This window comes from Schistocerca nitens, chromosome 5, assembly GCF_023898315.1.
Source record: "Schistocerca nitens isolate TAMUIC-IGC-003100 chromosome 5, iqSchNite1.1, whole genome shotgun sequence".
NCBI lineage: Eukaryota > Metazoa > Arthropoda > Insecta > Orthoptera > Acrididae > Schistocerca > Schistocerca nitens.
Genome location: NC_064618.1, coordinates 814,385,801 through 815,407,902, shown reverse-complemented (window position 1 = coordinate 815,407,902; position 1,022,102 = coordinate 814,385,801). Strand labels below are relative to the sequence as shown.

Genomic DNA, 1,022,102 nt, shown 5'->3' with positions numbered 1-1,022,102 from the left:
ACAGTAAAATTCGGAGGCGGTGGTGTTACGGTGTGGTCGTGTTTTTCATGGAGGGAGCTTGCAAACCTTGTTGTTTTGCGTGGCACTATCACAGCACAGGTCTACACTGATGTTTTAAGCACCTTCTTGCTTCCCACTGTTAAAGAGCAATTCGGGGATGGCGACTGCATCTTTCAGCACGATCGAGAACCTGTTCATAACGCACGGCCTGTGACGGAGTGGTTACACGAGAATAAGATCCCTGTGATGGACTAGCCTGCACAGAGTCCTGACGTGAATGCTATAGAACTCATCTGAGATGTATTGGAGCGCCGACTTCGTTCCAGGCCTCACCGACCGACGTCGATACCTCTCCTCACTGCATCACTCCGTGGAATGTCATTCCCCAAGAAACCTTCCAGCACCTGATTGAACGTATGCCTGCGAGATTGGAAGGCTAAGGGTGGGCTAACACCATGTTGAATTCCATAATTACCGATGAGGACGCCACGTACTTGTAAGTTATTTTCAGCCAGGTGTCCGGATACTTTTGATCACAAAGTGTAAGTGGACATACGAATAGCTAAATTACAAGAAAAAAGTCCCGGGGTACCATTACGATGAATTTATCAGCAAAAGCCATAAAACCGTAACAGTTTAATAGTTTGAAATGATTCATCTCAAAAAATTAATAAAATTCGAGAGCTTGGTAAAGCTATCACTTAGGAACAATCTACGAGTACAACCTATTGCCGTCTGGCGAGACTGGTGCATAGCCGAAATGTCTTCTTTGCACCGTAAAACTTGGTTGCTTTTCGTATGTCTTTGGTAATTTAACAGTATTCATTAGCCTGCTGAATTAACAGCTTTAATGCGTAGGATATAATGATATAAAAGCCCTAATGAAACGTAGGCTCCGCCTGGTGCGTGCTAACTTAAAAATGGATATTAATAACTAAAATTTAATAGAAAAATTCTGAATTCGGCACCAGACTCGGACGAATAGCTTGGAAAGACAGAATGATACCATATTCGAAGTTCCTTCTTTATGGAAGACAATAGTGGGTAGTGGATTCCTTGTCTCTTAGCCCATTATCCTGTGCCTTCACCAGTTTTGTGGGTACAGAATTCCCCGGCACCCCAAGCCGATTGGCGCCTGGGAAGCTCTTAGACGTGGTTATGAAACAATTATTCTGTAATTAATAATAAAAGAATTTATTGCCACTTGTCACCTTTCTCCCACCAACCAGCAACTGTTTAAAATTAATATTTTCCCTGTTTTATTTTTGAAATTAAAAATTTTGGTGGGGAATGAAACACCGTTTGCAGTAGTACTGTCACAGAGCATGTGTATGAAGTGGTGTCATTCATGTGTTGTATGTAAGTCATAGTGGCTGTACACATAATATGATGGCATGTTTGTGTGACACGTTGATGAGAGAAGGGACAAAGTGGAACGAGGTGAAGTACGTAGCCTGCTTCTCTCGAATAACAAGAAGTGACCATCGAGCGTAACGCTCCCACAAGATGGACACATCACCATCATCCTATGACGTATTGCAGTGAGGTTTGGAGTTCCATCCTGGGCATTTTTGCAGAATCTATTAATCAGGAACGTTCAGTCATCGCCTCTCCTTCCCTCACCTGCCAAATTCTGACGGTGAACGTTTCTTTCACCTCCATGATTCGAATCACCTACCTCCGAGCCGAGCATCACGGAAGAGACCTGCGTTAGAGAGCTCGACTACTATCAGACAATTCTCTCGGAACTATGCCTTTGTTCTGTCCGCGTTCTGATAAATTAAATATCCTAAACAAAGTGAAGTGGTATGTGCTGCCGCCTGTTATCTTCCTGTCAATTCAAGTGTTACTTAGATAAAGAATATTAGTTCTGTACGTATACACGTAACAGTTGTGCCTAACAGGAAATGGAACACTCACAACAAACTGTAATGCTCCTTTAAATTCGCAGATGTGTGGATTTTGTAAATGTTTAAAGGTGAAAATAAGATGTTTGTGATATAAGGCCACATCAAATTGACGATAGTGAGAGTAAAGTATAATCATGAAAAATATCGTGGGCTTTGAAACTACTTGATGGAATTAAGCCTTTCTTGCTTTATCTAATAAGATGAAGATTACTTAACACCTGTGCAATTATGTGAATTAAATCGAACACAAATGTCGTTGTTGGCGGGTGGAGAAGCCTGGTGACGTACGACAATGGTTATGTTAAGTTTCAGTGCAACAAATGATTTGCATGATAGTAACAGTTATAAATAATCGGACTTCGTAAACAACATTAGACTACAGGCTCGACTTGAGAGAATGAAAATGCAATCCCATTGGATTCTGTATTTAACATTTGATGATGCCACTATGGCTGCAGTACATTAAGACTTTGTTTTTATGAAACAGATCTGATGATGGCCATAACAGACCGAAACCGGTAATCTGTTAACAAAAAGATTGAGACAATAGACGTAAAGTAAAGGGAACTTATAACATAGTTGAGCTTAATTATTCATATTATTCAAATAAAATTTCTGATAATAAAAGACACATGACCTTACAGCTTGGTGGAACGAATACAAAAGGTAAGATGAATGAAAATCAAAAACAGATCTTATTTGATTTCAAAGACAAAAGATCTGATTTAAACATAATGATTCGGTGATTGACATCGACAGACATAAGGATTTGTTACAAGATTAGCTTACATTGAACGTTATTTTCTTTCAAAATTTTTCTTCATCTCAACCAGTATTCAGATGAAGCTATTTAAAAAAATAATGTGCATTCCAGAATCTGGGTCTCAATTTGTCATTTTGTATAAGTATTTCAAGTTAGAGGGTGAGTAATTCAAAGTAAACTATTATTTCCTTTGAGGTGCACCATGTGCGTCTTCGAATCACATTTTATCTCTACCCAAAGTGCTGAGGCTAACAGTTAGGAATTTTTTAAACATTTTGCTGTCGTTGCTTGCTAACTTTTTCTGTATTATCCAGTACTGATTAAACTCGTAATCTACCCAGTCTTCTCTCGCTGTCTTATTATTTTACCACTGTTGTTTTTCGTTCCGTGGAATAATCCTCAATCTGATATCCTTGTCTCATCCACCAAAACAGATTTTCCTACAGTTCTTTCGAAAAATGTTAATTTCTTCCTACGACAGAGGAAAACTCAATGCATAAATTATCGTTGATTCAAGGAAATTTATTCACGGATTAAGAACTATCTATTGTGCAAGATGTTAACTGTTAGTGCAAATGGAAGAAACGTCAAGTACTGCATTAACACACATACACAACATTCACAGTACATAATTATTGTAATCACGGTAAACACGTGAAAGCTCAGCCACGATTTGCAATATGTGGTGACCAACAGTTTTATCTCACAAAATTACAGTAATGTGTTTAGTGAAATGCAGTGTGAAACTATATTTACACAACTATCTATGCAAGAACATTGCTAGTAAGTACTCAGAACTTTTGAGTTTTTAATTCTATATGTTATTAACTGCAATAATTTTTACTTAATCACTCTACTGGGAGAAACGTATTGAACAGACACGATGTCATAAATTTGAACACACATTTATAACTGAATTTCACTGTGCTATTAAGTAACATTGAAACTAATCAAGTCCTTCAGGTTCAGAAACAAAATGATAGGAACAACTGTCAAAATAAAGCAGAGTTATCAAGTATTTAATAATTTCATCGTGCTGCAAAGAATATTTCAGTACTGGAAGCAACGAATGGAGTTGTGGAAAATAATGTATTTTCATTCCTCCTGTAATGAGATTAAAATGCAAACGGTATATGTATGGTATTATATAAGAGAGGCGACTGTGGTTATAAAGACTACTATGAACCACGTACAGCAATAACAAAGCTGTCACAGCTCATCATATGTGCTGGTTATATTAATTATGTATCATTAATTATGAAAACGTCTATTGACTATGCATTTGAGCTGGTACTTATAATACTTTGCATCATATTCATAATTACTACTTGTATCTTAAGGGGAAAGAAACGAAAACAAAAACAAAACAGCTCTTCTATTATACGAAAGCTTTGTAAAAAGTAGCTTTGAACATTTTTGTAGCACAAAACTTACACCAAGACCTATATTTATTTGAGGTTGGGATAGTTTTCCAGAACAGTTTACATTTGTACGTGACTTAATACATGCTTTGGTTCGTGGAAACATAGCATAATTTCCATATTTCTATTCTAGTTCCGTAAGTGAAGTTAAGGCATGACTTTCAGTATATGACATAATGACAGGGAACGCACATGCCAATCAAAACACGTAAATATCCGTAAGTAATCCCTTAGGAATGTAAGAACAAAGACGTGACTATTTTATAATCTGCAAATCTCGCAAATCAAAATGAAGCTGTATCATTCTACATTCTGCTGAAGATGCCTTGAAGGTGAAACACTTCCGGAAGAAATAAAATGCATTGCAGCAGGAAATGGCAGTTCTTTATTTACAAAGCGAATAAGTATATTATCATTATATCGATTAGTATTAGTTATTGGTATCGATCCTACTATTGGAAGACACCTAGATTAGTGCCTACTTGTCAGCTTGTTGACAGGCTTCAGCTTGAATGTACACGAAAAAGAATCCTACACACCATCTTAGTTGCGTCATTGATAACAACTGTATACTCTGTTACCACCAATGCTGACAGCTTGAGACGTGGCATTGATGTGCTGTCTCCATGACCACACTCATTTCCAGTTACTTGAGTTACATAATCAAGAGAGTATATTAAAATAAGAAAGAATGGTGGAACATTACATGCATGTGTGCTTCAGTTTATTTGAGAGTGATTGGTAAAAACCGCATCCTGACACGACATTTGGATGGGGGGATATTTAAATTTTAAATGGGTGATAGCATCAGAATTCGATGGGGCGCGATCAACGGTGGGCAGCTGAAAGCCCGGTAGCATGCTAATTCCCCAGGAGGGGGAAGGGATGGGGGCGCTCGCAGCAAGGCGTCGGGAAGTTTGTTGACCAGAAAGAACTAAAAGTTAGACGCAGCTTGCGTGGGCAGACATGCCTTAGCAACAAGCAGCTGGACTCACCTCGAGTTTTAAGTAGTTAAAGAGATCTTCTGGCCTTTTTAAGCAGTGGCATGAAACAGTGACACGGGAAGAACAACTGTAGGACAAGGTACTACCAAAAGTGTAAATAGTAGCAAAGTGACTGGTCTAGTGTCACAGTCGACAGAAATGTTATAAATAGGAGACACAGACCACTGCGTAGGTAGAATGCATCGGATAGTTGCTGAGACAGGACCTTTGTCTGACAGCAGTTCCACTTTAGGGACGCAATAAGCTTTGCAAGTGTTGAGTTTACGTTTACAAAGTATGAATATGGACAGTGGTACAGGTAATGACTTTAATAGGTGGTGTGAATTTATAACTTTGATTGTGACAGCATCTATATACTCAGATGCTGACAGAATAAATGAAGAAAATTTAAGTCAAGTCGTTACGTTATCTCTCACCCTCCTCACGGTACGCTGGAGTATGCTTATTATCTGGCTGTGAGCTTTCTCAGAGATGTATTAAATTGTCGCTGATAACCTTCAAGTCACGGCTTTGAGCTTAAGTTTTTTATCGTCTTGGAGAATACCTTTCGACTTTTTGCCGAGCATATTGCGAGTTATCGTGGCATTTCGCTTCCAAGTTCAACGTGGCAGCGTTATTGTGACTAGACAAGAGGGTCCATGTGTAATTAAATGTTGTAGTGGTTAATGTGAATCACCATTACGTTATATAGTACAGGCTCTGTGAATTCTGGTATGTGGTAACTCTAGCTTTGCGTTTTTACAGTGACTCATATACACCCAAACAAATCAGAGGACAGGGCATCAGGAACACGTTACGATTTTGCCAGAGTCGCGTGTTATTTATTTGATGATGTACCAAACTCTCCCTGAATTGTGTCGTATTTCCGCAAAGTTTAATCAGATCCCACCTGTTGAAGCACAGCGTAAGGGAAACTGCATAACAAGTAAGGTCAAATAAGGTTAACAGGCTGAGAACACAGAGTACAATGTTAGGTTTCTGGTATCACTCGGTCACACACCACTCTTATTCCTCCAGGCTGTCCGTTCTTTCACATGTCGCACGAGTGGTTTCGTGCATAATTCTTATTTCTGTGTAAACCGGTGTACTAACTTTCATGGCTAAATAGTTCCCAAAAATTCTGAGGGTGTCAGTCTTGTTCTGTGCACTAATTATATTTACTCAGTAAAAAGGGAAAGTATGATACAAGCCCAAAAATTCTTTGTTATTTTTAACCTGTTTCTTTGCAGTAAAATAACATCAATTATTGTGAGACCTGAGTTTCTCCTGGCGTATACAACTTTCAAATAACTTCCGGGAATTCAGCCAGGTAACACTTTCAGCGACCGCCGATATTTCGGCGGGGTGTTCTCCCGCCGAAATATCGGCGGTCGCTGAAAGTGTTACCTGGCTGAATTCCCGGAAGTTATTTGAAAATCAATTATTGTGCTTGACAAAAGAACTAAACTGCAATAGCATAATAAAAACAGTTACTGCTAAAATTGGAAAATGAGGTCGTTTGCAAATATTTGGCCAACAATCTGTTTCACATTTTTGTACTGAACAGTTCTGAATGTTTAAATATGCAAACAAAATTGTTTGTATCCGAGATTACGTATTGTTCCAATCTATAAAAAAAGTAAGCAGAATCAAACTAGCAAGCGGCGCTACAAGAAAATGAAGTGATCCCAGCCGTTGGTCGATAGAAACGCACTAATTCTGGGGCTACATAGTTAACTATCACTATGCATGACACCTATTGTCATGCATCATTCAGTACACACGATAGCGGCCGTTCTTTACTTGGTGTCCTATCTCATAGGGATGTAGCCAATTTAACAACACTACTTGTTCTACAAGTTGAGTTTTTCCACAAACAGTAGGGACTGATCGATGAGACGATACGGAACAAGAAAGGTCTAACGAACGTATGTCCAGAAATGCATGGCTTCCATGCTAGAGAGCACTTATTCAATCACACATTGTTATAGAGACTGCGGTCTAATACGCGCTGTACCATGTAGCCACAGTTAGAGTATGTGGTGAAAATGGTTTCCATGTGCCTCAACGCATGCATGTACGTGCCGTAGCAAGTTCTGTCTCACACTTGCACATCGGCCAGGCTGCATCCGAACAGTGTCAAAGGCAGCATGAATACTATGCTCCAGCGTCTCCACATCTGGAACGGGCTCTGCATACACGATACTTTTGAGACTGCCCCGTAAGCAGAAATCGTACGGGTTGAGATCCAGTGAACAAACATGCCATGCAAATGGACCCCATCGTCCGATCCATCGGCCAGACAAGAATGAGATGCGTCCGGACGTTAACGGCGAAGTGGGGTATAGCACCATCATGTAGCAGCCACATAGCCCTTCGAATCATCGATGGCACTTCTTCCAGCAGGGGAGGCAAAGTCACCCGCAAGAAACGCCGATAGTTCTGGACTGTTGGGCAACATGGAAGGATGACTGGTCCCAAAATACGGTCGCCAATTATTCCGGCCCACACATTCCGGCTACATGGATGCTGATAATTCGCTGTCACCACATCAGGGGGTTCTATCCCACAGATGACTGTTACGAAAGTCGAAGATAACGCTCGACGTCGGGGTGTCCTCTTCTGTAAATGGAATAGATGACACAAGTCCCAGAATCGCGTTGCTTGGTGAAGAAGCCACTGACAAAACTCCTCCCCATGTGGAAAGTCTGTCGCTAGTATGCCCTGTACTCCAGAATGAGATTTTCACTCTGCAGCGGAGTGAGCGCTGATATGAAACTTCCTGGCAGATTAAAATTGTGTGCCCGACCGAGACTCGAACTCGGGACCTTTGCCTTTCGCGGGAAAGTGCTCTGCCAACTGAGCTACCGAAGCACGACTCACGCCCGGTACTCACAGCTTTACTTCTGCCAGTACCTCGTCTCCTACCTTCCAAACTTTACAGAAGCTCTCCTGCGAACCTTGCAGGAGTTCGAGTCTCGGTCGGGCACACAGTTTTAATCTGCCAGGAAGCTTCATGCCCTGTACTCGTTGTAAGTGTTGAGGGTAGTAACAATTGACATGGTACATATTCCACACGACTGCCAGGCTTACCCTGTACTGGCGGGCCAGCTGACTGCTACTGACACGCCGGTCGCCTTCCACAGTGTTAGTCACATTTTCCTCTAAGTTTGGTGTCCGAACATTTCGTGTACGTCCTTCACGATTTCCTGCTTCGTGAAACGACCCTGTCTCAGACGAGCGGTGAAACAATGTTGCAAACATTGCTGTGGTTGTTGTGGGCGGGTATAGGTATCTTGATATAACCTTGCTACCAGCCACCCGTTGCCATTTAACTTTCCGTAAGTAAATATCACGTCGGCAAGTTCTCGATTCGAATACCGAACCATTGTACACAACGCTGTTTCACATCCACTACAAGGTGGGCCAGCGAGAGAAGTGAATCAGACACATTACCAATTACCATGGCAGCAGAGGGCGGTAGGGCTGACGTATGAGGAACACTACCACTCTCTAGGAGGAAATCGTGCACAGTGTAACTGTGGCTGCCTGGTACAGCACGTATTAGACCGCAGTCTCTGTAACAAAGTATGATTGAATAAATGGTCTCTAGCGTGGAAACCATGCAATTTCGGACATGATTAGACCTTTTTTGTTCCGTATCCTCTCATCGATAAATCCCAAGATTTTGTACTCTGTAAAAAATATCACCTGTGTATAGATGAGGTTAGGAAAATCTGTAGAATTGTAACTATGCATCGAAACTAAAAGTCTACCTCGAGACTAATTACAATCTGGGGTGTCACTTGGATGTCTGCGGGACCGCTCTGGAGAAGCTCGCGTACTCTTTCGATCGTACTTTCAGTACTGGCTTTATGAATTCTCCTTTCCAAAAGGTGACACTCAGTCACAACTGCGCGGCGTGCTTTTCGTCAGCCCTGCACCTTCTACGGCACGAGGAACTGTACAATAGCACCAAAATTTTCAAAACACTGGAAGTTTCCGTAAATAGAAAACCACACATCACTCCCGTGAGCTCGTTCAAGGTGTACAGTGCATTCAGCAGAACTGTGTACATATTCCACAGGACACTACTGTAAATTGGGATAAACAGTTTTCAGCTTAAAATAAAGTTGATAATTTTAAAATAAATATGAAAATCAAAGTCATGTGGCATTGTAAGTGTTGGATCCAGCTAAAGCTGTTATAATGTAAAAATATAAAACCTTGAAGTTGCAATTTACCGCTCTGATAGGGGTGAACAGAAAGAACACCGCAGATCTTGTTATTACACTACTGGCCATTAAAATTGCTACTCCAAGAATAAATGCAGATGATAAACGGGTATTTTATACTAGAACTAACACGTGATTTCATTTTCACGCATTTTGGGTGCATAATGCTGAGAAGTCAGTGCCCAGAACAACCACCTCTGACCGTAACAGCGGCCTTGATACGCCTGGGTATTGAGTCAAACAGAGCTAGGATGGCGTGTACAGGTACAGCTGCCCATGCAGCTTCAACACGATACCACAGTTCATCAAGGGTAGTGACTCGGCCGCCATTGACCAGACGAATCCAATTGGTGAGAGATCTGGAGCATGTGCTGGCCAGGGCAGCAGTCGAACATTTTTGTATCCAGAAAGGCCCGTACAGGACCTGCAACATGCGGTCGTGCATTAACCTGCTGAAATGTAGGGATTCGCAGAGATCGAATGAAGGGTAGAGCCACGGGTCGTAACACATCTGAAATGTAACGTCCATTGTTCAAAGTGCCGTCAGTGCGAACCAGAGGTGACCGAGACGTGTAACCAATGGCACCCCATACCATCACGCCGGGTGATACGCCAGTATGGCGATGACGAATAAACGCTTCCAATGTGTGTTCACCGCGATGTCGCCAAACACGGATGCGACCATCATGATGCTGTGAACAGAACCTGGATTCATCCGAAAAAATGACGTTTTGCCAATCGTGCACCCAGGTTCGTCGTTGAGTACACCATCGCAGGCGCTGCTGTCTGTGATGCAGCGTCAAGGGTAACCGCAGCCACGGTCTCCAAGCTGATAGTCCATGCTGCTGCAAATATCGTCGAACTGTTCGTGCAGATGGTTGTTGTCTTGCAAACGTTCCCATCTGTTGACTCAGGCATCGAGATGTGGCTGCACGATCCGTTACAGCGATGCGGATAAGATGCCTGTCGTCTCGACTGCTAGTGATCCAGTACGGTGTTCTGTATTACCCTCCTGAACCCACCGATTCCATATTCTGCTAACAGTCATTGGATCTCGACCAACGCGAGCAGCAGTGTCGCGATACGATAAACCGCAATCGTGATAGGCTACAATCCGACCTTTATCAAAGTGGGAAACGTGATGGTACGCATTTTCCTCCTTACACGAGGCATCACAACAACGTTTCACCAGTCAATGCCGGTCAACTGCTTTTTGTGTATGAGAAATCGCTTGGGAAAATTCCTCTGTCAGCACGTTGTAGGTGTCGCCACCGGTGCCAACCTTGTGTGAATGCTCTGAATAGCTAATCATTTTCATATCACAGCATCTTCTTCCTGTCGGTTAAACTTCGCGTCTGTAGCATGTCGTCTTCGTGGTGTAGCAATTGTAATGGCCGGTACTGTATTTTCAGTTATTGGTCTTTGAGGTGAACAGGAAGATTCAAAATTCACTTTCCGGTTAAGGAGAATGAGGAACAAAATCTGTCTTGTATAAAACAGTTTTACTCGAAACAAAAACTGAAAGTATTGCATGAATTAAGGCGTTTTTTTCCGTTTTGCAAGTAAAAATTGTTATACCTCCAGTTATTTAATTGTAACATAACTTGTGAACTTGGCTTGTTTGTCAATAAAGTAAGTCACTGACATCATGTTTAAAAATCTTATCTTTGAATCTACAAGTCGCAACCCCAGAAGGAAGGACGAAGTTTTGGACAACATCTCCAGGACATGACTACTCTCGTCTAGAAATTTACATGTTTAATCGGCCTTGTTTTTCAAAACAAAACAAGGTAAGATTTGTCTTCTAACCAACAGAGTTTAGAGTCATACAATCTAAATGACTGCTTACTTTTTCCACGCACATTACTCATAGCATAGTCTTCTGGGCTGTGAACAGTGCCCGGTGGTTCCTCATTTCGGTCAAATTCTTTCTCCTTTTCTGAAGAAACATTCACGATTATTGTTTCTATTCAAATCCGAAAACATAAACCATCATTTCCAGTTAGCCGAAAAACAAGTCATGCTACAGTGTACTTTAAAATTGAACTTTTCCTTAACAAAATGGAATTGCAAATTTGCTTACCATGTACTTAAATTAAAGTAACACAATTTAGGGTCAAATTTACTGATAAAGTTGTGAGTAAACAAATTGAGCACTACATCCGACATTTTCCAAAGAATCAACTAAAAATCAACTGAAAGTGCACCCATTGTTGAAATTCATAATTCCCCCGTTAGATTAGTTCACTACCAATCTAGACAAAAAGCTTTGAATGATATTGTGTTTTGTCTTCTAACATGATAGCGTAGAACTTTTTAGGAAATTGCTCTTCTATTCAACCCATCGTTCGTCTTGATCCTAATTTACGGTACTCGCCGTGCCAACGAAGACTCTGCCGTTCCTCATTTTTATGTTTTGCGGCGACGTTCGTGTTCCAAACTATACAGGATTCAACTCCCATAGGCCCAACATCATTGTGTTGGACAATAACATGTAGTGGAGTTTTGTGAATTTATTCCGGGGATGGATATCAGAGACGACAATTTTTCAGTTTTGCCGTTCGTGATGAGGCTATGTTCCATTCAAGTGGAAAAGTGACCCGTCACAGCGGACAAACATGTGTTAACCACACAGTAGCCAAACACCACAGCCAGGGGAAGACTCTCCGAAGCTTCATTTGCTTGACGCCCTTCCCCGAGAAAACATTTTCGGCTCTTTATTTTTCGCGAGAAAAACAACTAGAGCATTTATGCACCTGGATATTTTGGACACCTGGGTTTATCTACAAATGCGACAATATGCCAAAAATTTCGTTTTTCAACAGGACGCGCCATCAGCGCACTGTCGCTTGCATGTGAGAGAATTTATTAACAACGAGCTGGCTCTTAGTGGGACAAGGAACAAGCTAGGAGCGTGCCATCGACATCCAAAGTCCAAAGTCGTCTCATCTGACAGCATGTCAATCGTTTTCTTTGCGAAACACTCCGTCTGCGTGCCTTCCCTTGCAAGAAGTTTGACTGAAACGGTACGCCGCACGCATACAGAAGTGAACGCTGTCATTTGAGCCATGCTCGCAAAAATATGAGATTGGTTTCAATGCCATCTGGATGTTTATAGTACATCCTGTGCAGGGTACATTGAGCGTCTGTGAAACGTAAATAAAAACTGTTGTTCTAGGCGCAATTTTAAATTCATTCCAGCCGGCCGAAGTGGCCGTGCGGTTAAAGGCGCTGCAGTCTGGAACCGCAAGACCGCTACGGTCGCAGGTTCGAATCCTGCCTCGGGCATGGATGTTTGTGATGTCCTTAGGTTAGTTAGGTTTAACTAGTTCTAAGTTCTAGGGGACTAATGACCTCAGCAGTTGAGTCCCATAGTGCTCAGAGCCATTAAATTCATTCCAACGTTGCATAATCTGATACCCCTGTAAAATAGGCTGATCCTTTTAAAAATAAAAACTTCAGAATTCTGTTCGTAAGTTAAAATGAATCCCAGACTTATATCTACGTTCATGTACAACATACACGGTGAACATTAACGAAACCGAAAAACTGCAGTGATGGATTCCTGACTGGAAATGTAGAAGAAAGGATGCTATAGACATGTGCCCGAAAAGGGACAGTGTGCGTGCAACGACAACAATTCGTCCCGGAGCAAAGTAGCGAGGTACTTCATCTCCATGTCACAACAGATGTTCTAAGTGGCCTCCACGGGATGCAGTTCACGGGTTCACACGCAGCATCATGGACTGCCGCACTCCCTCTCACGTTCCGGCCTCTCTCCGAACAGCGTCACAGGCGTCTTGAACACACTGTTGAAGGGTTTGCACATCAGGAAATGGTTCAGCATACACAACGCTTTCAGATGACCCCAGAGAGAAAAATCCTGGGGTTGTAAGTCCGGTGTTACAGGACCTCCGCGTCCTACCCAGCGTTCTGGGAAGTTGTTGTTGTGGTGCCGTGGAACTCTAATGCGGAATGCTGACATGCAGCAATAAATAACGTATTGTATTGACAAAGGCACATTCTCAAGCAGCCCAGACAGAGTGCTCCGAGGGAAATCCATGTACATCCCTCCTCCGAGACATTGTGACATAATAACCGGTCCAATATGTGGTCGTCAAGAATTTCTGCCCAAACAATGATGCTAACTCGAAACTAATGAGATGCCTCAACCATTTGCCTATGATTGTAGCCCACACACGACGATTATGAAGATGGATAATTCCATTACTGGCACAGGTTGCTTCGGCCATAAAGAGGACTAGTGACAGAAATCAAACAATTGTGATAGCGTGGAGCCAAAAATATCGACAAAATTCTTCAAATGTTGTGTGAAATCTTTTGGGACTAAACTGCTAAGGTCATCAGTCCAGAAGCTTACACACTACTTAACCTAAATTATCCTAAGCACAAACACACACACACACACATGCCCGAACACTGGACTCGCATTCGGGAGGACGACGGTTCAATCCCGCGTCCGGCCATCCTGATTTAGGTTTTCCGTGATTTACCTAAATCGCTCCAGGCAAATGCCGGGATGGTTCCTTTGAAAGGGCACGGCCGACTTCCTTCCAAATCCTTCCCTAATCCGATGAGACCGATGACCTCGCTGTTTGGTCACTTCCCCCAAACAACCCAACCCATGCCCGAGGGAGGACTCGAACCTCCGCCGGGACCAGCCGCACAGTCCATGACTGCAGCGCCTGAGACTGCTCGGCTAATCCCGCGCGCCGACAAAATCTTTCACGTAGAGGAAAATCCGCTACTAATCATCCTTGCACTCGCTGCAGATTATAGGGATAGCAGCGGCTGTCATGCAGGATACAAATAATCGTACTTTGGCTTACAACTTGTTGGTGGCTCACTTGCCTGGAGCTTGTACTTGGGTTCGTCTCAGTATCCTGTAGAACCTCCAAATCTGGTGTATGCACATTCCGCCGTCTAACTACACGTTCGTGTGAATCGTGCTTGGGCAACTCAGTCGACAGAGCACTTTCCCGTAAAAGGCAAATTTCTCGATTTCGAGTCTCGGTCTGGCAGACAGTCATGCTCTGACAAGACGTTTCAATTTGGAAAAGCATTGAAAATATTCTTTTTCACAGAAGTCGTTAAGTTTCCTCATCATCAAACACTAGATGAATCCAGTCTTGGTATTGTGCGTTTCATTTCAAGAAAAATGTAGTTTTTATTGTATTTTAATGTGCATAGCTTAATATCTCCTGAGCCATGAGTCGCACAATAAAGTTCTGTGCCAGATGGTTGTGGCTCCTTAAGGGTACCTGCTGTGTTTACGTGGAATGTGTTGGAAATATTCAAATGTGTGTGAAATCTTATGGGACTTAACTGCTAAGGTCGTCAGTCCCTAAGCTTACACACTACTTAACCTAAATTATCCTAAGGACAAACACACACACCCATGGCCGAGGGAGGACTCCAACCTCCGCCGGGACCAGCCGCACAGTCCATGACTGCAGCGCCTTGGACCGCTCGGCAAATCCCTCGGGGCTGGAATGTGTTGTGTCCTGGTTATATTCGGCTACTTGGAGACCATTTTCAGCCATTAATGGACTTGATTTTCGGAAATAGTAATGGAATTTTTAAGGATGACTGCCATGTCAACCGGCCACAACTGATGGCGATAGATCTGAAGGACAATCTGGACAATTCGAGCGAATGATTTGGTCACGCAGATCACCAGACATGAATCCCACAGAACATATATGGGACATAGTCGAGAGGTCATTACGTCCAGAAAATCCTGAACTGGGAACATCTTCGCAGCCGTGGACGGCCGTAGGGGCACCATGGCTCAATGTTTCTGCAGGCAACTTCCACTGACTTTGTGAGTCCATGCAACTTCGAGACGCTGCAATAGGCCGGTCATGACTTTTGTATTATACAGCACTTAAATATGTCTCACAGCAACAGGAACAATAGAAAGTGCCGGTAACTCCTTGAGGTTGTCGCTAATATGCGTCCCTTCACGTGATTCCGGAAAACGGTCGCTAGATTGAAACACAGCCCAGAAAACCTCTCGTGTTTCTAGCTACACTATCCCCCAGATACAACACTCTCCCCTACTTAGAAGTGCTCGTCCTTCAGTCGTCATACACATGAGTCAGTTATTAGTGTTACTGACAAGGGAACCTCCCCATCGCACCCCCCTCAGATTTAGTTATAAGTTGGCACAGTGGTTAGGCCTTGAGAAACTGAACACAGATCAATTGAGAAAACAGGAAGAAGTTGTGTGGAAGTATGAAAAAAAAAAAGCAAAATATACAAACTGAGTAGTCCATGCGCTAAGATAGGCAACATCAAGGATAGTGTGAGCTCAGGAGCGCCGTGGTCCCGTAGTTAGCGTGAGCAGCTGCGGAACGAGAGTTCCTTCGTTGAAGTCTTCCCTCGAGTAAAAAGTTTAATTTTTTATTTTCAGACAATTATTATCTGTCCGTCCGTCCGTCCGATGCGATCAATTTCTCGGGAGTGATTACCACATTCACAAGAAAACCTAAATCGGGCAAGGTAGAAGAATCTTTTTACTGATTCGCCAAGTGTACAAGTTAGGTGGGTCGACAACACATTCCTGTCATGTGACGCACATGCCGTCACCAGTGTCGTATAGAATATATCAGACGTGTTTTCCTGTGGAGGAATCGGTTGACCTATGACCTTGCGATCAAATGTTTTCGGTTCCCATTGCAGAGACACGTTCTTTCGCCTACTAATCGTACGATTTTGCGGTGCGGTCGCAAAACACTTATTACAGTGAACAGAGACGTCAATGAACGAACGGACAGATCATAACTTTGCGAAAATAAAGAAAGTAAACCCTTCACTCGAGGGAAGACTGAAACCAAGGGCCTCTCATTCCGCAGCTGCTCACGCTAACCACGGGACCGCGGCGCTCCTGAGATCACATTCTCCTTGATGTTGCCAATCTTGCGCATGGACTACTCAGTTTTTATATTTTGCTTATTTTTTTCATAGTTCTACACGACTTCTCCCTGTTTTCTCGATTGATCTGTGTTCAGTTTTTCAAGGCCTATCCACTGTGCCAACTTTTAACTAAATCTGAGAGGGGTGCGATGGGGAGGTTCAAAAATAATGGTTCAAATGGCTCTGAGCACTATGGGACTTAACAGCTATGGTCATCAGTCCCCTAGAACTTAGAACTACTTAAACCTAACTAACCTAAGGACATCACACAAAACCCAGCCATCACGAGGCAGAGAAAATCCCTGACCCCGCCGGGAATCGAACCCGGGAACCCGGGCGTGGGAAGCGAGAACGCTACCGCACGACCACGAGATGCGGGCGATGCGAAGGTCCCTTGTGAGCAAGATAGCTCAACACTTCAGTCACTGTAGTCATCTCGATGGGGAGGTTCCCTTGTGAGCAAGATAGCTCAACACTTCAGTCACTGTAGTCATCTCCGGGGCTCAAATCTCCATCCTGTCTGCCTCCTTTGGAGCCCACGTTCCATATCAAAATCGTACCTGGAGACAAAATCGTGGAGCCAGTGCTCCATATCCAACAACCACGGCGTTTATCGTGTCAGTTAACGAGCATTTCGGTCTCATTTAAGTATGTGGCCGAAAGAGTCAGCCCTGTGAAACAAACCCTGTCGTCCAGGACCGGATATCACATTGGGCGCAGATTCACCACGAGATGGGGACACTCATAGGCGTCTATTGTCTATTGAGGCCTAAGCGCTGTAGTGTGCGAGTGAGACAGACGAGAACCCACGTCATAGGGAAACCCATAGAAGGCTTTTGTGGCCAAGGAGACGTAGCAGTGTTAAATATGGCGGACCTAAGGTCGGACATAAAGGGAAACATTTATGAAAACTATTTAATTCTGTAGTAGTGCATGGAATCAAGCCACAGTAATTTTAATCTACCACCCTTCATAAATTTTCGCGGTGATCCCAGTAAAACTTTGTTATTGATAATATCTATAACAGTTCAGGATTTACTGTTAAAGTGAATTTAACGAGTTTTATAACAAAAACCTGAATGCTAAAATCTGATCCTTTTTGTCGAACTTAACGATCGACATTTCATATAGAAGCACACCATTAAAATGACAAATGTTGTAAATATCAACTCTGTAACTTTATTTGTTTAAAAGATATGGTAAATTTAAACTATCAGTATTTTCAGTAAAGCATCAGATAATCATTTCTTCCACACAAAACTCATTGAGCGATGACAGAATGACACCTTATTGAATCAATAGGTAGAAGAATATTTATTGTAAGGTTTAGTGCATAATAGTTACTTTTGTTCTTTATTTATTTATCAGAAAGAACAATGGTGCAAGGCTACTGGGCGTGACATTCAAAGTTAAGAAGGAAATTGTATTGGTTTCATGTAAAAGAATTTAACGTTTATTATGTAATGGATATTACTGTTCTTTATTTAGAAAGTGAAAGTGGTCAAGCTTTGATTATTTAAATATGTTAAAATGTATAATAATGTAGAATAAGCTGTAGCTAATCAGATGGACGGCTTCAGGAAATGGAACTGCCCTAGTCAGTTGGGCGACGATGCTCGGCGCGTGGGAAAAGCGGCCGGAGATGAGCAGAGACACCTGGTCGAGACACCAAAGGGGTTGAGACGCGAAAGCGGACAGTCGGTCTTTAGGCAGCCAGGAAGTGAAACAACGACTTGGTGAATGTCGCGTTGGGTGGTATTACGCGACTTTGTCTCTGAGCATAGTTAACGAGGTGGAGTATCGAACTTGTATTTCACGATGAGATTGTGAATGATCGAACTGTGTCAAATGGATATGCGTTCGAGTGTAACAGTAACTCTAAATACGACTACTTCCGCTATTAGGTTTCTTTCTGAATAAACATTATCCTAACGAAATCGCAACTGTGTGGTCTACATCATTTATGGGTCGTTAATTTAGTTACCGATATTATTATTACTGGTATTACATGTTATGTTAACTTTGTATTTTGCAAACTTGGCATCAGCCAGACAATTTAACCAAAGGGTCACAAATGTCTAATTGACGGCGTGTAATGCGACACGTGCGCTTCAACACCTAGACGAGTTTGAGCCAAGACATTTCGACGAAGAGGAACCGCATGTGAGCGCGAATATCTTTGGCATGTTAGCTCACAATCATTAACTTCTCTTCCTGCCTTTGACACAAAACACAACTGCTCCGCTTCGTCTGACAACCAACAAAACGTTCGTCAATGTAACACAGAATATACAGTTCGAGAGCATAAGGCAACTCCTAACATCTTTACGTCGGAATTAGAAATACCGACTCAGTATTCTTTCGCTGGAGATTACCGTGGAGCAACTCCTACGGGAGCTATGCGCTGCTGCCAGGCGGCTCGCCTTTCGGATAGTCTCCTTATGAAACAATTCCTCTATTAATGTAGCGTAAATTGGAAATAATGTTTCATAAAAGTGTACTTAGGTCGGCGGCTGATACTAGTTCATATGTAACTTGTGTGAAGCCATCAGACGACTGTTGTTCAAGCAATATTGAGGATATTCAGACTATTTGTCGATCGCGTGATCATTGCCACAACACGCTTCGTGACAACATTATTACATTTTCAAGTGCTAGAAGCAAGGAAACTAGATATACCGACAGACATATAAGGGTTACAGACGTCCTGAGTTATAGCCTACCTTCAAAATCTTGTTCTGCCATTAGGACGCATCACAGCTTAGAAACAAGATGCACACTTGCATTATCAATTCAAACCATAAAACATAAGACTCAACAAGCCGGCGCCTACACCGTTCCGATGTACAGTTGTAAACTGAAAGCCACTGCCATCACCTACCAACAGTGACATTTACGTATAGCCCAATGCTCAGAACCAGTGATATTACTGTCTGTCATAAAATCTTCGAGAAATCCCTGTCTTTTCCTACTCAATTCTAGCTTAAAACTACCCCTATGCTGCAATTGGAACGGAAATAGCATGCGGAAATCCTATGTCACTAGGTAAAATACACTACTGGCCATTAAAATTGCTACACCAAGAAGAAATGCAGATGGTAAACGGGTATTCATCCGATAAATATATTATACTAGAACTGACATGTCATTACATTTTCACGCAATTTGGGTGCATAGATCCTGAGAAATCAGTACCCAGAACAACCACCTCTGGCCGTAATAACGGATTTGATACGCCTGGGCATTGAGTCAGGTACAGCTGCCCATGAAACTTCAACACGATACCGCAGTTCATCAAGAGTAGTGACTGGCGTATTGTGACGAGCCAGTTTCTCGGCCACTATTGACCAGACGTTTTCAGTTGGTGAGAGATCTGGAGAATGTGCTGGCCAGGGCAGAAGTCGAATATTCTCTGTATCCAGAAAGGCCGGTACAGGACCTGCAACATGCAGTCGTGCATTATCCTGCTGAAATGTAGGGATTGACAGGAATCGAATGAAGGGCAGAGCCACGGGTCGTAACACATCTGTTCAAAGTGCTGTCAATGCGAACAAGAGGTGACCGAGACGTGTCACCCATAGGCGCCCCATACCATCACGCTGGGCGATACGCCAGTATGGCGATGACGAATACAGGTTTCGAATGTGCGTTCACCGCGATGTCGCCAAACACGAATGCGACCATCATGATGCTGTAAACAGAACCTGGATTCATCTGAAAAAATGTCGTTTCGCCATTCGTGCACCCAGGTTTCTCGTTGAGTACACTATCGCAGGCGCTCCTGTCTGTGATGCTGCGTCAAGGGTAACCGCAGCCATGGTCTCCGAGCTGATAGTCCATGCTGCTGCAAACGTCGTCAAACTGTTCGTGCAGATGGTTATTGTCTTGCAAACGTCCCCATCTGTTGACTCAGGGATCGAGACGTGGCCGCAAGATCCGTTACAGTCATGCGGATAAGATGCCTGTCATCTCGACTGCTAGTGATACGAGGCCGTTGGGATCAAGCACGGCGTTCCGTATTACCCCCCTGAACCCAACGATTCCATATTCTGCTAACAGTCATTGGATCTCGACCAACGCGAGTAGCAATGTCGCGATACGATAAACCGCAATCGCGATAGTCTACAATCCGACCTTTATCAAAGTCTGAAACGTGATGGTACGCGTTTCTCCTCCTCACACGAGGCATCAAAACAACGTTTCACCAGGCAACGCCGGTCAACTGCTGTTTGTGTATGAGGAATCGGTTGGAAACTTTCCTCATGTCAGCACGTTGTAGGTGTCGCCACCGGCGCCAACCTTGTGTGAATGCTCTGAAAAGCTAATCATTTGCATATCACAGCATTTCGCGTCTGTAGCACGTCATCTTCGTGGTGTAGCAATTTTAATGGCCAGTAGTGTATGTTGGTGGCTGCTTCTAAAGAAGGATATCGCGACAGTCAGCCCAGAAATACTCTTTAGATACTTCCGTCTTCTTATTTAAAACGCCAGGCACAATACATCTCTACCTGCTCTAAATTTGATGGCAACCGCCGTTTCTCTTCAACTTGCAATACCCTAATGTTTTGTGTTATATCCCTCAACGGATGCTGCTCTTTCTTGAGGTACTTTATTATACCTGACGAGCCGTTGTCTCCATTTTTGTACTCTTTAAATCTAACTTTAAAATGTCGTCCCGTATGCATCGCACATTTGGCTTCACAATACTGACATTTTACTTCATACACTCACGATTCCCTCATCCAGTTCCCATCTGTGTCGATCTTATGCTTCAGCCAATGTCCTAATTCGTTGTCCGTCTTGAAAACCATTCTAACCCTTTTCTGGTTAAACAGCCTCGCTAATTTATCTGGGGTCGTCCCTGAATACGGCATGACTCTATATTTTTCTGGATTTTTATTGTTTTGCAGGTTACCATGCCTAGCTGTTACATACAACCGATGTATCAAGCTCGCTGTAAAACCGTTTTCTACCGCTATTTGTCAAAGAGTTTTCATTTCCTTATTCTTGTTTTCCGGACTTAGAGGTATGGAATTAGTCCCGTGCACCACATTTTTGAAAAATGCTAATTTGTGTTTACTGGGCGTTCCATCTGATTTCCTTGTTTGTAGTACTTGTAAGTGGGATAATATTGTCCAGAAAAGCGTTGTGCCAATAATCACACGGTTGACAACTGGGCTGAATATCCTCTATATTGCAATATTGGTTCATTAACTGTAACTTTATTTAATCCAAACCTTTTTCTACGTAGTACTCTCGTGCTCATCAAAGGCTTCCTCTGCGCTGATGATACCGCGGTCATTAGCATGTGCCCATGGGACGTCAAACTTTAATCTTCCTTCCTTCATCCGTATGCTCGCGCACTGAGTTCCCGGGAATGGCCCTCTAAAACAATTGCGGGGTCTTTCGCCTGCAGCGGGATGGAACGCACTGTGCCGAAGACCGAGCTTATAACTGAACTGCTCTGGTTGTTCTCTTGCTAAGACCGCCCCATAACCAAGTGGGTTTCCGCTAACAAATAGTTTCACCGGATGAACATACACTGCGCAAAAGAATTAAAGTGTCACTATTCCGAAATCCCGTAACTGCCCCCCATCGCGACATATAGGTGTGAAGTGTGGTTCACAGCTTCATACGACCTCCCTCTGTAATATCGCAAAGGCATGGTACCCTGTGACGTCAGCCTTGGGCTCTACGACGCTTCAAACAGCAACGTGTCGACACCATGCGAGAAAAAGGTTCATGTGAAGTGTACGATGGGTTAATGACGTCAGGCTGTCACCAAATTTTTCCACAATTCTGTCCATTGCCAGCGTGAACGTAGGAAGATCGTCCAACCGCCTCTCTCCCACATTTCACCCCCTTCTTTTGACGCCTCTGGGATGAAAGTCAGAACTGCGACGCCCAGGGTTCAAATCACGCGGTCCTCTTGTGAGTGGTCGGGGAAAACGTGCCACACACACTGCCGCTCAGGATAACAGGAAAAGGTTACGGGACGTGGTATATAGGGTGTAAATGACACCGACGCTTTCCCTGGGGTGTTGATTACTACACATTTCGCGGTCGAGAATGACAGTTCGTAGTCCGATGAGGAACAAGAAGACGCGCTTCACAATTGACGCGGCTGACACACTCCGACGTTTCAAACCTTCTCTAAGAACACTGAGTGGCTTCATTCCCATCGGACGTGGTTGCACCCGTCTGAAATGCAACCCGACTGCACGTTTTACTGTCGTGTACAGTATGGAACCACTAGGGACCGTTCAAAACCATCCGACGTAATTCGAACGTGATCCGGACCAGCAAAGGGTGTTTTATGCTTTTCAGCACTCCTGCTTCAATTCGTCCTGTAGCGTCGTCAGGGGGAAGGGAGGCGGAAGTGGCGTTGCAGCAATGACACATGTCTGAATAAAACAGTGAAGAGTTCGTCTAAGCGACCCAGTTCGTCAGAACTCCTCTTGTTGGCACGTGCCCACCTTTATTGAGAATTGCGTAAATATTGCCGTACTGACAGAACCCATGACGAAGTCCCAGGTGCTTGCAAACTGGCAACCCTTTCGACCCACTTTGATTGCAGTTGGCCTACTATCAGGGGCAAGAGCAGCAGTCAGGCAGCAAAAGAGCAGCAGCGAAGCCTGCCTGCAGGCGCCTCTACAGGTACATTTTTGAAATTCTCAATAAAGGTGTACGGGTGCGACCGAGAGTTTTGTCGAATTGGCAGGTGTTAATGGGACTATTTTCCGTGTTATTTACTCGTGTGTCAATGTCGCATGGGCAGTTGCACTTGTGTGATTAAGGATGATTAAGTTTGCGTTCAGACCTCATCTCACGTACCAATGCATATTCAGTCCAGAATATTTGTGTATTTTGGCATTTACATATCTATACAGTCAGTTCCACAAGAAAGTGTACGCCGTTATCCGTATCAAATAAGAGACCCTATATGTTTACATGTAAATACACGTTATTACTAATTATACAATTACCTAACAGTTAATACAGTCGCCGCTATTATCGATTACAGCTTAACAACTTTTTGTCATGTTTTTCACCAGATTCTCTGGATATTCTTTCCGTAACGAGTCCCACACCGTCCTGCTTTTATATGGACAGCTGCTTCGAAGTATATATTGGCATTCTTTCAAGCTTCATCTTAATACGCAACCAAACACATGCGACTGGATTTGCATCAGGAGACAGTGCAGGCCAAGCCACAGTGGACATTCCAATTGTCTTGCTTTCACGCTGTACAGAGACGGCTGCGATGTTTCGGATGATTTTCCTCTTGAAGCATCCAGTTTGCTTCGTTCTAACCCAGTAAGATTCGGTTTCTGCTTAAAAAGGGCACGGTCTCATTGTCCTGAGGTGTTTCCCTCCCCCCCTTTTTTTTCGCGCACTTCAGCCCTCTCTCCGGTAAATCATTCACGTTTCCAACTCGAACTCCAACTCGTTTGACCCATTTCGCAACGAATGTCTTTGACTTTCTAAGGATTTTAGCAGCAGTTCTATATGAAAGCTTTGGTCCCTTTGAATGATTTACACTGCCTTGTATTGCTTCAGATGCTCTGTACTCATTTCAAACGGCTGCCGGCAAAACAAAACTTTCAACTCGCACAGTGTTTATCTATACGTTCTGCAAATACGCACTGAGTGGAGATTCGAGACCAGAGATGTCGCTGCGGACCTTTAATTTAAAAATATGGCGTACACTTTCTTGTGGAATTGACTGTACTGTAATAGATATTCATTTCGTTACAAAAACGTCTTGCTTTAATCTTCTCAGAAAACTGTAAAATCATTTTCCAGCAAGTGACATAGGTAACCAATCTAGTGTCCTATTTGTAGCTTGTAACGCCGGAAATGCATATCCTCCTATTTCCATCTATTGCACTGAAAATTTTTTTCCTTATTTTGTTACCTGAAGATATAACTTTTCTGTGTCTTTGTATATTGTAATTTTTTTACAATATATATATATATATATATATATATATATATATATATATATATATATATATATGCATTTATGTTGGTTTGTTTTGTGAATATTATTTGTATTTTTACGCTGGGTCTGACCTAGGGAAAACTATGCTATCGAACGAATACATCGATAGGTCGTGTGGAGAACCAAAGTGTTTAGGATCTTTGGTAGGGTTAACTCTGTCGCGTGGAGCGCGAGCAGAGGGAGTCTGGCTGCGGTGGTGCAGTGGAGCAGGTATGTTGTGTGAAGCTCCCGCGAGTTGCCGCGCTTTCGGGGTTTGGCAGCATGTAATTGCGCTCGACTTGCGATGATAGTTTCTGACATGGTGTCGCGGACGGGAAACATTAGCTGGCGCACATCAAGAGCCCGTTTCGTCTGGTGACCGTGTCGAGAAGAAGGCGCGCCAACATCCAGCTTCTGCAACAGCGACGGCCGACAATGAGTGACTGTCGCCACCTCCTCGATCGACGGCTTCAAACCTCCAATCAACCAACAAGGAAGACTGGAAGCACGTAAAGTTTTAGAACTGTATGGCAGACCTCAGCTTTTCAAACTTTTAAAAATTGTTGCATCACAAAATTACAGCAACTTAGCATGAACGTTTGTTGCTCATTGTCCCAATTGCATTACCCTTTTCAAAAGTAATTTCCACCAGTTTCATTAGCATTTTTCCTTTCATTTAGATGTAACCCTTTCCTCCCTCTTTACCAACAAATTAACTTCGGTGACGATTGCTTTTCCCAAATTTCCATTAGGTACACGCGGTTTAATTTTTCACTGTCATTAAGGTTGATAAGTGAGGGGGAAAGTTACACGTGGCGATCTGGTGACAGGACAATCTTCGGATTTGAGGTTGTTCTGGACACTAATTTTGCATTGTGCAAATCTCGTAACAAAGTATTGGTTACGAAATGGTCGATACGTCAGCGAGAATATTAGTGTGAGTAGATTTGAGATTTGGCATTTATATTGAAAATTATTAAAATGAGTGAAGGCAACAATTGCCAAAATTTTGGTAGACTTGGATACGGAACAATCGGTCGAACAGTGGGAAACGCGCACCGCGGTACCCATTGTTCAGGGGCAGGCGGCTAGCATGAAAGACGCGACCGCCGAAACGCAACAAAGAGCAGAAATGGAATTCCAAACTTTAGAAAATGTTTCGGAATCGGAAGTGAAATTCAAATCTGAATCCCTTGATGACCAATACGGGGGGACAATTAAAGAGGAAACCGCTACGGAAGTAAAACCGGTAGTATCCGGGAATTTAACTGATTTATTGAATGTTTTGATTAACGAAATCAAGAGTCAATCGGCAGAAATCATAGCTCTGTCTGCCAAGCAAGAAGATCAGGCTGCCAAGCAAGAAGCTCAGGCTGCCAAGCAAGAAGCTCAGGCTGCCAAGCAAGAAGCTCAGGCTGCCAAGCAAGAAGCTCAGGCTGCCAAGTAAGAAGCTCAGGCTGCCAAGCAAGAAGCTCAGGCTGCCAAGCAAGAAGCTAAGGCTGCCAAGTAAGAAGCTCAGGCTGCCAAGCAAGAAGCTCAGGCTGCCAAGCAAGTAGCTCAGTCTGAAAAAATTGAACGAAAGCTAGACAATCAGAAAAAAGCTATTAATTTTGTTAACAACAATGTTGCAGTTGTTAACACAAAAGTTGATAAAATCAAAGAAGATATTGTTGTGATTAATATCGAAATCGGTAATCTTAAACAGGAAATGATAGGCGTTCAGGCGGAAATTGCGAGCATAAATACTCGTTTTTATTCCGAAATTAGCAGAATCTAGAAAAGTGTAGGAGAAGCAGTTGCTCCGATCATCGAGAATAAGGTGACGGAACAAATTCAATTAGTGAGAAAAGAGGATCAAAAGAAGATGGAAACTTTAGAGGCTTTAGTATCCGAAGTAGATACCAAAGTGACGAAGCAGGCTAATACCTGCGAAGAAAAAAAAAAGGGAAGTACAAACGCTTGCGACAACCACTTGCCAAGTAATTACGAGAGTGTCGGAATTAGAAAAGAAACTTGACGAAAAACAGAGCTATGTCCCAATCTGTGCACATAGTTCGGAATTGTTGACGAAAGAGGAGCGGTTCGACCCCTTGAAAAACAGGCAGTATACACGCGACGGATTTCATTAAAAATTGTGAAAGAGTTTTACCCAGATCATGGACTAATGAGAGAAAAATTAATGCAGTTAATGATGTGCTGGATGGTTATGCCAAGCGTTGGGGCTTAAACCTCAACATTACGAAACTGACTTTTGACGAGTTTAAAAATTTGTTTCTGGCTGAATACTGATCAGAGAAGAAACAGCAAAGTGTCTGGCGCGAATTTGTCGTATCGAGGCCTTTCGATGCGAATTCGCGCGGCTCGATGAAGGAGTTTTGTGAGCGCTGGATCCGCAAGTTGGAATATTTGCGTGATCGCCGCACGGAATCCGAAATAGTCTGGGAACTCTACAAGAAGCTTCCAGATGATACAAAACGCTACGTAGGAAGCAATTACAAGACAATCAATGATTTCCTGGAAAGAGTTGAGGACGAGGACAATTGGCGCAATAATCGCGACAGTGGAAGAGGCCGTGGTAACAACAACTGGAACCACAACAACGATAACCATGGGAATAACGCATACCGCAACCATGGCAGCAATAAAAATAGTGGTCCGGGCCGTAATGACAATCGGTACAATGCAAATAATAACAGGAATGACGGAAACCAGTATCATACTAGAGTGATACGGGCTTCGCAGAATAGTAATAACGCCAGAGGGTGTGATCAGCCGCCTCAGCAGCATCCGGGGAGCGTATCTGCTGGGACGAGACAGGGAAACCATTAGCCGCGCCGGTGAGGGCCGACCGGGCGTGGAGAAATTTTGGAGGCCCAATAACAAGAGAAAACCCAGGTGTCGTCGTTATGAAAATTCCGTATGGAATAATCAACGGCGGGAGAGTGTGCCAGTGTTAAGAGAAAGGAGTGCGCCCACAAGTAGTAGATCAGCTGTATACACGGCAGTAGGAAGTACATTCACTGTCAGTGAGAACAATTTAAGTAGTGTTCCGGAAATCGATTATAAAGTGGCAGCTGTAATGCCCACAGCGGAACTGGAGATTGAGTTTAAGAATGATTCGCAAGTGTTGAGAGAAGATCAGATGTCGGATAAAATGTCCGTCATCGAGCGAGGGGATGCAGAGAGGGATGAGGTCTGGTTAAGGCAGTTCGGTCGCTTATACGACGAACTAAGAGATTATAGGGGTCTGTATGGGAGAAGTGTTTATGGGGAGCGCGTGCAGGATTTTCCGCGTCTCGTCCCGCAGGAAGATAGTGTTTGTGAAATGATAGAAAGTTCTGGCCCTAACCGGCAGACTTTACCAGAAACCGTTGATGTTAATGGGGAGCACGAGCAAGATTCGTCGTGTTTCGTCCCGCAGGAGTTATGTTGAAGTAGTAACAGAAAGTTCTGGCCCTAACCAGCAGACCTTACCTAAAGCTATAGTGGTAGAAGTGGCCGACCCATTCGACGCAAAACTCCAGTTTAAACATTGCGAAAGTATTGAGGAGAATGATTACGAGAATTTTAGTGATAGCCGGACACGATTGGTAGAAAAGCACGCAGATTACAGCGTGTATGAGGTTAGAGCTGACGTTATACTATCGGACGATAGCAGTGTGGGTTGCGCAGATCCAGAGGAAGTAATTGCAGATACTACTGGGCACATTCCTCCAGATAGATTGCCGGATGAGACCAATCTGGCCAAAGAGGAATCAACGAAGTTGACAATTAGTGAATTGATAGCAAAGCAACACTCACTAGTTGACGAGTTACAGGAAAAGGTTTCGGTATTGGAGGCGAAGCTACAGACTAAGCCTCAGGACAAACGTGTTGAAATTAAAACTGTATGTGAACAGAGGCTGAAAAAGCCGCCAGATAAGCCTGATTTAGGGTCAAAGCCAGGTGGTTTTTTCTGGAATGACCTGGATATAGACGAGGATTTACTGTGGGAAAATAAAGAAACAGTCGAGGACAAGTGTAGACAGATAGTAGTGTCTCTTAATATGCACGACCTACAACTAAACGTGTTGATTGACACTGGTGCAGAATTGAGTGCTGTATCTGGGAAAATATTTGAGTTACTGAAAGACAGACCCGGCATCGTAGTTATGCCAGTAACAGAAGTGAAAATTATCGGTGCTACCGCGAAGGCCAGTAAACCGGTCACAAAACAGCCTATACACATTGTTAACTGGCCGGATGGTATTGATGTAGGTATGAATTTGAAATACTGTAATGTGAGGAATCTCTGCATTGACAATAGTGTAGAAAGTGAATTGGAAAGTATTGTAGACGGTGTGTCAAACGTAACACACGAACAAAGACGAGGCCTGTATGAAGTGATATTGAGGAATAAGAGTGTGTTTTCAGACGAACCGGGATTTGTGGAAGGATATAAATGCAAGTTGCATGTAATTCCGCACGAACCATTCTTCGTGAGACCGTATGCTATACCACTGTCCAAAAAGGAAGCAGTGCAACGGGAGCTAGATAAGATGATCGAATGGGGAGTGATTGAAAGAAGTACGAGTCCATACAATAACGGTTTGGTCACTGTAGCAAAACGGGATGGTAGTGTGCGGGTTGTGATTGACGCACGCACGTTGAATAGGGTCGTTCAACGCGAAACAGACAGACCAGAGAGTATGGAGATTTTTTGCAACGTTTTCATGACGTTAAGTTCACGACTAGCCTCGATCTGACGGATAGTTACTGGCAAGTAAAACTCGAAGAAGAATCTAGGCCATACACTGCCTTCTTGTTCGCGGGCAGGTGTTATCAGTACAGAGTACTGCTGTTTCGACTTAATATATCTGTGTCCGTATTCATCAGGGCCCTAGATAAAGTGCTAGGACCGGCTTTGAGTTCAAGATTAACTGTATATGTTGACGACCTGTTGTTGGCCAATACCACTTGGCATGAACATTGTGACCTGTTAGATGAAGTTTTTAGAGCATTGCGCCATGGCGGAATGACTCTAAAGCTAAAGAAATGCGAATTTGTGAAGCAGGAACTGAAATTTTTAGGGCATGTAATTACCACTGCTGGTATTACGAAAGACCCAGTGAAACTAGAGGCAATAAGGAATTGTCCTCCACCCAAGTCTAGGAAACAGTTAAAAAGTTTTCTAGGGCTCACAGGATTTTACCGTAACTTTGTAAAAGGACAAGTGTTTAATGATGAAAATTTGAATAACCTCTTACGCAAAAATGTTCCGTTTGTGTGGACTGACGGGTGTCAGGCCGCTTTCGAGAGATTAAAAGACGAGTTGTTAAGATCTAACATACTATTTCATCCTGATTTATCGCTACCCTTCCATCTGGGAACGGATTCGTCGAATTACGGGGTGGGAGTAGAACTGTTCCAAGAAGTTGGTAAAGGAGAGGATAAGGAACTCCGGACGATAGCGTTCGCGAGTCGAACTTTATCAAAAATTGAGCGAAACTACACAATTTCTGAGAAAGAGTGTCTTGCTATCGTGTGGGGATTCTAACAGTTCAAGGGTTACCTATGGGACTGTAAGGTGATTATTCATACGGACCATAAGGTGCTCACTTATCTGAAGGATTGTAAACTACTTCACGAAATACTGACTAGGTGGTCGCTGTATTTACAGCAATTAAACTATGACACCTGTTACGTAAAAGGAACCGACAATAGCGTAGCGGATGCACTGTCGCGGTTGCCCGAGTCTAATCAAGATATATTGAAAGATGAGTCAGATGGAGTGTTCAAATTATACTATTTTAAAGAAGTTGAGGGACGCATATTAATAGTGAACATCTGTAAGAATCTACGTCGTCATCAGAAAGAGGATGGTTGTCTAAATATGGTGAAAACCCGATATGACGAAAGGAGTCCAGAAGGAGAGAAATTGAGGAAGTATTACAAGATATACGATCATATCTTGTACATACGTAAGGATGTAGATAGTAATATTTGGCGGGTTTGCTGGCCCACCAAATACGTCACGGAAATAATAGACTACTACCATTTGGCATATGGTCACTGTGGACCAAAGAAATGTACGGAAAAACTGAGTGAAGTAGTGCATTTTAACAACATGTTAAAACGCGTTACTGGTAGAGTGAAAACTTGCGATTTATGTCAGAAGGTGAAGGTTACCAACTGTACGAGTCGTGGTCCTATGCAAAGTATAAGGCCTAACGACGCCTTTGAATTACTGTGCGTGGACTTGTACAGACCTTTGCCCAAGTCATCAGGAAACTTTGCCTACATTTTAGTAGTGCTAGAAACTTTTTCCAAGTTCATCAAACTATACCCTGTTAGGAAAGCTACAGCCAAAGCGGTCTATAGCAAGCTTGTGACCGATTATTTTGTTCATATTGGTAAGCCCAAGGCGATTCTATCAGACAATGGGGCACAATTTACTTCTAAGTTGTGGAATGAAGGCATGGAAAATAATGGGGTCGAGGTGATCCATATTTCAGCTTATTGTCCGGCTGGGAATCCCGCTGAGAGGTATATGCGCGAACTAGGCCGACTTTGCCGTACCTATTGCCATCACAACCATAGGGCATGGGGCAAATATGTAGCCGTATTTGAGAGAATTATGAACACCTTGAGACATGAATCGACGGGATTTTCTCCAGAGGAAATCCTGTTGGATGACAGAAGTAAAAGTTTAGTGGAAGAGATAATCAAATTCCCTCCACGGATTGACATTAGTATTGGTGTGAAAAAAGATCGTTTGCGAGAAGTAATGAAGCTAAAAGCCGATGCTCGCATACGTCGTCATGACGCTAAAGCGCGTTTTGCTAAGTTTGCAATCGGAGGCTTAGTACTTGTAAAAGCTCATGAGAAATCTAGCGAGATAGACAATGAAATCTCTAAATTTAAGTTCGTTTATATAATGGACCATATAAAGTCATTGGTGTACCTCACACAAATGCTTATTGCTTAGTGTATCCAAGCTCTGGAAAACTATTAGGTACACGAAACACTGTAGACTTGAAATTGTACCAACCTAGGATTGATTAATACCACAGAATGGGTAATTTGTACAGTGCGTAAATATAGAGTGTAAGATTTAAACGATTTGCTAGATTGCCTTGCTTTTGCCTGACCAAGAGGACATTAAAGAAGTTGTAATTAATAAGTAATTAATTTTTACTATATGATTTAAGAGAGAGTGATTATTTATCAGTTGAAAAATCCAAGCTGCTAGTTTAAGTTTTCAGCTGAGTCACAGTAGATTAAGCAATGTAAATATGATTTTGTAACTAGCTGTAAGATTTCATGAATATGTGTTTTACTAGTCATTGCCGATGTACTTAGACGCTGTTTCAAGTTTCAGGCTAGTACATGCGTGTGATGATGGACAGTGTTGAGTTATCCACTGTGATAGTGTTAATGGACTCCTTGAGATTACTCGGGAGTGGGTTTTTCCGAAAGAATTCAGTGAAACGGACGTTCTGGAAATGCCGTTACAAGGGCGAGTGAGATCAAGCGTGCCGCACAGGCGGGCGCAACAATACTGGCGAGGCGGAACGGCTGTCGGCTCTTGTGCCGCTGTCGGCATTCTTTGTACTTGCGGGTACGGAAGGCGGAGTTGTTTCTCTTCCCGGACAGCTGATGTGAAAGAATTCAGCTGTCAATATTTATGTTTTTGTCGATCTGCTCTATATTATTATGTTGTTTACCGTTAAGTGGACTCTCATGACGAGAATATTAATTATGAAAAGGTTATATAAAATGTGTATTCTACGTAATTAATTGTTAATTTGCGTATTTTAATATACCTGTTTTTTATGACCATGTACTCTGGTTAATTTTGTAAATAGAATTCCATTTCTTGATACTGTTAGGAATTTTGATGATTTTAGAATAGCTAAACCATTTTCTATGTTTTCTATGAATTTTAATATGTTGTCAACCTGTTTTATTTTGTGCAAGATGACAGAGTGGAATAAGATTAGGAGTGTCTCCACTCAATTATTATGGTCTAAAAATTGATTTATGGTTAATTAGACGAATACTAAACTTTGTTGATGTTTTGAGCATATGCATTTCCGCTGTTTCTTTTTTGGGACATTTTCTGAGTCTGTTTAGGTTACACGAACATCCTCAGACAATGTGGGGCACGTGTAACGCCGAAAATGCATATCCTCCTATTTCCATCTATTGCACTGCAAATTTTTTGTCTCATTTTGTTACCTGAAGATATTACTTTTCTGTGTCTTTGTTTATTGTAATTGTTTTACTATATATATATATATATATATATATATATATATATATATATATATATATATATTGTTTTACTATATATATATATATATATATATATATATATATATATATATATATATATATGCATTTATGTTGGTTTGTTTTGTGAATGTTATTTGTATTTATAAGCTGGGTCTGGCCTAGGGAAAACTATGCTATCGAACGAATACATCGATAGGTCGTGTGGAGAACCAAAGTGTTTAGGATCTTTGGTAGTGTTAACTCTGTCGCGTGGAGCGCGAGCAGAGGGAGTCTGGCTGCGGTGGTGCAGTGGAGCAGATGTGTTGTGTGAAGCTCCCGCGAGTTGCCGCGCTTTCGGGGTTTGGCAGCATGTAATTGCGCTCGACTTGCGATGATAGTTTCTGACATGGTGTCGCGGACGGGAAGCATTAGCTGGCGCACATCAAGAACCTGTTTCGTCTGGTGACCGTGTCGAGAAGAAGGCGCGCCAACATCCAGCTTCTGCAACAGCGACGGCCGACAATGAGTGACTGTCGCCACCTCCTAGATCGACGGCTTCAAACCTCCAATCAACCAACAAGGAAGACTGGAAGCACGTAAAGTTTTAGAACTGTATGGCAGACCTCAGCTTTTCAAACTTTTAAAATTGTTGCATCACAAAATTACAGCAACTTAGCATGAACCTTTGTTGCTCATTGTCCCAATTGCATTGCCAAGCAGGGTCCCTTCCTATTCCGGAATGAGCCCGAGTGTCGTTGAAATTCAAACGCCAGCATCATTCGATTTGACTGCTTTAATTTCAATGTTCAGTTAAGGTATACATAGCTGGCTACAATATTTAGATTACACGAGCACAAATTAAGAGTGCGAGTTTTGTTAGCATATTTTAGCTTACCTGTGACTGCAGCTCAGCTTGGTACGTGCTAAATTTTACTATTGTTAATTGTTCAGAATCATTTAATTCAAGTTCGAAGTTAAATCTCTTATTTCTAAATTGCGAAGATTCAAGTAGCTTTTGAAATGATTGTTGAGGTAGTCCAAGACTAACCGTATTTTACTGAATTTCGATGTGCTTCAGAAAGAAAGCTCACTATTAACTTCAGTCACTAAATTAACTTTTGATTTTCCGGTTTTATTAATTCTTTTGCTAAATTAAGTTAGAGTGTAGCGAAATTTATTACTTCTGACAAACTTTCAGTTCTTTTTCAGTTACTATAGTAATCGTCCTTAGGACTGGCGACCGTAATTTCCCTCAAATCTCAAATATCTAATTACCGCTAGTTAATTGTTAACGTAACGGCCGCACATTTACTTTCTTCATTAACTTTACCCCTTTTCAAAATTAATTTCCACCAGTTTCATTAGCATTTTTCCTTTCATTTAGATGTAACCCTTTCCTCCCTTTTTACCGACAAATTAACTTCGGTGGCGATTGCTTTTCCCAAATTTCCATTAGGTACACGCGGTTTAATTTTTCACTGTCATTAAGGTCGATAAGTGAGGGGGAGGTTACAAGCTTCGCATTTGATAAGAAGTGGTGAAACCTTGTCATTCTCGTTTTGGATACATCAATGAAATGCTAACTAATGGTGCACAAGGTGTCTTGCAGTTAATTACATATGTAAAACGCACTACACTTTTTTATGATATGCGTATGACATCAGCTGTTTCGTACAGTTTCGTCTGCCGATTGTGTTAAAACGTATTCTGGATTTTGTCGGCTTTTTCATTTTTGGCTGCGGTTTGTGGACGTCTTTCGTGTTGATTACCTCGAAGAGAGAAACACAGACACGAAAGAATGAAGCCTCCCGCTTTTTAAGTGTTGAACATAAGCCTTCATCCTGTATGTTCACGAATTCGATATGCTAATCTGGATTTGGAATTTGTAACGATATAGGATGAACGGAAGTCTTTCCTATAGCCAACCCTTCCTGTCCGGTGATGTGAAGGTGTGAGAACGTTTTTAGAAATGATTGCAAATTGTGTTATTGAAGCGGGACGTGATATTCACCTAATCGGACGTAGAATCGCGTGAAATCCACATCCTGCGTGGCTGGCAAACCGGTCCTCCTCTTCGTTAATTCGCCAGCCGTATTCGATCGGGGTCTGGTGGGCTTAACCGAAAGCCGGAAGGAGCGTGCTAACGCAGAAGGCCATTCGATCGGATAAGCTTTGAAACTCTCTGACAGATTACACGGCGTCCGGGGCTGCGACTTGGCCTAAAAACGTTCGTGGCCAACGCTCTTACCAACTGAGCTTTCTGCGCACGATTCATGAGCTGCACTTATTCGCAGCCTCGCTTCGCACAGTACCTCTCCACAAACGTACAAATTTCAGAAGGGGAAGAAAGAAGTTACACTGTTCGGAATAGCTGAGTGACAGCTAGGGGCCTCTGTCCAGAATGATGCTTTCGATGTGTAGTGAAGTGCGTGTTGCATGGAAACTTTAGGGCATACTGAAATACGGTGTCAGATCGAGAAGCCAGAGCAGTAAGGCACGCAGGAGAGGGCGGAGGAAACGAAGTGAAACTTCAAGCTTTGAGAGCGTATGTGCGGTTATCTCAGTGGTCACGAAATCCACTCAAGTGTACAAAGAACTGGGCAGTATGAGCTCAGTCATCAGCGTGACTCCGTATCTTCTCTCACCTGGATTCAAGAACCGATTCGATTGGGAACGGTGTCACTAAGCCGTGTCTGAGGCAAGCTGGCCCACGACTTTCTCAACTGGTCCTTGACATCCTGAACACTGGCTCTGGAATGGAGATGACGCTCGAACTGGTACCTCAACATCGAGCTGATAATTCATAGTGACATGTGCCACATATTGTTGAAAAATGGCAGTTGTCGCATGCGAAGTAACACGTGAGGGAGAAGGAAGACCGTGATGTGCTATTGTATCGTCAGAGTTCCCTTAATCACTACCAGCCGCGACCTGAACTCATACCAGATGGCTTCCCACAGCACGACGTCAATAGTAACGTTGCTGTGCCTCCATAGCATTGGAAGAATGCGACCTTTCCCCACATGGCAGCAATACTCGTCCACTATGGTCATCCGTGGTGGTGCAGGACTGCGATTCACTGTTGAACACAATGGGACGCCATTCATCAGTAGTCCACGCTTCCCAGTTAAGCCGCATTACGAACACAGCAGTTTGTGTTGTGGTGTTAGCGGCAGACTAAGCCTGGGACGGTAACTCCCTAGTCTGGTTTGGGTAAGATAAGTGATACCAGATAACAGTGAATGTTGTATGGTATCCATTGCTTATTCTGAGATGACATGCACCAGAGTGACGTGGTGAAGAAGTGCTTCGACCACAACACGGTGGTCCTACCTAGTGGTGGTCAGATATTGTCCATCAGAACGTTCGAGATGAGTATGTCAACTCTCACTCCAACTGTCGGGTCACTGTCACATCCAAATGTCCCACATATCACAAATCTGGATATTGCACGATAGACTAACAGGAGACCCACAGTGAGACCGATACGAAAGTTTGTCAGGGGCTGATGACGACATCTCACACGAGTATGCGGCATCTCCGTGTCTTTCAAAGTGATCGGACATCTGACGCTGTTCATGCCTCATATACACTATACCTTATTACGCCTGGTAAGCCGGCCGCGGTGGCCGAGTGGTTCTAGGCGCTTCAGTCCGGAACCACTCGACTGATGCGGTCACAGGTTCGAATCCTGCCTCGGGCAGCACACTGGACTCGCATTCCTGAGGGCGACGGTTGAATCCCGCGAACGGCCATCCTGCTTTAGGATTTCCGCGATTTCCCTAAATCGCTCCAGGCAAATGCAGGGATGGTTCCTTTGAAACGACACGGCTGACTTCCTTCCTCGTCCTTCCATAATCCGACGAGACCGACGACCTCGCTGTCAGGTTTCCTCCCCCAAACAACCCAACCCCAAGTCAGTAGTAACATTATAGTGCTGCCAAGAGCATAATACTGCCTGGCAGATCGAGTGAAGCACCCAGAAAGGGACGAGGAAACGAGATGAAACTTAATGGTTGAGAGGTTACGTGATGTTATTTCAGTGATTCCGAAATCGAATCAAATTTACAAAGAAATTGACTCTAAGAGCCCACTTCTCAGTACGACGCTGCACCTCTTCTGTCCTGGATGCGTGCGCTGATTCGGTTGGGACTGTTTTTTCATAAAGCCGTTGCATTCTCTCCTGATGGAAACTGGCCCACGACTATTATAAATCGTCCTTGATATGCTGGATCCTGGCAATGGGACGGAGTGGACGTCCAAGCTGGTCGCACACGTGTTCTATTGGGGCCAGATCTGTAGATATTGCTAGTCAGAGGAGAACCGCAACATCACGCAGACGGTTGATAGGCACAGGTGTCATGTATTGTGTTATATCCTAGCCAGTAATGCCAACCGAGCCCGCTGCCAGAAAGGTTGGCTGCATCAAAGTCCGGACGCCGTCCGCATAAGCAGCGCCAGCGATACAGGAAATCGCAGCAAGTCTGCGCGCGCCACCGCTGGCTTCTGGCTTCTTAAGCGCTGGAGTCGCGAGCGCTAGGACAGTTCTGGATTCGCCGCTCAGTTGTATACTCGCCACCGAATTGTGTACCTGCTAGTCAGTTGTGTGTTCATCGCAGCAGAGTTGTTGTTTGTCGTCAGCCGACGCTGACCTAGCCGCACCGACTCGAACTAGACAGATTTCTGTAGACCATGTTCACCACTTTGTTCTGTATCGTCGTTAATAAAGATAAGTACCGACTTTCATTTAATCCGAGTGTTTGGGTTTTCATCTTTCTGTTCACTGTTCCAGCGGACCGGTCGGCCCGCTATTAAAAGTGTGGCGGTGACTTCGTAGGCCGTTTCTACAGCGAAGTGTGGTCGCTACGAAGGCCGTCACAAAATATTGGACGAGCATTGCCCCGCGGGAAAATATCACGACGATACTGTTGCATGAGAGGCAACCCATAGAATACAAGGCGCCCGAGACAGACCGTTGTGCCGTCAGAGTTCCATCAGTTACTACCTACCGTGACCTGAAGTCATACCAGATGACTTACCTCACCATGATGCCAGGAGTGATAATGCTATGTCTCTCCAAAACATGGAGAGATTGGGCCTCCCACCATAGTCGCTGACAGTGGTTATGTGGGGTAGTGCAGAAATGCAGTTCATCACTGAACACAGTTCGAGACTGTCCATCAGCAGTCCATTCTTCCCGGCTGTGGCACCACTCCAGATACAACTGTTTCAGTTCCCGTCTTAACGGCAGGCAACGCAAGTGACGGTAATTCCCATGTCTGGCTGCTGTTAGTCACTGGCGTACGATACGAGATGACACAGAATATTGCAGGGAGTCAATTATTTCTTCTAGAATGTCTGGTGCCAAAGTGAATGGTTTACTATTTTACTTGGCGAACAATATGGTGATCCTTATCAAACGTAGTCGGCTGTGTGAGGTAACGGGCGAGTTGTGGCGCCTTGGAGATATTCTAAGTTCAGAGTTGGCATGACAGCGATGGGGCCTCTTGGCGGACCACGTCTCGTCAGTGGCCATGTGGTGCCAAAAGTTAGCCGGGGTCCAGGGAGTGTATGGCTGGGAATTACATGTTGACGCTGTGAGGAGGACTGTGCTTTGTCTCGATGAAGGATATTTGTATGCTGGTAGTGCCAAAGTTGGCGGACTTTGTGAGACCATAATGGCAGACATTTCGCAGTTCATATAGAAATTAATAATAGCCAGATGAATCATGATTACTCAAAAAGAAACATGTACATTACCATTATTTGAACGACGATTCTGATTGTGTAATCAGATTTTCAATATCTTTATTAGTTTAAAGTTTAGTATCTTACTGTAAATTATACAAGCAACGAATTTCCAAAAGCTAAACGGTTCATCCGATTTTCTCGATCGACGTGTCTTTAGAAAGCTATTACTGTAAACCTACACTCCTGGAAATGGAAAAAAGAACACATTGACACCGGTGTGTCAGACCCACCATACTTACTTCGGACACTGCGAGAGGGCTGTACAAGCAATGATCACACGCACGGCACAGCGGACACACCAGGAACCGCGGTGTTGGCCGTCGAATGGCGCTAGCTGCGCAGCATTTGTGCACCGCCGCCGTCAGTGTCAGCCAGTTTGCCGTGGCATACGGAGCTCCATCGCAGTCTTTAACACTGGTAGCATGCCGCGACAGCGTGGACGTGAACCGTATGTGCAGTTGACGGACTTTGAGCGAGGGCGTATAGTGGGTATGCGGGAGGCCGGGTGGACGTACCGCCGAATTGCTCAACACGTGGGGCGTGATGTCTCCACAGTACATCGATGTTGTCGCCAGTGGTCGGCGGAAGGTGCACGTGCCCGTCGACCTGGGACCGGACCACAGCGACGCACGGATGCACGCCAAGACTGTAGGATCCTACGCAGTGCCGTAGGGGACCGCACCGCCACTTCCCAGCAAATTAGGGACACTGTTGCTCCTGGGGTATCGGTGAGGACCATTCGCAACCGTCTCCATGAAGCTGGGCTACGGTCCCGCACACCGTTAGGCCGTCTTCCGCTCACGCCCCAACATCGTGCAGCCCACCTCCAGTGGTGTCGCGACAGGCGTGAATGGAGGGACGAATGGAGACGTGTCGTCTTCAGCGATGAGAGTCGCTTCTGCCTTGGTGCCAATGATGGTCGTATGCGTGTTTGGCGCCGTGCAGGTGAGCGCCACAATCAGGACTGCATACGACCGAGGCACACAGGGCCAACACCCGGCATCATGGTGTGGGGAGCAATCTCCTACACTGGCCGTACACCACTGGTGATCGTCGAGGGGACACTGAATAGTGCACGGTACATCCAAACCGTCATCGAACCCATCGTTCTACCATTCCTAGACCGGCAAGGGAACTTGCTGTTCCAACAGGACAATGCACGTCGGCATGTATCCCGTGCCACCCAACGTGCTCTAGAAGGTGTAAGTCAACTACCCTGGCCAGCAAGATCTCCGGAACTGTCCCCCATTGAGCATGTTTGGGACTGGATGAAGCGTCGTCTCACGCGGTCTGCACGTCCAGCACGAACGCTGGTCCAACTGAGGCGCCAGGTGGAAATGGCATGGCAAGCCGTTCCACAGGACTACATCCAGCATCTCTACGATCGTCTCCATGGGAGAATAGCAGCCTGCATTGCTGCGAAAGGTGGATATACACTGTACTAGTGCCGACATTGTGCATGCTCTGTTGCCTGTGTCTATGTGCCTGTGGTTCTGTCAGTGTGATCATGTGATGTATCTGACCCCAGGAATGTGTCAATAAAGTTTCCCCTTCCTGGGACAATGAATTCACGGTGTTCTTATTTCAATTTCCAGGAGTGTGAATTGGTATAAATTACAGGAATGTAACTTGAATAGTCCATGAGTGATTGGAGTTCAAAGTGGCTGAATACTATCGATCGCATCAGGCCATAAGTACTCCACAGTTATATTAATGCTTATAAGCAGCATGCTTATAAATATATTTATTCGTCTATGTCTTTGTTTACATCAGATATATGCTATTCAAGAAGAATTTGGTCAATTATTTACTGTGTTTTAGAAAGCACAGAGACGTTAGGCTACTGGCCTACTTTTGCTTACTATTCCTTCGATATATGTCTATTTAATTTGGTTATGTATTTAATAATGTGTGTTACAGCGTGTTTATGGCCCAGCATTAGGAATATTTATTTAATTTCAAGTTATTGAAATGCAAATGTCCCGGCGGAGGTTCGAGTCCTCCCTCGGGCATGGGTGCGTGTGTGTTTGTCCTTAGGATAATTTAGGTTAAGTAGTGTGTAAGCTTAGGGACTGATGACCTTAGCAGTTAAGTCCCGGACGATTTCACACATTTGAACTTTTTTTAAAAATACAAATACAATGTTTGGAAAGTGTCTTATGTTTGTGAGTGTGTGTTGGCTTGAAGACATGGCGGGAGCGCTCTAACCATTCACATCGCTCGTGAATGTGGAGACTCGATGGAAGTGGGAGAAGAGTACGGGAGAGTGCTGGACGCGATGTCGCGACGGACGCACAGTCGCAGGAGAGACTTGGAGAGTGTAGAGCGGTTTGCGCGTGGTCACGGCAGATAGAAATACTTTCGAGAGCCGACTTGTGCGCTTTTGAGACTTCTGTGGCTTCTACAGCGAAGACGTAGTGTGCGTTTAGAAGTGAATATCTAGCAAGCTATGTTGTTGTTCATAACTACGTGCAGTAGGAATCTATTGTTTCCCTGTTATTTTACTTATATTTTATTTAATTTGCTGCACAATGACACCAAAAAGTGTTTCGCAGAAATACATCGCATTCTCAAAAGTATGCATCATTTAATGTCATTAATAAAGTACCTGCAAATTTTATTTAATTGCAATCTTTCATTTATGAACTACTGTGTTGCATTAAAAAATTCGCAATTACCGAGTGATAGGAAACTTTGACTATTCGTTTCATGTGTATATTTATATTGTGTACTGTAGACGCAGCAATATTGAGCTTGTAATGCGGTAAGTACGTATCCCAGCCCCTAGACAACGAAACCAGCCAAAACATTTAACATTTCAACTCTGAGTCTGTGGGTACTTAGTTGTGTCTGGTAACACTAGTTAACAAATTGAAACTGTTTTTCTGCATCTGGTTTGTAAATGGATGGATTTACCTAATTTTGGGGTGCTGAATACACTGGTAAAAACAATTTCTCTCTATGACGTCACATTTCCTCGATAGACAGCAGAATAAAAAATGGTAATAGCGAAAACTGACACAAGTAAGTCAAACAAAAATACACATTGAGAACGTTTGAAATCACTACTATTTTGTATGTATATACGGGCATGGTGACAATATGGTCCAAATTAGTTCAGAAGATATTTTCACCTTTAATCGTCTTTGGCTTTTGAAAAATGCGACGACGGAGCTCTTCATTTCTTTGCCGTTTCATAGCTCTCCCTAACAAGACCCCAGCAGTAGTCACCCATCATCGAAGGGTTCCAATGGCCTTGGTAACGGTGTTCCATGGTAAGAACGCCTTGGAGAAAGCGTTCACCATGCACATCAATTACAGCTCCCAAATTTTCCGGGACGAAATCTAGGTGAGAATGTAAAAAGTGAATTTTAAGTGACATTCTACACCCCATGTTCTTATAGTTGTCCAAAAGATCATCCACAATGGTATCATCGTTTTTGTCTTTTCTGTTACCCAGAAAGCCCTTCACAATTGCTTTAAAAGAAGACCAAGCAACTGGATATCTACAGGTTTGGTATCAAAGGTTGGATCTTTCTGTCATTTTCTTATTTATGGTCCAACAAATATTCCGTCTTTCAGTTTTGCCTCACTTAATTTGGGAAACTTTTGTTTTGGGTGATTGAGAGCCTCGTCTTCTTTATCCAGAGCTTTTACAAAGTTCTTAATAAGGCCCAACTTGATATGAAGGGGAGGCAGAATGATTTTGTCTGGCTCAACCAATGGGGTATTGTTCACATTTACGTTTCCAGGAAGAAGTGACTTCCTTATAGGCTATTCCTTGACTGTATAGTGGTTCTTGGTGTCACGATTGTCCCAAAGGCACAAAAAGCAGCAGTATTTCTTGAATCCAGCCTGTAAACCTATAAGGAGTGCAACAAATATTAAATCACAGCAAAGCTGCCATTCATGATCGTTATATTTGATTGCCTCTTGCAGGAAAGCCATGGTTTCATAAGATTCTTTCATGTCTCCTGCGTAAGCCAGAGGTACCAATGGAAAAGCATTGCCATTATGCATTACTACTGCTTTCATGCTGGTGTTACTAGAGTCAATAAATAGTCGCTAATCTTGTGGATTGTATTGTACACCTAGCTGCATCATCAGTCCATTGACATCTCTACATACACACATTGGATTCTGCATACCGAAACACTGAGTGAAGGAAGCACCTCTTGATCTGAAATAGGAAATTTTTGTCTCTGGAGCTACAAGGTTCCTTTGTTGCAGTATCGACCCCAAGAGTTCAGCCTGCTGTTTCGAAATTTTCAGATCGTGAACCAAATCGTTCAGTTCCTTTTGATTAAAGAGTTGAGGCGAGGTGTCTTGATAATGAGGGCAGTACTCTTCTATATGTTCAATACTTTCTTATTCACTTGAAATGGTGTCTGGTTGCGTGGCTTTCAAGTTACAGACAGGAACAGGCAACCCTCATTATGGGGCACAGACAAATGCACTGCAGATACATTTGGATACTTTATTTTTTGTCTAGTTTTGCTTGAATGTCCAGAAATATTTGTAAAACAGAAGTAACAGTCTGAATAATAGTCTTTAGGCTCACACCATACCATCGGAACAGCGAATGGCATGGCTCGGCGTTTTCCTTTCAACCACTCGGTTAAGGTTATGCAGGCAACATGAGGTGCCAAATTTTTATCTTGATCACCAACAGGGCAATAAAAATACAATTTATATGCCTTCTTAACAAAATCATTGATTGGTTTTATTTGGGATTTTGGAGTGAATTTCCCATACGCATAACAAAAGTCGTCGAGGTGGTTTAGACAGCAACGACATTTACTAGTTGACATTTTTCTTAGTGTAGGTTTTAAACACAAAACGTTTGCACTATCTTTCATAGGAAACACTCACTGAGTATCTCTTTCACACCACTGGATTACCACACCAACCATTTACTGATGATTTGTAGACTTCTAGCACTCCTCTGCAAATCAAACACAGCCAATTAAGCATCAAAACAGAAGTACAGCAAAAAGCGAAATACTGAGTACGAAAAAAGAAAACCTTTAAAAACTAAAAAAAATGGTACGTGCTAGAACATGTTGAAATGTATTTCGGATTCTACACATACTAGTTGATGTATCACATCCCTGATGCAAATAGCTCGTAGCTATTGTAATCAGCGACACGTATACCTTCCCTCACGTTCCCATGGAGTCTAACATAAAGCCACTGTTGTATCGATTTATATATTGCAAGATTCTACCAGCTGTTTAAATGGATACCCACAATGAAGTCCCTTCCAACTTCCATGCTGATAATAAGTGCTAATCACAGGAGATATAAGTCAATGGTAACATGTGTGAGGAAATCTGTATTGTTACTCGAAAAATGTTAAGATATTTCCACATTATACAAGCGTATGAATTTGTGATATTGTCGTGCAGGGCGCAGTCATTTAACAATGAGCTTAAGAGCCTCTCAAGCTTTCCTTTATTAGCTGAAACTTTTTGTGGGATCACTTTTCTTCAAAGGAAAGAAACCATCTTCCTGATTCTAGGAGATTATTGGCGCTTAACCCTTCTCAATGATTCTAGACTTCAGTTCAACCCCAATGGAAACTTATCTGAAAAAAGGTCTTGGTGAGCAGCCACACACTCATACAAATACCATTTATTGCATAAAAAGTATTTTACCTACATTTTTGGGATTAATTTTACTGTCTGAATACATATCTACTGTGTGTGAATTTTTGGAAGAGTCGAAACTGTGTTAAATTTACCTACGAGACGTGGGAACCATTCAGTGAGATTACATATTTGCAATAAATGCTTATTTTTGTTGATAGTGGGCCATCTAAGACCATCTTCAGTTTTCTTGTGTTATATTGCATTGTAAACTCGTTCATATTCTCACAGATGAGTATCCTGTTTGCGTCAGCATGGTGATAAAATGATACGCCTGCCGCACCAATAATTATTTTGTATTTTCACCACCATCCTATTCTCACTCATTCCATATCCAAGAAGGATCTCTGAATATATGAAAGTGTGGGCGCATGTATTCATAACTGCCAGTGAGGGAAACAAGGAGTACCTTCTGCCCTCTGCTAGTGTAGTGCCAACCTTGTTAAACTTCCCCACAGAGGCCCATCAAAGTCTATAATTTCGAATCAAAGCATTCCTCCTGTTATGTCTCTGAAATATTGGGCAAGAGATCCTCCACACTCTTTAAAAAAAAAAAAAAAAAAAAAAAAAAAAACCCTGGTCTTGGCGGTAAATGCTGTTGGCTGGCTTTTTTGAGTGACTGGTGATTTGGTTTCTTCGTGAATCAGAGCTTTTAACACTCTTCTTTCTCCCTGAACCGTTGGCCATCTAACCCCACCTTTTAGAGGAATATGGGACCTTGAGGTAACTGCCACTAGCTGGCTCTTTTGGAACCTCATTTTTCGTTCGATCACTGATGTGGTAAAGATGATAGTTCAGCGAACATACTTTTGTAAATTTTCTCTTTCGGTTGGTGATGTGAGACACTTGTCTTTCGTTAGGAACTCCTCTCCGTCCCAACAGGCCTCAGAAAGCCCAGCTGTACCTAGAAACAGCCGTGTCATCCTCAGCTGACAGGCGTCGCTGGATGCAGACATGGAGGGTCATGTGGTCAGCATACCGTTCTCCCAGCCGTTGGCAGTTTTCGTGACCGGTACCGCTACTTCTCAGTCAAGTAGTTTCTCAATTGGCCTCACAAGGTCTGAATGCAGCTCACTTGTCAACAGCACTCAGCAGACCCAGACGCTCACCTATCACAGTGCTAGCCAAGCCCAACAGCGATGAACCTCAGTGATCAGATTGGAACCGGTTTTATCACTGAGGCAAGGCTGTTAACTTTCGTTAGGAAAACGTTTCATTAATATCATTCAACCATTGGTAGTGTTTCTGATTTCTAATAGTGGAGTTTTTTCATTATTCCCGTGACTGTCATTTGGATCTTAGTTCTTTTCTTGTCACTATCAAAACCAAGCACATGCCATGTGCAGTGGTGTTCCTTTAGTTGAGAACTACTGTGATTTCGTTTGAAACCAGTGCTTTCCTCAGTTACCGCACATAGCGATGCCAATATTAATTAATTTACTTAAGTTAGTAACTTCTAGTCATGAGGCTTCAATGATTAGCTCGTAGACTTGAAGTTATTTTCGTGATTTGATTGTGATATCCAAAGATGTTTCTCTCTTTCTGGCTTGAGAATTTTTGAGTGGCCCAAACACCACATGTGTGTGAGGAATGTTTCCTGAAAGTTTGGCCGTACCTTTTTGTAACACCCTGTATACAGGCTGGTCCATTGATAGTGACCGGGCCAAATATCTCACGAAATAAGCATAAAACGACAAAACCATAAAGAACGAAACTCGTCTAGGTTGAAGGGGGAAACCAGATGTCGCTGCCATGGTTCAAACGGATATCAACTGCGTTTTTTTAAGGGGCTCCGGAAAGGCTCAAAATCATGAAAAGTTCAATTTTTACTTTTTTACGTTTTCTGAATCTGCAGACTATTACCTTTTAATAGATATATAATTTATTCAATTCCGAAGACTACAACTATTTTTAAATTTTTTTTGAAATGTGTTCTACATGGGCGTGACCCACTGTGGCGCTGTTAAACTGTTGTCAAATGGTGTTATTATTAACGTCCGTGTTCATCAGGTACAAATGGTTCAAATGGCTCTGAGCACTATGGGACTCAACTGCTGTGGTCATTAGTCCCCTAGAACTTAGAACTACTTAAACCTAACTAACCTAAGGACATCACACACATCCATGCCCGAGGCAGGACTCGAACCTGCGACCGTAGCAGTCGCACGGTTCCGGACTGCGCGCCTAGAACCGTGAGACCACCGCGGCCGGCTCATCAGGTACATTTTAGTGATGTGAGATAAAGTATGTGTTGTGGCTAACCTGTGATGGTTCAATATATATCGCTGGTGTGATTGTCGATTGTTTCATGTTTATTTACTCTGTCGTTTTCTCGAAAATATTCGTAATTAATTCTGTTTCTTGAGTCTCTGTTTTGTTGAAGTATAATAATGAGTAAAAGTAAAGTTATTAGAAATCCTCTGAAGGCTTTTAAGAAAAGGAGAAATGTTGGGAAGCCAAAGGTATGTGTTATTACTGTAAACAATAAAGACGATAACCAAGTGAGTGAACCTAACCTCTCAAGTACACCTGCCCATAGCAGTCAAAGTGGGAAAGAAAATACTTCACAGAAGAAGCTTGGTTCAATGAGTGAAAACTATGAATGTTTTATGGATGAATCGGATATGAATGAAATATTTGATATGTCGGTTCTCAAAGGAATTTTTTCAAACTGTGTAAGATGTATTCATTGTAGTGAAGTTGGTCTGGAACTCTCCATAATAAAGCACGTAGGACTTGCTAGTGAAATACAACTGAAATGTGATAAGTGTTCATACATGACCACCTTTTGGAACAGTGTTGCAGTAACTGCAACTGAAGAAAATGGTAGCAAAATCTACGAACACAACATTAGATTTGTTTATTCCTTGCGTTCAGTTGGTAAGGGTGCTACTGCAGGTGCAATTTTCTGTGCATCATGAATCTTCCAAATCCCCCAACCAAGTTTACAACCTATAATAAATTAATAGGGTCTAAAGTAGAACACGTCTGTATAGAATCTATGAAGAACGCTGTGGAAGAGGCAGTAATGGAAAATAATGGTAACAGAGATTTGACTGCAGCGTTCGATGGTACCTGGCATAAACGGGGACACACATCTCTTCATGGTGTAGTATCTGCCACCAGTATGCATACAGGGAAAGTTTTAGATGTAGCAGTAATATCAAAGTATTGTAGATGTCCACAAAAATATAAAGGTACACATGAAAATAATTGCAAAGCTAACTATAGTGGCAGTAGTGGAGGAATGGAAGTGGCTGGTGTTGCCAGTATATTCCAGCGTTCTGAGGCGTGTGATAAAGTGCGATATGTTAATTACCTTGGTGACGGTGATTCTAAAAGTTTCAAACATGTTCAAGGACTGAAGCCCTATGGTGATGATGTTGTAGTGCAGAAATTTGAGTGTATTGGACACGTACAGAAGCGAATGGGAACAAGACTTCGGCGACTGAAAGTTTCGTACAAAAAACAAAAACTCAGTGATGGTAAAGGGTTGGATGGGAAGGGAAGGTTAACTGACAGTGTGATTGACAAAATACAGAACTATTATGGAATGGCTATTAGGCAAAATACACAAAGTGTCGACGAAATGAAGAAGGCTGTTTGGGCTCTTTTTTTTCATACTTCTTCAACCGATGAAAATCCCCAACGTAGCTTGTGTCCCAAAGAAGAAGACAGTTGGTGTAAATATAACAAAGGATTGCTAACTGGTGAAGTGTACACTCATAAGCATAGTCTGCCTCATGCAATAATGGAGGTGATAAAACCTATTTTCAGAGACTTAGCAGCACCTGAACTGTTGAAAAAGTGTATTCACGGAAAAACTCAAAACTCCAATGAAAGTGTAAATAGTGTTATATGATCGGGAATCCCCAAGACTGTATTTGTTGGAATAGAAACACTTCACTTTGGTGTGTATGATGCTGTTGCGACTTTCAATGATGGCAACATTGTAAGGTGCAAGGTATTTAGAAATATGGGAATGAAGATAGGTTCTAACATGGTACGAGCGATGCTTGCTTTAGACAAGGAACGCCTTCGGGCTGCAGACAGGGATGTAAAGAGTCTAGAAATACAAGCAAGAGTAAACAGGAGGAGGAACAAGAGGAAGCTGGAGGAGGAGTTTGCAGAGGATGAAGATAATCCATCCTATGGACCTGGAATGCACTAAAAAGTTAATCCAATCTTTGTCGCTCGATTCCTAAAACTTTTATTTTCTCATATTAATTACATGTTTTCTAAGGATCTTCCAAACATATTTGTTTCAAACTTTCATTAAATGTTACACAGTACCCTCTGCATAATTTAACACAGCCTTTTTCCAAAAAACTGTATATTTTTGAATATATAAATAAAAAATTGCAAAAAAATGTTGTGAATTTTCATTACAATTGAAAAAAAATCGTCTTTAATAACTGAACTAAAATTTTGTAAAATCCCTATGTTAAGTTGTAGCCCATATTCCAATAAATAATCTGTAAAAAGTTCAACTTCCTACCTCAAATACTTTGTGAGGAAAGATGTAATTTATAAGCGTTATTTTAACATTGCAAGTATAGGGCGTTCCGGAGCCCCTTAAAAAGGAACCTCCATTTTTACTACATATTCGTGTAGTACGTAAAGAAATATGAATGTTTTAGTTGGACCACTTTTTTCGTTTTGTGATAGAAGGCGCTGTAACAGTCACAAACATACGGCGCACAGACGAACAGATGGTAACAGGTAGGTTTTTTAAATTAAAATACAGAACGTAGGTACGTTCAAACATTTTATTTCGGTTGTTAAAAATCTGATACATGTACCTTTGTGAACTTATCATTTCTGAGAACGCATGCTGTTACAGCGTGATTACCTGTAAATACCACATTAATGCGATAAATGCTCAAAACGATGTCCGTCAACGTCAAAGCATTTGGCAATACGTGTAACGAAATTCCTCTCAACAGCGAGTAGTTCGTCTTCCGTAATGTTCGCACATGCATTGACAGTGCGCTGACGCATGTGTAAGTAGCCTGTTCAGGTTTTTATGTTGGTAACGCCACGTAGCACTCTGTATGAAAATCACTGACTGTGCTGTGAGAAGTCTGTGACTGGTTTGCATTGTTGGAATATTTGTTATTGTAGTGTTGGGCAGTTGGAGGTGAGCCGCCAGCAGTGGTGGATGTGGGGAGAGAGATGGCAGAGTTTGGTGAGCGGACAATGTGGACGTGTGTCCGTCAGAAAAAGGAAATTTCTAAGACTGGATGTCATGAACTGATATATTTATTACGACTTTTGAACACTATTAAGTTAAATAAATTGTTAGTTCTCTATCAAAATCTTTCATTTGCTAACTATGCCTATCAGTAGTTAGTGCCTTCAGTAGTTAGAATCTTTCATTTAGTTGGCACCATTGACGCTCGCTGTATTGCAGTAGTTCGAGTAACGATCATGAAACGTATAGGTTATTGTTAGTCAGGGCCATTCTTTTGTAGGGATTATTGAAAGTCAGATTGCGTTGCGCTAAAAAAAATATTGTGTGTCAATTTACTGTTGATCAGAATAAGTAGAGAGAGAAATGTCTGAGTACATTCAGTAATGGTCAGCTGTTTGTAAATCAAATAACGTAGAGGTTTTTAAGCACTGTCATTTACAAATTTTTCTAAAGGGATGTTACACATGTTGTCAGGCGTTGTCGGTGGGTCACGATTGCAAATATCCTTTAACTTTCCCCTCAGAAAGAAATCCGGAGACGTCAGATCCGGTGAACGTGCGGGCCATGGTATGGTGCTTCGACGACCAATCCACCTGTCATGAAATATGCTATTCAATACCGCTTCAAGGGCATGCGAGCTATGTGCCGGACATCCATCACGTTGGAAGTACATCGCCATTCTGTCATGCAGTGAAACATCTTGTAGTAACATCGGTAGAACATTACGTAGGAAATCAGCATACGCTGCACCATTTAGATTGCCATCGATAAAACGGGGGCCAATTATCCTTCCTCCCATAATGCCGCACCATACATTAACCCGCCAAGGTCGCTGATGTTCCATTTCTCGCAGCCATCGTGGATTTTCCGTTGCCCAATAGTGCATATTATGCCGGTTTACGATACCGCTGTTGGGGAATAACGCTTCGTCGCTAAATAGAACGCGTGCAAAAAATCTGTCATCGTCCCATAATTTATCTTGTGCCGAGTGGCAGAACTGTACACGACGTTCAAAGTCGTCGCCATGCAATTCCTGGTGCATAGAAATATGGTACGGATGCAGTCGATGTTGATGTAGCATTCTCAACACCGACGTTTTTGAGATTCCCGATTCTCGAGCAGTTTGTCTGCTACTGATGTGCGGATTAGCCACGACTGCAGCTAAAACACCTACTTGGGCATCATAATTTGTTGCAGGTCGTGGCTGACGTTTCACATGTGTCTGAACACTTTCTGTTTCCTTAAATAACGTAACTATCCGGCGAACGGTCCGGACACTTGGATGATGTCGTCCAGGATACCGAGCAGCTACATAGCACACGCCCGTTGGGAATTTTGATCACAATAGTCATACATCAACACGATATCGACCTTTTCCGCAATTGATAAACGGTCCATTTTAAAACGGGTAATGTATCACGAAGCAAATACCGTCCGCACTAGCGGAATGTTATGTGCTACCACGTACTTATACGTTTGTGACTGTTACAGCGCTATCTGTCACAAAGCGAAAAAAGTGGTCCAACTAAAACATACACGTATATGTAATAAAAATGGGGGTTCCTATTTTAAAAAACGCAGTTGATAGCCGTTTGTCCCATGGGGTTAGAGCCATTTGAACAATTTTTGATATCAGTTTGACCTATGGCAGCGCCATCTAGCGGGCCAACCATAGCGCCATCTGCTTTCCTCCTTCAAGCTAGACGAGTTTCGTTCTTTGTAGGTTTTTCGTTAGATCCTTATTTCGTGAGATATTTGGCCCGGTCATTATCAATGGACAACCTAGTATATACTCGTATACACAGGGTGAATCACAGAAGACGTACTACCCCTTTCATTTCGTGAACGGCTACATACTGAAACGCGGTTTCCGGCAAATGTTAGAGCGCCGAAGGGCATGTATATTTTTGTTTAATTAATGTTCTTAGAGCTGGTTTCCACTGACATAATGAAGTAAGTACGAGGGTGGAATGAAAAGTAATGTCTCCACCTTCGTTAATTGGTTTTGGATAAGAGTATTTTAGTAAATCAAACGCAGAAATAATACTTAGAATATGATATTTTATTACCAATATTCACTTTTCCACATAATCACCAGCCAATTGGATACATTTCTGGCAACGATGAACAAGTTTTCTGAAGCCGTCATGACAGAAGTAGACACACTGTTTCCGCAACCACAGTCTCACAGTTCTCTCAACGTCTTCGTCGTCAACGTCGTTATCAGGAGAAAGAAAACTGGCGTTTTACGGGTCGGACCGTGGAATGTCACATTCCTTAGTCGGTTAGGTAAGTTAGAAAATTTAAAAAGGGATATGGATAAGTTAAAGTTAGATATAGTAGGAATTAATGAAGTTCGGTGGCAGGAGGAAAAAGACTTCCGGCCAGGTGAATACAGGGTTATAAATACAAAACCAGATAGGAGTAATGCAGAAATAGGTTTAATAATGAATAAGAAAACAGGAGTGCAGGTATGCTACAAGAAACGGTATAGTGAACGCATTATTGTGGCCAAGATAGACACGAAGCCCAAGCCTACCACAGTAGTAAAAGTTTATATGCCAATTAGCTCTCCTTCTCTGTCCATTCTCTCTGCCCATTTCCTTCTCCCCTCTCTCTGCTCATCTCTTTCTGCCCCTCTCTCTGCCAATCTGATACTTCCCCTCTCTCTGTCTATCTATTCGTCACCACTCGCTCTGTCGGACTGCTCGACCTCCCTCTGTCTATCTACTTATTGCCCCTCTCTCCATCTCCCTCCATCTCTTCTATCTCCTCTTCACTCCCTCTATCTATGAAATGTATGGTGAGATAAAAGAACTTATTCAAACAGTGAGGGGAGACGAAAATTTAATAGTCATGGGTGCCTGGGATTTGATAGTAGGAAAAGCAAGAGAAGGAAACGTAGTAGGTGAATATGGAATGAGGGTATGGAATGAAAGAGGAAGACGCCTGGTAGAACTTTGCACAGAGCACAACTTAATCATACCTAACACTTGGTTAAAGAATAAGGAAAGAAGCTTGTATACATGGAAGAGACCTGGAGACATTGGAAGGTTTCAGATAGATTATATAATGGTAAGACAGAGATTTAGGAACCAGGTTTTAAATTGTAAGACATTTCCATTGGCAGATGTGGACTTGACCACAATCTGTTGGTTATGAATGTAGATTAAAACTGAAGAAACTGCACAAAGGTAGGAATTTAAGGAGATGGGACCTGGATAAACTGACTGAACCAGAGGTTGTGGAGAGTTTCAGGGAGGGCATTATTCAACGATTGACAAGAATGGGAGAAAGAAATACAGTACATGAAGAATGGGTGGCTTTGAGAGATGAAATCGTTATGGCAGCAGAGAATCGAGTAGATAAAAAGACGAGGACTAGTAGAAATCCTTGGGTAACTGAAGAAATATTAAATTTAATTGATGAAAGAAGAAAATATAAAAATGCAGTAAATGAAGCAGGCAAAAAGGAATACAAACGTTTCAAAAATGAGATCGACAGAAATTGCAAAATGACAAAGCAGGGATGGTTCAAATGGCTCTGAGCACTATGGGACTTAAATTCTGACGTCATCAGTCCCCTAGAACTTACAACTACTTAAACCTAACTAAACTAAGGACATCACACACATCCATGCCCTTGGCAGGATTCGAACCTGCGACCGCAGCGGTAGCGCGGTTCCAGATTGTAGCGCCTAGAACCGCTCGACCACAAGCAGGGATGACTAGAAGACAAATGTAAGGATGAAGAGGCATATATCACAAGGGGTAAGATAGATGCTGCCTACAGGAATATTAAATAGACCTTTGGAGAAAAGAGAACCACTTGTATGAATATCAAGAGCTCAGATGGGAACCCAGTTCTAAGCAAAAGAAGTGAACGTAGAAGGGTGGAAGGAGTATATAGAGGATCTATACAAGGCCGTTGTACTTGAGGACAATATTATGGAAATGGAAGAGAATGTAGATGAAATGGGAGGAATGATACTGAGTGAAGAGTTTGACTGAACACTGAAAGATCTAAGACGATTTAAGGTAGAACTACTGATAGCCTTGGTAGAGCCAGCCATGATAAAACTCTACCATCAAGCAAGATTTATAAGACCAGGCGAAATACCCACAGACTTCAAGAAGAATATAATAATTCCAATCCCAAAGAAAGCAGGTGTTGACAGATGTGAAAATTACGGAACGATCAGTTTAATAAGTCACGGCGGCAAAATACTAATAGTAATTCTTTACAGACGAATGGAAAAAATCTGGTAGAAGCCAACCTCAGGGAAAATCAATTTGGATTCCGTAGAAATGTTGGAACACTTGAGGCAATATGGACACTACGACTTATCTTAGAAGACAGATTAAGGAAAGGCAAACCTACGTTTCTAGCTGTTGACAATATTTCAAATTCTGAAGGTGGCACGGATAAAATGCAGGGAGCGAAAGGCTATTTACAATTTGTACAGAAGGCATCGATAAGTTTCGAGGGCGTGAAAGGGAAGAAGTGGTTGAGAAGGGAGTGAGACAGGATTATAGCCTATGTCCCACGTTGTTCAATCTGTATATTGAGCAAGTAGTAAAGGAAACAAAAGAAAACTTCGGTGTAGGAATTAAAATCCATGGATAAGAAATAAAAACTTTGAGGTTCGCCGATTACATTGTAAGTCTTTCAGAGACAGCAAAGATCCTGGAAGAGTAGTTGAACGGAATGAACTGTGTCTTGAGAGGAGGATATAAGACGAACATCAACAAAAGCAAAACGAGGATAATGGAATGTAGTCGAATTAAATCAGTTTATGCTGAGGGAATTAGACTAGAAAATGAGACACTTAAAGCAGAAAATGAATTTTGCTATTTAGGGAGCAAAATAACTAATAATTGTCGAAGTAGAGAGGATATAAAATGTAGACTGGCAATGGCAAGGAAAGCATTCCTGAAGAACATAAATCTGTTAACAATAAGAATAGATTTAAATGTCAGGAAGTCGTTCTGAAAGTATTTGTGAGGAATGTATCCATGTATGGAAATGAAACGTGGACGATAAATATTTTATACAAGAAGAAAATAGAAGTTTTCGAAATGTGGTTCTACAGAAGAATGTTGAAGAATAGATGGGTAGACCACATAACTAATGAGGAGGTATTGAATAGAATTGGGGAGAAGAGAAATTTGTGGCGCAACTTGACTAGAAGAAGGGATCGGTTGGCAGGACATGTTTTGAGGCATCAAGGAATGACCAATTTAGTAGTGGAGGGCATCGTGGAAGGTAAAAATCGTAGAGATGAATACACTAAGCAGATTCAGAAGGATGTAGGCTGCGGTAGGTACTGGGAGATGAAGAAGCTTGCACAGGATAGAGTAGCATGGAGAGCTGCATCAAACCAGTCTCTAGAAAACAACATGCTGCACTTTCTGCAAAACACAGGTAATTCGTTTGCAAAACTACACTCGGAGCACAAAAGCTCGGTTTACTTCATCAGATAGGTGAGTTGTTGATGTGTCAGAAGCTGTTAGCATGGAGCAGTAGTAGCAGTAGTTACTGTCGTTATTCTGTTTTTACTTTCATCACTTGTACACTGATGTTTTACATGTCAGAGCTATACAGTTCAAGAATTAAAGTGATATAATGCATATTAATAGGCACTTAATTGCAAGGCTAGTTATACTAATGTGGAACGAACTGACAGACCGAATCAAGCAGCAAATTTAGGAAACTTACGACTCTCGGTATTTGCGTATCACTGAACTTACCTGTTCCCTTGCCGGCCACTGTGGCCGAGAGGTTCTAGACCATTCAGTCCGGAACCACGCGGCTGCTACGGTCGCAGGTTCTAATCCTGCCTCGGGAACGGATGTGTGTGATGTCCTTAGATTAGTTTGGTTTAAGTAGTTCTAAGAGTAGGGGACTGATGACCTCAGATGTTAAGTCCCATAGTGCTTAGAGCCATTTGAACCTGCTCCCTTAAGAATAAGTCTAGGGTATAATTTGATTCTCTTTGAAATTTCAATAGATGTGGATCAGTTTTTAAAAAAATTTAACTATATGACTCACGGGATCATCCGTTTCAATAAAAGTTTACTGTGCCAAATTAAAGTTCAGCCTAATTATGCGTTCCTTTGTGACATGAATGTTTAAGCGATATCAGAGCAGGCGCACAGCAAAACAGGTGCGAATCATTCTATTCTAGACCGAAAATATTTTATTAGTACAAGGCGAATCGCTAGTGTATATGTGGTTTCTGTTCTTTCAGACATGTCAGAATGGACAGACACAATTTCGATCCCACATCTATTATGAATCAGTCAAGATACAATGGAATTAATGACATTAGCAACCAGTAGGCATGGTTTGAAATCAACGTGGACAGTTGGAAATGTTAGCCGGGTCGTGATTCGAACCCAGGTCTTCAGCTTATTACACAGATGCGCTGAGCACCACACCACCCAGACACAGTGGTCAGCACAGATACACAGAGTACCCTAGCATGCCTCCCGTCAGACCAAAATTCTCAGTTTATCCATGCAGTGCCCCTTAAGCATTATCCTCATTACTCATGGCATTTCGCCGAACCTGTAAGAGTTCGAGGATAGTGTGAGTCCACACTGAAGTGACTTCCAGAAGAACAGACTTGACACGTATAAATAAGGTGAGGACGATCAGTAGATCACTTCAATACGAATGCACACCACGTTCGAACTCTTACAGGAATCGGCGAAATGCCGCAAATATTGAGTATAGTGGTCAAGAGGCACTAGGATTAATAGTGTGTGGATACGTTGAGAATTTATGTGTGACAGGAGGCGTGCTAGGATACTCCGTGTATCTGTACTGAGCACTGTGTCTTGACGGTGCAGTGGTCTGCGCCTCTGCCTAGTAAACGGGAGACCTAAGTTCGAACCCCAGTCAGGAGTAACTGGTTCAACTTACCCCATTTATTTCAGCCAATGCCTATTGACAGTTAGGTTATTAATTCCTTTGCGTCTTGAGTGAATCGCTAATAATTTCCATCTAGTTCCATTGTTGAAATTCACTGATCAAACCAGATGCAAATCTCGCAGTATCAATGAAATTTAACAGCTGTGCAACTTCTACGCGATCTATTAACGCTGCCGATCCGCCACTCACGTTATTGTTCATTCGCCCTGGTTACGGTATTAAACTGCACTGCTACTTTCGCAAACCCGAACCACCCACCGTTCTTAGCATATCACTGCTCATTGTTGAGCTATTACACTAACTGCCAACGTGGTCAGTACTAACTGAGAAACTGGCTTCCTGCTTTCTATAATCTACTCTCCCTGGCCTCCGAGGACACACATCGACACCAGAAATTCCCTCACAAGTAGAATGTAAATTATTTAAATGACTGATTATTGATTAATATAGACAAAGGTGTCGCATGCACCTAGTGCAACAAGAGAATTCTGTGGTATTCTCAAGTATTCCGTGGACCGCGTAGTTACTCTGCAAGATCGCAATACTGCGAAGGAAATTGGAAATTTGTGGTAAGTTCTATGGGACCAAACTGCTGAGGTCATCGGTCCCTAGGTTTACACACTATTTAATCTAACTTAAAGTAACTTACGCTAAGGACAACACACACACCCATGCCCGTGGGAGGACTCAACCCTCCGAAGCGGGGAGCTACGAAGGATTATATGACATTTTTCACTGATTTGATCCATCCCATGGCACAATATTTGTTCTCCAATGATGATGCTCTGTTCCAAGACGAAACGGCCCCTGTTCACAGAGCTCGCATCACCCAGGACTGATTTTGTGTGCACCAGGAGTCGTTGCATCACCCGTTTCCAACACATCCACCAGATCTCCATATTACAGAGCCTTTGAAGCGTACTTCAGAGAGTATAGTTCGTGATCGCTATCCACCTACATCATCGTTATACGAAACTACCTAAAGATAATGGTAATTGTACGATGTCGTTCTGAAAGTAAGTTATCTCCTCTTTCTCAGTAGTCATTCGGAGTAGTGCTGTTCCTTACCATTTTTTATAGTTGTCATATTTAGTTGTATCGTAATTAATCACCAGCGTCTCAACAGAAATGAGAGTCACCTACATATTCTAATCGGGAGTTATAGTGTTATTGTGATCGCAGTATGTCAAGAAACTGTGTGTCAATATCAATCTTATCTTGAAATGTCTGCCGGCCGGTGTGGCCGTGCGGTTCTAAGCGCTTCAGTTTGGAACCGCACGACCGCTACGGTCGCAGGTTCGAATCCTGCCTCGGGCATGGATGTGTGTGATGTCCTTAGGTTAGTTAGGTTTAAGTAGTTCTAAGTTCTAAGGGACTGATGACCTCAGCTGTTAAGTTACAAAGTGCTCAGAGCCATTTGAACCATTTTGAACCGCCCCCCCCTCCCCCGCTCAGCGTTCAGCGTTCCCCCTCGGGACGTAATTAGTAATTTATGTATCCCAGCTTTCTGCGTACAATGCTCTCCTATGTGACAGTGCCTGTACGTTGTCGAAATACACACATCAAAAAAAGTTTTGCATCACCTCGGTTCCGAGAGTTCCGGAACCTGTGCAAAAAGTTGGAACAGTGATCAACATAAACATCATTTCCACCCTTTTTATTGCTCATGCAAAACCACACACTGCATGTTGTATCGCCATACAGCGAGACCTTGAGAGGTGGTGATCCAGATTGCTTTAACACCGGTACCTCTCTAATACCCAGTAGTACGACCTCATGCATTGATGCATGCCTGTAATCGTCGTGGCATACTATCCACAAGTTCATCAAGGAACTGTTGGTCAAGATTGTCCCACTCCTCAATGGCGATTCGGCGTAGATCCCTCAGAGTGGTTGGTGGGTCACGTCGTCTATAAACAGCCCTTTTCAATCAATCCCAGGCATGTTCTATAGGGTTCATGTCTGGAAAACATGCTGGCCACTCTAGTCGAGCGATGTTGTTATCCTGAAGGAAGTCAGTCACAAGATCTGCACGATGGGGGCGCGAATTGTCATCCATGAAGACGAATGCCTCGCCAAGGATGCCATTCACGTATCGTACAGCCGTTACGGCGCCTTCTATGACCACCAGCGGTGTACATCGGCCCCAAATAATGCCATCACAAAACCAGCTGGGAACCTCCACCCTGCTGCACTTGCATGCGTTGACTTGGTCGCCCCCAACCACTGTCTCCGACGATTGTCTGGTTGAAGACATATGCGACACTCATCGGTGAAGAGAACGTGATGCCTATCCTAAGCGGTCCATTCGGCATGTTGTTGGGCCCAACTGTACCGCGCTGCATGGTGTCGTGGTTGCAAAGATGGACCTCGCCATGGACGTCGGTAGTGAAGTTGCGCATCATGCAGCCTATTGCGCACAGTTTGGGTCGTAACACTATGCCCTGTGGCTGCACGAAAAGCATTATTCAACATGGTGGCGTTGCTGTCAGGGTTCCTCCGAGCCATAATCCGTAGGTAGCGGTCATGCACTGCAGTAGTAGCGTAGTAGCTCTTGGGAGGTCTGGGCGAGGCAGGTCATCGACAGTTCCTGTCTCTCTGTGTCTCCGCCAAGACCGAGCAACATCACTTTAGTTCACTCCGAGACCCCTGGACACTTACTTTTTTTAGAGCTCTTCGTGGCGCAAAGTAACAATGCGGACGCAATCGAACCGCAGTATTGACCGTCTAGGCATGGCTGACAACACGAGCCGTGTACCTCCTTCCTGGTGGAATGACAGGAACTGATCGGCTGTCGGACCCCTTCCCTCTAATAGGCGCTGCTCATACTTGGTTGTTTACATCTTTGGTCAGGTTTAGTCACATTTCTGAATAGCCAAAGTGACTGTGTCTGTGATACAATGTCCACAGTCAACGTCTATCTTCAGGAATTCTGGGAGCCGAGGTGATGCAAAACTTTGTTTTGATGCGTGTACTTGCGAGTAGAGGTGGGACCTAGGAACCATCACGGTATTCACCTAATCGGATTTGGAAAAGCACATCAAGACTGGCCGGCACACCGGCCCTCGTCTCTAATTCATCGGGCGGCTTTTATCTGCATCTTGTGCTCCTCCCCTGCTGCAGGGAGCGGCTTGTTAACACGTGCGGCTATCCGGACGAGTAAGCAGATTAATATTGATGAAGATATATTTTGTAAGTACCAATGTACCATATATATCACTGCACCATATACTGTGTAACTTCGTTCGTGAGTAAAAGTATTCTCGTTGATAATTCCGTTCTTTCACTCTGTTCTCGTTGTTATACACTCCTGGAAATTGAAATAAGAACACCGTGAATTCATTGTCCCAGGAAGGGGAAACTTTATTGACACATTCCTGGGGTCAGATACATCACATGATCACACTGACAGAACCACAGGCACATAGACACAGGCAACAGAGCATGCACAATGTCGGCACTAGTACAGTGTATATCCACCTTTCGCAGCAATGCAGGCTGCTATTCTCCCATGGAGACGATCGTAGAGATGCTGGATGTAGTCCTGTGGAACGGCTTGCCATGCCATTTCCACCTGGCGCCTCAGTTGGACCAACGTTCGTGCTGGACGTGCAGACAGCGTGAGACGACGCTTCATCCAGTCCCAAACATGCTCGATGGGGGACAGATCCGGAGATCTTGCTGGCCAGGGTAGTTGACTTACACCTTCTAGAGCACGTTGGGTGGCACGGGATACATGCGGACGTGCATTGTCCTGTTGGAACAGCAAGTTCCCTTGCCGGTCTAGGAATGGTAGAACGATGGGTTCGATGACGGTTTGGATGTACCGTGCACTATTCAGTGTCCCCTCGACGATCACCAGTGGTGTACGGCCAGTGTAGGAGATCGCTCCCCACACCATGATGCCGGGTGTTGGCCCTGTGTGCCTCGGTCGTATGCAGTCCTGATTGTGGCGCTCACCTGCACGGCGCCAAACACGCATACGACCATCATTGGCACCAAGGCAGAAGCGACTCTCATCGCTGAAGACGACACGTCTCCATTCGTCCCTCCATTCACGCCTGTCGCGACACCACTGGAGGCGGGCTGCTCGATGTTGGGGCGTGAGCGGAAGACGGCCTAACGGTGTGCGGGACCGTAGCCCAGCTTCATGGAGACGGTTGCGAATGGTCCTCGCCGATACCCCAGGGGCAACAGTGTCCCTAATTTGCTGGGAAGTGGCGGTGCGGTCCCCTACGGCACTGCGTAGGATCCTACGGTCTTGGCGTGCATCCGTGCGTCGCTGCGGTCCGGTCCCAGGTCGACGGGCACGTGCACCTTCCGCCGACCACTGGCGACAACATCGATGTACTGTGGAGACCTCACGCCCCACGTGTTGAGCAATTCGGCGGTACGTCCACCCGGCCTCCCGCATGCCCACTATACGCCCTTGCTCAAAGTCCGTCAACTGCACATACGGTTCACGTCCACGCTGTCGCGGCATGCTACCAGTGTTAAAGACTGCGATGGAGCTCCGTATGCCACGGCAAACTGGCTGACACTGACGGCGGCGGTGCACAAATGTTGCGCAGCTAGCGCCATTCGACGGCCAACACCGCGGTTCCTGGTGTGTCCGCTGTGCCGTGCGTGTGATCATTGCTTGTACAGCCCTCTCGCAGTGTCCGGAGCAAGTATGGTGGGTCTGACACACCGGTGTCAATGTGTTCTTTTTTCCATTTCCAGGAGTGTATTTGCTTACTATTTACTTTATCTGCCAGCTGTACTTATGCAGCCCTTCAGTATGAATGCTACCCATTGTTCGTCATGCTCTCTCTAGTTCAGGACGGAAGTCATTTCCCGCCTGCAGAATACTGGCCTCCAGAATTTTTCCTGACGTCAGCCCCGTTGTCTGCAACTCTTACCTGCCTTCCGCCTGCAGCCACACGCTGTTCGAGTGGGTCCTGGCGCTAGTTTCCAGCTTACTAAAATTCACCACCTCACCATCCCGGTATTTACCTAAGTATATTAAGGAAGCAGCCCTAAACCTTAATGATGATGGTCAGGTAGGTATTACCTGAACACATTGCCATTCTGGTTGAAACAGTGTAGCGTCCTTTGGTCTGTCCCTAGTGTACAATACTGTTTCGTTGAAATATTACTGTAATGCAGTTACTCGTAATAAAAAGACGCTACAGCTACAGCGTTCATTCATTTCGCACCACCAATCACTGCATGCTTTATACACACTACACACACATTATTTGAAAATGTAGAAAGTTAATCACAGCACACATTTTACTGTGTGTCCCGTGATGAATCATCGTTATTCAGAAATAAAGAGCAATCATCCGAATCAAAATGTCTAGTACACATGCACTCTAAAATTTATACCCCTAGCTATGAGCACTTCATGTTCGACACTGTGTAACAGATCTCTTCTACTCCAAGTTCTTTGATTTCCTCATTTGGACAGGTGGTAGTATGGACCAAAACAAGAAAAAAATGTTCAGAACAAATGCCCTCTAAAGCGTATACCTTAAGAGTTATGAGCACTTGCTCATCTTCGCTACTGTGAACCACACCGTTTCTATTGAGCAAGTCCTCAGAGTGCTTAAGGTATGCATTTTAGATCCCATGTTTAGTAACAATTATACTTTTTTTTGGTCCATACTAACGTCTCATGGAAAGCAAAAATCCTGCAGTAGAAAAATTTTGTTTCAAAGTATCGAAGATGAAGGGCTCATAGCTCTTAAATATGTGTTTTAGAGCCCCAGTTTGCTACATACACTTGTCCTTCGAATGGTCAGTCAGGTCATGTCCCTGAATATTGACCATTATTCCTGGGATACACTGTATAAGCTACACAAACGCTGTCTGCTGATATTAGGATCATTATGACGATGTTTGAAGCCTATACTTTGTGTTACTTAAGTATTCCTTCACTGTATAGAGTTTATTGATTAAAGGTACATTTGAATTACATTTTTAAGTTTGATTCCACAATCTCTATAATCCTCGAATGCAATTTATGTGTATGATTGAAAGAAACACTTGCAGTGGCTTCCGTTTACTCGTTTCAGCACTCGCAGAATCGGTGACTTACATGCGTCCAGTAGCAAGAACGGTGTTAAAAGCATTGGTTCACATGAAGATTCTGGAAAGCTACGTCAGTGAAATTCAGTGACACGCTCCAGGCTTCGACTGTTCCGTTTCCAGGAACAACTGGCAGTTAGAAATTTCCTCTTCTCTCGTGTTTCTCCGCAAGCCTCACAAGAAGCCCTCTGACGCAGTAGCCGCAACTCCGTTCAACTCCCAAAGTAACAGTGTTCGAAAATTCACACGACGACTCGACCTGATTCTGTCTTTGCAAAATATAACGTCAAAACGTTTGTGGTAGCCCAAAAGGCGGGGAGACATTCTAGAAGATTTTCGAAGTTCGCTGGTGTGTAGTACAATGTTCAGACGGACGGAAAATTGGACTGTAATTGTATAAGAAATAACAACGTTTCCTTTTACACACTCAGTCGATGCAATTAATCCATTTTTGTTGCTACACCAAAAATATACTCACAACACAGTGCGATTTTGCTGCTCGTTAAGCAAAAGTAGACTTTGCACCAGTTTTCAGTTGGTAAACCGCTCGAGAAAGTAACTGTTAACTGTACGTGTTTACGGAGCCGAGATAATTCCTCTTGTGTACGGGTCATGAGAGTGCAGTTTGGTGCATAATGTTGAACGGTATTACTCTGATTGGGGACTGCAGTTATTATGACGTCTAAATATTGGTACATACTTTTTACTCGCGAATGAACTGAAACTGCAGATGCCTAATCGAGGGTTCAACATCTAACCATCCCCGCAAGACGATTACAAGAGTAATAAATAACTCACGAAATGTACACAGTCCGCAAGATGGAGTAAGCTGTAAAAAAGTTATCAATAAGTCGACACACATTGCGACCTAACTAGATCACATTTTTCTCACCGTTATTTGCGATAACAGTATGGCGACAATGCAGCCATTAGCACTTTTCAGACGACCAACAGGGTCCAGAATCCACAACCTTCGAATCAACATAGTAGGTATGTCGAAGTACAAATGTGAATATCTACTCACCGATAACATAGATCTACAGAAATCTCTGTGAAACATGAGTTTCTCCAGGTGCATAAAATGTTGAGACAGCTTATGGGAATGCAACCGGGTGACGTCTTCGACAACTGTCGATATTTCGACAGGTGCGCATCCTGTCATTTTCAAGGGACAACTGCAAAAAAATTTAAACCCTCGTCATAGGGGGCTACGAGGCTCAAGAACCATAATATAGCAGATACAAAAAGACAACACACAGTCCGTAAACAAAAAGCGCCACCACATAACTAAAGATAACCAACGTCAGATGTTATCGGACAGTGGATATTAATTACCAATGCGTGAACAAGTACATTTCCCAGTTGTTTGACCAGAGAGCATGTAGGATTCCAAGCAGAATTTAAGCAAAAACTGCTGTCACTATTTAGAAGGTCACTGGCTAATTTAATTTCAACTACTTTCTTAATAACATCATCCCTATAGCTGGAAGTGTATGCCTAAAACTCTGTGCTGTTATACTGCATAGGATGACCGTACCAAGGAAATGTTCTGCTAAAGCAAATTTGCTCGTCCGTTGTAAACGTGTTGGCGTTAATGTTTTACACACTGATTGTCCACCAACCTGATGTGATCAATGTACGAAAAACTGCATGGGGGACGGCAGAGACGAGCCTTACGCAAATAAAGATCATTCTTTACAGATTCTAAAAAGGTCCTCACTTCACCCCACTGAATACCACTAATCCTGTCTATGACATGCCCGAAAGAACAGACACTGTTTTGATCCTACAACCACTAAGAATCAAGACGCAAAGGAATTGTGGGCATGGATTTAAATCAATTACAAAAGTTGAAAATTTTTACCACACCAGGATCCAAACCCGAGTCTCCTGCTCACTTGATAAATGCACTCACCATTGCGCCATCCGAACGCAGTGGTCATAGCAACTTCACTGCCTACCCTATCAGGTCTCCCGCCACACCCAAATTCTGTAGTGTGTGGTTGACAATTTGGATCTGATGGAAGGGGTGATAGGGTAGGCATTGGAGTTGTTATGACCACTGCGTTCGGATGGCGCAATGGTGAGTGCATTTAACAAGCAAGCAGGAGACTCGGGTTTGGATCCTGGTGTGGTACAAATTTTCAACTTTTGCAGTTGATTTAAATCAATGCCCACTGGCAGCTAATGTCCATTCCTTTGTGTCTTGACGACCAGTCCTGTTGGAAATGCCACCTGCATTGGGCGAAAAGGTCGTAGGCATACGTACTACCCCATCTACATCTACTACTACATCTACATCCATACTCCGCAAGCCACCTGACGGTGTGTGGTGGAGGGTACCTTGAGTACCTCTATCGGTTCTCCCTTCTATTCCAGTCTCGAATTGTTCGTGTAAAGAAAGATTGTCGGTATGTGTGTGGGCTCTAATCTCTCTGATTTTGTCCTCATGGTCTCTTCGCGAGATATACGTAGGAGGGAGCAATATGCTGCTTGACTCCTCGGTGAAGGTATGTTCTCGAAACTTCAACAAAAGCCCGTACCGAGCTACTGAGTGTCTCTCTTGCAGAGTCTTCCACTGGATTTTATCTATCATCTCCGTAACACTTTCGCAATTACTAAATGATCCTGTAACGAAGAGTGCTGCTCTCCGTTGGACCTTCTCTATCTTTTCTATCAAACTTATCTGGTACGGATCCCACACAGGGCCGGCCGAAGTGGCCGTGCGGTTAAAGGCGCTGCAGTCTGGAACCGCAAGACCGCTACGGTCGCAGGTTCGAATCCTGCCTCGGGCATGGATGTTTGTGATGTCCTTAGGTTAGTTAGGTTTAACTAGTTCTAAGTTCTAGGGGACTAATAACCTCAGCAGTTGAGTCCCATAGTGCTCAGAGCCATTTTGATCCCACACAGGTGAGCAGTATTCAAGCAGTGGGCGAACAAGTGTACTGTAACCTACTTCCTTTGTTTTCGGACTGCATTTCCTTAGGATTCTTCCAATGAATCTCAGCCTGGCATCTGCTTTACCACCGATCAACTTTATATGATCATTCCATTTTAAATCACTCCTCATGCGTACTCCCAGATAATTTATGGAATTAACTGCTTCCAGTTGCTGACCTGCTATATTGTAGCTATATGATAAAGGATCTTTCTTTCTATGTATTCGCAGCACATTACACTTGTCTACATTGAGATGCAATTGCCATTCCCTGCACCATGCGTCAATTCGTTACAGATCCTCCTGCATTTCAGTACAATTTTCCCTTGTTGCAACCTTTCGATATACTATAGCATCATCCACAAAAAGCCTCAGTGAACTTCCGATGTTATGCACTAGGTCATTTATATATATATTGTGAATAGCAACGGTCCTACGACACTCCCCTGCGGCACACTTGAAATCACTGTTACTTCGGAGGACTTCTCTCCATTGAGAATGACATGCTGCGTTCTGTTATCTAGGAACTCTTCAGTCCAATCACACAATTGGTCTGATAGTCCATATGCTCTTACTTTGTTAATTTAAACGACTGTGGGGAACTGTATCGAACACCTTCCGAAAGTCAAGAAACACGGCATCTATCTGGGAACCCGTGCCTATGGCCCTCTTAGTCTCGTGGAGAAATATCGCGAGCTGGGTTCCACACGATCGTCTTTTTCGAAACCCATGCTGATTCTTACAGAGTAGATTTCTAGTCTCGAGAAAAGTCATTATACTCGAACATAATACGTGTTCCAAAATTCTACAACTAATCGACGTTAGAGAGATAGGTCTATAATTCTACAAATTTGTTCAACGTCCCTTCTTGAAAACGGGGATGACCTGTGCTCTTTTCCAATCTTTTGGGACGCTATGCTCTTCTAGAGACCTACGGTACATCGCTGCAAGACGGGGCGGCAATTTCATTCGCGTACTCTGTGTAAAATCGAACTGGTATCCCATCAGGTCCAGCGGCCTTTCCTCTTTTGAGCGATTTTAATTCTTTTTCCATACCTCTGTCATCTATTTCGATATCAAGTTACTTTCCATTAAAAGATATGTAGAATGCACTCAACTACTGTGATACGATTTTCAAAATGATGGAGCACATCAAGCAGTCGTTCTTTTCTTTCGGGCTTTGTTAAAACAAATCTTGATTTCGGCTAGTGCCTAGCCATTACCACCGCGATGTTTCATAGTTTCAATACATGTCCTAGTACGTCACTCCCCTGTTGTTCGGGCTTCTGTCACAGTTCATTCAGGAATACTGTATCTTGCGTTCCGCCGAGTTCCTAATGGGATGTACACACCGAGCTATTGGCCTCAAGATAGTAGCAACGAGTTTAGCTACAGGATATGTTGCAGCAGCCAGATAAACACCTTTCCTCTGGACCTAAGGTAAACCATATAATCTGGGGATCTCGTGTCGGGGGGAGCGGGAGGCGCAAAATAGGACATAAGAAAGACTCTTAATAGCCTCTTGGGACAAAGAACATTGCTTAAGGAGGCCTTTAGTCTTTCCCTGAAGCCTCTTTTTCATCCATAATAAGGTGGTATGCGGGTTGTAGATACGCATTTAGTAGCAAACAGGTGGATGAGGTACATGAAGGTGAGATGTTAAGTCAGTGTCGCTTGTCGCACATAAAAGTCATCCTATGGTATCTTCTTGTTTTCTTCTTTTCCGTTGTATTCCTAACGCAATGTGTAACAATTAGTACGATAAAATACGCCTGCAGAAGACCATATGCCAACTTCATTGTTTCTCCCTACTTTGCTTTCTCATTTCTTTAGACTGTGTGTGATTGCCGTAACTGCACATTGGGTGCGTGTGTCGGAAGGGCAGGGGGGTTCTGCGACTGACCGGTTGGTGCGAACACGCAGGATAACAGACGGGAAATGGAGGCAACAGAGAGACAACGCAGGCTATATTTGAATGGCGGCGTGTTTTTGTTCTTGTGCGAGGACGAGCGGCGTCGGTGACTGCGGTTGAGAGGTGCGACAGCTGTGGTTGAGAGGGAACTGTGGACCGCTGACAATGAAATCACAAACAGCCGGTAACGGAAATGACGGCCATACGAGTGGATGGCGTTAACGTAACTCTACGTGATACGGGCGTGATAAACAGCACGGTACAACAGCATTATATAATACGATGTTGTTTCCAATTGTTTCCAATGGAATGTATTCAGAGTATCACTTTACTACATTTCAGCAGTCTGCGTCCTCCTTTTGTGGGCAGTTCGATCCACAACGGAATCTAGTTTCTACATTTTTCCGTGTATCTCTTAGCAATATCAGTTAGAATGTTATACCCCTGCGGCGTATTAGTGTCGGGCATCTGATTAAGAGAATTCATTTTATATTTCACTTCCTCCGCTTCTTTCTTTCTGTTTCAGCTAAATATATTTTACAATCTTACCATTTACGAAAATTATATTTTGATGACATTATTTCAGTTAATGAGAGTCGTTTATACAGGCTTTCCCAAAAATTTTAGGGTCAAGTTCCTTATACAAAAGTAAATAAAACATTGCTAGTAAAGATTGGCTCTAAAAGACATACTTTAATAGCTATGAGCACTTGTTCATCTTCAATACTACGAAACAGGTCTCTTCTACTGCCAGGAATTTGCTTTTAGCATTTTGGAAGGAGAGGGTATTGACCAAAAGAAGAGAAAAATATCTACTAACCGCTTGCTCTAAAACGCGTACTTTAAGAGTTAAGAGTATTTGTTCATTTTCGGTAGTGTGAAACGCATCTCTTCTACCGAACAAGTACTCATATCTCATAATCAATGCATTTTAGAGCCCACATGCACTAGAATTTTTTTTTTTTTGTTTTTGTCCATATTATCTCCTCCCAAAATATAAAAAGCAGAGAACCTGCAGAGAACATGCGTTTCATACCATCGAAGATGAACAAGTCTTCATAGCTCTTCAGGTATGCACATTAGAGACCTTGATTACTTGACATTTGTTCCTATTTTGGTGTAAAGTACCTATCCCTAAAGTTGGTTAATGCTTTTTTGGGACATCCTGTCTACTTAACATCAACAACTGTTGATAAAATCCGTCTTTAAGAGGTGCTAGTTTCAGCTGAAACTGCGTTTATTATGATAAAATTTTTGTTGTACTCTACAGTGCTCATAACTCCTATTGTTTCGTAAATAGCAAATGTAAAATTGTGAAAATTTTATGTTTGTTATTGGCTGCACAGCAGCAGTGGTACCGTGTCGGCTACAACAATGTCATGTTGCGTGATGATGATCGTTTTGACCAAATCTGGTAGGAAATAAAGGTTTATTTCATCAGTAACTCTTGGAATCAGATAAAAAAAATTAAATTTCTTTAAATATTTACGAGCCATGGAAGACCACATACACAAAATATATTGTTATTTCAACTGTTTTTGTAGTACTGGAACTATAAAACTTCCCCACAAACGACAGGTTCGCAGCTATTGTAAACAGTAACTACCATCTATTATTCCCCAATACTCTCGTGTACACCAATTTTGCAGCTTTTGGTAGGTCACAAGTTGTAGACAAGGAATTTACAATACAGTTATTCATGTAAATGTTAAATCATTTGATTTAACAGTTTCTTGTAGTATCTGATAGTTAAAAAATTAAGATGAAAGTTGCTCATTGGTTTTTACTGTTTGGTAATGTATAGTTATATTTACTGGTATTTTGTCCGAGTGGTAACGTAAAGTTGAACTCGTGATTAGAGAAACAGTTAAACTCTGAGAAACCTCCTGGCAGATTAAAACTGTGTGCCGGACCAAGACTCGAACTCGGGACCTTTGCCTTTTCATTTCAACTACTAGTTTCGACAGACTCATTCTGCCATCTTCAGATTATCCAACCACACATACATAGACACAAGCAGACATTTTGGCCTTTACAAATGTCTGCTTGTGTCTGTGTATGTGTGGTTGGATATGGGTGTGTGTGCGAGTGTATACCTGTCCTTTTTCCCTCTAAGGTAAGTCTTTCCGCTCCCGGGATTGGAATGACTCCTTATCATCTCCCTTAAAACCCACATCCTTTCGTCTTTCCCTCTCCTTCCCTCTTTCCTGATGAAGCAACCGTTGGTTGCAAAGCTAGAATTTTGTGTGTATGATTGTGTTTGTGTGTCTATCGACCTGCCAGCGCTTTCGTATGGTAAGTCACATCATATATATATATATATATATATATATATATATATATATATCTGTGTGTGTGTGTGTGTGTGTCTATAAAACAGAGATCGTCCCAACAGCGTGTGTAAGTTAAATTGCTAGTTGGTCGTTTTCCAGAACATACTAGCCGTTTATGGTGGTTCCTCTTCCTTTTGAGACTGCTCGTGTAATACTCAAGTACGTTACAGGGCATGTTATTGCGCTAGATAACATGAAACTGACGCGAAACCTGTTATTTATTTATTTATTTACTCTTTTGGTATTTATAAAGGCAATCTACAATACTGTCATAGCTCTGTACTGAATTATATTATTCATTACACGTTTTCTTATAGTTCTGCACTATATAACAAATATTCTTCATGCACTCAACGAATGAGGCAGGCAGTATGTTAAGTCCTTCAGTTCACCGTTGTAGACATGCATCTGACACGCCATACACACAGGTAAACGGCCCATTGATTCGATTTTATCGCACTCACATGCAGGACTGTCTGACTGGACCCATTTGTTCGTCAGTTGCTTACATCTGCCAGAAATATAAACAAATAAACTGAAATTTCATCACTATTACAAAAATTAACTAATTAAATGTAACATATAAGCAAAAAACCAAAAGTAATTACAAAATCAAATTTAAAAATAATGAAGTAAAGTATAAACTTTAAGTTAACTTGATCAAAGCACACTATTATATTCAAAATTACCCAAATTTCGTGACACGGCCCAAAGTCTTGCACAATATGCACTGGAGGCTGAATCCTTCGATCTTCTTGTTGTGGATGTCCACCAAATTTAGGTTCAAAAATGGTTCAAATGGCTCTGTTCACTATGGGACTTAACTACTGAGGTCATCAGTCCCCTAGAACTTAGAACTACTTAAACCTAACTAACCTAAGGACATCACACACATCCATGCCCGGGGCAGGATTCGAACCTGCGACCGTAGCGGTCTCGCGGTTCCAGACTGTAGCGCCTAGAACCACACGGCCACTCCGGCCGGCCGAATTTAGGTTCTTATGTCTACTTTCAGCCCATGCTTGTTTCCAAGCTGTCTTTGAGACGACGCCTTGAAGCTTTTCGCAGATTTTCCATAAGGTGACTTTAAGTCTGTTTCTAAGTGGTGGTTCGTGGTTCGTAGGGAGTTCATGACTGTCGAAGGTTTTACTGTATTCTCTTATGGCTAACTGTGATTACCTATTTTCAGGGGGATCTATATTTGCTAGGACGGGGAGCCAGGCTTATGGGGAGGCCCTGAGAGGTTATCCGCATTGCCTTCCTTCAGTTCTCCGTCCACTTTAGACACGTGTGCGCTTCTCATCCAAACAGGCGAACAGTATTCAGTCACACTGTAGAGACGGCCCAGTGCTGAAGTCCTCAATGTGTTTCCACTACAAGCCCATGTCGTCCCACCCAGTTTCGACAGAATAGCATTAGGTGTCTTCAGTATCTCTGTTGTGTCTTCTAGGTTTGAGCTACTCGTTAGCGTGCGATCTAAGTCACTCAGACGTAATAGTGCTTATCATAATGACTGATGCTTTGCTCACTCATAGAGAGCTATAGCGTTCTATTTGTGTCTCTACTGTCAAGATGCATTCCACATACAGGTCCGTTGCAAGCGTGCAACAACAGTACTTCCACAGAATAGTGGGTGTACCACTTGCCCGACGCTCTCCGTAGGGTTCATGGAATCGCACAGTTCTGAGAACGGATTATCCAACACAACGGTCAGTATAGCAGCAGAGTCCTTATGCGGCGTCCCCGAGGCCTTCTGGGAACGGCGGGTCGCCCAGCGGCGTCTGTCTGACCGTTAATAAAGGGCTGCGTTATTAATGGGAGCGGCTGGAGCAACAGCTGCGACCTAAGCAGCGGGGCGCGGTTCGCCGGCACCAGCTTTAATGAAATATCTGCCTCGCTTCTGACGCTGCATCAGTGATCCTTATAAGCGAACCCGTAGACTTCCAACTCTGCAGGGGACCGAAGCGAAAACGAAGTCATCTACAGCAGATGAAACTCTATAAATGTGTAACGCAGTCTCTACCCTTCTTAACGGGCTTAATTCGGAGAGGGAGAGCGTTCATGAATTTCTTCAGTTTTCCTATGTCCGGCTGAAGTCGCTCAATAGTGATTAGAACGCGACGAGCCACCGAATATCAGGCGTATTAAATGGTACGTTTCACGTGCATTTCCAGATAGTCCCAAGGGTTTCCAGAATGAGATTTTCACTCTGCAGCGGAGTGTGCGCTGATACGAAACTACTTGGCAGATTAAAAAAAATAAACTGTGTGCCGCACCAAGACTCGAACTCGGGACGTTTGCCTTTCGCGGGCAAGTGCTCTACCAATTGAGCTACCGAAGCACGACTCACGCCCCGTCCTCACAGCTTTACTTCTGCCAGTACCTCGTCTCCTACCTTCCGAAGCTCTCCTGCGAACCTTGCAGAACTAGCACTCCTGAAAGAAAGGATATTGCGGAGACATGGCTTAGCCACAGCCTTGGGGATGTTTCCAGAATGAGATTTTCGCTCTGCAGCGGAGTGTGGGCTGATATGAAACTTCCTGGCAGATTAAAACTGTGTGCCGGATCGAGACTCGAACTCGGGACGTTTGCCTTTCTCGGGCAAGTGCTCTACCAATTGAGCTACCAAAGCACGACTCACGCCCCGTCCTCACAGCTTCACTTCTGCCAGTACCTCGTCTCCTACCTTCCAAACTTTACGGAAACTCTCCTGCGAAACTTGCAGAACTAGCACTCCTGAAAGAAAGGATATTGCGGAGACATGGCTTAGCCACAGCATGGGGGATGTTTCCAGAATGAGATTTTCACTCTGCAGCGGAGTGTGCGCTGATATGAAACTTCGTGGCAGATTAAAACTGTGTGTTGGACCGAGACTCGAGCACTTGCCCGCGAAAGGCAAAGGTGCCGAGTTCGAGTCTCGGTCCGGCACACAGTTTTAATCTGCAAGGAAGTTTCAGTCCCAAGGGTATCCTATTGGATTTAGAAGGAGTCATTTAGCAGCTGCTCGAGGTCCGAAAGGATGACTGCGTGATCTACAAACCAAGTGTCGGTACGTGCTTGAAAACGGGATTTTTCCAGTACTCATACCTCACTTTCCATTGGTGATAAAAAAAAAGGGTTGAGTATTCAGGATAGCCCTTTGGGTAGCGACCACCTGTGTACCCAGCAGAAAGATCCTCTTACTGTAACTATCCTACAGTACAGTGTCAAAGTTTGAATATGACACGCTTCCTCCAGCTTAGAGAATTAGAACAAGGGGTTGGTTGTTTTTGTATGAGATGTGGTCTACAGTGGATGTTAAAGAGCTTATGGAGACACCATTTAATTGGTGGATGGTTCCTGAGAAGACCTGAAAAAGTTTTTTTTCACCATTTTTCTCCGACTGCAGCGGATTTGTAAATAAGTAACCACAGAAAATTGCTCAAATTTTAACGGTATTTTCTCTGGGCATTTATCTAGGAATGCTATTACTCAGTTTTCAAAAATCTTTTTCCGTTGTCGCAAGACACCACATTAACATGCATTTTGAGTACCAAAACCGAGCCGCGGTTTCCAGGACGGCTATGCACAGTACATCGCTGTACGTTTTACATCATATTTCTAACATCCCGATCTCGAATAATCTTGAAAATTTTCTTGATATCTTTATCGTTTCAGGTTCAAAGCTGCCGTACTTGTACACGTGAAATACACACGTTAAGTCCAGTATGAGGCGAAAATGTAGTTTATATACCGGCGTTGCACAGAGAAATGTGCTGTAAATGGTCTCCATAATAATCAGAAGGGGTGTGGCAACACCATTTTGTAGTACTGAATTACAAGCAAACTTTCTGTACACGTAAAATCCAGATTTAGGTGTAAAATTAGTTTCGCGTTCGTTCAACATGACATGAGTAAACAATGAAAAATTTTCTGACCCATGAAGTTCTTTTCATATGAATGACATGTCCTGCTGTAGTAAGAAGAAGAAGGGAACCAGCGGGAAAACACATCTATTGGAGCACAAAAATGCGAGTATGCTCTTGTTTATAAGACTGACTGAAAAGTGGTGTACCACCTGCCACATTCCAAAAAACGTTGGCCTGAGAAAATATTCGATCTTTTTTATCCTGAAAGACATAGAGATTATGGCCACGGGAAAGAGACGAATATTTGATAAATACTGGAAGATGGTCGTGGTATAGAAAGAACGAAGGACGCAACGTAAGTGTGAGAGAAAGAGAGGGACACAGTGGTAGTGAGACATGGCTGACAGTGACAGAAAAGCAATAGGACCAGAATGTAGGAGACAGTGCCAGTGGAAGAAGAATAAAGAGAAGGAAAATGTTGAAGTAGGGAAGTAGGTGAGAGACAGTGATGATGACAGAGTCCTTGACAATGACAACTAGGAAGAGAGTGTGACAGTGAGAAGAGAAAGAAACAACAGGAAAGAAGGAATGAGACAAGAACAGTAAGAAAGAGCAAGAAGGAGGCATTGACGGCGGGAGGAGACGGTAGTAGTGGTGCAGAACGAAGGACACTGTGGCTGTGAGACAGGAGGCAATGACCGAGAGAGACACATTGAGATGTGAGAATGGCCACGTCGGAGTGTACGGGTATGGGCGAGCTACAGCGATGGAGTACTAGGTGTTAAAGAGTTACAGTTAGGGGACTTTATGGGAGTGAGAAGTGAGGTGCGTGTTAAAAAGAGCGCGAATGTGTTCGCGTGCCAAAACTTTTGGAAAAATTTCTGTAGGTGCTGAGGAAGGAAGAAAGAGACAAGTGGTACCCCAATTATCAGTCAGCGTCTCTAAACAAGAGCATATCCGTATTTCTTTTTTGCTCTCTTACAGGAGTATTTTTCAGTTGGTCTACGCTCGCAGTCCTGTGACCACTGCTTTTCTCGTCTTGGGATTGCCTAAACTACACTCCTGGAAATGGAAAAAAGAACACATTGACACCGGTGTGTCAGACCCACCATACTTTCTCCGGAAACTGCGAGAGGGCTGTACAAGCAATGATCACACGCACGGCACAGCGGACACACCAGGAACCGCGGTGTTGGCCGTCGAATGGCGCTAGCTGCGCAGCATTTGTGCACCGCCGCCGTCAGTGTCAGCCAGTTTGCCGTGGCATACGGAGCTCCATCGCAGTCTTTAACACTGGTAGCATGCCGCGACAGCGTGGACGTGAACCGTATGTGCAGTTGACGGACTTTGAGCGAGGGCGTATAGTGGGCATGCGGGAGGCCGGGTGGACGTACCGCCGAATTGCTCAAAACGTGGGGCGTGAGGTCTCCACAGTACATCGATGTTGTCGCCAGTGGTCGGCGGAAGGTGCACGTGCCCGTCGACCTGGGACCGGACCGCAGCGACGCACGGATGCACGCCAAGACCGTAGGATCCTACGCAGTGCCGTAGGGGACCGCACCGCCACTTCCCAGCAAATTAGGGACACTGTTGCTCCTGGGGTATCGGCGAGGACCATTCGCAACCGTCTCCATGAAGCTGGGCTACGGTCCCGCACACCGTTAGGCCGTCTTCCGCTCACGCCCCAACATCGTGCAGCCCGCCTCCAGTGGTGTCGCGACAGGCGTGAATGGAGGGACGAATGGAGACGTGTCGTCTTCAGCGATGAGAGTCGCTTCTGCCTTGGTGCCAATGATGGTCGTATGCGTGTTTGGCGCCGTGCAGGTGAGCGCCACAATCAGGACTGCATACGACCGAGGCACACAGGGCCAACACCCGGCATCATGGTGTGGGGAGCGATCTCCTACACTGGCCGTACACCACTGGTGATCGTCGAGGGGACACTGAATAGTGCACAGTACATCCAAACCGTTATCGAACCCATCGTTCTACCATTCCTAGACCGGCAAGGGAACTTGCTGTTCCAACAGGACAATGCACGTCCGCATGTATCCCGTGCCACCCAACGTGCTCTAGAAGGTGTAAGTCAACTACCCTGGCCAGCAAGATCTCCGGATCTGTCCCCCATTGAGCATGTTTGGGACTGGATGAAGCGTCGTCTCACGCGGTCTGCACGTCCAGCACGAACGCTGATCCAACTGAGGCGCCAGGTGGAAATGGCATGGCAAGCCGTTCCACAGGACTACATCCAGCATCTCTACGATCGTCTCCATGGGAGAATAGCAGCCTGCATTGCTGCGAAAGGTGGATATACACTGTACTAGTGCCGACATTGTGCATGCTCTGTTTTCTGTGTCTATGTGCCTGTGGTTCTGTCAGTGTGATCATGTGATATATCTGACCCCAGGAATGTGTCAATAAAGTTTCCCCTTCCTGGGACAATGAAATCACGGTGTTCTTATTTCAATTTCCAGGAGTGTATAATCATCATCAAGCTGGAGAACAGAGAGCAACACTGACTAACGAGAATGTTGAAATAAACATCACGGTTTACATGCAAGTTAACCCGAATGAGCAAGACCAAATTATGCTATGAAAAACGCTCCTGAAACATCACTTATCTTCCTTCGTCATGAGGTATAGCTCGCTAACGCTGTTGGTTTTAGAGTTAAACGGATGTAGCGTCAGTGCACTCGATACCTTGTAACATTTGAAGAGAGGCAAAATTACGACTCGCTGGAACACAAGACACGCCTCCAGACTTCTGTTCAGTTTCTGTATTGCTTGGCCCATTGAAAAGATTCAGACTAATGCGACACTGTAAGCAATTGCCCAGCTGCAAATGTTGCTTCGTTACGTTAGCTTAGAACCCCGCTGAAATAGACACTCATTCACTGACAGCAGCAACTCTCGTCGTGTCAAAATAATTGATATTGACAAGGCCTGACACACGTCTCCGTTCTCTGTGAGTTAGAAATTTCTTTCCCTCACCGTTGTTACGCCGTGTTGCCATTCCTTGTAGACACATTGAACAATCAGCATGAACCTTTTCAACAGTTCGGGGAACTTCATTAAGACTGTTGCTCCGAGCACGTCCATAAACCATACCTTGTTTCTGTCAATCTCTTACCTCTCCTATCGATCCATCTTACTGCGTTATTCGTTACACTGGCTTGACTGAAGTCAGCGAGTCACCTTTGGACAGTCATACGACCAGATGAACCCAATTTGACAAAAACTGTATGATGGGTGCTAAAAGCTATATTTACACTCATGAGAAATTGAGTCCTTACGGAATATAAAATATCAGGTAGTTCTGTTTTCAGCAGTTTATTGGCTTGTATAGCTTATGGGGGACGTACAGGGAATACAGGTGCAAATATAACCTGTCAACAGCCACAATTTTTTAGTTACATAACTGAAATTATGTAAAGTGGTTGATGGGAGTTCAGGGAATCTAAGGAAAGTTTTTTGTAATTTTAATTTAAACTTTGAAATTGTTTGGAAATTTTTAAATGTTTCAACTCACGATTCACATAGGTGGTAACATTTACTAAGAAAGTTTCTAAGAAATTGTCATGTAAATTTTACAGTATAATCTCTACATTCATATAAAGAAACCCACAGAAGCATTTCAATTTATTGATATTTAACGAAGTTTTATGTTTAATTATTTGTAATTGAAAAAATACACATCAAAGTTCTACCTTCTTAATTATATATCTTGACATTCATGCATGATATTAAATGTTCACTCTGTATACATGTTTCTTATACATAATACAAAAGACATGCCAAAAATCACAGTCACATCTTTTCTAGTATTGGAGAAAAATATACCTGAATAACGTAAATAGTAGTTCTGAGAAAATGCCTTTTAAAATTTAACATGCGCTTTCATTGCCGTTCCCTCCTTCAAAAGCCACCAGATCTATACTCATTGTCCTCATCTCCTTCCACAGTTCACAGTTCTCTTCTGGGTTTTTCTTTTTTCTCTTGACAGTTTTGCAAGGTCTTCAATGGATTTATCGGTTTCAAGTACTCGTTGAGTGTCTATCTCCTTCCAGATGTCGCGAGTGAAAACTCCGGGCTTGAAGCCCATTCTCTGCAAGACCTTTATCATCTTGTGTTCCCACCATCAAAAACAATAACTGTGTCATAAACTGCAATTTTATCTATCTTGGCTGAGCAAAATATAGTTTTGGGCAACGATTCCATATGAGGACATTCATAGACTCATTAGGATTCTGCCTTTTGCCATGAACACATTTCTTGAGAAGATCGGGGTTCGACCCTGAATGTTGGCTTAATGACGTTAGAGAATAGATTTAGGAATTCCATCCCTCTGAGCCTGTTTGTAGTGACACCAACTAATTGGGCAAAGATTGTGTATGGGCTGTTCATCTGTGGATAGCGTATGAAAATACGTTGCCCAAACAGACCGGTGCATGTCTTCAACATTTGAAAGGTTGTCTCTAATACCATTTCCATAATACACTTAAAGGATATCAATCATCTTCTTCGTTAACCTGGTCTTTCCACTAAGACCCTTTCCGTCTTCCAACTTCTTGCCCTTCATGTCATCCACAACTTTTCGCAATCTTGAGCCCATGCGCTTCTGGACGTGATCTACACATTCAAGGTTTTCAATAATACATTCTTCACCATATGGTTTGCTGTCACTTAGTACATTGAATGTGCTGGAGTCACCAAGATACTTTACGTATCTGATTCCACGTTTAGAAACAGATCTGTTAAAAGTAATCTTCATTCCAGCATCTTCCATCGAGCCACTTGATCCACAATGGTTCATTCTGCGGCTGTGATTCTTCATCAAATATTCTGTTTTCATATTTCTGGTAATAGGACAATTTTGACATTACTTGCTCATTACTTGCACATCAAGTACTTTACCTACATCAACACTTATCACACTTGAAATGCCGTATAGGAATGTATGGCATCTCTTCATAAATGTGCCATCACATGAAACAACCAGATCAGTCTTCACGTGATTACCATCCTCATCATCCAAAGGATCATTCTCTCTTACTGCCTCTGCTGTTGCTGCAGATAAATTCTCTTCACAAACTTCATAAAATGTCTTCTCCAATTCAGTATTTGTCGTTGAAAATCTAGCACAAGGTACTGGCATATTCACCATTCCACAAAGTATATTTCCTCCTTCTCTTCCTACACCAATGCCTCTTAGACCATATAAAAATCTTATATTCGCTTCATAATGCCAGTTATTTGATTTTGATGTTTTAAATGAGATGTCAGCATCACAGTCCTTGCATAAAGTATGTACAGTACACACCACGCCCACTCTGTTACCATCATCGAATAATTCCAGATTGTCTGAACCACATGTCTTACATACACATGATAATTTAACTGAACTAGACAACAACTCAATGTCGGGCATCCGATATCCAGTCTTATTTTGACAGTCATCACCATTGTCAGTAATACTGACATTTGAAATCTTCTGTCTTGAGCTGCTGGGAGAAGATTTCACATGTTTATAACACATAGTCACGTCAGACAACTCGGTACCATTACCGAAATTATTAGCGTGTCTGCAATTTAATGAAGCACGTACACGATTCTTGCACATCTCTTCGAAAACTTTCCTTTGTCATGGCATTATTAAAAAGCACAACAAAATATAACGACTAAGTTAGCAAAACAACGCAAATAATTACAAGTATTCGCGTCTTTGCAAACAAAGATCACCGTTGTCTTTTGTTTCCAGCGACAATATCCAACAGACTCAGATGATATACAACACTAAGAGAAATACTACATACATTTCACAGCCGTTTTGATGTACCCGTAAGTAATACGAAAACTAAAACTGAAGAGTCTCTTCAACCAAGTGCGCGTGTCAGGACGAACACCTCAGGCATTTAATTTTTTTGAGGTACTTAGGTTGCGATTTGGATTATGAAATTTCAGGAGATTATTGATAATGAGTTGAGCTAACGGAAGAAAATAAATTTTAAAAATGACATTTTTTCGCATTTTCATGTACGTCACCCCTAACTATGACATGCTTTGGCATCAGTAACTTGTACCGGAACTGGAGATTGGGCACTATTCTCAATACATAAATCTATCGATAATTACTCCTATTGTAGGACAATGACACGCACATCTGTTTACAAATCTCATAAACAAATCGACCTGTGCTTGTAAGTAGTTTATGATTTGATTGGTATTGAACTTAACATTCGCTGTTTAACTGGTTCAGAGCAAAACAGGGATTTTCTCGCTAAAATAATACACACAAAAACACATAATATTAATTGAGTAAATGTTATAAAACACTTTGTTCCTATCTTGTATTACAAATAAGTACCTGTATCAGCAATGTCGGTATTCATTTCTGTTTTACAAAATGCTTTCAAACAAAGCAAACATCATTCACCAATTCAAACACAATATACCAACAAGAGGAGAAAACACGTTCATGTTACTCACTCATGCCACCATTAACACATATCATTCGCGTATCTGAACTCAGAATATATTTGAAACAAATAATACTGTCTGCTTAACTGCAATGTAGCGGTTAGTTCTGAATTTCCGTTTAGCAGTTGCTCAGAGTAAAACAGCACAATTTTAATATTTACTGATAATCCAATAACTGTCCGAAAAGCTTGTTAATTGTCTCATTAATTAGTTTGCCTTTAGAACAGTAATAGCTACCGCTTGTAATGCAGGTCAGAGGAACAATTATTGGTTCATGATGGAAGAATCTACGACCTTAAAAAAACCATGTCTGAAATTCATTTTAAAGAAATATATAATTTAATCAACTATACCTTCTAAACACCGTGGACAGCACCTAAAATGTCTGAGAGGCAAATTGGTGTTTCGGTGTATTGAAACGTTACTGTTTGATTCGCTTTACGTTATTTAACTTTTATTTCATGCTGTTCGAACTCAGTCATTTGTGATTTAGTTTCTACTTCTTGTTTCATCACCATTCGGTGGTATAGAGCTACGTTAAAGTATCGAGATTTCCAGTAACCCAGTCCTACGTATATTATCTACATTTCGTACTTCAAAATTTCCCTTCTCTCCTTATCCTCTGCATGACTCAGTGAGTGAGTGGGTATGCTGAATTTGCCTTTCATATGGCAGCAGTACAGCATCTGGCTGTCTGTATGATAGTGTGTGGCTGTTCTAACTGATTTACACGTTTGATTTGATAGTTAAGGTTCACGTTCGCTAGTCGTATTCTTATTCTTCAGAATTTAGTCACAAGTGTACCTTCCGTATTTCGAAAGTTTTTCCCGTCCTTGATTGGTTTACCGGAACACGTTGTGTAGAAACTTCGTTACTGCAGCATATGTGTAAAATTGAATTGTCTGACTTCACTTTTAATTGGAATGTATGTGTGAACTTTTCTCCTGGGTTTGTGTTTTATTTTGTCTGATTCTCATTTCGTTTCAATTTTAAGACTGATTAGCTTCGTTCGTACCAAGTGGTGGTAATTTCACTGCGTGTGACTTCAGTAACACCTTGTATAAGTTTTATTCTTAATTCCGCTTGATATTTCACCACTCTTTGTTTACATATTTTGCGTTCTTGAAATTTTGACGAGTCTTAGTAATTTTTCTTTGTTGTTGAATATTGACGTCATTTGCGGGTGTTTCACGTCAGCGGAGCTTACTTTCATGTGAAAGGTGATAAAGAGAAATTTCTTTGTTGGAAAGTGTTGCACACTATTCAGTCATAGCGATAGGGCCAATCTCTGAGCTTTTAACTTACTGTGATGGGCCAAAGTCTACTCTTGTATGTGTGAATTGTGTGTGTTTGTGTGAACTTTTCCATGTGCATCTAAGATTTTCATTTTTATTTATCGCTGCAGTATATCTCTGCCCTCAGTATAATTATAGTATAAGTGATTTAAATAATTAAATAACAGGCAACGACAAATCATAGTTGAAAATTTGTTTGTCAATTTTTAAAACAATGTTTTAGTTCAATAAACGTGTTAAACTGTGATGACTGTTTCTCAAACAACCCCCGCCCCCCATTTTGTAGGATTATTTTAACATATCGAACCTCGCGTTTTTGAAGCGAAAAATGCAGACCTTTTATTTATTTTATTTTATTATATTTTATTTTTGTCTGATAATCTTATTTTCTTTTTATTGTGGGTTAAGCTCCTGTTTGCTCTGAATTATCTGATGAATTGTGTGTACTTGAATAGTTTTCATATACTCTTTCTATCTGTTCACTTGGATGTTAACATTAACAAATTAGTAAAGCTTAGCAGTTCAGTGGTTGGTTAAGTTCCTGTTTCGTATGCTAAACTTTCCCAATTTCAAGTAAACTGGGTGGGGAACTTTGAATATAGTGCAGAGTTCCAGAGCAGCTAACTTTCGCCAGTTTCTATTTGCAAATCACTTTCCAATTAACCATTCATCCATTAATAACCATTGATCTGGCTACCCTGCATGCGAATACAACTGGAGCTTAAGAGAAGCATTCGGTAGGGAGGATGTGTTAGTTGCAATTTTTTTCCCCTTTATTGTTCGAACAACTTCCACGGTGTCACGAGACGATTTCTTCTCATTTTTTTACAGCTTTGTTCTAGACTCGGAGTTGCATTGTTCCATATCATGTGTGTATGTATTTTGTAATTTTGGTGCTTCTTTTAATGTTTTATTGTGTGTGGGTATATACTGCGTGCTTCGATACCATGTATCAGGTTGCGTGTGATACTTTTATTTAGACTGCGTGTGAAAGGCTGAGTCTGTTGGAGCGCAGATATTTCGTTATTTTTGGAACTTCTCTGGCTGTAGATTTTTGATAGCAATATTTTTCCGAAGTAGACTTCATTTATGATGACTCATACACGGTCCAAAAGCAATAATAGGCACGAAAACGTACACACGATGGAACAGAACAATGGTTCAGCTGCGGAGGCCGAGTAAACGGAAAATATAGTAGATGGAATACCGAGCTTGTTCGATGTAGTGCAAGTTAATGCACAATTTACAACTGGAAACGTTAGCAAGAATACTGCGCATGTAAGTTTTGAAACAAAGAGACGCCGTCCGCTTTCATGTCTGAAAGTTCAAAGAGAACCTTAGTAGCGAAGTACAGCCTGATCCCTAATCAACCCTGCAGTAAACTATCAATTATATATGAGCTAGTAAGAATTTATCTGACGTGAAACGTAAGACGATAGAATAAAGTAATAACAGATTATGTGATAGGTTCAAAGGGCTCTAAGCACTAGGGGACTTAACATCTGAGGTCATCAGTCCCCTAACTAACCTAAGGACATCACACACATTCATGAACGAAGCAGGATTCGAACCTGCGACGCTAGCAGCAGAGCGGTTCCGGACTGAAGTGCCTAGAACCGCTTGGCCATAGCGGCCGGCAGATTATCTTAGAAAATGTCTCTGGACAAGGATCAGAAGCTGGCAGGTTTCGCAGTGAAGATGAAAAATGTCATAGTTGCTCAGTTTAAGGAGCAGATTCAAATTCGCGACCAGCGTGTTTGCACTTTGGAAGAGGAGCAGCTGCATGCTAGCTAACAACTTAAGCGGCACGAAGAGCTTCTTAGGGGGATTTGCGTTGGCTAGTTGAGTTGTGTAAGCACGAACACGTGGGGCTGTGGGCGCTCTTGGAAAACCGGGCAGCACAGGTACCGTAGCGTATTAACGGCAGGGTGGACGCCATTAGGAAAGCGATCGCGGTATTGGACGCCGAGGTCGTAAGCATGGACAGAAAGTTCGACGACTCGTCCATTAGCGAAAATCGCGACAAGAATGCACCGATCAGCGTAGCTCAGACGGCAGCGAGGAGATCACCACTTAAAACTCGACGAGGTTGGTGGGAAGCGAATTTACAGCATAGGGACAAAAAAATGGTTCAAATGGCTCTGAGCACTATGGGACTCAACTGCTGTGGTCATTAGTCCCCTAGAACTTAGAACTACTTAAACCTAACTAACCTAAGGACATCACAAACACCCATGCCCGAGGCAGGATTCGAACCTGCGACCGTAGCAGTCGCACGGTTCCGGACTGCGCGCCTAGAACCGCGAGACCACCGCGGCCGGCCCATAGGGACATTACGACCGAATTTTGTGAGGGAGTAGTGCACTTAGAGCGCCTTAGGTACAATGTAGACTCTAATGGACGTGTCTGTAAACTCAGACGGGAGAGTGCAATCGAGACTCTAGACATGGTGGTGATTCGAACGAGGATTGGAAAGAGTGCACTGTAGGGGGCAGGAAAAAGCGAATTGGGAGCGCTTGCTACCTATCTCCACGTGGGGAAATGCATGGGTTTGGTTTTAAACATTTCCTCTCGTGAGAAAGTTTGAAGAGTTTCGGAACGTGTCAAATCGTATTTATCCCAGGGCTCGGTTACAACTCTTCCAATTTTCCATTCCTCGTGCCTGGCACAGGATTAAATGTATGTGTGGGTAACTCGAGAGTGCGACAGCTTTTCGCATGAGGCCGGCAGCAAAAAAAATGGTTCAAATGGCTCTGAGCACTATGGGACTTAACATCCATGGTCACCAGTCCCCTAGAACTTAGAACGACTTAAACCTAACTAACCTAAGGACAGCACACAACACCCAGCCATCACGAGGCAGAGAAAATCGCTGACCCCGCCGGGAATCGAACCCGGGAACCCAGGCGTGGGAGGCGAGAACGCTACCGCACGACCACGAGATGCGGGCTAGGCCGGCAGCACGCTACTGCAACTTTGTCAGGGCGTTCCGATAGCTTTTTCTGTATGGCTACTGATCTGAGGTGGTCCAGGACTACGTTAAAAACGGTATTCATGTGATGCTGAACTTGGATCAGTAGTGGTATTCAAGCCCAGTTCAGTTATTCGAAGATATGCTACTCAAAACTCCGTCCTTGTATGATCCTTAGGGACCGGAGGAACTAATTCGCATTTTCATTATGAAGTTACCCTGGAACTGGCGTCACATAACCATAGCCGGAAGATGTAAAGGTGACGTAGTGCGATTTCGAACCATGCTACAGGAACTGCAGTACGATCCAGGTGACGGCGCACAGTACAGCAGATCATATTCGCATGGACAGAGGCGTCGCGACCGTAGCTGCGGCAGTAGCGACAACGGGAGACGGCACCGCACTCGTAGACGAGACCAATACGAAAACGAAACGCAAAAATACAAGAACCGGCGTAACAATAACAGGGAACACATTCATCGCTACGATAATCAACAAAATTACTATATAACCGACAGCGTTTCGGGAATAGAGGAATCTTCAGCAAGTGTGAGATCACGGAAACTGGAATGAACTTGCGAGTAGTAGCCATAAATCCGCGACCGACCTTGTATCGGAAAAGGCGCCAACTATGGTGTACCAGGTCCTCCTCCTGGAGTCGAGAGCAGGCACGCAGATTCCAGACACAATCAAGCGAGCACTAATATACGGACTGAGCAATAATTACCAGATACGGAGGACGATACACTAGAGGAGTTTTTGGCAATGGCGAACGGACCTGTAGTCTTTATAGGGACGGAATGATTATTAATTTCAGTTGTGATGGTTGAAGTGTCCCGTTGTGGGATGGTGCACGCCGAAAAGCAGTAGTTGCCCAGGTAACACTGACAATATTTCGTATTTCCCTAAGGTAATAACAAGAAAACGCTAACAACATAAACTGAATTTCTATTAAAGAACACAAGAGATAGTCCTGGTCAGGTGATAATTATCACTCAGTAATACAGTTCTATGATGATCTGAGAGAAAGGACACAGTCTATCACCATCAGCTACTCACCAAGGTCGGAATCGGTTGTAGTCAAGATCGGTGGTGCACCGACGTTGTTTTGTTTGATAGTCCTTTATCGGCGACTCGTTGTTTACTCGGAACTACCCATGGCGGTAGATTCGGTCGCACACTGCGAAGAGCTGCAGGCGGCGGTCCAATTAAGGCCGACCGACGTAGGGATACCAGGTAGCAGCAGGTGTCACATGGGTTCGCGGATGCGAAGTAGTGCCTGGTGATCGGGGCGCCTTTCTTATACTAGCGGACGGCGCAGTAGAGTCTAACAGCGTCAGCTGCAGGCGTCTGGCACGTATGCAACCCACACAGCATTACTGTGTTCCGGGTGTGCAGCCCATCAGGCAACAATCGTACACGGCACTCCTTTCCTTCGAAGGGAGATGGCGCAGCCATCTTGATGGGTGGACGGTGGCCCTGGCAGAAACGAATATTCAAGAACGTGGCATCCCTCATCCCTAGAGCTTGAAACGCGTACGTTTCATGGGCAGCGATGGAGAGCCACAGAATCTCTGACCAGAGAGCACGTAGTTAGTGCAGTTGCGCTCGACTCGCAGTAGCGAACAGCAGTCTGTCGGCTGTAGTGGTCTAGTTTAGTTGTGTGTGAGCAGTCGGCGGGCGTCGACATTGCACTCTGGTCATGATTCAGGACGAGGTATATTATTAAGCAGCATTGCGCTCAGCTAACGATGTAAATTAACTGTAACTAATTTGTGCCAAGTGTAACCTCCCCACAGAATTTTTATGATAATATTTTTAAATGCAAATGGACCTAGCGGTAAATGTAAGCTCCCCAGAGAAATTTTGAAACACAAAGACAATTAAATAAAAATTAGCTATCTGACCCAAGTATAAACTCCCCACAATTAAATTTAATGACAACGATAAAAATCTGAAATAGCAATCTGACCCAAATGTAACTTGCACACAAAAAAATGAAAATCAATTCAGTGATAATGAAATCTCAGTGACAATGAAAATGCAAATAGACCGAAATGTCGATCTTAGGTCCTGTTCACTAATTAAACTGAAATTCTTACCTTAGTAAAACTGCATTTGCTCTTATTTGTGACCATAGCTTGGAGGAAATGCATCGCAATAATATTTTTTTTTTTTGAATTTAACTGAAAATTTTCTTTAAGGAAATGAAAGGGAATCAAATGATTTTTTTGTTAAAAATTGCTTTGAAATAAAATTATTATTGGGGCGATTATTGCACAAATTAGTTACAGTTAATTTACATCGTTAGCTGAGCGCAATGCTGCTTAATAATATACCTCGTCCTGAATCATGACCAGAGTGCTATGTCGACGCCCGCCGACTGCTCACACACAACTAAACTAGACCACTACAGCCGACAGACTGCTGTTCGCTACTGCGAGTCGAGCGCAACTGCACTAACTACATGCTCTCTGGTCAGAGATTCTGTGGCTCGCCATCGCTGCCCATGAAACGTACGCGTTTCATGCTTCACTGGAATGGTAGGGGGTAACGGCAGTGATGTCCAATTTGATGTGATGATAGTCGATAAGGATGACGGCAGCAGCGGTGACGGCGTCGTAAGAGGAGAAGAGGCAACTGCTGTGGCGGCGGCTGCGACGATGGGAAGACAACTGAACCCGAAGGCGACGGCAACGGCGACAGGAAAACAATGATTCTCAAGGAGATGGTGTACACTCACAGAAGACAGCCTCAGCGACACAAGCAAGACATGCAGGTAAACAGACAAAGACGCAAAGTTTAGGGGAGGGGCACTACCACTCTTTGCACAACAAGAGTAGCAACAAACGAAAATTAGAGGCAGAGACCCAGTCTGTTGGTGCTGATGTGAGCCTACCACTTATGTCAGTCACAGGAGAAACTAATCTAGCGTGAACGGGACGCATTTCGGTGATTAGGAGCGTAGATATGCAGATCGGTAAGGAGGGAGACAGCTGCCTGTCGAACGATGAACGCACCTGCAGGGGCTGTCAATCATATTGTGCGCTCAAAGAGGCGAGCAAGGAAGACATGGACAGGGATTGCGGATAGGTAGTGCTATATGGAGAAGGTGGGTCAACCAGGAGGAGTTGCGACATATTCCGAGCAATTGCACTGAATGCTGTGTCTGGATGTCGCAGTGGTTAACGATAATGCCTAGTCAGCAGAAGGTTCCAGGTTCGAATCCTGGTCTGGCACATATTTTCACACATCGCTGTTGATACCGCATGAATTTCCGATTCAGCTGACATCAATAGTTCCTTCCCTTTCCTTTCCTTCCTTCACCTTCCACCTTCAGTTTACACAAAATGTATCACAGCTGCGGATTCCAGACTTTTTTAACCTACTGAAGAGAATTTTTAATTGCTCTAAAGTTTTCTGCGATTCTCTTAGATATCTCAGCTACATATCATCTCTGTCAGTAGCATTTACTTCAGTATTTTTAGTAGGTGGTTCGTCATCACTATGTACAGGTATAGTATCTGCCGATATACACTCCTGGAAATGGAAAAAAGAACACATTGACACCGGTGTGTCAGACCCACCATTCTTGCTCCGGACACTGCGAGAGGGCTGTACAAGCAATGATCACACGCACGGCACAGCGGACACACCAGGAACCGCGGTGTTGGCCGTCGAATGGCGCTAGCTGCGCAGCGTTTGTGCACCGCCGCCGTCAGTGTCAGCCAGTTTGCCGTGGCATACGGAGCTCCATCGCAGTCTTTAACACTGGTAGCATGCCGCGACAGCGTGGACGTGAACCGTATGTGCAGTTGACGGACTTTGAGCGAGGGCGTATAGTGGGCATGCGGGAGGCCGGGTGGACGTACCGCCGAATTGCTCAACACGTGGGGCGTGAGGTCTCCCCAGTACATCGATGTTGTCGCCAGTGGTCGGCGGAAGGTGCACGTGCCCGTCGACCTGGGACCGGACCGCAGGGACGCACTGATGCACGCCAAGACCGTAGGATCCTACGCAGTGCCGTAGGGAACCGCACCGCCACTTCCCAGCAAATTAGGGACACTGTTGCTCCTGGGGTATCGGCGAGGACCATTCGCAACCGTCTCCATGAAGCTGGGCTACGGTCCCGCACACCGTTAGGCCGTCTTCCGCTCACGCCCCAACATCGTGCAGCCCGCCTCCAGTGGTGTCGCGACAGGCGTGAATGGAGGGACGAATGGAGACGTGTCGTCTTCAGCGATGAGAGTCGCTTCTGCCTTGGTGCCAATGATGGTCGTATGCGTGTTTGGCGCCGTGCAGGTGAGCGCCACAATCAGGACTGCATACGACCGAGGCACACAGGGCCAACACCCGGCATCATGGTGTGGGGAGCGATCTCCTACACTGGCCGTACACCACTGGTGATCGTCGAGGGGACACTGAATAGTGCACAGTACATCCAAACCGTCATCGAACCCATCGTTCTACCATTCCTAGACCGGCAAGGGAACTTGCTGTTCCAACAGGACAATGCACGTCCGCTTGTATCCCGTGCCACCCAACGTGCTCTAGAAGGTGTAAGTCAACTACCCTGGCCAGCAAGATCTCCGGATCTGTCCCCCATTGAGCATGTTTGGGACTGGATGAAGCGTCGTCTCACGCGGTATGCACGTCCAGCACGAACGCTGGTCCAACTGAGGCGCCAGGTGGAAATGGCATGGCAAGCCGTTCCACAGGACTACATCCAGCATCTCTACGATCGTCTCCATGGGAGAATAGCAGCCTGCATTGCTGCGAAAGGTGGATATACACTGTACTAGTGCCGACATTGTGCATGCTCTGTTGCCTGTGTCTATGTGCCTGTGGTTCTGTCAGTGTGATCATGTGATGTATCTGACCCCAGGAATGTGTCAATAAAGTTTCCCCTTCCTGGGACAATGAATTCACGGTGTTCTTATTTCAATTTCCAGGAGTGTAGTTTGATGAGTTGCATTTGGTTCACTCACATCAGATTCTGGTTTTCAAAGTGTACTTGCAGCAATGTGCACATGATGAGTAACTTCTGTTACCTCTGACCTGTTACGTGATTGTAAAACATTTTTTTGCTGAGGGACTATCGCCACGTAATTCTAATACATTTGTGCCTCACACATCTGAAACATTATTACTGATAAACTATCGTACGTAATTGTGCTCCTTTCAATACTGACATTTCTACATATGGATCTGGGGAAATTTAGTACTCATCCTTTATTCCACCTGCAAATATCTCCCTATTCATAGAGACCACAAACTTTTTGTGGTCACCAGTGCTTTAAAGGTTACTGGTTGCGTGTAGTAACACATAAAATTAAGTCTAAAGACTGTTTGCTGTGCGTAACAGTTATGTAGCAGTGCATTCTGCTCTGCTGTGCGCCGTTACTATGGGCCTGCGCCACTGAGCCGATCGGTTAAGACCGCGCGTGCTGGCTGCGAGGTGAATTTTCGTTTTCCAGCGGCCGCTTCCTGCTGTCAAAAGGGTCATCCGCCTTCGAGTTGTGATGTCTGTTTGGCCCGTCACGTCGCTGTTGCCTGGAACTAGTACCTCGGTCGTGTTGTCATGCTGCCAGTGGATGCTTACTTCCTTGCTGCGTCAGCCCTTTGTTTTATGATTCAGGGCCATCTGCGAAAGTCATGGGCTCCACCGTGTACAGGTAGACGCTTTTAGTGGCTGCCTCCCACAGTGCAAATGGTCGCCTCACTTCCTTTACTGTTGGGCTCTGAGCACCATGCGACTTAAATTCTTAGGTCATCAGTCACCTAGAACTTAGAACTAATTAAACCTAACTAACCTAAGGACATCACACACATCCATGAACGAGGCAGGATTCGAACCTCCGACCGTAGCGATCGCTCGGCTCCAGACTGTAGCGCCTAGAAACGCACAGCCACTCCGGCCGGTCTTTATTGTTAGTGGTGTTGCTACATACTAGAGAAATCAAGGACACAGTAAAACATCTGCTCACACACACCTCTATTTACACACGTCCATTTTACAGTTACAGTTAAAATATATCCGCTGCAGAGGGCAGCAGAATGTACAGCCTTACAGACCGCCAACAGCTGGCGTAGGAGTCTTCATTCCCTGACAAGTGGAGTCCCGCACCCCTTTCGCTGTCAGCCATGGCTATGATGTCCAAGTGTCGGTATCAAATTACGGTTCACTGAGCACTTAATGATATTGCAGATGATAACTGTCATCCATCCAGTGCTGCCACTGTGAGTAGATTACACTTTAAGTACTTCCAACGCATAAATGCGGCTGCACTAAAAATCGATCCATACGTTTGAAGTAATAGGTGTGCTATCCTCTCGATTGGATGATTGACTGATTTGGCCTTGTAACACTAACTAAAACGGCCTTGCCGGGCTGGTACTGCGAAAGGATGAAAGCAAGGGGAAAATACAGCCGTGATATTTCCCGAGGACATGCAGCTTTACTGTGTGGTTAAATTATGATGGCGTAATCCTATGTTACATATTCCGGAGGTAAAATACTCCCCCATTCGGATCTACGAGCGGGGACTACTCAGGAGGACGTCGTTATCAGGAGGAAGAAAACTGGCGTTCTACGGATCGGAGTGTGGAATGTCAGATCCCTTAATCCGACAGATAGGTAAGAAAATTTAAAAAGGGAAATGGATAGGTTAAAGTTAGATATGGTGGAAATTAGTGAAGTTCGGTGGAAGGAGGAACAAGACTTGTCACGTGACTATAGGGTTATAAACACAAAATCAAATAGGGGTAATGCAGGAGTAGTTTTAATAATGAATAAAAAAAATAGGCGTGCGGGTAAGCTACTACAAACAGCATAGTGAGCGCATTATTGTGGCCAAGATAGACACGAAGCCCACGCCTACTACAATAGTACAAGTTTATATGCAACTAACTCTGCAGATGATGAAGAAATTGATGAAATGAATGATGAGATAAAAGAAATTATTCAGGTAGTGAAGGGAGACGAAAATTTAATAGTCACGGGTGACTCGAATTCGAGAATAGGAAAGGGAGAGAAGGAAACATAGCAGGTTAATATGAATTGGGGGTAAGAAATGAAAGAGGAAGCCGTCTGGTAGAATTTTGCACAGAGAATAACTTAATCATAGGTAACAGTTGGTACAAGAATCATAAAAGAAGGTTGTATACATGGAAGCATCCTGGAGATACTAGAAGGTATCAGATAGATTATATAATGGTAAGACAGAAATTCAGGAACCAGGTTTTAAATTGTAAGACATTTCCAGGGGTAGATGTGGACTCTGACCACAATATATTGGTTATGAACTGTAGATTAAAACTGAAGAAACTGCAAAAAGGTGGGAATTTAAGGAGATAGGACCTGGATAAATTAACTAAATCAGAGGTTGTACAGAGTTTCAGGGAGAGCATTAGGGAACGATTGACAAGAATGGGGAAAAGAAATACAGTAGAAGAAGAATGGGTAGCTTTGAGGGATGAAATAGTGAAGGCAGCAAAGGCTCAAATAGGTAAAAAGAGGAGGGCTAGTAGAAATCCTTGGGTAACAGAAGAAATATTAAATTTAATTGATGAAAGGAGAAAATATAAAAATGCAGCAAATGAAGCAGGCAAAAAGAATACAAACGTCTCAAAAATGTGATCGACAGGAAGTGCAATATGGGTAAGCAGGGATGGCTAGAGGACAAATGTAATGATGTAGAGGCTTATCTCACCAGGGGTAAGATAGATACTGCCTACAACAAAATTAAAGAGACCTTTGGAGAGAAGAGAACCACTTTTATGAATATGAAGAGCTCAGATGGAAACCCAGTTATAAGCAAAGAAGGGAAAGCAGACAGGTGGAAGGAGTATATAGAGGGTCTATACAAGGGCGATGTACTTGAGGAGAATGTTATGGAAATGGAAGAGGATGTAGATGATGATGAAACGGGAGATACGATAGTGCGTGAAGAGTTTGACAGAGGACTGAAGGACCTGAGTCGAAACAAGGCCCCGAGAGTCGACAACATTCTATTAGAACTACTGACGGCCTTGGGAGAGCCAGTCCTGCCAAAACTCGACCATCTAGTGAGCAAGATGTATGAGACAGGCGAAATACCCTCAGAATTCAAGAAGAATATAATAATTCCAATCCCAAAGAAAGCAGATGTTGACAGATGTGAAAATCACCGAACTATCAGTTTACTAAGTCACAGCTGCAAAATACTAACACGTATTCTTTACAGACGAATGGAAAAACTAGTAGAAGCCAACCTCGGGGAAGATTAGTTTGGATTCCGTAGAAATATTGGAACACGTGAGGCAATATTGACCTTACGACTTATCTTAGAAAATAGATTAAGGAAAGGCAAACCTACGTTTCTAGCATTTGTAGACTTAGAGAAACCTTTTGACAATGTTGACTGGAATACTCTATTTCAAATTCTGAAGGTGGCAGGGGTAAAATATAGGGAGCGAAAGGCTATTTAGAATTTTTATAGAAACCAAATGGCAGTTATAAGAGTCGAGGGGCATGAAAGGGAAGCAGAGGTTGGTAAGGGAGTGAGACAGGGTTGTAGCCTGTCCGCAATGTTATTCAATCTGTATATTGAACAAGCAATAAAGGAAACAAGAAAAATTCTGAGTTGGAATTAAAATCCTTGGAGAAGAAATACAAACTTTAAGGTTCGCTGATGACATTGTAATTCTGTCAGAGATAGCAAAGGGCTTGGAAGAGCAGTTGAACGGAATGGATAGTGTCTTGAAAGGAGGATATAAGATGAACATCAACAAAAGCAAAACGAAGATAATGGGATGCGCCGGCCGGAGTGACCGAGCGGTTCTAGGCGCTTCAGTCTGGAACCGCGCGGCCGCTACGGTCGCAGGTTCGAATCCTGCCTTGGGGGATGGATGTGTGTGATGTCCTTAGGTTAGTTAGGTTTAAGTAGTTCTATGTTCTGGGGGACTGATGACCTCAGATGTTAAGTCCCATAGTGCTCAGAGCCATTTGATAATGGGATGTAGTCGAATTAAGTCGGGTGATGCTGAGGGAAATTAGATTAGGAAATGAGACACTTAAAGTAGTAAAGGAGTTTTGCTATTTGGGGAGCAAAATAATTGATGATGGTCGAAGTAGAGAAGATATAAAATGTAGACTGGCAATGGCAAGGAAAGCGTTTCTGAAGAAGAGAAATTTGTAACATCGAGCTTGTGGCACAACTTGGCAAGAAGAAGGGACCGGTTGGTAGGACATGTTCTGAGGCATCAAGGGATCACAAATGTAGCATTAGAGGGCAGCGTGGAGTGTAAAAATCGTAGAGGGAGACCAAGAGATGAATACACTAAGCAGATTCAGAAGGATGTAGGATGCAGTAAGTACTGGGAGAGGAAGAAACTTGAACAGGATTGGGTAGCATGGAGAGCTGCATCAAACCAGTCTCAGGACTGAAGACCACAACAACAACAACCTCTGGAACTTCTTGTCTGCTAAAACATCTGAGGCACAGTGTCGTTATTTCAGCCAACTTCAGACACAGAAATATTGTGTTCTTTTGCTCAAGGAACCTTGCTGAGCCTATACAACGCTTCTGATGTGCCTGACGGTGCGATGCCAGGCCACGTCAGGAAGCTGCCGCACTGTAACTTCCGCTTCACTCCGACGCCATATTGTCCTGAGGATGACAAATTTTTTGTCCTGTGTCTTCATTCTTGAATCTGAAATGGAGCTCCCCACACATCTGCTATCAATTCTCACTGGTTTATGAGATAGGATCCCACTGTGTGATAAAATGGGGAAACTTTATCCCCTAAAAGACCCCAAGAAGCCACAGGCGTCAGGGCATTTTTCTATCGTGTTTCGCAGATATTGGCAATTCCGTTTTTGCAATGTGCAGCGGTTGTCAGCCCAATCAAATACAGCTCATCATGTCGTTTATATGACGGCCAGTGTCGACGGAAAGCGACGGTTTGTTTCCCCTTCCAAAAAATTATTTTTAGAGCGGAATTATACGTAATCATTGGATAGAACGGTTCCTGTTTAGTCTAGTGCCATATTTGTTTCGTCGATATGAATTAACAGGGACATCAAAACCTGTCTACCGAACGAGCACGTAAAATTCCGCTTCAAATATCATTTTGTCTGTTAAGGGAAAGACACACTCACTTTGCTACGACACTGAGCGTTACATGAAAGACGTGGTGAGTAGTATTTGTCTGAATGACTCCAGCTGTAGATTGCAATTCTAAATTGCAAATATCTAACGAAACACCAGGGAAACTGCGTCTGACGGGTCGTAGGAGAGACTTATATGACAGTTGGATACAAAATTGTACAATGTTGAATCTACGTATGATCTTGTAAATCTACATCAACATCTAGATGACTTACCTGCAGTTTACAATTATGCACTTGACAGAGGGTTCATCGAACCACCTTCAAACTATTTTTCTATCGTACCACTCTCGAACAGCGCGTGCAGAAAGCGACCACTTGAATCTTTACATGCGAGGTCTCGTTTCTCGTATTACGATAATTGTTTCTCCCTTTGTGGGTGGGAAACATCATACTATTTTCACATTCGGAGGATAATACTGGAGACGTATTTATAATCGTTACCACCCCAGCTCGAGTATCACAGAGCTATGTTAATCCTATCTGGTAATGATCCCATAGAACACAGCAGTAGCCCAGTAGAAGACAGACAAGCGTAGTGTAGGAAGTCTCTTTAGTATACCTGTTGTATCTCCTGGGTGTTCTGCCAACAAAACGCTCTCTTTGCTTCACTTTCCCCACAATATTAGCTATGGCATCGGCCCAATTCAAGTTATTCGTAATTGCAGTCTCTAAGTATTTCAATGAACGGACAACCTTTAGACTAGTGTGATTGATCGTGTAACTGACATTTAACGGTTTTCTTTTACTACTCTTGTGAATGAAATCAAACTTCTCGTTATTTACATACAGTTGTGATGTTTATCACCATCGAGATATCTTGGCTGAGTCATATTGAAATTCATTTTGGTGTTCTGATGACTTTGCTAGGGGATAAATGACAGAATTTTCTTCTAACAATCTAAGATGGCTACTCAGATTGTCTTCTAAACCGTTTATATAGATTAGGAGCTGCAGGTGACCTATGAAAACTCCTTGGGTAACGACGAATATCACTTGTTGCTTAGTAGATGACTTTCCGTCATTTACGATGCTCTGTGGCCTTTCTGACAGCAAGTCCCGAATTCAGTCGCACAAGTGAAACGATATTCCGTAGTCACGCAATTTGGTTAGAAGTCTCCTGTGAGAAACGGTATCAGAGGCCTTTAGGAAATCTAGAAATATTGAATCAATTTCAAAGTCCCTGACTACAGCATTCAGTACAAAAAAATGGTTCAAATGGTTCTGAGCACTATGGGACTTAACATCTGTGGTCATCAGTCCCCTAGAACTTAGAACTACTTAAACCTAACTAACCTAAGGACATCACACACATCCATGCCCGAGGCAGGATTCGAACCTGCGACCGCAGCAGTCGCAGCATTCAGTACTTCGTGCAAATAAAGAGTTAGTTATGTTTCACAAGAACGGTATTTTTTGAAGCCGTGTTGACTGTGTGTCAATAGACCGTTATTTTCGAGGTAATTCAATACATTCGAAAGCAATATGTGATCCAAAAATCTAATTCAAATCGATATCGGTGATATGGTTCGTATTTCATTGGATTATTCCCATTTTCTTTCTTGAGCGGTAGTGTGACTTTTGCAATTTTCCAGTCTTTAGGTATGCATCTTTCGTCAAACGAGCGGTTGTATAGTATTGTTAAGTATGGAGCTGTTGTATCAACATACTCTGAAATGAACCTAACCGACACACTATCTGGACAGGAAGACTTGCCTTTATTAAGTGATTCACCTATTTTACTCCACCGAAAATATCAGCCGGCCGGGGTGGCACGAGCGGTTCCAGGCGCTACAGTCTGGAACCGCGCGACCGCTACGGGCGCAGGTTTGAATCCTGCCTCTGGCATGGATGGTTGTGATGTCCTTACGTTAGTTTGGTTCAAGTAGTTCTAAGTTCTAGGGGACTGATGACCTCAGAAGTTAAGTCCCATAGTGCTCAGAGCCATTTGAAACATCTATGTTTCTCATGTTGGCAGCTGCTCTTTTTTGATTCGATTTCCAGAATATTTACATCGTCTTTTCTGGTGAAGGAGTTTCTAAAAATTGTGTTTAGTGAATCCGCTTTAGACGTGCCGTCATCGGTAATATTAGCATTGGTATCGCATGTGTATGATCAAAATCTCTTCGGCTTTTGTGCCAGATTTCGAGGTAGAGCATATTTGTGGAAGCTATCAAAATCATGACGCACTGAAGTCGAAGCTAATTTTCGAGTCTTAATAAAACGTCGGCAATCTTGAAGTTGTTAAGTTGCTTTTTTAGTTGCTTTTGCAACAGTGTTCTAACCTGTTTGGTGTACATGGGGGATCAGAATAATCTTTTGTTTATTGATTCGGTATAAATCTCTCAACTGCCACCGATACTATGTGTCTGAATTGAAGCCCATCTTGTTTACACCTACATAATTCTCGCAAAAAAGGCAGGAGCCAGAGGATACTTCCGTAACCAAAAGTGCAGCTCACTCTTTGTACAGGACAATATTTAGATTTTATTTGATAATTATCGACTTAAAAAATGAATTTAAAGTAAAAATTTTAGATTTAAGTTAGTACTCGGCATGTTACGATTACTTTCTTTGTACAAGTGCATGTCTCTAGATACCTAAGATTAATTCTTGTTTGTACGTCTGTAAACCGATGAGTTTTTTCGATGTTGTGATGTGCTCCCGTGCGAAGAATTCATTTCCTGATCCACAAAACGTGATCAGCTGGCCAATAACCGTTAGCGAGCTGCGCGTGTTGGTTTATTTGTGAACGACGAGCTCTCAACGTTTTGCAGCGAGAAACAAATAAACTGCGACCGTTCCGGGAACGATCAAAAGAACTGTGTTAACGAGTTGGCAGCAGCTGTCACTTTTATTGCTACGGTAATCTGGAAACCACCTGCTGTTTTATGTGGCACTCACTGCGTCCCATAACACATCTGCCGTAAAAACACAGACGACAAAACTATAGGAAACTGTAACAATTCTTGCCTGTTAACAGAATGTGAAACAGATGTCGGAAGTAAAGGAAAGGTTTACTTTCTTATTCTCTTTACACACAAGAACTATAACGTAAGTGATTGCTGCAATCCTCAGTATACCCTGGGATTTTCATCTTTAGGAAAATTTTGAGTTCCATATCTGAAGAAATCGGATTGCACACGAATTATGTTCGGAAATTTGTTTACCTCTCCGAGATATTTCGTGAAATTTATTATCCCATAAGACAAAGATCTATTAAGTTTCCAAAAATGGGGTTAAGGGCCAATTAATTAAATCGTACTAACTCAGAGCACCTACGTATTGTAACTGGACGCCTCCTCTACGTCATTTTACTTAAGTGGAGTTTAAACATTCTTCAGTGCCAGCAGTAAATCTCACTAAGTTCTTATTGCCAGGAATGAGAATCTATAACCATTTTATTTTCTTCATTGACACTCACGTAACGGGAATGCAGATAACAGACCGATGGAAAAAAATCGCAAAACCAAGAAGCAGTCGTGCGACATATCCGAAAGTTCGTATGCGTGTTTCTACACCTGAAAGATGATGTCTGTTCAAATATAGCACCAGTTGAGCAAGAGTAGCGCTACTACGACGAAGCCGGCCTCGGTGGCCGAGTGGTTCTAGGCGCTTCAGTCTGGAACCGCGTGACTGCCTCGGGCATGGATGTGTGTGATGACCTTAGGTTGTTAGGTTTAAGTAGCTCTAACAAGGGAACCTCCCCATCGCACCCCCCTCAGATTTAGTTACAAGTTGCCACAGTGGATAGACCTTGAAAAACTGAACACAGATCAATTGAGAAAACAGGAAGAAGTTGTGTGGAACTGTGAAAAAATAAGCAAAATATACAAACTGAGTATTCCATTGGCCACATAGGCAATATCAAGGAGAACGTGAGCTCAGGAGCACCGTGGTCCCGTGGTAGCGTGAGCAGCTGCAGAACGAGAGGTCCTTGGTTCAAGTCTTCCCTCGAGTCAAAATTTTACTTTCTTTATTTTGCATAGTTATTATCTGTCCGTTCGTTCATTGACGTCTCTGTTCACTGTAATAAGTTTAGTGTCTGTGTTTTGCGACCGCATCGCAAAACCGTGCGATTAGTAAGACGAAAGGACGTGCCTCTCCAATGGGAACCGAAAACATTTGATCGCAAGGTCATACGTCAACCGATTCCTCCACAGGAAAACAGATCTGATATATTCTATACGACACTGGTGACGGCATGTGCGTCACATGACAGGAATATGTTGTCGACGCACCTAACTTGTACACTTGGCGAATGGGTAAAAAGATTCTTCTACCTTGCCCGATTTAGGTTTTCTTGTGGATGTGATAATCACTCCCAAAAAAGTGATGAAAACATAAGAGTTTGTCACATAAATTGAAAATAAAAAATTAAACTTTTCACTCGATGGAAGATTCGAACCAAGGACCTTTCGTTCCGCAACTGCTCACGTTACCACGAGGCCACAGCACTCCTGCGTTTCCAGTGTCCTTGATGTTGCCTATCTTCCCACGAACTACTCAGTTTGTATATTTTGCTTATTTTTTCACAGTTCCACACCACTTCTTCCTGTTTTCTCAATTGATCTGTGTTCAGTTTTTCAAGGCCTATTCACTGTGCCAACTTATAACTAAATCTGATGGGGGTGCGATGGGGAGGTTCCCTTTTAAGCTCTAGGGGACTGGTGACCTCAGATGTTAAGTCCCATAGTGCTCAGAGCCAAATTTACTACGATGATGCAAATCAGGATTGTTTTAAGTACATGCTGTAACGGTCGTGAGATTGGACATGGTGAGCTGATGTCAGTTAAGAACGCCTTCAAGGAAACGGAGGCACTATTATGAACATCTCAGTGAGTTTGAACGGGTTAGTGTAATAGGACTAACACAAGCTGGAGGTTCCTTCTGCAATACTACAGAAAGAGTTGGCAGGAATGTAGCCACTGTACATGACTGCTGAGAGCGGTGGTCGTCAGAATGTACGGTCGCGAGAAGATCTGGCTCCCGACGCCGACGTGTCACTAGCGAAAGGGAAGACCATCGTGTTCGGAATATGGCTCTGTCGCATCGTACTGAATCTGCAGCAGCAATTTGAGCAGCAGGTGGCACCAAAGTGACACTACGCAATATTATAAATCGGCTACTTAAAGGCAAGTTCCGAGACATATGTGCTGAGGCGTGCATTTCACTGGCCAAACACCACCATCATTTGCGACTTCAGTGGCTGCAAGCGAGAGCTCATAGGTGGGTACGGCGGAAACTATTGTGTTCCTGATGATAGTTGGTACTGCCTCAGTGCCACTGACAGTTGTGTATTGGTTATAAGTAAGTCAGTTGAGGGCCTCAAACAAACCTGTTTGCGTGATGGACGAACTGGACATACACCTGCAGTTACGGTCTGGATTGCGATTTTTAATGACAGCGCGAGCATTCTCGTGGATATCTCAGGCACCATGATTGCAGTTTGTACGTCAATTTGGTGGTTGTGCTGTCATTCATGAACAGCACTGGAGGGATGTTTCCAACAGGATAATGCTCGCCCAAGTGCCACTGTTGTAACCCAACGTGCGTAACAGAGTGTCAAAATTTTGCTTTTGTCTGCTCCATTACCAGATCTGTCTCGAATGGGATACATGTGGGACATCATTGGACGGCAGCTGCGGCGTCATCAGCAAGTAGCGTTAACTGTCCCTATATTGATCGACTAAATGGAACAGACATTGAACTGTATTCCACAAACTAACATCCGCCGCTTCTCCAACACAATGTATTCATCATTGCATGTTTGCATTAAATATTGTGGTGATTCCACTTGTTAAGTGTACCAGCATCTGACATTTTGAATAGATTATCTCACGTTTACATTAACCTGTGATCTTGCAACGTTAATCACTTGAATACGTTACCTGGACATATGTATTCCTGTGAAGATCGACCTCACTTTAGTAGTAATGTTAATCAGTACGCACAGTCGGATGAGAACCATCTGTTAGTGTGAGTTGTGGCAAGATTGGTGGAGTCCATAAAAACTTTGTTATTTAATAAGATAGAACAGACGCAGGTGCGCGTCCTCGTCCGATGGGTGAAGTCTTCTCTATCTATGGCGATCTATGTCGTCGATCTATGGCGTCTTCGTAGCGGTACAGTGTGGGCAGATTGTGCTTGAAGACCATACCTGATGCTGGAAGACAGTCGCTGACAGGTCGCTGAGAAGCTTCAGCGGACAGTTGGAATTAGCACACCATTCTTACACCCCGAAGCGACTGCACTTAACACAGCGGCAGTGGATTCCACGAGCAGACCAATAGCGTCGGATATGGAGGAGCGTGGCAGGTGGCGTCGAGAGCTGGTTGTGTGGTCTGAACACAGCTTCTTGCAGTCCGTCGCCGAACTCTACGATTCCCCCTTCGTTTCTGGTAGCTGTTTGGCTATTTGTGGAACACAGGCACTGAAATGTTTCGCTGTCTGGGGGTGGCAGCGCGCACAGCTGGTCACGCACGGCCGGACTTGCGTGACGCCCCGGAACCGCTGGCCAGTTACGCGAGTATCTCTGACGGATCCGGCTACCTGATGTGACGCCCGTCGTTCCCCATTAACTTGCACGCCCCGCCTGTCGGATCTAGTCTCTCTCTCACCTGCTCATACGCCGTGTGCGTCGCGTGTAGCGGCAAACTGGACTGCGGTGCATGCGCGACAGGCCATTACCAGCGTCTCGCCACAAATTGACATAACGTGTGGGGCGGTTCCTAGATCGGCTGTGTCAACCGTTTGTCATTGGTATGGTAAGTGGATCACTGTAGCCTGAAATTCATTGGCATCGCAGATTTCCATCCGCACTGCAACAAGTGGGGTACAAACTGCCTTTTGTGATTTGAGCTCTGCACCTAGTGCGTTGACAGCTCACTAGGGCGACCAGGTCCACACGTTGTACGAGGTGCATTCAAGTTCTAAGGCCTCCGATTTTTTTTCTCCGGACTGGAAAGAGATAGAAACATGTGCATTGTTTTAAAATGAGGCCGCGTTCATTGTCAATACGTCCCTGAGATGGCAGCACCGTACGGCAGATGGAATTTTACCGCCAGCGGCGAGAATGAGAACTGTTTTAAATACCTAAAATGGCGACGTTTTCCTTACTTGAACAGCGTGCAATCAGTCGTTTTCTGAATGTGCGTGGTGTGAAACCAATTGAAATTCATCGACAGTTTAAGGAGATATGTGGTGATGGAGTTATGGATGTGTCGAAAGTGCGTTCGTGGGTGCAACAGTTTAATGAAGGCAGAACATCGTGTGACAACAAACCGAAACAACCTCGGGCTCGCACAAGCTGGTCTGACGACATGATCGAGAAAGTGGAGAGAATTGTTTTGGGGGATCGCCGAATGACTGTTGAACAGATCGCCTCCAGAGTTGGCATTTCTGTGGGTTCTGTGCACACAATCCTGCATGACGACCTGAAAATGCGAAAAGTGTCATCCAGGTGGATGCCACGAATGCTGACGGACGATCACATGGCTGCCCGTGTGGCATGTTGCCAAGCAATGTTGACGCGCAACGACAGCATGAATGGGACTTTCTTTTCGTCGGTTGTGACAATGGATGAGACGTGGATGCCATTTTTCAATCCAGAAACAAAGCGCCAGTCAGCTCAATGGAAGCACACAGATTCACCGCCACCAAAAAAATTTCGGGTAACCGCCAGTGCTGAAAAAATGATGGTGTCCATGTTCTGTGACAGCGAGGGCGTAATCCTTACCCATTGCGTTCCAAAGGGCACTACGGTAACAGGTGCATCCTACGAAAATGTTTTGAAGAACAAATTCCTTCCTACACTGCAACAAAAACGTCCGGGAAGGGCTGCGCATGTGCTGTTTCACCAAGACAACACACCCGCACATCGAGCTAACGTTACGCAACAGTTTCTTCGTGATAACAACTTTGAAGTGATTCCTCATGCTCCCTTCTCACCTGACCTGGCTCCTAGTGACTTTTGGATTTTTCCAACAATGAAAGGCACTCTCCGTGGCCGCACATTCACCAGCTATGCTGCTATTGCCTCAGAGATTTTCCAGTGGTCAAAACAGACTCCTAAAGAAGCCTTCGCCGCTGCGATGGAATCATGGCGTCAGCGTTGTGAAAAATGTGTAGTTCTGCAGGGCGATTACGTCGAGAAGTAACGCCAGTTTCATCGACTTCGGGTGAGTAGTTAATTAGGAAAAAAATCGGAGGCCTTAGAACTTGAATGCACCTCGTAAACACCAAAATATCGCTTATTACTATACAGGTATCTGTGAACAATATAGTGCACGTAATAGGCCTGATTATTCTTTTTTCTGCAATTCTTGACTGTGATGGTGTTTTGAGGTTGAAGTAAAGTACTGATAGCTCTCCCAGACTAGAAAATGAAATCATCTGTCATAATGAAAACTGTCTACCGCATTTTATTCGCCTTCTTAACTTTAAATTTTCAGGCTGTTTACTGCCTTTTACGATAACTGCCGCTTTTCTTCTTCCAGCATCTCGTTTCTCTCGTGCTTTGTATTGTTTTGCTTTGTAGTGATAATTTTTTGGAGTACATTCTTTGTAGATATGCAGTACACCTTTTGCTTTCTTCCAACATTCCTTTTACGCTTCATATGTTTAGTGCATTTCCTGTTCCTGGCTGCTCTTTTACAATCCTTTGTCACTTCCTAGAAACGTCGTCTCCGTACTCTGGATATCGATTTCATGCTTCTTCTTTACCATTAATAATGTAAGGTGTCAGGCAAATCCAACACCTTCCATGAAAACCCTGACATGATAAGCAAATCCGGCAGTATGTCACATAGCTCCGAATAAATCCTCACATTAAATTAACCAAAGTAATACGATCAATGAGTGAGCAAGTGGAATACCTCAGACTAACACAAGAATGCCTAAATGGATGTCATATCTTCCCACCGTGAAACAGACGCAGTTCCGAGGGAATAAACGAGAACAGAAGCCGAGAGTAGAACCGTGTTAAGCTAGAAGGCCCTACGATAAGAGACGGACACCCACGTCACCAGCCAACCACCATGACCACCCCCCAGCCCATGTTAAAAGATAGAGCCCTCCAGAAGAACAGTATAGATCTTACGATAGCACTAAAAGGGTCACACCAGCTGCAAGTCTTAGCGTGAGACGTTTTCGCGGCTCTGTTACGTTTCACACGTTAAAAACATTGCCCCACCACGAAAAGTATAACGTTTCTCATTGGATAGACAGAATTTTTGTAGGCAGAGCTTAAGGTTAACAATGAGACCCAGATTGGTCAGATGAAAACACAGCCACATATTTTTTTGAAACCAACTACGGTAAACTGTAGTGAGGAGAAGTTAGGAGGAGAGTTGCTTCCAAGACGGCGAGGTGCGTGGAGCTGTGCCGTCCGCCGCCCCCTGACGAACACCGACAAGGTAATAAACGCACGCGATGCTGCATTTTTGAGCGCATAAGGCGTCACTCAGAACTCCAGAAGTCTCATCTGTTACATCCCCTTTTTACGTAATACTAGTGTCGATCGTCAATTGAAGCTCATGGTATTCACATTTGCTGCGTAAGTTAAAATCTGAAACGTGATGATTTTTCTGTTATATAATTATTGAGAAGCCACATCAGCCACTGTAATTTATGACAAGTTAGATAAGTAATTAAAGATAATTGAGGGTCACTGTAGACCATTTTGATAGTTTTCTCTTTTGTGAAACTTAATTTAAACCTATATTATAGATGTGGTATGGCATAGGTCATACTTCGATACATTGTAGAACTTGGAAACCCACTCAGGGAATACTCGTTGACATTTTTGTTGAACGCAGTTGGTTTTTATCATCCTGTATTAAAATATTTCCTTTTACCAATAGTGCAGTACCTAAACAATGTTTTGTGAGTAGAATAAAATTTCCAATGGTAAACTTAACCCGCTTTTTCGACGTTATTTTACCAGCTAACTAAAAATAGGAAAGCCTTGAACTCCTTCCACTAAACTTTGTTAGTATTAAGATTCTTTTACAGGGAGTGGGGTGCAGCTGACACTGAAATCATTAAGTATTTGGTTATATCATCGCTAGTCTCACTGAACTCTTCTGAACTCTACTTGTCATGTGTGGTCTGGCGTCTCCTTACCAGCAACAGGTCCCAGGTTCAAACTAGTCAATTCCCTAAAAAACACGCTCAGAGCGTCGTTGCGCGAAAGTGATAGGGAGATACGACTTAGAACAAACAGACACCACGCAGAATGTTAGAATAATTCATTTCCATGTAATAGTATTGCTACAGCAACAGTCTTACAAAGGACTTTTTTCTGATACATTTTGATGTTAAGCACGCATTACTAAACTTACCTCTTTATTGTTTACGTCATTAGAATAATCGTAAGTCAATACTCAAAGTGTTTCATTTGTGACACTGCAGACACATGTCGCCAAGCAATACTTGCGTTTCTATTTGCTCATTTTCATTACGTTTGAGGGAAGCACAAGGCTGGTTAGCTACAGAGAAAGGTTTCAGTTTGCCTTGGTGGTAAGCGAGCGGGCTGTGTGGCCTCGTTGCGGTGTGACCACAGGAGGTCTGTCACAGAGACTCTGCTGGAAGGAGCCCGGGCTCATGGCTGCTGCTATCCACAGAAGCGTCTGTAGAAAACCCTTGGCCCCCCTTTCGGCTACAAATGTGGATTTTTCCTTTGAAAGGAGTTGCCGATCAACCTCCAGACCACTGCCATGTGTGACGAATTCACCTGCCGGTACACACAATGCAGAAGCGAACGATATGGCGCAACTAGTCTACCGTGAGAAAACTGTTGCTTTCCCTCCAAAATCTGGTTATCCAACCACGTGAATCTTGTCCGATTTCATGCTTTGGCGTGAAGGACTCCACTAATGAGTGGAACCTGGGTAGGATTCAACACCAACCTGAGCCAGCCGATGTGGCCGAGTGGTTCTAGGCGCTTCAGTATGGAACCATGCGGCTGCTACGGTCGCAGGTTCGAATCCTGCCTCGGGCTTGGACGTGTGTGGTGTCCTTAGGTTAGTTAGGTTTAAGTAGTTCTAAGTCTCGCTGACTGATGACCTCAGAGTTAAGTCCCGTAGTGATTAGAGCCATTTGAAACATCAATACCGAAAACTTTGTCCACACCATGCACACCTGCATACCATACCGTTGTTCAGCCTCCTCTGGCACAGTTATTTCATAACCGGCAATGATCGACGTGGCCCTATGGGATTCGCGCACAGGATTGCCTCTCTGCGATGGATATGGCTGGTCTTCATGTTTTCTGTCGCCTTTGGAGCAGATATCCACCTTGGCTCCTCCTGAGGCCCAGACCTATTTTAGATTTGACTAATTTTAAGAAAGATAGTACACCAGATTTTACATTCTAATCTGTGTTTTTTAACATTTTAGATGTGCATCACGGTTTTACTGTCGTTTACACTGATGGTTCCAAACAGGAGAATTTCCTTAGCTGGTCTGTAGTGTTCTCTGATCATGTTACCCGGATTCGCCTCCCTGATGAATATACCGTTTCCGCAGCGGAGCTCCACGCGATCCTGAAGGCACTGGAGCAGATGAATCGTGTTCGGGGCAATCGATTTCTCCTCTGCTCCAATTCTCTTAGTGCCTTACATATCATTGCAGAACCTGTACCCAACTGAGGAGATGGTCCAGCTGATATATGACCAACTGTACTTGCTCCAACGGCGGGGTAAGGAGGTGTCCTTCTGCTGGGTGCCTGGTCATGTAGGAATATGGGGCAATGAACAGGCCGATCGGGCTGCCAACGAGGCCTGAAGAGAGCAGGATGTGGTCCAGTGTCCTGTTCCCTTGCAGACTGTCATTTCTGCACTCCACAAGAAGTGCATCGAGTTGTGGGAGGAAGAATGGCTGGCGGTGACGGTCAATAAACTGCGGTTGGTGAAGTCAACAACTCGGCCATGGCGTTCCTCCTGCCGGTTTCTCAGGCAGGAAGAAGTGAGCCTCACGCGTCTTCGGATTGGGCACTGTCATCTCACGCAAAGCTTTCTATTACGGCGGGAAGGTCCCACGTTTTGTGATGGTTGTGGTGTGCACATCTATGTCCGCCACATTTAATACCGTGATGCAAAGGCAGAAGCACAAGTTGCTGGGGATCTGCCCTGTGTTTTAGCAAATGATGAGACGTGTGTGTCTAGGGTTTTAAAGTTTCCTGCTGTGTCTGGACTCTGGCCTAAACCTTTATGCTGGAGGTTTTAGTGTATTGCAGAGTGGCTGGCTCCTCCCTTTTTTCCTTGCGGTCAGCCAGCCACTTTCATCTGCTATATTGTTTTAGCTCCCTCTACCACTTTCTTCCTGTGGTCCATGTTTTACTGCTGGCGGCATGCTTCGTCTCACGCTTCGGTGTGGGTAGGCACATATTTTTCCAAGCTTGTTACCTGTGTTTTACGTTCTGTTTTATCTTACTGTTCTGAGTATTTTCATGAAACCCGTCTCAATCTGTTACTGAGCGGGCGCTGAAGACCTTGCCGTCGTGTGCCCATACAACCCTCTCCATCATCAAATCAATACCGACCTTCCGCATACTAAAATGCATTCAGTGAAGCAAGAACAGTTAATTTGTGCAGCGCTCCCCTGTATTCGGGAGAAGAAAGCGTAATTACAGCTCGTCACTGTGGCAATGCCTGGAGATCCTCCCTCCAGATGGAATATTTCAATAGGTAGACAGACAATTGAACTTCAGTTCAGTTTTTTACTAAGAATTATGGACCTGTTATGTGGACACTCTAAAGAGGTCATAGATACTCAACAGTCATTGTGACAATGCTTCGTATCATGTGTGTAGCAGTAAATCATGCAAACGGGAGCCTTTGGTAATATTAATGTAGAAATATCTAAAAAATAAGAATCAGTTAAAAACGCAACGTAAAATAATAGGAATTAACACAAGTTACAAGCAACTTCAATCTTACAATACTGGGTATGTTACTGGCAGCGTCGGAAGAACTCGAGGTTTGCCGACAAACTACAAGTATACCTACTTCTGAACCTACTGTTGCTACACTATTCTACATTACCCACACTGGTGTGTGTTTGTTCCTTGAGTCTACGCGTGCCCTTGTGGATGGCCATACATTTTTTCTTTTCTTTTTATTTTCTTGTTATATACGAGTATATGTGCCTTGAGATCCTCCGCTCCAGATTGAATTTTTCGAGAGATAGACAGACCAGTTTCAGTTCAGTTTACTGCTGCGAATTTTAGACCTTCCTTTTAATTATATTTATATGTGCCTATTATTATCTATTAATTGAGGAAACGCTTCTTCTGAAGTGTTGATAATACACTCCTGGAAATGGAAAAAAGAACACATTGACACCGGTGTGTCAGACCCACCATACTTGCTCCGGACACTGCGAGAGGGCTGTACAAGCAATGATCACACGCACGGCACAGCGGACACACCAGGAACCGCGGTGTTGGCCGTCGAATGGCGCTGGCTGCGCAGCATTTGTGCACCGCCGCCGTCAGTGTCAGCCAGTTTGCCGTGGCATACGGAGCTCCATCGCAATCTTTAACACTCGTAGCATGCCGCGACAGCGTGGACGTGAACCGTATGTGCAGTCGACGGACTTTGAGCGAGGGCGTATAGTGGGCATGCGGGAGGCCGGGTGGACGTACCGCCGAACTGCTCAACACGTGGGGCGTGAGGTCTCCACAGTACATCGATGTTGTCGCCTGTGGTCGGCGGAAGGTGCACGTGCCCGTCGACCTGGGACCGGACCGCAGCGACGCACGGATGCACGCCAAGACCGTAGGATCCTACGCAGTGCCGTAGCGGACCGCACCGCCACTTCCCAGCAAATTAGGGACACTGTTGCTCCTGGGGTATCGGCGAGGACCATTCGCAACCGTCTCCATGAAGCTGGGCTACGGTCCCGCACACCGTTAGGCCGTCTTCCGCTCACGCCCCAACATCGTGCAGCCCGCCTCCAGTGGTGTCGCGACAGGCGTGAATGGAGGGACGAATGGAGACGTGTCGTCTTCAGCGATGAGAGTCGCTTCTGCCTTGGTGGCAATGATGGTCGTATGCGTGTTTGGCGCCGTGCAGGTGAGCGCCACAATCAGGACTGCATACGACCGAGGCACACAGGGCCAACACCCGGCATCATGGTGTGGGGAGCGATCTCCTACACTGGCCGTACACCACTGGTGATCGTCGAGGGGACACTGAATAGTGCACGGTACATCCAAACCGTCATCGAACCCATCGTTCTACCATTCCTAGACCGGCAAGGGAACTTGCTGTTCCAACAGGACAATGCACGTCCGCATGTATCCCGTGCCACCCAACGTGCTCTAGAAGGTGTAAGTCAACTACCCTGGCCAGCAAGATCTCCGGATCTGTCCCCCATTGAGCATGTTTGGGACTGGATGAAGCGTCGTCTCACGCGGTCTGCACGTCCGGCACGAACGCTGGTCCAACTGAGGCGCCAGGTGGAAATGGCATGGCAAGCCGTTCCACAGGACTACATCCAGCATCTCTACGATCGTCTCCATGGGAGAATAGCAGCCTGCATTGCTGCGAAAGGTGGATATACACTGTACTAGTGCCGACATTGTGCATGCTCTGTTGCCTGTGTCTATGTGCCTGTGGTTCTGTCAGTGTGATCATGTGATGTATCTGACCCCAGGAATGTGTCAATAAAGTTTCCCCTTCCTGGGACAATGAATTCACGGTGTTCTTACTTCAATTTCCAGGAGTGTATTTTGAAATTTAAAGCGTCGACTTGATCTTATAGATTGAAAGTGAAGCAGTTGTCTTTTATATATTTGAGGTGCTTTCATGGCGACTGTAGTCCACAAGTTTTGGTCACTTGAAGATCTCAGTCGAATTGTCTGCAATCTCTCTATGTCTGAAAAAGGGGGCATCTGAGAACGATATGATCAGTGGAATCTTCCTCTCCACATTCGCTGATTGGCGTATTACTACAGCCCACTTGATGCATATGCTTAGGATATGGATTGTGACCTGTTAATAGTTGCTCGAGTAGGGGCAATGTCGCTCAGTTCGAGCCTGTTTCTGATGCTTGGGAATATGCTGTAAACATTCGTTGCAGTGCCCCTATTGTCCCAGTCAGACTGCCAATTCATCTAACTACAGGGCTCGTAAATATCTTTCATCATAAATATTAGTTCCTGCAAACTCGTACACACGTTAAAGTTGTTCATGCCCCAACCAATAGAACGCTGCTCTGTAACGTAACACGATATCCATCGGACATTCCCGACAATCACCAGTAAACACTCCACAGGTGTCTTACGGAAGCCACTGGTGAGCCTCAAAAATACGCCCTGCTGAATTCGTCGCAGAATTCTGTGGTAGCTGACTAATCTAAGGCGATGCAACCAGACAATGGCAGGGAAGCCCACAATGGCATTGAAGATAGCTTCGCGTTATGACTGCACCACATGCAACGGTAACTATAGTCAGTAGTGGTTCAATGGGTTCAAATGGCTCTGAGCACTATGCGACAAAACTTCTGAGGTCATCAGTAGCCTAGAACTTAGAACTAATTAAACCTAACTAACCTAAGGACATCACACACATCCATGCCCGAGGCAGGATTCGAACCTGCGACCGTAGCGGTCGCTCGGTTCCAGACTGTAGCACCTCGAACCGCACGGCCACTCCAGCCGGCGTCAGTAGTGGTAGCATGGACAATTTGATGTATAATTTTGGCCGCTTTCTTAGTAACAGATTTTACATGTTCTAGAAAGTTTCTTTTCTCGTGTACAAGAATATATAAATATATAAAAACAGTGCTGCGTTTTACAGGTATTCCGTCAAGGCTCAGGGAAGAATTCCTGACAAGAGAAAGTCTTCTCCTCAGAAATATGTATCTAGCTCTATGAACAGCTATAGTCACTTTTTTGTTCTTGCACTAACGCTGTATCTGAGCAAGCGCATCATTCGCCTTCAACTCAAGTCCCGTCCTGGAGTCTGAGTATGCAACAACTCTTTCAATAGCGTCTGCCCCATATAACAGATGTAATAGGGGTCCAATACTAAGATCCCAGAAAAATGGTGCTCTATGCGTGGCCCATGGGACGTTTATGATTATGTTGACAGAAGGAAACAACGATTCTGTTTCGAGGCCTCCTGTGGACCTGTCCTGACGTAGCTGGCAGCTATTCAAGGCCGCCGTCTCGGCCATTTCTCATGCGGTGCTGACTAGTGCATTGGGGGGCACATGTTCGCTGACTTCTAAGTAAGTTTCGCATTTCGCTGTTAGCGCTGTCCGTTATCTGAGCAGCTCACAATTCGCAGGCTTTGCCGTGCAATCTGAGTTGCCTCATTAACAGTGTTACAGTGCGCGTCTTGCACTAAATTACCCTGCGTTTGCGAGCTGTGTAGATTACGAAAGTTTCCTGTGCCTCCCATGAAGTCTTCTAGCTAGATTTGACTTATCTGCAGTGTGTTAGGGATGCATTAAAACACAAATAATATTCTAGTGAGCCACTATTTGCTGTTTATGTTCAGAGGACTGATTGTTCTCGTGGTAGTAACTGCTAAAGACTCATTTTCTTTGATTCATGCAGAACTCTTGTGGCGTCGCAACTAGTGTGCGATCGCACATTTGTCTATTAAAAGCTTTACTTCAGAATATATGTGGGCTGCAATGTAAGCTGGTAGAGTATTATATGGTCAGTAACGGACGAGTTGTGTCCTGCAGACTGACGTCACGACCATCTGTTGCAGCTGCGCGTGTGAAAGCAGTGGAGTAGCGCTGGCAGGCCACTTACATTATACGAAACTAAAAATATTAATAACTAATAAAGGAATTACGTGAGGAACGTCATATTTGATGTACAACCTTCTGTTGTGAAAACAAACAATAAGTCAAGGTCTGAGATAAAAAATACACTCCTGGAAATTGAAATAAGAACACCGTGAATTCATTGTCCCAGGAAGGGGAAACTTTATTGACACATTCCTGGGGTCAGATACATCACATGATCACACTGACAGAACCACAGGCACATAGACACAGGCAACAGAGCATGCACAATGTCGGCACTAGTACAGTGTATATCCACCTTTCGCAGCAATGCAGGCTGCTATTCTCCCATGGAGACGATCGTAGAGATGCTGGATGTAGTCCTGTGGAACGGCTTGCCATGCCATTTCCACCTGGCGCCTCAGTTGGACCAGCGTTCGTGCTGGACGTGCAGACCGCGTGAGACGACGCTTCATCCAGTCCCAAACATGCTCAATGGGGGACAGATCCGGAGATCTTGCTGGCCAGGGTAGTTGACTTACACCTTCTAGAGCACGTTGGGTGGCACGGGATACATGCGGACGTGCATTGTCCTGTTGGAACAGCAAGTTCCCTTGCCGGTCTAGGAATGGTAGAACGATGGGTTCGATGACGGTTTGGATGTACCGTGCACTATTCAGTGTCCCCTCGACGAGTGTCCCCTCGACGATCACCAGTGGTGTACGGCCAGTGTAGGAGATCGCTCCCCACACCATGATGCCGGGTGTTGGCCCTGTGTGCCTCGGTCGTATGCAGTCCTGATTGTGGCGCTCACCTGCACGGCGCCAAACACGCATACGACCATCTTTGGCACCAAGGCAGAAGCGACTCTCATCGCTGAAGACGACACGTCTCCATTCGTCCCTCCATTCACGCCTGTCGCGACACCACTGGAGGCGGGCTGCACGATGTTGGGGCGTGAGCGGTAGACGGCGTAACGGTGTGCGGGACCGTAGCCCAGCTTCATGGAGACGGTTGCGAATGGTCCTCGCCGATACCCCAGGAGCAACAGTGTCCCTAATTTGCTGGGAAGTGGCGGTGCGGTCCCCTATGGCACTGCGTAGGATCCTACGGTCTTGGCGTGCATCCGTGCGTCGCTGCGGTCCGGTCCCAGGTCGACGGGCACGTGCACCTTCCGCCGACCACTGGCGACAACATCGATGTACTGTGGAGACCTCACGCCCCACGTGTTGAGCAGTTCGGCGGTACGTCCACCCGGCCTCCCGCATGCCCACTATACGCCCTCGCTCAAAGTCCGTCAACTGTACATACGGTTCACGTCCACGCTGTCGCGGCATGCTACCAGTGTTAAAGACTGCGATGGAGCTCCGTATGCCACGGCAAACTGGCTGACACTGACGGCGGCGGTGCACAAATGCTGCGCAGCTAGCGCCATTCGACGGCCAACACCGCGGTTCCTGGTGTGTCCGCTGTGCCGTGCGTGTGATCATTGCTTGTACAGCCCTCTCGCAGTGTCCGGAGCAAGTATGGTGGGTCTGACACACCGGTGTCAATGTGTTCTTTTTTCCATTTCCAGGAGTGTAGTTGTATTTTGGAAGTTAGTAAAATTCCAAAAAAACGTAATTTTCCGACAGTAAAGAATTTAAATAAATACAGTGATGTAATAGTTCACCTTCAGTGACTATGTACTATGATCTGATAAAACTTTCAGTGTTCATATATAAATTTGGAAAGTTTTTAGTTTCAGACAACCTCTGTGACTTTTCTATAATAATAATTTCAAGAATTCTAAGTAAATATGTGCATTGTGTGTTAGGGTGCGTGTGAATGAGAATGCGTGCATGAGAGTATGTGGGATGTTCGGCATTATTAAAAAATCATTCATGTAATTCTCTACAGGAACCGGTAAGTGTTCCAACTCTGTAACGTGGGAACGAATCCACTAGTGGTTCCCCTACTAGTGAATGTCAGATGTCCAAGTATGTATGCTTACGTATAAGACACCCAGAACATTTCGCGACTACATAACAAATTTCCAGAGGTAAAGCTTATAGAGAGTTTTGTGTTACTTAATTTGATGACGCCAATGAGCCTAGAGATGTGGTTGGTGCTTGCTAGATTTTGGCGCGAGCCGCGCCCTAGACGTGAGTTCTCATTGGTCGTAAGTGCTGACGGCCAATGAGAAGCGAGACGGTTGGCCACATAGCGAGGAGACATATAGTTTTGAGTGTGGGACAGTGAAGGGGAGTTGCGAGCTAGCTTTGATTGGAGGCGGTTATGCTGGATGTGACTTTTCGCATTGTGTGTAAGATGAAGTCTTGGGATGACTTCCGCGTTATGGTCCAGTGTTACTGGTACCTGGTAGCGACCATAAACTGTTTATGAGAATTTTAGAGTGTTGTGATAATTCGTTCCGACGAAAATCGCAAGTGGACTTTGAATTATATAGCGTGACGGTACTGAGTATATTCTTACTGATTATTTTATGGCGAGCATAAACTTTTACTAAAGACAACCACTGAATATCGTGTGCAGAAGTAATTGGCCGATCATTGACTGTGTTACACATAATTGGTTTCGGAATTTGGGAAGGTAAAAGTTCTGGCTGTTTCAGGTATGGTGATAACTGTGAGCAGAAACTTTAGTAATTTTCGTAACTGTGGGCTGATGATCTTGCTTAACGGCAATAAAGATCAATTGAAGGTTTAAATTTGAACTTCATGTTTAAAGTACGAGTGACATCCCTTTCCGAATCATTTCTTTAAAGTACATAGAAAACTTTCAGTAAATTTTACTTATAACGATCTCCGGCGTGTAGCTATGAGGTTACAGTTTCCTCAACACTGCTTTTCTGTGTTCTCGTATGTAGCTGCAGTCAGGAGTTTACGTGCGAAGATCTACCGCTGTAAAGAGGTAGGTGAACAAAAATTATAAAAGAAATTGCATTGCAGCAGCAACGTATAATCCGTCGCAATTGGTGCATCGCACGCACGCACGCAAGTAAAATCCGTTGCACTCTGTTCACAACAAACCGATACTTTTCGGTGCAGTGTTGCTTTGCAATTATAAACCCAATTATCCTGTAACTATTCCTAACTAGGCGACCCATAAATAATAAATAAAGTTAGTTATTTGCTTGTCTAATTTGTTGTGTTTCTGTAGCGGTATCTCCTTTGTAGTACATGTACCTACGCTTTGGAGAGTTTCATTAATTTGTTTAAATTAATGTATAGGAAGCATTGCACTCACTCGTCTAGCGTTCAGATGTTGTAATCATGAAGTTGGCACCTACAAATGTAGTCACAGCACGAATTCCGCATAACGTGTCATTGGGACGATACCGGCTTAACGCCATAAAAGGGTTAAATTTCACATTGTTAACAACAGTTATCGTGCGATTCGATATTTTGCTACAAGAGCAGTAGTTTTAGTTTGCTTCTCTGCTACAGAAAGATCTGAACTGTTTCGCAGTTTTCCAAAAAGCAAACTTTTATCTCCAACGACAGTAATACTTCCACACAGATCGCACCAATATTTAGTTGTCATGTCTGCATGCTAGCGCACAGCAAACATCTTGATCTCTGTTACTCTTCTTTAGTGAGTGTGTTTTGAGACCTACTAATCCCTAACTAGGGCAGGAAGGATAGAGTTTCACCTCTCGTAGACGACGGGGTCATTTCAGATGAACTACAAACTCGTTATGGAAGAAAAATATGAGGAAATCTGGCGTGTCCTTATCAAATGAGTCATTCTGGAGCTCGCTTTCATCCATAAGGAAAAGTTTCTGATAACTTAAAGCCGGATGAATTCCTCCCGAATGCGACCCTAAGAATACAAGTAATCGTGTCATATCTCGTATGATCCGAGCAAGTACTGCAGCAATAGTGACCCATAACTTCTGTATGAACAATAGTAGAGAAATCGATAAGAAAACAATCCGCTATCAGCATTAAAATACTGATATAATTACTTAAGGTAGTTGATGAAGAACAGAAGTCGAAAACGAAAAACTGTAAAGAAGTTGAAAATACAAACACTGTCAACGATAATTAAAAATAGATGCCAAATCACGGTAGTGTTTGAGCGGCATGAGAGAAAACGTGTGAGAATTGCTAAACACGAAAAATTGGAGACTGCACTGCTTGTTTGGTTGGAACAAGCTATGCCTCAGAATGTTCGCACATCAGGACTTCCACTGCTGTATAGAGCTGATGCACTTTCAAAACAAATAGTCAAATAACTTTCTCCAAATTCAGACTAGTTACCACTTTTCAACAAACGAAACGACGTAGTGTTAAGAAAAATTGGTTGCATAGTACGTAGCCTTCAATACTTGAACTGTATGACGATATGACGCGTACATTGTTACAAACACTGAAACTGTCTTATTTTACCGTTAGTTACCAATAAAATTTTATCGTTTAAGGGAATACCGTAATATCATACTCTTTCGGTGGAGAGAGAGAGAGAGAGAGAGAGAGAGAGAGAGAGAGAGACGGTAAGATCTCTGAGAAAAACTGGGCAAAAGTTCATAAACACGATGTTTTGAAAGAAGAAAGTTAGCAGTCGGATATACGATGAACAAAAAAGCTTGGAGTGTAACCACTATATTCATTGACAGAATTCCGTACTTCAAAAGACTTACTTCCCAAAAAAACTATAATATACTGTATAGCCTTTCAAAGTACAATATGTAACTATGAGAGAAAGTTTTAGCCCGTAATTCAAGTACTGTAATGTATATTTGACGAGATCTGAAATAAAGAAATTTTCTCGAATGTCTCTATTGTTTAACACGATATGTTTAAAAAAAGAAGAAATATTTCGGTCTCCTCAGTTCCGTGTTAAAAGGTTTTCAGTGCGTCTATTTTGGAGTGTTCTTCGCGCGCCATCCGAGCTCGTTAAGGAAGCAATTACGAAGTCTTTGAAGGTTAAAACCTTAGTTACACCTAGATTGTAAACTTCCTGCCAAAGTTTAAAATGTATTGCCACATCTTATTAACAAGTTCGTGGCAGCTGTGGAGCCTAACATAATACAACTAAAAGTAATTATCAGTTAGCAAAGAGGACTAATGTATCAGATGTGATACAGAAAAGATTGTGAAGTCTCGCGAAGTGTCCAGATCGAACTCGCGCGGATGTGCGACAGCGGGTACTTAGCTTCGCAACGAGGCTGAAAAAACAGCCAGCGGCCAACGGATTTTATCAATCTCTTCACATTCCTCATTAGCTATGAGTTGTGTTCAGATACTAAAATGCTCATTCTTGTTATTGTCTAACCTGCCATCCAAACATGTCGGCCAAAAAGTCACAAGTACTAAAGTTGCCGGAAGTTACAGTCTACAGCAGGCTTACAGCTTGTCTGCCGAGACAACATCCTGCGGTTGAACAGATTTATGAACATCGAACCAGTCATAATATTAAGCGCACAAGTGATACTCTCCATCGCAGCGCCCCACAGATTTAGTGGTAAAATGGTGCGGTGGATAACCCGTCAAAAACTGAACACAAATCAAACATGGAAACAGGAAGGAAGCGTACTGAACTCTGGAAAAAAAAGCAAAATAGAAACAGTGATCGGCTCAAGCTTAACAAATGCAACGTCCACCGACGTGGGAGAGCCGCGGCGTAGTGATTAAGTAGTCACGATACTGGACTGCAAATCGGACGAGCCGTATTTAAAATTGTTAAAACTGTTCCGTGCTTTTTTTTCACAGCTTTATGAACTGTCCTTCCGGTCATTGAAATGTTTGTTCTCTTTCTGTCGTCTTGGCTGTTGTCATGCTATACACCGGTTATAGAATATGAGTCATGTGGTAAGAATACATTACCGTCGCACGTAAACGTCATGAATAGTGTGAGCAGGCGAGACACGACACGGACGTCTCACGGAAATGAAACAACAAATAAATGGGTTTGAACTAAGTTGTAACAAAGGAATTCAAGAGTCAAACTTCAAAAATATTAAAAACATATGTTTTGACAGAGTACACAGAAACTGTGTGATTGTGAGCCCGTTGCGTTCATTTGTTGCAGCTTATGTGAAAAAATCAGGCAAAGAGGCATATCCCGCTAACACACCAGGCGTACAAGTTGGGTGGGTCGATAAGAGATTCCCATCAAATGACACATATACTGTCACTAATGCTGTGTTTTGCTATTTGGGGAGCAAAATAACTGATGATAGTCGAAGTAGAGAGGATATAAAATGTAGACTGGCAATGGCAAGGAAAGCGTTTCTGAAGAAGAGAAATTTGTTAATATCGAGTATAGATTTAAGTGTCAGGAAGTCCTTTCTGAAAGTATTTGTATGGAGTGTAGCCATGTATGGAAGTGAAACATGGACGATAACCAGTTTGGACAAGAAGAGAATAGAAGCTTTCGAAATGTGGTGCTACAGAAGAATGCTGAAGATAAGGTGAGTAGATCACGTAACTAATGAGGAGGTATTGAATAGGATTGGGGAGAAGAGAAGTTTGTGGCACAACTTGACTAGAAGAAGGGATCGGTTGGTAGGACATGTTTTGAGGCATCAAGGGATCACAAATTTAGCATTGGAGGGCAGCGTGGAGGGTAAAAATCGTAGAGGGAGACCAAGAGATCGATACACTAAGCAGATTCAGAAGGATGTAGGTTGCAGTAGGTACTGGGAGATGAAGAAGCTTGCACAGGATAGAGTAGCATGGAGAGCTGCATCAAACCAGTCTCAGGACTGAGGACCACAACAACAACAACAACAACAAACAATGCTGTGTATGACACACCAGACGTGTTTTCCGGTGAAGGATTCGGTTGACTTGTCACCTAGTTAGCCAAGGCTTGCAATTCCCATTCGAAAGCCACTACCTTTTGTCTGCTAATACACTAGTCGTGCAGAATCAGGTTTCATTATAGGTCCCTTCCTTACACCCCGCTGCTGCAAACGGACGTTACACCACAATACAGACACAAATCTGAGCCCGCATCTCGTGGTCGTGCGGTAGCGTTCTCGCTTCCCATGCCCGGGTTCCCGGGTTCGATTCCCGGCGGGGTCAGGGATTTTCTCTGCCTCGTGATGGCTGGGTGTTGTGTGCTGTCCTTAGGTTAGTTAGGTTTAAGTAGTTCTAAGTTCTAGGGGACTTATGACCACAGCAGTTGAGTCCCATAGTGCTGAGAGCCATTTGAACCATTTTGAACACAAATCTGAATGCGGCAGAAAGGGGACCTTTGACAATGGCACGCCCGCTATGCTTCGGCTCTTCCACACTGATGAATGTTGCACTTCTTGCTCTTGGACCGTCCACTGTTTCTGTTTTGCTTTTCGTTCGCTGTTCGGTACACCTTCTTTCTGTTTTCATGCATGATCTGTGTTCAGTTTTTGACGAGCTGTACACTGGGCCGTCTCAACACGAAATCTGAGAGGAATATGATGGGGAGTTTCCCTTGATATTATGCTAAAAAACAATATTTCGTGTGACTAGGGCCCCCCGTCGGGTAGACCGTTCGCTATCGAGGGGAATGAAATGTTGATGAATAGGACAACACAACACCCAGTCCCCGGGCGGAGAAAATCTCCGACGCAGCCGGGAATCGAACCCGGGTCCTTAGGATAGACATTCTGTCGCGCTGACCACTCAGCTACCGGGGGCGGACGATAGTATGATGAAATGCGGCCTTTGACCTACAAAATAGCGTGACTCATCCTCGAGAGCTATGCGTGTATTTCCTGGGTTACAGAAAATATGATTTTAGACATTCACTCGTTCAAAATAAGAAAACTTTTCCAGTTTCTTGAAAGATGGAAGAAATGGCAATATCCTTTTCTTGACTGTACAATATATGGCACAATCTCCCTAAAATATGCAAATCCAGCTATGGTGGCAGGAGTTCACGAGTTGTTACATCATCCTCTTCCTCTTCACTGAAATGTTGAACTTTTACAAGCGAGTGAATTGTTGTTTTATCACTTAAGATCATGCAAATCCCTATGTGGAATCGTGCGTCCGGTGGGATGCTACGAACATTGTCACCTGGAATGATGTCTCATGCCCTAACATTTTCGTTGTCTTTCCCTAAGACGGTACAACCAAATTTAAAACAATGATGTAATGAAACCGACCTCCACGATACTTCGCAGTCGAAACACACTTGGCTCACCTGGTGCTCTCCAAACGTAATCAGAAATAAATATAGTCGTTCCATCATGTTGGCCGGAAGTCTCAGTTCTATTTTCCTTGCTCGCAGTAGTTGCTTCTTTCCCATTCACATGAGTAGTTTCTTCCCGGCACTTCCCGTCGAAGCGTTTTCGTTAAAGGTTTTCTAGACACATACTTTTTCTGATCAAAAGTATCCAGACACTGCTAGGTAATACAGAATTGGCCACAAGATGTCAAGAGTAACAGACTCAGCATTATGCTGTAAATGAGGCAGGGGGTATTGTGATGTCAGTTTAGAAGAAGTAACAGCGCGATGGATCAGTTAGAAGAGCTTACCAACCTCGAATGTGGAGTAGTCACTGGATGTCACTCGAGTAACAAATTCTTCAGGGTCTACATCTACATTTACATCTACATGGTTATTCTACAACTCACACTTAAGTGCCTGGCAGAGGGTTCATCGAACAGTTTTCATACTACTTCTCAACCATTACACTGTCAAATGAGCGTGGGAAAAAGGAACACCTAAATCTTTCCTTTCGAGATCTGATTTCTCTTATTTTATCATGATGATCATTTCTCCCTACGTAGGTGGGTGTCAACATAATATTTTCGCATTCGGAAGAGAAAATTGGTGATTGAAATTTCGTATATAGATCTTTCCGCAAAGAAAACCGCCTTTGTTGCAGTGACTGCCATCCCAACTCGCGTATCATACCAGTGACACTCTCAAACCTATTGCGCTATAACACGAAACGGGCTGCTCTTCTTCGCACTTTTTCGATGTCCTCCGTCAATCCTACCTGGCAAGGATCGCACTCCGCACAGTAATATTCCAGCAGAGGACTGACAAGTGTAATGTAGGCTGTGTCTTTAGTGGGTTTGCCGCATCTTCTAAGTGTTCTGCCAACAAAGCGCAGTCTTTGTTTCGCCTTCCCCACAATATTCTCTATGTGGTCTTTCCAATTTAAGCTGTTGGTAATTGTAATTCCTAGGTATTTAGTCGAATTGAAAGCCTTTAGATTTTGGCGATTTATCGTATACGTAAAATTTATCAGATTTCTTTTAGTACTCATGTGCATGACCTCGCACTTTTCTTTGTGTAGTGCCAATTGCCACTTTTCGCACCATACAGAAATTCTCTCTAGATAATTTTGTAAATGGAATTGATCGTCTGATGATTTTACTAAACCGTAAATTACAGCGTTGTCTGCAGACAATCTAAGGGGGTTGCTCAGATTATCACCGAGATCATTTATGTAAATCAGGAACAGCAGAGGGCCTATGACACTACCTTGTGGAATGCCAGATATCACTTTTGTTCTACTCGATGATTTACCGGCTATCAATACGAACTGTGACCTCTCTGACACGAAATCACGAATCCAGTCACACTACTGAGACGATACTGCGTATGCACGCAATTTGAATAATAGTCGCTTGTGAGGAACGGTATCAAAAGCCTTCTGGAAATCTAGGAATATAGAATCGATCTGTGATCCCTTGTCCACAGCACTCATTACGTCATGGTAATAAAGAGCTAGCTGTGTTGCACAAGAATGATATTTTCTGAATCCGTGTTGGTTATGTATCAATAAGTCAGTTTCTTCAAGGTGATTCATAATGTTCGAGTACAGTATATGCTCCGAAATCCTACTGCAAATTGAGGTCAGTGATATAGGTCTGTAATTCAATGAGTTACTCCTATTTCCTTTCTTGAATATTGGTGTGACCTGTGTTACTTTCCAGTCTTTAGGAACAGACCATTCTTCAAGTGAGCGGTTTTATATGATTGCTAAGAAAGGCGCTATTGTGTCTGCATACTCTGAAAGGATCCTGATTGGTATTCCATCTGGACCGGAAGATAGTGTCATGCTTCTATCAGCCGGAAAAACATATCGTACGTACAGCAACATGCGCCGTAATCACCATTCGCAATAAAACGGTAGTCAGGCTCACTGTAAAGATCTGTTCAAAACAGTGGGGATTTTAACGACACCGTGTGAGTGTATTTACCTACCAGTTGTACACATCAAAAGAAGACTGGTAATTACTGCACAAATAGCTATGTCCAGGCAATGGAAGTAGATCTAGACTGAACTTAAATTTACCAAGAAAGACCAAAGGTAATATTCGAAACAAATTATTCTACCAAGTAATAAAGACGAAAAATCAATTGTCAAAGAAGTTTAAGGAAATTGCTAAAACTACATTATTTAAAACCGCACTTAAAAAGTACCTGTTAAACAATGCATTCTATTCATTGAAGGATTACCTAAATACACACAATTATGGTTTGGTAAAGTGTCTAAAACACCTAGCATTCCACATAACACATTCACACCATATTTTTCTTTTTTTTTCATGGAAAAACTTATTCCCAAAGCTATACAATGTATAATGGTAACATTGTATGCTTATTCTGACCTCAGCATCTCTCTCGATATGGAGGGACACTGACTCAGTGTTTCAGGTCAGTAAATGGGAAGTTGCGGGGCACAAAATAGTACTGACGTTAGCTGATGCTGCGTGTGGTGTTATGAAGCAATGTGTGTATGGCGTGTATAATGAGTGGAAGTGAGAAATGAATGAGTAACGTTGCACAAACGTTTTACATTATCAAATAAATTATTTCTACAACTGTGTTGTATACTAGGTGTAAACCGAATGAGGTAGCACACTTCAAAGCAGAGCGGCTTTGTAATCATGGGAGGGTGACGCACTGATCTTCATCCAGCCATCCTGGTTCAGGCTCTTCGTCGTTTTTCTGCATTACTTCAGGCAAATGATAGGATAGTGTACAGGTGACTACTTGTCCACTCCTTGTCACAGTAGACCTGTAAATACGTAAATGTCTATATAATGTGTGTCTCAAAATTAACGATGAGTTTACAGTGATATGACAGAAATAATTGTTGGAAGCAAAAAACAAGGGCTCTGAAATGTATGTCTTAAGATCAATGAGCCTTCTTCACCCACAGCACTTCGAAATAAATTCTTTCTATTGCAAACTCTTTGTTTTGCATGATTTAGGAATAATATCTATGGACGAAAGAAAAGGAAAAATATTCTTGAAACATGAACTCTAAAATGCATTCCTTAATAGCTATGCGCACTTGTTCTACAGAAGAATTTTCTTTTTTTCTTTGCAATAGCGCTGGTGAAGAAATGCTCACAGCTCTTAAGATAAGCACTTTAAGCCCAAGTTTGCTGGACGTTTCTTTCTGGTTTTGGTCCATCCTACCATCACTCAAAATACTGAGATCAAAGAGCTTGCAGTAGAAGAGATTTGTTTGACAATATCAAAGATGAAGAAGTGCCTACAGTACTTTAGGTTATGCCATTAATGGGGTTACCCTCTTTACATTCCGTTCATCCTCTTCGAACATAAAATCCATGTTATGTAACTTTTATTTTATTTGTCAAAGTGTTACTACACAGTTACATTTTAAGCAACAATTTTGAAGATGTTTATTTTAAGAATAAAACTTTTACACTGAAACTTGTGGTCTGTGGCTGTAAAATATCAATACTCATACTAAATAAAATCGTACAGAAAATATCAGAATTTGTGCATCACTTTGAAATCATCGTCTTAAGTTCATGCCTTATGAAGCTACACGCATCCATCAAATTTACATAGACATACAAATTCACTGAATGAATCGAATAGCACAGAGCAGATTATTTATATTATTATAATTAAATTTTCCTTGAAACATATAACTCTCAGTGTTATCTGCAACAATGATAAAAGCTGAAGAAATGAGTTAAAATCTGAGCCACAGCTGGGGCTTGTTCCCAGGTCTTGTCCCTACTAGGCAGATGTGTTAGCTATTGCACCACCATAGCAATGTATGTAATAAAACTGCTTAGACTAATCTAGTCGAATTTCCTCCTTAACACAAACTTCGATTCACACCTTCAGCCTATTTTCCCCTTCTTATATTGTCCGTATTGATGAGGCTGTCAGGTATTGGAATAGCAGCAGTATTAGTATTTAAGAAGGGGAAAATAGGGTGTAGGAGTGATATGAAGTTTGTACTAGAGAGGGCATTCGACTAGAGTATTCTGTGCAGGTTTGTTATGTTTACTGCTGCAGTGGTTAAAAAGCTAACACATCTGTGAAGTAAACACGAGATGCGGGTTAAAGTCCCGTCCCGTGTACAAATTTTAATTCGTTACTTCAGTTTCTATAATCATGTTTTTGATTAAAACATCTGAACCATAAAGACACCTCTGCCATGTTATGAATTCAAACGAAAGTTAGTACGATAGTTTTTCTTAACTGAACCTCCAATTGGTGACTGAAATTAAACGATTGCTTATAGCTTCATAGCGATTGCGTGGTAGGAAAAGGAGACTTTGAAGGCCACGGTGTACGGATCACATCTTTGTTGCGTTGGTCAGTGTGTGAGAAGCAAGCGACTGCAGTGGCCGCTGATACTGAGTCTCCTGCTCGTTGTGAAGTACATCATTCGCTTCTTGCAAGCAGGAGAAGGGCGTTACGTCGAGATTCGTCTTCGATTGTGTAGTGTGCATGGGGACGGGGCAGCAAGCGGTGGCATTGTCAGGGAGTGGAGCAGAAAACTGAATGCTGGTCTCACAGATGTGTGGAACGGAAGTAGTCGACGAAGACATTCAGATGTGACTGATGAACTTAGGCAACGTTTTGGCCTAATTGTGTGTGCGAGACACCGTGTAACAACAACAACGTTGTACTATTGTACATATAATAATTTTTGCTTCTGTTTTTCGATAAATTAGTATAATCGATGTTCTGATTTCATTTCTTTTTTGTTTCACGCCATTATGTTAAAGGAACTGTAAACAATTTTCGAGGTGAATATTAATGTTTATGTCAAATTGCAAGCAATATTATAACAAAATGGAAATGTAAGAAATGTTGAAACTGTTGTAAGATGTTAAAGTTGTAAATGTGCGCCTGGTCCATACGTAGGCAATGTATTAGGATATGTGGAGTGCAAAACCTTTGGTGAATACCCTGTCTGTAGGGGAGTGGTAAAATGTGGATGGCAGGCGAGCGCGGGAAAATGCACACGGGCGCGGTACGGCAGAACGGGCTCAGCAGCAGTAGCAGTCGGAGTTGGGCGTCGGTCTGAGTAACACGTTCTGGATCGAGGAGGCTCTCCTGGAAGACGTAGTTTCATTGAGCCTCGGATGTGCCGTTTCCGACGACTATACAGCATGGCAAAATTACATAGGCACTAAATAGAAAAATATTGCGACGCTATGAAGAAGTAAAGTGCCGATACATCAAGAGCCATAGCTGTGATTGTATGTGTGCTCTGCGCCTCGCCATCTCGCCGCCCGCCAACCGCCGCATCGATACGAACAGGTTGAAACTTTTAGTACTGTATTCGTGTGGACCAGTGTTACTTTTGTTCCTTACTGTTCAATAACAACTCAACTTTTACCAGAACTGTCCTATCATTTAATTATCATCATCACTAACCTAGACAGGGTCCTTTCCACATGTTGTGCAATCCGAGTCTCCCGAAATGAAGATTCAAAGTTTATGTTAATAATAATTACCTGCTGACCTATCTATGTTAGAATGATCTTCGAAGAACTTTGTTGTTAATGAATATATAGGTACATAACAAAGGTCTGACAAAGTTGGAGGATAATGTTGAAATTGGTTTAGTAATAAAGTTTAATTAATTTGAGACAAAATTAATGGTAGTTAAATGAGCAAGAAATAAGACAAAAAGAGTTGTAACTCATATATTGGAAATCTTGAGTGCTTAACGATTTCGATAATCAAAAATTTCAGTACAGTGATCATAACAGTTTCAGGGTCCCCCCCCCCTTTTTCTTTTCTATTCATTTAAATTCTGAAGTGTACTGAACTGATTTGACCAGCAAAGTTAAAGTCAATATAAAACCAAAATTTATTAGTGTTTTACCTTGTTCAAAATTGACATTGTATGTATGTTTCGAAAGTACTATTTCTAGGGTAACCTATGCCCGATTTTAATCACATCAGTAGACAGTGCGGAGTTTGTAGTAAACATTATAGTGTATTGTTGTGTATTTATGGCTTGTTCATATTAGTACAGAAAATGAAATAATTAGTTCAGTAGATTTTCGGGTTCTAAAATTTACCATATTATGCAGTGCTATTGTTGTTTTGTATGAACGCACATCAACTTGTACTGGGAAGAAACTCAGTTAATGCCTAATTAGGCTGGCGACCGTTTTATTAATAAATTGGTAGCATCTGCTGCGTTGTTTCTTGTCCGTCCTGACGCGTAGTTTCATTTCGTACTTGCTTGACGTATCATTGTTATTACTGAGTGGGTGTAAGTCTGATTTGCCTCCATTCACGTACATGCGGTCAACATCTATACAAAAATCCTTTCTTATAAGGTGAAGCCCGTCAACTTACCATAGTACAGGCTTTAATATCGTCCGCAGTAGCGTAGGGTTACAACCGGTCCACAATTTTTGAACTTCCTCAAGATGTGCCTCAGATTTCAAGGCTAATCACCTTTCATATTGTCAGTGAGAGATTAAGTTACCATAAGTTTTGCTCATCACGAGTACCTAAATTCCCAAGCGATGTTCACAAGCCCGCATCTCGTGGTCGTGCGGTAGCGTTCTCGCTTCCCACGCCCGGGTTCCCGGATTCGATTCCCGGCGGGGTCAGGGATTTTCTCTGCCTCGTGATGGCTGGGTGTTGTGTGCTGTCCTTAGGTTAGTTAGGTTTAAGTAGCTCTAAGTTCTAGGGGACTGATGACCATAGATGTTAAGTCCCATAGTGCTCAGAGCCATTTTTGATGTTCACAAAATTAAAAGGGTGGGTTCTTCCTTGGCTTTCCTTCCGCACTACAATGGACATAGGCAGTAATTTTTGAACATTATAGTGACAGAGAAAGAGACATGGGTGCAAGCCGTGAAATCTACCACAAAAGAACAGTCCAAACTGTAGATAGGAAGTCACGCTCCCAGTATTCCCAAAAAATTTGAGATGATGGTGTCAAACCGCAAAATGATGTTTATAGTTTTTTGGTTTCGCAAGGTCATTTTGACAATAGATAAAATGAGAGCAACTCGTGAACATAAGTTATTGTGAGGTTTTTACGAAACTCCAAAGGTCAATTCAAAACAAAGGGAGAGGGAAGATTACCGGATGAATGATTCTCCTTGAGGACAATGCGCGTCCACTTACGGCGAATCGAACGACGTATAACCACATATTTTTAGGCTGGAAAATTTTTCAACATGCTCCCTATAGTCCTGAACTGGAAACAAGAGCCATCCAACTCTTCTACAAGATAAAAGCACTTCACGACTGGCGATGAAGTTATGGATGCTGTCAAGAACTGGCTGAAACACCAGGCACACCAACGTTTGATGAACGGATAAAGTAACAAGTGTCACGGTACGAAAAATGTTTTAATTTTGATGACGACTAGGTGGAGAAGTAATGTCAAGATGTAAGTGCAAATTGCATATAATTTTTTATTTATTGATTTCTCATTTAAATAGCCAATCGCTGGTTGATTTATAAATAGCCGTCGTAGATTAACACGACATGATGATGTAACACATATATATTAGAAGTAGATTTAAATTATTGTGGGGCGGCGGGTGGAATTTATATGTTGTTATTCAAATAAATGTTTTGTTTGTAGATGCATTTCCAGGACGATGCACCAATTGTGGGGCGGCTGGTGGAATTTATGTTGTTATATAATGGTTCCTATTATTTATTTATTTAATGCTGTTGTTTGCCGTTCTCAACACTGGCTCTGTAACTACAATGTTGGCAACCAGAAAGTGATTAGCAAAACGTGAAGCCTGTAATTAGAATTCCTAGTGCCCACTTCATCTGAGAAATACACTTATAGCTACAGCTTATAGCTCTGAGGAAAATGGAGATTGTCTGGGATTCATAATCAAAAACGATTCTCTCTAAAATGTTCACTATATTCTAAAAGTCACAGACCAAAAAAGAATCCACACAATCCACTACCAGAGCAGTTCAGAGTCTAATGCGCTGATGCAACTATAACTGGTCAAATTAACTGTTTAAGTGAATGCTCGCCATAATTTGATGATAATGTTCATCAAACGCCACGCTAAATAATGGTAGAATGTCTGTCCCGCGGCGGCACGTGAAAATACGACATACGCAAACTGAAGATAGATCATTAAAGTTATCCCAGAATTAACACTTCACTCGAAAACGATTTCATGGCTACGCGTATCCCGAGTAACTTATTACGGCATCCGGGGCTGTTTATAGCAATGATACCGACGCGACGCGACTCCCGGCACAGGTGGTGCGCTAATCAGCGTCTGGAGAGAACTGGGGCTTCTTCTCTCGTGCAGCGTTCTTATATATAAAGCCGCGGTGCGGACACTAAGGGAACGCCTGATCAAATCGGCTCTCACGACTAGCCGCTGGGCTAGTAATGCACCACTTTAAGTTATCGAATAAATCGTTGCTTCCTTTGCTGATGGCCGATGAAGCTCTCAATTTAAATGTGCAATCAGCACACAGGTAAGTAATCATAATAAAAGTCTGACGTGGGGAAGTCAAATATTTGAGAGAATTAATTTAATTACACTACACGCAGTAGACGAGCTCTGAACATGCCCTTTGGAGATACGCTATCGCTATAGTTTTATAGTTATCCAATTGAAACTTCTCACATCTTTATGATTATAGCGGATCTCCCTTCTACTTAAATTTAAAGATCCTAGCCTTGTTTATACGCCTACTTAATATATCTTCATTCCTTCATTTCTAAGACGAAAACCAGAAAATCATGAATTTCAACAAACATTTTAATTTGTGAGATCCAAAATACTGTTTCTACTAAATTATTATGAAAAAGGAATCTAAATACAAATTTTTAAGTTTCTAGCTCTTTTCTGTTGCGCCAATGATTTTTACAGAAAAACGTCCAAATTTCGAAAATGGTTAAAGTTATTGAACTGACATTGATTTAGCATTACTCCTGCCATGCTAGAAACGTTTCAGGTTATTTACTTGATTTTTAAAGTACTGCGCAACAATTATGACGTCAGAGCTAGTTACCGCGGACTAGGCTGGCACACAATGGAAAGACTGATGTGAACTTTATAAGGCGTGAGTATGCTGCTTCCCTACATTATGTAACTGTGTATCTGCACTTTATGGAGTGTATATCCTGTGTTGTTTAAATACCTTGATCTACGGCAAGGAAATTACAGTATTATAACGTATATATGAAAAAAGCAAAAGAATATGTTAAAATGATAAATTATTATAGTATGAGGATGTTCATAAAAAGAAAGTGTTTGCTAAAAGCTGGCTCATGCTAGGGCAATTGTATTTGTAACATGTAAATCTTTAGGGAACTCCCTCCGCAACGGAAGTGGCATGGCGATGTAAAAGGTGGGTCTGGCGGTCAAACTAAGCTGCTCCTTTGTGTGAAAGACACGCACTGTGTGGCTAGCTTTAGCACGGTACACTTCTGCAGTGCAGAGAGAGGCAACTGGAAGCTGCATCATAAAGGATTTGCCTTGGATGTGGATCTGGCTATTACGTGGTATTAATGACATAATGGAATGGCTCCAATATGTTGAAAATTCGATGCTAAGAAGAGATTTAATAGAGAATTCGTACGTCAAGAGCCGAGAGTGCAGTTAGCCCGCTATGTCACCTGCCACCAATCTTCGGCACAGTTTCAAAAACTTCATATGTTCATCTAAGTAATATATATGGGTATGGACCAGTTAATTTGTCTGTTGTTTCAATAATAACCATATAATACCTGAATTCGTGTCCGGATATATATTTTCAATCCTGATCACGAACCTACGCAGGGTCCTTACCTAAGCGCTACTAAAGCCGAGTATCCTGATTTCAATGAACAATTCTTGCAGTCATGTGTTTAAAAGTGATTTTTTTTGTCTAAAGTAAAAGTAGTAGTAAAAGTTAAAGCTAAAAGCACAAAAGTGAAGTTGGGCAGGCTTTTGCTAAAGTATCCTTAATTTTATTAAAAAACATAGTTTTGTAGGATTAGTATGCAAGATTGTGTAAATATTATTGTCTAGACTACCTGCTTCACAAGTGATTAAAAGCCACATAAAGTACGCTCATTTTCAAAAATAGTGTGGTTTTGGTTTTTAATTGAGTGGTTCCTTTTTTGAAGTTAATTAAGCCCAGTGATGATTTTTATTGTCTTGCAAAGTAATTTATAAATTACTGCAAGTGAAGCGAATGATTATCGTTTTTAATTAATCTTTACTACTGTAATAATCAAAGAGCGTTGACTAGCGAAACTATCCTAGTTTATGGGTCATCATTATATTCTCCATCTACAACAAAAAAATTGAACTATTACTGTTGCTAAAGAAAACTGATATTTGTAGAGTAGCTTAAACAGTGTATTGATGACGTTATTCATTTTTACTTGTGTTTTCCATGGCAGTCAAGACAGAAGCCCCCCATGTCAAAATTTAGTTCTGCACTTCATACATTGACATTTCAGTATTTGATTACGGAATACTCTTGAGTGTGGCTGTCATTAATATGAGCTTGGTGCAAAGTTGCTCCCAAAAATTGACTGGTGTGTGTGTGTTATCGGCAACTGCTGATACAGTATAGAGTGCACTGTGTCAGTCTGTATCCTGTTTGCTGTTCAGAGGGGAATCTCAACGAAGGTAATTTCAATAACTAATATTCAGTGTTTTCAAACATGTTGTTGTTGTTGTTGCTGTTGTTGTGGTCTTCAGTCCTGAGACAGGTTTGATGCAGCTCTCCATGTTACTCTATCCTGCAGAAGCTTCTTCATCTCCCAGTACCTACTGCAACCTACATCCTTCTGAATCTGCTTAGTGTATTCATCTCTTGGGTCTCCCTCTACGATTTTTACCCTCCACGCTGCCCTCCAGTACTAAATGGGCGATCCATTGATGCCTGAGAACATGTCCTACAAACCGATCCCTTCTTCTAGTCATGTTGTACCACAAACTCCTCTTCTCCTCAATTCCGTTCAATACCTCCTCATTAGTTATGTGATCTACCCATCTAAGATTCAGCATTCTTCTGTAGCACCACATTTCGAAAGCTTCTATTCTCTTCTTCTGCAAACTATTCATCGTCCATATTTCACTTCAGTACATGGCTACACTCCATACAAATACTTTCAGAAACGACTTCCTTACACTTAAATCTATACTCTATGTTAACAAATTTCTCTTCTTCACAAACGCTTTCCTTACCATTGCCAGTCTACATTTTATATCCTCTTTACTTCGACCATTATCAGTTTTTTTGCTCCCCAAATAGCAAAACTCCTTTACTACTTGAAGTGTCTCAATTCCTACTCTAATTCCCTCAGCATCACCCGACTTAATTCGACTACATTACATTATCCTCCTTTTGCTTTTGTTGCTCTTCATCTTCTACGTTTTCAGACATATATTTCCAAATTAATGTGCCTAATTTGGCTGGCGATCGTTCATTTTTTTCACTCATTTATGATTTTATCACTTCCATTAACTCCCACGGTTAAAGTCCGTTTGATTTTTCTGTTACTTTCACCAAATTCGAAATTATAGTCCGATTCCTTTGTCATTTAGACGTACGCGCTTTCTAACTTTTAAATCCTCTCAAGGGCTAACATTAGCGTGTTTCACGTTACGTTAGAGAGTTATATGTGCGTTTCCCATGAGATGACTAAAGGTTCAGTTATTAGGGAATAGCGTTAGTGTTATAACTAGGATCAGCGACGACCTGGTATTTAGAATGATGCGTCAGCTACTGTGGTAGGCAACACCTACACGAACAAGGAAGAAGAGAAGTTGTGATTGGCGGTGTACCGTCTGTTTAATAGAACTGGCAGTTTAATAGAACACTTTATTTCTAAAAGGGGAAGAAACACAGCAATTTCTCGTTAGGAGGTGGCTTGATGTGCTTCCTGTGCCTGCTACATGCAACTACTTTTACTCACCATTACTACTCGCAGAACGCACGCTAAGTATCGTCTTTCTGTTACACAATACTGCTGCTCTCGAAGTCTGCGACCGAGCTGGGCCGACCAGCGATGGGCGGTTGGTTAAGTCAGTGTTGACAGGGGGCGCTGAACTCTATATTCCTGGAGGTGTGGCGCTACCCACTCTTTCCATTGGCGCGAGAGTCAGAGATCTATTGATGCCGTTTCGCGTCGGTACTCTGGTAGTTGTGCAGTCCATGCCTTAGGACTGCATACGTAACACTTACAGAAGCGTTATGGTAGAAAGGGAAGTAAAAGAGTGTACCAGTGCATTACTGGCAAGTTGGATAACGAAGTTTAAGTCACGGCAGAAGATATTCAGCACTGAAGCGCGAAAAAACTGGTGTAGGCATACATATTTAAAAACAGAGATATGGCGCTGCAATCGGGAAAGCCTATATAGGATAACTGTTGGCGCAGTTTCTAGATCGCTTGCTGCTGCTACAACGGCTGGTTATCAAGATAAAAGTGAGTCTGAACGTGGTGTTATAGCTAGCACACAAGCGGTGGGACACAGAATCTCCGAGGTAGCGATGAAGTGGAGATTTTCCCGTACGACAATTTCACGAATCTACCGTGAATATCTGGAATCCGGTAAAACATCACATTTCTGGCATCGCTGCGGCCGGAAGAAGATCATAGAAGAAAGGGACCAACGAAGACTGCAGAGAATTGTTCAAAGTGACGGAAGTGCAGCCCTTCTGCAAATTGATGCAGATTTCAGTGCTGGGCTGTCAACAAGTGTGAGCGTGCGAACCATCCTACTAAACATTATCGATAGGGGCTTTCGAACCCGAAGGCGCACTCGTCTACCCCTGATGACTGCACGACACAAAGCACTACGCCTCGCCTGGGCCCGCCAACACCAATATGGCTGGAAACAAATTGTCTAGTTGGATGAGTCTCGATTCAAATTGTATCGAGCGGATGGACGTGTACGGGTACGGAGGCAACCTCACGAATACGTGGACCATGCATATCAACAGGGACTGTTCAAGTTGGTGGAGGCTATGTAATGATGTGGGGCGTATGCAGTGGAGTGATATGGGACCCCTCATACGCCTAGATACCATTCTGACATGTGGCACGTACGTAAGTATCCTGTCAGATCACCTGCATCCGTTCATTCTGGAGGACATTGAAATTCCAGCAGGACAATGCGTCATCCCACAGCTCCAGAATGGCTACAGACTGGCTCCAGGAACACTCTCTTGAGTTTAAACACTTCCGATGTCAACCAAGCTCCCCGACATGAATATTATTCAGCATACCTGGGATGCCTTGCAACGTGCTGCTCAGGAAAGATCTCCACCCCCTCGTACTCTTACGGATTTGTGGGCAGACCTGCAGGATTCATGGTGTCAGTACCCTCCATCACTACTTCAGAGCCGGCCGGTGTGGCCGAGCGGTTCTAGGCGCTTCACTCTGGAACCACGCGACCGCTACGACCGCTGGTTCGAATCCTGCCTCGGGCATGGATGTGTGTGAAGTTCTTAGGTTGGTTAGGTTTAAGTAGTTCTAATTTCTAGGGGACTGATGACTTCAGATGTTAAGTCCCATAGTGCTAAGAGCCATTTGAACCATTTTCAACTACTTAAGGGGCTCCGGAAAGGCTCAAAATCATGAAAAGTTCAATTTTTACTTTTTTGCGTTTTCTGAATCTGCAGACTATTACCTTTTAATAGATATATAATTTATTCAATTCCGCAGACTACAACTATTTTTAATTTTTTTTTTTTTTGAAATGTGTTCTACATGGGTGTGACCCACTGTGGCGCTGTTAAACTGCTGTCAAATGGTGTTATTATTAACGTCCGTGTTCATCAGGTACATTTTAGTTATGTGAGATAAAGTATAAAACCTATTTTCAGAGACTTAGCAGCACCTGAACTGTTGAAAAAGTGTATTCACGGAAAAACTCAAAACCCCAATGAAAGTGTAAATAGTGTTATATGGTCGAGAATCCCCAAGACTGTATTTGTTGGAATAGAAACACTTCACTTTGGTGTGTATGATGCTGTTGCGACTTTCAATGATGGCAACATTGTAAGGTGCAAGGTGTTTAGAAATATGGGAATGAAGATAGGTTCTAACATGGTACGAGCGATGCTTGCTTTAGACAAGGAACGCCTTCGGGCTGCAGACAGGGCTGTAAAGAGTCTAGAAATACAAGCAAGAGTAAACAGGAGGAGGAACAAGAGGAAGCTGGAGGAGGAGTTTGCAGAGGATGAAGATAATCCATCCTATGGACCTGGAATGCACTAAAAAGTTAATCCAATCTTTGTCGCTCGATTCCCAAAACTTTTATTTTCTCATACTAATTACATGTTTTCTAAGGATCTTCCAAACATATTTGTTTCAAACTTTCAGTAAATGTTACACAGTACCTTCTGCATAATTTAACACAGCCTTTTTCCAAAAAACTGTATATTTTTGAATATATAAATGAAAAGTTGCAAAAAAATGTTGTGAATTTTCATTACAATTGAAAAAAAATCATCTTTAATAACTGAACCAAAATTTTGTAAAATCCCTGTGTTAAGTTGTAGCCCATATTCCAATAAATAATCTGTAAAAAGTTCAACTTCCTACCTCAAATACTTTGTGAGGAAAGATGTAATTTATAAGCGTTATTTTAACATTGCAAGTATAGGGCGTTCCGGAGCCCCTGAAGACATTAGTCGAGTCCATGCCACGTCGTGTTGCACCACTTCAGCGTGCTCGGGGATCCCTATGCGATATTATTCTGGTGTACCAGTTTCTTTGCCTCTTCAGGGAATAAACCCTGTATAACATACTCATAGAACAGTATTTACGTTTCAAGTTGAATCTGACAAGTGCAAAGGAAGACAGACTGCTATCTGCAATTGATCTTTCATGATTTCCACTACACCCTTCCCTTTTTTAAGTAAGAATTCCAGGCGAGTCGCACGACATATAGCAATACAGCGCTCTCTGTTCACACAGTGCACTTTAAGGCAATGCAGCGTTCGCAAGGTAGGGAAGAAATGCGGACACAGTGCAGCGTGTGGGATGGGGCTGCGAGCGGACGCAGAATCTGCAGAGGCGAGACTCCCGCCTTGGTGTGTGGGCAGGCGACCCGGCCACGTGTATTGCATTCCCAGATGGCGCTCTGCATCCAGGACAGAAAATCCGCTCTGCAGCATTCCGCGCACGCCGCTTGCTTTGGGGTGCAAAGCAGAGCTGACTTCTCCGATATGGCTGGCTGCTGGCTCGGCATCGCTACAGCTGTTCCACAGGAAAAACATATACACTGATTTCATTGTAGTCAGACGAGACGTAACAGTACAACCCTGCTAGCTGCGACACGTGCCTTATAGATATAGGCATTCACGGGACAAGTTCAACATTTTTGTGAACGCTTCTTTTTACTGTATTCGTTTGGTGAGTGCTTTTGTTCAAAATCTGTTTTTGTAAGCACAGTATTGTTAAGTGTCAAAATAGCTACGGAAAAACTTCATGCATTGCCCAGTCCAGCATTACATGTGTCTTAAATTGGATTTTACTGTGATTTGTTTTGATATTTTGCAGTTTTTAATATATTACACTACCGTTTGCAATAAGTGATACACCAATACTGACACGTCTGATCACAGTGAAATTTATTCCACCTGTTCGGGACAAGACACTTGAAATCCCCTGGTATACCCGCAGGACAGGACAGATAGTTTAATTTGTGGAAAGGGGCCAAAATGAGTGGCTGTCAGTTGCACTCGAACATACTACATTACGACAGCAAGGAAAACATTACAAACAGAGCAAGCCAAACGATAATTTTAGAACTTAATTCCCGGCTAAAAGCGCCATTCAGTCTCACGACTCAAGGGCAAAAATAGTTTGAAAGGCCAATCACTTAAGACCCATAAACAAGAATTTGAATTTTTAAAAGGCAGAATGCCTGATCTTAATACATTTTCATAAATTAATCTGAAGGCCCAAACAGTCCCACGCCTTAAGGGGAAAACGACTTTAATTCAAAATCGGCTAGAAGTCATACATAAACAAACAACAAGGACAAAAAAGGAAAGGCAGCACATCCAACGGTGCTCAGAAGTTTCCAAGGGTCGACCTGGAATTCAAACACTACCGCTCGCTTAGATGAGACAGGCAGTCGGCCCAACAAATTCTCAATCCGACGGCAACCTCGCCGACAGCCAGTCAACGGACCAAGCGACAAGATAACCTCCACTTCACCCGACCAGCACACAACAGGGAGTTCAACAGAACAACGTAGAAGGTATTGGCGCCCACAATGAATTACACATTCAGCTGTCAGACCACACGCCCTGCTGAGCAGCCACGACATAACGAGGAAAATACACTGCCTGAATATGTACGTCAATGGCCAGGGCAGGTAACCGGAACGTCAACGGTCACAACGGCACAACGGCAGAAGATTCCGCTGGTGCACTTCAATTCCAAACTCCACAGGAAGGCGGCTACAATTTCGCCAACTCGAAAACACACGTTGTTGCTCGCGGGAAGTTCCAAACAGCCCACAACGAAATTCAAGCGACAGAATGTGAACAGTTGGGGCTGGTTGGTAGATTAAGTAAAGACTCAACTTTCGCGTCTGGGATCCGTGAGCCACGGACCTCGTAGAAATGGGAACAGCCCCTCACACTCTGACCACGCATGAACGCCGCCAGCGGGCCCGACCAGACACTCACCACTGAGACTTCCTCGCCGCTCCACGCCAACCAACCAACTGCCCGCAGTCCTCACAGCTGGAAACCATAAGTGCGAGGCCAGAGATAGCACAAGGGTGCGAATATCGATACACGCTGCTGCTGCTGTGACTCGCGGAGAGAGAGGATGACAGCATAACCGCGATAACCGCGGTAGACTAATCACAGAATAGCTGGTTCAAATGGTTCAAATGGCTCTGAGCACTATGCGACTTAACTGCTGTGGTCATCAGTCCCCTAGAATTTACAACTACTTAAACCTAACTAACCTAAGGACATCACACACATCCATGCCCGAGGTAGGATTCGAACCTGCGACCGTAGCGGTCGTGCGGTTCCAGACTGTAGCGCTTAGAACCGCTCGGCCACTTCGGCCGGCCACAGAATTGCAACCAAGGTTTAACGCAAAGCATAACACGAGCCAGCCACGGCTCAACACTATACAATTCATTAGATTTGCAAACCTGTACATGCACTGTGACTGAATATGCAGGACAGAGTAGAACCACCACTTGCATAAATCAGAGCCGCTAGACGGCGTAACATGGAATTAAATAGTGCGTGAATGTGCTGCTAGGCAATACTCTGCCATATGGTTTCTAGGAGCGTCCACCAAAGAATCAGGGCCTGAACGAATAAGTTGTCGACCGGCCGTATCCCATATATGTTCGATGGGCGACATATCAGACGAACTGGCAGGCCAGGGAAACAATAGTACTCGTTGTTCTTCGAAGAAAGCTTGCAAATTCGTCGCCCCCATACGACTGGGCGTTGTCCTGCTGGAAATTGGCATGTGTAACGGCCTGCAGGAGCGGCAGTGCCTCGGGCTGTGAAAGCTCCGTGACTTTCGGTAGCTGCTCAGATTTCCTCAAGACATAGGATGCGAGAGGGTGCTGCAGGCAATGGCGATCCAAACCAACACACTTGACTTTTATCCGCTATGCCGATTAACAACGTCTGTCCGACTGCCTTCACGACGGTGGTTCACATGCCCATTGCAGTCTTGGGCCTTGGTGGGTTCTGGTCAGTGGAAGCCGACGCAATGGCACCACCAATCCAGCAGTCTTCCTCTGTGTAACAGCTTTGGAAAAAGACATTTAGTATTTCGGCCTTTAGTCTGTCATCCTCTGTTTCAGTACCATTTTGGAGACAGTGTCTGGACATTTTGTTTTGATGCACCTACCGCTTTGACATAAGACCAGGATTTCTTAGGATTTTCTGCCAAGTCAGTACATAGACCTTTACTTTCGAATTCGTTGAACGCCTCTCGCATAGCCCTCCTCACACTACATTTCGCTTCGCGTAATTTTTGTTTGTCTGCAAGGCTTTGGCTATGTTTATGTTTGCTATGAAGTTCCCTTTGCTTTCGCAGCAGTTTTCTAACTCGGTTGTTTAACCACGGTGGCTCTTTTCCATCCCTTACGATCTTGCTTGGCACATACTCATCTAACGCATATTGTATGATGGTTTTGAACTTTGTCCACTGATCCTCAACTCTATCTGTACTTGAGATAAAACTTTTCTGTTGAGCCGCCAAGTACTCCGAAATCTGATTTTTGTCAATAAACAGAAAAATCTTCCTACCTCTTTTAATATTTCTATTTACGACTGAACTCATCGATGCAGTAACCGCTTTGTGATCGCTGATTCCCTGTTATGCGTTAACTGTTTCAAATAGTCCGGGTCTGTTTGTCACCAGAAGGTCTAATATGTTATCGCCACGAGTTGGTTCTCTGTTTAACTGCTCAAGGTAGTTTTCAGATAATGCACTTAAAAAATTTTCACTGGATTCTTTGTCCCTTTGGCGTGTTGAAGAACATTGCTTCTGACTTCCACTTTTTACATAGACTAGCGTATTTTGTGTATTTAGTATTAGCTATTAATGTGTTGTTTTATAACATGCTGTTCGGTAACCTTCAGTCGACATGTCCTCAGTTCAGCTCTCGAAACTGACTATGGTGGCCTTGAAGCTTTTCCAGATAATAACATATTAGCGTGGAAAACATGGAGTATAGCTGAGACAACAGGACTCTTAGCTAAAGTTCCATATGGTACACTGGTTCCCAGTATGCCATTTGTTTTGAGTACCCGAAGTAAGAAGAAATTGAATGCAGATGAGTATCTGTTTATATGGGCCAAAGTTGATAATGGAAATTGTAAAATAAAGATAAATGGTGACTGTATGTTATATTACAGACAATAAAGTTTGTCCTACCCGAGAACCATCCTTATCTATCCCGTGAGATTTTTTTTTTTTAATTAAAAAGAATATTCACTTATAAGTTGGTGGCCGTGCGAGTCTTGGTTGCTCGCTAGGCGGGTGACCTTGAAGCGGACTTAGCCGCTGCGCTCGCTGCCGCGCGGCTTGTGATTGGCTGGGTAGCCTGTGGCGCGCGATTCAAACGGCCTGGGCAACACGCTCCCTATTTTTACTAGGAGCGTGTTGGAGAAGAATTCACTTCCTGCTGGTTGCGCAAGACGCTGATAAGGCCCGCGAAAGGCAAAGGTCCCGAGTTCGAGTCTCGGTCGGGCACACAGTTTTAATCTGCCAGGAAGTTTGATATAAGATGTTCGAACTTTCTGTGAATAATACAGAGAAGTCGGGAACCACGAAAAAAAAATGGCAGTTAATAATAAACAGTCATTCACAATACTATCTTTGATAGCAATTCTTGAAAAGGGGCTAATGGACTGAGATCCATATTGTGTACACCAAGCTATACTCAAGTAACAAATAAACTGGTATAGGCATGCGCATTCGAATACAGAGACATGTAAACAGCCGGAATACGGCGCTGTGGTCGGCAACGCCTATGTAGGACAACAAGAGTCTGGCGCAGCTGTTGGATCGGTTACTGCTGCTAGAATGGCAGGTTATTAAGATTTAAGTGAGTTTGAACGTGGTGTCACAGTCGGCGCACGAGCGATGGGACACATTATGTCCGAGGTAGTGATGAAGTGAGGACCCCTAGCAGGCAGTTCTGTTAACATTAGGAAATGGTGGTTATGGCCTCTAGATGGAAGCCGATACCATAATGGACACTGACTCTATGACCCGTCAATTCAATGACCTGCATGGCCAAACTGGGTTTGCGATAGCGTTGCTGCAGCAATGCAAATGTCACATAGATCAAGAGCTGAAGTGTCACTTAATTCGGTAATTTGTGCACACTGACTGGTAGGCAGCTAGTGGTGGCCAATGATGGCCCCTGTTGGCTAGGCTCATGCTGTTATGGTCTCCCCCTCTTCAAAGAACTCGACCCTCTGATTTCTCTTTGTTGCAGAAATGGAACTAGTTAACTCTTCATAGTTCATTGTTGGCACTCTCAGCTAGTAGTTGCTTCACATCTACAGGAGTCTTTCTGTGACAATTCAACAGCTAAGCACCTTCCTCGTGAGTGCCACTTCTATTAGTGTAAACGTACAGGTAGAAGGTTGGTAGGACACTATCTGTGTTAGTCTATAGTAATGGACAATGCCTACCACCAGGGAAATTACAAGTGTGTCTGACGTCGAGATTCCCCATGCAATGAGTCCGTGTTTGTGTGTTAATTACGATGCTGTCTCATGTGCCCAAACAGTTGATACATCGAAATCTGACCGTTATGGGCCGCTAGCATTTGTCCTATAGAGGCGACAAGCACTGGGTACACGGTATTGTTCGCGTTTTCGCTATGTGCAATTCGAACACGGAGTTGGGTACATAGATTAACTTCTGACAGTACTTGTGGACAGTGTGGGTGTGTTGTGGTGTAGGATGGTGGAATGGAAATTCCAGTGTTAAATGTGGAGGAGAGAGGAGGAGGGGGGGAGGAGAGAGGAGGAGGGGGGAGGAGAGAGGAGGAGGGTGGAAAGAGTACACTGAAGGCCTCTATTTGTCTGTCGATATAGAAGAAGAAACAGGGTTTGATATAAAGGAGAAAGGCGATGCAGTATTAAAATCAGAATTAAATGAGCTTTGGAAGACTTAGGATCGAATAGGGCAGAAGGAATGGATAACATTCCACCGGCATTTCTGAAATCATTTGGGAGTGGTACCAAAACGACTATTCACGTTGGTGTATAGAACTGATGAGTATGGCGATGTACCTTCATACTTTCCGAAAAACATCATCCACACAGTTCTGAAGACTGCAGTAGTTGACAAGTGCGAGAATCGTCGCACAATCGCCTTAACAACTGATGCATCCAAGTTGCTGACAAGAATAATATACAGAAGAACGGAGAAGCAAGATGACGATTTGTTAGATGACGATCAGTCTGGCTATGCGTAAGGTAAAGGCACCGGAAAGGCAATTCTGATGTTGCGGTTGATAATGGAAACCAGACTAAATAACACTTAAGACACGTTCATACGATCTGTCGACCTGGAAAAAGCATTCTACGATGTCGAATGGTGCAAGATGTTCGAAATTCTGAAGAAAATTGGGATAATCTATAGAAAAAGACTGGTAATATGCAATATGTGCAAGAGTCAAGAACGAACAACAGCGAAGCGTTCTGATTAAAAAGGGCGTAAGACAGACACATGTTCCTTCAACTATTCATGGAGGGAACAACGACGGAAATGAAAGAAAGTTTGAAGAGTGGAATTAAAGTTCAAGGAGATGACAACGGTAAGATTCATTGATGACGTTATTATCCTCAGTGAAAGTGAAGAAGAATTATAAGATCACCTGAATAGAATGAACAGCCTAATGAGTACAGAGTATGGATTGATAGTGAATCGAAAAAGGCGAAAGTAATGAGAAGTAGCAGAAATGAGAAGAGCGAGAAACTTAACATCAGGATTGTTGATCACGAAGTAGACGAAGTTAAGTAATTTTGCTAAATAGGAAACAAAATAACACACGAAGAACAGAACAAGGAAAACATGAATAGCAGACCAGCACTGGCGGGAAAGAAATTCTTGGGCAAGAGAAGTCTGCTAGTAACAAAAATATGTCTTAACTTGAGGAAAAAATCTCTGAGAATGTACGTTTTGAGCACAGAATTGTATGTTAGTGAGACATGGACTGGGGGAAATCCGGAACAGAAGAGAATCGAAGCATTTGGGATGTGTGCTACAGAAGAATGTTGAAAATTATTTGGACTTATAAGGTAAGGAATGTGCAGGTTATCTCGAGAATAGACGAAGAAAACATTGACAAGAAGAAGGGACAAGATGGTAGGACATCTATTAAGAAATCACGGAATAAGTTCCATGGTACTAGAGGGAGCTGTAGAGGGTAAGAACGGTGATGATGATGATGATGATGTTTGGTTTGTGGGGCACTCAAATGCGCGGTTATCAGCGCCCATACAAGTTCTCAACCTTTGCTCAGCCCAATATCGCCACTTTCTCGAATGATAATGAAATGATGAGCACAACACAAACACCCAGTCATTTCGAGGCAGGTGAAAATCCCTGACCCCGCCGGGAATCAAACCCGGTACCGCGCGCTCGGGAAGCAAGAACGCGACCGCGAGACCACGAGCTGCGGGCGAGGGTAAGAACGGTAGAGGAAGAGAGAGACTGGAGTACATCCAGTAAGATATTGAGGACGTAGGTTGCAAGTGCTACTCTGAGATGAAGGGGCTGGCTATCACGTCTCTGACCCAGTAGGAGAGGGGTGTGTCGACTACTGTCGAGTGGCCGCTCTCTATGCAACGCGGCGGCCCTGCTACAAACAGGTCACGTTGGAATGCCTGATTGGGCCAGCAAACGGGACGTTAGTTCCGCTGCTAGCATACAAAAGAGTGTTTCTATGTTGTTCGCTTTACCGCAGTTACAGCTCAAACCGTAATAGATTCAGTGAATGACGGTTCGTCAAATTAAAGAAGGATGCAACACAGTTCTGCCAGTACGCACATATAAATTTTTGTTAATATATGTGAAAAGATACAGCACCGAGAAGACTTTTGTAATTGAAATTCATCAAATCCTCAAGCGTCTACATTATTTACTGTTGGAAAGGAGATCGAGCGCTCATTATGGCTGCCAGAGATGCTCGTCCATTGCAATACTCACGTTAAGCTTTTAAGCCCATTTTAATTAAACTTCGATTAAAAATTAATATAATATCCAATACGAGATACATACAGAATCAGAAAGCCAGAATACATTTTAGGACATACTTCCAGACCACACCCAAAATTCAGTTATGAATAACAATGGAACGAGGAGAGCAAATCCAAGAAGACGGTGGTTCCATATCAGTTTTTATTGTAATAACAGACGCCACAGAGAGTACCAACTGATTTTAAGCTCGCAACAAAACTTCACACTTGGTTAACTATAAATTTTCGAAGAATTACTGCACACAAAATTTTAACAATGCACCAATTTTGATTAGCATTTTATCACGCAGCTAATTGTGAATTAGCTAATTAGCTTGGTGAAAGTATATAGTCGTTAGATGACTTAGATGCAAGGTTGTCTCTGGAATGGAGTTTTTAAACAGGACACTCTTGATTGAGGCAACATCTATGCCCGTCTGAGCAGTGATCCAGCAGCACACGTTCTGCATTCTCGGTCATGACACTTATAAATGTTTAGTGTGCGTTCACTGAGGACTTTGAATGGTTGTGCACTAGTCAAGACTCTGATGAATTTCTCCTAGCAGCTCGGGAGAACCTGTAGTTTTGCGTGTGTAGTAATTTGGGACTCTCAGTTTATGCTGTGAGTCTGGACTTTAACTCAGTTTGGAGGTGAGGGATTGCGAAATTTTTTTGATACTAATAGACACTAAGGTTCTAGTGTTATGTGTCGGTTACATTCTGAGTACATGTGAGCTAGTATAATATTTAGCTATAGTTAACTTCTAGCTGTGAACATTGTGTTTCCCAGCTGTTTCTTTAATTTAGTTATTTTTGTATAGTGAGTTCCCCAACCACTATATTTGTGGCTCATGCTACTTTAAAATCACTGAATGACGTACTTGCATTCACCAGCCTGGGAATTAATGAGTGAACTTTCAAGAAGAATAAAATTTACTAATTACAATGTAAGCATTGTAGTTGTGGCTTGTTATTTAAATTAAACTAAACCTGTTTACAGACTAAGTAATTGTCTGTCTTATTTATTACGTCAGGGGCGAATTTATTCACTTGTTTTATTATAAAAGCGCACTAGGAGGAGATGAAGGTGAAATATCATCCTCAGTTAAGACAACGAAAGCTGACGCCCTTTTGTTAACCCCACTGTGCTGCAACTGTGAAGGCAAGGTCTGACACGTCTGATTTCTTCAGTGTACTAAAAGTTGTTGGACAGGGGAGTATTTTATCACCTCAGCTGTGCAACAAGTATGCAGAACTCTCATTAGGACTGCTATTGACAGGAAGCATCTCAGTTGTTGGTGGAACTATGCTCAGCCTCCGGTTGCTGATGACACTGCGCTTTTAGCCAGCAGCGAAGGTGAACTGGCTGAGCTATTAACAAAAGGAAAGGACATTAGTCTATCACGTGGACTAGACCTCAATCCCATAAAGTGCAATCTAATGGTAACTGAAGCTAACACATGGATTGAACGAACAGGAAGTCGTGAATTCTTCCATCTATCTTGGCTCAACTATCTGCGACACGGGAATCGCAATAAGGAGAGGGATTACGCTAGAGTGAGTGGCTATGAAGTGGCTCAAAAAAATGGTTCAAATGGCTCTGAGCACTATGGGACTCAACTGCTGTGGTCATAAGTCCCCTAGAACTTAGAACTACTTAAACCTAACTAACCTAAGGACAGCACACAACACCCAGCCATCACGGGGCAGAGAAAATCCCTGACCCCGCCGGGAATCGAACCCGGGAACCCGGGCGTGGGAAGCGAGAACGCTACCGCACGACCACGAGATGCGGGCGAAGTGGCTCACCAAGAGTTGGCAGTACATAGCAATAACGAATACAACAAAGGTCGAGATTCTTGAAAAACTCTTGTTTCCGTCTTCCTTTATGGTTTGCGAAACATGAACACTTATGGCCAAACACAAACAGCGTATTGGTGCATTTGAGCTTCGGTGTTGGGTCAAGATACTGCGCATCCAGTTGACTGAAAGAAGGACAAATGTGTCCATTATTGAGCGACACAGTATCTCCAGGAGACTTTCTTCTCGTGTCAGTCAAACAGCTATCCAGCTTATCGGCCATATTGTGAGAAGAGAGGGAGAAACCTAGAGAAAAAAGTCATGGAAGTAGGATAAGAGGTTGAGGGCAAGAGCAAGCGAGTGAGTGAACGGATCAAATCAAGAAGATGTCCGGTCTACCTCTTCATCAGGCTCCAAAAGAAGCTGGTAATCGTTCAGGATGGAGACGCTTGGCTCATGGGGTCACGACGCGCTCAACAATGTGTACGACGACTTGTAACGATGATGATGATGTAACCCAGAGGTGGGTGGCGGGGCCCAGTGGATGCTGTGGCGTTTTGCTGCACCTGTGTATTGCGACAAGTGCAACTGTCAGCTGCTTGATATAGGCAAACAGGAGTATATTTTAATCGAAGTGATGACAGTACGTGATTTTAACACAGGCTGGACATTCAGCGATGATGGTTTTTATCAATTGTAAGGAGCTGAAAACTTTGCTTAGCTACTCCAATTATTACTCTGCGGCATTCTGTAACTCTCTATACCATGTTGTTGTTGTTGTGGTCTTCAGTCCAGAGACTGGTCTGATGCAGCTCTACATGCTACTCTATAATGTGCAAGCTTCTTCATCTCCCAGTACTTACTGCAACCTACATCCTTCTGAATCTGTTTAGTGTATTCATCTCTTGGTCTCCTTCTACGATTTTTACCCTCCACGCTGCCCTCCAATACTAAATTGGTGATCCATTGCTGGCTCAGAATATGCCCTACCAAACGATCCCTTCTTCTAGTCAAGATGCGCCACAAATTTCTCTTCTCTCCAATTCTATTCAGTACCTTCTCATTAGTTATGTGATCTACCCATCTAATCTTCAGCATTCTTCTGTAGCACCACATTTCGAAAGCTTCTATTCTCTTCTTGTCTAAACTATTTATCGTCCTCGTTTCACTTCCATATAAGACTACACTCCATACAAATACTTTCAGAAACGACTTCCTGACACTTAAATCTATACTCGATGTTAACAAATTTCTCTTCTTCAGAAACGCTTTCCTTGCCATTGCCAGTCTGCATTTTATATCCTCTCTACTTCTACCATCATCAGTTACTTTGCTCCCCAAATAGCAAAAATCATTTACTACTTTGTCTCATTTCCTAATCTAATTCCCGCAGCATCAGCCGATTTAATTCGACTGCAGTCCAGTATCCTCGTTTTGCTTTTGTTGATGTTCATCGTATACCCTCCTTTTAAGACACTGTGAATTCCGTTCAGCTGCTCTTCCAGGCCTTTTGCTGTCTCTGACAGAATTACAATGTCATCGGCGAACCTCAAAGTTTTTATTTCCTACTCCGAATTTTTCTTTTGTTCCCTTTACTGCTTGCTCAATATACAGATTGAATAACATCGGAGATAGGCTACAACCCTGACTCACTCCCTTCCCAACCACAGCTTCCCTTTCATGTCCCTCGACTCTTATAATTACCATCTGGTTTCTGTACAAATTGTAAATAGCCTTTCGCTCCCTGTATTTTACCCCTGCCACCTTCATAATTTGAAAGAGAGTATTCCAGTCAACATTGTCGAAAGCTTTCTCTAAGTCTACAAATGCGAGAAACGTAGGTTTGCCTTTCCTTAACCTACTTTCTTAGGTAAGTCGTAGGGTTGGTATTGCCTCACGTGTTCCAACATTTCTACGGAATCCAAACTGATCTTCCTCGAGGTCAGCTTCTACCATATGACCTAGCATTTGTTTGCACCAGAAGATGCAACTTAGAATTAGTCAGACCGATTGCGTAGATATCTAATCGACTTAAACAAATACAGCTACAGTCGACAATTGGACGGCCACAATTCATTTTTGTATTTTAATAGTTCTAAAATCTGTATTGTAACACGTCTTTTACTGTATGACCTCCAATCATGTCAATCAATTATGTGTATTAATACCGGAGTCATAACTGTTATGCACTCTTAGCATAAACTACAATGAAGCACCAAAGAAACTAGCGGAGGCATGCGTATTCAAATACAGAGATGTGTAAACAGGCAGAATACGGTGCTGCAGTTGGTTACGCCTATCATAAGACAACAATTGTCTGGGGCAGTTGCTAGATCGGTTACTGCTGCTTGGTACGTGGGTAGCCTATTCGTACCATATTTACCCACCATATCTTAGATACCATAAAAGAGGAAACGGGATGGAGTCATGGCTGGTACTCAATTTATAATTAAGACAGTTTAGTGACAAGACGCCTTTTAAGAAATTTGACAATTACAAATTGTGGACGAGCCACTAGATAAGGCTTTTCAAATACAGCTAGAGACCCAACGTACTCAGTACTCAAATAAACAGTCCCTCAAGAGAGAGTTATAAAAAACTTAATGTGCCAGGCATTTATAGAAACCTTAAGCATAGCAGTTATCAATTACTTCATATAGCCACTTCATCAAACTCCTTAAAACCGGTTATTACTTTAAGATGTCCACACTTGAAACATTATTCACTAAAATACCCTTATAACTTACTATTTCAATTATTAAGAAAACAGAATTACCGAAAAACTTCAGAAATTCAAACTCGTATATAATGAAAACAGTTACCAATAAAGGGTGACTTAATTACACTTCAACACTAGTGCCCAGCTAAGATCCAATTACATAAAATGAGAGAACCACTTACTTAAAAAAAACAACAGCAGAAACACTGATCTTTAAAAATCAATGTTCACGTGCTCAGACGTGTTAATAAAAGACTACTAGAAAGAGCTGCGCAAGGAACTCAGCAGATGCTATGAAATTTAAAGTTTAGCCAGTTGCCAGTCACTAATATTTAAGGAAATAGGTTCGTATAAGAACAGTTTACATTCAATATACATTTATATATCTACCAGCTTAACCCGTCTTGGCTGAAGGAAGATAAGTACTAAACTTTGGAAGGAGGTATGTGAACAACTCGCAGTAGTGGCCAGGTTCTTAAACACTGCCAGGCCTGGACCTCGGATGACATTTCACTCCCCGCCAAGGCGCTGGCACAATCAAAAGTTTCTTCCCGAATCACAAAGACGTTCCAATAACTCTGAAACATAGAAACACTCGGCAGAACCTTTGACTCGATATATGGTTTAACGTGTAAAGGAAGACATTACACTACTGACAAATTCGCAACTTTGAGCTTAAGCTTTTTACATATGGACAACTGTATTAACAGAGTGTAGGCTTTGAAAACGCCAACATGACATGATTTGATTACAAGAAACACAAAGCACTAGTAAAAGTTGTAAGAAAACTTTCAAATAACGGCCACCATTTAACTAAGCCAACTGAACTCTTCCACACCTCTTAAGCTTTAACTATGGAAGTCTCACCATATTACTAAAATTTAAATGCCTCTGAGTGCGTCGGTCAACAAAACAATTACGACCACTCACACGTAAGAAACGCCAAAAGCAAAGATAGATTAACTCAACCACAATCGATCTCAACGATACATGAACAAAATGACACTGGCGTCCGCTCGCCACACCTCACTGCTATAATGGCAGGTTATCAATATTTAAGTGAGTTTGAACTTGGTGTTATAGTCGAGGAGATTTTCAGATAGTTTTACTATTGGTGTTTGTAATAGATATGACCAACTGTCAGAGTCTAGTGGAGAGGGATCTCTAGTAGCTGTAGATGTAGGAAGTATGCAGCAGACCTCAGTAGTTACGGTGGCTAGGACAGTTGCAAAGTCTAAGAGAAAGAAGAAGGTTCTGCTGTTAGGTAGTTCTCATGGCAGAGGTGTAGGCCAGCAGTTGCAGGAAGTTTTGGGGAGTGAGTACCAGGTCACCAGCATTGTGAAGCCTAATGCAGGATTGGCTCAGGTGACTTTTAACATAGGGGGGTTATGTAGGGATTTTACTAAAGAGGATCAGGTAGTGATTGTGGGTGGGGCTGGTAATAGTATTGATAGGGATGGGGAGTACAACATAGTTGGTGACCTGGAAAAGATAGCCACTCAGACTGGCAACACGAATGTGCATTTCGTGGAACTGTTTCAGCGTCACGATCGGCCTCATCTTAATACAGCCGTCAGGCGTAATAACATGAGACTTGGGGGTGCGCTGATGACAGAAGGCATGAGTCACATTTCAGTGGTGTCGGTGGAGTCTACCGGCAGGACGGGTTTCACTAGACATGGCCTACACCTCAACAGGTATGGGAAGGGGAGGTTGGCAAAACTTATAGGTGACAGCATAGGTGGGGGTGGTGGGATCACTCATGGGAAAATTCCGGTAGTTGTGGGTGTTAGAGCTGTACCTTTTTTAGATTGTAGTCAGCTAATAGGTATTCCTGCTTAAGGGAAGTCTCTCTAACAAAGAAACCACTTTCTACAAAGCTTGGGTATCCGATTAATGAGGGAATTAGTATATTTCATCAAAATATACAAGGTATTAGAGATAAAGTTAGTGAACTGCTTATAGATGTTGACTCTGAAATTATTGGTATATCTGAACACTTCTTAAATAAGGAGATAATTCAGAGGCTTCCTTTACCAGGATACAGGTTGGCTGGCAGCTTTTCTAGGAGCTCTTTGCGGCGTGGGGGAGTAGCCATGTATGTGAAAAACGGTATCCCATTTGAGTCAATTGATGTTTCAAAGTACTGCACTGAAAAGGTGTTTGAATGTTGTGCAGGTGTGGTTAAATTTAGTGGAGCTAAACTTCTTTCTGTTGTTATTTATAGATCCCCAGACTCCGATTTCACAACATTTTTGCTAAAGCTAGAGGAGGTTCTTGGTTCACTTTATAGGAAATACAAAAAGTTAGTTATATGTGGTGACTTCAATATTAATTGTATAAGTGATTGTGCAAGGAAAAGGATGCTGGTAGACCTCCTTATTTCATATAATCTTATGCAAACCGTATTCTTTCCAACGAGAGTGCAAGGGAACAGTAGAACAACCATAGACAATATTTTTGTTCATTCGTCATTATTAGAAGGGCATTCTGTTAGCAAAAAGGTGAATGGCCTTTCAGATCATGATGCACAAATTTTAAGTCTAAAAGATTTTTGTGTTGCAACACATGTTAAATATAGTTACCAACTTTTTAGGAAAGCTGATCCAGTTGCTGTGCAGACTTTTGTAAACCTTATCAAGGAACAAGAGTGGCAAGATGTTTATAGTGCTGATACAGCAGACGATAAATATAATGCTTTCCTCAAGACTTTTCTCGTGCTCTTTGAAAGTTGCTTTCCGTTAGAACGTTCAAGACAGGGTACTAGCACAAACAGGCAGCCTGGGTGGCTGACTAAAGGGATAAGAATATCTTGTAGAACAAAGTGGTAATTATATCAAAACGTTAGAAACAGTCACAATCTAAATGCAGCAGCCCATTACAAACAGTATTGTAAGGTGCTTAAAAAAGTTATTAGGAAGGCAAAAAGTATGTGGTATGCAGATAGAATAGCTAAGTCACAGGATAAAATTAAAACCATATGGTCAGTCGTAAAGGAAGTGGCTGGTCTGCAGAGACAGGTCGAGAATATAGAATCAGTGCGTAGTGGGGATGCCCGTGTTACTGATAAGTCGCATATATGTACAGTACTTAATAATCACTTTCTGAATATAGCAGGTGAACTAAATAGAAACCTAGTCCCAACAGGGAATCATATAGCGCTCTTAGAAAAAAAGTGTTCCGAGACTGTTACCTGAAATGCTCCTCCATGATACCGACAAGAGTGAGATTGAGTTAATAATTAAATCACTAAAGACCAAGAACTCTCATGGATATGACGGGGTATCTAGCAGAATACTGAAGTATTGTTCCACGTATGTTAGCTCAGTACTTAGCCATATCTGTAACTTTTCCTTTAGGAGTGGTCGGTTTCCTGACCGATTAAAGTACTCGGTAGTGAAGCCACTTTATAAAAAGGGAGACAGGGATAATGTTGACAATTATAGACCTATTTCTACGCCATCGGTGTTTGCTAAAGTTATCGAGAAGGTTGTATATACAAGGTTACTGCAGCATTTAAATTCACATAATTTGCTGTCAAATGTACAGTTTGGTTTTAGAAATGGCTTAACAACTGAAAATGCTATAGTCTCTTTTCTCTGTGAGGTTTTGGACGGATTAAATAAAAGGTTGCGAACGTTAGGTGTTTTCTTTGATTTAACGAAGGCTTTTGACTGTGTTGACCACAAAATATTACTGCAGAAGTTGGAACATTATGGAGTAAGGGGAGTAGCTTACAATTGGTTCGCCTCCTACTTTAAGAACAGAAAGCAGAAGGTAATCCTCCGCAATATTGAGAGTGGTAATGATGTTCAGTCCCAATGGGGCACTGTTAAATGGGGCGTTCCCCAAGGGTCGGTGCTGGGGCCACTGCTGTTTCTTATTTATATAAATGATATGCCTTCTAGTATTACAGGTGATTCAAAAATATTTCTGTTTGCTGATGACACCACCTTGGTAGTGAAGGATCTTGTGTGTAATATTGAAACATTATCAAATAATGTAGTTCATGATATAAGTTCGTGGCTTGTGGAAAATAATTTGATGCTAAATCACAGTAAGACTCAGTTTTTACAGTTTCTAACTCACAATTCAACAAGAACTGACATTTTAATCAGACAGAATGGGCATGTTATAAGCGAGACGGAACAGTTCAAGTTCCTAGGCGTGTGGATAGATAGTAAGTTGTTGTGGAAAGCCCATGTTCAGGATCTTGTTTAGAAACTAAATGCCGCTTTATTTACCATTAGAACAGTATCTGAAATAAGTGACATTTCAACACGAAAAGTAGTATACTTCGCATATTTTCATACGCTTATGTCATATGGTATTATTTTTTGGGGTAATTCTTCTGATTCAAAAAGGGTATTTTTGGCTCAAAAACGGGCTGTTCGAGCTATGTATGGTGTAAGTTCGAAAACCTCTTGTCGACCCCTATTCAATAGTCTGGGAATTTTGACATTGCCCTCACAGTATGTATTTTCTTTAATGTCGTTTGTTGTTAGCAATATTAGCTTATTCCCAAGAGTTAGCAGCTTTCACTCAGTTAATACTAGGCAGAAATCAAATCTGCATGTGGAATGCACTTCCTTGACTCTTGTCCAGAAAGGAGTGCAGTATTCTGCTGCATCCATTTTCAATAAGCTACCACAAGAACTCAAAAACCTTAGCAGTAGCCCAAACACTTTTAAGTCTAAACTGAAGAGTTTCCTCATGGCTCACTCCTTCTATTCTGTCGAGGAGCTCCTGGAAGAGCTAAAAAATTAAGCAAATTCCAGTGTTACATTCTTGATTTCCTTTATTTAAACTAACGACTTGTCGCCTGAATGTTTCTTATATTTCATTTCATTCTGTTTCTACAATCGTGTTATAATTTCATGTATTGACTCGTTTCATGACCATGGAGACTTCTCCTAAATGTGGTCCCACGGAACAATAAATAAATAAATAAATAAATAAAAAATAAATGTACGAGCGACGGTACACAGCATCTCCAAGGTAGCGATGAAACATCACACCTTCGTCATCGCTGCGGCCGGATGAAGATCCTGCAAGAACGGAACCAACAATGACTGAAGAGAATTGTTCAACGCGACAGAAGTGCAACCCTTCCGCAAATTGCTGCAGATTTCAGTGCTGAGCCATCAACAAGAGTCAGCGTGCGAACCATTCAACGGAACATCATCGATATGGGCTTCTGGAGCTGAACGCCCACTCGTGTACTGCTGATGACTGCACGACACAAAGCTTTACGCCTCGCCTGGGCCCGTCAACACCGACATTGGGCAGTTGATGACTAGAAACATGTTGCCTGGTCGGACGAGTCTCGTTTCAAATTGTACCAAGCGGATGGACGTGTACGATTATGGAGCCAAACAAATGAATGCATGGACCCGGCATGTTTTCAGGGGACTGTTCAAGCTGGTGGAGGCTCTATAATGGTTTGGGAGTGTGCAGATGGAGTGATATTGGACCGCTAAAGTGTCTAGATACGACTCTGACAGATGACACGTGCGTAATCATCCTATCTGATCACCTTTATTGATTCATGTCCATTGTGCATGACGACGGACTTGGGCATTTCCAGCAGGACAATGCAACACCCCATGTTGATACTTTCTATTGTTGTTCCAATAGGAACTCAAAATATTGTCTTTAAAACATAACATCGTGTGACAAGTTTATTTATTTATTTCGAGTAAATAAATAAATAAATCAGTTTCGATTTTGCTTCTTTGCGCTTAATTTTCGTTGCTCCCATAGTTTCTTTTTTTTCTTTATTTCCTTATTCTGGCTTTGGATTACAAGCAACATACAACCAACAACGGCTATAAAGTACCAAAGAAATATAATTGCCAAAAAGCAGAATAGTTAATACATAAGCACCCTCCTAAAGTAAAGTATAGGCGCAACTAGACGAACATCAGTCGACGGAAGTGATGACAATGACATTGGAGCCGAATTGCAAACAGTACTATACAGCAACATTTCTTCATCCATCGAAAGTGTCGTTCCTTTTCTTCATGGGTCCAGTTACTTCCTTTTCCAGACCTCTATCTTGAAATCCTGCCTTTTCTGTTACTTCTCTGAAAAAGTATTCTGTTATCTACACTCCTGGAAATGGAAAAAAGAACACATTGACACCGGTGTGTCAGACCCACCATACTTGCTCCGGACACTGCCAGAGGGCTGTACAAGCAATGATCACACGCACGACACAGCGGACACACCAGGAACCGCGGTGTTGGCCGTCGAATGGCGCTAGCTGCGCAGCATTTGTGCACCGCCGCCGTCAGTGTCAGACAGTTTGCCGTGGCATACGGAGCTCCATCGCAGTCTTTAACACTGGTAGCATGCCGCGACAGCGTGGACGTGAACCGTATGTGCAGTTGACGGACTTTGAGCGAGGGCGTATAGTGGGCATGCGGGAGGCCGGGTGGACGTACCGCCGAATTGCTCAACACGTGGGGCGTGAGGTCTCCACAGTACATCGATGTTGTCGCCAGTGGTCGGCGGAAGGTGCACGTGCCCGTCGACCTGGGACCGGACCGCAGCGACGCACGGATGCACGCCAAGACCGTAGGATCCTACGCAGTACCGTAGGGGACCGAACCGCCACTTCCCAGCAAATTAGGGACACTGTTGCTCCTGGGGTATCGGCGAGGACCATTCGCAACCGTCTCCATGAAGCTGGGCTACGGTCCCGCACACCGTTAGGCCGTCTTCCGCTCACGCCCCAACATCGTGCAGCCCGCCTCCAGTGGTGTCGCGACAGGTGTGAATGGAGGGACGAATGGAGACGTGTCGTCTTCAGCGATGAGAGTCGCTTCTGCCTTGGTGCCAATGATGGTCGTATGCGTGTTTGGCGCCGTGCAGGTGAGCGCCACAATCAGGACTGCATACGACCGAGGCACACAGGGCCAACACCCGGCATCATGGTGTGGGGAGCGATCTCCTACACTGGCCGTACACCACTGGTGATCGTCGAGGGGACACTGAATAGTGCACGGTACATCCAAACCGTCATCGAACCCATCGTTCTACCATTCCTAGACCGGCAAGGGAACTTGCTGTTCCAACAGGACAATGCACGTCCGCATGTATCCCGTGCCACCCAACGTGCTCTAGAAGGTGTAAGTCAACTACCCTTTCAGCAAGATCTCCGGATCTGTCCCCCATTGAGCATGTTTGGGACTGGATGAAGCGTCGTCTCACGCGGTCTGCACGTCCAGCACGAACGCTGGTCCAACTGAGGCGCCAGGTGGAAATGGCATGGCAAGCCGTTCCACAGGACTACATCCAGCATCTCTACGATCGTCTCCATGGGAGAATAGCAGCCTGCATTGCTGCGAAAGGTGGATATACACTGTACTAGTGCCGACACTGTGCATGCTCTGTTGCCTGTGTCTATGTGCCTGTGGTTCTCTCAGTGTGATCATGTGATGTATCTGACCCCAGGAATGTGTCAATAAAGTTTCCCCTTCCTGGGACAATGAATTCACGGTGTTCTTATTTCAATTTCCAGGAGTGTATATACATGGCGTAATTCATCGTATTTTACTAGAATATTTTTTTCCAAACCGTGCTGCAGAGGAATCATTGCTACTAGGGTACCTGCCTGTGATTATTCAGGATACTGTAAAGGAACTTTTCCTTAACTTTAGATCGGATGTTTACAATGTAAGTAGTTTTGTATAGGTACAGCGCGCTCATGTCTAAAATTTGATATCTGAAGAAAACAGAAGTAAAAACGGTTTTACATTTAAGTACACCACTGCTAGTGGATGGTCGCTTCTGAACTAAAAAACACCTATTTAAGGAACTCAGCTGCAAGAAACGATCACAAAATGCCGATGTTGGCTCTAAAATTTAAATATCGATATTGGCAGTCCTAAGCAATGAAGACATCACTACACACACTATGTATTACATTGGTTGCGTGGAAATTTTAAAATTTCATAAACAAATAACAGTATGGAAATTAGCCTTTTACAAACAACAACAAAAATTTAAAAAAAAATCTATAACAGGTCCAGATTGGGATGCAAGGTTTTTCTTGCTATAAGCCAGGGCAGTATGTGGAAAGTAGTAGTAGTAGTTGTTGTTGTTGCTATGGTCTTCAGTCCAAAGATTGAAGCTCTCCACCCTACTCTATCCCGTGCAAGCTTCTTCATCTCTGAATAGCTACTGCAACTAACATCCATTTAAACTTGCTTACTGTACTCGTCTCTTGCATTCCCTCAGCAAATTTTCAGCACACACACTTACCTGCAGTACTAATTTGATGATGCTCTGAAGTCTCAGAACGTGTTCTATCAACCAGTCCCACCTCTTACTCAAGTTATGCCACAAATTTGTTGTCTCCTGAATTCTGTTGAGCACTTCCGTATTAGTTACACTATCTAGCCAGTTAATCATCAGCTTTATTCTGTTGCACAACATTTCTAAAGCTTCCAGTCTCTTCTTATCAGAACTGTTTATCGTCCAAGTTTCACTTCCGTACAAGACTACACTTCAGGTAAATTCCTTCAGAAAAACTTTCCGACTCTTAAATTTTTATTTGATGTTAACAAATTTCTCTTCCTCAGAAACTCTTTTCTTACAGTGACAGCCTATATTTTTGTCCTTTCTATTTTGGCCATTATATGTTACTTTACTGCACAAATAACAACATTCATCTACTACTTTAACTGTCTCATTTTCTGGTGTAATTCTCTCAGCATCATCTGGTTTAATTCGACCAGATTACACTTCTTTGCTTTTGTTGATGTTCATCTTATATGCTCCTTTGAAGACACAGCCCATTCCATTCAACTGAACTTCCAAGACCTGTGCAGTCTTTGACATAATTACAGCCTCATCAGAAAACTGCAAGGTTTTCGTTCCTTTACCCTGAACTTTAATTTCTACTTTCTAGTTTTCTTTGGGTTCCTTGATTGCTTACCAATGTGTACACACAGGGGGTAAGCTACAACTCTGTCTCACTCCCCTCTCAGCAATTGCTTCCTTTCCTTGTCCTTCCACTCTTTATAACTGCTCTCTGCTTTCTGTAAAAGTTGTAAATAAACTTTTCTTTCCTGTATTTCACTTTTACTACATTCAGAAATCTAAAGAGTGCATTCTAGTCAACACTGCCAGATGTTTTCTCGAAATCTATAATGATAGAAACGCAGGTCAGTCTCTTTTTGACCTGTATTCGAAGATAAGTAGCATGGTCAGTATAACCTGAAGGCCTCCTAATTTTCTTTGGAAACAAAACTGGTCTTCCCCGAGATCGGTTTCTACAAATTTTTCGATTCTTCTGTAAACAATTCGCTTCAGTAATTTGCATCCATGTCTTATTTAACTGCTAATTCGGTAGTATTCACACCTGCGAGCATCTGCTTTCTTTGGAATTGGAATTCTCCAAATGTCTCTTTAATTTTCCTGTAGACATTATTGACATATCCTACAGTTATATATGATTCTAAATCTTACATTTGTCCAGTAGCTACTACTGCTTAGCCATTCGCATTTAGCAAACTCATTTTTCCTAAAAATAGTATTCCATTTCGCCTGCTTCTTTTGCTGCATGTTTATATTTTCTCCTTTCATCAGTCAGTTTCAATATCCAAGGTGATATCTAAGTGTTTCTGCTAGAATTTGCCTTTTTACCTATTTAATCCTATTCCGCCATCACTATTTCATCTCTCAAAGCTACCCGTTTGTCTTCTATTGTATTCCATTCCCCTGTATCAGTTAACCGTTTCGTAATGCTTTCTTTGACACTATCAGAAACCTTCCGTTCTTTCTGTTTATCCATTTCCCATCTCCTTAATTTTATAACTTTTTGTAAATAGTTCAGTTTTAATCTACAGTTTACAACCAAAAAATTATGATCAGTGTCCACATCTGCCCCTGGAAATGTCTTACTGTTTAAAAACTAATTCTGAAATCTCTGCCTTATCATTACATAATCATCATTCAACCTTGCAGGGTCTCCAGGTTTCTGCCAATAATATAAAATTCTTTCATGATTCTTAAACGAAACGTTCGTGAGGGTTAAATAGTACTCCATGCAAAATTCTGCAGAGGTTGCTGGCACATAAAACTGTACTACTGTGGGCAGTGTTGACTTTGTGCCTACCTGGGTAACGATAATGCGTTCACTGAGCTGCTCTTAGTACCATAAATGCATTTCTACTTTCTTATTCGTTATTAGGCTTTCGACACCGTTTCTCACAAGCGTCTTCTAACCAAACTGCGCGCCTACGGAGTATCGCCTCAGTTGTGCGACTGACATCGTGATTTCCAGTCATAAAGGTCACAGTTCTCAGTAATAGGCGTAAAGTCATCTTGTAAAACAGAAGTAATATCCGGCGTTCCCCCAAGGAAGTGTTATAGGCCATCTGTTGCTCCTGATCTGTATTAACGACATAGGAGACAATCTGAGTAGCCCTCTTAGACTGTTTTCAGATGAAGCTATCGTTTATCGTATTGTAAAGTCATCAGATGTCCAAAACAAATTGCAAAATGATTTACGTAAGAGATCTCTATGGTGCGAAAAGTGGCAGTTGACCCTGAATAACGGAAAGTGTGAAGTTATTCGCATGAGTACTAAAAGAAATCCGCCAGATTTCGATTACCCAATAAGTCACACAAATCTGAAGGCTGTAAATTCAACTAAATGCTTAGGGATTAAAATCACAAATAACCTAAACTGGAACGATCACACAGATAATGTTTGGGTAGAGCGAACCAAAGGCTGCGATTCACTGGGAGAACACTTGGAAGGTGCAACAAGCCTACTAAAGAGACCGCTTACACAACGCTTGTGCGCCCTTTCCTGGAGTACCACTGTGCAGTATGGGATCCGCATCAGGTGGGAGGGTCCGCAACTCGTAGTCTAGTGGCTAGCGTAGCTGCCTCTGGACCCCGGGGTCGCGGGTTCGATTCCCGGCCGGGTTGGGAGTTTTCTCTCCCCGGGGACCGGGTGTTTGTGTTGTCCTCATCATCTTAATCCTCATCATCATCACTTGTGACAGTGGCTAAATTGAGCTGTGAATAAAATTGGACTGTGTAACAGTTGGGACTTTGTACCGGCGCTGATGACCGCGCAGTTGAGTAAGGTGGGAGTGACGGATGACTTCGGGAAAGTTGAAAGAAGGGCAACTCGTTTCGTATTATCGCGAAATAGTGGAGATAGTGCCACATACATGATACGTTAATTGGAGTGGCAATCATTAAAACAAAGGCTTTCTTCGTTGCGACGTGATCTTCTCATGAAATTTCCATCACCAGTTTTCTCCCCCGATTGCGAAAACATTCTACATTGGGAGAATGTTAGTCACGATAAGAGAAATCAGGGCTGGCACAGAAAAATTAAAGTGCTTGTCTTTCCCGTGCGCCGTTCGGAATATCGGACCAGGTTTGTGATTGGATTCAGGATTTCCTAGAAGAAAGAACACAACATGTCATTCTTAACGGTTCAAAATCTGCAGATGTAGAGGTAATTTCGGGAGTACCGCAAGGAAGCGTGATAGGACCTTTATTGCTTACAATATACATAAATGACTTAGTTGACAACATCGGTAGCTCCGTGAGGCTATTTGCAGATGACACGGTTGTCTACAAGAAAGTAGCAACATCAGAAGACTCGTACGTACTCCAGGAAGACCTGCAGAGGATTAATGAATGGTGCGACAGCTGGCAGCTTTCCCTAAACGTAGATAAATGTAATATAATGCGCATACATAGGGGCAGAAATCCATTCCAGTACGATTATGCCATAGGTGGTAAATCATTGGAAGCGGTAACGACCGTAAAATACTTAGGAGTTACTATCCGGAGCGATCTGAAGTGGAATGATCACATAAAACAAATAGTGGGAAAAGCAGGCGCCAGGTTGAGATTCATAGGAAGAATTCTAAGAAAATGTGACTCATCGACGAAAGAAGTAGCTTACAAAACGCTTGTTCGTCCGATTCTTGAGTATTGCTCATCAGTATGGGACCCTTACCAGGTTGGATTAATAGAAGAGATAGACATGATCCAGCGAAAAGCAGCGCGATTCGTCATGGGGACATTTAGTCAACGCGAGAGCGTTACGGAGATGCTGAACAAGCTCCAGTGGCGGACACTTCAAGAAAGGCGTTACGCAATACGGAGAGGTTTATTATCGAAATTACGAGAGAGCACATTCCGGGAAGAGATGGGCAACATATTACTACCGCCCACATATATCTCGCGTAATGATCACAACGAAAAGATCCGAGAAATTAGAGCAAATACGGAGACTTACAAGCAGTCGTTCTTCCCACGCACAATTCGTGAATGGAACAGGGAAGGGGGGATCAGATAGTGGTAGAATAAGTACCCTCCGCCACACACCGTAAGGTGGCTCGCGGAGTATAGACGTAGATGTAGATGTAGATGCTAGAAACGTAGGTTTGCCTTTTCTTAATCTAGTTTCAAAGATAAGTCGTAGGGTCAGTTTTGCCTCACGTGTTACAATATTTCTACGGAATCCAAACTGATCTTCCCCGAGGTCGGCTTCTGCCAGTTTTCCATTCGTCTGTAAAGAATTCGTGTTAGTATTTTGCAGCTGTAACGTAATAAACTGATAGTTCGGTAATTTTCACATCTGTCAACACCTGCTTTCCTTGGGATTGGAATTATTATATTCTTCTTGAAGTCTGAGGGAATTTCGCCTGTCTTATACATCTTGCTCACCAGATGGTAGAGTTTTGTCAGGACTGGCTCTCCCAAGGCTGTCAGTAGTTCCAATGGAATGTTGTCTACTCCCAGGACTTTGTTTCGACTTGGTCTTTCAGTGCTCTGTCAAACTCTTCACGCAGTATCATATCTCCCATTTCATCTTCATCTACATCCTCTTCCATTTCCATAATATTGCCCACAAGTACACCGCCCTTGTTAAGGTATGGGGAAGTTTTTCGTGGTTAGGTTGCAGATCATCATTACAGTTAAGAAATCGCAAAGTACGGAAGCTATGAACACATTTTTCAGCACCTACAGTATGGCTGTCTGTATCATTGACACGCATAAGTCACACGCCCGGGCAATATCTGGGGTTCATTCAAAAATAAGGGAGGGTTAACTCCTTTCAAATATTGTAGAGATACCAACAATGAAGTTACACTCTGCAGTTCAACAGGTAATCATAAAAGAAACCAAAGTTTTACGCAAGTCACTCTCTCATCTCAACTTACTGATAAAGCCAAAGAACCCTGAAACATCACTGCATATTACTGTGATACAAGACTGTCAAATACTTGATAATAGTGAAAATCGGTATAGGAAACAATACAGTACAACTGGTTAATAGTTTTAAATACCTTGATAAGCTATAATTTTAGACAATTATAGCAATATTGACCTCAAAATTAAATCACTCTGCGGATTAGGTGGCGCAGTGAAGCGAAAGCAGTGATAAAATATTGCGGTATCTAGCTAGTTACTATAACCGTATATGGGAAACTGTGTTTCTAATGATAGAAAAACAAGAAATGAAGACCTCTTGCAACCAAGTTTGATTCTGGGATTTGGACGAGTTGGTCGCACGTGAAACGAAGAAACAAGACTCCAATTAGGTGTAAACAGTCTACTAGAAAGAAACTGGGCCGGCCGGTGTGGCCGTGCGGTTCTAGGCGCTTCAGTTTGGAACCGCGTGACCGCTACGGTCGCAGGTTCGAATCCTGCCTCGGGCATGGATGTGTGTGATGTCCTTAGGTTAGTTAGGTTTAAGTAGTTCTAAGTTCTAGTGGACTGATAACCACAGATGTTAAGTCCCATAGTGCTCAGAGCCATTTGAACCATTTGAAAGAAACTGGAGCACATCAGGAAAATGGTTTAATTATGTTTCAGGCTTGGGTGATAATAGATATACAAAATTAATGTACAGTTACAAAGCACAAAGAAATGTAGCAGGAGAAACGATTGGATTAATAATTTAGAAAATATTGAAAATGAAGCAATGTCATTGAACTAATACTTGTTGTTCTTGTTAGTGTTGCTGGTGGTGATGTTGACCGCAGTACTAAATGGAGTATGAGTAGTATATCTATTGTGTAATCCGTCCCACAGTTCTAAGTTCCGGCAATAGTGGGCGTTGCAGTCGTCGAAAAATCTAAGATGGCTGTGTTGGTAATTTCAAAAATGCAAAATAGCGAAAGGTAAATTTTTAAAACTGCCAGATGACGGTGGTTGCGAGAAATTTATAAATCCAAGATGATGAAACTAGCACACTTGTGATTTGTTTCAACTCCACTCCCTCTCCTCTCTCGATATCAGTCCTTCCCCCTCAAGTCAATCTCACTGTAGAATTAAAATGAGGCAGTCAGTCGGTACTACTTTGTGAAAATGATGTTAAGTTCGAAGATAATTAGTGTTTGAACTGAAGATATGCGAGGAAAAACGGGCTAACCCTCAAATATAAAAACTTTGAGATACGTGCTGCCATCTGTTGCTTGGTACAGGAACTATCAAAATTGACATTGGTCTCACCTCTTAATATCGCAAATATCACATTAGGATGTAATACAACGCAGAGAATTTCTTGCTTTTCGTCAGATGTTATTTCTGTAATGTCAAAAACGGGCTACTCTTCCACTACATTCCGGCTCCCTTCCATCGAAAAGAAGCAGAATAAATGAGCAGCAGTATAGCTGATACTGTGCCATACGATAAACAGACAAGAGTAATTTCAAAAGGTTTTGGGGCTGAGATAGATTATATTGGATTTAATACAACTGTAAACACGAAATACAATCCTTGTGTAACATGTAATATTAATCACTTCACGAACCTAGTTTAGAGTGTTAGTGGTATTCAGTGGCATATTCAGTACAGAATGCAAATAGTGAGCGTGGCGGATGTAGAAATGGGAAACGTTGACGAAAGTGCGCAAAATCAATGGAAATTATCGAAAGAGGAAAATTAATCCACAGAATTGGTCCAAAGAAGGTGAGAAGAAGAAGCGAAACAGTGATAAAGGTGCAGGAACTGTAAGGGTATAATGAAAAAGGCAATATCCGAAGGTTCAGATTGAGTCTAAGCGATGAAATGCTTCGATATTGTACCTACAGGTACACGTGATAAGTTATTTCTTGATTTTCGAAATCTAAGAAACAATGAACTTCAAAATTATAGTATATTTGGATGTGTGAGTCTGCATCCTGTCAATCTGAGGTATACTATGGTCCAGAGAGGAGTAAGCGGCAGACAGCCAACATTTATTAGGTTACTGTAGGTGAAGCAGACCTTCAGATATGAAAGAAAGTTTGTCTAGCAATTTTCGGAATAAGCAGTGGGCCCCTACCCCGTGTGAATCAACAAAAGGCAACATCTGGAACTTCTGAAATTAGTTTCATTACGCTAAAAAGAACGAGACTTAGATTTATGCGTAACATGGCATTAAATGTTAAATATTTTATTTATGGTGGATAAGCGGGGGAGACGTAACAGTCGCCCAAACAGTCAGCGAGGAGGACCAGGAATTTGCATGGGCTCATGGTCGAATAAATTTTTTTATGAAGTCAAGTCACTACTCGACGAAAAAGAATCCAAACACGACGTAACTGTGTGCAAATTTAAACATTAGCAAAATGTACAGGCTTTATCAAGATAAGAGCAAAGACAGCAACAAGGTACCTCTCAGCCTTGGTATGTATTGTAAAATATTTTATCAGTTTTGCAATGTTGTCTTTGCAAAACCACGTAGCGGCACCTGTCAGTTTTTTTAATCACCTTAAGAAACAAATTTCATGGGAGAAAAACGATCAGGAAAGCAAAGAACAACCTAACATCCGCATTAAATAAGCTAGTAATGTGTACGAAAATCCGAAAACGGTCTCTGAACGTTCAAAAACTAATAATTCTGTTACGGTTGGTTTTTTCGTTAATGGATGCATTGCTTTGCGACACAAGACTATGATAATGTCCATTGACTAGATCCACTTGAGGCATATGTGATGTATTATCACCAGTTTTCGCTTTTACAGTACTTTTTATTATAACGGTAATTTGTAGTTGTGGATGTTTGATAACGTACAAAACAAATCTACACGTATTGTTCTTCCACTCTAATCATGTCCAGTCCCAATATGAAGGATATGGCAGGTGAGAAACAATAATTGGCCCATAGTGTATGGATTTCAGCTAGAAAAGTAAGAATAAAACAGTCTGATACATATTTTCCAGCCTCATTTACACAACTCCATTTTTCTCCATTTCTGAATACTGTGGATTAGTCCGTTTTTCCGCTCATCTCTTCAATTGGCCTCATACTCAAAGATAACAATACGAACACTCAAACTTGAAGGCTTCATCTTTGGACTGGAGTAACTCACCTACAGAAATGTACTGCAGTGTCCTCTGCTGCAGTACAATAGCGCGTTATCAGCAGATGCACCAGCAACCAGTACCACCAGCTAGAGCAGGAGACAAAGCCGCACCCTCTGACCTCCAGATATCCAAAGAGAAGTCTCGCAGTAGGACTCGCAGTTGGACCTTGGAATGGGGGGGGGGGGGGGGGGGGCGTGGGCAGCTGGCAGGGATGTAATATCCGCAGCTTGTTTGCGCTGTGTGCCCGTTGCCACCCTGAGGTTGCGCTTCACTTTAGCGCCGGGCGCCGCCTGATAAGAAAAGCCCACGCTGTCTCTGTCTCCGCCACAGGCGTCCAACATCATAAACGTGTTCCACTGCTACAGGTCGTGTGAAAAGGTTGACGCAAGAAACATACAGGTGGCAAAGGATAGTAAACTGAAATAGTCGGGAATACATGTTTAGCATCTATATGACGTAAACAACTTACATGCTACAACTTACGCACACTCCAATTGTTCAGAGTGACGACTGCCAACGTCATACGTAGGTTACGATATGTAACCGAAAACGCCGATTCCATGTGTGACCAATTAGGTTTTGTATTTTTAATGTCCGAAACGTGTGTAACCGCACCAATTTTCGAAATTACGTAGCAGGGAAAGGAATTCTTTTTAAGTACGATCGTGACATTAATTAGCAGTATTACCCGCTAATACTGCTTAAAATAGAATTACTAGTTTGCAGAATAAATTTTGTATCTCCCCAGAAGCGAAAATACGGGGTTGGCTGCACTACGGAAAGAGAATAATTTTGGCGGTCGGGTTAAAAAAAAATACAGCTTTTAGTTCGCCTAGTACAGCAGTACATCATTTTCATCATAACTGCACAACATTACACTGTTTTCCTAACATTAACAACAATGTCTAACACAAATTCTGACACGTGTTACCTAACAGAATACTATTATTAGCAAGGGCGCCTATTTATGATTTAAACTTCACTCCAAAGCGAGGTGTGCATAACTGAGTTCTATTTTCAGGCTTGTACACCTCACAGGTCATTACGCACACAACACTTCATGTTGCCTACCTGGATTTGCTGTTATCCGAGCCCCTGTAGCCAATAGCTTCCAGCTTTGTAGCCTTACCTTACGACACATCCACTGATAGAAAATTATACCTAAGAACACTGTTTAGGTCACCACCTCTGAAGGAGCAGTTTCAATACTTTCCTTCAGTTTATTTCTTTAAATGCGCCAGAAGTAAATTTACATTAATGACTTCTGTAGCAATAGTTTTACTTGAATACAAGATGGAAGCAGACTGAGAGATTCTTTCGCAGCTTAATGGCTGCCATCTTTACTTTGAAAACTTATGTACAGTTAACGTTCTGCTAAAGCAAATTTAAAGGTAAGAAATCTTATAAAATTGAACTTTACAGTGACATACCCTAGCGCCCACACTTTTTTCTCTTCAAAATGCAAGCAAACAATTATTCTTTGAAGTTTCTTTTGTACGACACTGTAAGATTGTCGTAATACCAAAATTAATTAACTGCAATCCTTTGATCACATGGAATGACACAAAATTTACATTTAACGATACGGACAGAGAGATTTGGGTCGGTATATGACTTTGGGACAATAATTCTAAAAAGTACCTTCAACAAAAACATATAAAAACTTTAGTAAACCAAGGGGGTTGACTGTAACATCCTGATAAGTACGGTTTATACAAAAATGTTTTGCCGTATTGGTTGCAGTCGTATCAGTGTTGAAGTTTTTGATTGCTGTTTGATAATTTGGATAGGCTCATCATGTCTCCTGTGATGGAATTAATTTAGAACTACCACACACGTGGTAGCCATGTTAACTTGCTGTATCATAGGCTCCACATTCCGTCACATAAAACCAGTCGAATATTCTTGCTTTCCAACACAAAATAAACTGGAGACGACTTAGGAGCAGTAAGCCACTGCCACATTGAACTTTTACTGTTTAAGCCTCATATCACCAGACAAGGCACTCCACGATACGTAATCTGCCAAGACTCGACTGCAACTTTCTCTGGTTTCCCGTTCTTTTCCTCCCTTGTTGTCCTCGTGCCAAGGTCATCCAGAACGCTGGTGGTCGAAAAGCCGTAGTGGATTCCCTACCTTTATGTTTTAAATTTGTTTAACTGAATTAAATATTCTAATAGTGTTGGAATATTACATTCAGTACATTTGTAACTTACATTCATTTCCAAATTTTATTTTCCATAAAATTATTAATGTTTTCACAAAATACCCTCTTCCCCAACGAACATTTATCAACGAAATAACACTTGTACATCTTGACATAGTTGTGGAGGGTTTCTTAACACTAACCTTTAGTTTAAAAGCGATAATTATACCCAGTCCTCTTGCTTTCGATACCATTTAAATAAACAGAAATTTTTAGACATTTCCATTTTTAATCTATCTGTATTATAACAAAGGGAGAGCGAAGATTCCCATCAGTTACGTCCGTTGTCTCCAATTCAATCGTAAACAATGCTATGGGCATACAAACCAGTTCTACTGCCTTAGAATTAGTTTTGAAATATGAGATGACGCATTTTAGTATACTTTTCGATACAAAATATATAGTAATAGGCTATCGTTTAAGTACAATTGTGTCTGTTCAATTCAGATCATTTATTATCTATTAGAATAATTCGATGTTGTCTGTGTATCAATGCTGATCACACTATTTTACTAGCCAAATTACGAACTTCAATAAATTGAAATATCGTATGTTCACATCTCCATTACAAACATCAATAAACTGAAATATCGTATGTTCACATCTCCGTTCTGTTAAACAGTAATTAAGACTTTTAGAGAAGCAGTACTTCACTGACTTTGTTGAGGTTTTGTATGTAATATAGTACACTGTCATGTAGAAAGTACCAGAAAGGCTTTATCAAAATTGTGTCTGATTATTGAAATTGCAAACAAAGCTAAAATTATTAATTTTACTCTAAAGGTCTGCATTAAATAGTGTAACGTTAGAAGTGAAGCGTGCATTAAATTAGTACTCAAAATAATCACAAAATTTTGTAGAAACTTCCATAATTCAAAATTACTTGTTAATCGTGAATACTTTTCGAAATTTTGCACAAAAAGTAAATTGTATTAGGAAAGAAAGAAGGTGAAATAATTACTTCTTTATTGTAAAACCTATCGCAGCATTTAAGTTTTTGTGAACAATAAAAAAAGCACTGTTACTTATTTATTAATGATCAGTGCAAGGCAAAGTTACTTAGTTGTGTACAAGTTAGCAACAGGGAATGTCAAGTTAGTGAGAATCCTTGTCATGCCAGGATGTTGTTATTGGTTGTTGTTAAGCAAATATGTATTTGATTACAGATCTTGAAAAACTGTTGTATGAATTGATGGGAAGATGACCTTGAAAATTTGGTATAATGCATATCTGTTTGCGTTAAAAGTCAATGTAGATTTCATAGTTTTGAAAACATGACCTGCACCTCCAGAAAAACCCCCAGACAATGATCATTTTTTGTCAGATAAGAAAATGTTTTCTGTCATAATTGCATTTATTTCTTTTGTTGCAATATTAAGCAGTTAATATCTTCACTTTAGTTAAACTTCTTTACAATTGCAGCCATGTTTGTAACTGTGGACAGGAAAGCGTATATCACACTCTTTAGATTTTCTTGGCGTTCTGTACTAAAGGCAGGCGGCTGGTGGAGGGAATGGTTGAAATTAGAGGTTCACTAAACAGAACAGACCAAGGAACGGACGTTCACTGTTCACCTCAGTCTCACTGCCGCTTTGGTGTCGTTTATTCAGTGTGGTTCTCTTTCGTGTCATCAATCTTTCCTCGTTCCACTTGTGCTATTACTAGTTCAATAGAGAGTTGCACATAATTTCATTAAGTGTAGTCGCCCATTCTCGTTAAATTTTATACAGTTCTGGAAATCTCAACTTTCGGTTGTTTTGCATACGCCGTTCAAAGTCAGTGACTGGTAATTGACAATTTCGTTATAACTGTCTAACTTATTTAAAATCAATTTATTTGTAATATATACATTTTTTCGACAATGAAATGAAAATTCAGCATATATATATTATTCGTACTGAAATGCTTGATTTAACTAATAGCTTTTAATGTAATTTTCAATCACTTTCTTAAATTTTTGTATTGAAGAACTATAAGAAGGATGTGGTTTCAGTATTTCTTCTAAAAATAAAACATACTTTCAATTTTAACGATTCAACTGCCCAGTGCCATTTACCGTTCTACAAATCCAACTAGCATGATTATTTATAATTGTATCTATAAGAGTACACATTAAGTACCTTAATATCCCTGAAAACATTTTCTCTGTAAGTCATAAAGAACAATAATAAAATTATGATGAGGACTTTCTCCATTAATTTTCAAGCAGAAGTATACTGGCGTGCCTGAAACTAATAACAAATACGAAAAATACATAATTAATGCAAAAACAATGCATCTTTGCATTTGCATTTCCAAAACAATACGACTTTGATGTTATGACAGATGCCTATAGAATAACAAAGAGGTGGATCGAGAGGAATGTAGCTCTTGCAAAACGATCATCAGTATTGGTGGGCGGTGTGTGGGTAATTCAGAGAGGCATCTGATAACGAAACATCGCAAAACAACTGTGCGCGGAGCTCGTTGTATGTCTGCGTCTAAATTACCAAAACCTACAGGACCAACAGAATTTTCTGGGTGATCCACCCGGACCTCTACCGCCTCAGACTATGCTTCAACTGCAGGAAGCGAAAAGAGGGGACCCGTGACTGGAGTTGATGCACTACCACTGAACAATTTGATGGATAGGGCAACTGCATAGGCCAGGTTCGAACCCGCTTTGGTAGGAGTACCATGATTATCTTCATCAAGTATTGTCAACGTTATTAAGCTCCTTCCTATAATTTACAGAAAAAAATTATTTAACATGATCTGTAAAGAATACCAGCCGCGTTCCGTTGTGGAAGATAAGGAAGTCTATGCCCCTGCTCTACTCCACTCACCAACTTCCAAGTAGGAAAACACTTTCGACCAAGTTGCTCCGAACTCCATGTCATCACTTGTACGTTAATTTTCAAAGTAAACTGAACTCGACGATAGCAGTTGCCTTAACGATCGGTTGACTTCCTCAACTAACCAGAGTTTGGTCGCTACTACAGCGCACTAACTTGATGGAAACACGAAGGTTCGTTTAAATGTATTGGATTGCTTGGAATTTTCACCACTGTGTACTGCCGCAAATATAGCTCATTTTCTAAAAAGGAAGTGGTCAACTGACATAAAAACGATAAAATATTGGCAGTTGAAAACGAAAATCCAAAGCAGTCAAATGGGCCCATATCTCTTCCGATGCCTTCACCGTCAATTTAATTGTAAAGTCAGGCGTAAGCCCAATTGAGAGTACACTCGAGGAACTTAAAAATGACCAAAGAAAAATTAGCAACCAAACTCTTTGAAACTAATGAAACATATAATAAACGAAGAGCAACACCTAGAAACCACAAAAATATTATCACACAAACTAGGCAATATACCCACTCTAGATCACTGAACACTATACCATAGAAAGGAATAATTTACACCCACAAAAGTTAGCACATATTAAGCTCTCCTTACACACAAAAGTAGACAAAGAAACACACACACAACAGAGCAGTAGCAGACGCTTCTCCAACAACACAAAACAGACGAATCCGTCCCGAAATATCAAAGCGGAGTACACGAAACGGCGAGATGGCAGTGGGCCTCCGCAAGTGCAAACGTATCTAGTGTTGGTGAAAGTTCTGTGTGCTAAAATCTACCATATATGTGCAGAAGAACGTGAAGAACGATGTAAGAATAAAAACCACGAGAAACAAAAATAATTTAATACTCTTTATAGAAAAAAGTGAAAGCATGAGAAGTATTCGTGACCCTGTTGTTGTTGCCTTCAGTCCTGAGAATGGTTTGGTACAGCTCTCCACGCTACTCCATCCTGTGCAAGCTCCTTCATCTCCCAGAACTTACTGCAACCTACATCCTTCTGAATCTGCTTCTTGTACTCGTCTCTTGGTCTCCCTCTACGATTTTTACCCTCCACGCTGCCCTCCAACACTAAATTGGTGATCCCTTGATGCCTCAGAACATGTCCTACCAACCGGTCCCTTCTTCTTGTCAAGTTGTGCCACAAACTCCTCTTCTCCCCAATTCTATTCAATACTTCCTCATTAGTTATGTGATCTACCCATCTAATCTTCAGCATTCTTCAGTAGCACCACATTTCAAAAGCTTCTATTCTCTTCTTGTCCACACTATTTATCGTCAATTTTTCACTTCCATACATGGCTACACTCCATACAAATACTTTCAGAAACGACTTCCAGACACTTAAATCAGTACTCTATGTTAGCAAACTTCTCTTCTTCAGAAACGATTTCCTTGCCATTGCCAGTCTCCATTTTATATCCTCTCTCCTTCGACCATCTTCAGTTATTTTGCTCCCCAATTAGCAAAACTCCTTTACTACTTTAAGTGTTTCATTTCCTAATCTGATTCCCTAAGCATCACCCGACTTAATTCGACTACATTCCATTATCCTCGTTTTGCTTTTGTTGACGTTCATCTTATATCCTCCTTTCAAGACACTGTCCATTCCGTTCAACAGCTCTTCCAAGTCCTTTGCTGTCTCTGACAGAATTACAATGTCATCGGCGAACCTCAAAGTTTTTATTTCTTCTCCATGGACTTTAATACCTACTCCGAATTTTTCTTTTGTTTCCTTTACTGCTTGCTCAATACACGGATTGAATAACATCGTGGAGAGGCTACAACCCTATCTTACTCCCTTCCCAACCACTGCTTCCCTTTCATGTCCCTCGACTCTTATAACTGCCTCTGGTTTCTGTACAAATTGTAAATAGCCTTTCGCTCCCTGTATTTTACCCCTGCCTCCTTTAGAATTTGAAAGAGAGTATTCCAGTCAACATTGTCAAAAGCTTTCTCAAGGTCTACAAATGCTAGAAATGTAGGTTTGCCTTTCCTTAATTTATTTTCTAAGATAAGTCGTATGGTCAGTACTGCCTCACATGTTCCAACATTTCTGCGGAATCCAAACTGATCTTCGCCGAGGTCGACTTCTACCAGTTTTTCCATTCGTTTGTAATGAATTCGCGTTAGTATTTTGCAGCTGTGACTTATTAAACTAATAGTTCGCTAATTTTCACATCTGTCAACACCTGCTTTCTTTGGGATTGGAATTATTATACTCTTCTTGAAGTCTGAGGGTATTTCGCCTGTCTCATACATCTTGCTCACCAGATGGTAGAGTTTTGTCAGGACTGGCTCTCCCAAGGCCGTCAGTAGTTCTAATGGAATGTTGTCTACTCCCAGGGCCTTATTTCGACTCAGGTCTTTCAGTGCTCTGTCAAACTCTTCACGCAATATCATATCTCCCATTTCATCTTCATCTACATCCTCTTCCATTTCCATAATATTGTCCTCCAGTACATCGCCCTTGTATAGGGCCTCTATATACTCCTTCCACCTTTCTGCTTTCCCTTCTTTGCTTAGGACTGGGTTTCCATCTGAGCTCTTGATATTCATACAAGTGGCTCTCTTTTCTCCAAAGGTCTCTTTAATTTTGCTGTAGGCAGTGTCTATCTTACCTCTAGTGAGATAAGCCTCTACATCCTTACATTTGTCCTCTAGCCATCCCTGCTTAGTCATTTTGCACTTCCTGTCGATCTCATTTTTGAGACGTTTGTATTCCTTTTTGCCTACTTCATTTACTGCATTTTTATATTTTCTCCTTTCATCAATTAAATTCAATATTTCTTCTGTTACCCAAGATTTCTACTAGCCCTCGTCTTTTTACCTACTTGATCCTCTGCTGCCTTCACTACTTCTTCCCTCAAAGTTACCCATTCTTCTTCTAGTGTATTTGTTTCCCCCTTTCCTGTCAATTGTTCCCTTATGCTATCCCTGAACCTCTGTACAACCTCTGGTTTAGTCAGTTTATCTAGGTCCCGTCTCCTTAAAGTCCCACCTTTTTGCAGTTTCATCAATTTTAATCTACAGTTCATAACCAATAGATTTTGGTCAGGGTCCACATCTGCGCCCTGGAAATGTCTTACAATTTAAAACCTTGTTCCTAAATATCTGTCTTACCATTATATAATCTATCTGATACCTTCTAGTATCTCCAGGATTTTTCCATGTATACAACCTTCTTTTATGATTCATGAACCAAGTGTTAGCTATGGTTAAGTTATGCTCTGTGCAAAATTCTACCAGACGGCTTCCTCTTTCATTTCTCTCCCCCAATCCATATACCCCCACTATGTTTCCTTCTCTCCCTTTTCCTACTCTCGAATTACAGTCACCCATGACTATTAAATTTTCGTCTCCCTTCACTACCTGAATAATTTCTTTTATCTCACCATACATTTCATCAATTTCTTCATCATCTGCAGAGCTAGTTGGCATATAAACTTGTACTACTGTAGTAGGCATGGGCTTGTGTCTATGTTGGCCAGAATAATGCGTTCACTATGCTGTTGGTAGTAGCTAACCCGCACTCCTATTATTTTATTTATTATTAAACCTACTCCTGCATTACACCTATTTGATTTTGTATTTATAAGCCTGTATTCACGTGACCAAAAGTCTTGTTCCTCCAGCCACCGAACTTCACTAATTCCCACTATATCTAACTTTAACCTATCCATTTCCCTTTTCAAATTTTCTAACCTACCTGCCCGATTAAGGGATCTGACATTCCACGCTCTGATCCGTAGAACGCCAGTTTTCTTTCTCCTGATAACGACGTCCTCTTGTGTAGTCCCCGCCCGGAGATCCGAATGGGGGACTATTTTACCTCCGGAATATTTTACCCAAGAGGACGCCATCATCATTTAACCATACAGAAAACCTGCATGCCCTCGGGAAAAATTACGGCTGTAGTTTCCCCTTACTTTCAATGTTTCGCAGTACCAGCACAGCAAGACCGTTTTGTTTTGTGTTGCAAGACCAGATCAATCAATCATCCAGACTGTTGCCCCTGCAACTACTGAAAAGGCTACTGCCACTCTTCAGGAACCACACGTTTGTCTGGCCTCTCAACAGATACCCCTCTGTTGTGGTTGCACCTACGGTACGGCCATCTGTATCGCTGACGCACGCAAGCCTCCCCACCAACGGCAAGGTCCATGGTTCATGGGGATAGTTCGTGACCCTATGGCCACTCAGAAAATATGGTTTTTCTTAAAATTTCGTGACCCTATGGAACAAAATTTTAAGAAAAACCATATTGTCTGAGTGGCCACTGAAAATGTTTCAAAGAAAGCGAAACACGTTTGGTCTTAAGAAATCTTTTATTACAGTCACAAAAGACTGTATGAACGTTTATGACTTGAGCATAAAACCGTCGTTCGATGACTGACAAAGAAACATTTACATGGAATAAACTGAAATCAGCGCTGACGGAAATGAATTTGTCAATATGGAAATTTGAACGTCTCGACTTTCTGACATTCCCTTTTTTGGAACATAGCGCCCATGACTTTCACTGTAACTGTTCTCGGAAATGAAGAATATCACTTGACTTCAGAGAAATGGAACTCATTAAAAGTTTGGCAAAATAAGTTTGCATCGTTGATGAAATAACTGAATAAGTGTGCAGTGAGAAAACTGAATAGTTGCCGAAAATGGAAGCGTTAACTCGAACACTTCTAAAAGTTACTTCTACATTTAACAGCCGTAAAGACTTGCTCCATCCAATAATTGCAATGTACAATGTCGAAGAAGATGATAAAATTATATGAATGCGTGGTGTCTGTTATTTCGGGCCTGTCATAAAGAACAGATTAAGTTGAGGACGGCCTTAGTTCACTTCGGTGCGGATGCATACCAACCTCGAACTCTTACGGGAATCGATGAAATGTCTCGAATACTGACGATAACGGGCTATGGGCAGGACACTGGTAGTGTGAGGGTAGGTTGAGAATTTGGGTCTGGCGGGAGGCGTGCTAGGGTAGTTCGTACAGTTGCCATGACCACTGTGTCCGGATGGTGCAGTAGTCGGCGCATCTGCCTGGTAATGAAGAAACCAATGTTCGAATCCTAGTTCGAGTCAAATTTTCAACCTTCCTCACCGACTTAAATCAATGGACACTCGCAGCTAATGTCTGTAATCCCTCTGTGTCTTAATACATTTTTACTGGATTAGAGTGTGTATGACGAGAGAAGAAGTTTTCATTATTCGTGTGGTGTCGCCCAAAGAGCAAGGCGCCAATGCAAGATTGTTACTTCGCAAAGCAACCACAAGAGAAGATAGTCGCAGGAAGCCGCATCAACAATGAAAAACACCGCCATAGCCACGCCCACAAACGTTTTCCTGCCCCACTGCAATCTCTTTTCTGTTAGCGGCCTATCACACGACCGATGAGGCCAGCTGCGTGGTCAATGTATTAGGCAGAACTCTACGTGAAAGTTATTGTTAAACGTAGTCAGAGTGAGAGATCTATACTTCATTTATACCAAATGGTACGTTAATGTTCAGATGCAGTTGTAAATACGCATCATATTTCTGTGGAAATGCACTGTACAAAGTTAAGTAATCATGCTTATCTATATAGTGAATTCATATTTTATATTTTGTGGTACCCTTTCAGTCTCCTCCCATTGCAATGTAAATAACCCTCTGCTACAGGTAATACTGTATGAATTTTCATTTTAATCAAACTTTACTTAATTTTTTTCTTTAGTGTTGTAAGAGGTTTTTGTTACAACCAACAATACTTATAATTTTCCATTTCTAATTTTTTGTAAGCCATACAGCATTGCAGGATTAGACACATAAATGGGAGCGTGAAAGAGTACGGATGGGAATGTCCGGTTGTAAGCAGCCTATCAACAGGTGCGTGGTTAATGTGCTCACTATGCTGGTGGCTGGAGCCTGTAATGTTCGCGTAACTAATGTACCACGACACATTTAGCGACGTATTCCTGTGATTGATTGGTATCTCCAGAGTTAGGGATAGGCCACACTTTTAAATGACCCACACTACCCCTGTTAAACCGGTCCGTCATCTGGGACCTAAGCAGTTTACGTAAATGTGGGCTGCACTATTCACAGTCGTTACCTACCCGCACTTTAAATTTAGTTGCTGATAGATAAAGTTTGGCATATAGTAATAATTTTTTGCCCTGATGTTCAAAGATTACAATAATTGCGTAACACAGTTCCAATCCACGATTACGCGCGTAGCTGTCACCACGCGGACGAATGTGATTTTCCACGACATGGTAACGCAGCGAATTTTCTGCCATTTGCGAAGTATCGTCATTTAATGCATACGTTGTCTTACACTGAAATTACGCGCGAAGGTATCAGTTAAGACACTGCGAGGTGACATTAATAAAACCGTCCCGTCACGGGCGATTGCTAATCTCCACGATACGACAGAACACGACACAACACCCGTAATCTAAAGGTAAAAATATTTATCCCAGACGGAGCACACTCATTCAGTATTTAGATATGAGATTTCTTAGCAACACTGAGGCTCTGTGGAAGCGATTTTGTCGTATATGTCGCACTAGCACTTAACAATTCCAGTAGCTATTAGTTCCAAATACACACTACCTTACAACCGTAACTCCTACCTTCAACAATCACATTCGACCTACCAGAGGAAGCATGGTGTTAAAATGGGTAGCAAACAGCGATATGACAGTACACCCTGTTTTACTAATTTTTTTTACTTCTACCATACATACTTTTTAGTCATCATAAATGAAAAGGATTAACAAATACGAAAAATAACATTTGCCGCCTATACGTACACATTTCAGGACACGCATTCGTAAATTGCCCTTCACATTGAAATTGTTATACATTTTCAGTTATACTACTGGATAATACCTGAGAGCTGAGCTTGTTTGTATTAAAACTTTTAAGTCAGTTCTTTAGTTAACTTCAGTAAGTGTCGTTACTTTTACATTTTGATGCCTTTTTGTGCTACAAACCTGGTTAAACACTCCTGGATGAATCTCACAAAACTGGAATAGCGCAGAATGGCACACAATGACCAGCCCTAGAGAGCTGTATGCTTACATCGACATCAGTGGAGATCCCAAAGGTAAACGGATTTTCCCACTCTCTTTCACATAACAACCCAGTCTGGAACCGCAAGACCGCTACGGTCGCAGGTTCGAATCCTGCCTCGGGCATGGATGTTTGTGATGTCCTTAGGTTAGTTAGGTTTAACTAGTTCTAAGTTCTAGGGGACTAATGACCTCAGCAGTTGAGTCCCATAGTGCTCAGAGCCATTTGAACCAACATAACAACCACTTAATGTGATCGCACAGAAAAACACGATAGCTGTGAAATGTAGCACCAATCGCGCTGCCTATGTCACAGGTTCTTCCATTCCTAGGAAGGGTATATTTGTTGTTTAGGGCATTACAATCGAAGTGAGATGATACACTATCGGGTTTATACCATATCCTCTCGCTAGCAACAAAAAGTAGTCTATGTAACAACATCTCGAATAAATATCATGGAAAATGAAAAATTCAGACGGTCTGACAATAAATAAGGTGGTGTTCGTCTATTTGAGATTATCTGCAGCTTATACAGAAATCGGCCTGAATTTCTAACAGCCGAAGACATGAAAGGGAGATACTAGTAGAGAAAGGACTGAGGTGTGGGTGCCAACCAATCTCCAGTTCTGTCCAATGTGCACATGGATCAAGCAGAAAAGGGAACTAAAGAGAATTTTAGAAGCTCAGGAGAGGGTACGTTATAATTGTGATTGAGATGACATTAGGTTTGAGAGATCAGTTTGCCCAAACGGATAGTGTCTTGAACAGAGATTACAATAGAAACGGAAATAAACATAAAACAACGGTAATTGAATTCATTCGCATTACGTCTGAATATTTTGACGTACCGCGTGGTTATAGGTGCCGTGCAGCTACTCACAGAGTTCTAGTGTGGGTAGTTATCGTATGCCAGCGACACTTGATAGATGCCCTAATATGTTAATCAGAAAGATACTTATGGTGTAGAATCATGGAACATATTTTGTGTGCAGACACAATGACCTTTCTAGACTCTGAGAAGCTCATATGCAGAAACCAGCACGGTTTTAGGAAACAACGGTCATGCGAGACACAGCTGGCCCTCTTTGTGCATGATACACAACAGGCTCTAGATACCGGTTCCCAGGTTGATGCCATATTCCTCGACTTTTGAAACGCGTTCGACTCAGTTCCGCACTGTCGCTTGCTCCCAAAACTGAGCGCTTACGGGCTGTCCGATGACACACGCGGTTCTATTTAAAGTTTTCTAACAGACCAGGAGCAGTATGTCGTCCTGAACGGGGTGACTTCAACAGAAACAAGAATAACTTGAGGTGTGCCCCAGGGCAGCGTAATAGGTCCGCCGCTTTTTTACGATTTGCATAAACGATCTGGTTGATGGTATTGACAGCGGCATTAGACTGTTTGCCGATGATGTTGTAGTCTACAGGAAAGTATTATCACACGAAAGTTAGGAACAACTCAATGAGGATTTGCAGAAAATAAGTGAGTGGTGTAATGACTGGCAGTTATCTCTCACTATTAGTAAGTGTAACCTACTGCGTATAACTAGGCGAAAATCCCCGTTAATGTACGAGTACAGAATAAATGCCCAGTCTTTGGGAGCGATAACATCCGTCAAGTATCTGGGTGTGACTATTTGAAATGATCTCAAATGGAATGATCAGAGTACACAAGTAACGGATAAGGCGAACTCTAGATTGCAGTTCATTGGTAGGATCCTGAAGCGATGCAGTCCTTCAACAAAGGAAATAGCTTACAATATGTTAGTTCGTCCAGTCTTAGAGTATTGTTCGTCTGTATGGGACCCGTACCAGTTGGGTCTGATTCAAGAGATTGAGAAGGTCCAAAGAAGAGCAGCAAGATTCGTGACTGATACATCGTCATGTCATAGAAAGTTTGAAGTGGGACATACTTGCAGATAGGCGACGCGCTAAATGGAAGGGGCTGCTCACTGAATTCTGAAATCCTATTTCACCAAGGATGTAGAGCATATATTATTACCACCAACTTTCAAATCGCGGCCGGCCGGGGTGGCCGAGCGGTTCTAGACGCTACAGTCTGGAACCGCGCGACCGCTACGGTCGCAGGTTCGAATCCTGCCTCGGGCATGGATGTGTGTGATGTCCTTAGGTTAGTTAGATTTAAGTAGTTCTAAGTTCTAGGGGACTGATGACCTCAGAAGTTAAATCGCATAGTGCTCAGAGCCATCTGAACCATTTTTTTTTTCAAATCGCGCAATGATCACCACTCAAAGGTGAGGGAAATTAGAGCTCATACTGAGGCGTTCAAACAGTCCTTTACCCCTGGCGCAATCCGCGAGTGGAACAGAGGGGGGAAATATGACTTTGGCACGAATTGTGCTCTCCGCCACACACCGCTTGGTGGCTAGCGGAGTATATATGTAGATGTAGAAAAATTAGTTCCAATTTTGGCCACCAGGTGCAGATTTGACGATGAGAATGCAAGAATGTCTTGTAGAAATGTTTTTTTACATATAATGGATTAGGGATTGGATGTGGAAAGAAAAGGTCAACAATTGCCGCCATCATACCATCATACAAACAGTGTATAGCGCCAGATATATACCTGGCGGACAAAAATTGAACTAACTTTTTCGCATCATAAATCGGTTCCACGTTAACGTATTTTCATATCTACACTCCTGGAAATTGAAATAAGAACACCGTGAATTCATTGTCCCAGGAAGGGGAAACTTTATTGACACATTCCTGGGGTCAGATACATCACATGATCACACTGACAGAACCACAGGCACATAGACACAGGCAACAGAGCATGCACAATGTCGGCACTAGTACAGTGTATATCCACCTTTCGCAGCAATGCAGGCTGCTATTCTCCCATGGAGACGATCGTAGAGATGCTGGATGTAGTCCTGTGGAACGGCTTGCCGTGCCATTTCCACCTGGCGCCTCAGTTGGACCAGCGTTCGTGCTGGACGTGCAGACCGCGTGAGACGACGCTTCATCCAGTCCCAAACATGCTCAATGGGGGACAGATCCGGAGATCTTGCTGGCCAGGGTGGTTGACTTACACCTTCTAGAGCACGTTGGGTGGCACGGGATACATGCGGACGTGCATAGTCCTGTTGGAACAGCAAGTTCCCTTGCCGGTCTAGGAATGGTAGAACGATGGGTTCGATGACAGTTTGGATGTACTGTGCACTATTCAGTGTCCCCTCGACGATCACCAGTGGTGTACGGCCAGTGTAGGAGATCGCTCCCCACACCATGATGCCGGGTGTTGGCCCTGTGTGCCTCGGTCGTATGCAGTCCTGATTGTGGCGCTCACCTGCACGGCGCCAAGCACGCATACGACCATTATTGGCACCAAGGCAGAAGCGACTCTCATCGCTGAAGACGACACGTCTCCATTCGTCCCTCCATTCACGCCTGTCGCGACACCACTGGAGGCGGGCTGCACGATGATGGGGCGTGAGCGGAAGACGGCCTAACGGTGTGCGGGACCGTAGCCCAGCTTCATGGAGACGGTTGCGAATGGTCCTCGCCGATACCCCAGGAGCAACAGTGTCCCTAATTTGCTGGGAAGTGGCGGTGCGGTCCCCTACGGCACTGCGTAGGATCCTACGGTCTTGGCGTGCATCCGTGCGTCGCTGCGGTCCGGTCCCAGGTCGACAGGCACGTGCACCTTCCGCCGACCACTGGCGACAACATCGATGTACTGTGGAGACCTCACGCCCCACGTGTTGAGCAATTCGGCGGTAAGTCCACCCGGCCTCCCGCATGCCCACTATACGCCCTCGCTCAAAGTCCGTCAACTGCACATACGGTTCACGTCCACGCTGTCGCGGCATGCTACCAAAGACTGCGATGGAGCTGCGTATGCCACGGCAAACTGGCTGACACTGACGGCGGCGGTGCACAAATGCTGCGCAGCTAGCGCCATTCGACGGCCAACACCGCGGTTCCTGGTGTGTCCGGTGTGCCGTGCGTGTGATCATTGCTTGTACAGCCCTCTCGCAGTGTCCGGAGCAAGTATGGTGGGTCTGACACACCGGTGTCAATGTGTTCTTTTTTCCATTTCCAGGAGTGTATCACTTTCCGCTGCCATACGATAACGATAAAGCACATTGGAACTCCATGAGTAGGCTAATTGGCACCTGGTATTTCGTTTAGGAAATGAGAAGCTGAAGATGAGAGAGACGTTCTACTATTTTGACAGTGCAGTATCATGTATCGATAGCACTGTACTTTCGTCTTTAAGTTGGCAGTTGCAAGTTTCCATCAGACGCAGTTAGCGGTCGTGCGGGATCCGGTGGACCCAATGGTGCGTGCCCGCTGAGCAACTCCTCCAGTGGCTGTGGACTACCAGCGCCCTCTGCCGCCACGATACACAACGGAGGCAGCAGCCACTCAACCCACCCGCACTTGGAGCCTCTTCGCTACGTGAAGCTAGGCAGATGTCGTCTAGTTGCGGTTCTGCCACCATCGTTCATGCTTTAGGTCACAGAGCCTAAGCCTTGTTGACATTGAAAGCTGGACTTTATTTCTTGCTGCAGTACTTATAAAGAGTCTTCGTATGCTTGGAGAAATACAAATTAAGTATATCTTCTGTTTACAGTTTGAACTTCTTCGTTAATCGTTTCTGCTCCAGTTCAGCTTACTTACAGCAACAGTTCCCTCAGCATTCTGTAGCCCACCTCTCCTTAAAGTTGTGCACGAAGTCGTAAACAACAGAAAACAAAACAGCTGACGGAGATAAAAGTAAAAAGGATATGAAATGTAGACTGGCAATAGCAAGAATGAATTTTGCTTGAATAGAGATATAACATTCAATGTAAATTTGTGATAGAAATAGTTCTCAGTGTGTAGTTTAGAGTGCGGTCTTATATGGAAGTGGTACTTGGACCATAAACTGGATAGACAAACAGAAAATATTTTCAAAAGAAAGTCCGCTGGTAATGGCGAAGACAACTACCAAAAAATTACACTTGCTTATTCAGGACCTGGACTTTTGATCTGAAGATCCGGACACCAGATAATGAACGTAGTTGATTACACAGTTACCTGCTAAGATCTTTAATGAGACTGATAGGCCGGTACTATGGAAGAAACGTTAACATCGTGAAGCATTTTCTAGATGAACCCGTCTGAGAGCGACGAGTGTGTAGTTGCCTCTGTCAAGGTATGCAGATTCATTGACTATGGCTTCGTGTACATTAAGACAATAACAGGTTCTCTGCGCAGCTGGTATCCGTTATTAAGGAGATTTCAGGTTATAAAAACTGAAGTCTCTTTTTCTGGTTTAATATCCTGCCCCTATGCGAATTTGTAGTGATGTTAGACACCCTGATTTTGGATGATTGCTTCTGAATGTAAGAGCCGTACGGTATTAATTGCATTTCCTAAAGACAAACTGCATCCTGGGATTGTAGCCTTGATAATTTGTAGTAAGTGCGCAGTATTACATAGCGTTGTCTCACAATGCAGCCCGAGAAAAATATGTGTACACTTGTTTTCAACAATGCCAAACCTTCTCTAGTTCCGTATAGAACACAGTTTGTTACCTAACTAAGGATTGTGGACATGCATGGCAAGAGAAAGCAATTTTCTTGCACAAAATTTACCAAAACACTTTTTGGCTTTCTCATTATGGCGTCGAAAGACAGTTGCTGAGAACAACTACGGTGTTTAGCGAATTGTATAAGAAGCAATTCCGAAATTTTTCAGAACAGACGCAAGAAACCTCATAGTTTTAAGAAAACTCAATATAACTTTCAGATGTTGTCACCGTATCTATTTATAAACTTAGAACCTGATGTATGAAGACGACGGAGGACTGCCAGTGAAAATTAAACATATACTGTACTTTGTGTTCTGTTTGACGGAAATAAAATACAACTATGTTTTTCCTGCAGTTGCGGCAATGAAATAACAATAGGGCATAAAAGATTGACTGCTTTTGCGATAAATTCTAAACGTTGGAGAGGAAATGAAATAAATGAAAGAAAACTTTACAAGATTAAAAGATCCACGGTAAACAATATCTACAACGTTAAGAGTTTCCATACGCAGCGGCTGCTGAAGACTTACTTACGTCAGAGCTGAATGCCGCTCACCGCGCTCTGCACCCATCGCAGAAGGCGACAGCATCACAGCCAACTGCGCGAGAGTTGTACAAGCGCTACTCGAAATGTTAGATCCGATAGGCCGCGAGCACTGGCGCCTCATGAGTATTCATTCAGGGTGTTCCTCTGCACCCATCGCAAAAGGCGACAGCATCACAGCCAACTGCGCGAGAGTTGTACAAGCGCTACTCGAAATGTAAGATCCGATAGGCCGCGAGCACTGGCGCCTCATGAGTATTCATTCAGGGTGTTCCTCTGCACCCATCGCAAAAGGCGACAGCATCACAGCCAACTGCGCGAGAGTTGTACAAGCGCTACTCGAAATGTTAGATCCGATAGGCCGCGAGCACTGGCGCCTCATGAGTATTCATTCAGGGTGTTCCTCTGCACCCATCGCAAAAGGCGACAGCATCACAGCCAACTGCGCGAGAGTTGTACAAGCGCTACTCGAAATGTAAGATCCGATAGGCCGCGAGCACTGGCGCCTCATGAGTATTCATTCAGGGTGTTCCTCTGCACCCATCGCAAAAGGCGACAGCATCACAGCCAACTGCGCGAGAGTTGTACAAGCGCTACTCGAAATGTTAGATCCGATAGGCCGCGAGCACTGGCGCCTCATGAGTATTCATTCAGGGTGTTCCTCTGCACCCATCGCAAAAGGCGACAGCATCACAGCCAACTGCGCGAGAGTTGTACAAGCGCTACTCGAAATGTTAGATCCGATAGGCCGCGAGCACTGGCGCCTCATGAGTATTCATTCAGGGTGTTCCTCTGCACCCATCGCAAAAGGCGACAGCATCACAGCCAACTGCGCGAGAGTTGTACAAGCGCTACTCGAAATGTTAGATCCGATAGGCCGCGAGCACTGGCGCCTCATGAGTATTCATTCAGGGTGTTCCTCTGCACCCATCGCAAAAGGCGACAGCATCACAGCCAACTGCGCGAGAGTTGTACAAGCGCTACTCGAAATGTAAGATCCGATAGGCCGCGAGCACTGGCGCCTCATGAGTATTCATTCAGGGTGTTCCTCTGCACCCATCGCAAAAGGCGACAGCATCACAGCCAACTGCGCGAGAGTTGTACAAGCGCTACTCGAAATGTTAGATCCGATAGGCCGCGAGCACTGGCGCCTCATGAGTATTCATTCAGGGTGTTCCTCTGCACCCATCGCAAAAGGCGACAGCATCACAGCCAACTGCGCGAGAGTTGTACAAGCGCTACTCGAAATGTAAGATCCGATAGGCCGCGAGCACTGGCGCCTCATTCAGGGTGTTCCTCTGCACCCATCGCAAAAGGCGACAGCATCACAGCCAACTGCGCGAGAGTTGTACAAGCGCTACTCGAAATGTAAGATCCGATAGGCCGCGAGCACTGGCGCCTCATGAGTATTCATTCAGGGTGTTCCTCTGCACCCATCGCAAAAGGCGACAGCATCACAGCCAACTGCGCGAGAGTTGTACAAGCGCTACTCGAAATGTTAGATCCGATAGGCCGCGAGCACTGGCGCCTCATGAGTATTCATTCAGGGTGTTCCTCTGCACCCATCGCAAAAGGCGACAGCATCACAGCCAACTGCGCGAGAGTTGTACAAGCGCTACTCGAAATGTTAGATCCGATAGGCCGCGAGCACTGGCGCCTCATGAGTATTCATTCAGGGTGTTCCTCTGCACCCATCGCAAAAGGCGACAGCATCACAGCCAACTGCGCGAGAGTTGTACAAGCGCTACTCGAAATGTTAGATCCGATAGGCCGCGAGCACTGGCGCCTCATGAGTATTCATTCAGGGTGTTCCTCTGCACCCATCGCAAAAGGCGACAGCATCACAGCCAACTGCGCGAGAGTTGTACAAGCGCTACTCGAAATGTAAGATCCGATAGGCCGCGAGCACTGGCGCCTCATGAGTATTCATTCAGGGTGTTCCCAAAGTTTTTGATTCAGATAAATTTGGAAGTCTGAAACTAATAGCATTTGATGTGAAAAAGTTATGCTTATCGAAAAATTTACTAAATCTTTCGTCGGTTCTTGGTAAAACATTATAATAAATGAAAAGCGCTAGTTTCCTTTTGTTCTACAGTAACACTTTTGTTGTGTGAACAGGTTTTTGGCTTATAAGACCATCTTCAAACATTTACTGAGCATGGTAACCAAAAACGTTACAATATTTGTAAACAACATTGGAAGAGAAGCTACACAGAAACGTACAGTAAATAACATCTTTGACAGTGTGATGGTAATGCAATGCAAAAAGTAAAAGGTTGAACAGTAACTAAATAAAAACGGAGTAATAGGAACACAGTAACAGGAGCAGAAATCCTATATAACGCATTATATTAACAAACAAAACCAATAAAACAAAATAAAATTAGTACTTGATAAGGCTACTTCAGGTGCTATAAAACACGGAGCGTTGATATACAAATAATGAAAAGACAAAAAAATTGTGTAGCTATAGAATATATAAGCTACTTAAGCAATATCAGTAAGATAAACGGAATTGAATAAATGCAGGAAAATGGAGGAATGAGAGGGAACATACAGTAAATGCAATCTTTGAGAGCCAGGCGTTGTGGTCGAGGGGTTCTAGGCGCTTCAGTCTGCAACCGGGATGGTGCTACGGTCGCAGGTTCGAATCCTGCCTTGGGCATGGATGTGTGTGATGTCCTTAGGTTAGTTAGGTTTCAGTAGTTCTAAGTCTAGGGGACTGACGGCCTCAGATGTTAAGTCCCATTGTGCTTAGAGCCATTTCAACCATATTTTGAATCTTTGAAACTGTGGTGGTACTGTATTGTAAAAGGTAGAAAAAAGCTGAAAAAAACACAAATACGAAAGGAGCAAACAGTAAAAACATTAGCACTAGAATCAAAACTGTGCCTATGTAACACTTTGTACTAAATAAATAAACCAAGTAAAATACGAGTAAAAACAGTGCTTGATGAGACAACGTGAGATATTAAACATGGAAAGCAATACAAATACCAGTTAAAAGAAAGCTTTAACAATTGAAACTACAGCTATACGGATTACATAGACAATTGCAATAAAATAAAAGAACTCACTAAATACAGGAAAATGGAGGAATGTGTAGGAGCACACAGTGTGGGAAGTAATAAAAAACAGGGAGGATTATGTAAAGTTTAGAGAAGGGAAGTGTTAAGCTGCGTCTGGTCGTGTAGGATTAGCTGTAACATCCTGAATTAGCCTTGTCAAGTACTTATTTTATTTTATTTTATTGGTTTTGTTCATTAAAATTAGCTTTTATGTGGGCTTACTGTTACTGCTTTATGTCAAACTTTTTTCCTGTTTACTCCGTTTTTGTTTATTTTCTGTTCAACTTCTTACTTTTGCATAGCATTACCACCGCGCCATAAAATATGTTATTTACTATACGTTTCCGTTTCAGTCTAGATTTGTAACTTTCTTCCAACGTTGTTTACAAACATTGTAACTTCTGTGGTGACAATACTCAGTAAATGTCTGAAAATGACCTTGTAATGCGAAAACCAGTTAACACAATAAAAGTGATACGACGGAACAAAAGCAAACTAGCGCTTTTCATTTATTACTTATCAACAGGTTTATACAACTACAGTGACTGCCAATAATAATAACAACAGTATAATAACAATACTAATAGTAATAAGATGCATAACTTATCTGACAAAATGAAGAATTGTTTTTGTGAAATTTTGCTATTTTGTGCTTAATTAAGTACATTTTAGGGCAGCAACGAAATAATGTGTAAGCTTTCGCTCCTCTCCATTTCGCGTTTTTGTGAAAGTGCGAGTTTTCGTGCTTTTACATTTCTTCAGACAAATGCACATGATTCTTAATAAATGTATTACTTCACGAATTTCCTTCTTGGCTAAAAATCAAATGTTCTTACACTGCACCCACACAACATTGTGCTAACTGTACACTTCTCTTGTTTAATGTTCGCTTGTGGTCACGGAGGCCCTAATTCCTTTCCAGCCAACTTTCCATGATAATTTATTGTTATGTTCCCAGAATGAGATTTTCACTCTGCAGCAGTGTGTGTACCGAGATGAAACTTCCCGACAGAGTAAAGCAGTGTGCTGGACCAAAACTTAAACTCAGAACCTTTGCCTTTCGCGGGCAAGTGCTACCGACTGAGTTATTCAAGCACGACACACGACGTGTCCTCATGGCTTTACTTTTCCGTTAACGCTTAAATTAGATTCTACATAGTTCATATTTACACTGCACACGTAAGCCGATTCCCGTGTAGTAAACACCCGATTCCAAACACAAACTGCCATTTGCGGGAATGATTAAACTCAGGACTACCTGAGTCTACCAACATGATCACATGACTAGAACACAAACGAGGCGCTTAGGTCCATAAGGGCCTAAAGCACATTTAAGTGAATATCAGAGAAACCAGTGATATTGCTTTTCGTAAGTTTTCGTATATACAGAGTGGGCCTAGAGCATAGGTAAACTTGATTCACAGTAAGGTCAACAGATTTCAGAAGCATGAATAAATGCTACAGCCTCACAATCAATGGTGATGTGCTTTAGGCCTTTATGATTCTCACCACCTCAGAAGGATTGCTGATGATAAAAGTCATAACTTAAAATTCTACAACTCGTTCAGAAACCCGCAAAATAGGTTTAGTGCCAGTACAACTTTTACATACGAGTATACTGACATCCGATCTACACTCCTGGAAATTGAAATAAGAACACCGTGAATTCATTGTCCCAGGAAGGGGAAACTTTATTGACACATTCCTGGGGTCAGATACATCACATGATCACACTGACAGAACCACAGGCACATAGACACAGGCAACAGAGCATGCACAATGTCGGCACTAGTACAGTGTATATCCACCTTTCGCAGCAATGCAGGCTGCTATTCTCCCATGGAGACGATCGTAGAGATGCTGGATGTAGTCCTGTGGAACGGCTTGCCATGCAATTTCCACCTGGCGCCTCAGTTGGACCAGCGTTCGTGCTGTACGTGCAGACCGCGTGAGACGACGCTTCATCCAGTCCCAAACATGCTCAATGGGGGACAGATCCGGAGATCTTGCTGGCCAGGGTAGTTGACTTACACCTTCTAGAGCACGTTGGGTGGCACGGGATACATGCGGACGTGCATTGTCCTGTTGGAACAGCAAGTTCCCTTGCCGGTCTAGGAATGGTAGAACGATGGGTTCGATGACGGTTTGGATGTACCGTGCACTATTCAGTGTCCCCTCGACGATCACCAGTGGTGTACGGCCAGTGTAGGAGATCGCTCCCCACACCATGATGCCGGGTGTTGGCCCTGTGTGCCTCGGTCGTATGCAGTCCTAATTGTGGCGCTCACCTGTACAGCGCCAAACACGCATACGACCATCATTGGCACCAAGGCAGAAGCGACTCTCATCGCTGAAGACGACACGTCTCCATTCGTCCCTCCATTCACGCCTGTCGCGACACCACTGGAGGCGGGCTGCACGATGTTGGGGCGTGAGCGGAAGACGGCCTAACGGTGTGCGGGACCGTAGCCCAGCTTCATGGAGACGGTTGCGAATGGTCCTCGCCGATACCCCAGGAGCAACAGTGTCCCTAATTTGCTGGGAAGTGGCGGTGCGGTCCCCTACGGCACTGCGTAGGATCCTACGGTCTTGGCGTGCATCCGTGCGTCGCTGCGGTCCGGTCCCAGGTCGACGGGCACGTGCACCTTCCGCCGACCACTGGCGACAACATCGATGTACTGTGGAGACCTCACGCCCCACGTGTTGAGCAATTCGGCGGTACGTCCACCCGGCCTCCCGCATGTCCACTATACGCCCTCGCTCAAAGTCCGTCAACTGCACATACGGTTCACGTCCACGCTGTCGCGGCATGCTACCAGTGTTAAAGACTGCGATGGAGCTCCGTATGCCACGGCAAACTGGCTGACACTGACGGCGGCGGTGCACAAATGCTGCGCAGCTAGCGCAATTCGACGGCCAACACCGCGGTTCCTGGTGTGTCCGCTGTGCCGTGCGTGTGATCATTGCTTGTACAGCCCTCTCGCAGTGTCCGGAGCAAGTATGGTGGGTCTGACACACCGGTGTCAATGTGTTCTGTTTTCCATTTCCAGGAGTGTATTTTTTACTATATAGTGAGTGGATTAGCGTGTTAAGGAGTGTCCTATCATCTAGCAGGATTTATGCCGAACGAAGGGGGATGAAGTACTGCCACAGGGTGCTACCACCTGGTGGCACTGACGTAAACGATTAGCTGAATGGCAAAGGCTAGCTATGCACATCGTGAACCCTGCTCGTTGTTTATCAACTCCGCAAGTGTTTGACCTGAGAGGCGGTTACATAACGCGAGTTGCGCACACGAAAAATCTCCTTTAAATCTGAACGAATCGAACACACATCAAAAAAGTTTCGCATCACCCCAGTTCCCAGAACTGAAGATAGACATTGACTGTGCGTATTGTATCACAGACACAGTCCATTTGACTGCACAGAGATGTCACTAAACCCGCCCAAAGATGCAAACAACCATGTACGAGCAGCGCCTATTACACAGAGGGGTCAAATACCCGATCAGTACATCAATCCACCACGAAGGAGGTACACGGCTCGTGTTGTCTGTAGTTCAACCATACCTAGACGGTCAATACCGCGGTTCCATCGCGTCCGCATTTGTGCCAGGAAGGGCTCTCGACAAGGGAAGTGTCCAGGCGTTTCAGAGTGAACGAAAGCGATGTTGGTCAGACCTGGAAGAAATACGGAGAGGCAGGAACTGTTAATGACATCCGTCGCTCAGGTTTCCCAAGGGCTAATACTGCAGTGGATGACCGCTACCTACGGATTATGGCTCGGAGGAATCCTGAAAGCTGGTCCCGGTGGAGGTTCGAGTCCTCCCTCGGGCACGGGTGTGTGTGTTTGTCCTTAGGATAATTTAGGATAAGTAGTGTGTAAACTTAGGGACTGATGACCTTAGCAGTTAAGTCCCATAAGATTTCACACACATTTGAACATTTTTGAACCCTGAAAGGAACGGCATCATGTTGAATAACGCTTTTCGTGCAGCCACAGGACGTCGTGTTACGACTTAAACTGTGCTCAATAGCTGCATGACGCGCCACTTCACTCATGACGTCCATGGCGAGGTCCATCTTTGCTGCCACGACAGCATACAGCGCAGTACAGATGGGCCCAACAACATGCCGAATGGACCGCTCAGGATTGGCATCACGTTCTCTTCACCGATGAGTGTCACATATGCCTTCAATCAATCAATCGTCGAAGACGTGTTTGGAGGCAACCCAGTCAGGCTGAACGCCTTACATACACTGTCCAGCGAGTGCAGCAAGGTGGATGTTCCCTGTTGTTTTGGGGTGACATTATGTGGGGCCGACGTACGCCGATGGTGGTTATGGAAGGCGCCGTAACGGCTGTACGATACGTGAATGCCATCCTCCGACCGATAGTGCAACCATATCGGCAGCATATTGGCGTGGCATTCGTCTTCATGGACGACAATTCACGCCTCATCGTGCACATCTCGTGAATAACTTCCTTCAGGACAACGACACTGCTCGACTAGAGTGGCCAGCATATTCTGGAGACATGAACCCTATCGAACATCCCTGGGATAGATTGAAAAGGGTTGTTTATGGACGACGTGACCCACCAACCACTCTGAGGGATCTATGCGGAGTCACCGTTGAGGAGTGGGACAATCTGGGTGTTAGAGGTACCAGTATGTACAGAAGTCTGCACCATCACCTCTGAAGATCTCGCTGTATGGTGGTACAACATGCAATGTGTGGTTTTCATGAGCAATAAAGAGGGTTGAAGCTATGTTTATGTTGACCTCTATTCCAATTTTCTGAACAGGTTCTGGAACTCACGGAACCGAGGTGATTCAAAACTTTTTTTGGATGTGTGCATATTGTATTGATTGTAGTAACCTCTCGGCCACCTCCAGAAGTACGTCCTGGAACCAAACACAATGCCGACTAATGATTATTCATCCGGAACACAACTGAAGAGATGTTCGCAACACCGATGCTAAGTTTCACGTAGTCTATAGAAGCAGTATCGCGGTAGATATAAGTATCTGTCTTTCAGAATGTAGCATCTGTTTACATTTAACAGCATTCGAAGAAAAATAACTAATAAATCAGCAAGGTGTCGAAAGTTAGTGTGTTCACGTCCTCTTACACAGCAGCACGACTATTTGCGAAATGGAAACGACACTGAAAGTTCGATAAAGCTTCCCACAGATATGTTGGGCAGTGTGTAGTATGCCTGTTGACAGCGTCACGTCGTTCGTTTCTGTTCCGAGCACGCAGTGAACACATAAATATACCTGGAACAGTAGTGTCCCCCGGCAAGAATGGGTGCCCACTGCGAGGTTTCGCCTGACTTCATGCAGCCTCACATAACGTACGTGTCATGCATTTCCTTCTTGATGACAATTCTCAGCCGCACACTGCAGGGACAATGAGGATGGCCCTGCAGCGTTTTCAATAGGAATTGTTTCATCGCCCTCCTTACAGCCAGAACTGGGCTCCTTCGGATGCTCACCTATGCTCACATGGGCCTATGGCTATGAAGACGACCTTTTGGCACAGACAACGAACTGCAGTCGAGCGTAGAGAAGTCGTGGCAAGCATAGGAGGCTGCCTTCTGTGACAATGTTATTGGAAAGTTGGTACAAAGCTATCACAAATGTCTAAATCAGTGCAGCGACTATGTAGACAACTAGCTGCATGGTGTAGCAAACTGTTACAAATATAACATTTTTCGTTTTCACAGTGGTTTCCATCTCGTGATCGATCAGATATTACTCTCCGAGTAGCCCTCGTAATAGACATAACTATGTAGCAAAATTTATAGTCAATTGCACAGTGAGAGAAGAGACTATTATTATGCACTGTATCAAGTGATACGCTAGTGTTCACAGACAGTAACAAAGTATATACAGACAAAGCTGCTGTCATGGATTGTTTCAGAGTTAAGTATTTCACCTTGTTCAAGTTACAATACAAATATAATATTTTGTATTGTTGGTACTAACCTTCCGGCTTCATCCAGAAGTACATCCTGGAACCCAACACAATACCGACGAAAGATTATTCTTTCAGAATAACAAACTGTCTACAGTTTCTGACATTCCTGTCCCATACTGCAAATACATCACGGCACGTATTACGAATCGAGTTTTGAAGACATGTTATAACCCATGATACGTGTTATTTCTCTGTATGTCTAGTAGTTTTCACGCAGTCGCGGTGTGAAACCTTGGAGGTACTTAGCAATAAATTGGTGTATGGAGTCTCACTGATGGTACTGACAATGTAACGAAATATAAGTTACATCTATGGAAAGCATTAAATTACATGCAAAAGTGTCTTATAAAGGAATTCGGAAAGTAACAAAATAAACGTCCTCCTTACACGGAAACAGCGATGTCATCTACGGTAAAAACACAATAAAATAAATTTAAAATCTTTGTTGTCTAGGAGCAATTTTTGTTAGATGGTGGTGAAGAGAGGACGGCAACTGACACTGTTGAAGAAAGTTTTCTGCAGTTACAGAAATCCATGCGTTTTCAGACTCTTTGGGAATTCATTACAGCCACATTTGAAAGTGTGTGATGATTAACAAGAAAATCGGAAAATAAGAAACTGGACTATGTGTATCTTAGTGTCACAGAAACATACTGAGCATTTGGTATGCATAATTTTTACAAAATTAGAGGAGGTCGTACGAAATAAGTGAGGAAAGCTGTCTCCACAAAACTCTTGCGATAAGGTGAACTTATACCAAGGTATATAGAAACGAAGACAGCAGAAACATAAAACGATAGTGATATATGAGTAAGTAGGATTTCTGGTCGGACTAGTACGGGCTAATATCAACAGCAGTAAAAAATAGTATAAAGGGAATAGGATTCGTTATGAAGAGGAAAGTAGGGCAGAGAGTGAGCTACTGTGAACAGTTCAGTGATAGAGCTGTTCTCTTCAAAATCGACAGCAAAAGTTCAGGCATACATCTCGATGTTGCAAGCAGAAGATGAAGAGACAGAGAAGGTACATGAGGATTCGGAACGGGTAATTCAGTTCGTAAAGCTAGACGAAGATCTAATACTCATGGTGGACCGGCATGCAGTTGTAGAGGAAGGAGTAGAAGAAAAGTTACTGGAAAATATGGGCTGGGACAAGGCATGAGAGAGGAGAAAGACTGTTTGAGTTCTGCAATGATTTGAGCAAGTAATAGCCAACAATCCGTTCAAGTATCAGAAGAGGAGGAGGTATCGTTGGAAGAGGCCAGACGTTACCGGAAGATTTCAGTTACAGTAGACTACATTCTGGTCAGGCAGAGATTCCGAAATCAGATACTGGACTTTAGGCGTATCCAGGAGCAGGTATACATTCAGAACAAAATTTAGTAATGATGAAGAGTAGGCTGAAGCTTAAGAGACTAGTTAGGCAGAATCAATGCGAAAAGAAGTGAGATACGGAAGTACTAAGGAATGAACAGATGAACTTGGAGTTCTCTGAGGTTATGGGTATTGTGGTAATGAATAGCTCAGTGGGCAGCACGGCTGAAGAAGGATGTACATCTCTAAAAATTGTAATCACAGAAGTTGGAAAGAGAAACATAGATACAAGGAAGAGGCAGCCAAGGGTAACAGGAGAAATACTTCAGTTAATCGACGAAAAAAGGAAGTACAAATTGTTTAGGGAAATTCAGGAATGCAGAAATAAAAGTCTCTTAAGAATGGGATAAATAAAAATAGGTAATGAGAAGTAGTAGAAATGAGAACAGCGAGATTGTTAACATCATGATTGATGGTCACGATGTAGATGAAATTATGGAGCTCTGCTACCTAGGCAGTAAAACAACCAATGATGAACAGAGCAAGGAGGACATAAAAAGTATAGTATCACCGCAAAAAGGGCATTCCTGGCCAAGAGAAGTTTTCTAGTATCATAGGCCTTAATTTGAGGAAGAAATTTCTGAAAATGTACTTTTGGAGCACAGCATTGTGTATCAGGGAAATATGAACTGTAGAAAAACATGAACAGAAGAGAATCGAAGCACTGGAGATGTGGTGCCACAGACGAATGTTAAATATTAAATGGAGTAGTAAGTAAGTAATGAGGTGGTTGGCCCCAGAATCGTCGAGAAAAAGGACTAAGTGGTAAAAACTGACATGAATAAGGGACAGAGTGATAGGACATCTGTTAAGATATCAGGGAGTGGCTTTCGTGGTACAAGATGGAGCTGTAGAGGGTAAAAACCGTAAAGGAAGAAAGAGTTAGGAAAACGTCCGGCAAATAATTGACGACTTCGATAGTAATGACTTCCCTGAGAAGAAATGATTGGCACAGAAGAGCAGTTCGTGGAGGGGCACATCAAATCACTTACCATACTACTGATGGCTAGGTCACACTAGATGCAGAGTGTAGGAGTTACATACACGTGAAAGGATTGGCAAAATACTGCAAGGGACGGAGGTCACTGATAAGTACGTGCCCGTGTTTATCTCAAAACAAATATTGAAAGGTGACTGTAGATAGCGATTTTAATAAAAATAGCGTGTGATGTATGATTTCAACTGCAGAAGAAAGTGCTGCTCGTAGGTAGTACGAAAGGGTGAGGTGTAGGCCCTCGGCTACAGCAAAGCTAATGGGTCAACGTGCCAAGCTACCAGCATATTCCAACAGATTACAGGGCTAAGTCAAGCGTTGGATGACTTAACGTCTTTGTGCTTTTTATCAAAAGTTGTGATAGTGGGTGGAGAGGGAAACAGTATGGGCAGAGTGGAGCATATGACATAAATGATTACCTGGAAATGATAGTCTCCCTGACTCGTGCCACCATTATACAGTTTGTTGAGCAGTTCCGGCGTCATGATCAGGTATGACTTAATGCAGTTGTGAGGAGAATTAAGGTGGGGTAAATGGCACTAATCGTAGACAAATTTACGCATTTTAATCTAGTGCCATTCCATATTATCCACAGATGTGATTTCAGGAGGCACAGCCTACAAATAAATACGACTTGGAAGGGAAGACTGGGGGAGCTAATTCATGAATCTATGAGGGGTGGACCTCGGACCGCACATGGCCTAATACCTGTTTAATGGGTAAGAGAAGTACGTGTTTTTAGAATAAATGCCGACAACAGGTTCCTGAGCTTAAAGAGTATCTCCTTCACTTGTAATAAAACGGCAATATGTACTCACAAGATAGATTCTAACACCAGAAATGGCACACTTACTACATGTGATAAAGAGAAAGAAACATTTGCAAAGGAACTTAGAACATTTAGAAGACTTGACACTTGTTCATCAAAACATGTAATCAATAAAAAATTAAATATGGTTCTCTGAAGTTGAGGTCCATTCCTTGAACTATGCGACACTTTGTGTCACTGAGCACTGGTGTAGAGGCACAGAAGTCAGACATGTAATCTTATAGATGGATGAAAGGACATACTCTTAAAGTAGGGGTACCGATGACCTAGCTGTTTGGTCTCCTCCCCCAAATAATCAACTAATCTTACAGCAGGATTACTACAAAGTTTGGAGGATCATGGATTTGTATCAGAAAAGGAATCAATTTTAAATGAAGACGTGTTCTTGATATAGTAAGTGAAGAGAAGCACTTCAAAATAGTGCCTGTTGAACAAATAGGACTTGATATCAACAACAAATTAATCATTTTATTTGTTTGTAGATCTAGTGGTAGTGACGTCACTCTTTCAATAAATTAGCGGAAGTTGTAGAGAAGATCTCAGCTGAAAAAGTAACATAATTTTTTGCGGAGATGTTAACATAGAACAATACCGCAAATAAAATTAGTTCCACAATCATAACAGGTTTTCACAGTATTGTCATTTCCCTATTGGTAAATAGTGCAACAGACGTTATTAGAATGATTGCAGTGGTAACTGACCATGTGGCCACAAATTTCGGCCAGCAAATTTGCAGCGTGGCCGTAAAAGATCTTTGACTTTCAGACAATTTCTGCCAAATAACTACAGTAAAATTCACTAAACTGTAACAGACATTAAGATAAAAGATATTTGAAGTATACCAGGAAACCAAAGTTGGAATGAAGTGTATAGAGAAATGTACGTAATGTTGAATTCTCTAAGTTCTCAGCATTATTCATATTAAAATTTGAACAGACGTTTCTAAATGTACCCATATCAGTATCAATATCTCACAAAACAAATTGATAACGTGGTATTAGGAAGCCCCCATACATCTGTACCTCAATTATTTGAAAAAGAGATGTAATGTACCAGAGTTGTTAAGTTTGTATTAGAGGTACGAAAATACTTGTAGGAGTCTTCTGACTGCAGCAAAAACGTCGTTTACTGATAAAATATTATAAATTTTAGAGTATAAAAGCAAAACAGTTTGGCATGCCACTGGACAGAAAACTGGGAGAGTGAAAACAATGCATAAGGATAGACTGGTGAGGGAAGAGTTTAAATTAGCCGAACCATCTAGCAAAGTAAGTGGATGAGAATTTTTCGAGTAATAAAAATAAATTATGAAAAATTCGAAAAACATATGTAACATTTGTTAATAATTATGTACTTAGTACACGATTATTCTACCAATCACAGAACATGAAGTCAAAAAAACTGTACAAAACTTAAAAAATAAAAATTCTCTAGGCATAAATGAAATGGCAATATGAGTCCTTAAATAATACATGCAGAGTATATAAGTTCCATTAACAAACATAATTAATAAGTCAGTAACATCTGAGAAATTACAGGGATAAAACAGATATAAATTATACCTCTGCTAAAGAAACATAATGCAGAAGACATAAAAAGTCACCGTTCTGTTTCCTTCCTTCTTAATAATAATAGAATAAATTACCAGAAACTTAATACAGTATTTCATACGTAAAAATAACTTCCTGGTGACTCTCGCTCAGGGCTACAATGTGTTTGAAGAACAGAATTAGCCAGTGTAGAATTAAAAAAAGTGATATTTGGTTCTCTTGACATGGATGAGAGTTTCAAAAGAATGTTCTTTGATTTTTCTAAGGTTTTTGATACTGTTGACTATAAGAATCTACTAAATAATCCAGAGTCGCTAACAATAAGAGGCATTGCTAATGACTGTTTCTAATTATAGGGCGTGATCTACTGTCTGCTTGTGTGACGTTTTCCCATAATAATGTCGAGCCACCTGTTTGTGCACAATGATAAGATCTTATCACAGGTGCTTTTGATGGGGGCAACTGGATCATCCACCTCACAGTCCAGACACAGCACCCAGCAATTTTCACTTGTTTCGGTACTGGAAGGAGTTCCTTGGGGGTTAACGATTCAACGACAGAGAAGTAGTGCACTCTGGAGTCAAGGGTTGCGTTCATTCCAAGCAAGCAGGCTTCTTACACGTCGGAATTCAAACACCTGTCGAACTGTATGACATATTTTTGAACAACAACGAAACGTAGACAGAAGTGATTTGAAAACAGATGGAAATATATTTTAGTGATATTCACAGTATTTTTATTGGTATTAAAAAACCCTTCTTAAAACACCTCATCTGGTTAGTAGACAGGATGCAAAGAGTAGAGACAACACAACTCTCAAATAAGTTTGAACTTTCAGTGAAACATGTATTAGAACCAAAACACATTAATATAGGTGTTGCTCAGCGTAGCATATTACGTCTAACACTGTTCCTGATATACGTCAATGGGCTTCGTAATAATGTTAATCATAGGGAAAATTCTCTTTGCTTATGACATAAATGGTATAGCCACCGAGAAAACAAGATAACATCTTCCTGATAAAGCAAGCAAAAGCCTCTAGAAAGTTTACAATTTGTCATTATGGAATAAGGTGAGAATGAACAAAAAGAAAACGTATGCTACAACTTTCAGTTTCAAAACGACACTGTTAAATAAAATATATACTTTGCCTCTTAAGACTGTCTAAGAAACACAGCTAGGAATGGGCATTGATACTCAGTTGAAAGTATGTGAACAGTCAATGATATTTGAAAACAGAACGTTATTATCATGTGTTACCCTTAGAGACCAGTCATCAGTGCTTAACAGCTACTGCCTTTTATTTACATATTTTTCGTATATACACTTAGTTCTTAGCTATGGTACTCTTTTGTACGGAAGAAATACACAAAATATCGACGCAATTCTCAAAGTACACAGAAGCGTCACGAGAATAATAACCAAAAATAATAGTGGAGTACATGGGAGAGATCTATTCAAAACTTTGGGGATATTAACTGCACCACGCAAGTACGTTAACCAGTCAGTTACGCACATAAAAATAAGGTCGATAATTAATTATTGCACAAAAAACTGTGACTATGACAATGGGACAAGATCTGAATTGAACATACATTTACAAACATAAGATTCAAAAGAGTATTTGCTACCAGAGAATGCAGCGGCAACAAATGCCTGAGGAAATTAATGAGATTACGATAACGAATGTATTTAAAAACGCAGTTAAAATGTACCTGCTAAACAACACATTCTAAGCAACGAAGAATTACTTAGACAATACAGAGTAGAGGTTTGATAAGGAATGTAATACAAATAAATGACAATAATAATAATGATTAAACAGCTGTCTTGTTACGTAACACTCTTACATTATTTTTTCTTGTTTTATCTTTCATCTTGATATTTCTCTTTTTCTTTTATGGGAAACCTTACTCAAAAACCTAAGCAGTGTGTAACAATAACATCTCATTCTCCCTCTGAGGTCAACATCTCACTCACTATACAGGAGTGCTGACTCAATTTTTCAAGCTAGAAAACGAAAATTTATAGTACACAAAATGGAAACAAAACCTCGCTCTGCGTACAGTGTACCTACGGCTACACTCTGAAACAATGTGTATATAGTGTGCGCATTGACTGGTAATGGGAACAGAATGAACAGTGTAGAACTAGCACCTTACTTTATGAAATAGCTGCCTTATAAAACAATATTGAGCCTTAGGAATATCCTGATTTAGGTCTTCCAGGGTTTCTTTACACTACTTGGGGCAATGGTGGGATGATCCAATTCCAAGGCCACGGTCGACTATCTGTCCCATGCCTGTCAGACTATATCTGTAAGTATGTAAATGTGCTTTGATATGAATTGCGTTGTTTTCTTGTTCTTAAATTGTAATACAGTGGTATGTCCAATATCCTTGCAAAAGTGATAAAAGTATGAATAAAACTACTACTACTACTACTACTACTACTGCTGCTGAAGCTACTACTACAACTACTACTACTAGTACCCCAGTGTTTCACAAATAGCAATTGTTAGCGCGTACTGTAAAAGTTCATTGCTATTTTCTATTAACACCCATTTGTACTTTCTTATAAAAATTTTTTCGCCGGTATTTCGGCCTTGGCACATTCTAAAAAAAAAAAAAAAAAAACTATTGCTGCGGGTTGCGAAGAACGACTCACTTTATTTTATTTTCTCTTCTTTGTAACTATGAGAGAGCTGCAATGCTGTAGGGTTTATAATCTTATATATGTGTATGGTGCTTACGAAATTATTTTCCATTTTTGCTGACGTTGTAACTCACACATTTGTTAACATTTGGTTTAAATCACTTCTGCGAACACAGTAAGGTCAAACTGAAATTAAACTTAGGAGTCTGAATATTGTAATATGTCTAAGTTTGCGCGAGAGAAGTTGTGCTTTAGAAACGTATCGAGTGGTCGCTAGGTCAAATCGGCAACGAACGTGTCTGGAGATCAGCCATTTTCGTGTCGTGAGCAAGCTTCTGAATAGCGTATGTTCGTGGCCGAAGTTCCTGGGACTGCAACTTTGGTATAACGCCTGCTGTTTCAGTGTTTGCAACGGATAATGAAGCTAAAAACTGAACATAATACTGCTTCACATCGCGGACTAACGCCACGCAAAATAAACTAGAAAATATGGTATGTATTTAGCACAGTCAAGTGGTCGCGGAGTGGTACATTTAGCTGTATACAGTATGAACTGTTTCGGTGCGTTTCGTGGACTGCCAATTTAAAATAAAAACATGTTGTAGTACTCTCGTATCGGGGCATGTTTTTCAAACTGTGATCTTGAAAAGTATGATGCCTATTCAGTGCAGCTGGGTTTTGCTAAGTCCATGGTTTCAACTGTGCAGAATGAATTATAAAATTAGTGAGCGTATGCAATAGATCAGACTGGTTACATTACTACTTATTTTGTCATAAGCAAATAAGGTGAAAGCTATCAATCGGGCCAGCAAAGATTTTAATTTTCTTCGTCAAACAGTGTAGGCTATGAGAATATGGCAAAAGAATTAACTTCTTGCCACGGATAAAATATTCATAATGTAATAATCTAGCACTACATTGTTAGGCTGTGGAGCAACGTGTTTAATTAGTGAACGGTTACTATGACGAGAAATTATTAACAAGCGCTGCGAAATCGATAAAATGTACGTGTTTGCTTAATGGAGCACATGCAGTCTACATCGATGGTTGCAGACACTTTAGCCAATGAGGAGACTGTAACTACAGGTTTCTGCATCTACATTCCAGTGGACATTTTCAAGAGGACTATTACAGCAGAAATTATTACTCAGATTACACTTATGGTTTATGGTCCGCTAGAGTGGGATGACGACACGCCGATTTCCACAGCTCTTCTCTCATAGACAAATGTAGGAAAAAATTCTGTAATAAACTACTATTTTATGATGAAATTCTATATACAACTTCTCATTTTTCACGTAACTGAAAACACAAAACTTTTGAGTAGCATTATCAATAATTTTCAAAAGCTTTCAACCAAAATTAGTTGATTTTACTGAATAATTTCCCACAACCAATACTGCATTTTTCCGAGTACTTTTTCTTTTGACACAGAATTTGTTCTTGTAGCATTTAGATGAACTACATACTTGTATTTATGTGCAGTGATAGAATTTTTCCAGTGTTTCTTCTTCACCTTTTGCTACATATAAATCTCTAATTGCAGTATTTGTGAACGCTGCCCCTGTCTTTTTCGTGTTTATCCAAATTATATGTCGCGATTTATGTTATTTATTACAACACGGTAGAGAGATATGTGCATTGCTTAGCGTCCGCCATTAAGCAAGCTGGCTACAACCAACCTGGAAAGAGTATCTCTGTCTCCACTGGTGAAGTTTTTAGATCGCGTGAAAATTTTCGATCTCATAGGTACGTCATGCATGACATTTGTTTACTTGTCATCCTATGGTATCCCAAAGCAATTGTGGGGTCTTGCTTACTTTCTTGATAAAAATTAGTGATTATTCCATTCTGGGTGGCTGTGACTTTGAACATTTACATAGTTAATTCTGTGCGTGTTTTATCATTTTAGTTACCCCAACACTTGCTTACACATGTCATTACAAACGAATTAATTATCCTCCTCTTTTAATATGTGATAAATTATTTTATTACTCTATTTTTTATATAACCACTGTCTTTCTGGTGGAAGCAATCGTAGGGTGCTTCTAGTTTAGTTACAAAGCGAATATTATATTCGAAGTAGAGTACCTGTTAAGCCTCGGGGAAGACGAATACAGCAAATAAAATTACAGAGAGCGGTAAATAACTACGAGCAGAGGAAAATGAGATTGAACTTCTCACATACCAGTAACAGAAATTGAAATAAATTCTTTATTCAACATGAACTGACGGTTACACTGTTTAATCACTGGACTGGAAAGTAAATGGACATAGTGTTTAGTGAACTGACTGCACAATGGTTTCATAGTACGTCATCAAATATCAGAACTGATACCTACTTTAAACAAAGAATACAAAAACGACATTTAAAGACAATCGTAATTTTCAAAAGATTGAAAAAAAATTCTTTGTAGCTCTTTAAAATGAAATATCTTAAGTTCACTAAGTTTGAGGGCTGCAGATTTATCCAAAAATCTTCTTAAAAATCGTTAATATGATTTGTCTTTCTTTTGTCTGCTAACCTAAATTTCTTCCTTCCAGATAATTGCAAAAGTATATATACGCCTGTAATCTATTAGTTATCAGCTCACTTTCGAGTACACGTGACATAAACGTGTATTTAAGTTGTCATAGTTGCCTGTCTATAGCTATTGCAATGGATTTCAATTCAGAAAAATAATTTTAACCTGGCTTTTTCTGAAACAGGTTCACACAAAAAAGATTTCCCTGTAACCTAGCGTGGCTGAACTTCTTGGACCAGTTCCAGAAAGGTGTAGACACTTCTCGAAAACGTCGACTGAATCAGTGCACATATAAAACAAAGGAGTGCATTGATGGTATTGAACAGAAAGGAAATTGGCAGATTATATTTAGAAACATCCATTTATTTCAAGGAACAAAGTACACCAAATACACAACTCTACAACATAATATTGTCGGAAGTTTCGAGGTGGAAATTCCTTCCATGATTAAAATTTGTACTGATAAAATTGCAGTACTTTATGCGGCAAGTTTTCTTGTAGCACAACTGGAAATTTTTTTTGATTTCTCATATTCTTCGTAGCTTATTCTAGAATCATATTTTATACAATTATTTTGAGGAACATTTAAATCACAACGAGAGAATGTTACCAGGTTGATGAATGCAAGACTTTTTCAAATCTCGTCGGGTGTAAGGACAGAATAAACAGACGCACACCACATTCTGGTCGCAAGAACTCCACGCAAATCATTTTTGTCTCTGGTCACTACCTAAGAGTTATTAAGTTGTACAAACTGAGATGGCGTACTTATTAAGTGTCGTTATGTACGTGATTTTTATGTGCTAGTATGTTGCAACTGTAGACACTGATAATTTGATACTGCAAGAGAAACACAGACAATTCGTTATCTTAAGTATTGTCGAGAACGTACTGCTCAAAATAAATGACAGAGGTACCTTAGAATATATAGGTGTCACTAAGTCTAAACATACCAGTGAAGTAAATCAAGTGATAACTGTGGTCGATTATCATTTATAAAACAATAAGTCAGATGAGAACAGACACTGACTGTAATTAATACACACTCGTGTAAAGAGTGGTAACGACTTAATAATTAAAGAAGCGTTTGGGGATTTACAGTCTTATCCTTAGTAGAAAAAACTTATATTTTGATACACATATCAAGATTCTATTCAACAAGTTAGACGCGTATCAAATTGTTAAACTAATATCACTTGTATTTTCACACGAAAGGGTGAGTTTAACGGACGCAAGCCCGTTTAAACGAGAAAAAAATTAACGTACAACAATAACTGTCTGAGTAGAAACGTCGCCAAACAGCCCTGTCCCGGAAGGAGCACATTTCAATATTTTCCGCTGTAAATTATTTTGTTTAACCTGATTTTATTCTTATTTGTTTTTGTTAGTCTCAAAAATGTGGCTCATATATTTTTATGGAAATGGTTCAGGTGGCTGGTCGAAACCACATAACATATCCTGAAACTTAAGAGTCACAAATAAAAGACAAAATTAGAAGTTAACAGGCACGACTATCTCAGCACTTTAAGACAGGTCAGTTGAATTCCGCTTTTCAGTAGCATGTCCTTAAAATGTGGAAAGGTCTCGAAGATAGCGCTATTTTTTACACTTCACTTGCATTTCAGATATTTTGCACCAGAAAAACACAGTTGTGGGAACGTATCGTGCAGCTAACAAAACGGCGAAGAAATACATACTGCATTCTTTTTGCAGTGTAACACAAACAGAATTGTGGTGAACTCCAAAACCACGAGCAAATTGTATACATTGATTGTCTGGAATGAAATGAAGTACATATCCCGTACGGAGGCCTCTGATGCTAAGTCTGAGCAGCAGACGGCAGAACAAGTTTCGCTTACGAAAACTGAGCAGATGCCATTCTGATATTAGGTATATGATTGTCGAAAATCGTCGAACAGAATACACTGATTTCCCACAGTACCTTCGAAATACGAATTAGGCGAGTCAGGCTGTACTCAACACACTGTGAATTTTTGATCCACAATTTAATGGCAAGCATAACGGTAGGTCACTTTATCAAATTCTACGGGCAACAAAATCCTGGAGACTTCGTTTATCTATTCCGAACATTCTCGGCAGGCAGTCGTGTTTCGCACACGGTCACGCCACAAGTCTTCAGCTCGTCACACGTGTGAACAGAGTGTGTGATGTTCTGACAATGTGACTTACACATCGCTGCGTGTCTAGCGACGTGGAATCGTTCGTTTACTGTCATTTCCCTCTGTTTTCCGGAACCGAACTTTCGTATCCCAATTTGATAGTACACAATTTTTTCTAAGACAGTATTCTGCGCATACAGGAAAATGGGGGTATGATTCCGCCAATGTGTTCCTCGACTCTGCTTGGCGTTGGACGGAAGTGCGGAGAGAGATGAGCCAGGCCGCCTGTGTGAGTGTGTGTGGAGCTTCCAGGCAGTGGCGCTCTCCATCGACGATGGACCACCGGCCCTTCAGAGCCGCTCACCCCTCGTCTTGAAGCTGCCAGACTGTATGCGCATAATGGGCCCGTTCGCTGCCGCCGGCACTTCGTCAAGCAGCCAGAAGGTCCTCATTACGCCCTTGCCCTGCAAAAATAATGGTACGCTTAATTACCGGATCAACATGTGTCGGAACCTATTTGCACTGTTCTGCAGCAATATAGAGCAGATAGAAGTGGATTATAACATCGTATCTTACAAGAGACTCTTTCTAAGATTTTGCAAACGACGACTAGAATAGACTGAAGAGATGTGACGCTACCATTTTTTCTAAAACTGTTAAGAAACTGGTCGAGTAGTTAATTTCCAGCGGCTTTTGAAAAATATAGTACGGTGGAAAAGTTGCAATTATGCGAAGATATTCGTTTAACTACTTTTTCATGATTGCCGTAAAGGGCCAAATCAACTACAATGTATTAGGAAATTTTATATGCAAATTGTGCCGGCCGCGGTGGTCTAGCGGTTCTGGCGCTGCAGTCCGGAACCGCGGGACTGCTACGGTCGCAGGTTCGAATCCTGCCTCGGGCATGGGTGTGTGTGATGTCCTTAGGTTAGTTAGGTTTAAGTAGTTCTAAGTTCTAGGGGACTTATGACCTAAGATGTTGAGTCCCATAGTGCTCAGAGCCATCAGTATATGCAAATTGTGAATCTAAATTGACTTCAGCTGTACTGTTCACTGGTGACATATAGAAATTTCTGCTAGGTGTTGTGGGGGAACCTCCTCTAGCTTTACTTTTCCTCAAAAGTAGTTGTCGATAACAGTATTAGTTTTCGAAGTTCGGACGGGTCAGTATTATCTCAATTGCTCCTCTGAAAACTTTCATATAAATTTGGACACACTATGTTATATTTAAAACTTAAATTTATGAAAAGGAAGTACTTTATAAAACATTTTAGTTTCTTTGTTGTATTCTGAAGGTGATAGGGGTAAAATACAGGGAGCGAAAGACTATTTACAATTTCTACAGAAACCAGAATGCAGTTATAAGAGTCGAGGGACATGAAAGGGAAGCAGTGGTTGGGAAGGGACTGAGACAGGGTTGTAGCCTCTCCCCGATGTTATTCAGTCTGTATATTGAGCAAGCAGTAAAGGAAACAAAAGAAAAATTCGGAGTAGGTATTAAAATCCATGGAGAAGAAATAAAAACTTTGAGGGTCGCCAATGACATTGTAATTCTGTCAGAGACAGCAAAGGATCTGGAAGAGCAGTTGAACGGAATGGACAGTGTCTTGAAAGGAGGATATAAGTTGAATATAAACAAAAGCAAAACGAGGATAATGGAATGAAGTCGAATTAACTCGGGCGATGCTCAGGGAATTAGATTAGAAATGAGACACTTAATGTAGTAAAAGAGATTTGATATTTGGGGAGCAAAATAACTGATGATGGTCGAAGTAGAGAGGATGTAAAATGTAGACTGGCAACGGCAAGGAAAGCGTTTCTGAAGAAGAAAAATTTGTTAATATCGAATATAGATGTCGTTTCTGAAAGTATTTGTATGGAGTGTAGCCCTGTTTGGAAGTGAAACATGGACGATAAACAGTTTGGACAAGAAGAGAATAGAAGCTTTCGAAATGTGGTGCTACAGAAAAACGCTGAAGATTAGATGGGTAGATCACATAACTAATGAGGAGGTATTGAACAGAATTGGGGAGAAGAGAAATTTGTGGCACAACTTAACTAGAAGAAGAGATTGGTTCTTAGGACGTGTTCTGAGGCATCAAAGGATCACCAAATCAGTATTGGAAGGCAGCGTGGAGGGTAAAAATCGTAGAGGGAGACCAAGAGATGAATACACTAAGCAGATTCAGAAGGATGTAGGTTGTAGTAGGTACTGGGAGATAAAGAATCTTGCACAGGATAGAGTAGCATGGAGAGCTGCATCAAACCAGTCTGTGGACTGAAGGCCACAGAAAAAACATGTTATAATCAATAAGCACAAGTTCTGAAAGCACGGTTAATATTATTTTTTTATAAACATTTGAAATTACGAATTATTTGCGCATTTAAGATTTCTATTATTAATTAATCAATGCTGTAATGTTTACCACGTTTATTTTCTGGATTAATTTATGAAATAATAATCGAAATTAATAATGTAACGAAAACTAGTAGGAATTCATTTGTTAAGAAAAATTGTAAACGCTTTGGAAGATTGTTATTTCCGCAGAGCGTGGGTGTCAGATGCTTGTCTCTGATGTGATGGGATGTATTTTCGTACAATTGGTGCGAACAATGTAATTTCCACTTTCTTAATGTAAACAATCAAAATAGTGTATGGTTTACCAACATGTGAGAAAGTCAGTGGAAAATATATTTAAATAAAAAATTCTGCAACAAGAATCTTCCAATTTACTTAGTTCAAACCAACCGTGAGGAGCTGAATTTAGATTTTCAGCTTCAAGAATCATACTCCTGGACGAGAAGGACTGGTACCATCTCGAATGACAAGCTAAGTAAACTTGAAAGTTTATTGTAATCTTAGCTTCTCTCGAATCTCCATAAAAGATTTCGCTTATTAATTACTTGGACTAGGCATTGTTTAATGTGGACAATACATGGAAGAAAGAAGGAGGTGGAAGATTACGCAGCCCTGGACTCGAACCGAAATTTTCAACTTTGCGAGCTGTCGCTTTAAGCATTTCGGCTACCAATGCACGCCTCCAGGACCCACCCAAATCTCCATATCTCACTCTCTTCCGTACAACCTAACGATCGCACACACATTATATATTCCCGCAGCGGGGAGGAACATTCGTTGTTATCGTAGTTTAACCCGGCGAGGCATAAAATACTTATTACTTTATTGTACAACGTCTGTGTTTACAATTCACATTATACACTGTTCGTTCAGACGTGTATTCATCAGTGGTGCGCGCAATACAGTTGAGAAGGATCAACATGTCAGATTATGAGGGCATTAGGCTAATGTAAGACGGCAGTACATTCGGTTTTGCATGAACTGATCTGTTCCCTAGAGATTTTGCACAGTGTGTGCTGACATCGTTCCTCACTTGTGTCCATTACTGTAAGGAAGTGCTCAAAATATTCGACTGGTCGAATTATTATTAACACATTTTGTCACAATCACAAATTTCAGACAAATTCTTTCTTCCGCGTATCCTGGATCGCAAGCATACATTAACGATGTTTTCTACCAAGTGATCAGTTACTGAAGGTATCGCAGTCTTTGATTAGCTGACAAGGGACCTCTTCTGTGAGTTGTAAAGGCAACCAATGGGGGGGGGGGGGGGGGTGAATGCATCGGCGTGTTTCTCTGTGAGCACGCTGTTTGAACCACGGAAAGCTTTCCACTCTTGCCTGGGACTCCTGTCGGCAGTTCCGGGAGCTGCAGCACTGCTGTGGACGAGCAATGAACTAACTTGCATCGATGTTGTTTTCTGTTCGTCATTCTGAAGCCACGATTTACAAATGTATGGTAAGATTCGAGCTTAAATTGTGCAGCCAGGCTTAAAATTGTTTGCAAGATTTTCAGATATGTAATGTGCATTTACTTAGATTCAAACTAAACGATCCTCGTCCAGAGAGGTGCGCAGTTTCAAGGCATATGGTACAGAATTGAGCTTCCATTGTTCCAGCCAAATAGTGGGTTTGTTCTAATCATCACACTCTAGTTCAGTTAAATATTTCCATCATTTCCCAAAGCATATAGAATTATTTGTTGTTCAGTTCTTTCGCTCGTGGTGGTCCAGTACGATACGTGTTTCATGCTCGGGTAATTGTATGCGTTCTTGTATCGATGATTCTGTTCGAAATGAAATAATTATCAATTGAATTTCGGCTTCTGAGATTTATTCACATTCCTGTTACTTACGTTTAATAGGTTATATAGTGTAATCTGCATTTAACTGCGCCATGAACCATTAAACGCGTTCTGCAATCAGCAGGAGCACTAGTCAAAGTGATGTAGTGTTGCAGTCAGTATACGCACTTCAAGAACTGCAATCAGCAGAACGCTTTTGCCATTCCTTGCGTGTCTTAAGGGTCAGGAGGTAAGTAATAACATCAGGAGGTGGCAGTTTATCACATTATGCTCGACGTAACAGCTATGCATTTTAAATTTAGCTTTCTCGCCAGAAAGCGTCTAGTTCGTCAGTCTGAGCCACGTATGGTCATTGCAGGTGATTCGACTCTAAAGTGGGTTATTCACACGTTCATAAAATAAGATAATGGGCTCGTTGGGAGTGAGAGTGATCATAAAACTCACTTTCATATTCGTTTAAGTCCACTGTCTTTCCATTTAGCAAACTAAGTACTTACCACCATTAAATACACTACTGGCCATTAAAATTGCTACACCACGAAGATGACGTGCTACAAACGTGAAATTTAACCGACAGGAAGAAAATGCTGCGATATGCAAATGATTAGCTTTTCAGAGCATTCACACAAGCTTGGCGCCGATGGCGACACCTACAAGGTGCTGACATCAGGAAAATTTCCCACCGATTTCTCATACACAAACAGCAGTTGACCGGCGTTGCCTGGTGAAACGTTTTTGTGATGCTTCGTGTAAGGAGGAGAAATGCGTACCATCACGTTTCAGACTTTGATAAAGACCTGATTGTACCCTATCGCGATTGCGGTTTATTGTATCGCGACATTGCTGCTCGCGTTGGTCGAGATCCAGTGACTGTTAGCAGAATATGGAATGGAATCTTATCCGCATGGCTGCAACGGATCGTGCTGCCACGTCTCGATCCCTGAGTCAACAGATGGGGACGTTTTCAAGACAATAACCATCTGCACGAACAGTTCGACGACGTTTGCAACAGCATGCACTATCAGTTCGGAGACCATGGCTGCGGTTACCCTTGACGCTGCATCACAGACAGGAGCGCCTGCGATGGTGTACTCAACGACAAGCATGGGTGCACGAATGACAAAACGTCATTTTTTCGGATGAATCCAGGTTCTGTTTACAGCATCACGATGGTCGCATCCGTGTTTGGCGACATCTCGGTGAGCGCACATTGGATGCGTGTCTTCGTCATCGCCGTACTGGCGTATCACCCGCCGTGTTGGTATGGGGTGCCATTTGTTACACGTCTCGGTCACCTCTTGTTCGCATTGACGGCACTTTCAACAATCGACGTTGCATTTCAGATGTGTTACGACCCGTGGCTTTACCCTTCATTCGATCCCTGCAAAACTCTAAATTTCAGCAGGATAATGCACGACCGCATGTTGCAGGTTCTGTACGGGCCTTTCTGGATACAGAAAATGTTCGACGGCTGCCCTGGCCAGCACATTCTCCATATCTGTCACCAAGTGAGAACGTCTGGTCAATGGTGGCCGAGCAACTGGCTCGTCACAATACGCCAGTCACTACTCTTGATGAACTGTGGTATCGTGTTGAAGCTGCATGGGCAGCTGTACCTGTACACTCCATCCAGGCTCTGTGTGACTCAATGCACAGGCGTATCAAGGCTCTTCTGGGTACTGATTTTTCAGGATCTATGCAACCTAATTGCGCGAAAATGTTATCACATGTCAGTTTTAGTATAATATATTTGTCTAATGAATACCCGTTTATCATCTGCATTTCTCCTTGGTGTAGCAATTTCAATGGCCAGTAGTGTATATCTAAACTAAACTCCGTCCAAACCGGTCTCGGAAGACAAAACGGTACGAAGTGACCGGCGTATCATCCTCAACCTATATCCGTCACTGCAGGCAGATATGGAGGGATGTGTAGATGATTACAGTGCTCTCCTTGCCGTTTCCAGTTTCCGGCGGAGCAGCTACTCCTCAATCAATGAGCTCCTCAATTTGCCTCACAAGGGCTGACTGCGCCCCGCTTGCCAAATCGCTCGACAGACTGGGTGGTCATTCATCTAGGTGCTAGCCCAGCCGGCGGAGCTTAACTACGGTTATCTGACGGGAACTGGTCCCAAATTTATTCAGAAAAGGAATTTCATTCATGGCATTTTTATGAAGACATATAGTCTCGGACAAGAGGAACAATAGCGATGCACCAGGAAGGAGTTATTCCAATTGGTCACAAATTGATATTTATACCGGTATCGGCAAGGAATAAAAAACTGTAAACTTTGAAACTTGGGCGGGCTATGTCTGAACGTGTGACCAGCCCAGATTCACCGGGCAGCTGGTAAAGATAGTAAACAGAGGAAACGTCGATACCAGGGAATAAATCGCCAGATATTTCAACAGGAGCACTGCCAGTATTCGACGATGTTGGCGGGTATGTGTGAACCATGCCCGAACACAGCGTCAGGAAGGAAGGGTCCGACCTAAAGAGACGACGGAACGTGAGGATCGAGCAATCGTCAGAGAGGCAAATAATGGTTCAAATGGCTCTGAGCACTATGGGACTCAACACCTGAGGTCATCAGTCCCCTGGAACTTAGAACTACTTCAACCTAACTAACCTATGTACATCACACACACCCATGCCCGAGGCAGGATTCGAACCCGCGACCGTAGCGGCCGCGCGGTTCCAGACTGTAGCGCCTAGAACCGCTCGGCCACCCCGGCCGGCGTCAGAGAGTCACTCCGAGTCCCGGATTCGTGATTATCACTGATCCTACGTGCAGCTGGTGCTTCAGCGAACGCACGCACCATTTATAGGAGGCTCATAGGAAGAGAGCTTAGCTCACGGCGCCCTTCGTGCCGCGTTCCGTTGACACCAACAAGCCCGTTTGCAGTGATTTTGGCACATTCGGCCTGGAATCTCACTGACTGGAGTGGAGTTGTCCCTAGTAATGAGTCCAACTTCGTACTGAGCTCCGACGACTAGCGAAGACGTGTCTGGAGAAACCCAGGACAGCCGGCCGGTGTGGTCGAGCGGTTCTAGGCACTTCAGTCTGGAACCGCGCGACCGCTACGGTCGCAGGTTCGAATCCTGCCTCGGGCATGGATGTGTGTGATGTCCTTAGGTTAGTTAGGTTTAAGTAGTTCTACGTTATAGGGGTCTGATGACCTCAGGTGTTGAGTCCCATAGTCCTCACAGTCTTTTGGTCAATTTGAAACCCAGGACAACGGTTGGACACTGTTGCCCGCCATACGGTCCGATAGCCGGCAGTGACTGTCTGTGGTGTCATTTTTGTTCATAACAGGACGCCTGTGGTTTCATCCGCGGCGCCCTTACAGCACAGCGATATGTCGAATGTATTCTCGACCCAGTTTTGTTGTCTTTAATGACAAGCCATCCTGGGCTTACATTTCAGCAAGATAATGCCCGCCCGCACGCGGCGTGAGTTGTTACTGCTGTCTTCTTGCTTGACAAGCCCTACATTGGCCAGCGAGGTCATCGGATTTCTTCTTAGTTGAGAACGTTTGGAGCAGTGCAGCCAGGACCCAATTATCAGGTCGGGATTTTGTAGATTTAACGCGCCAACTGGACAAAGTGCGGCACCATATCCCTCAGGAGAAAATGGAAATGAGCGTTTGGCGTCATTGGCCGGGAAGTCCCTGACGCGGTAGGTCCGGCCGCCTTGGTGCAGGTCTTATTACATTCGACGCCACTTTGGGCGACCTGCGCGCCGGATGGGGATGAAATGATGATGAAGGCAGCACAACACCCAGTCCCTGAGCTGAGAAAATCCCCGACGCAGCCGGGAATCGAACCCGGGCCCGTAGGACGGCAATCCGTCACGCTGACTACTCAGCTGTAAGGGCGGGAATCCCTCAGGAGGACATCCAACAATTCTAGCTATAAGCCGGATAAATGTTTGCATAAGGCCAAAGGTGGACCCACACGTTATTGACTTGGTCAATTTGTAAAACTCTTTCTCATGAATAAATCCTTCAGTTTTTCAGAAACTGAAATAATTTGTTTCTCTGTACGTGTACATTACATCTACCGATTTCCGTCCCATTCGGATCTTTCCTTCGTTGTGGTCTTTTTTATTTTTAATATTTTTTTGCCTTTGCATGTATTCAGATAAGAAACGAAGGTTAGTTCCCAGAAATTATGCACAATGTTCCCGAAGCTCATACCGCACTGGTGTCCATTGTTTTAAAGAAATATTCCACATATAAGTCTGATGAAACACCAAATCCGCATACAACATCGTAATATTAGAGACTTAAACACATTCCTAACTGTCGGATACTGAGTAACAATCCACTGTTTGAGTGTTCTTAGACGAACCAAAATATACAAAATCTTTTCATTAGGTAAAATTTTTCACGAAATTAATAACTTATTTCCTTGGTAACACCGGACTTGTCGTAGCCATTGATTTAAAAGATCGAAGAACAATCAATACCGAATGACGCCTAAGAATTAGTTTGCCTCAGGTCATCGCTCAATTCAGGAAGAACAAACGTAAATTTTGCATCATTCTTCGTCACATCTCATTGATTGTTTGACGAGAGAAACTGCGAATTAATGTCTTACAGCCCTATTTATAGTTGCCCACTTTTTAGTGTCTCATTAGCTTTAATAAAACTTTGGTTGACAGGTGTTCAAGAATATTTAGGATCCTTTCAGAACTACATTTTCCAGGCCCCAACATCAGAACTGAGACAATGTTCACAGAACTAGTTTGAGGACATGAAAACGCGTATTAATTTTAAAAGAAAACCTATTTAGAAGCAATAAAACGATTTGTGCTAAAAATTATCTTCCATTTTTAATTAAAAACTTTAAAGACAGCCTTCATATTGCTACGTTATGTTCTGCCGTGATATGCCGTTGCCTCTTCCCAGCCTTATAACTAGCTCCGCTGCTGAGTTAGGGGTGGGATATAGCTTAAAACTGAGTACAAACTTATCACTTCCTGCTTTCAGAGATTAGTGCAAGAAAAGGATCTGTCATTAGTGGTAAACGTACGGAAATTATTCGTTAGCAATTTTATGTTCACAAACAGAGCATTGTGATGAGATAACGTTTACATGGCTGGCGATAGCTAGCTTGAAGAGGGAAAAAATGTCATAAAAAGTCTCACTGAGTTTATCCTATTCAACGGGAAACAAAGGTTTTTGCACTGTGCACAAGTCTCTAGATCTACAATGCATAAGCACTGCAAACTGCATAGCAGACTCTATGATGCAACAGAGGACAACAGTTACACTTGTTTCCTTATTTCTTACGTAGGATAAAACTTTTCCTCACATCTTGAGTCAAAATACCATAAACTGTAGACTGTCTGTATCAGTTATTCCAGTTTATTGAACTGTAACTGAAATTATGTCATCTTACGTATGACGTGAGAATGAATGAAAAAATTCTCGGTAAAGAGTTTGTGAAATACCGTCTTATTCAGTGGTTAGTTTGACCGTTGTGTTAACAGACGATGTCTCAAATGTTTTGTGGCATGGTTTATTAATTTTATTACTTATCACTGCATAGAAGAGCACTGAGAATTTTCCTGCATTGCTGTCAACATTAAGAAAACTGTTTTTGCATTCAAGAAATTAGAATAAATTTGACAGGATCAGCTTTGCATATCATTCATACTTTAGCGCGGAACAGTAACAGTGCGTCCAGAGCAATGCGGCTTTAGCGATGTCACTAGCAGAGAATAAACATGCTACTTTGCAATGCATGAGGATGTCCATACTAATTATTGTGAATCCAATTACACCGGTGTATTGTGCAGAGAGTAACACACGGACTATCGACTCTTCCGAGCTGTTCACTCAAGCTGAAAATTCGTATGCATTCAATTCTGTGTGTGGATTCCACGAAAGCTTAAATTCCTACAACTCTCACTGAGCATTTTCAGCTGCAACCAGTTGCTAAATAATTTCCTTATCAGAACGAGATTTCCACTCTGCAGCGGAGTGTGCGCTGATATGAAACTTCCTGGCAGATTATAACTGTGTGCCCGACCGAGACTCGAACTCGGGACCTTTGCCTTTCGCGGGCAAGTGCTCTACCATCTGAGCTACCGAAGCACGACTCACGCCCGGTACTCACAGCTTTACTTCTGCCAGTATCTCGTCTCCTACCTTGCAAACTTTACAGAAGCTCTTCTGCGAACCTTGCAGAACTAGCACTCCTGAAAGGATACTGCGGAGACATGGCTTAGCCACAGTCTGGGGGATGTTTCCAGAATGAGATTTCCACTCTGCAGCGGAGTATGCGCTTGCCCGCCAAAGGCAAAGGTCCCAAGTTCGAGTCTCGGTCGGGCACACAGTTTTAATATGCCAGGAAGTTTCAATTTCCTTATCCTTTACAACTTGCACTGAGTCTTTTCAGCTGCTGTCGATTGCTATGTAATTTTATGATCTAATCATACATACATACATACATTTATGCGTACGAATTTTTTTGCAGCACTTCGATTTGCTAAGTATTCTGCAGCCTGATTTGTCTAGTAGTCTTCTCGTCAGCTTGTCTAACACGAGTACCAAAGTCAAACGACCTGTTAGGTCCGTTACATTTCCGGACGCGTAAGAGAGGGAAGAAGTCACTGATCGTACTGACCATCGATTAACTATGGCGGTAGGGGATATCTCTTAACTCCAAATATTTTAGGATTGGTTAAGTAGAGGAAGTTCATAATATTTAATACAGTACTGGCCATTAAAATTGCTGCACCACGAAGATGACGTGCTACAGACGCGAAATTTAACCGACAGGAAGACGGTGCGGTGATATGCAAATTGCGTGCAAATGTAATCACATGTCAGTTCTAGTATAATATATTTGTCCAATGAATACCCGTTTATCATCTGCATATCTTCTTGGTGAAGCAATTTTAATGGCCAGTAGTGCAATCTTTGGTCCACCATATTGGATTAGCTATTTGTAGTTTTGAAAATCTAACTTCAGATTTGTGTTCAGCGACATCAGAAATATATAATAACATATAGGTTTTAAGCAAATTGAAGTAATAGTACATATAAAAGTTTTCCGTAAAGTTCAAACAGGTTTCTCTCGAGAAACGATTTTTCAGAACTGCGTGGAGCATGAAATTGAAACGTTTCAACTTATGAATTTCTATCTTTGACCATCGAAAAGTGAACACTTATACCTATAATATATGAAATTTGTTAATATTAGTTGTTTTTCGTAAAGCGATAGAAAGTAAAACAAACCACCAAAAATCGAACTCAATGTTCGACTTAACACCATATCGTTAAATTTAAGGTTGTGTCATTGTAGTGAGGTATAAGCTCCCATGAATTTAATGTAGTATCGAGTGACGTTATCCATTTCTTGAGTTCAGGTAAGTCCTGAAGGGCTACACTGCACCCAGTCAGGGCGCTTGAAACTCGCTGGCCCTTCGTCAAACCTTGTTTTTGGGCGCCATTTTCTGTTCCGTTTTGTACTGAAAATTTAAAACAAAGTTAAAAGTATGATCAGTCATGATCCTCCAAAAAAATTTCCTCACTTTGCCTATTTTTTGCCGTTTTGAATGAGAACCTGGCCTTAAGCACCGAAAGCAGCTTCAAAAGTTTGAAAAGCTCACCTTCTGTTCCCATTAACTACATGCACTGCTATCAAGATACCAATGCATCTTAGAAAGAGAATTTATCTTCGAAGCGCAACAACAAAAAGTATGTTAATGTGCAAAAAGCGTACACTCGAAGGAATGAGATTTATTCGTTGTCAGGATTTAATATCTCCAGCACTGGAATAATAAATGATTGTTTTGTTCAAATGGGACGTAAATAGAAATGTACATTATGCGGCTAATTTTACAGTAAGTATAAAATAATTCAATTTTCAAATAAAACTCAAATATTAATAACAGTACGACAAAAGTACTGAGTTGTAAAGACGCATGCCAAGTGAAGACGCTGAAATCAACAGCCTGTGTCTTAGTGGTTGTGTATAAAAATAGCATAGTGCCCCCAAAGCCGGTAATAACAGTTGTGAAATGATCTGGATGATTTTATCAGTAAAATAAAAAATTGGCAATAACACACTCTCAGGTCCAATGTAATAATGCTGCCTTGTGACTGTAATGATGTTTCCCATAGCGCTAGTGCTTGCTATTTGTGTTTCAGTACTAAATTCAGACTATTGTGTGCATTATAAAAATGTCATCAAGTTTGTGACGTATCTGAAGCAAAATATACACCAGCAAAATTCACATTTATTATGATTACATCTTTGGGCCGGCGAAAGGAAGTGTGCGACAGAGTAAGAAAAATATCGTACATGTTAGAGGTATAGCAAGATTTACAAAATAATGGATGAAGATTGATACCCGATAATTAAGCAGGTACCATATTTTAATGTAATTATGAAAGTTACGTAAACAACTGCTGTCCATACATTTTGTTAGTTCGCGGAAGCTGTAACAAATATGTATGAACCGGAGTTGGCCCCCAGGCGAATTGTGCGAATCGGTTAGATTCTTTTGTAAAAGATTTTAATTGGGCTGAAATTAATGCTCAGCGAATAACACCATTTGTATGTGCACTTTTCGAATTTCACTGCAAAAACAGTTACCATTCTACAACTCTGGACTGGAGCGAGTTTGATAGTTCATATTTGGATCACCGGTGTATCAGATCTTCCTGTAAGATAAGTTTTAAGCGTTTAAGGAAATCTTGCTTCATTTGCTTTTCACAGGCAAAAACACATTTTTCTTTGAGATTCTTGAAGCGCGTCACTTCTGCATTTTAAACTTGTAGTTACGATTTCAAACTTAGCACGAAGTTAGATAAATGGACAAAGTCAAAACTAATATCTTTTCTCATATAATCTTTCGAGATACGATGGTTTAAAGTCGAGCTAAACGTCGCATGTAAAATTCGTTCTTACGTGAACTCAATGCGCGGAAACGGTTTAAAGTGAATTACAGAAGTAAAAAATGCATTCTTACGTCAAAATTGAAATTGCCTTCAAAAATCTAGCTTCATTCGGATTTTATGTCCAAAAAGCACGTGTCTTGTTAGTTTTTTTACGCACACCGCTTCTGTGTTTCAGAGTTGTGCGAATTGGTTCAAATTCACAGAAATGCCTTGCATTTTAATCGCTGCATTTGGACGTAATTAAAATGGTTATCACAGTTGATTAATGTTTCATTTTTCATAGGTTAAAGATTTTAAACGTAAGTGGATTAAAATTATCGAAAAATCTTTGGACGTGGATAACCGATGATGTACCAAAGCAGAATTAAGACCAGTCCTATACAAAATGATGTTACACTGTTTGATCGAACATTTTAAGTTTTATCGATGAACACGCAGAAAATTACTCTAACCTGAAATTTGCTATAAATATATCTCTCTGAAAAAAGGTCACCTTGTCTTTAGCCAACAGAAAATGTTCCACCAATTTTTCTTGTAGAAAATTTATTTGCGGAAAAATTAAGTTTGAGTTCATCAATTTTCGTTCAGCACTGAAATGTTGATACTATTTTGTCGCGTATAAATTGTTTCTCAGATCTCTTGTTGATCATACGGGTACTATATTCGGACTGGTTGATTCCAGTTTTAGTGCCAAAATTATTCACGTGAGTTCAATGACAAGTATTTTAAGGTAAGATATAAAAACAACATGTAAGCTGTTCAATAGTTTACTGTTTGTTGCGCGAATCGTCCAGCTGGTGATAAATAAGCTACTCAGTATACCGCAAACCCACGCACAAGGACCGTTATTTGCACCGGGATTCGAACCACCACCCACAACAGACGCGGGGTGTTATCAAGACGTTAGCGGACAGAGCTAGAAATATTTGTGAACCTGAGTTGCTCAACGCTGAGATGGAATATCTCCACAATGCACTAATGAAGAACGGATATTCGTCCACCGAAATAAAACGTGCGTTGAAACAGCCACGCAGAAATCATAGTGACGTACAGGTTACTGCAAAATCTAAGTTTTTCCTGCCGTTTGTTAAAAATGTAACGGAAAGAAAAGGGAGGATCTTGACGAAGCGTAATATTACCGTAATTTACAAGCCCACCAGGAAGATACAGGAATACCTTAAGCATGCCAAGGACGCTCGCAAACCATTGGAAAAAGCTAGAGTGTATAGGATCCCATGCAGCTGTGGAGATGTTTATGTGGGTACCACTAAAAGAACTGTTTCGAGACTTTTGGAAGAGCACAAGGGCAATTATAGAAGAGGAGAAGCGGAACGATCAGCTGCTGCGGAGCATGCTTTCCAGCCAGGGAACCACCACATTCGTTTCGAGGAGACGCAAGTACTAGCGCTAGCGGCCACAAGCGGATATTACGAAAGGCTCTACAGGGAGGCAATCAAAATCGCCAAACACCCTAATAATTGCAGTCGAAAGGAGGACGGCGTGAAATTAAACGCTATATGTATGCCGGTGTTGAAGATGTCTACCATCCGTCCACCACAGAGAGATGGCAACGGCGATCGACGGCAACGGCGAATTGCACTGACGTTTTCAAAACAGGTGACGTCACGCCTCGGCGCGTTTGCGCGCGGACACGGATTTTAGCGGCAGTCAGTAGCGAGTCAGTGGGTGTGTTGGATCATCCATCGAGCTACAGACCCCCTGGAAGATGTACTCCGCAGACGGGGACGAAACGTTGGGAATTGCCACAGAATTCATCAACCGACCACGGCATAACAGCTCGGATAATTACAATGGACACAGTAAGCTTTTATGTAAGTTTATCTATGTAATATAGTTGTATCGGGTTTATCTACGCAATATAAACTACTTATAAACCTAATTCTTCGTACATTATTTAATAATTCATTCGGTTTCGTACGTAGTGTCATGAGCGTTGAATAAAGCAAAAAAACAAAAAAAATTATACAACATTTAAAAAAAATTGGAAATGTAAAACAAAATAACAAAATAACGAAAAATAAAAAGCGTGATATTAAAAGAAAACAGAAAAATAAATCAAAGAAACCTCCTGTGGACATATGACCTTGACGTGGTTGTGATGTTGTGTGCTGTGAGGAGACAGTAGGCTGTACTGGGCAGTGTCAACTACATCAGGCAGGTAAATGTAGAGGAGCGAAACTAACGGTTCCCTGCTGAAGCAACATGGCTCGAAAGACAAGAAAAAACCTATACCGGATCAGTCGTCGCCAGAGTCAACGAAAATGAACATTGGTTGTCAAGATTTGGCGGTCTAATGTCAAAATTACGGAAGAGTAAAACTCGGTAACAAGAACGACAAATGCTCCCGTCGTAGCACAAAAACGGCGAATATGGCCTGGGCAGCTCCAAAGACATTTAAATGAAAATATTTTGACTTATTCTTACTTTCTAGCGACTTAAACTTACTTCCACTGCGGAGTGAGCTCTCTTAGCTGCAAAGTGCTGGTACACCCGTATTTTGCTATTAATAGGCCAAATTCCCCAATCTGGCGCCTAAAATCTACAAAATTCCATAGCCAAGTTAAACACTACACTGGCTGAAGAGCAGATACTATACAGCCAAAAAAGTGTTTATATGGAGTTAAAATTTACGGATGTGGATTTGTTCCTGGAGGAACGCTAAATCAAATTTTTTATTTCTGGATTGGGGCGGCTGAATTTTCCCTTAGGGCACCACTCTCCCCCAAACCGACCTTCTGTTACATGTATGATGATGGGTGTATGAACAAGTGGATACAAATTTATGTGCCTATCTATCAAAGGGGTGGGGGTGGGGATGTAAGAGTAGTATCGCCCTCGATGTGTGAATACTCATACTTTTTTACTGTTTGAGAATAAGAGCACTTCTGTGTTGCAACAACTACGTAGTTCGTTCCAAACCTTTCCTCGTTGACAACCCCCACAAAATTATGAAAGGAAGAATAAAATTATGGCTTACTACATTCTCGCTGTTCGTGGGGTAAAACTGCTGTGTGAAGCATGACGTTTTAATTTATTATTTATTTTCTACCAACTGTGTGGGTAAGACATTTTGCCACAGTATTCACATACGCCAGTGAACATAACGTCAAAGTTGTATCTCTGTACGTCACATAGTTCATGATATACCACTTCATACACATTGAGCTGTGAGAATATGAAATTGCAGGGTGAAATTCGCTAGAGATACAGCTGAAAAATGTGTACAAATATGTTAAATATATGTGAAATATGTCTGACATGTGCCATAAGTGGGTAAAACGATGGGTAAACAGCTCATCCTAAACACCTGGCTAGATTTAAATCAAGTTTAGGACACATTTTCGTTACGATCTGAAAAGAAATACTGTGGGGGTAAAACAACCAGCCTCCTACTGGCGTGGGGGTCACAACATGGAGAGAGTAGGGAAGAGGAAAAGCAGATCAACAGACAGAGAGAGAGCAGGCCGAGATAGACAGGAGAGGGGAAGGACAGAGGAAAGAAAGAGGACGAGATGAACAATGGTGAAGAAGAGATAGGTAGGTAGAAGGGGGAGGAGGAGAGAGGAAGAGGAAGGGGGAGGAGGAACTGGATGGAAATAGGAAAGGGGAAGAGATGGAATGAAAAATGGGGGAAGGAAGAGATGGAATAAGAAGGGGAAGGAGACAGAGGAGATAGATAGGGAAAGAGCAGGTGGAGGGGAGGGGGAGGATAGAGAGACAGAGAGAGAGGTAGAAGCAGATGGACTGAGGGAGCGAGTGATGTACAGAGAAAGGGGCAGGTGGAGGGCGGAAGGGGGAGACGGATTGCAAAAGGAAAGTTGAGGATATGGACATAGTGGAGGGAGAGGAGTGGGACAGAGGCAGAAGGAGGAGATGGGCCAAAGGAAGGCTAGGAGGAGATGGAAAGACAGACGGGCAAGAGGGGACAAAGAGAGATTCGGGGTGGTGGAGACGGACTAACATAAGACTGCAAAAATACATACTCAGACAATAGTGGGTACTCAACTGCGTCTATTATAAATACACTCCTGGAAATTGAAATAAGAACACCGTGAATTCATTGTCCCAGGAAGGGGAAACTTTATTGACACATTCCTGGGGTCAGATACATCACATGATCACACTGACAGAACCACAGGCACATAGACACAGGCAACAGAGCATGCACAATGTCGGCACTAGTACAGTGTATATGCACCTTTCGCAGCAATGCAGGCTGCTATTGTCCCATGGAGACGATCGTAGAGATGCTGGATGTAGTCCTGTGGAACGGCTTGCCATGCCATTTCCACCTGGCGTCTCAGTTGGACCAGCGTTCGTGCTGGACGTGCAGACCGCGTGAGACGACGCTTCATCCAGTCCCAAACATGCTCAATGGGGGACAGATCCGGAGATCTTGCTGGCCAGGGTAGTTGACTTACACCTTCTAGAGCACGTTGGGTGGCACGGGATACATGCGGACGTGCATTGTCCTGTTGGAACAGCAAGTTCCCTTGCCGGTCTAGGAATGGTAGAACGATGGGTTCGATGACGGTTTGGATGTACCGTGCACTATTCAGTGTCCCCTCGACGATCACCAGTGGTGTACGGCCAGTGTAGGAGATCGCTCCCCACACCATGATGCCGGGTGTTGGCCCTGTGTGCCTCGGTCGTATGCAGTCCTGATTGTGGCGCTCACCTGCACGGCGCCAAACACGCATACGACCATCATTGGCACCAAGGCAGAAGCGACTCTCATCGCTGAAGACGACACGTCTCCATTCGTCCCTCCATTCACGCCTGTCGCGACACCACTGGAGGCGGGCTGCACGATGTTGGGGCGTGAGCGGAAGACGGCCTAACGGTGTGCGGGACCGTAGCCCAGCTTCATGGAGACGGTTGCGAATGGTCCTCGCCGATACCCCAGGAGCAACAGTGTCCCTAATTTGCTGGGAAGTGGCGGTGCGGTCCCCTACGGCACTGCGTAGGATCCTACGGTCTTGGCATGCATCCGTGCGTCGCTGCGGTCCGGTCCCAGGTCGACGGGCACGTGCACCTTCCGCCGACCACTGGCGACAACATCGATGTACTGTGGAGACCTCACGCCCCACGTGTTGAGCAATTCGGCGGAACGTCCACCCGGCCTCCCGCATGCCCACTATACGCCCTCGCTCAAAGTCCGTCAACTGCACATACGGTTCACGTCCACGCTGTCGCGGCATGCTACCAGTGTTAAAGATTGTGATGGAGCTCCGTATGCCACGGCAAACTGGCTGACACTGACGGCGGCGGTGCACAAATGCTGCGCAGCTAGCGCCATTCGACGGCCAACACCGCGGTTCTGGTGTGTCCGCTGTGCCGTGCGTGTGATCATTGCTTGTACAGCCCTCTCGCAGTGTCCGGAGCAAGTATGGTGGGTCTGACACACCGGTGTCAATGTGTTCTTTTTTCCATATCCAGGAGTGTATTTAAGGTAAAATGCAAAAAGGAATAAATGCTGTAGATGATAATAAAAGCTGTTTTGTAAATTTATTTATTTTTTTTTAGGGAATTTGGAGAACATTGTTTGAATATGGTAGTTTCACTAACACAAATATGTAACATCCTTCGCAAACCGCAAACTGAAGACCTCTCTTGTTTTCAGAAATCCGATCTAGTACGTAGCCTTCCAAATATATCTCTCATATTCTTCCTCTGTTGACAGATATTTAATTTATGTCAGTGAAATTGATTTAGTGAAGAGTCGAATCTGCGAATAATGTAATCTCCAATACTGAGGAAGACAAGTCATTCTCCGTGAGACAAATTCGAGAAGAAATGCAGCCATAATTTTCGTTTACTGTTTTTATTGTGAACTGGATGACGCATTATCTGGATGTGGAGGTTTATGCCTTTCTCAGCTTTTTCTTAATAAAGTTGTGAATTACACTTCGTTGTGTATGAATAAAGGATAGTGGTATTAATTTCCACATGGATTAAGTTTATTTTGGTATTATAAAATCATAAGGAACATTACTGTCGTACGGTTAGAAGGTGGAACATTCCATCCCCCTTTACGGTTCTCCCGCCTGACACTAGAATTTGCTACGTTTCAGTATTTCGCGATGAAGATGAAACTCGTAGCAGGCGTTCATAGAACGGTGCCATCATTTCGAACAATAATCTTCACCTTGGCAATAAATTTATACTGGGAGAGATTTTAAATGCTAAGTAATCGGAAGTGGAAATAGGTATTAACACACTTCGTAACAGAAAATTTTGTTAGCTGTCCACGGAAGGAGGAGAAGCGAAAATCCAAGGTAGGTTGGAACCAGCTGTTTGTAAGTATAAGAACAGCATTAGCAGGTTCAAGAGACGAAGGTAACATTCGCAGTGAGCTTTGATCACTAGAAACACTGACTCATAATAATTAAAATATGCAATGTGCTACCAAAACACTACGTCATCCAATACCCATTGTAAATGCCTCCCTGCGACTCATCTTAGAAGATAGGTTGAAGAGAGAGAATTCAACGTTTAAAGCATTTGTAGGCTAGAGAGAGCTTTTGACAGCGTTGACTGGAAATAAACTCTTTGAAGCTCTGAACGCAAAAGGGGCCAAATATAGCGAGCGACGGTTCATTTACAACTTTTACAGGAGCCAGGCTGTAGTTATAGCAGTCAAAGGACACGAAAAGGAAGCCATGGTTGAGAAGGGAGTTGTAGTCTGTACCCGATGCTAGTTAGTTTGTACGCTGAGCAAGCTTTAAATCAAAGAAGAATTTAGAGAGGGAATTAAAGCACAGGCAGCAGAAATAAAAACTTTGAATTTCGGCGACGGCATTGTAATTCTGTCAGACAGCTAAGGCCTTGGGACAGTACCTGAACGGTATAACAAGCTCCACTACCTCTAATGGGATAACATAGTGAGCTGTACTCCTTACACATGGCTAGTTTCTGAAACTTTCAGAGCCGAATAGGTCTTTCTTCCTTCTGGAGGGCGCATTGTCTTGGTATTAACCTCAACAATGCCCAAGCGGTACTGGTCACATGCATGTGCGTTAGTGAGGGAGTCGTAGCGCGAGTTTCTTAAGGAGCATTTGCGTTGTGCATAGATTGAAAAGTTTGCTAAAACGATAAAATTATGAGTTTGAAAGCACTGAACTCTCGCCAATCCGGCCCTCGGTAGTCCGGCGTCTCAGTAATCCGGCTCACAAATGTAAATGGTGCACAAAAGTGAATTATCGTGCGCCAAAATGTTGTTAGTGAATTACAGTGTTAATCAATGTTATACATATCTGAAACTGCGGTATTATTTACAGTAAACTCTCATGCCTGCTAAAGGAAAACGCTATACGCTACACCTCAAGCAGAAATTCGAAATTTTAGGTAAGCTGACCGAGCTTCTTCGCAGAAAGCCATTGCTTCTAAGTGCAATGTTGGACGAGTAACTGTTTATGACATCAAAAAGTTGTTATTCGATAGTAAACAACCCACAAGAATATTAAAAGAAATTCCATTCCGTAGCTGAATAATAAAGGGAAAAGTGTTCAGAGCTTAGAATATGTTACGATGGGGTACGACTTCTTGTTTTATGTACGTGACATAAACGAATATGATGAGCATGATATGTAATCCATTACGTAGCAAGTGCGCTTGATAATGGCTCACGGTCGAAATTAGCTAACAGCATGATTTTAATAAAGCACACTATAGCCTTCATGAGACAATGTATTCTTGTATTAAAGGCCAAAGCAGTTGCACTTAAGAAACAATTTGGTGGCAGTAACTCGTTTACAGGAAGCGAGGGTTGGCTATCAAACTGTAGAAAACGGCGAGGCGCTCGGCAACTGACAGTCACCGGGGAGAAGCTACTCAGCTAACGAAAAAGACGCAGACGAATTTGTAAACAAGATACAGAAGACAACAGACGAACAAGATTTTGCTCGTGCCTTGTACAATGCTGATGAAACCGGACTCTTTTACAAAATGCTTCTTTCAAAAACGTTAGCTGCCACGAACGAGAAGGAAGCTAGTGGGTACAACAGCGCATAACATTGATGGCGTCTTATTCCGCAGATGGGAATCATAAACTGCCACTCATGGTGATTGGGAAATCCCAACATCCACGTTGTTTCCGGCACAGTGACATAAATACATTACCTCTGGAATACTAGCCTCAGCAGAAAACGTGAATGGACAGTTAAATATTCTCTCGTTGGTTCCACACAACATTTGTAAATGCAGTGAGAAAAGAGCTGAAGAAGAAGCTTACATTGGGATTTACCCTTATTATTGATAATGCCCCCAGTCACCCTTGCCGGCCGCGGTGGTCTAGCGGTTCTAGGCGCTCAGTCCGGAACCGCGTGACAGCTACAGTCGCAGGTTCGAATCCTGTCTCGGGCATGGATGTGTGTGATGTCCATAGGTTAGTTAGGTTTAAGTAGTTCTATGTTCTAGGGGACTGATGACCACAGATGTTAAGTTCCACAGTGCTCAGAGCCATTTGAACCAGTCATCCTTCCAATGTCACTCTTAAGTCGGATTGTCTACAAACACTCTTTCCTCCACCCGCTGTGGCAGCCATGATTCAGTCCATAGACCGTGAAATTTTGGAATGAGTTAAATGTCGTTATCGACATGCGGTTCTTCTCTTCTCGCAGAACGAATGTGAAGACTATGCTGAAAGTGTGGAACTCAATCAACTCACGCGATGTTGTTTCCCAAGCAGCCGAAACTTCGAATAATGTAGAGAACGCTACAGTAGTGAAGGAGTGGGAAACGGTGTGGCCATCCATTGATGCAGAGATGGTTCCACTACAGAGCGACAGAGATCAGGCAGTGAATTGGGAATCGTCAGTTGCTGATACTTTGTACACTGGCGAGTTCCACAAGCTTCTAGGAGGAGGAGAAATTGGTGAAGAAGATGTTGCTAAGTGGTTGAGTGAGGAATAATGTGGGAAAGACCAAATTTGAACAGATGAAGGAATAATAAAAGCCTTGCAGGGAAGTGTTGAAGAAAGTGGTGATGAAGAGGACATAGGAGGAGAGAGCACGAAGATTTCTCACACTGCTGGTGCTGACGATGGACACGTCTCCCTAGTGCACAGTATGGAACAACTATAACCACTGCGACAGTTAAAAATTCTGTACTACTGTATAATTATGTACACATTCAAGGACAAAGTTTTCTTTGAAAATGAATGCATCTTAGGATTCAATAAAGTAGAGCCCTATGTTTTTAAAACATATCTTTGGATTTAACGAGGTACATTGAAAACCTAAAGAAAGTGGTACACCTGCTTACTATGGTGTAGAGCTCGCGGAAGTTCCGCAGCATGACGTGGCATGGACTCGACTAATGTCTCAAGTATTGCTGGAGGGAAATGACACCCTGAATCCTGCAGGGCTGTCAATAAATCCGTAAGAGTATTAAAGGATGGAGATCTCTTCTGAACAGCACGTTGCAAGGTATCCCAGATATGCTCCAGAGTGTTTACGTCTAGGGATTTTAGTGGCGAGCGGAAGTATCTAAACTCAGAAGAGGGTTCCTGGAGCCACTCTGTAGCAATTCTGGACGTGTGGGGTCTCGCACTGTCCTGCTGGAATTGCCCAAGTCCGTCGCAATGCACAGTGGACATGAATGGATGGAGGTGATCAAACAGGGCGCTTACGTACTTGTCACCTTTCAGAGACATATCAGGGGTCCCATATCAATTCAACTGCAACGCCCCACACCATTACAGAACTTCCACGAGCTTTAACAGTCCTCTGCTGACATGTAGGCTCCGTGGATTCATGATGTTGTCTCCATAATCCTACACGTCCATCAGCTCGATACAATTTGAAACGAGACTCGTCTGACCAGGTTATATCTCTCCAATCATCAACAGTCCAATGTCGGTGTTGACGGGCCCTGGCGAGGAATAAAGCTTTGTGTCGTGCAGTCTTCAAGAGCACACGAGTGGGCCTTCGGCTCCGAAAGAGTATATCGATGATGTTTCGTTGAATGGTTCGCACGGTGACACTTTTTGATGGCCCAACATTGAAATTTGAAATAATTTGCGAAAAGGTTGCCCTTCTGTCACGATGAACGATTCTCTTCAGTCGTCATTGATCCCGTTCTTGCAGGATCTTTTTCCGGCCGCAGCAATGTCGGAGATTTGGTGTTTTACTACATTCCTGGTATTCACAGTACACTCGTGAAATGGTCGTGCGGGAAAAATCCTCACTTCATCGCTACCTCGGAGATGCTACGTCTCATCACACGTGCGCCGACTATAACACCACGTTCAAACGCGCTTAAATCTTGATAATCTGCCATTGTAGCAGCTGTAACCGATCTAACAACTGAGCCAGACATTCGTTGTCTTGTATAGGCGTTGCTGAATTCGGCGCCGAATTCTGCCTATTTACGTATCTCTATATTTTAATATGCTTGCCTATACCAGTTTGTTTGGCACGTCAGTGTATATAACCCTTACGTTTAAAATAAATTTCAGACACACCCAATAATCCGGTATTTCCGCTAATCCGGCCCCCATATGTGCAAAGAATGGCCGGATTATTGGGAGCCTAGTGTATTACCGAACTATCAGTTTAATAAGTCACAGCTGCAAAATACTAACGCGAATTCTTTACAGACGAATGGAAAAACTGGTAGAAGTGGACCTCGGGGAAGATCACTTTGGATTCCGTAGAAATGTTGGAACACGTGAGGCAATACTAACCTTACGACTCATCTTAGAAGAAAGATTAAGAAAAGGCAAACCTACGTTTCTAGCATTTGTAGACTTAGAGAAAGCTTTTGACAATGTTAACTGGAATACTCTCTTTCAAATTCTGAAGGTGGCAGGGGTAAAATACAGGGAGCGAAAGGCTATTTACAATTTGTACAGAAACCAGATGGCAGTTATAAGAGTCGAGGGGCATGAAAGGGAAGCAGTGGTTGGGAAATGAGTGAGACAGGGTTGTAGCCTCTCCCCGATGTTATTCAATCTGTATATTGAGCAAGCAGTAAAGGAAACAAAAGAAAAATTCGGAGTAGGTATTAAAATTCATGGAGAAGAAGTAAAAACTTTGAGGTTCGCCGATGACATTGTAATTCTGACAGAGACAGCAAAGGACTTGGAAGAGCAGTTGAATGGAATAGACAGTGTCTTGATAGGAGGATATAAGATGAACATCAACAAAAGCAAAACGAGGATAATGGAATGTAGTCAAATTAAATCGGGTGATGCTGAGGGGATTAGATTAGGAAATGAGACACTTAAAGTAGTAAAGGAGTTTTGCTATTTAGGGAGCAAAATAACTGATGATGGTCGAAGTGGAGAGGATATAAAATGTAGACTGACAATGGCAAGGAAATCGTTTCTGAAGAAGAGAAATTTGTTAACATCGAGTATAGATTTAAGTGTCAGGAAGTCGTTTCTGAAAGTATTTGTATGGAGTGTAGCCATGTATGGAAGTGAAACATGGACGATAACCAGTTTGGACAAGAAGAGAATAGAAGCTTTCGAAATGTGGTGCTACAGAAAAATGCTGAAGATGAGGTGGGTAGATCACATAACTAATGAGGAAGTATTGAATAGAATTGGGGAGAAGAGGAGTTTGTGGCACAACTTGACAAGAACAAGGGACCGGTTGGTAGGACATGTTCTGAGGCATCAAGGGATCACCAATTTAGTGTTGCAGGGCAGCGTGGAGGGTAAAAATCGTAGAGGGAGACCAAGAGATGAATACACTAAGCAGATTCAGAAGGATGTAGGTTGCAGTAGGTACTGGGAGATGAAGAAGCTTGCACAGGATAGAGTAGCATGGAGAGCTGCATCAAACCAGTCTCAGGACTGAAGACCACAACAACAACAACAGTGTATTACCTCGCTTAGTAGGAGAAAAGGATTTAATGATTCAGTTTATTCGTGGAAAGGCGTTCTCAATTAATGTATCAAGTCTGTGGACGAAAAAGGTTCGTCGTTGTTGGTCTGAAACTTCCGTTGGCGGAATTTATTATCACTCGAACGATTACAAATATGCTTCAGTGAACAACGATGACGTTATAAATTAATATGGAAATGCAGTGCAGCAATGGCAACTTCAGCACGAAAGTGAAATGAGCTTAGCTGTAGTAAGTGTTCTGTAGCGGAGACATTGTTCGGCAGCGTATTTCATGCCAAAAGGTTCATGAAACGAAGTACTTTTGTTTCAAAGTGACAATTTTACTTTTAAATAGAGACAATTTAATATTGGTGAAGTAAAAGAGAAACGTGTTTGCATTGAGACTCATTTAGCAACGAAGCGTGTTCTCTCTGTGAAGCATCACATACAAGTGTCTGACACCTGCAAGCATTACTCGTAGTACAGAGGGAAGTGCGGGAGTTTTCCAACTGAATGGATAGAAAATTACAGTGAAATCCAGACCATCAGCTGCTTACAGCTGTTGATAAACATCAACGGGGACACCTGAAAATATGTGCCCCCACTGGGACTCGAACCCGGGATCATTTTTTTATTACAGAGGTCAGCTACCACTCTGACCGAACATGCTGAGCTACCGTGCCAGCTGTCATCGAGGACACAGAGCATAGTGCGACTGCAGGGACTTATCTCTGGCACGCTCCCCTGAGACCCACATTTCCACTCACTACATTTGTAGTGCCCATGCCTATTATACTCATTACTCGAGCTGGTTAATTACCGATTCCCGCAAGAGTGAGGAATGTGATTGCATCCGCATTGCAGAAGATCATTGGCCGGTAAGCTTTATCTATATGAAGACGGTATCTGTTCTTTCAGACATGTCCAAAAGAACAGATATCATCTTCATATATGAATGGAGGGGGGTCTTGAAAGAAGGTTATAATATAAATCAGTCAAAGTAAGAAACGGTACTGAGATGTAGTAGGGAATTATATTACGAAATAATGCATTAAAAGTAGATGCGTTTTGCTATTTGGGCAGCAACGTAACTGATAATGGATGAAGAAGAGAGAATTTAAATCCAAAATGGCTGCAGCACAAAAGTATTTTCAGGAGGAGATATTTGTTAGTACCCAATATAAAATAACATGCTCGGAAGTCCTTTGGGAAGGTATTTGTGTCGAGGGCAGACGTTTACGGAAGTGAATCGGAGGCGATAAGCAAATCCGACCAGATCAGAAAGGAAGTAGAATGAGATTTTCAGTCTGCAACTCGGAAACTTCCTGGTAGATCAAAACTGTGTGCCAGACCGAGACTCGAACTCGGGAACTTAGCCTTTCGCGGGCAAGTGTTCTGCCATCTGAGCTATCCAAGCACGACTCAAAATCCGTCCTCACAGCTTCATTCCTGCCAGTACCTGGTCTCCTACCTTCCAAACTTCACAGAAATTCTTCTGCGAGCTTTGCAGGACTAGCAGGACCTGTCTCCGCAATATCCTTTCTTCCAGGTGTGCTAGTTCATCAAGATTTACAGATGAGCTTCTGTGAAGTTTGGAAGGTAGGAGACGCAGAAATGAAGCTGTGAGGGTGGGTCGTGAGTCGTGCATGGGTATGGTAGAGCACTTTCCCGCGAAAGGCAAGGGTCCCGAGCTCGAGTCTCGGTCCGGTACACAGTTTTAATCTTGAGAATGGAAGCCTTAGAAATATGGTTCTACAGGTACTGTTGGAGATTAGATGGTTAGATCGAATAATTAATAAGGGGATATAAAATCATATTAGGGAAAAAGAAAACTTATGGTGCAACAACATAAAACAAGGGATTTGCTGATAGGCCTCACCCTGAAGCATGAATACTCGTCGTTGAGAGCTGCATCAAACCAGTCATCGAACTGAAGAACGGCCTTTCTGATGACAGAATGCCAGAGTGTAGATTTACTGGATAATATATCCGTTTAATATATGAGTCTTTTGTACGGTGACTTGGTTTTAAGCTGCAAGATAAGCCCAGCAGGTGTCGCAGCAATACTAATGTGCCCTCTAAAGTAATAAATTGGGAATCTTACGACTACTAAATAAACCCGAATCACAATTAGTTTGATTTATTCCGACAACATTACTGACAAAAGGTACGAAAAACTTCGGCAACATTAACGTAATAAAGGCTTGGCGTATCTGAGGTAGGGATAGGGGAGAAAGATGGAAATAACTGAGCAACTGAACGAACTGCAATCGCGAAGTGTCCTGTGATTGTTGTGATGTTAATGGAAAACAGGTAGTACTACAGAAGCAAATACGTAACACACGTTGTCGTAGTAGTAGTGGCTTTAAAATACAAGTCTTCTGGGTGAAGTTTGAAGTAATCGGTTAGTATAAAATGTTCTGGCCGACCCTACACATCGTCTCGCGGCTGCGCCTCGACACCGTCAAAGTACTGGAGGTGGAGGCTGAAGTGTTTGGAGAATCAGCCGTTGGTGGAACCAACGACCCTCGCCAGGAGCTAAGTGCAGATCAAATCGAAATGTCTCTAAGTCCCAAGTTTATGAACTCAGGCAGTTCTACCATCTGGGACAACTAACGGCGGCTCTCAGCGTAAACGTTCGGCAGTGGAGGCTCAGAAGGATCGAGTTCGAGTTGGAGTTGGAGACGAAGTTATTTCTGATCGAACGTTTACTTACCTTGAACTGACGAGTTTTACGTCTCTTACTAAATTCAGTTTACCAGGGCTCCCTATCTTCCGAGCGCTAACTATAAAAATGATCCTCAGAAAAACGTAGTCCTCGTTCCTCTAGCTCGTTAACCAATGACATCCGTCTTGCCATCTTCCGCTGAAAAATCTCGCTTCACTCTATACGAGGTGTGGCTAGAAAAAAACCGGACTAGTACTGGTGAAACATTAAAACGAATGCTATAAGGCTGAAAGTCGCGTGGCATGTCACGTGACTCTCGCTCCGCCTACTGCTCGAGTTTCATCTGCCTCCTGCACTCAGTCTGCCCGTGGCGTCTGTTTTAAGTAGTTGACGTTTCGTCTGTGCGTCGGAAAATGTTGAGTGTACAGAAAGAACAGCGTGTTAACATCAAATTTTGTTTCAAACTAGGAAAATCTGCAAGTGAAACGTTTGTAATGTTACAACAAGTGTACGGCGATGATTGTTTATCGCGAACACAAGTGTTTGAGTGGTTTAAACCATTTAAAGATGGCCGCGAAGACACCAGTGATGACACTCGCACTGGCAGACCATTGTCAGCAAAAACTGACGCAAACATTGAAAAAATCGGTAAACTTGTGTACGGCGATGATTGTTTATCGCGAACCCAAGTGTTTGAGTGGTTTAAACGATTTAAAGATGGCCGCAAAGACACCAGTGATGACACTCGCACTGGCAGACCATTGTCAGCAAAAACTGATGCAAACATTGAAAAAATCTGTAAACTTGTTCGACGAGATCGCCGGGGTGGGATCACTTTCAATGTTTTCCAGGATGTCAGAACAAATCATTCTTCGGCGTTCCTTCTGTTCAATTGTGAGACACTTTGGAACCATTTTTGAACACACTTTGTTCATGTTGAAACTTTCATGAAGAATCTGCCTAACACTTTCCTTGTCAGCTCCTGTTAACTCAGACACTGCTCTGATTGTTAAACGGCGATCTTGTCGAACAAGTTTACCGATTTTTTCAATGTTTGCATCAGTTTTTGCTGACAATGGTCTGCCAGTGTGAGTGTCATCACTGGTGTCTTCGCGGCCATCTTTAAATCGTTTAAACCACTCAAACACTTGTGTTCGCGATAAACAATCATCGCCGTACACTTGTTGTAACATTACAAACGTTTCACTTGCAGATTTTCCTCGTTTGAAACAAAATGTGATGTTAACACGCTGTTCTTTCTGTACACTCAACATTTTCCGACGCACAGACAAAACGTCAACTACTTAAAACAGACACCACGGGCAGCCTGAGTGCAGGAGGCAGATGAAACTCGAGCAGTAGGCGGAGCGAGAGTCACGTGACAGGCCACGCGACTTTCAGCCTTATTGCATTCGTTTTATTGTTTCACCAGTACTAGTCCGGTTTTTTTCTAGCCACACCTCGTATGTCTCTCTGCAGTCATTTCTTGTCTGTAACCTGTAGTTTATTTACGCTGGCACTTCTTCCATTGTGTCAAAATTTATTTTTTGCAGAGTCAGTACGCTCAGCGGTGTCTAACGTTTTCAGAGGCCTTAGGCTATGGCATACAATTCTTCTTCCATATGTTTATCTTTGGCGCTCATCCCTTTCTGGCGGAACTGTCAACTTTCTACACTTAAGTACAGTACACTGAGGTGGCAGAAGGGAGAAGGGTTGGGATACCTCCTAATATCGTGCCGGACCTCCTTTTTTCCGGCTTATTGCAGCATCGACTCAACATGTCGCTGTAAGAAATTGAGCCATGCTACCACTATAGGTGTCCATAATTGTGAAAGTGTTGCGGGTGCGGGATTGAGTTCACAAACCGACCTCTCGATTAAGTCCGACATAGACTACTGGCCATTAAAACTGCTACACCAATAAGAAATGCAGATGATAAACGGGTATTCCTTGGAGAGATATATTATACTAGAACTGACATGTGATTACATTTTCACGCAATTTGGGGGCATAGATCCCAGAACAACTACCTCTGGCCGTAAAAACGGCCTTGATACTGGGGCATTGAGTCAAACAGACCTAGGGAAGCGGGTACAGGTAGAGCTGCCCATGCAGCTTCAAGACGATACCACAGTTAATCAAAAGTAGTTACTGGCGTGTTGTGGCGAGCCCGTTGCTCGTCCGCCATTGACAAGGCGTTTTCAATTGGTGAGAGATTTGGAGAGTGTGCTGGCCAGGACAGCAGTCGAACATTTTCTGTATCCATAAAGGCCCGTACAGGACTTGGAACATGCGGTCGTGCATTATCCTCCTGAAATGTAGGATTTCTCTGGGATCGAATGAAGGGTAGAGCCAAGGGTCGTAACGCATTAAACTGTAACGTCCACTGTTCAAAGTGCTGTCAATGCGAACAAGAGGTGACCGATACGTGTAATCGATGGCACCCCATACCATCAGCCGGGCGATACGCCAGTGTGACGATGACGACTACACGCTTCCAATGTGTGTTCACCGCGTTGTCGCCAAACACGGATGCTGTTAACAGGACCTGGATTAATCCGAAAAAATGACGTTCTGACATTCGTGCACCCACGTTCGTCGTTGAGTAAACCATCGCAGGCGCTCCAGTCTGTGATGCAGCGTCAAGGGTAACCGCAGCCATGGTCTCCGCGCTGATAGTCCATGCTACTGAAAACGTCGTCGAACTGTTCGTGCAGACGGTTGTTATCTTGCAAACGTCCCCATCTGTTGACTCAGGGATCGAGACGTGGCTGCACGATCCGTTACAGCCATGCGGATAAGATGCCTGTAATCTCGACTGCTAGTGATACGAGGCCGTTGGGATCCAGCACGGCGTTCTGTATTACCCTCCCGAACCCACCGATTCCATATGCTGCTAACAGTCGTCGGATCTCCACCAACGCGAGCAGCAACGTCGCGATACGATAAACCGCAATCGCAAAAGTCGGAAACGTGATGGTACGCATTTCTCCTCCTTACACGAGGCTTAACAACAACGTTTCACCAGGCAACGCCGGTCAACTGCCGTTTGTGTATGAGAAATCGGTTGGAAACATTCCTCATGTCAGCACGTTGTAGGTGTCGCCACCGGCGCCAACCTTGTGTGAATGCTCTGAAAAGCTTATCATTTGCATATCACAGCATCTTCTACCTGTCGGTTAAATTTCTGATCCGTAGCACGTCATTTTCGCGGTGTAGCAATTTTAATGGCCAGTAGTGTACGTTCGGTCGCATTCATGCTGGATGATCTGTGTGGCCAAATCATTTGTTCGAATAGTCCGAAAAGTTCTCCAAACCAATCACGAACAATTTTGGCCCAGTGACATCGCTGTTTGGGAACATTAAGTCCATGAATGACGACAAATGGTCTCCAAGTGACCTAGCGACCGAACATAACCATTTCCAGTGACCTATCGGTTCGGTTGCAGCATGGGACCAATTCCATTCCATGAAGGCTTACCGCAAACCATTATGGAGCCACCACCAGCTTGCACAGTGCCTTGTTGACAACTGGAGTCCATGGCTCCGTGGGGTCAGCACTACACTCGAACCCTACCGTCAACTGTTAGCAACTGAAACGGGGATTAATCAGACTGTGATTTTCCAGTCGTCTAGGTTGCAAACGATATAGTCAGGAGTCCAGAAGAGGCGCTACAGCCGATGTGCTGTTGCCAAAGGCACTCGCAGCGATCATCTTGCTGCCGTAACCCGCTGACGCCAAATTTCGCCGCGCCACCCTAATGGATACGTTCGTTGTGTGTGTCCCACATGTATTTCTGCTATTATTTCACGCAGTGGTGCTTGTCTGTTAGCAATGACAACTTTAAGCAAACGCTGCTGCGCTCGGTCGTTAAGTGAAGGCCGTCGGCCACTGCGTTGTCCGTGGTGAGAGGTAATGCCTGAAATATGGTATTCTCGGCACACTCTTGACACTGCGTATGTCGGAATATTGAATGTTGAATTACCTTCTGAAATGGAATGTCCCATGCGTCTGATTCCAGCTACCATTGTGCATTCAGAGTAGTATGTTAATTCCCGTCGAGCAGCCATTATCATGTCGGAAATCTTTCCACATGAATCACCTCAGTACCAATGAGAGCTCCGCCAATGCACTGCCCTTTTATACCTTGCGTACGCTATACTACCGCCATCTGCATGCGTACATACACCTATCCTTTCACTTTTGCCAAATCATTCTGGTGCCTTCTTCAGAAAGTAAACTTTCTCACACCACTCCCATGTTGTAAAACGTTTCGCGAGGAGTTTGTGCCACAGGAGATTCTACCAGTTTTCGCTTAGAAATCACGATTTAAGAAAAGGGAAAAATTGCGTTATTCAATTACTGACAATCGCAGCACTGCTATTTATCATATTCCCCAGTGTCAGTTAAATACGAGGTGTGGCTAGAAAAAAACCGGACTAGTACTGGTGAAACAATAAAACGAATGCAATAAGGCTGAAAGTCGCGTGGCCTGTGACTCTCGCTCCTCCTACTGCTCGAGTTTCATCTGCCTCCTGCACTCAGTCTGCCCGTGGCGTCTGTTTTAAGTAGTTGACGTTTTGTCTGTGCGTCGGAAAATGTTGAGTGTACAGAAAGAACAGCGTGTTAACATCAAATTTTGTTTCAAACTAGGAAAATCTGCAAGTGAAACGTTTGTAATGTTACAACAAATGTACGGCGATGATTGTTTATCGCGAACACAAGTGTTTGAGTGGTTTAAACGATTTAAAGATGGCCGCGAAGACACCAGTGATGACACTCGCACTGGCAGACCATTGTCAGCAAAAAATGATGCAAACATTGAAAAAATCGGTAAACTTGTTCGACAAGATCGCCGTTTAACAATCAGAGCAGTGTCTGAGTTAACAGGAGCTGACAAGGAAAGTGTTAGGCAGATTCTTCATGAAAGTTTCAACATGAACAAAGTGTCTTCAAAAATGGTTCCAAAGTGTCTCACAATTGAACAGAAGGAACGCCGAAGAATGATTTGTTCTGACATCCTGGAAAACATTGAAAGTGATCCCACCTTCTTACAAAATGTTATTACTTGCGATGAATCGTGTTTTTTTTACTTACGATCCCGAAACCAAACGCCAATCGATGCATTGGAAAACTCCTGGTTCTCCACGACAAAAAAAAAGCACGAATGTCAAAATCGAAATTCAAGGCAATGATGATTTTTTTTTTTGACATCAAAGGGATTGTGCACATTGATTGGGTACCAGAGGGACAAACAGTGAATCAGCATTACTACATTAGCGTCCTGGCTACCCTACGTGAGCGAGTACGGAGAAAACGGAACGATTTGTGGAGAAAAAAGTCATGGATCCTTCACCAAGACAATGCCCCAGCTCACAGTGCGTCGTCAGTGAAGACGTTTTTGGCAAAACACAACATTCCCATCTTAGATCATCCACCCTACTCACCTGATTTGGCCCCCTGTGACTTTTTTCTTTTCCCTAAAGTCAAGTCAGCTTTGAAAGGAACTAGATTTGAGACTGTTGAAGCAGTAAAAGAAAAAGCGACGGAAGTAATGTATGGACTTACCGAAAATGATCTGCAGCATTGCTATGAACAGTGGAAAATTCGTATGGAGCGGTGTAGAGACCGAGGAGGAGAGTACATTGAAGGAGATAACATGAAATTGTAAATAATTGTAAATAAATGTTTTTTCCAGCATCAGTCCGGTTTTTTTCTAGCCGCACCTCGTATTTCGATCAAATGGGTCTTTCGTTTTGAATTTGCATCCGTTACGTGACTGTTTCCTCACAAACAGTCACGTAACACTGTGTTCCGAAACAGAAGTTGTTGAGATCAGAATATATATAACAGCTTTGACGAGGACAGTGTCTACTCTCTAGGTGATGCACGAATGGGTGCTTGTAAGACAACAGACAAGTTGGCTGAGTCATCTAGCGTCTAATGAAATCACCACCGCTACCGGTGTTCTCCAGTCTGTGCCTAGCGATGGCGATGACAGGAGTCGTAAAAAGCTCCAGTCTGAATGCAAACCGCATGTGACAGGAACTCCATGATGGATTGATTCAAGAAGGTTTCCGCCAAAAAATTCACTGCCGTACAAAATTTTCATGTCATTAGTAATTTTTTAATTCTCTATAAATAATGATTCACATGTATTTTTAGTACGGTTTGGCACTATTTGTGTTTACTAATGATTTTTTGCTGAATGTGGACAGTTTCTAAACTTGTGATGTATACCAAAAAATTACAGGTCCGTATACAGGGTGAGTCACCTAACGTTACCGCTGGATATATTTCGTAAACCACATCAAATACTGACGAATCGATTCCACAGACGGAACGTCAGGAGGGGAGCTAGTGTAATTGGTTAATACAAACCATAAAAAAAATGCACGGAAGTATGTTTTTTAAAACAAACCTACGTTTTTTTAAATGGAACCCCGTTAGTTTTGTTAGCACATCTGAACATATTAACAAATACGTAATTAGTGCCGTTTGTTGCGTTGTAAAATGTTAATTACATCCGGAGATATTGTAACCTAAATTTGACGCTTGAGTACCACTCCTCCGCAGTTCGACCGTGTGTATCGGAGAGCAACGAATTACGTAGGGATCCAAAGGGAACGGTGATGGACCCTAGGTACAGAAGAGACTGGAACAGCACATTACGTCCACATGATAACACCTTTTTATTGGTCTTTTTCACTGACGCACATGTACATTACCATGAGGGGTGAGGTATACGTACACACGTGGTTTCCGTTTTCAATTACGGAGTGGAATAGAGTGTGTCCCGACATGTCAGGCCAATAGATGTTCAATGTGGTGGCCATCATTTGCTGCACACAATTGCAATCTCTGGCGTAATGAATGTCGTACACGTCGCAGTACATCTGGTGTAATGTCGCAGCAGGCTGCCACAATACGTTGTTTCATATCCTCTGGGGTTGTAGGCACATCACGGTACTCATTCTTCTTTAACGTACCCCACATAAAGAAGTCCAGAGGTGTAAGATCAGGAGAACGGGCTGGCTAATTTATGCGTCCTCCACGTCCTATGGAACGCCCGTCGAACGTGTACGTCACCCCCCATGGTAATGTACGAGGCCTGTTCAGAAAGTAAGCTCCGATTGATTGCCAAATTGAAACCACAGTGAACATCAGAAATGTTTTACTTGTAACAATTAGCTACATCTTTCAGCTACTTCTCTACGTAGTCGCCGTTCTGACTTAGACTTTTGTCATAGCGTTGTACCAACTTTTCAATAGCCTCATCATAGAAGGCAGCCGCCAGTGCTTTCCGCCAATTCTCCACGCTGGCCTACACCTCGTTGTCTGTGTCAAAATGTTGTCTTCAAAGACAGCGGTTCATGTGACCAGAGATGAAACTCAGGGGGAGACAATTGCGGACTGTATTGTGGGTAATCTCACATTTCCATTTGAAAACGATGCAGGAGCATCTTCATTGCCCCTGCAGAATGCGGCTGAGAATTGTCTTGAAGAAGAAACAGCACGACAGTTATGTAATGTTAGCTGCATAGCTTCAGGCGAAATTTCTCACCAGGCCCTCGTACTTGGCGGCAGACACTATTTTATAGACATCTTTACGCACTCACTGCGAGCTCAGAAATGAGAAGAGCGACGTGATGCTAACTGGGGTTATACTAGAGACACTACCCAACACATCTGTGCAAATCTTTATCGGATTTTCATAGTCGTTTCCATTTCGCGAACGATCGGAGCTTACTTTCTGAACTCCCCTCGTACATGTGTGTCAGTGAAAAAGACCAATAAAAAGGTGTTAGCATGTGGACGTAATGTGCTGTTCCAGTCTCTTCTGTACCTGTGGTCCATCACCGTTCACCTTGGATCCCTTCGTAATTCGGTGCTCTCCGATACACACGATCGAACAGCGGAGGAGTGGTACTCAAGCGCCAACTTCAGGTTACAGTATCTCCGGATGTAATTAACATTTTACAATGCACCAAACGGTACTGATTACGTATTTGTTTATATGTTCAGATGTCCTAACAAAACTAACGGGGTTCCATTTAAAAAAAACGTTGGTTTGTGTTAAAATACATACTTCTGTGTATTTTTTTATGGTTTGTATTAACCAAATACACTAGCCCCTCTCCTCACGTTCGGTCTGTGGAATCGATTCGTCAGTATTTGATGTGGTTTACGAAATATATCCAGCGGTAATGTTAGGTGACTCACCCTGTATAAGGTCGTTATTCATAATTGTAACGATTTTATACCAAAGGTTGTCTGCAAGAGGACTATTATGGATGACCCTGTACCACAACACTTGGACTCTATTAAAGTTAAGTAGCAGCTATCTGTTCATGTAAATACAGAACTGTGTCAATCCACGTGTGCATTTGTGTTCTTGAAATAGGATACTAGCCACTCGTAACAATATCCTTTTCCTTGCTTCGCAACGGTACAAGACCCATTAGTGGCGACGAGGATGGCATACGTTGTCGACGAGGACACTACAGATATATTAGTGTATCTACCAAGTTCCATGCCATACTATAATAACAGCACACACTGCACTACTGTGAGTAGCTCCACTTAAATTATAATTACCCGTCAGCCATCACAATGTGCACCGCTCGGCGAGTAAATACGGAGTTCCTCAAGTCTCAGGGGATCTCATATGAATGTTGGCTATGAATGTAGAAATGTGGAGTTATTATCTAGTGTTCCATGGATTTTGATAATTAGAAGAAGAGCCATGTTTGACATTCGTGAAGTCTGTGGCTATGTTCGTGCAATAATTGTTGACCCTGAAATGAAATGATCGTTTGGTAATATTGGTCGATGCTGAGTCAGCCCCTCGTATTGCGGCTTCCAAGCAAAGTACTGTAAAAACGCATGGGCTGGTATTTATTGTCTGTTCCTTTATTAATGCGAGATATAAATTTAACTACATGATAGTACCTATGATAAGATAGTGATCAGTTTTCTAAAATATACCTTATGTGATTATATAATGAAGAACATTCTAGTTTATCCCAACAAAGACAGTGAGGGAGTAATAAATACTTGAGAAATAATTAATGATTGAGGAACGCTGAAAAGATTTTAATCAAACTATTGCACTGTATTGAAATAATATTTGAAGTAAATAATAAGTTTATTATTACGAGTAGTTTGAAAGTAACTTAATTCTAGTAGTACTAATCAGCAAACATCCAAGAAAAATCCTTAAATCTTGTTCATCATTACATTATTTTGCGTGAAAAATGTATGCCTATGCACGTGTACTTGTTTTTAGAGAAAATAAATGTAAAGAAAGCTTATATTACATTATAATTTTGAACGTTTTTTGGTTAATATCCAATGTGATTATATTTGTTACCGTTGACGTGAGTTATTTTCTTGTTAATTAGTATCCCACAGCAAAGGACAAAATCAATACCACATTGAAAGGATGATACCATGAAACAGTTTTCTCACATAACAGCTACTGGAGAAATTCACTTTCTTACTGAAATTTTGAGTTTAAAAATGGTTCAAATGGTTCTGAGCACTATGGGACTTAACATCTATGGTCATCAGTCCCCTAGAACTTAGAACTACTTAAACCTAACTAAGGACATCACATAACACCCAGTCATCACGAGGCAGAGAAAATCCCTGACCCCGCCGGGAATCGAACCCGGGAACCCGGGCGTGGGAAGCGAGAACGCTACCGCACGACCACGAGCTGCGGACTTTGAGTTTAAAGATGATGTGTACCTTGTTCGCTAAAATGAATGTCAGATTTCGACTGGCGGCCGTAGTAGTAAATTGTTATAAATCGAAACATAGCTTTATGCAATTTAAAAGAAATATTTCGCTGACCACAAATTTTTTTACAGTGGTTATGTAATATTTCGATTGCCTAAAGAAATCATTACTATCACTGGCACGTTCAAAAGTTAGTAAAATAATAGTACAGAACTTTTACAATTGTGAGGTGGCGTGGTAAATATTTTTAAGGATTTGATTGTCCTGATCATCATAGATTTACTCTTTAAGAGTCCTTTCTTGGCACATTTGATAGTAAATAATGTCCGGAATCTAGTAGCAGTCTAACAAGTGTTGTGTCTCATAGAGCAAATCTTTTTAACTATTTCAGTTTTCATGTACCGAGTATCACGTTTACGCTGATTTGCTGATCACTCCGCACTATTACTACTACTGCTACCAACCTTGAGCTACAAGGTGTGTCAGAGAAGGTCGCCGTGTGGCTCAGAAAATAAAGAGAACAAGAGTTACGAACTAAATACCTTTGCAACGTACTCCTGTCATCGTTTGCAAAGCTCCTGGGAACTGTCAGGAAACACTTGTTGTGGAATCGCTCGAAGCATTGAGCCATTTGTTGTTGGATGTCAGCATCATTACGGGAGGTGAGACCTGGCGCTACCGGTACGATCCGGAGCCCAATCGACGGTCAATGACACGATCTTCATCGCCTTTCCCTCCCTCCCCCTCCCCCCAAGATCACCTTTTTCGACAGAAAGGACTTGATTAATTACGAATTTCCACTCGAGAGAGATGAGGAAGACGATGACCACCATGGCGCATTGGTCTCGATATCGTATTGGTAGCACCAGGTCCCATCTCCTGTAAAGGTGCTGACATTCACAAAACGCGCGACTTCGTTGCTTCGAGCGATTCAACGAGAAGCGTTTGCTGAATGTTTTCAAGAGCTTTACAACCGATGAGAGAAGTCTGTTAACGAGGGTTACCCAGAAATTAACGCACTTCATTTTCTCCTTCAGCAATTCTTTACTGAAAATAATGATAATTACACACACCAAAGAATGGTGTTTTATCTCCACACCACATTTTTCCATGGAATCTCCATCCCGTTCTACGGCCTTCCTCCAGTGCGAAACAAGGGCTTGTATGCCCTGTCGGTACCAACCCTTGTTCTAGTGGCGGAGCCAATCGTCCTCAAAATGTCTTTCACGAGTGGCATCCTGTAATGGCCCAAACAAGTGGAAGTTCGAGGGGGCTAGGTAAGGGCTGTCAGGTGTGACCACCGTGGATGCTCTTCCCGACCGCTGCAAATCGTGGAGCTCCGCTGAACCGCCTTCTGATGATCTCACCTTTCGTGCCCAGCGACTGACTGTACTTCTGTCAGCAGAAGATACTCCATAGACGTTGCACAAGCTTTGTGAATATTCCCCAGAGTTTCTTCCTCTGCAGTGAGAAATTCAATAACGGCACGTTGCTAATAACATACATCATCTACAGACGCCATTTTGAAACTGTCCTGCAGCTACGCTATTTGTCGGAAGCGACGGAAACTTTGGGCGCTCAGTCGGGGGACTTCAAATAATACATACGTAACATATTAAAAAACTAAACACTCGCATCGATTGCGAAAAAAGCACCTAGTGTTAATTGTTAACCCAGGTTTCGGCGTAGATAACTACACCTGCTCCAGAACAACAATAAAACCCACAAGTGCCTAAGAAGACCTTTGTCAATGATTAAAAGAACACCATAGCTATACATTTATAAACGAAAAAGAAACGGAAAACTCAAACAGTACATATGTACAAAGTCAAAACCACTACTTAACGGTGTACGCTCCACCTCACACCGCCCTATGTTCGATGGGCCATGACCCGCCATAAACTGCAGCTACAAACGGTCGCTCACTTACAAGCCAGACCCGGTATCTATGCACTTGCGCAAGACGAGGGAAGTTACTTGAATGCGCATGCGCATACGAATACGAGAAAGTTTATACATGGGTCGGGGCTAAATAGCCCATATATTCCCAACCGTGGATCAACTTATATCAAAAAATGAAATGGATAGAACAAGAGACGAGCCAAATAGGATATGAAACCTAAAAATAACCGCACACGGTTGCTTACGCTAGTAAAGAAACTTATACAGGGTGAGTCACCTAACATTACCGCTGGCTATATTTCGTAAACCACATCAAATACTGACGAATCGATTCCACAGACAGAACGTGAGGAGAGGTTAGGTTAGGTTAGGTTAGTGTTATTTAACGTCCCGTCGACAACGAGGTCATTAGAGACGGAGCGCAGGCTCGGGTTAGTGAAGGATGGGGAAGGAAATCGGCCGCGCCCTTTCAAAGGAACCATCCCGGCAGTTGCCTGAAACGATTTCGGGAAATCACGGAAAACCCAAATCAGGATGGCTGGAGACGGGATTGAACCGTCGTCCTCCCGAATGCGAGTCCAGTGTGCCAACCACTGCGCGACCTCGCTCGGTGTGAGGAGAGGGGCTAGTGTAATTGGTTAATACAAACCATAAAAAAATGCACGGATGTATGTTTTTTAACACAAACCTACGTTTTTATAAATGGAACCCCGTTAGTTTTTTTAGCATATGAAGCTACCTATGACAACAGGAGGAAGTCTTAAAAACTATACCTAAAGCCAGTAGTTAGCCTGGGGGCTGAGGGGACGTTATCTAAAGACGTCGTGGTGATAAAGATATAGAGATGAAACGTGAGGTGTTCAACTGGCTACAATCACCTTCATCGTAAAAGGAAAATGAGGATGAAACGAAAGAAGATGAACAGCTTGACCAACCGCGCTCGCCAATCAGCGCGCGCATGTGATAATCCCCAGATCATCAGACCATCAATCGAGGCGGGTGTTTAGCTTTTTAATATATTAACCAACGATTGCTAACGCCCTGCGATGTTGAAGGTTCTCACATACGTAACATTTCGTATTCGTAGTACTGTTTCCGACTGCGGTGCATTACTTTCTGGGCAACCCTCGTAGTTAATGTCGGTTACTTTGTAGGCCAGTAAAAGTCTTTTGTTTCTAACTGTTGTTTCCTTTATTTTCTGACACGATTCATCAAACGTTTCAGATGCACCTTGTATATTATATGGCTTCCAGTCATGTCAACTGGAAAAAAAATTTTAAAAATCAGACCATATATGAGACCTCGACTTTCAGGTTTGTTTATCTGACAATGGAAAGGCGATACTTGATTGAGGCAGCTGAATGACTCCGGCGACTATCAGTAATACTTTATCTCGAAATTTCACAAGTGTCTTTTTCAGTGAACGGTTTCCTAATGCCAATGAGCTATTTTGTTTCTCTATGAAGGTATCTGATTACGTTCTGGAGCTACGTACCAGTCCGTCAACTCGTTTAAGCATTTCTTTTACCTTCTTCTCGCATCGTTAAAACGATATCTCCTATTCAAGATAGTCACTTTCATTGAAATACGAGAAAAATAGATGGTCCGATCGGTCACGAAATACACTCCTGGAAATTGAAATAAGAACACCGTGAATTCATTGTCCCAGGAAGGGGAAACTTTATTGACACATTCCTGGGGTCAGATACATCACATGATCACACTGACAGAACCACAGGCACATAGACACAGGCAACAGAGCATGCACCATGTCGGCACTAGTACAGTGTATATCCACCTTTCGCAGCAATGCAGGCTGCTATTCTCCCATGGAGACGATCGTAGAGATGCTGGATGTAGTCCTGTGGAACGGCTTGCCATGCCATTTCCACCTGGCGCCTCAGTTGGACCAGCGTTCGAGCTGGACGTGCAGACCGCGTGAGACGACGCTTCATCCAGTCCCAAACATGCTCAATGGGGGACAGATCCGGAGATCTTGCTGGCCAGGATAGTTGACTTACACCTTCTAGAGCACGTTGAGTGGCACGGGATACATGCGGACGTGCATTGTCCTGTTGGAACAGCAAGTTCCCTTGCCGGTCTAGGAATGGTAGAACGATGGGTTCGATGACGGTTCGGATGTACCGTGCACTATTCAGTGTCCCCTCGACGATCACCAGTGGTGTACGGCCAGTGTAGGAGATCGCTCCCCACACCATGATGTCGGGTGTTGGCCCTGTGTGCCTCGGTCGTATGCAGTCCTGATTGTGGCGCTCACCTGCACGGCGCCAAACACGCATACGACCATCATTGGCACCAAGGCAGAAGCGACTCTCATCGCTGAAGACGACACGTCTCCATTCGTCCCTCCATTCACGCCTGTCGCGACACCACTGGAGGCGGGCTGCACGATGTTGGGGCGTGAGCGGAAGACGGCCTAACGGTGTGCGGGACCGTAGCCCAGCTTCATGGAGACGGTTGCGAATGGTCCTCGCCGATACCCCAGGAGCAACAGTGTCCCTAATTTGCTGGGAAGTGGCGGTGCGGTCCCCTACGGCACTGCGTAGGATCCTACGGTCTTGGCGTGCATCCGTGCGTCGTTGCGGTCCGGTCCCAGGTCGACGGGCACGTGCACCTTCCGCCGACCACTGGCGACAACATCGATGTACTGTGGAGACCTCACGCCCCACGTGTTGAGCAATTCGGCGGTACGTCCACCCGGCCTCCCGCATGCCCACTATACGCCCTCGCTCAAAGTCCGTCAACTGCACGTACGGTTCACGTCCACGCTGTCGCGGCATGCTACCAGTGTTAAAGACTGCGATGGAGCTCCGTATGCCACGGCAAACTGGCTGACACTGACGGCGGCGGTGCACAAATGCTGCGCAGCTAGCGCCATTCGACGGCCAACACCGCGGTTCCTGGTGTGTCCGCTGTGCCGTGCGTGTGATCATTGCTGCCCTCTCGCAGTGTCCGGAGCAAGTATGGTGGGTCTGACACACCGGTGTCAATGTGTTCTTTTTCCCATTTCCAGGAGTGTAAAACACTTCAGATTTTCACTGTTGTTTCCATTTCGCGACCAATCGGACCTTACTTTCGGTATACTTCTTGTGGTTAAATGATTTTTCTTTGCTGATGATGCTGCTTTCAGCTGTCTATCTATCTATGATTACCTCCACCGTCGGTCTCCTGCAAATGGTTTATGACGTGCATTGGGTCTCCAATCTCTAATTAACACTTGCAATTATTACATTATAGTTAACATACGAACCTTAAGCTCTATTTCTCCTCGTTCTTCCAAATGGAAGAATCCAAATGTGTCCAGTAGCTTCCTCGTGTCAGAGCTGACGTGTATTTTCAGTGCTGAAAAAGACCCAAAAATAATTGAAAGCATAAAAATGGTGCACATTATTTTTGATGTGTGGCTTCGTAGAGCATCAGAGTTATTACAATATCAGCAAAGTTAATGACTAATCAAAATGACATTATCAATTAAATTTATAACTACACATCGTTAAATTTGATATAAGATGTGAAAAATAGAACAATATACAAGAGATCAGTTAAAGTTAAGAATTACACAACCATCGGTAAATGCTTGTACTTCTTCCACCATTACTCTTCAAAATCAAATAATTTTCGGTTCTTTAGAACAAAAACTGTGGTCAAAATGTTGTTTACATTAAGTAAAAGCTAAGTAGGCTCTTATTGCAAATGTATTTGATTCTTAAACAGTTCTGCAATTTGATTTTACTTTTTGGTGTTCATCAGTCACTCAGTCTCGTGATACGTAGCCATTCACTGAGAATATCTAAAACTGGTAGCTTCTGTAAGTTTTCGGGCGTATTTCTTCTTCCAATAACTTTCGGGTGTGCATCCGGATCCCGTCAACATTCTACCACGATATTTCGGCCCAGAGACGTCCGGCCATCTTCAGGTGAGTAGACAACTACTGAAGAGCCCAGCTGCATTCACGGCTATTGTGCCCAATCTCGCACATGCGATATGTGCTGCCCAGCGGCCGACACATCTTCCTGCAGCCGCCATCGCGATACAGGGGGCGCTGCCATGAACGATTAATCCGCTACCAATGAGGGGCGGGTGTACTTAGGTTCGAACATTCATGCACTGAGTTCATTTTTGTGTGTTTTCCAGCTGAGTAACATTTACAGACTTTCATAGTAGCCAGGGCCAGTGATGTACTGAATAGTTATTCTACTGAAGACTGACTGATATATAAATCTGCGATATCTGTATACGTTCCAACATTCAAAGCTACTGTTACAGACTGATGCTGTCGCAACAACAAGGAAGGAATGTATTATTTTTATTGTTTGATATTAGATGTAGAATAAATTAATATCTGAGTTACTTGTTCATGAACAACATCTGTTCCTCGCTCCTGTATCCACAAAAGAAACACACAGCGTGCAACGAAGTTATAACGTGAACAATGTGTGTGTGTGTGTGTGAGTAAATGTTTTCAAACGTACCGGTACAGGCCAGAGAAGTTTCCTTCCCTCTGGGGATAGCATTACCAACATCCCTGGAACAGTTCCAGAGATGTCCAGTAACACAACATGCCGTAAACTCAGAGCTTATTTCCTCTTTTTGGTCCGCTCTGTTGGCTAGCAAGCATACCGGATTCCTCCCAGTCCATTTAAAAATGATGTCCTGTCTCGAACCGCCGTCTTGGGGCTACTATTTACAGACACTGTTGGTGGTGCCAGCGAATTGTGAGTAGGCCTATTGTTCGGGCCATGAACAGGTGTAAGTCCAGATTATTTAGCGTATGTTAAAAATGGTTCAAATGGCTCTGAGCACTATGGTACTTAACATCTATGGTCATCAGTCCCCTAGAAGTACTTAAACCTAAGTAACCTAAGGACATCACACAACACCCAGTCATCACGAGGCAGAGAATATCCCTGACCCCGCCGGGAATCGAACCCGGGAACCCGAGCGCGGGAAGCGAGATCGCTACCGCACGACCACGAGTTGCGGACAGCGTATGTTACATGTCCTACGGAGACATAGCTATCAACATGTTTACATTCTGTTCAAAACGCGATACTGCTCTTGGTGAAAATTCTGTTTTGTTTACGATTAAATTCCTATATACGAAACAGTTACATGAAACAGTTAATGTGCTTTGTAAGAGCCAGACCGCATGTTATAACCACAGTAGCCTTGATATACCTCATTGTCCCTCATCCACCACATACCAATGCATAATGAGCTAATGCATGCAATTTCGTTGGGTGTTACGTCATTGCAGCGTTTAGCGTTAGTGAGTGAATTCGATTAGGACCAACAGATCTTGTAGTTCACGAGCGATAAACCTACGTGCTCTTTTCTGATAGACTAAGTTCCAGTAATCATTCGATCATTCGGTCGCCGTCAGCGATCTTCCAACATCGCTCAGTCTAGTTTCCCACCGGTTTTCCATGTTTTTAATTCTTCATGCCCTTTGTGTTATACTAACCACCAAGAAAGAGCTCATTCTACTGAATAAAACGAGCCGCTATACCTCTGGTAACAGTTTCATGTATTGAATTTTACAGGGTTGGTCTGAACCTGTTGTTTGTCCGTACTCATTTTCTGTAATACCAATGACGCTAAGGTTACTGTGTGGGATAAACCCCTACATGTTTGGTAGTATTTCTACGTGTCGAGTTTTTATCAGATTGATTGGGTTTTTGTCGCGAGACTTGCTTTTAGTCATATGCTATAGGGTGTGGCCTTACAACGGTATATCAAGCTCTAGTTTCATAGATTCACGCGTGTTCCGGTAGACTGATCGGTGTTGTTCAAAATTAATCACGATTCAAAGATTTCCACGCTTAATATTCCGATTCCTCCCCAAGAGGACTATGCTACTAATCAAATTAATGGAGTACATAAATTATTTCCATAGTTTTATAAGGGACCCTGTAAAATGAACTCCTGTTCGCGATGTCTTCACCGTGTATTGTGTGGTAGTAGAATTTGACTGTAATAAAGGTCTATCTTTACCAGGTATGATCTTCAGTCAGTCTATACTTTCTCACAGTCTGTGTCTGACCAGTAATTGGCAAAGTGTATTTCTCGAAAGGTTTTCCGTTTGGAATTTTGTGAGGATATTGAGTTCAATTATGGAGTATAAATTCTCAAAGAAACGATCGCCGTTGTGCATTCGTACAGAGACAGTTGCGTTCATCCGTTACGGGCGATGGCTTTTAGTAAATAACTTCACTAGGGTTTAATCTACAATTGCAGCGAAATTTCGTTCGACATTTCACACGCATTGAGCAGCGATTCAATTGAGGAATCTGAACGATTAAACAAAAATCCGTATGATATGGTGAAAAACGTGTTGCCAACTTACGTCACGCAATTATAGAAAGCTTACGGCCATCTTAACGACACACATTTTATTTACAGTTATTTCTAGTGAAATTAAGGAGTGCGTTTAGTTGGCGGTACATACGAATATCGTTTTTGTTAAAACCACACACTTTCTGTACACTGTTACTGTTGTGGCGTAACAAGCTAGCTACGCCACACTGAAGTAGCCGAAAGGGCACGCGTCACACACACGCCGACTGGCGTTAAGTTTGAAACAGGATACGTGATGAAAGCTATAAAGAAAAGAACGGAGCTTCTCGTATACTTAACTTTAATTTCTTGTTGTACATTGCTCTTGATAATACAAGTGAGACTCTCTCAAGATACGGTTAATAGCGCCTTGCTAGGTCGTAGCCATGGACTTAGCTGAAGGCTATTCTAACTGTCTCTCGGCAATTGAGAGAAAGGCTTCGTACGTGTAGTCGCTAGCAATGTCGTCCGTACAACTGGGGCGAGTGCTCGTACGTCTCTCGAGACCTGCCTTGTGGTGGCGCTCGGTCTGCGATCCTGACAGTGGCGACACGCGGGTCCGACATGTACTAATGGACCGCGGCCGATTTAAAGCTACCACCTAGCAAGTGTGGTGTCTGGCGGTGACACCACAGTTACATTTATTAAAAAGGCATTTAATTCTTGTCAGATATTTCACTTTGTTGACTGAGAGCACTAAAATGGTCGTATAGAATGTCAGTCGCTTCCAGTTGTCATTGATCTTTTCGGTAACAGTTCGGCCTCGTTCTGTGTTATATATACCAAAGAAATTCCGATACTGCCATGATAATATAAAAACGTACCCCAAAAACTGGGTGCAAACCCCTTATTTTAATAACAGTAGATGTCACTACATCCTTACTGGAATACCGTAGTAGCTCATTTAATGACTGCTTTTGTGCCCATACTGATAGTAGATGTCACATCAAAAACAAATGAAATGTGATTTAAATATATGATCGCCAAAAACAACTTGTCGTATGCCTAATTATATTCTTTGAAATGCAAGAGTCATGGACCGTGCAGCTCGTCCCGGCGGAGGTTCGAGTCCTCCCTCGGGCATGGGTGTGTGTGTTTGTACTTAGGATAATTTAGGTTAAGTAGTGTGTAAGCTTAGGGAATGATGACCTTATCAGTTAAGTCCCATAAGATTTATTATATTAATTGTCACTCTCATAATTTTAGTTATAAATTAACAATGTCTTTTACAGTTCACTTAATCATCGGTAAAACAAAAATGAGCTATTGAACATTGACGAATCAATGTTTCAAAGCACTATTAGATGTATTGCGAATAACGAGACGTCCTGTCCCATTCTAATTTCCTTCTAAATACATATAATGACACACCCATATCAAAACAACGCTAAATAAAGATGGTGTTCAATCGAGAAAATGACAAGTTGATTGGAATTCCTCTTCTGAGCTCAGGATTAAAAAGACAGGAAAAAAATTTTCTCGTCAGTTTTGCAAACCAATGAATCGGTATTCGTAGAGTATCCGCCAGTGGCAATACTCAACCTAGACTGACGAAGATAACAATGAAGAAATGAACCGGACTGTTTGATTGTCAAACTCCTAAATTTGCAATCGGTTCCCCCTGTATAGATACGAATCGCGGGGCTATCGTTTCCGTTAGCCACTTCCGTGGCGGCAGGGCCGAACTAATAACGGGGCGTCGCGATCAGTAACTCCCGGTCTTTTGTCAATATGCTAATTCACGGCCTCCGTGGATGGTGCTGTACTAGGAGCGCATCACCAGCAGGATTCAATTACACCGAACAAAAGCGGATAGAAGTGCTTATTAACGAATGCATGCATAAAATATCAGGGGCCGTCACACATATTAAAAATACACGGCCAAATGCAGGTCTAGAGAAACTAATGATATTTGGGAAATTTATTAGCCCCTTCTGATCAAGGAAACGAGGAATCGCCACGGAAATAAACTCTGCGTCTATTTTAATTTACAGGGCCTCATCACAAAGCCACCTCAAGCTGCAGTACTTTATCAGCAGTAAATAAGACTGACAATAACGTATCATTTTCTATGATTGTGATTAAACAATGCTAAAGACTGAGTAACTGATTGTTTCGTCGACTTTGATGTTGTTGATATCTGAGATGCTCAAAATGGCTCTGAGCACTATGGGACTTAACTTCTGAGGTCATCAGTCCCCTAGACCTTAGAACTACTGAAACCTAAATAACGTAAGGACAGCACACACATCCAAGCCCGAGGCAGGATTCTAACCTCCGACCGTAGCGGTCGCGCGATTCCAGACTGTAGCGCCTAGAACCGCTCGGCCACATCGGCCGGCTCTGAGATGCTGATTCAGCAAATATGTAGATACAGTTAATTTGACTTGAAAATAGCGTATTCTTTTATTTTTTTGTAAACATTGTCCGATAGTGACTGCTAATAGATGAAGGATTGTAGGCGTTTTACTTCTTGAGAATTATGTTTGGGTAGAGAGGCAATTTTACGACAGACATCAGATCAAAGCGGACCGGTGGCCTCGATTATCTTAACCAAGGATGTAAAGCTAACGCCGGCTGTAGGTATCACAGCGTACGGCGAAGACACTGGACAGGGTGAGCGGACAGAATGCTAACAGCAGGTAACGCCGTCGTTGGAGCTCTGCACGATATGACGGCCGCTCCCACGTTCCTATGGCGTTTTCCTTCGGTGAGGGCATTGTTAAGTACAGTAAAGGTAGGATGATGATGAGGACAGCACAACACCCAGTCCCTGGGCGGAGAAAATTCCCCGACCCAGTCGCGAATCTAAACTGGGCCCAGAGGATTGACAAACCGTCACGCTGACCATTCAGCTACCGGGGGGAGGACAGTCTGTCGATAGGAGAGCAACATACCAATGGACACTACGCAGGCTCTGTGAAAGCAACTGGTACTTATGGCTCTATGTCAGGGCTTCACAACATACGTGCTCGCGGAGCAAGCTGTGAGCAGCCAGGCGCGAGCACGGAGCAGCGCGAGCACGCTACCCCCACTACCGGACCAGAGCGGAGAGTGGGGAGAGTCACGTGGGGCACACACCAGCTGCCGCCAGTCAATGTAAATCCGCGGCCACCTGCAGGGATATCACTCGCGAATTATTACTGCGACAAATGAAACAAATAACGGAGAATGTACACGTGCCACATAATTTTATTAGCTTAGTGTATGCCTCTACATTCGTATTAATTTGTGAACTGTTACACAATAAAAGGTGTCACTGAAGTGTGGGGTTCTCGGTTATCTTGTACTTTCTGCCCTTTACAATTGAGTCCATGTTCGGAGTAATTGTTCTTGTGCACTGTAGGCGCAGCGTGCACTTTAAATTTCGATCAGACAATGCGTTTCTCAGGCGCGTCCTGTTACATTTCATTCCAGAGAACAGTTGTTCACAAAAATACGTGGAACCGAACATTGATATTATTGTAGCCGCCAGTTTGTGCAAACGAGGAAATCTATCCTGAGGGTAGTGTCTGCCGAATTCCAAAATGTTTTTCTTGTTCTGAAATTTGTCTCTGTATTCTCTGTCACACTGCAGGTCAATAAGTTCTAGTTGCAGCTCAGGACGAATCTCTTCAATATTCGCTGAATATGGAGAGGAGAACAGATCAAAATCACTGTCTAGTGCTGTCAGATCTTGAAAGCGTTGATCAAATTCTTCCTTAAGGGCAAGTAAACTATGTGAATAACGTTCACAGTCTTTGTGAACATCTTGCATGGATGATAATTTAGGAAAATGAGCTAGATTTCCTGTTTCCAGCTGACCCACCCAAAGTGTCAATTTCATTTTAAAAGCTCGTATTCGATCTATGAAATGAGTAATTAGCAGATCTTTACCTTGCAGTGAAATGTTCAAAGCATTCAGATGGCTAGTAAAATCTGCTAAGAACGCGAGATCACATTTCCATGAAGGTTCTTTCAATTCAGGAACACACACGTTATTTATTCCCATGAACATATTTATCTCATGTAATAGGGAAAAAATCGATTTAATAATTCGCCATGACTAAGCCAGCGGACCTCGCTGTAATAAGGCAGGCTACCATATTGGCTTTCTACATCCTCAAGAAAGCTTTTAAATTGCCTGTGTTGTAGCCCATGCTTCCTTATATAATTGGTTGTACGAACAACAACACTCATCACATTTTTTAGAGTGATACTCTTTGCACATAAGTTTTCCTGGTGGATCACACAGTGAAAGCCCCTTACTTCATTCGGTACGGTTAGTTTTTTCATTTTCTCCTTCAACAGCGCAATGAAACCTGATTTGTTCCCTGTCATCGCTGGTGCACCGTCTGTAGACACTGAAACTATATACAATCCTATATTTTCAACACTTTCTTCAACACTACTTAAAATATCACCTCCGGTTGTAGTGTTCTTCATGGCTACTACATCGAGGAGCTCCTCCCTCACCTGAAGATCTCTATTAACACCTCTAATAAATATGGCAAGCTGCGCTGTTCCAGTGATATCAACACTTTCGTCCAGAGCTAGAGACTACGCCATAAAATCTTTACAGATATTTGCAAGCTGGCTCTGGACGTCGTCTGCCATGTCCTGTATGCGACGCATAATGGTCATGTTAGATAATGGCACAATCCGAAACTGTTCAACTTGAGATGGACGCAAATGTTCCGCTGCAACTACCAAACATTCTTTTATTAAATCGCCATCAGTGAAGGGGCGCAGGGATTTTGCTAAAAGCAAAGCAATTTTGTAACTCACTCTGAGAGCTGTCTCAGTTGATTTTTCTTCGTCGTCCAGATCTTCTTCGGATAGCTTCCTTTTAAGTTTAATAACTTCATGTGCACGATCTGGTCCATCACATTTTCCACTTCCGTAGTCTTTCACGTGGTACGACATATAATATCGCTGATAATTAAATTTCCTAAAAGAATTCAGCGTTTTGTGACGTACTAAACATTTTGCAACACCATCTTTTACTGTAAAGAGATACAATTCCTCCCAATGGGGGTTGAACTGCGAAAGCATGGTTGGGGTTACACAACGGCGACTTGACATGATTCGTAACCTGCGAAGTGACTGTTATAGCTGAACGTAGTACTTTAAACGTTACACAGTCGGCGCGAATTCAATAGGCACGCTGCGGCCCTGTTCAAACGTGCGCGCGCATTTCCACTCCCTCCCCTCCCTCCCTACTCGGCGGCCTTACACTTGCTCGCGAGCACGTGCCTGAGCAGGCGCGAGTACTCGCGCTCAAAACCGGCCCGTTGTTAAGCCCTGCTCTATGCCCTCGGCAGAATACGGCACACTAGGTGTGAGGATTCCGTAAGTGCGAGACTGAAACTTTCCCTTCCCACGAAAACCTTTAGCTGAGCCGTCATATGCACATAAAGTAGATAGGAATCTTTGGAGAATCATAACAAGTTAACGCGTCCCTTTGAGGCACCGACAGGACAGAGCCAAAAGGTATTCCTATCTTTAGTTATAAGCTTCTGGGCACAAAATGTGGGAATTGCATTGATCAGTCCTGTGTTACGTAGTAGTTGTGGAAAATTATTGAGAAGTGGGAGGACACTCCATGAGAATTGTCTTGTAATTGGATTACTGCTCCTGAGAGTCTAGGGCTGACTCTTTTAAAGAAGTGGCGAGTGTTACGAATGAAGACAGGAGGAGCTGGCCGATGTGGACGAGCGGTTCTAGGCGCTTTGAACTGGAGCCGCGTGACCACTACGGTCGCAGGTTCGAATCCTGCCTCGGGCATGGATGTGTGTGATGTCCTTAGGTTAGTTAGGTTTAAGCAGTCCTAAGTTCTAGGGGACTGATGATCTCAGATGTAAAGTCCCATAGTGCTCAGAGCCATTTGAACCAACCTTCTCTTGCATCTCAGTCAACCTTAGTTACTTGTAACTGTTTCATGTTCTTGTGATAACCTGTCAATGGAGGGGATTTTTGAACAGGTTCGTGTTTCACTTCATTGCAACTAATGCACTCGTTTTGTGTGATGATTTATAATAATCAATTAAACTTATGATACCTTTGACATTAATTACATATGGATCTCAACTGGCCACAGAATTACTGTCGCTATTCCAGCACCCTTTTAAAGTCTTTACGGCCATAATTTAGCCTTAGTAAAAAAATTCGTGCGTAACAAATGATAGTTTACAGTCTTCATTGGGCATCTACAGGGTGTTTCAAAAATGACCGGTATATTTGAAACGGCAATAAAAACTAAACGAGCAGCGATAGAAATACACCGTTTGTTGCAATATGCTTGGGACAACAGTACATTTTCAGGCAGACAAACTTTCGAAATTACAGTAGTTACAATTTTCAACAACAGATGGCGCTGCGGTCTGGGAAACTCTATAGTACGATATTTTCCACATATCCACCATGCGTAGCAATAATATGGCGTAGTCTCTGAATGAAATTACCCGAAACCTTTGACAACGTGTCTGGCGGAATGGCTTCACATGCAGATGAGATGTACTGCTTCAGCTGTTCAATTGTTTCTGGATTCTGGCGGTACACCTGGTCTTTCAAGTGTCCCCACAGAAAGAAGTCACAGGGGTTCATGTCTGGCGAATAGGGAGGCCAATCCACGCTGCCTCCTGTATGTTTCGGATAGCCCAAAGCAATCACACGATCATCGAAATATTCGTTCAGGAAATTAAAGACGTCGGCCGTGTGATGTGGCCGGGCACCATCTTGCATAAACCACGAGGTGTTCGCAGTGTCGTCTAAGGCAGTTTGTACCGCCACAAATTCACGAAGAATGTCCAGATAGCGTGATGCAGTAATCGTTTCAGATCTGAAAAATGGGCCAATGATTCCTTTGGAAGAAATGGCGGCCCAGACCAGTACTTTTTGAGGATGCAGGGACGATGGGACTGCAACATGGGGCTTTTCGGTTCCCCATATGCGCCAGTTCTGTTTATTGACGAAGCCGTCCAGGTAAAAATAAGCTTCGTCAGTAAACCAAATGCTGCCCACATGCATATCGCCGTCATCAATCCTGTGCACTATATCGTTAGCGAATGTCTCTCGTGTAGCAATGGTAGCGGCGCTGAGGGGTTGCCGCGTTTGAATTTTGTATGGATAGAGGTGTAAACTCTGGCGCATGAGACGATACGTGGACGTTGGCGTCATTTGGACCGCAGCTGCAACATGGCGAACGGAAACCCGAGGCCGCTGTTGGATCACCTGCTGCACTAGCTGCGCGTTGGCCTCTGTGGTTGCCGTACGCGGTCGCCCTACCTTTCCAGCACGTTCATCCGTCACGTTCCCAGTCCGTTGAAATTTTTCAAACAGTTCCTTTATTGTATCGCTTTTCGGTCCTTTGGTTACATTAAACCTCCGTTGAAAACTTCGTCTTGTTGCAACAACACTGTGTTCTAGGCGGTGGAATTCCAACACCAGAAAAATCCTGTGTTCTAAGGAATAAACCATGTTGTCTACAGCACACTTGCACGTTGTGAACAGCACACGCTTACAGCAGAAAGACGACGTACAGAATGGCGCACCCACAGACTGCGTTGTCTTCTATATCTTTCACATCACTTGCAGCGCCATCTGTTGTTGAAAATTGTAACTACTGTAATTTCGAAAGTTTGTCCGCCTGAAAATGTACTGTTGTCCCAAGCGTATTGCAACAAACGGTGTATTTCTATCGCTGCTCGTTTAGTTTTTATTGCCGTTTCAAATATACCGGTCATTTTTGAAACACCCTGTACATACAGATACAGATTAATTACCTAGCGGCTTAGGCGGTGGGGTAGTGCAAATGGATTGTCAAAAGATGTTACTTTCAAGAGCAGGTCGTTAACGACTTTATTTAGAAACGCATTTATTAACGCCAGTAACTGGGGTACTGAAACGAACGGGGATATTGTTGCATTATCGTAAAACAGACAGTCGATGAATTGTTTCGTTGGGATGGAGATGAATGGAAGAAATTTAATTATCCCCACACCGTAACCAACTACGAGCTCCTCGTACAGGCCGTGTTACCGCAAGGGATGTTTACTGGCCGGCGTGTCATCCTGTGCCATGCGGCGTCGTGCGTGTGCGATATGGAGGGGCATGTGGTCAGCACACCCCTCTCCCGGCCCTCCTGTAGATTTCCAGACCGTGGAGCCACTACTGTTGGGTCAAGTAGCTCCTCAGTTAGCATCACGATGCTGAGAGCACCCTGTACCATTCCTCCCACAAATGTAAAATCCTTGGCAGTACCGAGAATCGAACCAGCGTCTTCCACATGGCAGCCATCTACGCTGACCAGTGAGCTAGGGAGGCGGACATATCCTAAAACTTTCGGGACAAGGCGAAACACATGATACCAAATATTAAACTAATTAGATAACATACTGAACTAATTAGATAAGATACTGTATGGTGCAATATAACTATTCCGATTCTGTTGGACATAAACAACTTACACTTCACAGTAACAAGATAAGCTCACAGGTTATTCCAGGCCACTTGTTCAAAGAGATTGATTGAGGGTGAGTTGAGATCAACATGTCATTTGGATTTCAGTTCTCCACACATTGGTGTCGTGGCAGTTGACAACACTACAAGAGCGTTCATTGCCTACACTTCTATTTTATAATAGTGTATGATACGTGCTCCACTACTATTTTCCGCACGGTATTCGTGTAAGTGTCTGAGTGTCTGGAAGTTGATGGACGCTTAATGACGAATCTTTTCCTGTGCAATCCAGCATTATCCCCTCATATTCTACAATGCCCCCCCCCCCCCCATGAACCATGGACCTTGCCGTTGGTGGGGAGGCTTGCGTGCCTCAGCGATACAGGTGGCCGTACCGTAGGTGCAACCACAACGGAGGGGTATCTGTTGAGAGGCCAGACAAACATGTGGTTCCTGAAGAGGGGCAGCAGCCTTTTCAGTAGTTGCAGGGGCAACAGTCTGGATGATTGACTGATCTGGCCTTGTAGCATTAACCAAAACGGCCTTGCTGTGCTGGTACTGCGAACGGCTGAAAGCAAGGGGAAACTACAGCCGTAATTTTTCCCGAGGACATGCAGCTCTACTGTATGATTAAAAGATGATGGCGTCCTCTTGGGTAAAATATTCCGGAGGTAAAATAGTCCCCCATTCGGATCTCCGGGCGGGGACTACTCAAGAGGACGTCGTTATCAGGAGAAAGAAAACTGGCGTTCTACGGATCGGAGCGTGGAATGTCAGATCACTTAATCGGGCAGGTAGGTTAGAAAATTTGAAAAGGGAAATGGATAGGTTAAAGTTAGATATAGTGGGAATTAGTGAAGTTCGGTGGCAGGAGGAACAAGACTTTTGGTCTGGTGATTACAGGGTTATAAATACAAAATCAAATAGGGGTAAAGCAGGAGTAGGTTTAATAATGAATAAAAAAATAGGAGTGCGGGTTAGCTACTACAAACAGCATAGTGAACGCATTATTGTGGCCAAGATAGACACAAAGCCCATGCCTACTACAGTAGTACAAGTTTATATGCCAACTAGCTCTGCAGATGATGAAGAAATAGATGAAATGTATGACGAGATAAAATAAATTATTCAGGTAGTGAAGGGAGATGAAAATTTAATAGTCATGGGTGACTGGAATTCATCAGTAGGAAAAGGGAGAGAAGGAAACACAGTAGGTGAATATGGATTGGGGGGAAGGAATGAAAGAGGAAGCCGCCGTGTAGAATTTTGCACAGAGCATAGCTTAATCATAGCTAACACTTGGTTCAAGAATCATGAAAGGAGGCTGTATACATGGAAGAAGCCTGGAGATACTGACAGGTTTCAGATAGATTATATAATGGTAAGACAGAGATTTAGGAACCAGGTTTTAAATTGTAAGACATTTCCTGGGGCAGATGTGTATTCTGACCACAATCTATTGGTTATGAACAGCAGATTGAAACTGAAGAAACTGCAAAAAGGTGGGAATTTAAAGAGATGGGACCTGGATAAACTGAAAGAACCAGAGGTTGTACAGAGTTTCAGGGAGAGCATAAGGGAACAATTGACAGGAATGGGGGAAAGAAATACAGTAGAAGAAGAATGGGTAGCTCTGAGGGATGAAGTAGTGAAGGCAGCAGATGATCAAGCAGGTAAAAAGACGAGGGCTAATAGAAATCCTTGGGTAACAGAAGAAATATTGAATTTAATTGATGAAAGGAGAAAATATAAAAATGCAGTAAATGAAGCAGGCAAAAAGGAATACAAACGTCTCAAAAATGAAATCGACAGGAAGTGCAAAATGGCTAAGCAGGGATGGCTAGAGGACAAATGTAAGGATGTAGAGGCTTGTCTCACTAGGGGTAAGATAGATACTGCCTACAGGAAAATTAAAGAGACCTTTGGAGAGAAGAGAACCACTTGTATGAATATCAAGAGCTCAGATGGCAACCCAGTTCTAAGCAAAGAAGGGAAGGCAGAAAGGTGGAAGAAGTATATAGAGGGTTTATACAAGGGCGATGTACTTGAGGACAATATTATGGAAATGGAAGAGGATGTAGATGAAGATGAAATGGGAGATATGATACTGCGTGAAGAGCTTGACAGAGCACTGAAAGACCTGAGTCGAAACAAGGCCCCGGGAGTAGACAACATTCCATTAGAACTACTGATAGCCTCGGGAGAGCCAGTCATGACAAAACTCTACCATCTGGTGAGCACGATGTATGAGACAGGCGAAATACCCTCAGACTTCAAGAAGAATATAATAATTCCAATCCCAAAGAAAGCAGGTGTTGACAGATGTGAAAATTACCGAACTATCAGTTTAATAAGTCACAGCTGCAAAATACTAACGCGAATTCTTTACAGACGAATGGAAAAACTGGTAGAAGCGGACCTCGGGGAAGAATGTTTGGATTCCGTAGAAATGTTGGAACACGTGAGGCAATACTGACCTTACGACTTATCTTGGAAGAAAGATTAAGAAAAGGCAAACCTATGTTTCTAGCATTTGTAGACTTAGAGAAAGCTTTTGACAATGTTGACTGGAATACTCTCTTTCAAATTCTGAAGGTGGCAGGGGTAAAATACAGGGAGCGAAAGGCTATTTACAATTTGTACAGAAACCAGATGGCAGTTATAAGAGTCGAGGGGAATGAAAGGGAAGCAGTGGTTGGGAAAGGAGTAAGACAGGGTTGTAGCCTCTCCCCGATGTTATTCAATCTGTATATTGAGCAAGCAGTAAAGGAAACAAAAGAAAAATTCGGAGTAGGTATTAAAATTCATGGAGAAGAAGTAAAAACTTTGAGGTTCGCCGATGACATTGTAATTCTGTCAGAGACAGCAAAGGACTTGGAAGAGCAGTTGAACGGAATGGACAGTGTCTTGAAAGGAGGATATAAGATGAACATCAACAAAAGCAAAACAAGGATAATGGAATGTGGTCGAATTAAGTCGGGTGATGCTGAGGGAATTAGATTAGGAAATGAGACACTTAAAGTAGTAAAGGAGTTTTGCTATTTAGGGAGTAAAATAACCGATGATGGTCGAAGTAGAGAGGATATAAAATGTATACTGGCAATGGCAAGGAAAGCGTTTCTCAAGAAGAGAAATTTGTTAACATCGAGTATAGATTTAGGTGTCAGGAAGTCGTTTCTGAAAGTATTTGTATGGAGTGTAGCCATGTATGGAAGTGAGACATGGACGATAACTAGTTTGGACAAGAAGAGGATAGAAGCTTTCGAAATGTGGTGCTACAGAAGAATGCTGAAGATAAGATGGGTAGATCACGTAACTAATGAGGAGGTATTGAATAGGATTGGGGAGAAGAGAAGTTTGTGGCACAACTTGACTAGAAGAAGGGATCGGTTGGTAGGACATGTTTTGAGGCATCAAGGGATCACAAATTTAGCATTGGAGGGCAGCGTGGAGGGTAAAAATCGTAGAGGGAGACCAAGAGATGAATACACTAAGCAGATTCAGAAGGATGTAGGTTGCAGTAGGTACTGGGAGATGAAGAAGCTTGCACAGGATAGAGTAGCATGGAGAGCTGCATCAAACCAGTCTCAGGACTGAAGACCACAACAACAACAACATTCTACAATGATAACAATTGTTTGACAAGATCCTTGGGTAGATGCTGTCAGATGTTTCCACACCCAAGTCACTCGTAACTTTCTCTCCACAGTGATAAATATCTTCCTGTTAGAATCACTCCGATTACCGATCTTTTCTTGGTCCATTTGCTAGAACGACATCTTGCAGCACCATAAATCAAGTGAAAATCTACAAGATCCTGTAACCAGTAATTCCCTAACGCCGACAACCAGTGACGCACTATAAACAATGTTAAACCTCGCTTTAGACATGTCGTAGGCGGTTGTGTATTCTTTCGAAGTAGCCTTATCTACGTCCGTGCGGCAGCCAGTAGTTCGTTGTGAAACACTGGCAATCTTCAACACGTGGATCGCAAGCATTACTTACCCAATCCTCAGTGAACGTTAAGTATGCAACTCAGACTAATGTTTACTTATCACACGATTCTTATTCTAGGTTCATCTATCATAATTTTGGACTTAAAAATTTTAGGCAAGTGTACAGGATATCCATAAAGTCCCGCTAACATATTTCAAAAAATCGTAACTTCAAAACAATCAGAAGAAACAGTAGAGTGTTGTAAAACGTTTAGTAGTTTGCAATGTTCTTTTATGTTTTGCTAGAATTTCAATGAGTGGCCCTCTCGTCGCTCATAGAACATCAAGCAGTGTTCTAGTTATGCCCATGTACGGGTCAGAATTACAACAACAGTTCTGATTGATTACTTGACTGATACACGAAGGGTGAAAATGTCACTGACTTGTGTTGCGTACACAAGATCCTTAAGTCCACAGAAAGAAGTCAAATGAAGTGACATCGAGAGATGGTACCATCACCGCCTGTCCAACTACCCACTTCACAGGAAATGTGTCATTCAGCCAGCACATCCCGCACTTTCAAATTGCAAAGAGAGGATGCTCTACCATGCTGGAAGACGATGAGCGGCTGCAGCCCTTAGTCTTTGATAGCAGGAACTGTTCTAACATGTCCAGCTAAACATTTCCAGTTACGGTTTTCTCTGCGTAGAAAAATGGACCTGCAACCCTATCGTGCATTAGGCCACACGAAACACGGCGCTCCGAGCAGTGACGGATGTTTCCACTCATGGGTTATAGATGCTTCAAATCCTTCTTTTGTGGAAATTAATGTATTCAGAAGTGTGAAACGTTGCTTCATCCGAAAAGAGGCACTTTTCTGGTAGTCTTTGTCGACATCTATGGAGGCCAGTCTAGAATCCGTGAACGTATACCGCATTGGACGATTCTTTGGCTAACAATGCTTGTACCGTTTGCACTTGGTACTCAGAAATGTGTAATCGCATATACAACATTTTATGGACAATTGATTGTGCTTACGGAAATTCGCTTGATGCACTAGGAATTGACTACTGGGGACTGCTTTGAAATGCATTAACACATACTTGAGATACAATGTGACGTCCACTTCGAGGAAAGTCTATGACGTTGTTCATCTCTTTAAAGTTCTTGAAACAAATCTTTACGCTGGTTTTTGCCGGTACTGCCCTCCAATTCCGACGTCGGTAATCCTCAACACCGTTGCCACAAATTTGGATTCTGCATATCAGATGATACAGTGTACCTCGTCATAGTCTGTCGCCATTTTGATGCACACCAAACTAAATTTGGACCAGAGTGCAAAGGAAAACAATGTTGAAAGGTGATAAACGTTTTACAACAAACCACGGTTCTCTGTCTCTAGTATCTTCGAAGTTACGATTTATTGAAAGGCTATCTAGACTTTATGGAAAAACTGTATTATCCCATTAGATATGGGAGTAGCATGCGAACAGAGTAGACCTGCTAAGTTATGTCGGTCGGAGTACTCACGCAGGCCGTTGGACTCCATACGGGAGGCGGTGTTGACGGTGTCCCCGAAGAGGCAGTAGCGGGGCATCTTGTGGCCCACCACGCCAGCCACGCAGGGACCTGAAACAAGCCGCAGGACACTATGACGGTCTAAAAAAAACATTCTGTTACAAACACTGCATTGTCCTACGCTCATAATGGCATTTAATGCACTGGCATTGCATCACATGTGATTAAAACCTGTTTGTGACAAACTGTTTTAATCTCATGACCTGTGGAAGTCCGTCGACGCCTCCCACACGTTGCGGAAGTGAAAGCTTGCAGCAAATCGTGAGCTCACAGTGGAGTGACACCGGTCGTGAGCTAGACAAATGCTACGGTCGCAGGTTCGAATCCTGCCTCGGGCATGGACGTGTGTGATGTCCGTAGGTTAGTTAGGTTTAAGTAGTTCTACGTTCTAGGGGACTGATGACCACAGATGTTAAGTCCCATAGTGCTCAGAGCCAGCTAGACAAAAATGGCTCTGAGCACTATGGGACTCAACTTCTGAGGTCATTAGTCCCATAGAACTAGTTAAACCTAACTAACATAAGGACATCACACACATCCGTGCCCGAGGTAGGATTCGAACCTGCGACCGTAGCGGTCTCGCGGTTCCAGACTGCAGCGCCTAGAACCGCACGGCCACTTCGGACGGCGTGAGCTAGACAATACGCTTCGCCGCGGGCTGCGAAATTGGTTGGTTGATTTGCTCAAGCGATGTAAGGAAATCACCAAGAACCTAAATCAGGATGGCCGATCACGGATTTCACCGGCTGCGAGAGTTAGTACTGGTTGGTTAGTTGTTTGGGGAAGGAGACCAGACAGCGAGGTCATCGGTCTCATCGGATTAAGGAAGGACGGGGAAGAAAGTCGGCCGTGCCCTTTCACTGGAACCATCCCGGCATTTACCTGGAGCGATTTAGGGAAATGACGGAAAACCTAAATCAGGATGGCCGGACGCGGGATTGAACCGTTGTCCTCCCGAATGCGAGAGTTAGTACTATTGCGCAATATGAACTATGTCTCCGCATTAATGACGGACCTTGCCGTGCACCGTGGCTTACTTGCCTCAGCGATATGGATAGGGCACCATAGGTGCAACCACAACGGAGGGGCATCTGTGGAGAGGCCAGACAAACGTGATTCGTGAAGATGGGCAGCAGTGGTCTGGATGACTGTATGATCTGACCTTGTAACGTCAGACAGAATGGTCTTGCTATGCTGGAACGGTGTAAGGGTGAAAACAAGGCGAAACCAGAGCCGCCACTGCTCCCGAGGAGATGCAGCTTTGCTGTATGGTTAAATGACCCTTTTGGGTAAAATAATCCGCAGGTGAAATAGTCATAGTCCCCCCCCCCCCCCCCCAATTCGGATTCAGGGACAGGGACTAGTCAGGAGGATGTCATCAGAAAAAGTAAAACTCGCATTATACGCGTCGGCGCGTATAGTATTATTTTTCTTAATCGCACAGGTAGATTATAAAATTTTAAAAACTTAAATTGATAGGCTGAAGTTAGAGATAGTGGGAATTAGTGAAATTCGGTAGCAGAAGAACCAGCACTTCTAGTCAAGTGAGTACAGGGTCATAAATACAAAATTAAATAGGGGTGAAACAGGAGTGAATTTAAATAGGAAAGAGGGTAAGCTACTACGAACAGCACAGCGGACGTATTATCGTAGCCACGATAAACACATGCCAACACCCATCAGAGAAGTCAAGTTTCTATGTCAATTAGCTTCGCACATATCGAAGAAATGTATGATGAGAGAAAACAAATTATTTACACTGTTAAGGGAGAGACAATTTAATTGTGATGAGTGACTAGAATTCGATAACATGAAGAAGAAAAGGAAAAACATTAGGATTATATGGACTGGGCGAAAGGAATGAAAGCCTGGTAGAATTTTGCATAGAACATAATTTAATCTTCGCTAACACTTGGTTTAAGATTCATGTAAGAATGATCTAAGCGTGGAAAAAACCTGTAGACAATTGTAATATTAATTTTGATTATGTAATGGTATGACTGAGATTTCTGAAGCAGATTTTAAACTGTAATATATTCCATTAGGCAGACGTGGATTCCGACAACAATATATTATTTATAAACTATAGATTAAAACTGAAGAAACTGCAATTGATGGGAGGTGGAACCTGGGTAGATTGAAAGAATCGGAGATTGCTGAGAGTTTCAAAGATGGACTGAAGCATGGAGAAGGAATAAAACAAAAAACGAATGGGAAGCTTTGAGAAGTGAAATATTGAAGGCAGCTTGGATATCACATATGTGATTGATGAAAGGGAAAATGTACAAATACAGCAAATGAAGAAGGCGAAATGGAATGCGAACAGCTAGAAATGAAACCGAGAGAAAGTGCATAATGTGCGAATCTAAGCTGGAATGTGTAGAGGAAAAATGTAAATCTATAGAACGATGTGCAACTGGGGGAGAGATACATGCCGGCCGGTGTGGCTGAGCGGTTCTAGACGCTACAGTCTGGAACCGCGCGATCGCTACAGTCGCCGGTTCGAATCCTGCCTTGGGCATGGATGTGTGTGATGTCCTTAGGTTAGTTACTTTTAAGTAGTTCTAAGTTCTAGGGGACTGATGACCTCAGCAGTTAAGTCCCATAGTGCTCAGAGCCATTTTTTGAGAGATACATATACGACATACACGGAAACAAGAGAACCAGATAGCACACCTATAACAATCAAGAGCTCAGATTCAAAACCAGTACTAAGCAAGGAAGAGAAACCTGAAAAATGGAAGGAAACTATATAGGACTATACAAAGGAAATTAACTAGTACACAGTACCATAGAAAGAGAAGAGAAGTAGACGAAGTTGAGATGGGTGATATGATGCTGCGAGAAGAATTCAAACAGCGCCGAAAGACTTAAGTTGAAAGAAAATCGCTGCACAGACGAAACTCACTCGCAATTATTGAGATCCTTATGAAAGCCAGCCATTACAATATTATTTTTCTTGGTATGTAGCATGTATCAGACTTTAAGAAGACTGTATTATTTCAAATTCAAAAGAAAGAAAGTTTTGAAAGGTGTCAGTATTACTGAACTAACAATTTCATAAATGATTATTGCAGAATACTGACACGAATGATTTACAGAGAAATGGAAAAATTAGTAGAACTCGGCTTCGGGGAAGACCAGGTAGGGGTCCGGAGAAATATAGAAATATAGGAACAAGGAAGGCAAAACTGAGCCTACGACTTATCTTAGAAGATACGTTAACGAAAAGGAAACCTTCGTTTATACTACATATAAACTTACAGAAAAGTTCGACAATGTTGACTGGATTATACTCTTTGAAATTCTGAAGGTAGCAAGGACAAAATACAGTTAGTGAAAGGTAATGTGCAACATGTACAGAAACCAGACAGGAGATACAAGAGTCGGACATGAAAGGTAGGCAGAGGTTGAGTAGGGAGTGAGACAAGGTTGTAGCCTGTTTCTGACGTTATTCAGTCTGTACATTGTGTAAGCATGAGAGGTGGCATGAGCCCCCTCTCATATTTCTATCTTACTCTGAGTAATTCGATTTTCCTCTCTAATAGCATGCGGTGAAAAGTTGCTATTCCTTCACACGCGGACTTCCCACGCAGCATCTCTCGTCACCCGGGTGGTCCGGTGACAGGCGAGTTCTGCTGAGCTTGAAAGGGTTAAGCCGATGGGTGTGAGGGAGTCGAGTGGATGCATTCCAGACACCGACATTGTCATAAGAGCGGGAGCGACACGCCCAGAGGGGACAGAGGGGCGGCTGGGCTAGAGATTCCGTTACTTCGCAGAAACTTAGTGAAAACACTTTCTGGCCGGCTACCAGCGAGGTGTGGGAATGACTTGTGTTCCCAGGCAGTCTTGGCGGGCAAATTCCCTAGTTTTCTGCAAAATCGTAACTGTGATTGGCTTGCTCAGGGCATAGCTCCGTGACATAGCAAAATCGGCGCAGAAATTGGCGTCAAGATTATCCATTGGTGGAATGGTAGTGCTTCGACAATAGAGTGGAATTTTCCGTCGTTTTTTGAATTGCTGATTGGAACGTTTAACCACGGCCACTGTCGTGGGGACGGGAATGTTCTGTGTTCGGTTTGTACGGGTGCTCTTGAGAGTGTTGGCTCTCGCCTTTCGGTCGGAATAGGTTACAAGACTGACGGCTCTCACCTTTCGGTCGGAGCAGGTTACAAGACTGACCTCTCGCTGCTCTGGACAGTCTGCCTTCCATTGGCTGTCTAATATATTTTGATTTAATTGTAACTGTTTGACGAGGTTGCTGAAGTTTCAAGTTCAACGTAACTTTCCGAGTACAGTTGGCAACTGAGCGTTCTGGGTACAAGCAGCCTGTATCGGAGTTACTGTGTGACTTCGCTTGTTAAAATCAATCACTGTACCATCAGTGATTGTGTGGCGAGCCTTCTTCGTCTCCCTCATAGGCGCATTTGTATTGATAGGAAGTCTTTAGTCTGGAACAACCAGACCAGGACAATTTGTTTCGGGCTATACTCGCGACATTATCATCACCACGATGGGACGTCGAAGCAACCAGCCATCGCTTCCGGTACGCCAGATCGTGTCCTTGCAGTTAAGAAGACAGCTTGGTAATGTATGGCCGCAGCACCGGCAGATTAGGGTATTTGCTCTGTGATAATCAGAGCTCAGCAGAACGCGCCTGTTCCCATCTTTTCTTATGTGGTTCTGTCTTGGATGTTCATTGCCTAAGTTCTCACTACTGTAGCAGCAATTAATGTTGGGTTGGCTGGATGTTTCTCTTAAGATTTGAGTTGCAAGGAATTGGCTCCACGTACCACTTGGTCATAAATGTCACAATCTAGTTTATGGACAACCTCACCTTCACAGCATTTATTTGAGTATCCAATTTTGATGTATTGTAAACGTTTTATGTGTTTTGTTTACTACTTTGAGTTTAGTCATAATAAATGTAATTGTTATTTTGGACAGAACTTTCATTCTGTTAATCGGTAGAGCAACCCTTTCATTTCTCACTATGTTAATGAAACTTTCCTTTATCTAATTAATTTATATCAAATTAAATTATTGCAGGTGCCAAACTTTTTTCTACTCCACTTGCAGGGTCGATTACAGTCAGTTCGCGTTTCTTCTTAATTCATGTGCAACAGCAAAAGTCGGAGTTAGAAGAGGGGGGGGGGGGGCTTAGAGCATCATTTCTATATGAAGATTCTAGGAGAATTTAGTGTTAAATACACTGCTAGCCCTGGTACCTCGCAAGCAGTTAAAGAAACCAAAGAAAAATTTGGTGAAGGGGTTAATATTCACGCTGAATAGCTAAAGACTTCGATCCCTTCTATACCTGGCAGAGGATGGTTTCCGGTTAGCAATTGAATGGGATGGATAGTGTCTTGGTATGACTTAAGACGAACATCAAAGAAAGTGAAACAACATAATCGAATTCAATCAAGCGTTGACGAGGGAATTGTATTAGGAAATGGGACACTAGCAGTAGTAGATCAGTTTTGCTACTTGGGCAGTAATATGAGTGATGTTAACCGAAGTAGAGAGGGTATAAAATGCCAAGAATGACGTTTCTGAAGAAGAGAAACTGGCTAACATAGAATATAAATTTAAATGTGAGGAAGTCTTTTCTGAAGGTATTTGTCTAAAATGTGGCCTTGGGCTTGAATGAAACGTGGGCTACAAGCAGTTCTGTCAAGAAGAGAATGGAAACTTTTGAAATATGGTGGTACAGAAGAAAGCCGAAGATTAGGTGGGTAGATCGCGTAACTAATGGGGAAGTGCTCTATAGAACTTGGGGAAAAAAGAAATTTGTGGCTTTCCTTGACTCAAAGAAGGGATCTGTTGATAAGGCCGTAGGGGGAAGCGTGGAAGAGCGATGGGCGGGATGAGGGAGTTGGGCTGCGAAGTCATAGAGGAAGAACAAGAGATGTATACAGTAACCAGGTTCAAATTGATGTTATTTGGTGATGAAAAGATCTGCACAGGAAAGAGAAGTATGGAGAGCTGCATCAGTGCAGTCTTCGGACCGAAGACCACAACAAGAACAACTTGAATAATATAAAGAGACCATGACAGCGCTGTAAGTTTTGCACGAAATTTGTTTTGGTTAATCGATGGGCAGGACACATGATAAACAGTTGAGAGTTTGTTTGGGGCCTTCAGATGTAACTGGGACAATTTACATTCTTCAAACCAGAGCAGAGACACTTATAACTACTCGCGCAGTTTCAGTAAAATATCGAACTGTTCTGAAGTTTCTATAGTCATTTTGCTACGGATGATGTGATGGTGGTCATCAGGAAATGAACTATGATGAATAGTTAATACTGAAGTGGTAATCTACGAGTACATGGTGGAGAGCTCTTGAAATGACGGTATAATGAGGAATGGTTTTACACAAGTATCACCTTAAAACATGAATAGCACTTTCTTCGTTTCATGAGCTTGCTTGTGGAACCATCTAAGAAGTGCATGAAATAGGGTGGGAAGCTGTTCACAGAGGAAGCTAACGTCTATTGAAATGACATATTATTTTTAAATTTGCCAAAAAGGCTATGGTGGCGAATAGTGACTAGGCTTTCACTATTGTTTCAGACCACCTCTAGTGGATAGGTGATGAGCTGTTATAAATGGATACTCAAGTCCAGCGAAAAATTAAATAACAATTTATTTCGTCTCGTTTGTAGTCTTGGATTTTCGTTCCGTTGTTCTACCTTTTCTTAATTCACCCTGTTCAGGTAATAGAAAAGGTGATGTGATCGTAGTCTAAGATAAAAAGCTGAAGCTCGATGGAGAAAGTAAGAGAAAGAAATGTCAAAGAACTGTTCCTCTCCCCAAGAAACTAATAATCTATTTATATCCTTCGTGAAAGGGAACGAGTGCAGTGATAACGAGATCTTCTATTTGAAGAACAGTTATATAGTAGAAAAAAGAGGAATAATTAAAAATCGCGAATGCAAACAGTTTTCAGAAATTTTATTTCCAAGGGGATATTTCCAAAAACTCTTGATAGTCATCAAGAGGTAATGGCATTCACAGAGATAATTATTAGAGACATGATTTAACGCGAGGCGTCCTGCGGCAATGTAATAATTAGATAATATTTGACGGTGTTTTCACCGCTGATATGGCATGTTCAAACGTGCTAGGGCCATTCACGTAGCTGTGCAAAATCACTGTGCCAGGTGTCGTAGTGTTTTGCGCATTTACGCAGCCACCAGAAGACTCGGGTTCGAATCTTGGTCGTGTTACAAATCTCGAATCGTCACTTCAGCCTTCATATATATATATATATATATATATATATATATATATATATATATATATATATATATTACATAAATTTTCTTAGTGTATTACGACAGAAATATCTCCTGGAAGTACATAGATTTGACTACTCAATTACGTATATGTACTGAAAATGGTTATTTGATCCACAAGTTCATCTTTGTATCTAATCGCTTTGTTAGGCATACTTAATCTGTAGCGTTTTCAATCGAACACAATTTCTATCCATAATTTTTCATTTACTACGTCAGGTAGTAACGTCAGTTTATGCATGCTGCGGATACAAATATTAATCTTTGGGAATACAACACAAAGTTTTAGAGAATGATATTACAGTGTCGGGGTTAAAACTGATAAACGACCTGGCTATCAGTTATAAATCTCGTGGGGCTGTTAGTGGGTAAACCGCCCCATTCCCGATTCTTTAAAGAATCTAATCACTCTATTAGTTTACTCGTTTTCAGTGGTAAGGGGCAATCTGGAATGATTTCTTGAGTGGAAGTGGACATCTTAAGCAAGATCGCTTGAAAAGCAATTTTATTGTCGATTAAAGGTTTCGGTATGCATGGTTACCACCTTAAGATGTCGATAAGAGGTTATTAGGCGTCTCCTGTACTAGCTGTACCTGGCAATGTTTTAGAACGGTGACTTGTACTTGGTGTACAACAATGATGAACAATGAATAGCTAAGTTGCAATTAAAACCACAATCATAGAGTAATTCGCCACATGCTTGTGTCCCTTACGAGACACTACTGTGCACTTCAGTGCACTCAGAGCACCGCAGGCTGACGCAATGAAGTACACAGTAGTGTCTCGTATGGGACACGAGCATATGGCGAATTACTCTGCGTACTGTGTTTTTTGCCAATTCATTATTCATCTCGTTCCTCCCATAACTGGCAATGTTTTAGAATTGGCGCATGTACAGCTAGTATGGGAGACACCTAATAACCTTTTATCGAGATTTGAAGGTGGTAACCATGCTTACCGAAACCGGTAAACGACAATAAAAGTTCTTCACAAGCGATCTTAGCTGAGACGTTCACGTGCTCTCAACGAATATCTCCCTTTTAAGAAAGGTTAATAATCAGATATCTCTATGCTTATGATGTGATATCTCCCGAGCAATGTGTAGTACAATGGTATAGATTTGCAAGTACATTCGGTAGTACAAACAGGTACTGTCTGCAAGATGTGTTGCGAATGGAGACGATAGTAAATAAGTAACAAATTGAAACGTTATGTCAGATGCCGAATGTCTATTGTATGTATAGCGAAAAAACAGTAAGTAACAAACTTTTTTTCTTTTCATCATTTTGTGTGCGACGTGGGCGAGAAAATTTTTCGAAAACCTTCAAAACCATGTGCAAAGTCTGCTGGAGGTCACTAAGCACTCTCATTCTCAAATACTAGATAATTATAGAATAGGGGGGGGGTTGACATGTAATTTTAGATGGGTCCAGATAGTTTTGAAAATTTTTATCGAGGTCCAGAAGAAAACCTTCATATTCCACACAATTTTTTTTAAATTTTCACTCACAAAATAATATGAAATACAACAGTCAGTCATACATGTTTTCCAAAATCCACAACAAAGCTCACATTCCTTACTAATTTTTTATTTTAATTTTCATGCTCAAACTAATATGAAATGAAAAGACAAGCATGTATGTATTTACAAAATTCAGAAATATCTTATATTCCTCACTTTTTATTTTTATTTTCAGTCAATAATTTTGAAATACAACAGATAGCCACATCTTCATTAAAAACTCTATGGGAGAAATTTCATTTGCGGTCTTGAGCTAGTTTCTTAAATTTATTCATGTGGGGAACAGCTTATGCCATTAGAGTCTAAATGGTGGACAGCCATTAATCTTGAGCGATACTTGTTCTTCAGTTTCACATGTATATGTGGAGCAAAACATAATAGCCACGTATGTGATGAATTTTTTGCAATTTTCATATTTTTCTGAGACATGTCCATTCAAAATTTCTTCAGCGGGAGCAGTTTTATACGTTTGCAAGGAAATGTTTTCCTGCAAGTCTGGTATCTCCATTCGAAATAAAGGCTTTGAAAGGTAGGACTATTTCGCAACCACATCCGTCCATTCTGCCGCTGGAGAAGCTTCAAAAGGCGATGTTAAGAATCTCGACAGCTTCTCCATCTCTGGAAAGTCTTGGAATCTTGCTGCAAATTCCATCTTAAGATCTGACATAGAATTTTACAATGTTGAAATATCTATTCCAGAATTATTTTTTTACTCATAAATTGCTTGAAAGTGAAAACATTCTTGACTTGCAATGTCTTTTTCAACGATAGCCAGCTTGCGACGAGAAGAAGACACGCTTTGTACCAGATCATATAGTAATTTCCCACTTCCCTGTAGCTCGGTAGTGAGTGCATTTAAATGTTTCAGAATGTCTTTCAGAAAGCTACAGCTAGCGTACTGCGTTCGTCTGCCAGGGACTCCAATGGTGCCTTGCTTCTTGTGTATCCAAGTTTTCTAAGAAGGACGTTACTTTCTTTATTTGCCAAAAACGTTCAATCACTTGACCTTTACTTAGCCAACGAGCACTGTTGTACTGCACTAAGTCAGAATGCACTGAATCGCACTCAGAAAGAATCTCTTTGATCTGTCCGTGCTGAAGAGCAGAGCCAGACCTCATAAAATTAGTCAACTTGATCTACCTGTCAATTACTTCTTTCAGAATCACACTAAGTTTTACATGAATTGCTGCGTGGTGAATTATGAACTGATAAGATAGTAGCTCGGCATTCTTATCTCTGATTCTCTTTATTAGTCCTTTTTCTTTGCCGATCGTCGCTGGGGCCCAGTCAGTTGAAAGAGACACCATTTTATCGTAACTAATGATTGATTTAGTCATCAGAAGCCTTAAATAAATCTTCTCTGGGGGTCTTGCCTTTCAACGGCAATATTGTTAGCAATTCTTCTCTAAATTCGTTACTTCCAGTATCCAAGAATCGCACGTAAATGGACAATTGCTCTTCATCAACAACATCGCATGATTCATCTAGAGATATGGCATAGCAAGTCGCCTTCTGTGGAAGTTCGAACAAATTACTTTTATTGAAAGCGGCCAAAATTTAGGTTCGTCTTTTATTACTTCTTGCCTACAATGGAATACCTTGAATTGCGTCAACAACATGTTTTTCTCATCAAAAAGTGCCTCGGCCATTTCCATCATACATTTGTTTTACTACTGAGAGTCTGAAAATGGCTTCTGGTATTTAGTAAATGTCCAACACACACGCACCGCTGCTTCTACAGATTTTTCTTGCTCGGTCATAGAGAAAATTACGATAGCATGTTTTTTTTTTCTTTTTAAAGCTAGATGTGCCTGGAGTCTTTCTTGACGACCTTCACTACACACAAGAAAATTTTTATGGAATTGCTGATGAGTTGTTTCGTAGTGTCGTTTTAAACTGGCACTTTTAGCAAGAGCGACAGTTCTGTTGCACATGAGACAAACTGGAACAGCTCCATACCAGTCAGGCAGCGTAAAACAATATTGTTCGGTCCACTCAGTCAAAAACGTCTTCTTCTCAGTATGAACCTTGCCCCTCTTAGGATTCATGTAGATGCAAAAGAAACGTTATAAGCCTCGATAATTCCGAAACGCTTCGTGCGAGTACGTAATAACTACTGACAAAGTAACAATAAAATATGTGTACTTTATTTAGATTCGGTCTTTACGAAAATACCTTCGCCCGACACACAGCACGTGACGATGCAACGCAAAGGAGCTACTTTGGTGTCAGTGTATCCCGCCGCACACCAATGAAACCGCGTGCGAAGGAGCCGCACAGCAAAGGAGGCGCTTCGATGTCAAAGATTCCCGCCGCCAAGTGAACTCGTCCAAAGATTCATGAAGTAGCTTTAGGCTGTTGTTCGAGTTACTAACAGGAGAATGGTGGTCAAATGTATATGCCATCTCCGATTTAATGGAGGTTTCAGACGCTGCCATAGTCTGAGATTGATTTATAAACTGAAGAGACAAAGAGACAGGTACACATCCGTAATATCATGCAGCGCCCCTGCTAGCTGGCAGAACTGCGCAACACGACGTGGCATGGACTCGACTAATGTCTGAAGTAGAGCTGGAGGGAACTGACCATGAATGATACAGGGCTGTCCCTAAATCCGTAAGAGTATGAGGGGGTGCAGATATCTTCCGAACAGCACGTCGCAAGGCATCACAGATACACTCAATAATGTTCATGTCTGCGGGGTCTGGTGGCCAGCGGAAGTGTTTAAACTTAGAAGAGTGATCCTGGAGCCACTCTGTAGCAATTCTGGACGTGCGAAGTGTCGTATTGTCCTGCTGAAATTGCCCAGGTCCGTCGAAGCGCACAATGGACGTGAATGGATGCGAGTGATCAGACAGTAGTATACTTACATAAGCGTCACCTGTCAGAGTCGTATCTAGACGTCTCAGGGGTCCCACACGCCCCACACCATTACACAGCCTCCATCAAGTCAGCTGATGACACGCAGGGGCAATGGATTCATAACGTTGTCTCCACACCCGTACACGTCTATCCGCTCGATACAATCTGAAACGAGACTCGTCCGACCAGGCAATATCTTTCCAGTCATTAACAGTCCAATGTCGGTGTTGCGAGGCGTAAAGCTTTATAACGCGCAGTCAGTCATCAAGGGTACACGAGTGGGCATTCGGCTTCGAACGCCCACTTCGAAGATGTTTCGTAGGATGGTTCGCATACTGACACTTGCTGATGGCCCAGCATTGAAATCCGTAGCAATTTGCGTAAGGGCTGCACTTCTGTAACGTTGAACGATTCTCTTCAGTCGTCGTTGGTCTTGTTCTGGCAGGATCCTTTTCTGGCCGTAGCGATGTCGGAGATTTGATGTTGTGGCTGATTCCTGGTATTCACGGTACACTCGTGAAATGGTCTTACGGGAAAGTCCCCACTTCGTTGCTACCTCGGAGATGCTGTGTTCCATCGCTCATGCGCCGAATATAACACCTCTTTGAAATCCTCTTAAAACTGGATAACCTGCCCTTGTAGCAGCAATAACCATATCTCTGTATTTGAATACGCATGACTATACTAATCTCTTTGGCCCTTCAGTGTAATTATTCAGTAGTTAATTTTACACTGTTGGAAAAAATTACAAGGGTGACGCTGAAACGAATCGTTATCTACAGAAAAATATTTTTTAACTAATATGAGAACGTAATTTGTGCTTAAAACGTATTTTTCGCTGACCAGTTCTTGACGTAACGCGGTCAAGGGCTGCACCGCGGTCCGCCAATTGCCGACTGCCGGTGTAGGTTACACGCGCGCAGTGAGCACTCTGGCCCACGACACTTTGGTATTTGATATAATTTATTAAGGCTTAAATATACAATTTTACCTCTTAATAAGCAGATTTTTATTCAGTCATATGGCTAGGGCTCCCCGTCGAGCAGACCGTTCGCCAGGTGCCGGCCTTTCAGTTTGACGCCACTTTGGGGACCTGCAGTACATGAGGATGATAGAATGATGATGAGTGCAGCACAGCACCCAGTCCCTGGACGGAGAAAATTCCCCGACCCAGCCGGGAATCGAACCCCGGCCCAGAGGATTGGCAATCCGTCACGCTGACCATTCAGCTACTGGGGGCGGACAATGAGCAGATTGCAACAACGTTTTAAATATGTAAATTCTGTTAGTAAATTTATGAAATTCTGGATATTTAGTTTTTTCGCCGTTGGGAGTCGTTATGTAGGCAACCTGCAGCTAAGGCTGCGATCGGTTTACCCATTGAGTAATATGGACAGTCTGCAAGTGACTCACATAGCTTACAACAAAAGCATCTGCTGTCTCTCCTTACGACTAACAGTACAAACATAGGGAATTTTAAAGAACAGCTACATCAGCAATGAACGCCCCGGACTTCGCAGTAATTGCTGTGTGCTGCTGGGTTGCCTACCTGTGTGGATGCCGATGCGCAGCTTGAGCTGGTCGTGCGGCCGGTGGCGGATGGTGAATCCCCGCACGGCCTGCAGCAGCGCCAGCGCCATGCGAGCCACCTCGCGGGCGTGCAGCATACCGTTCCGCACCGGCAGCCCCGACACCACCATGTACGCGTCGCCGATGGTCTCGACCTGCCGGGAAAGATAGGCGTGAGTGCACATTCATCAAAGCCTTACTTCCCCTGACAGTGCTTACAAGTCAAAACCAAGAATCGAACATGTTCATGCTTCTCTTTCATGCTATCTTTGGGGGACAAATTGAAACTTTCGGTACCATTTTCCACCTCAGACCCTAATTGTCTCCATCTAACCTAACGGAGGCCTCGGGATACCCTACGAATCAGTATCACACAAAAACGATTTCGTATTCTCATTCATTGTTTTCGACAAATAGCAACCTTCCCAGGATCATGGGCTTCTCTACAGAGCCATCTGTCACCACAACTTTCATAATATGGGAGCATAATAAATATTGTCAGTATTTTCTTCTCTTCCTATTTGTGTATGGCGCAATGTCACACGCCACAACATCATATGACACGGTTTAAAGCCGATATCCAGTAAAGGTATGATCGGTTGACCCGTTTTTGGTCTTTTGACAAGGTCAGAATTCCTTCAGAATTTAGGTTTTGGGATTACTTTTACAATGCGCACAGGCATTAAAATTTAATGAATTGAAAACAGTCATAACCATCGACATTCAAGAAATTGGTATCAACATACTAATCATCGTATGTAAGCACTAGCTTATTGGTTGTTGAAAACAAAAGGATTATGCACTACTGGCTTGCTGGACATTTCATAGCTTCACCAGAGCTGCGCTGGCTGTCATTTCCCAGTGTTCTTGTAGGACCTTCACAACTACCGTAGGGGGCTCGTGGTACACACAGTCCCCACTTCCTTCTCCTTGTGGGCAATCCGCTACTTCCTGCTGTTGATAGTCACCTACCATGTGGACCAAATGTTGGACTTGAGGGAGAGCAACAAGGAGTCGACGTGGAAGATCAACTACAGATGCCATATTTACAGCCAGGCAAGTAATAGAAAGGAAACAGCAATTGGGAAAGCTATCATAGTTGCGTTTATAGATATAAAAAAGACTTTGATGCATTTAGAAGGGAAGAGATATGGTAAGGTCTGAATAGACTGCTATTGTCAAAAGGAATGCAGCTCAGAAGAAGAAATTTGTACAACAAATAACAGTATTGCACTATAATAGATAGTAAGAAATCATATATGTTCGCTAAGGATGTGTGTTCTCTCGAGTGCTCTTTACTATAGTCATGGACAACAAAAATAAGGAAACTTCGCCAAGAATCAATATAAGATGCCATTAAAATCATAGCACATGCATATAATGAGATGATTTAGGAATAAAACGAGCAGAAATTAAAAAGAACAACTAAATACCAGGCAGAGACAATTGAAGAATAACACATGGAAATAAGCTTAGCAAACAATGAGGCAGTGAATATCAGTAGGAAAAATAAATAGTGAAAGTGGAATTTGTAACTGACAACTAATTAACGAAGTAGATGTTTTCCAATATCTGAGAAGTAAGTTAAACAAGAAAGGAAATATCACGGACGAAATTTCGGAGAGGAGAGACAATTGATGAAAATTTTATTATTATATATCTCATAAAATTAGAAATTGGAAAGTACTTGCCAAAGCCAAGTTGTAGTGTACAAGGCATATTATCTGCCAATTATTACCTATGGATCAGAATGCTGGAGTTGGTTAAAGAAAGATCTGAGCAGGCTACAAGCGACAGGGATGTGTTTTCTACCAGGGATCCTGGGTAAGACGACAGGAGATGTGATAATGATTGAAACAAAACTGTACACCGTCAGATGAATCCCCTAAAAGAACTATGGAAAAAATTGGCTGAAATGGCCTGCCCACATTAAAAGAATGGGACCAGAAAGACTTGCAAGAAAAGGTCTAGAATGTACAGAATCTGTGAAGGAGAGCAATTGTAAGACGACGACAAGATGGGGAAGCCAGGTGACGGTTGATGTGGACTGAAGAGGAGTGCAGTGTGAGGAACTGCTGAACGATAGACTCTGGGAGAAAAGAGAAGATCGGAAGAGGCTTTGTGAGTGACCTGCATCAACAGAAACGTTTAGGGATGAAGAAGGAGAAGAAAAAACATTGTCTATTTATGACATTTCAACGTTTTGTTGTTGGATATTCTTCTCATTTTAGTGCTACCGTTGATAACTAACTGTGAACTTCATACAATAGACTGACTACAAGGTTACAATTTAGACAGAATTCTGCTTATAATTATATCGTAAACGCCTGTCTCCGTAATATTGGATGTTGAATGATACATCCCATGTACAATTTCCTTACAGTGAATGTCAACAATAAAAAGAGAAATATAATTGAAAGTTACTTCTAAAATAAAACCTCTTCGTGTCATAACTGAATAAGTAACTAGCTACCATACACTTTGTGAAGAATAGTTTAGGTCGATTGGCATTACTAGCTTCAGAATATCCCTACTTCCTGAGGCTATTCTTCAACAGGGAAGTATTTTTATTTATTTTTTGTTTTTGGTCATCAATCTTCTGAATGGGTCAATGTTCTCTCTTATGGCTCCGTCACAGTTATTTGTTGGATATATTGCAATTTCTGTTTTTGCCCATAGCCTTTACTCCCTACAGCTCCCTCAGGTAAAATGGAATTTAATCGATGATGCCTTAACACATGTCCTATCTTCCTGCCTCTTCTTCTTTTAAATGTGTATCACATATTCCTCTCTTCCTCTATTCTGCGGAGAATCTCTTCATTTCTTATCTTCACAGTCACCCTGATTATCAACAGCTCCCCACAGCACTACATCTGAAACGCTTCGATTCTGTTCCCTTCCGTTTTCACTCCATAATTCATTTCTATGCAACGCTGTAATTTTGGACCTAGGTTATGAAAATTTCTAGCTCAAATTAAGACCAATGTTTGATATCAATAAGCTTATTTTACACAAGAATACCACCTTTGTCTCTTTCAGTCTGCTTTTTGTGTACTCCTTGCCTCGTGCATCATGCATTGCTGTCCTTATAAGACAGCAGAATATTTTCACTTAATCTACTTTGAGATCTTCAATTTGATGATGCTAAACTCATTGCTAATCTCGTTTCTGATACTCATGATCTTCGTACTTCTTCATTTTTCTGTCAAACCATGTTATGTGCTAACTGAACTGCAACATGTTCTGGAATTATTTTTCACTTACACTGACATTAAAGTGTCATCAATGAACCTTATCATTGACGTTTCTTTTCATCCTGTATTTTACTACACTTCTGAACGTTTCTTGAAATAATGCCCATTAAGAAAACCCCCTTCCCCCATGAACCATGGACCTTGCCATTGGTGGGGAGGCTTGCGTGCCTCAGCCATACAGATGGCCATACCGTAGGTGCAACCACAACGGAGGGGTATCTGTTGAGAGGCCAGACAAACATGTGGTTCCTGAAGAGGGGCAGCAGCCTTTTCAGTAGTTACAGGGGCAACAGTCTGGATGATTGACTGATCTGGCCTTGTAACATTAACCAAAACGGCCATGCTGTGCTGGTACTGCGAACGGCTGAAAGCAAGGGGAAACTACAGCCGTAATTTTTCCCGAGGACATGCAGCTTTACTGTATGATTAAATGATGATGGCGTCCTCTTGGGTAAAATATTCCGGAGGTAAAATAGTCCCCCATTCTGATCTCTGGGCGGGGACTACTCAAGAGGACGTCGTTATCAGGAGAAAGAAAACAGGCATTCCACGGATCGGAGCGTGGAATGTCAGATCCCTTAATCGGGCAGGTAGGTTAGAAAATTTAAAAAGGGAAATGGATAGGTTAAAGTTAGATATAGTGGGAATTAGTGAAGTTCGGTGGCAGGAGGAACAAGACTTTTGGTCAGGTGATTACAGGGTTATAAATACAAAATCAAATAGGGGTAATGCAGGAGTAGGTTTAATAATGAATAAAAAAATAGGAGTGCGGGTTACCTACTACAAACAGCATAGTGAACGCATTATTGTGGCCAAGATAGACACAAAGCCCATGCCTACTACAGTAGTACAAGTTTATATGCCAACTAGCTCTGCAGATGATGAAGAAATAGATGAAATGTATGACGAGATAAAAGAAATTATTCAGGTAGTGAAGGGAGACGAAAATTTAATAGTCATGGGTGACTGGAATTCGTCAGTAGGAAAAGGGAGAGAAGGAAACATAGTAGGTGAATATGGAGTGGGGGGAAGAAATAGAAGAGGAAGCCGCCTTGTAGAATTTTGCACAGAGCATAACTTAATCATAGCTAACACTTGGTTCAAGAATCATAAAAGAAGGTTGTATACCTGGAAGAATCCTGGAGATACTAATAGGTATCAGATAGATTATATAATGGTAAGACAGAGATTTAGGAACCAGGTTTTAAATTGTAAGACATTTCCAGGGGCAGATGTGGATTCTGACCACAATCTATTGGTTATGAACTGCAGATTGAAACTGAAGAAACTGCAAAAAGGTGGGAATTTAAGGAGATGGGACCTGGATAAACTGAAAGAACCAGAGGTTGTAGAGAGTTTCAGGGAGAGCATAAGGGAACAATTGACAGGAATGGGGGAAAGAAATACAGTAGAAGAAGAATGGGTAGCTCTGAGGGATGAAGTAGTGAAGGCAGCAGAGGATCAAGTAGGTAAAAAGACGAGGGCTAATAGAAATCCTTGGGTAACAGAAGAAATATTGAATTTAATTGATGAAAGGAGAAAATATAAAAATGCAGTAAATGAAGCAGGCAGAAGGGAATACAAACGTCTCAAAAATGAGATCGACAGGAAGTGCAAAATGGCTAAGCAGGGATGGCTAGAGGACAAATGTAAGGATGTAGAGGCTTGTCTCACTAGGGGTAAGATAGATACTGCCTACAGGAAAATTAAAGAGACCTTTGGAGAGAAGAGAACCATTTGTATGAATATCAAGAGCTCAGATGGCAACCCAGTTCTAAGCAAAGAAGGGAAGGCAGAAAGGTGGAAGGAGTATATAGAGGGTTTATACAAGGGCGATGTACTTGAGGACAGTATTATGGAAATGGAAGAGGATGTAGATGAAGATGAAATGGGAGATAAGATACTGCGTGAAGAGTTTGACAGAGCACTGAAAGACCTGAGTCGAAACAAGGCCCCGGGAGTAGACAACATTCCATTATAACTACTGATGGCCTTGGGAGAGCCAGTCATGACAAAACTCTACCATCTGGTGAGCAAGATGTATGAGACAGGCGAAATACCCACAGACTTCAAGAAGAATATAGTAATTTCAATACCAAAGAAAGCAGGTGTTGACAGATGTGAAAATTACCGAACTATCAGTTTAATAAGTCACAGCTGCAAAATACTAACGCGAATTCTTTACAGACGAATGGAAAAACTGGTAGAAGCGGACCTCGGGGAAGATCAGTTTGGATTCCGTAGAAATGTTGGAACACGTGAGGCAATACTAACCTTACGACTTATCTTAGAAGAAAGATTAAGAAAAGGCAAACCTACGTTTCTAGCATTTGTAGACTTAGAGAAAGCTTTTGACAATGTTAACTGGAATACTCTCTTTCAAATTCTGAAGGTGGCAGGGGTAAAATACAGGGAGCGAAAGGCTATTTACAATTTGTACAGAAACCAGATGGCAGTTATAAGAGACGAGGGGCATGAAAGGGAAGCAGTGGTTGGGAAAGGAGTGAGACAGGGTTGTAGCCTCTCCCCGATGTTATTCAATCTGTATATTGAGCAAGCAGTAAAGGAAACAAAAGAAAAATTCGGAGTAGGTATTAAAATTCATGGAAAAGAAGTAAAAACTTTGAGGTTCGCCGATGACATTGTAATTCTGTCAGAGACAGCAAAGGACTTGGAAGAGCAGTTCAACGGAATGGACAGTGTCTTGAAAGGAGGATATAAGATGAACATCAACAAAAGCAAAACGAGGATAATGGAATGTAGTCAGATTAAATCGGGTGATGCTGAGGGGATTAGATTAGGAAATGAGACACTTAAAGTAGTAAAGGAGTTTTGCTATTTAGGGAGTAAAATAACTGGTGATGGTCGAAGTAGAGAGGATATAAAATGTAGACTGGCAATGGCAAGGAAATCGTTTCTGAAGAGGAGAAATTTGTTAACATCGTGTATAGATTTAAGTGTCAGGAAGTCGTTTCTTAAATTATTTGTATGGAGTGTAGCCATGTATGGAAGTGAAAAATGGACGATAACTAGTTTGGACAAGAAGAGAATAGAAGCTTTCGAAATGTGGTGCTACAGAAGAATGCTGAAGATAAGGTGGGTAGATCACGTAACTAATGAGGAGGTATTGAATAGGATTGGGGAGAAGAGAAGTTTGTGGCACAACTTGACTAGAAGAAGGGATCGGTTGGTAGGACATGTTTTGAGGCATCAAGGGATCACAAATTTAGCATTGGAGGGCAGCGTGGAGGGTAAAAATCGTAGAGGGAGACAAAGAGATCAATACACTAAGCAGATTCAGAAGGATGTAGGTTGCAGTAGGTACTGGGAGATGAAGAAGCTTGCACAGGATAGAGTAGCATGGAGAGCTGCATCAAACCAGTCTCAGGACTGAAGACCACAACAACAAGAAACCCCCCCCCTCCCCAAGAATCCTGAACTGGTCCTTAATGACCAAACATTGTTCCATTACAGGCCCTTGTTACAGCAGGAGCCACTTATTATATCTCTGACCATTAAGTAAAAAGCTTGTTATAACTGTTCCACAGCCACATTCCATAGGCTTCTTTATTCCCCTGCCTTAATTCGGTGTGTTCGATACATTCACCAGTTTATCCATATGACATAGCAGTCTGTACCATACTCACGTGTAGAACAGTTCTGTTTTATACAATCATATAGTTTTAATATTTTAATATACTGTAATATAAGATTTATTTGTTCAGAATCTCTTTAGGTGTCACATCATACTTGTGTTTTGTATCGATGCCGTCATAAAATGTCACATATCTTGGTACCACATTCTTTGTACAAATATGAATTCTTGCAGAAGTTTTGTGTACTATCTGTTTAGCATTAAATTATCTGACGATGACCTATGAGGTCGAAAGCCAAAAAAAAAAATTGGTACAAATGGCTCTGAGCACTATGGGACTTAACATCTGACCGAGCGAGTTGGCGCAGTGGTTAGCACACTGGACTCGTATTCTGGAGGACGACGGTTCAATCCCGTCTCCAGCCATCCTGATTTAGGTTTTCTGTGATTTCCCTAAATCTTTTCAGGCAAATGCCGGGATGGTTCCTTTAAAAGGGCACGGCCGATTTCCTTCCCCATCCTTCCCTAACCCGAGCTTGCGCTCCGTCTCTAATGACCTCGTTGTTGACGGGACGTTAAACAACACTAACCTAACCTAATCTTAACATCTGAGGCCATCAGTCCCCTAGAACTTAGAACTACTTAAACCTAACTAACCTAAGGACATCACACACATCCATGTCCGAGGCAGGATTCGAACCTGTGACAGTAGCGGTCTCGCGTTTCGAGACTGAAGCGCCTAGAACCGCTCGGTCACACCGGCCGGCTGGAAAAAAGCCAGTTCATTACGAAGTAGTAAATATCACTGTGGAACATTGATGCTAGGTATTCTAGTTATTAATAGTTTCTTTCCTTCATTGCTTCTTCGGTGCATAGACTGAACAGTAGGGACGAAATACTGTGAACTTGTCGTATATCTTTTCTAATTCAGTCACTTCATTCTCTTTTCTCCATTCTTCACTTTTCCGTTAGTTACAGCACATATTGCATACTAGTCGTCTTTCACGATAAGTTACACCTATCTTCCTGAGAATTTTTGCTCAATTTTTCTCTGTCAAACGCTTTTTCAGAGGAGACAAATCGTATGAACATGTCTTGATTTTACTTAAGTCTTGTTTCAAATGTCAAGCGGAACGTTGGAACTGCTTCTGTAGTGCCTATATCAATTCACAGCTATGAGTGTTATTAACCGACCGCATGTTGGCAGGATCTTTTTGAAGACTAACCTGCAGGTAGGTTACGAAGAGAACAAACTTAAAATTAATAAGAAGGAGATGCCGTATATAGCTCGGCGTTCATGTAGATGGCCTCCAGGTGACCGATCCCAGTAACCACATCTCTGAGGCAGTGTAAATACAATCCGGCGTTCATCGCTGGAACTTTAATAATTTACTCGGGAAAAACTGCTGCCCTCAGAGGCAACTACTGTAGTATACATGATGTTTTGATGACAGAGGTCGCCGTTAAATATCGCAGATATCGAAAGCAAGCAGAAGGTCTCAGTGCAGCATATAACCTATTAATTCAGCGTTGGAAATTAAACTGATGAGCAATATAAACTATCATCGTCTGGGTGACAAAAGCTGTAGTACATCTGATGCCAGCTAGGCATTAACCTGTGTGTAACGGCTGACAAGCAACGAGCTGAAAATGTGATAGTAACATTAGATCTCGTATGAATGACTGGGTTTCCAGGAGAACAAGCATTCCAAAAATATCTGACAACAGAAAATCCTTTAGAAAAGCACTAGCAATTCTAATACTCCAGGTATTAACAAATGACTCATAGTTGTTCTGTACGGAATGGCCGTGCGGTTCTAGGCGCTACAGTATGGAGCCGAGCGACGGCTACGGTCGCAGGTTCGAATCCTGCTTCGGGCATGGATGCATGTGATGTCCTTAGGTTAGTTAGGTTTCATTAGTTCTAGGTTCTAGGCGACTGATGACCTCAGAAGTTAAGTCGCATAGTGCTCAGAGCCATGTGAGCCATAGTTTTTCTGTCCACAAAAATCTTACAGCTGTAACAGAAACATCAATGACCGAGCGAGGTGGCGCAGTGGTTAGCACACTGGACTCGCATTCTGGAGGACGACGGTTCAATCCCGCGTCTGGCCATCCTGGTTAAAGTTTTCCGTGGTTTCCCTAAATCGCTCCAGGCAAATGCCGGAATGGTGCCTTTGCAAGGGCATTGCCGAATTCCTACCCCATCCTTTCCCAATCCGATGACACCGATGACCTCACTGTCTGGTCTCCTCCCCCAAACAACACAATCCCCGCCCCCCCCCTCCCATCCCAAACATCAATGTCTTGCGGTTAGCAAGCAAAAACGAGTTTCTACAGCGTTACCACGACGGCATACCACTACCGTCCACCAAGCTTACTCGAGAAGCCAGGATGATCTTCACTAAGTCTCCACGAGTGGAAAACCTTGGCAGATGGCACCTTCTGCCAGGCCAGCACTTTGTAACAAGAAGCACCAGCCAATCACGGGGGGCTATCCCTTCACTCTGTCTACTTTAGCTGTTATTTTTTAAAATTTTCTTATATTCAATTCTAGTTTTCTTGTCTGAGCCGGATTTTAGTGTAAGATACCATTTCTCTCTTATAAAAGTTGGTTTAATTTTTTGGGGTGATATTCAAATTTATCTCTGTTCTGTGACTTTTTCAGACAGTATTTGGCATGTAGCCCTGCTAGCCACCTCCCTGGGAGGATTGTTAGGGTGTGTACACAAAGAAAGCGGAGTATCTGCGTAGCGCAGTCCAGCGTAAGGCGACTACAAGCAGCACAAAGAATATCGCCATGTTATCTAATGGGACAGCTCACAGTGGCCGCCAGATGTCAGCACCTCCTACCCATCCGGAACGAACGAAACGTTCCTTGCTTCTTTCAGTGCTGCAGGTCGTCTGTGCACTGCAAAACGGGAATGGCTGTGTGCACACGCCTGCTGCTCTGGGACCTTTCTTAAACAATTTTAAAGATACTGTTCAGTAAAGACATGTCATTCTTTCGCATCTTCTAACCTCATTTATAAGCCATATGATGAACTAACTAGTGTTTAATTGTCGCAGAGATTGTTATGTTTTGATATTAAGTAACACACTGAACTAGATTAGAATAGATCTAAATGAAAGATAGGAGCCACTGTGAGTTTACGTTTGCTTTATGTCAGGTCACACATTGTTGTGTATAAAATGTAGCTAACATACTAAATTTTTCTTTAAGCTGGGTAAAAGTTGTATTACTACCCGCAGTCTTGAGAAAATGATTTGATGATTTGTATGTAGCACTTTCATTCAGCATGAATGCGCAAACGATTAGGTATTACTGATATATTCATAACATCCCTTATATCTCAAAAAAAGTTTCAAGATACGAAACGAGATTTTGACAAATGGGGCATGCAAGGAACAGACCGCTTCGCCATATCGCTTACAAAAAAAACTATTTTCTCTATCGTGGCATATGAATAACTACAAACTTTTTCTATGGAATCATCTAATTTGTAAGGTTCATCAACAGCTAATGAAATGAGAATTAGTGTGGCTTGGCAACAATGTAAGAGGAGAAATCACACGATCATTTTTATACCAAGAACGTGCTTTTTCATAACCAACAGACCTGTCTAATCCTCACTTACCAGTTTAATAAACCACTGTTTCGGAATTCTGTGGCAACTACAAGTATATTAGCATGTTAGTGAGGTGACTTTGTGAAATCTCCACTGTGATGTAGGTGTTTCTTAAAATTTGCGACTAATCCCATTACGCTGCAAGTATGAAAGGATTAAGAAATTAGTCGCAAATCGCTCCTTCAGTTACATTTCGACTAAGTCCTATATCCCAGTGTGGTGTGATCCTGAGATCACTGTGGGACAAGTCGAATGTGAGCAAAATTTAAGTACCAACACCAAAATTTGCAAAGCCCTCCGAATTAACTAAAACTCTGGTCCCACAGTCCTCAACCATGTCTCTGTGAAGACTCTAGTACTATACATTACCTCCTTCAAAATGGAGCCTACATGTATCACCGAAAACACAAAAAGAACCTTACTGATCCCAAACCCAAGTTTGATTTCAAAAGACGAAGCAACATAAAATCAGCTCTCACAATCATTTATGCTTTTTCAGTGTGCAGTGTAGATACTTAATACACAACACACAAACTCACTTGCTTTATAAAGTTCACGCTTGATTGTTTTAACATATTGTAAGTATTCAGTTCAGGACGAGGGAAAGCTGCGGTGTTCTATCCCATTAAAAGTTTCATGTGACGTAATTATTACACCAGCGTGTGTTTAGTGATCCTGTGTTGTGTTAGAGCTGATCAAAGTTCATCACACAGTAAGTGATCATTGTGGTAAACTCGCATATTATCCATTGCTCATTGACTATAAGTGTATATGCTGTTTTGATAGTACTTTCTGAAGACTGTTATTTCTCTTACGGATACTAGTGCATTAACAATCTTTGTAATGTGAGTGTTCTAGGGGTACCATTCATGCTAGACATTAGGCGTAATATGTTATGCTAATGACTATCCCTAAATCAAATTCATTACTCACTACCTCTGTGTGTGGCTGAATATGATGTCTTAACATAGTTTATAGTTATTATTTGCGTTATTGTAAAAGTTGTAAGAGAAAAATTAATTAAGAGTATTTCGTATTGGAAAAAACTCTTGTGTCCTTTATGGAGAGCATAAAGACTTGGTGGTATAACAGGGGGGGAGGCGGTGGGAGTGGGTCTGTGACAATACGTACCCTCCGCCACACACCACACGGAGGCTTGCCAAGTACAGATGTAGATCTACTCAAAAGTAGTTTCCAAAACAATTTCAACAAAATTTTCAACTACTTTGTTATAATATTGGGAATATATACCTTGTATACGTCGAAATTTTCAATGATTGAATCGAAACAGCTGTAGAGATCGTTCAGCAAATCCACCACCTGAAACAACGTAAGACAGTTTATGAGTGATACATTTACTGGAAATAACGCCTCATGACCAGAGATCACACAAACACTTCTAGCGTACAGCACTGTTATGCATCGCGGCCGCGCAGTAGTAAGTTTAAAATTGTTGGACAATTTAAATTTAAAATTTCGCAAACGCACAACTTCGTTTGATACACCGTCACCTTACAGAGCTGTACACAAACTGAAATTCAAGTGTTAAAAAGTGATGGTAGCGCATCGACTGACTCGAATGTATGTGGGCAGATGAAGCTGACATACGCGTGTGAGGAGCTAAATGCCGCAACTACACTGCCTGAGAAGAAGTGAACCACCCAGAAGACAAGGTCGGATGGCAGTGTAACACACAAATACTCCGTCAGTGGGTATTTAAATGATTAGAACTGCAATTTTCTTTCACAGGAGGAACGAGCACCAGAGTACATTAGCGTTGCTGGAGTTTAGTGTTGTTGGCAGGCCTGATAGAGTATACAGGGTGTTACAAAAAGGTACGGCCAAACTTTCAGGAAACATTCCACACACACAAATAAAGAAAAGATGTTATGTAGACATGCGTCCGGAAACGCTTAATTTCCATGTTAGAGCTCATTTTAGTTTCGTCAGTATGTACTGTACTTCCTCGATTCACGACCAGTTGGTCCAATTGAAGGAAGGTAATGTTGACTTCGGTGCTTGTGTTGAGATGCGACTCATTGCTCTACAGTACTAGCATCAAGCACATCAGTACGTAGCATCAACAGGTTAGTGTTCATCACGAATGTGGTTTTGCAGTCAGTGCAATGTTTACAAACGCGGAGTTGGCAGATGCCCATTTGATGTATGGATTAGCACGGGGCAATAGCCGTGGCGCGGTACGTTTGTATCGGGACAGATTTCCAGACAGATTTCCCGACAGTAAGACGTTCGAAGCAATTGATCGGCGTCTTAGCGAGCACGGAACATTCCAGCCTACGACTCGCGACTGGGGAAGACCTAGAACGACGAGGACACCTGCAATGGACGAGGCAATTCTTCGTGCAGTTGACGATAACCCTAATGTCAGCGTCAGACAAGTTGCTGCTGTACAAGGTAACGTTGACCACGTCACTGTATGGAGAGTGCTACGGGAGAACCATTTGTTTCCGTACCATGTACAGCGTGTGCAGGCACTATCAGCAGCTGATTGGCCTCCACGGGTACACTTCTGCGAATGGTTCATCCAACAATGTGCCAATCCTCATTTCAGTGCAAAAGTTCTCTTTACGGATGAGGCTTCATTCCAACGTGATCAAATTTTAAATTTTCACAATCAACATGTGTGGGCTGACGAGAATCCGCACGCAATAGTGCAATCACGTCATCGACACAGATTTTCTGTGAACGTTTGGGCAGGCATTGTTGGCGATGTCTTGATTGGGCCCCATGTTCTTCCACCTACGCTCAATGGAGCACGTTATCATGATTTCATACGGGATACTCTACCTGTGGTGCTAGAACATGTGCCTTTACAAGTACGACACAACATGTGGATAATGCACGATGGAGCTCCTGCACATTTCAGTCGAAGTGTTCGTACGCTTCTCAACAACAGGTTCGGTGACCGATGGATTGGTAGAGGCTGATCAATTTCATGGCCTCCACGCTCTCCTGACCTCAACCCCCTTGACTTTCATTTATGGCGGCATTTGAAACCTCTTGTCTACGCAACCCCGGTACCAAATGCAGAGACTCTTCTTGCTCGTATTGTGGGTGGCTGTGATACAATACGCCAATCTCCAGGGCTGCATCAGCGCATCAGTGATTCCATGCGACGGAGGATGGATGCATGTATCCTCGCTAACGGAGGACATTTTGAACATTTCGTGTAACAAAGTGTTTGAAGTCACGCTGGTACGTTCTGTTGCTGTGTGTTTCCATTCTATGATTAATGTGATTTGAAGAGAAGTGATAAAGTGATCTCTAACATGGAAAGTAAGCGTTTCCGGACACATGTACACATAACATATTTTCTTTCTTTGTGTGTGAGGAATGTTTCCTGAAAGTTTGGCCGTACCTTTTTGTAACACCCTGTATAAGGGACATGAACAATGTCAGGTGTTGCGTGATGGCTGTGAAGTAGACGTAGATGTTGCGTACTCGTATGAGACGGTGTTATTGGCAACAGGCTGAGAGGAGATGCGACCACATTGTAGGTTTTCATATGGACTTCTAATAGAATGGTGCAGTATCCGGGTTTATGGGACATTCGGAACAGCCTATTGCCTGACGTTGGACTGCCTGAGGACGTAAGCGTTGCCGTGCTGGTCTTCAAGGTTCCGGTCGGTCGTGCGTGACCACCACAGGGAGGATTTCTCTATTGTCCACAAGGCATGTAGTAACCGCTTCACACCTGCGCTTGCCATCCGAGGACAAGTACCGAGCTCCCTCCAACTTTCTGTCATCCTGCACCTTTACTCGGAGACCAGCATCAGACTGATTAGGGAATTACCGTATCAGGCTAAGTTGTTGTTAACATCACAACACGGACTGCTTCGTTCGGAGTGGTGAAGTTACCGGGAGGCATGAATTGCTGATGAACTGCCTTGTCGTCAGTGATCAATTATCGTTTCGCACTACCCACGTTGACTACCGTCAGTGACTATTGTGATGGCCATGGGGCTGGTCCCATTGCTCCATTACTTTGTCGAGTCACAGCGATATTTCTCTTTCCATCACGGAGTGAGGAAGCACTGAGTATGACTGCAAGTCACGGGTGGTAGTGATTGAGGGAACTCTGAAGGGTTAACGGTACGTTTCCGACATCCTGTGTCCTCACGCGTTACCTCTCATGCTTATGTGTCGTGACGCCATTTTCCAACAGGATAATGCTCGCTAACGCATGCCTCGTGTCTCTATGAACTACCAGCGCCACATTGTGGTTCTCTCTTGCCAGTAGGATCCTCAGATCTGTCTGAAATAGAGGTGTCTGGGACTAGCTAGGACGGCAAATGGTTCAAATGGCTCTTAAGGACTATGGGACTTAACATCTCAGGTTATCAGTCCCCTAGACCTAGAACTACGTAAACCTAACTGCCCGAGGCAGTATTCGAATCTGTGACTGTAGCAGCCTCGTGATTCTGCGCTTAAGCGCCTAGAACCGCTCGGTCATGACGGCCGGCTAGAATGGCAACTCCGTCTCAGTATATACAGATTTTAAGACGGCTATTTCCAATTTGTACAGAAACAAGACGGCAGTTATAAGAGACTATGGGCATGAAAGGGAAGCAGTGGTTGGGAAGTGAGTGAGACAGGGTTGTAGCCTCTCCCAGATGTTGAGCAAGCAGTAAAGAAAACAAAAGAAAAATTCGGAGTAGGTATTACAATCCATGGAGAAGAAATAAAAACCTTGAGGTTCGCCTATGACATTGTAATTATGTCAGAGACATCAAAGGACCTGGAAGAGCAGCTGACCGGAATGGACAGTGTCTTGAAAGGAGGATACAAGATGTACATCAACAAAAGCAAAACGAGGATAATGGAATGTAGTCGAATTAAATCGGGTGATGCTGCGGGAATTAGATTAGGAAATGAGACGCTTAAAGTAGTAAATGAGTTTTGCTATTTGGGGAGCAAAATAATTCACGATGGTCGAAGTACAGAGGATATAAAATGTAGACTGACAATGGCAAGGAAAGCGTTTCTAAAGAAGAGAAATTTGTAAACACCGAGTATAGATTTAAGTGTCAGGAAGTCGTTTCTGAAAGTATTTGTATGGAGCGTAGCCATGTACGGAAGTGAAACGTGGACGATAAATAGTTTATACAAGAAGAGAATAGAAGCTTCCGAAATGTGATGGTGCAGAAGAATGCTGAACATTAGGTGGGTAGATCACATAACTAACGAGGAGGTATTGAAGAGAACTGGGGAGAAGAGAAATTAGTGGCACAACATGACTAGAAGAGGGCATCGGTTGGTAGGACATATTCGGAGGCATCAAAGAATCACCAATTTAGTATTGGAGGGCAGCGTGGAGGGTAAAAATCGTAGAGAGAGACCAAGAGATGAATGCACTAAACAGATTCAGAAGGATGTAAGTTGCAGTAGGTACTGGGAGATGAAGAAGCTTGCACAGGATAGAGTAGCATGGACAGCTGCATCAAACCACATCTCTGGACTGAATACCACAACAACAACAACAACAAAAACAAGAACCCATTGCAACGGTTGTGAGACAGATGGTATCAGGAGAGGACACAACGGCTTCACGATGCTCTTCCCAAATGAATAAGTGCATGTATTCAGCCAGAGGGAGTACAACGTTATACTGATAAGCGGGCTCATACTGAGAAGTTTTTTATATATTTTACTCAGTTTTATAACCACTGAAATAACATGATCTCGTCCTTTTAGTTTGATTACATTTCCTCTTCCCTTTTGTGATGCGTTACTTTTGTTGACAGGCAGCTTTTTCGGACGATAAAGCAGTCTGCATTTATATTTCTTGCTTACTTAGCTAACCATCGAGAACAGCAAAATCAGCGCTAGAAAGCTACAACTATCTTACATCAGACTAAAGTGTTTGGTATGTAGGATCTTAATAATCGTTTAATGTACATGAAATAGAGCTTTCGGACAAGAGTAGTACTTACAAAGACTAGGATATACTTCTTCATTTAGGGAAATGAAACATGTTCCATTTTCTCCATTTTCTTCCGACAAACCTTAGAGTAAATAGTATCACAATGACAAGGGATGAAAATCAAAGATATGACCACATCTTGAACAGCACCACACGGAAATGCAAAGAATGACCTCTATAATCCCACTTATATAAAAGGGAATAAGAATTCGATCCTTTCCTCAAGGACTCACATTTAGAACTAAAGATATCTGCAGATTACATCTGTAAAACACCATACACTAAATCTGTACCGTAGCGGGACTCAGATACCTGTACAGGTGTTCAGTTTAAGGTTTGCCGCTCAATTAGTGCTGTACGGGTGGCTGACGTATGGTTAATCTGGGTAGAACACATACGGATTGCTCAATATGCATGTCCAACGGAGGTAGCGGTCTGCCTCTAAAAACGTAGACAAACACAAGGTGTTAAACGGAATCTACAGGATATATACGTATCTAATACTTTTCTAGCAATTTATAAGTGTCACTTAAGTCCTTTAACGCAGTACCGGCAGCAGTAAAGTTCAGCTTTTTCCGTGCGTCACACTGACCTGCATTGGCGTGCTCTCGGCTGAGAGGGCGGTGAAGCCAACGATGTCGCTGAAGTAGATGGTGACGCTGTCGTACGTCTCCGCTATCACCGCCTGACCCATTATCAGCTGGCTCGCCACCGACCTGACCAACAGAAAAGATTGTCAAATGTAAGGAAGACCTTCAGTCTCGGAACATTTTGGACACACGGAATAACTGCTTGCATTCAACCACACGACTGTATCGCTTGATAGCATTGATTTAGAAGCTTCAATTATTTACACTGAATACATTTCAGCTTGATACCTTTATCCGTATCTGGATCTTAACAGATGGACAGGCTCTGAGCACTATGGTTCTTAACATCTGTGGTCATCAGTCCCCTAGAACTTAGAGCCACTTAAACCTAACTAACCTAAGGACATCACACACATCCATGCCCGAGGCAGGATTCGAACCTGCGACCGTAGCAGTCCCGCGGTATCGGAGTGAGCGCCTAGAACCGCTAGACCACCGCGGCCGGCAGGTGGACAGGGAGACAGATGGACAACAAATGCAAAAGAAGTGATATAATCAGAAATTATCAACATTCGAATTTCTTTCATTGACCTGTGATGTAAAACTATTCATGTTGCTAATTTTATGATTGTAGGTCAACGGGAAGTACCCTATAGATTTTTTATCAGTGATCTTGCGAATACCGAAATATGTGACATAAATAGCTCTACCTCTGGATTGCATTGACGTAGGAGATTAAATTCTCCACACACCCCAAGGGACAAAACACTTCAGTATTTGACATACATTTCAACTTGATCTCCATAACCTTCCGGGAGAAAAGGGGATCTCTACGGTCAGACAGACACACGGACGTTCAGGCAGGAGGACACTAAGGTGATTCTGTGTGAATGAAAAAACACACGACATTGGTGTATAATGTTTGTTATTTAGTTTGTTTCACAAACCGGTGTTTGGCTATGACGCCACTTCGTGATGGTGTAACTGCCGAAAACCGGTTTGTGAAATAGACTAAATAACAAATATTATACGCTTTATACCTATGTCGTGTGTAAATATTTTACCAACAGCGCTTGCGTCAGCGCTTGTGTCAGCGCTTGCGTACACAGTAGGGTGGCTTGCAGAGTATGTACGTAGAAGTACAGATACATATTCACAAAAGAATTGCACTTTTTCTTCTTCAAGTAGTAATTAATACTCTTGTAACAATGACAGATGTTTAGAAACATCAATAACAGGATTTTCTTTTTAACCGCTCCAGTTTGCTGATAGTTGATGTTACACCTGGCATTATTACGATAAAACAGATGGAAGTCCCTAGTGTAAGGCACCGATGTCCATTTCGTCATCGTCACCGTCGTTCTTCTTCATCTGCTTCCCAATCGCATCGGGGAACTGCTTCTCAAAATTCCACATTTGGACCATCAGTAATTAATGGAAGTGCATATCATTTCCCGTGTGGGATCTTTGCGGAGTGTAATGTGGATGAAAGTATCGATATTCAAACATTTTTCCTATCTGTTAAACTCTGTAACATAAGCGTTTGTATATGGTAAAAATGTAGCTGTGTAGCACTAGACTGGAACATCTTACGGGGTGGGTTCATCCTCGTGTCGAAAAGGGTGTTCTTCCTTCGCGCCCATTGCTCCTCCCCCTTGTGGATCTGTGAGAGCTGTGTCGTATGTGTAATTGAACAATGTAGGTGACTGTACTGAATACGTGCGTAGTGTAGTGTTATGTATGTGTTGCGGAATGATAACAGGAGAAGGAGAACGGTAAACGCTGGTGCATACACAGAGACTACAACTATCGAATGGCACCAAAGTGGCCACCCAGTTTAAATTCCCCATCCGACGAACGAATCACCATCAACAGCCTCACATGCCTTCACTTCATGAGACCCTGCGGAGAGGCTTGGAATATAATTTACGACATTGGTGGGAAGTGGGCTGGTCGAGGACGAAGCGATGTGGCACCGTAGTTATACCACTGGACTCGCATTTGAGAAGACGACGGTTAAAATCCCTGTCGAGCCACCCAAATTTGGGTTTCCTGTGATTTCCCCAAATCGCTCGAAGCAAATGCCGGGATGGCCACTTTGAAAATGGCACGGGCGATTTCCGTCCCTACCCTTTCATAATCCGACCTTGTGATCGGTCTCTAATGACTCTGCTTTCGATGGAACGTTAAGTCCAATCTTTCTTTTGGTGATCAGGTACTTAAAGCCTCCACCTCTCCTCTCTTTGCCGTTCAAATACTGGCAATGAATATTTCATCCAGCAGCAGTACTGAAGCCGGCTTATCTGTGTGTCGAGAGCCAATGCAAAGGCGTGCATTACGGAACTCGTGTACAGACGCGGTTATAGTTGATTACTGTCCTGCAGTTAGATGCAACTGAGTTTTTCAGTCGATTCTTCGTACAACGCCACTGATCAAGCGCTTGTCCACTCTCAGGTACAAATTGTGGCAACTGGCAGCAGTGAGAATTACGCAAAAGTGCTTCTTGAGCCACTGAATGCGTTGCCAGCAAACGATCACTGAACCAATAGTGGTAGAGTCGAATTTGTCATAACTTTGAAGATGTGTTAGCTACGGCCACTGATGTGGTTAGCTACGGCTCGAAAACTGTACAGGGTGTTTCAAAACGGACTTTACAATTTTAAAAATTCATATAAATTCATTGGAGAAAGATAAACGGCTGGGTTTAGTGTTATTTTGTAGTGAAACACATCAAGTTTTTCTTACCTTAAACTAAGGATGTTGTATGTGGCTTCTGTTGTTTATCCTGCACACATCTCATCGGAAGTCAATTTCTTCCCGAACTCGCTGTAGCACTGCAGGTGTAACTTGCTCAGTGGCGGCGTAAATACTTGCTCTAAATTCATGTAGAGAAGCCGTCATACGAGGTACAAGCACGATATCCTTGATGAATCCCCATTAAAAAAAATCGAGTGGTGTCAGATCTGAGGAACGTAGGGGCCATGCAATTGGCACATCACGGCCAATCCATTGACCTCGAAAGCGGTCAATGAGAAAATCCTATATTGCAAGAAGTAAACATTTCGCTCAGCGGTCTGTGGTATCAAAAAGTATTATAACATATCCAGGTTCACTATCCAGTTGATGGTTGTCTCACGGAAAAAAAGGGGACTGTACAGTTTTTTCTCGCTCAGTGCACAAAAAACGTTCAGTTTATGGATATCACTAACATGTCGCAATGTTTGATGTTGGTTTTCAATGCCCCAAATTTTATAATTATGTGTGTTAAGCTTCCCACTTAAGTGAAAGGTCGACTCGTCAGAAAAGATGATTTTGTCCAAGAAATGTTCATCCTCATGTCATAGATTTAATTTATCAGTGTCTTTTATTGCCTGTACGATCGTCAATCTGTACGGTTTCAAATGCGAACGGTCTCGCAAGACACGCCAAACAGTCGTATGTGAGATCTGCAGTTCGCGAGACGCACGCCGGGTCGATTGAGTAGAGCTGTCGACAAAACGTTGTCTCACTGACTCAATGTCGTCGTCAGATGTGCTTCGGCGGCCTGATGATTTCCCGTGTCTCATCGAGCACCCTGTTTCTACAAAACATTTATGCCACTCGTAAATTGTAGGCCTGCTAGGAGGATCTTTAGCGTACTTGGTACGGAAATTACGCTGAATTCTTGTCGCTGACTCTGATTCTTCAAACCGAAACACGCAGCTAGCACACTCGGGTCCGGTGAAGGCAGCCATCTTTAACACAGCTGCCGCTACCGCTACTTACGGTGCGATTCGGCACTAGCGAACTATGCGAGACAAAACCTGGTGTATTTCCCTACAGATTGACATAACAATCAACTCTTTCGGTACTATGAATTAATTTACATATATTTACAAAGTTGTATAGTCCTTCTTGAAATACCCTATAGTTCACCGCTTTGCATCCATACAAGTAATGGTGAGGGCTTACAAGAGTGCTAAGTGCTACCGACAGATATGGAACCAGGTGCTTCCATGGAAACGAAGGAACAACAGTCAGTGACGAGGCATTCGACGTAGTTCTTAACGTACAAGTAGAACACGGAGGAACGAGACATATCTCAACAATTTTATACGATAGCTACAGGGAGGCCATTGTATGCGTCAGCAACCAAGCATCAGTTTTGGAAATGAGGGTAATGTAAGTACCCAATGGAATGGAATTGCGGTGTAGGCTGCAGCTGCTCACACAATCGCACCTCGGATATAGCAGTTTGCGACGACACCCGGTGATCAGCAAAAGCGTTAACTGGGCACTTGTAGTGCAGCCAGCTCGTGAGCGGATGGTTCGGTGCGCAGTTGTGGTGCTAATGACAGAAATGAACGAGCTTAAAGTAAATCGGGCACCCATAATCCAATGCGCTTTTGTTATATTTTATTTCACGCAGGCGTCAGATGCATTGTTACAGTTTCGGTGTTTTAATCATATGTAGTTTTAATGTTCACAACCTGAAAATGACAGCAATATGTCTTGTAATGTGTTTTCTTAGGGTCCCTTACCTCAGTCGGCAGTAAAAGAAACATAATGCAATCGCTTTGCACTGTTCCGTCGGTTGTTGGTAAAATATTTACACACGACATAGGTATAATATGTATAATATTTGTTATTTAGTCTGTTTCACAAACCGGTTTTCGGCAGTTACACCATCATCAAGTGGCGTCATAGCCAAACACCGGTTTGTGAAACAGACTAAATAACAAACATTATACGTAATACACCAATGTCGTGTGTTTTTTCATTCACACAGAATCACCTTAGTGTCCTCATGGCTGAACGTCCGTGTGTCTGTCTGACCGTTAAGATCCCCTTTTCTCCCGGAAGGTTATGGGGATCAAGTTGAAATGTATGTCAAATACTGAAGTGTTTTGTCCCTTGGGGTGTGTGGAGAATTTAATCTCCTACGTCAATGCAATCCTGAGGTAGAGCCATTTATATCACATATTTCGGTATTCGCAAGATCACTGATAAAAAATCTATAGGGTACTTCCCGTTGACCTACAATCATAAAATTTGCAACACGGATAGTTTTACATCACAGGTCAATGAAAGAAATTCGAATGTTGATAATTTCTGATTATATCACTTCTTTTGCATTTGTTGTCCATCTGTCTCCCTGTCCACCTGTTAAGATCCAGAAACGGGTAAAGGTATCAAGCTGAAATGTATTCAGTGTAAATAATTGAAGCTTCTAAATCAACGCTATCAAGCGATACAGTCGTGTGGTTGAATGTAAGCAGTTATTCCGTGTGTACAAAATGTTCCGAGACTGATTTTATTCCTGGGATAGAAGCGACGACAGCGCAGTAGCTACGGTGACAGCTGGAACTAGCAATTTTAAACAACAGATGAGCGTTCGACGAGTCAGTTACGAGCTGGCAGCGTTAAGTAGTGGACGTGTGGCTGTTGTTTGCCAGCGTTTAGTGTCATAAATCGCAATGGAGCAAATCCCTACATCAAATCTTACAAGACATTCCCTATTAGGTTGTGAGGAAGAGAAAAGTGTGTGCAAAGTTTGTCACATACACATCGAACCTGAACAAACAGAACGACGCATGGACGCTTGCCGCGACTTCATTGAAATCAAAAACGCAGACAATTATTTTCTGGCTAAAATCATTACAGTTGGTGGGACTTAGTGTTACCCGTACGAGCTAACCACAGTAAAACAAAGTAAATAAATTCATACGAGGTTCAGCTCTTCGACGACATAACCGAAATTCAGTACTTTTATAGCAGTTCTAAGTGGTTGTACGAACGTTGTGTGCGTTGTGCTCAATCGACATCTATACTTTTCTCTACTTTTGATTAATTCGGTTGTCAAAGATTTTGGACTGATAAAATACAGCAACCGCTTCCTTGCATCCATGAAGTGGATAACTTAACTTACACTGGGTCATTCTTCTGGAGTGTTGACAGCTGTTTTCCTGTTAGATGCTTGACAAAAAGCCCCGCCCCTAAGTCTTTAAAGAATCAAACTCCCCTGTACAAAACAGCTTTCACAAGAACAGATAATTTTTTCACGCATCTCAGTGTTTATGCCGTCGTATTTTCTGAACTACAGGTCGTGCAATAATATAATTTTGCAGGTACATTTTGTGATATGTGTGAATACCACCTACATAATGTATACAGGTAGCAATAAACAATTAATAAATTAAAAGTTACCGCTGATCATGAAGCTCCATTTACATCTCCCCCCCCCCCCCCCCCCACCTCAAATCCTGTATCATGTCAGTGACACTCTCTCCCTTTTTCGGGATAATACAAAACGTGCTGCTCTTCTTGGACCTTTCTCGATGTACTACGTTAATGCTATCTGGTAAGGATCCCAGACCACGCTGCAGTACTTCGAAAGAGGACGGACAAGTGTAGTGTATGCAGTCTCTTTAGTAGATCTGTTACATTTTTTTAGTATTCAGCCAATAAAACGCAGTCTTAGGTTTGCCTTCCCCACAACATTTTCTGTGCGTTCTTTACAATTTAAGTTGTTCGTAATTGGAATTCGTAGGTAATTAGTGGAATTTACGGCCTTTAGAGTTGACTGATTTATCGTGTAAACGAAGTTTAACGCATTCCTTTTCGCACTGATGTGCATGCTCTCACACTTTTCATTATTTGGGATCAACTGTCAAATTTCGGACCACACAGATATCTTTTCTAAATCGGTTTGCAATTCGTTTTGATCTTCTGATGACTTTACTAGGCGATAAACGACAGCATTATCTGCAAACAACCTAAGCCAGCTGCTCAGATTGTCTCCGAAATATTTTATATACATCAGGAACAGCAGAGTGCCTATAACACTACCTTGGGGAACGCCAGAAATCACTACTTTTTTACTCGAACTGTAACCTCTCTGACAGGGAATCACGAATCCAGTCACATAACTGAGACGATATTCCAAAAGTAGGCAATTGTGTGATACAGTGTCAAAATCCTTCTGAGAATCTAGAAATACGGAGCCAATTTGAAATTTCTTTTCAATAGCATTCAACACTTCGTGTGAGTAAAGCGCTAGTTGTATTTCACACGAACGGTATTTTCTTAACCCGTGTTGACTGTGGGTCAATAGACCATTCTCTTCAAGGTAATTCATAACGTTCGAACACAATACGTGTTCGAAAATCCTGCTTCATGTCGACGTTAACGATATGGGCCTTTAATTTAGTGGATTACTCCTACTACCTTTCTTGAATATTGTTATGACCTATCCTATTTACCAGTCTTTGGGTACGGATCTTTCGTCAAGCGGAATGTTGTATACGATTTTTATGTATTGAGCTATTGCATTAGCATACTCTGAAAGTAACCGAATAGGTACACATTCCGGACCGGAAGACTTGCTTTTATTAAGTAATTGAAATCGCTTCACTACTCCGACGATATCTACTAAGCTCCCATAATGAAGCCGGCCGAAGTGGCCGCGCGGTTCTGGCGCTGCAGTCTGGAACCGCGAGACCGCTACGGTCGCAGGTTCGAATCCTGCCTCGGGCATGGATGTGTGTGATGTCCTTAGGTTAGTTAGGTTTAACTAGTTCTAAGTTCTAGGGGACTAATGACCTCAGCAGTTGAGTCCCATAGTGCTCAGAGCCCATAATGAGATTTTCACTCAGCAGCGGAGTTGACACTCATATGAAACTTCCCGGCAGATTAAAACTGTGTGCCGGACCGAGACTCGAGCTCGAGACCTTTGCCTTTCGCGGCAAGTGCTCTACCATCTGACCTACCCAAGCACGACTCACGACCCGTCGCAGAAGAGCTTCTGTGATGTTTGGAATGTAGGAGACGAGGTATTGGCAGAATTGAAGCTGTGAGGACGGGTCGGGAATCTTACTTGTGTAGCTCAGATGGTAGAGCATTTGAGCGCGAAAAGCAAAGTTCCCGAGTCCCAATCTCGGTCCGGCACACAGTTTCAGTTTGCCAGGAAGCTTCATCTACTAAGTTAAACAAGTTTCCAGCCGTTCTTGATTCGAATTCTGGAATAGTTACTTTGTCTCCCTTGGTGATGGAATTTCGGAAGGCTGTGTTTCTGCTTCTTGCAGCACTGTCGTCGATAGTATTTCCATTGCTATGGCGCAAAGAATGGTTCAAATGACTCTGAGCACTTTGGGACTTAACATCTGAGGTCATCAGTAGCCTAGAACTTAGAACTACTTAAACCTAAGCAACCTAAGGACATCACACACATCCATGCCCGAGGCAGTATTCGATCCTGCGACCGGCCGGCTACGCTATCGCGCAGAGAAGGGATTTATTGTGCCTTGAGGGGTTGACTGCTAGACTGCATTAACAGCAAAACTGTAGGAAACGTTTTCTTTCGTTATTTTTAGGGGTGTCAGCTATAAAAAGTTTCGAAAAAATTTTAAGTAATGTATAAAGTTTTCTGGAAGTCTCTAAGTGGTCTCGTTCTCAAATACTGGAAGAATACAGGCAGGGAAATATGCGAAGCGTGAGTTACACTGCTTGAAGACATACACACCGTTTCTTTTTGTAATGGTAAACGTATAACGTAAGATTATACCCCCTAATGGGTAATTTATGGCAGAATTTGTAATGTTTAAATTCAGTCAATATTTAAATGAATCAGATGAATGGCAGCTCCTATGGGTCACTTAGCCAAAACTGATATAAAGCTGTTGTTGTTGTTTTTAAATGTGGTATAAGGTTAAAAGCCCTTTATTTGAGCATTTGTTTTGGTGCACATTGTGGAGAAAGGTTTCTAACGACGCTCACTTCCAGTACTCTCGTGGAAAGCGCCGCCTAGCAGCATACGACGACGTTGCGCGGCCATGAGTCGCTAAGCAACTCTCAATCCTTATGATGTGCCCCACCACCCCCACAAGTTCGTCGCAACATTTCTGTAACACCCCGCATGTAGATGTTGTCTCTGAAGACACGTGATTATTCACAGTGTCTCCCTAGACCAGTTACCAGACGTGGAGCACAGTCCCAGACAGTGTGAGCGTGGAGAATTAAATCAGCCGTCCTGTTTGAATGGGACCCTCCTCACTCTCGCCTGAAGGGATTTAGAGAAATCACAGAAATCCTAGATCTGGTTAGTCAGCCAGAAAAGTAATCTGCAGCCCTGGCGAATACGAGTCGAGTGCCCTGGCGATGTGCCACCCTCTGGGTTATACAGGGTGTCCGAAAAGTCTCCCTGATTACATAAATTGATAACTCAGGCTAGAAGTAAGATAACAATATGAAACTTGTGTCGAATTGTTTACAACTATCAAAGTTTTTTTTCTGTTTTAGGTTCGCAGTACGTAAGTAGTGGATGAGGTGCAGTGCCCAAGAAGCCATGTTAACCACCAATCAGGAGAAGGCACAGTGTGTCCTGTGGTACCATGAGACACGACCACCAACCACAGTGCAGAGACACTTCCAGACAAAATTTGTAAGGAATCCACCTCATGTCAAGAGCGTTAAAGCCTAGTATGAGAAGTTCAAGAACACAGGATCGGTTGCTGACCTTCCGAGGTCTGGTCGACCGAGAACCTCAGTAGACAGGGTGGAAGCTGTAAGGCAGTCTTTTCTGCGAGGTCCGAAGAAATCGGTGCGCAGGGCCTCGCCTGAATTATAGATGCCAAAAAGCTCTCTCCATGACATTTTACACAAACGTTTATTGTTTCGTGCATACAAAGTGCAAATCGTTTAGGCCTTGTTGCCCAATGACAGTACACGTCGATATGACTTTGCGGTCGAAATGCTATCACGTATTGAGAACGATGATGGTTATCTCAGACGAATTGCCTTTTCCGACGACTTTTTTTGTCAATGGAGTAGTGAATCGCCATAATTTGGGCATTTGGGGTTCACAACCCCCTGGTGAGGTCATGGAGTGCACCAGAGGCACTCCAAAAGTGAATGTTTGGTGCGCGCTACTGCACGATCGAATTATCGGGCCATTCTTCTTCGCTAAGACTACCATCACATCTGCAGTGCATCTGGACATGTTGCAACTGTATGCCGTTCCTCAGCTGCTTCAGTATCATCCCGATGTCTTGTTTCAGCAAGACGGTGCACCGCCTCATTGGTGTTTGGACGTCAGTGCCTATCTCGATATGACCTTTCCTGGGCGATGGATTGGTCGTGATGGGCCAACGGTTTGGCCTCCACGCTCTCCTGACATAACCCCATTAGACTTCTTTTTATGGGGTTATGTCCAGGACGAGGTCTACCGAACACGTGTACCAGATCGTGAAACCCTGCGGCAACGGATAACCACAGTCGTTGAACCGATCCCTCCAGTGATGTTGGCTAATGTGTGGACGTAAACTGAATATCGCCTAGATGTGCTACGTGCTACCAAGGGTGCTCATGTGGAAGTTTACTGATGTGTGTAAAAAAACTTTGATAGTGTGTAAACAATTAGACATTAGTTTCATATTTGCATCTTACTTCTAGCCTGAGTAGGATTTCATAGGGACAGTGGCGTAGCTGACGCTCTGCTGGAACTCCAGCGGAGCTGCAGCGCTGGGCGCTTACTTGGGCAACAGCTGGTACAGCAGTTCCTCGCACTTTCGCTTCTCCTCCAGGTAGTCGGACGTCCGCTCCTCCACCAGAGCCTCCAGGTTGTTGGCGTACTGCTCCATGCGCGACAGCAGGTTGTCCAGGATGTTGCCGCGCTCGTTCTCCCTGTAACACAGCCGCAAGGAGAATGTAACGTCATTCGCCATGGTTCTCAGGCACTAATCCTGTTACGTGTGTCGGCGTGCTTTCGGAGCCAAACTCGTCTTACAAGGAAACATCACCAACTTGACCTCGTATTTTAGGGAGAAAAAAGAGAACCTTGCAGTGTATCTGCCCCTGTAATCGATCCCGCTCGAAAATTTGGGCCGTAATTAAGACAGTATGCAATTATGACCTTCTGAAGGAACAGCTTTCAAACCTGGGCATGCACCGGTTGTTGGTCACTCGCTCCGTCCCACTACATCTGAAACGTCCCCTTAGAAAAATTATGCAAGACTGTGCTTAAACTGACACACAATATTTTTAGCGCAACGCAATCTGACTTTCAAGAATCCCTACAAAAGAATGGCCCTGACTAACATTAACCTATACGTTTCACAAATCACTTACCTCACAAAAAATCTTCGCTACTCAAGCTACTGCAATACAGCGAGCGCCACTACTGCCTGCTAAATAAAAGATTAAAACTACTGAAGGCACTAACTACAGATAGGCATAGTTAGCAAATGAAAGATTTTAAAAGAGAACAAACAATGTATTTACCTTAATAGTCATCAAAAGTCATCATATATATATAGTAGTTCATAACATCCAGTCTTACAAATTTCAAAACTCCGCCATCTCTCTCCCCAAATCCACCACTGCTGGCGGCTCACCTCCAACTGAGCAACGCTACGCGCTGTTAACATCCAGCTGCCGCTGCCCAACACTACAATGGCAGACAACAATGCAAACTAGCCACAGACTGCACACAGCACAGCCAGTGATTTTCATACAGAGCGCTACGTAACGTTGCCAATAAGAAAACATAAACAGCCTACTTATATAGCCCCCATGCTCCCCACAAAAAAATTTACAAATTGTTTTGGGCACTGGCCTTGCAGTAGCTTGAGTAGCGAAGATTTTTTTGTGAGGTAAGTGATTTGTGAAACGTATAGGTTAATGTTAGTCAGGGCCATTCTTTTGTAGGGATTCTTGAAAGTCAGATTGCGTTGCGCTAAAAATATTGTGTGTCAGTTTAAGCACAGTCTTGTATAATTTTTCTAAAGGGACGTTTCATACAGAGCGCTACGTAACGTTGCCAACAAGAAAACATAAACAGCCTACTTACACAGCCACCTAATGATGAGCTCCAGGTACTGTACAGTAGAGAAAGTAAGAGGTTTGCGAAATAATGCTGCGACATTGGTAATACCATTTTTTTCATTGTGTCGAGGTGCACGGTTACTAAACGGAAGCTGAGGCCAGAGATCTCTTTGCTTTGAATATTTTCGCACTGTGATTCTCAAATGCAGTGTCAATGAATGAAACGAATTCATGTACTGTTAGGCAAGTAGCGTAGTGCTATTTGATTGTCAACATCCGTGTTATGATGTTCTTTTCTTTGGACTGTGAGGCTGACACTGCTATGGTGAAGTACATTTGCAGGAGAGGCGCAATTCATCAACGATATTGCCAAGATTAATTTATGAATCGAAGACCACTTCAAAATCGATTTTCGGTCACTTAGTGATCGCTCTATGCTTGTGGTTACCACTTGATAGCAGTGCCTACCAATTTTAATTGTATATCACAGTACTGAGGATGGTCACTAAGTGACCGAAAATCGATTTTGCTGACGATAAAGAAAACAAAATACGGCCAATGCTGATTTTCCTTCCAATTCTATCCACTATTTGGTCGTGGTGCACCAACACGCCTTGGAGTCGCCAATCAAGAAGACCACTTCATTTCATAATACACCGAACAGCCAAAGGAACTGGTAAACCTGTCTAGTATCGGGTAGGACCATCGCGAGCACGCAGAAGTGCCACAACACGACGTGGCATATACTCGACTAATGTCTGAAGTAGTGTTGGAGACAATTGATACCATCCATCCTGCAGGGCTGTCCATAAATCCGTAGAAGAACGAGGGGGTGGAGGTCTCTTCTGAACAGCACGTTGCAAAGCATCCTAGATATGGTCAATAATGTTCCTGTCTGGGGAGTCTGGTGGCTAGCGGGAGTGTTCCTGGAGCCACCCTGTAGTAATTCTCGACGTATGTGGTGTCGAATTGTCCTCCTGGAATTGCCCAAGTCCGTCGAAATGCACAATGGACACGAATAGCCAAACAGAGAGGATGAATACGTATGAGTCATCTCTCACAGTCGTATTTGACGTATCAGGGGTCCCATATCACTCCAACCAGCTTGGACAGTGCCCTGTTGACATGCAGGGTCCATGGATTCACGAGGCTGTCTCCATACCTGTACACGTCCATCCACTCGTTATAATTTGAAACGAGACTCGTCCGACCAGGCAACGTCTTTCCAATCATCAACATTCCAGATTCGGTGTTGACGGGCCGAGGCTTTGTGTTGTGCACTCATCAAGGGTACACGAGTGCGCCTTCCGCTCCGAAAGCCCATATCGATGATGTTTCGTTGAATGGTTCGCACGCTGATACTTGTTGATGGGCCAGCACTGAAATCTGCAGCAGTTTGCTGAAGGGCTGCACTTCTGTCACACTGAACGATTCTCTTCAGTCGTCGTTGGTCTCGTTCTTGCAGGATCCTTTTCCAGCCGCATCGATGCAGGAGATTTGATGTTTTACCGGACTCCTGATATTCATTGTATACTGGTGAAATGGTCGTTCCGAAAAATCCCCACTTCATCGCTAACTCAGAGTTTTCGTGTACTGTCGCTCATGTGCCGACTATAACACCACGTTAAAACTCACTTAATTCTTGATAACCTGTTACTGAAGCAGCAGCAACCGATCTAATAATTACACCAGACACTTGTTGTCTTATATAGGCGTTGGCGACTACAGCCCCGTATTCCGCCTGTTTACATGTCTCTGTGTCTGAATACGCCTGCCGATACCAGTTTTTTTCGCACTTTAGCGTAAATCTTCAGTTGGTCATGTTTATTCATTTTGAATTTGAGGCCCCTATACGACTACACAATATCAACATGAGATTTTTCTTAAAAATAATATTTATCATATATGTCCGTGAGGTTGAAATGCTATTTACTCACAAGATTTCAATACACGATGGGCAGATGTATCCAACTTCGGTCTTCCATCGTCTTCGATATTCCATGAACACGAGCGCTCTGCTCCTGACTTCCCTGTACACTACTTCCTACGAGCTGCATTCAAGTTCTAAGCCTTCCGATTTTTTTTCTAATTAACTACTCACCCGAAACCGATGAAACTGGCGTTACTTCTCGACGTAATCGCCCTGCAGACGTACACATTTTTCACAACGCTGACGCCATGATTCCATGGCAGCGGCGAAGGCTTCTTTAGGAGTCTGTTTTGACCACTGGAAAATCGCTGAGGCAAAAGCAGCACGGCTGGTGAATGTGCGGCCACGGAGAGTGTCTTTCATTGTTGGAAAAAGCCAAAAGTCACTATGAGCCAGGTCAGGTGAGTAGGGAGCATGAGGAATCACTTCAAAGTTGTTATCACGAAGAAACTGTTGCGTAACGTTAGCTCGAAGTGCGGGTGCGTTGTCTTGGTGAAACAGCACATGCGCAGCCCTTCCCGCACGTTTTTGTTGCAGTGCAGGAAGGAATTTGTTCTTCAAAATATTTTCGTAGGATGCACCTGTTACCGTAGTGCCCTTTGGAACTCAATGAGTAAGGATTACGCCCTCGCTGTCCCAGAACATGGACACCATCATTTTTTCAGCACTGGCGGTTACCCGAAATTTTTTTGGTGGCGGTGAATCTGTGTGCTTGCATTGAGCTGACTGGCGCTTTGTTTCTGGATTGAAAAATGGCATCCACGTCTCATCCATTGTCACAACCGACGAAAAGAAAGTCCCATTCTTGCTGTCGCTGCGCGTCAACATTGCTTGGCAACATGCCACACGGGCAGCCATGTGGTCGTCCGTCAGCATTCGTGGCACCCACCTGGATGACACTTTTCGCATTTTCAGGTCGTCATGCAGGATTGTGTGCACAGACCCCACAGAAATGCCAAATCTGGAGGCGATCTGCTTATCAGTCATTCGGCGATCCCCCAAAACAATTCTCTCCACTTTCTCGATCATGTCGTCAGACCGGCTTGTGCGAGCCCGAAGTTGTTTCGGTTTGTTTTCACACGATGTTCTGCCTTCATTAAACTGTCGCACCCACGAACGCACTTTCGACACATCCATAACTCCATCACCACATGTCTCCTTCAACTGTAGATGAATTTCAATTGGTTTCACACCACGCAAATTCAGAAAACGAATGATTGCACGCTGTTCAAGTAAGGAAAACGTCGCCATTTTAAGTATTTAAAACAGTTCTCATTCTCGCCGCTAGCGGTAAAATTCTATCTGCCGTACGGTGCTTCCATCTCTGGGACGTATTGACAATGAACGCGGCCTCATTTTAAAACAATGCGCATGTTTCTATCCCTTTCCAGTCCGGAGAAAAAAAATCGTAGGCCTTAGAACTTGAATGTACCTCGTACTTTGTACTTGGGCAGAGCAAGTGAGAAACAACTGTGGCTCGCGTAAGTTAAACACCTATACTTTCAGGAGGTTATAACTGCGTCCTGTGCTAATTATGGCTTAAACTTTCGAGTGGAATCGATTTCGGAACTGATATCTTGAAAATGAGCATTTTTTCTATAAACTATGTGGTCAAGTTGGGGATCTTTCCTTATTAGATAGCGATCAGATGCTAATATTGCGAAACGGGCTATGAAGTTTTCGTGCAAAGATCAGTAGAAGCTCTTCATATTCATGGAAGCGATATTTATTTCCTTAGGAGGAGTTTGTGGAGGAAGTGCGAGAGGGGTTGGGGCTGATGAGGGAGGACAGGTTTCTGTCAAGTTACACCCGCTTTTACTGGCCACAGTGTTTGCGCAGCAATAGCGGTCGCGCTAACAATTCGCCTGCCTTGATCTTCGCCGTTGAATAACGACTTACAGCCGTTTTTCAGGATCAAATGAAAGACAAGTTTTTTGTGTCCATCCTTGCGACTGCAGGTCTGGGTGTCTAAGGCCGTTTACTATTATAAGAACCTGAAACAAAACAAAAAATGATTCAAATGGCTCTAAGCACTATGGGACTTAACATCTGAGGTCATAGACATAGAACTAAGTAAACCTAACTAACCTAAGGACATCACACACATCCATGCCCAGGCAGGATTCGAACCTACGACCGTAGTAGCCGCGTGGTTCCGGACTGAACCACCTAGAACCGCTCGGCCACCTCGGCCGGTGAACCTGAAACACTTACAGCCGTTCTTATGATGTAGTTTATTGTGTAGCTGGAAGTTTCGGCGCTTGAGTGCACCATTTTCAGGCCTTCGTTGATCTCGAGAGAGTTAACACCGCCGGCCGATGTGGCCGAGCGGTTCTAGGCGCTTCAGTCTGGAACAGCGCGACCACTACGGTCGCAGGTTCGAATCCTGCCTCGGGCATGGATGTGTGTGATGTCCTTAGGTTAGTTAGGCATAAGTAGTTCTAAGTTCTAGGAGACTGATGACCTCAGATGTTAAGTCCCATAGTGCTCAGAGCCATTTGAACCATTTGAACCAAGAGTTAACCCCATCCGTATAGACGATGCATCAGTGTACAACGTAGCTGGTTTACACAGACTACCTGCAATGGTGATGTCTCTCCACACACAACTGTCAACTGAGATGACAGTTTATGGTAGGAAAACATCACCATTGCAGGTAGTCTGTGTAAACCAGATACGTTGGCCACTGATGCATCGTATATACAGATGATGTTAACCCCTTCTGGGTCAACTAAGGCCTGAAGATGGTGCACTGAAGCGCCGAAACTGGCAGCTACACAATAAACTACATCATAAGAACGGCTGTAAGTGTTTCATTTTCTTACAAATGAAAGACAAGTGGGTGGGATTTTCTTCATACGTTTCGTTCATTATCTCGAAGGGTAAAGTGGGGCGTTGCGCAAACGTAAAGCACAGTCCTCTTTAGTCAAATACCAAACGAGCCGATAGTTGAGTGGTGCAGCTCTCAAGTGCAAATTTTTGGGAGGGGGTTTCCAGTTCAGACATTTGGCTGACATCAACTGATAATCCTCGTGAAGAACTATGTCGAAAACAGCTGATTGGAGCAGTTCTAAGTTATTTCTGACACAATAAGCCCCAAATGTTGGAACACGTGCGGCAATACTAACCTTACGACTTATCTTAGGAGAAAGATTAAGAAATGGCAAACCTACGTTTCTAGCATTTGTAGACTTAGAGAAAGCTTTTGACAACGTTAACTGGAATACTCTCTTTGAAATTCTGAAGGTGGCAGGGGTAAAATACAAGGAGCGAAAGGCTATTTACAATTTGTACACAAACCAGATGGCAGTTATAAGAGTCGAGGGGCATGAAAGGGAAGCAGTGGTTGGGAAAGGAGTGAGACAGGGTTGTAGCCTCTCCCCGATGTTATTCAATCTGTATATTGAGCAAGCAGTAAAGGAAACAAAAGAAAAATTCGGAGTAGGTATTAAAATTCATGGAGAAGAAATAAAAACTTTGAGGTTCGCCTATGACATTGTAATTCTGTCAATGACAGCAAAGGACTTGGAAGAGCAGTTGAACGGAATGGACAGTGTCTTGAAAGGAGGATATAAGATGAACATCAACAAAAGCAAAACGAGGGTAATGGAATGTAGTCTAATTAAATCGGGTGATGCTGAGGGGATTAGATTAGGAAATGAGACACTTAAAGTAGTAAAGGAGTTTTCCTATTTAGGGAGTAAAATAACTGATGATGGTCGAAGTAGAGAGGATATAAAATGTAGACTGGCAATGGCAAGGAAATCGTTTCTGAAGAAGAGAAATTTGTTAACATCTAGTATAGATTTAAGTGTCAGGAAGTCGTTTCTGAAAGTATTTGTATGGAGTGTAGCCATGTATGGAAGTGAAACATGGACGATAACCAGTTTGGAAAAGAAGAGAATAGAAGCTTTCGAAATGTGGTGCTACAGAAGAATGCTGAAGATTAGATGGGTAGATCACATAACTAATGAGGAGGTACTGAATAGGATTGGGGAGAAGAGGATTTTGTGGCACAACTTGACTAGAAGAAGGGATCGGTTGGTAGGACATGTTTTGAGGCATCAAGGGATCACAAATTTAGCATTGGAGGGCAACGTGGAGGGTAAAAATCGTAGAGGGAGACCAAGAGGTCAATACACTTAGCAGATTCAGAGGGATGTAGGTTGCAGTAGGTACTGGGAGATGAAGAAGCTTGCACAGGATAGAGTAGCATGGAAAGCTGCATCAAACCAGTCTCAGGACTGAAGACCACAACAACAACAACAACAAGCCCCAAATAAAAATATGAAGGCTTAGTATGTGTCTTCACTGCTGTCCATAAAATTGAAACACTAGGAATAATAAAAAAATACACGGAAGCGCCAAAGATACGTTTACAGACATGCGTATTCAAATACAGAGATACGTAAACAGGCAGAATACGGTGCTGCGGTCGGCAACGCCTGTACGAGACAACAAGTGTCTGGCGCAGTTGTTAGATCGCTTACTGCTGCTACAGTGGCAGGTTATCAAGATTTAAGTCAGTTTGAACGTGGTGTTATGGTCGGCGCACGAGTGATGGGACACAGCATCTCCGATGTAGTGATGAAACGGGGATTTTGCCGTACGACGATTTCACGAGTGTGCCGTGAATATCAGGAGTCCGGTAAAACATCAAACCTCCGACATCGCTGCGGCTGGAAAAAAAAATCCTGCAGGAACGGGACCAACGACCATTGAAGAGAATAGTTCAACGTGACAGAAGTGCAACCCTTCCGCAAATTGCTGCACAGTTCAATGATGGGCCATCAGCAAGTGTCAGCATGCGAACCATTCAACAGAATATCATCGATGTGGGCTTTCGAAGCCGAAGGCCCGATCGTGTAGACTTGATGACTGCGCACCACAAAGCTTTACGTCTCGCCTGGACCCGTCAACACCTACATTGGACTGCTGATGACTGGACACATGTTTCCTGGTCAGACCAGTCTCGTTCCAAACTGTATCGAGCGGGCGGACGTGTTAGGCTATGGAGACAACCTCTTGAAACCATCGAACCTGTATATCAGCAGAGGACTGTTAAAGCTGGTGGAGGCTCTGCAGTGGTGTGTGGCGTCTGCAGTTGGAGTGATATGGGACCCCTGATACGTCTAGCTACTACTCTGACAGGTGACAGGTTCGGATGCATCTTTTCTGATCACCTGCATCCATTCATCTCCATTGCGCATTTTGACGGACTTGGGCAATTCCAGCAGGACAATGTGACACTCCACAAGTTCAGAATTGCTACAGAGTGGCTCCAGGAACACTTCCGAGCTTAAAAATTCGCGCTGCCCACCAAATTCCCCCCGATATCAACATTATTGAGCATATCAGGGATGCCTTGGAAACTGCTGTACTGAAGAAATCTTCACCACCCTTGCTCTTACGGATTTATGGATAGTCCTGCAGGATTCATGGTGTTAGTTCCCTCCAGCACTACGTCAGCCATTAGTAGAGGCCATGCCACGTCGTGTTGCGGCACATCTGCGTGCCTGCTGGTGCCCTACACGATATTAGGCAAGTGTAACACTTTCTTTGGTTCGTCAGTTTACGTTGCAGTAAGAACAATACATGGTTAAATTTGTATGTGACTTGTAGGTATTTGTGGTGATAAATGTAGTAGACAGTGTTGCCACACCCGACAGCTGCAATGACTGTAAACCGGCCACCTGGACAGAGTCGAATACAGTTTGAATAACAGATACAGGCACGTCACTCCATACTGCTTCAGCTCTGTGACAGGTCTTCAGTAGTAGTGAATGGCTCGCGACCGGCTGCCAGTCTCTCCACCACGAAGCCACGTGTTTTCAGAGGGTGATACATCTGGCTGAAGTACTCGCCAGGTCAACACTACAACATTCTCTGTACTGAGGTATGTCATGAAAGCTAGGACAAAATGTGGTCTTGCATTATCTAGTTGAACGGAAACGTCACGGAGGCCTCCAACATGTGACACAGAAGTTGGCCTTAGCACCTCAGAAATGTAACGTTTTCTGTCCGAATTCCCGACTGTGCGAACCCGAGTTTATCTCGTGTATCCAGTCACACCCAAAACCATCACGGCATCTGCTGGGCAGGCAGTGTAGTCCGCTCACCTCGTATCTCCTCCGAATCTCCACACACTGACACGTCAATCGTACTGTTTACACAGAACCGGTGCCTTGTTTGAAAGGACAGGGTGTTAGAAAAAAGTGTTCCATATTTTCATAACAAAAACGAGAACAGGTGCCCACCAAACATGCGCTCTAAAATGCAGAGCTTACCCCTTCGAGTCCCAACAGAATAAAAAAATCAGTTCTAAACTTTTTCACAAAATCGACCTCTACCACCACTGCAAGCAACGCATACAAGACGAAACTGACAAACACTGAACAATCAATGGTTTAAGGTGGTGGTTTCACCTCGAAATATAATTTTAATTTTTTTACAAAATTAATCTTTACCATCGTAATAAACAACGAACACAGGCAGAAATTTCCAAAAAGTACACAAGCAATTATATTAGGAACGTGATTTTACTTTCTGGGACATACAGATACCAAACACTCATCGTTTCATGAGATATACCCCAAAGCAATTTCGCAATTTTCTTGGACAGAATTTCATATCTCGCAACTTACATAAAGTCATAATGCCTAAAAGAAATTATAGTCCTAAATACCAAGCAAAAAACGCCTGAAATATAATAAATTTATATGAGAACTTCATACTACTCCCGCAGCTTCATTTAGAAACCACTCATTAAAGAGCCCAAACTCAAATTAACGTTACTAAAATAATTTCCACTGTCAAAGATCTCCTCACTATGATCGCTACAACATAAACAATCAGAATATGACATCGGTTTATCCATGCGAAAGGCAGTGCACTGGAACTAAAAATAAAATTAAAAAATTCGCTAAAATCGTGGTTTCCACTGGTACTCAAAGAGTTAAGAACTGCGAGCACTTGTACATTTTCGCTACTGTGAAATGCATCCCTTACACTGCAGCTCTTTGCTATTACGAGTGATGTACACAATGCAGTAAACAAATTAGGACATAGTCGTCTGTCATTTTCCACGGACACACAGCGCGATAAATATCTGTCGATACTGTATACTGCCACACGTATGGGTAACTGCAGTCGATACATTAATTCTAATGGAACCATTTCACAAATTTACAAAACAGAAACTGTTCTGTTTTGTAAATTTGTGAAGTGCTTTTACACCGTAGTTTTATTTTTTCAAATACCAACATAATGGAAGCCACCTTTTCAGCACGGATTCCATTAGAGCTAATGAATGCGCTGAACCCTGAACGCGGTTTACATTAACAGATGACCGTAGTTTCATTTTTTTCTTCTATGATTCTTTCATTCTGTCGTCCATCACGGGTGTGGGCGGGCTGGCAGCGTTATAGGAAAACTACTCTTTAAGCCTAACCCTATCACCAATCATTTTGGTGATGTTGTAAGGAGGGGATGTCAAGCTAACTGAAGAGGTGATATTTGGTAATGGGTGTAGTGTGGGATAGGGATTTGAGATAAGTGTAACTACAGTGGAGGCGACACTACAGTAATATGGAGGAACGAATAGGGAACGATGGTAAGAGATGAGGGGGTTTTCATATCTGGTTGGTAAGGGGTGGGTTAAGTTTAATAGGAAGAGCGAAAATGTTGATGGATTTCATTTTCTGACAGAAAGAATCTGTTGAAATTGCGTAGAATGAGTAGCGTAGAATGTAGGGTTGATGAGAGGCATTGTTACAATCGGAGCAGATACCAGGATTACAGATTAGAGGGGAAAGAATGTTGTTCGAACTACTTAATCTATAAGATATACGGAGGCATTAGAAATAGAAAAGTAATAAGCAGATAAAGGTTGCATGTAAAGAAGGATAAATGGGTATGGAAAGCCAAGCAGAGCGTGTACCGTTCGAGGATCTGGAGAGAGTGATAGAAATTTGTTGGAGAGTGTATATAGGCTACAATAGCATTGTAGAGAGTGGGGAAGATGCGTTCCTCTTAGAGGGGAGGGGGAGGGGGCAATGCAATGCAACCCAACTCATTGGCCGACTTGTAGTTTCACAATAACGTGGGCTTTGTATTGTATCGGTAATAAGTAGGGTTTCAATGTTACTGGGAAGTCGAGGTACTTCAGCGCGTTTTTTAATTGGATAGGGTGGTCGCGACTGGTCAGAAAAAAATGATGATGATGTTTGGTTTGTGGGGCGCTCAATTGCGCGGTTATCAGCGACCCTACAAATTCCCAACGTTTGCTCAGACCAGTCTCACCACTTTCATGAAAGATGATGAAATGATGAGGACAACACAAACACCCAGTCATCTCGTGGCAGGTGAAGATCCCTAACCCCGCCGGGAATCGAACCCGGGATCCCGTGCTCGGGAAGCGAGAACGCGACCGGGAGACCACGAGTTGCGGACTGGTAAGAAAAAAGTCATTAGAGAAAAAGGGAGATAGGTCTTAACCGTTTATCATAGCTACTACGCTGACGTGTGTGTGTGGGAGCGTATAAAACTTGACTGCTGCTGCTGGAAAAACCGAAGTCAGTTGCGCCACTATAACGGCGTTGTATTAAGTCAAACGTGAAACGCCGAGTACCTCAGTTATAATTTATTTCGATCTTTAGTTTGGCATAATGTGTCTCCACAGCACATTGTCATTATCGCGAACGGGTAGTATTACATTGTTTTCTGAACCCCCTTCTTCCATTGCACATTAGCTATCGGTTTCTGCAAGTTGTGTGATGTTACAATTTCAGCGTCTCTACCAAAGTTAACTCCCAGCAGGGGAACATTTAAGTTGGTTGCCAAAGGTGGCTCCGAGGCCAATGACACAGCGACCTGCAGGACCCGACTGCCTACCTTCTGCAGCGAGAGTTCGTACGACGCTGCGCTCCTTCTTGTAAGACACCCGATCACCTTTAAGACCAGTGAAGAGGTTGATTAACCTGTAGATAGGATCGCAACTACTTTGGTAAAAACAACCTACGTTGCTGAAGCTCTGTATCCTTCACTTAAATTATTATACACAAGGTTCGTATTTTAATCAGAGTAATTTGTACTCCACACCAAAATCCCCCAAAATCCAAGGAGCCTTCACTAGGTCACAAATTAAGAGTAATACACTTCCGAACGCACCGTTTAAGAAGAATTAAACACATGGCTAACAGTTCAGTGCTCACTTTCGTTAAAACATTCCTCTCACGCGGGAGTTTCTTCACGAAAGGCCAGGGTATTTAAACTCTCCTATGTCACGGTTTATCTTTTTTAATGAGTGGTCATTCTTCTGACTGGTTTGATGCTGCCCACCATGAATACCTCTCCTGTACTAACCTCTTGCTCTCCAAGTAGCAATTGCAGCTAAGGCCCTCAAGTACACTCTTGAGCAAAACTTATGGACGAAAGTAACTTTCGCATGACGTGTTACTGCCATACTGTGAAGTTACATAGTTCTTCGAAACCTGCACCACACATAGAACGAACCTCTTCTAGTACACTGTCGGCCGGGATGGCCAAGCGGTTAAAGGCGCTACAGTCTGGAACCGCGCCACCGCTACGGTCGCAGGTTCGAATCCTGCCTCGGGCATGGATGTGTGTGATGTCCTTAGGTTAGTTAGGTTTAAGTAGTTCTAAGTTCTAGGGGACTGATGACCTTAGAAGTTAAGTCCCATAGTGCTCAGAGCCATTTGAACCATTTATAGTACAGTACAGTACACTGCAGAGGGTAATCGAAAAAAATACGCAACGAGACGCACAAACATGACTCTTTTAATCAATTACAGTAATTACATTGAGGTCGTCACGATATATGGTTGTACCTGGACATTACAAAAGGAGCGTATGGTTATTGATCGAGTGTGGGATCACCAAGGGTGGCAATGCAAGCTCTGCACGTTCTCCCATGCTGGCCACAAAGTTGGTGAGGAGTTTTTGTGGTAAAGCGTTCTACTCTTCCACCAGCGAGGCTGACCACTGGTGGCTGGTCGTTGGTGCACGTGGACGGGCTGAGATACGTCTCACCAACGCATAACACGCGTGCTCGATAGGCTTTAAGTCAGGGCAACGGGCAGGCCATCAAGTTCGTCGTATATTCTATCGGCCCAAGAGCTCTTCCAACTGGGCAGTTCGATAAGGCCGCGGACTCTCATCCATAAAAATGAAGTAACGGCCGAAAGCACCCCTGCAAAGTCGAACTTGGGAGGGAGTACAGTGTCACAATACCGTTAACCGGTTCAAATATTGGGAGGTAAGTACTCCCATGCAGCATTATGCCTCCCCGGAGAGTAACACCTAGACCACAACACTACCATGTTCCATAATTTTTCCGAGTTCATTACGCGTTCCCATCTCGTGACATACGAGGATACCAGAACCACTGCGACCGAGACAGCTAGCGCAGTGGTTAGCACACTGGACTCGCATTCGGGATTTAAAGTTCTTATTTTTATTCTCTCTATTATTTAATGAGCGTTTTATTAATGTGACTGCGTATTATTATTAATTGATTGTTATTTATGGTTTGGTTTAGCGATTTCTTTTTACTGTTTGCTCCTTTTATTTAAGTTGAGACCTTTTAATTATGTTTGCTGTAGTTATGAAGTCTATATTGCTTACTGTTCTCCATAAGTTAAAGAATACAGTAATACCATATGCGTTTAGCAGCAGCAGATCTCTTTGAGTCTCCATGCTGGAACTTCTCCACCTGAAATCGCTAAAGATAATTTATCGCTCTACGGAAATCGATCGGTATAGCCAAGCGCTATGCTGTGTCATTTGTATGGAGTGTGGCGTCCAACTTCCGTTCGTGAAATTATTTAGGTCTTCGGAGAAATATTTTCGACGAATCCCAAAATCATGTAAGACTGCAGGTTCGCACCACAACACTTCCGAACGACTTGCGTCTTTATAATCACTGAATATTTCTTTTGAAATGATTAAGGGTTATGAACTCTACACACCTGATACTCCTTTTGTGCCTTTATATGTATTTTTTTCTTCAATACCATAAAACATGATTACTGCCTTACTGGCGGCTTCCAACAATCTCCTCTCAATCCGACATCGAACATCTCTCTTCAAATGTCCAACATGGAATAATTATCTCTTTGCCATAGATTAATATGGTCTATATGTCTTTCTTATCGAGTTCGCACGAAAATGCTTAAATTCCAGGTGGTATTTAACTCTCGCGCAGGTATCTTACATCTACAGTCCTATTAGTAGTCGGTCGCACCAATCTTCTGTATTTTTGCATGAAATAACACTACAGGGTGAACGACGATTTTGCAAAAGGTTGTGTTCTGTACTGATCTCTTACGTGGTTGGTATTTATTGGGAATATTTCACCTAACACAAAGTTCCACTCGACTGACTCCAGTGTTTAAGAAATTATGAAAGAACGGTCCCGGAAAATTACAGACTAATATTCCTAACTTCTGTATGCTGCAGAATCCTTGAACACATACAGGTAGAATATAATAAACTGTTTTGAGGCTAGCCAACTTAGGCCCATGAATCAGCATTATTATAGAAAGTATCACTCGTGGGAAACTCAAAAAAATGGTTCAAATGGGTCTGAGCACTATGGGACTTAACATCTATGGTCATCAGTCCCCTAGAACTTAGAACTACTTAAACCTAACTAACCTAAGGACAGCACGCAACACCCAGCCACCACGAGGCAGAGAAAATCCCTGACCCGCCGGGAATCGAACCCGGGCGTGGGAAGCGAGAACGCTACCGCACGACCACGAGATGCGGGCCGTGGGAAACTCAGCGAGCCCTTCTCTCACATGATATACTATGGATGAAGGGCAACAGGCACATTCCATGTTTCTAGATTTCCGCCAAGCATTTGACACAGTACTCCACTGCAGGCTGTTAAGGAAGGTACGAGCATATGGAATAAGTTCACAGATACACTATGTGTCAAAAGTATTCGGACACCCACAAAACCATACGTTTTTCATATCAGGGGCATTGTGCTGCCACATACTGCCAGGTACTCCATATCGGCGACCTTAGTAGTCCTTACACATAGTAAGAGAGCAAAATGGGGCGCTCCACGGAACTCACAGACTTCGAACGTGATCAGGTGACTGGGTGTCACTTGTGTCATACGTCTGAACACGAGATTTTCACAGTCCTAAATATCCCTAGGTTCACAGTTCCCGATGTGATAGTGAAGTAGAAAGGACACGTACAGCACAAAAGCGTAGAGGCCGACCTCGTCTGTTGACTGACAGAGACCACCGACAATTGAAGAGGGTCGTAATGTGTAATGGGCAGACATCTATGCAGAGCATCACACAGGAATTCCAAACTGAATTGGGATGCACTGCAAGTACTGTGACAATTAGGCGGGAGGTGAGAAAACTTTGATTTCATGGTCGAGCAGCTACTCATAAGCCACACATCACGCCCGTAAATGCAGAACGACGCCTCGCTTGGTGTAAGGAGCACAAACTGGAGGACCGAAAGATGTAAAAACGTTGTGTGGGGTGACGAATCACGGTACACAATGTGGCGATCCGATGGCAGGGTGTGGGTATGGCGAATGCCGGTGAACGTCATCTGCCAGCGTTTGTAGTGCCAACAGTAAGATTCGGAGGCGATGGTGTTACGGTGTGGTCGTTTTTTTTGCGTGGAGGGGGCTTGCGCCTCTTGTTGTTTTGCGTGGCACTATCACAGCACTGGCCTACATTGATGTTTTAGGCACCTTCTTGCTTCCCACTGTTGAAGAGCCGTTCGGAGATGGCGATTGCATCTTTCAACACGATCGAGCATCTGTTCATAATGCGCGGCCTGTGGCGGAGTGATTATACGACAATAGCCGGCCCTTGTGGCCGTGCGGTTCTAGGCGCTACAGTCTGGAACCGCGTGACCGCTACGGTCGCAGGTTCGAATCCTGCCTCGGGCATGGATGTGTGTCATGTCCTTACGCTAGTTAGGTTTAAGTAGTTCTAAGTTCTAGGGGACTGATGACCACAGATGTTAAGTCCCATAGTGCTCAGAGCCATTTGAACCATTATACGACAATAACAGCCCTGTAATGGACTGTCCTCCACAGAGTCCTGACCTGAATCCTTTGGGATGAATTGGAACGCCGACTTCGTGTCAGGCCTCACCGACCGACATCTACTCGTATATCTCTCCCCCGTGTTGCACTCCGAAAAGAATGGGCTGCCCTTCCCCAAGAAACATTCCAGCACCTGATTGAACGTATGCCTGCGAGAGTGGTAGCTGTCATCAAGGCTAAGGCTGGCCAACACCATATTGAATTCCAGTATTACGGATTGAGGGTGCCATGAACTTGTAAGTCATTTTCAGCCACGAGTCTGGATATTTTTGATCACATCGTGTATGTGACAGGCTCAAAGACTTCTTAAATAATAGAACCCAGTATATTGTCGTCGACGGCGAGTATTCCAAGGATATTGGCATGACTACCACAGAATAGTATAATAGAACCGCTATTGTTCTCTATACATAATGATACGGCGGACAGGGTGGGCAGCAATCTGTGGTTGTTTACTGATGATGCCGTGGTGTACGGTAAGGTGTAGTAGAGTGACTTTAGGAAGGTACAACAACGTTGTCCGGGATACTGCCCGCATTGAGGCTGATCCCTCACCTGTGGTAGAGTGGGAGGTCGTCTCAAGGTGTGGCAGGGGGCGAAAGACATTCCGGAGGGCTGAACGGAAGGCCTCTCCAGTTTGTCTGACGAACCGGTTTCAGGCTCTGTCTCAGGCCGATACTGATCTTCGGCCTGACATGGCTGCTTGTCCTGTTCCAGAGGTTGCCCCTCAGTCTGCAAGATCCGGGCGGTCGCAGAGGGTGGGCTTACTGGTAGTTGGGAGCTCCAACGTCAGGCGCGTATGGGGCCCCTTAGGGAAATGGCAGCAAGAGAGGGGAAGAAAACCAATGTGCACTCCGTGTGCATACCGGGGGGAGTCATTCCAGATGTGGAAAGGGTCCTTCCGGATGCCATGAAGGGTACAGGGTGCACCCATCTGCGGGTGGTCGCTCATGTCGGCACCAATGATGTGTGTCGCTATGGATCGGAGGAAATCCTCTCTGGCTTCCGGCGGCTATCTGATTTGGTGAAGACTGCCAGTCTCGCTAGCGGGATGAAAGCAGAGCTCACCATCTGCAGCATCGTCGACAGGACTGACTGCGGACCTTTGGTACAGTGGAGGGTCTGAATCAGAGGCTGAGACGGTTCTGCGACCATGTGGGCTGCAGATTCCTCGACTTGCGCCATAGGGTGGTGGGGTTTCGGGTTCCGCTGGATAGGTCAGGAGTCCACTACACGCAACAAGCGGCTACACGGGTAGCAGGGGTTGTGTGGCGTGGGCTGGGCGGTTTTTTAGGTTAGATGGCCTTGGGCAAGTACAGAAAGGGCAACGGCCTCAACGGGTGCGGGGCAAAGTCAGGACATGCGGGGACCAAGCAGCAAGCAGCAATCGGTATTGTAATTGTCAACTGTCGAAGCTGCGTTGGTAAAGTACCGGAACTTCAAGCGCTGATAGAAAGCACCGAAGCTGAAATCGTTGTAGGTACAGAAAGCTGGCTGAAGCCAGAGATAAATTCTGCCGAAATTTTTACAAAGGTACAGACGGTGTTTAGAAAGGATAGATTGCATGCAACCGGTGGTGGAGTGTTCGTCGCTGTTAGTAGTAGTTTATCCTGTAGTGAAGTAGAAGTGGATAGTTCCTGTGAATTATTATGGGTGGAGGTTACACTCAACAACCGAGCTAGGTTAATAATTGGCTCCTTTTACCGACCTCCCGACTCAGCAGCATTAGTGGCAGAACAACTGAGAGAAAATTTGGAATACATTTCACATAAATTTTCTCAGCATGTTATAGTCTTAGGTGGAGATTTCAATTTACCAGATATAGACTGGGACACTCAGATGTTTAGGACGGGTGGTAGGGACAGAGCATCGAGTGACATTATACTGAGTGCACTATCCGAAAATTACCTCGAGCAATTAAACAGAGAACCGACTCGTGGAGATAACAACTTGGACCTACTGATAACAAACAGACCCGAACTTTTCGACTCTGTATGTGCAGAACAGGGAATCAGTGATCATAAGGCCGTTGCAGCATCCCTGAATATGGAAGTTAATAGGAATATAAAAAAAGGGAGGAAGGCTTATCTGTTTAGCAAGAGTAATAGAAGGCAGATTTCAGACTACCTAACAGATCAAAACGAAAATTTCTGTTCCGACACTAATAATGTTGAGTGTTTATGGAAAAAGTTCAAGGCAATCGTAAAATGCGTTTTAGACAGGTACGTGCCGCGTAAAACTGTGAGGGACGGGAAAAACCCACCGTGGCACAACAACAAAGTTAGGAAACTACTGCGAAAGCAAAGAGAGCTTCACTCCAAGTTTAAACGCAGCCAAAACCTCTCAGACAAACAGAAGCTAAACGATGTCAAAGTTAGCGTAAGGAGGGCTATGCGTGAAGCGTTCAGTGAATTCGATAGTAAAATTCTATGTACCGACTTGACAGAAAATCCTAGGAAGTTCTGGTCTTACGTTAAATCAGTATGTGGCTCGAAACAGCATATCCAGACACTCCGGGATGATGATGGCATTGAAACAGAGGATGATACGCATAAAGCTGAAATACTAAACACCTTTTTCCAAAGCTGTTTCACAGAGGAAGACCGCACTGCATTTCCTTCTCTAAATCCTCGCACAAACGAAAAAATGGCTGACATCGAAATAAGTGTCCAAGGAATAGAAAAGCAACTGGAATCACTCAACAGAGGAAAGTCCACTGGACCTGACGGGATACCAATTCGATTCTACACAGAGTACGCGAAAGAACTTGCCCCCCTTCTAACAGCCGTGTACCGCAAGTCTCTAGAGGAACGGAGGGTTCCAAATGATTGGAAAAGAGCACAGGTAGTCCCAGTCTTCAAGAAGGGTCGTCGAGCAGATGCGCAAAACTATAGACCTATATCTCTGACGTCGATCTGTTGTAGAATTTTAGAACATGTTTTTTGCTCGAGTATCATGTCGTTTTTGGAAACCCAGAATCTACTATGTAGGAATCAACATGGATTCCGGAAACAACGATCGTGTGAGACCCAACTCGCTTTATTTGTTCATGAGACCCAGAAAATATTAGATACAGGCTCCCAGGTAGATGCTATTTTTCTTGACTTCCGGAAGGCGTTCGATACAGTTCCGCACTGTCGCCTGATAAACAAAGTAAGAGCCTACGGAATATCAGACCAGCTGTGTGGCTGGATTGAAGAGTTTTTAGCAAACAGAACACAGCATGTTGTTATCAATGGAGAGACGTCTACAGACGTTAAAGTAACCTCTGGCGTGCCACAGGGGAGTGTTATGGGACCATTGCTTTTCACAATATACACTCCTGGAAATGGAAAAAAGAACACATTGACACCGGTGTGTCAGACCCACGATACTTGCTCCGGACACTGCGAGAGGGCTGTACAAGCAATGATCACACGCACGGCACAGCGGACACACCAGGAACCGCGGTGTTGGCCGTCGAATGGCGCTAGCTGCGCAGCATTTGTGCACCGCCGCCGTCAGTGTCAGCCAGTTTGCCGTGGGATACGGAGCTCCATCGCAGTCTTTAACACTGGTAGCATGCCGCGACAGCGTGGACGTGAAACGTATGTGCAGTTGACGGACTTTGAGCGAGGGCGTATAGTGGGCATGCGGGAGGCCGGGTGGACGTACCGCCGAATTGCTCAACACGTGGGGCGTGAGGTCTCCACAGTACATCGATGTTGTCGCCAGTGGTCGGCGGAAGGTGCACGTGCCCGTCGACCTGGGACCGGACCGCAGCGACGCACGGATGCACGCCAAGACCGTAGGATCCTACGCAGTGCCGTAGGGGACCGCACCGCCACTTCCCAGCAAATTAGGGACACTGTTGCTCCTGGGGTATCGGCGAGGACCATTCGCAACCGTCTCCATGAAGCTGGGCTACGGTCCCGCACACCGTTAGGCCGTCTTCCGCTCACGCCCCAACATCGTGCAGCCCGCCTCCAGTGTTGTCGCGACAGGCGTGAATGGAGGGACGAATGGAGACGTGTCGTCTTCAGCGATGAGAGTCGCTTCTGCCTTGGTGCCAATGATGGTCGTATGCGTGTTTGGCGCCGTGCAGGTGAGCGCCACAATCAGGACTGCATACGACCGAGGCACACAGGGCCAACACCCGGCATCATGGTGTGGGGAGCGATCTCCTACACTGGCCGTACACCACTGGTGATCGTCGAGGGGACACTGAATAGTGCACGGTACATCCAAACCGTCATCGAACCCATCGTTCTACCATTCCTAGACCGGCAAGGGAACTTGCTGTTCCAACAGGACAATGCACGTCCGCATGTATCCCGTGCCACCCAACGTGCTCTAGAAGGTGTAAGTCAACTACCCTGGCCAGCAAGATCTCCGGATCTGTCCCCCATTGAGCATGTTTGGGACTGGATGAAGCGTCGTCTCACGCGGTCTGCACGTCCAGCACGAACGCTGGTCCAACTGAGGCGCCAGGTGGAAATGGCATGGCAAGCCGTTCCACAGGACTACATCCAGCATCTCTACGATCGTCTCCATGGGAGAATAGCAGCCTGCATTGCTGCGAAAGGTGGATATACACTGTACTAGTGCCGACATTGTGCATGCTCTGTTGCCTGTGTCTATGTGCCTGTGGTTCTGTCAGTGTGATCATGTGATGTATCTGACCCCAGGAATGTGTCAATAAAGTTTCCCCTTCCTGGGACAATGAATTCACGGTGTTCTTATTTCAATTTCCAGGAGTGTATATAAATGACCTAGTAGATAGTGTCGGAAGTTCCATGCGGCTTTTCGCGGATGATGCTGTAGTATACAGAGAAGTTGCAGCATTAGAAAATTGTAGCGAAATGCAGGAAGATCTGCAGCGGATAGGCACTTGGTGCAGGGAGTGGCAACTGTCCTTTAACATAGACAAATGTAATGTATTGCGAATACATAGAAAGAAGGATCCTTTATTTTATGATTATATGATAGCGGAACAAACACTGGTAGCAGTTACTTCTGTAAAATATCTGGGAGTACGCGTGCGGAACGATTTGAAGTGGAATGATCATATAAAATTAATTGTTGGTAAGGCGGGTACCAGGTTGAGATTCATTGGGAGAGTGCTTAGAAAATGTAGTCCATCAACAAAGGAGGTGGCTTACAAAACACTAGTTCGACCTATACTTGAGTATTGCTCATCAGTGTGGGATCCGTACCAGATCGGCTTGACGGAGGAGATAGAGAAGATCCAGAGAAGAGCGGAGCGTTTCGTCACAGGGTTATTTGGTAACCGTGATAGCGTTACGGAGATGTTTAATAAACTCAAGTGGCAGACTCTGCAAGAGAGGCGCTCTGCATCGCGGTGTAGCTTGCTCGCCAGGTTTCGAGAGGGTGCGTTTCTGGATGAGGTATCGAATATATTGCTTCCCCCTACTTAAACCTCACGAGGAGATCACGAATGTAAAATTAGAGAGATTAGAGCGCGCACGGAGGCTTTCACACAGTCGTTCTTCCCGCGAACCATACGTGACTGGAACAGGAAATGGAGGTAATGACAGTGGCACGTAAAGTGCCCTCCGCCACACACCGTTGGGTGGCTTGCGGAGTATAAATGTAGATGTAGAACGTACACAAAATTTCCAGGCGGTGTGATAAATGGCAGCTAGACCTAAATGTGGAAAAACGTAGGTTGATGCGGATGAATAAGAAGACCAAACCTATAATGTTCGGATACTGTATTTCCCGGGTCTAGCTTGACACATTCAAGTCGTTGAAATATCTGGGCGTAACGTTGCAAAACGATATGAGGTGGAACGAGCATGTGGAAACTAAGGTAGGGAACAAAAATGATCAACTACGGTATATTGGGAGAATTTTACGAACAAGTGGTTCACCTGTAAAGGACACCGCATAGAGGACGCTGGTGCGACCTATTCTTGAGTACTGCTCGAGTGTTTGGAATCCGTAGGAGGTGGTATTGAAGGAAGAACCTCGAAGAAGCTCAGACGAGGGCTGCTAGATTTGTTATCGGTAGGTTCGAACAACACTTAAGTTACGGAGATGCTTCGGGAATTCAAAATGGGATTCGCTGGAGGGGAGGCGGCTTTCATTTCGGGAAACACTATTGAAAAGTTTCAGAGAACCGGCATTTCAAGCTGACTGCCGAACGATTCTACTGCCGCCAGCATACATCACGCGTTAAGGACCACGAAGACAAGATACGAGAAATTAGGGCTCATACTGTTTGGGTACGAACTGGTAGCCCCGATTCGGAAGATTCAAATACAGAAGTCGACAGCTATTTATGAAAACATATTGTTCACCGCAGTGTAAATGCAAGGTACCTACTCAAAAACCACCAATTAGCAACATTCAAGCTATCCAATAATTAACGGATGAAAGGTACTTAATCAATAATACATATTGTTCACCGCAGTGCAATGCAAGGTACCTACTCAAAAACCACCAATTAGCAACATTCAAGCTATCCAATAATTAACGGATGAAAGGTACTTAATCAATAATACATATTGTTCACCGCAGTGCAATGCAAGAAACCTACTCAAAAACCACCAATTAGCAACATTCAAGCTATCGAATAATTAACGGATGAAAGGTACTTAATCAATAAAACATATTGTTCACCGCAGTGCAATGCAAGGTACCTACTCAAAAACCACCAATTAGCAACATTCAAGCTATCCAATAATTAACGGATGAAAGGTACTTAATCAATAAAACATATTGTTCACCACAGTGCAATGCAAGGTACCTACTCAAAAACTACCAATTAGCAACATTCAAGCTATCCAATAATTAACGGATGAAAGGTACTTAATCAATAAAACATATTGTTCACCACAGTGCAATGCAAGGTACCTACTCAAAAACCACCAATTAGCAACATTCAAGCTATCGAATAATTAACGGATGAAAGGTACTTATCAATAAAACATATTGTTCACCGCAGTGCAATGCAAGGTACCTACTCAAAAACCACCAATTAGCAACATTCAAGCTATCCAATAATTAACGGATGAAAGGTACTTAATCAATAAAACATATTGTTCACCGCAGTGCAATGCAAGGTACCTACTCAAAAACCACCAATTAGCAACATTCAAGCTATTCAATAATTAACGGATGCGCCGAACGATTCTACTGCCGCCAGCATACATCACCCGTAAGGACCACGAAGACAAGATACGAGAAATTAGGGCTCATAGAAAGTCGTACAGACAGTCGTTTGTCCCTTTCTCTATTTGCGGGTGGAACACGAGGAATTGACAAGTAGTGGTACAGGGTACCCTTCGCTACGCAGCTGACGGTGGCTTGCCGAGTATCTATGTAGATTTAGATGTAGATGTAGAACGACGTTTCTAAAGCGCGTCCGGCCGTCCAGATTTAGATACTACATGATTTATTTAAATCCTTCCAGGCAAATACAGTGACGGCTCCCTTAAAAGGGCACGGGCGATTTCCTTCCCCATCCTTGACTAGATTCGAATTGGTGCTCCGTCTCTAATGACCACGATGTTGACGGGACGTTAAACCCAACCTTCCTTCCTTTCCTTCAGAATCAGTGCGCACACTGAATCTCCGCTCATCGGAGAAGAGCAAGTGAGCCGCACTCCTCGCTAGACCAGACCCTGTGCTCTAAACACGATCGCAAACAGTGCCGCGGAACACACTGGTAGTCGGGCGGGCAAAGAGACCACCCCATGCAGACACCGTGCCACTGTGGTGCTTGAGATTCCATGGCTCACATTTCTGTTAACTGTGGTTGCAATTGCAAAAAAATGGTTCAAATGGCTCTGAGCACTATGGGACTTAACAGCTATGGTCATCAGTCCCCTAGAACTTAGAACTACTTAAACCTAACTAACCTAAGGACATCACACAACACCCAGCCATCACGAGGCAGAGAAAATCCCTGACCCCGCCGGGAATCGAACCCGGGAACCCGGGCGTGGGAAGCGAGAACGCTACCGCACGACCACGAGATGCGGGCGGTTGCAATTGCACCTACTGTTTGACATGGGTGCTTCTTGTCTGTTGCAAATGTAGCAGCCCCCACCTGCTGCGGTTGGCTGAGGTCTAAAACCTTCGTTCCTTTAATAGCGTCGCCTGTGGTTCAGATCGCTCCCCAAAATATAGAAATAACGCTGTGAGCAATAAGGTACTCCTGGGCTACACTGGTTCCCCTTCGTCCTTCTTTTGGTTTATCGATGAATCTTCCCCATGTTAACGAGCCTTGATGTAATGGTCTCACCACCATTCTCCACCGTAGCTGCTCGCTGATTGTCGTATACACTGATGCGCCAAAGAAACTGGTATAGGCGTGCGCGTTCAAAAACAGAGATATGCAAGCAGGAAGGATACGGCGCTGCGGTCGGCAACGCCTATATAAGGCATCAAGTGTCTGGCGCAGTTGTTAGATCGGCTTCTGCTGCTGAAAGGGCAGGTTATCAAGATTTAATGGAGTCTGAAGGTGGTGTTATACACTCCTGGAAATGGAAAAAAGAACACATTGACACCGGTGTGTCAGACCCACGATACTTGCTCCGGACACTGCGAGAGGGCTGTACAAGCAATGATCACACGCACGGCACAGCGGACACACCAGGAACCGCGGTGTTGGCCGTCGAATGGCGCTAGCTGCGCAGCATTTGTGCACCGCCGCCGTCAGTGTCAGCCAGTTTGCCGTGGCATACGGAGCTCCATCGCAGTCTTTAACACTGGTAGCATGCCGCGACAGCGTGGACGTGAACCGTATGTGCAGTTGACGGACTTTGAGCGAGGGCGTATAGTGGGAATGCGGGAGGCCGGGTGGACGTACCGCCGAATTGCTCAACACGTGGGGCGTGAGGTCTCCACAGTACATCGATGTTGTCGCCAGTGGTCGGCGGAAGGTGCACGTGCCCGTCGACCTGGGACCGGACCGCAGCGACGCACGGATGCACGCCAAGACCGTAGGATCCTACGCAGTGCCGTAGGGGACCGCACCGCCACTTCCCAGCAAATTAGGGACACTGTTGCTCCTGGGGTATCGGCGAGGACCATTCGCAACCGTCTCCATGAAGCTGGGCTACGGTCCCGCACACCGTTAGGCCGTCTTCCGCTCACGCCCCAACATCGTGCAGCCCGCCTCCAGTGGTGTCGCGACAGGCGTGAATGGAGGGACGAATGGAGACGTGTCGTCTTCAGCGATGAGAGTCGCTTCTGCCTTGGTGCCAATGATGGTCGTATGCGTGTTTGGCGCCGTGCAGGTGAGCGCCACAATCAGGACTGCATACGACCGAGGCACACAGGGCCAACACCCGGCATCATGGTGTGGGGAGCGATCTCCTACACTGGCCGTACACCACTGGTGATCGTCGAGGGGACACTGAATAGTGCACGGTACATCCAAACCGTCATCGAACCCATCGTTCTACCATTCCTAGACCGGCAAGGGAACTTGCTGTTCCAACAGGACAATGCACGTCCGCATGTATCCCGTGCCACCCAACGTGCTCTAGAAGGTGTAAGTCAACTACCCTGGCCAGCAAGATCTCCGGATCTGTCCCCCATTGAGCATGTTTGGGACTGGATGAAGCGTCGTCTCACGCGGTCTGCACGTCCAGCACGAACGCTGGTCCAACTGAGGCGCCAGGTGGAAACGGCATGGCAAGCCGTTCCACAGGACTACATCCGGCATCTCTACGATCGTCTCCATGGGAGAATAGCAGCCTGCATTGCTGCGAAAGGTGGATATACACTGTACTAGTGCCGACATTGTGCATGCTCTGTTGCCTGTGTCTATGTGCCTGTGGTTCTGTCAGTGTGATCATGTGATGTATCTGACCCCAGGACTGTGTCAATAAAGTTTCCCCTTCCTGGGACAATGGATTCACGGTGTTCTTATTTCAATTTCCAGGAGTGTAGTCGGCGCACATGCGAGGGGACACAACATTTCCAAGGTAGCGATCAACTGGGTATTTTCCCGTACCATTTCAGAAGTGTACAGTGAATATCAGGAATCTGGTGATGCATCAAATCTCCTACATCACTGCGCCCGGAAGAAGATCCTTCAAGAATGGGACCAACGATGACTGAAGAGAATCGTTCAACGTAAAAGAAATGCTACCCTTCCGCAAACTGCTGCAGATTCAGTGCTGTGCCATCAACAAATGTCAGCGTACGAAACATTCACCGAAACATCATCGATATGGGTTTTCTGAGCCGAAGACCCACTACTGTACCCTTGATGACTGCACTACACTAAGCTTTAAGCCTCGGCTGGGCCCGTCAACACTGAAATTGGACTGATGGTGACTCGAAACATGTTGCCTGATCGGACGAGGCCCTTTTTAAAAATTGTATCGAGCGTATGGACGTGTACGGGTATGGAGACAACCTCATGAATCCATGGACCCTGCATGTCAACAGAGGATTGTTCAAGCTGGTGGAGGCTCTTTAATGGTGTGGGGAGTGTGTAGTTGGAATGATATGGGAACCCTGATACATCTAGATAGACTATGAGAGGTGACACACACGTAGGCATCCCGTCTGATCACCTGCATCGATTCGTGACCACTGCGCATTCCGACGGACGTGCGCAATTCCAGCAGGTCAATGAGACACCACACACGTGCAGAATTGCTACAGTATGGCACCAGGAACACTCTTTCGAGTTTAAACACTTTCGCTGGCCACCATACTCCCAAGTCATGAACATTATTGAGCATATCTGGGATGCCTTGCAAAGTGCTGTTCGGAAGAGACCTCCACCCCCTCGTACTCTCACGGATTTATGGACAGCCCTGCAGGATTCATGGCGTCTAATTCGCTCCAGCACAACTTCAAATATTAGTCGAGTCCATGCCACACGTCTTGTTGCGGTGCTTCTGCGAGCTCGTGGGGGCCCTACACGATGTTAGGAAGGCGTACCAAATTTTATATTTATACAGGGTGATCCATTGATAGTGACCGGGCCAAATATCTCACGAAATAAGCGTCAAACGAAAAAACTACAAAGGACGAAACTTGTCTAGCTTGAAGGAGGAAACCAGATGGCGCTATGGTTAGCCCGCTAGATGGCGCTGGCATAAGTCAAACGGATATCAACTGCGCTTTTTAAAAATAGGAACCCCCCTTTTTTATCACATATTTGTGTAGTACGTAAAGAAATATGAATGTTTTAGTTGGACCACTTTTTTCGCTTTGTGATAGATGGCGCTGTAATAGTCACAAACATATGGCTCTTAATTTTAGACGAACACTTGGTAACAAGTATGTTCCTTAAATTAAAATACAGAACGTAGGTACATTAGAACATTTTATTTCGGTTGTTCCAATGTGATATGAAATGCCCAATAGGGCATTTGTGAACTTAGCATTTCTGTGAACGCATGCTGTTACAGCGTGATTACCTGTAAATACCACAGTAATGCAATAAATGCTCAAAATGATGTCCGTCAACCTCAATGGATTTGGCAATACGTGTAACGACATTCCTCTCAACAGCGAGTAGTTCGCCCTCCGTAATGTTCGCACATGCATTGACAATTCGCTGACCCATGTTGTAAGGCGTTGTCGGTGGATCACGATAGCAAGAAAGAAATCCGGGGCCGTCAGATCCTGTGAATGTGCGGGCCATGGTATGGTGCTTCGACGATCAATCCACCTGTCATGAAATATGCTATTCAATACCGCTTCAAACCGCACGCAAGCTATGTACAGGACATAAATCAGCGTACATTGCACCATTTTGATTGCCATCGATAAAATGGGGGCCAATTATCCTTCCTCCCATAATGCCGCACCATACATTAACCCGCCTAGGTCGCTGATGTTCCACTTGTCGCAGCCATCGTGGATTTTCCGTTGCCCAATAGTGCATATTATGCCCGTTTACGTTACCGCTGTTGGTGAATGACGCTTCGTCGCTAATAGAACGCGTGCAAAAAATGTGTCATCGTCCCGTAATTTCTCTTGTGCCCAGTGGCAGAACTGTACACGACGTTCAAAGTCGTCGCCATGCAAGTCCTGGTGCGTAGAAATATGGTACAGGTGCAATCGATGTTGATGTAGCATTCTCAACACCCACGTTTTTTTAGATTCCCGATTCTCGCGCAGTTTGTTTGCTACTGACGTGCGGATTAGGCGCAACAGCGTCTAAAACACCTACTTGGGCATCATTATTTGTTGCAGGTCGTGGTTGACATTTCACACGTGGCTGAACACTTCTTGTTTCCTTAAATAACGTAACCATCCGGCGAACGGTCCTGACACTTGGATGATGTCGTTCAGGATACCGAGCAGCATACATAGCACACTCCCGTTGGGCATTTTGATCACAATAGCCATACATCAACACGATATAGACCCTTTCCGCAATTGGTAAACGGTCCATTTTAACACGGGTAATGTATCAGGAAGCAAATACCATCCGCACTGGCGGGATGTTACGTGATACCACGTACTTATACGTTTGTGACTATTACAGTGCCATCTATCACAAAGTAGTTAATTTGTTATGGCACTTTATCGATCTCGTCCTTAAGTATTGCCGAGCAGTGTGTCTGTTGATTATACACTCCTGGAAATTGAAATAAGAACACCGTGAATTCATTGTCCCAGGAAGGGGAAACTTTATTGACACATTCCTGGGATCAGATACATCACATGATCACACTGACAGAACCACAGGCACATAGACACAGGCAACAGAGCATGCACAATGTCGGCACTAGTACAGTGTATATCCACCTTTCGCAGCAATGCAGGCTGCTATTCTCCCATGGAGACGATCGTAGAGATGCTGGATGTAGTCCTGTGGAACGGCTTGCCATGCCATTTCCACCTGGCGCCTCAGTTGGACCAGCGTTCGTGCTGGACGTGCAGACCGAGTGAGACGACGCTTCATCCAGTCCCAAACATGCTCAATGGGGGACAGATCCGGAGATCTTGCTGGCCAGGGTAGTTGACTTACACCTTCTAGAGCACGTTGGGTGGCACGGGATACATGCGGACGTGCATTGTCCTGTTGGAACAGCAAGTTCCCTTGCCGGTCTAGGAATGGTAGAACGATGGGTTCGATGACGGTTTGGATGTACCGTGCACTATTCAGTGTCCCCTCGACGATCACCAGTGGTGTACGGCCAGTGTAGGAGATCGCTCCCCACACCATGATGCCGGGTGTTGGCCCTGTGTGCCTCGGTCGTATGCAGTCCTGATTGTGGCGCTCACCTGCACGGCGCCAAACACGCATACGACCATCATTGGCACCAAGGCAGAAGCGACTCTCATCGCTGAAGACGACACGTCTCCATTCGTCCCTCCATTCACGCCTGTCGCGACACCACTGGAGGCGGGCTGCACGATGTTGGGGCGTGAGCGGAAGACGGCCTAACGGTGTGCGGGACCGTAGCCCAGCTTCATGGAGACGGTTGCGAATGGTCCTCGCCGATACCACAGGAGCAACAGTGTCCCTAATTTGCTGGGAAGTGGCGGTGCAGTCCCCTACGGCACTGCGTAGGATCCTACGGTCTTGGTGTGCATCCGTGCGTCGCTGCGGTCCGGTCCCAGGTCGACGGGCACGTGCACCTTCCGCCGACCACTGGCGACAACATCGATGTACTGTGGAGACCTCACGCCCCACGTGTTGAGCAATTCGGCGGTACGTCCACCCGGCCTCCCGCATGCCCACTATACGCCCTCGCTCAAAGTCCGTCAACTGTACATACGGTTCACGTCGACGCTGTCGCGGCATGCTACCAGTGTTAAAGACTGCGATGGAGCTCCGTGTGCCACGGCAAACTGGCTGACACTGACGGCGGCGGTGCACAAATGCTGCGCAGCTAGCGCCATTCGACGGCCAACACCGCGGTTCCTGGTGTGTCCGCTGTGCCGTGCGTGTGATCATTGCTTGTACAGCCCTCTCGCAGTGTCCGGAGCAAGTATGGTGGGTCTGACACACCGGTGTCAATGTGTTCTTTTTTCCATTTCCAGGAGTGTATTACTCTGCAGTTTCCACTCTCTAGAGCTCCCTCGACTACCACGGAAGTTATTCCTTGTATCCATATCAAATGTCCTACTGTGAAGTCCCTACTTCTTGTCACTGGTTTCCACGCGCTCCTCTCCCATATTTTAACCGGAGACGTGTGCATGCGCGAAGATTCCTAAGCGTTCCCGGTGTCACGTTAGCATCTCCACGCGGAACTCTTTCGCCCACGTCGGAAACTTGCGTTGCGCCTCTGTCTCTTCAGCCAATTGTTCCTTGCGAAAGTTCCAAACACTGGGAAACATGGGTACCGTGTACATCTCTGAATTCTGTTGATCCGATGTCTACACAGTACAATAGGACCAAAACCATTGGCTGATTTGGATGCAGATTGCAGCAGTAAACTTAGAATTTTAAGCCGCATGTTATCAAACGCAAGAATCCATAATTCCATTTTAAATAATCTCGAGTTATTACGAAACGTTACGCTACATATTTCTGACATGGTCATTGTGGTACGATCTGCAACGTATTATGGTAACTGAAGGAAATGTCACAAGCCGCGATCGCTAAGAAAGCATTTTATTGAATGGCCGTTTTTCACAGAATTTATGCTGTCGTCATCGGATCTTGAGCTCAGAAATGTTTACGACATATCATCCAACAGTGTTATAAAGCGCTTCACACTGGATATGCACTTCCCACTACCACAAAAATGACCACACATGGGATCCGATGATGGCACCATAGCTCTGTCGAAACCGGTCATTCAGTAAAATGCTTTCTGAGCAGTGCTACATGTGAAATTTTATTCAGCTACCAAAATTTTCTTGATGAGCATGGAAATGGATACAGCCCTTAACTGGGAGCAGTCCAGGTCAAGAGGACCTCACGCTCAGATTATAATTAATTTATTCGTTACCCTTATTGCTATCGCGATGTTTTTATGTTTTTATCAGTGGATTCATCATTTTAGTTGACCGTTATCACTAGTATGTTGTTCATTGTTGAAAACTATTGCATCACTGTCAGTTTATGGAAAGCTACTTGAGGATCCGGCTGCTACAATTAGGTTTCCTGTTTTCATTTTTTACTAATAACATAATTGTCTATTCTTATGAATTATTTAAGATTACTGAATTTTTAAAGAACGTAACTGTATATTCTAGTGCCCTATATTAAATTACTTTAGGTTACAATGACGAGACTGGGAAACATTGAGTAGCTGTCTCTGAATGACACTCGTCTCCTTGAGTTTGTTAACTACAACTTTAAACGAAATGACAAGTGATCCTGATGATTGTGAAATGGCTCTGAGCACTATGGGACTTAACTTCTGAGGTCATCAGTCCCATAGGACTTAGAACTACTTAAACCTAACTAACCTAAGGACATCACACACATCCATGCCCGAGGCAGGATTCGAACCTGCGACCGGAGCGGTCGCGCAGTTCCAGACTGTAGCGCCTAGAACCGCTCGGCCGGCGATGATTGTGAAATTAAGTATGTAACTGAAAGTGAATACGTAACAGACAGTGATCAGGATATAGTCAATAGTTATGTGCGGACGATATCTGATAAGCGAACTGAATTGGTGAGTCGGATAGTGACAAACGTTACTATGACAAAAATCGAAAAAATGACAGAAAGAAATATGTGAAAAAGTTTTAGTATGCACTATATCTACTTTGACTACTTTTTTATTTGATATCTATTCCAAAAAAATGTAACCAACTTTTAAATAAAATTCTTTCAGTATATTCGACGCGACTGGTCTACAGAAAAATATTACAAAGGTGGGTCAGTGGGATCCATCTTCTCCAGTTCTGTACGAGCTTTGGACGACAACTATCAAAGGATAACATGACAGTGCGACTTCTCAAAACTTTCTGCTGAACAAGCCACTTAGGTTATCAAACGTAGCATAAATTAGTTTATGTCTTCCTCTGCTTTCCGTCATTTACACCTGTGAGAGAAAACAAACAGCTAATGTTGTCTCAAACGAATCAGAGGAACATTTATTTTTGATTGAAAGTGAGTATTTCTAATCTAGATGGTTCATTAAACAAAACTTTCTTCTGCATGGAGTGTTTACCGCACAAAATGATGTAATACCAACACGTACTGTCGAACTGATACTATAAATTAAAGAAAATACCGTATCGGAGATGTGTCTGATGCTACAAATTAAAGAAAATACCGGATCGGAGATGTGTCAAGTTTAGCAAATTTCCTAAGACAGTCCCAGAGCCAGTGCCGTTGCAACAGGGATAAATCTAAGTTGTAACGAGCAGTTGGGGACAAGACGCCGATAGCGAAGCGGGGTGGACTCGCGCCAAGTTTGAATGCGAGGCCATTAGCAGAAGTTAGCGGAGCGGAGTCCCAGAGCTCGGAGGAGGATTCTGGCGGGGTCACTGCCCCTGTCAACGCCCACCTGGACTCAGCGCCGCCAACGTCACCGAAACAAAAATCCCTATTCCACTGGCGGTCTAGGACTGGGTTAACTATTTTCATTAATATTTTTAAACGTAGCTTACATGGAGGGAGAACACCCGACTCGTATGACACCCGGTAGTTCGGGAAATGGTGAGGCCTGCGTTGGAACAACAAGAATCGACTGAAAATTCAGATACGATACTGCGGACTATCGACATAAGTATATGATTTTCTCTTGGAAGCTTTAACTGATCCAACCCAGTAAGTGTTCAACAGACATTACTGATATAAAAGCACTCCGTCTTCAGGCCACGAGTGGCCTACCGGGAGAATCCGACCGCCGTGTCATCCTTAGGATGCGGATAGGAGGGGCGTGGGGTCAGCACCCCGCTCTCCCGGTCGTTATGATGGTATTCTTGACCGAAGACGCTACTGTTCGGTCGAGTAGCTCCTCAATTGGCATCACGAGGCTGAGTGAACCCCGAAAAATGGCAACAGCGCAAGGCGGCCTGGGTGGTCACCCATCCATGTGCCGACCACGCCCGACAGCGCTTAACTTCGGTGATCTCACGGGAACCGGTGAACAGTATTGATATACTACTCTTTAAACGAAAGTTCCAGGACTCTCATTTAAAGAATGTTATGTGACAGTGGCTTCAAACTATGTAAGGTTTATTAATATCAACTGTACTCAAAGGAAGAGTAGACACTACAGGTAAACGATTTATCAGGTAATTCCAGAAGCGGTCTCAGACTGTTCATCCAGCGATTATTGGCCCTGGAGGAGTCCAACGATATGAAGAGCGACTTAGTTCGTAGGCACATTTTGTGTACTGAATGGCAGATATCACTGAATGTTGATAAACGTAGGATGATACACGGAGAAAAGACAAAAGAACAGGATACACCACTAGTAAGTTTCTAGAGCCTGTTCTATCGTTTAAATATCCATGTGTAATACAGTTAAGTTATGTGAAGTAAGATGAACACGTCGAGTCAGTAGAAAGGAAGGCTAAAGGAATACTTTGACTTTCTAAAGCGAATTCTTGAAACTGTGATGGTTTGTAAATGAAATCGCATGCCGGAGATGGCGTCACAGAACGCACTTACGAATTCAGAGTCACGTTGCTAAAAAGCAGTCACAGATTGTTTCTACCAGCAGTTACTGGCCCTGGATGAGTGCATTATAATATAGAGTGACTTACTCGTAGTTCATACGCACATTTGGTGTACAGAATTGCAGATATCATTAAATTGTGAAAAATCTAGGGTAAAACTCAGGCTACTGTTTTCAATATGAAAGTGTAGCCGGTCTGCTTATGGAATTTAGAAGGAATCTTTGGGAGAAAGGTGACACTGTTTTCACGGAAACCTGTGAGGTAAATTTAGAGAAATTATTTTTGAAAAAAATTTTGTAATAATTTTTATGTCTCCATCGTCTATCTTCCAGCGAGCGAAGAAACTAAGGTGAGTGAAATCGCAGGAATGAAAGGAATAGATTTGGAAAGGGATTTAAGTTAAGGGAGAATGAATAAAAACCTTGATGTCTGCGGTTGACATTGTAATTCTGCCAGAATCGGCAAAGGACTAAGAAGAAGAATCGAATGCAGAATGTCGTGGAAAAAGGTTATATAACCAACATCGACAAAAGAAAAACAAGGACAGTGGAATGTTGTCGAATGATAAAAGTAATCATGATGATGATGATGATGGTGATGATGATGATGATTATGAATTAGATTAAGAAACGAGACACCAAAAGCAGTGCACGATATTCGGTATTGGTTCAAATGGCTCTGAGCACTATGGGACTTAACATCTATGGTCATCAGTCCCCTAGAACTTAGAACTACTTAAACCTAATTAACCTAAGGACAGCACACAACACCCAGCCATCACGAGGCAGAGAAAATCCCTGACCCCGCCGGGAATCGAACCCGGGAACCCGGGCGTGGGAAGCGAGAACGCTACCGCACGACCACGAGATGCGGGCTATATTCGGTATTCTGGCAACAAAATAACTGACGTTGAGCGAAGTAGAAAAGATACAAAAGGCTGAATACCAAGAACAAGAGAAGCGTTTTTGATAGAGACATGTGTTAACACGAATACAGCTTTAAGAGTGATAAAGTCTTTTTTGGATGTTTTTTTATTTGGAGTTCAGGCCTGTACGGAGACGTGGACGTTACGTTGTTCAGGAAAGCAGAAAATCTAAACTTTTGAAGTATTGTGCTACAGAAAAATGCTGTGCGTCGAATAACTAAAGAAATAGTTCGGAATCGAATTGGGTGAAGAAAGATACTTATGACACAACTTGGCTGAAAAAAGGAATGTATTGATGGGACACGTCCTGATGCATCATCAGCTTGGTAGTGGAGGGAAGTTTCGGGAGGAAGGGTAGGATGGACGTGAGATGGGAGCAAAGGCTAGCCTGGATTAAGCAGGTTCAAATGCATACAGTTTTTAGCTGCTTCTTCGGGTTATCAAACTTAGCCTCACTCTTTGTACTTTCCTTTTACTCGATGGAGAAACGTCTTGTCTTTACATTATAGTACAGATACACTTGGATTACGGTAATGTTGTGACAAGCATTTCCACTTAATCTATTATTCATTAAGACGAATGAAACATAGAATGGGAGACACTAAAAATCGAGGTTCTACTAAATAATGCCTCACCAGTTGCAGAGTGAAACTTCCACTGATGGTGTCGGCTTGATGCCCAAGACTGTTTTATTCGGCTAACAGGCACAGTGTCAACCTCATTCATAAAAAAGAGCCACTGTGGACGAGCGGTTCTAGGCCCTTCAGTCCCAAACCGCGCTGCTGCTACGGTCGCAGGTTCGAATCCTGCCTCGGACATCGATGTGTGTGATGTCCTTAGGTTAGTTAGGTTTAAGTAGTGCTTAGAGCCATTTGAACCATTGAACAGAAAGCAAATATACGTTAGTTTACTTTGACTGACGTCCCCCGCCCCCCCTCCCTATTGACTTCGATGTCGACGGGTCCTTAGACTCTGATTTTCCTTCCTTTCACTGGACTTGCTTTCTTTGTTTGGTCTCCGTTAAGCAGCCTCAGGACTAGTAGTATCACCCCTGCCCGTCGCTGCCGCCCACAGCTTTCTTGCCGCCATTCACAGGCACGTGATTCCTGATGTAAGGTTTGCCAACCGGCACTGCCGTCGACTTCAGTGGCATCTTTCATACACTAGTTGCCGAACGCCATGATAGGTCACGCACACGTTATTGGCACCCACTTTGCAACCACAGTAAACGGCTCAAAAACACATAAATATGTGCCTTCTGAATGAGCATCAGGTCTGACGTCAGCAGGTGTTAGATCCACAGTCACTGTGCGGACCAGTGATACCTTTCCAGAGCATTTATCACGCTGTGAGAGAATACGCTACAGAGCGATAACATCGTGGCAGTAACTGTCAAAATAAACACAGACATAAGGCGATGTGTGATTAGGTGACTGATGAATGATTTAATACACGGTCACGATTTTAAAAAAATGTCCGCAATGACAAGGTTACATCGTGCTATAACGAGGGGAGCCCGCAGTTTGTCGAACAGCCGTTGGTGCAATTGTATCTTTGGGCCGTGACTCGAGAGTTCCATGTTTCGATAGAGAAAAATCTTAAACAGCTTCCAGTCTTCCATCCTTGACAGAAACAATCGGCGTGGCAGGTTTCTAGAATCATGACGAAGCGATGGTCGAGATGGAACGTTTCTTCAACAGAAATAAAAAGACTTCTGCAACCGAGATCGGCCCGAGTTACTTATCACTGGGCAAATGCGTTGCATTGAAGAATGAATGTGTGGAGAAGGATTAGTACCGGGACTGAAAGTCGCAGGTTCAGTTTTTTGAGTTGATACCTAAAGCCATAGCATCATAACATTGTTACAGTGAATCTCACTATGGAATCGGTCTTTTCAGCAAGTAGTGTTGATTGATAGTTCCATTTTATAGCTCTAGACGCACTTTAACTAGATATTATTTGTGTGCTTCTGTCTCCGTTGCCTTGTCGCCAGTTATATGATGAACTACTTTCCAGTCTACTTTACGTTGCAGTTGTTCATGGTGAGGGTCAACTGCCAGCAGGTGCTGCAAGCAATTAACGTCCTCAGGTGTTCCTCTGTCTTGCTGCAACTTTCCAGCCGTGTTAACTCCCTGCATCCAACAGCAGAAAGCTTCCGACGCTACCCACCGGATCATTTGAACAGGGTGCCATTTAGAAAACAAATTGTAGAGACATTGAGTGACGCTCGAACACAATATTTTGAGGTATGGAACCAATGGTCGGCTGAAGATCGCGAAGGAGCAATACTTTTTGCGTAAACTGGTTATGTTCCGTGACAATAATATATCTGCTTAATCCACATTGGTAGCAGTAGCTTGAAAAACAACACACAGTTGCCTATGGAATGGCCACCGCGGAGTTTTCCATTGTTCGGACTGGTTGTGGAATGTGCAGCATAACCCGTAACTGCTAGGAGCCTAGTGTGGGGCGGCGAGTAAGTTACTTCACTGGTTTAAAGTTTTGATGCCGTCTTTAATCACGTGAGCCTGGCAACTAATTTGGTGGTCAGTCAGAAAGCGAAGGGAAACATACAGACCTTAGTTTCCAGTGTGCACGGCCACATTCCGGTCCAGCCCACTGAAGGAAAAGTGTCTATTTCCCATTTCTTTGCGGAATCAGGACTGTGACTTCAGTAAAAGTTTAAAGTTCCAATCAAGAATTAATTTCATTAAAGTTTCTCACAAACAACACTTCAAATTGCGTTATGTTCAATTGAAAACAAGTCTTTCTAATCTAACAGCACCTTTAGCAGTTCAGAGGCGACCTCTACGGTAACTTCCTACCATATTGTTTTTCGCCCTGACTAACATCATTCAATTGAAAGTTCGCAATAAATATTCAAAAATTAATGCTCGCCATAAAAGTGGAAATGAATTCACCACTTGCCACGCGGAATTTAGTTTCACACGGACGGCACACTAACAGTTATTTTAACGAATCCTAAACGATCCAGGACTGTGTACAGCCCTCGCGAGTTCACTGTCCGTTTTCACTACCAAATACGCGCTTGTCACAGCTCGGCTCTGACGTCATCCGAGGCAGAGCGCGACCAGACGTGTAACTGGCGTGGACCTCACAGTGTCTGGGAGCGAAGTCAACCTTCCTATTGCTTCAGGGGCTGTATTTATAAGGTGCCGGTGCGGACTGCCGAGAAAACTTCTGTTGTCTCTGTCTATTTGCATACGGCGGCAGTCTACAAACGACTGCTATCTCGGGCACATAATCTTTAATAATATACACTCCTGGAAATGGAAAAAAGAACACATTGACACCGGTGTGTCAGACCCACCATACTTGCTCCGGACACTGCGAGAGGGCTGTACAAGCTATGATCACACGCACGGCACAGCGGACACACCAGGAACCGCGGTGTTGGCCGTCGAATGGCGCTAGCTGCGCAGCATCTGTGCACCCCCGCCGTCAGTGTCAGCCAGTTTGCCGTGGCATACGGAGCTCCACCGCAGTCTTTAACACTGGTAGCATGCCGCGACAGCGTGGACGTGAACCGTATGTGCAGTTGACGGACTTTGAGCGAGGGCGTATAGTGGGCATGCGGGAGGCCGGGTGGACGTACCGCCGAATTGCTCAACACGTGGGGCGTGAGGTCTCCACAGTACATCGATGTTGTCGCCAGTGGTCGGCGGAAGGTGCACGTGCCCGTCGACCTGGGACCGGACCGCAGCGACGCACGGATGCACGCCAAGACCGTAGGATCCTACGCAGTGCCGTAGGGGACCGCACCGCCACTTCCCAGCAAATTAGGGACACTGTGGCTCCTGGGGTATCGGCGAGGACCATTCGCAACCGTCTCCATGAAGCTGGGCTACGGTCCCGCACACCGTTAGGCCGTCTTCCGCTCACGCCCCAACATCGTGCAGCCCGCCTCCAGTGGTGTCGCGACAGGCGTGAATGGAGGGACGAATGGAGACGTGTCGTCTTCAGCGATGAGAGTCGCTTCTGCCTTGGTGCCAATGCTGGTCGTATGCGTGTTTGGCGCCGTGCAGGTGAGCGCCACAATCAGGACTGCATACGACCGAGGCACACAGGGCCAACACCCGACATCATGGTGTGGGGAGCGATCTCCTACACTGGCCGTACACCACTGGTGATCGTCGAGGGGACACTGAATAGTGCACGGTACATCCAAACCGTCATCGAACCCATCGTTCTACCATTCCTAGACCGGCAAGGGAACTTGCTGTTCCAACAGGACAATGCACGTCCGCATGTATCCCGTGCCACCCAACGTGCTCTAGAAGGTGTAAGTCAACTACCCTGGCCAGCAAGATCTCCGGATCTGTCCCCCATTGAGCATGTTTGGGACTGGATGAAGCGTCGTCTCACGCGGTCTGCACGTCCAGCACGAACGCTGGTCCAACTGAGGCGCCAGGTGGAAATGGCATGGCAAGCCGTTCCACAGGACTACATCCAGCATCTCTACGATCGTCTCCATGGGAGAATAGCAGCCTGCATTGCTGCGAAAGGTGGATATACACTGTACTAGTGCCGACATTGTGCATGCTCTGTTGCCTGTGTCTATGTGCCTGTGGTTCTGTCAGTGTGATCATGTGATGTATCTGACCACAGGAATGTGTCAATAAAATTTCCCCTTCCTGGGACAATGAATTCACGGTGTTCTTATTTCAATTTCCAGGAGTGTAGTTACCCATTACTTCAGAAACTTCTTAATTTTTGCTGGTATGCAGATAAGCAGTTTGAAAGCACATAGAAAGTTTTAGATCGCTAGAATGAAAACTTCGCTTATTAGAATTTATTTAGTGGAACTAACGGTAATTGTTACCTCTGAACCACACCTTTGCAAAGACTTACTTAGTTGCTATTTATGTTACAAGTCTTAAACTTGGTATAGCTCTATTATTTGATGTATTTGATCATCTCGTTTAACCAAAATGCTCTATTATTAAAATTTCAAGTACTTAATCTACAACACTTAGGTACATTTTAGTTACAAAATTAGTTTTTATTTAATTACTCAAAAACTATAAGAGGTAGATTAACGTGGACTCTCTGCTATTATTTTTGGGGTGTACTGAAGCATAAAACAAATTTTCAAGCTTGTAAGTCCATTATCTACCGCCTCTGATTTTTCCGAAAAACGTGGATTCTGGCGTTAATTTTTGTTTCATGGTTTTGGAAACCAGCATTACTTATTTGTAACTTCTGACTGCTACTTCTGACCAAATTCTGGCTTCCTAGCGTCATTATTTAGCGCCTCTGATTTTTCTCTTAAAACGGCACTTTTCCATAAACTACACTCCTGGAAATTGAAATAAGAACACCGTGAATTCATTGTCCCAGGAAGGGGAAACTTTATTGACACATTCCTGGGGTCAGATACATCACATGATCACACTGACAGAACCACAGGCACATAGACACAGGCAACAGAGCATGCACAATGTCGGCACTAGTACAGTGTATATCCACCTTTCGCAGCAATGCAGGCTGCTGTTCTCCCATGGAGACGATCGTAGAGATGCTGTATGTAGTCTTGTGGAACGGCTTGCCATGCCATTTCCACCTGGCGCCTCAGTTGGACCAGCGTTCGTGCTGGACGTGCAGACCGCGTGAGACGACGCTTCATCCAGTCCCAAACATGCTCAATGGGGGACAGATCCGGAGATCTTGCTGGCCAGGGTAGTTGACTTACACCTTCTAGAGCACGTTGTGTGGCAGGGGATACATGCGGACGTGCATTGTCCTGTTGGAACAGCAAGTTCCCTTGCCGGTCTAGGAATGGTAGAACGATGGGTTCGATGACGGTTTGGATGTACCGTGCACTATTCAGTGTCCCCTCGACGATCACCAGTGGTGTACGGCCAGTGTAGGAGATCGCTCCCCACACACTGATGCCGGGTGTTGGCCCTGTGTGCCTCGGTCGTATGCAGTCCTGATTGTGGCGCTCACCTGCACGGCGCCAAACACGCATACGACCATCATTGGCACCAAGGCAGAAGCGACTCTCATCGCTGAAGACGACACGTCTCCATTCGTCCCTCCATTCACGCCTGTCGCGACACCACTGGAGGCGGGCTGCACGATGTTGGGGCGTGAGCGGAAGACGGCCTAACGGTGTGCGGGACCGTAGCCCAGGTTCATGGAGACGGTTGCGAATGGTCCTCGCCGATACCCCAGGAGCAACAGTGTCCCTAATTTGCTGGGAAGTGGCGGTGCGGTCCCCTACGGCACTGCGTAGGATCCTACGGTCTTGGCGTGCATCCGTGCGTCGCTGCGGTCCGGTCCCAGGTCGACGGGCACGTGCACCTTCCGCCGACCACTGGCGACAACATCGATGTACTGTGGAGACCTCACGCCCCACGTGTTGAGCAATTCGGCGGTACGTCCACCCGGCCTCCCGCATGCCCACTATACGCCCTCGCTCAAAGTCCGTCAACTGCACATACGGTTCACGTCCACGCTGTCGCGGCATGCTACCAGTGTTAAAGACTGCGATGGAGCTCCGTATGCCACGGCAAACTGGCTGACACTGACGGCGGCGGTGCACAAATGCTGCGCAGCTAGCGCCATTCGACGGCCAACACCGCGGGTCCTGGTGTGTCCGCTGTGCCGTGCGTGTGATCATTGCTTGTACAGCCCTCTCGCAGTGTCCGGAGCAAGTATGGTGGGTCTGACACACCGGTGTCAATGTGTTCTTTTTTCCATTTCCAGGAGTGTATTAAATTTAGAACATCAAGACTTGGTATTTGGAACATTATTCCACTAAACTATGATTTAACAAAGTTTTAAACATAAATTTTGATTTTTAATTTCATACTAAATTGTGGTGCGATACTTGTAAGCTACAAGCAGACGCGTTAAGGTGACGTGGCGCTACTAGCAGTGAACTGGGGTAAGTCCCGGCGCACTCGCTCGCCTCTGTATCTCACACACGATACAGCGCTTGGTTTGCTTCACTAGGTGGAATAAAATGTATTGAGCAGCAGCATACAGTTTTCGTAAAGCCGAATAGACTTACTGTGTAAGGTTTCGCTAAAGGCCTAGACCTAATTGAGCATATTGATAGAAATTTGAGTGAAACTGGCTCGTTTAATCTACAGAGAACTGGTCAAGTTTTTTTACGAAGAGCTGTTCGCACTGGAGGAAGAGTTAGTGTTTGATCAGGAACCAGAATGTTTCCAGAATGAGATTTTCACTCTGCAGCGGAGTCTGCGCTGATATGAAACTTCCTGGCAGATTAAAACTGGAAGGTAGGAGACGAGATACTGGCAGAAGTAAAGCTGTGAGGACAGGGCGTGAGTCGTGCTTCGATAGCTCAGTTGGTAGAGCACTTGCCCGCGAAAGGCAAAGGTCCCGAGTTCGAGTCTCGGTCGGGCACACAGTTTTAATCTGCCAGGAAGTTTCAGGAACCAGAATATTCGTTAGTAAGTAGATGTCAGTATACACTGTCTGATCAAAAGTATTCGGACACACTACGTAGCGCGGAATGACCACCAGATGTCAGGAGAGGCGTACGCAGCGTTATAGAAGGTCGGGGAACATGTCGTGTATCGAGTAGAGAGGCAGTAACACCAGCATAGCTCGGTCAGGAGAACTCAGTAACTTTGAACGTGGATTGGTCACTGGATGTCACGCAGTAACAAAGCCATCAGTGACACTTCAAACTTCCTAATTCTGTCCAAGTCCACCGTTGGTGATGTGACTGTGACGTGGAAACACGAAGGAATAATAACAGTTAAACCATGATCAGGTAGGCATAATCTACTACCGGGCAGTGACCCTCGAATGCTGCGGAGGGTGGTTGTATAAGTCAGTGGAACGAATCACTTGTGAGTTTCAGAGTTATGTCAGGAATCAACCTATCACAATCACTGTGCGCAGAGAGTTAAAATGAATCGTGTACTATGAACGAGCTGATCATCATAAGCTACACATTTCTGTCGTCGATGATGAGCGACGCTTGAGACGATGTGTTGAGTGGCAGGGGATGACAGAAAATGAGTTATTTGGAGTGATGAATCAAACTGTACCCTACGGCAATGTGGTGGAAAGGCTTGACTCTGCCGAATGGCTGGAAAACGGTACCGGCCAGCATGTGTAGTGTCAACAGTGAAGTACGAAGGAGGTGCTTTTAAGGTTGTTGTTGTTGTTGTCTTCAGTGCTGACACTGGTTTGATGCAGCTCTCCATGCTACTCTATCCTGTGCAAGCTGCTTCATCTCCCAGTATGTACTGTAGCCTACATCCTTCTGAATCTGCTTGGTGTATTCATCTCTTCGTCTCCCTCTACGATTTTTACCCTCCACGCTTCCCTCCAATACTAAATTGGTGATCCCTTGATGCCTCTGAACATGTCCTACCAACCGATCCCTTCTTCTTGTCAAGTTGTGCCACAAAATCCTCTTCTCCCCAATTCTATTCAACTACTCCTCATTAGTTACGTGATCTACCCATCTAATCTTCAGCATTCTTCTGTAGCACCACATTTCGAACGCTTCTATTCCCTTCTGGTCCAAACTAGTTATCGTCCATGTTTCACTTCCATACATGGCCACACTCCATACAAATACTTTCAGACACGACTTCCTGATGCTTAAATCAATACCCGATGTTAACTAATTTCTCTTTTTCAGAAACGCATTCCTTGCCATTACCAGTCTAAATTTTATATCCTCTCTACTTCGACAATCATAAGTTATTTTGCTCCCCAAATAGAAAAACTCCTTTACTACTTTAAGTGTCTCATTTCCTAATCTAATTCCGTCAGGATCACCCGATTTAATTCTACTACATTCGATTATCCTCGTTTTGCTTTTGTTGATGTTCATCTTATATCCTCCTGTCAAGACACTGTCCATTGCGATCAACTGCTCTTCCAAGTCCTTTGCTGTCTCTTAAAGAATTACAATGTCATCGGCGAACCTCAAAATTTTTATTTCTTCTCCATGGATTTTAATACCTACTCCGAAATTTTCATTTGTTCCTTTACTGCTTGCTCAATATACAGATTGAAGAACATCGGGGATAGGCTACAACCCTGTCTAACTCCCTTCCCAACCACTGCTTCCCTTTCATGTCCCTCGACTCTTATAACTGCCATCTGGTTTCTGTACAAATTGTAAATAGCCTTTCGCTCCCTGTATTTTACCCCTGCCACCTTCAGAATTTGAAAGAGAGTATTCTAAACAACATTGTCAAAAGCTTTCTCCATGTCTACAAATGCTAGAAACGTAGGTTTGCCTTTTCTTAATCTAGTTTCTAAGATAAGTCGTAGGGTCAGTTTTGCCTCACGTGTTACAATATTTCTACGGAATCCAAACTGATCTTCCCCGAGGTCGGCTTCTACCAATTTTCCATTCGTCTGTAAAGAATTCGTGTTAGTATTTTGCAGCTGTGACGTAGTAAACTGATAGTTCGGTAATTTTCACATCTGTCAACAACTGCTTTCCTTGGAATTGGAATTATTATATTCTTGTTGAAGTCTGAGGGAATTTCGCCTGTCTTATACATCTTACTCACCAGATGGTAGAGTTTTGTCAGGACTGGCTCTCCCAAGGCTGTCAGTAGTTCCAATGGAATGTTGTCTACTCCCAGGACTTTGTTTCGACTTGGTCTTTCAGTGTTCTGTCAAACTCTTCACGCAGTATCATATCTCCCATTTCATCTTCATCTATATCCTCTTCCATTTCCATAATATTGCCCACAAGTACACCGCCCTTGTTAAGGTATGGGGAAGTTTTTCGTGGTTAGGTTGCAGATCATCATTACAGTTAAGAAATCGCAAAGTACGGAAGCTATGAACACATTTTGCAGCACTGTGCACTGCGTACAATAGAAAAACAGTTTGGAGGTGATGATTGTTTGTATCAGCCTGACAATGCACTCTATCACAAGGCAACATGTGTGAAGCAATGATCTGTGGACAATAATATTCCTCAAACAGGCTGGCCTTTCCAGAGCCGCGATTTCAACGCAGTGTAACACCATTGGAATGAATAAGACGACGACTTCGCTCCATAACCCAATGTCCAGCATCATAGCCTTCTCTGGTTTCGGCTGCCATTTCTCCACAGATATCCTGACACTTCATTGAAAGTGTCGCCAGAGAGTTCACGCCGTCATAAAGGAAAAGGGGAGACACACCTCACAATAATGTCCACTAATAGGTTTCCGGATACTTTCAATCACATACTGTGCTTGCGATACGCATACTTAGAAGAAAGTGGAGAATACTGGTGTATCAGGACTTATATCCTTATCATTAAATAAGCATAAAAGCAATGGGTACAAATAAGTTCCAACCCAGATTCCAGTTTCATCTCCTGATTAATTTATGAAGCAGCTATCAAGCAATGGTCGTTACCTTGAACAATTAATATCAACTTAAGTTGTTAGTATAAAGTATAAGTTGTATAGTTAGCAATAAGCAGAACATCCATTGTTCGTAGTTTATCTTGGAATACCGCTACCCAGTTTGGGATCGTGTTTCATCGATGTAATTTTCACCCCAGAGGTTGGGGACAAGTTTGGACGTGTCGTGAACTGTACGACTCCTTTTAATTAAATAATATGTACTGCAACAGTCACTTCTTACTAATATTTTATTATCATGAAGTGTTTCGGTGGCATGCTTCCATCATCAGATGCTTTTACAGCTACTTTCATGCAGTAATTAATATGGAGTAAGGTTTGTTTCCTTTGTTGTGTGTGCCAGTGAGTTTGTGCCGAAAAAGACACTTGCTCATGAAGATAAGAAATGCAAGCAGTGAGTTCCTTCGTGGAAGCTGATTTACATTATTGTTCGTAATTGATAATTTTGTTGTGTTGTGCTTGTTACTGTGCTCTGTGTGCCATGCAACGAAATTACCAACAAAAATGTAAACCAGCTACCATACCGAAAATAAGAAAGTTACTTACTGCTTGCATTCCTTACATTCCTGAATAGGCACATTTTCCAACACTTAATCTGACTGGCACACACAGCAAAGAAAACTAACCCCACTTCAGATTAATTACAATCTAAAGGTAACTATAAATGCACTAGATGATGGCAGCATGGTGCCGGAACATATCGTGCTGATAAAGTGTTAATAACAGTTGACTGCTGCAGCATATATTATTTCATATAAATCCTACAGTACACTCACAGCACCGAAATAACTTCAATATAACACAGATAATTTGAAGCATGATTTCTCCTCGTTGTGAATGTCGGGCTGATTTTCAGACAGACACGTCATGAAGACATCACATTCTAAATAAAATACTTTCGATTAAAAATTGGTGTAAAACAACGACAACCAGTTATTGAAATAACTGTTAATATCCATTACTAGTTTTGAGCCACTTCTGGTTTATTTTCAAGGGAGGCTTACAGAAGTAATGAATTCATGTGTCATTCTTATAGCACCGTAATTGATACTGGAGACTGCGTAAAGGCTTTACTCGTAATGTGATGTTACTGATTACAACGCCACTAAAGCGAACCAGAATTCGAATAGCAGCGTTCATGAACAACTTACAAGAGAGATCTTCGGTGTAGTGATGCAAATTAAAGCACTCGGTAAAGCAAATCTTCCGGTCCAGACTGTACACCAGTCCGGTTGCTTTTTGAGTATGCTGATCTAACATATACAACAGCTCACTCGATGAAAGGTTCATACCTAGAGTTTGTAAAGTTGTACAGGTCTCACCAGTACACAAGAAGGAAACAGAATTCTAATTCTATAAATTACGGATTCACATCAGTTTTCAGTAAGATTTTGGAACCTACAATGTGACCTATTGACACACAGCGAGCACGGCTTCAGGAAATATCGTTTTTGTGTAATTCAACTAGCTCTTTATTTTTTACAAGTAGTAATGAGTCCTTTCTACATGGGAACCTGACGATGAGTCCACTTCTCTAGATTTTCAGGAAGCTTTCGGCACCGTTCCTCACAAGCTGTTTCTAATCAAACTGCGTGCCTATGCAATATACACTCAAGCGCCAAAGAAACTACTACAGGCATGCATATTCAATTACAGAGATAGGTAAACAGGCAGAATACGGCGCTGCGGTCTGCGACGCCTATATAAGACAACAAGTGTCTGAGCCAGTTGTATGATCGGTTACTGCTGCTACAATGGCAGGTTATCAAGATTTAAGTTAGTTTGAACGTGGTATCATAGTAGGTGCAAGACCGATGGGACACAGCATCTCCGAGGTAGCGATGAAGTGAAGATTTTCCCATAAGAACAATTCACGAGTGTACCGTGAATATCAGGAATGCGGTAAAACATCAAATCTCCGACAGCGCTGCGACCGAGAAAGGTCCTGCAAGAACCGGACCAACGACGACTGAAGAGAATCGTTGAACGTGACAAAAGTGCAACCCTTCCGAAAATTTGTGCAGATTTCAATGCTGGGCCATCAACAACTGTCAGTGTGCGAATCATTCAACGAAACATCATCGATATGGGCTTTCGGAGACGAAGGCCCAGTCAGTGTAGCCTTCATGACTACCCGACACAAAGCTTTCAGCCTCGTCTGGCCCCATCAACACAGACATTGGACTGATGTTGACTGTAAACATGTTGCCTGGTCGGAGGAGTCTCGTTTAAAATTGTATCGAGCGGATGGACGTGTACGGGTATGGAGACAACCTCATGAATCCACTGACCCGCATGTCAGCAGGGGGGTGTTCAACCTGGTGGAGGCTCTGTAATGGTCTGGGGTGTGTGCAGTAGGAGTGATATTATTTTAGTTAATTTACTCTTTGTTTTTTTTTCACGTGCTTCTGCAAAGAAGTGAACTATACGTGTGTATTTTACTCTGTAGACTAGTGTTTAGAAAATTAATCGCAATTTTTGCCTTCGGCGGCCGGAGTGGCCAAGCGGTTAAAGGCGCCACAGTCTGGAACCGCGAGACCGCTACGGTCGCAGGTTCTAATCCTGCCTCGGGCATGGATGTGTGTGATGTCCTTAGGTTAGTTAGGTTTAAGTAGTTCTAAGTTCTATGGGACTGATGAGCTTAGAAGTTAAGTCCCATAGTGCTCAGAGCCATTTTTGCCTTCTGAATATCCTTATGTAGGGCGGCTTCCTAGTGTAAATTTTCCCGTCGCCAGAAACTCCGCCACGCTACTAAGTTTTAATTTTGTGCTAGTAGACAGCATGCACTTTGGATCAGTGCATTCTAGTTTGAATATTTTTCTCGTGCAATAACTTTTCGGTTAACAGGATTTCTAATAACAGGTATCTATAAATACATGAACTTCACTAGAGAAATTTGTTTCTGTTTAATAGTTTGCGGTCCCAGAGTACAGTGAGAAATTTGCACAGCAACTATAGCGTGCTTTATTATCCTTTGGTATATTTTGTATACATTTCAAATACAGTGGCGCCATTTGAGCCCTTATATCTACAGGGTGTCCCAGCTGTCTTGTCCACCCAAAATATCTCTGGAACAATAACAGCTATTGGAAAACGACTTTCAGCGGTATCAATCTAGGGCTGGTGCCCATGAATGTACATATTTGGAAACATTCTAAAAATAAAGCATATGTGTCTTTTAACACAAACTTATGTTTTTTTAAATGGACCTCCTATATTTTTTCTTCAGCAATCCATAGCACGACAAAGCACATACACAATGGCGTTGATTGCATCGCAATATTCCCATTACATCCCGAGATATTGAGACGCGAAGTTGACACTTGAAACACCAGACATGCGCTGCTAGCGCACGTCCTGAGGCTCAGGCGTGAACCCCATGCTGCCCGTAATCGCGATGTGATTGACATGCGTAATCACACTTCCATACTTATCAAGAGGTCCGAAACGAATAATACGGTCTGTTGCCATCCTGCATTAACGTCGTACATTCCAGCAGGTATTTATCCCATAGGCTAAGGGCGATGCGGTTTTGTAATATATCTGTGTACCGCAACGTTAGTCACAAAGTTAACTTCGCTTATCGTTAATCCGTTACTAAAAAGGTAATGCCGTTCAACGTTAAAACTTTACTTTACTGTAGATCTAGCGCAAGTGACAGTCAATCATTCACACGTAATAGTAAAATTCATGTTGATGGTTTTAGTGAAACGAGCAAGTGGACTAAAAATTTTACCGTTGTTTCGGACCTCTTGATAGGTATGGAGGTGTAATTACGCATGTCAATCACATCGCGATTACGGGCAGCATGGGGTTCACGCCTGAGCCTCAGGACGTGCGCTAGCAGCGCATGTCGGGTGTTACAAGCGTCAACTTCGCGTCTCAATATCTCGGGATGTAATGGAAATATTGCGATGCAATCAACGCCATTGTGTATGTGCTTTGTCATGCTATGGATTGCAGAAGAAAAAATATAGGAGGTCCATTTAAAAAAATATAAGTTTGTGTTAAAAAACACACATGCTTTCGTTTTAGAATGTTTCCAAATATGTACATTCATAGGCCCCAGCCCTAGATTGATACCGGTGAAAGTAGTTTTCCAATAGCTGTTATTGTTCCAGAGATATTTTGGGTGGACAAGATAGCTGGGACACCCTGTATACACTCCTGGAAATGGAAAAAAGAACACATTGACACCGGTGTGTCAGACCCACCATACTTGCTCCGGACACTGCGAGAGGGCTGTACAAGCAATGATCACACGCACGGCACAGCGGACACACCAGGAACCGCGGTGTTGGCCGTCGAATGGCGCTACCTGCGCAGCATTTGTGCACCGCCGCCGTCAGTGTCAGCCAGTTTGCCGTGGCATACGGAGCTCCATCGCAGTCTTTAACACTGGTAGCATGCCGCGACAGCGTGGACGTGAACCGTATGTGCAGTTGACGGACTTTGAGCGAGGGCGTATAGTGGGCATGCGGGAGGCCGGGTGGACATACCGCCGAATTGCTCAACACGTGGGGCGTGAGGTCTCCACAGTACATCGATGTTGTCGCCAGTGGTCGGCGGAAGGTGCACGTGCCCGTCGACCTGGGACCGGACCGCAGCGACGCACGGATGCACGCCAAGACCGTAGGATCCTACGCAGTGCCGTAGGGGACCGCACCGCCACTTCCCAGCAAATTAGGGACACTGTTGCTCCTGGGGTATCGGCGAGGACCATTCGCAACCGTCACGCCCCAACATCGTGCAGCCCGCCTCCAGTGTTGTCGCGACAGGCGTGAATGGAGGGACGAATGGAGACGTGTCGTCTTCAGCGATGAGAGTCGCTTCTGCCTTGGTGCCAATGATGGTCGTATGCGTGTTTGGCGCCGTGCAGGTGAGCGCCACAATCAGGACTGCATACGACCGAGGCACACAGGGCCAACACCCGGCATCATGGTGTGGGGAGCGATCTCCTACACTGGCCGTACACCACTGGTGATCGTCGAGGGGACACTGAATAGTGCACGGTACATCCAAACCGTCATCGAACCCATCGTTCTACCATTCCTAGACCGGCAAGGGAACTTGCTGTTCCAACAGGACAATGCACGTCCGCATGTATCCCGTGCCACCCAACGTGCTCTAGAAGGTGTAAGTCAACTACCCTGGCCAGCAAGATCTCCGGATCTGTCCCCCATTGAGCATGTTTGGGACTGGATGAAGCGTCGTCTCACGCGGTCTGCACGTCCAGCACGAACGCTGGTCCAACTGAGGCGCCAGGTGGAAATGGCATGTCAAGCCGTTCCACAGGACTACATCCAGCATCTCTACGATCGTCTCCATGGGAGAATAGCAGCCTGCATTGCTGCGAAAGGTGGATATACACTGTACTAGTGCCGACATTGTGCATGCTCTGTTGCCTGTGTCTATGTGCCTGTGGTTCTGTCAGTGTGATCATGTGATGTATCTGACCCCAGGGATGTGTCAATAAAGTTTCCCCTTCCTGGGACAATGAATTCACGGTGTTCTTATTTCAATTTCCAGGAGTGTATTATACACCGTACGATATGGCTAGGGACTCTGCGTATTGTGAGCGGACACAAGGAGAATTGTCTGCTGTCCGTAAACAGCTGGAAGCTGCGTACGCTACGGTCGACGAGCTTCTAGCTAATGCTCAATGTTGCGATGACGTCGGCGCGCCAGTGACGAGACCTGCGACATCAATGGTGCCACTGGAAACCACTGGTGATCCGGAAGTCGCTGCGGCTTCTGATACACAACATGTGACCGGTCCGTGCACTCTCCAGAGTGGGTGGTAGACAGTGGTGCGTTCACGTGTCACTGGGCGGAAGGCGAAAGAGGGAGCAGGTGATGCGGCTGGCACCTTACGTCTTAGCAACAGTTACGAGGTGCTACACAGTGTTGATAACTCTGTGCCTGCAGTCCGGACAAGTACAGAGGGTAGGTATGCTCGTCATTGGGGGCTCCAGTGTTAGGCGGGTGATGCATCCCCTCAGGGAGATAGCAGGCAAAGCGGGAAAGAATTCCAGTGTGCATTTGGTATGTTTGCCGGGAGGCGACATTCGTGATGTGGAAGAGCCCCTGTCGGCGGCTAGCGAGCGCACTGGGTGCAGCTGGATGCATGTAGTGCCACATGTCGTCACGAATGACGCCTGTCGCTTGACTTCTGAGGCCATCATGGGCTCCTTTTTGCGGCTGGCTGATTTGGTGAAGGCTACTAGCAAAGTACGAGGGGTGCATGCTAAGCTGTCTATTTGTAGCGTCGTATCCAGAAGAAAGGTGGAAGGAGTATAAAGAGGGTCTATACAAGGGCGATGTACTTCAGGACAATATTATGGAAATGGAAGAGGATGTAGATGAAGATGAAATGGGAGATACGATACGGCGTGAAGAGTTTGACAGAGCACTGAAAGACCTGAGTCGAAACAAGGCCCCGGGAGTAGACAGCATTCCATTAGAACTACTGACGGCCTTGGGAGAGCCAGTCATGACAAAACTCTACCATCTGGTGAGCAAGATGTACGAGACAGGCGAAATACCCTCAGACTTCAAGAAGAATCTAATAATTCCAATCCCAAAGAAAGCAGGTGTTGACAGATGTGAAAATTACCGAACAATCAGTTTAATAAGCCACAGCTGCAAAATACTAACACGAATTCTTTATAGACGAATGGAAAAACTAGTAGAAGCCGACCTCGGGGAAGATCAGTTTGGATTCCGTAGAAATACTGGAACACGTGAGGCAATACTGACCTTACGACTTATCTTAGAAGAAAGATTAAGGAAAGGAAAACCTACGTTTCTTTTTGTAGACTTAGGAAAAGCTTTTGACAATGTTGACTGGAATACTCTCTTTCAAATTCTAAAGGTGGCAGGGGTAAAATACAGGGAGCGAAAGGCTATTTACAATTTGTACAGAAACCAGATGGCAGTTATAAGAGTCGAGGGGCATGAAAGGGAAGCAGTGGTTGGGAAGGGAGTAAGACAGGGTTGTAGCCTATCCCCGATGTTATTCAATCTGTATATTGAGCAAGCAGTAAAGGAAACAAAAGAAAAATTCGGAGTAGGCATTAAAATTCATGGAGAAGAAATAAAAACTTTGAGGTTCGCCGATGACATTGTAATTCTGTCAGAGACAGCAAAGGACTTGGAAGAACAGTTGAATGGAATGGATAGCGTCTTGAAAGGAGGATACAAGATGAACATCAACAAAAGCAAAACGAGGATAATGGAATGTAGTCGAATTAAGGTGGGTGATGCTGACGGAATTAGATTAGGAAATGAGACACTTAAAGTAGCAAAGGAGTTTTGCTATTTGGGGAGCAAAATAACTGATGATGGTCGTAGTAGAGAGGATATAAAATGTAGACTGGCAATGGCAAGGAAAGCGTTTCTGAACAAGAGAAATTTGTTAACATCGAGTATAGGTTTAAGTGTCAGGAAGTCATTTCTGAAAGTATTTGAATGGAGTGTAGCCATCTATGGAAGTGAAACATGGACAATAAATAGTTTGGACAAGAAGAAAATGGAAGCTTTCGAAATGTGGTGCTACAGAAGAATGCTGAAGATTAGATGGGTAGATCACGAAACTAATGAGGAGGTATTGAATAGGATTGGGGAGAGGAGAAGTTTGTGGCACAACTTGACCAGAAGAAGGGATCGGTTGGCAGGACATGTTCTGAGGCATCAAGGGATCACCAATTTAGTATTGGAGGGAAGCGTGGAGGGTAAAAATCGTAGTGGGAGACCAAGAGATGAATACACTAAGCAGATTCAGAAGGATGTAGGTTGCAGTAGGTACTGGGAGATGAAGAAGCTTGCACAGGATAGAGTAGCATGGAGAGCTGCATCAAATCAGTCTCAGGACTGAAGACCACAACAACAACAATCCAGGTTTGATCGCGGTCCACTGGTTTGGAGCAGAGTGGAACATCTAAACCAGAGGCTCAGACGACTCTGCGACGGTATCGGATGCGACTTTCTCGACCTCCGCTATAGGGTGCAAAATTGTAGGGTTCCCCCTAATAGGTCAGGTGTGCACTACACGCAGGAAGCGGCTACTAGGATAGAGGAGTACGTGTGGCGTGCACTTGGTTCTTGGTTTTTATTTAGGTTAGAGAACCCCTCCCTTGAGATCAAAGTGGATTTGCTGTTAAATCAGCAACAGTGACCTCAAAGAATCTTGGTCCACGCAGGTCAGAGATAGAAAAGATTAATATGATTTTGGTTAACTGCTGGAGCACCCAAAGAAGTGTCCCAGACCTATTTTCGCTTACTGAAGGCTAAAACGCAAAGACAGTATTGGGAACAGAAAGCTGGTTGAAATCAGATGTCAATGACAACGAAATCCTAAGTTCAGATTGGATTGTTTATCGTAAGGATACGTTAGTCGCCATTGGGGGCGGCGTGTTTATTGGAGTAAAAAATTCGAAACAATCTAGCGAGAGTATCACGGATTCCGAATATGAATTAATCTGGCTGAAACTGAGTATCAAAGAACGGTCAAAAATGGTGATCGAATGCTTTTACAGACCACCTGGGTCAGGATTTGTAGTTGTAGAGCGATTCAGACAGAACTTGCAGAATATCATTAGTAATTTGCTGATCATGCCGTTGTAATAGGGGGTGACTTTGACTTACAGGCATAGATTGAGAGTGTTATGCCATCAAAACTGGTGCCAGAGACAGGCATGGATTGAGAGTGTTGTGCCATCAAAACTGGTGCCAGAGGCAGGCATTCGTGTGGCATTGTTCTGGATGTCTTGTCCGAAAATTACCTTGAGCAGATATCTAGAGAACCAATCGCGAGGGAAACGTCTTAGACCTTATTGAATCAGTTAACGTAGAGGAAGGTATCAGTGATCATAAGACAGTGACAGCGTCTATGACGACGTGCCCTACAAGGAGTATTAAGAAAGGTAGGAAGATGTATTTGTTCAGCAAGGGTGATAGGATACAAATATTACAATATCTCAGCAGTCAGCAGCATCAAATATCCGACGATGAGGACGAACATGTGGAGAACAAATGTCAAAAATTCAAAGGAATCGTTCAATATGGCCTAGACAATTATGTTCCGAGAAAGGTTGTAAAGGACGGAAAAGATCCAGAATGGTTTAACAGCCGAGTTAGAAAAGCGCTACGTAAACAAAGAGCTTCATCTCAGATTCAAGAGAAGTAATGACCTAGCTGCCAAATAAAAGCTGAACGAAGCGAAAATGAGCGTAAGGAGAGCAATTAGAGAAGCGTTCAATGATTTTGAAAGTAATACGTTGTAAACCGACCTGAGCAAAAACCGTAAAAGATTTTGGTCGTATGTAAAATCAGCAAGTGGGTCAAAATCATCTACTTATTCTCTCAGCGACCACATTGTCACAGAAACTGGAGATAACACAAATAAGGACGAAATACTGAATTCGGTCTTCCGAAGCTGTCCCAACTTTCAAATGTCGTGCGAAGGTCGAAACGGCAGATATTGAGATAACCGATCGCGGAATTGAAAAACAGCTACAGTCGCTTCGTAGTGGACAGGCCTCAGGACCAAACGAGGTGCCTATAAGATTCTATAAAGATTATGCGAAAGAAGATGCTCTCCTTTCAGCAGTAATTTATCGTAGATCACTTGAGCAACGAAAGGTACCTAACGACTGGAAAATAGTGTGGGTCATTTCCGTTTTGAAGAAAGAATCCATACAATTATAGACTTACATTGTTGTCGTCAATCTGTTGTAGAATTACGGAACATGTTTTACGCTTAACAATTATGACGTTTTTGGAAAATGAACATCTCCTCTTCCCCCAGCGAAGCGTCCTGGGACCTCTGCTGTTCCTGATCTATATAAATGACCTGGGTGACAATCTGAGCAGTTCTCTTAGGTTGTTCGCAGATGATCCTGCAATTTACCGTCTAGTACGGTCATCCGAAGACCAGTATCAGTTGCAAAGCGATTTAGAAAAGATTGCTGTATGGTGTGGCAGGTGGCAGTTGACGCTAAATAACGAAAAGTGTGAGGTGATCCACATGAGTTCCAAAAGAAATCCGTTGGAATTCGAATACTCGATAAATAGTGCAATTCTCAAGGCTGTCAATTCAACTAAGTACCTGGGTGTTAAAATTACGAACAACTTCAGTTGGAAAGACCACGTAGATAATATTGTCGGGAAGGCGAGCCAAAGGTTGCGTTTCATTGGCAGGACACTTAGAAGATGCAACAAGTCGACTAAAGAGACAGCTTACACTACACTCGTTCGTCCTCTGTTAGAATATTGCTGCGCGGTGTGGGATCCTTACCAGGTGGGATCGACGGAGGACATCGAAAGGGTGCAAAAAAGGGCAGCTCGTTTTGTATTATCACGTAGTAGCGGAGAGAGTGTGGCAGATATGATACGCGAGTTGGGATGGAAGTCATTAAAGCAAAGACGTTTTTCGTCGCTGCGAGTTCTATTTACGAAATTTCAGTCACCAACTTTCTCTTCCGAATGCGAAAATATTTTGTTGAGCCCAAACTACATAGGTAGGAATGATCATCAAAATAAAATAAGAGAAATCAGAGCTCGAACAGAAAGGTTTAGGTGTTCGTTTTTCCCGCGCGCTGTTCGGGAGTGGAATGGTAGAGAGATAGTATGATTGTGGTTCGATGAACCCTCTGCCAAGCACTTAAATGTGAATTGCAGAGTAGTCATGTAGATGTAGATGTAGATGTAGAAAATTTCAAAATTTTAACCATGGCTGAAGCAGCAACTGTTGAAAATCTTCTCGGTAAATGATAACAGCCAAACAGTTTCAGGATAAAGATTTATTGAAATTCTTGACCACGGTTTTGGTATATCTAAATATACCTTCATCAGTAGCAAAAATACATTAATATAACATCCTGCAGTGGAGTTGCATAAAACAAAGTGCCAAAGGCGTCGTGAGAAGTTAAAATTAAAATATCACCTCTATCTGTACAGCATAATTATGAAGAGATGGTCGATGCGAACACGGCATATTATCAGTAGTTAGCCTGTGAACTAATTATTGAGGACGCCCTTGGCACGATTGTTGTATGCATCTCCACTGCAGGATGTGATTTTAGTGCATTTTTGCTTCTGATGAAGGTATATTTAGATGTACCGAAACCGTGGTCGAGGCTGTCAGTAATACCTTATTCTGTAACTGCTTGGCTGTTATCCTCCACAAATATCAACATGGATTCCGTAAACAGAGAAATTGCGAAAGACAGCTCGCCCTTTTCCTCCATGAGATCCACAGAGCAGTGCACAACGACGCTGAGGCAGATGGCATTTTTCTTGACTGTCAGTAAGGCATTCGACACTGTCCCCAGTTTCCATTTATTGAAAAATATACGAGCTTCCGGAGTATCACAGCAGACTTGCGATTCGATTCAAGACTTTCTGGCAAATGGAACTCAACACGTCGCTCTTAACGGAATAAAATCGGTAGATGTAAAGATAATATACGGAGTACCACAGGGAAGTGTCATAGGACCGTTTCTGTTTACAATATACAGGGTTATTACAAATGATTGAAGCGATTTCACAGCTCTACAATAACTTTATTATTTGAGATATTTTCACAATGCTTTGCACACACATACAAAAACTCAAAAAGTTTTTTTAGGCATTCACAAATGTTCGATATGTGCCCGTTTAGTGATTCGGCAGACATCAAGCCGATAATCAAGTTCCTCTCACACTCGGCGCAACATGTCGCCATCAATGAGTTCGAAAGCATCGTTCATGCGAGCTCGCAGTTCTGGCACGTTTCTTGGTAGAGGAGGTTTAAACACTGAATCTTTCACATAACCCCACAGAAAGAAATCGCATGGGGTTAAGTCGGGAGAGCGTGGAGGCCATGACATGAATTGCTGATCATGATCTCCACCACGACCGATCCATCGGTTTTCCAATCTTCTGTTTAAGAAATGCCGAACATCATGATGGAAGTGCGGTGGAGCACCATCCTGTTGAAAGATGAAGTCGGCGCTGTCGGTCTCCAGTTGTGGCATGAGCCAATTTTCCAGCATGTCCAGATACACGTGTCCTGTAACGTTTTTTTCGCAGAAGAAAAAGGGGCCGTAAACTTTAAACCGTGAGATTGCACAAAACATGTCAACTTTTGGTGAATTGCGAATTTGCTGCACGAATGCGTGAGGATTCTCTACCGCCCAGATTCGCACATTGTGTCTGTTCACTTCACCATTAAGAAAAAATGTTGCGTCATCACTGAAAACAAGTTTCGCACTGAACGCATCCTCTTCCATGCGCTGTTGCAACCGCGCCGAAAATTCAAAGCGTTTGACTTTGTCATCGGGTGTCAGGGCTTGTAGCAATTGTAAACGGTAAGGCTTCTGCTTTAGCCTTTTCCGTAAGATTTTGCAAACCGTCGGCTGTGGTACGTTTAGCTCCCTGCTTGCTTTATTCGTCGACTTCCGCGGGCTACGCGTGAAACTTGCCCGCACGCGTTCCACCGTTTCTTCGCTCACTGCAGGCCGACCCGTTGATTTCTCCTTACAGAGGCATCCAGAAGTTTCAAACTGCGCATACCATCGCCGAATGGAGTTAGCAGTTGGTGGATCTTTGTTGAACTTCGTCCTGAAGTGTCGTTGCACTGTTATGACTGACTGATGTGAGTGCATTTCAAGCACGACATACGCTTTCTCGGCTCCTGTCGCCGTTTTGTCTCGCTGCGCTCTCGAGAGCTCTGTCGGCAGAAACCTGAAGTGCGGCTTCCGCCGAACAAAACTTTATGAGTTTTTCTACGTATCTGTAGTGTGTCGTGACCATATGTCAATGAATGGAGCTACAGTGAATTTATGAAATCGCTTCAATCATTTGTAATAGCCCTGTATATACTCGTAAATGACCAAGTAGAAAGCTTCGGATGCTCTTTAAGGCTATTCACAGGTGATGCAGTTGTCTATACCACAGCAGCAACGCCAAAAGATAGTAAGAATTTGCAGAACGACCTGCAGAGAATTGATGATTGGTGCAGGCTCTGGCAGTTGACCCTGAACGTAAATAAATGGGACATATTGCGCGTACGTAGGAAACGAAATCCACTACAGTACAGCCACACTATTGATGACAAACATCTGGAGACAGCGTCTGCCGTAAAATACCTAGGCGTAACTATTCAGAGCGACCTTAAGTGGAATGACCACATAAAACAGATAGTGGGAAAAGTAGACACCAGACTCAGATTCATCGCAAGAATCTGAAGAAAATCTAACTCATGCACGAAAGAAGTGGCTTATAAGGCCCTTGTTCGCCCGATTCTTGAGTACTGTGCATCACGGAGAGATTTACTATTGAAATTTCGGATGAGCACTTTTTAGGGGGAGTCGGACAACATATTACTTCCACCCACATATATCTCGCGTATTGACCACGAGGAGAAAATTCGAGAAATTAGAGCCAATACAGAGGCTTACCAACAACCACTCTTCCCACTCACTAATCGCGAGTGGAACAGGGTTGGAGGGATCACATAGTTGTACCGAAATACCCTCCGCCACGCACCATTCGGTGGCTTGCGAAGTATGATGTAGATGCAGATGTAGATATGAGAACCATGATACGTCTATATACGACTCTGACAGGTGACACGAACGTAAGCATCCTGTCTGATCACCTGCATCCATTAATGTCCATTGTGCATTTCGATGGATTTGGGCAATTCCAGCAGGACAATGCGACACTCCACACGTTCATAATTGCTACAGAGTGGGTCCCGGAACACGTCTCTGAGTTTAAACAGTCGGCTAGCCAGCAGACTCCCCTGCCATGAACATTATAGAGCATATCTGGGATGCCTTGCAATGTGCTGTTCAGAAGAGATCTCCACCCCATCGTACTCTTACGGATTTATGGACAGCCCTGCAGGATTAATGGTGTCAGTTCCCTCCAGCACTACTTCACACATTAGTCGAGTCCATGCCATGTCTTCATGCGTCACTTCTGCTAGCTCGCAGCAGCCCAACACGATACTAGGCAGGTGTACAAGATTCTTTGGCTCTTCGGTGTCGTTCCAGTTACGTGACTGGATTCTTGATTTACTATCAGAAAGATCACATTTCGTAGTAGCTGATGAGAAATCATCGAGTGAAATATATGTGATATCTGGTGTTCTCAAAAGATGTGTCATTGAAATTCGGATGTTCGTATTTTATAAAACGATTAAGGAGGCATTTCAGACTATTCTCCTTTATTGTTCAGTCTCTGTTGTACATTTTTTAATTAGATTACATGTTTCAGTCACCCAGGATCGTCTTCAGTTGCACGTAGCTGCGTACATCAACCGCTCTTGTCTCGTCAGAACATAGCACACTACTCTCATACATGGTCCTGATAAGAAAAGACTGATTTTTGACTCAACTACTTATATCCTGAGTGATTGAAACGAGTAGATTAAAAATGTGTAACTGTGGCTGAACAAAGAATGAGAATTATCTTAAATATCAATACAGCTGCTGATTTTCAAGAGAAGTACAGAGTTATTACAAATAATTGAAGCGATTTCACAGCTCTACAATAACTTTATTATTTGAGATATTTTCACAATGCTTTGCACACACATACAAAAACTCAAAAAGTTTTTTTAAGCATTCACAAATGTTCGATATGTGCCCCTTTAGTGATTCGGCAGACATCAAGCCGATAATCAAGTTCCTCCCACACTCGGTGCAGCATGTCCCCATCAATGAGTTCGAAAGCATCGTTGATGCGAGCTCGCAGTTCTGGCACGTTTCTTGGTAGAGGAGGTTTAAACACTGAATCTTTCACATAACCCCACAGAAAGAAATCGCATGGGGTTAAGTCGGGAGAGCGTGGAGGCCATGACATGAATTGCTGATCATGATCTCCACCACGACCGATCCATCGGTTTTCCAATCTCCTGTTTAAGAAATGCCGAACATCATGATGGAAGTGCGGTGGAGCACCATCCTGTTGAAAGATGAAGTCGGCGCTGTCGGTCTCCAGTTGTGGAATGAGACAATTTTCCAGCATGTCCAGATACACGCGTCCTGTGACGTTTTTTTCGCACAGGAAAAAGGGGCCGTAAACTTTAAACAGTGAGATTGCACAAAACACGTTAACTTTTGGTGAATTGCGAAATTTCTGCACGAATGCGTGAGGATTCTCTACCGCCCAGATTCGCACATTGTGTCTGTTCACTTCACCATTAAGAAAAAATGTTGCTTCATCACTGAAAACTAGTCTCGCACTGAACGCATCCTCTTCCATGAGCTGTTGCAACCGCGCCGAAAATTCAAAGCGTTTGACTTTGTCATCGGGTGTCAGGGCTTGTAGCAACTGTAAACGGTAAGGCTTCTGCTTTAGCCTTTTCCGTACGATTTTCTAAACCGTCGGCTGTGGTACGTTTAGCTCCCTGCTCGCTTTATTCGTCGAATTCCGAGGGCTACGCGTGAAACTTGCCCGCACGCGTTCACCCGTGTCTTCGCTCACTGCAGGCCAACCCGTTGATTTCCCCTTACAGAGGCATCCAGAAGCTTTAAACTGCGCATACCATCGCCGAATGGAGTTAGCAGTTGGTGGATCTTTGTTGAACTTCGTCCTGAAGTGTCGTTGCACTGTTATGACTGACTGATGTGAGTGCATTTCAAACACGACATACGCTTTCTCGGCTCCTGTCGCCATTTTGTCTCACTGCGCTCTCGAGCGCTCTGGCGGCAGAAACCTGAAGTGCGGCTTCAGCCAAACAAAACTTTATGAGTTTTTCTACGTGTCTGTAGTGTGTCGTGACCATATGTCAATGAATGGAGCTACAGTGAATTTATGAAATCGCTTCAATCATTTGTAATAGCCCTGTATATGTCGACTATAGTGATTTAGGAGACAATCTGAGCAGTCCTAATAGGTTTTTTGAAGATGATTCTGTCATTTGTCGACCAGTAAAATCAATATAATTGGAGACTAATTTAGACAAGATACCTGTGTGGTATGGAAAGTGGCAATTTAGCCAAAACAACAAAAATTGTTAGTTCCTACTCATGAGAAGGAAAAATCGTTAAATTTCGTTTGCACGATAAACCGCTCAAATTTAAAGGTTGTCGATTCAATTAAATATCTATGGATCGCTATTAAAAACAGTTTAAGCTGGAGCCATCCCACAGAAAATGCGGAGAAGTCGAAACAAAGACTGCTTTTTATTGTCGGCCGGAGTGGCCAAGTGGTTCTAGGCGCTACAGTCTGGAGCCGCGTGACCGCTACGGTCGCAGGTTCGAATCCTGCCTCGGGCATGGATGTGTGTGATGTCCTTAGGTTAGCTAGGTTTAAGTAGTTCTAAGTTCCAGGGGACTGATGACCTCAGAAGTTAAGTCCCATGTGCTCAGAGACAAAATGCGCTATATTGGCAGGACACAAAAGATACAACAAACCTACTATAGACACAAAGCAGTAGCACTACGCTCGTTCATCTTCCTCTTGAGTATTTTTGCGTGATATGGGACCGTTACGAAATAAGATTAAGGAAGAACATCGAGAAAGTTTAAAATACTGGGTCACTCTTCTTGTATTACCGCGAAAGAAGGGAGGAAGTATTAGGCATCTGATACTCAATGTGGGGTGGCAATTATTAAAACAAAGGCGTTTTTCGCTCTCATGAGATTCTTTCATGAAATTTCAATGATCATCTTTCTTATGCGTAAGCAAAAATATTTTGTTGGATTCCGCCTACAAACAGAGAGATTACCCGAAGTAAAATAAAACGAGAATATTTGGGAATATTTGGGTATTCATTATTCCCACGAGCTACTAGAGAGTAGAAAGGTCGACAAATAGTCTGAAAATGGTTCTGTGGACGCTCTGACAAGTATTTACGTGTGAACGTCAGAGTAACCATGTAAGTGTAAGTCTCCTACAAGCAGAATCTGAAGACGAGCCCGAAGTAAAATGAAAAATTAATTATGTTTCGGCAAGTGTCTTGGAGTAGTTATTTGTAATTCAAAAAATGGTTCAAATGGCTCTGAGCACTATGGGACTTAACTCCTGTGGTCATCAGTCCCCTAGAACCCTCGTAAGTTCAACTCGATTTCTAAACTGAAGGAAACACTTCACGGCATTCGCTTCAGAACTGCTACAAATTCGTCGGGCAATAGACCGCGCCGCTCGAACTCTCAACACAACTGGCACTGCTTAGAGCATCGTACGACTTCCACATCGCTGGCAACGGGTTATACACAATTCTGGTGACTACTATGAAGGTCAGTAAAACTTTGAAACACTTTTCTATTTTGTACGAGCTGTAAATAAATAGTTTCCACTATTAAAGTTCCAACCCTCGTATTTAACATACTGAACGGACTGTTAATCATGTAACAACGGTAATCAAAAGGTTAATTTTTCGAGGGAACGTACAGAAACCAAATTGTACAGCCACGCAACACTTGATGTATAGAAAGGACTGGGTAATAAACTATGTAAAAATGAATAAATGTACGAAAATGTTGATTAGCGATTCCAGTGAATTAAAAGGAAATTGAATGGCAAATGTCTGGTGCTTTTACGGAGAAAAGAGGTACCACGTAGTTCTGAAGAATTTTTATGTGTGCCTAATACAACTTTTTATTCATTTTCAGTCACTAGAATATTATATAAACGATATTTTCAGATTGTTGATGCATACATGTCAGTTTTCATAACAGCTGACAACCTGGAAACTGTATCAATAAGTAGATGTGTTCGACAGTTATATAAAATGAACCTAAGTGACGTATGATAGCAACCTCAATTGAAATATGTCGTTGTATCAGGGACCTACTAATGAGAATTTTCAGAAGACTAAATACAAATCTTTCTTAAAAATTAACTCTTTCATATAGAAAACTGAAACTAAGTTTCAGGACAAGGTGAAGATACCCAAATAAAGGATGTTGGTACTAACAGAGTTCTATGTGGACCTGGAATTCCTTGCATCAACATCTAGCCACCTTAGCAAAATGGAAGAACTGAGAGAGAAATGCACGTATTTCTCAAGTCGGCACTATCAGCAATACATGTGTGAAAGATGGATGAGAATCTGTATACGAAGCGATAAATTATACAGTTTTTACGCTAAATAAAACTGAAAGGAATTCCAAAAAGAAAAATTTCCCATTTATTTGTGGACTGGACTAATTTCAGAAGTTTAAAAAAAAATTTAAAGAAATTACTCTTTGTTGCATACCTGATGAAAGAAACATTGTTGTTTCTGGTAATGCAATTTTTGATGAAAGAATCGAAAACGAAGATGAACCTATTGAAGTTAAGATTAACATAAGAGAAAACAAAAACAAATTGAGTACTCACGCGACAACCAGTTGAATAATGATTCACTCTGTAACGCTTGTGTAGACTGAAGCGTAATAACTGATTATATAACTCAAAATAGAGTCTCACTACTGAAACAACGTGAACTACAAGACCTTAGTATGTCATCTGATTCTCAGATTATGAGTAGTTTCTTGTGTAACGCACTAACAATGCAAAAATTGGCATAGTATGAGAAGTCGATGAAATTTCAACAGTACATTAAAAAGAGGTTAAGTTCCAATTTCATGAATTTGAGTTATTGGCTTCTTCATCAGACATACTTTCAATTGGGTCAACTTATTTGAATGTAAAGGGTTTAGTCTCAGAGTTATAGCCACATAAATATATGACATACACTGAGAAAACAGGTACAGTCTATTCAAAACGCTAACAGAAAGACTGAAGTCCTGCAAGGGTCAGTTTCTGAGCCGTACTGATTTTTTATGTCCTGTTTTATGAAAGTTCCCCTGTTTTTATTGTTAAATGCAATGTCATTGTTGATTTTTCTTTTTTACTCTCGAAGTTTGAGATTTATGTTAACACAATACAGACTTAAGATTAGATTCTTTAGTTTGTGGTCTCTTCCCCCATGAACCATGGACCTTGCCGTTGGTGGGGAGGCTTGCGTGCCTCAGCGATACAGATGGCCGTACCGTAGGTGCAACCACAACAGAGGGGTATCTGTTGAGAGGCCAGACAAACATGTGGTTCCTGAAGAGGGGCAGCAGCCTTTTCAGTAGTTGCAGGGGCAACAGTCTGGATGATTGACTGATCTGGCCTTGTAACATTAACCAAAACGGCCTTGCTGTGCTGGTACTGCGAACGGCTGAAAGCAAGGGGAAACTACAGCCGTAATTTTTCCCGAGGACATGCAGCTTTACTGTATGATTAAATGATGATGGCGTCCTCTTGGGTAAAATATTCCGGAGGTAAAATAGTCCCCCATTCGGATCTCCGGGCGGGGACTACTCAAGAGGACGTCGTTATCAGGAGAAAGAAAACTGGCATTCTACGGATCGGAGCGTGGAATGTCAGATCCCTTAATCGGGCAGGTAGGTTAGAAAATTTAAAAAGGGAAATGGATAGGTTAAAGTTAGATATAGTGGGAATTAGTGAAGTTCGGTGGCAGGAGGAACAAGACTTTTGGTCAGGTGATTACAGGGTTATAAATACAAAATCAAATAGGGGTAATGCAGGAGTAGGTTTAATAATGAATAAAAAACTAGGAGTGCGGGTTAGCTACTACAAACAGCATAGTGAACGCATTATTGTGGCCAAGATAGACACGAAGCCCATGCCTACTACAGTAGTACAAGTTTATATGCCAACTAGCTCTGCAGATGATGAAGAAATTGATGAAATGTGTGACGAGATAAAAGAAATTATTCAGGTAGTGAAGGGAGACGAAAATTTAATAGTCATGGGTGACTGGAATTCGTCAGTAGGAAAAGGGAGAGAAGGAAACATAGTAGGTGAATATGGATTGGGGGGAAGAAATGAGAAAGGAAGCCGCCTTGTAGAATTTTGCACAGAGCATAACTTAATCATAGCTAACACTTGGTTCAAGAATCATAAAAGATGGTTGTATACCTGGATGAATCCTGGAGATACTAATAGATATCAGATAGATTATATAATGGTAAGACAGAGATTTAGGAACCAGGTTTTAAATTGTAAGACATTTCCAGGGGCAGATGTGGATTCTGACCACAATCTATTGGTTATGAACTGCAGATTGAAACTGAAGAAACTCCAAAAAGGTGGGAATTTAAGGAGATGGGACCTGGATAAACTGAAAGAACCAGAGGTTGTAGAGAGTTTCAGGGAGAGCATAAGGGAACAATTGACAGGAATGGGGGAAAGAAATACAGTAGAAGAAGAATGGGTAGCTCTGAGGGATGCAGTAGTGAAGGCAGCAGAGGATCAAGTAGGTAAGAAGACGAGGGCTAATAGAAATCCTTGGGTAACAGAAGAAATATTGAATTTAATTGATGAAAGGAGAAAGTATAAAAATGCAGTAAATGAAGCAGGCAAAAGGGAATACAAACGTCTCAAAAATGAGATCTACAGAAAGTGCAAAATGGCTAAGCAGGGATGGCTAGAGGACAAATGTAAGGATGTAGAGGCTTGTCTCACTAGGGGTAAGATAGATACTGCCAACAGGAAAATTAAAGAGACCTTTGGAGAGAAGAAAACCACTTGTATGAATATCAAGAGCTCAGATGGCAACCCAGTTCTAAGCAAAGAAGGGAAGGCAGAAAGGTGGAAGGAGTATATAGAGGGTTTATACAAGGGCGATGTACTTGAGGACAATATTATGGAAATGGAAGAGGATGTAGATGAAGATGAAATGGGGGATAAGATACTGCGTGAAGAGTTTGACAGAGCACTGAAACACCTGAGTCGAAACAAGGCCCCGGAGTAGACAACATTCCATTAGAACTACTGATGGCCTTGGGAGAGCCAGTCATGACAAAACTCTACCATCTGGTGAGCAAGATGTATGAGACAGGCGAAATACCCACAGACTTCAAGAAGAATATAATAATTCCAATCCCAAAGAAAGCAGGTGTTGACAGATGTGAAAATTACCGAACTATCAGTTTAATAAGTCACAGCTGCAAAATACTAACGCGAATTCTTTACAGACGAATGGAAAAACTGGTAGAAGCGGACCTCGGGGAAGATCAGTTTGGATTCCGTAGAAATGTTGGAACACGTGAGGCAATACTAACCTTACGACTTATCTTAGAAGAAAGATTAAGAAAAGGCAAACCTACGTTTCTAGCATTTGTAGACTTAGAGAAAGCTTTTGACAACGTTAACTGGAATACTCTCTTTCAAATTCTGAAGGTGGCAGGGGTAAAATACAGGGAGCGAAAGGCTATTTACAATTTGTACAGAAACCAGATGGCAGTTATAAGAGTCCAGGGGCATGAAAGGGAAGCAGTGGTTGGGAAAGGAGTGAGACAGGGTTGTAGCCTCTCCCCGATGTTATTCAATCTGTATATTGAGCAAGCAGTAAAGGAAACAAAAGAAAAATTCGGAGTAGGTATAAAAATTCATGGAGAAGAAGTAAAAACTTTGAGGTTCGCCGATGACATTGTAATTCTGTCAGAGACAGGAAAGGACTTGGAAGACCAGTTGAACGGAATGGACAGTGTCTTGAAAGGAGGATATAAGATGAACATCAACAAAAGCAAAACGAGGATAATGGAATGTAGTCGAATTAAATCGGGTGATGCTGAGGGGATTAGATTAGGAAATGAGACACTTAAAGTAGTAAAGGAGTTTTGCTATTTAGGGAGTAAAATAACTGATGATAGTCGAAGTAGAGAGAAGGTATAAAATGTAGACTGGCAATGGCAAGGAAATCGTTTCTGAAGAAGAGAAATTTGTTAACATCGAGTATAGATTTAAGTGTCATGAAGTCGTTTCTGAAAGTATTTGTATGGAGTGTAGCCATGTATGGAAGTGAAACATGGACGATAACCAGTTTGGGCAAGAAGAGAATAGAAGCTTTCGAAATGTGGTGCTACAGAAGAATGCTGAAGATAAGGTGGGTAGATCACGTATCTAATGAGGAGGTATTGAATAGGATTGGGGAGAAGAGAAGTTTGTGTCACAACTTGACTAGAAGAAGGGATCGGTTGGTAGGACATGTTTTGAGGCATCAAGGGATCACAAATTTAGCATTGGAGGGCAGCGTGGAGGGTAAAAATCGTAGAGGGAGACCAAGAGATGAATACACTAAGCAGATTCAGAAGGATGTAGGTTGCAGTAGGTACTGGGAGATGAAGAAGCTTGCACAGGATAGAGTAGCATGGAGAGCTGCATCAAACCAGTCTCAGGACTGAAGACCACAACAACAGTTTGTGGTGTGGTTGAAATGCATTTCGACTAATCTTCAACTGTGATTTGTGTTTAATTAATAATCGAATATCCAGAATCAAGTAACATTGGTAGATCTAGAAACAGACAGAGTTATGATAGACAATAAGAAGTATCTAAAAAACTGAGAGCCATGTCACACAAAATAGGAGAGCGTTTCAGCTGTAAGAAGGAGTCTACTGATATGCTAACTGATACAGAAATGTCTAAACTCATGTCTAATATTCCACTGAAGTACTGGAATGAGAAAAGTGGTCACCTGACGGGACTGATTTTTGCTGATAATATACAACACTGAAGGCTTCGCAAAGAGGGGACAGTACCTACCTCGCGCGACTGTTTGTCGAACGGCGTTTTTATCACTGCATGGTGTTTAAAAAATGAAAGCATTTCTTCAGTTGAGAAACGAGGGAAACATAGAAAAACCAAGTTCATAATCGTTTATAGGAAACAGAGAAGAACACCCGCTCTCATAGCATTCCATTTGAAAGCATGTCCAGTCATTACAGCATACATAAATTCTAAAGGTGGCAGGGGTAAAATACATGGAGCGAAAGGCTATTTACAATTTGTACAGAAACAGGATAGGCAGCAATCTGCGGTTATTTGCTGATGATGCCGTGATGCACCATAAGGATGCACTGTAAGGCGTCGAAGTTGAGCGACTGTAGGAAGATACAAGATGACTTAGACAAAATTCCTTGTTCGTGCGATGAATGGAGCTAGCCATAAATGTGAAAAAATGCAAGTTAATGCGGATGAGTAGGAAGAACGAACCTCTAATGTTTGGATACCGTATTAGTACTGTCCTGCTTCACACGTTTAGGTCGTTTAAATATGCGGGCACAACACTGAAAATCGAGATGAGATAGAACCAGCATGTGAGAGCTGTGGTAGTGAAGGCGAGTGCTCGACTTCGGTTAATTGGGAGAATTTTAGGAAAGAGTGGTTCACCTGTAAAGGAGACCGCGTATAGGACGCTTGTGCGACCTATCCTTGAGTACTGCTCCAGTGCGTACGATCCGTACCAGATGACACTCAAGGAAGACGTCGAAGCAATTCAGAAGCGGGATGCTAGATTTGTTACCGGTAGGTTCGAACAACACGCAAATGATACGGAGATGCTTCGGGCACTCAAATGGGAATCGCTAGAGGAAAGGCGATGTTCTTTTTGAGAAACACTGTTTAGAAAATTTAGAGAACCGACATTTGAAGCTGACTGCCGGAGGAATCTACTGCCGCCAACAGACATTGCGCGTAACGACCACGAAGATAAGATAGAAGAAATTGGGGCTCATATGGAGGAATATATATATACAGGGTGATTCAAAAAGAATACCACAACTTTAAAAATGTGTATTTAATGAAAGAAACATAATATAACCTTCTGTTATACATCATTACAAAGAGTATTTAAAAAGGTTTTTTTTTTCACTCAAAAACAAGTTCAGAGATGTTCAATATGGCCCCCTCCAGACACACGAGCAATATCAACCCGATACTCCAACTCGTTCCACACTCTCTGTAGCATATCAGGCGTAACAGTTAGGATAGCTGCTGTTATTTCTCGTTTCAAATCATCAATGGTGGCTGGGAGAGGTGGCCGAAACACCATATCCTTAACATACCCCCATAAGAAAAAATCGCAGGGGGTAAGATCAGGGCTTCTTGGAGGCCAGTGATGAAGTGCTCTGTCAGGGGCTGCCTGGCGGCCGATCCATCGCATTCAGACGATAAGGTTTCATAACTAACCTTTTTCGTAGGACTCACCATACAGTTGACTGTGGAATTTTCAGCTCTCTGCTAGCTCTGCGAGTCGATTTTGCTGGGCTGAGAACAAATGCTTGCTCGATGCGTGCTACATTTTCATCACTCGTTCTCGGCCGTCCAGAACTTTTCCCTTTGCACAAACACCCATTCTCTGTAAACTGTTTATACCAACGTTTAATACACCACCTATCAGGAGGTTTAACACCATATTTCGTTCGAAATGCACGCTGAACAACTGTCGTCGATTCACTTCTGCCGCACTCAATAACACAAAAAGCTTTCTGTTGAGCGGTCGCCATCTTAGCATCAACTGACGCTGACGCCTAGTCAACAGCGCCTCAAGCGAACAAATGTACAACTAAATGAAACTTTATAGCTCCCTTAATTCGTCGACAGATAGTGCTTAGCTCTGCCTTTTGTCGTTGCAGATTTTTAAATTCCTAAAGTTGTGGTATTCTTTTTGAATCACCCTCTATATTCGTTTTTCCCTCGCCCTATTTGCGAGGGAACAGGAAAGGAAATGACTTGTAGTACAGGGTACCCTTCGCCAGTACAAAAAATGGTTCAAATGGCTCCAAGCACTATGGGACTTAACATCTGAGGTCATCAGTACCCTAGAGTAGAACTACTTAGACCTAACTAACCTAAGGAAGTCACACACTCCATTATCGAGGCAGGAGTCGAACCTGAGACCGTAGCAACAGTGTGGTTCCGGACTGAAGCGCCTAGAACCACTCGGCCAAAGCGGCCGGCTCGTACAGCACGATGGTTTGCAGGGTATCTATGTAAATGTAGATGTAGATGGCGGGGGAAGGTGGGAAGAGGCAGTACGACCTGGGCAGTTGTGTGGAATGATGCTATTTTGACAGTTACAGTATTAGTATTGCTTTGATGGCACTGTATCGCTTTAACCTAGCAGAAATTGTTTGCCATTTGAATCAGTAAAAGTTCGCCTCAAACATAAAAACAGATCTGTGAATCTGAAAACCTGGACAACCAATAAAACAAGATAAGTACTCGTACTTCGTTGGCGCATAAGTTCGGAGCGTTTTTGTTTTGCACGTTAGATCCCGGTTGCTATGGGTATATTTACCGATTGACATTTTTTATTTGTAGTTCACTGTTGCTATCTGACTGTTTATTACACTACTGGCCATTAAAACTGCTACACCACAAAGATGACGTGCTACAGACGCGAAATTTGACCAACAGGAACAAGATGCTGTGATATGCAAATGATTAGCTTTTCAGAGCATTCACACAAGCTTGGCGCCGGTGGCGACACCTACAACATACTGACATGAGGAAAGTTTCCAATCGATTTCTTATACACAAGCAGCAGTTGACCGGCGTTGCCTGGTGAAACGTTGTTGTGATGCCTCGTGTAAGGAGGAGAAATGCGTACCATCACGTTTCCGACTTTGATAAAGGTCGGGTTGTAGCCTATCGCGATTGCGGTTTATCGTGTCGCGACATTGAGCTCGCGTTGGTCGACATCCAATGGAATTGGTGGGTTCAGGAGGGTAATACGGAACGCCCTGCTGGATCCCAACGGCCTCGTATCACTAGCAGTCGAGATTACATTCATCTTATCCGCATGGCTGTAACGGATCATGCAGCCACGTCGCGATCCCGGAGTCAACAGATGGGGACGTTTGCAAGATAACAACCATTTCCACGAACAGTTCGACGACGTTTGCAGCGGCATGGAGTATCAGCTCGGAGACCATGGCTGCGGTTCCCTTGACGCTACATCACAGACAGGAGCGCCTGCGATGGTGTACTCAACGACGAATCTGGGTGCACGAATGGCAAAACGTCATTTTTCCGGATGAATCCAGGTTCTGTTTGCAGCTTCATGATGGTCACAGCCGTGTTTGGCGACATCACGTTGAACGCACATTGGAAGCGTGTACTCGTCATCGCCATACTGGCGTATCACCCGGCATGATGGTAAGGGGTGCCATTGGTTACACCTGTCGGTCACATCTTGTTCGCATTGACGGCACTTTGAACAGTGGACGTTACATTTCAGATGTGTTACGACCCGTGGCTCTACCCGTCATTCGATCCCTGCGAAACCCTACATTTCAACAGGGTAATGTACGACCGCATGTTGCAGGACCCGTACGGGCCTTTCCTGGTACATAAAATGTTCGACTGCTGCCCTGGCCAGCACATTCTCCAGATCTCTCACCAACTGGAAACGTCTGGCCAATGGTGACCGAGCAACTTGCTCGTCACAATACGCCAGCCACTACTCTTGATGAAATGTGATATCGTGTTGAAGCTGCATGGGTAGCTGTACCTGTACACGCCATTCAAGCCCTGTTTGACTCAATGCCCAGGCGTATCAAGGCCGTTATTACGGCCAGAGGTGGTTGTTCTGGGTACTGATTTCTCAGGATTGCGTGAAAATGTAATCACATGTCAGTTTATATTTGTCCAATGAATAGCCATTTATCATCTGCATTGCTTCTTGGTACAGCATTTTTAATGGCCGGTAGTGTATCAATTTGTCTTTTACAGATAGTAAATGCGGCAGTGGACGCCAAGTGCAGAAATCAGAACATTGTCGATATACAGAAACATTTGTGCCATGTATTGAGATAATGCCATTCGACAGAGCACGGCAAGAAAACGATTTTCTCGTTTCAAGGGGGATCTTTTTGACATCAGTGACCCCCAGGTTCAGGAAGACCTTCGGGATTTGCTGAAGATCGTTTAAACGCCTAAATCCACCATGAACCACGTCTTTGTACTCGAGAACTGTCAAATGTGATGAACTGTGATCATCCACCATCGTGCGATATTTTGATACAATGAGGAAGGTTAAAAAATGAGATGTATTGAAACCGCATGCTCTAAGGCAAAATCGCAAATATCAGTGTGTGTCCCTGTGTGCATCTATCCTTGGTCGTAATCAAGTGGATGAACAAAACCAAACATTCCTATCCTGTATCATTTCTCGTGACGAGAAATGCTGTCTTTACGCTAACAAAAGTAAAAGAATGGGATTCTTGGGTCCAAACCAAGAAGCATCTTGCCCTACATAGACCTGCGCTCATCCTCAAGTGATAATTTTATGCATCTGGTGCAACAGTGGTGGTTTGGGGTACTACGAAATGCTTCCCCGAAGCGTTACCATAACTGCTGGCATTTATTGTCAAAAACTGAGACATCTTGCAGTCGAAATCCAAGAACGACGACCAGGAATACTGTGCGACGTGACGCTACTCCACGATAACGCCCACAAGACTTGTGCTAGACACAAATAACGCTATACAAAAGTAGGGGTTGGGAAGTCATTGACCCACCTTATCCATCTGATCTTGCCTTTTCCGGTCTGTATTGAACAACGATGGAGGAACTTTGTTTCCAGATGAAAATAGCTCGAGGGTTTCTTCACCTCAAAAACCAGGTAATTTCTAGGGTCTTGCTATCGGAAAATTACTACATCTTTGGCAGTCTCTTGAAAATAGTGAAGGCGAATATATTTTTGATTGCTTAAGTATTTGTAATGTGTGTCTGTTGTGTTATGGAAAAATGCCACGAACTTATGCACCTACTCAATATATCCACAGGAGTTGCGCATCTGGGAATCTATGTTACAAGTTTTGGACTCTAATTAATGCCATTAAACAAACTGTAAGTACAGCCCAATGCAACAGTGAGAGCTAGCTAGGTAGGAGTGCGTGAGGTGTGGGTCGCCTGCTCTCGGACGCACTTGTTGAGCCTGCGGATGGCACCCTTGAGCGAGCTGAAGTCGGGCCGCTCCTGCGGCTCCTCGGCCCAACACTGGCGGAGCAGCCGCTGCAGCTGCAGTTGCGCCTGCCCGCCGCCGTCCGCGCCACCAGCGCCGCCGCCAGCGCCGCCTTCCAGCGACGGACGGAAGCTCGGACGGTCTCCCGCGCGTACGCGCTGCACGATCTCTGTGAAGCACCACATAAAAAAGACTCAGGCCATAATTATCCTTCGGAAAACCTCAGTAGATGCTAACAATGTAATCTGGACCCCTGCCAGACATCTTCAAGTGTCTCGTCTAACGTCAGTTTTTCTTTTTTTTTTTTTTAATTTATTGTTCATTTAATCTGCCCTCTCTACTCCATCCCTCTCCCACCTGGGGGAGATGGATTAGCTATGCTGCTTTCATCAACCAGAGGTTATAATACATACCGGATTACGTTTTCTTTGTAGTTAAAAGTTTAAAATGAAGGTCGTAAAATGCAACAAAGATGATTCCTCCTGAAAGCTCAAGAAGGTGTAAGTAGGCTGTTAAGCTTTTTATGTTGGTGACGCCACGTAGTGCTCTGTATGAAAATCGCTGACTGCGCTGTGTGCAGTATGTGGCTGGTTGGACTCATTGTTGGAATATTTGCTTGTGTAGCGTTGGGCAGTTGGATGTGAAGAGTGCGTAGCGTTGTGCAGTTGGAGGTGAGCCGCCAGCAGTGGTGGATGTGGAGAGAGAAATACCAGAGTTTTGAGAAGTTACAATAAGCGAACGATCTGGATGTGTGTCCGCGAGAAAAAGAAAATTTCTAAAGACGGATGTCATATAAATTTTGAAAGTTATTAAGGTAAATACATTGTTTGTTCTCTATCAAATTCTTTCAAAAATGGTTCAAATGGCTCTGAGCACTATGGGACTTAACATCTGAGGTCATCAGTCCCCCAGAACTTAGAATTACTTAAACCTGACTAACATAAGGACATCACACACATCCATGCCCGAGGCAGGATTCCAACCTACGACCGTAGCATTCGCGCGGTTGCGGGCTGTAGCGCCTAGAACCGCTCGGCCACTAGGGGCGGCTCAAATTCTTTCATTTGTTAACTATGCCTATTAGTAGTTAGTGCCTTCAGTAGTTAGAATCTTTTATTTAGCTGGCAGTATTGGCGCTCCCTGTATTTTAGTAGTTCGAGTAACGAAGATTTTTGTGAGGTAAGTGATTCATTAAAGGTATGTAACATGCCCTTAGAAAAATTAGTGAATTACTGTGCTGATAAACCTCTTGCGTTATTTGATTTTCAAACAGCTGAACAGAACTGAACGTACTCAGACATTTCTCTCTTTACTTATTCTGATCAACACTAAACTGACACACAATATTTTTAGCGCAACGCAATGTGACTTTCAATAATCCCTACAACAGAATGGCCGTGACTAACAGTAACCTATACCTTTCATGAATCACTTACCTCACAAAGCCGGCTGCGGTGGCCGAGCGGCTCTAGGCGCTTCAGTCCGGAACCGCGCGACTGCTACGGTCGCAGGTTCGAATCCTGCCTCGGGCATGGACGTGTGTGATCTAGTTCGGTTAGTTACAGGGTGTTTCAAAAATGACCGGTATATTTGAAACGGCAATAAAAACTAAACGAGCAGCGATAGAAATACACCGTTTGTTGCAATATGCTTGGGACAACAGTACATTTTCAGGCGGACAAACTTTCGAAATTACAGTAGTTACAATTTTCAACAACAGATGACGCTGCAAGTGATGTGAAAGATATAGAAGACATCGCAGTCTGTGGGTGCGCCATTCTGTACGTCGTCTTTCTGCTGTAAGCGTGTGCTGTTCACAACGTGCAAGTGTGCTGTAGACAACATGGTTTATTCCTTAGAACAGAGGATTTTTCTGGTGTTGGAATTCCACCGCCTAGAACACAGTGTTGTTGCAACAAGACGAAGTTTTCAACGGAGGTTTAATGTAACCAAAGGACCGAAAAGCGATACAATAAAGGATCTGTTTGAAAAATTTCAACGGACTGGGAACGTGACGGATGAACGTGCTGCAAAGGTAGGGCGACCGCGTACGGCAACCACAGAGGGCAACGCGCAGCTAGTGCAGCAGGTGATCCAACAGCGGCCTCGGGTTTCCGTTCGCCGTGTTGCAGCTGCGGTCCAAATGACGCCAACGTCCACGTATCGTCTCATGCGCCAGAGTTTACACCTCTATCCATACAAAATTCAAGCGCGGCAACCCCTCAGCGCCGCTACCATTGCTGCACGAGAGACATTCGCTAACGATATAGTGCACAGGATTGATGACGGCGATATGCATGTGGGCAGCATTTGGTTTACTGACGAAGCTTATTTTTACCGGGACGGCTTCGTCAATAAACAGAACTGGCGCATATGGGGAACCGAAAAGCCCCATGTTGCAGTCCCATCGTCCCTGCATCCTCAAAAAGTACTGGTCTGGGCCGCCATGTCTTCCAAAGGAATCATTGGCCCATTTTTCAGATCAGAAACGATTACTGCATCACGCTATCTGGACATTCTTCGTGAATTTGTGGCGGTACAAACTGCCTTAGACGACACTGCGAACACCTCGTGGTTTATGCAAGATGGTGCCCGGCCACATCGCACGGCCGACGTCTTTAATTTCCTGAATGAATATTTCGATGATCGTGTGATTGCTTTGGGCTATCCGAAACATACAGGAGGCGGCGTGGATTGGCCTCCCTATTCGCCAGACATGAACCCCTGTGACTTCTTTCTGTGGGGACACTTGAAAGATCAGGTGTACCGCCAGAATCCAGAAACAATTGAACAGCTGAAGCAGTACATCTCATCTGCATGTGAAGCCATTCCGCCAGACACGTTGTCAAAGGTTTCGGGGAATTTCATTCAGAGACTACGCCATATTATTGCTACGCATGGTGGATATGTGGAAAATATCGTACTATAGAGTTTCCCAGACCGCAGCGCCATATGTTGTTGAAAATTGTAACTACCGTAATTTCGAAAGTTTGTCTGTCTGAAAATGTACTGTTGTCCCAAGCATATTGCAACAAACGGTGTATTTCTATCGCTGCTCGTTTAGTTTGTATTGCCGTTTCAAATATACCGGTCATTTTTGAAACACCCTGTAGGTTTAAGTAGTTCTAAGTTCTAGGGGACTGATGACGTCAGATGTTAAGTCCCATAGTGCTCAGAGCCATTTGAACCATTTTTTACCTCACAAAAATCTTCGTTACTCGAGCTACTGCAATAGAGCGAGCGCCAATACTGCCAGCTAAATAAAAGATTCTAACTGCTGAAGGCACTAACTACTGATAGGCATAGTTAGCAAATGAAAGATTTTGATGGAGAACAAACAATGTATTTAGCTTAATAATATTGAAAAGTTGTCATATATATATCAGTTCATGATATACATTATTACAAATTTACTCTGTCTGATGGAAACACGTCCAGATCGTCCGCTCTCAAAACTCCGCCATCTCACTCCCCACATCCACCACTGCTGGCGGCTCACCTCTTAACTGCGCAACGCTACGCGCTGTTCACATCCAACTACCCAACACTACAATAGTGAATATTCCAGCAATGCCAACCAGCCACAGACTGCATGCAGCACAGCCAGTGATTTTCATACAGAGCGCTACATAACGTTACCAACATAAAAACCTAAACAGCTGCTTACAGGAATAGGTTATTGTTAGTCACGGCCATTCTTTGCAGGGATTTTTGAAAGTTAATTGCGTTGCGCTAAAAATATAGTCTGTCATTTTAGTGATGATCAGAATAAGTAAAGAGAAAACTGTTTGAGTACGTTGAGTTTTGCTCAGCTGTTTCAAAATCAAATAACGTAGGAGTTTACCAGCACAGTCATTCACAAATTTTCAAAGGGGACGTTTCAAGGGTGACATCGGCAGTAACAGTGACGCTGCCTGTGAGGCATTTAAATTCCCTCGATGTCAGCTCCCAGGAGATGCTGGGCATATAGTTTTGTACAGGTGATAAATGTGGACAAAAACAGTTCAGACAAGAAAAGAATATAAGCATTGGAAATGTTATGCTATTAAATAATCTTGAAGATTAGTTAGGTAGCTCGAGCAACTAATGGGGATGCACTGGATTAAAATTGGGGGAAACATAAATTTATGTCACGACCTGAGTAAAAGAAGGGATCAGTTGACAGGAGACATTCTGAAGCGCGACAGGATCGCCAATTTAATAATGGAAGGGAGTACAGGTGGCAAAAATTGTAGACAGAGACAAAGACTCAACTATAGCAAGCAGGTTTAAATGAACATAGGTTGCTATAGTTGTGCAGAGATGAAGAGGTTTGTATAGAATAGGGTAGCATGGAGAAGTGCAGTAAAACAGCATTTGGAATGAAGACAATAATAATAACAGAAACAACAGCAAGGAAGAATGAGAGGATAGAGAGGATGTATGACAATACAGATAAATAGATGGCTGCACTTGTGAGTGGGGGACAATGTTGGGCTGCTAGGTGTGATACATACATACATCAGCAGAAGTTTTGCATTACCTAGATATGTCGTTGGAGTGTGTTGGTATTGTCACTGTTCCTTGACTGATCTGATGGTCACCCCTGACGTTGTTCGTAAAGATACACATTAGCAGTATCTACACACTCAAATGGGTTTCAGTTGAGAGTAAGGTACCGGGAGCTACACATTAGAGTTGTCTGTGGAACAGCAGATTGAACTCCCATCACCCCATGAAGAGAGGTTTGTCTATTAGGGAAGTTCGTCAATGTGCTCATCAGAGTGAAACGTATGTGGTGTCAAAATACAATCGGCTCCAGCTGACATTTATCGTTAAGGATTTACACTGCGTAAGCGATCCACGCTTCAAATATGCACAGGATGATAGATATCTACGACTTTCGAGTCAGTGAAACTGCTTGACTGCCCCGAAGTGAATTTGGCTTTCAAAGAGGGTACAGAACGTCACGCATCTGATCAGATTTTAAGGAGACGATTGTGAATCCAATTCCCGACGCCCGACGTCTTATACCACAACACCAAGCACTCCGTTACAGACGAGCAAAAAATCATTCTTGATAGACACCACAGGAACGGCGTCAGGTATTGTTTACGGACGAAACATGTATCTGTTTGTACCCCTCTAATTGCAGGTGGCGTGTTTTGAGACACCTCGAAATTATCGAATGTCTAGAGATCTGTGCCCCACACGTGCAACAAGGTGGTGATGGAGTGATGTTCTGGGGCAGCATTGCTTGGGGTCACTGTACACCTCTCGTGGTCGTTAAGAGCAATCTCACTGCTCCATGGGACAGGGACGAGATTCCACAACCAACAATGCGACTGTATTGGCAACGTTTTGGTGATATTTTCATCTTAATGGATCATAACCCACAAGACCATTGTGCTGTTCTCATGAACACGTTACTTCAGCATGCTTGGATTGCCAGAATGGGGTGTCTGCCTTTCCTCAGACATCAACCCAGTCCAACATGTGTGGGAACAACTGAAACGAGATGTTTCTGGACGATGACAGCTATCACCTTCTTACGCAGAATCGCCATTAAAGAGCGAGGCATTTCGAACAGAGCTTGTCTGATGATCTCATCGATAGTATGTCATGACTAATTTAAGCCTCCATCTAAGAAAGGGGACGTTCCACCACGTGTTGACGTTGCTCATGAGTGCTGTAAAACAGCCTCCCCCCTTCCTCCATGGGAAACAGACGATTTCGTCGTTACGGGAATGTTTGTTTCCTGATTTCGACATCTCGACACATTGTAAATGAATATATCAATAAATGTGATCCCTCAGTGATAATTTTTGTCTTCTTGTCATTTATTTCGAAATGAAGGTGTGATGTAACACTTTTGTTGATGTATGTAGTTAGAAAACACACTGAGAGATGGCTGTACAACCTTCAGAACGAAAGCCAAAAGAAAAGAAAAATTAAGGCCAGAGCAGGAAGGAGAGAGGCTGACAGAACAGCGTTGATCTCAGGAGGGGACGTAGGGACTAAGGTTACTGCTAATAAGATGGGTAGATTTCAGGGTTTCTGGATCAAGAAGGAGCAGCCTGTTGAAATTGTGTTTGGATAAGGTATGCAGGATGAGGAGGTGGAGGGAAGATGGGATGTGTTGGGGAAGACTGGTAGACAACTGGCTTATGTTCGTCGAGTTTGCGAGATGTTAGTGTTTGTGGAGATGCGTGAGAAATTTAAGGCGAGGGGAAATTTTATCAACTGGTAGACGATGTGTCAAGGTTAAATGGAAGGCGCGTGACGTTATAGGAGTTGTAAGATATTAGAAATATGGAGATCCAGGCTATATGGGTATAGGTGATGATGGGACAGGTAAGACGTTTGTAGGTTCAGAGGTTTTGGAAGGATGTAATACCACTTTAAGGCCTGTTTATAGTTTTAATTATTTCAGTTTATTATTGAAATTTCGCTGGACCGTGAGCACTTCTTAAAATTTATTAGCGCTCTATTTTGCGTATTTGCCATGATCGTAAATGTGAGACAGGCCGTACCACCAGCAGACAGTACCCTCGATGGCAGATATGCAAAACTCAGCTGTGTGGTGGGTTGCCGTCCCGCGTGGCGCTCGACGCGTTCTGTCTTCTTCGCTAAGAGAATAACACGGAAATAATGGAATTCCATGAGTTGCCCCATTGACAACTCCTTTACTGGCTAATAAGGTTTTCCGCCATACGTATCTTCAGGAACTTTTAAATAAGGAAATCCCAAGTTAAATTGGCAGTAGACAAATTTTTATATAATCGTGTAACCTTGTGTCCGGTAGCTATGCAATTATCAGCAATAATAGACTTCGTCGGCTGCAGTATTGATTATCAAAGCCAAATGTCTCCACGTTACATGTGATCTGACCTGTAGACCCATACCCCAGTTGACAGGTATTTAATGTGCTCCAGCCTTCCACAATAGTAAATCAGCGTCAACGATCCAGGGAACTCTGCAATCTTAGATGGTGAACGATAAACGACTTGAAATTTTCAAAGGATCCTGCTTATCGTAAACGATACGTACCCTACAAACGGAGGGAAAGCTTCGGAGTTTGCTAGCATACTATCCTCCTCGCCCGAGTACTAGTAATGTCCTCCTGAAAAATTACCAGTTCATGACACGGATGTGGGTGTGCCAACTGTACAAAATTGTTAGTTCACCTAAACAGGTCATTCCAAAGGATTTAAATATGCTACATCCATGTTAGTAAATTGTCGAAGTGTCTCTAGCAAGATACCCGAGTTACTCTCCGAAATAAACAGTAACAATGCCAATATTGTATTAGGTACCGCAAGATGATCGAAACCAGACATAAATAGCAGTGAAACTTCGAACTCGGATTGGACAATTTTTAGGAAGGATAGGACTGATTCTAAGGGAGGTGGTTTGTTCATTGCAGTTAAAAGCCGTTTAAACGCTCTTGAGATCGATGCTGGGTCAGACTGTGAAATAGTCTGGATAAATCTGTCAATCACACAAGGAGTGGTCGTTGTATTACGACTTTTTATAGATCACCAGCATTCGCACCATACGTCGCAGAACGTTTCAGGGAAAGTCTTGAGTACATAGGAAACAAATATCCAAATCATCCATTAGTTATAGGTGGAGAATTTAACCTGGCATCCATTGACTGGGAAAATTACACGTTTATCACAGGGGGCAGAAGCAAAGACTCGAGTGAAGTTATTCTAGGAGCGCTCTCAACATACAACCTTGAGCAATTGGTTAGAAAACCAATTCGAGGTAGAAATATATTAGATATCTTGGCGACAAACAGACCCGATCTTTTGAGGAAGTTAATCTAGAAGAAGGTATTAGCGACAATAATGTGTGGCTTCTATGTCAGTTGAAGTTGCAAAAAAAAAGAAAACAGCCTAGAGTTTTCTTGTTTGGGAAAGCAAATAAAAGTGTCATTAATGAATGTCTTCATAGTTAGCTCGAAGCGTTCACCACGGGACACAAAGATATTGAGCATCTTTGGTCGGAATTTAAAGGTATTGCTCACGTGCTAGAGAAGTATGTGGCTAGCAAAAATATAGGGGAGGGGATGAATCCACCTTGGTACAACAAACATATTAGGAAGTTACTGAGAAAGCATAGAATTTTGCACAGTCGTTTCAAACGTAGTTACTGCCCCGCTGACAAACAGAAATTATGCGAAATGAAATCAGCTGTCAAAAGGTCAATGAGAGATTCTTTTAACGAATATTTTATCTGCAGATTCTAAAAATAACCCCAGAAAATTTTGGTCGTACTTAAAATCTATGAACGCTACAAATAATTCGATATCTTCTGACAGTACGCGTAATGTAACGAATGATGATTAACAGAAGGCCGAAATTCTAAGCCTAGCTTTCAAAAGCTCGTTTACGACAAAGGACTGCAGCATCATCCCCTTTCATTTATCGAACAAACGCAAGGATGGCTGACATAGCGTTTAGTGTATCTGGGATTGTAAAACAGTTAACGTCCTTAGACGTCAGGAAGGCATCTAGCCCAGACGGTATCCCCGTAAGATTATACACTCCTGGAAATGGAAAAAAGAACACATTGACACCGGTGTGTCAGACCCACCATACTTGCTCCGGACACTGCGAGAGGGCTGTACAAGCAATGATCACACGCACGGCACAGCGGACACACCAGGAACCGCGGTGTTGGCCGTCGAATGGCGCTAGCTGCGCAGCATTTGTGCACCGCCGCCGTCAGTGTCAGCCAGTTTGCCGTGGCATACGGAGCTCCATCGCAGTCTTTAACACTGGTAGCATGCCGCGACAGCGTGGACGTGAACCGTATGTGCAGTTGACGGACTTTGAGCGAGGGCGTATAGTGGGCATGCGGGAGGCCGGGTGGACGTACCGCCGAATTGCTCAACACGTGGGGCGTGAGGTCTCCACAGTACATCGATGTTGTCGCCAGTGGTCGGCGGAAGGTGCACGTGCCCGTCGACCTGGGACCGGACCGCAGCGACGCACGGATGCACGCCAAGACCGTAGGATCCTACACAGTGCCGTAGGGGACCGCACCACCACTTCCCAGCAAATTAGGGACACTGTTGCTCCTGGGGTATCGGCGAGGACCATTCGCAACCGTCTCCATGAAGCTGGGCTACGGTCCCGCACACCGTTAGGCCGTCTTCCGCTCACGCCCCAACATCGTGCAGCCCGCCTCCAGTGGTGTCGCGACAGGCGTGAATGGAGGGACGAATGGAGACGTGTCGTCTTCAGCGATGAGAGTCGCTTCTGCCTTGGTGCCAATGATGGTCGTATGCGTGTTTGGCGCCGTGCAGGTGAGCGCCACAATCAGGACTGCATACGACCGAGGCACACAGGGCCAACACCCGGCATCATGGTGTGAGGAGCGATCTCCTACACTGGCCGTACACCACTGGTGATCGTCGAGGGGACACTGAATAGTGCACGGTACATCCAAACCGTCATCGAACCCATCGTTCTACCATTCCTAGACCGGCAAGGGAACTTGCTGTTCCAACAGGACAATGCACGTCCGCATGTATCCCGTGCCACCCAACGTGCTCTAGAAGGTGTAAGTCAACTACCCTGGCCAGCAAGATCTCCGGATCTGTCCCCCATTGAGCATGTTTGGGACTGGATGAAGCGTCGTCTCACGCGGTCTGCACGTCCAGCACGAACGCTGGTCCAACTGAGGCGCCAGGTGGAAATGGCATGGCAAGCCGTTCCACAGGACTACATCCAGCATCTCTACGATCGTCTCCATGGGAGAATAGCAGCCTGCATTGCTGCGAAAGGTGGATATACACTGTACTAGTGCCGACATTGTGCATGCTCTGTTGCCTGTGTCTATGTGCCTGTGGTTCTGTCAGTGTGATCATGTGATGTATCTGACCCCAGGAATGTGTCAATAAAGTTTCCCCTTCCTGGGACAATGAATTCACGGTTTTCTTATTTCAATTTCCAGGAGTGTATGTTGACTATGCTACAAACATAGCACCATTCTTATCCATTATCTATCAGAGATCATTGGAAGAGCGGAAAGTTCCACGGGACTGGAAGTAGACCCAGGTTATAGCAATCTATAAAAAAAGGAGCAAATCGGATGCGCATAATTATCGGCCAATTTCACTGACATCGATTTTTTGTAGAATCGTCTAACGTATTTTGTGTTCAGACATAATGACCTTTCTAGACTCTGAGAATCCATCTGCAAAAACCAGCACGGTTTTAGGAAACAGCGGTCATGCGAGACACAGCTGGCCCTCTTTGTGCATGATATATAACGGGCTCTAGATACCGGCTCCCAGGCTGATGCCATATTTCTCGACTTTCGAAAAGCTTTCGACTCAGTTCCGCACTGTCGCTTGCTCCAAATAGTGGGCGCTTACGGTCTATCCGATGACATATGCGGATGGATAGAAAGTTTTCCGACAGAGAGCAATATGTCGTCCTGAAAGGGGTGACTTCAACAGAAACAATCGTAGCTTCAGGTGTGCCCCAGGGCAGCGTAATAGGTCCGCTGCTTTTTACGACTTACATAAACGATCTGGTTGATGGTATTGACAGCGGCATTAGACTGTTTACCGAAGATGCTGTAGTCTACAGGAAAGTCGATGATGCTGTAGTCTACAGGAAAGTAGTATCACACGAAAGTTGTGAACAAATAAATGAGGATTTGCAGATAATAAATGCGTGGTGTAATGACTGGCAGTTACCTCTCAATATTAGTAAGTGTAACCTACTGCGTATAACTAGGCGAAAATCCCCGTTAATGTAGGAGTACAAAATAAATGCCCAGACGGAGTGGTAACATCCGTCAAGTATCTGGGTGTGACTATTCGAAATGATCTCAAATGGAATGATCAGAGTACACAAGTAACGGATAAGGCGAACTCTAGATTGCGGTTTATTGATAGAATCCTGAAGCGATGCAGTCCTTCAACAAAGGAAATAGCTTACAATACGTTAGTTCGTCCAGCCTTTGAGTATTGTTCCTCTGTATGGGACCCTTACCAACTGGGTCTGATTAAAGAGATTGAGAAGGTCCAAAGAAGAGCGGCAAGATTCGTGACTGGTACATTTAGTCATCGCGGGAGCGTTACAAACTTCATAGAAAGACAAACTTTCAAATCGCGCAATGATCACCATTTATAGATAAGGGAAATCAGAGCTCGTACTGAGGTGTTCAGACAGTCGTTTTTCCCTCGTGCGATCCGCGAGTGGAACAGATTGGAGAAATCTGACCTTGGCGCGAATTGTGCCCTCCACCACACACCGCTTGGTGGCTAGCGCAGTATATATGTGGGTGTAGATGTGGATGTAGATCTGTAGGGCATATAATTCGTTTTCGCTGAAGGTTATTCTATTTTAGGTCAGTTCTTTCGGTAAGTTCTCAGAATCTAAAACTGTATATGTGCCTTAAGCACACTCATGAGTTGTCACGGGTGATCAAAACTCGTAGATTAAAATCTAGTGGCCTCAGACAGTAAGTTAATCATGTCGTCCCGCAATAAGACTATTGCGCAACAAGAGTGGCGCATTGTCACATGGGAATACTTGTTCCTGGTTTTCTGCTGACGTAATTCTGATTCGGAACGGGTAGAAGGTGCATCACAGTGTGCGAGTGAAATGGCACGGCAACTGAAAAAGTACTACGAAGTTGAAGTAGGCGGTACAGTGCGATTATTCTTAAGGACGTGAGACTCTTGAGGCTAAAACGTCTAAATTACACACAGATTCACTGTGTGGTTCTGGCGATATATGTACCAAATGCTGTGTCACGTCCAACCGTAGTGAAATGGCGCCAGCAATGTGACAAAGACCATACAGATGTGGCTGATGCTGATAGCCAAGGATGCCATAGACTCTTCCCACAGACAGTGTCCAGACAGTCGACGAACTGGTTCAAATGGCTCTGAGCACTATGGGACTTAACATCTATGGTCATCAGTCCCCTAGAACTTAGAACTATTTAAACCTAACTAACCTAAGGACATCACACAACACCCAGCCATCACGAGGCAGAGAAAATCCCTGACCCCGCCGGGAATCGAACCCGGGAACCCGGGCGTGGGAAGCGAGAACGCTACCGCACGACCACGAGATGCGGGCAGTCGACGAAATGATTCGCACAGGTCGCAGACATAGCTCAACAGATGTGTACCTCAGTATGCGGTGCTCATTCCACCGTTCGAGATCGTCTGCAGAATCGGAAATTGTTCCCGCACTTGTTTTTGCGAAGAAGATATTCCAGAATTCGATCCAAGAGTAACTAACAGCAGGGGTAACTTGCACGTAGATATCTTCAGTGTAAAAAAGCAGCTTAAATCACTTTATAAAGGCAAGGCCTCCGGTCCTGATTGTATACCAGTGAGTTTCCTATCAGTGTATGCTACTCCAATAGATTCACATTTACCAATCATAATCAACAGACAGCTCGTTGAAAGATTCGTATCTAAAGACAGGAAAGTTGCGCAAGTCACACCAATACCCTAGAACGGAAACAGGAGTACCATATTGCTAATGTCGATTTACAGTAGGAATTTGTAACATAAACTGCGTTAGAACATTGTGAGGTATCCCGAAGTACACAATTTATTGACAGACAGCCAATACGGAGTCTGAAAACATCTCTCTTGTGAAACACAATTATCTCATTGCTCTCACGAAATAAAGAGTGCTGTTGACAGGGGATGTCAAATTTATTCCTTATTTTTAAATTTTCAGAAGACTTTTGACACTGTACCTCACAAGTGACTCCGAATCAAATTGGGTGCTTATTAGTATCGTCTCAGTTGTGCGACTGAATTCGTGATTTCGTGACAGGAAGGTCACAGTCCTTAGTAACTGACGGAAATTCGTCGAATAAAACAGAATTAGTGTTTGGCATTCGCAAATGTACTGTTATAGGCCCTCTCCTGTTCCTGATTTACTTAAATGGTTCAGGAGACAATCTGAGTATCACTCTTAGATTGTTTCCAAAGGACTATCATTAAAAGTGATCAGATATTCAGAACAAGTTTCAAAACAGGTTACACAAGACCGAAGTCACCCACGTGACTGCCAAAAGGAATCCGCTAAATTTAGATTATACGATGAAACACATAAATCTAAAGGCTGCAGCTGCAGCTAAATACTTAGGGATTACAATTACGAATAGCTTAGATTGGAACGATCACAAAGATAATGGGTATAGCAAACTTAAGATTACGATTTATTGGCAGAAGACTGACGGAACGCTACATTTCTACTTAAGACACTGCTTACACTACGCTTGTACGTCCTCTTCTGGAGTACTGCTGTGCAGTGTGTCGGATCCGTGACAGGTAGGATCAGTGGAGTACATCTAACAAGTTCAAAGAGGGGCAACCTGTTTTGTGGTTTAGCGAAATAGATGGGATAGCGCCACAGATGTGATACGTGAATTGCAATGGGAATCATTAAATGAAGGCGTTTTTCTTTACGTAAATATCTTCCAATGAAATTTCAGTACCAAATTTTTCCTCAAGGGGTGAAAATACACTCCTGGAAATTGAAATAAGAATACCGTGAATTCATTGTCCCAGGAAGGGGAAACTTTATTGACACATTCCTGTGGTCAGATACATCACATGATCACACTGACAGAACCACAGGCACATAGACACAGGCAACAGAGCATGCACAATGTCGGCACTAGTACAGTGTATATCCACCTTTCGCAGCAATGCAGACTGCTATTCTCCCATGGAGACGATCGTAGAGATGCTGGATGTAGTCCTGTGGAACGGCTTGCCATGCCATTTCCACCTGGCGCCTCAGTTGGACCAGCGTTCGTGCTGGACGTGCAGACCGCGTGAGACGACGCTTCATCCAGTCCCAAACATGCTCAATGGGGGACAGATCCGGAGATCTTGCTGGCCAGGGTAGTTGACTTACACCTTCTAGAGCACGTTGGGTGGCACGGGATACATGCGGACGTGCATTGTCCTGTTGGAACAGCAAGTTCCCTTGCCGGTCTAGGAATGGTAGAACGATGGGTTCGATGACGGTTTGGATGTACCGTGCACTATTCAGTGTCCCCTCGACGATCACCAGTGGTGTACGGCCAGTGTAGGAGATCGCTCCCCACACCATGATGCCGGGTGTTGGCCCTGTGTGCCTCGGTCGTATGCAGTCCTGATTGTGGCGCTCACCTGCACGGCGCCAAACACGCATACGACCATCACTGGCACCAAGGCAAAAGCGCCTCTCATCGCTGAAGACGACACGTCTCCATCGTCCCTCCATTCACGCCTGTCGCGACACCACTGGAGGCGGGCTGCACGATGTTGGGGCGTGAGCGGAAGACGGCCTAACGGTGTGCGGGACCGTAGCCCAGCTTCATGGAGACGGTTGCGAATGGTCCTCGTCGATACCCCAGGAGCTACAGTGTCCCTAATTTGCTGGGAAGTGGCGGTGCGGTCCCCTACGGCACTGCGTAGGATCCTACGGTCTTGGCGTGCATCCGTGCGTCGCTGCGGTCCGGTCCCAGGTCGACGGGCACGTGCACCTTCCGCCGACCACTGGCGACAACATCGATGTACTGTGGAGACCTCACGCCCCACGTGTTGAGCAATTCGGCGGTACGTCCACCCGGCCTCCCGCATGCCCACTATACGCCCTCGCTCAAAGTCCGTCAACTGCACATACGGTTCACGTCCATGCTGTCGCGGCATGCTACCAGTGTTAAAGACTGCGATGGAGCTCCGTATGCCACGGCAAACTGGCTGACACTGACGGCGGCGGTGCACAAATGCTGCGCAGCTAGCGCCATTCGACGGCCAACACCGCGGTTCCTGGTGTGTCCGCTGTGCCGTGCGTGTGATCATTGCTTGTACAGCCCTCTCGCAGTGTCCGGAGCAAGTATGGTGGGTCTGACACACCGGTGTCAAAGTGTTCTTTTTACCATTTCCAGGAGTGTATTTGTTGGCGCTCAACTACATAGGGAGGAATAATTATCCTAATAAAATACGACAGATCAGAGCTCGCAGAGGAATTTTTAAGTGGTCGTTTTTCCTGCGCGCTTTCCGAGAGTGGAACGGTTGAGGAACAGCTTGACGATATTCAATGAACCCTTTGTCAAGCACTTAATGGTGAACTGCGGAACAATTCTGTAGATGCACTTTCACCTGCCCATAAATGAACAGGGGATATGGCCACACAAAACAAGAGGGGTGGAGAATTAAGCAAAGGAATTGTTCTCTAAGACGACAACGCAACACCACATGCGGCACGCACAGCATTGGCTTTGATTCAACGTTTTCAGTGGAAGCTTTGGAAGCATCTGTCATGTGGTCCAGATCTTCTACCATGTGAATTCCATCATTTCGGCAAACTGACAAAACATGTGGGATGGTAAGAGATTTTGCACTGTTGCGGACGTTCGCATAGCATTTCTCGAATGGTTCTGTGACCAAGGAGCGAATTTCTACCTTCGAGAAAATGAACGACTGGTAGAACGTTCCGATCACTGTTTACGGAGACGTTGACTTTTATCAGTTGGAGAAATAAAGTCTGAAAATGAGTCTATGATCATATTGTGACATTTAATTTTACAAGTCTGTCTTGATCACCCAAACTTTTACACTTCACCATTTCCGGTTTGGGCCATGCCATCTTCAGCTCCGTTACAAACAAAAGCAGTGGTGTAACCAACTAACCTCAATTTGCTGAAGCTAAATCTATAAATGGCATAGTACTAAACAAGAAAAATATGAAAAGTTTACATGATTAACAAGCATGCAAATGAAAGGTAAAATTGGTTCTAGGCTACGCCATAAAGTTGCCAGCAACAGCAACAATTATTAAGAAACTGGTGTCTGTAAGAGCAACAGCCAATACTGTTATAAGTTTTATATCAGTCAGATGGGAAGGAACTTCGAGACTCGTTTTATAACAATCATATACAACCATTCGCTCGACGGAAGATCCGTAGCCAAAGACTGGAAAGTTGCACAGAGCACACCAATATTCAAGAAAGGTAGTAGGAGTAATCCACTAAATTGCGCACCCATATCATTAACGTCTATATGCAGCAGCATTTTGGAACTTATATTGTGGTCGAACATTATGAATTACCTTGAACGAAACGGTCTATTGACACACAGTCAACATGCGTTTAGAAAACGTCGTACTCTTAGTATACGTATACTCTTAGTATAATGCTTCATGATTATTTACACCAATAGTCATTAAAACTCCCAATTATCAGTTTGCTCTTTTTGGTACTGGAATTTTCAGCTATTTGGCAAAATACAAAAAAAATACAGCATTCCTAGTGGCATGTTAAACGGAAGACAGCACAAGCCTTCATGGGCATTACAAAATGGTGCATTAGTCAGGACTGCATCTTGTAAATTTGCAGAATGGCAGTCTGTACGGGCATGGTGAACACTAGGACGAAATTCATCCACAACCAAAAAACAGCATTATAGTTTGGGCTTACACATTTTTGGGCACATAATAACACATGTAACCGTCCTAAAGTAAAGCAATGCAATTAATTAAATGAGACGTTATTCTTAAAACTATTATGGAACAGCTATCATATGCGGACTTTGTGAAAGAATTCAAAGCAAAAATAATCGTGAAGTACATTTTACATCAGGTAATACCAGAGAAATTGATTTTACACATATAACGGAAACATAACCCACTCACTGCATGAAACGTACCACCCAATTAGGCGTTTAATTCCTTCCATGAATCTGATGTAAGAATAAAAACTCGAAATAACTTCGAAAGGAACATTGTACGAAACAGGAATTCAGTATGACAAATATATTGCTCCCCCCCCCCCCCCCCCCCCACACACACACACACACAAACACAAACACACTTATCTTCGATAATTGCCCATAATTATACCTTTAAAAGATTATCGAGAACCCTGAAATTTGACGTAGAGAGCGTTTAGGTGCGTTAGGACTGAACAATCAAACGAAAGCATCTGTTGTGCCGAGAACGATTTTCTGGGCACGGCTGAGTAAAATTAAAACGCCTTTTACAACTAATACAAGAGGCTACTGAAGGACGTCAGATCCGGCTGGCCTGGCGACGTTACATCGGGGGCTATCTGCTGATATGGCAAGTACTGAGACGTGAGATTCTCCCAGCGTATACAGTGTTCAACTACCTTACAGGTATGCAGCCGGTGGCATCGTCGACAACTGCCGATATTTCGACAGAAGCAGGCCCTGCCATTTTCATGGGATAACTGCAGCAAGTAAGCGCTGTGCAAGGGAATTTAAAATCTCGGCTTTTAGAGAACTCCGGAAAGATAACACTCACATACGCTGTAAACACTAGCACCATCAAGAACAGGAAATGATCGACGTCAGACGTTGTCGATAGTGAAATTAATAAACAACGTGTGATGTAGCATTAACTCTGTCCCTCTGTTTTTTGACAATGGAGAGAGCTCTATTTCATGCAGAATGTAAACAAAAACCACCATTTGTATTTATAGGTTTACTTGCTATTTAATTTCAACAGATTTCTTAGTAAGACTATCCCAATAGCAGGAGGTGCATGGCAGAATCTTCGTGTTCTTACATTCCATAGGATGATCGATACCAAGACAATATTCTGCAGTGCTACCGAATTTGCTCGGCTGATTTAAGCGTGTGTTTGCGTTATCTCAGTACACCGGTGTTCCACAGTCCTCATAGTCTGGCTAATATATGAAATGTCACAACTGCAAACAATACAACAGAAACCCCAACTATGCAAACCAACATCATACTTCACGGAACATAAAAGGAAACTGATGTTACACAGTGATCGAATAACACACTTCACATCAAATTTCCGGCAAATACGACCAGTCCTGTTCGAAATGGTCCCTGCGTAAATCAGAAAGGCCTTAGACGTCTGTGCTACGTCGGTATTATCGTCACTCACCCGTTGCACAATTGATCGATAGCGCAACACACGTCTGATCTGTCTTTCATTGTAATCTTTCTGACGAAATGTAACTTCGATATGTGGTAACTTAGATGACGAACTCTCAAGGTCCGAGGTGACACTGGCTTTGTGGACCAAAGTACGAAGTAACCCCTGACGTTGAGCCGGATGGTGACAACTGTTATTCTGCAGATACGAGTCGGTGTGAGTAAGCTTCCTAGAAACGGCAAGTCCCAGCGTACTATCAACCTTCCCTCTAACTAACACATCAAGGAAGTGAAGAGATCCATCCTTTTCCACCTCTATCTTAAACAAATATTTGGATGGATTGAGTTCAAGTGTTTTAAAAAGTAGTTTAAATTCTCACTTATGAGATCAAACAACTACAGTAACGTCGACATATCTGAAAAAAAGCGCAGGTATCAAAGTCGTGTTGGCAAGTAACCTTATAAACCGAGATTGTGGTTTTTGTTCAAATTCTGCATGGAATCGAACTCTCTCGCTCGACAAAAAACAGAGTGACAGAGTTAATGCTACTTCAGCTGCTGATTACTAATTTTACTATTGATGACTTCTGACATCGGTCGTCTTTGGTTTGTGATGGCGATAGTGCTTACAGTGTGTACGAGTGTTAGCTCTCCGGAGATTCTATCAAAACCGAGGTTTAAAATTGTATTGCACAGCGCTTACTTGCTGCAGTTAAACCTTTGAGATGCCAGGCAGTGCACTTGTCTAAATATCTGTGGTAGTCGAAGTCACCCAGCTGCTTTCCCTTAGGTTATTTGAACAAAGTAAGTATAGTGCAAGGTGTCCAGGCGCATATCACATGCTGCGGCCAGACACAGGGACCAGAAGCGCAACCTCACTGTTTCAAGTCCCATCTATTGTAACTTACGGGATAGGAAGCGATGCTTTAGCAATACAAGGACGAGGTAAACCAGTATAAATACTCCTCATTCCTAGATGGAAACACTGCAGTCTGCCAAACTCCGAGAGGGAACATGCAATGGTCTACATGGGCCAACAAGTCACCTGCTAGCTGCGTCCCTGGCTTTGGCACTGAGACCAATGCTATGGACTTGGCGCTCCCCAACTGCTGCGCCACCTGCAGGCCTATCTCAGTTGTTGCTGGCCTCGTAAGCCTGGAGATCTACAGTTCGAGCCCGGGGCCGAGCAGCCACTCTGCCGCCATCGCTCGTGCAGGCGAACTCCTTGCTTCACGCCTCTGCTCGCGTGGATGGACTCTCCTGCTGCTATGATCCATTTCATCCGCGCTGGACCATGGCGTGATTCTGCATTGGGCAGCCTAACAATCTACACCTACAGCTACAGGGATACTCTGAAAATCACACGTAAGTGCCTGGCAGAAGGTTCATCGAACCACCTTCACAATAATTCTCTGTTATTCCAATTTCGAACAGCGTGCTGACAATAAAGATCATATATCTTTCCGTGCGAGCTCTGATACCCCTTATTTTATTATGATGATCGTTTCACTCTATGTAGGGCGGGGTCAACAAAATATTTTTAGCATTCAGAGGAGACAGTTGGTGATTCAAATTTCATGAGAAGATCTCGCCGCAACGAGAAACGCTTTTGTTTTAGTGATGTCCAACCCAAATCTTGTATTACGTCCATTGCACTGTCTCCCCCATTTCTCGATAATACACTCCTGGAAATTGAAATAAGAACACCGTGAATTCATTGTCCCAGGAAGGGGAAACTTTATTGACACATTCCTGGGGTCAGATACATCACATGATCACACTGACAGAACCACAGGCACATAGACACAGGCAACAGAGCATGCACAATGTCGGCACTAGTACAGTGTATATCCACCTTTCGCAGCAATGCAGGCTGCTATTCCCCCATGGAGACGATCGTAGAGATGCTGGATGTAGTCCTGTGGAACGGCTTGCCATGCCATTTCCACCTGGCGCCTCAGTTGGACCAGCGTTCGTGCTGGACGTGCAGACCGCGTGAGACGACGCTTCATCCAGTCCCAAACATGCTCAATGGGGGACAGATCCGGAGATCTTTCTGGCCAGGGTAGTTGACTTACACCTTCTAGAGCACGTTGGGTGGCACGGGATACATGCGGACGTGCATTGTCCTGTTGGAACAGCAAGTTCCCTTGCCGGTCTAGGAATGGTAGAACGATGGGTTCGATGACGGTTTGGATGTACCGTGCACTATTCAGTGTCCCCTCGACGATCACCAGTGGTGTACGGCCAGTGTAGGAGATCGCTCCCCACACCATGATGCCGGGTGTTGGCCCTGTGTGCCTCGGTCGTATGCAGTCCTGATTGTGGCGCTCACCTGCACGGCGCCAAACACGCATACGACCATCATTGGCACCAAGGCAGAAGCGACTCTCATCGCTGAAGACGACACGTCTCCATTCGTCCCTCCATTCACGCCTGTCGCGACACCACTGGAGGCGGGCTGCACGATGTTGGGGCGTGAGCGGAAGACGGCCTAACGGTGTGCGGGACCGTAGCCCAGCTTCATGGAGACGGTTGCGCATTGTCCTCGCCGATACCCCAGGAGCAACAGTGTCCCTAATTTGCTGGGAAGTGGTGGTGCGGTCCCCTACGGCACTGCGTAGGATCCTACGGTCTTGGCGTGCATCCGTGCGTCGCTGCGGTCCGGTCCCAGGTCGACGGGCACGTGCACCTTCCACCGACCACTGGCGACAACATCGATGTACTGTGGAGACTTCACGCCCCACGTGTTGAGCAATTCGGCGGTACGTCCACCCGGCCTCCCGCATGCCCACTATACGCCCTCGCTCAAAGTCCGTCAACTGCACATACGGTTCACGTCCACGCTGTCGCGGCATGCTACCACTGTTAAAGACTGCGATGGAGGTCCGTATGCCACGGCAAACTGGCTGACACTGACGGCGGCGGTGCACAAATGCTGCGCAGCTAGCACCATTCGACGGCCAACACCGCGGTTCCTGGTGTGTCCGCTGTGCCGTGCATGTGATCATTGCTTGTACAGCCCTCTCGCAGTGTCCGGAGCAAGTATGGTGGGTCTGACACACCGGTGTCAATGTGTTCTTTTTTCCATTTCCAGGAGTGTACAAAGCGTGCTACTCACCTTCGAACATTCACGATGTACTCCGTAAGTCCTGTCTGCTAAGGATCCTGGCCGCGCAGCAGTACTCCAAAAGACGAGGGACAAGCGCAGTGCAGGCAGTCCCTTTAGTAGAGATGCTGCATCTTCTAATAGTTCTGCCAATAATCCGCGGGCCGGCCGGAGTGGCCGAGCGGTTAAAGGCGCTACAATCTGCAACCGCACGACCGCTACGGTCGCAGGTTCGAATCCTGCCTCGGGCATGGATGTGTGTGATGTCCTTAGGTTAGTTAGGTTTAAGTAGTTCTGCGTTCTAGGGGACTTATGACCACAGCAGTTGAGTCCCATAGTGCTCGGAGCCATTTGATCCATTTTTTGAATAATCCGCGGTGTTTGGTTCGGCTTCCCCAAAACGTTTTCTAAGTGTTCTTGCTAATTTAAGTCGTCCGTAATTGTAATTCCTACCTATTTAGTTGAATTTACGGCCTTTAGGTTCGATTGTTTTACCGTGTAGCCGAATTTTAACTGATTCCTTTTAGCACTAATGCGGATGACCTCACACTTTTCATTATTTAGAGCCAACTGCCAATTGTCGTAACATACAGATATATTTTATAAATCGTTTTGCAATTTCTTTTGATCTTCTGATGACTTTACTAGACTGTCAACGACAGCACTATCCGCAAACAGCCTAAGAAGGCTGCTCGCATCGTCACTTAAATTATATAGACAAGCAACAGCAGATGACCTATAACACTATTGTTGTAGTTGATGAACGATGTTTTAACAACGATGTTTGCATGACGATACTTCGGACGATCACCATGCATCTACCCACCGCTCCTCTCTACTACACCGCATCCGATTTCACACTTCCAGCCTGTGTATTTGGTGTCAGAAGGGTCTGCCACCTCTAAATTTAGGTGACAGAGAAACCTCGCCTGCCGCCATCCCTGGAAAGGGTGATTCAATCACTATAGGGCTTGTAGATCACGCACACCATAAAAATAAAAGAAGGATATAATCGATCTACCGGTGTATGCAAATATTTACTAACGAAGATAGTATTCCGGATTGCGTAATGAATATCTAGAGTAGGCGTGGAACACTTTCATTAAAATGTTCCATAGTATAATAAGATAATTCAGTCCCTGTACGAGATGTAACCATAGCATTTAAGTGGTTATACTACCAATTTAAAAATAGCGGGCGGTTTAAAGCAGTGCAAACATATTAAAGAGTAAAAATTCAGTGCCCTACAACTTCCAGAACTCTCTGTGCTTGGTAAAAATTTGCGAAAACTTGAGCTGGCCGCAGTAACAAAATATCTTCTGTAGCTGCTGCTGTTGGTACGATTTGGTTTTTGATAAAAAGCATTTCCATATTCGGCTGTTGGATAAATCGGGAAAAATGAACATGTACCATGTACATAATACTTACAGTATTCACTGCGCAATTTACTTTCTAATTTAAAAATATACTGTAGTCGCCTAAATTAAGCTTAACTGGTTTCTCGTGAACTGTATGGTAACAATGTTTCATCTTACAAGGAATCGTATTTCAAGGTAACCCATAAAAGTTGCCTGTAACTCGTGAATAATATTATATGAACTTATCAGAACTAGGTGTGCGTAATAAATTGCTGTGTATGTGATAAAAAATGACAAAAAAGTGGGTGCATCTTTATATAAAAGTTCATATGCAGCACTCACTCGCGTATGCAGTGTTTATTCAGCGGCCCTTACCGAAGTAGTTTTATGCATCCCGCTATGACATACCTGGCGTTCAGAAACCATATTTTCATATACACCCGCTTGCTACTCGCAGATTATCAGTCCTAGAGAAAAAATCAACGTGATCTTTGTTTAGGAAACTTAAATTAGTTAAACTTGGTACAGCATTACGTTCTTGCTGTAGCGCACACATTCCAAATTATCCAAGAAAAACGTGGAAAAGTAACCTTCAAACGCACCCGCACCTCCACAATCATCTCTCACATTCCTAGTATGTTGTTCGTGGAACTCCCTCCTACCAGTGTACAAAGATGATCGATTTTTCGAACTACCCTCGATATCGACCTCTTCTGGTTTTTATCGACAGGGGTACTACCACATCAGCGTAGTCAGCTATTTTGTTAACAGTGCTAATTGCTCCTCAAGGTGATGAAGGAGAAACAAGTTTTGCAAACTTTACGCTAAAACTAATTACGTTGACAATTCGATCCAAACGCAACACTTCCAAGCACAGTAGTTTCTTAGTCAGAAGGCTTTTCAAATGCAGTGAAGTAATTGTTTATTTTATGTTGCTAAAATTCACAAAATTGTTCGGTAAAACTTGTACAAATTTCAATTTTACCATTTTTAGCTCTCAGCTAAGCCGGTGGCGAAACATGGTGAGTCAATGAAGACCAAAAAAGGCCGAATATGGGAACTAATTCGAGCAGTCGCAAATTTTTTCACAGTGGTAGGAGAGAGTGCCATGAAAAACACATCAGGTACCCAAACCATTGGGATCTGACTGTGTACAGGTCACTTTCCTGCGTTTTTTCTTGACTAATTCGAAAACTATATAGTCCCTGACGAAAACGTATCCCAGCACGACAAGTAACAATATTAAATTTATTATAAAATGTTCCTCTTCATTTCGTCTGTAGCACAGTTTGCGCTTAGCGAGCTGGAGAATATTAATATCTCCTGCGTGGTTTTTCAAGGCCGACAACAATATTGTCATTTGCATAAAGCATCATTGGGAGGGGCAATTGATACAACCCGTATAATTTAAAATTATTCAATCACAATTTACTTCGGTTAAATGAATTTTGTGACTTATTTTGCTAATATCACATTATAAGATGCCAAACTGTACAACATACGCTCGTCAACTGAAGCTAAACACATCAACACGGCGCCACACAATATATAAATTTGGTAAAATATAGTCGAATGAACAGTACCTCATGCTGAGCTCTGCTTCACACAGGTGAAGTCACGGTTTATGTTATAGTGACTGATCGCTGTAAACGTCTAATAACGTAATTGTATACTACAGATCTGAAATGCCATTAAATATACGATGTAAATAATCTTTATTTTTTAATCATCTAATTAGCTTTCTGTATCACATGCATGTAACGCAAGATAAATTGTTTGAACGTACTCGTACAAAACATACCTGATCGTTTTCCAGTATTCTGTTCACCAGGATCATACAAGAAATTAAATGCTATGCACTAAATAAAAAGTATGTGGCAAGTAAAGGGATAATGAAACTTCTATAAGCGTACAGAAATAGATCAAGAGAATACGTTGGCCTGAGGTAATGGTAATACAAATGAACTGTAGGAACACCACACTGCAGGTACTTCTCATGAGATTATCGGTGAGGAAATTATGAGCAATTATTTATATTGCCGTATGGTAACCTTTGAAACAGTACTGACATATGCCTTGGCGAGCAAAAAACATTTACTGGAAAGATACCTTTTTGTGAATTGTATCTATTGTTATTTAATGCAGGCTTTCATGACCGAGGTTTACTTCTGGTGGAATTTCCGGGCAGAAATGCCTTGTTTTATATATATCGACCTGGGCCTCTCAGCCAGGAAGTTTTAATAGAACAGTGTCAACTGTGTTAATGAAACGATTTTTATCTCTACTTACCCCTTGGGGTATAATGTTTGTCGGCGACGAAGAATGGCCCCTGCCGGGTAATTATTTCGTGGACGATGATGGCGAAGCTGTACACGTCTCCCTTCTGGGAGCCCTCCGGCGGCCGTTGCGGCATCCGAAGCAGCTCTGGAGCCGTCCAAAGGAGTCCTGGTACACCAACAAAGAAACTGTTGCTAAGTGATTTATGGAGTACGGTAAAATTAACTTTCCAAGAACAAACCCACACAGATTCACTTAACACGGGTAATAGTTCTCTTGAACATGAAACTATAACAGATGCCCAGCGTCACTGGTCTGTAAATCATTTCAATGAGTACAATGTCTGCTGTTTGTGAAGAATTAGTTGAAAACATAGAAGCATATCGAAAATACATAAAGGGCGAAAGATACTGATTCCTTTCCCGATCTTTCTCAGTGCAATTTCAATATTTTTGGAGATCTGAAGAAAGACATTTCTACCTATGAGTTTGCTTCGGACGAAGAGGTGCACCCCTAACAAGGGAACCTTCCCATCGCATCCCCCTCAGATTTAGTTATAAGTTGGCACAGTGGATAGGCCTTGAAAAACGGAACACAGATCAATCGAGAAAACAGGAAGAAGTTGTGTGGAACTATGAAAAAAATAAGCAAAATATACAAAACTGAGTAGTCCATGTGCAAGATAGGCAACATCAAAGAAAATGTGACCTCAGGACCGCCGTGGTCCCGTGGTTAGTGTGAGCAGCTGCGGAACGAGAGGTCCTTGGCGCAAGTCTTCCCTCGAGTGAAGAGTTTACTTTCTTTATTTTCGCAAAGTTATGATCTGTCCGTTCGTTCATTGACGTCTCTGTTCACTGTAATAAGTTTAGTGTCTGTTTTGCGACCGCACCGCAAAACCGTGCGATTAGTAGACGAAAGGACGTGCCTCTCCAATGGAAACCGAAAACATTTGATCGCAAGGTCATAGGTCAACCGATTCCTTCACAGGAAAACACGTCTGATACATTCTATACGACACTGGTGACGGCATGTGCGTCACATGACAGGAATATGTTGTCGTCCCACCTAACTTGTACACTTGGCGAATGTGTAAAAAGATTCTTCTACCTTACCCGATTTAGGTTATCTTGTGGATGTGATAATCACTCCCAAAGAGTCATGAAAACATAACGGACGGACAGATAATAATTGTCTGAAAATAAAAATTTAAACTTTTCACGCGAGGGAAGACTTGAACCAAGGACCACTCGCCCCGCAATTGCTCACGCTAACCACGGGACCACGGCGCTCCTGAGCTCGCCTTCTCCTTGATGTTGCCTATCTTGCGCATGGACTACTCAGTTTGTATATTTTGCTTATTTTTTTCATAGTTCCACACAACTTCTCCTTGGTTCAAGTCTTCCCTCGAGTGAAAAGTTTACTTTCTTTATTTTCGCACAGTTATGATCTGTTCGTTCGTTCATTGACGTCTCTGTTCACCGTAAGAAGTTTAGTGTCTGTGGTTTGCGACCGCACCGCAAAACCGTGCGATTAGTAGACGAAAGGACGTGCCTCTCCAGTGGGAACCGAAAACATTTGATCGCAAGGTCGTAGGTCAACCGATTCCTTCACAGGAAAACACGTCTGATACATTCTATACGACACTGGTGACGGCATGTGCGTCACATGACAGGAATATGTTGTCGACCCACCTAACTTGTACACTTGGCGAATGGGTAAAAAGATTCTTCTACCTTACCCGATTTAGGTTATCTTGTGGATGTGATAATCACTCCCAAAAAGTCATGAAAACAACGGACGGACAGATAATAATTGTCTGAAAATAAAAATTTAAACTTTTCACGCGAGGGAAGACTTGAACCAAGGACCACTCGCCCCGCAATTGCTCACGCTAACCACGGGACCACGGCGCTCCTGAGCTCGCCTTCTCCTTGATGTTGCCTATCTTGCGCATGGACTACTCAGTTTGTATATTTTGCTTATTTTTTTCATAGTTCCACACAACTTCTCCTTGGTTCAAGTCTTCCCTCGAGTGAAAAGTTTACTTTCTTTATTTTCGCACAGTTATGATCTGTTCGTTCGTTCACTGACGTCTCTGTTCACCGTAAGAAGTTTAGTGTCTGTGGTTTGCGACCGCACCGCAAAACCGTGCGATTAGTAGACGAAAGGACGTGCCTCTCCAGTGGGAACCGAAAACATTTGATCGCAAGGTCATAGGTCACCCGATTCCTTCACAGGAAAACACGTCTGATACATTCTATACGACACTGGTGACGGCATGTGCGTCACAGGACAGGAATATGTTGTCGACCCACCTAACTTGTACACTTGGCGAATGGGTAAAAAGATTCTTCTACCTTACCCGATTTAGGTTTTCTTGTGGATGTGATAATCACTCCCAAAAAGTCATGAAAACATAACGGACGGACAGATAATAATTGTCTGAAAATAAAAATTTAAACTTTTCACGCGAAGGAAGACTTGAACCAAGGACCTCTCGCCCCGCAATTGCGCACACTAACCACGGGACCACGGCGCTCCTGAGCTCGCCTTCTCCTTGATGTTGCCTATCTTGCGCATGGACTACTCAGTTTGTATATTTTGCTTATTTTTTTCATAATTCCACACAACTTTTTCCTGTTTTCTCGATTGATCTGTGTTCAGTTTTTTCACTGTGCCAACTTGTAATTAAATCGGAGGGGGGTGCGATGGGGAGGTTCTCTTGTAAGTACAATCACAGTTCCGTGGGCAAACGCAAACATTTTTTCATGAAGGGACTGATCGTCGTCCGCAGCTCGTGGTCTAGGGGAGCCGGCACGGTAGCTCAGCGTGTTCAGTCAGAGGGTTAGCTACCCTCTGTAGCAAAAAACTGAGTGGTTGGATCAACGAAGAACCTAAACTGATGCCATCGGACGTCCATCCCGAACAAATTCAACGGACAATATAGAAAAAAACGAGATAAAAAGTCGCTAGCGTCGTTGCTTCTAGCTCACGGGGTACCGTGTTCGATTCCCGGCTGGGTGGGTGATTTTCTCCGCGCGGTGACTGGGTCTTTTTGTTTCCCTCATAATTTCATCATCATTGGGACTTTGCATGGGCACTGATGAACGCGTATTTGAGCGCCCCACAAATCAAACATATCACAAACCAAACATCGTCCCGTCTCAAAGTGGAAAAATGTATTAACAGTTATGGCGACAACTTTAGAAACAATTAACAGACTAGTTACGTATTTTCTTCCATTTTCCTCCTTTTCATTCGATTTCCCCTACAATTATATAACCTAAGAGTACATAACTCTCTATGCGGTAGCGTTCTCGCTTCCCGCGCCCGGGTTCCCGGGTTCGATTTCCGGCGGGGTGGGTGATTTTCTCCGCGCGGTGACTGGGTCTTTTTGTTTCCCTCATAATTTCATCATCATTGGGACTTTGCATGGGCACTGATGAACGCGTATTTGAGCGCCCCACAAATCAAACATATCACAAACCAAACATCGTCCCGTCTCACAGTGGAAAAAATGTATTAACAGTTATGGCAACAACTTTAGAAACAATTAACAGACTAGTTACGTATTTTGTTCCATGTTCCTCCTTTTCATTCGATTTCCCCTACAATTATATAACCTAAGAGTACATAACTCTCTATGCGGTAGCGTTCTCGCTTCCCGCGCCCGGGTTCCCGGGTTCGATTCCCGGCGGGGTCAGGGATTTTCTCTGCCTCGTGATGACTGGGTGTTGTGTGATGTCCTTAGGTTAGTTAGGTTTAAGTAGTTCTAAGTTCTAGGGGACTGATGACCATAGATGTTAAGTCCCATAGTGCTCAGAGCCATTTGAACCATTTTTGAACATAACTCTCTACTTCTCTGCTACTAGGGAAGAAAGCAAAACGGCAGATTTTATAAACACATTCGTAGGTAGTTACTTAATTCAGCAGGGGACAATGTTGTACCTGGAATATAGTGTATCTAGAATTGTTTCAAAATGTATTTAACACGTAACTGCATTTTTGATAGTACTTCTTCTTAATTTGATTCCCCTTCTTATTAATGGTTCTAGTAGACTAATAATGTAACATGTAGATGATTAAATACGATGTCGAAAGTTTCAGGATTAACAAGCACCTAGGTCGAAAGTTTCAGGATTAACAAGCTCCTTGGTCCATGGCTGTGTTGTAGCTTGGAACAAGTTTTCAGCTTTGGAAAAACTTTAACTTCCGGAGTAAGTTTTCCTATTTCAGTAAAGGCCTACAGCCCATAAAAAGAGAATACCATTATTTAAAAAAGGAATAACAAATGTATTTAACTTCTGTTACAGGGGAGACTAGAGGCGAAAGCCTGAAAAGGATACTAAGGTTCAACACTCTCACCCACGATGCCCAGAGTAACATCGATGAGGCTGTCGAGGGGACTTTTTCTTATGATGCAAAGGGTAGTTACGAACGGGAAGACGGTATTGGTGTTTCTAGACTCTAGCATCTCTACAAATAAAGGTCTATCGTAAAAATACGTACGTGAATGAGATGTCAGTCAGCGTCAGTAATGCACTGCGACTGAATAATGGTGACTACTAGGGACAGAATGACGGATCAGTAACCGTAACGGCTTTTGGAATATCTCAGGCCGGCCAGTGTGGCCGTGCGGTTCTAGGCGCTTCAGTCTGGAACCGCGTGACCGCTACGGTCGCAGGCTCGAATCCCGCCTCGGGCATGGATGTGTGTGATGTCCTTAGGTTAGTTAGGTTTAAGTAGTTCTAAGTTCTAGGGGACTGATGACCACAGATGTTAAGTCCCATAGTGCCCAGAGCCATTTGAACCATTTGAATATCTCAGATAAAGTGTAATAGATGCTAAACACTCGACAAGGTGCACGAAAATGCATGCTGTAACTTCCCATCACAGCACTGTAAAGGTGTCCTTACTACAGAAATTGTTAATTTTAAAAGTACCTTCACAGAAATGACCTGGAATTATGTATACATTGCTCACGTTGAGAATGAAAATTGCAACACAATTTCTAATAAACTCCTCACTTTATTTGACAGCTGGCTGCTACCAAAAGTAGCCAAGATTAAACCAAAGTCAGTAAAAGAGACCCGGATTACTCACAGATTAAAGTTATCGTGCAGGACAAATGGGAACAATATGTTAGAAGCAGCTCTGATATGGATGCTGTAGCTCAGTACTAAATGTACTGCAAAATGTTTAAGGTACTAATACAGACATCAAAGTAAATCCATAGGATAGTCCTTTCACGTAAAAAATCAAAGACGAAACTGGGGTAGTGAAGCAGTCCCGTAAAAGCAGGTAAGAGTAGCAGATAATTTTAAGAGTGAGTGACACATCGCTAATAGTTGTGTGTAGTACAAGGTATTGTAAAACTTTGTAACAACCATTTTACAAAATTACTTAAAAGCTGCAGTTCTCATATTCAGTAGAAGCCGTCATGAAAACTCCAGCCAGTACAAATAATTTCGGTAATATGACTAGACCAACAACAAACAAGAAAAAGTGAGGTCCATCATAAGGTCTTCATAACCGAAAAATTCAAGTGGTTATGGTAAAATATTAACAAAATTAAGTAATGAACGTTTTTTTCTCAGTTTCGTAACATGTTAATGTATGTATGTAGCCAATCATTTATCGCTTAAACATTTACGATTTACTGACATATGCTGAAGTGTGTACTGTGAATAGAAAACGAGATACGGATAATGAAATACGATCAAACATCCGTCAAGTTTACTTTTATCAGATTTCTCGAAAGTTTTAGGAAAGGTAGTACACAAGTAGCTTCTTAATCATCTGACCATAAGTTATATCTGCTCAGAGTTAAACACAAATCTCTAAAGGGTTGTAGCACACAGAGGGCTATTAACACATACAGCGACAGTGTACTTCGCTCGTTAGACAATAAATTACAGGCTGTTGCTACCTTCTGTGATCTGTCAAAGGCATCTGACTGTGTAAATCAGTGGGTATTAATGACATTTCGTCAGTAACATTATCAGGTGGCAAGTTGGTTTTGTTTGCAGATGAGACAAACAGTGCAATATGGCAAATGAAGTAAAAGTTGTGAAAGATCTGTAAATGAAACTTCTATGAATATCAGTCAATGGTTGCTGATTAATTCTTTCCAACTAAACTTAGAAAAGATGCATTATATGCCGTTCAAAGCTCGTAAGAGGATTTCTAGCAGCATATGTCAAAAATATGACGACACTCAGATAGAAGAGGTTGACAGTGTTAAATTTTTAATATTGAAAGCTGATAATAAACGTAGTTGGGAGAGGCATATCACAGAAATGCTGAAATGCCCAAAAACGTCTTTATTTGCAATACGGGTGTTGTTAGACACATGTGATTAAAAACTAAAAAAGCTAACACACTTCACTTACATCCTTTTCACAGTGTTACACACGATCATTTTTTAAGGTTGCATTACGGTGAGGTAAACTTTCGAGTCCAGAAACGTGTAATACGAATTATTTTTTGGAACTCAAAAAAGTCCTGCAGAGATCTATTCAGAGGACCGTAGATATAACTGCTTCTTCCTAATCTATTCATTCGTTGATGAAATTTGTCATTAATAACATATCTCTTTTCCAAACCACCAGCTCAGTTCATGGAATCAATACTAGAAATAAGAATAACCCGAAATAAAGATTGAGAGTTACTTACTTTGGTTCAAAAACAGTCTCCATCATTCAGGAACATGCGCTTTCGATAGTTTACTATCAACCATAAAAAGCTTAAGTGCCAATAAAATTCAGTTTAATATGACCCTAAAGGATTTATTCCTGGGCAAGTTCTTTTCCATTGAATAATCTGAACTAACACGAATGCTATATAACATCTGACTTCTGCACTTCATCGTCAGTGCAGTAACGTGATAAAAGGAAATAAAAGTTGTAAACTGACTTTCTGTTTGATGATACGATGGTGTTAGTTGCACATCTGCGTATTTCGCTAATTGCCTCTTAAACGAAAATATGCCTCATATTCTTGAATTATTCCGTGTCCATGAGGACTATTATTTCTAGTGTCTGTGGGAGGGATATTAGTACATTTCGCTAATATCTAGATGATGTCGAAATACACCTTTGTGCACCCAATAATGTATTTTTTACCGTCTACTGTGACTATTTTTATCATTAACATGTTTGTTAGCCTGGCCATCCTCCGCAGCAAGCATAGAAATACTTGATTTGTAAATAAGACCGCCTTTTCCTACTGACACTTAATTTATTGATCCCAGACGCGTTTCGGCTTTTTCTTGTTCTAAGACATCACAAGTAGGATGATTTGCTGATCTGCGTTTCCTCACATCTGATGTGTAGGTCGCACTACCACTTTATTACTGACATGTAAGAACAACTTTACGTTCTGACCGTCTTCACACTGTTCACCATGTTTCTCCTTCTTTTTTGTGGTGTACTATTTTTCTTTTGCCGCTCGATATAACTATTTGGTTGGAAACGTAATGGAGTTGCAATATTTACGTTGTGAAAAGCAGTGTCCGACGAAATAGTTATATCGAGTGGCAAAAGAAAAATAGTACACCACAAAAAAGAAGGAGAAACATGGTGAACAGTGTGAAGGCGGTCAGAACGTAATGTTGTGCTTCTATGTCAGTAATAAAGTGGTAGTGCGACCTCCAGATCAGACGAGAGGAAACGCAGATCAGCGATTCGTCCCACTGATGGTGCCTTAGAACAAGAAAACGCCGAAACGTGTCTGGGATAAATAAATTGAGTCGCAAAAGGAAGAGATGGTTTCATTTACAAAACAAGTATTTTTATCATTATTCCTATCAGTCGCCGTAGTAACGCTAGCATTATTACTCTTAGTTCTTTGTCAGTGCTATTATGACAAGTGGCATTTTATGAATTGAAATTTTGTTTTAAATGATTTTTAATTCTAATACTGTCAGTTCATAATTACGTGTTAGATTAAAATTATAGTTTTTCTTCCCGCAAAAATGATGTAAAAAGTGTTGTACGTGTAAAACACTGGTTTTGTATAAGAGAGGACTTCAGTGCCCTAAACGTAAGTTAAATAAAAAGAGGAGGGCTGAAAAATGTGACATTCAGGCTGCAAAACCAAGCAGACTAATTCACCAATGGGAAGATGTGTGGTTGGAGGTAAGGAACAACAATTTGCGGTCCGTACAACCAATTATCCACCGGTTTAGTTTCACCTGCCAGTAACAGAAACAGCGTCATGTATTTATTACTCGTCCACCTCATTGCAGTATATAAGCCCATTACGTAGCTCTTTGCTCCGGAGGAGTGAATCACCTTTTTGTAGTGCCTGCGACGTACGTATTTCCGAAAATCAACTTTTAATATAAACATATTACATTCTGACGAGGTGACTAACTGCGGAACTGTCCACTATTTAAAGCGACCAAGGGATGAGTGTCGTAGTACCTACGGTATTTATGGTGGAGCTGTTAGGTTGTTGCAGGAGGAGTTTCTAACTCTATTTTAGTCCAGATCATCTACCACACTTCCCTACTGCCCTGATTTAGACATTTCATTGCTTCATTCCTTTTCGTAAAGAAACTTTTAGAAAGTGTTAACGAACCGCACCACCTTCGCACGGGTAGTCATAAATGTCTACGGTCAAATGACTGATCGCTAATAAATTTTACATACAACCTTTCTTTCCAATCAGTCTGTCTATTGGTGAAAACAGTATCTAAATCCCTAGAGTGGTTCCTGAGATCGGTCTTCACATACAGACAGAAAAAAGGCGGCCTAGAAATTGAGTTTAGCAATATGTGCAGACATGTAATTAGATTTGTAGTGTAAGCATATATGTGAGTACTGTGTGTGTGTGTGTGTGTGTGTGTGTGTGTGTGTGCGCGTGCGCACGCGCGCGTTTTGTCTACTGTAATCACGCCCGTGTGCTTGTAATAATGTATGGATGCTAAGGACTTAGCTCTAGTGTGCCCAGACAATTTTGTCATCTTCATCGTTGTTCATATTGCGATGTAAAACTATTCAACGGTTTCCATCGCACGACTCCCTTAAAGGTGATAAGAACATAGTAAATAACGGTAGGCCTGTGCGACTGGTCCCGGCGGAGGTTTGAGTCCTCCCTCGGGCAAGGGTGTCTGTGTTTGTCCTTAGGATAATTTACGTTAAGCCGTGTGTAAGCTTAGGGACTGATGACCTTAAGTCCCATAAGATTTCATACACATTTGAACATTTTTTGAATAATGGTAGTTCGTGAAGAGAGAGAACGGCAATTTTTGCCTTCACGGCATTCGTGAAAGGAACACAAACGTGACAGACAAGTTCTCGAAGTATGTTCCACCAGTCATTACACACTAATGAGTTGTGTAAATGAAACAGAGCATGTACATCGTTCTCGGAATTTCAGAGACATTCTGAGGTTCACATTAATAAAGCGGGTCGGAGAATACATTTCACCTGAGAATGTTGTAAGCTTGTGTAAAACGGTGGAGGAAAGTTGCTCAACGCAAAGAAAATTCTCCTATTTCGTATGAACAAAACTAGGGAAGTTTCTCACAAGCGGAAAACATTCTCCGTCTTTTGAAGTTAGCCCTGTAACATACTCCGAGCTGAGTAGGTTCTGGTGAGCTTAAGTTCTACGGAACTTTTGTAGTAAAAATGGCAGAATTTATGTTGCTCAGAAGGCAAAGAAAGATATACGTAGCCAAATGAAATACGGAAGAAAAAAAACTGTAGACGTTTCTACAGGTTTAACAATAAAATATTATCTGACTGGCGGAAAAACTTTCCAGAAACCATGAAAGAACAGGGGGCTAGCTATCAAAGGAAGTGTAATTGAAAGTATCTTAGTGCTAGTTCGCAGATCGAGGCTTTCAGATTGATACAGGAGAAGCCTTAGGTATACACCACACAACTGCGTCACTGACATTTTCAGATGTTCTTCGTTGTGTTTCCTCACACAATAAATTTAATATTTTGCCAAGTTAGAAATAAGCAGGAGTATGATAAAAGTAAATAACTCGTTTACTACAACGCTAGTTATCCGTTTCTCGCAACGAAAGCACGCGGGTGAGGGATTAAGTACTTGACGTGCGAATGGACCATTACGTGTCATGTTTGACTGCAAGCTTTCTCGGCGTATTTCAGCTATGAAATCTTGTCGGATTATCAGCCAAGTGGCTCCGTCACCTTCTTGCAATATTTCGGTGGATTATGTGTGTGTGTGTGTGTGTGTGTGTGTGTGTGTGTGTGTGTGTGTGTGTGTGTGTGTGTTCCCTCTTGTAATCACGCTCTTCAGGCGTTATACTTTTCTAAAATTGTCTCGTGTTAGAAAAACTCTCAAACAGTCCCAGTTTGGGGTTTTGTAGATGAAAATGTGACGTATCCTCAACATTTTGCTCAGAAAACATTAATAACAAAAATATTTCCGACATCTCGAAAATTCTTTAACGTCGCCAGAAAATGCATTTTCGTAAACTGTCCGTAATCGTCTTACTGATTTGTTGCCGCACGTAAGACTAAAACCGAAATGTAGCGCAACTCTTTCAGAACACATTGATGCTAATTCGACACCTCTGTATTGAATACTTTTCCTGCCTGGGCGAGATGAGTGAGATGTAGACTTACGCGTGTGCTCTGTGCTGGCCATTGCACGTGACACTCATTGAGAAACTTCTCGAGAGTGAGAGGATAATTAAATCAAGACCTTAAGCTGCCGATAGGCGTTGATATACATCAACGGGGAGAGTTGAAAATGTGTGCCCCGACTGGGACTCGAACCCGGGATCTCCTGTTTACATAGCAGACGCTGTATCGATCTGAGCCACCGAGTGCAGAGAGAATATTCCGAATGCAGGGATTTTTCCCCTGCACGCTCCCCGGGAGACACACATTCCCAACTTAATGTCCACACACTACATCCGTAGTGCCCCTGCTCGTTACACTCATTACTTGCGGCAGAAAATCTTACCGAGTACCGTAAGAGTTCGGTCAACGCGTATACACTCGCACAGAAGAAGGTCAATGGCCGATTAGCCTAACTATCTATATGAAGACGGTATCTATTATTTCGGACATGTCCAAAAGAACGGATACCATCTTCATATACGCTACTGGCCATTAAAATTGCTACACCACGAAGATGACGTGCTACAGACGCGAAATTTAACCGACAGGAAGAAGATGCTGTAATATGCAAATGGTTAGCTTTTCAGAGCATTCACACAAGGTTGGCGACGGTGGCGACACCTACAACGTGCTGACGTGAGGAAAGTTTCCAACTGATTTTTCATACACAAACTGCAGTTGACCGCCGTTGCCTGCTGAAACGTCCTTGCGATGCCTCGTGTAAGGAGGAGAAATGCGTACCATCACGTTTCCGACTTTGATGAAGGTCGAATTATAACCTATAGCGATTGCGGTTTATCGTATCGCGACATTGCTGCGCGCGTTAGTCGAGATCCACTAGCAGTTAGCACAATATGGAATCGGTGGGTTCAGCAGGGTAATACGGAACGCAGCATCACAGACAGGAGCGCCTGCGACGGTGTACTCAACGACGAACGTGGGTGCACGAATGGCAAAACGTCATTTTTTCGGATGAATACAGGTTCTGTTTACGGCATCATGACGGTCGCATCCGTGTTTGGCGACGTCGCGGTGAACGCACATTGGAAGCGTGTATTCGTCATCGCCATGCTGGCGTATCAGTCACCTTTTGTTCGCATTGACGGCACTATGAACCGTGGACGTTACATTTCAGATGTGTTACGACCCGTGGCCCTACCCTTCATTCGATCCCTGCGAAACCCTACATTTCAGCAGGATAATGCACAACCGCATGATCCAGATCCTGTACGGGCCTTCCTGGATACATAAAATGTTCTACTGCTGCCCTTGCCAGCACATTTTCCAGATCTCTCACCAATTGAAAACGTCTGGTCAATGGTGGCCGAGCAACTGGCTCGTCACAATACGCCAGTCACTACTCTTGATGAACAGTGGTATCGTGTTGAAGCTGCATGGGCCGCTGTACCTGTACACGCCATCCCAGCTCTGTTTGACTCAATGCCCAGGCGTATCAAGTCCGTTATTACGGCCAGAGGTGGTTGTTGTGAGTACTGATTTCACAGGGTCTATGCACCCAAATTTCGTGAAAATGTCTGTTCAAGTATAATATATTTGTCCAATGAATACCCGTTTATCGTCTGCATTTCTTCTTGGTGTAGCAATTTTAATGTCCAGTAATGTACTTCTCGAGAAGGAGGGCAGGTAATTGGGAACAAATCCCTCGTCAGAGATTATGCTTCCAATTTTTTATTCATATTAAATTGAGAACTTTCTCATAAAAAATTCTTTTGCTCTGAGAATCTTGTCTGGAGGATCTTCTCTCTTTTATTCAAATGACACAACGAACACTACGAAATATGCAATTCCCTCTATGTGGAACAAGAAATGCTGTTACGGCATGAAATGTGCAATAAAACTGAGCTACGGCAATAAGAAATAAACAGCTCTACACGATAGCCGGTGCCGGCGGTGCCAGACAGCTGCCTGTCTTGCTGTACTCACGGCTCCAGTAGGCGTACGAGTCCTGGTCGTCCGACTCGTCGCAGACGCCTCCGCGCAGGCAGTGCAGGCCGAAGTCGGTGATCTTGAGCACGAAGCGGCTGTCCACCACGCAGTTTGACGACTTGAGGTTGCCGTGCGAGCGGATGTCGCTCGCGTGCAGGTAGCTCATGCCCTGAAACCAAAGGTGAGCAGCTACAGTGAGCAACGGAACAAACGTTTCCCAAATCGCTTCGACACGACACCTGCGTAATGTTTCTAAAGGCCTAGATATATTGTGTTTGAACATTATGAATTACCTCGAAGTAACCGATCTACTGACACACAGTCAACACGGATTTAGAAAACGTCGTTCTTGTGAAACACAACTAACTCTTTACTCGCACGAAGTGTTGGATGCTGTCGACAAGGGATTTAAAATTGATTCCGTATTTCTAGACTTCCGGAAGACTTTTGGCACTGTACCAAACAAGCGGCTTGTAAAGAAATTGCGTGCCTATGTAATATCGTCTCAGTTATGTGACTGCATTCGTGATTTCCTGTCAGAGAGGTCACAGTCCCTAGTAACTGACGGAAAGTCATCGAGTACAACAGAAGTGCTTTCTGGCGTTCCCCAATGCAGTGTTGTAGGCCCTTTGCAATGCAGTGTTGTAGGCCCTTTGCTGTTCCTTATCTGTATAACTGATTTGGGAGACAATCTGAGCAGCCGTCTTATGTTGTTTGCAGATGAAGCTGTCGTTTACCGACTAATATAGTCATCAGAAGATAAAATCAAATTGGAAAACGATTTAGAAAAGACATATGTACGGTGCGAAAACTGGCAGTTGACCCTACATAAAGAAAAGTGTGAGGTCATCCACATGATTGTTAAAAGGAATACGTTAAACTTCGGTTACACGATAAAATAGTGAAACCGATAGGCCGTAAATTCAACTAAATACCCAGGAATAGGTCATCCACATGATTGTTAAAAGGAATACGTTAAACTTCGGTTACACGATAAAATAGTGAAACCGATAGGCCGTAAATTCAACTAAATACCCAGGAATCACAATTACGAATAACTTAAACTGTAAGGAACACATAGACAATGTTGTGGGGAAGGCTAACCATAGACTGCGTTTTATTGGCAGGACACTTCGGAAATTTAACAGATCTAAGGAGACGGCCTACACTACGCCTGTCCGTCCTCTTTTAGAATACTGATGCAAGTACTGGTATCCTTACCAGATAGGGCTGACGGAGGACATCGAAAAAGTTCAAAGAAGGGGAGTACGTTTTGTATTCTCGCGAAATAGGGTGGAAAGTGTCAATGAAATGATAACAGGATGTGGGATGGACATCAGTAAAATAAAGGCGTTTTTCGGTGCGAGAGGAATCTTCTCACGAAATTCCTGTCACTAATTTTCTCTTCCGAATGCGAAAATATTTTGTTCACGCCGAACTACATAGGGAAAACCGATCACCATGATGGAATAAGGGAAATTTTTTTAGAGCTCGTACGGAAAAATATTGGTATTTGTTCTTCCCGCTCGCTATACGATGTTGGAATAATAGAGTATTGTGAAGGTGGTTCGATGAACCCTCTAACAGACATTTAAATGTGATTTTCAGAGTATCCATGTAGATGTAGATGTAGATCAGTTTTGTGACTGAATCTGTGGAATTTCGTTGTAGCGGCATGTATCACGGCCAGTATCTGCACTTCCAATAGAAATAATAATTTTAGCACTATGTTGCTGCCGTACAGTGTCGACAATGACAGTTATACAGCGTTTCTAAAATGAATCTAAGACAATGCAGGACAAATGCGACTAACAAGGGAACCTCCCCATCGCACCCCCCTCAGATTTAGTTATAAGTTGGCGCAGTGGATAGGCCTTGAAAAACTGAACACAGATAAATCGAGAAAACAGGAAGAAGTTGTGTGGAACTGTGAAAAAAATTGTTAAAATATACAAACTGAGTAGTCCATGCGAAGATAGGCAACATCAAGGACAATGGGAGACAGGCAGCGTCGTGGTCCCGTGGTTAGCGAGAGCAGCTGCGGAACGAGAGGTCCTAGGTTCAAGTCTTCCCTCGAGTGAAAAGTTTAATTTTTTATTTTCAGTTTATGTGACAAACTCTTATGTTTTCATCACTTTTTAGGGAGTGATTATCACATCCACAAGAAAACCTAAATCGGGCAAGGTAGAAGAATCTTTTTACCCATTCGCTAAGTGTACAAGTTAGGTGGGCCGACAACTTATTCCTGTCATGTGACGCACATGCCGTCACCAGTGTCGTATAGAATATATCAGACGTGTTTTCCTGTGGAGGAATCGGTTGACCTATGACCTTGCGATCAAATGTTTTCGTTTCCCATTGGAGAGGCACGTCCTTTCGTCTACTAATCCCACGGTATTGCGGTGCGGTCGCAAAACACAGACACTAAACTTATTACAGTGAACAGAGACGTCAATGAAAGAACAGACAGATCATAACTTTGCGAAAATAAAATTTTCAGTGGAGGGAAGACTTGAACCAAGGACCTCTCTCCCCGCAGCTACTCACGCTAACCACGGGACCACGGGGCTCCTGAGCTTACATGATCCTTGATGTTCCATATGTTACATGTGGACTACTCAGTTTGTATATTCTATTAATTTTTTTCATAGTTTCACACAACTTCTTCCTATTTTCTCGATTAATCTGTGTTCAGTTTTTCAAGACCTGTCCACTGTGCCAACTTATAATTAAATCTGAGGGGGGTGCGATGGGGAGGTTCCCTTGTAAGAATTGCGCTATGTGTATACATGATGATACTCGTATTAGTATCCTATGGCTCAATGGTCGTGTGCCAGTCTTTCTATGGACGCCACTTCGGCGACTTGTGTCCCTAGCCAAACAAATTATTTAACTGAAGAAATAGAACCTAATTTTCGTGATGAAGTCTCAGCCACGTATTTCTCCTGGAGACTTCTTGCACCGTTCATGTTGAGATACGAATGCTAGGTTAAAACGAAGACCGAAAATTCCGTGGTCCGGCCGATATTCGATCCCTAGACATCTCGGTTTCCACACACGCACTTCACTGCTAAACCACATGGCCCAATATACACTATGTGAACAAACGTATACGGACACCTAGCTTAAAATGACTTACAAGCTCGTGAGGCACTCCATCGGTAATGATGGAACGCAGTATGGTGTTGGCAGACCCTTATCCTTGATGACAGCTTCACCTCTCACAGGCATACGTTCAATGAGGCGCTGGAAGGTTTCTTGGGGAATGGCAGCCCATTCTTCACGGACTGCTGCACGGATGAGAGATATCGATGTCACTCGGTGACGTCTAGCACGAAGTCAGCGTTTCAAAACATCCCAAACATGTTCTGTAGGATTCAGGTCAGGACTCTGTGCAGGCGAGTTTATTACAGGGATGTTATTGTCGTGTAACCACTCAGCCACAGGCCATGCATTATGAACAGGTGCTCGATCGTGCTGGAAGATACAACCACCATCGCCGAATAGCTCTTCAACAGTGGGAAGCAAGAAGGTGCATCAAACATCAATGTAGGCCTCTGCTGTGATAGTGCCACGCAAAAAAAAAAAAAAAAAAAAAAAAAAAAAAAAAAAAAAAAAAGGTGCCAGCCCCTCGATGAAAAACACGACCACACCATAACACCACCGCCTCCGAATTTTGTTGTTGGCACTACAAACCCTGGCAGATGACTTTCACCGGGCTTTTGCAATACCCACATCCTGCCATCGGATCGCCACATTGTGTACCATGATTCGTTAGCTCACACAACGCTTTTCCACTGTTCAATCGTCCAATGTTTACGCTCCTTATTACACCAAGCGAGGCGTGGTTTGGCATTTACCGGCTTGATTTGTGGCTTATGAACATCCTCTCGACCATGAAATCCTAGTTTTCTCATCTCCTGCCTATCTGTCATAGTACTTGCAGTGGATCCTAATCCAGTCTGGAATTCCTATGCGATGGTCTGGATAGATATCTAGCTATTACACACTAAACCCTTTTCAACTGTCGGCGGTCTCTGTCAGTCAACAGACGAGGTCGGACAGTACGCTTTTGTGCTTTACGTATCGCTTCACGCTTCCACTTCACTATTACATCGAATACAGTGGATCTAGGGATGTTTAGGAGTGGGGAAATCTCGCGTACAGATGTATGACACAAGTGATATCCAATCAGCCGACAACATTCGAAGCCCGTGAGTTCCGCGGAGCGCCCCATTCTGTTCTCTCACGATGTATAATGACTACTGAGGTCGCTGATATGGAGTACCTGGCAGTAGGTGACAGCACAATGCACCTAATATGAAAAACATATGTCTTTGGGGGTGTCCGGATACTTTTGATCACACAGTGTACGTGTGGATGTCCATCTATAGGTTTTGATGAGCCAGTTTGTATGTGTCAAAATGTATGAAATATGTGCCCATATCTCTTGATAGCATTAACTTAGAAACATAATTTTTTTACACCGCCAAGGGACCATAAATCTTAGTATTTGACATAAATTTCAGTATGATCTCCTTACCCGTTCCTGTGGAGAAAGTCTCATGACGAGGTACTGAATAGAAGTGGGGAGAAGAGGATTTTGTGGAGGGATCGGTTGGTAGGTAAGGTTCTGAGGCATCAAGGGATCACCAATTTAGTATTGGAGGGCACCGTGAAGGGTAAAAGTCGTAGAGGGAGACCAAGAGATGAATACACTAATCAGATTCAGAAGGATGTAGGTTGCAGTAGGTACTGGGAGGTGAAGAAGCTTGCACAGGATAGAGTAGCATGGAGAGCTGCATCAAACCAGTCTCTGGACTGAAGACCACAACAACAACAATTACATATTGCTGATCTTAGAAGATAGGTGAAGGAAAGACAAACCTACATTCCAGCATTTATTGACTCAGAGAAAGCTTTCGACAATGGTCAGTGGAATACTCTCTTTCAAATTATAAAGGCTGCTGGGGTAAAATACAGAGAGCGAAAGCTGTTTACAGTTTGTATAGAAATCGGAAGGCAGTTACAAGACTCGGGGGGCACGAAAGGGAAGCAGTGGTTGGGAAGGGGGTGAGACAGTGTTGTAGCCTATCCCTGACGTTATTCAGTCTGTATATTGAGCAAGCAGTAAAGGAAACAAAAGAAAGATTTGGAGTATAAATTAAGATCCATGGAGAAGAGAGAAAAACTTCGAGGTTTGCCGACGACACTGTAACTCTGTCTGGGACAGCAAAGGACCTGAAAGAACACCTGGCCGGAATGGACAGTGTCTTGAAAGGACATAAGATGAAAATCAACAAAAGAAAAACAAGGATAACGGAATGTAGTAGAAGTAAATCAGGTGATGTTGAAGGAATTACATTAAGAAATCAGATACTTTAAGTAGTATATGAGTTTTTCTGTTTGGGAAGCAAAATAACTGATGGTGGTCGAAGCAGAGAGGATATAAAATGCAAACCGGCTATAGCAAGGAAAGCGTTTCTGAAGAAGAGAAATTTGTTAACATCGAGCATAGATTTAAGTGTCCGGAATTCCTCTCTGAAAGTATTTGTGTTGTGTGTAATCATATGTGGAAGTGAAACACGGGCGAAAAATAGTTTGGACAAGAAGAGAATAGTAGGTTTCGAAACATGGTGCTACAAAAGAATGCTGAAGATTAGATGGGTAGATCACGTAACTAATGAGGAGGTACTGAACAGATTTGGGAAGAAGAGGAGTTTATGGCACAACTTCACTAGAAGAAGGGATCGGTTGGTAGAACACGTTCTGAGGCATCAAGGGATCACCAATTTAATACTGAACGGAAGCGTGGAAGGTAAAAACCGTAGAGGGAGACCAAGAGATGAATATAGTTACCAGATTCAGAAGGATGTAGGTTGCAGTAATTACTCGGAGATGAAGAGGCTTGCACAGGATACAGTTGCATGGAGGACTGCATCAATTCAGTCTGTAGACTGAAGACCACAACAAGAACAACTATTACAGAATACTAATATTCGATTTTTTTTCTTTATTTTTACTGTAGAGCCTTGGTTCTTGTCGAATTTCATGACTCTAGGTCAATGAGAAGTAAGCTATAGATTGAGATGAGTTAGTTTGCGAGTATCGAAATATGTGGCATAAATGGTCGTATCTTCGGACTTCATAGAAGCTTAAATGTTTCTCACTCTCAAGGGTCGGAAGACCTCAGAACGTAACTTAAATTTCATCTTGATCCATGTCCCCTTTCCTAAATAAAAAATAGAAGTGGGTCAATCAATCTGCATGCAGACAGAGAAACAGAAAGATGGACAACAAAGTGACTGTATAAGGGTAATGTTTCTACCGGCTGATGTACGGAACCCCAAAATTGAGAGGTCTGACAGAGTGGATCATAATAAGCAACTTTCACATACCAAGCTCTGTTCACACCCCTCAGCGTTCGGCGCTGGGCGTCTTTTAACAGGGTCGCGCGCAGCTGGGATGGCAGGCATACAACCCGCTATCCGAGTGCACATGGTACCAGGTCCGCAGGATAACGTTTTCAATTTCTTAGTGAAGTAAAGGTAAAGGAAAGGTGGGGTTGACATTTCATGACCTATGTTTTCAATCAGTTACAAGAACTGCTCGAAATTACACCCACCAGCTTGTAAGTACAGCCTTGCATCGAGTCCTAAGTCACTGTCACACGGTGTCAGATACCTCTGGAAAAGTGAGGATTGCATGAGAGGCTGCCATAATTCATGCTATTAGGTCTCCATCCGTATCGATAGGTGTCTCGCAAACAACAGATTTCATGTTACTCCAGACGAAAACGCCGAGGGGTGCCAAATTGGGAAACGTGCAGGCCATGCCACCGGTCCACCGAATCTTATCCAGTTCTCACCAAAGGTCTCATCCAAATGATTTTGCACCGCACGAACGAAGTGCACAGATGCATTGTTCTGTTGGTACGACACGTCCTGTTTAACACTGAGTGAACCACGTTCTAATAACTCTGACAGTGTTTCCCTTAAGAAGATTAAATATCTGCATTCAAGTGCCAGAGGAGCATGTTTCGATCAATCAGATTATCGCCTACCGAACCAGATGACGCTCTTATTTACCGTCTAGTAAAATCATCCGACGATCAATTACAATTACAAAATGATCTAGAGGGAACTTCTGTACCTTGCGAAAAGTGGCAATTAGCACTAAACAAAGAGAAGTGCGAAGTCATCCACAGGGGTACTAAAGGAAATCCGATAAATTTTGGGTATACGATAAATCGCACAAATCTAAGGGCTGTCAATTCGACTAAATACCTAGGAATTACAATTACGAGCAACTTAAATTGTAAAGACCACAAAGAAAACATTGTGGTTGAAATGCCTCTGAGCACTATGGGACTTAGCATCTGAGGTCAGCGTTCTCGCTTCCCACGCCCGGGCTCCCGGGTTCGATTCCCGGCGGGGTCAGGGATTTTCTCTGCCTCGTGATGGCTGGGTGTTGTGTGCTGTCCTTAGGTTAGTTAGGTTTAAGTAGTTCTAAGTTCTAGGGGACTTATGACCACAGCAGTTGAGTCCCATAGTGCTCAGAGCCATTTGAACCAATTTTGAACCATCTGAGGTCATCAAACCCCTAGAACATAGAACTACTTAAACCTAACTAACCTAAGGACATCACACACACATCCATGCCCGAGGCAGGATTCGACCTGCGACTGTAGCGGACGCGCGGTTCCAGACTGAAGCGGCTAGAACGGCTCGGCCACACTGGCCGGCTAATATTGTGGGGAAGGCGAAACAAAGATTGCGTTTTGTTGGCAGAACACTTAGAAGATGCGACAAATCCACTAAAGAGTCAGCCTACATTACACTTGTCCGTCGTCTGCTGGAAAAGTACAAAGAAGGGCAGCTCGTTTCGTGTTATCGCGAATAGGGGTGAGAGTGTCACTGATATGATACGCGAGTTGGGGTGGCGGTCACTGAAACAAAGTTTTCTTTGCGGCGAGATCTATTTACGAAATTTCAATCACCAACTTTCTCTTCTTAATGTGAAAATATTTTGTTGACATCCACCTATGTAGGGAGAAATGATCATCATAATAAAATAAGAGAAATCTGAGCTCGAACGGAAAGGTTTAGGTGTTCCTTTTCCCCACGCGCCATTCGAGAGTGGGATGGAAGAAAAGTAGTATGAAAATGATTCGATGAACCCTCTGCCAGGCACTTAGGTGTGAATTGCGTAGTAACCATGTAGATGTGGATGTAGATCAGCCCAAATGTTGCCAGCAAAGCACCCTTAGCGGCCACGAACAGAGGTCCCGTGCGGATTTTGCTGTGCCCGCGCGTGTTGATTTTGGCTGTTGAACGCTGCTTCCCTTGTAAATGATGTCTCATCCGTTAAAAACATAAAGCCTGGGAATTCAGGATGAGTGGCACACTTCTGAAAATACCACAGGCAGAAGTCATTGTTAAGCTGCAAATCTTTTGGGTTAAGGGGCTCCGGAAAGGCTCAAAATCATGAAAAGTTCAATTTTTACTTTTTTGCGTTTTCTGAATCTGCAGACTATTACCTTTTAATAGATATATAATTTATTCAATTCCGAAGACTACAACTATTTTTAAATTTTTTTTGAAATGTGTTCTACATGGGCGTGACCCACTGTGGCGCTGTTAAACTGCTGTCAGATGGTGTTATTATTAACGTCCGTGTTCATCAGGTACGTTTTAGTGATGTGAGATAAAGTATGTGTTGTGGCTAACCTGTGATGGTTCAATATATATCGCTGGTGTGATTGTCGATTGTTTCATGTTTATTTACTCTGTCGTTATCTCGAAAATATTCGTAATTAATTCTGTTTCTTGAGTCTCTGTTTTGTTGAAGTATAATAATGAGTAAAAGTAAAGTTATTAGAAATCCTCTGAAGGCTTTTAAGAAAAGGAGAAATGTTGGAAAGCCAAAGGTATGTGTTATTACTGTAAACAATAAAGACGATGAAAATCCCCAACATAGCTTGTGTCCCAAAGAAGAAGACAGTTGGTGTAAATATAACAAAGGATTGCTAACTGGTGAAGTGTACACTCATAAGCATAGTCTGCCTCATGCAACAATGGAGGTGATAAAACCTATTTTCAGAGACTTCGCAGCACCAGAACTGTTGAAAAAGTGTATTCACGGAAAAACTCAAAACCCCAATGAAAGTGTAAATAGTGTTATATGGACGAGAATCCCCAAGACTGTATTTGTTGGAATAGAAACACTTCACTTTGGTGTGTATGATGCTGTTGCGACTTTCAATGATGGCAACATTGTAAGGTGCAAGGTATTTAGAAATATGGGAATGAAGATAGGTTCTAACACGGTACGAGCGATGCTTGCTTTAGACACGGAACGCCTTCGGGCTGCAGACAGGGCTGTAAAGAGTCTAGAAATACAAGCAAGAGTAAACAGGAGGAGGAACAAGAGGAAGCTGGAGGAGGAGTTTGCAGAGGATGAAGATAATCCATCCTATGGACCTGGAATGCACTAAAAAGTTAATCCAATCTTTGTCGCTCGATTCCCAAAACTTTTATTTTCTCATACTAATTACATGTTTTCTAAGGATCTTCCAAACATATTTGTTTCAAACTTTCAGTAAATGTTACACAGTACCTTCTGCTTATTTTACACAGCCTTTTTCCAAAAAACTGTATATTTTTGAATATATAAATAAAAAATTGCAAAAAAATGTGACTTTTCATTACAATTGAAAAAAAATCATCTTTAGTAACTGAACTAAAATTTTGTAAAATCCCTGTGTTAAGTTGTAGCCCATGTTCCAATAAATAATCTGTAAAAAGTTCAACTTCCTACCTCAAATACTTTGTGAGGAAAGATGTGATTTATAAGCGTTATTTTAACATTGCAAGTACAGGGCTATTACAAGTGATTGAAGCGATTTCATAAATTCACTGTAGCTCCATTCATTGACATATGGTCACGACACACTACAGATACGTAGAAAAACTCATAAAGTTTTGTTCGGCTGAAGCCGCACTTCAGGTTTCTGCCGCCAGAGCGCTCGAGAGTGCAGTGAGACAAAATGGCGACAGGAGCTGAGAAAGCGCATGTCGTGCTTGAAATGCACCCACATCAGTCAGTCATAACAGTGCAACGACACTTCAGGACAAAGTTCAACAAAGATCCACCAACTGCTAACTCCATTCAGCGATGGTATGCGCAGTTTAAAGCTTCTGGATGCCTCTGTAAGGGGAAATCAACGGGTCGGCCTGCAGTGAGCGCCGAGTGTGGGAGGAACTTGATTATCGGCTTGATGTCTGCCAAATCACTAAAGGGGCACATATCGAACATTTGTGAATGCCTAAAAAAACTTTTTGAGTTTTTGTATGTGTGTGTAAAGCATTGTGAAAATATCTCAAATAATAAAGTTATTGTAGAGCTGTGAAATCGCTTCAATCATTTGTAATAACCCTGTATAGGGCGTTCCGGAGCCCCTTAAGGGCCTGAACGTTGAAGGCGGTTAGGGTGCAAATCGTCTTCGTTACAAACACACGCCAGACAGTGGAACAGCTTACACCCACATCTCAAGCTACACTCAGTTGTGGGCGTGATTTGTAGCAGTGCTAACATCTCCTCCTCAAGCTCTGAGGTATGCACTGTGCGCTGATGACCACCTCGGCACTCACAAACGCAACACGTTCGTGTTCCGTCACATTACGGAACAAAAGCCGTGGCGTTGCCCTACCCGGAATACCTGCTACTATTTCGACTCGGATTGCGAGTTGGATACCTAGCGCCGAATGCTAAGGGATGCCGACGTGGTTTTGTATGTGAAAGTAACATGTTGTGACCTACAGTCAGCCCTCTCATTGCGTCCGTGTCACAAACTGAATGCGTTGGGTTTCGATGTAAGTCTTAAACGTACACGCACCATTACGACGCCAAGTCAGCAAACAATTCACACTTTTAGTGACGCGTGGATGGCGATGAACGTACGTGGATCTGGCACTTGACGATTGGAAACTACTGAACGTACAACTGTTGAGCAGCGAGACCATTTCAGTCCACTACCCCGTTCGTCTACCCTTTCCACCTACGAAAAGCGTTCCATTTCGTGTACGCTCCGCACAGTACCAACCATGAGAGTGTCCCCGTTTGTTGACAAACTGACGCAGGGTGAACCAGACTCTGCAATGTGTACAGTTGCCGCCCTGTGTGCGACATAGGATCAAACAGGCCTCGGCACTCACAAACGCAACACGTTCGTGTTCCGTCACATTACGGAACAAAAGCCGTGGCGTTGCCCTACCCGGAATACCTGCTACTATTTCGACTCGGATTGCGAGTTGGATACCTAGCGCCGAATACTAAGGGATGCCGACGTGGTTTTGTATGTGAAAGTAACATGTTGTGACCTACAGTCAGCCCTCTCATTTTGTAGATTCATTTTAGAGACACCCTGTACGAGGAGCGATCAAAAACTTTCTGTATGAGGGCGTTGCCACAGCGTATATGTCAGATATCGCGCCTCCGATACGAGGTGCGGCTAGAAAAAAACCGGACTGATGCTGGAAAAACATTTATTTACAATTTCATGTTATCTCCTTCAATGTACTCTCCTCCTCGGTCTCTACACCGCTCCATACGAATTTTCCACTTTTCACAGCAATGCTGCAGATCATTTTCGGTAAGTCCATACATTACTTCCGTCGCTTTTTCTTTTACTGCTTCAACAGTCTCAAATCTAGTTCCTTTCAAAGCTGACTTGACTTTAGGGAAAAGAAAAAAGTCACAGGGGGCCAAATCAGGTGAGTAGGGTGGATGATCTAAGATGGGAATGTTGTGTTTTGCCAAAAACGTCTTCACTGACAACGCACTGTGAGCTGGGGCATTGTCTTGGTGAAGGATCCATGACTTTTTTCTCCACAAATCGTTCCGTTTTCTCCGTACTCGCTCACGTAGGGTAGCCAGGACGCTAATGTAGTAATGCTGATTCACTGTTTGTCCCTCTGGTACCCAATCAATGTGCACAATCCCCTTGATGTCAAAAAAAACAATCATCATTGCCTTGAATTTCGATTTTGACATTCGTGCTTTTTTTTGTCGTGGAGAACCAGGAGTTTTCCAATGCATCGATTGGCGTTTAGTTTCGGGATCGTAAGTAAAAAACCACGATTCATCCCAAGTAATAACATTTTGTAAGAAGGTGGGATCACTTTCAACGTTTTCCAGGACGTCAGAACAAATCATTCTTCGGCGTTCCTTCTGTTCAATTGTGAGACACTTTGGAAGCATTTTTGAACACACTTTGTTCATGTTGAAACTTTCATGAAGAATCCGCCTAACACTTTCCTTGTCAACTCCTGTTAACTCAGACACTGCTCTGATTGTTAAACGGCGATCTTGTCGAACAAGTTTACCGATTTTTTCAATGTTTGCATCAGTTTTTGCTGACAATGGTCTGCCACTGCGAGTGTCATCACTGGTGTCTTCGCGGCCATTTTAAATCGTTTAAACCACTCAAACACTTGTGTTCGCGATAAACAATCATCGCCGTACACTTGTTGTAACATTACAAACGTTTCACTTGCAGATTTTCCTAGTTTGAAACAAAATGTGATGTTAACACGCTGTTCTTTCTGTACACTCAACATTTTCCGACGCACAGACAAAACGTCAACTACTTACAACAGACGCCACGAGCAGACTGAGTGCAGGAGGCAGATGAAACTCGAGCAGTTGGCCGAGCGAGAGTCACGTGACAGGCCACGCGACTTTCAGCCTTATTGCATTCGTTTTATTGTTTCACCAGTACTAGTCCGGTTTTTTTCTAGCCACACCTCATACAGGCACCGACATATAGGCAAGGTCCTAGCGGGATTATGTAAGGGGTCCGCAGGCCCTTACTATTAAAATTTGCGCTCACACAGGTCGACAGGGCAAATATCGAGTAGTGTGTGCAGGACGCGCGAGCTAGAGGGGATTCCCCGGAGTGCCGAGTGGACGGCTTGGGTAGATTCCCGCGAGGCGGGAATAACTGGGCGGAGAGCAGTGCGAAGTTAGTAGCGTGGAGGATGCCGTGAGGGTGTGTTAGGTTCCCGCGAGGCGGGCATAGCTGTGCAAAAGCCAGCAGAAATTAATACAAATTACCGGCAAAGGGAGTGGCCAACGCCGTGGTTTAACCCCTTTGCATCAGTATTATGCGGGAAGTGAGAAAGTTTTATTATAAAGTGATATTCGTGATATTGAGTGCCGCTATTATACTCCCGTGTCTACCGCGCCGGCATTACTTGGATTACAGTGATTGGATATTGCGTGTGACGATTAACAATAACTAGAGAGACCTGTGATGAGAGTAGCCGTCATTAACAGTGTATTGACGAAGGCAGTGGCTGTCTCCTTATTTTTGTGCTTTACTAAGAATATAGGCTTTGGTTGTGAAACTGTGTTTGCTGTCCTCATTACCACCAAACCATACTTATTACCATATTTGGGAGGACAGTACGGAATGTAACACCTCCTGAGCAGTCCAATCCGATTGCTAGCCCATTAGGTACACGGTCACATTAATTAATTATCTAATTTTGGGCTGCTAATCAGATCCGCGAACGAGCGGATAACTAAAACCAGAATCGGGAGTGTTACACAGTTGGCGACCGTGACAGGACAACTGCAATTTTCGGACGAATCGCGTTAACACAGTTGGCTTACCGTGAAAAGAACAAGTGCAATTTTCGGACGAGAAAACAAAATTTTTCAATGTGGAATCGGGACAGTGCATGAACGTTAAAATCGCGATAAGGAACAGTGTAATTTTTGAACAATACGAAGTAATAATATCGCAAGATTGTGACTAAACTGTTTTGTTGGCTATATTAAACGGTATTGCATAGTGCAAATGCGAAAATCCACGCGAAAAACTGTGAAAAGTGGACGCTAAAGAGAGACACGTGTGAACGTTAAAATAGCAAAACGAGCTAAGATTTCGTCACAAAAGTTGTTAGAAAGGTGTTTTGTGGTGATATGTTGACTGAAATTGCTTTTTGAACGGCGAAAATCGGACAGATTCGTGTGGACCCATAAACTGGTATGCTGATGATAACGTATGGTGGCGATGCAGTTAGGGAGTGACGTCACGCAGAGCCACGTAGCAGTCGCGCCAAAGAGCTTCGATCCGCGAGGTGATTTCACACAACGAACGACGCAACTTCGAGACAACGAGCGCAGTCCCGGCATCTAGCGGCAGAGCTACAAACTACGTCCGCCTACAGCGCCACGGAGCGGCCGACGGGGAACTACGTCGCCTTGCAGCTGACCAACTTCACGCGAGCTCCAACGGCGGCCCAGCCACGCCTATCCGAAACGTCAAAACATCGCGACTCGTGGTAACGTCGGTTGGTGAGTGAAGACGACGGGTTAAAATAACAGTAAATTGCAGTGTGCAGTCTTCGTGATAAATAAACAGTTTTAACTGATATTTACATTAGGGAAAAGTGTTTAATTGCAATAATTTCAGAAAAGTTGCGAAACATACTCGGAAGTCTAGCATGCCTATTTGTGCACACTGCACTGTATAAATGATAATGATTTTGATGAATTTGCATTTATAGATGTTGTGAATGTTGTGATTATCTTGTTTAAAATATTTTTGCATAAATTGTGTATGTGAAAATTGTTTTTGAAGTATTAGGTTTTTTTGAAGAGCTGTTATGTTCCATACTCAGGCATGTTGTGTCATTTTGGGAACTAAATGAAAGGGTTACCGGTAATGTTTGAGTAGGTTCATGATAATTAGGAGTGTTTTGAATTATTGGAGGTTATTTTGTACTACTTGCCTGGGCATTAAATATAAACCAAAAATGTCTTCTGAAGATAGGCAGGTCTGTGAGGCAGCAGTTGAAAGGAAAGGGGTAGGACAGAGAGACAGAGATGATTCAGGAATTAGTGATGGTGAATTGTCATTAGGAAGCCCAGCAGCCCATTCAACTAGTTATCCTGAGACACCGGAACAAACGACGAGAACTAGTCCAGTTTCAGAGGATGAAGATAAGTGGTCGATGTTGGTAGACTTGATAAAGGAATATTTACAAAAAGGGAAGAAATAGTACGAGAACTCAAAGAATCAATAAAGAAGAGTTCACAAGAACTCAGAGAATCATTAGAGAAGGGTTTACAAGAAAGGGAAGAAATAGTACGAAATTTTGGAAAATCATTAAAGGAAGATTTACAAGAATTTAGAGAAAACTTGGAGTCAGGTAAGGAAACTATAGTACAAGAAATCAGAACTTCGTACACAAAGACGGAATGTGATCTGAAGAAGGAAATGCAGGAAGTACCAAAACGACTGAAGATGAACGTCGACGAGAGAGAAAGTAAACTACAGACAAATATAGAACAGGTCCAGGGAGACGTGGAGAAGACGGAAGAAGAGCTAACAAAAAAGACAGAAGAAGATGTTGAAGAAAATAGAACCGAAATGGAAGAAAAGATCACCGAAGTGACGCAGATGCAGAAACAATGCAACAACGTGGTTGAGAAGATAGAAGAAGATGTGGAAGGAAATGGAACCGAATTGGGAGAAAAGAACATTGAAGTGACACAGATGCAGAAACAATGCAACAACGTGGTTGAGAAGATAGAAGAAGATGTGGAAGAAAATGGAACCGAATTGGGAGAAAAGAACATTGAAGTGACGCAGATGCAGAAACAATGCAACGACGTGGTTGAGAAGATAGAAGAAGATGTTGAAGAAACTAGAATCGAGATGGGAGAAAAGATCACCGAAGTGACGCAGATGCAGAAACAATGCGACGACATGGTTGAGAAGATAGAAGAAGATGTGGAAGAAAATGGAACCGAATTGGGAAAAAGGACCACCGAAGTGACGCAGATGCAAAAACAATTGGCAGTAAATCTGAGAAATGCTGTAGCCATGCAGCGAGAAGATGACCAGAGGGATGCAATCGAAGGTGAGGCCTTCACGTGTGGAATCAAGAGGAAGAGAGAGACTACGGATAATGATCGGTTTGGAAGAGAATTGTTGAAGGAATGCTGGCCCAAAAGTCGTCAGTGTACAACACTTGAGAACCCACTACGATGCAGACCACTTAGTAATGGGAAAGGAACGTCGGAAGAAATTGCCGAGCATTCATGTAAATTGAACGAGACTTCGGAACGACCACTGAGTGACAACGTTATGGTATCTGCAATAAAAAGAAGATTGAATCAGAAAAGACAAGGAACCGTATCCAGGAGCCCAATTAAAGGTAGAAAGGCCTTAATGAAGATACTGGAGCAGTTGGAGTCAATTAAATCACAGAAGTACAAGCAAGCTAATGATCGAAATAGAGAAGGGAGTAATGACCCACGGATTCATATTAATCATTCGTCTGATTTCCGAGGAAGAGGCGGAGGAACCGATAAACCGAATGACACTCCAGATGAGGTCCGGTCTAGAGTGAGGGCTATAATGACACAAATAAACCTGCTAAGACATGGTTAGGACAATTAGCTATAGAATGGACAATTGAAAGAGGGAAGTGTTTATTTACATTTGGGCTTTGTGACATATTACAATTAGAGTTGCATATTTCATGTCAAAGACTATCTCAGAATGAATATAAAACTTGTAATAATTATGTTGTAATAATAATCCATATGTTCTGTATTTAGGTAAGGAAGTTTTGAGTGCATATGTTGTGTATGTTTTCATTTTTGATATTGGACTACAGACGACTGTTGCTGGTTAAAATGAAAATTTGTAATTTTGAACAATGCCATTTATGTGATGTAATAACCTTTTTGTAGAATTTGTTGTGGAGGCAGCCCACTACCGGAGTCCAGGATTATTTTGACAAATTGTAAATTCATTAATGATTTGTATTGCATGTTTTGTTCAATGTAACTATGTTTTTTAATATCCCTTGCCGATTCTTTTTCACCTGCGGTTCAAAAGAAGTTTTTGAGGGCGGGGATGTAAGGGGTCCGCAGGCCCTTACTATTAAAATTTGCGCTCACACAGGTCGACAGGGCAAATATCGAGTAGTGTGTGCAGGACGCGCGAGCTAGAGGGGATTCCCCGGAGTGCCGAGTGGACGGCTTGGGTAGATTCCCGCGAGGCGGGAATAACTGGGCGGAGAGCAGTGCGAAGTTAGTAGCGTGGAGGATGCCGTGAGGGTGTGTTAGGTTCCCGCGAGGCGGGCATAGCTGTGCAAAAGCCAGCAGAAATTAATACAAATTACCGGCAAAGGGAGTGGCCAACGCCGTGGTTTAACCCCTTTGCATCAGTATTATGCGGGAAGTGAGAAAGTTTTATTATAAAGTGATATTCGTGATATTGAGTGCCGCTATTATACTCCCGTGTCTACCGCGCCGGCATTACTTGGATTACAGTGATTGGATATTGCGTGTGACGATTAACAATAACTAGAGAGACCTGTGATGAGAGTAGCCGTCATTAACAGTGTATTGACGAAGGCAGTGGCTGTCTCCTTATTTTTGTGCTTTACTAAGAATATAGGCTTTGGTTGTGAAACTGTGTTTGCTGTCCTCATTACCACCAAACCATACTTATTACCATATTTGGGAGGACAGTACGGAATGTAACACCTCCTGAGCAGTCCAATCCGATTGCTAGCCCATTAGGTACACGGTCACATTAATTAATTATCTAATTTTGGGCTGCTAATCAGATCCGCGAACGAGCGGATAACTAAAAGAATAATCGGGAGTGTTACAATTAGCAGAGCGGTCTAGGGCGCTGCAGTCATGGACTGTGCGGCTGATCCCGGCGAAGGTTCGAGTCCTCCCTCGGGCATGGGTGTGTGTGTTTGTCCTTAGGACTGATGACCTTAGCAGTTAAGTCCCATAAGATTTCACTCACATGTGGCACCCTTGTCTTTGCGACGTGCATGCAGTAAATGCAGAAACGTAATGGCATCGTCAAATGCTCCAAATGGCATCAACGTGCCGTTATTCTCTTCTTGGTTGCCGAAGGACCAGCATCAGAGACATCCATCGGAGAATGGAAAATGTGTATGGGGTAGAATGCCTGTCGAAACCCACCGTTGTAGAATGATGTGCCAAATCGCGACACATGGCGCTGGTCGACCTGGGAGGCCAGCTTCATCCTTTACGGACGCAAGAATTTCTCATCTCTCGCCATTCGATTTTCACGCCTTCCGTCCCTTGGAAAAGGCATTGAAATGTCGACGATTCCTGTCGTACGAGGATGTACACCATGCAGTTACACGGACCTCTTCACGCACCAGGACACGGTGTTCTACGAAACGAGTTACTTCAACCAGTTGCTTGATTGCTTCAGTGCTCACGACGCTTTGTCTGATCAGCGTACTGACTCTGGACTTCAGAGCTTTCGAATGAAAACCTTTTGATCTCCCCTAATATAATAACTAATTAAGTTTCCCATCTCCATTTCTTTAAAGAACAGAACTCTCATGTACAAAATATTGTACTGCCTGTATTGCCCGAAGTATGTGTCACACAATGATGTAATTTTGCAGGTACATTCAGTGGTGTATATGTATATTGTCTGCAAAAGGTGTTGCGAAGCACTAAGGAAGTTATAATCTAAAACTCGCCCGCCCGGTTAGCCGTGCGGTCTGACGCACAGATTTCCGGATTGGGAAGGAGCGCCTGGTCCTCGGCACGAATCCACCCGGCGGACTTGTGTCGAGTTCCGGTGAACCGGCCAGTCTGTGGATGGTTTTTAGGCGGTTTTCCATCTGCCTCGGCGAATGCGGACTGGTCCCCTTATTCCGTCTGAGCTACGCTATGCCAGCGATTGCTGTGCAAGCACTGTCTCCAACTACGCGTACACCACCATTACTCTACCATGCAAACATAGGGATTACACTCGTCTGGTGTCAGACGTTCCCTGTGGGGGTGGGCTGGGGGGGGGGGGGGGGGAGGGGGGTCCAGCGGTGGCCGAACCGCACAATAACCCTGACAGAGTGGTTCGGTGTGGGGCGGCGGAGGGATGAAGTGGACTGCGGTAGTAGTCGTGGGGTTGTGGACCACTTTGGCTGCGGCGGGGACGGAGACTCTCCGTCGTTTCTAGGCCCCCAGTCAACATACAACACAATACAATGTAAATCTCCATGCCCGATTCTGTAATTGTATTGTGTGAATAGCAAAAATGTAGTACACTTTTTCCATTCATTACTTTGTGGGGTGTCGTAAGTGAGACTAATTTTCAAAATAGTATGAAGTTATGTGAAAAATTTATTGGAATCTCAAACTGATATTTCTAGATTTCGAGAAGCCTTTTGTTACAGTTCCTCACAAGCAACATTCAATGAAACAGTTCCTCTTACAACCGTTCAATGGGTAAAGCACCATTTTCTCATACACTGAGCCGATAGGCGTGTTCTCCCTAAACGTTGCTCAGTGTGTCTGCAGGAATAGTTCCAACAAGGGTATTTCTAGAGTGGGGTACATCAGCTGGTAGGGGAAGCACATAGATATTACCCTTTACGAACATCCAAAAGTAAAAATCACATGACGTCAGAAAATGAAGGTCATGCAAAAGAAGCTCTGTCATCCACCCGTGCATCGCACCATCTTCCTCCAAATAAAGTTCTATGGTTCAGTTCATTCAACTTGAGGAAAGAGCAATAGTTCTAGCGCATCAAGGTAAGAAACGCCAGCTTCAGTTGCTTCATCGAAAAAGAAAGGCCAACAATCTTTCCGCCGTGATACGGCACAAAAAATGTTCAATTTAGGGTAGTCTCGTGGCACGTCTACCATCTAGTAAGGATTTACTGACTGCAAGATATGGAAATTTTGATTGTTCAGTTTTCCACTTAGGTGAAACGTCAGCTCATCAGTGAAGACGACACGATCCAGAAAATCTTCATGATCATTCAGCATCATTTCGTCTGGAAAGTGGGCACGGAAACCGTAGTCTGTAGGCTTCAGAGGTTTTAACAACTGCAGGTGACACGGTCATAGTTATGGCTCTTTAAAAGTGTCTGCGACTGCTAGTTCAGACTAGCCTTCCTAACTGGCACGGAAACCGTAGTCTGTAGGCTTCAGAGGTTTTAACAACTGCAGGTGACACGGTCATAGTTATGGCTCTTTAAAAGTGTCTGCGACTGCTAGTTCAGACTAGCCTTCCTAACTGATTTCTTGCGGCTACCCAGAAACACTCTCACTCGTTCAGCGTGATATTTAATCACTCTTGGTCGTCCCACTCATCACGTGGAGCACAGGCATACAAGCAAAACTGTTTGAATTTGTTCTTCCATTTGATCTATTATTTATAACTATAAGTTAAATGAAACACTGCCTTAAAACCCTGAAATTCATTTTGAAACACGCTGTATATTTGAGAGACATTACGTAAACACTGTTATTTTGTCGCAGCTGAATATAAACCTTATCATCACTAATCTACGAAAGTGTCATTTCGATTACAGGTGATCTACTGCTAATACCTTACAGCGGTATCTACTTCTGCTGTTATTGACTGAAAGAAAACATCTGAAAGTGGACTGTCACCTTGACGATGTCGTGCATGAGGCTGTAGCGGAACATCCAGTCGAGCTGTATCTGCTCGTTCTCCAGGATGTCCTGCAGGCTGCCCTTGGGGCAGTACTCGGTCAGCAGGTAGCAGTTGGGCGGGTCCACGCAGGCGCCCAGGAAGCGCACCAGGTGGTCGTGGTGCAGGTCCTTCATCTGCAGCAGCACAGGCTCCTATAAACACTCAGCTAGCGACGTGGAAGAGAGGCTAAGCAGAAAATACACTACTGCTCATTACAGTTACTACACCACGAAGATGACGTGCTGCAGACGCGAAATTTAACCGACAGGAAGAAGATGCTGTGACATGCAAATGATTACCTTTTCAGGGCATTCACACAAGGTTGGCGTCGGTGGTGACACCTACAACGTACTGACGTAAGGAAAGTTACCAACCGATTTCTCATACTCAAACAGCAGTTGGCCGGCGTTGCCTGGTGAAACGTTGTTGTGATGCCTCGTGTAAGAAGGAGAAATGCGTACCATCACGTTTCCCACTTTGATAAAGGTCGGATTGTAGCCTATCGCGATTGCGGTTTATCGTATCGCGACATTGCTGCTCGCGTTAGTCGAGATCCACTAGCAGTTAGCACAATATGGAATCGGTGGGTTCAGGAGGGTAATACGGGACGCCGTGCTGGATCCCAACGGCCTCGTATCACTAGCAGTCGAGATGACAGGCATCTTATCCGCATGGCTGTAACGGATCGTGCAGCCACGTCTCGATCCCTGAGTCAACAGATGGGGACGTTTGCAAGACAACAACCATCTGCACGAACAATTCGACGACGTTTGCAGCAGCAGGGACTATCAGCTCGGAGACTATGGCTGCGGTTACCCTTGACGCTGCATCACTGACAGGAGCGCGGGCGGTGGTGTACTCGACGACGAACCTGGGTGCACGAATGGCAAAACGTCATTTTTTCGGTTGAATCCAGGTTCTGTTTACAGCATCATGATGGTCGCATCCGTGTTCGGCGACATCGCGGTGAACGCACATTGGAAGCGTGTATTCGTCATCGCCATACTGGCGTATCACCTCTTGTTCGCATTGACGGCACTTTGAACAGTGGACGTTACATTTCAGATGTGTTACGACCCGTGGCTCTACCCTTCATTCGATCCCTGCGAAACCCTACATTTCAGCAGGATAATGCACGACCACATGTTGCAAGTCCTGTACGGGGCGTCCTGGACACATAAACTGTTCGATTGCTGCCCTGGCCAGCATATTCTCCAGATCTCTCACCAATCGTGGCCGAGCAACTGGCTCGTCACAATACGCCAGTCACTACTCTTGATGAACTGTGGTATCGTGTTGAAGATGCATGGGCAGCTGTACCTGTACACGCCATCCAAGCTCTGTTTGACTCAATGCCTAGACGTATCAAGGCCGTTATTACGGCCAGAGGTGGTTGTTCTGAGTACTGATTTCTCAGGATCTATGCACCCAAATTGCGTGAAAATGTAATAAAATGTCAGTTCTAGTATAAGGTATAATGAATACTCATTTAACATCTGCATTTCTTCTTGGTGTAGCAATTTTAATGACCAGTAGTGTAAATCCAGTCGTTTGTAAGGAATAATAGGAAGAATAAATGCCTTTGGAAGCACTGTTATTAACACAAAATACTCGAAATACTGTTTCAACATCATCATGTTGACTTCCTCGGCACTTGCATGGGCTGGACAAAAATATGGAAACACTGAAAACACCACACATTGCCATGCGTAATATGGCAAAGGAAACACGTTGACATTCAAAAAAACTACCAGGAATCGATAAACACAGGTTCCGTATGGTTTTCAAGGGAAATCTTAAACTATTTACTTACTAATCCGTAGCTTGGGCCTTAGTGACCACATACCTGCTCCACACTCCCCCTCAATTGTTCCCGATTGCGTGCCTCCTGCCACCACTCGCCCGCTCCTAGCCTCATGTCCTCGGTGTCCTTGTCAATATTGTCCTGCCATCTTGTCCGCGGTCGTCCTCGGTATCTCCTGCCAGCTACAGCTTCCAGAAACACATCATGGGGTGTCCTCACTTAATTCATCCTTGCCGCATGTCCAGCCCAGATGAATCTTCTTCTTCTTATTCTTTATATAATGTCAGGCTGTGTGTAAAGCTCTGTCAATTCTTTTTATTTTCGAATTCTCGATTCCCCTGTTTGTGAATCTATCACAGGACCATATTTTTTCTGACGATTTTTCGTTAGAAAAGAAGTAGTTGAGGTATAATTTTTGCAGAATAGTGACAAGCTCAGATAACGACCATGAAGATGGATAGCGATCATGCACTCTTCTCTAAAAGCAGACCACGAAACTCAGTAGTACTGAGATCTGATCACTATGAAGGTCAGGACAGATACGACAGTTCAACCATGTGCTCACAAAACCAGACCTGGACAGTGAGAGCTGTGTGAACCGGAGCCCTATAGTCTTGGAACACAGTACCACCATTGGCGAAAATACGTGGTACCATGGGATGGACCTGTTCACCCAAAACGGCAGTAATGTGACCTTACAGTATAACCGTGTAGCTCATGGACTACCGAGATATGGCTGCCCGAATCATCACCGAATCCCAGCCATGGTTCACTCTTGAGGTGCAATCGTGGACAGAAGTCGGAAACAGCGTCAAACAAGACTCACCAGACCAAATAACATTCTTCGATTGCTCCATAGTCCAGATCTCATGGTTTCAGCACCACGTTTTATATTACGGGTATTTCCATCATTGATGAGTGGTGTTGGAATTGCAACTCGCCCTGCAGTGTCCTGCTTTTGGAATTCCCGTTGTGTTGTTTTGGTTCCGACATGGTTCGCCAGTTCTACATTCAGTTCTGCTGTTACTTTTGGAGTCACCGTCGTCCTATTTTTCGCCAGAATGCTCTTCGATAGTTATTTGTCACGATCACTCAACACACACATACACTCCTGGAAATTGAAATAAGAAGACCGTGCATTCATTGTCCCAGGAAGGGGAAACTTTATTGACACATTCCTGGGGTCAGATACATCACATGATCACACTGACAGAACCACAGGCACATAGACACAGGCAACAGAGCATGCACAATGTCGGCACTAGTACAGTGTATATCCACCTTTCGCAGCAATGCAGGCTGCTATTCTCCCATGGAGACGATCGTAGAGATGCTGGATGTAGTCCTGTGGAACGGCTTGCCATGCCATTTCCACCTGGCGCCTCAGTTGGACCAGCGTTCGTGCTGGACGTGCAGACCGCGTGAGACGACGCTTCATCCAGTCCCAAACATGCTCAATGGGGGACAGATCCGGAGATCTTGCTGGCCAGGGTAGTTGACTTACACCTTCTAGAGCACGTTGGGTGGCACGGGATACATGCGGACGTGCATTGTCCTGTTGGAACAGCAAGTTCCCTTGCCGGTCTAGGAATGGTAGAACGATGGGTTCGATGACGGTTTGGATGTACCGTGCACTACTCAGTGTCCCCTCGACGATCACCAGTGGTGTACGGCCAGTGTAGGAGATCGCTCCCCACACCATGATGCCGGGTGTTGGCCCTGTGTGCCTCGGTCGTATGCAGTCCTGATTGTGGCGCTCACCTGCACGGCGCCAAACACGCATACGACCATCATTGGCACCAAGGCAGAAGCGACTCTCATCGCTGAAGACGATACGTCTCCATTCGTCCCTCCATTCACGCCTGTCGCGACACCACTGGAGGCGGGCTGCACGATGTTGGGGCGTGAGCGGAAGACGGCCTAATGGTGTGCGGGACCGTAGCCCAGCTTCATGGAGACGGTTGCGAATGGTCTTCGCCGATACCCCAGGAGCAACAGTGTCCCTAATTTGCTGGGAAGTGGCGGTGCGGTCCCCTACGGCACTGCGTAGGATCCTACGGTCTTGGCGTGCATCCGTGCGTCGCTGCGGTCCGGTCCCAGGTCGACGGGCACGTGCACCTTCCGCCGACCACTGGCGACAACATCGATGTACTGTGGAGACCTCACGCCCCACGTGTTGAGCAATTCGGCGGTACGTCCACCCGGCCTCCCGCATGCCCACTATACGCCCTCGCTCAAAGTCCGTCAACTGCACATACGGTTCACGTCCACGCTGTCGCGGCATGCTACCAGTGTTAAAGACTGCGATGGAGCTCCGTATGCCACGGCAAACTGGCTGACACTGACGGCGGCGGTGCACAAATGCTGCGCAGCTAGCGCCATTCGACGGCCAACACCGCGGTTCCTGGTGTGTCCGCTGTGCCGTGCGTGTGATCATTGCTTGTACAGCCCTCTCGCAGTGTCCGGAGCAAGTATGGTGGGTCTGACACACCGGTGTCAATGTGTTCTTTTTTCCATTTCCAGGAGTGTATGTCCATGTTATGACTTACGTTTTCCCACTTTCCTTATGTGCGGTATAAATCTTCGATACGTTGTCTCTTGTAACAACAAACACTTTGGCTACCGTGGTTACGGGGAGCTCCCACCATACGAACGCCGGCAGTTTTCCCACGTTTGAATTCACTTACTTCCAACATAATACACTCCCAGCTACACAGAGCACAGCTCTGGCCACTTCTGGCATTTGCAACATACTGAGGTCGTTGCGCAGATGGTGCTCGTGGTAAAACACAGCAGCGCGAACAACACGCTCGGCTAGCGTCCGAAATTACGCGCAAGCATGCACGTCCTGCTGTACTTCCACATTTTTGTCCAACCCCTACACCTGCATTGTTTGTAAGGAGTACGTACTTACAAGAGAAATCATAACATTATGCAGCGTGGTCGAGATGAAAGTGTTTATATGTCTGGTCTGTAATGAGTTACCGTAGCCAATGATCGGGTAAATTACTCATTATGGAAGATGGTTTACGTAGTCATCGTTGCCGTATACGCACGATCTCTTTCCTGTTGAGACTGCATTGTGCTGAGAGTCCAAAGAGACACCATCAGAATGTTCATGCATGCTGTACCTCGGCGGCACTGCAACTATAGATTCTAATTAGTCCTACCGTCGAGCTCTTTCTTTGATTTCAGCCTTTACTGCGTAGAGTTTTCCTGTTTGCTTAATCAGCGTCGGTTTGCTACAGGATATCTAAATTTTTGAAAATGTGTTGACAATTTACACTTATGCTGTCACAAGGATTTAATCGTTTTTACAATATTTAAAGTTGTTTTATCTTGAAACAACCTCTGACAGCTACAGTTAATCGGCAGCCAGCGCATTCAGTTTCCCTAAAACCCTGAAGTGAGATAAAATTCAAGGTCATGCGAGGTAAACAAATCTTAGAAGCGAGAATCAGGATGCTTACTTTATTCGTAGCCAGAAAGCGTCATAACACCATCTTTAGGTCTGTTGACAGGTCTTCCACTGTCGTTGGCAAGTTGTTGTCATGTCGTTGCTCACATTTTTCGGGTATCAGAAACCAAAGCTATTTCGATCATGTGCCAAGGAATTTTTAGAATAAAGTGTAATTCTAAACTGGAGGTGTGCCCTTGCCTTCCTTCCTTAATAATTACTAAATATTAAGTATGTTGTGTATTAGATGTAGCTAATAGCATGCGACTCGCAATAAATGTAAAGCAAAAACAGTAAAACGCCTTGTTATGCGCAACATAGGGCAGGGTAATTAAATAGGTAAATAAACTTCCACAGTAGAAAAAGACCTAAGTGAGACTACAACCATACAAACGACTGACGGTTAAAGACCTAATCATTGTATTACTAGTTGGCACCCGTGCAGCCGGCGAATGCTATTACCTTGCTCGTATTAGACACCAAAACTGATAACTGACTGGACACAATGATAAAAAGCCCATAGGTCAAGCGAAACAATGAAAGTACTTTCATTCAATACCACTAAAGCAAAACCATGTTTTATATCCTATGAGTAAGGTAGCAGTCTAGTTATCTTCGACTATCATCAATCATTGAATACGAATTCGCTACTGGAAACACATTTTCTCTGAAACTCCCTGTTCTATTGAAACAGTATGGGCCAGTATATCTCTCCTACTTTTCAAACTAAGGAACGGTTTTATGATTCCTACATAAACTTCAAGAGACGTTACTAACCAAGATCCAAAACATGCTATTCAGGAGCAAAATTTTTCTGACAGATGACATGGTGCACCGGAATCAGTCCCTGTTGCGAGAAAGGAATTTCTTCTGTGGAACCTATGTTCATCCTCCGCGCTGTTACGGTCTCGCACAAGTAACTTCCAACTCGTCCACTGATGAAGTAATTTTGAAATGGAAATCACAGCAATGTTCGTTTAAGACATCAATTACTGGTTGCTGAGTCGAACAGTGGATATGCAATGATGGTGTCATTCTGAATGACGGTGATACTGGCTAAATACTGTAAGTAGGCTGTTTAGGTTATTATGTTGGTAACGCCACGTAGCGCTCTGTATGAAAATCACTGACTGTATTGTGTGCAATCTGGGGCTGGTTGGCATTGTTGAAATAATCGCTCTTGTAGTGTTGGGTAGTTGGATGTGAACAGCGCGTAGGGTTACACAGTTGGAGGTGAGCCGCCAGCAGTGGTGGATGTGGGGAGAGAGACGGCAGAGTTTTGAGAGCGGACGATCTGGATGTGTGTCCGTCAGAAAAAGGAAATTTGTAACACTGGATGTCATGAAATGATAAATATATTATTATGACTTTTGACCATTATTAAGGTAAATACATTGTTTATTCTCCATCAAAATCTTTCATTTGCTAACTATGCCTATCAGTAGTTAGTGCCTTCAGTAGTTAGAATCATTTATTTAGCTCGCAGTATTGGCGCTCGCTGTATTGCAGTAGTTTGAGGAACGAAGATTTTTGTGAGGTCAGTGATTCATGAAAGGTATAGTTTGTTGTTAGTCACGGCCATTATTTTTTGGGCATTATTGAAAGTCAGATTGCGTTGCGCTAAAAATATTGTGTGTCAGTTTAGTGATGATCAGAATAAGTAAAGAGAAAACTGTCTGAGTACGTTGAGTTTTGCTCAGCTGTTTGAAAGTCTAATAACGTAAGAGTTTTACCATCACTGTCATTCTTTATATTCAAAGGGGAAGTTTCAATACGTGTAAACTGGAGTCTCACGTATGCTAAGACGAAACTTAAAACGTTTTTCTGTCTTTGACTGCGTGATATTTACTTGAGGCAAAATACTTAGTTACTAGACCTGACTTAGAGTTCGTAACTCTTACATAATCCGGTGCAGACAGATACTAGCCGCGCTGCCGAAAGGAAGTTGAGGAAGAGTGAGTATGAAGGAAATGAGACTAATAACATATAAACTAGTTTTAATTTATAGTTCACAATCTGGTAGTGTATGTGGGTGTGTGTTTGGTGCGGGGGCGGGGGGAAGGCGAGGAATCGTTTGCGTTGTGGGAACAACGAGATCGCGACACAGGTATTTAATAACAAAATAATAGGTGTGCCTTATTATTCAGAGTTATTGTAGACAGATCAGCGCCGTCCAACACAATATATAACACATTATTAATAAAATAACACATACAAATACATACACACACACACACACACACATATATATATATATATATATATATATATATATATATATATATATATATATATATATCCCTCGAAAACTCTAGGCATGGAACGTAATGGTGAGACAAAGAATGTATGACATAAAGAGAACATGTACATACCCTCTTCAGTTCGAGAAGGAGCGCTCTGTTTAGTTCCACCTTTTTGTTTATTTCTTTAAGAGCAACTTTCGAGCCCTGAAACAATCACCATAGTTTTCTTATACTCGGAAATATAGTAAACATAAATTTTTATGACTAATAGTTACTGTTGTTAAAGTTTTTGAAAAATATTCTTGAATCTGACATTGGCAAAAAATCGCTTACCCTATAGATAGCTGTCTGTACGTACATCTGCTTGTTTCCATCACCTATGCTGAAATCATCATCCGAGATTGTCTGAAAAAAAAATGTTAATCCATGACATTACAAAATGTTTGTTGTGAGTTACTTTGCTTCGTTAATTAAAATTATAGCTCAGGTGTTCTTTTAAACCTACACAAAAATCACAGTCATGAGAACTTCATTCACTTTAACAAAAAGTATTGCGACATAATTACATGAATATTCCTGATAATGTCAGAATAGGAGGACGCGATTGTAAGTGCAATGTAAAATTACAAAAATTTCAACTAAAAGTTTTTAAATTTTCCAGAACGTTTCATATGTTGTCGCAATCCATTTTAACAGTAAAAAACGTTTTCCGAAGTAATATCCAGTTTGGTAGCTTAACTACCATCTTCAGGTCACATGCAAATGCAGTTGCAGTGTAGCACAACATTGCATCGTCCATAACAGTCTTATTTTCAATCTTCAGGTAAAATCAGTTATCCACAGCTACTCTATCTGTGACAGCTACTGAAACAAAAAGCCAGTTCAGCCTCGTAAAAATTTTATATGCTGATACAGTCATATAATTACTTTCGTTACAATTGTAACTGTAACCAGAGATTTGCTGGGTAAACTGTACTTGAAGTCAAGTGGAGAAGTTACTTAGTGTGACGATGTTGCATATATATTTTAGGTTCTACTTTTGAATTCAAGTACAGCTTACTTGGCAAATTTCTGCTTACAGTTACCGACTGTAACGAAAATAACTATAAGGACGTGTCATCTGATGATGGTAGTTAAGCTACCGAAACTGGTCATCACTCTGCAAAAAAAAAAAAAAAAGATTTTTGTGTTAAATGCGATTAGAGACAATACATAGAAATTTTTTTAATATTTCAAGAAATTTTATAGGAAGTTTTCAAATTTTTATAATTTCACATTTGATTAAATAATCGCATCTAAATTTTTTGCGTCATTTCATAAGGCGCTGTCTTACAGCCACTGTATTGCTGGAAAACATGTTTTTTAACAGAAATCTGTAAAAGGCAAAACACTAGAATGTGTAAGAATTGCTGCAAAAACCGAGAATTACATGTGGTGTAGCTGTCCAGGAATGTTATTGAAATCTAAAGAGGAAAATGGTTGGTTGTTGTGTTTTTCCCTTGCAATCAATAATGAGTAACGATCTCATATTATTGTTATTGGTCTAGTACGAAAATGATAATTTTTGGATCACGGGGAAAAAAAATTCACTTTCTCCTCCGTTTCAAGTCAAATTTATTGAGCCACTTCTTTGACTATCAGTAACTGTACATCGCCTTCCCACAGAACTGCAAAATGAATCTCTTGCCAAATTTGCTGGTACAGTCTCTCCAGAAGAGACATCATTGTCTGTAATAGCGAGGTGGTGGAGTGGTTAACACACTGGACGCATATTCGGGAGGACGATGTGAAAATCCGTGTTCGGCCATCGAGGTTTAGGTTTCTCATGATTTGGCTCAATGACTTTAGGCAAATTCCGGGATGGTTCCTCTCAAAGGGCACGGCGTTTCCTTCTCCAGCCTTGACGGCTTGTGCTTCGTTTCCAACGACTTCGTTGTTGGCGGGGCGTTAATCATTAATCTTCAATCCTCCTTTCTTCTGGAATACCAGTCTCCCCATTTTATGGCACTAATGAACAACAAAGAAACAAAATCATTAAGAAATGTAGTAAAAAGTGTCAGGATTTGAGTCTGGAACTTGCTCCAGTGAACCGGATGTTCAGATCACTTATGTGAATGAGCCTTCTTGCAGGAACTCAAGTCACGTCGTCTTCAGTGGAATCTTCCTTCCAATGTTTCTTTATTCCTTTGTGTGTGTCCTGTAGCTACCAACACAATTTTGACACACAAGCCTAAATTAACGAAACATGTCATCATTGCTGTAGTTGACATGTCCTGATATTTTCTTGGTTTCATAGTTATTTACAGTGTGTGTTGTCATTCTGTATACGCGGTCTTTTGGCTGACACAAACCTCTCTCTCAACACTCTCCGACACTCCAGCCAGCAGAGGATTTGAGCTTTCATACTGATTCATGTCTCACCTCATATGTGCTTTGAAAATTACAAAGTGTCCATCTGCCGAAATATCAGCCGTTTTGGGGTACGTAACCCTTGGAAGCTATATTTACAGTGCCAGGGTTAATAAAACGAAATGAAAGCCAAAATTAAAATTTATAAGGACTATAAAACTAATATTTACTTTCCAACAAATCCAAAAAAAAGGTCAGAATTAAGGTTAACAAAACAGAGTTATCCGAGTTTCATTCAAGTGACATCAAAGTGCAACGTAAATAAACTAAGAAAGAATGAACTTCGTTTCATATACCCGACTTTATCTTTATGACTCACTGAATGCCAATTTCAGAAATTCACTATCATAGTGTGGCTGACGATACAGGTGAAGCACACAGAAGACAGGCTTAGATATCAATGTAACTTCGTGGACGTACACACTTTTGGCCATTATCTAAACTATTAGAGATGCAACACTCCGTAACAGGTAGAACGGCCACCAGTGTGCTTTAGTGTGGTAGGCGTTTAGTGTTGTTACCAGGCCTGGAGGAAGTGGTAGCAAAACGACTATTCACGTTGGTGTGTGGAATGTATGGGTCTGGTGACATACCATCTGACAATCGGAAAAATATCATCCACACAATTCCGAAGACTGCAAGAGCCGACAAATGCGAGAATTATCGTAAAATCAACTCGACAGCTCATGCATCCACGCTGCTGACAAAAATAATATACAGAATAATGGAAAAGAAAACTGTGAATGTGTTAGATGACGATCAGTTCGGCTTCAGGAAATGTAAAGGCATCAGAGAGGCAATTCTGACGTTGCGGTTGATAATGGTAGCAAGACTAAAGAAAAATCAGGACACGTTCATAGGATTTGTCGACCTCGAAAAGCTTTCAACAATGTGAAATGGTGAAAGCTGTTCAAAATTCTGAGAAAAATAGGGATAAGCTACGGGAAAAGACAGGTGATACACAGTATGTACAAGACACAAGAGAGAATAATTCGAATGGACGACCGAAGTGCTGGGATTAAAAACGGTGTAAGACAGGGATGTAGTCTTTCACCCCTACTGTTCAATCTGTGCATCGAAGAAGCAATGATAGAAATAAAAGGAATGTTTAGGAGTGGGATTAAAATTCAAGGTGAAAGGATATCAATGATACGATTCGCTGATGACGTTGCCATCCTGAGTGAAAGTGAAGAGCCGTCTGTTGTGGCCGAGCGGTTCTAGGCACTTTAGTCTGGAATCGAGGCACAGCTACGGTCGCAGGTTCGAATCCTGCCTCGGGCATGGATGTGTGTGATGTCCTTAGGTTAGTTAGGTTTAAGTAGTTCTAAGTTCTAGGGGACTGGTGATCTCAGATGTTCAGTCCCATAACGTTCAGAGCCATTTGAACCATTTTTGAAAGTAAAGAAGAATTACGCTGAACGGAATGAACAATCTAATGAGTACAGAGTATGGATTGAGAGTAAACTGAAGAAAGAGAAAAGTAATTTGAAGTAACAGAAATGAGAACAGCGAGAAGCTTAACATCAGGATTAATCGTCACGAAATAGATGAAGTTAAGGAATTCTGCTACCTAGGCACTAAAATAACCTATGACGGACGGAGCAAGGAGGAGATCAAAATGAGACTAGCACTGGCAAAAAGGGCATTCCTGGCCAAGAGAAGTCTACTACGCCAAACGCACGCCTTAATTTGACGGAGAAATTTCTTAGAATGCACGTTTGGAACACAGCGTTGTATGGTGGTGAGACGTAGACTGTGGAAAAACCAGAACAGAAGAGAATCTAAACATTTGAGATGTGGTGCTGCAAACAAATGTTGAAAATCAGGTGGATTCAAAAGATAAGGAACGACCAGGTTCTGCACAGAATCGGAGAGGGAAGGAATATGAGGAAATCCTTGACAAGGAGAAGGAAAAGGATGATAGGACATCTGTCAAGACATCAAGACATCCATGGTACTAGAGGGAGCTCTAGAGGACAAAAACTGTAGAAGAAGACAGAGACTGAAATACATCCAGCAAGTAATTGAGGACATAATACTCTGAACCTCCCCCCATGAACCATGGACCTTGCCGTTGGTGGGGAGGCTTGCGTGCCTCAGCGATACAGATGGCCGTACCGTAGGTGCAACCACAACGGAGGGGTATCTGTTGAGAGGCCAGACAAACATGTGGTTCCTGAAGAGGGGCAGCAGCCTTTTCAGTAGTTCTAGGGGCAACAGTCTGGATGATTGACTGATCTGGCCTTGTAACATTAACCAAAACGGCCTTGCTGTGCTGGTACTGCGAACGGCTGAAAGCAAGGGGAAACTACAGCCGTATTTTTTCCCGAGGACATGCAGCTTTACTGTATGATTAAATGATGATGGCGTCCTCTTGGGTAAAATATTCCGGAGGTAAAATAGTCCCCCATTAGGATCTCCGGGCGGGGACTACTCAAGAGGACGTCGTTATCAGGAGAAAGAAAACTGGCGTTCTACGGATCGGAGCGTGGAATGTCAGATCCCTTAATCGGGCAGGTAGGTTAGAAAATTTAAAAAGGGAAATGGATAGGTTAAAGTTAGATATAGTGGGAATTAGTGAAGTTCGGTGGCAGGAGGAACAAGACTTTTGGTCAGGTGATTACAGGGTTATAAATACAAACTCAAATAGGGATAATGCAGGAGTAGGTTTAATAATGAATAAAAAAATAGGAGTGAGGGTTAGCTACTACAAACAGCATAGTGAACGCACTATTGTGGCCAAGATAGACACAAAGCCCATGCCTACTACAGTAGTACAAGTTTATATGCCAACTAGCTCTGCAGATGTTGAAGAAATAGATGATATGTATGACGAGATAAAAGAAATTATTGAGGTAGTGAAGGGAGACGAAAATTTAATAGTCATGGGTGACCGGAATTCGTCGGTAGGAAAAGGGAGAGAAGGAAACATAGTAGGTGAATATGGATTGGGGGGAAGAAATGAAAGAGGAAGCCGCCTTGTAGAATTTTGCACAGAGCATAAATTAATCATAACTAACACTTGGTTCAAGAATCATAAAAGAAGGTTATATACCTGGAAGAATCCTGGAGATACTAAAAGGTATCAGATAGATTATATAATGGTAAGACAGAGATTTAGGAACCAGGTTTTAAATTGTAAGACATTTCCAGGGGCAGATGTGGATTCTGACCACAATCTATTGGTTATGAACTGCAGATTGAAACTGAAGAAACTGCAAAAAGGTGGGAATTTAAGGAGATGGGACCTGGATAAACTGAAAGAACCAGAGGTTGTAGAGAGTTTCAGGGAGAGCATAAGGGAACAATTGACAGGAATGGGGGGAAAGAAATACAGTAGAAGAAGAATGGGTAGGTCTGAGGGATGAAGTAGTGAAGGCAGCAGAGGATCAAGTAGGTAAAAAGACGAGGGCTAATAGAAATCCTTGGGTAACAGAAGAAATATTGAATTTAATTGATGAAAGGAGAAAATATAAAAATGCAGTAAATGAAGCAGGCAAAAAGGAATACAAACGTCTCAAAAATGAGATCGACAGGAAGTGCAAAATGGCTAAGCAGGGATGGCTAGAGGACAAATGTAAGGATGTAGAGGCTTGTCTCACTAGGGGTAAGATAGATACTGCCTACAGGAAAATTAAAGAGACCTTTGGAGAGAAGAGAACCACTTGTATGAATATCAAGAGCTCAGATGGCAACCCAGTTCTAAGCAAAGAAGGGAAGGCAGAAAGGTGGAAGGAGCATATAGAGGGTTTATACAAGGGCAATGTACTTGAGGACAATATTATGGAAATGGAAGAGGATGTAGATGAAGACGAAATGGGAGATAAGATACTGCGTGAAGGGTTTGACAGAGCACTGAAAGACCTGAGTCGAAACAAGGCCCCGGGACTAGACAACATTCCATTAGAACTACTGCTGGCCTTGGGAGAGCCAGTCATGACAAAACTCTACCATCTGGTGAGCAAGATGTATGAGACAGGCGAAATACCCTCAGACTCAAGAAGAATATAATAACTCCAATCCCAAAGAAATCAAGTGTTGACAGATGTGAAAATTACCGAACTAGAAGTTTAATAAGTCACAGCTGCAAAATACTAACGCGAATTCTTTACAGACGAATGGAAAAACTGGTAGAAGCGGACCTCGGGGAAGATCAGTTTGGATTCCGCAGAAATGTTGGAACACGTGAGGCAATACTAACCTTACGACTTATCTTAGAAGAAAGATTAAGAAAGGGCAAACCTACGTTTCTAGCATTTGTAGACTTAGAGAAAGCTTTTGACAATGTTAACTGGAATACTCTCTTTCAAATTCTGAAGGTGGCAGGGGTAAAATACAGGGAGCGAAAGGCTATTTACAATTTGTACAGAAACCAGATGGCAGTTATAAGAGTCGAGGGGCATGAAAGGGAAGCAGTGGTTGGGAAAGGAGTGAGACAGGGTTGTAGCCTCTCCCCGATGTTATTCAATCTGTATATTGAGCAAGCAGTAAAGGAAACAAAAGAAAAATTCGGAGTAGGTATTAAAATTCATGGAGAAGAATTAAAAACTTTGAGGTTCGCCGATGACATTGTAATTCTGTCAGAGACAGCAAAGGACTTGGAAGAGCTGTTGAACGGAATGGACAGTGTCTTGAAAGGAGGATATAAGATGAACATCAACAAAAGCAAAACGAGGATAATGGAAAGTCAAATTAAATCGGGTGATGCTGAGGGAATTAGATTAGGAAATGAGACACTTAAAGTAGTAAAGGAGTTTTGCTATTTAGGGAGTAAAATAACTGACGATGGTCGATGTAGAGAGGATATAAAATGTAGACTGGCAATGGCAAGGAAATCGTTTCTGAAGAAGAGAAATTTGTAAACATCGAGTATAGATTTAAGTGTCAGGAAGTCGCTTCTGAAAGTATTTGTATGGAGTGTAGCCATGTATGGAAGTGAAACATAGACGATAACTAGTTTGGACAAGAAGAGAATGAAGGTTTCGAAATGTGGTGCTACAGAAGAATGCTGAAGATAAGGTGGGTAGATCACGTAACTAATGAGGAGGTATTGAATAGGATTGGGGAGAAGAGAAGTTAGTGGCACAACTTGACTAGAAGAAGGGATCGATTGGTAGGACATGTTTTGAGGCATCAAGGGATCACAAATTTAGCATTGGAGGGCAGCGTGGAGGGTAAAAATCGTAGAGGGAGACCAAGAGATGAATACACTAAGCAGATTCAGAAGGATGTAGGTTGCAGTAAGTACTTGGGAGATGAAGAAGCTTGCACAGGATAGAGTAGCATGGAGAGCTGCATCAAACCAGTCTCAGGACTGAAGACCACAACAACAACAACAACAATACTCTGAAATGAGGAGGTTGGCACAGGAGAGGAATTCGTGGCGGACCGCATCAAACCCGTAAAAAAAAAAGTAATGAGGGCGCTGCAACATTCTGTGGTATCCCACACCGCCACACGACTGGTCAGAGACTCCATCGTCGGGGAATATGATGATCACCTGGAGAGAGGTCCCATTCTTCCAAAGTTTTGGAGAGGCACAGCGGTATTGCTCCTGGCATAATGGTGAGAGAGACATCAAGTATGACTTCAAGTGATGCCTGGTACTGACTGACGAACAGCACAGCAGGACATTTTGTGTCGTCATGTGTTACCTCTCATACGACAGTATCGTGGTGCTGTTTTTCAAAAGGACGATGCTCGTCTACACGTGGCACGTGTCTCTATGAATTGTTTGGATGGTGCTGACATACACCCGTGGACAGCAAGATACACAGACACGTCCCTCATCGAGCAGATTAGGGATCAGCTCGGACGTCAACTACGTCCCATTGACATAACCAGGATACCAAGGACCGTTTACAGCAGTTGTCGACCAGCCTGCCTCAGGAGAGGAAGCAACCACTTTATGAGACCCTTACAAACCCAGTCAGTGTATGCACGGAAGCCAGGAGGGGTGAGGCAACATATTGCAAGTGGGTTCATATGTCCAAGTTCTTTGTAAAATTGATTCGATGCTTAATGTGATAACATCATATGTCCTCTCCAGCCATGAAGTTTCATTTCGTTTCCTTCTCCTCTTTTCGGTGCTTCACTATCTTTGAGGCACTTCATAATTCGAATAAAATGTAGCAAATGTTACACCATTTCCATTTGACACTCCATTTTCCAACGCTTAAACAAGGCTTCTCCTAACCTTCAACTTAGTTACGTGCAATGCATCACAGCAAAAACAACTCTAGAATCCGAAATTAAAAAAAAAACTCACTTGATATATATACGCTTATAGCAACCTGTGTGTCAACTTGACAAACCGCAAAAACCACAAACTTTAGAATCATAAAATATTTTCCACGTAAATTTTGGCAGCAATGGTAAATTATATACTTAAGTATTCCTCATGCGATGTACCGCATGAGAAACGTTCACACCACTGTTGTTACAGCATTATGTTTACTCGGTTTGTCGAAGATATTTCACGCGGTAAATCAAACCTGTATCGTAAATAATTATGTGCTCATCAATGAGAGTGCGGAAACGTGGGCCACAGATCGTAGACGCAAGCTGCGGTGCGTCGCGGCCATCTGAACAGATCTTGACTGCCGTCTAGCTGCCGATGTCCATTAGCCAGCGTCCGATGGATCGAGAGAAAACCCGAACAAAAATTGTTCTACTCTGAACAGATAATCACGAGCCGATTATGGATATTTTTTCGCAATTTTTTGCCATTACTGACTACTTAAAAATCAAGTAAATGATCTGTTCTACTTTCGGCAGAGTGATTCTTCTAGTAGACAAATGAAATGCGGTTCAAACTATGAAAGAAGGAGTAGGATCGAACTCTCGATTTTCCTTTTGAACTGCACGAAATTCTCCATTCAACACTCGGCAGATGCAGCATCAGAACAGCTCCAGAGGAGGCTATCACTATCACTAGAATCTTGGACATTCCACGCTGTTCACACCTGCTGGTGGTTGGAATTTGGATCCCCAGGGCAATTACTTTTATGGCCGCTGTAACTGAACGATTCGGAGCTAGGCCAGTCGGCAGATGGTAATGATTGTGTCAAAGATTGTACAGTATCGTCATCATTTCCCTCGAACAGCAGTCATTTACAGTCAGTTCAACAAGAAATTGTACGCGATAATTTTAAATGTGACGTCCGTAGAGACATCTGTGGCAGCGGTCTCGAATCTGTAATCAGTGTGCTTTTGCATAGTGTGTACATAAACAGCGTGAGAGATGAATGTTTTGTTTTGTCGGTTGCAGTTTAAAATGAGTGCAAAATATCTGCAGAGTGACGAGGCAGTGTGCCTTGTAAATGATCCAAAGGGACCAAAGCTTCCAAACTTAGCTGCTGCTAAAATTCTTAGAAAGTCAAAGCATTCGTTGCAAAGTGGGTCAAATGATATTTAGAGGTAGGAAACGTGGATGACGTACGGGAGAGAGGGTTAGGATGCCAAGCTATAATCGACAGTGACGGCGACTGGATTAACTATTAGGTAATTGTGCAATTAGTAATAACATGTATTTTCATGCAAACATATATCTATAATAGTGTCTTTTATTTTTTACAGATAACAGCGTACACTTTCTTGTGGAACTGACTGTAAAAGGTATTGCTTTAAGTAGAAGATGCTATTTGTTATTAAATTAAAGCGACGTATGTTACCCTAGTGAAATCTTGAAATGAGTAGCGATGCTATGACATTATAACAAAATTTTTAACATTGCGCTGCTGTATAGTTACCGCCAAATGGCAGCTGTACACAGTAATTTGCTGCTGAAGAGAGCGTCATGTGACTTGGTAAGTAAAAAAAACTGCACCCCAAGAGACTTAGACCTAAATAACTGGTTAGTAAACTACAGGTAATATTGAACAGATGTTCTATTTTTGAGTAGTCATCAGTCTACTGACTGGTTTGGTGCCACCCGCCACGATTTGCTCTCCTATGTTACCCTCTTCACTTCGGAGTAGCACTTGTAACCTACGTTCTCAATTATTTGCCGGACGTATTCAAAATTCTGTCGTATTCTACAGTCTTTACCCTTTACATCTCCCTCTAGTACTATGGAAGTTATTCCCTGATGTAGTAACAGATGTCCTATCTCCTGCCTCTTATTCTAGTCAGTGCTTTCCATAATTTCCTTCTATCGTCCGTCCCGATAGCTCAGTGGCGCCGGCACGGTAACTCAGCGTGTTCGGTCAGAGGGTTAGCTGCCCTATGTAACAAAAAAAACTGAGTTAATGGATCAACAAGGAACTGAACGGGTGTCTTGCGACGTCCGCACCGAACAGATGAAACGAACGAAAACGAACAAAATGGGATTTAAAAAAAAAAAGTGGTCAGCGTGACGGATTGCAGTCCTACGGGACCGGGTTCGATTCCCGGCTGGGTCGGGGATTTTCCCCGCTCAGGGACTGGGTGTTGTGCTGTCTTCATCATCATTTCATCCGGCTCGCAGGTCGCCCAATGTGGTGTCGAATGTAATAAGACCTGCACTAAGGCCGCCGGACCTGCCCCGCAAGGGGCCTCCCGGTCTATGACGCCAAATGCTAATCTCCATTTCATTATTTTCTGCGCCGATGCCTCATAAAACCTCGTCATTACTTACCCTATCAGTAAACCTAATTTTCAAAATTCGTCTGTAGCATCATGTCTCTAATGCTTCAATTGTCTTCTGCTACTGTTTTCCCACGGTCCATGTTTCACTACCGTGTAATGCTGTGCTCCAAATGTACATTCCCCCCCCCCCCCCCCCCAAAAAAAAAAAAAAAAATTCTTCGTCAAATTAAGACTCATGTTTTGAAAAGGAAAGTTGCTGCTCACCATATAGCGGAGATGCTGAGTCGCAGAAAGGCACAACAAAAAGACTGTCACAAATAAAGCTTTCGGCCATTAAGGCCTTCATCGACAATAGACAACAGACGCACGCAAACGCAACCAACACACACGACTACAGCCTCAGGCAACTGACGAAGGCCTTAATGACCGAAAGCTTTATTTGTGACAGTCTTTTTCTTGTGCCTTTCTGCGACTCAGCATCTCCGCCACATGGTGAGCAGCAACTTTCCTTTTCATAATATTGTTACATTCCATTCCGGATTTTCAATTGTTTCATGAAGACCGAAGTTTGATACTCGTAGACTTCTCTTGGGCAGGAATGCACTTTTTGCCAGCGCTAGTCTGCTTTTTATGACCACCTTGTTCCGTCCATCATGGGTTATTTTGCTGCCTAGGTAGAACAACCCCATAACTTCGTCTTCTTCGTTATCTCCAATTCATGTAGCGAGCTTCTCGCTGTTCTCATCGCTGCTGCTTCTCATTACTTTCGTCTTTTTTCGATTTACTCTCAGTCCATATTATGTACTCATTAAACTGTTCATTCCATTGAACGGATTCCTTAATTCTCCTTCAGATAGTGAGATATTTATGACAGAGTCTTCGTGCGTAATCGATTAGTTGGTGAAACTTGGAAGCACCAGATGTAAGCTCAAAAAAATGTGTGTGAAATCTTATGGCACTTAACTGCTGAGGTCATTAGTCCCTAAGCTTACACTCTACTTAACCTAAATTACCCTAAGGACAAACACACACAGACACCCATGACCGAGGGACGACTCGAACCTCCGCCGAGACCAGCGGCACAGTCGATGACTACAGCCCCTTAGACCGCTCGGCTAATCCCGCGCGGCCCAGATGTAAGTGAAGCGAGGTGTCGACACTGTGTATTTCATTGTATCTGTCTCATTTTATTATGTAAAATACTCGGTCGGTTCTCTGTCATCATGTTCTGTTATTACAAGTATTATACGACACTGGCCAAATAAAGTGAAGTTCACATAACTGGAAGAAGAAATGAAATGAATCTTCGCAGGTTGACAGGGTATGTGATGTTATTGCAGATATCATCTCTTGGTGCTCTTCGGACTCCGATTTTTTTCGATATGTTTCTTTAAATTTACCTGTTGAGACTCTCAGATACTTGGAAAGCACTCAAGAAAGGGACACGTAAGGGTTCTCTACACCGTCATTTTCCAGAAAATGCTCCGTATAAAGCCATTCGCCTTTCGTATAATCGACATTTCGTGCTCGTTCCACTTTATGTTACTTTGCAAAGCTACACCTAGGTATTTAATCGAGGTGGCTGTGTCAAGCAGCACATGACTAACGATATATTCAACCATTATAATACTTTTTCCCTCCCACCTGCATTCATTTACAATTTCTCACATTTAGAACAAGCTGCTACTCCTCTCACCAAATAGAATTCCAAGCGCTATGTTTCTACACTCACTGAATGATGACACTTCCCGTACACTAAAACGACGCCGCGCAGGATTAGCCTAGCGGTCTAAGGGGCTGCAGCCATGGACTGTGCCGCTGATCCCGGCGGAGGTTCGAGTCCTCCCTCGGGCATGGGTGTGTGTGTGTGTGTTTGTCCTTAGGATAATTTAGGTTAAGTAGTGTGTAAGCTTAGGGACTGATGACCTTAGCAGTTAAGTCCCATAAGATTTCACACACATTTGAACATTTGAAGAATAATGTCAGTAGTAAACAGTCGCAGATTGCTGTTCTGACCATCTGTCCAACTGTTTAAGTATATAGTGAACAAGACAACCTCTCGCTCCTATCACACTTCTCTGAGGTGCCTCTAGTTTTTCACTGTTTCTGACGAACACTAGCCATTCAGGAACAATTACATCAAAAGAATTGAAGTCACTCCCATGTATGAGGACCTATTCCGTGTGCTCGGACGACTGTAAGCAGCCTGCAGTGCGGAAATCTATAAAAAGCTTCCGGAAATCTCGAAATATGCAACCTGCCTGTTGTTCTTCATCCACGGTTCGCAGAACATCGTGCGAGAATCAGACAAGATGAGTTTCTCATAGGCGATGCTTTGTAAACGTGTGTTGATTTGTGGACAGAAGCCTTTGTGTGTCACGTTAATCTGTTACAATAGAGATTGGAACATGCTCAAAAATTCTGCAGTTAATCGGTGTTGCCGATACTCGCCAGTTATTCTGCTTGTCAGTCCCTTTCCTCTTTTTATAAAGGGTAGTCACCTGCGCTTTTTGCACTCACTTGGGACTTCACACTAGGGGAGAGATTCGCGATAAATGCAAACTACACCATCCAGTCGCATTAATGTGAGAATCTGTGAAAAGCCACCTTTCGCAGCGGGGACCAGTGCGAGACGTGCAGAAGAGTCAGTGAGGTTCTGGAAGGTACCTACAGGCAAGCCAACTCCAGTGCAGTGGCCAGATGTGCTAGGTTTCTCGGTTGAGGATTCACTGCATGAACAGCCCGATCCGTAGTGCCACGCATTTTCGATTGGGTTTAAATCCGAGGAGTTTGGTGGCCATTGGAGTACAGTAAACTCACCGTGGTGCTCTTCGAACGACGCTCCGTACGCAGCAAGCTGTGTGAGACGTTGCATTGTCCTGCTGGTAGATGCCGTCGTGACGAGGAAAAAGGAATCACATGTAGGGGTGGACATGGTCCGCAAGCACAAATAAATACATGTGTTGATCCATTATGCCTTCCAGAATCACGAGCCAGCATTTGCTTTCAGATGTTGCGTACCATACACGCGAACGGTTTTCTTCTGATGGAGCATGAAACGTTATTCATCTGAAAAGGTCACCTATCGCCATTGAGTTGACGTCCAGTTGCCGCATCGTCGTGTGAATACCAGATTTCATCGCCGAAGAACAACAGTCAGCATGGGTGCTTCAATGGGGCACCTCCTGCGGAGGCCCCCAGGCAGCTATGTTCGCTGAACTGTCGTTGCGGAAACCTTGGCTTATCTGTCCAGTTGCTCAACAGTTGCATGTCTGTTCACCAGTACACATCTCCAGAGCTGTCGTTCAACCCTGCCATCCACGGAATGGGCTGCACCACAGCTGCCTAGGTCCCAGACGAGACCAACGACGACTGAAGAGAATTGTCCAACGTGACAGACTGGGATGCTATCCAGACCTGGTGATTTATTTAGTTGTCTACTCTTTCAGTTGATGTTCAATGCCACATATGCCAGTTTCTATCTACTCCATACGACAGTTAGCGCGGGGGTTAAAAAATGGCATCTCTACGCTCATTCTGTTTAAATGGATATTTTAAAAGCGAAATTTAAATCTTCAGCTTCACTTTTTCCAATCAGGTTCGTTGACGAGCGGGTGAATAGCAGCCTTCTACCGGCTTTGTGACTTATGAATTTTCTCGCGTTCTCATGAAGATCTTTCGTTAAGATTTTATGGTCGAAGTTGGCGTATGCTTCGCGCATCGATCTTTTATCAACACACAAACTTGTAGTAGCTTCTGCCTGTCGACATTTCTAAAGTTTTTTTGAACGGAAAGTGCAAACATCTCCATTTTCTCAGCGGTTTCTGGATTTTATTCGTACACACAGAGTAACCTACATACTTGGCACCTATCTCTCCAAAGAACGAAATAAAATAATCTTTTACTTTCCCCGTAATTTTCTTACTTACATCATAGTGGAACTAAATTATGTTCATTTGTTGTCGAAGTAGGATGCTAATCACTACTTACCTGCTCTTCTCAGCATAAAAACTCTATTAGCCTTCTTCATGGATTTATTACCTTGGTAATAATCGTCGGTATGATGACGTAGTAATCGTCAGTCTCGGACTCTATACTATCAGTGTATAAAGTGAGACCCAATTCTAACTACGAGAACTAAAATATTTCCGTTCTGTCCGGGTTGTCGAACTAGGTGCTCAATAAAGTTTTCGGAGAAACTGTTTAGAAATACCTCACAAGTCTGTCAGTCCTTATCACCCGCAGTGAATCCATAGATATCTCGCGCTATACCCGATGGATTAAAGTCGACTGCATTCCATTGTCCTTGTTGTACTTTTGTTGATATTCGTCAGTCAGCCTTGTTTCAAGAATATGCAACTGCTCTCCGAGGTCTGCTACCATCTGCGACAGAATTACATATAATCGTTAAAGTTCAAAAGATTTCATTTCTTCTCCCTGAACTTTTAATTCTAAATTTCTCCTTGGTTTCTCACAGATTACTCGGGGCACAGATTCAGTAACATCTGGAATAGACTACTGCCCTGCGTCACTCCCTTCTCAACTACAGATTCGCTTTCATTTACATCTACACTTATAACAGAAATATGGTTTGTGAAAAGGTTGTAGAGAACATTTAAATGACTGTATTTTATCCGTGCTTCACAATGAATATCAGAATTTGGTCATAAGTGTAACTTCGTGCATTTATACAAGCTATTAGACTTGAATAAAATACTATAGGTACAGTGTAGTGGAAGGTGTAAGATGGAGATGTTAATGAAACATAGAGGCATATTTATGAACCTAGAGCCAGTTTTGTGGACACGCTGAAGAGAGTGCAAGGAGCACAGCTGCATGTTAGTGGTCCTGGAGTCTTGAGCGTTGTCAAAAGTACGTGCAACAACAAAGTAGAGATTTGAAAAGCAAAAGAAAAAACTGATTCTTGTAAGTTGTCCTGTGCACACTGTGTATAATTAAAAGACCATCTTGTAACAGGGAAGAACTACACGAGTCAGTGCTGTTTTTAAGACTCTGATTTAACACTTGAGAGACTGGAGTTGTCCGTGTGTAGCCATCCTGGTGTAGATGTTTTGTGGTTTTCGAAAGTCAGATCAGGCAAATGCAAGGTAATTCCTTCAATAAAAACATGTTATGTTACGTTAACCGGGGACCTAGAAACGACGGAGAGGCTCCGTCCCCGCCGTAGCCGCAGTGGTCCGCAACCCAACCACGACCACCGCAGTCCACTCCACCCCTCCAACGCCCCACACCGAACCCAGTAATATTGTGCGGTTCAGCCCCCGGTGGACGCCCCATGGAACGTCTCACACCAGACGAGTGTGACCCCTATGTTTGCGTGGTAGAGTAATGGTGGTGTACGCATACGAGGAGAACTTGTTTGCCCAGCAATTGCCGACATAGTGTAGCTGAGGCGGCATAAGGGGAACCAGTCCGCATTTATCGGGGCAGTTGGAAAACCGCCTAAAAACCATCCAAAGACTGGCCGGCTCAACGGACAAGGACACAAATCCGCCGGGCGGATTCGTGCCGGGGACCAGGGGCTCCTTCCCGCCTGGAAAGTCGTGCGTTAGACCGCACGGGCAACCGGGCGGGCGACCAATAAAAACATAGTGATATATATTCTATGTATATCTACATTTGAGATACTTATTTTCATTGTATTACGGTGATTAAATCGATATCACTGATCCCAGGATTAATAAAAATACAAAACATGACATTAAACATACTACTTGCGAAGGTCAGGATGAAGGTGGACAGTGGCGGGCCGTTACTCACCGCCTGGCTGCCGCGCCGCTTCCCGAAGCTGGTGAGGCTCCCTCGTGTGCGGCCGTGGGAGAGCAGCAGCAGGTCGTGCCACTGGACGCGCCACGTCATGGACGCGATCTCCGCCTCCAGCCGGTAGCGCCTGCCGACCATCACGTCACAACAGCATAGGAAAATCTAACACATTTTAGCTGTACAGACGGGCTAAACTATTAATTACAAATATTAGGTCACATCATCCTAGATCCAACCAGGTTGTAGATTGTACAAATACATTCCAAGTCTACACAAACGGAGCTAGTCAATAACCCGTTGGTCCACCTCTGGCCCGTATTCAAGCTGTTGTTCGGCTCGGTATTGACAGATGGGGTTCTTGGATGTCTTCCCGAGGGAGAATATCTCGAGCTAGTTGTAGGGCACTGCCCACAATGCTGCGGACATTCTTAACTCAGGAAAGACGCAGCGACCTTCCTGGCCAATGGGGCCGGCCGCGGTGGTCTCGCGGTTCTAGGCGCGCAGTCCGAAACCGTGCGACTGCTACGGTCGCAGGTTCTAATCCTGCCTCGGGCATGGATGTGTGTGATGTCCTTAGGTTAGTTAGATTTCAGTAGTTCTAAGTTCTAGGGGACTGATGACCTCAGCAGTTGAGTCCCATAGTGCTCAGAGCCATTTGAACCATTTGGCCAATGGGGGGTTTGGCAAGCACGAAGACAAGGAGTAGAAACTCTCACCGTGTGCGGGCGAGTATTATCTTGCCGAAACGTAAACTCAGGATAGCCTTTCATGAAGGGCAACAAAACAAGCTGCACAATATCTTCGACGGACCACTGTGTTGCAAGTGTGCCACGGATGAGAATCAAAATGATATCCTAGATAATCGCTACAGTTTGTCGGGCGATATGACGGGCGACAGTTAGGCTTACGCTGGTCATCGAGTCTATTTTGAAGCGGGACCAATCACTGAAGACAGTTGCCTCCTGTCGATGCGATTCCAGGCCGAAGACGTGTACGGAGACGCCCTAGACAGCGACGGGATACCATCCTGGGTGTCATCTGCCATACATCTCGACAACCAGAAGCGATGACCTGGGGTATTATTTCTTTTCATAGTGGAACCCCTTTGGTACTCATCCGTGGCACCCTTACATCAACGTGATACGTCGACGATGTTCTACGCCCCTCTTCGTTGTCCCACATGGCAACATGCTCGCCTTACTTTGGTAGCTAGACAATGCCCTCCCGCGCAAAGCAAAAGTTTCTACTGCCTCTCTTCGTGCTTGCCAAACCCTACCTCGATCAGCAAGGTCACTGGATCTTTTTCCAATTGAGAACGTTTGGAGCATTATGGGCAGGACCCGCGATCGATGTAGAGATGTTGACTATTTAACACGCCAGTTGGACAGAATTTGGCACACTATCCCTCAGGAGGATATCCAACAACTCCGTCAATTAATAAGAAGCCGAATAATTCTTTGCATAAGGGACACAGCTATACCAACTCGTTATTGACTTGCTTAATTTGTGTTGCTCCATCTCTTGAATAAATCATCCAATTTTTCGGAATACGTGTTTGTCATTACACGTACATCACACCTACCGATTTCAGTCCCATTTGGATAATTTCTTTGTGATACTTTTGTTATTAGAATGCACCCTGATAAAAAAGTGAAACATTCAGAATAGGAGGAGGATACAAAATATAATTTGCTGGTTGAGAGGGTATGTGTTATTATTTCATTCATAGCAAAATCGTGGTAAATTTGCAAAGAACTTGCCAGTAGGAGTCCATTAAACACTATAACTTTGCACCCCCTGGCCTAGACAAATGGCTCTGAGCACTATGGGAATCAACTGCTGTGGTCATCAGTCCCCTAGAACTTAGAACTACTTAAACCTAACTAACCTAAGGACATCACACACATCCATGCCCGAGGCAGGATTCGAACCTGCGACCGTAGCAGTGGCACGGTTCCTGACTGCGCGCCTAGAACCGCGAGACCACCGCGGCCGGCCCCCTGGCCTAGATGCATGGTCTTACTGAGATGAGAAAATAGTCGTAAAGACGCTGTATTCTCGCCTCAGACAAGCTGGCCCATAATTGATGCAATTGGCTCTTTATTCCTGGATACTGCACTAGCACGGAATGAATGACCGAGGTGGTCCCATATATGTACTGTTGGGGCTGATGTGGGGATCTTTCTAGCCGTGGGAGTACCTCAGCTTCCCTCAGGCAGTTGACACAGGCACACGTTATAAGTGGGTGGATATTGACCCATGGAAAAATTGTACCATGATACTGTTGTATGTCCGTGACTTTTTGCTGTGCCATAAGCCCCTCAATCGTTACTGGCTGTGACGTTGCAGTGATGCCAGCAGTATCATTTCCGTGTCTCTCAAAACACTGGTAGATTGGGACCTCACCCACGTCGCCACCATAGTCACCAACGACGGCCATCTCGAGTAGTTCGTAACGGCGAATCATCGCTGAACATAGTGTAAAACCATTAGTGGGCAGTCCATGATTACAGATCATGACACCACTCCAAATGCATTCATTTGAGTCGTTGTGTTGATGGCAGCCTATCCATGAGTAATTCTGCTCTTCTCCACCTGCTTGTCCTCGAATGCCAGGCGCAGATTTGAAGGTGATACGATGTGCTTGGTGTACAACACGGCGATCCTCACTTCTGCTGGTCGCATGTAGTTGATTGGAACCTTGACAATGGGTATTCCCATCCTCATGTTCCCGTGCTGTCCAACATCCGACCACTGTCACATCCAAATGCCGCATAAGTCTGGATACTGTACAATTCGACCAGTTGGCCAAACGGAGACCCACAATGAGTACCATTTCAAACTCTCCCAGATACTGATAGCGTTGGCTCATATGAGTACACAGCATCTCCCATTTCTTCACACCGATCACTCAGCGCCTGGTGCTGTTCACTCCCCAAGTATATCCTATCAGACGAGGTAAATGCACTAAACATGAACAATATCAGTGACCTCTGGTGGGCATTCTACACTGAAGAACCAAAGAAACTGGTACACCTGACTAACATCGAACACACAGAAGTGCCGCAACACGAGGTGACGTGGTCATAAGAATTCATGAATGTGTACAACCTGTTTAATTTGTATAAACCTGGTGATGCCTAAATAATAGTGGTAGCTTTTTGAATGTTATTGTGCGGCCGGTTACCGCGTGCAGAGTGTACGTCAAGTACCAGTGATTGTGGCCGTCTTTTGGCTATGTGTATCAGACGTCCTGTTGTAAACATACTTGGTGTCTCTTTGGCATGACGTGGTATTCTGTTGTAAGGCTTTCGGCAACTATTAGTGTTTCTTATTTGATTGCTGCAGTGCTGGCCTGAGCAAATGGAATTTTTATTACTTTTAGGGAATGATTTTTGTTTTCTTCGCGTGGCAATTTCCGCTCCCACCTCCTCGCTCCCTGCCGTTCAGAGAGTTCGTGGCGTAAAGCATCAGTTTCCGCTCCGCAGTGTTTCATGAAGTAGTGGCAGGTGACTCTGTTGATGGCGATCCGTTCGTCAGACAGGGACATTAGTCTCGGCTTTCTCCTTGGTGCTGTTCGAGAAGTGTACGCCAAGTGGCGGTTTCAACCTCTAACTTCTCTCATCAATATCATACAACACAAACGCAATAACTCCCTACAGGCGCAACAGTCATACTCACCTACGCGGTACAAATAGACGTAAATGAAACTCTTATCATGTTCGATTCCATGGGAATGATTGTGCCCGTCGTCCACTAATGTAATCCAGGACAGAAAGGGGATCATCATCGGTCCTGTTGTCATCTCTTTTTATTGCAGGTCTAGACTTCAGCTGACTTGGAGACTGTGCAGATAAAAATATGAAAAAAAAAACAAGAATATTATGAATGTTTATGAAATTTATTGCAAGAGTTTTCCTGACAAAACTCTTGAAGATTCTCTGACAATATTATTATTATTATTGTATTTCTATCAATAGAGATTCGCTGGAGGAAGAATTCTTCTTTTGAATCTCGGCGTTGTCGATCCGGGACTCCACAACTGCGGCGATCGACGATTTAGTATTGATGGTTCTGCACAATCTCAAACAAAAACGGGAGGGGAATGAAAATGACAGCAGATCCTTAATTACTGTAGCGAGAATAAATCCACTTCCGGGATATTGAATGTTACTTTTGAGAAAAGACGGCAATGTCGCTCGTCGCTGGTTTTGACGCGTGTTATTGTAAATTCGATGCAGGCTCTTGAAATTATTTTCGCCACAGGATGTAAATCTTGCTGGTAAAACTTAAACATATATAATTTCCAATGTGAAGTGTACGGGTATTAAAAGAATGAATTACGTTTTCCTGTTTTCTTGTCTTTGCCGATGATTATATTCGCCGTTTATCCATCAAGATGAGTTCTTTCTAATTACAGTGCTTTTTAATCCTTCCACCTTTTATAGGTACGAAACATTAAAGTCACAAATCTGATTGCAGTGGTGCACTATCCCTTCCATAGAACAATGTATACCTCTCTCAACTCTTCTAGGAAGACAACACAAAACAAAAGAAATTAGAAATTATATCCAAGTCGGCTAACATGGCCAGAAATATTATATACGACAGTCCCTTTTCAGTATCGCTCCTGCCACTCGCTTCCACGATATCTTTGAGTGTCAATATTACACTACTGGCCCTTAAAATTACTACATCAAGAAGAAATGCAGATGATAAACGGGGATTCATTCGACAAATATAATATAATAGAAATGGCATGTGATTACATTTTCACACACCTTGGGTGCATAGATCCTGAGAAATCAGTACCCAGAACAACCACCTCTGGCCGTAATAACGGCCTTGATACGCCTGGGCATTGAGTCAAACAGAGCTTGGATGGCGCGTACAGGTACAACTGCCGATGCAGCTTCAACACGATACCACAGTTCATCAAGAGTAGTGACTGGCGTATTGCGACCAGCCAGTTGCTCGGCCACCATTGACCAGACGTTTTCAGTTGGTGAGAGATCTCGAGAACGTGCTGGCCAGGACAGCAGTCGAACATTTTCTGTATCCAGAAAGGCCCGTACAGGTCCTGCAATATGCGGTCGTGCATTATCCTGCTGAAATGTAGGGTTTCGCAGGGATCCAATGAAGGGTAGAGCCACGGGTCGTAACATATCTGAAACGTGACGTCCAGTGTTCAAAATGCCGTCAATGCGAACAAGAGGTGAGCGAGACGTGTAACCAATGGCACCCCGTACCATCACGCCCGGTGATACGCCAGTATGGCGATGACGAATACACGCTTCCAATGTGCGTTCACCGCGATGTCGCCTAACACGGATGCGACCATCATGATGCTGTACACAGAACCTGGATTCATCCGAAAAAATGACGTTTTACCATTCGTTGTTGAGTACCCCATGACAGGCGCTCCCGTCTGTGATGCAGCGTCAAGGGTAACCGCAGCCGTGGTCTCCGAGCTGATAGTTCATGCTGCTGCAAAACGTCGTCCAACTTTTCGTGCAGATGGTTGTTGTCTTGAAACGTCCCCATCTGTTGACTCAGGGATGGACACGTGGCGGCACGATCCGTTACAGCCATGCGGATAAGATGCCTGTCATCTCGACTGCTAGTGATACGAGTCCGTTGGGATCCAGCGTGGCGTTCCGTATTACCCTCCTGAACCCACCGATTCCATCTCCTGCTAACAGTCATTGGATCTCGACCAATGCGAGCAGCAATGTCGCGATAGGATAAACCGCAATCGCGATAGGCTACAATCCGACCTTTATCAGAGTCGGAAACGTGATGGTACGCATTTCTCCTCCTTACACGAGCCATCACAACAAAGTTTCACCAGGCAACGCCGATCAACTGCTGTTTGCGTATGAGAAATCGGTTGGAAACTTTCCTCATGTCAGCACGTTGTAGGTGTCGCCACCGGCGCCAACCTTGTGTGAATGCTCTGAAAAACTAATCTTTTGCATATCACACCATTTTCTTCCTGTCGGTTAAATTTCGCGTCTGTAGCACGTCACCTTCGTAGTGTAGCAATTTTAACTGCCGGTAGTGTACCTCCGTAGCTTTTAACATATTACTGAATGCACAGCTGTATTAGCCAGTCCAGACACAATGAAAAGCAATTATGCAATACAGTCCAAACCATATACGATGCAAACTTGGAAATTTATGGTAAGGTCTTCTACGAGCAAATTGCTGATGTCATCGGTCCCCAAGCTTACACGCTACTTAATATAAGCTTAACTTACGCTAAGGACGACACACACTCCCATGCTCGAGAGAGGGCTCGAACCTCCGACAGGGCGAGCCGCGCGGGCTGTGATCAGACGCCTGAGACGCGCGGCTATATATACGAATTTATTTACAACAGCTCATATTGTAGCCTAAATTAGGCATGCATAAACATTAGTCAAACTAATGCTGGACTAATGTGTGCGCAAACCTGAGTTAGACTGAAATATGAGTCGTTATAATTACGTTCGGTCTACATACCCACTGATGTAGGTGCACTCTCATGTAAAGTCTAGATTTGCAGTGCTATAAAAATAGATGAAATCACGACCGATGCTGACCTTCTTTCGGTCGTACAAAAGTCTTACATATGCGTAAAGAAAGAGGCCATTGTGTGCGGCGGAAGTAAATCTTTTGCTGCTAGGTGTCTGAACCTACTCCTTCAGATCTCACAGTCAATAAAACCACACGGCTCGACTCTGCCTGACACCTCAATTCCTTTTGAACGTGTCCGAAAGGACAGTCACCATGCTGTCATATAACTGATACGCCTATCTGAGCAATGGAGCCACCTTCGTCACTGTGGGGTACTGCCCACTCGTCTTGTATAGGCACACAGTTTGTGGATCACTAATAGCAGCTGTCGCAACGTTCTCTGCTGGGCCTGTCCGCATGTTGTTGTTGTTGTGGTCTTCAGTCCTGAGACTGGTTTGATGCAGCTCTCCATGCTACTCTATCCTGTGCAAGCTTCTTCATCTCCCAGTACCTACTGCAACCTACATCCTTCTCAATCTGCTTAGTGTATTGATCTCTTGGTCTCCCTCTACGATTTTTACCCTCCACGCTGCCCTCCAATGCTAAATTTGTGATCCCTTGATGCCTCAAAACATGTCCTGCCAACCGATCCCTTCTTCTAGTCAAGTTGTGCCACTAACTTCTCTTCTCCCCAATCCTATTCAATACCTCCTCATTAGTTACGTGATCTACCCACCTTATCTTCAGCATTCTTCTGTAGCACCACATTTCGAAAGCTTCTATTCTCTTCTTGTCCAAACTGGTTATCGTCCATGTTTCACTTCCATACATGGCTACACTCCATACAAACACTTTCAGAAACGACTTCCTGACACTTAAATCTATACTCGATGTTAACAAATTTCTCTTCTTCACAAACGATTTCCTTCCCATTGCCAGTCTACATTTTATATCCTCTCTACTTCGACCATCATCAGTTATTTTACTCCCTAAATAGCAAAACTCCTTTACTACTTTAAGTGTCTCATTTCCTAATCTAATCCCCTCAGCATCACCCGATTTAATTTGACTACATTCCATTATCCTCGTTTTGCTTTTGTTGATGTTCATCTTATATCCTCCTTTCAAGACACTGTCCATTCCGTTCAACTGCTCTTCCAAGTCCTTTGCTGTCTCTGACAGAATTACAATGTCATCGGCGAACCTCAAAGTTTTTACTTCTTCTCCATGAATTTTAATACCTACCCCGAATTTTTCTTTTGTTTCCTTTACTGCTTGCTCAATATACAGATTGAATAACATCGGGGAGAGGCTACAACCCTGTCTCACTCCTTTCCCAACCACTGCTTCCCTTTCATGCCCCTCGACTCTTATAACTGCCATGTGGTTTCTGTACAAATTGTAAATAGTCTTTCGCTCCCTGTATTTTACCCCTGCCACCTTCAGAATTTGAAAGAGAGTATTCCAGTTAACGTTGTCAAAAGCTTTCTCTAAGTCTACAAATGCTAGAAACGTAGGTTTGCCTTTTCTTAATCTTTCTCCTAAGATACGTCGTAAGGTTAGTACTGCCTCACGTGATCCAACATTTCTACGGAATCCAAACTGATCTTCCCCGAGATCCGCTTCTACCAGTTTTTCCATTCGTCTGTAAAGAATTCGCGTTAGTATTTTGCAGCTGTGACGTATTAAACTGATAGTTCGGTAATTTTCACATCTGTCAACACCTGCTTTCTTTGGTATTGGAATTATTATATTCTTCTTGAAGTCTGTGGGTATTTCGCCTGTCTCATACATCTTGCTCACCAGATGGTAGAGTTTTGTCATGACTGGCTCTCCCAAGGCCATCAGTAGTTCTCATGGAATGTTGTCGACTCCCGGGGCAAGATGTATGAGACAGGCGAAATACCCACAGACTTCAAGAAGAAGTCCGCATACTGTCCGAATACTGAGAGGCCGAGGCTGGCAGGAGCGGCGCTTATATTCGCTTCTTGTAGAGGCCGCTCCTGTAGTGGTGCAGTCCTAGTCAACGGGCTATTGGCTTAAGTCGTCTCACGGCCTTCTCTTCTCCTGCGTTCTTCATCTTCATTCCGGTGCTTGTGATTACGCCAGAACAATCAGTGCTTATGTACAAATACGTCCGACCTCTTGTACGAAGAGTGGTGAACAGTGATTAAAATAGGCTGGGAGCGGACACGTGGCGCTCGGTGGGAATGGGGATCGGCCGTGAGGCGTGTAGAGATAGTCCGCCCAGTTGCGATAACGCTGTGGCCTGGATGGCGCAGTCATTAACGCACCTACTTAGTAAGTAGGAGATCCATGGTTCAAACCGCATTCCGGTACACATTTTCGTTCGTCGCCGTATGATTTCCCTTTAATATACCGCTGCAGCGGACAGCAAAGATCCCCTTCAATTTACATAGTTGTTATCTGATGGTACTATGCAGGAGTACCAAGTACCAGTCACAGACGAAACACAGAAAAAGGCCTCTTAAAAGGTGCCGTTACTATCATAAACCATAAAACGCCCTGAAATGATAAATGATTGTCTTCATCGACAGCTGAGGAAGACGACTGAGGACAACGCGTGCCATGTGGTCCTGATCTGCTCGAAGTTTAATAACCTGGCCACATGGTTACTTTGCATTTCACACTTAAGTGCCTGGCAGAGGGTTAATCGAATCATTTTCATACATTACAGTCTCAAATGGTGCGTGGGTAAAAGGAACAACTAAATCTTTCCATTCGAGCTCTGATTTCTCTTCTTTTATTATGATTATCATTTCTCTCTACGTAGGGGGGTGTCAACAAAATATTTTCGCATTCGGAAGAGAAAGTTGGTGATTGAAATTTCGTAAATAGATCTCGCCGCAAAGAAAACCGCCTATGTTTCAGTTACTGCCACACCAACTCGCGTATCATATCAGTGACATTCTCACCACCATTGCGCGATAACACGAAACGAGCTGCCCTTCTTTGTACTTTTTCGATGTCCTCCGTAAATCCTACCTGGTAAGGATCCCACACAGCGCAGCAATATTCCAGCAGAGGACAGACGAGTGTAATGTAGGCTGTCTCTTTAGTGGGTTTGCGCATCTTCTAAGTGTTCTGCCAATAAAGTGCAGTCTTTGTTTCGCCTTCCCCAGAACACTATGTGGACTTTACAATTTAAGTTACTCGTAATTGTAATTCCTTGGTATTTAGTCGAACTGACAGCCCTTAGATTTGTGCGATTTATCGTGTACCCAAAATTTATCTGATTTCTTTTAGTACCCATGTGGATGACTTCGCACTTTTCTTTGTTTAGTGCCAATTGCCACTCTTCGCACCATACAGAAATTCTCTCTAGATCATTTTGCAATTGGAATTGATCGTCTGATGCTTTTACTAGACGGTAAATTACAGTGTCATCTGAAAACAATCTAAGGGGGCTGCTCAGGTAATCACCTAGATCATTTATGTAAATCAGGAACAGCAGAGGGCCCATGATACTACCATGCGGAACGCCAGATATCACTTCTGTTCTACTCGACGATTTACTGTCTATCACTACGAACTGTGCCCTCTCTGAGAGAAAATCACGAATCCAGTCACACAACTGAGACGATACTCCACATGCGCGAAATTTAATTAATAGCCGCTGGTGAGGAACACTATCAAAAGCCTTCTGTGAGTGGCGCTGTCTGTCAGTGAGACTCTCCAATGGCTGCAGTTTAGCGGCCTGGCGCATGCAGCGGCCGGGGCGTAAGGTCTTTCCTTTCGCAAAGCGGAACTATCGAGTAGCATGGGCCCTCTCTTGCGGCTGCGGTGTACTTTTCCTCGTTGTATTGCCGAGATGGGTTGAGATGTATTTAGGTGTTGACGTCGCAGACAATGCATCGCGCTATTATGGGTGATATAGCGGAGTTGTGTTCTGTTTCGTTCTCTACTAAGTAGCTGAAGTTTTTAACCTACATTTATCGAATGTTGGTAGCATTGTGTTGCACTCTTACTTTCTGCGAGTTGTTTCAAGATTTTGTTTTGTAGGGACGAGCAAACAGATGTCTCAGTGCTTTCGCGATCAGTGTAGTGTGTCCTTGCGTTCGTAGTCAATCGTAACTCACGTGGTCTTTAATGCACTGGCATTGCTGTGAGCGGTTTAGCAAAGGGCGTGTGATTAGTTATTAGGAATACGTGTTGTGTGTGTCTTGGACGCGAGCCACTGGTACTGATAGCTTTTGACATTTGTCGGCCTCACGTTTTCCACAAGTGAACGTGAGTGATGTCGGAGGGTCTAGACACCGCGAATAGTGAAAGCGGTTTGATCGTTTTGGGAGGCTTCCAGCGTGATGTGACGATTCTAATGGGTCACTTATATTTGTCATCCGTGTGAAACGAATTCAAATGGCTCCGAGCACTATGGGACTTAACATCCGAGGTCATCAGTCTCCTAGAACTTAGAACCACTTAAACCTAACTAGCCTAAGGACATCACACACATCCATGTCCGAGGCAGGATTCGAACCTGCGACCGTAGCAGTCGCGCGGTTCCGGACTGAAGAGCCTAGAACCGCTTGGCCACCGCGGCCGGCGTGTGAAACGACTAAGGTTCAGTCCGCGAAGGCATATTGCTAATGTTTGGTATTGTCAGCTATACATTCAGGTTGGCTTGTGAAGTCTGATATCCTGTGTTTGGTTTCTTTAACAGTGATTGCATCGTAAAGCGAGTTCCACCATGTGTAACGAAACCCACACAGGGATGCTACGCGGGATGCTTTGGAAGCGAGAGTATTTTTCGAATTTTCTTCTCCGCTGTCAAAATGGTTGGTTATTGGCTTATGAAATGTGTAAGTAATCGTTAGCTGCGGTCATGTTCCATCAACACCAGGCTATGATTTATTTTCTGCGGCAGGCACCGACAAGGTGTGGTCACATCGGGATTCTGGGGATTCTGTGGTTTCTCAATAGCGTATGTGTTCCTCGTCTATCATGTAACAGATGTTCGAGTATCGGTTATACCTCCATAGTGGCCGGCCGGTGCGGCCGTGCGGTTCTAGGCGCTTCAGTCTGGAACCGCGTGACCGCTACGGTCGCAGGTTCGAATCCTGCTTCGGACATGAATGTGTGTGATGTCCTTAGGTTAGTTAGGGTTAAGTATTTCTAAGTTCTAGGGGACTAATGACCACAGATGTTAAGTCCCATAGAGCTCAGAGCCATATACCTCCATAGTGTTATAGATTGTTAGGCACTAACGTGCCGTGTGTGTGTTTTGGTAGTCCAACTTTGAGAGCTTGCTTCTTGCGGCAGGAATCGACAAGCTGATGCCAGCATTGGTATGTAGTAACTTTTCTTGCCGTGTGTCATACCGATATATCTTGTACCACGTGCTCGGGAATCGGTTATACGACGGTTGACCAGAAAGTAATGCACCGAATTGTTTTGTTCAACAATTCTTTTATGAACATAATGAGAATTACACATACGAAAAAAATGGTGTTTTATCTACACATCCTATTTTTCCACGTAATCTCCATTCCGTTCTATGGCTTCCTCCAGCGTGAAACAGGGGCGTGTATGCCCTGTCGGTGCCAATCCTTGTCCTGGGGCCGGAGCCAGTGCTTCACTGTTTGTATCACCTCCTCATCGTCCTCGAAATGTCTACCATGAATGTCATCATTTAATGGCCCAAACATGTGGAAGTCCGAAGGGTCTAGGCAGGGCTGTAGGGTGGATGGGGTAACACTGTCCAACCCTGTTTTGCGATGCGTTCATCAGTCACGGATTGTGTGGGGCAGAGCGTTATCGTGCAGTAAAACATCTCCTGGGTTGCTGAGGAGCCGAAGTCGCCAGAAGCGCGTCTTTAGTTTTGTTAATGAGTTCACATATGCTTCTGATTTAATGGTATGGCCTCTTGGCATCACATCAGTGAGAACCACCCCTTCACAGTCCCGGAACACGGTGATCATGATCTTACTGCCGGAAGAAGTTGCTTTGAATTCTGTCTTCTGTTGGGAGTTGGAATGGCGCCCTTTCATCGACTGTCGGTTTGTTTCGGGCTCAAAGTGGTGAACCTAGGATCAATCAACTGTCATAGTCCGGGGAAAGAAGACCGCCTCTTCAGCTTCAAATCGTTGCAACAAATGAAGGCAAATGTTTTTTCTGTGTGATTTGCGGTCCACCATTAGACACCGCGGGACCCATCTTGCACACACTTTTGAACATCCAAGAATGTGGATAATTGCATCCACACTTCCTCTGCTGATTGACAGATGCAGCGCCAGCTGCAGAGTCGTAATGCTTTTGTCCTCGCGAATAGCAGCATCAGATCGCTGCTACATGTCCGGTGTGACAGCCGTGGATGGTTTCCCAGACTGCTGCAAATCGTGGAGCTGAGCCGAACCATCTTCTGATGGTCTCACCCTCCGTGACCAGCGACTAACTGCACTTCTGTCGAGTCCGCAGCACTTCGTCTAGTGGCTAGCGTTGCTGACTCTGGATCATGGGATCCCTGGTTCGATTCCCGGCCGGTTTGGGGATTTTCTCTGCCCGGGGACGGGGTGTTTGTGTTATCCTCATCATTTCATCATCATCACCATTCGAGACAGTGGCTAGATTGGACTTCGTAAAAATTGCGACTTTGTACGGGCGCTGTGGACCGCGCACTTGAGCGCCCCACAAACCAAACATCTTCATCGTCATCACTTTTGTCGACAGGAGATGCTCCATAGACTTTGCACAAGCGATTGTGAATATTCCCCACAGTTTCTTTCTCTGCAGTGAGGAATTCTATGTCGGCACGTTGCTTGTAACGTACATCACTTACATCCGTCATTTTGAAACTGTCCTGCAGCTATGCTTTCTGTCGGAAGTGACGAAAACTTTGCGCGCTTACTCACGAGACTTCAATAATACATAGGTAACTTTCTCATTTGTAGCATTGTTTGCGGCTGAGAAAAAAATGCGGTGCCCTAGTTGCTGGGCAACCCTCGCACCTCCAGAGTGAATGGTTCAGCTGAAAATCTGTTATAGCTCCATTGTGAGTGGTTCGACGGTTACGTGTGATCCATGATTAGGCACACATGTGTCATGTGTGATTTGTTGATGCGACTACGTGAAAGATCAGTGCCTTATAATCTGTCTGTCAGGTGTCTTTTATTAGCTGTTGTGTTCAGACCTCGTAGTCTGTGTTTGAAATCTGTTTTATTATCTACCTCAGTGGTATGACACGAGTAGTGCTTATTGACGAGGAAATAAGTTCTGTATGTCATACGAGAGGTCGACCCGAAAGTTTCGCGTGATTTTCTGTGCCGAATCTGTAGTGACTGGGTTAGGAAGTGCAAGCACCACTGTGCGTTTGATTATTGCTTTGTTGTGTCGTTCAACGACCTGCTATTTGTCTGAAGACGGTTTCTTAATTGCTACGATTATGTTTTTCGTTGCTAGACGAGCGTGGGAAACCTCAATTTTGTCACCGCCTTACGTTCTTTTGTATTTGTTTCGAGTGTTCTCATTGCGATTTTCATATTACTTGCCTACTGATTAGCGTGTCGCTTCGACTTCTGTTGTGAATTTTGAGAGGTTTTAAGAATCGATGTCATTGTGGGTGATTGTATGACCATGTTCTGTATTGGTCTGTGTCCTTTTTTTTACTAATGTGTCTATTTTATGTTAAATTGAGCCCAATAATACGTAAGGAATAACGGACGTGTGCTCGTTTTCGCCGCGGTTCAGTTCCTCAGTGGCGGTCTTATTTCTCATCTGAAACATCCTGCAATAAGAACTGTTCTTATTATGTAGTGTGTAATTAGCCTAGGTTTTGCTTATCACGATGATCGCCGCTGTAATCCAGGTTTTACTGTTAGTCACACCAGCGACTAGTTTTGCTATAAAGGTATTAGGTCTGCAATTAAACTGAAGACGTAGTTTAAGTTACAGCTATTGCCAATTACCGGAGTCACAGCTCATCATAAGGACCTACTCGCATAGCTATAAGCTACGCCTTGCTCGTTAGCTTTAACTAATTGTGACCGCTTTAGTTTACGTAGCTTGGAAGAGTGGTCTATGTTACTAACTGGCTACACGGAAATGGCGCGTTCATGGTGAATGCTCCTTTCTTACTCACTATGCTTGTTTTCATGATGAAGGTTTATTGAGGTCAGAATCTTAATAATGTTTCTCTGATTTTACGGGAAAGCTCAGTGGATTGTTTTTTGTCTGAGTTTAAATGTCATCGGACAGTGGTGTCGTCCCTTGAAAAGAGACCAGTTGCTTATTCCGAACTTTGTTGTAGAGCAAGAATGTTCCGCTTTCCGTCTGTCTTGCTCTCTCGGCAGTCAATGTGGAGCGTACCGTCGCTGCCACTGACACTACGATAGTCTGTCCGACACATTGCTCAGTCAAGGGACGTCGGCCGTTCCAAATTGACGAGCGGACGTGCAGGAAGAGACACACTGAGGTTCTGGAAGATACATACAGGGATGTAGAGGCGTGCCGACTTCACTCCAATTGTCAGCTCCGCCAGGTTTCTCAGTTGAGGCTCGACGTCGCGAAGAGCCGGATCGACATGGCCCCACAGGTTTTCAATTAGGTTTAAATTCTGGCAGTTTAGTGGTCAGGAGAGGAAGATAAGCTGACCTTCCTGCTATTCGAACCACGCACGTACACGTGAGCTATGTGACACGTTGCATTGCCCTGCTGGTAGATGCCACTGTGGTGAGGAAATAACGAACGGTATATAGGGGAGCACATGGTCCCCACGGGTACCAATAGTGCCTTCCAGAATTACGAGGTCACCCAGGGAATGACAGACCATAACACTCCTTCTCTCCAGCCTAGACCCTTCTCACCATTGTTGTAGGACACTGCAAGCCAACAACCATCCATCCAGTGGAGCATGAAGTGTGATTCATCTGAAAGGGCTACCTGTCTCCACTGTGTGGACGTCCATTTGCGTTACTGACGTGTGGAAACCAGCGGATGAATAGCAATCAGCATGGTTGCACGAACCAGGCAGCTGCTGCAGAAACCCATAGCAACGTCGCTGAGGCGACACTGTTTGTAGCCTCTTGGTTCACCTGGGCGATTAGATGCTGAACAGCTGCACGTCCATTCGCTCGTTCACATCTCCACAGCTGTCGCTCAACTAGTTCATCTATGGCCCGTGGTGCACCGCAGGTGCCTAGGCGCCGGTTTTGGAAAGCGGCCTATTGCCATGCACGGTATGCTTTAACCACGGAAGCACGCGAACAGTTTACAAACAAAGCCGTTTCGGAAATGCTTCAATCTTCGGTCCGAAAACCAAATATCATGCCCGCATCTCGTGGTCGTGCGGTAGCGTTCTCGCTTCCCACGCCCGGGTCCCCGGGTTCGATTCCCGGCGGGGTCAGGGATTTTCTCTGCCTCGTGATGGCTGGGTGTTGTGTGATGTCCTTAGGTTAGTTAGGTTTAAGTAGTTCTAAGTTCTAGGGGACTGATGACCTAAGATGTTAAGTCCCATAGTGCTCAGAGCCATTTGAACCATTTTGAACCAACCAAATATCATGACCTTACAGACATCAAATCACTCCGTTTCCGCATTACTACAACGACTGCACCTTATTTTGTGTGCTCCATTCTATCTACAGGGCAACTTTGCGTGAGGTCCAATGCAAAACGAACACATTTTTGAAGACCTGAGAATGACGGAGAGTCTGTCAAAACAGGATGTCTATAAATAAAGAAATATTAATTCGATCTTCATTTTAGAAAGTTTACTGCACTGCTTCCCGCGTCCTCCCGACATTCTTTTTGTACCCTGCAGCGCTGGTGCTGCCGCCGGCCGTTATGTTCGTGGTTATTGGACGCTGACACTGAAAATAAGCGGTGGTCACGTTAATGTGACTCTAGCATATAACGGAACGGAGACAGGGGAATGATTCTAGCAACAAAACTGGTCACAAATACGAGAACCACTAACACACGACACTTCGACAAAGACCATACTACGGCGGCTGGCAACGAGAATCTCGGAAACACCGAACCCGGTCGGCTGTTAGCTTGTTACTGTCGTGAGCATCTATGGAAAATAGTTCAAATACGTCGAAATCACGATCAGATGAAGACTTGGATGTCCATGCCGCATTACAGAACGTGGAGATTGTACAATTGTTCACTCTGCAAAGCAGGTCAGGCGGCGTTCTGCTGCAGGTCTAATGAGAGAGTGCAGTGCTGTACAAGCACAAGTTTCTTTCCGAGCACTCCTTTCAGCTTTCTCTATTTAACACACGACATGCTCGAATACGACTGCAGCGACCACCATGTCATAGGGATGGAAAAAATCGATCGGTTAAAAACAATACCGGTATTTTACTTCTGAATAACCGGTATTTAAGGTATTTGTTTGGTCTCCGTAACAACAGGTTTCTTTTTAATTTTTTTACTAATATCTTGATTAAAAACGGAATGTCAATTCGTCATAACAGTAGCGCAAAGATTTTCGATTTTTAAATAAAACTTTATTTACGAGTGACTAATGCTTTTTCGTAAAATTCCCATTGCTTTGAAACACTGGGTTATACTAGAAAATAGGAAAAGTAATCAGTGCTAATTTCAAAACAACGCTGACTGTTGTAAACCAGGAAGAAACATATGACGTAAGCACGTACAATATTGCTGAAACAGTGATGTACCCGTCGCTGTGTCGCGTGGCCTGTTAGACAAAACGTGTGTACATACAGTGTGTATGACATGTTCCCATATGATGTGTATGGTAGTTTCTTGCTGTCGTCCGCAGACATCTGCTGTGCTGCAGAATGCCAACATCCCTAGTCTGGAATTTTTTTACGAAGTGCGGTAGTAATGAAGTGCAATGATTTGTTTAACTTAATAGATTAAAAGCGAGAGGAGACCCAACAAACTTGCAACATCATATAAGGAGAAAGCATCACTGTTGTCCCTTGGGTGGGAAGGTTAATTTGGTTGATTAACGTACAAGTTTATTTACGTGTTATGAACTTGCGATGCTACGAAATCCTTAATTATGTTGTTGTTGTTGTTGCAGGATGAAAAATGCACGGCATCCTAAAGTGACACTGCAACGAAGTCATCATCTTTTGACGTTTCGCTCTCGCAGTCCCAGTGTCCGTCTCATTCACCTTTGGCGTATTTACTGCATCAGTGAGACAGATTTATAGCACAGCTTCACCTACAATTAAAGCGAGATTTCGTACTTCTTCACGTTTACAAAATTTTTTCAGTCTTTGTTGATGTCAGCATTTATATCTGAAAGTAACAGTAAATAAAAAACCGAAAATCGGTTATTGTGATAACCGATTTTTCTGAGCAGTTCTAACAGTCACGTTAAAATTCAGGCAACAAGAGCTGGTACAACCAAAACCCGATTGTCTAAGCGATAACCGCCATTCTTGGCAGACCATCGAGAAGGGACTGTTGATCAATGTCAAACGTTTCACGTGATATCAAGCGATGGTTGTGTCCAGATATACTGTCATCCAAGACAATAGCTGGTCGGAACAGGTACCGCGCCACGGACACAGGTCGTTGGGGGCCGTATTACGCTACAGAAGACTATCAGATAGGCAACAGTGGGACTTTTTGTATTATTCGAAGGCATCATTGCAACTGTAGACTAGGTGACTATTATTGCGAACCACTGTCATCGTCGACTTGGATGACTGTCCGTGTCACAACCGTTGAAGCGTGCTACAGCGTTTGAGGATCATGATTGTGAACTCGTCTCATTGGTTTGGGTGCCGAAGTCACCCGATGCGAACCCGATGGAACACATCTCGGATACAATTGAGCACCAACTCACCGTAGCTACAATCTACGGAAATTGCTTGTCCTAGTGTACTCATCTGGTACCACATGTACTGTTGAGCCAAAACATTACGACCGCCTGCTAAATAGCCGGTGTGACCGCCTTCGGCGCGGATAACAGCGGCGACGCGTCGTGCTATGGAAGCAATGAGGTCTTGTTACATCTCTTGAGAGACTTGATACCATATCTGCACACACAAGTCATCTAATTCCAGTAAACTACAGGGAGAGGATGATGAGCTCTGACGCCACTTTCAGTCACATACCAGATGTGTTCGATCGGCTTCAGATCTGGTGAGTTTGGGGACCAACACATCAACTGGAACTCGCCACTGTGTTTCTCGAATCACTCCGTTCCACTCCTGGCCTTGTGACCTCGCACATGCCATTGAAGAATGCCACTGCCGTCGGGAAACATGGTGGTCATGAAGGGGTACTTGTGGTCTGGATGAAGTGTACGATACTATGGCTACCATGGTGCCTTGCACGAGCTCCACCCACGTGAATGTGCCCCAGAGCATAATGGAGCTGCCGCCCGCTTGCCTCCATCCCATACTAAAGGTTGCCCTGGAAGACATCGGATTCCCGCCCTACATGATGAAATAGATATCGGGATTAATCAGACAATGCAATGCTCTGCCATTGCGCCAACGTCCAGTGCCGATGTTCGCTTGCCCACTTCGGTTCTACTTGCCGATGTCCTGGTGTTAACAAGGACACAGGCATGGGCCGACGGCTGCGGAGGCCCACCGTTAGGAGCGTTCGGTGCACTGAGTGTTCACACACACCTGTACTCTGCCAATAATGAAATTCTGATGTTAGTTCCATCACAATTCGCTGCCTGTCCTGTTTTACCAATCTGCCCAGCCTAAGACGTGTGGCATCTGTAAAGAGTCGTGGCTGCTCAACCCCACGAAGTCAGGACGTAGTTTCGCCTCGGTTTCGCCACGTATTGAAAACACTCACCACAGTATTCCTTGAACACCAGACAAATGGTGCTGTTTCCAAAATGTTCGTGCCGGGCCTCTAGGGCATCACAATCCGCCGTCGGTCAAACTCAGATAGCTCGCGCGTCTTCCCAAACCCACACACGGAGAGCCCGCTCACTGGTACTAGATGCACCGTGTGTGTGTCTGATTAGCAGTCACACCTCGCCAGGTGACGCTGCTATCGCCTGGACGGATTTATATCGATAGTAGGTCGATGGTCATAATGTTCCTACCGATCAGTGTATACCCGAAAACCTGACAAGGACTGTCCAATCCATACCACGCAGAATCGCTATTGTAGTGGGCTATAAAGGTGGACCAACACTCCATCAAGCAGGTGGCCCTCATGCTATGGCTCTTCGTTGTGTGTACCTTGATAAGTAAACAAACAGTTTGCTGATAGCACACATCTTTTTATGAAATTAACAAAAAATGAATTTATGATGAATACAAGACCGTTATTTTTAATAACTGGGCAACAGGTGTCTTAAATGTTTAATCGTAAACTATGCTCTAGTCAAATTAAGTGATTTCAGTACACTTATATGTATTTTAGCAATAATTAATTCACGTAGAATTTAATTGGCCGCCATTTCAATTTGATTAGTCACTGAAAAAATAATTGCGTAACTTGAAAGGGGAAGTGTTTTCCTTAAGAACTGTTTTCCATGTGAGTTTAGGCACAGTCTACTTGATATAAAGACTAGGAAATTTAGCTTACTTCAACTCAAGCTAAAGGAATAGACGTAGAAACTTATACTAGAAACCATCTTAAGCAGTGCGATTCTGCCAAAATAGTCAAATTTCATCCGACATAAAAATTTCAGAAGTTGTATATATGGATGCAACAGAAAAAGTTGCAGGATCTTCGGCTCCTAGTGTGACTGCTCCGCCATCTTCCTCCCAAGAAAGATGGAATGTGGTAGCTGCACCTACACTGTAAGCGGTCTGCAACCGCACGCACACCGTTGTCCCACATGTAGCCTAGCATCAGGCGACGTCAGCTTTCTGCACAGACGTCTGCAAGTCACAACGATGGCAGCCCTTCGAAGTAGCGATCCAGCACAAAACAACAACAATAACAACGTGGCTGGATTCCGCAGGGAATTCAGGACGCCAGTACTGCGAGCCCTACTCTCACCGTCTGGCGGCATTTTGATCGACAACATGATGCGCTGGCAGCATGGAACTCTTTTCCTCCTCAAGTCGCGTGCCCGAAAACAGTTCGCGCTGTATACCTCCACCTCGACAGTACCTACGCTGGCGCGTGGGGCCTGAGAAGCCAGTCATCACTGAGAGTTATTCTAGACATTTGCGTCACCCGCTCCTCCGTCCCTTTAGTGGACTGTGATCTCGACCAACGCCGAGCGTGGACACAGTGTATAGTAGTGAACGCCGGCCTGTAAACCTAGGCCTCGTGCTGCAACTCACTGTGCTAGAGGTTAATCACGAACCTTCCTATACAGTTACTTGATTGTGTTATCTCTTCCTGTGACTCTTATCAGACCTGTTCAGTAACTGGTAGTGCTATTTCTTCCCCTAATTTTTCCTCAATAAATATCATTGTCAGTCCACTGAGAAAACAGCAAGCCATTTAGCATATCCCTTTCCATTAATATGAGAATCACACTCTATTTAGAGTATTGTTTACAAGTTACAGTATGTACTGACTTGTAACTATCTTCATATCTTAACTACATTTAACATGCTAAAGGTCTTTTTTTTGTTTACTTTCTGAGAGTGTTTGGGAATAGAGCACACATTGGTTCTGGAACAGCCCAGGCGGTGTTCGACGTAAAGAAAAAATCAAAACTGAGCTGCCAGCGGGGACTCTATCATTCACACAGAGTTACTCTCCAAGAAAGTAGCACCTCTGGGCGAGCCCCGATGACTGGCGCTATTGTTTATTTATGACTCACCTCCACCCTACTGACCGAGCAGTGGCAAGGAGAGGGAATTTTTCAGCTGGTGCCTGGGGCTAGCCTGGGGCACTTTCTGAGGACCTCTGATGTAAGGCAGTTACTGGACACAAAAGCTGCTGTTCGTGAAAACTCTTATGACGTCAGGAAAACTAGGCATAAGCAGTAGTTTCTTGATAAAAAGGGATGGATCGGAACGTCAGTGGAGTTTTAACGAGACGCATTTTTCTTTGCAGGATATATGCGGCTGAGTGTTATTATTCAGCAGTTGGCAGTCATGTCTTGTTTGGCAGGAACGAAGGAGCAAGATGTGCAAGAGTAGTAAAAATGTCAGGGGTGTGAGTTCGTGCAGAGATGGAGATAACAGTGGATCACTGTGAGTAGTGGTTTCCACATGAGCAGCCGACAGGGTCCCGAGTTCGCATCGCTGGAAGGACAAGCTTAGTCTTGTGTTCCATAGACAAAGGCATGTCGGCAGCATTCCACTTGTCTCATGGTAATTATTCATGGTAAGCATTAGTGGCAGCACCACCATCGCAGGACAACCCTTGGTCCATATTTAGTCAGATCATTGCATTTATCTATCTTAAGTCCAGGTTTGCTTTGCTTTGAAATGATTACCCTGACCCAGAAAATTAATTACGAGCCAGACACATTCTTAAGACTCATGGTCAAATTACTGTGCACAACCAGTCTGTCAGACCAACAGTCACTGTATTCGTTTACTTACAAGCTCGCAAGCCATTTTTAGGACGTCAGTTACGTCTAAATGACATGCTTTCGTTGACGTCCAAGTAACTCTGAAAACCAGCAGGTTCAAATGGTTCTAACTAACCTAACTAACCTAAGGACATCACACACATCCATGCCCGAGGCAGGATTCGAACCTGCGACCGTAGTAGCAGCGCGGTTCCGGACTGAAGCGTCTAGAACCGCTCGGCTGTCCTGTGACAACCGCACGTGGAGGTCTACATGGAATTTTTTGTTTTTGTTCCGACGGCACTTCCGCCTTTGCTCTTCGACATGTCCGGTCGAAAAAATTCCAGTTTGTTGAGGAAATGTCAATAAACATTTCGACCTAATTTGACATTGAAATCTATAACACACCCAGAGAAAACAATTCTCAAAGAACATGCTTTTTCCGGCCCAAAGATAGTAAACCTCCCCTTAACCATAGATTAATTTTTGAGCTTGTTATTGCAAAAAATTTCTAAAACAAATTGCCGTATCACAAACCTAAACAATTCGGCCTTCCAAATTTGTATTTTTGAGAGGTTTTACACTGATGACTCTCCTAGCAAGTAAACAGTGGAAAGTCAATGATAATCTATGTTCAGTCCACTTAGTTTGCAAGGAAATAATGTTATGTCACCACTGACGAATTTTTAATGTTGGATATAACTTATGACTCTAAGAATATGTCGTTCCCTACAAATATTTGGAAACAACGACTTATATAAGATAAAAAATCACAGTGAGTGTACGCGAAACATACAACTATTTCTCAAAAGAAACAACTTTTCCTTTACCATTTTTTAAAGTTGAGGTCTTCATGTGAGCACCCAAATAGAGATAGATACATAGCGCATTTATAAAGCAAAAACAGCATTGCAGGAGGCGTAATCCCGCGGCGTTAGTAAAAATTATTCACTGTCGTATGCCAAGGATCCACGGCCAAACTGTCAACATCTCGCAGACGGCTAGAAATTAATTAAAAATTCTCCAGCAGCTGAAAATTGTCAGTACAGTCAGGAACCCTACCTCAGAAGTATTTCAGACGTATTTTGTAAACCATATGGTGACTAAACAAGGAATAATTCGAGGTGTGTATGCAGAATTTTCTGAAGCAATAATTGTGGAAACATCATCATCCAATGTTCGTGTCGCGAAAGTAATGCGAAAGACGAGACGTAACATCCAGAAAGACGTATGTCGTATTATACATTTGAACACCTTTCTACTCACTTTTGACTCTCAAATCGTTTCTCAGCAGGTTTACATACGTTTCACATGCTATGCTGTTAGTCTGTACGCATCAGAATGAAACAATGTTTCCAGTGTTTACGTTATGGCCTATGGCCAGACAATATCGCACTCAAAATGGTTGCTATCCAAGTGGCGGTGAAAATACTAGAAAACAGTACCATAACGCCAATATATACTGCGTACACTGCTCTGAGGGGCACGAAGCTACGAACAAAAATGTAGAGGGTTTGTAGTTAGAAAGCGTGTTAATGAAGCAGCAGGTTTAAAGCGGCTAAGAATTATCAGTGCAATTCAACGTATTGTGAGGATGTTCAGTCTTTCCCTGCTTATGCCAAATTAATGCACCTCATACTCAGTGAGATGGACTAACAGCGATGTGAAAAGGAACAGTATCCTTCTTACCCACTTCCTCCGCGAAGGGCTGCAACGGAAACAAAAAGGAATATAGAGACCCTCAGAGTCATATATTATAATACGTATGAAATGTGTTAACCAGTGCTTAAGCCACTCACTGATAGTGCAGAATTACAGACAGGAAACTCACGTATGGCTTTCAAACGAAGGATTTACTGATAACCGATCACAGAGGAAATTCTAGAAATATGATCCTAGATAACACACGCTCTCCGGCATTACAGCCACAGACAGAAGCTGTTTGGGGCTTCAATGATATGCTGGAAGAAAAACTGTGCAATTTGGTACTTCATTCGATAGAATAAATACAAAGTGATAGAAAAATGCAGACATCATCTATTAATAATCTATCAATACCAAGTTATGAAGTTTAACATTTTATAGTGGAACAGTTGCTCCGTTAATCAAATGAAGAAAGTTTAGTCGGATAGCTACAGCAGAGTTGCGTAAAGGGTTCAGAAATATCGAAAAAATGGCTGTAGTTGAATTAACAACTTTTTGACTAAAGCTATACTACATACAAAGCTGTCCGAGGAAGAGAAGGAAGAGTAGCAAATCTGATGAGAGGTAATATAATCCACCTCGGTATAGCCTTAAAGTTTTAAAATCTGCCATGCCCAGTTGTGGCTACCCGATTGAGATAGGGAATACGATGACGTCTTTTGTATCGTTGTACATTCCACCAAAAATTCTGGGAAAAGAAGTTTAGTGGGGGGAATTGATTCTAGAAATAGAACCAGCTTACATATAATGCGGAGACTATAATGCTTAGTTGAAGCTGCACGTACAATCAAAGAGTGAGCGAATCCGTCCTCGCATTTTTTGATAATAAATCGCTGACTGTTATGAATGATAGCTCCCCAAACATGATTCCTGTGCTCACCTAACATTACAGTAATGTTTACATGGCAAACACTCCAGGATATTTTAGGACCGATTTATTGTCCTATAAGTATGAAGTTTGGGTGTGACTCACTGCTAAATGAACTTTAGAAAAGCAAACTGAAGGGTAATCAATCGTTAACGCAACCGCTTCTGTGGCGAGGACAGCTACTGTGCCCGTAGCGCGAGCAACAGGAAGACCGCATTTAAAACAGTAAGTTTGTCGCGTTATTTATTCCTAATGTACGTAACAGAAACACTTAGAAAGAAAAGTAAATTACTCATGTATATTAAAAATGTTCAAATGTGTGTGAAATCTTATGGGACTTAAATGCTAATGTCATCAGTCCCAAAGCTTACACACTACTTAACCTAAATTATCCTAAGGACAAACACACACACCCATGCCCGAAGGAGGACTCGAACCTCCGCCGGGACCAGCCGCACAGTCCATGACTGCAGCACGCGAGACCGCTCGGCTAATCACGCGCGGCATGTATATTAAGCAAGGACATGCTGGAACTGCCTCCTTTCGTTGTTCAAGCATGTCTGACACCTGGTTAGGAAATGTTTAATTACATTCTGCCAGTTTCCTTTCAGAAATAGCGGCTATTGATTGACGAATGTTAGTTTCAAGTTAATCTAAAACGTCTGAATTTGATTTGCACTGTGTCTCTTTTAATGCCCCCTAGAGATAAAAATTGCAGTTGTTTAAATTGGGGAAAGTAGGAGGCCATATGCTGCTAGTGATAACTCTATCTTGAAACATGTCACGAATTTTCAGTGATGAGAAGTTGGCAGTTCGTAGCGTCGCAGAGTCCTGCTAAAAAGTCGTGAAATGACGTTCTGTTTCAGTTAATTGTCCAAAAATAGGCCGCAAAATATTTTGTAGGTATCTTCCACTGTTGTTATTCGTCCCTGGAAAAAAGTAGGGCCTATTCTCTCACCGCTAGTAGTGCATCACACACCAAATTTTTTATTATGCATGAATGCTTCATGTATTATGTTAGACTTTTTAAAATGACAGTTAGGTTTATTTTGTGAAGTATTGTACTTAGATGGAACTATGATTCATGGGGAAAGAAAGTTAGGTTACGGTCAAATTCTCCGTCATGACTCTATTCAAAATCCGTTCGCGAAACCGTAACCTTTTTGCAGGGTAACCCAGTTTAAGTTCTGGAACTGTAGTTATTATATAGGGCTGTAGCTTCAATATGTCTGCAGTCCTAAGAAGAGCCATAGGAAATTCCCACTTGCTGAGAAATACGTCGAACTGATGTTCTAAGTGACCTTTCAAGAGCATGCCCAATCTCATCTAGACTTTCTTCTATGAGTACTGCACTTGATTGTCTACGTTATCTGTCAACAACGCTTCCCGTTTCACGAAATGTATTTATCAATCGATGATTCATACTCCGATAAAAGTCTTGAACATCAGGAAATTCCTCTTGCAATAATTTCCTTACTGCACGCGCTGATTCCGTACGCATGTATGAATCATACATGAATACTCTTTGGCCAACAGAATACTTGTATTTCACTTGAAACACTTACATTCATTACACTGAATTGTGTCGTGCAATAAATAAGCGCTACCCACGCAAGGTTACTACATAAATGAAGGCCTCGCAGAGGAGGGGAAATCTATCCCAGCCAGCGCCACCGCCCGATGGCTGCCGACGGGGTAACCAGGCGGTTGCGTTGAGAATTGATCACGTTATGGAACGTAAGAAATAAATGAAAATTTCAATATTCTCAAGTGAAATGGTGGGTATTGTAAGTTCCTCTCAGCAGTAGAACGAGCAGGTAATTGAATTATCCCTCTTCCAGCAAGAAACAATTAAGACAAACGACTGACAAATGTCTGGTGCAAAATAAACTGCTCCAGGTCCTTAGCAAGGAAACGATTAGATGTGTCGTAATATAGAAAGACACCAAGATTAGAAAATTACAGGCCAACGGGAACAACAAGAAAAGGGTTTTGAAGGAACGCAAAAGTAGGGACGGAGTCAATAGTGTGAGTCGATACACCTGAGAGGTCTCGCAGAATATTAGATGCTTTAAAAGGGGAAAATGAAACACAAAGATAATCGAAAAACAAATTCCTTTGTCAGAACCGTTCTTGCTCACAACTGCACAAGCTTCGACCTGTCACGATGAGGTTACTTTGATGACTATGAAACAGGGCATGAAGTGTATCTCTTTTACTGAAAAAAAACTAATTACTGCTTTGCAAACTTCACCCAACATAACACCAGCCATCGACGGAAAGCTTTATAGCAAGATACGAAACTCTCCATCCAGGCTCTATCTATACTTCGAAAGTTGTACAGTGAATGGAAATACTGAAATCTTCAATTACATACGCACAAAAGCTAAGCTCTGACGAATGTAATCGTTCTAAAATAGGTAACAGAGAGCGCTTCATTTGCATTACAAGTACATACAACAAATCTGGGAGCTCGGTTAATTGGTGGATACAAATGACGCTAGATAATGCGGCCAACGAGAGGTATTTCGTCAAATAATAATAGAGTTTTCACAGAATATTCAACGTTACTTGACGGAGAAAATGATTCCTCGGGAATCGGTGACGATTGTAGTGTCGAGCGACCATTGTTAGTTTATCTAAATGCATTCTCACTAATAGCGAACAATAAAATAATTAACATGATTTCTCGTTGAAAAGCGGTAGTTATTGTCAACCGTCTGAGGCTTCAGGCTCAAGTGAACTCCTACAGATATGACACCAAAAGTACAAGTTCGGGTCATCTGATGGCTGACTATACAGATCGTGGAAGTGTAGTTTGTCCTCTCGAAGTTTAGCTGAACACTGAATGCGACAGCTCTTGTCGGTTCAATTTTAAAATCCTTTGTCCACTGAGAAAAACGGTCGACAGACAGAAGTGACACTAAGTGACAAAAGTAACTAGGTCCTTGTGATAAATTTTAAAAAGACCGTTCTGGAATGTTAGCCTGTCAGCTTGTGGCACATTATTGCCTCCAGTTGCCTCTTGGAGGCGTGTCCCAAAGTGAGAAGTCAGATTTTGTTATTGTCTTCAGTCCAGAGACTGGTTTGATGCAGCTCTCCATGCTACTCTATCCTGTGCAAGCTTCTTAATCTCCCAGTACCTACTGCAACCTACATCCTTCTGAACCTGTTTAGTGTATTCATCTCTTGGTCTCCCTCTACGATTTTTACCCTTCACCCTGCCCTCGAATACTAAATTGGTGATCCCTTGATGCCTCAGAATAAGCCCTACCAACCGATCCCTTCTTCTAGTCAAGTTGTGCCACAAATTTCTCTTCTCTCCCGTTCTATTCAATACCTCTTCATTAGTTATGTGATCTACCCACCTAATCTTCAGCATTCTTCTGTAACACCACATTCGAAAACTTCTATTCTCTTCTTGTCTAAACTATTTATCGTTCACGTTTCACTTCCATACATGGCTACACTCCATACAAATACTTCCATAAACGACTTCCTGACACTTAAATCTATACTCGATGTTAATAAATTTCTCTTCTTCAGAAACGCTTTCCTTGCCATTGCCAGTTTATATTTTATATCCTCTCTATATCGACCATCATCAGTTATTTTTCTCCCCAAATAGGGATACTCATTTACTACTTGAAGCATCTCATTTCCTAATCTAATTCCATCAGCATCATCCAATTTAGTTCGACTACATTCCATTATCCTCGTTTTGCTTTTGTTGATGTTCATCTTACATCCTCCTTTGAAGACACTTCCCATTCCGTTCAGCTGTTCTTCCAGGTCCTTTGCTGCCTCTGATAGAATTACGATATCATCGGCGAACCTCAAAGTTTTATTTCTTCTCCATGGGTTTTAATTCCTACTCCGAATTTTTCTTTTGTTTCCTTCACCGCATGCTTAATACACACATTGAATAACATCGGGGATAGGCTACAACCCTGTCTCACTCCCTTCCCAACCACTGCTTCCCTTTCATGGCCCTCGACTCATACAACTGCCACCTGGTTTCTGCACAAATTGTAAATAGCCTTTCGCTCCCTGTATGTTCAGAATTTGAAAGAGAAGTCAGATTAGTTTCAAAGCAAATAGCCACTTTATCATTTGTATCTTACTGTGTATTCTCTGTGTATCGATTCGCAAAAAAAAAAGGGAAAAAATGGTCCTACACCTTTGAAAGATCATTATAGACTATCCGGATACCTATATTCGATATTAACAAGAGGTATGTCCACCCCTCGCCTCTACGACAGCTTGAACTCTACTGTGTGAATGTCTATGGAGAAATGACGGACGAAACCAACGAAGGCAAGGAAACTAGATGCTGGCATCTGGAGCGAAGTCGACTCACAGACGCATCCCGTATGTGTCTGGTTTGGTTCAGGTAGAGATTTTGGGCAGGTCAGTTCATTTCAAGAATGTTATTGTCCACAAACCATTGCCTCAGAGACGCTACTTTATGGCAGAGTGCACCGTAATGTTGATATAAACAATCAGCGTCGCCAAAGTGTTACTGTACTGCACACAAGACACAAATCTGTAAAACGTGTTCCAGTCCTTCCGCATTTACAGTTTTCTTAAACGCAATAAAGTATCCACACTCTAAGTACGAAAAACACTCCCCATAGCGTAACACCTTCGTATTTCACTGTCGGCGCTACAAAAGATTCCACGTAAAGTTCTCGAGGCATTCACGAAACCCAAAGCATTCCTTCGGATTTCCACACGGTATAGCGTGCTTCAACACTCCAGATCACTGTTTTCCAGTCGTACACTGTCCAATGTCGTCACTCTTTACGCGACGTCAAGCATCGCAGAAATGCGACTGCAGAAATGTGTGGGTTTGGGGCGAGCTCTCCGACCATTATACCCCATTCATTTTTACTGCGTAGGCACAGTAATTATGCTAGTTGGCGGAGCTTTGGAACTCACGAGCGATTTCTTCCGCTAATTTGACGCGATTTTTTACGATCATCCTGACCTCAATGCGCGACGATAGCTGCCCGTCAGTTCCTGGAGCCTGCCTGGTCTTGATTTAGTCGTGGTTGTTCCTTCGCGTTTCCTCTTCTACATCTCCATCTACATTCATCATCCGCAAGCCACCCAACGGTGTGTGGCGGAGGGCACTTTACGTACCACTGTAGTTACCTCCCTTTCCTGTTCCAGTCGCGTATGTTTCGCGGGAAGAACGACTGCCGGAAAGCCTCCGTGCGCGCTCAAATCTTTCTAATTTTACACTCGTGATCTCCTCGCGAGGTATAAGTAGGCGGAAGCAATATATTCGATACCTCATCCAGAAACACACCCTCTCGAAACCTGGACAGCAAGCAACACCGCGATGAAGAGCTCGTCTCTTGCAGAGTCTGCCACTTGAGTTTGCTAAACATCTCCGTAACGCTATCACACTTACCACCGCACGCACCGCTCTTCTTTGGATCTCTTCTATCTCCTGTCAACCCGACCTGGTACGGATCCCACACTGATGAGCAATACTCAAGTATAGGTCGAACGAGTGTTTTGAAATCCACCTCTTTGTTGATGGACTACATTTTCTAAGGACTCTCCCAATGAATCTCAACCTAGCACGCCGCGCAGGCCGGCCGGGGTGGCCACGCGGTTCTATGCGCTACAGTCAGGAACCGCAGGCCGACCGGGGTGGCCGCGCGGTTCTAGGCGCTACAGTCTGGAACCGCGGGACCGCTACGGTCGCAGGTTGGAATCCTGCCTCGGGCATGGATGTGTTTGATGTCCTTAGATTGGTTAGGTTTAAGTAGTTCTAAGTTCTAGGGGACTGATGACCTTAGTAGTTAAGTCCTATAAGATTTCACACACATTTTTTTTTTCAACCTGGCACCCGCTTTACCAACAATTAATTTTATATGATAATTCCACTTCAAATCGTTCCGTACGCATATTCCCAGATATTTTACAGAAGTAACAGCTACCAGTGTTTGTTCTGCTATCATATAATCATAGCCCGCATCTCGCGGTCGTGCGGTAGCGTTCTCGCTTCCCACGCCCGGATTCCCGGGTTCGATTCCCGGCGGGGTCAGGGATTTTCTCTGCCTCGTGATGGCTAGGTGTTGTGTGCTGTCCTTAGGTTAGTTAGGTTTAAGTTGTTCTAAGTTCTAGGGGACTTATGACCATAGCGGTTGAGCCCCATAGTGCTCAGAGCCATATAATCATACAATAAAGGATCCTTATTTCTATGTTACGCAATACATTACATTTGTCTATGTTAAAGGTCAGTGGCCACTCCCTGCACCAAGTGCCTATCCGCTGCAGATCTTCCTGCATTTCGCTGCAGTTTTCTAATGCTGCAACTTTTCTGTGTACTACAGCATCATCCGCGAAAAGCCGCATGGAACTTCCGACACTATCTACTAGGTCATTGATATATATATTGTGAAAAGCAATGGTACCATAACACTCCCCTGTGGCACGCCAGAGGTGACTTTAACGTCTGCAGACGTCTCTCCATTGAGAACAACATGCTGTGTTCTCTTTGCTAAAAACTCTTCAATCCAGCCACACAGCTGGTCTGATATTCCGTAAGCTCTTACTTTGTTTATCAGGCGACAGTGCGGAAATGTATCGAACGCCTTCCGGAAGTCAAGGAAAATGGCATCTACCTGGGAACCTGTATCTAATATTTTCTGGGTCTCATGAACAAATAAAGCGAGTTGGGTCTCACACGATCGTTGTTTCCGGAATCCATATTGATTCCTACAAAGTATATTCTGAGTTTCCAGAAATGACATGATACGCGAGCGATAAACATGTTCTAAATTTCTACAACAAATAGATGTCAGAGATATAGGCCTATAGTTTTGCGCATCTGCTCGACTACCCTTCTTGAAAACCGGAACTAACTGCGCTCTTTTCCAATCATTTGGAACCTTCCTTTCCTCTAGAGACTTGCGGCACACGGCTGTTAGAAGGGGGGCAACTTCTTTCGCGTACTCTGTGTAGAATCGAATTGGTATCCCATCAAGTCCTGTGAACATTCCTCTCTTGAGTGATTTCAGTTGCTTTTCTATTCCTTGGACACTTATTTCGATGTCAGCCATTTTTTCGTTCTTGCGAGGATGTAGAGAAGGAATCTCTGTGAAACAGCTTTGGAAAAAGGTGTTTGGTACTTCAGCTTTACGCGTGTCATCCTGTTTCAATGCCATTATCATTCCAGAATGTCTGGATATGCTGTTTCGATCCACTTACTGATTTAACGTGAGACCAGAACTTTCTAGGATTTTCTGTCAAGTCGGTACATAGAATTTTACTTTCGAATTCACTGAACGCTTCACGCATAGCCCTCCTTATCCTAACTTTGATATCATTTAGCTTCTGTTTGTCTGAGAGGTTTTGGCTGTGTTTAAATTTGCAATGAAGCTCTCTTTGCTTTCGCATGTGAGTTGAAGTGTCCCTGCCGGATTTTTTGCTCAGGTGACATCCAATCCCTAGCCCACGTTCGAAATCATGTTTCTCTACTGACAACACAGAATTCCCCGCCTCTTTCTTCACGGGCGGGTGCACCTCTAGTGACAGCTAATGGCCAATTCCCCAATACATAGGGATGCCGGAATACTCTCTGTCAGGTATTGTACTATTCCGATGTTTCGATTATTCTCGAAAAACGCACAAAACTAATATTTAACTTTTGCACAGTCATAAATTACTACAGAGTTTTCATTAATATCTAGCTTCAGTCTTACTTCCGCGTCATAAGCGAATATTTAATTGATATTGCCACTCCTTAAGGGTGTATAACAACATAAGCTGTCCATTTTCCTGGGAAGGCCATCTGAATACAGCACAGGATGCGCGTAGCCCGCTAGACAGCGGCGAAAGTGTGTTTGACATGTCTGGGACTGGAATTCTCGGAAGCCAAACAATTATCCTCATGTCCCTCGAGTGTGTGTTCTGCCACTCGAACACAATTCGGCTTCGACGGGCTGGGTACTGTCCTGCTGCGAATTACAGGCGCCCAAAGGGCTTCGCTCGATGAACGGACTGCTGGCCATCACACAGCGGAAGGTTTCACGACCGCTTCTCTTAGTTGATGCTGAATATTCCGGGTTGTATGGTCGGTGGGGTATGAAATTTTTTCGTTCCTGGCGTTTCGCACTTGGTTTCGTACCTCTGAAGACGTCCAACGCAAAATGGTTCAAATGGCTCAGAGCACTATGGGACTTAACATCTAAGGTTGTTAGTCCCCTGGACTTAGAACTACTTAAAGCTAACTAACGTAAGGACATCACATACATCCATGCCAGAGGCAGGATTCGAATCTGCGACGGTAGCAGCAACGCGGTTGCGGACTGAAGCTCCTAGAACAGCTCGGCCACAGCAGCCGGCTGTCCAACGCAGCTCTGAAGGACGTGCCAGGAACAAAAACGTTTCAGCGACCACCAACGAACCCGGAAGACGCATCAGAAACTCCAACTGGACATCATGTTATTCCTGTAGGCCTCTGTCACCCACTTGCGGGGGAGGATGCAAACGTACCAGGCGTAATTATGAGTCATAAGACAACGCCTCTCATCCGTTTCATTTGTTCCTTGCTCCATCGTAACCGATGAATTTCGATATACACCTCCTAACTACAGGATCAGATAACAACAATATTTTTATCTCATATACCGGCTAGTCCAACACAGGGGACAAGCTGTAGTCTAATGACACAATTTGTATGTCATTAATATATCATTATTTTTGTTATTAATACTAGCTAAGATAACAAACGCATTTCATCACCAATGAAACTTTACATAGCGTATATAGCACGAAGAACTAAATGTGGAAAAAAATAAAACAAAAATTCCACACGAATATGTGCCCAAGGTCCTTCAGTGTAGTGGAAGTGTATTTCTTAATCTATTACAACATGTGAAGAAACGCAGGGATAGTCAGGGCAGCAATAAATAACTGTAAGTAGCATGTATTTATGTTACAATTACGGTGAGAACTATTTCAAATCTGTAAGTCAAGTAAAACACTATAGTATTTCAGTAAAAACCTCTGAAGATGTCCTTAATGTCAAAGTGAATCGTATATGGAAATCCTATACTACGACTACATCAAGAAAAAAGTGTTTCATTTATTTAATATTACACTTGAATTAAAACTGAAATGGAGATACTTGTATGACAAAGGCACGATACGATTTTCTCTACAGCTGCCGCTTTTCCTCCCAGCGACAAGGAAATATGAATGACTTACAATGCATTTCTCAAGCAGATAAGACGAGCGGAAAATGCTCCTATCGGGGTATAAAAAAATAATGCTCCTGTTCAAAAGACTCTGAAATGCGGGCCACCAGCTTCTTCTTCTACACTCCTGGAAATTGAAATAAGAACACCGTGAATTCATTGTCCCAGGAAGGGGAAACTTTATTGACACATTCCTGGGGTCAGATACATCACATGATCACACTGACAGAACCACAGGCACATAGACACAGGCAACAGAGCATGCACAATGTCGGCACTAGTACAGTGTATATCCATCTTTTGCAGCAATGCAGGCTGCTATTCTCCCATGGAGACGATCGTAGAGATGCTGGATGTAGTCCTGTGGAACGGCTTGTCATGCCATTTCCACCTGGCGCCTCAGTTGGACCAGCGTTCGTGCTGGACGTGCAGACCGCGTGAGACGACGCTTCATCCAGTCCCAAACATGCTCAATGGGGGACAGATCCGGAGATCTTGCTGGCCAGGGTAGTTGACTTACACCTTCTAGAGCACGTTGGGTGGCACGGGATACATGCGGACGTGCATTGTCCTGTTGGAACAGCAAGTTCCCTTGCCGGTCTAGGAATGGTAGAACGATGGGTTCAATGACGGTTTGGATGTACCGTGCACTATTCAGTGTCCCCTCGACGATCACCAGTGGTGTACGGCCAGTGTAGGAGATCGCTCCCCACACCATGATGCCGCGTGTTGGCCCTGTGTGCCTCGGTCGTATGCAGTCCTGATTGTGGCGCTCACCTGCACGGCGCCAAACACGCATACGACCATCATTGGCACCAAGGCAGAAGCGACTCTCATCGCTGAAGACGACACGTCTCCATTCGTCCCTCCATTCACGCCTGTCGCGACACCACTGGAGGCGGGCTGCACGATGTTGGGGCGTGAGCGGAAGACGGCCTAACGGTGTGCGGGACCGTAGCCCAGCTTCATGGAGACGGTTGCGAATGGTCCTCGCCGATACCCCAGGAGCAACAGTGTCCCTAATTTGCTGGGAAGTGGCGGTGCGGTCCCCTACGGCACTGCGTAGGATCCTACGGTCTTGGCGTGCATCCGTGCGTCGCTGCGGTCCGGTCCCAGGTCGACGGGCACGTGCACCTTCCGCCGACCACTGGCGACAACATCGATGTACTGTGGAGACCTCACGCCCCACGTGTTGAGCAATTCGGCGGTACGTCCACCCGGCCTCCCGCATGCCCACTATACGCCCTCGCTCAAAGTCCGTCAACTGCACATACGGTTCACGTCCACGCTGTCGCGGCATGCTACCAGTGTTAAAGACTGCGATGGAGCTCCGTATGCCACGGCAAACTGGCTGACACTGACGGCGGCGGTGCACAAATGCTGCGCAGCTAGCGCCATTCGACGGCCAACACCGCGGTTCCTGGTGCGTCCGCTGTGCCGTGCGTGTGATCATTGCTTGTACAGCCCTCTCGCAGTGTCCGGAGCAAGTATGGTGGGTCTGACACACCGGTGTCAATGTGTTCTTTTTTCCATTTCCAGGAGTGTATTTTCGCCAGCACCTTCGAAAATTTTTTCAAAATTTTTGGCAAGCGAACACATTCGCGCTCTTTTCAATCACTCACTCCCATAAGCCCCATAACTGTAATTCGCTCACACCCACTACTCCATCGCTGTAAGTCGCTCGTACCCACTTTCCCATTCTCTCATTAATGCAGCCTAACTCATTATATTTTTGTGTCTGTGTAACTGTCATTGGCCTGAATGAGATTTTCACTCTGGAAACAAACCCCAAGCGGTGGTTAAGCCATGTCTCCGCAATATCCATTCTTTCAGGAGTGCTAGTTCTGCAAGGTTCGCAGGAGAGCTTCTGTAAAGTTTGGAAGGTAGGAGACGAGGTACTAGCAGAAGTAAAGCTATGAGGACCGGGTGTCAGTCGTGCTTGGGTAGCTCAGTTGGTACAGCACTTGCCCGCGAAAGGCAGAGGTCCCGAGTTCGAGTCTCGGTCCGGCACACAGTATTAATCTGCCATGAAGTGTCATTGGACTGTCTTGCAGCAACACTCTGCTTCGTTTTGTCCTACTACTAGTGTCTCCCCTCAGTGTCACTGTCTCCCTCGTGTTCTCTCATACTGCTACTATCTCATTCATTCCTCCTCATTGCTGCTGTCTCTTCTCACCGTCACTATCTCCCTCTTCTTCACTGTCACTGTCCTAGTCTCTCTGTCTCCCTCATTATCACTGACTCTCACACACTTCCACTTTATCGCTCTCTTTATTTTTCTCCCACTGGCACAGCTTCGTTCACTCTTTTCCTAGCACTGTTCTGTCATTGTCAGCTATGTTCCACTGCCACTAATCTTCACACGCTCTATCGCGCTATCCATACCTCAACCACTATCTTCCAGTGTTTATTATTTTTCCATCTCTTTCCCACTACCACTCTCTCCTTCTCTGTCAGCATAAATAGCGCGAATATGTTCACGAGCCAACTTTTTGGGAAATTTTTAGAGGGGCAGGAGAAGGCAGACTGAGGCAGCCAATACTCCACTATTCCGTCTGAGTCTTTTAAGCAGGACCATACTAGCCCTTTTTGTGCTCCGGCAGCAGCATTTTCCCTCTAGTTCCTGCACTCCTCTGCTGCAGCATGGCGTCTCACTCGTACGAAAAGAGCTCTCAGTGTCATGAAATTCTGATAGTTTATTTATGCGAAACTGAAATAACGCTTAACTAGTTTTACAAATCAGACCGTACTTTATGACCACAAAAATTTTTCATATGCTTCAGTGCAACAACATAGCGTTCCCAGAACGTTTTTCATAACAACGAAGACACTTTACACTATATTTCTCTGTGCTAGACCACTTTACAAAGGAGATGCTTTAAATCATATTTCTCGCCTCACGCCGGATTTTACGTGCGTATTTTAAGTGCAGAAGAAGGGTAACTTTGAACCACTGTATCTCGTAAACGGATAAAGGTAATAAGCAAATTTAGAAGGCTGTTCGAGATCGGGATCTTAGGACTATGTCGTAAAAATTTCAGCTGTTTGTTGTACGTGGCCGTCTTGAAAACAGCGGTTCCGCTTTGGTTTCCAAAAACCGTGTTTGTGGATGGGGGAAGATAGAATTCTAGATAAATGGCTAGAGAATATATCATTAAATTTGTGCTGTTTGTGTTAGTTATTTAGATATCCGCTGATGTTGGCGAAAAAAAGGTGAAAAATCTTTTTTCTGGGTTTTCCCATGAATTCCCAATGAAATAAATGGTGCATCCATAAGATCCTTATGGCGCACCGTATGCCACATCTAATACAAACCGACTTGCACCATTTGCCTATGCTGGAGGAGGCGTGCAGTATTCAAACTTTGTCCCTGTACTGTAGGACAATTGTAGTAAGACGATCATTATGGAGGGTGGACGAATGGTCACTAGACCAAGGGCTATCCAAAACACTTCACTTTACCTTCCTAACACCAAAAGAATCTGAAGAACGAGCTCCTGAAAAATCCCTTTTTTATTGGCAGCGCTTTGGAACATATTGATGGCGGATACTAGGACCCGAAGCATGAGCTCCTGAAAAATCCTATTTTTATTCGCGGTGCATTGCAATACATTGGTGGAGCATACTGTCGCATGCATACCAATGTAAGTACTTACTTGTTTGAGAGAGTACTATTGTAATACGTTGCTAGATATCATGCAATGGGTGTAGTTGCGGTTGCTCAGATCTGCTATCTATCTGAAAAACACGTTTATACTTTAAACATATCTATAGGCTGTTTATATTTCTCAATGTTTGAGTTTGGATTTAATTCAATGGCGACACTGTCCTCTGCTTTAATATGTTTGTTTTCTTTCTTTAGAAGGAGTGGTACGTCTATTTTTGTCATACAGCGACTTCAAAACGGTTGTAACGTGTCAGAGAACGATGGTGATCTCATTACGCCACAGAAGCAATACTGCACGCTACGTTACGGTGTGAACGCTGTTCGGGCCAGTTCAACTTATCAGCTTTCATTACCAGTTTTATTCAGATTATCGACTATCAATGATGAAATTTGCTGCTTGCTGTTTTAAATTACACAAGTAACTACGTTCATAACAATAACGGCGCTCTTGGTTACAATGTGTGCTGACTTTGGATTGAAAGCAGTGTCTAACGGTGATCCTTTATACAACTATTAGTAGCTCCACACGAGATGAGTATAAAATGTCGTACATAGACACATCCGCTTCTATCTATAGTCATACAGATACTGTGGGTTTCAAATTACTTCACATTACAGTTATCTGACTGAAGGATGGTAAACAGTTACTAAGTGCAAAAATCAACGTAAAATGACATTACAAAGAAACTCAAGCTTTTCGAAATAATTCCCCTCATATATCTATGTGAAGATCATGCGTGAGCTATAGCCAGAATGCGTTAACATAAGAGACATATTCAGAAAGTAAGGTGCTATTGGGCGCGAAATGGGAATCACTGTGAAAATCCGATGGAACTCTGAACAGACGTGTCGAGCACTGTCATTAGTGTGCCTGTCGATTGCTTCACGTCGCTCTTTTCAGTTCGGAGCGAAAAGTGATCACGTAGAAACGCTTAAAACAACGTTGTCTCCAGGCAAGTATGTGGATATGGTGAGAGATTTCGCCTGAAGCTATGCAACCCACATAACGTGCATGTCATGCGTTTTTTTCTTCAAGACAATTTTCAGCTGCATTCTGCAAGGGCAATGAAGCCACTCCTGCAGCGTGTTGGATGGGAAGTGTTTGATCACCCATAATACAGCCCCATCTCTGCTCACATGAATCGCTGGCTACAAAGAAAACATTTTGTCACAAACAATGCAAGGCAAACCAGCGTAGAGAATTGCAGGGAAGCACAGGCAGCTGCTTCCTTTGACGAGGGTACTGGAAAGAAGAGAAATCAGAAGGCCATGTACTCAATGATGGATTACCTCACGGCTCTGTTCTTGCTCCTCTACACAGCTGACCTGCCGAATTTGACCTGCCGAAAATTTCAATATGCAGATGACCTGGCAAATTTCATATCAGAGCGAAGACATTTCTGAATGTGAAGAACACCTAATGAACAGCCTTACTAAACTTTAAGAGTATTTTGAGACATGGCTACTGAGGCCAAATGTTTGTAAAACCGAGGTAAGCCTGTTCCACCTCTCTAATCGCCTTTCATCAGCAAATATCAGTCCACTGTTCGGCCCTAATGGCAGTCAGGTACAACGAAAGCCGAAAATACCTGGGAGTCATTCTGGACAGAACTTTAACATACAAATACACCTTTCCATCTTGGCCAAGAAGATACAAACACGAGTGAAACTTATGAGAAAGCTGGCAGGCAGTGCATGGGGAGCAACCACATCAGTCCACCGAGGAGCGTCCCTTGCACTGGTATACTCTGCAGCAGAATACTGTGCACCAGTCTGGCTCCGAAGCGCCCACGTAGTGAAAGTAGACGTCCAACTGAACTCAGTTATGAGAGTAATTAGTGGTACAGTCCGGTCTCCCCCTACTTGCTGGCTACCAGTTCTTTCAAACATCTGTCCTCCAGACCTCCGTCGAAAGGCTGCTCTTTACAACCTCTGTCAGCAAGTTTCTGAAAACAGCTCGATCCCTCATCATGACGATTTGCTATCACTACCCAGGAAACGCATCAAATCTAGAAGATTAGCATATGAAATGGGAGTCCAAAAGCTATCCACAGGATTCGATCAGGACGCAGAGTGGAAACGTGAGTGGCAAGCTACAAGTACCCGAAACCACGAACTTGTAGACAATCCAACAGTTCCAGTGCCAGGCTTCCACCAACCAAGGGAGGTGTGGGTGCAGCTAAACAGATACTGGACAACATGCACAAGTGGGGCTTTTCAAGTGACATTCTGTGTGACTGTGGTGACACCCAAACAATGAGCCACATTGTGGATGAATGTCTAATCAGACGCTTCCCTGGTGCCACTGAGAAGCTCCATCAAGCATCCCACGAGGCACTCCGCTGGATCGAGTCCATCAACATCCGAGTGTAGTCTGAGGCGTTTTAAAACTTGTGTACTGTATATAATTTCACATGTTCATTTTTATATATATTTCTTTGTTTTGCTAAATGTGTATTACTGTGATTGATGCATACGATTATAATAATAACTGGAAAGTATGTAAAATGCCACGACAAATGTCTAAGCATTAGCGGCGATTATTTAGAGAGGTAGCTGGAAGATGTGGCTAACAGTAGCGAATATATAATTTTTGATTTTCATTGTGCTTTTTATTTTGCGACCGACCTGACCTTACTTTCCTAACAGCTCTCGTACATAAAATACAACTGTGAAAATTGAGGTAAACTAAAACGTCGTCGCAAAAGCAGCAAATTAGTTTTGTTCAATTTTCATCCCTAGTCAAACATCACTCGTTGTATTTAATCACACGTAAGTGTCGTCAGTGTGGCGGTACTGAGAAAATTAAAGCAAAAAAGTAAAAACAAAGAGGAGTAAATGTAACAATTTCTTTAACTAATTAGATGTGTCTTGCTGGAAACTTGGTTCACAAGTCTCTCTCTGCCTAAAGAGTCATTTATACACGGTGATGTCGTACTTAAAGGTAGAAAGTGAGGATTTAATGTGTAGTTGACAATGATGTCATCATACCATAGGCTTAAACATAACAGGTATGGATGATGAAATGAGTTGTTTTCTTTTCAAAAGAAAGATCACATCATTTGCCTTAAATTATTTACGGAAATACGAGTGCGTCGCCTTACGTGTAACTTAATCTCCTTATTTTTGTTAGCGTTAACCTCTATGCCACCCCACTCTTATCTAAAATTATCCTTAACATAACAACATTAAGTACAGAGCCGCAACACTAACTACCATTTTCGCTTAAAATGGTGGCAGTTTTTGAGGAATAATCATTCGTCGATTCTTTTCGTTACCGTGTTGTTAAATTACTTACGTTCATCAGCGCTCCACTTCTTCCGACATTTTCAAAGAAATAAAGCGTCAATTAGCGACAAGAACAAAAGCAAACTGTGAATATTACTGACACGTGAGGGGCAAGCACGAATTTTGTGTTGTAACATACCTGTACGTGACGACGGAAGCCACGGCTAGGATTATCACTGCTGAGCTTAGGATGATGCTGAGGAGAGCGTAGTCCGGCAGGGCTGAAACAAAAACCGAACGGCTCACAAGCATTTCAGCGCGAAGTCTGCTTTCACATTACTGGGTAGAATAAAACATGCAGTACAACACTCTGAAAGTGTTCTTGGAATTCTGAAAAACACATATCCTACCCTGTAGTTAAACGTGGACTCTTTAATTATGTCCCCAGCTGCCTACTACATTCGAGTAACGACTTGTAACGAAATGTACATTTGTATTCCGAAGCCACTGTATAGTTTCTGGCATAGGTGACATACTATACCAGAATAATTTTCACCTCTTCCTCTTCTATTCACTGATGGTATGTGGTAGGGAACAGCTCGGCAGCACTCTGTGACTGAGTTTTCTTGAACTTTAGCGTCATAGACGTTTAGAAAGATGTACAGTGGCGAGTCAGACCTTTCCGGTAAGGTGAAAGTAAAGGTTTCGCGATCTGGCCGTAGACGGAATCATCGGGTCAGACCGACCGCCGTGTCATCCCCTCCCAGTGGCGTCACTGGATGCTGCATGGAGGGCCATGTGTTCAGCACAACGCACTACCGGCTGCTGTCTGGTTTCTTGACAATTGAGCGCTACTAATCGGTCGAGTAACTTCTCAGTTGGCCTAAGGGGGCTGGGGGCACCCTGGCCGAGTCCTTCCACTAAAGAAAAACTCCTGGCAATACCAGGAATCGAACCTGAGTTCTCCGTATGGCAGATAGCGGTGCTGACTCGGATACGGAAGAAAGTAAAACATTATTACCGCCTGCTTATTGGTGTGTTGGTCCACCTTTGCAACGCAGTTTAGCAACGATTTTGCGTTGCATAGATTAGACAAATCCTTGGAAGGATTTAAGATGCATGTGGCACAAAGTAAAGCTTTTCCTCTCAAGTATGTGGCGGTGATTTTTGGTGCGAATCCCGTATATATTCCATAGGACTCGGGTCGGGCGCATTTGCCGGGCAAGAAAATAACGTGAGTTAACCGTCATGTTGCACTAACCACTGCAACACCATTATGGTCTCGTGACACCGACAGTTATATTGCTGGAGAATGTCATCGCTCTCGGTGGGATGCAAGAGGTCCGTGATAATGTTCATACGGTCCACAGGTCCCATAATGCTTTCAATAACTAACACATGTCGATTGGCAGCCCAGGTAAATGTCGTCAGTAGTATAATGCTGTCCCTCACAGGCCAGCGTCCTTAGCGCGGAACGTGTTTCGAGTAGATGTTCCCGTAGATGACGGTGTATCCATGTACTAGCATCGATCCTAGTGTAACAAGAAACGTGATTCATTCGAACAGGCGACACGTTTCCTTTGAGGCATGGTCCAATCTCGATGATCCTCAATCCACTGCACATCGTAACTGACGATGGCGTGTGGTCAACGTGGGGAAGACGTCTGTTGCGGAACCCTATGTTCAACACTTTAGTCTGAACTGTGTGCTCTGAAGATGTTGTGCGTTATCCAGAATTGCACTCTGTCATTAGAAGTGCCACACATCGCCACCTATCCTGCTTTACAGAGCGAGAAAGGAGTTTGAAAGAAACCCCCCCGCCCCCCCCCCCCACTCGTACTACACCTCCAGAAATGTCCCAGGTTAGCAGGTGAGTCCATAGATGGAGCTATAAGGGGCGTACAGTATAAGTCCACCTCCTTCCCGCCCGAGTTTTGCGGTAGTTAAGCCAGTCCGTCCTTGAACTGAAATAGTGAGCAGACGCGTAGGAATTCTTCCTACCTGATATGAGGAGATGCTCTCGTAGTTTTATGTCCCCTTGCAGATCCGTAGCAGCGCTGTCTGATTCTGAAAGTGCGATACTACTGTCCATGTTACGTAATGAAGCGGGAAGAAGTTTCCTGTGCTAGTAATTTTTGCACGGGATGCTATTAAGGTGCGTTTATCTTAGAGACAGCGTAAAACGAACTTGTTCACTGTGATTATAAGCTAACTATTAACGGTACGAGAGACTGGCGCCGGCCGGTGTGGCCGTGCGCTTCTAGGCGCTTCAGTCTGGAACCGCGTGACCGCTACGGTCGCAGGTTCGAATCCTGCCTCGGGCTTGGATGTGTGTGATGTCCTTAGGTTAGTTAGGTTTAATTAGTTCTAAGTTCTAGGCGACTGATGACCTCAGAAGTTAAGTCGCATAGTGCTCAGAGCCATTTGAACCGTTTTTGAGAGACTGGTCTACCGCATGACTAGATCAAAAGGCAACCTATCGACGACTGTCCATTATGGCGAGCAGTCTGCAACTTGCGCATACATTCGGTATAGTCGTATAAGATCGTACATGTTCGGTTAAGTCACAGTTATTCATTTAGTTATTATTATCAATGTTTCCGGGCATTGTAAAATTACTGAAAGATACTATTTGTGGCCCATAGACTCCTCTTAACACCTGAGTGGCAACTTCTGTTAGCAACATTTATTCATTACAATTAATTGATTCGCGCCATAAAAAATTGTACTTTCCCTGCTTATCTCACGAGAGATTTCTGCAATGGCACTTCATCCCACTGGCTCTCAAAGTGCCACATGGCTAACAGCCTGTGCTACCCAACGTGGGAACATACCGCTCGCTCCTTACTCTGTACGTACTGGAGCACTGATACAATCACTTCACATATGTGAAACAGCAAAGCTGGAAATAAAGGAGAATGCGCTCCACACATAAGGGGTACCTTACAAGCTCCACGTTCTGTGATAAGGCTGGACGTCCATCTAGTTACTTGCCGCTGGTTTCACCATTCATCATCCATTTTCCACAGTAGGTCACGGCAGTAGTGCGCGAAAAGCCGACCAGCTCCGCCTTTGACGAGTCAATCGTTTGCAGACACCGAGCCATAACAACAGCCCCTCTGAAACTTCCTGGTACATTAGAACTGTGCGACGGACGGGGGCTCCGAGCTGGGACCTTTGCCTGCTGCAGGCGAGTGCTACACCGACTGAGCTATACGAGCGTGACTCACGACCTGCCCTCACAGATTTACCTCTGTCAATAACTCATTTACTTCCTTCCAAAGCACTAGCCAGATTGCCCGGTATCTTGGAGCTGTTTGAAACGTTCTTCATGATAACTGGCGCTATTCTCATCACTTACAATGTATATGAGCGCTATTGCCTACGGACTTGCCTTCACAGCCGGCTCGTCACACAGGCCACCATGGTGCTGCGATTCCTCTCGTCCATTCTCTTCACAGATGGGGCTATCTTTACCAAGGATGGTATCGTCAACCTACCGAACACCCACATGTGGGCTATAGAGTTCTCGTGCTTTGATGCTAGCGAACCTTTAGCTCCAGTTCGGCCTCATTGTGTGTTCAGGGTTTACTGACGACCACCTCTTGGGGCGTCATCCTTCCACAACGCCCCACAAGGGAGGCATATCTGCCCTTCCTGCGGTAGAAACTGCTGGATGAGATGCCTTTGGTTGTACGAAGGGTCACGTGCCTACTACTTTACTGATGTAGCGTATCACTGCCTCTAGAATGTGAAGCCAAAACTCTAGCACGGGCGGAAGATTCCCACTTGCCTGGTGGGTTCTTATGGGTGCTTTGATCACTGCAACGTACACTGTCGAAGATCTTTTACCTCCAAATGGGTTTACATTCCTCGCAACACATTCTCGGGCCATATCCACATGAGTCTTTAATCTCTGTTCTTTCGCTGACGGGCCATTCCGCTGCCTGTTTTAGTTATTGCTAACTCGCTGTTGGGGTGTTTATTGAGCGCTTGTTGCGTTTCTGAAGTTTCTGTTTTTCCTGTTTTTTTTTCAGTTTTTCCTGTAGTTTTAAAGTTTTTCTGTAGTTTTGAAGTTTTTTCTTGTCATCAAGTTTTTTTCCTGTCATCAAGTTCTTTCCTGTCATCTAGTTTTTTCCTGTTATCAATTTTTTTTCTGTTATCAGGTTTTTCCTGTTATTTTCTTCCTGTTGTATTTTCCAGTTTTCTCCTGTTGCATTTTCCAGTTTTTTCCTGTTATATTTACCAGTTCGTATTTTCCAGATTTTTCCTCTTGTATTTTCCAGTTCGTATTTTCCAGATTTTTCTTGTTGTATTTTTCAGTTCGCATTTTTCAGTTTTTCCCGTTGTGTCAAATTTTTACATTTTCCACGTGTATCCAGTATTTCACTGACCTCATCCTGAATTTTGTCCTCATTACCAAAATCGCTCTGTGTATTTTCTGCACCATGGCACGTGTGCATAGCGCCAGTAGGAGGTATTCAGTCCAGCGATGGGCAGTAGTCTCAATATTGTGGGTCATCAGTATATGCTGGAGGAAGAAATATGTTTCCAAAATATTTCAGGAAAGTGGTGTTTGTGTAATCTTGTGAATAACATGATATGCATTCGAAGTTGCAGATATTTACAATCATCAGCAGCATAATGGAATGACGACAATGACAATATGTGCCGGACCGGGAATCCAACCTGTATTTCCCGCTTATCACGACAGGTCACGTTAGCATTTTCTTGTTTTTTATCTAATCTTGTTTGTTGTTGTTCGTTGCATTTGTTCGTGCCAGATGTCCCAAGACGCCAATTCAAGTTCAGCGTTGATCCATTCACTCAGGTTTTTCATTACAGAGGGCAGCTAACGCTCTGTCTGAACACGCTTATCTACTATGAAGACGGTTTACTGATTCATGGAAAGCTGCTTCCATTGAGATTGATTTGGCAGAGGTCATAAGTCCCATCGTATTACGGAGGGGAAGGGGACGGAAGTCGTCTGTTTTGTTTCAGAGGAACCATGCTGGAAACTGCCTGAAGCGATTTAGGGAAATCACGGAGAACCCATATCAGGATAACCGGAGCGGGTTTGAACCGTCTTCCACCCGAATGGTAGTGGCCGTGCGGTTCTAGGCGCTGCAGTCTGGAACCGCGATACCGCTACGGTCGCAGGTTCGAATCCTGCCTCCTGCATGGATGTGTGTGATGTCCTCAGGTTAGTTAGGTTTAAGTAGTTCTACGTTCTAGGGGACTAATGACCTCAGTAGTTGAGTCCCATAGTGCTCAGAGCCATTTGAACCATTTGAACCTCCCGAATGCGAGTGCAACGTGCTGCTGGAGGAAGTAATAAGTTCCTGAAACCTTTCAGGAAAGTGAAGGTCATGGAATTTTGTGAGTAACATGAAATATCTACATCTACATCTAAATCTACATGAATACTCTGCAAATAACATTTAAGTGCATCGCAGTGAGTTCATCTAACCACCTTCACAATTCTCTATTATTCCAATCTCGTATAGCACGTGGAAAGAACGAACACCTATATCTTTCCATACGAGAACTGATTTCCCTCATTTTATCTTGTTGATCATTCCTCCCTATGTAGGTTGGTGTCAACAAAATATTTCCGCATTCGGAGGAGAAAGTTAGTGATTGGAATTTCGTGAGAAGATTCCGTCGCAACGAAAACGCCTTTCTTTTAACGATTTCCAGCCCAAATCCTGTATTATTTCTGTGACACTCTCTCCCATATTTTGCGATAGTACAAAACGTGCTGCCTTTCTTTGAACTTTTTCGATATACTCCGTAAGTCCTATCTGGCAAGGATCACAAACCGCGCAGCAGTATTCTAAAAGAGGACGTACAAGCGTAGTGTAGGCAGTCTCCTTAGCAGGTCTGCTGCATTTTCTACGTGTCCTGGCAAAAAATGCAGTCTTTGGTTAGCCTTCCCCACAACATTTTCTATGTGTTCCTTCCAATTTAAGATGTTCGTAATTGTAATACCTAGGTATTTAGTTGAACTTACGGCTTTTAGATGAGACTGATTTATCGTGTAACCCAAGTTTAATGAGTTCCTTTTAGCACTCATGTGGATGACCTCACACTTTTCGTTATTCAGGGCCAACTGCCAGTTTTCGCACCGTTCAGATATTTTTTCTAAATCTTTTGTAGTTTGTTTTGTTCTTCTGATGACTTTATGAGTCGATAAAAGACAGCGTCATCTGCAAACAACCGAAGACGGCTGCTCAGATTGTCTCCCAAATCGTTTATATAGATAAGGAACAGCAAAGGGCCTATAACACTACCTCGGTGAATGCCAGTAATAACTTCTATTTTACACGATGACTTTCCGTCAGTTACAACGAACTGTGACCTCTCTGACAGGGAATCACAAATCCAGTCACATAACTGAGACGATATTCCATAAGCACGCAATTTCAATACGAGCCGCTTTTGTGGTTCAGTGTCAAAAGCCTTCCGGAAATCCAGAAATACGGAAACGATCTGAAATATCTTGTCAATAGCACTCAACACTTCATGTAAATAAAGAGATAGTTGTGTTTCACAGGAACGATGTTTTCTAAACCCACGTTGACTGTGTGTCAATAGACCGTTTCCTTCGAGGTAATTCATATTATTCGAGCACAATATATGTTCCAAAATCATGTTACATATCGACGTTAACGATATAGGCCTGTAATTTAGTGGATTGCTGCTACTACCTTTCTTGAATATTGGTGTGACATGTGCAACTTTCCAGTCTTTGGGGACGGATCTTTCGTCGAGCGAACGATTGTACATGATTGTTAAGTATGGAGCTAATGCATCAGCATACTTCGAAAGGAACCTAATTGCTATACAGTCTGGACCAGAAGACTTACTTTTATTAAGTGATTTGAGTTGCTTCACAACTCCGAAGATGTTTACTTCTACGGTTCTCATGTTTGCAGCTGTTCTCGATTCTAATTCTGGAGTATTTACTTCGTCTTCTTTTATGAAGGCATTTCGGAAGGCTGTGTTTAGGAAATCTGCTTTGGCAGCACTGTCTTCGATAGTATCTCCACTGTTATCGCGCTGAGAAGGCATTGATTGCTTCTTGCCGCTAACATACTTCACATACGACCAGAACCTCTTTGGATTTTCTACCAGATTTCGAGACAAAGTTTCGTTGTGGAAACTGTTACAGGCGTCTCGCATTGAAATCCGCGCTAAGTTTCGAGCTTCTGTAAAGGATCGCCAATATTGGAGATTTTGCGTCTGTTTAAATTTGGGATGTTTGTTTCGTTGTTAAAAAAAATGGCTCTGAGCACTATGGGATTTAACTTCTGAGGTCATTAGTCCCTTAGAAATTAGAACTACTTAAACATAACTAACCTAAGGACATCAAACACATCAATGCCCGAGGCAGGATTGGAACCTGCGACCGTAGCGTTCGCGCGGTTCCAGACTGCAGCGCCTAGAACCGCTCGGCCACACCGGCCGGCGTTTCGTTGTTTCTGCAACAGTACTCTAACCCGTTTTGTGTACCAAGGAAGATCAGCTCCGTCGTTTGTTAGTTTATTTGGTATAAACCTCTCAATTGCTGCCGTTACTATTTCTTTGAATTGAAGCCACATCTGGTCTACACTTACATTATTAATGTAGAATGAGTGGAGATTGTCTCTGAGGAAGGCGTCAAGTGAATTTTTATCTGCTTTTGTGACTACGTATATTTTTCGCATATTTTTCGAGGATTTAGGAATTAAAATATTCAATCTCGCTACGACAACGCTGTGTTCACTAATGCCTATATCTGTTTTGATGCTGGTTATTAACTCAGGACTATTTGTTGCTAAGAGGTCAAGTGTGTTTTCACAACCGTTTGCTATTTGCGTGGGCTCATGAACTAACTGCTCGAAATAATTTTCAGAGAATGCGTTCAGCACAATTTCGGATGATATTTTATGCGTATCTCCGGAATTTGTATTTCCGCCAACATATCGAGGGTAAATTAAAGTCACCACAAACCCTTATCGTATGAGTCAGGTACGTGATTGAAATCAAACTCAAGTTTTCTTTGAACCTTTCTGAAACTGTATCATGCCTGCCGGTGTGGCCGTGCGTTTCTAGGCGCTTCAGTCTGGAACCGCGTGGCCGCTACGGTCGCAGGTTCGAATCCTGCCTCGCGCATGGATGTGTGTGATGTCCTTAGGATAGTTAGGTTTAAGTAGTTCTAAGTTCTAGGGGACTGATGACCACAGATGTTAAGTCCCATAGTGCTCAGAGTCATTTGAACCATTTTGAAACTGTATCATCTGAATTTGGAGGTCGGTAAAAGGATCCAATTACTATTTTATTCCGGTTGCCAACAATGACCTCTGCCCCAATTTCGCGACAAGTTAACCTACTACTGACAGCAACAAAATATATTAGAAGTTGCAAATATTGACATCCATCAGTTGCATAGTGGAATGAAGACAGTGGAAATTTCTGCCGGGCTGTGATTCGAACCAGGATGTCGCGTTACCATTACGCTATGCAAGCACGCTTCACGCGCAAACTAAAACTGCCATATGTTGTGAACCGTCGTATTTTGTGAACAAGGCTCTCCACGATACACAACGTCGCTCTTGTAACGCATCGAGCGGCAGTTCCTTGAACTTTTCTGTGATACACTTACGCTGGTAAGAGAGAGAGAGAGAGAAAAAAGAAACATTGATGAAGAGTACAGCTCTTCCTCGAGTCCATTCTGCCACTGACGTTAATTGGACGTGTTACGGGCTACAGACCCACGAACAGTACTCAAGAATTTGTCGAACTGTTACTTTGTAATTCACCTCGTTGCTTAGGATTCTTCAAATAAATCCGAGCCTTACGCACGAGTAAGTTCATGAATTCGTTCGCTCTTAGACGCATTGCGAAGCGGTGCTCCAGGCAGATTTCAGAAACATTGCTATAAAAGTGCTTTCAAGTGGTTAATTCTCGTTGTAAACAATCACAGCAACATTTTTAGGGACTGAATCAATTAGCTCGCTAGTATAATTAAAAAATATGGTCATTTTATAAATTGTTTGCATTAGCAGACCTGCAAAAAATTGCTGTTAGTGTAAAATTTTCAGTACATAACCATAGAAGAGGCTATTACCTGCATTAACACAGAGAAGTGCACTTTTTATTAATAACTACGATATTACTGAACTTAGGTGAATAAGACGTACAGTTATGAAAAAGACAGTGTAATTACTATGGAAGAAAGGTTAACTTCATTCACAGACTTTTGACCGAATGCTTACCGCCGTAAAGCAGTAAGAGCAATTCATTCATATATATTACATGAGATGGAAAATTGTTTAAATTAACTGCAATGATTTTACATGTGTTCTTCGTGTAATTTGTTACGTGTCCAATGCCTGTCGATGGTGTCTTATCGTCGTCTCACTATAATGTTGTCAAAAGTAGCGTCCTCATTCTACTGTGTTCATGGTACTACTTTACTTCGGGTGGGCTAATGAAGTTTCACTTTAGAATTACAAAGAGTGCTTGTTGGATCATTAGAGACACATAGGTATTTCCAGGCGATGCACAGTAGAACATGGCCATACCAGTCTTAAGTTTCGAAGTGTCAATAGTCGCACCTGTCAGCGATCTTGCTTAGTTTAATAATGAAGGGAAAGAAAAGTGACTGCTAAAGTCTACGTTTACTGGAAGTATCGAGACCAGATCACAAGTAACGTATCTCTTACGGTGCGTTATTGTCCGTGAAATAAACTGTAGCACTGTAGTATTTGTGTACTACGAGAAGCGTTCAATAATGAATGCAACTTTTTTTTTCTCAGGCAATTTCGGTTGAAAAAATGCGAAATTTGTTGTGGGACATCGTGAAATGTTCTTGCTTAAGCCCCTGTAGTTAAATGAAGTTCCGACAAGTGGCGGAGCTACACATAGCCTTCGAAATGGCGTCTGCAATGGAGGTGTGTTCCAAGCAGAGAGCTGTCATTGAGTTTGGTTTGACGGAAAACCAAAGCATCTCAGATATTCACAGGCGCTTGCAGAATGTCTATGGGGACTGTCAGTGAAGAAAACCACGGTGAGTCGTTGGGCTAATCGTCTGTTACCATCGCTACAAGGTCGCTAGAACCTGTCCGACCACCCGCGTGCCGGCCGGCCGCGCACAGCTGTGACTTATTCAATGTTGGAACGTGCGGACACTCTCATTCAAGACACACTCGTTCACCAATTGGGGTACTGAAAGATATGTTCCCCCTCTGTTCGTTGCCATCTAACAGAATATCTCTTACCTTCCGACGTCCATCTGTCTGGCCCAGTTTAGCATACAGTCCACGGGAAGCAGGACATAAATGTTGGGGAGGTTATTGCCGCAGCAAAATTTGGCTCCGATTACCATTAGAACGGTATCATGCGTGATAGAGACCGACCGAGTAAGGTGGCGTAAGGTCGTCGCATTTAACGGAGATTCTGTCGAAAAATAGGTTTTGTAGGCAGAAGAGTGGGGAGTAATATGGTGTACTGGAATCCTGAATAAAGCCAACCTGCTATCAGAATAAAAGTGTTGTATTCACTTCTTAGCTAATTAGACTGGTCAACTCATATTTGACTGTATTTTTCTTTGACATAGTTTTGGAAATTCCCAGGCTGTCATTTCCAGATTCTGTTTCATTCGCATCTACACACATTTTCACGATCGAATGAAGTGAAGTTACTTGTACGTGTCGCGTGTGGCTTTTGAATTCGGTTCCGTGATTGTCTGTACATCTCACTTTCTATTCATAAGAATATTCGAGATTTTGTAACAGACACTACCACAAAATTTCCGTAAACCGATATTTTCAACGATGACTATAATAAATTATAAAAGTCCCACGGGAATTTGAGTCGTTTTCTTCGTTGTTCGAGCCCTCTAGATTAATCATCGTAACGGCGCTTCCCGTTTCTATCAGACTGCATTATCTGCTATTTACCTCTGATTACAAAGGGATGGAAATAGTTCATGTATAGGGTAGTGCATTGATGTTCGTCGACTGCGGCATTGTGTTTCTACCATGTTGCAGCGCTGCCAGGTTTCTCATTTCGGATTAATATGGTAACCGTAAGTGAGCACAGTTGAGTGTACTAAAGTACACTACTGCCCATTAAAATTGCTACACCACGAAGATGACGTGCTACATACGCCAAATTTAACCGACAGGAAGAAGATGCTGTGATATGCAAATGATTAGCTTTTCAGAGCCTTCACACTAGGTTGGGGCCGGTGGCGACACCTACAACGTGCTGACATGAAGAAACTTTCCAACCGATTTCTCAAAAAACGTTGTTGTGATGTCTAGTCTAAGGAGGAGAAATGCGTACCGTCACGTTTCCGACTTTGATAAAGGTCTGATTGTAGCCTATCGCGATTGCGGTTTATCGTATCGCGACATTGCAGCTCGCGTTGCTCGAGATCCAATGACTGTTAGCATAATATGGAATCAATGGGTTCAGGAGGGTAATACGGAACGCCGTGCTGAATCCCAACGGCCACGTATCACTAGCAGTCGAGATGACAGGCATCTTATCCGCATGGCTGTAACGGATCGTGCAGCCACGTCTCGATCCTTGAGTCAACAGATGGGGACGTTTGCAAGACAACAACCATCTGCACGAACAGTTCGAAGACGTTTGCAGCAGCATGGACTATCAGCTCAGAGACCGTGGCTGCGGTTACCCTTGACGCTGCATCAATGACAGGAGTGCCTGCGATGGTGTAATCAACGACGAACGTGGGTGCACGAATGGCAAAACGTCATTTTTTCGGATGAATCCAGGTGCTGTTTACAGCATCATGATGGTCGCATCAGTGTTTGGCGACATCGCGGTGAACGCACATTGGAAGCGTGTATTCGTCATCGCCATACTGGCGTATCACCCGGTGTGATGGTATGGGGTGCCATTGGTTACACGTCGCGGTCGCCTCTTGTTCGCATTGACGGCACTTTCAACAGTGGACGTTACATTTCAGATGTATTACGACCCGTGGCTCTACCATTCATTTGATCCCTGTGAAACCCTACATTTCAGCAGGATAATGCACGACCGCATGTTGCAGGTCCTGTACAGGCCTTTCTGGATACAGAAAATGTTCGACTGCTGCCCTGTCCAGCAAATTCTCTAGATCCCTCACCAATTGAAAACGTCTGGTCAATGTTGGCCGAGCAACTGGCTCGTCACAATATGCCAGTCACTACTTTTGATGAACTGTGGTATCGTGTTGAAGCCGCATGGGCAGCTGTACATGTACACGCCATCGAAGCTCTGTTTGACTCACTGCCCAGGCGTATCAAGGCCGTTATTACGGCCAGAGGTGGTTGTTCTGGGTACTGATTTCTCAGGATCTATGCACCCAAACTGCGTGAAAATGTTATCACATGTCAGTTCTAGTATAATATATTTGTCTAATGAATACCCGTTTATCATCTGCATCTCTTCTTGGTGTAGCAATTTTAATGGCTAGTAGTGTACATGCAGACGAACGTTGGTTTCATGATAGCCCACTTATATTAAAATAATTCGCCTACACCTTCACATTAGGCAGTGCTAGTTACAGAGTGTGAGAGTTAGGAGGATTGGTATGTACACCCTTAAAAGTAAGCTGTACACTATTTACGTACAAATTTTTAAGCACTCATTGTTTGCCAAATTCATAATTTTCTGAATATACTATTAAGGGTTTTCTTCTCCTCCACAGGTCATTGAAGCTCCTTCAAAATAATTGGCCGTTGTGTCTGTCTTGAAAGTACTTTCGTGACATCTGTTCTTTGGATCACGCAGTGGACAATATGTCTTAATGGCATGATTATTATGAACAACAGCCCGCAGTGCAGCTGGCTGTTGTTAATAATAAACGTTTGTGAGTGTTTCTTGAAGTATGTTTTCTCTGTAGGTCTTGCTCACAGGGACATGGCCTCGTGTTACAGGTGAGTCTCGTCTTACTGACGTAAGTTGGAGGAGCTTTTGTACTTACAGAGATCCGGACATAGTGATCCATCGTACGCACACTGAGGGGTGTCCAGCGGTGGTTCCGTTCGCCCACCTGGCCAGTGTATGCTTCTGTGCCGGATGTGGTGCAGTACACCCCTGCTGTAGTGAACCACCGTCTGAAATACAAGTGGAGGATTAGAGATGAAACAAAAATATGACAAGTTAGCGATAACCAATTTTAAAACTAAGAAGATGAACCTCCGAACCCGTAAGCTTATTCTCAAATGTCCTATAACTTTATCAAAGTACCAGAAATTACAATTTTTTTTATGACATCAGCCATGGGAAACATACATACACATTACAGACACCATCTGATCAAAAGAATCTTGACAGCTATTAGTGGACGTTAATATGCGTCGTGTTCACCGTTTGCTTTTATAAGGCTTGAACACCGCTTGGAATACCTTCAGTGAGCTGTCCGTGTGTCTCTGGAGGAATGGCAGCCCATTCTTCCTCAAGAGCCTGAATTTGAGAAGGCAGTGATTCTGGACGCTGGGATCTGGAACGAATCTGATGTTCTCTCTCATCCCAAAGGTGACCCACTGGTTTCCGATCGGGACTCTGGCCAGAGCAGACCATTTTAAGAACCTATTGTCTATCAACCATTGAGTCAAAGATGCAGCTCTATGAAAGGGTACATTGTCATGCTGATGCGAACAATCATCGACTTGGAACTGTGTATCTACTGTACACTGTACGTAGTGATGTAAAATGGTTCAAATGGCTCTGAGCACTATGGGACTCAACATCTTAGGTCATAAGGCCCCTAGAACTTAGAACTAATTAAACCTAACTAACCTAAGGACATCACACACACCCATGCCCGAGGCAGGATTCGAACCTGCGACCGTAGCAGTCCCGCGGTTCCGGACTGCAGCGCCAGAACCGCTAGACCACCGCGGCCGGCATGTAAAATACTTTCACATAATTCTTAAGCGCAATAAGGGGGCCACACCCTAATCACGAAGAACACCCAATTAAAACAACATCACTCCATCTATAGCACTTTACATGATGGCATGTGGCGTTCTCCAGGCATTCGCAAAACCTAAACAGTTCCATTCGATTTTCACAGCGTACAGGTTGAATTTTCAGTTCAAGTTACTGGTTTCCAGTCATTCACTCTCCGATGACGCCTCTTAGCAATGACTGCAGAGATGTGTGGCCTATGGGGAGCTGCTGGAACATTATACCTCATTCTTTTCAACTCATTAAGCCGTCGGCACACGGACCGTGCATCCGAATGTTGAGCGTTTAGCGTGCCGAGTTTCTGACGTCATAGCGTGGAATAGCACGTTCGGGAGTCTTTCCGAACGTGCAAATCAATATCTGGCGTGTCAGATATTCTGAGCGTGCGTCTGAGCGTTGACAAATGAGACGGCACAACGCCACCTACGTACCATGCACACCGTCTCGCTTCAGTGCAGAGTTGTGAGGCGCCATATTGGCATTCATTTCAAGCCTATACCGTTTCTGAGCACCAGCAAATTCAGAATCACTGGAAAACCCGTTGTTAACTGTGTGATTCGTTCCAATAAAATAACGAGAAACATCATATTCATGGCAAAAGAATTGTTATAACTTGCGTATTATGTTAGTAGGCTATTTGAAGTCAGCGACACACAGAAGATCCACCCAAAACGCATTGTTCTTGATACAATTTGTCATAATTAAATTTCAATTAGTAACATGTACGATAAGGTTTTCTGCAACGGGTAACACCCTTTGATTACTTGCAATATATATGTGTGCGTGTATTATTAGTTTAATATAAGTATATACTATAATATTTGATGTTATGTAAATATAAGTTCACCTTTTTTTGAGGGGTGACTTCGTTCGATTGGCTTAATCTACAGGAGAGCTTGCGCAACTTGTATAAATATATTTTGCTCCTTTTTCTTTTACGCTTCGTAATTCACATGTTGCAAAGATTTTGCTACTGGGTAGGAACAGTGATTAAGTAAGACTGACCTTGGGGTTTTACTAAAATGTGGGAATGATGAAATAATTTTTATCTTATGCGGAGAAGTATTCCAAATTTGTACCGCACTGTTTGTAATGGAACTTTTATATGTCTCTGTCCTTATTGATTGGACATGGCACTTTCCTTTTGGTGGACGAAGAAGGAAATGTGCGTTGTAATAGAGCTAACGTGGGAATTTTACGCGCGCCCGTTGAGTAAACAGTGTCATTTACGAACTAGAAACATCCCTCAACTAGCGCTGGAGTGCGTTGCGATCGCGTATACCACGTTGGGGCCCACGTACCGTTATGCCCAAGTCGCATCATGCCTGAGCGTTCAGCAGCACGTTGAACTTGGCACTCTCAACGTTAACGTTCGACAGCACGGTCCGTGTGCCGACGGCTTTATGCACAGTCACTGTGCTAGCCGGACTGCTGCTAGCACTTTCCGAATCACGAGTGATTCCTTTTGCTGGTTCCACGTGACTTTTGCAACCGCTCTCCGCATCGCCCAACGATCCCTGTCCGTCACAACATGAAGTCAGCCTGGTCTTTGTGTAGCTGTGGATGTTCCTCCGAATTTATTCGCGCTTTTTAGAAAGCTGATTTACTCAAACCAAGCTGGCGCCGAAAACATTAGTAATCTCTTTCGCGTGCGTTCACTTAAAGTCAAACAAGGTGGCCGCCATCGTAACAAAATAAGCGAAATCAGTGACTACAGTACTAGTCACCATATACAAAGGTCGTCAGGCAGGAGATACTTCTCTGCAGATATTTCTGCCCATCGACAAACAATGACAGCAGAAGTGAATAAATTAAACAGAGTCACCTGTACATCACTAGGACCATCACACAATTTAACGACATCCTTCCGTTTTGTAGCAAAATCCAGATTATTATGCATAAGCAAACTCATGTTGACATTAACTTGGCAGTTGATATGTTTATTTGGTTATTCTGGGGCTTAGATATTTAATTATCAGAAACCATACTTAAAAACCTGCACAATACCTTGCAACTAGTGGTACGTTAACAACAGAGGGTATTTTAGGAATTAGTAGTTACTTAATGGGATGCAACACCACAATTTTAGTTAGCAAAAGGTATCCTGTATTTTATAGTTTAAAGTTGTCCAATGTTCTACACTGTCACGTTTTTTGTTTGTAGAAAATGCGTTTATGCCACCGATTTAATGAGAAGTAGTGGGAGACATTATTACCAAGGCAGTAAAATAAACTACATTGAAGAAAAAGATAAAAAGATGTTGGAAATCTAAATCAAAATGTCCAGATGGAGATTTGTCCGCTGGTGGCTAGTGAAGTCCGTGCTAATAATAATAATAATAAAAATAATTATTCATTTTTATAAAAAAATAAACAATATTTATAAGCATTAAGTACTGGGACTCAAGTTAAACATCATATACGTTTAATTAACTTACGGGATTCTATAGCAGTATCGGTCATCATCGGAATGCTTCTTAGCAGTGTTTCAAACATAGATGGTGTGGTGTCACCGCCAGACACCACACTTGCAAGGTGGTAGCCTTTAAATCGGTCGCGGTCCGTTAGTATACGTCGGACACGCGTGTCGCCACTATCAGTGATTGCAGACCGAGCGCCGCCACACGGCAGGTCTAGAGAGACTTCCTAGCACTCGCCCCAGTTGTACAGCCGACTTTGCTAGCGATGTTCGCTGACAAAATACGCTCTCATTTGCCGAGACGATAGTTAGCATAGCCTTCAGCTACGTCATTTGCTACGACCTAGCAAGGCGCCATTACCAGTTGCTATTGATGCTGTAAAACATGTACCGTCAAGAGCGACGTTCACCATTTATGGATTAAAGTTAAGTATTCCACCAGCTACGTCAGTTTTTTCTACAGTCTAATTTCCTTGTCCCGTTCCAAACCTCACGCCAGCCTGCGTGAGCTAAAACGCGTGCCTTTCGGCTTCCTCTCAAAACCGGTGTTGGCTCTCCTGACAACCCTCAACAGGTGGAGCAAAGGGATCTTTTCGAAGAAGTATGAGTTAAAGTGTACTTCGGCTTATGTGGGAAAACATGAAGCTGTTGTATGCTATAAATAGCTCACCGGGCTGGAATGCCTATAGCTGTTCGTTGCTTATTTATCAGAGCATCTTCTCACGTCACCTGTTAGACCGAGTTGCACTACTGGCCATTAAAATTGCTACACCAAGATGAAATGCAGATGATAAACGGGTATTCATTGTACAAATATATTATACTAGAAATGACATGTGATTACATTTTCACGCAATTTGGGTGCATAGATCCTGAGAAATCAGTACCCAGAACAACCACCTCTGGCCGTAATAACGTCCTTGATACGCCTGGGCATTGAGTCAAACAGACCTTGGATGGCGTGTACAGGTACAGCTGCCCACGCAGCTTCAACACGATACCACAGTTCATCAAGAGTAGTGACTGGCGTATTGTGACGGGCCAGTTGCTCAGCCACCATTCACCAGACGTTTTCGATTGGTGAGAGATCTGGAGAATGTGCGGGCCAGGGCAGCAGTCGAACATTTTCTGCATCCAGAAAGGCCCGTACAGGACCTGCAACATTCGGTCGTGCATTATCCTGCTGAGTTGTAGGGTTTCGCAGGGATCGAATGAAGGGTAGAGCCACGGGTCGTAACATATCAGAAATGTAACGTCCACTGTTGAAAGTGCCGTCAATGCGAACAAGAGGTGACCGAGACGTTTAACTAATATCACCCCATACCATCACGCCGGGTGATACGCCAGTATGGCGATGACGAATTCACGCTTCCAATGTGCGATCACAGCGATGTCACCAATTACGGATGCGACCATCATGATGCTGTAAACAGAACCCGGATTCATCCGAAATAATGTCGTTTTGCCATTCGTGCTCCCAGGTTCGTCGTTGAGTACACCATCGCAGGCGCTCCTGTCTGTTATGCAGCGTCAAGGGTAACCGCAGCCATGGTCTCCGAGCTGATAGTCCATGCTGCTGCAAACGTCGTCGAACTGTTCGTGCAGATGGTTGTTGTCTTGCAAACGTCCCCATCTGTTGACTCAGGGATCGAGACGTGGCTGCACGATCCGTTACAGCCATGCGGCTAAGGTGCCTCTCATCTCGACTGCTAGTGATACGAGGCCGTTGGGATTCAGCACGGTGTTCCGTATTACCCTCCTGAACCCACCGATTCTGTATTCTGCTAACAGTCATTGGATCTCGACCAAAGCGAGCAGCAATGTCGCGATACGATAAACCGCAATCGCGATAGGCTACAATCCGTCCTTTATCAAAGTCGGAAACGTGATGGTACGCATTTCGCCTCCTTACACGAGGCATCACAACAACGTTTCACCAGGCAACGCCGGTCAACTGCTGTTTGTGTATGAGAAATCGGTTGGAAACTTTCCTCATGTCAGCGCGTTGTAGGTGTCGCCACCGACGCCAACCTTGTGTGAATGCTCTGAAAAGCTAATCGTTTGCGTATCACAGCACCTTCTTCCTGTCGGTTAAATTTCGTGTCTGTAGCACGTCATCTGCGTGGTGTAGCAATGTTAATGGCCAGTAGTGTAATAACACGGTATGCACAAACATGAATATTTTATAAGTTCGTTTGTTATCTTTGTATTAGCTGTTGCGATTGTTAACAAATATTAGGTAGCGGATACAAAAAGGAATTAAAGTGTAAGCACAAAGAGAAAACAAAAGGAAAGAATAACAACTGTCGAGTGTTACTAGAACCAATTTGTTCCCGACAAACAAACTGAGAGTCGTCAAACAACCGGAGGACGTAATAAAAACAGCGACCAGCGAAACAAATGAGTACCTCTGCTCACTTGATGTGACGCAAAGTAGTGGCGGAAAATCGCTGCCAAAGCCTGGTACAGCACTGACGTGAATGAAATCCAACGTGCCATTTTTCCGGATTACGTAGACAGCCCGCAGAAGAGGAATTATTACTTGAAATATTGCGCAGAAATCCTCTGCCTATCTTTAAACATATTTTAATAAGACACAAAAGATTTTCTGCTAAAAATGGTGTTAGCTATAGGTGCACTGCGAGATACTTAACACAGCTGATCGCCACTAGTAAAATGATGAACCTATAAACTTAGTACGTGAAGTGGCAGAGATTCGATTCGCTGTAAACTGACTTTTAGTTCTTATTCTTTCTTGCAACAAGACGCACGTATTATATATAAAACATAGATACCTCCGTTCTAACGTTGTGCAGTTAATTTTCAACAGTACTATAGTTGTGACTGTTCTTTGGCTATTAATCGAAGAGGGCTACTTGTGGTGGGAGGTAAAACTAGCGGTAACATTGATATGACGTCTTGAAATAATCATAATTATATAATAATAAATTAATCCCATCGCAGTCCAGCAGAAGTGCGAAGATTATCACGAATTGATTGTTCACCGAGATTTGGCCTTGATTATACGAACGACGTTCAGTAAGTAGTGCAAGACATCCTTTTCTCGGCCAATTTCGGTTGAAAAAACGCAGAACTTGTCGTGGGACGTGGTGGAATATTACGGCTTCAGCCCCTGTGGCTTCATGAAGTTCTGCTAGGAGGCGGCACTAGACGTGGCGTTTGTAATTGAGGTGTGTTACAACCATAGAACTGTTGTTGAGTTCCTTGTGGTGGAAAATCAGAGCATCGCAGATACTCACAGACGCTTGCAGAATGTCTACGGGCACCTGGCAGTCATCACTACAACTAAGTAAATTAAACTCCACCAGAACAGTCCATGAAAGCCCAACGGTACCGAACGACCGCCGTGTCATCCTCAGACAACAAGCGTCTCCTGATGCGGGTAAGGAGGGAACTGTAACCAGCACACCTAGGTAACGCGAACCTGTCCCATCTCCCAGGTGCCGGCAGGCCTCATATGGCTGTGACTTCCGCAATGATGAAACGTGCGAACACTCTCATTAGAGGTGACCTTTTTCTTTTTTTTCTTTTTGGTCATTAGTCTACTGACTGGTTTGATGCGGCCCGCCACGAATTCCTTTCCTGTGCTAACCTCTTCATCTCAGAGTAGCACTTGCAACCTACGTCCTCAATTATTTGCTTGACGTATTCCAATCTCTGTCTTCCTCTACAGTTTTTGCCCTCTACAGCTCCCTCTAGTACCATGGAAGTCATTCCCTCATGTCTTAGCAGATGTCCTATCATCCTGTCCTCCTTATCAGTGTTATACACATATTCCTTTCCTCTCCGATTCTGCGTAGAACCTCCTCATTCCTTACCTTATCAGTCCACCTAATTTTCAACATTCTTCTATAGCACCACATCTCAAATGCTTCGATTCTCTTCTGTTCCGGTTTTCCCACAGTCCATGTTTCACTACCATACAATGCTGTACTCCAGACGTACATCTTCAGAAATTTTATCCTCAAATTAAGGCCGGTATTTGATATTAGTAGACTTCTCTTGGACAGAAATGCCTTTTTTGCCATAGCGAGTCTGCTTTTGATGTCCTCCTTGCTCCGTCCGTCATTGGTTATTTTACTGCCTAGGTAGCAGAATTCCTTAACTTCATTGACTTGGTGACCATCAATCCTGATGTTAAGATTCTCGCTGTTGTCATTTCTACTACTTCTCATTACCTTCGTCTTTCTCCGATTTACTCTCAAACCACACTGTGTACTCATTAGACTGTTCATTCCGTTCAGCAGATCATTTAATTCTTCTTCACTTTCACTCAGGATAGCAATGTCAGTAGCGAATCGTATCATTGATATCCTTTCACCTTGTATTTTAATTCCACTCCTGAACCTTTCTTTTATTTCCATCATTGCTTCCTCGATGTACAGATTGAAGAGCAGGGGCGAAAGGCTACAGCCTTGTCTTTCACCCTTCTAATACGAGCACTTCGTTCTTAATCGTCCACTCTTATTATCCCCTCTTGGTTGTTGTACATATTGTATATGACCCGTCTCTCCCTATAGCTTACCCCTACTTTTTTCAGAATCTCGAACAGCTTGCAACATTTTATATTGTCGAACGCTTTTTCCAGGTCGACAAATCCTATGAAAGTGTCTTGATTTTTCTTTAGCCTTGCTTCCATTATTAGCCGTAACGTCAGAATTGCCTCTCTCGTCCCCTTACTTTTCCTAAAGCCAAACTGATCGTCACCTAGCGCATTCTCAGTTTTCTTTTCCATTCTTCTGTATATTATTCTTGTAAGCAGCTTCGATGCATGAGCTGTTAAGCTGATTGTACGATAATTCTCGCACTTGTCAGCTCTTGCCGTCTTCGGAATTGTGTGGATGATGCTTTTCCGAAAGTCAGATGGTATATCGCCAGACTCATATATTCTACACACCAACGTGAACAGTCGTTTTGTTGCCACTTCCCCCAATGATTTTAGAAATGCTGATGGAATGTTATCCATCCCTTCTGCCTTATTTGACCGTAAGTCCCCCAAAGCTCTTTTAAATTCCGATTCTAATACTGGATCCCCTATCTCTTCTAAATCGACTCCTGTTTCTTCTATCACATCAGAGAAATCTTCACCCTCATAGAGGCTTTCAATGTATTCTTTCCACCTATCTGCTCTCTCCTCTGCATTTAACAGTGGAATTCCCGTTGCACTCTTAATGTTACCACCGTTGCTTTTAATGTCACCAAAGGTTGTTTTGACTTTCCTGTATGCTGAGTCTGTCCTTCCGACAATCATATCTTTTTCGATGTCTTCACATTTTTCCTGCAGCCATTTCGTCTTAGCTTCCCTGCACTTCCTATTTATTTCATTCCTCAGCGACTTGTATTTCTGTATTCCTGATTTTCCCGGAACGTGTTTGTACTTCCTCCTTTCATCAATCAACTGAAGTATTTCTTCTGTTACCCATGGTTTCTTCGCAGCTACCTTCTTTGTACCTATGTTTTCCTTCCCAACTTCTGTGATGGCCCTTTTTAGAGATGTCCATTCCTCTTCAACTGTACTGCCTACTGCGCTATTCCTTATTGCTGTATCTATAGCGTTAGAGAACTTCAAACGTATCTCGTCATTCCTTAGTACTTCGGTATCCCACTTCTTTGCGTATTGATTCTTCCTGACTAATGTCTTGAACTTCAGCCTACTCTTCATCACTACTATATTGTGATCTGAGTCTATATCTGCTCCTGGGTACGCCTTACAATCCAGTATCTGATTTCGGAATCTCTGTCTGACCATGATGTAATCTAATTGAAATCTTCCCGTATCTCCCGGCCTTTTCTAATTATACCTCCTCCTCTTGTGATTCTTGAACGGCGTATTCGCTATTACTAGCTGAAACTTGTTACAGAACTCAATTAGTCTTTCTCCTCTTTCATTCCTTGTCCCAAGCCCATATTCTCCTGTAACCTTTTCTTCTACTCCTTCCCCTACAGCTGCATTCCAGTCGCCCATGACTATTAGATTTTCGTCCCCCTTTACATACTGCATTACCCTTTCAATATCCTCATACACTTTCTCTATCTGTTCATCTTCAGCTTGCGACGTCGGCATGTATACCTGAACTATCGTTGTCGGTGTTGGTCTGCTGTCGATTCTGATTAGAACAACCCGGTCACTGAACTGTTCACAGTAACACACCCTCTGCCCTACCTTCCTATTCATAACGAATCCTACACCTGTTATACCATTTTCTGCTGCTGCCTACGGATCACAATCAAACATATTGCTGCTCAACTGGACGTCTCTGTTGGCAGTGCTGACACATTCGTCCACCAGTTGGGATACTCAAAGTTGTGTGCCGGCCAGGTCCCTCGCTGTTTAATTAAAGACCATAAAGTGTAATGAAGCACTATCTGTGCGTTTTTGCTTGCACAGGGGTTAATAACTTCAAACCGGAAACTAACCGGCAATCCATGAAGTGACAGCACATCAACTCTCCTTAGAAGAAAACATTGAATGCCGCGCCTCCAGCCGGTAAATTCATGGCGACGGTCTTCTGGGACTCTGGTGGGGTTATTCTGTTTGTTGTCCTCCCTTCTGGTGTAAGGATCAAAACCGAGGTTTTGCATTACCCTCAGGAAACTGAAGAAAGGAATTCATCGTATTCGTTGCTATAAAAATGCAAACGAACTTCTACATGACAAGGAAAGGCCTCTCGAAAGTCTGTGTATATGGGAGGAGCTCATAAAGCTTCACTGGACTGTTCTCCCTCATCCATCCTGCAGCCCGAATCTCGCATCTTCCGACTTCCATCTGTCTGGCCCAGTGAAGGATGCACTCTGCGGGAATCAGTTCGTAGATAATGGAGAGATTACTGATGCAACAATATGTTGGCTCCGACATCGATCTATAGTGTGATGCTACGCGGCTACACAGGCCCTCCCAGTAAGGTGGCGTTATACCATCGCGTTGAAGGGAGATTATTTTGAAAAATATGGTTTTGTAGCCAAAAGACCGGAGAATAATATGGAATTCTGAATAAAGCCAACCTGTTCTCGGAAAAAAGATGAGTCGCATTAATTACTGAGTGCCTCTCGTATAACCATTTCTGGTTAGGGGAGACTACGCCAAACAGCGCGCGGGATTAGCCGAGCGGTCTGAGGCGCTACAGTCATGGACTGTGCGTCTGGTCCCGGCGGAGGTTTGAGTCCTCCCTCGGGCATGGGTGTGTTTGTTTGTCCTTAGGATAATTTAGGTTAAACAGTGTGTAAGTTTAGGGACTGATGACCGTAGCAGTTAACTGCCATAAGATTTCACACACATTTGAAGATTTGAACTACACCAAACGAAACACCGATTTCAATGTTGCTGAAAATTACGGTTAGAGATGGCTCAAAAGTAGTTCTTGTGAAAGGGTTCATGTCATTGCTCGTGCCGTCCGCTGTGGACGAGCGGTTCTAGGCGCTTCAGTCCGGAACCGCGCTGCTGCTTCGGTCGCAGGTTCGAATCGTGCCTCGGGTATGGATGTGTGTGATGTCCTTAGGTTAGTTAGGCTTAAGTAATTCTAAGTCTTGGGGATTTGATGATCTCAGATGTCCCATAGTGCTTAGAGCCATTTGAACCATTTGAATCATTGCTCTTTACTTAAAAAATTGTAACGCATATCGATTCGTATTATTATTCAGGCAGTCTCTTCCTTCACTTTGTCGTGCCACTGTGTCGAGTGATACATGTAATAATAATATTCAAAACACGTAACGCTACTACATCATGTATACTGAAGACAAGACACTTCGCGCAGAGGTTAGCACACTGGACTCGCATTCGGGAGGACGATGGCTCAATCCCGCGTCCGGCCATCCTGATTTAAGTTTCCCGTGATTTCCCTAAATCGCTCCAGGCAAATGGCGGGATGGTACCTTTGAAAGGGCACGGCCGACTTCCTTCCCAATCCTTCCCTAATGCGATGACACCAATGATCTCGCTCTCTGGTCTCCTTCCCCAAAACAACCCAACCCAACACTTCAGTGCATGGCTATATCTTTAACCTAATAGCCGCTCTAAAAGAAAGTGGTATTATATTCGTGAAAGTGCTAAGTTTCGCAATTATTTGGTGATGATGGACTGGATAATTGATAATGCGAAACAATATGCATTACGGTTATAACAGCGTCCTGCATTATTCACACCGGTATTACTACATCATCATGAAATTATTGCATTAAATTAAGTAAATCATCATGTTACTAAATTTAATTATCCACTTGATAAATAACAGGAAACGTAAACGCGGAGGTCTGATCCTATATTTTATTCCCTGGACCAACGCTTCAATTGTAAAGTAGTAATGCTCTCAAATATAATATCTGTTAGCATATTTTTTGTGGAAACTAAAATCCGAAGGCCTAAATCATGTATGAACACGTTTAGAGACATTAACTTAACTACCGCACTGGGAAACCTTCTCCGGAAAAGAACGGCATTTTGAGTATTTTATCACGTCATATGTTATCCACGCATGTTCTCGCAGTATTCATCTGCACTGACAGTAACGCGCCGAGTTATGTCTGTCTTCGCGCCATTCGTTCTGTAATAGCCAATAACAGTACACGGTTCAAGCTGAGATAACTGTACCCAATTGGCTTTGAGTGCAGCAACTTCATTCCTCATTGGTTGTTGTTTATGCTTCATTGGTCTTGGAGGCTGGGGCATGCCACGGCGTTTCTGAGCGCATTGCGCAACGACGAACAGTATTGAGATACTAGAGAATCCGGTACGTCTGGGGCAACTGGGCGATGCGGGTAACAAACACCAGTCCAGGGCAGTGGACATGGAAGCCTTTTTTAAATATTGTGCAGAAGCAAGTATGCCGGGTCGATTGACAGCGTTCGGCACCGGATTGGTCAGGATGGTGTACAAAGTATGCTTCCGGCCATCAAGTGGTTAAACCTAACTAACTTAAGGACATCACACACATCCATGCCCGAGGCAGGATTCGAACCTGCGACCGTAGCAGTCCCGCGGTTCCGGACTGAGCGCCTAGAACCGCTAGACAACCGCGGCCGGCTCCGGCCATCAATGGGGATCTCCGTGGAATCAGTATTTTCTGTATTTTCCAGAGTTAATGATGCTTCATTACGAGTATGTAGGCTGCATTGTGTCCGTTTGGACCAGAAATACACTCCTGGAAATGGAAAAAAGAACACATTGACACCGGTGTGTCAGACCCACCATACTTGCTCCGGACACTGCGAGAGGGCTGTACAAGCAATGATCACACGCACGGCACAGCGGACACACCAGGAACCGCGGTGTTGGCCGTCGAATGGCGCTAGCTGCGCAGCATTTGTGCACCGCCGCCGTCAGTGTCAGCCAGTTTGCCGTGGCATACGGAGCTCCATCGCAGTCTTTAACACTGGTAGCATGCCGCGACAGCGTGGACGTGAACCATATGTGCAGTTGACGGACTTTGAGCGAGGGCGTATAGTGGGCATGCGAGAGGCCGGGTGGACGTACCGCCGAATTGCTCAACACGTGGGGCGTGAGGTCTCCACAGTACATCGATATTGTCGCCAGTGGTCGGCGGAAGGTGCACGTGCCCGTCGACCTGGGACCGGACCGCAGCGACGCACGGATGCACGCCAAGACCGTAGGATCCTACGCAGTGCCGTAGGGGACCGCACCGCCGCTTCCCAGCAAATTAGGGACACTGTTGCTCCTGGGGTATCGGCGAGGACCATTCGCAACCGTCTCCATGAAGCTGGGCTACGGTCCCGCACACCGTTAGGCCGTCTTCCGCTCACGCCCCAACATCGTGCAGCCCGCCTCCAGTGGTGTCGCGACAGGCGTGAATGGAGGGACGAATGGAGACGTGTCGTCTTCAGCGATGAGAGTCGCTTCTGCCTTGGTGCCAATGATGGTCGTATGCGTGTTTGGCGCCGTGCAGGTGAGCGCCACAATCAGGACTGCATACGACCGAGGCACACAGGGCCAACAGCCGGCATCATGGTGTGGGGAGCGATCTCCTACACTGGCCGTACACCACTGGTGATCGTCGAGGGGACACTGAATAGTGCACGGTACATCCAAACCGTCATCGAACCCATCGTTCTACCATTCCTAGACCGGCAAGGGAACTTGCTGTTCCAACAGGACAATGCACGTCCGCATGTATCCCGTGCCACCCAACGTGCTCTAGAAGGTGTAAGTCAACTACCCTGGCCAGCAAGATCTCCGGATCTGTCCCCCATTGAGCATGTTTGGGACTGGATGAAGCGTCGTCTCACGCGGTCTGCACGTCCAGCACGAACGCTGGTCCAACTGAGGCGCCAGGTGGAAATGGCATGGCAAGCCGTTCCACAGGACTACATCCAGCATCTCTACGATCGTCTCCATGGGAGAATAGCAGCCTGCATTGCTGCGAAATGTGGGTATACACTGTACTAGTGCCGACATTGTGCATGCTCTGTTGCCTGTGTCTATGTGCCTGTGGTTCTGTCAGTGTGATCATGTGATGTATCTGACCCCAGGAATGTGTCAATAAAGTTTCCCCTTCCTGGGACAATGAATTCACGGTGTTCTTATTTCAATTTCCAGGAGTGTACATCTGCGCGAGATGTGACATTATCGCATACTTGGGATGCTTCACAAGACAGGGGGGCGAGATTATGCTGGTGAGTATCCTCAGAAATGGGCAACATTGTGACTGCATCAGGGCGACAATACTGCAACTATATCCTGAGGGATTAACGTATTCCCAGAAGAAAAAAGTCTCCATTACACATGTCACCTGTGACTCAGAAATGTTATATAGAACAGAATAAGAGTTCTCTGACTGGGTTCCTCCTGTACCACAACCCAGCTTAACTGAAAATTTATGGCCAGAGGCGAAACGGACGATGCAAGAAAAGTGCCGTCACCCCGCGCCAAGAACCAGCGGTCATCCATAACAACCTGTGAGGTTATGGCAGAAAATAATAAATTCATTACTCATTTCAAAGAATCACCTCATCGCAGGACGTAGATGGTTACTGAAGTGGGAGTCCTCTTTGTAGAATATTAAGAGGTAAGGAAGCTACATTCTGTTCTCTTCAGTGCCGACAAAATCTTGTTAAAAACCGTGAATTGTTCACTCTGTTAATTTCGTGATTTCTTCTCTTTCGTCTTTTTTTCATTTGCCTATCTGATGAGCACATTAATCCACCTCAGCTCCATTTCTTCTAGTCTTTCTCCTTGTCCAGTATTCTTTCACACTCACACTTTACAGCCTTCTTCCCTCTTCCGTCCATGATGATTTTTTTCTACGTGTAATTCTGTCTTCTAAATCTGTGAAAGCCGGAATTTTTTGTCAAAAAAATTACCTTGTTGTGCATCTCAGTTTCCTGTATTCCCATTTCTTCCATATCTCTTAGTATCTCTTGGATCCAGTGTAATTTCGTTGTGTTCTTCACCAGATTTGCTAAAAGCAATGGGAAACTGCAGCTGTAACTTTTCTCGAGGGCATGCAGCTCTACTGTGTGGTTGAATGATGATGGAATCTTCTTGGGTAAAATATTACGGAGATTTTAGCCCACTATTCGGGTCTCCAGCCGGAGATCACTCGCGAGGATGTCGTTATCGGGAGAAATAAAAGTGTCGTTCTGTGGGTCGGAGCGTGCAATGTCAGATCCCTTAATAGGGCTGGTAGAGTAGAAAATGTAAAAAGGGAACTGGACAGGTTAAAGTTAGATATAGTGGGAATTAGTGAAGTTCGGTGGCAGGAGGAACAAGACTTTTGGTCAGGTGAACACAGGGTTATAAATACGGATAAGGTACTACTACGAAGAGCATAGTGAACGCATTGCTATAGCCAAAATAGACACGAATCCCGCACGAACCACAGTAGTACAAGGTTATATGCGAACTAGCTCCGCAGATGATGAACAGATTGAAGAAATGTATGATGCAATAAAAGAAATTATTCATATAGTTAAGGGAGATCAAATTTTAATATTTATGGAGGACAGGAATTCGATAGTAGTGAAAGGAAGAGAAGGAAAAGTAGTAGGTGAATATGGACTGGGGAAAAGAAATGAAAGAGGCAGCTGCATGGTAGAATTTTGCCCAGAGCATAACTTAATCATAGCTAACAAATCATGAAAGGAGGTTGTATACGTGGAAGAGGCGTCGAAACACTGAAAGATTTCAGATAGATTATATTACGGTAAGACAGGGATTTAGGAACCAGGTTTTAAATTGTAAGACGTTTCCAGGGGCAGATGTGGACTCTGACACCAATTTATTGATTATGAACTATTGATTAAAACTGAAAAACACGCAAAAAGTTTGGAATTTATGGAGATAGAAACTGGATAAACAGAAAGAACCAGAGGTTGTAGAGAACTCGGGCTAGAGCGAGGCATCTGGTCGGGTAAATACAGGGTTACAAATACAAAATCAGATAGGGGCAATGCAGGCGTACGTATAATAATGAATAATGTGGTAAGCTACTACACTCCTGGAAATGGAAAAAAGAACACATTGACACCGGTGTGTCAGACCCACATACTTGCTCCGGACACTGCGAGAGGGCTGTACAAGCAATGATCACACGCACGGCACAGCGGACACACCAGGAACCGCGGTGTTGGCCGTCGAATGGCGCTAGCTGCGCAGCATTTGTGCACCGCCGCCGTCAGTGTCAGCCAGTTTGCCGTGGCATACGGAGCTCCATCGCAGTCTTTAACACTGGTAGCATGCCGCGACAGCGTGGACGTGAACCGTATGTGCAGTTGACGGACTTTGAGCGAGGGCGTATAGTGGGCATGCGGGAGGCCGGGTGGACGTACCGCCGAATTGCTCAACACGTGGGGCGTGAGGTCTCCACAGTACATCGATGTTGTCGCCAGTGGTCGGCGGAAGGTGCACGTGCCCGTCGACCTGGGACCGGACCGCAGCGACGCACGGATGCACGCCAAGACCGTAGGATCCTACGCAGTGCCGTAGGGGACCGCACCGCCACTTCCCAGCAAATTAGGGACACTGTTGCTCCTGGGGTATCGGCGAGGACCATTCGCAACCGTCTCCATGAAGCTGGGCTACGGTCCCGCACACCGTTAGGCCGTCTTCCGCTCACACCCCAACATCGTGCAGCCCGCCTCCAGTGGTGTCGCGACAGGCGTGAATGGAGGGACGAATGGAGACGTGTCGTCTTCAGCGATGAGAGTCGCTTCTGCCTTGGTGCCAATGATGGTCGTATGCGTGTTTGGCGCCGTGCAGGTGAGCGCCACAATCAGGACTGCATACGACCGAGGCACACAGGGCCAACAGCCGGCATCATGGTGTGGGGAGCGATCTCCTACACTGGCCGTACACCACTGGTGATCGTCGAGGGGACACTGAATAGTGCACGGTACATCCAAACCGTCATCGAACCCATCGTTCTACCATTCCTAGACCGGCAAGGGAACTTGCTGTTCCAACAGGACAATGCACGTCCGCATGTATCCCGTGCCACCCAACGTGCTCTAGAAGTTGTACGTCAACTACCCTGGCCAGCAAGATCTCCGGATCTGTCCCCCATTGAGCATGTTTGGGACTGGATGAAGCGTCGTCTCATGCGGTCTGACGTCCAGTACGAACGCTGGTCCAACTGAGGCGCCAGGTGGAAATGGCATGGCAAGCCGTTCCACAGGACTACATCCAGCATCTCTACGATCGTCTCCATGGGAGAATAGCAGCCTGCATTGCTGCGAAAGGTGGATATACACTGTACTAGTGCCGACATTGTGCATGCTCTGTTGCCTGTGTCTATGTGCCTGTGGTTCTGTCAGTGTGATCATGTGATGTATCTGACCTCAGGAATGTGTCAATAAAGTTTCCCCTTCCTGGGACAAGGAATTCACGGTGTTCTTATTTCAATTTCCAGGAGTGTATAAACAGCACAGTGAACGCATTACTGTAGTCAAGATAGACACGAAGTCCACACCCGCCACGGTAGTACAACTTTATATGCCACCTAGCTCCGCAGATGATGAAGATATTGAAGAAATGTATGACAAGATAAAAGAAATTATTCAGAAAGTTAAGGGAGACGAAAATTTAATAGTCATGGTGTACAGGATTTCGATAATAGGAAGAAGTTCAAACGTTTCAAATGGCTCTGAGCACTATGGGACTTAACATCTGAGGTCGTCAGTCCCGTAGAACTTAGAGCTACTTAAACCTAACTAACCTCAGAACATCACACACATCTACGTCGGAGGCAGGATTCGAACTTGCGACCATAGCTCTCGTGCGGTTCCAGACTGAACCGCCTAGAACCACTCGGCCACACCGGCCGGCAATAGGAAGAGGAAGACAAGGAAAAATAGGAAATGGATCTGGGCTGCGGGAAAGGAATAAAAGAGGAAGCAGTCTGGTAGAATTTTGCACAGAGCATAATTTAATCATCACTAACACTTGGTTTAAGAATTATGAAAGAAGATTGTATACGTGAAACAGACCTGGAGACACCGGAAGGTTCTGATTTCTTATTAATGGTAAGACCGAGATTTAGGAACCAGATTTTAAACTCAGTACAATTCCAAGGGCAGACGTGGACTCTCATCACAAGTTACTGGTTGTGAACTGTATGTTAAAAATGAAGATTTTCAAAAGGTAGGAAATTGAAAAGTTGAAACCCGGAGAAACAGACAGAACGAGAGGTTGTTGATAGTTTCAGTGGGAGTATTAGGGAACGACTGTCAAGAAGAACAGAAAGGAATAAAGTAGAAGAAGTATGGGTAGCTTTGAGATATGAAATAGAAAAGATAGCGGACGACCAACTAGGTAAAAGACGAGGCCTAGTAGAAATCCTTGGATAACACAAGAGATACTGAATTTGATTGATGAAAGCAGAAAACACTAAAATTCAGTAAATCAAGTAGGTGAAAGGAAATACAAAAGTCAAGAGAATGAGACTGGTAGGAAGTGCAAAATTGCCACATACCTTTTCTGGCTGTTTCAGACTGACGTACGTAAAACAAAAATGCTGAGCAAGAATGGATAGAGGACAAACGTAGGGATTTAGAAGCATTCGTGACTAAAGGAAAGGTGGGTTTCACCTATAGGAAAATTAGTTAACCCATTTGAGAAGAGGAAACCATCAGTATGAATATCAAATTTCAGATGGAAAATCAGGCCCAAGCAAAGAAGGAAAAGTTGGAAGGTGGAAGGAGTATATAGAGGGTCTATAAAGAGGAGAGGTACTTTGATGGCAATATTATAGAAAATTGAAGACGACGTAGACGAAGATGAAGCGGTATATACGATAATGTGAGAAGAAAATGTCAGAACACTGAAAGACCCAAGTCGAAACAAGGTCCCAGGAGTAGACGAGATTCAAAAATGGCTCTGAGCACTATGGGACTCAACTGCTGTGGTCATAAGTCCCTTAGAACTTAGAACTACTTAAACCTAACTAACCCAAGGACATCACACACATCCATGCCCGAGGCAGGATTCGAACCTGCGACCGTAGCAGTCGCACGGTTCCGGACTGCGCGCCTAGAACCGCAAGACCACCGCGGCCGGCAGACGAGATTCCATTAGAACTACTGACAGCCTTGGGAGAGCCAGCCACGACAAAACTCTTCCATGCGGTGAGCAAGGTACATGAGACAGGAGAAATACGCTCAAACTTCAAAAATAAAATAATAATGGCAGTTCCAAGGAAACAGACGTTGACTGGTGTAAGTATTACCAAAGTATTAGTGTAAGGGAAGCAGTGACTGAGAAGGAAGTGAGAGCGAGTTGTAGCCTATCCCCGATGTTATTTAACCTGTACATTGAGGAAGCAGTAAATGAAAAAAAAAATCTCTTATCAGGGATAAGAGATAAAAACTTTTAGGTTCGCCGATGATATTTTAATTCTGTCAGAGACAGCAAAGGACATGGAAGAGCAGATGATCGGAATGAACAGTGTCTTGAAAGAAGGATGAAAGATGAACCTCAACAAAAGGAAAACAAGGACAATGGAATGTAGTCGAATTAAATCAAGTGATTCTGAGGGAATTAGATTAAGAAACGAGACATTAGGAATAGTAGATGAGTGTTGCTATTTGGGAGCAAAATAACTGATGAAGGTCGAAGTAGACAAGATGCAAAATGCAGACTGGCAATGGCAAGAAAAGCATTTTTGAAAAAGAGAAATCTGTTGACAACGAGTAGAGATTTAAGTAACAGGAACTCTTTTCTGAAATTATTTGTATGGAATGGAGTGTAGAAATGTATGAAAGTGAAACATGGACAACAAACAGTTTACACAATAAGAGGTTTTGAAATATGGTGCTACAGAAGAATTCTGTAGATTGGATGGGTAGATCACATAAGTAATGAGGAGTTACTGAATAGAACTGGGGAGAAAATAAATTTGCGGCACAACCTGACTAGAAGAAGGGATCTGTTGAGAGGACATATTCTGAGACATCAAGGTTCAAATGGCTCTGAGCACTATGGGACTTAACTTCTGAGGTCATCAGTCCCCTAGAACTTAGAACTACTGAAACCTAACTAACCTAAGGACATCACACACATCCATGGCCGAGGCAGGATTCGAACCTGCGGCCGTAGCAGTCACGCGGTTCCAGGCTGTAGTGCCTAGAACCGCTCGGCCACGCTGGCCGGCAGACATCAAGGGATAAGCAATTTAGTACTGGGTGGAAGTGGGGAGGGTGGGGCGAGATAAAAACCGTAGAGGGAGACCAATAGATGAATACAGTAAGTAGATTCAGAAGGGTGTAGGCTGCAGTGGTTACTCGGAGATGAAAAGGCTTGCACAGGATAGAGGAGCATGGAGAGATGCATCAAACCAGTTTTTGGTCTGAAGACGACGACGTGTTTGACTTTCTTTAGATGTCCACCGTTACTAGGCGGATACAAAGTGGGTGACAGTGTTTAGTGGTGAGAAACAGAGTACCTTCTTCTTGATTGGCACTTTCAGTAAACGCTCAGTGCACAAGCAAATGGAACTCAACACAATGCGTATGAGTGTTTCCCTACCCGCCAAACTGGAGTGCGCATATCACCTATTGAATTACAGACAGCAGTTGCACTGCACTGAGGATCTGCTCGCTGGGGCATTGGTAACTGTGCATATAGCGTGTATCCCGTGCCTGCAATTGCCTGCCTACAAAGTGGACTTAGAATGCCGTTTGAAAACTCCTATGGCTGAAGCTACCTCAGTACAAGACAGAAGACGAGTGCAGATTTCAGTTGGCTCACTAACCTGGAACAAAAATTCGACTCAGATTTCTTCTGTACAGAAGCACTTCCATTTGAGTTAGACTCCGCAGTGGGCTACAGAGTCGCCACTCGAGTAAACAGAAGAACAACTCTGTCACGCGCTCCCTGTGTTGAAAGTAACACTCTCAAAATCTAACAGCCACACCCTCCACTGTGGGTCTCTCCAGCAAAACCAGCAGATCGATCCCGGTAGGGAACTGTCTCCGATCGCTCCTGGCAGGGAAATGCTGTCGATCGATCCCCGGACAGAAGTCCTTGCTCATGTAATTCTCTGCTCCTTCCTCGACACGTTGTGTCTATGTCTATACCCAGGCAACGAATTCCAGCAACCATTACGAAAACAGTAGCTCCCACTAAGTAGGTGATAAATCTGTCAATCACCCGGACTCCATACTCCCTCCAAGAGATTTTCTGGAAGTTTCCATTTCCCCTCCTACATCCTTAGTACTGTGCCGATCAAAAACATGTCTTTGTGTTTCAGCAGAAAGCATACCCAGTGCTTCCCGTGAGAAGATTCTTTCAAAAATGGTTCAAATGGCTCTGAGGACTACGGGACATAACATCTGAGGTCATCAGTCCCCTAGAACTTAGAACTACTTAAACCTAACAAACCTAAGGACATCACACACATCCATACCCGAGGCAGGATTCGTATCTACGACCGTTGCGGTCGCGCCATTCCGGACTGAAGCGCCTAGGACCGCTCGGCCACAACGGCCGGCTGAAGATTCGTTGAAGATCAGTTCACAACCATTGTTTGTGACGTAACCCGACACATTCCTTTGCACTAAAAGATGTCGTTTCGTCTTCTTCTGCCACCGATTCTCTTTTTCCAGTATTCGGAACAGAGAGAAAACGTCTATCCACTCTGCTTGCACTACAGGAGTTCCGCCGTCTCGAACATAGTAAACCACCGCTGCCACACTCTTCTCTCTCTCAGGCCACTAAATGTCCACCCCTGCAGAACACGTCAAGTCTCTTCACAGTCCCTCTTTAGCCGTAGTGGCTTCTGAGGACCATGTAGCCCACTTCACCTTTTCTGTCAGTTCTCAGACCTAATTAACTCCCAGATATGCAGTAATACAGAATTGTTAGTACTTGGTGGTAGCCAGTATCAGACAATCAAGCGATTAATAATGTGATTGTGCATCCAAACTCTGATCTACTGTAAGACTACGAGAAAATTACATCTATGCTGGCAAATTCTTGTTGCTTTACAAACTTTACTTTTATTACCTGTACAGTAAACTCTTCAATGCGACTGGCTCCTGCTTAATGTGGCAGGCTATTCAGACGTCAGGCACTACATATGCTTTCAGTTATATATCACAGTCTGTTTGTACACATTAATAAATTTTGTTTTTTTCTGGAAAATAATCAGTGAATCTATCATGGTTGTAAAATTTTGTTAACACAAGTGGTGTTGTGGATGCAATGAAAAGAAAAGAACCTTATTAAGTTGTTATTTTAAGACAAGGCACTGTCCAAGTGGACACCAGGAAGTGGGTTTCTGGGTCACGAATATATATGAGGTAAGATACTGATGGCCTGCCGAGAAAGTTGCCATGCTGTAACTGCTGGCGAGAATAACAGCCCCCAAGCAATAAGTTTCAACCAGCCAGAACAGTTCCAGAACGTCCTGGAAAATCTAGGTTCTTAGAAATATCTTCGGAAGTCTTAGGGGAAAGCAATGTTACAAGAGAAACTCTCTAAAGAGCCCTGAAAAATTAGAATACAAGCGGCTAAGGGAGACAGGCAAGTAAGTCAGTATCATGAGTGAGAAGGAGTGGTTGCCAGGAAGCAGCTAGGAGCAGCGCTACAACAGGTTTCTAATGCGTATGTCGATCCACGGTGGGTCTTTTCCCCCCCTCACAATTTTGTTGGGTACATAACTCTCTGAGATGCATTGTAAAATGCTGTTGAATTTTGTTGCTTGATGCTTACCACTATGATTGCAACAGTTGCTGTTACATGTGCTGAGAGCAGACACTGTTCGAAATATTGCTACAGTATCCGGCTACTACCGTGCTTCCTGTGTTTTCTACACAATAACTGGAATACTGCAGACGTTCGATGTATGGGGCTGAAGAAGTCACTACTGGAACGTTGAAACTAGTAGCCTAAACACAGTTTTCAAAAATAATAGCTGAGGCATATCTTGTCTGTTACATGAAAATGTCTTCCAAAAGGACAGTGTACCATAATTAAACACATGGAGTGTAGGGAAAGCCGTTTCATGACATACGAGTATGGATTATGAACGACTCTCAGTGCGTTAACCTGAAGACGAACGGAAGTTTACAGTACAGGACTCTGCATCAGGCGTCAGACGCTCATTGCTTATTGCAGTTCTTCATCAAGAGAGAACTATAGCTTATTTAAAAGCATGTGATGTTTTTCTGTCTGCTTTTCACGCAATGAATGATGGAATTTCTTTCTCAGTTTCCACATTTTACTAATTGTAAACCAGGAGAGAACAAATTAAAACTGAGTGCCGGACCGAGACTCCAACTCGGGACCTTTGCCTTCAGCGGCCAAGTGCTCTACTAACTGAGCTACCCAAGCACGACTCACGCCCCCTCCTCACAGATTTACTTCTGCCAGTAACTCGTCTCCTACCTTCCAAACTTAACGGAAGCTCTCCTGCTCTCCTCATTCTGGAAACATCCCCCAGGCTGTGGCTAAGCCATGTCTCCGCAATATCCTTTCTTTCAGGAGTGCTACTTCTGCAACGTTCGCAGGAGAGCTTCTGTTAAGTTTGGGAGGTAGGAGACGAGGTACTGGCAGAAGTAAAGCTGTGAGGACGGGGCATGAGTTGTGCTTGGGTAGCTCAGTTGGTAGAGCACTTGCCCGCGAAAGGCAAAGGTCCCGAGTTCGAGTCTCGGTCCGGCACACAGTTTTAAGCTGCCAGGAAGTTTCATATCAGCGCACACTCCGCTGCAGAGTAAAAATCTCATTCCAGGTGAGAACAGGCTTAGAGTGATACAGTCACTGCAGTGTAAGTAGTTATGAGTGATAATGACCCACTTCAAATTCAGGCAATAATACTGAAGTATGATATAGCAGTGCCTGTGTTATTCCAAACTATGAACCACTACAGCCGTTATGAAAATACACTCCTGGAAATGGAAAAAAGAACACATTGACACCGGTGTGTCAGACCCACCATACTTGCTCCGGACACTGCGAGAGGGCTGTACAAGCAATGATCACACGCACGGCACAGCGGACACACCAGGAACCGCGGTGTTGGCCGTCGAATGGCGCTAGCTGCGCAGCATTTGTGCACCGCCGCCGTCAGTGTCAGCCAGTTTGCCGTGGCATACGGAACTCCATCGCAGTCTTTAACACTGGTAGCATGCCGCGACAGCGTGGACGTGAACCGTATGTGCAGTTGACGGACTTTGAGCGAGGGCGTATAGTGGGCATGCGGGAGGCCGGGTGGACGTACCGCCGAATTGCTCAACACGTGGGGCGTGAGGTCTCCACAGTACATCGATGTTGTCGCCAGTGGTCGGCGGAAGGTGCACGTGCCCGTCGACCTGGGACCGGACCGCAGCGACGCACGGATGCACGCCAAGACCGTAGGATCCTACGCAGTGCCGTAGGGGACCGCACCGCCACTTCCCAGCAAATTAGGGACACTGTTGCTCCTGGGGTATCGGCGAGGACCATTCGCAACCGTCTCCATGAAGCTGGGCTACGGTCCCGCACACCGTTAGGCCGTCTTCCGCTCACGCCCCAACATCGTGCAGCCCGCCTCCAGTGGTGTCGCGACAGGCGTGAATGGAGGGACGAATGGAGACGTGTCGTCTTCAGCGACGAGAGTCGCTTCTGCCTTGGTGCCAATGATGGTCGTATGCGTGTTTGGCGCCGTGCAGGTGAGCGCCACAATCAGGACTGCATACGACCGAGGCACACAGGGCCAACACCCGGCATCATGGTGTGGGGTGCGATCTCCTACACTGGCCGTACACCACTGGTGATCGTCGAGGGGACACTGAATAGTGCACGGTACATCCAAACCGTCATCGAACCCATCGTTCTACCATTCCTAGACCGGCAAGGGAACTTGCTATTCCAACAGGACAATGCACGTCCGCATGTATCCCGTGCCACCCAACGTGCTCTAGAAGGTGTAAGTCAACTACCCTGGCCAGCAAGATCTCCGGATCTGTCCCCCATTGAGCATGTTTGGGACTGGATGAAGCGTCGTCTCACGCGGTCTGCACGTCCAGCACGAACGCTGGTCCAACTGAGGCGCCAGGTGGAAATGGCATGGCAAGCCGTTCCACAGGACTACATCCAGCATCTCTACGATCGTCTCCATGGGAGAATAGCAGCCTGCATTGCTGCGAAAGGTGGATATACACTGTACTAGTGCCGACATTGTGCATGCTCTGTTGCCTGTGTCTATGTGCCTGTGGTTCTGTCAGTGTGATCATGTGATGTATCTGACCCCAGGAATGTGTCAATAAAGTTTCCCCTTCCTGTGACAATGAATTCACGGTGTTCTTATTTCAATTTCCAGGAGTGTATATTAAGTGCGTTCGCAGTTGCGAATACCAACAACCATGAGTTGTGTAACTGAATGACGACAACGAAAATCTGTGCCGGACCGGGACTTGAACGCAGATTTATCGCTTATGGCGAACAGTCGTTTTACTATTTCGAGTTACGGCATAAAGTCAAGTGCCCGCACGGCAGTCGGGAACGACAGAAGAGAAAGTTGTGAGAAGAAGTCCGCCAATCGCACGCTGACCAGACCTCCCCCCTGTACGACAACGCGACAGCAACGGCCCCAATGTGAAGAGGATGTAAGCGCCGCGACCGACTGGTGGCGACCAGTTCGATAGCAGCGTCAGATCTACATCTACATCTGCATGGTTACTCTGAAATTCAAACTTAATTGCCTGACAGAGGGTTCATCGAACCATTTTCGAAGTACTTCTCTACCATTCCACTCTCTAATGGCGCGTGGGCAAAAGGAACACCTAAATCTTTCTGTTCGAGCTTTGATTTCTCTTATTTTATTATGATGAACATTTCTATGTAGGCTGTCTCTTTAGTGGGTTTGCCAAATACCTCCTTATGCACACCCGCTCCCACCACCAGGTCGACACCCTCCTCTTGAACGAAACCTTTCTCCAGCCCCACCATTCTATCCGCACCTCTCCCTATATCCTCCACCGCACTGACGCTCCTGGTCCTCGTGCGCAGGGTGGAGTCGCGATTGGCCACCTTAAGCATATCCCCGTCCGGCCACAACCTCTCCTCAATGACCCCACTGAACACCTTATCCTTAGCGTCTTCTTCCCCTCCCTCACCATTACCTGTGCCACCATCTATGTCCGCTCCACTGCTCCTCTTCCTTATGACTTCATCTCGCAATTTGACCGCACCTTCTCCACCTATGTGATTGCCGCCGACCTCAACATCCATAGCCGCACTCCTGCTGCCCTTCGGCGGTGGCATCAGTTCCTCTCCACAATCCAAGGTGACGTTGTTCCCCTTCCCCAGCACACCCGACCCGAAAGTGACACCACCCCCGACGTTGTCATTGCCTCCGCCAACCTCCTTGGGCGTATCGCTGTCGCCGTTCTTGACCCCACAGGTAGCGATCACCTCCCTGTCCTTCTCACCATAACGTCTGCTCACCGCCCCCCTCCGGCTCCGCACCCTGCACCCCCTCCCAAGGTCGTCCATGACTATCGCCGTGCCAACTGGGATGCCTACCGGGACTCCATCTCCACCCAGGTCGAAAGCCACCCTCTTACCTATCGCCATCCTGACGACATCATCCATGCCTCATCCTTCCTTCAGAAGGTAATTACTGACGCTGTGGAGGCCCATGTTCCTACTAAAACCATCCACCCACACCGTCCCACTCTCCCTCCGCGGGCTGTCCTCCTCCTCCGTAAATCCCACCGCCTCTATCGCTCCTTCCTGCGCACTCGTGACAGGGATACACTCCAATGCCACCGGAAAATACACCGACATGTACGGAACCTTATTACAGCAACAAAACTCCGAGACTGGCGCCAGACCTGCACACGACTCAACGCCGCCCTCCCTATAAACGCCTCCAAGTACTGGTCCGCCTTCCATCGCCTTACTGATTCCCTTTCCACTCCCCACTACCCCCTTCTCCATAACGATCGCCCCCTTCCTGACAACCTCAGTAAGGCCAACCACTTCGCTTCCCACCTTTCTGAGGTCTTCTCCATCCCCGATGATCCCCACTTTGATTATTCTCTTTTCCCCACTGTCATGGAACGGGCTGATACCTCGGTCGCTCCACTTGCTCCTAGTCTCCAGTACTTGGGGCAGTTGCCCCCCTCCAACATAAACACTCTCATCACCGCACAAGACATTAAACTTATCCTCCGTTCCAAACGCAACATGGCCCCTGGTCACGACTGTGTCACCTACCGTCACCTTCGAGAAAGCCCCTTTTCCTTCCTGACTGTCCTCGCCCATCTCTATAATGTCATCCTCTCTACTGGCTTCTACCCTGACCTGTGGAAGACCTCCCGTGTCCTCTTATTCCTCAAACCCAACAAACCCCCTTCTGCCACCTCTTCCTATCGTCACATCTGCCTCACCTCCGTCTTCAGTAAGGTCCTTTAATCCATCCTCTCCCACCGTATCCATCACCACCTTGCTCAACACCACCTCCTCCCCCTTACCCAGTGTGGCTTCCGACCCTCCTTCTCTGCTGAAGACCAACTCCTCAACCTTGTTCACCTTCTGTCCATCCAGCTCAACTACCGTTGCTCCTCCATTTTTGTTTCCCTTGACCTCCAAAATGCCTATGACCGTGTATGGCATCCCAGTCTCCTCTTTAAACTCCAAACCTACGCCCTGCCTATCAATTTTGTCCATCTGGTCGCTTCCTTCCTCTCGCACCGTCCTTCCTATGTCACCCTCCACAACACCAACTCCCGTATCTTTTATCCCACAGCTGGCGTCCCCCAGGGTTCTGTCCTCTCCCCTCTCCTTTATCTCTTGTATACAGCTGATATGCCCAAGCCACCCCCCCACCTCCAGTCCACCTTCTCCAGTATGCTGATGACACCACCTTCCTGGCTGTCTATCCTACCCTTCAACGGTCTCAACGTACCCTCCAAACCCACCTCAACCAGTTCACCACTTGGTGTAAGTGATTCCTCCGTCTCAACCCCTCCAAAACGCAGGCAATCATCATAGGCCGCACCACTCGCTCCTTTCGCCTCCGTGATTTCTACCTCACCCTTTATGGTCGTTCCATCCAGCTCACCCCCACCCTGAAATACCTTGGCCTCACCCTCGACCGATACCTCACCTGGACCCCTCATCTCCAGACCGTCCAACAGAAAGCCCATTCCCGTCTCCGCCTTCTGAAACTACTGTCTGGCCGGACATGGGGATTGCATCCTTCTACCATCCTCCACACCTACAAATCCCTCATCTGTCCTATCCTCTGTTATGCCAGCATTGCCTGGATCTCTGCCCCCACCCGCTTTTACAAGGCCCTCCAAATCCTTGAACGCCATGCGCTCCGCCTTGCCTTCTGTATCCGCCTTCCTTCCCCCACATGGCTCCTGTATGAACTGATCCCCTTCCCCCACCTCCTCCTGTTCCTCCAACATCTCCGTCTCCTTTACAATGTCCGCAGGCTTGATCCCCCCCAACCCTCTGGTTTCCTCCTTCCTCTCCACCCCCCACACGTTGCCGCGCCTCTATCGCTGTATCCCTCCCTCTCTCCACCTCCACACCATCTCCTTCATCAGGGCAATTTCCAACGCCTCCCCCTCCCGGATGACGAACTTCGCCGTGACATCTACCCTTCCTTCCAACTATAACCTGGCCTTGTTCTCCCCCCCTCCCCAGGGCCCCCTTTTTTCCCTCCTTCTCCCAGAGCGGATTTTCCTCCTTCCCCCCCCCCCACCCCTGAGACCCTGCACCCCATACTTGCCTCTTTCCTTCCCACATCTCTCCCTACCTGGCCCTCTTCAGCGCGCCCCCCGCTCATCTCTCCCATCTCTTCCCCTCCCTCCCTTCTTCCAGTCTCCCTCATCTCCTTGCGCCTGGCAGATCCTCTGTTTTGATCATCGTCTGTGTGCCACATCAGTGTTGTGTTTAGTGCTGTTTCTCCTGTGCATCAAGAGGTGTGATTTTAATTGTGTACTGCCTTGAGGTTCGCCGTCAGTGTTTTTTATGTGCTACGCCATCGATCGATGCCTTTTATGCTCCTTGTGTTCTTTTAATTGTCGCAGTGTGTGGCTTTTTGTGTGTGCTACTTTTAAACAGTTTTCACAGTTTTTTTCTCCATTTTTACGGTCATCCCGTTTTTTGTCTATTGCCTTCCATGATGTTCCCCCCTTTTTTATATCTATGTTCACCATATTCTCTCCTTTGTTATTTTTATATGTCTTCTATTGTTTGTTCTATGTCTTTCGGCTGAAGAGCAGCGCATATGCTGCTGCCAGCCTGCCCCGATGGGGAATTGAAATACAATAAAGAAAAGAAAAACAAAGGGTTTGCCGTATCATCTAAGTGTTTTGCCAACAAAGTGCAGTCTTTGTTTCGCTTTCCCCAGAATATTATCTATGCGGTCTTTCCAATTTAAGTTTCTCGTAATTGTAATTCCTAAAAATTTAGTCTAATCGACAGCCCTTAGAGTTGTGCGATTTATCGTATACCCAAAATTTATCGGATTTTTTTTTTTTAGTATCCATGTGGATGACCTCGCACTTTTCTTTGTTTAGTGCTAATTGCCACTTTTCGCACCATACAGAAATTCTCTCTAGATGATTTGTAATTGGAATTGATCGTCTGATGATTTCACTAAATGGTAAATTACAGTGTCATCTGCAAACAGTGTAAGGGAGCTGCTCAGATTACCACCTAGATCATTTATGTAAATCAGGAACAGCAGAGGGCCTATGACACTACCTTGCGGAACGCCAGATATCACATCTGTTCTACTCGATGATTTACCATCCATCACTACGAACTGTGACCTCTCTGAGAGGAAGTCACGAATCCAGTCACACAAATCAGACGATACTCCATATGCACGCAGTTTGGTTAATAGATGCTTGTGAGGAACAGTATCAAAAGCCTTCTGGAAATCTGGGAATATGGAATCGATCTGAGATCCCTTGTCGACAGCACTCATTACCTCATGGAAACAAAGAGCTAGCTATGTTGCACAAGAACGATATTTTCGGAATCCGTGTTGGTTATGTATCACTAAGTCATTTTCTTCCAGGTGATTCATAGTGTTTGAGTACAATATATGCTCCAAAATCCTATTGCAAATTGACGTCAGTGATATGAGTCTGTAATTCAGTGGGTTACTCCTATTTCCTTTCTTGAATATTGGTGTGACCTGTGCTACTTTCCAGTCTTTAGGAACAGACCTTTAGTCAAGTGAGCTGTTGTATATGATTGCTATGAAAGGCGCTATTGTGTCTGCATACTCTGAAACGAACCTGATAGGTGTACCATCTGGACCGGAAGAGTGATTTGAGTTGCTTCGCAACACCTAAGATATCTACTCAGATCTAGTCACTTCCCTTCTACTCTATATGCAGCGCAGGCTTCAGATTATTTATACTGAAGAAGATCATTTTCTACGTCGCCCTTTGCTTGCGACAAATCGGTGTAATTGCAAAAGCTAAGTATTGTAAATTTATTATTGTAATAAAACTGATTAATACGACTATTTGACTGCTTAGGAAGCGAACCGAGTATGAAGGCTTCCTGGACACTGCATGTTTGAGGACGAGGCAGGACGAATACCACAGCGACTATCCAGAGCCTGGCTGCCACAATTTTGTTTTTGTCGTGGACATTTGTTTCTTGCTGGCTCCTTGTCTTTTCGCTGCAGGGGTGTGTTTACATGTTTTAATAGTGTGTCTTATAGTGTTGGTTCTAGTCAGTGTTTTCAGGTGGGCGTTGCAGAAATTTCCTTTGCTTGTGTGCATATTTTTATTGCTTGCGTTGTCTGCTTATTGCATTTGCTTATTCCAACATGAGCAACCCACCTCTCCCACTCCCTCCTCAGGCGCCTCAGCTGCAAGCGATAGATGCAACGCAGCTAACACACATGTTTCAGTTTCAGACGCAGCAGATAGAAACTCTACTAAACACGGTACAGAAGTTACTGGCGAACCAAACGCCTAAGGCAGCGCAACGGGCAACAACTGTAGCTCCGAGTGCCATAACGCCTTTTGGCCAATTTAACGAAAAAGAAGAGGAATGGCTCGCGTGGTTGCTACAGTATGAAGTCCACATCATTGCTCAAAAAGTACCGTGTACTGTGAAACTACACTACTTTTTGTCAACAGTAGAAAGTGCGCTGTTTCGCCTCATTTAGAAATTGTACCGTAACGCCACTCCGAGTGAACTTTTCTATGATCAGGTTGTAGATTGACGAACTAATATGAACAACCAGCGAATGTGGTGGCAGATAGGAATCCGTTCTTTCGTTGCAGGAAACGGTCAGAACAAACTTATCGCGAGTGGGTAACAGGTTTACAGGGTATGAGGAGTAAATACAAATTCATATGTACTTGTGGTGCTTTATATTTAGAAGTTATTTTGCGTGATGCAATAGTGTACAATTTAACTGATGTCAGACTTAGAGAACAGATTTTGAAACAGCTAGATCCATCATTTCAGCACGTATCGCTCATTATAGATCAGTATGATTCAGGTGCCGTAGAGAACAGAATTAAGTCACGCCCTCGGTGATATTTATTCATGGCGAAAACGTCAAGACTGCCCGTCCAGACAAGCACAGTGTTACACTTGTGGCAAGAAAGGCCACGTCCAATTCGTATATTTGCAACGGATCAAACATAAGAATTCTGCCCACTCACAAAAATCTAGTCACAAGCCCCATGTAATCAATGCACTGTATTCAAAAATGGCTCTGAGCACTACGGGACTTAACTTCTGAGGTCATCAGTCCCCTAGAACTTAGAACTACTTAAACCTAACTAACCTAAGGACATCACACACGCCCATGCCCGAGGCAGGATTCGAACCTGCGACTGTAGCGGTCGCGTGGTTCCAGACTGTAGCGACTAGAACCGCGCGGCCACCCCGGCCGGCGCACTGTATTCAAATCCTGCTGCAGGGATTAGCAAAACTAACAAGGAAACAATTTCTTCTGGGCTACGCCAGTCCAACAAAGTTTTTCTTCATTTGCATCTTAATGGAAAATTTGTGAAATTTCAGTTGGACGCAGGTGCCTGTATTATATTGCTGAATCGCAACACATACGAACTCTAAGGCTCTCCACTCTTGTCTAAAACTAGCAAGCACCTGACGGCTTATAATGTACTTTTCCTGCCATTTATCGCTCGCATACGCTAACAGTGACTTTTACAGTGCTACAATCACGTGAGTTGGAGCTGATTTGTTTGCCTTTAACATTCAGGAAAATGTGTTGTCAGTGTCTACATTCAATGCCAACTATAAGTGTAGTTCGCCCACTGAAAGATTTCCTGGTACTCTTTTCTGAAGGTTTTGACAGGACTAACAATTTTGTTACACATATTACTATGAAAGACAACGCTCAGCCGAAATTTTGCTGGACCGGAACTGTTCCCATTGCTTTATGGGGCAAACTCGCTGTTGAACTTAAAGAATTGCAAGATAAAGGAGTTATTGCGCCCATATCAACTAGTCAATGGGCAAGTCCACTGCTTTGATCCTCAGACTTTCGCATTCGCCTCTGTGTTGACTTAAAGGCTACAGTGAAGCCCCAAACTGTGATTGATACTTGTCCATCGCCACGACCAAAGGATCTCACGGACAGATTAGGCGCTAGATGCTACTTTTCAAAAATTGATTTTCCGAACGCGTATCTTCAAATACCGCTCGATGATTAACTTTAAAAGTGTGTAGCAAATATTAATTAGGGCTTGTTTAAATATTTGCGTTTGCCTTTTGGCAGTGCTTCCACACCTGCTATTTTCCAAAAGTATTTGGAACAGCTGACTGTTCAAGTTCCAAACTGTTCAACTATTTGGACGATATTGTCGTAGCAGGTCGTACACCTGAAGAACACATTGTAAATTTGCGTGATTTGTTTCGTGTGTTATCTGAGGCAGGACTAAAGTGTAGACCGGAAAAGTGTGATTTTTTATAAAACCTGAGCTGTAATATCTTGGTCATGTCATAAACAGTCAAAGCATACATCCTCTTCAGTCACATTTGTTAGCCATAGTTGACCTGCCAATTCTTAACAGTGTCACAGAATTGCAGTCAGCCTTAGGGAAAACGAACTGTTATATTCGTTTCATACCGTGTTGTCTCAACACCAGTACGAAATTGTGTATCGTCCGACAGCTCAACATGGTAATGCGGAAGCACTTTCCCGTCTTCCGATTGGTCCTGATAGAGACTTTGACGCTTCTGGTGCATCTTGTTGTCAGATCGGCTCAGGATTCTGAATTGCTTGAATCCTTTTTTCTGAACTACGGGAAAATTGCACAGGCCACGGAAACTGACTGAGATCTGAACATTTCGCTAAAATACATTCGCATTCATAGCATAAAGGCTTCAGTAGTGGGCCGATACATTGCACGTCGGCATAGCCTCGCTATACAGCAAGGTGTGATTCTTGTTGAAAATGACAGTGGACAGTCACAGGTCTTGATCTATAAAACTTTGCAAAAAGAAGTGTCACAGTTATTTTACAAAGTACATTGGGGGTTTGTTCGTACGAAACAGTTAGCGCGTCGACACTGTACTTGGCAAGGTATGGACGCCCAAATAGAACAGATGACGTCACAGTGTTACGCATGTGCGGAAAATCAGTCTGCTCCGCCACAAGAATTCTCTGCTGGGCCTAAGTCACAATCACCATGGCAACGTGTGTACACAGATTTTGCGGGACATTTCTGGACCATTCGATGGTTGATTGTGGTAAACTCTTACAGCAAGTTTCGTTTTGCTCTGTCAATGAACTCGACAACGTAACTTAGCACAGTTCAGGGGTTGTCATCAATTTTTTGCCTAGAAGATTTGCCTGAAGTCATAGTGTGGGACAACGGCCCTCAGTGCACGTCAAATGAATTTGAAACATTCTGTGAACTCAATGGAATATAGCATCTAACTAGTGCACCGTTCCATCCACAGTCAAACGGCGAAGCGGATCGTGTTGTCAGAACCTTCAAGCAGCAGATGGCCAAACTTCGCACGGTACACTCCAGGGATCAAGTATTACAGAAGTTTCTCGCCTCCTGTGACCATCGTCGGCGGAATTGCTTCACAGCCGCCGCCATCGCACACTGCTGCTCCACCCTCCTAAGCATCCAGCGCTGAAGGAAGGCCGAAATGCTATTGTATTTTTGAGGGGTTTTAGCGGCAGTGATCTGTGGGCGAGAGGCGAAATTGTTCGTCGACTTGGCGCGTGAATGTATCTAATCTGATCTCAAACCCAGACGGATTGCAGCGCCGACATCACAGTCAAATTCGCCACTGTCATGTGCACGGCGATCCTCCTGTATCTCTTCCCCCCACATTCACGGATCTCGGGGACAGCGCGGCCACATCGGCCGCTAGATGATGTCATCACGACACCACGGGCCGACCCCTTGGGGACGGAGCCTTCAACACCTCCGCCTCCTCTCGTCCTACCGACGTAACTGGACCGGCCCTCGCCGCAACAGCCGAGACCTTCATCTCTCAGGAGGTGGACGCGTACCCTTCTGGGCGTTTTCCGGGGCGGCCGGATGGCGCAGTAGGACCGGAAGTCTGACGTCTCCTGCAGCCACAGCTTCCGGACCACCAGAACGTCCACTCTCCAGCCTCCCTCGCCGTTGTCGTGCTCCGTATACGACGACGGTCCGTCGCTTTAGGGGGAGAGAATATTACGGCTTAAAGTCAAGCACCGGCAAGCCAGTCGGGAACGACAGGGAAGAGAAGGCTCTGAGAAGTCAGCCAATCGCATGCCGACCGGGCCTCCCTCCAGGACGACAACGCGACAGCAACGGTCACTATATGGAAAGGACATAAGTGCCGCAACAGACTGGTGCCGGCTCATTTCTATTGCAGCTTCAAGATTAGCCACGTTGATAGAAGCGTACGCTCTACGTAGCACAAACTTGGGATTGTCTATACTGAAGAGGATTTATTATTTCGTACGTCGCCCTGTGCTTGCGACACATAGGTGTAATTGCAAAACTGTTGTAAATTTCGTATCGTAATAAAACTCATTAATACGACTGTTTGATTGTTTGTCTAGCGAACCGAGTAAAATGGCTCTGAGCACTATGGGACTTAACATCTACATTGAGATATATTTGAGCATGACTCATGGTTAAAGACGGCGAAACTGACGGTTACTTCCAGTTTCACACTGTCGATATTGCATATGCAAAGAGTATAGAGTTAAATATAGATGGAATTAATCTGATATGAAAATAAAGTATTCCTTTGTTCTTATTAAAGCTTATCCAGTAGTGACTGCCAATACTTTAAGAACCTGTAGGCGTTTTATTTCTCGAGAATCATGTTCGGCTGGACTGGCAATTTCATAGACAGACAGCAGATCAAAGCAGGCTCTAAAAGATGACGCCGACGCCAGGTAGGAAAGCAGTGTGACTGGATGCCTGTCAAGAACCGATACAACGTGGTCAACGGTCAGCAGGTAACGCCACAGCCATCCCGACGGCCGCAAAGGAATCGTCGCGCAAAGGAATCGTAAAATTCTGCAGGGTATGACCGCCGCTCCCACGGTCCTAAAGCGTTTTTCTGCGGTGACGGCGTTGTACAGTACAATAAAGGTCCCGGAAGGCGGGTAACAATGAGCCTTGGGCGGCGAATACAGAGAAGATGTGGCCAGTCTGACGGTAGGAGAACAACGTACCGGTGGACACTATGCAGTCTCTGAGAAAGTTACAAGTGTTTGCGGCTCTGTGCTCTCTGCAGAACACGGCAGGAGAGGTGTGACGATACTGTAACTGGGAGGCTGCAATTTTCTCGCTCCAAAAATACCTGTAGTTGGCCCCTCATATATATAAAGGGTCGAAGCAAATGACTCTGAGCACTATGGGACTTAACTTCTCAGGTCATCAGTCCCGTAGAACGTAGAACTACTTAAACCTAACCAACCTAAAGACATCACACACATCCATGCCCGAGGCAGGATTGGAACCTGCGACTGTAGCGGTAGCGCAGTTCCAGACTGTAGCGCCTAGAACCGCTCGGCCACTCCGACCAGCGGTCGAAGGAAACAAGGACTCCGTTGAGGCACCGACAAGACAGGCCAAAACAAATCCCTTTCTCTAGCTGTAGGCCTCTGGGTGCGGATATGCAGAAATTTCATTGGTCAGCCTGATCTGACGTAGTAGTTTAGGAAAATTACTGAAAGAGGGGAGGGTGCTCCAGGAGAATTGACCCTTGTCATTGGATGACTTCTCACGACGTAGCTAGAAAACAATAGCTCTCTTGCTCGCCATTATAGGTTCCGTACCAGGGAGGACTGATAGAGGAAACACAGAGGACCCGAAGAAGATCAGCACGTATCCTTACAGGTTCATTCAGCAAGCCGCGAAAGTGTTACGAAGATGCTGGGACAACTCCAGAGGCAGACCAGCATTGCGCGTTTCTTTATGGTCTACTGTCAAGGTACCAAGAGCGTACGTTTATATAACAGTCAACTAAGATATTGCTTTCTCCTGGGTATATCTCGATAGAAGACCATGAGAATAAAATTGGAGAGACCCGACCCCCCTCGGAGGCTAGCCAGCAATCGTTCTTCCCGCGAACCACGCACGACTGGAACAGGTAAAGGAGGAAGTGACAGGGGTACCCAAATTGTCCTCCGTCACACAGTGTGAGGTGGCTTGCCGAGTGTGGAAGTAGACGTAGAACAGGAAATGTAGACGGTACTCTAGTACATTCAGTCTACAGAAGCTATATACGACGGAGAAGTCTGTATTTGGTTACATGTAAATAACTTCTTCCTAATTTACTTGATTATATTATCTAACATATGAATACCTGGTATTAAGCAATGTTACAATATTGTTAAGCCTTCCTGATTATTTGTCCTGGCCGTTTGCCATACGATAAGTTTCGTCATTTGTGCGTAGAGCATAATAATACGCCCGCTAAATCCCGCTGGGCAGAAAAAGTGATTAGGATTGTGGAAAGGGCCAAGTAAGGCGTCGGTCAGTTTCTCCTCAAAATTGCAATTTATTGTAATTTAATAACACATTTACAACCAAAGCGGCACATAGCCGAACTTCTACAACTACGAGTTTCAAACTCCAAATCTTTCACGTTTGAAGGCATCCAAACAATAAATCTTGAAAATCAACAAGGTAAATTTCAAGTGACTGAAGACAAGCAGTTATAGATATACATATCACAGCTAGGCTGAAAGCCTCAAGGCAAAACTGGATAGACAAACGAAAACAAGTTGCAATGAAACGGCTGATGGCCCACAGTAAAATTCTCAAGATTTTAAAATAAATTACCATAACCCTTCAAAGGCAGAAGGCCGCAATGTTTTTGCTTATACGATAATTTTAAGGATAAGGTCTTACGCGGCTGAAGGCCCACAATTGATCTTCCAAAATTCAAAAATACCATAAACCTTTAAGGGCAGAAGGCCGCAATGTTTAAGTTGAAAGGTAATTTTAAGAATAAGGTTCCAAACCGCTAAGGGTCCACAATTAATTTTCCAAAATTATAAACAAATATAACCATAAGCCTTAAGTTTTAAGTAGCTGAAACCGCACTAAAAGAAAAGACGACACAACGGCGATAACCTTTCAGCATATATCTACTTGCCGGTATTCAGACTTACTTATATGCGGGTACAGACCTTTAATTTACATAAAAGACAGTAAAACAAAGAATTTATTAAATCATTGGGTATGATAGATTATAAATAGACAATAAAACACCGGTGAGAAAGACAGTAAAGACAACGCCACTCAGAAGCCTCCAGGGGGTCGGTCTGCCCTCGTTCACTTCGGTGACACAGGTGATGAGCCCAACTACACTTGATTCGTCGGAGCCCAACCAAGGGACACCTACGGAACGACCGACAAAACGACTTGCTTGCCACCAATCGGGACATGAGAACTCAAACACAAAATCTTATGGGCGCGATTATCCACAATGAAATATGTATTAAGCAGTCAAAACTACATACCATGTTGGACAGCGACAACAGGTGAGGAGAGAACGTGAAAGGTGGCTACACTGAGCCACAGCGCCAGAGATCGCGCTAGAGAGTATTGTTCCGCCGCCTCCACTGGCAGTGATTATTGAGAACTCGTAGTGGGCAGTGCTTTGGGAGAACTCGTGGTAGTCAGTGCTGAGATGTCGTAGTGAGGAGTGTTTGTTGAGATGAGCTAGTAGGCAGTGCTTGCTGAGATGTGATACTGAAAAGTTCTGGTTGAGATGTGATAGTAGCGAGTCGGTGTGGAGAGATTGTAATGTCTACAGTGCTTTTCATCAATATAAATTAAGGTAACAAACTACTTTTCTTTTCTTTCTCATTATTTCAATGTCCTGAATAATGCGTCATTACAGGTTCAGTCAACAAAGCATCTGGCTTGTGTTCTTGTATTAGAGTGTAATTCTGGTTTTCTTGAGTAATTATGGTATTTCTATTTTCTTTAATTAATTCAGTATAAATGATATTTAAAATTTCTTGTGTTGTTGAAGAAGAACCGTGCAAGATGCGTACGTTGAGTCATACTTCCACACACAGAACAGTTACACTTGTGCTTTGGTTTCGTAGGTTTTATAGTTGCTGGGGACTTAATTAATTAATTGTGTTAATGAAAATTTCCATTTCATTCTTTGTTGTTGTTCTATGCAGTCAGATTGCGTAATAATACTAGTCAGGGCCAACCGTTTACGAGACTTTGTAATCGGACATACAGCTACTAAATCAAAAAATTAAAATTATTTTCATTTTATATTAATTAAGCCCCCATGCAAACGCTGCCTGAAATTACGTTAGTGGCCACGGCAGGTAACCGGAACACTAACGGCCACAAGTCAGAAAATTCCGCTGCTGCTTTTGAATTGTAGTCAACGTATAGTCAATTCCATCACATTGCGGCTAAATTTCAACAATACAAACACTCGGCGTTGCTCACAGGAATACCTCCCCAACAGCGAACCACAAAACGAACTACACAACATGAGTGGACTTGGCTTGGATACTTAAAGACACCACTCAACCTTGACGTTCTGGGTCGGTGAGCCACGAAGCACGTAGCGATCCGACAGCTCCACACACGCACGCTCCGACACTGCGCAGAGACCACCAACGGACTCAGCCGACCGCGCCGCACGGAGATATGCTCCCTTATCCGCACCGACCGACCAACTCCTCTCAGAATGCCGACAACATCTAAAATAATCGTCAGGGGAAATAACGGAAACTACACACACAACGTGACAAATACTTGCATGAAGACCTGAACGATACCCAACATAACTAAGCACGCACGAAGACAAATCGGGTGTCGATGTACACACACAAACACACACGCACACACACACACAGCCGGCTCATGAACGATCCGCGGGCCAAATCGCGTTGTCCGGTAGGACGACCGACCGACGATCCACGAAGACCGTGGCCAGGCTCAAGTGATGCGTGGCGACAATGGTCGGGCGAGCAATGTCGACGCAGACATCGAAATAAGTGTCCAAAGAATAGAAAACCAACTGGAATCACTCAACAGAGGAAAGTCCACTGGACCTGACGGGATACCAATTCGATTCTACACAGAGTACGCGAAAGAACTTGCCCCCCTTCTAACAGCCGTGTACCGCAAGTCTCTAGAGGAACGGAGGGTTCCAAATGATTGGAAAAGAGCACAGGTAGTCCCAGTCTTCAAGAAGGTTCGTCGAGCAGATGCGCAAAACTATAGACCTATATCTCTGACGTCGATCTGTTGTAGAATTTTAGAACATGTTTTTTGCTCGAGTATCATGTCGTTTTTGGAGACCCAGAATCTACTATGTAGGAATCAACATGGATTCCGGAAACAGCGATCGTGTGAGATCCAACTCGGGTTATTTGTTCATGAGACCCAGAAAATATTAGATACCGGCTCCCAGGTAGATGCTATTTTTCTTGACTTCCGGAAGGCGTTCGATACAGTTCCGCACTGTCGCCTGATAAACAAAGTAAGAGCCTACGGAATATCAGACCAGCTGTGTGGCTGGATTGAAGAGTTTTTAGCAAACAGAACACAGCATGTTTTTATCAATGGAGAGACGTCTACAGACGTTAAAGTAACTTCTGGCGTGCCACAGGGGAGTGTTATGGGACCATTGCTTTTCACAATATATATAAATGACCTAATAGATAGTGTCCGAAGTTCCATGCGGCTTTTCGCAGATGATGCTGTAGTATACAGAGAAGTTGCAGCATTAGAAGATTGTAGCGAAATGCAGGAAGATCTGCAGCGGATAGGCACTTGGTCCAGGGAGTGGCAACTGTCCCTTAACATAGACAAATGTAATGTATTGCGAATACATAGAAAGAAGGATCCTTTATTGTATGATTATATGATAGCGGAAGAAACAGTGGTAGCAGTTACTTCTGTAAAATATCTGCGAGTATGCCTGCGGAACGATTTGAAGTGGAATGATCATATAAAATTAATTGTTGGTAAGGCGGGTACCAGGTTGAGATTCATTGGGAGAGTGCTTAGAAAATGTAGCCCATCAACAAAGGAGTTGGCTTACAAAACACTCGTTCGACCTATACTTGGGTATTGCTCATCAGTGTGGGATCCGTACCAGATCGGGTTGACGGAGGAGATAGAGAAGATCCAAAGAAGAGCGGCGCGTTTCGTCACAGGGTTATTTGGTAACCGTGATAGCGTTACGGAGATGTTTAATAAACACAAGTGGCAGACTCTGCAAGAGAGGCGCTCTGCATCGCGGTGTAGCTTGCTCGCCAGGTTTCGAGAGGGTGCGTTTCTGGATGAGGTATCGAATATATTGCTTCCCCCCACTTATACCTCCCGAGGAGATCACGAATGTAAAATTAGAGAGATTAGAGCGCGCACGGAGGCTTTCAGACAGTCGTTCTTCCCGCGAACCATACGCGACTGGAACAGGAAAGGGAGGTAATGACAGTGGCACGTAAAGTGCCCTCCGCCACACACCGTTGGGTGGCTTGCGGAGTATAAATGAAGATGTAGATGTAGATGTAGACCTCACAGCTACTCCAACCCGACTGCACTAGTGCCGCAGTGCAACCCCCGACTGGCAGGTCCGGACTGCGTCCAAACGCGTTCCAACTGACTGGCAGCCCGAACTCGCGACCGGAACTGGCTTACGACAGACAACGACCAGGAAGTAATAGCAGTAGAGCAAAGATACTACGAGAGGGGATATATGGATACGCGCTGCCAGCGCCCGTCACGGTCAGGCAAAGCACCAACTCAGTGACAGTAGTATTTTAAATTAACGTAGTGAGGTGGAAGTATGTTAAAAACAGGATGTAAAATACATGATGGCGGGAATACGAGCCACGTACGGCTCACATAAGAATTAAATTTGTACGGTTTTCCTGTCGTTCGTTAATGTACAACTAAATCTGTTAAACACCCTTTGTGGTTCTATTTCTATAACATCCTTAAAAGCTCATAAGCATTTGCAGCGATATGAATTTACGACTAGCATATATCATTTGACATATACACTACTGGCCACTAAAATTGCTACACCACCAAGATGACGTGCTACAGACGCGAAATTTAACCGACAGGAAGAAGATGCCGTGATAGCAAATGATTAGCTTTTCAGAGCATTCACACAAGGTTGCCGCCGGTGGCGACACCTACAACGTGCTGACATGAGGAAAGTTTCCAGCCGATTTCTCATACACAAACAGACGCTGACCGGCGTTGCCTGGTGAAACGTTGTTGTGATGCCTCGTGTAAGGAGGAGAAATGCGTACCATCACGTTTCCGTCTTTGATAAAGGTCAGATTGTAGCCTATCGCGATTGTGGTTTATCTTATCCCAACATTGCTGCTCGTGTTGGTCGAGATTCAATAACTGTTAGCCGTATTTGGAATCGGTGGGTTCAGGAGGATAATTCGGAACGCCGTGCTGGATCCCAACAGCCTCGTATCACTAGCAGTCGAGGTGACAGGCATCTTATCCGCGTGGCTGTAACCGATCGTGCAGCCACGTCTCGATCCATGAGTCGACAGATGGGGACGTTTGCAAGACAACAACCATCTGCACGAACAATTCGACGACGTTTGCAGCAGCAGGGACTATCAGCTCGGAGAGTATGGCTGCGGTTACCCTTGAAGCTGCATCACAGACAGGAGCGCCTGCGATGGTGTACTCAACGACGAACCTTGGTACAAGAATGGCAATACGTCGTTTTTTCGGATGAATCCAGGTTCTGTTTACAGCATCATGATGGTCGCATCCGTGTTTGGCGACATCGCGGTGAACGCACATTGGAAGCGTGTATTCGTCATCGCCATACTCGCGTATCACTGGGCGTGATGGTATGGGGTGCCATTGGTTACTCGTCTCGGTCACCTCTTGTTCGCATTGACGGCACTTTGAACAGTGGACGTTACATTTCAGATGTGTTGGACCCGTGTCTCTACCCTTCATTCGATCCCTGCTAAACCTTACATTTCAGCAGGATAATGCACGACCGCATGTTTCAGGTTCTGTACGGGCCTTTCTGGATACAGAAAATGTCCGACTGCTGCCCTGGCCAGCACATTCTCCAGATCTCTCACCAAGTGAAAACGTCTGGTCAATGGTGGTCGAGCAACTGGCGCGTCACAATACGCCACTCTTGATGAAGTGTGGTATTGTGTTGAAGCTGCATGGGCAGCTGTACCTGTACACGCCATCCAAGTTCGGTCGGACTCAATGCCCTGGCGTATCAAGGCCGTTATTACGTCCAGAGGTGGTTGTTCTGAGTACTGGTTTCTCAGGATCTATGCATCCAAATTGCGTGAAAATGTAATCACATGTCGGTTCTAGTATAATATATTAGTGCAGTAGTGTAGAATGAGGCAGCTGGCAACCTACTTTTCAGACAGTCTTTTAACCAGGCGCACATTCGCCTTTTATTTCTCTGAGAGAATCGTATTTCACTGGTACACCACGCATAAATGAAGAGACTTTCCTGGTTTTAAATTGGTGGACGGACACAAAAGAAGTACCGCGAGTGAAAGGAGCGTTTTCTCGGTATCCGCTGGTATCTGCACAGAGGCGGCGAGCCCGGTCGGCTGAGCCGGTGCTGCGCTCCCTTTAATGAACATCTCGCGTCCCGTGACGCCGCTCCGGCGCGACCTGCTGCGCCCTGTGAGACAGCGCATCCCGCTAATGGGATTTACGGGCCGAGGCGACGGCGCACAGTTCCGTTCAGTTCAGTTCAGTTCGGTAACCAACTTACGCTCACTGCCGCCTTGACGTCTCCACGCAGCCCGCCCCCAGTGGCATTTGGCGCCCTCGGGCGTTTCCAGCTGCTGCCTCATTACCGCTCTGATGGCACCCGACACCGCCGCACGCGGCGCCCGCGAATCGCGAGCGTTATCTCGGTCTAGGACAGCTGATAAACGTGACGGTCGCGTAACCCCTCACACTCCTGGAAGACTCATCCATCTTTCAGGAAGATACCGTCACTTACAGCCTGCCTGAAGGAGCAACTTAATACACTACTGGCCATGAAAATTGCTACACCAATAAGAAATGCAGATGATAAACGGGCATTCACTGGACAGATATATTATACTAGAACTGACGTGTGATTACATTTACACGCAGTTTGGGTGAATAGATCCTGAGAAATCAGTACCCAGAACAATCACCTCTCGCAGTAATAACGGGCTTGATACGCCTGGGCATTGAGTCAAACAGAGCTTCGATGGCGTGTGCAGGTACAGCTGCCCATGCAGCTTCAACACGATACCACAGTTCATCAACAGTAGTGGCTGGCGTAATCTGACGAGCCACTTTCTCGGCCACCACTGACCAGACGCTTTCAGTTGGTGAGACATCTGGAGAATGTGCTGCCCAGGGCAGCAGTCGAACATTTTCTGTTCGACCCGTACAGGACCTGCAACATGCGGTCGTGCGTTATCCTGCTTAAATGTAGGGTTCCGCAGGGATCGAATGAAGGGTACAGCCACAGGTCGTAACACATCTGAAATGTAACGTCCACTGTTCAAAGTGCCGTCAATGCGCACAACAGGTGACCGAGATGTGTATTCAATGGCACCCCATACCATCATGCCGGGTGATACGCCAGTATGGCGATGACGAATACACGTTTCCAATGTGCGTTCACCGCGATGTCGCCAAACACGAATGCGACCATCATGATGCTGTAAACAGAACCTGGATTCGTCCGAAAAAATGACGTTTTGACATTCGTGCGCCCAGGTTCGTCTTTGAGTACACCATCTGTGATGCAGCGACAAGGGTAACCGCAGCCACGGTCTCCGAGCTGATAGTCCATGCTGCTGTAAACGTCGTCGAACTGTTCGTGCAGATGGTTGTTGTCTTGCAAACACCCCCATCTTTTGACTCAGGGATCGAGACGTGGCTGCACGATCCGTTACAGCCATGCGGATAAGATGCGTAACATCTCGACTGCTAGTGATACGAGGCCGTTGGGATCCAGCACGGTGTTCCGTATTACCCTCCGGAACCCACCGATTCCATATTCTGCTAACAGTCATTGGATCTCGACGAACGCGAGCAGCAATGTCGCGATACGATAAACCGCAATCGCGATAGGCTACAATCCGACCTTATCTAAATCGGAAATGTGATGTTACTCATTTCTCCTCCTGACATGAGGCATTACAACAACGTTTCACCAGGCAACGCCGGTCAACTGTTGTTTGTGTATGAGAAATCGGATGGAAACTTTCCTCATGTCAGCACGTTGTATGCGTCGCCACCGACGGCAACCTTGTGTGAATACTCTGAAAAGCTAATCATTTGCATATCACATCATCTTCTTCGTGTCGTTTAAATTTCGTGTCTGTAGCAAGTCATCTTCGTGGTGTAGCAATTTTAGTCGCCAGTAGTGTACCTTGCTCACGCATTATAAAGTTTGTCCGAAATTTTGGTATGCCAACATATCCGCGCACTTCTTAACACGCACCTCACTTCTCACTACGTACAAACTCCACTCGCTGTAGCTCACTGACTCCCACTAGTCCATTGCAGTATGTCATTTATACCCATCCAGTCCCACTTGACCACTCTCACTCACGCATTCAGCCCTTTCATTGTCATTCCCTCTTGTGTGTCTCTAACTGTCACTGTCTGCAGTCTCACCCCCATAGTCTCCTCCGTTCTGTCCAAGTACTACTGTCTCCTCTCACCATTACTGTCTCAGTCTTGCTCTCTTTTACTACAGGAATATATTCGCCTTTTCTGTGCTTCGACAGGATAATTTTTCCACTGATTCCCCACTTCTCCTTGCTACACTAAGACATGTCAATCGTATCGAAATAACTTTATTGATCGGTAAAAGCCGGCCGTTGTGACCGAGAAGTTCTAGGCGCTTCAGTCTGGAACCGCACGACTGCTACGGTCGCAGGTTCGAATCCTGCCTCGGACATGGATGTGTGTGATGTCCTTAGGTTAGTTAGGTTTAAGTAGTTCTAAGTTCTAGGGGACTGATGGCCTCAGATGTTAAGTCCCATAGTGCTCAGAGCCATTTGAACCTTTGTCTTTTTCTTTTTTTTTATCGGTAAAACTTGGTTAGTTTACTTACGTGAACCTGGAATAACGCAAAACTTATTTTATAACCCAGAGAGGATTTTACGTACAGAAACATTTTGCATGTTCTTCGGTGCTTCACCATGGAGTTCCCAGAATCTTTGTGATGGTAACGCAGATTCTGCGGCACTTTATAAAATACGTTTTTGCCTCACACCGCTCGTTATGCTCATATTTTACGTGTACAATTGGGTAACTATGAACCTCTCTGTGGTGTCACCGCCAGACACCACACTTGCTAGGTGGTAGCTTTAAATCGGCCGCGGTCCATTAGTACATGTCGGACCCGCGTGTCGCCACTGTCAGTGATCGCAGACCGAGCGCCACCACACGGCAGGTCTCGAGAGACTCACTAGCACTCGCCCCAGTTGTACAGCCGACGTTGCTAGGAAAGGTTCACTGAGAATTACGCTCTCATTAGCCGAGACGATAGTTAGCATAGCCTTCAGCTTAGTCAATTGCTACGACCTAGCAAGGCGCCATTTATCCTTTGCTATGTATCTAATGAAGCATGTACAGTAACAAGACCAATGTTCACCAATTGTGGATTAAAGTTAAGTATTCCAGCAGCTACGTACTTTTCTTTATAGCATTCATTAAGTATCCTGTTTCAGACCTCACGCCATCCAGCGTGAGTTTATAACGTGCATTTCGGCTTCCTCAAACAACACGGTGTTGGCACTTCTGCCGACACTTCACTCTCAATCTCGGAAAACGGATAAAGACATGAAGAAATTTTTCTGGGTTGTTTGAGATTGGGAATTAAGGAAAACAGCCATTTCCTATGCATAGCCGTCTTGAATTCGAGGCTTGGTTTTGGTACCCATAAACTATGTTCTTGGGATGGTTCTCGATAACAGACAAAGATTTTTGAAAACGGAAAGACAGTACTTCGAGATGAATGCCTAGAGAATGTACCGTTGAGATTTGAGGAATTTGGTGCTGTTACTTATTTAGATATCCGCGGCTGAGCATGAAAAGTAGCAAAAATGTTTTCTCGTGTTTCTCGGAAACCGTGTGTGTATTAAACAGAGCTTTCATAACCTTCCTAATGGTTCAAATGGTTCAAATGGCTCTAAGCACTATGGGAATTAACATCTGAGGTCATCAGTCACCTATACTTAGAACTACTTAAACCTAACTAACCTAAGGACATCACATCCATGCCCGAGGCAGGATTCGAACCTGCGACAGCAGCAGCACTGCGGTTCAGGACTGAAGCGCCTAGAACCGCTTGGCCACAATGGCCGGCACCCGATAATGCGTGGCATAGACCACATCTAATGTAAAATTGAACCAACCAATTTGCTCTATTTGCATAAGCTGGAGAAGTACGTATTATTATTGAAACGTCGACCCTATTGTGTATGACAGTTACTGTAAACTGATCCTTCTGACGGAAATTTTGTCATGCTGTCTCTATAGTCGTCCATAATTGCGAAAGTATTGCCGGCGAAAGATTTTGTTCACGAAGTAATCTAAGGATTGTGTCGCATAAATTTGCGATGGGATTCATATCGGGCAATGTTGGTAACCAAACCATCGGCTCGAATTGTCCACAATATTCTTCAAAGAAATCGCGAACGATTGTGGCCTGGTGACTTGGGCATCGTCATCTGTGAAAATTACGTCGTTGTTTGGGAGTATGACCTCCATGAATGGCACCAAATGGTCCGCAAGCTACCCAGCATCCAGAGGATCCACTCCGTTCCATGTAAACACTGCCCACACTATTGTGGAGCCAACACCTGCTTTCACAGTACCTTGTTGACAACTTGGATCCATGGTTTCGTGGTGCCGGTGCCACACTCGAGCTCGACGTTCAGCTCTTACCAACTGAAATCGAGACTCATCTGACCATGTCGTCTTGGGTCCAATCGGTACGGCCACGATTCCAGGAGAGGCGCTGCAGGCAATGTCGTTCTGTTAGCAAAGGAACTCGCGTCGGTCCTCTGTTGCTAAAGCCCATTAAAGGCAAACTTTGCCGCACTGTTCTAACGTATATGTTCGTCGTAAGCCAACATTGATTTACGCAGTTATTTCATGGAGTGGTGCTTGTCTGTTAGCACTGACAACAATAGGGCTCTACGCAGTTGCAGCTGCACATGTTCGTTAAATAAAGGCTGTAGGCCGCTGTGTTGTCCCTAGTAAGAGGTAATGCCTGAAATTTGGTATTCTATGCGCATGCTTGACACTATGAATCTATAAATAATGAGTTCCCAACGATTTCCCAATGCGTCTAGCTCCAACTACCATTCCGCGTTCAAAGTCCTTTATTTTCCGTCGTGTGGCCCTTGTCACGTAGGAAACATTTTCGCAAGAATCAGATGAGTACACATGACAGATTCAACAATGCACTGCCCTGAAACTTCCTGGCAGATTAAAACTGTGTGCCGGACCGAGACTCGAACTCGGGACCTTTGCCTTTCGCGGGCAAGTGCTCTACCCGCGAAAGGCAAAGGTCCCGAGTTCGAGTCTCGGTCCGGCACACAGTTTTAATCTGTCAAGAAGTTTCATAGCGGCGCACACTCCGCTGCAGAGTGAAAATCTCATTCTGGAAACATCCCCCAGGCTGTGGCTAAGCCATGTCTCCGCAATATTCCTTTCCTCCAGGAGTACTAGTTCTGCAAGGTTCTCAGGAGAGCTTCTGTGAAGTTTGGAAGGTAGGAGACGAGATACTGCCAGAAGTAAAGCTGTGAGGACGGGGCGTGAGTCGTGTATGGGTAGCTCAGGCGGTAGAGCAGTTACCAGCGAAAGGCAAAGGTCCCGAGTTCGAGTCTCGGTCCGGCACACAGTTTTCATGTGCCAGGAAGTTTCATATCAGTAGACACTCCGCTGCAGAGAGAAAATCTCATTCTGAATGTACTGCCCTTGTATACATTGTGTACGCGGTACTACCGCCATCTGTATATTGTATTGTATTGTATTTTATGTTAACCTGGAGCCTAGAAACGACGGAGAGGCTCCGTTTCCGCCGCAGCCGCAGTGGTCCACAACCCCACGATGACTGCCGCAGTCCACCTCACCCCTCCGCCACCCCACACCGAACCACTCTCTCTGGGTTATTGTGCGGTTCGGCCCCCAGTTGACACCCCCCCCCCCCTGCCCCAGGAACGTCTCACACCAGACGAGTGTAACCCCTATGTTTGCGTGGTAGAGTAATGGTGGTGTACGCGTACGTGGAGAACTTGTTGGCGCAGCAATCGCTGACATATTGCAGCTGACGCGGAATAGGGGGAACCAGCCCGCATTCGCCGAGGCAGATGGAAAGCCGCCTAAGAACCATGCATAGACTGGTCAGCTCACCGGATCTCGACACCGCCGGGCGGATTCGTGCCGGGGACTGGGCGCTCCTTCCCAATCCTGAAAGCCGTGCGTTAGACCGCACGGCTAACCGGGCTGGCTATGTGCATATTACATATGCATGACTTTTGACACCTCATTGTATGTCTATACGGCTGCCACGCGTCCGGAATTCCCCACATGTGTTCTAGCATAGTTTTTTTTTCCGACTGCCTTCGGTAAACCTTTTTCATGTCCGAAGAAATTCAACTGATTTTAAATACACAGATTTTGATAAATCCTAATTTAAAATTAATTAAATAAGGACAGGCGCGTAGATAGGTCCTTCTGCTTTGTATTAAAAATTCGGCGGCAAGCATAGTTAGACTCCCTCTCATACACACAATTTCCATACTTTTGTATCGATAACAGCGAGAAACCGCCGAAAATCGACGATGGCAGGTAGTGCACTGCGACCACGTCATCACTCCTTACGTCCGTGGCCGCAAACATGTTGTTGTTGTTGTGGTCTTCAGTCCTGAGACTGGTTTGATGCAGCTCTCCATGCTGCTCTATCCTGTGCAAGCTTTTTCATCTCCCAGTACCTACTGCAACCTATATCCTTCTGAAACTGCTTAGTGTATTCATCTCTTGGTCTCCCTCCAAGATTTTTACCCTCCACGCTGCCCTCCAATACTAAATTGGTGATCCCTTGATGCCTCACACGTGTCCTACCAACCGATCCCTTCTTCTGGTCAAGTTGTGCCACAAACTTCTCCCCAATCCTATTCAATACTTCCTCATTAGTTATGTGATCTACCCATCTAATCTTCAGCATTCTTCTGTAGCACCACATTTCGAAAGATTCTATTCTCTGCTTGTCCAAACTATTTATCGTCCATGTTTCACTTCCATACATGGCTACACTCCATACAAATACTTTCAGAAATGACTTCCTGACACTTAAATCTATACACGATGTTAACAAATTTTTCTTCTTGAGAAACGCTTTCCTTGTCATTGCCAGTCTACATTTTATATCCTCTCTGCTTCGACCATCATCAGTTATTTTGGTCCCCAAATAGCAAAACTCCTTTACTACTTTAAGTGTCTCATTTCCTAATCTAATTCCCTCAGCATCACCCGACTTAATTAGACTACATTCCATTAGCCTTGTTTTGCTTTTGTTGATGTTCATCTTATATCCTCCTTTCAAGACACAGTCCATTCCATTCAACTGCTCTTCCAAGTCCTTTGCTGTCTCTGACAGAATTACAATGTCATCGGCGAACCTCAAAGTTTTTATTTCTTTTCCATGAATTTTTAATACCTACTCCGAATTTTTCTTTTGTTTCCTTTACTGCTTGCTCAATATACAGATTGAACAACATCGGGGAGAGGCTACAACCCTGTCTTACTCCCTTCCCAACCACTGCTTCCCTTTCATGTCCCTCGACTCTTATAACTTCCATCTGGTTTCTGTACAAATTGTAAATAGCCTTTCACTCCTTGTATTTTACCCCTGCCACCTTTAGAATTTGAAAGAGAGTATTCCAATCAACATTGTCAAAAGCTTTCTCTAAGTCTACAAATGCTAGAAACGTAGGTTTGCCTTTCCTTAATCTTTCTTCTAAGATAAGTCGTAAGGTCAGTATTGCCTCACGTGTTCCAGTGTTTCTACGGAATCCAAACTGATCTTCCCCGAGGTCCGCTTCTACCAGTTTTTTCCATTCGTCTGTAAAGAATTCGCGTTAGTATTTTGCAGCTGTGACTTATTAAACTGATAGTTCGGTAAATTTCACATTTGTCAACACCTGCTTTCTTTGGGATTGGAATTATTATATTCTTCTTGAAGTCTGAGGGTATTTCGCCTGTTTCATACATCTTGCTCACCAGATGGTAGAGTTTTGTCAGGACTGGCTCTCCCAAGGCCGTCAGTAGTTCCAATGGAATGTTGTCTACTCCGGGGGCCTTGTTTCGACTCAGGTCTTTCAGTGCTCTGTCAAACTCTTCACGGAGTATCGTTTCTCCCATTTCATCTTCATCTACATCCTCTTCCATTTCCATAATATTGACCTCAAGTACATCGCCCTTGTATAAACCCTCTATATACTCCTTCCATCTTTCTGCCTTCCCTTCTTTGCTTAGATTTCCATCTGAGCTCTTGATATTCATACAAGTGGTTCTCTTCTCTCCAAAGGTCTCTTCAATTTTCCTGTAGGCAGTATCTATCTTACCCCTAGTGAGATAGGCCTCTACATCCTTACATTTGTCCTCTAGCGATCCCTGCTTAGTCATTTTGCACTTCCTGTCGATCTCATTTTTGAGACGTTTGTATTCCTTTTTGCCTGCTTCATTTACTGCATTTTTATATTTTCTCCTTTCATCAATTAAATTCAATATTTCTTCTGTTACCCGAGGATTTCTACTAGCCCTCGTCTTTTTACCTACTTGATCCTCTGCTGCCTTCGCTACTTCATCCCTCAGAGCTACCCATTCTTCTTCTACTGTAGTTCTTTCGCCCATTCCTGTCAATTGTTCCCTTATGCTCTCCCTGAAACTCTGTACAGCCTCTGGTTCTTTCAGTTTATCCAGGTCCCATCTCCTTAAATTCCCACCTTTTTGCAGTTTCTTCAGTTTTAATGTACAGGTCATAACCAATAGATTGTGGTCAGAGTCCACATCTGCCCCTGGAAATGTCTTACAATTTAAAACCTGGTTCCTAAATCTCTGTCTTACCATTATATAATCTATCTGATACCTTTTAGTATCTCCAGGGTTCTTCCATGTATACTACCTTCTTTCATGATTCTTAAACGAAGTGTTAGCTATGATTATGTTGTGCTCTGTGCAAAATTCTACCAGGCGGCTTCCTCTTTCATTTCTTAGCCCTAATCCATATTCACCTACTATGTTTCCTTCTCTCCATTTTCCTAAACTCGAATTCCAGTCACCCATGAGTATTAAATTTTCGTCTCCCTTCACAATCTGAATAATTTCTTTTATTTCATCATACATTTCTTCAATTTCTTCGTCATCTGCAGAGCTAGTTGGCATATAAACTTGTACTACTGTAGTAGGTGTGGGCTTCGTTTCTATCTTGGCCACAATAATGCGTTCACTATGCTGTTTGTAGTAGCTTACCCGCATTCCTATTTTCCTATTCATTATTAAACCTACTCCTGCATTACCCCTATTTGATTTTGTGTTTATAATCCTGTAGTCACCTGACCAGAAGTCTTGTTCCTCCTGTCACCGAACTTCACTAATTCCCACTATATCTAACTTCAACCCATCCATTTCCCCGTTTTAAATTTTCTAACCTACCTGCCCGATTAAGGGATCTGACATTCCACATTCCGATCCGTAGAACGCCAGTTTTCTTTCTCCTGATAACGACATCCTCTTGAGTAGTCCCCGCCCGGAGATCCGAATGGGGGACTATTGTACCTCCGGAATATTTTACCCAAGAGGACGCCAAACATAACATGTCGATACTGCAGTACACCGACTTAACGTAAGTTCATATCATTTATATTCGTTTGGATATTTTAACTCGTCATGGTCCGTAACTGAACAGGTTCTAGTGGTTACAGAGACACAGCTGGTAAATAAGATACGGTTTCATTCCACGTGGTGGAACTCCAGTTAAGATGGTTTTACTAATGGAATTTCCTTTTTGTTTTCAAGTTATATTGTGGAGTTGTGCATGCCTTTACGTAAGTGAATTTTTAATCTGCGACTGTGAATTCTTGGCCGATTCAGTCACAAATGCTGAGTACGCCGATATACCGTGTTTGTGCACGGGTCTTGTAATGGAAACGCTGCTGCTTGTGAAGAATACGTTGTGTGACTTCCTAACCACAGAGAACCTGATTCAAGAGTGTTTACTCGTGCGTGAGACGGGTGCAGCGTCCAGGAGCCACATTTCATCTGAATGTCCAGACGAACAGAGCGGAGATGAAGGAGTAGACATTTTTCACTTGGTAGAAGATGAGCCGCGCGGGATTAGCCTTGCGGTCCAAGGCGCTGCAGTCATGGACTGTGCGGCTGGTCCCGGTGGAGGTTCGAGTCCTTCCTCGGGCATCGGTGTGTGTGTTTGTCCTTAGGTTAATTTAGGTTAAGTAGTCTGTAAGCATAGGGACTGATGACCTTAGCAGTTAAGTCCCATAACATTTGAAACACATTTGAACATTTTTTTGGTAGAAGATGTTCCTTCAACAAGCACACGCACATTACTACACATATTGGTGCTCTACATAAGAGAACATGATGGACGTAACATACGGCATCCCCTATCCTTCTCATTAATTCTTATCAGCAGGGTCAGCGTCATGCAAGTAGAATAAAAAAAACAGTTTATTTATTTTTCTTCCTGAAAAAATATAAGAAAAACTTGAAAACCTGAGTATGTCGATACAGAATGACGGGACGTTTGCACATTCTAGTTGTCAGGTAACACATCACCTGAACGTAAAATGCTCTGGAAATGGATCGGCTGAAATGGTCCCGTTTATTGGTCATCAGTGTCCCCAGATCATACCCGTTCAGAATTTTGCCTCTAGGGAAACTTAAAAGGTAAGTCTATAGGAAAATAAAAGTAAACTCAAGGGATGACTTGATCGTTCCGATGATGAATTGTGCTTCTCAGTTCAGATGACATCAGGAGGGCTATAGTGGAGGTGCATAGAGAATTCGCGAGTGCTATGGTCGGAAGTGGGCTTTGCCAAAATCACCTTTGAATTTAGACACTTACCTTTGATTACACGTTTCTGTGATTATTTATTTGGGTATTTTCTAACAGCTGTACCCCGTAAGCATTAAAAATGAGATGAATGTTTCATGGATTTTTTTCAGGTAATATGGAGTATTAACTAATCCTCCTGAATCACCAAGTATAGGATGAAACAAAACTCTAGCTACAACATTTCGGAGACTCATCAGCGAAATTTTCTTAATATTTTAATAAAATGAATCCGTGGTCTCTGGTAGGCTGTTACAGAGTAACTGCATTTCGTTGATTTCAAATTCCCTTTCATCTTTGTATCTCTCTTGCACTGAAAAGACCGACACAACTGTACAAACGTCAACTTTATGCGCTATGTGTCTTGCTGGGAAACATGTACCATGTACGATGTTGCAGTGCCTGAGACATTTCAAATTACAGTACAAAGTTCCTTCGTACATGCATATCCGAAGAAACTTTACATCGTAATTTGGAATAATACAGGCACTGCAATATCGTATTTCTCCACCGACGCCGCGCAAGCGACTTTCACGTAAAATGGCTCCCCTGTACGCGAATATTCACTAAATGATCAAAAGTATCCGCACATCCCCAAAAACATACGTTTTTGATATTAGGTGCATTGTGTTACCACCTAGTGACAGGTACTCCATATCAGCGACATTAGTAGTCATTAGACATCGTGAGAGAGCAGAATGGGGCGCTCCACGGAACTTTGAACGTGGTCAGATAAATCGGTATCACTTGTGTCATACGTCTGTACGAGAGTAATCCACACTTGTAAACATCCCTAGGGCCGCTGTTTCCGATAGTGAAGTGGAAACATAAAGGGACACGTACATCACTAAAGCGTAAAGGCCGACCCCGTCTGTTGACTGACAGAGACCGCCGACAGTTGAAGAGGGTCGTATTGTGTAATGGGCAGACATCTATCCAGACCAATACACAGGAATTCCTAACTGTATCAGGATCAACTGCAAGTACTATGACTCTTAGGCAGGCGGTGAAAAAACTTGGATTTCTTGGTCGAGCGGCTGCTAATAACCCACACATCACGCCGGTAAATGCCAAACGATGCCTCGGTTGCTGTACGGAGCGTAAACAGTGGACGGTTGAACAGTGGAGAACCGATGTATAAAGTGACGAATCACGTTACGCTATGTGGCGATCCGATGGCATGGTGTGGGTATGGCGAATGCCCGGTGAACGTCATCTGCCAGCGTGTGCAGTGCCAACAGTAAAATTCGGAGGAGGTGGTGTTACGGTGTGGTCGTGTTTTCCATGGAGGAGGCTTCCACCCCCTGGTTGTTTTGCGTGGCACTATCGCAGCATGTTCTTGCTTTCCACTGTTGAAGAGCAATTCGGAGATGGCGAATGCATCTTTCAACATGATCGAGCATCTGCTCATAATAAACGGCCTGTGGCGGAGTGATTACACTACAATAACATCCCTGTAATGGACTAGCCTGCACAGAGACCTGAATCCTATAGAACACCTTTGGGATGTTTTGGAACGCCGACTTCGTGCCAGGCGTCACCGACCAACATCGATACCTCTCCTCAGTTCAGCACTCCGTAAAGAATGGGCTGCCATTCCCCAAGAAACTTCCATCACCTGATTGAACGTATGCCTGCGAGAGTGGAAGCTGTCATCAAGGCTAAGGGTGGGCCAACACCATACTGAATTACAGCATTACCGATGGATGGTGCCACGAAGTTGTAAGTCATTTTCATCCAAGTGTCCGGATACTTTTGATCACATAGTGTACGTAATGGATGTGCGAGTACAGGTTGTGGACACATGGTTGACGACATATGGAAGTTTGAGTCTGGCTGTGAGTCGTGGACGGATAGCCAAATGGCAAGAGGACCGCTCACGGTAAACTGGAAATCCGCATTCGGGCCCCAGTCTGGCACTAATTATCACTGTCGTGATTCCGTTATATAGCTGATGGTATTCCATATTCCCAAGAGCGAATACATTTCGCGTGTACCACAGTCCTTGATGCTTAAAAAGCAATGCCCGTTTTTATTTTTCAGGCCATGTTAGTTGTTCGGTGACTGTGAGACACAGAAGTATGGATAGATGCGAAATATGCACCTCATGCATCTAATGGCAGATTGGCAAAACGAGGGTATTCTGAACTGTTCGCACAGCCCAGCTCTGAGTAGAAGCCACACAATTGTATTTGAACGTTATATGAACAGCAATTGCGGGTTATGATGACTCATTACTATTGTTTATTTCATCTTTATAAAGGTAGTTCGACAAAATTAAAATAACTGGAATAACAAACCACGTAAATCAACATTACGTTGTTACCCTGACAATGGCCACTTGATGCCGCGGGATGCTCATACAAAAATACTCAGAAATTGTTCACATGTCCGCCATCATTATTCCGTTCTGCTCTTACTTTTGACACCTATGAGTCAGTTTTAGCTGTGAGCAAACAATTTTACTCTAAGAACAAGCTTGACATTCGATCAGCTAAGGTTAACATGAATACCACGTCGGCACAATCTTAGAGAAAATTTATAAAATGGTATTGTAACACCGTTATCGATTATGTGTAATTATGTGTAGTATAACTTTATTTTAAAAGTGTTTACTCGTTACTAGTTAAGTTCTTTAGATCACTGGAGGGAGGTGTTACTTTATAATGTATAAATCTTTTAACGTATTAGTGTGCTTAAATAATGGAATTTTATTAAATATGTTTGTTTATATATGAGAAATTGCAATGCAAAAACTGGTTCATACTTAGGGACTTTGTATTATACACTCCTGGAAATGGAAAAAAGAACACATTGACACCGGTGTGTCAGACCCACCATACTTGCTCCGGACACTGCGAGAGGGCTGTACAAGCAATGATCACACGCACGGCACAGCGGACACAGCAGGACCTGCGGTGTTGGCCGTCGAATGGCGCTAGCTGCGCAGCATTTGTGCACCGCCGCCGTCAGTGTCAGCCAGTTTGCCGTGGCATACGGAGCTCCATCGCAGTCTTTAACACTGGTAGCATGCCGCGACAGCGTGGACGTGAACCGTATGTGCAGTTGACGGACTTTGAGCGAGGGCGTATAGTGGGCATGCGGGAGGCCGGGTGGACGTACCGCCGAATTGCTCAACACGTGGGGCGTGAGGTCTCCACAGTACATCGATGTTGTCGCCAGTGGTCGGCGGAAGGTGCACGTGCCCGTCGACCTGGGACCGGACCGCAGCGACGCACGGATGCACGCCAAGACCGTAGGATCCTACGCAGTGCCGTAGGGGACCGCACCGCCACTTCCCAGCAAATTAGGGACACTGTTGCTCCTGGGGTATCGGCGAGGACCATTCGCAACCGTCTCCATGAAGCTGGGCTACGGTCCCGCATACCTTTAGGCCGTCTTCCGCTCACGCCCCAACATCGTGCAGCCCGCCTCCAGTGGTGTCGCGACAGGCGTGAATGGAGGGACGAATGGAGACGTGTCGTCTTCAGCGATGAGAGTCGCTTCTGCCTTGGTGCCAATGATGGTCGTATGCGTGTTTGGCGCCGTGCAGGTGAGCGCCACAATCAGGACTGCATACGACCGAGGCACACAGGGCCAACACCCGGCATCATGGTGTGGGGAGCGATCTCCTACACTGGCCGTACACCACTGGTGATCGTCGAGGGGACACTGAATAGTGCACGGTACATCCAAACCGTCATCGAACCCATCGTTCTACCATTCCTAGACCGGCAAGGGAACTTGCTGTTCCAACAGGACAATGCACGTCCGCATGTATCCCGTGCCACCCAACGTGCTCTAGAAGGTGTAAGTCAACTACCCTGGCTAGCAAGATCTCCGGATCTGTCCCCCATTGAGCATGTTTGGGACTGGATGAAGCGTCGTCTCACGCGGTCTGCACGTCCAGCACGAACGCTGGTCCAACTGAGGCGCCAGGTGGAAATGGCATGGCAAGCCGTTCCACAGGACTACATCCAGCATCTCTACGATCGTCTCCATGGGAGAATAGCAGCCTGCATTGCTGCGAAAGGTGGATATACACTGTACTAGTGCCGACATTGTGCATGCTCTGTTGCCTGTGTCTATGTGCCTGTGGTTCTGTCAGTGTGATCATGTGATGTATCTGACCCCAGGAATGTGTCAATAAAGTTTCCCCTTCCTGGGACAATGAATTCACGGTGTTCTTATTTCAATTTCCAGGAGTGTATAATGTTAAAAGACATAGTGATTGCCCTTCGCTACGAAAATGGTGTGGTGCGAGCTAAAAGGTGGGATTCGCACTCAGTCTGAGCGGGAAGCGAGAGAGGTAGTCAGCGGCCAGCAGTTGTGGAGTCAACACCGCAGGTGCCGAGCTAGGCGTTCGGTATCCTCATCTATGATGGAACGGCCTCGGATGTGGTTACTGCTATAAAAGGGTGCTCTTTCACTGGGAGTGGCTGTAAAATTAATATTTACGTTGCCAAGAAGAAATGAAATGGAGCAATAATCCGCCAGAGGAGAGACCAGGTAGCCGCCACGTGCTCGGCACCGCTATTGCGCCACTGCTCCAACAACTTCAGGAGGTTAGAACTGTACATCAGCATGAACCAGTGTGTTTGTGTGTGTGTGTTTGTTTAATTTTGCAATAATAATCCAAGTGTTGCAAAAACTGGTATTTGAACCATGAAAAGTTCCCTTTCAATCAACCAAGTGGGTCCTTTTCTCAAAGAATTTTAAGTCCGAGGATCCCGTTTGTGAAAGATTGCAATTTTAATCTATTTTATTTTACGTTGAATTTATGAAAAGCTCAAATTTACTGTGAATAGCTTCTAATTTACACGTGTCATTGTTTAATATGTAGGAACATTAAGATTGTGAGTTAAAAACTACTCGCTTCACGAGTAATATAAGGGGCACATAATATTTAACAGATGAAAAGTTTTTGATTTATTATGAAATATTTCAATACGAAAGTGCCAAATGGTTAGTACTAATGAATCTAAATGTGATTGGTTAAAATCACTTGCTTCACAAGTGATAAAAGAGACAGAAAAATTAGAAACGTTTCGAATAACTGGTTTAATTTGAACTTAGCAATGCAGATAAGAATATTGCGAGTGTATATCGTTTTCAAGCATTGAGGGCTAAATGATCTTAAGTGGGGTTGTATTTCAGCATTTATTATAATGCGCGGATTTTCCTTAAAGTGTGCTTATTGGTGGATAAAGGAGTGGCCAGTTTGAAGGATTCCACTATAATATTTATTAACAGAATAAGTCAAACTGAGAGTAGGTTTCTGTTAATGAAACTGAAACATTGACAAAGTGGAATGCATATGGAATGTGAGTATTGTGAATTTTATTGCATTTGTATTATGTATAAGTGTGTTAACCTAAATTGAACTCTGATGGCATGTTATTTAGTCTCGTTTTAGTCTTTGAGTGAACATTTTTTTGTGCTGAATTATTTAAAGACTGAAGTAGTGATTGTAGTCAGCAGGGATGAAGTCTCTATTTTGTTTCTGTGAATGCTAGTCTTTGCAATTGAGTGCTACTGCTACCCACTGTGTAGTTTTGTCTGGTTATTGTAGGTGTTCCTTGCACTTTTCTGAGAAAGAATCTATGAAAGTCACTTTTGCCAGAGTATATGTAAATCTATTGAAAATAATGTTTTCACATTATTATGCTCAATTAGGCTGGCGACCATTTTATTATTTCAATTATATTAAATCTGTTTCTGTAAATTCTTACCAAATTTTAGTCTTTCTGTTGTCTACAAACTGCTACTCTTACGAATTTCATGTTCGATACCCTCTTTCTGTTAGGTAACACACGGTCAAATTCGAAACTCCTTCCAGGGGGTAACACAATACTGTGCAGGTTTAAACCATTTCTGGTAATTATTAATCCGCGGTAGTGTTATAGTATCTACTGTAGAATTCCACACAGACTTTTCGCTCCCAAAAATACCATCAAGATTTCGAAGAGAAAACTATACTCAAAATTTTAAAAAGCTTTTTCTAAAGCTAAAAACGATATAAATACACTAACTGATCTGTCCCCAAGTTAGGATTAACCACTCCTTCCATTTTTCTGTGGGATGTTAGCGTTATTATTTTGCAAGCACGACTGCTTAAACGGGTGATATTGTGATCTAAACCTGTCGGCTGCCTTCTTAGATATTGGGAATATTAAATTCTTCTTGAAGTCTCACGCTATTTCGCCTGTCTCAAACACCCTACATACCAGGTGAAGCAGTTGTTTCGTTGTTGGCTCTCTGGAGGATTTTAATACTGTTGATGGAATTTTGCTTCAGACGACGTTTAATGAAAAATATTCTTTCAGATTTTGACGTTATCGGTAAAGCAATATGGAGCAACAGATTGCAGTACACTGCAGCTACAGGGCTCGATGAACATGCGAGAATGTCAGTAGAAGCAAAAAGAGTGCTGCTGCGTTGAAGACTGTCCCTCATGTTACTCGATATGTAAGAGACGAGGCAGTAATGGAAACTAAGGAGAAAAATGGAAAAGGGGAACTATTTTGGGGTGAGTAAACAACACCTTTAAAATCTGCCAATGGCGTCGTAATTGTGTGAGTGACGGTTAAGGGCGTGGAACCTATAATCTCTTGAAGTGATATTATAAGATGAAAATCATTACACGTAAAACGTGTTCGAAACCTGGAGATGCTGAGGGACTTATATAAGAAAGTAGAGCGAGTTTTGGTAATTAATCAACAAAGTAACGAACGATGGCAGGAGAAAAAATCCGGAACCGCGCTGCTGCTACGGTCGCAAGTTCGAATCCTGCCTCGGGCATGGATGTGTGTGATGTCCTTAGGTTAGTTAGGTTTAAGTAGTTCTAAGTCTAGGGGACTGATGATCTCAGATCTTAAGTCTCATAGTGCTTATAGCCATTTTGAAACTATCGTTGTGGGGGTAACCACTACCCGCCTGTCAAAGAGTGGGGTCGGGCATGAAAAAGATGTGTAGGCCACGACACGCGAGTGTCCAGACTTTATTCATACACTCTTTGAGAATGAATGCAGTTACTGACTTCAGCAAACTTTACACATAATTTCAAATCTATTTCTCCCTGGCAACCCCCATAAAATAATGAAACGGAAAATGTTTGTCGCTTGCTACATTTTTGGTGAGCATGTAGAAAAATTTCAGCATGAGGCATGACGATTTAATTTATTACTGTACTTCTTGACAACTTACAGTGCCGGCCGGTATGGCCGCGTGGTTCTAGGAGCTTCAGTCTGGAACCGCACGACCGCTACGGTCGCAGGTTCGAATCCTGCCTCGGGCATGGGTATGTGTGATGTCCTTAGGTTAGTTATGTTTAAGTAGTTCTAAGTTCTAGGGGACTGATGACCTCAGATGTTAAGTCCCATAGTGCTCAGAGCCATTTGAACTATTTGAAGTAGATACATATGCCGATGGATTTACCTGCAAAATTATATCGGTGTACGACACAGATTTCGGAACATACGACATCAAAAAGATTGAGCTACGTGAACATTAAAACTGCAGGGCGAAATCCGCTAGAGATACAGGTAAAATAAAATGTACAAATGCGTTGGTTCAAAATGGTTCAAATGGCTCTGAGCACTATGGGACTCAACATCTTAGGTCATAAGTCCCCTAGAACTTAGAACTACTTAAACCTAACTAACCTAAGGACATCACACACACCCATGCCCGAGGCAGGATTCGAACCTGCGACCGTAGCAGTCCCGCGGTTCCGGACTGCAGCGCCAGAACCGCTAGACCACCGCGGCCGGCTACAAATGCGTGTAAAATATTTTAACTATATGTGAAATATATTTGACATGCACGTACGTGAGCTAAGCTAAGGGAACAAAGCTCATCCTAAACCGCTGGAACGATTTCAGTGAAATTTGCTGCATGTATTAGTCACGATCAGGAAAGAAATACCGTGAGGTTAAGAATCACAAGCTTCCTATTGGGGTGCAACGTGAAGAACAGCATCCAACCAGTATTTGCACTGGAAAACTGAAACAACAGTTTTTTTGGCAACATCGTTTCTGCAGCATCCTTCCTTCGTACCGTATTATTACTCATCAGAAATGGTTCTTAAAATACTTCTTCCGTAGAGAACATATTATTCTTTCACTGATGAGGGACCCATCTTCATAGCCGAGGCTACTACGGACGCCTGAACGTTGGCGCTCGACTCGGCGGTAGCTAGTTCGAGCCCTGGCGGGGGAAGAAACTCTCACCGCTAGTATTTGACCGATAAAGCGAGGAAGAACTGGTTGTATAAAGTATCTGATCAGCAAACTCTACTTCAAAGTCCTTGATTAAATTCCTAACCCCTCCGCAGTGTGACACAGTTAGTGCACGTGATTCTGTTGATGGTGATCCGTTGGTCGAGTGGGGGCGCTATGCTTGGATTCCTCTTTGGTGCTATTGTAGGAGATTACCTTATGTGCGTGAACAAGATCTGACCCTGTTCCTTCTGTCATCATCACACAACAGGACATGACACCACACTCAATACACACTCCCATTACCGTCACCTACACTCAACGAATACCTGTATCACATACGTGTCACATTTCGCGAATCATACGTGGCATTGTGTACAAAGGAAGCGAAACCTTTCCAGTTAGGGAGCTGCACCTATATCTAGTTAGTTAGTTACATATTCCCTACATGATTTCAACGATTCTTTATTCAAAATTATGTGTAACGAATCAGATTACGAGATATGGACACACGATTAGTGTTACCATTAATAAGCACATATTTTTTGAGTCCTACTCTTGCGCCTACACATAAAATGAGTTGTTTTTTTAGTCCTTTTGTTTGAGGCTAGCAGTTTTTAAGTCAATGGAATCAAAGGAGCTGAAAAGGAGAAACATTTTAAGTTGAATTTAAAATTTACTTTTATGTTATTTGGCAAATGTTCCGAATTTTTTGTTGCTGCCCACTGAACTCCTTTCTGAACCGCTGACAGCATTCAGAATGGGTAATAGAGATCAGTTTTTTCTCTAGTGTTTTAGGTCTGTACACCACTGTTCTCCTGAAATTGTGGTGGATTGCTTACGACGAATTTCGTTAGGGAATATATATGTTGTGGCGGCGTAGTTAAAATGCCTATCTCCATGAAGGGACGCCTAGCGATCCACGACATCCGACTGTTACTCGGCAACACAAATGTGATTCTGTTGTTACGTTCATAATTTCGCAATTTCTTGATTGTAACAGTAGTACTGGAGTCTTCCACAAGTTCCTCGCTTTCGCATACAGACGAATACACATTTTTTCCCTTCAATCGCAAATCTGTACATCTAGCAATCGAATATTACAATACTTTATGGGCTTATATTTGCTATTTTGATCTCAGAAATTATGTACGGAAGGCAATGAGAGCTGCTCAGTTGGTGGCTGTTCTGTATTGGATTTAAGCCACAGACTAACTTGAGACACTGCTGTTTAAGTTTCCTCACTAGGGGCCAGCCGCCCGTCACTCTTGCACTTGTCGGACACGCATTCACAGTTCTAATTCATTTGCTGCGATTCGGCTTGCACAACATGATACTTCGAAAGTTACTCGCCCGTCAGTTTTCTGGTTGTGTCTCTCCCCTTCAGAGCAAAGTGTGATTGTCTACAGCGACTGGTGGCCCATTCATACTGAAGCCGTATATCGTGCTAGGGGATGAAGCGACTTACACATTTATTTTGTTTAAGTGGAATTCACGCTGTGAACAATTTATGGGTTGTCCAACTCAAAAAACACCACTTTTGAACTATTTCTTGCACCTTTCTCACGACAGCCAACGACCAGCATGTGATGAGTAACTATATGTTGGAGGTGCTATGTGAATACTTTAGTTTGTTGTAGTTGATATGGTCTCCAGTCCAAAGCCTGGTTTGAAGCAGCTCTCCACGCTGCTGTATACCGTGCAAGCCCCTTCATCTCTTCATAGTAAATGCAAAGTGCATCCATTTGAACCTGCATTCTGTATTCGAGCCTTTGTCTCGCTAGAGAGGTTCACCCCCCCCCCCCCCCCCCCCCCGCAAACTACCCTCCATTCCCAAACTGATAATTCTTGCATGTCTGGATGTCTCAGAAAGAGTCCTATCAAATTATCCCTTCTTTTAGTCAATTTGATCCATCAATTGCGTTTTTTCCTATTTCTCAACGCAGCAGGGTAGCTTCAATTCCCGTATGTTCTCGGTATGCTTGGAGAATCTTACTTTGTCAAAAATTGGAGAATCTGACTTTGACAAAAGTAGGATGCAACGCCAGCTTATATTCAAGACCGGTGATAAAATACCTCAGATCCACTGTGAGCATTTTCTCCTCGTGGATGTATTTTTGGATGAGCTCTATACTTCGTCGACATTTTAATACTAAATTATACTCCTACTTCAACACACTGACTCAAGACAATGTCAACAAGAAAAAGATACGTAAAACTGAGTACTAGCTTTCTCGAATTATAAATAACAACAGTCGTATGGAATAACTGAATGGTAAACACCAGGAGTAACGATGAACTAATACATTTGCGCCATTTCCACTCATGACTAAGTTGGAAACCTATATCTTTCGGTAACACTGAGAATAGAGTGGACTATTATGCTCATAGGATTCCTGCCTTTCAGAGTGGTACAGATTTTTCCGTAGTATCTTGAGGAATATATGTTTGCTTCTAAAATAGATTGAATATACAGCTCCTTAACTATTTGACTGTGTACCTTTCAACTAACATAGCTAGAACAACTTATCGCATTTAAATAATTATGTCCGAAAATCTGTGCGAAATTACATTTTTCACTGAAAAGTTAGATCATAACATAAGCTGCTACACTGAAGAGCCAAAGAATCTGGCACACCAACCAAATATCGTGTAGGGCCCCTGGGAGCACGCAGAAGTGCCGCAACACGACGTGGTATGGTCTCGACTAATGTCTTAAGTAGTGGTGGAGGGAACTGACGCCGTGACTCGTGCAGAGCTGTCCGTAAATCAGTAAGAGTACGAGGGGCTGCGATCTCTTCTGAACAGCACGCTGCAAGGCATCCCAGATATGCTCAATAATGTTCAATGTCTGGGAAGTTTGGTGGCCAGCGAAAAAGTTTAAGCTCAGAAGAGTGTTCCTGTAGCCACTCTGTAGCAATTCTGTAAGTGTGGGATGTCGCATTGTACTGCTAGAATTGCCCAAGTCAGTCTGAATGCACAATGGACCCGAATGGTTGCAGGTTCAAACATGATGCTTACGTATGTGTCACTTGTCAGAGTCGTATCTAGCAGTATCTGGGGTCCAATATCACTCCAACTGCACACGCCGCATACCATTACAGAGCCTCCACCAGTTTGAACAGTCCCCTGCTGACACTCACGGTCCATGGATTCACGAGGCTGTCTCCATACCGCTACACGTCCATCCACTCGATACAATCTGAAGTGGGACTAGTCCGACCAGGCAACATGTGTCCAGTCATCAACAGTCCTATGTAGGCATTGACGGGCCCAGGCGAGGCATAGATCTTCGTGTCGTTCACTCATCAACGATACACGAGTGTGACTTCGGCTCCGAAAACCCAAATGGCTGATTTTCGTTGACTGGTTCGCACGCTGACACTTCTTAGTGGTCTAGCATTGAAATCTGCATCAATTTGTGGGAGGGTAGCACTTCTGTCTCGCTGAACGATTCTCCTCAGTCGTCGTTTGTCCCGTTCTTGCAGGATGTTTTTTCGGCTGCAGCGATGTTGGAGATTTGATATTTTACTGGATTCCTGATGTTAACGGTACATTCGTGAAATGGTCATACGGGTAAGTACGTACTTCATCGCTACCTCGGAGATGCTGTGACTCATCGCTCGTGTGCCGACTGTAATACCACGTTCAGTCTCACTTAAATCTTGATAACCTGCCATTGCAGTAGCAGTAACCGACCTAAGAACTGCGCCAGAGACTGGTTGTCTTATATAGGAGTTGCCGACTGCAGCGCCATAGTCTGCCTGTTTGCATATATCTGTATTTGAATACGAATGCCTATACCAGTTTCTTTGGCGCTTCAGTGTACATGTTGGACCATCTTCAACAAACACAGGGTGCATCGAATAATGGCCTGCACAAAAAATCGGTGTCACTGTTTGCAAAATTTCCTCCTACTCACCTCGAACTGCTGTGTGACGGGATTCAAATCTTTCAGCACATATTCTGTGATGCGGTCTCCATTCTCATCAATAGACACGTTGCCTGCGATTCCTGCAACACGAAACGAGTATCATCACCTAATGATTCATTCATTGCTCTTAAATACATATTTGATGGCAAAAATTTTCTATTATTATTACCATATTTATAATGTACACTACCTGACAAATAAACTGGAGCACCCAGGAGTGGAGGAGGACAGTAAACTCAACTTCGTAAGTTCACAGGGTAAATGGTGCAATTTAAGCGACAGAAAATTGGAGTCAAATATTCAGAGAACTTGCCAGTATGAGGCCACGTGACGGTATTACGTAGCACCGCTTCCGGCCTGCATGCATGCAATGATTCTTTGGGAAGAGCGAAATAAAGCCGTTGTATCCTCAAGCATGGCTAGCTGGTCCATAATTCATTTAACTGGTCCTTTGTATCCTGGATACCGTTACTGGGACGAAGTTCGCGTTCGAATTTCTCGCACATATGTTCTATCGTGGACGTACTTGGGAAATCTTGCTGGCTACGAGAGTACTTCAACATCAGGCAGACTGTTCACAGAGACACGTGTCATGTGTGAAGGAGCATTGTCCTGATGAAAAGTGTCACCACAGAACCGTTGCATGAGAGGTAAAACATGAGGACACAGGACACCCGTGACGGACCGTTGTGCCATCAGGGATTCAGCAATCAGTCTCACCTGTGATCTGAAGTCATACCCGATGGCTGCCCGCACCGTGACGCTAGGAGTAACGCAATTGTGCTTCCCCATAACATTGGAAGTATGGCGTCTCTCCCAGTATTACCGCTATACTCGTCAATAGTGGTCATCCAAGGCGACGTGTCACCGAAAAAAATTACGCCATTCATCAGCAGTCTGGTTTGTGGTCATGGCAACACGCCGGACGCAACCGTTTGTGTTGTAACGTCAGTGGCAGCTTACGCATGGGACCTTAATTCCATAGTGCGCCTCCTGCTATCAGACCAATGGTGCCGTACGACACACAATTTTGTAGGGAGTCCATGACTTGTCCTCAGACGGCAGGCACTGATATGGAGGGGCTACGATGTCCTTGTTGCACCGTACGAATGTGATGATACTGCCTGTGTAACTCATTAAGGCAGCCAATAAAAGTAAGAACACAACATTCAGAAAACTGGGAAGCATTTAAGGACTGCACATAATCGCAAAAATCCTGTCTTCACTTCGTAATTGAAATTTTGCAAGCCCTGTGCTGAGTGGTCATACAATACTCACGGAAGAAAACTACGTTATTTTGTTTTTGGCGCAAAAATACACGAATGTAACATATTGTAATACGTCGCATTACTTTCCGTAAATACACTGACCTGCCCGGATAGCTGCACGCGTGGGCACGCTGCTCGTGAGATTCAGAGAATTGTGCTGGCCCCCAATCGATCCGACTGAATCCGCTCCGTGGATTCATTACGAAGACTGAAATGCCAATCAGGGCCGATGTCGTTCTTATGCGGTTTCTTACGGTCGACTAGGTGAATATCGGCTGGTATCAACATCCCACTTCAGTTACAAACATCAAAAAAGTTTTGCATCTCCCTGGTTCTAAGAACTCCTGACGACAGACGTTGACCACGGATATTGTATCACAGACACAGTCCGTTTGTTCAGAGATGTCACTAAATCCGCCCAAAGATGTAAACAACCATGCATGAGTAACGCCTATTAGACGGAGGAGGCCCGACAGTCGATCATTTCCAGTTACTCCACCAGCAAGGAGTTATACGGTCGTGCTTTCTGTAGTTCAACCATGCCTAGACGGTCAATACCGCGGTTCGTTCGCATCCGCATTGTTACTTTGTGCCAGGAAGCCTCTTAACAAGCGAACTGTCTCGGATTGAACCAAAGCGATGTTGTTCGGTCATGGAGGAGACACAGAGAGACAGGAACTGTCGATAACATGCCTCGCTCAGGCCGCCCAAGGGCTACTACTGCATGACAGCTACCTACGGATTATGGCTCGGAGGAACCCTCACAGCAACGCCACCATGTTCAATAATGTTTTTCGTGCACAATAGGCTGCATGATGTGCAACCTCACTCCGGACGTCCACGGCGAGGTCCGTCTTTGCAATCACGACACCACGCAGTTCGGTACACATGAGCCCAACAACATGCCGAATGGACCGCTCAGGACTGGCATCACGTTCTCTTCACCAATAAGTGTCGCATATTCCTTCAACCAGACAATCGTTGGAGACGTGTCTGGAGGCAACCCAGTCAGGCTGAACGCATTAGACACACTGTCCAGCGAGTGCCGCAAGGTGGAGGTTCCCTGCTGTGTAGGGGTGGCATTATGTGGGGCCGACGTACGCCACTGGTGTCATGGAAGGCGCCGTAACGGCTGTACGATACGTGAATTACATCCTCTGATCGACAGTGCTACCATATGGGCAGCATATTGACGAGGCATTCGTCTTCATGGATGACAATTCGCGCCCCCGTAGTGCACATCTTGTGAATGACTACCTTCAGGATAACGACATCGCTCGACTAGAGTGGCCAGCATGTTCTCCAAACATGAACCCTATCGCACATGCCTGGGATAGACTGAAAAGGGTTGTTTATGGATGACCTCACCCACCAACCACTCTGAGGATTGTACGCCGAACCGCCGTTGAGGAGTCTGACAATCTGGACCAACAGTGCCTTGATGAAGTTGTGGACAGTATGCCACAAAGGATACAGGCATGCATCAATGAAAGAGAACGTGCTTCTGGGTATTAGAGGTACCGCTGTGTACAGCAATCTGGACCACTACCTCTGCAGGTCTCGCTGTATGGTGGTACAACATGCAGTATGTGGTTTTCATGAGCAATAAAAAGGGCGGAAATGATAATTATGTTGATCCCTATTACAATTTTCTGTACAGGTTCCGGAACTCTCCGAACCGAGGTGATGCAAAACTTTTTTTGATGTATGTATGTGATTCGCAATCATTTCTAAAACTGTCGAAAACGATCTCACTCTGTCACACGGCGTAATGCTAGACGCAGACAGTTGGGATACGCCAATTCTGTCCCGCCCCCGGAGGAGTTGACCAAGGGGGAAGGGGGGGGGGGGGGAAGGGAGGGAGGGAGCAAGGGAGGCGACAGGAAGCACATACGGTCACCAACAGTCACTAACATTGCCAAATCTATATAAACATGCCAACTACGTCAAGACGTTAAATAAGTCCAAGAAAATAAGAAGAAAATGATTTTCCGTACGTGAACTGATGAGCGACAACATGTCTAGTGCCTGTTTCAAGACTGATTGCTGCCTGGTGGCGTTTTGGGTACAAGACGCGGTAACGAGAGCATATAAGCGGAGCAGAGACGATTGAGCAAGCATTCTAGTGACTGTGCCAGCCGCAAATGCTGCGTCAATCCAAATACATAAGATACTTTGACAAGGGGCGAATTATTATGGTCTCCCAAAACCGGAAATGAGCATGTCTGCAACGGCAAGCCTTGTAGGCTGTTCAAGTGCTACTGTCCTGAGCAATCTAATTCAACAAGAGGAACTGGAGCGGAGCTTGCGCCTACGAACAGCACATCAGAAAATGATCATCGACTGCCACCAGTCGTTACATCTGGTTGCTCTGCAACTCTCAGGAGGAGTAAGTTGCTTCTCTGACACCACTTTGCTTATCAGCGCCCTGGACCCAGCCTTTGGGAAGCAATTCCCACTTGACCGACTTACACGTAATGACAGCCACTTCGCTTATTGCCTCTGTTCAAGAACATTTCTGTGTGACGTACAAACATCGACCCATCTACAAAGTCAGCTGGGAGTAACTACGTTTAAACCTCCCCTGGGCCAGTCGTCATTGTCAAACAGCTTGGCAGCAATGTGACGTTCTCTCTGTTTCGGGCAGTGCCGTGCCGATGCCACCACCACCCCTACTGTCACCGGGCCTCGAATCCCCGTCCGCTACCTGACCCTTCGGGAGTTAGGACAACTCAGCATTCTGCAACCTTCATGAAGCTACGACACGGGAGATTCAGCTTCTACCGAGGTACCAACATAGGACTTACTCACCCTGTAACCCTGGTGGCGAGTCGCAGTCCGACGTATTCATCCAGAAGCAGTTACGTCTGGTCAACCCCTCAATGGGCATGAAACACGATACTCCAATAGCGCAGCAGTGGTCCCAGTCGGGAGTGCACCAAGGCTGGACCTGAGGCCATCGTACTGCGAGACGCTGTGACGGCGTATTCGCCTAGCATGCCTTCGATACCAGCTCCTTCAAAGTCTAATGATCGTAAGCAAAACGCAATAAAGGAGGTCTTGTAGCAGTGAACTGCCTTCTCCTGCTGCATTTGCACCCGTCATCGGCAGAGAATCGCCATCTACAGCTAGCCATCCAGGTAATCCCACTATAGATGATTCATAGGTTTGTCTTCTCCTGCTACGCAGTGATGCCTCGGAAAGTTGTAGAAGGTCGGTCAAACCACAAGTAGGCGAGCTTCCCTGCTCTGAAGACAGGATAGGCAGCGATGTGCGACAGACCTGTTGACGGAGTACGAGGGTTGGAACTTAAAGAGTTACATGTTTTCAAATGCTACTGTCCTTCAAAGTAGTCACCAGCGTCGTGTAGAACCCGTTACCAGCGATGTGGAAGGCGTAGTATACCGTTAGCAGAGCTGTTGATGGGGCGAATGGAGCGGTCTACTGCCTGTCGAATCTCTGGATCAGTTCCGAAGCGAATGCCACTAAGTGGTTCCTTCATCTTCGGAATCAAATCAAAGTCACAAGGACTAAGTCCGGGGAGTATGGTGGATGGTACAGTACTCCCCAATCCCATCGACCGAACAGAGCAGCCACAGCTTGCGCAGTATGCGTCCCCGCATTGTCGTGCAAAATGATGGGTGAATTGCGCAGAACGTGTCGCCGCTTCTTTCGCAAAGCTGGTCACAGCTAATGCTCCAAAAATGAACATTAATACTGTGCAATGACGGCCTGCCATGGAGGAACGTAATGCGTTCAGATAACACCATCACAGTCGTCCACGAGAATCACCATAAGTTAAACCGCTCCATTTGCACTATCAACAGAACAGACTCTGCAAACGATATACTACGCTTTCCACATCGATATCGACGGGTTCTACACAACGATGGTGACTACTTTGAAGGACAGTAACAGGTGCAACCACGTAACTTTTTTTGTACCGGTTGTGAATAAATAGTTGTCACTATTTAAGTTTCAACCCTCGTATAATGCTGGTGCAGGAACATGCGATTCGCGGTACACATGTGACGCCCAGTCGGGTGAATCACGTTTCTTGTCACAACAAAACGCTTTAGGGCCCCATTTTCGCTTCCTTAATCCAGCAGCGCGAAATATACGGGAAACGCGTTACCTCCGCGTACACATCTGGTGCCACGGACCTCAGGAAACCTACCGAGGACATGTCGAATCTGTGGTGTCACCGCCAGACACCACACTTGCTAGATGGTAGCCTTTAGATCGGCTGCGGTCCGTTAGTATACGTCGGACCCGCGTGCCGCCACTATCAGTGATTGCAGACCGAGCGCCGCCACATGGCAGGTCTGGAGAGACTTCCTAGCACTCGCCCCAGTTGTACAGACGCCTTTGCTAGCGATGGTTCACTGACAAAATACGCTTTCATTTGCCGAGACGATATTTAGCATAGCCTTCAGCTACGTCATTTTGCTACGACCTAGCAAGGCGCCATTACCAGTTACTATTGATACTGAGTCATGTACAGTCAAGAGCGACGCTCTTCATTTATGGATTAAAGTTAAGTATTCCACCAGCTACATCCGTTTTTCTAGTCTAATTACCTTGTCCTGTTCCAGACCTCACGCCAGCCTGCATGAGCTAAAACGCGTGCCTTTTGGCTTCCTCTCATACCCGGTGTTGGCTCTCCTGCCAACCCACAACAATGGCGACGAGGCAACACTGCGTTCGTAACTATACTGCCCTGATTTACTTGTGTACTGGCTTCGCCACCATCTCCAGATGTACTCTCCGAATTTTATCGCTTACAGAATCAGCAGACGCAGGCGTTACTGGATGCCCTCGGACAGCTCGTCCGGGGTCAACGTGCAATGCAAAACGATGCGGCAGCCGCCGCTCCACCGCTAACGCAGCCACAACACGCAGTTGCACCAACTTTTAGTCCTTTTGATGCTGCACTGGAAAGCTGGACGGAGTGGTCACGCCAATTTGGATTCCATCTAGCCACCTACAGAATTCAAGGTAACGAGCGGCAGCCTTTTTTATTGTCCTCCGTCGGGGTGCACACGTACCGTGTGATAGTCAAATTATTTCCCCGACGCAACGTAGCAACTCTGTCCTACGACGAAATTTTGTCTGCATTAGATGCATATTTCAAAGAATCAGTCAATGTAGTTGCCAAACGGTATACCTTCTTTCGTACAAAACATAAGGCAGGTCAGAATAATTGGGAGTGGGTTGCAACCTTGCAAGGCCTTACTAGGGATTGTGAATTTGAGTGTCAATGTGGACTCCCTTATTCAGATACTATGGTATGTGATGCAGTTGCACAGAACGTTTCTGATGTTCGTATACGGGAACAGATTTTAAAACTAGTCAAGCCCTCCCTTCAACAAGTGTTGGACATATTGGATCGGCAGGACACACTTGACTTTGCTCAGGAATCATTTGAAACTTCGCCAACCGTGTGTCAGGTTAACCGGCGCGCCGGGCGAGCTGCACGGAACAGTAAACAGTCCTCGCGCACGACCGAGCCGCTGCCGCCAGGCTTTCAGCCACGTGTACCGCACCGGCAAGCAAATGCAGTGCTAAAATCATGCCCGCGGTGTGCTACTAGACATTCGCGTGAGAATTGCCCGTCACGCCAGGCTATTTGCTTTTTATGTAATAAAAAAGGGCATGTTGAGAGTGTTTGCCAGAAAAAGCTGCGATCGGAAGCTCAAAACCATTCCAGGCCCTTTGCTTTGCGCCGGAATCTGAATCGAACCAAGAATACTAAGGCTCGTGACACGTCGCCCATGGAAATTCATATTGTTCATTCCACTCCGCCTAGTGCCACTCTCTCTAACAGTGACGCTGTTCGTCCCACTAATAGTGTGCGTCGACATCGCCGGAACTCCTGTCAAGTCGCAAGTGATTCTGTACCAGTGTCAGTTCACGTTGCACGAGACAGTCGCTCTTGTCATCGGCAGGACAATAAACTTTTTGTGGATTTGGACATTAACGGCAAAGTGATACCATTCCAGCTCGATACCAGGGCTGCAGTTTCACTGACCAATCAAGACACTTACAAACTGCTGGGCACTCCTCCGTTGCGTGCCGCAACTGTTAACTAGCTATTCGGCTCACAAGATCCCTGTGTTAGGACAGTGTAGCCTTCTTGCAACATACAAGGGACAAACAAAACTTGTGTCATTTTAAGTCCTTTGTTCTTCTTCTGCGGTGAACTTGTTTGGTTTCGATTTATTTCAGTTGTTTAACTTGTCTATAGTAAATCAGGTCCTATCAGTGAACCAGACTGTGCCTTCAGACAGTGTTTCTCGTCTCTGTGAAGAATTTGCAGACATTTTTGCACCGGGCCTCGGTTGCGCTAAGAACTATAAAGCACATTTGGAACTGAAAGTAAAAGCGCAACCGAAATTTTTCAGAGCACGCAATGTTCCCCACATATTGCGTGATGAGGTCGCAAAAACATTACACGATTTGGAATCACAAGGTGTAATTGAATGGGTGCAGGCTTCGCTCTGGGCATCACCCTCAGTAATTTTGCAAAAACCTTCGGGAAAATTGAGACTTTGCGTGAACTTCAAGGCAACAGTGAATCCACAACTAGTGACTGTAACTTTTCCTTTACCTGGCCCGGAGGATGTTTTTGACAAACTGTGCCCGGCTAAATATTTTTCGAAGTTGGACATAGCAGATGCGTACTTGCAAATACCGGTGGACGAAGAATCCCAGCGCGTTTTGGTGGTTAACACGCATCTTCGTTTGTATCGATTCAAACGACTGCCATTCGGGTGTGCATCCGCCCCTGCATTGTTTCAGCAATATCTACAAACTGTTTGTGCGTCAGTCCCTAGTGCAGCAAACTCTCTGGACGATATTGTGATCTCCGGAAAGACGGAAGAAGAACATTTAGCCAATCTCAGAACATTATTTCAGGTCTTGCGACAAAATGATCTTCGCTTGCGGAAGGACACGTGTGTTTTTTGCTCGTGACTTACCCTATCTGGGACATGTACTCAATGCCCAAGGCATACATCCCAGTCCAGAGCACCTCAGTGCCATACAAGACTTGGTTTCGCCACAGAATTTGAAGCAGCTACAGAGTGTGCTGGGCAAAATTCACTATTACCAACGCTATGTTCCCACACCTCTTCCATTTCAGCTTCGCTTCATTGCTTACGCTGTAAAGGTGTTCCGTTCGTCTGGACGACGGAATGCGAACGCGCCTTTCGCCAGTTGAAATCAGCGTTGCTTTCCAATACTTGCCTTACGCCATTCGATCACCGGAAGCCCCTTTTGTTGATGGTGGATGCATCGGATTTCGGGATTGGTGCTGTGCTTGCGCAGAAAGATGGTTCGCAAGATCGCCCTATTGCCTTTGCGTCCAAATTGCTCTCGTCTGCGCAAATAAATTATTCACAGATCGAGAAAGAAGCATTGGCTCTCGTATTTGGTGTTACAAAGTTTCATGATTTCTTGTATGGTCGTCACTTTACCATCATCACAGACCACAAACCTTTGACATCGCTTTTTCATCCAACCAAGCCTGTACCTCCACGTACAGCGCAGAAATTCATTCGTTGGTCTATTTTCCTCTCGCAGTACCGCTACGATATCTTGTATCGGTCCACTGCTAAGCACGGAAACGCCGATGCGTTGTCCCGTTTGCCTGTTGCTGAGGATAGAGCATTCGATTCCTCCGAACTTGCTTGCATGTTCATTGATTCGGAAACCGATGACGTGGTCGAATCGTTTCCGATTGATTTTCGTCGTGTAGCTACAGCCACAGCTGCCGACCCTGTCCTTGCTAGCCTTCTGGGTTTTGTTGCTACGCAATGGCCCTTGTCAAAGTCACGGATCGGGAATCCGTGGGTTCGCCGATTTTTTGCTCACAAGGAGAGACTTTCTGTACGACGTGGTGTTTTGCTGTTGCGTTCTGATAATGATCAGTCCAGGGTCGTGGTCCCACGTTCGCTACAGTCCTCTGTCTTACAGCTTCTCCACCAAGTACATTGGTGTATAGTGAGAACGAAACATCTTGTTCGTCAGCACTGTACTTGGTTCGGAATCGATGCCGCCATTACGAATATGTGCATTGGCAACGCTTACACATCGATTTTGCTGGTCCATTTTGGAATGCTCGATGGTTGGTTGTGGTAGATTCATTCAGTAATTTTCCTTTTGTTGTCCGGATGTCTTCCACAATGTCATCTGCCACCATCCAAGCGTTATCCGCTATCTTTTGCACTGAAGGTCTTCCACAGACTATTGTTTCCGACAAGGGCCCACAATTCATGTCCGCAGAATTTCAGTCATTCTGCTAGGCCAATGGTATTCAACATCTGACGTCCGCGCCGTTTTCGCCACAGTCAAACGGTGCCGCTGAACGATTAGTCAGGACTTTCAAGTCACAGATGTTGAAGTTGAAAGAGTCGCATTCTCGGGAGGACGCGTTATTGCTTTTTTTGTCCTCGTATCGCTCTCAGCCCGAGATGGTCGCTCGCCGGCTGAGTTGCTCCATGGTCGCCCTCATCGAACCTTGATGTCTTTGCTACATCCACCGCATCAGGTTCCTGTGCAGCGGCAGACACCTGCTTTTGCCCCAGGCGACGTTGTCTACTACCGCCACTATCGAGGTTCACGGCGTTGGCTCGAAGGGCGCATTCTTCGCTGCCTCGGCCGCGCTTTGTATCTGGTTTTGGGGGCCTCTGGTGAGGTGCGTCGGCATCTCAATCAGCTGCGCCTCTGTCGTCGCACGGGATCTGCCGCTCCCCGTCTGCTTTCAGCGACGGTGGCGTGCGGTCAGCGCCCTGGGGACCCATCTACTGGCTCACCTCAGCCCCAGGTGTTACCGGCGCTGCCTTCCATTTTGCCCCATGTCGACGCGCCGCCGCCGCCGCCGCCGCCGCCGCCGCCGCCACCTGTTCTCCCGCCGGCGACGCCCGCAGTGGACGCGTCGCTGCAACCGCCTGGCGCCTCCCTGGGTCACGCGCCGTCGATCGCTTCCCGTGACCAGTTGTCATCCGCCATGGAACTCTTTCCCGCTCCGGACCATATGTCGTCTTCTCCCGTCGGGTGCCCCGGCCCGATGGAGGTCGACCCTTCGGCCCCCCCTGTCTCTCTGCGGGCGCATACACCGTATGTTGGCGTGCACCCTGGAGCAGGTTTTCAGGCGTTTCCTAGCTCCCCGCGGTCCGAATGGCAGGGGGCGGGTGGCACAGCCTCGCCTGTTGTTAGGCTCCCCACCTCGTCGCATACGTCAACATGGGGTCCTCCCCACGGCGGGCGGAAGCCTTATGCCACAACCATACGTCGATTTGCGGGGGAGGAATGTGGTGTCACCGCCAGACACCACACTTGCTAGGTGGTAGCCTTTAAATCGGCTGCGGTCCATTAGTATATGTCGGACCCACGTGTCGCCACTATCAGTGATTGCAGATCGAGCGCCGCCACACGGCAGGTCTAGACAGACTTCCTAGCACTCGCCCCAGTTGTACAACCGACTTTGCTAGCGATGGTTCACTGACAAAATACGCTCCTATTTGCCGAGACGATAGTTTAGCATAGCCTTCAGCTACGTCATTTTCTACGACCTAGCAAGGCGCCATTACCACTTACTATTGATACTGAGTCATGTACAGTCAAGAGCGACGCTCATCATTTATGGATTAAAGTTAAGTATTCCACCAGCTATGTCCGTTTTTCTAGTCTAATTTCCTTGTCTTGTTCCAGACCTCACGCCAGTCTACGTGAGCTAAAACGCATGCCTTTTGGCTTCCATTCATACCCGGTGTTCGCTCTCCTGACAACCCACAACAGAATCTATGCCACGCAGAATCGCCGCTGTATTGCGCTGCATTGCATTACACTTTACACGTGGACCAGCATGCAATTAAGCAAGTGAGAATTATAGTTTGGTTTATCATCATGTGCGAAGGTGTGGTGGTGAAATGAGGACTACGTGGAACAATCGGCTTCACCAACAAAAAGTATCTTTCGGAAAACGAATCTATCATCTTCAGTCTGTTCAGTATACTAAGGTGACAAACATTGTGGGATACCTCCAACTATCGTGTTGGACATCCCTCTTCCCCGCGTAGTGTGGCACCTCCATGTGGCTTGGACTCAACAAGTCGTGGGCAGTTCGCTGCAGAAATGTTGAACCATGCTGCCTCTACAGCCGCCCATAATTGCAGAAGGGTCCCCAGTGCACGGTTTGTACACGAACTGACCTCTCGATTATGTCCCATAAATGTCGATGAGATGTATGTCCGGCTATCTGTACGGCCAAATTATTCGCTCAAATCGTCCCCAACATCTGTCAAAGCAACCACGAACAATTATGGCCCAGTGACCAGGCGCATTGTCATCTATAAAAATTCCGCCATTGTTTGGGAACATGATGTTTATGAATGGCTGCAAATGCTCTCGAAATGGTTGAACATAACCATTTCCAGTCAATGATCGGCTCAGTTGGACCAGAGGAGCCAGCCCATTCGACGCAGACACAGCCCGCACCTTTTAGAGCCACCCCAACTAGGTCAATGCCTTGTTGACAACCTGCGTCCATAGCTTCGTGGGTTCTGGTCCACTCTCAGATTCTACCATCAGATCATACCGACTGAAATCGGGACTCATCTGATCGAGCCGCTCTCTTCCAGTAGTCTAAGGGTCTGCCCGATATGGTCACGAGCCCAAGAGAGGTGCTGCAAGCGACGTCGTGCTGATAGCATAGGGACTCGCGTCGGCTGTTTGCTGCTATAGCCCATTAACACCAGATTTACCTGCACCGTCCTGACAGATACGTTCGTCGTACGTCTCACATCGATTTCTACGATCATTTCACATAGTGTTGCTTGTCCGTTAGCATTGACAACTCTACGTAAACGCCGCTTCTCTCGGCCGTTAAGTGAACTGCATTGTCTGTAGTGATAGGTAATGCCTGAAACCTGGTATTCTTGGCACACACTTTACATTGTGTATCACAGAAAACTTAATTCCGTACAGATTTGAGAAATGTACTGTCTCATTCGTCTATCTGTGACGACCATTCTGCGTTCAAAATCTGTTAATTTCCGTCGTGCTGCCATAATCAGGTCGGAAATCATTTCATATAAATCATCTGAATACAAATGACAGCTCCACCAATTCACTGCCTTTTTATATCTTGTTTACCGCCATCTGTGTTCGTGCTTATCGCTAGTCGACGTCTTTCGTCATCTCAGTGTAAGATTTATTTTACACGGTTCTCTATTTAAGCGTAGCTGGTTATTCTTCGTGTGGATCCCATGCAGAGGAATAGTAAAGCGAGCACGAGCTTTCCTCGCAATCTTTTCTGCTTGCCCTCTGTAACAGTAAGTACTCATTCGTGCGATACTGCTAGCTATTGGTGTTCAGTTGGTGCAATGTGCGTAGGAAAAGTTCGATTAATCTTCTCAGAAAATAGAGGAAACAATAGTTACAAGGAAAATACCTTTACTGGCCTTCAAAGTGATCACAGTTAGCAACAACAGTCTTCTGATATTGGTTGCAAGGCTTTTGCAAGCTATCAGCAAACACTTCTTGCGGACTGTCTCGAAACACCATGGTCTTGCGTTGTTGGATACACGCATCATTGCAGGCGATGAGACCGGTTGCTGCCACTATGATTCGGAGCCCAATCAACAGTCAGTGGCATGGTTTTCATCGCCCTTCCCTCCATCCTCGGGTAGAAATCATGATGCATCTACATCTACATCCATACTCCGCAAGCCACCCGACGGTGTGTGGCGGAGGGTACCCTGAGTACCTCTATAGGTTCTCCCTTCCAATCCAGTCTCGTATTGTTGGTGGAAAGAAAGATTGTCGGTATGCCTCTATGTGTGCTCTAAGCTCTCTGATTTTATCCCTATGGTCTCTTCGCGAGATATACGTAGGGGGGAGCAATATACTGCTTGACCCCTCGTTGAAGGTACGTTCTCGAAACTTCAACAAAAGCCCGTACCGAGCTACTGAGCGTCTCTCTTGCAAAGTCTTCCACTGGATTCTATCTGTCATCTCCGTAACGCTTTTGCGATTACCAAATGATCCCGTAACGAAGAGCGCTGCTCTCCGTTGGATCTTCTCTATCTCCTCTATCAACCCTATCTGGTACGGATCCCACACCGGCGAGCAGTATTCTAGCAGTGGGCAAGCCTTTGCTGCCGACAAAAGCTATCAACATCGTCGTAACCTTGGATTTTGTCAGCCGACTTTTTTTGGGAGGTGCAGAAGACGATGAATACCATGCCTTTGACTGTCGCTTGTTCTCCGGATCGTAATGGTAGCAACAGGTCTCATCTCCTGTAACGTTGCTGATGTCCAGCAACGCGCGGCCACGATGCTTCGAGGGATCACCGGGCGAAGTGACGCAGTGGGTAGCACTCTGGACTCGCATTCCAGAGGACGATGGTTCAAATCCACGACCGGCCGTCCTGATTTAGGCAATCCGCGATTTTCCTAAATCGCTTCAGACAAATGCCGCGATGGTTCCTCTGAAGGGGCACGGCCGATTTCCTTCCCCGTCCTTCCCTAATCCGAGCTCTGTCTCTAATGACCTCGTTGTGGACGGGACGTTAGAACTGATCACCACCTCGTCCTCGAGGGATTCCATAAGAGGAGTCTGCTGCCAATTTCCAACAGGTATACAAATGGTATGGGAAGTGTACTGTAGCGAATGGCAATTGCTTTGAAGGCTACTAAAAGCATTTTCTTTATAACTCTTTATTTCCTTTATTTTCAGAGACCGTTAACCGCACTTTTCAGTCGCACCTTGTACATAAGATTATAATTACTACCAACGTAGAAATATTTAAAATAAGCCAATCTGTACCCAATTCGCTAGTTTATCAATTGACGAAACGAGTTTCGGTGTGATACGATCAAAATTATTATCTTATGCTTACTATGTGAAAATTGTTCTCTGGATCTAAATCCTGCTGTTTGTTGATGAAAACCGGTTACAGGAAAGGTGACACGTATAGATATACCTCATTAAATTCCTGTGAGTTATTAACGCTGCCCCATCTGTTCTCGTTGCAGATAATCGGACTGCGTGACACAGAATCGTGTGAAATATTACATGCAGTGCGCGTGTTAGAATTTACGTACAATTAATTTAATTAACATTTATGTTCGAACTAATGACCGGCGTAATTCTCGCCCTCTTATAAAATGCTAGCCGATGGGATTTAGCCCATAATATTTGAATGCGTCCTCCATTCTAGTCCACAGCTCGTGGTCGTGCGGTAGCGTTCTCGCTTCCCACGCCCGGGTTCCCGGGTTCGATTCCCGGCGGGGTCAGGGATTTTCTCTGCCTCGTGATGACTGGGTGTTGTGTGATGTCCTTAGGTTAGTTAGGTTTAAGTAGTTCTAAGTTCTAGGGGACTGATGACCACAGATGTTAAGTCCCATAGTGCTCAGAGCCTCCATTCTATCCCCACTGCTTGCCTCCTACCCTTCCACTTCCCCAACCAGCGCTGCAGCTCTACGTTCCAGTCTTAGGCCTATAAGGTCAACATTTACTTTTCTGAAACACTATCCTTATTGCTCCTCCACAAATCAAACCATAATTTTTACGCCATTCTACGTCTTTTTCGCCATTTCTGCATCCAGTCAATTCACTGGATATAGAGAACTCAGATGTGCATTACTGTTTCCACTGTTACAAGCTTTAAGTGGGAAGCATAGAACTTGAGTTATGGAGCACAACTCAATTTAGACTATTCATCAAAAGTACACAGCGTGGCCCAAACTAGGTGACACAGTGGTTACAACACTGGACTCGCATTCGGGAGGACGACGGTTCAAACCCGCGTCAGGCCATCCTGATTTAGGTTTCCCGTGATTTCCCTAAATCGCTTCAGGCAAACGCCGGAATGGTTTCTTTGAAAGATCAGTGCCGATATCCTCCCCCTACTTCCCTAATGCGATGGGGCCGATGACATCTCTGATTGGTCTCCTTCCCTCGCCCAGATCAACCAACCAACCTACACTGCCCGACAAAAAGGTGAAATATCTTGAGTACATGGACGGATGTCGAGGTAACTTAGTACATTTGCACACCATCGGCGAGCGTGTAAATGATAAGAGTACGGCGATTTCTGTTCACGTTTAGAGTTGTTGCCAGGCCTCGTAGAGTACTCAAGTGACCTGAAGAGCCTCAGATGTTGAGTGATCAGTCTGAAGGACACGGAGATGCCGCCTGCACATGTGAGACAATGTTATAAGTACTTGATAGAGTTTCATATGAGCCTTATTTTGGGTCTCCATTTTGCCGGATGAACGAATCATGCAATACTCAGATTTTTAGGGCATTCGGCTTTGACAGTGGCCCGATTCTGAAATACGTAGGTCCATGAGAGCAGTCATACTCGTCAACATGTTTCGGTGAATCATGTTTAACAAACACGAGCGACGATCGCTGTATTTGACACCACACATATCGTAACACCTTCGCACCTGCGGCTGCCATCCAAATAATGTATTCCCTGCAAGATTCTGCGTCATCCCACACCACTGGTCGGAGATTAGCGCAGCCGAACTAGGAGATGACAGTTCCTAGGGTAGGCTACCGCAACAAAGGCGGCTGTGTTTGGAGTTGTGCCTTGCAAGAAAGCAAGGCATTCTGATGAATGGCGCCATATTGTGTTCAGCAATTAATCGCGCTTCTGCGCTACTCCTGATGATTTTGGAGAGCCGCAGCGGTGTCACTCTTGACGTCATGGTGCGGGGAGCGGGGGCCACTGGAAATACGGGCCCCACAACGAATCTGTGACGTCACACTAGCCTAGCCCGACATATATCCCAAACGCTCGGCCACGACTAGATATAGCCGGGAAATATGTATGTAAATGAAAACACACCCAAACAAAGTCCTTAACTTTGTCATATACCGGGTGATCAAAAAGTCAGTATAAATTTGAAAACTTAATAAAACACGGAATAATATAGATAGAGAGGTAAAAATTGACACACATGCTTGGAATGACATGTGGTTTTATTAGAACCACCCCATATAGCTACATGCGTGTAAGATCTCTTGCGCGCATCGTTTAGTGATGATCGTGTGCTCAGCCGCCACTTTCGTCATGCTTGGCCTCCCAGGTCCCCAGACCTCAGTCCGTGCGATTATTGGCTTTGGGGTTACCTGAAGTCGCAAGTGTATCGTGATCGACCGACATCTGTAGGGATGCTGAAAGATAACATCCGACGCCAATGCCTCACCATAACTCCGGACATGCTGTATAGTGCTGTTCACAACATTATTCCTCGACTACAGCTACTGTTTAGGAATGATGGTGGACATATTGAGCATTTACTGTAAATAACATCATCTTCGCTTTGTCTTACTTTCTTATGCTAATTATTGCTATTCTGATCAGACGAAGCGCCATCTGTCCGACATTTTTTAAAGTTTTGTATTTTTTTGGTTCTAATAGAATCCCATGTCATTCCAAGTGTGTGTGTCAATTTGTACCTCTCTATCTACATCATTCCGTGATTTATTCAGTTTTCAAATTTATACTGACTTTTTGAACACCCAGTATTACCGAGAGCGTTCGTCTATTTGTATGTGCAACTACGAAGAATTAAAGTGCTCTCAAATAAACTTGCTCCCCGCTGGAGAAGATCGGTACAAGTCGTGAGATCTATAGTGTCACGAACTATGACGTAGGTCATAGGACTCGTGTATCTCGTTGGCGCCAGTGCGGAGCTATCGGATATGACTTCAGATCACGGCTGGTAGTAGTCTAAAGGTCACGGTCGTCCTACTTCCTCATGTGCTACGTCTCATAGACAGTATCTTTGTGTAATTTTTTAGCAGTCTCCAACAAACTTTACATATTCGCAACATCCTTTACCTTTAATCCAAATATATACAGATTCATTAACATTAATCTTACGTCTACTTCTAGTGTAGAGGGATAATGAGGAAGGTGAGGTGTATACAGATTTTCCAAAGTCTTTATTAGCAATTTCTGCAATGTGGTAGGTGCGGAAGGCAATGACATCACGATCGACGAAACTCTCCAGGCCACCAACTGCAGGAACACCAGATCCACCTCTTACAATGGCAACTGTAAGCCATCCATTGCCATGGGTAAATGTATCGTTTACATCAATACTAAAGTTTAGTCTGCAACCACGAAACATACAGGGTCCTTCCAGAAGTTCACTGGCCGAAATGTTCTTCAATTTGTTACTCTTCTTGTCAGCAGCAGATGTTGTCATTTCAATGTTTTCCATAGTTTTGTAAACTGTTTGACGAGAACGTCGACGGTATCTTCTGTAAGGCATCGTGGCAGCGTTCAATGCAGTTGCCTGTGCAGCAGCAGCAGCGCGAATGAGCAGGCTGTGGCCTCTTCGCTCGCTTTCATACGCGCAGAGCGCGTGACCTTGATTCGGACTTAGCCGATTTCGCAGTGCCAGCCGCGCGTTATCCCGTACGCGAGCACTAGTCACACTAGGCGCTCGCGTACGCTGTTTGTCAGCCTAGTGTGCGGCTGGCGCGCTGCCACGATTGCGTAAGCCAGCCTCGCGCGATGGGGTCAAAGGTCAAATTGATAAGAACTTTAACATGGAACATGCTGTTACATGCTGCTGACAAGAAGAGTAACAAATTGAAGAACATTTCGGCCAGTGAACTTCTGGAAGGACCCTGTATGTTTCGTGGTTGCAGACTAAACTTTAGTATTGATGTAAACGATACATTTACCCATGGCAATGGATGGCTTACAGTTGCCATTGTAAGAGGTGGATCTGGTGTTCCTGCAGTTGGTGGCCTGGAGAGTTTCGTCGATCGTGATGTCATTGCCTTCCGCACCTGCACATGGCACGTGTCTCTATGCACTGTCTGCGTCCTATTGAGATACTCCTATGACCAATAAGATCACCCAATATGTCCATGACAGAACATGTATCGAACCAGATCGGACGTCAGGTCCATCCTAGTGCCAATATACGTAACAACAATTATACACTCCTGGAAATGGAAAAAAGAACACATTGACACCGGTGTGTCAGACCCACCATACTTGCTCCGGACACTGCGAGAGTGCTGTGCAAGCAATGATCACACGCACGGCACAGCGGACACACCAGGAACCGCGGTGTTGGCCGTCGAATGGCGCTAGCTGCGCAGCATTTGTGCACCGCCGCCGTCAGTGTCAGCCAGTCTGCCGTGGCATACGGAGCTCCATCGCAGTCTTTAACACTGGTAGCATGCCGCGACAGCGTGGACGTGAACCGTATGTGCAGTTGACGGACTTTGAGCGAGGGCGTATAGTGGGCATGCGGGAGGCCGGGTGGACGTACCGCCGAATTGCTCAACACGTGGGGCGTGAGGTCTCCACAGTACATCGATGTTGTCGCCAGTGGTCGGCGGAAGGTGCACGTGCCCGTCGACCTGGGACCGGACCGCAGCGACGCACGGATGCACGCCAAGACCGTAGGATCCTACGCAGTGCCGTAGGGGACCGCACCGCCACTTCCCAGCAAATTAGGGACACTGTTGCTCCTGGGGTATCGGCGAGGACCATTCGCAACCGTCTCCATGAAGCTGGGCTACGGTCCCGCACACCGTTAGGCCGTCTTCCGCTCACGCCCCAACATCGTGCAGCCCGCCTCCAGTGGTGTCGCGACAGGCGTGAATGGAGGGACGAATGGAGACGTGTCGTCTTCAGCGATGAGAGTCGCTTCTGCCTTGGTGCCAATGATGGTCGTATGCGTGTTTGGCGCCGTGCAGGTGAGCGCCACAATCAGGACTGCATACAACCGAGGCACACAGGGCCAACACCCGGCATCATGGTGTGGGGAGCGATCTCCTACACTGGCCGTACACCACTGGTGATCGTCGAGGGGACACTGAATAGTGCACGGTACATCCAAACCGTCATCGAACCCATCGTTCTACCATTCCTAGACCGGCAAGGGAACTTGCTGTTCCAACAGGACAATGCACGTCCGCATGTATCACGTGCCACCCAACGTGCTCTAGAAGGTGTAAGTCAACTACCCTGGCCAGCAAGATCTCCGGATCTGTCCCCCATTGAGCATGTTTGGGACTGGATGAAGCGTCATCTCACGCGGTCTGCACGTCCGGCACGAACGCTGGTCCAACTGACGCGCCAGGTGGCATGGCAAGCCGTTCCACAGGACTACATCCAGCATCTCTACGATCGTCTCCATGGGAGAATAGCAGCCTGCATTGCTGCGAAAGGTGGATATACACTGTACTAGTGCCGACATTGTGCATGCTCTGTTGCCTGTGTCTATGTGCCTGTGGTTCTGTCAGTGTGATCATGTGATGTATCTGACCCCAGGAATGTGTCAATAAAGTTTCCCCTTCCTGGGACAATGAATTCACGGTGTTCTTATTTCAATTTCCAGGAGTGTAGTTGTAGGGCTGATTCCCTCACGAGAGGATACCACCGCTTTGTAACGGCCTTACGAAGCGAACCAGTGCATGCATCCAGGCCAGAGCGCGTGCGATGTGAATGTGACTCGATTTTGTAATCACTGCGGAAACATCACACACCCTCTCAAGCCATTAAGTTTTATTTTATATCCTCCTTCCCTTCTCGGTGCGTTTTTCAAACTGTGTGATTCCCATTACACTTTATTCAAACTACGAATACAGTAGCAAATAACGTTCATGCAAACGTCTTCGGTAGGTTCAAACTTGCGGAAGCTCAACCGGAGAGCACCACTGCCTTACAGCCTAATTTTCACTTCTGGAAACAATACATAGTCAAGGCGATATAAAAGCTATAGTGAGGTATATCAGAGTTAATAAACATACAGCAACTATTACACTTCAGAATAAGACCTGATTGATAGGGTGAAACTGAATACCTCGGAATGGTGTTTTGTTATAGAATGGTAAAATTATTAAGATTCTAATTGATAATAATAGTGCAATAACACTTCCTAGCTTGTTAGGAATTGATCGTAGAATTGCGTATGCAAATAGGAAGTATCATTCTGGTTGAATGTGAACTGGTGTTACTAATGGATTGTCAGGTACAAAATTATCCGGGTCTCCCAGAAGGTAAGGATTAATTAGACATAATATAATTAATAATGATGTTATTAATACAAATGTGACAGAATCCTTGAAGGTGAAGTATGGGTGGAATGGGATTTTTTCGATATATGCATTTAGTCCTAACCGGTTATTAGACCCTGTTTGATGAAGAAAGAATAAGTGGATTACTGCCACAGCTGCAGTAATAAACGGTAATACAAAATGAAATGTAAGGAATCGATTTAATGTTGCGTTATGAACAGCAAATTTTCCTCACACTGATTGAACGAAATCTGTTCTTAAGTATGGAATTGCTGATAATAAATTGGCAATTACTGTTGCATCTCAGAATGACTCAGAATGATATTTTATCTCAAGGTAAAACATATCCTATAAATGCAGTTCCTATAATTAAGAACAGAATTACTGTACCAGTTATTCCGGTGTCTATATACATATAAGATCCATAGTAGATTCCTCGTCCTACATGCAAATAAATGCAAATAAAAAGTATAGATGCTCCATTTTCATGTAAAGTTCGAATGACTCAACCATTATTTACGACCCGACAGATGTGTACTACAGTACTAAATGCTATTTCAATATTTGATGTATAATGTATACCTAAAAATAGTCCAGTTACGATCTGAATTACCAAACACAGTCCTAGTAGGGACCCAAAATTTCATCAAAATGAAATGTTTGTTGGTGCAGGTAAATCAAGTAAGGAGTTGCTAATAATTTTAATTGAAGAATGTCTTAGTCGTAAGGGTTTATTCATTAGTAAATTATCTTAGTTTACGCCTCTTTTGCGACATAGTAATTTCGATCTAAGGACAAACGTGCTGTAATATGGACATGAAGAAACAAACATCGACTCTCCGCCCTCGTTCGCGGACGAAAGGTTTGATCCATCGCGTCGACTTTACGATGAAAGAACCTTCTGGACGGTACGGATTTTAGGCTGAGCAGGCGCACCCTATTCTTCGCTATCCAAATATTGGGACGTAGCGGGTAATTCCTGGTAATAAAACTATATATCGTTATATTCATATAATGGCATTTCACACTATCGATGTTTTTGATGTATACATTGAAGAGCCAAAGAAACTGGTACAGGGCCCATCCCAGTACTCGGAAATGCCGCAACATGTACTCGACTAACGTCCGAAGTGATGCTCGAGAGTACTGACTCCACGAATTCAGAAGCGTCATCCATAAATCCGTAAGAGTACGGGGGGTTGGAGATCTCTTCTGAACGGTACGTTCCAAGGCATTCCAGATGTTCTCAGTAATGTTCATGTCTGTGGAGTTTGGTGGCTAGCGGAAGGGTATAAACTCAGAAGAGTGTTACTGTAGCCACTCTGTAGCAATTCTGGACCAGTGGGGTGTCGCATTGTCCCAAGTCCGTCGGAATGCACAAAGAACATGAACAGATGCAGGTGATCAGACAGGATGCTTACGTCTGTGTCACCTGTCCGAGTCGTATGTAAACGTACCAGGGGTCCCATATCACTCCAACTACACACGCCCCACACTATTACAGAGCATCCACCAGCTTGAACAGTCGCTGCTGACATTCAGGGTCCATGGATTCATGAGGTTGTCTCCATACCCACACGTCCATTGGCTCAAAATAAGTTGAAACGAGATTTATCGGACCAGGCAACATGTTTCCATTCATCAACAGTACAATGTCCGAGTTGATGGGCCCAAGCGAGGCGTAAAGCTTTGTGTCGTGCGGTCACCAAGGTACACGAGTGGGCCTTCGGCTCCTATAGCCCATGTCGATGATGTTTCGTTGAATGGTTCGCACGCTGACGCTTGTTGATGGCCCAGCATTAAAATCTCCGGCAATTTACGGAAGGATTGCACTTCTGTCACGTTCTCTTTAGTCGTCATTGGTCCCGCTCTTGCAGGATTTTTTTTTCCGACCGCAGCGATGCCGGAGATTTGATGTTTTACCGGATTTCTGATATTCACCGTACACTCGTGAAATGGACGTACGGGAAAATCCTCACTCCATCGCTAGCTCGGAGATGCTGTGTCCCATCGCTTGTGCGCCGAGTATAACACCACGTTCAAACTCATTTAAATCTTGATAACCTACCATTGTAGCAGAAGTAACCGATCTAACAACTGCGCCAGACCCTTGTTGTCTTATATAGGCGTTGCCGACCGCAGCGCCGTGTTCTGCCTGTTCACATATCTCTGTATTTGAATACGCATGCCTACACCACTTTGTTTGGCGGTTCAATGTATTTGGACCTCTAGAAACCATGAAATCCCAGTTTCTCTTTCCAGGAGCCTTTTACCTCTAAAGAATAAAAAATTCTTCACCTCCATATAATCTTGAAGGGAGATGTTACCTATAGGTGTAGAGAGCCTCGAGGATTCGCCTAAGTCACTGTACCTTAAAGAAAGGATTTCCTCCAACAATTTATTTACCCCTGCAAGACCAATGGGGACTGAACAATCAGAGACCCTTGTCGACGCTGAAAATATGCCTTTGGAAGCCGCTAAATGTGGTAGAGAGACGTGTACAATTTTCTATAAATCCTTAGTGCAGCGTATTGATCAGCTGTTAGCCAACCATATAAGGAAGAAAGGTCCTATCGGTCGTGTGGCCGTTAGAGACAGAGAATTTGCTCAGACGGACAAGGAAGGTGAAGGAAATACACCTCAAATAAACCACACCGCTGTTCCCGGAAATTATCTGAGATACTACAGTCGCCTCTGCAGGAAACCAGTGATGCAGAATTGCTTTCATTTCCTCCGTTTCCTCCGGTCAACATCCCTTTACTTCTCTTGATAAGCCTGGCGTGCCTAAATAGATAGGATGAATCACAGGTCCAGGCTACACTATATGTATGGGTATCTGCAAACGTACTTAGAATAAAAGTATGTCCGTTGAATGTGGAGACTTATATTGTAAATCCGTCTTACAACGTTCTATAGAACGAACACTAATAATCAGTGTTGAAATCTAAGAACCAGCAGACGGTAAAATCTAATTCAAAACTATGTCACACGGACACTATCTGTTATCCATCTCCATTATCTAAACACATGCAAAGAATACACGGAAATGAATAAATATGAAAATTTAGTATAAATGGAAAACTGGCGTCTTTTCTGTGAGATTTGCATCAGCAAGGGGTAACGGAACAAATATACTTAAGCATATCACACTTACGAACAAAGAACGCTTCGTTTTTGAGATAATCGAAAGAACATGTTGGTCTTGCAGGGAAATACCATTTTTAGATCAGACATGCACATATTTGTAGACTTGTTAGTCCCTCTTTATGTAAAAGTACGTTGTCCGAAGATCCGTCAGCGAGTAGAGTCTGAAACCCGATTATAAAGGGTCTACCAAATATTTGTTTAAGGCTGCTGTAGCTTCTGCAGTGTACTCAAAATGATTTCCATTCTGAAATCTTGCTTTTTGTACCACCGAGTGATAATCAAATGGTGAGAATCTGAAGAAAACTGTGAATCAATAGTTCTGGATGGATATTTCTGAAGAAAGATGATTATTTATAATCCAGACCTATTCCCTCGTATAATACATCCACACAACAGGTACGTCAGTTTTATATGTTAAGCCTCACACTTTTTAGCATTTCATCTCCATCATATTCAATTTCAGGGATAAGCTATTAAGGCTGTTCCACCTTCGTGAGTTAGTGTTACTCATGCCATCTCTTTTTGGAACTACCAATAATACTTTTTCTACACTGTCTGAAAAAAAATCGCAACACCAAAAAATAATTCATGTTGAGCAATGGAATTTCTGGAATACATTTTTCTAGGTAACATATTCAAGTGACTGACACTGCAAGATCGCAGGTTAATGCGAGCCCCAGATAAGCCACTGCAAAGGTAAAATGCTGGTACAATAATATCTGGTGTAATCGCCTGTATGTTCAGTGCAAGCATGCAAATGTGAATCCACAGTGTTGTACAGGTGCCGAATGTCAGTTTGTGGGATAGAGGTTCACGCCCGTTGCGCTTGGACTGTCAATACACGAATGTTTAATCCTATTTGTGTAACTGTCACCCTATGGTGTCCCATACGTGCTCGATTGGAAACAAATAAGATGATCGAGCAGGTCATGGCAATACGTCGATACTCTGAGGATCATGTTGTGTTACATTAGTGGTGTGTGCGCGATAGCTATCCTGTTGTAAAATACCCTGTTCATGATTGGCAGCACAACAGCTCGAATCACCAGACTGGCATACAGATTTGCAGTCGCGGTGCGTGGGAGAACCATGACAGTGCTCCTGCCGTCATACGAAATCGCACCGCAGACCATAACTGCAGGTGTAGGTCCAGTGTGTGTAGCAACCAGACAGGTTGGTTACTGGTCCTCAGCTGGTCTCCATCTAACCAACGCACGGCCATCACTGGCACCGAGGCAGAGCAAGTTGTCATTAGGAAACACAACAGACCTCCACCTTGCCCTCGAATGAGTTCTCGATTGAAACAACTGACGTCGCAAATGGTGCTGGTTTGGCGTCATTGGAATGCTCTTTGCAGGTCGACCGGCTAGGAGCTGTCCTCGAAGTAACCGACTTGTAACAGTTCGTTATGTCACTATAGTGCCAACATCTGCTCAGATTGCCGCTGCAGATGCAGTACGATGCGCCACAGCCATATGACGAACTCGATGGTCTCCCCTCTCGGGTAGTGCCACGAGGCCGTCCACAGCCCGTTTTTCTTGCAACCGTACATTGTTGTTATATACCGGTGCTAGCAATCATGTACCGTCGTACGAGGGCAGTTCAATAAGTAATGCAACACACTTTTTTTTCACGGCCAATTTTGGTAGAAAAAACCGGAAATTTCTTGTGGAATATTTTCAAACATTCCCGCTTCGTCTCGTATAGTTTCATTGACTTCCGACAGGTGGCAGCGCTGTACGGAGCTGTTAAAATGGCGTCTGTAACGGATGTGCGTTGCAAACAACGGGCAGTGATCGAGTTTCTTTTGGCGGAAAGCCAGGGCATCTCAGATATTCATAGGCGCTTGCAGAATGTCTACGGTGATCTGGCAGTGGACAAAAGCACGGTGAGTCGTTGGGCAAAGCGTGTGTCATCATCGCCGCAAGGTCAAGCGAGACTGTCTGATCTCCCCCGTGCGGGCCGGCCGTGCACAGCTGTGACTCCTGCAATGGCGGAGCGTGCGAACACACTCGTTCGAGATGATCGACGGATCACCATCAAATAACTCAGTGCTCAACTTGACATCTCTGTTGGTAGTGCTGTCACAATTGTTCACCAGTTGGGATATTCAAAGGTTTGTTCCCGCTGGGTCCCTCGTTGTCTAACCGAACACCATAAAGAGCAAAGGAGAACCATCTGTGCGGAACTGCTTGCTCGTCATGTGGCTGAGGGTGACAATTTCTTGTCAAAGATTGTTACAGGCGATGAAACATGGGTTCATCACTTCGAACCTGAAACAAAACGGCAATCAATGGAGTGGCGCCACACCCACTCCCCTACCAAGAAAAAGGCACTACGCGGATGATGAAGAAGTTATTGATGCAGTACGACGTTGGCTCCGACATCGACCAGTGGAATGGTACCGTGCAGGCATACAGGCCCTCATTTCAAGGTGGCGTAAGGCCGTAGCATTGAATGGAGATTACGCGAAAAATAGTGTTGTGTAGCTAAAAGATTGGGGAATAACCTGGTGTATTTCAATGCTGAATAAAACAACCCCTGTTTCAGAAAAAAAATGTGTTGCATTACTTATTGAACTGCCCTCGTACATTTCTCCAAGTCTTCCCGCAATAAAGCAGAAGAAACATCCAAAATCTCGGACCTCTATTGCACGACCTCGATGCACCTTGTTTTTTTTTTATATCTCTTTGTACAGTGCAACGCAAACCCACCAGCTTAGCCGAGAGCTCTAACGCGCTGCTTCCTGGACTCGGGTAGGCGCACCGGCCCCGGATCGAAACCGCCCGGCGGATTAACGACGGGGGCCGGTGTGCCGGCCAGCCTGGATGTGGTTTTTGGGCGGTTTTCCACAGACAGCTCGGGTACACTGATTCCGTCCTGGGGGGTTTCGGGGTGGCGGCAGGAAGGGCATCTGGCCGTCCCTAACACTAACACTGCCACATCCGTTGTAACCACGCCGACCCTGCGATCGCTGCGGGACTATGGTGTCAGCGATAGAAAGAAAGAAACATACAGTGCAATGCATAATTATCAATTGAGCAATATTTTTATCTCCATCATGGTTTTTTATAAAACTTAATTAGTTCCTAACACACTTTAACCTTCTAACTTGTTCTTATTATCTCGACCCCACAAAACTGGGTCCCTCGTTCGGCAACGCAGGCTGTGCCTCCCTCACGCCAAGGCAAAGGGGAGTGTTTCGGCTGGTGGCCGGAAGATCGTCTTCACTTGGTGTTTCCGGAGAATTCGTCCTATCTTCCCGGATAACGCGCCACAAAAACAACACGGACAATGCTTGGTAATGTGGACAACTGAAATCCGTTGTCTATCAGATACTTTATCAATGTGGTGAGACATGCATAGGTCGGACGGGAACACCAAAGGCATCCTAGATCTCAGCAGCTTAAAAAATCCGGCAGTAGCAGAACAGTGCCCGAAGTAATTACATGGAATGGCTACGACCACAATAAGGTTATGAAATAGAGTAAAAGTTCTGGGACTGCGTCATTAAGAAATCTGTTAGATTCGAGCAAGCGAACCGCCGATAAATAATGTCAGCGGGTACTTCATGAATAAGGCATTAAGGTGCTCGTGGTCGTGCGGTAGTGTTCTCGCTTCCCGCGCCCTGGTTCCCGGGTTCGATTCCCGGCGGGGTCAGGGATTTTCTCTGCCTCATGATGACTGGGTGTTGTGTGATGTCCTTAGGTTGGTTAGGTTTAAGTAGTTCTAAGTTCTAGGGGACTGACGACCATAGATGTTAAGCCCCATAGTGCTCAGAGCCAGAAATCAGAAATCGAAATGACGTAGGGGAATGTGGAGGAACAGCAAGCAGAGGTGTGGCGCCACACCTAGGTCGGAGCACTGTCTTGGCGGTAGGAGTCGCGGTAGAGAAACTGGGCGCGGACGGCCGATCAGGGGAAGAGGGGAGAGACAAAACAAAAGCGCGACGTCGCCCCCCCCCCCCGCCACCCCAAATCAGTCACTTCAACCGTGAACTATTTCAACTTCGAAAATACTTCTAAGATGTAAAATGCAAGATGTTGGGTGCATGCAATAGATGATAGGAGGAGGTGGACTATTCATGCATCAATTAGGAAGTAGCGTAATAGCATGGCAGTGAAGTACTGGTGGACCAATTACACGATATTTTCCAATCGATGTCAAACATTTTGATGAGATTATAACAGATACATGACGTGAATTTCACAGTTGTATCAGTTTCTCTTCACCTGACGCAATCAGTACATCTACAGGCTGTGATGTGTACTACTCGGTTTTATTAATCATCATTGACTGTTCGCAATCTTAGAAACAATAACAAATTAGCTGCTTCGTTATGAAGAAGCAATTCTTGTTTCGCCACATTTTCGTCTGTTGTAGCTGTCAGAATTGCAGCTTAGGATGCACTTCTTGTATGTACAGAGTAGAAACATGGAGCTGATGGATATATTAGAGACAATGCGCTTTAAGATACGAAATTTCAGTCAAAATATCTTGAGAAAAATAAACTTCTTTAAGATACGAAATTTCAGTCAAAATATCTTGAGAAAAATAAACGTACAGCGCCTCCCTGCAGCCGAAATGTCAAATGAACATCTGGTAAGGGAAGGAAGGCAGAAAACAAGAAACCAGAAGAGAAGTATTGAAAGGAAAACGGCCATGAGTGCAAATCTCGGACATTCTAAAGAGGTGACATAGAAAAAAATGTTAAGGTGAACTTTAAATTTCAGTTACCTAAAACTATGTATTTAAAAGTTTATGTATCTTTTTTTCTAAATCTATGAAGGCTACAATTACGAAATTTTCGACACTTATTTCTATAAACCCATTAAACGTTGTCTCAAGAGCACATTTTTAGGTTCTGAGTCCAAACCAAGATATGGAGCGAATTGCTTAGAATTTTTCATGAATGCTATATACAGGGTGATTCAAAAAGAATGCCACAACTTTAGGAATTTAAAACTCTGCAACGACAAAAGGCAGAGCTAAGCACTATCTGTCGGCGAATTAAGGGAGCTATAAAGTTTCATTTAGTTGTACATTTGTTCGCTTGAGGCGCTGTTGACTAGGCTCAAATGGAAACAGATGAATCTTTCGTTTCAAAGATTGTGTTTAGTGATGAAGCAACTTTCCACACTAACGGGAAAGTCAACCGTCACAATGTCTGTATATGGGGCACTGAGAATCCGCGGGAAACAACTCAGTATGAACGTGACTCGCCTAAGGTGAACGTTTTCTGTGCCATTTCAGCCAATAAAATTTTTGGTCCCTTTTTCTTCGAAGGTGCTACTGTAACTGGACTACAGTATCTGGAGATGTTAGAGAATTGGCTGTTCCCTCAGCTCGAACAAGAAGCACAACAATTCATATTTCAGCAGGATGGAGCGCCACCACATTGACACTTATCTGTCCGTAACTACCTGAACGTCAACTACCCGAGGCGATGGATCGGCCGCCAGGCACCCCGTGACAGAGCACTTCATCACTGGCCTCCAAGAAGCCCTGATCTTACCCCCTGCGATTTTTTCTTATGGGGGTATGTTAAGGATATGGTGTTTCGGCCACCTCTCCCAGCCACCATTGATGATTTTAAACGAGAAATAACAGCAGCTATCCAAACTGTTACGCCTGATATACTACAGAGAGTGTGGAACGAGTTGGAGTATCGGGTTGATATTGCTCGTGTGTCTGGAGGGGGCCATATTGAACATCTCTGAACTTGTTTTTGAGTGAAAAAAACGTTTTTAAATACTCTTTGTAATGATGTATAACAGAAGGTTATATTATGTTTCTTTCATTAAATACACATTTTTAAAGTTGTGGTATTCTTTTTGAATCATCCTGTATTATACTTACAGAATTAGAATTAAATATATTATAATTCTCCTACTCGTTATATTCAAAAACCTTCATCAGAGAAACTTGCTATTTGCAAAGAGACAAAACAGGAAATTTTGTAGAAATCTCTTTAATAGTTTCTGAGAAAAAGGCACAAATATTATTTTTTTGATACAGTTTTTAAATTCCATGAAAAAAATTAAATATATATCATCTAAGGAACGTAAGAGAACGTATGTCAATATTATGTAAGGGAGGTTACAAAATTTCACTTTTGTGTCTTAAACGTTTTGGAGTTGGTGCATCTAAAACTAGTGTCAGTTTTTCATGAACGTGCCCCTTAATAGATATATAGCACGATCCAGACAAGTGCGCACCGAAATTAGAACTCGAAGACCACTTGCCTGCGAAGGTCCTGTTCCACATCCTGCGGACGACGGCCTGTCCGTCCATCTCAGAACCGCCGTAGAAGAGCGTCTCGTTGAGAGCGATGGCGTACAGCAGTACGGCGTCGTAGAAGGCCGTCACGAACGTCGAGATGGTCTCGGAGCCGAAGGTGTAGTTGTAGTCGGCGCGAGCCACCTCCTTCACCTGCTGCGAGAAGCTGCGGTAGGCGTCGCTGTGCGGCGTCGCCGCCGTCACCGTCAACAGCGCCTCGTAGGCCCGGCGCGCGCGCTCGTTGCGCTCCGGGGGTTCCCCGGGCACCAGCCACGGCTGCGTCACGTCATCGCTGCTGTCCATGCTGCCAACATAACGCGCGAAACCAGTCTGCACAGGGCGAGGACGCTGTACTTTGCGCGTCAGTGGTACATGACTTCAGGTCTGTGCCTCATCTGATCTAGTCGCGAGGCTTTATTTAATCTACATGCACATCTGCATCGCTACTCTGCAAGCGGAGGATAATTCCCCCCCCCCCCCCCCCGGCCTTACCTGTTCAGCTTCCGAATGGTGCATGAATCGGTAAACCTTTGTATTAGCTCCAATTTATTGAAATTTTCATCGTAATCATTTAGCAAGACAAGGTCTACACTACGTGATCAAAAGCTTGCGAACACTTGGCTGAAAGTGACTTACAGGTTTGTCGCGTCTTCCATCGGTAATGTTGGAATTCAACGTGGTGTTGGCCTACCCCTAGCCTTGATGACAGTTTCCACTATCGCACGCATACGTTCAGTCAGGTGCTGGAACGTTTCCTGGGGAATGGCAGCCCATTCTTTACGGAGCGCTGCACTGAGGACAGGTATCGATGTCGGTCGGTGGGGCCTGGCACGAAGTGTTCCAAGAAATCCCAAAGATGTCCAATAGGATTCAGGTCAGGACTCTGTGCACACCAGTCCATTATAGGGATCTTTTGTCGTGTAACAACTCCGACACAACTCCGACATCGTGTTTAAAGATGGAATCGCCATCCCCGATTTGTTCTTCAACAGTGGGAAGCAAGAAGGTGCATAAAATATCAACGTACGCCTATGCTGTGATAGTGCCACGCCAAATAACAGCGGGTGCAAGCCCCTTCCATGAAAAACACGACTACACTATGACACCAACGCCTCCAAATTTTACTATTGGCACAACACTCAATGACAGATGACGTTCACCGGGCATTCGCTATACCCACACCCTGCCATCGGATCGTCACATTGTGTACCATGATTCGTCACTCCACACAACGTTTTTGCCCCATTCAGTCGTCCAATGCGAGGCGTCGATAGGCATTTAAGGCCTGATGTGTGGCTCATGAGCATCCGTTCGGCCATGAAATCAAAGTTTTCTCACCTCCCGCCTAACTGCCACAGTACTTGCACTGGATCTTAATTCAGTTTGGAATTCCTGTGTGATGCTCTGCCTAGATGTCTGCCTATTAGACACTGAGACCCTCTTCAACTGTCGGCAGTTTCTGTCAATCAACAGACGAGGTCAGCCTGTACGCTATTGTGCTGTACGTGTACCTTCACGTTACCACTTCACTATCACATCGGAAACAGTGGACGTAGGGATGTTTAGGAGTGTGGAAATCTCTCGTACAGACGTATGACACAGGCGACACCCAATCACCTGACAAAGTTCGAAGTCCGTGAGTTCTGCCCAGCGCCCCATTCTGCTCTCTCACGAAGTCTAACGACTACTGAGGTCGCTGATATGGAGTAATTCGCAGGAGGCACCTAACATGAAAAACGTATGTTTTCGTGGGTGTCCGGATACTTTTTATCATATAGTGTATGTGGGAGGAAGTAATATGTTGTCCGACCCTTCTCGGAAAGTACTCTCTCGAAATTCCAATAATAAATCTCTCCGTGAAGGCCACCGCCTCCCTTGTAACAATTGCTACATAAGTTGTCCAATTCTTCCAGGAAAGTACTATCTCCAAATTTCTGTACTAAGCCTCTCTGCGAGGCAAAACGACTCTGTTGTAGCTACTGACTCTGGAAGTTGTTTAGCATCTCTGTAATGCTCTGACGCCGACCAAACGATCCCCTGACGAAACGCGCCTCTATATGTTCTATCAGTCCTTCCTGGTAACGGTCCCACATTGATGAAAAATACTGTAGAATCGAACTAACAAGCGCCTCATGAGCCACTTATTTAACGGACTAGTTTCACTTCCCTAAGATTCTTTCTATGAATCTCAGTCTGGCGTATGTTTTTCTGCTATTTATTGTATTTTGCCATAGAACTTAAGGTTACTCTGCATATTTACTCCTACAAGGGGAGGCCGCCAATTGTGAAATTCAGATTCGATTCATACTGCGCATAATAAAAGCTAATGGCCAGAGGTGTAACGTGGCAAAGCACCAAGATGCACTTCTCAGCCGTTGTCGAGAAAATCGACAGTTAATAGAAACCGTTGCGGTGAAATACTCTCTACGATGTACAACTTCCTATTGCATTGTGGCGCAGCGGTAAGTGCTCGGGTTCGTAATCCTAAGGTCGCAGGATCGAATCTCGGGCCATGCAATTATTTTTTTTAGTATTTGTTTTTTGTGGTGGTGGTGGTGGTTAGTGTTTAACGTCCCGTCGACAACGAGGTCATTAGAGACGGAGCGCAAGCTCGGGTTAGGGAAGGATTGGGAAGGAAATCGGCCGTGCCCTTTCAAAGGAACCATCCCGGCATTTGCCTGAAACGATTTAGGGAAATCACGGAAAACCTAAATCAGGATGGCCGGAGACGGGATTGAACCGTCGTCCTCCCGAATGCGAGTCCAGTGTGCTACCCACTGCGCCACCTCGCTCGGTTTGTTTTTTTTTTTTTTGTAATTCAAATATATATATATATATATATATATATATATATATATATATATATATATATATATATATATCATGGGGCCTCTAATTCAAACGTTTGACTTACGCTATACGTATTCGTTTCGGAATATCGTTTCTACGTCTTCCGTTAACTACGTGTAAACATTATGAAAAAAATTAATAACATTTGTGAAATACAACTTTGTTTGCAGAAAACATAATCATGTTCGAAGTCGCCAGTTTTCCCACGACAAACGACTTTCAACAACTTATTATATGCATAATTGTTGCAACTGATTGCCGCGAATTATATATATATATATATATATATATATATATATATATATATATATATATCGAATCTCGCGCCATGCAACTTTTTTTTAGTATTTGTTATTAATATATATGTATATATATTAATTGCAAATAACAAATACTAAAAAAAAAGTTGCATGGCGCGAGATTCGATCCGGCGACCTTCGGATTACGAACCCGAGCGCTTACCGCTGCGCCACGACGCTGTAGGAAATTACAAATCGTTGAGAGTATTTCCCCTCAACGGTGTCTTTTAACTGTCGATTTTCTCGACAACGGCTGAGAAGTGCATCTTGGTGCTTTGCCACATTACACCTCTGGCTATGAGCTTTTATTATGCGCAATATGAATCGAATCTGAATTTCACAATTGGTAGCCTCCCCTTGCTTGACATCTTACGCGAGATTCTGTTTCCAATAATGTGTCATCAATAGAATAGTTGTACAGTAGCGGATTTCTTTTCCTATGACACACAATGTTTCATTTATTTACGTTCAGGTTCAACTGCCAGAGACTGCACTATTCATCAATGTGGTGTATGTTATTTTGTAGATTGGTATTGTCTTCTAGCGTTGCTACTTTCTTACAGACAGCCGTATCATGCATGAACAGCGTTAAAGAGCTTCCGACGCTTTGTACTAGATCATTTATACACATTGTAAACAGTAACGGTGATGTCACGTCGCCTTGATATACTGCGGAAACTACCACTACGTCCGTAGATTTTGTTCCATTAACAGCCATACGAGGTGTGGCTAGAAAAAAAACGGACTAGTACTGGTGAAACAATAAAACGAATGCAATAAGGCTGAAAGTCGCGTGGCCTGTCACGTGACTCTCGCTCCGCCTACTGCTCAAGTTTCATCTGCCTCCTGCACTCAGTCTGCCCGTGGCGTCTGTTTTAAGTAGTTGACGTTTTGTCTGTGCGTCGCAAAATGTTGAGTGTACAGAAAGAACAGCGTGTTAACATCAAATTTTGTTTCAAACTAGGAAAATCTGCAAGTGAAACGTTTGTAATGTTACAACAAGTGTACGGCGATGATTGTTTATCGCGAACACAAGTGTTTGAGTGGTTTAAACGATTTAAAGATGGCCGCGAAGACACCAGTGATGACACTCGCACTGGCAGACCATTGTCAGCAAAAACTGATGCAAACATTGAAAAAATCGGTAAACTTGTTCGACAAGATCGCCGTTTAACAATCAGAGCAGTGTCTGAGTTAACAGGAGTTGACAAGGAAAGTGTTAGGCAGATTCTTCATGAAAGTTTCAACATGAACAAAGTGTGTTCAAAAATGGTTCCAAAGTGTCTCACAATTGAACAGAAGGAATGCCGAAGAATGATTTGTTCTGACATCCTGGAAAACATTGAAAGTGATCCCACCTTCTTACATAATGTTATTACTTGCGATGAATCGTGGTTTTTTACTTACGATCCCGAAACTAAACGCCAATCGATGCATTGGAAAACTCCTGGTTCTCCACAACAAAAAAAAGCACCAATGTCAAAATCGAAATTCAAGGCAATGATGATTGTTTTTTTTTTTTTACATCAAAGGGATTGTGCACATTGATTGGGTACCAGAGGGACAAACAGTGAATCAGCATTACTACATTAGCGTCCTGGCTGCCCTACGTGAGCGAGTACGGAGAAAACGGAACGATTTGTGGAGAAAAAAGTCATGGATCCTTCACCAAGACAATGCCCCAGCTCACAGTGCGTTGTCAGTGAAGATGTTTTTGGCCAAACACAACATTCCCATCTTAGATCATCCACCCTACTCACCTGATTTGGCCCCCTGTGACTTTTTTCTTTTCCCTAAAGTCAAGTCAGCTTTGAAAGGAACTAGATTTGAGACTGTTGAAGCAGTAAAAGAAAAAGCGACGGAAGTAATGTATGGACTTACCGAAAATGATCTGCAGCATTGCTATGAACAGTGGAAAATTCGTATGGAGCGGTGTAGAGACCGAGGAGGAGAGTACATTGAAGGAGATAACATGAAATTGTAAATAATTGTAAATAAATGTTTTTTCCAGCATCAGTCCGGTTTTTTTTCTAGCCGCACCTCGTATGTTGAGTTCTATCTGCAGGGAAGTCCTGAATCCAGTCGCAAATCTCGTCCGATATTGGGCAAGCTCGTATTTTTCACTAGGTGGAAGTCCGGGACGGTGACATATGACTTTCTGATGTCAACGAACACGACATAAATCTGAGCCCTGTTGTTTACAGCGCTGTGGATCTCATGGAGAAACAGGGCGAGCTTAGTTTCGTAAGTTGCGAAATCTATTAGCAAAAAACTTGTTCCATAATTCGGTAGTGTCTCCGCATATCACGACTGGCTCGTTCATGTTTAGATTCGGCCAACAGTGTTGGAGAATTCTGGTAAGATGGAAAATGGCGCGAGGGGCCATTTGCACGGCGGGCTTCTACGGGTGCCAGGCAGACAACACTTGCACGCAGTGGGAATGACGTCAGGGAAAAACCTTTTGAGTTCAGTTGTCTGGAGTTGCGAAATGGCTTACGTTCTCAGCTCGGCAGAGTTTAGTGGATGAAGGACAATATTATTATTCTGTATATGTACGGGTGGAATATAAAATAGACACTAGCAAATACAGCAACATGATGAGAGTTTAAGGACAGAATTGTGCTACATAAAGACCACTGGCACTTATGAATCTTATATCTTGATTCTGCGAAAGAAGATGTTCATTATCTCTTGTTAACGGCAATCTGTTTAGCTGAACAGTATTTACTTGCGAAATCAGACAAAATCACGACAGTGCGAGGCAATTAACAGTTAAATCAATTATTTTATACACAAATAGAGATAAGATACAGACTGACACACAGTAACATGGCAATATAGGATCACAGTAACAGAGCAACACAAAATCGCAAGATGCAATTAATTTTTTTTGCATACATACGTACATGATTAATTATTTATGAGTACATATTCAAATTAGGAGGATATGGCAAGGAATAATGCAAACCGTCTATTGTGTTTAAAATCTTGTTGCCTATTTTATGCAAAAAGTTTCTTACTTTTACTATTGCATATATATAGAGTCTTAAGTGAGTGTGTAACTAAATTTACACGTGAATTAGCTCACATGATTTGTAACTGACTTGTTGCACCTCATTACAATGTGTCATACAAATTTCCCAAGAAATACATAGTCAAGATATAATTACAGAAATGGACGCGTTCTGCTACAGTCTACGCCTGACTTCTATTAATATAATACTCTTATAATAACACATATATACTGACAGTGTAGACGTTTCACCTACTTTAAAGTACTGTCCTTTCCGAGAATGGTACTTCTAGACACAAAGATAAATCATTCAGTGCGAATCAATAATGTGGTCATTATTTCGACATTAAACTTATTTCTAGGACCTCTGAAAATTAAACGTTGACTGATTCAGACAAATCGGCTATTTTAATATTAAATAAAACTGATTTTCAACGTATATGCCGCGAAATTTGCACCAAAAATCTGCTTCAAACGAAAGATCCGTTTTGAAAACTATTTAAAGCTTTTAGTTGAATCGAACGAAAAGCAATGTTTTCATATTACAATTCGTCTAGCACGTCTAAGCGTAGCAAAGAAATCTCATTACATTTCTCTGAAATAAACATTCGAACTATTGTGCGCTATGAACTTCATACGTTCAAATTCCAATTGAAGCCCTTGCGTAAGGAGCAGTCAGGATGTAGAGGAGGAAATTAGTGGAGACTGATATACTAGAAGGATAATATACCTAGGACCACGTGATGTGCATTAGTCAATGTTTCAATCGAAGACTGACTTTAGAATCGCGTGAGCAGTTTAAGGAATTTTCTATCTTTTTTGCTGTTAAAAATATATGAGAGATTGATTTGAGCACTGTTTTTAGTTATTATGAATTCTACATATTTAAGTGCTGTATAATATATGAAAGTAATTTGGAGGGTATTGTTAGTTCTTCAGTTACGCAATTTCATAATGAGCAGAATTAAATAGGCTACATGCGTAAAACACGTTACATAATGCATGGGCGTTTAACCAACATTTCGTCAGTCTTATACTATTTTATACCTTCCAAATGAAGTGAATTTATGTAATTTCTATTCCAAAATGGGTGAAATTTACTATTAATTAGGTTTGGCTTAGTGCTGATTGGCGTGTAGTAGATTACTAATGTAACTCTTAGACTATTAAATACAATAGTGCCATGGTACCCTCGACTGCAACAATTTGGATTTGATCGGAATATGTGTGTCTATGTACATGACCTACACATACCTTGGAATGGCTTTCAGCATTTGGAGAACCCTTACTTTCCAGGAGTAGTTTCTGTACTTTCAGCAAAAAATTGCAGCATACATGAAGGGAATGCTGTCATTTAAAAATGGAATAAGAAAAAATGTTAAACTTCTGTTACAGGCTTCGCTGGACGCAAAAATATGAAAAGTGCTCCAAGGAGCAGCAGTCTCCCCCACAAAATACGCGCTAAGACAAAAAACACACACCACGAAGGAATTATCTGAGTGGAACGGACATCGGTAGATATGATACATACGATTTCAGTTTGAGAAATATACAGAGTGTTTCAAAAATGACCGGTATATTCGAAACGGCAATAAAAACTAAACGAGCAGCGATAGAAATACACCGTTTGTTGCAATATGCTTGGGACAACAGTACATTTTCAGGCAGACAAACTTTCGAAATTACAGTAGTTACAATTTTCAACAACAGATGGCGCTGCGGTCTGGGAAACTCTATAGTACGATATTTTCCACATATCCACCATGCGTAGCAATAATATGGCGTAGTCTCTGAATGAAATTACCCGAAACCTTTGACATGGTGTCTGGCGGAATGGCTTCACATGCAGATGAGATGTACTGCTTCAGCTGTTCAATTGTTTCTGGATTCTGGCGGTACACCTGGTCTTTCAAGTGTCCCCACAGAAAGAAGTCACAGGGGTTCATGTCTGGCGAATAGGGAGGCCAATCCACGCCGCCTCCTGTATGTTTCGGATAGCCCAAAGCAATCACACGATCATCGAAATATTCATTCAGGAAATTAAAGACGTCGGCCGTGCGATGTGGCCGGGCACCATCTTGCATAAACCACGAGGTGTTCGCAGTGTCGTCTAAGGCAGTTTGTACCGCCACAAATTCACGAAGAATGTCCAGATGGCGTGATGCAGTAATCGTTTCGGATCTGAAAAATGGGCCAATGATTCCTTTGGAAGAAATGGCGGCCCAGACCAGTACTTTTTGAGGATGCAGGGACGATGGGACTGCAACATGGGGCTTTTCGGTTCCCCATATGCGCCAGTTCTGTTTATTGACGAAGCCATCCAGGTAAAAATAAGCTTCGTCAGTAAACCAAATGCTGTCCACATGCATATCGCCGTCATCAATCCTGTGCACTATATCGTTAGCGAATGTCTCTCGTGCAGCACTGTAGGATGGCTTATTCAAGGCAAAGAGCGACACAAGGCTGGCAAGTAAATGACGTCTCGGCCCACCTTTGGTCTTTATGCAAACAGTTATTCAGCTTGGCACTGGTTGATAAGAGTTGTTAGATGTCCTCCTAAACTATACCGTTCCCAATTCGGTCCAATAGGCACGTTGGATCGTCAAAATCTATAGCTGGTCGGATGGCCCTGCACATAGTGCTCCTGACGTTCTCAGTTGGGAGAGATCTGGCGACCTCGTTGGTCAAGGTTGGGTTTGGCAAGCATGTAGGCGAGCAGTAGAAACTCTCGTCTCGTGTGGGCTTGTGTTATCTTGCTCAAATGTAAGCCCAGGATGTCTCATCATAAAGGACAACAAAACGGGGCTTTGAACATCGTCGAGGTGCAGTAAGGGTGCTGCGGATAACAAACAAAAGGGTCCTGCTCTGAAAGGTAATGGCAACCCACACCGTCACTTCTGGTTGTTGTGTCGTACGACGAGTGACAGGTAGCTTAGTATCCCACCAATGTCCAGGGCGTCTCCGTACACGTCTTCGGCCTGAGTTCTCATTTACTGCACTAGAACTGCCTTCAGTGGCGAGGTCCCCTTCAAATTGAGATCCGATGATCAACGAAGGCTTGTCTGGAGACTCGCCCGACAGCTGTGGGATAATACACTGCTGGCCACCGTAAATGCAACACCAAGAAAGACAAGAGGTAGCACAACAAAATTTATTTTGTAGATAACATGTTGACCAAGTATCAAATGATTACGTTTACAGACGTCTGTGACATGTGGTTCCTGCCAGAATCAGTAGCCAGAGTAGCCGCCATTGTTGGAGATCACCGCTGCCACACCTCTCGGCATTGAGTCAAAGAGACTTTGGATGTGTTCCTGGGGTACAGCAGCCCAAGTAGCTTCCACACGTTGCCAAAGATCATCTGGTGTGGCAGCTGGGGATGTAATCTGGGTCACTCGTTGAGCAACCGTGGACCACATGTTTTCTATCGGCGAAAGATCCGGAGAGCGAGCCGGTCAGGGAAGCAATTCAATCTGGTTATTGACGAAGAACCTTTGGACAATGCGTGCCACGTGTGGTCGCGCATCATCCTGTTGAAATATGGCTGTGGCCGAGCCCTGAAGGTAAGGAAGGACAACTGGCTCCAGCACCTCGGATATGTAGCGCCGGCTATTTAAAGTACCGCCAATGCGTACTAGAGGCGTGCGAGAGTAATATCCAATACCGCCCCATACCATAATACCCGGTGCAAGACCAGTGTGGCGGTGCATAACGCAGCTGTCCAGCATCCTCTCTCCACGGTGTCTCCACACTCGAATCCGACCATCGTCGTGCTGCAGACAGAAGCGTGCCTCGTCAGTAAAGACAACGTCATTCCATTCTGCCACGTGTGGTCGCGCATTATCCTGTTGAAATATGGCTGTGGCCGAGCCCTGAAGGTAAGGAAGGACAACTGGCTCCAGCACCTCGGATATGTAGCGCCGGCTATTTAAAGTACCGCCAATGCGTACTAGAGGCGTGCGAGAGTAATATCCAATACCGCCCCATACCATAATACCCGGTGCAAGACCAGTGTGGCGGTGCATAACGCAGCTGTCCAGCATCCTCTCTCCACGGTGTCTCCACACTCGAATCCGACCATCGTCGTGCTGCAGACAGAAGCGTGCCTCGTCAGTAAAGACAACGTCATTCCATTCTGCCGTCCACATCCGTCTGTCATCACACCATTGGCGACGGAGACGTCTGTGGTTCTGCGTCAATGGTAGACGAAGCAATGGACGTCTTGCGGACAGACCACTCTGCTGGAAACGGCGTCGAATGGTACGCGCAGACACTGGATGATGCGTTACAGACGCAATGTGCTGTGCTATGGTTCGGGATGTCACTGAGCGATCCGTCACTGCCATGCGCACAATTTGCCTATCAGCACGTGCAGTGGTGCACCGAGGTGAATGCGATCGACCACGTCGGTCCGTCGTACCCTCCTGCACCCAACGGTCACATATCCGCATTACAGGTGTTTGGTTTCGTCTAACACGACTAACGATTTCTCTGTATGATAATCCACAATCTCGGTAAGCCACTATCCTTCCTCTGTCGAACTCGGATACTTGATCAAAAGATGTCCGCTGTTGTCTACGAGGCATAACTGATCGTCTTGTGAAACAACCACAAGGTAAACACACGTGCCGAACGTACACTCGTCGAAATCGCCAAGCCTTAAATGGTGCTATGAGGTGGCGCCACAGGCGCGCTTGATGTGCGTCTGCGCTCAAATTCTAATCAGTTGCATATCTCATCGCTGCAAACTCATGGTGTAAATTTCACTTGATTCGGATGCTTCCTTCAAGGTGTTGCATTTACGGTGGCCAGCAGTGTAGATTGATCGACGCCCGCCATACGACTTGATAGTTAGGAACGATGATCTGGGATGTCATCACCTTTCATAGCAGGGCCACTTTGGTTGTCACATGCGGCAGCCTTACAACGCAGCTCAACGCCGACGATATTCTGCGCCCTATATTGTTGTCTTCCATGGCAAGAACTCCGGGGCCTACATTTCAGTAAGACAATGCACACGCACGCACTGCGAGAGTTTCTACCGCTTGTCTTGATACTTGGAAACACTATCTTGGCCAACAAAGTCACCGGTCCTCTCTCCAGCTGAGATAGGCTAAAGCACTACGGCCAGGGCCCTACAACCGACTCGAGATTTTGATGACCTAACGCGCCGGTCGAACGGAAATTGGCATGGTTTCCTTCAGGACGACATAAAACTCTATCAATCAATTGCCAAGCCGAACAACTGCTTGCATATGGCCCGGAGGTTGACAAACTCGCTATTGAGTCAACATGGGTTTAGTAAACATCGTTCCTGTGAAACAAAACTAGCTCATTATTCACATGAAGTGTTGCGTGCTATTGAGACGGGATTTCAGATCGATTCCGTATTTGTGTATTTCCGGAAGGCGGAAGGCTTTTGACACTAGACCACACAAGCGGCTCGTAGTGAAATTGCGTGCTTATGGAATATCGTCTCGGTTATGTAACTGGATCTGTGATTTCTGTCAGAGAGGTCACCGTTCGTAGTAACTGACGGAAAGGCATCGAGAACAACAGAAGTCATTTCTGGCTTTCCCCAAGGTAGTGTTATAGGCCATTTGCTGTTCCTTATCTGCCAGCCGTTGTGGCCGAGCGGTTCTAGGCACTTCGGTCTGGAACCGCGCGACCGCTCCGGTCGCAGGTTCGAATCCTGCCTCAGGCATGGATGTGTGTGATGTCCATAGGTTAGTTAGGTTTAAGTAGTTCTAAGTTATAGGGGACTGATGACCTCAGATGTTGAGTCCCATAGTGCTCAGAGCCATTTGAACCATTTTTTTTTTCTGTTCCTTATCTATATAAAGGATTTGGGAGACAATCTGAGCAGCCGTCTTCGGCTGTTTGCAGATGACGCTGTCGTTTATCGGCTAATAAAGTCATCAAAAGATCAAAACAAACTGCAAAACAATGTAGAAGAAATATCGGAATGGTGCGAAAAGTGGCTGTTGACTTTAAATAACGAAAAGTGTGAGGTCATCCACATGAGTGCTGAAAGGAACTCGTTAAACTTCGGTTACACGATAAATCAGTGTAATCTAGAAGCCGTAAATTCAACTAAATATCTAGGTATTACAGTTACGAACAACTTAAATTTGAAGGAACACACAGAAAATGTTGTGGGGAAAGCTAACCAAAGACTGCGTTTTATTTGCAGGACACTTAGAAAATGTAAGAGACCTACTAAGGAGACTGCCTACACTACGCTTGTCCGTCCTCTTTCAGAATACTGCTGCGCGGTGTGGGATCCTTACCAGATAGGACTGACGGAGTGCATTGAAAAAGTTCAAAGAAAGGGAGCACGTTTTGTACTACGCGAAATGTGGGAATGAGTGTCACAGAAATGATACAGGATTTGGGCTGGACATCATTAAAAGAAAGGCGTTTTTCGTTGCGGCGGAATCTTCTCACGAAATTCCAATCACCAACTTTCTATCCCGAATGCGAAAATATTTTGTTTACACCGACTTACACAGGGAGGAACGATCACCAAGATAAAATAATGGAAATCAGAGCTCGTACGGGAGGATATAGGTGTTCTTTCTTTCCGTGCGCTATACGAGATTGGAATAATAGAGAATTGTAAAGGTGGTTTTGAACGCTCTGCCAGGCACTTAAATGTGATTTGCAGAGTATCCATGTAGATGTAGATGTAGATGTAGATGTAGATGTAGATGTAGATGTATTGACGTTCTAGGTTTCCTACGCTCTTTCTCTTGAATAAGGCATCCAATTCTTCTGAAATTTCAATCATTTGTTTGTTTGTACGTGTGGATTACATCTACTGATTTCCGTCTCATTCAGTTAATTCCTCCGTGGTATGTCTCTTTTGTCTCAGAGTGTATTTCATTGTGGCAATTCAGGCTTCACGAAGCAAGTACAATAATAACATAAAATACAGAACAGACTATTTCGTCAAGCATTTGTGATTTACAAAACGTTGAAGGTCCGCCAAGAGCACAGAACTAGAAAGTCCTTGGAATAAGCTAGCAGCAAAGTATTACAGCACTTTAAAAGATTAAGTGACAACCTATATATTCAGAGATATGCTGCAGGCACACGCTCAGAGGAGCGGCCCTGTGACCGCTCCTGCTCACCTGTTGAAGAGCTCGACGTTGAAGAAGACGTACTCTCCGCTGCCCACCATGTTGAGCTCCTCGGCGGCAAGCAGGATCTCCCTGACGGTGCTGGGGTCCGCACACAGCAGCACGACTGCAACATGTCCACCTGTCGCCGGTTAGTCTGGGAGCACGGTCAGCGTCTGTGTGGTCTCACATCCAACAGACACTTACATGTAAGCACTTTACGGCGTACACTACCTGCTCAGAAGCAGTCGGACACCTGTTGATGAACATTAACATGAAGTGTATCCAACCCTAATCTTTATGACGTTCTCAACCATAGTGAAGACACTTTCAACTGTCTGAATTCTAAATGCCTGTAGAGAAATGCCAGCTCATCCTCCCTCTACCGCCGAAACCAGAGTAGATAGTAATGTTAAGCGTTAAAGTCAGCCTTCTATCGCATCCCAAAAGTGTTTCACTAAGTTCATTTCGGGTTTCTGGCATTTCCAGAATGCACCATAAGTAATGTTGTATGACAGGTGGCAATGACTTGCAGAGACAAACAATCATCGTCTTCGAACGGTTCTCCTACGGCACACAGTTCATATCCTTCCACATTTTGCGTTTTCTTATCCGCAGTAAGATGGCGACGTTAACTGTCAGTCCGCAGCTCGTGGTCCCGCGGTCGCGTTCTCGCTTCCCGAGCACGGGGTCCCGGGTTCGATTCCGGGGGGGGGGGGGTCAGGGATTTTCACCTGCCTCGGGATGACTGGGTGTTTATGTTGTCCTCATCATTTCATCATCATTCATGCAAGTGGCAAGAATGGACTGAGAAAAGGTTGGGAATTTGTACGGGTGCTGATAACGGTGCAGTTGATCTCCCCACAATCCAAACGTCATCATCATCATCATCCTCATCACCTAACTGTCAAATACACTCTCATACCATAACACCACCTCTTCCGTACTTCATATAAGCCACTACACAAGATGACAAGTAAGGCTCTGCAGGCATTCGCCAAACCCTAATGTTTCCGTCGGTTTGTCACAGTCTATCGTGATTCGTTACTAATTACAGAAATGTATTGATTCTGAGGAGCGGCTCGATGATCATACCTATTCTTTTTAACTCCCTGCGCACATTCATTGTGCTAACTGAACTGTTGGTAATTCTTTGGCACTTACGAGTAATTCTTTTCGCTGATTCCATGATATTTTGATAACCACTCCCCGCATCGCTCAAGGGCACCTGTGCTTCTGTACATGGGACCTATGTTCTTCTAGTTTAGCTGTAGTTTTCCTTCGCGTTTCTACTTTACAGTCACATCAGCAACAGTCGATTGGGTATCTTTAGAAGCGTGGAAACGTCTCTGATGGGTTTATTACCCAGCTGACTTCCAGTGACTAGAGCACATTCCAAGTCACTGAACCCCCCTGACGACCTATTTTGCTTTTACTGCCTCCCTACTGACAACAGAATGCTCCCCGCCTCTTTCTATGGTGGAAAGCATGTGTAAAGTAAAGATAAGCTGTGGCATTTCCTTTTGACACTTGTAGCGGCAGGCGTGGAGATTTGAATATATATCAGACATGCACTTACGTAGATACAACAACAACAATAAAATAGGTAACTCTCTTTCTGGTCGACGGATAAAACTTCATTACTAAACGTCGTAGGTGTTCCTAGAGAATTTACATTACAACATATGGTGATGTTATGAACTGAACTGCTAGTAGGGTCACCCAACGTTGGCTGCCAAATAGGTACTGAATAGAATTGATTAAGGAATTGATATTTACATTATATCAGCCCATACTGTGTACCAAAATGTAGTAAATTAATTTTGAACGATAAATACAAGCAAACGCATATTATTATTGTTTCTTTCTTTCTTTTCTCAGACGTTATGTCTGGTCAAAAATGGAAAGTGACGCGGACCTTGATCAAGCGTGACTTCCTTTTAACTGTACGGTATATGTTATACTGCATTTAGGAACTTTCGGGTGATTGAACATATATAAGTTTGGATGTAGCTGTATTGCATTGATGTACTGGTGGATATTGTGTGATATGACTCCTGTAGTTGATAGTATAATTGGTATAATGTCAACTTTATACCGATGCCACATGTCCTTGACTTCCTCAGCCAGTTGGATGTATTTTTCAATTTTTTCTCCTGTTTTCTTTTGTGTATTTGTTGTATTGGGTATGGATATTTCGATTAGTTGTGTTAATTTCTTCTTTTTATTGGTGAGTATGATGTCAGGTTTGTTATGTGGTGTTGTTTTATCTGTTATAATGGTTCTGTTCCAGTATAATTTATATTCATCATTCTCCAGTACATTTTGCGGTGCATACTTGTATGTGGGAACATGTTGTTTTATAAGTTTATGTTGTAAGGCAAGCTGTTGATGTATTATTTTTGCTACATTGTCATGTCTTCTGGGGTATTCTGTATTTGCTAGTATTGTACATCCGCTTGTGATGTGATCTACTGTTTCTATTTGTTGTTTGCAAAGTCAGCATCTATCTGTTGTGGTATTGGGATCTTTAATAATATGCTTTCTGTAATGTCTGGTGTTTATTGTTTGATCCTGTATTGCAATCATGAATCCTTCCGTCTCACTGTATATATTGCCATTTCTTAGCCATGTGTTGGATGCGTCTTGATCGATGTGTGGCTGTGTTAGATGATACGGGTGCTTACCATGTAGTGTTTTCTTTTTCCAATTTACTTTCTTCGTATCTGTTGATGTTATGTGATCTAGAGGGTTGTAGAAGTGGTTATGAAATTGCAGTGGTGTAGCCGATGTATTTATATGAGTGATTGCTTTGTGTATTTTGCTAGTTTCTGCTCGTTCTAGAAAGAATTTTCTTAAATTGTCTACCTGTCCATAATGTAGGTTTTTTATGTCGATAAATCCCCTTCCTCCTTCCTTCCTGCTTAATGTGAATCTTTCTGTTGCTGAATGTATGTGATGTATTCTATATTTGTGGCATTGTGATCGTGTAAGTGTATTGAGTGCTTCTAGGTCTGTGTTACTCCATTTCACTACTCCAAATGAGTATTATTGTTATTATTATTATTATTATCATTCGCAGATCAACATTACAAATACATTTTCAGGGCTGATTCGACTGGACACAGAGATGACTCAGTACTTGACAAGTTGGAATGAAATTCAACTACTTCGTCTTATTACTTGAAGAAGTCAGTGTTACTTCCGGCGTCTGTGGTTCATGAGATGTCGTCAAGAATATCAGTCTCTTTTGCTGTTGTGTAGCTGCTTCAGTTTCCGTGTTCTGCTGCTCTCATACAACGCTCCTTGCATCTTATCCCCTACGTAATTCCACTGGTTGACAACCGGCCTGTTCCGTTTCTGGGAAGAGCACTGTTGTTTCTGTCCTCGCGCACGGCATCTGTTACCAAGAGCGATTATCTCGCAGGGGCAGCGAAAATATGATATTTGGAGGTTGACGTACGCCAGGAAAATGAAGTCGAATGCTTAAAGATTCAACCATCAGACTGCAAGACTGCGGAAAAGCCCATCATACATGGAATGGAAAATTGGGACAACAAAGAACGGAATGAGCTATGGGATGTGACTCAGAGAGCTGTGTATACATCAGGCAGATAGCCATTTTAGAAGATTGATGTGAAGCAACGTGCAAATGGCTTCTTCTGAGACACTTCTGGGTCCTCCTCTTGCAGAGTAATCATTCATTATGACGATTCACTGTCTCTTCTAGCGACTAGCCCTACTTTCATAGTTCTACTCATTTTCCTCTACTCTGGGCGGAGAATTTTCCGTAGATTTGTCTTTGTCCTTGGGAGGGTTCAGTGCGCAATCCCATGCAACGCACGATCGACATTGCGTAACAATGCCTCCTAGTCCTCGTACAGGGTGACACAATTTCTGGCCATTTACGCCAAAAAGCATCGGCTGGTGTGGGAGACAATGAATCATGTGTCGTTCGCAATTATTTGGCGTTCTGGCACTTCCCAGAACTCGCTGCTCACCAGATTTTCTAGTGAATACCATCAATAATTCCATCAAGCATTTTTTCTGTCTTTATGAGTTATCAGGAGGGCTGCAGCCCAACAACAAACACACTTGTTCGTAATGGGAATGCTTGAAAGCTTTCGCTTTGTAGCCTCCACGCGTTTGGAGCTCGTTGGTGGCCCCCTCCAGTCAGTCAGCTTTTAAACGTAACTTCGCTTTTAAAGTAACACAAACACTTCAGGCAAGCCGTACTTTTCTGGCTTTTGGGAAAGGTTCACTATGGCCAGGAGCAGCTTAACAAGAGCACTCTTGCTCTGAGGATCTGCTGGCAAAATATTACAGTATGGATTATCAATATATATGTAAAAAATGATTCATTTACAGAGGCACGAGTATGCAGAAAACAATCGCTATATCTTTTTAAGCTTCCCCGTATTTAAAATAATATCATTAAACTCTCTGGTCAATTTGTAGCATTACTTTAAATGTATATAGTGTGTTGTCGAGATATGACTTGATTCAGTAATAATTACGTAATGATGATTGTATAGCAAGAAAATGTGAATAAACTATTATAAAAGTATATTTTGACTAACAAAATGGTTCTAAGCACTATAGGACTGAACATCTGAGGTCATCAGTCCCCAAGACTTAGAACTACTTAAATCTAACGTAAGTACATCACACACATCCATGCCCGAGGCAGGATTCGAACCTGCGACTGTAGCAGCAGCGCGGTTCCGGACTGAAGCTCCAAGAGCCGCACGGCCACGGCAGCTGGCTTGGATTAACAATTAAATATTGATTTTATTGATCCTTAACCTGTTTTACATATATATAAAGCAGAGTGTAATATATAGTCTGGCAGCTCCTCCAAAACCTCTGGATAGATTTCGACCAAATTTGGCACAAAACAGCATGCCTTTATCGGCACTACGAGGTTTATAACCTCCCAGCTCCGATATGAGTGGAGATGCAGGCAATATTTATAGCCCCTAGAATACAGACTGCCCTTCATGACTGGCATGTTGTATGGAAACAGTATCAGCCTGCCAAATCAATCTGATTTGCAAGGCAGCATTTATGTCAGCTGCCAGAAATGATTTTCCACATCCTGACATGTAGGCTGCCATGTGTTAGAAATGTGTTGTGTTTTGAGTTGTATTGCGTTCTTTATCGACCTGCTTCACTCGGCTGCCTGTACATCAGGGGAAAATATATGATGCTCAAGCCTCTGATATGTAGCCTGCCCTGCATGGCAAACATATTGAGCTAGTAGTATCATTCTGCTTTATTGAACTGCATTGCAGCTATTATATGTGCCAATGACTATGGCTGGGGTATGTTGAGATGGATACAGGAGGGGGTGCATGGAGTGAAATGTAGCAATAAATGGACAGAGGGAGATGGATATGGAAGGTATAGAGGGGTGGCCGACAAGCAGAAAGGAAGAGGTGAAGACACAGATGGAAAGAGGGAGGGGGAGGAGGATATGGTCAGAGGAACGAGGTGGAGGAAATGCACAAACAGAGAAGAGTAGGAGAGAAAGATATTGAGAGTGGGGAGAAGGAGATAGAAAGAGGTGGTAGGATAAGGTGGACAGGCTGAGGGAGATGTGGAAACAGAGGGGGAGAGAAGGAGATGTGTTCAATATATGTGCCAAACATATACATGGGCGAAGCTGCCTCACCTCTAATTGCTCTCTGCTGCACAGTTAACACTCCAGTCCCACCTTAACTACAGATTTACTGTTATTATCGTATTTATGACATTCCCCCCTTGTGGTACCTTTGGAGTCACGAGTTTAGGCTCCTTCCCGGCGCCCTCATGCTCTCTCTTTTTTCTTACCAACACTTCAGATCGTCCTGCATGATTCTTTTGAATACCATCATTATATTATGCTATTCATCACTGAACTGGCTCCCTGCACGAACCTGTATAATAACTAAAATTCTATAATTTCTACAGTTCACAATAGCTCTGGCTGGGAGATCGTTCTTGTGTAGCTTTGGTTGACGTCGGAGGGAAGGTGCACTGGGATGTTTTGTAGCAGTTTTCCTTTTCCATTGTTTTCTATTGTATGTTCAATGTCTTTCAGAGTGTTTCCAACTTCGTTTGGAATCTGTTAGCTGGATTTGACTTCAGTTCCAGAATTTAATTCTTTGTGATGAACTCTTGTGCCTTACTGATGTATTGCGGTTTATCCAGGAGAACCACTGTGTTTGTGTGTTGCCAAACAAAGCTACACAAGAAAGATCTCCCTGCGAGAGCTATTGTGTATTACAGAAACGCTCCCACTTACCCACTTGCAAGATACATGTTGAATGTCTTACCAGAAAACTAAAAATTACGGGAAGACAGGGCTATAAGAAACACTAAACACATTATTCAGTACAAGAAAGATATACAAGTTCCAGACACAGCCACCCTCCTGTCATTTGAAATAGAGAATATATACTCCAATATACCAATAACTGAAACAATGGACATTATAGAAAAAAAACTTAAAAAAGAGACAGTTAGGCTTCTAGAGCTAATACCAGTACAGAACTATTTTCAGTTCAATAGTGAATTCTATTTACAAAGTGAAGGACTTCCAACAGGATTCACAGTGTTTGTAACCATAGCAAACATATTTACTTAACAAAATAGTGCCAAATACGTACAACATCCTATGTTGGATTAGTTATATGGATGATATCTTGTGCCTGATAGATCAACCAAAGAATAAAATTGACCAGTTACACACAGTCATAAATAATTTTCAAGAAAATATACATTTTACGAGAGAAGGAACAAAATAGACAGTTAAATTTCTTGGACATAACCATAAAGATTCAAAACAACCAACACACATTTGACATATACAGAAAACCAGCAACAGCAGACACAATTCAATGTGCTACCCCCCTGTACACACTCACCTCGCTGTTGAGCTCACGAGTCATGCGTCGGTGGGAGGACGAGTGGCTGGAAGTGACTGACAATAAGCTCCGTTTAGTCAATCCCACAACGCGTGTGTGGTGTACTTCCTTCCAGCCCCGTAGACGGGACGAGGTTTCCTCACTCGGCTTCAGAGAGGCCACGGCCCTATGATGCATGGCTTCCTACTCCGGCGAGAGGACCCTCCAATGTGTGGTGCTTGTGGCGTCCAGGTCACTGTGCGCCACGTTTTATGGGATTGCGTTTTATTTTCCGACCAGCGGACCGCGGCTGACTTTCCATCTGACCTGCCATCTCTTTCAGATAACACTCGGACGAATGTGGTTAAAGTTTTAAAGTTCTGTGCCATGTCCAATGTTTTTACAAAGATTTAGGGAGAGGGTCTTAATTTGCTCACTGTGTGACAAAATCGACCATATTTTATGTAAGTGGCCAGCCAATGACAATTTCCTGAGGCATTCTTGCTGCTACGTTTTCCCTTTCCTTACGTTTTACTTTCTTATGTATCATTTTCCTTCTTTTCCTGCTTTATTTGCGTGTGTGCTTCCGTTTTATTAGGTTTGTCCACATTCGTTCCTTTTAATGTGTGTTAGGGCGCTGATGACCTCGACGTTGAGCGCCCAAAAGCCCCCCCCCCCCCACACACACACACATATACGAGTACATGAGACATCACAACACCCCATTTCTCAACAGCAGGCAGCGCTTAGATACATGCTCCACCGACTAAACTCAGTACCATTAGATACAGACAATTACAAAAAAAGAAATGGAAAGTGGAAATAGCCACAGAAAATGGATACAAACGGAACTTTGTAACAGACCTGAACAAGAAAATTAAGAAACACGAAAGAAGAAACACCCAGCTGTCACCCACACAAGGATAATATCACACACAAGCCAATACACAAATTCAAGAACAGAAACAACAGAAAGTGTGAAAGAAACAGAAAATAAAAGTGGTACACTATGACACACAACCACAAATACACACACGGAATGTCCAATATTTTCAAGAAATAAGGCATAAAAATAGCACACCAAACCAAGAACTCAGTTTAGAAATACTTCCAAAAAACAGTAGAAAAGACTAATCTGCATTTGAAATCAGGAATATACCAACTGAAATCCAATACATATAATGGAAGATACATACGTCAAACCAGGAGGACATTTGACACCAGATACAACATGTAAGAGCATGGAAGTATAGAACAAATCATTCAACTTTCGCAGAACGCTTACACCAACACCAACATAAAATTACAACTAGAGACACAGACATGGAAATCATAAGGATAAACAACTACAGAAAATACCTCTTCACCTTACAAGGAAAATACCACCTCCCAAAAACCATAACAGAAAAGGAATAACTCATAAATTATCAGATCAGCTTGGCAAACCACACACTCTTTAAACTTGCTGACCACTTAATATAACATTAAATGTACACATGTAAGCACAAGCTCCATTTACCACTACCATCTCCTCCCAGATACTGTCATATAATCACTGTCCAGGCCTATCCCTGCCTTCCCCTCCCCCCCCCCCCCCTGCCCTACAAAAAAAAAAGAAAAAAAATTAACTGGCCCCCACTCCTCTCACGTCTCTACCTACGTACAAAAAATGTCACAGACCTCACTAAATCTCGCTCACTCTCTCTCTCTCTCTCTCTCTCTCACACACACACACACACACACACACACCAAAAAAAAAATAGTTTCACAGGTTGGCAACACTCACAACGAGAACGAAAATAAACAAACATGCATAAACACTATGGGAGTGTGGAGTGAGAAATACTTTATGGAAGTCAAGTGTAAATAAAGCAGCGCAGGAAATACTGCAGAATACCAAAAACTGCTAAGTGCAAATGTAAAATGAAGCCTTTCGAAACCAACTGCTGGTGGTGAGGAGGGAAGGAGCAGAATATGTAAAGAGACACCATAAGTAACCTGCATACCAACTTTATAAAGAAAACGCTGTTTTTAACCTAAAACAATCAAAAATGTAGAAACGTATGTATCGAGTTTACAGAATAACCACGGAAGATGCTTTATGAATAAAGGCGAAACGCGTTTGGTGTAATTCTTTTTAATTAGTCTGCAGTCAGCTCACGATGGGTAACCTATAGTAAGAGATTTTAACAGCTGCTGCGGAAGATGGCCACTCAAGGAAACGTAGTATCAATTTTACTCGTCAAATTTTAAGTGGAAGGTCAGTGACTCATATGAAGAATAGGAGTGAACCCAAAATTCAAACCTATGGGACTCCCTTTGTTATTTCACTCCAGCCACTAAAATTTTTAGCCTTCCGACATGGTTTGCATTATTCAGCACAAACATTTGCGTTCTGTTTGTTAAATATGATTCACACTAGCTGTGCGTAAGGCCATCAATTACATAAAACGGTTTGTCAACAGTGAGAACTTCAGCGTCTGCACAAGTATTATAATTACTTCTGTGGGTAAATTATGTGAATTGGTTAAGAAAGTCTGAAAATATTTAGGGATGATAGTTTAAAAGTGCGTGCCGGACTGAGATTCAAAGTTTGAACATTGCCTTCCGAGTTCAATTGCTGTACCAACTGAGCTATCCAAACACGACACACGACCCATCCTCATTGCTTCACTTCCGTCAGTACTTTACCTCCTACCTACCACATTTTTTAACAAGGCACTGACGGAAGTTAAAAGTGTAAGGGTGGATCGTGTGCCGGGTTTGGATAGTTCAAGAAAGGTGAGAGTTTTCTTGATTGGTACATATGGTGAAGCAGTGCTTTAAAAACAAATTTTCCCGTAATACCGCTACAAAAAATAAAAGGAGAAGTTGGCGCTAAACATATGGGAACAGAAATGACCGCCTTATCCGTGAAAGAAACCATCAGAGTAATTCAAAGCAACAATAACGTAATAACAAAATCCCTCCTCAGAGAACTTTAACCTACAATCCATACAGATTTATAAAGTAACATTTTATCTACTTAGCACATTATTAAGATTATTATTTGGGATGTGGTTACCTACAACAGTCGGTGTATGAAGCACTTACGAGAAACGTCTACATGGAACTCGTGGAAAACAGTCCACCCAATTCTATTGAAAACATTTCCGCACATCGAACGGAAATGGGTGTGCAGGAAAGTTAAAAATCCAGTCTCGTAATCCAGCTTGGCGGCAATGTGATAACAATTGCCTACAGCCAATGGCTTGGTTGTGTGCTTTACCGTTTGTTCTGAACCGAATATCACGGATACAGCTCATAAGACCAGCCAACCACTGACTGCTCATGAAATTATACGATTGTAACCAAACTCATACGAGGTTAAGTGGTTAAAGGTTTGCTTGAAACTGGCTGCACAGACAAATCTTTGCAGTACAAAAAATAAAAATAAAACGGATTGGAAGTGCAGCCAATGGAGGGAAATTGTTTATTTCAAGAAACAAGTGTACAACCATACGACACAATGCTTAGGTCGAGTAGAAATTTCCAGTGTGGTCAAACATGTACCTGACGAAGAACCAAGTGTCAGTCGAAATCTCTGTGAAGAAATGGTAGTTGCGAGATAAATGGAGGCCTTTGCGCACGAAGATCAGCGTATCACATTGCTTACGATAGTATACCAACTTAAATGCAGTCATGAATCATTTCAAAACTTCTTGCAGGACATTTTCTACATGACAGAGATGCTGGTGCCTTCTTTGGCCGTCTAGTTACTATGGACGAGTGCTGGATGTATCACTGTGACTGACAGGTGGAGGAGACAAGCAAGGAGTGGATTCATCGCCGCCGACAACGCCGAAGAGCCAACAGTCGTCCGACACAGTGATACTGGACTGCCACGGCGTGGTATTAACAGTTTATGCCCTTAAGGGACAGACCACCATGAGAGAATGGCTCCGAAATCTCCAGCGATGTCAGAGGAGGCTGTCAAGATGAAGCATCGTGGGATGCTGTTAAAGGTGATGGTCTAGCTCCATGGCTACGCTGCAGTTCGTTGTGCGCATGACAGTCACACCTGATTTTTCTCTGGACAATCAAACAGTTCGAGCATGCCCATTTAAACAATTTCCGTTATGGTCTTCTCTGTAAAGAAAAATGGGCTCATCACCTATCGCACATTACGCCACAATAAGCACTACGGTTAGGTTTATCACAGATGTGTTCAAGTGTGTTGTGTCGGAGCACCAAACCCTAATGTTGTTGCGGTGTACTCATGCCGAAATGTTGAATTTTGCCTCATGCGAAAAGAGGCACTTTTCCAGGCAACCATTGTCTTTCTATCCAGTATGAACACACGAATGCATACCGCAGAGAACTATCGACTGCTAAAATGCTCGGACAACTTGCTCTTTGTATGGTAAGAGGCTTAACAGCTTATGTAACACTTTATGGACAGTTGATCTAATTTCGTATAATTCGCGTGATACGCGACACATTGACTTTTGGGGGCTGCGTTGACATCGATCTTGCTTTTGTCCATAGATTCTTGAGAAACACCGGGACGTCCACAGCGTCTTTGACACTGTCTGCCTCTTTAAAATTTTTGAACCACCTCATTTTCATTCTCCACTTCCGTTTATTGGGAGAATTTTTAGGTAAGTGTAGCTCATCTATAAAGAAGACAACGTATAAGCACTAGTGCTATTCATTCTGTAACACACTACTGGCCATTAAAATTGCTACACCACGAAGATGACGTGCTACAGACGCGAAATTTAACCGGCAGGAAGAAGATGCTGTGATATGGAAATGATTAGCTTTTCAGAGCATTCACACAAGATTGGCGCCGGTGGCGACACCTACAACGTGCTGACATGAGGAAAGTTTCCAACCGATTTCTCATACACAAACAGCAGTAGACCGGCGTTGCCTGGTGAAACGTTGTTGTGATGCCTCGTGTAAGGAGGAGAAATGCGTACCATCACGTTTCCGACTTTGATAAAGGTCGGACTGTAGCCTAACGCGATTACGGTTTATCGTATCGCGACATTACTGCTCGCGTTGGTTGAGATCCAATGACTGTTAGCGGAATATGGAATCGGTGGGTTCAGGACGGTAATACGGAACGCCGTGCTGGGTCCCAACGGCCTCGTATCACTAGCAGTCGAGATGACAGACATCTTATCCGCATGGCTGTATCGGATCGTGCAGCCACGTCTGGGTCCCTGAGTCAACAGATGGGGACGTTTGCAAGACAACAACCATCTGCTCGAACAGTTCGACGACGTTTGCAACAGCAGGGACTATCAGCTCGGAGACCATGGCTGCGGTTACGCTTGACGCTGCATCACAGACAGGAGCGCCTGCGATGGTGTACTCAACGACGAATCTGGGTGCACGAATGGCAAAACGTCATTTTTTCGGATGAATCCAGGTTCTGTTTACAGCATCATGATGGTCGCATCCGTGTTTGGCGACATCGCGGTGAACGCACATTGGAAGCGTGTATTCCTAATCGCCATACTGGCGTATCACCCGACGTGATGGTATGGGGTGTCATTGGTTACACGTCTCGGTCACCTCTTGTTCGCATTGACGGCACTTTGAACAGTGGATGTTACGTTTCAGATGTGTTACGACCCGTGGCTCTACCCTTCATTCGATCCCTGCGAAACCCTACGTTTGAGCAGGACAATGCACAACCGCATGTTGCAGATTCTGTACGGGCCTTTCTGGATACGGAAAATGTTCGACTGCTGCCCTGGCCAGCACGTTTTCCAGATCTCTCACCCATTGAAAACGTCTGGTCAATGATAGCCGAGAGCCGGCCGAAGTGGCCGTGCGGTTAAAGGCGCTGCAGTCTGGAACCGCAAGACCGCTACGGTCGCAGGTTCGAATCCTGCCTCGGGCATGGATATTTGTGATGTCCTTAGGTTAGTTAGGTTTAACTAGTTCTAAGTTCTAGGGGACTAATGACCTCAGCAGTTGAGTCCCATAGTGCTCAGAGCCATTTGAACCATGGTAGCCGAGAACTGGCTCGTCACAATACGCCAGTCCCTACTCTTGATGAAATGTGGTGTCGTGTTGAAGCTCTGACTCAATACCGACTCAATGCCGAGACGTATCAAAGCCGCTATTACGGCCAGAGGTGGTTTTTCTGGGTACTGATTTCTCAGGATCTATGCACCCAAATTGCGTGAAAATGTAATCACATGTCAGTTCTAGTATAATATATTTGTCCAGTGAATACCCGTTTATCATCTGCATTTTTTCTTGGTGTAGAAATTTTAATGGCCAGTAGTGTACTAGTCGAGTGTGTGGGATCCCCACCAGGTCGGATTAAAGGGAGTTATCGAAATAATTTAGAAGCAGGCTGCTCGATTTGTCACCGATAAGTTCGATTACCACCAAAATATTACGGAGATGCTTCGGGAACTCGAATGGGAATCCGTGGAGGTTAGACCATATTCTTTCCGCGAGGTACTAACACAGTGTAAGCTAACAGTCGCGACACTCACTGCTATAAAAGTTGTCACCGTTTGACAAGTGGAACGAAACTAGCGACTCCAAGCTACGAGAAAGAAGAACGTCAGATGAGTCGTAAGCATAATGTTTGTTTTGCATCCATTTCCTGCGTGATTTAAGAAATATTTGAATAATTTTTTTGCCTCCAAGAGTTTGTGTAATATCAGAAGACATAGATGTTTCTAAAAATGATTCTAAAATAAGCGAAAGTAGGGATTAAAATCATGAATCTAGTGGCAAATTACAACACATTCGCGAACAGATATTTGTGACGTTGGATAGAACTGCAGCTTTCCACGTTGATATCAATATAAACACACAGATTAACACGTAAGAAGCACAGGCGTGTACCGGTACATACAAACGGTTTCGACAGCCCGTTTGTCGTTCTGTAGACCTGCTGTGTTTTACTCATCGTCTCCTGTTGTCCCAAGTGCGACCTTCATCTTTGTATTATTCTAAGTGGGACCATCTACTGCCAAACAGTGGGAGAAGAGAAATATGCTGTGCGTGTAAACCGCAAGTCCTCAGAGCCAATAACACTGTCGTAAGTTAAATCTGTCATTAGAGACATTCCATCGAATGATACATTCATTAGTTAGTCAGTATCGGACAAATACTATACCTTCTGCTTTAAAAGGCGGAATATATTGTCACTTATCCCACATTTTATTTGTATGCTTCCACATACCTCTATAATGTACGCACTGAAGAAGGTACTGTTATTTCGCTTTCGGTTTATATCGCCGTGAAATCAGATGCACATACTGTGTCAATAAATCCGCAATACCGTGGTTGCAGCTTTGAGTTCTGCATACCAGGTGACACACTGCACTTTCCCTGCTCTGTAACCATTAGAAGTGAAATTTGCAACAAAGATAAACAAACGGTACCGGTCTCGATTTCTTCAATAGACTCAGTACTTCCACGTTGCAGAAGAAATCAAGAGATGCAGTAATCCTTGGATCTTTGTGATTCTGAGAATACAATTTTGGAACCCAGCCAACACAGATGTTGTAATGACGTCATTTAGCGGCGTTGCTGGGTTAAAATTCGTGTAAGTGCTTACTGCTTCTTTCGTCGGACTGTCAACCACAAAAGTTCCACCTACCTCAGTACGGCGTCTGGTCACCAAACCAATTCTCTGCAACGCAGATACTGTTCTGAAGATGTTAAAAGCAGCGTTGAAGAAAAACATGCTCAATACTTACGTTAGCACAGTCCGCATTAACTCTGTAGCTAAATGTCATGTAAATGTCTTATAAAAATTTTCGGTGGAGGGCGATAGTTTCATCTCTTAGAAAAATGTCAAAGTTCGGCAAACAGTTCTATATTTGCTTTAGATGCCAAATCAAATATGTGCCATCAGCCCGCATTTAAAACTAACACCTAATATCACTTTCCTCATCTCACAGCTCATACCATACACGCAAGACAGCCATAAATGTACCAAAGTTCAACCCGAATTGTTATGCGATTTCCACAGTTTATACTCAGCTACAACATGAGTTTGACATTCGGTCCTTTTCAGTGGATTTCTTTAAAGGAAGTTGTTCGCCAACTATTCCGTAAACGATTACGAAATATGCCACGCGGAGTTCTTCACAAAGGCCGAGACTTCACAGGCGTCTATCTCTCCAACTAATTCCTTCACAAAGCTCAAATTTTCAAGATCTGTTCGTAAATGCATCTGATTTCACGGCGATATAAACCGAAAGCGAAATAACAGTACCTTCTTCATTTTACATACTATTTTTTCGGACACATTCAACATGACCTGCGCATCCGACAGCGAGACTACGACTGCCGCAGTGTCGTTGCTCACAGCGCATATACTACTTGATAGAGCGCAGGAAAGACTTCACTCTGATTGGTTGATCAAAGGAACAGCCAATTAGATTAATCTTTCAAGATCACATTCGCGCCTAAACTGTTTTACTCCAATCAAAATTCATAGATGCAATTACGTCATTTTATAGTGCAAATATTAATAAAATGCTCCACCAAACCAAACCAAACCAAAGGAAAACTAATCTTGAAATATCTTTAGAAAAAAAGTTACTCTACAAATAACTATTCTGGCTGCCTTCTTTCAAAAACAAGCACACTTCGACATAAGTCATCAGCAAGTAAGGGGAATTACAGCTTTCGTTGTAACAGCTTGTTGCACACTTTCCCATGACCAAGTTACATAATGTTTAACAGGAGATAATATTGAATCTTTACATATGTCCTGCATACACACTCTCATTTACTCTCATTTATTTGCAACAAAACGAATAGTTATTAAATTAATATAAATTCTTACTGAATTCTCTATTACGAAAACGAAAAATAGTGAACGTTATGTAAGTATAAAAATTCAAACATACTGACCTAACATTTTGTAAACTTCAGTAATGATTCCAACTGATAGCAAAGGACAAACTGTTATGCATCCGAACTGACTGTAATCTTACTACTGTCGGCTTTTTATATTTTTGCTAATTTTCTCTAACTTTGAAAGTATCCCAGCCAGAAAGCTGAGATTTTGCAACCAGCTTTTATTTTATAACAAAAGGCTAAATATAAAGTTTTTTTGTAAATTGAATAATATTTAGTAAAGTTTCCTTAGGTTACTACGGGTTTGAATATTCTGTCGCTGGAACTGACACAAGTAGCGCTTCCCACGATCGTTCTAGTCACAGGTGCGAGTGAATAACGCCGAGATACAAACGGCTGTCACCGCCACCGACTCCAAAGCTACGAGGCCGTACTGCAAGGTAACTTACTGCAATAAAATGCTGTTGCGGATTGACTCGCAACTTTACAATTGTTCACGGAAATCTACTCCAGAATTACCCGCAAATAAGTTAATGCAGGAGGACAAGTGAGGTTGAAGGTTGTGATAAGCAAATACTGTTTATACCAGACAGTCAGAGTGGAATCAGTGACAAAATTTTGTAAGAAACGAGTCATTAAACATTTTCAATTTCTTAAAACAACAAATCTGGCTATACACAAAAACAAAATCCATAGACAAAATGACATATCTCGTAATATTTTCGTGGCTCCTACTGTTTCACGAACATAATTTGCTAAAGTGGTTATGACAATTTATTTAATGCTACAAGGAAAAAACAGATGGCGTGACGTTGCACAGGTCGTTGTTACCTGACTTGGCGATCTATACATGGAACATGTGCCATAGAGCAGTGTCTTCCCTGAATATTAAAACTCCTCCACCTACCGTGAGTAGCACTCTCTATCAAAGTGACGCTTCCTGGTGACTATTTGCGCCACTCGGCACTTGCAGCAGCCGGAGAGATTGTTTTCTCTTTCGTGACGTGCAGTAGTTCGGAACTAGCAAGCAGTATTGGCTGCCGGCTCTAGTGGCTTTGGTAATAGGTAGGTTTCCTTCTGTATCCGCGAGGCATGAAGTTGTACACCTGTATCAGGGGCGGCCGAAATTTCAGCTCGTGAGCCATATCCGGGCGTGAGTGCTACAGCGCTCAGCCTAGCTACACACTTCCCCCCCCCCCCCCCCCCAGAGCATGTTAGCTGAGGGTGAGCGGAGGGCAATGGAAAACGCGCCGCATTTAAATAGCAATGCAATCGCACTGCATACTACTTGGATTCGTGTTCCACATTTCTCGACAACACAGACGACAAACAGAAATTTTTTCGGTAGTTCTGAATGCTGAATACATTGTATAATTTCTGTTTAGTACAAACTGTTGGCATACAGACTGATGCGGACAATTTCACAGGTTTTTGCAGTCAGGTTCCCACGTAATCATGACTTAGTTTCATCGTTGAAGAAAGATCTTTCCCACACATATGGTTGATCGACATATTGCAGCACTCTTGAAACCGCCTTATGGAGATGTGGAAATTTTATCTGATGAAAACAATCTAGACATTTGGCTTCAAAACGAGATTTACATCGCAAATCCATCAGTTACACCTGCACGTACACGGGGTGATTTCAACTGAAACAGCAAATGATCACGAAAACTGTACGAAAAGAGATGTGAGATTGGCAGTATCCTCAAAACTTGCAGAAAACTGCATTTATAATTCTTTCAAGGCCATGATGAATTCTCCAAACCTCGCCAAAGATATGTGAGATTGGCAGTGTCCTCAAAACTTTCAGAAAACTGCATTTTTAATTCTTTCAAGGCAATAACGAATTCTCCAAACCTCACCAGTGAGCTCAGGGAAATGAACGGTGCTTTTTGTCAGAATTTTTCCCTTTCGTAATGCGATTATCTTGTTCAATGCATCCCCATGTGATAAGTAATTAGTTGTTTATCACTTTCCAGTGTCTTATTGTGGGCAGCCTGAAGTCAAGTCCACTTAAAACGACAGGTCCGCAATCCATTCCGGATGTTATAATTTTCGTTCCTGCACTCCTTTTTCCTTTATAAATTGGTCGATAGCGGGTTTTAAATCGAAAAATCGTTCCAGGTGTGTCACATGAGTTAACCAACGTACTTTGCAGTGTATGTGTAGAGTCTCTGTACTCTTCGTTCAGTTCCATCGAAACTTCATAATTCCTACCACAAATTTCTTCACACGCTTCATGACTGCAAATTTAACGCAAAGCGCTTCTTGATGTACGGAACAATGAACCCTGTCTAACAATCGTTGTAATTTGTTGTTCTCTCATTCTCAACTAAATCTTTAAATTCTCTCTGCGTAGTATTGTTATGTCGTTGCGTAGAAAATTTGCAGTATTCGTCACTTAAGTGACTGCGTAACAAATGCTGAGAGTTCTCATCTCTCTTTTGCCATTCTAATTCAGTTCTAAAGTCTTGTGACGACAGATCGCTATACTGACTCTTTCTGTGCGAATAGCCACTGGATTTGCGAAGACTTACCAGGAACGAACAGTGAAGGGTAAACAGCGCTCGCACCACGATTCTGCCAAACGGAACAGACTTGTCCCGACCAAACAGTACTACTCCACAACACAAAATGAAATGTCGCACTATACCAAGTACTGTGTAGGAGCCGAGCATTGGCTCGTGCGTGGCCCGGCCCGCACACCCAGCTCGCGGGCTGTTTCGCATGTCATGGCCGACCGCGATGTAAGTGTTGCAATGACGGACGTAACACCGCGCCCTCGTGGCAAATGGAGTGAAGCTGCGTACTGTTCAGCGATATCTAAGTAGCTCAAATGCTTGAAGTGTTTTGCTCAGCTGGTCGATCGTGGCTACTCGTTTGTCGAACGTTGTAAGCATCACGTAGAATTCTTACCGTCTGCCAGCTGTAATGAGAGTTTGTTTCTTATAGGGGCCAGCAAGTTGTTTACTTGTTTATCGCTGGGTTTAGTATGTGTCTGTGTTCCTACTCGATCATGTATCACATGTTCAAATGGTTCAAATGGCTCTGAGTACTATGGGACTCAACTGCTGAGGTCATTAGTCCCCTAGAACTTAGAACTAGTTAAGCCTAACTAACCTAAGGACATCACAAACATCCATGCCCGAGGCAGGATTCGAACCTGCGACCGTAGCGGTCTTGCGGTTCCAGACTATCACATGTTCTGAAATGCGTTGTTTCCATGGTGAGTCGTTTATCAGTGACCCATTGTTTATGATTATTGATATGTGTTGGGTTTGTTTTGCGTGCTAACCGCGTGTGTGATTAGTTATTGATACTTGTCAGTCTTGTGTTTTGCACCAGTGAGTGCGCATGTTTCTAGCAGGATTCGGGATCGCCTCTGCGGAAATCACGTTTCGTTCGTTGGTGAGGTTTCCAGTATGATGTGCCGCTCCTAATGGCACTTAATCTTGCAATGGGTGCGAAATGTTATTTCCGATTCTTGGTACTCTCTGCTGTACATTGAGATCTGGGTTGCTCAGTCTGATTGAAATCCTGTATTGGAATTTTGTAACAGTGACTGCACCATTCACATAGTGATTTCAGTCATGTACAACAAAGCCTGCACAGAGTGACATACTGCACGGTACGCTCCTGAAAGTGGGAATCCTTTAAATTTTTCTACCCGCTGTCACATGGCTTTGTAACTTGCTTACGAAATGCGAAAGTACTGACCAGCTTCGGTTATGTTCTATCAGCAACAGTTTGGGGTCTATTTCCTGCCACAGGCACCGATAAGATGTTTTCAGAGTGGTTTTGTTGTACGCTTGCACGGCATATCCACTACTGGCCATTAAAATTGCTACAGCAAGAAGAAATGCAGATGATAAACGGGCATTCATTGGACAAATATATTATACTAGAACTGACATGTGATTACATTTCGATGCAATTTGGGTGCATAGACCCTAAGAAATCAGTACCCAGAACAACCATCTCTGGCCGTAACAACGGCCTTTATACACCTGCGCATTGCGTGAAACAGAGCTTGGATGGCGTGTACAGGTACAGCTGCCCATGCAGCTTCAACACGATACCACAGTCCATCGAGACTAGTGACTGGCGCATTGTGACGGGCCAGTTGCTCGGCCACCATTGACCAGACGTTTTCCAGTTGGTGAGAGATCTGGACAATGTGCTGGCCAGGGCAGCAATCGAACATTTTCTGTATCCAGAAAGGCCCCTACAGAACCTGCAACATGCGGTCGTGCATTATCCTGCTAAAATGTAAAGTTTCGCCGGGATCGAATGAAGAGTAGAGCCACGGAACGTAACACATCTGAAATGTAACGTGCACTGTTCAAAGTGCCGTCAATGCGAAAAAAAGTTGACCGAGACGTGTAACCAATGGCACCCCATACCATCACGCCGGGTGATACGCCAGTATGGTGATGATGAATACACGCTTCCAATGTGCGTTCACCGCGATGTCGCCAAACACGGATGCGACCATCATGATACTGTACACAGAACTTGAATTCATCCGAAAAATTACTTTTGCCATTCGTGTACCCGGGTTCGTAGTTGAGCACACCATCGGAGACGCTCCTGTCTGTGATGCAGCGACAAGGGTAACCGCAGCCATGGTCTCCGAGCTGATAGTCCATGCTGCTACAAACGTCGTCGAACTGTTCATGCAGATGGTTGTTGTCTTGCAAACGTTCCTATCTGTTGACTCAGGGATCGAGACGTGGCTGCACGATCCGTTACAGCCATGCGGATAAGATGCCTGTCATCTCGACTGCTAATGATACGAGGCCCTTGGGATCCAGCACGGCGTTCCGTATTACCCTCCTGGACCCACCGACTCCATATTCTGCTAACAGTCATTGGATCTCGACCAACGCGAGCACCAATGTCGCGATACGATAAACCGCAATCGCGATAGGCTACAGTCCGACCTTTATCAAAGTGGGAAACGTGATGGTACACATTTCCCCTCCTTACACGATGCATCACAACAACGTTTCACCAGGCAACGCCGGTCAACTGCTGTTTGTGTATAAGGAATCGGTTGGAAACTTTCCTCATATCAGCACGTTGTAGCTGTTGCCACCGGCGCCAACCTTGTGTGAATGCTCTCAATAGCTAATCATTTGCATATCACAGTATCTCCTTCCTGTCGGTTAAATTTCGCGTCTGTAGCACGTCATCTTCTTGGTGTAGCAATTTTAATGGCCAGTAGTTTACTTTCCTGTCGAATAATGTGCGTGACCTGTAATCGGTGGTTAGGGACAGGTGTCTCGTGTGCGTTTCGTAGGCAAACAATGTATAACATGAGTTGTTTATAGTTTGTGTGGATGGTCTCTGGTATTAACTGTTGTGCTTTCAGATCTTTGTGGGAACCTTTGACTTCTGAGCGTGACCCCATATCCTCGTCTATTGTACGAATGGTGAGTTTATTGAAGAGAAATTAAGTTTTGCGTGTTATTTCAGAGGAGCGACTGGAATGTTTAGCGTGTGTTCTGTGTGGAATCATGAGCAATTAAACTAAGACTTGGGGCGTTACTGTACGTTAGATGGTTACTCACAAGGGATCCTCCCCATCGCACCCCCTCAGATTTAGTTATAAGTTGGCACGGTGGATAGGCCTTGAAAAACTGAACACAGATCAATTGAGAAAACAGGAAGAAGTTGTGTGGAACTGTGAAAAAATAAGCAAAATATACAAACTGAGTAGTTCATGGGAGGATATGCGACATCAAGGACTCTAAAAACACAGGAGCGCCGTGGTCTCGTGGTAACGTGAGCAGCTGCGGAACGAGAGGTCCTTGGTTCAAATCCTCCATCGAGTGAAAGGTTTAATTTGTTTATTTTCAGTTTATGTGACAAACTATTGTGTTTTCATCACTTTTTTGGGAGTGATTATCACATCCACAAGAAAAACCTAAATCGGGCAAGGTAGAAGAATCTTTTTACCCATTCGCCAAGTGTACAAGTTAGGTGGGTCGACAACATATTCCTGTCATGTGACGCACATTCCGTTACCAGTGGCGTATAGAATATATCAGATGTGTTTTCCTGTGGAGGAATCGGTTGACCTATGACCTTGCGATCAAATGTTTTCGGTTCCCATTGCAGAGGCACGTCCTTTCGTCTACTAATCGCACGGTTTTGCGATGCGGTCGCAAGACACAGACACTAAACTTATTACAGTGAACAGAGACGTCAATGAGCGAACGGACAGATAATAACGATGTAAAAATAAAGAAAGTAAAATTCTCACTGGAGGGAAGACTTGAACCAAGGACCTTTCGTTTTGCAGCTGCTCACGCTACCACGAGACCACGGCGCTCGTGAGTTCACATTGTCCATGATGTTGCCTATATGGCCCATGGACTACTCAGTTTGTATATTTTGCTTATTTTTTCACAGTTCCACGCAACTTCTTCCTGTTTTCTCAATTGATCTCTGTTCAGTTTATCAAGGCTTATCCACTGTGCCAACTTATAACTAAATCTGAGGGGGGTGCGATGGGGAGGTTCCCTTGTCAGAGGCGATGTCAGAGGACATATGCTTTGCGAGAACAGTGTGCGGCAGAGTAATAAACATCACTGGCTGTGTTTTATTAATTTGTTATGATTTTGTTGGTTGCCTGTTGTTGAACGAAAACTGTGTCTCTCGTTACTTCGTCGCCTTGTGTTCTCCCTGTATTTCCGCCGAGTAGTCACGTCGCGTTTTGATATTACCCGTGTGCTGGAAACACGTCTGTGGATTTATTTCGAGTCGTCGGCCTGTGATGATCAGTGTGTGGTTTGAAGATTCCCGTAGTGTGTTTTCACTGGTTCTAGGCGCTTCAGTCCGGAATCGCGCTGCTGCTACGGTCGCAGGTTCGAGTATTGCCTCGGGTATGGATGTGTGTGATGTCCTTAGTTAGGTTTAAGTAGTTCTAAGTCTAGGGGACTGATGACCTCACATGTTAAGTCCCATAGTCCTCAGAGACATTTGAACCATGTGGTTTCACTGGTTCTAAGGAACGAGGTCATTTTGGTTGTACTATGTGAACATTTCGTACACTTGTCCATGCTGACTATTTTACGGACATTTGCAAATTTATTAAGTAGTGCCCGTGTGTTGTGTAAGTAGCAAAGTAACGGACATGCGTCCGTTGCCGATATTGTCCACTTTCCTCATTGGCTGTCCTAAGGCAGTTACTACTAAGGCAATCGCCATACGCTGCGTTTTACAGCTAGTGTTCATCAGAATAGTGGCTCTTTAGTTATAGAGAGGTTAATTTACCGCTATAAACAAAAATCCTCGATTTGGCTACGTCTAGTGCCGATTACATGAGTAACATTTTATCAAAAGTGGCTAATGGCATAGCAGTGCGACGTTAAGCTTATTAAAGTTAAGAAACAGTGACAACTCTAGCTTAAACAGCTCTGCATGTACCTTAGAGAGCACTCGCTACTGCTTCTACTAACGTCCAGTAACTTCCGTTACTAGCTGGACATATGCTAAAATACACCGAAGCGCCAAAGAATGCGTATTCAAATACAGAGATAAGAAAACAGGCAGACTACAGCTCTGCGGCCGGCAACGCCTATATAAGACAACAAGTGTCTGGCGCATTTGTTACATCACTTACTGCTGCTACAGTGGCAGGTTATCAAGATTTAATTACGTTTGAACGTGTTGTTATAGTCGGCGCACGAGGGATGGGACACAGCGTGTCAGAGATAGCTACGACGTGGGGATTTTCCCGTACGACCATTTCACGAATGTACAGTAAATATCAGGAATTCGGTAAAACATAAAATATCCGACATCGATGCCGCCAGAAAAAGACCCTGCAAGAACAGTACCAACGACGAGTGATGAGAATCGTTCAACGTGACACAACTGCAATCCTTCCACAGCTTGCTGCAGATTTCAACGATGGGCCATCAACAAGTGTCAGCGTGCGAACCACTCGAAGAAACATCGTCGATATGGTCTTTCAGAGCAGAATTCTCACTCGTGTCCTGTTGATGACTGCACGACACAACGCTTTACGACTCACCTGGGACCGTCAAAACCAACATTGGCTGTTGAGGACTGGAAACATGTTGCCTGATCGGACTAGTCTCATTCCAAATTCTATCGAGCGGATGGACGTGTTCGGGTATGGAGACAACCTCATGAATCCATGGACCCTGCATTTCAGGACTGGACTCTTCAAGCTGGTGAAGCTAATGTAGAGTGGTGTGGGTCGTGGTCAGTTGAAGTGATATGAAACCCCTGATACGACTCTGACAGGTGACACGTACGTAAGCATCCTGTCTGATCACCTGCATCCATTCATGTCCACTGTGCACTCCAGCAGGACAACTCGACACCCCACACGTCCAGAATTCCTACAGAGTGGCTCCAGGAACGCTATTCTGAGCTTAAACACTTCCGCTGGTCACCAAACTCCCCAGACATGAACATTATTGAGCGTATCTGGAATGCCTTGCAACGTGCTGTTCAGAAGAGATCACGACCCCCCTTACGAATTCATGGACATCCCCGCAGGATTCATGGTGTCAATTCCCTCCAGCATTAATTCAGACATTAGTAGAGTCCATGCCATGTTGCGGAACAACTGCGTGCTCGCAGGGTACTACACGATATTATGCAGGTGTACCAGTTCCTTTGGCTCTTCATTGTACACTCCTGGAAATGGAAAAAAGAACACATTGACACCGGTGTGTCAGACCCACCATACTTGCTCCGGACACTGCGAGAGGGCTGTACAAGCAATGATCACACGCACGGCACAGCGGACACACCAGGAACCGCGGTGTTGGCCGTCGAATGGCGCTAGCTGCGCAGCGTTTGTGCACCGCCGCCGTCAGTGTCAGCCAGTTTGCCGTGGCACACGGAGCTCCATCGCAGTCTTTAACACTGGTAGCATGCCGCGACAGCGTGGACGTGAACCGTATGTGCAGTTGACGGACTTTGAGCGAGGGCGTATAGTGGGCATGCGGGAGGCCGGGTGGACGTACCGCCGAATTGCTCAACACGTGGGGCGTGAGGTCTCCACAGTACATCGATGTTGTCGCCAGTGGTCGGCGGAAGGTGCACGTGCCCGTCGACCTGGGACCGGACCACAGCGACGCACGGATGCACGCCAAGACCGTAGGATCCTACGCAGTGCCGTAGGGGACCGCACCGCCACTTCCCAGCAAATTAGGGACACTGTTGCTCCTGGGGTATCGGCGAGGACCATTCGCAACCGTCTCCATGAAGCTGGGCTACGGTCCCGCACACCGTTAGGCCGTCTTCCGCTCACGCCCCAACATCGTGCAGCCCGCCTCCAGTGGTGTCGCGACAGGCGTGAATGGAGGGACGAATGGAGACGTGTCGTCTTCAGCGATGAGAGTCGCTTCTGCCTCGGTGCCAATGATGGTCGTATGCGTGTTTGGCGCCGTGCAGGTGAGCGCCACAATCAGGACTGCATACGACCGAGGCACACAGGGCCAACACCCGGCATCATGGTGTGGGGAGCGATCTCCTACACTGGCCGTACACCACTGGTGATCGTCGAGGGGACACTGAATAGTGCACGGTACATCCAAACCGTCATCGAACCCATCGTTCTACCATTCCTAGACTGGCAAGGGAACTTGCTGTTCCAACAGGACAATGCACGTCCGCATGTATCCCGTGCCACCCAACGTGCTATAGAAGGTGTAAGTCAACTACCCTGGCCAGCAAGATCTCCGGACCTGTCCCCCATTGAGCATGTTTGGGACTGGATGAAGCGTCGTCTCACGCGGTCTGCACGTCCAGCACGAACGCTGGTCCAACTGAGGCGCCAGGTGGAAATGGCATGGCAAGCCGTTCCACAGGACTACATCCAGCATCTCTACGATCGTCTCCATGGGAGAATAGCAGCCTGCATTGCCGCGAAAGGTGGATATACACTGTACTAGTGCCGACATTGTGCATGCTCTGTTGCCTGTGTCTATGTGCCTGTGGTTCTGTCAGTGTGATCATGTGATGTATCTGACCCCAGGAATGTGTCAATAAAGTTTCCCCTTCCTGGGACAATGAATTCACGGTGTTCTTATTTCAATTTCCAGGAGTGTAGTTTTTACTGAGGCCAGAAATATGGAAATCGCTGTGTAATGATTAATCATTCAAGGTCCAGTGCATTTGTCGACTGAATGTTTTGCTGTGGTTCTAAATTTGTTTAGCCAGTGGTGTTGTTGGCTGAAGTGAGAACACGTCGTAATTGAGATTTGTTTCAGAGCGAGAGTGCTTCCGTTTGCCATTGGTGTCTCACTCTCGGCAGTTGAGGGGTGCATGCCATTGTCGCCAGCAACGCCGCGATGGCTCAGGTGGATCAACTTCCCACATCTGGCACCTGGTTCACTGCAAGAATATCGGGTGTTCCAAGTTAGCGTCGCATCCGGGGATTTATTAGTTGTACTTATAAAGAATTTAAAAATAATATTTTGTCCACCCAATGGAACCTCAGCCGCAAACTGCAGCGCTGCACTGCCCTGCCACGACCCCTGTCATTTGAGAACACCTTGAAGCCAAAGGCACTATATCCACCAAGTTGAGAGCAACGTTTCTCTATCGGTACGTGGACGATATGTTTGAGATGAGGCCAAATGGAGCGGAAAAACCTGAAGAACTCCTGGAACATTTTAACTCTATGCATCTCATTATAAAATTCACGCTGGAACTTGAAAATGCGGGGCCAGCTGCTATTCGTATTCATGTCATTTACGAGAAGACCGAATCAGCTCACCTACCATTAGGAAAAGTGGGTGCACGCAGCGACTGTGATATGATTTAAAAATTACAGAGCTCAGCAGTCAGTCGTGCTTTCATTTGCAGGTTTTATTTGGCAAATACAGATATCGGCTAATGCCTAGCCACTATCAATGCACTACTTTCTAGTCTCGGTACACGTCAGTTCCCTGTTGTTCGGGCAACAACGGGGAACTGACATGTACCGAGACTAGAAAATAGTGCATTGATAGTGGCTAGGCACTGGAACAACAGGGAAATGACATGTACTGAGACTTGAAAATAGTGCATTGATAATGGCTAGGCACTAGCCGAAATCTGTATCTGCCAAATAAAACCAGCAAAAAACGGACAACTCATTGCTGCGCTCTATGATTTATAGAAGATCGAATGTTTCTCTGGGGTCACAGTGTGTATATAAAACCTACGCACACTAGCCTCTGTGCCCGTGCATATAGCCACCACCATACGGCACAAAGAATTTCGGTGCTAAGTACTCTGATGAATAGAGTACGAACACTTTCAGAGAGCCTCGCCGAAGAATTACAACGCCTACAGGTATTGTTCCGAAGCAAGTGTACTCTGTTTGTGAAACTGAAAGAGCGTTGCAGTCAAAATAACGAATACCTGAGAAAGAGGCTAAGACGAAGTAAGAGAAGCCAAGAAAAGCTCATCTAAATTTCTTAGACCCAATATTGGAAGAGATCGGTAGATTCTTACGGAATCCAGAGTATTTCGCTCCCGCCACTAAGATTAGGACGATCGATATCTCCGAAAGCCGGACACATATGGCATTCCATGCGAATGTGGTGTGTTTTACGTGGGGCAGACTATCAGAACAGTCTGGGAGATATGCAAGGAACGTCAGCGATACACCGATTGAACCGAACAAGCAACCGAGCTGTGCTTCGGAATATAAGCATGAAATGAAATATGATGAGAACAGTATGGTGGTGCGAACGCCGAGTTTCTGGCACAGCACGATTAAGCAGTCTATCGAAATAAAGATGTCAGAATACTTAACAAACAGACATGGAGGTTTCAATTTCAATGACGCTTGGGGTCCAGTAACCAGTTCTTTAAGTTATCGCCGGCCATCACATCCACCAGAGGTGGGAAACGCTGCCAGAATTGGAAAATCAGTGCAGGCACTGGAAAACAAAAGAGCATCACGGGGCGCAGTCGGCGTCGGGAACCGAACTCAGTTACAGTATTATTATAATATATACACTCCTGGAAATGGAAAAAAGAACACATTGACACCGGTGTGTCAGACCCACCATACTTGCTCCGGACACTGCGAGAGAGCTGTACAAGCAATGATCACACGCACGGCACAGCGGACACACCAGGAACCGCGGTGTTGGCCGTCGAATGGCGCTAGCTGCGCAGCATTTGTGCACCGCCGCCGTCAGTGTCAGCCAGTTTGCCGTGGCATACGGAGCTCCATCGCAGTCTTTAACACTGGTAGCATGCCGCGACAGCGTGGACGTGAACCGTATGTGCAGTTGACGGACTTTGAGCGAGGGCGTATAGTGGGCATGCGGGAGGCCGGGTGGACGTACCGCCGAATTGCTCAACACGTGGGGCGTGAGGTCTCCACAGTACATCGATGTTGTCGCCAGTGGTCGGCGGAAGGTGCACGTGCCCGTCGACCTGGGACCGGACCGCAGCGACGCACGGATGCACGCCAAGACCGTAGGATCCTACGCAGTGCCGTAGGGGACCGCACCGCCACTTCCCAGCAAATTAGGGACACTGTTGCTCCTGGGGTATCGGCGAGGACCATTCGCAACTGTCTCCATGATGCTGGGCTACGGTCCCGCACACCGTTAGGCCGTCTTCCGCTCACGCCCCAACATCGTGCAGCCCGCCTCCAGTGGTGTCGCGACAGGCGTGAATGGAGGGACGAATGGAGACGTGTCGTCTTCAGCGATGAGAGTCGCTTCTGCCTTGGTGCCAATGATGGTCGTATGCGTGTTTGGCGCCGTGCAGGTGAGCGCCACAATCAGGACTGCATACGACCGAGGCACACAGGGCCAACACCCGGCATCATGGTGTGGGGAGCGATCTCCTACACTGGCCGTACACCACTGGTGATCGTCGAGGGGACACTGAATAGTGCACGGTACATCCAAACCGTCATCGAACCCATCGTTCTACCATTCCTAGACCGGCAAGGGAACTTGCTGTTCCAACAGGACAATGCACGTCCGCATGTATCCCGTGCCACCCAACGTGCTCTAGAAGGTGTACGTCAACTACCCTGGCCGGCAAGATCTCCGGATCTGTCCCCCATTGAGCATGTTTGGGACTGGATGAAGCGTCGTCTCACGCGGTCTGCACGTCCAGCACGAACGCTGGTCCAACTGAGGCGCCAGGTGGAAATGGCATGGCAAGCCGTTCCACAGGACTACATCCAGCATCTCTACGATCGTCTCCATGGGAGAATAGCAGCCTGCATTGCTGCGAAAGGTGGATATACACTGTACTAGTGCCGACATTGTGCTTGCTCTGTTGCCTGTGTCTATGTGCCTGTGGTTCTGTCAGTGTGATCATGTGATGTATCTGACCCCAGGAATGTGTCAATAAAGTTTCCCCTTCCTGGGACAATGAATTCACGGTGTTCTTATTTCAATTTCCAGGAGTGTAATTTATTTCATAGAACGGTTGGAGGCCGGCATCGAGTACTCAGGATTCACAGCACGTGAATGCTGGGTCGGTAGCCGAAACTTCGTGCATAAAATGAATTAATAGCTTGGTAGGGGGCTCGGAAGCCAAGAGTAGAGTGAATCTGGCCGGGGCTCGATGCTGTCGCCTCCGTTTTAACACACCACATTCGGCGCAGTGTAGCCTTTTGCTGACGTAAACAGATTCCGCGAAAGCAGATTCCTAGAAAGCGGAGCCCGAAGGCTGCATATGGCCACGCTGGGCGGTGGCGAATTTCCGGCACGTGTCGCCGCTGTTGGGGCAGACGCGGCGTGAAGAGGTGCGGGGAGGATCGTGCTCCTTCTCCTGCCAGACGCCTCTGTCGTCACAAACACGCCCTACACGAGATCCCACTTTCACACGGAAACTTTCACTCTCGGGCGAGCACTGTGCCTCCGTCTCAACAAGGCTCGCGATTACAGCTCTTCTCACAGGGGAACCTCCCCATCGCACCCTCCTCAGATTTAGTTATAAGTTGGCACAGTGGGCAGGCCTTGAAAAACTGAACACAGGTCAATCGAGAAAACAGGAAGAAGTTGTGTCGAACTATGAAAAAAATAAGCAAAATATACAAACTGAGTAGTCCATGCGCAAGATAGGCAACATCAAGGATAATGTGAGACAAGGAGCGCCGTGGTCCCGTGGTTAGCGTGAGCAGCTACTGAACGAGTGGTCCTTGGTTCAAGTCTTCCCTCGAGTGAACAGTTTATTTTCTTTACTTTCGCAAAGTTAAGATCTGTCCGTTCGTTCATTGACGTCTCTGTTCACTGTAATGAGTTTAGTGTCTGTGTTTTGCGACCACACCGCAAAACCGTGCGATTAGTAGACGAAAGGATGTGCCTCTCCAATGGGAACCGAAAACATTTGATCGCAATGTCATAGGTCAACCGATTCCTCCACAGCAAAACACGTCTGATATATTCTATACGACACTGGTGACGGCATGTGCGTCACATGACAGGAATGTGTTGTCGACCCACCTAACTTGTACACTTGGCGAATGGGTAAAAAGATTCTTCTACGTTGTCCGATTTAGGTTTTCTTGTGGATGTGATAATCACGCCGAAAAAAGTGACGAAAACATAAGAGTTTCTCACATAAACTGCAACAAATGAATGCACAGTTTCACAGTCGCACAGTTTTCCCTGTGCTCTGTCAAAATATAAGTTTTTAACGTTTTCAAATTTTTCCGTGTGTAGACCGTCAAATCTTGCATAAGTCTAAGCAAATCTGAACATGTCCTGGAATTTTGGAGAACGAAGTTGCTTATGCGAAAAATTAAACTTTTCACTCGAGGGAAGACTTGAATCAAGGACCTCTCGTTCCGCAGCTGCTCACTCTAATCACGGGACCACAGCTCTCATCGCGTTACACTATCCTTGATGCTGCCTATCTTGCGCATGGACTACTCAGTTTGTATATTTTGCTTATATTTTTCATAGTTCGACGCAACTTCTTCCTGCTTTCTCGATTGATCTGTGTTCAGTTTTTCAACTGTGCCAACTTATAGCTAAATCTGAGGGGGGTGCGATGGGGAGGTTTCCTTGCCAGCAACTCCACCACCTGTCATCTATTTCTTTTTCTTCGAATCTCCCTCAGCTTCTAACAGCTGACTTAAAGTTTATTTTAATGAAAAGCATACAGCGTGAGCGTAAAGTCATTCCCCAATTACAAAAATTTATGTCTAAAGGCCTACACAAGGCATTGGATATAAATGTGGAAACAACAGCGAGAAATCATGCTTGAATAAAAATGAAGAGTCTAGGCAAACCATCAGTTTGCGCTGCTGTGTTCGACCATTAACGGCACCGGTGCCTTGTCCTCAGTGTGTTGCAAGTCTCACTCGTGGTCACAAGGTATGTAAATGAACTGAACTCTCGGTGTTAGTATGGTGCTTCCGTAGTCAAGGGCGCCAAAGTGTTTGGCGTTTCAACAGCCACCATATGGAGCATTTATACCGCGTACAGGTAAAACGGAAAAATAACATCCCTGAAATCACAACGCGGACGAAACTGTGTATTGTTCGTGACAGACGGTCGTTGAAGAGGATTGTGACGAAAAGTAACCCGACGACAGCTACAACAGTCACTGCAGAACTAAAACTTGCACTCGCGAACCCTGTCAGCGCCACAACAAAACGAAGGAGCTAAGCAGGGAATTTCAGGGCGAATGTGATGTAAATGCCCGTAACAGGAAAGCATGGTGCTGAAGCCTTAAAACCTTCACTATGGGTCAATAAAAAATAGCCATTTGGTCGAACGAGTCATGTCTCATTCCAGCTTCTGCTGGCGTTCACGTCCCAAGAATGGTCGATCGCAGAGGTTCGTTCATGATTTGGGCAACCATATCGTGGTATTCCATCGGCTCCAAGGCCTCTCTGCAAAGTCACATTACAGCGAAGGATTGCGTGATAAGTTTGGCTGATCAGTTTCATCCTATGGTACAATATTTGTATTCCAATTGTGGCGTCGTGTTCCTAGATAACCATGTTGACACATCACCATCGTCCAGGACTGGTTTTGTGAGCACGAGGATGAATTGTCGCATCTCTAATAGCTACTAAAATCAACAGATCTCAGTGTTATTGAGCCTTTGTAGTCTACTTTGGAGACATGTGTCCGTGATATCTCTCCACTTCCGTCATCGTTGCCTGAATTTGCCTCTATTTTGGAGGAAGAACGGTACACGAGTCCACTGAAAACCGTACATAACTTGTATTTATCTATTCCGGGGCGAATGGAAGCTGTTCACAACGCCAGCGATTTTTCTGCACCGTATTAGGCATTATAATGTGTCGTGTTTTCGGTGTTCTCATATTTTTGTCCACCCTCCCATACTAGACACAGTTGGCCGGCCGGTGTGGCCGAGCGGTTCTAGGCGCTTCAGTCTGGAACCGCGCGACCGCTACGGTCGCAGGTTTGAATTCTGCATCGGGCATGGATGTGTGTGATGTCCTTAGGTTACTTAGGTTTAAGTAGTTCTAAGTTCTAGGGGACTGATGACCTCAGATGTTAAGGGGGGTAGGACGTCAAACGGGCCGTCTTGAAGCAGGAGAGACACCACAGGACATTTTAATTCCCACTGTCTACACTTTTACGAATAAATTCATAAGACTTTGTCAGCATCACCAGGAAGGATTCAGGGTTCACACTCATAGCAGTGGAAGTTCAAAAACATTTAAAAATTATTTTTTTTTACATGTGAACTTACATCATTTTATTCACTTACTACTGGCTGCGTTTGTTGCTACAGGTACACGTTTCTTCATAAGTAAGAAAGATTCTTCGATGAATTTTGCACAGCATGCAAATCATTCTTACAGGTGTATGAAACTCTAGAAAGTATTTAATTTGTGAAAAAATGAATGTGCTAATACATTTTCAACTTCGTGTTTAGAAAAAACTCAAATTTTATAGTTAATTATCTCAATTATTACCACGCTTTTCAATAGATTTGGAAAATTCTAGAGTTTCATACACCTGTAAGTATGGTTTGTATGCTGTGTAAAATTCATCGAAGAATTTCCCTTACTTATAAAGAAAAGTGTACCTATAACAACAAATGCAGCCAATGGTAAGTGAAAAAATGTCAACTTTTAAATGTAGAAAAAAAAATATTTTCTTATATTTTTGAACTTCCACTGCTATGAGTGTAAATTCTGAATCCTTTCCGGCGACTCTGACAAAGTTTTATGAATTTATTCGTAAAAGTATAGACAGTGGAAATTAAAATGTCCTCTGGTAGCTTTCCTGCTCCAAGTCGTCCCGTTTGGCGTCCTAGGCCGGCCGCGGTGGTCTCGCGGTTCTAGGCGCGCAGTCCGGAACCGTGGGACTGCTACGGTCGCAGGTTCGAATCCTGCCTCGGGCATGGATGTGTGTGATGTCCTTAGGTTAGTTAGGTTTAAGTACTTCTAAGTTCTAGGGGACTGATAACCACAGCAGTTGAGTCCCATAGTGCTCAGAGCCATTTGAACCATTTTTTTGGCATCCTACCCCCCTTAAGTCCCATAGTTCTCAGAGCCATTTGAACCATTTAGACACAGTTATCTGATTTGTTCCTAATGGTAGATTAACGCAATTAGCTATACCTGGACACACTTCCACATACCAACACATTAACTCAAGTAGTTCTTATGGACACACTTTTAATTTGCGCTGATGGCAAGATTTCTTTTCCCTCTCTTCAGGTTGGTGTGTTGCTGTCACTGTGTCGACTATGTAGGGGAAAGTGCAATGTGTTTTGTGGTTTCTTGAAACATGGGCGCCTGGTTCAGCGACAGTTGCGAAGCGTCTGTGGCCGAGATTCGCCAAGTGTGCAGAGCACCCAAGGATGGTATGAGAAGTTTAAAGGCGCTAGCAGTGTAGGTGACAAGCAAATGAGCGCCAGTCCTGTTAAACCGTGCGTACAGCAGTTCTTGTCTCCAGAGAAACCGCCATACCACAGAGTACTACAGTGAATTCACAGAAACGACTACACTTCTTTGGGTACAGACTACAGCTTTGCAGATGGTGGGCCCAGTTTGTTAGGAGCTCGTGGGAACAAATCGATGCAGCCAATCACTACCTCAATAAAGTTTGTTTTTCAAATGAAGCAGATTTTCACGTTTTCGGGAAAGTAAACAGGTACAATGACCGCATCTAGGAGTCGGAGACCAAACATATCATGGTACAGTAGATACGGTACAGCCTGAAAGAGAATTTGAGGTGTGGCTCAATGCATAACACAAACGTTCTTTTTTCACTGATCCTACAATTAGGGTAACAGTTTATCTGGACATGCTGCGACTTTACGTTGCACCTGAATCACAGGAACTTCAGACATATGTAGCGTTTCAAGAAGATGGTGCATTGCCACAGTGGAGGTTCGCCAGATATTGGATGGAACCTCTCCTGACAGATGGAGTGGTAGAAACGACTCAACATCATGCGCATCAGGTTCACCGAACATCACCTCTCTGGGATTTTTTGGGAGATTACGTCAAGTAAAATGCATTCCTTTCACCAGTTGCTGATATGCAAACCCTTACTGCACGGAAACGAGATGCTGTGGAGGCTGTGACGGAAGACCGTTGGCAAAGACATCGACAGAAATTGAGTATTGCCTTAACGTTGTAATGTCCTTTTAAAAACGCAATAATAAGTTTTACGATTACGTTGAACGAATGTCTGTACGGCGGGATTGGTACTGAACTCGAATTATCGTGTGACATGTTGTAACTGCAAGTTTTGTGCTTACTGTGTTATTGTTAGCAACTCCCAATACTAATAAAGAAATACAGTAACTGCAAAATAATTCAGCCCATTAGGCACTGAATCATCTGGCCCTGTTCAAAATGGTAACTTTGGTCCCTGTGCATATAACAAATAAATTAAATTGTCTTATCTATAGTGCAGCAACGGAGTTACGTGATATATTCTGGTCTCACAAAAATTCTAAATGATTGCTACAGGCTCAGCAATGTGCAATGATGGCCATAATACATGAAATGCACATGAAATTCTTTTGGCTGATAAAGGAGAACATTTAAGAACAACTTCTTCAAAAAGTGTGACATGGAGAGAGGAGCGGTACTAAGTAGATTGATTTCAGTGTTTCAGACTGGCAGATTTCTCGATTTTATGATGTTTATTTTCAACCTTCCCCATTCATACGTAACTAATTTCTTCTGTTTTATATACTTGCCATCGTATGTGTACATTACTGTCGGAATCTGGACGTCTCCAAACAGTTATTGAGCGCGTAAATCTCTCAGTTTCTACTTACGATTGACTGAAATTTGTAAACATTTTATTTTTAATTTCTGTCGTGATCTGGTCATTTGCAAAAATCAGTGTGTACATATATCTTACATTTCTACTAAAATTGACTCATGACACTTTACATAGGCCTACACATTTTTTTCCCAGTTGTTAGCAGTAAACAAGTCGTTTTTTGAAAACTTCTGTATTAATTTCCCTCGGGTTGAGCTCTTACCACAGTCCAAACATACAGCGTCTTAGAAAGGTTCTTTTCTTATGTTATACAAAAATAGGAATTATTTTCTGAATAACACAAAAAATTAAACACACATTTCTTAAAAATGGTTCAAATGGCTCTGAGCACTATGGGACTTAACACCTGAGGTCATCAGTCCCCTAGAACTTAGAACTACTTAAACCTACCTAACCTAAGGACATCACACACATCCATGCCGGAGGCAGGATTCGAACCCGCGACCGTAGCGGTCGCGCGGTTCCAGACTGAAGCGCCTAGAACCGCTCGGCCACGACGGCCGGCTACATGTTCTTAGAATAATAGTGAAATATGTACATCAGTCCCTGAAGTTAACAATCGTATTTCAAACTGTGCGAAATATCACGTTTACAAAGTCACACACACACACACACACACACACACACACACACACGCACGACACAAACGCAAACACAACAGTCATATTTAATTCCAACTTTTGAATCAAATGTCACTAATAATTTACAAATATTTAATTTTTTTCTCCATCCTCGATTTTGTTTTGGAGGCTATATGTAATGAATCACGAAGTTGTAAATACTTCCCTTACGTGGTTAAGCATTTAGAGATATTTTCTTTTCATAACTGGGACACATACACCTCAAAAAAATGTGTTTGAAATCTTATGGGACTTAACTGCTAAGTTCATCAGTCCGTAAGCTTACACACTACTTAAACCTAAATTATCCTAAGGACAAACACACACATCCATGCGCGAGGGAGGACTCGACCCTCCGCCGGATCCAGCCGCACAGTCTATGACTGCAGCTCCTCCAGACATCTCGGCTAATCCCGCGCGGCGGACACATACGCCTTCTAAAAATATATTTATAATATCAAGTCGTGAAGCACTAAGGGAAATTTTTAAAATTTGTTCTAGGTTCTTATCTTCTGCACTTTGCTGGTGCATTACTTTCTCTTTTCTCTTTCTTAACTGTTATATTTCGCACTCACTAACACGTATCTCACAAAAGCATCTGTAGGTGTTATTTGTTTGAATTTGTGCACGGCCTGGGACCCACAGGGGAGCGAGCACTGTTGGAGGAGTGTCCGCCACTGGGAGAAAGAAACGCAGCAGCGGACATTCTCTTAAAGTACAGAAGAGAAACGGAATTCGCTCCTGTAGCCCGTGTAAAGACGCTGGAGTGGGTGGTTGGGAGAGAGAAAGTAAAGGGGAAAGCAGGAGGGCAGAGAGAGCGGCAAGGGGGGAGGGGGGGGGGAAGGGCGTACTACGGTGACGGCGCCGGCCGGCCGGCATCTGTTCTTTTTCTGCGCCCGCAGGCAGCCGCGTTACGGCGTGGCGCTACGGTCGCCCACCCTCGCCGAAGGATTTACGCCCACTCTGCCGCGCTCTAGCACACGTGTGCACTGTTACTTTCGCTGCGGCTAACACGTATTAATTTAAAATTCCGAAACGCCGTTTCCTTGTTCCCTGACTCAGATGTACGTTTGCCGTTACGATCCGTAATCCTCTTTCCCCATTTATTGTATTTTTTTTGTTTTATTTCGAGTATTAAAACTGACGATTTTTATGACTAGTCGCCCATATTCTCCAATGCGTCTGAGTGACCATTTCCGGAAGGCGGAGAAGCGTGCAGGCGCTGGATGGAATCCACCTGGTGGATTAACGGTGAGGGCTGGTGTGCCGACCAGCCTGGTTGTGTTTTTTAATCGGTTTCTCACATACGACTAGGTGCAAACGTGGCTGGGACCCACAATCCACTTCAGCATGTCGGCCGAAGACGGGGGATGGTCCATTTCCTGACCGGCCACGGGCCGTATCCGGTACATTTAAACCGTATGGGACTAACTGACGATGAAGTATGAGTATGCGGAGAAACTGGGACACCAGAACATTTCACACTGCTGTACAACACGCTAGCACAAGTGAGACCTATACAGATCAGTGGACAAAGTTCAAAACCATCGTACAATATGTGTTAGATGAGTGTGTGCCAAGCAAGATCGTAAGAGATGGAAAAGCGCCACCGTGGTACAACAGCCGAGTTAGAAAACTGCTGCGGAAGCAAAGGGAACTCCACAGCAAACATAAACATAGCCAAAGCCTTGCAGACCAACAAAAATTACGCGAAGCGAAATGTAGTGTGAAGAGGGTTATGCGAGAGGCGTTCAATGAATTCGAAAGTAAAGTTCTATGTACTGACTTGGCAGAAAATCCTAAGAAATTTTGGTCTTATGTCAAAGCGGTAGGTGGATCAAAACAAAATGTCCACACACACTGTGACCAAAATGGTACTGAAACAGAGGATGACAGACTAAAGGCAGAAATACTAAATGTCTTTTTCCAAAGTTGTTTCACAGAGGAAGACTGCACTGTAGTTCCTTCTCTAGATTGTCGCACAGATGACAAAATGGTAGATATCGAAATAGACGATAGAGGGATGGAGAAACAATTAAAATCGCTCAAAAGAGGAAAGGCCGCTGGACCTGATGGGATACCAGTTCGATTTTACACAGAGTACGCGAAGGAACTTGCCCCCTTCTTGCAGCGGTGTACCGTAGGTCTCTATAAGAGCGTAGCGTTCCAAAGGATTGGAAAAGGGCACAGGTCATCCCCGTTTTCAAGAAGGGACGTCGAACAGATGTGCAGAACTATAGACCTATATCTCTAACGTCGATCAGTTGTAGAATTTTGGAACACGTATTATGTTCGAGTATAATGACTTTTCTGGAGACTAGAAATTTACTCTGTAGGAATCAGCATGGGTTTCGAAAAAGACGATCGTGTGAAACCCAGTTTGCGCTATTCGTCCACGAGACTCAGAGGGACATAGACACGGGTTCACAGGTAGATGCCGTGTTTCTTGACTTCCGCAAGGCGTTCGATACATTTCCCCACAGTCGTTTGATGAACAAAGTAAGAGCATATGGACTATCAGACCAATTGTGTGACTGGATTGAGTTCCTAGACAACAGAACGCAGCATGTCATTCTCAATGGAGAGAAGTCTTCCGAAGTAAGAGTGATTTCGGGTGTGCCGCAGGGGAGTGTCGTAGGACCGTTGCTATTCACAATATACATAAATGACCTTGTGGATGACATCGGAAGTTCACTGAGGCTTTTTTGCGGATGATGCTGTGGTATATCGAGAGGTTGTAACAATGGAAAATTGTACTGAAATGCAGGAGGATCTGCAGCGAATTGACGCATGGTGGAGGGAATGGCAATTGAATCTCAATACATAGAAAGATAGATCCCTTATCATTTAGCTACAAAATAGCAGGTCAGAAACTGGAAGCAGTTAATTCCATAAATTATCTGGGAGTGCGCATTAGGAGTGATTTAAAATGGAATGATCATATAATGCTGATCGTCGGTAAAGCAGATGCCAGACTGAGATTCATTGAAGAATCCTAAGGAAATGCAATCCGAAAACGAAGGAAGTAGGTTACAGTACGCTTGTTCGCCCACTGCTTGAATGCTACTCAGCAGTGTGGGATCCGTACCAGATAGGGTTGATAGAAGAGATGGAGAAGATCCAACGGAGAGCAGCGCGCTTCGTTACAGTATCATTTAGTAATCGCGAAAGCGTTACGGAGATGACAGATAAACCCCAGTGGAAGACTCTGCAAGAGAGACGTTCAGTGCCGGCCGGAGTGGCCAAGCGGATCTAGGCGCTACAGTCCGGAACCGCGCGACCGCTACGGTCGCGGGTTCGAGTCCTGCCTCGGGCATGGATGTGTGTGATGTCCTTAGGTTAGTTAGGTTTAAGTACTTCTAAGTTCTAGGGGAGTTATGACCTCTGCAGTTGAGTCCCATAGTGCTCAGAGCCAATTGAACCATTTAGAGACGCTCAGTAGCTCGGTACGGGCTTTTGTTGAAGTTTCGAGACCATAGCTTCACCGAGGAGTCAAGCAGTATATTGCTCCCTCCTACGTATATCTCGCGAAGAGACCATGAGGATAAAGTCAGACAGATTAGAGCCCACACAGACGCATACCGACAATCCTTCTTTCCACGAATAATAAGAGACTGGAATAGAAGGGAGAACCGATATAGAGGTACTCAAGGTACCCTCCGCCACACACCGTCAGGCGGCTTGCGGATTCCGGATGTAGATGTAGAACGACAACGACATCGCCAGAATAATGCGTAATCCCGATGACTGGAACACAGTAAATAGCGTAGTCGATATTGTATCGAACACTCTGTACGAAGAAAACACGTGCCAAAACCCATTTGCAAGAAGGCGTAGACAAGCACAAACAACACAAAAAACCATATGGGAGGACACAAACACGACCACAGATTCCGAAACCGAGGACGGAACACTAAGTGAACATCACTCAGAAGGGATCAACATGTAAGGGACCAAAACCAACAATGCATGACACTGCAAGCCACAACACAGTCACAAAGACAGTATATTCTTTTCTCTATTGAATGCTATAATCAATGAATTTTATGCATAAGAAACGTATTAAGTTATTTAAGGAATAATGCATTCAAGTAGCAATGAACTATATTATATTTCTACTAACAAGTTACAAACATAAGTGTGTTTCTCATATAAAATTCATGTATTCCATGTATGAAGTGCTCAATCAGCATTTAATCTGTATAATCTGTGTAAACATACATTAGCAGAAACCATTTCAGATGAGCATAGCTCGAGGTTGTACCGAGACTGAAATAGGTAGAAATAGACCATTATTAACCAACATGCTACTTAGACTGTACTACACATCCAAATACAGCGTATCACTTCTCTCAACGTACTTCAAATTATTTTCACCGCACTCAAATTATTTTCACCGCACTCATTGTGCTACATTTTCTTTTTTTAAATTTATCTTCGACATTTGCATTATATAAATTATATCCTCATCAACTAGAAGGTAACAAATTATATGGAACAATTTTAACAATTGTTAAGTATTCAATTCGCTGTAACCCCAGAGAAATCTTTATATGTTATGTTCTTTATATTATTAAAAAAAACATCAACAACTGTATACCAATAAGATTGTAACAATGAGAAGTCTTTGCTATTAGATTCAGAAGCATCCGACCCACCTTACGTTTCAAGGCGGTGGCCTACTCTGTACTGTTAATGAAATTAAATAAATAAATAAATAATAATTCCGCATCAGTTACACGATTCGAACACCTTTAGAAAAGGCTGTCACACTTGCATATAACATGACACTAGTCGGAGACAGATGGGGTACACTATTTCACTCCCAAGGGAAAATGGTGGTGTCAGCAAAGTGATATCACCTCCCATTACTACTAACATTGCCAAATCGCAAACAATATGGCGATCTCTTGGAGACACTGGATAAGGGCAAGAACAAGAACAATACTTACAGTTTTTTGTTGTTGTTTGAGGCCAGCAGTGCAAAATATGAATAATAGCCAACTACACTACCATGTAAATTGTTTGTATTTTATATCGTTCACGATGAGCCCATTTCGCATATTGCTCTGTAAATACGTAAGTGAGCGATAGTCTTAATATAATGGTCTTGACCTATGATGTGAAAAGCTACAATACATCACTAGGTGTTTTTACCTTACATGTAACATCGTTGCTGTCGTGTCCTGCCTTTGTTAGAATTATTACTTTCTCCTATGTGTGCACTGCAGATGTATATCGGATTTTACTTGGTTTCCCTGTGTGCTACTTTCCTGACAGCTTGTGTGACAATGGATCAGAGATATTACATGTTTACATAGTTACCATCATAAATAATTGATATGTGAAATTCAGTCGTTTCTTATTATTTTTATAGGTTTAGTTTGAATTATGTTATTCCCTAGAGTTCGTTTTATTTTTAGCTGAGATTTTTAATTTACATTTTTTATTTTTTAGTAATCATTTTGTTATTTTCTATGATTTATATTGGTTTTATCACTGTTACTGTGGATACGTGTAATTTAGCGTCTATGATTTATTAATTTACCCGTTGTCTTGATTCATAATGTGAATAAAGTTCTCTATATACTTTATCTGCTTTAGGTCGGTTTGTTCGTCAGTACATTTCTCGGGTTGCTGTATGCATGTGAATATATCTCTATTTCCTTGAGGGCCAACGAAGCTCTAGAAATCCTCCGTATTACACAGAAGGGAAAATTCATGAACACAAACCACACCATGAAGAGTATAAACAGAGACATAAGACCAACAAAATCCCTTGATATTAGCTTACTGCGTGAAGCACTTCAGAACATCTGCGGTTCACAAAAAATGGTTCAAATGGCTCTGAGCACTATGGGACTCAACTGCTGAGGTCATTAGTCCCCTAGAACTTAGAACTAGTTAAACCTAACTAACCTAAGGACATCACAAACATCCATGCCCGAGGCAGGATTCGAACCTGCGACCGTAGCGGTCTTGCGGTTCCAGACTGCAGCGCCTTTAACCGCACGGCCACTTCGGCCGGCTGCGGTTCACAGTCTGCGCTGTTCATCGAAAACAATTCGCCTCGTAAACAAGTTACTCCACTGCACGTAGAACGTTAATTTTCAAGTTACTTTTTGACATGATACTCCACGACAAGAAGCGCTTCATTTGATTCATATTTTTTATTCACAAACGGTGATACGAGAACAGTCGACGTCATACACGGTGAACTCAACCTAAAGCTGCTGCTATGAACACCCCACTCCCTCGCTCAGGCACAACAATAATCGCCCTGCACACTTGTGCCCAGGCTACTTTGTTAGCGCCTCACATGGCGCCCATTCGATGTATTTCACTGCTCGCCTCTGCCGCAAAAATTTTACATAGATTAAAACGCTCTACATTCTTCAACGGCATGACAATTTAAGCACATATAAATACTCTATAACATAATAGCAGAAAATGGAGAACAACAAATCCATAGATGACAACCGCCGAATAGAAATAGACAGAAACACAAAACCTGCTTTATTGTAATTCTGTTTAGTGCGAAGAGAAAAGAATACAGACAGAAAAAATTATACTGGCCTATTGTAGTATCTTCACAGTATCACGTTTTTTTGGTTAACACATTTGTTTTTAATGACTTCATTATGTAATCCTGGTTTTTAATTATTATTTCACTCGTTTGACACCGGATATAGTATACGGAAATTGTAACCAGTGGTGACAGGTCGCTAATAACAGCCAATTGACTATAGCTGACATCTTTTATTACGTTAGGCGCTTCTCGTGTAGCCATCTTCAGATGGTCAAGTAACAATAATTTTAAACACAATCAATGTGTCAGGCATTATTTCATCAAATTTGTTACCTACCATCTGATGATAACGCGCAACGAAATAAAAAATCTCAACTACTATCTGGTGACAGTTATTAGCAACGTATCAGCATTGGTTGTAATTTTAATATACACTTTTGATTAAAGAAGAAAACATACATCACTAAGGAGTTACACAAACTGGTCACAAATTGAATGAGATTTTCACTCTGCAGCGGAGTGTGCGCTGATATGAAACTTCCTGGCAGATTAAACTGTGTGCCCGACCGAGACTCGAACCCGGGACCTTTGCCTTTCGCGGGCAAGTGCTCTACTATCTGAGCTACCGAAGCACGACTCACGCAGTTTTAATCTGACAGGAAGTTTCATATCAGCGCACACTCTGCTGCAGAGTGAAAATCTCATTCTGGAAACATCCCCCAGGCTGTGGCTAAGCCATGTCTCCGCAGTATCCTTTCAGGAGTGCTAGTTCTGCAAGGTTCGCAGGAGATCTTCTGTAAAGTTTGTAAGGTAGGAGACGAGATACTGGCAGAAGTAAAGCTGTGGGGACCGGGGGTGAGTCTTGCTTCGGTAGCTCAGATGGTAGAGCACTTGCCCGCGAAAGGCAATGGTCACAAACTGATAATCATACAAGTACCGATGGGAAATGCAAAGTCGTAACCTTTGGCGGCCGGTGGATGAATGAGTGACGCTGCAGGACAGTTTCACAGCGCAGTGGGCGAGGATACTAAACAGAGGATTTGTCGATACCAGGGCGCAGAGTCTCGGCGAATTTCATTTTGTGTACTCTGATGGAGAGTAAGTATGCCTCGCAGACAGGCATGCCAACAGTATACGCAGAAGACCGAGTCTGAAAGAGGATATGTAGTTGAGCTAAAAGAAGTCGGCTGGAGCGGCGCCACTATTCGATGATGCTTCTAGGAATGGATGAGTCATGGCTGAACACGACTTCAAGAAGAAAGCGGCCAGCATAGGGAGGCGACAGAACGTGATGACCAGTCAGTCGTCAGAGAGGCACATAGCATCAGATTTATCGTTAGTATCAACCAGACGGGCATCTGATGCTTCAGTGACCACAAAGACCATTAATAGACGGCTTACAGAAAGGGGCAGAGCTCACGGTTCCCCTTGTGCCGACTACTATTGACCTCTGTATACCAACAAGCCAGTCTGCAGTGGTGTAAGGCACATTGGCCAGTAGTCACACTGACTGGAGTAGAATTGTCTTCACTGATGAGTCCCGCCTTCAATTGAGCCCTGATGACCACCGTAAATGTGTCTAAAGACGCCCCGGACAGCGGGGAATATCAATCTGACTGTCGCCATCCTACGGTCCGACAACCAGTAGTGATGATTTCACAGCAGGACCCCTTTGGTTGCTATCCGCGGCAACCTCGCAGCACAAAGGCAATTCGACGATGTTCTACGCTCCGTTTTGTTATCCCTCATGGCAAGCCATCCTGGGCTTACATTTCAGCAAGATAATGCACGCCCGCACACGGCGGGAGTTTCTACTGCATGTCTTCGTGCTTGCCAAACCTACCTTAGCCAGCAAGATCGCAAGATATCTGCTCAGTTAAGAAACTTTGGAGCGCTATGGGCAGGACCCTCCAACCAGCACGAAAACTTGACGATCTAACATGTCAGTTGAACAGAAATTTGCACGATTTCTCTCAGGAGGAAACCAACTACTCTACAATCAATACTACTACTACTACTACGTCATCAGGCCCAGTGGACCGCACGCATCTCCTCCACTGTATTATGTCCATTGCTGCTATCCGCCATCCGTTCACATCTACTGACACTTGGTTTAAATCTTCATGGAGTCCATCCCTCCAACGCTTCTTGGGTCTCCCTGGCGGTCTCTTTCCTTTAGCTGTGAAATCGAGGATCTTCCGAGGCCATTTGTGATCCTCCATTCGGGCCACATGACCAGCCCACTGCATTCGTTTGGCTTTGACAGTTCCTGCTACGTTGGGCTGCTGGTATGGTTCCTCAAGCTCTTCGTTGTATCTGTTCCTCCAGTCCCCCGTATCTGCATCCAGAACCGGACCGAAGATTTTCCGAAGCACTTTTCTCTAAAAACCAAGGAGCTTGTGGAAGTCCTGTTTCCGGATACTCCATGTCTCACAGCCATATAGAACAACAGGCTGGATCAGGGTTTTGTACAGTCGAACTGTCTGGAGAGATATCTGGAGCGAAGCAGATGTGCTAGGCTGTAGTAAGATCGTTTCCTGCTTATATTCTGGCATTGATCTCTGATTAACATGACGAGTTCACAGTGAAAAGTGCCCCTAGTTATTTGAATTCTTGCACTCTGTTGTAGGACTGGTCCCCAACCTGCAGTGATTGTAGACGATCAGCAATCTGACAATGACCACGTATCATAACGAGGTACTCTGTCTTGGCTTCGTTTATGTTTAGCCCAAATTTGCTGGCAGCATCCTTTAGTGCTTTGGTCATTTGCTCCAACTCATCTTCCGACCTAGACAGTAAACAGATGTCGTCTGCATAGCCTAAGAATGCCAGTCTCTTTCCTTCGATTTCAGTCCTTTCGTTCTCTGGGAAGGTCTCGCGTACGATCTTCTCGAGGGCAAAGTTGAACAGGATAGGGGACAACCCATCTCCTTGCCAGAGTCCTGTCACAATTTCAAACTCCTCAATTACGCGATTTCCCATCTTCACCTTTGCACGTGTTTCGTTCAGACAGATCTTTATCAGATTAATGAGTTTCTTTGCTATTCCAAACTCCCTTAAACAGTTGAGCAGACTCTTGCGACGTATGCAATCATAGGCCTTCTTAAAATCAACGAATAAAATATGCAAATCATTACCATATTCACCCAGTTTCTCAGTGAGCTGCCGGAGACTGAAGATGTGATCTACTGTTGACCGTCCTGGTCTGAAACCTCCCTGGTACTCCCCAATCACCGATTCCGCCACTGGCTGAATTCTATGTATGAGGCAATTGGACAGGATCTTATAGCAGACATTAAGCAGAGCGATTCCTCGATAGTTGTCACATTTCAGTTTGTCGCCCTTCTTATGTATTGGACAAATCAGAGCTGTTTTCCTTTCTCCTGGTAGTTCTTCTTTGGTTCATATTGCCTGTGTCAGCCGGTGTATTTTTTCTGCAAGTTTCTCTCCTCCTGCCAGGATCATTTCACCCTGTATCTCATTCTGTTTAAGGTGCCTGATTCTGATTTTTATCTCATCCAGGGTAGATGGGGGATAGTGTGCATCGGCTGTAGTTGGGTACTGGAAATCAAACTGCATTTCGGGTTCATCACAATTTAGCAGCTGTCGAAAGTACTCTTTCCATCTCTCAGCTATGTCCCTATCGTTCGTCAGGATCTTATCGTGGGAATCTTTGACAAATTTCTGCTTGGCCTGGTGACCTTTGCAGTGGTACTTCACCTTCAGAAACATTTCCCTAGTCTTTTGTCCTCTGAAGTCTGTTGCTGCTTCAATGATGATATCCCTTATGTATTTCCTCTTTGCTCTTCTCAGAATTGCTTGTGTAGTCTTTCGGACCTCCTCAAATTGTGCTTTGCCCTGTGCTAGATTTGTCCCCTTCAGCCACTTGCTCCTGGCTTCCTTTCTCCTTTCCAGGGCATCTGCACATTCCTGTCCAAACCAGATCTTCTTGCCCACTGGGTATCCTATGTGTGTTTCCTTTGCTGTATCCCTAACTGAGCTCTGGATGTTTCCCCACATTAGTTCAAGGTCCTGATTCGCGTCCATTTCACTGAGTGCTTCAAAGCGGTTACTAAGTTGCAACTGATATCCGGTCCTCGTTGCCTCATCTTTTAGTTTCTCCACATGGTACCTTTCCACTCTTTTTAACTTAGGCCCCGTTCTTCCTTTGCACTGTATGTTTAAAAGGCTTCTGACCAGGAATGGTCACTCCCATCTTCTGCACCCCGCGCTGTCATAACGTCTAACACCCATATCTTGGCTCTGAGACCAATGACAACGTGGTCTATTTGATTTACAGTTCTCCCATCGTCTTTTTCCGCTGGAAGTTTGTGCTGGAGATGAACAACCCTAATGATGTAGCGAAGCTGATGAACCTAACTCCATTGTCATTGCTTAGGTTGTGTAGACTGTGCCTACCTGTTGTGTCTTGGAATATTTGTTCTTTTCTAACCTTGGCATTCATATCACCAAGGAGGATCCTCAGGTGACCATTTGGCAAAGCGTCCATCACTGCCTCTAGCTGTGCATATAACTCGTCTTTCACTTCACTTTCGCTCTCCTCCGTGGGAGCATGACAGTTCACAAAAGTCGCCTTAATATGCTTTACGTCCAGTGTTAGAACAGATATTCTTGGGTTGACTGAAACGAATTCTGAAACATTAGTGGCCAACGTCTTACTTACGCAGAAACCAGAGCCTAACAGATGACCTCTTTCACAGGCCCCATACAGAATAGTACAGTTTTCAACATCAATGCTGCCAGCATCGTCCCACCGGATTTCTTGCAGTGCAACTAGGTCTAGTTCGTACTTCTGAATTTCTTTGACCACACTGATTGCAGCTTCTGCAGACTCCTTACATTCCACGTTCCAAATCGTATACCGTTTCTTTGCCATTGACGTCGTCTATGTTTGTCAGTAATGTTCCGAGGCTTACTTGTAGTCGTGAAAGCATGTTTAATTTTTTACGAAGAGAGAGTGCTGGCCTCCCGTCCAACCTGCGGTGTTACCCTCACAGCTTACAGGACTGCTGGCTTTTCTTAAGGGGTGGGCTCCCTTCAGGAGTCGGGTTAGAGGTAGGAATAAGAAAATTGGAAAGACACCCTCGGGCCTCGAAACCTAATACCGATGGGGTCGAGAAAGCAAGAGTTGGCCAAGAGAGGCCGACAGGGAAGGAGAAAGAAGGAGCCTGAAACAAGTAAGTGGAAGCAATGTCAGACTCAGCTCGGGTCCCCGCGGACGCAACCCGCGTACTTCTAGCTGAAGCCCCTGGGGAAATCAATACCAAGCCAAATAGCTGCATGCATAAACACCAGAGTTAGACGAACTCGTTATTGACTTACGCAACTTGTGAAGGTCTTTCTCTCGAATAAATCATCCAGCTCCTCTGATTTTGTAATCATTTGTTTGTTCATGTACACAACATCTACACATCTGGCGATATCCGTCCCGTTCGGATAGTTCCTTTGTGGTGCGACATTTTTTTCTTTTAGTCGTATTTCAACATGATCTGAAGCGTCATGCACGACTTTTTATTGAATTTACATAAAACGAGGTATAGTGTTTGTCGAGATATAGAGGGTGGTCCATTGATAGTGACGGGGACAAATATCTCAGAAAATAAGCGTCAGACGAAAAAACTACACAGAACGAAACTCGTCTAGCTTGAAGCGGGAAACCAGTTGGCGCTATAATTGGCCCTTCTAGATGGCGCAACCATAGATCAAACGGATATCAACTGCGTTTTTTAAATAGGAACCCTCATTTTTGTTACATATTCGTATAATACGTAAAGAAATATGAATGTTTTAGTTGGACCACTTTTTCGCTTTGTGATAGATGGTGCTGTAATAGTCACAAACGTATAAGCACGTGGTATCACGTAACATTCCGCCAGTGCGGATGGTATTTGCTTCGTGATACATTACCCGTGTTAAAATCGACTGTTTACCAATTGCGGAAAAGGTCGATATCGAGTTGATGTATGGCTATTGTGATCAAAATGCCCAACGAGCGTGTGCTATGTATGCTGCTTGGTATCCTGGACGACATCATCCAAGTGTCCGGACCGTTCGCCGGATAGTTACGTTATTTAAGGAAACAGAATGTGTTCAGCCACATGTGAAACGTCAACCACGACCTTCAACAAATGATGATGCCAAAGTAGGTGTTTTAGCTACTTCCGCGGCTAATCCGCACATCAGTAGCAGACAAATTGGGCGAGAATCGGGAATCTCTAAAACGTCGGTGTTGAGAATGCTACATCAACATCGATTGCACCCGTACCATATTTCTATGCACCAGGAATTCCATGGCGACGACTTTGAACGTTGTGTACAGTTCTGCCACTGGGCAAAAGAGAAATTACGGGAGGATGACAGATTTTTTGCACGCGTTCTATTTAGCGTCATTCACCAACAGCGGTAACGTAAACCGGCATAATATGCACTATTGGGCAACGGAAAATCCACGATGGCTGCCACAAGTGGAACATCAGCGACCTTGGCGGGTTAATGTATGGTGCGGCATTATAGGAGGAAGGATAATTGGCCCCCATTTTACCGACGGCAACTAATTGGTGCAATGTATGTTGATTTCCTACGTAATATTCGACCGATGTTCCTACAAGATGTTTCACTGCATGACAGAATGGCGATGTACTTCCAACGTGATTGATGTCCGGCACATAGCTCGAGTACGGTTGAAGCGGTATTGAATAGCATATTTCATGACCGGTGGATTGGTCATCGAAGCATCATACCATGGCCCGCACGTTCAACGGATCTGACGTCCCCGGATTTCTTTCTGTGGAGAAACTTGAAGGATATTTGCTGTCGTGATCCGCCGACAACGCCTGACAACATAAGTCAGCTCATTGTTAATGCATGTGCGAACACTACGAAAGGCGAACTACTCGCTGTTGAGAGGAATGTCGTTACACGTATTGCCAAATGCATTGAGGTTGACGGACATCATTTTGAGCATTTATTGCATTAATGTGGTATTCACAGGTAATCACGCTGTAACAGCATGCGTTCTCAGAAATTATAAGTTCACAAAAGTAGGCTACATGTATCACATTGGAACAACCAAAATAAAACGTTCAAACGTACCTACGTTCTGTATTTTAATTTAAAAAAACCTACCTGTTACGAACAGTTCGTCTAAAATTATGACCCATATGTTTGTGACTACTACAGCGCAATCTATCACAAAGCGAAAAAAGTGGTCCAACTAAAACATTCTTTAAGTACTACACGAATATGTAATTAAAAATGATGGTTCCTATTTTTAAAAAACGCAGTTGATATCCGTTTGAGCTATGGTATCGCCGGCTAACGGGCCATCCATTGCGCCAACTGGTTTCCCCCTTCAAGCTAGATAAGTTTCGTTCTTTATAGATTTTTCGTTTGACTCCTATTTCGTGAGATATTTGGCCCGGTCACGATTAATGGACCACCCTATATACGGTTGCGTATTCTGCGCGTTATTTCGCGTGACGGACGCTGCGACAGAGAGATCGTTATCCCAGAAGCAGTTATGTAGGTGATTTGGTAAATGCACGCCAGCTTGAGGAATGCTTAAGACACTGTTAAACGTTACATCTATCATACACAAGTCTAGACCACAAGTGTGGAAATGCCGATTTTTTCGTTAGCCTTATCGCCCCAACGGGTACATAACTACGTATTCGGTACTGCAGGCTTGTTACGTCGTTGACTGCAGAAGTTGATCTTTTTGTAAAGCTGCTATGTTCTCATATTAAGACTTCTGAGAGGTCTAGATGCGTATATATTAAGCAATTATTGTTGTCTTCTGCAATTATCACGACGTTACGCTAAGACTGTACTGAATTGTGGACTCAGGTTTTCGTATTTCGCCGTGCTGGTACAAGCAAATGATTGTCTATATTTACGTTTCATACCATTAAATGATAATTAAATGGACACCCTAGCTACAACCAGGCGTTGATATACTTCGTTGGGGACATGTAGAAAATGTGTGCCCCGACCGGGACTCGAACCCGGGATCTCCTGCCCACATGGCAGACGCTATATCCATCTGAGCCACCGAGGTCACAGAGTATAGTGCGCCTGCAGGGACTTATCTCTTGCACGCTCCTCGTGAGACCCACATTCCCAACATGTCCACACCACTACATTCGTAGGGCGCCTATGATGGGCAAACATCTATCAGGCGCACTACAATTGCAGTGGTGTGGACATGTTGGGAATGTGGGTCTCACGGGGAGCGTGCAAGAGATAAGTCCCTGCAGGCGCACTATCCTCTGTGACCTCGGTGGCTCAGATGGATATAGCGTCTGCCATGTGAGCAGGAGATGCCGGGTTCGAGTCCCGGTCGGGGCACACATTTTCAACATGTCGCCAACGAAGTATATCAACGCCTGGCTACAGCTAGGGTGTCCATTTAATTATCATTTCATTCTAACAAAGCTGCATGGTCATCAACGGTAACTGTTCTTTAGGGAACAGATATAGTTGCATAGCATTTTTGACATGGAGAGCCCAGTTATACAAGCAGTACTAACAATGGTCGGCGTAGTCGTTAGGAGGAAGGGAGAGCGACGGTGTAATGTCAGGCGTTGGGCGTAGGAATTAGGTTCGCCGTTGCTTGGGAAGAAGCGGTAAAGAAAGACACATATACTCACTCATAATGATGTAATTGAAGCCCGACGATCAACGGGAAATTAGAAACTTCGTCAGAAGAATGTATGTCTTGATTTAATGTCTGTTGTATACGACGCGATCCGCGCAAATGACCAGTACTGCGGGAAGCTGTTTCACCTAGCGTGCGCTATTCGTCTCAGTTTCTCTTATCTTTGTCAGCTTGGCACTATAGCCGACCGCAGAGATGTAAAACTGCTTAAAGGAACCTCAGTGGTTGCAGCCGGCACAATTGATGTGACCCTTGCGGCTATTCTCTCAACCCTACCCATCAAGAGATCCTGAAATAGTACAGTAGATGCAGTCAGATCGAAGACGTGTGGCACTTTCATCAATTAATGTGATACATATCCATATCGAAAGTAAAATTATATTAACATTTACGTACAACATTTAAACTCAGAATTAAACATTTGGAAATGTGCATTATTATGGTACAGCATTTCTAGATGACATATAGACATCTTTCCATGCTAATGGCCTCCATTAGCGGGCTTATATTTTCCTTGTTCCATTTGATTTCTACCATCAGAAGCTACCATCATATGCACACTGTTTCACAATTAATGTTACGGAATTCTAGAGTTATAGAGGAAACTTGGTATATCATGTTTTATACAGAGACACATGTCCGGAAACGTCCTCCAAAGACGCTACAGATCGTCAAAGTTACAGGCGCCAGCACCTGTAAATGTACGTATATACAGGACGATTCTGTGATGATGTTACAAACTTTGAAGGACGATGGAGAAGGATACATGTATCAATTTGAGGAATGGTTTCCTCTACCAGAAACGAACGAGTCGAAAGTTATTAGAAAAAACCGTACTGGTTTCTTTGACAGTGGTATACGTGTGTTGGTACTGTTATTGCTAAGATTGTTGGGTAAACGCCTTTCCAAGTTTGTAGTGTGGACCACGACAGGAAAAAGGTCGAATAAACATGGACTCCAACAAGCATACCTGAGGAGCTATGAGCTTTTGTTCACATTCATCTTCGCTAGTGTGAACCACATCTCCTCTATTGCTTATAGCTTATAGTTCTTAGGGTATGCATTTTAGAGGACGTGTTTCGTTGGGTTTTTTTTTTCCTTGTGTCAGTCCAAATTGCCTCCCCTACAATCTAAGAAACAACCGGTACATGTATTCTACTGGTAGAGGTATCAGATCGGATTTCGCTTGTAACTTTCGACTCGTCCGTTTCTTGTACAGGAATCCTTACCTCACATTGATACATGTATCCTCCTCCATCATCCTTGAATGTAATATCATCACCGAATTACCCTGGGTACACACATATATACAGGCGCCGGCACTTGTACCTTTGACGCTCTGTAGGAGATATGGTTTTCTAGTAAGTCCTCTAAAAGAATCTAACATGAAATGTGAACCCCAGGTATAAAGCTTTTCTCAGCGGCAATACAAAAAGGAGAGTTTTCATTTGTTTTTTTACTGTATTTATAAAAAAACACTTAAAAGTATGTAAAATATGTTGTGAAACATCCAAAACAGTTCTCAATGGCTCACGTTCGCCTCGTCCGCTGATCACATGTGAAAACAATAACAAGCAGAAAGCCAGCTCGAAATGCTGCGCACGAACAAGGGGGCCGTATAAACTTTCCCTCACCTGAAACTTCCTGGTGGATCAAAACTGTGTGCCGGACCAAGACTCGAACTCGGGACCTTTACCTTTCGCGGGCAAGTGCTCTACCAACTGAGCTACCCAAGCACGACTCACGCCCCGTCCTCACAGCTTTCCTTCTGCCAGTACCTCGTCTCCTACCTTCCAAACTTTACAGAAGCTCTCCTGCGAACCTTGCAGAACTAGCACTCCTGAAAGAAAGGATATCCTTTCTTTCAGGAGTGCGACTTCTGAAAGTTTCGCAGGAGACCTTCTGTAAAGTTTGGAAGGTAGGAGACGAGGTACTGGCAGAAGTAAAGCTGTGAGGAGGGGGCGTGAGTCGTGCTTGGGTAGCTCAGTTGATAGAGCACTTGCCCGCGAAAGGTAAAGGTCCCGAGCTCGAGTCTCGGTCCGGCACACAGTTTTGATCTGCAAGGAAGTTTCATATCAGCGCACACTCCGATGCAGAGTGAAAATCTCATTCCCCTCACCTATTTGATTCATACTGACAGTATGTGTATGGCAATGGTACTCCGACAGATATGCTAAAACCTGCTACTGGAAGGACACTAGAATATTACCAGAGGGTAAGCAGCTAGCCTACAAGAAGGGGAGACAATGAAATAGCTGTCCTTACGCCTATGGCTCAAAATCCACATGTTAGACGCAAGGAAGCAGCGAGTGCCTCTAGATTAAGTCATCCCAGAATTGTTCGTATTTTGCGGGCAGACAGCTTCCATCTGTACCATGTATCAGTTCACCAGATGAGTAACCGCTGGTACTTTGGAAGACGCATGGAGTTCTGTGGCTAGGCTATGATAAAAAGTCAGGACAACAGATTATTTCATCAAAGAATTTTCTTTACCAATGAAGCTACGTTTACAGACCATGGAAAGCTGAATGTAAGAAATATGCATTATTGACTCAGTGATAATCCACAGGCAGGCTGAACATCACAGGCATTCAAGTGTCAATGACAGGTATAGTATTATTGGAGACTACATGACTGATCCTTACTTCATTGAAGAAACCTCACTGGATAAAAGATACACACACGATTTCTTACCAAAGTCATACGGGCCCTCTAAGAGGTATTAGAAGTACGCAGATGGACATTCCACTGACATTAACGAGACCACTGCTTATGTTCAACATCGACGTGCAGTAACCATTCACACAAGGTAAGTTGTAGTACTAGCGGTAGAGGGTATTAAAGTGTATTCTACATCTACATATACAGGGTGAGTCACCTAACGTTACCGCTGGATATATTTCGTAAACCACATCAAATACTGACGAATCGATTCCACAGACCGAACGTGAGGAGAGGGGCTAGTGTAATTGGTTAATACAAACCATAAAAAAATGCACGGAAGTATGTTTTGTAACACAAACCTGGTTTTTTTTTAATGGAACCCCGTTAGTTTTGTTAGCACATCTGAACATATAAACAAATACGTAATCAGTGTCGTTTATTGCATTGTAAAATGTTAATTACATCCGGAGATATTGTAACCTAAAGTTGACGCTTGAGTACCACTCCTCTGCTGTTCGATCGTGTGTATCGGAGAGCACCGAATTACGTAGGGATCCAAAGGGAACGGTGATGGACCTTAGGTACAGAAGAGACTGGAACAGCACATTACGTCTACACGCTAACACCTTTTTATCGGTCTTTTTCACTGACGCACATGTACATTACCATGAGGGGTAAGGTAAACGTACACACGTGGTTTCTGTTTTCAATTACGAAGTGGAATAGAGTGTGTCCCACTTGAAACGCGTCCACGTATGTGGTATCAGCATGATGGTGCACCTGCACATTCCGCAATTAACACTAGGCTGACCCTTGACAGGATGTTCGACGGGCGTTTCATAGGACGTGGAGGACGCATAAATTGGCCAGCCCGTTCTCCTGATCTTACACTTCTGGACTTCTTTCTGTGGGGTACCTTAAAGGAGAATGTGTACCGTGATGTGCCTACAACCGCAGAGAATATTAAACAACATATTGTGGCAGCCTGCGGCGACATTACACCAGATGTACTGCGGCGTGTATGACATTCATTACGCCAGAGATTGCAATTGTGTGCAGCAAATGATGGCCACCACATTGAACATCTATAGGCCTGACATGCTGGGACACACTCTATTCCACTCTGTAATTGAAAACGGAAACCACGTGTGTACGTTTACCTCACCCCTCATGGTAATGTACATGTGCGTCAGTGAAAAAGACCAATAAAAAGGTGTTAGCATGTGGACGTAATGTGCTGTTCCAGTCTCTTCTGTACCTAAGGTCCATCACCGTTCCCTTTGGATCCCTACGTAATTCGGTGCTCTCCGATACACACGATCGAACAGCAGAGGAGTGGTACTCAAGCGTCAACTTTAGGTTACAATATCTCCGGATGTAATTAACATTTTACAATGCAATAAACGACACTGATTACGTATTTGTTTATATGTTCAGATGTGCTAACAAAACTAACGGGGTTCCATTGAAAAAAAAAACCTAGGTTTGTGTTACAAAACATACTTCCGTGCATTTTTTTATGGTTTGTATTAACCAATTACACTAGCCCCTCTCCTCACGTTCAGTCTGTGGAATCGATTCGTCAGTATTTGATGTGGTTTACGAAATATATCCAGCGGTAACGGTAGGTGACTCACCCTGTATATATTCCGCTAGCCACCAAGCGGTACGTGGCGGAGGGCAAAATTTGCGCCAGAGTCATATTTCCCCCCCCCCCCCCCTGTTCCACTCGCGGATCGCGCGAGGTAAAAACGATTGTCTAAACGGCTCAGTACGAGCTCTAATTTCCTTTAGCTTTGAATGAGGATCAATGCGCGATTGGAAAGTTGGTGGCAATAATATATGCTATACATCCTCGGCGAAGATCGGATTTCGCAATTTAGTGAGCAGCCACTTCCGTTTAGCGCGTCGTCTATCTGCAAGTGTGTCCCACTTCAAACTTTCTACGAGATTTATAACCCCCTCGCGATGGCTAAATGTACCAGTCACGAATCTTGCCGCTCTTCTTTGAACCTTCTCAATCTCTTGAATCAGACCCAACTGGTAAGGGTCCCATACAGACGAACAATACTCTAAGACTGGACGAATTAACGTATTGTAAGCAATTTCCTTTGTTGAAGGACTGCATCGCTTCAGGATTCTACCAATAAACCGCAATCTAGAGTTCGCCTTGCCCGTTACTTGTGTAATCTGATCTTTCCATTTGAGATCATTTCGAATAGTCACACCCAGATACTTGACGGATGTTACCGCCCCCAAATACTGGGCATTTATTTTGTACTCGTATATTAATGGGGATTTTCGCCTTGTTATACGCAGTAGGCTAAACTTACTACACTCCTGGAAATGGAAAAAAGAACACATTGACACCGGTGTGTCAGACCCACCATACTTGCTCCGGACACTGCGAGAGGGCTGTACAAGCAATGATCACACGCACGGCACAGCGGACACACCAGGACCCGCGGTGTTGGCCGTCGAATGGCGCTAGCTGCGCAGCATTTGTGCACCGCCGCCGTCAGTGTCAGCCAGTTTGCCGTGGCATACGGAGCTCCATCGCAGTCTTTAACACTGGTAGCATGCCGCGACAGCGTGGACGTTAACCGTATGTGCAGTTGACGGACTTTGAGCGAGGGCGAATAGTGGGCATGTGGGAGGCCGGGTGGACGTACCGCCGAATTGCTCAACACGTGGGGCGTGAGGTCTCCACAGTACATCGATGTTGTCGCCAGTGGTCGGCGGAAGGTGCACGTGCCCGTCGACCTGGGACCGGACCGCAGCGACGCACGGATGCACGCCAAGACCGTAGGATCCTACGCAGTGCCGTAGGGGACCGCACCGCCACTTCCCAGCAAATTAGGGACACTGTTGCTCCTGGGGTATCGGCGAGGACCATTCGCAACCGTCTCCATGAAGCTGGGCTACGGTCCCGCACACCGTTAGGCCGTCTTCCGCTCACGCCCCAACATCGTGCAGCCCGCCTCCAGTGGTGTCGCGACAGGCGTGAATGGAGGGACGAATGGAGACGTGTCGTCTTCAGCGATGAGAGTCGCTTCTGCCTTGGTGCCAATGATGGTCGTATGCGTGTTTGGCGCCGTGCAGGTGAGCGCCACAATCAGGACTGCATACGACCGAGGCACACAGGGCCAACACCCGGCATCATGGTGTGGGGAGCGATCTCCTACACTGGCCGTACACCACTGGTGATCGTCGAGGGGACACTGAATAGTGCACGGTACATCCAAACCGTCATCGTACCCATCGTCTACCATTCCTAGACCGGCAAGGGAACTTGCTGTTCCAACAGGACAATGCACGTCCGCATATATCCCGTGCCACCCAACGTGCTCTAGAAGGTGTAAGTCAACTACCCTGGCCAGCAAGATCTCCGGATCTGTCCCCCATTGAGCATGTTTGGGACTGGATGAAGCGTCGTCTCACGCGGTCTGCACGTCCAGCACGAACGCTGGTCCAACTGAGGCGCCAGGTGGAAATGGCATGGCAAGCCGTTCCACAGGACTACATCCAGCATCTCTACGATCGTCTCCATGGGAGAATAGCAGCCTGCATTGCTGCGAAAGGTGGATATACACTGTACTAGTGCCGACATTGTGCATGCTCTGTTGCCTGTGTCTATGTGCCTGTGGTTCTGTCAGTGTGATCATGTGATGTATCTGACCCCAGGAATGTGTCAATAAAGTTTCCCCTTCCTGGGACAATGAATTCACGGTGTTCTTATTTCAATTTCCAGGAGTGTAATATTGAGAGGTAACTGCCACTCATTACACCACACATTTATTTTCTGAAAATCCTCATTGATTCGTTCACAAATTTCGTGTGACACTACAGTCTAATGCCGCTGTCAATACCATCAACCAGATCGTTTATGTAAGTCTTAAAAAGCAGAGGACCTATTATGCTGCCCTGGGGTACACCTGAAGTTACGCTTGCTTCTGTTCAAGTCACCCCATTCAGGACGACATACTGCTCTCTGTCTGTTAGAAAACTTTCTATCCAACCGCATATGTCATCGGATAGACCGTAAGAGAGCACTTTTTGGAGCAAGCGACAGAGCGGAACTGAGTCGAACGCCTTTCTAAAGTCGAGATATGTGGCATCAACCTGGGAGCCGGTATCTGGAGCCTGTTGTATATCATGAACAAATGGTTCAAATGGCTCTGAGCACTATAGGACTTAACATATATGGTCATCAGTACCCTAGAACTTCGAACAACTTAAACCTAACTAACCTAAGGACATCACACAACACCCAGTCATCACGAGGCAGAGAAAATCCCTGACCCCGCCGGGAATCGAATCCGGGAAACCGGGCTATATCATGAACAAAGAGGGTCAGCTGTGTCTCATATGACCGCTGTTTCATAAAACCGTGCTGGTTTCTCGAGATGAGCTTTTCAGTGTCTAGAAACGTCATTATGTCTGAACACAAAATATTTTCCATGATTCTACAACAAATCGATGTCAGTGAAATTGGCCGGTAATTATGTGCATTCGATTTTCTACCCTTTATATAGATTGCTATGACCTGGGCCTTCTTCCAGTCCCGTGGAACTTTCCGCTGTTCCAATGATAGATGATGGATAAGAATGGTGCTACATTTGTAGCATAGTCAACATATAATCTTACGGGGATACCGTCTGGGGCAGAAGCCCTCTTGGCGTCTAAGGATCTTGACTGTTTTACAATCCCAGATACACTAAACACTATGTCAGCGATCTTTGCGTTTGTGCGATTATTGAAAGGGGGAATGGTGCTGCAGGAAATGAGTTTTTGAAAGCTGGCTTTAGAATTTCGGCCTTCTGTTTATCATCGTCCGTTACATTACCCGTACTGTCAGCAAGAGAAGGTATTGAATTATTTGTTGCGTTCATAGATTTTACGTACGACCAAAATTTGTTGCGGTTATTTTTAGAATCTGCAGATAAAATATTTCTTTCAAATTCGTCAAAAGAATGTCTCATTGACCTTTTGACAGCTGCTTTCATTTCGCATAATTTCTGTTTGTCAGCAGGGCAGTGACTACGTTTGAAACGACTGTGCAAAATTCTCTGCTTTCTCTGCAGCTACCTAATACGTTTGCTGTACCAAGGTGGGTCCTTTCCCTCCCCTATATTTTTGCTAGGCACATACTTCACTAACACGTGGTGATCAACACCTTTAAATTCCGAGCAAAGATGCTCAATATCTTAGTGTCCCGCGGTGAATGCTTGGAGCTGACAATGAAGATAATCATTAATGACACTTTTATTTGCTTTCCCAAACAAGCAAACTCTACGCTATTTCTTTTGTTTTTTTGCAACTTCCACTGACGTAGAAGCCACAACGACGTTATGGTCGCTAATACCTTATTCCAGATTAAGTACCTCAAAAAGATCAGGTCTGTTTGTCACCAAGATCTCTAATATGTTCCCACCTCGAGTTTGTAACCTCCCCCTCACTTATCGACCTTAATGACAGTGAAAAATTAAACCGCATGTACCTAATGGAAATTTGGGAAAGCAATCGTCACCGAAGTTAATCTGTCGGTAAAGAGGGAGGAAAGGGTTACATCTAAGTGAAAGGAAAAATGCAAATGAAACTGGTGGAAATTAATTTTGAAAAGGGGTAAAGTTAATAAAGAAAGTAAATGTGCGGCCGTTACGTTAACAATTAAATAGCGGTAATTAGATATTTGAGATTTGGGGGAAATCACGGTCGCCAGTCCTAGGGACAATTACTATAGTAACTGAAAAAGAAAGGTTATTACACATATAATTAGCACTAGAAGCGTGGCAACTGAAGGTTGACACGTGTAGTGTGAAAACTGAAAGTTTGTCAGAAGCAATAAATTTCGCTACACACTGACTTAATTTAGCAAAAGAATTAATAAAACCGGAAAATCGAAAGTTAATTTAGTGACTGAAGTTAATAGTGAGCTATCTTTCTGAAGCACATCGAAATCCAGTAAAATACGGTTAGTCTTGGACTACCTCAACAATCATTTCAAAAGCAACTTGACTCTACGCAATTTAGAAACAAGAGATTTAACTTTGAACTTGAATTAAATGATTCTGAACAATTAACAATAGTAAAATTTAGTACGTACCAAGCTGAGCTGCAGTCACAGGTAAGCTAAAATATGCTAACAAAACTCGCACTCTTAATTTGTGCTCGTGTAATCTAAATATTGTAGCCAGCTATGAATACTTTAACTGAACTTTGAAATTAAAGCAGTGAAATCTAATTATATTATTTTAATGCTGGCGTTTGAATTTCAACGACACTCGGGTTCATTTCGGAAAAGGAAGGGACCCTGCTTGGCAATGCAATTGGGACAATGAGCAACAAAGGTTCATGCTAAGTTGCTGTAATTTTGCGAGGCAAATGGAACAATTTGAAAAGCTGAGGTCTGCCATACAGTTCTGAAACTTTACGTGCTTTTAGTCTTCCTTGTTGGTTGATTGACGGTTTGAAGCCGTCGATCGAGGAGGTGGCGACAGTCACTCATTGTCGGCCGTCGCTGTTGCAGAAGCTGGATGTTGGCGCGCCTTCTTCTCAACACGGTCACCAGACGAAACGGGCTCTTGATGTGCGGCAGCTAATGCTTCCCGTCCGCGACACCATGTCAGAAACTATCATCGCAAGTCGAGCGCAATTACATGCTGCCAAACCCCGAAAGCGCGGCAACTCGCGGGAGCTACACACAACACACCTGCTCCACTCGCTACGCCAGCCAGACTCTCTCTCTGCCCGCGCTCCACGCGGCAGAGTTCACACTACCAAAGATCCTACACACTTTGATTCTTCACACGACCTATCGATGTAATCGTTCGATAGCAGTTTTCCCTAGGCTAGACCCAGCGTAAAAATACAAATAATTTTTACGAAACAAATACATCGACATAAATATATATACAATTACAATATATAAAGGCACAGAAATGTCATATATTCAGGTAACAAAATAAGGAAAAAATTTACATTACAATAGATGGAAATAGGAGGATATGCATTTCCGGCGTTACAAGTTGTTTTTCTAACCAATTGCTCAAGTCTTTGCTTCTGTCCCATGTGATAAACGTGTAATTTTCCCAGTCAATGGATGCCAGATTAAAGTCTCCACCTATAACTAACGGACAATTTGGATATTTATTTCCTATGTACTCAAGACTTTCCCTGAAACGTTCTGCGACGTTTGTTGCGGACGCTGGAGGTCTATAAAAACATCGTAATACAATGGTCAATCCTTGTCTGATTGACAGCTTTATCCAGAGTATTTCACAATCCGACCCGGTATCGAACTCAACTGCGCTTAAACAGATTTAAACAGCTTTTAACTGCAATGATCACACCACCCCCACATAGCTTCAGTCCAATCCGTCCTAAAGATTGTCCAATCCGAGTTCAAAATTTCACTGCTATTTATGTCTCGTTTCAACCAGAAGCAGAAAACAGTCGTGGTCGTATTGCGGAAACGGAGTGATTTATCTGACGTCCAAAAGTGCATAATCATTGGCTTTCTGACCAGGGATGGAAGAATTACTACCTTTGTAAACAGTTAGCGCGCCACCGTGGTTAAAGTACACGGTGCATGGTGGTGGTGGTGGTTAGTGTTTAACGTCCCGTCGACAACGAGGTCATTACAGACGGAGCGCAAGCTCGGGTTAGGGAAGGATTGGGAAGGAAATCGGCCGTGCCCTTCCAAAGGAACCATCCCGGCATTTTCCTGAAACGGAAAAGGGAAACCACGGAAAACCTAAATCAGGATGGCTGGAGACGGGATTGATACACCGTGCATGAAGAGCTGGCGGTAGCCAAAAGCAGCACTCAGGAAACTGTGGGCATCTCGGGGCCATAGGTGACACGAATGAACGACAGCTGCAGAGATGTATACGGGCGAACAGATGTACAACTGTTGAGCAAATGACTGCCAGAGTGAACCAAGGGGTTACCACAAGTGTCTCCTCAATGACTGTCCACCCAATGTTGCTGCGATTGGGCCTCCCAGCAAGCTCCTAGTTCATGAACTCGTGATAACTGCACTTTATCGACAACGAAGGCTGCAATTTGAACGCCAATACCGCGGCTAGACGTCCACTGATTTGCGACAGGTGGTCTTTCATGTCGAATAATGTTTTATGCTCCATTGGACATATGGGCATTGGTGTGTGAGGTGTGAAAAGTCTGAAACCAGATACTGTGCAATAACCGTCAGAAGCGTCCAGGCCGAAGGATCTGGTCATTCTAGGAGATACAGTAAATCAGCGCAACTACGCATCTAGCCACGCCTACATGTTGTTAGTTTTTCCTCAGCACTACGACATCTACCAGCAAGACAATGTAACGTGTGTCACAACTCGCAGTGTACGTTCAAAATGGTTCAAATGGCTGTTAGCACTATGGGACTTAACTGCTGAGGTCATGAGTCCCCTAGAGCTTAGAACTACTTAAATCTGACTAACCTAAGGTCATTACACACATCCATGCCCGAGGCAGGATTCGAACCTGCGACCGTAGCGGTCGCGCGGTTCCAGACTGTAGCGCGTAGAACCGCTCGGCCACTCCGGCCGGCGCAGTGTACCTGCCTGGTTCAAAGAGCACTAGGATGAGTTTACCGTACTCCCCTGCCGGCCGCGGTGGCTGAGCGGTTCTAGGGTTTTCAGTCCGGAACCGCGCGACTGTTGCGGTCGCAGGTTCGAATCCTGCATTGGGCATGGATGTGTGTGCTGTCCTTAGGTTAGTTAGGTCTAAGTAGTTCTGAGTTCTAGGGGACTGATGACCTCAGATGTTAAGTCCCATAGAACTCAGATCCCATACTCCCCTGGCCACTAAACTCCCCGAATTTAGTCCCAATCGAGAATCTGTGGGACCACCGCGATCGGACTGTTCGCGCCGTGGGACCTCACCCGGTAAACCTACAGCACTAGAGTCAGCATGGCTCCGCATCTCTGTCGGTACCTCCTACAAGATCGTTATTCAGACTTCTGGCAGGTGATGTGGCAGCACAGTGCACACAATGTACCAACAGGATGGGTATCCCGCTCACTATTCGCTGGTGGCAAGGAAAGCGCTCGCCCGGGTCTCTAATGTCGCTGCAGCGGACGTGAGGCATTACCAGATGGTCTGCCCCTTTTCTTGATTTGAGGCCACTAGATTTTTTTCTCTCGCGTAACATCAAAGATGAAGTCTACGGACAAGCGTCGAGGCAAAAGGACTTAAAACCGTTGCAGCATGTGAATGATAGCGAAGAGATCTCTTCAGTCTACCTATAAGTCCTTATACTAGCGTCTACAAAAGTGTCTCGCAGTAGACGGAGTGCATTACGAACACTTCATGATGTACACTGAATTTTGAGGAGCACTTTACGAGCACTTCCTTTTATGATTTCCCTCTTGTTGTTGTTGCTGATGTACGAGTGCAATGTGTGTACCTTCACATTAAACTTATGAAGCTAAGTTACTACTTAACGAAATTCTTATACCTGTTCCAAGAGCCAATCAAGTGTTAGGTGTGCACCTGTTTTTCAAGGCTGCAACAGAAATAAGAGCAGAACTGTTAGCGTAGTTAATTACCGATCATCCTTAGATGCGACATCTTTTGCTTTCCAGTTAATGTGTTGGGCCAACTACACGTAGCCATGTGTGATTAGCGTCAGCTTTAAAGGAAACTCTTCCCCGCTTTTCTGCTTCTTTAAGTACGCTCTGTTAGCTGCGTCAAGCCATCAGCCTGACGCAACAGTCCCGTATAACAAACCACACTTCCACATAACAAAGCAATAGGCTTTGTTTCCAAATGAGATACATCCTACGTGCTGGATATTGTAATTTCTCCGAAACTACTAACCACAGTTTGACGCGTAAAACGCCTTTGAATTTGTCTCTTTTGCTAGTAGCAGAGCTTATTATATACCTACCTGAAACATGAAGTTTTTAGTGATAACTCTATAATTAACATTGCTGTGAAAAGAGTTTGTACGTCGTTTGGAGAGGATTTTTTCACAATTCATTTGTGTTCAGAAAATATCTGAGGCGGGTAGCCTAGCTGAACACCCTGTATATCGATAATGCGAAAGAACATCCTCTTCCTTCTAGCAGCTGTACGTCGCTGGACGCTAAAGCAATACAGCATAATAATCGACTGGGAAAGAAGTCGAGATCAACAGCATTTTCAGTAAGAGTCGCCATACAGATGCACTAACACTATCTGATGGAAAATATCCGAATAGCGCTATGTAATGCGGAATTGACCGCCAGATTTCACGAGATGCGAATCCGCCATTATAAAAGGAGGTTGGGAGTACTGCGTTGTCAATAGTGAAACGGCAACAGTTGTGCATGGACTACTCACCGTATGACACATAAATAACATATACATTAGTGACACTTCAACTGTTCTAAAGCTGCCCAAGTTGACTATTCGCGATGTTACTGTTACGTGGTAAAATGAAAGTACAATCACATCTAAAGTGTAAATGAAAAAAAAAAAAAAACGCATGAAAACAGCAGTAGGAACCACTCCTCAGCTCAAAAGTGCTACCAGCAGTTCACCTTGCGTAATGACTGCGATGGGACTCAGCAGGTGGTTCGATGATCGAGCAACTGCTAACAAGCCACCGGTTTCAGTTGTCAATGCTAAGTGACTCTTGAAGTGGCGTTAGGAGCGACGCGACCCGTCTCTCTACGACTGTAAACAGGTAATTTGTAGTGATCAGTTACACCATACTCTGTGACAGTCCAATGGAAGAGTTTGGGTTTGGCGAATGTCTGCAGAACGGTAATGGTTTGTATCGATGGTTGCCCGACTATATCATGCCTGAAATAGACTGATCTACCCTGAGTCCCGAACTGAACCCGGCGGAACGCCTTTGGGATGAGTTAAAACAGCGACTACGCTCCGTATCCAAGCAGCCAGCACCACTACGTTCTCTGGCTTCGGCTGTTAAGGAAGAACGGGATGCCATTCCTCCACACACACTCAGACCCCCCATTGAAATCGTCCCCGGCCGAGTCCAAACCGTCATAAAGGCAACGGGAGAAGACATCCCATAACAATGTCCAGTAACTAGTGTGGGCAAAGCTTTGATGAGGTAATGTAATTTCAGGGCTATAGTGGCAGTGGCGTTATTCTATTGTGGAACAGATTTTACGCTCGCAAGTGGTGACAATTTGAAGAGTGAAATAGCACTTCGGCAAACAGTGACGTTGTGAAACTCAGCTCGCTCTTTTCGCTCTTGAAACTAGAATGCCGCAGACAACGGTCCTAAAGTTAATGCTGTGTCCATTGAGTTCCAGAATAAATACTTACGCTCTGTCGCTTAGTGAACAAACAATTAGCTTATGGAACGCCAGTCTATCTCTATGACTGTGTTCAAAGCTACCCGCAGATAGAGGTAAATATAAATTTCGTCGCATCTCTGTTGGAATGTTAAAATGCTGCTATCATTCGTGATCCTTATAAATAATCTTACGGATGTCGTATGAAGCTCTATGAAGTTGTTCGTGGAAGTCATAACTCAAGAAAATTGTAGAGAAATGTAGAAACATTGGTAGTGCCTCAATGATTCGTTTATAATACGGCAGGTGCCCCTCATCATAAGTAAGTGTAAGATATCGCGCATAGATAGGAAGAAAGACGAATTATTGTTCCATTATACGACTGGTTATCAGTCACGAAACTGTAACCAACATAAAACGTCTGAGAATAAACGTTCGTTTAGGAAAAGCGAATCTGGTCACGGAAATACCCATCAAATGTCAGTGACAGGGCTACAAGGCAGATGCTGAGCATCACAGAGAACGTACATTCCAAGGAAAGTTGAGGAGCTGTTTTCCTATGCATCATTCACCAGAGGAACACAGATAAGAAACCGAAGGGTATAGTAGATGACGGTGATAGTATTGAGAGGCTGAAACTCGTTGCTAGCTCAGTCAGCTTCTCACGAATAACACTGTCGGCTCCGCCGAGATGAAAAAGTCCCCATTGTGCTAAATGTAGATTCTGACTGACATTCATCAGGAAGACCTTAAGACAATGTACATCATCCACGAAGGTAGGAGTTTTAGAGAAACCTCGATTGACAGAGTCTGCAGTATTGCTCATCAGTACGAGACCTACACCAGATAGGGTAGCAGAATGGGTTGTTGTTGTAGTCTTCAGTCCTGAGATTGGTTTGATGCAGCTCTCCATGATACTCTATCCTGTGCAGGCCTCTTCATCTCCCAGTACCTACTGGAGCCGAAATCCTTCTGAATCTGCTTAGTGTATTCATCTCTTGGTCTCCCTCTACGATTTTTACCCTCCACGCTGCCCTCCAGTAATAAATTGGTGGTCCCTTGATGCCTCAGAACATGTCCCACCAACCGATCCCTTCTTCTAGTCACGTTGTGCCACAAGCTCCTCTTCTCCCCAATTCTATTCAATACCTCCTCATTAGTTATGTGATCTACCCATCTAATCTTCAGCATTCTTCTGTAGCACCACATTTCGAAAACTTCTATTCTCTTCTTGTCCAAACTATTTATCGTCCATGTTTCACTTCCATACGTGGCTACACTCCACACAAATACTTTCAGAAACGACTTCCTTACACTAAAATCAGTACTCATTGTTAACAAATTTCTCTTCTTCAGAAACGCTTTCCTTGCCATTTGGCAGTCTACATTTTATATCCTCTCTACTTCGAGCATCATCAGTTATTTTGCTCCCCAAATAGCAAAACTCCTTTACTACTTCAAGTGTCTCATTTCCTAATCTAATTCCCGCAGCATCAAACGACTTAATTCGACTACATTCCATTATCCTCGTTTTGCTTTTGTTGATGTTCATCTTATACCCTCCTTTCAAGACACTGTCCATTCTGTTCAACTGCTCTTCCAAGTCCTTTGCTGTATCTGACAGAATTACAATGTCATCGGCGAACCTCATAGTTTTTATTTCTTCTCCATGGAAAGCAAGGGGAAACTACAGCCGTAATTTTTCCCGAGGACATGCAGCTTTACTGTATGATTAAATGATGATGGCGTCCTCTTGGCTAAAATATTCCGGAGGTAAAATAGTCCCCCATTCGGATCTCCGGGCGGGGACTACTCAAGAGGACGTCGTTATCAGGAGAAAGAAAACTGGCATTCTACGGATCGGAGCGTTGAATGTCAGATCCCTTAATCGGGCAGGTTTAGAAAATTTAAAAAGGGAAATGGATAGGTTAAAGTTAGATATAGTGGGAATTAGTGAAGTTCGGTGGCAGGAGGAACAAGACTTTTGGTCAGGTGATTACAGGGTTATAAACAGAAAATCAAATAGGGGTAATGCAGGAGTAGGTTTAATAATGAATAAAAAAAATAGGAGTGCAGGTTAGCTACTACAAACAGCATAGTGAACGCATTATTGTGGCCAAGATAGACACAAAGCCCATGCCTACTACAGTAGTACAAGTTTATATGCCAACTAGCTCTGCAGATGATGAAGAAATTGATGAAATGTATGACGAGATAAAAGCAATTATTCAGGTAGTGAAGGGAGACGAAAATTTAATAGTCATGGGTGACTGGAATTCGTCAGTAGGAAAAGGGAGAGAAGGAAACATAGTAGGTGAATATGGATTGGGGGGAAGGAGTGAAAGAGGAAGCCGCCTTGTAGAATTTTGCACAGAGCATAACTTAATCATAGCTAACACTTGGTTCAAGAATCATAAAAGAAGGTTGTATACCTGGAAGAATCCTGGAGATACTAATAGGTATCAGATAGATTATATAATGGTAAGACAGAGATTTAGGAACCAGGTTTTAAATTGTAAGACATTTCCAGGGGCAGATGTGGATTCTGACCACAATCTATTGGTTATGAACTGCAGATTGAAACGGAAGAAACTGCAAAAAGGTGGGAATTTAAGGAGATGGGACCTGGATAAACTGAAAGAACCAGAGGTTGTACAGAGTTTCAGGGAGAGCATAAGGGAACAATTGACAGGAATGGGGGAAAGAAATACAGTAGAAGAAGAATGGGTAGCACTGAGGGATGAAGTAGTGAAGGCAGCAGAGGATCAAGTAGGTAAAAAGACGAGGGCTAATAGAAATCCTTGGGTAACAGAAGAAATACTGAATTTAATTGATGAAAGGAGAAAATATAAAAATGCAGTAAATGAAGCAGGCAAAAAGGAATACAAACGTCTCAAAAATGAGATCGACAGGAAGTGCAAAATGGCTAAGCAGGCATGGCTAGAGAACAAATGTAAGGATATAGAGGCTTGTCTCACTTGGGGTAAGATAGATACTGCCTACAGGAAAATTAAAGAGACCTTTGGAGATAAGAGAACCACTTGTATGAATATCAAGAGCTCAGATGGCAACCCAGTTCTAAGCAAAGAAGGGAAGGCAGAAAGGTGGAAGGAGTATATAGAGGGTTTATACTAGGGCGATGTACTTGAGGACAATATTATGGAAATGGAAGAGGATGTAGATGAAGATGAAATGGGAGATAAGATACTGCGTGACGAGTTTGACAGAGCACTGAAAGACCTGAGTCGAAACAAGGCCCCGGGAGTAGACAACATTCCATTAGAACTACTGATGGCCTTGGGAGAACCAGTCATGACAGAACTCTACCATCTGGTGAGCAAGATGTATGAGACAGGCGAAATACCCACAGACTTCAAGAAGAATATAATAATTCCAATCCCAAAGAAAGCAGGTGTTGACAGATGTGAAAATTACCGAACTATCAGTTTAATAAGTCACAGCTGCAAAATACTAACGCGAATTCTTTACAGACGAATGGAAAAACTGGTAGAAGCGGACCTCGGGGAAGATCAGTTTGGATTCCGTAGAAATGTTGGAACACGTGAGGCAATACTAACCTTACGACTTATCTTAGAAGAAAGATTAAGAAAACGGAAACCTACTTTTCTAGCATTTGTAGACTTGGAGAAAGCTTTTGACAACGTTAACTGGAATACTCTCTTTCAAATTCTGAAGGTGGCTGGGGTAAAATACAGGGAGCGAAAGGCTATTTACAATTTGTACAGAAACCAGATGGCAGTTATAAGAGTCGAGGGGCATGAAAGGGAAGCAGTGGTTGGGAAAGGAGTGAGACAGGGATGTAGCCTCTCCCCAATGTTATTCAATCTGTATATTGAGCAAGCAGTAAAAGAAACAAAAGAAAAATTCGGAGTAGGTATTAAAATTCATGGAGAAGAAGTAAAAACTTTGAGGTTCGCCGATGACATTCTAATTCTGTCAGAGACAGCAAAGGACTTGGAAGAGCAGTTGAACGGAATGGACAGTGCCTTGAAAGGAGGATATAAGATGAACATCAACAAAAGCAAAAAGAGGATAATGGAATGTAGTCAAATTAAATCGGGTGATGCTGAGGGGATTAGATTAGGAAATGAGACACTTAAAGTAGTAAAGGAGTTTTGCTATTTTGGGAGTAAAATAACTGATGATGGTCGAAGTAGAGAGGATATAAAATGTAGACTGGCAATGGCAAGGAAAGCGTTTCTGAAGAAGAGAAATTTGTTAACATCTAGTATAGATTTAAGTGTCAGGAAGTCGTTTCTGAAAGTATTTGTATGGAGTGTAGCCATGTATGGAAGTGAAACATGGACGATAACCAGTTTGGACAAAAAGAGAATAGAAGCTTTCGAAATGTGGTGCTACAGAAGAATGCTGAAGATAAGGTGGGTAGATCACGTAACTAATGAGGAGGTATTGAATAGGATTGGGGAGAAGAGAAGTTTGTGGCACAACTTGACTAGAAGAAGGGATCGGTTGGTAGGACATGTTTTGAGGCATCAAGGGATCACAAATTTAGCATTGGAGGGCAGCGTGGTGGGTAAAAATCGTAGAGGGAGACCAAGAGATCAATACACTAAGCAGATTCAGAAGGATGTAGGTTGCAGTAGGTACTGGGAGATGATGAAGCTTGCACAGGATAGAGTAGCATGGAGAGCTGCATCAAACCAGTCTCAGGACTGAGGACCACAACAACAACAACAACTCCATGGATTTTAATACCTACTCCGAACTTTTTTTTCGTTTCCTTTACTGCTTGCTCAATATACAGATTGAAATACATCGGGGTGAGGCTACAACCCTCTCTCACTCCCTTCCCAACCACTACTCCCATTTCATCTTCATCTACCTCCTCTTCCATTTCCATAATATTGTCCTCAAGTGCATCGCCCGTGTATAGACCCTCTATATGCTCCTTCCACCTTTCTGTTTTCCCTTCTTTGCTTAGAACTGGGTTTCCATCTGAGCTTTCGATATTCATGCAAGTGGTTCTCTTTTCTCCAACGGTCTCTTTAATTTTCCTGTAGGCAGTATCTATCTTACCCCTAGTGAGACAAGCCTCTACATCCTTACATTTGTCCTCTAGCCATCCCTGCTTAGCCATTTTGCACTTCCTGTCGATCTCATTTTTGAGACGTTTGTACTCCTTTTTGCCTGCTTCACTTGCTGCATTTTTGTACTTTCTCCTTTCATCAGTTAAATTCCGTATCTCTTCTGTTACCCAAGGATTTCTCCTAGCCCTCGTCTTTTTACGTACTTGATCCTCTGCTGCCTTCACTATTTCATTCCTCAAAGCTAGAATGGGTAGAGAAAGTGCAAAGAGGGGCGTAGTGCATATCACCGCGAGAATTCGATTTGTGGGTGCGGGGGTTTCACAGAGACGTGATCCAGTTGTACTATCAGACGTTGCGAGAGAACGGGTGTGCATAGCACAGAGCGCTAGTGCTAAAATTACGGAGCCACGCTACAACGCGACTTGCGGAATATGAATGTCAGTGTGGATGAAGACGGCGTGACTATGATGAGTTTGTACTGATCTTAATGAAACATGAATATCTATACCTCGACAAGTGCATGCCGACGCAGTGTGTCCCTTTTATCTTCGGAGTATGTAATATTGGCGTCTAATAAATAAAGCTCTGGTAACTACGTTTTATTTATTTCATTCAACTTTTTTTTCGATGAAATCTTTCAATAATGTTTCAAATGTCTCTGAGTACTATGGGACTTAACATCTGAGGTCATCAGTCCCATAGAACTTAGAATTACTTAAACCTAACTAACCTAAGGACATCACACACATACATGACCGAGGCACGATTCCAACCTACGACCGTAGGGGTCGCGCGGATCCAGACTGAAGCGCCTAGAACCGTTCGGCCACAGCGGCCGGCTTTCAATAATGAAACTACCTCCATGCGACGTGGTAGATTTAATAACCGTGATGGCAAACTATGATCTTCTAATAGCCAAGTACAACATGTTGTAACTATGGTTGTTTCGTTTGATTTTCTTTTGATTAAATGTGCCGAGTTTGCTAAATTGTTTTAACGTAACGACAATGTGCAAATTATATGGTGCTGCTTAATACGCTGCTGAATTAGGTTTGGCCTATTAAATCTTCTTCCCTCCTACTAAACGCACTTGCAGCTGAAATCAGCCTGCCACAGTTGTTAACATTACGAATGTATCCATACTAGATGGCAGTGCAAACAAAGCGCATTACTAACTCATATTCGTCTTTAGTGTAGGCGTTAAAACTTGAGAGCTCTACATTTTAGGAGAAATGGTTATGAAAAATGTATCTTCAGGGTGACACTTAGTGAACTATATGAAATAAAATCATCACAGCTTCTGAACGGCTTGTGTTAGGACGTTCAAACTGCACAGTTGGCGGCGGGGCATGATGGGAATTATTATGCGCTTGCATGGTTTGTTTTGGCGACGAAGCCCACTTTCATTTGGATGGGTTCGTCAGTAAGCAAAATTGGAGCATTCGGAGGACTGAGAATCGGCATTTCGCGATCGAGAAGTCTCTTGACCCTCAACTGGTGACTGTGTGGTGTGCAAAGTCCTGTAACGGAATAACTAGTGCAATATTCTTTGATGGCACGGTGACTACGGTACGGTACATAAAGGTTTTGGAAGATGGTTTCACCCCCATTATCCAAAGTGACCCTGATTTCGAAAAGATGTGGTTCATGCAAGACGGAGCTCGACCCAGTCGAAACAGGAGAGTCTTTGATGTCCTGAAGGAGCACTTTGGGGGCCGCATTCCGGCTCTTGGATACCCAGAGGTTACTGGCATGGGCCTCGATTGGCCGCCATATTCTCCGGATCTGGACACATGCGACTCCTTTTTGTGCTGCTATATTAAAGACAAGGTGTACAGCAATAACGCCGAAACCACTGCTGAGCTGAAAACAGCCATTCAGGAGGTCATCGACAGCATCGATGTTCCGAAACTCCCGCAGGTCATGCAGAATTTCGCTGTTCGTCTGCGCCACATCATCACCAATGATGGCAGGCTAATCGAACGTGTCATAAGCTATATCCGAATATCTGTAGTGACGTTTACATGTTGAATAAAATGTGTGCACCACATACTTTTTAACTAATTTACGTTTTCTTTCCAGATAGTTTAATAACTGTCGCCCTGTATCATGCGAAATGATAGTCTGGTATATTTTACAGTTTATTTGGAATTTTTACCACTACGAGCATCTTTGCACGCCTGAAAACATGAGTGATAGGTATTCTTTGGCTATCAGAAATTGTAGCCTTACAGCGTAGAGCTCGGGCGAGCGAGGCAGTCGGAAGCAGTTGTCGGCCATAGAGGGAGTGTTTTGTCATGGCAGAACCGGGAGCTTGCATGGCGAACGTTCCGCACAGAGAATGGTTTTTCTTTGAGATGCTCCTTATGTGACTGAGAATCAAGAATGATTCTGAGATGCTTTCATACAGCGAAAATATGATTGGAAGAAGGTGACATGCACAAAGCTATATTTGCTCCAATCGCAAATCGCGATGCACTGAAGTGTAAACATTTCATAGTGTGTTTCATTTGTGTATTGATGACCGAGATGAAATATCAGTCTTGTGTTCAGTACTGCAATTAGTTTTCTCACACCATTCTTAATCAAAAGTATTTAATTTAAAAAGACAGTGTGTACGTAATGTATTTAAATCTCTGTGTAAAATTAAGCTGTACGGTTTACAACAATTCTAAGAGAATTTATTGTTTATGTCAGTTCGAGCTTATTTTGTGTCGTTAACAGGATTAAATATAATTGGAGAATACTTTCCTATTCATTTACAAATATTTCATGAAGTTTATGCTTACTATTAGATGAAAGACAGATGTAGTAAAATCAAAACTGTGACGCCATGCCCTGTCGAGTGGACAGTGAACCATATAATCATAAAAGGAACAAAAGTTTAATTTGTTAATGCAAGCAGATAAATAAAATAAGTAAGTAAGGTGATTTACACTACTGGCCATTAAATTTGCTACACCAAGAAGAAATTCAGATGATAAACGGTTATTCATTGGACAAATATATTATACTAGAACTGACATGTTATGACATTTTCACGCAATTTGGGTGCATAGATCCTGAGAAATCAGTACCCAGAACAACCACCTCTGGCCGTAATAACGGCCTTGATACGCCAGTATGGCGATGACAAATACACGTTTCCAATGTGCGTTCACAGCGATGTCGCCAAACACGGATGTGACCATCATGATCCTGTAAACAGAACCTGGATTCATTCCAAAAAATGACGTTTTGCCATTCGTGCACCTAGGTACGTCGTTGAGTACACCATCGCAGGCGCTCCTGTCTGTGATGCAGCGTCAAGGCTGTCTGATTTCACGTATGTTACTTTCCGCCTGTGATTGGAATGGCAAATGCGTAATATCCTCGTTAATTGCTTGTTTTTCCGGTGCTGTTACAGATACGGATGTGGTTGCAGACTCTGTACTTGTTCGATCCTGCTCACTACGCTCTTCAATGGTTTGCAACAACTCTGTTCGCAATTTCTGAAATTGTCGCTTCGTTTGTGCTTCTATTTTGACTATGCGGTTATCATATCTTTTCAGCGCTGCTTTCGTGATACGTTTGTGTAACACACTGTTTTCAACAATTTTACGCGCTGTACCTGCTGCTTGTCTAGCAATTACGTTTATCTGTTTCTCTAGTTTCTTGACTTCTCCCTGGGTGTTGTTACGTAATGTTTTGATCTCGTCCTGAGTGTCATTACGCAATGTTTGTACGTACACTTGTACCTTGTCAATGTCTGTTCTCAATTGATTGTAACCTGTTATTAAGTTTCCTATCACTTCTCGAGATTCTTTTGCCTCGTCTTCAAATTGACTTAGGTGTAACTGAATTTTTTGTTTTGTTCTTTAATCGCACGCATTTGTCTCGTGGTTTCTGCATTTTGTTTCGTCATTTATGCATTCTGAATTTTAATTTGGTTCGCAATTTCTTTATTTTGTCTTGTCATGGTTCCCGTCATTAATTGTAAAAATTCTGCCAGATTGGTGGGTTCTATTGCGTTTTCTTCCGACGTCCTACGCTCTGTGTTTTCGACCAAGTGTTGGTTCGCAACCGATTGCATTGAACTGTGCTGTGACACGTTTCTGCTCGCATTCCTCGTACTCTGTGGTGAGGGAGCTCTGATTACTTGTACTATGGGTTATACGTATTCAAGACGCAAGTTAGAATCCTCATCGACTGTCTCTCTACTTTCCTACTCCTGTGTCGTATGCTGACTTACGTTTTCTATGCCTTGACGTATATTATCCTCGTTATGGTGCGTTATATGTCCTATTTCTCGCGATACTGCATCGTCTGTTGTACTGTCCTCTATTCTCTGTCCGTCTTCATGCTGGGTCTCTACCTCAATTCGGTCAAGGTCTCGATCTGCCACTGCTAATCTTTCCGAATCCCTTATTTTCTGTTTTACAAGCAATTCACGCGCCCTACTTCGCGTCAACATGCGCTCATATGATCTCACGCGTTTCATAAACTTTTTGTTCACACGACTTGACAAACCATTCACTTACTTGTTGGGTCAGAACCAACTTGTCAACGATGCATCCTCCACCTGTGTGCTTGCATTGGAGAGAAAACTTAATTCTAACAATATTAAAATTCATAACTTAATTATGCTATTGTCTCTGCCAGACTCACTTTATATTGAATACTTTTACTATCTATCGCTCCAGCTACTGTTCTCGACTATGTATAACTTTAGGAAAAAAAATTTTTTACTACGAAAATTTTTCAACAGGATATTTTTCTGACCTAGTTAGGCATGTGGTCGACCTTCAATCATGGTATTTTACCATCCTGGCAGGGTCGCCATTTTCTAACATTCTGCGTGGTGTCTGTTTGTTCTATATCGTGTCTCCCTACCACTTTCGCACAACGACGCTCTGAGCGTGTTTTTTAGGGAATTGACTAGTTTGAACCTGGGACCTGTTGCTGGTAAGGAGACGCCAGACCACACATGACATGTAGAGTTCAGAAGAGTTCAGTGAGACTAGCGATGATATAACCAAATACTTAATGATTTCAGCGTCAGCTCCACTGCACTCCCTGTAAAAGAATCTTAATACTAACTAAATTTAGTGGAAGGGGTTCAAGGCTTTCCTATTTTTAGTTAGCTGGTAAAATAACGTCGAAAAAGCAGTTCAGTTTACCATTGGAAATTTTATTCTACTCACAAAACATCGTTTATAAATTGCACTATTGATAAAAGGAAATGTTTTAATACAGGATGGTAAAAACCGACTGCGTTCAACAAAAATGTGAACGAATATTCCCTGAATGGGTTTCCAAGTTCTACAATGGATCGAAGGATGACCTATGTCATATCACATCTATAATCTCGGTTTAAATTAAGTTTCACAAAAGAGAAAACTATCAAAATGGTCTACAGTGACCCTCAATTATCTACTTATCTAACTTGTCGTAAATTACAGTGGCTGATGTGGCTTCTCAATAACTATATAACAGAAAAATCATTGCGTTTCAGATTTTTACTTCAAGTAGCAAATGTGAACACCATGAGCTTTATTTGACGATCGACACTAGTATTACGCAAAAAGGGGGTGTAACAGATGAGACTTCTGCAGTTATGATTGAAGCTTTATGCGCTGTTATGCGGAATCGCGTGCGTTCATTACCTTGTCGGTGTTCGTCAGGGGGCGGAGAGCAGCACAGCTCCGCTCACCTCGCCGTCTCGGAAGCATCTCTCTCCCAACTTCTCCTTACTACAATTTACCGAAGTTGGTTTAAAAAAACTATCTGGCTGTGTTTTCATCTGACCAATCAGGGACTCAATGTTAACCTTAAGCTCTGTCTACAAAAATTCTGTCTATCCAATGAGAAACGTTATACTTTTCGTGGTGGGGCAATGTTTTTAAAGTTTGCAGCGTAACAGAGACGCGAAAAAGTCTCACGCTAAAACTTGCAGCTGGTGTGGTCCTTTTAGTGTTATCATAAGATCTATACTGTTCTTCTGGAGGGCTCTATCTTTTAACTTGGGCTGGGGGGTGGTCCTGACATAACAGAGACGCGAAAAAGTCTCACGCTAAAAACTTGCAGGTGGTGTGTGGCTCTTTTTGTGTTATCGTAAGATCTATACTGTTCTTCTGGAGGGCTCTAGCTTTTAACATGGGCTGGGGGTGTTCCTGACGTAACAGTGACACGAAAAAGTCTCACGCTAAAACTTGTAGCTGGGGTGGTCCTAGTGGTTAGCTGGCGACGTGGGTGTCCAGTCCGTCCCTTATCGTAGGGCCTCCTCGCTTAACACTGTTCTGCTCTCGGCTTCTGTTCTCGTTTCTCCCCTCGGAACTGCGTCTGTCTCACGGTGGGAAGGTATGACATGCATTTAGGCATTCTTGTGTTAGTCTGTGGTATTCCATTTGCTCACTCGTTACTCGTATTACTTTGGTTAATTTAATATCACGATTTATTCGGAGGTATGTGACATACTACTGGATTTGCTTATCATGTCAGTATTTTCATGGAAGGTGTTGGATTTGCCTGACACCTTACAGACAGAGTAGAGCAAAGTTAACCATTGAAAGATAAAAAACAATTGTAGGATCTAAGAGAACCTTCTGAAAAATTTAGGAACAATATCCATTACGTAAATGATATGTCAAATGGAAGAGCAACTCAGACAGTTTTACCAAGAAACTTATAATTGTTCACTGTGAGCACCATTTGTCACACGGCACACATCAAGTCTACAGTCGAGTTCTTCGTAAACGTTAATAAGTGTGTCTTCAGTGATTGTAGCAACAGCTGATTCAATCCGGTTTCTTAATTCAGGGAGGTCTGCTGGTAGCTGAGGCACGTACACACGATCCTTGATGAAGTCCAAAGGAAAAAATCGCATGGCGTTAGGTCGGGTGAACGTAGAGACCATGCAAAGCAACCCCTGTCATTGGATCTCTTGCGGCCTAACCAGCGCTCGGCTATAGACCTGGTGTGTGCCGTGTCACAAATGGTGCTCACATTGAACATTTATGAGGTTCTTGGTAAATCTGATTGTGTTGCTCTTTCATTTGACATATCATTTATAGCTGTAAGTTTAATGTAATAAATATCATAAAACGTTAAAACCCCGATATTCATTTATGAACACCCTGTATGTTCCTGTTTAAACGTAGGGTAGCTAAGGCTATTCCAAATCAGCACCTGTAATCTGAATTTAACGGCTATACAGTTTCCAAGTAAAAAGTTGTAGTTGTATCATGTTCATTCAGGTACTATAGGAGAATCGTATTGAGAAATTTTTACCTATTTAGAATGTTCCAAACGGCTAGTTTGTTATCCGATATTAAATGCCCGAAGTTAGTCATTCACTGACTTTGAATGTACGCCCACATAAAAAAGAAGTATAATTTAGGTTTGAATTCTCTGCCAAATACATACAAATTGTCGCCAGGATATTCACTGAACAAAGACGAAGAGACAGGAACTGGCATGATAACATTTATGACAAACCGATCGCTCAACATGAATGCTGTGTAGAGCGATTCCCTAATTCATAAGCCCGCAAGATTTCAAATCCTAGAAAGGCAGTAGATGGTTATATTCTTTTTAAAATTCATTATGTTGGCACTAAGATCTTCGCGGCAACCGCTTCACATATTGCCTGGACTTTTCAGTTACGGGTACTTCAACCGACGGCTGTTTGATTTATCTTCCATAATTCTTTAAGAATGAGAGCGGCTCGTGCGCCATATGACGCTACGCTCCATATAGCCGCCCTCAAATGAAGATATATTTGCTGAGGCTCTGTGGGACCTTACTGCACAGCTCCCCCATTGGTTCATCCCTTGCGTGAATATCAATGCACGTGAAGTGCTTTCGGGATCCCCGACTAGCGATCTCTGGGTTCGAGCTCTCGAGAATCTCATTTTTTCAGATGCATTACGTCATCTGAACACGGGTCGGGCGCACTCTTCAACACTACTGCCGAGTCATTTTCTGCCACAAATCTCACGATATGCTCTCCTGCCATCTATTATATCGCTCAGTAGAACGTGATTGGCAATTTTCTCTGCATTGCGAAATCTCTGAATATATCCAGCAGGGCGCAAATGTAGCTCGCCAAAGCGCATATTCAGAAAGGGTAACTGGTCTTCAAGGCATCTACCAAGGACGTAGTCAAAGATTGGCCCAGGCAGTCATGACCCGTATACACTCCTGGAAATTGAAATAAGAACACCGTGAATTCATTGTCCCAGGAAGGGGAAACTTTATTGACACATTCCTGGGGTCAGATACATCACATGATCACACTGACAGAACCACAGGCACATAGACACAGGCAACAGAGCATGCACAATGTCGGCACTAGTACAGTGTATATCCACCTTTCGCAGCAATGCAGGCTGCTATTCTCCCATGGAGACGATCGTAGAGATGCTGGATGTAGTCCTGTGGAACGGCTTGCCTTGCCATTTCCACCTGGCGCCTCAGTTGGACCAGCGTTCGTGCTGGACGTGCAGACCGCGTGAGACGACGCTTCATCCAGTCCCAAACATGCTCAATGGGGGGCTGATCCGGAGATCTTGCTGGCCAGGGTAGTTGACTTACACCTTCTAGAGCACGTTGGGTGGCACGGGATACATGCGGACGTGCATTGTCCTGTTGGAACAGCAAGTTCCCTTGCCGGTCTAGGAATGGTAGAACGATGGGTTCGATGACGGTTTGGATGTACCGTGCACTATTCAGTGTCCCCTCGACGATCACCAGTGGTGTACGGCCAGTGTAGGAGATCGCTCCCCACACCATGATGCCGGGTGTTGGCCCTGTGTGCCTCGGTCGTATGCACTCCTGATTGTGGCGCTCACCTGCACGGCGCCAAACACGCATACGACCATCATTGGCTCCAAGGCAGAAGCGACTCTCATCGCTGAAGACGACACGTCTCCATTCGTCCCTCCATTCACGCCTGTCGCGACACCACTGGAGGCGGGCTGCACGATGTTGGGGCGTGAGCGGAAGACGGCCTAACGGTGTGCGGGACCGTAGCCCAGCTTCATGGAGACGGTTGCGAATGGTCCTCGCCGATACCCCAGCAGCAACAGTGTCCCTAATTTGCTGGGAAGTGGCGGTGCGGTCCCCTACGGCACTGCGTAGGATCCTACGGTCTTGGCGTGCATCCGTGCGTCGCTGCGGTCCGGTCCCAGGTCGACGGGCACGTGCACCTTCCGCCGACCACTGGCGACAACATCGATGTACTGTGGAGACCTCACGCCCCACGTGTTGAGCAATTCGGCGGTACGTCCACCCGGCCTCCCGTGTTAAAGACTGCGATGGAGCTCCGTATGCCACGGCAAACTGGCTGACACTGACGGCGGCGGTGCACAAATGCTGCGCAGCTAGCGCCATTCGACGGCCAACACCGCGGTTCCTGGTGTGTCCGCTGTGCCGTGCGTGTGATCATTGCTTGTACAGCCCTCTCGCAGTGTCCGGAGCAAGTATGGTGGGTCTGACACACCGGTGTCAATGTGTTCTTTTTTCCATTTCCAGGAGTGTATATCACCTAAATGAAGTCACTCATGACCTAGCTGCGGCGTAATGAAACTGAAAAGTATTTTGGTTTAGAGTTATACGATGAAAAAGGAAATTGGTTCAAATGACTCTGAGCACTATGGGACTTAACTTCTGAGGTCATCAGTCACCTGGAACTTAGATCTACTTAAACCTAACTAACCTAAGGACATCACACACATCCATGCCCGAGCCAGGATTCGAACCTGCGACTGCAGCGGTCGCGCCGTTCCAGACTGTAGCGCCTAGAACCGCTCGGCCACCCCTGCTGGCGATGAAAAAGAGATACGCACTATCTTTAGTTATCAAGGCCAATGATAAATTTATACTGGCGTTCAGAATTAAACAAACAAACGGCAGTTTTGCAAGGCTACGTTTATTTTGCCACAGATGAGATGGAATGAAATGATCGTATGACATTGTTGCCCGGGAGACCCCATGCGGGGTTGTTCGGCTGCCGTATTGCAAGTCCTTTTTAGCTGACGCCACTTCGGCGACTTGCGAGTCAATGATGATGAAAGACACACAACACCCAGTCATCTCGAGATAGAGAAAATTCCTGAACCCGCCGGGAATCGAAACCGCGACCCCGTGCACAGGAAGCGAGAACGCTACCGCAAGACCACGAGCTGCCACAAAACAGTATAAACAGGTGATAGTAAAGTAGAAACAATGTAAAGAATACACAACGTCAAAAACTGCAACATGAATGCCGGCCGTTGTAGCAGAGCTGTTCTAGGCGCTTTAGTCCGGATCCGCGCTGCTGCTGCGGTCGCAGGTTCGAATCCTGCCTCGGACACGCATATGTGTGATGTCCTTAGGTTAGTTAGGTTTAAATAGTTCCGAGTTTTGGGGACTAATGACCTCAGATGTTACATCCCATAGTGCTTAGAGCCATTTGAACCTTTTTTTTGTTTTTTTTTTTTTTTGCATCATGAATACCGGTAGATAAAAATGTTTTTCGTTTTTCTACAACAAAACAGATTTGCACACATAATTCAGAATTTTGTTAATATACTCACAAGGGAACCTCCCCATCGCACCCCCCTCAGATTTAGTTATAAGTTGGAACAGTGGATAGGCCTTGAAAAACTGAACACAGATTAATCGAGAAAACAGGAAGAAGTTGTGCGGAACTATGAAAAAAAGAAGTAAAATATACAAACTGAGTAGTCCATGTGCAAGATACGTAGTATCAAGGAAACTGTAAGCACAGAAGAGCCGTGGTCCCGTGGTTAGCGTGAGCAGCTCCGGAATGATAGGTCCTTGGTTCAAGTCTTCCCTCGAGTGAAAATTTTAATTTTTTTATTTTCAGACAATTATCACAGTTCAGACACTCACACATAATCAACTTCGCTCTCGAAAATTCCAGGACATGTTCAGATTTGCTTGGACATATGCAGCATTTGACGGTCTACACACGGAAAAATTTGAAAACGTTAAAAACATATGTTTTGACAGAGCACAGGGAAAACTGTGCGACTATGAAACTGTTGCATTCATTTGTTGCAGTTTATCTGACAAACTCTTATGTTTTCATCACTTTTTTGGGAGTGATTATCACATCCACTAGAAACCTAAATCGGGCAAGGTAGAAGAATCTTTTTACCCATTCGCAAAGTGTACAAGTTAGGTGGGTCGACAACATGTCATGTGACGCACATGTCGTCACCAGTGTCGTATAGAATATATCAGACGTATTTTTCTCTGGAGGAATCGGTTGACCTATGACCTTGCGATCAAATGTTTTCGGTTCTCATTGGAGATGCACGTGCTTTCGTCTCCTAATCGCACGGTTTTGTGGTGCGGTCGCAAAACACAGACACTAAACTTATTACAGTGAACAGGGACGTCAATGAACGAACGGACAGATCATAACTTTGCGAACATAAAGAAAGTAAAACTTTTCACTAGTGGGAAGACTTGAACCAAGGACCTCTCGTTGCGCAGTTGCCCACGCTAACCACGGGACCACGGCGCTCCTTGTCTCACATTATCCTTGATGTTGCCTATCTTGCGCATGGACTACTCAGTTTGTATATTTTGCTTATTTTTTTCATAGTTCCACACAACTTCTTCCTGTTTTCTCGATTGATCTGTGTTCAGTTTTTCAAGGCCTATCCACTGTGCCAACTTATAACTAAATCTGAGGGGGGTGCGATGGGCAGGTTCCCTTGTCAGTATGGGACGTGATCACCTGCGGCAGCAACACAGACCTGACAACGACGGGGCATGCTGTGAATGATGTCATCAGTCTCATGTTGAGGCAGTAACGGCCATTCTTCCTGCAGAGCTGCCCGCAGGTCTTGGAGAGTGGTTGATGGATGCTGACGTGATGCTCTATTAGATTTAAATCGAGAGAGCGAGTAGGCCATGCGATGAGTGCAGTGTCTTCCGTTTGCAAGAATATATCCACCATCTGCGCTCTATGAGGTCGAGAAGCATCGTCCACCAACACAGTGTCTGGGCCCACAGCACCTCGCAACGGCTGCAAGTGAAGTCGCAGGATCTTGTCACGATACCTAACAGCAGTTAAACCTTGCCAAGTCACCCGTACAGTTCCATGAAGAAGGGTTCCAGTGGTAAACATGATCCCTGCCCCCACACCATTAGGGATCCACCTCGATATCGGTCTCTTTCAGCAATGGGCCACTATACTTTTCGACTGTCCAGCTCCCATTCTATGGCCCTTCACTGCAGAGTCTGGTAGGCGTCTTCTCTGTGACATACTGCAACGTCTGTGACTTGAGTACACAGCGATTGCGGATGTAGGACTACCGTGAAAACTTTACCCCATTTTATAGGTGCCCTGACATCGTCGTTGGCGTGGTTGTCCGTTGACCGGAATGCCATCTTCCGTGCAGAACACGATCGTACGGACATCTGTTGGCAGTTAGTACGATTATGTAGTAAATTTGATTCAAAACGGGGAGATAACTGTTTGTTGCTTTAATTTTGGACGCCAATGTATCTACAGGGCTATTACAAATGATTGAAGCGATTTCATAAATTCACTGTAGCTCCAATCATTGACATATGGTCACGACACACTACAGATACGTAGAAAAACTCATAAAGTTTTGTTCGGCTGAAGCCACACTTCAGGTTTCTGCCGCCAGAGCGCTCGAGAGCGCAGTGAGACAAAATGGCGACAGGAGCCGAGAAAGCGTATGTCGTGCTGGAAATGCACTCACATCAGTCAGTCATAACAGTGCAACGACACTTCAGGACGAAGTTCAACAAAGATCCACCAACTGATAACTCCATTCGGCGATGGTATGCGCAGTTTAAAGCTTCTGGATGCCTCTGTAAGGGGAAATCAACGGGTCGGCCTGCAGTGAGCGAAGCAACGGTTGAACGCGTGCGGGAAAGTTTCACGCGTAGCCTGCGGAAGTCGACGAATAAAGCAAGCAGGGAGCTAAACGTACCACAGCCGACGGTTTGGAAAATCTTACGGAAAAGGCTAAAGCAGAAGCCTTACCGTTTACAATTGCTACAAGCCCTGACACCCGATGACAAAGTCAGGCGCTTTGAATTTTCGGCGCGGTTGCAACAGCTCATGGAAGAGGATGCGTTCAGTGCGAAACTTGTTTTCAGTGATGAAGCAACATTTTTTCTTATTGGTCAAGTGAACAGACACAATGTGCGAATCTGGGCGGTAGAGAATCCTCACGCATTCGCAATTCACCAAAAGATAACGTGTTTTGTGCAAACTCACGGTTTAAAGTTTACGGCCCCTTTTTCATCTGCGAAAAAAACGTTACAGGACATGTGTATCTGGACATGCTGGAAAATTGGCTCATGCCACAACTGGAGACCGACAGCGCCGACTTCATCTTTCAACAGGATGGTGCTCCACCGCACTTCCATGATGATGTTCGGCATTTCTTAAACAGGAGATTGGAAAACCGATGGATCGGTCGTGGTGGAGATCATGATCAGCAATTCATGTCATGACCTCCACGCTCTCCCGACTTAACCCCGTGCGATTTCTTTCTGTGGGGTTATGTGAAAGATTCAGTGTTTAAACCTCCTCTACCAAGAAACGTGCCAGAACTGCGAGCTCGCATCAACGATGCTTTCGAACTCATTGATGGGGACATGCTGCGCCGAGTGTGGGAGGAACTTGATTATCGGCTTGATGTCTGCCGAATCACTAAAGGGGCACATATCGAACATTTTTGAATGCCTAAAAAAACTTTTTGAGTTTTTGTATGTGTGTGCAAAGCATTGTGAAAATATCTCAAATAATAAAGTTATTGTAGAGCTGTGAAATCGTTTCAATCATTTGTAATAACCCTGTATACATGCATAGAACTACTGGCTTTCGCCCATCCCTATTTTAGCCAAAACCAATTGTTCGGCTTGCTTCAGCTGACTTGTTTTGTTAATTAGTTCAGCTCTTACTTATAGTTGGATCTAATGTAAGTACTACCGTTTTGTTCTGTGTGCTGTTCTAATAGTTTCGAATTGTGATAAGTTTGTACAAGAAAGAAGAGGAAAACAGATTTCGATCTATCTGCTGGGGTTATGATAAGTTGAAAAAATATACGGATTGTTATAAAGTCTAATTACCTATCTGCAGCAGTTTAATGTTGCACTTGAGTCGTTATTTAGAGGGCGGTAAGGCTTTTGTGCTACAACATTTCACTGTATCGCTAGGCGGCGGAGTGGTAAATAACATTACAAACAACATTTAATTAAAATTTGTGCATAAATATTTGTCTGTGTCACTCTGCAATAGCGGTCACCCACAAAAATATCACCCAAATGGCGATGGTTGCATTTATTTAAAACATTATCTCAATACATTATCAAAGTGTCGCTCCGTCTGTTTACTCGGGCGGTATTCAGTAACGAAAACCAGTTCTGGTATGGAACGATGGTGAGGGGTTTGTGGAGAGCGGAAGCGACGTGTGATGACAAAACAGTCTGTAGTTCGTTTGCTTCTAAATGTTCTTTTTTGCGTGCCGCTTGAATTTTTCCGTGGCGGGTGCGCTATGCTCCATCTTCCCCTGCCACCTCCCCCCTCTCCAGCCCTTTGTTCCACCATCTATTAACGCTCTTGTCATACTATAAAAGCCAGAATCACATGCACCGTTAAATCTTAAAATATGCTAGCATTCATGCACAATGAAATGACTGAACACCCACAATGGAAGGAGAAACGTGCAATGTCAGAATTCAGTCTTTTGTAGTGAGCCTTCTTACGTGAAGATCATTAACGCTATAAACCATGAGAGAATTAGGCTTGCCACGGGCGCCTACAGGACCAGCCCCAACACCAGTGACTGTGCTGGGGCTGGCGAACCCCCACTTACGATCCGAGGGCAGTTCTTCATGGTGCTTCAGGTGTGAAAGTTCCTCGCTGCTCCCAGTTCACCAGCACACCGTACCGTTCGTTGTTCGTTCAGCTATGGAACGCCTCTGTACGAATAGTCCCCGGCAACTACAACGTTTGGCATCCGCATGAAGTCTTAACTAGCTTCATTGGGCGTGGAGCAGCTTCAACCCCAAATCCAGGGTTTTAACCGCCTGCCATGCTGGTTACCGCAGAGATTCAGAGTAATTTTAGATTTAGTGGAGTACAGGAGAAGTTGTACTCCTGCACATGTCTTTAATACACAATTTTACGACTTTATAACTGACCACCACAGCACTGTAGATGTCTTCACGGATGGGTATACAGAGGGGGGACTCCGTTGGTAGTTCTACTGTTTTCCCTGATTCTGTTTTCAAGATCCGACTGCCTGAACAAGTTACTGTCTTTGACGCGGAATTATCCGCGATCTTATGGTCACTGGAGCAAACGAGACATGTTTCGAGTGCTACATTCCTTGTCTCAAAAAAATGGTTCAAATGGCTCTGAGCACTATGGGACTTAACATCTGAGGTCATCAGTCCCCTAGAACTTAGAACTGCTTCAACCTAACTAATCTAAGGACATCACATACATCCATGCCCGAGGCAGAATTCGAACCTGTGGCAGTAGCGGTCGGCGATTAAGCTCTGTTCTACGTCTTAGTTAATCACAGTCTCTGAAAATCTCCGTAACGGGATCTCAGTGACCTACCCATTGTCCATTAAAAGTCTACGTGATTTGTTATTGGACATTTCGGAGAAAGTGGCTGTGCTCCATTCAGTCGTTTGGATCTACTCTACATCATTTCTTCGAAAGCCACCTGACGGAGTGTGGCGGAGGGTACATCTGGTACCAGTAACTGATACCCTTGTCCCTGTTCGCTAGCGAATGGCGCGTGGGAAGAATGAATATCGATAAGCCTTCGTAGTAGCTCAGATTTCTCGAATTCTCTCGTTGTGGTAATTTCACGAGATGTATGTGGGAGGAATTAGTTTGTTGTCCGACTCTACGCGGAAAGTACTCTCCCGAAATAAGGTGGTGCACAACGCCTCTTCTGTAGCGTACATCACTGGAGCTCGTTGAACATCTTTGAAACGCTCTCGCGCCGACTAAACGATCCCGTGACGAAACGCGCCGCTATTTATTGGATCTTCTCAGTCTCTTCTATCTGTCCTACCTGGTAAGGATCCCAGATTGATTTAAAATATTGAAGACTCGGTCGATCAAGGGCTTTGTAAGCCAATTCTTTCGTGGATGAGTTACATTTACCTAAGATTTAGTGTGGCATCCACTTTTCTTGTTGTTTGTTTATGTGCTCATTCAGCTTAAGATCCCTCTGGATAGTTAGGGCTAGATATTGCACGGTAGATACTGTTTTCAGCGATATGTCATCAAAATGGTTCAAATGGCTCTGAGCACTATGGGACTCAACTGTTGAGGTCATTAGTCCCCTAGAACTTAGAACTAGTTAAACCTAACTAACCTAACGACATCACAAACATCCATGCCCGAGGCAGGATTCGAACCTGCGACCGTAGCGGTCTTGCGGTTCCAGACTGCAGCGCCTTTAACCGCACGGCCACTTCGGCCGGCTATGTCATCAATAGCGTAGTTATACAATACTGGATTTCGTTTCCTGTGTACACGCAGTATGTCACATTAACTCACGTTCAAGGTCATCTGCCATGGCCTGCACCATTCAGCAATCCTCTGTGGGTCATTTTACAAATCGAAACTTTCTTCTGGCGTTGCTGCTTTCTTATGCACAATCGCATCACCAGCGAACATTCCTACAGAGCTTTCGACGCTTTCTACTAGATCATGTATACATACTGTAAACAGTAACGGGGTACTCCCAAAATTGTCGTTACATCTGTCGACTTTGTTCCCTTAAGAGCGACGTGTTAAGTTCTGTCTGCAAGGAGGTCTTGAATCCAGTCAGAAATCTAGCCCGATACTCGGTAAGCTCGTACTTTTTTCACTGAACGGCAGTGCAGGTCGGTGTGAAATGCCTTCCCGAAGTCAAGGAACGCGACGTCAACTTGAGCAAAGTTACCTACAGCGCTCTCAGGGAGCAAATGCGAGTTGCGTTTCGCCAGATTTTTGTTTGCCGAATCCATACTGATTTTTATAGAGGAGACTTCCGTAATCCAACAACAACATAGATCTTGGAATGGTACGTCTGGCGGTATACGCAAGTCGTTTGATAACAGCAGAAGATATTTTGCACCAGTAATTCTGTTTCGTAGTACTGAAGGTCGTTGGCAGTAGCAAAGAGTTCGTAGTAGAAGAGATATGTTTCACAGCCGCTAAAAGGAACAATTGCTGAAAGGTCCTGAGGTACCTGTTTATGAGCACTTGTATAGTGGACTTTTATGTCTTGTCCTGGTCCATACTACGGCGACTGAAATATGGAATACTGCTTTAGCACAGTATGCTTTTTTAGCACAGCGTGCAGTATTTAGATGGCTGTACTTATACCCGCTTGACGCGGCTGCGCTGAAATCAATATCCATGAAGCACACGTGATGCCAGGTTGTAGCTTGTTGCACGCCAGTCATGACATTACAATTGTAATGGTCAAGGTGTATTACAGATCAGTTGTGTTGTCTCCACACGGTATACCGTACAAGCGACGCTTTGGCACACGGATCTGCCTGTGGCCGCCGCTGGTGAAGTTTCAGGATAACGTGACGTCACACGTGCCAGCGCTCGTCGCCTCCGAGCTGAGGACACGCAGGGGTGGCAGCAGCGGCTCTTCCCGTGGGGCGGATGGGAGTGGCCGGTAAGTTACCCCAGCGAGGGTCGGTGGATGGACCGGGGGCGGTGCGAGCTGCCGAAGCATTCCCGTTGCTCGCTCGGCGAACTCCCCCAGGGGCGGGCAGTACGAATCGAAAGGGAAACTGGGGCAGCACGTGCCACAAGACGGGGGCCCCAGTGGGCGCCTTTTGCAACGACACGGTGCGTGCCGGGCACTCCAAAGAGGCTGTTTTTACAACTGTATAGAAGGCACCTTCCACGAGAATAACTGCGTTCCCTTAGGAGAAATTGGTACGTATTACTATATATTACTCTTTCAACGATTTGGCTATGTCACATTAATACTCTTCTCCTACTCTAAACCTATTCTGTCTTCTCCCAAACTGTGGGTCACAAGTCTGTGTTATGAAGATCTGAAAATGACAACAAAGTCTGTCCAAATCGGTTCTTTGTAAATAAAGAAATATTTATGTGGTCTTAGCTTTAGAATGTTTTTACCAAGTGAAACAGATCGCTCCTTCCAATTTCTCAGCCGGAGAAATTTCAGTCATTTAGTTACGCGTAACAAACTTCTTGTTTGTTATTATACGAATTCCATCGTCATCATCTTCGTTTAAAATATTATGGTAGTGTCCTTCAGTATCTTCTGGAGAGTTCCATGACGTAGAATTTGCACGAAGTGTTCTGTCCAACTTTCACGATATTTTTGGATTCTTCCATTCATTTAAAATGTTTATTCGATGCCACAAACAGTCGTCAAGCCACAGTCACTAAAAGAACGAAATTTTTAAAAGGCTAAATAACTATTTCGACGAGCTGAGTCACCATTTTGAAATGTAGTTACAAACCTGGAAAACTGCATTAATATTTGCAGTTACACTTCTTTCAAATATAACGAAACATACACTAAAACCAGCAAACTTAAGCGAAGGCAGCAGAATCGGGTCACAAGAGGTCATGACAATTTCTGGTTGATCAGTCGCTTCGCACCTTAGTGCAGCGTAAATGAAAACTGCATCGGGATCTACACTGAATTAAAGTGTGAAGTGACTGATCAACCAAAAATTCTCGTGACGCCTTGTGATCCGTATCTGCGGCCTTTGCTTCAGTTTACTGGTTTTAGTGTATTTTTCGTAATATTTGAAAGAAGTGTGGTCGCAATTAATAACGCACTTTTTCAGGTTTGTGATTAGATTTGAAAATGACGACACAGTGCGTCGAAACTAGTTATGGAACCTTTTAAAAAATTCATTGTATTAGTGACTGTGGATTGACGATCGTGTGTGGTGTCAAACATTTTAAATTTCATTCAGTCGCACGCTTTGATGACAGTTATGTCGAAATACACAGTCTTTCATTCATGTCGAAAATATTTAATTCTGTTATAGTAATAACTCTTCTGTTTCCAATAATATGTCTTCTTGTACAACCGAGGAAGCTGGCGCACTGGTTTGCACAATGGACTCGCATTCGGAAGAACGACGTTTGAAATCCGGGTCCCGCCTTCCACATTTAAGTTTTTCGTGATTTTACTAAATCATTCCATGCAAACGTCGAAATGATTCCTATAAAAGGTCACAGCCGATTTACTTCCGCATCTTCGCACCATTATGGACTTGCACTCCGCCTGTAATAGCCTCGGTGTCGACGGAACGATAAATACTAACATACGTTCCTTCATTTCTCCTTGTGCATCCATTCTTCTTCCTCAAAAAACCTCATCCCTGCTCTTTGAATTTTTACTTTTTTAAATTTATATTTACATTTTTAGTGATAAAGCAGCTTGAACTTGCTTAGGATATTACTGGAACCACCATCACTTTATATAATTTCATGGTTGTTTCTTTTTTACTTAAAGCGTCTTTGTTATGCTAACTGTACAAGAGACAAATAGGAATCTGGGCATTTTATTTTCAGTGTCAGAGTCAAAATCAATTCTTATAGCACAGTCTAAGTGGCAGATACGAGAGATTTGTTCTAAAACCAAATTCTCTCACATAATTTTTGGTTTGACTGGATATTTTCCTCGGAAGGTATTATTTTCATTTTATTACTAGTAACTTTTTAAATGTATATGAAAAACAATGATCGAAAATACATAATGACTGAAAAATGCGTGTATGCTACGATATTCTAGAATGTCTTTCACACTGAAACTTCAGCTCAGCCGAAAATACTGCCACGAACTATTAAAACTGAACTGTCTGTGTGAAGCGCTAATTAACGGGAACATCCATACCGATGCACCCACATCACACGAGCGATAGCGACATATTGGTACTGCTGACAGTATCGCAAACAAATTTGACGTTCAGCGTGCGTACAGATTGAATAACAACTCGAAGACAGATAAAGATTTTATTTTACTCGTGGGTACATCTTAACCTTCTGCTGCTCCATGATTATCGAACGATGCATGACGCCAAGGAAAAGAACGAACTTTAAAAACGCCATCAAACATTATGGACACAGGATTCTCACATATGACAGACTAAAAGTGCATATCATTGACGCCGCAAACTCTACAACATTTTCATCACATTGGACGCGCGGAGTGGCCGCGCGGTTTGAGGCGCCTTGTCACGGATTGCGCGGCCCCTCCTGCCGGTGGTTCGAGTCCTCCCTTTGGTATGGATGTGTGTGTTGTTCTTAGCATAAGTTAATTTAAGTTGGTTTAAGTACTATGAAAGTCTAGGGACCGATGACCTCTGCAGTTTGGTCCCTTAGGAATTCACACACATTCGAACATTTCGATCACGTTGGACCTCATTGGTGGCGCTCACAATAACTAGTTATTTCAGTTAATATCTTGTTTATTACAGTGACACTGGCTCAAAAAATATACAGAATGTATCATAAAAGCGAAAACTCACCCCGTTGAAAGCATACGATGCTGTTATTGTTATTGTCGTGTTTTCAGTCCGAAAGACTAATCTATGCAGCTCTCCATGCTACTCTATCCTGTGCAAGACTCTTCATTTCCGAATGAATGTAACCTACTTCCTTTTGAGCATTCATACTGTATACATCTCTTCGCCTCCCTCTACAGTTTTTACCTCCCTACTAAATTGGTGATCCCTTGATGCCTCAGAATTTGTCCTATCAACCCATACCCTCTTTTAGTCACATTACGCCACAAATTTCTTTTCTCGCTAGTTCTATTCATTAGCTCCTGATTGGTTACATGTTCTACCCATCTAGTCTTCAACCTTCTCCTGTGGCACCATATATCAAAAGCTTCTCTTCTCTTCTTGTGCGAACCGTTTATCGTCCACTTTTCACTTTCATATGAGGCTACACAGCAGACAAATACCTTGAGAGAAGACTTCCTAACAATGTAATCTATATTCCATGTTAACAAATTTCTCTTCTGTTGTGTTCGCCTGGTGTGGGGGACAAGAAATTGTTCACGTAGATTTGATGGGACAAAGTCCATTCAAGAAAAGAGAATACATGTACTCCGGCGTGTGGTTTAGTACAACGTAAGTATTAATCTCTTGACAAAGACAATTACTTCTTGAATAAAGAAGAAATAGTACTGAAAAGAGAACGTCTTCTAGAATAGTAAAAGACCAATAATATTTATAGGGTGGCCGAAGACCTGGACGAGACAGTCACTGCTTGCGGAAGAACGAATGAATATAAATGTGGTCTAAGGCTGCAGGTCTTTAAGAAGAATGCAAACACTGCTAGAAAATAGCACTAACTAGTAAATACACATAGCAAAATCATAGCCAATTCAAGTCTTGACGTGACAGTCTAAAGTTAAGTTTCTGTACACTTACAAACCGTAGAAGGGCAGATCAGTTCCGAAGTTGCATTATAATGAAATACAGTCTAGTCCAGGGTAGAAACAAAGAAAAATCGTTCTAGTCCACTAGCGGATCACTGACACAAACCACAACGGCGTCGTTGGGTCGGCTCTAAAGAGATTTCCTGATTGATGAAATGCAGAAGCATTCGGAGCCCGGCCCAGGAAGCTCACTTGGAGTGAACTGACTGCCCTGTGATAGTGTGCAAGTCTAAGGACAGCCCTCGGCGCCAGAATACATTCGGTCTTGCTTCCTCTCATGTGGCCGGTGGCACAAATAAGAGGTCCGTGGCGCCAGCTTCCTGTGAAGGTACTTTCTTCCCCGTCTGGTCGTCGAGTTTATCATGGCAGCCCCCCAGTGCATCTTACAGGCAAGCAGGCTGCCATCACAACTTGGATGTCGTTTAGGTTTCTTTTAGCGTTGGCGCAAGGCCTACCCACAGCATCGTCTCCAAAAACGATTTTCCTGCCATGGCCAGTCCACTTTTTTATATCCTCTCTGCTTCGGCCATCACCATTTTATATGGCCAAATAGCAAAACTCATCTACTACTTTCAGTGTCTAATTTCTTAACCCAATCCTCACAGCATCACCTAATTTAATTCCATTACATCCCACTATCCTTTTTTTGCTTGCATTTGTGTTCGTTTTATATCCTCCTTTTAAGACGCTGTCCATTTCATTCAGCTGCTCGTCCAAGTCCTTTGTTCTTACTGATAGAGTTACAGTAAAAATGGCAAAACTCAATTTTTTTGTTTCTTCTCCGTGAACTTAATTCCTTCTCCAATTTCTTCTTTGGGTTCCTTAAGTGTTTGCTCCATGTACACGTGCGCTGATAGGAAGCTAAAAGTTTAAAAGAACTTCAAGAAATCTGTAAAACAAAAAATTTGAAGACCTCTTCTGAATTTAATAAATAACGATTTATTAATCTTATTCAAAATAAAAATGGTAATATTAATAATGACAATGCAATAAACGATAATTATTTTCAAAAGCTTGCAGCAAATAATATCAAGAAATTAAAAAAAAGTCATCAGAAAATTTTTTCATGTTATAAAAATGGTTCAAATGGCTCTGGGCATATGGGACTTAACAGCTGTGGTCATCAGTCCCCTAGAACGTAGAACTACTTCAACCTAACTAACCTAAGGACATCACACACATCCATGCCCGAGGCAGGATTCGAACCTGCGACCGTAGCAGTCGCGCGGTTCCGGACTGCGCGCCTAGAACCGCGAGACCACCGCAGCCGGCTTTCATGTTATAACTTTTTAAATCTCGATATTAACGAATTTAAAACTTGACGAATTTAAAACTAGAAAAATTAAAAGAAAAGCTTCAACTGTTAAGTCTAGAATAATTACTTACGAAATTAATAACAATAATTACATTTTAGAAGAAGAAAAATGTTTTGCGAAATTAAAGAAGAAATAATTACTAAATTTAAAAATATTTTTATACGAAGGAGAAAATTAGAGGTAATATGAGACTTTACTGCAGTTATAAGAGACACAAAGAAATACAAGAATTTAGTTTTAAAACAAATAACGAAGTTTTGTTATGACCGACATACGTAGAACACTATCACCATGTATCAACAAATTAAGTATTAACTGAAACGGAAGAAATCTAAGAAAACACTCGGGTTGGGCTTTATATTCCATAAATAGTTTAGAATTATGTGTTAATAGGAACAATCTAATTTCTGGTTCTTCATATATCGATTTACCAAAAGAAACTAAAGATGCAGAAGCAGTAATTAACATTGAAGATAAAGCCAGTAATGTTTTCCATATTCAATAAAATCCCCTTTATATCCAGCAGACCATGACACATAAAAGTTAATAATTATAAAACCGATGATCCAGAAATATATGAAATTTTTCAAAAAGAAAAGAAATCATTTTCCTTTAGTATTAATAGAAATTGTAAAATTTGAAAAGAAATTGAATATTTCAATTAATGATTTTCCTTATGATGAAAAATTTACTATAAAAAAACGAACAAGGAAAACATATTAACTTTCTTTTAATTCGAAATTAAATAATTCTCACTGTGGTGGATAGAAGGCCTGCCTAGATTAATTAGTTCCCAAACTACTAGATTTATATCAAAAATTTTTCTTTGTGGTAGATGTTTAATATGTTTTAATTCTCAAGAAATATTTAACATCGACTGTAAGGAACAAATATGTAAAAATAAATATGTCTCTAAAATGAGACTGAATTAAGTTTAATAATTGTAATTTTTTATTTAACAGTACTTTTTGTAATTTACATTCATCATTAACATGTTCAATATTTTTAGTTTTAACCACATCAATTTTGCTGTATTGGGATTGTGAAGCTCTTCGGATTGAAAAACAGTAAATCTAAATATTGAGAGTTTTTATATAAAAAAACATTTAAAATTCCCTTTTGGTTTCCATTGCGCCAGGATCCGCTAATGATAACTACCATTGGAGTACATCATAAAGTGCCAAATGGAACTATTAAAAAAATCTCATACAGTAGAGAAATTAATCGTTTTTACGCTATTGCTTAACATAATGTAAAATAGTACGTGAGAAAAGTGGGAACAAAAATCTATTTAGGAACCAGTACGCTACCAACACATTATAGAAATCTAACAGTAACTGTACATTTTGCATGAAGATAGCATAAAGATTTTTTCTTTATTTTATGTACTCAATTATTAAATAGTATTAAAAATAAAACAATTGAAATGCCGTGTGCACTAGTTATAGTTGTGCAATTCATGCACAGTAATATTATCTGTGGTAGGCATGTAAAAATATGTGATCAGGTTGTTATATCTTTCATTTGTACTGTGATTGTACAGATATGCAGACTGTTATGGGAATTGTTTCCTCCTGGTATATTGCAGATCGGAAGATGTCAGCTAGATGTTGTCAAAACTGGTCATTCAGCAAATAAAAATATTTGAAGAAACGGTCTTGGCTGTAAAAATTCTTACTTGTCCAAAATATCAGATCGCTCCTGGCAACATGTGCAACTTATACAAGTCATTTGTGTCTAGTATCCCGTGTATAATAATACGCAATAGGTGGTCGTGGTGTTGGGAACACGAATGGTAAGACAGGAATATAGAAAACTAGTAGGAAGTTCTTAAAATCTTCAACAAGAACAGAAAGTTGCGGCTTCAGTGAGTTTATAAATTCTTATAGAGGGAACAGGTAGCTGAAAGAAGATCTTGTAGAATCCTGGGCAAGTGCCTCATTGACTCAGCCTCCTTTCTCGGTAGCTCTCTCTGACAGCAATTACAAGGTATTAAATACCATCTGACTGAAAAGAAAACCCAATAAACTGGAGAAAAACAAAAGAAATTGCTCTAACGAGGTTGAAAGACGCATGAAATCCACACGAATTAGATGTAATTAAATAGATTAGTACGAAAAGATTAAGTATACCCAGATAAATATAGTTTTTCCACATACACTCCTGGAAATGGAAAAAAGAACACATTGACACCGGTGTGTCAGACCCACCATACTTGCTCCGGACACTGCGAGAGGGCTGTACAAGCAATGATCACACGCACGGCACAGCGGACACACCACGAACCGCGGTGTTGGCCGTCGAATGGCGCTAGCTGCGCAGCATTTGTGCACCGCCGCCGTCAGTGTCAGCCAGTTTGCCGTGGCATACAGAGCTCCATCGCAGTCTTTAACACTGGTAGCATGCCGCGACAGCGTGGACGTGAACCATATGTGCAGTTGACGGACTTTGAGCGAGGGCGTATAGTGGGCATGCGGGAGGCCGGGTGGACGTACCGCCGAATTGCTCAACACGTGGGGCGTGAGGTCTCCACAGTACATCGATGTTGTCGCCAGTGGTCGGCGGAAGGTGCACGTGCCCGTCGACCTGGGACCGGACCGCAGCGACGCACGGATGCACGCCAAGACCGTAGGATCCTACGCAGTGCCGTAGGGGACCGCACCGCCACTTCCCAGCAAATTAGGGACACTGTTGCTCCTGGGGTATCGGCGAGGACCATTCGCAACCGTCTCCATGAAGCTGGGCTACGGTCCCGCACACCGTTAGGCCGTCTTCCGCTCACGCCCCAACATCGTGCAGCCCGCCTCCAGTGGTGTCGCGATAGGCGTGAATGGAGGGACGAATGGAGGCGTGTCGTCTTCAGCGATGAGAGTCGCTTCTGCCTTGGTGCCAATGATGGTCGTATGCGTGTTTGGCGCCGTGCAGGTGAGCGCCACAATCAGGACTGCATACGACCGAGGCACACAGGGCCAACACCCGGCATCATGGTGTGGGGAGCGATCTCCTACACTGGCCGTACACCACTGGTGATCGTCGAGGGGACACTGAATAGTGCACGGTACATCCAAACCGTCATCGAACCCATCGTTCTACCATTCCTAGACCGGCAAGGGAACTTGCTGTTCCAACAGGACAATGCACGTCCGCATGTATCCCGTGCCACCCAACGTGCTCTAGAAGGTGTAAGTCAACTACCCTGGCCAGCAAGATCTCCGGATCTGTCCCCCATTGAGCATGTTTGGGACTGGATGAAGCGTCGTCTCACGCGGTCTGCACGTCCAGCACGAACGCTGGTCCAACTGAGGCGCCAGGTGGAAATGGCATGGCAAGCCGTTCCACAGGACTACATCCAGCATCTCTACGATCGTCTCCATGGGAGAATAGCAGCCTGCATTGCTGCGAAAGGTGGATATACACTGTACTAGTGCCGACATTGTGCATGCTCTGTTGCCTGTGTCTATGTGCCTGTGGTTCTGTCAGTGTGATCATGTGATGTATCTGACCCCAGGAATGTGTCAATAAAGTTTCCCTTTCCTGGGACAATGAATTCACGGTGTTCTTATTTCAATTTCCAGGAGTGTATGTTCGTCCTGAAAATAACCGCAAAGTACAGTACCTAGGTGATGTTTGAAATCATGTGGCTGTCTCTGCTCCTCGGCCTTAGATTTCTGCCTGAAGCTGTTTGTGCTGATCAAGTCTTATCACCAAAAACATTTACTGATGCGGGATATCAGATGAAGCAGACATCAGTAGTTTTAATTAGTTTCAGTGCAGCATAGGCTATGATATGCTTTGGAGGTATGGGCTGCTTTATAAATTATTAGAAGATATTCCGTGCAGGCGGACAACAAAACTGATTCACAACACGTTAAACTGAACGGCATTTACTGTAAATACAAGAAAAGACACTCGCTGTGCAAGAGTATTGAATAATGGTTTATGCATGGATCTGCAATTTCTCCTCTCTTGTTTAATTTATATATCCACTGCTTGACACAAAAAAAATGTATGACGCAGAAATTGAAAATTTGTGGAAAGTTCCTATGGGAGCAAACTGCTGAGGTCAACGGTACCTAGGCTTACGCAATATTTGACCCAACTCAAACTAACTTACGCTGAGGACACAGTACACAAGGCAATTACGAGAATCTCTTCCGAGGCAGTAGGAAATGATGGAGTGAGCATTGGCATGATCAAGAACGTCGTAGACACTATTACCCCAGTTATCACAGACATCTTCAACCTGTCTCTTGTCAGTAGTACATATCCTACTGAGTGGAAGCAAAGTTTAGTTCAACCTATACCCAAGACTGACAACCCTAAGTCGCCAGGTGACTACAGGCCGATCAGCATACTACCTGCAATATCTAAAGCCCTAGAATACATCGTCCATGAACAGCTGACGGATTACCTCAAAACTCATAACATCCATGACAAATATCAGTCAGGCTTTCGAAAGCACCATAGTACAGCAACTGCACTAATCAAAGTAACTGATGACATTAAACATGCTATGGACAGACGTGAAGCTACCATCCTAACACTGCTTGACTTTAGCAAGGCTTTTGATACAGTTGACTTTGATATATTACTAATTAAAATGAAGCAGCTGAATTTCTCAAACAGCGCAATACACTGGTTCGACAGCTACCTCAAAAACAGAAGTCAACAAGTCATTTGTGGGTCGGAAAAGTCATCATGGAAAAACGTGCGCTCTGGAGTTCCCCAAGGCTCCGTCCTTGGTCCATTACTCTTCTCACTGTACATTAATGATATTTCTTCAGTGATTCACTCCTGCAACTACCATCTATATGCCGACGACATCCAACTGTACATAAGTGCAAGCCCCAAGAACATTGCTGACGCAGTAGCGAGTATGAACGCGGATCTTTGCTCTGTTTCTCGATGGGCACAGAACCTAGGTCTGAAACTAAACCCCAAGAAATCCCAGGTCATACTTATATCTCATCCAAAGTTAATCAGTCGGCACTTTCACGAAACAGTCCCTCAAATACACCTCAATGGTACCCAACTACCATACCAAAAAACAGTAAAAGACCTTGGAATAATCTTGGATGAACACCTAAACTGGGAAGAACAAACAGTTACAGCTTGCCGGAAATCGCTCTCCTCCCTACATGCAATTCAGAAATTTAGAAAAATATTTCCAACCCATGTTAAACAAAAATTAGTCCAAACACTAGTCTTGCCTAATCTTTACTACTGTGATGTAGTTCAACACGGCACAAATAGTGAAAATTCGAGACGCCTCGAGCTAGTGATGAACGCTTGCGTTAGATACGTATGCAATATACGGTTGTATGATCATATCAGTCCTTCATACTCCCAGCTAGGTTGGATACGCCCACATAAGGCACGCGATCTCCACACGATGTGCTTACTTCATCGATTTCTTAGCCACTGGTGCCCCCAATACTTATCTTCTCACATTAAACACCTATCATCATTCCACAACCGCAATACCAGATCGGATACGTCTAGCATCTTGGCTGTACCTTTACATAACACAAAATCTTTCTCCATTTCATTCTCCATCTCAGCCATACGACTGTGGAACGCGCTCCCCTGTGATCTGCGTCTTATCCGGAACCACTCAACATTCAAGAGGGAACTCAAGACTTACATATTAGGGACGGTATAGCCACCATTGTTGGGCCCCTCTCTTTCTTTCTCCTCTCCACCATAGCTTCGAATTTTACCATTCTATTTCTCTTCCTCTAACCTATCTACCTCTTCTATATCTCTTTCACCCCATTCTATCGTCTTATGTCTCTGCTTGATGAGAATAACTCACAAGCTGCAAGAATATAACGAGAAAATTCCCAACTAGCAATAGGACTGACATTCATAAAAGAAAAATATGTTTACTTTCATATACATAGTCATTATTATTATTATTATTATTACTATTATTATTATTCTTGATTGTTATAATTAATTTATGATTGTTATAATTATCATTGTACTACGTTTATAATCTCTATTTTTTTTCTTAACATTAATACTGTATAACATGTAATATGTCCTTAATGTTCTGTAGAAACTGAAATTTGTTGAATCTGAGTATGCCTGGTTAGGTGTAAGAGAGGGCCTGAAGGCCCTAATCTTGCCAGGTAAAATAAATGCATAAATAAATAAATAAATAAATAAATAAAAATCCCACACCGATGCCCGAGGGAGGACTCGAACCTCAGACGGGGGGAGCCGCGCCAACCGTGGCAAAGCGCCCCAGACCGCGCAGCTACCCCACGCGGCAGTATCACCCAGAAGCGGAACTGGAAGCGAATCAGAACTTTCCTGGTTGAGAGGGTATGTGATGTTATTTCAGTAGTTACAATATCGAGTCAAATTTACGAAGAACTTGGCAGTATGAGCTCCCCTATCACTATGACACTGCACCCCCTGTGGCCTGAATGCGTCCAAGTATTCAGTTGGGGATTAAAGCCATTATGCCGTCTACTCAGGCAAGCTGGCTAACAGCTGTTGTATGTGGTCTTTGATTTTCTCGAGCAGGTACCACACATATTCTGTCAAGGACAGGTTCAGGGCTCTTGCTGGCCACGGGCAAGCAGACAGTTCATAGAGCAGTTGTGTAGGCGAGCGTTGTCCAGTTGAAAAATGGCACAACGGTATTACCATAGGAGAGATAACACATGACGACACAGGATGTCCGAGAAGTAACATTGCAGCAGCAAAGTTTTTGCCGTCACTACTAGCCTTGACCTGAATTCATGTCTCATGGCTCCTGAAGGCATGACGTTGAGAGTAACAACGCTATGCCTCTCAGAGACAATGGAAGAACGGCACCAACTCACCAGGCAGCCTCCATACTCGGAGACGATGGCAATCTGGGGTAGTGCAGATCCGCGATTCATCTTTGAACAAAATACGACACCATTCATCGGCAGCCCATGTTTCCTGCTGACGACTCCACTCCAAATGCAGCCCATTATTTGGGATGTTATCAGCAGCCTACGCCTGAGACGGTAATTCCTGAGTCTGGCTGCTGATAGTCTACACTCAATGGTGCAAGTTGACATAGGATGTTGCAGGGAACCCATTACTTGTTCTCGGCTGGCAGACGACAACGGGGAGAGGTTTTTAGTACTTGGTACACAATACGAAGTCTCTCCATGATGCTGATCATACGTGGTCCATGAGTACCTTGATAAAAGGCATGCTCATGCTCATGTCCCGTTGCATTCCAATGTCGTGCGCTGTCACATCCGAATGTGCGACAAATCTGGATATTGCACTATTCGATCATTCGGCCAGAAAGGGGCCCGCTTAAACTGCAGTTACGTGCTGATAAACGGTCTGTCACAAGAGTACGCCGCTTCTTTACAGCAATCACTCAAAATCCGCCTCTGTTCACTCCCCTTACGTATATTTCCAGGCCTCGTAAAAACACTAAACACCGTCAAAACTAATTTGCTCTGATGGCTCCTCTACTCGTTACAGAGAATTGCCACTCTAATCGTTTATACAGGGCTATTACAAATGATTGAAGCGATTTCATAAATTCACTGTAGCTCCAATCATTGACATATGGTCACGACACACTACAGACACGTAGAATAACTCATAAAGTTTTGTTCGGCTGTAGCCGCACTTCAGGTTTCTGCCGCCAGAGCGCTCGAGAGCGCAGTGAGACAAAATCGCTACAGGAGCCGAGAAAGCGTATGTCGTGTTTGAAATGCACTCACATCAGTCAGTCATAACAGTGTAACGACACTTCAGGACGAAGTTCAACAAAGATCCACCAACTGCTAACTCCATTCGGCGATGGTATGCGCAGTTTAAAGCTTCTGGATGCCTCTGTAAGGGGAAATCAACGGGTCGGCCTGCAGTGAGCGAAGAAACGGTTGAACGCGTGCGGGCAAGTTTCACACCTAGCCCGCCGAAGTCGACGAATAAAGCAAGCAGGGAGCTAAACGTACCACAGCCGACGGTTTGGAAAATCTTACGGAAAAGGCTAAAGCAGAAGCCTTACCGTTTACAATTGCTACAAACCCTGACACCCGATGACAAAGTCAAACGCTTTGAATTTTCGGCGCGGTTGCAACAGCTCATGGAAGAGGATGCGTTCAGTGCGAAACTTGTTTTCAGTGGTGAAGCAACATTTTTTCTTAATGGTGAAGTGAACATACACAATGTGCGAATCTGGGCGGTAGAGAATCCTCACGTATTCGTGCAGCAAATTCGCAATTCACCAAAAGTTAACGTGTTTTGTGCAATCTCACGGTTCAAAGTTTACGGCCCCTTTTTCTTCTGCGAAAAAAACGTTACAGGACACGTGTATCTGGACATGCTGGAAAATTGGCTCATATGTGTACTGTAATAAACTGCAAGGCTGCTAATACACCTTTTACAGGTAGTCCTGAATTTATTTCTACACTAATGCTCATAAATTAAGCATAATGGTGATACATGGTGAAACAACGCTCTGGAGGGCGGTTTTCGGGTTTAAATCACGTCGGGGCATCACCGTGCGGTGCATTTGACCTGCGGTCGTCGCACGGTGGAGCAGTCCACATACGCAGAGGTGTGTTGGTGCATGTCAGGTAAGATGCAGCGAGTAAGTGTGCAGACGTTTTCAGACGTGCTGATGCTGACTGTGTGTTGTCTTCAAGCTTTCCCGGCGGATATGTTATTAATAGTCTTCACTTCTTTGCCGCTGAATGACGCTGTGCAAAATCCACAATATTTCCTCGGAGCAGCTGACCGAGATCTTCAGGTGGTTGAACCTTGCTGGTGGCTGGGTACGACAGACGGTATCCGCACGTCGACACTCCTGTATATAGAACACGAGCCCGAAGAACGGGCAAGCGCGGAATGAGTTTCGCCAGATCTGTCTATGGAATCTATGCTAATTTTTATAAACAAGATTTTTCGTCTTCCAAAAATGTCATAACGCGTAAGCCTTTAACATGTTCTACAATTCTACAACCGACTGACGTTAGCGTTATATGCTTAAAGTTATGTACACTCTCCCAGCATCCGTCTTCAAAACGGAATGATTTGTGGCTTTCTAAGCTGCTGGGCATCATTCGTTGCCGCAGAAACCCTTGATAAACAGTTGGATTAGGGGCACAAGTTCTTTCGCATGATCTCTGTAGGTTCTCACACTATCTCATGCATCCATATGCATCTCCAATGCTAAATTATTGCAAATGCATTCCATGGTCCAAATCACTTATCGAAATATCTGCAATTTCGGTGTTCGCGCTATGACTGAAAGGTGGTATCATGTTAAGATTTTCAGTGGGGAAATAGTTGCAGTGTTAGTGAGATAACTGGATGACAGGATAGATGTTTTCGATCTATGTACAGTCTTTACATAAGTCCAAAGCTTCTTACGGGTGTTAGTCAGATGGTGTGGGAGATTCTGAGTTTGCAGTTCATTGATGTTCTTACGGTCATTTGCACCTCGTTCGGCTGTGGCCTCCGCTAAAATCTGTGAAGAGGCTCTCTTTTAACTTTCCTAAATGCCAAGCTGGCACCTGCAACATTGTTTACCTTCAATACAGGGTTGAGAAGCGGGTTGCCAAAGCACTAGCCCCACCGGCGACTCTGCCGTGGCATGTCAACTGTACTTGCGACCAGAACACGCTGCTTGTTTTCAAGATATGACCAACAAACGCTGTAGAAACAGGCATGCACAGATCGCGTTGGTATCGCCGATGGGGGCGCGACATTCGCTGGCACTACTTTCTCTCCACCAACCACATGTCCACTAAGCGCTGAACTGGTACCCATTCGAGCCTCTGCCTCTCTGTTTCTGGCCTCCCATCGGTATCAGGATGTGGTATCTATTGGTCACTGTTAACTTTTGTGACAGGAGTGGCGTAAAACTTTGGGTTCGTCTTGACATAGGCTAGTTCAAAATGGTTCAAATGGCTCTGGGCACTATGGGACTTATCATCTCCGGTCATCAGTCCCCTAGAACTTAGAACTGCTTAAACCTAACTAACCGATGGACATCACACTCATCCATGCCAGAGGCAGGATTAGAACCTGCGACCGTAGCGGTCGCGTGGTTCCAGACTGAAGCGTGACATAGGCTTGTACTTTTAAACACTCTGCAGTGATTTAAATCTGACCCGGACATACACAGACGGAAAAAAAAAATCGAAACACCAAGAAATAATTCATGTAGAGTAATGAAACTTTGGGAATGCTTCAATAGAGGTAACACATTTAAGAGAATGACATTGCAAGAACCGGCCGGTGTGATGAAGCGGTTCTAGCACTTCAGTCTGGAACCGCGCGACCCATACGGTCACAGGTTGGAATCCTGCCTCGGGCATGGACGTGTGTGATGTCCTTAGGTTACTTAGGTGTAAGTAGTTCTAAGCTCTAGGGGACTGATGATCTCAGATGTTAAGCCCCATAGTGCTCAGAGCCATTTGAACCTTTTTTTTTTTTTTTTTTTGACATTACAAGATCTTAGCAGATGATAACTCCAGATGTAGGTCGAGTTTGTGTGCTATTCGGACACATGGGTTACTGGCGCTCAGGTAGCCTCCTTCTAACCAACAACTGGCCATCACTCGCACTGGGGCAAAACCAACACTCATCAGGAAACACAGGAGACCTCCACCCTGCCCTGCAATGAGCTCTCACTTGACACTAGTGAAATCTTCAATGGTGGTGGTTTGGGATCAGTGAAATGCAAGCTACAGGTCGTCTGGTTCGCACATGTTCCTGAAGTTATCGATTTCTAACAGTTGTGTCACTGTGGTGCGAAATGATGCTCAAATTGCTGCTGCAGATGCAGTACCATGAGCCAGAGCTATGTGCCGTGCAGTATGGTCTTCCCTGTCGGTAGTGTCACATGGCCGTCCGGAGCCCGGTCTTACTTTTTTTTTTTCTTTATTGTGATTTTAAAACCTGTGGAACAGGTAGGCTGGCAGCAGCACAATACGCCGCTCTTCAGCCGAAGAGAGTACAATGAGAGAAACAGAGAAGATACATCACTTGGAAAAACGGCGGGAAAAAACAGTAGACACATGAACAGAAAAAAACATGAAGACGTTCACACTCGATGACAATCCACACTACGAACTGTTGACTCGACGCACAAACACTGAAGAAGACGATGGCACTGGTGAACGATGGAATGTGACGGTGAACACGGAACACTAAACATGACGGCACACACAAAACACTGATGGCGGTGATCTCCGGCGCGCGAATGTCCACAGCGTGTGCGAGTCCGGGGACCTGCCAAGAGGGGAACAGGGGTGAGGTGGGGGAGAGGGGAGAAAAAGGATGCCAATGGCTGAGGAGATGGGGGCAGGAGGAGAGCGACAGTGGAGGGGAAGCCCGGGGGAGGAGGGGGGAGAAATGGAGGAGGGAGGGAAAAGGGAGAGAAGGGAGGGAGGGTGCCCAGAGGAGCAAGCACAGGAGGAGGGCGGGAGGATCAAAGTTGGTAGGAGGAGTAGATGGAGGGGAGGAGGGAATCATCAGGGAGGGGGAGCTGGCGGAAGCCACCTTGGTAAGGAGGGTGGAGAGATGGAGACCGGGTGGGACGTGCGAATACAGGCGCGGCAGCGGGCGGGGGTGGGAGAGGATCGGGGAGACGAGCAGGTGAGGAGGATCGAGTTTGCGGGAGGTGTACAGGATCTGTATCCTTTCAAGGAAAAGGAGGAGGTGGGGGAAGGGGATGAGATTGTACAGGATCCGCGTGGGGGATGGGAGACGGATGCAATAGGCGAGGCGGAGAGCATGACGTTCAAGGATTTGGAGGGATTTATAAAAGGTAGGGGGGGAGGCGGAGATCCACAAGCCGGATGGGCATAACAAAGGATAGGGCGGATGAGGGATTTATAGGTGTGGAGGATGGTGGAGGGGTCCAGATCCCACGTACGGCCGGAGAGGAGCTTGATGAGACTGAGTAGGGAGCGTGCCTTGGCTTCGATTGTCCGGAGGTGGGGAGTCCAGGAGAGGCGGCGGTCGAGGGTGACGCCAAGGTACTTAAGGGTGGGAGTGAGGGCGATAGGACGGCCATAGATGGTGAGATAGAAATCAAGGAGGCGGAAGGAAGGGGTGGTTTTGCCTACAATGATCGCCTGGGTTTTGGAGGGATTGACCTTGAGCAACCACTGGTTGCACCAAGCGGTGAACCAGTCAAGATGGGATTGGAGAAGGTGTTGGGAGCGCTGTAGGGTGGGGGCAAGGGCAAGGAAGGCGGTGGCATCGGCAAACCGGAGAAGGTGGACGGGGGCTGACGGCGGCGGCATGTCCGCCGTGTACAAAAGGTACAGAAGGGGGGAGAGGACGGAGCCTTGGGGCACACCAGCAGAGGGGAAAAAGGTGTAGGAATCTGTGCTATGGATGGTGACATAGGAAGGACGGCGGGAGAGAAAGGAGCCGATCAGACGGACGTAGTTAATGGGAAGGGCGAAGGTTTGGAGCTTGAAGAGGAGACCGGAATGCCATACGCGGTCATAAGCACGTTCGAGGTCCAGGGAGAGGAAGATTGCGGAGCGACGGGAATTAAGCTGTTCGGAAAGGAGATGAGTGAGGTGAAGAAGAAGGTCATCGGAAGAGAAGGACGGCCGAAAGCCACACTGGGTAACGGGAAGGAGGCGGTGCTGGCGGAGATGCTGGTGGATGCGTCGGGTGAGGATAGATTCCAGGACCTTGCTGAAGACCGAGGTAAGGCTGATGGGACGGTAGGAGGAGACGGCGGACGGCGGTTTGCCATGTTTAAGGAACATGAGGATATGGGAGGTTTTCCACAGGTCGTGGTAGTAACCGGTGGACAGGACTACATTTTAGAGCCTGGCCAGCGTGGAGAGGAAAGAGACACGATCGTGACCAGGAGCGGTGTTGCGTTTTGTGCGGAGTGTAACAACACGGTCTTACTGCGACGGTGGATGTAAATACACATGCCATGGTAAACTTCTGCTCGGCCTCTAAAGCTCCCTTCAACCGAGGAGACTTTTCAGCCTAACCTGTCTCTCGTCTTCAGTGACGCAAAATGGCGGACCGCTATTCTCAGTCACTTGCGGCCGAGACACCTTCGATGCCGTTGTCGTAATTAGTAAATATCACAAGAAACGAAGCTGCACGACGCTTCTAATGTCATCCATGTCTGATCCTTGCTGCCACATAGCGGTGAAACTGGGAATCTCAGATGCCGTGCTCAGCAGATGGCAGCAGAAGCGGCAAGCAACCTGTTGCTCTCCGATCGATAGCTAAACGGATAATGAAATTACGAGAGAATCGTGGAAAATTCAAATGTCATTCCTATTTACAAACTCAAATGGCTTCCACGACGCGAAAATTTATGTGGCTATATTTATGACTCGCAGAATCAGCTATTAATAGTACAGCTCGGCTTAAGGCTCTCGCAGTCTCTACTATTATACGCACCAAATGCGCCATAACCAGTTGTCTATTATTGGCCGCTCATTTATTTTTAAAAAACTAAAATGATTTCTGTATACAGTCTTATTATTCAAGGAAGTTGGACGGAACAAGACTAATAACATGATAATATTCGCCTAACCCCAGTTAACTTGTGAGTACAACAACACCATTTTTAATCATACTCAATTGCTGTAGGATACTTCAGTACTTATTCATGCAGTACTTTATGAGTCGTGTAGCATCCCCGGAAACCTTTAGGTTTTATTTTTAATGATTCAACTGTGGATTGTTGCTAAAGCATCGTATTTTGTATTAACTAAACGGAACACCTTTTTTGTTTTGCATCACAAAACTATTGTGTTTGTGCTACCTAGGTTTCGCGTTGTAAGGCAATTTTCAAGTACACAACTGATTTAAACGAAGGTAACTAAGAAATAATGAACACATGTCAACTTCTTAAACGTTATCTCTGTTAACTGTTTTCACACAGTCACATTTGTATTACGTTTGTATTGTACAGTATTACGGTATAACATTCATTAGGATAATATATACTCTGACTAAGACTAAATATACACTGGATTAGAGAAATGTGCGTAGGAATGGGTACACGTGTGTTTATATAATTATGACCGAAGGCACAATGATTCCACCTCTGTTTGGAAGTTACCAAATTATATAAAAGGGGAAGGAGGAGTGACTAATTGAAATCAATCTGTTCGTTCGATAGTGAATGTAGAGACGCACAACTATTAATTAACTTTTACTTTTAATTACACTCCTGGAAACTGAAATAAGAACACCGTGAATTCATTGTCCCAGGAAGGGGAAACTTTATTGACACATTCCTGGGGTCAGATACATCACATGATCACACTGACAGAACCACAGGCACATAGACACAGGCAACAGAGCATGCACAATGTCGGCACTAGTACAGTATATATCCACCTTTCGCAGCAATGCAGGCTGCTATTCTCCCATGGAGACGATCGTAGAGATGCTGGATGTAGTCCTGTGGAACGGCTTGCCATGCCATTTCCACCTGGCGCCTCAGTTGGACCAGCGTTGGTGCTGGACGTGCAGACCGCGTGAGACGACGCTTCAAACATGCACAATGGGGGACAGATCCGGAGATCTTGCTGGCCAGGGTAGTTGACTTACACCTTCTAGAGCACGTTGGGTGGCACGGGATATATGCGGACGTGCATTGTCCTGTTGGAACAGCAAATTCCCTTGCCGGTCTAGGAATGGTAGAACGATGGGTTCGATGACGGTTTGGATGTACCGTGCACTATTCAGTGTCCCCTCGACGATCACCAGTGGTGTACGGCCAGTGTAGGAGATCGCTCCCCACACCATGATGCCAGGTGGTGGCCCTGTGTGCCTCGGTCGTATGCAGTCCTGATTGTGGCGCTCACCTGCACGGCGCCAAACACGCATACGACCATCATTGGCACCAAGGCAGAAGCGACTCTCATCGCTGAAGACGACACGTCTCCATTCGTCCCTCCATTCACGCCTGTCGCGACACCACTGGAGGCGGGCTGCACGATGTTGGGGCGTGAGCGGAAGACGGCCTAACGGTGTGCGGGACCGTAGCCCAGCTTCCTGGAGACGGTTGCGAATGGTCCTCGCCGATACCCCAGGAGCAACAGTGTCCCTAATTTGCTGGGAAGTGGCGGTGCGGTCCCCTACGGCACTGCGTAGGATGCTACGGTCTTGGCGTGCATCCGTGCGTCGCTGCGGTCCGGTCCCAGGTCGACGGGCACGTGCACCTTCCGCCGACCACTGGCGACAACATCGATGTACTGTGGAGACCTCACGCCCCACGTGTTGAGCAATTCGGCGGTACGTCCACCCGGCCTCCCGCATGCCCACTATACGCCCTCGCTCAAAGTCCGTCAACTGCACATACGGTTCACGTCCACGCTGTCGCGGCATGCTACCAGTGTTGAAGACTGCGATGGAGCTCCGTATGCCACGGCAAACTGGCTGACACTGACGGCGGCGGTGCACAAATGCTGCGCAGCTAGCGCCATTCGACGGCCAACACCGCGGTTCCTGGTGTGTCCGCTGTGCCGTGCGTGTGATCATTGCTTGTACAGCCCTCTCGCAGTGTCCGGAGCAAGTATGGTGGGTCTGACACACCGGTGTCAATGTGTTCTTTTTTCCATTTCCAGGAGTGTATGTTTTAAGTAAGGAAATCCCATTACTCAAATACCAGTGTGTAATACTGCGGGGCGTTTAAAGGCTATCTCTTACCCTTATAGGCAAAAGTAACAACGTTAAATGAACGTATGGTGTTTTTGGTATTCAGCCCCTGAACGAAGGAAATCTCCGACCCAGCTAGAAACTGAACCATAGACCCCAGGTTTAGAAGCAACAACTCGAGTCCACATTAGATAAACTGTCCACACCAGCACATATACTAAAACAAATGCTAGTTACGGTCTAGCCATTCTGTCCCATGATAGAAATCTGTCTGTTGACAGGGTGCTTGCGTAATCGCTCGATGTGTCGTATCTGCCCACACACGTTTGTTGTGGTAATTGATTATCCTATTATGTGTGAAATTCGCGTCACTCATAGATGAAATGTGAACTGTGTATCTTGTCTTTGTCTGTCCAAAAGAAGGGATCTATTAACAAAACACAGCCTGAGGCAGCAAGGAATTGTGAATTTGTCAGTGGAGCGCAGTTTGGGAAGAAAATTGTTGAGAGAGATTATGGACAGTAAGCGGGTTCAAGTGAATGCAAGTAAAACTAGGAAGAAAGGAAGATTATGATTAACGTCCCATGAACATCGACGTCATTAGAGATAGTGCACAAACTCGTATAATTACAAGGATGAGGAAGGAAATCCACAGCACATTTTCAAAGGAACTATTTGTATGAAGGGATTAAAGGAAATCACGGAAAATCTTAATCTGGACGGGTTTGAACCGTCGTCCTCCCGAATGCAACCCCTTTGTTCTAAGCACTACGCCACGTCGCCCAGTTTGTAGGTTTCAGTTGGTACACATTGATGAAGAGGGTTAAGAGTATACGCTTAAGTGAAGAGATGCCTCTAATCAGTCTTCGATCAGAAAATCACAATAACAACAAACTAGAAATTAAGTGATATCGGAAGATAATTTTCACCACTGGGTACTGCATGTTCTGAAAAGAATGTAAAGCAACATTTGTTTCCAAGCTGTTGTTTACACGAGGTTTTATTCCAATTCATTAGTGTATCAAGTGTAAGAGTAAAACATCCCACTTTTTTGCACACACATTGCACACACATTGTACACATCTAGCTAGCATCCAATATGAGGTGGATGCCTTTCAGAAATATTTTATGATCCTCTTTCATCACCGTAGTATTTCATGACAGGAAGTTGAACCATACGGAGAAGCACGTCGGGTGTTTAGAAAGAGGTTCACAGCATTGAATAAAGTCCCGGCTTTTTTTTTTTTTCAAATCAGTATTGGTGCATGCAATTTTAGGGCATTCAGCTGTATTTTCTAATAACATATGTTTGAATTATTAGAGACAGCGGATTCTATTTACGACTTTCATACGCAGAAAATCTTCACGATTTTGTGAGCCCGGTATGACACCATAGCAGCTTTTTTTCTTTTTTTTGGTCATCAGTCTACTGACTGGTTTGATGCGGCCCGCCACGAATTCCTTTCCTGTGCTAACCTCTTCTTCTCAGAGTAGCACTTGCAACCCACGTCTTCCTCTACAGTTTTTGCCCTCTACAGTTTTTGCCCTCTACAGCTCCCTCTAGTACCATGGAAGTCATTCCCTCATGTCTTAGCAGATGTCCTATCATCCTGTCCCTTCTCCTTATCAGTGTTTTCCACATATTCCTTTCCTCTCCGATTCTGCATAGAATCTCCTCATTCCTTACCTTATCAGTCCACCTAATTTTCAACATTCGTCTATAGCACCACATCTCAAATGCTTCGATTCTCTTCTCTTCCGGTTTTCCCACAGTCCATGTTTCACTACCATACAATGCTGTACTCCAGACGTACATCCTCAGAAATGTCTTCCTCAAATTACGGCCGGTATTTGATATTAGTAGACTTCTCTTGGCCAGAAATGCCTTCATTGCCATAGCGAGTCTGCTTTTGATGTCCTCCTTGCTCCGTCCGTCATTGGTTATTTTACTGCCTAGGTAGCAGAATTCCTTAACTTCATTGACTTCGTGACCATCAATCCTGATGTTAAGTTTCTCGCTGGTCTCATTTCTACTACTTCTATTACCTTCGTATTTCTCTGATTTACTCTCAAACCATATTGTGTACTCATTACACTGTTCATTCCGTTCAGCAGATCATTTAATTCTTCTTCACTTTCACTCAGGATAGCAATGTCATCAGCGAATCGTATCATTGATATCCTTTCACCTTGTATTGTAATTCCACTCCTGAACCTTTCTTTTATTTCCATCATTGCTACCTCGATGTACAGATTGAAGAGTAGGGGCGAAAGGCTACAGCCTTGTCTTACACCCTTCTTAATACGAGCACTCCGTTCTTGATCGTCCACTCTTATTATTCCCTCTTGGTTGTTGTACATATTGTATATGACCCCTCTTTCCCTATAGCTTACCCCTACCTGTTTCAGAATCTCGAACAGCTTGCACCATTTTATATTGTCGAACGCTTTTTCCAGGTCGCCAAATCCTATGAAAGTGTCTTGATTTTTCTTTAGCCTTGCTTCCATTAGTAGCCGTAACGTCAGAATTGCCTCTCTCGTCCCTTTACTTTTCCTAAAGCCAAACTGATCGTCACCTAGCGCATTCTCAATTTTCTTTTCCATTCTTCTGTATATTATTCTTGTAAGCAGCTTCGATGCATGAGCTGTTAAGCTGATTGTGCGATAATTCTCGCACTTGTCAGCTCTTGCCGTCTTCGGAATTGTGTGGATGATGCTTTTCCGAAAGTCAGATGGTATGTCGCCAGACTCATATATTCTACACACCAACGTGAATAGTCGTTTTGTTGCCACTTCCCCTAATGATTTTAGAAATTCTGATGGAATGTTATCTATCCCTTCTGCCTTATTTGACCGTAAGTCCTCCAATGCTCTTTTAAATTCCGATTCTAATACTGGATCCCCTATCTCTTCTAAATCGACTCCTGTTTCTTCTTCTATCACATCAGACAAATCTTCACCCTCATAGAAGCTTTCAATGTATTCTTTCCACCTATCTGCTCCCTCCTCTGCATTTGACAGTGGAATTCCCGTTGCACTCTTAATGTTACCACCGTTGCTTTTAATGTCACCAAAGGTTGACTTTCCTGTATGCTGAGTCTGTCCTTCCGACAATCATATATTTTTCGATGTCTTCACATTTTTCCTGCAGCCATTTCGTCTTAGCTTCCCTGCACGTCCTATTTATTTCATTCCTCAGCGACTTGTATTTCTGTATTCCTGATTTTCCCGGAACATGTTTGTACTTCCTCCTTTCATCAATCAACTGAAGTATTTCTTCTGTTACCCATGGTTTCTTCGCAGCTACCTTCTTTGTACCTGTGTTTTCCTTCCCAACTCAGCTAACCACGCTCAAATCACGGACAAAAAAAAAAAAAAAAAAAAAAAAGGCTTTTGGATTGCGAAGTAATAATTATGGTCCCAGGGAAACTGTTAAACCTGGACGCGTAGGAGCGTTTGTGGCGCTGAGGTAAAGAGAAATCCGAATACGAAAGCAGTTATACTGTTCCGAGCCGATGTACGCTCCAGTATGTCTGGAAATAGGAAAATATTTGTATGTAGACTTGAGAATATGGAGGCCGGCCGGGATGGCCGAGCGGTTTTAGGCGCTACAGTCTGGAACCGCGCGACCGCTACGGTCGCAGGTTCGAATCCTGCCTCGGGCATGGATGTCTGTGACGTCCTTAATTTAGTTAGTTTTAAGTAGTTCTAAGTTCTAGGGGACTGATGACCTCAGCAGTTAAGTCCCATAGTGCTCAGAGCCATTTGAACGATTTTTTTTAGTTTCAGAAAATGTACACTCATCTGTCTGTGATCTTCTTCTACATGTCGTGACTTTCCTCTTGCGAAACGAGTAGAGTTCCTTGGCTGGCGACGCTATCATAGAACCAGAGGCACTAACAGTATCTAAAGGGCGCATCAACTGTTTTCTAGTCACTCGTTTAACTAACTATTAAATGAGAGATACTTGTTAAATGAAAATTATGATATGTTGCCATTCTTTGTATCAAAACTTTCTACCAAATTGAAATGTAGACTCATGTTACAGTTTCGAAGTTCACACGCAATCATAGTCACTTGCGAAGGCCACCTTATGGTATGCACCGAACCTACTAGCGGAAAATCTACAAACTGACTGTCTGTGAAATAGAATTGTCGTTCTATGTTACACAAATCGATCACTCTGAACTATCAGTTCTCTGTCCCGAACTGTACCATACGTCACGCGGACTTTAGTTATTCATAATGTCACAGTGCACACATAAAATGCAGAGTTCCCCTTTCGGCCTTACAGTTAGTCCGTAATTGTCTTCTCTTTTTGACCATCATTTCATAAAATTAAAATATATTCTAAGAGCACACAATAAACACGTCCTATTCTCATGAGGATCGATTCTGTAGCCCCCAAGGTACGCTCTGAATGCTCTGTCTTCTGACTGGCGGAGAAATATCACATCCAGTAAGGTTGCAGTTGTATACGGCTAATCCTGCGTCTTTTACTTTGGACCAATCGCAACATTAACGTTTTTTTAAGAGCTATTTATAAAATAAAAAATTTTGGAAAACCCACAAATAGCAAAATTATTCCATCTTTAAATAATTAAATTAAATTATCTGAGTATGCTTCTCGTTTTCCCTGCACCGTAACCTGGCGATTTACAAATTTCAAATTTTCCCAGAACGTATGATTCACTCACGCTGCCCCGTTACAATTTTGCACTCCGTCATTTACTCAGTTAATAGACGCTGAAATTTACCCATATCGCGTTTCTTCTTATTTATACCTCCATTCACAGTAATAACTAAATACATTTAATCGGCAATAATTAACAAAGGATATAACATAAACTGGAGTTAAAAAATTCTATAATACTTCGTTCTGACACTGTAGGATTTCATTGCTTGTGCGATAGCAACGTTTTGCAATTAGAGTCATAAAAGTAGTACCTGCTAGATGGTAACAGCACATCGGTCACGATGTAGCCGTGACTCATCACCGCCCATATGAAGCAACTTGCTGTCGAATAGCAACGACGCATGCTGCTATGCCGCAAGGGCTGTGCCATGGTAGCCACATGTGCGACTTTTCACAGCTCAAGCCGGTCCAAATTACTTTTTCATGAGCGCTGGTACCAGTCTGCATTGCACTGCCATGGTAGGCGATTTTCTCGGATTCTGTCTCTGATTCACTGAGGAGATTAATCACAGTCACAAGAAGTTTTCCAGGCTGCATTTTCTTCCAGCACTGCGATCGAGAGCAAACTTCGCTTTTCGACCACCTTATAAGGTCCACGTGACGGCGTTAGCAAATATAACTTGCTTCTATGAACACCCCCTGTTTCCTACCTTGCTTTTCTAGGAAGGATTTTCTGACTTGGTGATGCTATTTGTGCGTTATGCACCTAAAGTGTTAGGGTCTTCCCGGCGGAGGTTCGAGTCCTCCCTCGGGCATGGGTGTGTGTGTTTGTCCTTAGGATAATTTAGGTTAAGTAGTGTGTAAGCTTAGGGACAGATGACCTTAGCAGTTAAGTCCCATAAGATTTCACACACATTGAACATTAAACATTGTTAGAGTCTTTCTGATTACTTGTTTCGGATATTTTATGCCGCAACTACCTCGTAACTGCACTTTACCTTGTCCTGTAACATCTCCAGCACCTTTTACATGAAATAAGTTATTCTTTCCCGATTATGTTTAACATTTGGACACTAATGTCCCAATAAATCTGGTGTGGTATCAAAAGATGAATCTGAATAGGCCTTTCAAATCCCACTACACTGTTTCCAATAGTTTTGAAATCAGAGATGTGCATTACTGTCTGATTCGTAAAATCTTCATTACTTGAAAAAATGGTAATTTTATTACTTTACCTCTGAGTGTTTTGAACAGACGTTATCTCAGATGAATGGCTAAAAGCGCGTCTCTAAACCATTAGGAAGCAGAGCAGCGGAGGTATTAGTTTGCGTCCTTGCAGGTAGCCAGGAGCAGTTCCTTCATCGCTTGAACCATGCAGCTGAAAGCTCTTCTTCAGCGTACCCTAGATCACTTTGTGAGCTAGCAGAGGCTCTCTCTTCCATTAAAGTTTACCAGCATGAAGCACGTAGTGTACATTTGAATACAGTGAACAGAGAAACGAATAGGAGAATGGAGTCAGCTATATTTGAATCGTAAATTTAGAACGGGGTTAAGTCAACCGCTACACGTTTTCAGGAAATTGAGAAAAACTGTCTAATTTAGGTACTAACTTTGTATGGACATTTTTGTGCAATTCTTATGTTATATAATGCAAATGAGATAGTCAGAGGGGGGACTGAATTTCTGATGTTACATTTTGATACTGTGATTAGACACTAAAAGATGGAAACCGATGCCTTAAAAAATGTAAAAGGTTCTGAAACGCACATATCTTACTATTCAGATTATTATGATATTGCCTGCATACAATATTACCTGTACAGCTCCACATTTCACAATACTAATGCATGGAGAAGAAGTAAAAACTTTGAGGTTCGCCGATGACATTGTAATTCTGTCAGAGACAGCAAAGGATTTGGAAGAGCAGTTGAACGGAATGGACAGTGTCTTGAAAGGAGGATATAAGGTGAACATCAACAAAAGCAAAACGAGGATAATGGAATGCAGTCAAATTAAATTGGGTGATGCTGTGGGGATTAGATTAGGAAATGAGACACTTAAAGTAGTAAAGGAGTTTTGCTATTTAGGGAGTAAAATAACTAATGATGGTCGAAGTAGAGAGGATATAAAATGTAGACTGGCAATGGCAAGGAAATCGTTTCTGAAGAAGAGAAATTTGTTAACATCGAGTATAGATTTAAGTGTCAGGAAGTCGTTTCTGAAAGTATTTGTATGGAGTGTAGCCATGTATGGAAGTGAAACATGGACGATAAATAGTTTGGACAAGAAGAGAATAGAAGCTTTCGAAATGTGGTGCTACAGAAGAATGCTGAAGATAAGGTGGGTATATCACGTAACTAATGAGGAGGTACTGAATAGGATTGGGGAGAAGAGAAGTTTGTGGCACAACTTGACTAGGAGACGGGATCGGTTGGTAGGACATGTTTTGCGGCATCAAGGGATCACAAATTTAGCATTGTAGGGCAGCATGGAGGGTGAAAATCGTAGAGGGAGACCAAGAGATCAATACACTAAGCAGATTCAGAAGGATGTAGGCTGCAGTAGGTTCTGGGAGATGAAGAAGCTTGCACAGGATAGAGTAGCATGGAGAGCTGCATCAAACCAGTCTCAGGACTGAAGACCACAACAACAACAACGCATCGTTCTACAGCACCTTTCAGCTTTTAACAATCCGTTCACTAGCTGTCTTGGCCGTCGATCAACACACAACAGGACTCTTCAAAATTTCGACGCAGAATGGTTGGTATCCACCAGGCAGATGAGTCAATTGGAGGCGTAGATGAAAAGTGTAGCTAATAAGTCCATTGATAATTTTAAAAACAGTAATAGAACCCTTTCTTGTGTTACCAAAACAGACTGAGAAGAAGTATGAATAGAGAATGTCAGCTACCCTTGTCTTCCAGTACTTTGAGGTTCTTTAGAAATATTGTCCAATCCGTAGTACACTGCCACAATGACATGAAGTCTAATATTTCAGTAGCAGAAACCTCTCTGACAAGAATTTCTCTTGATTTCGAGCTCTTAATATCCACCTTCGTGTCGTCATGCACAGTAAACGATCTGTCCTGTTTCCTTGTTTTCCTTTTTATAATGCCGAAATCCGTATCGCAAGGATAAGAACTTATGTGCTCTCTCTGGAAATTAGTGTCAGACTTTTCTGAATTGAACAGAATCGGTTAGAGGCAACAGAAACCTGCTGAGAGTGTGATTCTTATTCTGATATGAGAAGTTCTCTGGCGAAGTTCGGTATAGTATACTGATGGAAGCACGCATTCTGTAACAAGTAATCGGTAAACACTATTGTCAAGCTATAATGAAATGCATGTTTAACTCCAACAAAGATAAAAATGTACAACATTCATAACGACTGCCGCACTTTGTTTTATTGTAAACCCTACAGGTAACGCTATCTTGGAGTGCTACTACAAAGTATTAAAGGACACACAGCGACGGCAGTGGTGGTAGCTAACCTATATTTTCTACTGGGGACGTGTCATGACTGATGTCTCCTTACTTTCAAAAGGACATGAGTCTTTAACTGATGTTCCTATTCAGATATCATTGTTTTTCAGTATCCTGTAGAATATAAAGTAACTGACTGACTGATACATCTTTAATGTCAGTTTACGCAGTTCCAAATGTAGTACACTACTGGGCATTAAAATTGCTACACCAAGAAGAAATACAGATGATAAACGGGTATTCATTGGACAAATATATTATACCAGAACTGACATGTGACTACATTTTCACGCAATTTGGGTGCTTAGATAATGAGAAATCAGTACCCAGAACAACCACCTCTGGCCGTAATAACGGCCTTGACACGCCTGGTCATTGAGTCAGAGCTTGGATGGCGCGTACAGGTACAGCTGCCCATGCAGCTTCAACACGATACCACAGTTCATCAAGAGTAGTGACTGGCATATTGTGACGAGCCAGTTGCTCGGCCACCATTGACCAGACGGTATCAATTCGTAAGAGATCTGGAGAATGTGCTGGCCAGGGCAGCAGTTGAACATTTTCTGTATCCAGAAAGGCCAGTACAGGACCTGCAACATGCGGTCGTGCATTATCCTGCTGAAATGTTTCGCAGGGATCGAATGAAGGTTAGAGCCACGAGTCGTATCACATCTGAAATGTAACGTCCACTGCTCAAAATGCCGACAATGCGAACAAGAGGTGACCGAGACGTGTAACCAATGGCACCCCATACCATCACGCGGGGTGATACGCCAGTATGGCGATGACGAATACACGCTTCCAATGTGGGTTCACCGCGTTGTCGCCAAACACGGATGCGACCATCATGATGCTGTAAACGGAACCTGGATTCATCCGAAAAAATGACGTTTTGCCATTCCTGCACCCGGGTTCGTCGTTGAGTACACCATCACAGGCGCTCCTGTCTGTGATATAGCGTCAAGGGTAACCGCAGCCATGGTCTCTGAGCTGATAGTTCATGCTGCTGCAAATGTCGTCGAACTGTTCGTGGAGATGGTTGTTGTCTTGCAAATGTTCCCATCTGTTGACTCAGGGATCGAGACGCAGCTGCACGACCCGTTACAGACATGCGGATAAGATGCCTGTCATCTCGACTAATAGTTATACGAGGCCGTTGGGATCCAGCACGGCGTTCCGTATTACCCTCATGAACCCACCGATTCCATATTCTGCTAACAGTCATTGGATCTCGACCAACGGGAGCAGCAATGTCGCGATACGATAAACCGCAATCGCGATAGGCTACAGTCCGACCTTTATCAAATTCGGAAACATGATGGTACGCATTTCTCCTCCTTGCACGAGGCATCACAACAACGTTTCACCAGGCAACGCCGGTCAACTCCTGTTTGTGTATGAGGAATCGGTTGGAAACTTTTCTCATTTTCAGCACATTGTAGGTGTCGCCACGGCGCCAACGTTGTGTGGATGCTCTGAAAGGCTAACATTTACATATGACAGCATCTTCTTACTGTCGGTTAAATTTCGCGTCTGTAGCACGTCATCTTTGTGGTGTAGCAATTTCAACGGCCAGTAGTGTACTTAATGCCCGTTTTAATATCTACGATTCATTTTTTGTGGCAGCTTTGAGAGAGACTATGGGCGAAATACTTCTAATCTTCGCAATTCGTGAATAATATATACCGGGTGATCAAAAAGTCAGTATAAATTTGAAAACGGAATAAATCACGGAATAATGTAGATAGAGAGGTACAAATTGACACACATGCTTGGAATGACATGGGGCTTTATTAGAACCAAAAAAATACAAACGTTCAAAAAATGTCCGACAGATGGCGCTTCATCTGATCTGAATAGCAATAACTAGCATAACAAAGTAAGACAAAGCAAAGATGATGTTTTTTACAGGATATGCTCAATATGTCCACCATCATTCCTCAACAATAGCTGTAGTTAAGGAATAATGTTGTGAACGGCACTGTAAAGCATGTCCGGAGTTATGGTGAGGCATTGGCGTCGGATGTTGTCTTTCAACATCCATAAAGATGTCGGTCGATCACAATACACTTGCGACTTCAGGTAACCCCAAAGCCAATAATCGCACGGAGTGAGGTCTGGGGACCTGGGAGGCCAAGCATGACGAAAATGGCGGCTGAGCACACGATCATCACTAGACGACGCGCGCAAGAGATCTTTCACGAGTCTAGCAATACTTTTTTTTTGTTCTAATAAAACCCCATGTCATTCGAAGCATGTGTGTCAATTTGTACCTCTCTAGCTACATTATTCCGTGGTTCAATAAGTTTTCAAGTTCATACTGACTTTTTGATCAGCCGGTCAATCCACACTCCAATTTAACATATATCTATGGCATTCTGTGACGTAGTAGTATAGTGCGAGGTTGTGATTTCCCTGGTACCAGCGATCATATTACTATAGAATATTCCACAACCAAGGAAAAACTATGATATAAAAGTGAAAGCTGTGGAGAAGTCAGATGTAGGACGCGGTATGAGATCAGATCAGTAGCCTTGATGGGTAACCATGCTGCGCTACCATTACTGGACACAAGCCAGAAAAATCTACCATCCAGCTGCCAAATCGTCCTGTCTTGCTCGAGGAATAACGTACAGTCTGAAGCACACATGGTGAACACCGCTATCAGAGCTAAGAAATGAAGCAACGAGCCTGCCATCAGAATTATATCGTAAAGAAGGTAAGCAAGAGGTGTAGCGAGGTGAGACAGCCACACGGCGATTATGGTGGTAATTATCGCCTGTGCCATTTTGGGCCTCATAACTAGCCGGCGTAAAAGCACTGCACTGCGTGTGGCGAATGCCACAAATACAGTAGAAGGGGCTGCATTGGCCCACGCCGTCACTACAATTCCGAAGTATGCCTCGCTGGTAGGCGGCAGGGGCATCGTACAACGGGGCGTAGTCAGCGAGCGCAAATCTACTCGCTTCCACAAGGTCACGTGTTCGAAAATAGGTCTGACCGTACGCTGGCACCTCAACAGTATCTAGACTGGTGTACGACTACGAGTAGCCAGTTCTCCAAGAACGAGCTCTACGGACATTACGCCATCAACTGCCGGCGTTCCCCAACCATAAGTTCTTCTGGAGTCATCCTGTGACCTGTTAGCCTAAGAACCAGGACACCGTGGAGTAGCGAGCAGTCGTCCTCGAGCTACTACGACACTTGGTCTCTACAGTGTGGTCCTCTTGGACTTTAGTATTTGGCCCCACGCGGCGTTGTGTACTTCTACATTAGTTTCACGTGAACCAGTACGTTGACTTTAGTTATTGTGATTCAGTTTTCCGTGGCAGGCAGTGCTCCGGATATATGTTTTCTTCTGTCGCTAAGAAGACAGAAACTGTGAACTCTTATGTCTGTTGTGTAATTTCCCATCAAGGAAGGATTCTTCTTTTTCTTGTGCGTTTGTCCCGCATCGGCGCAGGGTCGATGTGATTATAAACGGATTAGGCATGCTTAGTTTAAGGGCTGGGCAAATGCCCTTCCTATCCGCGCCTACCCGCCCTGGAAGCGGCGATTTAACTAGCACGGCTGTCCGAGTGAGAGTTGCAGTTTTATATTCATTGTAATAAACTACTTTTCATTGTCTGCATGGCATTTAGTTTCTCTGCGCCTAAACCGGTGCGGGCCACCTGAGCTACCACACCACTCCTGTCAACAAGTGGAATGCAAAGAAGGAGATGGCGTACTGTGTATCCGTGGACAGACTTAAATCCATGCTACCTACATGCAAAACCAAACAGTCCATTTGAACAATGATTAGCTCAAAGCTTAACATGGGAAGTAAGTTAACAGCATGGGCCGTACCACACTCGTAACAAAGCGAGGAGCCCGGACTTGAATCATCAGATGAAACGTTTCCTGTATTAAAGCTTTACGAACATACAGGAAAAGTAATACAAGCGACTGAAATCGGGTACATGAATATTATAGTGTTCAATATCAGGGCTTGAATGTGATCACGCGTGAACTAAAATTAAAAAATGCAAAATGATAATATCATGGAGCGAGAGAGAGAGAGAGAGAGAGGGTTGAGCATGATGCCGTGTTACTCAGTGTGCAGGGAATAACATTTCATCCTGTTATGCAGACGGCATTCGGCCTTAGAGTCATACTTTCACCACATCTACCACGACATCCACTGGCATAGACAATGTTTCCGAAATCTCCGTGTTAACGGCTCCAAAACATTGATGGCAGTGAAGCTGACTGATTCAGCTCGGTCCTATTTAAAAATTCGGTCCCTGCACGAAGAGAGCAGACTGTCAGGATGAAAACTACAATGGGGTGTTCAAATTTGGTTCAAATGGCTCTGACCACTGTGGGACGTAACTGCTGTGGTCATCAGTCCCCTAGAACATAGAACTACTTAAACCTAACTAACCTAAGGACATCACACACATCCATGCCCGAGGCAGGATTCGAACCTGCGACCGTAGCGGTCACGCGGTTCCAGACTGTAGCGCCTAGAACCGCACGGCCACTCCGGACGGCCCAATGGGGTGTACTTTTCATCACTTCACTGCCACACGTATTTTACAGCTACTTGACTGCACTGGTTTAAAACCATTATTTGAAACAATATGTATTTATTAATTCTGTCAGTAACTAGTGTTCATGAACATGTATGTTGAAAGAGTAAGTAATAAATAATTACGTCCACTCGGTGTAATAAACAGACTGGCAATGAAAGAGAAATTTATAGTGCTGTGCAAATGATACTCGTGTTTGAACGCGTTCGAGGTTTCCTCATGCGCTGCTGCGTTCGATACAGTATCGATCTTTTTCGAACAATCACGTGACATATGACCCACGCGGTGTGAGTGCAAGGGATACGCAAGAAACTACAAACTAACCACGACATTCAGCTTTGGCTCAGCATAAATCTGACAGTTTCGTGAAACAGGAAGGAAACAGCATTACATCCCACTGCTGCACAAACTCCTAACATGTTTGAACGAATTTACAATACGAGTTATCATATGTATGGATATATATACGTTTATGCCGATTTTTAAGTATAGGTAACAGACGACGACGAAAATGTTGTACTATAAAACTTCTGTTTGATGGAATGTGAGAGGCGTTAATGATTTACCAAGTGGGCTGCAAATCAGCAATTCAGTCGTTGTTCACATTCTAGAATAACAAAAGAAAGCCTTGCCGGATTTTAATCACATTGAAAACAAAACGGCAGCATTCAAATGACGTAATCAAAACATCCAATCAAAAATTAAGTATCGAATAAACGATATGTATTATAATAAACTGGCTGTAATTTTTATCGCTAGAATAACTTACTGCGGAATGGCCCATATTGAAGATAGACCATCAGACCTCACTACATCGCTCTACATACGGAACACCATCGGACAACAATTTCAGCGCCGTGTCCAAACAGCATTATCCGTTCCTGTAGTGCAACGGCCATGGAACTCCATCTCACAAGCTGACATCCGGCGCCTGTACAACACACTGCATGCACGTTTGCATGCTTACATTCGACTTTCTGGCCGTTACATCGGTTATTAATGTACCGGCATTTCACATTTGCAATGGCTTATCTCGGGCTTACATTAACCTTACAATGTTTATCACTTAAACAGGCAAAGGTATTCCCGAAATGTCATTACTCTACACTAATTATTTTTTGGCGTTGCGATTTTTTTCTGTCAGCGTACTTCTGCGGGAGGCACACCAGGCACTGACTCGTCCCAACTTCCACCGTACTTCGCGAAGGCAACCTCATGTCACACAGCAGCTCCTGTCTAACTCGTCAATACGGGCCGATAAAACATTTGTGGGATCACGCCCTGACGTGCTTTTCGTCACCGACCGGCCGCTGCGTTATCCTCTGGAAATGGCGTCATTCTGATGCGATACACACGGCAGTCCCCTCGCGTTGTTGCTCTCAGCTTCCCAGGCCTTTAGGCTCTACTTCTCATTCAAGCAGTCCCCTGTTGCCCTTACGAGGCTGAATGCACCCATGCTCTTCCTTCCATTGGGAAAGAATCACCGTCAGTACGAGGAACTGAACTCGGTCTTGCTCATGACCGTCAAACGTGCTGAACACTTAGCTGTGGAGGAAGCGTGGGACAACGAAATCCAGTCTTAAATTACCACCAATAAACACCATCAGCTCCTGTCCTCTCCACTTCCGACATCCAGTTGTACGAAGCAAGAGAGCGTTGCCTAAATTCTACTGGTTCCTAATTCGTATCACTGCTATAAAATTCGTGTGTCTTGTACTATCTCACATTCAATGAAGACCGTGCGAACGACATCCTTCTTGGGGTCACCTTGACAGTTACGGGTTTTGTGTGTCGAGGAACACATCGTCCGAAGACGGCGCTGGTTTTTCTTGTAGTTTCAATCTACTTTTTTGTGTACGCAGCGAAGAGAACAAATGTTACCATGTTTATTTCTGAACCAATACGCGTAAAACAAGCTTAGTTTTCAGACACTCATCAATCCTTATTCGTTGTGGTTCGTTTGCACGAAATCGACAAAGAGAAAACGGTTTGATTACCTATAAAGTACGCTATCAGTTTCCACTATTATGCCGATACAATTTGAGAAATTAGTTCGTACTGTGAACTTCAAAAAATCTGTTTAGCATTATTCTGGCAACATGACGTTTATAAATGATGTGGTGAATTTTCTAATGCATTCTTTATCCCACGTTATTAATCAAATAATAATTTTGTATTACAAAGAGTATGGCAACAAAAACGCGTCATGGAAAGTGGGCCACAGATAAACTACATTTGTCTCTAATAGTGCACATAAATTGAGATCACGTATTAAATTACTGAGCACATATACGAAACGTGCCTAAGCCAACAGTTAAGTGTATCCCAAAATAAAAACAAAAATGCAGATGGGGATATAAAAATCTTCGGCGGCAGTAAAAGTGTTTCCCAACTAAGTTAAAAAAAACTAATTGGAATAGCATATTTTTGCATCTGAAGATATAATGTTCTGTTTAAGTATGTCGCATGCAAGAAAGCTTATGTTTGACACTGATGAACGAAAGGGATTGTCCCATAAATTTAATGTAGCGGAAGCCATGGCAGGAAAAATGTAGGACGAACATTCCGTCCAAGAAATATCGCCGAATCCGAGGGAAATGATGAGAGCTCCAAGCAAAACTTCAAGGCTTAGCCGAGGAACCTGTGAAATGACATGCAGCCGTGCAAGGAAATCTGATGAGGCAAAGGAGGACGAATCTAGAAATACAGATCTACCTGTGAAAATAAAGTGTTTTGGAAACTGTGCACCTCAGAAACTCAGTCGTAAAACAGAGGAATGGTACTGCGAGTTGCGCGAGGAAGATCGAATGGAAGAAACGATCAGATGCATGAAATAGAAAATCTGAAAAGTTGCGTTGCCTGCAAATAATGATGTAAGAATTAAAACAGGGAACATTTCCTTAAACTCAGTACATATAATCAGGTTCAAGGGCGTATTTTGTAAGGGTGGCACAATTTACGCACCCACTGTACAGGTAAAGTGCGGTACATTGCTTTTTTAGAATTCACGTTCTTGCGGCACTGTTGGTCGAATAAAGCGGGGAGTGGACGTCGTTTATAGTGACCCACGGGAGGTTTGTATTCAATTGTTGTTCAGCTGCGATAATGCAGTGGACACGTGAGGAGCGCTCATTTTGTATTGAAGTGTATTTCTCGAAATCCTACTATATCATTGCAGTGCAGCGTGCTTTTCGTTTGCAATTTGCAGTACCCCCACGTGGACGTGTTCCTGAACGGCAATCAATTTTAAACTGGGCACATGCATTCATAACAACAGGGGATGTGTCTTCTTTACGAAGAGGTTCTGAGCGAAGACAAAATGTCGAACCAGTTAGAGCAGCAGTACTGCAATCTCCGAAACAGTTCGGAACACGCACATGCGATTTGCATTTCAAGCCGTCCTCTCCATAGGATTCTTAATAATGAATTGAATTTTCACGCGCATAAAATATTCGTGATTCAACAATTGTCAGTACGGAATTATGTAACACGAAGGATATCTTGTGAAGACATGCTTACAACCATACCCCGAGACGCAAATGTGTTCTTTTCTGATGAGACTCATTTTCACCTCAGTGGGTGTATAAGCAAACAGAATATGCGGTACTGGAACCCCAGCAAAGTCACCAGAGACCCCTGCACTCAGGCCGCGTCACTGTGTGGTGCGCCGTATCACGAGTAGGCATCATTGGCCCTTACTTTTTCAACGACACGGTGCCACTGAACAGACAGCAGGCATCATCATGAATTTTTTGAGGCAAACGTTTCCTGGAAGACTTATCTCTCGGATGGGGAATCTCAACTGGTCCACACGATCACCGAATTTAGCGTCATGCGATTTCTTTTTTTTTTTTTTTTTTTTTTGGTGGGGGGGGGGGGGAATTACCTGAATTCAAAGATGTATTGCAACCGTCTCAACACCCTGGAAGACCTATGGAACAATATTGAGGCTGAAACTGCAGGAATACCAGAGGACATGCTTGAAAGAGCGCATGACAATTTCAGAAAACTACTGCGGCAGTGTGCGGATTGTGAAGGTAGACATTTAACAGATACGCTGTTTAAAGCATGTAATTAGAAATTTCCATTATTGTCCTATATGAGAAAAATAAAAAGGTACTTCTTTGAGTGTTCATTATTTTTTATTTCATTCTGAGATCAGCAATTTACCGCGCTCCACCCTGTACAAAATACGAAACCACATTCCAAATTTATTCCGCTCGCAGGTGTTCAGAAAATTAACTGTAGAATTTTTATTTCTCTGAGAATTTCCATTCTTTAAATCAGATACCCAGAACTACATCATGTAGATGATGATTTCATTATTCAAATATTTTTTTTTAAATTACTCTTTAGGCTATTGTAAATAAAATCTGGAAGGTTGTACTGTTCACGCAACTCTCGCCTACTTTTCTTTAAGGAGCAAGTAGGGCAGGAGTGGCGCTGGGCGGTGTGGCCGAGCTGTTTTAGGCGCTTCAGTCTGGAACCGCGCGACCGCCGACCGCCTCGGGCATGGATGTGTGTGATGTCCTTAGGGTAGTTAGGTTTAAGTAATTCTAAGTTTTAGGGGACTGATGACCTCAGATGGTAAGTCCCATAGTGCTCAGAGCCATTTGAGCAGGAGTGACGACAACATTTGTATATTTAATATTGTTTATTTTCTATTGTCAGTCTTCAGACTGGTGTGATGTGGCTCGCTCCCCTGTTCGAACCTCTTCATTTCAGAGTAGCGCTCTACATCCTCAATTATTTGATTGATACATTCCAGTCTCTGTCTTCCCCTATGGTCATGCTGTCCCTCATTCTTGCCGCCCCGCGGTCTGAGGCGCCTTGTACGGTCTACGCGGCTGCCCCCGTCGGAGGTTCGAGTCCTCCCTCGGACATGGGTGTGTGTGTTGTCCTCAGCGTAAGTTAGTTTAAGTTAGATTAAGTAGTGCGTAAGCTTAGGGACCGATGACCTCACCAGTTTGGTCCCATAAGACTTACCACAAATTTCCAAATTTTCCTTCTTGCCACTATTTTCCGTATGTCAGTTCTGTGGACAACTTCTTCATTGCTTTGCGGTCCACCTACTTTTCAACATCCCCCTACAGCACGTACCTCAAACGCTTCGATTCTCTTCTCTTTCCTACACAGTCCATTATTCGCTATCATATAATTCTGTTCTCCAATTGTTGTCTATTTTCAGAAATTCCTTCCTTAAAATAGTACAGAAGCTTGATACTAGCATAATTTTTCTGGTCAGGAACGTCCTCTTTCGCTGCTGTAATGAATCCTGTCTCCTCAGGATTTCCGTACGGCAATTGAAATGCTCGACTCCCTGTAAATTTCGGCCTGACTGAGTTAATTTTTGTCCTTAAATTATGTATTGCTTATATAAAGATACTTTTGCATATACTTGAAGACCAAAACACTATTTTTTTTAATGATTTAATTTTATTTTTCATATCTATCTATTTCGCAACATCGATCAAAACTAGTAATCTCTATTGCTCCCTTAAATGAGTCCAGAAACACTTCTTAATTATTATGCTTCAAATTTCATGTTAACTAAATTTTTGTTTTAATTTTTAATTTTTCTAGTTGTACTATTGATAATTCAGTCAATAACTATACAAAGAGAGGAAGCTGATAATTTTTATATTGCCAAAATTTGTACTCTCGTTATTAGCTATCAAGTGGATGAATCTTTACATGAATGAATCTTTACGTAAATAATTATTTCCAGAAAACATTATGCAAATTATACCTGAAAAGTAATTTCAATTAAGACAGTTACAATAAAATTCATTTTAACTAACTCTTGTTCTAGAAAGATCTGGAAGCTATGTATGTAATACTTACGGAAATTTGAGACGCCAAAAGCGTTGTAATAGTTACAGTTGTTATCGAAATTGGTCAGTATAACTATCAAGTTCGTTGCGGTATGCTGAAATGTTGCACAATGCATTTACATAACAAGTGGTGTCGTAGAAAATGTCAAGAACTTATGAATAAATACTGATTATGTCAAAAAGCAGCAATATTCCAGTGACTTTTACTGAAACGAAAACTTTGGACCCATTAATTGGAAAGCGTAATGGGAACCGACACCCTAGACAAGGTAACAGCCATTTATCTGGTAATATTAAGTTTCTGGCAACACGAAATTATACAAACGCTGACAACACTAGAATAATTAGTTCAACGTAGGATGTTTTCTTTCTGTAAAGTTAGGGGAATTTTGATAGTAAGGGATATGTAACATCATACTGTGTTCGTCGCTTGATGTATCCTTCTTGCTTCGTCGCCATACGTTATTTCCTTTCCAAAATAGAACAGTTACTTACCACTTGCTGGTCCCTACTTTAGTTCTTAATCTTACCGCTAATCTTAATTTTGCTACTCTTAATCACTCCCGTTTACGTCTTCCTTAGGTTTACTCGCAGTCCATAACGTGTGCTCATTAGACTCTCCACTCCTTTTAATAGATCTCGCAATTCCTCTTTACTTTCAATTAGGATAGCAGTGTCATCAGCGAGCGTTTTATTGATAGCCTTTCACTTCATATTTTAATCCAATTATTGAGCGTTTTTTATTTCCATCATTGCTTCTTCAGTGTATATATTGAACAGTAGTGGCGAAAGACTACGTACCTGTCCTACACCGTTTCTAATCCGAGCACATCATTCTTGGTCTTCCGGTCTTACTGTTCCTTCTTGGTTCTTGTATATTACGTATACTACCCTCTTTCCCTTTAGCTTACACCTACTTTTAAGAGAATTGTGAACCTCCTGCACTACTTTACATTGTCGAACGCTCATTGTAGGTCAAGAAAGCCTATGACAGTGTCTTTATTTTTCTTCATTCTTGCTTCCATTATCAAGCGCAACATCAGTACCGCCTCTCTGGTGCCTTTACCTTTTCTAAAGCCAAACTACTCGTCACTTCACAAATCGTCAACTTTCTTTTCTATTCTTTTGTATATCATTCTTGTTAGCATCTTGGCTGAATGAGCTGTTAAGTTGATTGTGAGATAGTTCTCAAATTTATCCGCCCTAATTGTGTACGAGATTTAAGGTAAGCATTGCAGCAGCAATATTACACACTCTGAACATCACTTTCTATATTGGGCGAAGTGAGGGTACACCGTTTTCCAAATTGAGGCAGTGATCATATTGACGGAGTCCTTCGGGCAACACCAGAAGCGATTTAGGAAAACAAGAGAAAAAATACGAGGCCTGTTCAGAAAGTAAGCTCCGATTGATTGCCAAATTGAAACCACAGTGAACATCAGAAATGTTTTACTTGTAACAATTAGCTACACCTTTCAGCTACTTCTCTACGTAGTCGCCGTTCTGACTTAGACTTTTGTCATAGCGTTGTACCAACGTTTCAATAGCCTCATCATAGAAGGCAGCCGCCAGAGCTTTCCGCCAATTCTCCACGCTGGCCTACACCTCGTTGTCTGTGTCAAAATGTTGTCTTCAAAGACAGCGGTTCATGTGACCAGAGATGAAACTCAGGGGGAGACAATTGCGGACTATATTGTGGGTAATCTCACATTTCCATTTGAAAACGATGCAGGAGCATCTTCATTGCCCCTGCAGAATGCGGCTGAGAATTGTCTTGAAGAAGAAACAGCACGACAGTTATGTAATGTTAGCTGCATAGCTTCAGGCGAAATTTCTCACCAGGCCCTCGTACTTGGCGGCAGACACTATTTTCTAGACATCTTTACGCACTCACTGCGAGCTCAGAAATGACAAGAGCGACGTGATGCTAACTGGGGTTATACTAGAGACACTACCCAACACATCTTTGCAAAGCTTTATCGGATTTTCATAGTCGTTTCCATTTCGCGACCGATCGGAGCTTACTTTCTGAACGCCCCTCGTAAATCAAGATCATCGGACATTCAGATGAACCCCTGTTCCCCTTGATCTAGTGTCTTATTCGCTGTGCATCCTCGGTATATGTGCTGTAAAGTTTTACAATGTTACTTATTTGAAACTCGGTGACTCATCCACCTAATGTGGAAGGTGTTTCGAACTCTATACCCATTGGCCCTTCCTTGTGAAATGTGTGTGTTCTGTCCTATCATTGACAACAATATCATATGCAATCCCACCACAAGACACGTCGGAGGTGTTTCGTAATTAATGAAAGTTTATCCGCATGTGGTGTCTGTTCTTACGGGACTCGGGGAACGCCGCGATTACTGAGGATAATGGACAAGTAGCACTACGTCAGTAATATGTGTGTAAGTCGAGGCTCTAGGTGTGACGGGAGGCGTGATAGTGTAGTCCGTGCAGTTGCGATGACCACTGTGTCTGAATAGATTGATTGATTTAAAACATTTGATTTAAATTGATTTAAATCAATGATCTGATTGATTCATTTCAAGTGATTTGAATCAACTGATTTAAATAAATTTATTTATTCAAATCGAAGTCTGATTCGATAGATTTAAATCAATTGACTGATTTAATTAAATTGATTTATTTAAATGTCTCTGCTCGAAACCCATGTCTGTAATTTCTTTAGGTCTTAATGAAAGTTTGGTGATCAGAAATAATAGTCTGTTATCCCTCCTGCAACTACTGGTTGAACGCTATTAGTGACACCGTTTTTCGTTTTTCACTACCAAAGTGGTTATCTTTGCCTAGAACACCAGTTCACTTATGTGGTGGGGTACGGAGACCAGTTTTGTGGGACTTGTAGTCCATAAAGAGGAGTTCGCTATGAAAAGTTGTATATTGTGTATTGTGAGCCAATGCCGGGATTCATTCTTCCATTAGGTAATAAACAAAATATATTGACGATTACAGAGTACAAGGACCCATTTAAGTGACCTATACCAAAGACATACAATTAAGGCCAGTCTTGCGCGAGATAACTGCCGTTGTTCTCGGAAGCCAGTGCTTCTCAGCGAGGCAGACGAATACATTCAATGTATTTTTCAGCTAAAAGTGTAACACGACTGTTTTCTATGCCTTATTTTACACTCCTGGAAATGGAAAATAGAACACATTGACACCGGTGTGTCAGACCCACCATACTTGCTCCGGACACTGCGACAGGGCTGTACAAGCAATGATCACACGCACGGCACAGCGGACACACCAGGAACCGCGGTGTTGGCCGTCGAATGGCGCTAGCTGCGCAACATTTGTGCACCGCCGCCGTCAGTGTCAGCCAGTTTGCCGTGGCATACGGAGCTCCATCGCAGTCTTTAACACTGGTAGCATGCCGCGACAGCGCGGACGTGAACCGTATGTGCAGTTGACGGACTTTGAGCGAGGGCGGTTAGTGGGCATGCGGGAGGCCGGGTGGACGTACCGCCGAATTGCTCAACACGTGGGGCGTGAGGTCTCCACAGTACATCGATGTTGTCGCCAGTGGTCGGCGGAAGGTGCACGTGCCCGTCGACCTGGGACCGGACCGCAGCGACGCACGGATGCACGCCAAGACCGTAGGATCCTACGCAGTGCCGTAGGGGACCGCACCGCCACTTCCCAGAAAATTAGGGACACTGTTGCTCCTGGGGTATCGGCGAGGACCATTCGCAACCGTCTCCATGAAGCTGGGCTACGGTCCCGCACACCGTTAGGCCGTCTTCCGCTCACGCCCCAACATCGTGCAGCCCGCCTCCAGTGGTGTCGCGACAGGCGTGAATGGAGGGACGAATGGAGATGTGTAGTCTTCAGCGATGAGAGTCGCTTCTGCCTTGGTGCCAATGATGGTCGTATGCGTGTTTGGCGCCGTGCAGGTGAGCGCCACAATCAGGACTGCATACGACCGAGGCACACAGGGCCAACACCCGGCATCATGGTGTGGGGAGCGATCTCCTACACTGGCCGTACACCACTGGTGATCGTCGAGGGGACACTGAATAGTGCACGGTACATCCAAACCGTCATCGAACCCATCGTTCTACCATTCCTAGACCGGCAAGGGAACTTGCTGTTCCAACAGGACAATGGACGTCCGCATGTATCCCGTGCCACCCAACGTGCTCTAGAAGGTGTAAGTCAACTACCCTGGCCAGCAAGATCTCCGGATCTGTCCCCCATTGAGCATGTTTGGGACTGGATGAAGCGTCGTCTCACGCGGTCTGCACGTGCAGCACGAACGCTGGTCCAACTGTGGCGCCAGGTGGAAATGGCATGGCAAGCCGTTCCACAGGACTACATCCAGCATCTCTACGATCGTTTCCATGAGAGAAAAGCAGCCTGCATTGCTGCGAAAGGTGGATATTTACTGTACTAGTGCCGACATTGTGCATGCTCTGTTGCCTGTGTCTATGTGCCTGTGGTTCTGTCAGTGTGATCATGTGATGTATCTGACCCCAGGAATGTGTCAATAAAGTTTCCCCTTCCTGGGACAATGAATTCACGGTGTTCTTATTTCAATTTCCAGGAGTGTGGATGTCGAACGAGAAAATGGTAGGCTCTCCGTGGAACAGCGCTCCATCTAGATCGAATGTCATGTCTCCTGCGGGAAGAGCATCACGCATGTTTTAGGTCACTGACACTTCCCACTCTTTTTGTGTAGCAACATCTATGGCATACTGGTCTCCTTCTTCAGTTTAGACATCGAACTGCGGAGCCATCAGTGAATTGCCTCCCAATCTCGACAAGCAGACGACTTACGTCAGTGACTGTTACAAGGCAGCCGGCAGCTGTGCCCGAGCCGTTCTAGGCGCTTCAGTCCGGAACCGCGCTGCTGCTACGGTCGCAGGTTCGAATCCTGCTTCGGGCATGGATGTGTGTGATGTGCTTAGGTTAGTTATGTTCAAAGTCTAGGGGACTGATGACCTCAGTTTTAAGTCCCATAATGCTGAGAGCCATTTTGTTACAAGGCACGCACTGTATGTACCAAGCTTTCTGTATGTTACACTTCCAGTAGTGAGAGTATGCGCAATTGTTAGTGTTCAATTTCCGTAACTTCAATAGTGCTACTTGATTCTTTGTCAACTGGTGCCCTGAGCTTCGTGGTAATTCGCTACGATTTGGTTCATGTTCCTTTGATTTTATTTTTCATAGTGCAGTTCCATATGGCTTGGTTTCTATCCTTGTGCTATCGCGCGCCTCTTTCTTTCTGTTTCGTTAGTTAGGAAGGATGAGGATGACCTACAAAAACGTTCGAAGATTATTCAACGAAATGAAGTTAACTTGACGGTGCCTGTCCTTCAGTATACTGAAAGTAATCACCATGCCCTGCGGACATTATGAGTTGTGACATGTTTTCTACTCTGAACACTACGAGAAGAATTGCTTCAAAGCTGTTTCTCTGGATCTCAGTGCCTGATTATAGACGGCATAGTTTTCGGTTTCCAAGCGGAATAGCGTATCCACGTCTGCACGTAATACCAGATGATAATTGTTAAAGTGCAGCTATTCACGAAGGTACAGTGTCGGCTGTAATTATTGTATGGCACCGATACTTGGTAGGTACGCTAATTCGTTGACGCGGAACCGATTTACGCAGGAAAAAAATTAGTTCCAATTTGGCCACCAGTTGCAAATCTGGCGCTCTGAATGCAGGAAAGACGTACAGAAAGGATTGCATATGTAATGGAAAAAAATGGTTCAAATAGCTCTGAGCACTATGGGACTTAACATCTATGGTCATCAGTCCCCTAGAACTTAGAACTACTTAAACCTAACTAACCTAAGGACATCACACAACACCCAGTCATCACGAGGCAGAGAAAACCTATGTAATGGATTGGGAACGGAACGTGTGCAGAAAAGGTCAAACAAGGCGACAAACGCATAATGCTGATTATATTATTAACGGCTGCTTACACAATTTGTACAGTATGACTGCCGGAGACACGAGATGCTGCATCCATTAAACGACGTGAACAGCAGTTTCTCGTATCAGTTCCAGTGCAATCTGAACAACGTGTCCCTGTATACTCGCTTTCAGATTAGGTAAAGACCGAACGTGTCCCTAGTAAATGCCTTTATTTTCATTTCCCTAGAGCCAAAAGTCACATGGATTCGGATCAGGTGATAATGCAGGCCTTGCAACCGAAAAACATCTGGAGACAATAATTTCGTGGAACTGCATTATTCAGGTATTTCACTGAGCGAGTGACATGAAGTTTTTGCAACATCTTGCATGTAAACAATGGTTTCTGCACAGTTGCACTCTATCAAAACAGGAATCATATGTTGTACAAGGAGGTCTCAATAACGTGGAGACATCACGGTACACCTGTCAAGTCCTCTGGGTGGGATTCTGCTCAAGAAAAACAAAGCGAGGATAAAAGTGCTTGTGAATCCACACAATACAGCCCCATACAGAGAGTGAAATGGCGCTCTGTGCACAACACGTGATTGGAAGGTGCCCCAAATTTGGTAGATCTGCGTATTCAATGCAGCCTCTAGTGCAAAATGTACCTCACCACTCCACAGAATATTGCTTGGCCTAGTGTCATCAACTTCGAACCGTTACAGAAATCGATGACAAAACTTCAGAACTTTCTACATCTACATCCATACTCCGCAAGTCACCTGCCGGTGTGTGGCGGAGGGTGCCTTGAGTACCTCTATCAGTTATCCCTTCTATTCCAGTCTCGTATTGTTCGTGGAAAGAAGGATTGTCGGTATGCCTCTGTGTGGGCTCTAATCTCTCTGATTTTATCCTCATGGTCTCTTCGCGAGATATACGTAGGAGAGAGGAATATACTGCTTGACTCCTCGCTGAAGGTATGTTCTCGAAACTTCAACAAAAGCCCGTACCGAACTACTGAGCGTCTCTCTTGCAGAGTCTTCCACTGGAGTTTATCTAGCATCCCCGTAACTCTTTCGCGATTACTAAATGATCCTGTAACGAAGCGCGCTGCTCTCCATTGGATCTTCTCTATCTCTTCTATCAACCCTATCTGGTACGGATCCCACACCGGTGAGAAGTATTCAAGCAGTGGGCGAACAAGTTTACTGTAACCTACTTCCTTTGTTTTCGGACTGCATTTCCTTAGGGTTCTCCAATGAATTTGTCTGGCATCTGCTTTATCGACGATTAATTTTATATGATCATTCCATTTTAAATCACTCCTAATGTCTACTCCCAGATAATTTATGGAAATAACTGCTTCCAGTTGCTGACCTGCTATATTGTAGCTAAATGATAATGGATCTTTCTTTCTATGTATTCGCAGCACATCACACTTGCCTACACTGGGATTCAATTGCCATTCCCTCCACCATGCGTCAATTCGTTGCAGATTCTCCTGCATTTCTGTACAATTTTCCATTGTTACAAACTCTCGATATACTACAGCATCATCCGCAAAAAGCCTCAGTGAACTTCCGATGTCATCCACAAGTTCACTTATATATATATTGTGAATAGCAACGGCCCTACGACACTGCCCTGCGGCACACCTGAAATCACTCTTACTTCGGAAGACTTCTCTCCATTGAGAATGTCATGCTGCTTTCTGTTATCTAGGAACTCTTCAATCACACAATAGGTCTGATAGTCCATATGCTCTTACCTTGTTCATTAAACGACAGTGAGGAACTATATCAAACGTCTTGCAGAAGGCAAGAAACTCGGCATCTACCTGTGAACCCGTGTCTATGGCCCTCTGAGTCTCGTGGACGAATAGCGCGAGCTGGGTTTCACACGATCGTCTTTTTCTAAACCCATGCTGACTCCTACAGAGTAGATTTCTAGTCTCGAGAAAAGTCGTTACACTCGAACATAATACGTGTTCCAAAAGTCTACAACTCATCGACGTTTCCCGCGAATCACGAGGTTTAAGTCGCTGCACAGTCAGGATCATATACGGGTACCCTTGGTAAGAAACCACATAACTTTCGTACTGCTGTCCGTGGGATGGACGATTTTCGTGACACTTCACTAGCAGTAGCACTACCCGGGGGCATGTGCTATATGCTCAGTTACGGCAACAGTATCTTTCTCCGGGGTGAGCCATCTTCCCCTTCCACGTGCCAAACCAAGCTCACCAGTGCTTTCGATTTCCGTTATTACACTACTGGCAATTAAAATTGTTGTGGCATAACAAGACAGCCACGCCACTCGGAAGTAGCCGAAAGGCACGCGTTAACTCACGCAGGCTAGTAGATAGGTCTGAAACAGGATACGTAATGAATGCTATAAAGAAAAGTACGTAGCTCCTGGAATACTTAACTTTAATCCATCCTTGTGGTACATCGCTCTTGACGATACAAGTGACACTCTTTAGATACAAGCTATGTAATGCTAATGGCGTCTTGCTAGGTCGTAGCCATTGACTTAGCAGAAGGCTATTCTAACTATCGGCTCTGCAAATGAGCGAGGCTTCGTCAGTGTGCATCGCTAGCTACGTCGTCCGTACAACTGGGGTGAGTGCTAGTAAGTCTCTCGAGACCTGCCGTGTGGTGGCGCTCGGTCTGCGATCACTGTCAGTGGCGACACGCGGGTCCGACATGTACTAATGGACCGCGGCCGATTTAAAGCTACCACCTAGCAAGTGTGGTGTCTGGCGGTGACACCACAAAAATTGCTACACCACGAAGATGACGTACTACAAACGCGAAATTTAGCCGACAGGAAGAAGATGCTGTGATATGCAAATGATAAGCTTTTCACAGCACGCACACTAGGTTGGCGCCGGTGGCGACACCTACAACGTGCTGACATAAGGAAAGTTTCCAACCGATTTCTCATACACAAACAGCAGTTGACCGGCGTTGCCTGGTGAAACGTTGTTGTGATGCTTCGTGTAAGGAGGAGAAATGCGTACCATCACCGCTAAAGCGGTTTTACGTATCGCACCATTGCTGCTCCCGTTGGTCTAGATCCAATAACTGTTAGCAGAATATGGAATCGGTGGGTACAGGAGGGTAATATGGAACGCCGTGCTGGATCCCAACGGCCTCGTATCACTAGCATGGCTGTAACGGATCGTGCAGCCACGTCTCGATTCCTGAGTCAACAGATGGGGACGTTTGCAAGACAACAACCATCTGCACAAACAGTTCGACGACGTTTGCAGCAGCATGGACTATCAGCTTGGAGACCATGGCTGCGGTTACCCTTGACGCAGCGTCACAGACAGGAGCGCCAGCGATGGTGTACTCAACGACGAACCTGGGTGCACGATGGCAAAACGTCATTTTATCGGATGAATCCAAGTTCTGTTTACAGCATTACGATGGTCGCATCCGTGTTTGGCGACATCACGGTGAACGCACATTGGAAGCGTGTATTCGTCATCGCCATACTGGCGTATCTCCCGGCGTTATGGTATGGGGTGTCATTGGTTACACGTCTCGGTCACCTCTTGTCCACACTGACGGCACTTTGAACAGTGGACGTTACATTTCAGATGTGTAACGACCCGTGGCTCTCCCCTCATTCGATCCCTGCGAAACCCTACATTTCAGTACGATAATGCACGACCGCATGTTGCAGCTCCTGTAAGGGTCTTTCTGGATACAGAAAATGTTCGACTGCTGCCCTGGCCAGCATATTCTCCAGATCTCTCACCAATTGAAAACGTCTGGTCAATGGTGGCCGAGCAACTGGCTCGTCACAATATGCCAGTCACTACTCTTGATGAACTGTGGTATCGTGTTGAAGCCGCATGGGCAACTGTACCTGTACACGCCATCCAAGCTCTGTTTGACTCAATATCCAGGCGTATCAGGACCGTTATTACCGCCAGAGGTCGTTCTAGTACAATATATTTGTCGAATGAATACCCGTTTATCATCTGCATCTTGGTGTAGCAATTTTAATGGCCAGTAGTGTACCTTCCTTAAACCATTTAATGACATCTAGCGTGTACTCAGACCTTTAAGTCGGCGATACTCTCTCATCACATAAAACGGTTTCATTGAAGCGCACAGTCCCTCTTTTCCATAGCCATACTGTACACTCACATTATGACTGGTCAAATGACAACATGGATGTCATACTGTAGTACAAACAGTGTTCAGCGTCAGATTACCACCTGGTGACCACAAATGGAACTTATTTTTTACAGAGTGAATCGTTCCGTATTAATTCCGTCCGAACAGGCCTTGGTAGGCCCAACGGTACCGACCGGCTGCCGTGTCATCCTCAACCCACAGGCGTATATGCGGAGGAGCATGTGGTCAGTACACCGCTCTCCCGGCCGTATGTCAGTTTAGGAGACCGGAGCCGCTACTTCTCAATCAAGTAGCTCCTCAGTTCGCCTCACAAGGGCTGACTGCACCCCGGTTGCCAGCAGCGTTCGGCGTACCGGCTGGTCACCCATCCTTGTGCTAGCCCAGCCCGACAGCGCTTAATTTCGGTGATCTGACGATTCCGCATTAACCCTTCAGGATTTGTACCAAGTTTCGCTGCCGTACGATAATTAAAGCCCACACTCGACGTACGTGAGTAGCTGGGAGTCAATTACAACATCCCTGTATTTCGAGCAGTGATGTAGTCGTCTTTGCCAAACAGTGCATGCGATGTTCTCATAGACATTTCCCATGCCTGTACTGTAACAAGTCTGATTAGAGTCAGTATTTTTACAACTATCAGTATTTTGCTGTTCTGAAAAAATAGCATTTATTTTTATAGTTATTCTCTTTCATGACATCTAGAAAACTTTCTGTTTCAAGTTGTACATCTTGTGTCGCAGTGCGTTGGGTGATGTTAATTATTAATAAGAATGGATAATAAATTGTATCAGCTTAATCTGATAGACAGTATTTGGTTTTCTTTAGTTTTTTGTAGTGACGTACGGTAGACGAATTAATGATCGTATAAACCAATAGTGTTTATTGCAAGAAAAAACTGTCTTCTACGTATAGAACGGTATGGCTGGAAAGGTCATTTGGCAAATCTATTTTTCATTGAAAGGAGGTGAACTACGGTTAGAGATGAAAAAGTGTCACCTACAGGTTTTTATGTACTCCATGACATATTAAATATAACTAGTAGTAATTATCTGTAAATATACAGTCCTTGATTTCTCATAGTTAATTAGCTGAATTACTCGTGATTATTGGTTCCCGCAAAGCGAGCCGTTTACTCGTAGCGCTGTTTCAATGCTTCCTCTCGTACTTCCCAGGTTCACCACCAGATGGCAACCCCTACCGGCAGCTCCACTGCGCAGGCAGTACGCTGCTGCCCTCTGCCGTTAGATGCAGGTACTAGAGCGACATCGTACTGGTTGCAAGACCGCGAAAGACAAATCATTAGCTTCCGTATACTTGCCCTGTAGAACGAAATAATCATCTCCTCGCATTTATAGTAGCATCTGCAGTGACACAGCAAAATCACATTAATGCTCTGTTTCTTCTCTTTCTCCGGTACTGGAAATGCAGGAGGCACTATTATTGACTGCAGTTTATGGAGTGACAAGTTGGCTTCTGGGAGGAAACATTTGTATTGTCAGTTCGACTGAGATAAGAAAACACAGGATCAAATTGCAGAATGGATTTCTAATGTATACAGCACATAAAATTAGAAATACGACCTCTCGCATCAACGATCAGTTTTTGTAGTACAGTAATTTGTAAAGAACAACAATATTTATCTTCAAGTAATTACGCCATTATTTATTAAGAGGTCGAAACATTTTCAGTAGTCAGTATATAGACCGGAGGTTCCCAAACTTTTCCTCCGACGGAACGCAAAGCGTTTTGGTGGATTGATGAAACACCTTCCTTATTTTGAAGATCAATAAAATTTTTAAATAATAAGAAAAACTTGTTTTATTCGGTGACTACTTCAGTTTTAAATCGTAACCAATAACACAGAAATTATTAAAACATTTTAAAAAGGTTAATGTCGTTGAATGTCCGAAAAGCACCGTGTTATTAATAGTTTCTGCGGAGCACTTGTTCACTTCCCGTGGAATACTGGGGTTGCGCAGAACAGAGTTTGGCAAATCCTGCTACAGAGTATTGTGATTCAAAAACGACAACGTGTTATTATGGAAATTTTTTCCTGACACTTAGTTTCTGTCATCTGGCCATCTTCAAATCACGGAGTGACACTAATTTATAAATCATAGTAGACTCATTCCTTTTAGGACAATACCCTCATGTCAATTATTTTTACATATTCCATGTGCATAATAAGACAAGATTCTTCGACACGTGACCTATAATGTAATAACTTCATTGGAATTCATGTCATACTGCGTATTTAATTTCCACTGTGCATGCACTGACACGTTTCATAGTGAGCTGTGACTTGAGAATAGCACAACAGCCGACACGCCAACTACGTAAAAATTCTTTTAGTAACGGTCCAGGCGGATAAAGTTAGTATTGCTAAAATAGTGCAGGTAAACTAAAAATAAGCTTCGTGGTTCCACATACATTGTATTACCAAAATAATGTCGTACAAGCGTCAGCTGCTACGAAAACGTTCATTGATGCAACAGTTTCCCATGGTCAGATGTCATTAATCATCATAAAGTGCAGTAACTTTTTCAATTACATTATATTAATAGATATACACATGTCGTTCCACCCCATTCTACCTAATGTCAAAAACATGACAAGGAAAACAAATCTCAGGGCATATAATTTAAACATTCTAGGATACTTGCAACTAAATGAAACGCTTTTTGTTTTGTGTAGTACGCGTATTTATTTCTCTTATTTCTGAAGCATCTTCAGTGGCCTGTAACACATCTTTGTTTGGTATATGTAATAATTAAGATATATAATGCTTCCAGATAATACTATAATATAGTTTTGGTTATTATCTCACTGTTAAGCAAGAAGGAACTCTATGGAGAGCAAGTTTCGTAAGATTACATTGCTATTTGGTTCTACGCACGATTTTCTCTTCTCATTATTCCATACATGTCGCCCTGGAGTCAATTAGTAGGCGCGCAAACACGACGGTGCTATATATTCGCGGCTTATAAACGCATTTCAGTTAAACACTTCCTTTTCACTGTCTGTTAGCTGTGTGTGTTTACTGTACACATTGTTGCCACTGTCATTGTGTGCTATTCGTTTGTCTTTTGTTTGAGTATTGTTGTTTCCATGTTGCTCGATATTCGTTTGTTATATGATTGCGTGTGTTGCTGCATGTGGATGGGCTTCGTCTGGGGAAAGAGGAATTTTGAGTGGAGGAAACCGTAAATATTGTGTCTGATGAAGGAGCTACTTAATCTGGTTATGTCCTGCTCCTCTTTTGTTGTTTTATTAATTAACATGATAAGTGCGTTGTTACATGTATTGTTTTGGTCGTTTATTACCTTCTTGTTCATTGCAAAAGAAGCGAAACGCGTATCACACAAAACAAAAAGCCTTATTTAGTTGTATAGATGGACCGCATTTTGAAGTATATAGAAGCAACTTAGGAACGACGGAAAACATAAGAAGTGACGAATTTATACATTGTTCAGCAGATCTAATATCTAAGTGGCATAATAGTGCATCACGTACAGTCTCTGTAATCTTTCAGGCTCGGAACAACAAGACTACTGTACGTTCGTACTGCGGCTAACTGACTGAGATGGTAGCGCATGTACGTATCCACACAAGGACTGCAAATGAAAAATTTCTTGCTCCTCAAGATGATTAGTAACAATCTAAGTTTATAGTGAAAACTATTTTCTCCTCCCACATACATGTTCTGCAAACCATCGTGAAGTGTATGCGGAGGGTACCACGACGTGTTATGGCCTTTCACGTACCAATGATGTATGGAACGGGGAACAATAATTACTTAAATGCTCTGTATTTATTTTAGTCTAGTCCTCACAGTTCCTGTAGGATCAATACAAAAGGAGCTACGGCACATCTCTATACTGTGCACTTATCACGGTTTTCTGTAACTTTGCTGGATAACCTGAGGTGTTTGCCAGTTCAAGTTTCCAGCATTTTCGTGTCGCTCTCCTGCAAGTCAAGCAAACCTGTGATCATTCGTGCGCCCTTTATTTGCTCGTTCACTATCCACTGTTTCGTCTTATTTGATGAAGCAATATTTTAAGATGGATTGCGTATGTAATTTTTAAACATTCTCTTTTGAACTGGCTTCATTTTCCCAGTATTCTAACGATAAACCAAAGTCTGCTACTTGCCTCACCTAATACAGACCCTATGTGACAGCTCCATTTCACATTCGTATAAATTTTTACAATTAGGAATTTTTAACACTTTAGTGATCCCAGTGGTCAGAGCGTACTACATTCCTGCTTTCCATGAAGCATAATTTACATTTCTGTGGGTTTAAAGCAATTTGCCAGACTTTGCATCCATTCAAAATGTTAACAAGATCTGACTCATGTACAGGGTGTTTCAAAAATGACCGGTATATTTGAAACGGCAATAAAAACTAAACGAGCAGCGATAGAAATACACCGTTTGTTGCAATATGCTTGGGACAACAGTACATTTTCAGGCGGACAAACTTTCGAAATTACAGTAGTTACAATTTTCAACAACAGATGGCGCTGCAAGTGATGTGAAAGATATAGAAGACGACGCAGTCTGTGGGTGCGCCATTCTGTACGTCGTCTTTCTGCTGTAAGCGTGTGCTGTTCACAACGTGCAAGTGTGCTGTAGACAACGTGGTTTATTCCTTAGAACAGAGGATTTTTCTGGTGTTGGAATTCCACCACCTAGAACACAGTGTTGTTGCAACAAGACGAAGTTTTCTACGGAGGTTTAATGTAACCAAAGGACCGAAAAGCGATACAATAAAGGATCTGTTTGAAAAATTTCAATGGACTGGGAACGTGACGGATGAATGTGCTGGAAAGGTAGGGCGACCGAGTACGGCAACCACAGAGGGCAACGCGCAGCTAGTGCAGCAGGTGATCCAACAGCGGCCTCGGGTTTCCGTTCGCCGTGTTGCAGCTGCGGTCCAAATGACGCCAACGTCCACGTATCGTCTCATGCGCCAGAGTTTACACCTCTATCCATACAAAATTCAAACGCGGCAACCCCTCAGCGCCGCTACCATTGCTGCACGAGAGACATTCGCTAACGATATAGTGCACAGGATTGATGACGGCGATATGCATGTGGGCAGCATTTGGTTTACTGACGAAGCTTATTTTTACCTGGACGGCTTCGTCAATAAACAGAACTGGCGCATATGGGGAACCGAAAAGCCCCATGTTGCAGTCCCATCGTCCCTGCATCCTCAAAAAGTACTCGTCTGAGCCGCCATGTCTTCCAAAGGAATCATTGGCCCATTTTTCAGATCCGAAACGATTACTGCATCACGCTATCTGGACATTCTTCGTGAATTTGTGGCGGTACAAACTGCCTTAGACGACACTGCGAACACCTCGTGGTTTATGCAAGATGGTGCCCGACCACATCGCACGGCCGACGTCTTTAATGTCCTGAATGAATATTTCGATGATCGTGTGATTGCTTTGGGCTATCCGAAACATACAGGAGACGGCGTGGATTGGCCTCCCTATTCGCCAGACATGAACCCCTGTGACGTCTTTCTGTGGGGACACTTGAAAGACCAGGTGTACCGCCAGAATCCAGAAACAATTGAACAGCTGAAGCAGTACATCTCATCTGCATGTGAAGCCATTCCGCCAGACACGTTGTCAAAGGTTTCGGGTAATTTCATTCAGAGACTACGCCATATTATTGCTACGCATGGTGGATATGTGGAAAATATCGTACTATAGAGTTTCCCAGACCGCAGCGCCATCTGTTGTTGAAAATTGTAACTACTGTAATTTCGAAAGTTTGTCTGCCTGAAAATGTACCGTTGTCCCAAGCATATTGCAACAAACGGTGTATTTCTATCGCTGCTCGTTTAGTTTTTATTGCCGTTTCAAATATACCGGTCATTTTTGAAACACCCTGTATGTGCAACTTTTTTGAGATAGTACTTCATTAAACGTAACTGGATTACCTGCAAAAATGGTGGGTTTACTATTATTATTGTCTATCAGGAGACTGCTTCACATAGCAACTTCTGACGGTACAAAACTTCCGACAAACATTTGCAAGCTTTTTCTTGCGTCTATAACCTCATACATTTTTCAGCAGTTACGAAGTGCTAAAATCGACAATTTGTTTCTATATTTATCTTACTGTCTGGTTACGACCGTAAATTTGATGTAAGTAGTGTCAATGCATGATTTTTTTTTGGGGGGGGGGGGGGAGGGGCGGGCGTTGACCGAAATAAATTGTCTAGATATAAATGTCCATTGCAACAGCTTTCTTTGTTTCCACGCTGCCGTTATTCGTAACTGTGCCGAAAACTCTTTCTGTTTTCTCTCTCTGCTTGTCGATGGTACAATAAACCTTATTTATTCTTCCTACCTTTTATTTTCTGTAACGACTCCCACAGTTCCTGTGCGCCATTCAAAGTTTGAACACGGGCATTATCCTGCACTAATCTAAATTACTGTGCCATCACATTTTACCTTTAACATCGAAAAACTCAGTGTCGTTTTCGTAGAGTCGTCGCGATAAACAATTCAACAGGAAGTTAGTCCCGGCTATTCCTCATCGGGGCAGCCACTGTTCCTCTGTTTGTGGCTATTATCTAAATTTTTTAAGTGGTGTGTGCATACGTGACAATTACACAGAATGTTGCTTAATTCTATCACTGTCGTGGCTATGTATGTTGGATATTCTAACAAGTGAAGATTAAAATTAATTTATCTGTTTTCTAAGATAACGAGCCTTATGCTTAGAAGTATGACAAAGTTAACAGTGAACGGCAAATTTCTGGTAGAAGATTTGCACGGTGACAACAGAAGAAACGGCACCGTTGCCACATGCGAAAGATTACCTCTTACTTAATCCGAGCCCGCGCGGGATTATCCGAGCGGTCTGAGGCGCTGCAGTCATGGTCTGTGCCGCTGATCCCTGCGGAGGTTCGAGTCCTCCCTCGGGCATGGGTGTGTGGGTTTGTCCTTAGGATATTTTAGGTTAAGTAGTGTATAGGGACTGATGACCTTAGCAGTTAAGTCCCGTAAGATTTCACACACATTTGAACATTTGAACTTAATCTGTACGGCACTCCCACCTTTCCTTCTCGGAAAATTCTGATGTTTTGAATATGTGAAGCAATAACTAAAATTTTTTTATTCATGGATCTCGATTTTCACTCAAGAATTTAAGTAATGCCCACTTTTCACGAGGATAGGGTTGTCGCAATGGCCGCGTTCTACTGAAAACTCGATCAGCAGATATTACTACAATCTTTCTTCTGAACGCGTGAGTAAGGCTTAATTAAGATATTGTAGTCGACACTCGTAGATGTCTTTAGTAGGACTGTAGCAGACCGAGTTGTTACGTCACTGCCATTCGAAGATAGGCCGTGTGACGCCGTTTCTTATACGTCGACATACGGTATATTGTGATTGTATGGATCGGTATTTTGAATAGCATCTTTAATGTAATTGCTTCCTAAAGTCATAGTTAAGACTGTAACGAGTACTGTAAAAAAGCCGTTGAGATAAAAGTGTGCTATATTGGTAGAGCACTTGCCCGCGAAAGGCAAAGGTCCCGAGTTCGAGTCTCGGTCCGGCACACAGTTTTAATCTGCCAGAAAGTTTCACATCAGCGCACACTCCGCTGCAGAGTAAAAATCTCATTCTGTGCTATATTAGTAAGGTAATGTGCTTTGCTACGCACGTTTTACCTTCCTCTTCCTCTATGTGTGGTACTACAGTCGTCGCAACGCGACAATTGATGGAATTGTTTTCAGTATCAAAATAGGCTCATAAGCCAGAACATTATGCCCTCCGAGCACTATCGATATAAACCCGTCCAGGCGATAGCAGCGTCATCTGGTGAGTAATGACGGCCAGTCAGACAAACACACGGTGCATGTACCACCGGTGAGCGTCCTGTCCGTGTACAGAGTGGGGAAGGCGCACCGAAGTACCTGGTTTGACAGAGGGCAGATTGTGATGTGGCGAAGGCTCAGCACGAGCATTTCGAAAACGGCAAGATGTGTCCAGAGCAATGCTGTGGTGAGCGTCTTCAAGATGTGGCGAACCAGTGTGAAACCATGACCAGACATCGGTGGTGGGGGGGGGGGGGGCATCCCTCAGTAAAACGGCGTAGGCTGGGCAGACTGGTAAAACAGGACAGGCGGCGAACTGTCGCGGAATTAACATCAGACTTTAACGCTGGGCAAAGTAGAAGTGTGTCTAAACACAGAGTGGGCAGTGTGTTGCATAGTCTGATGAATCCCGATGCCTTCTCCGTCATGCCGATGTTAGTGCGTGAATGCGTCGTTTTCCAGGGGAAGCTCTTTGACATCTGTACGGCTGAATGGAGACCAGCTGACGGGCGACTCCATTATATTCTGGGCAACATTTACATGGGCATCGATTGGTCCAGTAGAGCTCGTGCAAGGCGCCATGATGGTCAAAAGCAGAATCGCACACTGGTTGGAGACCTTGCATACCCCTTCATGACGATCGTGTTTCCTGACGACAGCGGCATTTTTCAACAAGGTAATGCGCCATGTCACAAGGCCAGCGGTGTGCTGAAGTGGTTCGAGCAGCATTGTGGGGAGTTCCATTTGATTTGCTTCACCCCTTCCCCACGCTCCTCCCCAATTTTCCAGATCTGAACCCGATGGAACACATCTGGTATGTGATTCAATGTGGGGTCAGAGCTCATCACCCCCCCCCCCCCCCCCCCGTGAATTTACGAGAATTAGGCGACTTATGTGTGTGCAGATATAGTGCCATCTCTCTCCAGCGACCTACCAAGACCTCACTGCTTTCAAAAATGGTTCAAATGGCTCTGAGCACTATGGGACTTAACATCTATGATCATCAGTCCCCTAGAACTACTTAAACCTAACTAACCTAAGGACAGCACACAACACCCAGTCATCAAGAGGCAGAGGAAATCCCTGACCCCGCCGGGAATCGAACACGGGAACCCGGGCGCGGGAAGAGAGAACGCTACCGCACGACCACGAGCTGCGGACCACTGCTTTCAGACCACGACACGTCGCCACTGCTGCCCGTGCCAAATGTGCACGATCGGTAATTAAGTAAGTGGTCGTAATGTTCTGGATGATCAGTGTAAATGACTCATAGTTCAATATGTCTGAGACATCTACCATAAAACTGCTTCTGAACAATTTACTGGAGAATATAAGTTTTTTGTGTTAAACAAATTTTTAAGTACAATCTCAGACGGTATTTCTTTGGAGCCCCCCCCCCCCCTCTTCCCCCCGTCTAAGCGCATGTGCCAGTGAAGCACATCCCTTTCTTAGATTATTATTTGTAGTGGAATACCGTAGTCAGCACTCCAAATTGTGGTTGTAGTATTTTCTCGCAGCTGTTGTAGACGGACGAAAATGGAATGGGATGTCATAATTATGACAAGAACTGACAAAAGCACCCTGTTCTCAGTCTGTGTGCTTGCCGTGAAAAGGGAGATTTGAAAGTGGTCCGATCTTAAAACTTACTTTACATCCAATGACGCATTTCCGGACATGGACTCCTCTTCAAAACTTTATCTATTAAGTCCCCTCTACAAATTCTAGGCGCCTGTAATAGGTATTATGTAACAACTTCTTTAAAACAACAGTGACGTAACTTGTATCGCAGTGGCACTCACCGCTGTATGTGTACTGCAGCTCCAGCCGGAGGTACTCGGTGAAGTCGCCGTCCTCCGGGTACTTGCCCAGGTCGTACACCCCGTAAGGCATGCCGCGCTCCTTGAGGTACTCCACCTGGGTCTGCATGTACATCTTGCACGTGTCGTTCCCGGACACTTGTCTGTAGCCGTTCTTGTCGTACACCAGCATCACCTTCCTCCAGTTGTACCTGAAACAACGCGAGACTAGCACGTCACACATCGCTCGTACGGACAACTCTGTGTTTATATTGTGAAGGGCGATTCCGTGGAAGAGTGCTGGAAAGGAACATGATATGAGAGAATGCTCTACTAAACTCCGGGTTGTTTCATGTGCCACCCAATCTCTGCCTCCGTCGATGCGAGGGAACAAACAGACACGTAGGCTGGTTCCTTAGACGACAGGACGCTGTGACCATTTGCACGAGCCCTGTAAGACGTGGCTTGTTGGTTAACACTGATTACGTTGTCCCTCATTTAGTGTACGACCGAGATTACCATTTCTTCCCTAAATTACTGTTAGATGCTTCCATTCAATGGGGAATACATTAAAGAACAATGAGTGTTTCTTGTCATTTTAATCAACTGTGGTTTCTAGATGAAACTTTGTAAATTAACTAAACAAGTACTGTTTTTTGCCTTGTTTCACAAATTTTATTGTGGTTAAAAATGGTTCCAATGGCTCTCAGCACTATGGGACTTAACATCTGAGGTCATCAGTCCCCTAGAACTTAGAACTACTTAAACCTAACTAATCTAAGGACATCACACACACCCATGCCCGAGGCAGGATTCGAACCTGTGACTGTAGTGGTCACGCGGTTCCGGACTGAAGCGCCTAGAACCGCATGGCCACACTGGCCGCCTTTATTGTGGTTACTGCACAACCTAGGTTTCGGCTTATAAGTCCATTTTCAAGTACGTTACTGGTTCCACAGACGATACCGCAAAGATAAACATGATGATAAGACAAAGATAGGCATCTCAACTTGTTAATGTATAGATCCTTGGCTGCATGTAAAATTATTTCAATGACTAATTCTTTCACAAATTACATAGGAAATTACACAGTTCAGCAATTGCGCTAACATGATTAAATGTACCTAGGAATAAAGTTATGCATCACCCTAGAAATTTTTATCTATGATACCACAACTCCAGGACAGAAGTAAAACTTCGAGCCCCAGTCCATCAATAGATAAAAAGTTCTAGGCTGCTGCACTACTTTATTCCTAGGTATGTATAGTCATATTAGCATAATTGCTGAATTGTGCAATTGCATACGTAATCTGTCAAAAATGGTCATCGAAATAATTTTACGTTAGGCTAAGGATCGATACATTAAGAAGTTGAATTGTCTGTCTTTGCGTTATCATTATGTTTAGATAATCTTCCCGTTAGCATCTATGGAATCAGTAATATACTTGAAAATGGGCTTATAGCCCGAAACCTAACTTGTGCAGTAACCGTAATAAAACATGTTAATCAAGGCAAAAAACAGTGTTTGTTCAGTGTTTTTTGTGTTTAACTAGGATAGAATAGAGTCGTATGAGAGGTACTTGTTATGCCTGCAGTTGTAGGAGTTGAATACGAGATAGTTCTTCATACTACAGACGCAAAACCTTACAATTGTTTGGTTGAAATTCAGTCACTTTTATTTACGACATCTACATGTAGCCAAGCTAGCCAGGGCATATTTCCTCTGTTGGATTTGCAATTGTTCGTCTGCCTGAACACTGTCCTTCTAGTCAAGTCAACAAAGGAAAATTTGGGGGAAAATTGTGCAGTCACAAATCTTTGTACAGTGGTAGTAGGAAGTGTCATGAACGACATACTAAAAATCTCCACCAATGGGGTGTGAGAGTAAGAGGGGGGTGGACGGTGAGGGGGGGGGGGAGGGGGGGGGGGGAGACGAGTGGGATGGGTGGCTTTACAGTTCACTTTTGTGAATTTTTACTGAACAACTCGAAAGTTGCAGCTTCTAACGAAAATGTTTCCCAGCACAAAATTAAAACGCATTAAATTTCCTACAAAAACGGCCCATTTTGCTCTGTTGGCTTCTGCCTGGGGTTACTCGCCCGACGCTTGTTTGATGTTTGTTTCTGACGTTTCGCCGAGTGGCTGACATTGTCAAAGCTTTACTCTCCGTTGCTGTACTGGTGGTGGACTTGAGTCGAAGTCACGGTCATAGATTACATGTACCTCACGGGGCAACATCCAAGGGCTATCCGTAGTCATTACCGCTGCTGTTCTCCCCTTTGTACCTGCGACAGTTGATCGCAGCAGGACGGGAATCCTTGAGGCTTTCCTCTTTCATTGTCATGTTAGTGTACTTGTATAGCCTCTCTGAATGAGTGGGTGTGATAGCTATCCTCTACACTAAGAATTTCCCAGTCGGTGAATTTTATCAAGTGGTCCGTCTTACACAGCGCGTGCTCCGCTATGGCCGATTTCTGCACGTGCCCCGACCTGCATCCGCTTATGTCCAATGACCCCAGTCATTCCAGCATAGACCTTTGCACATGTAAATAGGATGCGGTATATTCCCGACATTGCAAGTGGTTCCCCGTTCTCCTTTGCCGATCTCAGACACCTCTTGATCTGCTTTGTCGCTTAATACACTACTGGCCATTAAAATTGCTACACCAAGAAGAGATGCAGATGATAAACGAGTATTCATTGGACAAATATATTATACTGGAACTGACATGTGATTAAATGTTCACGCAATTTGGGTGCATCGATCCTGAGAAATCAGTACCCCCAACAACCACCTCTGGCCGTAATAACGGCCTTCATACGCCTGGGCATTGAGTCAAACAAGAGCTTTGATGGCGTATACGGGCACAGCTACCCATGCAGCTTGAACACGATACCACAATTCATCAAAAGTAGTGACAGGCGTATTGTGACGAGCCAGTTACTCGGCCACTATTGACCAGACGTTTTCAGTTGGTGAGAGATCTGGAGACTGTGCTGGCCAGGGCAGCAGTCGAACATTTTCTGTTTACAGAAAGGCCCGTACAGGACCTGCAACATGCGGTCGTGCATTATCCTGCTGAAATGTTGGGCTTCGCAGGGATGGAATGAAGGGTAGAGCAACGGGTCGTAACACATCTGAAATGTAACGTCCACTGTTCAAAGTGCCGTCAATGCGAACAAGAGGTGACCGAGACGTGTAACCAATGGCACCCCATACCATCACGCCGGTTGATACGCCAATATGGCGATGACGAATACACGCTTCCAATGTGCGTTCACCGCGATGTCGCCAAACACGGATGCGACCATCATGATGCTGTAAACAGAACCTGGATTCATCCGAAAAAATGAAGTTTTGCCATTCGTGCACCTAGGTTCGTTGTTGAGTACACCACCGCAGGCGCTCCTGTCTGTGATACAGCGTCAATGGTAACCGCAGCCACGGTCTCCAAGCTCATAGTCCATACTGCTGCAAACGTCGTCGAACTGTTCATGTAGATGGTTGTTGTCTTGCAAACGTCCCCATCTGTTGACTCTGGGATCGAGACGTGGCTGCACGATCCGTTACAGCCATGTTGATAAGATGCCTGTCATCTCGACTGCTAGTGATACGAGGCCGTTGGGATCCAGCACGGCGTTCCGTATTACTCTCCTGAACAAACTAATTCCATATTCTACTAACAGTCATTGTACCTCGACCGACGCGAGCAGGAATGTCGCGATACGATAAACCGCAATCGCGATAGGCTTCAATCTGACCTTTATCAAAGTCGGAAACATGATGGTACGCATTTCTCCTCCTTACACGAGGCATCACAACAACGTTTCACGAGGCAACGCCGATCAACTGCTGTTTGTGTATGAGAAATCGGTTGGTAACTTTCCAAATGTCAGTACGTTGTAGGTGTCGCCACCGGCGCCTACCTTGTATGAATGCTCTGAAAAGCTAATCATTTGCATATCACAGCATATTCTTCCTGTCGGTTAAATTTCGCTTCTGTAGCACGTCATCTTCGTGGTGTAACAATTTTAATGGCCAGTAGTGTAAATAGTCTTTACGCCTTGTTTTCACAATATAAGGCCGATACTTCCCCTCACTCTGGGAGTGTGTGGTAGAAAGGCCGTAGTCGAAGTTTCTTTTTCCGATGTGCTACTTCACCGAATGTTTGATTCTGTGACGAATCTTATGTAAGTTGTGTAGTATCCACTGCTCCTTGTAACGCTTTCTAGGTGTTGTGATTCGCGCCTGAGATGCTGCGGCTCACCTATTCGTCTTCCTCGCGTTACGGACGTACTAATCATTCCTCTTTCTCGGATCGGGTGGTAATTCTGACAGTTTGTGCAAAACAAGGGAGAGTACCGCAGCGGCAACGACCACGGAAAAGCCCTTGGCCGTCGGTGCGCACGGGAACGTACAATCTGCAAACGCGATCTCGACTCCTGTCTGCCACCAGCAATGCAGTCCGAAGCTTTGACAAAGTCGGTCATTCTTGCTGGCGAAACTCCAGAAAAATCATCAATGAAACGTCGGCCTAAGAACCCAAGACAGAACCCAACAGGCGGTTTGTCAAGAAGTGGCCACGAAGGCTTAATAATTTTGTGATATTAAATTTTGCTTTAGGACTAATATATTCCCCGTTCTAGGGGATGGATGGAAGACTCACATATTACTAGAAATACGAGGTGTGGCTAGAAAAAAACCGGACTAGTACTGGTGAAACAATAAAACGAATGCAATAAGGCTGAAAGTCGCGTGGCCAGTCACGTGACTCTCGCTCCGCCTACTGCTCGAGTTTCATCTGCCTCCTGCACTCAGTCTGCCCGTGGCGTCTGTTTTAAGTAGTTGACGTTTTGTCTGTGCGTCGGAAAATGTTGAGTGTACAGAGAGAACAGCGTGTTAACATCAAATTTTGTTTCAAACTAGGAAAATATGCAAGTGAAACGTTTGTAATGTTACAACAAGTGTACGGCGATGATTGTTTATCGCGAACACAAGTGTTTGAGTGGTTTAAACGATTTAAAGATGGCCGCGAAGACACCAGTGATGACACTCGCACTGGCAGACCATTGTCAGCAAAAACTGATGCAAACATTGAAAAAATCGGTAAACTTGTTCGACACTTTCCTTGTCAACTTCTGTTAACTCAGACACTGCTCTGATTGTTAAACGGCGATCTTGTCCAACAAGTTTACCGATTGTTTCAATGTTTGCATCAGTTTTTGCTGACAATGGTCTGCCAGTGCGAGTGTCATCACTGGTGTCTTCGCGGCCATCTTTAAATCGTTTAAACCATTCAAACACTTGTGTTCGCGATAAACAATCACCGCCGTACACTTGTTGTAACATTACAAACGTTTCACTTGCAGATTTTCCTAGTTTGAAACAAAATTTGATGTTAACACGCTGTTCTCTCTGTACACTCAACATTTTCCGACGCACAGACAAAACGTCAACTACTTAAAACAGACGCCACGGGCAGACTGAGTGCAGGAGGCAGATGAAACTCGAGCAGTAGGCGGAGCGAGAGTCACGTGACAGGCCACGTGACTTTCAGCCTTATTGCATTCGTTTTATTGTTTCACCAGTACTAGTCCGATTTTTTTCTAGCCACACCTCGTAGTGTTCTGATGGTTCAAAATGAATGTTTATTGTGAAATGAAGGGGGTTAAGAAGAAATATCGAACGTGTACGCCACGTCTAAACGCATTAGATCCATATTGCGGAATAAATGTTGTTTTGCCGGTGTAATAGGATAGTGGGGCCCCGGACGGAGGGCAGAGGCATGAGGAAAGGCAGGTCACTGGATTGTGGTCACGCAATTCCTACCTTCACAGTTCTGCAAATTGGAGAACGATAAAAGGATTCCCCACTCTATCTACCATTCTACGTCACAAGAGGCAACTAAAGGACGTTTCACAAAGTTAATACTAAGGTTCCGCGGCGCCCGTTTACATGCTTAGGTTTTTTGGGGGGGAAAAGATGAAGAAAAGGAGAGACTTCTTAAATATGTATTATTTTCACTCATTAATCTTTTGAAGAAGGCCCGCATCTCGTGGTCGTGCGGTAGCGTTCTCGCTTCCCACGCCCGGGTTCCCGGGTTCGATTCCCGGCGGGGTCAGGGATTTTCTCTGCCTCGTGATGGCTGGGTGTTGTGTGCTGTCCTTAGGTTAGTTAGGTTTAAGTAGTTCTAAGTTCTAGGGGACTTATGACCACAGCAGTTGATTCCCATAGTGCTCAGAGTCATTTGAACCATTTTGAAGATGCTAAAAAAAAATAGGACTGACTTAAGTATTTAGGATGTAGAGACATTCTGTTGTTGCGGTGCCGGCCGCGGTGGTCTAGCGGTTCTAGGCGCTCAGTCCGGAACCGCGCGACTGCTACGGTCGCAGGTTCGAATCCTGCCTCGGGCATGGATGTGTGTGGTGTCCTTAAGTTAGTTAGGTTTAAGTAGTTCTAAGTTCTAGGGGACTTATGACCACAGCTGTTGAGTCCCATAGTGCTCAGAGCCGTTTTTGTTGTTGCGGTATGTTGCACTGTACACAAGGAGAAACTATACTGCCATGAGATAATGGATACATGCTTATGAAAGACTTGCAGTATTAAAGTACTTCATCATTTTGACTTGCAGCCCCTTGTATTGGCCGTGTTTGCAGTAAATTTTTGGATGTGAGGTACGCCAGTTATGCAAAACACTGTTTTTCTCGGTACCCAAACATGTATTGGCACCACTGTGCCATCATCAGTGGGTTTTCGTTTTCATTTATTCTGCAATGTGAACATTTTTTTAAAATGATTATAAAATTATGTGCATTTTTAGTTCAAACAACAGATCGTTTCTTTTTTTAAATACCTTTACATTTAGTGTGTATGATTTTTCTGGATAATTTGTGTGTTAATTATTGCTGGTAGCTTGTCACCTGCAACCAAACGATGTTAATGAGAGAGTTTTTGTTGGGTGTTAACCTATCTTCTAGAATTTAATTTAGTTTCTCGTGATGTTTTCGCATTTATATTCGTTTTTACTTACGTTTTCGTGTGGCAAGCACTTCCATTCTCTGCATCATACTGAGGTATTGTGATGCACACGTAACTATAACAAGTATTTTTCAGAAATAACGTACTAAAACACTTTTCACTTCACCAGAACACAGTGTAATTGTGGTTTGTTATTGGTCCCAGCCCGGACAGTGTTCATTTGTTCATCAGAGACTTCGGCGCCAAATTTGAATTTTGTTTGCATTTTATCTGTGTGTGTGTGTGTGTGTGTGTGTGTGTGTGTGTGTGTGTTTTCTGTCCTATGTAAACTGACTGGCAAGGGTTGCATGTGAGTTCATATATTCCTGATCTGTTACATTTATCCATGGGTGTTTCTGGTGTTCTCTTTTTTTCTGTGTTGTGTACTCTGCCCTGTATCCTATTTTGGGTCCCTGTTTCTTTAATATGTTGCCTATTCTGTGAACAATCTTGTTATTGCAGGTGGGTATGTGCCATTTCGTTTTGTGTGTGTGTTGTGGCTCCGTTGTGTCTTGTCTCTGGTCATTGTTTGTGTTCTGCGTTGTTCTGTGCTGGGTGAGGATTTGTATGTGTGTGGTGTGTTCATTTTTGTACTGTTTGCATATTTTTTGATTTAACTTGTCTACCATATGGTTAGTATAACCATTTTCTAATGCTATTTGTTTTATTGTGTTTAGTTCTTGTGTGTAGTTCTGTTTGTTAATGGGTGTTCTCTTTAATCTGTGGAACATGAATCTGAAGTTTGCATGCTTATGTGTCAATGGGTGGCTTGATATGTTGTGAATGGCGGTGCTTGTGGTTGTCGGTTTCCTCAATATTGTGAAGTTGTATGTGTTGTTTGTTTTTTGTATGTGTTCTGTACGTTCGGTCTGCGTCAATTCAAGTGTCGCCTGACTTCGCACTCGAACACAGACAGTAAAACAGAAAAAAAATTCACGTCGGTGATTCATTCACTCACAACGATGTGTCTGTGCGAACGTTGTCTGTACAGGCAAGTTGGTGCCAAGGTGCAAACACCTGATCGTGTAAAGCGCCCTTAGAATCACAGGCGACGCAATGGAGAGTCGTGCCCAGGAGGTGTTTATTTTTTAGAAAGTCCATTAACACTATGTGGAATACAGATATGAGTTACTAGGTATCTCAGAGTAGGTGTTCGCAATGATTCCACTGTATGTGAGGGGCAGTCAAATGTTAATCAGACAGACGAAAAAAACTGTTAGGTAAACTACTTACTATTTCAAAAGTAATAGCTGTAATGTTAATATCTACGTATAAACGGCAATGTCCCGACTTACTAACTCACATACTGACCCATCATCGCCCTGCCCAAATCGTAAGGAACAGAAACATAAAATTTTGGAAACGGTGTTGATGTTATACTGCAGACGTCGTTTAAGAAGGGAATTTTTTTTAAATTGCACTCACAAGTGGGTGAATCAGAGGATGAAAGGTTTATTGAAAATATGTAGCAATTAAGGCAAATTTTGAAGCTAGACGAACCACAAAAGTGGTCTGGTTTCTCGGTCAGAAATGAAGGAATATATGATTCAGCATTTTTGGAACTTTAGCCCCTAGGGGGTTGAAATAGTGGGTGCAATTCTTTTGAAAATAGATCATTATGAAAGAACTACTAAAGTATTTCTAAATCTGCATCCATGAAAACTGGTGTTTTACTACTCGAATGCAAATAAGAAATATGTGTTTCAGTGCTTTTGGAAATTCAACCCCTAAGACGATGAGATGTTTTATGAAAGTATTTCATTATGAAAACATTTTTAAGACTAAATCTACGAACATTTTTATTTGGCTTCTCAGTTAGAAACAAAAACAAAGCGTTTTTGGGAATCAAACCAAGAAGGGGTGGAAAAGGAGATGAAAGTTTTTATGGAAATATTTCATTATGCAATTATTTTTTAAGCTAAATCTATGAATAACTTATTTGTATTCGACTAGCGCATTTCACTGCTTTTGGAAATTGAAAGTAAAAAGTATTACGAAAATATTTCACTGTGAGAACATTTTTAAAGCTAAATCTTATAAATCTCAGATAATTAGTGTTTGGCCTCACAGTTCGAAATGTAAATATACATATTTCACTGGTTTTGACAAGCCAACCCCTAAAGGGGGTGAAATTGGTCAGATTTATTCACTGACATAGTCCAGCCCAAACTGCTAAGGACAGAAACTTGAAATTTGGAGAGGTTCTGGATCTTATACTGGAGGCATCGTTTAGTAAGTGGTTGTTCGAAATTCCACTCGTAAGAGGGTGAAACAGAGGATGAAAGGCATTTTGAAAATTTTGTCGCTTTTAAGGCAATTTTGAAGCTAGCTACAAAAGCTGGTATTTGGTTTCTCAGTCAGAAATTAAAATAAATTCATATTTCACGAGTTTTTGGAATTTCATCACTAAGGATGTAAAGTAATGGGTGAAAGTTAGTCGAAAATAAATTATTATTAAAGAAACTACTAAAGCATTTTTAAGCTACAGCTATAAAAATTGGCATTTGACATGACGGTTGGAAATTAAAAAAATACATATTTCTGTGCTCTTGCAAATTCAACCGCATAAGGGTGTGAAATAGTGAATGGAAATTTTTATGAAAATTTTTTATTGTGAAAGTACTTCCAAAGTTGAATTTGTGAAAATTTGTGTTTGGCTTCTCTGTTATAGATAAAAACAGAAATAGAGGATGAAATTTTAAAGGTAATACTTATTTATATTTAAAAATTTTAAACTTAAACCTGTGAAAACTGGTATTTTACTTTTCGGTTAGATACAAAGAAATATATGTTAAAGCATTAAAGTTGTATGAAAATGTCTCCACAAGATGGCAAAAGGCATGATGAACAAAAACTTTCAACTACAGCTACTAGAATCGTTTTTTGGTCTGAAGTACATTCACGAAAAGACCATGCTTCTATGGCCATAATTAGCTTGTAAAGTTAGGAGGTAGCGAGGAAGTGGGGATTTTCCCGTACGACCATTTCTCGAGTGTACAGTGAATCTCAGGAATTCGCTAAAACATCAAATCTCCGAAATCGCTGAGGCCGGAAAAAGATCCTGCAAGAACGGGACCAACAACAACTAAAGAGAATCGTTCAACGTGACAGAGATGCACCCCTTCAGCAAATTGCTGAAGATTTCAATGCTGCGTCATCAACAATTGCCAGCGTGCGAACCATTCAACGAAACATCATCGATATGGGCTTTCGGAGCCGAAGGCCTACTCGTATAGCCTTGATGACGGCACGAAACAAAACTTTACTCCTCGCCTGTGGCCGTCAACACCGACAATGGACTGTTGATGACTGGAAACATGTTGCCTGGTCGGACGAGCCTCGTTTCAAATTGTGTCAAGCAGAAGGAAGTGTACGGATACGGAGACAACCTCATGAATCCATGGACGCTGCATGCCAGCAAGGGACTGCTCAAGTTGATAGAGGCTCTGAAAAGGTGTGCTGCATATGTAGTGGGAATGATGTGGCACCTCTGACACGTCTAGTTAGACTCTGACAGGTGTCACATACTTAAGCATACTGTTTGATCACCTGCATCCATTCATGTCCATTGTGCATTCCGACGGACTTGAGCAAGTCCAGTAGGGGAATGCAATACCCCACATGTCCAGAATTGCTATAGAGTGACTCCACCAAACTATCTAGACATGAACATTGTTGAGCATATCTGGGATATCTTTCAGCGTGCTGTTCAGAAGAGATCTCCACCCCTTTGTACTCTTACGGATTTATGGACAACCGCCCAGGCTTCATGGTGCCAGTTCCCTCCAGCACTGCTTCAGACATGAGTCGAGTCCATGCCACGTCGTGTTGCGGCACTTCTGTGTACTCGCCGGAACCCTGCACGATGTTAGGTAGTTGTATCAGTTTCTTAGGCTCTTCAGTGTATACAGGGTGTTACAAAAAGGTACGGCCAAACTTTCAGGAAACATTCCTCGCACACAAAGAAAGAAAATATGTTATGTGGACATGTGTCTGGAAACGCGTACTTTCCATGTTAGAGCTCATTTTATTACTTCTCTTCAAATCACATTAATCATGGAATGGAAACACACAGCAACAGAACATACCAGCGTGATTTCAAACGCTTTGTTACAGGAAATGTTCAAAATGTCCTCCGTTAGCGAGGATACATGCATCCACCCTCCGTCGCATGGAATCCCTGATGCGCTGATGCAGCCCTGGAAAATGGCGTATTGTATCACAGCCGTCCACAATACGAGCACGAAGAATCTTTACATTTGGTACCGGGTTTGCGTAGACAAGAGCTTTCAAATGCCCCCATAAATGAAAGTCAAGAGGGTTGAGGTCAGGAGAGCGTGGAGGCCATGGAATTGGTCCACCTCTACCAATCCATCGGTCACCGATTCTGTTGTTGAGAAGCGTACGAACAATTCGACTGAAATGTGCAGGAGCTCCATCGTGCATGAACCACATGTTGTGTCGTACTTGTAAAGGCACATGTTCTAGCAGCACAGGTAGAGTATCCCGTATGAAATCGTGATAAGTACAGTACATACTGACGAAACTAAAATGAGCTCTAACGTGGAAATTAAGCGTTTGCGGACACATGTCCACATAACATATTTTCTTTCTTTGTGTGTGAGGAATCTTTACTGACAGTTTGGCCGTACCTTTTTGTAACACCCTGTATAAATACAAAAAGGTGAGTACCTTAATCGAAAAATGTTTGCGGCTGCCTACGGTAACATGGATTGTACCGAGGCGTGCACCTCTTCATCCGAAGTATTCAACGACCACGAATGTCTTTAACATGGAAGACTGTTTGCGACAATATTAGCTTACCAAATCTTTCATGGGAAGTGTGTTGAACATGAACGAGATAATTGCAAGCAATAGAAAACTCTAACAGAATGGACTAAACGCCACCAAAAAATGCACCAAATGTGGTCTAGTGGATATGCTGCGACGTGGATTCGCTTGCTGCTGACATTTAATGCAGCAACAGAAAAGCGTTCTTCGGTTGAGGCTCGGAAACCCAGTACGGCACCGATATACAGGGCTATTACAAATGATTGAAGCGATTTCATAAATTCACTGTAGCTCCATTCATTGACATATGGTCACGACACACTACAGATACGTAGAAAAACTCATACAGTTTTGTTCGGCTGAAGCCGCACTTCAGGTTTCTGCCGCCAGAGAGCTCGAAAGCGCAGTGAGACAAAATGGAGACAGGAGCCGAGAAAGTGTATGTCGTGCTTGAAATGCACTCATATCAGTCAGTTATAACAGTGCAACGACACTTCAGGACGAAGTACAACAAAGATCCACCAACTGCTAACTCCATTCGGCGATGGTATGCGCAGTTTAAAGCTTCTGGATGCCTCTGTAAGGGGAAATCAACGGGTCGGCCTGCAGTGAGCGAAGAAACGGTTGAACGCGTGCGGGCAAGTTTCACGCGTAGCCCGCGGAAGTCGACGAATAAAGCAAGCAGGGAGCTAAACGTACCACAGGATGGTGCTCCACCGCACTTCCATCATGATGTTCGGCATTTCTTAAACAGGAGATTGGAAAACCGATGGATCGGTCGTGGTGGAGATCATGATCAGCAATTCATGTCATGGCCTCCACGCTCTCCCGACTTAACCCCATGCGATTTCTTTCTGTGGGGTTATGTGGAAGATTCAGTGTTGAAACCTCCTCTACCAAGAAACGTGCCAGAACTGCGAGCTCGCATCAACGATGCTTTCGAACTCATTGATGGGGACATGCTGCGCCGAGCGTGGAAGGAACTTGATTATCGGCTTGATGTCTGCCGAATCACTAAAGGGGCACATATCGAACATTTGTGAATGCCTAAAAAAACTTTTTGAGTTTTTGTATGTGTGTGCAAAGTATTGTGAAGATATCTCAAATAATAAAGTTATTGTAGAGCTGTGAAATCGCTTCAATCATTTGTAATAACCCTGTACTCCTCTGGCCTGAATCAGAGTTCTATTCTCTGCGATAGTGATATGCAGGGGACCTATGTAAACTATATTACAAACAGTATGCGTCAAGACAACATCATCAAACATCAAGCATGTATGGAAGAAGCCTGATGGCGAATGAAACGGTTTCCGAGTCTCAAACACGCTGACGATTATATTTGAAACGTGTAGAATGGCATGAAATCACTTTTTCCCCAAATGGTTTTTGGACATTCATTAAAAGTTAACTGGTATGACAATATCAGTGCGTTCAGCACACATGAAGCCCCAAGACTTACGCTGTGGAAATTGAATGAGCGGAGAGATGTCTATTCTGCAGTTTGTCATGCACTACCGGAATAACAATTACTGGAAAGGAACCTTGAATTTGTATTACGATGTTTGTAGTGAGATTAATTCTTTCCTCCACTGTTGTGTGACGCGGGAAACGTTAACCAATGTACATCTACATACATACTTCACAAGCTGCCGTATGGTGCTTGGCGGAGGGTACCCCGTACCGCTACTATAGTTCAATTCTTTTATCTTGGCGGCTCGCGCATGCCCGCCCAGACGCGGGAGATTGCTGCGTAGCCAGTTGCACAAAATGCACGCGCCAATAGAAGCAGCGCCATAGTGTAGCATAGTTCGCAAGCTTACGTTTACGGGGGAGCGCGCAGTTTATGAAGTAAAGCCACCACGGCCGCATTAACCCTTTCGCTGCTACAGAGACGTGCTCCCCGCATTCCGCGCTGTGCGCGATTTTGTCACTGCACTGCTCGCCTGTGCTGACACATGGTGTTCCGACTGCTTTGACACTCTTATCATTCGATTCCACAAAAAATATTTGGCCCAAAAATTATATTTTTACACATCTTCTTGACTGATACCTTCCCCCCATAAATGACTTAATTTTGTTTCGATGTTCAACCCAGTTACTGTGCAGCATTTAATGTAGTAAACCATTGCACGAAATTTTGAAGAGTTTGCAGAGGTAAAAGTCCATAGAGTATACTTTCCGTATGGTCGATTTTAGTTGCCACAATGTTGCAAAAACATTAGGACTTGAATACACCGTCTATCAGTGAAGTGCTCTGAGCTATGTTAAATATAATTTTTGTGTGTGGCACACACAAACAGCATTTATTTGCTAAAACACTGATCAGCCGACACAAACGTTGAATATTGTGTTACACCAGCACAAAACCACGAAAGGTGACTTGGCAATGGAGGAGACAAAATACTGTCCACTGAAGATGCTTCAAAAGATAGAAACGCGTCTGGTCTAAATAAGTCGCTTATTGCAGTTACAGAAGAGGAATATATTTCAATACCATTGGTAAAACTGCGACTGTGGAACAAAAATAATAAAGAGCACATGAGTACCATTGTGTATGTGCCATACCTTTCATTGATTGGAGTACTTTAAAATAAAGCCAAACGCACCCGGTGTAAATAAAACTTTTATTACAGTCGCGAAAGACGGAATATTTCTCAATATTACATACGACACCTATGTGGTACTTACATTAAATGAGATACTGTTATACAGTAAATTTTATATGAAATTTAGGTATCTTGTCCACATTTTATTCTCAACATTGAGGCAACTAAAATCGACCATACGGAAGGTATACGCTATGGACTTTTACCTCTGCAAACTCTTCAAAATTTCGTGTAATGGTTTACTACATTTAATGCTGCACAATAACTGGGTTGAACATCGAAACAAAATTAAGTCATTTATGGGGGAAGGTATCAGTCAAGAAGATGTGTAAAAATCTAATTTTTGGGCCAAATAGTTTTTGTGAAATCGAATGATAAGTGTGTCAAAGCAGTGGGAACACCATGTGTCTGCATACGCGAGCAGTGCAGTGATGACAAAATCGCGCACAGCGCGGAATGCGGGGAGCACGTGTCTGCAGCAGCGAAAGGGATAACGAAGAGACAAAGCACTAGAAATTTCAAAAAATTGCATTCAAACGAATAAAATTCGTGAAGTAAGACACTTCGATATTGTTTTTAAATAAAGAAAATATTGAGCACCGCACAAGGTTTGCACTCCACACCTTCTGCATATTATTCAAACGCCTTAACCGTTACGCTAACGTAGCTCGTCCTACAATGTGACTCCATGACAAGTATAACAGGTCACGCAAAATTCTGACAAACCCTGTTGGTATGACTGTGAATTACTCACAGTTCGTCGAAGTACAATAGGAAATAAACAATTACCGCTGTTGTTTATTGCGAAAAAGCGGTTCGTGAAATTGATACAAACACCTTTCCTTGCTATCGCCTGAATTAGGAGTCTTATTGCTTGTTTGGTTTAATTAATTAATAGAATATGAAGCAATTGGTATAAAGAATGCTTTTTTTCCAAACTTTCTATAAATGAAAGTCTGCTATCAAGACATTGCTTTTGTTCTATTACTTTATTTATGACTGAACGTTTCTAAAACTGAAGACACTCGTCCGTGCTCTGCTCTGCAGTCGAGATCTGGCAACGTCGTTCTCTGTTCATTGGCTGACTGTGTTTTGTGACGTCAGATGCGCAGAACGAACCTAAACTCGGCCGCCAACATAAATGACGCGCACTTTAGTTACTTTCTTTCTTGTTCCACTGGCAAATAGAGCGAGGGAAAAACTACTGCCTTTAAGCCTCATATGAGCTTTACATTCTCGTTCCCAAAGCATCTCCATATCATTTGCATGTTGTTCGAACTTTCCGGCAACAAATCTAGCAACTGGCGTCCGAATTACTTTGATGTCTCCCTTAAATCCGATCTGGTGGGGATTCCAAACCCTTCAGAACTACTCAAGAGCAGATCGTACCAAAATTCTATATGCGGTCTGCTATACAGGAAAACCACACTTTCCCAAAATTCTCACAATAAACCGAAGTCGACTATTCGTCTTCCCTACTACGATCTTCAGATGCTAGTTCAAATTCAAATCCCTTTGCACCCTCACGTCCAGTTAAGCAGGACACCGCTATTGCCGTATCAGTTCATTAAAGGCCTGTTTTTCCTACTCATACATATTAGCTTACATTTTTATACATTTAGAGCTAGCAGCCATTCTTCACATCAACTATTAACTTTGTCTAAGTTAACTTGTATCCCCCTTCAATCACTTAATTCCACAGTAATCCCTACACCACAGCATAATTAGCAAAAAAAAAAAACGGCCGATTGCTGCCCAACCTGTCTGCCAAGTCATTTATGTATGGAGTAAAAGCGGTTCTGTCAAACTGCCACGGGGCACCTGTGACGATACCTCGTCTCTGAGGAACACTCGCCGTCGAGGTCAACATACTGGATTCTATTACTTAAGAAGTCTTCGAGCCACTCACGTCACTGTTAACATACTCCACATGCTCGAACCTCCTTGTAACAATCTGCAGTGGGACACCGTGTCAAATGCTTTGCGGAAATCTGGGATCATGGAACCCACCCGTTGCCCATCATCCATAAAACCCACCTGTTGCTCATCATCCGTAGTTCACAGTATTTCGTTTGAGAAAAGGCTAAGCTGAGTATTGGGCAAGTGGTGCTTTTTAAAACCGTGGTGATTCGTGGACCTCAACTTCTCGCTTTCAAGGGCAATTATTCTACTCCAACTGAGAATGTGTTCAAGGATATTGGTCTGTAGTTCTACGGGTCGGTTCTTCTACCCTTTTTACAGACAGGAGTCACCTTTGCTTTATTCCAGTCGGTTGGGACTCTGCGCTGGGCGAGATACGCCCGATAAATGCAAGTTAAGAAAGGGGCAGATGCCGTGAAGCACTTTTTGCATAACCGAACTGGGATTCCATATGGACCTGGTAAATTATTTTTTTTTTTTTTTAATTCTTTCAGTTGTTTCTTTGCACCACGGATGCGTATTACCATGTCGTCCGTACGAGAGTCTGTTCGATGGTCAAACGACGATATGTTTATACAATTCTCTTGCGGAAATGATTTGTTAAAGGTGAAATTTGAAATTCTGGTTTTCGGTTTGCTCTCTTCAACTGGCACGCTAGAGCGCTCAACGAATGACGGGGTGAGAACCTTAAACCCAATTAGCTGTTTTACACAGGATCAGAATTTTCTCGTGTCCTAGACGATATCTTTTGCTAAGGTATGGCGGTAGTAGTTGTACGTTTCATGCATGTATCTTATCACGGACGCAAGAACCTCTACTAACTCTTGCCTGTCGTCATTTGCATGTCTCTCTTGGACCGAGAGTGCAACAACCTTTGCTTGCCCAGGATCTTCAGAATATCATTTTTAAGCCATGATGGGTCTTTTTCGTCCTTTATACATTTACTAGGCACACACATACTTTGCCAGACTACGATTTATGGTCTTTTAAAACTTTCCCCATAATCCCTCTACGTCCATTTGATTGTAACTTTGTTATATTCCTACTGCTCTACATTGTGAAAGGTACGGAAAAACTTACACAGTAGCCTGACTGCAATTCTGGGAGTCGAAGGACGTGAAAGGCTAGCAGTAACCGAGAGAAGATTGAGATCAACCTCTAACATTTGCCCTCCCAGCTATTCATTCTGTGCGTTGCACAAGCCGTAAAGGATATTAAAGACAAATTTCAGCATGTAATTAAAGGTCGGAGGGAAAAATAAAAAGAACTTTCAGGTTTGCCGAAGACATTGCAACTCTGCGAGAGACGGCGAGGAACTTGGGAGATGAGAAGAACAGATAGTCTTGCAAATAATTAAAAAGTTAATATACATAACTGTACAGGTACACAAGGGTAACGGAATGAAGTTGAATTAAATGATGCTGAGGAAATGAGACGCTAAAAATATGTAGTGGATCCTGAAAACTTATTTTCTTCCTCTCTATTTTCGTCAAAACTGTATGATCATATAGACAAATATTTTGGGTTCTTTTTTAGTTCCAAGCATGAGAGACATGTATCATGCACTACACTGAATAAGTTATGTGCATCCCTACTAAATTACAGGACATGAATGTACTAGGGACCGTATGAAAGGAAACAGCCAGAACTCTAGAACAGCGACTCAGTGTCTCGCTAGAGGCAGCTTTCACTGGGACATGGAAATTACTTCATTAAATATTTTCATACTTGTAACATTGGGTGTCTTCAGCGGCAATGCAAAGAGATATGGGCTTACAATGTTTGTTCCATAATACTAGATTCGTGTGTTAGCTATAGCGAGCTCATTATTTAGGCGCTGTACACGCACAATGTCTTGTGATCATTTCTGGAGGATGTGAGTGATGAGAGGTATATGTCTCTGAGATATACTGCGCTCAGACGTGTAGAGGTTGGGTCGTGACACCTATGACCGTGGGTGAATCAGCTGATAATAAATTACAATGGAGCACCGTCACCCACATGGACATGGGCTGCAGGTGTAGTGGTGACTGGAATCGTTTGAGGAACTGTCAATAATAATACCTTATTTATTTTAATCGTAGTCGGAGAGAAGGCTATTGGCCCCAGTGTCTTAGTTGGCATTAATTGCATGGCATGTGTGTGTGTGTGTGTGTGTGTGTGTGTGTGTGTGTGTGTGTGTGAGTGTGTGTGTGTGAGGGTGTGTGTGCGCGTATGTGTGTGCGCGCGCGCTTAACCACTGATGCTGACAACTGCATGGCTGGGAAAGCTTGATCCAAGCACGCCACCACTGGCGAAGGATGACCGTGGCAGCTTCTGATGTCCTGGCTTCTCTGTGGCCACAGCAACGCCGGCCGCTGTGGCCGAGCGGTTCTAGGCACTTCAGTCCGGAACCGCGCTGCTGCTACGGTCGCAAGTTCGAATCCTGCCTCGGGCATGGATGTGTGTGATGTCATTAGGTTAGTTACGTTTAAGTAGTTCTAAAAGGGACTGATGACCTCAGATGTTAAGTCCCATAGTGCTTAGAACCATTTGAGCCACAGCAGCAACACACAGGGATGGACAGTGTTTAAACCATGATACCCATCATGACAGACTGTGTTGGTATACGTCTGCCCAGACAGTGGTAGAAAGCAGAGTACGCCAGCACGGGCTGGATGATTGTGAGAGTGTTTCTGGGCAGCTGTTCGACACACGCTTGAATTCGTGGCCTACCAGAAAGCTGGTTAGCAAAAAAGGTAGTCATATCACCTTACTGGTGAACCAACGGTGTGAAGGCACCAAGATGACTGCATGCAGCTCAGGCAGGATCCCATGACAACTGCCAGCAGAGTCCGTGGATTGTTGATGACGGCGTCATCTTGTTACGTAAGTGGTCCCATATCATTTTCATCAGTTGGAACAGATTGCATCACACGACATACTCCTTGTGAGCTGGTGGGTTATTATTTCTCCATTGGCAGCACTGCCTCTCCAGAACTCACAGAAGGCTAGAGCAGTAGGACGTCGCCATTGTGTGGCGATTACTTCACGTGCTTTTGTTTGCTTGTCTGGTCAGCTTCTCCAGAGCCCCGTTGGAGCTGCAAAATTTGTCAACTTTGGCTTTCCGTATTGTCAGCGTTGTGAATGAGTGCTCTTGAACTCTCAATACGTCTTCTGGACTTGAGGTTGAAGACCACGCCCCTTTTCTTTTTCCGCCCCGGTAGCTGAGTGGTCAGCGTGACAGACTGTCAATCCTAAGGGCCCGGGTTCGATTCCCGGCTGGGTCGGAAATTTTCTCCGCTCAGGGACTGGGTGTTGTGTTGTCCCAATCATCATCATTTCATCCCCATCGACACGCAGGTCGCCGAAGTGGCGTCAAATCGAAAGACCTGCAACAGGCGAACGGTCTACCCGACGGGAGGCCCTAGCCACACGACATTTCCATTTTCTTTGAAGACATTCTGCTGATTGAAAAAGGGCAGGTCATCGGCCCAGCAGAGTCGTGGCGAGCAGATGTGATGTTGAACGTGCTCTGAAACAAGTGGTTCTGGAATATACAGTATAAGGATGACCATATCCACATAAAATAACATTGCTCAAGTGTTCCTTAGCACATCTGTATACATCTAGGCTGGCCGTTCCTTGTAAACAGTGACAGACATGCAACGAAAGGAAATTGGTGAAATCTGTAACAATTCGTATTATGACCGAGTCGCTAGGAGTTTGCACAGTTCTTAAATTCTTATTTACTAGCCACAGTCATGCATTTTAGTAACAGGGAAGTAGAGCTTTGTGTCATCTTTTGTATGGATAGGGACTGTGGATGCTGTGTTTGGATTCGTCCTGAGCTGATGAACTTTTACAAGACAATGCCGTCTACGGTTAATGCAGCTTGAAAGTGTTGCCAGTGGGCATAAGCGAGTAGGAGCAGGGGGAAGGGGTGGGGGACGTGGGGATCCAACGGACGTGCAGTACGCCTGACGCGTCCCATGACCAGAATGTCACTGGCCTGGTTACTGCCCACACTGAGACTGAGCCTCGGCCTAAGGAGGAGTAGGACGCGTTTCAAGGTAAGACAGGCACGAAATCTGAGGGACCAATCAAAAGAACTCACCAGTTAATCTGTCAAACAGATTTCGGACGACTTATGGCTGATAACCACTTGCATGAATATCAATAGCTCAGATGGAAACCCAGTTCTAAGCAAGGAAGGGAAGGCAGAAAGGTCGAAGGAGTATATAGAGAGTCTATACAAGGGCGATGTACTTGAGGACAATATTATGGAAATGGAAGAGAATGTAGATGATGATGAAATGGGAGATATGATACTGCGTGAAGAGTTTGACAGAGCACTGAAAGATCTGAGTCGAAACAAGGCCCCGGGAGTAGACAACATTCCATTAGAGCTACTGACGGCCTTAGGAGAGCCAGTCCTGACAAAACTTTACCATCTGGTGAGCAAGATGTATGAGACAGGCGAAAGACCCTCAGACTTCAAGAAGAATATAATAATTCCAATCCCAAAGAAAGCAGGTACTGACAGATGTGAAAATTACCGAACAATCAGTTTAATAAGCCCCAGATGCAAAATACTAACTCGAATTCTTTACAGACGAATGGGAAAACTAGTAGATGCCGACCTCGGAGAAGATCAGTTTGGATTCCGTAGAAATATTGGAACATGTGAGGCAAAACTTACCCTACGGCTTATCTTAGAAGCTAGATTAAGGAAAGGCAAACCCACGTTTCTAGTATTTGTAGACTTACAGAAAGCGTTTGACAATGTTGACTGGAATACGCTCTTTCAAATTCTGAAGGTGGCAGGGGTAAAATACAGGGAGCGAAAGGCTATTTACAATTTGTACAGAAACCAGATGGCAGTTATAAGAGTCGAGGGGCACGAAAGGGAAGCAGTGGTTGGGAAGGGAGTAAGACAGGGTTGTAGTCTATCCCCGATGTTATTCAATCTTTATATTGAGCAAGCAGTGAAGGAAACAAAAGAAAAATTCGGAGTAGGTATTAAAATCCATGGAGAAGTAATAAAAGCTTTGAGGTATGCCGATAACATTCTAATTCTGTCAGAGACAGCAAAGGACTTGGAAGAGCAGTTGAACGGAATGGACAGTGTTTTGAAAGGAGGATATAAGATGAACATCAACAAAAGCAAAACGAGGATAATGGAATGTAGTCGAATTAAGTCGGGTGATGCTGAAGGAATTAGATTAGGAAATGAGACACTTAAAGTAGTAAAGGAGTTTTTCTACTTGGGGAGCCAAATCACTGATGATGGTCGAAGTAGAGAGGATATAAAATGTAGACTGGCAATGGCAAGGAAATCGTTTCTGAAGAAGAGAAATTTGTTAACATCGAGTATAGATTTAAGTGTCAGGAAGTCGTTTCTGAAAGTATTTGTATGGAGTGTAGCCACGTATGGAAGTGAAACATGGACGATAAATAGTTTGGACAACAAGAGAATAGAAGCTTTCGAAATGTGGTGCTACAGAAGAATGCTGAAGATTAGATGGGTAGATCACATAACTAATGAGGAGATACTGAATAGGATTGGGGAGAAGAGAAGTTTGTGGCACAACTTGACTAGAAGAAGGGATCGGTTGGTAGGACACGTTCTGAGGCATCAAGGGATCACCTATTTGGTATTGGAGGGCAGCGTGGAAGGTAAAAGTCGTAGAGGGAGACCAAGAGATGAATACACTAGGCAGATTCAAAAGGATGTAGGCTGCAGTAGGTACTGCGAGATGAGGAACCTTGCACAGGATAGAGTAGCATGGAGAGCTGCCTCAAACCAGTCTCAGGACTGAATACCTCAACAACAACAACATGGCTGATAAAAATTCTAAGTCACTTGATTGTTTCAAAGGAAACCTAAAATGGAATAGGTGTTAGTTGGGAGCACGAATATTATGTGCGTAATCGGGCCCCTTAGAGATATGGTTGTCAAGGAAGGGAAGAAGTCCAATGTGTACTTTGTGTGCGCACCAGGGAAGCGGAAGGAGTCATCCCAACTGTGGAACGAGTCCTTCTGGATACCATGAAAAGCATACGGTGCAACGAACGCAGGTTGTGGCTCAAGTCAGTACAAATGATATTAGTATCTTTAGATCAGAAAATATACTCTCTTGCATTCCGGTGTGGCCGAGCGGTTCTAGGCGCTTCGGTCTGGAACCACGCGACCGCAACGGTCGCAGGTTGGAATCCTGCCTCGGGCATGGACGTGTGTGATGTCCTTAGGTTAGTTAGGTTTAAGTAGTTCTAAGTTCTAGGCGACTGATGACCTCGATGTTAAGTCCTATAGTGCTCAGAGCCATTTTTTATACTCTCTTGCTTCCGGCGCATACCTGAAGTGACACTGTTGTATGTATGATGAAGGCGGAGCTCGCCATCGGCAACATTATTCTCGGGACTGATTGTGGACCTTCGGTATAGAAACGAGTCGAGAACCTGAATCAGAGGCTGAGTAGGTTCTACGATTGTGTAGGCAGCAGACTTTGTGACTTGCGCCAGAGCATGGTGGAGTGTCGAGTTCCTCTGAATAGGTCAGGGCTGTACCACACAAAGGAGGCCGCTAAAGGGGTGGTGCAGGCTGTGTCAAGGGGACTGGGCGGTTTGTAGGTTTGAGGGTTTCGGAACAATACAGAAAGGTCTTCAGTCCCAAACGGTACAGGTCAAGCTCGAGTCTAGGATGGACCTAGGAACTATCCGTGTTGTAGTTGTAAATTGTCGAAACTGTCTTCAAATGTTTGTGAATTCCTAAGGGACCAAACTGCTGACGTCATCGGCCCCTAGACTTACACACTACCTTAACTAACTTAAAAATAAGTAATACTAAGAACAACACACACATCCATACCCGAGGAAGGACTCGAACCTCCGGCGCGGGGAGCCGCGCAAACCGTGACAATGCGTCTCAGACCGCACGGCTACCCCGCGCAGCTGAAAATTGCCGTAGTAGTGTTGAGAAAGAGCCAGAGCTCCAAGAGTTAACAGGAAGCTCAGATCATTAAAGTTCCAATTGTTGTGGGCTTTGATAGCTGGCTAAAGTCGGAGATACTTTTAGCCGCAATTTTACGAAGGACCTAACTGTGTTCTGAAAGGACAGATTAAATGAAGTTCGTGTCAACGCGTTTGTTGCTGTTAGATGTAGTTTACCTTGTGTTGCAATGGGTCGTTGTGGGTAGTTTTATTTCACTACGGAATAAATTTATGGTGGGTTCCTTCTTCTACTTACGTTTTTCGTTTTGTTGTGCATCTTTGGTGCGTTGTTTTGTGTTATAATTACATACGAGGTTTAGACAGAAATACGATTATAGAAACGAATTATGTTGCCATAAGCATCTATACAGTACTCACCGCTTATATGTTCATCGTTACTTTACTGCCCAGTGCAGCGCTAATTTTGAATAATGAAGAAGTGACTGGCGACATCATCATAAGCGGCTCTCCATGAGTATGACAACAAAAGCATTTCCTCAAGTCTCGAGATGTGTAAAAATCATGTGAAGACAGGAGAGACTGAAGCAGAAAAAGGTGTGGAAAGCAGTGCATGTAACAACATCAGAAAAAAACACGCCAAAGAAACGCAACAAAACGAAAAGCGTAAATACGACACGTACAACACCACTACTCTCGAAACCTTATTTCAAAATTAACGACACTTTAAGCAAGTTCTTTCGCCTTCTTTGCGGCTGATATGTTATCAAACGACAAAAAGGTAGAGAAAATGCCGACCTGTACAAACTCACTTTCACAATGAATGTATTTTGAAGTGAGCAGTCATAACAAGAATGGTATACTTCTTATGTCTAAAATAGAAAAACAAAGATGAGATTTGTACAATATTTTTACAGAAATAAATCGCGAACCACGGAGGATGACACGTAGCTGTCGAAACATGTTTGGGTAAATAGAAAAAGAAACACATTGTGTTTTGTAGAAGGCAGAGTTTAAAAACAAAAATTTATTTTACAAACATGGGAAAAACGTGAACGAGAGCTTCTCAACCGGGCGACATGATTATTTGAACGCCATGGCACGTATTTCCACCATTTAGTATTCAGTTCTTCATCACCCAACTGCTGCAATTACAGATCAGTTAAGTAAAAAGCGTGCTTCATCTGTTAATAGGACACTGTATTATGAAGAAAATCAAGTTTATATTGTATGTGACTGAGATCGACCTACAGTACATTTTCAAATAGAATTAATACGAACCCACATTAATCGCATAGATTCTCAGTTCCACAACTCCGCGAATTAACGTATCTCCATGTCGTTTGTTGCCTAGGGCTGCAGGCCCAAGCTTCATGTATAGACTGAGGTGTTTTTATCTTTATAAACGACGAACAAAATCTATGCGTAAAGTTCGTGTATTTGGCTACGAAAATAGAAGAAACAACGCTAGTGAGAGGCACTCAGTTACCTCACTTGCATAAGTGTTGTCAGTCTCATGCTAGGCAAAAACAATAGAGCAGCATCTTAAAAAGTACGCACGTATGGAAAGTGACGAAGCGTCTGCGTGCTACAGCCGTCGAAATTGCAGCAACAATTTGCCCACAACTTCCACTGTTGCTGAGGCTACTGATTTATTCCAGTGGCTTTTAACGTCTTTCCCGTGGCATTACACAAGCCCAACTTCAGTATTACGACGTGTCTCAATGATTGAAATTACGTTGCATGTAATTTTAAGCTATACTGTTAAAAATATTATGCATACTATTGATTGCAAATGACATTGGCAATTCTTTACAAACTGCTGGTTCTCTTCTACTGCAAATGGGCTTTAGAACAGATTGATTGAACTGGGATGAAGTGGGGTGGGAGGGCTAAAAACATACGAAAACCCGAAATCATTGGAAAACGCCAAAACAAAAGTCAGTCTCAGTGTTATCGTGATGTATGTGAAACGGTTCTCTCTGATCAGAGGACTGTAACTGACACTGAATTACTCATATGTCTAGATTAATAATTACGAGAGGTATCGATGGGTACATGACATAGCTAATGAGGAGGTATTGAATAGAATTGGGGAGAAGAGGAGTTTGTGGCACAATTTGATTAGAAGAAGGGATCGGTTGGTAGGAGGACATGTCCCGAGGCATCAAGGGATCACCAGTTTAGTATTGGAGGGCAGCGTGGAGGCTAAAAATCGTAGAGGGAGACCAAGAGATGATACACTAAGCAGATTCAGAAGAATGTAGGCCGCAGTACGTACTGGGAGATGAAGCAGCTTGCACAGGATACAGTAGCATGGAGAGCTGCATCAAACCAGTCTCAGGACTGAAGACCACAACAGCAACAACATCGATATATCGTTATTGATGTAATTGAATCGCTTATATCTAAAAGGAGAAAAGTCATGTTTGATGTTTCACTGAGGAGGAACAAGAAACCTCCCACAACTATTTATGCAATAAGAACCGAATGGCCAATTTGTTTATCCTGTGTGAAATGATTCATTTTCTGAAGTTCTTAAGGCTAATATTACCTATTTGAAAAATATTGTAGCTTTAATGATAATTATTATCACATGGAGCTATCCCCTTACAACAATGAATGAGGAAGGAAATATATGTTAAGACACTTACTTAAATTACATGAAAAATAAAAACTTATAATTAATGACTGGCAGTATTTAGAGTGCAATAAGTGTAACATGAAGTCTATACGTCGGACTGAAATTTACTGTTACACAGAAAACTGCTGCACATGACCATGAGATGAAGGACTGTTTCTCAATGCTTTTCAACGCAAAGCACTGAATGTGTTTAATATTGTCCTTATAGCTGTAAGTGTACACAAAGTTGTCCGAAATTCACAAAAAAATGAATACAAAATATATTACAAATTATGAGTGCCCTCTTGTTCACAAAACAATATGAAGTTTGTACAAAAATGTGTACGAAACGTGGTACAAAAATGATTGGTTCTACTCACTTATCAGTCATCTTCATTCATTTCTCTTGCAGGATACGTCTTCAGTTCATGATAAATACTTAATATTGTCGATCTTTATCATACTTCTGTAGTTTCTCAGTATTCTCATTGTTCGTCTTGTTTATGGGAACTTTCCCGTCATGTACTTCTGTTTACGAAGCCTAATGTTCTTGTTGGGAAAGTATGTCCTGGCTTTCACTAATGTAACTGTATAGACTTTGAGTCCCTCCGATACAAGGCTTCCCAACAACTTACCTTTTCTACAAAAACCATGTATAGCAGATGATTCTTTTTCCCGTTTTCTCGTTCCTCTCCCATTTTCTTTTTCTTTTTCTTTTCTTTTTTTTTTTTTTTAGCGGAGTTGACAACCTTACTGTATAAATGACCTATCATGTTTTGGAAGTCACTATTCCGCGTGTTTGTGTTGCATAAACTCTAAAGCGACAAAAGCGGCTGGATTCGGTGATAAGTTCAAAAATGGTTCAAATGGCTCTGAGCACTATGGGATTCAACTGCTGTGGTCATAAGTCCCCTAGAACTTAGAACTACTTAAACCTAACTAACCTAAGGACATCACACACATCCATGCCCGAGGCAGGATTCGAACCTGCGACCGTAGCAGTCGCGCGGTTCCGGACTGTGCGCCTAGAACCGCTAGACAACCGCGGCCGGCTCGGTGACATATATCGATCTTGAACAAGCACCCTGTCACTCTTTCGCCACTTTCTGTTCACGACTCAACTTTATCTTTCTTTCGTTTTCTTACCTTTTACCTCATTATTTGAAGCTTCAAACTATGCGCTGCTCATCTTAATATTCTATGTGGTACAGTTAATCAAGTTTTCAACAAAAATCACCGACTTGCTCAACATGACTCCAGGCCTACCACAAGTTCATTTCTAAAACGTTACAACTTCTGAACTTCTACCATACTAAGAACAATTGCAGGTTTAAAACCATTTTCTGCAAGCTCCAAGTATTGGCAGCCTCCCTGAATAGTTTCAGCTGATGCACCTATGTCTAAAGGCACAGAAAACTGCAAAATCGGCATTTTAAATTTTTGGAAAGCTATCTCTGTCTCGTAATAAGCAATTCATTAATTTTTAGCTTGAAAATCAAGGTACTTTGATCTCGTGTTTTGACTGATATACATCAGTTATTTAAAGAAACTTTTTAAAAAAGTATTATAATTAAGACGAGCAGGGTTTTCATATCAGGCTTAGCAGGATTCCTTTGTGGAAGTTATCCGCCACCAAATCTACATCTACATCGATACTCCGCAATCCGCCTTACGGCGGGTGGCGGAGAGTACCCCGTAACACTATCAGTCATTTCCTTTCCTTTTCCACTTGTAAACAGAATAAGGGAAAAGTGACTGTCTGTACGTCTTCGTATGAGCCCTAATTTCTCGTATCTTTTATTCGTGGTCCTCGCGCGCAGTCTACACTACTGGCCATTAAAATTGCTACACCTCGAAGATGACGTGCTACAGCCGCGAAATATAACCGACAGGAAGAAGATGCTGTGATATGCAAATGAGTAGCTTTTCAGAGCATTCGCACAAGGTTGGCGCCGGTGGCAACACCTACAACGTGCTGACATGAGGAAAGTTTCCAACCGATATCTCATAGACAAAGAGCGGTTGACCGGCATTGCCTGCTGAAACGTTGTTGTGATGCCTCGTGTAAGGAGGAGAAATGCGTAGCATCACGTTTCACACTTTGATAAAGGTCGGATTGTAGCCTATCGCGATTGCGGTTTATCGTATCGCGAACCTCGATGTTGAGCGCCCATAAGCCCCAACACACCACCACCACCACCACTCGTATCGCGACATTGCTGCTCGCCTTGGTCGAGATCCAATGACTGTTAGCAGAATATGGAATCAGTGGGTTCAGATCGGTAATACGGAACTCCGTGCTGGATCCCAACGGCCTCGTATCACTAGCAGTCGAGATGGCAGGCATCTTATCCGCATGGCTGTAACGGATCGTGCAGCCACGTCTCGATCCATGAGTCAACAGATGGGGACATTTGCAAGACAACGACCATCTGCACAAACAGTTCGACTCCGTTTGCAGCACCATGGACTATCAGGTCGGAGACCATGACTGAGGTTACCCTTGACGACAAACCTGGGTGCACGAATGGCAAAACGTCATTTTTTCTGATGAATCCAGGTTCTGTTTGCAACATCATGGTGGTCGCTTCCGTGTTTGGCGACATCGCGGTGAACGCACACTGGAAGCGTGTATTCGTCATCGCCATATTGGCGTATCACCCAGCGTGATGGTATGGGGTGCCACTGGTTACACGTCTCGGTCACCTCTTGTTCGTATTGACGGCACTTTGAACAGTGGACGTTACATTTCAGATGTGTTACGACCCGTGGTCTACCCTTCATTCGATCCCTGCTAAACCCTACATTTCAGCAGGATAATGCACGACAGCGTGTTGCAGGCCGTGTACGGGCTTTTTTGGATACAGAAAATGTTCGACTGCTGACCTGGTCAGCACATTCTCTAGACCTCTCACCCATTGGAAACGTCTGGTCAATAGTGGCTGAGCAACTGGCTCGTCACAATACGTCAGTCACTACTCTTGATGAATTGTGGTATCGTATTGCAGCTGCATGGGCAGCTGAACCTGTACACGCCATGCAAGCTATGTTTGACTCAATGCGCAGGCGTATCAAGGCCGTTATTACGGCCAGAGGTGGTTGCTCTGGGTACTGATTTCTCAGGATTAGATCCTGAGAAATCAGGATGCACCCAAATTGCGTGAAAATGTAATCACATATCAGTTCTAGTATAATATATTTGTCCAATGAATACCCGTTTATGATCTGCATTTCTTCTTGATGTGGCATTTTTAATGGCCAGTAGTGTATATTGGAAGCAAAAGAATTGCAGTCAGCTTAAAATACCGGTTCTCTAAGTTTTCTCAGTAGTGCTCCGCGAAAAGAACGTCACCTTCCTTCCAGGGATTCCCATTGGAGTTCCCGAAGCCTGCCCGGAACACTTGCGTGTTGTTCGAATCTACTGGTAATAAATCTAGTAGACTGCCTCTGAATTGCTTCGATGTCTTCCTTTAATTCGACCTGGTACGGATCCAAAACACTCCAGCAATACTCAAGAGTAGGTCGCATTGTAGTCCTACATGTGGTCTCCTTTACAGATCTTTCCTACAATTCTTCCAATAAACAATTCGCCTTTACTGCTACAATCCTCACACGCTTGTTACATTTCATACCTCTTTCAACGTTACGTCCAGATATTTATAGGCCGTGACTGTCTCAAGGAGGACACTATTAATATTGTACCCGAAACTCACTGGTTTCGTTTTCCTACTTATCCGCATTAAGGTACATTTTTCTGCATTTAGAGCTAGCTGCCATTCATAACATAACCAATAAATTTTGTTTAATTCGTCTTACATCTTCCTGCAGTCACTCAAGTTGGACACCTTACCGTACACCACAGCGGCATCAGCAAACGATCGAAGATTGCCGCCCACCCTGTCCGTCAAATCGTTTATGTATATAGCGAATAACAGCGGTCCTATTAAGCCATGGTTTAGAATAAGTGTTAATAACACTGCAGATAATTTGTGAAACAGAAACCAAATACGAAATCTTTAATCACGGGAAGAAGCCAGATGAAGTAAATACATGTTAAATGATCGGTATGCAAATGAGCGGACCATTTCAAGCAAATTTTGTGCAATGACCGGAAGTGTCTGTTACGTTACTTCAAAGTTTTCCTATGTAGAGCTCACGTTATGACGAAAAAAGCAGACTATATCTGAAATAGTCGACCTCCGATTTATGAAAGAGCGGCCAATTGAATAGAAATACTCTATGTGGTCAAAAGTAGCCGGACACCTGGCTGAAAATTACTTACAAGTACGTGGCGCCCTCCATCGGTAATGCTGGAATCCAATATGGTGTTGGCCCACCCTTAGCCTTGATGACAGCTTCAACTCTCACAAGCATACGTTCAATCAGGTGTTGGAAGGTTTCTTGGGGAATGGTAGCCCATTCTTCACTGTGAGTGCTCCACTGAGGAGCGGTATCGATGTCGGTCGGTGAGGCCTGGCATGAAGTCGGCGTTCAAAAACATCCCAACAGTGTTCCATAGGATTCAGCTCAGGACTCTGTGTAAGCCAGTTCTTCACAGGGATGTTATTGTCGTGTAACCACTCCGCCACAGGCCGTGAATTATGAACAAGTGCTCGAACGTGTTGAAAGATGCAATCGCCACCCCCAAATCAATGTAGACCTGTACTGTGATAATGCCACAACAAGGGGTGAAAAACACGACCACACCATAACACCACGGCCACCGAATTTTACTGTTGGCAGTACACACTGTGGCAGATGACTTTCACCGGAACTTCGACATGCCAACACCCTGCAGTAGGATCGCCACATTGTGTACTGTGACTCGTCACTTCACCCAACGTTTTTCCACTGTTCAGTCGTCCACTGTTTACGCTTCTTACACCAAGCAAGGCGTCGTTTGGCATTTACCAGCGTCATGTGTGACTTATGAGTAGCCGCTCTGACATGAAATCCAAGTGTTCTCACCTCCCACCTAACTGTCATAGAACTTGCAGTGGATCCTGATGCAGTTTGGAATTCCTGTGTGATGGTCTGGACAGATGTCTGTCCGTGACACATTACGATCCTCTTCAACAGTTGGCGGTCTGTATCAATCAACAGACGAGGTCGGCCTGTACGCTTTTGTGCTTCACGTTTCCACTTCACTATCACATCGGAAAAAGTGGACCTAGGGATATTTAGGAGTATGGAAATCTCGCGTACAGACGTATGACACAAGTGACAACTAATCACCTGACGACGTTCGAAGTCCGTGAGTTCTGTGGAGCGCCCCATTCTGCTCTCTCCAAATGTCTAATGATTACTGAGGTCGCTGATATGGAGTACCTGGCAGTAGGTGGCAGCACAATGCACCTGATATGAAAAACGTAAGTTTTTGGGGTTGTCCGGATACTTTTGATCACATAGTGTATACAGCGATGTCTTCAGAAGCTTGTTGGTGTTCATTCCAGTGCGAGTTGAATTTTGTAAAGACAGCTGATGCATCCCAAGAGACTGTCATACACTCACGTGCAAAGTGTATAGAGTTGTGAAGTCTCACTCGGACAACGCGCGCCGCAAGTGGGCGTGACTCGGCATGTCAGCGTGCGGCTGCATGCAGGCAGACGCGGTAGAGCGCCGTCCCACGTGCTCCCGACACACTTGGCGCCCACCGGAAGTCACAGGCCATGGGCCGACCTATTCTTCATGGCGTACGGTCGCCAGTACTTTGTGCCAGGAGCATATGTTTACACAACAGCAAACACACGACGAACAGAAATGCACGAAACAATAGTTTACAGACCGCGATGTCCTGAACGATGACTCGTTTGTATCTGCAGTAGATAAATTAAAAGTGATGTTTTGCTGTAAACGAAAATTTATTGGTAACTTTTATAAAATTAATAGCTATAGAAGCACAATGGGTGCAGAGACGATCAAGATGTCAGATTAAAGAGCTCGATGAGTGACGTATGCTGCAATATCCACTGTTGTCAACTACATCATATTCCACCAGCAAAAATTAGCTATGGAATGATTAAATGAACATTCTATCTATCGCTATCGCTTGCGCCTTTGTCCCGCATTCTGCGCAGGGTTGGCATGGTTAAATCGGATTTGGCATGTTAATGTGAAGGGGTTGCCGGATGCCCTTCCGGCCGCCACTCCATACCCCCCCCCCCCCCCCCGGGACGGAATCGGAGTACCCCATCTATCTGCGTCTAGTGTAAATCATGGAAAAGTGCGGATGTGTTTCAAATGTCTGTGAGTCGTGCAACTGAAGCGAGACGTGGGGACCAGCCCGGTATTCACCTAGAGGGATGTGGAAAACCGCTTAAAAACCACATCCAGGCTGGCCGGCACACCGGCCCTCGTCGTTAATCCAGCGGTCGGATTCGATCCGGGGCCGGCGCTCCTACCCGAGTCCAGTAAGCAGCGCATTTGCGCTCTCGGCTGACCTGGCGGGTGATTAAATGAACATCTACTTTAGTAAATCAAACAAGACAGCTAAGCATAACAAAAATGCAGAAAGTGCTGGAAGACTTGCAAAGAGATCAGACACTACTTCAATAGTGTACGTTTTATATTTTCACTTTGCTGTTTTGAGATCATTTTTGTTTTCCGTCCTGAAATCTTGTCGTTTCTGCCATCACATTTCGCCAATTCCCATCATATCTAATTTTCACTTAACCATCTCCCTTTTTATATTATGTTCCAGTACAGTTAATGGATCAAACTTTCCATGACGCTGCATATAGGACGCAAGTTTTGTTCCTCCTTATAGAAACATCTTTTTGAGTATTCCCTGCCTGGAGATTCGACTATTTTACCTCCGCAGTATCTTACGCAAGACAATGTCATCATCGTTAAGCCATACAGCAGACCTTCCTCTTGTAATGTGTTGGTCCGCCGAGGTGACACAATAGCCGCCTGATACCGAGACGCCCGCATCTCGTGGTCGTGCGGTAGCGTTCTCGCTTCCCACGCCCGGGTTCCCGGGTTCGATTCCCGGCGGGGTCAGGGATTTTCTCTGCCTCGTGATGGCTGGGTGTTGTGTGCTGTCCTTAGGTTAGTTAGGTTTAAGTAGTTCTAAGTTCTAGGGGACTTATGACCACAGCAGTTGAGTCCCATAGTGCTCAGCCATTTTTTTGATACCGAGACCTGTAAAGATCTGCGTAGTTCTGAGTCACTTGTCAACGGTCACCACACGACGTTCAGCCAACCTCTTGTATGTCAGAACAGCTATCGTGCATATCACGAACCTAAATATGTATTATGAAGATTGAACAAAACGGACGTGTGGAAATGTAAACGCAGGGATGACAAATAGACACATCGACACGATAAGGTATGTCAGCACATAACGATATGCGGAATAGGAAAGCAACTACAGTCGTTTAGCAGTGGAAAGACACCAGGAAAAAATTCTACAAAGATTATACGACAGAGCTTGATACCAGTCTATCATACGTGATGAATGGAAAAAAGAACAAGTCATTCCCATTTTCAAAAGGTGTCTGAGGAGAGACACTCAAAATTATAGGGCAATATCATTGTTGTCAGTCTGTTATAGGATTATGGACCATGAACTAGAGAATTATCACCTTATTGGACAATGAAAATCTCCTCTGTAACAACATGTATGCCGCACACACACACACACACACACACACACACACACATATATATATATATATATATATATATATATATATATATATATATATATATATATATATATATATATTACTGGCCATTAATATTGCTACACTAAGAAGAAATGCAGATGATAAACGTGTATTCATTGGACAAATATATTATACTCGAACTGTCATGTGATTCCATTTGCACGCAATTTGGGTGCTTATATCCCGAGAAATCAGTATCCAGAACAACCACCTCTGGCCGTAATAACGGCCTTGATACGCCTGGGTATCGAGTCAAACAGAGCTTAGATGGCGTGTACAGGTACAGCTGCCCATGCAGCTTCAACACGATACCACAGTGCATCAAGAGTAGTGACTGGCGTATGGTGGCGAGCCAGTTGCTATTGGTTCAAATGGCTCTGAGCGCTATGGGATTCAACAGCTGTGGTCATAAGTCCCCTAGAACTTAGAACTACTTAAACCGAACTAACCTAAGGACATCACACACATCCATGCCCGAGGCAGGATTCGAACCTGCGACCGTAGCAGTCGCGCGGATCCTGACTGAGCGCCCAGTTACTATTGACCAGACGTTTTAAATTGCCGAGAGATCTAGAGAATGTGCTGGCCAGGGCAGCAGTCGAACATTTTCTGTATACAGAAAGGCCCTGCAACATGCGGTCGTGCATTATTCTGCTGAAATGTAGGGCTTCGCAGGGATCGAATGAACGGTAGAGCAACGGGTCGTAACACATCTGAAATGTAAGGTCCAATGTTCAAAGTGCCGTCAATGCGAACAAGAGGTGACCGAGACGTGTAACCAATGGCACCCCATACCATCACGCCGGGAGATACGCCAGTATGGTGATGACGAATACACGCTTCCAATGTGCGTTCACCGCGATGACGCCAAACACGGATGCGACCATCATGATGCTGTAAACAGAACCTGGATTCATCAGAAAAAATGACGTTTCGCCATTGGTGGACCCAGGTTCGTCGTTGAGTACACCATCGCAGGCGCTCCTGTCTGCGATGCAGCGTCAAGGGTAAACGCAGCCACGGTCTCCGAGCTGATAGTCCCTGCCCCTGCAAACGTCGTCGAACTGTTCGTGCAGATGGTTGTTGTCCCCATCTGTTGACTCAGGGATCGAGACGTGGCTGCACGATCTGTTACAGCCATGCGGATAGGATGCCTGTCATCTCGACTGCTAGTGATATTACACTCATGAACCCACCGATTCCATATTCTGCTAACAGTCATTGGATCTCGACCAACGCGAGCAACAATGTCGCGATACGATAAACCGTGATCGGGATCCTGATGGTACACATTTCTCCTCCTTACACGAGGCATCACAACAACGTTTTACCAGGCAACGCCTGTCAAGTGCTGTTTGTGTATGAGAAGTCGGTTGGGGTTCCTCATATCCACACGTTATAGGTTGTAACAACAACGCTGTACTATTTTACAAATAAGTAAATTTTTTTTCTTCTGATTTTTCGATAAACTTGAGTAATTGATGTTCTGCTTTCATTTCGTTTTTTGTTTCATGCCATTGTGTTAAGAAAACTGTAAACGAGTTTCAATGTGAAAATTAATGATTATGTCAAATGTCAAGCAATATTGTAATAGAATTGAAATGTAACAATTGTTGAAACTGTTGTAACATGTTTAAAATAGTAACTGTGTGTCTGGTCCATACGTAGGCAATGTGTTAGGATATGTAGAATGCAAAACCTCGGGTGAATACCCGGCCTGTAAGGGAGCGGTGAAAGGTGGATGGCAGGCGAGCGCGGGAAAATGCGCACGGGCACTGCACGGCACAACGGGCTCAGCAGTAGTAGCTGGAGTTTGGCATTGGTCTGGGCAAGACGTTCTGGAGCGAGGAGGCTCTCCTGGAAGACGTAGTTTCACTGAGCCTCGGGTATGCCGTTCCAACGCCCATACAGCATGGCAAAATTCCATAGGCACTAAACAGAAAAGTATTGCGACGCTGTGAACAAATAAAGTGCCGGTACGTCAAGAGCCGTAGCTGTGGTTGTATGTGTGCTCTGTGCCTCGCCATCTCGCCGCCTGCCTACCGCCGCATAGATACAAACAGTTTGAAACTTTTAGTACCGTATTCGTATGGACCAGTGTTACTTTTGTTCCATACTGTTCAATAACAACTTAAATTTTACCAGAACTTCCCTATCATTTATTTATCCTCACATCTAACCTAGACAGGGTCCTTTCCAAATGTTGTGGAATCCGAGTGTCCCGAGATGAAAAATTAAAGTTTGTGTTAATAATAATTACCTGCAGACCTAGCTATGTTAGAATGATGTTTAAAGAACTATTTTGTTAATGAACCAGTAAATGAATAACGAAGGTCTGATAAAATTGGAAAATAACTTTAATATTGATTTAGTAATGAAGTTTAATTATTTCGAGACAGATATAAAGATATTTGAATGAGTAGGAAATAAGATACAGAGAGTAGTAACTCATATATTGGAAATCTTGGGCGTATAATGGTGTCAGTAATTAATTTTTTTAATACAGTGATCATAACAGTTTCAGGGCTCCCCCCCCCTTTTTTTTATTCATTTGAATTCTGAAGTGTTTTAAATTGATTTGACCAGAAAATGTTAAAGTCAATATAAAAGCCAAAATTTATCAGTGTTTTATCTTTATCAAAACTGACATTTTGTGTGTGGCCCCAAAGTGCTATTTCTAGGGTAACCTATGCCCGATTTTAATCAGATCAATAGACAGTACGAAGTTTGGTAGTATACATTATAGTGTAGTGTTATGTATTCATGGTTTTTCCATATCAGTACAGAAAGTGAAACTATCAGTTCAATAGATTTTCTGGTTCTAAAATTTACTATATTATGCAGTGTTACTACGTGTTGTTTTGCATGAATGTACATCAACTTCTACAGAGAAGAAACTCAGTTAATGCCTAATTAGGCTGGCGACCGTATTATTAACAAATTGGTAGCATCTGCCTTGTTGCTTTTTGTCCGTCCTGACGTGTAGTTGTATTTCGGACTTATTTGACGTATCATTGTTATTACAGAGTGGGTGTAAGTCTGCTTTGCCACCATTCAGGTACACGCGGTCAATATCTATACAAAAATCCTGTCTCGTAAGGTGAACCCCGCTCACTTACCATAGTACAGGCTTTAAGGAGTATTGTGTGCCCCACGCGCACGTTACAAGTGGCTCCCGGTGACAGGACGTCCAGTTGTTGTCGGTCACAAATTAACGTGAATACCGAACAGTGGATGTTCAGTGGCACGAATTGCAATATTATTCAGTAAAGTAAATAGCAGTGAACGTCAAGTACGGTAGTGAGGTGTAATTTGCGTTCAGTATGGACAAGAACGTAGACACAGTAGACGGGACGAGCGTAATGGAAAATGCGCCTGGGAATGACAGGAGTGTACGCGGTCAGATAACAGACGGCGTTAGCGGAAGACAATTGGCGTACATACAGTACCACGAACATGTTAACGAACAGATTGAAGTGTCCAGATTGCCTAGAACACAGCAAGGAATAAAACAGGAAGTAAAGGATGACTTTGTAGAGGATAGTGGGTATGTGAACGAATCCACTGAGATGTTTGATTCAGCACAGATAAAGAAAGAACCGAAAGAAAATTTTGTAGTAGGATCGGAACACACCGGTTCCGTAGAACAAATCAGTGTGAAAATTTTAAACATGAACGACTTATTTGAACAGTTAACCAAACAAATTGCAGGACAGAGTGAGCAGCTCAAAACACAGAATGATCAGCTTAAAGCACAGATCGAAGATCAAGGAATTAAAATTAGTAAACAAATAGAACAGATAGAACAAAAAGTGGGTAATTTAAGATCTGTAGTAAATACTACAAAGTCTGAAATTGACAGAATTAATAAAAATATGAATACTATGCAGGGGGAAATTGACAACATTTACAGTAGGTTTGATGTTGAAATTCTCAAAATACAAGAGAAAGTAGAGCCTCTAGTTGAAACAAAAGTAGACGAAAAAGTTTTCGGTCTTAAAACTGAGATCGTAAACGAATGCCAACATGGAATATCACAGTTGAAAAAGGCAGTTTCAGACACTGAAAGAGATTTAGGCGAAAAAGTTACCGGATGTGTACAAAAGTGTGAACAAAATACATCGAAAATTCAAGGCAAAATTTTCGATCTCGAGAGTAAAATCAAAGATAGGCCTGGTGTTGTCTGTAATGTCACGCCACTTACGAAGCTGTTAGAAGGTGAGGAGCGCTTTGATCCCGCCAATAAACATAACGGATGGCATCCGTTGGATTTCATCACAAATTGCGAGAGGATGTTACCTAAACACTTGTCTGGTCAGGAAAAGATAAACGTAGTAATTAGCGCCTTAGCAGGTGATGCTAAGCGCTGGGAAATTAACTTGAATACCGAACTAATGACGTTCGAAGAGTTTAAACAAAAGTTTACGGAAGAATACTGGTCCGAACAAAAACAGGATCATTTGTGGCGCGAGTTTATCATGGTCAAACTTCATGATAACAGGGCCAGGAATTCTTTGAAAGATTTCTGCGAATATTGGTACCGAAAGTTGACACATTTAAGAGGGAGAAGTTCCGATTCTGAAATCATATGGGAGCTATATAAAAAGCTTCCAGAAGATTCGAAGAGATATGTGGGAAGCAATCATCGCAGCTTCCAAGCGTTTCTCGAAAGGGTCGAAGGCGAAGACCATTGGCGCGAAAGTCGTGCCAATTATCAGAAATTTAGTAACAAGAATAACCGCAATAATGACGAGAGAAATGACGGCGACGGGTTTCGCGTCAACATGATACAGAGAGGTAGAGGCAGAGGAAGAGGAAGAGGGAGTTATCTAGGTCGCGGTAGAGGGTACACTGCGCAAAATAATAACGACGCGGGAAACTGATTTCCGCAAACGTTGCGGGCCAAACGGAAGCGGACAGAACAACCGGCCCCGATTTAAGAAATATTACCGGACTGACAGTAAAGTTATGAGACAGCTTAGAGACAGGCGTGAAACGACGCAACGTGTTGTTGCGAAACAAGCGTCAGGTGCGAGCGCAGATGACTCATCTTCGCCGCGCAGAGAGACACATGTTAACAGGCAAGTGGAGCATCAGAGGGCAACGGCCCAGCCTAGCAGAACAGATGTTCAGAGAGAAGCCGCTAGCAAGGCGGCAGAATTAGGTACAAACATTGCCATAAGAGCTGGTGAATACATTACGTGTGGTAATTCCGTGGCGAAGGAAATAGATGGAACAGTGGATACACAGAGAGGTGCGGTTAGCAGTGTTAGCAATGAATTAAATGGCGAGAATGAATTAGCAGAAGTAACTGATTGGCGTGTGCAGATCGATGATCTGTACAAGGGCCTCAAGCAGTGTGAGTGGGAGGATTTTAAGAAGGAGTATGAGGCAAGGAGGTTAATTAGTGAAAAAGTAGATAGTGAGGGCGTCGATAAGGTGACTTGGCCCGAATTGAAAGAGGAGAGAGTAAATAGCGCCGCGCAAAGTACGCGTGCTGCCGATAGGACGAAGGTTAAAGATAGAAAGGAATTGGAGGATGAAATCCTAAGCATTGACGAGGAAGTAACTTCTGTTAATGATCCGCCAACAGTACAAGCTGTTACCGAAAGGCACCATGGGGAAGGGGCAGGTAATTACCTACGAATAACGGAAGTCCACAAGGATTACGCTAAATATGAAGTAACAGTGGATGTGAGTAAAGCTGATAATGAGGTCGTTTTGTCAAAAGAGGATACTGAGTTAAAATCGAAGCCTGACGAAAATGCAGAGGAAGAACTTAGTGTCTGTCTCAGAAAAGCTTTTATGTTGGAACCTGAAAGCGATCCAGAATGGTCGGATTCTGACGATAGTTCAGATGACGAGTATTTCGGTACTAGTGAAAATAATGGGAATACAGCTAATTGTGATATCGTACTTACTGATGGCGAAGTTTCAAAACAAAAGCCAGATGTTGAGAATGAACACAGAAAAAAGGAGCCACCGTACGACTTAGTGTCAATGTTACAAAGAATTCAAGTAATTAATGACTTTGAACTCCCGGAACCAAAGAAACCGCCAGATATAGGTGATGTGCAGGTCAAGAGCATATCTTGGGACGATGTTATCGTCGACCCGGATTTGCTTAGGGAAGATCACAATAATGAAAAGCATTTGACGGTTAAACAAACTATAATACCAGTTGAAATTTATAATGTGAAATTGCAAGTACTTCTTGATACAGGATCTCAGATAAGTGCGATCTCCCAATCGTTTTTCGAACATATCTGTGATAAGCCTGGACTAGTAATTATGTCAGTGATTGGTGTAAAAATTGTTGGTGCTACTGGCAAGACTAGCAAGCCAGTAAAGAACCAGATTTTGGTTGAATTTAGTATAAAAGGACAAAAGTTTGAACACGATTTTTTGGTTGTGCCAGACTTGAGCACTGAAATGATTCTGGGTATAAATTGGCTAGATAAAGAAAAAGTTATTATTGATTGTAGCCAGGAAGTGGTCAAAATTAATAATGCATCTACGAATTTGGAATTAAAATTTGAGGAAAATGGGAAGGTGGGCGATTCAGAAATTGGTTTTTTTATTGTTGGAGATCGACCAAGGGAATGATGGTTTGACAAACATGTATGAAATGTACCATGTCCAGAGGTTAATAGATGAGAGTGACAGGCAGGGGCATGAATTTAACGAAATTGTGGAAAATTTGAAGGAGATATCTCATGATCATAAAATAGAATTGCTTGATCTTTTAGAAAGTAATAGCATTGTATTTTCGGACAAACCTGGCCTAGCTAAGAATTTTGAATACCAGATTGAGACATTAGAGCATAAACCTTTCTTTGTAAGACCGTTTTCGGTACCCATATCAAAGAGGCAGGCTGTTCAAGTGAGATAAAATGATAGAATGGGGTGTAATCGAACGGAATAGCAGCGAATATAATAGTCCGCTTATCATCGTGAATAAAAGGGATTGGGGAGTAAGAGTAGTCATAGACACGAGGACTTTGAACAAAATTGTAAAGAAGGAAATAGACAGACCTGAAAATCTGGACGAAATGCTCCAAAAGTTTATAATGTGAAGTATTTAACCAGTCTGGACATGAACGCCGGATACTGGCAAATCCCATTGAGCAAAGAATCCCGTAAATATACCGCTTTTCTATTCGCCGGGAAATGCTATCAGTATAAAGTAGTACCATTTGGGCTTAGCACTTCTGTGGCGGTATTTATTAGGGCACTGGACTTTGTATTAGGGAGAGAATTGAGTTCCCGGCTAACCATTTATATAGATGACTTACTGATTGCTACTGAGGAATGGCAAGAGCATTGTGAATTATTGCAGAAAGATTTTGTTGCTCTACATGCAGGGGGCATGACACTTAAGTGGAAGAAATGTGAATTCGTGAAGTCGGAAATAAAGTTTCTGGGGCACATTATTACTACGACCGATATTAGCAAGGACCCGGAAAAGTTAAGTGCAATAGCAGAGTGTCCAGCTCCTAGAAATAGAAACAGTTGAAAGCCTTTTAGGTTTATGTGGGTTCTATAGAAAATTCGTCAAGGGGCAAGTTTTTAATAGTCCTCATTTGAATAATCTACTTAAGAAAAATAGTGCTTTTGTGTGGACTGAAGGGTGCATGAGAGATTTTGAAAATTTAAAAAGTGAACTTTTGAATGACAATTTTTTGCATCACCCCATACTGTCAGAACATTTCCACATGAGTACTGACAGTAGTGCTTATGGAATTGGTATAGGAGTTTTCCAAGAAATCTGTGATGGTAAAGAAATCGAACACAGAACTATCGCGTTTGCAAGTAGAACTCTAACAAAATACGAGAGAAACTACACTAAATCGGAAAAGGAGGCTTTAGCCATTATATGGGGATTAAAGAAATTCAGGACTTATCTGTGGGGCCATAAGCTCATCATACATACTGACCACAAATCTTTAACTTTTCTTAAGGATTGTCGTTTACTTAATGGCAGGTTAACTCGTTGGGCTTTGTACCTACAACAGTTTGATTACGAGATTTGCTATGTTAAGGGTACTGAGAATTACGTGGCAGATGCTTTATCTCGATTGCCTAATGGTATGAGTGAAGTGCCCGATGAAAATGGTGAAGAGGGTACTTTTCAGATAAGGTATATGAAAGAGGTTTCAGGAAAAAGGAAAGTTGAGCAAATATGTAAAAACATGAGGTACCATCAGAATGAGGATCCGACATGGAAATCTGTGAAGGTAAATTTTGACAGTGTGCAGTATCCTCAAATCAAGAAATATTACAAAATCTTTAAAGGTATTTTATATAGGAGGAAAGATTTAGTCACTGAGGAATGGAGAGTATGTTGGCCACACCAGTTTGATACTGATGTCATAGACTATTTTCATTTAGCATTGGGGCATAGCGGGCCAAAGAAATGTTTGGATACATTGAATAATGCAGTAGTGATTGCTGGTAGTGTCAGCAAGAAGGTAAATGAACGAATTAAGTCGTGTGATGTCTGTCAAAGGGCCAAAGTACCGAACAGAACTAGTAGAGGTCCAATGCAATGTACATTACCTGAGGACACCCTAGAATTATTATCAGTAGATTTGTATGGTCCCCTCCCGAAGACTTCGGGAAATTGTGCATATATTTTAGTAATTTTGGAAGTATTCTCAAAGTTTGTGAAATTATACCCCTTGAAAAAGGCAACAGCAAAAGCTGTATTTAGTAGGATGGTCGAATACTTCAGAACCATCGGGAAACCCAAGGCACTCCCAGCTGATAATGGACCCCAGTTCATATCCAAAATTTGGAAAGAAAGAATGGAGCAAATTGGTGTGGAGATTAAATACATCTCAGCCTACCACCCAGCTAGCAACCCAGTTGCAAGTTACATGCGAGAAATCGGGAGATTGTGTAGAATGTACTGCAGTCATAACCACAGAACCTGGGGCAGATTTATATCGGACTTTGAGAATGTCATGAACACCTTACATCATTAAACTACTGGGTTCCCACCGGGAGAAATTTTGTTAGGCAGCAGAAGTAAAAGTTTAATTGAGGAAAAACTAGAGTTTCCACCTTGCACAAGCTTGGGGGTGAGTCAAAAGAAAGAATTAGCCAGAAAAAAGGGCAAAGCAAAAAGCTGAATCTAGATCTAAAAGACATGATAACAAACTGAAAGTTTCAAAATTTAAAATTGGTGATTGTGTTCTTTTAAAAACCCACGAAAAATCTAGTGAACTGAACCATGAAATTTCTAAATTTAAATATATTTATAATGGACCATATATAATAGCCGGCCGAAGTGGCCGTGCGGTTAAAGGCACTGCAGTCTGGAACCGCAAGACCGCTACGGTCGCGGGTTCGAATCCTGCCTCGGGCATGGATGTTTGTGATGTCCTTAGGTTAGTTAGGTTTAACTAGTTCTAAGTTCTAGGGGACTAATGACCTCAGCAGTTGAGTCCCATAGTGCTCAGAGCCATTTGAACCATATATAACACAGAACATTCCACACGATAATGCTTACTACCTGATCTACCCAAAATCGAAGAGACCTTTAGGTGTAAGAAACGTTGTGGACCTGAAACTGTATGTTCCTAGGAGTGAGTGACCTAAGTACAATGAGAAAGCAATCTGCAGTAAATATGCTGCATCTAATGATGAAATTATTTTATTCTAAATGTAACAAGTCTTTGTAAATATATGTATACCAATGTCAGTGTGCTAATGTACTTATGTGAGTTTCAGATTACCAAATGTACTATAGATGTAAAGAGGTATGGAGTAAAGGGCTGAAAAGAAAGGGTAAATGCTGCAAGCCAAATAAAAGATGGGACTGTCAAACACCAAAGAGGGCAGATAAATAGTCAAAGGAGAATTGTAAGTATGGTGCAGGTGATGTGATAAAAAGATGCGAAATGGACTGTCCAAATCTGAATAATAGGCAGCAAATAGATGTAGTGATTTGTCTAAATAGTATTGTGTGTTTATTAGTAAATAAGGAAATGGACTGCCATTCAATGCAAGCAGCAACAAATTGTTTTATAGTGTATATAGGTATTTGTACCTGCTTTATAGTTAAGTGTTAGTGTTCAAGATTTTGAATTTTATTTCTCTGAGAAATTTAATAATGATAAGTAATTTGCTATTTAAATCATGTTCTGATAGGAGGTTGGACTATGCCAAAGGCACTTAAGTAAATGATAGGTAAATATTCTCGATATATTAAAAAAAGTATAGACCTCTATAATGGGAGAGAAAGGAAGTTTAGTGATACAAAATTTTATGATGGTACATTCACTCAAAGATTCAGAACCACTGTATAAATATAAAGTTTAGTGTTCCCATCAAATTTGCACTTAGTGAAATTTACTGGAAACAGGGGCATGTGTAACAGCAACAACGCTGTACTATTGTACAAATAAGTAATTTTTTTTTCTTCTGATTTTTCGATAAACTTGAGTAATTGCTGTTCTGCTTTCATTTCGTTTTTTGTTTCATGCCATTGTGTTAAGAAAACTGTAAACGAGTTTCAATGTGAAAATTAATATTTATGTCAAATGTCAAGCAATATTGTAATAGAACAGAAATGTAACAAATGTTGAAACTGTTGTAACATGTTTAAAATTGTAACTGTGCATCTGGTCCATACGTAGGCAATGTGTTAGGATATGTAGAATGCAAAACCTCGGGTGAATACCCGGCCTGTAAGGGAGCGGTAAAAGGTGGATGGCAGGCGAGCGCGGGAAAATGCGCACGGGCACTGCACGGCACAACGGGCTCAGCAGTAGTAGTTGGAGTTGGGCATTGGTCTGAGCAACACGTTCTGGAACGAGGAGGCTCTCCTGGAAGACGTAGTTTCACTGAGCCTCGGGTATGCCGTTCCAACGCCCATACAGCATAGCAAAATTCCATAGGCACTAAACGGAAAAGTATTGCGACGCTATGAACAAATAAAGTGCCGGTACGTCAAGAGCCATAGCTGTGGTTGTATGTGTGCTCTGTGCCTCGCCATCTCGCCGCCTGCCAACCGCCGCATCGATACAAACAGGTTGAAACTTTAAGTACTGTATTCGTATGGACCAGTGTTACTTTTGTTCCATACTGTTCAATAACAACTTAAATTTTACCAGAACTTTCCTATCATTTAATTATCCTCACATCTAACCTAGACAGGGTCCTTTCCAAATGTTGTGCAATCCGAGTGTCCCGAGATGAAAAATTAAAGTTTGTGTTAATAATAATTACCTGCAGACCTAGCTATGTTAGAATGGTGTTTAGAGACTGTTTTGTTAATGAACCAGTAAATGAATAACGAAGGTCTGATAAAACTGGAAAATAACTTTAATATTGATTTAGTAATGAAGTTATCAAAACTGACATTTTGTGTGTGGTCCCAAAGTGCTATTTCTAGGGTAACCTATGCCCGATTTTAATCAGATCAATAGACAGTACGAAGTTTGGTAGTATACATTATAGCGTAGGGTTATGTATTCATGGTTTTTCCATATCAGTACAGAAAGTGAAACTATCAGTTCAATAGATTTTCTGGTTCTAAAATTTACTATATTTTGCAGTGTTACTACGTGTTGTTTTGCATGAATGTACACCAACTTGTACAGAGAAGAAACTCAGTTAATGCCTAATTAGGCTGGCGACCGTATTATTAACAAATTGGTAGCATCTGCTGTGTTGCTTTTTGTCCGTCCTGACGTGTAGTTGTATTTCGGACTTATTTGACGTATCATTGTTATTACAGAGTGGGTGTAAGTCTGATTTGCCACCATTCAGGTACACGCGGTCAATACCTATACAAAAATCCTGTCTCGTAAGGTAAACCCCGCTCACTTAACATAGTACAGGCTTGAATGAGTATTGTGTGTCCCACGCGCACCAGCGCCAACCTTGTGTGAATGCTCTGAAAAGCTAATCATTTGCATATCACAGCACCTTCTTCCAGTCGGTTAAACTTCGCCTCTGTAGCACGTCATCTTCGTGGTGTAGCAATTTTAATGGCCAGTTATATATATATATATATATATATATATATATATATATATATATATATATATATATATATATTTTACGAAATTCAGCTCTCTTCGTTCCTCCATGACATCCATAGCGCTGTACAGAACGGCGTTCGGGTTTATGTCGCTGTCTTTGAGTTCAGGAAAGCATTTATCACCGTTCCGCACTGCTGTTTAGTGAAAATAATACTGTTTATGGAGCATCGGTCGAGATTTGCGACTGGATTCTAGACTTTCTTGGAGACAGATCTCAACACGTCGCTCTTAACGGAACGAGGTCGACATATGTAAAGGTAATTTCCGGACTACGCCAGGGAAGTGAGATACGACCGTTACTGTTTACAATGTATATAGGTGATCTAGTAGAAAATTTCGGAAGCCGTCTGAGGCTGTTTGCAGATGATGCAGCAGGATATAAGAAAGTAGCAGTGCCAGAAGACATTCTCGATTGGCAGTAGGATTGATGGATGAGAGAGGATTGATGAATGGTGCAGGCTCTGGCAGTTGACGCAGAACATATATAAAAGTAGCATACAGGAAGAGAAACCCTCTACTGTACAACTACACTCTGATGACAAATTGGTGGAAACATTTTCTACCGTAAAATATCTAAGAGTAAGTACCCAGAGCGACCATACCTGGAATGACCACATAAAACAAATAAAGTAGGAAATGCAGATAACAGATTCGTAGGGAAAACCTTAAGAACTCATTCACGAAAGATGTGGCTTACAAGGCGCTTGTTCGAACAGTTCTCGAGTATAGTTCATCAATCTATGATCTTCGCAACGTAGGACGGAGAGAAGAGATAATAAAGATCCGACGAAGAGCGGCACGTTATATCACGGGTCCATTTAGTCGGCGCGAGAGCGTTACAGAGGTGCTAAACAAACGCCTGTGTGTAGAGGTTGTGAGAGGCGTTGTGCATCGCGAATGGGTTTACTATTAAAATTTCGAGACAGCACTTTCCGGGAAGAGACAGAGAACATACTAATTCTTCCTACGTACATCGCTCGAAATTACCCCTACGACAAAATTCGAGAAATTTAAGGTGCCCTTGCGGAATATGGTAGGATCTAGACGTTTAGTTTTCCTAGTGAGGGAATGCTGTCTAGAAATGCCTATCTCAGCGGTTGTGTGCGGTCTTTTCTTTGCGAGAACTAGGGGCTGTATACAACAATCCAAAATCAATCCAAAGGCAGTCCAAAGGCTGGTTTCATGCTTCTTCATCTCCGAGTAACTACTGCAACTACATCCTTCTGAATCTGCTTATTATATTCATCTCCTGGTCTGCCTCTACGACTTTGACCCTCCGCGCTTCCCAACAGTACTAAATTGGTGATCCCTTGATGCCTCAGAACGTGTCTTGTCAACCGATCCCTTCTCCTAGTCAAGTTGTGCCACTGTTTCCCATTCTTCCGAGTTGTGTTCAGTACATACTCAGTAGTTATGTGATCTACCCGTCTAATCTTGAGCATTCTTTTACAGCATCACATTTCACCAAGCTTCTATTCTCTTCTCGTCTAAACTTTTTATGGTCCATGTTTCACTTCCATACATGGCCTCACTCCATACAAATACTTTCAGAAACGACTTCCTGACACTTAAATCTACAGACGATGTTAACAAATTTCTTTTCTTAAGAAACGCTGTTCTTGCCATCGTCAGTCTACATTTTATATTCTCTCTACTTCGACCATCATCAGTTACTTTGTTTCCAAAATACTGAAACTCATCTACTTCTTTAAGTATCTCATTTCCTAATCTAATCCCCTCGGCATCACCTGATTTAATTCGATCACATTGCTTTTGTTGATGTTCATCTTATATCCTCCTTTCAAGACACTATAACTCCGTTGAACTTCTCTTCCAAGTCCTTCGCTATTTCTGAAAGAATTAAAATGTCATCAGCAAACCTCTAAGTTTTTATTTCTTCTCCCTCGACTTTAATTCCTATTCCAAAATTATCTTTTGTTTCCTTTACTGATTGCTTAGTATACACATTGAATGACATCCAGGATAGACTAGAATTCTGTTTGACTCCATTCTCAACCACTGCTTTCCTTCGGTACCCCTCGACTCTTATAACTGCCATCTGGTTTCCTTACAAATTGTAAATTGTCTTTCACTCCCTGTATTTCACCCCTGACACCTTTAGAACTTGAAAGAGAATATTCCAGTCAACATTGTCAGAAGCTTTTTCTAAGTCTACAAATGCTAGAAAAGTAGGTTTGTTTTTCCTTAATCTGTCTTCTAAGAAAAGTCTTTGGGTCAGTATTGCCTCGCGTGTTCCTGCTTCTCTATGGAATCAAAACTGATCTTCCCCGAGGTCGGCTTCTACTAGTTTTTCCATTCTTCTGTATAGGATTCGTGTTAATTTCTTTGCAACCGTGACTTATTAAATTAATAGCTCAGTAATTCTCACACCTGTCAGCAGATGCTTTCTTTGGAATTGGAATTACTATATTCTTCTTCAAGTCTGAAGGTATTTCGCCTATCTCATATATCTTGCCCACCAGATGGAAAAGTTTAGTCATGACTGGTTCTCACAAAGCTATCAGTAGAGTTACTCTTTGGGCCTTGTATCGACGTAAGTCTTTCAGTGTTCTGTCAAATTCTTCATGCAGTATCATATTTCTGTTTTCACCTTCATCCTCTCCAATTTCCCTAATATTGCCCTCAAGTACATCGCCCTTGTATAGGTCCTCTATACCTTCCACATTTCTGCTTTCCCTTCTTTGCTTATGACTGGTTTTCCATCAGAGCTCTTGATATTGATGCATGTGGTTTGCCTTTCTGCAGAGGTCTCTTTAATTTTCCTGTAGGCGACGTCTCGCTCTCTCTGGCCCCGAGTGATATATGCTTCTACATATTTACATTTTCCCTCTAGCCATTCCAAGAACGATACCGAAAAATAAATTCATAGGACCGATGAAGAACACCAGCCGTCAAATCGAGCGGATATGATCACGCCGAGGTTGAGAACTTTGCAAAGCCCTAGGAGAAAACTTGTCGAAGTGTGGGGAGTTGGTTTCGAAACTACAGAGGAGACCCTTCACGGCGAGACTCGACAGTAGAGACTTCATTTGCAGACCTCAAAGGGCAGACACCACTGATGCCCTTGACGAGCCACGGCTTATGAGCATCGCTGCCGCTAACGCTGTACATCGACCTCCCGCAACTGTCAAAGGCACGCACCGCCCACCTCTTCAAGGACACCGCGAGATGCTACCAGCAGCCCGACCAGTATCCCGGTAAATCACCTGCACTGCACCACAGCATTCCCATCAAAGTTCGCCTACCAGTTCCGTTTGTCTGTTAGCAGAGTTTGAAAAGTTTGGTAAGGACCTTGGTAATCTCGTTACTGAGAATGAGTACATTACAGTTCTATTTCGTTGCCAATAGTGATTTGTCCATTATGTGTATACAAGTGGTCGAAATAATGTAACTAGTTTCCTTTACTTTACGTCTATGGTCACAAACTTTTTGTTAACAGATTACCGGTTTCGGTCTATAATGACCATCATCAGGTCTGTATCATAGAAACAAAGTCCTGATGTACTACAGCCATAGTGGCATCGTCAAATGTTAAATGCAGAATTAGTACAAGCATCATCAAATATATATATAAATAATAACATATGCTCGAGTCGTGTTATCAGTAGCACTACTGCTTTTTAATTATTATTTTTTAACAGTAGTGCTACTGACAACATGACTCGTGTATATGTTGTTATTTGTATATATTTGACGATGCTTGTGCTAATTCTGCATTTAACATCTGACGATGCCACTATGGTTGCAGTACATTAGGACTTTGTTTTTATGAAACAGATCTGATGATGGTCATTATAGACCGAAACCGGGAATGGGTTAACAAATGGTTCGAATGGCTCGGAGCACTATGGGAATTAACTTCTGAGGTCATCAGTCCCCTAGAACCTAGAACTACTTAAACTTAACTAACCGAAGGACATCATACAGATCCACGCCCGAGGTAGGATTCGAACCTGGGACCGTAGTGGTCACGCGGTTCCAGACTGTAGCACCTAGAACCGCTCGGCCACTCCAGCCGGCAGACGGTTAACAAAAAGTTTGTGACCATAGATGTAAAGTAAAGGAAACTTATTGCATATACGGGTCACTGTTTTACTAGCGACAATGTCGCAGCTTGTGGCATGTAACTAGATTTGTTATATTCGTCGGCCTGGCGGTTATTCTGACAAACAATCAGAATAAATATAACAAATCTATTTACATTCTTCGGCCTGGTGTTTCCAGTCACTTTTGTTTAACTTTATCTGGCAAACCGGGCATTACCCACGTATTCATTTTGCTAATTTTCTTTCAGTAAGAAAAACAAAGAGTGAACTGTGTTTGTAGTGTAATATCGAATTCTCGTTCAGCTGTTTTCACCTCTCAGTAAAAAGATGTTAACAGCGCTGCTATACGTCAAGGATTTGATCCATGTGATTCGACTGTAGGAGTGTCTTAGTAGTAAAGAATAGATGTATGGAAACTTCATGCTTCATGAGGCATTTTTCACGCATCTCTGTGTCTATGACATCATGTCTTTTAAACTATGTGTCGTACGATGACACAAGTGTGTGGGTACATTCCGCGGCATGTGTATATAATGTCTGCGAAAGATGTTGCGAGTAAAGCTAGTAAAAAAAAAAGGGAAAACTTCAAACGTCAATAATGATGCGGAAGCTTTTCACACATCTCAGTGTTTACGACATTATATGTTCTGATCTGTGTGTGACACAATGTTATAGTTTTGTAGGCACATTCGGTGACATATGTGGATACTGTCTGCGAAATGTGTGCGAACAGAGTTAGTAGGAAAGAGGTGATAAATCTAAACGTCGTGCAGCATGGAGTAGTTTTCACGCATCTCATTTTCCACGCATATCACTGTTTATGGCGCCATATCTCCTGCGCTGTGGGTGGTATCACTATATACTTTTGAAGATGTTTTTAGTGTGAATGTGTGGATACTGTGTGAAAAAATTATTGACAGTAGCACAGAACTAACAATTTAAATATCAAGCATGAGGTGGCGGTTTTTGACGCAGCTCACTTTTTACGACGTCTTACTCCCATAGCGATTACTGCCTGGCAGTAAGGGACATGTGCACCCAGTTTGGGTGAAATAGGTCCAGTTCCCGTTTCATAATATATAAGGATTCAAAATACCATATTCAGGTGCGGATAAAAATATTGGGATTAGTATACGCCTTATCCACCTGGTACCATGTGCTCGGGAAATATGTGGGCTGTATTTTCGCCTTATTTCCAGCCGTTCACATATCAGGGACACCTTGCTTCATGTTAGAAGGCCAGATTACTTAGTCATTGGGCCCAGTTACCCTGCAAAAGTTCTGAAAAGTCTGTGTAACACTCAAGGGCACACTGAATAAGCAATTCCACTCTGTAATATTAGCCCATTTCCTGAGTTTTAAATTGACCGTGATCGTTGGCTAATGGCAAGGGTAACCGGACATCATCTCGTTTCCTACGTGAGATGAATACTGAAAGGTCGAATCAACTGTCTGTTGCCATAGAGTGCAAGTATTTGCAAGATAAAATAAAAACGATCGCAAGCCAGCATTAGGAAAAATTAATTACAATCGAATGTAAAACAAAAGGTAAAACAATTCTGAATTTAGCTTTACTTCAATAAAAACTCCATTGGACAGATGGAAACGAAAAAAATTGCATGCAACAAAAATGTGATCAGACATGAAATAACCTGATTTCTGATTAAGTATCACGATAACAAACTACTTCACGCAAATATACGAAGGCAGTTCAATAAGTAATGCAACACTTTTTTTTCTCGGCCAATTTTGGTTGAAAAAACCGGAAATTTCTTGTGGAATATTTTCAAACATTCCCGCTTCGTCTCGTATAGTTTCATTGACTTCTGACAGGTGGCAGCGCTGTACGCAGCTGTTAAAATGGCGTCTGTAACGGATGTGCGTTACAAACAACGGGCAGTAATCGAGTTTCTTTTGGCGGAAAACCAGGGCATCTCAGATATTCATAGGCGCTTGCAGAATGTCTACGGTGATCTGGCAGTGGACAAAAGCACGGTGAGTCGTTGGGCAAAGCGCGTGTCATAATCGCCGCAAGGTCAAACAAGACTGTCTGATCTCCCGCGTGCGGGCCGGCCGTGCACAGCTGTGACTCCTGCAATGGCGGAGCGTGCGAACACACTCGTTCGAGATGATCGACGGATCACCATCAAACAACTCAGTGCTAAACTTGACATCTCTGTTGGTAGTGCTGTCACAATTGTTTACCAGTTGGGATATTCAAAGGTTTGTTCCCGCTGGGTCCCTCGTTGTCTAACCAAACACCATAAAGAGCAAAGGAGAACCATCTGTGCGGAATTGCTTGCTCGTCATGTGGCTGAGGGTGACAATTTCTTGTCAAAGATTGTTACAGGCGGTGAAACATGGGTTCATCACTTCGAACCTGAAACAAAACGGCAATCAATGGAGTGGCGCCACACCCACTCCCATACCAAGAAAAAGTTTAAAGCCATACCCTCAGCCGGTAAAGTCATGGTTACAGTCTTCTGGGACGCTGAAGGGGTTATTCTGTTCGATGTCCTTCCCCATGTTCAAACGATCAACTCTGAAGTGTATTGTGCTACTCTTCAGAAATTGAAGAAACGACTTCAGCGTGTTCGTAGGCACAAAAATCAGAACGAACTTTTCCTTCTTCATGACAACGCAAGTCCTCACACATGTCTTCGCACCCGAGAGTAGCTCACAAAACTTCAGTGGACTGTTCTTCCTCATGCACCCTACAGCCCCGATCTCGCACCGTCGGATTTCCATATGTTTGGCCCAATGAAGGACGCAATCCGTGGGACGCACTACGCGGATGATGAAGAAGTTATTGATGCAGTACGACGTTGGCTCCGACATCGACCAGTGGAATGGTACCGTGCAGGCATACAGGCCCTCATTTCAAGGTGGCGTAAGGCCGTAGCATTGAATGGAGATTACGTTGAAAAATAGTGTTGTGTAGCTAAAAGATTGGGGAATAACCTGGTGTATTTCAATGCTGAATAAAACAACCCCTGTTTCAGAAAAAGAACGTGTTGCATTACTTATTGAACTGCCCTCGTAATACTGATCGCTCCATACTATAACGAAAATGGAGTATTCTGCTAAACAGGGGAAAGTACTAATCACTGTGACATGTGGTGACTCTGAAAATGGAAAACTGATAAAGTTTTTAGATAGTTACCAAGCTATATCTTTAACTACGTTACTATCATTAATTCTCACTGATTGTGTATGGTCCTTTGCATCACACTGATCATGATTCGTACACGGGGCCCTAAGTACGTTATAGCATAATTATTTATTTATTTATTTTATTATCGAGTTGAGCCGCTATGGACTGCGTGGTAACGACCAATTTGATTTTAGTGTCCAGGTCTAGTTCTTCTTCCAGCTTTGACTTTCTGCCAGTATCTTCTGAGCCCACCAAGAAGTGCCTGCTTATGCTCATCCGATAATGGTCCTCTCCGTCCTTTGGACGTTGATGCCATTTTAAAACCTTAGTAGTTGTTCACCAATATTCTAAATTTGTTTCTGTCAGGAATTTCTCTCCCTCAGATACCAATCTGCTTAAGATTTTTTTTCACGTTTTTCGAACCATCTTGGCATTGTTTTCTTAGATTGGATGAAACTCCATATCCTTTTTGTTAGTTGGTCACCGTTCATCCTCATGAGATGACAGTAAAACAACACTCGTCTCTTCTTACTGGATGCTGTGATAGGTTCTGTCTTCCTGTACAATGTACAGGATGGCAGGTATGGGTAGGCGGTGGCCATTGTGGAATAATAGTGTAATTTTTAGAGAAAGGCCATTTATTGGCTAAAGCACGATGAAAAGGGGCTACATAGGCCTAGGGAGGTGAGGGTGAGCCAGAGCTTACGATTTGGCGAACATTGTTCGCGAAGCTACCGAAAGTGGTTGTCTGCCAAAACTAAGTCCACAGTGCCGCAGCACCGGGAGAAGCGGGGGATGTTCAATGCTTCAGGGCGCGCATCCGACTCGCGGGTGAGCAAGAATACAAGAGAGCAGGCCCGGCGACGGGCGGCCGGGTATGTTCGACGCACCACGCGGCTTCCTCCGCCCTGATTGGTCAGGACCGAGCAAACCGTGCGGGCGCCATGGAACTTTCTAGAGCGTTGCCTGCTAAGCGACGCCTGGGATGGCGTTACCTCGTCAGCACATGAGAGAGGCGTGTGAACAAGGTGCCCTTCATCGGTGCTGACTTCCTGTTACTAGACCGTGGGACGAAAGAATTTACAGGCAGCTAACACTGCCGGCCGTGGCTTGACCGCAATGGAAAAATGAAGTTACCGGTTGGAGGCTCATATAATAAAGTAAATTCCCCTATTGTCTGGCTCATCCTTTACAACAAGCCCTCATTTGCTCTCTGTGGTGTCACCGCCAGACACCACACTTGCTAGGTGGTAGTCTTTAAATCGGCCGCGGTCCGTTAGTATACGTCGGACCCGCGTGTCGCCACTGTCAGTGATTGCAGACCGAGCACCGCCACACGGCAGGTCTAGAGAGTCGTCCTAGCACTCGCCCCAGTTGTACAGCAGACTTTGCCACAGATGGATCAATGACAAATACGCTCTCATTTGCCGAGACGATAGTTAGCGTAGCCTTCAGCTACGTCATTTGCTACGACCTAGCAAGGCGCCATTACCAGTTTATATTGAGATTATAATTCATGTATCAACAAGACCGATGTTCTCCAAGTATGGATTAAAGTTAAGTATTCCAGAAGCTATGTACTATTTTTGGCTACTATGACTCCTTTAACTGTTCCAGACCTCACGCCAGCCTGCGTGAGCTTAAACGCGTGCATTTCGGCCTCCTCTAGCAACACGGTGTTGGCTCTTATGCCAACACATCACTCTCATTCGCCATTGTCCATCTACCCATCTATTACCAAGGATTTTCTTTAGCATCCTACGCCCTCACTTTTCCAGCCGCTCAGCTTGACTTTGCCTCTTCATGGTTAAAGTTTAGGACGCATATAAGCTCTCAGGTTTTACAAATGTATTATAATGTCGGAACTTGGCCCCAATACTCATAGAAGTTTTGTTATACGTATTCTTGGTCAGTAGGTACGCTTTGTCTAACTTCCTCATCCTGACATTAATTGCTTCATCTTCTAGTCCATTCTCCTGGATGACTTCACCGAGATACCTGAAATTCTTAACTCGTCCGATTTTTCCCTGATTGGTGATCGTCCATTCAGGTCCATCACAGCATAAATTAGTTATTGCAGCTCATAATTTTAAATGCACAAACGTAAATACACAAAACCATTGGTTACACGCCTATTATACAAGTGGGCATGTTGTAAGCCTTTAAACTGCCTTAGCCTAAGATTTAGTTTGTAATCACTGTTTATAGTTGACACTTTTATCTGCTGTAAAAAGATTTTCTTAATTCTTTAAAGTGACGTCTTTGTAGGTAAATGAAAATAAACAGTATTTTAATATTGACTTAAATATTGTCTTTAACTAACACATGGAACACTTGGGCAAAATCTTAGTTTAAACAACCAAGTTGTTGCTCCATGAAACGTAACACTTCTTGCAGTTATTTCAGTTCCTTATTTCAACATTTTCACTTTGCTTTGTAGCTCGGGCTATTTGTGGGGTCGGAATAGCAGTCTAATAAGGTTAGTGTCCAAGGACATATCAAGGTTCGTAACATACCGTTGAGATTAAGCACTTACAATGTGAAAACTACGCAAACACTGATCCATGCAAAGGAACGCATAACTAAACATTACTTTGCGTGAACGAGGATCCAGAGGCGACCTTCTGTGGCGATAGACCAACTTCACGATGCAATCATGATTCTTGATGTAACATGCTCTGTATACTTCTTCTCGGGCTCAGAATTGCATATTTCAGAGCAAACCAACAAATTGCCAAGACGCATTGGCTGATAACAGTTCTCATCCGCAACTCTTTTAATACACCGTCTCAGGAACTCTGACGTCACTGAACTTTCGAGATGTCCACTCCCTGCCGCGCAAATATTTGCCGCGTCACTGACGCCTACCAGGATTTTACATTCGCACCTAAATCGTTTTGTTACAGATGCACTTCCCTTCATGTTATTTTCTGACATTCACTACTACGCTCCATAAGCAGCACCAGTAACGACTGTGACAAGTTACAGCATACGTAACACAAAATACAGAAAACTGAAGAAGTCATGTACAGAATATTTGCAAATTACATAAGTTCACTAAAGTAGGAAGAAGTATTCACATGTTATGAAGTCAAAGGAGCTAAAGATTACCATGTGATACAATCGACAGTGGACGTAAGTGTTACAAGGGAGAGAAGCTAAAATTTCCAGGATGAATCAGGACAGCACTGACAAATTTTCAGAGCTGGTGCTATGGTCCAGAACAAGAAAAATTGTGGAGTTAGCGTGGGCTCTAATGTGCATATCTTAAGAGCTATAAGCACTTGTCCATCTTCGATACTGTTGTAAGTAGGCTGTTTATGTTTTCTTATTGGCAATGTTACGTAGCGCTCTGTATGAAAATCACTGGCTGTGTTGTGTGCAGTCTGTGGCTAGTTTGCATTGTTGTCTGCCATTGTAGTGTTGGGCAGCTGGATGTTAACAGCGCGTAGCGTTGCGCAGTTGGAGGTGAGCCGCCAGCAGTGGTGGATGTGGAGAGAGAAATGGCGTAGTTTTGAAATTTGTAAGACTGGATGTCATGAACTGCTATGTATATTATGATTTTTCAGTACTATTAAGGTAAATACATTGTTTGTTCTCTATTAAAAGCTTTCATTTGCTAACCATGCCTATCAGGAGTTAGTGCCTTCGGTAGTTTGAATCTTTTATTTAGCTGGCAGTAGTGGCGCTCGCTGTATTGCAGTAGCTTGAGCAACGAAGATTTTTGTGAGGTAAGTGATTTGTGAAAGGTATAGGTTAGTGTTAGTCAGGGCCATTCTTTTGTAGGGATTTTTGAAAGTCAGATTGCGTTGCGCTAAAAAAAAATATTGTGTGTCAGTTTAAGTACAGTTTTGTATAATTTTTCTAAGGGGACGTTTCATACTGTGAGTCACATTTCTTCTACTGAACGAATGCTCACAGATCTTAAGGTATGCATTTTAGAGTCCTTTTTAACCGGACACTTTTTTCTCTTGGACCATCTCTAAAGTTTGGCGGTAGAGCTCTGGATCACCTGTATACAGGGTGTAAGAGGTACAGGTGCAGATACTTCTACTGGCGACTGAGGAAGTGTACTGAACAACTTTACATTGCAGAAGAATAGTTATAGCTATTAGGAGCAGTATGTTTTCACATGTGACAAAAGCTAGCCATTAATAATTGTTTTTCCCTGGGCATCATAGCAGGTGTTGAAGTGCAGACACGTGGACACGAAACTATTAGTCTACACTGAGACACGTAGACCACACAGTGGTGCAGTTACAGCCCTGCAGAAAACATAAGCTCGTAAATTTTGTGAGGTGTTTGTGGGAAGACTGTTAGATGCAGAGAAAAAACAACCAAAACACTGGTGTAGGTACATATTAACGTACTGCACAAGGAAATAACTGCCGATATACGCATTACACGCTTCATAAAGCCTATGTCAGCGTAACTCTCACGCTTCACATAAATATCTAAAAGAGATTAGATGTATCCCTCGAAGGTACGCATAGAGAGAAATAATTGACAGATGGCAAGCGCTGTCAGAGAAGGAAACTGCAAAGAAAACAGAGAAAAATTGATTGAAGAAAGAAAGGGGGTTGACAGAGAAAAAAAGAGAACTGATTGGAACTTCAGAAAATTGAATAATGAAACATTGCGTGATACTGTTGGGTCCAGTCACACATGATTGTATGTATATATTAAGACTCTGCTTCCGTAGCTAAATTGTCCGTATGTATGACTGGCCCTACACACCCCACCCAAATGATGAACTGACAGAGATACTGAACGTGTAGTTTGCAGGGCTGCTGTATATACTGAGTAAGAGTAAGTGTGTGTGTGTGTGTGTGTGTGTGTGTGTTGGTGTGTGTGGGAGAGAGAGAGAGTGAGTCAGTTTGTGTGTGCTGTTTTACACTATATGAAAGTTACTTTAGCTCAAGTCCATCTTCTCCCCATGTAATCTTAACCCTTTATAGGTGTCTTCTTAAATGAACCATCTTTCATATGTTCCATTCTTTTACATATCGACTGCTGGAATGCACATTTGTTTTGCTTCGGTAACACATTGATCGCTTTCCGCATTTTCTCTAATACGTCGCCTGTACTTCGGTATTTGTCTTAGGTCTTTGGAGCAGTTTTGGCTCAGCCAATGAACAGCGAGGATGTACTCGCCTTCACTTGGGCAGGCGAGTTTTAGAAACGGGGAAGTGGCAGTTGGAGAACAGCGGGTTGTTGGAAAGTAGCATTCACCTGGAGTGTGGTTGTTGTGGTTGCTAGAAGGCAGACAGCGCTGTCCCAGGAATGGTGGCTAAGAGCTGAATGTGATGTCCGATGTGTTCTGTTTAGGCACTGCTGTAGACAGAAGGCGGAACATTGTTATGGTAATGAGCGTCGCCACAATCAGATCCGCTAAAATGAGAAAGAGCTATGCAAATGTGTAGTAATGAGTTCGTATTGTGCTCGTGAGAACAACAACCATACACCGCTCCTCTCTGTCTGCTCAGCCGCGCGAGGTAATGCGTACTTTTTTTTTTACGAGTGGGACGCTTACACACAAGCAGTGAGGTTGATTAGCTCTTCTGGTCGAACGTGTTGCGGGCTGTCGCTAAGGGCTACGATCAATGTATGGTGGAACTTGCTCTGTTTACGAACTAAATTTAACTCGTGACGGCGTGTCGGTACTTGATTCATTAAACAGATTTTGCGTTTTTCATACCCTTTTCAAACATACCATCGACTTTCTACATTACTCACTTTAGCAATTTAAGACTTTTGTAAATTTTGTAGCACGATGATAATTACTATGTTAGTGCAAATATCGTATCTTTATTTTAAGTTCGCACGTATCACAAACTGAGCATTATTTTTAACAGCTAATAGAAGGGAGCAAACATTATGTGTAGCCCAGTGCTTACGTGGAAATATTGTGTTTTCCAACTCCAAGTCAAGTTTTTCAATTAAAAAACCATTTGTGCTCGTAGTTAGTGCTCACAGAGAATTTTTTAAACTAGAAATTGTTTTTAGGTCATGTAAAGTGAGTCGATTCGAGAGCTTCGATACGGTGGCTACTCAATATCCTCTTCACTTGTTTTGTCATGTTGTCGCGTTTGGAGGTCACTTCGACGAAATATAACTACTTCATACATGAAATCATAACTGTGAGTTTCTGTCGTGCTAATCCAGGAGATGTTAAATGAAACAAAATTATATGTTACGCTCTGTAAGTTTGGATGTCTGTAGAACCATAAACGATAGTCAGCAGATTACATTTTCTTAATTTGGGCCTTATTTGTTTATGAAGGATGCTATATATTTTGATCGGTACACATTAACAGACGTCATTACAACCTGTACCCATATAATCATTGGCAAAAGTTCTCTCCGTGAATCTGTTGCTACGTTTCACTTAATATTGAAATATCACGAACAAATATCCAACTCACTACGTCTGTTTTTATTTATAGCCTTCCAGATGTGCTGACTAACTAAGGTGCTGGTAAGCTTACTGAATATCAATCAAATAAAAGAGGTGCTGAGTTCACTATATTTTACTACAACAGGTTGGTGTCTGTAATTCACACGTAAGCTAAATCAGCGACTATACAAAGACACGTCTGGTATAGGTTATTACAGGTTGAACTATAGGTGATGGACGAAAAAGGAGATTAACTGCCATTATAACAAATCACGCTAACTAACTCGATGGTTCGAGATTTGTGGTGTGCTGCCTGACTTCTTTGAATCAGAAATGAGCACTATGAGTAATAGGGACTTGGAAATAACAGGGATGCATGACGAATTTTTGTCCTGATTCAGGGTTATTCATAAGAATATCAAGGGTTTCAGAAAACGACTGCAGGAAAACTCCAAGACACACAGAAAAATGACCCGTACTAATGGACAAAGCATCTCTCCAAGCTTTTAACTCATATTATAGGTGCTCAATTAGGGCACCGCTTACGACGTGTGAAACGTCAACAACTGCGTGGAATTAATTTCTGTCGTTGACATGTATTGCCCTGAACAACAGTTCACTTTGAAAATCCATTCATTGAGTTGCCTATTTACAGATGACAACTAATTCCATGCGATAATATGCAGCGGACTATGTATCTACATATTCTGATAGGCCTGGTCCTAGTGGTGTGCTCTTTGATTCAAATATTTCGAATCGAAACTTGGAGACCTGCTCCATCTACTGATATTTCATTGTTCTATATGTCTTGTGGTTTTCGTGCAGTCATCTTGTTAAACCTGAAACTTGGAGAGCTGCTCCATCTACTGATATTTCATTGTTCTATATGTCTTGTGGTTTTCGCGCAGTCATCTTGTTAAACCTGAAACTTGGAGAGCTGCTCCATCTACTGATATTTCATTGTTCTATATGTCTTGTGGTTTTCGTGCAGTCATCTTGTTAAACCTTGGAGGTACTTACGAATTCAATAACGTTGACCAGTTTGTGTGGCCATCCTCCGCAGCAAGCATATAAATACTTGTTCTGTAAATAAAACTGCCTTTTCCTGCTGCTAGTTACTTTATTTATCCCATACGCATTTCGCCTTCTCCTGTTCTAAGGCGTCATCTGTGGAATCTACACTCCTGCAAATGGAAAAAAGAACACATTGACACCGGTGTGTCAGACCAACCATACTTGCTCCGGATACTGCGAGAGGGCTGTACAAGCAATGATCACACGCACGGCACAGCGGACACACCAGGAACCGCGGTGTTGGCCGTCGAATGGCGCTAGCTGCGCAGCATTTGTGCACCGCCGCCGTCAGTGTCAGCCAGTTTGCCGTGGCATACGGAGCTCCATCGCAGTCTTGAACACTGGTAGCATGCCGCGACAGCGTGGACGTGAACCGTATGTGCAGTTGACGGACTTTGAGCGAGGGCGTATAGTGGGCATGCGGGAGGCCGGGTGGACGTACCGCCGAATTGCTCAACACGTGGGGCGTGAGGTCTCCACAGTACATCGATGTTGTCGCCAGTGGTCGGCGGAAGGTGCGTCGACCTGGGACCGGACCGCAGCGACGCACGGATGCACGCCAAGACCGTAGGATCCTACGCAGTGCTGTAGGGGACCGCACCGCCACTTCCCAGCAAATTAGGGACACTGTTGCTCCTGGGGTATCGGCGAGGACCATTCGCAACCGTCTCCGTGAAGCTGGGCTACGGTCCCGCACACCGTTAGGCCGTCTTCCGCTCACGCCCCAACATCGTGCAGCCCGCCTCCAGTGGTGTCGCGACAGGCGTGAATGGAGGGACGAATGGAGACGTGTCGTCTTCAGCGATGAGAGTCGCTTCTGCCTTGGTGCCAATGATGGTCGTATGCGTGTTTGGCGCCGTGCAGGTGAGCGCCACAATCAGGACTGCATACGACCGAGGCACACAGGGCCAACACCCGGCATCATGGTGTGGGGAGCGATCTCCTACACTGGCCGTACACCACTGGTGATCGTCGAGGGGACACTGAATAGTGCACGGTACATCCAAACCGTCATCGAACCCATCGTTCTACCATTCCTAGACCGGCAAGGGAACTTGCTGTTCCAACAGGACAATGCACGTCCGCATGGATCCCGTGCCACCCAACGTGCTCTAGAAGGTGTAAGTCAACTACCCTGGCCAGCAAGATCTCCGGATCTGTCCCCCATTGAGCATGTTTGGGACTGGATGAAGCGTCGTCTCACGCGGTCTGCACGTCCAGCACGAACGCTGGTCCAACTGAGGCGCCAGGTGGAAATGGCATGGCAAGCCGTTCCACAGGACTACATCCAGCATCTCTACGATCGTCTCCATGGGAGAATAGCAGCCTGCATTGCTGCGAAAGGTGGATATACACTGTACTAGTGCCGACATTGTGCATGCTCTGTTGCCTGTGTCTATGTGCCTGTGGTTCTGTCAGTGTGATCATGTGATGTATCTGACCCCAGGAATGTGTCAATAAAGTTTCCCCTTCCTGGGACAATGAATTCACGGTGTTCTTATTTCAATTTCCAGGAGTGTATAACGATACAGTTTTGTTAGTTATAGATTATCGAACAGTTCACTTCGCGATTTTTTGTAAAAAAATTATTACTTAAGATTTGCTCATCTGCATTTCCTCACGGTAGGGAGACCACCATATCAGATGTGAGGAAACGCAGATCAGCAAGTCGTAAGTAATAATTTTTTTACAAAAAATCGCGAAGTGAACCGTTTGATAATCTATAACTAACAAAACTGTATCGTTATAGATTCCACAGATGACGCCTTAGAACAGGAGAAGGCGAAACGCGTATGGGATAAATAAAGTAACTAGCAGCAAGAAAAGGCAGTTTTATTTACAAAATAAGTATCAATAACGTTGTATTATAACGAATTTTTGACATCTTCAAGGGTTCTTCGGTACGCTCCAGGGAACCGAAGAAACAAGTATTTGGCGTTGGGATGAGGACATCAGCATCGCAGATTATCCTTGGCCACCCTTTTGTACTATTTTACTCCGTGTGCACGTTCAATATCTTAATTCAAACGTTATTCGCTGAACTTAAAATTACTTCAGGTTCCTCAGGTTTCACCGCTGTTTGAGACATACATTCAATGCGGCCGCTTCTGCTTGTGATGAGTTTCCCGTCTTATTTTTATACTAACTTCTTCGGCAATACATCAGTCGAAAATGGATAGAGTTTCCAAGAGGAACAGCTATTGTAGTGGAACATTGATCGTTGATGAATGTTATTGCCCGTTAGCAAGATGTACTCAGCTTGAATACTGGATCTGCAGCCGAGAAACACTTTAAAAATGGCTACGTAACTCCGAATTAGGAAATATCAGATGAGAGGAAATGAAGTTCTGTGCCAGGGAAAAGTCAATCAAGCTAAATTAATACTCCCGTTATTAATTCAGCGATTGTATCTGAATATACTGGAAAATTAAAAACAAACTAATTGAATTGGTCACTGAAGCACAGAAGGGCTGGTTATTTCGTGTCGACGATCTGGTTCCGAGTTTCCGGAAATATTGACTCTACAGTTTGTTTTGGGGAGAGCGGGACCGCAGTCCTGACCGCTGTGTCAGTGAGAATCTGTGGTATTCTCGATAATTTATGTGGTCAGTGAACAGCAATACTCGGAAAAACACACTCAATTTTCCGCTAGGTGCCTAGCATCCTATCATGCGGCATCCTGTTTGAGTAAAGAGAGATTTTAAATACAAGTGGTAGTCAAATGAAAATGAGTCAGGTCGAAAAAGGTAAGTAAACTGTTTATTTTTTCAAAAGTAATCGCCATAACTGTCAATTCACTTATCCCACTGTGAGACAAGACGATCGATGCCTTCACGTAAAAATGTCTCTTGTAGTCTACAAGACCATGACTGAGCCCATCCGAGCACCTCGTCGTCCGAAGCAAATGTCTTGCTTCAGGGATCCAGGCATACGTACAAAGCGTGGGGAGAGATGGGGGATGTATGAGGAAGTGTAAGGGCTTCCCAATGAAATTTCTCCAGCAAACTCGGAACAACCTCGGCAACATGTTGGCGGACATTACCCTGTAACAGAATGACGCCTCTGTCAACATTCCTAGTTGTTTGGACTTGACGGAGTGCTTAAATTTTAGCAAAGTGTCCACGTACGGATGTGCGTCAATAGCGACGCCCAGTTCCAGAAAGGCAGTGCGCAGCGGGCCCTTGAAGTAAAAGAAACAGGTTATCTTGACTTTAAAGGAGCCGCTCTTTCGATTACAATGAAGAAGTTCCACTGGAAACCCTCACATATCCTCCAGCAAGTCTGGATCGCTCCCCACGCGATTTCCATTTTTGGAGTCCTGAAGAAAAAATAAATTCGTGGCAGTAGTTTCCTTCGGACGATGAGGTGTACGCTTCTACATCTACATCTACATCTATACTCCGCGAGCCACCTTACGGTGTGTGGCGGAGGGTACTTATTGTACCACTATCTGATCCCCCCTTCCCTGTTCCATTCACGAATTGTGCGTGGGAAGAACGACTGCTTGTAAGTCTCCGTATTTGCTCTAATTTCTCGGATCTTTTCGTTGTGATCATTACGCGAGATATATGTGGGCGGTAGTAATATGTTGCCCATCTCTTCCCGGAATGTGCTCTCTCGTAATTTCGATAATAAACCTCTCCGTATTGCGTAACGCCTTTCTTGAAGTGTCCGCCACTGGAGCTTGTTCAGCATCTCCGTAACGCTCTCGCGCTGACTAAATGTCCCCATGACGAATCGCGCTGCTTTTCGCTGGATAATGTCTATCTCTTCTATTAATCCAACCTGGTAAGGGTCCCATACTGATGAGCAATACTCAAGAATCGGACGAACAAGCGTTTTGTAAGCTACTTCTTTCGTCGATGAGTCACATTTTCTTAGAATTCTTCCTATGAATCTCAACCTGGCGCCTGCTTTTCCCACTATTTGTTTTATGTGATCATTCCACTTCAGATCGCTCCGGATAGTAACTCCTAAGTATTTTACGGTCGTTACCGCTTCCAATGATTTACCACCTATGGCATAATCGTACTGGAATGGATTTCTGCCCCTATGTATGCGCATTATATTACATTTATCTACGTTTAGGGAAAGCTGCCAGCTGTCGCACCATTCATTAATCCTCTGCAGGTCTTCCTGGAGTACGTACGAGTCTTCTGATGTTGCTACTTTCTTGTAGACAACCGTGTCATCTGCAAATAGCCTCACGGAGCTACCGATGTTGTCAACTAAGTCATTTATGTATATTGTAAACAATAAAGGTCCTATCACGCTTCCTTGCGGTACTCCCGAAATTACCTCTACATCTGCAGATTTTGAACCGTTAAGAATGACATGTTGTGTTCTTTCTTCTAGGAAATCCTGAATCCAATCACAAACCTGGTCCGATATTCCGTAAGCACGTATTTTTTTCACTAAACGTAAGTGCGGAACCGTATCAAATGCCTTCCTGAAGTCCAGGAATACGGCATCAATCTGCTCGCCAGTGTCTACGGCACTGTGAATTTCTTGGGCAAATAGGGCGAGCTGGGTTTCACATGATCTCTGTTTGCGGAATCCATGTTGGTTATGATGAAGGAGATTTGTATTATCTAAGAACGTCATAATACGAGAACACAAAACATGTTCCATTATTCTACAACAGATTGACGTAAGTGAAATAGGCCTATAATTATTCGCATCTGATTTATGACCCTTCTTGAAAATGGGAACGACCTGTGCTTTCTTCCAGTCGCTAGGTACTTTACGTTCTTCCAGAGATCTACGATAAATTGCTGATAGAAAGGGGGCAAGTTCTTTAGCATAATCACTGTAGAATCTTAAGGGTATCTCGTCTGGTCCGGATGCTTTTCCGCTACTAAGTGATAGCAGTTGTTTTTCAATTCCGATATCGTTTATTTCAATATTTTCCATTTTGGCGTCCGTGCGACGGCTGAAGTCAGGGACCGTGTTACGATTTTCCGCAGTGAAACAGTTTCGGAACACTGAATTCAGTATTTCTGCCTTTCTTCGGTCGTCCTCTGTTTCGGTGCCATCGTGGTCAACGAGTGACTGAATAGGGGATTTAGATCCGCTTACCGATTTTACATATGACCAAAACTTTTTAGGGTTCTTGTTTAGATTGTTTGCCAATGTTTTATGTTCGAATTCGTTGAATGCTTCTCTCATTGCTCTCTTTACGCTCTTTTTCGCTTCGTTCAGCTTTTCCTTATCAGCTATGATTCGACTACTCTTAAACCTATGGTGAAGCTTTCTTTGTTTCCGTAGTACCTTTCGTACATGATTGTTATACCACGGTGGATCTTTCCCCTCGCTTTGGACCTTAGTCGGTACGAACTTATCTAAGGCGTACTGGACGATGTTTCTGAATTTTTTCCATTTTTGTTCCACATCCTCTTCCTCAGAAATGAACGTTTGATGGTGGTCACTCAGATATTCTGCGATTTGTGCCCTATCACTCTTGTTAAGCAAATAGATTTTCCTTCCTTTCTTGGCATTTCTTATTACACTTGTAGTCATTGATGCAACCACTGACTTATGATCACTGATACCCTCTTCTACATTCACGGAGTCGAAAAGTTCCGGTCTATTTGTTGCTATGAGGTCTAAAACGTTAGCTTCACGAGTTGGTTCTCTAACTATCTGCTCGAAGTAATTCTCGGACAAGGCAGTCAGGATAATGTCACAAGAGTCTCTGTCCCTGGCTCCAGTTCTGATTGTGTGACTATCCCATTCTATACCTGGTAGATTGAAGTCTCCCCCTATTACAATAGTATGATCACGAAACTTCTTCACGACGTTCTGCAGGTTCTCTCTGAGGCGCTCAACTACTACGGTTGCTGATGCAGGTGGCCTATAGAAGCATCCGACTATCATATCTGACCCACCTTTGATACTTAACTTAACCCAGATTATTTCACATTCGCATTCGCTAATAACTTCACTGGATATTATTGAATTCTTTACTGCTATAAATACTCCTCCACCATTGGCGTTTATCCTATCCTTGCGGTATATATTCCATTCTGTGTCTAGGATTTCGTTACTGTTCACTTCCGGTTTTAACCAACTTTCCGTTCCTAATACTATATGCGCACTATTTCCTTCAATAAGAGATACTAATTCAGGAACCTTGCCCTGGATACTCCTGCAGTTTACCAATATTACGTTAACTTTTCCTGTTTTTGGTCTCTGAGGACGGACGTTCTTTATCAACGATGATAATGTTCTCTCTGGTAAGCCGTCAGGTATTTTATCGTTTCGCCCAAGGGGGGGTCCCTCTAACCTAAAAAACCCCCGTGTGCACGCCACACGTACTCTGCTACCCTAGTAGCTGCTTCCGGTGTGTAGTGCACGCCTGACCTGTCTAGGGGGGCCCTACAGTTCTCCACCCAATAACGGAGGTCGATGAATTTGCAACCATTATAGTCGCAGAGTCGTCTGAGCCTCTGGTTTAGACCCTCCACACGGCTCCAAACCAGAGGACCGCGATCGACTCTGGGCACTATGCTGCAGATATTAAGCTCAGCTTGCACTCCGCGTGCGATGCTGGTTGTCTTCACCAAATCAGCCAGCCGCCGGAAGGAACCAAGGATGGCCTCAGAACCCAAGCGGCAGGCGTCATTCGTTCCGACATGTGCTACTATCTGCAGCCGGTCACACCCAGTGCGTTCAATAGCTGCCGGAAGGGCCTCCTCCACATTACGGACGAGACCCCCCGGCAAGCACACCGAGTGCACACTGGCATTCTTCCCCGACCTACCCGCTATTTTCCTGAGGGGCTCCATAACCCGCCTAACGTTGGAGCTCCTATGCTTGAGCATAGTCATCGTTCCGTAGACAAACATTTTTTCCATGACGGCATTGACCGTCTTCTCTCAAACTGGAATAAATGCATTAACATTTATGGCGATTACTTTTGAAATAACTAATAGAGTATCTACTTTTCTCGTTTCTCTTTGTCATTGGATTACCGCTTATAAATACACTACTGGCCATTAAAATTGCTACACCACGAAGATAACGTGCTACAGACGCGAAATTTAACCGACATGAAGAAGATGCTGTGATATACAAATGATCAGCTTTTCAGAGCATACACACAAGGTTGGCGCCGGTGGCGACACCTACAACGAGCTGACATGAGGAAAGTTTCCAACCGATTTCTCATACACAAACTCCAGTTGACCGGTGTTGCCTGGAGAAACGTTGTTGTGATGCCTCGTGTAAGGAGGAGAAATGCGTACCATCACGTTTCACACTTTGATAACGGTCGGATTGTAGCCTGTCGCGATTGCGGATTATCGTATCGCGACATTGCTTCTCGAGTTGGTCGAGATCCAATGACTGTTAGCACAATATGGAATCGGTGGATTCAGATCGGTAATACGGAACGCCGTGCTGGATCCCAATGGCCTCGTATCACTAGCAATCGAGATGACAGGCATCTTATCCGCATGGCTGTAACGGATCGTGGAGCTACGTCTCGATCCCTGAGTCAACAGATGGGGACGTTTGCAAGACAACGACCATCGGCACCAACTGTTCGACGACGTTTGCAACAGCACGGACTATCAGCTCGCAGACCGTGGCTGCGGTTACCCTTGACGCTACTTCACAGACAGGAGCGCCTGTGATTGTGTACTCAACGACGAACCTGGGTGCACGAAGGCAAAACGTCATTTTTTCGTATGAATCCAGGATCTTTTTACAGCATCATGATGATTGCTTCCGTGTTTGCCGACATTGCGGTGAACGCACATTGGAAGAGTGTATTCGTCATCGCCATACTGGCGTATCACCCCGCGTGATGGTACGGGGTGCCATTGGTACACGTCTCGGTCACCTCTTGTTCGCATTGACGGCACTTTGAATAGTGGATGTTACATTTCAGATGTGTTACGACCAGTGGCTCTACCCTTCATTCGATCCCTGCGAAACCCTACATTTCAGCAGGATAGTGCACGACCGCATGTTGCAGATCCTGTACGGGCCTTTCTGGACACAGAAAATGTTCGACTACTGCCCTGGCCAGCACATTCTCCAGATCTCTCACCAATTGCAAACGTCTGGTCAACGGTGGCCGAGCAACTGGCTCGTCACAATACGCCAGTCACTACTCTTGATGAACTGTGGTATCGTGTTGAAGCTGCATGCGCAGCTGTACCTGTACACGCTATCCAAGCTCTGTTGGACTCAACGCCCAGGCGTATCAGGGCCGTTATTATGGTCAGAGGTGGCGGTTCTGGGTACTGATTTCCCAGGATCTATGCACCCAAATTACTTGAAAATATAATCTCTTGTCTGTTCTAGTATAATATATTTGTCCAATGAATACCCGTTTATCAGCTGGTTTTTTTCTTAGTGTAGCAATTTTAATGGCGAGTAGTGTATAAGCACACTAGTCGGAAAAAAAGCTTTAAATGTATTCCCCACAAGGAGGGTTAAACACCTATTTTGGCCTTCTGAACAGTCGGCGCCTTGCTCATTGCCAAAAATCCCGACTTGTTAGATCACACTGTCAACGTAGCAAGAAGCTAGCGGATGAAATGACATTGGCAACTGGCCAGATTCGTAAAGACGTGTGCTCAGATCCCACTTGATATTATTATGAGCCACTATGAGCCAATGGTGGGAGCCTTTTCCTCAAGGCGACAATTAGTCGTTGCCGAATCCGAATCTGTTCTCTATCACCACCTTCTAAGGGATCGCTAATTGAAATGAATACGGCGACCTCAGCTGATATTTTTTAGACCATGATACTTGCAATTATCAGTGTAGTGGTGAGGCTTTCTAGACAAGTTATCAGTAGTGAAATATCTCCATTTATTCTGCACAAGCTATTCTGCGGTGTGTGGTGGAGGGTACTGCGGGAACTACTATTTTGGCGCCTCTCCGTGCCCCATCCGAGAATGGCGCTCGGGAAGAATGTTTGTTGGTAAATCTCCATATTTACTCTAATTTTTCTGATTTCATCTTAGTGGTCAACCGAAAGGTTGTCCTGATAAATAAAATGCAGTCGTTTGTCAAGAGAGGCAAAATGACTGAAAGATAGCTATACGAACCTAAGAAAAAGCCTATTTAGAGAAAAGTGCATACTTTAGGAGCTGACGTTTGTGTTTACTTTTCGACGTCTGTTTTTTTTGAGAGGTAAGGCCTATTCACTTACCTAACGTCCACCCCAATAGCTGAGTGGTCAGCATGATGGATTACCATCGCGCGGGGCGAAGTTCGATTTCCGGCTGTGTCGGAGGTTTTCTCCTCTCAGGGACTGGGTGTTGTGTTGTCTTCATCATCATTTCATCCCCATCCGGCGCGCAGGCGCCTAGTGTGCTGTCGAATGTAATCAGACCTACACCAAGGTGGCCGGACCTGCCCCGAAAGGGGCCTCACGGCCAATGACGCCAAACGCTCATTTCCATTTTTTTTTACCTAACGTTTCAGCTCCTTGTGCGAGAGATATAACCAGAGGCTATAGAGATAGTTGCTTACATTGTCTGACTTTCAAGCATGTAGACACAAAGGAACTGTTTATTCATAGCTCGAGACGGTCGCTACGTATAGTCGTCATCAGAACTTTTTCGCGGGTTGTGGGACGCAGCAAAGTGTGAATCTTAAGCCCACCATTGCTGTTTGCTTTATTTCCTATTAAGATGCACAACTGGTCTAACGTAAGTCGTTTTCCTTTTCTGTTGGAATCCTCCTCATACATTAAATTACTTTGACATTTTGCACATACTAACGTAGACGTGGTCGGAATGTCGGTTTGGAAGAATTCTAGATTACTGATGATCCGATGAAAGTACATGACCTGCTTTCTCTGTTTATGTAAGTCGTCTATTCGTCAATAGCCCTGGTAATGCTCTAGTCTAGATTGATGCTCCTTTTATTGCTTCCAGTGTCCAGATGACTATACTTTCAGAGTATTATGAACAACCATGCTGTGGATAGCGTATCACGTAGAAATACAGAACTTCATGTAATTTTATTGTTCATTGCAACGCAGTGTTAATATCATATCACCTTAACTCTCTCCTAATGCATTTAATTTTTTTATAGATGGAGTGGAAATGTTTTTAAATGATTCAGTTCTTTCTCAAACTACAAAATTTTCTTTTAGTTACGTTCACCAATGAATTCATTACTCTTCTCAACTCATACCGAAAGTGACAGCAATATTTTGTGCAGCTCCCGGGTTCCCGGGTTCGATTCCCGGCGGGGTGAGGGATTTTCTCTGCCTCGTGATGACTGGGTGTTGTGTGCTGTCCTTAGGTGCTGTCCTTAGGTTAGTTAGGTTTAAGTAGTTCTAAGTTCTACGGGACTGATGACCATAGATGTTAAGTCCCATAGTGCTCAGAGCCATTTGAACCATTTTGTGCAGCTGTGTATCAGTATATGTAGGCCTTCTATAAAATTCGGAGCCCCATACTTTCTCCATTCCCTCTGAGTAGCTGTAAATAATGTAACAAAATCTAACACTCTTTTTCTTTCTCCATGGAGGAATGTATACCTTATTGACTGCCAGTCAGAGAATTATGAAATTTATAGCATCCTTTTTCTTCATAAGAACATAACACAGTGCAGTACCGGAGCCAAAACAAAATGGTTTTAACATCTGTCGTCCAAAGGGCTCTTTCTTCAAAATTTTCTATACGTAAATTCCTTGTAAACTCGTCAGAGGTGCTCCTCATAGCCAAACCATTAGTTGACCGCGGAGAGCTTATTTTTCCACAGAAAGCATTTTAATGTCAGACAATGTCCAGAACAGCTCCAAGGAACCCTGGTGAACAGTGAAGAATTATTAAAAAGTAGTGTAATGTCTTCAGGAGTCAGTATGATTGTTTCAATTTTCATGGAGAGTGAGCAGAATCAAAGTATTTTCTGCGAGTGAGTATAGGAGTGAGACCAAGACTGTATCAGTCTAATAGGTTGGGAAATCTAGAGCGCTAACCGACAGACACAATGGAATGCTTGGGATTCTGAATTTTAGGCTAACCGTGCATTAAATGATGACTAACTGACAACCTCAGCTGCCGACAGGTGTTGTTGATATACCTCGATGTGGACAGCTGAAAATGTGAGCCCTGACCGGGACTCGGACCCGGGATCTTCTGCTTACATGGCAGATGCTCTATCCACCTGAGCCACCGAGGACACAGACGAATAGCGCGACTGCAGGGACTTATCCCTTGCATGCCTCCCGTGAGACTCAGGCATTCCCAACTGTCCACAATTCTACATATGTATTGTACCTTATAGACATTTGCCCACCCAGGAGATCCCGGGTTCGAGTCCCGGTCGGGGCACACATTTTCAGCTGTCCACATCGAGGTATATCAACAACACCTGTCGGCAGCTGAGGTTGTCAGTTAATCATCATTTATTCCAGGGAAAAGCTGCACGGTCATCAGCAGTAACTGTTCTTTCGAGAACAAGTTACTGTCGTCGTATATAACCGTGCATTGTTGGTGGCAGCGTTTCTGATGACATGACACACTGTTTGTCAACGGAAAAGAATCGAAGAAGGTTTTGTTAACTTGTTATCTGTACTGGCTTGGTAGCTTATTGTCAAAGTGTTTGATAAAGAGAATCAGGATTTTTTTCCCTCTCTTGTAATTCCTTTCACTACTGACAGTTATCTACGTATGTAAGGATGCGAAGTTTCCAGAATGAAATTTCCACTCTGCAACGGAGTGTGCGCTGATATGAAACTTCCTGGCAGATTAAAACTTTGTGCCGGACCGATACACGAACTCAGGACTTTTGCCTTTCGCGGGCAAGTGCTCTACCAACTGAGCTACCCAACCACAACTCACGACGCGTCCTCACAGTTTTACTTCCGCCAGTACCTCGTCTCCCACCATCCAAACTTAACAGAAGCTCTCCTGCGAACCTTGCAGAACTAGCACTCCTGAAAGAAAGGATAATGCGGAGACATCGCTTAGCCACAGCCTGTGGGATGTTTGCAGAATGAAATGTTCGCTCTGCAGCGGAGTGTGCGCTGATATGAAACATCCTGGCAGATTAAAACTATTAATACCAAGTTTCGTCGTGGGTCGGATTGCAAGTTCAACAGCAGTTCCCCTCTAACATGCTGGGTAAGTGTGTTAAAGAGTCAGAGGAATCCATCGGCACTCCACCTCCGAAAGGACCAGGTCTCTGCGTTGAGGACAGTCTTATATGTTTTGCCTTAGCTATTGAGTACAAATGAACACTGTTATCTGCTGCAAACGCTCCTATGTTATCATTCTAATATGTGTCGGATTTTATTGAAAATCGTATTTCCTACCGTGATCAACCGAAAGAATATGACTCCATTTCTCCGCTTTTAAATACCTGAGAGGTCTCTTCTCAGCTTCCATTAATTGGAATGCTTCACTCACAAGCACTGTGTAGACTGTTTCCTTACATCGCACGTGTAGAAGAATGTGCCATGCACCATGGCTAAATCCGCAAAACCCAGAGCCACAAAAGGAACGGGAATGAGAGGTTTTCCTGTCAAATACTCCAAATTCTTAATTAGATACTAGTAACTATTGTTTGATGCTACTGTCAATGTACCTGCATTTGAAACTGAACTGTATTCGCGCACATAAACATGTCAGCAAATTTAATCCATATTGTTATATGGCTAGAAAATTATCCAGAGAACAAAATACATTGCCGTTTAAATGTTCGGAACAAACGTTACAATTTATACGTTCGGCACATAGTTATAAGCCATAGTTTCAAAACAAATCTTACATTCTCGTGTTATATTCAAGAATTAATTTTAGTGCAATAATTTTCATCTATTTTACTGACGATTGTAGTGTGCTCAGTCGCGATACTCCGTAAGATTTCAGTCAAGTCTCGGATACGCGACTTTTGTGAACTATGTTTGTGTTGTGGACCTCAGATTTCAGAATACACTTCATATCAACACTCACCTATGGTCAGAAATTCCACCTGTTGCTGTCTCACTGTTGGTGAGTTAATTTATGACGCAGTCTTTTTACCTTACAAATGATTTAATAGAGAATACAGTGCTGGCGTAAGCTGTCGCCATTACACTGATCGGCAAAGATTAAGTGCGAAGGTCGATGATTAGGCGTTGGATCAAGCGCACCTGTCATGAGAGAGGCCAGAGACACACTCACAAGCAAGTAGCGACCAACGCCCTCTCGAGAGCATGTACACCACTGGCTATTAAAATTACTGCACCACGAAGATGACGTGCTACAGACGCGAAATTTAAGAAACAGGAAGAAGATACTGTGACATGCAGATGATTAGCTTTTCACAGCATTCACACAAGGTTGGCGCCGGTGGCGACACCTACAACGTGCTGACATGAGGGAAGTTTCCAACCGATTTCTCATACACAAACTCCAGTTGACCGGTGTTGCCTGGTGAAACGTTGTTGTGATGCCTCGTGTAACGAGGAGAAATGCGTACCATCACGTTTCACACTTTGATAAAGGTCGGATTGTAGCCTGTCGCGATTGCGGTTTATCGTATCGCGACATTGCTGCTCGAGTTGGTCGAGATCCAATGACTGTTAGCACAATATGGAATCGATGGGTTCAGTTCGGTAATACGGAACGCCGTGCTGGATCCCACATTGGAAGCGTCAGTCGAGATGACAGGCATCTTATCCGTATGGCTGTAACGGATCGTGCAGCTACGTCTCGATGCCTTAGTCAACAGATGGGGACGTTTGCAAGACAACAACCATCTGCGCCAACAGTTCGACGACATTTGCAAGAGCACGGACTATCAGCTCACAGACCGTGGCTGCGGTTACCCTTCTTTGGCGACATCGAGGTGAACGCACATTGGAAGCGTCTATTCGTCATTGCCATACTGGCGTATCACCCGGCGTGATGGTATGGGGTACCATTTGTTACACGTCTCGGTCACCTCTTGTTCGCATTGACGGCACTTTGAACAGTGGACGTTACATTAAAGATGTGTTACGACCCGTGCTCCACCCTTCATTCGATCCCTGCGAATCCCTACATTTCAGCAGGATAATGCACGACCGCAAGTCTGGATACAGAAAATGTTCGACTGCTGCCCTGGCCAGCACATTCTCCAGATCTCTCACCAATTGCAAACGTCTGGTCAATGGTGGCCGAGCAACTGGCTCGTCACAATACGCCAGTCACTACTCCTGATGAACTATGCTATCGTGTTGATGCTGCGTGGGCAGCTGTACCTGTACACGCCATCCAAGCTCTGTTTGACTCAATGCCCAGGCGTATCAAGGCCGTGTTTACGGCCAGAGGTGGTTATTTTAGGTAGTGATTTCTCAGGGTCTATGCACCCAAATTACGTGAAAATGTAAACACATGTCAGTTCTAGTATAATATATATGTCCAATGAAGACCCGTTTATCATCTGCATTTCTTCTTGGTGTAGCAGTTTCAATGGCCAGAAGTGTATTTAGGCCGACGCCGCTGAACGGAGTACCTCACTCACTCAGTCACTCACTCACTGAATCATCTAGTTTTGCGTCTGTTAGTTTACTCGCAGAGCAGATTTAGTTCGTCACAGGATATGACGGTACATAGCAACCAGGTTAGTGACTATAGCAGGGCTAGTTTACCTCAACAAGTATTGTTCTTTATTAGCAGTGAGAAACTTAAGTTTGTACTAGCAAGATTACCGATACTGACATTACTACAGTCTGCAAGAGGACTATTACTGGTGAGCTTGTACCACAAAACATGGACTCTGTTCAAGTTAAGTAAATGTTTCCAGTTTATGCAAATAAACAACCGTATTAATCCACATGTGCATTTGTTTTGTAGAAAAAGGATCCTAGCCACCTGTAATAACATCCTCTCCCTTGCTTCCTTGCGCTACAGGACTCTACAAATCATATGAAGCATGCAAACCAAAAAAAAGTTTAGGAAATATAAAATCTTCTGGGACTTCCAGTCACGCCAGAGGGTTTGACCGAGCGCTTCTCGGCCATTGTCAAGTGGTAAATGAGTGTCTCGTCCCCGTGGCTTCGTCGTTATATAGCTGCGCTGCTGGCTGCGACGTCACTGGTGCTCTCTGCCTCGCCAGCTCCCATGCCGGGCTCGGTATATTGCTGCGCGCTGCATCTCCTCCTATGTTATCCTCGCAGGCTTTCATTACATACACAGGCTGACAAGAAAAGTAAGGCTCACGGAGGGGGAGGAGCAAAAGAGGTGAAATTTCACAGGTTGGGAGGATATGTAATCTCCTTTCAGTGATTATAAAATCGACTCAAATTTAAAAAGAACTCGGCGGTAAGGGTTCACTTATCAGCACGACGTTGTATCCCCTCGGATCTAGGTGTCTGTACTGATTTGGTAGGTGATGGTGTATCTCCACCTGCGGCAAGGTGGCCACAGCTGATCTAACTGGCCTTCGATGCCCTAGATGCTGGCACTGTAACGCAGTTGACGCCCCTGCTTGTCCCATAAGTGTTCTATCGTGGGCAGATACGGGAATCTTGCTGGCCACGGGAGTTCTTAACATCATGCAAACTGTTTATAGAGAAACGTACCACGGGCGGACGAGCATTGTCCTGTTGAAAAATGCCGCCACGATACTGTCGCATGAGAGGTAGCACATGAGGGCGCAGGATGTTTGTGACATACTGTCGTACCATCAGAGTTCCTTCAATCACTATCAGCCGTTACCCCAAGTCATAGCCGGCCGGTGTGGCCGAGCGGTTCTACGCGCTTCAGTCTGGAACCGCGCGACTGTTCGCGCAGGTTCGAATCCTGCCTGGGTCATGGATGAGTGTGATGTCAGGTTGGTTAGGTTTAATTAGTTCTAAGTTCTAGGGGACTGATAGATATTAAGTCCCATAGTGCTCAGGGGTAGCATCGTTCTACCTCTCCAAAGCATTGGAAGAATGGGACAGCTCCCCAAGTCGCGCCGCCATAGTCGCCGACGACGGTCGTCTGTGGTAGTACCGAACCGAGAGCCGGCCGGAGTGGCCGAGCGGTTCTAGGCGCTTCAGTCTGGAACCGCGCGACCGCTACGGTCGCCGGTTCGAATCCTGCCTGGGGCATGGATGTGTGTGATGTCCTTAGGTTAGTTAGGTTTAAGTAGTTCTAAGTTCTAGGGGACTGATAGATATTAAGTCCCATAGTGCTCAGGGGTAGCATCGTTCTACCTCTCCAAAGCATTGGAAGAATGGGACAGCTCCCCAAGTCGCGCCGCCATAGTCGCCGACGACGGTCGTCTGTGGTAGTACCGAACCGAGAGCCGGCCGGAGTGGCCGAGCGGTTCTAGGCGCTTCAGTCTGGAACCGCGCGACCGCTACGGTCGCCGGTTCGAATCCTGCCTGGGGCATGGATGTGTGTGATGTCCTTAGGTTAGTTAGGTTTAAGTAGTTCTAAGTTCTAGGGGACTGATGACCGGAGCTGTTAAGTCCCATAGTGCTCAGAGCCATTTTTCTGAGCCGAACCGCGATTCATGGGTGAGCGAATGCGACACCATTTATCAACAGTTTGTGCTTCCCCTTCAGGCATCACATCAAGCGCGGTGGTGTTGACGGCAGTCTGTTCGTAGGACGGTAACCCATTAGTCCGGCTGCTACCAATCCACAACCAACGGTGTGCGATGAGACGGAATGTTGCAGGGATTCCATTACGTGCACTCGGATGGCAGGGGCGAATATGAATGGATTGTGACGTGCTTGGTGTACAGTACAACGAGTCACCCTTGTGGTTGTGAGATGTGGTCGAATAGAACCTTGATGATGAGTTTGGCTGCTCGCATGTTCCCACGCAGTCCAACATCGGGCCAATGTCACATCAGAGTGCTCCCAAAAACTATATTTCACGATTCAACCAACTGCTTAAGTCAAGGTGTGATTCTTCAGTTCTTCGCGGCGTATTTCTTGCTCGAACAGTCCAAGGGTGTACTGCCAGTCCGTAGGGCCCAATAACCACAATATTTCGGCGATCAGACATGTTGTAATCGTGAGGTGCGCTGACGAACTGAGCTCCTGAGGCGGGCGGCCGTCTTAAATGCCCTCTCCTCGAGAGGCCTCCTCTCTGCGGTCCGAGCCCGCCTGTCGGCGGTCGGTGGGACACTGGTGTCGGCGTCTGCGATGGCGTCGGTGTAATTGCCTTGTCCGCCCTAGACGCCCGTTCGTTTCCTTTCCTGAGCGTCTTTTTAATTAGACTCAATGCTGGTTCCTATGCCCGGCTGAGGATGTAGCCGCAATCTCGGATGATGAGTCCGTCCCTGGTACGTATTTCGATAGTCTCTCTAAGGACGCTGTCCCAGTATTTAGGTGCCTGTGGCAAGACCGTGGTACGTTGGTAGTCCATTTCATGGTTTTCGGACAAACAGTGCTCTGCGAGCTCTAACTTGTTGGGGTACCCAAGTCGAATATGCCTCTGATGTTCTCGGCAACAATCTTTGATGTTGATGGTGCGCAAACCTACGTTTCCAGCATTTGTAGACTTAGAGAAAGCTTTTGACAATGTTAACTGGAATACTCTCTTTCAAATTCTGAAGGTGGCAGGGGTAAAATGCAGGGAGCGAAAGGCTATTTTCAGTTTGTACAGAAACCAGATGGCAGTTATAAGAGTCGAGGGGCATGAAAGGGAAGCAGTGGTTGGGAAAGGAGTGAGACAGGGTTGTAGCCTCTCCCCGATGTTATTCAATCTGTATATTGAGCAAGCAGTAAAGGAAACAAAAGAAAAATTCGGAGTAGGTATTAAAATTCATGGAGAAGAAGTAAAAACTTTGAGGTTCGCCGATGACATTGTAATTCTGTCGGAGACAGCAAAGTACTTGGAAGAGTAGTTGAACGGAATGGACAGTGTCTTGAAAGGAGGATATAAGATGAACATCAACAAAAGCAAAACGAGGATAATGGAATGTAGTCAAATTAAATCTGGTGATGCTGAGGGGATTAGATTAGGAAATGGGACACTTAAATTAGTAAAGGAGTTTTGCTATTTAGGGAGTAAAATAACTGATGATGGTCGAAGTAGAGAGGATATAAAATGTAGACTGGCAATGGCAAGGAAATCGTTTCTGAAGAAGAGAAATTTGTTAACATCAAGTATAGATTTAAGTGTCAGGAAGTCGTTTCTGAAAGTATTTGTATGGAGTGTAGCCATGTATGGAAGTGAAACATGGACGATAACCAGTTTGGACAAGAAGAGAATAGAAGCTTTCGAAATGTGGTGCTACAGAAGAATGCTGAAGATGAGGTGGGTAGATCACGTAACTAATGAGGAGGTATTGAATAGAATTGGGGAGAAGAGGAGTTTGTGGCACAACTTGACTAGAAGAAGGGATGGGTTTGTAGGACATGTTTTGAGGCATCAAGGGATCACAAATTTAGCATTGGAGGGCAGCGTGGAGGGTAAAAATCGTAGAGGGAGACCAAGAGATGAATACACTAAGCAGATTCAGAAGGATGTAGGTTGCAGTAGGTACTGGGAGATGATGAAGCTTGCACAGGATAGAGTAGCATGGAGAGCTGCATCAAACCAGTCTCAGGACTGAAGACCACAACAACAACAACAACAACACTGTCTGTCCAAGTATTCCAACATTTACACTGAATTTGGTGCATGCCGGCCTTCTGCAAACCGAGATCGTCTTTGGCACTTCCAAATAATGCTCGCGTTTTATTTGGTGGGCAAAATACAGTTGCTACTCCGTGTTTCCGCAATATTCATCCTATTTTCCCTGATAGTGCGTCAGTATACGGTATACGGGCAGTGGCTATCTCTTTCTCCGTGACTTCTTCCGTCTCCACACGCTGTACTGTAGAGGTCGGGTGGAGAGCGAGTCTGATCTGCCATTCTGAGTACCCGTTTTTCCAGAATAAAGTTTTGAGGTGTTCAAGCTCTTGAGGCAGACTCTCTGCGTCAGAGATGGTGTGCGCCCTGTGCACCAATGTTTTTAGCAACCTATTCCTCTGCGCAGGGTGGTGGCAGCTATCTTCCTTTATACCCCGTGGCCCAGGGTGCTATCCGCTCTTCTTTTGACCATGACTTCCCAGAATGGTAATCTAACTTCTGCTTCGGTCTCCATAGTGAATTTGATGTTCGGATGTATGGAGTTCAGGTGTGTAAGGAAGTCTAGTATCTTGAACCTTCCATGGGGCCAGATCACGAACGTGTCATCCACATAACCTAGAAAACAAGTAGATTTCCATTTGGATGACGCCAAAGCTTCGTCCTCGAAGTACTCCATAGAGAAATTCGCGACCACGGGCGAGAGTGGGCTCCCCATTGTGACTCCTTCTGTTTGTTCATAGTATTCTCCATTAAAGAGAAAGTTCGTGGAGATCAGAACGTGCTAGAAAAGGTCGGTCGTCTTCTCGTCAAATTTCTGTGCAATAAGCTCAAGTGACTCTGGAAGAGGCATCTCATCAACCGATATTGCGGCTACAACCTCAGCAGGGTATGGGAACCAGCATTGAGTCTAATTAAAAAGACGCTCAGCAAAGGAAACGAACGGGCGTCTAGGGCGGACAAGGCAATTACACCGACGCCATCACAGACGCCGACGCCAGCGCCTCACCAACCTCTGACAGGCGGGCGCGGACCGCGGAGAGAACGCCTCGCGAGGGGAGGGGAATTCAGACGGCCGCCCCCCCTCAGGAGCTCAGTTCGTCAGTGTACCTGACGATGGCGACATGTCTGATCGCCGAAATATTGTGCTCGTTGGGCAGTATGCACCGGCAGTGCACCCATGGACTGTTCGGTGCTTAAATCAAGATCCCTAATGGAGCCCCTTTCAAACTACACTCCTGGAAATGGAAAAAAGAACACATTGACACCGGTGTGTCAGACCCACCATACTTGCTCCGGACACTGCGAGAGGGCTGTACAAGCAATGATCACACGCACGGCACAGCGGACACACCAGGAACCGCGGTGTTGGCCGTCGAATGGCGCTAGCTGCGCAGCATTTGCGCACCGCCGCCGTCAGTGTCAGCCAGTTTGCCGTGGCATACGGAGCTCCATCGCAGTCTTTAACACTGGTAGCATGCCGCGACAGCGTGGACGTGAACCGTATGTGCAGTTGACGGACTTTGAGCGAGGGCGTATAGTGGGCATGCGGGAGGCCGGGTGGACGTACCGCCGAATTGCTCAACACGTGGGGCGTGAGGTCTCCACAGTACATCGATGTTGTCGCCAGTGGTCGGCGGAAGGTGCACGTGCCCGTCGACCTGGGACCGGACAGCAGCGACGCACGGATGCACGCCAAGACCGTAGGATCCTACGCAGTGCCGTAGGGGACCGCACCGCCACTTCCTAGCACATTAGGGACACTGTTGCTCCTGGGGTATCGGCGAGGACCACTCGCAACCGTCTCCATGAAGCTGGGCTACGGTCCCGCACACCGTTAGGCCGTCTTCCGCTCACGCCCCAACATCGTGCAGCCCGCCTCCAGTGGTGTCGCGACAGGCGTGAATGGAGGGACGAATGGAGACGTGTCGTCTTCAGCGATGAGAGTCGCTTCTGCCTTGGTACCAATGATGGTCGTATGCGTGTTTGGCGCCGTGCAGGTGAGCGCCACAATCAGGACTGCATACGACCGAGGCACACAGGGCCAACACCCGGCATCACGGTGTGGGGAGCGATCTCCTACACTGGCCGTACACCACTGGTGATCGTCGAGGGGACACTGAATAATGCACGGTACATCCAAACCGTCATCGAACCCATCGTTCTACCATTCCTAAACCGGCAAGGGAACTTGCTGTTCCAACAGGACAATGCACGTCCGCATGTATCCCGTGCCACCCAACGTACTCTAGAAGGTGTAAGTCAACTACCCTGGCCAGCAAGATCTCCGGATCTGTCCCCCATTGAGCATGTTTGGGACTGGATGAAGCGTCGTCTCACGCGGTCTGCACGTCCAGCACGAACGCTGGTCCAACTGAGGCGCCAGGTGGAAATGGCATGGCAAGCCGTTCCACAGGACTACATCCAGCATCTCTACGATCGTCTCCATGGGAGAATAGCAGCCTGCATTGCTGCGAAAGGTGGATATACACTGTACTAGTGCCGACATTGTGCATGCTCTGTTGCCTGTGTCTATGTGCCTGTGGTTCTGTCAGTGTGATCATGTGATGTATCTGACCCCAGGAATGTGTCAATAAAGTTTCCCCTTCCTGGGACAATGAATTCACGGTGTTCTTATTTCAATTTCCAGGAGTGTATGTCAGAGGTTGAGTAACACTGTCTCACACGATTATCCAGCGCCTCAACGTCCTCCGTAGGCACACACAACTGGCGCTGTCCGCTCCTCTTATACTCGTGTGCTCCACCAAGCCTGCTGACAACACTAAGCACGAAGAACACTACTGCACTCTGGTGGCCGTTCAACCTGTCAAGAATTACGACTCTACTCATTTACAAACCCGCTGATTGTGTGCACACGTACCAAGTTATCAATGACATTCGACCAAGTCTCCAGTATACTTCATCCTTTTATCTGAGTGTATATTTACTCTCACCAAGAACTTTTAAAAAGTAAAGTATACTACTTTACTTTTGGGATTTCTCAATAGAGATAATTTTATTAAGAATCAGAGTGCGGAAACTTTTTTTCGTATGGTGTACCTCGTGACAAGGAACGACATGCAGTCCAATATCACATCGTTTACAGCACTAACGCCATTCTCTTCGCTTTTTATGTTTGCTATTTACAATTCTTCTTCTTACAGCTGTCTTATAGAAGATTCAAGAGCACTTGGAAAGCGCGTATCTGGAAGCTACAGTGGATTCTCTCCATCTGATCGACAACCGCCTAGTGATACACTTCCTTGATGGTATTTCGCAAAAATCTCGCAAATGAGGCTTGGGAGATTCCTTGTGAACCTTGAAAGTAACATGAAAATTCAGTACGCACATGTTTGAGGTGGGCAAAAACAGTTTTTTTGTACAATGTTCTGTTGAACTACGAAACGTGTCGCATTTGGCCATTACACTCATACATCCGTAATCCAACACCCATTTTGGTTTAATGTTTTCCCGAATTAACCTGGGGGTCCTTTCTCTCAGATAGTATCATTTCGGCTCTTTAGAGTATGGTCAACACACAAAGCCTGCAGCACTTTTCTCACGACACTTCAAAGATGTCGTATAGAACTAAATAGTCTTTCTTCTATGTGCAGTGTTCATAATCGTTTTGATGTATGTTTCCTTTTCATGTGAAATGCACCTATTGCATTTGTTCCTCTATCATGCAAATATTGAAAGACAGATGCAATCGTGTACCAGTTGTCAACATACCGGGGAATAACCTCTTCTTAAGTAAGATTCCAGAAATGCAGTCACAATATTACCAGCCTTTCCCAAATAATTTCCACTAATTACCGTGCCAAATTTTGAAAAAGTCCAGTAGGAACCATGTTTCACATCCAGACAGAAAAAAATGCGATGGCTTTTAAATGCAACGTATCGTTTGAAAGCAAAGCCTTCATTAACTAAAACGTTTTGGAATGGAGTTAGGAACGTTTCAAGCTTCCGTCTCAGGTGCGGAACTACTGATATTTTTCACAGCTTATTTTGAGCGTCAACGCTGTTGTTACAGAAATAGAGCCAGCATAACAAGAACCGTGAAGAAAAATCATGAGACCAAAAGCCAGAGTTCTGAGGAGAGAATCATTTGACTAATATTCACTACTTTTAAATGTTATAGTCATGGCAAGGGTTGCTACCAAGAAAGAATAGATTTGCGCTGTATTTGTATCTTTCCAGGCATTCAAACGGGTTTTCTGATAAAGAGTAGGATCTTGAACAGTGATGTCGTAGTACCTATTAATTACGTCTACAATAATTAAGACAAATTTTTTCTGTGAACAGTACCGAAAAAACCTACATTGCACAAGAATTTTCTGTGGGTGCAAGATTCACACCTGAATATCTATATTAAATTCATAAATCTTAGGGCTTAGTTCCTTTCTGACCCCAAGAAATTATGCAACGGATCTGCAGTTTTTCACTCTTGGCATACGTTACATCACTTCAATGTGTTGGTCGTACTAATGGAAGGCAATTGCGGACAACGAAGGAAAACGACTTTTTCGCCCTTGAGATGACGTAGGGTAAGAATGATCAAAAGGCTCAATGTCCTCAGTTCCAGGCCAAGAAAAAGAGAGTTCACCTTCATTATCTTTTTCCGTAGGAGAGTTTGCTGTTTCCTCGGGAAATAGCACGTGCTTAAGTACACAATTTCAAAGACAATGGGACAATTAAAATAAACTGTGGAGTCTGACAAAAAACGTCATCGAAACTTTATGTTTGCTATCTGTAAGACAGTAGAAAAGCTGTTAAGGGTGTAGCAGTTCTAAAAACCGTTTACAGCACTACAAGTATGGTCGTGTAACTACATCGCAATTGCTCACTAATATAACTCCGAAACGTGAATGCCCCATGTCAGCACCCCTGGTCCGCTCAGCTCCTGTCGCATGCATAAAGCGTGAACACAAGGGCCGCGCAGACTGTGCGCGGATATCGATATCGCTAGCAATGAAAGGGTTAAATGGATCAAAGGGTATGTACAGTTCACAGCATCCGCTGTATCCACGTTAAGTGAAGTGAAAGCGTCAAAAGGTGATTACAATCTGCCACCAGTGTATGTGACATTCATCCGATTGCTGCTATCATCTATCGATTATGACTGTAGCATATTGTTCAAAAAACGGCGTTTGCGTTTCCACTGAACTGCGGCAATGCGAATAATAGAACGATATGCCACTCTGTTTGTAGTAGGACAGCTCGAAAAGCTTGTGTCAGCCTTGTGTCAGAAAACCCAGACTGACCGACGACACAGATGTTACGTCAACCAATCCACATTAAAAAAAGCTCCTGTAAGTTCTTGCAGCACCCTTATGACACCATTCTGATATTGAACAACGAACATTTACGAGGGCAGTTCAATAAGTAATGCAACACATTTTTTTTCTCGGCCAATTTTGGTTGAAAAAACCGGAAATTTCTTGTGGAATATTTTCAAACATTCCCGCTTCGTCTCGTATAGTTTCATTGACTTCCGACAGGTGGCAGCGCTGAACGGGGCTGTTAAAATGGCGTCTGTAACGGATGTGCGTTGCAAACAACGGGCAGTGATCGAGTTTCTTTTGGCGGAAAACCAGGGCATCTCAGATATTCATAGGCGCTTGCAGAATGTCTACGGTGATCTGGCAGTGGACAAAAGCACGGTGAGTCGTTGGGTAAAGCGTGTGTCATCATCGCCGCAAGGTCAAGCAAGACTGTCTGATCTCCAGCGTGCGGGCCGGCCGTGCACAGCTGTGACTCCTGCAATGGCGGAGCGTGCGAACACACTCGTTCAAGATGATCGACGGATCACCATCAAACAACTCAGTGCTCAACTTGACATCTCTGTTGGTAGTGCTGTCACAATTGTTCACCAGTTGGGATATTCAAAGGTTTGTTCCCGCTGGGCCCCTCGTTGTCTAACCGAACACCATAAAGAGCAAAGGAGAACCATCTGTGCGGAATTGCTTGCTCGTCATGTGGCTGAGGGTGACAATTTCTTCTCAAAGATTGTTACAGGCGATGAAACATGGGTTCATCACTTCGAACCTGAAACAAAACGGCAATCAATGGAGTGGCGCCACACCCACTCCCCTACCAAGAAAAAGTTACAGCCTTCTGGGACGCTGAAGGGGTTATTCTGTTCGATGTCCTTCCCCATGGTCAAACGATCAACTCTGAAGTGTATTGTGCTACTCTTCAGAAATTGAAGATACGACTTCAGCGTGTTCGTAGGCACAAATATCTGAACGAACTTCTCCTTCTTCATGACAACGCAAGACCTCACACAAGTCTTCGCACCCGAGAGGAGCTCACAAAACTTCAGTGGACTGTTCTTCCTCATGCACCCTACAGCCCCGATCTCGCACCGTCGGATTTCCATATGTTTGGCCCAATGAAGGACGCAATCCGTGGGACGCACTACGCGGATGATGAAGAAGTTATTGATGCAGTACGACGTTGGCTCCGACATCGACCAGTGGAATGGTACCGTGCAGGCATACAGGCCCTCATTTCAAGGTGGCGTAAGGCCATAGCATTGAATGGAGATTACGTTGAAAAATAGTGTTGTGTAGCTAAAAGATTGGGGAATAACCTGGTGTATTTCAATGCTGAATAAAACAACCCCTGTATCAGAAAAAAAATGTGTTGCATTACTTATTGAACTGCCCTCGTACATACAAAACTTAGTTTACTGCCCTATTTGTGGGGTCCTGCCCACTCGTCGCGTATAGGGTGCCTAAAGGTTGCTGCGTTCTCGGAATACTGTGCAACAATTCAAGCAAAACACATTATAGTTTTTATTACAATAAAGAAGATAGACAATACTTATGTTTGAATTTACAACGTTGACGCAAGCGATAGGCGACATGCAAACAGTCAATGTCTTTCACTACAGACAATGTCCAAACAATCAATAGATACGGATCACTAATAACTCCTATCGTAGCGCTCTGTGGTAGGGTGGGTCTATTACTGTGCGGCCGAAACTGTCAGGAGCGGCGTTTATATTCTCTTCTTGTAGAGGCCACTGCTATCGTGGTGCGGTCCTAGTCAGCGGTCTACTGGCGGACGTCATCTCACAGCCTTCTCTGCTCTTGGGTTCTTCATCTTCGGCCGGCGCTTGTCGATATGCCGGAACACTATTCTTGTAGGTAACAAGAGAAAAATGACTACCAACACTTCCCACATTAATGCATCGGCGTCACTTCATTCACTTCTTCTTCTTCCGCTACTGCCTCTGCACTGCATCAGGCGCAGGGTTGGCAGGGTTAAGTACGGATTTGGCATGGTTAATTTTAAGGGGTGGATGGATGCACCCTATCTGCCGCCACCCCATAACCCCCACCCCATCTTGCCCAGGACGAAATTAGTGTACGCCAGCTGTCTGCATCTACTGTAAACCATGAAATAGTACAAATCCCCCCCCGGGACGAAATTACTGTACTCCATCTGTCTGCGTCTAGTCTAAACCATGAAACAGTGCGAATATGTATCAAATGTCTGTGAGTCGTGTAACTGAGGCGGGACGTGGGAACCAGCCGGGTATTCACCATGTCGGATGTGGAAAACCGGCTGAAAACCACATCCAGGCTGACTGGCACACCGGTCCCCGCCGTTAATCCGCCGGGCGGATTCGAACAGGGGCCAGCGGGCCTACCCAAGTCCAGGAAGCAGCGTATTAGCGGTCTCGGCTAACCTGGCGGTTCGTTACTTCGTTCACTCTTTTTTTTTTTTTTTTTTTTTTTTTCGTCTGACAAGTTTGATGCAGCCCGCCACGAATTCCTTTCCTGTGCTAACCTCTTCATCTCAGAGTAGCACTTGCAACCTACGTCCTCAATTATTTGCTTGACGTATTCCAATCTCTGTCTTCCTCTACAGTTTTTGCCCTCTACAGCTCCCTCTAGTACCATGGAAGTCATTCCCTCATGTCTTAGCAGATGTCCTATCATTCTGTCCCTTCTCCTTATCAGTGTTTTCCACATATTCCTTTCCTCTCCGATTCTGCGTAGAACCTCCTCATTCCTTACCTTATCAGTCCACCTAATTTTTAACATTCGTCAATAGCACCACATCTCAAATGCTTCGATTCTCTTCTGTTTCGGTTTTCCCACAGTCCATGTTTCACTACCATACAATGCTGTACTCCAGACGTACATCCTCAGAAATTTCTTCCTCAAATTAAGGCCGGTATTTGATATTAGTAGACTTCTCTTGGCCAGAAATGCCTTTTTTGCCATAGCGAGTCTGCTTTTAATGTCCTCTTTGCCCCGCCCGTCATTGGTTATTTTACTGCCTAGGTAGCAGAATTCCTTAACTTCATTGACTTCGTGACCATCAATCCTGATGTTAAGTTTCTCGCTGTTCTCATTTCTACTACTTCTCATTACCTTCGTCTTTCTCCGATTTACTCTCAAACCATACTGTGTACTCATTAGACTGTTCATTCCGTTCAGCAGATCATTTAATTCTTCTTCACTTTCACTCAGGATAGCAATGTCATCAGCGAATCGTATCATTGATATCCTTTCACCTTGTAGTTTAATTCCACTCCTGAACCTTTCTTTTATTTCCATCATTGCTTCCTCGATGTACAGATTGAAGGGTAGGGGCGAAAGGCTACAGCCTTGTCTTACACCCTTCTTAATACGAGCACTTCGTTCTTGATCGTCCACTCTTATTATTCCCTCTTGGTTGTTGTACATATTGTATATGACCCGTCTCTCCCTATAGCATACCCCTACTTTTTTCAGAATCTCGAACAGCTTGCACCATTTTATATTGTCGAATGCTCTTTCCAGGTCGACAAATCCTATGAAAGTGTCCTGATTTTTCTTTAGCCTTGCTTCCATTATTAGCCATAACGTCAGAATTGCCTCTCTCGTCCCTTTACTTTTCCTAAAGCCAAACTGATCGTCACCTAGCGCATTCTCAATTTTCTTTTCCATTTTTCTGTATATTATTCTTGTAAGCAGCTTCCATGCATGTGCTGTTAAGCTGATTGTGCGATAATTCTCGCACTTGTCAGCTCTTGCCGTCTTCGGGATTGTGTGGATGATGATTTTCCGAAAGTCAGATGGTATGTCGCCAGACTCATATATTCTACACACCAACGTGAATAGTCGTTTTGTTGCCACTTCCCCCAATGATTTTAGAAATTCTGATGGAATGTTATCTATCCCTTCTGCCTTATTTGACCGTAAGTCCTCCAAAGCTCTTTTAAATTCCGATTCTAATACTGGGTCCCCTATCTCTTCTAAATCGACTCCTGTTTCTTCTTCTATCACATGAGACAAATCTACACCCTCATAGAGGCTTTCAATGTATTCTTTCCACCTATCTGCTCTCTCCTCTGCATTTAACAGTGGAATTCCTGTTGCACTCTTAATGTTACCACCTTTGCTTTTAATGTCACCAAAGGTTGTTTTGACTTTGCTGTATGCTCAGTCTGTCCTTCCGACAATCATATCTTTTTCGATGTCTTCACATTTTTCCTGCAGCCATTTCTTCTTAGCTTCCCTGCACTTCGTTCACTACAGAAATACAAAAAAAAAAAAAAAAAAAAAAAAAAGAATTTCCTTTCGAGCTTAAAAAGAAGCTCGTAGGGTCACTGATAGTTCCCATGCGTGTCTATAGAGGTGCTATTCTGCAAGGACTTTCGTACGAAAGCTCGCTCCATATACCACTGGCGATGAACTCTCGTATGCGATACATTTCTGACGTTCGCTATTTTCATCACACCACTCCTGCCTACGAATAATTCTCATGCCTACGTGCACTCCTTTCTTATATATCTTTAACATTTACACTGCTATCTGAACGGCACAGCAGAAACACTCGTTCTCAACAAAGCAAGATCCTCTCGTAAATCAGAGATATCTAAGTCCTTGCAAACTTCAAATGGTAGTTAATGGGCCTCCTATCACCATAGGCATCTCACCCATATACTGGTCTGCAGCTCACCCTCGCCAATCCCCCCTCCCCCGCAACTTTTCCCTCTCCCATGTTGACAGGGTTACTTATTTAAATAATATCCTTTGCTTACATCCACTCACGCTGTAATTTCCATCTTCTCTTCCTTTACCCCTTCCGCTTCAGTAATACTAAACAAGTATTCACACCTGGTAAATTAATATATATCACTGTTAATGTCCTTTATTATTATTATTATTATTATTAATAGTATCTATTACTATTATTATTGTTACTATTAGTATCATTATTGTTATTATTCTCATTCCCGTGAATGAGTTTGTAGTATCTTTGGTATGCGTTGTTCCTGGCGATATGTAAGAGAGGGACCTAATTAGGTCAGCCTAAATAAGCAATAAATAAATAAAGCAGCTTTGTTATCCTAATTCTCCCAAATCGGGATACACTATCTGGTCAAAAGTATCAGGACACCACTATGTAAAGCACAATTGACAACTATGTGTCACAAGAAGTGGATCCACCAATACAGAGGGAGTCGGATAGCATTATGTTGTCAATAGAAAAGAACTAGCAAAAACAATGGTTCAAATGGCTCTGAGCACTAACATCTGAGGTCATCAGTGCCCTAGAACTTAGAACTACTTAAACCTAACTAACCTAAGGACATCACACACATCCATGCCCGAGGCAGGATTCGAACCTGTGACCGTAGCAGCAGCGCGGTTCCAGACTGTAGCGCCTAGAACAGCTCGGCCACCCCGGCCGGCAGAAGCAAAAGCAGCAGAACGGCAGAGCCAGAGGTGCTCAGTTACTTCGAACGTGAACTATTCATTGGATGTATGGCTCAAATGGTTCAAATGGCTCTGAGCACTATGGGACTCAACTGCTGTGGTTATCAGTCCCCTAGAACTTAGAACTACTGAAACCTAACTAACCTAAGGACATCACACACATCCATGCCCGAGGCAGGATTCGAACCTGCGACCGTAGCAGTCGCACGGTTCCGGACTGCGCGCCTAGAACCGCGACACCACCGCGGCCGGCCATTGGATGTAGCATGAGTAACCAATTCATAAGGGATATTTCAACCTTTCTAAATGTGTCCAAGTCGGCTGTTGCTAATATGACTTTGAAGTAGAAACTCGATGGAACAACTGCAGATAAACCAAAAAAAGGCACATCTTTTATCCTGACGGTCAGGAATCGTCGAGCGTTGTGGAGGGTGGTTGTAAAAGATCGCATGAAATCAGCAGAATCACTCGTGAGTCCCAAAGTCTAACTGTAATAATGAACGAGCGGAGGGGTTAAACACGATGGTGTCCAATGGCTGCGCCGCTCGACATAAGCAACTCATTTATGTCGTCAACGCTAAGCGATGCTTGAAGTGGCGATGCCGTGAGGTTGTGGACACCTGGAAGCGAAGGACTGAGTGTGATGAATCACCTTACATCCTGTGGCAATCCGATGGAACGATTTGGATCTGGCGAAGACCTAGAGAACGTTATCTTCGTCATGTGTAGTGCCAACAATGAAGTACGGAAGATGTATTGTTAAATGTTTCTCGTGCTTACGAATCGGACACTTTCTTGCACTCAAGAAGACGCTAAATGTGGAAGGATACGAGCACATTTTACAGAATTTAGCACTGGCATGATTGCAGCAGTATGCTAAAACACCTTATAATTAAGTAGCCTCAGTGAGGCAATGGTCTGTGGACAGTGACATTCCTGAAATTGACTCATTTGTCTGCCCAGAGTCCAGACTAGAAGACGGTGGAACACTTATGGGATGAGTTGGACTGTCAGCTTCCCTCCAGGTCCCAGCGTCCAGCATCGCTACATTTCCTAGTTTCCGTTTTTGAGGAAGAATTGGCCACCAGTCCCCCACAGACATCATTCAGGCGTCTCATTGAAAGTGTCTCCAGAAGAGTTGAAGCCGTCATTAAGGCGAATGGTGGATATACTCCACATGAATGTACACCAATAGGTGTCCGGATAAATTTTATCAGATTGTAATACGATAGAGTTAGCAGACGGGCTCACACAGTTCCATGCATAGTGGTTCTCGAAATTCACGACGCGTAGTAAGGGTCTTGTTTTATAAAGAGAATTTTAGTTTTGGTAATATTTTGGATGTCACGCAGAAAAAAATGGTTCAAATGGCTCTAAGCACTATGGGACTCAACACCGGAGGTCATCAGTCCCCTAGACTTAGAACTATTTAAACCTAACTAACCCAAGGACATCACGCACATCCATGCACGAGGCAGGATTCGAACCTGCGACTGTAGCAGCAGAGCGGTTCCGGACTGAAGGGCCTAGAACCGCTCGGCCACACCTGACGGCCACGCATAAAATAAAGCTTCAATAACAGCTCAGTAATAGCGGACAACGTCTCTGCCAAAGACGTTGTGCTGCGAGAGGCTGTTAGTAGAAACTTGGCTCGTGAGTGGAGTGCAGTTTTGGAGAGAGAGAGAGAGAGAGAGACAGACAGACAGACAGAGGTGGTATTGGGTTGTAGCTTGTGATGGAGTAAGATGTGTACAGGCGGTGCAATGTGCTGGCAATAATTTTTATATTATTTTTCATTTATGGAGAGATGTTTTGTAAATTCATGCAGAAGACTTAGGTATTCTAATACCTCATATCCTGAAACATCCACGCGTAGTAATTATTTTGGTCAGGGATATAGAACTGGAGATTTTCCTGATAACGTAGCGTTACCTAAACATCGAAAAGCTATCCATTAATCAGTAGTGTTGGCACAGTCGGTAGTCTGATTAACTATCGATAGTCATATCGTCTATCGTGTAATTCTTCTTTAACGTGCGCGCGAAAAATTGTCGGATCCTCTTACATCCATGGCCTGTGGAAAGCAGGGAAAAAGTAGATTGCATGAAGATATTTAATCAATATAAAATACGGTGGCGCCTTAACCAGTCTATACTGTTCACATGCGTGTGTTGTTATTTGATTGGCCGCTGTGGGGAACGAGACGTGAGAGTGGGAATTTTTCTTGTTTGTCTGCCATTGATGAAAACTCACTGTCGTGTGCATCTCGTACCGATCAGCTGCTTACGGTAAGAATTAGACACGCAAATAACATGGATTCATGAGTACGCATTATACAGATGGCGATCTGCAAATGTATGGCCATACTTACTTGTAGCACGGAATACAAGTCTAAATAAGACTGTTGTAATACAACGCAGGTAGTAGAGGAAATATGACTTTTAAAGATTTGTTAAGCTTTTGGGATTGTCTTGCATAATTATGCGATTATTATCGTTATTAACTAACCAAAACCACTCTTGTACTCTTCTGTTTCTGAGCCCTCATAATTATGCGATTACTATCGTTATTAATTAAACAAACCCAACCCTGTACTCTTCTGTTTCTGAGCGCTCATTGTTCTTACAAGTGTTTTCAATTTATATGTTAATATACTAGGCGATTCGAAAACACATAACATCGATACAGTCCTCACGCCCTCGTGTCACTTGTTCTATTGTAGAACCACAAATATGGTTCATATTTTGGTTGCCTGCGTTGTGTTCCATTAGCAGAACTTGTTCCTTCAAGGACGCACCAGCACCCGCAAAATTAAATATAGGAAAAGCAAAACATGTCGAGTGTCATATTTTCTGTTTATATGGTGGCTGGACATAATCATTATAATATACAGCTGTATTTAAACGCTGCTTTCACAGTATTCCAGTGCACATTCATAAGTAAATCGGGTGAAATTTGAATGCTTCAATGGATGTCGGACAAAACTAATCTCCTCTTGCCGAGGGATGCGTGAGAATGTGGGTAATGTTTCTTGCAAAATCTCTTATTATTTATGCGAGTTTACAGCATTCTGCGACCTGATTAATAATTTTTCGAACGTCACGAGGGAGAATGCTGCCCCTAAAGCTTCCTGTTATTCAGGGTATCGTAGGAGGTGACCTCAATGTCCCAACAGAATACAAACATTCAGGGAATATGACCAATATAATAGGCAGCTTGAAAAGAAAGCATTTGTGAAAATCTAGAGTATCGTGGATTAGTAATGGAACTGAAAGGTGAGGGAATAGCTTGTGTGCTATATAACAAATGCAAGAGGCGCAACGAAAAAAATCTAGAAGCTTTATAAAAATTACTTTTCACAGAATTCAGTTATACGACTCCAGTTCAAGAGTCAGAAAGGAAGTTGATTATCTTGATGCACAAAGGATCACTGTCAATATGCCGCCATCTAGAACATCGACCACCAAGGTTCGAAAAAATTTATTCATGCCTTAGACAGTAGATATGTTGCCAGATAAATCCACACTTAAATATTCACTGATCCCAAAACAATATAAGGAAAGTACCGGTTCGGTTAATACGACCTATATCTACAAGTTGATATGATTAGCCATTTTTGGCAAAAATATGTGTTAATACTAATGCCATTTTCTAAGCATCAGAAGATTTAATTCTGTTCCGATTCGCTTATACAATGGGAAGCACTTCCTATAAATCGCACATCAAAGCATGTTGTTTATATACTCGGAAGATATCAACACAGTAATTGAAACGCCATAACCAGCTGATTTTGATATGCTGTATTAAGTTTGGTTCACACAGTGTTGGGGTTCGCTTTCGTTTCTCAGTTGCTACCGTTTTTTCGTACAAATTTGAAATACATCTCTCTAGTGTAAACTTTGGTCGGTCCGCTGTAATTGATGGGCGCAAGTAACAATGTTTGGAGAAAGGCTGAAACCATTTTTTTTGTGTTTTATAACGAACATATGGACAAGCAACGAAAATGAAGGCATATTGGCGTTGACTTGACATTCTATAATGGACGAAAAATTAATTTCACCCTTAGTAAAAGTGACAAAAGTTGCAAGTCATCACAACGTTAAATCTATCACACATGTAAGTAACATTTTTTGAACTTCTTTCTTCTCCAATTTGCCTGTTCCATGCTGAGTTTCAGTTGATTCTTGTGTATTATATTGGTTCAACTCGAGTCGGTATAGCTTGTAAAGTTTTATTGGTAGCTTTACCTTCCCCTCCCTCTCCCCTCCTCCTCCTCCACACTTATCGATAGAAATCTGAAGCCGCCGCGTCATTTGTGTTTTGTTTGCAGATACTGCCAACCATAACAAAACATTGAATAATTGTGCTAAACCGCTCAATTTATTTTCTTATTCATTACTACAAATAAACAAGACATTTGAACGTGAATGTCTCTATAGTGTGTTTTCTTAAAACATTGGTACGCGTCATTTACAGCAGACCGCAAAGTTTACACTTCAGAGATGCATCTCAAATTTGTACGAAAACGGAGTAAGTGAGAAACGAAAGCGAACCCCAACACGGTCAGAACCAAAATTAATACAGCATTGCGAAATCATCTGGTCGTGGCGTCACAATTACTGTGTTGCTGTCTTCCGAGTATATAAACAACGTGCTTCAGTGTGCAATTTATACGGGAGTGCTTTCCATTGTGTTAGCCAATGGGAAAAGAATTCAAACTTCTGGTTCTTTTAAAATGGAGTCAATATCATTTATATTTTTTGCCAAAAGTGGATAATCATATCATTTTGTAAATATAGGCCGTATTAATCGAATCTTAACTTTCCAGTGGTAATGCTCAGCTATTGTGTAATGAAAACTCTCGTATCGCAACCACAGTGAAGCCGAAGTGAACGCCATCTATCAGGTTCTGTCAAGTGCAAATTCTAAACGGCCCGGGTATAATACAAGAAGACATCGGCATGATGAGTGAAGGTGCCGGTACTGCTGTCTCTCCCCTCACCTTTCCTCAGCCTTCATAGCACTATTGCGCTCTTTAAGCCGTTCCGCGCAGTTCCCTCGGCGAACGGCGAAACTCCCAAGAAAACCCCTACAAGTTATACACTTTATGTCAAGTGCTGCCGACCTCAGTGGCGTAACAGCTGTAGCCCTACGGTACCGTGATAGCCCTATTGTTTTTTTTATTGAGTTTCAAATCAAGTGGGACTACTTGTAAGTACGACAACCAGTCCCTTGATCACGACACAATATTAGAGGCAAAAATCACAGAAAAAGTTACCCAAAAGATAAGCCTTATAATGGAGGATTTCACGAAGAGTGTAAAGATCATGATAAAGGAAGAAACTGCGAGTTCAAAACAAAAGATGCCAAAATCGCAGCAAATACCCAACACCACGAAGAGAGAAACCGAAAATGTATTTCACGCAAAAGAAGACGAAACATCTACAACACGAGAATACCAAGCAACGGGAACGAATGGAAATGAAGAACACTGGACTGGAGTTACCCATAAAAGAAAGAGATCAGCTAAGCAACAGGAGACGCTGACTGGTGCTGGACCACGAGACGCGAGTCTACAAGCTGCAGAAACGACAGCCTGGCTCTATGTAGGACGGCTTAAACCTGAGACAACACCGGACTCAATAAAACAATTTCTCAATAAGAAAGGAATCAAAGAAAACGTGAAATGTGAAAAACTGGCAAACAACAATAACACGAAGTCTTTTAAAGTAGGCATCCCCTTTCACAACTTTGAGTTGACGAGTAAACCTGAATTCTGGCCAGCAGGAATCACTGTCAGACGCTTTCGTTTTCCCCGTTTTTTTTTCGAGCAAACGGAGGGGTGCCTCTTCCATAAGACACAAGAATGCAGCCCAAAAGAATGCAAAGAAGAAGGAGCAGTATGAACCTTAAAGATCCTCCTGTGGAACATAGAAGGTCTAAAAAGAGCAACCAACACAGCTCCAACAGACTTTCTGCAGATATATGACATAGCAAACGGAAACATTCTTAACCAAAGACTGGCAACACCCAGAATTTTACTCTACTCATCTCCATGCAAAACAAGGCGACAGAGGAAGACCCAGTGGAGGAATAACTGTGCTCGTAAAACCGGAATTAACGCCAATAACTGCTACTATCAAACCAGAACATACACTCCTGAAAGAAACGAAACACATTACAATAATATCAGCATATTTCCAACCGAACAAAACATGCATTGATATAATAGATGTAATAGGCCAGATGATCACTCAGAGTAAACATAATAAACCACTAATTATTGCTGTAGACTTAAATTGCAGAATGGATGTACAAAATTACAAAGCAAAAGTAACAGTGGAAAAGTTGCAGGAAGAAGGCTTTATCCTGTTAAACAATCCCAACATACCTACATATATTTCCCACAACGGCAAAAGTACAATAGACATTGCGTTCATAAGGGGACCAATCAGGGGTAATATATCACCTCTCTGGTCTGCAGACCACACACCACTTCGGAAACATATCCCTCTGGAAATAAATATCCAAGGAGCATGGCGAAAAACGCAAGAAAAGGAGGAAGAAGCACTCTCGAGAACAATAGACGTCGGGAAAGTGGAAGCAGAATCCGATCATATAAAACAAATCGAAATGTTAATAGACAATTCGCTACTAGAGGAAGCAACAGAAGCGATAGAACTCCTGAGACAAGCCGCCAACCCCAGATACAAAAGAAGAGCGAAAAAATGGTTCGACACAGTGTTACAGTCTAAGAAAAGATGTACTAGAAAGTCTACATCAACTAAAACAGTGCGCAGAGAACCCTATACTCCTCAGGAACTACGCCGAAAAACGAAGCATCTATAAGAAAACTCTAAAGGAAAAGAAGAGATCATTCCGGGCAAAAGAAGGAAAGAAACTAGTGGAGGAAGCCTCAAAAGACCCATATATTGTGCTACGCCCCAGAAAACGAGCGGAAACACACTACATAGTCATGAAAATATGGGAGACGCACTTCGACAACGTACTGAATAAGGAAGGACTAAGAGAGAGACCGGAGGGCAGAGAGGATACAATGCTGCAAACAACTGTGGATTGGATCCCATTGACCACGGAAGAGATCAAAGATGCCATTAACAGCACCAAGAGTAAAAAAGCTGCAGGTCCTGACAGACTTTATAGCGAATATCTGAAAGACAGTGCCCAAACACTAACGCCAATGTGGACAAAACTCTACAATAAGTGTATAGAAACAGCCTCCATTCCGGAACAGTGGAGACAGTTAACACTAAAGGTGCTTTATAAAGGGAAAGGAGACCCCAAGGCCCCTACAAATACAGAGGCATAGCCCTAGAAAACTTACCTTTCAAATTGTTCACAAAAATAATAACAGAAAGAATAAAGCAAATAATCGACGAACACCTCCCCGAAAGCCAAATGGGATATGGGATTCAGAAAGGGAAGGCCAACTCTGACAGCAATAGAGCTGCTGCTAAAGAGCGTATGGGAAGCCCTTGAAGACAGAGAAAAGTTCTATGTAGTATTCATAGATTTTACAAAAGCCTTTGACTTTATAAACAGAAAATTAATGACCAAAAAACTAGAGAAAACCCTAGGAATAAACAATACCTGGACACGAATTATAAGCGCTATACTGCAATGGAACGAAGTAAGAATATCAGACAATCTCTCCCTATCGGAACCGATACTCCAATCAAACGGAGTACTACAGGGAGACCCACTGAGTCCTCTGTTATTTATCCTTGCAGCAGAAGAAATTGTAAGAATACCCTAAAGGGAGGATGTAGTCTAATATGCATATGCAGACGATATTGTAATATGCGCAAAGATTATTGCAAAGTTACAAGAAGCGATAAACGATATGGAAGACTGGTGTGTCGAACACGGCTTCGAAATAAATGTGGCGAAATCAGAAATAATGGTACTCAGAAATGGAGGAAGAACACCTGCATCAGCTGAGATCTTCATACGAGAGAGAAAACTGAAGATTGTACCGGACTACAAGTACCTAGGGGTCACAATACAAACAACTGCAAAATGTTTCACAAAACATGTAACAGAGAAAGCAAGCAATAATGGTAATACATGAAATACAATATACCAGATCCCTTAGGCTAGAGACAGCAATGGCACTATTCAGAGCCAAAATCTTCCGAATACTAACTTACGGCATAGAAATTATTGGACCACATCTTACAGTGAACAACCTAACAACACTCGATAGAGTGAAGGCGAACTATATAAAGAAAGCAATAGGAGTGTCCAAAACAACACGGTCGAGACTTGTATACCCGCTGGCAAGGGAACCCTTCCTCATTGAAGACCTTCGGACAATCCTGATGCTACCCAATAGCAGCGCCTTGGAAAGTCTACTTAAAACATTGAAGAAAAAAAAGGGAAGACATACCTCCAGAATTTTACAGCACAGGTGCCATGATTGACAGAACATGGACAAAAGAAAACTTCCAAATGAGACACGTGATCTCCAGATTGGCGGTCCATGGTTTCCACCACCTTATTTGCAACAACACGTCATATCATGAACCAAACGATATGTGTGAGTGTAAACTGTGTCACCAAATTTGCAAACGTTACCATATCGAGCTCTGTACCAAAAGGACACGAACAATAACTAACTATGTAAATCACAATATGTGAAATTTCTAATTTATCTTATTACTATCACTGTACATTGAATTTGTATGGCTATTTGGCTGCAATAAACTTATTATTATAAATAAACTGAGAAAAATGACATAATGCGATTTCACTAAATCCTGTTACTCCCATGTGAAGTTTATACCATACCTGCTGCAGTTCATCAGCAAGCATGTACATCCAAGGTAGTAGTATTGCATGGCAGATCACTCAACATTTACCTTCCCCGCATCCCTATTCCTCGTGGTAACCTTCTTCTTCTTCTTCTTCTTCCTCCTCCTCCTCCTCCTCTCTTCTACACGCGAACATCGCACCCACTGGTACTACATGCACCGTGCATGTGTCTGACTAGCAGAAATTCCTCGCCAGGTGACGCTGCTATCACTTGGACGGGTATATGTCAATAGTAGGTCAGTCATGATGTTCTGGCTGATCAGTGTGTATGTTATGTAGAAATATTGTTCTTTTCTGGCATTTTTATTCCATTGAGGAAATTCCTTTTAGAATTTTCAGAAAATACATAATTGCAAGTAGATTTGTTCAAGAATACTGGACCGTTAAGAATGATATTTAATGTTCTTCGTACTCGTAAAATGCCAGCTATCAAAGATAAGTTTTTCCATGTTGTTGTTGTTGTTGTGGTCTTCAGTCCTGAGACTGGTTTGATGCAGCTCTCCATGCTACTCTATCCTGTGGAAGCTTCTTCATCTCCCAGTACTTACTGCAACCTACATGCTTCTGAATCTGCTTGGTGTATTCATCTCTTGGGGTCTCCCTCTACGATTTTTACCCTCCACGCTGCCCTCCAATGCTAAATTTGTGATCCCCTGATGCCTCAGAACATGTCCTAACAACCGGTCCCTTCTTCTTGTCAAATTGTGCCACAAACTCCTCTTCTACCCAATTCTGTTCAATATCTCCTCATTAGTTAAGTGATCTACCCATCTAATCTTCAGCATTCTTCTGTAGCACCACATTTCGAAAGCTTCTATTCTCTTATTTGTCGTTTAATTAAGTCTGCAATCATGAAAAATGCAAGAAAAAAACAAAAAATAATTGTAATAATTATAACGGTAATGCACTTGATTTGCACTCAAATCTGTTCTTTACCTCTTATACTTGCATTACCAGTATAATAATTGCAATTGTTTACACACTGAAACGGTAGATCGAGTGAAGTGAATACTATCTCGCATGGCAAAGAGAGCGACTTTTTCCCTAAACGAGAGTACGCCATGGTCGCTCAAAATACCCCTCGTTAATGTGAAAAGTTCTGGCTATGGCATTCCTGTCACATCCGAATTATTCACGCTGCGTGCCCAGATGGGACGGCTGCAGCTGGCGACAAATGCTCTGCCGTCAGCTCCCTCCCACCCCCTCCCCTACCCCCCGCGGCAGTAGCTCACCCCCTGCAGCGCTGCAGCTTCGTTATTCGCTTTCTCGCTGCTGATTGCCTCTCCAGGGACTCATCCCATGGAGGGCCCACTCCATCCACTGTCGAGAAGCACGTGTCAGAGATCATTAGCATTCCTATAGGGCGGAAAAGAGCTCTGTTGCCTCAGAAATTCGGTTTTTCTCCACATAAAAAATGAGTAGCTACATTTTCAAATAATTTACGACCGCTTTATTCAAAGTGCCTAGAAAGTACGCTGTCACGTTAACCGATAGGATACTTATTTAGTCGTACTGCTGCTAGACTATTTCGCATCAAATCCCTAACTATCTTATCTTTACGTTTCAGTACGTCGCCACATTGTTAACTCTACACCCCATATCCAACTGACCTTTCTACTATACATGGTGTCCGACAGTGCCAAAACCCTCTTAACTTCGTACAACTGGGGAAATAAATAACTGTTTTATTGGAATACCTGCTTTGAAACTGACGAAAAACATTGTTCAAAAAAATTGTTCAAATAGCTCTGAGCACTATGGGACTTAACATCTGAGGTCATCAGTCCCCTAGAACTTAGAACTACTTAAAACTAACTAACCTATCACACACATCTATGCCCGAGGCAGGATTCGAACCTGAGACCGTAGCAGTCTCGCGGTTCCATACTGAAGCGCCTAGAACCGCTCGGCCACAACGGCCGGCACAGATTGTTCTTTGTATATAATTGCTTAACACTAGAAGTACCGGACTTCGCCATACCCCTCATTTTTTACCCACAGTAGAAAACCAGCGTTTTGCTGGTATTTGTGTGGTGTTTTTGCGTGTCTCCATGTTAATAATACGTTCAGGAAGACTTTAAAGTGTCGCAAAGCAAAATTTCGTCGCTGATGTGACTAGGGCACAGAAAAAAGAAAAAAAATCAAAAAGAATTAGGAAGAAACAGTCTTATTTTAAGTTTTACCTCAGTCTTTCATCAGTCATAATTAACACAAGTAAAACAGTGTGAAACTTGTTTTTTTTTCAATAAGAAGATTGAAAGAGAGTGAAAACATACTGGATGTATGGGTGCTAATAATATTTTTACCTTTACAGACACATAAGGTAATAAGTGAGTATTTATAAAAGATTCTAAAATGCAGTACGTGACTGAAATGTTCAACGTGTTTTCTTGTTTATTTCAATCCATGAACAAATACACGAGAAAAAAGAATTTCACTCTATAATTATAAATACTTAGGAACGATGCAGTGGACCGAATTGTCTAAGGTGGAATGGGTTCACATTTCAGACTTTAGAAAAGAGTTTTGATTTGGCAGCTCTTGCATTTCTACTTGTTGCACCTGGAAGAGACGCGTGATGTTTTATTCCCTTTTTTTTCTTTGCAGGAAACTCAAGTTTGACGAAGCTTCCTATTTCCCGTAAGGGGGTATTGGTTCCTCTCTGCAGTTTGTAGGGGCCAATAAGCTCATCTGCTACTCTAAGGATAAAGTCTCACCGTGAAATCATCATAGGGGTTGTTGTTGTTGTTGTGGTCTTCAGTCCTGAGAGGGGTTTGATGCAGCTCTCCATGCTACTCTGTCCTGTGCAAGCTTCTTCATCTCCCAGTACCTACTGCAACCTACATCCTTCTGAATCTGCTTGGTGTATTCATCTCGTGGTCTCCCTCTACGATTTTTACCCTCCACGCTGCCCTCCAATGCTAAATTCGTAATCCATTGATACCTCAGAACATGTCCTACCAATCGATCCCTTCTTCTAGTCAAGTTGTGCCCCAAACTTCTCCTCTCCCCAATCCTATTCAATACCTCCTCATTAGTTACGTGATCTACCCATCTAATCTTCAGCATTCATCATAGGGGTTAGTGACTCTAAAACTGTGTTAACATTGATCATGCCAAGGCAAGATTGTTGTAAAAGACACTCAAAGGCCATCGGTGGACGCCACTGCTGGCTGCCGTGGTCGAGCGGTTCTAGACGCATCAGTCCGGAACCACGCGTTTGCTACGGTCGCAGGTTCGAATTCTGCCTCGGACATGGTTGTGTGTGATGTCCTTAGGTTAGTAAGGTTTAAGTAGTTCTGAGTGTAGGGGACTGATGATCTCAGATGTTACGTCCCAAAGTGCTTAGAGCCATTTCAACCATTTTTTTGACGCCACTTGGACTATGTAGAGTCTAGTCGAATGGTCAATTATATCGATTTCACCCTTACTTTCGTTATAAGACTTTAGGTTATGGAAGCTTCTTTCTGTATTCTGATTGACCTAACATCGAGTAAGCATGTTGCTCAGAATAAGGAGTTTTTTTGTTTTCTTCTTCCTTTAGTATACTGTGAGTAGATCGTCGCCCGAGTTGTACAACTGTGTTGCGTAAAAAGCGTCATTCCACTTCATGCTACAGGAGGGTCTTCTTTCAGTGATCTCCGAAGAGTGCTAAATAAAATCCTTCTCTTTTGTTGCAGCTCATTCGCCACTTGCACGGAGGTGAAGAAGTTGTCAGTCGTGAAATTGCGACAACAGTTGAGGAAAGGCTGTGCCATCTTCCTAGCGACATGGTGAACCAGATCCATGCTCGGATCACCAGTTTTACGTTTGCCACGGTAAGGGAATCAGTTCACGATGTAGCGCTTATCTGCATCTCACAAAAGCCAGCATTTTATCCGATACTCATCGGGTTTACTCGGCATTAACTGTATGAATGGACATCTGCACTTGCAAGGATATAGCTGTTCGTCAACGGTCATGTTATCGCCTGGCTTGCAGCAGGCAATGCAGTTGTCAGTAAATAGATTCCATATTCCTTCTGTGGACTCCCAGCGTCATCCGTCGGTGTGCTTGATTGCAGTCGGTACTGCACCGAAAACCGTGCGGATTCAAAGCATCGTCCGACCTCCGAATTCTTCGTATTTCAGGTTATTTTTGTCCTAAAGTGTCGTGATGCATTCTAACATCTTGTGAATAACGTCGAGGCACGGCCAGAAACTATATAGAGTCTGAAAACCGGTGTTATTGATATGAAATTGCGTTAAACTGTGTATGGGTCGAAAATGGTCCATATAGTACTTCGAGAACTGGCACATTTTTCCTACTTCTAGGTAGGCTAAAATAAACGAACATCGTGCTATCAGCGGTACCGACCGGCCACCGTGTCATCCTCAGCCCGGAGGCGTCACCGGATGACCATGTGGAGGGACATGTGGACAGCTCACCGCTCGCCAACAGCATTCCGCTGACCGGACGGTGACCCATCCAGTGCTAGCCAAGTCCGACAGTGCTGATTTTCGGAGATCTGACGGGAACTGGAGTTACCACTGCGGCAAGACCGTTAGCTTCTAGGTAGGCTACTGGAACGAAATTTTGGTCAGTTGTACAACCCATAAATGATCAAAAGCCACGGGAGCATCTGATACTGCGTTGATTATGGATGGGATCCACGTGGTACTCCTAGTATTAAAGACTGCTTTGTTTCAGTTGTGAAGCCATGACTAATGTTAGCCGACAGAGTCACGCTGTTAACGAACGGTTTTGACAATTGTGTGGGTGCACAAACGTCCACCACAGATAGGAAAAACTGTGACAGAGACAATGAGTCCATTAGGACATCGCTTTATCATAGCCCCACCTAGTTAAACAACACTGCTTGACTGGGAGGAATGTGAGTATATACTTGTCTGTTCTTTCGGACATGTCCAGATTTTGGTAAGAATGTCTTCCACGAGTAATGTGTTGGGGTGGGACACTACGAATGTGGTGTGTGAACATACAAGATGAGAGTGTGCGTCTCGCGGGATGCGTGCGCGAGATCGTCCCTGCAGTCGGTCTATCCTCTGTGTCCTCCGTCGCTCAGACGGATAGAGCGTCTGCCATGCAAGCAGGAGATCCCAGGTTCGAGTCCCGGTCGGGGCACACAGTTTCAATTGTTCAAAATGGTTCAAATGGCTCTGAGCACTATGGGACTTAACTGCTGTGGTCATCAGTCCCCTAGAACTTAGAACTACTTAAACCTAACTAACCTAAGGACATCACACACATCCATGCGCGAGGCAGGATTCGAACCGGCGATCGTAGCGGTCGCGCGGTTCCAGACTGAAGCGCCTAGAACCGCACGGCCACACCGGCCGGCTTTTCACCTGTCCCCGTTGATATACGAGGCCTGTTCAGAAAGTAAGCTCCGATTGATTGCCAAATCGAAACCACAGTGAACATCAGAAATGTTTTACTTGTAACAATTAGCTACACCTTTCAGCTACTTCTCTGCGTAGTCGCCGTTCTGACTTAGACTTTTGTCATAGCGTTGTACCAACTTTTCAATAGCGTCATCATAGAAGGCAGCCGCCAGAGCTTTCCGCCAATTCTCTACGCTGGCCTACACCTCGTTGTCTGTGTCAAAATGTTGTCTTCAAAGACAGCGGTTCATGTGACCAGAGATGAAACTCAGGGGGAGACAATTGCGGACTGTATAGTGGGTAATCTAACATTTCCATTTGAAAACGATGCAGGAGCATCTTCATTGCCCCTGCAGAATGCGGCTGAGAATTGTCTTGAAGAAGAAACAGCACGACAGTTATGTAATGTTAGCTGCATAGCTTCAGGCGAAATTTCTCACCAGGCCCTCGTACTTGGCGGCAGACACTATTTTCTAGACATCTTTACGCACTCACTGCGAGCTCAGAAATGAGAAGAGCGACGTGATGCTAACTGGGGTTATACTAGAGACACTACCCAACACATCTGTGCAAAGCTTTATCGGATTTTCATAGTCGTTTCCATTTCGCGACCGATCGGAGCTTACTTTCTGAACGCCCCTCGTATATCAACGCCCGTCACCAGCTGAAGGTATTAATATAGTTCTAATTTCGAATGTGATTGTGTTTCAGAAAGAATCTAAGACAGGCACCGTAGTAGACGTAAAAAGAAGAGAGAGGAAACGTGTACCACCAACGCTCAAACAGTTGATCACTTTTCACTGAAATCCACTCGCGAAAGAGCAACTGAAATTCAGATATCGTGTTCAGCAATGCCCGACCACAGCAAAAATGATTTGAAACTGAAAGGCTTCAGACCAGTGCTTGTGAATTCTTCAGGATACGAGTTCAAAAATTTCCATGTCCGCAACAAACTTCAGATGAAGGAAGGAAGGACACAGGTTAGGAGTGTGTCAAGGACGGGGAAAAAAATCGGCCATCTCCTTTCAAAGGAAGCATTCTGGCAATTGCCTAGAGCGATTTAGAGAAGTAACAGGAAACCTAAATATGGATGGCTGGAGGAGAGTTTGAACCATCGTCCTCCCGAACGCGTGTCCAGCGTGCTAACCACTGCCCGACGTTGCTCGGTGAATTTCAGATGGTGTCATTAGATGTTACCTACCTGTGCTGGCTGTAAGAAAAAGACATGGCCAAATTCTCAGGGAACATTCCCCACAAATAAAGGAATGAACTGTGTTATGTGGACATGGGTCATAAAACACTTTATTTCCATGTTGGAGCTCATTTCCTACTTCTCTTCATAATGACACTAATAGAAACAGGACATACCAGCATTTGGAAGGCCGGAGTGGCCGAGCGGTTCTAGGCGCTACAGTCTGGAACGCGCGACCGCTACGGTCGCAGGTTCGAATCCCGCCTTGGGCATGGATGTGTGTGATGTCCTTAGGTTAGTTAGGTTTAAGTAGTTCTAAGTTCTAGGGGACTGATGACCTTAGAAGTTAAGTCCCATAGTGCTCAGAGCCATTTGTCATACCAGCATTTACATGAAAAATAATCTTATACGAAATGTTCAGAATACCCTCTCTGTTACATTTGATTACAATGTGCAGTAAGTTGAAATTTTTAGTTTCACCGCCAGTGTTTGACGTTCCAGGGGAACGAAAGTAATGGTGCTATGTGACACACTTCACTGATTGTGCTGGCACACAGCTAACTTGACTGTTCTGATAGCATCAAGTATCTAGAATCAACTGTTCAGTGTTCATTAGGGATTGTGCAGGCAGACGGCATCAGCTGTTGAGTGTTCATCAAGGACTTAATTTTCGGTACAGAGCAACTGAAGTGTAGTCAAATGCGAAGTTGCCCATTGCCCATATGTTGTGTAGGTTACGAGAGTTCATCTAGCCGTGGCGTTTAACGTTTGGATTGGGAGTGATTTCCTGAATGACAGTGATCCGACAGGAGGACGTCTGAAGAATTTGACTGTAGTGTTTGGGAGCATGAGACGTTTAAGGCTGCTACCCTCTGAGCAATTGAATTAGTAGACTGTTCTGTCTGGCGCCACTGACTCAGGTATAGTACCGACTATCCCACTTGCGGCCCCTTTGCCAATATCTATAAGGAAGAGTCGTTATCTGTGGGTTGTGTCCTTAGAAGGTCTTTGCTTGCCGATATATATATGTACGGGGTTCTTTGGCCCGAGAGGGAGGCACGAAATTTGGGGATTGGCGGTAGCATCGCGAGAAGAGGTGGTTCCGAAGTCCGAGTGGCCGAAGCCACGAGCTGCGCAAGGAGGCCTGCGCAGAGCGAAGATACCGGAGTACTTCACTGGGTTCAGCGTCAACTACAAGCAGCAGGCCGACATCTTGTCGGTTGGTTGGCAACATTCATGTCGGGTGACCGCTCGTGGCTTGCCTGCCATCTTCTACCTGGCTGTCATCGGCACCGCACAGTAACCGCTGCGACGCATCTTGGATCCATGGAACTGCTTGCTGATAAGAGGGAGTAAAATTCTGTAATCCTCGTGGTGATTTGTTTAATTGTCTGCCTGTCCTCAAAATTTTTCTTTTTTTGGTTTGTACACGACCCTCAGAGTTTTACTCGGTCGGCTCTTTGGTCGTATATATAGGTAATAGCATTGTACAAAGACACTAGCTGTCGTTGAAAATCTGTCCTGCTATTATATTTCCTTACTTTTCTGGTTTGTACCGATCATTAATGTTCTAATTAATCAACTCTCTGTCGTAAACACAGCCGGAACAATTGTACTGAGGTACAGGTTGCCGTTAAACAAAAGAGGGACCTTGTGGTTAGATTTAGCTGTTAACCGGTTCAGTTCATTGATTGTAATTGCGTTTCTCAGTCATTAGTTATAATCTGAACAACCTGTTGTACTAAGCTGTTTGTTTCTGTGTTTAAAAGATTGGGTCATCATTGGTGTATTTTATCTGGATCTTGTGGTTCCGCCGAGTGGTTCAAATGGCTCTGAGCACTATGCGACTTAACTTCTGAGGTCATCAGTCCCCTAGAACTTAGAACTACTTAAACCTAAGTAACCTAAGGACACCACACACATCCATGCCCGAGGCAGGATTCGAAACTGCGACCATGGCGGTCGCCCGGTTCCAAACTGTAGCGCCTAGAACCGCACGGCCACTTGTTTCGCCGAGTGAGTTGTCATTTAATAAGTGTTCACAAGTAATGTCTGAAGACGTTCCTTCAGAGCTTTCTTCATAACCGACAGTCAGCTTAACTTTGAAAATATTAACAGCCAACTGTCACCTGGGCTTCAGTCAAAATAAAATGGTCAGAAAGAAATGGTTGGGATGCAGTCGCATCTTGGTTGCCGATTGAAATTATGAGGTTGCTTGCTTTGAAGTAAGCCGTATCAGTCTCATATTGTTTGCTAATCTGTTTAACCTTTAAGCACAGGTGCCCATCTTAACCCCGAACCTTTTGACACACAATTTTCAAATTAAAAGTCAAGTCATCTGTTTTGAGTGACTGAATCTCTCCTGTCATCAATAGTTCTTATATAATTTCCATGTGTTGCAGAAGGGCATTTAACAAGACAGATTGTGTCCAGCGCGGTAGTAAACACCGCTGTCTCACCCGATAACTGGCGGGCTGCAGGTCCGGCCGTCTTGTAATCATTGTCATATTGTTTGCTGGTTTGCAATACAGCACATCAGATTTCTTTTGCAAAGATTGAAAGCTTATTCAACTTAGGGTTTAAGGTCAAAAGAATTCTGCAAATTGTTCATTTTGTTAAAGAAAATTTTATGCTTAAATGCTTCGATTCTCTGTAAAACACAGTTTATATATTGTTAAACAGGTTGTGTGAAAAGAAAGTTATGTTGGTGGGTCCTCCCTTCCACGATTCTCTTAATTCCAGTAAGGACCACACATCAGCCGCCATAGGAGGAAGCAGTTGATGACTGAGGACACTTTAGCTGGAGGAGGAACCTGGTGATAAAGAGTTGAAAAGCTGTAGAAATTGAGCTCTAACGTGGAACTAAAGCGTTTCTGGACCTGTTTCCATGTAATAGATTTTCTTCTTCTACGTGTGAGGAATGTTTACTAAAAATCCGGCCATATCCTATTTTTACACGCTGCATTCTAACACACCTGTTGATTATGCACTAGCCTCTATAAAACAGGAACTAATCAAACAGTAGACCTTTCTCAGTAGGAATAACTGAATTTACAGATCTTTTACAATTCTAAAATATTTCTTCTTCAGCAACATAGTGTACAAGTAGATCAGTGGGGTAGCAATGGGTTCCAGTATATCTACAACAACATGTAAAATATTTCCTAATCACTTTGAGCAAAAGTTCTTTAAAGAGAATTTCCCAAAAACGAAAAAAGGCTCCGTTTAAAAAAACAATATATTGATGACACGCTCTGTATCGTTGATGAAGACAACAAGTATGTTTTCCAGTTAATTTTTGAGGTGTCTAAGAATATGCATAGAAACATCCAATTCACGCATGGCTGCGAAAGGTACAATACCATCAGTTTTCTAGATGTATCAGTTTTCAGGCAAAATGATAAGCCAGCCTTTAGAATTTATAGGAATCAAACTACCACAGACGTTAATAAAGTAACTCCTTACGCCATCTCAATCCACATAAGTTTGCAGCGTGTCAAACTGTGATGTGCAGAAGACACAAGATTCCACTTGGTGATGAAAACTATCATGGTGAAGTGGAAACCATCAAGGAGATAGGTCATTCTAACTGGGTACCAGTCTTTACCTACACACAAAAATAATGAAGAGGAAGAAATGGAAATGAAAATAATGAGCGAAATGGTGTCCCTACCGTAAGTGTGCCGTACTTAAGGAAACGTTTCTTAAAAATTTGTCAACTCTTTCAAGTCATAATACTGTAGAGCGGCTTTGTCCACTACCAATAAGCTAGATTACAGGTTATCCCGCTGTACTGAAAACACCCCTGACACAGAGATACCTACAAAATTATTTTTTTCTGAATGTAAATGGACGTGGGAAGGAGACGGTAGTCCAAGATCGGCGATCGCGTCTTAGACAAAAAGGATAACTTCCCTCCCTCCGTGTGAAGGCTCCGTCTCATTAAATAGCATTCCCCGTACCTCACAAGCATGTTCGTCCAGTGAAGGTGAAAAGTGACAATGAGCAGATTAAGACGCACGTAGCAAAACTGTGACACCTCTCTAAAGACTGACGTCGCGCTTCCTCCAATTTGAGTGGTGGTGCACATTGAAAGCTCATCTCCAAATTGCCATTTACAGCAAACAAAATCACAGCTCACAAACTCAGCTTAAGAAGCTGCGAGTGTTTTCTTGTGGAGTGACTATTGTCAACATGAATTTCTTAACTGTCTAGCTGTATTTCTTAAATGTTAATGCCTTAGATGTTTGATTTGCAATGTGACGTTAACGTTTTCTGTTGTTCTTTTTATGGCTTAATTATTACTACCTCTCACGTTTCATATGCGTTGATGTTGTGTGTAGTAATCTTTATCTATATTGTTATCAATGATCTGGAGTATACAATTTCATTTGTGTAGTTTTGTTAAATTTATGGTAAGTTGGTAAAATGGGAAGATTCACTGACAGTTAGGAGTATGTTGAGTTCTCTCACTCACTTTTGTCACTCCTGTTTTAGAGATATGATGATGCCGATTCTGCGTATTTTTTGATTGACCATCAATACATTGTGTCAACTGGCCACGCCATCTTGTATAGTATAGCCAGCTCCCTCTTGGGAGCTTTGTAACTGCACTGGCATGTGTCTACCCGAGCGTGTTGTCCAATTGTTCAGGGGCCAGGTAGTTCAGAGATGCCGCAGCAGGCGGAGGTATCTCACATCCTGCCAAGCGCCGCAGTTACTGGCCTTGTTTGTGCGTCTTGTAAAGCATTTACTAGGAAAAACATATTTGTGTTCTTGTAATTGATTTAAGTGGAACTAAGGGGAGGACAATAAACGCTCAGAACGTAATGAGCCAGAAAAGCAGATTGTATGCACAGTGATACAGAAGCCAGTAATAAATAAAAAAGGAGTGAGTGGGGATGATATTCTCATACCGATACCTCACGATAGTTTACGAACTTCCATAAGCCCAGGTCAAAATTATATCAACCGGAGAGTCAGTGCTGAGCTTGTATCCACACGTGCCGGACGTAGGTATTAATGCTGTCGCAGTGGGACGTCCATAGCTGTGAAAATATTAATTAAAGCGTTCGACTTAAGAAAGTTCGGCCAGTACGACTAATGTCTGGGGAAAGAAGTATGTGTATTATTTTGGAGATGTGATGATGCCGATTCTGTGTATTTTATAATGGATCATCAATACTGAACTGCCTTAAACACTAAAATCATTGGGCCGCGCGGGATTAGCCGAGCGGTCAGGGGCGCTGCAATCATGGACTGTGAGGCTGGTCCCGGCGGAGGTTCGAGTCCTCCCTCGGGCATGGGTGTGTGTGTTTGTCCTTAGGATGATTTAGGTTAAGTAGTGTTTAAGCTTAGGGACTGATGACCTTAGCAGTTCAGTCTGCTTTCCGCAGCGCTGCGGCGAGGACGTCTTGTTTACGTCAAGTCCGCGCGGTCGCGAGTGCCCGTAGTTGTTTACTACTGCGTTGTCGCTAGTTCAGAGTCCATCACTACCGACGCAACATGGCACATTCATACAGGCAAACCACCAGCAAGATCAGTTTTCAACCCGATCATGCACGACCGCGATCTTTTGAAATGGAACATTTCTACGTGACGACGTTAAAATTGAACCGCGAGACATAATTGGTATCCACCTCTCTATCACGAGCAGTGTTGTCTACGTCAAGCTAGTAAGTGACGAGGTGTGCAACAGAATCGTGCGCGCACATGCGAACGATCTTAAATTCAAACATTCTGATGGCCATATTGGGGCGGTCTCTATCGATCACGCGGGGCTTGGCCTCCGTACGATACGCGTCTTCGAATTCCCTTTCGAAGTACCACCGGACGTAGTCACCGCGGCTTTCCAGCCCTACGTCAGAGTGATCAGCCATATGGCCGAAAAATGGACCACCTTTACAGCGTACCCCGTTCTTAACGGAGTGCGACAGATTAAAATTGAACTGACCAAACATGTTCCGTCATATCTTGTCATCGGCGGATGTAGGGCGATCATTATGTATGACGGTCAGCCACGCACTTCCTCTGGTTGTGGCCAAGAAGGGCACGTCCGGTCGGATTGTCTCCGACGACGGCTTACTCAAATCCCGACAGGTGAATCTATTACTCCTTCTACGGTGACGACCCTTCCTCTCAATTACGCCGAAGTTACACGGGCAGCAACCCTTTCCGATGCTCACCACATTAGTCCGATAGCCGCCCCCGATAGCGAGACCATGACGGCTTGTGCAGTACAGGATACGGCCTCTACAATGGCGCCCCCACCTGAAGATAATCACCGACCGACCTTGCAAGAAGGCGTGGATGCCAGGATGGACATTGACCCACGGGTTGTGCCGACAGCGGCTTTTCTTCCAGACACCGGAGCAGCTGAAGAAATTCACCCACATTCAGATACTGAAACACACGTCCGTAAACAGCGTTCCCCGCGAAAACACAAGAGACGGCGGCGTGCTCCATCGGATGATTGTTTGCAGCGATCGTCTGACATTGACTGTGGAAATTCCGACGACGGTACCGGCGGTACAGAGGCCGCTGTAACATCAAACTCAACAGATCGCCGTGGTGACGGCTTCAGCCCCTCCGACACCACAGAACAGCAGGATCACAAGCAGACAGCCGCTGCCGATTCGCAGCCAGCAGAGCCGATGGAGTCAGCGCCGAGTGCCGCAGCAGCCACTAACAGCCACCAACAGCCGATGGTATTTCATGGCGACTGGGCGGACGACTGTGAGGAACACTCCTTGCCCATCGTGTCGGAGGACACGGGGGGAACTTTACCCCACCAGTGTTGATCCTTTCCCGCCATCAGTTACAGTGACGAGACAGCCTTACAAGGGTATTGATGGCCAACACGGATGCTATGGATAGACCTCAAACTTATCGCGTTGCAACTATAAACATCAACACTATACGGACGCGCGCTAAGTTATCCTTGCTTCAGGATATGTTGAACTCTGCTTCCATCGACATAGCCCTTCTCCAGGAAGTGTACGTCGACGACTTCCCACGCATCTACGGTTACGATGCTTGCGTCTCTCCAGCTTCCCCAACAGGCAGCGGTGTCGCTGTACTTCTTCGGGAAGGGATAGTGGCGGACGATATCCTGTTTCTGCCTGGGGCAAGAGGAATGGCACTCACAATACTGGGTGTCCGCCTTATCAACATCTACGCACCTTCCGGGACGGACAAACGTCGCGAACGTTCACGATTTTTTGCGGAAGACGTCGCCCCGCTCTTCCAAGGCCGCCACGACCATCTGGTGTTTGGAGGTGACTACAATTGCGTACTGGCGCCCAGAGACCAACTCCCATGACATAATCCGTGCGCGGAACTCGAGACGCTAATTCGAGACCTGCAGATGGTGGACACTTGGGAACATCTTCACGGCCACCGACCGGGATTCACGCACTTCACGAGTCACTCTTCCAGTCGTATCGATCGGATTTATGTTTCACGCTCTCTAGCCGCTGGAACACAGGATGCGGAACTGTGGCCTGCAGCATTCTCGGACCACACAGCTTACATTTGTGCCGTCACCCTGCGGCGGCAACAAGTGTGGAGAAGCCGCAGCCCGTGGAAATTAAACATCGCTCACCTGTCGTACCCGGATTGCCGCCAAGCCGTTGAGGATACGTGGCATTCGTGTGAAAATCGCCTCCGTGCATATCCCACAACGATCCGCTGGTGGTTGGACTGCGCCAAACCGGCACTGAGGCGAACGTTGATAACCTACGGTCGCGACCACGCTACTTGGCGAAGACATACACTCGACTTTTACTTCCGGGTCCTGCGCGACTGCGATGCTATGGCGCCGTCTCCGGAACGACAAACGGCGGTCCACCGTGCTAAGGCTCAGATCCTCGCTCATATGCGACGCCACCTAGAGGGGGTAGTCATCCGCTCGAGGACGCAGGATTGGATACCGAACGGACGCCCGTCAATGTTCCACGACCTTCGTGAACGTAAACGATGCCAACGAGCGGTGATACGCTTCGTCGACACGGAGGACGGTCGTCGCCTCACCACGCAACAAGACATAAACACAGCGTTCTACAATCATTATTCCCAAGTCTATTCCGCTCAGACCCCTGATCCGACAGCACTGGAGGACGTCTCTCAGACGATTTACGGCACCGTCACCCCGGCGATGGAAGCGGCCTTGAGGGGCGAAATTACAGAAGAAGAAGTGATCGACGCCATTAGAAAAGGAGCTGTCAACAAGTCTCCGGGTCCTGATGGCCTCCCCTTGGAATTTTACCAGACTTTTCAATATTTATTAGCCTCCCGATGGACGGACATCTGTCGCGAACTACTATCCCCGGACGTGCCGCTCCCTGCGGGCCTTGTGGAAGGGATGATTATCCCTATTCACAAACCGTCCGGTGGCTCACGACCGCAGGACTACCGCCCGTTGACGCTATTGAACTCCGACTTTAAGATCTTTTCTCGATTGTTGGCGGCGCGGATACGCCAGACCTTACGAAATGTTATCTCACCCGATCAAACGTCATTAGGAGGCGACAATAATATTCAAACAGCACTCAGTGAATATCGTGACTTGATCTCACTGGCGAGGGCATGACGTCTGAAGGGTGCACTGGCGGCAATCGATTTTAGTCAAGCTTTCGACCGAGTGGACCACGACTATTTGGAAGCGGTCCTCCACCATATGCGGTACCCACAGCCATTCGTCACTGTCGTCATGCGACTACTCCGTGGCGCGACATACAAGGTGATCGTCAACGGCCGACCTTCGCAGCCCCTCACCATTTCTCGATCGATACGCCAAGGCTGCCGTCTGTCCACTTTACTTTACGCTGTGGCCATGGAACCTCTCCTCTTCGGCCTGCGCCAACGACTAACGGATATGACGTTACGAGGCCACACTTTCCGATGTAAAGCGTACGCTGACGACCTGGTGATTGTCATCCGCAACGGTGACGACACCGCTAGCGCACTGAATTGGATAACGAAATATGGCATGGCCACTGGTAGTCGTATCAACGTCGCAAAATCGGTGGCGATGAACATCGGGGTCGGATTGTCTGAGAACAGTGTCACCCCTTTATAGCTCAGAGATAGTTTGAAATGTCTCGGCATTGATTTTACATACGATATACGACGGACCGCTGCTCACAACTTCCGACGGCTTTTACGAAATGTTCGGACTGGAATTGCCAACAACCGCCTACGAGCCCTGGACATCGTCCAAAGGACCCAGTATGTCAACACACATTTAGCGTCACGCATTCCGCACATCGCCCAGATATTACCTATACCGGTGATGTTAGCTCGCCGTATACTTGCGGCTTTTGGGTCCTTCGTGAATTCAGGAATGCTTTTCAAGATCAAATATGAGACTCTCACCCTTCCCCCGGATCGGGGAGGGCTTGGCCTTTATCACGTTCATGACAGAGCGGTCGCCCTATTTGTGAGCACATTAGTCAAACTATGGCACCGCCGTCCGGACAGTCTGACCAGTTTGTTAATAGAAGAACTAGCACCGCCCTCCCTGTTGCCGCCTGTGCCGATACACCGCGTCCCCTCCTCGCTCTTCTACATCGGTGTCTTTTACCTCGAACTCAGTTACGTTCGACTTGCCTTACCAGCGACTCACCTGGCGACGGCAAAGGTGTTTTATAGGGTCCTGCAACGTGGACGACCCGATAACGTCGTGGAGAGGAAGCACCCGAACGTCAACTGGCGGGTAGTATGGAGGACAATTCACCACGTAACACTGGACACTGACGTTACGGCGATGTGTTATATCACTGTCAACGGTAAACAGGTGACCAGATCAAGGCTACATGCGATCCACATGGTAGACTCACCCACGTGCACGAGCTGTGGCGTTCAAGACAACGATGAACACCGTCTTAGCTGTGCCGAGTCTACGGCAGTGTGGCACTTAGTGAGGCAAATGTCAGCATACTTCCTTCGGGTAACGCCGAATCATATCGACCCCAAAACTATCCTATTCCCGGATGAGACGTATTACCCACGCACTAAAAGTAATGCAATGACGTGGCTTCGTGGACATGCAGTGCATTATTTGTTTCACGACGGCACTAAGGACACTTTAGACTTTTGGAACTATTTGCAGGAACGACATTGCAAGATCCTCCGTAACCCAAAGTATCGACAGTATTTTTCCAATTTTTTTGTGGAGTGCGTTCCACGACCCTCCACGTAGCTGGAACATCACGGGTAAGAGAAGCTAAGATTACAAGACGATGATAGAACACTACACGGTACAACGTGGGATCTACTTTCGTCATTACGAGAAGTCATACCTGGATGATACAGCAGATGGAGAGTTTCGTTGTGAACCCTCACACTCTGTAGCAGTATTTGCCCCATTTCCTCTTTTTGTCCGCGGTGCGAAAAGGTCTTCGCAGTTTTTGTTTTCCCATCCAGTGCAAGATGTAGCACTGGTTAATGGTGGTATGGATTCCACCCTTCAGTTTTGTTTCATGGTTTCCTTCGCCCCGCACTTTGCTCTCTTTCTTTATGCCTTTTTCTTCAACTATTAGCATGGTTTTGGTTATGTGCGTCCCCAACTCGACCCAACGAGTGCTCTTACTAGTTTTCAGTTCCTTGCTGTTAAAAAAAATACAAAAAAATTAAAAAGAATTTTAAAAAATTAAAAATAAATAAATGAATAAAAAAATGGTTAGCGCTCGGACCTTTACGCCAGAGGTCTCGGGTTCGATTCCTCATTCGGCACTTTTTTGTTTTTTTCCCTTCTGTTGCTTGCAAAATAAAAAAAAAGTGGACAGCGATAAAAAACAAAAAAATCAAAAAATAGAAAAAAAGGGGTAGCGTCTAAAAAATAAGAAAAAAGCGGTCTAAGGCGCTGCAATCATGGACTGTGAGGCTGGTCCCGGCGGAGGTTCGAGTCCTCCCTCGGGCATGGGTGTGTGTGTTTGTCCTTAGGATGATTTAGGTTAAGTAGTGTGTAAGCTTAGGGACTGATGACCTTAGCAGTTAAGTCCCGTAAGATTTCACACACATTTGAACATTTTTTTTTAAATCATTGGACCCAATTGTCCACCGGTCATCCCCGTTCAATGCGCCGGTATTGTAGGTTGTCCTAGTTCCGCCTCTTACCCTTAGTGCCAAGTGTCTTACTTGTTTCCATTCAATGTCGTCTGCATCACATTTCTGTTTGTAGTCTAGCGTCTGGCGTTTGTGCGGCGCTTCCTGATAAGGTTTTGTCACACACGGTGATGCCCACCATGCTTCCCACGTCTATTCCATGTACAGGTGCTGTTAGTTTCAGCATTGATAAAACCAAGCGGCAAATGCAGTCGTGCTCTTTAGAGATACACGATTGTTTGGTGGACAAGACAAGGTTACTACAGTTCAAGTGCATACTGCGTACTTTATTTCGGAATCATACGTGTTTTTTTGTTAAAATTGTTCAGCCGCTTGAAGTTGACAGGGTAATATTACGTTTTGGCGAATGCAGAGGTTGGCAGAGGTTGTCTATTGAAATGTTCGCGTCTTTAATGTTCTGCCCTAGGCAGATGCCCATTCTGCTTCCTTATTGGGATATACGACATATTCGAAGGAAACGCTTGTCTTCTCAGCGCAGCTTACAAGTCTATAGTGGTTTCCGTTCAATAGAAATGGTGATTAAAGAAAATATTCCCTCTCATTTGGAGGTATGTGGTTATCAGGTTCATACTACTTATACCGGTCAAGAAGGAACCTGCTTTACCGGTAATCAGAGCGGCCACCTCCTTATGAAATGCCTGCTTCGTGTGGTCGTGCTAAAACCCGCTTACGAACAGCGTAAAAAATGACAATAGCGAATCTTCTCCCACAGGATTCTGCAGCTGAGCCAACCCTGATTACTGAGGATCAGTGCAGATATTTGGGAGACAAAGCTCGTGATTTTCCCCTGCTGTCCTATGTTAGGGACATTATTACCATCACTCCCACGGTGCCGCCCAGTTATTCTAAGCAAGTGTCGCATAACACAATACGGTGATGCAGTTTTTGAGGAGCCTTTTCTTTCGCGCGCCTTTCGCATAGCCCTTCATTGAGCGACCACCGTCTCCGGCCTGAGTTTGTGGACGAAGAGGTCACGTGGTGGCTGGTCACGTGTTACTGACAAGTCTTCTGGCGATTCTCCCGTCATCCATGCAGACTTTGCAGCACCGCCTCTTAAGGAATCCATCTTCAGGAACCATTTGCCTGCCCCGGCTCTGTCGAATACCTCTCCTGTTGCCTCAGTTTCCCAAACTACTTCTGCGCATTCTGTCACGGCTTACACGTCACAGCCTCTTGATGAGCCTAACTTAATTGATTCCCAAGGGCAGGGGGTCCCCGTCGTTATTAAACGAATCATCACACGTGAGCCCTTGTCTGTCGCCTTGTGGCTTGCGCAGTTCTCTCCCTATGAAAGAAACGGAATTTCTGGGTGACCTACCCACACAGCCGCATGAGATAGCGGTAATTCCGAGGACTTGCAGTGAACAACGTATCCAGTCTGAGAGAGACACATTATGGAAGAAGAACAAGCAGAAGAACATACAGTTAGAAGATAGGGGAAATATTCGCGCTGCTTCTCCCTCCATTTCGTCCATTGATTCTGCGTACCTACATTCGATTATGGTTTTGTAATTTTGTAGTTTTTTTTTCAGTTCAATTGTCAATGCAAGCATCTAATTTTCTCACTTTCAAAATTAACAGGATATATTCTGAACTCCGGCTCGCCACTTTGCGACAGTTCACAAGTGACTCTGTTACAGACGTAATTTATTTTACGGGAAGTATTATTTGACTAGTTTTCAATTCCTGTATTGTGACCACTTTTGGTGTGGCTTTCGAAATTTCTATGGGGACTACTATTTTTTATAGAGATGGAATTGCATTACGAGATTTCGAAGTTCTCATTGATGGTACGGGTATAGGATGCACTTTCTGTGATCTCACTTTACTTGCCGGCCGGAGTGGCCAAGCGCTTCTAGGTGCTACAGCCTGGAACTGTGCGACGGCTACGGTCGCAGGTTCGAATCCTGCCTCGAGCATGGATGTGTGTAATGTCCAATGGTTAATTAGGTTTAAGTAGTTCTAAGCTCTAGGGGACTGATGACCTCAGCAGTTAAGTCTCATAGCGCTCAGAACCATTTGAACCATTCACTTTAATTCTTCTATATGCCCCTTCTGGCTCTGGTCGTTCTACGCAATTTTCACGTTTCTACAAAGAGGAAAACATTTATCTCCTTTTAAATCCCATACAAATATCCTATTGGATGGTGATTTGAATTGTGCTCTCTAGCCGATGAAACAGTCTCCTAACATTAGTTTTCGTAAAGAACTGTATAGCATGGCACATTCCTTGCACCTATGTGACGCACTGATTTGTTGGTATCCTACTCTTCCCAATACACTTATCATACTGGTTCAAATGGCTCTGAGCACTATGCGACTTAACTTCTAAGGTCATCAGTCGCCTAGAACTTAGAACTAATTAAACCTAACTAACCTAAGAAAATCACACACGTCCATGCACGAGGCAGGATTAGAACCTGCGCCGTAGCGGTCGCTCGGCTCCAGACTGTAGCGCCCAGAACCGCACGGCCACTCCGGCCGGCCAATTATTTTACTGCCACCTCTACCAGTCGACTTCATCCATTTTATCTTTCTCATCCTTGTGCGGTCAGGTTTCGGACGACGACGCGATAACTGCCTGTTTTACTGATCGGTGTGCTGTAGCCGTCACATTTACACTACTGGCCATTAAAATTGCTACACCAAGAAGAAATGCAGATGATAAACGGGTATTCATTGGACAAATATATTGAACTAGAATTGACATGTGATTACATTTTCACGCAATTTGGGTGCATAGATCCTGAGAAATCAGTACCCAGAACAACGACCTCTGGCCGTAATAACGGCCTTGCTAAGCCTGGGCATTGAGTAAAACAGAGCTTGGACGGCGTGTACAGGTACAGCTACCCATGCAGCTTCAACACAATACCACAGTTCATCAAGAGTAGTGACTGGCGTAATGTGACGAGCCAGTTGCTCGGCCACCATTGACCAGACGTTTTCAATTGGTGATAGATCTGGAGAATGTGCTGGCCAGGGCAGCAGTCGAACATTTTCTGTATCCAGAAAGGCCCGTACAGGACCTGCAACATGCGGTCGTGCATTATCGTGCTGAAATGTAGGGTTTCGCAGGGATCGAATGAAGGGTAAAGCCACGGGTCGTAACACATCTGAAATGTAACGTCCACTGTTCAAAGTGCCGTCAGTGTGAACAAGAAATGACCGGGACGTGTAACCAATGGCACCCCCTACCACCACGCCGGGTGATACGCCAGTATGGTGAAGACGAATATACGCTTCCAATGTGCGTTCACCGCGATGTCGCCAAACACGGATGCGACCATCATGATGCTATAAACAGAACCTGGATTCATCCGGAAAAATGACGTTTTGCCATTCGTGCACCCAGGTTCGTCGTTCAGTTCACCATCGCAGGGGCTCCTGTCTGTGACCCAGTGTCAAGTGTATCCGCAGCCATGGTCTCCGAGCTGACAGTCCATGCTGCTGCAGTCTTCGTCGAACGTTTCGTGCAGACGGTTGTTGTCTTGCAAACGTTCCCATCTGTTGACTTAGGGATCGAGACGTAGCTGCACGATCCGTTACAGCCGTCCGGATAAGATGCCTGTCATCTCGACTGCTAGTGATACGAGGCCGTTAGGATCCAGCACGGCGTTCCGTATTGCCCTCCTGAACCCACCGAGTCGATATTCTGCTAACAATCATTGGATTTCGACCAACACGAGCAGCAATGTCGCGATCCGATGAACCGCAATCGCGATAGGCTACAATCCGACCTTTATCAACGTCGGAAACGTGATGGTAATCATTTCTCCTCCTTACTCAAGGCATCACGACAACGTTTCACCAGGCAACACCGGTCAATTGCTGTTGGTGTATGAGAAATCGGTTGGAAACTTGCCTCATGTCAGCACGTTGTAGGTGTCGCCACCGGCGCCAACCTTGTGTGAATGGTCTGAAAATCTAATCATTTGCATATCGCAGCATCTTCTTGCTGTCAGTTAAATTTCACGTCTGTAGAACGTCGTCTTCGTGGTGTATCATTTTTAATGGCCAGTAGTGTATGTGCAGCAGCCGGTATGATCTTATTGTCTTTCCTGGCTGCTCATTGTAGCCTATCTATAAGGCCATTCCCTTGGTGTCGTCATTCAGGAAGTATGGGCCCTCTGCTCTCGCTCTATAAAACGGTACTCATCTACTGTGAAGTGGTCGGCACTGCATGCCAAGCCACAGATTCGTAAATCTCTCTTTCGTCTTGGGACCGTGAGGGCGACAAACGTCCGACGGATCAAAGAATTTACTCCGTATTATGTCAATAATATGTGTATCGTGGATGATGTAGTTACGGCTAATTAAAGACAATTACTACAGGTAAAACAATTTCACATCAAGGGAGACCGAACATCTCGTTGATGTTCCTTTTTACAAGATGAACTAACTACACTATACCATCTTATCCGTATGCAGGCGCGCAAGGAATGTGTTCGTATTACGTTCCCCCCTAGCGCCGGTGTTCGAGTGCCATCGTCCCATCGTGATTGTAATTTAATTTTTAGCTACTTTACTGAACTATACGATACCCACGTTCCCGTTGAAAATAATCTGGAGACTCTTCCCTTTGCTGGATTGCGTCGTCATCCCCCTCCCCCTTCCCCTCCATTAAAATGCCTTTTTTGAGTGATTGCCATAAGGATGATATATATGGTGTTGTTACGAAGTCTATCACGTAGTTCACATTTATTGGATGGTGTCATGTCATCAGGAGACTTTTCACTTTGTTCTGTACTATCCAATCAACTTCCTATTGCGAAACATAAGCCTGTATCCTTGGAAAGAGATAGGGTTTGAACTGACATACTGATATCATCCTTTGAACATGTATTTAGTGCAGCGTTTGATAATGGACTGCTTTCATGCAAACGTTACATTGAACGTGGAGAAATGGCTTTAGCCACGTTTGAATATTGTTCTGTTCCATTACGCTTTCCCCACTTGATTCATATCCCACTTATTCACTCTGAAGACTGGAAGACAATCATTCCAGGAAGAAAACTTTGTTCCTGTTATAGCTCCTCTGCGAAACTTAAAGGCAAGACAGATAAAATAAATGGTTCAAATGGCTCTGAGCACTATGGGACTCAACATCTTAGGTCATAAGTCCCCTAGAACTTAGAACTACTTAAACCTAACTAACCTAAGGACATCACACACACCCATGCCCGAGGCAGGATTCGAACCTGCGACCGTAGCAGTCCCGCGGTTCCGGACTGCAGCGCCAGAACCGCTAGACCACCGCGGCAGGCAGATAAAATAACATAACATATTAAATACTTGGTGGAAATGAGTGGAAGAACGAGACCATGATGGCAGAGGACTCTCAGCAGGACACAGAAGGTGGACGTCGTATTGTGTGGGTTCAGCGTGACCGTAGCGTCATATGGTACAGCCCCGCAACATGAGGCAGTTGAAGGACCGGGGAAAGTCATTGTGTGTCAAACAACAAGCAGTTACAGTGCAATGCGGTAGTTTTTATCATTAAAGTAACCCAGAAAGTACATCTGGATGACTACACACGCTGAAGAATCATCGGGTAACTGGAAACGGAAGACGAAGTGTGACGAGTGTAGTACAGGAGCTTGGTATGGCTCACAACATTGTTTCACAAGCATGGAGAGAGTTTCGAACCACAGGCGCTTCTGCCCGAAGGAAAGGTGGTGGTGAACCACAGCGAACTAGAGCAGCAGATGACCGCTTCATTGTGAAACGGCCAATAAAGAGCCCATATCCAACGGCGAGTACAGTTGCAAGCAAATTTAGCAGAACTATAAGGCAAGGAATCTCACGGCAACTACTTGAGGTTTGTCTCTTTGCCTGAAGACCAGTACGTTGTGTTTCCTAGACACCTACACATCGTCGGCTTCGTTTACGTTGGTGCCACGGAGAGTGTTACTGAACCAGTGCTGCTCTCGGATGTGAGCATTCAGTATAGGTAGTGCATCTGGACGTAGCCTCACGTGGCGAGAGATGGGGAGACGTAATTGGCTCAGGAACATCGTTGAACATTATTGTTTTGGTTGTCCAGGTATAATGCTTTGAGGAGGCATAGCGTTGCGTAGATGTACTGAGCTGCCGGTCGCTGTGGACGAGCGGTTCTAGGCTCTTCCGTCCGGAACCGCGCTACTCCTGCGGTCGCAGGTTCGAATCCTACCTCGTGCACGGATGTGTGTGATGTCCTTAGGTTAGTTATGTTTAAGTTGTTCTAAGTCTAGGGGACTGATGACCTCAGATGTTAAGTCCCACAGTCCTTAGAGCAACTTTTTTTTTGTACTGAGCTCCAAATCCTTGAACGCGGCACATTCATCGATCAACGTTATTGTGACACTGTTCAGCTTCCTGCGTGCGTCTTTTCAAGGGCGTATTCTGCATTGACTTCTTGTAGATCGATGAAAATGCGCCACCGCATCGGACAGTGCACGTGAAAGAGCTCTTGGAACGGGAGGACATTCGACGAAAGGACTGGCCTATCCGTTTCGCCGAGTTAAATCCTGTCTAATACTTGTGGGGTACGTTGGGGACACGTACTGCAGCACGTCCACGCGAACCAACGACCTTCCAGCAATTGTCAACAGCAATGTTGGGAGAACGGGGCGCTCTGCAACAGAGAACGCCTTACCAACCTTCTCAAAAGCGACGAAGCAGGTTTGCAGAGTGTGTACTGCTACCCATGATGCTCACATATCGCTATTAAGAACCATTTTCCACCTTTTGTAATGGCCTGGGTGTTCCATCTCCGGTTGCAGAGACACAACGCGAACGATTTTTCTCCATCTGTTTTTATTGTGAAAAATCGGTAAACAAGAACATGGCTGATGTCGACAAAGTAGTCGAAACAAAACCCAATCTAAGCAAGCAGCAATTTATGGATCCCACTTCGGATCGTATGGTAAAAAGTAAAATACGGTGTTCTCCCCACAAGTCTCTCGCTCGAGAATGTCACCAAAGAAAAGATCGAAAAAAATTACTAGAGAGTGGTGGGCACGGCATTACCACCAAAAGCAGCCATGGAGGGCGTACCACCATTATACGACACTCTTGAATCACAGTCACAAGCTACCACTCCTGACAAGCCGGGACTACCAGCAGACGTGGCCTGTGGCTATTGCAGCCGTCATGGCAGATCCCTACAAGTCCGGGCAGTGTATCGTACTGCCGTTTAGCTGTTTTTTTTTTCTTTATTGTGATTTCATTCCCCTGCCCCATATGGGCAGGGGAGGGCTGTCAGTGGCACAATCCGCCGCTCTTCAGCTGAGAGACGTGACAGCTAATAAAAGAAGAAAATTATAAAAATAAAGGCGATAAAAAGGGCGGCATAAAAACACAGCAAAGGGAGATAAGGGAGGGAAACATACACTGACATGGAGACGTTCATGGGGGGACTGTTTAAAAGAGTCGACACAAAGATAGAAAACACAGTTGGCGATGCATAGAGCACAAAAAGGACGCTGAAGTTACATGCTCAGGTTAAAAGTTGGCCACAGTATTAAAAACACTCCAGAACAAGACACTTTGAAACCACTTGGAGAGATGAAGCACATACGATGAAGAATAAAACTGCGAGGAGGGACCTGCCAAGGGAGAAGCCTGAGAGGATGGAAAAGGGGGGGGGGGGAGAGCAAGGTCCAGCAGGGGAGGGGGCGGGATGAAAAGAGTAGGAGCATCAGTGGGTGCACGAAGAGGCAGGAGACAAGAGGTGTGGAAGATGAAGAGGGAAGGCAAGGAGGGAGGGAGTTCAGAGACACTGAAGGGGGCACAGGAGAGGGAGGGGGCGTAGGAGGGAGAAAGCCACTCAGGACAAGGGAGGGGGAGGAGAGGGAGCCCTGAGGAGGAGGCAAGAGGAAGGTGGGGTTAGAGTTGGTAGGAAGGGTAGACGTCAGGGCGAAGCTCATCATCCGGGAGGGGTAGATGCTGGAAGTTGGGAATGGAGGTGGAGGGTGTGGAGATGGAGAGAGTGTGGGACACAATGGTAAAAGCGCTTCAATGGACTGGGGGTGGAGATGAATGGAGACACCATGGGGTGAGGAGGATCGAGGCAGCGGACAATATACAGGATGTGGACGTGTTCAAGGAAAAGGTGACGGTGGGGGAAAGGGATGAGGTCGTAGAGGATGCACTTGGGGGACGGAAGGCTGATGTGGACGGCGAGGCAGAGTGCATGGCGTTCGAGGATTTGGAGGGCTTTCTAGAGTCTGAGAGGAACGGAAATCCAAGCAACGCTGGCAGAACAAGGGATGGCGCACATCAAGTATTTGTAGGTGTGAAGGATGGTGGAAGGATGCAGACCACATGTCCAGCCCGACAGGAGTTTCAGGAGGCAGAGTCTGTTGTGAGCTTTGTGTTGGATGGTATGGACATGGGGAGTCCAGGTGAGGTGGCTGTCTAGGGTGAGGCCAAAGTATTTCAGGGTAGGAGTCAGATGGATAGGACGGCCATAAATGTGGTGAGGCAGAAATCACGGAGACAGGAGTGGGTGGTGCAGCCTATGATGATCGCCTGGGTCTTGGAGGGGTTGATACGGAGGAACCACTGGTTGCACCAAGTGGTGAACTGGTCAAGGTTTCTGGCAGGTGGTGGCACCGGCTTATAAGTCGGGTTGGCGAATGGATCTTCTGGGACAATTATAAACCACGTAAGTGTCGTAGGAAAATTGTCCACTTGTTGATCGCGACCTCAGGCGCTGCTGTCGGTCTACGGTGCTCGGGTAGCGGGACCTGGCGGCTGTTGGTTGAGATACAAGGCTATTCTTTTCGCGTCCGCCATCAGCGTCGGTCGTACCGTAAACATCTGCTTTGGTTTCACTCGCTGTGACGACGGCATCCCGCATCTCTGTTCTGTCAAGCGGGATGCCGGTGTCACAGGCGAAAGACAGACGCGGCACAAGGGACCGTCAAAAATCTTCGTCACCTCAGTGTAGTTATGGTCTTTGAATAAAAGTGCCATTTTTGTTCGTCTCACTTCATAGTTCTTCGAATGAGTTTCTATACTATAGTGCAGCATTTCTTTTCATGTATAGTCGAAGTTTCATGGAGCTGTGTTACTTGCTAGTGACACATCATGCGAAGGTTACTTTCATCCTTAAGTTACGCGCACCACTCTGTCTTAAAGAGGGGAAAATGTAGCAATAAGTCACGACGTTGATATACATGTGTTTTTCGTCCTAGTACAGAGTTATTTTGTTTCTTCTCTTTACCAAAATTCCTCTCTTAGGCCTTGAGTAGGTAATCATTGAAAAGCCTATCGTCTTAACGCACGCAGTTTTGTATGTGACATTCTCATACCACTGTTTCTGGTATGAGCGATTTATACTCGTATGATATTTTCATGCGGTTCTGAGCTCTCGAGGTCACACACTTACTTCGTCAGCATTTACCCAGTTTTAGAGCTGGTTATTGTTTTCCCCAGGCAGCCGTCCGCGACTCTCACAACGGGACGGAGAGCCTACAACAAGTCGTCACCGATTCCATCCAGATTAGTGGTATACATGAAGGCTTGGCCAGGTATACAAACGACAGAAGTGGGAGCTCCAGATGGCCAAACGTGCGTTTAGGAAAAAGATAGCGTTTGCGTGTTTGTGGTGTGGGTTTGGTGAGGCATCAGCCATTTATATCACAATAGTTTCGAGCAACGGTGCGTGCAACGGAAAAAGAACGGTACGGTAGTCCGAGGGAGATGAGATCAAGTCTCTACGCGGAAACATTTTCTTTTCCATTTTTATGCTAATTGTATTGTGAATAAACCGAAATAATATTTATTTATATCTTCATAAAAGGCTAGAAAGGAAAGGCAAAGGTAAATTTAGGAATGCCATCATGTAGTTTAATAGTGACCCCACTCAAATACACTACGCTAGTGGAACCCCACGATGCATATTTCCATTACCAGGTAAGAATTCTACCGCAAAGCTGGAAAACTGTTCTTCTCTCATCGAGAGAGAATAATAAATCTCATCTCGAGAAAGCAGCATCAGAATACATTCACTGGACGTCACCAGATATCCTCGCCAATATTTAGCGAAACGTGCGTTACGCATGGTTAGCCGCTAAACTGTGCGACAAGAAAGAATCTTTTGTGAATGGAAACAAATTTTGTTTTCCATTCGAAATACAACTATGTAACTGTAAAAAACGCGACGTAATAACGTGTGCAATATGCCGTGAAAATCACTACTCCCCTGTTTTTATGGTGAATATCACGCCAGCAACTGCAAAATAATAGAAGCATATCATTTTACACACGAAGTTCTCGTGTATGGCGTACAATCCTGTCTTGGATATACACTTGCAATCGCAATATTTTCCTTCTCACGCCTTTAAGAAAATATTCACATATAAAATATATTGAGCGTTATTTCTTCGCAGTTTAAATAACGTAAAAAACTGAAAACAAAAATAAAATATTTCCGCATAGATACTCGACCCAACAAGCCACGTACTGTTGTGTACCCTGCCTTGAAACTATACTAACATAAACGGTTTGTGTTTCTCCATATTCGCTATTTTTGTTAAACGTTCGGCAGTCTGAAGCTCACACCTCTGTCATTTTCATTTCTGGTCAACGGCTGTCTGTACCATAAAATAGGATGACGAATAGGCGCTGCCCCTTTGTCAGGTGAAACCTGACAACAAAGCTGAGAGCTATCAGAGACCGACTCTCGCCGACTGTACTCTTGGTAGTTGTGTTGCTGCTGCGGTCTTCAGTCCGGAAACTGATTTGATGCAGCTCACCACGCTACTCTATTCTATTCAAGACTCTTCATCTCCGAATAACCACTGCAACCTACATCCTTCTGCACTTGCTTACTATGTTCACCTCATGGTCTTCCTGTACCAGTTTTGCCACCCACGCTTTCCTCCAGTACTAAATGGGTGATCCCTTGATGCCTCAGAATGTGTCCTATCAACCGATCCCTCCTTTCATTCGAGTTGTGCCACAAGTTTCTTTTCTCCCCAATTCCACTTAGTACCTTCTCATTAATTACGTGATCTATCGTCTAATCTTCAGCATTCTTCTGTAGCACCATATTTCCATAGCATCTGTTCTCTTCTTGCCTAAACTATTTACTGTCCTTGTTTCACTTTCGTACATGGATACGCTTGACGCGGATACCTTCAGAAAAGATTTGCAAACTCTTAAGTCTTTATTTGATGGTAAAAAAGTTATTTTCTTCAGAAACGCTTTTCTTGCCACTGCCAGTCTACATTTTATATCATCTCTACTTGGCCGACATCAGTTATTTTTCATGTCCTAATAGCAAAATGCATCTACTGCTTTCAGTCTCTCCTTTCCTAATGTAATTCCCTCAGCGTCATCTGATTTGATTCCACTACACTCCATTATCTTTATTCTGATTTTGTTGGTGTTAGTCTTATGTCCTCCTTTCAAGACAGTGTCCATTCCGTTAACGTCACACCTAGTAGTTTTTATTTCTTCTCCTTAACTTTAATTCGTACTCCAAAGTTTGCTATGGTTTCCTTTACTGCTTGCTCAATGTACAGATTGAACAACGCCGGAGATAGGCTACAACTCTGTCTCACTCCCTTCTCAACCACTGCTTCCCTTTAGTGGCCCTCGACACTTACGACAGCCGTCCGGTTTCTGTACAAGCTGTAAATAGCTTTTAACTCCCTTTATTTTACCCCCGCTACCTTCAAAATTTCAAAGACAGAATTTCAGTCAGAGTTGTCAAAGGTTTTCTCTAAGCTTACAAATGCTATAAACGTAGGTTTGCCTTTCCTTAACTTATGCTCTAAGATGAGTCGTAGAGTCAGGATTGCCTCGCGTGTTCCTACATTTCTCAGAAATCCAAAGCCATTTTTACAGAGGTAAGCTTCTACCTGGTTTTCCGAGCGTCTGTAAATAATTCGTGTTAGGCTTATTAAACTGATAATTCGGCAACTTTCTCTGTAGGTAATAGAAAATTTAAATATGGCATGCAGTGAACGGAGAGAGGGTAGTATCGGTAGTATTACAACGCCCAGCCTGATTCGTTCATAAGGGAACTGGTTCGGGACTACAAGGGGAAATCTTAACAAATATATAATTAGTCTAAACAGTGTAGCTCAAATAGTAAAAGCTGTAAGCCCACGTAATCCTTACTATCTTTTAACAGGTCTTTTAGGAGCAATTTAATGTACGAACCACAGCTTTCGATCTGTCTCTTTTTTCTTAATTGTATTTTCACGCGAAATAAAGCATGTTGTACGGTATAGGTAAACGCATCTTGAAAAATACATTAAGTAGCAAGTTCGTTTTAATGTCGAAATTCTTTACACTATTATTTTCTAAGTTGACTTTGAAAAATATATTACTGCGATCAATAATGAATAAAAATATTTTTAACAATGATTATAAATTAACTCATAAGTTTTCTTTTAAAATGTCTTTAATTTTCAAATTTAAGTCATTAGAATAGTCCACTTTTTAGTTAAGCGTGTTTTGAGTCAGTATACAAAATTTCAACCCTCTGTCTTAAATAGTTCTTAACCAGTGTGTACCAGAACATCAAAACAGTAAATTTCCGGGATATTCAAGTTAAAGCTTGTTTCTCTACTTACCGTGCACAACATTAACGCATCCTAGGTCCCTACTCATCTTGTTTCTTGTGTTGTTCTCCCTTCCTTTTCTTTTTCAGACTACTCATTCTTATTATTGCTTCTTTGATGGCTTCCAACACTAATTGGCTCTGAGTACTATGCGACTTAACTTCTGAGGTCATCAGTCGCCTAGAACTTAGAACTAATTAAACCTAACTAAACTAAGGACATCACACACATCCATGTCCGATGCAGGATTCGAACCTGCGACCGTAGCGGTCGCTTGGCTCCAGACTGTAGCGCCTACAACGGCACGGCCACTCCAGCCGGCCCCAACACTAATTTCTTGGCTTCAAATAGTCTCCTGCGGTCGATGGTTCTCTGCACGTGTAATCCACCAGGCAGTCACACCGATTCCACAACCATAAACTTGACACTACACGACCATTGAAACATAGCAGAGCATCCAGCACACCTGTTATCAAAGTATTCATTCCTAACAGAAGAGTATTTGGTATCCGTTCCCATATAGAGTTTACTGTGTGAGATGGCGCAGTGGCTACTACACTGGGTTACTACACTGGACTCGCATTTGAAATCACAGCAGGTCAAACCTGCCTCCAGCCATCCTGACTTAAGTTTTCCGTGATTTCCGTAAATTACTTCAGACAAATTCCGGGATGGTTTCTTTAAAGGGGCATGGCCGATTTCTCTCCACACAGCTTGTACTCCGTCTCTAATGACCTCGTTGTCGATGGGACGTTAAAACTGACCTCCTCCCCTACTATACACAGTTGTTAAAATTCTCATTTGCGTTTTGAATTCCACCAAGTAATTTATATCTACGACATAATTTTGTGTCACTAAGACAGTAGAGACGAGGAAGTCATAACAAACAAACAAGTGAGAACGACATTTCTGATTTTAACAGAGCTGCCTCCATGGTATGTGGGCATCATCATGTGTGCAGACACTTAGGTACAATCTCCTCTAAGTAAACTTGTTTTCTTGTTCAGAAAATTACAGAGGATATTAAAAATGATTTGGTCCTCAAACATCGGAAGCAATTGGCCTCTACCCTGTCCGCGTCGCGAAACAGTGAAAGCAGCTGCGTCCGCGTAATGGCGTTGTGTAGGTAGGGGCCAGCTGCGCGCCACGTGGTGACGGCAGAGAGTGATGGGCGGTCACGTGCAGGCAGGGGGTGGGGGAGGGATGTGGAGGTAGGGAGGAGCCAGTCGCCCCAGCAGCCTGTGCAGTGAGGGACCGCAATATCGCGCGCCACTGCCGAGGGCACTGTGCGGCTAGTCTACGGGAAGGGGGAGTGGGGGAGGCGAAGCGTTATTGCTCACCAGTCCCCCCCCCCCGCCCTCTCTCTATCTCTGTTTCTCTCTCTCTATCTGTCTCTCTCTCTGTATCTCTGTCTCTCTACCCCCAATTGCTGTCGATCTTCGCTACCAGAGAAGAATTCGGCCCACTCACTGGTCGACAGCTGTACTGTGAATTCGAGAGAGCGCTTGGTCACTCGGTTGGCGCAGTGAGTGTCGAGGTCAACGGAACATATCGCGAGAATCTGAGCGGGGTTGTATATGATTTTAACAGAGCTGCCTCCATGGTATGTGGGCATCATCATGTGTGCAGACACTTAGGTACAATCTCCTCTAAATAAACTTTTTTTCTTGTTCAGAAAATTACAGAGAAGTGTTGTTTGCTTTTCACAATATATATAAATGACCTAGTAGATAGTGTCGGAAGTTCCATGCGGCTTTTCGCGGATGATGCTGTAGTATACAGAGAAGTTGCAGCATTAGAAAATTGTAGCGAAATGCAGGAAGATCTGCAGCGGATAGGCACTTGGTGCAGGGAGTGGCAACTGTCCCTTAACATAGACAAATGTAATGTATTGCGAATACATAGAAAGAAGGATCCTTTATTGTATGATTATATGATAGCGGAACAAACACTAGTAGCAGTTACTTCTGTAAAATATCTGGGAGTATGCGTGCGGAACGATTTGAAGTGGAATGATCATATAAAATTAATTGTTGGTAAGGCGGGCACCAGGTTGAGATTCATTGGGAGAGTGCTTAGCAAATGTAGTCCATCAACAAAGGAGGTGGCTTTCAAAACACTCGTTCGACCTATACTTGAGTATTGCTCATCAGTGTGGGATCCGTACCAGATCGGGTTGACGGAGGAGATAGAGAAGATCCAAAGAAGAGCGGCGCGTTTCATCACAGGGTTATTTGGTAACCGTGATAGCGTTACGGAGATGTTTAATAAACTCAAGTGGCAGAGTCTGCAAGAGAGGCGCTCTGCATCGCGGTGTACCTTGCTCGCCAGGTTTCGAGAGGGTGCGTTTCTGGATGAGGTATCGAATATATTGCTTTCCGCTACTTATACCTCCCGAGGAGATCACGAATGTAAAATTAGAGAGATTAGAGCGCGCACGGAGGCTTTCAGACAGTCGTTCTTCCCGCGAACCATACGCGACTGGAACAGGAAAGGTAGGTAATGACAGTGGCACGTAAAGTGCCCTCCGCCACACACCGTTGGGTGGCTTGCGGAGTATAAATGTAGATCTAGATGTAGATGTGTTAAAGGCACCGAACTCACATTCAGGGGACATGATCGATACTTGCATAAATTTAGCAATAATAAACAGCACCACACAAGGATTGAAGAATGTCTAAAAACTAGTAAGAAAATTTTAGAAAAAGGAGCTTTAAACACTATTTGTATCTACATCTATATTCTGCAAACCACCATAAATTTCATGACAGAGATTACGTTCCATTGTACCAGTTATTAGAGTTTCTTCCTGTTCCATGCACGTATAGAGGGAGGGAAGAATGTTTGAATGCCTCTGTGCGTGGAGTAATTATTCTTATCTTATCGTCAAGAGCTCTGTGTGAGCCATATTTAGGGGTTTTAATACGTTCCTAGAATAATCATCTAAAGCGAGTTCTCCAAACTTTGTTACTAGACCTTCTTGGGGTATTTCACGACCGTCTTCAAGAGTCTGCCAGTTCAGTTCCTTCAGTGTCGCTGTTACACTTTCCCACGGATTAAACAAACCTGTGACCATTCGTGCTGCCCTTCTCTGTACACGTTCAATATCCCTTCTTAGTTCTATCTGGTACAGGTCTTGAGCAATAATCTAGGATCACGAGTGATTAGTAAGCAATTTCTTTTGTAGACTGCTTGCACTTTCCCAGTATTCTACCAATAAATCGAAGTCTGCTACCTGTTTTCCCCATGGCTGAACCTATGTGATGATTCCATGTCGTACCCCGACAAAGTGTTACAACCGGGTATTTGTATTAGTTGGCCCACTCCAACATCGACTCACTGATATTATATTCAGAGGATACTACGTTTTTTCAATTTTTTGAAGTGCAAAATTTTATATTTCTGAACATTTAGAGCAATTTAAAGATGAATGAAAACAGCTCAAGCGTTGTTATGAACAAAAATCAGTTATGTAGGGCGATGTTGCTAAATCGGGACAAACAGAAACGATCCCTGTGAGGATAAGTAGCTAAAAGGGTCATAATATGGAGGTTGTAACGTGCGCGTGGGGCACACAACACTCATTAAAGCCTGTACTATAGTAAGTGAGCGGGGTTCGCCCTACGAGACAGGATTTTCGTATAGATATTGACCGCGTTGTACCTGAATGGTGGCAAATCAGACTTACACCCATTCTGTAATAACAATGATCCGTCAAGTAAGTTCAAACTGCAATTACACGTCAGTATGTACCAAAAGCAACACTGAAGATGCTACCAATTTGATAATTATACGGCCGCCAGCCTAATTAGGCATTAACTGAGTTTCTTCCCGGTACAAGTTGATGTATATTCATGCAAAACAACACGTAGTAACACTGCATAATATAGTAAAATTTTAGAACCAGAAAATCTATTGAACTGATAGTTTCACGTTCTGTACTGATATGGAAAAACCATTAATACATAACACTACACTATAATGTATACTACAAAGCTTCGTACTGTCTATTGATCTGGTTAAAATCGGGCATAGGTTACCCTAGAAATAGCACTTTCGAGCCACACACAAAATGTCAGTTTTGATAAAGATAAAGCACTGATAAGTTTTTACTTATATATTGACTTTAACTTTTGCTGGTCAAACAAATGTGGAACACTTCAGAATTCAAATGAATATAGGGGGGGGGACCCTGTGACTGTTATGATCACTATATTAAAAAAATTCATTACTGAAATTATCATGCGTTCAAGATTTCCAGTATATGAGTTACTACTCTTTTTATCTTATTTACTTCTCATTTAAATACTTTTATATCTGTCTCGAAATAATTAAACTTAATTACTATATCAATATTAAAGTTATCTTTCAACTTCGTTAGACCTTCGCTATTCATTTACTGGTTGATTAACAAAACAGTTCCTTAAACACCATTCTAACATAGCTAGGTCTGCAAGTAATTATTATTAACACAAGATTTAATTTTTCATTTCGGGACACTCGGATTGCACAATATTTGGAAAGGACCCTGTCTAGGTTAGTTGTGAGGATAATTAAATGATAGGAAAGTTCTGGTAAAATTTAGGTTATTATTGAACAGTTCACTCTATGGTCCATACGAATACAGTACTAAAAGTTTCAACCTGCTTGTATCGATGCGGCGGTTGGCGGGCGGCGAGATGGCGAGGCACAGAGCACACATACAACAATATGGCTATTGACGTATCGGCACTTTAATTCTTCTTAGCGTCGCAATACTTTTCCATTTAGTGCCTATGGAATATTGCCATGCTGTGTGGGCGTTGGAACAGCATACCCGAGGCTCAATGAAACTACGTCTTCCAGAGAGCCTCCTCGCTCTAGAAGGTGTTGCTCAGACCAATGCCAAACTCCAACTACTACTGCTGAGCCCGTTGTGCCGTGCAGTGCCCGTGCGCATTTTCCCGCGCTCGCCTGCCATCCACCTTTTACCGCTCCCTTACAGACAGGGTATTCACCTGAGGTTTTGCATTCTACATATCCTAACACATTGCATACGTATGGACCAGACGCATAGTTACAATTTTAAACATCTTTCAACAGTCTCAACATTTGTTACATTTCAATTCTATTACAATATTGCTTGACATTTGACATAAACATTAATATTCACATTGAAAATTGTTTAGAGTTTCCTTAACACAATGGCATGAAACAAAAAAGAAATGAAATCAGAACATCAATTACACTAATTTATCGAAAAATCAAATGGAAAAAAATTTTACTTATATGTACAATAGTACTGCGTCGTTGTTGTTACAAGGTATGTCCAGAAATGTGTTGCAAGGGTGGTACACAAACCTGAAGGTGGAGATAAAAGACCTTTGAAACCGTTGGATTCGATTAAACTTCTTCGACAGCATAGGTTTTCAAGAATGAATGCTAACACGAGAGCACAGAAGGCAAGTAAGAATGTTCTGTCCATACCCGTGGTTCAGTGGTATGGTGGAGGCGAACGATCAGTACCAGTTCAACCTCAGAGTCTGGTGGGGTCAGGTGGTGTCGACATGCATCTTCACGGAGAACTGGAACTGAGCTGGAGGACCACCATGTGATAGCCACGTTATGCTTCTTACCACCGAAGGCACGTCTTCCAGCAGGGGAAGCAGCGTCAGCCGCAGAAATTTCAGATATGCCTCACCTGCGAAGCTTGACTGATCATCTGAGGCAGTCGCCAATAATCTCCGCCCTGAAACTGAGGCTGAGTCGGTGCTGGTAGTTGGCTGCCAACGTCCCTGTAAAACACTACAACAGACAGAACGGTCTTGCCTGGTGCATCATCATGTGCTTTCAGTAAGTGAGACCTATATTGTCAATGATCTTTTATCTACGCCTCAGAACTCATATCTCACCATATGTTAGTACATCTTACCCTCTCAGCAATCAGTTATTGCTGTTTGTCCCAGTTTAGCAAAATACCCCTTTACTGAAAGTATTAAAGTTTTTAATGGCAACTTAAGCTTTAGGATAAAAAAAAGTCATTAATTGGAGTGGAAGAAATCTACGTTGTTGTCGACACACTATTAAAAGAGAGGCAGTATTTTCAGGAACTAATGCGTACAAAAATAGAGATCCCAAAGTAAGATACATAAAGCAGGTGATCCTATTACGCTCTACGCTAAGCGCTTGTGACTCGTGAATAGTAGATCATTTATTACAGCTGTTGACATTTGCATACGAAAGTTAATCCAACGAGCTTGTCGTCTACGGGATTTCGTCTGCATCTACATATATGCCCCAGAAGTTACAATGCATAGCGGAGGGTCCTTTGTGCAACTGCTGGTCATTGCCTTTGCTGTTCCAGTCAAAAATGGTGTGAGGGAGACACCACTCTTCCGTACGACATGTGATTCCTCTTAGCTACTTTTCGCCCTCCTTATGTGAGAAGTATTTTATTTATTTATTTATTTATTTATTTATTTAACCTGATCAGATTAGGGCCATCAGGCCCTCTCTTACATCGGACCAGTGTTCCACACATGCAGCATTTCACACATCAGCGTTACATCATGAACATAGTTTAAATGAGAAAATTAGCTTACTCTAGTGACAATATGAATAAAGAGTAGTGACTAAGACCTAATAAAGTAAATGCGGAAGTATTTTTACAACAGTTGCTATACATACAGATTATGATAAAAGCAATAATAATAACAGTAAAACAAAAAAATCAAATAATAATGATAAACATGACTAAGACATAATAAAGTAAATGCTGGCAGTATTTTTACATCACGTGCTATACATACAGATTATGGTGAAAGCAATAATAATAACAGTAAAAAAAAAATCAAATAATAATGACAAACATGGGAAAGATTGGCAATAGTAATGAAGGTTTGTGCAGATGTACATTAGTATCTTGGTGTGTAAAGTAGATGTTTACTAGTATAGCGAGTTTTGGGTAAGGGAGGTTTGAGGAGGGGGAAAGAGGGAACTAATGAGGTGAAGTGCACTCATGTACAGAGGAAGGAATTACTGTTGCTTAAGTAGGTACGTCATTAACTGTTTTTTGAAGCCGGTCATGTTTTTAGGTTCTCTAACATAACGAGGGAGGTTATTCCAGAGTCGGGTTCCCGCTACTGTAAAGGACTTGGAGAAGGTGACTGAGCGATGCAGTGGAACGGAGAGGATTTTATTATGATGGGAACGTGTGTTTCTGTCATGATGTTCCGACATGAGTGTTAGGGACGAGGAGAGATAAGAGGGACAGTGTACATTTATAAGGCAGTAGATGAGACAGAGTGTATGGAAATCTCTGCGTTTGTCTGCACGCAGCCAGGACAATTTTGCATATGCTGGTGAAATGTGATCAAAAAGTCGAACGTCACAGATATATCGGACGCAGGCATTCGTGACCAGTTCTAGACGTCGGGAATTTTCCTGAGAGAGGCCTTGTAGGATAATATCGCTGTAGTCAATGATTGGGAGTATAAGCGTTTGTACTAATTTCTTTTTCAGATCGAAAGGGAAGAGTTTTTTATATTTTTGTAAGACATGAAGGGATGCTGATGCTTTTTTGCACACTGCAGTTACGTGCTCTGTCCAATTTAGATTTTCATCTATTATTACTCCCAAACTCTTTGCTGAGGGAGAGAATTTAATATTTGTTCCATTTAGGATAAGAGGTGGTACGGATTCCCGATGTTTTGGGCTAATGAGCTTAGAGTGACCAACAAGTACCGCTTGGGTTTTAGATGGGTTTAGTTTTAGACCTATGTCCTGTGCCCATTTTGACGGTGCATCGAGGTCAGTATTGAAATTTTCAATAGCTTTCTTGAGATTGCTTGGTTTCGCACTTAGATACAACTGAAGGTCATCAGCATACATATGGTATTTGCAATAGGTCAGGACCGATGACACATCATTGACATAAAGAGAGAAGAGTATAGGACCTAATACTGAGCCTTGGGGAACGCCTGACACTACCTGCCGCCATTGTGATTTTATATTCCCAGACAGGACGCGTTGCTGACGAGACGTCATGTATGAGCGAAACCATTGCACTGCGCTTGGTGAGAAATTTAGACCGCTAAGTTTGGCTAGTAAGATGTCGAAGTCGACAGTACAAATGCTTTGCTGAAATCTAAGAAGCAAATGATAGTCGTTTCTTGTCTGTCCATGGCAAGTTTCAGGTCATCTGTCACCTTTATCAGAGCGGATGTTGTGCTTCGATGTTTACGGAAACCTGATTGGTATTCGTCTAGTAGGTTGTTAGTAGTTAGGTAGTTGGTGAGCTGGTCATGAGGTAGTTGGTGAGCAATAGCATTATTTTGTAATCTGTCGTAACTACCGATTCTCTACACTTCCTCAATAGCGTTTCGCGAAAAGAACGCCTTCTCCTCAGCGTTTCCCATTTTAGTTTACGGAACATTTCTGTAACACTCGCATGCTGATCGAACCTCCCAGTAACATATCTAGCTGCCCGCATCTATGGTTCAAATGGCTCTGAGCACTATGGGACTTAACATCTGAGGTCATCAGTCCCCTAGGACTTAGAACTACCTAAACCTAACTAACCTAAGGACATCACACACATCCATGCCCGATGCAGGATTCGAACCTGCGACCGTAGCAGTCGCGCATTTCCGGACTGAAGCGCCTAGAACCGCTCGGCCACCGCGGCCGGCCCCACCTCTATATTGCTGGGATATCTTCCTTTAGTCCGGCCTAGCAAGGATCTGAAGCACGCGAGAAACACTGAAGAGTGGCTCGGACGCATGTTCTGCACTTGGACTCCTTTTTAGATGAGCTGTATTTCCTCACAGTTCTCCCAATAAACAAAAGTCGCCCATTCGCCTTTACTACAACCGAAATCAGGTGCTCATTCCATTTCAAAAAGTAATCCTCCTCCCTTCCCCCCTTTCGAGAAAATTACCCCTGTTACCGTATTGTTATGGCCACACAACCGAATTATTTCCCTTAGGTAATTTACACGTGTGACGACAATGAAATGGTAACGATTTATCTACATTACCACCATGACGCGCCTTAGAACTTGTAACTGATGCACTAGCATTAGTTGTTGCAGACCAAAACATAACGAGGCTAAGCCATCTCGAAATAAACCACAGAACCGAACTAATCCTTAACAAATGAAAATCAGCAATGATAATCCAGATACGACCAACGAAAATAGCATATTTCCTGCCAATCATTGTCATAGCTCGTTCTTTTGTTTAAGGGGCTCCGGAACGCCCTATACTTGCAATGTTAAAATAACGCTTATAAATTACATCTTTCCTCACAAAGTATTTGAGGTAGGAAGTTGAACTTTTTACAGATTATTTATTGGAATATGGGCTACAACTTAACACAGGGATTTTACAAAATTTTAGTTCAGTTATTAAAGATGATTTTTTTTCAATTGTAATGAAAATTACCAACATTTTTTGCAATTTTTTATTTATATATTCAAAAATATATAGTTTTTTGGAAAAAGGCTGTGTTAAATTATGCAGAAGGTACTGTGTAACATTTACTGAAAGTTTGAAACAAATATGTTTGGAAGATCCTTAGAAAACATGTAATTAGTATGAGAAAATAAAAGTCTTGGGAATCGAGCGACAAAGATTGGATTAACTTTTAAGTGCATTTCAGGTCCATAGGATGGATTATCTTCATCCTCTGCAAACTCCTCCTCCAGCTTCCTCTTGTTCCTCCTCCTGTTTACTCTTGCTTGTATTTCTAGACTCTTTACAGCCCTGTCTGCAGCCCGAAGGCGTTCCTTGTCTAAAGCAAGCATCGCTCGTACCATGTTAGAACCTATCTTCATTCCCATATTTCTAAATACCTTTGACTTTCCAACATTTCTCCTTTTCTTAAAAGCCTTCAGAGGATTTCTAATAACTTTACTTTTACTCATTATTATACTTCAACAAAAGAGAGACTCAAGAAACAGAATTAATTACGAATATTTTCGAGATAACGACAGAGTAAATAAACATGAAACAATTGACAATCACACCAGCGATATATATTGAACCATCACAGGTTAGCCACAACACATACTTTATCTCACATCACTAAAATGTACCTGATGAACACGGACGTTAATAATAACACCATTTGACAGTTGTTTAACAGCGCCACAGTGGGTCACGCCCATGTGGAACACATTTCAAAAAAAATTTAAAAATAGTTGTAGTCTTCGGAATTGAATAAATTATATATCTATTAAAAGGTAATAGTCTGCAGATTCAGAAAACACAAAAAAGTAAAAATTGAACTTTTCATGATTTTGAGCCTTTCCGGAGCCCCTTAATGTGTTCTAATCAGTTCCTCTAATTTCAGTTCGTTCGAGCATAAAATTTCTTTTCCTGCATTATCGATGGATATTTCAACATATATCGGTAACACCTGCATCGATGTATGCAAACGACAGACTGCCACACACAGCCCGATTTGGTAGTTAATATGAACTGTTATTCACAAATACGATCATACTTTCTGTCAACCTTAATAATGCTTTAACGTAAGTTGTTGCTAGCCAGAACTGCATTCCCGTTGTTGCTATTCGTCGTAGTCATGACTGCATATACTTCCTGAATAATTTGGAACGAGTTCGATCTTAACGAAGGTTTATTCTTACAAAGAAGAAGACACCCACCAGCAACTGTTAATACTGCTATTTATATACGTAAATAGCGTCGTAACCGGTTTCGAACTGACAAGTGCAGCATCAGACGGCTGTTCACAAGATTTACAAGATGCACTTTACATAATTGTCAGTTTTCGATTTTTATTCTTCCACTGCAGAGAAGTATTCTTGGTGGAAGAATAAAAATCGAAAACTGACGATTATGTAAAATGCATCTTGTAAATCTTGTAAACAGCCGTCTGATGATGAACTGTGTCAGTTCGAAACCGGTTACGGCGCTATTTACTTAAATAAATAGCAGTATTAACAGTGGCTGTGTTCTTCTTTGTAAGAACCAACCTTCGTTAATTGTATACACCAGGTCAGTTTTAGACAAAATAGCAGAGTTGGATCTTGTCGTTTAGAGCAGATATTCGTAATTCGTACTTTTAAACGAATTGTGTCCTAGTGTCAGTATTAAAAAATAAATAAAAAAAGGCATGCAACATGAAGGAATTATCGGAATGGCACGGAAATCAGTGGATGCGGTGTTCTTCCAACACATGTGTGGCATGCAGCAAACCAGTGCCTAACAGTAGTGGTTAAAAACAGTCTTAGTTGCAATTTTAGTTTTTTTATTTTTCAACGACGCGTTTCGCCTTATTAGGGCATCTTCAGATCATCTTTTCTAGATGGACGCAAGGGGCACCAAGATCTGCATAATGCGTTCCCGTTCACAGGAGCGAGTAACAGTAAGATGGGGGCTCAGGTAGTAAGCATAATGCATTATGCATCTTGGTGCCTCTCGCGTCCATCTAGAAAAGATAACCTGAAGATGCCTAAAAACGTGAAACGGGTCGTTGCAAAATAAAAAACTATAATTCCAACCAAGACTGTTTTTAACCACTACTGGATGTTATATATTAAGTACATACAAACAAATAAGTACAATTTCAAACAAAAATTGGGTAACTGATTCACGAAAAAAAGATTCGCATATTCAGTAAGTCAATAACGCTTCGGTCGACATCTGGCTCATATGCAAACAGTTACTCGGCTTGGTATTGATTGATAGAGTTGTTGGATGTCTCCTGAAGGACGTCGTGCCACATTCTGTCCAGTCGGGGCGTTAGATCGTCAAAATCACGAGCTGGTTGAGGACCCTGCCCATAGTGCTCCAAACGTTGTCAATTGGGAAAAGATCCGGCTAACATGCTGGCCAAGGTAGGATTTGGCAACCACAAAGACAAATAGTAGGAACTGTTGCCGTATGCGGGACGGAATAACTTTGTTGAAATGTAAGCCCAGAACCGCTTGCCATACGGGCAACAAAACGGGGGGGTGGAATATCGTCGACGTTCTGTAAGGGTGCCGTGGGTCACATCTAAAGTGTTCCTGCCATGAAAATAAATGGCACCCTAGACCATGACTCCGAGCTATCGGGCCGTATGGCAGGCGACAGTCAGGTTCGTATCCCACCGCTGGCTGCGGCGTCTCTAGAAACGTCTTCGGTTCTTCGCTGGTCATCAGGACTGCATTCGAAGCGGGGCTCATCACTGAAGACAATTCTATTGCTGTCAACGAGATTCCAGACCAACACTCGTTCTAAACAGCTACTTTTTTCCTTGAAGAAAATTGGTTGTAGTCAGTTTCACTGCATGTTTGCCCTGCAACGTATCCAGTACACTGGAATGTTTTTTGTTTCAGTTCACTGAGACGTTTTTTTTTCCCTTTACATTTGGATGTTTAATATTTGCAGCGTTTTATGTATGCCTTTTGTCGCAAGCCATTTCTTCATCTTCTTTACTACCAAATTCATCCTACTTCTTAACGGATGTCCCACTTTACCTTTACAAAGCTTTATTTGTGCGTAACATTTATTACAATACATCGGCGGTCCTATTTCACGTATTTCCGTATTCTTCCAGTATAATAACTTTATCTTGGCACTGTTCCATTTTCTCCGTGTTCCGAAATGGTCGTGCGGTTCTGGGCGCTACAGTCTGGAGCCGGGCGACCGCTACGGTCGCAGGTTCGAATCCTGCCTCGGGCATGGATGTGTGTGATGTCCTTAGGTTAGTTAGGTTTAATTAGTTCTAAGTTCTAGGCGACTGATGACCTCAGAAGTTAAGTCGCATAGTGCTCAGAGCCATTTCTCCGTGTTTGCTTAGAAAAACAACAATATGTGAGTTGTGAGTCCACCTTGAATGCAAAAATAAGTAAATAAATAACAAAAAGTGTTTTGCATAAAGGCGGACGCACAATTGTTATGTGGTTGCTCTTCCAGTATGATATTTTTCTTTTACTTTGTTATCATCTCGTCTTTGTGCTAAGTCTAAATTTTGATGGAAAAGTGCCTTCTAAAGGAGAAGACAAATGCACTTAGATTCAAATTTAATATTTATGTCTAATACAGAACGCTCGCTATTCCAAGTGACACTTCCCAAAATGCTCATAAAGTTGCCTGGTGTGAAGTCGTTAATACAAATTTTTGCCTCTTTAATGCTACACTATAAGTTACTGTTTTATATTTACTGTTCTATATGTGGTTGAAGATCCTCTCTGAAAATGATTCAATGTTAATTTCGTCAAGAGTGTCTTCACATGCAAACATCTTACGTACAAGTGAGCTTCTGTCATGTGCAGTACTACTGGAAAAGCTTACAAGTGGTGTTAAAAATTAGAGTGCATTTAATATTTCATGTGACATGTTCTTTCTTGTACTGAGTGTTACGTACACATGTGTGTTAACCGTTTTCACTGTATGACTGGCATCTGCTAATCTGTAGCTGCAGGTGGTAGGGTGTTTCATGATGGGTCAGTCTCTGCCTTAATGATACTAAATGCGTAGCGATCGGAACCCGCTAGGCTGACTTTAAGGGGCTCCGGAAAGGCTCAAAATCATGAAAAGTTCAATTTTTACTTTTTTGCGTTTTCTGAATCTGCAGACTATTACCTTTTAATAGATATATAATTTATTCAATTCCGAAGACTACAACTATTTTCAAATTTTTTTTGAAATGTGTTCTACATGGGCGTGACCCACTGTGGCGCTGTTAAACTGCTGTCAAATGGTGTTATTATTAACGTCCGTGTTCATCAGGTACATTTTAGTGATGTGAGATAAAGTATGTGTTGTGGCTAACCTGTGATGGTTCAATATATATCGCTGGTGTGATTGTCGATTGTTTCATGTTTATTTACTCTGTCGTTATCTCGAAAATATTCGTAATTAATTCTGTTTCTTGAGTCTCTGTTTTGTTGAAGTATAATAATGAGTAAAAGTAAAGTTATTAGAAATCCTCTGAAGGCTTTTAAGAAAAGGAGAAATGTTGGAAAGCCAAAGGTATGTGTTATTACTGTAAACAATAAAGACGATGAAAATCCCCAACATAGCTTGTGTCCCAAAGAAGAAGACAGTTGGTGTAAATATAACAAAGGATTGCTAACTGGTGAAGTGTACACTCATAAGCATAGTCTGCCTCATGCAATAATGGAGGTGATAAAACCTATTTTCAGAGACTTAGCAGCACCTGAACTGTTGAAATAGTGTATTCACGGGAAAACTCAAAACCCCAATGAAAGTGTAAATAGTGTTATATGGTCGAGAATCCCCAACACTGTATTTGTTGGAATAGAAACACTTCACTTTGGTGTGTATGATGCTGTTGCGACTTTCAATGATGGCAACATTGTAAGGTGCTAGGTATTTAGAAATATGGGAATGAAGATAGGTTCTAACATGGTACAAGCGATGCTTGCTTTAGACAAGGAACGCCTTCGGGCTGCAGACAGGGCTGTAAAGAGTCTAGAAATACAAGCAAGAGTAAACAGGAGGAGGAACAAGAGGAAGCTGGAGGAGGAGTTTGCAGAGGATGAAGATAATCCATCCTATGGACCTGGAATGCACTAAAAAGTTAATCCAATCTTTGTCGCTCGATTCCCAAAAGTTTTATTTTCTCATACTAATTACATGTTTTCTAAGGATCTTCCAAACATATTTGTTTCAAACTTTCAGTAAATGTTACACAGTACCTTCTGCATAATTTAACACAGCCTTCTTCCAAAAAATTGTATATTTTTGAATATATAAATAAAAAATTACAAAAAAATTTTGTGAATTTTCATTACAATTGAAAAAAAATCATCTTTAATAACTGAACAAAAATTTTGTAAAATACCTGTGTTAAGTTGTAGCCCATATTCCAATAAATAATCTGTAAAAAGTTCAACTTCCTACCTCAAATACTTTGTGAGGAAAGATGTAATTTATAAGCGTTATTTTAACATTGCAAGTATAGGGCGTTCCGGAGCCCCTTAAGGGCGAGCATTATCCCAGTAAAAACCGGTGTTTTCTGATGCACCTTGTGCCATGTCCAAAGGCACTGTTATTTCCCGGCGGCAGCGACAGTGCTATTTGGTGTGTAACGCAGTTGTGCAGTGTGCACCGATGGGTGTGGTGAGTCGGCAGTACGATAAGGAACTGACAGCATCTTCTGGAGGCCAGCTCTGCCGTCGCGATGTAAGCGGCTGGAAATTGTGGGAAGCGTTGCCAGGGATCAAGCACTGGCGCGACTGCTAGGGTTGTCTTATGGGCGGGCTGGGCCTGGCGGTGTTGGAATCAGTATGGCAGTCTGCTGCAATGAGAGGAAGCGGCAACTTCATCTTGAGCCATCGCCGGGGAATTCTGCGGGTAGGGGCTGACAAGTTTTGGACTGAGGCTGGGGCGTTGTTTGGTGCATGAGCCACACTTGCTGATAGTGGGCGTGGCTTGTCCAATGCATCATCACAGAAGAACTGAGTTTCTGGGGAGACACGAACAGGGCTGATCCGGTAAGAGCCAACTCCAAGGGGCCTCACTGAGTTGGTGCAGAGCGATACCGGAAGCAGAACGGCCAACGTGGACACCAAGCTCAGGGAACTGGTGCTCTGGGTCTTTTCCTATCGGGAGCACAGCACTTGAGTGAAGGTGAGGAACGGCTTTAGTAGATAAACAGCTCAATCAGAGTGCTTTTGGACTAAATTTTAATGGTATCCTGATAGCCTTGGGTTGAAGTCCACGCACAGTGGTACAGGATGACAATTACTGAACTATATGAAATAAAATCTTTATAACATCTGAGCGATTTGCGTTAGGACGCTCAAACTGCACTGTTGGCCATGGGGCTTGATGGGAATTCGTATGCGCCTGCATGGTTTGGTTTATTGACGAAGCCAACTTCCATTAGGATAGGTTCGTCAGTAAGCACAATTGGCGCATTTGGGGTACTGAGAATCCGAGTTTCTCGCCCTAAAAGCCTCTTTGCTCTCAGCGGTTGACTATGTGGTGCGCAGTGTCCAGTCACGGAATAATTGGTGTGATATTGCTTGATAGCTCACAAACTACTAAACGGTACGTGAACGTTTTGGAAGATGATTTCATCGCCATTATCCAAAGTGACTCTGATTTCGACAAGATGTGGTTCATGCAAGGCGGAGCTCGACCTCATCGAAGCAGGAGAATGTTTAATGTCCTACAGGAGCACTTTGGTGACCACATGCAGGCTCTGGGGTACCCAGAGGCCACTGGCATGGGCCTCGATTGTCCGCCATATTCTCCGGATCTGCATACATGCGACTCCGTTTTTTGGGGATATATTAAAGACAAGGTATATAGCAACAGCCCCAAAACCACTGCTGAGCTGAAAACAACCATTAAGGAGATCATCGACAGCATCGATAATCCGACAGTTCAGCGGGTCATGCAGAATTTCGCTTTTCGTCTGCGCCACATCATTGCGAATAATGACAGACATATCGAATATGTCATCACCTAAATCAGAATATCTGTAGTGACGTTTACTTATTGAAAAAAGTGTGTGCACGGCGTACGTGGTAAATAATTTATGCTTTTTTTTCATATAGTTCAATAATTGTCACCCTGCATGTACAATCGTTTGAAGGTGTGTTAAGTGCTGCCGATTGTAATACACTATGCTACAGGCATTCGTGAGAGTTCTGTAACGGCTCGTTAGTGGACTGAACGTGTGGCATGTTGCACTGAATGCCATGTCACTAACGAAGCGTTTGAAGTCAGTATACGCTGGCAATACGACTGTGCTGATTAAATGAGAGTTGAAATTCTATTACAGCAGTTGTTCTGTTCTGTAAGCAATGATTTTGAATTGCGAAATGATGTTGTCGTTATCGAACCAGTGGTTTATTTAATTGTACTGAAAATTGTTACATTGCCTTATGTGACTGATTTATCAAATACTGATCATTTAGATTACCGATCATTTAGACATAAGCGTGGGCAGAGAAGGTCTGCTTTTAGCAGTTGCTGTCTTGGTGATACGCTGCTAAATGCAAGTAGTAGTTAGGACAGTATTACTTGGTGCTTATCCTAGATAAGTTGAGTGTTTTATAGTATGAGGATTTTCTAGAATTACGATCACTAACAACAGACGGCCATACGCTGTCACTTGCTATGCCGTATTTGGCTGCTTGTTGAAAGACCAGATTATTTACTCGATTCAGGATATTCTGCGATATTGTGGGTAATGGCCATTGACCATGCCGACATCCTTCTCCTGAATCGCACTGACCGCATGTACATTGGAGTCACTGGCTACTTTTTGGTTGTTTCCAGCGGATAATCTTTCAATCTTAGTTCTAACTGCTGCACAGTATTTGTGTTCCAGCCAAACCTCAGCCTAAACGATTTATCATTTAATTCGTAGAATAGGTATATCCTTTATCGTCATCAGGAGGCACATGGGAATAATCTGACATCTGCAAAGCAAACGTAACTAAACAATATAATTCACATCGCGTAAGGTTCTTGGACACATAGAGCTGCCCACCAATGTGTTCGAGAGCGCTTAGAAAATGGAAATTATTGTATGGTTTCAAAACGTAGCGTTTTTATAATTACTCTTGAAACAAATACAGCAAAGAAGTATTATCAAATGTAAAAGAAAATAGTTAAAAAGTAAATAAAAAATGAAAAAATTGGAAAAGTTGCTAGAGTAAGACATCCTCTGTGCTGTACGCCAGGATGCAACCTCTAAGCTACCGTAATATTCGTGTAAACATCATCTTCCTGAATGATGCATCTATACTTCATAAAGTTTTATTCATCAACATGCGTGCAGCAGTCACACCACTTTAAGGGTGTGTTCGATATTTAAAAAATTAATACACACTTTATAGTTGCTGCCACTCGAGCCGAGGGGGCACGTGTATAAGAGATGTCCAGCCGTTATTAGCTACTATCAAAATCAACATAGTACTGAACTTCTCATGGCAAATAATTTCCTTTATTTCTCCGGCGCTAAACGACTATAAAACGCCTTTAAACTAATGTCATAAATTACTAGACGTCTCCAAGAATTGTCATGAGACCAGCTTATCTGCATTCATAATGTCCTTAGCTCATAATATCCTTAACATAATGTCACAGACTGAAAAAAAAATCGAACTTCAACAGTATGGGAGTGGCACAGTGACATATTTACGTTTTAACATGCACTTTTTCATTATTTAAATTTATCTTTTCGCACAGCAAAAGCGTTTTCGTTTCGTCAGTACATTGGAAATTGACCATTACGTTTGAAACTGATTATGATAAGCAGATTTGATCCTTTTTTTACGGCGATAAAATTTGGAATTAACATTTATACGTAATGCCCGATGTGAGGTCGTTTTCTGTGTAATTCTAAGGTAAAATGCTTTATACAAATGGTCCTAAGATGGATGAAAAGGTAGGAAAAGAACTGGAGGAACAAATATACGAGTGACTGTCCATTGTAGCTCTAATAACAATAATAATATGGACAGGAAAACAGAAAAGGTACGACAACTCTCGATGCACTTCACCTTCGAAATGATGTCGACGGGCCGTGAAAGCCCAAGAAACGAGGCGGTGTAGGGCTCTTGTAAATAATGCAGGATGCGGAAGAGGAGGTAACATGTATTGGCAGATTATATGAAAGATAGCTAATAACCACCTTTTCAACGTGCAGCAAAACAAGAATCAATACCGAAAAGCTTAACTCCAATGCCAGCCGGATTGATAGTTTGCACAATAAAGTATCATGTGGGGTCTTCTTGGTAAAAACCGAAGGCAGAACAGATAATTGAAAGACCTGGTCTTTGCTGCGCAACGGAATAATAATGAAGCAATCGGAAGGGGTTACTTTCCCTCGCACAGCAAGAGGCCATAAGCACTAATGCCATCAAAGACAGAATAGAGTTTTCACCAAATTTCAGACTCTGCAAAGTCTCTAAGGAAACAATCGACCACATCTTAAGCTGTTGCAAAGATATGAGTCGCACTTATTATAAGCAGAGGCACAGTGACAAAGAACTCGTGGGACAACAAGACGCTAAAAGATGCCGAAAACAAACATTTAAAACTACAAATAGGACGAGGAATTCCGTCTTATTCAAGACACCTTTACAGTTTTGTTTTACCCAGATATGTTGCAGCACTTTTTGTGCTACCTTCAGTGGGTTATTTTTTATTTTCCTACTGTAAAATTGTTGTTGTATATTAACATTCAGCGAGACTTTTGGTTCATAATATTTACAACTGTGAATGAATAACTGTTGTAAAATATATATCATTTGTTCATAGTTCACAGTTGAAATATGTATTAACGACCTGGTGCACTGTGTGTTGCTTATAACATTATCTCTAAAGTTATAGCTTCATTGGCAAAAGCGGGAATGTATGCATTAGTTTACATAGCTTACAAGATGCTATTGGATGTTATTGTGGTAGCTAGCCTGCTACACAATCTACAACTTCTCATCTGCAAACAGCAAAACGTAATTTTTATTTTTATGTTTATCATGCATTTACAAACGGAAATGAGTATATGTCTAAAAACGTGATGTATATACAATTCCGCTTGTAAATGCATAATAAACTGAAAAATAAAGATTATGTTTTGCTGTTTGCAGATGAGAAGTTTTAGATTGTGTAGCAGACTAGCTACCAAAATAACATCCAATAGCATCATGTAAGCTATGTAAACTAATGCATACATCCCCTCTTCTGCCAATTAAGCTACAACTAGAACATTATACTTAATGTTATAAACAACAAAAAGTGAATCTGGTCGTTAATACGTATCTCAACTGTGAACTATGAACAAATGATGTATAATATTTTACAACAATTATTCATTCACAATTGTAAATATAAACTGGAAAGGTGTCTTGCATAAGGCGAAATTCCTCGTCCTATTTTCATAGCAAGCACGGACATAGAAAAAGAACTGAAATACCACAAAGTGATTGTTTAAAATTACTGTGGGACTTCTGTCTTCAGACAGGTCAAATGCTGGGACATAATGCCCCAGATATCACAACAGTGAAGAAAGGGGAAGTGTTCATCTTTCATATTGCCCCACGTGTACCAGGATCGACGACAAAAAACTGGAAAATCTCAACAGATGACGACATGAAAATCTTACTACGGTGACTCTCACATAAAACAGTGGAATGTGGCCCCACTGCCATAACCAATCTTCGTGGGTACTTGAAAACTACTGCCAGAAATAAAAAAGTACACCTACAACTACAAAAATCCGCTTTAATCTGACCTGCAAAAATTATCCGTCGATACATCACGCAGTCCTAGACACTTATGAAACATTCGAGTAGTGAAAAAAATAGAAAACGAGCGTAGGAGTGGCATTTTCTGTGTATACAGTTATTATTATTATTATTATTATTAAGGTATTGCTGTGTTGAATTAGAAAGGTGAAATTTAAATGAAGAGCATATATGCAGAGCCAAACACGAATAAAATTTGTATTTTCACCAGTAAGTAACCACAGTGCCTGCCTGAAAGAACGCAGACAGCCGTGCGTACTCACTCTGTCATGATGTCGATGACGAAGTGCGCCATCTCGCGGAAGCTGACGGTACCGATGCGCACCAGCAGGTAGAACTCGTCTTCGCAGCCCTGTTTGGGCCTCGCGTAGTCGAACGTCATCCCACCGGCCGTCAGCAGCGGCACGCCCCAGAACTTCACCATGCGCGCCACCACCGCTGCAACACACCGCGCCCCGGCTGCGTTACACACCTGTACCAGCTATGACAACGAGCAGGCGATAAGCACAATCCTCCACATTGGTTCTTGGGGAGGAGGTAGGGTTCAAAATGGTTCAAATGTCTCTGAGCACTATCGGACTTGACATCTGAGGTCATCAGCCCCCTAGAACTTAGAACTACTTGCACCTAACGAACCTGAGGACATCACACACATCCATGCCCAAAGCAGGATTCGAACATGCGACCGTAGTGGTCGCGCGGTTCATACTGAAGCGCCTAGAACCGCTCGGCCACACCGGCCGGCCAGGAGGGAGGGAAGAGAGGATACTGTGGTGGGAGGACACGGCCCGAAAACCGTAAGGAGGTCGAAATGGACGAGGGTTGCATTAATTATACAGAGATGAAGAAGCTTGTACAGAAGGAGCACGGAGAGCTGCATAAAACCTACCTTCGAACTGAAGTCCAAACGAACACAACATTCACGATTTACACCATTTGGATATTACAATAATCTATCCCGAGTAAAGACATTCCGTAACTGTTATTGCTTTCACAGAAACTTTCCTAAACATGCAGAATCCCTATGTTGTACTGTACCATCTACTGGTAAAGAAAAACGGCACTGTATTAAAGCACGCAAGCTGAAATACTCATAGTAAACCTCTGCCAACTTGATCCCATATATTTAATCGAAATAGCAACTAAAGGTGAACACAGGGGTTTGCAGAAGTAAGCACAATGTGAAAGCTCGCATACATGGACCGGCAAGAATGTCAGTTAGGCCTGGAGAGCCCGCTGGAAGACTCGCCCACGGATGGACTGGACACCCCACACGCTTTCAGATGAATCTAAGACGACAAGTAGATAAACAGATGAAATCGTCTGCCATCAGCCCCCCCCCCCCCACCCTTCCACCTTCGATGAAGATGTGCTCGCAATTCGTTTGTTATGACTAAAAGAAATTAAATCAACACTCAGATTTTGTTTATAATAATAGAAGAAAACCTCTTAACACACACGTCCAGTTCGTGTAGCCTTTAAGAAAAGATTTGAGTAACTATAAAGAGTCAAATCGCATCGTGTCTTATCAGCTTCGCACCGAATGAGCGAGTAATGAAGCGGTTCTCCCAAGACAGTTCGGTCAATAAGTAGGCGCCTAATCACATAGACTGCAGTGTCTACAACTCTGCTAATAACGTAGAGTATAATGGAGCTTAGAAAGTGAAAGTCAATCAGTAAAATGTTATTATTACTTAATGAATGAAAACACACAATACTGTTGTAATATTATACAGGGTGATTCAAAAAGAATACCACAACTTTAGGAATTTAAAACTCTGCAACGACAAAAGGCTGAGCTAAGCACTATCTGTCGGCGAATTAAGGGAGCTATAAAGTTTCATTTAGTTGTACATTTGTTCGCTTGAGGCGCTGTTGACTAGGCGTCAGCGTCAGTTGATGCTAAGATGGCGACCGCCCAACAGAAAGCTTTTTGTGTTATTGAGTATGGCGGAAGTGAATCGACGACAGTTGTTCAGCGTGCATTTCGAACGAAGTATGGTGTTAAACCTCCTGATAGGTGGTGTATTAAACGTTGGTATAAACAGTTTACAGAGAATGGGTGTTTTGGGAAAGGGAAAAGTTCTGGAAGGCCGAGAACGAGTGATGAAAATGTAGCACGCATCCAGCAAGCATTTGTTCGCAGCCCAGGAAAATCGACTCGCAGAGCTAGCAGAGAGCTGCAAATGGTGTTTCGGCCACCTCTCCCAGCCACCATTGATGATTTGAAACGAGAAATAACAGCAGCTATCCAAACTGTTACGCCTGATATGCTACAGAGAGTGTGGAACGAGTTGGAGTATCGGGTTGATATTGCTCGTGTGTCTGGAGGGGGCCATATTGAACATCTCTGAACTTGTTTTTGAGTGAAAAAAAACCTTTTTAAATACTCTTTGTAATGATGTATAACAGAAGGTTATATTATGTTTCTTTCATTAAATACACATTTTTAAAGTTGTGGTATTCTTTTTGAATCACCCTGTACAATGTTTATTATTTATGTCACAAACTGGTTTCGGCTGTTATGCCATCATCAAAACCTACCTAATGATGGCGTAAGAGCTGAAACCTGTTTGTGAGATTAATAATAAACATTGTACAATTTTACACCAGTGGTGCAACGATTATAATTTTGAATAATAATCTTAAAGGTTATTAACGGGTTGCGATTGCTGTAGACGTTCGCTTCACTGCAGAGTACTATGATTAGTTTCATTTTATCCGTGTCTTGCAGCTGTGAACATGGCTATATTCAATACACAGGAAGAATGAGCACTTGCTGAAAAGTAATGCTTCCCAATTTTTAATGTGAAAAATTCTAGAATTTTTTAAAAAATCAAACAAAATTAATTAACCCACTACATCTTTATTCTTCATGTCTAACATTTATTTCCCAACATAGTAACGCTAACGACAAACGCATTTCTCCCACCGAGAGACTAGTTTATTGATAGCGTCACTGCAGGGTGTTGACGGAGCCACTACCTCAGCTCCGCAGCGAAGTCCTCGCCGGTGTCCTTTATGTTTTGGAAACAGATAAAACTCGGACAGAAGCTGGTCGGGACCACATAGAGGAAGACAGATGACAGGCGACGGATTGTTGCAGATGTTGTAGCCCTCGTATGTGGTCTGTCATTGTCATACTGAAGGAGAGGATGCTGCATGTGTGGACGAACTTTCGGTACATTTTCTGCGGTGAGAAACTCATATGTAGTGACTCTTCTGCAGGCATATGCACACCAGATTCGAACCCCTACCGGAATCGGCGAGATGGCACGAGTAATGAGAATAATGGGCATGGAGCACTACATTAGTAGTGTGTGGATAGGTTGAGAACCTGGGTCTGAAAAATGACTGAGCACTGTGGCACTTAACTTCTGAGGTCATCAGTCCCCTAGAACTTAGAACTACTTAAACCTAACTAACCTAAGGACATCACACACATCCATGCCTGAGGCACGATTCGAACCTGAGACTGTAGCGGTTGCGCGGTTCGAGACTGAAGAGCCTAGAACCGCTCGGCCACAGCGGCCGGCTTGGGTCTGACAGGAGCCGTGCTAGGGCAGTCGTTGCGGTTGCGGTGACCACTGTGTGTGGCTGACGCAGTGGTCAGCACATCTGCCTGTTAAGAAAGAGATCCGGCTTCGTATCCCAGTCAGGCACAATTTTTCAACTTCCCCGTTGATTCAAATCAATGCCCGCTCGCAACCAGTGTCTGTAATTCCTTTGTGTCTCAATTTCAACACGCTGTTTCTCACGCACCAGCATAGTTACATCACACACCGCCATACATGCCTTCTAGCAGCAGAGGGTTGCAACGTGTGTGACCGAAGGGGGAAAGTCGACCGAGCAATATGCATCACATGTAATACCTAAAGTGATATTCAGAACGCCGGCGGAAGTGGCCGTGCGGTTAAAGGCGCTGCAGTCTGGAACCACAAGACCGCTACAGTCGCAGGTTCGAATCCTGCCTCGGGCATGGATGTTTGTGATGTCCTTAGGTTAGTTAGGTTTAACTAGTTCTAAGTTCTAGGGGACTAATGACCTCAGCCGTTGAGTCCCATAGTGCTCAGAGCCATTTGAACCATTTTTGATCTTCAGAACAGAATAAATATGCGGAGGCATTTTTTTTTAATTACACGTTGCATTTCGGGCAAGTGGTCCATCTCCAGGCACAAATCGTGTTAACACGCTATTTAATTCACCTCTTGCGTATATTTCTGTTGTGAGAAGGGTAGATTTTACTTTTATATTTCACAAATCAAATGACGGATAATATGATGAAAAATAGGGCAAAAAGTGAGAAACCTACAGAAAAATCAAAGAACAACGTCTTCAACGTTTGAATGCCAGCAGATGATGATTTATCCTTTCTGTATTCACACACACGTCACTCAAGGCGCACAGTTGTTAGTAAATTTCAAAACACTGCAGATATCTGAGTTTTAAATGAAGTAGGAAAATCAAGGAAGCAAATTCAGTTGGTAATTTAGACACACAAATAGACAAAAATAAGGCAACACATTGCCACCGTAAGTAAGAATGGAAACATGCTTCCCAGCATTCCATACGCAGGCACCATCTCACAAAAAATTGCTAACCTGTTCGAGAAAACCAATATAACAATCGCATTCTCAACGAATAATAGTTTACGGCACTTACTAGACGAAAACATTAAAAAAAAAGATACTCAACAATTCAACAGCAGTGGATTTTATAAAGTATCATGTCCAAGCTGCCTTGCCTGCAGTTATTGCAAAAATAGATTAATGCTATCAGACTCAGCCACTTTGAAAAACCACCCATTGTACAGCACATGCAGGAAACTAGTAACATTATCAACAGAACTGAAAACAATTTGATAGTGGCAAAATGAAGCCAATAGTAAGACAATAAATCTGTTAGAGCAACAGGAAATATACCTTCATAAAATCAGAACGCCTGAATCTACGTTAAATAGGTAGATTTCGTTAGTCATAGGTATTTTCGTAATTTTCAAGGCCTGTTTTAAATTTATTTGCTTGTCAATATCAATTTATTTAAAAGTCACATCTCTGCCATTACATGATAAGCTTGATATTTTGTCATCAACGTTAAACTACATCTGTGGTATTTGTAAATTTGTGGTGAGATCTTATGGGACCAAACGGCTTAGGTATCGGTCCCTAAGCTTACGCACTACTTAATCTAACTGAAACTAACTTACGCTATGGGCAACACACACACCCATGCCCGAGGGAGGACTCGAACCTCCGACAGGGTGAGCCGTGCAGACTTTGACAAGACGCCTTAGGCCGCGCGGCTACCCCGCGCGGCATCTGTGAAATATTCTGAAGTTTATAAACAACTTTGCACCTTGACTGGCGTGATTTGTGATTAGAGACAGGATAAATCAATGTCTGCTGGCATTGAAACGGGAAAAAATTTCTTCCTAGATTTTTCGGTACGTTTTTCACTATCTTTGCTTGATGGTGAAGTGCTTCCATGAATGGGGCAGGCGACCATTCAGAATTGGCACACAATGGATTATGAAAGGTCTTGGTTGCCAATTAAATTATTCACCCCTTCCGATACATAATCGCGTTTTTATAGTTTTACGCCCGCATGATTCTTCCATAGTTTTAAGTTCATATAGTATATAATCGATATATTCTCTGTGTGCTTTTACTGGTGGTTACGTTCTTTGATAATGAACTACTGTCTATATGGTTGCTAAAGACATACGCCGTCTGATACGACCAGTCGAAACTACAGTCGTCTCGCCGTAACAGCCGGTTTTGTGATTGCTGTGAGAGACTGCTTACTGGAGCTGTAACACAGGAAATATTAGTTCACTGTCTTGCATAAAAATAAACGTCCAGTGACCAGGACTTCCCGTAGGGTAGACCGCTGGCCGGGTGCAAGTCTTTCGATTTGACGCCTCATCGGCGACTTGCGCGTCGATGAGGATGAAATGATGGTGATTAGGACAACACAACACCCAGTCCCTGAGCGGAGAAAAACTCCGATCCCGCCGGGAATCGAACTCGGGCTCTTAGTATTGACATTCTGTTCCGCACACAAACCATTTTTTGTTCCCTGCTCACATTTTGTTCCTATTTGTTCGGTGGATATGTTCGAGGCGGACGTCCCATGACACCTGTTAAAGTTCATCGTTGATCCGTTCACTCAGTTTTTTTGTTACAGAGGGCAGCGAACCCTCTGACCGGACACGCTGAGCTACCGTGCCGGCGCCACTCAGCTACTGGGGGCTGACACTGTATTGTATAAATGAATAAAAAGAATTACTTAACTTAATAAAACCGTTTGCCATTGCAGTGCTTGATAATTTGCGACTGTCACTGCCTATTAAAGCACCACTTGATGTGCTAATTAAGAAACGTCTTTCTTGATGGTCAATGTTGAACATTTAGATTAGAGACTTTAATAATACAGATTCTACTCGATTACTGCTTTAACGAAGATCACGAACGCTGAAGACGTCAATGCTATGCTCTACACCAGGGCTTCACAACATACGTGCTCGCGGAGCAAGCTGTGAGCAGCAAGGCGTGAGCACGGAGCAGCGCGAGTACGCTACCCCCACTACCGGACCAGAGCGGAGAGTGGGGAGGGTCAGGTGGGGCACACAACAGCTGCCGCCAGTCAATGTAAATCCGCGGCCACCTGCTGGGATATCACTCACGAATTATTACTGCGACAAATAAAACAAATAAAGGAGAATGTAGACGTGCCACATAATTTTACTAGCTTAGTGTATACCTCTACCATCTGTAGACACTGAAACTAAAGAATTCCACGAAAATCATATATTTTCAACACTTTCTTCAACGCTACTTAAAATATCACCTCCGGTTGTAGTGTTCTTCATGGCTACTACATCGAGGAGCTCCTCCCTCACCTGAAGATCTCTATTAACACCTCTAATAAATATGGGAAGCTGCGCTGTTCCAGTGATATCAACACTTTCGTCCAGAGCTAGAGAATACGCCATAAAATCTTTACAGATATTTGCAAGCTGGCTCTGGACGTCGTGTGCCATGTCCTGTATGCGACGCATAATGGTCATGTTAGATAATGGCACAATCCGAAATTGTTCAACTTGAGATGGACACAAATGCTCCGCTGCAACTACCAAACATTCTTTTATTAATTCGCCATCAGTTAAGGGGCGCAGGGATTTTGCTAAAAGCAAAGCAATTTTGTAACCCACTCTGAGAGCTGCCTCAGTTGATTTTTCTTCGTCGTCCAGATCTTCTTCGGATAGCTTCCTTTTACGTTTAATAACTTCCTGTGTACGATCTGGTCAATCACATTTTCCACGTCCGTAGTCTTTCGCGTGGTACGACATATAATGTCGCTGCAAATTAAATTTCGTAAAAGAATTCAGCGTTTTGTGACATACTAAACATTTTGCAACACCATCTTTTTCTGTAAACAGATACAATTCCTCCCAATGGGGGTTGAACTGCGAAAGCATGGTTGGGGTTACACAACGGCGACTTCACATGATTCTTAATCAGCGAAGTGACTGTTAAGAGCTGATCGTAGTACTTTAAACGTTACACAGTCGGCGCGAATTCAATAGGCACGCTGCGGCCCTATTCAAACGTGCGCGCGCATTTCCCCTCCCTCCCCTCCCTCCCTACTCCGCGACCTTGCAGCTGCTTGCGAGCAAGTGCCTGAGCAGACGCGAGTACTCGCGCTCAAAGCCGGCCAGTTGTTAAGCTCTGCTCTACACTGAGACAAAAATAGTGGGATGGCGATGTGCGGATATGCGAATGGCGATAGTATAGCGTACACAAGTTATAAAGTGACAGTGCCCTGGCGTAGCTTTTATTTGTTCTCAGGTGATTGATGTGAAAAGGCGTGACTATAGCCGCACGACGGGAATTTACATACTTTGAACGCGGAATGGTAGATGGAGATAGACGCATGTGACAATCAGTCTCGGAAAACGTTAGCGAGTTCAATATTCCGCGATCTACAGTGTCAAGTGTGCCCCGAGAACACAAGATTTCAGGCATTACCTCTCACTACGGACAACGCAGTGCTGACGACCATCAGTTAACGGCCGAGAGCAATAGCATTTGCGTAGAGTTGTCAAGGCTACCACACAAACGAGACTGCGTGAAATAACAGCAGACATCAGTTGGGGCTTACGAATCACGTATCGGTTAGGAAGTGAGTCGGAATCTGGCGTTAATCGGCTATGGCAGCAATCGACCGATGCGAGTGCCTCTGCTAACAGCACGACTCCGCCCTGCAGCGCCTCTCCCGGACTCGTGACCGCACAGGTTGGACCCTAGTCGACTTACATCACTGAAAAACGGTGGCTTGGTGAAATGAGTCCCAATTTCAGATGGTAGGAGCTGATGGTAGGCATCGTAAATTGTGCAGACTCCACGACACAAATTGTCAACGGGACACTGTGCAAGCTGTCGCTGACTCCATAATGGTGTGGGCAGCGTTTACATGGAATGGAATGGGTTTTATGGTCCAATTCAACCGATAATTGACTGCAAATGGTTATCTTCGCCTACTTGGGGACCATTTGCAGCCGTTCATGGACTTAATGTTCCCAGACAAATATGGAAGTTTATGGATCACAGTGCGCCATGTCATCGGGCCACAGTTGTTCTCGATTGGTTTGAATAAGATTCTGGGCAGGTCGAGCGAATCAACTGGCCGCCCAGATCGCCCGACGTGAGTCCCATCGAATATTTATGGGACGTAATGGAGAGGTCAGTTCGTGTACAAAATCTTGCAAAGGCAACAATTTCGCTGTTATGAACGGCTATACGGGCTGCATGGCTCAGTTTTTCAGCAGGGGACTCCCAACGACTTGTGGAGTCCTTGTTGCGTCGATTTGCTGCATTACGTCGAGCAAACGGTGGTTCGCCACGAAATTAAGAGGTATCTGATGACTTTAATCATATCATTGTAGTCGGCTGTTGTGGCCGAGCGGTTCTACGCCCTTCACTCTGGAACCGTGCGACCGCTACGGTCGCAGGTTCGAATCCTACCTCGGGCATGGATGTTTGTGATGTCCTTAGTTTAGTTAGTTTTAACTAGGTCTAAGTTCTAGGGGACTGATGACCTCAGATGAGCTTTGCCAAAATTTAGTGTAGCACAGCGATCTATGGATGATACCACATCGATGACTACTGATTTCCTCATTTCCCTCCCACTACATTTCTCGATTTAGGGTCAATTTGGGACCTGGCTCCCCATGTATGATAGCAACATTTTCAGCACCTTATGTGCCCACATTTTTGTGACATGTTCTTGTAATTATTTATAACTACTTATGGAAACTGCTGTCCACAGTGTATATATTTTACTTAGGCATATTTTTATGTTGTACTTATGTGTTTTTACTACAGTTATGCCACATAGTCATGTATCTAAACACGTCAGTAAGTCGGCCGCTGTGACCGAGCGGTTCAAGCAGCTTCAGTCAGGAACCGCGAGACCGCTACGGTCGCAGGTTCGAATCTTGCCTCTAGCATGGATCTGTGTGATGTCCTTAGGTTAGTTGGGTTTAAGTAGTTCTAAGTTCTAGGGGACTGATGACCTCAGATGTTAAGTCCCATAGTGCTCAGAGACATTTGAGCCACGTCAGTAAATTGATTTGCAACCAAGACGTTCTACAATTTATTGTGTGCTGGTTTTCACTTTTTCCCTTCATATTTCACGATATTTGATGCACGAAATAAGCAACCTAAAATCTATGCTTCTCACTAGAGGAACAGTCATCCTTCTTAGCTCAGTGGTAACGTGTTTGCCCACGATGCAGCTGGCCCAGATTCGATTCCCGGCCGGGTTGGGGATTTTCTCCGATCGTGGACTGGGTGTTGTGTTGTCCACATGATCATACCGTCATCACCTACACGCAAGTCTCCCTCGGCTCATGTGATGCGCAAAATAAAAAGTTCAGGTGGATGAACGTACGAGTTTTTGTTCGTTTTCCAGCCACTGGATAATTCAGTCTGTGCAGACAAGCATGACCGCACGAACTCATCTCACACCGGGCTTCGTGATGAATGCTCAGGCGTAGCTGACACGGCTGCCGGCGGGTGTATGGTGGTGTGAATGCAGCGCCGAAAGTACGGCTGCCCGGCGGGTAACCAGCACGGCGGGAAGGGTAGGCGACGGCCCGGCGAACGCGACATCCTTGCCGGGTTGCTCTTATGTGTACAGTCCTGCGAGCCAGACCGGCTGGCCTGTGTATCGTATGGGTAAGGCTGCGAGACATGCTCTGTGTGGGAGGAGACATGAACCGCTCCTCACTGCGAGTCAGTATGCGCCGAAGGTCTGTTGCAGACCGGACTTCTGGAAAGCGAACTATCGCGCAAACTTTGAAAGGCGTGCGCTTTTCACCACGCGTGAGTCACTTGTCTACTCACATACCAGGCCGGCCGGTGTGGCCGAGCGGTTCTTGGCGCTTCATACCGGAACCGCACGACCGCTACGGTCGCCGGTTCGAATCCTACCTCGGGCATGGATGTGTGTGATGTCCTTAGGTTAGTTAGGTTTAACTAGTTCTAAGTTCTAGGGGACTGATGACCTCAGATGTTAAGTCCCATAGTGCTCAGAGACATTTCAACCATTTTTACTCACAGACCGTCACTGGCCGACTCGGACTGGTGCAGCGGTACAGCTATGCAAACAGGAACGGGCAGGTGTCTTTGTGGACACACCGAAGCTTTCTCCGTTGTCGCAAATGGCGCCACTACGATAATTTGCAGGAGGGGGCCAAACCTGGGGCTACAGAGAACTTTTAATATTTCTGAAGACTAATGGCGACCTGTAGGTAGCCATAAAGAGTTTCAGCAGTGTCCCTGTTATATTAACACCAAATTTTAACTGATTTTCTTAAAAGAAGTGCATCTAACTACCCTATACTTTTTCCTCTTCCTGAGAGGTAGGTGGGACGGGTGGCCTCCCCCCCCCCCCCCCCCGCCCCTCTTGCCTCAGACTACGGACGCCCTCGTGTGCACGCCAATTAGACCACTGGGTGCATATTTTTTGGTTGATCGCCTCGTATAGTTTTCAGTACAAAGCTTTCTCATAGCCGGCACCACATGAAGTAGAAGTGATTCAGACATTCGTCTGTTGTATGGCATAATGGCGGATCCAACCACCAACGTCCAACCTAAGTGTGATAATAGGGTCGTTTTCACGTGGTTGGGAGACATCAAGATGTTGGAGGCACTTAAGAGCGTGTCCTTTTCGCGCTGCACTATGACTTGCCGTGGAAAAGGTGACACCTTGGTTCTCGCTTTGGATCTCAACGGCATACGCATCTCTCATTCAAAGAAGAGCGGCGCGTTTCGTCACAGGGTTATTTGGTAAGCGTGACAGCGTTACAGAGATGTCTAGCAAACTCAAGTGGCAGACTCTGCAAGAGAGGCGCTCTGCATCGCGTTGTAGCTTGCTGTCCAGGTTTCGAGAAGGTGCGTTTCTCGATGAGGTATCGAATATATTGCTTCCCCCTACTTATACCTCCGGAGGAGTCCACGAAAGTAAAATTAGAGAGGTTCGAGCGCGTACGGAGGCTTTCCGGTAGTCGTTCTTCCCGCGAACAATACGCGACTCGAACAGGAAAGGGAGGTAATGCAGTGGCATCTAAAGTGCCCTCCGCCACACACCGTTGGGTGGCTTTCGGAGTATAAATGTAGATGTAGATACGTTTCTGTTTTAACCAAAATTAAATTACAGTCACATGTGAACAGTTTCTCTCACCCACGAGGCTGTTTTTCAATAGTTTAGAAATTTCTCTGCTACGATGTTCGGAGTGGACGTTAAATGTTCTAACTGGATGTTTCGCCTAAGTCATACGGGTTAACTTTCTACGCTTGGTTTCTTCATATACTGTGCTGGATTTCCCATATCTTTCGTCTTGTGAAATTCATTATCTTACACCGTTCTGTTGTTCACAAATTCTGCCACGTGTACCTAGGCTACGGTGGCTTAGAGAGTTTGTATGTAGACGTAGGTCCATGTTAACTTATCTACGATCTGCCACTGAGTTTTCTCTTTGTGTTTGTTGTTGTAAGCCTGCATCTGAGGTTATCACATTTGTCAGAATCTACATGGGCTTGAGTGCTGAAATAATATTAATGAAATGGTATCCCTGTCATTATTTTAGTCAACTGTTGAAGGGTGTTTAATACATCAACACGGGATCGATCTTTATAAAAGTTGTGGCGCAAGTTTATTGATTAAAGTAATTGGACAAACAATACATGTTAGCGTGATGCCAAATGAAGCATGACTGTTGGAAACACAAGTAAATGCAACACGTAGTTAACTCTCCACTGTGTGGCGACTGGTTGGCCAAGACTGAAGTTTGTCTGACTGAACTATTAACTCTGGCTCAAAATATGGATAACGCTATCAGAAATTATCAGCTATAAAGTTGTTCCGGCACGTGATGACGACCACCTACTTCTTGTACGGTAACAAATTTTATGAAATGACGGACAGTATGGCGATGGGCTCTCCGTTGTCTCCATCATTGGCTAACTTTTTTATGGAGAATTTTGAGGAACGTGCATTAAATTCGGCTCCCCTCCGACCAGCCTTATTTTATCGTAACGTAGTGGATACATTAATGATCAGGCCACACGGGGCAGAAGCTCTCGAACAATTCATGGAACACATGAGCAGCATACATTCGAACATCCAGTTCACTGTCGAGATGGGGAAGGAAGGGAGACTGCCTTTCTTAGACGTTTTAGTACAACGAAAGGCGGACGGGCGTCTTGGCCACTCTGTATACCGTAAGCCGACGAATACCGATACATACCTGAATGCACAGAGTTTCCATCATCCAGCTCAGAAGAGAGCCGTTTGGAACACGTTGCTATATAGAGCAAAAACTCTGACGAGGACCAGTTAAGGTCCGAGATTAACCATCTGAAGTACGTGTTCCGAAAGAATGGCTATGGTGCACCCGATATGAAGGCAGCGTTTTCCAAAAAAAAGGAAACGTGAAAATGCTGCACACTTACAGGATGAAACACCGATTGCGGTTCTTCCTTTTTGTGGCTCGATTTCCAGCAAAATAGGAAGAGTCTTGCGTAGACGACGTATAAGACCGATTTTTCATCCTCATAAGAAAATTAAGGAGATGATGCGCCCTGTTAAAGACAATACCGTCCTCAGGGTCCCTGAAGTTTGTAATATCCCCTGTGAGTGTGGAAGCAATTATATAGGTCAGTCGATTCGTACCATTTTCGACCGCTGTGCAGAACACCAGCGCCATATTAAAAATAGAGAACTGGAGAAATCGGCAATTGTGGAGCACACCTCATGAACAAACATAAAATATTGTTCGATGAAACAAAAATTCTGTCCCACGCCTCCACATTATTAATGAGACTGATGAAATAAGAATGAGCTAAAAGAACTTTAACCGTGATAGCGGATACCATCTGAGCTGTGCATGGAAACGAGCGCTTGATGCAGAGAAGCAGCAGAGACGTTCCTTCCAAGGTTTACGTTCCAACGGAAGCGGTGGCGCTACCGGCGCACACAGTGACACAGTCTGCGACAGCAGTACGTAATCGCCGAGCAATCAGAAGCCGACTAATCAGAAGCCGTCCACAGGCTATAAAAAGGCTACCACAGCAGCAGTGAAGACTGTCAGTTGCTCCTGACGATGACGGTGGAGGTAATCGTCGAATCTCGAGATTTTATGCAGAACTGACGCGGCAAGAATAACGAGAATGTTTTACATATGAACGAAGTACAACAAGTACGACATAGTATACGATATAAAACAAAATTCAGCAGTATTTCAAGTTGTTGCTGGCGACGCTTCAAATCTCCTGAGCTGTATCAGGCATATTTCAGCCTATTGCTAAACCCTGGTGAAGAGAATTAGTTACACACTAGTTACTGCAGCTTTGTTATATTTTACTCGAGCGGGAGTTGGCATCATGATCACTTAAGAGAACTATATCTGAAAATCTTCTCACAAAATTCTTTCAGCATCGAGAGCTATATACTTATTATGACCGTATCCTTGCCGTTGAGCTCTTTGTGATAACTAGATGAACAAGTTCCTTGTCCTCCGGCATGTGGGTCAAACGGTCTTTTCACGCTGACCACCCGCATTTTCACAGTTTTAATGAGTTTGGACCGAGAATTAGAAAACCTCTCTTTTATGTCTCAGATGTCCTTTTGACAGCATCGAAATCTTGTAAACAAACGTCTAAACAGGTCAAATGATTTTTTGATAGATTAAGAAAACAAACAGTTTTATGCCTTTTTTCATAAATTTTATTACGGTTACTGCACAACGTAGGTTGCGGGTTATAAGCCCATTTTCGAGTACATTACTGATTCCAAAGATGATAATTCAAATTGTTAGTACAGTGGAATCTTGTTTAAATCAAAATTATTTCTGTTTTCAAGGGAACCATTATCAGTAAGCAAATGGTCTGGCAATGGGCTCACCTTTATCTTCCTCACTAGAAGATACGTTCATGGACACGTGGGAGATTTTCTTAAGACGGAACCACTGATAAAACATGTCATGTATTTGTACAGATATGTTGATGAGATTCTTTATATGTGAAAATGTTCCAGCAGATAACCACAAATTTGTGGAAAATATGAAACAGTGGCTTAGTAACATAAAGTTCAGCATGGAGTGGATGGGTGGGTGGGGGGGGGGGGGGGGGCAACATTGGCTTAAAGGTAGAAGGCAGGAACCATAAATTTAAATTTAAAATTTATCGAAAAGACTCCCTCACTGACACATTCATCCTGGCTTACTCGCAGCATCCTACAGCCTATAAACGTGCAGCACTCTATCACATGGTCCATCGTCTCCTTTCTACCCCTATGTCCTAAGAAGAATTTGACCAGGAACTTAATACAATGAAAACAATAGCCACAAATAATGAATTTGACCCAAGCATCATTGACAAAATCCTAGATAAAAATAGGAATAAGCAAGCCTGGTCCCTACCATCCTCAATGAAAAACACAGACAAACTTGAAAAGAAAAGGGGCAGATTACCTCCTATAGGGAAAAAGTCAAACAGGATCAGTAACTTTCTGAAGGCAAATGATTTCTCTGTGCTTTCCTATGTCCCTGAGACAACAGGTAATTTGCTTGTTCAATGCAAAAGACAAACAACCAGCCATCTATAAAGTGGCGTTTATAAGATCATATGGCGGGAGCGTTGGTCTTGGTACAATGGAAAGATGGCGACGTCAATCTGCACCAGGCTTAAAGAACATGATAGAAGCTGGAGTCTGAGGGAGCCTGATTCAGCCTTTGTGGAACATTGCCTTAACAAATACTGCAAATACATAATAGTTGTATAGGTCTGACACACAGAGAAAAAGGGGGCTAAACTCAGCCAGTTAGAAATTTTAGCAATTATGAAACAATTGTCTACATCCCCACACTTATTATACACCTATTATTAAACGAGCAAACCCAATTCAATTATTCACCTGTATTAGATGACATCACAACTCCGGCATAGAAGTAAAACTTTGGGCCTCAGTACAAAAGTTCTTGGCTTTATTCCTAGGTATGTTTCGTCATGTTAGTGTAATTGCTGAATTGTGTAATTTCACATGTAATTTTTCAAAAATGTTCATTGTAATAATTTGATATTACGTCAAAGATCGATACATTAGGAAGTTGAGACGAATGTCTTTGCTGTATCATCACGTTTGTCATTGCGTTATCATCTTTGGTATCAGTAATGTACTTGAAAATGAGCTTATAACCCGGAACCTAAGTTGTGCAGTAACCATTATTAAATTTGTGAAACAAGGCAAAAACAGTGTTTGCTTAGTTACTTTACAATGTTTCATCAAGTACCCACAGTTCATTGAGTTAAAATGAAAGACGTTTTCTCTACCACTGAGGGAGAAGAATCTGTATTATTGCGTTCTTGAGTCCGTTAATGTGAAAGAACCATTAAGATCACTTTACCTGATGACAATAAAGCTGTTCATCTGGTGATCCCAAAGGGTTCGACTTCACAGGCACAATATGAGATGTATACAGCTTGAGGTGTTGGATAAACTTTGTGAGTATATTTACAGATTTAGTTCTCTTGAAAGATTATGATGTCAACTTCCACTTGAGAAAAATATAATCAAGCTGCAGTCACAGGAACATGACCAGTTGTCTTCGGCATGGCTTATCATTGCACTGAAATATGCCTGATACAGATCACGATAGTCAGAGAATCAGCCGTAACAGTTTGACATCTATCTCAATTTTGTTTTATCTTGTTTAATCTGTCGTACATATTACGAAGAAATTTCGTTAATTTTACGTGCATGGTGCTAGGTAACGCTATGTTTTAAGCATTTATTTACAGATTAACGTTACTCTAATGATTCTGTATCATAATAATGAGTTAATTATTACTTTAAATTTACAAAATACACGTATGTGAATCTATAAACTAGAAAACAGAGAAGGAAAGAATGTAAACGCAAAATAACAATTTAAAACATAGAACAAATATAAATAATAAATAACTAGACTAATAATGAATGTTTGGAAATTTTAATGAGGAATGTTCAAAATACGCTGACACTGCAGTGACGAAAACGGTATTTCAGAAACCAGCTTCATTACATGTGGTTGTATGTAGCTTGAAAGCACCTTTAATTTTTACCGTAATAAGACTTTTCATTTTTCAAAATTAATTAATGGTGGTGGAGTGTTTTGTAAAATTTCAATTTACACTAAATTCGATTATACAATTTTCAAGAACATTAATTACGTATCAACTTTTTTTATGAGAAAAATTTCTTATATGTCATGGTTTCGAAGGTAATCCCTCCACACATAATATGCCAGATTACCTTTCGGGGTGTGTTTTACCACTTAAAAGTGAAATTGGGCACAAAAAATATGTATTGCACTATTTTTCTCCCTCTACACACTCTCCAGTTTTCATCGAGATCGCTTATTTACACTTGGTAACGTTCCCTTGTCAGTGAGTAGTCTGAGGTTTGACGTGAGTTGGCCAACGGGAAAGCTTGATGCCAGAATCACTTCGCAAGGTCCCATGGTCTGCAAACAAACGGTCAGTTTCGACTGGGCGTATTCTTCGGCTTGCGGCTGCGAGGACTTACCGACATGTTTAGAATAGGCACTTTGTGTTGTGATGATAACATTTGCACACTGAAGTGAATTCGTTTGCGACTGTGATGAGATAGGTGCTGGCTCGCATACTTGCGACTGTATTTACGTAATTATACGCTACACGGATCTCCAAATTCGGGAACATCAAATTTCTTTATGTGAGATACTCTGGAGCCTTATTTAATTCTGAAGCACTGAATAGGGAATATGTTAAATTTTATCTAAATCATCGTAAATTTTACCACTTAAAATTTTATTCTAAGGAGGTCGTAGTTTATAAGTTATGGACTAGTCAGATCTCCATTAGTATGTTGCATCAAAAATAACTACAAAATTTTGATTTTGTACGCTGTAACAACAATTTTACTGCTCAGAATGTTATTGGAAAAGAAATAATGCATGTTATGCAATTGTTGCAAATTATTATTATAATTGTAGTTATTATTATTATTATTACTCAAACACACACAAAATGAGAAGAGGGTGTTCTGCTTTAGACCCTGTTACCACAATCTAAACAAGACCTGTCTCGAGGGTCTGCCAAAATTGCATTTGAACAGTGATTAAAAAAGGACAAAATGAGCGTACTTTTCTCCCTAGAGGTGGTACTTGATTCTACTGCTGCTGTTCAGCTGGAGTTCCTTAAAGCAAATCTCCCAGTATGTTAAAGTCAAACTCAGCACCATATGCTAATTCCAGACAAAAGACGAGAGTGGCTCTGAAGACGGCCAGTGTGATACAAAATAGCTCTCTTCTAACTGTGACTGCTTCATATTTCACCTAAGGCGCCACACTAAGATAAATTCTAAGCAATAAAACAGATATGACAGCTGTTAGTAAACACTCACACCATTACTAAACATTCGTAATATTTACAATGAGAGCAGCAGACTCAGCAAACAAACAACAATGTTTACCTTAAAGGTATTCAAGAGCACATGTCGTTCATGTTCCCACACGGGCGGGAACTTCGAGGAGATACCAAGTGCAAACGCAAATTTTATGAGGGTTTTGTAACCTAGATTTTATGTGGGGTAACTTTAGGTCTTTGTTCGGTTCACAACTTTGTTAGACCACACGGAAGGCACTATCCAATTTTAATGAGTCATAGGCGATTGGAACTTCCTTGCTCTTCCACTCAGCAAATAATCTTTCACTCGTTAATGTTAATATGTGGTTTATGTCTTGTCTGTTGTATATAGATGGTCATGTAAAGACAGATCTTCCTCTGAATGAGATTTGCATATGAAATATGAAATTTTGTTGTTCAATTACTGAATAGTGTATTAAGAGTGAATACGATGTCGGAGTCCCACGAACTTATTTTTGACTTCTTTCGTGTCTGTTCAAGTTGACGATTCACGTGTTCCATACCTCAACGTAAGTGTACTTAATAACTGTCTTCTCGAAAGTAGTTCACTTACTTTAGCGGCGTTCAAAGACGAGATGAAATAAACTGTAAATGAAATTTCAGGTGTGCCTATAAGTTAGTGCAGCCGTTGAATGGCACGTGCTTGTAGAGTTGTAGGCTACGAAATACAGTTCTGCTATTGCACTGTCTCATATCCTTTCAGTACAGTAAATGTTGTAGGATTCAGAATGCAAAATCAATTTCATTGTACAACTTTCATCTACGAGGGATGCCCAGAAAGTAAGTAGGCCACGGAATAGAAACCGCAGTGCAAAGCCGTTGAAGTTTTGTACAGATGCATAGGGCAGTGTCTCTAATACGCTTGTTGATCGCGTCACGCTGAACTTTACAGTTCGGAGAGTACAGTGCGCACGTAAAGATGTCAAGAAAATAGTCTCTCCTGCGAGGTATGGGTGACTGATTTCATGAAACGCCACATAACGTAACTACCATGCGCTTCCTTCTTCAAGACAGTTCTCAGCCACACACCCCTGGGGCACTGAAGACGCTCCTGTAGCATTTTTCGCGGTGTGTGTTTGATCATCCGCAGAAGTGCTTCTGTGAAGTTTGATAGGTAGGAGACCAGGTACTGGAAGAATAGAAACTGCGAGGACGGGTCGTGAGTCGTGCTTGGGTAGCTCAGTTTGTAGAGCAGTTGCCCGCGAAAGGCAAAGGTCCCGAGTTAGAGTCTCGGTCCGGTACACAGTTTTAATCTTCCAGGAAGTTTCATATCAGCGCACACTCCGCTACAAAGTGAAAATCTCATTCTGGATCCACAATACAGTCCGGATGTCACTCTCTTTCGTGTTCATATCTGATCGCAAGAACCGCTAGCTATGAAGACGACATTATGACATAGACAACGAGCTGCAGACCAGCGCAGAGAATTGGCGCTTTGTACGACGATGGTATTGGGAAGTTGGTACAATGCTACGTCAAATGTCCTGGAGTAGGAGCGGTGACAATGTAGAGAAGTGCGAGTAGCTGGAAGGTGGGGAAAACTCTTGCAAATGAAACATTTCTGATTTTCACTGCTGTTCCGATTCCGCGACCGATCGAACTTACTTTCTAGACAACCTTCGTATAAACTCTGTTGGTCCATCGTGGCCAGGGACATCGGCTGGTACGTACTTTTCAATGTCAATAAACTTCATCAACAGCCATATACTTTAAGATGCTTTATTTTATTCTGAAAGCATCCGGTTTCGGCAATTCATTTTGCCATCGTTGGGCCCCATACGCCTTTATCCAAATAAACGAACTTATCGTATAGCGCCATAAAACACTGGATATCATGGATTCCAGTCGTTATACAAATGGTTTATACGAAAACGTGACAGCTACTTCTGGCGTTGTGCAACAGGAAATGAATTTTTCTCCGTCACGGGCCTTGTAATACAAGGGCTTATGCCACGCCCTGCCACGCCAGAAACTGAGACGTGTCTGCTTAAGTAACGCATCCGCTTAAAGAAGCTGTTAAGGTAGTGGGACTTAGTTTCTAGCGTGGCACGGACCCTAGTATTACTACGCCCGTGACGGAGAAAAATTCATTTCCAGTTGCGCAACGGCAGGAAGCTGTGGTTAGATCAGGCTGTTGATGGGCTATAAATAGCCTCGCGATTCTGGCTTGGTGTTGTACAACTCCGACAGCATTGAACGGCTTACAATGGGGCGTCGCTATCGTTGTCGTCATCGCTCGTGCGGACTGTGCGTAAGACCATAGACAAGGCTAAATTGAAGGCTGCTGTTATCACAGCGAACAATACAGTTAAAGTTAAAGGCATCCCGTCTCGTGCTGTTACTGATGCACCATGTATGTTTTTAAGTTGTAGATTTGATTTTGCTGTTGTATGAACGCACTTGTATAACGATTGGAATTCACAGTAACAAATTTTTTATGGCGCTATACGATAACTTCGTATATTTGGATAAAAGCGTATGGGGCCTGAAGATGGCAAAATGAATTGCCGAATCTGGATACTTTCAGAATGAAATTAAATGCCGCATGGGATTAGCCGAGCGGTCTAAGGCGCTGCAGTCATGGAATGTGCGGCTGGTCGCGGCGGAGGTTCGAGTCCTCCCTCGGGCATGGGTGTGTGTGTTTGTCCTAAGGATAATTTAGGTTAAATAGCGTGTAAGCTTAGGGACTGATGACCTGAGCAGTTAAGTCCCATAAGATTTCACACACATTTGAATATTTTTTAAAAATAAAATATCTTAAAGTATACGGCTGTTGGTGAAGTTTATTGACACTGAAAACACTCGTATAACGTGTAATTCATACACATGTACAGACAGTTGCTACATGAGTTCTACTGTAAAAATTTTGGTTTCAGTTTTTTCTGGAATTGACTCTTAAACATTTCTTTTTTTATTCCGTTACAAAATTCGAAATTTTTCCCGAATTCGAAACCTGAAGAAACAGAGGTAGTCAGATTGGTTTTATTTGGACGTGGGTCACATTTTATAAAACGAAATAGTGTTTTAGGGCTCAGAAAACAAAGGTGGTATTCTCTTGTGAGGTTAAAAAATGGCTCTGAGCACTATGCGACTTAACTTCTGAGGTCATCACTCGCCTAGAACTTAGAACTAATTAAACCTAACTAACCTAAGAACATCACACACATCCGTGCCCGAGGCAGGATTCGAACCTGTGACCGTAGCGGTCGTTCGGCTCCAGACTGTAGCGCCTAGAACCGCACGGCCACTCCGGCCGGCTCTCTTGCGTGGTTAAAGTTATGGTAAGGCTTCCAACTGGTATGAATGCGAAAGAATATTGGACAGGGATAAAAGGAGGAGAAAAGAAGCTGCTATGATTTAACGTGGTCCACAGAGGGCCAGAAGACGGATAAATAATGTGTACGAGTAGGCAAGAAAACATAGTTTATGTAAGTAACTCACGAAGGAAAATTTATGTTTTATTAGCAGAGAAAAATGAGACATTGCGTAGAGCACTTGTTACTTTCGCTGTCTCGGAAATGAGGAAAGGCCGTGTTTCCCGGATAGGCTTTCAGTAGGGGAAAACGAGCCCAAGAGGCGAGGAAAGGATGCTGAGAATCCGGACGGGCGCGCCCTCGCTTCCGGGAGCGAACGTGCCGTGCTCAATATATATGCTAAGTCGCGCCGGCAGCGCCGCCGCGCAAGGTGGCCGTGCAGTGTCTCCCGGCTGACGGGGAAAAATGGGAAGTGAGGTCTGTGCTGCTGCCCTTATTACGGGGGACCCGCCGAAGTCCGCCTTGAGACTGCCGAGGCCGTGGTAAACAATTTGGCCGACGTCGTAAACAAGGCGGTCGAGCAGGCGGCGGCTCATTAACCGTCCTTAAAGGGCCGACAGCCCCAAAGGGCACTCCACTCCCTTCAGTACAGCCGCACTGCAAGACGTGCAACACGACCATTCTGGTGTCAGGGATCGGTGTCGGTCAGAGATCGTGTTGACACCAAAAAGATTCTGCTTTTGTGACGAGGGATGTCAAGAAAGTAAGTTCCAGTCGATCGAGAAGAAGAAGAAAATCAGAAATAATTTCTTTGCAACAGTTAACTATAACTTCAAGCTACTTCTCTATTCAGTCACCGCTTGGACTTAGTTTTAGTTATAGTCATGTTCCGTAGAATATTTTGACGATATGATGTGGAACAAGTCAGATTACAAGATATATATACACACATGAATAGTGCTAGTATTAATATTACTGAAATTTCTTAGTTTTACGCATGCAACTACATTTAGAGGTACAATTTTTTTAATCAGTTCTGAAAGAGAAACTCGTCCATGGAATAGAAGGAGTTGTCCAAAAGAAATGATTTTAAGCTAAATTTAAAACTTGATCTGCTACCTGCCAGACACTTTATGTTGTTGGGCAAATGATCAAAGATTTTTGTTGCTGAATAATGAAATCCTTTTTGAGCAACTGACAGCTTCAATAACGGATAGAAAACGTCATTTTTCCCTCTAGTGTTGTACGTATTAACATCGCTGTTCTTCGCGAATTGAGATGGATTATTTATAACGAATTTCACTAGCGAATATATGTACTCTGATGGTGCAGTTAAAATACCTAATTCGCTGAGTAGGTGCCTACATGACGTTCATGAGTGAACACCACTAATTATTCTTACTGCTCTCGTTTGAGCAAACCTTATGTCAAAGTGGTGAGTTACCCCAGGAAAATATTCCACAAGGCATTATTGAGTAGAAATATGCAAAGTACGTTAGTAGGCTGATCTGTTTATTACCAGGACTAGTGATTATACGAAGAGCGAAAGAAGCTGAACTTACCTGTTTGAGAAGCTCAGTAATATGCTTCTTCCAGTTCAATTTGTCATAAAGGTAAATACCTAAAAATTTGGAGAAATCTACCCTGTCAACTGAGCCCTGTTCTTATGCTACATCAATTGTCGATATGACTATTCCGTTTACAGAACTGGATATAGTGAGTGTTTTTCAGAACTAACGGAGAGTCCATTTTCTGAGAACCACATAGTAATTCTTTGAAAGACATCTATAACAATATCTTCAGCTGCTTTTTCTGGTATTGGATTTATTATAACACTCGTGTCATCTGCAAAAATACTAGTTCCACTTCATTAAGTGAGAGGTCATTCACGTGAATAAGGAACAGCAGAGGACCTAAAATTGAACCTGTGATAACTCCCCATTCACTAGAATTTAATACCCTCCCAACATTATTTGTGCTATTCAGCACAACGTTTTACTTTCTGTTCATTAAGTATGATTCAAACCAGCTGTGTGCATAGCCTTCAATTCTATAAAACCTGAGTTTTTCCAAGAGTGTGACATGATCCACACAGTCAAATGCCTTGGAGAGATCACAAAAAATACCAACTGGCGATAATTTGTTATTTAGGGCTTGTACTATTTGATGGGTAAATGTGTAGATAGCATTCTCAGTCGAGTAACCCTTCTGGAATCCGAACTGTGACATGCTGAGTAAATTATTTTAACTGAAATGTGAGACTACTCTTGAATACATAACTTTTTCTAATATCTTAGAAAATGAAGTTAGCAATGAGATTGGTCTATAATTATGTAAGTCACTCTTGTCCCCTTTCTTATGAAGAGGTTTGACAATTGCGTATTTCAATCTGTATGGAAAAGTTCCCTGTGCCAGCGAAGAATTACATACATCACTAAGGACTCCACTTATTAAATTAAAACAACACTTCAGAATTCTGTTAGAGAGTCCATCAACACCAAATGAGCTCTTGTTTTTCAGTTGTTGTTTGTTGTTGTGGTCTTCAGTCCTGAGACTGGTTTGATGCAGCTCTCCATGCTACTCTATCCTGTGCAAGCTTCTTCATCTCCCAGTACCTACTGCAACCTACATCCTTCTGAATCTGCTTAGTGTATTCATCTCTTGGTCTCCCTCTACGATTTTTACCCTCCACGGTGCCCTCCAATGCTAAATTTGTGATCCCTCGATGCCTCAAAACATGTCCTACCAACCGATCCCTTCTTCTAGTCAAGATGTGCCACAAACTCCTCTTCTCCCCAATCCTACTCAATACCTCCTCATTAGTTACGTGATCTACCCACCTTATCTTCAGCATTCTTCTGTAACACCACATTTCGAAAGCTTCTATTCTCTTCTTGTCCAAACTAGTTATCGTCCATGTTTCACTTCCATACATGGCTACACTCCATACAAATACTTTTAGAAACGACTTCCTGACACTTAAATCTATACTCGATGTTAACAAGTTTCTCTTCTTGAGAAACGCTTTCCTTGCCATTGCCAGTCTACATTTTATATCCTCTCTGCTTCGACCATCATCGGTTATTTTACTCCCTAAAGAGCAAAACTCCTTTACTACTTTAGGTGTCTCATTTCCTAATCTAATTCCCTCAGCATCACCCGACTTAATTTGACTACATTCCATTATCCTCGTTTTGCTTTTGTTGATGTTCATGTTATATCCTTCTTTCAAGACACTGTCCATTCCGTTCAACTGCTCTTTCAAGTCCTTTGCTGTCTCTGACAGAATTGCAATGTCATCGGCGCACCTCAAAGTTTTTACTTCTTCTCCATGAATTTTAATACCTTCTCCGAATTTTTCTTTTGTTTCCTTTACTGCTTGCTCAATATACAGATTGAATAACATCGGGGAAAGGCTACAACCATGTCTCACTCCTTTCCCAACCACTGCTTCCCTTTCATGCCCCTCGACTCTTATAACTGCCATCTGGTTTCTGTAAAATTGTAAATAGCCTTTCGCTCCCTGTATTTTACCCCTGCCACCTTCAGAATTTGAAAGAGAGTATACCAGTTAACATTGTCAAAGGCTTTCTCTAAGTCTACAAATGCTACAAACGTAGGTTTGCCTTTTCTTAATCTTTCTTCTAAGATAAGCCGTAAGGTCAGTATTGCCTCACGTGTTCCAGTATTTCTACGGAATCCAAACTGTCTTCCCCGAGGTCGGCTTCTACCAGTTTTTCCATTCGTCTGTAAAGAATTCGCTTTAGTATTTTGCAGCTGTGACTTATTAAACTGATAGTTCGGTAATTTTCACATCTGTCAACGCCTGCTTTCTTTGGGATTGGAATTATTATATTCTTCTTGAAGTCTGAGGGTGTTTCGCCTGTCTCATACATCTTGCTCACCAGATGGTAAAGTTTTGTCAAGACTGGCTCTCCCGAGGCCATCAGTAGTTCTAATGGAATGTTGTCTACTCCCGGGGCCTTTTTTCGACTCAGGTCTTTCAGTGCTCTGTCAAACTCTTCACGCAGTATCTTATCTCCCATTTCGTCTTCATCTACATCCTCTTCCATTTCCATAATATTATCCTCAAGTACATCGCCCTTGTATAAACCCTCTATATACTCCTTCCACCTTTCTGCCTTCCCTTCTTTGCTTAGAACTGGGTTGCCATCTGAGCTCTTGATATTCATACAAGTGGTTCTCTTCCCTCCAAAGGTCTCTTTAACTTTCCTGTAGGCAGTATCTATCTTACCCCTAGTGAGACAAGCCTCTACATCCTTACATTTGTCCTCTAGCCATCCCTGCTTAGCCATTTTGCACTTCCTGTCGATATCATTTTTGAGACGTTTGTATTCCTTTTTGCCTGCTTCATTTACTGCATTTTTATATTTTCTCCTTTCATCAATTAAATTTAATATTTCTTCTGTTACCCAAGGATTTCTATTAGCCCTCGTCTTTTTACCTACTTGATCGTCTGCTGCCTTCACTACTTCATCCCTCAGAGCTACCCATTCTTCTTCTACTGTATTTCTTTCCCCCATTCCTGTCAATTGTTCCCTTATGCTCTCCCTGAAACTCTCTACAACCTCTGGTGCTTTCAGTTTATCCAGGTCCCATCTCCTTAAATTCCCATCTTTTTGCAGTTTCTTCAGTTTCAATCTGCAGTTCATAAGCAATAGATTGTGGTCAGAATCCACATCTGCCCCAGGAAATGTCTTACAATTTAAAACCTGGTTCCTAAATCTCTGTCTTACCATTATATAATCTATCTGATACCTTTTAGTATCTCCAGGATTCTTCCAGGTATACAACCTTCTTTTATGATTCTTGAACCAAGTGTTAGCTATGATTAAGTTATGCTCTGTGCAAAATTCTACAAGGCGGCTTCCTCTCTCATTCCTTCACCCCAATCCATATTCACCTACTATGTTTCCTTCTCTCCCTTTTCCTACTGACGAATTCCAGTCACCCATGACTATTAAATTTTCGTCTCCCTTCACTACCTGAATAATTTCTTTTATCTCGTCATACATTTCATCTCTTTCTTCATCATCTGCAGAGCTAGTTGGCATATAAACTTGTACTACTGTAGTAGGTGTGGGCTTTGTGTCTATCTTGGCCACAATAATGCGTTCACTATGCTGTTTGTAGTAGCTAACCCGCACTCCTATTTTTTTATTCATTATTAAACCTACTCCTGCATTACCCCTATTTGATTTTGTATTTATAGCCCTGTAATCACCTGACCAAAAGTCTTGTTCCTCCTGCCACCGAACTTCACTAATTCCCACTATATCTAACTTTAACCTATCCATTTCCCTTTTTAAATTTTCTAACCTACCTGCCCGATTAAGGGATCTGACATTCCACGCTCCGATCCGTAGAATGCCAGTTGTCTTTCTCCTGATAATGACGTTCTCTTGAGTAGTCCCCGCCCGGAGATCCGAATGGGGAACTATTTTACCTCCGGAATATTTTACCCAAGAGGACGCCATCATCATTTAATAATACAGTAAAGCTGCATGTCCTCGGGAAAAATTACGGCTGTAGTTTCCCCTTGCTTTCAGCCGTTCGCAGTACCAGCACAACAACGCCGTTTTGGTTAATGTTACAAGGCCAGATCAGTCAATCATCCAGACTGTTGCCCCTGCAACTACTGAAAAGGCTGCTGCTCCTCTTCAGGAACCACATGTTTGTCTGGCCTCTCAACAGATACCCCTCCGTTGTGGTTGCACATACGGTACGGCCATCTGTATCGCTGAGGCACGCAAGCCTCCCCACCAACGGCAAGGTCCATGGTTCATGGGGGGATGTTTTTCAGTATATTTATAATATTAGACAACTGTCGTAGCGTTGTACCAACTTTCCAATACGATCGTCGTACAAGACAACCGTCTGTGCTTTCTGCCACCTCTATACACTAGTCTGAAGCTCGTTCTCTGTGTCAAAATGTTGTCTCCATAGCCATCGATTCACGTGAGTGGAGATGATAATTAGAAGGGGAAAAATCGAGGCTGTATGGTGTGTGATAAAAACACTTTCCATCGAAAACACTGCAGAAACGTCGTCATTGCCCCTGCATTGTGCCACCAAGAACTGTCATAAGGAAGAGAACGCACGAAAAATACATTGTGTGTGGTTGCGTGAAATCAGGCGGAACCGTTCGGCAGGCATCCATGCTTTACGGGAGACAGTATTTTCTTGGCATCTATACGAGTTCACTGTGCGCTCGGAACTGCAAACACAACGCGACGCGATCGACAGGCCAAGTAGAGACACTGACCAGCACGTCTATGCAAAGATTCAAAGGATATTTACCGTTCTCCACTTTGCGACCGATCGGAACATACTTTCCTGACAGCCCTCGTATGTTGGTAACCGCAGAAAAAAAATGGTTCAAATGGCTCTGAGCACTATGGGACTTAACTTCTGAGGTCGTTAGTCCCCTAGAACGTACAACCACTTAAACCTAACTAACCTAAGGACACCACACACATCCATGCCCGAGACGGGACTCGAACCTCGACCGTACCGGTCGCGCGGTTCCAGACTGTAGCGCCTAGAACCGCTTGGCCACTCCGGCCGGCGGTAACTGCAGAGAAATAACGTAAATAACGGAGTGAGTCGTACGTCTCCATACAAATGATGACGGCGGTGACATGTCTTTTTCGTTTACAGGAAGGTGAAACAACTGGAAACAAATGTTACTAAAAAAAGGAAAAACGGGTTGACATTATTCTGTTGGCTGGGAGCCTTAGAGAATAGTACTGTAACCTACGAACACAAGATCTTCTCTAGGTCGGTATTTCACTCCAGTGAGTGGCTGTAGAATTAAAGTAAGGAATGCGCACTGGAGAACGCCATAAGCACTGGCCCCGATTTTCTACAGTTTTTATTGCTTTTAGACATGAAGTTGTATTTTGCGCAGCGCTGGTAAATAATTAGCATTCTACTTAATTTAGTGAATGAAATATATCGTGTGCACTTCAGTTACCTGGTTTTACAGCAAGTAGAATTCCACATATTTCAAATCCAGCTACATAATGTGTGAATCGTTAAGGCATATTTCGTCCATCATACACGAACTTGTGTCTTGAAACGGAAGTAGGGATTTCATCACAGAAGATGGGATATTATAAAATCACTCAGTCTCGTTAATCTCTACAATTTTACTTAGTTTTAAAATGGAAATGTATGCTATTTTCTAGTGGTTTCAAATTCCAAATGCATTTAACTTGTAACTCGTTAATGGTAATACTTCTGATTTCATTTCACTTAATGATTATTTGTGTCTAGTAGAGTAATAATAATGAGAGACAGACGAATAAATACAGTACTGGCAGATATTCTACATCATAGCGCTTTTAAAATTCAGAATAACATTCGTTCCTAATTAACTTGCTCATGATTTCAGGGGTGATCTGTAAGTATTCAACTTAAAGAAAGAGAATTTCTCAGCCAAGACTGCATTCGTGAACAATTTATTTACGATGACCGGTATCCGTAAACAGAGTTGTCATCATTTGATGTGTGAATAGTGTACATAAAGTATAAAAGATATTTTATTATGACTACCAGCGTACATGTCATAAATGTAATACGCATTTTGAATTATTATTACACATACCTCTGTACAGGTTAATACACACGGTCTCTTTGCGCTATAAATGTATTCCATATCTCAGTATATACAATATATCCAAAGTTAAAACCCGTATTTACAAAATGTTTACCCAAGCGCATCCGTCCCATACTACAGACAACGAAGTACATCGATGATGCAACCGAGACGCTGAACTGACAAGCAGCGAACATCACCACAGGACTAGAGAATTGCAAATATAAATACGTAAATTTAATAAAATCTGGTAACTTGTACACAATTACTATTTCTATTGTATCAAGCAGAAGCTAAAATATTTTCTAAAAACCGAAAGAAGTACGTAACCACATGGAGGTAAAACAGTAACTCGAGAAAGACGACATGTCGTTAAGGTTACAACCTAGGTCGTACCTCAAAAACCTATCTTTGTACAACGTCGCACAAGACAAAATAATCATACAGTAGTGTTTATTAAAAACATGCTTGCACAGTTGAAAACTAGCTGACGACGTGATTGCACTGTATATAGCCCCATATGTAGCTCATTATGTAGGTAACGAAGAGCAAACCATCATTACGTGATTTTAACTTCACTGTCCCCAGTACACATCTGCAGTGGCCAACACATCACAGGAGGTCACCGGGGCAACAACACGTGCTAGATATGCCAACTCTCAACAACCGTTACGAACGGAAACATTAAAATCTAAAAACTAAAATAGTAATATGACAGTGGTGTCAAAAGAATTCATTAAGACGCTAAAGGACGTAGATAAAATAGCGATACAGTCATAAGTATTATGTGTAGATAGGCGGTATATTGCCCAAGGATACAAGAATGACAAATCTACGATGCAGGTACACAGAGATCACGCCGAAATAAATATCCATTCACGATGCAGCTTATGGTAGATGAAATAAGATTACGTTTAGCTATGAAGTAACATGAAATGTCGAGTAATCAGTCCAATTCATAGCGCATGGCCTACGTTTGGCAACACTTTAAACCCACAAAAAGAAAACCCTAAATAAGCCACAGCAAAATGATTACTCTATGCATAATCTAGCTTAAGACTGGTGAAACAAAGCGATGTTCAGTTACATGCTAACTTGAGATGTCCAATGAACAGCGCGATCCATATCTTATGCTCTACGTGTGATAACACTTCCAGAAAACCGGTAACGAGACTACAGTATTTAATCATACATTTCTTGCTACATTATGTGTGAAACCGAACAAAATAAGCAAAAGCCAAAAATTTGCAAATACAGTACATCACGAAGTATTTTATAGAAGTTATCATCGGTAGAATTCACCTGTTCGCTAAGGACATAATCGCTGTCTCGCTCCTTACGACTACATACTTGTAAATGTTGCCTTTAGGAACATTGTGAACAATTTTCATGTTCTGGTTGATGCTGGTAACGTTGTGCTTTGAGTCTCCCAGATGATCATCGAATGCTATGTTATTATATTCTAATGCCAGTGTAAGGATTCTGTGAATCATGGAGTTAAAAATGCATGTTTATGTTGCGTCAGGTGACAGGCATCTGTCTTTGTAATGGAATCTGTACACGTTGGTTTAGGGAAAACGCTAATCTTATGCTTGCCATTTATTTCTTTAGTAGTGAGATCTAGGTAGTTACTGCTTTCTTCTTCTTCTGTTTCTGCGGTAATTGAATATCCATACGCATCCTATTTAGGTAATCTAGCACTGCCTCTTCGTCACCATTAATGAGGGCGATCATGTCATCTATGTATCTGCTTATAGCATCTACGCCCCTATTCTACAGTCTATAAAAATATTCTTTAATATTTGATTTTAATATGTGATATCGTGAGAGACAAGTGTGTTGTCAGAGAAACAGTTTGGTTTTACTAGTGCAGAGACAGAGTAACAGAATCTTCACAAGCCATAGAAAATAGATTGAAAACAATGATGTGTTTTCATTATAAGAACAATTATTATTACCACCGATTTTTGTTGCATTCTTTCTTCTTGTTCGAGAAGCCATGATGCTAGCAAGACGCACTTTAATCTGCCGCCTACGATAAGGTCTGGTATTAGAACTATTATGTAGATTATTGGAGAAAAGTAGAGAATAATGATATTCAAGGTTATCTCATATTTTTTGTAAGAATATTACTAATCTTGATACTCTGCATTCCATCTTTGCTTCTCTGATGACGAGCTGCAACGCCACCATTAGCGGTAACATATTTATACGATTTTATTGGCAATGAGTTGTAGTTTTATTTCAGATTGAAAATGCTGAGAACAATTATTTAATGCTGATTAATGTTTTTATCGAATTCAGTCAGTTATTTTCATGTAATAGGAATAGTTCTGTAAAGCGTATGTTTGGACAAGGATGCGCCGATTTAAAACACGTCTGTGTTTCCCAAGTGATTTAATATTTCCAACTACACTGCCCCCGTCCCTCTTGGTATGCATTACCAGGTCCCGCAGTGCTGAGGACAGCACTTCGCTGTCTGCAAAATGGCTCGGCACAGAATGACTGCCTCAGCGACCCGTCCAACGCCCTGCTGTGTGTCGGCCTTGTACGGCTGTGGAGTTGTGGCGACTTCAGGGTGCACTGGCAGTCAACTCAGCGGTCTCCGTCCCTGTTGTCTCAGCGCCGCCCACAGGCAGCTGCAAGGTGGCCCCGTAGCCTGCTTCCTTGCTGGCTGGCAAGCACCCACGATCCGGTGGCTGAATCTGCGGCCTTCACCTCGGGATGTCTCCGGCTTGTGTTGGGAGCCCACAAAACTGCCCGCAGTAGTGAGCCACGGTGTGGCCCACATCTGGCTGGCTGCGGACACCGTGTTGGCCTAAGAGGGTCGAACCAGCAACCTGCTGTCGACTGGAATGCTGGCGCACCATCTCCTCCATGTAGCCAGTGGTGCGACATGCCCCGCCATCCAGGAGAGCTATCACACTTGAATGCCTTGTTAGTAAACCGGTACCTATTTATACGCGGCTGTGTACCTCTGTTATGACAATGCACCATTCCAAGTCATGTACACCTAGATAAGCCAGTGGGCCCCTTCTGCCTGTAACTTATGCCATGCAAACCACTGCGTTTACTCTTTTCAGTGGATTTACGGCCCTGTGACCTCCATTCTGCTTCGCAACCGCTGGTAGCGTAACTAACTGTCGTCCGCAGCTCGTGGTCGTGCGCTAGCGTTCTCGCTTCCCGCGCCCGGGTTCCCGGGTTCGATTCCCGGCGGGGTCAGGGATTTTCTCTGCCTCGTGATGACTGGGTGTTGTGTGATGTCCTTAGGTTAGTTAGGTTTAAGTAGTTCTAAGTTCTAGGGGACTGATGACCATAGATGTTAAGTCCCATAGTGCTCAGAGCCATTGGAACTATTTGAACTAACTGTCAACAGGGCAGCACCTGGCTGTAACTTGTGCGCTCAGAAATATTGCACCGAGGCTAACGTTTTCCCATCTTAGCGGTGGTGCCCCTACATTATTCCTCTCTTCAGAATGATCTGGTCCCTGCGTCGACCTCTAACTACCCTTAAACTTGTTTGCATCGTCACGTACTTAGGACATATTTACTACTACCATTAGAAAACTTAGATGTGGTCTAGTCCTCTTGAAACACATGACACGAGACAAAAAGTAAAAATTCATTACTGGATGAACACTCCACTTAATGCTCGATCATCCCCTTACCTACCCATCTTACACCCTTGGTATCTAATCCACTGGGATTTGGACAACCGTTAGTTCTCTCTTGTAATTTGCTCTCCGCCTGAACAGAGTGAAAACAACGCACAACAATGTTAAGGCTTCGATGGCACTTGGCATAGAGGTGCGCAAAATGATCGTTATTGTCGTGCCTTTTCCTATATTGAGCGACATGCTGCACAAGCTGTTCAGCTGATATGCACCCCTCTTTCTCTGAAATGAACTAGTTTACGGATCTCAACAGACCTGAATCCAGAGTGTGATTTAACACGGTCAGATTCTGCCTTGGCAAAAACTCTAAAGTTGCTTCTGGCCAGTACAGCTGTGGCTGTGTAACATTCAATTGCGTGACTCCTGAAATTGACACTGGCACATGGAAAATTCGTCCTACTACCTTACATGCAGCTCCACTGGCTAAAATTCCGCTCCCCTCGAGTTCTATACGTTTCGCTTCTGCAAATAGTCCCTGCTCAAAACAACGTGCTACCACTCTTAATTTTTCTTGGGTGTAGAAGATCTAATTGCAAACTCAATTTTGGCTCCATGATGTCCCTTAGACAGTCTATTTCTTCCCGCCTGGCTAAAAATAACTGCAGCGAGCACGTGTCCGGATTGGTGCTTATCATCCTGGCTGGACATACTGCTAACTTCCCTCTATGGCAGCTCCATAATTTCTCCCTTGTCACCTCGGCGTACCGGTTGCTAACTGCCAAGATCAGCAGTAACTCCTCAGTTTTTTATATCTACCAGCTTGCTCAGCGCTCCCCTTTACAGTGATCTGAGCACAGGGATCACCGTCACGGTTCTTCCTTCTTCAAAAAGACTGCTGTCCCTAGCAGGCTCACAATACTCGAATACACATACAACATATGACAGTACAATGCCTAATTAAGGTCACAACCTATGACTTCTACTTTTGCAACCTTTCTACTCAGTGCATCCGCATTACCGTGCTTCTTCCCAGGCTTGTGCACCACCTCGTAGTCGAATTCACTAAGCCTCATAGCCCACCTAACGAGCCTAGTGGATGGATTCTTCAACCCCAACAACCACTTCAACACAGCATGATATATCACTACCCAAAATATTCTATCATATAAATAATATTTAAAATATGTGATTCCATAAATTACGCTAAGCATCTCCCTCTCTGTTGTTGAGTAATTCCTCTTTGCCGCATTCAACTGCCTAGATACATAGGCTACAGGATGTTCTTTCCCATCAACACCCTAATGATTGATTCGAAGCATTGCATGCTAGAATAAATCCCTTCCCAAAATCTGGAAACACAAGAACCTGACTTGATCTTAACACTTCTCTCAATTCGTCAAACGCCTTCTGACACTCTTCTGTTCACTCAAATTTGACACCGTTCTATAACAGTCGCGTCAGTGGCTGTGCTAAATCTGCAAAACCATTCACGAACTTTCGGTAGAAATTGGAAGTTCCGACGAATGATTGCACTTCCTTAACTGTTTTCGGCTCCCGAAAATCCCTTGCAGCCTGTACCAACTTCGAATCTGTTCACACCCCATCCTTACTGAAGATATGACCTAAATATTTCACATCTTCCAGTGCAAAACGACACTTCCCCAGGCTCAACGTTAAACGAGATGCTCTTACCCTCATAAAGACTTCCCTTAACCACTTTCTATGCTGCTCCACACTACTTGAAAGCATTATAATGTCATCCAAATACACAAGACACTGCCGTGGTTTCAAAGTCCTTACCTCACTGTCTGGCAACCTATGAAACGTTGCTGGAGCGTTTTTCAAACCGAATGGCATTCTGATGTATTGGTAATGGCCTCCAGGTGTAGAGAAAGCAGTTTTTCGACGATCCTCTGGAGTCACATCTAACTGATGATAGCCACTTGTCAAATCCATCGTAGAAAAGTATTGGCAATGTCCTAAGTGATCCAAAGTCTTCGATATGTTTGGAATGGGGTATGCGTCCATTACTGTCTTACTATTGAGGTATCGGTAGTGACAACAGAACCTGTATTTCTTAGTTCCATCCATAGATTGTTTAGGTACAACGACAATGCCCACTGCCCAGCAACTATTACTATGCTCTGTAATACCATCCGCAAGCTGCTGATCAATGAAATCCTCCAAAAATATTTTGGTATTCTGTATGGTTTACGGTAAACAGGTGCTTCCTTCCCTGTTGGTATACTATGTTGAACTAATGGAATTGCAGGTAACAGCCCTCGTGGAAAAAACAAATCCTTAAATTCCCACAACAATTCTTCCTCCATATGCTCTTTTTCTCCTCCTTTCAAATGCTTAACTTAGCTATGTAATGCAGTTCTATGAGCAGTTAGTGGTTGATCGCTATGCCTAGCTCTCAAACACCAATCTTCGTCATGTGGTACATTCAAATTCTATACTAAAACTCCTTTTCCCAAATTCGCGCCTACAGCACTAAAATTATCCACTTTCATGGGGACTACTTGCCCGTTGTTTCCCTCTTGAACACATACAATACTATATGTCACAAAACAACCTAATGGATCCAAAACTTCATTATCCTCCAATGATTCAATAACACATACCATACTCACAGTCAGATTTGACTCTACACTTACCCAAAGCGACTTCCCGGTGCCACTAGAAACATGCTCATGCGAATTAGGCCTTAATTCTAATGTACGCAGTTCAGTTACTTTTATTCATTATGTTGAACACCCCTCGCAACAGCTCTGCATCGACAACAGTTTCTCCAAGCTGGAATAACATTCACCAAGTTCCACAGTTCATTTTCCAATGTCAGTTTTGGCATGATGTTGATGCAAGACATCTAGGATCATGCCGTAGCCCTCGCTTACCCATGGTACTACCTCCATGCATGCATCAAATCAGACTTTCTCTATGCGAAAGTCGAATGTCACTGACCCCAAAGTTGTGAACTCCTTATCCCCCACTTCAACAAACTTACAACATGGTGGGTCTAACATCTTTGTCCCATTAAACTCCTCTTAGTAGCCACTGACACTTACGCCCCTGTGTCAACAAAATCGTAAACGTTTTAGTTCCTATGGGTCCTACCACTGAACATTCCACCTCTGCATACGTATTTGTAGCATTGAAATTAAACGGGAGCTCCCTTACGTGGGTCTTGGGTCCCCTCTACCATTTAACGACTGTCCACCTCCACTAACTCCACTTCTCCATCCTCCACGCTGATAATTTCCACCTCTTCGTCTATTACTTAGTGACTGGGTATATTGGCTCAGCAGATGTCCCGTATGACCACACTTATAACATTTTATACCCACTGTAAACCCTGCTTGTCTGTCACGTACCGAGCGAGGTGGCGCAGTGGTTAGACACTGGACTCGCATTCGGGAGGACGACGGTTCAATCCCGCGTCCGGCCATCCTGATTTAGGTTTTCCATGATTTCCCTAAATCACTCCAGGCAAATGCCGGGATGGTTCCTCTGAAAGGGCACGGCCGACTTCCTTCCCCACCCTTCCCTAATCCGATGAGACCGATGACCACGCTGTCTGGTCTCCTTCCCCAAAACCAACCAACCATCTGTCACGTACCATGTTGCCATATCTATTTCCTCACGTTGAATTGCCAGCTGAACGGCCGATTACAAGTCTTTCAGAGGTCCTTCACTCATTTTCCGCGACATATGCGCTGGTAACCCCCTCAAAAATACATCAAGTTCCATTTGCTCAGCCTCCTGCAACAGAACACCGTTCGCTTCATCGCTCTGACCCAACTCGTAAGTATAGTCGTTAATTTGTCTTATACTGTCCTCAAATTTCTCCATCGTCTCCCCTGCCTCCTCGTCATTGTACTCAACCTCTCTCTGAAGTACCGAGCACTATTTGGTTTCTTGTGCCTCTGTAAAAGAGCCTCGTTAAACTGTTCTGCCATCCTTAAAGGCCTGAGAACACCTTAGATATGTCTTTTCTTCACCCATTAATCTAATCTTGGCTACATGTAACAACTATTCATCAGACCAACCATTCATCACAGCTAAAGTTTCTAATTACATATCTTTCTTATTATTGTTTTGTGATGTTTTGAATCGTGATGAAAGTCTTTGTGTGTGAATGCAGCTTGCCGCTAACTTCGTATAATGTTTGTCTGTACAGAAGTGTATCTGTCGTCTTTATCACTCCTTCACGCTCATACCTGAATCAGTACAGTAAAGTCAGGGCTTCGTGTCTTATGATTGGCTGATCCGTAAAAGGACAGACAAACAATTATACTACTGGAGGATTCTAAGTAATTTCTAGAATTACATTCACTCTCTCTCTCTCTCTTTCTCTATAATTTATCTGTGTACAATAAAGATATATATTACTTGAGATCAGCCTCGTCGAATCTCTGGTAGAGCCCCTCGTCTTAATATTCAGCGGCAGTTTTGCTAGAAAAGATCTTTACATTTGTTATTATTATTAAGCGCTGCATTCAGTTGGGAAAATCGATCGTTTGAACAAATTCGTTCAGTTTACGACAGATCTAATATTTCAGATGTGGACGAAGCCTTTTTGGACGATTTGTAAAACTCATAGATCGCAGGTTCTCTTCGTCACAGCTGAAACTTCCCAATTAATTACAGGCCCAGACAATCATCAATGATTCATACAGAGAACTCATTCTTCATTCACTCTGTAATAAAATGTTCACAAACCTGATTTCAGATGAACGGTTTATATTAAATCCTTTGTTGTACAGATTCCGTTTTCGGGTATTTTAAATCTCAGGAGATTTGTTTTTACAGGTTTATTATTTCTTTATCTCTCCCACTAGCGGCACAAATTTCCCTTGTTCGCTTTAATGCGAAGAAGAATACCTAAAACTTCTTTCACAATCCGATTTTGAAAAAAAGTTCCGTTCTCTCTCTCTCTCTATCCAAACTATAATAACCATGGAGCATACATATCTCTACCTCTGTTGTTCCAGAGAATAAACGTACTAGAAAATTACCTTGGCGTCGACGAGCTGTCGGCGCATATCTTACTAGAAAATCTGATCAGATACTTTTTAAACGTAAATAAATATGGATGATTTGATTAATCATTATTAATTAGTGCGTGGTAGAGGGTAATTTTCCGTGGGGATATTACAATGCCCCTCGCAGCGAGCGAAGTTTGTGAGCTCAATTTTGATTCACCGAACACACTTCGCGAGCTATCTATTAATGTGGATAACCCGGAAGTGATGATTGTCAGTCCTCCGACTGAAAAAGAATATTATGTTTGAGACAGACGAAGAAAAGAAATGTGGAAAACAGAAGAAATGAAGAGACAGGTATCGCGGCTGTATTGCTTTTACGTGCATCTCGGTGTTATGTTTGCTGTGCACAACCAAGGAAGATGATCTTTCATAGACTGTTGTCAGGGTCTACCCATTCGGGAACTTTCTTAAGCAGGGAAACCTTGGAAAACCTCTTAAGCTTAGACCCCCAGCCTACGATACATAGAAGATAGGAAAGCCTATAGAAGAACAAAAATAATTTTGAAATTTATCTTTAAAGAAAAGATAGGGATCAATTTGTCTCACAATTTGGAAAAAGGTAGTTTGTGCCTCTAGCAAAAAACTTTTTACAATAAATAACGTGAATTTGCGTTTTACAATCTTGCTCCTAGTACAATATCTTGCGGTGCTAAACTCCCCCGGGTCTTGCATGTCCCCGACGTCCACATTTGTAGTCGGTCTTCTACGCGGCCCCCTTTGTAGTAGATCTTCTACGCGGCCCACAATGGGAAGAGTAGAAGAAACCGGGATACTCGAATTGACATGCAACATTCATTCCCAAAAGAATTAGCAGTGACCAAAAAGGAAACCCTTCCTGTAAGAGAACTGATTAGGTTGCACCGTCCAAGATTCTCCTTTTTGAAAGCAAAATCCTTATGGCTTCATGGATCCTTTTTGTTACGACGTAGTTCAATGAATTCAACTCTTAATTAATGATGTTGCCAAAAGCATCATCCGATTTACTTTTGTTTGAATACTCCTTTTGACTTTGCCTCCCCACTGGTACTTATAAATCCAAACGCTTTAACAGATTTTATATGACTGATTTGTCCTTCGTAATTTAAAGGATTCATGTAACTTACTATAGATTTTGGATTCAAATCATCGAATAATGGAAAGTGTAGTTCATTTTATACCCAGACATCATCCATATTTCCTTAAGAAGTCATATACTTTAGCTATCCTCAAAACTTTTTATTCTAAACACATATCTCTTCGCTTTAGTGCTGAAATGTAAAAGTTATTATCATTGAGGAATGCGGATTCGCTTCTTTCATTTACTCTCTGATTCATACTGCGTTCATCCATGCTCATCTATGGAAATGGATTTTTCAAACATAATTCCCAAACAAACACAAGCCATTTAACAACTATTAATTCTATAAATATTAATAATTTTAAAAACTCTTAACTCCTAATTGTGACACTTATTCCTTTTAAAGTTCAACCTGAATGAGTTTATTCTCGCGTTTGGTGCGAGTCTCTTATAAAGCATATCTGTGTCGTCTCTATCGATTTTAATTCTCGCGCCGACGTCAACTGTTTTGCGCGGGAAATTGTCTTTGCGGCGTTAACTGTCACTCACGATTCACTACCACAACATATCCCTTCACACGTTTATACATCTAAGCGTTCACATGAGATTATATCTGAATATTCACTTTGAACCTTTTTTTGATTATTCAGCGTCCTTTTGCGGGAAACATTTCATTTTTCTCGCAGGTCAGTCAGATACTTTATACATCTTGATCACATTAGCAAAGCTAAAGTCCTATGTTCACTCAAACCACAGGTGAAGCCTATCTCCACTATCCTTTTTACAACATTCAATAATAATAATTAGTCACTATTTCTATATTCTATGTCATTGATTAACTATTTCATTTTAAATGTTTTTAACACTACACACACACAGTTTATGGTTATATTTTTTACGAGCGTTCATCTCTGTCACTCGGAACACCATTCCTCCCTATCTTCTAATCTTCATTATATCTTTTTAAGTCATTGTGAGGAAATAACCCTTTTATTTTGTTCGATCCCGTGTATGCTTTTGGCACGACCAACAATAGTGAGCAGTATGGGTTGTGGAGGGTTCGATCAAACCCCATTTCCACATGCGATCTTTTTCTTTTTGAACTTGAGCCTTTAACCTCCAGGGAACAGGATAGAAAGTTCGACAATATGTTTCGTGCGGCTTAACGTAGAGATAGCATATGTATCCTTTAATCACTCCTGGCCTTTCATCAAACACGTTTTCATACACTAATAATAATTCTTTGAGCTGCTTCTTCTGATCTTCAGTGATGCAGTCAGATTCATTTAACTTCTCATACACTAATTGACCGAAATCTCCTTTGGCTTGGAACTCATTATTTACGTGCCGTTTAGAATTCTGTGCAGTCCTGATTACTTGCACACTGATCCCACTATTATATTTTCTGGTAAGGCCTTCCTTTTTCAACAAGTCCAACTCAATTTCTTGTTTATTTATATTTAACCAAATTTTTCCTGTTTTAAAATCTATTCTGCATCCGTATTGACGTAGGCTGTCGACTCCGATAATGCAGTCTACCACCAAATTTTTCACAACAAGGAATGTGCTTAATATTGCTACATTTCCTACTTCTACACTAAGTAGTGACTGCACTTTTACATTCGCCGATCGAGCCCCAACGGCGCCTATTATTTTGCAATTTTGAACTGGAAAAATTGGTACTCTTCTTATATTTCTGATCTTGTTGAATAGAGCCTCTGAAATAACATTTGTGGTTGCAGCTGTGTCAAAAACTGCCCCTATAGGTACAGTCTCCAAAATGACTTGCACTTCGGCTACTGCCACCTGTTCCTTATCTTCATCTTTGGGTTCTAAGTCTTCGGTCAATTCATCTGCCAGTAATCGTCCATCATTGTACGTTAGCATTGGTACACATATCCTGTTGCCCCTCAACCTATTGTTGACCGCTCCTCCGGGGCACGAGTGGGTCCTTACAAGTTTGTTGGATTTTGATTCGCCTGGTGGTTGACATCGTCCGTCACTTCGGTAATTACCGGTTGATTCGTAGATGTCTGTCCCCACTGATGTTGGTTGTTTGAGTTTATTCCCCCCGGTTGATTCCACTTTCTATTACCGTTATTGTTCCAAGCTTGCGGTCTAAAATTCCTTTCGTTTCCCCATACGGGATTGTATCTTTTCCCATTCCTGTTATTCCTTGGATAGCCCCTCGCAAGACTATTACCGGTATTATTGTTGAGATTTTGATGAGTTTCTCCATTATTTATCGATCTCTGTGCGTTCCCTTGCCTACCATTAGCCGGAGGTTCTATCTCCCTATATTGGAATCTGCTATTACGTGCTTTCTGGCTGTTCTCTTCTATAATGTCTATATGATCTAACGTCGTGAGGAACGACTCCAGGTCTTTATCGTTGCCGTAAATTAATTGATTCCGGATGCTAGTTGGTAATCTTGCCTTAAGTATGTTTATTATGTCTGGCAAAGGCATAGGTCTGTCCCAATATCTTGTTTTATTTATATATTTTTCAAAATATTTCCTAAGGCTTCCCTTCGAAAAAGAGAAAGGCTCGGGGTAGAGCACCTCCTGCCTTAGGCGTTCCTGTACTCCTTCTGACCAGAATTTCGCTAAAAACGCTTTTTCAAAATCTTCATACGTCGAGCAAACAGAAGTCATGTCCGAGGCCCAGATCGCCCCCGAACCTTGTATATACCCAGTAACGAAACTGATCTTCTGCCACTCCGACCAATTTCTGGGTAGCACTCCTCTAAAACTTCGAATAAAAACAATCGGATGGACCCCCCTTTTGTCCGTGTTAAAAATCTGAAATTGCCGATGCTTTATCATTTTTTCTTCGGCATGACAAAGGCTTTCGTAATCTCCATCCGCTAGGACATCACGCGAACAACTAGCTCGTGGCAATTTGATATTCGAGTTACTTACACATGTCGGTATTGTGTGCGAATGTGCAGTAACTGGGTCTATAGTCGCTGACAACTTCTGCTGTCGACCTGTATTCATTTGTTCTGAGCCTTGTTGTGAAACGCGTATCGATTCTTCGATCGTTTGTTTCCAATGCTCGAGATCATCACCTAACTGCTGTCGCACTTCCTCAAGTCCTTTCGCAAACAAATTCTCTTCGTGTTTGGCGCGTAGACTCTGGAATGCTGCTTTAGCATTTTGCTCAACGTTTTCACACATTAGCCTTTTGTTTTCTAATGTGATTTCGGATAATTTACCCGTTAATACATTAATCTGGTGGTCAATAACGTCTTGACGTTCTGTCAGATGTTCCACACTTTCCTTTAGGTTCGTCTGCGTACGTGCCAATTCAGGAAGTTGCGCAATTGCACATGACATGGCATCTTGCTTTTGTACTAACTGCGGAACCATTTCCACCTGTTCGCGTACGGTATCTATCTTAATGGCCACATACTCCTTCATTTCTACACGTACACGTTGAGTAGATTCCTCACATTGAGCTTTAACCAATTCTATTTGTGCAGTTAATTTTCGTTCCGTCTCTTCGTCCTGATCTTTTAGTTCCTTTGTCTTTTCCTCTATCCGCTGCTCTAATTCGGAAAAACTGGCCTGTAAGTGCTGCTTAATCTCAGCTTTCAAATTTTCCTGCCCTTCAGTAACTGAGGCTAATCTCGCGTTAATATCGGTTTTCATATTATTCATACTCTCGGTTATCATTTGCATCTGTCTCATTATAATTACTAACGGATCTAATCCATGTTGCATCCCTGCTGTTACATCTCCAGCCGTGTCTACCGGGCGTTCTATTGCGCTATCTGTAGCAATCGGTTCTACAACACTTCTTACTACCTCATTATCATCGGTGCTCACAGCTGAAGGCTGTTGCGTGTTGCTCTGCTCTGCTTGACTCATCTTAAACATTGCCCTAGTTAAAACCATATAAATGTTCTACAGTCAAGATTTATATATATCTCCCTCCACACAATAACAGTTTCATATATTACTTATATATTTAAATGCAACTAGGGCAGGTCAAACTACGTCTGGTATGAACACAATTAGTCAATGTTCAAATCTACGTCTACTTCCAGCATACAAGCAAGCTTTAGTAAAAAAATAATAGATCTCGCCTTATTTTTCTGCGCCCTGCATGCTGTTTATTCGTAGACCCCACTAATTCAGCTGCGAGTATTTCTTCTCTTTTTTTTCCAAGTTAGGTTGTCTCGTCGTCGTTCACATGAAACAAAGAACAAAATTATTTTAACAACGTCCAAAAACGTGTCCTGTCACGGATTGGCCATTCTAATTAATTCTCTGATTACTACTTTGTTTTGTGATGTTTTGAATCGTGATGAAAGTCTTTGTGTGTGAATGCAGCTTGCCGCTAACTTCGTATAATGTTTGTCTGTACAGAAGTGTATCTGTCGTCTTTATCGCTCCTTCACGCTCATACCTGAATCAGTACAGTAAAGTCAGGGCTTCGTGTCTTATGATTGGCTGATCCGTAAAAGGACAGACAAACAATTATACTACTGGAGGATTCTAAGTAATTTCTAGAATTACATTCACTCTCTCTCTCTCTCTTTCTCTATAATTTATCTGTGTACAATAAAGATATATATTACTTGAGATCAGCCTCGTCGAATCTCTGGTAGAGCCCCTCGTCTTAATATTCAGCGGCAGTTTTGCTAGAAAAGATCTTTACATTTGTTATTATTATTAAGCGCTGCATTCAGTTGGGAAAATCGATCGTTTGAACAAATTCGTTCAGTTTACGACAGATCTAATATTTCAGATGTGGACGAAGCCTTTTTGGACGATTTGTAAAACTCATAGATTGCAGGTTCTCTTCGTCACAGCTGAAACTTCCCAATTAATTACAGGCCCAGACAATCATCAATGATTCATACAGAGAACTCATTCTTCATTCACTCTGTAATAAAATGTTCACAAACCTGATTTCAGATGAACGGTTTATATTAAATCCTTTGTTGTACAGATTCCGTTTTCGGGTATTTTAAATCTCAGGAGATTTGTTTTTACAGGTTTATTATTTCTTTATCTCTCCCACTAGCGGCACAAATTTCCCTTGTTCGCTTTAATGCGAAGAAGAATACCTAAAACTTCTTTCACAATCCGATTTTGAAAAAAAGTTCCGTTCTCTCTCTCTCTCTATCCCAACTATAATAACCATGGAGCATACATATCTCTACCTCTGTTGTTCCAGAGAATAAACGTACTAGAAAATTACCTTGGCGTCGACGAGCTGTCGGCGCATATCTTACTAGAAAATCTGATCAGATACTTTTTAAACGTAAATAAATATGGATGATTTGATTAATCATTATTAATTAGTGCGTGGTAGAGGGTAATTTTCCGTGGGGATATTACAAGTTCCCAGGTCTTCCACAAACGAATGCTCATCCTCAGATGCCTTGCCAGAAAACAGAATAATGAAACTCGCAGTAGGTGGATTAGTCTCCTGCTGTGGCACCCTAGGCAAAAACGACTGATCCGATGTGGTTCCCCATTCACTTCTAGATGTTAATTCGCTTATCAACTGTGTATTTCCACTGTCATCTTTCCCACCATTTCCAACAAAATTAGTACCGCTTCTGGTTCCGAAACACCTTCATTCCTATGGCTGCCATTGTGCTTCTTTTTTTCCCAGTTAGTCCTGAAACAAAACATTTAAGTGCAAGAATAACCTGACTTCTTACTGCTCCGTATCATCGTAGTATCATCATACACCAATACAAAAGTAATCAAATACCAGAATGAGATTTTCACTCTGCAGCGGAGTGTGCGCTGATATGAAACTTCCTGGCAGATTAAAACTGTGTGCCCGACCGAGACTAGTCTCGGTCGGGCACGCAGTTTTAATCAAATACCACATAAAACATCGTCTTACCGACCCAAACACACTAACACCTATTCTGACATAAAAATAATATGCCTCCACAAATCATATAAAATGCGTGGCCCTCGCCTCGGGATACGTCCGACGAGGCTGCCCCCAGTAGCGAGGCGTGGAGTGGTCTGCCGCTGGTTGGTTGCAGACCGTGCATTGGCCTCAGAGGGTCGAACCAGTGACCTGCCATGGACTAGAACAGTGGCACCCCATCTGCTGCTGCGTGTAGCCGGTGCTGTGACATGCCCCGCCATCCAGGAGAGTGTCACACTTGAATGTCTTTTTAGTGAACCGGCGCCTATTTATATGTCACTGTGCGCCTTTGTTCGGCTGCTCGGAGTCATGTACTCATAACACCTAGGTAGGCCAGTGGGCCCCTTCTGCCTGTATCTTGCGCCATGCCAACTGCTGCGTTTATTCTTTTCAGCGGGTCTACGGCCCTCTGGCCTCCATTTTGCTTCGCAACCACTGGTAGCACAACTTACTGTCAACAGGCCTGTGCCTGGCTGTAACTTGTGTGCTCAGAAATATTGCACCGAAGCTAACGTTTTCCCATCTTAACCGTGGTGACGCTACAGATCGATTCTGTGATACAGCAATGTTTATTTATCTGCCGCCATTTCATTAAAGTTTTATGCGGCAAGTTTAAATTGCCAAATAATTCAGACATATGTATTTGCCATTGTAAAAAGAATCCATGTAAAGGTAGCTTGATCGTATATCAAAATCTATGGTATGAGAAAATATTTTAACTTCTACCACTCTTTGCTGGGGTCGCAGCATAAAACTTTCTCAGTTGAAGCTCAGAAATCTTCTCAGTGAAATCCGTCGATTCCAGTGTTGTGTGTCTCCGTATTATACAGGTGAAGTGACTTTCAAGAGTGAACTAAGTCTGTATGAAAGTAGTCAGCGAAACTGATTGAATAAGTTTAAACAGTTGCACTTCTTTACAGACAACGTATGAATATGGTTGTGTGTTTCAATGTAGTTCGCATTCATGCTCATGTCATATTCTAGCTGGGTAATGCAGTAATTCAATGACAATTTAGAAATGTAGACATATTTAAATATTTATGTTGGACGCTGTTAAATTTATGTGTTCACAACATGGTTTAAAAACAGCACACTGGCGCCAAACGCATAGTGTAATATAAAATATATTTGTATAACGGGTGGGTATCATCTACATATTTAATTAATATATGTATTAAATGTTTTCAGGTGTATCATACTATTGTAATATATTAATGTATCGCCTTATTTTATTTCATGAATACTGATTGGAGTGCAAATGATAAAAGCTATTATCTGGAAGAGATGCCAGAACCAGGAATGTGAAAATTTTAACAGGCATTGGATCATCACGAGCATCAGCGTTAAGGTAAGGACATCTGCTCATGTTAGTACATTATATGGCACATGCAATTTGTGATCAATGTGTTTTGCGTTTTAGTTACAAAATTTCAGTCATTACGTGCTACAGCCGTATGAGTAATTACCTTTATTGCGACTGCGAGATAAAATGATAATTAAACTAGAAATGTCAATATCATGAAGTAGAGTTTATACAACAGAGTATATGGACTTGATATTAGCTACCTATGAGTGTCAGTAGTTAGTGGTCTCAATTTCACAAAGTATTTTGCACCACAAAGTGTCTATACGTGATATTTTTTATGTATGCATAGATTATAAGTTTTTATCGCTGTTTATTCTCATAGCCATTGTGGGTAAAGAAATTTTGTTGAAATGGTTAGGCCAAAGAAACAGATTAAGTCCACTGAATTTATTTATGTTATTGTAGATACTGAAGCAGTATCAGTGAGTTAAAGCCAACAAATTGTGCACTCTTCAGTGCAATTTTTTGGACATACATCAGGACTTAATGACGAAATTTTAACAGAATTAACAAACAAAAATGAAGTCGAGGATCAGTCTGAAATAACAGACAGTCCTCAGACAGAAGTTGCCGATATGATTGAGAGTAATGTAACAGAGAAGGGGGCGGACATTGTTACTTTGTCAGTGCCAACCATGTCTGATAGTAACTTAATAAAACTTCTGTTGCAAAGACTTAATGCTATGGAACAAGAACTTAGGGATCCTAGGGCTCTAAAATAGCAAACGCGAAAGGTGGAAGAGATATTAAGGGAACAACAACGTGAGCTCAAAGAGCAACAACGAGGAAGAAAATTCCTACAATTAATAAATAAAACATTTGTTGAGGTAGACAAAGATCTAGTAGACAAATTCAGTCAAATCTTGGTTGAACGGGACAAGGCTATTGTCGAACGGTTCAAAAAAGAAATTGATATTGTCAAAAGCACTATTAAACCTCTGGAAGATGTTCCAATTCGGATTGATACTATCAAACAGGAGGATAATAACTTAGAACGAAAGGCCAGCAATGTGGTGTAAGGAAACAACATGCATTGAGGATCCACGCAATGTATCAAATTCACTTGCGAGCTGTTTAGAAACACCTAAGGAACGGAATTATGGCAACCAACTTGTACTGCATGAGGTAACGCCACAACATGGGCCGAATTCGGAAACCGACTGTACGTGCTATCATGAGGGTGCAGTGCAGGTTAACAATAGTAGTACAATACAGTTAAAGGCATTAATGCATGACGAAATCCTTATCAAGCACCAGCGATATCATGTATTCTATGAAGACAATAAAAGGAATATCCACCCAGAGAGAACATTGCCACAAACCCACAAACGATACAGCATGTAGTCGCTCTTATTACTGGAGATGCTTCTTCTCTGTGGGCACTTAATGCCACTGCAACATGTAAGAGTTTTGACGAATCTGAAAAGGAACTTTTAGAGCAATTTTGGTCTGCATCTATCCAAGAAAGATTACGTAAAACAGTGTACAGTGCCGAAATGTATAACCCACAGATGGGTACGTTAAGGAAATACTTTGAAAAATATATAAATATGGCCCATCACTGGAATGAGCCGGTAGCACCTAGAGATTTGTTGAGAGTTCTAAAAGCACGACTACCAGTCACTATTCGACAACAATTATTTAACGTTCCTGATACTGAAATGAAGGAGTTTCTTAACATAATCGACGCGTTAGATTTAGTTCAAGAGGATGTAAGAAAATCTGCTGAAGGAATTGCCAATGCTAATAATAATAATAACGGAAAACCATCATTTAATGGGAACATATCGAACAAGAGCGATAGCAGCCCTAGGACAAATAAAAGTAAACAGTTCATAATGGAGGTTATAATAATAATAGAATGGATTACGGATCAAAGGTAGAATACAACAGTAACAACAGCAATCAAAACCAACCTGTATCTAATAATAATCATCGACAGGGGCATAGCGAAAATGTAAATAACCATTTTAATCGTAATCATAAAGGACAACCCGAAAAACATGCGGTTAAGACAAGGATACTGGCAACAACCAAGTCCTAGTGTTTGGAATCCGCAACCAACATACGTTAGGCATTCACAGGCAATAAATTTTATGCAAGCTATACCCATGCAGAATAATCCTTATCTACAACAGTGTAATCAAGCAGTAACACCGTCTCCCACTAACTACCAACAAAATGCCAGGATAGTGGAGATGCCACCTGAGCAGGAACCGAATAATCAGAAACTGTCAAACTAAAATCGTTCCCTCTATGCCTTCGACAGGTGACCGAGGATGGAAATGAAGGCAATAGGTCGAACAATATATATATATATATATATATACCACAATGGTAGGAACATTTGTGAAAAATTATATGAAGAGCCCACCATTTCGAAGAAAAAGAAGAAAGACAAGCAGCAATAACTGCAATTATAAGCGGTGTGACCACCACTATACTTCTTGATACTGGAGCGAGTGTGTCAGTCATGAATGTGCAGTTCTATAAAGGGGTCTTGCAGATTAGAAAATTACTGGATTTGCCCATTTCAAACTGCAAAGTTGTTGGTTCACTAGGACAGAAGACCCAAACAATCAAGTATCAGACTCAAGCCGAGATTCGAATGGAAATTGGAGCCATTGCGTGCACATTCCTTTTCGTAGAGAATCCTTCGGTACCGGTCTTACTAGGACTAGATTTTATGCAGGAGATGGAGACAATAATAGACCTCGCCTGTCGGAGAGTCACCTTTAAATACCGTCAGCAGCAGATGACTATGTTGCTCAGCCATGAATTTGATGCAGCCCATTCGCCGATAAGGAATTTTATTTTTCCATGTGTTGCGAAACTGCTCATGTTGGAGTAGGAAGAAGTGAAATTCTGTCATACACATCAGGATAATGATGCACTCAATTCCAAAACTATTAGTACACTATCAAGAAGGTAAATGAAGCAACAAACATTAAGGAATTTCAAGCTAAACAATTGACAGACTTATTATCTAAATATCCTGTAGTATTTGCAGATAAGCCTGGTATCGTGAAAGGGTATGTCTATGATATGTAGGTATATCCACATAAAACCCGTTGTCGAGCATCTTACTTGGTCCCCTGCACAAAAGAGTAAGAGGTCATGAAAGAGACAAGGAAGATGGTGGGCTGGGGTATAACAGAGAGATCCCATACCCCTTATAGTAGTCCTTTGTTAGCAATAAATAAAGCAGATAAAAATATTAGACTGGTTCTTGATGCACGGGACATTAACAAAATTATCGTGCCTATACTAACGGAACACGAAAATTTAGACGAGCATATCCAAAAGTTGTATGGCAAGAGATATTAAAATTCTTTAGATTTGAGAACGTCCTTCTGGCGAATCATGTTGTCGAAGCAATCCAGACAATATACAGCATTTGTATTTGGAGGGTGAGGTTATCAATTTAGTGTCCTGCCCTTCGGCTTAAATATAAGCGCCGGAGTCTTGATTGCGGCTCTTGACAATGTGCTAGGGCCACAGTTGCTCGATCGAGTCACAGCGTAAGTTGATGATCTCTTTCTAGCAACAGAGACATGGGATGAGCACATTAATCTATTGCAAGATGTTCTTAGTAAATTTTCCAAAAGGGGACTCACTGTAAATTTAAAGAAATCAAAATTTGGTCGAAAGGAGATCAAATTTCTAGTGACATATTATTTCACTCGAGGGTACCAAACCAGATCCCACTAAGATGGCAAAACTAAGTGACAATTAAAGAGTTTCATTGGTTTGGCGTCATCCTTCCGTCATTTTCTACCCACTGAATAGCTAAACGGTGAGAAAATAATGAGGCATTTCTGGGATTATTGAAAAAGAATGCACAAGGGTGCTGGACCAGTAAATGCAGAGAAGATTTTGATAGGATTAAAGAACCATTAGTTAACGCACCAGTCTTGCACCAGCCAGATATGTCAAAAGACTTCTTAATTGCTACTGATGCTTCAAGCTATGGTTTAGGTGCATGTCTGTTCCAAATTGAACAACAAGAAAACGGACTGAACATAAGAATGATAGGATTCGCCAGTCATATATTGACGAAATGTGAACGGACGTACATTATGACACAGCTGGAAGCATTGGCCATTGTCTTCGCATTTAAAAAATTCCGCTATTATCTCTATGGGAAACATTAAGTTTCATGCTTTCTTGTAAATTGCTGCATGGACGTTTATCTAGATGGACTCTGGCACTACACGACTATGACTTTGAGATAAGACATGCCCATGGGCCAGATAACGTTGCTGCGGATACTCTTTCGGGATTGCCACAAGGAATGTCAGAATTCGCAACAATAGTTGAGAACTCTACGGAATTTAAGGTTTTAATTATAAAAGACTTGACGTATCGAAAAAGCTACTTGGAAATGTGGAAAAAGCCTCGAAAAGTCACAGGAAAATCATCCGAACTCACTTATGATTGATATGCCGAACATGGACATTTGTCCTATACTTTCAATAAGTAATGTTACCGATATGAATGAAGATGAATGTAATAACAGTTGATATAGAAGGTACTACGTACTGAGATCAACGCAGGTCTGATCTGATCCGATGACGCTTAATGTAGAGGATCAACCTAATTAATGTCAATGTTTATGTGATCCTTGTCGATATGTATTGACATAAACCTTGAAATGTAGTCAAATAACAAGGTCCCCAATTACGTTATAACAAAACGAAGCTGATGTAGCTGTTGTCTGAAATGTAAAACCACCGGCTGTGAATTGAACAGTGAAACATGTCTAACTAAAAACTGCGTAAAGAAGGTGAGATAGACACGCGATAAACTGTGGAAGTCTTGAAATAAACGATATCATAAATTTCAGACAGACTTTATGGACGCTCGTAGAGTGAAACGATATTAGTTGCGACGGTAAAAGACGTTGATTTCAGTTCACAACTTAAAACAGTACAAAATGCCAGACTTTTAGCACTGCAGTCGCGTCTATGCTATGTAAGATATTTTTGAATCAGACTATACCTGCTGTAGCGCACCAACAATGTGTGCTACGTCGCTAGCTCCGTTGCGTCACGCAGGAATGTTTATAAACAGTGCTGATGAAAACAAAGTATGACGACGGACAAAATAAAAACTAACCGGTGCTGTGTCGTTTACAAAATATTATAAATAAATGATGAATCACTACACTGAAATGAGAGGACAATGTTAGGATTCCAGGACATACTGAGTTGTATATCGAATGAATCTGTGCTTGTGAAAGCGAACCCAAATCTAACCGTTCCTTTGCAGAGCATCACCGATTTGTGACATGTATGGTAACACTAATTTTCGACTTTCATAAACCCTTCGTGAACGAGCGGGAAATAGGAGCCAACAATCCTGACCTGTTCCAGTCCAGCATCTGGTCCAGCAGCGGATCCAGACTTCGATGCAGCCCGACCTGCCGACGTTCTCAAGACTCGACACGGTGGAAGACCTTCTCTTCATCGGCACGAGGACCGACGATTCTAATGAATTATTTCAATCAAAAGGCTTTGAAATATTGTTGTAGAAATGAGTTCCTATGAACTAGTCACAGAAATTTTTCATAAGAAGTACCCGTATAATTGTAATATGAACTTAGTGTCAACAAATGTTTCTTAGTACCACAAAATTCTATACCATACTCAGAAAGTAAGAAGTTATGGGTGACTTGAAGCTCCTTGAACGGTTTTATTCCCAGTTTTCCGTATCCAGTGAAACTGAACGGGGGCGGGGAGATGTAATCTGGGAAGTCTCTGTCGCTATTTCTAAGGCATCTTTAACTACCGAAGTAAACCTGGCTATTACAGAAATACTTATTGATATATGTATGGATCCATCTAGTATCTATATTAATAACAACATCGAAACTATTATGAGTCTAATGAGATTATGAGACACCTGAACAGCGAATAATTATGACTAAAACCAGTGCATGTCGTGGCTGTTGTGGACTTTTAAAAACAATGTTGTCACTAAACATTTTTTTAGCAGCCCAAGGGGCAATATAGCATCCACGCCCCTATTTTATAGTCGATAAAAACATCTTTGTTTTATATGTGATATCGTGAGAGACAAGTGTGTTGTCAGAGAAACAGTTTGGTTTAGCTAGAGCAGAGACGGTGTACAGAAAATAGACAGAAAACAATGACATCTTTTAATTGTATGAACAATTACTATTATCACTGATTTTTGTTGCATTCTTCCTGCTTGTTCGAGTAGCAATGATGCTAGCAAGACGCACTTTAATCTTTCACCTATGATAAGGTCTGGTATTATTACTATTATGTAAACTACCTATTGTAAATCAGTTGAGAAAATAGAGAATAATGTTATTTAAGTTAATCTCATAATTTGTGTTAGAATATTACTGATCTTTATCCTCTGCATTCCATCTTTGCTTCGCCGCGGACGAGATGCAACGCCGCCATTAGCGTAAAAATTAGTTATAGTTTTATTTCAGATTTAAATTGCTGAGAACAATTATTAAATGCTGATTAATATTTTTGAAATCGAATTCAGTCAGTTATTTTCATGTAATCGGAACAGATCGATTCTGTGATACACCGATGTTCATTTATCTGCCGCCATTTCGTGAAACCTTTATGCGGCGAGTTTAAATTGCCGAATAATTCAGACATATGTATTTGCCACTATAAAAAGAATCCACGTAAAGGTATCTAGACTGTATATCAAAATCTATGGTATGAGAAACTGTTTTAACTTCTACCATTCTTTGCTGGTGTCGGAGCATAAAACTTTCTCAGCTAAAGCTCATAAATCTTTTCACTAAAATTTGCCGATTCCAATGTTGTGTGTCTCCGTGTTATAAAAGTGAAGTGATATTCAAGAATGAACTAAGTATTTATGAAAATAGTCAACGAAAATAATTGAGTAAATTTAAACAGATACACTTCTTTACACACAACATATAAATATGGTTGTGTGTTTCAATGTAGTTCACATTCATGTTAATGTCGTATTCTAGCCGGGTAATATTTAAATATTTTTGTTGGACGCTGCTAAATTCACACATTCGCAACACGGTTTAAAAGACAGCACACTGGTGCCAAAACGCGTAGTGCAATATAAAACATATATGTGTAAAGAATATGTAACATGTTTAATTAATACAAGTTTTCAGGTGTATCATACCATTGTAGTTTATTAATGAATTTTCTTATTGTATGTCATGTGTACTGATTGAAATGCAAATGATAAAAGCAATTATCTGGAAGAGAGACCAGAACCAGGAATATGAATACAAATTTGAACGGGCATTGGATCAACACGAGCATGACCGTCGTTAAGGTAAGGGCATCAGTTCATGTTCGCACGCCATACGGCACACGCCATTTGCGAAGACCGTGCGTTGCGTTTTTGTTTCGAAAGCTCCGTCAGTGTGTGCCGCAGCCTTATGAGTACCTACCATTACATTTCGGCTGCTGGATAAAGAGATAATTAAACTAGAACTGTCAATATCATAAAGTAGAGTTTGTACCACAGAGTATATGGACTTGATATTAGCTACCCACGTGTGTTAGTAGTTAGTGTTCTCAAGTTCACAAAGTATTTTGCATCACACAGTGTCTGCACATGATATTATTTATGTTATAAGTTTTTAGCGGAGTCTATTTTCATTGCCCTTGTGAGTAAAGATATTTTGTTGAAATGGTTAAGCCAAAGAGACACATCATTCCCACTGAACTTATTGATGATAATGTAGATGCTGATGCAGTATCAGAGTGTGAAAGCGTACAAACAGAGCACACTTCAGTGCAATTATTAGGACATATGTCAGGACTTAATGACGCAATTTTAACAGAAGTAACAAACTAAAATGAAGTCGAGGATCTGAAATAACAGACAATCCTCAGGCAAAAATTGCCGATATGACTAAGAGTAATGTAACAGAGCAGGGGGCAGAACATGTTACTTTGAGGACAAGGTGCTGGAAGTACAATGCACGACCATTTGCCTCAGTCTGGTGAAAACCATAGTTGTAGAGTCGTACTGAAAAGTGTGCGTCCATTCAGAATCCTATCTGCTCCGAGTTGAGTTGTGTAATCATGTTTCTTCTTGCAAAGGGATACGTGCCGTTCCATATTTTTAACGAAATCACGACAATTGTGCGAATGGTGTGATGATCAGCACTAATGTGCGCAAGTGGAGTGAGCATAAAGCTGGCAGAACGATAGTTCATGATGAACGAAGAAGTGGGCGTCTTGCACTCTGGAGTGATGAGACTGTGAACAGCACTGAAGAATCGATTCGTGAGTGCACCATTTACTGACCCAACGATATGAACACAATGTCTCTGGTTATCTTCAGGTCTCTTCTGCATAAAATCATCACTGAAGTATTTTGTTTTCGAAAACTGCTTGCGAAGTAGGTACCAAAGAAAGCGCACATATCAACGTAAATCCAACAGAACAAAATGCTTACGGGAATTTCTCCAGCGCTTCGAAACTGAAGGCGATCAGTTCCGTAACTCTGCTGCGACTCACTGACCAGCTACGTGCACGAGAACGCTCATCCCTCGGTTCAACAAGTGGATTAAGAACGAAATCGACTACTTCGAAAAATAGTGTTGGTGTACATCTGTGGATTCGTAAATTTTTCATAAATACAGTGGTTTCCGATTTTTAAATAGCTGACTCCTCTTAATTTACTGACATACTGATACCTCGCAGTCTTCGTGTGTTGCAACATGTGACAGACGACTATTGGGGCTTGTTAGGAATAAAATTTGCTTCTCAATATACCGTACATCCTACGTTATCTTTATTAGTAATTATCCATGGATACTCAGTACAACAATATTTCCAGTGATCTAAGATCCAACAAAGAGGCAAAAGACCTGAGTCATTGAATGAAGCCGTTCCACAATTTATTGCAGAGCTTCCACAGGTATTTGGAAGTTTGCGGCTGGCCGTAACTACGAGGGGCGTTTGAAAAGTACGTGCAAAAATAAAAACTACTTACGTGTTTGGGGTAAACCTTTTTTATTTTTCGACATAGTTTCCATTTAGACTTATACACTTCGCCCAACGCTTTTCTGATTTGTTGATCCCTTCCGAATAATAAGAATTGTCCAAGTCTGCGAAATAGCTATTAGTTGCTGCAATCACCTCCTCGTTTGAATAAAATCTTTGTCCCGCCAGCCATTTCTTCAAATTGGGGAACAAATAGTAGTCCGAGGGAGCCTCGTTTGGAGAATAGGGGGGGGGGGGATGTGAAACGAGCTGGAATCCTATTTCCATTAATTTTGCGGCCACAACTGCTGAGGTGTGTGCTGGTGCATTGTCGTGATGGAAACGGACTTTTTTGCGCTCCAGTCGCCGGAGTTTTTCTTGCGGCTCAGTTTTCAAACGGTCCAATAACGATGAATAATATGCACCTGTAATATTTTTACCCTTTTCGAGATAGTAGACGAAGATTATCGCTTGCGAATCCTAAAAGACACTAGCCATAACCTTTCCGGCTGAAGAAATGATAACCGGCAGCGGTGGCCGAGCGGTTCTAGGCACTTCAGTTCGGAACCGCGCGACTGTTACGGTCGCAGGTTCGAATCCTGGGCATGGATGTGTGTGATGTCCTTAGGTTTAAGTAGTTCTAAGTCTAGGGTACTGATGACCTCAGATGTTAAGTCCCATAGTGATCAGAACCATTTGAATCATTTTGACGAAATAGTCTTCGCCTTTTTTGGTCCAGATTCTCCCTTGGTAACCCATTGTTTAGCCTGTTGTTTGGTCTCAGGAGTGTAGTAATGTATCCATATTTCATCCACAGTGACGAAACGATGCTTAAAGTCCTGCGGATTCTTCCTGGACAGCTGCATCCTTCGAACACTTCACACGATTCCGTTTTCGGTCAAGCATGAGCAATCGTGGAACCCATCTTTCCGATAGCTTTCCCATGTCCAAATGTTTATGCAAATATTCGAGACGCCCACAGCACTGGCAATCTCACGCACCGTAACTCTTGTGTCATCCATCGCCATATCATGGATTTTATCAATGATTTCTGGAGTCGTAACCTCCACAGGGCGTCCAGAACGTTCAGCATCACTTGTGCCCATATGGCCACTCCGAAAATTTTGAAACCACTGATGACCTGCTCTAATCGAAGGTGCAGAGTCACCGTAATGTTTATCAAGCTTCTCTTTAGTCTCCTGAGGCGTTTTGCCTTTAATAAAGTAAGTTTACTCACCACACGAAATTCTTTTTCATCCGTTTCTTGAAAATCACCAGACTCCCTTGATTCACACGGATGCCAAACACAAAGAACTAGACCAATATGGCTGAAACTTGGTGTGAGATCTTTCCAAAGATGCTACTAACCAAACATGACCTCGATACGCGCCGGTGGTGCCATCTCTCGGACTTAGCATGAACTTTTCAAATGCCTCCCGTAGTGCTTGGATAGCCAAATGGACGCTTTAGGTGGTGGCGCGGCACGGACCCGTTGTCCCGACCGCGGGCGCGAATAGAAGAGGAAGTGTTTACACCACAGGTACTCGCGCGTGTTGTTGTCTGACTAGATCGCCGTGGCACACAATTTTAGGAAGACTACGCTCCAATTTACGTTTGACAACGAATATTCCAGACCCAAGGCTTTCGAAATAGAGCGTTTTTTGAGGGAAAAAGTCGGTTTACCTGCTACAGACCTAATTGGAATACACCTATCCATTGTAAGCAGTACCATGTACGTAAAAATGACCGATGAAGCTGCGTGTGAAAGAACTCTCGCCACTGCTCAAACGGGATTTAAATTTCGACACTCTGATAGACATATCAGCGATGTAACAGTAGCTCCTTCAGGCTTTGGTGTGAGCGTCATTCGCATCTTTGAATTGGCGTTCGAGGTACCAGAATCGATGGTTACTGAATCGCTGCGACCATATGGAACGATACACAGTCACACGCCATAACGCTGGGCAGGATTTAGCACCTATCCCGTGCTAAACGGCGTCCGACAGATGCGGATCGTCCTTAACAAACATATCCCTTCTTATTTATATTTTGGAGGATATCGAGCTATTGTGATTTACGATGGCCAGCCACGCACATGGTAGGTTAGGTTAGGTTAGTGTTGTTTAACGTCCCGTCGACAACGAGGTCATTAGAGACGGAGCGCTAGCTCGGGTTAGGGAAGGATGGGGAAGGAAATCGGCCGTGCCCTTTGAAAGGAACCATCCCGGCATTTGCCTGAAACGATTTAGGGAAATCACGCCACGCACATGTTCTGGCTGTGGGGAGAAGGACATATCCGCTCGGATCGCATAGAACGCCGCGTCGTGCGACTGCCACATGGAGAAGCGTCACAGCGAGAAGTTCCCACGCAACTGCCGATGACTCACGTGTCGGTGGCCCGTAGGGAGGTGTTGCCAAGTTCGGAGCGTGACAAGGACGTGTTGATGCAAGGGCAGACCCAGTTAGGGGGGCATGGAGGTGACACGGAGAATGCCCCTAGACCCACGCCACGTCAGATGAGGGAGGAACCTTCAGCACCGCCACATGTAGCACGTGGCGTGGAAGTAGAGGTCGGGACAGTGGCGCCGGCAATGGACCAACCGACGATCGCCGAACACAGTGAGGAGTCGCCTACGGCGGCAGAGGGCAGCGCACGCAAACAACATTCGCCGAAGCGTCGCAAAAAGGCGTCGCCATAGTTCGGGTGACACGTCTTCCCCTAGCCTAGGGGACACGGAAGTTATTCTGTCCGAATAACTGTCCTACATGGATCACGTGCCTTTAGAGGACGCAGATGGACTCTGATAGGATTCCTTCAGATGGTGACCGGATGTCCTGCCTTTCAGACGGTCCCTTTTCATTGACACCGACTGATACAGTACTGCCGACAGAGGAGTCAGGGACAATGTCCTGGCAGCCACATCGAAATACATCAGAGGACGTTTTTGGGATTGATGACCACTGCGACTAGGGGGAACCAGTCGAAGAGAAACAGGATTTGGCACCCCCAATTGACGACGACTCACTTACAGGATGCACACGATGGAACGTAAACACTGGAAACCCGTTGATGGGCACCCTCTGGGCACGAATAGTGGACAAAAGCCCTTGGAGTTCACAACGACATGACACGAGCATCACAGCGACAACGAACCAAACATATAAGGTGGGAATAGTGAACATTAACACCGCAAGTTCGCTTGCAAAAATGCAACTTTACCGGGACATGATTTACGCCACAGACGTGGATATTCTGCTGGTGCAGGAAAACTGTAATGCTGCCTTTCCCGACGTGCGTGGTTATAACACTTACTAGCGTCGACTCCAGATGGAGAACGTGGCACAGCAATATTAGTCCGGGAAGGGATTCCGATGTCTAATCTCGATTACCTCCCTTCGGCTCGGGGGTTTGGCTATTACCGTGAACGGCATTCGTATTGTCAACATCTGTGTACCATTCGGATATGACAACCGACGGGCGCGAGCACGATTCTACCCGGAGGAGATTGCCCCCCCCCCCCTTATTCCAAGGGGGATATGACCATATCTAGGTAGGAGGGGATTTTTACTGTGTGCTCACACCGAAGGATGAAACCCCTAATTTCAGCTCCTGCTACGCATTGCACACGATCTGCCGGGACATGGCACTAATGGACACGTGGGGAAAGGGCTACACGTTTTTTACTAGCCACTCGGCTAACAGGCTGGATCGTATTTATGTTTCTGACGGATTAAGAGATTACGTGTTGGCTGCTGAACATTGGCTCACAGTTTTTACGGATCACCTTGCGTATTTATGCACTTAAACGCTCCCACGGCAGCTGGTATGGTTGAGCCATAGTTCATGGAAACTTAATTCATCCTTATTGGTGGATCTCGAATGTTGTCAGTGGATCGAAGAAACATGGCAGACATGCACACCCATCTGCTGATTCACCGTACGGTTTTTTCATGGTGGCTGCCATGTGCAAAACCGGCGATACGAAGAGCTCTCATAACGTATGGCAAGGAAAAAGCGAAATAGCTCTGAGATACACTTGATTATTACTACATGGGGCTCCGTGACCTGTCTTCCAGGGCCCCATCGCCCGAGCGTCAAGCGGAAGTCCATCGCATTCAGGCGTGCATTTTATCGATCACGAGACTTCGACTGGAGGGACTTTCGATCCGTGCTCGGTGCTTGGACAACGTCGATGGAGAACGCATTAGCATGCATCATTTGTCAAAGGGACATGCGCTTAATAGCCTATCCTTGATCACAGTGCTACATGATGATGATGGTCGGCCCTTGGCGTCACAACAGGACATTTCTGCTGGGTTTCTGGAGCATTACCGCCTCCTATTCACTGGGACGCCGACGGACAATCGAACAGGTGAAGAAATTTTGCGACAGATGCAAACGGAGGTGGATGGTCCGGTTGCAGAGGTGTTATTGGAACCCCTATCGGAAGATGACATATGGAGGGCACTCACGAAATGTGCGCTGCATAAATCCCCTGGGCCAGATGGGTTGACACTCGAATTTTATCGCGCACATGCGGATTTAATGATGTCCCAATTGGTGTTGATGTATAATGAGTTATTGAGCTCTTACGCGGACGTTCCGTCGCAGTTCATGGCGGGGCTTCTTATACCAATATCGATTTTTTTTTGTTGATTTTAGTTATGTGTTCGGTTACAGATACCTTGTACAAGGAACCCCACTATCCATGAGATATATCGATACTTGAGGCGTCATCATAGCAGTAATGTTGTCGAACTTAAATACCCAACGCGGGATTGATGACAGATTTGGCGAGTTGTCCATACGCCTCTCCTCACCACGGCAGCGAGATCGTCTTGGTATACATTAATCAACCGCAAGACAGTCAACCACCGACGATTGTACGACATTCGCATGGTAGATTCCCGGCTGTGCCTCATATGTGGCATGCAGGACACCGACATTCTTTGCAGTGCGGTGAGGCAAAGGATGTTTGGCGGCTGACGCAACGCATCATTTGCACTCCTCCGACGCACCGATGAATCCACGATCACGACGGACGCTTTATTTTTCCCTGACGCTGTCTTTTTCCCCTCACAGAAAACGTCGGCAATCCGCTGAATTGGAGGACACGCATCGCACTACGTGCTCTCGCGGACCGTGATATCGGGCATGGACTATTGGCATTATCTACTAGAACAACACGAAATCATCCGACGTCACTCTAAATACAAAACGCACTTTGCGAACTTTCTAGGAGGCATGTTTTATGACCCCTCGAAGCGGTGGGGAGTCCCAGGGTTACGTAGTTTCGCGGGATAGGATGTTACTCGCAGTGAAGTGAAGAGGATGTCACTTCTCCCCTATATTTCTGTCGTGTCTTTTTCATATATGATATTTCTTTTGGGACATTAAAATTAAATAAATAAATTTAAAAAAAAACTGTAAGACAACCGCTCGTGATAAGTAGGAAATTTGAGTTCGAGACCCGGTCCGGCACAAATTTTCATCGTTTTCTTTTAATTATACGGCTAATATTGGCAATATTCGAAACTGCTTATACATTTCATGTGTCAGGAGAAGAGGTTTTAAAATGCCTGCCCTATTATACCAGTACCAACTGTAACCAAAACATGTAATTCAGGTAGCATTTGTGTGTTTATTATCCCGGCTGTCATATCAACTGCTCAAAACGTTGACCTTCAGCATAGCTACAACCTATAAAATCATTCTGAAGAAACAATACTACCCCTTCAGTTTCATCTGGTGTCAACAGCAGCACAGGCCCGTGTTATAAGGCATTTCACGCCTTCGCGAGTCGTCGGTGTTTCCTATTATGCCTTTTGTTTTAATTTCAACGACGGATGAAAGAATAGAAGTGTTAAGTTTGGTGAGTGTGCAGACCATATTGCGTTTCCTGAACAACCATTTCAGTGCTCTTCAAACGTTCTCTTACGTGAGTTAGTCATTACATTTGTGGAATGGGGACATCCATCATGTCGGTACCACAGTAATTGACTTATTTCTAATGGGATGTCTTCTACTAATGACGCTTGTGTTGAAAAAACACGCACAAAACGTTGATAGACCAAGAGCGTCGTTTTTATTCACTTCTTTGAGTATGAGTGGATTTTCAACTAATGATCAGTGGATATTGCGAGGACTAATTGCCCGTGGTCTCTAAATGATACTCCTTCCTTAAACAAAATTTTGCATAGATATGTTGCATCAATTTGCACTTCTCATAGATTAGGTTCGAAGAACTCTAACTAATTTTGGAAGTCATTGCCATGAAACTGTAGATATAGCGAAATATGAAGAGGATAAATTACGATGGAAAATAGGATTCATGGAACGCTTGTCTGGTTGGTCCCCTTCGTATTTCCGAGACTCCTGCACTCTCTCTCTCTCTCTCTCTCTCTCTCTCTCTCTCTGTGTGTGTGTGTGTGTGTGTGTGTGTGTGTGTCGCTGTCTAAATACCTTTACTAATTTTAAATGAGCCTCATAACTCCCTTCACTATTGAATGCCACACATTTCCTAGTATAACGGAAAACCTGAAATTTTCTGGGTGTCGAATGCGCGACCCTGGTGTGAAACTTGTATAGATTGTCATAGTCATTAGGTCTCAGATAAATAAGCAAGTCTAATCTTTAGGGTTTTTACACATTCACTTAGACGAAAGTAGAGATGTTACTTCATTTTTTCGGTATGCAAACAATTAAACTATCGAGACATCCACTGTGAGCTTCAAGGGCCAACCATCGTGGCTAGGCTACAACGTGACAACTAACACAGACGAGTTGTAACGAAGACAGAAAGATTATAGTTCAATGTCGTGTTGACGACGTAACGATAAAAGACCTAGCACAATGTCGGAAACAAATAGGAAGGACGGAAAGTGAAACCGATGTTGTCCATTCCATGGAAACCACATTAAACGTAAATTAAGACGAGTTTAAGAGGGATTAGAACCGACTTCCTACCGAATGCTACTTCAGTGTTATAACCACTGCATCCTTCCTTCGATAGTGAGTAAGTGCGGTAGCGTCCAGGATGATTTTTGAGGTGTTGATCTTTACTGCCAAACTTTGATAAAATTTTCATTTTGTTGTTCACTCTAATGCCACTTTCGATCGCTGTGTCGTTAACACGGTTGTTACGTCCTAACTGAACTGAATGGAGCGTCCTCGTCCCGGCAGCAGTAGCGTCAGCGCTGTTTTACAAAATTGTTAAGGCTTTCGTGGCCAGTTGTTGAAAAACTGCCTATTGGCTTCTGTTTCGGGCTTTGCGGCCGACGTTCATGTAATGATTTCACCACCGGCAATGGAGGGTGAAGCTTTGACAATGCCAGCCACTTGTGCCTCTTCGCGTGCTATCATTTGCAGAAAACCTGCTTTCGAAATCACGAATCACTTATGAAATACGACTATTGTTATTACCACGATTCCTGATGCGCACAACCGTTATCCAGATATAGAAACCAATAATTCGAGAACAAAATGAGATATCGATCAGCTCTCAATTTTAAATAAATGGGCTCTGAGCACTATGGGACTCAACTGCTGAGGTCATCAGTCCCCTAGAACTTAGAACTACTTAAACCTAACTAACCAAAGGACATCACAAACATCCATGCCCGAGGCAGGATTCGAACCTGCAACCGTAGCGGTCTTGCGGTTCCAGACTGCAGCGCCTTTAACCGCACGGCCACTTCGGCCGGCAATTTTAAATAAAATTTCGATATCTCACTTATATTTCATACACAACAATGTATAGGATAAAATCGAACATATGCTAAGTTTACACACCACATTTTTACCTGTGCAAACTATTTACAATTTAGTACAATGCTTTAATTTGATGCAATACAATAATTATGACTAATAACGAAACAAATTCGGCGTTTATCAAGTGAAAACATCAGACTGACATACGTGCATAAATAAATTTTTTCACTCAACAGTTTCAGTAAACTGAATGATAAGTATTTCATAGCGACCAGAACGCTGTCTCTCAGCATAGGCTGCAGAATTAGGCGAGCTGTATAGCAACGTCACATTCACTCTCAGCACTGTATGTAGACACCACTTCTGTAGCAGTCTAAGGATTAAATTTTACAATAAGTAGTTTAACATTCAGAGGAATAAAAAAATAAAATGAAATAAAATACTAACAATGAGACTCGAACAATAGCTAAAAAATGGCGTCAGCGCTCATGACCAGTTCCCCACGGCGCCGTTACGTTAACTGCACCTAAACAATCTCTCATACTCTGCACTTGCACAATACGTTAAACGCACCTTCAGAGAAAAATTCTAACCTGGTCCCGTGAACAACATGGCACCTTCGGTACTAGCAGGGATGACGTCACTTTAGAACATGTGCAGTCGAAAATTAACAGCTGTGTCCCTTCTCTGAATTGATAGTAGTGCAGTTATTATCTCATCACTACACAGTGGTTTCTAGTTATCGTGGAGGGAGCTGTACAAAACATCTCTTCCTCCAAAAATGGTTCAAATGGCTCTGAGCACTATGGGAGTCAACTGCTGTGGTCATCAGTCCCCTAGAACTTAGAACTACTTAAACCTAACTAACCTAAGGACATCACACACATCCATGCCCGAGGCAGGATTCGAACCTGCGACCGTAGCAGTCGCACGGTTCCGGACTGCGCGCCTAGAACCGCGAGACCACCGCGGCCGGCTCTCTTCCTCCGTTTTATATACATACCAGTACGCTTTCGAAGAGAACTGGCGTAATTTTAGTGAAATTTCCGGCTCGTAAGAGAAATGTAATTTCAGTGCGATTTCCCGCTCACAGTCGAAGAGAATGTCGTGTATTTCGTGTGCTTTCTAGCTTGCATTCGAACAGAAATACCATAATATTAGTGCGGTACTTGCAGTATGTTGTAGCACTTTAGCACAAGATCGCCGGACACAACTGTAACGGAGGTAAAAGTGTGAATCACCACATCATTTGGGATTCAAAGATTTTGAGAAAGTTTTCAAATCAGTTTCAATGAAATGAAGTGGAATGTTTTTGTGGCTAGGGCCTCCCGTCGGGTAGACCGATCGCCTGGTGCAAGTCTTTTTATATGACGCCATTTCGGAGACTTGGGGGTTGATGGGGATGGTATGATGATGAAGACAATACAACACCCAGTCCCTGAGTGGATAAAATCTCCGACCCAGCCGGGAATCGAACCCGGGCCCCTTAGCATAGCATTACTATCAATTCAGAGAAGGGACACAGCTATCGAGGTGGACTTCCAATGAAATCTGTACTAAGAGACGTCGATTTAATCAGTGTTACTTTACTGAAGAAGCTACCAGGCATGGCTCCCAGGACATCTATTTCTTTCCTCAGAAGAAGGTACGAAGGTGTGGGAGATATTTTCAGAACGAAAACGTGGTGATTCTAAAGGGGGACCATTTTGTGGACAACCAGAATGTAGACCACAACCAAAGTCTCCGCCAAGTCATCTATCGATGGCAAAACTTGTCTCATTGAGAGATGACTTTGTACAGAACATAGTCACCAAGTTTTGTGGTCGCAGTTTTATTTTTTCCAGGTGATAAAACCTTACGACCCAGTCGCCTCCCATCCGCCTAACGACCAAGCTCACTTACGAAAAATTTCTCACCACCAGGACCTATTTAGCTACCCCTGAGTCCAGCAACATCCCACAAGCTTGCAGTTGTGTCTTCGGAGATGAGCTGCAGCTTAGTACCTGCGTTGATGAGAACTGACGTTAAAGAACATAATTTTTTAGGTAAATGCACCCGTGCAGAGTCCATTCACGTATGCTCCAGTTGTGGAATCACAAGATAATCTCTGTTTCCCACCTATGAGCCGACGCATATACCTAATGGAAATTTGGGAAAAGCAATCGTCACCGAAGTTAATCTGTCGGTAAAGAGGGAGGAAAAGGTTACATCTAAATGAAAGGAAACATGCAAATGAAACTGGTGGAAATTAATTTTGAAAAGGGGTAAAGTTAATAAAGAAAGTAAATGTGCGGTCGTTACGTTAACAATTAACTGGCGTTAATTAGATATTTGAGATTTGGGGAAAATTACGGTCGCCAGTCCAATGGACAACTACTATAATAACTGAAAAAGAAAGGTTAATGCACATATAATTAGCACTAAAAGCGTGGCAACTGAAGTTTGACACGTGTTGTGTTAAAATTGAATGTTTGTCAGAAGTAACAAATTTCGCTACACTCTGACTTAATTTAGCAAAAGTATTAATAAAACCGGAAAATTGAATGTTAATTTAGTGACTGAAATTAATAGTGAACTTTGCTTTGGAAGCACTACGAAATTAAATTAAATAAGGCTAGTCTTGGGCTACCTCAACAATCATCTCATAAGCTACTAGAATCTACGCAACTTAGAAATAAGAGAACTTGAATTAAATGATTCTGAACCATTAACAATAGTAAAATTTAGTACGTACCAAGCTGAGCTGCAGTCACAGGTAAGCTAAAATATGATAACAAAACTCGCACTCTTAATTTGTGATTGTGTAATCTAAATATTGTAGCCAGCTATGAATACTTTAAGTGAACTTTGAAATTAAAGCAGTGAAATCGAATGATATTACTTTAATGCTGGCGTTTGAATTTCAACGACACTCAAGTTCATTTCGGATAAGGAAGGGACCCTGCTTGGTAATGCAATTGGGACAATGAGCAACAAAGGTTCATGCTAAGTTGCTGTATTTTAGTGATCCAAATGGAACAATTTGAAAAGCTGAGGTCTACCATACAGTTCTAAAACTTTACGTGTTTTCAGTCTTCCTTGTTGGTTGATTGAAGGTCTGAAGTCGTCGATCGAGGATGTGGCGACAATCACTTATTGCCGGCCGTCGCTGTTGCAGAAGCTGGATGTTGGCGCGCCTTCTTCTCGACACGGTCACCAAGCGAAACGGACTCTTGATTGCCTGCTAATGCTTCCCGTCCGCGACACCGAGTCAGAAACTATCATAGCAAGTCGAGCGCAATTACATGCTGCCAAACCCCGAAAGCGCGGCAACCCGCGGGAGCGTCACTCAACACACCTGATCCACCACTCTACCGCCAGGGTCTGCTCTGCCCGCGCTCCGCGCGGCAGAGTTAACACTACCCCAGATCCTAAACACTTTGGTTCTCCACACGACCTATCGATGTAATCGTTCGATAGCATAGTTTTGCCTAGGCAAGACCCAGCGTAAAAATTCAAATACGTAGTATTTACAAAACAAACCAATTATACATCGACATAAATGCAATATATAAAGACACCGAAATGTCATATCTCCAGGTAACAAAATAAGGAATAAAATTATAGTACAATAGATGGAAATAGGATGATATGCATTTCCGGCGTTACATGCTCTTGGAAGACTCTTCTGCAATCACAGGGTCAGTGAAGCAGCCTTTTCCTGAGATTTCTTCCTTTTCTCTTTATTTTTGGCGGTAGAAAATCTTAGGATTGTACGCTGTGGGCATAGGAGCGAAAGAGGAGTAGACAGTCCTGTGACCCACGGTCCGTGGGGCTTGACGCTGAGGCTAGTATCGGGTGGCTGTTCTGTGGACATCCGCGAAGAGGGTTCCAAAAAGGGAGTTCTGACACCGATAGACGCGAAAACAGGATTCTGCTTTCCCCGACCGGGTGAGAGCAGCCGTTGTTCACGCAGATGTTGCTATGGGAATTGCAAGAGGGGGCGGCTTATCGCCCCATGGTCTAATTTACTTGCGCAACTATCGGAAATGGACGTCGAGGTAGTAAGTACGCAGGTACTGCCGACGAACTAGAAAAAGTAGTGGGAAAGGTGGTGTCATTAGGACAAGATATAAACGATAGTGTTTTTCCGAAGGTGAAAAAGTGAGATGCCATCACTTTCTGTATTTTAGATTCTTTAATTAGTGTAGAACACTTCGGGAATACGGAAGGGTTGTCATTTTAGCAACTGACGCAGACAGTTGGCAGAGCACGTAATGGGTTTCCGTGAAGTGGCCGATGAGGTGTTACGGCAAATACTGCATCATCAGGTCCTTTACAAGAAAGAAACGCCCGGGACCGAGTGGGATTCGTCATTTTAATTAATATGGAACCACTTTTTAATTTTTTTAAGGGGGGAAATTCCACCAAACGTCTTTTTAGTATTCCCCACACAGGACACTACCTTAGAGGAGAGAAAGGACCCTACATCCACCCGAGGGCAAACCATAAACTAATCGGACAAAATTTCTGCAAGCCACATGGTTTTGCTCTCCTCCCACAGCGCTGTTAAGAAGGATTTGTACCTCGGGCCATACGGATCCGCACTGAAGAGCTGCGTTCTATCTGAAGAGATTGCCGGCGTCTAGCAACGACCGGTTGAAAGAACAAATTTTTTCATGACGGCAAATGTCCGCCACGATGCTGAGTACTCCGAATTAGGTCTCTTCCCACAGATGACACCCAACCACAGCAGTTGTTCCCTGGCTTGATGGCCATTGCCAGGAGCCCAACTGCTCCCAGCCAGGCACTCCCCAGCGTATGCAGGAAGGTAACAGCTCGGGCGTCAACAGTGCGTTTCCTCCGCAGTTAGGGGTCTCCCAACGCAAAGGTCCCTTACGACCGTCCATATGGACTAATTACCATGCTGGATAGTGTGCATCCTTCATGCATGCCCACACTACGGTAAAAAGTCGAAAAGGTTGAGATCAAACCCAAATGCGAGGACTGAACATTTAAAATAAACGAAATAAGTGGTGTACAATAATGAAGCAAACTGTGCACAGCCATAATGTGCGTCGGTCGACCAACTAGCTTGTCAGAAGGGAGTCTGTCCTAGAGACAAATTCTGAAAAGAGGTAGTCCGAGAGTAAGACTGCAGCACAGGAAAGAAGTACGGCAATGATCTGAGGCACCACGCTCGCCCGGAGTCCGACTACTCCCAGACGGGCACCAACTCTCCAACGTGAGTGGGAAGGCAACAGCTCGGGCGTCAACAGTGCGTTTCCTGCTTAGTCAGAGGGCCAATCATCTCTTTTCGTTTTGACTCGTTGCTAGTTAATCGAATGTACGACATTCATGGGTCTTGCAAATTTTGCATACTATGCCAGTGTATGTAAGTACACTCAGGTGATAAAGGTCTTGGGATAGCGATAAAGACGGTGGTTATAAAGCGTACACAAAAGATAAAGGGGCAGTGTCTTGGCGGAGGTCTTGGCGGAGCTGTCACATGAGTCCGTGCTTCATGTGAAAAGGCTTACGACTTGATTACGGCCGCCCGACGGGAGTTAACAGACTTTGAATGCAGAACAGTAGTTCGAGCTAGATGCATGGGACATTCCATTTCGGAAATCGTTGGAAAATTCAATAATGCGCAAAGGCAAGTGGAAAAAAAGTCCCCCAACTGGCGTGAACTAAAAAGGTTTACATCAGACCGTTAACCATACTAGTAAATGGCTGCTTTGCGAAAAAAGCATTTCTCTTGATGGTTTTCATTAACTTGTCTTCTCATGGCTCCTAAACTTGACTGATCTTTGGACAAGTCTTTTCTGAGCTGGGAGCGCATCCAGTGAAGTCGTCTAAGGAAGCATTGCCACACTGCGCGGATCCCGATGTGACGGATATGGGAATCCTCCCTAATAGGGAATTGCCCATAAAGATGTTGAATAATTGACCCCAGATGATGGGATCTGGGTAATTCTGCCAGGTTTGTCGATGGAGATGTCCTCCCTCGAATTTCTCGTGAAATGCACTAGTAGCGGAGTCCAAAAGGGGTCACAGTGGACCAGTTGGCACATTTCATCGTGAATGTCCAAAAAACAATCCTGCAGTTCCCAGTGAGCAATTCGTCATTCGTAATACAATATGCGTCGTGGTCAGTGTAAAATGTGCTCCAGACGTCTGAGTAAGTCTTGACAGTTGCTACGCATCAAATTCATCGAGAATGATCTTCCAGACGCGAGCAGTGTGTGGTATTGTCACCGTATAAGAAAGTGATTTTTCTGTTTAGCAAAAGTGACAAAAAGCAGAATTCAGAGTAATTGACGGCTCAACACAAAAGTTTTGTCTCAAGTACAGATAGTGTTGAGGATCAGTGGACAAAGTTCAAAACCATCGTACAATATGCATTAGATGAGTATGTGCCAAGCAAGACCGTAAGAGATGGAAAAGAGCCACCGTGGTACAACAACCGAGTTAGGAAACTGCTACGGAGGCAAAGGGAACTTCACAGCAAACATAATCAAAGCCAAAGCCTTGCAGACAAACAAAAATTACACGAAGCGAAATGTAGTGTGAGGAGGGCTATGCGGGAGGCGTTCAATGAATTCGAAAGTACAGTTCTATTTACTGACTTGGCAGAAAATCCTAAGAAATTTTGGTCTTATGCCAAAGTGGTAGGTGCATCAAAACAAAATGTCCAGACACTCTAGGACCAAAATGGTACACAAACAGAGAATGACAGATTAAAGGCCGAAATATTGTCTTTTTCCAAAGCTGTTTCACAGAGGAAGACTGCACTGTAGTTCCTTCTCTAGATCGTCGCACAATTGACAGAATGGTAGACATCGAAACAGATGACAGAGACATAGAAAAAACAATTAAAATCGCTCAAAAGAGGAAAGGCCGCTGGACCTGATGGGATACCAGTTCGATTTCATACAGAGTACGCGAATGAACTTGCCTCCCTTCTTGCAGCGGTGTACCATAGGTATCTAGAAGAGCGTAGCGTTCCAAAAGGTTGGAAAAGGGCACAGGTCATCCCCGTTTTCAAGAAGGGATCGAACAGATATGCAGAACTATAGACCTATATCTCTAACGTCGATCAGTTGTAGAATTTTGGAACACGTATTATGTTCGAGTATAACGACTTTTCTGGAGACTAGAAATCTACTCTGTAGGCGTCAGCATGGGTTTCGAAGAAGACGATCGTGTGAAACCCAGCTCGCGCTATTCGTCCAAGAGACTCAGAGGGCCATAGACACGGATTCCTAGGTAGATGCCCTGTTTCTTGACTTCCTCAAGGCGTTTGATACAGTTCACCACAGCCGTTTAATGAACAAAGTAAGGGCATATGGACTATCAGACCAATTGTTTGATTGGATTGAAGAGTTCCTAGATAATAGAACGCAGCATGTCATTCTCAATGGAGAGAAGTCTTCCGAAGTAAGAGGGATTTCATGTGTGCCGCAGGGGAGTGTCGTAAGACCGTTGCTATTCACAATATACATAAATGACCTTGTGGATGACATCGGAAGTTCACTGAGGCTTTTTGCAGATGATGCAGTTGTGTATCGAGAGGTTGTAACAATGGAAAATTGTACTGAAATGCAGGCGGATCTGCAACGTATGGCCGCATAGTGCAGGGAATGGCAATTGAATCTCAATGTAGACAAGTGTAATGGGCTGCGAATACATAGAAAGGAAGATCCTTTATCATTTAGCTACAATATAGCAGGTCAGCAACTGGAAACAGTTAATTCCGTAAATTATCTGGGAGTAGACATTAGGAGTGATTTAAAATGGAATGACCATATAAAGCAGATGACAGACTGAGATTCATTGGAAGAATCCTAAGGAAATGGCATCCGAAAACAAAGGAAGTAGGTTACACTACACTTGTTCTCCCACTGCTTGAATATTGCTCATCGCTGTGGGATCCGTACCAGATATGGTTGATAGAAGAGATAGAGAAGATCCAACGGAGAGCAGCGCGCTTCGTTACAGGATCATTCAGTAATTGCGAAAGCGTTACGGAGGCGATAGATAAACTCCAGTGGAAGATTCTGCAGTAGCTCGCTACGGGCTTTGGTTGAACTTTCGAGAACATACCTTCACCGAGGAGTCAAGCAGTATATTGCTCCCTCCTACGTATATCTCACGAAGAGACCATGAGGATAAGATTAGAGAGATTAGAGCCCACACAGAGGCATGCCGACAATCTTTCTTTCCACGGACAATGCGAGACTGGAATAGAAGGGAGAACCTATAAAGGTACTCAAAGTACCCTCCGCCACATACCGTCAGGTGGCTTGTGGAGTACGGATGTAGATTTAGATGTAGATGTATATAGTAGGATAATCGTTTGAAGACTGGAGCGAAGCTTTCAGATGTTAGGTCACGATGAAGTCTCTTGGCAGGTCACACTGTATTTACACACAAGACTATCAGAAACCATATGGTGCCAAGAACGCAGGGCAGTGGCCTTTCTTTGGTTCTTGACGGTGTACTCTAAAAGTAATGCTAAAGCATCTTCAACAGTGATTTTTCCAAAGTGATAAAGGAATATAGCTGACGGTTTACAAGGATACCTACCTCTTCAGCCGGCCGAAGTGGCCGCGCGGTTCTGGCGCTGCAGTCTGGAACCGCGAGACCGCTACGGTCGCAGGTTCGAATCCTGCCTCGGGCATGGATGTGTGTGATGTCCTTAGGTTAGTTAGGTTTAACTAGTTCTAAGTTCTAGGGGACTAATGACCTCAGCAGTTGAGTCCCATAGTGCTCAGAGCCATTTTGAACCTACCTCTTCAGTGAAAGAAACGCCGCAGTTGTTTGACGTAACGGGCCTTGCGATGGGGTCAGTAGTATCTCAGTTCTGTTCCAGGACACAGTTTTGTCCTTTTGCAGACAGCGCCTATAAAAAGGTCTTTTTCCATTAAATCACTGAATTACAAAGTAGGAATACTAAAGCAGCTGCTCGGCAAACGTTTTGATAGAAGCCACACCAACATGGGCAATAATGCTTTCAATGGGAGCGATAGCAAAGAATTCGCAGGAACTTGTTTGTAACGCAGCTAAAACCTGTTGGACCCGATGGAACATGGGCTAGCCAGTGGCCAGGCTGGAGAACTACGTTCTGCACGCTTCTAGTGGTTAGAATTCGATTCGGTGCTCACTGTACGGACACCGATGCTGAGTTACTTCGATGCGGTGGAGCAGTGTGACTTGGCAGAGATAGCACAACCTTTACGTTAGTTACTCGTTGGCACTGTGCGCAGGTGCAAGCTTGTGACTTGGTGGTTTACTGCGCTCGAAGTGCCTCTCCTTATTTAGGGTTGGATTTTCCAATCATTAGTATGTAATAGCGGTGCCTACCGCTGGTGGTAGGCAGACGTCAGAGTGTGTCATATAGAGAGTGAAGCGTAACTTCAATAGAATCGTCAGGCTGCTGAACTATACCTATAAATTGGGTTTTATACTAAAAGACCCTGCACTATGATATCTGGATTACTGAGTCGAGTATCATCTCTATTATTTCAGAAGTGACGCTAGATTTGAACTACGTTGTATACTAAATTCGATTACATAGAATCACACGTTTGTGTTCGTCTTTGTTTTGCCACTTGTAACATTGTTCACAAGTTATGAACAGCTTCAGTTCTACCATCTAACATTTAACCTAAACAATCACATTTTATTTATAAAGTAGTAAGTAATAAGATGCAAATAGCAGAAGGATTTAAGGGGACATTGTACACGAAATTCGTTGAAATTTGACATTTTCTGTTTTCTACTCCATAATGTACTTTCGGCTTCCCTGAATATTTTGGCATATAATACATTAAAATCAGACAATTATGAGACCTTCAAACAATATTTTGAATGTTGACATGTGACTGTCAAGTTTCGCAGCTATGCATATACTGCCACAGTTGAGCAGTCGTATCTTGGGAACTACACAGTCTAGAAGGCTGTGAATTGCTTTGTTTAGTGACTACTGCTACGTCTCAGAAGTTGGCATTACGAATAAACAAATCAGTCGTTTGTTTCTGATACTAGGTTTCGTTGAAACACAAAACTATCTGATGGCAAGACAATAAAATGTGCTGGAAGACTAACGGACAAAGTAACTGATGAATTACAGGAATGTTATGGGAAGGCCATTAGAGAAAACTGTGACAATGTAGAGAAGATTAAAAGAGCTGTGTGGTGCACCTACTTTCATCGAATATCAACCGATGAAAGCCATTTCATGCTCTGTGTCCGCCTCCACCAAAAACGTTGTATAAATATAAGCAAGCTGAATTTTCTGGCACCCTGCGTGAATTTACACATAAACATTCTCTTACTTTGGCAGTAATGGAGGCAATAAAACCCATTTACAGAGGTTTGACAAATCTGAGCTACTAAAGAAGTATTTACATGGGAAGACCCAGAATGTAAATGAGTCCTTCAATAATATTGTTTGGTGCTGTGCACCTAGAAATGTATTTGTTGGCCTTATGACTTTAAAATTAGCAATATCTGTCATCATCATCATCATCATTTAAGACTGATTATGCCTTTCAGCGTTCAGTCTGGAGGATAGCCCCCCTTATACAGTTCCTCCATGATCCCCTATTCAGTGCTAACATTGGTGCCTCTTGTGATGTTAAACCTATTACTTCAAAATCATTCCTAACCGAATCCAGGTACCTTCTCCTCGGTCTGCCCCGTCTCCTCCTACCCTCTACTGCTGAATCCATGAGTCTCTTGGGTAACCTTGCTTCTCCCATGCGTGTAACATGACCCCACCATCTAAGCCTGTTCCCCCTGACTGCTGCATCTATAGAGTTCATTCCCAGTTTCTCTTTGATTTCCTCATTGTGGACACCCTCCTGCCATTGTTCCCATCTACTAGTACCTGCAATCATCCTAGCTACTTTCATATCCGTAACCTCAACCTTGTTGATAAGGTAACCTGAATCCACCCAGCTTTCACTCCCATACAACAAAGTTGGTCGAAAGATTGAACGGTGCACAGATAACTTAGTCTTGGTACTGACTTCCTTCTTGCAGAAGAGAGTAGATCGTAGTTGAGCGCTCACTGCATTAGCTTTGCTACACCTCGCTTCCAGTTCTTTCACTATGTTGCCATCCTGTGAGAATATGCATCCTAAGTACTTGAAACCGTCCACCTGTTCTAACTTTGTTCCTCCTATTTGGCACTCAATCCGTTTATATTTCTTTGCCACTGACATTACTTTCGTTTTGGAGATGCTAATCTTCATTCCATAGTCCTTACGTTTCTGATCTAGCTCTGAAATATTAGTTTGCAAACTTTCAATCGAATCTGCCGTCACAACTAAGTCATCTGCATATGCAAGACTGCTTATTTTGTGTTCACATATCTTAATCTCACCCAGCCAGTGTATTGTTTTCAACATATGATCCATAAATAATATGAACAACAGTGGAGACAGGTTGCAGCCTTGTCTTACCCCTGAAACTACTCTGAACCATGAACTCAATTTACCGTCAACTCTAACTGCTGCCTGACTATCCATGTAAAGACCTTTAATTGCTTGCAAAAGTTTGCCTCCTATTCCATAATCTTGTAGAACAGACAATAACTTCCTCCTAGGAACCCGGTCATATTCCTTTTCTAGATCTATAAAGCATAGATACAATTCCCTGTTCCACTCATAACACTTCTCCATTATTTGCCGTAAGCTGAAGATCTGGTCCTGACAACCTCTAAGAGGCCTAAACCCACACTGATTTTCATCCAATTGGTCCTCAACTAATAATACTCGCACTTTCCTTTCAACAATACCTGAAAATATTTTACCCACAACGCTGATTAAAGAGATACCTCTGTAGTTGTTACAATCTTTTCTGTTTCCATGTTTAAAGATTGGTGTGATTACTGCTTTTGTCCAGTCTGATGGAACCTGTCCCGACTCCCAGGCCATTTCAATTATCCTGTGTAGCCATTTAAGACCTGACATTCCACTGTATTTGATGAGTTCCGACTTAATTTCATCCACCCCAGCCGCTTTATTGCACTGCAATCTATTGACCATTTTTTCCACTTCCTCAAATGTGATTGTATTTCCATCATCATTCCTATCCCATTCTACCTCGAAATCTGAAACATTACTGATCGCATTTTCACCTACATTGAGCAACTCTTCAAAATATTCCCTCCATCAGCCCAAGGCATCCACAGGATTCACCAGCAGTTTTCCTGACCTGTCCAAAATACTTGTCATTTCCTTCTTACCTCCCTTTCGAAGACTGCTAATTACACTCCAGAATGGTTTTCCAGCAGCTTGACCCATAGTCTCCAACCTGTTTCCAAAGTCTTCCCACGATTTCTTCTTGGATGCTGCAATTATCTGTTTGGCTTTGTTTCTTTCTTCAACATAACTTTCTCTGTCTACCTGGGTTCTGGTTTGTAGCCATTTTTGATACGCCTTCTTTTTCCTTTTACAGGCTGCCTTGACTGTATCATTCCACCAAGCTGTTTGCTTCATCCTACTTTTACACACTACTGTTCTAAGACATTCGTTAGCCACTTCTAGTACTGTGTCCCTGTACCTTGTCCATTCCTTTTCCAATGACTGTAATTGACTACATTCAACTAACTGGTACCTTTCTGAGATCGCTGTTATGTACTTGTGCCTGATTTCCTTATCCTGAAGTTTCTCCACTCTTATCCTCCTACATATGGACCTGACCTCCTGCACTTTCGGCCTCAAGATCCCAATTTCACTGCAGATTAAATAATGATCAGTGTCATCAAAGAATCCCCTGAATACACGTGTGTCCCTCACAGCCTTCCTGAATTCCTGATCTGTTATTATATAGTCAATGACAGATCTGGCTCCCCTGCCTTCCCAAGTATACCGGTGAATATTCTTATGTTTAAAAAAGGAGTTTGTGATTACTAAGCCCATACTGGCACAGAAATCCAAGAGTTGTTTCCCGTTCCTGTTGGCCTCCATATCCTCTCCAAATTTACCCAAAACCTTTTCATACCCTTCTGTTCGATTTCCAATCCTTTACTCTAACAACTACATCACTGAGTGCCTCATAAAAACTACCCATCTTATCTTGATCTGTCCCTTCACAATGCGAATATACTGACACAATCCTAATTTTCTTGCTAGACACTGTCAAATCTATCCACATCAGTCGTTCGTTCACATACCTTATTGCAACTACGCTGGGTTCCATTTCTTTCCTGATGTAAAGCCCTACACCCCATTGTGCTATTCCTGCTTTGACTCCTGACAGGTAGACCTTGTATTCTCCCACTTCCTCTTCTTTCTCACCCCTTACCCGAATGTCACTAACAGCTAAAACGTCCAGCCCCATCTTACTTGCAGCCTCTGCCAGCTCTACCTTCTTCCCAGAGTAGCCCCCATTGATATTAATAGCTCCCCATCTCATTACCATTTGTTTGCCAAGTCGTATCTTTGGAGTCCCTGGTTTTTCAGTTAGAGGTGGGACTCCGTCACCTCAAAAGGTCCGAGGCATTTTGCTCTGATTGTTGCCAGCATCATATTTAGAGTACCAGGGAAGCCGGTTGCTAGCCTTACTTGCCCCGAGTCCCATTGGGTTTTACCCCTAACGGCTGAGGGACTAACCGGTAGATTTGGTAGTCTTTGCCGTATGAGCACAAAGGTGACCACGACTCAGAATATGTCCGAGATGCCCAACCTTATTCCAAAGTAACTGGTATCCCGACTGTCGGGACCACTTACTTGGCCACTCATACGTTGCCCGTGGTTCATGAACTAGGACATGACTACAGGAACCCACACCATGAACCACCAGCAGTGTCTGTAATAACTATTAATGGTGGTAACTAAGAAAGACTTAAGGTTCTGGATAAGTTAGGGGTAACATTCGGACAGAACACAGTTAAAGGACTGCGTGAACTGGATGAGGTTCGTGTACGTGAAGCAGTGTTAGCTGCTTACAAAATGACAAAACAAGCAGGAATAAGGAGTCTGGGCTGAGCAGTGCTGTGGTTAACATCTCGCTAACAGTAGCGGATTATTGTGGCTCATATTCTTGGAGTTTTGAAGCCAGGGGAGCTTAAGAGTGGTATTTATGGGCCCCGGATGTTCCACTTGGAAATACTATTATCATGGCATGGTTTTTGGATTCGTAAAAATATAAGGCTGACGCCAAGAAGATCTGTAGCAGGGTGAGACCAACAGAACTGTGATGACTGCATCGCCGCCAGTTTAACAGCCAATGCCTTCCACTAAATTGTTTATATTTGGCACTCTGTAAATGGACCATGTATTTGTGAAATTTGGTTGATTTTAATAATAGTCGTGGTGTTGCTAAGAACTCTGTCTTACACCCATGATTATCCCAAATCCACTCCTGGACAGGAATCCTATCCTAGTGAATTTAATTCCGAGTGTCCTAATTTATTATCGAAACACTTATTCCGCAGCTGTGATAATAGTTCTGGTTGCTTTCTAATGTATGTAGTTACAGTTTTTAAAGTTTAGTTTTGTAACTAGAGAAATACTCCAGTTGTAATGCATTTTTTAATCAATCTGCAGTCATTTCCTTAAGTAATTTGCACTTGAAAAGCTGCCTGAAAATAGTAAATTTTTTAGTTAAAAGAACAATAATAGTGATCTGGAGTGAAAAAGATTATTGATTGTTTCATTTATGCACTTTGATCTGAATTACGAAGTTTTATCAGTGTTCATTTAATAAGAAAATATTTTAACTTGAATTTAATGTTGTGTTGCATTTGCAAAGCCAACTGTATCTTGTTTCGGTTAAAAGACTGCTTATCAAAGCACATTATTCATTTAAAGGGTTATAGTTTGTTGTGCTTTACTTAATTAATAATTATTGATGAAAATACTTACCATTTCTCATACACACTTGTGTAGTTTTGTTAACGAGCATGGCTCTCATGTGCTGCGATAGCTAGTTAATGAAGCAAATCAAAGGCTTCTTAGGGCCAGTGTAGTTAGATTTGCATTCTGTTTAATTGCTTCAAACTAAGCTTAAGAAATAAATATTTACGGTGTTACCTATTTTATTGCAATCTGGCTAATGCACAGGCATAGAGATCCTGTACTAATCAATGATGTTATACACTATGATCATTAATAGATCCCCTGATTTATATCATAATCATATCACGCTCTTCCCTGTTTAGTATTGCTATTAGTTTCATGTGTGTTGGTGACTGGTTCATCTACATCTAGTTCATTTAAAGTAAGTGTTGTTGAGAGGAATATGTTGCTGTTTGCTATCTCAATGGGCATTCGCTTGTCTGACTTCCAAGTAAGCAGTACATTTATCTGCAAGGTTACGTTACAGTGTTGTAGTGTGAACAGACATAAAAAAAGGAGCTTAGTGTGTGTCTCAAGGAAGTTTAGGTTAGCCTTAACACTGCCTTCTGCTTTATTATATTACTTGACACGAGATGGCTAATTAGGTTGGCGACCGATATTAATACGTAATGTGACAACTCGCTTTTGTGCTGGGAGAAAGTCTGTTCCAGACCTACCTGTATATTGTTGTTTATACTCTGCTGGAGTGTTTCGGAAACGAATCCCAGTCTGATTGTTCTATTCCCATTAGGTTATCTCAAGGTCATAACTTTCTGAAAAATTCCTCGCAGAGGTTTAACTTTGGGATCGATTGCCGTTTAAGGTATTTGGTGTTACCGTTACAGTGACACAATTGAGGACCGTTTACGCAAAACTCGATTTATGCAAAAAATAAAACTTCATAGGAGACGCATTTATTAGGCTTGCAGCTTTAATAGTGGCAAATATTTATTCACAACCGATCCAAAAGAGTTAGATGTTTGCACCTGTTATTGTCCTTCAAAGTAGTCACCAGCGTTGTGTAGAACCCGTTGCCAGCGATGTGGAAGGCGTAGTATACCGTTAGCAGAGCCTGTTCTGTTGATGGTGCGGATGGAGCGGTCTACTGCCTGTCGAGTCTCTGGAACAGTTCTGAAGTGAATGCCACTAAGTGGTTCCTTCATCTTCGTAATCAAATCAAAGTCACAAGGACTTAAGTCCAGAGAGTACGGTGGATGGTACAGTACTTCCCAGTTCCATTGACCGTACAGACCAGTCATAGCTTGCACTGTATGCGCCCGCACATTGTCGTGCAAGATGATCTGTGGGTGGGTGTCACCTCTTCTTTCGCAAGGCATCATGGGCCGCCGCGAAAGTCGAAAGTGTGTCAGAGCCTCAGTATGGTGAAAGTTATGGCGATTCTCTTGTACGACTTTGATTGTGTTATCCTAACGCATTACGTTCGTCCACGGCAGACCGTCAATGCACAGTATTACTGTTTGCTTTTAGAGCATCACCTGCGACCAGATTTCCGAAAGAAGCGGCGACACATTCTGCGCAACCTACCCATCATTTTGCACGACAATGCGCGGGCGCATGAAGCGCAGGCTGTGGCTGCTCTGTTCGGTCGATGGGACTGGTAAGTACTGTACCATTCACCATACTCCCAGGACTTAAGTCCTTTGAGTTGATTCCGAAGATGAAGGAACCACTTCATGGCATTCGCTTCAGAACTGTTCCAGAGATTCGACAGGCAGTAGAAAGCTCCATTCGCATCGTCAACAGAACAGGCTCTGCCAACGGTATACTATGTCTTCCACATCGCTGGCAACGAGTTCTACACAACGCTGGTGACTACTTTGATGGACATTGCATCTTGCATGGCCCGTTCTGATACTGTTTCATTTAGTCCAGGTACATCTCTTCAGGTCAAAGCCCGGTAATTCCAGAGTAGGATCTTGGATACCTTGTTTATTAATTCCAGAATCATTGCAAAAGTGCCGCCATTGCTCCTTGATGTCAGGTTGATGTTCTTGTGTATTAACCCATATAGAGTTCCGTAACTTCAAGCGGGTCGATGGTATTTCGTTCAAAACATCTTGGATTGGTAGATTCTGTAGGTAATCTGAGTCATGGATTTTTGACCACTCTCTTGCTGCTTCTTCTTGTCTTCTCAATTGTGGAGGTAGGATATTGCTTAGAGTATGCAGGCAAGGGACTGGGGTGGATTTAATAGTATCCGTTATTATCCTCATACACTCGTTCAACTGGACGTCGATTTTCTTAGCATGAGTGCTCGAATGCCAGACAGCAGGGCAATATTCGGCAACAGGATATACCAGGGCTATTGCGGCAGTACGTAAGGTGGATGCTTGAGCTCCCCAAGCCGAGCCAGCCAATTTTCTCAGGACGTTGTTGCGGCTCTTTAGCTTTTGGCTTAAGTTTTCTAGATGTTTTTTGTACGTCATGGAGCGGTCTAGTGTTATACCAAGGTATTTAGGGTTGAAGTTGGGGTGCGACGTGTATACAACCTCCAAGATGGTGCACCCCGGGCAATGAACCGCGATAGCAGGACGGCAGAAAGTGTACACAAATGGCGGCTGAACTAGATCATTGATCTCTCACGGCTACATACAGCGACAAAAGAAGAAAAAAAAGTAACAGGTGCAAATATGTAACTCTTTTTTATTAGTTGTGAATAAATAGCTGCCACTATTTAAGTTCCAACCATCGTATACTGAGAAGTGTTATCAGTACCTTGTTTTGATTTACGTATCATGACAGTCAGGTTGTAGGACCATACCTGTCGCGCGTAAAAGATTTCTGCTACTGAGAGCTTTGGCGGAGATCGATTTGTAACTTTACAGTGTCTTCAGAACATGTATTCAGGAATACCGCTGGCGTCGGCAAGCTAAGTAGCATAAAGTGAATTCTGAAAACATCTCTGCGTATGCATGAGGCAAGTTTTCCAAACGTGGGCTGTATTCTCTGTTCTGTAAGTGTGGAATAAACCAAGTTTTTTCTAAAGCCGACTGTATAAGCCAGTAAAGGAAACTGATCAATGTGTGTTAAGGAAAAAAGATATTTAAAAAAAAGACAAAAGCGATTTTTGTAAAGTGTAAAAATTGGTAGCGGCCGCTTGGAGTGCCACGATGGGAGGGGCGCCCAGGTGCAGTATTTCTACACAGTTTGTATCACAATTAGCGGGGAGGACTGACACAGTTGCAAGTGAACAAGGGAAAAAGGGAGAAAGGAGATAGAGATAAGTCGACTGTGTGCATAAATGTTCTCGAACTGGCCCTGGGTATAGCCCTGATTACCAAAGTGGTATACGTAGCGCCATTTGAGTGGGATCTCTTACATGAACTTGCTTTCCTCTGCAACATGCTTGTACAAGGGCACCGTGGCTTTACTTGGATTATTGACAACACCTAAAGCAGCAAGAATTGAACTCGTTTCCATATCTAAAAACTTCCAAATTGGTCGCCAGAGGCAGATAGGGCAATTCCGCTGTAGGGCGGCCACGCGCAGCGACATTTCTACGGTAATTGGCCAGCGGGTGAGGGGGAGGAGCGTAGCTGCGTGCCGGCCTGTTGCTGATCCTGTTAAAAACCTCGTTCAACGATTTGGGCTGTAGAAAGTGTCGGCCATTTGCCATCGAACAGACACAGTACCGTGTGAAAGTAAGAAATGGGAGGACTGCGAACACCGCCGAATTCACAGTCGTACACGAACTGAATGTATGGAAAGAAAACATCACTCGGCACTCCTCGTGACTAACAATGTGCTCCGCTCAGAATAAGGTATGGAAGGAATACGAAACTAGTGAGTCGGCACGAGCTTTCGGGGACGTAGACAGGAAAGTAAACGAACCGCTTCCGTCAATCCGAGTCCGCTGAATGTAAGAAACTGGAGGAATACGAAAGCAACCGGTTTGCCTCGAGTCGGATACGAACTGCATGTGACGAAGAAAACTTGCGAGTATCGACAGGATTTAGGCTGGAACGAACTGGTATTAGAGTCTCGCGCAATATTAGCTACTCCGTTATGAAAACATAACATAGCTAATTGCCCTATCCGGCAATCAGTATCTCTAGCACTTTATAAACTATCAATGCTTTTCTGATTCCTTTCTAGTTCTGGTGTCTTTATGTTCCCACAGCCACTAACCTTACGCAATTATCTCTCGTTCTTCCTTTGACCACACAACTTCTTCTACACACTGATTAGTTCTGTGCTGCTGCCACATGTTTCTGTTAGATGTTATTATTCACATTCCATAAGAAAATAATGAATAAATTATGAAACACAATTTTAATAACAATGGGTTTTCTTATATTCTGCATAATCATTATTACATAGAATATTATTTTTATTATAATTTTAAGGTTAAAAATTTAAACAGTCGTCTTTCAGCAGACGGTATCTACTGCTTTCACCACCTGCGCCTTCCAAAGTTGTTTCAGAGAACGGTCTGTAGAGCGCTGGTTTTTAAATATTGTTTACGAAAATAATTTATTATAGTCAACACATAGGTGAAATAAATATAAAAATGAATCTTGCACTTCTATTCAGTATGACTAGTTCCGATCTTCCTATGTCATATTAAAACCGAAAAACAAAATAAAACTAAATGTCCATTTCTATTTTATTGTAAAAACTTTATTATTTGTAAAGTAGTAGAAAGTATATATTCAGTTTTACTTTAATTTTAGGTCTTAAGGTGATACAGCGAAACAGAACCTAAACATTACGTAAAAAAAGTGTACCTATGACGGAAAAATATAACACACGTGATTCTTTAAATTTCAACAGATTTACTTAATTGTCTCACAACGAATATATAATGGAATTCAATGAGCAAATAAAATGCTTGGAGTCCACCTACTGACGAAAATGAACTTTCTCAGAGTAGTTGGGTGTTTTTGCATACGTGAACCCTTAGAGTTTTCGATGGTAGCAGACTTGGTTACAGATTACTAATACATCTGAAAACGTTAAATAATACCTAATGAATATGCTTTCTTTTAGTTATCAATATTCTCAGTATCGGAAATTTCATAGATAATCGAAGGGCACACCAGTGTGGCTACCTTCAAGTCTGGAAATAATCGTTGTTTTTTTTTTTCTGTAGAGTGGCACCACGTTCCGTCGGAACTAAATTTCTTAGCTAAGTAATTTCATTGAACGTTTTACGTTCAAACTTCTGAGATGCTCTATAAAGCAGCACTGTGGTATGTTCAGATGAGATACACTAAAGCAGTTTGTCGACAGTTAGTCACTACAAATCTCTAGAGTTTACAAGGAAGGACTACGATGTTACAGCTATTGGATTCAGACATTACTTCAATTTGCAGTCCGCGATATGAAAATTACTCTACGGTAGAGCCTCGTTTAAATGACAAATACTGGCTTCCTGTTACGGCAATGTCTTGCAATTGCAAATGAATCTGAAAACACTTAAGTGTTTACAAATCGTAACTTAGTGTCCGCGTGTCTTTATCCCATATCAATGTTAACATGGATGTCTTACAGCTTATAGAACATATGACAATACGTCACTGAAAGATCTGTGCTGTGAGCCGCATGTTTCCACATATGTTGTGCGACAGTATCGTCGCATATCGCTTTTCAGTCATAAGTGAAATTGGCAGCTTAGTGTTTATAATAATGCTGGAAGGAAATGAAATGTTTCTGGATGCTGGAGTAACAGGCGTGAATTGCTCTTCGCTGAGGCAGTCCTGAAAATGTGCTGTGATAGAACTGAGTGGTCTGAATATGGGAAGGCTCTGGACCCCCTGGTCAGCTGCTGGTTCAAAGTACTGTCGGATCCACACACTCGCTGGTTTCCATTGTCCACGGGGCCGCACAGCCTTTGGAATTTACAGCAGAGTGACCACATGTCCCTTGAGTAATGCTGGCGTGGAGAATCTGCATTTCCCATCGGCACTTGCAAATACGCGACACCGAAATTTAGCCGTGTTCTGGGTGGGAAAGTTCCAGAACCTAATGGTCCGGATGATGTCAGCCAATCACAACAGACATCACTGTAGCTTAAATGTCTGAGACAATGAGTGGTATATAAAGTCTACCAACCTCCGGCCAGCTGATGGGCATACTGTAAGCGATAGGGGAGAAGAACTGGCAGGCTTCCCCAGCGGTTCAGCATGTTGAGAGTCATTCTTGCTCATCACTGTGAAGAAAGTTGTGATTCCCCCCTCGTAGCCATGATTTTCGGGGAGCAGATAGAAGTGAGAGTTGGACGAGAGATGGTATGGAAACGCATGGCTGTGACGTCACATATCGAGAGACAGAGGCGTATGGTCGCAGCCTGGACCACTTCCCACTGAATTGATCAAGTATGCGTCGCTTTTAAACTCTGGCGCTGACTTTTCTCTAAGCAGCTCAGAATTTGCTTGATCAATTCCGAATCTTCTGCTGCTTTCCCCTTCAATGTCATTCCCTATTTGGATGGTTTATTTTCGCTTTTGCGAGCTATACAGATTTTGGGAATCCAGTTGCGGTTGCATGACCATCTTCTGGGCAGTTCGAGGTATCCACCACTTTTTAGCAGACCAGTCTTTCCCAAGTGAGCTTCATTCGAGCAACCATTTTTTGTACTTTTTAGCACATCAGCCTGCATTCCATTATGGAAGCCGATTTTTTTATATTTTTGCAGGGACAATTTGTTGCGTTTTTGAGCTTAAAATTAGATAGATTCATTCTCAGGAAACTTTAATCTAATTGTAATAGAATCGTGCCAAAGAAACTGGTATTGTTAGATTTGTAAACAAGCAGAATACGATGCTGCGGTCGGTAACGCCTATATATGGCAACAAGTGTCTGGTGCAGTTGTTAGATCGGTTGTTGCTGCTGCATTAGCAGGTTATCAAGATTTAGGTGAGTTTGAACGTGGTGTTATAGTCGGCGCACGACCGATGGGGCACAGCACCTCCGAGGTAGCGATGAAGTGGGGATTTTCCCGTTTTATTTATTTAATCGTATGGTGATTTGATACAATATACAGTTGATATAAGGCAAATGATTTTATACAATATACTTATTATATATGACAAGATTAGACCTTAAAGTCAGTGTTTTTCAACCAGTTAATTAAGCTGAGTGTGAGAGTGAACAAGTCATCGGGAATTCCAGGGTATGAATGAAGTGGACAGCGTTGTACTAAAATTCAATTGTCTGCTCTTCTTGATTACATTCACACATTGGTGAACTGATCCAGCTCCATTTCCACCTGAAGTAGCTACATCAATAATATCCAGTCCTTAACCTGATGAGGTGGCACCAAAGGTTCCTCGGTAGGTCAAAACCTTTTGGCTTCTTTGTGGGATCAAGGTGATGGGCTCTTGTTCCCAACGTTTTTGCTGACCATTCATGCTTCCAGCTTTCATTTAGGTCAAAACCATCCGCGATGAGGTGTCCTGCAGTAACACTTGCTGGTCTTCTTGATCGCAATCTTTGCTGTGGCGGATGACAGAATTCCTGGTGCACTGGAAGAGAGGGTGATGCAGAGATTTTCTTGGCCTCCCTCAGTAGAGCTTGTTTCCACCTTAAGTGAGGTTGAGGTAGGCATGAGGTTGATTTGATGGACCATTTCACGAGTGTACCGTGAATATTATGAAACCGGTAAAACATCAAATCTCCGATATCAGTGCGGGCGGAAAAAGAGCCAGCAAGAACGGGACCAACGACGACTGGAGAGAATTGTTCAATGAGGAGAAGTGCAACGCTTCCGCAAATTGCTGCAGATTTCAATGCTGGCCATCAACAAGTGTCAGCTTGCTAATCATTCAACGAAACATCATCGATATGGGCTTTCGAGTCCGAAAGCCCACTTGTGTTCCATTGATAACTGCACGACATAAAGCTTTACGTCTCACTTGGGTCCGTCAACATTGGACTGTTCATGACCGGAAACACGTTGCCTGGTCGGACGAGCGGATGGACGTGTACGAGTATGGAGACAACCTGCATGTCAGCAAGGGAGTGTTAAAGTTTTTGAAAGCTCTGTAATGATGTGGGGCGTGTGCAGTTGGAGTGATATGGGACCCCTGATACGTCTAGATACGACTCTGACAGGTGACACGTACGAAAGCAGCCTGACCGATCACCTGTATCCATTCATGACCATTGTGCATTCCGACGGACTTGGGGAACTCCACCAGGACCATGCGACACCACATGCGCCCAGAATTGCTACAGAGTGGCTCCAGGAACACTCCTCTGAGTTTAAATACTTCCGCTGGCCACCAAACTTGCCAGACATGAACATTATTCAGCATGTCTGGGATGCCTTGCAACGTGTTGTTCAGAAGGGATCTCCACCCATTCGTACTCTTACGGATTTATGTACAGCACTGTAGGATTCATGGTGTCAGTTCACTCCAGCACTACTTCAGACGTTAGCCAAGTTCATGCCACGTCGTGTTGCGGCACTTCTGCGTGCTTGTGGGGGCCCCACTCGATATTAGCCCGTGTACCAGTTTCTATGGCTCTTCAGTGTGTAACACCCAGTTCTTAACACATTTTATTTCAGATCATTTTCAGGGTTGTACGTAGGCATTCTGCGTAAACTGTGAACTGTTCAGTACACGTTCAGCGTTCTCGAAAAGTTGGGAGATGACATGAATATCTACGATGGTCGCTCGAAAAACTAGACATTGAATATTCGTGTTTCTGTCACCTACGCACAGTGAAGTCAATGATCATCAGGGGCAGTGAAATCTACAGGGGCAGTGAAATCTACGTGCTGGACAAGTACTCGTACTGTCAGGAAACACAACACTTTTTTTTTTTTTTTTTTGCTTGCCCAGTAACATGTTCAATAGTAGCAACTGCAAGCTTTGAAATGGGCCGTAAGTATTCCTTAGCTGATAGACGGAGAAAACGTTGTCAGTGACAGAAAAACGTTCTGGATGGAATCGCAATCCGACCGAACGTATCATTCATTCACGTATTTCATTACAGCGTACACATTGCATCAGTATCAAAGATTCAAGTAGCATCTAGACAAAAGTTTATTTCCCAGTGCCCATTACACAGGAAAAAAAGGGCTGTCCGCCTACATCACCTACAATTTCCGGCAGCGAATTTCCCTGGATAATAAGATTCTTACGCTGCGGTTAATGCCGTTATAACAGCAGCTGTTGCCTCAAAGGAACTTCCTAGTGAAAACAGCTTCACGTGCCCGTCTCTATGCTATAGGCAGACGACGTTGTGTTAGTGAGCTATGAAGTTTGGACATGAGAGAAGTTAGCCAGATAATTTGTTTATGAGCGCACCAGCACTTTGCCGATGCAAGGAGCGGCGACTTGGGCGTCAGTCCACGTGCAGTTCCCAGCAGGGGTAATCCACGTGGCCGGTGCTAGCTCACGGCGGCGCGTGGCAGCTGATCAGTATTCGCAGCGGCGTCTCGGCTTCGGTCTCCGCCACGGGCAGCTCAGTAACCCCTGAAAGTACACACCGGGCCCTGAGTGCTGCCTGTCTGTCTCACTCTGTAAGTCAAGTGTCCAGCGAGTCATGCGAGGCTCATCTGAGCGACTGTTCTGCAAGATACCTTGACCACCCGGGCAGAAAAATCGGTTCCATCGGTTCATGGCGGTATCTCCCGAAGAGGAAAAGACCCGAACATGTAGATTCATTTGATGAAGTGCAGAGATTGATGAATAACTTTATTCGTACAATCGCAGCACCAAAAAATGATTAATGTGTAGAAGTACATTTGTCTAGGTAATATATTGAATTAAGGATAATTGCAACATCAGAGGTTAACCTAAGCGCGAGGTAACCCATTGCAAATGAGAAGTGCTGATACATTAAAAAATATTTATTGGAACTAAACAAAATTGAACATTTATATTGTGACAGTATGATTAAAATAGATAATTTAACTGCAATTGTCTTTAATTTTGAAATGAGAGAGAGCGTAATAATTTTCTTTTAATGTCTTAACTGTTGTTTCAGGCCGTGCGATGACGTCAGCGGTGGTCCGCGCAGACGATGTGTGAAGTTAACCCTGGTTCGTGGCGTGAAGAGAATGAAGTATCCTCCTGTTTCTTTAATATTCCAGTTACGGCGTTGGTCCTTTGTAGTCGAATCAGCTGGCAGTACTGGCCCGATAATAATAGTTCCAGTGTGTGCGTTGTCGTTACGCGCGCGACGTTTTATTATTAAAAGTTTATTAATCACGCAGGGCGGATAGGTCGGAATTATGCAATGTCTTTAGTATTTACGATATATAGCCGGTTAATGCTTGGCACAGTTCTTTCACCGTGTTGCCACAAGAAAACAGTCACATGTGTTTATCACTATAACAGTCCGTTAAACATCAGTTCAATTTACGTCGTCGTCTTTAAGACAGTTTGGATGATATAATAAATGTTTCTTGATCAAATCACAGCACTGTTCTTTTGGTTAACATTTTTAGTTTGTTCCACTTTCACGCAATTCTAACAGTTAGTGTCTCCACAGGACAATAGTGTCCTGTTCACGGCTAATTGTCAAAAGTTCACACAGTACGTAAAATCGTCACCGCAAACACTCGATTTACTTTTCAGGTTTTACTGTTCACTTAATAATGCACGATCTCCTATTAACACAGCGGACGCACTGTAATTAATTGTTCCTCCGCGTCTCCCCGTCTTTCACGCCGAACTTTGCAACGTGCCTGAACCTGCGAACCGGCCACGATACCACAACCACTAGCACGCTGTCAATCGATAGTCGTTCGCTCTCTCTCTGACACAGTACTTCTCCTAGCCTAAACAAAGATTTACAAAGCATATAAAACCAGATCATTCATATTCCTACAATATAAAATATAGAACAGTAGCAAAATGAATGAAGAAAAAAATGTGACGTATTAACAAACAAAGAAAAGTTGAAATAAATGATACACACGTACTATGACAAGGTAATGCAGAAAAGAAATAATATTGCCGGCCGAAGTGGCCGTGCGGTTAAAGGCGCTGCAGTCTGGAACCGCAAGACCGCTACGGTCGCAGGTTCGAATCCTGCCTCGGGCATGGATGTTTGTGATGTCCTTAGGTTAGTTAGGTTTACCTAGTTCTAAGTTCTAGGGGACTAATGACCTCAGCAGTTGAGTCCCATAGTGCTCAGAGCCATTTTTTTGAAATAATATTATTGACTTTCGGGGAAAACTATGTCTTTAGAAGTTCGATGCCTGTTGCACTGCCGGCGGTAGTGGCCGAGCGGTTCTAGGCGCTTCAGTCCGGAACTGCGCGCTGCTGCTACGGTCGCAGGTTCGAATCCTGCCTCGGGCATGGATGTGTGTGATGTCCTTAGGTTAGTTAGGTTTAAGTAGTTCTAAGTCTAGGTGACTGATGACCTCAGATATTAAGTCCCATAGGTCTTAGAGTCATTTTGAACCTGTTGCACTTGGACGGTCGCCCGCATCTCGTGGTCGTGCGGTAGCGTTCTCGCTTCCCACGCCCGGGTTCCCGGGTTCGATTCCCGGCGGGGTCAGGGATTTTCTCTGCCTCGTGATGGCTGGGTGTTGTGTGCTGTCCTTAGGTTAGTTAGGTTTAAGTAATTCTAAGTTCTAGGGGACTTATGACCACAGCAGTTGAGTCACATAGTGCTCAGAGCCATTTTGAACTTGGACGGTCAGTACATAGACGGTTAACGCTGTTTCTGGATGACGCTTTAGTTTTCTTCCGATTATATGCCGTACGTAATCGACTGGAAACAGATCTGATGATCGAGCTGATCAAGGCAACACATCGATGCTGTGTAGAGCGTGTTGGATTACAACAGTGGTACGTGGGCGAGCGTTATAGTATTGGAAATCACTCCTGGAATGTTATTCATGAATGACACCAGTACGGCTCGAATCTAGAGGATGATGTAAAATTTAGCAGAAAATGGTCCACTAAAACATGTAGTTTGTTTTTATTCTGTACGATGTTATTTAATATTCAGATGGTTCAAATGGCTCTGAGCACTATGGGACTTAACTTCTGAGGTCATCAGTCCCCTAGACGTAGAACTACTTAAACGTAACTAACCTAAGGACATCACACACATCGATGCCCGTGGCAGGATTCGAACCTACGACCGTAGCAGTAGAGCTGTTTCGGACTGAAGCGCCTAGAACCGCTCGGCCACAGCGGCAGGTTAAAATTAGCAGCCAGGATGCGTGGGATAACTACGAGAGTACTCCTGCTGTCATAACAAATCGCAACCCAGAGCACAAATCCAGTAGTACGTGTGCTTAACATGCCGACAGTATAGTTGCAGGTTGTTAACTGGCTCACTTGTAACCAACGCACGGCCAGCGCTATCACCGAGGCAGAACCAGCTTTCACGGGAAAGCGCAGTACACCTCCATCCTGTCCTTCAATAGACTCTCACTTGACCCCACTGAAGTCGCAAATGGCGATGGTTTGGGATCAGGCAATGCACGGTGCAAGGCTTCTGGCTCGAAGATGTCCTTGAAGTAAGCGATTTGTAATATTTCGTTGTATCAGTGTAGTGCCAAGTGTTTGTCAAATTGCTGCTGCAGATGCAGTATGAGGTGACAGAACCATATGCCGAACACGGTGGTCTTGCCTCTTGGTATGCCACATGCCGTCCGGAGCCCACTGCTCTTGCAACCATACTTTATCGTGACCACCACTGTGAGCAGTCATGTACAGTAGCTACACTGCTGCCTAGTCTTTCTGCAATACCGTAGAAGGAACATCCGCTTTTCGTAACACTGTTATAAGACGTCATTCACACTCAGTGAGTTGTTGATAATGGCGCCTTGTCGCCTTAAAGACATCTTGACTAACAGCAACTCCCCACGTCCTATCTCAGAAGTAAAAAAATTTTCATGACCCTTACAGCATGTGTAAGTAGGCTGTTTAGGTTTTTATGTTGGTAACGCCACGTAGCGCCCTATATGAAAATCACTGATTGTGCTGTGTGAAGTCTGTGGCTGGTTTGCGTTGTTGGAATATTTGCTATTGTAGTGCTGGGCAGTTGGATGTGAACAGCGCGTAGCGTTGCGCAGTTGGAGGTGAGCCGCCAGCAGTGGTGGATGTGGGGGGAGAGATGGCAGAATTTTGAGAGCGGGCGATCTGGACGTGTGTCCATCAGAAACAGTAAATTTGTAATACTGAATATATATATATATATATATATATATATATATATATATATATATATATGATGACATTTGAACATTATTAAGGTAAATATATTGTTTGTTCTCTATCAAAATCTTTCATTTGCTAACTATGCCTATCAGTAGTTAGTGCCTTCAGTAGTTTGAATCTTTTATTTAGTTGGCAATAGTGGCGCTCGCTGTATTGCAGTAGTTCGAGTAACAAAGATCTTTGTGAGGTAAGTGATTCATGAAAGGTATTGGTTACTGTTAGTCAGGGCCATTCTTTTGTAGGGATTATTGAAAGTCAGATTGCGTTCCGATAAAAATATTGTGTGTCAGTTTAGTGATGATCACAATAAGTAAAGAGAGAAATGTCTGAGCACGTTCAGTTTTGGTCAGCTGTTTGCAAATCAAATAACGTAAGAGGTTTATCAGCACAGTAATTGATTAATTTTTCTAAGGGGAGGTTTCACATCTATTTAAAGCAAACCTGATATGTATCCTCATAATGGAGCTGCTAGCCCCACTCTTATGCAACTGGCGCGAAGTCTGGATAGACGTCATCTTTCCGACGTAAAAACACATCCACCAACTTTCATTTATCTCGCACAGCTCCTTCTTGGTGTTGCGATTTTTTCTTCCTATTGGCACTCTGCATTTTATGTCGTCTTTACTTCAAGCATCATCAGTTATTTTGCTGCACAATTAAGGAGATTCATCCAATACTTTTACTGTCCCATTTCATTATGTAATTCCATCAGTATAGCCTGATTTAATTCGACTACATTGCTTTATCCATGTTTAATTTTTGTGTACGTTCATCCAACAATCTCTATTGTAGACACTATCAATTTAGTTCAGCAGCTCAAACAAGTACTTTTCCGGCTCTGACAGAATTACTCCCTTCTCAAGTACGGCTTCCCTTGAATGTTCAACTCTTTATCCTGCCGTCTGGATTTTGTGCAAAGTGAAAACATACTTTCGCTTCCTGTATTTTATCCCTCATACCTTCGAAATTTCAAAGAGTACAGTCCATTCGACAACGTCAAAAGGTTCTTCTAAATTTACAGATGCTATAAACGTACCTATTTCTTCAAAATATCTTCAAGGATGTGTCATAGGATTGTAACGCCGGAAATGCAGATCCTCCTATTTCCATCTATTGTACTATAATTTTTTCCTTGTTTTGTTACCTCAAGATATGACATTTCTGTGTCTTTATATATTGTAATTGTTTTACTATTGGTATATATATATATATATATATATATATATATATATATATATATATATATATATATATATGCCGATGTATAATTGGTTTGTTTTGTAAATATTATTTGTATTTTACGCTGCGTCTTGCCTAGGGAAAACTATGCTATCGAACGAATACATCGATAGGTCGTGTGGAGAACGAAAGTGTTTAGGATCTTTGGTAGTGTTAACTCTGCCGCGTGGAGCGCGGGCAGAGGAGAGTCTGGCTGGGGAGTGCAGTGGAGCAGGTGTGTTGTGTGAAGCTCCCGCGAGTTGCCGCGCTTTCGGGGTTTGGCAGCATGTAATTGCGCTCGACTTGCGATGATAGTTTCTGACATGGTGTCGCGGACGGGAAGCATTAGCTGGCGCACATCAAGAGCCCGTTTCGTCTGGTGACCGTGTCGAGAAGAAGGCGCGCCAACATCCGGCTTCTGCAACAGCGACGGCCGACAATGAGTGACTGTCGCCACCTCCTCGATCGACGGCTTAAAACCTTCAATTAACCAACAAGGAAGACTGGAAGCTCGTAAAGTTTTAGAACTGTATGGCAGACCTCAGCTTTTCAAACTTTTAAAATTGTTGCATCTCAAAATTACAGCAACTTAGCATGAACCTTTGTTGCTCATTGTCCCAATTGCATTGCCAAGCAGGGTCCCTTCCTTTTCCGAAATGAACCCGAGTGTCGTTGAAATTCAAACGCCAGCATTAAAATAATATCATTCGATTTCACTGCTTTAATTTCAAAGTTCAGTTAAAGTATTCATAGCTGGCTACAATATTTAGATTACACGAGCACAAATTAAGAGTGTGAGTTTTGTTAGCATATTTTAGCTTACCTGTGACTGCAGCCCAGCTTGGTACGTACTAAATTTTACTATTGTTAATTGTTCAGAATCATTTAATTCAAGTTGGAAGTTAAATTTCTTATTTCTAAATTGCGTAGATTCAAGCAGCTTTTGAAATGATTGTTGAGGTAGCCCAAGACTAACTGTATTTTACTGAATTTCGATATGCTTCAGAAACAAAGTTCACTATTAATTTCAGTCACTAAATTAACTTTCAATTTTTCGGTTTTATTAATTCTTTTGCTAAATTAAGTCAGAGTGCAGCGAAATTTATTACTTCTGATAAACTTTCAGTTTTCACACTACACGTGTCAACCTTCAGTTGCCACGCTTCTAGTGCTAATTATATGTGTAATAACCTTTCTTTTTCAGTTACTATAGTAATTGTCCATAGGACTGGCGACCGTGATTTCCCCCAAATCTCAAATATCTAATTACCGCTAGTTAATTGTTGACGTAACGGCCGCAATTCACTTTCTTTATTAACTTTACCTCTTTTCAAAATTAATTTCCAACAGTTTCATTTGCATTTTTCCTTTCATTTAAATGTAACCCTTTCCTCCCTCTTTACCGACAGATTAACTTCGGTGACGATTGCTTTTCCCAAATTTCGATTTAGTACACGCGGTTTAATTTTTCACTGTCATTAAGGTCGATAAGTGAGGGGGAGGTTACAGGATCACTACTGCCTCGTATATGCTCGGATTGCTTCACAAAACGGGTGATCGGGCCCAGGGTCGTTATACCACTTTTTTTACTTTCTTATCTAAATAATTGGTGTAAATGCATACCAACCATGACTTATTAAACTGACGGTGTGGTAGTATTCAGACTTGTCAGCACCTGTCGTCCTTGGGTTAACAGTTACTAATTTTTCCTGAAGTCTGAGGATATGTCACATATTTCATGTGTCTTGAAACACCAGGAGCAATATCTTGCCTTCCAAGGATCTCAGTAATTCTGAACCAGACACGCCATCGTTAATCATCGGGGCTCATGTCGAAGTGGCCTTCATGACTGTAGACAAGCCGGGCGTTGTGGCAGAGCTGTTCAGGCGCTTCAGTCTGGAACCGCGCGAGCGCTACGGTGCAGGTTTTAATGCTGCCTTGGGCATGGATGTGTGTGATGTCCTTAGGTTAGTTAGGTTCAAGTAGTTCTAAGTTCTAGGGGACTGATGACCTCAGATGTTAACTCGCGTAGTGCTCAGAGCCATTTGAACCATTTTGAACGGAAGACAATTTTACTCTTGTCAATGAGATTCCAAACCGAAGACGTCTCTGGAGATGCCCTGGACAGCAGATAGCAGCCTGACTGTCGCCCGCTATATGGTCCGACAACCAGAAGTGATGGTCTGGAGTGTCACTTCTCTTCATAGCAACACCCCTTTGGTTGTCATCCGCGGCACTGTTACTGTACGACGGTACGCTGACCATAGTCTACGCCCCGTTCTGTTGCTTTTCATGGCAAACTACTCAGGGCTTGCATTTAGGCAAGATAAAACCCGCCCACATAGGGTGGGAGTCTCTACTGATCGTTTTCGTGCTTGTCAAGCCCTGATTTGGTCAGCATAGTCGCCGAATGTTTCTCCAATTGAGAACGTTGGAGTATTATGGGCAGGGTCCTCCAAACAGCTCGAGATTTTGACGATACAGCTCTCCAATTAGACAGAATTTTACTCGATACTCGCCAGGAGAATACCCAACAACTCTATGAATGAATGCCAAGCCGAATAACTGCTTGCACAAAAACCAGATTTCGACTTGCTGAATTTGTGAATCTCTTCCTCTTGAATAAATCATGCTGTTTTCCTGAAACTGCAATCATTTGTTTGTCTGTATATGTACATCACTTCTACCGATTTCCGTCCCATTCAGATAGTTCTTCTGTGGTGAATCCTTTTTCTTCCCTACAGTGTATTTTCTCTCCCAAGGATCTCAGTAATTCTGGGGATATGTCATCTACTCCAGGCGAGTTGTTTCCACATATCTCTTCCAGCTGTCTGCCAGGTTCATGCTGAAGTGTTGTATCTTCTACCTCATCTTCACCTACTTCCTCTCCTCTTTCTATAATATTGTTGTTTCCCTTATAAAGACCCTCTGGATACTCCAGCCACATTTCAACTTTACCCTCTTTGCTTAGCAGAGACTTGCCACCTAAACTCTTGGCATTGATACAGTTGTTTTTCTTTCCTCCAAATGTCCCTTTCATTTCCCAACAGGCGGCACTTTCCCCTAGTTATGCATGTTTCTGCAGCCTTACATTTGTCCTCCAGCCATTCATACTTACTCATATTGTACTTTCAGTAAATACGATGGCCGGCCGCAGTGGATGAGCGCTTATAGGCGCTTCAGTCCGGAACCGCGCTGCTGCTACGGTCGCAGATTAGAATCCTGCCTCGGGCACGGATGTGTGTGATGTCCTTAGGTTAGTTAGGTTTAAGTAGTTCTAAGTTCTAGGGGACTAATGTCCTCAGATGTTAAGTCCCATACTGCTTAGAGCCATTTGAACGATTAAATACGATGCTTTAGATGTCTAAACAACATATTACTTCCCTTCAAACATATCTTGAGAAATCAGCTTGATGATAAAACGCGAAAAACTGGAAGTCATACTAAGGCTTACCGACAGTCGGTGTTCCAGCACTAAATTATGTAATCTAACATCGGATACTTTCTGCAAAGAGACACAGATTTAAGAATAGGTTTCCAGCTTCTAAACTTTGTGTGCCATCGCGCCTCATCGGCCTGTCCTGGTCTTCGTCTTTCCTGTGGATCAATTGAACGACCCCACCTTTTCTCTGCCGCACCTCCGCTTCGTTCGCCGCCGCTCACTGGCACTTTAATTAGCTTTCTGGCGTTCCGGAGCTGCGCAGTGGAAATCGGCAACCTTTGTTTAATGAAACGTAGCCGTGCTCTCAGAACACGTAAACGATTATCTGAAGACTGGCTGAGAACTGCTCAGAAAACTCCTTAATATACAGAATGCTGTTGGAATGAGCAACTTGTTCTTATTCCTGTGACTGCCAAGCAGTCAACGAAATAAGTAATATTTTTAAAAATGATTATTCCCAGAGTTTTCCAGCAGAATTGCAACATCTTCAGCCAGCACAGCCGAGATATTACGACCTTACAGCGAACTTACGTTTCAAAACACCAATAAAATATTACACCACGTGCATTTTCAAAACCCATTATTTTGTGAAAGTGAATTACTTTTCCCCACTGCCACTGTCTCAATTACGTTTCGGTTTCCTCTCATGACGTGATCGCCTGTTTCGACTACGGAGCCATTAAAATCTCTTTACACTATAATCTTTGGTTAACTTGAGTAACGATTCTCAGGAGGTCCTATGCATTTTGAATTGAGTGGTATATACTTTATTAGGAATTTAGCTATAATTACACGTCTGACGATTCTATTTGTACGTGCAAATCCACTTAAGCTTGCATGCCATTATGTGCCAAGTTTGGTTTCAACAAACGTCAAATTATTCCAAACACTGACCAGTCGAACATATCTTTAATGTTTTGTGTTCCTAAATGAAATGTATTTTGAGAAAAGAGACATCGAATATGGAAAACCGCGTAAGTAACTGTCTATAAGAGCGTATAGATCTAAGGAAAATAAAATTTTACTGGTCAATATATTTATTAATCGCATTAAAAAAAATGGAAAATAACGTGTTCCGCAGTTGGCTAGAAGAACATGAAAACTGATTGGCTATGGACTCCTTTCATTTCGTATTCCCAAATGTATAACCGCAGAAGACACTAATATTAGTTTTGGAGACAGACTACCTTTAACACTGATTTGAGGCAGTCCGCCATGATTTCCTCCCCTGTGGCGCTCTCTCAATCTTAGAGTAGCCCCTCAATCTACACATCCTCAGTTAGCTGTCATATACGCAGGGTGTCCCATGGGGAGTGGTCAGTATTCTAGGACATGGTGGAACAATTATTTCAAATATGTTTATTTTAAGCATATTAAGCCTATTAAACATGACCTCTAAAATGCATACCTCAAAAGCTACGAGCATTCCTTCATCTTCGATGTGTGAAACAAATCTCTTCTACTGTAAACTCTTTGCTTTCCTTATTTTGAGAGGTGTTAATATTGATCAAAATATGGAAAAAAGTCCACTAAACATGGATTCTAAAATACATACCTTAAGAGCGTGAGTCGGCCAGTGTGGTCGAGCGGTTCTAGGCGCTTCAGTCTGGAACCGGGCGACCGCTGCGGTCGCAGGTTCGAATCCTGCCTCGGCCATGGATGTGTGTGATGTCCTTAGGTTGGTTAGGTTTCGGTAGTTCTAAGTTCTAGGGGACTGATGACCTCAGATGTAAAGTCCCATAGTGCTCAGAGCCATTTGAACCATTTTTAAGAGTGTGAGCAGTTGTTCGTCTTCGCTATTATGAAACACATTCATAGCTGTCAAGACGTTTTTGCTTCGAATGATCATTCTTCTCATATCCCTGAATACTTATCATTATTCCTGGAACACCTTGTTGACTCGCTCGAGGCAAATACGAGACTTCATGTGGTATGTTGAAAGATGTGTTAGAGTATACGAAGAAGTAATGTGTCTTTGTTGACACTAAGAAAAGCAAACTAAAGCAGATAGACGTCTACTTGTACATCAACGACTGGACATTTTGATCCGTTCCGTCTCTTTCAAAATTGGTCAAGCATAGCTTCATTGGTCTTCCTGAATATCTTCTGCCTCCTTGTGTATATTGGTTTATTGCTTTAGTGATGGTCCACATGGTCTTTTCATCTTAACGGATTTTGTTGTATTGTGTCAGTTATGTTTAGCGTACTCAGTTCAGTTCGGATGTCATCATTTCTCTTTTTATTCATTAAGTTTGAAACACGTATGTTGTGTGGCGGCGATGGCGAGGCATTGCAGAGTCTCTGACCAGAGAGCTATTTATTGTTCCTAGTCTGCGCTTGACCGCGCGAGAGTTCAGTGCAGTTGCGGTCGAGTAGCGAGAGAGTTCAGTTGCATGTAGGCAGTTCGAGAGTAGTAGCGCATACGAGATGACACAGTCTGTGCAAGTAGCGCGCGAGAGACTGTCGGAGTTGTGTGAGGAGTCGGCAGGCGTCGACATGGCCCTCTGGTCGAGATTCGGGACAAGGTATATTTTTAAATAAGGTAATGAAGCAGCATTGCGCACATTTGATAATGTAATGTAAATTAAGTGTAATTAATTTGTCCAAGAATCGCCCCAATAATAATTTTGTTTTCAAAGCACTTTTTTAACAAAACAATCATTTGAATTGAAAGAAAGTTTCCCATGCATTTCCTTAAAGAAAAGTTTCACTTAAATCCAAAGAATATTTGCGATGTATTTCCTCCTAGGTATGGCGAAGAATAAGAGCAGATGCAGTTTTACTGAGGTAAGAATTTGAGTTTAATTAGTGAACAGGGCCTAAGATCGACATTTCGGTCTATTTGCGTTTTCATTGACTGTGAATAGTGTATCGCGAGGTATTATGAACGAAATAACCGAATTAAATAACTTCACCAATAGTACTAGTGACACGCAGTGTAATGATGACAATCCTGCGTTCACTGACAATCAGTGCGTTCCAACCACTCATGATGATTTTTGTCTTAATGATGAACAAACGAACTCGGTTATGTCCTCTGTTGATTTGACGACAATCGATGACGCAGGGCGTTCTGTTGTAATGAGCACTGCCCAGCTTAACACACCCGGTTTGGAAAATTCAAATAACGTACAGACAAAACTTTCTAATGAAAATGGACAGTGTACTGAAAGTACGACGGATACATTTAATTCCAAAATAGCGACGCACAGTGCACATCCGACTGGGAAAAATTTTTTGTAAATTACAGAATGACCAAATGGTCACACAAAATGCGACAATGGCAGATACACAATCAAACAGCACAGAGAATCAGAGAATAGAGTAGGTAATGTTACCTTGGAACAAATTATGGCAATATTGCTACAACAGGGTAAAAAACAAGACGACCTTAAAGAAGATTTCAAACAACAAAATAAAAAACTAGACAATAATAATGAAGATCTCAAACAACTTAGTGAACAGGTCAGACAACAGAGTGAAGATTTCGGACAACTTAGTGAGCAGAACAAACAGTTTAATGAAAAATTAGACAACAATTCCAGACAGCTTAGTGAACAAATTAGAGACGTTGCCACGCAGTGTCATGATACTAAGGTACAGTTACGCGTGGAAATTGAGGCTTGTTCAAAGAAAAGTAGCGAAGAAATTAGATCTGTTGCTCAAGAATTAAGGGATATGCAAACAGCTACAATAGAAACACTTAGAGAGGAAATTAGTACAGTCGATAAACAATGCTCTGAAAAAGTTACACAATTACGCGACGAGTTTAAAACAATGACAGCAGAACTTTCGCGCACAATGGACGCAAAGATAGACGCGAAATTCGAACAACAGAACACTCAAATTAACGAGCGCTTTAATCAGCACATACAAAATAGTGATACGCGTTTCCGCAAATTTATTCAGGATCAAAATAAAGTAAAACGTCAAGTCATGGAAACAATCACTGTACAGAGACAAGAAGATAAACGTAAAATGTTTGCGAAGGCGAAGACATACGTAGACAACAATATTGCTACAGTGTCCGACGAAATTAATACCATCAAACAGTTGAGTACCAAATTACGTGATGAAATTTCTGATCTTAAATCAAAAACGGATACACACACCGCAGATATTCAGATAGTGGCAGACAGATTCGAACAATTAGAACTAACACAGGATTGCGATGTCCTCAAAGCTGACGTTAAAAAACTGAACGAAACTACACGTAAATTGCAAAAAACAGATTAATGCTTCTGACAGTAAAAACGATGATCAGGCAAAAATACTGACTGAGAAATATGATGAATTGGCCAGTCGTATTGATGTTATTGAAAGTAATAACGACAACAAATCAGACGATACTGCACCGATTTCATTTAACCAAACACCTGAATTTCAAAATTTACAGCAGACAGTTAGTGAGATCGATTCATCTAATAACACGTTGCGTAGAAAATTGTCAAGTTTACAGCAAGAGGTAACAGAGATAAAAAAAATGTTTCTGGGTTCAACACATCACAGCAGACGCCACTTTGCGAACATTTGTCAGACTCACGCAGCGCGTATAATTTGAGTAATCTACAGAGAGTACGGGACTTAGATTCCAAACAACCACAGTTCAACAGATTCTCTTTCAATCATGAACCGGTTCCATCATACACAGAGGATAATTTTGATTACAAACATTTTCTATCAGTGAGAAAATTTAAAGTGTTTAATAATGACAGAACACAGATTCACCCACTGGATTGGATACAACAGTTTAGCTTTACTTTTCCACCGACTTGGCCCGTTACGCATAAACTTGAATTTATTTGCAGTTTTTTGGAAGGCGAACCTGCAACTCGTATGAGACCGATCGCGAGACAATGTTATTCGGTAGAAGAGTTTCAAAATGCTTTTCTGTCAGCGTATTGGTCGAAAACGACACAGCGCGGAATTAAAGATCAGTTAATTAGCTTACCAAATTATGAGAACTCAAATTTTCCCAGTCTGACGCAATTTTTTGAGCACATGGTGCAACAAAACCAGTATTTAAGTGAACCCTATAGTGAATCTGCACTCATTCAATTATGTATTTCTAAATTGCCACGATCATTAAGAGTGTCACTTCTAACGGGTCAGCAAAAAGAAAACATTTCGGCATTCAGAGATCTGTTACAGCTCTTGGAAGTACAACAATCTGATTATTCTTTTGTAAATAAAAATTTTTCTTATAATAATTAAGGTCAACAAACGTACAGTAATTACGATTAACCACGTAATTTCAATAGTAAAAGTAACAGACACTTTAGGAATGACAACTACCAGAATTTTAATAACAGACAAAATCCGAATTATCAATACCGTCAAAATTATCGGCAGCAGGAACCATATTTTAGTAACAATAGAGGTTTTTCACAACAACAGCAACAAAACCAGCCGGTTAGCATACCTAACCAACAATGTAATGCACAAGGTCAACCTAGCTTTAATGTTTCGCCGCATGCACGTATAGTCCCAGATCCAACAAATAGTAACGCACGGCAGCAAAGGAACAACTACGTACAGAAAACGCAGTATTTCAATTCGTATCGCAATGCACCGTATAGGAATGACTATCACGACAGACGTAAAAATAATGAGGACAATTTTCAGCGTACATCTAACAACAGTCGGTCTTACCAGCAACAAAATGATCAACAACAACGTATTCTTGTGAATGAACCCGACAGTAGGTATCATCCAGAGCGTAACACGTCTGGAAGAAGTAATAGAACTGTTCAAATAGTAGAAATGCCACAACATCCTCCTGAAAATAGTAACACGTCAGATAGAATTTGATTAGATACAGTACAGATCGCATCTTCCAGTAACACAAGCACTACTTTAGACACGCAGAATGTTGTTCACGAAAATGTAATTACTTTTGACGATATCAGAGACACTCTTTTGCAGGAAAGACCAGTTGTTCAAAAAACCATTTCACATCCTGTCATCGAAATTAAAATAGGTTCATCGAAATTTTCAGCAGTAATCGATTCCGGATCACCTATGTCAGTAATAAATGAGGAGACTTTCAACGAGTGCAACAAAGAGAATACCTATCCTACATTACCTTTAGGCAAAACGAAAGTGAAAGGAGCAGTATCGTGTAAAGGAGTAGACGTTAAATTACAGACGCATTTATCATTTTGTATTGCTGGTCACACATTTCACTCAAATTTTTGGATTGTTCCTTTATTGACAACAGACGTCATTTTAGGTACTAATTTTCTCGTACAACAAGACGCAGTGGTTGATTTTCAGAATTCCTATTTATTGTTGAAGGATGAAAATGTGCAATTGTCTTTAGAATTTCAGCACTCATTATCGGCAGAAGAGGAAACAATTAATTGTACACAGGTCATTTCCGTGTTACGTAACATAGACTGTAATTCCACATTGTTCACTAATACGTACGTACACAACTATAATACTCCAGACGAAACTGACTACGACGTAATACAGATGATTTCTGATAAAGTTAAACAAAGCAGTGCAAATACAGACGACGAACGAACGCAACTACACAAAATTCTTTTACAGCAAGCTCCAGTTCTTGACAACATTCCTGGTACTATGTCCGGATTTATGTATGAATTTCAAGTCAAACAGCACGATACATTTAAAGCTAAACATTATCCCATTCCGTATATCCATAGAGAACAAGTTAAGAAAGAATTGCAGGATATGCTTGACCAAGGAATTATTGAACCAGCAGTTAGTCCGTACATAAACCCGCTACATATTATTAAGAAAAAAGATGGCTCACTTCGCCTCGTACTTGATACACGTCACATTAATGACATTATTATTAATGAAACAGATCGACCTCAGACATTAGAGGAACTTCTACAGAAATTTCACGGTACTGCTATTTATTCTACATAAGATTTAAAATCGGGATTTTGGCAAATTCAACTTCATCCGAATTGCAGAAAGTACACAGCTTTTCTCTGTTTTGGTGACTCTTATCAATTTTGTAAATTACCATTCGGCTTAACTATTTCTTCTGCAGCTTTTATTCGCGGTTTGAACACAATACTTCCGACAGAACTTAAGGACAGAATTACGACGTACGTAGGCGACATTCTTATCGCAGAAGCTAACTGGACTGAACACAATATGATTCTTGAACGACTGATACAAACTTTACGTGCACAAGGACTCACAGTTAATCTCAGTAAATCACATTTTGGGAAAACTTCTATAAAATTTCTTGGACACGTAATTTCAGCAGAAGGCATTGCGCCTGATCCGGAAAAACTTCAAGCTCTACGTGACATTACTGTTCCTACGACAAAGAAACAATTACGCAGTTTTTTGGGCTTAATTAACTTTTTTCGCAAATTTATTCTTCACTCTGCTTTAGACGCACCTAGATTATGCCAATTAACAGGTAAAAACACTATTTGGTCATGGGATAAGCAAGCACATTCTGAATTTGTGAACCTGAAACATGCTTTGTTGAATGCTCCACTTTTATCGCACCCAGATCTTACCAGAAATTTTTCAATTGCCACCGACAGTTCCAACACCGCTTTAGGCGTACATATTTTTCAGGAAATTGAAGAAGATGGCTCAACAGTAATCAAAAACATCGCATTTGCAAGGCGCATTTTGTCACCTGCTGAACGAAATTATTCTGTTACAGAATTGGAAACGTTGTGTGTTGTTTGGGCTTTTACGAGATTTAGGCATTTTCTTTATGGTAGACATACCACCGTCTACACAGACCATAGAGCTATACAATTTTTACTTTCGGCTAAATTCACTCACGACAGATTAAGCAGAAGGAAACTTTACTTGCAGGAATTTAATTTTTCAATTGTTCACATTCCCGGCACACAAAATGTTATGGCAGACGCACTATCGCGTTCTCTTAGCAACAATCAGCAAGACGTAGCAACCAACTTCTGCAAAGCAAATTTCAGTGTCATGTACATTCAGCAAGTTGCATTTGAAAATTTTATTTCATCGTCATTACAGGACATAGCACAAGAGCAAAGTAAAGACAATGTATGGAAAGAAATTAAACACCTTTGGCAAGATAAGAACAATGTTACGATTAGAAACCATTACACTGTACGCAATGACATTCTATTTCGCCGCTCTCATCCTGATAGCAATAATTGGTTATTATGCATTCCTGACGAACTGGTTGACAAATTAATCTGGTACACTCATTTAAGTTATGCACATTACGGAGCCAGAAAATGTTTTCTTATACTGAGACAGAACTGTTATTTTACCAATATGAAAAAGCGTATACGACGAGTTTTAGCGTCATGTAAAATTTGCCAGAAAGCTAAGTCAGACACGACTTCACATATTCCTCCATTATATCCCATTGTACCTGTTAGATTAAGACACATGGCCGCTGTAGACATTTTTGGTCCGATTCCGAGAACTAACAGAGGTTTTTGCTACATCTTTGTCGCTGTTGAACTCACTTCAAAATTTGTTACTTTCACTCCGTTACGCAAAGCTACTGCTAAAACTGTTTCGAAAGCATTTGTAAAACATTTTCTATTTCATGTAGGGCATGTGATGAGAGTAATTTCCGATAATGGATCACAATTTCGTTCTGCTATATGGACACGCATGTTACGAGCTAGAAACATTTCTCCGATCTACACTCCTGGAAATTGAAATAAGAACACCGTGAATTCATTGTCCCAGGAAGGGGAAACTTTATTGACACATTCCTGGGGTCAGATACATCACATGATCACACTGACAGAACCACAGGCACATAGACACAGGCAACAGAGCATGCACAATGTCGGCACTAGTACAGTGTATATCCACCTTTCGCAGCAATGCAGGCTGCTATTCTCCCATGGAGACGATCGTAGAGATGCTGGATGTAGTCCTGTGGAACGGCTTGCCATGCCATTTCCACCTGGCGCCTCAGTAGGACCAGCGTTCGTGCTGGACGTGCAGACGGCGTGAGACGACGCTTCATCCAGTCCCAAACATGCTCAATGGGGGACAGATCCGGAGATCTTGCTGGCCAGGGTAGTTGACTTACACCTTCTAGAGCTCGTTGGGTGGCACATGCGGACGTGCATTGTCCTGTTGGAACAGCAAGTTCCCTTGCCGGTCTAGGAATGGTAGAACGATGGGTTCGATGACGGTTTGGATGTACCGTGCACTATTCAGTGTCCCCTCGACGGTCACCAGTGGTGTACGGCCAGTGTAGGAGATCGCTCCCCACACCATGATGCCGGGTGTTGGCCCTGTGTGCCTCGGTCGTATGCAGTCCTGATTGTGGCGCTCACCTGCACAGCGCCAAACACGCATACAACCATCATTGGCACCAAGGCAGAAGCGACTCTCATCGCTGAAGACGACACGTCTCCATTTGTCCCTCCATTCAGGCCTGTCGCGACACCACTGGAGATGGGCTGCACGATGTTGGGGCGTAAGCGGAAGACGGCCTAACGGTGTGCGGGACCGTAGCCCAGCTTCATGGAGATGGTTGCGAATGGTCCTCGCCGATACCCCAGGAGCAACAGTGTCCCTAATTTGCTGGGAAGTGGCGGTGCGGTCCCCTACGGCACTGCGTAGGATCCTACGGTCTTGGCGTGCATCCGTGCATCGCTGCGGTCCGGTCCCAGGTCGACGGGCACGTGCACCTTCCGCCGACCACTGGCGACAACATCGATGTACTGTGGAGACCTCACGCCCCACGTGTTGAGCAATTCGGCGGTACGTCCACCCGGCCTCCCGCATGCCCACTATATGCCCTCGCTCAAAGTCCGTCAACTGCACATACGGTTCACGTCCACGCTGTCTCGGCATGCTACCAGTGTTAAAGACTGCGATGGAGCTCCGTATGCCACGGCAAACTGGCTGACACTGACGGCGGCGGTGCACAAATGCTGCGCAGCTAGCGCCATTCGACGGCCAACACCGCGGTTCCTGGTGTGTCCGCTGTGCCGTGTGTGTGATCATTGCTTGTACAGCCCTCTCGCAGTGTCCGGAGCAAGTATGGTGGGTCTGACACACCGGTGTCAATGTGTTCTTTTTTCCATTTCCAGGAGTGTATATATCCAAGTACCATGCTTCTTCGAACCCTTGTGAACGATTAATGAAAGAAATTGGTAAACTGTGTTGAATATACTGTTACAAAAACATATTAATTGGGATACACACATTCTCTCATTCCAAGATGTAATTAATTCCATACCAAATGAATCCACTATTCTATCTCCGTCTGTTATACTGAAAAACGTTGAACCACCAAACAAAATTAAAGAATTAGTAACATTTCCTACATCTCGTCGATTACGACACCACGAAATAATTAACATTGCGCTGAACAACATCAAACGTGCCGCAGAGCGCCAGAGAAGACAGCAAAAACAGGTTTGTACGCGCCGAGACTTTCACATTGGACAGAAGATATTAATACGAACACACTATTTATCTAATAAAGTAAAAGGTAGGTGCAGTAAATTTGAACTTCTATACGCAGGTCCATATCGGATTCGCAGTATTCCTCACCCCAATGTTGTACACGTCGAAACTCTGAGAACCAGAAAATCGAAAGGAAACCACCACTTATCCAACATAAAACCCTTTATTGAGTGAACATACTTTATGATTTCTCACACTGTAATGCTATTTACTAATTTTTATGATCACTTTTGCAATTATATTTATATGACTACTTATTGATGATTATCGAATTTTTTCTTGGCAAGTGCCCGGCAAGGTAAGGTTAGCAGGTCGCTCTTCTTGTCGTTACACATCAGACCGTGCACATTTTCCATTTTTTAATGTATGTACGATTGTTTTCATGTTTTGTTTGTATGCACTGAGAAACAGTTAAGGTTTAACACACACCAGTTGACTTTGACATTTTTTTTGGACTATGATATCTTAACATCGTGACTGTTTTACATTGTTTTTTTGCTGCTGCATTGTGATATTCTCTGTACATTTTTGCCTTTGAACACTGTCTATGCTTTTGACATATTACGTTTTCTGTCATGTTATGCTGTATGCTTAATTATGTCACCATAAACCAGTCATTATTTAGTGGGTATATGATTTAAATGCAAGACATTAATCTTTGTTCATCAATTTCAGAAAGAAATGATGCGTAAAGGAAATAAATTAAACAGAAATGTGAATTTCAACTACGGAATAGACGAAAGAAGATACAAAAATCTTATGAGGAAGAGTAAATGGATTAGGATTAACAAGCATTAACAAGAATATACTATACATCGTAGAATAGCAGTCTTAACTAATTTTTTTCTTTCAGAATACAAGGCGATTGATGCAGGCTGTCAGACAGAACTACACATCTTAGTTATAATGATGAAATATGCTAGAGATAAGGAATAGTTGTGTAATGAGTAATGAAGTGATTTTTTACAGACGATAATGAATGCTGATGAAGAGTAATGATAAAGAATATGCTACTATGAATAATGAAGTTTTTCTTTACAGGTGATGATAATAATGAAGTTATGATAATATGGATAATGAAGTTTTTCTTTACAGATGAGGATGATGTTGAAGTTTATGTATTTATGCTATGTAGTTATTTAAGTATTTGTTGCAGTTTGTTTTGACAGTATGTTTTATATCGTATGGTATGATGACTGAAGGTTTTGGAAAGGACAGCTATGGAACACATTTTTTATACACATTTCACTACCTGTTAATTCGAAGTTCACTACTTTTCAGCATAGTCTGCGTTTCTTCTTTGTGCTCAATAATCCATCTTGTCTTTTTTTCAGGAGAAGCTTTTCATGATACTTACCAAACCTGTTACTTATTAAACCTATGCTAGTACTTGCATTTTTTTTTACCTAGTTGTGTCACAACCTTGTTACAGCTGACTCATGACGAATGACGTTACACATTTTTCATTTACAGGAACAACCCAGAAGCAATTTTTTTTCTTTTTCTCTTCTTGCTTTCCCTTATAATTACCCAAAGCAATGCATTGCTAACAAACAAAAAAAAATGTATCACCAGTTCCAAATAATGCTACCCATTTAAGAGAGTTCTGAATAATACTGAATGATGAACAATGTTTTGTACTATTCAATACTTGCTGGCCACTGAGGGCCAATAATTTGTGTAACTAAATGAATTATGTTAATACTATGCCGTTCATTAGCTGCTGTTTTCAATGATGACTTTTGATGTTTTGTAACTGGCCACTGAGTGCCAATAATTAGTATAACTAAATGAATTATGTTAATACTATACCATTCATTAGCTCCTGTTTTCAATGATGACTTTTGATGTTTTGTAACTGGCCACTGAGTGCCAATAATTAGTATAACTAAATGAATTATGTTAATACTATGCCATTCATTAGCT

General features: G+C 43.6%; 2 protein-coding genes and 1 non-coding gene across 3 annotated transcripts; 1 reads left to right on the top strand and 2 right to left on the bottom strand.

The window, feature by feature from the left end:
- Positions 1-201,682: 201,682 nt before the first annotated feature.
- On the bottom strand, positions 201,683-708,422 carry LOC126260737 (atrial natriuretic peptide receptor 1-like). The gene is made up of 23 exons (XM_049958075.1): positions 708,395-708,422; positions 706,758-707,000; positions 665,838-666,037; positions 664,855-665,557; positions 619,276-619,390; positions 605,947-606,275; positions 576,206-576,297; positions 510,623-510,755; positions 497,837-497,918; positions 457,052-457,181; positions 440,627-440,698; positions 440,423-440,497; positions 432,747-432,923; positions 412,257-412,428; positions 399,721-399,876; positions 375,036-375,240; positions 302,163-302,312; positions 291,656-291,779; positions 286,371-286,439; positions 274,622-274,796; positions 261,340-261,438; positions 244,350-244,441; positions 201,683-202,291 (listed from the first exon to the last, which is right to left on the bottom strand). The coding sequence occupies exons 1-23, from the start codon at positions 708,420-708,422 to the stop codon at positions 202,178-202,180; spliced, it is 3,735 nt and encodes a 1,244-aa protein (XP_049814032.1). The 3' UTR covers positions 201,683-202,177.
- Positions 344,260-344,334, top strand: Trnas-cga (transfer RNA serine (anticodon CGA)). Its single transcript has one exon. It is a non-coding gene; the product is annotated as a tRNA-Ser (tRNA).
- Positions 708,423-750,527: 42,105 nt separating the features above from the next.
- Positions 750,528-934,177, bottom strand: LOC126260736 (uncharacterized). The gene is made up of 4 exons (XM_049958074.1): positions 934,141-934,177; positions 914,788-914,962; positions 765,661-765,869; positions 750,528-750,613 (listed from the first exon to the last, which is right to left on the bottom strand). Exons 1-4 carry the CDS (start codon positions 934,175-934,177, stop codon positions 750,528-750,530), a joined length of 507 nt encoding a protein of 168 aa, XP_049814031.1.
- Positions 934,178-1,022,102: the final 87,925 nt, after the last annotated feature.

Bases quoted from the DNA above. Each gene is read 5' to 3' on its own strand.
- LOC126260736 (XM_049958074.1), bottom strand. From the start codon at position 934,177: ATGGACCAACAGAGTTTATACGAAGGTTGTCTAGAAA. The intron at 914,963-934,140 runs GTAAGTTCGATC...GGTGTGTTGCAG, and splicing joins ATACGAAGGTTGTCTAGAAA to CGGTGGTGGCGCGCATGGTG. The intron at 765,870-914,787 runs GTGAGTACGCAC...GCGTTGTTTCAG, and splicing joins GTCATCGACATCATGACAGA to GTACAACTGGAGGAAGGTGA.
- LOC126260737 (XM_049958075.1), bottom strand. From the start codon at position 708,422: ATGGATGCACAAGGAGAAATGAAGGAAC. The intron at 665,558-665,837 runs GTTAGAAAAGAA...TTAAACATACAG, and splicing joins TTGGTGATATGAATGCCAAG to TGCAAAGGAAGAACGGGGCC. The intron at 399,877-412,256 runs GTGAGTACAGCA...TTGGTGTACCAG, and splicing joins CTCGTACGCCTACTGGAGCC to GACTCCTTTGGACGGCTCCA.